At 42.4% G+C, this 990,000-nt stretch overlaps 1 protein-coding gene across 3 annotated transcripts; it reads left to right on the top strand.

Moving 5' to 3' along the window:
* Positions 1–332,174: 332,174 nt before the first annotated feature.
* ptprsa (protein tyrosine phosphatase receptor type Sa) lies at positions 332,175–857,493 on the top strand. 3 transcript variants are annotated; one of them, XM_051934972.1, is made up of 35 exons: positions 332,175–332,502; positions 447,739–447,906; positions 484,928–485,073; positions 489,149–489,290; positions 555,692–555,880; positions 601,246–601,356; positions 637,922–638,191; positions 639,174–639,755; positions 641,317–641,450; positions 641,593–641,737; positions 665,036–665,341; positions 675,869–675,949; positions 678,544–678,737; positions 682,874–682,900; positions 688,345–688,462; positions 715,230–715,817; positions 716,578–716,672; positions 724,759–725,012; positions 725,388–725,478; positions 727,505–727,729; positions 730,471–730,628; positions 735,140–735,252; positions 756,051–756,098; positions 785,804–785,901; positions 797,079–797,202; positions 799,457–799,632; positions 803,368–803,487; positions 809,957–810,111; positions 817,123–817,408; positions 818,735–818,913; positions 832,448–832,574; positions 841,253–841,378; positions 846,401–846,555; positions 853,255–853,390; positions 856,969–857,493. In XM_051934972.1, exons 2-35 carry the CDS (start codon positions 447,819–447,821, stop codon positions 857,035–857,037), a joined length of 5,856 nt encoding a protein of 1,951 aa, XP_051790932.1. In that variant the 5' UTR covers positions 332,175–332,502; positions 447,739–447,818; the 3' UTR covers positions 857,038–857,493. The 3 variants fall into 3 exon arrangements, with proteins under 3 accessions (XP_051790932.1, XP_051790934.1, XP_051790933.1); XM_051934974.1 differs by lacking the exons at positions 675,869–675,949; positions 756,051–756,098 and having other exon boundaries at positions 332,176–332,502; XM_051934973.1 differs by lacking the exons at positions 675,869–675,949; positions 682,874–682,900; positions 756,051–756,098 and having other exon boundaries at positions 332,176–332,502.
* Positions 857,494–990,000: the final 132,507 nt, after the last annotated feature.

The following is a 990,000-nucleotide window of genomic DNA, read 5'->3' as shown; positions in this document are numbered from 1 at the left end:
TGAGGTAGTGAAATGTTTTGATGACTGGTTGACCAACTCAATTGAATGAGTGAGTCAGTGAGTGAGTGAATGAATGAATGAATGAATGAATGAGTCAGTCAATCAATGAGACCCTTTGATAGTACTGACTGACTGAGATGTTTTAATAATACTAAATGAGCAATGAACTGAATAAGTAAGTGAGACAGTCAGTCAATCATTAATTGAGAGCCTAGTAGTTTTAACTTAGTGAGTGAGTGAAGATGTGAGAATCTTTCACAGAACTGAGTATGTGATTTGGTGAGATGCTTGGATATTACTGGTTGATTAAGTCAATTAAATGAGAGGGTGGGTCGGTCAGTCAGTGAGACCTTTTGATTGAACTGCTTACATCAGTGAATAAATGAATGAGTGAATGGGTGAGTGCTTTTATCGTAATGAGTGTGAGGGAGTGAGACATCTTGACAGTACTGAATTAGTGAGTGAGTGGCACCTATTATAGCAGGACGTGAGTGATTGACTAGAATAGAATAATGTAGTGAGTGACTGACTGACTGAGTGAATTCTTCACAACGCTGCCCCTTAATAATGTAGTTTGGCTTTAGCTTTGCAAGTTTGAAAATTATTTTCTAAAGTTTGCCTCTGTCCTCCTCCATACAGAATTATCACACTGACAGAAATCTGTCCTTTCACTGTTTAAAAAGCAGAGGAGCAAAGGTTAGATAAAGCATGATGAGGGCAATAACCAGGTGCTCAATTGTGCCCAAAACACTCCACTCTGTCAGGTGTACACGGACACGCTGAGCAAACTGAAACGGTAAAATAAAGAAAGAGTACAGTGAATCAAATGAGCTTCTATGAAGAGGAAACATCATCTCTGCAGTTCCTCAAGATGAAAATGATGTAATGTGCCTTTTTCTCTCTGCTCTTATGATGCTATTTCTTTATTTATTCTAGTTATTAGTGGCCCTCCCCCGTGGGCGTGACGCCCTGTGACCTCATCGTGTGGGTAAGAAGAAGGGGGGGGGGCCCGCAGGTTGTCGATGACGTCAGCCGCCTGCCAGTGGCTCGGCCAGCTGTGCGGTTGTGCGCCCGGCTGGAGGAGCAGTTCTGCAATAATCACACCAACTGAGCAAATCGGCGCTATCGGGGCGGATTTAAAACCAATACACAGCAGCCACTCTCGCTGGATCTGCAGCAGGACACCGACATTCGGGGGGATTATTTATTTATTTATTTCTGAAGAAAATGTGAGGGCATGCCAGGGCAGTAGAAATTAAACGCAGCACCATCTTCAAAGGTAAGAAATTGAAACGTATCGTCCCTTCTTCTTCTTCTTCGTCTTCTCCTCCTCCGTCTTCCCTGTGTATCTCAATCGCTCCCGTCTCCCTCTCTCACACTCACTCGTTCGTTCACTCGCTGGAATCTGCCTTCCCGTTTTGCCCTCCATCGGTTTACACGCAGGCTCCGAATAATTGTGCCGCGGATGCTGAATTTGCAAAAGATGTACTCGTTTCCTTTTAGTCCTCTGTGCGTGCGAGAGAGAGCGAGGAGCGGGAGAGAGAGAGAGAGAGAGACGGAGGGGAAGAGAGACGGAAAGGTATTCTCTCTTTGAGAGGGAAGTCGAAATGTGTGTGTGATGCTTTCGGTATGGCAATTAGGAGTGTCGTTATTCATATTCTTGCAAGAAAGAAGTGTCTCTTGGCGTGCATGGCTTGGTCTTCTTCATTTGAAGGCGCTTTGCTACAACGAACTTACTGCAAAAATGCTGCTAAAACAGCAAAGAGAATGCTACCGGGGTTTAGATGTACCGCCTCTCTGTTTTACGTTGTAGAGAATCTCCGCGCATAAGAGAATGGGAGACGAAAGAGGCACAAGAACTGCCTCATAGATAGATAGATAGATAGATAGATAGATAGATAGATAGATAGATAGATAGATAGATAGATAGATAGATAGATAGATAGATAGATAGATAGATAGATAGAACCCAGAGGGCCGCGATACTGCAAAGGTTCTATCTTCATCCCAGCTCAAAGTAAACAGCGCTGTGGGATCTCACTTCTTTGCGAAATGATACCAGCAGGTTGTGGGGGGGAAAAAAAGCCGCCCGCATCAGCGATGCAGAGACCCGTAGAGATGAAACACCAAACCGCGTGCGCGCAAGCGCGCGCCCGCCGCGCACTCACACACAGGTTCTCGCACGGCGTAAAAATCGGCGGCGAGCTTCAGTGTGACTAGCATTTTCAAAGGTATTAAAATAAATCTTTTCTTCTGAGTGATTACCCAATTGTCAAGTGGGGGCCGACTTTCTTGTAACTTTCTTCTATAGGGGCAAGAGAAGCGGTGGTAAATGGGGTGGGGTGAGGGGGCGGGGGTAGTTTGGGGCGGTCCTTGCTGTCAAGTATTTTGTGGGGGACGGCAGGGCGTGTCCTGTGTAAGGTCGGCCGTTTAACTTCGGATGATATTAATTTTGGTGTTATCTGGGCGATTCGCCAAATTCTTTCCAACGATACCATTCTTTGTCACTTAGTTCAAACGTTCCTACTCATTTTTTTAAGCTGGACTATCTTTTTCATTTTATTTGTATACCCTCATTTTGAAGCGATACGAGGAGGGAGGCACTCCTTCTTGTTTCATGAATCGTTTGACTTACACGTCAAAAGCACTTAGGCCGGCCTTTACAACTAATACAGTCATATTTTTCTTCTTTTCATACACCGATGTGCCATGATTATGAGTACAGAAATTTGCGCAAACTTAGAAAAACTCGTATGTGGAATGTTGTGCCTCGTAATGTTTAGATTAACATACGTGCATTACTCTTTTTAAAATTAACAGCACAGAATTAAATATACTAAAATTATTATTATTATTATTATTATTATTATTATTATTATTATTATTATTATTATTATTATTATTATCAATAACATTTATTCTGGCTTTGTGTCATATGCTTCCACGACAAAATCCTGCTCTCCGCAACCCTGATTTAGAGTAAGCGGGGTTCGAAAACGAATAGATAAATGTACGGACGGATGGATTATTGTCATTACCGGTAGCCGAATTCATAATATTGCTTCTGCATCATTTTTATACTGGAACACCTTAACCATACAAAATACGCAGCATATTGCAACGATTACTTACCACACCTCTTTTTTACTATCAAGTTATCTTAAAGGACATTTGAACCCGTTCTATTAAGCCGCGCAATGATTTAAAGCGATTTTGACGGTGAGGAATTAAAACCTGTTGTTCAATAATGAATTCCGAGTGCGTGGTACACCGAATGCTGATTATAAAGTTACATATCTTAGATTACTGACACTGTTTCATATTCACACCGTATTCATTTATATTCAACGACACGCAGACATTTGGGTTTTATACGTTAATTATCAGCAATGGACTCGTTCATTCATTTATTCATTCGTTTTTTAGAACCCATATATTTCACTGCATGTGTAGTATAATTAACTGTAATGTGTCATCTTAAGTTGACCTCGAACGCAATTCACTTTAATCAACGGCTACTTTCCGTAATGCGAAACATCTATTTGCTTCAATGAAATACACCAGTGTTCTAATGGTTTAATTTCGGATGCGATATTGCCAAGTCTGGTACACATTTCCAGTACAGATCATTTTAAAGATAGATAGATAGATAGATAGATAGATAGATAGATAGATAGATAGATAGATAGATAGATAGATAGATAGATAGATAAGGAAAGGCACTATATAAAATGGATAGATAGATAGATAGATAGATAGATAGATAGATAGATAGATAGATAGATAGATAGATAGATAGAGTCGGTGCTACGTAGTGATCGAGACTTTGGACTTCAGACCCTTACGATATGGGGTCAAATCCTGCCACTGTCATTGTGTGACTATGAGCAAGTCATCTGCCTGCGTTGTAAGGCGCCTAGGATAAAGGCGTCAACCAAGTCTGTATAATGCTGTATAAAAGATATATAGGCACTAAATTATATATATATATATATATATATATATATATATATATATATATATATATATATATATATATATATATATCGATCCATCCATCCATCCATCCATTTTCCAACCCGCTGAATCCGAACACAAACCCGCTATATCCTAACTACAGGGTCACGGGGGTGTGCTAAAGCCAATCCCAGCCAACACGGGGCGCAAGGCAGGAAACAAACCTTCGGGCAGGGCGCCAGCCCACCGCAGTATAGATAGATAGATAGATAGATAGATAGATAGATAGATAGATAGATAGATAGATAGATAGATAGATAGATAGATAGATAGATACTTGCAGGAAGTGTTGCACAGTGGTTAAGGCTTTGGACTTCAAACCCCTAGGATACGAGTACAAATTCCGCTACTGACACTGTGTGACCCTGAGCAAGTCATTTCACCTGCCTGTGCTTTAATTAAAAGAACGGAAAGTAACCAAATGTGTCTCTCCAGTTCTGTAAGTCGTCTTGGATAAAGGCGTCAACCTATAGTCATAATAATAACGACTTCTAGATAGATAGGGTGGCACGGTATACATAATAGACACTGTGAGGTAGATTTCTAGAAAGATGATAAATGGTGACACTATAATAGACACAACAGATAGCGTGTCTTAGTGGTGAGGTCTTTGGGCTTCAAACCTTGAGGTCGCGGGTTCAAATTTTGCTCTTGACATTGTGTGACGCTGATCACGTCACTTCACCTACTATTATTCTGTAATCTGAAATACAAAAGAAATGCAACCAGTTGTATGCAGATGTTGTAAGGCGCCTTGATAAATGCGCCAGCTAGGTAATAAGTAATAACACACTCTATGACAGATATAGGGTGGAATATATAGATTTATAGTAGATCTATAGGCACAATATGAAAGATAAACAGATCGATAGGTAATAATTCTTATTGGATGATTACTGGACTTGTTTTGTTTTGTGCACAATTAGCGAGTCTCTTCAGAAAAGCAGTCACTTGCCGTATCATGAAAATAAAATCATGTTAATGTAGTTTGATTACACCGATATCTTTAACGTTCGGCAATGTAACGTAACATCATTACTCCTGCACTAAACATGTTAATCAAGTTATTAAATCCAGGCAAGCAAACAGATGTATTTATTTGGCAGGGGGGGCAGTGGATCGAGTCGGATGAGAACAGATCTGTTGAACCGATCAGAACTTTTACGAGGTCGGTGTTGTTGTTGTTGTTGTTGTTGTTTTTAATGTATTTCCGGTGAAGGGCCAACTCCACCCTAACCCTTACCAAAACATCCATCTCTCCATACATTCATACGTACATAAATACCATTAAAAGGGGGGAAATAAAGAGCTTAAAATGAATGCGGCGGTTGCATATCTCTGGTGTAGAAGGTCCAATAGAAATTGCACCGGAATCCTTGTTTTTTCAGACATTTTTCCGCTTCATCTCCGACGGGGTGTGGACGTCCATTTCTTTATTTCGATCGCGGTATAATTTTTTCAGAGAAAAAGGTTTGCCGTTCACCCTTGGGGCAAACTTAGATAAGATTTTCAGATGCTATAAATACATTTGACTTTTGGAACACAAAGTAAAAAGGCGAACCCGATGAGCCCCTCAATAATACCAGTAATTTACTAGAAGGCGCGTTCACATTATTAGGTCTATTTGGTATAAAACGTCGGAGAATCGCTTGGAGGGGACAGCTCCTTGGCGGGCGGACGTAACAGAGATAGCTTCATTTGTCCTCGAATGCAGAGCCCACGTAAGTGGAATCCTTCAAAAATGTCGAAACAAGCAAACGGACAAGGAGCGAGCAATTGAGCTGATTAAATGTGACGCTTCAGATCTTATTATTTTATTTTATTTTTGTAACTGGTTCTAGGTCGATTTGTAGCACAGGAGTCCCCACCGGGGGGCAGGTGCCGTGGATTTGCTTCGCGTTAGGTCCGCTGGTGGTCAATGCTGTTAAATTTAAACACGGGGTTGTTGATGGCCATCTTTTAAAGGTCTAGCTACAGGCTGACAAATATCATTAGAGTGCCAAAGTCACTGCAGGTAGGTTAGCTGTGGAACGATTAATTATTTGCGTGAAATTTACTATGATCCCACCCCTCACCTACGGGGGAGGACGAGTGATGGGGATCCCGGGGCTTTTCGCTCAGGTTTCGTTCAACCTAGAAAGTGACACGTGACATGGCGATGTATCCCTTTCTCTTTTTTTTAGTGTTACGAAGAGCCCAGGACGGGCAGCTAACAGGGAGAGTCGTGGAGCACCTGCGCACGTAAATATGGTGACGTCCCGGGGACACACCTGTGCGAATCTGGCGATATAATTGGTGATCTCCGCATAGGAGGTACAGGGCAGCCCAAAAAACGATTTGTTGAAAAGGTTTGCCACGGACGATGTCATAGTATGGAGAACACGAATCAATTTCAAACTTCCTCCATCGCACGAAGAGCGTATTTTCACTTTTGGGGCCACTCAAAGAGTCACCATCAGTGTCTTCACGGTGTATGTTTGTAACGTACGTAACACGTGAGTCGTTTGAGGCAGAAAAGCTCATTAAAATAAATTCTTGGATTTATCAGTTAAGAAATCACTAATGGTGGACTAAATCAAGGCGGGCAAAGCCAAAGACGAAAACACCTGAGTAAAGGAGAAGATTGCGGTGCAGGAGAACCGCCGCAGACGCTTCTCTGCCAAATCGTTACTATCAATGCGCAAAAGCACTTGTGAGAGTCACTTCTCAATGACCGCAAACCACGGCTCAGCACGAATCGAGCTCTGGATTAAGAATTTATGCGGTTTGTTAATTAAATAATCAATTTACAATTAATCCACCCTATAACAAAAACCTGTTTCGTTTACTTCGGGGTTACGGGGGGTGGTCGCTTTCGATGCAAGGCAGGACCCCTGTCTGGACGGATTGAGGTATTTTTATTTAATAACACACCAGCGTTCTCCTTTTATCTTGTACATTCCCAAACTAGGTGAGTTAAGATGTAGACTTATCAATATCGGGAGAAACAGAGTTTTAAATAGAAAAAGCGGCTCATGCGAGTCGCCCTGTCAGGCTCCCCTGGCTCCCTTAATTCGCGTTTTCCCTGCACATTCGATTTGCATAATCAGAAGGTGGGGTCTCCGATTACCTCTGCACATCTACAGACGCGCAGGAAGGCACAAACAAAAAACAGGATGGGAGGTTGAGGGGCTTGTGAGGGGGAGTCCTGTCTACAACAAGAAGCGCTGCCGTCCCGTCGGCCAGTTTAACGTTCTATATGTTCTGAATTAAACTGATGGCGCATTTGTTTCCATTTCGGTATCGGTCTCTTCTGTCCGTTTATAAAAATGAAATGTGCAACGTGCGTTAACATTCGTGGGGGCCAGTGAATGACTGTGCGGTGCGCTAGATGGACACCCCGTCTGCGGTGACGGCGGCAGCTTTCTGCCTTGCGTCAGGTGTTGCCGGGAAAGGCTCCGGGTTTTGGGGACCTTGAATTGGACAAAGTGAGGTAGAAGATGGATAGATGCGGGGATGAATATAGAAGGTGACATGAATAACAGCCTATCATTACACAGCTGATTATTTACGTAATTTATTTACGTTTTCTTAAGGGAGGAGAAATTTCGACTTCTGTACTCATACGTTACGCGAAAGGTAGGTTTATACACAGCAGTAGCGTCAATTATAATAAAATGCACCTGCCTATCTATTATAAAGTGCATTTTATCTTTATCTTTCCTGTCTGTCCTTTACTTAGCGACTTTCATGCCTATTATTCAGTGCACTTCATTTTCTTTCTCACTATTATATAGCGACATTCATCCCCGACTACAGCGACTTTCATGCCTATCTATATTACACTGCATTTCATTTTCTATCTCTCCATTAAATAGCGACTTTCATGACTATCTATTATACAGTGCATTCCACTTTCTTTCTCTCTATTATATAGCGACATTCATCCCCGACTATTTCACTGCATTTCAATTCTATATATCTGTTATATAGCCACTTTCATGCCCATTTACTATATAGTATATTTCATTTTTTAACTCTGTTATACGGCGACTTTCATACCGTTCAGTTATTCAGTGCATTTCATTTTCTATCTTTCTGCTATACAGCGACTTTCATGACTGTCTCTTATTCAGTGCACTTCATTTGTAATTTCTCCATTATATAGCGACTTTCATACCTGTCTATTATACAGTGCATTTCATATTTTTTCTCTCTATTATAGCGACATTCATCCCCGACTATTTTACTGCATTTCAATTTCTATCTCTCTGTTATATAGCCACTTTCATGCCAATTTATTATATAGTACATTTCATTTTGTAACTGTGCTATATGGCGACTTTCATGCCTATCTATTATTCAGTGCATTTCATTTCTATCTCTCCATTATATAGCGACTTTCATGACTGTCTCTTATTCAGTGGACTTTATTTTCTGTCTCACTATTATATAGCGACTTTCATCCCCGACTACAGGGCATTTCATTTTTTAAATTTGTTATACAGCGACTTTCATGCATGTCTATTATATCTAGTGACTTTCATGTCCGTCTAATATCCAATGCATTTCATTTTTATGACTGTCTATCATTATCCAGTAAATTTATTTTTTTTATCTGTATATTATATAGTGACTTTCATTTCTGTCTATCCATTATACAGTGCATATCGTTTTTATCTTCCTAACTATTATATAGCGACTTTCATGTCTGCATATCTATTTTTAAAGTGCATTTCATGTTAATCTCTCTATTTATATAGTGACTTTCATATTTGTATCTTTTATACTGGACCTTTAACTTTTATCTCTCCACCTATTAGATAGACATGGAAGTCATCATCTCTCTTTCTATCTACTATATAGTGCCTTCCATAACCGTCTTTCTGTCTGTTATACAGTACCGTGCACTTTCTATCTCAAAATCTAAAGACGTTGAGTGAGAAGGCGCAATGGTAAGCAACGTTTCACGCAGAAATAAATATTCGGCAATGGTTTCGAGCTGCTTTCATATTTTATTGACAGTCTTAAAAAAAGACTTTTAATGAGCTTTCACTTTAATGCGGCTCTGAATCATTAATTTCTTTAATTGTTTCTGCCTATATTACTTATTTGTTGCTGTTAAAAAGGGGTGTATGTGAATATTTTAAGATTCACTTCATTTTTAAACGCTATTTTCATGACACCACTGTTGGATAACACGAGCGTTTCTCTTTGCATTTGCTCATTAGAACGCATATTAGAAAGAGAAAGAGAAAGAAAGAAAGAAAGAAAGAGAGAGAGGCCAATATAAAAGAGAATATGAAAAGAACAAGAAAGAAAGAGGCCAATATAAAAAAGTATAAGATAAAAAAATATAAGAAAGAAAGAAAGAAAGAAAGAAAGAAAGAAAGAAAGAAAGAAAGAGGCCAATATACAATAGAATATGAAAAGAACAAGAAAGAAAGTCTTTCTTTCTTTCTTGTTCTTTTCATATTCTATTTTATATTGGCCTCTTTCTTTCTTTCTTGTTCTTTTCATAATCTATTTTATATTGGCCTCTTTTTCTTTCTTTCTTTCTTTCTTTCTTTCTTTCTTTCTTTCTTTCTTTCTTGTTCTTTCCATATTCTCTTTTATATTGGCCTCTCTTTCTTTCTTTCTTTCTTTCTTTCTTTCTTTCTTTCTTTCTTTCTTTCTTGTTCTTTTCATATTCTCTTTTATATTGGCTTCTTTCGTTCTTTCCTTCTTTCTTGTTCTTTTCATATTCTATTTTATATTGGCCTCTTTCTTTCCTTCCTTCTTTCTTTCTTGTTCTTTTCATATTCTATTTTATATTGGCCTCTTTCTTTCCTTCCTTCTTTCTTTCTTGTTCTTTTCATATTCTCTTTTATATTGGCCTCTCTTTCTTTCTTTCTTTCTTTCTTTCTTTCTTTCTTTCTTTCTTTCTTTCTTTCTTTCTTTCTTTCTTTCTTTCACGGAAGTCTTCCCGTTTCTAAACCAGTAAATACCAGAAGTAATTCCACTCCGTTGGGCCCTTAATCTGCATTTGTTCCGTTCTGCGTATGACGTAAATCTGCATCAATATCTGCAAGCAGGTCCTTCAACTTTCAAGGAAATCTTGGGTGTTTGGTAGCATGATTGGCACTCCAGCCTTACTGTTAAAAGAAAAAAAACCTCCGACAGTTCAATTCCATTCGAACTAGTGTGGTGCTGAGGTGTCACCCGCTGCGCTGGGGTCTTACTTGGGGATCCTGCGGTGGCTCGTCGTGCGGTGGGTGCGGTAGCGCAGCGCGCTGTGTCAGCGCAGCCTCCCAGCCTCCTCCTACGCTCTTTACAATTAAGGTGCCTAAGTGGTTTTTCAGGGGGATGCAATAGGGGAATCGTTTTTGATTCCCAAAAGAACCACCTACATGAAAGTTCCAGAAAGAACCTTTTATTTCGATCCATGACAGATTCCATAAATAGTAATGAACTGCTGATCACAGATTTGTCAAATGCCGCGATTTACGTTCTGCACTTGAGCAACTCCTTTGATTTTTTTCTTCAGCAAACCACGTCTTCGGCAGGCCTCGTCTTTGTAAGTGAAATTCTGTGTTTGTAAGTGAAGTCCGTTTTAATTATTATACCCCATCACGACCTGTAAAACACCCACACCTAATTTAAAGAATTCCTCTGATGCGTATCCATCAGTTTTCGGACGAGCTTAACCGAGTTCGGGGTCGTGGCAGCCGAAGCCTCTTCCGGCAGAACATGAGCCCATCATCTGTGCCCGGGTCAACCCAGGATCGGATTTGGGAACCCGGCCAGCAAGGTGCCAAAGGGATTCTATAAAGCGATAGAAAAATAAAAACACTTTTGATTCCCGAAAGAACCATCTACATGAATTGTCTGGAATAAACGTTTATGTGTTTAGATCCGACACAGGCTACATAAAGAGCCATGAATAGATGGTAGCAGATTTTTTTAAAGGGTTCTTTCTTCATATAATCACACATTAACTTCAAGTTTTCCTTGATCTGCCGTATCCTGCTCGTTAGCTTAACATACATTAAAGATTTCTGTTTTGGATCCTTTTCAAAGCTCTAAGAACCAATTTCAAATGCCAAAAAAAAGACCTTTTCCAGAATGAAACGGTTCTTTGTCATGTCACACAACCCAGTAAGTGTGAATAACTGTTGTTTTTAAGAGTGTAGTAATATGTTCATTTTGTCCCCCTCTCATGAGGGACGGGAACACGGGTTCACTAAGTTGATGGAGACGGTGATGTGTCGTCTAGCTCTGTTGTTCGCTCACTTTTCGGTTCCTGCGCCTGCGCCGTCTGTTATCCAAGTGGCTGGGATAATCGCACATTTGGCGGACCTGATTTTAGTCAAAGTTCCTTAGTTTGAATGCTTGATAGTTTATTGCCAGAGCTGTGGACTTCGCATGTTCTTCTTGTATATGTACGTCTGTACTGTCCAGCGCATCCCAGAGACTCATGCGAAGAAGAATGAGGCTCTACAAGGACTCGGTGGACCTGATTCCCCCCCCAAAATTCATGGGTTCAAATCCTTGGCCCTCTAATGCCGGCATGGAGTTTATCTTCTCTCTGTGTAAGCCTGCGCTTTCTCTTGTCCTCCCGTGCACCTCTTATATCCCATACGCTGACACCATTCACCACACACTTTAAAAGTAATCTGGCTTTATCAGGGGACCGGCCCACGGTATACGTTTCGATGTCGACTGACGTATGCTGCCGAGCTGCGACCCTGTGGCGGAAAGAAAGGGCATGGGGGGGGGGGGTTGGAATCAATCATTTATTGCAGCGTTACTACCCACTAGACTCTTTGATCACACAGCATTGTTCAATAACATCATAATATTGAAGCGTCTTCTTAGTGACAGGTTCAAAACGAAAAACGCAGCTGAGCCATAAAGTGGTTGCAGAACAGTTTACTAGGAAAAATACACGAATGTAAATCGGAAACGATGGGAATTGTAAATAGTTCAAGTTCAATTAGCTCTACACCTCACATTGTTATGGCCCCGAGAGATTAGAATCCAACCACTCACACCCAAAGCTCATACCCTATTAACCGAGAAATGCCCGCCCCGACTTCCAGGTCCTCCATTCAGGGTGCCAGCCCTCCTTTCCGAGCTCCCAGCTACAGTCCCTTACCCTCTCACAGTGGTGACGAACCTATGGCACGCGTGCCAGAAGGGGCACTCAGAGCTCTCTCTGTGGGCACGCGCGACGTCGCCCCAGCACGGAGTTCCTTACTAGAAAGCCAGAAGTGACGCGGGGTCGGGCTGCTCCCCTCCTCCTGTCCACGCGCGCCTGAGGACATTTGAGATGGGTCTATTTGCAGCTTGCAATAGATCGGGTAATGCCTACAACGCTGAGCTAATATAATATGAGGTTATATAATCATAGTGTATAACGGGGCCCTCATGTTAATCATAGTCTAATATGATTGGTGTTACGTGACTGACGTTGAAGGCGTTTCGCGACGTTGGGGAATCACATGACTGACCTCATAGGTACTCCATCCATCCATCCATTTTCCAACCCGCTGAATCCGAACACAGGGTCACGGGGGTCTGCTGGAGCCAATCCCAGCCAACACAGGGCACAAGGCAGGAACCAATCCCGGGCAGGGTGCCAACCCACCGCAGGACACATACAAACACACCAAGCACACACTAGGGCCAATTTAGAATCGCCAATCCACCTAACTTGCATGTCTTTGGACTGTGGGAAGAAACCGACGCAGACACGGGGAGAACATACAAACTCCACGAAGGGAGGACCCGGGAAGCGAACCCAGGTCCCCAGGTCTCCCAGCAGCGGTACCCACTGCGCCACCGTGCCGCCCTCATAGGTACTGCGGTCTGCAATTACACTCTGTTGGGACATTTGTCACATCACCCGCCCCTCTGCCCAGCCTCCCAATGGGAGCGCTTCCTCCCTCCCCTATCTGGGGTAAGGCGGACGGCTCACATGCGACGTAAGGGTGAGGCGCGGACGGCAGCCTGTGGAGTCTGTGGCGAAGGTGATTCCCGTGGTGGGGTTGGAGGGTGATGTGGTAGAGCGGGTCCACAGCTCAAAACTGAAAAGGCCAGTTTTAATAGATAATCGCCGCACTCGCGGCTTAGAGGGGGGTGTAGTAGTTTGGCCGGAGCGGTTCCCGGGAGCTTCGTGATGTGGGTGGTCCTCCCTTAAGTGCACAGGTGAGGAGTCGTCCGCATCTGTAATTGTTGCCGGGAGCTGCTAATCGCCACACCTGATCAACGTCCTCGTAAGTGCGAGGCGGATGGAAAGGGGGGAAAGAAAGAAAGAAAGAAAGAAAGAAAGAAAGAAAGAAAGAAAGAAAGAAAGAAAGAAAGAAAGAAAGAAAACACGGAGGTTAATGGGGGAAAGACCTGCGTGAAACACTTCAGAAGATAGAAGGGATGACACAGGACAGCACAGGTAGTTCTGAAAATGAAATCTTTAAAGTGTGGAATTCTCTGCCAAATAATTTTAAGTCAATGAAAGCACTTGGGATTTCTTTCCTTACTTTGTTTGGATTATCTTCTGAGCAGCTGTTTTCAGCTTTGAATGACTATATCAAATCTGACACCAGAAACAGACTAACAGATGACCTGAGTGCTGCATGTGTTGCTCTCAAACTTACAAAGTATGAGCCAAGGTTAGACAAATTACCAGCATACATACAACAGCAAAAATCACATTTATTGTTCAAAAGCAGGCCAAATGCAAACTTTTACCTTTCAATAAAAAGTTGTTTGTATCATTGAAAGCTCCGTTATTGTGTTGTTAAAGATGTTAATGTATGAGTTGTTTTTTCTAAACTAAAACCTCAGTATCCAGGTTAAATTGCCGTGTTGGCATTATGTGATTAATAAGTGGGGTTTGGGTTGCAGTTTGGGCACTCGGTCTCTAAAAGGTTCGGAATCACTGCTCTATAGGCTTCATCCTGGAGGGCATGCTACAGTACTGATGTATTGTTTCATCCCTTCATAGTCTTCGTGAGATTTTTAGGTTGCTATCATTACAATAATATTTTATTAATATAGTGCCCTTCCCGCGCTCAAAATTGAAGTACACCTGCATATTTGCCTCATAAAGTGGACGTTACGTTTAGAGTGAAACTCCTGCACCCACATTTATGAAAGATCGACTGAATTAAAGCCCTTAATCGACAGTTTATCTAGTGGGAATATGAAGACCTGTGGTCCTGCTCAGATTTGTCTGATATTCCTAACGTGCTAGAAGGGTGCAGGGACAGCAACTGGAGGCTAAGGCTGGGCGACAGAGCTAATCCGTAAAAGAATGTCTTTCTTTTGTTCGTTCTTTCTTTTCATATTTGTCATTTATTTTGGATCCTTTAATAATAATAATTCTTTGCATTTATATAGCGCTTTTCTCACTACCCAAAGCGCTCAGCAATTGCAGGTTAAGGGCCTTGCTGAAGGGCCCAACAGAGCAGAGTCCCTTTTGGCATTTACGGGATTCGAACCGGCAACCTTCCGATTGCCAGTGCAGATCCCTAGCCTCTCTTGCTTTTTTCTTTTCACATTGTCTTTTAACGCAACATCTTATTTTTCTTTTTTCATTGTGTTATATTGGCCTCTTACTTTCTTTTCTTTTCATGTTGTCTTTTATAGTGTCTTTCTTTCTTTCTTTCTTTGCTGTTAATTCTTATTTCACTGTTGATCCTTCGGTAACATTATACATAGTTATTGTCTGTTTTTTTCACCTGTATTATTATCATTCTTTAATTTAATATTATTTATTGTATCAGTATGCTGCTGCTGAAGAATGTGAATTTCCCATTGGGATTAATAAAGTATCTATCTATCTATCTATCTATCTATCTATCTATCTATCTATCTATCTATCTATCTATCTATCTATCTATCTATCTATCTATCTACAGACAAATGTTCTTTCTGTGGAGAGAGAAAGTGACTGACTTCCACTGTTTTACTTTTCTGTAAAAACTTAGACCTCTCTTAGTGTTCTTAACTTGTCTTTTAATAAATGTGTATTTATTTATGGTGTTACCGGAACGTAGAATAATCGGGAGGAATGTCGAACTGGGAATTTCCTCATTGGACAGGCCAAGTCGGCTTTTTATATGTCGGGAAAAGACAAAGTCAAGTCAAACAGGCAACGTGACCTGAAGAGAATATTACAGGGACTTGTGAAAGCCAGAATGGACTTAGAGTATACTCGTAAATTCCACAAAATGACCACAAATGTAAATTTGTTTGATGGTGTGCTCACACGGCAATTTCTAGAACTGAGGATAATTAGTTCATTTTTCTTATTTGACATATTAATTTGAAATTGGTTTCTTTTTGGGGTGAGTTGGGGTTTTCTTTGTTTTACTTACAATAACGTACACGATTGGTTGATTTTTGATAAAGTTCAATTCAAAACTTTTTTTCTTTCTTTTCATATCTTGTATATTGGCCTCTTTTTTTCATATTGTCTTTTATAATGACACCTTTCTTTCTTTTTAATATAGTGCCTTTCATGTTGTACTTTTCTTTTTCTTTCCCTTTTATTTCAAGTACTTTCAATATTCTTTCTTTATAGAGTGCCTTTCATGTCAAGTTCTTTCTTTCTTTCTTTCTTTCTTTCTTTTGTAATGTCGTTCGTATTGATCTTGCTTTTCTCTTTACAATGCATTTCATATAAATCACTCACACGTGTTTTTATATAGCTTTTCATAGTGACGTATTTCTTTCCTTTATGGTGTCTTTAATGGGGACCATTCACAGTTTCTATCTATCTATCTATCTATCTATCTATCTATCTATCTATCTATCTATCTATCTATCTATCTATCTATCTATCTATCTTTTATTGTGCTTTTCATATTGCTCTTTCATTTCTGTTTATATCGCATTTCAAAGGAATTACTGACAAATGTTTTTCTTTCTTTTATATAGCTTTCATAGTGACGTCTTTCTTATTATAGTGTCTTATAAGGATTACTCGCAAGTTCCTTTCTAATATGGTGTCTTTCATGGTGATCATTCACAACTTTCTTTCTTTCTATATTCTCTCTTAGATTGACCTTTCTTTCTTTCTTTCTTTCTTTCTTTCTTTCTTTCTTTCTTTCTTTCTTTCTTTCCTTCCAGTCCGTCTGAGCTGGAACGTGAACTGGGCTCAGACAAGGCAGCCCAGACTACAGCATGGTGCACGTTCACGATCGAAGGAGACGCTCGATTTCCGATCTCCTTTAAATCTCTGAATCGCACCGAACTGCCGGATAAGCCGAGCACCGCTGCCTGCGTATTTCTGAAATACGATGTTTACGGCGATGTCCACCTCAAATGAATTCCCTGTTGCAGTCACCCGATAATTACCGACTCGGATGTTTTATTTAGTCTCTTGAGTCCCGAAATTCCTTCCGTTGGGGGGAGGGGAGGGGGAGACTCCGCTGTATCCAATATCTCCGTTTATTGTCCCCATTTAATCTAATTTTAGGGTCATGGGGGGGGTTGCAATTTGGTCGAGTTCTAATATATTTAGTTTCTATGACTGGAGGCTGACAGATCCACTGCATTAAATGCATTAGAATAAATGAAATAATGAAATCAATCGGCATAACTCCACGCTGACGTTAATAAATCAGTACAATGAAACCCCAATGTATGATGTAATGTGATGGATCGCTGTAAATCTTTAATAAACAAAAGTGATATTAATATTCTGTAATGTACGAAGGGAAAAGATATGTGATGCACTTGGTGTAATGAAGTCATTAGGGTCTTACGCCCTTACAATTAAACGCGTCAAGGCGGTTCTTCCCATATGGGCACCCAAACGCATCCTCCACATGAACGATCCAAATAAAGCACCATTATTTATTTACTTACACGTCCATAATAGATAATGACAGATGTTTTGAAACAACAGTGGGCTCCTGATTTAAAAACGACTCTCGTGGCAAACAATAAGGCAGGCTCAGTTCCCTTGTCCCGATCTCCTCCTGCCAGGTATGGCCTACTATATATTAAACTATATATTAAACTCTAAATTAAAAGCTTTTGGTTTGTCCACATATTAAAAACCCAAGGAAGCTTCCCAGAATAAAATGGCGTTTTGTCAACCCAATGGTAACAAACACAAACCAGTAGAGTGCCACTATTGAACCGCTCTTTGTAATTGCGCATATTCACAGGAGATATAAATATTCAATTCACAAAAATATAACGCAAAAATGCAGCAGCCTGAACCATAGCCATGTCTGTATTGACGAATTTATAAAATAATACAGGAAGAACAACAGGCTGAAAGATAATTGAAGTCCGTAATTAATGCTGCCTGTATAAAAGCATGAGATTCATTCGACTGGCATATGCAGAAAAATTAATATGAGTCACGTTAAAAAAATAATGTTCGTAAAAATATAAATAAGGCGATTTTGGTTTACAAAGAGATGTGTAATTAATATTTTAAAAATTAATTAAAGCTAAACCACTCGTCAGATTTAGTAAACAGTGTTTCACAGATGATGAGTAAAACAGAATCCATACATGAATATTAAATATTAAACTGATGGTTGCTGAGGTGGGCCCAGCTAGTGGCATAGGTGAGGTGAGGTGGGCTTCAAGGGCTTTAGCCTCTGATCTCAGACTTCCAGAACGTCTTCCTGCAGGGGAATAGGAGCGAAAAAGCGACACGGGACAGTAACGGCATTTTTAGGCAGTGGGGTGCTTTAACTTCTTCTTTCCTGCTGCTCTCGTTTAGGGGTCGCCAGAGCGGGTCGTCCGTCCATCCCTGTCTTTTTTCAGCCTTCATGTCCTCCCTCACCACATCCCTTAATGACCTTCCTCGTTTCCTCTTGCCTGCCAGTTCCTTCTTCATCATTCTTTTTTCCCGATGTATCGCTCATCTCTCCTCTGCAAGTTCTCAAACCATCTCAGTCCGGCAGTCTGTCACTTGGTCGCCAAACTGTTACCTGTGGTGTCCCTCTAATATCCTCGTTGCTAATCCTAATACCCTCGGTACTCCGAGTGAAAATCGAAACATCTTCAACTCCGCCACTCCCAGCTCTGCCTCCTATCGGTTCGTCAGTGCCACCATCTCCAAACCATACAAGTATAGGTGGTCTCACTACTGTTTTAAAGACCTTCCCCAAGCCCCGGTAAATTGGGGAGAGTTGCATCAGGAAGCGCATCCGGCACAAAACCTTTGCCAAATCAAACATGCGGGTGGGGGTTTGCTAAGCCCCTGATAACTGCATTGGCTAGCCGCTCCAAATAGATACGACTTCCCCGTGACCTTCCTCGGGATAAACGGGGTTGAAAATGGATGGACAGATGGACGGTTGATGTAATAATTCCATCCATCCGTCCATTTTCCAACCCGCTGAATCCAAACACAGGGTCACGGGGGTCAGCTGGAGCCAATCCCAGCCAACACAGGGCACAAGGCAGGAAACAATCCTGGGCAGGGTGCCAACCCACCGCAGTGATGTAATAATTTTAAAACTTAATTCAAACTATAAGCCATTCGTCAGATAACGGTAAACAGAGAAATGAACATTAAACTGTCATTCCTGCCTTGCGCCCAGTGGTTGCTGGGATGGGCTTCAGCTTTTCCGCGACGTAGTCCTGAATAAACAGATTTGAAAATGGAAGAATGGATGAATAATTAATGATTAAAACAAATGCAATTAAAACTGTAAACCACTCGTCAGAAAACAGCAAGCGATGAGTAAAATATAATGCATGCGTGAATGTTAAACCAAGTGTTATTCTTGCCTTGCATCCGAGGTGGGTTCCAGCCAGTGGCGTCGGGGTCCGGTGTGGGGAGGGGGGGTATGGGGGATATCCGGGGACCCTGATTTCAGCCTTTCTTCCAATAGTTCTGCGTTCTAACAGCATGTCGGCTGCTTGAAAGCTCCATGGCAAAACCGCGATATCCCCCCGTGCTCGTCAACATCGCGAAAACGACACGGGATACAATCCCCCTACACACACATCCCACCCACCACGCGCATGTTAGGCACAAATACATATGTTGAAATAACTACTGCATTATCAGAAACAGCGTCTGAAGAGCCTTGACCGTGGTAAAGGCGCTATATGAATCTTCTTCTTCTTAATAATAATAATAATAATATTATAAGATATCAACGCTGTCCAGGATCGCCGGAATCTTCGGCTAGAGGGGTGCTTTCATGGGATTGGCTGGCCCAGAGCTGACTCAGCTGTGGAATGGCCAATTGGGTGGAGGCAGCTTGATAGCGGAGGTCTCCAGGACTGTAAACAAATCCAAATCATATTATGGGATATCATCCATCCATCCATCCATTTTCCAACAGGGTCACGGGGGTCTGCTGGAGCCAATCCCAGCCAACACAGGGCACAAGGCAGGAACCAATCCTGGGCAGGGTGCCAACCCACTGCAGATGGGATATCATCTAATGTTGAATTCTGCTCGGTACTTGTAATATTTCTATTGCACTATTGTTTTGAGGATTACTTGTGTTCTGTTCTGTGTATTGTATTTATTATTTTTGACACCCACTGCACGCCCAACCTCTCTCTTTGAATTGCCTTTCCCGAGGTTTCTTCCATTTTTTTCCCTACAAGGTTTTTTTTTTGGGGGGGGGGGGGGGGTTTCTTGTCTTCTTAGAGAGTCAAGACTGGGGGGCTGTCATGAGGCAGGGCCTGTTAAAGCCCATTGCGGCACTTCTTGTGTGATTTTGGGCTACACAAAAACAAATTGTATTGTATTGCTGCGGTGGGTTGGCACCCTGCTCAGGATTAGTTCCTGCCTTGTGCCCTGTGTTGGCTGGGATTGGCTCCAGCAGACCCCCGTGACCTTGTGTTCGGATTCAGCGGGTTGGAAAATGGATGGATGTATTGCATTGTATTTCGCTCAAACCTTAGGAGGTTTTTCTTCACACAAAGAATCACAGACACTTGAAATAAGTGACCTAGTAGTGTGGTAGATAGGAGGAGTTTAGAGACCTCAACTTGATGTTATCTTGGAGGAGTTAAGTGGATAGGACTGGCCAGCTTTTTTGGGCTGAATTGCCTCTTCTTATCGAATGTTCCAAAGTTCTATTGCATTGTGGAGTGCTGGTTGTCTCTCTCGCTCCAACATATGAGACTTGCTGGAGGTCATGTCCTTCTGCCTCCAGTGCAGCTGCTGCTGCTTTGATCTTCCATGGTTCCTTTCCGAGCAGCGCCAGTGATCTTCACTCTGCTGCTCCACTGCCTGCACATTCATACCTCTGGCTCCGCATCACACCGTTCACTCGGGTTCAGGGGTAACAAACTCTGCACTCACGTTCCCCAACTCCATGAGGTAAGATGACTGGTGACCACATAACCAGACCAACAGATTTAAGGAGTGGAGCGGGTGTCATAAATGCTGCTGGTTAAGTGTGCACCATCTCTCACTCACACACCCACTGGAGGGGCTTCTCAGGATCGCTGTGCCCCGTCTCGTAATCCTATTCTGTGATATCATCGACTGTTGAATTCTGCTCTGTACTTTCTAATATTTCTATTGCATTATTGTATTGAGGATTACCATCCATCCATCCATTTTCCAACCCGCTGAATCCGAACACAGGGTCACGGGGGTCTGCTGGAGCCAATCCCAGCCAACACAGGGCACAAGGCAGGGAACCAATCCTGGGCAGGGTGCCAACCCACCACAGGAAACACACAAACCACCCACACACCAAGCACACACTAGGGCCAATTTAGAATCGCCAATCCACCTAACCGGCATGTCTTTGGACTGTGGGAGGAAACCGGAGCGCCCGGAGGAAACCCACGCAGACACGGGGAGAACATGCAAACTCCACGCAGGGCGGACCCGGGAAGCGAACCCTGGTCCCCAGATCTCCCAACTGCGAGGCAGCAGCGCTACCCACTGCGCCACCGTGCCGCCCTGTATTGAGGATTACTTGTGTTCTATTCTGTGTATTGTATTGTATTTATTATTTTTGACACCCACTGCACGCCCAACCTACCTGGAAAGAGGTCTCTCTTTGAACTGCCTTTCCTGGGGTTTCTTCCATTTTTTTCCCTAAAAGGGTTTTTTGGAGGGCGGCACGGTGGCGCAGTGGGTAGCGCTGCTGCCTCGCAGTTGGGAAACCTGGGGACCCGGGTTCGCTTCCCGGGTCCTCCCTGCGTGGAGTTTGTATGTTCTCCCCGTGTCTGCGTGGGTTTCCTCCCACAGTCCAAAGACATGCTGGTTAGGTGGATTGGCGATTCTAAATTGTCCTAGTGTGTGCTTGGTGTGTGGGTGTGTTTGTGTGTGTCCTGCGGTGGGTTGGCACCCTGCCCGGGATTGGTTCCTGCCTTGTGCCCTGTGTTGGCTGGGATTGGCTCCAGCAGACCCCCGTGACCCTGTGTTCGGATTCAGCGGGTTGGAAAATGGATGGATGGGTTTTTTGGAGAGTTTTTCCTCATTTTCTTAGAGAGTCAAGGCTGCACTGTAAAAAATGTCAGTAAATGTAACACTAAAAGCAGACCTTTTCTGGGAAAAAAAGGAAAGTTAGCTTATGTTCTATATTGAAAATTACGTATGCATCTTAAACAATGCATTTCATTATTTGTTACAGCCAAGTTCTTTAAGATCAGTATTTTTCTACCTTTTTCTACCAAAATATGCCATATACCGTTTATTGATACATTACGGTTACACTAAAAAATCGCAGTTAATTTTACAATGCAAAACTGCTAAATAGCGAAGGAGAACAACTGTGAAATGCAAGACGGTAACGCGCTGTTTCAGAATCGCCGACGTTATGATATTTGCATACGGCCACGCCCCCTTTTACCGTATTGTTCCTGGTGAGCCGCATATACCTTTGCTCAGTAGGGAAAAAACAAGGATTCAGCGGGTTGGAAAATGGATGGATGGAAGTTAGCAGACTTCTTTTTTTTCCTGCGTGCTGAAGGTTTCTTGAAGTTACGGTAGCCGATTTATGGTGGGCTGTATTTGATAAGCTGGCACACCTCTAGGACACCAAACACCAAAAAAGCAAACGTTACTTCTCCACCAGACAATGGGCCGTAATTTATTTATTATACATTGACTTTTTTTTTTTCAATGTATAATTAAATGGCACAGCACGTCTGCCATTGGTTGTTGTTACTTTACAGATGCCGACTGGGTACTGCTATTTGATCCTGAAAACATTTTTTGATGGTTTAATGACTGGCATATTTATTACAGTACATGAATGTCAGGTTACCGTTAAACGTTCACTGCTTATAATGTGGTGTAAAGAAAAAAACAGTTATTTACTATTATGTTATACTATAGATGTTGTCACCTTCTTTTATGGTAAAATTCTGGCAACCACAGGTGCCAGTTTTTTTACTGTAAATTAAAGGGTTTTTTTTTTGTTTTTTTTTACAGTGGGTGGGCTACCTCAAGTAGCGAGCCTTTCCAGCAACTTCGTGTACGACTATCTTTCTACCTTTATACCTTTTTTCTCTATTTCATTGATCACTCCTTCCAGTTTCTTTTATGTGGACTTGTTCCCTAGACACTTTTTACTACTTTGTGAATTTCCCCTTGGGATTAGTAAAGTATCTATCTATCTATCTATCTATCTATCTATCTATCTATCTATCTATCTATCTATCTATCTATCTATCTATCTATCTATCTATCTATCTATCTATCTATCTATCTATCTATCTATCTATCTATCTATCTATCTATTATATAGTGCATTTCAAATCTATCTCTCTATCTCTCTATCTCTCTCTCCTCGACAGGACCCCCGAATAGACTTTTCCAGGGAGGCTGAGGAGTGTGATCCCTCTGTAGTTGGAACACACCCTCCGATCCCCCTTCTTAAAGAGGTGGACCACCACCCCAGTCTGCCAATCCAGAGGCACTGTCCCCGATGTCCATGTGATGTTGCCAAGGCGTGTCAACCAAGACAGTCCTACAACATCCAGAGCCTTGAGGAGCTCCGGGCATATCTCATCCATCTCCGGGGCCCTGCCACCAAGGAGTTTTTTGACCACCTCGGTGACCACAGTCCCAGAGATGGGGGAGCCCACCTCTGCATCCCCAGGCTCTGCTTCCTAATTGGAAGACATGTTAGATGAGTTCTTCGAAGTACTCCCCCCACCGACCCACAACGTCCCGAGTCCAGGTCAGCAGCACACCATCCCCACTATATACAGTTTTGACACTGCACTGCTTTCCCCTCCTGAGATGCTAGATGGTGGACTAGAATCTCCTCAAAGCCATCCAGAAGTCATTCTCCATGGCCTCCCCAAACTCCTCAGCAATCACCGAAGCCGCATTCTGCTTGGCCTGCCGGTACCTGTTAGACACCTCTGGAGTCCCACAGGACAAAAGGGTCCCATAGGACTCCATCTTGAGCTTGACGGCATCCCTCACCACCGGTGTCCACCAACAGGTTCAAGGATTGCTGCCACGACAGGCACCAACCACCTTATGTCCACAGCTCTGGTCAGCCACCTCAACAATAGAGGCACGGAACATGGCCCATTCGGACTCAATGTCCCCCACCTCCTTCGGGACGTGGTCAAAGTTCTGCTGGAGGTGGGAGTTGAAGCTATTTCTGACAGGGGACTCTGCCAGACGTTCCCAGCAGACCCTCACAACACGTTTGGGCCTACCAGGCCTGACCAGCATCTTCCCCCACCATCGAAGCCAACTCACCACCAGGTGGTGATCAGTTGACAGCGCCGCCCCTCTCCGCTACATACTTCTGAGAAGGGTTACTTTTTGTGGGGTCAGCTGGAGCCCATCCCATTGGGTGCCAAGCAGGAAGAAACCCTGGATAGGGTACAAGTCCACTAGAGAAAGTCCAGAGAAGAATGACTAGGCTGATTCCGGGGCTACAGGAGATGAGTTATGAGGAGAGATTAAAAGAACCGAGCCTTTAACCGTTTAATGTCAATAAATGTAAGAATTCAACATTGGAAGTAAAAATGTGAGTGTTGAATACACAATGGGTGGTCTGAAGATCAAGAGTACCCATTATGAGGAGGATTTAGGAGTAGTAGTGGACTTGACACAATCATCTGCCAGACAGTGTTCAGAATCCATTAAGAAGGCTAACAGAATGTCAGGTTATATAGCGCCTTGATGTGTGGAGTACAAGTCACAGGAGGTTCTGCTCATCTTTATAACACACTGGTGAGGCCTCATCTGGAGTCCTGTGTGCAGTTTGGGTCTCCAGGTTACAAAAAGGACATAGCAGCACTAGAGAAGGTCCAGAGAAGAGCAACGAGGCTGATTCAGGGCTACAGGGGATGAGTTAGGAGGAAAGATTAAAAGAGCTGAGCCTTTACAGAAGATGAAGAGGAGACCTGACTGGAGTGTTTAAAATTATGAAGTGAATTAGTCCAGTGGATCAAGACGGAGACTTTAAAACGAGTTCATCAAGAACACGGGGACACAGTTGGAAACTTGTGAAGGGGAAATTTCACACAAACATTAGGAAGTTTTTCTTCACACAGAGAACCACAGACACTTGGAATGAGCGACCAAGTAAAATGGGACTTTCAAAGCTCAATTTGATGTTATTTTGGAAAAAAATAAGTGAATGGAACTGGCCAGCTTTGCTGTGCAGAATGGCCTGATCTCGTCCAGTTTGTTCTGATGTTCTTAAAGCATGCAAAAGATGAGGTTGAATAATCCAAGAAGGCGTTTGAGTAAAGAGCGTAAATAGCGGTATTAAATTGAATTGAATCAAATGTTGAGCGGTTTGATAGAGCTGCGTTCAGTGATTTTTAATTCTCAACTCTAGTGACCCGAGTTCAAGCCAGAGTATTGGTACTCGCTGCATGGATATTTCTCTGGTGACCAGTGGGCACGAATGCTAACCCTAACCCTGTGCACGAATGCCCGCTCTGCACCTGTAGTGTTTCAGAAATCCCCACACTGGCCCTGAATTGACCAAACTGAATTGAGAATTGATGGGTGTGTCTGCTAAAGTTGTCAGATATACCCAGATTGGGCGTTTCTTTATATATATATATATATATATGTATTAGGGGGCTTTGCCCCCTGCTCGCTTTGCTCGCCAACCCCCCATATTTGGTTTTCCGAATACACACTTTTAAGATTTTTTTTTTCTTTGAATTATTGCTACTTCATTAGTTTCGCTTTTATTTCAGAACTTCTGTAAAAACAATATTTGTAATCTTGTGAGTCCCAATATGCTGAATCTTTTTAATGAGGTCAGGATAGGTTTCTCTGTTTGGAATTTCAGCACAGACAAAAACGATCGACATCATCAGCAGTTTACTTACCTTTTAACTTTGTAAAAAAAAAAGATTGAGTTCTGCACTGGACTCCGGTCTGTAAAGTCCTGCTATTTTCCTCTCACAGCTTTTGTCTAGATTTTTGTACAAGGGCTAGACAGAACGTTTTTGACTTCTGAGGTAAATTTTAGGTTTTTAAATAAGCAGACAGATAAATATATATACACTAACAAAGTAACCAATAAATGCATGTGTGGTAAACTCTGTTTTTGAAATTCTCAAGATTCTTTATTGTCACGTGCATAGTTATACAGGACAACGCGCAGTGAAATGCATCCTGGTCCGCTTATCAAAAACTGAGCAAAGTTAGAAGAATATCAGTTAGATTAACAAAAAGTCATAGATTGAAAGGTAACAGTATAGTAGAACATAATAAATAAGTACAATTATGTGAATAAAGTAGAATTAAGTGTCAAGGTGCAATAGTGTAGTAATTATTGTGCAAAGACTGGTGCATAGTTAAATGAGGCAGTTTGTTTGTTTGCGCTACGGTGATCTTTACTTTTTTATATTTTCTATTTTTCCTACTTTCATATCCTTTAACTTTCTCCACATGTGTACAGCGGCAACGTTTTTTATTTTTTATTTTTTATTTTTTTGAGCCTTTCTAATTTCCCTGGTTTCATAGTCTCTAACCTGCTCTGCATGTGTTCAGCGTCAACGTTTGTAAACGTCTTTATGAAGTTCTACTTTGTCTTTTACTCACTGTCATTTAATTCTGAGCCGGATTGGACCTGCTTTTTTTTTAATTCCACTTGTTCCGGGCTGATAATTACTTTCCTTATTTTCTGAATTTGCACCTCGATTATTCTTTTTTGCTCTTTTTTCTGTGCAACGCATTTGAGTCTCTTTTCTCGGCGCTTTTCTTTCTTCTTCGTTTAATTGTGGACGTTTCATTTCTACGCTATTCATTTCATTTTTACCCTATTCATTTCTACCGTATTGACCTTATACACTTTATATGCACTGAGAGCCCTGGAGCTGTGTGTGCTGCATGACTGCCTTTACACTACTGATTTGTTTTTGTTTTTTTTTTTTTGATATTGCTTGTAAGTATAGGGCGTGTCTTGCAAGACTCTCGTTCCATGTTCCCGTGAGACGCACTGTGGCAACTCTTTAAATGATCTTCCGAGAAGATCAGGTATCGTAGACTATCAGGACAGGGGACAGGATTTCTTTATATAAAGAAATATATGGTTGAAATAGTTTACTGTCAAATAAATGCAAAGAGTACACGACACGTGTTTCGCCCTCATTCTGGGCTCATCAGGTGTACACACTCCACTGCACTCCCTCTCGGGAATCGAACCTCGGCGTCAGAGGCAATGCCCCTAACGTTGCGCCACGGCGTGTGGTTCGTTTATTTGACAGCATGTAGATCGGGGTAATTACATTCACGGCATTCGTAGTCTGTGTCACAATCTGATTGTATGGGTGGTTACCTACCAGGTAACGCTTGTGGTTGCCCTACCAGGTAACGCCACGGTGCCCTCAGTTTGTGAGGAGCAGATCATAGAATGGTTGAAATAGTTTACTGTCAAATAAATGCAAAGAGTATATATTCACAGCATTCGTAGTCTGAATCACAATCTGATTGTATGGGTGGTTACCTACCAGGTAACGCTTGTGGTTGGTCAGCAAGTTGGCTAACATCTGCCACGGTGCCCTCTTCAGTTGCAAGAAGCAGATCACAGGTGGCGCAGTGGTAGTGCTGCTGCTTTGCAGTAAGGAGAATGTGGAAGATTGTGGGTTCGCTTCCCGGTTCTTCCCTGTGTGGATAGCGCTTTGAGTACTGAGAAAAGCGCTATATAAATGTAATGAATTATTATTATTATCATAGAATGGTTGAAATAGTTTACTGTCAAATAAATGCAAAGAGTACACACACGTGTTTCGCCCTCATTCTGGGCTCATCAGGCGTACACACTCACTGCACTCCCTTACATACACTGTAAAAAATAAATCTTGCATGTGTGAAAAATAATAATAAAAAATAGCTAACTATACGCAAAATAATCATTAATTAATAAAAATTGGTTTTACCCTTTTTATTGATTATTTAATTCTAATTCAATAAAAAAATTATGAATAATGTTAACTTATTATTTTTCTTAAAATGTAAACATTTTTTATAACTTATTCTAAGTAAAAAAACTATACTGTGAATTGAACACATTTAAGTTAAGTTATTTAATGATACTGCACTTCCTCTCACATCGGTTTCTTGGTCTTTACAACAACGCATTCAGCTGTAACGCTTATCCATAATAAGAGTTATTTTACTACCAATGTGTAAGTATAAAGCATATTAATTCCTTAATGAATAACTAGTATTTCATTTCGTATAGTTACAGATGTAAGCATTTGTTATTTTCACGAAAACCTTTCCCTTCATGTGGGAAACATGGCGGGCAAGGTAGCGACTTTCTAACAACCTACCTCGTTGGTTTGCTTTAAAAAGCAGGCACATTTCTCGGATAGTTACATATGTTTATATTTTTTTTTTTAATCGTTTAAAATTTTATTTTACACAGAAAAAGAAAATGACACTTTGAGATAAGTTTGAGAACGCTATGGCGTTTGTCCTAAAGTACGACCTGTAAACAACATAAAAAGACGTTTGCCTAACCGTCACGGTATTATTTGACTTCTTATTTAATTAGTGTTCTACATAGGTAATGTATTTACTGGTTAATTTTTAATACTGTGATTTATTTAGCGATGTTTGATTTCCTACGTCCTATTTTATTTCAGGATTTTCGCTATCGCATACTGAGAAGTAGTGGCAAAGGCGGCCATTCATTTAAGCGGATATGTTGGCGTAAAGGGCGGCACGGTGGTGCAGTGGGTAGCGCTGCTGCCTCGCAGTTGGGAGACCTGGGGACCTGCGTGGAGTTTGCATGTTCTCCCCGTGTCTGCGTGGGTTTCCTCCCACAGTCCAAAGACATGCAGGTTAGGTGGATTGGCGATTCTAAATTGGCCCTAGTGTGTGCTTGGTGTGTGGGTGTGTTTGTGTGTGTTCTGCGGTGGGTTGGCACCCTGCCCGGGATTGGTTCCTGCCTTGTGCCCTGTGTTGGCTGGGATTGGCTCCAGCAGACCCCCGTGACCCTGTGTTCGGATTCAGCGGGTTGGATAATGGATGGATGGATGTTGGCGTAAAAGCAGGACATGTTTGAAGAGCGCCATCTGCGTCAGGATTTCACTCTCTACGTTTCCTTCCCGTTTAGCACTCATTCCTGGGACATTATTTGATTGAGATATACTTTTTGAAGAAAGTTTAAATAAAGAAAAGAAAATTTTCATTGACATTTGAATGTCAGTAATTCAGTAAAAATTATCCTCAGACATTTGATTTAATTTTCCTTTGAAAATACAACTCCGTTGTTGTGACTGTCTGTGTATGTTCAAATAAATAAAGATATATGGAATTTTAGCATGTATTTGTTATACAGTCGTTACTGTCCAGCGTTGCATTATTACTCTTTTTTTTAGTACTGTAATTCAAATGAAAATCGGAGTAAAATAAACCATTTTTGCCACTACTTATATTTAATCAAACTCATTTCTTTTAGGTAAATTTGCATAGTGCAGTATATTAAATCTACTCAAAAATATTGCTTGTAATTTGTTGCCTTATTTTTTTTAAGTACTTTTAACGCGTTATTTTTTACAGTGTATATATCCATCCATCCATCCATTTTCCAACCCGCTGAATCCGAACACAGGGTCACGGGGGTCTGCTGGAGCCAATCCCAGCCAACACAGGGCACAAGGCAGGGAACCAATCCTGGGCAGGGTGCCAACCCACCGCAGGACACACACAAACACACCCACACACCAAGCACACACTAGGGCCAATTTAGAATCGCCAATCCACCTAACCTGCATGTCTTTGGACTGTGGGAGGAAACCGGAGCGCCCGGAGGAAACCCACGCAGACACGGGGAGAACATGCAAACTCCACGCAGGGAGGACCCGGGAAGCGAACCCGGGTCCCCAGGTCTCCCAACCGCGAGGCAGCAGCGCTACCCACTGCGCCACCGTGCCGCCCCAGTGTGTGTGTATATATATATATATATATATATATATATATATATATATATATATATATATATATATATATATATATATATATATATATATATATATATATATATATATATATATATATATATATATATATATATATATATATAATATTTATTAAGTAGACCTGTTCAACTGCCTGCTAACGCAAATATTTAATCAGCTAATCACATGTCAGCATCTCAATGCATTTTCTGCATGTACTCCTTATCAAGATGACCTGCTGAAGTTCAAATCGAGCATCGGGATGTAGAAGAAAGGTGACTTTGAACGTGACATGGTTGTTGGTGCCCGACTGACTGGTCCGAGTATTTCAGAAATTGCTGATCTACTGGGATTTTCATGCACAATCATTTCTAGGGTTTATAGAGAATACGATGCGAGCGTTTAAATAGTGAAATCGCGGGGGCGCTGGTTAGCTGTAGGTTTGTGTGACGCAACTGCACAACGGCAACCTCGAGTGAGTCACGACAGGCTGCGTTCACTTCGCACCTCAGTCATCTGATCCCAGACAAAACCCTCCGTCATTGCTCTCCTTTTTTCCCTTTCTTTCTTTCTTTCTTTCTTTCATTCTTGAAATACTGCAGCGTGTTTCATTGGGCTGTCATTTAAGAGATCTATGCACGCACTCCATAATGTAATGTTATCTGAGACACACACAATGTGCAAAGTAGGATGTGCTCGTTCCGACCAAGATCGATACGGAAATTGTTCCCGTTCACGAAATGTAAGCAGCGTTTGTTCCGCTAAAAAAGGAAGAAAGAATGGCTCGGTGCCTCGCAGTCCGTCTCCTCACATTCCCTAGCCGCTCCTTTTCCCGTGTCTCGCCGGTGATTTATTTGTCTCTCTTGCTGGCGGTTTATTCTGCTTGGAGCAGAAAGGAGAGCATAAAAGCCAAGGGGTCTTAACACTGGCCAGGAGATGGACTGGCGCTCATGCTCTATGGTCGGGATTGAGCGCTTCGGGAATGCCTCGCCTCTTTCTTTCTTTCTTTCTTTCTTTCTTTCTTTCTTTCTTTCTTTCTTTCTTTCTTTCTTTCTTTCTTTCTTTCTTTCGCAGTGCCTTTTATATTGATGTTGATTTTCTCTTTATAGTGCCTTTCAAAGAAATCACTCATAAGTGTCTTTATTATATATGTTTTCCTAATGACGTCTTTCTTTTAGTGTCTTTTATGGGCATAATTCACATCTTTCTTTCTCAGTGCTTTTCATATTGATGTTGCTTTAGTCTTTATAGTGCCTTTCAAAGAAATCACACAAGTGTCTTTTTATATAGCTTTTCCTAATAACGTCTTTCTTTTATAGTGTCTTTTATCGGTATAATTCACTTCTTTCTTCCTTCCTTTCTTTCTTTCTTTCTTTCTTTCTTTCTTTCTTTCTTTCTTTCTTTCTTTCTTTCTTTTTCTTTCTTTCGCAGTGCCTTTTATATTGATGTTGCTTTTCTCTTTATAGTGCCTTTCAAAGAAATCACTCATTAGTGTCTTTATTATATATGTTTTCCTAATGACGTCTTTCTTTTAGTGTCTTTTATGGGCATAATTCACATCTTTCTTTCTCAGTGCTTTTCATATTGATGTTGCTTTTGTCTTTATAGTGCCTTTCAAAGAAATCACACGTGTCTTTTTATATAGCTTTTCCTAATGACGTCTTTCTTTTATAGTGTCTTTTATGGGCATAATTCACTTCTTTCTTTCTTTTTCTTTCTTTCTTTCTTTCTTTCTTTCTTTCTTTCTTTCTTTCTTTCTTTCTTTCTTTCTTTCTTTCTTTCTTTCTTTCTTTCACATTTAAACAGTGATTCAGCAGTCAATATCAATTAATTGTTTCAACGTATGCCTCTACTTTATGAATCATTGTATTGCTGTAAACTCACAAACGCCTATTACTCTAAATTTGCATAAACAGTATATTTGCATAGGGGAACGCCCTCTTACAGAAAGTTGAAAATTGTTCCTGAATCTAACCCCCCACCATACTTTTGCACAGTGGTTATCATTTTTTCAGTGTGTTCTGAAGATTTTTCTTGTAGTTATAGAAGCTGATTTATGGTCTCTGTGTTTTGTTTTTATTTACTTGCCCACCTGTAGCATATCCTACATCCGAAATTACATTCTGTAAATGTTGGATTATATCCTGGGTCATGTTAACAGCATCATAGGCCCCCAGGCAAAGTAGTGTGCTGGGGTCCCTGTTTTGATAGCAAAGCGTAAACACACATAGGTATCAGAGACATTGTGGGCCCCAGTGCTTCTGGGGTCTCCTGGCCAGTGCCCGTTGTGCCCATACGCTAAGGTGGAATGGTTTGATGCAAGTGTGGAAGGGTTATTGAAAATGGTAAATGATTTGGTTGCTTTGTTGTATGGTTTAATTTTGAAAGGGGTGGGTCTAGCAGGAAATGGTAGAAGTTCAAGGGAAGCCCTTTTTGATTTGGATTATTATTAGCCTGGCATATGGGATGCCAGGTGTATCCTGACATAGAGGTTTGTGACCAGAGATGGGCAGTGGGTCAAAAAAAAAAAAAAAGATATTGGAGAAGGAGCTGAAAAGAAAAATTAAGAAAGATATTGAGAAGTGGGGCTTTGCAGCGGCTAAGGAGACGTGGAAGGGTTTATGGATATTAGGGAATGGGAAGTAGGGCTTTAATGGGAAGTGAGTTTAAATCTAAAATATATGTGTATGGTTTGGATGGATAGTCTAATGGTTTATGGTTAAGAGATGAAAATGGGAAAGTGACTGACTGTTCCTTAACAAAACTGTTTTTGTTGTGTAGTACAATGGAATTGTTGTGGATTGTATACTGTGCTGTGTAAATGAAAACTTACTGTTCTAATGTAGTTAGGTTTTTTGTGATGGTGGACATTTTGATCCACTTTAGTGATCTGATTCTTGAGAGCCAGCCAACTATGTGAATGGATTATTTTGATGAATTTGATTTATTTGGTCCCCCAAATGAATCAAAAATTATTATATGAAATGCTATTAATTATTGAACACTATACAATACAATACAATTTATTTTTGTATAGCCCAAAATCACACAAGAAGTGCCACAATGGGCTTTAACAGGCCCTGCCTCTTGACAGCCCCCCAGCCTTGACTCTCTAAGAAGACAAGGGGGAAAACTCACAAAAAAAACCTAGTAGGGAAAAAATGGAAGAAACCTCGGGAAAGGCATTTCAAAGAGAGACCCCTTTCCAGGTAGGTTGGACGTGCAGTGGGTGTCAAAAGAAGGGGGTCAATACAATACAATACAGTACACAGAACAATTTCTCAATATAGTAAGAAATAAAAAATATAAATTTTAGAAGTACAGAGCAGAATTTAACAATAGATGATATATCCCATAATAAGATTTGGATTTGTGTAGAGTCCTGGAGACCTCATCCTTCAAGCTGCCTCCCCCATTTGGCCATTCCATGGCTGAAACAGTGCTGGGCCAGCCAATCCGATGAAAGGACCCCTCTTTCCCACGAAAGGCAAGCAAAACAACTTGGCAGGTGGGACGTGGCACCAAGTGCCACATTTGAGTACCGAGAAGAAAAACAGAATAAGTGAGGGTTAGTATACAATTCTAACTCTCATGTTACTTATGTTTTAGTGCTAATGACTAACAACAGAGATGCAGTCTGTACAGTTAATCAGCAGCTCTAGTCAGGGTGTGCTAAACTGAAGTAGTGAGTCTTCTGCCGGGATTTAAAGGCTGAGACCGAAGGGGCATCTTTTATAGTAGCAGGCAGACCATTCCTTATCTATCTATCTATCTATCTATCTATCTATCTATCTATCTATCTATCTATCTATCTATCTATCTATCTATCTATCTATCTATCTATCTATCTATCTATCTATCTATCTATCTATCTATCTATCTATCTATCTAACAACAGAGATGCAGTCTGTACAGTTAATCAGCAGCTCTAGTCAGGGTGTGCTAAACTGAAGTAGTGAGTCTTCAGCCGGGATTTAAAAGCTAAGACCGAAGGGGCATCTCTTATAGTAGCAGGCAGACCACTCCACAGTTTAGGGGCCCTGTAACTAAAAGCTCGACCTCCCATTGTTATTTTATTAATCCTTGGAATCATAAGCAGACCAGCATCTTGAGATCTTAATGTGCGCTCAGGTTTGTAAGTCATGATAAGTTCAGACAAGTAAGCCTGACCTCAGCCATTTAATGCTTTATATGCTAAAAGAAGGATTTTGAAATCTGCCCTAAACTTAACCGGGAGCCAGTGTAAGGATTTAAGAACTGGAGTTATGTGTTCGTATTTTCTTGTTCTTGTAATAATTCTTCCAGCCGCATTTTGGATTAACTGGAGGCTGTATAAAGAACAGTTTGAACATCCAGTGAACACCGCATTGCAGCAGTCAATCCTACTAGAGATAAATGCATGAATTAGTTTCTCAGAATCCTGTTTATTTAAAAAGCGCCTTAATTTCCTAACATTTTTAAGATGTAAGAAACACTAGACAGTAATGGTGCACTGCACAATAATGTGCAGTGAATACACTTGACTTGACCATACGCTGTTGACCCTTGACCTTCGTTGACCATATATGTGTACAATGATTTAAGGTATGGAGAGGTAGAGGTAGGGATGAGAATGGCGCCCGTACGCATGTGTCGCATGGCTGTCTGCTGCTGAGAGTTGATTCTACAATAAAATAAAATGAGTAATAATTCCAAAACCCTTCATTTTTAATATAAAGCTGTAGTGCAGAGTTTCAGCATAGTATATGTGTACCAAATTTCAGGCTACAGGTTATTTGATCTTTAAACCTTGACCTTCCTGGGTTGACCTTTGACCTTGGAGGTCAATCATCACCCCGATAGTGGAGAGCAGACGTCACGTAGTGTATGTGTACCAAATTTCAGGTCAATAGGTCAAACGGTTTGCGAGTGACAGGTGATTTAAAATCCCAGACAGACAAATGGACAGCCATGGTTGCGTATTATACTGTATATAAAGATGCTAGTAATTCATATCATATATCCACCCATCCATTATCCAACCCGCTATATCCTAACTACAGGGTCACGGGGGTCTGCTGGAGCCAATCCCAGCCAACACAGGGCGCAAGGCAGGAAACAAACCCCGGGCAGGGCGCCAGCCCACCGCAGGGCCCACACACACCAGACACACACCAAGCACACACTAGGGACAATTTAGAATCGCCAATGCACCTAACCTACTTGTCTTTGGACTGTGGGAGGAAACCGGAGGCCATGTTATTTTTGTTAGTATTTTGTAAAACGTGCTCACTTTCAAAAGCTCTTTAAAATACTAAAAATAGGCAGACTTAATAATAATAATAATAATAATATTTGTATACATTTTGTTTATATGCAGGGTGGAATGGGTGGAGAAGAGTGTCAGGAGTGATTTGTGACAGACGGGTATCAGCAAGACTGAAAGGGAAGGTCTACAGGGCGGTAGTGAGACCAGCTATATTATATGGGTTGGTGACGCTGGCACTGACCAGAAAACAGGAGGTGGCAAAGTTAAAGATGTTAAGATTTGCACTGGATGTGATGAGGATGGACAGGATTAGAAATGAGGACATTAGAGGGTCAGCTCAAGTTGGACGGTTGGGAGACAAAGTCAGAGAGGCGAGATTGCGTTGGTTTGGACATGTGCAGAGGAGAGATGCTGGATATAATGAGAGAAGGGTACTAAGGATAGAGCTGCCAAGTAAGAGGAGAAGAGGAAGGCCTAAAAGAAGGTTTATGGATGTGGTGAGAGAGGACATGCAGGTGATGGGGGTAACAGAACAAGATGTAGAGGACGGGAAGATATGGAAGAAGATGATCCGCTGTGGGGAGTAGCCGAATGAAGAAGTATACATTTTATTTATATAGTGCCTTTCTCATCCTTGATAATTATGCAGTAACATTTTGAACAAAATTGAAAAAGACAGTTTTTGTGAAATGTGGCAGTAAATAAATAAAAAAACACATTTTCCATTGGATTGTTCCTGCCTTGTGCCCTGTGTTGGCTGGGATTGGCTCCAGCAGACCCCCGTGACCCTGTGTTCGGATTCAGCGGGTTGGAAAATGGATGGATGGATTTTGAACAAAATTGAAAAAGACAGTTTTTGTGAAATATGGCAGTAAATAAATAAAAATCACATTTTCCATTGGATTGTTCCTGCCTTGTGCCTGATAATGCTGGGATGGGCTTCATCTTCCCTACTACTCTGCTAAGGATAGGTGGGTTTAGAAAATGGAAGGATGGATGGATGGATGGCATGTGAGCTGTGGTGCACTGGCACTCCGGCCAGGTGGTGTTCCTGCCTTGCACCCAATGATTCCAGGGGTTGGCTCCAGCCTCCCCATGACCCTGCCTTGGATAAGCAGGTTAGGAAAATGGATGGATGGATGGGTTGATGATCCGTCACCTTGGGCAAAAAAGTCTCTGACAAATATAGAATTACATTGTCCCAGTCAATTGACCTATGGCGGAATGCTTCAAACAAAATCAAATAAATAAATATACAAATAAATAATAAGCACCTGTATAAGAACCATCCATCTGGATGGATGGATGGATGGATGTATAAGAACCCAAGTGGAAACCTGGAAGATGAACAGCACTCACCATCTCATTCCCTAGAAAATGGAAGGCAGCAGTACTAAGCGCTGTGCCACCATGCCACCTCAATAGTAACATGATGTAAAAACTAAATAAACAGAAGATCCTAGAGAAAATCAACTTCTGGGGGCTCCAAGTCTAGCTGACCTGGCCCTCCCAACCCACTTGACAACTTACCGAGGCTCCTTCACTCCGCCATTGAATTAGGTACGGCATGAGACTTGACAGGAATCTGCATGACGCTCTGACGCTGCTTGCCTTTGTCTGCTATTCCACGCTGATGTCCGAGCCAAGACCAGGCAGAAGTGTAATTGGGTTAATTCAACGGCGACGTGAAGCATTACTGCAGGATACTGAAAAACAAAAGAAAATGGGAAATGGCTCAGTAAGAAACTGACACATTTAAAAATCAAAGAACAGAAAGGGCACAATGTGAGCGGAAGACGTGACATCACAGTGCTGGTGCTTTCAGTCTCGTCCATATCTGCAGGCTGTTTAAGAAAAATATCTAGTTTGCTTTTTTAAATTAAAAAAATAAATGGTATTATTGCCATTTTTACTAACTCAGTGGGAAACAGTAGGATGTGTAGCTGTGGAGCAAAGATCAGATTTCCCAGTCCGGAATGACAACCCAAGGCGAGCGATGATTAGAGTGTAACAGCACATCTTCTCGGCGTAACTGCTTACTGGTACATGATCCTATCTCTCAGAAGCTGACACAGTTTCTACCCACTCAGCCTGTCTTTTGCCATTAAAAATCAGTTTACACTTCCGACCTTTACACTTAAGCTTCATTTAGAATTTCTATTCTTGATATTATTATCCCAACCACTTAAATGGCTCATAAAATTGCCATAATAGAAAATGCAAATGGAGGTAGGAAGCGGATAAGTAGAGACTAATAAATAAGAAGACCTTACAAGATAAGGCAGACTCCTGACCCCGCCCACCAGCCAAGCCCCTCCCCTTAAGGAGTAGAAGGAAAGTTAAAGGAGCCCAGAGAATCCCAGCTGATGGACTGCAGCTTACGCCTGCTCCTCTTTAAATGCCTGATTCCAGGATAGGGGAGATAAGTAAATGATTAGATAAATTACACTGTAAAATGGACAGAGAGATAAGAGCAATATTTTAATAAATAACTGGCACTATACAGTAGATAGAAAATTGGCACTATAATGGATTGCTAAACTACACTACAAAACAGATGGATAATTAGATAAGTGGCACTATATAATGGATGGATAGAAAGATTGATGACTGGCACTATATAATTTATGGATAGAAAGATAGATAACTGGCACTATATTAGTGGATGGATAGATAAGTGGCACTAAATTAAGGAATAGATAAATAAGTGGCACAAGCCCCGGGGAAGACCCAGGACACATTGAAGGGACTATGTCTCCCGGCTGGCCTGGGAACGCCTTGGGATTCTCCTGGAAGAGCTAGAAGAAGTGGCCAGAGAGAAGGAAGTCTGGGCATCTCTGCTCAAGCTGCTGCCCCCGCAACCCGATCTCGGATAAGCGGAAGAGGATGGATGGACTATAATAAATAGGTACTGTAAGTGGATTGCTAAGCTGCACTACAGAATGGATGGATAAATAAATAAGTGGTACTATATAATGGTTGGATAGATAGATAAGTGGCACTATTTTAAGGGATAGATAAATGGATAAGTGGCATAGCCAAGTGGCACTATATAATGGATGGATAGAAAGATAGATGACTGGCACTATATTAATGGATGGTGTGGCGGACGGCCAGGTCCCATGCCCGGCTGGGACACCCCTTCAATGTGTATTCAGGGGGAGCAGCCCTGGACGGTGCATTACCTCCCCCTGGATGCTGGATGGCCGCCCCCCTGGGTTGGAGTGGTGCCTCAATCTCTCGCAGGACTTCATGGTAGATGGAGTTCTCCAAAGCCCTGTTGGGGTCTGGGGTGGCAAGCCAGGGGGCGCGGTATGGGTCACTGAGCTAATCTTCAGCCCCACCCGGGAGTGCAACCAGAAACAGGTGTTCAAGCACCAGGAGCACTTTCTGGTGGGCCATAAAAGGAGTCAAAAACCACCACTCAATGGTCAGTCGGGTAAAAGGAGGACAAAGTTGTGGAGGAGTGGTGGTGAAACAGAGAGGAGTGTTTTTTGATTTTAGTGTTTAGTGCTTGTGACTGTGTGGTGGCTGGGGGGTTCATGGGGAAGACGTGCCCTCCAGCTGAAGAAAAATAAAAGTCTTTTTATTTTATACGTGCCTCCCGTGTCAAGTCTGTGTCGGGTCGGGCGCAATATAGCGCCTTTCTTACAATGGATAGAAAGATAGATGACTAGCACTGTATTAATGGATGGATAGATAAGTGGCACTAAATTACAGAATACATAAATAAGTGGTACTCTATAATAGATAGGTAAGTGGCTCTATATAATTGATAGATAATTAGACAGATAACTAGTACTATATAATGAATGGATAGAAAGAGAGAACTGGCACTGTATTAATGTACAGGTAGACTAGTGGCACCGTATTAATGAATGGATAGAAAAGAGGCACTATATTAAGGGATAGATAAATAAATAAGTGGCACTATATTATTGATGGGTAATTAGACAGATAACTAGTACTATGTAATGAATGGATAGAAAGAGAGAACTGGCACTATGTTAATGTACAGGTAGACTAGTGGCACTAAATTAATGGATTGATAGACTAGTGGCACTATATTAATGGATGGAAAAATAAGTGGCACTATACTAAGGGACAGATAAATGGATAAGTGGCACTATATAGTGGATGGATAATTTGATAAGTGACACTATATAGTGGATGGATAGAATGATACATAACTAGCACTAAATTAATGGATTGATAGACTAGTGGCACTATATTAATGGATGGATAGATAAGTGGCATTATAGTAATAGAGAAATGGATAAGTGGCACTTATAATAATTAGTTCGCTAAGCCAGCATTATATAATAGATGATTTATTAGATAACTGTCACTATATATAATGGCTGGATAAAAGATAGTTAAGTGTCACTGTATTAATGGATGGATAGATAGATAGATAAGTGGCACTATGTTAATGTATAGGTAGACTAGTGGCACTATATTAAGGGATGTATAGATAAATGGCACTATGTTAATGGATAGATATGTGGCAGTATATAATGGACAGATAATTCGATCGATAGGTAGTGATAATTAATGGATAATAATAATAATAATAATAATACATTTTATTTATATAGCGCCTTTCCCATGCTCATGGATGGATAGATATGAAAGGCACTGAATAAATTAAAGAGAAATTAATAAAATGACAATATACTGTATAGATAGCTATGTCAGTATTTGTCAGGAGTCCCCTTGCCAGGATGTGCCCGACACTTCGGTGTGAAGTGGACCCCTTAATAGTTTGTAAACCGAGGCTATTAAATTAAAGTCCATAGGAAAAAAAAAACACAGCTTGTCTCTCCTGATGTCTTTTGCACTCCTATGAGGCTCTCCTATGCCCCAATTATGCCCATCTTGGATTTTTTCCTCTTGAATCGCTTCCAGCCACTGACCTCTAACAATCCAATTCCTGTGCTCTAAAGAGTTTTGGCCCTCATTCCCCACCCCAACACATAGTGGTCCCAGCTGCCATGTGATAATCGCCAACTGCCCAGTCCCGTTTACCAATGATCACCACTGGGGGGAATCACACCGCAAGCACAGTCCACACCTCATTTAAAACAACTTAAAGCAAGTTAAAAAGAAATCACGTCACCAATCCCATGATGCACCTCACCATAGTATATTGCTATATGTACACATAGGCTGACCAGATTTTCATAGTCCCAAAACAGGACATAACTTATGGGTCAATGGGTCGTATAAATAAACTAGACACGTAATCAATCAAAGAGTGGCTCTTGCAGTTTTGTGCGTGTTGTAATATGTCTATTAAATCAAAAAAGTGTAGACCCCTCGGAGTGTGGGGGTGTCTGGCTTACATGTAAGATGAATACGATCAACCAGCCTGTACAACGCAGGTCACCATCAGCAGGTGTTTAATTTTCCATCAAGTATTTTGTGCAAAGTCGCCTGTCACAAAACATAGCACCCCAGGTCACTCCGCCGAAGTTACTCTAATATCGTTCTCTCACAGAGACTGTTATGCTGGCAGACATGCGGTGCAATTCCTCTGCGGTTGTTTTCATGTCAGCTATGTCATACAGTGCAAGCTGCTGCGTTTGTCCCGTCATGCATTTCGTGTCACGTGATGTGCGCTACCGCGTCTCCGCTTGCAGCAAGAAGATGTTGAGCCCAATTACGGGGCCGCCATTTCCAGTTCGTGAGTCATCTTGCTGTGTCAAGAAGCATGGAGACCACGATTGAGCTTCGAGGGTGTCAGGGATACTTAGAGGTTTGCTTGAGAGACAGATGACCCTTAGCATTTCATATGTATTGATAATTTTTCATTAATTGGGTTGTTGTGTTTTATGTACTCTTTTTTGTTATCTGCCCTGCTGCCTGTATGTGGAGCCCAAGGAGGCAGGGCCACCTAATCAGGCAGTTGGAGTGCTGGCCCTGCAGTATTTGAGCTGAAGCTTTCTGTTAACTAACCTGTTGCTGTGATTTTTGTTTTTAGTTTCACTGGTTTTTTGACCCCGCTTTGCTTCAGGTACTGTTTACGGTTTAAATTTATTAGACGTGTTGACCGTTTCTGCTCCTTTTTCTTAATGCATTGCTTTTTCTTGTTGCATCTTTGAATTCTTTTGAATAAATCTTTCAGTAGAAGGGACTTGCTTTGTTTTGTTTGCATCAGACGTTTTTTACAGTTTACCTCTTCTTCATTTTTGTGACAATTTTGGTACTTTTACTGTTTAACAGCCTTGGCCCCATTTTTAGGTCCTTGGAAGGCCTGAAGCCTGCCTGTTGAGTTTGGGTCTTGGGTGTGGTAGGCAATCCAGTGGGCCCAGACTCAAATGGTCTGGTCTTCTGTGTGTGTGTGTGTGTGTGTACCTGAAAGCAGTTCCTTGCCAGGCCTTAAACGCCCCATCCAGCCATTCAGTAGGCAAATGTAGAGTCTGGAAGAGCCTAACTAGAGGGAGAAATTAAGGCCAGAGAAGTAATAAAAGAGAGGTAGGTGGAGATGAGAAAGCATTTGTCATGGTGCAAAGGTGGGCATTGGACTTGAGACCACGTTGATACATTATCTATAGAAAACATTAGGTGTCCAGGATGGACTGGTGGTCAAAAGTGAATTCCTTCCTTGAAAGAGCGTGACACCATCTAACAGGCCAATAGAAGCCCAAGAAGGAGAAACTGGCCATCTGACAGCTGGACTTTCCATATCACATGACTCTCTCCATTTGCCTATCGTCGTAACTGTTTCCACTGAGAATGCCATGTCATCTACTCCTCAAATAATCCAATATAATACAGTACAATTTACTTTTTTATAGCCCAAAATCACACAAGGAGTGCTGCAATGGGCTTTTGACGGCCCCCCAACCTTGACTTTCTAAGAAGACAAGGAAAAACTCCCCCCCCCCCCAAAAAAATGGAAGAAACCTTGGGAAAGGCAGTTCATAGAGAGACCCCTTTCCAGGTAGGTTGGGCATCAGTGGGTGTCAAAAAAATGGGGTCAATACAAGACAATACACAGAACAGAACACAAGTCATCCTCCATACAATATAATTATAATTATATAAATATTACAAGTACAGAGCAGAATTTAACAATAGCTGATATCACATAATCTGCGGTGGGCTGGCGCCCTGCCCGGGGTTTGTTTCCTGCCTTGTGCCCTGTGTTGGCTGGGATTGGCTCCAGCAGACCCCCCGTGACCCTGTGTTCAGATTCAGCGGGTTGGAAAATGGATGGATGGATGGACTGTGCTCACTATGGGATGGCCTATTTTGGAGGTGTTGCCTTCTGTGCTTTTTATACTGAGTGAAGTTTGTAAAATAAATCTAGTTATTGATATTCTTTGTTGCCTTTTGTGTGACAAGCCAGGGTTTGACAGTATTTCCCCCTCTAATGGGCATTTTGAGTATTTTGTTTTTGAATTCCAATTTCTTTACATTCCCTGTAGTTAGGATATAATGGGTTGGATAATGGACGGATGGATGGATATCACATAATTGTATTTGGATTTGTTTACAGTCAACACTATCATCCATCAGAAGAGGAGCTTGCTAGGCTACAACACCTACCTATGTCACTGGATTCTGGACTTCCTGATAGAGAGACCCCAGAGAGTTTGTGTCAGCAAACTCAGGGCTTTATATTCAGCCCACTTCTGTTCTCTCTGCCGACTCACAGCTGAGTAGAGCTCTAACACCATCTTCAAGTTTGCTGACAACACAATGGTAGGTGGAGCTCACCAGCAACGGGGAGGAGTCAGCTTACAGAATGGAGACACGAGGATTGGTGGACTGGTGCAAATGCAAACACTCTGTCTCTTAATGATCACAAGATGAAAGAAATGATCGTTGACTTCAGGAAGTCTACCTCATTTGCGCACCGAGTGCTCTGGGGTGGGATTGGTCAAGAGCCTCAAACTCCTTGGTGTGCTCCTGGTAGCTGACATTACTTGGTCGATTAACATCACCTCCATATCCAATAAGGTCCAGCCAATCATTTCCACTTCCTTCATCAGGCAAAAAAAAAAAGGCAAAGCCTACCTCCCCACCACCCTTCTCAACACATTCTAAAGGGGCCACCATGGAGAACATTCTGACCAGCTGCATCCCTGTCTGGTTTGGGAACTGCAATATCTCTGACTGTAAGGGTAGTTCACACAGCAGGGAGCTCTCTATCATTGGGAGATCATCGCATCCGTAAAGCCTACAGTATTGTGGGGGATCACACCACACCCAAACAAACCCCCACCTGCCCCATCCCATGGTCTCTTTGTCCCACTTCCAAACTGGCAGAAGGTACCAAACCAGTTCGTCCAGCTTCTGCAGCACCTTCTATCTCTTGGTGATCCAGATTCTGAACTCTGTGCTGCCCTTCTGCCCTCACATCTGCTCCTAGTAGTTTGTTTATATGCAGAACATTGATTGCATTTGTTACTATCCATCCATCCATCCATTTTCCAACCCACTGAATCTGAACACAGAGTCACGGGGGTCTACCTGGAGCCAATCCCAGCCAACACAGGGCACAAGGCAGGAACCAATCCCGGGCAGGGTGCCAACCCACCGCAGGACACACACAAACACACACTAGGGACAATTTAGGATCGCCAATGCACCTAACCTGCATGTCTTTGGACTGTGGGAGGAAACCCACGCAGACACGGGGAGAACATGCAAACTCCATGCAGGGAGGACCCGGGAAGCGAACCCAGGTCTCCCAACTGCGAGGCAGCAGCGCTACCCACTGCGCCACCGTGCCACCTTATGATAGAGTGACACATCAAAAGGTTTGAAGGTGCATTAGAGGGAAAAGAGGACCAGAGAAATGTGTTAGGATTGTCCAGGATACATATGAGGGAGTAAAAGCAGTGTTGGAATAACAGACAAGATCCAGAGCTGGAAGAGGGGTAGCCACAGTACCCGCTTTACCCATTGGCTGCATTCTTCTTTTCAAATTGCAGGAAAAAAAAAAGTAACCATTTGTCAGTTTTATGTACATAAATTAAAAGATCCACAACATCCATCCATCCATTTTCCAACCCGCTGAATCCGAACACAGGGTCACGGGGGTCTGCTGGAGCCAATCCCAGCCAACACAGGGCACAAGGCAGGAAACAATCCTGGGCAGGGTGCCAACCCACCGCAGGACACACACAAACACACCCACACACCAAGCACACACTAGGGCCAATTTAGAATCGCCAATCCACCTAACCTGCATGTCTTTGGACTGTGGGAGGAAACCGGAGCGCCCGGAGGAAACCCACGCAGACACGGGGAGAACATGCAAACTCCACGCAGGGAGGACCCGGGAATCGAACCCAGGTCCCCAGATCTCCCTACTGTGAGGCAGCAGCGCTACCCACTGCGCCACCGTGCCGCCCCAGATCCACAACATGAATATTTAAAAAGAACATGGAAGAGAACAAGAGCGTCCATGTTTTACATCACAAGCCATTTAATTGGGAAAGGATGTACATTCTTTCCAGGCTGCTAGGCGCCAACTTAAAAGTGTATACGATACAAATAAGTGAAAATCTAGACACTATGCACACTGTTGGGGGGTCCCAACCCACCGCAGTTTTTAAATTATTATTATTATTATTATCCATCCATCCATCCATTATCCAACTCGCTAAATCCTAACTACAGGGTCACGGGGGTCTGCTGGAGCCAATCCCAGCTAGCACAGGGTGCAAGGCAGGAACAAATCCTGGGCAGGGTGCCAGCCCACCGCAGGGCACACACACACACGGGACAATTGAGAATTGCCAATGCACCTAACCTGCATGTCTTTGGACTGTGGGAGGAAACCCACGCAGACACGGAGAGAACATGCAAACTCCACGCAGGGAGGACCCGGGAAGCGAACCTCAGGCCTCCTTACTGTGAGACAGCAGCGCCAGCACTGCGCCACCATATTATTATTATTATTATTTTATTTTCATACTATTTTAATTAATTACTATTCCACTGTGGCAACCCCTAACAGGAGCATCCAAAACAAGAAGAAGCAGAAGACTATCTATTCTTATTATTTACTAGCTGTATAAGCCTGTGCTGTAAAAAGCACAAGCTCCTAGAAACCATAGATTCTGGCACTTCAATCAATCAATCAATCGCATCGTTTGTACATTAACGGCTCAGCGAGGCTCGTTTTTTAGTTGGAGGTTTCGTTTTGCTGACCTGCTCGCCTCCCTTGTTTATCTGCGGCTAAGCGAGTTTCTCTCTCCTTGGAGGTTTTGTTTTGCCGATGTGCTCGCCTTGCTTGCCTACCACCAGCTAAGTGAGTTTCACCCTAACCTCGCACTTCTGGGTTGGACAGACAGACAGACACATTTCCACGTGTAGACGTTTTTATATAAGATAGTATAGTTGTGAGGGACCAACTGGTGTCCCTGCCGGGATGTTTCCTACTCCTTTACCTGAGCAGAACGCCATGGGGTAAGGACAGCTGGGGAATGATGATATTCTGCCAGGACACAGGCATAAGAAGATGCAGCCACACTGGGGTTGGCATCCCATCAACTTCGGAAGGACACTTGCTGCACATCCAACCTACCAGGGAAAGGTAATTCAGTGAGAGACCCCTTTCCAAGATTTCTTCCATTTTTTTTTTTTTTTTTGGGAGTTTTTCCTTGTCTTCTTAGAGAGTCAAAGCTGGGGGGCCGTCAAAAGGAAGGGCCTGTTAAAGCTCATTGTGGCACTCTTTGATTTTGGGATATACATTGTAATAAAAAAAGCACAAACAAGTATAAAAGTTTGGGGGTGTTTATGCCCCATATACTGTGTGACAGATAAGGGCACTCTCGACCCCTTGAACCCTCAGACCACATGTCAGACACCAGATAAAAGTCCAAAATGACTTTATTATTAATAATAAATGTGCACAAAGTACCTACACTCCACAATACTCCAATAATAAACAATAATCAATAATCAGATAAACAATCCTCCACGTGGGCGGCACGGTGGCGCAGTGGGTAGCGCTGCTGCCTCGCAGTTGGGAGACCTGGGGACCCAGGTTCGCTTCCCGGGTCCTCCCTGCGTGGAGTTTGCATGTTCTCCCCGTATCTGCGTGGGTTTCCTCCCACAGTCCAAAGATATGCAAGTTAGGTGGATTGGCGATTCTAAATTGTGTGCTTGGTGTGTTTGTGTGTGTCCTGCGGTGGGTTTGCACCCTGCCCTGGATTGGTTCCTGCCTTGTGCCCTGTGTTGACTGGGATTGGCGCCAGCAGACCCCCGTAACCTTGTGTTCAGATTCAGCGGGTTAGAAAATGGATGGATGGACAATCCTCCACTCCCAGATGCTTAGCCACCCTGCCTCCCAACTCAGCTCGTCCGTCTGGGATTTCCCAGAGTCCTTTATAGTCCTTGACCCGGAAGTGTTTGTCCCTCAGTCCATGTGACTTTCTATCACTTCCGGGTCAGGTAAAACTCCTTTTCTTCATCCCGGAAGCACGTCATTTCTTCTGTCCATGTGACCGGGATGTATTTCCGGGGTGTAGGGAAAATAGTCCCTGGGCCTCCCTGCAGCGACTCCTGGTGGCCCCCATGGTATCCAGCAGGGCTGTGCATTTAAAGTCAACTCTCCATAATTCCCTGTTGGCATTCGGGGCATCTCCATGCTGCAAGGAGGGCTCCATCTGGCGGCCTGGGGGTGTTGGCCACAATGAATGGCCGGCCATATCTCACAACTGTAAAGCAAAGCAAAAAATTCAGTGTTTTCAACCAAAGTACAACAGACATGAAAACAAAGGAGGTTGGACAATTTTATAATGGTGCAACAGGGAAGTTGTGATGGTTGATGGGAAAAGTGATGTCATCTTTGGGGGACCGGAAGTTAGAAAGGATCCCGAAAGTGGGTGGTAGTAGAAGACTTCCGGGTTTGTTTATGGCAGTGGCGCTTTGGTCTTTCTGAGGGAACAAGAAAAGAGAGGTTAGTACCCTGCCACTGTCCCCTGGCACGGCTTGTCGCGCCACCCGTCGCGCCCTTCAGCCACTCCCCATGCGCTCGTGCGTGACAACATAAATAAATTGTATTGTACTGTGATTGGGTTTGAGTACCTGGAATGTCTAGACGGTGGGTGTCGGACAGAATGTTTCCCCATACAATAGGTGACAGGCTCCAGTATGGAGTAGGGGCCTGCCCTGCTGGGTTCTGTGGGGGCCACCAGAGGAAGCTATTGGCGGCACCAGGACCGTTGGAGTCCTGCCTGACCCGGACGTTGATCAAACACCGGACTTACTGTCAGCATTGGAGTTACAAGTGAGCCCTTCATTTGACGCGGGAGGATTAGGAGTTGGATGTGGAGGAAGAGGAGGGAATGGAAGTGTAGAAAAAGAAAAGAAAAAGAACGAGTTGTGCTCAATTGTTGAGTTCCGTGGAAGGTATTGTTTAAATTAAAAACACTTGAATTGAATTTGGACTGCTGTGGTGCAGTTGTGTCTGGGGGTCTGCGGTGCTGAACTGCCCCCTAGTGGTCACAATAGTATAGTTTTTTTATTTTTTACTTGTCTTGTACTGTGCTTCCATCTCTTGCTTATAAGAACGTCATTTCATGCCACTGTATGCTGCAATATGATGTATGAACGGTATGACAATAAAGCCACTTGACTTGACGTAACTCGGAAAATTACACCGTATTGATCAGCAAAAAGATATCATTGACGATACAGTGAAAGGCCGATTCCACGGATCGATGGAGAGTTCCATGCTGGCAGGCGCTATGCTAGGTGTTGGAGGCCGCGCTACGTTCGCAGCACAATTCAGAACAATGGAAACGAGAAGACTCGCCCGGGTAAAAGGCTTTCTTCATTTTTTTTTTTTATTTTTCTGCCAAGTGGCATCCATCAAGGAGATGCAATTTTGAACTCTGAGACGACTGTGCAGCGCATGGAGGGAAGCGAACTAAAAGAGAGGGAGAGGGAGAAGCAGGCGGCATTATGCAAATCCACGTCTTTTGGAGCGTGGCTGTTTAATTATAAGGAGAGCGCACGCCTTTCTCCTCACCTTTAGATAAACAGAGTCTGTTATCCTTTAATGTTTAGCGGTGAGCCTGGAAAATTTAAATTTCTAAACAGGCAAATGTCAGCATCCAAACATTCCTCTCCTGTTTTGCGCTGATGAGCGGGCCGCGGTGGGTGTGTGTTCATTGTGAAGTTTCAGCATGGTGAGGTCAAAGACTTTGTCGGCGAAGAAACGACTCCGCTGTCCGCCGACAAGATAAACCGCTAAGCCGCCTGTCAAGCTTCCTGGGTTAATGAAAGACAAAGTGATTTATTCTGCATTGGAAATTAGCATCCGGAAAACTTTTTTTTTTTTTTATTCCCCCTTAAAATCCTGGCAAATGTCTTTTTTTTTTTTTTTCATTTTTCATTCACGGTCCTCTGGATTTTTACTTCAGTATTAGCAGAGGCGGAGAAGGTAGTGAAAGTCCAGTTGTGGTGAAAAGCTTCCATCCACTCCTATAGCGGACATGTACAGTGCATCCGGAAAGTATTCACAGCGCATCACTTTTTCCACATTTTGTTATGCCATCCATCCATTTTCCAACCCGCTGAATCCGAACACAGGGTCACGGGGCACAAGGCAGGAACCAATCCCAGGCAGGGTGCCAACCCACCGTAGGACACACACAAACACACACTAGGGCCAATTTAGAACTGCTAATCCACCTAACCTGCATATCTTTGGACTGTGGGAGGAAACCCACGCAGACATGGGGAGAACATGCAAACTCCACGCAGGGAGGACCAGGGAAGCGAACCCAGGTCTCCTAACTGCGAGGCAGCAGCGCTATCACTGCGCCACCGTGCCGCCCTACATTTTCTTATGTTACAGCCTTATTCCAAAATTAATTAAATTCATTTTTTTCCCTCAGAATTCTACACACAACACCCCATAATGACAACGTGAAAAAGTTTACTTGAGGTTTTTGCAAATTTATTAAAAATAAATAAACTGAGAAATCCCATGTCCATAAGTATTCACAGCCTTTGCTCAATACTTTGTCGATGCCCCTTTGGCAGCAATTCCAGCCTCAAATCTTGTTGAATATGATGCCACAAGCTTGGCACACCTATCCTTGGCCAGTTTCGCCCATTCCTCTTTGCAGCACTTCTCAAGCTCCATCAGGTTGGATGGGAAGCGTCGGTGCACAGCCATTTTAAGATCTCTCCAGAGATGTTCAATCGGATTCAAGTCTGGGCTCTGGCTGGGCCACTCAAGGACATTCACAGAGTTGTCCTGAAGCCACTCCTTTGATATCTTGGCTGTGTGCTTAGGGTCGTTGTCCTCCTGAAAGATGAACCGTCGCCCCAGTCTGAGGTCAAGAGCGCTCTGGAGCAGGTTTTCATCCAGGATGTCTCTGTACATTGCTGCAGTCATCTTTCCCTTTATTCTGACTAGTCTCCCAGTCCCTGCCGCTGAAAAACATCCCCACAGCATGATGCTACCACCACCATGCTTCACTGTAGGGATGGTGCCAGGTTTCCTCCAAATGTGACACCTGGAATTCACACCAAAGAGTTCAATCTTTGTCTCATCAGACCAGAGAATTTTCTTTCTCATGGTCTGAGAGTCCTTCAGGTGCCTTTTGGCAAACTCCAGGTGGGCTGCCATGTGCCTTTTACTAAGGAGTGTCTTCCGTCTGGCCACTCTACCATACAGGCCTGATTGATGGATTGCTGCAGAGATGGTTGTCCTTCTGGAAGGTTCTCCTCTCTCCACAGAGGACCTCTGGAGCTCTGACAGAGTGACCATCGGGTTCTTGGTCACCTCCCTGACTAAGGCCCTTCTCCCCCGATCGCTCAGTTTAGATGGCCGGCCAGCTCTAGGAAGAGTCCTGGTGGTTTCGAACTTCTTCCACTTACGGATGATGGAGGCCACTGTGCTCATTGGGACCTTCAAAGCAGCAGAAATTTTTCTGTAACCTTCCCCAGATTTGTGCCTCGAGACAATCCTGTCTCGGAGGTCTACAGACAATTCCTTTGACTTCATGCTTGGTTTGTGCTCTGACATGAACTGTCAACTGTGAGACCTTATATAGACAGGTGTGTGCCTTTCCAAATCAGGTCCAGTCAACTGAATTTACCACAGGTGGACTCCAATGAAGCTGCAGAAACATCTCAAGGATGATCAGGGGAAACAGGATGCACCTGAGCTCCATTTTGAGCTTTATGGCAAAGGCTGTGAATACTTATGTACATGGGATTTTTTTGTTTTTATTTTTAATAAATTTGCAAAAACCTCAAGTAAACTTTTTTCACGTTGTCATTATGGGGTGTTGTGTGTATTATTCTGAGGAAAAAAATGAATTGAATCCATTTTGGAATAAGGCTGTAACATAACAAAATGTGGAAAAAGTGATGCGCTGTGAATACTTTCCAGATGCACTGTATGCCAGAGCCGAATTGGACTATCAAGGATTTCTAAAGAACGGTTACGGTCATGAGCGTTGGGTAATGACCGAAAGAATGAGATCACGGGCTGAAATGAACTTTCTCCACAGGCTGGCTGGGGGCTCAATAAGAAGATAGGGTGAGAAGTGCCACCATCCTAGAGCGGCTCGGAGGAGAGTGGCTTGACCCTCCACATCGAGAGGAGCCAATAGAGGTGGTTCAAGCGTCTGATAAGGATTCATCATGGACGCCTCCCTGTGGAGGTTTTCCCTCGGGGGGGGGGGGGGGCGTTGTTTGGAGACCCCAGGGAAGACCCAAGGCTCACTGTGGGGGATTATGTCTGCCCGATGGACTGGAAACACCTTGGGATCCCACAATATGAGTTGGCAAGTGTGGCTGAGGAAAGAGACGTGTGGGCCTCACTACTAAGACCGCTGACCCCGTGACCCGTCTTCGTATAAAATATTGGGAAATGAATAAAACTATATTACAAAAAAAATAAATAAATAGAGCAATAAATAATTACTGAAATGTTATGGAAGAGTTTGGGTAAGTCGGTTCATAGGGCGCAAAGCCTACTGACGCTCACGTTCTCATCCAATATCTGTACCTGACCTCACAAGAGCTCTTTTGATGGGCACAAAGTGGTACACCACACAGACTCAGTGGGACATAACGTGTAAAAATGGCCCCTCACTCAACAAACTGAGGCTCAAACAGTTCTCTGGAGTGATGACTCACATGTCACTATCTTGCAGTCTGATGGATGAAAGTGGGTTTGGTGGGATTCAGGAGAGCACTACCTTCCAGATGGCATAGTGCCTGCTGTAACGTTTGGTGGAGAAGGAACAATGGCAGGGTTTGGATTTGGCCCATTGGTTCCATTGGATGGTACCGCTAATGCCAGAGCAGACAAAGACAAATGTGCTGTTCAGGTTGTGAAAAATCACTTGCTCTATTTCTAATTTAAAGATTAATTAGATACATTAAGAAAGTTAACAAAATGTGCTTTTGGTCCCTCACTTGCTCTTTACTTAATTTAAGATTTGGTTTGAAGTCCTGAAAACCTTCAGTCAAAAAAAATGTGCCATATCAGGGGAGATCAGAGAAGGGGGCCAACATGTTTTCACGGCACTGTAAATCACCCAAGTGGCAGTTAACACACAGGATTGGCTAAGTGGGAGTCACATGGTAATGCCTTAAATGCAGAGATTGGCTTTCGAAAAGTGAATGTGGACAAATGAAAGCACGGCATTCGTGCCAATCAAAACGATAAAGTTAGCCCCCCAAATTCGGAGTGTTTTTATAAGAAATGTAATGATTTACGTCATGTAAGTCCCGAATGAGGCACATTAGCTGCATTGTGAGGGAGCGTCAGTTACGGCACTACGGCCCTGTGGTGCCATTACCCGAGGGTGATCCGGCTCAGAGGACCCTCATTTCTGAGGACCCAAGTAGCTGGACCAGGCCAAGGGGACGCCCATGTAACACTTGGCTGCGGCAGATAGATGACCATTTTTAGAGGGTGGGACTGGACTGTGTGTCTGCCAGGGAGGGTTGCCACTCAGGGGTTCTAAGCTGTTTTGTTGTGTGGTATTAGGTAGTGAAGGGGCGAGAGATAGCCAGTTAGAGACAGGGGGGCCAGAATGACCAGGCCATGGTGTTTGGGATACACCCTAGGGGTCTTTTATGACCACGGAGAGTCAGCAGCTCAACTTTACATCTCAACTGAAGGAGGGCGTCATATTTACAGCACAGTGAACCCCGTCACTGTCACTATGATCCACATTCAGACCACAGGATAAGCGCCCCCTGCTGGTCTCAACAACACTTCCAGTAGCACCCCAAGCTTTTTCCTGGGTGGTTTCCCATCCAAATACTGGCTGGGCCTGAACATGCTTAGCTTCAGGTGGATGACCTCTTCTGAAGTGGTCTTCAGGATACACCCTACTCCTTAAGAAGGATGCCCAGGGGTCTTTTATAACCACAAAGAGTCAGCAACTCGATGTTACATCTCATCTGAAGGACGACGTCACATTTGTAGCACAGTGTCCCTGTCACTAGGATCCACATTCAGATCACGGGGTAAGCACCCCCTGCTGGTCTCAACACCTTACTTCCAGCAGCTCCCCAAGCTTTTTCCTGGGTGGTCTCCCATCCAAGTACTGGCTGGGTTCGAACACACTTAGCTTCAGGTGGATGACCTCTTCTGAAGTGTAGGTGGTATGGCTGCTTATTGTAAGTCAGCGGTCTATTAAAATGACTGCTATTAACGGGTCATCACTCAATAAACTGGTAAAGAAGGGGGGTCCCAAGACCATTACGGTTAAGAAGCAGGCTGTACTAATCATCAGAAATGGGCTCAAAATTTAACTCCAGCAAAGCAACACTCACGTTAAGCCTTGTTGCTCAACAACTGGAAGCCCATCTGCTAAATCTTTCGACTGCAATACCTGCCGAGCTGCACATTTCCTAGTCTGCAAAGATAAAAAAAAAAAAAAAGTTTAAAAAAAGCAATCAATTTAGCACTTAAATAAAAAAAAAAGTCAGGGCTTTACGTGTTCCGCTTCTGTCGTTTTCAATCTGCTCTGCTGCTCACAAAGGAGCTTTTTTTTTTCCTCTCCGCTTTCCAGTCCCAGATCAAAGGCTTCTGCTTCTCTCGACATCGAAATTCTGGCAGGAAGGTGTTGGCTTGAGCTGACTGAGGAGCTTTCGACATGCCACTTCTTTTGAACGCTCCTCAACATTTTGTGAAGGGGGGGGGGGGAGAGGTGTGATGGAGGCACAAAGGGGAGTTTCACTGCAGATGTGTAAGGAAGGAAGAAGCTGACGGCCACAATGCCCTACTGCAAGAATGGCAGTTTGGGAAAATGGGCTCGGTAGGCACGGAGAAGACAAAAAAAAAAAACGAGGAAAAACGGGTGAACAGTGGGTGGCGCTCCTGAGCTAGTGACGTGACTGAAAATACTGGCACCATTTCACTTAAATAACAAAAAAAAAAACTCTAATATAAACTGAAACTCACAAAGCGTTTGGTAATCACAATTCTTTGTAGCCTTCTTAGTGTCATGTTTACCCCCAAAAAACGAGTCAAACGTTGAATTTTTTTCAACAGGAAAAAACGATATTACGTTTAACATTAACATGTAAATAAAACGTCAACATAAATACAGAAGGAAAGATCTGTCAAGTGTCCAGCGCTGTACTGATGCAGAATTAGCACACGTGCATTTGAATGTGCCACCAACGTAGAGTCTGATGTTACCAGGATAAGTGTGTTTGCTTGTGTCCGGTTTGTATAACATTACTTCTATTGCTTCATCACGAGAAGGCAGAATGTCGGTGCCTGACCAGGACAAGTGACGTCACCCATTGTGTTATTGTAGGCAACCGCAGCTCAAGGCTTGGTGACATCCACTAGTGATGTCCCCTGACACAAAAGACCATTTCTGCATTGAGAACAGTGTCCTTCTCATCCTTCTAAGTAAAGATTTATCCTATCTATCTATCTATCTATCTATCTATCTATCTATCTATCTATCTATCTATCTATCTATCTATCTATCTATCTATCTATCTATCTATCTATCTATCTATCTTATTATATAGTGCTTTTCATCTATCTATCTATTATATAGCGCCTTTCACTCTATCTATCTACAGTATTTATTATATAGTGCTTTTCTTCTATCTATCTATCATATTGCACCTTCCCTATGTATCTATCTATCTATATTTTATATAGTGCCTTTCACTCTATCTATTTATTAATTATATAGTGCTTTTCTTCTATCTATCATATTGCACCTTTCATATCTATCTATTTATCTATCTATTATATAGTGCCTTTCACATCTATCTATCTATCTATCTATCTATCTATCTATCTATTATATAGTGCTTTTCATCTATCTATCTATTATATAGTGCCTTTCACACTATCTATCATATTGCACCTTTCCTATCTATCTATCTATCTATCTATCTATCTATCTATCTATCTATCTATCTATCTATCTATCTATCTATCTATCTATCTATCTATCTATCCATCTGTAGTAAATATCTCTTTGTTCTGTTCAGTTGTGGCTTGGTTCCATCAGTTAATTTGCTATGTTTTTTCTTACTTTTACTTTTTTTACTTCCTCTTTGTTTCTTTTTTTAACTTCAGAAAGCACTTTACACTGTTCATTAATTGGTATTGTGAACTTAATCACAATTTGCAGGTGGGCAGCAGTGTTGTGTTTTTTGAAAATTACAAGGCAATGCAGTGATTTTAAAAACAAAAGTCGTGTAATCAGCTCACCTCAGATTTATTGTCACATGTGATGCACTCCCGGTCCACCAATGTGATTCTCAGCACTGCGTTTGTATTGTTCCCCGTTTCGAACTGTGCTCGTTTCACCAAGAGGAATCCCGTCTTCCCATTACCCTAATCACGCTCAATTCACAAAGTTAGAAACCCCTCTCTATGCTCTTTAAATGCCATCTGTGGGTCATCAGAGAACTTCCAAGGCCACGAAGGTCGAGAAACACGCTGCTCTGAGAGATAAACTCTGTAATTCAGTGAACAAGACAAAATGGTTTGGCTGGCACCCCAGCTGGGATTGGATGATTCTTTACCAGGCTGTGAGGCCCTTTCAATTGAAGAAATGTGGACGGACGGGCATCGTGACCAGGTTGGTTAGTGGACAGCATACAGGCTTGGGTAGATGCCATTTAATGAACCCTTGTCAGAACTGGGTGACGTGAAGAGTGGTGTCCCTCAGGGGTCAGTGCTGGGGCTGCTGCTGTTTCTAATCTATAAACGATGTTGTATAGGAATATAAATAACCAGCGCCGACGTTTGCTCCTTTCACTTCACTTGTGCAGATGGCCTTCATTTGCATAAATGGGCACGCCCCCTTTTCTAAAAGAGATTGCTGCTTAGGCTGTGGGGATGTGGGAGACGCGGTGCGCTGCAATGTCCCACTCCATGGAGCATTATTAATGACAATTATCAACACACTTCTTCTTTTTTTTGGCAGCTCCTGCTATGTTTTGCCACAACAGATCATCTTTTTCCATAACAATTATCAACAAACTAAAAAAAAATTAAAACACGTTGCCTAATTATGTTTTTCTTTTAACGTCATCAAAATTTCAATTGTTGACATTATGGGGTACTGAGTTTTTCTACTGTGAGTTTTTTTTTTTTTTTTTTGATATATTAAAATGTCCTTTTCTAAGTTGATACCTACTGCCCTTGATGTGTCACCTTGTCAAATTTCAGACTTTGAACTAAATGGGAAATAAATAGTGAATGAGTGAGGGAGTGAGTCTGTCGGTCAGTCAGCTTTGCATTATACAGTAATAGCTGTCTCCCATGGCTGCACCCACATAGCAGTGAAACAGGACAAACTTTAAAAATCAATAGTCGTCGGCACTGTATCTAATGGTGTTCAGCTCTGACGGGAGAACATCCCCCGCATGGGGAGAAAAGCACATGGCCACGATATCTCTGCCAATCAGCAGCTACCCTCTGAAGCACATGGAGCTCTGATCTCTCTGTCAAAAACGTCAAACGTTACTCCCTAACAATCTCTAGATGAACAAACTGGTATGGCTAGCTAAGCAGAGGTGAGGTACGCCAACAAAATTTTTTTTTTAGATAGATAGATGTGAAAAGCACTATATAATAGATAGATATGAAATGCACTATATGATTGATAGATAGATAGATAGATAGATAGATAGATAGATAGATAGATAGATAGATAGATAGATAGATAGATAGATAGATAGATAGATAGATAGATAGATAGATAGATAGATAGATAGATAGATAGATAGATAGATAGATAGATAGATAGACAGATAGATGTGAAAAGCACTATATGATAGACAGACAGTATTAGGGTGTTGTACTGTGTTAGCCATTATGAATGTAGAGAAAAGCCAAGCAAAATGACCCCTTTTACTGGCTAACTAAAAAGATTACAATATGCAAGCTTTCGAGGCAACTCAGGCCCCTTCTTCAGGCAAGATGTAGATAGATAGATAGACAGATAGATGTGAAAAGCACTATATGATAGACAGACAGACAGACAGACAGACAGACAGACAGACAGACAGACAGACAGACAGACAGACAGACAGATAGATAGATAGATAGATAGATATTGTGGTTGAACGGTAGAAAAAACCCATATTCAGAAGAAATGTTGGGATACCAACCTCGTTGTCCCATTTTAATTTTTTTCCCTAAAGTAACCAGAAATACACCCACAATGGTGCTGCAAAACTTCAGCTCTTTAACTCAGTAGTGCTGCTCGGTCTTTGCATGGAGTGTCGTCCATCAATCTGCCTTGACTCAAGTGAGGGATGGATGTCTAGCTTTACAGGACTTGGCCCGGAATGGATGGAGTCAGTTGCCCCCCTCTGGGCATCTTCTCGAAGTTGTCACGGTAGAAACAGGCGACAGACTGCTGTCACTGTCCTGCTCCACTGACAGATTGAGGAGATCGTTCGTCCCCTAAACTATGCGACTCTTTAATTCCACCCGGGGGGGTAAACATTAACATTTAACATTATACATAGTTATTGTCTGTTTTTCACCTGCATTATTATCATTCTTTAATTTAATATTATTTATTGTATCAGTATGCTGCTGCTGAAGAATGTGAATTTCCCATTGGGATTAATAAAGTATCTATCTATCTATCTATCTATCTATCTATCTATTATATAGGGCCTTTCACATCTATCTATCTATCTATCAAAGTTAGCAACGGTGCCCCCTCTTCTTTTGGGGTTGGTATTACAAGCCTGAGGTGAGCCCGTAAGGTGACCCTGTGATGCGCGAGTGTGACGATATGAACAGAGAGATTCTATGTTCAAGTAATTCCTTTCTTTTATCACTGTTATTTTTGAACGTGACTTACTGTTACAAAATTGCGTAATAAACACAATAGTCATTAGCTTACTCTTTGATGAAGTGACTTGAAAAATTTCAAAATCCCGCCACACTCTAATCTTCTAACCAAGTCTCTGTTATGGATGCAAGGCACGAGACTAGCCAGGCGTTCAGTTCAAAGCAAGGAGAGCACGCTGATGCTGGGCTGACATGTTGTGATGATGTCATACATGCGCTGAGCCAGCCCACCACCTAACATCTCCACTTCTTCTTCTTCTTCTTTCGGCTGCTCCCATTTAGGGGTTACCACAGTGGATTACCAGTCTCCATCTCTCCCTGTCATTGTAGTAGCAGGCAGGCACGGGCACCTTCAGCCCCAATGAAGGCACTCGGAGTCTCAGGACAGGCAGCAGAATCAGGATTTATTGTACAGACTCACTAAAGATGCAATAAGCACCCAGCCATGGGTATCTCTTACATTAATTACAATTCTTATCATACAAACCGTTATTCATCCATATCTGAGTCTAATCAGGCCTCTAATTAATTCCACCAATATTTCTTAGCTGAGGGGTGTCAAACCCCTCTCTGTCCACCATGTCCTCCTGACAAGGCCTACATGTGCTCCCTACTGGCCTAGTGCTTGCTACCATTATGTACAGCCAAAGAGTTTGCATGTTCTCCCCGTGTCTGCGTGTCCGGGTGTTCCGGTTTCCTCCCACAGTCCAAAGAAATGCAGGTCAGGTGGGTTGGCGATTCTGAATTGGCCCTAGTGTGTGCTTGGTGTGTGGGTGTGTTTGTGTGTTTCCTGCCTTGTGCACTGTGTTTTCTGAGATTGGCTCCAGCAGACCCCCATGACCCTGTGTTCAGATTCAGCAGGTTGGAAAATGGATGTATAGATGGATTTCACATTCCCTCTCTCTCTACGCCAGGGGCCCGTCCATTTCCAGCTCTCCGGGACGTCTCTAAAGGCCGGTTTAAACTTCATGCTCAGAACACGTATGATCATGTATCATGGCTGCCACGCATTCCCTGCATTCATTTGACACCTCCTCTGAGTACGTCCTCAGAAATTAACGCAACGGGTGCGTGAGTTGCACTACCAGAAAAAAGTCAGGAGGGCGCAGTGTGATCAAAGTCAGAAGGTGACGTCAGAGTCTCTGTTTACTACCTACATGTGACAGAAAACCGCTTTGAGGATCGTACAGGATCGAGGTGCGCGCTTTGATGTTTGATGAATGGTTCGATATGGTGAAGCAAAATGCTGACATGCAAATGCATTCATGGTGCTTTTATATTCAAGCGTCTCATATTCCCCATCGTAATGACACGATACACGTTAAAGGTCCCACATACCATCTTGTGTGCCATCTTTTAGAGCCAAAGAATTCACATTCTCTCTCTCAATTTGTGGGCGCCCTGTCCATTTCCACCTCTCCTGCACGTCTCTAAAGGCCGGTTTATGCTTCACGCTCAGAACGTGTCATGGCTGCCACGCATTCCCAGCGTTCATTTGACGCATCCTCTGAGCACGTAGCGTGCGCGAGTTGCAGTACCAGCAAAAAGTCAAGGAGGGCGCATTGTGATCAAGTCGGACCGCAACGTTCAGAGTCTCTATTTGCTATCTACTGTATACACTCAAGTTTAAGTTCTCCCGCGGATAGGTCAGGGCTTGATTTTACCATATAAATTCTGGTATTTTTAATGTCGGTCGTATAAGGCGAATGTGGAAAACTGACGCCATTGGACCAAGAGATTACAACATGCTAACACCCACCTGATAGAGTCACTACGGAGCACACGACCTTTTTTTTTTTTTCTATGTATTGTGCCTACGTGACCACACGGTGATACTGAACTATTCCAAAGCGATATTTGCACTCTTTTGTGTTTTTTGTATCTCTCACCCTCATACACCTTTATCGTAAGAGCATCCCTTATCTACGATGGAGCGTTCAATCAGAAGAAAATATGAAGCTGCTTTTAAATTAAAAGTCATTGGAGTGGCAAAAGAAATTGGTAACTGCGCTGCTGCAACAAAATTCGATGCGTCTGAGAAACTGATGCGAGATTGGAGGAGGCGAGATGATGTAAAAAACAGAAAAATGAAGTGTCGTATTTTTGAATGGGCGTACAAGTTGGGGTCTGATTTTATGATCGATTGTTTGCGTTTCCAAGACCCAACTTATACTCGAGTAAATACTGTACCTGTGACAGAAAGCCGCTTTGAGGATTGTTGTGTTGCGATGTTTGATTAATTGTTCGATGTGGTGAAGCAAAACGAGTATGTGACTGGGTACATTAGCACCTGTATTGACAACATCATGCCCACAATACCAGTCAGGAAGTTCCCCAACCAGAAACCCTGGATAAACAGTCAGGTACGCCACATACTGCGTGCCCGCTCTCTTGCATTTAGATCAGGCACTGAGTACAAAGCTGCAAAGTATGGACTAAGAAAAGCCATCACAGCAGCCAAGAGGCACTACAGGGAGAAGATGGTGGGCTTCTGTTCTACTGCTGACTCTGGACGTATGTGGCAGGGCCTACAGCACATCACAGACCACCAGCACAATCAGCTCCATAGACAGTCTGCCGGATGATTTCAACACTTTCTGCACCCGCTTTGAGACATCCAGCAACAGCACAGAGTGGAGATGCGCACACACACACCTGGACCACCCGACCAACGGTCTCTTCAGATCAGGTACACAAAGCACTAAGGAAGATCAACCCCTGTAAGGCAGCTGGACCAGACAACATCCCTGGGCGGGCTCTCAGAGCATGTGCCAACGAGCTGGCTGATGTTCTCTGCTCCATCTTCAACCTTTCTCTCAGTCAGCGCATCGTTCCGTCCTGCTTTAAGACTACGATCATCGTCCCCCTTGATAAAAAAAAAGCTGAATGACTACAGGCCGGTAGCACTCACTGCAAACATCATGAAGTGTTTTGAGAGAGTGGTGCTGGCCCACATACAGAACAGCATACCGGACACTCTGGACCCCCTGCGGTATGCCTACTAGCCCATCAGGTCCACTTCAGATGCCATCGCGGCCGCACTACATCATTCCCTCTCCCATCTGGAGAACAAAGACTCCTACATCAGGATGCTCTTTGTTGACTACAGCTCCGTCTTTAACACGGTTATCCCCCATAAACTCACCTGTAAACTGTCTGCACCCCACCCTCAGTGACTGGATCCTAGACTTTCTGCCTGGCAGGCCCCAGTCTGTCAGGATTGGTAATAGGATTTCAGCCAGCATTATCACAAACACAGGCACCCCACAGGGATGAGTCCTCAGCCCCATCCTCTACACCTTCGTTTCTGAACCTTTAAGTATTTGCGACCCGAGTTTTCATAACAGTTTTAATCGCGCCCCCCTAACGTTTTTTTGAAACCCTAATAAAATTTATTCCTATATTTTTTGCTGCCAATACACCACTACAAGTTTAAAATTTTCCTACGAATAGTGAAATTGCGCCACATATGGCAACATTCGCTCCCTCTTTTTTGTTACCGTAGGGGGGCACGCCCCACAGTTTGAGAACCGCTGCTCTCCACCCTGTTGATCCAGGACTGTGTCACCTCCCACAAAGATAACATCATCGTAAAGTCCTCAGACGACACCGCAGTGACAGGACGCATCACTGGCAGGGATGAGGCGTCCTACAGGAGGGAGGTGGATAGTCTGGCGTCATGGTGTGAGGACAACAACCTCACCCTCAACACAGACAAGACGAAGGAGATGATAGTGGACATGAGGAAGGAGAGGAGACCTCACCGGCCACTGTTCATCCAAAAGTGGAGAAGGTGAGCAGCATTAAATACCTGGGCGTCTACATCAGTGAGGACCTCACTTGGACACTTAACACCACACAGCTGGTCAAGAGGGCTCAACAGCGGCTGTACTTTCTGAAGAGGCTGAGGAAGTTTGGTTTGTGAACTAAGGTCCTCAGCAACTTTTACAGCTGCATTGCTGAGAGCATCTTGTAGCGGTCCGGTGCTGATAAGATTCACGCCGTCAAGAAGGCGGTGATTTATTTATTTTTTATATAGGATCCCAGGGACGCTCCCAGCCTTGGCCCGCCCGCACACACTAAAAAACAGAGACAAAATAAAGCACACTGGGGAATAACAACAATTAAAGAATATAATGAAATTAAATAATATAAATAATACCACCCCTGTACCCCTACGGTGATATTACATTAAACATATAAACACAAACACCACACAGCAAAGTCCATGGAATACCACACCGGATGTAATGACAGATGACGAGAGTAAGTCCAGAGATCTGTATGTTGTAAGGGAATGAAAAAACAGTCCTACCGGTAGACACTGCAAGGGTGAAGACAGATGGATGGTTCAGGAGCGCTCCTATACTTGTGGGAAAGCCGTGAATCCACAATCAGTCCTCAGCACACAGGTAGACAGATGATCCAGACCCCCAACAACGAATACAATCCAGGACACAGCGATTAAATATGACTTAATTAACAGAAGGCAGTCCGACAGGTAAACGAAACCCAAAATACAACAACAAAAAACACTTTTTTCCTCCCCTTGGACACCTGCCCTCCTTTTAAACCCCTCTGACCACCTTTGACCCCAACAGCCCCTGCAGGGACTGCTGGGAGATGAAGTTTTAACTCATAGTAGCACTGCTACAATCTTGACCAGCTGCATCACCGTGTGGTACGGTGACACTACTGCTATGGACCGCAAACACCTGAAGAGTGTGGTAAAGATTGTTGAGAAGATCAGCAGGACCCCACTGCCCTCTCTGCAGAGCATCTACAACTGCAGAGTCCGCAGGAGAACGGCCTCGACTCGCCCCACAACACAAACTGTTCACACTTCTACCCTCAGGCAGGAGGTACAGACGTATGAAATGCAGGACTTCCAGGCTAAAGAACTCTTTCTTTCCCAAGGCCTTTAGACTCCTAAATAACTGACTGGAGGTCATAACCGTGAGCCACCTCATTCTATCGACCTCACACAACTGTATTGGACTTGTCCTTCACACACCTACCTGCACATTACACTTTATATTTCTATCCTATTTTTATACTTTATACTGTCTCTGTTACTTATTATCTGTCTGCTACTTATTATTTATGTTTATCTTTATACGCTGGTTTTGTCATTTGGTGTGGATGGCAAAGAAAGAATTTCATTGTACAGAGAAACGTGTAATGTGTGACGCGATATATTATAATATCTTCTGTGCCGTCTTTTTTTTTTTTTGCACCTTCACAACATCATCAGAATGTACGGCGGCATATTTGAGCCACAGAGAAAGAAAATTAAGGACACAGTGAAAAGGTCTACGGTGGCGCAGTGGGTAGCGCTGCTGCCTTGCAGTTGGGAGACCTGGGGACCAGGGTTCGCTTACCGGGCCCTCCCTCCGTGGAGTTTGCATGTTCTTCCCGTGTCTGCGTGGGTTTCCTCCCACAGTCCAAAGACATGCAGGTTAGGTGGATTGGCGATTCTAAATTGACTCTAGTGTATGCTTGGTGTGTTTGTGTGCGTCCTGCGGTGGGTTGGCACCCTGCCCGGGATTGGTTCCTGCCTTGTGCCCTGTGTTGGCTGGGATTGGCTCCTGTGACCCTGTGTTCGGATTCAGCGGGTTGGGAAAATGGAGGGATGAAAAGGTCTATTTTGTGATTAAAGCGGAGATTTCGTCTTTAATCTCAAAATGTCCTCTTTAATCGCATAGTTTATTTTATCATTGAAGCGGACTGTCATAAACGTCATATTAAAACCGACCCAGTTGTTAAATCGCTATGCGCTTCTGGGGCTGACAGCAGCGGCAGGCAGTGATCGCCACACAGAACACATCACATGTATGATATTCCAGCTCTCTGCACATTTAGAATCCTTAGATTTATACCTGATATCACTTTCGTGATGAAATGCATTAAAGTATGTATGTTACATTTTGCAGATAAGTCATTAATTTAAATAATTCATCCATCCATCCATTTTCCAACCCGCTGAATCCGAACACAGGGACACGGGGGTCTGCTGGAGCCAATCCCAGCCAACACAGGGCACAAGGCAGGAAACAGTCCTGGGCAGGGTGCCAACCCACCGCAGTAATTTAAATAATGAATACTTTTAATAATTATACATGTGGGGGCAGCCCAGCTGCACTGCTGTCTCTCAGGGAGTCGCGTCACTGGTGTTCCACTGTGTGCTGCGGTTTCCTACCAAAGACATGAAGGTTTGGGGAATTGGTGACACTAAAATGACGCCAGTGTGTGTGTGTGTGTGTGTGTGTGTGTGTGTGTGTGTGTGTGTGTGTGTGTGTGTGTGTGTGTGTGTGTTCGTTCAGCTTGTGATGAGCTGATGCCCCGTCCCGGGATTTTGTTTCTCTGCCTTGCGCTCAGTGCTAGCTGGAATGGGCACATCCCCTGATTGATGGATGTAATCATTAATAACAATAATAATAATAATAATTCATTTATATACATCCTTTTCAGAGATATTGCTTTAAGGTGTCTTCAGAAATTATTGGATGTATCAGACAATTCACAACACAGGGAAGCTGAACCTTTTCACACCGTGATGATATCTCGCACTGCCACCTGGTGGAATCTTCCAGATTTACGTAAAGTACGCGCTCAAGTATAAGCAGCACAACGCTCGTGTACTGGTAGCGTCACGTGAAGTATAAACCCGGCCTTACAGCCCCCAACCAAAAAACAGACCAGAATGGCCAACATTCCTTCACCTGGCACCTGGCATTTGCTCCCATCCAGTCTTTAGGACTGCAAGGAGATGAATCTGTTATGCAGCGGCACTAAACTCTGTGCCACCATGTCGCCTCTCTACCATAATTTATTTCAATACGGAAGCGCACGATCCGATGAGCCGAGCTGTAATGCAGAGGACAGAGCTACCGCAAATGGGCATCACAGGATTCTCCTGAAGGCGCTTTCAGATTAATAATCCAGCACCTACCAGGGTCGCTGCCCCTAACCATCATGATCGATGGTGTCAATAAGAACGTGGACACACTGCTCGCTCATTTCTGGGGTCTTCTGTTGAATTAATCAGGACTCCTGGGCCTGGGGGTGGCGCTCTGCACACGTGGAGCTTAAATCTTGAAATCTTTCTTTTAGAAGGAGCCCCTTCAGTGTGGCGACTCGTAACATAAAGCCGAATTGTTTCATTCGCTTTGTCCCCCCTGCTCTGTCTCTTTTTAGCATCAATAGTGGGCTTTGAAAGACGGAGTGGGGTGGGCAGCAGTCGCAAATGAATGCCGAATGAAGTCATAGAGCTCCTCTGTGTGAAGGGCTTGTGTGAAGGGACTGCCCCCCCCAACCCCAATAAGTGGGCCACACTGTAAACCTCAAGGTTCATAAAGCCCCCCCCCCCCTCTCCCCTGACTCATTGTGTGACTCTGAGGTTGTCACATGCTTGTGGTCAGTCTGTAAAATATAAGGGTCAGCAGATGTAACTGTTAAGTGCCTGGATTAAGAGGCCCACTGTGGAAAGGTCAGCCATTTTCAAACCTACTTAGTCTGGGATAGGGTCACGGGGGTCTACTGGAGACTATGCCAGCTAGCAGAGGGCGCAAGGTAGGGAGAAACCCTGGACAGGGTGCCAGGCCATCACAGAGCAAACACACTCACACACACACACACTTCAACCACACAAACACACACACACCTCAACTCACAAACACACATGTACACACTCACACACACACACACACCTCAACTCACAAACACACATGTACACACTAACACACACACACACACACACACACACACACTTCAACCACACAAATGCATACACACACATACACCTCAACCACACACACACACCTCAACTCATAAACACACACACACCTCAACCACACACATACACACAAACACATACACACACACATCTCAACCACACAAACACACATATACACACTCACACACACACACACTTCAACCACACAAACACACACACACCTCAACTCACAAACACACATGTACACACTCACACACACACACACACACTTCAACCACACAAACACACACACCTCAACTCACAAACACACACACACCTCAACCACACACATACACACAAACACATACACACACATACACCTCAACCACACACACACACTCACATGCAAACACACACACACACACATTTCAACCACACAAACACACACACACACCTCAACCACACACACACACACACACACACACAAACCTCAATCACACAAACACACACACACACCTCAACCAAACACACACGTATACACACACACACACATACGCACACACCTCAACCACACATATACACACGAACACCTCAACCACACACACACACACACACACACACCTAACCTGCATGTCTTTGGACTGTGGGGGGAAACCCACGCAGCCAGGGCCGGATTTTCCTAAAGGCTAACTAGGCTTCAGCCTAGGGCCTCAAGATCAAGAGGGGCCTACATTCAAATTGTTAGCAAAATTTTATTATCTCTCATGTAATTTACAAACTTAAAAATGGAAGGTGAAAGGGCCTCATAAGTGGAATAGCCTAGGGCCTCTTTTCATATAAATCCGGCCCTGCACGCAGCCACGGGGAGAACATGCAGACTCCACACTTGGAGGACCTGGAACACATACCCTGGTCTCCTTACTGCGAGGCAGCAACGCTCACACTGCGCCACTCTGATGGAAAAATATAAGCCTTAACTTTAACTTTCTGAACAAGTCCACGTATTTTCTCTGAAAGAAACTGTCAGAATGTGAAACTAAAACCCAAGAGGCGGCCCTTGTGCCCGCTGAGATTCCTCTGTAGCCCTGAAAGTGACTGTGAAGTCACAACTGTAGCAGAGTTTGAAACCAGCAGGTCTCTCATTGTCATCCAGACACAAATTCATGTGGGGAAAAAGCATCAAGATCTCAATCTGAATGGAGTGTGTGATGTGAATACCCTGGCACGTCTCAGACAATATTGGCTGTCACTGTCACCACCTTCTAAATCTACAATGAAAATTAAGACGGTGGCCTTGTAGCCACCCAGCCATCTTCTAACCCACTTATCTAATTCATGGCTACTGGGGCCAGTGGTGCCTATCTTGGCAGCTATGGACACAAGGTGGGCATTAAGCTAGTCACATGGGATCTGTATTTGAAAAATTACTTTAGGAAGGTGCTATACAAATAGACTGATCACTTTGGAAAGGCACTATATAAAAGAAAGGAGAGTTTGCTTCAGAAAGGTGCCTATCGTGGCAGGCTCTGGGCACAAGATGGGCATTAAGATAGACATGGTGGATGTGTACTTGTGAAAAGCTTGTTCATTTTAGGAATTTCTTATATAAAATAAAGGAGTGGTCACTTTGGAAAGGCGCTATATGGGAAGTTAGGAGAGTCTGCAGTACAAATGTGCCTATCTTGGCAACCAGTGGGCACAAGATGGGAATTAAGCCAGGGATGGTGGATCTGTACTTGTAAAAAGGTTTGGAATGGTGTTCATTTTAGTATGGTGCAATATAAAATTAAGAGGTGATCACCCTGGAAAGGTGTTACATAAAAAAGAAGAGTTTGCTTTAGAAAGGTGACTACCCTGGCAGCTCTGGGCACAAGGTGGGTATTAAGTCAGTCATGTGGGATCTGTACTTGTAAAAAAAAAAAAATCTTTAAAATAGTATTCACTTTGCAAAGGTGCTATATAAAAGAAAGGAGAATGTGCTTGGGAAAGGTGTTACTGTATATAAAATGAAGGAATTTACAATAGAAAGACAATAAATAAAAGAAAACACGTAACAAGCGCGTAATAATAAAAAGGAGTGTTCACTTTAGAAGGACGTGTATAAAATAAAGGAGTCTTAGCTTTACGAGAGTGTTATATAAAAGAAAGGTCTGCTTGGTTAAGAAAGGTGGTATATACAGGAATATACAGAATTCACATTAGGAAGTCAATCATTACTTCATTTTCCATTATCGGAGATCAGGTTAGGGTTTGGGGGGCTGCTCAAGACAGCGTTTTGTTTGCTGTTGCTCGGTACGCATATTGAGCATCCATGCGTAGCCCGTTAGCAACGAACTTTGGACATCAGCAGGGACAGGTGACAGGGATACCGAAAATAAAAAACAAAAAAATCGTCTTGAGATCGACACCTGGGAGAAGAATGAGAACAAATGAAGGCATTCGGTCAAGCAAGTCCGCGCTAAATGTATCGATCTGCCCAACCTGGCATTTCACTATGGAAGGAATAACCACATTAACATCTCCCTCCTTCACACCTCACATATCCGCAATGCACGGCTGTTCACCTGGGAAGGTTAACATGTCGTCATCTGCGTCCTCTGATTTGAAAAGGCGCGTCTTTACTTTTGTTTCTGCTCTCTAAATATATTGAAGGTCACTCTGGCTGTTACAGTGGGCAGGCGCTCAGGAGGAGCGTTAATGGCCCTTCAGTCTCTCCGAAAAGAAGAAAACAATTCTGCTTGTTAGTGGCGGCTTCCTGTGTCTCCAGCATTGTGAGAGCTCGACACTCTACTGACGGCCAAAGAACACTCTGAGCCAGCGTCACGTTCGTATTCTTGTTGAATCCATGTTTGTGTTTTTAATGAACCAATTTATTATGTGGATGATGGATTCCAAAAGGGATCAGAGTGACCCAAATTGAAATGGAGACCCCAGGAGATGTCTTCATAGTTGAAGATGATAGGAGTGACATGAAATTAAAAATTATACAGTGCCTTTCATATCTATCTATCTAGATATCTATCTATATAGTGCATTTCACATCTATCTGTCTATCTAATAGTGTCTTTCATATTATTATTTAATGTGCTTTTATATCTATTTATCTATTATATAGCGGTTTTCACATTTTTGTATCTATCCTATAGTGCCTTTTACATTTATCTATCAAACAGTGTCAGTTATCTATCTATTCATCTCTACATTATATAGTGCCTTTCACGTCTATCTATCTATCTATCTATCTATCTATCTATCTATCTATCTATCTATCTATCTATCTATCTAATCCTGCCAACTATGCTATCTATCTAGTGCCTCTATATACAGTAGTGCCTTTCATATCTATCCATCCATCCATTTTCTAACCCGCTGAATCCGAACACAGGGTCACGGGGGTCTGCTGGAGCCAATCCCAGCCAACACAGGGCACAAGGCAGGAAACAATCCCGGGCAGGGTGCCAACCCACCGCAGGACACACACAAACACACCCACACACAAAGCACACACTAGGGCCAATTTAGAAACGCCAATCCACCTAACCTGCATGTCTTTGGACTGTGGGAGGAAACCCACGCAGACACGGGGAGAACATGCAAACTCCACGCAGGGTGGACCCGGGAAGCGAACCCGGGTCTCCTAATTGCGAGGCAGCAGCGCTACCACTGCGCCACCGTGCCGCCATCCTTTCATATCTATCTATCTATTAAATAGTGTTTTTCATATATTTATTATTTAATGTGGGCGGCATGGTGGCGCAGTGGGTAGCGCTGCTGCCTCACAGTTAAGAGACCCGGGTTCGCTTCCCGGGTCCACCCTGCGTGGAGTTTGCATGTTCTCCCCGTGTCTGCGTGGGTTTCCTCCGGGCGCTCCGGTTTCCTCCCACAGTCCAAAGACATGCAGGTTAGGTGGATTGGCGATTCTAAATTGGCCCTAGTGTGTGCTTGGTGTGTGTGTGTGTGTGTGTCCTGCGGTGGGTTGGCACCCTGCCCGGGATTGGTTCCTGCCTTGTGCCCTGTGATGGCTGGGATTGGCTCCAGCAGACCCCCGTGACCCTGTATTTGGGATATAGCGGGTTGGATAATGGATGGATGGATTATTTAATGTCTTTTATATATAATGCCTTTCACATTTTTGTATCTACCCTATAGTGCCTTTTACATTTATCTATCATATAGTGTCAGTTGGGCGGCACGGTGGCGTAGTGGGTAGCGCTGCTGCCTCGCAGTTGGGAGATCTGGGGACCTGGGTTCGCTTCCCGGGTCCTCCCTGCGTGGAGTTTGCATGTTCTCCCCGTGTCTGCGTGGGTTTCCTCCGGGTGCTCCGGTTTCCTCCCACAGTCCAAAGACATGCAGGTTAGGTGGATTGGCGATTCTAAATTGGCCCTAGTGTGTGCTTGGTGTGTGGGTGTGTTTGTGTGTGACCTGCGGTGGGTTGGCACCCTGCCCAGGGTTGGTTCCCTGCCTTGTGCCCTGTGTTGGCTGGGATTGGCTCCAGCAGACCCCCGTGACCCTGTGTTCGGATTCAGCGGGTTGGAAAATGGATGGATGGATAGTGTCAGTTATTTATCTATTTATCCCTACATTATATTGTGCCTTTCACGTGTATCTATCAATCTGTCTACAGTAGTGCCTTTCATATCTATCTATCTATCTATCTATCTATCTATCTATCTATCTATCTATCTATCTATCTATTAAATAGTATCTTTCATATTTATTATTTAATGTCTTTTATATCTATCTCTACATTATATAGTGCCTTTCATATCTATCTATCTATCTATCTATCTATCTATCTATCTATCTATCTATCTATACATAATATAGTGCCTTTCATATTTATCTATCTGTTTTTAATATATTTATTATTTAATGTCTTTTATATATAGTGCCTTTCACATTTATCTATCATATAGTGTCAGTTATTTATCTATTTATCTCTACATTATATAGTGCCTTTCATATCTATCTATCTATCTATCTATCTATCTATCTAATAGTGTTTTTTTATATATTTATTATTTAATGTCTTTTATTTATAGTGCCTTTCACATTTTTGTATCTATCCTATAGTGCCTTTTACATTTATCTATCATATAGTGTCAGTTATCTTCTATTTATCTCTACATTATATAGTGCCTTTCATATCTATCTATCTATCTATCTATCTATCTATCTATCTATCTATCTATCTGTTAAATAGTGTTTTTTTATATATTTATTATTTAATGTCATGTAATTTATAGTGCCTTTCACATTTTTGTATCTATCCTATAGTGCCTTTTACATTTATCTATCATATAGTGTCAGTTATCTATCTATTTATCCCTACATTATATTGTGCCTTTCACATCTATCTATCATATAGTGCCTTTCATACCCTTGTGTCAGTGCAATATTTCAGTTTTTAGTTTTTAATCAATTTGCACGTTTTCTCTTAATTCCTGTCTTCACCTGTAAGTCTTGGTTATTAAGCTTTGCTTGATGAGGGAAAAATGAACTGAAATGATTTTAGCACAAGGCTGCGACAGAACAAAATGTTTTAAAAATGAAGGGTCTGAAAGCTTTCCGGAGGCTCTCTACATATGAGGGGCGATTTCTCTTTTGGTGGGCAGTTTTTCTCTTTTTTCAGCCCCCCATAAGAATTTCAGATGTTAACTGCACATCACCCGCCAGCTCAGAGCTCCAGCCACAATTTCTAACCCTCCTCTCTTCAAACTGAGAATTATGAGAAGTGACATTTAGGTCAAAAAGCTGGCATGTTGGCACAAAGCAATTATGCTTAAGCAGACCTGTAGGGGGTGCCACCTGGTCCTATTTAATGGCCGGTTGGAGCCTGCAGAGTGCCCATTGACACTTATTAATTAATTCAAGCAACATTGAGTGAGAAGTTCCCACACACTGTGGCCTGTGCAAGCAAACTGGAACCTGATGGTAACTGATTTTATAAAAGAAAGCGGACTGACTAAAAAGCATCAGAGTTATAGGGTGTGTGATCTCTCTCTCTCTCACACACACACATACACACATCTATTCTGGAAACTGTTCAGTCCAAATAGATATATAGAGAACCAGAGCCTATCCAGAAAGCATAGGGCACAAGGTAGGAAATCACATTAGACAAGCCACTGATTAACCTAAACTGAGCTTCTTCAGGGTATGTAAAGAAATTGGAAATCAAAAAAAAAATACTCAAAATGCCCATTAGAGGGGGAAATACTGTCAAACCCTGGCTTGTCACACAAAAGGCAACAAAGAATATCAATAACTAGATTTATTTTACAAACTTCACTCAGTATAAAAAGCACAGAAGGCAACACCTCCAAAATAGGCCATCCCATAGTGAGCACAGTCCAGCCATCCATCCATCCATTTTCCAACCCGCTGAATCTGAACACAGGGTCACGGGGGTCTGCTGGAGCCAATCCCAGCCAACACAGGGCACAAAGCAGGGAACCAATCCCGGGCAGGGTGCCAACCCACCGCAGGACACACACACACACACATACACCAAGCACACACTAGAGCCAATTTAGAATCGCCAATCCACCTAACCTGCATGTCTTTGGACTGTGGGAGGAAACCGGAGCGCCCAGAGGAAACCCACGCAGACACGGGGAGAACATGCAAACTCCACTCAGGGTGGACCCGGGAACCGAACCCGGGTCTCCTAACTGCGAGGCAGCAGCGCTACCACTGCGCCACCGTACCACCCCGTGAGCACAGTCCCAATATGAAATCCAATAAGAGAGCAATAGTCACAACTCCTGACAATCAGAAAAGCACCGAAAGATGCAGTAGCACATTCACAATGAACCGCAAGGGACTGTGTGTTATCTTTTGATGGTGATAGGCAGGTGGCTCCGCCTCTTGGGGAACCACCCACAACACACAATTAACACAGCAGAACACACCTTGACATATAAAAACGAAATAATCTGCACTGAAAAATGCAACACAAGAACAACATTAACAAAAATGAGACATGGGAGCCCCAGCCAGGAGAAGAACCCTGGCTGAGATAAAATACGGGGAAGCCCCCACAAACGCAGCGAGAACGGGAAAACCCCACATACCAAATAACTGGGCCAGAAACGGAACTCAGGTCTTTGGTATCACTAAGTAGAAATGGAATCAATTGAGCGACAATGCAGCTACATAAATCTCTTCAATCCTCCACATAGGAGAATGGTTGCCCACCGGGTTTGTTGTGTCATCGTAATGTCAGGGCTTTTTGGATACACGCCTTTGTAAAGAGAGCCTCTCTAAAGGTCTCATTTACCGAAAAGCTGCTCAGTCAAGCAAGCATTCATTTGTGCAGATTACATGCTTACAAGAATAACATCATCACCAGGAGCCAGAGACCACCCCAGCAGCAGGCACAAAGTAGGAGCCAATGAGCCCTGGAACAAGGTACCAATCCTCCACAGGATCCATTAACTTACACCCCCAATGAGGGAAAAATTTAGAATCGGCACTTAACCAAATGCATATGTTTTTGGGGGTGTGGAAAAAAAAACTTCACTATGAGGGCAGAGCCCATTCTAGCAGCACCGGGCACAAGTCGGAAAGCAGACCTGCAGAACCACTCCACCGGAGGGCCCACTGACTCAGACATCCGCTGTCAGGGTTAAGACAGGCTTCCTGTCCTGCTTATGTTTATATTTCTTTCTTCTGTCATCATTGCTCATTTCTCATTATTGTCCTTTGTTTTTGATTGTTTCTGATAATATTGTTTTGCTCATTTACTATTTTGTCTAAGCGTGTATGATAGATCTGTCTATCTATTGTGGTCACGTATGGGAATGACAAGTCTCCAGACAGCAAAGAGAATGTTTGGGGTGCCAATGGGGTCAATCCTTTTATTGCCAATTGATCAAAAGAAAATAGGGCTCTTCAGCATTGTCCTGAGATTGGGAGATAAGGACAGTAGAGTCACAGGGATTTGCAGTTGCTGTTAGCAGAGCTCCAACTGGTGGTTCAACTGGGCCGGTAATGATGCCTCCCATCAAGGACGCCTGGAGATTTATGGCAGCTGGAGTGGAAGGGGCGGGGCCAAATGACATCACAAGGTAGCTTATCAGTTTTGTGGGGAAAGAAGTAGATGATAAGGTTAGCAGCAGCGCCTCCTGCCATTACAGTGGGGTACTGCATACCTCAGCTGATCCGGCGAGGACATCCTCTGATGCACAAGCATGACTCTATCTATCTATCTATCTATCTATCTATCTATCAAATCCTGCCAACTACGCTATTTATTATATAGTGCCTTTCATATCTATCTATCTATCGAATCCTGCCAACTATGCTATCTATCTATTTAGCTATTATATAGTCCCTTTCACATCTATCTATATCTATTATATAGTGCCTTTCACATCTATCTATCAAATCCTGCCAACTACCCTATCTATCTATATAGCTATCGAATCCTGCCAACTATGCTATCTATTATATAGTGCCTTTCATATCTATCAAATCCTGCCAACTATGCTATCTATTTATTATATAGTGCCATTCATATCTATCTATTGAATCCTACCAACAATGCTATCTATCTATTATATAGTGCCTTTCATATCTATCAAATCCTGCCAACTACGCTATCTATTTATTATATAGTGCCTTCATATCTATCTATCTATCTATCTATCAAATCCTGCCAACTACGCTATCTATTTATTATATAGTGCCTTTCATATCTACCTATCTATTGAATCCTGCCAACTATGCTATCTATCTATTATATAGTGCCTTTCATATCTATCAAATCCTGCCAACTACACTATCTATCTATCTATCGATTCCTGCCAACTACACTATCTATCTTTCTATCTATCTATTGAATCCTGCCGACTACGCTATCTACCTATCTATCGAATCCTGCCAACTATGATATCTATCTATCTATCGAATCCTGCCAACTACGCTCTCTATCTATCTGTCATATATCGGCTTTCTGTTATATATCATTGGGTATGTCAGAGTAGATGACTGGTTCTTATATCCTTCTGAGTAAATTCCAGAGTCTGTTGTGTGTGCAAATCCCAGAAGATCAACATTTACAAAAATGCTAAAACAACTCAATTGGCACCAACAATCAAGCCACGATCAAAGTCACTGAGATCTCAGATTTTCATTTGCATTCTCATGTATGCTGTGAACATTAACTGAAGCGCCTGACCTGCATCTGCGGGCTTTTATGGCTTGTTGTGCTGCCACGTGATTTGCTGGGTGGATAACGGCATGGATAAGCAGGTGTCCAGGTGGTCCTAATCATTTGTTCAGTGGGTGTACATCTGGTCAGTTTAGAAAGATGCTTCAGATTCTCCGTATTTTGTTTTAGGAATGCTGAAGTCTCCCTATGGTAATTTCTAGATTGTGGACTCACACGTGGTTTTCTTGGAAGGTCGCAGCCTTTGTGGGAGAATTGGGACTTCTCATTAAAATCCTTTCTTCAGTCTGCCTCTTGTTTCAGGAGTCAGCATGTTGGTTTCTAACAGCCCGAGGTGTCCTGTTTAACTAAGACGTTGTCAAATTTTTCACTTGAGCACACAGAATTATATGCCGTCTCCTCAGGGCTCTTATAAGGGGGCAGCTCAGTTATTAATAATGTCATTATTGTCATTATCATCCATTGTCTAACCTGCTTATTTAATTCAGGGTAATGGTGGGCTGGGGGTTGGAAAGGCATTTTTTCTGATAGCAGTGGGTGGTAGGTGGGAATCATCCCTGGAAAGGATGCCAAGTCTATCATAATGTTCATTCATTCACATCAAGACAATTTCAAGCTGCCAATGTGTGGACATCCTGAGACTTCCCGGGATCCCCTCGAGGTTGCTGGATATCATGGCCGGCCTGTACACTGGTACTGGGAGTGCTGTGCTGAGCGGAGGCAGACCCTCTGTGTCTTTCCCAGTTGATTCTGGGGTCCATCTACTCCTACTCTGTTCAATGCTGGCATGGACTGGGTGTTGGGCAGGGGTGTGGGGTCCAGCAGCTCTGGGGGGCATCTGTTGGTGAAGAAGACTTTGCTGACGATGCTGTGATCTTCGCTGAGTCAATAGAGGCTCTGATCGGGAGTCTTGAGAGAGTGAGTGAGGAGTCTGAGGGTCTGGGCTTGTGAGGGTCCTGATAAAAACCAACAGCCGGACCTTTAATGACCTCTTAGGGCACAACCATGAGCAGTGTGTCTGTCTGCAGAGAGTGTCTGCTCCTACTCTCTTCAATGCTTACATGGACTGGGCGTTGTGCAGGGTTGTGGGGTCCAGTGGCTGGGGGGCATCTGTTGGTGAAGAAAGATTCACGGATCTTGGCTTTGCTGACAATGCTGTGATCAGGGCTCTGATCAGGGCATTCAAGAGACTGAGTGAGGGGTCTGGGTGTCTGGGCTTATGAGGGTCCTGATAAAAACCAAAGAGCCAGGCCTTTAATGACCTCTTGGGCACGGCCATCAGTCTGCGGAGAGAGTGTCGACCTCGTCAAGAGGTTTACTTACCTCGGCAGTGACATTCATGTCTCTGGTGACTCTTCCTATGAAGTCAGTAGACGGATTGGGAAAGCATGGGGGGTCATGAGGTCACTGGAAAGGGGTGTGTGGTGCTTCTGATATTTGCAAAAAGATGAAGGTCCAAGTCTTTAGAGTCCTGGTGCTTCCTGGTTGTGATACACGGATGCTAACCAGTGACCTGAGATGAAGACTGGACTCCTTCATGTGTGTCTTTGGAGAATCCTTGGGTCCCGCTGGTTTGACTTTGTGTTGCTCATGGAGTCTTGAATGAGGTACATGACCTGCATTGTGAGGGAGCGTCACTTACGGCACTACGGCCATGTACTGTGATTACTCGAGGGTGATCCAGCTCACAGGATCCTCATTGTTGAGGACCCGACCGGTTGGACCAGGCCAAGGGGACTCCCATGTAACAACTGGCTTCGGCATATAGAGGGTAGGGGGGGTTCTGGATCAGGTGTCTGCCTGGGGTGTTGCCAACCAGTATCCCGAGCTGTTTTGTCGTGTGGTGGGTGCAGCAACACGGTATACCTGACCTGAATGTGGGGCACTATTGAGTCCACCCTGAAGACAGAATAGACATCAGTACGGACCTGATTATAGTTTAGAAGGGCAATCTAATAGCAAACATTTTAACAATGTTGACAAGAACCGGCCATTCAGCTCAACAAGCTTACCATTTCTATTCAATAAATGACAAGGAATGAAAAAGGTGTCTTGTCTTAGTAGAGTCCTCTATGACTATGAGCGCCCATTGCTGGGAAGATGTGCAAGGCCAGGCTCTGATAGTCATGTCATCCATAGCATCAGCGACTCAGTAGCACAAACTGCGCTCTGTCTCAGCCACCCCGAGGCTGACCGAAGATTAGTTAAGAACGATATGAAGCTCGCTGACGTAGACCCCGAGGATGCTCTCGACCCTGCCAAGTGGAACTGTATGTGCCCGACAGCGGACCCTATGCCAATGCAGGATAGCCGCTAGGCCAAAGAAGAAGAAGTCCTAAGAAATACTCTTGATTGTGTAGACTTTATCATCCATCCATCCATTGTCTCCCGCTTATCTGAGGTCGGGTCGCGGGGGCAGCAGCTTGAGCAGAGATGCCCAGACTTCCCTCTCCCCGGCCACTTCTTCTAGCTCTTCCGGGAGAATCCCAAGGCGTTCCCAGGCCAGCCGGGAGACATAGTCCCTCCAACGTGTCCTGGGTTTTCCCCGGGGCCTCCTCGCGGTTGGACGTGCCCGGAACAACTCACCAGGGAGGCATCCAGGAGGCATCCTGATCAGATGCCCGAGCCACCTCATCTGACTCCTCTCGATGCGGAGGAGCAGCGGCTCTACTCTGAGACCCTCCTGGATGACTGAGCTTCTCACCCTATCTTTAAGGGAGAGCCCAGACACCCTGTGGAGGAAACTCATTTCAGCCGCTTGTATTCGCGATCTCGTTCTTTCGGTCACTACCCATAGCTCATGACCATAGGTGAGAGTAGGAACATAGATCGACTGGTAAATTGAGAGCTTCGCCTTGCGGCTCAGCTCCTTTTTCACCACGACAGACCGATGCAGCGCCCGCATTACTGCGGATGCCGCACCGATCCGCCTGTCGATCTCACGCTCCATTCTTCCCTCACTCGTGAACAAGACCCCGAGATACTTGAACTCCTCCACTTGAAGCAGGATCTCGCTACCAACCCTGAGAGGGCACTCCACCCTTTTCCGGCTGAGGACCATGGTCTCGGATTTGGAGGTGCTGATTCTCATCCCAGCCGCTTCACACTCGGCTGCGAACCGATCCAGAGAGAGCTGAAGATCACGGCCTGATGAAGCAAACAGGACAACATTATCTGCAAAAAGCAGTGACCCAATCCTGAGCCCACCAAACCGGACCCCCTCAACGCCCTGGCTGCGCCTAGAAATTCTGTCCATAAAAGTTATGAACAGAATCGGTGACAAAGGGCAGCCCTGGCGGAGTCCAACTCTCACTGGAAACGGGTTTGACTTACTGCCGGCAATGCGGACCAAGCTCTGGCAACGATCGTACAGGGACCGAACAGCCCTTATCAGACTTTATCATAATACCTCAAATCCCCTAAACCAGGGGGTGTCCAACTCAGGTCCTGGAGGGCCGCAGTGGCCACAAGAATTCATTCTAACCATCTTCTTAATTAGTGACCAGTTTTTGCTGCTAATTAACTTCTTTTGCCTTTTGCCTTGATTTGAATTAACTTGACTCAGACCCCGGAGTTGTTTCTTTTTTCCTTAATTAGCAGCAGAACGATAATGAGACACAAAATGAGCCGCCTTATGAGCAGCCCGGAAATGCGAGGCTACAGCATGAAGCCGTGTCTCCCAGCACAGTCTCAAGAGCATGGAGGAGATTCCAGGAGACAGGAAGGCAGTTACTCCAGGAGAGCTGGACAGAGCCCCTCGTAAAAGGTCCTTAACCCATCATGGCAGTACCCACCGGTATCTGCTCCTTTGGCCAAGGAGGAACAGGATGAGCACTGGCAGAGTCCTACAAAATAACCTCCAGCAGGCAGGCAGGCAGGCCACTGGTATGAAAGTCTCTAACCAAACAATCAGAAACAGACTTCATGAGGGTGGCCTGAGGGCCCAACATCCTCTAGTGGGCACCATGGAGCTCGATTGGCATTTGCCATAGAATACCAGAATTGGCAAGTCCAGCACTGGCGCCCTGTGCTTTTCACAGATGAGAGCACATGTGACAGATGTGAAAGGGTCTGGAGAAGCTGTGGAGAACGTTATGCTGTCTGTAACATCATTCAGCATGACTGGTCTGGTGGTGGGTCAGTGATGGTACTGTATATCTGGGAAGGCATATCCGTGGAGGGATGCACAGACCTCTACAGGCTAAGCAATGGCACCTTGACTACCATTATGTATCAGGATGAAATCCTTGGACCCATTGTCAGATCCTATGCTGGTTCCTCCTGGTGCATGACAATGCCTGGCCTCATGTGGCAAGAGGGTAAAGGAATTGATACCATTGACTAACCCCCCCCACCAAAAAAAACGCTCACTTGCCTGACCTCATTCCAATAGAACACCTCTAGGTGGGACGTTATGTTTCGGTCCATTTGACACCTCAGACTGTCCAGGAGCTCAGTGATGCCCTGGTCCAGATTAAGGAGGAGATCCCCCAGGATACCATCTGTCATCTCATTAGGACATTAGGCATGGGGGGGTATCATACAAACTACTGGGTACGATTTGGAGTTGTTGCAATGAAATTTAGGCCAAATGGACTTGCCTGCCTGCCACATTGTTTTTTCACTTTGACTTTCGGGGTGGGGCAGCACGGTGGCGCAGTGGGTAGCGCTGCTGCCTCGCAGTTGGGAGACCTGGGGACTTGGGTTTGCTTCCCGGGTCCTCCCTGCGTGGAGTTTGCATGTTCTCCCTGTGTCTGTGTGGGTTTCCTCCGGGCGCTCCGGTTTCCTCCCACAGTCCAAAGACATGCAGGTTAGGTGGATTGGCGATTCTAAATTGGCACTAGTGTTGTGTGTGTCCTGTGGTGGGTTGGCACCCTGCCCGGGATTGGTTCCTGCCTTGTGCCCTGTGTTGGCTGGGATTGGCTCCAGCAGACCCCCGTGACCCTGTGTTCGGATTCAGCGGGTTGGATAATGGATGGATGGATGGATTTTCGGGGTGTTTTTTAATTCAGCCCCCTGCAGGTTGATCATTTTCATTTCCATCAAACGATGTGGCTGCCATCCTTTCGTTCCTCACACATCACCATATCAGTCCATAGCAGTAGAGATAGCCAGCAGGATTTTTATTCCCATTGAGATCTGATGTGCTTTCAAAGTGTTCCTTTAATTTTTTTTGAGCAGTTTAGATTTGTAGGATGCACTAACAAAGTCTTGAAGTTTATCCGTAAACTCGGACAATTTGAAAATGGCCTCTCTCGATGTTAATGACATCAAGTGTTGCACACTTCCAGTTGCACAAGCCTGGAAACATTATGGTTACCATCAACAAACGCCACAAACATGGCAGCACCCATGGAAGCAAAATGGCATCCATAAAAGATACAACTTGTTCTTATACTCTGAGAAATGCCGTTGGAAGTCAAAAGTGAGGAGAGCAGTAAAATATTAAACCAAAAAATAACACCTTTCTTTGCTGAATGGCCCATTCTGTAAAAGCCTATGACAGATTAATAAATGCAGTGCCATCACCAGTGAGGCACAGTCAGGATTTTGTGGGGTGGATCCTGCCGACTATTTCATTAGAGATGACTTTCATAACAAATGGTGAATTTGTTCAAGATGGTCAGCCAGTTATGAATTTCAGGGGTAGGTGGGTCTGATGTCACATTAGTAGGTGATGTGTTTTGCCCAATGTCTTCATGTTTGGTTAATTGGTGGTTCTTGGAGTGGGCCCTGCAATGGACTGGTGTCTTCTCCAGGACTGTCTCGTGTCTTCTGTCTCAAGACTGCTGAGATAAGCTCTGCTTTGAAGGCCCGGGTTTTTCTCCCACATCTCCACAGATGAAATATTTTTGATTAATTGGTGATTCTAAGTTGGCAACAAATGAATCTGTGAGTTAGTGGGGCCTGCGATGGACTGGCATTGTGTCAAGGGCTGTCTCTGTGCCTGATGCTCCTGGTACAGGCTCGGCTCTGATGTCCTGTGCTTAAGTTTGACTAATTGGTGATTAATCGACTAAGCCACCCTGATCATATTTTTTAATGGAATATAGGGGTGTGTAGGCTAGGGGGCTCTACAGAGCCCTAAACCCCAAACGCAAACACACAAAACACTCCTGGTTTCAAATAAAAGGGGTGTTTATTGTAAAATATCTTGTATAACAATGATTAAACAGGGGGGTTCTTCTTCTCTTTTTCTCTTCCTACTTCAGTCGAATGTTGCCTATCTCCCCTCCCAGCTCCAACCCTGTGGTCTCATTTATTGAGGACCAGGGAGTATGTCCTATGCCAGGGCATTGCCCATTGGAAGCACTTCCGGGTCATACAGGACTCTTAATTAGTTAAGAATGTAACTCCCCGAACCATCCCCTAGCGGCACCCATGGACCCCAGGAGGGCTATGCTACTGGACTACAATTCCCAGCATTCCCTGTGGTTTTCCGAACGTAACTCCCCAAAGTACCCCTTTAGCAGCACCCATAGACCCCAGCAGGGCTAGGCTACCGGACTTCAATTCCCAGCATTCCCTATGGGTTTCCGAATGTAACTCCCCAAAGTACCCCTTTAGCAACATCCATGGACCCCAGCAGAGCTGTGCTACCGGAATACAATTCCCAGCATTCCCTATGGGTTTCCAAATGAGTACCAACACCCAGGGAAGCTGCCACCCAGTGTACTTTGACAATAAGCTGGAAATGCTGGTCTCCCCTGCTTACTGGCATCCCGTCCAGGTAAGGATGCCAAACCAGTTCCAACTGAGACATTGGTCCCAACACGTTGTCCCTCATAGTCATTTTAGCTAGTAAAGGCACCTAACTAGATTGGCTCGGTGGTCTTCATTTTCCCCATGCTCTTAACATATTCTGGTGGCATGTGGTGGCCCATTGGCAAGCAAGTAACTTCAGATGGGGAAAGGCTGAGTGGCTAGCATGACATTTCAACACTCCAGGACTCTGGGCTGACTATCTGTGGGTGGGTGTTTGGTCCTTCATGCGTCTGGAATGATATTTTATTAGAAGACCCCATTTTCCCCCTAATTGAAAACGTAGTGACGGCCCATTTGTACTCAGTAAACTGATACGTTATTCATGGTGGGCTGGGCATGAAGCTATGGCTCCCCTTAAACTTGAAGCTTCAGGTGATGAATGGATAAATGGATGGATGGATGAGAGGCTGTGTAAGAGGGATTCGACTTCCTTAATGTTACATTTGGCCGCTCCTGACGGAGGTGCTGCTGAGATTCTGTCTCTTGTACGATGTCCCCCAGAAAGTCAGATAAGACCTCTTGACAAGTTGGCCAAACACTCTTCAGCATCTTAAGTTTCTTGTGGACTACGGGCCGATTTTCGACATTTTCATGTGAAAAACTCAGCATAAGCACAAGCCGCTGGTAACAACGCATCAAAGGATGGGGGGATAGGGCTGTGACAAGGGGTCACCATTTGCAGTGCCAGAAAGTGCCGAGCATATGGACAAGCAGCTAGACAAGCGAAATCTCACTGTGGGACTGCTGAGAAGACGTCTGCATAAAAGAGCGAGCTTCTTGGCATGCAGGAATACCACGGGCACACGGTGGCACATCAAATGGAAAGGTGGAGGGAAAGAGAGAAAGATGGGTGGCTTTGTCGGCAGGTGAGCTGCCATACCGCATTTAATCTCGTTTAATAAGAAAACCCAGAGCCCGGCATTGATCTGTCAAACCGTAATCCAGTCGAGTGCTCTGCTGCGGCGCGCAGCTCTTCGATCATTCATCACGTCGGAGCAGGCGCTCGAGTCGGCGCCATTGGGGTGGAAGGCAGGGAGGAGAGAGGGGAGAAAAAACAGCAGAGGAGACAACAAGGAGAAGTGGAAGAAAGAAAGAAAGAAAGAAAGAAAGAAAGAAAGAAAGAAAGAAAGAAAGAAAGAAAGAAAGAAAGAAAGAAAGAAAGAAAGAAAGCTCCACCAATTCTTTCTTTCTGAGTCAGCATGATAATCAATGAAATAATCAATTCATACTATCTAGAACAATTAAAAATATAACTTATAGAAACAAAGAAATTGATCAACCAGATATCGTTTCGTTAAGCAACAAATTAAGAAATACAGAAAATCTGATTCAAGTTTAACATTTAACTCAAATATATATATATATATATATATATATATATATATATATATATATATATATATATACACACACACACACATACACATATATTTTATATATATATATATATATATATATATATATATATATATATATATACAGTATATACATTGTCATGCATGCACATCAAAAACGATCACCTTCCACGTTTTTCGAAAGTGCGATACCACTCCAACACTGCTGTCACTTTCTTTTCCACCCACAGTGGTGACCAGATGCCCAGTGTAAGGGCAAAAGACCCATAAAAGACCGAGTGCCCCAGAGGGAGACGTTTCAGTTTGGACCTGAAATGCTACCAGAACTCAAGCTATCTATCTATCAATCTTATAATGCCTTTCATATACAGTATATCTATCTATTATAAAGTGCCTTGCATATCTATCTATCAATCCATCTATCTATCATATAGTGCCTTTCATGTCTATCTATCTGTCTATCTATCTTATGGTGCCTTTCAAATCTATCTACCTATTATATAGTGCCTTTCATGTTTGTCTATCTAGCCATCTATCTATCATATAATGCCTTTTACATTTATCTATTATATAGTGCCTTTCATGTCTATCTATCTATCTAGCCATCTATCTATCATATAATGCTTTTCACATTTATCTATTATATAGTGCCTTTCACCTTTATCTGTTATATAGTGCCTTTCACATTTATCTATTATATAGTGCCTTTCACCTTTATCTGTTATATAGTGCCTTTCACATTTATCTATCTATTATATAGTGCCTTTCATGTCTGTCTATCTAGCCATCTATCTATCATATAGTGCCTTTCACATTTATCTATTATATAGTGCCTTTCATGACTGTCTATCTATCTAGTCTATCCTTTTTCTTTCAAGAAGTTTCTTTAGAACTTCTATATGTTCCTTGGATGTTTTTTGTTCTCTCATTACCACATCTCTCTTTGTAATTCCTGATGAGTAGTCAATAAGGTTAAAGAATAACTTTGGATCGTGTTCCTCCATTTTAGAACAAATGGAAATGGGTTAGTGCATGGGAAAGATGCTATATAAATAAAATTATTATTTTACTATTATCAGCAGTATCACATCCAAATCCTTCCCCATAATAGTAGAAAATCAGTTCCCCGTGAGACATGACTCAGGCCTCCATCCTTGATTTTATATTATATATATATATATATATATATATATATATAAATATATATATATATATATATATATATATATATATATATATATAAATAAATAAATAAATATACTGTATATACTGTATATAATTAAAAGAGGTGAGTCTGGGTGCTGAAGTAAATAAACAAACATTCCAAATGTTCAAAGCTTAAAAACAGCCGACAGTTCTCGAATATTCCCAAATGTTATTCCACGTTTACCTTTTCTGACCTGTTTCTGTCCCTTTCAGTTCTTTAATGTGCAGTTTTAATTTTTTCATTATTCAATAACTGGCTGTATTCTTGGAGAGTTTCTACAATTTTGCCCTTTCGCTTTGTGCATTTGGTAACTTTGCCAGTGTTGACACCCCTGTAGTGCCCTCTGCTCCTTTAGGGTAAGCCAACTTGAGTTTTTGTGGGCCATGAGACCGGTCCATTCATGACCGCCATTTATCTTGAGGTTGTCTGCAAACAGCCCATAATTTCTTCTCTGTCAGTCAGTCAGTCAGTCCGAGACATGTTGCTTTACGGTTCAGCGCCTATTCTTGTATGTGAATCATAAATAAGATACTAGGATGACTACCCCTGACTTGTGTGCTTGTATGAAGCTGCCGATGTCCGCCCAACATTCAACACGTCGTCACTGTCCGGTGCCACAAATTATTTCAGGTCGGCATCTGCACGTTCTCCCCCAGTGCCTGCACGGCTTCTTCTCCAACATCCTCAAAGACGTGCAGGTTAATTGTGTCAAGCAAAGAGGCTAATAAATAAAACCGTAAGAAGAACACTTGTGCCGACCCATCGACTCCTCCCCTTGAGCCGACTTCGGTTTGTAAAAATTGATAGAAGTGCTCTATGAGGAGATAGCGTGGCCATTAGCGAAACAAAGGAGAATTGCTCCACTGGATACAATTTAATTAAAATTGAACAGATTTCTAATGCGGGAGGAATTTGTTTGTCCGGCGTCATTGATTATAGGATTCCGTTAATTGTTTTACTCGGATTGATTTCTGAATGGATGACTTCCTATATTAAGTGCCGTTAATGGTGAGTGGATGTGTGTGTGAGAGAGCAGGGTGGATACTCACAATAAAACAGGTGAAAGCACACCAGCTGAGCGCTAGGCTGTCCTAGAGGAGTACGGTTTATTTATTCTCTCCTTAACAACTTATTTATTTTTGTCTAAAATATTCTTCCATATGTTTATAGGGTCATTATTGTCATGTGCTTAGAGCAGATTGAAATATTTAGTTCAATGGCCTTCTCAACATTCAACACGCCGCAATTCTCTGGCACCAATGGTTAGTGAGTGCAATAACCTTCCCTAATGATGGCAAAAAACAAAACAATTAACATAAAATATATTTCTAAAATATATTGTAACCCCCGTGACCCTGTGTTTGGATTCAGCGGGTTGAAAAATGGATGGATGGAAATATATTGTAACGTGGCGGGGAAAGAAGATCAGGGTACAGAGACAAAAAAGTTTGGGGCATTTTCCCGGTCACCCCTTTGAAAACAGAAGTGGCTTCGGTGGGTCAGCCTTGCAATAGAAGAGTCGGAGCCGCCATCCCTTCTCAAGTACCAGTTCAACGTGTGACGTCACCTTGTGGGCGCGGCTCCGTTTTATACGGTCTGAGATGGAAAGGGGTGTGGCCTTCTCTGGACAATGTGGGTGGAGCTAAAAAAAAAAAAAAAGAAGAAGGGGAAAGAGGAGATACTGTCGGCATCAGTGACCCCAGGGTGGAACCGGTGGTCCGCCGGCACACATGCGTGACACTATAGTAGTTCAATTGCATTTGCTGTATATATTAAGAATATTTTGAAAATATCATGAAACATGCATCTTGATCGTCGGGTTGTCTGCAGCTGGCATCGCCTCTTTAAACCCGAGGCATCGATAGCTGTAAACCAACATGGACTGGGCAATGCGGACACATAACAGCAGAGGTAGGTGCAAAATGTGCAAAGTGCTTTTTATATTTTCAGTCCATCAAGCAAAAGTGTTAAAGTGCCGTGAAAGCTCTCAATAATTAAATAAAAGAGTGTTCATGGAGGTTAAAATTCAGATAGATAAATAAGTAATCTAGACCATTAAAAATCAAAGATAAACCCACAGTCGGGCTCTGTCCCATTAACCATTTGTAGCCTCTGTACCTCCTTCCAAACTGACGTCTCCTCTGCTTAATCCGCACGGACCCCTCAGCGACAGGAGGCGTCCTCCGGTAAGCGCAGTCATCCCCTAAACTGGCTCGTGTCCTCGCCGACATTTCTTAGAGTCTGCGGTTACCCCTCGAGACATGTTCCCTTCTCCCACCGACATCCCTTTCCGGGCGGATAGTGACTCCTGTACCCCGCGCGTTCAGCAAGACCGACCCTGCCGTCCACTCGGGGCAACATTCGCAACAGCGTGCCTCCTCTCCATAGCAGCGCTAACTCAAGTTTGACTTTCTTTCTTTCTGTCTTTCTTTCTTTCTTCTGCTCAGGCTCCTTTAATACTTCAGCGGGCACAGGTGTCTTCATTTCAAACCCCAGAGTGCTAATGAAGAAATCAGCCAAACTGCATACATCTGCACCTCAATGGGGGGCACCGCCAGTTCCCTCAACAACACCCCGGGGCAGCTCGTCCACAAAATCGCATGCACCTATGCCCACCTGGAGCCCGAGCACACCGTTTATTCTAAAAACAGCTGCACACTGCCACAGACCTCTAAACGCACTTTACCACATGTGTTTTCATTAATTTATAAAAACAAGCATATTTGTAAATAGGAGGTTAATTCAAACAAAGTAAAGGCACTTTGAAGATTATGTGGTAACCGCTAGGAATGGAAAGCGATGCAATATGTTTGTGATGGCTTATTAGTCTAGTCGAAGCCAAGGTCAAATAAACATTGTCGCTGGTGGGGTACTCTTTGATTAACTATAGTACCTTGTGCATAAGACATAAGACATATTTACTCTTGTACATTGTGCAATATATTGTGTTTACCAATATTTGTAGGAATAAAATGCATTACTACAAATGTTCTGATGCACCGTCTGTTGGAATGACAAACACAATGCATATTTTTCGGTTATATGCCATTTGGTATGGGATTCATAAAAGCAGTGTTAATGTTTGTGATACAGCATCTATTGAAATGACAAATGTGATGCAGTTTATTACTACAAATGTTTGTGATGCACCTTCTTTTGGAATGACAAGTGCAATGCATGTGTTTCAGATATATGTTATTTGGTAGGGGATTTGTTAAAGCAGACCTAATGTTTGTGATGCACCATCTGTTGGAATAGCAAATGCAATGGATATCTTTCTGCTATACACCATTTGGTATAGGATTTGTTAAAGCAGTTCTAATATTTGTGATGCGCCGTCTGTTTGAATGAAAAATGCAATGCATATTTTTCTGTTACATGCCATTTGGTATAGGATTTGTTAAAGCAGTCCTAATGTTTGTGATACACCGTCTGTTGGAATGAAAAACGCAGTGCATATTTTTTGATATATGCCATTTGGTATGGGATTCATAAAAGCAGTTCTATTGTTTGTGATGCCGCATCTATTGCAATGACAAATGTAATGCAGCATATCACTACAAATGTCTGTGATGCACCATCTATTGGAAGGACAACCGCAATGCATATGTTTCTGATATATGGTCATTTGGCATGGGATTTGTTAAAGCAGTCCTTATGTTTGTGATGCGCCATCTGTTGGAATGACAAACACAATGCATATTTTTTGGCTATATGCCATTTGGTATAGGATTTTTTAAAGCAGTCCTAATGTTTGTGATGCACCATCTGTTGGAATGACAAACGCAATGCATATTTTGTGGCTATATGCCATTTGGTATAGGATTTTTTAAAGCACTCCTAATGTTTGTGATGCACCGTCTGTTGGAATGACAAACACAATGCATATTTTGTGGCTATATGCCATTTGGTATAGGATTTTTTAAAGCAGTCCTAATGTTTGTGATGCACCGTCTGTTGGAATGACAAATACAATGCAGTTTATTACTACAAATGTTTGTGATGCACCTACTGTTGGAATGACACAGACACTTATCCTTTTATTAAGGGAGATTTACTATATATGCAAAAAATGCACAGTAGAATAAACTGGAAATTGAATCAAAAGTAAACATCTTAAATAATATTGAAACTGAAACCTGCATGATTTGTTTTTATGCCAATAATTTAGTATAAATTTGTATTTATATTTGGTGTTTTTGAGGTCAAGAATTCTGTTCTTTTTATTAATTGCCTTGGAATTCTTAATGGTTTAGATGTTTTGTTTTTGCAGAATCTTGGTCACCATTTTAGGTCCTCAGTCAATGCCATCTTAAGATCACGTTGTTACCTTGGCTTCCTTGCATTTCTAGGGGCGTGGCCTCTGAGGTCGTGACCTGTTTTTAATTGACATGGCGGTGTAAAAGGACTGCTAGGGATTCATTCCTTCATCTGATCTGTGGAATCGAAAACTCTCAGAAAGTCTTATGGAAACTGCTCGTGTGTTTACATTTGGTTTTGAACTCTTGCTTGTCCTCAAGACTTTGAATTTTGTTTCCTCTTCTTCTTGACTTTTATTTTAATTTAATTTTATTTGTTTTCTTACGTGCATCTTCCACTCTTGCTCAAAAAGGTTTACCAGCCAGTTCGTTGACAGAACAGACCCTAAACTCATTGAATCAAGTGAAGTAAAGAAGCTAAGCTGCTCAGACAGATGGATGGCCTAATGTCCAGGTCCATACTGACAATACAATACAATACAATACCATTTATTTTTGTACAGCCTAAAATCACACAAGAAGTGCCGCAGTGGGCTTTAACAGGCCCAGCCTCTTGACAGCCCCCCAGCCTCGACTCTCTAAGAAGACAAAGAAAAACACCTTTTAGGCAGGGCCATCTTAACGCATGGGCACGCTGGGCAGTTGCCCAGGGGCCCCATGCTAATCTAAGTATGTTGTGACTTGCTGCGTGGTTGTGTAGGTAGGGGCACCTGGGGCACTGCTTTGCCCCGGGGGCCTTTAATGCTGTTAAAACAAGTCTGCTTGTAGGGAAAAAAATTGAAGAAATCTCAGGAAAGTCAAATTTGAAGAGAGACCCCTTTCCAGGTAGGTTGGGAGTCAAAAAGAAGGGGGGGGGGACGGTAAATACACTGCAGTTGTCTGGCGCCCTGCCCGGGGTTTGTTTCCTGCCTTGCTCCCTGTGTTGGCTGGGATTGGCTCCAGCAGATAGGATACAGCGGGTTGGATAATGGATGGATGGATGGTAAATACAATACAATACACAGAACAGAACACAAGTAATCCTCAATACGATACAATAGTACAATAGTAATAGTACAAGAACAGAGTAGATGATATCACAGAATAGGATTTGGATTTGTTCAGAGTCCTGGAGGCGTCGGCCATCAAGCTGCCTCCCCCAATTGGCCCTTCCACAGCCGAGTCAGCGCTGGGCCAGCCAATCCGATGAAAGGACCCCTCTACCCGATGATCCCTGCGATCCTCCATCAGAGATGACTTTATCTTAGGCAGGCAGAACAACTTGGCAGGTGGGCAGTGGGCACCTAGTGCCACATCTGAGTACCGAGAAGAGAAACAGAACAGGTGAGGGTGAGTAACAAATTAGAACTCTCATCCTACTTATGTTTTAGTGCCAATGGCTAACAACAGAGATGCATTGCGCACACTTAATCAGCAGGCTGGCAAAGCAACTTGTCAGTAGGGACTTTTGCAGATCTGTTAATTTCTTTGGGTTTGCATTTGAAAAAGAATTATTGTAATTGTTTTTTTTTTTGTTTAGACTTTAGAAAGTACAGTGATCCCCCGCCTATTGCGGAAGTTACGTTCCAGACCCATCAGCGATAGGTGAAAATCCGCGATATAGAAAGGCCATATAAATAAACATTTTTTTATAGTTTAAGCCTTAAAATACCCCTCCTACACGCTTTAAGCACATATAAACTTATTAAAACACTCTTTGTAAACACATATAATATGTGGATGTCGGGCTAAGGATATGAGCATCCATCCATCCATTTTCCAACCTGCTATATCCTAACTACAGGGTCACGGGGGTCTGCTGGAGCCAATCCCAGCCAACACAGGGCACAAGGCAGGAACCAATCCTGAGCAGGGTGCCAACCCACCGCAGGACACACACAAACACACCAAGCACACACTAGGGCCAATTTCAGAACCGCCAATCCACCTAACCTGCATGTCTTTGGACTGTGGGAGGAAACCCATGCAGACACGGGGAGAACATGCAAACTCCACGCAGGGAGGACCTGGGAAGCGAACCCATGGCAGCTTCTCTGTTTCTCCAAGCAACGCTACCCACTGCACCACCGTGCCACCTGGAAATGAGTAACACAATAAAAATTATCCATCCATACATTATCCAACCTGCTGAATCCAAACACAGGGTCACGGGGGTCTGCTGGAGCCAATCCCAGCCAACACAGGGCACAAGGTAGGAACCAGTCCCGGGCAGGGTGCCAATCCACCGCAGGACACACACAAACACACCCAGCACACACTAGGGCCAATTTAGAATCGCCAATCCACCTAACCTGCATGTCTTTGGACTGTGGGAGGAAACCCACGCAGACACGGGGAGAACATGCAAACTCCACGCAGGGAGGACCCGGGAAGCGAACCCAGGTCCCCAGGTCTCCCAACTGCGAGGCAGCAGTGCTATCCATTGTGCCACTGTGCTGCCCTAATAAAAATTATATTATACAGTAATAATATAATGTAGCGTACCATTGATTCACTCAAGCCGTAATAGCGAGCAACGTCTGCATAACGCTTTCCCTCCCTTCTTAGAAGATGCGGGACGCTTGGGAGCCATCATAGGGCTTAAAACAAAACGAAAAGTTCACAGAAAGTTTGCTCACGACAATCGGACCACAAGCAAATTAACTTGAAGAGAACTGAGATGCGTCAGGGACCCCCCGCTCGCTGTTCTTGCGAGATTACACCACGTTGGCAGCAGCCAATCAGAGCCCAAGAGAACGAAAATCCCGCTCTGATTGGTTGAGTCTCCTCTTTCAGCCAATAACAGGCCTTGTAAGAAATCATCTGGGTACTGTAACGCGAAACTCTTTGTCTACCGTTGTGAGTGCTGAAAACCGTATGCTTTGTTATGAATTGGCTGCAAAGTACACTACAGGTAGGATGTACTTATTGAATTTGAATTGGGGCGCAACAGCTGAACCGTGATAGACCGGGGGATCACTGTATTCAGGTTTGGTTAGTTTAACGGTTAGCGTTATGTTTACTACAGAAAAATAAGCCAAATACTCTGAATTTTCTCCAACAAGAAAAATATTATGACGTGCAACAAAAATATGTAAATACCAAAACATCCACATAAACACAGCAGGAAAGGTAGGTGTCCAGTGTCCACTGCAGCTGTATTGATGCAGATTAGGAACACGTCCTTCGTGTCACATTGTTTGGTCACATGAGAAGGTAGAATGTCACTGCTTGACTTGCACCATCTCTACAGCCCTTTTATTATTGTAGGTGTCACTCATGCCTGTCAGAGGGTCACATTCCGGACTCACCCAAAAGCCAGCCATACCACTCCGGGACACAAGGTGGCGCTGTTACTAACATCATCATCTCTTTATCCATCCACTGCTTGGAGAAACACAGAAGCTGCCCAATGAGTGCAACTGACTCCGCCCCTTCCAGCCAGAGGGGCCTGTAAAAGCAGACACTCCTGGAAGGTGACGTCTCATTTTGGACCTGGGCTGGGCGTAGAACGACCGTAAAATAAAAGACCGTTCAGCTTATCTGAATTCATGGAAGAGGCACTGAAGCCTACGACTTTGTGCTTCTGTCATCGAGCGCCTGCTAATTTTGTTTAAAACATTCCGTTATTTAAAGGCCGGGGCAGATCTACTAGGAAACTAATGAAGCTTAAGCTTCATGGCCCATAATCCCAGAGGGGCCCCAGGAGCAACTATAGTCCAGAAAATTAAAAAATGATATTAATAATATAGTGTAATTTGAATCAAAATCTGAGATGGAGTGCTTAAGTTTTTAAAAAAATGTTTGGTGATGGGGCGGCATGGTGGCGCAGTGGGTAGCGCTGCTGCCTCTCAGTTAGGAGACCTGGGTTCACTTCCCAGGTCCTCCCTGCATGGAGTTTGCATGTTCTCCCCCTGTCTGCACTGGTTTCCTCCCACAGTCCAAAGACATGCATTGGCGATTCTAAATTGTCCCTAGCGTGTGCTTGGTGTGTGTGTGTGTGTGTGTGTGTGTGTGTGCACGCCCTGCGGTGGGCTGGCGCCCTGCCCAGGGTTTGTTTCCTGCCTTGCACCCTGTGTTAGCTGGGATTGGCTCCAGCAGAACTCCGTGACCCTGTAGTTAGGATATAGTGGGTTGGATACTGGATGGATGGATGGATGTTTGGTGATGTGTCATGGAACGACCCCGTTGAAGAAGACAACATAACATTTCAGGTTCCATGGCCCCAAAAACAGAGGGCCACCACCCAGTGGTGGGATTGGAACCCCAACATTTATCCCTGTGTTATCCTTCACCCAACCCAGCCCAAGGCTTACCGACTATCATGTCTCCACCAACATGGACACTGACAGCTGTCGCATGGTGAACAGTTCTTAGGGGGCTAACGTCTCGCTTGTCTTTGCACTTTGTTTTTGCCTTTTTTGCACCGTGGGTGTTTCATGGTGGTTTGGTCATACTGTGCTGTATCATGCATCAGGTTCACCTTCTATGTCAACAACTGATGACTGATTCACATACACATATTCTTATTCTTCTTCCTCTTCATCTTCCTCCCTCTTCTATGTGGGATCAACATGCCTGATCAACCTTCTCCATACAGCTTGGTCCCACACTTCCTCCTCCTCCTTCTCCTCAGTCAGACCCTTTTCCTTCAGATCTCCACCTCCGCCTTGGCCTTCCTCACTTTCTCTCCCCCTGTCCTTCCATTCCTGTCCTATTGTTTTCCCTACATCTTCATTGTCTCACCTCATCACAGGTCCATACCACTTCAAACCTCCTTTCCTGTATTTTATTAGGACCGGTTTATACCTCACGCTCAGAACATGTACGATCATGCGTCATGGTTGCCACATTAGAACATTAGAACACTCTGGACGAGAACAGGCCATTCAGCCCAACAAAGCTCGCCAGTCCTATCCACTTATTTCTTCCAAAAAAACATCGAGTCGAGTTTTGAAAGTCCCTAAAGTCTTACTGTCTACCACACTACTTGGTCTCTTATTCCAAGTGTCTATCATTCTTTGTGTAAAGAAAAACTTCCTAATGTTTGTGCGAAATTTCCCCTTCACAAGTTTCCAACTGTGTCCCTGTGTTCTTGATGAACTCATTTTAAAGTCACCGTCTCGATCCACTGGACTAATTCCCTTCATCATTTTAAACACTTCAGTCAGGTCTCCTCTTAATCTCCTGTAAAGGCTCAGCTCTCTTCATCTTTCCTCCTAACTCATCTCCTGTAGCCCTGAATCAGCCCAGTTGCTCTTCTCTGGACCTTTTCTTGTGCTGCTATGTCCTTCTTGTAGCCTGGAGACCCAAAGTGCACACAGGACTCCAGATGAGGCCTCACCAGTGTGTTATAAAGCCTGAGCAGAACCTCCTGGGACTTGTACTCCACCCATCAAGGCGCTATATAACCTGACATTCTGTTAGCCTTCTTAATGGCGTCTGAACACTGTCTGGCAGTTGATTTATGATGAGCTCACAATGACTCCTTCGTCCTTCACACAGGGTGTACTTTCAAATTTGAGACCTCCCATTGTGTATTCCAATCTAACTTTATTTCTTCTTATGTGTAATACTTTACATTTACATATAATCAACAGTTAAAAGTTTCAACACCTTTAATCTTTCCTCCTAACTCATCCCCTGTAGCCCTGAATCAGCCTGGTCACTCTTCTCTGGACCTTCTCTAGGGCTGCTATGTCCTTTTTGTAGCCTGGAGACCAAAACTACACACAGGACTCCAGATGAGGCCTCACCAGTGTGTTAAAAAGCTTGAGCAGAACCTCCTGTGACTTGTACTGCACACATCAAGGCGCTATATAACCTGACATTCTGTTAGCCTTCTTAGTGGTTTTTGAAAACTGACTGGCAGTTAATAGCGTAGAGTCCACTGCGACTCCTAAATCTTTCTCATAATGCATACTCTTGATTTTCAGACCTCCCATTGTGTATTCAAACCTCACATGTTGACCTCCTATGTGCAATACTTTACATTTACTGACATTAAATGGTTGAAGGTCTCAGCTACTTCAATCTTTCCTCCTAACTCATCCCCTGTAGCCCTGAATCAGCCTAGTTGCTCTTCTCTGGACCTTCTCTTGTGCTGCTATGTCCTTTTTGTAGCCTGGAGACCCAAACTGCACCCAGGACTCCAGATGAGGCCTCACCAGTATGTTATAAGGCTTGAGCAGAACCTCCTGTGACTTGTACTGCACACATCAAGGCGCTATATAACCTGACATTCTGTTAGCCTTCTTAATGGCTTCTGAACACTGTCGGGAAGTCGATAGCTTAGAGTCCACTATGACTCCTAAACCCTTCTCATAAGGTGTATGAGAACACATGTTCCCAGCGTTCATTTGACTCGTCCTCAGAAATTAACGCGACGCGTGAGCGAGTTCCAGTACCTTCAAAAAGTTGGGGGGGGGCGCATTGTGATCGAAGTCAGAACATGACGTCAGAGTCTCTGTTTGCTATCTACATGTGACTGGGAAGTGAAAACCAGACTGGAACTCTTCAAGGACTATCTAAAGGCGCAGTGGTAGTGCTGCTGCTTTGCAGTAAGGAGACTGTGGAAGATTGTGGGTTCGCTTCCCAGTTCCTTCCTGTGTGGATAGCGCTTTGAGTACTGAGAAAAGCGCTATATAAATGTAATGAATTATTTTATTATTAAAGGTACCAGAACTTTCTGGGAAGTCGTACCAGAGTTTGAAAAGAGTGGTCCAAAACGAACAGGGTGTGACAAGAGCACCCTGAGATCCACTCCCTACCGTCTGGGGATCGGGTTAATCTCCACTTCTGAATGACCAGGTTTATCAGCGAGCTACAACTGGAGTAACGTCTATGGAGTAGATGGGGATTCTTTGCTGCTGCGTTCCGTCAGAATTCTACCAGCTCGGTAGACTGGCTTTCTTGTGGCGGTTGATTTGTGAGAGTCCTGCAGAGACTAACTGGCCAGACTGGTTTGAGGCCTTTCCCCTGACCCTGTCGTAAAATTACCAAGAGACTCAGTCCTAAAAAGGTGGTGGTGGTTCTTAACCGTCACACCCTTGCTGTTCTTATCCATGACTAATATTAGCGTTATAAGTTACAAATACAGACATACAATATATTTATCAACTTGCATGCAACAACGTTCTAAACGCACTTGCATTTGTGTCGCAAGCTGCGTATTTTGTGCGTGTTGATGCCATTTTATTGTCTCTGGCGACATTCGAGTACGAATTTCATTTTACTGAGAGCCGACGACAGTAAACCCGACTTGATTGTCACTCGATTTCGACCAGTGGACAGTAGTGACGCGTCCGCGTGTCCATCACATTAACTGGAGGCGAGTCGAGTGCAGCACATCTTGAGAACGTGAAAGGGCAGCCGGCTGGTGAGAAGTGAATTTCTGCATTGTGCCTGAGTAGCAAATATTGTCAGGGTAATAAATCTTCAAGAAATGAAGCCATCCCTGCCCAAGAGAAATGTTTTCATTTCTTTAACGGAAAGTTTATTTAAAGCTCCACCTGAATGTCTTCTTTGTGTGTTTCCTTTCTCTCTCTCTCTCTCTCTCTCCCTGTCTGAAAATTGAGCCGCTAACGGCAAAGCTCCCAGAATGAAATTAATGAAATCCGTTAAAGTTATTTATTTTCGCTGTCACTTTGTTTGCCAAGGAGAAGTGACAAATGTGACGTTGTTTATAACCCCAGAGAAGTGAGAGCTTCGAGCTCCACTGCAGAAAGGGCCTTCTCATTGCTTCTTTGTTGAGGAAATGAAACCTGAGGAAACTCCCAATGGCTGTACGTGAATTGACAGGCGTGGGGAAAGCTTTCTTCCTAAATTGCTAGACAAGCTCAGTACCCTCCAGACTCCAAACGCTCCAAAGTCTTTCAGTTCTAGTCATCTCGGGCAAAGAGTGCCAAGGCATATGCCATGGGTGCCGTGCTGTCAGGCCTAGGGGTGGCAGTGTTAGCGTCCAAGGCCGAAAACTGCTCATCTGGAATCGGGAGCGGACTGGGTCTCAAAATCGGCCCGGGCTTCCTTCAATGAGGGAGGTGACGAAGTACACGGCTCGCTACTTGCTATGAGCCTAAGATATGAACTCGTATCTGAACTGTTGCCAAGCTTAATCTGTGCGCTGTTGTTTAGACACAACTTAAAATCTGACGACATGCTTAGAAATAAAATTTAGTAACAGGGCTTACACGTTATTAGAGTACGTGTCAAATGTCAATGTCATGTCCAAGTGCCAGTACCCTAGTAGGCTAGTAGCTGCTCATTTACAAAGTGTAACAGATTGTGGTCTCCGTGACCCCTTGAACCCTCAGACTAGATGTCAGACACCAGATAAAAGTCCAAATATGAATATTTATTAGGACAATAACGTGCACAAAGCACCCTCCTCTCCACAATACTCAATAATAAATCAATAATAACCAATACACAATCCTCCACACTCCCAGACGCGTTGCCACCCTTCCACCTCAGCTCAGCTCGACGTCTGGGATTTCCCATAGTCCTTTTATAGTCCTTGACTCGGAAGTGTTTCGCCCTCTCTGTCCACGTGATTAGGAACACTTCCGGGTCATATAAAAACTCTTCTTCACCCCGGAGGCACGTCGTTTCTTCCTGTCATGTGATCATGACTCACCTCCGGATTATAGGGCACATAAGAGTCCGACAGCCTCCTGGAGGCCCCCATGGTATCCAGCAGGGCTGTGCATATAAACTACAGAGTCCATGATGCCCTGCTGGAATTCGGGGCACGTTCATGCTGTCGGGAGAGCTCCTCCTGGCGGCCTGGGGGTGAGGGCCGGAGTAGAAAGCCGGCAATCCTTCACAAAAGGAATAAATGATAACCGAGGTTATAATGAAAACCTCACATGATTGAAATGTTCCATTAACTTCACGATAAACTATAAATTTTCCATCCTAATATGAAAAATTCCTATCCTGTGCTTTATAACTTTATTTCATCATACTAACAATCGTAGCTGAAAACCACTAATTATCACTCACGCCAATGAACAATAAAATGCATAATCCATCCATCCATTATCCATTATCCATCCCTCTATATCCTAACTACAGGGTCACAGGGGTCTGCTGGAGCCAATCCCAGCCAGCACAGGGCGCAAGGCAGGAAACAAACCCCGGGCAGGGCGCCAGCCCACCGCAGGACACGCACACACACACACACCAAGCACACACTAGGGACAATTTAGAACTGCCAATGCACCTAACCTGCATGTTTTTGGACTGTGGGAGGAAAGCCATGAGGACACAGGGAGAACATGCAAACTCCACGCAGGGAGGACCCGGGATGCGAACCGTGCCGCCCTAAAATGCATAATACATAATCTAAACTAATTGTTAGTACTGAAGAATTTAAATACAGTGGAACCTCGGGTCACGAACGTCTTGGACCACGTACAAATTGGGTTACGACCAAAAAGTTTGCCAAACTTTTGCATCTGTGCACGACCACACACTCGGGTGATGAACAAGCCAGTTTCTCTTCCAGTTCATATGCGCCAATGATTTCCGCACGTGCTCAGTCTCTCCCTGTGCATTTGCTGTGCAGCGAGCGAGCGAGCGAGCAAGAGAGAGAGAGAGAAACTGGAAGTGACGTCATCTGTGGCTGGAACCAGAACTGACATTGTTCGTGGCACCAGAGCAGGAAGTGACGTTGATGATGGTGCATCTGGTAGGTTTTCCCATCTCTGGCCTGCAGAGATAACACATGCAGGATTAGTGCACCCTGCCACCCCCTGGCCTGGCGGGTAATTACTTCCACTTGGTCCATTCAGCTTCCTTCCTCCAGCTTCCACCCTTGACACATATTTTTAGGAAGTCACTGTGCAATGGAGAGATTCCAAAGGACTGGCAAATATCATCCCATTATATGAAAAGGGTAACAGGGCAGATCCAAGCAACTATAGGCCAGTAAGCTTAACATGCATCACAGGAAAATTAATGGAAGGGATTATTAATAATAATAATTCATTATATTTATATAGCGCTTTTCTCAGTACTCAAAGCGCTATCCACACAGGGAGGAACCGGGAAGTGAACCCACAATCTTCCACAGTCTCCTTACTGCAAAGCAGCAGTGCTACCACTGTGCCTCAAGGAGAAGATTGAGCAAACACCTGGCAAGGACAGGAATTATTAGGAACAGTCAGCGTGGGCTCAGAAGAGGGAGGTCATGTTCTACTAACAGGCTGGGATTCTATTAGGAGGTAAAAAAAGGATATGACCAGAGTGGAGCAGATGACATTATTAATCTGGACTGTCAGAAAGCATTTGATAAGGTGCCACATGAGAGGGTGGGCATCAAACTAAAAGAAGTGGCAGTTCAGGGTGTGGGGTGTAGGTGGGTGCAGAATTGGCTCAGACACGGGAAGCAGAGGGTGACGGTGTGAGGAACCTCATCAGAACTGGCCAATGTTAAGAGTGGTGACCAGTAGGGGGCAGTGCTGGGGCCGCTGCTATTTTTAATATATATTAATGATTTAGAAAAGGAATATAAAGAACAAGCTGGTTAAGTTTGCAGATGATACCAAGAAAGGTGGATTAGCAGATAATTTGGAATCCATTATATCATTACAGAAGGACTTAGATAGCAGACAGGCTTGGGCAGATTTGTGGCAGATGAAATTTAATGTCAGTAAATGTGAAGTATTAGACATAGGAAATAAAAATGTGAGGTTTAAATACACAATGGAAGGTCTGAAAATCGAGAGTCCACCTTATGAGAAGGATTTAGGAGTCATAGTGGACTCTAAGCTATCAACTTCCCGACAGTGTTCAGAAGCCATTAAGAAGGCTAACAGCCTGTCAGGTTATATAGCGCCTTGATGTGTGGAGTACAAGTCACAGGAGGTTCTGCTCAGGCTTTATAACACACTGGTGAGGCCTCATCTGGAGTCCTGGGTGCAGTTTGGGTCTCCAGGCTACAAAAAGGACATAACAGCACTAGAGAAGGTCCAGAGAAGAGCAACTAGGCTGATTCAGGGCTACAGGAGATGAGTTATGAGGAAAGATTAAAAGAACTGAGCCTTTACAGTTGAAACAAAAGAAGATTAAGAGGAGACCTGACTGAAGTGTTTAAAATTATAAAGAGAATTAGTGCAGTGGATCAAGACTGTTATTTTAAAATGAGTTCATCAAGAACACGGGAGCACAGTTGGAAACTTGTGAAGGGGAAATTTCGCACAAACATTAGGAAGTTTTCCTTTACTCAAAGAACGATAGACACTTAGAATAAGCTACCAAGTAGTGTGGTGGACAGTAAGACTTTAGGAACTTTTAAAACTCGACTTGATGTTTTTTTGGAAGAAATAAGTGGAGAGGACTGGCGAAGCTTTGTTGGGCTGAATGGCCTTTTCTCGTCCAGAGTGTTCTAATGTTCTAATGTTCTCCTATTCGCACATGTGTGACAATATACAGTAGGTGCTGTAGACAATCTGGTGAATTTGCTTCTACACTTGGATTTAAGCACCAGATTCGTAACCTGTGATCAGTCATGCGCTGGACCAGATATTATATATATGTATATTATAAAATTACAATTATTGTTATAAAAATATACAATTGTGTTGTTCTGTATTTAATAATAGGGATAACCTTCACTATTACTTTCCCTACATATGTTATATGTGTTTGGTATATAAGTGCCTTGAGCATCGGGAAGGCACTATATAAATAAAATGTATAATTATTATTACTCTGATTGCAGCTATGGAGAAGAACCAAATGCTGCATCAACATATTAAAATATCAGAGACGGATTTATTTAATCCTCTTTTAGCTCCTTATAGCCTCCTTGGCTGCCTTCAGCTTCTTTTGAAAATAGGAATAATTGTGTTAAGGCTTTCTTTTAGCCTTCCTCCATCTTATGGGCCTGGTCACTAATCTGGCCAAGTCTTCTGTCTTTTGTGTGTACTGTATGTACACAGTGCCTATCGAAAGTCTTCACCCCCGTGGAAGTGTTCATATTTTATTCCAATACAACACAGAATCCCAGCGGATTTCATTCGGCTTCTTTTGAGAAAGACTTCAATGTCAAAGTGTCAGTAACGTTGTTTTGAAGCCATTCCTGTGGAGCTTTGGCTTTCTGCTTAGGGAGGACGGCACTTCAATGTCAAAGTGAAGACAGACCTCTGCAAACTCATCTAAATTAATAGCAAATGGAAAATGTAAAATAATGGACTGCTTATTGATGAGCCCCCTGGATCATCACTGGTGTAGCCCATTGGCTTTAGAAGTCCCATAATTTGTTAAATGGAAATCCCTGGTCTGGGCTTTCAGTTGATTGTAGTCCTAATGCACTTCCATGTGAAAAGTCCAACAATTTTAAGAGGTCAGTATGGTGGGCTAACATACACAATGGAGGCAACTCCACGAAAAGCACATGGAAACAAGACGAGACCCAAGTCATGGAATATCCAGGAACATCAATCATAAAGAAATGAAATGAGTACGGCACAGAAGGAAATCCCTGGTAGAGAAGGCTATCTGCAAGAATTGAAGAAGATGAGTGAGGAAGGACACCAAGAGAACTCTGAGAAGAGTGAGAGATGCCACCAAAAGTCCTCTGAAATGAGTAATGGAGGCCACCAGGAGACCTCTGAGATGTGTGGAGTGAGGGAAGCCACCAAGAGATCTCATAGAAGAGTGCGGAAGGTCACCAAGAGAACTCTGAGAAGAGTGAGGAAGGCCAACAAGAGACCCCTGAGATGAAAGAGGAAGGCCACCAGGAGAACTCTGAGCTGAGTGATGGAGGCCAGCAAAAGACTTTTGAGACGAGTGAGGATGACCACCAAGAGACCTCTTAGAAGAATGAGGGCAGCCACCAGGAGACCTCTGAGATGAGTAAGGGAGGCTACCGGTAGATCTCCAAGATGAATGAGGAAAGACACCAAGAGAACTGTGAGAAGAGTGAGAGATGCCACGAAAAGACCTCTGAGATGAGTAATGGAGGCCACCAGGAGAACTCTTAGAAGAGTGAGGGTGGCCACCAAGAGACCTCTGAGTACAAGTGGAGTGAGGGAGATCACCAAGAGACCTCCTAGAAGAATAAGGAAGGCCTCCAAGAGACCTCTGTGACGAGTGAGGGGGGCCACTGGGAGATCTCCAAGATGAGTGAGGAAGGACACCAAGAGAACTCTGAGAAGAGTAAAAGATGCCACCCAGAGACCACTGAGATGAGTGATGGAGGCCACCAGGAGACCTCTCAGACAAGTGAGGGCAGCCACCAAGAGACCTCTGAGATGAATGAGGAAGGCCACAAGAAGACGTCTGAGACGAGTGAGGAAGGCCACCAAGAGACCTCTTAGAGCACTGAAAGAGTGACAAGCTACAGGAAATGGACTGGAAAGACTGTGCAGACAAGAAAAAAAAACACACACACACACACAGGGCTCCTCTGACATCCACCGGAAGAAGGTTTCAAAGTATTGATGAGACCCAAACTAAGCATTCTGACCATCACACTAAACGTGTTACATTATCAAAAACACAGCATCTCTGCAGCAGGCCCTGGGAGGTTTGTTAAATTCTGGAGGAAAACCTGTTGAAGTCTACCAGAAAGCTGCACCTTGGGAGAAGATGTGTTCTCCAGCAAAAGAACGAGTTCTAGCATAAAACCAAAGCAACACGGGAAGGGATTTTAAACAACAACGGGAATGACCTGATGTGGACCAAATCAGAGTCCTGACCCCAGTCTGTGGTGGGACTTGACAAAGGCAACTCACTCACAATCTCCATGACAGCTGACAGAGCTTGAGGAGTTCTACAAAGAAGAATGAAGAGAAATGGCAGAGCTGATAGAGAAAGGAAGGCCTGTGCACACAGAGGCAAGGCTGTCATGGCTGCCACCTACTAAATACTGACATGAAGGGGGTGAATATTTATGTGATCCACTATTCTGTGTTCCTAATTCATTAAGACCACTTTGCCGAGATCTGTTTCCACTTTGACGTTAAAAAGTCTTTCTCTATTGATCCACTGGGATTCAATGTGGTATGACGGTAAACTGTGAACACTTCCAAGGCGGTGAAAACTTTTTATAGGCACTGAATTGCATAAAAAAAAAAATAAAAAGAATCAAAAAGAGGTTTGGTGGTCTCAGCTAGGATTGGTCAAACATGGTGTTCATTTGAACATGCCTTCAACTAGACTAAGAACTCTAAACACTGTGCTGCGCATGTTCAAACTACCCATAAGCCATTGCAAACGTGTCATATTACGTCAGCTTCTGTCCCTTACGGTTACCGTGAAGTTTTCAAATTGCCTTTGATTTTTTAAATTTACCCTCGATTGTTTAACAAAATCTTGAAAAGCGAGAAGATGCCCGAGGAATGGAGAAGAAGTATATAAGTACCAATTGTCAAGGGTAAGGAAGACGTGCAGAGCTGCAGTAACTGCTGGGGTATAAAGTTAATCAGACACAACATGAAGATATGGGAAAGAGCGATGGATGGTCAGCTGAGAGGAGAGGTGGCCATCTGTGAGCAACATTAGGGTCTCATGCTAGGAAAGGGTCCTACAGATGTGATGTTTGCTTTAGGAGTGTTGATGGAGGAGTACAGAGAAGGTCAGAAGGCGAATTGCTTTGCGTGTTTGTGGACTTAGAGAAAACTGGGAAAGAATATTTAGAATTAAGATGCTTCAGCCTTTCCAAAATAACAAAAGTATGGTACTAATAGAACTATAAGAAGCGTGTCACTTACTGTATACATTAAATAAGCTAATCAAACAAATGTAACCTAATACAGACGCTAAGCTGTAAGAGTGTATTCTTGTAAGACAAATGTACTAAACTAACTTTTAAGGTAGCTTTTGATATTGTATAATCAATTATTATGTGCTGTGCATTAACCGACAGTATAACATTAATCCTTTTATAAGCTGAAAAAAGATTCTTAAATTGTAACTGCCACAAAGCCGTTAAAGTGTTGCAACCCTGACAGTGCAGAAGAACAGGGAGGTACATGTTTTGCAAAGTGCTGTCTCTGTAAAACTAGCCGTAGCTGAACTGCATAGCCTAAGTCGGATGGGGAACCTGGGACTTTGGGCATGCTGACTACCGTGTACTTCTGCACATACTGATTTAATGTGTCATCTTAAGCTACTTGCAAACTCTGCGTGACCTCAAATTGAACTGACATACTTCATCTTTTTGTTTAGTAAACAAACTGGTATAAAACTGAGCTAACTTCCTTTTTTGAGCAGGCTGCCTGTAACAAACTGAGCTGTCAGGTGCTGCATCCTCTGCCACCAAGAATAAAGAAATTGCTTTTTACTTTTAATTGGCGTCCGCCTTCTGTTGTTCTTCAACTTTCAGCGTCCACAAAGCGCATGACAGGGTTATGGTATTGAATGATGAAGAAGGGAGTAGCAGAAAAGTATGTGAGGGTGGTGCAGGACATACAGTCATATGAAAAAGTTTGGGAACCCCTCTTAATTCGTTGGATTTTTGTTTCTCATTGGCTGAGCTTTCAAAGTAGCAACTTCCTTTTAATATGTGACATGCCTTATGGAAACAGTAGTATTTCAGCAGTGACATTAAGTTTATTGGATTAATAGAAAATATGCAATATGCATCATAAGCAAATTAGACAGGTGCATAAATGTGGGCACCCCAACAGAGATATGACATCAATACTTAGTTGAGCCTCCTTTTGCTAATCTAACAGCCTCTACACGCTGTCCTCCTATAGCCTCTGATAAGTGTCTGATTCTGGATGGAGGTATTGTTCACCATTCTTCATACAAAATCTCTCCAGTTCAGTTCAATTTGATGGACAGCCTGCTTCAAATCATCCCATAGATTTTCGATGATATTCAAGTCAGGGGACTGTGACAGCCAGTCCAGAACATTCTACTTCTCCCTCTGCATGAATGCCTTTGTAGATTTCCAACTGTGTTTTGGGTCATTGTCTTGTTGGAATATCCAACCCCTGTGTAACTTCAACTTTGTGACTGATGCTTGAACATTATCCTGAAGAATTTGTTGATATTGGGTTGAATTCATCAGACCCTCGACTTTAACAAGGGCCCCAGTCCCTGAACTAGCCACACAGCCCCACAGCATGATGGAACCTCCACCAAATTTGACAGCAGGTAGCAGGTGTTTTTCTTGGAATGCGGTGTTCTTCTTCAGCCATTCGGACCAAAAAACTCCATTTTTGTCTCATCAGTCCAAAGCACTTTGTTCCAAAATGAATCTGGCTTGTCTAAATGAGCATTGGCATACAACAAGCAACTCTGTTTCTGGCGTGAGTGCAGAAAGGGCTTCTTTCTCATCACCCTGCCATACAGATGTTCTTTGTGCAAATTGCGCTGAATTGTAGAACGGTGTACAGATACACCATCTGCAGCAAGATGTTCTTGCAGGTCTTTGGAGGTGATCTGTGGGTTGTCTGTGACCATTCTCACAATCCTGCTCATATGCCGCTCCTGTATTTTTCTTGGCCTGCCAGACCTGCTGGGTTTAACAGCAACTGTGCCTGTGGCCTTCCATTTCCTGATTCCATTCCTTACAGTTGAAACTGACAGTTTAAACCTCTGAGATGGCTTTTTGTAGCCTTCCCCTAAACCAAGAGACTCAACAATCTTTGTTTTCAGATCTTTGGAGAGTTGCTTTGAGGATCCCATGCTGTCACTCTTCAGAGAAGAGTCAAAGGGAAGGACAACTCACAATTGACCACCTTAAATACCTTTATATCTCATGATGGACACACCTGTCTATGAAGTTCAAGGCTTAATGAGCTCATCCAACCAATGTGGTGTTGTAAGTAATCAGCATTGAGCAGTGACAGGCATTCAAATCAGCACAATGACAAGGGGACCCACATTTGTGCACAGCCAGTTTTTCACATTTGATTTAATTTCATACAACTAAATAATGCGTCACTAAAAATCTTTGTTCGGAAAACACCGCAGAACTCAGATGTTCCTAGTTAATGAAAGACATACCACTGTTATCTTTATTGTTGAAAGGAGAGTCAGTTATTATACAGGCTGAAAGGGGGTCCCAAACGTTTTCATATGACTGTATAGAGGATAGTGTGACTGTGGTGACGTGTGCGGTGGGAGTGACAGTCTGGTTCAAGGTGAGAGTGGGACTCCATTTCAGATCGGCTCTGAATGCAATGGTGATGGACAGGTTCACCGATAAGGTCAGACAGGAGTCTCTGTGGACGATGATGATCGTGGATGACATTGTGATCTGTAGTGAGAGTAGACAGCAGGCTGAGGTGCACCTCACTGGAGAGAAGAGGAATGAGAGTCATTAGGAGTAAGATGGAGTACATGTGTGTGAATGAGAGGGAAGGTGGTGAAGTCTGACAAACTTAAATGCTTAAGTTCAATGGTCCAAAGCAACAGAGAGTTGCGGAAGAGAGGCAGGGTGGACAGGGTGGAGAAGAGTAACAGGAGGGATTTGTGATAGAAGAGTACCCACAAGAGTGAAAGGAAAGGTCTATAATAAGATAGTGAGACCACCTGTGCTGTGTGGTTTGGAGACAGTGGCACTGACATAAATACAGCTGGCAGTGGCGGAGTTGAAGATGCTACGATTTTCACTCGGAGTAACGAGGGCAGACAGGATTAAGAATGAGGAAACTAGAGGGGCAACTCAGGTGCGACAGTTTGGTGGCCAAGTCACAGGGACGAGATTGAGATGGTTTGAGCACATGCAGAGAGATGAGGGGTCCATCAGGAAAAGAATGATGAGGATGGAACTGGCAGGCAAGAAGAAAAGAGGAAGGCCAAAGAGGGGGCTTATGGATGTGGCTAGGGAGGACATGAAGGCAAAACGGTGGGGCAGGGAGAGATGGAGACGGATAATCCAATGTGGCGACCCCCCTAAATGGCATCAGCCTAAAGAAGAAGAAGATCCTCATATATTGTATATTGCAAATTTGAATTAAGAAGCTTTTGCAATATTTCTGGCACTACAGCAATTCAGTTCTTCATTTAAAATTTTGGAAGTCGCATTAACAGAAGAGTCCAGTTAGTCATTACCTAACCCGCTATATCCTAACTACAGGGTCACGGAGGTCCGCTGGCACCAACCCCTCCGCAGGACACACATCACACACACAGTCTAAGGATTAATTCAGGATCACCAATGCACCTAACCTGCAAACTCCACGCAGGGAGGACCCGGGAAGCGAAACCCAGGTCTCCTAACTGCGAGGCAGCAGCGCTAACCCACTGCACCACCGTGCCACCCTAGAAGAGTCCAGTTTTGCGTTTTTTTGGGGGGGTTTTTTTTGTTCTTTTAATATGCCCAGCTAGCAAAACTTTGCTTTCATTCAAACTTTAACTGGGTCAGCGTTCTGCGACAAGAGGCAACATGATAAATTGTGAACAAATGGACATTCCCACAACGAGGAAAGGCATGTCAACGACTCCCCCGTAAATGCTGTTCTGCTACACGCCGCTGTGTTCTTCCCGCCTCAGTCAGGTGGCACATCGACACACCAACACGCGGCACATCCCTCGGTCCAATCCGTCAACAGGGTTAACTTTTTATTTTCCACTGTTTTAAAATTCTTTTTTTCCTGCAGTCCTCAGTAAAACATTGACACGTCCTTGGCCTGTGATTTTCCTCACTTACACATCCTGGGTGTTAAGGAATACATATTTTTGGCGTTCAGGGTGTTAATTACAAAATAAAAAAAAAAAATAATTTCTGTTGAAGATGAGTGAAAGAGGTTCAGACAGTGATGACACGGTCACATCCTCGCTTCACGCGTACTTTTGTAAAATTAGGGGAAAGGTTGCAGTGAGCAATTCCGACTTCTTTTTTTGAACTCCTCTTTCAGAATCGGCAAAGCGCAGTATGCGTCTTGTGTGTAAAGAAAAAAAAATTCAGGAATTCCAAGTTCAAAAACGTTTCTTATTTATCGTATGAGGGGTATTGTACTGTCATTGAGATATTTAATAGTATGTAGGATTGCTGATGCAGAATTTTTGACAAGTACAGCTGTTATCCGCAGTGGTAGTGCTGCTGCTTTGCAGTAAGGAGATTGTGGGTTCGCTTCCCGAGTCCTCCCTGTGTGGAGGGCGCTTTGTGTAGCGAGAAAACCGCTATATAAATGTAAAGAATTATTATTATTATTATTGTTAGTGCATCAAAGATCCAATGCTCTGCTCTGAAATGTCCGGCCTGGTCATCACCTGTGTGGCGTGACCATTTTCTGCTTTCGGTACATGGCGGTGGTGGCAGCGGCTCTCCTCCACGTGCCACTCCGCTGATCTCCAAAGATCATGCAAAAAGAAACACAAAGCAGAGGGTGATGGTGCGAGGAACCTCATCAGAATTGACTGACGTTAAGAGTGGTGGCCAGCAGGGGTCAGTGCTGGGCCTGCTGCTGTTTTTAATATACAGAAATGATTTGGATAGGAGGCGGCATGGTGGCGCAGTGGGTAGTGCTGCTGCCTCGCAGTTGGGACACCTGGGGACCTGGGTTCGATTCCCGGGTCCTCCCTGCGTGGAGTTTGCATGTTCTCCCCGTGTCTGCGTGGGTTTCCTCCCACAGTCCAAAGACATGCAGGTTAGGTGGATTGGCGATTCTAAATTGTCCCTAGTGTGTGCTTGGTGTGTGGGTGTGTTTGTGTGTGTGTCCTGCGGTGGGTTGGCGCCCTGCCCAGGATTGGTTCCTGCCTTGTGCCCTGTGTTGGCTGGGATTGGCTCCAGCAGACCCCCGTGACCCTGTGTTCGGATTCAGCGGGTTGGAAAATGGATGGATGGATGGATGGATTTGGATAGGATGACTGCTGCCGTGGTGCAACAGTATCAGTTGCTGACTGGGAATCAAGAGGTCATGAGTTCGATCCTGCTCGACTTCCCTTTGAGAAGTGAACTGCTTTTATTGGGCGGCACGGTGGCGCAGTGGGTAGCGCTGCTGCCTCGCACATGGGAGACCTGGGGACCTGGGTTCGCTTCCCGGGTCCTCCCTGCGTGGAGTTTGCATGTTCTCCCCGTGTCTGCGTGGGTTTCCTCCGGGCGCTCCAGTTTCCTCCCACAGTCCAAAGACATGCAGGTTCGGTGGATTGGCGATTCTAAATTGGCCCTAGTGTGTGCTTGGTGTGTGTTTGTGTGTGTCCTGCGGTGGGTTGGCACCCTGCCCAGGATTGGTTCCTGCTTGTGCCCTGTGCTAGCTGGGATTGGCTCCAGCAGACCCCCGTGACCCCTGTGTTCGGATTCAGCAGGTTGGACGATGCATGGATTTGGATAGGAATGTAAGGAACAAGCTGGTTAAGTTTGCTTTCTGATACTAAGAGAGGTGGACTGGCAGATAATCGAGACTGCGTTAAATCATTACCAAGGGGGGGACATGGACAGTATAGGACTTGGACAGTGTCCAAGTCCCATCCTGGTGGGCTGCAGTAACGGCAGGTTTTCATTCTGAACCTTTTCCTAATCGGCTATCAGTTTTCACTGCTAATTAACTCCTTTTCCCTTCATTTTAATTGCTCTGTTTTTAAGGAGTCAGTCCTCTGAATTGATTCGTTTCTTCATTAAAGGGCAGCCAAACAGAAATGAGACGTGAAACAGATGACCAGCTAAACTGCAATGTCAAACTCCTGCCAATTTCACTCCAACCAGTTTCTTATGAGAAGCCGATTCTTGCTGTTCATTAAAGCCTCTATTGAATATCGGGACTTGTTGCTGCTCTTGTTCTGTCACAGCAGACTGTTGATTTTCTGTTTTTTCTAAGACCACCGTGGAGATGCTGACCGAGACCTTCACCTTTCTTTATTTTCAGGTGAGTTGGTCATGTGATGGCTTGTTTTGTTGTCTTATTATTGTTTGGCTGCTCATTAAGGGGGCGGCACGGTGGCGCAGTGGGTAGCACTGCTGCCTCGTAGTTCGCTTCCCGGGTCCTCCCTGCGTGGAGTTTGCATGTTCTCCCCGTGTCTGCAGTGGGTTTCCTCCCACAGTCCAAAGGACATGCAGGTTAGGTGCATTGGTGATTCTAAATTGTTCTAAATTGGGTGTGTGTCTGTGTGTGTGCCCTGCAGTGGGCTGGCACCCTGCCCCAGGGTTTGTTTCCTGCCTTGCGCCCCGTGTTGGCTGGGATTGGCTCCAGCAGAGCCCCGTGACCCTGTAGTTAGGATATAGCAGGTTGGATAATGGATGGATGCTCATTAAGGAAAATAAAACGACTAAGCGGTCTGAGTCACATCAATTAAAATGAAGGCAAAACAAGTCACTAATTAAGAAGATGGTTAGAAGAAACATTGAGGAGACCTTGGGGCAGACCCACAACATGCTGGAGAAGTTACATCTTTCGGCTACCTTGGGAATGCCTTGGTAATTCCCCAGGAGGAGTCAGAGCAGGGATCTCAAACTCCAGTCCTGGAGGGCCGCAGTGGCTGCAGGTTTTCATTCTAACCCTGTTCTTAATTAGTGACCTGTTTTTGAATTCATTTTAAATGTTCCCCTGAATTTCTTCATTTTTCTCCTTAAACAGAAATGAAATCTGAGGTGAGTGAGCCAACAGAAGACCACCTAAGTCAGGGCCTCAAACCCCAACCAATTTCACTCCAACCAGAGCAAAGGCAGATTTGTGTTGAATAAATAATGATGGGTGCCAATGACTTTGATCAGTTTCAGATGATTTCAGAGACAATTGTGGGTTCTTCTTTTGTCGTGGAGGGGTGCCAACTGATTTGTCTACGTCTTTATACATGTAAAGAAAATAACGATGCATTTTCATCCACTTCACAGTTTGCTTTTTTTTTCATTTCTTAGTGAGTTTGCTTGGTGTCCCGTCATTTGTCCATTTTTTTCTTGGTGTGTCCCTATGAATCACACCTAGCAGTCGTCTGCACAGCTCTGGTACCATCTGTCCATGTTCTTGATATCTTGATGGAATCTATCACCCTGCTACTCTTCACTCACCACTTTCTTTCTTTCTTTCTTTCTTTCTTTCTTTCTTTCTTTCTTTCTTTCTTTCTTTCTTTCTTTCTTTTCATATTGTTCTTTCATTTCTCTATATAGTGCCTTTCAAAGGAATTACAAATGTTTTTCTTTCTTTTATACAGCTTTTCATAGTAATATATTTCTTTTATAGTGTCTTTCATGGTGATCATTCACAACTTTCTTTCTTTCTTTCTTTCTTTCTTTTCATATTGTTCTTTCATTTCTCTATATAGTGCCTTTCAAAGGAATTACAAATGTTTTTCTTTCTTTATATACAGCTTTTCATTGTGACATTTTTCTTTCTTTTATAGTGTCTTTCATGGTGATCATTCACAACTTTCTTTCTTTCTTTCTTTCTTTTTCTTTCTTTCTTTTCATATTGTTCTGTCCTTTCTCTATATAGTGCCTTTCAAAGGAATTACAAATGTTTTTCTTTCTTTATATACAGCTTTTCATAGTGACATTTTTCTTTCTTTTATAGTGTCTTTCATGGTGATCATTCACAACTTTCTTTCTTTCTTTCTTTCTTTCTTTCTTTCTTTCTTCTTTTCATATTGTTCTTTCATTTCTCTATATAGTGCCTTTCAAAGGAATTACAAATGTTTTTCTTTCTTTATATACAGCTTTTCATAGTGACTTTTTTTTCTTTTATAGTGTCTTTCATGGTGATCATTCACAACTTTCTTTCTTTCTTTCTTTCTTTCTTTCTTTCTTTCTTTCTTTCTTTCTTTCTTTCTTTCTTTCTTTTCATATTGTTCTGTCCTTTCTCTATATAGTGCCTTTCAAAGGAATTACAAATGTTTTTCTTTCTTTTATACAGCTTTTCATAGTGACATATTTCTTTTATAGTGTCTTTCATGGAGATCATTTACAACTTTCTTTCTTTCTTTCTTTTCATATTGTTCTTTCATTTCTCTATATAGTGCCTTTCAAAGGAATTACAAATGTTTTTCTTTCTTTATATACAGCTTTTCATAGTGACATTTTTTTTTCTTTTATAGTGTCTTTCATGGTGATCATTCACAACTTTCTTTCTTTCTTTCTTTCTTTCTTTCTTTCTTTCTTTCTTTCTTTCTTTCTTTCTTTCTTTCTTTCTTTTCATATTGTTCTATCATTTCTCTATATAGTGTCTTTCACAGGAATTACAAATGTTTTTCTTTCTTTTTATACAGTGTAAAAAATAGCCCGGCCACAAACAGACACGACAACACAGTGTCCAACACACACACGTTTATTTAGCAATCACTATTTACAATATTATGCAGTCCTTGGTTCTTCTGGCTGCCTCCACTCCTGTCTTGCAAGCTCTGTCCTTCTTCCACCCGACTCCGGCTCTCTGATTGGAGTGAGGCGGCCCCTTTTATCTCATCCCAGATGTGCTCCATGTGCCTGACGATGTACTTCCGGAAGCATTCCGGTCATAAGCCATCCCTGGTCTGTCAGCACTTCCTGGTGTCCCGGAAGTGCTGTCCCCCAGGGAGCAAGGACCGGCTGAGTTCCCAAGGAAAAGAAGCGCCGCTCTCCCGGTTCCTCCTTCCTCCAGGCATCCCGGCAGGGCAGGGTTCCTGGCCATCTGTCACAACAGCTTTTCATAGTGACATCTTTCTTGGTTTTATAGGGTCTTTCATGGGGATCATTCACAACTTTCTTTCTTTCTTATTTCCTTTTCCCGACTTTGGACAGTTTTTTTTCAATAAAACTTTCTGTCCGCCATTCCTGTCTTCTATATGTGACAAACCCGAGAATTCCAGAAGACTAGACAGGCACCACAGCTAATTTGGGTAGTAAAGGCAGGCTGAGATTCTTCTCTTTAAATTTTAATTCCAGAGCCTCGTTACCGGTGCTTCAGTAAATTGTGTTTTCAAAGCATCAATAATGCAATAAACAATAATGATTATAAATAAATAAATACGCATGAAGTTATCTGCTCACAGTGATTCTTTTCTTGAGTGTTTGATGTCCTTAGCCCCCTTTAGGGTGGGATGTGGCTTTTATGCTTTATGCTCAGTGACTGGAGGGATCGACACGTGTGCTGATTGCCTTTTGTTCTTCCTCGGTGACAGCGACACTTGGCTACTTGGCTAGCAGTTCAGGAAACATTTTAGCATTTTTGTCTCACGATAAAGTGGCCTTTAAAAAGTATTACTCACCCATGAATTTTATTGTCATACAATACTGAATCCCAGTGGATTTCATTTGTCTTTTTAGACACTGATCAATAGAAAAAAACTCATTGATGTCAAAGTGGCAGCAGACCTCTGCGAAGTGGTCCACATTAATTACAAATATGAAACACAAACTAATTGATCACCTAAGTCGCCAGCCCCATTAATCTGGCCCTCTAAATCATCACTGGTGCAGCCATTTGGTTTTACAAGCCACAGAATTAGTTCAGTATGGAGGTCACCTGTCTGGTGTTTCCATTGATTATACTGTAGAAGAAATCGACTTATTAGTTAAAGAAAGAAACGTATCCTCTACTAGGACAAGTTTGATAAAACCTCTTTGAGTAAGAAACCAGGCAGGAGGAAGCTTATCCACTGCGTCTTTTACAAGGGACGTTCAAAAAGTTTCCGCACTTTTTTTTTTTAACTCTGTTTATTAAGAATTTCAAAAACAAATGACGTCACATTTCTACATAGTCACCTTCCATTGCGATGCAATTTTCCCAGCGTCATACCAACATTTTAATGCCATCAGCAAAAACTGTTTTCGGTTGAGCGCATTAGCCACTGATGCACCGCTGCTTTCACGTCATCATCATCATCATCATCATCATGACATGGCAGTATCTGAACGTCCGGGGCGCTCTGCATCCATCACACAAGTACGGCCATTTTCAAGCTTTCGATTCCGGCTCTCACCCCAGGCCGCCAGGAGGAGCACTCCCAACAGCGTGAACGTCCCTCGAGTTCCAGCAGGGCCTCATGGACTATGTAGTTTTTATACACAGCCCCTGCTGGATACCTTGGGGGCCACCAGGAGTCGCTATAGGGGGACTCGGAGGCTCGTATGTGCCCTATAACCCGGGAGTACGTCATCATCACGTGACAGGAAGAAACAACGTGCTCCCGGGTTGAACAGGACTGTTTACCCTGACCCGGAAGGAATAAGGAACTGTGGACTGTTGGACAGGAACACCTACGGGTCAGGGTGTATAAAAGGACTGTGGGAAAGCCCAGACGCTGAGCTGAGCTGGGAGGTAGGGTGGCAAGTGTCTGGGCGAGGAGGAGAGAGTGATCATTGTATTGTACTGTGTTTATGAGTAGTGTGGAGTGGAGGGTGCTTTGTGCACGTTATTGTTATATAATAAAGAAGTCTTGGACTTTTATCCAGTGTCTGGAGTGGTACCTGAGGGTCTGAGAGGTGGACAAAGGGCATATTTGCTACACCACTCATAGATGACTCTACGAGAGAGAACTTTATCCCCAAACTGAGCACACATGCGGAGATGAATTTATGCTCCCGGCGCCCTTTCTGCCCACTAAAAGCGTATCACAGAATGCTGTCCCTCTTTAAAAGTTTCACCATCTTTACCACAGGGTGACAACTCTTATACTAAACTGCAAGGCCAGCCTGCGTGCCATACAGGACTAGTCACATGACACTCTCAGACATGCCCTCTCTCTCGCCTTCACCGTTTCCAACAAAAATTTATAAGTGCAGAAACTTTTCCAACGTCCCTCGTATTTACCCCTCAGAAGATGCTGAAGCAGTCTCTTACAAAATGATTGAAAAACTAAGGGCAGAGTTCCGTTTTTACAGGTGCTGGTCATAAAATTAGAATATCATGACAAAGTTGATTCTATTTCAGTAATTCCATTCAAAAAGTGAAACTTGTATATTAGATTCATTCATCACACACAGACTGATGTATTTCAAATGTTTATTTCCTTTTAATGTTGATGATTATAAACTGACAACTAATGAAAATCCCAAATTCAGTGTCTCGGAAAATTAGAATATTGTGAAAAGGTTCAATATTGAAGACACCTGGTTGCCACACTCTAATCAGCTAATTAACTCAGAAGCCTTTAAATGGTCTCTCAGTCGAGTTCTGTAGGCTACACAATCAGGGGGAAGACTGCTGACTTGACAGTTGTCCAAAGCCGACCATTGACACCTTGCACAAGGAGGGCAAGACACAAAAGGTCATTGCTAAAGAGGCTGGCTGTTCACAGAGCTCTGTGTCCAAGCACATTAATAGAGAGGCGAAGGGAAAGGACAAGATGTGGTAGAAAAAAGTGGACAAGCAATAGGGATAACCGCACCCCTGGAGAGGATTGTGAAACAAAACCCATTCAAAAATGTGGGGGAGATTCACAAAGAGTGGACTGCAGCTGGAGTCAGTGCTTCAAGAACCACCACACACAGACGTATGCAAGACATGGGTTTTCAGCTGTCGCATTCCTTGTGTCGAGCCACTCTTGAGCAAGAGACAGCGTCAGAAGCGTCTCGCCTTTGGACTGCTGATGAGTGGTCCAAAGTTATGTTCTCTGATGAAAGTAAATTTTGCATTTCCTTTGGAAATCAAGGTCCCAGAGTCTGCAAGAAGAGAGGAGAGGCACAGAATCCACGTTGCGTGAGGTCCTGTGTAAAGTTTCCACAGTCAGTGATGGTTTGGGGTGCCATGTCATCCTGCTGGTGTTGGTCCATTGTGTTTTCTGAGGTCCAAGGTCAATGCAGCCGTCTACCAGGAAGTTTTAGAGCACTTCATGCTTCCTGCTGCTGACGAACTTTATGGAGATGCAGATTTCATTTTCCAACAGACCTGGCACCTGCACACAGTGCCAAAGCTACCAGTACCTGGTTTTAAGGACCATGGTATCCCTGTTCTTGATTGGCCAGCAAACTCGCCCTGACCTTAACCCCATAGGGTATTGTGAAGAGGAAGATGCAATACGCCAGACCCAACAATTCAGAAGAGCTGAAGGCCACTATCAGGGCAACATGGGCTCTCCTAACACACCTGAGCAGTGACACAGACTGATCGACTCCATGCCACGCCGCATTGCTGCAGTAATCCAGGCCAAAGGAGCCCCAACTAAATATTGAGTGCTGTACATGCTCATACTTTTCATGTTCATACCTTTCAGTTGGCCAACATTTCTAAAAATCCTTTTTTTGCATTGGTCTTAATTGATATTCTAATTTTCCGAGAGATACTGAATTTGGGACTTTCATTAGTTGTCAGTTCTAATCATCAACATTAAAAGAAATAAACATTTAAAATAATCAGTCTGTGTGTAATGAATGAATCTAATATACAAGTTTCACTTTTTGAATGGAATTACTGAAATAAATCAACTTTGTTATGATATTCTAATTTTATGACCAGCACCTGTATACAAGAGCTGAATTTGCATATCAGTGATGAATGAATGCTTACCTGTCGTACTCTGATTGGTTAAAAGACAGAAGGTGCTTTAGCACAGAGCACAACCAGATCCAATAAAAGTCGTTCTTTAATATCTCTTGAACTCACCTCTTATTCTCTTATGAAAATTGTATACGCGCCCAACTAGCAAGCCTTCCTAGGTGCATGAAAGAGCAGTACATCTAGCTAGCCTTCTAGAACATTCTGTGTGTTTACTGGACTATGTCAGCAGCTCTCTTCTAAAACAAATGCTTACCGTTGTGAAATGCACCCGACCCGACACAGACTTGACACTGAGGCACGGGTAAAACTCAACAAAAGACTTTTGTTTCTTTCTTCAGCTGAAGGGCACGTCTTCCCCGTGAACCCTCCAGCCACAACACCGTCCTCAGCACAGTCACACAAACCACAACCCTTCTCTCTTTCACCGCCACTCCTCCACAGCTTTGTCCTCCTTCCACCCAACTCGGCCGCTGAGTGGTGGTCGCTGGCCTTTTTTTATAGCCCACCCGGAAGTGCTCAGGTGCTTGATCACCTGTTCCTGGGTTGTCCAGGTTGGCTCCGGACTCCATGCAGCACCCCCTGGCGGCCACCCCCAGATCCCCACAGGGCTGTGGAGAACTCCATCTCCCATGGAACCCTGCCGGTACCATCGTCAGCCAGGGAGGGCGTCCCAGGGGAGGTACTGAGGAGCCCATGGCTGCTCCACCGGAACATACAGTGCATCCAGAAAGTATTCCCAGCGCATCACTTTTTCCACATTTTGTTATGTTACAGCCTTATTCCCAAAATGGATTAAATTCATTTTTTTCTCAGAATTCTACACACAACACCCCCATAATGACAACGTGAAAAAAGTTTACTGAGATTTTTGCAAAATTTATTAAAAATAAAAAAAATTGAGAAAAGCACATGTACATAAGTATTCACAGCCTTTGCCATGAAGCTCCAAATTGAGCTCAGGTGCATCCTGTTTCCCCTGATCATCCTTGAGATGTTTCTGCAGCTTCATTCGAGTCCACCTGTGGTAAATTCAGTTGACTGGACCTGATTTTGAAAGGCACACACCTGTCTATATAAGGTCCCCACAGTTGACAGTTCATGTCAGAACACAAACCAAGCGTGAAGTCAAAGGAATTGTCTGTAGACTCCGAGACAGGATTGTCTCGAGGCACAAATCTGGGGAAGGTTACAGAAAAATTTCTGCTGCTTTGAAGGTCCCAATGAGCGCAGTGGCCTCCATCATCTGTAAGTGGAAGAAGTTCGAAATCACCAGGACTCTTCCTAGAGCTGGCCAGCCATCTAAACTGAGCGATCGGGGGAGTAAGGCCTCAGTCAGGGAGTTGACCAAGAACCCCAATGGTCACTCTGTCAGAGCTCCAGAGGTCCTCTGTGGAGAGAGGAGAACCTTCTAGAAGGACAACCATCTCTGCAGCAATCCACCCATCAGGCCTGTATGGTAGAGTGGCCAGACGGAAGACACTCCTTAGTAAAAGGCACATGGCAGCCCGCCTGGAGTTTGCTAAAAGGCACCTGAAGGACTCTCAGACCATGAGAAAGAAAATTCTCTGGTCTGATGAGACAAAGATTGAACTCTTTGGTGTGAATGCCAGGCGTCACGTTTGGAGGAAACCCAGGCACCGCTCATCACCAGGCCAATACCATCCCTACAGTGAAACATGGTGGTGGCCGCATCATGCTGTGGGGATGTTTTTCAGCGGCAGGGACTGGGAGACTAGTCAGGATAAAGGGAAAGATGAGTGCAACAATGTACAGAGACATCCTGGATGAAAACCCTGCTCCAGAGCGCTCTTGACCTCAGACTGGGGCGACGGTTCATCTTTCAGCAGGACAACGACCCTAAGCACACAGCCAAGATATCAAAGGAGTGGCTTCAGGACAACTCTGTGAATGTCCTTGAGTGGCCCAGCCAGAGCCCAGACTTGAATCGATTGAACATCTCTGGAGAGATCTTAAAATGGCTGTGCACCCGACGCTTCCTATCCGAACTGATGGAGCTTGAGAGGTGCTGCAAAGAGGAATGGGCCAAAACTGGCCAAGGATAGGTGTGCCAAGCTTGTGGCATCATATTCAACAAGACGTGAGGCTGGAATTGCTGCCCAAAGGTGCATCGACAAAGTATTGAGCAAAGGCTGTGAATACTTATGTACATGGGATTTCTCAGTTTGTTTATTTTTAATAATTTTCCAAAAACTCAAGTAAACTTTTTTCACGTTGTCATTATGGGGTGTTGTGTGTAGAATTCTGAGGAAAAAAAAAGAATTTAATCCATTTTGGAATAAGGCTGTAACATAACCAAAATGTGGAAAAAGTGATGCGCTGGGAATACTTTCTGGATGCACTGTAAGTAGAAGGGGCGTCCCGGCCAGGCAAGGGACCCAGTCACCCGCCACACCATATATACTCGCGTTTAAGTTCTCCCATGTTGATTTTACCGTACAAGTTCCAGTATTTTATAATGTCAAATATAGAAACTTACGCTATTGGTCCAAGAGATTACGATATGCTAACGCCCACCTGAGAGAGTAACCACCGAGCGCATGCCCTTTTTTATTTCTATGTATTGTGCCTACATGACCACATGGTAATACGTGAACTATTCCAATGAGACGTTTGCACTGTTTTGTGTATCTCACACTCTCATACGCCTTTATCATAAGAGCTTCCCTTATCTACGATGGAGCGTCTCGATCAGAAGAAATATGAAGCTGGTTTGAAATTAAAAGTCGTTGAAGTGGTGAAAGAATTGGTAACTGTGCTGCCGCAACAAATCTGATGTGCCTGAGAAACTGATGTGAGATTGGAGGAGGCGAGAAGATGTAAAAAACAGAAAAATTAAGTGTCTCATTTTTTGAACAGGTGTAATAAGTCGGGGTCTGATTTTATGAATCAATTATTCGGGTTTCAAATCCCGACTTAAACGTGAGTATACACGGTGTTTATTTCAATGTGCACAGCAAACCAAAATACTTAAACTATTGTTACCTACAAATTATACTCTCACAACTCCCCCCCTTTGGAACCTTCTTAAAGTCCCGCTAATACTGTAAGGTCTTGTTTCCTACTTGAACTCTATTTCTAATTTGTATAAATCACGTGCACATCAGAGACCCGTGTGTGGAAGGGGCAGAACAGAGGCCTAAGCGTAACGTGAAGAACAGATGACCTTCAGGCTTGGTCTAAATGAATTACAAATGCAAAACAGAAAATAATCAGCTGCATGCGTATTCATCCCCTTCAAGTCAGAATGTTGCCTCCTTTTTTGGGATTGAAAAATTACATTTTTATTTAAATCTCATCTTTCTACTGTGAAACATGCAAAATACTAAAAGTGCAACGTCCAGAAGTGAAGAAAGTGTAATGATACAAATAATCATTTTGATGAAAAATAATAATAATAATAATAAGGGTGGCACAGTGGCAGAGTGGTAGCGCTGCTGCCCTCGCAGTTAGGAGACCCGGGTTCACTTCCCGGGTCCTCCCTGCATGGAGTTTGCATGTTCTCCCTGTGTCTGCGTGGGTTTCCTCCCACAGTCCAAAGACATGCAGGTTAGGTGGATTGGCGATTCTAAATTGGCCCTAGTGTGTGCTTGTGTATCATGCGGTGGGTTGGCACCCTGCCCGGGATTGGTTCCTGCCTTGTGCCCTGTGTTGGCTGGGATTGGCTCCAGCAGACCCCCGTGACCCTGTGTTCAGATTCAGCGGGTTGGAAAATGGATGGATGGATAATAATAATAATAAGGGTGGCACGGTGGCACAGTGGTAGCGCTGCTGCCGTGCAGTTAGGAGACCCGGGTTTGCTTCCAGGGTCCTCCCTGCGTGGAGTTTTCATGTTCTCCCCGTGTCTGCGTGGGTTTCCTCCCACAGTCCAAAGACATACAGGTTAGGTGCAATGGCGATCCTACATTGTCCCTAGACTGTGAGCTTGGTGTGTGTGTGTGTGTGGACTGGCGCCCTGCCTGGGTTTTGTTTCTGCCTTGTGCCATGTGCTGGCTGGGATTGGCTCCAGCGGACCTCCATGACCCTATGTTAGGATATAGCGGGTTGGACAACGACTGACTGACTGATAATAATAATAATAATATGAACAGCATGCTGGAAATGTGTGAGTGACTCAGGTGTCACTTTCAGATTCCCAGAATCCCTTTCAGTTTCACTGTCTGTTTCAGTGTCACTGCCTGAAGACAAATTCACTTCATGATCACTGCTGATGGGAGCCATTTCTTATGAGATGCCATTATGAGGCTAGGAGAAGACGCATCTACACCGTTGCCCGAGTAACTCCTGGCATTAACGCTGTTGGCACTCTTACAACCCAAGTAAACTTTGGGTCTTATACAAGATGCATCTAAGTGACACTTGGGACTTCCCTAAGCTATCTCTCAATAATCCTCTCCCAAATTTTCCTTGTGTGTTACATCAGATTTCTCTCTCTACCAGTAATGATACCGTGCAGTGCATACACTTGACTTGAGCACTCATAGTTTTCATCCTCTTTCTCTGTACGTTTAGCATTTGTTTGCTCAGAGGTTGATGCGCTTGCTGTCTCCTGCCGCTTCTTCTCTCCTTTCGTCGGCATCTTCTCACGTTGAAACTGATTAAGTCAGTGCGTGAGTTGCAATTACTTAGTACGTGTTCTTTAATTTTTCACTTAAGCTGGCACTTAAATCTTCAATCTGATTTAAGAAATAATCTGAGATATGAAGAGGTAGGAGAAGTGAAGGTGAAGGTGGAAGGGATGAGAACGGCGCCCGTACACATGCACCACATGGCCATCCTGTTGGCCGCTGACGAGAGTTGATTCTACAACAAAATAAAATTAAACAAAAGTTAAATAACTTTGGAGATCAATCATCACCCCGAAAGCGGACAGAAGTCGTCACGTAGTGCATGAGTACCAAATTTCAGGTCAATAGGTCAAATGGTTTTTGAGCTTCAGGTGATTTAAAATCCTGGACAGACAAACGGTCAGCCACGGTAGCATATTATATATGACTAGCGGTGTAAGCTACAGCCCGGGGTCCTAGAATCTATTGAAATCGTCAAAAAAAATTTGAAATTTAGAAATGTCAGGTAATTGAAAAGGAACTACTCTGGGCGTCTCTCTCTCCTCGGAGGTTTCATTTTGCCGCTGTGCTGGCATCGCTTGTGTATTAGCAGCAGGAGGAAAAGTAAAAGGGATACCGTTTTGCTGATCTTAGCGGCTAAGCGACTTTGTCTTTCCTTTGGGGTTTTGTTTTGCCGATCTGCTCGCCTCGCTTGTGTTATTAGCGGCTAAACAAGTTTTGTGTTTCCTCGGAGGTGGACCACTTACCCCGACTCCACCTCTCACTTCCGGGTTGGACAAACAGACACACACACTTCCACACATAGACGCTTATATACAAGACTAGCTGTGTGCTGAGTCCTAAAAAACTATTGAAATCGTCAGAAAAAAAAAATTGATCTGTCGAGATGTCGGGTAATTGAAAGTTTTTTTGGAGGTTTTGTTTTGCCGATGTGCTCGCCTCGCTTATGTATTAGCGGCCTAAGCGGAGTTTCTTTTTCTTGCTAGTTTCACTTTGGTGACAGAGTCGATTTCTTTGAGCTTCATGCTGTACCCTCGCACTTCTGGGCCGGACAGACAGACACACACACTTCCACGTGTGGACATTTATATACAAGACTAGCTTTGTAAGTCCTAGAAACTATTGAAATCGTCAGAAAAAAAAATTGAAATGTAGAGATGTCAGGTAATCGAAAGGAACTACTCTGGGCATCTCTCTCCTCTGAGGTTTCGTTTTGCCAATGTGTTTGCATCGCTTGTATAGTAGCAGCGGGACAAAAAGTAAAAGGGATACCATTTTGCCGATGTTAGTGGCTAAGTGACTTTGTCTTTTTTATTGAGGTTTCGTTTTGCTGATGTGCTCGCCTCACTTCTGTATTAGTGGCTAAGTGACTTTGTCTTTCTTCGGAGGTTTTGTTTTTGCCGATGTGCTTGCCTCGCTTGTGTTATTAGCAGCTAAGCGAGTTTTTCTCTCCTAGGAGGTTTCGTTTTGCCCATGTGCTCACCTTGCTTCTTTATTAGTGGCTAAGTGACATTGTCTTTCTTCAGAGGTTTCGTTTTGCCCGTGTCCTCGCTTCGCTTGTGTTATTAGCAGCTAAGCGAGTTTTTCTCTCCTAGGAGGTTTCGTTTTGCCGATGTGCTCGCCTCACTTCTGTATTAGTGGCTAAGTGACTTTGTCTTTCTTCGGAGGTTTTGTTTTGCCGATGTGCTTGCCTCGCTTGTGTTATTAGCAGCTAAGCGAGTTTTTCTCTCCTAGGAGGTTTCGTTTTGCCCATGTGCTCGCCTCACTTCTGTATTAGTGGCTAAGTGACTTTGTCTTTCTTCGGAGGTTTCGTTTTGCCCGTGTCCTTGCTTCGCTTGTGTTATTAGCAGCTAAGTAAGTTTCTCTCTCCTAGGAGGTTTCGTTTTGCCGATGTGCTCGCCTCACTTCTGTATTAGTGGCTAAGTGACTTTGTCTTTCTTCAGAGGTTTCGTTTTGCCCGTGTCCTCGCTTCGCTTGTGTTATTAGCAGCTAAGTAAGTTTCTCTCTCCTAGGAGGTTTCGTTTTGCCGATGTGCTCATCTCACTTCTGTATTAGTGGCTAAGTGACATTGTCTTTCTTCAGAGGTTTCGTTTTGCCCGTGTCCTCGCTTCGCTTGTGTTATTAGCAGCTAAGCGAGTTTTTCTCTCCTAGGAGGTTTCGTTTTGCCGATGTGCTCGCCTCACTTCTGTATTAGTGGCTAAGTGACTTTGTCTTTCTTCGGAGGTTTTGTTTTGCCGATGTGCTTGCCTCACTTGTGTTATTAGCAGCTAAGCGAGTTTTTCTCTCCTAGGAGGTTTCGTTTTGCCCATGTGCTCACCTTGCTTCTTTATTAGTGGCTAAGTGACATTGTCTTTCTTCAGAGGTTTCGTTTTGCCCGTGTCCTCGCTACGCTTGTGTTATTAGCAGCTAAGCGAGTTTTTCTCTCCTAGGAGGTTTCGTTTTACCGATGTGCTCGCCTCACTTCTGTATTAGTGGCTAAGTGACTTTGTCTTTCTTCAGAGGTTTTGTTTTGCCGATGTGCTTGCCTCGCTTGTGTTATTAGCAGCTAAGGAAGTTTTTCTCTCCTAGGAGGTTTCATTTTACCGATGTGCTCGCCTAACTTCTGTATTAGTGGCTAAGTGACTTTGTCTTTCTTCAGAGGTTTTGTTTTGCCGATGTGCTTGCCTCGCTTGTGTTATTAGCAGCTAAGGAAGTTTTTCTCTCCTAGGAGGTTTCATTTTGCTCATGTGCTCGCCTTGCTTCTTTATTAGTGGCTAAGTGACTTTGTCTTTCTTCGGAGATTTCGTTTTGCCCGTGTCCTCGCTTTGCTTGTGTTATCAGCAGCTAAGCAAGTTTCTCTCTCCTAGGAGGTTTCGTTTTGCTGATGTGCTTGCCTCACTTCTGTATTAGTGGCTAAGTGACTGTCTTTCTTCAGAGGTTTTGTTTTGCCGATGTGCTTGCCTCGCTTGTGTTATTAGCAGCTAAGCGAGTTTTTCTCTCCTAGGAGGTTTCGTTTTGCCCATGTGCTCACCTTGCTTCTTTATTAGTGGCTAAGTGACATTGTCTTTCTTCAGAGGTTTCGTTTTGCCCGTGTCCTCGCATCGCTTGTGTTATTAGCAGCTAAGTGAGTTTCTCTCTCCTTGGAGGTTTCGTTTTGCCGATGTGCTCATCTCACTTCTGTATTAGTGGCTAAATGACATTGTCTTTCTTCGGAGGTTTCGTTTTGCCGATGTGCTTGCCTCGCTTGTGTTATTAGCAGCTAAGCGAGTTTCTCTCTCCTAGGAGGTTTCGTTTTGCTCATGTGCTCGCCTTGCTTCTTTATTAGTGGTTAAGTGACATTGTCTTTCTTCAGAGGTTTCGTTTTGCCCGTGTATTTGCATCACTTCTATATTAGTGGCTAACGTACTCGCTTGTGTAATTAGCAGCTAAACAAGTTTTGTGTTTCCTCGGAGGTGGAGTTCTTACCCTGACTCCACCTCTCACTTCCAGGCCAGACAGGCAGACAGACACACTTCCACACGTGGACGTTTATATATAAGAAGTTAGTTTCCATAATCCTGAATGAACGAATTAATGAATTTAGATCTCATTACTTTTAGCTCTGACCTTAAATGTTCTCTTACTGTTGATCAATGTCAAAAATGCCAGATTCAATCTCTTGTCATTCAAAGTGGATTTAATTAAAACATGAAGATGTCCAATGGGGGTGAATACACCCGTAGCCACGGTATGTTCAGTTGGTTTCTGTGTGCGAGATGTGGAGATGTGTGTTTTGTTGCTGTTGTTGTGGAGTGGAGTGGAGTGGAGTGGACCATCTGAGAATAAGATACGTAAATCTGAACAACTTTTTCCATGAATTTCTTGTAGAGAAAAGCCAAGCAAAATGACACCTTTTATTGGCTAACTAGAAAGATTACAATATGCAAGCTTTACATTACAATATGCAAGCAAGATTACATCTTGCCTGAAGAAGGGGCCTGAGTTGCCTCGAAAGCTTGCATATTGTAATCTTTCTAGTTAGCCAATAAAAGGTGTCATTCTGCTTGGCTTTTCTCTACATTCATAATGGCTAACACGGTACAACACCCTAGTACTACATGAATTTCTTGAATTTTGGAGTGAAGCTCATTTCTATCTCTCCCGCTCCCTGATCACAGTAGCCACATCATCTCTGCGCTATGGGCGTCCCGTCAGACGGTGGTCACAAAGCGTGAATTTGAAGTTGATTTTTGTTCGGATGTTATTATTTCAGTGAGTTTTTCTCCTTTTCTCATCCCCTCCTCTCCCAGTCTGTCGGCTTTGCACCTGTAACCCTTTGATCCACACCTCCATTCTCTTCCCATCCATTCTTTTCGATGCCTCATAAGTTCCATTCCAGCTCTTCTCTTCAGCTTGGACACAAATATTCAGAGGCTTTCACTTCCCCCGTTGCCCCCCACAGGCCGTCTTTTTATGTGCTTTCTAAAGCAGCTGTTGGCGTCAGAGACTCGATGAAATATTTAACACTCCTTTCAAACCGCTGAAGTTGAGTGAAGAGTCTGCCGGATTGACCTTAAAGACACTCAGTGAAACTCTCAATGTTAATTTGTTACATTTAGAAACAAAGTGAAATTGATCTGCTAGTGATAGGACTGAGTCAAGAACTTACTTACTTCTGTTTTGGGCTCTCCATGCTCTGTCCTGTGAAGTGCTGAAAATTAATGGAAATACATGACCCACCATTTTAAAAAGCATTTACTGAAAATAAGCACTTTTATTGTCTCTTGGATAATCAATGGTTATTTTAACAGTGTGGAGGCCAGCGTTTTTATTTGTGTGGTTGGGGGATGGGATTCCTCTTTTTTTACGGGGTCGATTTCCCTCTTTGTAGTTTTCGCGCAGAACCCTGAAACACAAGGAACGAGGGGTGAGCTCCTCCACGGGGGCTAGAAGGCATGTGCCATTCTAGAGGATCAGTTCAGCTTACCACAGGTGATCTCCAAGCAAGTTCTAGAAACATCTCGAACAAACAGGAGCATACGGTGGAGTGCATACTTCTAGGAATAAGTGATTTCAGGTTTGGATTTGTAATACATTTGTAAGTCTTTCTGAAGACTTTGACGTTATGGGTTATTAGAACATTAGAACATTTGAACAATCTGGACGAGAACAGACCATTCAGCCCAACAAAGCTGGCCAGTCTTGTCCACTTGATTCTTCTAAAATAACATCATCAAGTTTTGAAAATCCCTAAAATCCTACAGCCTACCACACTACTTAGTCACTTATTGTATGTGTCTATCGTTCTTTGTGCAAAGCAAAACTTCCTAATGTTTATGTGAAATTTCCCCTTCACAAGTTTCCAGCCGTGACCCCGTGTTCGTGATTAACTCATTTTAAAGTCACCACCTCGATCCACTGGACTGATTCCCATCATAATATTAAACACTTCACTCAGGTCTCCTCTTAATCTCCTGTAAAGACTGAGCTCTTTTAATCTTTCCTCATAACTCATCTCCTGTAGACCTGAATCAGCCTAGTTGCTCTTCTCTGGACCTTTTCTTGTGCTGCTATGTCCTTTTTGTAGCCTGGAGACCAAAACTGCACACAGGACTCCAGATGACGCCTCACCAGTGTGTTATAAAGCTTGAGCAGAACCTCCTGTGACTTGTACTCCACACATCAAGGCGCTATATAACCTGACATTCTGTTAGCCTTCTTAATGGCTTCTGAACACTGTCTGGCAGTTGATTATGTTGAGTCCACTATGACTCCTAAATCCTTCTCATGAGGTGTTCTCTCAACTTTCAGACCCCCATTGTGTATTCAAACCTCACATTTTTACTTTCTATGTGTAATTCTTTACATTTACTGACATTAAATGGTTAAAAGTCTCAACTCCTTCAATCTTTCCTCATAACTCATCCCCTGTAGCCCTGAATCAGCCCAGTTGCTCTTCTCTGGACCCTTCTAGTTCTGCTATGTCCTTTTTGTAGCCTGGAGACCCAAACTGCACACAGGACTCCAGATGAGGCCTCACCAGTGTGTTATAAAGCTTGAGCAGAACCTCCTGTGACTTGTACTGCACACGTCAAGGCGCTATATAACCTGACATTCTGTTAATGGCTTCTGAACACTGTCTGGCAGTTAATCATGTCAAGTCCCACTATGACTCCTAAATCCTTTTCATGAAGTGTACTTTCAATTTTCAGACCACCCATTGTGGATTCAAATCTCGCATTTGTACTTCCTATGTGTAGCACTTTACATTTACTGGCATTTAATTTCATCATCCACATATTTGCCCAAGCCTCTATACCATGGGTGTCCAATTCCAGTCCTGGTGGGCCGCAGTGGCTGCAGGTTTTTCATCTAACCATCTTCTTAATTAGTGAGCTGTTTTTGCTGATGATTGACTCATTTTGCCTTCATTTTAATTGACGTGACTCAGACCCCTTAGTTGTTTCATTTTCCTTAATGAGCATCCATCCATCCATTATCCAACCCGCTATATCCTAAGTACAGGGTCACAAGGGTCTGCTGGAGCCAATCCCAGCCAACACAGGGAGGAAGGCAGGACTTCTTTCTGAAGACTTTGTCGTTATGGGTTATTAGAAAATTAGAACAATCTGGATGAGAACAGGCCAGTCAGCCCCACACAGGGCGCAAGGCAGGAAACAAACCCCGGGCAGGGCGCCAGCCCACCACAGGGTGCGATGGAGTTAAATAACAGCTTTAATTAACAGCAAGAATCAACTTCTAATTAAGAGTTTGGTTGGAGTGAAACTGGCTGGAGTTTAGCTGGTCATCTGTCGGCTCGTTTCACGTCTCATTTCTGTTTGCCTGTGTAACCACAGACAGACGCCACGCTGCTGTCACACAACACACCTTTATTCAACGTACTGGCACAGCACACAATAACCCACAGTGCTGTCAATACCCTCACAGTACTCAGTCCTTTCTTCCCTTGTTCCAACAAGGTCCACTCCTGTGCTTTCCTGCTAGCTCCATCCACTGCCACCCAACACCAGTCTCTGAGTTGTGGCAACTGTCTCCTTTTACAGAGGACCCGGAAGAGCCCCAGCTGTTCCCTGATTCACTTCCGGCTGCACTTCGGGTGAGATGACAGTCCTGCACAGGAGGGCTCAGTTGCACTCCATGCGCCCCCTGGTGGTGTTCGTGAGCCACAGCAGGGTTGAACATCCCTGCTCTGTGGCAGTGTAGCAAACCCGGAGGGTTGTCCTCCATCGTCCCAGCCATTCAATAAAGAAGTGAATCAATTCAGAGGACTGATACCTTAAAAACAGGGCTATTAAAATGAAGGGAAAAGAAGTTAATGAGCAGCGAAAACTGGTCACTGATTAGGAAAAGGGTCATAATGAAAACCTGCAGCCACTGCGGCCCTCCAGGCCTGGAGTTTGACACCCCTGTTCTAAATATTCCTTATCTGCTCCACTTGTTCATGATCCATTCAGAGAATTAAAAGCAAACAGTACAATCCTGGAGTGAACAGGAAGCCAGTGAAGTGAAACCAAACTTGGCGTGATGTGATTATGTTTTCGTGTTCCTTTGAAGAGCTTGGCCACGGCATTCTGGACTAATTGTAGATGAGCAAGGGGCCGACTCATCCAGTGTCTAATGAGATGCACCCGTCAACGTGAGGAGAGACCAGATTGGCAGAAAATCATCAGCTTTTTCCAACGAAATAAAAACGGGTTCTTTGGAAAACGCTTCTGAGGAGGAGCTCCGTCTCTTCCCAGCTTCAGGCTTAGACTGAACATTCACTTCTGGTAGCAGTGGTAGGAAGGTCATACGTCTTCCATACTATGTTAGCGGCAGCACGTTGGCTCGGAGTGGCATTACCTACCTCGCGAGAGCCCTGGGGAAGTCCCCTAAGCATATAAGCTTGACATGACTTTGTACCCTAGTGACAATGGACAATTGAAGAAAGACAAACAGCAGCATGAGTTAATTGGTAGTGGACATCCATCAGTTTGGAATAATACAAAAATAGGATTTAGTTTGGGACGTACGTGGGTAAAAACAGAGAGCAGGGACAGCCTGCATGCCTTACGATCAAATGTTGACTTGGAGAAATGGGGCCTAGAATTTGATCTCATCTATATATATAAAATCCCTGTGTGCGTCCAGGTGTCCGTGTGTGTGTGTTTTCTGGTGAAGTGCGCATGCGCGGGGCACGGTGCGATGCGCGATATTACTGTCAGAGAAAGTTAGAGGCGTTTTACGGAAATACAAACCAGTATTACTGCAAGAGGAAATTAAAGGTACACAATACAGTGACGCATATTACAGCCACATACAAGCCAGTATTACTGTCAGAGGAGATTAAAGGCATATTACCGACACGCACGCCTGTATTACCGCCTGAGAAAATTAAAGGTATATTACGGACGTACAAGCCAGCGGACATACAAGACGGTATCCTTCAATAAGGGCGCGCACAAAAAGGCGATCCTCAAAAGGGCGACCTCAATTGGGCGTAGTGAATAAAGGCGCGTGTAAATAAAGATCTGCACCTTTGTTGCTCTCCACATATTCCAGAGCCATTTGAACTAAATTATCTACGAACGCCTTTATTCGCCGCGCTCAATTGAGGTCGCCCTTTTGAAGCTCCCTTATTGAATAGAGCCGTACAAGACAGTATTACTGTCACAGAAAATGAAAGACACACAATACATGGCGGCAGCCCACGAAGAACGGTCAGCACAGCAAGTAAACATCAAGAAAAGAAAGGCTGAAAGAAAGAAAAATACGACCAACAAAAAGAATGAGGTCAAAGTCCCTTGCCATTTAATATAGACTGTACCTACTAATGTTTATGCACTACTGTTCTAGCGCCCGTTATTGTAACGGGCTTAATGACTAGTGTTTATATAAAAGGTCATATGTCTTCCATACTGTTGGCTTGGAGTGGCATTACCGACCTTACGAGAGCCCTGGAGAAGTCCACTAAGCATACAAGCTTGACACGACTTTGGCCATGGCATAAATGATGTGTTCCTGAGGTCCGCGTTCCTGGCTCTGGTGAGGTAAGCAGTTCCAGCCTGGTAAGAGACAAAGGGCGCTGATGCTAACGGTGTCACATCCCCTCGTAGCGTTGAAAGGCCATCTATGGATGATGCTTAGTCCCGCCCACAAGGCCCAAAGAAGACTCCGCCCCTTCTGGCACCGACGATATGGAAAGCAGCTGCGGCGTCAGAGTTTAACCCACTACAACGAAGGGCCGAGCTTCAACACACATTGACACTCTTAAGATTCACGTTTTTGTTCGCGTTTTCACCACAGTGTAGTTATGTTTTAGTTATTAGTGGCTGGAGTGACCCAACTGCCTACGATTGTCTGCTTGCAAGCCGTATTTACAAAGAGAAAACCGCAAGAGCTACACAATACAATACAATACAATACAATACAATATAATTTATTTTTTGTATAGCCCAAAATCACACAAGAAGCGCCACAATGAGTTTTAACAGGTCCTGCCTCTTGACAGCCCCCCAGCCCTGACTCTCTAAGAAGATAAGGAAAAACTCCCAAAAAAAGGGAAAAAATGGAAGAAACCTCAGGAAAGGCAGTTCAAAGAGAGACCCCTTTCCAGGTAGGTTGGGCGTGCAGTGGGTGTCAAAAAGAAGGGGGTCAATACAATACAATACAATACAATACAATACACAGAACAGAACAAATCCTCAATACAGTATAAAAATAAAAATTGTAGAAGTACGGAGCAGAATTTAACAGTAAATGATATCACATAATAAGATTTGGATAATTTTAGACTCCTGGAGACCTCATCCATCAAGCTGCCTCCCCCATTTGGCCATTCCATGGCTGAAACAGCTCTGGGCTAGCCAATCCGATGAAAGGACCCCTCTTTATCATGATTCCTGTGATCCTCCATCAGGGATGACTTTACCTTAGGCAGGAAAAACAACTTGGCAGGTGGGCCGTGGCACCAAGTGCCACATTTGAGTATCGAGAATAGGTGAGGGTTAGTATCCAATTCTAACTATCATGTGACTTATGTTTTAGTGCTAATGACTAACAACAGAGATGCAGTCTGCACAGTTAATCAGCAGCTCTAGTCAGGGTGTGCTAAACTGAAGTACTGAGTCTTCAGCTGGGATTTAAAGGCTGAGACCGAAGGGGCATCTCTTATAGTAGCAGGCAGTAGTAACTTAGGCCAGGGTGACAATGGAGACCTTCAATGACATCTTTGAATTCTGAATACGTTGTCATTGAAGGATCTCCATTGTCAGCCTGGCTTAAGTTGTCCCTTGAGTGCTGAGGTGTGACGGGTGACCATTCCAACAATGGGTGCTGCCTTGAGCCTCATGCTGCTGAGTCAGACGTCAGCTCTCCATGCGCTAAACTGTGCAGACTTGAACACTGAACAATGAACACAATGTGGAATACTGGGAATGCAGCGTGGACAACTCAGTCAGCTTATTGGAAATTAGAATGGCAGGCATGTCAGCTGGAGAACAGAGCAGCTAGAGTTTGACTTTCACGTCTTAAATATCATAATCTTAATTATTGGCAGGCAGTGTGGTCGAGCAGTTAAGCAGCCGGGCTTCAATGCACAAGGTCGTCAGTTCAATTCCCAGAGCTCGTGCGCTGTCTGTCATCTAACCTTCTGGCACTTTAAACGGGGTCTTGTCTCAGTCAGTGGTGCTAATGTGACGTCTATAAAAATCCCACTCTGAGTGTCAATCACTGGCTTGAGAACGATTCAGGGAATCTGCTATTAGTGGTGACAACGAGCAGGGAAAGGGGACACCCAGGAAGGACAGAGGACCTTCTTGGAAGCCCTTCCTTCTGCACAATTTCCATGTGATAGACACGGCAGGCATCTCTATAAGGCGTATGTGTGTGTGTGTGTGTTAGTGGAGAGTCTCCTCTGAAGGATTTGTCAAATGTTTTGATCAGTTGAACAGGTTATGAGACCTCCTAAAAGACCCCCCTCAAAAAAAACTGACCAAGACCTTTACCACTTTACCCAGAAATGGCCCCTAATTAGATAGATAGATATGAAAGGCATTATATAATAGATAGATAGATAGATAGATAGATAGATAGATATTAAGGACATAATAAAGCATATATTGATATGATTAGCACTACATGACAGATAGATAGATACATAAGTATGAAATACATTATATAACATATAGAAAGACAAATATTAAACGCACTATAAAACACATAGATATGAAAGGCACTATAAATTAGATAGATAGATGAAAGGCACTAAATAATAGATAGATAAATAGATAGATAGATGAAAGGCACTATATAATAAATAGATAGATGAAAGGAACTAAATAATTGATAGATAGATAGATAGATGTGAAAGGCACTATATAATAGATAGATAGATAGATAGATAGATAGATAGATAGATAGATAGATAGATAGATAGATAGATAGATAGATAGATAGATAGATAGATAGATATTAAGGACACTAAAAAGCATATATTGATATGATTAGCACTACATACCAGATAGATACATAAGTATGAAATACATTATATAACATATAGAAAGACAGATATTAAAGGCACTATAAAACACATAGATATTAAAGGCACTATAAATTAGATAAATAGATGAAAGGCACTAAATAATAGATAGATAGATGAAAGGCACTATATGATAGATAGATTTAAGGCATTATTAGATAGATAGATAAATGGATGAAAGGCACTATATAATAAATAGATCTATCTATCTATCTATCTATCTATCTATCTATCTATCTATCTATCTATCTATCTATCTAAGGCATTATTAGATAGATAGATAGATAGATAGATAGATAGATAGATAGATAGATAGATAGATAGATAGATAGATAGATAGATAGATAGATAGATAGATAGATAGATAGATAGATAGATAGATAGATAGATAGATAGATAGATAGATAGATACTTTATTCATCCCCTCAGTGAAATTCAGGCATCCAGTAACTCAAACCCACCATTAAAAACAGTCAAAAATGAATATAAAAGCAAGGAGAACAAAAATAAATAGAGTAAAAAGTACAAATGGCTCTGTTGTTCCAGTGTTAGAAGGTAGTGTGTTGAGCAGGTCATGAATCTCTTGTATTGACAGCAGTATTATCATATCTCACAGCAGTAAGAACAAAAGATCTTCTAATTTATTATTATTATTATTATTAAAGCGTTCTGAGAGAAGATGATTGCAGACCCAAAATGACAAACTGGCTTTTAAAATATTCAAAACTAGCTGTCCCCCATGGCTCCGCCCATGTAGTAGTGAAACAGGACAAACTATAAAAATCAATAAAAAAATAAAAAGAAATGTAATTTTGGCCAAGCTAGAAGGTATGTACGCTCGAATGTCAAACATTGGCACTGTATCTGGTCATGTTCAGCTCTGATGGGAGAGCGTCCTCCACATGGGGAGAAGAGCGTGTGGCCGTGTTATCTCTGCCAATCAGCAGCTGCCCTCTAAAACACACGTAGCTCTGATCTCGCCATCAAAAACATCAAACGTTACTCCTTAACAATCTATAGATGATGATGTCTGCTGGACACACAGGTATCACTAGCTAAGCGGAGGCGAGGTGCACTCCAACACGTGGCGACAGCGACTCGAGCGGAGGCCCCGCCCACCTCTCCCTACTCCTGAGGTCCCACCTCCCCCTCCCCTCGGCCTGCAGCCTCTGTCTTGGATTAGCCCAATAATACGCTACTCGATTAGCGCGAATAATCACTCCTGCAAGCGAAGTATGATACTTTGTGCGATGAGAGAAATCGCAACATCAGTAGGAAGCAAATTATAGAAAAAAAAATGATCTAAATTTGTTAAGTAGTTCTCTTGTGAAAAGTGGGCAGACATAAAGACAGACGGACAGATGTTGGATTTTATATATATATATATATATATATATATATATATATATATATATATATATATATATATATATATATATATATGTGTGTGTACTGTATATTTAGAGAGAGAGATGTAATGAAAGTTTAAAAATGTCTTAAAAGGGAGAGAAACCCCTAACAAAAAGCTCTTTGTGTTTGAACCCTTGACTGTGTTATGTGGTCATGTCTGGTGTTTAGGGCTCGATGAAAGCCCCCTACAGTATACAGTGTGTGATTTTTAGGGGTTTCACGCTTGTTTGTTTTATTATTTCATAATGTTAAAAAAAATGTTACAGAATAGTGCTAAAGTGCTGCCGGAGGTGACTGTCACGTCACCTCCCTTAAGGCCAACAGCGTGGGGTGGGTTGGCTTGACATGATATTTGGGGGGGGGTGTAGGCCTAAATCCTGGTCCTGTGTTATGATCAGAAGCTGACGTCAGAATGCACACTCACCTCTGAAGGCGCCTGGGGATTTTATGTTAATTTAAGCCTGAATGATTGATTGCAAATAATTACCTTAAATTTAAGAAGTCGAAAGAAAACGACACGATTGTAATGTGCTGTAATCCTAACACATGGGCTGATGTCTGCTGTGTACAGCACTATATAAAATAGATTTTCGCCGGCTGATTGATTAGTATTAAGTCTGCAGGATTAACTGAGACACTGGCGCAGATGGCAATGCTAAGCCATAAAGCAAAATCTGAAACTTGTTTTTGAACTGTGACAGGTATGGCATACTGTGAAATAAAGTCTGCGTGATGTATGGGACGTCTGCCAGGATAGATGAGAGAGAGAGACCCCATGAGGAGATGGCCCTGCTCAGATCCAACACAATGTGGACCGCCTGATAGTTGCTTTGCCAGGTTAGCTAAACCTTTGGAAGAGTGAGTAGTGTTGATGAGGACTTGAGGGGCTCTGCTCACCATGAAAGACACCATGCTGACTTTTGCGAGGCACCGGAAGGATGCTGTGTTGGTGTGCCAGCTTAAGTGAATAAGAGACGAGAACAGCTGGTTTTTACTACTGTGCACTGGGTGTCAGGATCTCGACTTTGTTTGATATTTTTAACGCATGGGCACGAGCATAGGGGCCCACATTTTTTCTGATGCCTATGTATGTTTCTCTTTTTCTATCAAAACAGGGTCCCCAGTGCTCTACTTTGCCTGGGGGCCTATGATGTTGTTAGAATGGCCCTGCCCTAAGGACAATATCGTTTTGGGGTCTTCTGGTACCAGAATATGACACACTCTGTCATAAAACTAGGGAGTCCTCTAAGGGCAGCGCCCCCTTGTGGCACCACTTGGGTAACCCAACACGACTGTCCTTAAGAACTACAATTCCCATGCTGCCTTGCAGGTGTCCAAACCGGAGCCATGCCAGAGGAGCACTGCCACCCATCGTGTTCTCCTTCTGTTTATCCATCATATCCTCCTCTCGCCTTGTAAAGGATATAGGAAGCATGCCATCCACCACCTCAAGCATCCATGATGGCCTCCGAGTCGGGTAACGAGACACCCTCCATCTCAGCTGCTAGCCCATTCTTTACCTCTACCACAATGTATATTGTAAGAGAATGACAATACAATGACAAAGATTTGGGGTCCAACCCGGCACCCCATATATTTGGTTTGCAAGCGAAAAATCAAATACACAAACGAGAAGGGTGTGTCCAGACATGTGTGTTCAGTATAGGACCGGCTAAGATGGCAAGATGGCATCCTGACAAGAAGAGGCGGGTCCAGGTGGGCAGACACCGGAAGTAATGTTAGTGATGTCATCTGTCAATCATCTGGTCTGCAGAGGGAGGAGGAGAGACAGGCATTAAAACACAGCGCCAACCCCTGGTGTGGTGGTACAATTACAGTCACCAGAGCCCTTCAGCTGTCCCCTATGCACACGTGTGTGACAATATCTCTCTATTTTAAAAGGAAATCCTGGGACGAGACTTTTTCAAAGAGATCATTTCAAGTCCCCGCGAGACGAGATTTTTGCAAGTCCCGCACTCCTCTCAATCATATTCAACCACGCACACGGTCCAATCACCTCTCCTTCATGTGAATGTTTGCTTTTGTCAGACACAGTTCCTGCGCTCTCAGCTCTTATAAATTTTTATGTTTTCCTCATTTTAAGTCGTTTATGAAAAGTCCTCCATTTCATCCTTTAAAGAAGCTTTTCTGAACAGCATTGTAATACATACAATCTATTTGTTTCATTCGTAATAGTCCATTTCTGGACAGTAATTCTATAGGTTCTAGATGACACGTCAACGACTAAGTGAAGAAGAAAGGGCAGCGCGTCAAAAACAGGCCCAAAAGCATTGGAGAGAAAAGAATTCAAAAAAGAATAATAATAATCTAAGTGCAAATTTGGAAAATAAGGCAAGTTATAATCAGCCCGGACCAAGTGGAATTGAAAATCTAGCAGTTCCAAGAGGGGACGGAAATAAAAGACAAAGTAGAACGTCGCAAAGAGGTTCAAAAACATTGGCGCGATACACATGCAGAGCAGGTTAGAGATTATGGAAGTACGAAAATTAGAAAGTCTCAAAAAAAATGATAGTGAAGATCACATTAGCGCCAACAAACGGAAATTATTACTCGGTGAAATAACAGAACAGTGAAAAGAGATCGGATATATGGACGTAGGTGATATGACAGACATATGTATATATTGTTCAGCTTTAAATTTTAAGTCAGAGACTAATTCGTGTTGCCATCAGGGAGAAGTAGTGTTTCTATCCAATGAAGAGGCGTATCTGTGAGAATTAAAAGATTTGTTGTTTCGTGAAAGTGAAATCCTGCGCAGACTTTATGCAAAGAAATTTGGAAAGTCCCACCCACATCTAAAACTTTTACAACCACGTACAGTACACGGTTCAATCATTTCTCATTTGTGTGAATGCTATTGTCAGACAGTGTTCATGTAGAGAGAAGAAACGATATTCACTCACGGGCAGTTATACATTACGTTGTCACAATGTAATTCCAAACACGGAATCAAAATTCAATGCGATATTGACGAAAAGGTAAAAGTGAAAAGAGATTGAATATCTAGACGTAGGTGATATGACAGAAGTATGTAGATGTTGTTTGGCTTTAAACTTTAAGTCGGAGACTTGTAGATCGTCTAATTCGTGTTGCTATCAGGGAAAAGTAGTGTTACTTCCGAATGAAGAGGCGTATCCACGTGAACTAAAAGATTTGTTGTTTGGTGAAAGTGAAATCCACATACGCGAGTGGCAGAGACACAAAGTGGCTGGTGCACCCACAGTCCACTCACTTCTCATTTGTGTGAACGCTATTGTCAAACACAGTTCTGCGCTTTCAGCTCCAAGCGGGGTCGGAAATAAAAGACAAAGAGTAGAAGACACAGTAGAACGTCATAAAGAGGTTCAAAAACGTTTGCGCGATACACATGCAGAGCAGGTTAGAGATTATGAAAGTACTAAAATTAGAAAATCTCAAAAAAATGATAGTGAAGATCACATTGGTGCTAACAAATGGAAATTATTACTAGGTGAAATAACGGAACAGTGAAAAGAGATCGGATATATGGACGTAGGTGATATGACAGACGTATGTAGATATTGTTCAGCTTTAAATTTTAAGTCAGAGACTTGTAGATCGTCTAATTCATGTTGCCATCAGGGAAAAGTAGTGTTTCTTCCCAATGAAGAGGAGTATCTGCGAAAATTAAAAGATTTGTTGTTTGGTGAAAGTAAAATCCCGCGCAGACTTTATACAAAGAGATTTGGAAAGTCCCGCCCACATCTAAAACTTTTACAACCACGTACAGTACACGGTTCAATCATTTCTCATTTGTGTGAATGCTATTGTCAGACACAGTTCATGTAGAGAGAAGAAACGATATTCACTCACGGGCAGTTATACGTTGCGTTGTCACGATGTAATTCCAAACACGGAATCAAAATTCAATGCGATATTGACGAATGGTAAAAGTGAAAAGAGATCGAATATATGGACATGGGTGATATGACAGAAGTACAGTGTAAAAGGCGCTATATAGCGCCCGACCCGGCACAGACTCAGGCAGAGGCACGTACTTTAATAAAAGGCTTTTTATTTCTTCTTCAGCCGTGGGGCACGCCTTCCCCGTGTCCCACAGGCCCAACACAGTCCCAAAAGCACTTCCAACACAACAACTCACACTTCTCTCCACCTCAGCACCACCACTCCTCCTCAGGCTTAGTCCTCTTCCTCCCGACTCTGGCTCTCTGAGTGGTGGTGGCTGGCCCTTTTTATATCCCACCCAGAAGCGGTCCAGGTGCTTGGACACCTGGTCCTAATTGCCCTTCCGGGTGGGGCTGAAGGTATGACCAGCCAGGCTGCTGACTCCACGTAGCTCCCCCTGGCGGCCATCCGAGCCCCCAACCAGGCTGTAAAGGACTCCATCTCCCATGGAGCCATGCGCCGGGCTGGGGAATCATTGGCTGCCAGGGAGGCTGCCACCAAGCGTCCCGGGGGAGGTATTGAACAGTCCATGGCTGCTCCCCCGGAACAGATGTAGCAGAGGCGTCCCTGCCGGGCATGGGACCCGGCTGTCCTTTACAACAGTATGTAGATATTGTTCGTCTTTAAACTTTAAGTCAGAGACTTGTAGATCGTCTAATTCGTGTTGCCATCAGGGAAAAGTAGTGTTTCTTCCCAATGAAGAGGCGTATCCACGAGAATTAAAAGTTATGTTGTTTGGTGAAAGTGAAATCCCGCGCAAGCACCGCGAGACAAGACTTTATGCAAAGAGATTTGGAAAGTCCCACCCATATCTAAAACATTTACAACCATGCACACGGTTCAATCATTTCTCATTTGTGTGAATGCTATTGTCAGACACAGTTCATGTGGAGAGAAGCAAACGATATTCACTCACGGGCCGCTATACGTTGCGTTGTCACGATGTAATTCCAAACACGGAATCAAAATTCAATGCGATATTGACGAATGGTAAAAGCGAAAAGAGATCGAATATATGGACATGGGTGATATGACAGAAGTATGTAGATATTGTGTTACCTTTCCTGCCTGTCTCCGGACCATGGTCAGGGTGACGCAGGGGAGCTTCTCCTTCATCGTGTTCAGTGATGTGAAGCTCCAGGGCCAGAGCCACGTGCTCTGGGGTAAAACCCTGTTCCTGAGTTTCCTTGTCCTAATTTTCAGCAAGGAGCGACACAGAAGGCTTGAAGGATCCAAAGTTAACTTTATTGAAAATACTTATCAGGTGCTTGTTTTCAAGTTGACAGAGACCAACACCAAGAGAGAGACCCGCTACAAGCCAACACAACACACACACAAGAAGACTTCCTCCTTTTTACAATCTATATTCAAAACTCCACCCTTCAAACACCGACAACTCCACCCACATCCCACATTCAGTATGATCGGGATGTCAGGCTGTAATTTTAAGCTCTGATCCCAACAATTGTTCGGTCTTTAAACTTTGAGACTTGTACATTGTCTAATTCGTGTTACCACGATGTAATTCCAAACACGGAATCAAAATTTAATGTGATATTGACAAAAAGGTAAAAGTGAAAAGAGATCGAATATATGGACATGGGTGATATGGCAGAAGTATGTAGATATTGTTTGGTCTTTAAACTTTGAGACTTGTACATTGTCTAATTCGTGTTGCCATCAGGGAAAAGTAGTGTTATTTCCCAATGAAGAGGCGTAGCCGCAAGAATTAAACAGATTTGTTGTTTGTTGAAAGTGAAATCCCGCGCAAGCACCGCGAGACAAGACTTTATGCAAAGAGATTTGGAAAGTCCCACCCACATGTAAAACTTTTACAATCACGCACAGTACACGGTTCAATCATTTCTTATTTGTGTGAATGCTATTGTCAGATACAGTTCATGTAGAGAGAATTAACGATATTCACACACAAGCAGTTATACGTTACGTTGTCACGATGTAATTCCAAACACGGAATCAAAATTCAATGCGATATTGACGAAAAGGTAAAAGTGAAAAGAGATCGAATATATAGACATGGGTGATATGACAGAAGTATGTAGATATTGTATGGATGTAGAGTTTAAGTCGGTGACTTGTACATCGCCTAATTCGTGTTGTCATCAGGGCAAAGTAGTGTTACTTCCCAATGAAGAGGCGTATCCGCAAGAATTAAACAGATTTGTTGTTTGGTGAAAATGAAATCCACATATGCGAGTGACAGAGATGCGATGTGGCTGGCGCACCCACAGTCCACTCACTTCTCATTTGTGTGAACGCTATTGTCAAACACAGTTCTGCGCTTTCAGCTCCAAGCGGGGTCGGAAATAAAAGACAAAGAGTAGAAGACACAGTAGAACGTCATAAAAAGGTTCAAAAACGTTTGCGCGATACACATGCAGAGCAGGTTAGAGATTATGAAAGTACTAAAATTCGAAAGTCTCCAAAAATGATAGTGAAGATTGCATTAGCGTTAACAGACGGAAATTATTATTCGGTGAAATAACGGAACAGCGAAAAGAGATCGAATATATGGGCATAGGTAGATATTTTTTGGCTTTAAACTTTAAGTCAGAGACTTGTAGATCATCTAATTTGTGTTGCCATCAGGGAAAAGTAGTGTTTCTTGCCAATGAAGAGGCATATCCGCGAGAATTAAAAGATTTATTGTTGGGTGAAAGTGAAAATTTCAAGCCCCACGAGACAAGACTTTATGCAAAGAGATTTGGAAAAGTCTCGCCCACATCTAAAACATTTACAACCACGCACACGGTTCAATCATTTCTCATTTGTGTAAATGCTGTTGTCAGACAGAGTTCATGTAGAGAGAAATAAACGATGTTCACTCACGGGCAGTTTTACGTTGCGTTGTCACGATGTAATTCCAAACGTGAAATCAAAATTAAAAGCGATATTGACGAAAGGTAAAAGCGAAAAGAGATTGAATATATGGACATAGGTGATATGACAGAAGTACAGTATGTAGATATTGCTTGGCTTTAAACTTTAAGTTACCCTGGGATCTTTAATGACCAGAGAGAGTCAGGACCTCGGTTTTACATCTCATACGAAGGACGGTGACATTTTTACAGCACAGTGTCCCCGTCCCATTCACTGCATTCAGACCACAGGGTAAGCACCCCCTGCTGGCCTCACCAGCACATCTTCTATCAGCAAGCCAAGCTTTTCCTAGCTGGTCTCCCATCCAAGTACTGGCTGGGCCTGAACATGCTTACCTTTACGTGGATGAGCTCTTCTGAAGAGCATGAAAGCAATAAAAACAACAAAAATTTTTATGGAATTAATTATTAAAAATAAGTGCAGGGGGGCCCAAAGTGGGGGAACTGAGTAGAAGGGTCCGATGTGTTAATGTGACTTCTTGGTGAGCCACCTTGCATAAAGAGATCTTCATAAGCACTAATTGCATATGGAAGTGCCCAGATAATCAGGATGTTACATACTTTCTCGTGGCTCTATTTCTAGAAATGCTCTAGAGGGGCGTGGCAGGCGGCTGGTGTCCATGCCCAGCTGGGACGCCCCTGCACTCTATATTCAGGGGGAGCAGCCCTGGACACTGCAATACATCCCCCTGGACACTAGATGGCAGCCCCCCTGGGTTGGAGTGGTGCCTCGGTTTCCCACAGGGCTCCCTGGGAATTGGAGTCGGGTGCAGCCCTGTTGGGTCCCGCAGGCACCGCCAGGGGGTGCTGTGTTTGGGACTTCTGAGCCCATGTGGGCAGCATATGCATCACACCCGGAAGTGCAGCCAGAACTCGGCGATCAAACACCTGGAGTACTTCTGGGTGGACTATAAAAGGAGCCGGCGACCACCACTCAGCAGCCAGTATCGGGTGGAGGAGGACGAGGATGCCTGGGAGGAGTGGTGGTGCCAGAGAGAGAAGACAAGTGCTTGGTGTGCTTTATTTGGGACAGTGGGTCACGGGGAAGACGTGTGCCCACAGACGAAGAAAATAAAAAGTATTTTTTTATTTTACACGTGCCTCCCGTGTCCAGTCTGTGTCGGGTCGGGCACTATACAGCGTCCATCTCACAGGGACTTTCAGGGGGTCTGTACATCTCTCACAAGCTGGGGGTGTACGATTTAAGATCTGATATTTCAGACCCGGAGACCGCTTTATTTATTTTTTTTGCAGTAATCTCTGAGAAAGTAGGCTAGTCTGCAGTCTTCATGCCAATGCTGGCCTCTGTTACAGAGCTTGGCAGAGTACTGAGTGGGGGGGGGGGGGCGGGGGGGTCTCAAGGTGATATCAGATTGTCCAAGGTCAGGTATAGAGGATTATCGACATCCCCTGAGGTGTGTGGGGAAGAGGAAGGGAAGTATTAAAGAGCAAAGTGATGTCGATCGAGACAAAAAGGGAGATGTGAATGAATGAAGCCTTCATTAGACTGGCATGGCAGAGGTGGGGGGGCAATAAGGGGGGGGGGGGGGTTTATATGTTGCAAATGGAGGCTGTTCTTCTGTGGCTTTTCCTTTCCCTTTCTTGTCAAATTGGATAAATCATCATATTGGAATGGAGCGCGACACAGTCAGGTGCCAATAAACGACAGCGCATTTAAACCGACGGAGAAAGCCAGAGAAGACGGAGAAGACTGATAGGCGCTAATCAACCATCGATTTCATAAAAGAAACAAGAGTCTCCAGGCATCGAGCGAAAGGGGCTTGAATGACATTTCCCAAATGGCAATTTTCTTCACCACAGAGTTGGAATCAATGTATTTGGCTGGCATTTGGGGGGCTAGCGGAGCTCTCGCTTCTCTCAAGAGCTTTAATGACAGAATGACGGTACCAGGAGTGGGGAGAATGATAAAAGGAGAGGCATTGAGGTCGGAAATTACAAAGACTTGCTGTTATATTCACCCCCATCACTTTTAGGTGGTGCCATCAAAAAAAGGGCCTATGTGCCATCTTGATTAGATAGATAGATAGATAGATAGATAGATAGATAGATAGATAGATAGATAGATAGATAGATAGATAGATAGATAGATAGATAGATAGATAGATAGATAGATAGATAGATAGATAGATAGATAGATAGATAGATAGATAGATAGATAGATAGATAGATACTTTATTAATCCCAAGGGGAAATTCACATACTCCAGCAGCACCATACTGATACAAAAAACAATATTAAATTAAAGATTGATAATAATGTAGGTAAAAACAGACAATAACTTTATATAACGTTAACGTTTACCCCTCCGGGTGGAATTGAAGAATCGCATAGTTTGGGGGAGGAACGATCTCCTCAGTCTGTCAGTGGAGCAGGACGGTGACAGCAGTCTGTCACTGAAGCTGCTCTTCTGTCTGGAGATGATCCTGTTCAGTGGATTCAGTGGATTCTCCATGATTGACAGGAGTCTGCTCAGCGCCCGTCGCTCTGCCACAGATGTCAAACTGTCCAGCTCCGTGCCTACAATAGAGCCTGCCTTCCTCACCAGTTTGTCCAGGCGTGAGGCGTCTTTCTTCTTTATTCTGCCTCCCCAGCACACCACCGCGTAAAAGAGGGCGCTCGCCACAACCGTCTGATAGAACATCTGCAGCATCTTATTGCAGATGTTGAAGGACGCCAGCCTTCTAAGGAAGTATAGTCGGCTCTGTCCTCTCTTGCACAGAGCATCAGTATTGGCAGTCCAGTCCAGTTTATCATCCAGCTGCACTCCCAGATATTTATAGGTCAGGCTTTATAACACACTGGTGAGGCCTCATCTGGAGTCCTGTGTGTAGTTTTGGTCTCCAGGCTACAAAAAGGACATAGCAGCACTAGAGAAGGTCCAGAGAAGAGCGACTAGGCTGATTCAGGGCTACAGGGGATGAGTTAGGAGGAAAGATCTAAGGAGATGAAACTTTTAACTGTTGATTATAAGTAAATGTAAAGTATTACACATAAGAAGAAATAAAGTTAGATTGGAATACACAATGGGAGGTCTCAAATTTGAAAGTACACCTTGTGTGAAGGACGAAGGAGTCATTGTGAGCTCATCATAAATCAACTGCCAGACATTGTTCAGATGCCATTAAGAAGGCTAACAGAATGTCAGGCTATATAGCGCCTTGATGTGTGCAGTACAAGTCACAGGAGGTTCTGCTCAAGATTTATAACACACTGGTGAGGCCTCATCTGGAGTCCTGTGGGCAGTTTGGGTCTCCAGGCTACAAAAAGGACATAGCAGCACTAGAGAAGGTCCAGAGAAGAGTGACTGGGCTGATTCAGGGCTACAGGGGATGAGTTATGAGGAAAGATTAAAAGAGCTGAGCCTTTACAGTTTAAGCAAAAGAAGATTAAGAGGTGACATGATTGAAGTGTTTAAAATTATGAAGGGAATTAGTGCAGTGGATCAAGACTGTTATTTTAAAATGAGTTCATCAAGAACACTGGGACACAGTTGGAAACTTGTGAAGGGTAAATTTCGCACAAACATTAGGAAGTTTTTCTTTACACAAAGAACGATAGACACTTGGAATAAGAGACCAAGTAGTGTGGTAGACAGTAAGACTTTAGGGACTTTCAAAACTCGACTTGATGTTTATTTGGAAGAAATAAGTGGATAGGACTGGCGAGCTTTGTTGGACTGAATGGCCTGTTCTCGTCCAGAGTGTTCTAATGTTCTAAGGGTCACGGGGGTCTGCTGCAGCCAATCCCAGCCAACACAGACCGGAAGGCAGGAAACAAACCCCGGGCAGGGTGCCAGCCCACTGCAGGGCACACACACACACACACACACACACACACACACACACACACCAACCGGCATGTCTTTGGACTGTGGGAGGAAACCCAACGCAGACACGGGGAGAACATGCAAACTCCACACAGGGAGGACCCGGGAAGCGAACCCAGCAGGTCTCCTTACTGAAAGGTAACAGCGCTACCCACTGCACCACCGTGCCGTCCCCACAAATCATTTCACAGCAAAGTATTGCAGAGGGCTAAATTCAATGTCACACAAAGTGTTTCGTAGCAAATTTAAATTTGCACAAATCATTTGGCTGTAAATTGAATTTCATGCAAATTGTTTCAACACAATTTAAAATTTTGCCCAAATTGTTTGGCTCTGTATTCAATTTCACTCAAATTGTTTCAATGCAAATTTCATTTTGCGTGAGTTGTTTTGCTGCAAATTCATTTTCATGTAAATTGTTTCACTGCGATTTTCATTTTGCGTGAATTATTGGACTGTAAATTCAATTTCATGCAAATCATTTCACTGCATATTTACTTCTGAGTGAATTGTTTTCCTGCAAAGGTCAGTTTCAAGCGACTCATTTCATTGTAAATTCAACCTTGCGTGAAATGTAGCACTGCAAATTTAATTCTGCGTGAATAGTTAAGCGGTAAATTCAATTTCATGCAAATCATTTCACTGCAAATGTAATTTCACTTGAATTGTTTCGCTGTTCAGTCAATTTTGCAGGGATTGTTTCGTCCATCATTCTAAATTAGTATTATTTTCTTTTCTTGGATGTTTTGTCTTGCGTATTGAACTTACCTTGAACTTACAATTACAATAGAATATGAAATGAAACTATTCAAGTCGTTAGAATGTTTCCCCATTTTAGTGTTACAACATGTAGTCGTGTTGTGTTTAACAGTCCTGTCGGGGTTTGTTTTGGAGCTTTGGTCAGATTACGTTGTTACTTCTCTTCTCTGTAAACCCTACAGAGGGTTGTGTGTGAAAATCTGAGTAGATCAGCAATTTGTGAAATAGTCAGACCAGCCTGTCTGGCACCAACATCCATGCCACCGCAGACAAAGTCACTTAAAGTCACTTTTCTTCCCCATTCTGATGCTCGGTAGTCTTGACAATGTCTACAAGCCGAAATGCATTAAGTTGCTGCCATGTGATTGGCTGATTAGATATTTGCATTAACGAGCAGTTAGGCAGGTGTACCTAATAAAGTGGCCAGCGAGTGTATATATTTGTTGGTTAACACACTTGATCTGTCTGGCCGTCTCTCTGGTGTGTGTTGTTAATATTTAGGTGTTGGGGTGGAAATACTGCAGGTGCTGAGGTGTTGGCCTGATTCTGTCCGTCATTCATTTTAAAAGCATGGCAGTTTCATCACTACGTAAATCTCTTGGCAACCTCAGCACCCTCCCAGAAGTTGGGGTTCGCTACAATCTGATAGCCATGAACCTCACACTTTGTACCTCTAAGGTGGTCTCACAAACTTCTACTTATAGTTTCCATTTGGGTTCTGTAAGTAAATCATTCAAGCGGTATCTACCTTCCGGAATATTCTGCACCTGTTGTTTTTACTTTCTCCTATACGAAGTATAGGGAAAGTATTGGAATCATCCAAAAATCTGGCGTCAAGATTTTGATGAATCTTGACATTTTAGACCTATTTGACTTTCTGGTATACTAAGTATAGGGAATGTATTGGAATCGTCCAAAAATTCAATGTCAAGATTTTAATGAATCATCCAAAAATTCAATGTCAAGATTTTAATGAATCATCCAAAAATTCAATGTCAAGATTTTAATGAATCATCCAAAAATTCGGTGTCGAGATTTTGATGAATCTCGACGTTTTAGACCTATTTGACTTTCTGGTATACAAAGTATAGGGAATGTATTGGAATCGTCCAAAAATTCAATGTCAAGATTTTAATGAATCATCCAAAAATTCGGTGTTGAGATTTTGATGAATCTCGACGTTTTAGACCTATTTGACTTTCTGGTATACAAAGTATAGGGAATGTATTGGAATCGTCCAAAAATTCAATGTCAAGATTTTAATGAATCTTGACGTTTAAGAATTCTCTGAGTTCAATTTACTTTCTCGAAGGAAATGTATTGGAATCGTCCAAAAATTCCATTCTGAGATTTTGATGAATCGTGACATATTAGACCTACTTGACTTTCTCATATACAAAGTATAGGGAATGTATTGGAATTGTCCAAGAATTCCATTTTGAGATTTTGATGAATCTCAATGTTTTAGACCTATTTTTGACTTTCTGGTATACGAAGTATAGGGAATGTATTGGAATCGTCCAAAAATTCAATGTCGAGATTTTAATAAATCTTGACGTTTTGGACCTCCCTGAGTCCAATTTACTTTCTTGTAGGGAATGTATTGGAATCGTCCAAAAATTCCATTTTGAGATTTTGATGAATCGCGACATATTAGACCTACTTGACTTTCTCATATACGAAGTATAGAGAATGTATTGGAATCGTCCAAAAATTCAATGTCGAGATTTTAATAAATCTTGACGTTTTAGACCTCCCTGAGTCCAATTTACTTTCTTGTAGGGAATGTATTGGAATCGTCCAAAAATTCCATTTTGAGATTTTGATGAATCTCGATGTTTAAGACTTCTCTGAGTTCAATATACTTTCTCGTAGGAAATGTATTGGAATCGTCCAAAAATTCCATTTTGAGATTTTGATGAATCTCGACGTATTAGACCTACTTGACTTTCTCATATACGAAGTATAGGGAATGTATTGGAATCGTCCAAAAATTTAATGTCAAGATTTTAATGAATCTCGACGTATAAGACCTCTCTGAGTCCGAAAACACAATTTTTGGAATTACGTCTGTGTGTCTATGTGTGTGTGTGTGTGTGTAAACACGATAACTTGAGTATGCTTTCACTTAGGTCAACCAAATTTTGCATGCAAATATTGGGTATAAAATGTAGATTTCTATCAACTTTGAAGCTATTTCCGCTAACCGGAAGTGGTGCTTTACCTTTTATTCATGTAGCTGTTGAGTGCGATTTATTCAACTTTACTTTTATAATTGCTCAATATATTAATAATTTGATTTGATTTGTTGTTGATGGTTCTTTAAAGTACATAATATAAAAATATAATCATTGTCTGGAGGTTTACTCCTCAAATATCCATCCCCATATCATATACGAGAAAGTCTAGAGGAGACCACTCCCAATATTTCTTATAGGTGTGATTCTTCAAAATCCACAATTTTCATTACTACGGAATTTTTCAGGAACATAACTCCCACGGATAACGAGAACCGACTGTTCAAACTCATAATTGAACCAAAGCACGTGAACGCACCTCTAGGCAGCCTTCAGATGAGCCTCATTACGTCCTGCAGGCTTCCATAAGCAGAGCTGTCCAAATAACCGAGACTGAGACTCCACGCCACCAACGTCCAGCCCCACCCCATACACTCAGCCCCGCCCTGTTCTGCAGGGAGGAGCCCTTATGATGACGCTGTAGACGGCGGTTTACTCCTCAAATATCCATCTCCCATATCTGAGTATACGAGAAAATCCAGGGGAGACCACTTCCAATTTTTTAACCATGACTGTTGGTTTTGTTTTGCCTTTTGCAGTCTTTCATTTTTTTGACTTTCTGGCTCTGACCCCAGCATCTTTATGGCTTACGTTATCTGATTTAAGAACATTGAGTCTTCATTCATGGGCAGTAAATCAAGGCAGAAGCTGACAGGTTAAATTCAGCATGGGGCCCAAACAGATGACCAGGTTTTCTGTCTTGCTAAATATTTCTAAAATTCAAATGGAATGGCCCACTTCTGTTGGGCTGGGAGTGAATCCTGTAGTTGCGTCTCAGTGGGGTCTACAACCCTACATTACTGTTTTGGGCAGAATCCCGAACAAAAAAAAAAAAAATTCTATCGAGGACTTGGCAAATGCTTAGAATAATGTACCGTAGCCGTCGTCTGGCAGTCATTTGCGGCAGTCCTTTCTTCACGTCTGCTGCAACCTACAATTTTGATTACTGTAGTGCCACTGGGGTAAACTGTAATTACTGACTGGTGATGATAGTGTGCTGCGCCTGAGGCATGGAACTGCACCAGCATGGCACTAAGTGTCAGTTATTTCACCTGACTACTGTATCTTGTAGCCATCTGTATTCTGCTATTAGTGGCCAGGCATCAACGGTGCTCATTCAGATTGCTTTTACAGCGTTTTGCCATTTCCTTTTTATTTCTACACTCTTTCTAAATTATAACTGAAAAGGGTCTGGAATTTACTAAACTATATCATTCTCATACCCACTTAATCGAGTTAAGGGTCACGGAGGGGACAAGCTGATCTTGACAGTGCCGGGAAATAGTGGAAAGAGTCCTAGTCTTTGGTAGGGCCAGGGACAGTCTTAGGAGTGTGCGAGGCCTAGAGCTGACCAACCCCACATTAGGGCCGGTTACGTCAAATGCTGTTACTGGTATATGTGATATGGACCACCAGGCTGGCACCGCCACCTGAACCTAACACAGACAAGCGTGGGACACAAGTTCAAGGCATACAAGTTTTATTTTTTATTTTTAACTTGTGGGCAACGCCTTCCCCGTTCCCACAAGCCCAGCACAGTCCAAAGCACCAACACAGCACAATAAGTCTTCCTTCACTCTTTTCCTTCTCCTTCACTCCTCTGGTCAAGCTTCATCTTCCTCCTCCCGACTCTGGCTTCCCCGAGTAGTAACTGCTGGCTCCTTTTATAGCCCACCTGGAAGTGCTCCAGGTGCTTGATCACTCATTTCCGGCAGCACTTCCGGGTGTGGTGGAAGAACTGCCCATAAGGGCTCACCCCCTGGAGGTGCCTGCGGATCCCAACAGGGCTGCACCACACTCCAACTCCCATGAAGCCCTGCGGGAGTCCGAGGCACCGCTGCAACCCAGGGGGGTTGCCATCTAACGTCCCAGGGGAGGTAACCTTTCATTTAGACCAAATGAAGTTTCTCCGATGATGTCTTTAATTAGTTGTGTTAGTGAATTAAAGGAGTGGATGGATGAGAACTACTTGTCTTTAAACACCGATAAAACAGAGATGTTAATTATTGGAGGGAGTGACGCTGATCGTAACAATATTTTGTCATCATTTAACTCAGTTGGAATCCCCATTAATTTTACTGAATCAGCCCGCAATCTCGGAGTGATCTTTGACTCTAGCAGGTCATTTAAAGCACACATTACAAAGTTGTCCAGATCAGGTTTCTTCCATCTTAAAAATGTTGGGAAATTAATGCGCTTTCTAAATAAACAGGATCCTGAGAAATTAATTCATGCATTTATCTCTAGTAGGATTGACTACTGCAATGCGGTGTTCACTGGATGTTCAAACTGTTCTTTATACAGCCTCCAGTTAATCCAAAATGCGGATGCAAGAATTATTACAAGAACAAGAAAATACGAACACATAACTCCAGTTCTTAAATCCTTCCACTGGCTCCTGGTTAAGTTTAGTGCTGATTTCAAAATCCTCCTTTTAACATATAAAGCATTAAATGGCGGAGGTCCGGCTTACTTGTCTGAATTTATCATGACTTACAAACCAGAGCACACATTAAGATCTCAAGATGCCAGTCTGCTTATGATTCCAAGTAATTAATAAAATAACAGTGGGAGGTCGAGCTTTTAGTTACAGGACCCCCCTAAACTGTCTGCCTGCTACTATAAGAGATGCCCCTTCAGTCTCAGCTTTAACCCTTTAACCGCCAACTCCCTAAATATTCCCCACGCCAGGCGAAATCTGAACAATTTTCGTTTTTTAACTTTTTTACATTTTTTTTACATTTTTTACATTTATTCAAGCAGTATTGACCACTAAATGTTGTGCAAGTTGCCAGTGTATACACGAAATCTATAAATGTAACCTGAATTCTCAGCTAAGCAAAACATCTTGATACCAAACCGTGCCCTTTTCAATGGTAGATACTGTCGAAACTGTAAGCGGCCCTTCCACGACAATAAACTTTCATCAACTGCAACTGACAGTCCTGGCATGTAGGGCAACTGAAATGCTTCAAATAAATGATCAATCAAAGGACGTAGCTTGAACAAGCGGGTCGCGGTTTGGATCTTTCTTATCTGGCTCGTTTCTGTTGTCATTCAAATGAAAGAATTTCAGCAGCAAAGAGAATCGGTTATGTGTCATGACAGCTGCAAAAATAGGTGTTGCATACATAGGATCTGTAGACCAGTACATCTCAATATCTGGTTTTCTGATTATTCCCATCAACATCAAAATCCCAATGAATTTTTTCATTTCGTTTTCATCAGTGTCAAACTAAGCACGAACACGGGAATGTGGAGGTAAATTGGGATTTTTCTCAATAAACTGTGCTGCGTACAGATTTGTCTGATGAGCAAAATGTCTAATCAAATCAGGTGACACAAACAGCTCATAAAACTGCTCAGCAGTGTAATTGTTTACATCAACAATAAAGCCACACGTTCCCTCAAACGAATGCAGAAAAGGTAGTTCACCACGGGCAGCAGCCCAGCTGAGATGCTGGGGATACACCGACTCAGCGCCGTCATCCGATGCGTCTTCATTCACAGTATCATGCAGCGCACGTTGCTGCTCATCACTGTCGCTAAAATCTTCTTCAGAACTGCTACAATCATGATCAGAACTGTCCAAAATCGCCTGCAAAGCCTCACTTGAAGTCAGTTTACGTTTCGCCATATTCACAGCTGTTACATGCGAATCACGTCACATGACCGGCCAAAACAACCACAGACTTGTCGAAATACAACGTAGTAATAATACCCACGCCAAACCGTCAGTTATACTACTTGCCAGGCATTCATATAACCACAGGCAAATGTGCCGGATAATTCCGGCAGTATGGCGTTAGCAATAAAACAACGGTGCCGGATATATCTGGCAGAGGGCGGTTAAGGGGTTAAAAGACTCACTACTTCAGTTTAGCACACCCTGACTAGAGCTGCTGATTAACTGTACAGACTGCATCTCTGTTGTTAATAATTAGCACTAAAACATAAGTAACATGACAGTTAGAATTTGTTACTCACCCTCACTTATTCTGTTCCTCTTCTCTGTACTCAAATGTGCCACTTGGTGCCACGACCCACCTGCCTAAAGTAAAATCATCCCTGATGGAGGATCACAGGAATCGTCGGGTAGAGGGGTCCTTTATCGGATTGGCTGTCTCAGCTGTGGAATAGCCAATTGGGGAGCAGCTTGATGGCCGAGGTCTCCAGGACTCTAAACAAATCCAAATCATATTATGTGATATCATCGACTGTTAAATTCTGCTCCATACTTGTGGTATTTGTATTTTTATATTGTATTGAGGAATACTTGTGTTCTGTTCTGTGTATTGTATTGTATTGACCCCCTTATGTTTGATACCCACTGCTCGCCCAACCTACCTGCAAAGCGGTGTCTCTTTGAACTGCCTTTCCTGAGGTTTCTTCCATTTTTTCCCTTTTTTTTGGGAGTTTTTCTTTGTCTTCTTAGAGAGTCAAGGCTGGGGGGCTGTCAAGAGGCAGGGCCTGTTAAAGCCCATTGCGGCACTGCTTGTGTGATTTTGGGCTATACAAAAAATAAATTGTATTGTATTGTATTGTAACACTCTGGCCACACTTGCTCCCCTGGTCCTCTGGGCGTGGAGGTGTCCCGGCCGGGCAAGGGCCCAGGTCACACGCTACAGTGGACTGTATAAACTTGCACTCAAATTTAATAAAAATAATGTTAATATACACCGGATGGGGGGGGGGAGGGGGGGTGTCCTAGCTAATCTTGCTAGTGCAACCAAACCTCCCCAGTCAACTGGGTGCAGATCCAGGCCAAGTCACCATCAATGTCTTACAATCAAATGAGAACATTTCTAAGGGGTTGACTACTTTTTATTGGCCTTGTATCCATACAACAGAGGGCACAAGGCTGGCACAGGGCATAGTGCTGGACAGTGCACTTGTTTTTTGCACGGGCACACCTACACTGGGCTTAACTTAGAGTCACTAAGTAACCTGCATGGCTTTGGGGATATGAAACAAATAGTGGCAGTACCCACCAGAAAACTTACGCAGGCACAGGGAGAACTTTCAAACTCCATGCAGGCTCAGAATTAGGTCCTGGAAACAACAGCACTACCCATCGTGACGTCATACTGCCCTGTGAACCTGTCGTGTGTTTCAGAACATTGACTGTAACTGAATCTGGGTCCTTCAGAGCAGGATTAGACCTTATATTCTCTTTGTGGCTCTGTCAGCAGTGGCTCCCTCCTGGTATTCTCCTTTAGCAGTTTAGCCACTCGCTCATCATTTTCCGCCATTCCTTGTTAGTCTTCAATTTCTATTTGTCCCATCATCCGACTTGCTGGTTTCTGGACGGTGTGAGGCCACCATGTACTTTTGTAGTAGAGGTGTCTGTGTTTATTTGCCTTTCTCTAGTCAGGTGGGATATGTCAGTGCATGGTAAGTGATGTATAAGTGTGAAGAATGATGAAGAACATCTTATGACCTGGCTTTCTCTCTTGTTAGGCTGAAGGAGATGCAAGTGACACCCATCATCAAAGGTGAAAATTGAACTGACTCATCGGGAGGATTGTCACATGACTTAATTATCTCTGGGTAAGTGTCTACCATTTTTTTTTTAATCTCTTCTTGCTTTGCTGTACCGTTTCTTGTTTCTGCATCATGGCATCATTAAAAACAGAAAGAAACAGTGGGCAATAGCACTGATCACTCACTCACGCTGATGATGCCAACTCCTCGATATGCCAACCAGGTATTCCTGTACTGGTTACTAGCTGGACACTGCCATACATATTGTGATGTGCTTGTACCCCTGTACTTTTTAAGGAGGACATGTTGGTTATCTTGCAAAAGAGAAGGAGCTGCATTGCATTCTCAGTTTTGTACCTTCAAGAAAAAGAACAAAAGTATTGTAATAATCTTAGGCCTAGACATACGGGAGGACACACAATGGGTTTGTGCCATCTTTGGGGTCATCCCTTTGAATCAGATTAGGAAGTTATTGGAGTCCAGCACCTCATTGTGAATCCATAAGCAGAAGTGTCAGCCCCGGCTCCAGAGCAGACTGATAAGGATGGGCACCTGAAAGAGTTGGGAGGGCTGTGGAGTTAGAATGTGGAGTTAGAAATCCAACAACTGGTAATGAATTTCTGACACTGTGTGTGTGTTGGCTTGACATGTGTAACAAGGCGCTATATAGGCGCCTGACCCTAGACAGATAGACACAGAGACACGTATAAACACACAAGGACTTTTATTTTTCTTCACCCGTGGGCGCACGTCTTCCCCGTGACCCACAGGCAATACACAGTCCCAAAAGCACAATCCCAATCACAGCAACAACACACTCTTCTCTCCCACCACTCCTCCGCAAGCTTCGTCTCCTTCCTCCCAACTCTGGCTCTCTGAGTGGTGGTGGCTGGCCCTTTTTATAACCCACCCAGAAGCATTCCAGGTGCTTGACCACCTGGTTCTAATTGCCCTTCCAGGTGGGGCTGAAGATTCGACCAGCCTGGCTGCAGACTCCATGCAGCTCCCCCTAGCGGCCATCCGAGCCCCCAACCAGGCTGTGGAGGACTCCATCTCCCATGGAGCCATGCGCCAGGTTGGGGAATCATCGTCTGCCAGGGAGGCTGCCACCAAGCGTCCCGGAGGAGGTACTGAACTGTCCATGGCTGCTCCCCCGGAACAGATGCAGCAGGGGCATCCCTGCCGGGCATGGGACCCGGCTGTCCATTACATATGATACATGTTATGGTCAAAAGTATGTGGACACCTCTTCAAATTATGGAGTTAAGGTGTTTAAACTCCATTAGTACTGAAGATGTTCCCCAAATGAGGCACATGACCTGCATTGTGAGGGAGCGTCAGTTACGGCACTACGGCCATGTGGTGTGATTACCTGAGGGTGATCCTCATTGCTAAACACCTGAGTGGCTGGACCAGGCCAAAGGGACAACCAAGTAACACCTGACTGGACTCCTTCATGTGTGTCTCTTCAGATAATCCTTGGGTCCCGCTGGTCTGATTTTGTGTTGCTCACGGAGTCCCGAATGAGGCATATAACCTGCATTGTAAGGGAGTGTCAGTTACGGCACTACAACCATGTGGCATGACTACCCGACAGTGATCCTCATTGCTTAGGACCTGAGTGGCTGGACAAGGCCAAAAGGATGCCCATGTAACACCTGACTGTACTCCTTCATGTGTCTCTTCAGAGAATCCTTGGGTCCCGCTGGTTTGACTTTGTGTTGCTCACGGAGTCCCAAATGAGGCACATGACCTGCATTGTGAGGGAGCGTCAGTTATGGCACTACGGCCATGTGGTGTGATTACCCAACAGTGATCCTCATTGCTAAGGACCTGAGTGGCTGGACCAGGCCAAGGGGACACCCACATAACATCTGGTTGCAGCAGATAGAGGGTCATTTCCAGAGGGTGGGACTGGACCGCGTGTCTGCCTGGGATCCCGAGCTGTTTCGTCATGTGATGGGTGTGCCAACGCACTGTACCAGCACATGCTCCCCGACTGAAGACACTTTGACTATCATAAGATGCCACCTTTGCCACAAGTCAGTACATGAAATTTCTGCACTGCTGGATCTGCCCCGGTCAACTGTAAGTGATATTGTTATAAAGTGGAAGCGTCGAGGAGCAAAGCACCTTGAGCATGGGAAAGACGCTACTGTATATGAATAAAATGTTTTATTATTCTTATTAACAACAGCTCGGCCACAAACTTGGTAGACCACGTAAACTCACAGAGTGGGGTTTCCAAGTGCTAAAATGTGCAGAAATGGTCTATCCTCTGTGGTATCACTCACAGCAGAGTGCCAAGCTGGTAGCCACATCAGCATACTAACCATCATGAAGTGGGTTGGCATGGCTGAGCATCTTCACACACACCCACACCCCTAAGATCACCATGCACAATGCCAAGCCTGGCCTGGAGTGGTGTAAAGTACGCCACCACTGGACAACTGAAGCAGTGAAAATGTGGAGTGATGAGTCACAGTTTACTATTGGTCCGTCTGATGCCCCAATATGGGACTGGTCGATGTCAGTAGAATGCTACCTTCTTTACTGCATTGTGCCAACTGTAAAGTTTGGTAGAGGACGAGGGTTTGGGATCGGCTCCCTGGTTCCAGTAAAGCATACTGCTAATGTTACAGCAGACAAAGACATTTTAGGTAATTGGGGACTTCGAACTTTGGAAGAACAGTTTGGGGAAGGCCGTTCTCTATGGAGGAGCTCAAGTGTCCTGCATTGAGCTCTGACCTCAGAACACCATTGAGATGAATTGGCACACCGGCTGAGAAGTCAGATCTTCTCGTCCAACATCATTACCTGACCTCACGAAAGCTCTTATGGCTGAATGGTCACAAATCTCCACCGACACACTCCACAATCTCATTTAAAGAAAAATGAAGGCTATTATGGGGCTGGGATAACTCCTTATTAATGTCCATGGTTTTGGAATGGGATGTCTAACAAGCTCATATATGTCTGATGGTCAGGTGTCCACAAACTTTTAGCCATACAGTGTACTTGACGGGCTTTTTATTGTTATTAACAACACTTACTTCAATGAAATCCCTGGAGTCGGGCCTGAGAAGCATAAGACCCTGGTGTTAAAACTTCAACACCTGAAGAATGCAAAACTAAGAAGCAGTGCGCTCTAATCTCTTTTGCTTTATTTCATGAAATGGCCGTGTACTGAGTATACTGCAGACATCTTGAAAGGGAAGGCTGCAGCAGAGCATTCTGGTAGTTGTAGTCCTGCTGCTTCTGTTGGTTTGGCATGAAGGGTTCAATGTTGTGGTCCTGTGAGTCTCACATTGCATTATGAATACATATAATAAAAACAAATGAACAGCAAGAGCAGCAGCTGCTGACTTTAAACCTTCTAGTCCGAGACAAAAAAATGATAAACAGGGAAGCTGCACATTCGTCCTCACACTCCATTATGCAAAACCTAAATAAATGATAATGGTGTCTAATTCTTATAGTGTTGCTATACTTATTGAAGAATAGGATAAAAAGCAATGATTTCTGGTTCCTTCAGTTCTGAATTATGCCATGGATGTCTGTATAAATAAGTACAACTATATAAGGTAAAAAGCTAATGGTTAAACCCAGTAATAATATAATGGAAACAAAGGTTAGAGACGTAATGTTTCAATTCTATAGTTTTCAGCCATTGTGTGTGATACTTATATGAAGTTAAAAGCATCAGCATGTGAGTTTGGTCTGAAAGTTCTATAGGAAGACTAACCTAAGGAGTCATGACTGGAGTCTCACGTGCCTTCAGTGTTGTGTATAATTCATGTAGTGCCATACACCACAAAGATAAGGCTGAAGCAATGCATTGTGGTTCTTGTAGTTCTGCTCCTTCTCACTATCTGGCCTACAAAAATGTAGTGTAGTCTTTGCAGTCCTGCATTACTTTAGGAATATATAAGTAAAAAATAGGAAAAGCCGCAGCTGCTGACTTCAAAACTTGTAGCTCAAGACTGAAAAATATGAGCAAGGAAGCTGCGCACTCACCCGCACACTCCATTATGCAAAACCTAAGTAAATTATAATGGTGTCTAATTCCTGTAGTATTAAAGAATAAGATGAAAGCAATGGTTTCTGGTTCTTTCAGTTCTGCACGTTGCTATGAATGTCTGTGTAAATAAGTACAACTATATAAGGTAAAAAGCTAATGATTATACCCAGTGTAAAATAATGGAAACAAAGGTTAGAAATTCAACGTTTCGATTCTGTCAGCTATTGTGTGTGCTACTTATATGAAGTTAAAAGCATCAGCATATGAGTTTGGTCTTAAAGTTCTATAGAGATTGCTATGCAGTGCTGTACACTACAACAAATAAGGCTGAAGCAATGCATTGTGGTTTTTGTAGTTCTGGTCCTTCTCATTATCTGGCCTACAAAAACACAGTGTAGTCCTTGCTGTCCTGCATTACTTTAAGAATACATAAGTAAAAAAAATAGCAAAAGCTGCAGTTGCTGACTGGTACCTCAAGATTGAAAAATATAAGCAAGGGAGCTGGGAACTCACCCTTATACCCCATTATGTAAAACCTAAGTAAACGCTAATGGTGTTGTAGCAGATACGCGTGTCGTCCACCTCTCGAACCCTCAGGTACCACTCTTCGGACCAGGTGAAAGTATAATAATAACTCTTTTTATTATAATACAGTGCACCAAGCACTCTCCTCACCACACTACTCATACACAAATAAACTGTTTCTCAATACTCCTCCTCTCCCAGACACGTTGCCACCCTACCTCCCAGCTCAGCTCAAATGTCTGGGCTCACCCAGAGTCCTTTTATAGCCCCTGACCCGGAAGTGGCCCCAAGCCAAACCCACAAGTCTGTTTTCCTTCCGGGTCAGGGCAAACAGTCCTTTTCTTCATCCCGGGAGCACATCGCTTCTTCCAGTCACGTGACTGGGATGCACTCCCGGGTTATAGGGCATGACAGAGCCCACTAGCCCCCCTACAGCGACTCCTGGCGGCCCCCAGGGTATCCAGCAGGGCTGTGTCAAAACACTACAAAGTCCATGAGGCCCTGCTGGAACTCGGGGCACAAATATGCTGTCCGGAGGGCTCCTCCTAGCGGCCTGGGGGTGACGACCGGAGTCCATAGCCGGTCGCCCTGTCACAGTCCCTCCCCCTTAGCGACGAGCAGTGGGGCGGAGCGTTGATTCCCGCGAGGGACGTCCTCCTCCAGGAGGGCGCGGGATCCGGGCCATGGTTCCGTTGTCTAGACCCCCCGGCGAACCTTGGAGGGACGGTGTATCTGCTGTTCCACCGCTCCCCTGTCCTCCGGGGACAACTACGCCATACGTGGCCCGGTTGCCGGCAGTTGTAGCACCGCCGACGTCCTCCTGGTGGCCTCTCTTCCCGAGACCTGAAGCACCTCGGGAATTCTGTCAGCTCCACCCTGTCCTCCGCCAAGGAGGGGTTAACAGCCGCTTTGCTGCTCTTTGCCCTATCCTCTTCCCTGTTAGGAGACCCGCATTTCTGTGTGGGGATCTCCTGCTTTCTCTGGGGCTTGTGCACAACGTGAGGCTCTCTATGGGAAAGAGAGAGCCTCTTTGCTGTTTGCACGCCCGTTGTCCTATGTAAACTCAGAGGCGGCGTCATTAGTACCGTATCGCTCCGGGTAACAGCACTATTCAGCTGTCTCGGGACGATCGGTGCTTCCCCCCGCCTCATCGGTAACCAACGGCAACCCCTTTATCACACGGGTCGGGCTTATAACGTCCGCCTTAGTCCCGAGCAGCGTCTGATACCGCTGCTCCGGTTCTAACGGACAATTACCCGACCACTCCGTCATCGTGCCACATTCAACTGTCGGAGACACAGCGCTTTGGCAACCGCAACTTATTAAACGCGGTGCCGATTCACACTGCGTCCCCTTATTATATACGGTACAGAGAGCACCTACCTGCACCGCTGCATTAATCGAGGCCGGGGCTTCACGGCCTAACCGCCGAAGGTACATCATCAGTCCCTTCAACGGCGCTTCGGCTGCAGCTCCCAGCTCCTCCACACGCTCCTTCACCTCCTGTAGTCCCTGGAAGAAAGCGTAAAGGGGCGCGAGACATTTCTCGAGCTCCTGCAAGTTTATTAAGTTATTTGTCTCGGCCGGCAGTAAGGCTATTTCCTTATTTTGGTCACCTGCCGACCGGGAACCAATGAGCACGTCCACCTCCTGGCACGTGCTCTGCTGATGAGCGCAAGGGCTCCTGGGAAATGGAGTCTTTAGAGGAACGGGTAGCCTCCTGCGGCTGGCTGCGGTCTGCCTTTTTAATATTGCCGGCAGACACTACAGTCACGTCCCGTCCCTCTTTATTAATTAATGGCGCTGCTTCGCTCGCCGCCCCCTTCCCCTTCCGGGAGCTCAGACGCGTCGGGGAAGACGTGTCCTCACCTAAGGAACCGAGGACTTTCCCATCCCGGCATCCATCGCGCGAGGGTCACGTGGACGGTATCGGCGTATGGGCTTCCCCTCTGCGGTTTCCCAGACTGGCTCGCCGTCTTCTTGTCGCGGCCATCTTGCTTGGGTCTGAGGCAGGCATGCTCGCTGTCCGCTTTGTGCAGGCAGGCCTCTGCAAACAGAGAATAAACAGTCTCCGGCGGTTTGAGTGCTCCTCCAGCACTTACCTCGGCCCGTAGACGATCCCGCTCCAACTCCCGGTAATAATCGTCGGGAGTCGCGATTCTACGCGGCTCCGGTTGTCTGTCCGCTCGGGTTTGCTCGGCTTTGAGCCGTGCCTGATCCTCCTCACCGCCTGTTAGGTAAGTCCACAGCGTCTCCATCGGGTCTGGGACCGAAGTCTTCTGGACAACTCCAGCCTTCTTCCCAGTCTTCTTCCCCATACTCGCCTGCTGTAGAGGACGGCTCTCAGCTGCAGCGCTCTTGGTCGCGGGTGGAGTTTTCACCTCCGCGGTTACTAGAGGGACCTTTGTAGGGTTCTCTGCCACAACGAATTTGATTATTGCTGCAGATCCTCTGCCTCCAGACGGCCAGAGACTCCTGCCGACTACGCCAGTGTAGCAGTTACGCGTGTCGTCCACCTCTCGAACCCTCAGGTACCACTCTTCGGACCAGGTGAAAGTATAATAATAACTCTTTTTATTATAATACAGTGCACCAAGCACTCTCCTCACCACACTACTCATACACAAATAAACTGTTTCTCAATACTCCTCCTCTCCCAGACACGTTGCCACCCTACCTCCCAGCTCAGCTCAAATGTCTGGGCTCACCCAGAGTCCTTTTATAGCCCCTGACCCGGAAGTGGCCCCAAGCCAAACCCACAAGTCTGTTTTCCTTCCGGGTCAGGGCAAAGTCCTTTTCTTCATCCCGGGAGCACATCGCTTCTTCCAGTCACGTGACTGGATGCACTCCCGGGTTATAGGGCATGACAGAGCCCACTAGCCCCCCTACAGCGACTCCTGGCGGCCCCCAGGGTATCCAGCAGGGCTGTGTCAAAACACTACAAAGTCCATGAGGCCCTGCTGGAACTCGGGGCACAAATATGCTGTCCGGAGGGCTCCTCCTAGCGGCCTGGGGGTGACGACCGGAGTCCATAGCCGGTCGCCTGTCACAGTGTCTAATTTTTGTAGTACTGCTTTACTTATTAAAGAATAAAATGAAAAGTAATGGTTTCTGGTCCTTTCAGTTCTGCATGCTGCTATGAATGTCTGGGTAAATAAGTTCAACTATATAAGTTATAAAGCTATGGTTATGCCCTCTATAAAATACTGGAAACAAAGGTTAGAAATTCAATGTTTCAATTCTACAGTCTCCAGCTGTTGTGTGTGTTACTTACATGAAGTTAAAAGCATCAGCATGTGAGTTTGGTCTTAAAGTTCTATAGAGATGCTATTGAGTGCTGTACACCACAAAGATAAGGCTGAAGCAGTGCATTGTGGTTTTTGTAGTTCTGGTCCTTCTCACTATCTGGCCTACAAAAATGTACTGTAGTCCTTATAGTTCTGCATTGCTTTAGGAATACATAAGTAAAAATAGGAAAAGCAGCAGCTGCTGACTTAAAAATGTGTACCTCAAGACTGAAAAATAGAAGCAAGGAAGCTGCGCATTCGCCCTAACACTCCATTATGCGAAACCTAAGAAAATGATAATGGTGTCTAATTCTTATAGTACTGCTTTACTTATTGAAGAATAAGATGAAAAGTAATGGTTTCTGGTTCTTTCAGTTCTGCACACTGCTGTGAATGTCTGTGTAAATAAGTACAACTATATAAGTTATAAAGCTATGGTCATGCCCTCTATAAAATACTGGAAACAAAGGTTAGAGACGTAATGTTTCAATTCTGTCAGCTGTTGTGTGTGATACTTACATGAAGTTAAAAACATCAGCATATGAGTTTGGTCTTAAAGTTCTATAGAGATGCTATTGAGTGCTGTACATCACAAAGATAAAGCTGAAGCAGTGCATTGTGGTTTTTGTAGTTCTGGTCCTTCTCACTATCTGGCCTACAAAAATGTGCTGTAGTCCTTGTAGTTCTGCATTGCTTTAGGAATACATAAGTCAAAAATCGCAAAAGCCTCAGCTGTTGGCTTCAAAACTTGTATCTCAAGACTTAAAAATATAAGCAAGGAAGCTGCGCATTCGCCCTAACACTCCATTATGCAAAACCTAAGTAGACACTAATGGTGTCTAATTCTTATCAGTACTACTTTACTTATTGAAGAATAAGATGAAAAGTAATGGTTTCTGGTTCTTTCAGTTCTGCATGCTGCTATGAATGTCTGTATAAATAAGTACAATTATATAAGATAAAAAGCTAATGATTATGCCCTCTTTAAAACAATAGAAACAAAGGTTAGAGACGCAATGTTTCAATTCTACAGTCTCCAGCTGTTGTATGTGCTACTTACATGAAGTTAAAAGCATCAGCTTATGAGTTTGGCCTTAAAGTTCTACAGAGAGACTAACCTAGGAAGACATGTCTGGAGTCTCACGTGCCTTCAGTGTGTGTGTATAGTCCATGTAGTGCCATACACCACAAAGATAAGGATGAAGCAGTGCATTGTGGTTCTTGTAGTTCTGGTCTTTCTCATTATCTGGCCTACAAAAATGTATTGTAGTCCTTGAAGTCCTGCATTACTAACTTCAGCTCTGCACGCTGCTATGAATATCTGTGTGAATATGTTCACCTATATAAGGTAGAAAAAGCTAAAGTTATACCCACTATTGAAAAAAAGGAATAACAAAGATTCGAGACACAACATTTTAATGGTGTAACCTTCACCTGGTGTGAGTCTGTTATATGTAATGGAGATAAATGCATCAGCATACGAGTTTGGTCTTAAAGTTCTACACCCAGAGATGCTAAACTAGGAAGACGTGTCTGTAGTCTCACGTGTCTTCAGTGTGTGCGTTTATGTCATAAAGTGCTACACAACATAACAAATAAGTCTGAAGCATTGCATTCTGGTTCTTGTAGTTCTGGTCCTTCTCTTTATCTTGCATACAAACAATGTATTGTGAACCTTGCAGTTCTGCATTGCTTTTTGCATCCATAGGTGTATTAAATAGCAAAATCAGCAGTTTGTGACTTTAGTGCTTGCAGGTCTAGACCAAGAAATTTAAGTAAGGAAGTCGAGCACTCCAACGTTGTACTCCATTGTGATCAATCTTAATAAAAGGCAAAGTGTTCTCATTTTTCTAGTAGTGCTGTTTATATTAAAGAGCCAAAGTGACAGCAATGCATTGTGGGTTTTGTAGTCCTGCACAGTGTTATGAATGCATGAGTAAGTACTGACAATATAAAGTAAAGAAAGTAAAGGTCATTCCCATCTTTATAAAACAGAATAAAAGATTACAGGCACAACATTTCAACTGTCAAGTCTTCATCTGGTGTGTGTAATACTTATATGTAATGAGCGGTAAAAGCGTTAATATATGAGTTTGGTACTTGTAGTTCTATACCTTAAATTGAATCAGCTAAGAACACATTTATGGGGTCTCGTGTGCCTACTGTGATAGGGGCAGTGTATGCGTATATCTCTCAAAGTGCAATCCATTACAATGAATAAGGATAAAATAATGCATTCTGGTTTCTGTAGTTCTGGTCCTCCTCTTTATCTGGCATACAAAAACTTATTGATGATCCTTGCAGTCCTGCATTATTTTATGAATCCATAGATGTATCAAATAACAAAACCAGTAGTTTATGACTTCAATATGTGCAGCTCTAGACCAAAAACTGAAGCTATGCAGTACTCTTAGTTAAGGGCAATGCATTTAATTCTTCAAGTAGTGCTGCATGTATTAAAGAGCAAGATGGCAGAAGTGCATTGTGGGTATTGTAGTCCTGCACCCTGTTATGAATGTGTTTGTGAATAAGTACTAACAATATAAAGTCAAAAAAAGGCCATTGCCATCTTGAAAAATTCAAAAACAAACACTAGAGACATGTTTTATCTGTACAGCCTTCATCAGGTTGTGTACTTTTTACGTTTAATTTCTTATAATTAATAAGAGTAAAAGGATCAGCATGTGGGTTTGGTACTTATATTTTTGGGATTAGAGAGAATAAACCTGGAAGACATGTTTGGAGTCTCCTGTGCCTTCTGTGATAAAAAGGCCATGCATGCTTATATTTCTCAAAGTGCTATACGTTACAAAGAATAAGGATGAAGCAATGCATTCTGGATGTTGTAGTTCTGGTCCTGCACTTCATCTGGCATGTGTTGGAGAAAACTGTCAGTGAAGACTTTGCAAGTGTTTCTGATGGAGCCTTTCCTGTGCCAGTAAGACTTTCTCTACTGACGCGCAATTTGTCCAACACAGGAAATAAGATAACTTTTCATTCGTTTAGCTGTAGTATTACGTGTAAGAAATTCTCATTAATGCTAAGACATTTGCCTAAGACTTTTAATCAATGTCACTACTTGAAGGCTTTTAGATCTGCACAGATTTAAGGTTTGTTATGAATTATACTGTTTATTTGTATGTTGTGTGTTCGTCTGAGGTAATAACGGGTTGTTAACAGCAATCGTTCCTCCACCACACTATGCGATTCTTCAATTCTACCTGAGGGGGTAAACGTTAACATTATTCAGAGTTCTTGTCTGTCTGTATGCCTGCATTGTTATCACTCTTTAATATTGTCTTTATCAGTATGCTGCTGCTGGAGTATGGGAATTTCCCCTTGGGATTAATAAAGTATCTATCTATCTATCTATCTATCTATCTATCTATCTATCTATCTATCTATCTATCTATCTATCTATCTATCTATCTATCTATCTATCTATCTATCTATCTATCTATCTATAAATGTCGGGGAGCCAGTGCACCTGTCTCTGTTTACTTCAGACAGAAATGTCGCCCTCTGGTGTTCTAACAGAGTAGCGCTGCCAATCAAGGCTTACTTGTTACAGCTGGAAGGAACTCTGACCCTCCAGCTGTCTTGTCATCAACTGACTTCTCCTTCTGGGTGGCTGGGCCTCTATGGTTTAGGGGGGCTGGAAGGGGCGGAGTCTGTTGCCCTCACTGGGTCATTTCCCGGCACAATGGGGTCAAAGGAAGACAACACAGTTAGCAGCAGTGCCCCCTCTTGGCCCACAGTGGTATTACATGCCTGGGAGCAACCTGCCTGGAAGATGACCCTCTGACGTGCATGCGGGACAGTTGATTGGTTTAAATCACGGGTGTCAAACTCCGGTCCTGGGGGGCCGCTGTGGCTGCAGGTTTTCATTCTAACCACCTTCTTCATTAGTGACCAGTTTTTGCTGCTAATTAACTTCTTTTGCCTTACTTTTTAATTAACTTGACTCAGACTCCCTTAGTTGTCTCTTTTTCATTAATTAGCAGCCAAACAATAATGAGACACAAAACAAGCCGCCACTTGACCAGCTCTCCTGTGCCCATCACACAATATCTGAAAATAAAGAAAAAATCAACAGTTTTGGAAAAGTCTGCTGTGGCAGAATGAGAGCAGCAACAAGCCATGGAATTTAAATAGCGGGTTTAATTTACAGCGAGAATGGACTTCTCGGTAAGAAATTGGTTGGAGTTTGAAATCCCAGTTTAGCTGCTCATCTGTTTCACGTCTCATTTCTGTTTGTCTGCCATTTAATGAAGAAACAAATCAATTCAGAGGACTGAATCCTTTAAAACAGGGCTATTAAAAGGAAGGGAAAAGGAGTTCATTAGGAGTGAAAACTACTCTGTGAATAGGAAAAGGGTTAGGATGAAAATCTGTAGCCACTGTGGCCCTCCAAGCCCGGAGTTCGACACCCCTGAATTTTAAGATATGAAGATTTAGAGCAGCGGTTCTCAAACTTCTTTAGAATTTCTTGCTTGGTGGTCCCTTTAAAAATTGTTTGATGGCTCGCGGACCCTTTTATTAAAAATTAAAAAATCAATATTATTTCATGGCGGCACGGTGGCGCAGTGGGTAGCGCTGCTGCCTCGCAGTTGGGCGATCTGGGGACCTGGGTTTGCTTCCCAGGTCCTCCCTGCATAGAGTTTGCATGTTCTCCCCGTGTCTGCGTGGGTTTCCTCCGGGCACTCCGGTTTCCTCCCACAGTCCAAAGACATGCAGGTTAGGTGGACTGGCAATTCTAAATTGTCCCTAGTGTGTGCTTGGTGTGGGTGTGTGTGTCCTGCGGTGGGTTGGCATCCTGCCTGGGATTGCTTCCTGCCTTGTGCCCTGTGTTGGCTGGGATTGGCTCCAGCAGACCCCCGTGACCCTGTGTTCGGATTCAGCGGGTTGGAAAATGGATGGATGGATGGATATTATTTCAAGAAAATTGGGGGCGCCAAATACCTTGCACAAGGGTTGCCACATACCCACTTTGCGGCACTGCATAGGTACAGACTGCTGTGAATAAAACATTTTTTGACAAACAATTATTTCTTCAGAAAATATTATGTACATCTCAGTTATTAAATTTAAGTTAAAATTTTAATGGGATGGTTGGCACCCTGCCCGGGATTGGTTCCGCGACCCTGTGTTCAGATTCAGCTAGTTGGAAAATGGATGGATGGATATGCAATCATTTCTCTACGATCCCACCAAAACCGTGGTATGGACCACGGACCCCAGTTTGAGAACCTCTCATTTAGAGGAAGTCATGGCGATGGAGGTAGGGAATGAGAACGGCGCCCGTACACATGAGCCACATGGCCATTCCTGCTGGCCCCTGCTAAGAGTTGATTCTACAATAAAATAAAATAAAAATAAAAAGAGGAATAACCTTGGAGGTCAATCATCACCCCGAAAGCAGATAGTAGACGTCACGTAGTGTATGTGTACCAAATTTCAGGTCAATAGGTCAGAGGGTTTTTGAGTGACAGGTGATTTAAAATCCTGGACAGACAAACGAACAGCCATGATAGCGTATTATATATAAAGATAATCGACATACACACGACAGTTAATCTTGTATGTTGATTGGTTTAAACAGACGTCTTCCAAGTGAACGTTATGTAATATACAGTGCATCCGGAAAGTATTCCCAGCACATCACTCTTTCCACATTTTCTTATGTTACAGCCTTATTCCAAAATGGATTAAATTCATTTTTTACCTCAGAATTCTACACACAACACCCCATAATGACCACGTGAAAAAAGTTTACTTGAGATTTTTGCAAATTTATTAAAAATAAAAAAACTGAGAAATCCCATGTACATAAGTATTCACAGCCTTTGCTCAATACTTTGTCGATGCACCTTTGGCAGCAATTACAGCCTCAAGTCTTTTTGAATATGATGCCACAAGCTTGGCACACCTATCCTTGGCCAGTTTCGCCCATTCCTCTTTGCAGCACCTCTCAAGCTCCATCAGGTTGGATGGGAAGCGTCGGTGCACAGCCATTTTAAGATCTCTCCAGAGATGTTCAAACGGATTCAAGTCTGGGCTCTGGCTGGGCCACTCAAGGACATTCACAGAGTTGTCCTGATGCCACTCCTTTGATATCTTGGCTGTGTGCTTAGAGTGGTTGTCCTGCTGAAAGATGAACCGTCGCCCCAGTCTGAGGTCAAGAGCGCTCTGGAGCAGGTTTTCATCCAGGATGTCTCTGTACATTGCTGCAGTCATCTTTCCCTTTATCCTGACTAGTCTCCCAGTCCCCACAGCATGATGCTGCCACCACCATGCTTCACTGTAGGGATGGTATTGGCCTGGTGATGAGCGGTGCCTGGTTTCCTCCAAACGTGACGCCTGGCATTCACACCAAAGAGTTCAATCTTTGTCTCATCAGACCAGAGAATTTTCTTTCTCATGGTCTGAGAGTCCTTCAGGTGCCTTTTGGCAAACTCCAGGCGGGCTGCCATGTGCCTTTTACTAAGGAGTGGCTTCTGTCTCGCCACTCTACCATACAGGCCTGATTGGTGGATTGCTGCAGAGATGGTTGTCCTTCTGGAAGGTTCTCCTCTCTCCACAGAGGACCTCTGGAGCTCTGACAGAGTGACCATCTGGTTCTTGGTCACCTCCCTGACTAATGCCCTTCTCCCCCGATCGCTCAGATTAGATGGCCGGCCAGCTCTAGGAAGAGTCCTGGTGGTTTTGAACTTCTTCCACTTATGGATGATGGAGGCCACTGTGCTCATTGGGACCTTCATAGCAGCAGAAATTTTTCTGTAACCTTCCCCAGATTTGTGTCTCGAGACAATCCTGTCTCAGAGGTCTACAGACAATTCCTTTGACTTCATGCTTGGTTTGTGCTCTGACATGAACTGTCAACTGTGGGACCTTCTATAGACAGGTGTGTGCCTTTCCAAATCAGGTCCATTCAACTGAATTTACCACAGGTGGACTCCAATGAAGCTGCAGAAACATCTCAAGGATGATCAGGGGAAACAGGAGGCACCTGAGCTCAATTTTGAGCTTCATGGCAAAGGCTGTGAATCCTTATGTACATGTGCTTTCTCAATTTTTTTATTTTTAATAAATTTGCAAAAATCTCAAGTAAACTTTTTTCACGTTGTCATTATGGGGTGTTGTGTGTAGAATTCTGAGTTAAAAAATGAATTTAATCCATTTTGGAATAAGGCTGTAACTTAACAAAATGTGGAAAGAGTGATGTGCTGTGAATACTTTCCAGATGCACTGTATAAACCATATTCACTCTGACTAGCACAGACAACCAAGCTGTTCGTTTGCTGGGCTCCTTCAGGCTTGTTGTAGTAAAGGGGCGTCCATCTTGGAAACATCAGAGTGCTGATCTCCGTCATGATAATAACGGATTGTGATCCTTTGCAGTCCTTCATTGTTTTAATGAGCCCATGGTTTTGTTAAACAGCAAAAAGCAGTTGTTTATGACATCTGTTCTTGTAGTTCTACACCAAAACACATTAGCGAAGAAGATCAACACTCCGACCTCATGGCTAAGTGTGTTGAGTCTTAGTTAAGAGTAATGCCTTCTAATTCTCAGAGCAGTGCTGTGTTTATTAAAGAACAAGAGGACATCAGTGCATTCTGGTTCTTGCATTCACGCACACCGCTGTTTTATGATTTGACCTATTAAGTAGATGTATTAAACAGCAAAAGCAGCAGAATATCACTTTATAAGCAAGGAAGCTGTGGCACTGAGGGTTCTCGTAGTTTCTTTGCAGCCTTTGTTGATTTGTCGACTCAGTTGATTGAGCTGCCCTGTGGGACATCCTGAGGGGTCGCAGGATCCCCTTGAGGTTGCTGGGTGTCATGGCCGGCCTGTACACTGGTACTGTGAGTGCTGTGCAGAGTGGAGGCAGACCCTCTGCGTGTTTCCCAGTTGATTCTGGGGTCTGTCAGCGGTGTCTTCTGTTCCTACTCTGTTCAATGCTGGCATGGTCTGGGTGGTGGGCAAGGTTGTGGGGTCCAGCGGCTGAGGGGCATCTGTTGGTGAGAAGTGGTTTACGGATCTTGACTTTGCTGATGATGCTGTGATCTTCACAAAGTCAATGGTGGCTCTGTTTGGGGATCTCGAGTGACTGAGTGAGGGGTCTGAGTGTCTTGCCTTGTGAGGGTCCGGATAAAAACCAAAAAGCCAGGCCTTTAGTGACCTCTTAGACATGGCCATCAGCAGTGTGTCTGTCTGTGGAGAGAATGTCGACCTCATCGAGAGGTTTACTTACCTCGGTGGTGACATTCATGTCTCTAGTGACTCTTCCTATGAAGTCAGTAGATGGATTGGGAGAGCATGGGGGGTCATGAGGTCGCTGGAAAAGGGTGTGTGGCGCTCTTGATATCTGTAAAAGGAAGAAGGTCCAAGTCTTTAGAGTCCTGGTGCTTCCTGTTTGTGAGACATGGACACTATGCAGTGACCTGAGATGAAGACTGGACTCCTTTGGTGCTGTGTCTCTCCAGAAAATCCTTGGGTATTGTTGGTTTGACTTTGTGTTGCTTATGGAGTCCCGGCCTTCAGCCATTCTCCATTCATGTTAAGTCTTTCGCGGAACAGCACAAAGATGCCAAGTTTTTCAAGCGACCCCTGTCCCAACAATGGAGTTCATACTTCAAAGATACTGTTGCTTGTCCATCTGAACTGCTTAAAGTGTGCACGTTTTCCTTCACTATACCAGGGCACAACGCCAACGTCGAACCCAAATTGAAGCAGTGTTAACTTTGTGATGTGCCATTTAGGAATGACAAATGTAATTCATTTTATTACTAGAAATGTCTAACATCTATATCTATCTATCTATCTATCTATCTATCTATCTATCTATCTATCTATCTATCTATCTATCTATCTATCTATCTATCTATCTATCCTGCCAACTATACTATAATTAGTATCTATCTATCTATCTATCTATCTATCTATCTATCTATCTATCTATCTATCTATCTATCTATCTATCTATCTATCTATCTATCTATCTATCTATCTATCTATCCTGCCAACTATACTAAAATTAGTATCTATCTATCTATCTATCTATCTATCTATCTATCTATCTATCTATCTATCTATCTATCTATCTATCTATCTATCTATCTATCTATCTATCCTGCCAACTATACTAAAATTAGTATCTATCTATCTATCTATCTATCTATCTATCTATCTATCTATCTATCTATCTATCTATCTATCTATCTATCTATCTATCTATCTATCTATCTATACTAAAATTAGTATCTATCTATCTATCTATCTATCTATCTATCTATCTATCTATCTATCTATCTATCTATCTATCTATCTATCTATCTATCTATCTATCTATCTATCTATCAACAGTGCCCCCCATCACTGAACACACCTAAATGTTTTGCCATACATACTGTACATTGTCTAACTTGTTATACAGTATATTGAAAGTTCAATAAAGCATATTAAATAAAAAAGAAAGTCGTTACTTCAGAGTGGGACTTCAGCTCCACAAATTCTGTTTTTTCTGAAGCACCGAAGTGCGTTTTTTGTTTTTTTTTTTTGAAGTGCTGGACTCAAATGATATTGCAGAAAGCGCTCAATAGACAAGGTCATAGCCGTTATTGCTGCATGAACATCTTTGGATAAAAAGTTGGCAATGATTCTCTGTCTAAATAATCCATTGTGAGTGATCACCTATATTTCACTTTGATAGGTGTAATTTCATCCACAAATGCTTCTCTTTAGGTTTGGTGCCCAATTAAAATCATAAATATATATTAGCTGGATGTCTAAAAGTCCTAGACAAGCAGAGAGCAAAGTAAGAGGCCGTGTTTCCTGGCCTCTTATAATCCCAACAGTCGGTATGAATTTGAGGTGGACTGATATGTTAGATTAATTGGAAGGTTTAATGTGTTCAAAGGTATGTGTGCACGTGTGTGTGTGTGTGTGTGTGCAGTTTCCAGGTCACTCAGTACCTCCTTAGTTATCCCCTTCCTCACATGTGAAGACCTCAGTGAGTTGGAGTGTTTGAAGCCTGTGTTCTTTCGCTGTCTGTGTTTTTGAATTCTTCTGCTCTGTTCCTGACGCACGTCACCTCCTCCGTGACTCTTCTGTGTCAGCGCACATACATTTGTAGCTGAACTAAGATCCGTTCTTTCAGGTGGGACCCTAAGTGCTTAGAGCAAGTGCACTGTTCACAGATAGGGAACAAATGCACTGGCGTAGCTACGGGGGGCGGAGGGGGTGGTCCGCGTCAGGCAGCACTTTTTGTATTTGCAGCACTTTACAGTAAACTTTAGTACCAGACATTTTAGACTTTTCAGACTTGTTTGAAAGGGCTTTGGCAAGCTAACGTGTGTTATGTATGTTACACCATGTTTAATATTTAAAAACTGTTACAAATACAGGTATTGCAAAGTTATGTTTTACAAATATGAACCTTGACTGTTCACCGATTTACACCGAACAAAAGGGATGAACCCTTCAATCTCATTATCAATATTTTATTATTCTCTCTATCTGAAGATGAAGCGAACTAAAGAGTGCGGTGCTGCTTTTAGAAAGAAGAAAAAGGTGAGGGAAGAAGTATTAAAAAGAAATGAAGAGGCATTATTAAAACACCTCAGTCGTGAAAAAACTACTGTTACTGTAACTAAACTGTGACTACTGTAACTATATCAAATTATAAATGTAGTTAAAATTTTTATCCTTTTCATTTTGTATGGGGTGGTGGAGCAACAAACTCACAGACCACCGCAGGTGACAAACACTCAAGGTACGCCACTGAAGGAGTGTGCTAAATTGGGGCCTAGAGAGCCTAATCATGTATGGTATTGGTCACAAATATCTCATTGAATATGCAAAGCGTATGCAAATAGCCGAGGTGGTAATTGTCCATAGCTGGTATTCATCACAAATAGCTCATTGAATATGCAAAGCATATGCAAATAGCCGAGGTGGTAGTTATCCATCGCTGGTATTGGTAACAACTAGCTCATTGAATATGCATAGCGTATGCAAATAGCTGAGGTGGAAGTTTTCCATAGCTGGTATTGGTCACAAATATGCATAGCGTATGCAAATAGCAATAGCTGAGGTGGAAGTTATCCATAGCTGGTATTGGTAACAACTAGCTCATTGAATATGCATAGCATATGCAAATATCCGAGGTGGTAGTTATCCTTAGCTGGTATTGGTCACAAATAGCTCATTGAATATGCAAAGTGTATGCAAATAGACAAGGTGGTAGTTATCCATAGCTGGTATTGGTCACAAATAGCTCACAAATATGCCAACTGTGAGTATTTAAAGTTTGTCAGAATATTTCAAAGCTTGAAGCCTTCTTATTAGATATGATGTCAACTCTGTGCCAAAGCCCAAGCCCTCTGCACTCTACCAAAAGATGGGACCACAATTGTCAGAGACCCCCCCCAATGAAGAACTGAATTACAGTTGTACTGTTCTAATGGCTTTACTTAGGCTGTTTGTGTATGTATAAAGATTATGCTGCAATGTTTATTAACTGTGAAATTAGCATTTTACAGCAATTTAAGCACATCCTTTCTTTTGTACCATATTTCTCTCATCTTGATACTTCCACCATGGCCACTGAAGGGGTATACATACATGTCTGAGCTATGAGCTGTATTTCTAAAAAGCTGCCTGGGGTGAGGCCTCTTTCTGAGGCTGACCAGTGAGTCCTGCTTTCTCCTTTTCACTTTCTTGTGCCTCTGTGCCAACAACAATCAGTGAGAGTCACTTCAAGAAATTTAGTGCCTTGAGTATGAGAAAGGCGCTATATAATTAAAATCTATTATTATTATTATTATTATAAATGTTAGGGTGCCCAGCCTGTCAACTCCATCCCCTCTGAGGTTTTCAGTGTGCCATGTCTCCTTCTTCTTGACGTTTATGACTAACTCCATCAGATTGTTGTCTTGGGACCCCCTCTGTGGAACCAATCCTGGGCAGGGTGCCTACCCACCGCAGGACACACACAAACACACCCACACACCAAGCACACACAGGGCCAATTTAGAATCGCCAATCCACCTAACCTGCATGTCTTTGGGAGGAAACCCACGCAGACACGAGGAGAACATGCAAACTCCATGCAGGGTGGACTCGGGAAGCGAACCCAGGTCTCCTAACTGTGAGGCAGCAGCACTACCCACTGCGTCACCGTGCCGACCCGCCTCAGAGATCCACACTAGAAATTCAGATTTACCAAAAAAAAAAAAAAGTTTCTGACTGACAAAATCGCAAATCACAACTAAGATCATGTGAATTCATGTCGGGTGGCTCCAGGCGGCAGGCCGCGCTAACCAGCAGTCCTTAGGTCTGCCCTGAGGCTCTGCGGCTTTTAACATTCAAGGCCACTTTTTCCCTTTTGAATTGACTGCAGTGTGTGTGAGAGCCGAGGCCCCCTGTACTGAGGCTGTCGCCGCTGTGTTCTTCTTCATCGTCGGCTCTCACTGTCCCTCCTCTTCTTTTCTTCACTTACTGGCCACTTTATTAGGTACACCTTGCTAGTCCCGGCTTGGTATCTTTTGCCGTAATTCTTCGTGATGAGCAGATGGCCTTTGTCTTACTTTTTTTTTTTACCCTTTTGTCTGGAAGATTAAGATGGAAAAGCAAGCAAACTGTTCCTTCCTTCATCTTTTATGGATTCTTTTTATTTGCACCTTCCTTTTGTTTCTGTCCTGGGTATGACGTTAATCTGCATCTAGCCCTGCATGGAGGCCCTCCAACCTGCAGGGAACACCTGGGGGCTGGTCATTCCGGTCACCATAGTCAACCTTCCACTGTTCCATTCCATCTGAACTGGTGTGGTGCTGAGGTGTCTCCCATTGCATGGTAGCAGTTTGGTTCTAACCTGGGATCCTGAGTTGGTTTGTCATGTTTGAATTGTATCGATCATGTGAGAGCCCCTAAGTGACCTACGTTTTTTGGTTAATTTGAATAGAATATAGACCTTCATATAGATACACGAAGATTCTGTTTTCTGTCAGCTAACAATTTAATGGAATGTTCTTCCATCCATCCATTTTCCAACCCGCTGAATCCGAACACAGGGTCACGGGGGTCTGCTGGAGCCAATCCCAGCCAACACAGGGCACAAGGCAGGAACCAATCCCGGGCAGGGTGCCAACCCACCGCAGATTGGTAATATTCATAAAATAATAACAATAAGCAAAGTACAAGTGAATACTGGCAACCATACATCCTGATAAATGCTGATGTGTCATTTCAGGTGGTACACAGACTTGTTAGTTACTTAAAATGTCTCCATGTGGTCAGCTTTCTTCAGAACGGGCCGCATGCCTTTCTCAATATGGCTGCCGAGCTGTGCTCTTCATTGTGTTGTCCTTTTCAGTTCATGATGTGTGAGATGGTCATTCATCAGTTTGGTAAGAGAGAGATGGTAAGGTAAAGCAAGCAAATTTATAGGTTTTCTGTCCAACCCCTACAGCCAATAGGACGTTGTGGTACTTAAAGGCTTCTGATACAAGGCAGTTCAAAAAAAGCCATACTTCAGACCAACAGGGGGACAGAATACTCTCACGGCTGCCCTCCAAACCAGGTGTTAAGGCCCGGGATTTGTTCTTGCCTTGCGCCCTGTGTTGGCTGGGATTGGCTCCAGCAGACCCCCGTGATCCTGTGTTAGGATATAGTGGGTTGGATAATGGATGGTTTTAACGCCTCATCAAGTACAATATTATGAATTACTTTATTCTCTAACCTACATTCTATAAACATTGCTTTTTCACATTTCTGTACGCATATTGTTCGGGATATTTTTTTCTTTCTCGATTATTGGACGATTCTCTCTGTTCTTCATTTTTATTATGTGCAGCTCTTTTTTGTTCATTTTCTTTTTTTCGACTTCATTATCAGCTCTTGCCGCTCTTTTTCTATCGCGATCTAAAAGTTGACATTCTCGAATAGATAATTTGCTTTTCTGCCTTGTCATTATAAGCGACTGCACTGAAGGCCAGTTAGCAACACTGAGAGTGTGAGGGGGTGGGACGGAGAAAGGGTGTGCGCAGCAGGAGTAATGATTGGGCGGAAGGTGTGGAGGGGCGTGGTCAAGGCTGAATCATACGGACACAACGGAAAACTTTTTTAATACAACAGAGAGATTTATTATTATTATTATTATTATTATTATTTGTAGTAGTAGTAATTTTCTTCTTTTAATTATTATTATTATTATTAGTTTTCTTCTTCTAATCATTATTATTATTATTATTATTATTATTTGTAGTAGTAGTAGTTTTCTTCTTCTAATTATTATTATTATTATTTATAGTAGTAGTAGTTTTCTTCTTTTAATTATTATTATTATTATTATTATTATTAGTTTTCATCTTCTAATTATTATTATTATTTGTAGTAGTAGTAATTTTCTTCTTTTAATTATTATTATTATTATTAGTTTTCTTCTTCTAATCATTATTATTATTATTATTATTATTATTTGTAGTAGTAGTAGTTTTCTTCTTCTAATTATTATTATTATTATTATTTATAGTAGTAGTAGTTTTCTTCTTTTAATTATTATTATTATTATTATTATTATTATTATTATTATTATTATTAGTTTTCTTCTTCTAATTATTATTATTATTATTAGTTTTCTTCTTCTAATTATTATTATTATTTGTACTAGTAATAGTTTTCTTCTTCTAATTATTATTATTATTATTATTATTATTATTTCTAGTAGTAGCAGTGTTCCTCTTTTAATTATTATTAGTAGTTTTCTTCTTCTAATTATTATTATTATTATTATTATTATTATTATTATTTCTAATAGTAGCAGTGTTCCTCTTTTAATTATTATTAGTAGTTTTCTTCTTTTAATTATTATTATTAGTTTTCTTCTTCTAATCATTATTATTATTATTATTTATAGTAGTAGTAGTTTTCTTCTTTTAATTATTATTATTATTATTATTAGTTTTCTTCTTCTAATTATTATTATTATTTGTAGTAGTAGTAGTAGTTTTCTTCTTCTAATTATTATTATTATTATTAGTTTTCTTCTTCTAATTATTATTATTATTATTTCTATTAGTAGCAGTGTTCCTCTTTTAATTATTATTAGTAGTTTTTTTCTTCTAATTATTATTATTATTTGTACTAGTAGTAGTTTTCTTCTTCTAATTATTATTATTATTATTATTATTATTATTATTATTATTATTATTTCTATTAGTAGCAGTGTTCCTCTTTTAATTATTATTATTAGTTTTCTTCTTCTAATTATTATTATTATTTGTAGTAGTAGTAGTTTTCTTCTTTTAATTATTATTATTATTATTAGTTTTCTTCTTCTAATTATTATTATTATTATTATTATTATTATTATTATCATTAAATCACTATCTCTCCACTGAACTATTTCCCTTCATAATTTTGAACACTTCAGTCACTTCAAGGCTAGTGATCTGCTAGGTAAGGCACAGAGGGCACACAGTTTCAAACGTGCCCAGTTTTATGTGACGTAACGTGCTCTATTGAATGTGCAGTGTCGCACATATAGAACATACTGAATGTACTAAATAAAGCATGGAGAAACATCTCAAGTATAGAAAACAAGTGAAGTTTAATTAGATAAAGTTAAGTTTAAAGGAGAAGCATTTTATTCCTTTTTTGCCTTTTATTCTGGAGTGTGTATCAATTTTTTCCTCTGTTCTTGTGTGAACTGTCTTTGCTTTGAATTTTCACTAAACGTTTTTTAAATTAACTTTATTGCACTAAGAAATTTCTTTTGTACATGTTTGCCTCATGTTGATCCTGCCTTGCCAGCTCATTACCTGTTTGATTTCAAGATTCTGGAAAACTAGCAGCTACACTTTAAGTTTACACTTCAGTCAGGTCTCCTCTTCATCTCCTTTTGTTTAAACTGTAAAGGTTCAGCTCCTTTAATCTTTCCTCCTAACTCATCCCCTGTAGCCCTGAATCAGCCTAGTTGCTCTTCTCTGGACCTTCTCTTGTGCTGCTATGTCCTTTTTGTAGCCTGGAGACCCGAACTGCACACACGACTCCAGATGAGGCCTCACCAGTGTGTTATAAAGCAGGACCTCCTGTGACTTGTACTCCACACATCAAGGTGCTATATAACCTGACATTCTGTTAGCCATCTTAATGGCTTCTGAACACTGTCTGGTAGTTGATAGCGTAGAGTCCACTACGGCTACTAAATCCTTCTCATTAGGCATTCTCTCGATTTGACCTCCCATTGTGTATTCAGCCCTCACATTTTTACTTCTTACATGTAATTCTTTACATTTACTAACATTAAATGGTTAAAAGTCTCAACTCCTTCAATCTTTCACTATAACTCATCCCCTGTAGCCCCGAATCAGCCTAGTTGCTCTTCTCTGGACCTTCTCTAGTGCTGTTATGTCCTTTTTGTAGCCTGGAGACCCAAACTGCACCCAGGACTCCAGATGAGGCCTCACCAGTGTGTTATAAAGCTTGAGCAGAACCTCCTGTGACTTGTACTCCATACATCAAGGCGCTATATAACCTGACATTCCTTCTTAATGGCTTCTGAACACTGTCTGGAAGTTGATAGCATCTAGTCCATTGTGACTCCTAAGCCCTTCTCATGAGGTGTTCTCTCAATTTTCAGACCTCCCATTGTGTATTCAGCCCTCACATTTTTACTTCCAACATGTAATTCTTTACATTTACTAACATTAAATGGCTAAAAGTCTCAGCTCCTTCAATCTTTCCTCCTAACTCATCCCCTGTAGCCCCGAATCAGCCTAGTCGATCTTCTCTGGACCTTTTCTTGTGCTGTTATGTCCTTTTTGTAGCCTGGAGACCCAAACTGCACACAGGACTCCAGATGAGGCCTCACCAGTGTGTTATAAAGCCTGAGCAGAACCTCCTGTGACTTGTACTCCATACATCAAGGCGCTATATAAACTAACATTCTGTTAGCCTTCTTAATGGCTTCTGAACACTGTCAGTTGGCAGTTGATTGTGTCGAGTCCACTATGACTCATAATTCCCTTCTCCTAAGGCGGACTTTCAATTTTCAGACCTCCCAGTGTGTAATCAGACATTTCCTGGACTAAGCAGGTTAGATGACGAGTGACTGCAGTTAAAAGCTTTTTTGTATTCTTTTGTTATTTTGTGTCTGTGTCTCTCCATTCTCTCATTCTGGTCTCCTGTGTGCCACTCCAGATGCCAAGTAACATGTAAAGGTGCCATCCCATCTGTTCTCTTGCCATCACGAGTACCCCAGAGACCTGTCGGTGGGCACATGCGCAGGCCGGTGCATTTTCACATCTCTGAAGTGTTCGCCCTCATGACACCCCCCCCCCCAATATCCCCCCAATTTTCCTTGCTCTGCCTGCGAATGGTTTTTGCCGTCCTTGTGCTCCTGAAGATTATGGTTGCAGATAAGATGAGTATACATGTGCTGATGGCCTGCCAAAAACCCCCCTTTGGTTTCTGAAATGCGTTCACAAAGTGAAACTCTAAAGTTTTCGTGCAAATTGAATTTCACACAAGTGGTCTTCGCTCGTCACCCGTAGCCAATAATCACTGAGCTGTACAGTCGTTAGACCTTTATGGGTTGTTCGACTTCTTGTGCCGTTGTCAGCAATGTCTGATCAGAGTGATTGCCGCCTTTAACTAAAGACAGCTAATTATTTCTTGACATTGTGGTGGGTTTTTTGTTGGCGGTGGGGGGCTTCTGCCAGCCCTGATTGTTAGACGGTGACCTGCTGACCTTGTTACCGCTTTGTTTTTCAGACAGTTACAAATTGTCTCAAAGTGATCGATTGATTGCCTGCTCGCTTGATTGACTGACTGATTGACCACCACTCCCACCCAAGGGGTCATCTGTCAAATGCCGGTTTTATGTCATTTTCACTGGTCAGCAGTCTCCAGTTTCACAAAGCTACCAGCCTGATGTTTGCTCGTCTGCCAGTGTTATTTTTATTTTTTTTGTATCCATCAGCAAAGAGAAACAAGCACATGTGTTTCAGTCTGAGAAATCATATTATTGAAGATGAGACACTGGAATCATCCAAAAACAGGTGAGATCATTTTTCATAAATTAGACCCTTGGGGCTGAGCAAAATGATGAGCTGTGCTTTGGTTAAGTGTCTGTCTGAACACCAGGGATTCGCGTGCCGTGCATCGGCAGAAGTGTAGAGGTGTGCTAAGCCTCAAGGGAAGAGGTGCGGGGTGGGGGGGGGGCAGTGTGGGTCGGGCTGGGATCGGCCTTTCATCAGACTTCAGATGGTCCGTGGGTGCAAGGCTGCCTTGTCAGCACAGAAGGCAAGCTGCTTTTCCATTTGGTGAAAGTAAAAGAAAGCGTGAAACTCATTCTGTGGGAGCCCACCTTATTGAGGGGTCTGACACCCAGCAGAGGAACCTAAAGGAGTTTCTTTCAAGGATCAGCACCTCCTATTACAGGGATACCTTAAAGACTCTGTTTATTCACCAGGAGTTCAGATCCCAGCAAATTCTGGTAGTTTACCTTTTTCAGTCCTCGCCTCACCAGTACAGTGAAAGGCCCTTATATTTAATTAAAAAAAAATAATTGGCTGGCCGCCTTCCAGCATCACACTTCATTATATCCCATCGGAGGCAAAAGGTGTGGAGCGTCCGGTCACATTGTTTGAGGACGTGATGTTAGTAGTCAGGAGGCTGACAAAAGAAGAGAAGGAATTACTGACAGCGCCCTCTCACGCTCAGTGCTGGCATTGCCCCTGCAGTTGCTCCTTACCTGCCCGAGTCGGATGATATATAATTGTCTATCCTTCCATCCATTTTCCAACTCACTATATCCTAACTACAGGGTCACGGGGGTCTGCTGGAGCCAATCCCAGCCAGCACAGGGCACAAGGCAGGAAGCAAACCCTGGGCAGGGTGCCAGCCCACCACAGGGCACACACGCCAATGGGACAATTTAGAATCGCCAATGCACCTAACCTGCATGTCTTTGGACTGTGGGAGGAAACCCACACAGACACGGGGAGAACATGCAAACTCCACGCAGGGAGGACTCGGGAAGTGAACCCACGTCTCCTAACTGAGAGGCAGCAGCGCTACCCACTGCACCACTGTGCCGCCATAATTGTCTATATGATAACAAAAAAAATCTAAAAGTGTGTTTGTTTAGTATGCAAATTCACACCAGTGAAGCGGCCCCTGACAGATTTTATACGAGTTCCTCATTTGGCCAGGGGGCGACCACAGGCCATGTTTCATTCTGAAGATTTTTCACCAGTGCTACGGTATATGTGTATGCATAAATATATATATATATATATATATATATATATATATATATATATATATATATATATATATATGTACAATCATGACATTCGTAGTCTGAATCACAATCTGATTGTATGGGTGGTTACCTACCAGGTAACGCTTGTGGTTGGTCTGCAAGTCGGCTAACATCCGCCATGATGCCCTCTTCAGTTGCAAGAAGCAGATAGAATGTTGCATAGTTTACTGTCAAATAATGCAAAGAGTACACGACACGTGTTTCACCCTAATTCTGGGCTCACCAGGCGTACACATGCTGTCAAATAAACGAACCACACGCCGTGGCGCAACCTAAAGAGGCTTCGCCGCCGACGTCCGAGGTTCGATCCCTGAGAGGGGGTGCAGTGAGTGTGTACGCCTGATTAGCCCAAATGAGGGCGAAACACGTGTGGCGTACTCTTTGCATTATTTGACAGTAAACTATGCAATAGGGTGGTCCAGATCTAATTATGCAACTTTTAATGCAATGCAGGAAAACAATGCAAGACAAAAGAATTGTTCAAAATATCTTGTAATAAACGAATGCAGGGCAGGTGCTGGCATCTATCAGCAACAAAAAGAATTTTTTGTGAATTCTCCATGTAATAAACTTAATAAGTTATAGCGTAATGAAAATTGCATAATTACATAATTACATCTGGACCACCCTGATATATATATATATATATATATATATATATATATATATATATATATATATATATATATATATATATATATACAGTGGAACCTCGGTTCGTGAGTAACTTGGTTTACAAGTATTTTGCAAGACGAGCTAAAATTTTTAATAAATTCTGACTTGATAAACGAGTGAGGTCTTGCAATACAAGTAGTAATATTAATATTAATAATTCATTACATTTATATAGCGCTTTTCTCAGTATGGATACGCTTTGTCTGCTGAGCGTCATGTGATCATAACTGAGCTGATGGTTCTTCTCTCTCTCTCGCTGCGGGATTGTGGGTAATTGTCTCCTATTCTCCGTCTGAGTCGGCGTGCCTCACTCATATAGTCAACATCCGTACGAGCGTATAGTGTTTACTACAACATTGTGATGTGTGTGTGTGTACATGTGTGTGCTCGCTCGCACGCACGTGTTAGTGTGTGTGTGTCTGCTCACGCGCGTTAGTGTGTGTGTGTGTGTGATTGCTTTGGGATGCTCTTCTGTGTGTCGTCCCGTTGGGTGGAATCCTAGAAGAGTTTAGAAACTCACTCACACCAGCCATGATTCTTTTCAAAGGTAAAGTGCAGGTTAATTTGTTTTATGTATTTTTGTATTAATAAAGTATATTTTGTATTAATCATTTTTAAATGAATAGTTTTAGGTTGTGGAACGAATCATCTGAGTTTCCATTATTTTTTATGGGGAAATTCACTTTGATATACGAGTGCTTTGGACTGCGAGCACGTTTCTGGAACAAATTATACTTGCAAACCGAGGTTCCATTGTGTATATATATATATATATACTATATATATATATATATATATATATATATATATATATACATCTACGTGTGGAAGTGTGTCTGTCTGTCTGTCCGGCCCGGAAGTGTGAGGCTACAGCATGAAGCAAAAGTTAAGCTAACAAGTCGGAGACAAACTAGCTTAGCCACTGATAGACAAGGGGGGGCAACCACGTCCACAAAAACGAATATATATATATATATAAAATGTTGCGATTGTATTTGTGCTGTTGTATTAATTGATTTATTTGCATGTGTCGTATGTCTTCTCTTGTATTTCTGCTGCTATTTTGATGAGACGTGCAGGTAGCAGTCTGACTGTAAGTTGCACACATGTAATAAACCTGAGATAGAATCTTGCCGTGTTAGCTCCTTGAATTCTGATCCTTCTGGATTCCCTTATTTTGCCATTCAAACTGCTGCAGTATATTCTTATTTTGTGGATTTAACTCATCACAGTCTTGTCACGTTCCCTTATGGCGTGGGTGGGTTCGCCATCCAGCAGTGGGATCCCATCAGGTTGTTGATCTCTAGTTAATGTCGTTCTGCTGTTGTCTTGTCAATGTTAACTCCTAGGACTCTCTGATCCTGACAGTTTCCGTCATGGAGTTTGTTTAATCCCAGATTGCCTGATCCTGACATTTTGTCTCAATGTTTGGGTCTTACCTGCTCATAGTTGAATCCTGAAAGGTTCTGTCTCATTCTGTCAATTTTGCTCCTGGCGATCTTTCCTGTCAGTTGACTATTTACCGCCTAATAATCTGATCCTGTCATTTTTATCTTAATTTATGGGCTTGTCTCCTATTAGTTATATGTTGTTAGATTCTGTAACCTTCTGGTGTTTACCTTCTACTCTTCTGGTCCTGCCATATTCCGTTATTTTTTGGATTTAACACCTAGTTGTCTGAATTTTCTTTTTTGGTCAATTTCAAGCTGTGTGCAAAATACCCAGCGGTAATGGAGGTCCTGTCACTTCTCCAGTGTACTCTGATACTAATTGAATGAATGATAAATTAGCTATGGGGAGGAGATAAGATTTGAATTTGTTTAGTAGGCAAAATGTCAAGGACAAGGAGTGGCAAAGCACTTTTTCTTTGTTCAAAGTTTCTAATAGTGGTGGTCCTACTTGTTATACTAGTAGTGGTAGTTCTAGTTGTCACAGTCATTTGGCCACACTAAAGAGAACCTGCACTGGTCACTACTCAGAGTGTGGATGTAGAGGGGGTCCACTGCTACAGGTACTGGGAGGTCCACAAGGTCCTGGAGCCCAGTGGAACCAGAGAACAAAGGACAGAGTTAGGCTCTTAGAAAGGCTGTGCTTCTTAATTGTGGGGGTGGGATGGGGGGAGCAAACTTCACATCTTCTACAACTCAGTGACAGCCAGCATGGTGTGGTGGCCCAGTAACATCACTTCAAGAGAGGCCCACCAGATCAACAAGCTGCTCAAGAAGGCGGGTTATGGGGTGTCCCGTGGAGGAGAAAATGAAGGCAGAACTGGTGGCCATTATGAAGAAACTGCACACACCTTCTGTGAGACAGTAGCATGGAGGACTTCCAGCTCACAAATCACTGAACAGAAGAAACAGCACTGGGACCACTTCATACCAATGGCAGTGTGCCTTTATAATGGGACTGCGACTGCTCTGTTTATCGTTATCCAAATCAGAAATGTTCTTTTGTTCGAGAAATTCCGGTGTGTACTTAAGGAGGAATTGTTTTTGTTTATTAAAATATTTATTTTTTGATATATATTTAAAGGTGTCTATCTATTATACAGTGCCTTTAAATATCTCTATCATATGTTACCTATCATTTCTACTATATAGTGCCTTTCATATCTATCTATTAATTATACTGTATAGTGCCTTTTATTATCTATCTATCTATCTATCTATCTATCTATCTATCTATCTATCTATCTATCTATCTATCTATTTATTATATAGTGCCTTTCATTATCTATCTATCTATCTATCTATCTATCTATCTATCTATCTATCTATCTATCTATCTATCTATCTATTATATAGTGCCTTTCATCTATCTATCTATCTATCTATCTATCTATCTATCTATCTATCTATCTATCTATCTATCTATCTATCTATCTATCTATCTATCTATTATATAGTGCCTTTCATTATCTATCTATCTATCTATCTATCTATCTATCTATCTATCTATCTATCTATCTATCTATCTATCTATCTATCTATCTTATAGTGTCATCTATCTATCTATCTATCTATCTATCTATCTATCTATCTATCTATCTATCTATCTATCTATCTATCTATCTATCTATCTATCTATTATTTAGTGTCTATCTATTATAATATACTTGTAATATAGTATCTTTTATTATCTATCTATTATATAGTGTATATCTATCTATCTATCTATCTATCTATCTATCTATCTATCTATCTATCTATCTATCTATCTATCTATCTATCATATAGTGTCTGTCTATTATAATATACTTGTAATATAGTGTCTTTCATTATATATCTATTATATAGTGTATATCTATCTATCTATCTATCTATCTATCTATCTATCTATCTATCTATCTATCTATCTATCTATCTATCTATCTTATAGTGTCATCTATCTATCTATCTATCTATCTATCTATCTATCTATCTATCTATCTATCTATCTATTATATAGTGCCTTTCATTATCTATCTATCTATCTATCTATCTATCTATCTATCTATCTATCTATCTATCTATCTATCTATCTATCTATCTATCTATCTATCTATCATATAGTGTCTGTCTATTATAATATACTTGTAATATAGTGTCTTTCATTATATATCTATTATATAGTGTATATCTATCTATCTATCTATCTATCTATCTATCTATCTATCTATCTATCTATCTATCTATCTATCTATCTTATAGTGTCTATCTATCTATCTATCTATCTATCTATCTATCTATCTATCTATCTATCTATCTATCTATCTATCTATCTATCTATCTATCTATCTATCTATCTATCTATCTATCTATCTCCAGTGCCCCCTCTTCCTTTCAGCTCGTATTCCCGTCTGAGGTCAGATCTCCATGTCGGGTCATTTTTCTCTCTAAGACTTTGATTCTGTTCCATCTTCACTCATTTTCTGTTCACAATGTCTTCATTGTTCAGTTCTAACAACAGCAAGTGAGATGCCAGTATTCTCTCCTTGTTTGCCATGTTCTAAGCAAATTAATGACTGTTTATATTACAATACATTAGGGGAAAAGAAAAAAAATAAACAAAACACATTAATGGAGCGAAGTCCAGAATGTTACATGAAGGATCGGTGTGCGTGCGTGTGTGTGTGTGTGTGTGTGTGCGTGTGTGTGTGTGTGCTTAAAATAACCAACTAGCAGGGCCTGTAACAAGACATCATTAATCAACTGCATTTTTCCTTCAGGGTTTTTCTTTCCTGCAAATTGGGTGTAGATTGATAGCAACATGGCATTCTGACATGAGGAATTGGATCAGAATTGACAAATGCAGCCCGTGGGAGGCAACACTCAGGTGCTATCCATGCTTAATGTCCTTTTTCTTAAGGGCAGAAGGAAATTCCAACCTGTCTTTCAGCTCAGGACCCATGAGTGGGCTGTCACAGATGTCACCAGCTGAACGCCGACTCCTCTTGGGGCTGGAGGGGCCGAGGCCAGTGAGACACAGCTGAGGGTCAGCACACGCCTGCAAAATAAGCCAAACTGCCTTCTTTCTTTGTTAAACTTTATGGAATTTGAATTTCATGACTTGCATGTACACACAGGACTGAACTGAATACTAAGGGAAGGACACAGTATGGCACTTTTGTGAGAGTGAAGGCAAATTAAGTGGTGGGGTGAGACCCCCTACAGGAGGCCAGTCTGCCACACCCGGCCAATTCAGTGCAGTCATTTTGAAGTCAAAAATGAACAAAAATTGCAAGAAGGACTGACGTCAAAGGCAACCTTAGCGCGGCCAGATGTGGTTCTGTCTTGAGCGCACACATCTGGGGGCAACTCGATAAAAAGTTTATAGTGAACATCAGTGAGATGCGCCGTCCTCACCCCTACTTTCTCTGCTGTTCTTTTTCCGGTTTTCTGTGGTGGCCACCACCTGATCAAAGCACCATGAAGTCCCCACAATGATGGATTGAAGGCCAGAAGTCCACATGACCATCATCAACATCAAATTCTTCCACGTCAACCCTGAATACCATGAGGACTGATTGAGGTCATTGATGTTAGGTAGAATGCCTAGAGGGGGCTGGGGGGGTCTCATGGCCTCCGAACCCCCAGCAGATTTTGTTTTTTTTCTCCAGCCGTCTGGAGTATTTTTTGTTTTTTTTTTTTTTTTTTCTGTCCTCCCCAGCCATTGGACTTTATTCTTTGTTACTAAGTATTGCCTAATTTTTATATTCTTTCTTGTAAAGCACTTTGAGCTCCAGCATTTCCATGAAAACGTGTGATAGAAAGAAATGTTGTTGTTGTTGTTTTGAAAAGACTCCGCCCACACGGTGTCTTCCTAAAAACCCGCCCAAAGTTTCCTCCAATCCGTTGTCGCAATAAAAAGACAAAAGTCAAAAAAAGGTTTGGGGCAGCCACCCGTATCTTGTTCCCTGGCTTCAAAAAAGTACAAGTTATGCCAGTGATGTGCATAGACCGGAGTTCAAACAGGAACGGATGGTATGGCTTTGGTGATGGCAATTACCCGCCGGCCCACGGGTTGGCGCTGTGTTCCAATGCCTTCTCTTCTCATCCCTCTGCACAACAGAAGATTGACAGCCACTCTATCGCTGATGTCACTTCCGTGTCTGTCCGCCTGGACCCTCCTCTTCCTGCCGCTTGAACTCATAATCCAGAAATCGGTCATCTTGTTTCAGTTACTCTCCAGAACTCCAGTCTGAAAAGAGAGAGAGGGCCGGGATTTAGGAGGATGTGCTGCGTTGCCACACCCACCACACGATGAACCAACTGGATTGGCATCCGAGTGCAGGTGTGCAGCGGGTGACACCTCAGCACCACACTGAGCAGTGTGAGTTTTTTTAGAGTGACTGGAGTGCCAATCCTGCCACTAACCCCTAAGTTGACTGGCTGTTCCGATTTTATTGCATAACGTCCTTGCTTTTTGCAAATCTACTTATGTGGCGGTCACCGAGTTAAGTCTTTAGCTATGAATGGCTCCTGTCTTACAGATTAAAGAAAAAGAAAAATTTGAGCCAAAGATGAAAGGCTGATGATATGAAAACATGTCATACTTCTGTTCAGGTCAGAAGGGGGCGCCATTTACACTACTGCTGGTCACTGGCTGTAGGGGAGGTGGGTAAGATTTAATATCATTTTTTTATCGATCCTCACAATGATATCCAAATATTCAACACAGAATAAACAGGAGAAAAGAGCTAAACCTGGAGAATAGAATTAGGGGGAGAGGAAAACATAAACCCCTGGCTCCTGTAAGTGTCCTCTCTCTCTTCTTCTCTACCTCTCTTCATATCCATTTTTTTGTCTTCTTAATGATACAAAAACAGGCCATACTTCTGTTCAGACCAGAAGGGGGTGCCATTTACACCACTTCTGGCACTGCAGTTCATTGGCTGTAGGGGTGGTGGGTAAGATTTAATATAATTTATTATCAATTACTGATCCTCACAATGGTATCCATATAATCAAAACAGAATAAACAGGAGAAAAGAGCTAAACCCAGAGAATAGGATTAGGGGAGAGGAAAACATAAACCTCTGGCTCCTGTAAGTGTTCTCTCTCTCTCTTCATATCCATTTTTTTGTCTTCTTAATGATACAAAAACAGGTCATATTTCTGTTCAGGTCAGAAGGGGGCGCCATTTACACGACTGCTGGTCATTGGCTGTAGGGGAGGTGGGTAAGATTTAATATAATTTATTGTCAATTACTGATCCTCACAATGGTATCCATATAATCAAAACAGAATAAACAGGAGAAAAGAGCTAAACCCAGAGAATAGGATTAGGGGAGAGGAAAACATAAACCTCTGGCTCCTCTAATTGTCCTCTCTCTCTCCTTCTCTACCTCTCTTCATATCCATTTTTTTGTCTTCTTAATGATACAAAAACAGGTCATATTTCTGTTCAGATCAGAAGGGGGCGCCATTTACACGACTGCTGGTCATTGGCTGTAGGGGAGGTGGGTAAGATTTAATATAATTTATTGTCAATTACTGATCCTCACAATGGTATCCATATAATCAAAACAGAATAAACAGGAGAAAAGAGCTAAACCCAGAGAATAGCATTAGGGGGTGAGGAAAACATAAACCTCTGGCTCCTGTAAGTGTCCTCTCTCTCTCCTTCTCTACCTCTCTTCATATCCATTTTTTTGTCTTCTTAATGATACAAAAACAGGCCATACTTCTGTTCAGACCAGAAGGGGGCGCCATTTACACCACTTCTGGCACTGCAGTTCATTGGCTGTAGGGGTGGTGGGTAAGAGTTAATATAATTTATTATCAATTGCTGATCCTCACAATGGTATCCATATAATCAAAACAGAATAAACAGGAGAAAAGAGCTAAACCCAGAGAATAGGATTAGGGGAGAGGAAAACATAAACCTCTGGCTCCTGTAAGTGTTCTCTCTCTCCTTCTCTTCCTCTCTTCATATCCATTTTTTATCCTCTTAAGCCAAAGCTTTGCCTTTCCTTTCCCTTCATGCTGATTTTTATAAATCTTGGCACTGCCAATTCTAAGGGCTGAGGCAAGCGGGCCTGGCAGCCTTGACTCGGCCAGTTCAATTGAATTGCGGACAGGAATAATTAAATATGGATTTAGCTCCCAGCCTCCCCTCCCTAGCCTTCTGGGAAAAGATATAGATTTCACTTGTACTACCAGAACATTTCAATGCATGCAGTATTTAAGAAAATGTAATTTAGCCAAGCCCGCAAGAATGCGAGGAGGAGGAGGGGATTTGTGCGTGAAATTGTACGGCAGACGGCAGATATTTGCTAAATTGAGTTTTCTGTGATGTGGGATTTATTTAAAAGAAGTGACTGTGTGCATTCAATGGACGAGAATGTTTTTTTTCTTTGATGAAATCCTTTTCATTGCTGTAATCAGACAGACCCCCCCCCCTCTTCGTTTTAGTGACGGCTCATCCTTTGACAAGCTGCTAGTTTATGGAGACTTAACATAAGTGACCCCTTGTAACTCAGAAACAATCCTCGGCAGCCCATTTCAAGACCGTCTCACTTATCCATTGAGGGACTTTAGGGACCTTCCAAAGTCAACTTGATGTCATCTGGTGGCACCACATTTGGTATTGTGTGTGCGTGTGTGTGTGACAGTATGAATTCATCCTTGTCACTGGATGCTGTGAATAGCGGCAGTGATTTGCCGGCTTAGTCTATGGCTGAGAATTTAGTCTGGGAAGGAGAGTGACCAAAGTGAATCAGGATGCATCGGTCACATGGAAGTCCCAACTTGAGATCTTTCCTTTTTGAAATAAGGAAGAGAGGTAAAGAAGAGAAGATCATGCCATGAAGAGAGTCTAGTCGGATCAGAAGGAGTTGTCCCCTGGTGTCGGAGAAGAAAATGTCTTGAGCTTCGGGTGATTAAAAATCAAATAGAAATGGGCTTCTGTGGACTATAGGGACGATTACACGAGCCGGACCTCCACCGGTAAGAGTGATACTCTTGGTTATGGGGGTTGCGGTGGCTTTTTTTTTTTTTATTATTTAAATCATGGAGGTACAGTGGTGCCTCGGTTTGTGAGCATAATTTGTTTTGGAAAACGTGCTTGTAATCCAAAGCACTCGTATATCAAAGTGAATTTCCCCATTCATAATAATGGACACTCAGATGATTCATTCCACAACCCAAAAATATTCAACTACTCCATATACAGGGTGTCCCAAAAGTCACTATACACTTTTAATAAGTTCCTTAAAATTACACAAGAAACTGAAGTCAAGTCAAGTCAAGTCAGGGAGCCTGCACTGGTACAGCGTGCTGCTGCACCCACTACACGACAAAACAACTCGGATCCCTGTTGGCAACCCCCCAGGCAGACAATGCGGTCCAGTCCCACCCTCCAGAAATTACCCTCTATATGCCGCAGCTAGGTGTTACGTGGGTGACCCCTTGGCATGTTCCAGCCACTCGGGTCCCCAACAATGAGGATCTTACGATCTGGATCACCCTCGGGTAATCGTGCCACATGGCCGTAATGCCGTAACTGACGCTCCCTCGCAATGAAGGTCATGTGCCTCATTCGGGACTCCATGAGCAACACAAAGTCAAACCAACGGGACCCAAGGATTTTCCGGAGAGGCACAGTACCAAAAGAGTCCAGTCTTCATCTCAGGTCACTGGAGAGCATCCATGTCTCACAAACAGGAAGCACCAGGACTCTAAAGACTTGGACCTTCGTCCTTTTGCAGATATCGGGAGAGCCACACACCCCTGTCCAGTGCCCTCATGACCCCCCCATGCTCTCCCAATCCGTCCACTGACATCATAGGAAGAGTCACCAGAGACATGAATGTCACTACTGAGGTCAGTCGATGAGGTCGACACTCTCTCCGCAGACAGACACGCTGCTGATGGCCGTGTCCACGAGGTCATTAAAGGCCTGGCTCTTACAAAAAACTGAGCTTATTAATATTTCTAGCATCAACAAAGGAGTCGTTGCAGTTTTACTTGCTAGGCTTGCCATCACGTTCCAATGCCTTGAAGACTAGTTGTATACCTCCACATGAGCGCCTCCATTTTCGACAGCTTTCAGCAAGCCTCCCCGACGTTTTGCAGCATCTCTTCCCCAGCCTCGCTGCAGGCCATGCAGATTCTTTCCTCAAGCTGTGACACATTTATGGGGCTTAGTGGCATACAGCACAAAACAAAAGTCACAAGGTGTAAGGTCAGGGGAGTGCAGAGCCCATTTGAGGGGACCCCTTCGACCGATCCATCGGTCAGGAAACTTGATGCTCAAGAAATCTCTGACTAACCTGGCAAAGTGGGGAGGGACTCCATCTTGTTGAAAAAAGACATTAGCAAGGTCACTCCTCACCTGAAGTTGTGGCACAGCAAACTCCTGCAGCATCTCCGGTGGCCGTAATAGAAAAAAGGAAGTGTATAGTGACTTTTGGGACACCCTGTATATAAAATCCTAAGCCTAAAAGTGCAACGTTTCTATGTCACGTTTTTTGTCACGTTTTAAATTGGGCTTATTTTAAAACCTACATATATATATTGTGGCAGGCAGCCGGGGTCCATGCCCAGCCAGGACACCCCTGCACACTATATTCAAGGGGAGCAGCCCTGGACAGTGTAATACCTCCCCCTGGATGCTAGATGGCCGCCATCATGGGTTGGAGTGGTGCCTCGATATCCCCCAGGCACCACTAGGGGTGCTGTGTTTGGGACTCCTGAGCCCGTATGGGAAGCATATTCACCACACCCAGAAGTACAATACAATTTATTGTTTACTAGCAAAATACCCGCGCTTCGCAGCGGAGAAGTAGTGTGTTAAAGAGGTTATGAAAAAGTAAAGGAAACATTTTAAAAATAACGTAACATGATTGTCAATGTAATTGTGTTGTCATTGTTATGAGTGTTGCTGTGTTTTATATATATAAAATACACACACACACATATAAACATATATATACATATACATATACACATATATATACATATCTACATATATATATATATATATATACATATACACATCCACATATCAACATATATATATACACATACATACACACACACACGCTTTATGGGTGATGATTGTTTTACTCTTTTTATGTTTATTTTATTTTATTGTAGAATCAACTCCTATCTGCGCACAGCAGGGCAGCCGTGGGCGGATGCGTATGGTGTATTCACTCCATGTTATCGTGCATTGCGCTGTCAGTGTTATTTTGATAAAAGAATTTGAACAACATATAAGAAGCGTATAAATTATTAAACAGTAAAACATTAACATTTAAGAAGTAAAGTTACATTAAGTACTACTGCAGTGCCTTCGGGTATACCTCATTTTTTGTTTGCCCATTACATGCTTAAATGTATAAATTTTTTGGTGCACCTACCCTAGAACACGTGACATATAACCGAGCGTGGGAGAAGCATGGATTTTAAACACGCGTTGAGTTGATCTGCTGGTCTCCCTCGTGGAATAACTGGTAATGTTTGACTAAAATCTACAGCGAGTAAAACGACATTACCTCCTATTTTTTTTTTTACGATCTCTGAGATCTTGCTTTTTTCGGTTCAAGGCTTCATAAGCTCTTTTATGTTGTATGGTGTACTTATCCCAAACCATCATCTTTGAATGTTGCAAGACTTTCGCCTTGTATGTACATCGGGGTAATTACATTCATTGCATTCCTAGTCTGAATCACAATCTGATTGTATGGGTGGTTACCTGGCACTGTAGGGTTGCCACCCGTCCTTTAAAATACGGAATCGTGCCGCGTTTGAGAATGAAATTGCGCGTCCCGTTTTGAATCAATACTGGACGGGATTTATCCCGTATTTTTTTTATAATTTTTTTTTTAAAGCAGCGTCTCATGCAAATCATCCCACACGCATTTTATGAAGATGCCTCCTTTCCTACTTTGGATTGGGTAATACTTGATGTCATCGTTAGTTTGATTGGTGTTTTTAACTGTCCAGTGAGGAGGGCGTGTCTTTTAAGTACAGTCTGCAAAGTGTTGGCACTGAGATGTGGCGTCAGCGCCATAGTTGAAGCCCCTAACGTTGCGGTCAGCAAGTCGGCTAACATCCGCCATGTGCCGTCTTTCAGTTGCGAGAAGCAGATCATAGAATGGTTGAAACTGTTGCCCCTAACGTTGCGCCACGGCGTGTGGTTCGTTTATACCTCGTGTCTTCTCATTAAACTTTTATCTCGCGAATATGTTATTGCAATCCGCAGCGGGAGCGTTTCTATAAACTTAATTGAAACTTACGTTTTACACCGTGCTTTGTTTCCCTTATGAACATGCTTGTATGCTTAACTCGCTCCGTTCTCAATTGTTTAATTAATTTTTTGCTCTTCGCTGTTTGCGGCTGTTCCTCCATTTCCCCCTACTTCGTTCTTTTATCTCGCGAATATGTTATTGCAATCCTTAACGGGAGCGTTTCAATAAACTGATTGAAAATAGTTTTGCATTTACCTTTTTAGTAAAAGGCGACCTTTTAAGCCTGAGAAATCACCCCGTAAATGCACACGTTTAATTGGACATGTGTTAATATGTATGGTTACACAGTATTAAAAGACAGTGAACAACGTCAGTTACCTTTCTTCCCGCGTTTGATAAAAGGTGAGCTTTTAAGCCTGAGAAATCACCCCGTAAATGCACACGTTTAATTGCACTTGTGTTAATATGTATGCTTACACAGTATTAAAAGACAGTCAAAAATTAACGTCATTTACCTTCGTTCCCGCGTGTGACTCGTGCTGTAAATGTTTTCCTTGTTTTTAGTTCACGTGATTACGTAGGAGGCGTGATGACGCGATACGTGACTCCGCCTCCTCCATTACAGTGTATGGACAAAAAATATGTTCCAGTTATGACCATTACGCTTTGAATTTCGAAATGAAACCTGCCTAACTTTTGTAAGTAAGCTGTAAGGAATGAGCCTGCCAAATTTCAGCCTTCCACCTACACGGGAAGTTGGAGAATTAGTGATGAGTGAGTCAGTGAGTCAGTCAGTCAGTCAGTGAGGGCTTTGCCTTTTATTATTATAGATATAGCCCAAAATCACACAAGAAGTGCTGCAACAGGCTTTAACAGACCCTGCCTCTTGACAGCCCCCCGGCCTTGACTCTCTAACAAGACAAGCCAAGCAAAATTACACCTTTATTGTCTAACTAAAAAGATTACAATATGCAAGCTTTCGAGGCAACTCAGGCCCCTTCTTCAGGCGAGATGTAATACAGAAACTGGAGTTCCCTGTGTTTATATAGACTCTAGGACAAGAAACAACATTGGTAAATCTTTAAGTGAGACATCTTAACTGTAAAAAATGAATAGACCTCTTCATTACATTACAACATGGTTTGAATAGAGACATGGGTCTTATGGCCAGATATGAGGATTGTTTGAATCTCTCAGACAGACACAGACAACCTGACTAGAGACCCACATTGTATGGAGAAAACCCATCAGAAACTTCAAAAGACTTTCTTGGACATTCATCTTATCCAAAAATCTTGACCATACATTGTTCTTCTCTCTTGTTAAATGAATCTTAGCCTGAAATGGTCTATTAATTTTTTTTTACAATGCTGTACCTGTCTTAGTGTCTACCTATATATAAACACAGAGAACTCCAGTTCCTGTATTACATCTCACCTGAAGAAGGGGCCTGAGTTGCCTCGAAAGCCTGCATATTGTAATCTTTTTAGTTAGCCAATAAAAGGTGTCATTTTGCAGGGCTTTTTTCTACATTCATAATGGCTACCACGGTACAACACCCTAGTACTAATAAGAAGACAAGGAAAAACTCCCAAAAAAAATGGAAGAAACCTCGGGAAGGGCAGTTCAAAGAGAGACCCCTTTCCAGGTAGGTTGGACGTGCAGTGGGTGTCAAAAAGAAGGGAGTCAATACAATACAATACAACACAATACACAGAACTGAACACAACAACAACAACATTTATTTCAATAGCACATTTTCATACAAAAAGTAGCTCAAAGTGCTTTACATAATGAAGAAAAGAAAAATAAAAGACAAAATAAGAAATTAAAAGAAGACAACATTAGTTAACATAGAAAGGAGTAAGGTCCGATGGCCAGGGTGGACAGAAAAAACAAAAAAAAAAACTCCAGAAGGCTGGAGAAAAAAAATAAAATCTATAGGGGTTCCAGGCCACGAGACCGCCCAGTCCCCTCTGGGCATTCTACCTAACATAAATGAAATAGTCCTCTTGGTAGTTCGGGTTTTTCACGGAGTCACTTGATGCTGATTGTTGTACAGACTTCTGGCTTTTAATCCATCCATCATTGTTGGATCATCATGGTGCTTTGGGTAGATGGTGGTGGCGCACGCCACCACCAACAGGACACCGGAAAAGGAAACAGAAGAGAGGGTAGGGGTTAGTACAGATTTTGAATGAATAGTTATTATAATGAATTGGATATACAGAGTATCAGGATTAAATTACAGTGAAGTTATGAGAAGGCCATGTTAAAATAATGTGTTTTCAGTAGTTTTTTAAAGTGCTCCACTGTATTAGCCTGGCGAATTCCTACTGGCAGGCTATTCCAGATTTTAGGTGCATAACAGCAGAAGGCCGCCCGCCTCACCACTTCTTTTAAGTTTTGCTCTTGGAATTCTAAGGAGACACTCAGTTGAGGATCTGAGGTTACGATTTGGAATATAAGACGTCAGACATTCCGATATATAAGCCGGGGCGAGATTATTTAAAGCTTTATAAACCATAAGCAGAATTTTAAAGTCAATTCTGAATGACACAGGTAACCAGTGTAGTGACATCAAAACTGGAGAAATGTGTTTGGATTTTCTTTTCCTGGTAAGGATTCTAGCAGCTGCATTCTGCACTCATTGCAAACGATTGATGTCTTTTTTTGGTAGTCCTGAGAGGAGTGCGTTACAGTAATCTAGCTGACTGAAAACAAACGCATGAACTAATTTCTCTGCATCTTTCGATGATATAAGAGGTCTAACTTTTGCTATGTTTCTTAGGTGAAAAAATGCTGTCCTAGTGATCTGATTAATATGCGATTTAAAATTCAGATTACAATCAACGGTTACCCCTAAGCTTTTTACCTCCGATTTGACTTTTAATTCTAATTCATCCAGTTTATTTCCAATAGCCTCATTGTATCCATTATTGCCAATCACTAAGATTTTGGTTTTTTCTTTATTTAATTTGAGAAAGTTACTATTCATCCATTCTGAGATACAAGTTAGACATTGTGTTAGCGAATCAAGAGATTTAGGGTCATCAGGTGCTATTGATACATACAGCTGTGTGTCATCAGCATAGCTGTGGTAGCTCACGTTATGTCCCGAGATAATCTGACCTAATGGAAGCATGTAGATTGAGAAGAGCAGCGGACCCAGGATAGAGCCTTGTGGAACACCATATAGAATATCATGTGTCTTTGAGTTATAATTACCACAACTAAAAAAGAATTTTCTCCCTGAACACAAGTCATCCTCAATACAGTATAAAATAAATTTACAAGTATGGAGCAGAATTTAATAGTAGATGATATCACATAATAAGATTTGGATTTGTTTAGAGAGTCCTGGAGACCTCAGCCATCAAGCTGCCTCCCCCATTTGGCCATTCCACAGCTGAAATAGCTCTAATCCGATGAAAAGACCCCTCCTTCCCACGATTCCTGCGATCCTCCATCAGAGATGACTTTACCTTAGTCAGGCAAAACAACTTGACAGGTGACAAGATAACACCAAGTGCCACATTTGAGTACAGAGAAGAGAAACAGAATAGGTGGGGGTTAGTAACAAATTCTAACTCTCATGTTACTTATGTTTTAGTGCTAATGACTAACAACAGAGATGCAGTCTGTACAGTTAATCAGCAGCTCTAGTCAGGGTGTGCTAAACTGAAGTAGTGAGTCTTCAGCTGGGATTTAAAAGCTGAGACCGAAGGGGCATCTCTTATAGTAGCAGGCAGACCAGTCCACAGTTTAGGGGTGCTGTAACTAAAAGCTCGACCTCCCACTGTTATTTTATTAATCCTTGGAATCCTAAGCAGACCAGCATCTTGAGATCTTAATGTGCGCTCAGGTTTGTAAGTCATGATAAGTTCAGACAAGTAAGCCGGACCTCGGCCATTTAATGCTTTATATGTTAAAAGGAGGATTTTGAAATCTGCCCTAAACTTAACCGGGAGCCAGTGTAAGGATTTAAGAACTGGAGTTATGTGTTTGTATTTTTGTTCTTGTAATAATCCTTGCAGCCGCATTTTGGATTAACTGGAGGCTGTATAAAGAACAGTTTGAACATCCAGTGAACACCGCATTGCAGTAGTCAATCCTACTAGAGATAAATGCATGAATTAATAAATTTCTCAGAATCCTGTTTATTTAGAAAGCGCCTTAATTTCCCAACATTTTTAAGATGGAAGAAACCTGATTCGGACAACTTTGTAATATGTGCTTTAAATGACATGCTAGAGTCAAAGATAACTCCGAGATTGCGGGCTGATTCAGTAAAATTAATGGGGATTCCAACTGAGTTAAATGATGACAAAATATTGTTGTGATCAGCGTCACTCCCTCCAATAATTAACATCTGTGTGTTTAAAGACAAGTAGTTCTCATCCATCCACTCCTTTAATTCACTAACACAACTAATTAAAGACAACATCGGAGAAACTTCATTTGATTTAAATGAAAGGTATAACTGGGAGTCATCTGCATACGAGTGAAAATTAACATGATGTTTCCTAATGAGAGATCCCAGTGGAAGCATGTAAAGTGAAAACAGTAAAGGTCCCAGTACTGAGCCCTGCGGGACACCATATTGAACTTCTGTGTATAATGATGGAGTCCTGTCAGCACATTTCTGTACGTATTGGAATCGATTTGATAAATAAGAACTAAACCAAGCGAGCACGGTGCCTGTAAGCCCAACATCATTTTCTAGCCTGTGCAGTAAATAGAATGGTCGATGGTGTCAAATGCTGCACTTAAGTCCAACAACATAATTACAGTGGAGTTTCCTTCATCAGAGGATATCAGAATGTCATTTACAACCCGTGTTAGTGCCGTTTCTGTACTATGACCAGTGCGGAAACCAGACTGGAATTTCTCAAATAAATTGTAATGCGTAAGGTGTGTCTGAAGCTGACTGGCGACTATTTTTTCTAGTATTTTAGAGAGAAACGGTAGATTTGAAATAGGCCTATAATTATTTAGTATGTGTGGGTGTAAGTCTGACTTTTTAAGTAATGGTTTAATGACTGACACTTTTAGTGTATCAGGTACTTTGCTATGTAATAATGAACTACTGATAATGTTTAGGATAGGCGCTGCAAGAACATCCATTGCACTTTTTACTAGTTTTGTTGGCAGTGAATCTAGGGAACAAGTAGTGGGCTTCATTTTAGAAATTAAAGTTAAGACTTCCTGCTCAGTTACAGGATTAAAATTACTAAAGTGCTGAATGCAATGTGAGGCAGAGATGTGGGATCTTATATTTTTAATTTTCTCATTGAAGAAGTTCATAAAGTCTGTACTGCTAATATCTGTTGGTACTGTATTTTGCACTGTAGATCTGAATTCCCATTTGTTAATTTAGCCACTGTTTTAGATAGATAGATAGATAGATAGATAGATAGATAGATAGATAGATAGATAGATAGATAGATAGATAGATAGATAGATAGATAGATAGATAGATAGACAGCATGAAAGGCACTATATAGTTGGTTAGATAATAAGACATGAAAGGAGTCCTAGATTGATAGATAGAATGATTTACAGATATGAAAGGTACTATACAATAGATAGATAGATAGATAGATAGATAGATAGATAGATAGATAGATAGATAGATAGATAGATAGATAGATAGATAGATAGATAGATAGATAGATAGATAGATAGATAGATAGATAGATAGATAGATAGATAGATAGATAGATAGATAGATAGATAGATAGATAGATAGATAGATAGATAGATAGATAGATAGATAGATAGATAGATAGATAGATGCTTTATTAATCTCAAGGGGAAATTCACAAAACATTCTAAACAGTACCCGAGGATTTTTATTACTGCTATAGTGCAGCCGGAACTTGGCAATCAAGCACCTGGAGCCCACGACCACCACTCAGTGGCCAGAGTCGGGAGGAGGAGGAGGACGAGGTTGCTTGGGAGGAGTGGTGGTAGGAGAGAAGAGTGCTTTGCGTCACTTGTGTGTTGTGTCTGTGTGTACGAGGAAGGCGTAGCCCACAGACGAAGAAAAATAAATATTTGTTTTATTTTACACGTGCCTCCCGTGTCCAATCTGTGTCGGGTCGGGCGCAATACAGTGCTAATCTTACAATATGTTTGGTATCATTCTTTTCAGAATTTATCGAACTGTAATGTGATGTTGTTAGATTTTCACATTCTTAGTCCTTGTTTAAATTATAAACTAAAAAATATCAAGAACTCACCTCCTGTGAAGCGAGACTTTGTGCCAAGAGATTTAATCACGCCCGGGGCCGGAAATAAAAGGGCCGCTGCTGTACAGGCTTTTAAATGTGCGAGATGCAGATCATGTGACACGGCAGCAGCTGATCGAGCAAAGAGGAGGTCAAAATAAACCGTATTTCTTTCCCATTGTATCACCGTTCAAGATGGGGTTTTGCAGGAGCAGCCGCGTCTCCTTGGGGTGCGTTCAGCCCCCCTCTTCACAATGCAGAGTGGCTGGCGTGTAACGCAGGCCTTCGTTGGTGAGCAAAGCAAGCAGAGGGGTAAGCCCCCTAGTAGACCTTCACAGTGTCCCGAATTTGTGGCTCATATACGCTTCTATACTTTCTGATGCCTGTTTTGCGAAGGTGCAAAAGAAAAAAAAAAAGGACGGCACAGAAGATGGTATGTGAGCACGTATCACGTCGTTACGATGGAGAACATGCGACACTTTTATTGCCAATGCGAGAAACAGATGAAGAAAAGCACCACCACTACATTTGTACGTCAGCATTACAGTTTGATGATTTGCTTCACCGCATCGAACCATTCATCAGACATCGAAGCACACAGGTCTGTCCTGTCGGAGCAACACTTCGGCCTGCTGTCACATGTCGATAGTAAACAGAGACTCTGACGTCACCTTCAAACTTGAACACACTGTGCCCCCCGATTTTTATTTATTTTTTTTTTGCTGGCACTGCAACTCGCGCACGCCTTGCGTTAATTTCTGAGGACCTGCTCAAAGGACGCGTCAAATGAACACTGGGAACACGTGGCAGCCGAGTGAAGTATAAACCGACCCGTAGAGGAGAGGGGGGGGGAACAGAAAAAGACCGAAAAGGGAGAACAGCAGTGTGAGGTAGAGACAGGATGAGCCAGCCAGCCAATCGGTGTGTGAGGGGCAGCGTGGCCATTCATTACCCCGCCCCACCACAGAAGAAGCAAATATTGGAATATTTGTCGAGGAGTGGGTTGCAGTTGTGACAGAGTCCCACCCCCAGGGGTCCGAGGTCGACCTGGGGAGGACAACTGACCTGCCGAGCGATCTGTTTGACGCCACTCCAGGTGGGTGAGGACCGCCACTGTTGAGCAAGTAACGGGTGAACTGGGAAGACGAAGTGGGAGCTGTGCTGGGCTCATCCACCGGAATTTTAACCCGATGACCGTGCTGGTTTACTTCTCGTGGATTTTATCTCGCTGTTTATTAATTAAGAACTTTTTTGTTCCACACAGTATCACTTTCACACCTACACATTGCTCTGTGCGTCCTCATCTGCCCGGCACACCTCGGTTACGGTATCGGCGGTGGCTCCCAAAGAAGAGTGGGTGTGTGGAGCTAACCCGCACCACGTACGAGGAGCAATGCAGAGCCGAGGATTTACAAAGCGGGTTTAAAGCGGAAAGGGGGGGGGGGGGGCGTGTCCAGGAGAAAGGAAACCGGAAGTGATGTCAGCGGCGGAAGGGCCAGTCAGCTGGTCTGCAGTGGGAGAAAGAGAGAAAGAGCGCAGCGCCCACCCCACCCAGTTCTTCAGCAATTGTGCATGCACGCATGCGTGAGACCCCTCAAATTCCAGTTACAACGGGAATCCACCGCGGTGCCATTGTCTTATTAGTGATGGTTATGGAGTGAGCTCCCACAATTTGGCCCGTCGAGTCGGAGGCAACACTGGCAGCGTGTTGGCATGCATGGCATCATTGTCTTCCAAATGGCACACAGCTTGGGTTTAATTGCCGTCGTTGTAAGCCAAGTGCCAAAAAACAAAAAAGAGACGCAACATCAGGACAAACGCATTCATTAAAGCGCTCTGGGTTGAGGGTGAGGCCCCTAAGCGGCCCCTATTGCTTCCAATAATTTTTTATGGAAAAGCTCGGGAAAAGAGAGAGAAGGCAAAATTACTCAACTAGAAAGCATTCTTGAAGTCAAGGTTTTAAGCCGAATCAATATTTAATCAATCTTTATCTGGCAGAGTGGCTTTCAAGGCGACAAACTTCAAAAAGCAGCTTTGCATAATGCAGCAGAGGGTAATAGCATACAATGCGCTGCTTTGCAATGAAACGCTCATTAAAAAAAAAAAAAGAAACGAAAGAAAAGAAAAAAGAGAAGAAACGAAACGCAGCGCTGTGGAGTCGGGGCAGCAGAGCCAGCTGTTTTAGTGGATTATCTAATGAGCAATTTGAGCAACTGAGAGCTCAGGACCAAAATCGAGAAAGGATTTGATTTCCGTTGAAAATGCTTTGTTTATTGTGAGATAAATATTCATGTGAGCTTTAAACTGCATGCAGACTCGGAGACGTTAAAATCCCCATTCAGGCAAGTGGCTGCCATACTTAGTTTGTGGTAAAGAGGAAGAATGCGGGAGTTCGGAGAGATGAAAGCCGGGCCTGGCGGCACAAGCTGCTAATTACAATGAGAGGATCTTCCATCTTCAGGGTCCATTTTAATAAATTGTGACCATCAGGGCGGAATGGCAGCGTCCCCAAAACATGAAACACAACTTCACGGCGGGTCAAATTAGAAACGTTTCGTTCAGTTCCCTCAATGAAAACAAAAGGCTTTACCTTCTCCTTCCACGTCTCCCACGTAGTCGCGTCCTCCTCGTCCCGACTACTCGTGCAGGAAACCCGCCTTCATTTATGGGTGAAGGTCCAGGATGGCTCCGCACTCTTTGCAGTCACAGTTGATCCTGGAAACCATCGAAAACGTACCTGAGGATGAGCCGGGACAAATGAGGACACATACACACACACACACAGTGTCTGCAAGGGGGTTGGTGCAAAGTGGCTCAAGTGCTTTGATTGTAAAACAGAACAGCATCCAAAGTGCAGTGCATCCCATCCTTATATATATCAAATCCAACGTCTGTCTGTCTGCCTGTCTGTCCGCTTTTCACAGCCGTTTCTGCTCTAGACACAACCTTCATCGAGATCTCGCTGTTTACGGCAGTGGTTCTCAAACTGTGGGGCTGGGGGGCGCGAAGTAACAAAAAGAGGGGCGCAAAGATGTGAAAACAAGAATCGAAAATATGAAAAATACGTCTATTGAAACCAAAACAAATTAACATAAACTACATTCTGATACTAGAAAAATAAATATAGAGTTAGATAAATGTCGATGAAAGTTAAGTAAGTATAATAAAGTATGCATCTATGATATATCATTAATTAAAAAAGAACAAATTGGTATTAGTGGGCTCCTTTCAAGAAAACGTTAGGGGGGCCGCGATTAAAACTGTTATGAAAACTCTTAAAAGTTGAGAAACGCTGGTTTACGGTATCACCCTAAAACATCGAGATCCATCGAAAACTGGAGATTGATATTTTAGATGAATCTTAAAGCTTTCGCTCCCCTTCCTATAGACGATAGGTTATGGTGGGTTTAAAGCAAAATAAAAAAATAACAACCCTTTTAATAATATTTCACTCAGGGAGGACCCCCGGGACACGAATCTCACAATATCCTTCCTGCAAGACAGCCACGCTGACATACTGCTAACATGCAACTCTGTACTTAGCGGAGCAGATGTATATCTCTTTATATATCAAATCCAAACTCTGTCTGTCCGTCTGTCTGTCCGCTCTTCATGAGAGAACTACTTAACGGATTTACATCGGGTTTTTTTGTAAAAGTTGCTTGAACATTCCGGTTGATTCTGCGACTTCTCTCATTGCGCTAAGTATCATAGTTCGCTTGCGGTTACCGAGTTATTTGCGTGAATCTGAGAGAGACGCCGCGGGGGGCGGGGCCCTCCTCACTCACACGCCAGCCTAGAGGCGTACCTGACCTTTGCTTAGCTAGCGAACTAGAGAACTACTTCATGGATTTAGATCGTTTTTTTTTCAATAATTTTGCTTGAACATTCCGGTTGATTTTGCGACCTCTCTCATTGCGCTAAGTATCGTAGTTGTGCTTGCAGGAGCTATTTATTTGCACTAATCAAGTAGTTCGCTTGCGGTTACCGAGTTATTTGTGTGAATCCGGGAGAGACGCCGTGGAGGGCGGGGCCCTCCTCACTCACGCACCAGCCTCGGGGCGTTCCTGACCTTTGCTTAGCTAACGAACGAGAGAACGACTTAACGGATTTACATCGTTTTTTTTTGTAAAATTTGCTTGAACATTCCGGTTGATTCTGCGACTTCTCTCATTGCGCTAAGTATCATAGTTCGCTTGCGGTTACCGAGTTATTTGCATGAATCTGAGAGAGACGCCGCGGGAGGCGGGGCCCTCCTCACTCACACGCCAGCCTCGGGGCATACCTGACCTTTGCTTAGCTAGCGAACGAGAGAACTACTTCACGGATTTAGATTGGGTTTTTTTTGTAAAATTTGCTTGAACATTCCAGTTGATTCTGCGACTTCTCTCATTGTGCCATGTATCATAGTTCGTTTTGTGGTACCAATTTATTTGCGCGAATCCGAGAGACATGCAGCGGGCCGAGGACAGGGGGCTCATTCACGCGCAAGCATTGAGGTGTGTATTTTACCTCTGCTTAGCTAGCGAACGAGAGAACTACTTCACGGATTTAGGTCGGATTCTTTTCTATAATTTGCTTGAACATTCCGGTTCATTTTGCAGCTTCTGTCATCGCACTAAAAATTATAGTTCGCTTATAGGAGCGATTTATTTATGTGAATCCAAGAAAGACGCAGTGGGAGGTGAGGCCCACCTTCACTCACGCGCCAGCCTCGGGACGTACCTGACCTCTGTTTAGCCAGCGAACGAGAGAACTACTTCACGGATTTAGATCGGGTTTTTTCTCTATAATTTCGCTTGAACATTCCGGTTGATTTTGCGACTTCTCTCATTGCGCTAAGTATCATAGTTATGCTTGCAGGAGCGATTTATTTGCACTAATCAAGTAGTTCACTTGCGGTTACCGAGTTATTTGTGTGAATCCGAGAGAGACGCCGTGGAGGGCGGGGCCCTCCTCACTCACGCACCAGCCTCGGGGCGTTCCTGACCTTTGCTTAGCTAACGAACGAGAGAACGACTTAACGGATTTACATCGGGTTTTGTTGTAAAATTTGCTTGAACATTCCGGTTGATTCTGCAACTTCTCTCATTGAGAGAGTATCATAGTTCGCTTGTGGTAGCAATTTATTTGCGCGAATCTGAGAGACATGCGGTGGGCCGAGGGGAGGGGGGTGGGGCCCTCCTCATTCATGCGCCAGCATCGAGGTGTGTATTTTACCTCCGCTTAGTTAGCGAACGAGAGAACTACTTCACGGATTTAGGTCGGATTCTTTTCTATAATTTCGCTTGAACATTTTGTGACTTCTCTCATCGCGCTCAGTATCATTGTTCGCTTGCGGTACCGAGTTATTTGTGTGAATCCGAGAGAGATGCCGCAGGGAGCGGTGCCCTCCTCACTCATGCGCCAGCCTTGGGGCATTCCTGACCTTTGCTTAGCTAACAAACGAGAGAACTACTTCACAGATTTAGGTCAGATTCTTTTCTATAATTTCGCTTGACCATTTTGTGACTTCTCTCATTGCGCTAAGTATCATTGTTCGCTTGCGGTACCGAGTTATTTGCGTGAATCTGAGAGAGATGCTGCAGGGGGCGTTCCCCTCCTCACTCACGCACCAGCCTTGGGGCGTTCCTGACCTTTGCTTAGCTAGCGAACGAGAGAACTACTACCCAGATTTAGGTTGGGTTCTTTTCTATAATTTCGCTTGAACATTTTGTGACTTCTCTCATCGCACTAAGTATCATAGTTCGCTTGCAGGAGCGAATTATTCACACTAATCAAGTAGCATAATATTGCGCTAATCCAAGATGTTTTTTTCTAGAATTTGCTTGAACATTCCAGTTGATTTTTGCGACTTCTCTCAGTTCACTGGCAGGAGCGAGATATTCACGCTAATCCGACACAGAGGGTTTGGGCCGAGGTGAGGGGGAAGCGTGACGTCAGGAGTGGAGAGCCGTGCAGAGCCCTCCTCACTATCTTGTTTCACTACTATGCGAGCAGAGCCACGGGGGATGGCTAGTCTTCAAAAAAACAGTCAAAAAATAATTAATAAAAATCATGCAAAAATCATGCATGAGTTTAAAAATTCAATAAATTAGCCAATAATTGAACCAGAATTAAACAAAGCAGTCCTTGGGGTCCTTGTGTTGTGATCTGGGGAGTCAAAAGAGCACTGGCACCAAAAAACAGTTTTACAATTGGAGCACATTAGGTGAAGTGAGCTGCTCAGGGTCACACAATGGTGTCAGCAGTGGGATTTGAACCCACAACCTCAGGCTCTGAAGTCCAAAGCCTTAACAACACTGTCTGCCGGGCACCCTCTTGTCCTTCTGCACAGTCTTCCCTTCCAGTAGAGGCTCCTAATCTCCTTCTGGTTGGGACAGCAGTCCATTACTGCAGTTCCTTTGGGGTCTTCCTTCCTGGCTTCCATCTTGAACGACACCCACAATATGCTCCTCAACAATGGAAGGAGACTGTTGAGGTGGCTCAGGTATCAGATTCGGATGCCTCCTGAAGGCCTCTCTTTGGAAGTGGTTTAGGCCCAACCAGCAAGAGTCCTCAGGGTATACTTAGGACCCGCTGGAAAGATTAGATGTGCCAACTGGCCTGGAAACTCTTCGGTATCCACCCAGTGGGGGGCTGGAGGAGGTTGTGGAGAAAAGGAACATCTGGGAGTCTTTGCTTACATTGCTGCACCTCAAAGATATGTAGTAGAGGATGGATGGATGGATGGATGTGTAAGTTAATGGATGGACTGAAAGATGGATGGGTAGATTAATGGACAGAGGGATGGATGGACAGATAGATGTTCATTATTATTTGTTGTATTTTTGATTATTTGTTGTATTATGGATGGATGGATGGATGGATGGGTGGATAGGTTAATGGACAGAGGGATCAATGGACAGATAGATGAATGGATGGAAGGATGTGTAAGTTAAAGTATGGTCTGATAAATTGATGGATAGGTTAATGGAAAGAGGGATGGATTAACAGGTAGACGGATGGCTGGATGAATGAGTAGGTTAATGGATGAACTGATAGATGGATGCATAGGTTAATGGACAGAGGGTTGGATGGATGGATAGATGGATGGATGATTGGATAGATGGATGATGGAAGGATGTGTAAGTTAATGTATGGACTGATATATTGATGGATAGATTAATGGACAGAGGAATGGATGGATTGACAGATATATGGATGGATGAATGTGTAGGTTAATGGATGAACTGATGGATGGATGGATTAATGGACAGAGGGATGGATGGATGGATGGATGGATGGATGGATGGATGGATGGATGTGTAAGTTAATGGATAGACTGATACATTCATGTATAGATTAATGGACAGAGGGATGGATGCATGGATAGATGGACATTATTATTTATTGTATTATTGATTATTTGTTATATTATGGATGGATGGATGGATGTGTAGGTAAATGGATGGACTGATGGATGGATGGATAGGTTAATAGACAGGGGGATCGATGGATGGATAGATGGATGGATGCAAGGATGTGTAAGTTAATGTATGGACTGAAACATTGATAGATAAATGGATAGAAGGGTGGATTCACAGGTGGATGGATGGATGGATGGATGGATGGATGGATGGATGGATGAATGTGTAGGTTAATGGATGAACTGATAGATTAATGGACAGAGGGATGGATGGATAGATGGATGGATGAATGTGTAGGTTAATGGATGGACTGATACATTGATGGATAGATTAATGGACAGAGGGATGGATGGACGGATGGATTGACAGATAGATGGATGGATGGATGAATGTGTAGGTTAATGGATGAACTGATAGATTAATGGACAGAGGGATGGGTGGACGGATAGATGGACATTATTATTTGTTGTATTATTGATTATTTGTTGTATTATGGATGGATGGATGGATGGATGGATGGATGGATGGATGGATGGATGGATGGGTGGATAGGTTAATGGACAGAGGGATCAATGGACAGATAGATGAATGGATGGAAGGATGTGTAAGTTAATGTATGGTCTGATAAATTGATGGATAGGTTAATGGAAAGAGGGATGGATTAACAGATTGACGGATGGATGGATGAATGCGTAGGTTAATGGATGAACTGATAGATGGATGGATAGATTAATGGACAGAGGGATGGGTGGACGGATAGATGGACATTTTTATTTGTTGTATTATTGTCAACTATTCTGAGCTAAGAATCTCATTGTCCTGATTATACCCAACAATAAACTTGAACTTGACTGGGCCCAGAGATGAGCTGGCACGCCATCCAGGGCTGTTTCCTGCCTTGTGCCCACTACAGCCAGATAGGACACATTACATAAAATGCTTTTCATAGTAAATATATCACAGCAGCTGCTTCCACCATTCTTCTCAAATCTTCAGCGGTGGCATGCACTCCACACTGTTTTTTTTCCCTGTGCCCACTCATGCATGCCACCCACTCCATTCAGTCAGGGTCAGTGGTAACCCATATGGCACACTTTGTCCCAGCTCCATGAAGCCGACCCAAGGGCAGGAAACACAAAGTGTTCTCAAAGTGCTGGGTCCACATCTGCCCACCCCTCCATGCTCACAGAGCTACTCCAGGTCCCCAAGTTCCTCTGCCCACTTGGACATGTCCTCGACTACCTGTCCCTCTCAGGTCCTGACCCAGGGGTGTTAAACTGACCTCCTCTCAGGAAGTGTCATCCTCGGGGATAACACAAACTCTGTCTGCAGGAATATTTGAGGAGTGCGAGGTGAACTGGTCTGCTGAGAGTGAGTGTGGTCAAGGGGTCCACCAGCTTTGCTGTTAAACCAGCCCTCCATCTTAAGGTTGTTAGTCTTCATTCACTGCTGCCACAAATGTAAGCCACCTGAGGGGTGCAAGAGATGGAGGAGTGGAATCAGCCATTTCACTCTTGACTGGTGGTAGGTGGCCCTAAAAAGGAACATGGACTTTAGCCATCCTGCTGCTCAAATCTTAAAAACATAAAAATGGCTTTTTCCTTTTGTCCGCTCATACATGGGAAAGGCACTATATTAAGAAAAGGTATTATTATTTTAATTATTATTGGCAACCTGCTGTGGGCTGGTGCCCTGCCCGGGGTTTGTTTCCTGCCTTGCGCCCTGTGTTGGCTGGGATTGGCTCCAGCAGACCCCCGTGACCCTGTAGTTAGGATATAGCGGGTTGGATAATGGATGGATGGATGGATTATTGGCAACACCTAACTCCGTTCCCCCAGCGTCAGTGACAACCAGTATGGCCCACTTTCTCCCGGCTCCATGAGCTGACCCAAAGCCATGGTCCTCATCCAAGACTCGCGTACAAAGTGCCCTTGAAAAATGGCAACCTGCTCTACAGCACGCATCGAAAACCGTGCATCGTATGTGGAAGAATCTCAAAGCAAGATGAAGGGGCAAAGATCAGGGAACTCAGATGTCAAAGAGGGAATGTAGATGGGGAGCCGTAGGGCTTTCATGGACTGGGGGGGATTCTCTGAGATGTTTGATGGAAGATGATGATGTATGAGGCTGCACTGGAAACTCTGCAGGGCTTTTACCTGGGAGGGGATAAGTACATTTCATCGTGATAGACGCAGATAATGTGCATACATCATTATCATCAAGCCTTCTGGATCTGGCTGTTGTTGCTGATTGCCTCTCATCATCATCACCATCATCGCTCTCTGGCAGCTTGATGCAGATTTCAAAATGTACATCACAATGCCGCAACAGAGATTTATCCAAGGTAATGAGGCACAGAGGCCCGCCACCCAGTCCTTAGTGCCATCAGGTTTAAGCTATCAGCTGCTTGCTAACCCAAATGGCAGAAACAGATATTGCAGCAAATCCAAGTCTGCCTGAGGCACACAGCAAATTTGAAAAGCCACCCATGCGGCGTCAGAGGCCGAGGACCTCCTACAGTCTGTGAGCCTGCTTGCTTCATGCTTACTATCATCGGAGGTGCCAACTTCACGGGAAAACTGACCTCAGGGTCTCGATGTGCAACTGCACACCATCGTGTGGAAATTCCCTTAATGGCTGTGTCAAGTGCTTAGTGATGCCTCCCATTATTTAAAAAGAAGATAGATAGATAGATAGATAGATAGATAGATAGATAGATAGATAGATAGATAGATAGATAGATAGATAGATAGATAGATAGATAGATAGATAGATAGATAGATAGATAGATAGATAGATAGATAGATAGATAGATATGTAAAAGGCACTATATGATAGATAGATAGATAGATAGATAGATAGATAGATAGATAGATAGATAGATAGATAGATAGATAGATAGATAGATAGATAGATAGATAGATAGATAGATAGATAGATAGATAGATATGTAAAAGGCACTATATGATAGAAAGATAGATAGATAGATAGATAGATAGATAGATAGATAGATAGATAGATAGATAGATAGATAGATAGATAGATAGATAGATAGATAGATAGATAGATAGATAGATAGATAGATAGATAGATAGATAGATATGCTATGTAGTAGGCAAACAATGAGATCAAGTGATTGACATAAAAGTTTTGCTGCGTCCTTTCATAAACAGACAATGTTATGTATGTATAATGTTAACGTTTACACCCCCCAGGTGGCATTGAAGAGTCACATAGTGTGGTGGAGGAACGATCTCCTCAGTCTGTCAGTGGAGCAGGACGGTGACAGCAGTCTGTCGCTGAAGCTGCTCCTCTGTCTGGAGATGATCCTGTTCAGTGGATGCAGTGGATTCTCCATGATTGACGGATGTTAGACTGTCCATTTCCGTGCCTACAATAGAGCCTGCCTTCCTCACCAGTTTGTCCAGACGTGAGGCGTCCTTCTTCTTTATGCTGCCTCCCCAACACACCACCTAGTAGAAGAGGGCGCTCACCACAACCGTCTGATAGAACATCTGTAGTATCTTATTGCAGATGTTGAAGGACGCCAGCCTTCTAATGAAGTATAGTCGGCTCTATCCTTTCTTACACAGAGCATCAATATTGGCAGTCCAGTCTAATTTATCATCCAGCTGCACTCCCAGGTATTTATAGGTCTGCACCATCTGCACACAGTCACCTCTGATGATCACGGGGTCCATGAGGGGCCTGGTCCTCCTAAAATCCACCACCGGCTCCTTGGTTTTGCTGGTGTTCAGTTGTAGGTGGTTTGAGTCGCACCATTTAACAAAGTCCTTGATTAGGTCCCTATACTCCTCCTCCTGCCCACTCCTGATGCAGCCCACGATAGCAGTGTCGTCAGCGAACTTTTGCACGTGGCAGGACTCCGAGTTGTATTGGAAGTCTGATGTATATAGGCTGAACAGGACCGGAGAAAGTACAGTCCCTTGCGGCACTCCTGTGTTGCTGACCACAATGTCAGACGTGCAGTTCCCGAGACGCACATACTGAGGTCTGTCTGTAAGATAGTCCACGATCCACGCCACCAGGTATGAATCTACTCCCATCTCTGCCAGCTTGTCCCTAAGGAGCAAAGGTTGAATGGTGTTGAAGGCACTAGAGAAGTATTACTGTTATACTAGGGGTGTGTGCCCCCCTGACTGCCTATGGTGGTCTCACAATCCGCTATCGGTCCACAGTGGAATTTTTTGTTAAATGAATAAAAGAATTTGGACGTGAGCGTCAGTGAGCTTTGCGCCCTCAGAACCAAGTAACCCAAAATCTTTCTGTAATATGTCAGTAGTGATTTATTACTCTGACGCTGATCTTTCTGATCATAAAATAGGAACTGATGAGAAGAATTCGGAATTTGTTGCAAAATTACAGTATTTGCCATAACTCTTGAGATGACATCAAAAATTAATTTGAGGGTTCCTCCAGTGTGTCTCTTTCTGTTGCACGATTTGTCTCAAAAAATAATCAGCATGGGCGACACGGTGGCGCAGTGCCTCACAGTTAGAAGACCCAGGTTCGCTTCCCGGGTCCTCCATGCGTGGAGTTTGCATGTTCTCCCTGTGTCTGCGTGGGTTTCCTCCCACAGTCCAAAGACATACAGGTTAGGTGCATTGGCGATCCGAAATACTGTGTGCTTGGTGTGTGGGTGTGTGTGTGTGTGTGTGTCCTGTGGTGGGCTGGCACCCTACCCAGGTTTGTTTCCTGCCTTGCGCCCTGTGTTGGCTGAGATTGGCTCCAGCAGACCCCTGTGACCCCGTGTTAGGATATAGCGGGTTGGATAATGGATGGCTGGATGGAACTAATCAGCGTATTGTATACATATATATATATACTGTATACTGTATATATCATGGCCTTGGGACCCCTGTGGATTTTGGGTTTTTTTCTCCAGTCCTCTGGAATTTTGTTTTTTGTTTTTTCTGTCCTCCCTCCCTGGCCACCGGACTTTACTTTATTCTTTGTTAATTAGTGTTGCCTAATTTTTATATTTTTTCTTTCTTCATCTTGTAAAGCACTTTGAGCTCCAGCATTTGTATGAAAACGTGCTCTAGAAATAAATGTTGCTGCTGTTGTTGTTGTCATCTCGTAACAGGCGTAAGCTTCGAGTTTGGTATTTTTCCATCCAGTTGTTTCTGCTCTAGACCGTCCTCGAGAAACTGCGACACACAGACACACACCCATCATCGAGATCTCGATGTTTACAGTATCAGGGGACTCTAAAACCTCGAGATCCATCAAGATCCACCGTCCTCGAGAAACTGCGACACACAGACACACACCCATCATAGAGATCTCGATGTTTACAGTATCAGGGGACCCTAAAACCTCGAGATCCATCGAGATCCATCAAGATCCACCGTCCTCGAGAAACTGCAACACACAGACACACACCCATCATCGAGATCTCGCTCTTTACAGTATCAGGGGACCCTAAAACATCGAGATCCATCAAGATCCACCGTCCTCGAGAAACTGCAACACACAGACACACACCCATCATCGAGATCTCGCTCTTTACAGTATCAGGGGACCCTAAAACATCGAGATCCATCAAGATCCACCGTCCTCGAGAAACTGCAACACACAGACACACACCCATCATCGAGATCTCGCTCTTTACAGTATCAGGGGACCCTAAAACATCGAGATCCATCAAGATCCACCGTCCTCGAGAAACTGCAACACACAGACACACACCCATCATCGAGATCTCGCTCTTTACAGTATCAGGGGACCCTAAAACATCGAGATCCATCGAGATCCATCAAGATCCACCGTCCTCGAGAAACTGAGACACACAGACACACACCCATCATCGAGATCTCGATGTTTACAGTATCAGGGGACCCTAAAACCTCGAGATCCATCGAGATCCATCAAGATCCACCGTCCTCGAGAAACTGCGACACACAGACACACACCCATCATTGAGATCTCGATGTTTACAGTATCAGGGGACCCTAAAACCTTGAGATCCATCGAGATCCACCAAGATCCACCATCCTCGAGAAACTGCGACACACAGACACACACCCATCATCGAGATCTCGATGTTTACAGTATCAGGGGACCCTAAAACATCGAGATCCATCGAGATCCATCAAGATCCACCGTCCTCGAGAAACTGCGACACACAGACACACACCCATCATCGAGATCTCACTCTTTACTGTATCAGGGGACCCTAAAACCTCGAGATCCATCGAGATCCATCAAGATCCACCGTCCTCGAGAAACTGCGACACACAGACACACACCCATCATCGAGATCTCGATGTTTACAGTATCAGGGGACCCTAAAACCTCGAGATCCATCAAAAACAGGACATTGAAATTTTTGATGAATCTAAAGTTTTCACTCCCCTTCCTATAGACGATAGGTTATGGTGGGTTTAAAGCAAAAAAATAAATAAATAACCCTATTAATAATATTTCACACTGGGAGGACCCCCGGACACGAACTCACAATATCCTTACTGCAAGACAGCCTTTTCACGATTTTGCAACTTCTCTCATTGCACTAAGTATCATAGTTCGCTTCAATTTATTTGCGCGAAATCGAGAAACACGCCACAGGCCATAGGGGCCTTCCTCAGTCACGCATCAGCAATAAGAAAACAAATGTGCAAATAAATAGTCCAGCGCTTCATATCTTTGTAATAATAATAATAATAATTCTTTACATTTATATAGCGCTTTTCTTATTACTGAAAGCGCTCAGCAATTGCAGGTTAAGTGCCTTGCTCAAGGGCCCAACAGAACAGAGTCCCTATTGGCATTTACGGGATTGGAACTGGCAGCCTTCCGATTACCAGTGCAGATCCCTAGCCTCATATCTTTAAATAAATCATCCATAAAAACAAGTGAAAAGGGTGGAGGTTAAACAACACAATGAATAAATCCTTTAAAAACGAGGTTAAAACAATGGCTGGAGACCGTCTCTTTAAAAACACAAAGCACGGTGCCTTCTTTTACCGGGGACTGCCCTCCAGGCTACGCACCCGGGGAGTCACCCTACCTGCAGCTGACCTTCTTTGCTCTACTCGACTGATCTGGTGGCCTCCCGATCCCTGGCTTCGTTCAGTCCCTACCAGACCGAGACTTGGCTTTCCACCGACGCCCGGGACGCTCATGCTGGGGATTCTATTCCAAATCTCCAACTCCCGCTGCCTTCGCTGCATCGAGCCAACCCTACTCCCGGTCACTCCTACTCCCAACATGAGCTCAGCAGGAGTGACCACTACTGTCGGCCCTCGGGTGCCCGCCAAACATCCCACTTGGGCTCGCCTCTCCCAGCTGCTTGTTTTCAGTGCGAGCCTGCGCCCACTCGCCTGTTCGTTCTCCTTCTCTCCTGCACCAGCTTTGTCCCTCCTGCTTCCTGCTGTCTTCTCCTTCTTAACCTCCGTCTGTCTTTTCTTTCTTTCTTTCTTTCTTTCTTTCTTTCTTTCTTTCTTTCTTTCTTTCTTTCTTTCTTTCTTTCTCTCCCCTGCTAGCCGCCTCACACTTCTATTTATCACGGGGACGTGGATCAGCTGTGGCAATCAGTAGCTCCCGGGAACAATTAAGGATGCAGATTACTCCTCACCTGTGCACTGTGGGATATGGCTGGCCATTCATCCCAGCCGATACCCCCAGGCCACCAGGTGGAGCCCTCCCTGTAGCGTGGAAGTGCCCCGAATGCCAGCAGGGACTTATGGACAATGGAGTGTTAATTCACTACCCTGCTGGATACCATGGGGACTATTTTCCCTACACCCCGGAAGTACGTCCCAGTCACATGGACAGAAGAAATGACGTGCTTCCAGGATGAAAAGAAGAGTTTTGACCTGACCCAGAAGTGATAGAAAGTCACATAGACTGAGAGACAGAAACACTTCCGGGTCAAGGACTATAAAGGACTCTGGGAAAGCCCAGATATTGAGCTGAGCTGGGTGGAAGGGTGGCAACGCGTCTGGGAGATTGGAGGATTGTTTATTGTATTGTAGTATTGATTATCTGAGTATTGTGGAGTGGAGGGTGCTTTGTGCACTTTATTATTGTCCGAATAAATTCATATTGGACTTTTACCTGGTGTCTGGCGTGGTGTCCAAGGGTTCAAGGCAGCGAGAGCGCACTTATCTGTCACAGCACTTAAGTGAGAACCGGCCGCGTCATGTATTCCCCGGCCACACACACACACTACGCCCCTTGGCTAAGCCGCGAGTGCGGCGATTATTTATTTTAAATATTATTTTATTAAGTGCCGCAGTTGGGAGACCTGTGGTTCGCTTCCCGGGTCCTCCCTTTGTGGAGTTTGCATGTTCTCCCCGTGTCTGCGTGGGTTTCCTCCCACAGTCCAAAGACATGCAGGTTAGGTGGACTGGCAATTCTAAATTGTCCCTAGTGTGTGTTTGTGTGTGTCCTGCGGTGCGTTGGCACCCTGCCCGAGATTGGTTCCTGCCTTGTGCCCTGTGTTGGCTGGGATTGGCTCCAGCAGACCCCACGTGGCCCTGTGTTCAGATTCAGCGGGTTGGAAGATGGATGGATGGATGGATTATTTTATTAATGGACAAACGGATGGACATTATTATTTGTTGTATTATTGTCAGCTGTTCTGAGCTAAGAATCTCATTGTCCTGATTATACCCAACAATAAACTTGTACTTGACTGGGCCCAGAGATGAGCTGGCACGCCATCCAGGGCTGTTTCCTGCCTTGTGCCCAATACGGCCAGATAGGACACATTACATAAAATGCTTTTCATAGTAAATATATCACAGCAGCTGCTTCCACCATTCTTCTCAAATCTTCAGCAGTGGCATGCACTCCACACTGTTTTTTTTCCTTGTGCCCACTCATGCATGCCACCCACTCCATTCACTCAGGGTCAGTGGTAACCCATATGCCACATTCTGTCCCATCTCCATGAAGCCCACCCAAGGGCAGGAAACACAAAGTTTTCTCAAAGTGCTGGGTCCACATCTGCCCACCCCTCCATGTTCACGGAACTATTCCAGGTCCACAGGTTCTTCTGCCCACTTGGACGTGCCCTTGGCTACCTGTCCATCTCAGGTCCTGACCCAGGGATGTTAAACTGACCTCCTCTCAGGAAGCGTCATCCTCGGAGATAACAATGTCTGCAGGAACATTTGAGGGGTGCGAGGTGAACTGGTTCTTATTTATTTTAAAAAGTGGCCCATTTGACATGAGCTGTGGACCTGCTGCACCACACAACAGCACATCTGTATGGCCGCCAACTCAATAAAACAGGTTGTTTTTTTTTTTTTTTTTGTGCAGCCAAGTCATTTTTTTGTTTTTTTAATCAAATCACCTGAAAGGCATTTCCCCTTTTTTTAATTTTAATTTTTCACATTTTCTGATGTATATCCCTCAGCCATAAGCACTAATTAGTAGAAGATACGATGAAGTTACTTGATGATTTACAGCATCCAGCTGTCAGCGGCTGTGTGTGAATGTGTCGCCTCAAGGCACTATAAGATGGTGGGGGGGGCGTCTGGCATGAGAAGTCATTTCAAATCAAGCGAGGCTTCAAAGTGAAGGGAATGTTTCCCCAGATTGGCCCAGACAGCTGCACTTGAGATAAATTACAGGTTGCAATTAAGAAATTAGGAGAATATAAATTAGCTTACATTTTAGAACGGTGACAGTCGGCTCAGGAGGGTGTCAACGCAAGCGGGGAATGGGACACCCGATGAATCAGCCGGAAAGAAATCTAAGCGTGTGGAATGTAAATGGCGGCTATAAGAGGACAGCGGGGTCATTACTGATTCTTTCACACTCATCCTTCCATTGTCAAGCCCCCTTTATTCACAGGGTCAGTGCTGTCACCTGTACAGAGAACAGTGACACCCAAGTGTGCCAATCCAGGGAAGGGGCTGCAGGAAGTCACAAGATGTCTTGTCGGCATTGCAACCATCATGGATGGCCCTCCAGTCCGTCACAAATTAAATTTGGCAGGAAAGTAATTGGATGTCTGTGGCAGTTAGCGTTAGTCACCATTAGGGGGCAGTAAAGTTATTGTAGCTGCTGTGAAGGAACTAATGGATGGATGGACCACCTGGCTGGCATGGTTGGTGGTGCCTTTCCCAGCTAGAATGCCAATAGGCAGTGGAGGAATGTCAGTCGGGGAAATATGGAACCCAGTATTCTGGGTGGCAGGATTTTTGATTTTTGAGTTTATTGGTTACATTTTGAAAAAATTTGGGGTGAACTATCATGGAACAACCCCTTTCGAAGACGATAACAGTGGTTACCCCAACCTCGTTGCTGGTTTGTAAAGCGGCCCCCATAACAGTTCAAGATTCAGGGCCCCAAAATAGGTCCGCGGCTTCCTTGGGGGCTATAGGAAGACCACCAGGGGGACTGCGGAAAATGCTGTTTAATGTACTCCAAGAGGGAAACCCACACCTCCGAAATCTTTGATTTTATATACAGTACATGGAATAAAGCCCACAAAACCTGAAGGGGGATTCCCCCCACCGCTCTTTGATTTTATATCCATGAAAAAAGTCTGCAGAACCTCAAGGGGGTCCCGTCCCCCCCGATTTTCAATTTTATATACGTGTAAGATGTGACAAGGGATCTCAGAGAGGGGCTATGACCCTGATACTTGCAATCACCTCTGGTCCTACGGTCCCCAAGGGGACCACCTGCCCACAATTGGAGAAGTATTGATCTAGGTGATTAGAGATTATTGTAAGCAAAAATGACTAGGAAATAGAAATTTGAGCTGACTGCATACTGGGGGGCCGTAACCTAGACTGGCGATTCACAATTTTTTTTTCTTCAAAGGACCCTCCTAAGCCGGTTTACGGAAATTCTGCCTCTCACATTTCACCTTCATGATATTTCTCCCAGCAGCACGGTGGCACAGTGGTAGTGCTGCTGCCTCACAGTTAAGAGACCTGGGTTCGCTTCCCTGGTCCTCCCTGTGTGGAGTTTGCATGTTCTCCCCATATCTGCATGGGTTTCCTCCCACACTCCAAATACATGCCGGTTAGGTGCATTGGCGATCCTAAATTGTCCCTAGTGTGTGTGTGTGCCCTGCGGTGGGCTGGTACCCACCCCGAGGTTTGTTTCCTGCCTTGCGCCCTGTGTTGGCTGGGATTGGCTCCAGCAGACCCCCATTACCCTGTAGTTAGGATATAGCGGGTTGGGTAATGGATGGATGGATATTTCTCCCCCACCCCAGTAACTTCTAATACCCAAACCCAGACATTTTGAGTGTTGGAAGTTTCTAGAAAAAATAAAGGAAAAAATCGTTCTCAGTGTTCAAAACTAACTTTCCTAATTTAAACATTTTTGTAGCAAAATGATAAAAAAGTTAGCAATAGTGCATCACTTAAATGAAATGCTCTGTAAATATATATACATTTTTATTCCAATTAAACGAATCCAAACGTTTTTACAAAAATTAATTTCATGTGCCGTTGTGAAAAAACATACGTGAAATGCAATTATGTACTAAATTAATATCTTTGTCATTTTAATGTTCACAAAAAATAATTTCCGTTCATAAAATTATCGATTAGAACTCAAAGTTGTGTGCGATGCCTCTAAGGTAATCAATTACGTTACGATTTTCAAAATTTTGGGCTATTCCTTTGATTGTAGCAGAAATAGCAGCTTACTTCTTCTGTCTCTGATTGCCTGGATTACCGGATTTCCTCCAATTGACGAAATTCTTTCTGCCATAGTGAAATTTTATAAAGTTGATTTTAGGTTTAGTCACAATACAAAAATAACGCTTTCAGTGAGAAAGTAATACACGATGCGGTGAGTGGTGACGCGACAGTTTTGATATTGCACTGTGGTTGTCCAACACGGCCACGCACCACCAATAATCAGGCGGCAAAAACCGTAAACACACGTCTTGAAACGGCCGTAGTGCTGGCAAAAAAAAACGAAATCCAGTGCAATCGTACAATACTACTGTATATCACGTAACACAAATTAAATTTTAAGTACAATACTCACCTTTTATGGAGGCAGTCACGCATACTATTTTCAGTGGAACTCGTTGATCTGTGAGTCGTGCAAGAACACTACCTGAGTGAACTCTTTTTATTTTCAATGTTGGGTAAGGTTTATAAAATTTTTAATTGCAATTATAGATATGTACGTAAATACCGGGGCATTGTGAAATGAAATGTGGGGGGTGCGGGGGCGAAATGTGCTGGGGCAAAATGTCCATCCATCCATTTTCCAACCCGCTATAACCTAACCTAATTCAAGGGGTTTAACAAAAATATCGTATGACTCGTTTAGAATAGGCAGCCATTTTTATTCACGGTCCCAGGGCCGGATTTTCCTATAGGCTAACTAGGCTTCAGCCTAGGGCCTCAAGATCAAGAGGGGCCTACATTCAAATTGTTAGCAAAATTTTATTATCTCTCATGTAATTTACAAACTTAAAAATGGAAGGTGAAAGGGCCTCATAAGTGGAATAGCCTAGGGCCTCTTTTCATATAAATCCGGCCCTGCACGGTCCCCCTATTTTCAGGGGCTCACAAGTATTTGGACAAATGAACATAATCACCCATCTATCCATTATCCAAACCACTATATCCTAATACAGGGTCACGGGGGTCTGCTGGAGCCAATCCCAGCCAACACAGAGCGCAAGGCAGGAAACAAACCCCGGGCAGGATGTCAGCCCACCTCCGGGCACACACACCCACACACCAAGCACACACTAGGGACAATTTAGGATCGCCAATGCACCTAACTGGCATGTCTTTGGACTGTGGGAGGAAACCCACGCAGACACGGGGAGAACATGCAAACTCCACACAGGGAGGACCCGGGAAGAGAACCCAGGTGTTCTTACTGCAAGGCAGCAGCGCTACCCACTGTGCCAACGTGCTGCTGGGAGAAATATCATGGAGGCGAAATGTGCTGGGGAAAAATGTGAGAGGCGAAATTTCTGTAAAGTGGCTTAGGAGGGTCCTTTGAAGAAAAAAAAATTGTGAAGCGCAGGTCTGGATTACGGCCCCCCAGTATGCAGTCAGCTCGAATTTCTATTTCCTAGTCATTTTTGCTTGCAATAATCTCTAATCACCTAGATCAATACTTCTCCAATTGTGGGCAGGTGGTCCCCTTGGGGACCGTAGGACCAGAGGTGATTGCAAGTATCAGGGTCATAGCCCCCCTCTGAGATCCCTTGTCATATCTTACATGTATATAAAATTGAAAATCAGGAGGATGGGACCCCCTTGAGGTTTTGCAGACTTTTTTCATGGATATAAAATCAAAGAGCGGTGGGGGGAATCCCCCTTCAGGTTTTGTGGGCTTTATTCCATGTACTGTATATAAAATCAAAGATTTCGGAGGTGTGAGTTTCCCTCTTGGAGTACATTAAACAGCATTTTCCGCAGTCCCCCTGGTGGTCTCCTATAGTCCCCAAGGAAGCCGCGGACCTATTTTGGAGCCCTGAATCTTGAACTATTATGGGGGCCACTTTACAAACCAGCAACTTACTGTGAGGCAGCAGCGCTTACCACTGCGCCACCGTGCCACCCGGGGCAAAATGTGAAGTGCGAAATATGGGGGGCAACTTATCCGGACGCCCCGTAAGACACCACCAGAGGAAAATTGTTATTGGATGAGCACCAAAGCCTAAGAGCAAAATCCACACCCCACAATCTTCAGTTGTGCATACACATGAAAGAATCCCCCAAAACCTGAAAAGGGACTCAGAGACCCTCCATTCTTTGATTTTATATACATATAAGATGTAACAGACAGTCACAGAAGGGGCTATGATCCTGAATCTTGCAAATGCTAGAAACGCTCATGGTTTGGGGGCGGGGGGGGGATCTTTGGAAGAAAACAGTTTGAGAAGCACGGGTCTAGATGTCGACCACCTGGCCATTTTTGCTCACAATAACCTCAAGAGACCCCCACACCTCATGACTCTTTATAAATTATTCAGACCCGTCACCCCAAGCAAAGTCTGCATTTCTGTGGGTGGGTGGGGGGTCGTTTTCATTAAAAATTTCCAATACAATTTTTTTTTCGTTCATGTATTTGATGGTTCCGTGATTGGGTATGTTCAGTTGTTATTGCAGCATTACTATATTTTTGGAAATTTTATGTCCCTTTTACATGGCCGTAGTGCCATAACTGATACTCCCTTACAGTGCAGGTCAAGTGTCTCATTCGGGACTCCGTCAGCAACACAAAGTCAAACAAGTGGTACCCAACAGACAAACAAAGCCTCATATAGATTTTATTATTTACTTGAATTTAGTTAGAAGTCAAGCAAAATCCATCCATCCATCCATTGTCTCCCACTTATCCGAGATCGGGTCGCGGGGGCAGCAGCTTGAGCAGAGATGCCCAGACTTCCCTCTCCCCGGCCACTTCTTCTAGCTCTTCCGGGAGAATCCCGAGGCGTTCCCAGGCCAGCCGGGAGACATAGTCCCTCCAGCGTGTCCTGGGTCTTCCCCGGGGCCTCCTCCCGGTTAGACGTTCCCGGAACACCTCACCAAGGAGGCGTCCAGGAAGCATCCTGATCAGATGCCCGAGCCACCTCATCTGACTCCTCTCGATGTGGAGGAGCAGCGGCTCTACTCTGAGTCCCTCCTGGATGACTGAGCTTCTCACCCTATCTTTAAGGGAAAGCCCAGACACCCTGTGGAGGAAACTCATTTCAGTTGCTTGTATTCGTGATCTCGTTCTTTCGGTCACTACCCACAGCTCATGACCATAGGTGAGGGTAGGAACATAGATCGACCGGTAAATTGAGAGCTTTGCCTTATGGCTCAGCTCCTTTTTCACCACGACAGACCGATGCAACGCCCGCATCACTGCGGACGCCGCACCGATCCGCCTGTCGATCTCACGCTCCATTCTTCCCTCACTCGTGAACAAGACCCCGAGATACTTGAACTCCTCCACTTGGGGCAGGATCTCGCTACCAACCCTGAGAGGGCACTCCACCCTTTTCCGACTGAGGACCATGGTCTCGGATTTGGAGGTGCTGATTCCCATCCCAGCCGCTTCACACTCGGCTGCGAACCTATCCAGAGAGAGCTGAAGATCACGGCCTGATGAAGCAAACAGGACAACATCATCTGCAAAAAGTAGTGACCCAGTCCTGAGTCCACCAAACCGGACCCCCTCAACACCCTGGCTGCGCCTAGAAATTCTGTCCATAAAAGTTATGAACAGAATCGGTGGCAAAGGGCAGCCCTGGCGGAGTCCAACTCTCACTGGAAACGGGTTCGACTTACTGCCGGCAATGCGGACCAAGCTCTGACACCGGTTGTACAGGGACCGAACCGCCCTTATCAGGGGGTCCGGTACTCCATACTCCCGGAGCACCCCCCACAGGATTCCCCGAGGAACACGGTCGAATGCCTTTTCCAAGTCCACAAAACACATGTAGACGGGTTGGGTGAACTCCCATGCACCCTCCAGGACTCTGCTAAGGGTGTAGAGCTGGTCCACTGTTCCGCGACCAGGACGAAAACCACACTGTTCCTCCTGAATCCGAGGTTCGACTATCCGACGGACCCTCAGAACCCCCAAATAGACTTTTCCAGGGAGGCTGAGGAGTGTGATCCCTCTGTAGTTGGAACACACCCTCCGGTCCCCCTTCTTAAAGAGGGAAGTGAGAAGTGAAGCAAAATGACCCCTTTTATTGGCTAACTAAAAAGATTACAATATGCAGGCTTTCGAGGCAACTTAGGCCCGTTCTTCATGCGAGATGTAATACAGAAACTGGAGTTCCCTGTGTTTATATACACACTCTAGGACACAAAACAACATTGGTAAATCTTTAAGTGAGACATCTTAAATGTTAAAAATTAATAGACCTCTTCAGGCTAAGATTCATTTAACAAGAGAGGAGAACAATGTATGGTGAAGATCTTTGGATAAGATGACTGTCCAACAAAGTCTTTTGAAGTTCCTCATGTGTTTTTCAATACAATGTTGGTCTATAGTCAGGTTGTCTGGGTCAGTCTGAGAGATACAAACAATCCTCAAATCTGGCCTTAAGACCCATGTCTCTATTCAAACTATGTTGTAATGTATTAAATTTTAGCATGATTTGACTTCCCATTCTTTTCTCTCTTGCTGTGTTCTGAAGTTGCCCATAAGCACTGTGACTTTAGAATCCCTCTCACAGTGTCCGTGGCTGTTGAAGTGGAACATCTGTGTTGCCACGTTTAATGTAAATTCATTCTCTGGCAGAGTGTTTGTCCAGTTTCTCCCACATGGAGTGCAGTGTCAGGACATTTCATGCAGAGAATTAGGTAGACCACATTAGATGGTCCCTTAATGCGATGTTCTAGTCGGCAGTGTGGTATAATTACACAGTCTGTATTATAAATTTGAGCAATGCTTTACATCTTTTCTTTAGGCAGGGAGACGTGCCATTTTCTGTTGGTTCACTTAGGGAGCTTCAGACAATTAGTTGCTGCAGGTTTGGTGGTTGTCTGTATGCCAGGAGGGGAGGTTCAGGAAATCCATTTTTCAGTGTTTGGTCATTGTTTAGCATTGGCTGAAGTTCTTTTATAATTTTTTCGAAGTGTTTCGAGATGTGGGTTGTAGGTGACAACAAGGGGGATGCGGTTCTTGTTGTCTTTGTTTTTATATTGCAGAAGGTGGTCTCTGGCTTTGGCAGTAGCTCTTCTTCTTTATTTACCTGACAAATTTATTTCCAATCACTCACCGCCAGGAGAAAAAAATATTTGGCCCCATCCCAAATGATGGTTCTGCAAGTCTCTTTTATGATTATATCAATTGATTTCTGAGCACTGATAGGTCACAGTGCTCTCTCCAGTCCTACGGTAAGCCAGTAAGCTCACGGATTGTCAATGGAACCTCTGACTTCACTTTCCGGTCATTACATTTGCTTACCCCTGATGCCTTGTATTACGGCAAAACATTTTATTTGAACCTGTGACTTTGTCTTATAGTCTAAACGTTATCATCATCACAAAACAGGGCCCCGAGACTTTAAGCCATCAGATCTGATCAGCTAAGGCCTCCATGTTCTCCGAGGGTCACTAGTCTGCCAGTGACATTCATTGATTTCAATTTAAATTCCATCTTGGCAAACTTCTGAAAAAGAAAAAAAAAAGGTTTGGAGAGACAGCAGCACTTGATTAGCTATGGATGTGCCATCTGAAAATCTGCATATCGCTGAAGCAGTGAGGATTGTCCCTCAGAGGCAAAAAAAAAAAAAAAAAAGCGGGTTTACAGCAAGAGAAGCACAGAGCCTTCTGCTTCAAGTGAGAAAAGCAGGAGAGCAGCGGAGAGGAGCGGACATCAAATATTCATGAGGAATTCACTCGAGTGTCGGGGCCCGCGGAGGAATTGCAATTCCAGAGAGGAGCGGGTGCAGTCAAGCCTTACACGGCTGTGAAGGTGCTGGATATGATAGAGAGACAGGTATTGAACAGATCTAGGAGTGAAAGGCACTATATAAGGAATACGGCGCATATAAAATCAAATATTCAGGAGACACTTGATAAACGAGAGAAGACCATTCGGCCCATCAAGCCTGTTTGTTTGGCTAAGAGCTAAGCTGTCCCAACATACAATACAATACAATACCATTTATTTTTGTGTAGCCCAAAATCACACAAGGAGTGCCGCAATGGGCTTTAACAGACCAGTGCCTCTTGACAGCCCCCCAGCCTTGACTCGCTAAGAAGACAAAGAAAAACTCCCAAAAAACAACCCTTGGAATAAACCTTGGGTTTGGGAAAGTTCAGAGAGAGACCCCTGTCCAGGTAGACTGGGCATGGTCAAAAAGAAGAAACAGATAGATAGATAGATAGATAGATAGATAGATAGATAGATAGATAGATAGATAGATAGATAGATAGATAGATAGATAGATAGATAGATAGATAGATAGATAGATAGATAGATAGATAGATAGATAGATAGATAGATAGATAGATAGATAGATAGATAGATAGATAGATAGATAGATAGATACTTTATTAATCCCAGGATTATAGCATGAAGGCAGGATTTAAGTAGTGTGCTGGGGATGGGGTCCAGTACGCAAGTAGTCGGTCTCATCTTACAAAGCAGAACATCCGTGGCAGAGCGACGGGCGCTGAGCAGACTCCTGTCAATTATGGAGAATCCACTGCATCCACTGAACAGGATCATCTCCAGACAGAGGAGCAGCTTCAGAGACAGACTGCTGTCACCGTCCTGCTCCACTGACAGACTGAGGAGATCGTTCCTCCACCAAACTATGTGACTCTTCAATTCCACCCGGGGGGGTAAACGTTAACATTATACAAAGTTACTGTCTGTCTGTTATACCTGCATTGTTATCAATCTTTAATTTAATATTGTTATTATCAGTATACTGCTGCTGGAGTATGGGAATTTCCCCTTGGGATTAATTATCTATCTATCTATCTATCTATCTATCTATCTATCTATCTATCTATCTATCTATCTATCTATCTATCTATCTATCTATCTATCTATCTATCTATCTATCTATCTATCTATCTATCTATCTATCTATCTAATCCCGACTGTTACAACAATAATAAACTCATCCCTTGACACTGGCTCTGTGACACTCACTTTTAAAATCGCTTCTGTAGAACCCAATGTTAAAAAAGTCTGGTCTTGATGCTGACGATCTTAACAATTTTTGAGCATGTTGTAGCTTCCCAACTCACCAACTACCTAACCTCTAATAATCTGATGAAATCCTTTCAGTCTGTTCCAGGGCACGACACAGCTGTGAAACTGCTCTGCTACGGGTAACCAATGATTTGCTTATGGCAGCTGATTCTGGACAAACCAGCATATTAATTCTGTTAGACCTCAGTGCAGCATTTGACACTCAGGTCAGACATGACATCCTACTGTCCAGAATGGAGAACATGCTGGGTATCTCTGGCACTGCCCTCTAGTGGTTCAAGTCCTATCTGACTTTGTTAGTCTTGGCAACAGCACATCCAGCTCAGCGCCAGTCACACAAGGAGCTCCTCAGGGCTCTGTGCTCGGCCCTCTTCTCTTCTGTATTTATATGCGTCCCCTTGGCCATATTATCCATAGATATGGACTGGGTTATCATTTTTATGAAGAGGATACTCAACTCTATTTCAATGTCAAAAGTGGACTTCATCAGAGCTTTCTCAGCTCACAACCTGCCTCAATGAAATTAAAACCTGGATGGAGCAGAACTCTTTAAAATTAAATTGCAACAAAACTGAACTCCTGCAAATTGGAACTAAAGTGCAACTTAATAAAATGAGCTCCTTCCCAGTCCATCTTGGTGGTGATCTCATCAGATCTGCCTCTACTGCAAAGAATCTTGGTGTCATTTTTGATTCCTCCCTTTCTTATTCCGCCCACATAAATCACATTAAGAAACTTTCTTTCTTTCACCTCCGTCACATATCCCGTGTTCGCTCCTTCCTCTCCTTCTCTAATGCTGAGAAACTTGTCTCTGCTTTTATCACATCCCGCATTGATTACTGTAATTCCCTACTGGCAGATGCCCCTTCTAATCTTATATCACAGCTCCAGCTTAGTCAAAACTTGGCTGCAAGAGTCCTGACTCGAACCAGCAGTAGCGAGCACATCACACCCATCCTGCTCCACCTTCACTGGCTCCCTGTGTCTTACAGGATTGAATATCAAATCCTACTGATAACCTACAAAGCCTTAAAAGACCTTCTCCATCACTATGTGCCTGTCCGCCCACTAAGGTCCTCTGATTCTGGTAATCTTGTTGTGCCCCTCACTAATCTACACTCCATGGGTGACAGCAGGGCCTTCAGCTGTATAGCGCCCAGACTCTGGAATGACCTACCGAAATTAATCAGGTCAGCTGACTCCATGAATTCTTTTAAAAAACAAATCAAAACTCGTCTTTTCAGGAAGGCTTATAGCTCTACTTGACTTTATTACCCTTCTATGTCAAGATGCTCATGTAACCTGTGTGTGTGTGTGTGTGTGTGTGTGTGTGTGTGTGTGTGTGTGTGTGTGTGTGACCATCAATTATGTTGTCTGTTAGGCTTTTTTTTTCTCTGAATTTACTGTCTTAATCTTCTTTCTTTATTTATCTGGTTTAGTACAATGCTATATACTGTATACCCTGCTGTTCTATCTTAAACTCTGTGAAGTGCCTTGAGCATGGGAAAGGTGCTATATAAATAAAATGTATTATTATTATTATTATTATTATTATTATCTCTCTGTGCCCTGAGACCCTGCTGAGCCCTGTCATTGACCTCTATGGCGCCCTCTAGCCTGCAATGCCGTTGCCGTCACGCATCACAAAACACAAGAATCTGTAGATGTAAGGATAATCAAAATGAAAAAAAAAAAGAAAATAAATCACAATGTTGCTCCGTACCAAATATTCTCTTTCAATTCCATAAACACTTTGTAATGAAACAGAGAGGGTCTTTTAGAAATAATTGAGGATCGACATCAGAAGCCTCCGACAGGGAAATTCTAAAATGGCGAAAATTGCTGTGACTTTCTGCAGATGACTTCATTGTCACTAAAGCATCCGGATGTGTCCGACAGACTGACTTTGTGGTGGGTGGGTGGCTTGGGGGTAGTGGTGGGCTCAGGTGGATTTGGCTGGCACTTAACCTTTCTGGATGCCAACTAATGTCAGTGCACGCTAAGTCCTTTGTTTAATTCCGTCTTCCTGAGGGAGGCAAGGAACAGAGAGAGAGAGCGAAGCAGAAGAGGATTTAGTTTCTTCACAGAACACCCCTGGCATGACCTTTCTGCAGGATAATTCCCAGTTATTCCGACACCACGGCTCCAGTAATTAATAATTCAGCGACGCCATTATTCCATCTGCCTTCTGAAGGCGGAGGCGTTTCAGGAGGCAGCATTTAGTATCACAAGAAGTCACGGTTTGTGCTTCTGAGGCTTGAAAAGAGGTCCACTTTTGCGCTTGTCACCTTCTGAAGCGTCGGAGCAAAAAAAAAAATTCTGAAGCAGTTGTTGCTTCCCCTGGACTTGGGAATAATGGACAGTGTGATAAAAACACAGACCAGACATCATAAAAAGGTTTGGGGCAGCCACCCGTATAATATCCCTGGCAGCAAAAGGTTTTTAAATTAACAGATAAATGTTCACAATACTGAGTCCAAAACAGAACTGATTTCTTGGCGGTAAGATGGCGGCTTTAAAGGCCCATATAGAAAGTGACGTCATCGAAAGGACTGGACCCAGAAGTGACATCATTGAGGGCCCCGGACCTGGAAGTGGCATCATCGAGGGGCCCGGAAGTGACGTCATCGAGGGGCCTGAACCCAGAAGTGACATCATCGAGGGCCTCGGACCAGGAAGTGATATCATTGAGGGGCCCGAACCCAGAAGTGACGTCATCGAGGGGGCCAGACCCAGAAGTGATGTCATCGAGGGGGCCGGACCCAGAAGTGACATCATCGAGGGCCCCGGACACGGAAGTGACATCATCGAGGGGGCCGGACCCAATAGTGACGTCATCGAGGGCCCCGGACCCAGAAGTGATGTCATCGAGGGGGCCGGACCCAGAAGTGACATCATCGAGGGACCCGGACCCAGAAGTGATGTCATCGAGGGGGCCGGACCCAGAAGTGACATCATCGAGGGACCCGGACCTGGAAGTGACATCATCGAGGGGGACAGACCCGGAAGTGACATCATCGAGGGGGCCAGACCCGGAAGTGACGTCTTCTGAGGTACTGGAACCTGGCAGGATTTCTTGGGAACGGTCTGCAGGGAACTGAGAAAAACAGTTTGTGCGCCCCGCCACCCCCTGGTTGGATGTGGTATCACCATTACATCGTGTGTGACAAGAGCTTAAGACACTCACAGCTACTTAATCAAAGTCAGAGATGTGGAGGGTCCGAGCCAGCGGATGGAATGACAATCCTTAGCTTTTATGCATAAGCGGTGCCGTTGACAGTGCACCACACCTACATCGTCTACATCAGGGGTCCCCAACTCCAGTCCTGAAGGACCACCATGGCTGCAGGTTTTCATTCTAACCCTTTTCTTAATGAGTGACCTGTTTTTGCTGCTAATTAACTTCTTTTGAAGTAATTTTATCTGCCTTGCTCTTGAAGACTCAGACCCCTAAATTGTTTTTTTTCCTTAATTAGCAGCCAAAAAATAACGAGATATAAAATGAGCCAAAACAGGACCAGCAGACTGTGTCCATCATACAATATCTGAAAATAAAGAATGATGGCGGCCTCAGGAATGTGGAGCTGCTCAGGTCTACCAAAACATTTGAACAGAGCTGCTCTTAGAAAAGATAAAATCAACAATTTCAGAAATGTCTGCTAATGCACCACGAGAGCCACAGAATTAAAGAACACGTTTAATGAATGACAAGAATCAGCACCTCATTAAGCAGCTGGTTGGAGTGAAATTAGTTGGAGTTTGAGGCTTAGTTGGTCTTCTGTTGGCTTCACTCACTTCACATTTTATTTCTGTTTGGGTGAAAGAAATGAAGCAATTCAGAGAAATTTTTAAAAAGCAATTTAATTAAAGTAAATTTACAAGAAGTTAATTAGCAGCACAAACAGGGCACTCATTAAAAAAATTTGAATGAAAACCTGCAGCCACGGTGGTCCTCCAGGACTGGAGCTGGCAACCCCTATTCTACATATTTTATTATAGCTTACTTACATTATACTACAGACATAATTTTTTACATTATAATTTATTCCTTTATTGTATAACCCTAACCCTAACTCTAATTTTATGTGAATTTCCCCTTGGGATAAGTAAAGTATCTATCTATCTATCTATCTATCTATCTATCTATCTATCTATCTATCTATCTATCTATCTATCTATCTATCTATCTATCTATCTATTATATAGTGACTTTCATATCTATCTATCTATCTATCTATCTATCTATCTATCTATCTATCTATCTATCTATCTATCTATTATATAGTGACTTTCATATCTATCTATCTATCTATCTATCTATCTATCTATCTATCTATCTATTATATAGTGACTTTCATATCTATCTATCTATCTATCTATCTATCTATCTATCTATCTATCTATCTATCTATTATATAGTGACTTTCATATCTATCTATCTATCTATCTATCTATCTATCTATCTATCTATCTATCTATCTATCTATCTATCTATCTATCTATCTATTATATAGTGACTTTCATATCTATCTATCTATCTATCTATCTATCTATCTATCTATCTATCTATCTATTATATAGTGACTTTCATATCTATCTATCTATCTATCTATCTATCTATCTATCTATCTATCTATCTATCTATCTATCTATCTATCTATCTATCTATCTATCTATCTATCTATTATATAGTGACTTTCATATCTATCTATCTATCTATTATATAGTGACTTCATATCTATCTATCTATCTATCTATCTATCTATCTATCTATCTATCTATCTATTATATAGTGACTTTCATATCTATCTATCTATCTATCTATCTATCTATCTATCTATCTATCTATCTATCTATTATATAGTGACTTTCATATCTATCTATCTATCTATCTATCTATCTATCTATCTATCTATCTATCTATCTATCTATTATATAGTGACTTTCATATCTATCTATCTATCTATCTATCTATCTATCTATCTATCTATCTATCTATCTATCTATCTATCTATCTATCTATCTATCTATCTATCTATTATATAGTGACTTTCATATCTATCTATCTATCTATCTATCTATCTATCTATCTATCTATCTATCTATCTATCTATCTATCTATCTATCTATAACAAGCTGTGTAAGCCCGTGCTGTTAAAAGGCCATGGATCCTAGAACTATTGATATTGTCAGAAAAAAAATAGAAAGATAGAGATGTCAGGTAATTGTAAGGAACCATTCTGGGCGTTTCTTTCCTAGGAGGTTTCATTTTGCCGATGTGCTCGCCTTCTTTGTGTTATCAGCGGCTAAGCGAGTTTGTGTTACCCCGACTCCACCTCTCACTTCCGGTGCCGGACAGACAGACACTCACACTTCCATGCGTAGACGCTTATATATAAAACTAGCTGTGTAAACCCGTGCTGTAAAAAGCCTGGGGTCCTAGAAAACTTTTGAAATCGCCAGACAAAAAATTGAAAGATAGAGATGTCGGGTAACTGTAAGGAACTGCTTTGGGTGTCTCTCTCCTTGGAGGATTTCATTTTGCCGATGTGCTCGCCTCGCTTGTCTATCAGCGGCTAAGTGAGTTTCTCTCTTTTCTCTGCGGTTTTTGCTTTGGCAGCAGAGTTGCTTTCTTCTTCCGGCTCGTTAACTTGGGGCCACCTTGCTGGCTCTCTGAGCTTCATGCTGTAGTAGCCTTGCGCTTCCAGGCCAGACAGACAGACACACATACACTTCCACGCATAGATGTTTATATATAAGACTAGTCATTTAGCCCGTTACAATAACGGGCGCTAGAACAGTAGTGCATAAACATTAGTAGGAACAGTCTATATTAAATGGCAAGGGACTTTGACCTCATTCTTTTTGTTGGTCGTATTTTTCTTTCTTTCAGCCTTTCTTTTCTTGATGTTTACTTGCTGAGCTGACCGTTCTTCGTGGGCTGCCGCCATGTATTGTGTGTCTTTAATTTTCTGTGACAGTAATACTGTCTTGTACGTCCACTAGCTTGTACGTCCATAATATACCTTTAATTTTCTCTGGCGGTAATACAGGCGTGCGCGTCGGTAATATGCCTTTCATTTTCTGTGACAATAATACTGTCTTGTACGGCTCTATTCAATAAGGGCGCGCACAAAAAGGCGAGCTTCAAAAGGGCGACCTCAATTGAACGCGGCGAATAAAGGCGTTCGTAGATAATTTCGTTCAAATGGCTCTGGAATATGTGAAGAGCAACAAAGGTGCAGATCTTTATTTACGTGCGTCTTTATTCGCTGCACCCAATTGAGGTCGCCCTTTTTGAAGCTCGCCTCTTTGTGCGCGCCCTTATTGAAGGATACCATCTTGTACGTCCGCTGGCTTGTACGTCCGTAATATACCTTTAATTTTCTCTGGCGGTAATACAGGCGTGCGCATCAGTAATATGCCTTTAATCTCCTCTGACAGTAATACTGGCTTGTATGTGGCTGTAATATGCGTCACTGTATTGTGTACCTTTAATTTTCTCTCGCAGTAATACTGGTTTGCATTTCCGTAAAACGCCTCTAACTTTCTCTGACAGTAATATCGCGCATCGCACCGTGCCCCGCGCATGCGCACTTCACCAGAAGACACCCACACACGGACACCTGGACGCACATAGGGATTTTATATATATAGATATGCGGACTTTATTTGAATGTCTTAACTGTTAGGCCCTGTCCACATGGGCGTCTGAACTGAGCATTTTTCTAACGTCTGTAGCGCCAGGCAAGCACAGATTGAACAGCGAGTGTGTTTTCTGCTCATTGCAGCATATCGGACCATCCACATGGACTTTCACGATGATGCGTTCAGTCAGATGTGCGTTCGGATGGCATCAAAAAAACGTGGCGTGCACTGTCAATTTCTACCAATATCCCGATGAGCGCAAAGGAAACGTCTGTATTGCGTTTACATGTCGTTCATTTAACATTCTGGAGGACCGGATTAGTCCCATGATTATGTGTGTCTGTGTGTGTGTGTGTCTGTGTGTGTTGTACACAAGCACAATTATCATCCATTTTCCAACCCGCTGAATCTGAACACAGGGTCACGAGGGTCTGCTGGAGCCAATCCCAGCCAACACAGGGCACAAGGCAGGAACCAATCCAGGGCAGTTTGCCAACCCACCACAGGACACACACAAACACACACTAAGGCCAATTTAGAATCACCAATCCACCTAACCTGCATGTCTTTGGACTGTGGGAGGAAACCCACGCAGACACGGGGAGAACATGCAAACTCCACACAGGGAGGACCCAGGAAGCGAACCCAGGTCCCCAGATCTCCCAACTGCAAGGCAGCAGTGCTACCCACTGCACCATCGTGCAGCCCACAATTATCAACAAAATCATAATAGAGAATTCAAAACAGTGTGTAGTTGTGTGCTAATGATGTAACGTTACCTACCAATGGAGTATTAATGCCAGTGGGTGACTGCGTTCATGAGTCTGCTTTGTAGATTTGCTTACTTCAAGGTGACAAGTGGCCGCTCCTCAGGGCTAACACTGACTGGCACGTACTATGGTGTTGAGGAAGAGCAGTGTTTGGGGGTGGCAAGTGGGGGCTTTTGAGGTCCGCGTGTCCCGTTCGAGCAGATTTGTCAAGTTATATTCTCACTGAGACAGATGATCAGTTGCAATCGCTCACTGACAGAATTGACACCCCTAGCAGGAGATGTGGGCTACTGATCAACAAGGGAAAAGCAAAAAAAAACAATGACAATAAGTAAGTGAAAGGCACAACAATGGAAAATACAGCTCAGAGGAGAAGATCGAGAACAGGTGAAAGAATGTGTCTACCTAGAAGGCCTGATATCCTAAGGAGGAAGTTGGACATTGGATGGCAACAGAAGAATCAGACCAACTTCTGCAGTATTTGGAAAACTGAACAAACTGTGGAAATGCAAGAATATAGCAAGTAACAATGTATGAAACATTGGTTATTCCAGTTTTGTTGTACGGATCAGAATGCTGGTGACTAAGACATGAAAGAAGAGAAGTCACAGAAATGAGCTGGCAACGGAGGCTTCTTAAAGTAACTAGAATAAGAAACAGAGTAGAGCAGGAACAAACGCAAGCGACGACTCCTGCGGTTTGGACATGTCAAGAGAATGGACAGAAGGAGACGACCACAAAGAGTCACGCACTGCCACATAACAGGAAGAAGATCTAGAGCAGCGGTTCTCAAACCCTAGGGGGGGGGCGCGAAATAACAAAAAAGGGGGACGAGAAGATGTGAAAAATACATCTATTGAAACCAAAACAAATTATAAGTTTTGTTGTTTGGTGAAAGTGAAATCCACATACGTGAGCAGCAGAGTTGTGAAGTGGCTGGTGCATAGCGCAGGTGGTTTAGGTTTAGGTTTAGGTTTCTTTATTTAGTCATGTTTACACAAGAAAACATGAATTTTGCCTTCTCAGTTGCATTTAATAACAGGTAACAGACAGAATGAAATAAAACAGACAAATAGAAATAAGAAAGTTTAAGGTAAGGCAGTTAGATAAAACATATTTACACCAAAAAAAAAAAAAAAGGTAACAGGTTATATATCAAAACCTTAAACATAATCTCTGATATTTCTTATTGAAAAGTCGTATGTCACAAGGAAGAAAGGAGTTTCTGGAGCGATTTGTGTGGGTTTTCAAAGCGACTCTCCTTCCTGATTTACTGAAGTTTAGTTCTGCATGTAATGGATGTGTGTCATCAGTTGAGATGATTTCCAGTTTCTTTAGCATTGCCCTCTGACACACACACACAAGTCAAATCATCTCCATCAGCCCCAATAACTTTAGCTGCATACTTCGTAATCTGCTGGAACTTTTTTGAGTTTTGGTTTGTCAGACTATTAAACCAGGCAATGAAACTGAAAGTGACCACAGACTGGATCAGACTGCGATAGAAGGACAACATGAGGTCCTTGTCTACTTTAAATAGTTTGAGTTTATGGAGGAGAAATAAGCGCTGGTTGCATTTAGAAAATAATTTTTTTGTATTTGTATTCCAGTTAAGATTGTTATCTAGGTAAGTTCCTAAGTATTTATATTCATTCACTATTTCTACCTCCTCTCCCAGAACTACAATAGGTGAACATACAGATTTCTGTCTCTTAAAATCAAATATCATTTCTTTGGTTTTTTTTACATTCAGAGTGAGAGAGTTTTTATTGCACCAGATTACCATCCAGTCCACTTGATTTAGATAGTGGCTTTCATCCTCCCCAGATATGCATCCTATGATCATGGTGTCATCCGCATACTAAATAATGGAGCAGTGGTCAATGTTCTGTCTCAGGTCACTTGTGTACACAGTAAACAGTAATGGTGATAAGACACACACCCCTGTGGACTTCCTGTGTTTGAATGAATGGCTATTGAAAAAGTGTCCTGAACTTAAACTGTCTATGAACGATTTAAAAGAAAGTTCTGAATCCATAGTGTGATAAATGGGTTTACATTCATACTGTTTAATTTCCCAATCAGTATATGAGGTTGTATAGTATTGAACGCTGAAGAAAAATCCAAAAATAGTGCTCTGACATATGAACCAGGCTGATCAAGAAAGGTATAGATTTGATGTAAGATAACAAGCAGAGCATCTTCCACACTTCTGTTTTCACAATAAGCAAATTGATTGTTGGGGTGGGGGGGTTAGTGAGCAAAGCCCCCTAGTATATATCCATCCATCCATCCATCCATTGTCTCCCGCTTATCCGAGGTCGGGTTGCGGGGGCAGCAGCTTGAGCAGAGATGCCCAGACTTCCCTCTCCCCGGCCACTTCTTCTAGCTCTTCCGGGAGAATCCCAAGGCATTCCCAGGCCAGTCGAGAGACATAGTCCCTCCAGCGTGTCCTGGGTCTTCCCTGGGGCCTCCTCCCGGTTGGACAAGCCTGGAACACCTCACCAGGGAGGCATCCAGGAGGCATCCTGATCAGATGCCCGAGCCACCTCATCTGACTCCTCTCGATGCGGAGGAGCAGCGGCTCTACTCTGAGCCCCTCCCAGATGACTGAGCTTCTCACCCTATCTTTAAGGGAAAGCCCAGACACCATGCGGAGGAAACTCATTTCAGCCGCTTGTTTTCGCAATCTCATTCTTTCGGTCACTACCCATAGTTCATGACCATAGGTGAGGGTAGGAACATAGATCGACTGGTAAATTGAGAGCTTTGCCTTATGGCTCAGCTCCTTTTTCACCACGACAGACCGATGCAGCGCCCGCATTACTGTGGACGCCGCACCGATCCGCCTGTCGATCTCACGCTCCATTCTTCCCTCACTCGTGAACAAGACCCCGAGATACTTGAACTCCTCCACTTGGGGCAGGATCTCGCTACCAACCCTGAGAGGGCACTCCACCCTTTTCCAGCTTAGGACCATGGTCTCGGATTTGGAGGTGCTGATTCTCATCCCAGCCGCTTCACACTCGGCTGCGAACCGATCCAGTGAGAGCTGAAGATCACGGCCTGATGAAGCAAACAGGAGAACATCATCTGCAACAAGCAGTGACCCAATCCTGAGCCCACCAAACCGGACCCTAGTATATATATATATATATATATATATATATATACAGTTATATACAGTTAGGTCCATAAATATTTGGACAGAGACAACGTTTTTCTAATTTTGGTTCTGTACATTGCCACAATGAATTTTAAATGAAACAACTCCGATGCAGTTGAAGTGCAGACTTTCAGCTTTAATTCAGTGGGGTGAACAAAACGATTGCATAAAAATGTCAGGCAACTAAAGCATTTTTTGAACACAATCCCACAAACCATGATGCCACCCACCTTATCCCGTTTCTGTGACCCCCTCCTCCCCCCCCCCCCCCCCCCCCTTCGTGAGAGAAGCACTTTGGTGGTTAAATTTCTGCATAACAGGAGAGGTGCGAGTAATCGAGTAACTGCAAGATGAGAGCTTTCAGAATGACGTAGAAGAGCTGAACTTGGGGTTGTCAGTTTGTTGGATTTTACGAGTTTGGCAAGTCGGAATTTGGAATATTTTCTGGGATTTATTCATTTATTTATTTATTTATTTATTTATTTATTTATTTATTATTTATTTATTTATTTGTTATTTTTCTTTTACGTGCCTGTAATTAATTTTTAATCATCATTCTAAAGTAGTCTGTAACATTAAAGTCTGGTTTGACGACGAAGATAATAGAGAATGAGTTGCTGTTGCACTATTTTCCTGGGGTCAGTGTCTCTCCATCCCTCACTCCTAAAAGATGCCCAGGGTAGAATCGTGTTGGGGGGGTGGTCTGGTGCAATGCTGCCAGGTTCCGAAAAAAAAAAAAAATTTAGCCCATTGACAGCTTAAAAAAAGGGCAAATTTGCCCCCCACCCTGAGGTAGAGGTGTCACCCGTTGTGTGGCGGCACTCGGATTGCCAATCCAGGTGGGTTCGTCGTGTGGCGGGGGCGGCATGCTGCCAACCTCTCCTCTCTCCTCCAAAACGACACATGCCGGAAAGTGGGGGGCTGTGTCCACGCAAGAGGGTTAGGTCCATACTATCGAATCCCAAGGGCAGGGGAGCCCCCTCATTTATTTCAGAGTGATAAAATGGGTGTATACCATCACACAAATGGGGTGAGGGTCCCGGGAAGTGGGGATTTTACAACAGCATGGAACATATACAAGGGTGCATAGCAGGGAAGGGGGTACCAGATGGTTGAAAAATTAGGCGCGTTACAAAATTAAGTAAGTAAAGTAAATATCCATTTAAAAAGCACCTATCACAGACAAAAGTCACAAAGTGATGAACAATAAACCATAGAATACAAAAGTTATTCAAAAAATGTAAACAAATTATATTAAATTAAAACAAAATACATAGCAATGACAATACAAAAAACACGCACAGATGACAGCGCTTCCCAAATGCCAGTCCGACCAAAGGCATCCCAAAGTTGACGGTCCAACAGATTCTGCTGATCACAAAGTCAGTGGTGGGCCGTTTCTAAACAGTTGAACATGCAGGCTCCAGAGACCACCCGAAAACAACACAGCGACGATCCGCTCCACACTCGGCCAAAAACGCATCCGTCCCTGTCAACCAAGGCAGATGAAAGCCGATTCTCGCCAACCTAACCACTGCACTTTCCACACACCCAGCGTCCTCCCCGTCCCCTCCGAAGCGAACAGACTGGCGCGCACCAGTGGTGAGCAGGTAATTCCAATAGAAGTGGTGGGTGGGACATACCAGGGCCGTCTTAAAACACGGGCACGCTGGGCAGTTGCCTGGGGGCCCCACGAGCAAAGGGACCCCATGCCAATCTAAGTATGTTGTGACTTGTTGAGTGGGTGTGTAGGTAGGGGTCCTCATTGCACTGCTTTGCCCGGGGGGGGAGCTTTAATGCTGTTAAGACGGCCCTGAGACACACAGGCACCTTGGGGACACCTTAAAGGCTCTGGTGGTGGTAATTCAATGGCGACCACCTCTGATGTCACTTCCAGTGTCCGTCCCCACCACTACCTGCCTCTTCCTGTCTGGCCTGCACCACTTAACAGGAAGTGTCGTCATCCTGACACTCATGTCCTAAGAGTCATTTTTTTTGGATGAAAAGCATTTATTATTATTGTTGTATTTATCATTTGCGGGGTCCCTGTGTCGCCCCAACTCTTTTTCTTTATCTTTCTCATCTTTTACACAGGTCATACCTCACCAGTTCTTTGGCCAAAAAGTTGCTGGGCAATTATAACAAAGCCAAAGAACTGGATCTGTTCACAAATGAGCAACCAAAAGAGAAACAAACGCAAGTAGAGCCGAGAGTGACAGACAGGCGAGCCAAACACAGGCGCCATCTTGTCCGAGCAACCCCATTGGACCTGGCAACACTGTGGTCTGGTGGGTTGGTGCATCTGGAATAAGCAGGCTTGTAGGTGAGAGTTAGTAACAAATTCTATCTTATTACTTATGTTTTAGTAAGTAAAAAGGCGCTATATAGGCGCAACACAGACTGACACTGGAGGCACACATAAAAGCCAATAAACTTTCATTTTTCTAGACCTGTGGGGCACGTCTTCCCCGTATCCCACAGACAGGACACAGTCCTAAAAGCACCAACCAAAGCGAAACACACACTACTCTTCGCACCACCACTCCTCCTCCTCCCGACTCAGGCTGCTGGAGTGGTGGCTGCTGACCCCTTTGATAGCTCACCCAGACGTGCTTCAGGTGCTTGACCAGCTGCCTTTGATTGCACCTCCGGGTGTGGCTGAACTACAGCCCAGACGGGCCCAGGAACCCCTGCAGCGCCTCCTGGTGGCCACCCTCGGATCCCAACAGGACTGGGCAGAACTCCATCTCCCATGGAGCCCTGCAGGTATCTGAGGCACCACCGTCTCCCAGGGGGGCTTCAACCAAGTGGCCCGGGGGAGGTACTGTGCAGCCCCTGGAACATACACGTCACAAGTGCTAATGACTAACAACCGAGATGCAGTCTGTACAGTTAATCAGCAGCTCTAGTCAGGGTGTGCTAAACTGAAGTAATGAGTCTTCAGCCGGGATTTGAAAGCTGAGACCGAAGGGACATCTCTTATAGTAGCAGGCAGACCAGTCCACAGTTTAGGGGTCCTGTAACTAAAAGCTCGACCTCCCATTGTTATTTTATTAATCCTTGGAATCATAAGCAGACCGGAATCCTGAGATCTTAATGTGCGCTCTGGTTTGTAAGTCATGGTAAGTTCAGACAAGTAAGCCGGACCTCGGCCATTTAAGGCTTTATATGTTAACTCTTAAACCGCCGGAACCGGCTAAAGTCATTCCCAGTGCAATTTGCCAGCACACCGGAGCTGATCAGTCCGTGCCGTACATTCATTGACCGCTGGCGCCCCCTAGCGAATCAGCATCACCGTCCCTGAGATTCAGCCGCTGCACTAGACGAGCCTGCCAGCATCGGTGTATACCTCTGTGTGTTTGCGCGCAGACAGTTCAAGCGCAGTTGGCTCGGTGATTTACTGAATTTCATCAATGGCGTCAGTTGCACCTTCTACATATTCCAGTAGTTTTTTTTAATAGTTTTTACAGTTCATTGGCAGTGTGTAAAATGATCACTGGTGCGGTAATTGTGATGCTCTTTGCATGAAAAACAAATATGTGTATCATTAAAATTTCACTTTTTCTTGGTGAATTGTGACGTTTACTTAAATATTTAGCATCTGGGGGTGCATTAACCCTCCAAGTATGTGGCAGTTTAAGGGTTAAAAGGAGGATTTTTTTTTTTTTTTTTTTGTAATTCTGCCCTAAACTTAACCGGGAGCCAGTGTAACGACTCTAGAACTGGAGTTAATGCCCTCTTGCCTGTTCTCTCTCCCACCAGTCCTTCCTTTACGAAGGCATCCCAGCCTGGTAAAGGGCCCTAGCTGTCCGCCACAATGCCCTCTCACGTTATTTATATGCACGTCACGTTTCTACTTTCTGATTTTTTTTTTTGTTTTATTTCATTTTGTTCCGCACCCCCAGAACAAATGCTGACCTTACTTTGCAACATCGAGCTTTAAATGTAAGAGCGCTTTCAATTATCCATTAAAGAGTAGTGATTGTAGGCATCACACAAAGATGCCAATCGTGCAACAGACACTGTCTGATTGGCATAATACACTCCTGTGGAAGGGTGGCGATGACCTCAATTTTCAACCCAGGCAGCACACTACAAAAACGAGTGCTTTTAAGTGCCCATTAAATCGGCAGGTTTCACATTCGGCATGCAAATGATCTGCCCTCGGTGAGCCGCTGGACACGTCTGCTATAAACTCAAACTCTTTTGGAAATGTGTGCGCCGATGACAGTTCAAGCAGAAACAAGAGGCGGGCACTTATTGGCACTCGTGTTTGTCCAAAGCACAAAGCTTACTAAGCCCAGCTGGCAGCGTCCGAGTCTCGACCTGTGTAGGCTGAGGAAAGCCCATCTTTCACCAGCTACTCTAACAACATTCTACAGAGGAACCATAGAGAGCATCCTGAGCAACTGCATCACTGTCTGGTTTGGAGATTATATGGTCAGGTATTGCAAAGCCCTACAACAGATAGTGAAGGCAGCTGAGAAGATCATAGGTGTCTCTCTTCCCTCCATCATGGACATTTGGGAGTAGATTCATACCTGGTGGCATGGATCGTGGACTATCTTACAGACAGACCTCAGTATGAGCGTCTCGGGAACTGCACGTCTGACATTGTGGTCAGCAGCACAGGAGTGCCGCAGAGGACTGTACTTTCTCCGGTCCTGTTCAGCCTATATACATCAGACTTCCAATACAACTCGGAGTCCTGCCACGTGCAAAAGTTCACTGACAACACTGCTATCATGGGCTGCATCAGGAGTGGGCAGGAGGAGGAGTACAGGAACCTAATCAAGGACTTTGTTAAATGGTGCAACTCAAACCACCTACACCTGAACACCAGCAAAACCAAGGAGCTGGTGGTGGATTTTAGGAGGACCAGGCCCCTCCTGGACCCCGTGATCATCAGAGGTGACTGTGTGCAGAGGGTACAGACCTATAAATACCTGGGAGTGCAGCTGGATGATAAACTGGACTGGACTGCCAATACTGATGCTCTGTGCAAGAAAGGACAGAGCCGGTTATACTTCTTTAGAAAGCTGGCGTCCTTCAACATCTGCAATAAGATGCTACAGATGTTCTATCAGACGGTTGTGGCGAGCGCCCTCTTCTACGCAGTGGTGTGCTGGGGAGTCACCATAAAGAAGAGGGACGCCTCACGCCTGGACAAACTGGTGAGGAAGGCAGGCTCTATTGTAGGCACGGAGCTGGACAGTTTGACATCTGTGGCAGAGCGACGGCCGCTGAGCAGACTCCTGTCAATCATGGAGAATCCACCGCATCCACTGAACAGGATCATCTCCAGTTAGAGGAGCAGCTTCAGCGACAGACTGCTGTCACTGTCCTGCTCCACTGACAGACTGAGGAGATCGTTCCTCCACCACACTATGGGACTCTTCAATTCCACCGGGGGGGTAAACGTTAACATTATACAAAGTTATTGTCTGTCTGTATACCTGCATTGTTATCACTCTTTAATTTAATATTGTTATTATCAGTATACTGCTGCGGCTGGAGTATGGAAATTTCCCCTTGGGATTAATAAGTATCTATCTATCTATCTATCTATCTATCTATCTATCTATCTATCTATCTATCTATCTATCTATCTATCTATCTATCTATCTATCTATCTATCTACACCATCGCTGCATCCGCAAAGCCACCAGCATGGTGAATGACCCAACACACCCCTCACATTTACTGTTTACACTCCTGCCATTGAGAAAAAGGTGTGTGGATAGCACTTTGAGTACTGAGAAAAGCGCTATATAAATGTAATGAATTATTATTATTATTATTACCAAAGAATTTGGGCCCTCACCACCAGTTTCTTCCCCCAAGCAGTCAGACTCCTGAACTCTAATGGACTGGACTGATTTCTGATATATGTGTTCTGTTCTTCAGTGTTGCACGTGTTTGGACATTTGACTCACATGCACCTTGTTATATATTACGTGTCTTTATGTTATGTGTCGTGTATTCTTCGTTGTCCTGTATTTTATGTTGGTCTATGGTCCTGGAGGAACGTTGTTTCGTTTCACTGTATGCTGTACTACTGTATATGGATGAAATGACAATAAATACTCTCTTGACTTGACTTGATCTCCCAGTAGACCACCATCCTGCTTTCTTAATGGGAGAGGAGAGGAGAGGGTCGGACCTTGACCCCCTCCAACAGTATGGTCAGGTGGGCATGGGAGATGAAATAGAGGGTGGGGCAGAGGAAGAGCCACCACGTGTTATTTGGTTGACAAAGAAAGACCCCCCCCCCCCCCCCCCCCCCCCCCACTAAGCCAGCCACCTTCAATAAGCCTTGTTTATAATATTGAGACAAATGGCCGTGCGGCCAGGAGAGGCACTTTGCTGATTAACTTGCCTTGGAACGCGTTCTCTTTTTTTTTCTTGTTTTTTATCTGCTGCCACTTGATGGACGACGTCTTTTTCAGGCGAGTGCAGCCACTGGCTGTTTCATCGTCGCGTTGAGGGAAGCTTCAGACGGTGCGCTGTTTCTCAGATCGTTGAGCGGATATCGACCATCTGACAGAGCCGACAGAGTGGCGCGAGGTGGAGGGAAGCCATACCAGGAGTGTTTACATGTTCAAATAGTAGCCGGGCGGTCACGTGTGTGGTATATGAGGACGCGGGTAATAAATCTCTACAGACCTGGACAAAAGTGATGGTACCCCTTCCGTGAAAAAAAAAAAAAAAGAAAGAAAGAACCCACAATTGTCTGTGAAGTGACTTCGTCGTCAGCACCCGTCATTGTTTATTCCGCATTTAACAAAAATCAGACTTGGCTTTTAGAGTTTGGATTGGAATGGCATGGGGACAACTGATATTTGGTTGCATGAGTTTGCAGTCCCTGCACACAAGCGATTCCTGGAGCCCTCCATGGGACTTCAGCACCTGTCCACAGGTTGTGCGGCCCACTCGTCCTGAGCAAACTGCTTCAGCTGGGTCAGGTGTGAAGGGGGTCTTCTCCAGACCCCATGTGTCACTTCTCTCCATAGTTGTTCAATGGGATTCGAATCAGCGCTCACAGACGGCCACTTCACAAACAGCCATTCTTGGTGCTCTCAGTTGTGTGTTTTGGCCCTTTATCCTGTTGGAAGGTCCATGATCTGTGACTTGAGACTGAGCTTTCTGACAGTGAGCAGTGCAGGTGGCTTCAGAATGTCTTGAGATTTCATTTTTCCCCACACAGACTCAAGGCACCCTGTGCCAGACGTAGCAAAGCAGCCTCCTCCATGTTTCACAGCAGGTCTGGTGTTCTTTTCTTTGAAAGCTTCATATTTTCATCTGTGGACACAGAGCTGATGTGACTTGTCAAAAAGCTCCAGTGTTGTCTCATCTGTCCAAAGGACAATCTCCCAGAAAGCATTGTGGCTTGTCAGTATGAATCTGAGCAAATTCCAGTCTGGCTCAGAGTCCTCCTGGGTCTTCATCCATTGAGTCCATTGTCACTCAAAAAGCAGCCGATGATGCCATCAGACGCTGATGGCCCTTCACCTTGGAGTTCAGCTTGTGTCTCTTTGGAAGTTGTGCTTGGCTTTTCATCTCCTATTCTCACTATATTTCTGGCCATTCTGGGGTCTATTTTCTTCAGTTTAAATTTCTGCTGTCACAGGAATGTCAAGCTGCTGGGAGATGATGGTCTTCTAGGCTTTGCCTTTAACATGCTGGTCTGTCATTTTCTTTCTGACCTCCTCACATATCATCCTCACAGTGCTGCCAGCTTTGTCCAGGTGAGAATAAGCCTTGTGGAACAGACAGATCATTACATCCTCCACTTCAGGGGGTGCAGGTGGTCAACCTCAGTCCAGGACCAGCCTGATAAAGGTCTTCATGGTGTGAGGTATCAGTGCCACTGCCCTGTAGTCATCAGCTGAAGAGGTGTCCACCTTTCAATGCAGAATGTTTTCCACAGCAGTGACACTTTCTGAAGCCTTAGGGACAAACTGCACAGGTGACAGAGGACACCACAGAGATGGTCAGCACAGGCTTTAAGAATTTGAGGAGTGACTCCATCTTGTCCCACAGCTTTTCCTGTCGTCTCCTCACTTGGGGAGACCATACTGATGGTCGGAGGTGGACTCGTCACTTGTCATTCTGGTTGACGTGGCAGGAGTTGATGATGTAGTCGGGTGCTTCTGGTCACTGGAAGAAGGTGGCAATTATTAAATAACTCTGAAGGCATCTAATAAAGAATTAGAAAATGCACAATATAAAGTTAATAAAGTGAAATATATACAGTAAGCTGTGAAAAAACAAACACAAGGAAGGATTATAAAGAGTTTAGTGCACAACAGGAGACCCCGCATTGTTGATGGGGGGGGGGGGGGGCAGTGCTGGATTAACCATATAAGCAAAGTAAGCATATGCTTAGGGCATCAAGGGTAAAGGGGGCACCAGAAAAATTTTTCATGGCTGAATTTCCATCCATCCATCCATCCATCCATTTTCCAACCCGCTGAATCCAAACACAGGGTCACGGGGGTCTGCTGGAGGCAATCCCAGCCAACACAGGGCGCAAGGCAGGAACCAATCCCGGGCAGGGTGCCAACCCACCTCAGGACACACACAAACACACCCACACACCAAGCACACACTAGGGACAAATTAGAATCGCCAATCCACCTAACCTGCATGTGTTTGGACTGTGGGAGGAAACCCACGCAGACACGGGGAGAACATGGAAACTCCACGCAGGGAGGACCTGGGAAGCAAACCTCAGGCCTCCTAACTGCAAGGCAGCAGCGCTACCACTGTGCCACCATGCCGCCCATGGCTGAATTTATCACATAAATTATTAAATTAATTAAATTTATAGCCATTTTCAAAATTTTATGAAAAATGAATAATGCCTCCCTGTACCTCCCTATGCCGTCACTGTTCGTAGATGGCACCTTACACGGCGCGTTCTGCATACTGGTGCCATCTACAATGGGGAATTCCTGTTTCATGGCGATTCCCTTAAACGCCATGTTATGTCAAAATATTGTGAAAATAATTCGATTCAAAACAACATGTTTTTATATTTTTAAATAATAGTTAATAGATGATTAAAAATTATTATCACGTAATTGTTGTGTTTCGTGAATTATCTGTTATTTAACTTAAAATAAATTTCTGGTGCGTAGAAAGCATTATTTTCTGTTTTAAGCAAAAACAAAAAATCATCCCAGTTTGAGAAAAAAATATTCTGGTAAGTCTATTTAATTCTATTCTTGGATATTTTTAAATTCATTTACATTATGTAAAAGTGAAAATCGTACAGCTTGTTACTACTGGATAAAATTGTTTATAACTTTTTTTACTAATAAAGATTTATTTCACAAAATATTCTTCAAATCTTGTACTAAGAATATGTGTAAATAGATTTGCTAAATTGACACAAAAGCCATAAATAAATTAAATAATCAAAATGGTAAATCTACAGTTAACACGTCAAAATGAAAAACGTACATTTCAAAAAAAAAACCTTCAAAATCAACTCCAAACGTTAAAATTTCAGATGCCATTTTCTCTTCAACAGTAATTTCTCAGCTGAACTTCAACAGTTTCATTTATATGTGCGCCATAAGTGCAGTGCAACAGAAAATGTAAAAACAAGATTCAGTCATGCAGAACTTTATAAAATAATTTTAGAAGACAATATTGAGTGTGCTTTACCAAATGTAGACATCGCCTTTTGTATATTTTTAACGTTAATGGTCACAGACTGCTCAGCTGAGCGCTCATTTTCTCTGTTGAAATCTATTAAAAATCCCCTCAGAACAATTATACATCAAGGCAGGCTGGATACCTTATCTCTATTATTATGTATAGAAGCAGATGAGTTACGTGAGATTGATTAAATAGATAGATAGATAGATAGATAGATAGATAGATAGATAGATAGATAGATAGATAGATAGATAGATAGATAGATAGATAGATAGATAGATAGATAGATAGATAGATAGATAGATAGATAGATAGATAGATAGATAGATAGATAGATAGATAGATAGATAGATAGATACTTTATTAATCCCCAAGGGGAAATTCCCATACTCCAGCAGCAGCATACTGATAATAACAATATTAAATTAAAGAGTGATAACAATGCAGGTATAACAGACAGTAACTTTGTATAATGTTAAATGTTAACGTTTACCCCCCCGGTGGAATTGAAGAGTCACATAGTTTGGGGGAGGAACGATCTCCTCAGTCTGTCAGTGGAGCAGGACGGTGACAGCAGTCTGTCGCTGAAGCTGCTCCTCTGTCTGGAGATGATCCTGTTCAGTGGATGCAGTGGATTCTCCATGATTGACAGGAGTCTGCTCAGCGCCCGTCGCTCTGCCACGGATGTCAAACTGTCCAGCTCCATGCCTACAATAGAGCCTGCCTTCCTCACCAGTTTGTCCAGGCGTGAGGCGTCTTTCTTCTTTATGCTGCCTCCCCAGCAGACCACCGCGTAGAAGAGGGCACTCACCACAACCGTCTGATAGAACATCTGTAGCATCTTATTGCAGATGTTGAAGGACGCCAGCCTTCTAAGGAAGTATAACCAGCTCTGTCCTCTCTTGCACAGAGCATCAGTATTGGCAGTCCAGTCCAGTTTATCATCAGTTTAGCACTACCAGGTATTTATAGGTCTGCACCATCTGCACACAGTCACCTCTGATGATCACAAGTTCCATGAGGGGCCTGGGCCTCCTAAAATCCACCACCAGCTCTTTGGTTTTGCTGGTGTTCAGGTGTAGGTGGTTTGAGTCGCACCATTTAACAAAGTTCTTGATTAGGTCCCTATACTCCTCCTCCTTCCCACTCCTGATGCAGCCCACGATAGCAGTGTCATCAGTGAACTTTTGCACGTGGCAGGTGGAAGTCCGATGTATATAGGCTGAACAGGACCGGAGAAAGTACAGTCCCTTGTGGTGCTCCTGTGTTGCTGAGCACAATGTCAGACGTGCAGTTCCCGAGACACACATACTGAGGTCTGTCTGTAAGATAGTCCACGATCCATGCCACCAGGTATGAATCTACTCTCATCTCTGTCAGCTTGTCCCTTAAGAGCAGAGGTTGGATTGTGTTGAAGGCACTAGAGAAGTTCAGAAACATAATTCTTACAGCACCACTGCCTCTGTCCAAGTGGGAGAGGGATCGGTGTAGCATGTAGACGATGGCATCCTCCTCTCCCACCTTCTTCTGGTATGCGAACTGCAGAGGGTCGAGGGCTTGGCGGACCTGTGGCCTCAGGTGGTGAAGCAGTAGCCGCTCCATGGTCTTCATCACATGTGACATCAGAGCGACAGGCCGGAAGTCGTTCACCTCACTAGGACGTGATACCTTTGTGACTGGGGTGATGTAAGATGTTTTCCAAAGCCTCGGGACTCTCCCCTGTTAAAGGCTCAGGTTGAAGATGCGCTGTAGAGGACCCCCCAGCTCCAATGCACAGGCCTTCAGCAGTCGATTATGAAGATCTAATCAAAGAGTTTGCAAGGAAAAAAAGTAGGAGAAAATTATTAAGATAAAAATAAAATGAAGCACACAAAAATAAATATTTTTTTCCTTCTTACTGTAAGTATGTTTTGTTTAATTTCGAATTTTCGATAACAAAATAAAATTTTATTTTCTAGTTTGTTATTGTTTTAATATTTTGAATTACTGGTGTAAGGGGGCACCAAAATTACTTAGTGTTTAGGGCATCTAAGGGTCTTAATCCGGCCCTGGGGGTGGGGGGGGGGGGGGACAAGAACCAAATATTAAACACATAAAATAGCGGAACATCCGCTCAGACGCGAGCAGGTGGGAGAGACTGAAAACCGGAAGCGATGTCCATGGATTTGTCCGTTAATCTTCCTCTCTGCAGCGGGAGGATGAAGAGTGGCATCAGGGACGGCCTTCTAGGCAGAGAAAGAATCGGTGGCCCCTTCGCCCGCCAATGTCAATATGGAATCTTATGCACGGCGGATGGCCTCGTCCATTGCAGACACTGCATAGCCGCCTCGTGCTCATGACACGCTTCTATATGCGCGTGTCCGTAACTTGAAAACCAAGTGGCGGCCCATTATGGCAGAACGTTATAATACTACATATAGCTTACTGCTCCGACTCGAGCGACATTAGTAAATACAGCGTGCTAATTAACAAGAAACACAATGTTTTTTGGCCACATTGCCGTCAGCTGTGTCGTTATTTTCTCTTTCTGTTTTATATTCAATATATATTGGCGTGGCGGCCCCTGGGATTTGACGGCCCTTTGCACATATCTAAGGCCGCCCCTGGTGGCATTTAGGGACGGCGTCAACATGCGACTCAGAGGGGAATCGCCGTCATTACAGGCCCTGACGTTGTCCCCATGGCTCACGGTATATGAGGCCTTATTATCCATCCATCCATCCATTTTCCAACCCGCTGAATTCAAACACAGGGTCATGGGGGTCTGCTGGAGCCAATCCCAGCCAACACAGGGCACAAGGCAGGAACCAATCCTGGGCAGGGTGCCAACCCACCACAGGGCCTTATTATTATATTTCATAATAATAATAACAGTACATTTTATTTATATAGTGCCTTTCCCGTCCTCCTCTTCATGCTTTCTTGTGCTATTTCACTAACAGAGGGATCTCATTAAACAAAGAGAACTTTTTCCCCCCAGATGCCACATGCTTTTTATGCTTGGACACTTAAGCATTTGGTTTCTGTGGCATTCCCTGAAGGTCTTTTCTCTCTTTCTTAGGCTCTTATACGTTTCAGTGAATTTTGGAAAGAATTTCCAAATTTAGCTTATGCAAACAAAAAAAAAAAACAGCCAGAGTCATGTTAAGTTGAATTTATGAGTTCTTGCACTCCGAGGGGGGTTTGCACCGCGTACTTGCCTTGGCCGATCTCCTGGTGCAGGCAGACACTCTACTGAGCCAAAAGGAAAATAAAAAGCAAAGCCCCCTCACTATTCTTAGCCATGAAAGGCGCTCTCTTCTCGCGGAGCGCGCACAGCTGTGGCAGTTCAGCCGGGGGTCACTTCCCGCTTCTTCGGTTTCCAACGTGCAGAGGAACTGTAAATATTTCACAGCGACCACAGGATTAAGAGTGATTTAAAGGACATCTATGACACCCTGAAGTGCCATTCAGGCACAGCGATGGGTTTGGTGTTTGGGGAATGGGTTGGGGGGTTTAAAGAAAAAGAGATGAATTACACGTCCGTGAATATAACACATTGATAAGAAGACAAACATGAACTCCACTGTGAACCATAAAAAAGAAAGTTACCTGCACAATATTTCACATTGGGAAGCCCACCGAGCAGAAAACACCATTAATGTGTCCACCTCCCTCCTCCAGTGTCCTCCAGAATGTTTGGGACATTTTTAACTCGATTTGTCCCTCTGCCGCAAAGTTTAAAATTACAAATCCAACAAATCACCCATCGTGATTAAAGTGCACATTGCAGGCTTTCATTGAAGGGTCTTTGCACACAACACTTTTAATATGCGGTCCCTCCATTTCAGGGCACCATCCTTTTTGGGTAGAATTGGCATCACAGATATTTGCTGTTGAATTCTGCTCTGTACTTGTAATATATTGTACTAGCCAACCCGCGCCGTAACATACGCCGCATAATTATGTATTGATGGGTGAACACTTGCTGAACGACACAGTTGTCCAAATGGCATGGGTTTGTGGATACCACTGTGAGTGAATGAAAAGATGGACCTCTGGAGAGAGCAACATACAATTGTCCGTGACTGAAAGCGGGATCGTCTGTGACGATGGAGGCCACGCTGGTGAAAGTTACTTCGTCGGTAGGGATAAGTTTCAGCACTTGTTCATTAAGGTGTAGCGAGTCTTCGTTGTTGACGCTTAATATAGCTTGTGTACTGAGTTGTTCCAGAGTCACAGTTGAGAAACACTTTTTTAATGTCTTTTAAGCACAGGGGAAAAAATGAACATGTGAAACATCCGTAATGTAATAAGCCACCAAGAAAAGTAACATTGCAACAATGCACGCTACGATCCGATCGCTGTAAACAGAAGTGAAAACAAAATTGAGCCCAGTGTATTCTTTAATTGCCTTGTAGTGCAATGGTAGTGCTGCTGTGTTGCAGTAAGGAGACTGTGGAAGATTTTGGGTTCGCTTCCCGGTTTCTCCCTGTGTGGATAGCGCTTTGAATACTGAAAACACCGGTATATCAATGTAATGAAGTATTATTATTCTTATGTGTCCAGCGCTCTCTCTCTCCCGCGCCTGTATGTGTGTGTGTGTCGCTCGCTCGCTCGCTCACTGCACGTGTTCCTGCAGGCATACCAGTAAGTGAATGAAAAGATGGAACTCTGGAGAGAGCAACATACAACTGTCCGTGACTGAAAACTGGTTTTGGCAGATACATGCACATCTTTTTGAAAGTTTGACCCTGTGCCTTATCAATTGTCATCGCAAAGGCCAATCTAACAGGAAATTGTCTTCGTGTTAAAGTAAAAGGCAAATTATCCGCGACAAACTGTTTTACACGCTGCATACGAAGCCGCGGCGTAGTATACGCCGCATAATCACGCCGCTTTTTTAATGTTTTTTAAGCAGAGGGAAAAAATGAACATTTGCAAAATCCGTAACGCCGCTCTCAGTAAGTACAATGCACACTCGTTTAATTTGTCAGCCACTTTTTGCCAGCAGTCTTTTCTGGTTTGGGCTGCTTTTGCAGTGTTACCGCTTGTGCATATTAAATCTTGAAATCCTTCGAGTAACTAATTAACTAACTAACACCCACCCAGCTTGTGAGAAAAAAATGTGCCCGTTCTTTTATCATTTTGTTGCAGCCTATCAAAGACTTGCTGATCATGTTTTCTAGACTCAATATACAGTGGAACCTCGGTTCACAACCATAATTCGTTCCAAAACTCTGGTCGTAAACCGATTTGGTCGTGAACCGAAGCAATTTCCCCCATAGGATTGCATGTAAATACAATTAATCCATTCCAGACCATACGAACTGTATGTAAATATATTTTTTTAAAGATTTTTAAGCACAAATATAGTTAATTATTACACCATAGAATGCACAGTGTAATAGTAAAAACATGAAATAACACTGACATAAACACCCAGGCTCCCTGCTCAGCTGCATGGCATGTGCAGTGCATCCGCAGGCTCTCTCTCTCAGCAGCACGCGAGCCTCCCCAGCCCCCCCCCCCCTCTCAGCAGCACGCCCGAGCCTCCCCAGCCCCCCCTCTCCCACTCTCTCTCTCTCTCAGCAGCACGTGAGCCTCCCCAGCCCCCCCCTCCCTCAGCAGCACGCAAGCCTCCCCAGCACCCCCCTCTCTCTCTCTCTCAGCAGCACGCGAGCCCCCCCCCTCTCAGCAGCACGCGAGCCCCCCCCCCCTCTCTCTCTCTCTCTCTCTCTCAGCAGCACGCGAGCCCCCACCCCCTCTGTCTCTCTGCTTCGGGCATTTCTCCCCTGCGCAGTGTGTGAGCGAGTGAGGAGAGAGAGAGAGCAAGCCAGTATGTTACAGTGAGCGAGAGCAGGCTCGAAGGCAATGTGTTCCTGTGGTATAGCGGGTCCATAGCTCCCCTTCAAAAGGCCATTTTTAATCAGGCGACTGACAGTAGTGGAGTCAGGCACAGAGAAGGTCAGCTGCAGAGAGAGCGTCTCGACTGTTGCAGGGCCTGAAGCAGGTGAGACGCTAATGAAAAAGAGGCACAGGGCTTATTACTGCTTCCTTCATTGTGTTTTAACTTCAGTTTTAAGGGATTGCGTGGCTCTCTCTTGCGCTGCCTGTGTGTGCCTCTGTCTCTCTCTGGCGTTGCCTCTCTGTGTGTGTGTGTGCGTGCCCCTCTGTCTCTCTGTCGCGCTGCCTGTGTGTGTGCGGCACTCTCTATCGTGCTGCCTGTGTGTGAACCAAGGTTCCACTGAGGTTGACTAATGAAAAGTCAACGTGGCTCAGAGCTGCAAGTGTACTGTGGCACAGACAAACAGAAATGACGGCATGTTTCCCTTGGCGTCGCGTCCGAGTTGGTGGGCGTGGCTCTGTGATTCTTTCGTCGTATCCAATGGTCTAAGAGTTGGTGGGCGTGGCTCCTTCTTGCGTGCGCCATTGGCGTCTTACTTGTCGGCAGTTTAGTGAATCCACGCCCCTTCCGGCGTGCTTTCCATGGTTGGCTACTTGTCTTCTGGCTTAGTGAATTATATTTATACAGTAGATTGAGGATGACTTGTGTTCTGTTCTGTCTATTGTGTTGTATTGACACCCACTGCACACCCAACTGACCTGGAAAGGGGTCTCTCTTTGAAATGCCTTTGCCTCCTGTCTATTTGTTTCTCTCTCTGTCTGTCCATTCATCTGACTGCCTGACCGCCTGTCTGTCTATCTGTCTGTTTATCCATCCGTTTGTCAGTCTGAAATTCCATATGTCTGTCTGTCCATTTGTCTATCTATCTATCTATCTATCTATCTATCTATCTATCTATCTATCTATCTATCTATCTATCTATCTATCTATCTATCTATCACATAGTGCCTTTCCCATCTATCTATCTATCTATCTATCTATCTATCTATCTATCTATCTATCTATCTATCTATCTATCTATCTATCTATCTATCTATCTATCTATCACATAGTGCCTTTCCCATCTATCTATCTATCTATCTATCTATCTATCTATCTATCTATCTATCTATCTATCTATCTATCTATCTATCTATCTATCAATTATGAAGAAATATGAAGGGACATGTACATAAAGGTTTTTTGGGCGTCACCAGTCAAAAAGGAGGTACAATATGTGCCAATTCTTCCTTGGGCCAATGATGCCTCATGGCAGTTCTCTTGAATATACCTAATATATATTTCTAGATTGTCATTGGGTTAACACCAAGACTAGTGCCTGAGAAGGTCTGTGTATGCTCTCCTCTCAAGTTTTAAAGAGGCTGTTATATACTTCATCATGCTTCACCTCTGTCTGCTGTGCCACCACTTGTAACTGCAGTTCCCATACATGTTCAGTGAGGCTGGCACCAATGTCGCTTGGTCTTCCCGTTCACTTGTAATCTCGAACAATCCTGCCGACTACACCACTGTGGAGATATACAAAGACACGTATCAATCAACCTTATAATGCCTTTTATATCTATCTATCTATCTATCTATCTATCTATCTATCTATCTATCTATCTATCTATCTATCTATCTATCTATCTATCTATCTATCTATCTATCTATGAATCATTTATATTGTTACTTTATCTATCTATCTATCTATCTATCTATCTATCTATCTATCTATCTATCTATCTATCTATCTATCTATCTATCTGTCAGTCTGACAGTCCAAATGTCTGTCTGTTCATTCATTTGTCTGCCCATCTGTCTGTCCGTTTGTCAGTCTATCTATCTATCTATCTATCTATCTATCTATCTATCTATCTATCTATCTATCTATCTATCTATCTATCTATCTATCTATCTATTATATAGTGCCTTTCGTATCTTTCTATCTATCTGTCCATCTGTCAGTCCATATGTCTATCTGTCTGTCTGTCTCTCTTGTCTATCTGTCATCTGTCCTGTCCATCTTTCATTCTGTATGTCAGTTAATCCGTCTGGTTGTCTCTCTGTCTGTCCGTCTGTCTAGCCATCCATCCGTTCATCTGCCTGTCTGTCCGTCCATCTGCCCGTCTGTCTCACATTAGCATTTACCAAGAAGCTGACACTTTCCCTTCCATGCAGTTCCGTCACAACATTTTGTCTTGTTCTTTCGCTTCTCTCTTCTTTTCCTCATTTCAAAGATCAAAATCGGAGCTCCTAGTGAGGAGTTTTGATGCGTACCTTCATTCGGCGTAACAAAGAGAGGTAATTACCGTCTCACCACCGCCCATTATTGTGTCAGGACATTTAAACACTATTTATGCACCCTGGGAAATTGACCCCCTGGGTGGATACTCGTTGAGGTAATGTTTGCTTTTTTTATGCTCTGCCGTGCCTTTTGCCATTTCTCAAGAAGTGACCTCATCCACTGCAGGTCTCAGAGCTGCGCCCTGTGGTCCCTTTGAGACACACCTGATGTCATCTGTGCCAGGTATGGGAGCAGATCAAGTGACCAGACTGTCTATATGAGCTGTGCTTGTGCGTCAGCCTGTGTGGTTTATAGTGCCTTTCATATTGAGGTAAAGTTTGGATGAGGGGTTGTAGCCTGCGTTAGAGACTGCAGTTAGTATGTCGGAGTTTATGGAAGGACACCAAATGCCCAAGTGAGACAAACGTTTAGAGTCTGTAATTAAATACAGCGGCTGATTTCAATAGAAGATGGGAGTCTGGCAGAGAGCACTCATCATGTAGGACAATGGATTCTCTTATTTATAAGAACTGGCGACTGGCTCTCCATGACTGTATTTAAAATACAGTGCCCTCCATGATGTTTGGGACAAAGACCCCTCTACTCCACAGTTTAAAATTACAAACCAAACACTTCAGACACAATTGAACTGCACATGGCAGACTTTCAGTGATTTGCATACATTTTGGTCACATGACACGTTTTCTACACAATCCCCCCCATTTCAGGGCCCCATAATGTTTGAGACAATTGGTGTCACTGGTGTTTGTGATTCCTCAGGTGGCTTTCATGTGTTCATAAGACACCTCGGCCTGCTTCTACCCTTTGGAGTTTTTAGCTGCCATTGTTCAGCATGAGGACAAGAGCCGTGACAGTGAAAGTCAAAGAAGCCATCATGACGCCGAGAAGTAAGAATCAAACCATTGGAGACATCAGTGACACCTTAGGATGACCAAAATCAATTGTCAGGAATATATGAAGAAGAAAGAATACATTGGTGGGCTCAGGAATCACAAAGGGACTGGTAGGCCAAGGAAGACCTCCACTGCTGATGACAGAAGAATCCTCACTATGGTCAAGAAAAAGCCCCCAACGCCTGTGCGACAGATCAGAAACTGTCTTCAGGGGGCCAATGTGGACATGTCAAAGACTTCATGAACAGAAACACAGAGGACACACTGCAAGATGAAGACCACTAACACAGGATGGCCAGATGACAGTTTGTGACAAAGGACTTCAAAGAGCCTGCAGAATTCTAGGAAAAGGTCTTGTGGACAGATGAGATATAGATGAACCTCATCGGAGTGATGGCGAGAGCAAAGTGTGGAGACCACAAGCAGAACACCTCATCTGTTAAACATGGTGGTGCTGGGGGTGTTGTGACTTGGGCATGTATGGCTGCCACAGGTCCTGGCACACTTCTTTTCACTGATGATGATGGAACTGCTGATGGCACAATGAATTCTGAGGTGTGGAGAAACATCTGATCTGCTCAAGTTCCAGTAGATGCCTCCAAACTCAGTGGACGGCACTTCATCCTACAACAAGACTGCTGAGGTGACACAGAGAGTTTATCAAAGATAAAAATGGAAAGTTCTTGAATGGCTGAGCCAGTCACCCGATTTCAATCCAACTGAGCAGGCCTTCCATATGCTGAAGAGAAAAATTAAGGGGACAAGCCCCCCCGAAACAAGCAGGAGCTGAAGATGGCTGCATGAGAGGCCTGGCAGAGCATCACCACACCTGTGAATGGCAGACTTCCAGCAGTCATTGCATTCTGGGAAACGTGACAAAGAACTAAATATGACAACAGCTTTAATAGACCTGCCATTGCTGTGTCCTAACATCATGGTGTCCTGAAAAGAGAGGACCGTGTAGAAAAGGTGTGGTGTGACCAAAATGTCTGCAAAGACCCCTAAATGAAAGTCTGCAATGTGCACTTTAATCACGATGTCTGATTTGTTTCATTCATTTTAAACTGTGGATCAGAGGTGGAATATCAAGGAGGAATGCGTCTTTGTCCCACGCATTGTACTTTTAATTTTTTTTATGCCCCTCTTTAATCGTTGACTAATTCTGTATACTCACTTTTTCCCATTCAGGCTGCAGTTACTTGCAAAAGAAATTTTAAAAAGACAAGAAAAGGTGCTGTCAGACTGTTAATGTGGCACTTGTAACCCTCAAGTCTACGCGTGTGTATCTGCTGAATGGATTTTACCAACAGAAAGCTGTCACCGCGTTTTATTAGCCACTTAGTACGCTTGGTCATTGGAGCCGAATCACTGCCCACATCGTTGGTGTGTGTTCTTCTGCCAGGTTGTGCCCGCACAGTGCTGGCGCTCCTGCGAGTGCCAGGCGATTATCAAACACCAGGCTAACTTGACCTCCTCGACCGTGGGCTGTAAAATTATGCAGCAGATTTGCATATGCAGTTGTAAGATGATGACATCACAGACCAGCATGGGCGGAGTTTGACATTTAGGCTTGAAGGGGGTGCTGGGTGAAACCATACAAAAACTGGATTCTTGGGAGACACCACCATACTGCTCCATATTTACATCAATAGGCCTTGTGCCCTGTGCTAGCTGGGAGAGGCTCCAGAGCCCCCCCAACCCTCCCCTCCGAGCCTGGTTTGGATTAAGCAGGTTGGAAAATAACATAATAATAATAATAATAATAATAATTTGTGCCCTATTCTTATGAGATAGGCGGCAGACCCCCGACCGCAAGCATTGTCTGGATTAAGCGAGTTAGAAAATTACATGATATAATAATAATAATTTGCGCCCGATGTTTGCTTGGATAGTCTTCAGCTTCTCCGCGAACCTATCAGATAATGATAAGCGACTTTGAAAAATGGAAGGACGGATGGATAATAATAATAGAAATTAAATAAAAGTCAGTGAGTAGGCGCCACAGACGCAGCGTTACAAACCCCCTAATCTGTAAATCTGTCTATGTGTGTGTGTCTGTGTGCCTCCTGACTGGGAAACTAGCGGCCTTTCCAGCGCAGGTCATAATAGTTTCATCTTCATTCGGCCGCCCTGTATTGAAAACAGGGATCTATAAAGTGCATGAAAGGTTCCACACCGTCGGTATGGACTAGTAGTTTTAATCCAAGTGAGAATTAAAAAGCACAAGAGGAAAATATTCTGTAATTTAGATTCCCTTTTGGCGTTTGACAGACATCTAGTCTTGGGCTGGTCCCTGCCTTGCGCACGATTCCCTCCTAATAAGCCCCGCTCCCCGCAAACCCAATTCGACTTGTACTGCCTGTACCTTGTTCTTGAGTTTCGTTACCGCGGAGTCTGAACAGACCGGAGTTTACAATTAAATGTGCTCGTGACCGCGCAGGGGCGATTGAGTAGGTGAGGGGACGCGCAAGGAAGCGCGCGAGTTCGCGCACGCGTGTTACTGTTTGATTCGGCTCTTTTTGGGGACAGCGATCCCAGAAGACAGCAGCTCATTTCTCTGAAGCGGTATGCTGCAAACTACAAGAACAAAAACTTTCATCAGTGAAAACCCACTTATATGAAAGATGGGCACGCAGACAGTAGGCAGGCAAAGGGCTGATTTGCATATTTCAACTCGTCCAGCCAGCAAGTCTTATGTTGTTTTTCTCTCTAATGTGTGACAAAGGTATAAAAAAAATCTCCGTCTCGTTTTATTTTCAAGGTCGTTTTGCAAGCAAACTACTCTTAATGTTGTTTGAAATCAAATACGTTATAACTATCCATCTTGTGTTGTTTGAGAAAAAAACTGAAGGCTAATACCAGACTAGAAAGGGAACAATTTAGCATTCTAAAAGAAAATAACAAAGTAAATCAAGACAGGAAAGTCTGTTAAAGAATCAAATCTAAAGATGGTCTCTCACTGCCAGACTACATCATTCAGTCTCCATCTAAAGAACGTACTCCGTCTATCTGCATATTCAGTCTTATAGTGCCTTTCATGTCTGTCTATCTATCTATCTATCTATCTATCTATCTATCTATCTATCTATCTATCTATCTATCTATCTATCTATCTATCTATCTATCATATAGTGCCTTCATGTCTATCTATCTATCTATCTATCTATCTATCTATCTATCTATCTATCTATCTATCTATCTATCTATCTATAGTGCCTTTCATGTCTATCTATCTATCTATCTATCTATCTATCTATCTATCTATCTATCTATCTATCTATCTATCTATCTATCTATCTATTATATAGTGCCTTCATGTCTATCTATCTATCTATCTATCTATCTATCTATCTATCTATCTATCTATCTATCTATCTATTATATAGTGCCTTTCATGTCTATCTATCTATCTATCTATCTATCTATCTATTATATAGTGCCTTCATGTCTATCTATCTATCTATCTATCTATCTATCTATCTATCTATCTATCTATCTATCTATCTATCTATTATATAGTGCCTTTCATGTCTATCTATCTATCTATCTATCTATTATATAGTGCCTTCATATCTATCTATCTATCTATCTATCTATCTATCTGTCTATCTATCTATCTATCTATCTATCTATCTATCTATCTATCTATTATTCTATCTTATAGTGCCTTTCATGTCTGTCTATCTATCTATCTATCTATCTATCTATCTATCTATTATATAGTGCCTTTCATGTCTATCTATCTATCTATCTATTATATAGTGCCTTCATGTCTATCTATCTATCTATCTATCTATCTATCTATCTATCTATCTATCTATCTATCTATCTATCTATCTATCTATCTATCTATCTATCTTATAGTGCCTTTCATGTCTGTCTATCTATCTATCTATCTATCTATCTATCTATCTATCTATCTATCTATCTATCTATCTATCTTATAGTGCCTTTCATGTCTGTCTATCTATCTATCTATCTATCTATTATATAGTGCCTTTCATGTCTATCTATCTATCTATCTATCTATCTATCTATCTATCTATCTATCTATCTATCTATCTATCTATCTATCTATCTATCTATTATATAGTGCCTTCATGTCTATCTATCTATCTATCTATCTATCTATCTATCTATCTATCTATCTATCTATCTATCTATCTATCTATCTATAGTGCCTTTCATGTCTATCTATCTATCTATCTATCTATCTATCTATCTATCTATCTATCTATCTATCTATCTATCTATCTATCTATCTATCTATCTATTATATAGTGCCTTCATGTCTATCTATCTATCTATCTATCTATCTATCTATCTATCTATCTATCTATCTATCTATCTATCTATCTATCTATCTATCTATCTGTACTATCCTGTATATTTTTTTCGATTCCCCCTACCCCTCATAGAGTACTTGCCGGTGTCGATGAAGCTAGTCAGCTCAGTGACGGTGGTCCTCCATTTGTGCCATGCTCACCCTTACAGAGCTGCTCACTAAGGTGACGAGAGCTGGCTGTCTTCACAGATCTGTTGCTTGCCTGGAGCTCGCTGTGATCGGCACATCACACTTTTTTTTTCTGTGTGAAACAGGAAATCTCACAAACACCAACTGTTTTCAGTGTTCTTGTCATGCTTGTCATTTAAGACAGAGACTGTTAACTGCTGGTCTGCCTGACTCAGATTGAACTTTTTCCATGTTAAATTTTCCACTCCTTTGTCTGAAACCAGCACCATACACTTTATGTAAGGCAGACGTTCACCTTAAATGGGACTCAGTAACAGACATACAGCACTTGAGCACTCGGGCTCCTATTTGTTGCACTTCTGGAGGCAAATCCACGTAAGGTTTTGAACACAAAACTCCATGCTGGCAGTGACTGGGCCAGGACTTGGACTTTAGAAGATGTGAGGCTAACATCTATAGATTCACTCATTTTTCCTAACTTTGCTTAGTTCCATACAGGCAGACAAGAAGCCACCTGAAATCCGTACTGCTAAATAATCAGATCTTTGTTTTGTAATTCATCTTAATCCAACTGCAAGGTTCCAGCGAGTGAGAGCCGAGGCAGTCAGTAGCAGGGCTCACTGGGTATGGTCACTCATGTTCACACACAGAGGAGTAATCCATCCATTAATCCTCCCATTATCCATCCATCCATCCATTTTCCAACCCGCTGAATCCGAACACAGGGTCACGGGGGTCTGCTGGAGCCAATCCCAGCCAACACAGGGCACAAGGCAGGGAACCAATCCCGGGCAGGGTGCCAACCCACCGCAGGAAACACACAAACACACCCACACACCAAGCACACACGAGGGCCAATTTAGAATAGCCAATCCACCTAATCTGCATGTCTTTGGACTGTGGGAGGAAACCGGAGCGCCCGGAGGAAACCCACGCAGACACGGGGAGAACATGCAAACTCCACTCAGGGAGGACCCGGGAAGCGAACCCGGGTCCCCAGATCTCCCAACTGCGAGGCAGCAGCGCTACCCACTGCGCCACCGTGCCGCCCCTCCCATTATCCTAAACCTATATATCCAAATCAGTGAGTAGGAGATGCTGGAGCCCATCTCAGCATACATCAGGCACCAGGCAGGAATAACAAGGTGAACACACACTGGGGGTGATGCTTTAGCAACAGCAATTCACCAAAACGACACCAAACCAGAGGACTGGGGGGAACCCACATGGAGGACATGCCACCTGGGACTTGAACCCCAGTCTCCTTGGTCACTGTGCCAACTGGCTGCCCTTATTATATTATATTATATTATATTATATTATATTATATTATATTATATTATTTAAATAAAGTCCTTTACAGAGCATATTCAGGATATACTGTATACCTACTGTACATTTTCTTATATGGCTTATTTAATATAACATTCTCAAATCCACTTCATCTAATATTATATTATATTATATTATATTATATTATATTATATTATATTATATTATATTATATTATATTATATTATATTAGCCACACTGCCTATCAAAGACAGATAAAAGAATAATTCAAAAATATTTGCTATCTCTTGCCCCACATGTGAACGTCTCCTCACAGGTGCTCTTTCTCTCAAGCACGTTCCCATTAATCCTGCTTCTCACACTCTGTCATTATCTTCAAAGTGTTTTTTTTCTGCATCCTGCCCTTTTTTAATATTTGTCATCTTTGAAGGTGACTCTCCGCATGCCTCTGATGCCGTTCCTATTGCTTGTGTGTCTCACACTCGCACTTCCTCTTTGTGACATCACAAAAGCCAAACTGACCAATCAGAGTGCTAAGAGAGACAGGACAGGACACACAGACTTTAGTTTTTTATAACATCATAAATTATTTTACAACAGAAGAGCTATTCATTATACAGAGCACAGTCTGGATCTATACCCACATTTATTTACTGTTGCTCAATTTGTGAATTTCCCATTGGGATTAATAAAGTATCTATCTATCTATCTATCTATCTATCTATCTATCTATCTATCTATCTATCTATCTATCTATCTATCTATCTATCTATCTATCTATCTATCTACTATAATCTCGATTCCATTTATCCAATATTATATTATTTTATATTATATTATATTATATTATACCATTTTCCTAACCCGCTGAATCCTAACACAGGGTCTGCTGGAGCCAATCCCAGCCAACACAGGGCACAAGGCAGGGAACCAATCCTGGGCAGGGCACCAGCCCACTGCAGATATTATATTATATTATATTCACTTTCTTAAATAAAGGCATGCACAGTGCATAGTCTAGACTTTCACTCATATTCGTTTATTTGTGACTCATTTAACATAACATTTCAATGCCACTTTATTAAATATTATATTGAAAAATTTATTTACTCCCTGAATTGCAGTCCTTTACAGAGCATATTTTGTATGTGTACCCATATTCATTAACTTGTGACTTACTTAATATGGCATTCTTAAATCCATCCATCCATCCATTTTCAACCCGCTGAATCCGAACACAGGGTCACGGGGGTCTGCTGGAGCCAATCCCAGCCAACACAGGGAACAAGGCAGGGAACCAATCCTGGGCAGGGTGCCAACCCACCGCAGCATTCTTAAATCCACTTCATCCAATATTATATTATATTATATTATATTATATTATATTATATTATATTATATTATATTATATTATATAAAACCTGTTTAATACAATTTAGAATTGCAGTGGGCCTATTTATGCAGCTGGATGCAAAGCACAAAACAACCCTAAACAGGTAAATGGTGCTTTTTATGAATATAATATAATATAATATAATATGATATAATATAATATAATATAATATAATATAATATAATATAATATAATATTTTCAAAGAAAGCTTATTTCTGTGGAACTGGGCAGAAGGAAGGAAACATCCCAGGATAGGTTGCTCACCGTTTACTTAAACAGCGACAGGTGCCAGTCTTCAAGTACGATTTAACCACACGTGGCCATTTTTATAAATATGGGAGGGTAAACTGCAGTACCTGAAGGAAAAGCCCCCACAGACTGACACTGGGAGAACATGGGAACTGAACACAGTCAATGACCAGTTGTGGGATTTGAACCTCCATGTTGACATAGAGCTGAAACAGAGACTGAGCTCCTGAACAGACAAGGTTAGGGTTTAATTTATTTATTAACAAAAAACATAGATAGATAGAATGTAGTTTTAGTGTAGTAGGCAGGATTACATAGATAGATAGATAGATAGATAGATAGATAGATAGATAGATAGATAGATAGATAGATAGATAGATAGATAGATAGATAGATAGATAGATAGATAGATCTTGTTTTTGTATAAACATCACTGTCGCTGTTGTGCAGATGTTAGGCTGTTGCCAGGCTTAACGATTAGAGGTGTACCGCGCGTGACGTCATCACAACGCAGTATCATATATTTCTGAATCGTCTGTGTATTCTGATTTCTGCAAAGAACTTGACTTATTATATTAATGTGATCTCTTGACTTGGCTCTTAGTTTTAACAACCCTGCAGTTTAATGCTGCAAACACTTTTTCCCACTCTTGTGTTTGAGATTTGATCGTTTCACGTAACCAGAGGTTGGGGGTCTTGGTCATTTTGGTGCACGGTGACCTGATCGTCTCATCGTGCCATACATTGGTGAACAGGACCCTTAATGTCATGAATACCCGGGCGCTCACCCAGAATGCCCTGATCCACTACTGCCATTTACCCGCCGTTTAAAAGGTTTCTGGAGTCACGGTATTCGGTAGATTCGTATATATATTTTTGTTCTGAACATTTCTATTTGATTTTTTTGTCCCGTGACGACATACAGTTTTTTGTTTGAACGCCACGATTTTTGTTGTGTCGTTGCTAGGCTGTTTCTAGGCTTAACGATCGGAGGCGCGTGACGTCATCACCACGACGGGCTAAAGGTCGGCATTGACGTTTCCGATTTATCTGAATATTCAGATTTTATCAGAAGTTGGCGTGTGACTTATTATATTAATGTGATCTCGTCATTTTGACTCGTTTGCTTCTCTCTCGTATTAATTTATAAATAATACGCTTTTTTTTGTTTTTGTTTTGGACTCAGATTCCTGGGCTCTGTTTAAAATACGAATTTTCTTACTTACTGGCTTTGACCTTAGTCTTTCTGTCGTTTTCACCTGATCCTTAATTTCAGAATATCTACGACTGATTCTTCCTGCGCACTCATTACAGGAGTGCACTCGGCGTCAGTTTCACCATCTGGCTGACGGGCAGCAGAAGATGATGGTCAAGATGGGTCTCAATATCTGCATTTGTTTTAAATCAGATCAATCTTTAAGGAGGATTTAATCCATCGACAGGACAGAAATCCCTTTTCTTGGTTTGCATGAAAACAACTAGAGTCTCTTACCCCCTTTTTGAAGGGGGGCTGTCGTGTAGCTGAGCCCCGGGACTGGTATTTGTCGGACTGCAGATTACAGGGCACAGATGGTATTGATTTTATGATTATGAACTTTTCCAGGAAGCCCGAGTCTAATCATCCATCCTCGCTGATCTCCTCTTAACTCTCTGAATCTAAACAGTCCAGGACAGTCTTAAAACTGCAACTGACATATGCAATTAGTTTACTCCAGTACTGAATGTACATAATACACGCCATTCATTCATTCATAAGGCATAAATCCAAAATCCCATTAAAGATTCCACTACCAGGCACAAAGGGCAGGAGTTCACTTTACACATAACACCAAAATACCCAAAGTCATAATGTCCTCCTCCACGCTTGCGTTCAAACAGCTTGAGCCTTAACGACATGAAATGACTATAACACATTTATGGATGGATGGGATGACAATAAAGCCACTTGACTTGAAATGCCTATAAAAAAATATTCACCTCCTTAGAAGTTTTCACATTTTATTGTTATGGTGCCACCCATCTAAGACAAGTTGAAATCTAAATAATCAAGCCAGTACTCAGAGTCAACGTTTGTAGTGCACCATCTGTTGGAATGCATGCAGTCATAAAACAGATTGCGTTTGTCATTCCAACAGATGTCACATCTCTAATCATTTATATTAATAAAATGAATTGCATTTGTTATTCAACAGATGTGCATCTCAAACATCTCTCTATTATAAAAAAAAATCTTGGAAGGCTTGGAAGAAGACGAGACGTGATTTTCTCGGAGACACTTTAACATCCCGCGAGACAAGGCAGTCAAACAAAAGGACAGCTGTTGTACTGGCTTTTAAATGTACGAAGCAACGTGAATGGCAGAGACGCAAAGTGGCTGGCATGTAGCACACCCGGGGAGGGGGGGTAGGGGGTGGGTGAGCAAAGCGAGCAGGGGGCAAAGCCCCATATTTTATATTAATAAAATGCATTGTATTTGTCATTCCAACAGATGGCACATCTCTAACATTTATATTAATGCACTGCATTTGTAATTCCAACAGATGGCACATCTCTAACATTTATATTAATAAAATGCATTGCATTTGTCATTCCAATAGATGGCACATCTGTAACATTTATTTTAATAAAAAGCATTGTATTTGCCATTCCAACAGATGACACATCTGAAACATTTATATTAATAAAATGCATTGTATTTATCATTTCAACAGATGGCACATTTCTAACATTTATATTAATAAAATGCATTGCATTTGTCATTCCAACAGATGGTACATCTCTAACATTTATATTAATAAAATGCGTTGTATTTGCCATTCCAACAGATGACACATCTGAAACATTTCTATTAATAAAATGCATTGTATTTGTCATTCAAATAGATGGCACATCTGAAACATTTATATTAATAAAATGCATTGCATTTGTGATTCCAACAGATGGCACATCGCTAACATTTATATTAATAAAATGCATTGCATTTGTGATTCCAACAGATGGCACATCTCTAACATTTATATTAATAAAATGCATTGTATTTGCCATTCCAACAGATGACACATCTGAAACATTTCTATTAATAAAATGCGTTGTATTTGTCATTCCAACAGATGGCACATTTCTAACATTTATATTAATAAAATGCATTGCATTTGTCATTCCAACAGATGGCACATCTCTAACATTTATATTAATAAAATGCATTGTATTTGCCATTCCAACAGATGACACATCTGAAACATTTCTATTAATAAAATGCATTGTATTTGTCATTCCAACAGATGGCACATTTCTAACATTTATATTAATAAAATGCATTGTATTTGTCATTCAAATAGATGGCACATCTCAAACATTTATATTAATAAAATGCATTGCATTTGTCATTCCAGCAGATGATACATCTGAAACATTTATATTAATAAAATGCATTGCATTTGTGTTTCCAACAGATGGCACATCTCAAACATTTATATTAATAAAATGCACTGCATTTGTCATTCCAACAGATGGCACGCCACAAACAGTCAAAGGAGGTTATGTCCTGCTGTCCACCACTACTTGGTTACTAATTCCATGTGTCTGTGATTCTCTGTGTGAAGATAAACTTTTTGCGAAATTTAACAAGTTTCCAACTGTACCCACATTTTTTTGATTAACTCATTTTAAAGTCACCGTCAGGATCCACCAGATTAATTTCCTTCATATTCTGCCATAGGAGTGAAGGAGCCCCCCGTGGTTTATTGACCCAATTCTGCTGAAAGTTCTCAGTGTTGGTGTGCCCACAGAGAGAGGATGTGCAGCTTTGTTCATAACGGCACTCTCTTATGCTACTACTTCCCATAACTAAGCCTACCCTTTTAATGAGTGTCATGATTCGGGGGTCCGCCCTTGAAGTGATGTTACCAGCCCAGCACACCACACCGTCCGTCACAGAGTTCTAGTAGATATGAAGGATGTCACTTCCCATGTTACAGCAGTGCAGTCTCCTGAGAAAGGAAGAGCCCGCTCTGCCTTTTACTTCTCAAGTTCCTCTTTGTTCTGAGACCAGTCCAGCCTGCCATTGGTGTGGACCCCCCAAGTACCTGCAAGAGTGGAACATCTCCACATCCCCTCCCTGAATAGTGACTGGACACAGAAGTGCGTTGGTGTGGTGGTTCCTTTGTTGTGTTGAGTTGCAGACAATTCTCAAAGTCCTACCACCTGACTGCTGTCCTCTGTTTCGTCCCCCCTTATCAGTATCCCCCCATAAGTGAAGAGTCATCTAAGAATTTCTACAAGTGACACAACTTGCTGTTATATTTCTAGTCGGAGGTTCTCAGACTGAATGACGAGTGAACAGGACAGGCCTGTTCCCTGTGGTGCTCCCGTGTTGCTCACACAGTCCTTGAGCCTCACAGATGGTGGTCTTCCATCCACAGGATCCTCCACCTGCAGATCTCTGCGTTTACCCCTTAGCAATGATAGCCGGATGGTAGGATGCAAGATGCAAGACACCTTTATAGTCACTGTACAATACAATGAAGTATTGTTTGGAGAACCCTATAGAGGCCTGAGATAAAAGTATATAAGAGTAGACAATAAACGTCGTGAGCAGCGCAGCAGTTACCACTAGCAGTTCCAAATATCCACAGAATAAAAGTAAAGGTACACATGTACGCATAACCAGAAATAATAAATGAAGTCACAGTGACGATTACCATCAACGTAACGCTCATGAGTTCCACATGGGTCGCGTATACGTGTGTGACTATGTGTGGTGAGAGGGGACCACCAGGGGGCATACGGCTCCCCCAAACCCTGACACAGACAGGCTGAGACACGAGGCATTGCCAGACAGATCACACACCTTGATTTAAGTGGGCACAGCACAGCACAAAGCCCCAAATATATCACAGTCTAATTCTCCACTCCTCCTCCTCTTCCTCCTCCTCACAAGCTTCGTCCTCCACCTACCGACTCTGGCTCTCTGATTGGTGGCGAGGCGGCTCCTTTTACAGAAGGGCTCCAGCTGTTTCTTGACCTTCTCCCGGCTGCACTTCCAGGGTGTGGCAGAAATGGTTCCACTAAGGACTCAGCTGCACCTGCAGCACCCCCTGGTGGCGCCCACGGAACCCAACGGGACAGTTCCAAACTACAATTCCCAGCATGCCCTGCTGTAGCAACTCAGGGGCAGCCCCTCTAGTGCCCATCCAATGTGGTCTTTCACTCAGTCCTTCCACCCAGTCAGCTAGCCATCCGTCACAATGGCTGATGCAGATGTTCAGCTCAGTCAGTGGTGGTCTCTGTTACAGGAAGGGGCAGTGATTGCTGTGTATGAAATAGGCTGATTGGTTTTGGGGTAAAAGCTGCTGCTCAGCCTGGCAGTGTGGGCATGCAGGACTCTGAGTACAAATGCTTTGGCCAGGGTGGGTCGGATCTGTACAGATGTTCTTTGCTTTTCTTCTGCAGCAGGTACCAGTGATGGTAGCTGAGTGCCAGTAGTTCTCTGAGCCATTTTGATGTTGTGCTTGCTGTTCTCAGAAGTGCAGTCACTGGAATGTCGACTCCATGGTGCACCAGTAGAAGTTAACCAGCAGCTGTTGTGGGAGTTGTGCTTTCAGAAAGTGTCGACCTTTAGTTAGAACATTAGAACACTCTGGATGATAAAAGGCCATTCAGCCCAACAAAGCTCGCCAGTCCTGCCCACTTATTTCTTTCAGTTTTGAAAGTCCCTAAAGTCTTACTGTCCACCACACTACTTGGTCGCTTATTCCAAGTGTCTATCGTTCTTTGTGTAAAGAAAAACTTCCTAATGTTTGAGTGAAATTTCCCCTTCACAAGTTTCCAACTGTGTCCCCATGTTCTTGATGAACTCATTTTAATGTCGCCATCTCGATCCACTGGACTAATTCACTTCATCATTTTAAACACTTCACTCAGGTCTCCTCTTCATCTCCTGTGAAGGCTCAGCTCTTTTAATCTTTCCTCCTAACTCATCCCCTGTACCCCTGAATCAGCCTGGTCGCTCTTCTCTGGACCTTCTCTAGTGCTGTTATGTCCTTTTTGTAGCCTGGAGACCCAAACTGCGCACAGGACTCCAGACGAGGCCTCACCAGTGTGTTATAAAGCTTGAGCAGAACCTCCTGTGACTTGTACTCCACACATCAAGGTGCTATATAACCTCACATTCTGTTAGCCTTCTTAATGGCTTCTGAACACTGTCTGGTAGTTGATAGCGTAGAGTCCACTACGGCTACTAAATCCTTCTCATTAGGCATTCTCTCGATTTGACCTCCCATTGTGTATTCAGCCCTCACATTTTTACTTCCTACATGTAATTCTTTACAGTTACTAACATTAAATGGTTAAAAGTCTCAACTTCTTCAATCTTTCCCTATAACTCTGAATCAGCCTAGTTGCTCTTCTCTGGACCTTCTCTAGTGCTGCTATGTCCTTTTTGTAGCCTGGAGACCCAAACTGCACACAGGACTCCAGATGAGGCCTCACCAGTGTGTTATAAAGCTTGAGCAGAACCTCCTGTGACTTGTACTCCACACATCAAGGCGCTATATAACCTGACATTCTGTTAGCCTTCTTAATGTCTTCTGCACACTGTCTGGTAGTTGATAGCATCTAGTCCACTATGACTCCTAAGTCCTTCTCATGAGGTGTTCTCTCAACTTTCAGACTTCCAATTGTGTATTCAGCCCTCACATTTTTACTTCCTTCATGTAATTCTTTACATTTACTGACATTAAATGGTTAACGGTCTCAAATCCTTCAGTCTTTCCTCATAACTCATCCCCTGTAGCTCTGAATCAGCCTCGTCGCTCTTCTCTGGACCTTCTCTAGTGCTGCTTTGTCCTTTTTGTAGCCAGGAGACCAAAACTGCACACAGGACTCCAGACGAGGCCTCACCAGTGTGTTATAAAGCCTGAGCAGAACCTCCTGTGACTTGTACTGCACACATCAAGGCGCTATATAACTTCTTAATGGCTTCTGAACACTGTCTGGGAGTTGAAAGTGTCTAATCCATTATGACTCCTAAATCTTTCTCATAAGGTGGACTTTTGATTTTCAGACCTCCCATTGTGTATTCAACCCTCACATTTTGATTTTCTATGTGTAATACTTTACATTTATTAACATTAAATGGTTAAAAGTCTCAGCTCTTTTAATCTTTCCTCCTAACTCATCCCCTGTACCCCTGAATCAGCCTAGTCGCTCTTCTCTGGACCTTCTCTAGTACTGTTATGTCCTTTTTGTAGTCTGGAGACCCAAACTGCACACACGACTCCAGATGAGGCCTCACCAGTGTGTTTATAAAGCCTGAGCAGAACCTCCTGTGACTTGTACTGCACACATCAAGGCGCTATATAACCTGACATTCTGTTAGCCTTCTTAATGGCTTCTCAACACTGTCTGACTAGTTGATAGCTTAGAGCCCACTGCGACTCCTAAATCCTTCTCCTAAGGTGGACTCTCGATTTTCCGACCGTCCATTGTGTATTCAAACCTCACATTTTTACTTCCTATGTGTAATTCTTTACATTTACTGACATTAAACTTCATCTGCCACAGATCTGCCCAAGCCTGTCTGCTATCCAAGTCCTTCTGTGATGATATAACGGATTCCAAATTATCTGCTAATCCTCCTATCTTGGTATCATCTGCAAACTTAACCAGCTTGTTCCTTATATTCCTATCTAAATTATTTATATATATTAAAAATAGGCAGCGGCCCTAGCACTGACCCCTGCTGGTCACCACTCTTAACATCTACCCATTCTAATGAGGTTCCTCGCACCATCACCCTCTAAGCCAATTCTGCACCCGTCTACACACCACACCCTGAACTGCCACTTCTTTTAATTTGATGCCCACCCTCTCATGTGGCACCTTATCACATGCTTTCTGAATGTCCAGATCAATAACATCATCTGCTCCACTCTGGCCGTATCCTTTTGTTGCCTCCTCATAGAATCCCAGCATGTTAGTAAAACACGACCTCCCTCTTCTGAGCCCACGCTGACTGTTCCTAATAACTCCTGCCTGTCCTTGCCAGGTGTTGCTCCATCTTATCCTTCATGGCCGTTGCTGTCGTGTTTGTTGCCCATGACGGGTTCTGGCCGATGTGGACCCCCAAGAATCTGAAACTCTGGACTCTGGACTCGCCTTTCATGCTTATGGGATGGTGACCACTGTAGTTCAGTCTCCTGAAGTCCAGAGTCTGCTCCTTTGTCCTCCTTCTCGAAGTGGAGTGCAGGTTGCTCTCCCGACTCTCGTCCTCTTCTCTGCTACACATTTTGCACTTGTTGGTCGCAGTGCTAAATGACACGTCTAGCTGTCTTCACTCTTCTCTTTAGTTATATTAAATATGACATTTAAACCTTCCATCAGTCTCTTTTCTAACCCAAGCATTCAGCTTGAGACTAAGGTTAAAGCCCTGGCAGGCATCCCATTCCATCACAAGAACATAAGGAATCTGGAGACCCTTTGGTCCATCAAGACTGTTTAGCCCCACAGGCCACAGAGCCCATGGGATTCACCAATAAGCCTGCCATTGAGATATGAGAGGACAACCGGAGAACCCGGACACAGAGAGAGCATGCAAAGTCCCCACAGGCTCCGTCAAAGGAACATGCGGCGTCTCAGTTATGAAAGCTTCGGTTATTACCTTTAGTATTCTGTTTGGATTTATTTATGTTTTTTGGTATAAAAACGCATCTAGAAAAAGCCTTGTGGTCCTTTTGTTTGGAGAGCCGGCGTATAATTAAAAGTATTGATTGCCTGTCTGATGATGACTAATTGCAAATGTGGGGCTCTCAATGGAGAGCAATCCAAACAAAAACCAAAAAAATAATAATAATAAAAGATTAATAAGGAAGAATGGCAGAATTTTGTTAAGTAGGCCCTCCACGGCTCTGAGCCGTCAGCAGACAAGTGGTCCTGTCACTCACGCGGCCCACCCAGCAGATGACCCCTGTAATGCTGAGTGCTAATCTGTCAGGAGTGTTTCAGGCTCTCGTGTTTAGGGAGGACGCGTCCTTCGGAGTTATTGGGGGTTCTTTACAAATTAGACGTGTGAACTGATCGTTGATGTTTAGTTAAAACTGAACTGTGATGTCAATATGAAGAAAAGGCGCCCTAAAGATGTTTGTCAATACAGAGCTTCACTACTGTGGTTAAAGGTCCTGCTGGTACTTCATTTCTTTACGCAAATCCAAACAAATTCAGCCAGAGAAAAATATGGGCAATAATAAAAATAAAAATAATAAAATCATCATCATCAACAGCATTATTTTTGTAGCAGTATTAGTGTTAATGATGGCGATAACATCATCATCATCATCATCACTACTATTATTATCATCATCAATACTACTACTACTACTAATAATAATAATGGTAATGACAATGAAGATGACAATATTATTATTAGTAGTAGTAGTAGTAGTAATAGCAGTAGAAGTAATATTGAGGAGGATAGTATTAATTACACCATCATCATCATCATCACTAGCATTAATAACAGTACTACTACAAATAATGATAATGTAATTATGATGAATATCGACAATGATAATGTCATCATCATCATCTTCATCATCACTACTATTATTATCATCATCAATACTACTACTACTACTAATAATAATAATGGTAATGACAATGAAGATGACAATATTATTATTAGTAGTAGTAGTAGTAGTAATAGCAGTAGAAGTAATATTGAGGAGGATAGTATTAATTACACCATCATCATCATCATCACTAGCATTAATAACAGTACTACTACAAATAATGATAATGTAATTATGATGAATATCGACAATGATAATGTCATCATCATCATCTTCATCATCACTACTATTATTATCATCATCAATACTACTACTACTAATAATAATAATGGTAATGACAATGAAGATGACAATATTATTATTATTAGTAGTAGTAGTAGTAGTAATAGCAGTAGAAATAGTATTGAGGAGGATAGTATTAATTACACCATCATCATCATCATTACTAGCATTAATAACAGTACTACTACAAATAATGATAATGTAATTATGATGAATATCGACTATGATAATGTCATCATCATCATCTTCATCATCACTACTATTATTATCATCATCAATACTACTACTACTAATAATAATAATGGTAATGACAATGAAGATGACAATATTATTATTATTATTAGTAGTAGTAGTAGTAATAGCAGTAGAAGTAATATTGAGGAGGATAGTATTAATTACACCATCATCATCATCATCACTAGCATTAATAACAGTACTACTACAAATAATGATAATGTAATTATGATGAATATCGACAATGATAATGTCATCATCATCATCTTCATCATCACTACTATTATTATCATCATCAATACTACTACTAATAATAATAATAATGGTAATGACAATGAAGATGACAATATTATTATTATTAGTAGTAGTAGTAGTAGTAATAGCAGTAGAAGTAATATTGAGGAGGATAGTATTAATTACACCATCATCATCATCATCATCACTAGCATTAATAACAGTACTACTACAAATAATGATAATGTAATTATGATGAATATCGACAATGATAATGTCATCATCTTCATCGTCACTACTATTATTATCATCATCAATACTACTACTAATAATAATAATAATGGTAATGACAATGAAGATGACAATATTATTATTATTATTAGTAGTAGTAGTAATAGCAGTAGAAATAGTATTGAGGAGGATAGTATTAATTACACCATCATCATCATCATTACTAGCATTAATAACAGTACTACTAGTAGTAGTAATAGCAGAAGTAGTAAGAATAGTATTGATGAGGAGAGTATTAGTAACATCATCATCATCATTACTAGCATTAATAACAGTACTACTACAAATAATGATAATGTAATTATGATGAATATCGACTATGATAATGTCATCATCATCATCTTCATCATCACTACTATTATTATCATCATCAATACTACTACTACTAATAATAATAATGGTAATGACAATGAAGATGACAATATTATTATTAGTAGTAGTAGTAGTAGTAATAGCAGTAGAAATAGTATTGAGGAGGATAGTATTAATTACACCATCATCATCATCATTACTAACATTAATAACAGTACTACTACAAATAATGATAATGTAATTATGATGAATATCGACGATGATAATGTCATTATCATCATCTTCATCATCACTACTATTATTATCATCAGCAATACTACTACTACTAATAATAATAATGATAATGACAATGAAGATGACAATATTATTATTAGTAGTACTAGTAGTAGTAATAGCAGAAGTAGTAAGAATAGTATTGATGAGGAGAGTATTAGTAACATCATTATCATCATTACTAGCATTAATAACAGTACTACTACAAATAATGATAATGTAATTATGATGAATATCGATGATGATAATGTCATCATCATCATCTTCATCATCATTAGCATTATTACTATTTGTAATAGTAGCAATGAAAGAGATAATGATAGTAATGATGATGAAGATCATATAATTTTTATCATCATCATTATTATCCTCATCATTACTAATATTACAAATAATGATGTTAATAATAATGAATATTGATGTTATTATTATTACCCTCATCACTATTATTATTATTAGTAGTAGTAGAAGTAATAGTAGTGACGATGATGATAACGATAAGGATAATAAAATCATCAACATCATCAACATCGTTATTACTTGTAGTAGTAATGATTAGGATAATAAAAATAGTGATGATGAAGATGATAATAATATTGTTATTAATATTATCATCATCACTTTTATTATTAGTGGTAGTATCAGTGGTACCAGTGATGAAGATGATAATTGTAGTAATAGTAATTATGAAGATGATGATAAAAATATCTTTATCAACACCATTCATGATCATAGTAAAGGTAATAATGTAGAAGATTAATACTACTACTACTACTACCACCAATAATAATAATAATAATAATGACGATGATGATAAACGATGATGAAGGTAATAATCATTACCATTTTCCATCTTAATAAAAAAATAAGTGTCTGTGTTACTGTCTGTGTGACTGTCCAGTTGCTATGCCTCTGATATTCCAACAAATGGCACATTACAAAAATTTTTTGCAATAAAATGCATTGCATTTCTCATTCCAACAAATGGTGCATCACAAACATTATTAATACTGCTTTTATGACTCCCATACCAACTGGCATATAACAGAGACATATGCATTGCATTTGTCATTCCAACAGATGGTGCATCACAAACACTTTTAGTAATGAAATTCATTGCATTTCTCATTCCAACAGACAGTTCATCACAAACATTAACACTGCTTTTATGAATCCCACACCAAATGGCCTATAACACAGACATATGCATTTCATTTTTCATTCCAACACACGGCGCCTTGACCAAATGGCATATCACGTAGTCTTTGCATGGTGCACTGCAAATGTTAACACTGAGGTCTACATTGATTGCTTAGATTTTAACCCATCTTAGACGGGTGGCACAACTAGTATATTAAATATTGTATATGTTATATATTATATATTGTTCTCATATTGCCAAAGTTTAAGTTTGTCACTAAAGCTATGAGATCAGCAGCTCAGCCATTAGGGGGAAGTAATAGCATTGGTACTGCACAATGCCAGGGCACTCAGTGACATGGAGGAGGCGTAATGCTTCAGTCTCTGTAAGTTTGCACCAGGCACTGCCTACGTGTGCCATCAGGTGTGAGCCACACTCCCAGCGACGGACTAAAAGAAGTCGACCTTCTGTGATGTTGCAGTGGCGTGTGTGCCATTTTGCAGAAAAGGATTCCACCTTTTGGCAGATTTCTTTAAACACAACAATGTGGGCTGCAGTGGATGAGAGGCTGGCATTTCTGTTTGCCAACAAGCTGATTTGATCCAGTTTGATTTTTTTTATTGTCTCCTTTTCTTTTTTGCGTGTGGATGTTAATCAAAATATGCACTGTACACAGCAGGTGGGAGACAGTACAAATACTGTTCAAATCCACCGTTTAAGAGGATTAAAAGATGCCTCTGTATTTCTCTCTGGTGACATTACACTTGATGAAAATAGCGATATTACATTTTTTTTAGCAAAAGCTGGCAGCATGTTCTCAAAATCTATGCTTTCTCTTTTTTCTTTTTCTGTAATTTACCTAAAATCTTTGGTGCTGCACGCTAACCTGTCAAGACGCATGCATTCTGAACGTCAAAATCCTAAGGTGCTTTACCACAAATGAAATTTTACATAAACTGTACACAGACCACCATCTGCACTCTCAGTTTACTGCGTGGTTTACGGTCGACCGCCAGTGTGACCCCCCCAAACTGTGGAATACTTGAGGGAGACAAGGAGAGCTCAACCAACTGGACTGAGCACATTCACAAAATGGGTGGATGGATGGATGAATGAAGGCGAGCCGGTGGTTTCTCAGCTCTCCGTCCTGTCCCAGCCTCTTACTACATCAGCTGTTGGTCCTGCTTCTTTTCTTGGGTATGCCCTGCCAGATGCACCCCCTCCAGTGGCTCTGCAGCGATCTTTGGGCACCTCCATCTTCTTTTAGGGCTGCTGTCAGGGGGTCAGCTAGTGTACCTCACACAAAGCTGCTTGCCTCTGCTCTTTTCCTGTATTTATTTGATTTAAATGCCATTTGTGTGGAAAGGCACCATATACAGTAACAGGCAGGCAAACAAGTAGAGAGACATGAATAGATAAATCTGAATGGTACTAAAGAAAAGGGCAGGACGTCGCATACAAACATCTAGATGGTTAGGAACAGCACTATGACAGATAGAAGTTTAAGTCTGATTGATCTGATTTCTATACATTGAGGGCACCGGAGAAAGGCAACGTACAGCAGGTGAGCAAATGAGAAATTCAATGACATCCGCTACACCTGACAATACGACTATCTCTGATAGGATGGCTCGTCTTGCAGAGGTGGGAACAAAGCAGGAAGTGAACCAATAGGAAGAGCGGGACCAGTTTGGTGATTCACCCTGGACAATTACATTAGTGGGTGGCCTTGGTAGCTGACCTGTGGAGTCCCCTTTTAGATAGATAGATAGATAGATAGATAGATAGATAGATAGATAGATAGATAGATAGATAGATAGATAGATAGATAGATAGATAGATAGATAGCATAGTTGGCAGGATTAGATAGATAGATAGATAGATGATAGATAGATAGATAATTTAGTATAGTAGGCCAGATAGATAGATAGATAGATAGATAGATAGATAGATAGATAGATAGATAGATAGATAGATAGATAGATAGATAGATAGATAGATAGATAGATAGATAGATAGATAATTTAGTATAGTAGGCCAGATAGATAGATAGATAGATAGATAGATAGATAGATAGATAGATAGATAGATAGATAGATAGATAGATAGATAGATAGATAGATAGATAATTTAGTATAGTAGGCCAGATAGATAGATAGATAGATAGCATAGTTGGCAGGATTAGATAGATAGATAGATAGATAATTTAGCATAGTAGGCTAGATAGATAGAGAGAGAGAGACATAGATGGCGTAGTAGGCAGGATTGATAAATGGTGTATTTGACAGGATTAGACAGATAGATAGATAGCATAGTTGGCAGGATTAGAGAGAGAGAGAGACATAGATGGCGTAGTAGGCAGGATTGATATATGGTGTATTTGACAGGATTAGATAGATAGATAGATAGATGGCATAGTTGGCTGGATTAGACAGATAGATGAAAGGCACTATATAACAGACAAATACTGAATAAGACAACTGCTGGATTGACAAATAAACAGGCGTTAAAGGGACTACAGCGTACTTCAGACAGGCTAACGTGGGTTCAAGAGGTGCTAGATGGTCAGAGTAGAATATCGGCGTACTAAATTGCTATGAGGAAGGCCCTCTCTCCACACAACCGTTAGATTTGTGCGTGTAATAACAGTGAAGCCATGAAAATGAAGAGCAAAGCCCCCCCCCACTGTGAACACATGAAGAGCTCAGGCGGGGCTGAAGGGGTTAATCCTTTATTAAAAGGCAGTCAGTGGGCGTTGAAAACAGCGACGGAAAGCCTTTTATTTTATTTTATTTTTTTTTTTACAAGATTAAGAGTTCCTTTCTTTAAATGAAGAGAAAATAACTGACTTTCAATTACAGTCCCAATTAACATTTAAATAGCGTTTAATAAGATACCTTGTGTTACTTAATTAAGGAAAATCTTTTATTTCTTAATAAACACTGTTGGAATATTTGTACACTTAGCTTCTTTTGGGGCTCTGTTACCCTCAACATCAGGGAAATTCAAATCAATGGTTTAGCAGATTGTGGCAGAGCCGCTGCGAGAGCTTGACGGCACACAGAGCCAATATGCACTCGTCTGTCAGCGGCCGCCCACTGCTGTTGTTCCTCTTCTTCATGGCTCTCGCTTGCTCTTCGGGGTCTGCATAGTTGAGCCACCATAACCGGCCTTCAGAGGTCACCACGTGTCCCCACTGTATCTAATGATGGGGTCCGATATCCACTTGCAGTGAGTTCAGGTAGCACGGCCCCGGTGCCCACACCTATAGAGTGTGTTGTACGGTGTGTGCCAGCCTCAGGGGCTCACGCTGCACTTTTCTTCTTCTGGATCTATAAGATAAAATCCCAGACAAACCTGATTTATAAACCTGTGGGTTGGAATCCAAGTTTTTCTTTCGTGCCCTTCGTCCTTCTCGTGTCACGTCGTTCACACTTATTTTCTCACAAGGGTGGCACCGGCAGGTGAAATGATTTGCTCAGAGTCACACAGTGCATCTGCGGCCGGGCCTTGTGATTTACTTCGCAACACCTCAACTGCCAGCGCGTGTCGGGAGCTGACACTTCGTCACACTGTGGAGGCAGCAGACAGGAGGTGAGCTGAAAAGACCACCATCTTACTGTGTGGGACAGGGAGACATCTGAGGGGCTGGCTCAGTTGTAATGTCCCTCAAAACATCTGCCCATTGTCTTATCTGCCATGTTTTCATAAATAGTAAAGGAAACAAGTGAAATTAGGGGCTTAAATAAGCAACGTGCCCCCCTCACCACCTCACCTCACCTCACTACCTCCACTAGGCACCCCCATATCACGCACAGATTACATTTACATTTATTTCTATTCACTTAGCGGACACTTTTATCCAAAGCGACTTACCAAAGAGGTCAACGTCCTCGAGTAACCATTAGTCTGAGGGACAGTTTGGGAAGAAGTGTGACAGCACAAGGTGACAAAGCGCTCGAAACAAAACACAAGCCATTTACACATCCTTATCTGCAAGAACCTATCCAAGCCAGAACTGGACAGATGAAGAGGGTCTTCTTCATCACATTGAAGTTGTCAGAGTTTCAAATGGAGGTGGGCAGCTCACTGCACCAGCCTTGGAACTACACTTGAATAGAGTCTGGACTGAGACTTGATGCCAGGTAGAGGTGGCACCGCCAAGTGCCATTCATCAGCAGACCTGAGTGGACCTCACAAGTGTCTCCTTACATGTAGGTGCACACCCACCAACTACTCTGTAGGCGAACATCAAGGATTTGCACTTAATACGTGCCACTACAGGAAGCCAAGAAAAAAGGGAGTGATGTGTGCCCGCCTCGGCTGGTTGAACACCCAACTCCTGCATTTGGAATCATCTGCTGGTACTCCTGCCAGTAGACACTTAATGTGACAGGACCAGGGGTGGCCCACCATAGTATGTGGACAGTGACACAATCCATCCATCCATTATCCAACCTGCTGTATCCTAACACAGGGTCACGGGGGTCTGCTGGAGCCAATCCAAGCCACCGCAGGGCACGCACACACTAGGGACAATTTAGAATCACCAATGCCAATTACCTATGGACTGTGGGAGGAAACCCTTTTTCTAGAAACTTCTAGAAGTTCTAGAAGTTAAATCCCAGCCACCGCAGGGCACGCACACACTAGGGACAATTCAGAATCACCAGTGCCAATCACCTATAGACTGTGGGAGGAAACCCTTTTTCTAGAAACTTCTAGAAGTTCTAGAAGTTACTGGGGTGGGGGAGAAATATGAATCCATCCATCCATTACCCAACCTTCTATATCCTAACTACAGGGTCATGGGGGTCTGCTGGAGCCAGTCCCAGCCAACACAGGGTGCAAGGCAGGAAACAAACCCTGGGCAGGGCGCCAGTCCACCGCAGGGCACGCACACCCACACACACACTAGGGACAATTTAGAATCATCAATCCACCTAACCTTCATGTCTATGGACTGTGGGAGGAAACCCACGCAGACACGGGGAGAACATGCAAACTCCATGCAGGGAAGACCCGGTAAGCAAACTCGGGTCTCCTAACTGCGAGGCAGCAGCGTTACCCACTGCGCCACCGTGCCGCCCACATTGACACAATTTTCATAATATTGTCTCTGTAAGTTACCACAATTTATTTGAAATAAAGCAACCAAGATGTGACTGAAGGGTAGGCTGCACAGCTTTAATTTAAGGGGTTCACCAAAAATATCGCACGAGCCGTTTTGGAGTGACTGCCGTTTGTTCTACAGTGCCCCCCATTTCCAGGAGCATTTGGATGTTTGACTGACAAGCTGACCCAGAGCCAGGTGTGAGCAGACCCCTCACTATTACATTAACTAATAAGCAGGTTGGTGGTCTGGAGATGATTCCAAGTGTGGCATTTGAAAGCTGTCACCGTGAACTCTGAAGATGAGATCCATGCAAGTAAAACCAGACTGAGAAACAGGGGTCTCCAACTCTGGTGCTGGTGGGCCGCAGCGGCTGCAGGTTTTCATTCTAACCATCTTCTTAATTAGTGAGCCGTTTTTGTTGCTCGTTTGACGTCGGAGTGTACCTACCTTCGCTTGGCCAGAATTACATTATTTTGTTTTACTGGTTTTTAAAGTTTGTCTGTTTCATTACCACGTGGGTGGAGCTGCAGGGTGGTGGGGACAGCTAGTGTTGTATAAAGTAAATCTGCAAGACTGAGAGGCCGGAGCAGCATAGTCAGTGGAAGGCAGCTGGCCATCGATCACCACACCATAGCCGTGTACTGACTTGGCGGGTGATACCGATGACGTGCCGTGCTGAACAGTCAGCTGAGCTGGGATAACAAGAAGGTCTGTCTTTGCCAGGCTAAGCTGGAGATGGTGTTCCTTCACCCAGGTTGCAATCTCAGGGTGAGTCTCTAGTCGATACCGTGTGGTCCTGCGGAGGGCATGACTGGTATAGCTACACATCATCAGCATAGCTCTAATAAGGGGTCTAGTGAGGCAGTGGAGACAGACAGGAGCCATCTGTGCTCGCCTGAAGCATCCTTGATCTCTCTCCTTCCTGAGGACACATAAGTAAGGTCTGCCTAGGCGGTAGGACTCAAAGCACCTGAGGGCAGTGCCAGGGATGCCAAGGTCAGAGAGGGATGCCAAGGAGGCAGACAAGAGACCATGAGGATGAACAACATGCTGGTAGCTCTAGCCTGTCATAATGGGTCAACAACAGTAAAGTGGACTTCTCCCGGTGGAACGGCCCTTCTTGAAGTCTGAGAAGATTTGGATCAAGCGGTCTGTTCTTAGCCGTGTCAATAATCAATCAGATGCTGGGGCTGAAGTAGGAAAAAAATTATAAACGTTTATATCGGGTCTGCTTCACCTTCCTTGTTGTCCATGAGTGCATCACAAAGAACGCAACAAACACATTCCTGAGTGCAACTTCATGGTTGTCAGAAATCAAAATTCTTCATGCAGTGCAGGTTATAAACATCAATGAAACATATTTTAAAGGCCTAGGCCACCCTGGGCACAAAGGGTGCTGTGTAACTAAACGTTTTAGGGTCGTGTATTGGCACCAAATGAAAGACTGCAAAGGGGATCCTTCATTTGGTTTGCCGTTATTTGGTGAGCCGTAACTCCTGCAGCGGCCTCCTTGTCTGCCACCTTCCTGTTCACGTCTGAGTCGGTGACTCCACAGGGTCCAGCTGCATGTGGCTGCTAAAAGCGGAAGCATCAATGAAAGGCACTATAAGACAGATAGATAGATAGATAGATAGATAGATAGATAGATAGATAGATAGATAGATAGATAGATAGATAGATAGATAGATAGATAGATAGACACTATGCACAATGTCACAATGACAGGCCATCCTTATATGGCAAGGCTCTGACATTTTACTCCACCCATGTCTTGCCCCACCCATATCAGACCACACCCCACATCCCACAGTCAGGGCTTAGTTCTTTTTATCAGACGTGAGAATAAAAGCAGTACAAGAAAAATAACCTCTTGATAGAAAATAAGCAAATGCTCAAAAGCAACAAAACGCGTTAATTGTACGCCGATTTTGGAGTACTTTTACAAGGCACTGTAAATGCATAATGAGTCTTCTATTTGCTGCTAATGAAGCATTAAAAAATGCTTGTACTGCAAGTGGAAACAGTTCATTCCTTTTATTAACTAACTACCATGCTCACTTACTAACAGTTAACACCCTGTTAAAAACCAATTAGCAAATTACAGGAGTTATTCATTCCTTAATTTTCTGGAACATCATTATCCCATTATGTTGTTCTGTTGGAGGGCACACTTGCCAGCACAGGTTAGAAATGCCACTCAACTTCACCACTTGTTTTTTGCAATGAAGGAAAACCAACATGGGACCAGGGGCACATCTCACACTGGGCATAATGTCAGAACCATGAGGAGGTTGGTGATACCTGGCACAGCATCTTGATTCCCAATTAGATAGATAGATATGAAAGGCACTATATGATAGATAGATAGATAGATATGAAAGGCACTAAATGATAGATAGATAGATAGATAGATAGATAGATAGATAGATAGATAGATAGATAGATAGATAGATAGATAGATAGATAGATAGATAGATAGATAGATATGAAAGGCATTATATGATAGATAGACATGAAAGGCACTATATGATAGATAGATATGAAAGGCACGATAGATAGATAGATAGATAGATAGATAGATAGATAGATAGATAGATAGATAGATAGATAGATATGAAAGGCACTATATGATAGATAGATATGAAAGGCACTATATGATAGATAGATAGATAGATATGAAAGGCACTATATGATAGATAGATATGAAAGGCACTATATGATAGATAGATAGATAGATAGATAGATAGATAGATAGATAGATAGATAGATAGATAGATAGATAGATAGATAGATAGATAGATAGATAGATAGATAGATATGAAAGGCACTAAATGATAGAATGATATGAAAGGCACTAAATGATAGATAGATAGATAGATAGATAGATAGATAGATAGATAGATAGATAGATAGATAGATAGATAGATAGATAGATAGATAGATAGATAGATAGATAGATAGATAGATATGAAAGGCACTATATGATAGATAGATATGAAAGGCACTATATGATAGATAGATATGAAAGGCACTATATGATAGATAGATAGATAGATAGATAGATAGATAGATAGATAGATAGATAGATAGATAGATAGATAGATAGATAGATAGATAGATAGATAGATAGATAGATAGATATGAAAGGTACTATATGATAGATAGATATGAAAGGCACTAAATGATAGATAGATAGATAGATAGATAGATAGATAGATAGATAGATAGATAGATAGATAGATAGATAGATAGATAGATAAATAGATAGATAGATAGATAGATAGATAGATAGATAGATAGATATGAAAGGCATTATATGATAGATAGACATGAAAGGCACTATATGATAGATAGATATGAAAGGCACGATAGATAGATAGATAGATAGATAGATAGATAGATAGATAGATAGATAGATAGATAGATAGATAGATAGATAGATAGATAGATAGATAGATATGAAAGGCACTATATGATAGATAGATTTGAAAGGCACTATATGATAGATAGATAGATAGATAGATAGATAGATAGATAGATAGATAGATAGATAGATAGATAGATAGATAGATAGATATGAAAGGCACTAAATGATAGAATGATATGAAAGGCACTAAATGATAGATAGATAGATAGATAGATAGATAGATAGATAGATAGATAGATAGATAGATAGATAGATAGATAGATAGATAGATAGATAGATATGAAAGGCACTATATGATAGATAGATATGAAAGGCACTATATGATAGATAGATATGAAAGGCACTATATGATAGATAGATAGATAGATAGATAGATAGATAGATAGATAGATATGAAAGGTACTATATGATAGATAGATATGAAAGGCACTAAATGATAGATAGATAGATAGACAGATAAATAGATAGATAGATAGATAGATAGATAGATAGATAGATATGAAAGGCATTATATGATAGATAGACATGAAAGGCACTATATGATAGATAGATATGAAAGGCACGATAGATAGATAGATAGATAGATAGATAGATAGATAGATAGATAGATAGATAGATAGATAGATAGATAGATAGATAGATAGATAGATAGATAGATATGAAAGGCACTATATGATAGATAGATTTGAAAGGCACTATATGATAGATAGATAGATAGATAGATATGAAAGGCACTATATGATAGATAGATATGAAAGGCACTATATGATAGATAGATAGATAGATAGATAGATAGATAGATAGATAGATAGATAGATAGATAGATATGAAAGGCACTAAATGATAGAATGATATGAAAGGCACTAAATGATAGATAGATAGATAGATAGATAGATAGATAGATAGATAGATAGATAGATAGATAGATAGATAGATAGATATGAAAGGCACTATATGATAGATAGATATGAAAGGCACTATATGATAGATAGATAGATAGATATGAAAGGCACTAAATGATAGAATGATATGAAAGGCACTAAATGATAGATAGATAGATAGATAGATAGATAGATAGATAGATAGATAGATAGATAGATAGATAGATAGATAGATAGATAGATATGAAAGGCACTATATGATAGATAGATATGAAAGGCACTATATGATAGATAGATATGAAAGGCACTATATGATAGATAGATAGATAGATAGATAGATAGATAGATAGATAGATAGATAGATAGATAGATAGATAGATAGATAGATAGATAGATAGATATGAAAGGTACTATATGATAGATAGATATGAAAGGCACTAAATGATAGATAGATAGATAGATAGATAGATAGATAGATAAATAGATAGATAGATAGATAGATAGATAGATAGATAGATATGAAAGGCATTATATGATAGATAGACATGAAAGGCACTATATGATAGATAGATATGAAAGGCACGATAGATAGATAGATAGATAGATAGATAGATAGATAGATAGATAGATAGATAGATAGATAGATAGATAGATAGATAGATAGATAGATATGAAAGGCACTATATGATAGATAGATTTGAAAGGCACTATATGATAGATAGATAGATAGATATGAAAGGCACTATATGATAGATAGATATGAAAGGCACTATATGATAGATAGATAGATAGATAGATAGATAGATAGATAGATAGATAGATAGATAGATAGATAGATAGATAGATAGATAGATATGAAAGGCACTAAATGATAGAATGATATGAAAGGCACTAAATGATAGATAGATAGATAGATAGATAGATAGATAGATAGATAGATAGATAGATAGATAGATAGATAGATAGATAGATAGATATGAAAGGCACTATATGATAGATAGATATGAAAGGCACTATATGATAGATAGATAGATAGATAGATAGATAGATAGATAGATAGATAGATAGATAGATAGATAGATAGATAGATAGATAGATAGATATGAAAGGCATTATTAGAAAGATAGATATGAAAGGCATTATTAGATAGATAGATAGTGTGGACGAAGGTTCAAGGCAAACAGCAGGCAGACAGCAGATGTAGAGTAAAAAAGCGATTTCTTTATTCTTGGTGAGCAGAGAGACCACTGCAGCCCCTGTCAGCTTGTGTCACTGACAGTTACCAGCAATAGCCCAATCTTGCGGGGGTTGAGTTCCCTTTTATAATTGATACATCTTACAGAGACAGCTTATCATAAGAGAAGGTTACACAATTCTTTGGGGGGGTTCAGTAATATGCCCAAAAATTACAACACATTTGTTCAAAACAACTTAAGAAGAAGTGAAAGAACCTGTTGCTGCTGATTTTACAATCCTAGATGTTTTTTTTAAGATTAACAGTTTCCTGAGTACAGACTAAAAAGTCAGCAGTTTGACAGAAATGTTTCAAGTTTGTTCTTTTAGCTTTTGCACGTAAACACTGAATACTTTGATATGTAAGTCTTATTAGAAGCAATTAATCCATAGCTTATTAATACAAACTAGTAATATACTTATACTGTTAAAATGATTATATAGGTAATGATTTTTCTCTTTCTCAATAGATAGATAGATAGATAGATAGATAGATAGATAGATAGATAGATAGATAGATAGATAGATAGATAGATAGATAGATAGATAGATAGATAGATAGATAGATAGATATGAAAGGTACTATATGATAGATAGATAGATAGATAGATAGATAGATAGATAGATAGATAGATAGATAGATAGATAGATAGATAGATAGATAGATAGATAGATAGATAGATAGATAGATAGTTTGCACCATATGTTGGAATGCCACCCCATGCAGTGCTGTTTCTTGCCTTGTGAGCTCAGTGTGACCCTTGACTTGGCCAGTGATTGTGATTCAACTGACAATGTAGACATACAGTATAGGTAGTATATATTATATTGTATTTGTATAGTCCATGGTCAGTATGGTGACCCTGTGCGTGGCCCCCTGTGTTTCTATCTCACACATGGCTGTGATCTGCATGGCGTTAGCGTGTTGTCTCTGTGTCCACGTTGGACACACAGGTGAGGATTAACTGGCGCTGTGCTGGAGTGGCGCCCTCTCCAGGGTGTTTCCTGACTTGCACCCATTGGTATCAAAGTAGACTAGTGATCCTAAATCAGATTGTGAGGGTCTGAGAAGGTTACTTTCCATATGCCGTATCGTACGTAGACAATCACTTTTCAAGTCCAAAAATATAAAAAACAAAGAAACCCTTTTTTTTTTTTGCCTTGCGAGGCGTTTCTTCAGTAAATCCACTATTATTTCTCACACAGTGAAAAGTCAGCCTGTGGATGGCCGCTATCATGAAACTCGGCCTTAATGAGGACGGATTAGAAGGGATGATCCTGGATTTCAAAACCTCAGGTTCAAAGAGCGAGAGGTCGGAATCAGCTTAGAGTTTTATGGCATAAATCCTTTGCCAGAAAATAAACAGTTTTTTTTTTTTTCCCTCCCTTACATTTTTATGATGATTTTTTTTTTTTTCTTTTCGGATATTTTAAACATCATCTCATTCGAAAGGAGGCAGTGTGGCCCCCTAGTGGTTTAAAGGAGCACTCCACCCAAACTTGTATTCTTTTCTCATAATAGTTGTCCACCCCATTCAGCTAGTAGGAGGAGGAGGAGGTTGGAAGCCTGCACTGATACAGCACGTTGTCGCACTCACCCCTCCTTTAACCTCATGTTCCCAAGCAAAAGGGAGATAGCAAAGACCCTTCATCACCTGTCGAGACTGTTGACCACTTCTTGCTTGTCTCTCCCCCCCCTAATAAACTCCTATTGAGTGGCTGTATTTCGGACCACTGCAGGTCCTGGGTTTCTGACATTTTGTGTCTCCTTGTCTTCTCCACCGAAACTCTCCAAGTGTGTGCCCCCGGTATTTGTGTCGGGCCCACTTCTCTCTTCTCTCTTCATCCATTCTTCAGGCCGTGTTCCTTCTTCTCATGGCCTCTCCTTCCACTCTGTGCTAACGAAGTGCTGATCTTCTTCTCATTGTCCTCTTACAAGCCCAGACCTCTGGCTTTCTCTCTGCCATCTCTCATCATGGATGAATGCTGATTACCTTAACGCTAACCCTTCCAAGTCAGATATCCCACACTTGCCTTCTGATTCTCCTCCTTCAGATTTGTCACGGAGCATTGCACTTGAAGGTGTCACCATCAGCCACGGTCAGGAATCTTGGTGTGACGTTGGACTCTTCCCTTTCATTCATTGAGAGTATTTCTTCCGTGACTCAATCCTGTTGTTTTCCATCTTCATAATATTCCGAGGATTCGAGCCGTCCTCACTAATTATGTCACGCGAGTCCTCTCTCGGCTCGACTGTCGCTACTCCCTCCTGGTATGACCTCCTTCAACTGCTTATCAGACCCCTCCAGCTCCTCCAGAATGCAGCTGCTCCACTGCGGTTCTCTGTCCCATGTTTCACCCCAAGTTCTCTGAACGGTTCTGCTCCTCGGTATCTCCAGTCTTTGGTCACTCCATTTAAGTTTCTGTTATTGCCCCCCCCAGGCCCCTCTGCCTCTCTGCTGGGCGTCCCTCCTCATAACAGACATGCCAAAGCTGAACAATAATGCTTCTCCATTTTTGCTCCGAAGCCAGTGGAATGATCTCCCGTTGTCTATTTCAGATTCAGCCAGTTTCCTCATGTTTAGGTGTCTTTTCAGATGGCACCTTTTCATTAAATATTTTGGAGCTGCTTTGTTTCTTTTCAACAGGACAGCTGCTGTTGTATTGACAAAGAGTTTCGGACGGCCAAGTTTCCCTCCGGGGACAGATAAAGTTTGATCTACACTGATGTGGGTCTTAGCTGAGCTGCTGCTGTAATTATAAGGTAGTAGCACTTCTCCCTCTGGCTCGGCTTTAATCTTGTTCACTGTTGCTTTTATTGCTTGCACCATTTAATCATTCTTGTATGTATTTTAACTTGTTTTGTAAGCCACCTTGGATAAACATGTCTGCTAAATAAACTAATAATACTATTTATACTACTACTGCTACTACTAATAATAATATTAATAATACACCTTAATCAAAGGATAAGTATCTGTGAGTTGCTAACTTGCTATCCCTTTGTCATTCCAACAGATGGCACATCACAAACGTTAACCCTGCTTTTACAAATTCGATACCAAATGGCATATAATAGAATAAAATACATTGCATTTGTCATTCCAACAGATGGCACATCACAAACATTAACATTGCTTTTAGGAGTCTCATACCAAGTGGTATATAGCAGAAACCTATGCATTGCATTTTACATTCCAACAGATGGCGCATCACAGACATTATCACTGCTTTTGCGAATCCCATACAAAATGGCATACATCATAGATTTATGAATATCATTTGTCATTCCAACAGATGGTGCATGACAAACATTAACACTGCTTTTACATATTCGATACCAAATGGCATATAACAGAATAAAATGCACTGTATTTGTCATTGCAACAGATGGCACATCACAAACATTAACATTGCTTTTAGGAGTCTCATACCAAGTCGTATATAGTAAAAACCTATGCATTGCATTTTCATTCCAACAGATGGCGCATCACAGACAATATCACTGCTTTTGCAATTCCCATACAAAATGGTATACATCACAGACTTATGAATAGCATTTGTCATTCCAACAGATGGTGCATGACAAACATTAACACTGCATTTACAAATCCCATACCAAATGGTACATAACAAAGACATGCATAGCATTTTGCATTCCAACAGATGGCACACCACATACAATTAACATTGCTTTTACAAATTCCATACTAAATGGTACATAACATAGACATAGACATTGCATTTTTCTTTCTAACAGATGGAGCATCACAAACATTAACCCTGCTTTTACAAATTTGACAACAAATGGCATATAACAAAATCATATACATTCTATCTCTCAATCCAACAGATGGTGCATCACAAACATTAGTGTTGCTTTTACAAATCCTATACCAAATGACATGTAACAGAGACAAATGCATTGCATGGTGCACTGAAAACATTAATGCTGTGGTCTACGTTGTGTGGACAGTAAGGGGTGCTCCCTAATCACCCAACACAAGCAGGCTCAGGACACAAGTTAAAAGGTACAAAGAGTCTTTTATTGTGGGAAACTCTTTAAACCAAACACGTGTGGCTCTGTTACCTACCTCTGCCTAGGCACTGTTTCACATAGTAGCCCCACCTTTTACTGGCTGCTCCTTTTATATACTAGCCCCAGCCATGTGTCCCTGTCACCTACCTCTTGCTGGCCTTTCCTTTCATGTGCTGGCCTTGACCTTGTGATTGTTTTGCCGATCTCTGGCTGGCACCTCCTTTCACATACTGACCCCGCCCATGTGTCTTCTGTCCCTGTAGTTGGCCCCTCCTTTCATGTTCCAACCCCACCCATGTATTTCTATTACCTGACCTAATAAATCCTCTCCTTTCACATGTCGGCCCCGCCCATGCACCTCTATTACTTGACCTAATATGGCACTTCCTTTCACATACTGGCCTCACCCACGTGTCTCTTTTTCCTACCTCTGACTGGCTCCTCCTTTCACAAACTGGCCCCACCCATATGTCTCTGTCACCCGCTTGTAATTGGACACATTACATGTCACCTGAATTACAAAATGCCCCAAGTGAATTTGACACAATTGTCATAATATCAGATCAAAGAACCGCCTACTTGTCATCTCCTGTATCACATGGTAGACACCCCCCCCCCCCACTCACAGCTGGCACTTTGCCCTTTCAAACTCCCCAGTGCATCTCAGTTATTAGCCAGCTATTGCATTTTCTTCCATGTTTTAGGACCCTCTATATGTGTGTAGTGAGCCGCCTGCTTCCTAACAACAACACTAGAAAAAAAACAACAAGTACAAGGGGATAGAGAAGCTGTCAAAGATGATCGAGTGGCTGTGAGGAAACAAATGTATTGCATTAATGCTAAATGAGTGAATTCTGACACTAAGAAATGGAACCGAGTTATTAAAATATCTCTTTCTGAGGAATTCCAGGTGAAGTCTGACACTTTTAACTTAAATTAAATCTCTGCATGTCACACAGAATTTCTGTTCAATCCGGCAGATTAACAGAGAGAGAGAACTGGGAGGACGCCCAGCCTGGCATTTTATGGATGTGGTTAGCGAGTGAGTGACAGCGGCAGCGTTTGAAAGCCGCTCATCTTCACCCATTTCTATTCTGAGCTCAATAAGAGAAAGATATAAATAAACATTTGAAGGGGCAGCACTAAAGTTTAATAAAAAAAGAGAACTTCATCAATGTGACGCAGCAAAGGACCGCCGACACATCCCGTAGACACATTGTTTACTGATTCCATGTAAAGGGCAAAGGAAAAAGCGGGCAATGCCGCCAAGGCCTAGTCAGGGGTCATGTGAAATGGTCAGCCCTGCCCTGCACTGGGTGTGACGGGCACAGTGGGTTTGAGATGGCAGTGTTGGCACTACATGGTGGTTCAGGGTATTGGTAGTACTGGTAAAAAATGGACAGACAGGTGTAAAAGGGAATGGAGAAGGGATAGGCAGGTACATAGGAAGAGCACTGTGTGATACTTAGAGGAATCTAAACGGAGATAGATAGATAGATAGATAGATAGATAGATAGATAGATAGATAGATAGATAGATAGATAGATAGATAGATAGATAGATAGATAGATAGATAGATAGATAGATAGATAGGCATTATATAATAGATAGATAGATAGATAGATAGATAGATAGATAGATAGATAGATAGATAGATAGATAGATAGATAGATAGATAGATAGATAGATAGATAGATAGATAGAAATAAAAGGCACTATATAAGATAGATAGATAGATACTTTATTAATCCCAAGGGGAAATTCCCATACTCCAGCAGCAGCAGCATACTGATAATAACAATATTAAATTAAAGAGTGATAACAATGCAGGTATACAGACAGACAATAACTTTATATAATGTTAACATTTACCCCCCCGGGTGGAATTGAAGTGTTGCATGGTGTTGATAGATAGATAGATAGATAGATAGATAGATAGATAGATAGATAGATAGATAGATAGATAGATAGATAGATAGATAGATAGATAGATAGATAGATAGATAGATAGACTATGAAAGGCACTATATGATAGATAGATAGAAATAAAAGGCACTATATAAGATAGATAGATAGATAGATAGATAGATAGATAGATAGATAGATAGATAGATAGATAGATAGATAGATAGATAGATATGAATTGCACTATATAATACATAGATAGACTATGAAAGGCACTATATGATAGATAGATAGATAGATAGATAGATAGATAGATAGATAGATAGATAGATAGATAGATAGATAGATAGATAGACTATGAAAGGCACTATATGATAGATAAATAGAAATAAAAGGCACTATATAAGATAGATAGATAGATATATAGATAGATAGAAATAAAAGGCACCATATAAGATAGATAGATAGATATGAATTGCACTATATAATACATAGATAGACTATGAAAGGCACTATATAATAGATAGATATATAGAAATAAAAGGCACTATATAAGATAGATAGATAGATAGATAGATAGATAGATAGATAGATAGATAGATAGATAGATAGATAGATAGATAGAAATAAAAGGCACTACATAAGATAGATAGATAGATAGATAGATAGATAGATAGATAGATAGATAGATAGATAGACTATGAAAGGCACTATATGATAGATAGATAGAAATAAAAGGCACTATATAAAATAGATATGAATTGCACTATATAAACATAGATAGACTATGAAAGGCACTATATGATAGATAAATAGAAATAAAAGGCACTATATAAGATAGATAGATAGATAGAAAAAAAAGGCACCATATAAGATAGATAGATAGATATGAATTGCGCTATATAATACATAGATAGACTATGAAAGGCACTATATGATAGACAGACAGATAGAAATAAAAGGCACTATATAAGATAGATAGATAGATAGATAGATAGATAGATAGATAGATAGATAGATAGATAGATAGATAGATAGATAGATAGATAGATAGATAGATGTGAAAGGCACTATATATACTACACATAATTGGTGAGTGCCATCCAGGAACTGTTTTGCCGATGCACAAGGGGGACAGTTAAGTAGGTTGCACTGTTTCTATGGTAACCTGCCTGTTCCCATCCTCGGGCACACAGAAGTCCCACCAGACTCCGACTGACGTCCTGCTGCTCCATCCAAGCTCCACCTCCTCTGCTCTCTGTGTTTTATAGATGCCCCCGCCCCGCCTCAGAGATGTGGTCGTTACACTTGTAGGCATCCTTGGCAGAACTTTAGAAAAGCCCTCCTTAAATTTAAGTCAACACCAATTAACAAACTTGTTTTTTTTTTTCTTTCTTATTAAATACGGTTTACCCAGGTTGGGACCCCCAAACCCCAAACTGTAATTTTCGGGAACTAGCAGTTTGCTTATTTAAGTTCAGAGTCCAATTAAAAAGTTTAGGATGGAAACCTGCAGTCATGGGTGGATCTTCATGGTCCTCCACCTTCTACCCGGTCTACTCCTGGCGCCTTCTTCCCAGCTCTGCCATCTGTCAAACGATCTTCAATGTTTTATTACAAATTTTACTATGATGCCCTGCCATCTTTCTCCAGTTGTCTCTGTATCTGTCTGTCTTTCCCTGAGATGCCATACATCTTAATGTTTCCTGGAGGTTTCAGTCCCTTGAATGGTGTTAGACGCTGGGCAGGCAGCGTGGCATAGCGTTTAAGGCTCTGAGCTTCAAACCCTGAGGTGTTGGGTTCGAATTCTGCTACTGACCCTGTGTGACCCTGAACAAGTCACTTCACCTGCTTGTGCTCCAATTGTGGAAAAACAAAAGATATGTAGTCAATTTTTCTCAAAATTTGGAAGTCACCTTGGATAAATGTGTCATCCATATAATAAGATATAGTAAAACCGTTTAGTTTGTGGGGGTAAGTGCCATGACATGCTTCTTTTCAATGTGGTCCCATAAAGAAGAAAAGACAGCAGTGACTGACTGAAAAACAATAAAAGAGAAGTCAGAGGAGTCGAGGTCGTGTGAAAGGGCATTTTGGAATTTTGCTGACGGGCACATATTAGGCAGCTGCAGATATAAAACCAGGACCCCCCCACACACACACACACACTTATTTTAGTGAAGCCACCGAAGTCCACCATTATGTTATCTGCGATTCGAGTTCCAGCATGCAGAAAGTCAGGTTCTTCCCTTTGGAAGTAAGTGGCAGACCCCAAAGGCGCTATACAGCACCCACCGAATGTGAGCCTTGGCGTATTGTGAGGACTCTGGCGCCTCTCAAAGTGTTTTTCAAGCAGTTGGATGCCGAAACCCAAGCCCGAGTGGCATCTCGCTTTTTATTGTCCCTCTGCTGCCTATTGTGAACCACGGCAGAGCAGAGAGATGCAGTCAGTCAAACGTTTCCTGTCCCTTTCACCTAATCTTCATTGTGTGTGTGTGTGTGTGTGTGTGTGTGTCTGTGTGTGTGTAGCAGGTCTTAGGGGACAGTAAATCCCACCCCTGCTGCCTGGAGCTCTCTTCTGTTTGGATTGGCTGCTCTTGAATCAAAGCGGCCTGTCACAGTGAAGAATTGTGTCAGCCTGCTGCTTGGTTGCCATGGAAACTGTGCCCCTCGAGGCGTCCTGGGTTTGTCTGCAGGCCTTGTTTAAAGATGACTATGTTGGAGTTGGCGGTGGGGGTAGAAAGCCAATTAATGACAAACGAGAGGTGAGACAATAAGATGAAATGAAAACGGAAAAGAAAAGTGCAATTCACAGTGTGAGGAGAGCAGGTGTATAATGGCAGCCCTGTGCCATGATGTGGGGCAGCCACGGCTGTGATGTCATCGGCGCAGTCCAAGATGGCCTCGGGTGCTTTTCCAATATAGCGCCTTTACAGGTTTCATAAGCGTGAAGTGGTTTTCGGTGGTCAGCGGCAGGGCATTCAACTAGTAGTGCTAGCCAAGCTTGATCTACAGTGGGCATATTTGGCATAGCTGCCCATCAATCAGTATCCAGTCCCCCATGATGACCAAGTGACAACGTGTCTTCAGAAAGGTGGGCAAATTCATTAATGGTCAAGTGGCTTAAGTGAGTGAGTGAGTAAGTGTGGGTGGGCTCGCACCCCATCTAGGGTTGCTTTCTGCCTTGTGCCACTTGGACCTTCGATTGAGTGGCTTTGGACCGACACGTGTTATCCTTAAAGACAAAATGGCACTGGATTGAGCCTTCACTTGGTTTGTGATTTCATTTTAAATGGATTCATTTTCTATTGTCGCCCATCAGTCTACACTCAGTACCCCGTAATGACCAAGTGACAACGTGTCTTCAGAAAGGTGGGCAAATCCATTAATAGTCAAGTGGCTTAAGTGGCATTGCTCAGTGAGTGAGTGAGTAAGTGAGTGTGGGTGGGGTACAAAGTGGGCTTGCACCCCACCTAAGGTTTGCTTTCTGCCTTGTTCTGCTTGGTGACACAGTCCAAGTCTGGACCCTCGATTGAGTGGCTTTGGACCGACACGTATTATACTTAAAGACAAAGTGGCAAAGACACGGTGGATCGAGCCTTCACTCTGTTTATGATGTCACTTTAAATGGATCCATTTGCCGTTGTCGCCCATCAGTCTACACTCAGTACCGCGTAATGACAAAGTGACAATATGTCTACTGAAAGGTTGGCAAATGTATTGCAAATCCAAAACTGAAAGCTCTCAGACCCTTCATTCGCTACTTGGCAGCTTTGAGTTGAAGTCTCAACAAGCTTTGCACACCTGGATTTGGGCAGTTTATCCCATCAGCTCCTTGTAGATCCTCTCCAGCTCTGTTAGGTTTTGGAAATGAATGAAAAATCACAAACTGAAATCTCTTCTTCCTTAGAATTATTCAGACCCTTTGCTGTCTCCCACCGGTTTTGCTTGAATTCTCCGTGAGATGTTTCTAGAACTTGACCGGAGTTCTCTTGTGGCAAACTGAATTGCCCGGATGTCACTTAGAAAGGCATACGTGGACCTGTGTATAGGAGCTTATACAATTCACACTGCATGTGAGGACAAAAACCAAGCCATGAAGTCCGAGGAACTCTCTGAAGACCACCGTGACCAAATCGTGACGAGTCACGGCTCACAGCAAGCTTTAAGTGTTCCCAAGAGCACAATGACCTCCATAATTGTGAGACAGAAGAATTTTGGAACTACCAGGCCAAAGTGAGTAATCAGGCTAGAAGGGATCTTACTCAGGGAGGTGACCAAGAACCGAGGGGTCACTCTGGGTCCTCCACTCAGATGAAGGGGTCCTGTCAGAAGGATGACCATCTCAGCAGCACTCCACCAATAAGGCATTTAAGGTAGGGTGTCTGACGCCTGCTGACTTACGGGTACAGGAAGACTACCACATATGATACACCGTTGACTCGTCTTCATCTCCAGTTATGCAACTATTTGGGGTTCCAAACTATTTTAAGCCTTCTGGACCCCAGAACTTCTCATTTTTAGTCCATTTTAGGACCCTGTCTGGTGTGAGAAATGACACCCTTACGATGAAGACCAAACCAATGGGTGTCTTCAGCTTGACGTTGTGCAGGCCACATTAACTGACCCCAGGGGTTCACCCCCTATTGGAATATGAGGGGGTCAATGTTACTTCCTTTCACAAAATTTTGGAGAAAAAAAAACCAAAATGGTGTTATGAGTTGTTTTCTTGGATTTTTCCCAGTCTCTCAGGCACATATTTTTCACGGATGCCTCAGTGAATGTGAATTCCACATTGATTTTGGAAAGTCTGAAGCAGTTATAGCCTGGAGAAGCCTGGTGGTAAGGTTGTCCTCCTGGCATTGCAAGCAATCTTGGCTTCCATTTGGGAGACTGGCATCATCCCAACTGACTGGAAAACGGGACTTGTCGTCCCTATCTGGAAAGGGAAAGGGGGATCAACTGGGGGATGGCACTGCTCTCGGTGCCGGGTAAGGTCCTCAGTAGGATCCGTGATCACTTGCTCACCCACCAGCGACCGGAGCAGTCTGGTTTTACGCCTAAGAAGTCGACCATCGACCGCATCCTGGCACTGAGGGTTCTCATGGAGCGCAAACGTGAATATCGGTAGAGTTTCTTTGCAGCCTTTGTCGATTTTTGCAAAGCGTTCGACTCTGTGTTGCCCTGTGGGACGTCCTGAGGATTTGAGGGATCCCCTTGAGGTTGCTGGATATCATGGCCGGCCTGTACACTGGTACTGTGAGTGCTGTGCAGAGTGGAGGCAGGACCTCTGTGTTTTTCCCAGTTGATTCTGGGGTTTGCCAGGGGTGTGTTCTGTTCCTATTCTATTCAATGCTTGTATGGACTGGATGGTGGGCAAGGTTTTGGGGTCCAGCGGCTGTGGGGCATCTGTTGGTGGAGAGAGATTCACGGATCTTGACTTTGCTGACGATGCTGTGATCTTTGCGGAGTCAATGGAGGCTCTGATCGGGGCGCTCGAGAGACTGAGTGAGGGGTCTGAGTGTCTGGGCTTGTGAGGGTCCGGATAAAAACCAAAGAGCCAGGCCTTTAATGACCTCTTGGGCACGGCCATCAGCAGAGTGTCTGTCTCCGGAGAGAATGTCGACCTCATCGAGAGGTTTGCTTACCTCAGTAGTGACATTCATGTCTCTGGTGACTCTTCCTATGAAGTCAGTAGATAGATAGATACTTTATTAATCCCAATGGGAAATTCACAGATTGGGAAAGCATGGGGGGTCATGAGGTCACTGGAAAAGGGGTGTGTGGCACTCCTGATATCAGCAAAAGGGACGAAGGTTCAAGTCTTTAAAGTCCTGGTGCTCCCTGTTTGTGAGACACTATCCAGTGACCTGCGATGAAGACTGGACTCCTTCATGTGTGTCTGCTCGGAAAATCCTTGGGTTCCACTGGTTTGACTTTGTGTTGCTCATGGAGTCCCGAATGAGGCACATCACCTGCATTGTGAGGGGGTGATCCGGCTCATTGTTGGACACCCGAGTGGATAGACCAGGCGAAGGGGTCACACCACGTAAGACCTGGCTGTGGCAGATAGAGGGTCATTTCCAGAGGGTGGGACTGGTCCACGTGTCTGCCTGGGGGGTTGCAAACCAGGATCCCAAGTTGTGTCGTTGTGTGGTGGGTGCAGCAACGCTTTGTACCAGTGCACGCACCCCAACCTGACTTGACTTGAAGCAGTTATTAAGTTGAAGTTTTATAACTCTGTTTATTGATCACAGACGTTTTGAGAAGTTAGCATCGGCCGTTGCCATGGTGGCCCGACCCAACATCCTCCGGGACTGCACGGCGCATGACGTCATTCGGGCAGGGCTCTTTCTGGGCATAGGAGGTCTAGATAGATAGATAGATAGATAGATAGATAAATAGATAGATACTTTATTAATCCCCATGGGAAATTCACATTCTTTAGCAGCAGCATACTGATACAAAAAATAATATTAAATTAAAGATTGATAACAATGCAGGTGAAAAACAGAAAAACAGACAATAACTTTGTATAATGTTGAATGTTAACGTTTACCTCTCTGGGTGGAATTAAAGAGTCGCATAGTTTGGGGGAGAAACGATCTCCTCAATCTGTCTGTGGAGCAGGACAGTGACAGCAGTCTGTCGCTGAAGCTGCTCTTCTGTCTGGAGATGATACTATTTAGTGGATGCAGTGGATTCTCCATAATTGATAGGAGCCTGCTGAGCGCCCTTCGCTCTGCCACAGATGTTAAACTGTCCAGCTCCATGCCAACAATAGAGCTTGCCTTCCTCACCAGTTTGTCCAGACGTGAGGCGTCTTTCCTCTTAATGCTGCCTCCCCAGCACACCACTGTGTAGAAGAGGGCGCTCGCCACAACTGTCTGATAGAACATCTGCAGCATCTTATTGCAGATGTTGAAGGACGCCAGCCTTCTAAGGTAGTATAACCGGCTCTGTCCTTTCTTGCACAGCGCGTCAGTATTGGCAGTCCAGTCTAATTTATCATCCAGCTGCACTCCCAGATATTTATAGGTCTGTACCATCTGCACACAGTCACCTTTGATGATCACTGGGTCTATGAGGGGTCTGGGCCTCCTAAAATCCACCACCAGCTCTTTGGTTTTGCTGGTGTTCAGGTGTAGGTGGTTTGAGTCGCACCATTTAACAAAGTCATTGATTAGGTCCCTGTACTCCTCCTCCAGCCCATTCCTGATGCAGCCCACGATAGCAGTGTCATCAGCGAACTTTTGCACATGGCAGGACTCCGAGTTGTATTGGAAGTCTAGACAAGTGCCCTCTAGTGATCAGGGAGCATTACTACAACCCAATATAGAAACCCCTTTCTTTATTTTGTTTAGTACTAGGGTGTTGTAACGTGTTAGCCATTATGAATGTAGAGAAAAGCCAAGCAAAATGTCACCTTTTATTGGCTAACTTAAAAGATTACAATATGCAGGCTTTCGAGGCAACTCAGGCCCCTTCTTCAGGCAATGAATACATCTCGCCTGAAGATGGGGCCTGAGTTGCCTGGAAAGCTTGCATATTGTAATTTTTTTAGTTAGCCAATAAAAGGGGTCATTTTGCTTGGCTTGTCTTTACATTTATTTTGTTTGGAAAAGTTTGTCCGGACTGGACCACAAAGAAATATTTCTGTTGTGCGCCTCAGCAGCGCCTGCACTGTCTGCACTGTGCACAGCACAATCTGTCGCCCATGAAACGGTCCTGGGCGACGCGACATGCTATGAACACTCGGACTCAAAGCGAATGTCCGATTAAATTGTTTGATATTATTTTCCCATACTAGCGATACACAGTCCCAACAATATAACACAAAAAGCAACAACAATGATGATCATGCCAATAATAATAATCCTCAAACTGCAGCATAGAAGAGACAGACGTGACGAAATAAAATTAAACGATCAAAACGGCAACAGGACTGGAGCTCTGGTAGGAATTGCTACAAGCGGATTTAACCCAAACTATGATCGTCTCCCAAATGGACGTTGGGTTAAAACTTAGGAAACTTCGTTGCCTGTTGATCGACGCCATTTGCGAAATTCGCTCTGGGCAGCGCTAAAGCACTTGTGCGTATTTTTGGAGCGGCAGATTGAATGATTTGCATACACGAGCGTATGGTAATAGGAATTGTGGGTAAAGATTCCTACTTAAGAATAATCATTATATTCTTACTTCGCTGAATGTTGCCATCATGCTAAGTTTTCAATTTATTTTACTAATTTAAACGACACGTATAGGTTATGGCAATGTTTCAGTTAAAAATAAATAATTATATATACAATGTCACCATCATCGAAAGGTATATCTTTAGAAGGTGGTTTAAATAAATAATTATAGGCAAGCTAATGAAACTTGTAGATTTTAAATGCTTCATTTTCAAGCCTTCAAGGACGGGGACCAAGTCGAGACTGCAATAACTTGTAAAAAGTAATAGAATGTGGAACAGTATATTGAATGTAGTGTTAAATGTGATGCAATTTGAAAAACCAAATCTTATCTCGGCTTGTAACATTGTAAAGGTTTTTTTCTTTTTTTTTGTTCATATATTTCAGCAATGTATATGTAAATAAGGTTTAGTAGGAATGGAGTAGTAGATAGATAGATAGATAGATAGATAGATAGATAGATAGATAGATAGATAGATAGATACTTTATTAATCCCAATGGGAAATTCACATGTAAGACTGTATCAGACTATAGCTGAATACAGTCGTTTCTATTTGAATTAGTAGACAGTTATATATTGTAATTGTACTGGATTTTGTTTTATGTATATCACCCAAACATATATGTAAATAAAGTATATTTTTTCAAAAAAAAAAAACATTTTCTTGATAGAAACGTTAAATGAAACGTAAAAATATTACTACTTAAGCTTGATTCCTACTTACTATATTTGCTGTTTCTCGGAAACAGACGTTGTTTCCACTCGACCTTCTTAAATCGTGATTTCGAGGTGCTCAGTAACTCCGCATCCCCAGTCCTGCGACCAAGTCTGCAAGTGATGAGTCCTCTCAGAGCAACAGGGGGTGACGGGACGCCATTTACAACTTCGCAAAAATCCGAGAACCGGCTCTGCATTCGGCGAAGCGGCATAAAGGTCAACTCAAAGGATCTCTGAGCATCGGACATTAGGATTCGCTTTTTGATTTCATGGAGCGATTTTCTCTAACCGACTTTCTGGATTCTTGAGCAGAATATTTTTCGCGCAGTGTTTGATTTTTGGATTAGTGTTATTTATGTATCTATCTATGTATGTATGTATGTATGTATATGTAAGTCTTTCTCATAAGGTGTACCTTCGATTTTTCAAACCTCCCATTGTGCATTCAAACCTCACATTTTTACTTCCTACGTGTAACGCTTTACATTTTCTGACATTAAATTTTAATTGTCCACAAATCTGCCTGAGCCTGTGTGCTGTCCAAGCCCCTCTGTGATGATTCAAAGTCAAAGCGAACTTTATTGTCATCTCAACCATATACTGTACAAGTATACAGACAGACGAAATTGCGAAGCTCAGGGTCCACAGTGTAACAACATGAAGTGCAAATCATAAATTAAAAATAGAATTAAAATTAAAATTAAAAATTAAAACACAAACAAGACAAGACAAGGAAATAGCAGCAATACTGACGTGTAGTAAGCAATATGAACATTGATGCAATGTATGGAATTTGCAATCTAGATACATAAATGTAGTCAATAGATATGTAATATAATAAATAAATAAATAAATAACTTCCGTATTATCTATATCTATTATTATCAGTGTATGATTGATAGTTGTTTAAGACGTGTAAACAATGACAGGTCAGAATGTTTCACAGAGTGTCAAAGTGCAGTGTGCAAAATCCTTAAAGGTCAGTGTGAGATTTTCAGTTCTTCTCTACCTGCACGCTCGTCTTTACAGGACAGTGGCTTGATGTATGAAAGTTCTGTTTAACGAGGTGGTTGAGGCCGTGTGGAAGATCCCAGGGGGCAGCCTGGTGTTAAGGAGTCTGACAGCTTGGGGGTAAAAACTATTCAAATGATTCTCGATTGTCTGCCAGTCCACCTTTCTTGGTATCATCTGCACATTTAACCAGCTTATTATTTATTTTCCTATCCAAATCATTTAAATCTATTAGAAATAGCAGCAGCCCTGGCACTGTCCCCTGCTGGTCAACCACTCTTAAGTCTGTACGTGAATAACTAGGATGCTCAAAACTCGACGTTTCTTTAGAAGAATTGAGTGGATGGGACTGGCGAGCTTTGTTGGGCTCGTCCAGATTCTTCTAATCTAATCTTCGCATTTCTTAGTTGAAATAAACTGCATATTCTACTCAATTTAATGTATTTCATTCCAGCATCTTCCTATTCATCTCTATAAATATAAAATCAAACGTCTCTCAATCTGTCTGTTAGTCTGTCCGCTTTTCATGAGAGAACTACTTAACGGATTTAGTTCAGTTTTTTTCTATAATTTGCTTGAACGTTCCGGTTGGTTTTGTGAATTCTCTCATTGCGCGAAGTATCACAGCCCGCTAGCGGTACCAATTTATTTACAAGAATCCGAGAGACACGGGGCAATACCCTCCTGACTCACGTGACAGCCTCGGGGCGTATCTTACATCCGCTTAGCTAGCGAACGTGAGAACTAGATAGATAGATAGATAGATAGATAGATAGATAGATAGATAGATAGATAGATAGATAGATACTTTATTAATCCCAAGGGGAAATTCACAGCTACTTAACAGATTTAGATCGTTTTTTTTAATATAATTTGCTTGAACATTCTGGTTGATTTTGCGACTTCTCTCATCGCGCTATGAATCAGAGTTCAATTGCGGCACCGATTTATTCACAGAAATCCGAGAGAGAGGCTGCGGGCTGAGGGGAGGGGGAAGCGTGACGTCAGGTGTAGGGAGCTGGGCGGGGCCTTCCTCACTCACTCACTCGCCAGCCTCTCCGTTCGAGTCGCTCTACCTCTCCCCACGTGTTGGAGCGCGGCTAGCGATACCTGTTTGTTCAGCAGACATCATCATCCAGAGATTGTTAAGGAGTAACGTTTGACATTTTTGAGAGAGAGATAAGAGCTACATGTGTTTTGGAGGGTAGCTGCTGATTGGCAGAGATATCACGGCCATGTGCTCTTCTCCCCATGCCAGGAACCCTCTCACCTCAGAGCTCAACATGATCACATAAAGTGCCAACGTCACCTACGTTCCGCTTGACCAGAATTATTATTTTTTATATTGATTTTTGGCATGGTGCCGCAGTGGGTAGCGCTGATACCTCGCAGTTAGGGGACCTGGGTTCACTTCCCGGGTCCTCACTGCGTGGAGTTTGCATGTTCTCCCCATGTCTGCGTGGGTTTCCTCCCACAGTCCAAAGACATGCAGGTTACGTGCTAAATTGTCCCTATTAATTTAATATTGTTCTTTATCAGTATGCTGCTGCTGGAGTATGTGAATTTCCCCTTGGGATTAATAAAGTATCTATCTATCTATCTATCTATCTATCTATCTATCTATCTATCTATCTATCTATCTATCTATCTATCTATCTATCTATCTATCTATCTATTATATAGTGCCTTTCATCTATCTATCTATCTATCTATCTATCTATCTATCTATCTATCTATCTATCTAGTGTGTGCTTGGTGTGTGTGTGCCCTGCGGTGGGCTGGCACCCGGCCCGGGGTTTGTTTCCTGCCTTGCTCCAGGTGTTGGCTGGGATTGGCTCCAGCAGACCCCCATGACCCTGTAGTTCGGATATAGTGGGTTGGATGGATATTGATTTTTAAAGTCTGTCCTGTTTCACAACTATGTGGGCAGAGCCGCGGATGACAGCTAGCTTATCTATAAACCTGAATTTACTTCTTTTGAGGTTCATAGCCAAAATGTCCCAAGTGGACGAGGACAAACAAGCAGGACACTTCCTCACTTCTCACACCAGCTATGGCTCTCAAATTTGCCAAACAGCCGAGATTCTAACAAAGAGAAGACTTTGGACCGAATGTAAATTTCATAATAAATATGCATGTTTCGATATTTGAGCGTTTGTGCCAACAGTGCTGTTTAGGCCTTTGCTTTACATGACATTGCCAAACACTGTGAGCTTCCAAATAGCAATGGATTTTTAATTTGCATGTAAATTATACTTATTTATATTTTTCAATGCAGATTATGCGGCTACGTTCAATAGGGATTCTAAACAAATATTGATCATTATGACTATGAACAGACATTCCCCGAGAATGTAAATTATAATTACACATATTTCCACATTTCTCTGATCGTCTGGTTTTCCTCTAGCTGCTGTTTTAGATGATGATGCAGAATGGCGAGAGCCTGGCATGTAAAGTGGCCAACATAAGAGTTGGTTGGGAAAATACACATTTTGGAGGACCATCTTAGGAACCTGGTAGCGATTAAGCAAACAAAATCTTTCAAGATAAAGTCAGGATTTATAAAAGAAAACTTCACAGGAGAACGTACGTATGTAAATTTATAGCAATTCTGGCCCATCTGTATGCAACATTTTGAAGAAAGTGGAAAAGGATGATGCTCTTGGTAAAGCTGGCAAATGCCAGCAACTCACAAGTACAATAATTCATACCACCAAGTCATCGTTATAATGTCCACATCAGCTGACGGTACAACTTGAGACTTTTATCTGTTAATTACTAACTCCAGATCGGCTGTGTGGGTGAATGGACCCTTCAACTACCTGCCACTTGCCTTGTGCCCAGCAATGCCAGGGCAGCTTTGGGCTTCCTTTGACTTTGAGTCTGGAGTCCTGGGTGGGCGCTGGCACCCTGCCCGTCTAATCAGCTTGTTGATTCGGTGGGCCACTCTTGATGTGATGTTACCACTCTGGCCGTCACGGAATCGTTGCCTGTTGATATAAAGGAGACCCCCCCCATCAGGTTTCTTGACCCACTTCTGCTGAATGATGAGTAGTATATAAAGAAATCTTGGGACGGGACGAGATTTTCTCAGAGAGACACTTTCACGTCCCGCAAGACAAAGAGCCAATGACTAAGTAGAACATCGTAAAGAATTCAAAAACGTTGATGTGATAGACATGAAGAGCAGGTTAGAGATAACGGAAGTACGAAAATTCAAAAGTCTCCAAAAAAATGATAGTAAAGATCGCATTGGCGCAAACAAACACAAAATATTACTCAGTGAAATAACAGAACAGTGAAAAGAGATCGGATATATTGTTCAGATTAAAACTTAAAGTAGTTGGAGACTTGTAGATTGTCTAATTCGTGCTGCCATCAGGGAATAGTAGGGTTTCTTCCAAAAGAAGAGGCGTATCCGCGAGAATTGAAAGATTTGTTGTTTGGTGAAAGTGAAATCTACATACGTTGTCACGCTTGGGTCACAGAGTTGCACTTCCCGGTCCCGGGGGCCCATGATGATGTCACTTCCTGGTATCACCTCCCATGATGACATCACTTCCCGGTCCACAAAGCCCATGATGACATCACTTCCTGGTACCAGCGTCCATGATGACATTCCTTCCTGGTCCACGGAGCCCAAGATGACATCACTTCCTGGTACCAGCATCCATGATGACATTCCTTCCCGGTCCATGGAGCCCAGGATGACATCACTTCCTGGTACCGGCACCTATGATGACATCACTTCCTGGTACCAGCACCAATGATGACATCAATTCCTGGTACCGGCGCTCATGATGACATTACTTCCCAGTCCACAGAGCCCATGATGACATCACTTCCTGGTACCGGCTCCCATGATGGCATCACTTCCTGGTACCAGCACCCATTATAACATCACTTCCCAGTCAACATAGCCCATGATGACGTCACTTCCTAGTACCAGCGTCCATGATGACATCACTTCCCGGTCAATGTAGCCCATGATGATGTCACTTCCTGATACCAGCACCCATGATGACATCACTTCCTGATACCGGCGTCCATGATGACATCATTTCCTGGTACCAGCACCCATGATGACATCACTTCCCAGTCCACAAAGCCCATGATGACATCACTTCCTGGTACCAGCGCCCATGATGACATCACTTCCGAGCTCAACCTTTAAAGCCACCATCTTTACACCTATGAGTCAGTTCTGTTTTGGACCTTGAGCTGAACACAACTCAACTAAATTCACCCATTGTGACAGGGCACATCATACGGGTGGCTGCCCCAAACCTTTGACGTCTCCTGTTGATTCGTATTACACCCCCATAAGTGCAGAATCATCAGAGAATTTCTGCAGGTGACCCGACCTGCTGTTCTGTTTCTAGTCTGAGGTGCACAAAGTGAAGAGTAAAGCAGACCGGCCTGTTCCTTGTGGTGCTCACAAATGGTGGTCTGCCTGACATCCTCAGGACACCACAGGGTCATCCACCTGCATATCTCTAAGTTAACAGGGATGGCTGGATGAAACTGAAGGCACCGGAGAAATCAAAACATGTCATCCTCGCAGATGGGCCAGCTTCGTCCAGCCTTGTGGAGCTGACAGATCATTGCCCCCTCCACTCCAGTCTTTGTCTGATAGGTGAACTGCAGGGGTTCCAGGTGGTCTACCACAAGAGGACTCCTATAGACCAGGACCAGCCTCTCAAGAGTCTTCATGATGTGAGGTGTCAGTGCCACTGGTTTGTAATCATCAAGTGAAGAAGTGCCCAACTTACTGAACAGGTGACAGAGGACCCCTCAGAGTGGGTCAGCAGAGGCCTTAAGAACTTGAGGACTGACTCCATCTGGTCCCACAGCTTTTCCTATGTGTGGCATCCTCAGTTGCGTCCTTGTTTGGTCATCTGCCACCCACCTTATCAGGATTAGATTTGGAGCCCCCATCCTACGCCGTCTCTCCCACTGCCCCAGCCGCCTTATGACATCTCAGTGCTGCTGTACTTTGTTGAGTGGACCAACGTGGGGCCGAATCCTGCATCTTTCAAATGAATGTCTGCTGCCACCGCGTATAAAATTAGAGCCAACTCTGATGCTGAACAGTCGTCGTAGATGATATTGAAAAGGAACGGAACATTTACAGCATAAAGTGACAAAGTGCATTCTGGGATACGTCACTGCACCCATCAAACGTGTTCCCCAAATTAGTTAGACAAGCTTCTACAATATGAATCTCTCTCTGATTTAGAATGGAGCGTCCCACTTTGCATCCAAATAATAAATATTAATACGTGAACGGCTCGTGTTGCAAGGCGTTGGACGGAACGAGCGTTTATACCAAAGAGTCTGAAAAGCAGGCCTGCATTAGAAATAACACATATTTGAATATTATTGAGCTACAGTACGTGACTTGGAGTGTGCGTTCCAGTTACTGAGAAGGTTGCATAAGTAGAGACATGCAGATCACAACTTGACGTCTAACGCTCCGGCTGACACGCTTCCAAGTTCATTCTCCAGCTAGTCTCGAGTAGGGAGGGCTTACTTAGACTTGCAGGGTCTTTCAAATGAAATATTAAATTCAGGAAGATTCTAGAAAATATTTTCAACTTTGATTGATCAGCTTTCTATACATTCAATGTACTGGAGAAGGGCGACATGGTGCATGAAAGTAAAAAAAGAATTTTACTGGCGTCTGGCAATATGACTTCCTCAGATAGGGAGGATCATCGATAGAGCAGTGGGAGCAAAGCAGGAACCGAACCAGTGGGACGAACTGGGCCAGTCTGGGGTGGGTGGTCTTGGTACTATAGATAGATAGATAGATAGATAGATGTGAAAGGCACTATATGATAGATAGAAATACAAAGTATTATGTAAGATAGATGTTTATTGTGCAATATATATGTAATATATAAATATAAAAGGCACCATATTATATAGAAATATATGACAAGCACCATAAAATAAATTGATGGCTATAAAAGGCACTATATAAAGAAGATACAATGCACTATAACCTTCATACCTAATTATGTAATATTATTTAATAACTACTTACAAAACACTTTATTTGAAGGAAATGAAATGCACTATATAATAGATAGATAGATAAATAGATATGAAAGGCACTATATAATAGATAGATAGATAGAATGAAAGGCACTATATAACAGATAGCTAGATAGAATGAAAAGCACTATATAATAGATAGATAGATAGATAGATAGATAGATAGATAGATAGATAGATAGATAGATAGATAGATAGATAGATAGATAGATAGATAGATGTGAAAGGCACTATATAATAGATAGATAGATGTGAAAGGCACTATATAATAGATAGATAGATAGATAGATGTGAAAGGCATTATATAATATAGATAGATAGAATGAAAAGCACTATATAATAGATAGATAGAATGAAAGGCACTATATAACAGATAGATAGATAGATAGAATGAAAAGCACTATATAATAGATAGATAGATGTGAAAGGCACTATATAATAGATAGATAGATGTGAAAGGCACTATATAATAGATAGATAGAATGAAAGGCACTATATAACAGATAGATAGATAGATAGATAGATAGATAGATAGATAGATAGATAGATAGATAGATAGATAGATAGATAGATAGATAGAATGAAAAGTACTATATAATAGATAGATAGATAGAATGAAAGGCACTATATAATAGATAGATAGATAGAATGAAAGGCACTATATAATAGATAGATAGATAGATGTGAAAGGCACTATATAATAGATAGATAGATGTGAAAGGCACTATATAATAGATAGATAGATGTGAAAGGCACTATATAATAGATAGATAGATGTGAAAGGCACTATATAATAGATAGAGAGAGAGAGAGAGATGGCGTAGTAGGCAGGATTGATAGATGGTGTATTTGTCAGGATTAGATAGATAGATAGACAGACAGACAGACACTAAATTATCGACAGCGCTACAGAATCAGTGACACGTTCAAATTTGTATTTAGCTCCTCTCGTGATACTCAGATGTGCTGCACCATCTCTTCTCGTATCCTGTATGGAGGGGAATGCAGAATGCAGGACCCTTTTTTGTAACGTATTTTATTTTATTTTATTTTGTATAGCTCCTTTCCAAGTGCTGACAAAGCTGCTTATCTTGACGAGTATCCACTGTTGTTTATGGACTATATAGTGTCCTTCATGATATTTTCATAGCACTTGAAGAGCTCTCCTTCCAGGACTGCTGCACCACTGCTCTAGTATCATGTTAATCATTGAATTTAATGATGGGTATAAAGTATAAAGCTCACCTTCTTTATGGCGCCTCTTATAGCTCCTTTCTAAGTAGTATCCATTCAGATGTGCTGCACCATACTGACACAGAGGTATTCAGAGCGGAGTCTGCCTTTATAATATTTGGAGTTTCATTCAGTTATTTGGCTGACGTCTTTATCTAAGGTGAATTCCACGAGTGGAGGTACACTGTTAACCTACAGTCACCCCAAATTTTTAAATATTCGTTATTCTTCTATTGCAGTGATGTCTGAGTGTTGTCACGGAGTGCAAACGTGAATACCGGCAGTTTCTTTGCAGCCTTTGTCGATTTTCGTAAAGCTTTGACTCAGTTGATCGAGCCGCCCTGTGGGACATCCTGAGACTTTGTGGGATCCCCCCGAAGTTGCTGGATATCATGGCCGGCCTGTACACTGATACTGTGAGTGCTGTGCAGTGTGGAGGCAGACCCCCCATGTTTTTTTCCCAGTTGATTCTGGGGGTCCGTCAGGGGTGTGTTCTGCTCCTACCCTTTTCAGTTCTGGCATGGACTGGGTGGTGGGCAGGGTCGTGGGGGTCCAGCAGCTGTGGGTACCTGTTGGTGAAGAGAGATTCACTGATCTTATTTTTGTAGACAATGCTGTGATCTTCATGGAGTCAATGGAGGTTCTAATTGGGGGTCTCGAGAGACTGAGTGAGGGGTCTGAGTGTCTGGGCTTGTGAGAGTCCTGATAAAAACCGAAGAGCCAGGCCTTTAATGACATTTTAGGCACGGCCATCAGCAGTGTGTCTGTCTGCGGAGAGAGTGTTGACCTCATCGAGAGGTTTACTTACCTCGGCAGTGACATTCATGTCTCTGGTGACTCTTCCTATGACATCGGTAGACGGATTGGGAGAACATGGGGGGTCATGAGGTCACTGGAAAGGGGTGTGCGACACAAAAGGACGAAGGTCCAAGTCTTTAGAGTCCTGGTGCTCCCTGTTTGTGAGTCACAGACCTGAGATGAAGACTGGACTCCTTCATGTGTGTCTTTGGTGAACCCTTGGGTCCTGCTGGTTTGACTTTATGTTGCTCATGGCGTCCTGAATGAGGCACGTTACCTGCATTGTGAGGGATCATCAGTTACGGCACTATGGTCATGTGGTGCGATTACCCAAGGGTGACCCTCATTGTTGAGGACCAGAGTAGCAGGACCAGGCCAAGGGGACACCAACATAACACCTGGCTGTGGCAGATAGAGGGTCATTTCTGGAGGGAGGGACTGGACCTTGTGTCTGTCTAGGGGGGTTGCCAACCAGGATCCCAAGATGTTTCATCGTATGGTGGGTGCGACAGCAGGCTGTACCAGTGCCCGCTCCCTAACCTGACCTGACCTGACGTCTTTATCCAAGGTGAATTACAATTCCTTTTTTTGTTTTAATAATTGGGGTACAGGCAGGTGAAGTGACTCACTCGGGGTCACACTGTGTCATTAGTGGGATTTGAACCCACAACCTCAAGCTTTGAATTTCTAAGCCTTAACCACCACACCACTCGACATTTTGCTTACACGTGAGATTTCTCGTATGCAGTGGCACCCCGCTTACACTTTAATTAGCATAATTACCTTTTCCATAACTGTTTTTCTGTTTTTTTCTTCTTCTTCTTCATCTGTCTCCATTTCTATCCCCGAGAGGCAAGTCAATTAACCCCTTGCTTATGAAAGTAAGTCATCTCGAGCCAGGATGAGTTAAGCCCTCTTTTAAATGTAAATCGACTCCAGTTAAAGACAATGAATCTTCTTCTCAGATGTGCGGCAGGCGGTCCCTGGAATGTATGAGCCTGAGATAAAGTCATGAATAAAATCAGAAGACAAGAAGGAGGAATAAAATAAAAAAAGGAAAGAAAATCAGCCAATCTGCTTAAAAAAAGCAAAGAGTAGGAATGTGGCGTGCAGCGGCTTTCTGTGGGCCTCGTTTGCATTACAATAGTCAGTAGATTGTTCATTTGCAGATCGTTAAGAAATTGTTTCCTTTTCTGTTCTTATGTTTCTGTTGAGCTCATTTATTTATTTATTTTTCCAGATCCAATAATTAAGTGTGCCACAGCTTCAGGTTAGCAAAGGTGGGAATTTTCAGCGAGTAGAAAAGTTTCAATGAGCTTCAGAGGATGACCAGCTGCTCTTAAAAAGCAAGGACAGTGGAATGCTGGGGGTGTGGTTTAGGGAGGGTGGGCGGAGTCTGCTGCCTTTTTCACTCATTGGATTGGGCAGACAACATGAAGAAATGATGGTGACTGCTGGAGGGCTATTGGAGGATGAGCTTTTCTTCCTTAGGACCCCAAACTTTGAGAAGCATGGCAGGCACAGCCCTCCAGCCTCAGGCTAAAGATTTGTGTGGCTGCATTGAGCAGAGTAACCAGTGATGCTAGACAGGCCGTCTAAGAATCCAGCTGGCTTTTCTTACTTGGATCTATGGCTTTTGTCTTCCTGTCTATCCACCCCACCTCCTCAGGGCCTCCCCATGCACCGCATTGCTGCCCACCTCCATCGCAAGTGGCCAGTGGGCAAATCGGAATGCTGGGGGTGGGGGCGAAGGTGCTGCAAAGAGAAGTTGAGGCACGTCAGCGCCACTATCAGCCAGGGATTAGCGTGCCTGGAGGCCATGTTTGTTCAAATTTCCTCGAGTCAAAGTGGCCTTTTGTATTTTTTATTTTTCTTTCTTTCACTCTGTGTCATTTCCTCTGAGATAGATAGATAGATAGATAGATAGATAGATAGATAGATAGATAGATAGATAGATAGATAGATAGATAGATAGATAGATAGATAGATAGATAGATATGAAAGGCACTATATGATAGATGGATACATAGATATGAAAGGTACTATATGATAGATAGATAGATAGATAGATAGATAGATAGATAGATAGATAGATAGATAGATAGATAGATAGATAGATAGATAGATAGATAGATAGATAGATAGATAGATAGATATGAAAGGCACTATATGATAGAGGGATAGATAGATATGAAAGGTACTATATTATAGATAGATAGATAGATATGAAAGGCACTATATGATAGATAGATAGATAGATAGATAGATAGATAGATAGATAGATAGATAGATAGATAGATAGATAGATAGATAGATAGATAGATAGATAGCGTAGTTGGCAGGATTACATAGATAGATAGATAGATAGATAGATAGATAGATAGATAGATAGATAGATAGATAGATAGATAGATAGATAGATAGATAGATAGATAGATAGATAGATAGATAGATATGAAAGGCACTATATGATAGTTGGATAGATAGATAGATAGATAGATAGATAGATAGATAGATAGCGTAGTTGGCAGGAATAGATAGATAGATAGATAGATAGATAGATAGATAGATAGATAGATAGATAGATAGATAGATAGATAGATAGATAGATAGATAGATAGATAGAAATACAAAATATTATGTAAGGTAGATGTTTTTTGTGCAATATATGTAATATACAAATATAAAAGGCAAAATCATGCTGTTGCGTAGAGTGGGTCATTGTTGTGCCGCCCCGATGCATTGTGGGAAGCATTCCCATGACGATGGGTAAACTTTAAACCTGAGCATCATGTAGGTGACAGGGACGAAGGACGAGCATCCTGGCCTCGATATAGGAAGGGTTCATACCTGGCCAGGTATGACTCAATAGTGGATGGAATGGGTGACCGGGCTTACAGGGAGCAGTTCATTCCCCCACACGACAGGTGGCAGTGTTCCCCAGGGCTGTACCTAATTAGGACGTCCACAGGGTGTCATGGGAGTTGAAGTCTTGAAGAGCAGCCCTATCCGGGTCTTTGGGGACCACCAAAGGTTCTGCCAGAGGAGGACTGCTCTAAATGACTTGGGCGTGACAACAGAAACTGTTCCTGGGTGAACTTTAAAACACTTAAACACGTCAGTGTCAGGAGGCAGTGGGCAATGCTCTCCTGAGACGGATGGAGATTTGTGAATTTGTGTATTTTGCTGGTGTTCTTCTGAAGAAGATGTTTTTTTCTTTTTTTTGAGTAAATGCCCTTATTTGAACTTGGAGTTTTTTTGGGTATTACTGTGCTTGTGGTTTGGGCTCAGTTGCACCCCCTTGTGGTTACAATAGCGACACCCAGAAGAAAATCAAAATGATGTCAAAAAATATGGGAAGAAAAATTGTAAACATCAAAATAAAGACTCTGAATAAATAACCAATGCCAGAAAAATGCATCTCTGGGTCTGGAAACCTGAGGAAACGTGTGAATTATTTTTAGATCTTCAGCAAATCTAGAGCAAAATTAATGCAAACGGAAATTTTGTAATTTTATGGAAGACGTTATACTTAAAATGACATGCCCTAGCATTGTGAAGTTTCTGGCTCAGAGAAATTGTGTTTAAGGCCTACTACATATCTCCAAAAGCAGGTTAGGACCTTCACAAACCTCCCCAGAATTGGCTTTAACCCTTGCAGCCACCCACCCAACTACTCCCTGTAGGCTTCAGACTATACAGGCCCAAAAATGAGGAGGTCAAAAATATACAGAAATACCCATAAGAGAGATAGGGTTACAGTAAACCCCTGGCTGAAACAGACAACTGCAAACAGGGTTTGTTTATAAAGAGCAGATGTTCCAAGTTTTCTTCCAGACTCCCACCAGTAATTCGCAATCTCCTAGAAATTCCTATTCTTCCCAACTTGAAACCCCAAGGTTGCCCATTGGACTGGAAACCCCAAGAGGGACCTCCTTTCCTCTCTTTGCAAGGATACTCATTGAATTGGAACCCCCAAGGGAGACCACCAGTGCTGGTAGTTGCCCATTTGAAGTCCTAGTCAGGGTTGATGGTAGTTGCCCCTTGTAGCCAGTTTTATTAGACTTTGACAGCCTGGTCCCTCTCAGGGTCCATACTCTGTGCCCCTTAAATAACACAAACTTTGGACTTTGAGGAGCGTGGGCCCCTTGACTTTGAGGAGAGTGCGCTCCTTAACTTTCATAAATGACAGCCAGTGGGTAATGGTGGCCTCTCATTGTCACCACAGTTTGAAGATCAGATGGCCGTCTTATTGTCTCTACCAAGTTTTAAGCAAACCTCACTTGTGATTGTCTCCAGGCGTATGTATTGTACATCTGACTTGTGAGACTAAGTTTACTCAGATTGGTACGAGAAACCAAAGAATATCCAGTGACGGAAATGCCTTGTTGATGATGAGAGAGGTCAAAGGAAAATGGCCACACTGGTCTGAGCTCACAGACAAGTGCTCTGTACAACAGAGGAGCATCTCAAAATGTTCAACGTCCAACCTCAAAGCGGTTCAGACCAAGAACAGAAAGCTGAAGCTGTGCTGGGCACAGGCTCACCAAAACATGACAGGGGAAAAATGTAGCCTGGTCTGATAAATCTCAATTTCTGCTGATGGTTGGCACCAACACCATGAAGTCATGCACCCAAATGGCTTTGTGTCAATAGTCCAGGCTGCTGGTGGTGGCGGTGGTGGTGTAATGGTGTGGGGAATGTTTTCTTGGCACACTCTGGCACCGTTAACACCAGCCAATCCTCGCTTGAATGCCACGGCCTACTTGAGTGTTGTTGTTGACCATGTGTGCCCCTTCATGGCCACATTCTTCTATTGGCAACTTCAAGTAGGATAGTCCAGCTTGTCACAAAGCAAACTGGTGTCATGCACATGACAATGACGTCAATGTTCTTCAGTGGCTTTCCAAGTCGGCGGATGTGAATCCAACAGAACATCTTTGGGATGTGCTGGAATGGGAGAATCGTAGCATGAATGTGCAGATGACAAACGTGCAAGTGTGCCAACACGGACCAGAGTCCCAAAGGAATGTTTCAGACAACTTGTGGGATCCAAGAAACGAGGAGGGCAAAGGGTTATAAGGTTAGAGTCCTAAGAATTTGCTTTGTAACTGCAAACTGAACTATTGAAATTGAGGGGGGGGGGGGGCACTTTTTATAGGCACTTGTATGTGTGTCTGAGTGGGCCATGCAACAGACTGGCACCCTGTCGTGAAGTGCCAAGACAGACTCACGCCCCTCACAAATGTAAGTGGGTTTAATAATTTAATGAACGAATGAACGAACAACTGAATGAATGAAAATATTACAGGAAGGGTCTGACAAGCTGCCTAGACAGAAATAAGTATTCTGCCGCAGTGTCAGCGTGATTTCGTAAAAGAGCACTTAGAGATGCTGCACTTCAAAAATGGCAGCACTGAAAATGAAGCTTTAATGCTCTCTGATGCAATGGCTTGTTAACAGCAAAGACGTTATACATAAACAGCAAAGCATTTCGAGATGCTGCACAGCGTAAGTTAGGCGTCTCAAATAAAGACAAATTGAATTGCTCCCTACAGTAATGTCATCTCTAAAACAAAGTCCACACACAAATCATGTTAAAGGCACTATATCAAATCATGCATGATTGTCCAAGCCTTTTTCTGATATTGCTCATTATAAAAATCATAAATTCTAAATCCTGTGCCGGGTTGGTTGCTGGAGCCTTTCCCAGCTAGCATAGGGTGCAGGGCAGGAATACACCCTGGACAGGGTGCCCATCCACTGCAGGTCAGCCTACCAACCACGCTCACGTGCCAGTTTAGTGCCGCCAATTCACTTAACCCGCATGTTTTTGGAGAGCTATTCTAATGGGAAACTGTAAACGTTTTAATACGAATGGCATATCAAGATCTCCTTTGGTGTCTAATGTCATTAGTGAAGATGGACTACATTACCTTTCTTGTTGCCTGTTAAAATTTTACATGTCAGAATTGTTCGACTAATTTTGAATACAACTAATCTTGTCCTATTGCATAGCCCACCACTCAGACATAAATTACGCAATAACATTACGATTCATCCTTCTTTCTACAGTAATTTGGCCAGTGGAAGACCAGACCGTGTTAACAAAATCTTCAGGATTTTGTAAGCTGATGTTTTCATTTTCCACACCATTACCACCAACTGTTTCAGCAAAACATAGATAGATAGATATTAATACACATTTAACCAATTTGCCGTGTAACTGATCGACAATTGTCGCGTTAATTCATTTGACTTCATCGTTCTCGGTGCTGGGATTGCCTGTGTACTCATTTTTACTGTTGATAACCTTTCGTGATGAAATGTCTCATCTCGTCGGAGCATGAACTGTGTCTGTCAAAAGCATTCACCCGAATGAGAGGTGAGAGGACTGTGGGCGTGGTTTTCTATGGTTGAGAGGAGGGCGGGACTTGAACTCTGTCCACTACCTTCCCCCCTGCCCCTGGACCGTAACAAGAGTCACCATCTACCAAGTACCCCACCTCAGCTGCTATTATATAAAGACTCCATAACCCTAACCCTAACCTTCTCAGGTGGTGCAGTGGTAGTGCTGCTGCTTTGCAGTAAGGAGATTGTGGGTTTGCTTCCCAGGTCTTCCCTGTGTGGAGAGCGCTTTGAGTAGTAAGAAAAGTGCTATATAAATGTAAAGAATTATTATTATTATTATTATTATTATCTTTTGCTAACTGTCTGTCTTTGTGTACATCTCATAAGCTACTCTATAACGCACCTTCTCATTTATTACTGTAATTGGCTTTTGCACTACTGACTATTGCATATTATACACAGGTCTACTTACAAGTTCTAATGTTATTTATCTTATATGTTATACTTTTATACTTTTTTTATATTATATTTTATTGTACTATGAAGATGAGAGAGAAACAGTATTTCAATTCTCCTGTATGTTCTGCACACGCAGTCTGCTGGTGTTTTCATTAACTTGTCCTGGGGATCTGTTTGCTGTCAGTAGTGGCTATCGAGGGTGAAAAAGCAGAAAATCTACAAGATGAACAAGTCGGTGTTACTGTCGTCAAGGTTAAACTGACACAGTAAACTAATTCACAGCTGGACTCGCACAGAGCGTTTCTCTGCTTTAAGAGAGATGTGTTCACAAATTCGCCAATGCTTTTCGAAGGGAGAGTTTTCAATCTGATTTAAGATATCTTAAAAGAAATTTGAACTGTCTCAACAATTTACCTTGAAGAAAAAAATGTGTTAGATTTCAACAAAATGTGTCCTGTGTTGAGTTTTTTCATGCGGATGGACAGACCAACAGACGCGGCTATCACAAATGGGTTCTTCATGCATTGTATGTGAATGCACCTAAAAAGATTTGATGCAAACCGAAGCACATTGAGATGATATAACTGGTCATAGTTCAACATTTAATTAATGGACAGATATTGTTGGTTTCCATTTATGTTAACTGCGGTGGGTTGGCACCCTGCCCGGGATTGGTTCCTGGCCTTGTGCCCTGTGTTGGCTGGGATTGGCTCCAGCAGACCCCCATGACCCTGTGTTTGGATTCAGCGGGTTGGAAAATGGATGGATGGATTTATGATAATCAGTTTCAAACTACTTTGTATTCTGCGTATTTAAACAAATCTGTGTCTTTGCGTGCACTAATTCTGTATTTAGTACTTTATAAAGTCTATGCAGGCATTTCTCCTGTGATACTGTCACAGAAGCTCTGCATCTACACTCAGTGGTGAGCGCTTTACAAAAGTAAGTTAATGGAATTGAATGTTTAGTGTGACAGGCACTATATACAATGGAACGTTATTGCCCTTTGTGAAAAGATTGATTAAAAAATTAGTTTTCTGCCACAAACAGTTTGTATTCACTGTAACTGACATACTTAAAATAATTCTTTATTATTGGGGCTCTACCCCCTGCTTGTTTTGCTCGGCCATCCCTACGCTGTGAAAGAAAACAAAGAACAGCATAAGAAGGATTGGGGTCCCAGAGGACACCCCATTTAATGGATGGGTCCGAAGTTTAAAGTAAATCTCACAGGTGTGTGTGAAAGAGATGATCTTCTTGATGAAAGTCAATAAAAACAGTAAGGAAAAAATCCATCCATCCATTTTCCAACCTGCTGAATCTGAACACAGGGTCGCAGGGGTCTGCTGGAGCCAATCCCAGCCAACACAGGGCACAAGGCAGGAACCAATCCCGGGCAGGGTGCCAACCCACCGCAGGAAGGAAAAAATAAAAATATAATAATAATAAGGGCAAATGCAAGCTCAGCAAAAAATAAAGGTTTATTTTGCCAACGCTATGTTACAACGTGAAGCTCCAAAGAGCACAAACGGCATACAATGCCTGCAAAAGGCAAATCCAAAAGCAGCCAAGTCCCAATACAGAATCCAAATAGCAAAAAATAAAATCACAAAAGCGTAGTAAAACACTCACCATTGGAAATGACCACCATGGAGACCCTCCTGGATTAATAGGCCGAAGGGCAGCAGTTCCTAGCGGTGACTGGCAGGTAGCACCACCTCTTGGGGGGACCACCCTCAAAACCCATGGAACGTAACATCGGAATCGTACACAACACACGTAACACATGACAGTAACATGAATATGAAACAATGACCCAACAGTGAACAAAAAAAAATCATAAAACAAGAATATGAAGCCCAGGCATGAGAAGAACCCTGGGTGAAACCTAACAGAAATAGCAGAAGGTCCACATGTAGACACATAACAGAAATACTGACAACCTTTAAGAAGTATTTTGATAAGATTTTGGGACAGTTCAGCTACAGTGGAGTGCAAAAGTATTCAGTCCCCTTGAAAGTCAACCTAATGTCCTGCCTGACAAAAGATTTGTCTACCTATCAAGGAATTGTGATGTGAATTCTTCTGCTGTAACAATACATTTCCAAAGTTCAAATAAACCATTTTCTGTGGAGCAGTGGTATCGTATGAGGAAGTTGGGAGTGGCAGAGAAGTACGTAAGAGTTGTACAGGACATGTACAAGGGAAGTGTGACAGTGGTGGGGTCTGCGGTGGGAGTGACGGAGGTGGGATTACATCAGGGATAATCTCTGAGCCCTTTCTTATTTGCAATGGTGGTGGACAGGTTGAGAGACGAGATTAGACAGGAGTCCCCGTGGACTATGATGTTTGCTGATGACATTGTGATGTGTAGCGAGAGTAGGGAGCAGGTTGAGGAGACCCTGGAGAGGTGGAGATATGAGAGGAGAGGAATGAAGGTCAGTAGGACCACCAAGACAGAATACATGTGTGTGAATGAGAGGGAGGTCAGTGGAATGGTGAGGATGCAGAGAGTAGAGTTGGTGAAGATGGATGAGTTTAAATACTTGGGATCAACAGTACAGAGTAACAGGGAGTGTGAAGGAGAGGTGAAACAGAGAGTGGGTGGAGTGGGTGGAGAAGAGTGTCAGGAGTGATTTGTGACAGACCGGCATCAGCAAGAGTGAAAGGGAAGGTCTACAGGACCAGACCAGCTATGTTATATGGGCTGGAGACGGAGGCACTGACCAGAAAGCAGGAGACAGAGCTGGAGGTGGCAGAGTTAAAGATGATCAGATTTGGGTGTGACGAGGATGGACTGGATTAGAAATGAGGACATTAGAGGGTCAGCTCAGGTTGGGAGACAAAGTCAGAGAGGCGAAATTGTGTTGGTTTGGACATGTGCAGAGGAGATGCTGGGTATCTTGGGAGAAGGAAGCAAAGTATAGAGCTGCCAGGCAAGAGGAGAAGAGGAAGACCTTAGAGGAGGTGTATGGATGTGGTGAGAGAGGACATGACGATGATGGGGGTGACAGAGCAAGATAACGAGGACAGGAAGATATGGAAACAGATGATCCACTGTGGCAACCCCTAACAGGACCAGTCGAATGACAATGAAGAATTTAACTGAAGAAGAACAACTGAAAGGTTCAAGTTTGTGCTTTGGAAGCCTCAGGTTTACACACATGACACAAAGATGACAGTCGTTTGACAGTCGTAATTACACAGAATGAGGTCCTACTAGTGAGTCCTATTCTTTCTCTCTGGATATAAAAAGCCCCCTTTGTAAGGCCGTAGTCTTTGATGGACAATGATTACAACAATGAAGACCAAGGAGCATCAGCTGACGTGAGACACAAAGTCACTGAAAGGCACAAGGCAGGAAATGGCTACCAAAAAATATCAAAGAGCCTGAATGTCCCGTTAAGCACTGCTGGGTCCACCATCAGAAAGTGGAAGGTTCATCACAGCACCAGACTCTAACTAGAACAGGCCGTCCATCAAAACTAAACATCAACAGCAGGGGTAGGGGGTCAAGCAGAATTAAAGTACCATCTTGGAGGGCCGGACCTCTGAGTTCACAGTCACCTTTCTGGACAAATGTCCTCACTTTGTCATTAGGGGTTTTTGAACGTATACACAAATGAAGGTGTGTAGAAAGCGCAGAGCTCTGACTCCACCGTCTGACGGCATTCATCTCACTCCATGTCCGTCTTTGACGTGGCCGTGGAGGAGTCTTAGCCCACTCTTCCTTGAAGAAGTGCTCTTATTCAGAAACAGCGGTAAGTTGTCAAGCTTGAGTTGTTCATTGATTTTGAAGCCCTTCATTTACTGTCCGCACTGTGAATGGCACTAAATAAAGGATTGATTGACCAATAATCAGCTAATATCATTTTCATTGTGTTGAAGGATTAGCTCGAGGCCCGTTCTGAATTTCTTGTAACGGCTCAAGTGTCAGCACAGCTTAGCGCCAGGCGAGCTCGGAGAAAATAAAAATAAAAAAATAGGCCGGGGTGTGAAATCCACTCGAAAAGTTCACTGCGTACATAAAGATGAAACATTGTGCTTGAAGGGGTCCGTTCTCTTTTCAAATGCCACGGGGAAAATGTGGATGTGTAGCTAGAAGAAGCCCTGAGAACTCTTAGAGGAGGTGAAGTCCAGCTTTGATGATTTCATCCTGAGACCCCTCTTTCTCTTTGTTTCTGGTGCACTTTTATCAAAATGACCAACACCCCCCCAAGACCCCCGAGACCCCCCTCCCCACTATGCTCTGTTGAGTTCCTTTTCATCTCGTCAGGAGTTTGCAGGAGGAGCAGAATCATTGGGGGGGGGGGGGGGGGATTTTTGAGTGGGAAATCTAGCAAAAGTAGCACAAATTCCACCAAGAGTCTCCTAAGACTCGGCCAAACAGGCCACCATAAAGCAGTAGGCTGTAGTGAGTGCCCCTCAGTAAAACGTACGAGATCAAGGGGAGCACTGGAATGAGAGACGGCCGCCAGTACAAAGAAACTCGTATCCAGAGCACAAATCCTTAATGTCAGACACTCGACGCTGGCTACCTGAAACTACACTTTACCTTCCTGACGGGTGACTCACAAACACCGGCGCCCTAGAGAGACACAGAAGAAGAGGCACACAAAACAAATCGGGGGCTTCGTCTGAAGTACAGGAGAAGTGTGTGTTCCTTGTTTTAGAGACGACCACTTTGTATCTGACGTCTCCGATGACTTTTAACACAAGCGTCAGCTTGTCAGTTATTTCAGTGGCTCGCCTCAAGAGAGAGGGGACCTTACTTACTATTACCGCTCAAAACGTCCAAGGATACGACTGAACGGGTCTGCGGAGATTGGAAAGGGTTAAAGTCAGAGAAGCAGACAAGGAGTTTAGTTTGGATCCAAGGGTCTGCTTCTCTTTTCTTGTTTGTTTTCAGTAGGACTGAATTAACTTACGTGTATTTACACGAAGAAGAAGTGTTTTACATTGTTAGTAGGCAATCTGCTGCGTTCCTCGAGTAGAGCAGTAGACCCCTGAGAGAAAAGTTACACTGCGTTATACATCTGTGAAGAAGTGTTACTTCAAAATGTAGATTCATTCTGCTTTCAGTATAGTATAGTATAGTATAGTATAGTATAGTATAGTATAGTATAGTATAGTATAGTATAGTACACATGATGGCTTCATTAGCAAAATTATTGGTAGATTGGTATAATATAGCATAGAATAGTATAGTACAGTATAGCACAGCATAACGTAACAGTATATCAAACACAATATAACAATATAGTATAGTATAGTATAGTATAGTATAGTATAGTATAGTATAGTACACATGATGGCTTCATTAGCAAAATTATTGGTAGATTGGTAGATTATAATATAGCATAGTATAGTATAGTACAGTATAGCACAGCATAATGTAACAGAATATTAAACACAATATAACAATGCAGTATAGTATAGTATTACATAGATGATGGGTTCATCAACACAATGAGTGATAAACTATAAAATAATATTATATAATACAGGATTAGTAAAGCATATGTGGTGGTTTTATCAATAGTATAATATAATGTGACATAGACGGTTGCCTTCATCAACAAAATGATTGATAGAGTATTGTATAGTGCACCATAGCATATAGCAGTTCAGCATTAGTATAGCATATATGATGGTTTCCTTAACACTGTATACTACAGTATAGTATAAGATAGATTGTAGCTTCATCATCACAGTGATTGATATAATATAGTATTGTGATTACTATAAATGGTAGCTTCAACAACATAGTATAGTATAGTATAGTATAGTATAGTATAGTATAGTATAGTATAGTATAGTACACATGGTGGCTTCATCAGTACAATGATTGAAATTTAATACAGTACTACTGTTGCATAATTATTTTAACATCTTCGTAACCTTCACGACACAATTTAGTATAGATGGTAATGTAGTATAATATAAAAAAATATGATGACAATAAAGCATATATGGCAACCATATAAATGTAGTAAAGTATAATACTGCAGAGAACAATATAGAGGCTGGCTTCATCAACACAATGATTAATAGTGTCTAGTATTAGTATAGAATGTACAGTATGTTGGCTTCATCAACATAGTATAATAGAGTAGCATAGCATTTATGGCAGTTTCACCAGTATAGTATAGTATAGTATAGTATAGTATAGTATAGTATAGTATAGTATAGTATAGTATAGTTGTTGCCTTTATGAATATAATTATTGAAAGAGCATAGTATAGTACAGCATAGCACAAATGGTGGTTCAATCAATGCAATATAGTATAGTATAATATAAAATATGGCTTTATCAACAAAATTATGGACAGAGTATAATATAGCATGGCATAGCATAAAATGACATTACTATAGAATGTATGGTGACTTTATCAAGATAATGATTGGTATTGTATAGGATTAGCATATGGTGGCTTCATCACTAGAGTAGAGTAGAGTAGAGTGACTTTATCAACATAACGACTGATAGAGTATGATATGGACAAGTATAAATGGTGGCTTTATCAGCACACTGTCCTGTAGTATAATATAGTATAGTATAGTACAGTTGGTGGTTTCACATATTAAAGTAAATGCAGTAGTATTGTGCAGTATTGTATTAGTTTGCATTGCATGGCATTGTGTCTAAGATATCAGTTGTTTGGTTTTGTTTGCTTTATCTTTGACATGAGAGAATATGAAAGAGACGAGGAGACGTGTATTCCAGCGGATAGGATGCTGAATAACAAACAGGGAACGAGCTAGAAATACAATGAAGAGAAGGAGACGGTAAAAACTCAATTTGTGTTCAGCTTGTTTCGCAAGTTACAGATTGCTCTTGTCACTTTGTAAGTGCAAATGAAAGAAATGTTTGATTTGGTAGTTAAATAGCCAACAGGATTACAGCTGGGCGAGCAGACGCTGTTCTGTGCAACAGATACCCACTGCGCTGATCAGCCGTTAATTACAGAATGTTTCCGAATGGGCTGTAGATCACACCGCCTGCCGCTCTCTGCAGCATGTTTTCTGTATATTTTTTTTTATTATGATTATTTATTTAATAGTTTTATTTTATGTAGTTTCACTCTTTCCTTCCCATTCTTTTTTTTCTCATGTCCATCTTTATAATATTCTCCAGCGGGTAATTCCCAAACTCTATCTATATATTTTTTTCTGTTTGTCACAATGTCAGATGTAACTGGTGAAAAGCAGCGTGGCTGTGGTCATCCCGCTCTGCTTTCTCTCTTCTCTCTTTTAAGGGGGCTGTTTGATTGTGTCTGTCCACTCACCGGAGACTAAGCCTGCCTGCAGCAACTTGGCAGCGCCACCATCACCCAGCCGTGAGCCGACTAGGGCTGCTGGGGCTTATGGACCATCAAACATGACATGACATTACATTCTCAGCCCAATTTGGGGTGGCAGGGGGCCAAAGCCCGTCTCAGTGGCATTGTGCACAAGGCACTAACCAGACCCTGGTGGGGCACCAGACTGCATATATATGTGCATGTCCATCTGTCTGTCTTCACCCTCCAGGTATTGTTCCTGCCTTGTCCTCGGTACATGTTAGGACAGGCTCCAGCTTCCCTACTGTCCAGCTTTGGATATGCAGGTTTGGAAGATGGAGGGATGGATAATACAATACAATATAATAAAGGGCTTCCATAGATGGAGGCACAATGAGTAGCACTGCCATCTCGTGGATCCAGTGTCCTTGATTTACTGTAAGTGCTGTGTCTTGGCATTGTTTCTTTAGATGATTCACGTTCTCCTCATCTCTGAGTCAGTGGTTCTTTAGATACTCGTGTTTTTCTGCCACATGCCCAGATATGTACAAGTCAGATTTAATGGTGAGTCCAAACGGGCCCATTTGTGAATGTGAGGTTACGTGTGTGTGTGTGTGTGTGTGTGTGTGTGTGTTAAATAGGCTGCATGGCTGGGGTATATAATATAATATAATATAATATAATATAATATAATATAATATAATATAATATGTGGGTGGCATGGTTGTTCAGACTGTAGTGCTGCTGCCACAAGGATTCAGTGTTCTGACTTTAAATCCTACAAGAACCTACCAAAGACACAATCAGATCGATAGAAATTCACCAAACAGGAGAGTCTTCAGACGCTCCTGAAACACCTCGAGGGAGCCAGCAGTTCATCTGAATGTGGGCAGCTTGTTCCAGCAGCTAGGGGGTACACCTGAAGTGAGTCTAGATTGAGATTTGATGCCATGCAGTGGTGGCATCACTAGATGCCTTTCATCAGCAGTTCTGAGTGGTCAAAAAGGAGCAGAGGAATTCACAAGAGTCTCCAGATACACAGCTTCTGCATCAAGGACTTGAACTTAAAACATACTGTACTACTGCAGGATGCCAATGTAGAAATAGAAGAGAATAGAAGAGTGGCACAGTGATAGCACAAACAGAATAGAATAGAATTGTGGCATGGTGGCACAGTGATAGCATGAATAGAATAGAATAGAATAGTAGAGTGGCACAGTGGTACAGTGATACTTCAAACAGAATAGAATATATTTGAATTGTGGCACGGTGGCACAGTGATAGCATGAATAGAATAGAATAGTAGAGTGGCACAGTGGTACAGTGATACCACAAACAAAATAGAATATATTTGAATTGTGGCACAGTGGCACAGTGATAGCATGAATAGAATAGAAGAGTGGCACAGTGATAGCACAAACAGAATAGAATAGAATTGTGGTACGGTGGCACAGTGATAGCATGAATAGAATAGAATAGAATAGAAGAGTGGCACAGTGGTACAGCGATAGCATAAACAGAATAGAACAGAATTGAATTGTGGCACGGTGGCACAGTGATAGCATGAATAGCATAGAATAGAATAGTAGAGTGGCACAGTGGTACAGTGATACTGCAAACAGAATAGAATAGATTTGAATTGTGGCACGGTGGCACAGTGATAGCATGAATAGAATAGAAGAGTGGTACAGTGATAGCACAAACAGAATAAAATAGAATTGTGGTACGGTGGCACAGTGATAGCATGAATAGAATAGAATAGAAGAGTGGCACAGTGGTACAGTGATAACGTAAACAGAACAGAATAAAATTGAATTGTGGCATGGTGGCACAGTGATAGCATGAATAGAACAGAATAGAGTAGAATAGAATAGTAGAGTGGCACAGTGGTACAGTGATACTGCAAACAGAATACAATAGATTTGAATTGTGGCACAGTGGCATAGTGATAGCATGCATAGAACAGAAGAGTGGCACAGTGGTACAGTGATAGCACAAACAGAATAGAATAAAATTGAATTGTGGCACGGTGGCACAGTGATAGCATGAATAGAAAAGAATAGAAGAGTGGCACAGTGGTACAGTGATATTGCAAACAGAATAGAATAGGATTGAGTTGTGGCACAGTGACAGGACTGCTCTCATGCAATAAGGAGACTAAGGTTCTCATCCCAGGTGCTCCCTGTGTGAAGTCTCCGTGTTCTCCCCATGTTTGTGTGGGTTTTCTCAGGGTACTCCAGCTTCCTCCCATAATCCAAAGACATGCAGGCTGGTCAATTGGTGGCACCAAAATGGCCCATGTGTGTATCTGGTGTGTGTGTGTTCACCCTACGATGGAATGGCACCTTGTCCAGAGTTTGTTCCTGCCTTGCACCCTATGCTGGCTGGAATAAGCCCACCAGAGATCCTGGTCTGGATTAAGCAGGTTAGAAAATGATAATAATATAATATAATATAATATAATATAATATAATATAATATAATATAATATAATATAATATAATAGTCCATTCTTTTTTATTTGCTAAGCAGACACTTTTGTTTAAAGCAACTTACAAAAGCAGTCAACACAACTGGGACAGGACAAGGTGACAAGTTGATCATCACAATATAATCTATGGGCAGTATGGTGGCACAGTGTGTAGTGCTGCTGCCTCCTGGATTCAGCATTCTGATTTCTAATCCTATATCCAGATGGCATCTTTACAGGGTTGGCACCGTTGTCCCTTTGCTCTTGTAGATTTTTCTCCAAGTATTCTGCTTTAACTACCAAGTCCATAAAGACATGTGTGCACTAGGATAACTGATTCCAAATGTTAGCGTATGCATAAGTGGGCACTGTGATGGGCATGGGCTGTTTGCTCAAGGGAGAAGCTTCTGTTTTCTAAGCCCTTCAATTGGATTGGGCTTGAGAATATTACTTTCTGATACAATCCGTCCATTTTCTAAACCCACTTATCCACTGCACAGTCACGGTGAAGCTGGAGCCTAGCCCAGCAAGCACTAGACAGGGCATCAGCCCATCACAGGATGAAGACACACACACACACATACAACAGGGGCCAGTTTAACATGACCAGTCCACCTAACCCGCATGTCTTTGGATTTTAGATAAACTGGAGAACCCAGATGAAGCCCACATAGACACAAGCATTACATTCAAACTCCAGAAAGGGGAATCCCAGATGAAAACCCTGGTCCTCTGGTTGGGACACAGCAGTGCTGTCACTGTGCCACCATTCTATTTATCATTTCACATCATATCATGAATCCTTCCAGTAACTGCTTAATTCCGTTTATGTACAAAGTCATCTTCCATGAACTGCTCTAAACTTTTCCAGCCATGGAATTCCCTCTGAGTGCGCTTGTAGTCTCTTGGTGTCAAAATGAAACCACCATTGAGAAGTCACCCCTGGTGGCATGAAGCCCTGTTAACATTTAGGAGTTAATACAAATGTGTATTTCAGTTTGTTCCCTGGTTGGTGGGATTGTAAATAAGTGCAGACCCCCTGCCCAACACACACACACACACACACACACGCCTACTTCTGGTCAAACTGAACAGCTGAACCGTATAAATAAGGACAAGATACGAGAAGGTCAAAGGTCGAGACTTGAGAGGCATCACCTGTAGATGTCACAGCCGGTCACACAGACACGTCATGGTACCCCCGTACAGATGACAATACTACTTGTACTGCTTGGGGGGGGGCTGTTCTCTGCTTTGCAGCCCTCCTGCTCCTTTTTTGAGGGTGACATGGAAGTCCATCTGAATTATTGGGTTCCTTTGGCATCTAATGCTTGATTTTCAGGAGAGGCGCTCTGGCGGGCGGCTTTGCCGTCAAACATGTAGAAAAAAAGGCGGTGCATTTATCAGCGTATTGATCCGGTGTCCACAATACAGAGAAGCACACATTAATTTCAAGCTGTCACCACTGACAGTGACAAATAAAAAAGAGCTTTGTCTCCAGGTGGCAGTTCCAAATAAACATTGGGTAAAAATGTCCACAAGATAGGTTTTCATTTGCTAAAACAATCTTTTACACACTGGTACAACATGTGCTTGTTCTGTACGTGTCCATCCATCCATCCATTTATTTCAACCCCCCCCCCCCACCCCCCACCTGAGCGCCGCCCTCCACTCCCACCCAGGGAGGAAACAATAAGGTAAGTCAATAAGAGCAGGGCAGGAGTGAAGATTTGGAATGAATGATGAATAAGCTCACTGTATTTATTAGCTTACTTCCACATAAGTGCATAATGAGTGGAGGACCCCCCCCCCCCCCAAACACCCCCCACCCCAACACACACACACATATAAACAAAACATAAAGAACTGACAGCAATTGAACAAAATCAATCTAGCATGACATTTAACTACTGGTCTAGTAGGAGCTTGGGGAAGTGCAGTGCCACCCTGTGGTCCAATGGTGTAACTGCAATATTTCAGGGTGTAGGGAGTAGCTGTACACTAAGTGCACTTTCAGGCAGGGTGGCTTAGTGGTAAAGACTTTGGACTTCAGACTTTGAGGTTAGTGGATTCAAATCCCACTACTGACACCACTATGTGACCACGAGCAAGACACTCCACCTGTCCATGTTACATAGGGTCACTGGGAGAGACAGCCCACCCAGGATGCACTGGGCTCAAGCCTTCCCCAGATGCAATTCCAACCCATATACAGATACTGTCACCATGGGAAAATGTATAGAGTTACAGTGAAAGCAGTTCACTTATGTAGAGCGCTCTTCATGGAGGCAAGTTCTCAGTTAAACCGCAAGTATTCATTTTACAAATGGTCAAATACAGAATTACAGAAATACGCCCAGGAAATTAACAAAAAGTAAAAAAGTGCAAAGTAGGTGGGCCTGGAAATAACGGCCCGGGGGAGGAAGTGGGGTCCCCCTTGGAGTTTTGAGTAGCTCAGTTTATTGATGATCCAACTAAGGTCATCCTCCGAGAAAGGTGGGTGGCATTTGGGTCCTCTTGGGCTTTTGAACATCTCAGTTTAATGATGATCGAACGATGGTCTGGGACGATGGGTCTCCTGGGATGGGAGGGTCCTCCAGGGATTGTGGGGTGAGGGTCCCCCTTGGCTCTGTTAATTGACAATTGAGATAAGGTCTGGGAGGATCAGTCCCACAGGAAGGGTGAGTCCCCCATGGACAGTGGGGTTAGGGTCCCCTTTGAGAGTTTTGAGTTTTGGCTCTGTTTACTGATGATCGAACTAAGGTCTGGAAGAGTGCACCCCCCCAGGGAGGGTGGCATTAGGGTCCCCCTTGGAGTTTTGAGTAGCTCAGTTTATTGACAAATCAGCTAACGTCTGTGAGGGTGGGTCCTCTGAAGGGAGGGCCCCCCCCAGAAGGGTGAGTCCCCCAGGGATGGTGGCATTAGGGGGTCCCCTTTGGAGTTTTGAGTAGCTCAGTATATTGATGATCAAACTAAGGTGAAGGGTGGGTTCCTGAGGAGGCGGGGTTTGGGGCCCTCTTGGTCTTTTGAGCGATCAAACTATGGTCCGGGAGGGTGGGTCTCCTAGGAAGGGACGGCCCCCCTGGGAATTGTGGGGTTATTGAGAATTGGGAATTGGGGTTTTGAGTAGCTGAGTTTATTGGTAATCGAACTCAGGTCTGGGAGGGTCAGTCCCCCCACCAGAAGGGTGTGTCCCCCAGGGAGGGTGGAGTTAGGGTCCCACTTGGAGTTTTGAGTGGCAATCGTAAGTAAGGTCCCCTTTGAGCCGAGCCACTGAAACTAATTGACAAATGACGATTAACATAAAGCAAATAAAACATTAGGGAGGATTTATGCCTCTGAATTGGGGGGGGGGGCTGTGTTAGCTTGTGCATAAGTGTGTACATAAGACTTCAGACCCCGAGGTGTTTGATTCATATCCCGCTACTGTGGGACCTTGAGCAAGTCACTTCACCTTCCTGTTTTACACCTGAAGAACCAAATGTGTCTCAAATGCTGTAAGTCTCCTTGGATTATGGCGTCAGCCCAATAAGTTAACCGTACTGACTGTTTCTCTGTCTGTTATAAGGACAGGAGACATGCACAAGAGAATTGTCCAAGAGCAGGAGGATTATAGAATTTGTTGATCCATCCACCCTCTAAACCCACTCATCCAGCAAAAGCATGTGGGGCAGCTGGAGTCTATCCCAGCATGCAACAGTCACCAGCAGGGACGACCCCTGGACAGGCTGCCAGCCCATCGCAGGGTGAACACACACACACAAACACACACACACATCACGGGTCAGTTTAATATCATCAGTTCACAAATCTTGCATGACTTTGGACTGTGCGACTAAATTGGAGCAAACCCACATGGACCCCCCCATGCAAGCTTTAGGCAGGGAGTACCCGGGGCGTGCCTGCTTACTACGAGGCGGCAGTACACACAATACATAAGAACATAAGAAATTTAACAAATAAGGGGAGTCCATGCAGTCCATCGGGCTCATTTTGTTTAACTAATAGTTCAGGGGTCCCAATATCTCACCCAGAATCTTCTCAAAGGTCTTGGTCATTTGTTTCAGATTCCTCCAACTCTTTGTGTAAAGAGGAGCTTCTGGCTTCAGTCCTAAATGCATTCCTCCATAATTACTACAGAAGTCGAGTATGTGATTCCCCATTTAGTCAAAGTATGTCACTGGATCTCCTGTATCAATCCATCCATCCATCCATCCATTATCCAACCCGCTGAATCTGAACACAGGGTCTGCTGGACCCAATCCCAGACAACACAGGGCACGAACCAATCCCGGGCAGGGTGCCAACCCACCGCAGGACACACACACAAACACACCAAGCACACACTAGGGCCAATTTAGAATCGCCAATCCACCTAACCTGCATGTCTTTGGACTGTGGGAGGAAACCGGAGCGCCCGGAGGAAACCCACGCAGACACGGGGAGAACATGCAAACTCCACGCAGGGAGGACCTGGGAAGCGAACCCGGGTCTCCTAACTGCGAGGCAGCAGTGTTACCACTGCGCCACTGTGCCACCCTCCTGTATCAATGCTTTTCAGAATTTTGAGAACCTGGATGAGGTCCCACACGCTGTCTCCTCTGCTCAGACTGAACAGGTCTAATTCTTGGAGTCGGTCACAGTAGGACATGTTCTTAAGTCCCATGATGCACCTGGCTGGTCTCCTCTGAACGTGCTGTTATGTCTTTCTTGTACTGTGGTGACCAGAACTGCACACAGGGCTACAGATGTGGTCTCACCAGTGCAGTATGTAGTTTGAGCAGAACCTCCCTTGATTTCAATTCAGCAGTTTTTATGACATAACCCTAAGATATGATCTGCCTTTTTAATCACTTCTGCACGTTTCTTAGATTCTGAGAGTGTTTGGTCAACATAAACCCCTAAATCCTTTTCAGAGGTCTCTTCCTGTAGGTCAGTGTCTCCCATCTTGAATTTATAATTTGCCCATGTGTAACACTTTGCACTTTTAGTCATTAAACTGTGTTTTACAAGTGGTTGTCCGGTTCTGAAGCTTGTCTAAGTGTTTCCAAATTATTTTTTTTCGTATAATTTGCAAATTTCACAAGATTATTAAGTACTGCCTGTGTTACCAATCTAAGACGGGCTGAAATCTAAGTAATCAACGTAGACCTCAGCATTGCCATTTACGGTGCACCATTCAATGCATACATCATTGTTATAAGCCATTTGATTGAGGTGCCATCTGTTGGAATGACAAATGCAATGCATATGTCTCTGTTATATGCCAATTGGTATGGGATGTGTAAAAGAAGCAATAATGTTTGTGATGTGCCATCTGTTGGAATAACAGATGCAATTCATATTTCTCTATTACATGCCATTTGGTATGGGATTCCTAAAAGAAGTGATGTTTGTGATGCGCCATCAGTTGGAATGACAAATGCAATGCATATGTTACTGTTATATGCCAATTGATATGGGATTTGTAAAGGAAGCAATAATGTTTGTAATGCACCAACTGTTGGAATGACAGATGCAATTCATATGTCTCTGTTACATGTCAATTGGTATGGTATTTGTAAAAGAAACAGTAATGTTTGTGATGTACCATCTGTTCGAATGACAGATGCAATTCATATGTCTCTGTTACCAATCTAAGATGGGCTGAAATCTAAGTAATCAGCTTAGACCTCAGCATTACCATTTACAGTGCATCATTCAATGCATACATCATTGTTATATGCCATTGGATTGAGGTGCCATCTGTTGGAATGACAAATGCAATGCATATGTCTCTGCTACATGCCAATTGGTATGGAATTTGTAAAAGAAGCAATAATGTTGTGATGCGCCATTTGTTGGAATGACAGATGCACTTCATATTTCTCTATTACATGCCATTGGTATGGGATTCCTAAAAGAAGTGATGTTTGCGATGCGCCATCTGTTGGAATGACAAATGCAATGCATATGTCTCTGTTATATGCCAATTGGTATAGGATGTGTAAAAGAAGCAATAATGTTTGTGATGTGCCATCTGTTGGAATGACAGATGCAATTCATATTTCTCTATTACATGCCATTTGGTATGGGATTCCTAAAAGAAGTGATGTTTGCGATGCGCCATCTGTTGGAATGACAAATGCAATGCATATGTCTCTGTTATATGCCAATTGGTATAGGATGTGTAAAAGAAGCAATAATGTTTGTGATGTGCCATCTGTTGGAATGACAGATGCAATTCATATTTCTCTATTACATGCCATTTGGTATGGGATTCCTAAAAGAAGTGATGTTTGCGATGCGCCATCTGTTGGAATGACAAATGCAATGCATATATCTCTGTTATATGCCAGTTGGTATGGGATGTGTAAAAGAAGCAATAATGTTTTTGATGCACCATCTGTTGGAATGACAGATGCAATTCATATGTCTCTGTTACATGCCATTTGGTATGAGATTCCTGAAAGAAGTGATGTTCGCGATGCGCCATCAATTGGAATAACAAATGTAATACATATGACTCTGTTAAATGTCATTTGGTATGGGATTTGTAAAAGAAGTGCTCATTTTTGTGATGCACCATCTGTTGGAATGACAGATGCAAATGTTTTTTATTGCTAAAAATGTGATGCACCATCTTTTAGAATGACAGGGACATAGAAACGAGACAGGCACACAGACACTTATCCTTTTTTTAAAGTGGTTAGAGAAATCTGTCATTAATACAATCAGAAAAAGTAACGGACCCAAGACAAAATCCCCCTGAGGGACTCCACTAATGACCTCATTCTCCTCTTATCTGTAGTCTTTGTCTCCTTGTGGTTAACCAGCTTGAGATCCACTGTGTCACTGACTTGTTGAGCATGAACATGATTACATTAACTGTGGCCTTTCAAAACTGAGGAAAAAATGTTTTTTAAACTTATTTTAGCAACATAGTACAGATGTTGAGAAGACCTCATCCACTTAAACTACGCCTACAGCCCCCACCCTAATAAAGGTCCTACAAACGTGACCAAAAAAAAGACTTTTTAACACAATTCTGACACCTATGCCGTGCTTGAAGTGGGCTGTCAGTGCTGGTCAAGGCATATTTGGAGCCCTAGGCTGGGGGGTGGGTGGATTTTGCCCCTTGGTGCCCCACTCATTGAAGTATTGAAGTATTAGAATTTGATGACGGGGGGGTCCCCCACCTCATTGTCCCTTCTGTCTGTATTTTTGAAGCAGATGCCCTGTACTTCCCCCCACAAGATGCTGACTGCTGGGGGACACTAATTCCTGTGGCCCTTACTCTGCCACCAGTGCCAGTTGAAGCAAATTTGGAGCCCTAGGCAGAGCAGGTAATCGGAATTATTAGAATTTGACTAGCTGTGTGTGGGGAGGGGGGGCAGGGGGAGTCCCTCTTGGTGTCCAGAATGTGTAGCAGAAACGGTGCCCCTTTATGTATATATCACAGATTTTAAGGAACGTGTACTCTTTGGTGTGTGGAGCGTGTGCACTTCTACTTTCATAAACGGTACCCGGTGGGCAACAGCGCCCACTCATTATCATTATTGTTTGATCACCATGGCTGATTGTGGGGGGAGGGAGGGGGTGTCGGATCTCCCTCAGTGTCTTTCATAAATAGTCCCCTCAGATGGCAGGCAGGCGCCTGTGTCCACTGATGAATTGACCAGCTCTGTCCGCCACTGCCAGCATTCCAAAGATGTGTTTATTAAGTTACTTGATGGTTCAAAGGTGAGCGCTGTGCGTGCGCGTGCGTGTGTGTGCGTGCGCGTGTGTGAGACGACTGTTTCCTGCGTTGTGCCCAGTACTGCTGGAATTGGCTTTGATTCCTCGCCCAACCCCCCCGCCCAGCAACCCCGATTCCGAATTTCATTAAGTGAGTTCCTAATTTTACAGGCTGATATGAACCATATGGCGCTTTGCAAGAAGTCACAGTAAAAACCGTAATGACCCAAAGTCCCCAAGTGCAAATTTGTTACCATGCATTCTTTTCCAGTAATAACCGATGAAGCATCACTGCAAAAAAAAACTGTCCAAGGACAAATAGCAATTGGGGGACATGGTGTGGGGGGGGGGGGGGGGGGGGGCTTTTTTCTTCCCCTTTTCCACGCTTACCAACCCTGACCGTTTTCTGCAGTTTACCAGTTGGCGGCTGATCCGGGATGTCCCATCAGCTCACGCACTCTCTGTAGGGTGTGGGTCTTATGTGCAGAGCGACCGCCACCCCCAAACTCAGGTCCACAGAATAACCCAGAGCCGGCCCTCATCCTCTCCAGGTTAGCCACCAGACCCCATTCTACATAAAGGGCCAAATACTGGTACGTACCTCCCCTCTCTGTCTTCGCTCGGGGCCAGTACGCGACTTTTCATTCATTCACTTTGCGGACTAATCGCCCCCCCCCCCCCCACCGCCGCACAGGTTCATATCATCCGCCCCCCCCCCCCCCCAAAAAAAAAAAACCTCTTCTGCTCTCGCACACATCCCCCTCCCATCCCGCGGCCCGACAACCCTGTACTTCTCCCACCTTTTTACGAGAGTCATATATCTGGCTGAGTGGACCCCCCGCAACAACATCAGTCCCCCCCCCCCCCCCCCCCCCCCCCCCCCCCCCCCCCCCCCCCCCCCTACCCCTTCGCATCTGTTTCTAATCCGCGGTGTCATTCACCAGTCGGGTCACGTGATGAGGCCTTTCTCTGGTACACCCCCCCCCCCCCTCCCTCCTTCCTTCCCTCCCTCCCTCCATCCCGAGAGAAGGCCCCTCTCTGTAGTGCGTGAGACGACGCAGCAGTGAGAGTGGCACGGAGTGCGAAGAGGAGGCGCATAACGGAGGCTCTCCGGCTGCGCGGCGCAGCGTCTTTGTGTCTGAAAAACAAAAAAAAGAAAAGACAGAAAATAAATAAATACAGAAATCTCGATCTTCACTTTTGGGATATCAAGGGCTTCGCTTTTATGGATACAACGTAGCTCACGCCAGTGAACCGGTGGATTTCAGTCTTCTTTTTTTTATTACCCCCCTCTAAGGTTGAAAAAGGGGAGGGGGGGCGGAGTTGGGGTCGCCTGAGAGCCGTTTGGACTCGCTCTGAAAGGTAAGACAATGGGCACAGACCCTTTTTTTTGTCACCAGCTTGCTACATTGACTTTATGCCATTCAATAAACGGCAGATTTAGATCGCCGATGCTGCTTTACAGGATTCCCGAGCGCCGTTTCAATGGACTTCACGCACAAAGCCGAACGGACCGCGCACTCTTTTTTTTTTTTTTTTAATTCCCTGCGCTTTAGTGCATAGAAGACGAAAAGGCAATTTGCCGCTTTTCACGAGTTTGGTTCGCTCGATTGTTTCACCCGAGTACTCTTATTGTCCATCCTTTTTCTTTTGTTTTCGCTTAACATTGTTACCCGATCTTGTTACGTGTAAAGTACAGTAAAGTAAGGTGCGCGTTTTTTTTTTTTTGATCTCTCCAGTTTGCTCGATCCGTCGGGGGAACTTGCCAAAGAACAAAAGTCACGGCCGTTTGTTTGCGTACAGAGCGCGACTTGAGCTCGGCTTTGGCTTGATTTACACTGACGAGAAACCCGATCCGCACGGCTCGCCGTTTGAACCTTCTGATCTGGCTGTAGGTGGACATAACAGGGTGACTATACAGCTTAAGGGTGCCCTGGAAAGCCTTTCACCCTCCTGTTTCCAGATGATTCATTTCTCTATTTAGGAGACAAGTCCCCCTGAAACGGCCACGAATCTCTCCCTTCGCTATACGGATCGCTGAACAGAAAGGTCTGCCGTCAGGAGAAGCAACGAGTTAGCGAGTCGGAGCTCAGGTTTGAAAGTGCAAAACAAAATGGGAAGGTTAACAAAGAAGAAGAGATAGAAAATCGTTACGGAATGGTCCGTACAGCACTTTCACATCAAATTCACTTTAGTGAGACTCAACGAAAAGATTTTACAACCGGTTTGTACTGTGCGATAATACACAATTAAGTACTTGAACTTAAATGTGTAAAGTGCGCACATATATGCAGAGTAAAACGAGCAGGAAAACGAATACAGTGAACAACTTGCATACTATTTAATTTGAAACTAAAACACATGGGATCAAATGAGGCGAAAAAACTAACAAGAATTGTGACGACGTGCATTGTACGTGCGCTTTATGTACGAAACCGTACAGTGCACTAGTCGGGCAAAAACGGCACACACACCGAGTTCGAGGGGGTTTTAGAATTGTGCATATACCACGATACTTTCGTTATATTTTAATTGTACCTATAGTGAAATCAGGGAAAACACAAACCGAGTGGACTCCCCATGTTCAGTGGCACCGAGTTAGATCAAACAGGAGAGGGGCCGAAACGGCAACACACCAAAATCAACGGACGCCTTTATCCAAGGCGACTTACAGCACTGGAGAGATGCAGTTGCTTTGGAGCACAGGCAGGTGAAGTGACTTGCTCAGGGTCACACGCTGTCCGTGGCGGGATTTGAACCCACAACCTCGAGGTTTGAAGTCCAAGGCCACACGCGATTAAACGCGATAACTATGAAAGACACTATATACTGGAGTATATAGATATGGACGCACCTTTAATATGAAACAAATATGAAATATAAATAGATATCAAACACTTAAAATAGTAGATTGATATGAAAAAATTATATGATAGATAAAGACAATGCATAAGAGATAGATAGGAAAGGCCTGAACTATAAAAGATACTATATTATAAATCGCTGGAGGGGAAAGGCACAAATGCATTATGTAATAGATTAGTATGAAATCTGCTATATGATAGACAGACAACAAACAATAGATAAATAGGCACAATATAAGAAGTAGAAAAGAAACAATATTATAAATCGCTAGCGGGGAAAGGCACTATATGATAGATAAGAATGGAACTATATAATTATAGAAGTATAGCAAATGCATTATATAATAGATTAGTATGAAATCTGATATATGATAGACAGACATCAAACAATAGATAAGTAGATAGGAAAGGCACTATATAAGAAGTTTAAAAGAAACAATATTATAAATCGCTAGAGGGGAAAGGCACTATATGATAGATAAGAATGGAACTATATAATTATAGAAATATAACAAATGCATTATATAATAGATTAGTATGAAATCTCCTATATGATAAACAGACATCAAATAATAGATAAATAGGCACTATATAACAAGTGGAAAAGAAACTACATTATAAATCGTTAGAGGGGAAAGGCACTATATGATAGATAAGAATGGAACTATATAATTATAGAAGTATAACAAATGCATTATATAATAGATTAGAATGAAATCTGATATATGATAGACAGACATCAAATAATAGATAAATAGGCACTATATAAGAAGTAGAAAAGACACTATATTATAAATCGCTAGAGGGGAAAGGCACAAATGCATTATATAATAGATTAGTATGAAATCTGATATATGATAGACAGACAACAAATAATAGATAAATAGGCACTATATAAGAAGTAGAAAAGAAACAATATTATAAATCACTAGAGGGGAAAGGCACTATATGATAGATAAGAATGGAACTATATAATTATAGAAGTATAACAAATGCATTATATAATAGATTGTTTTATCATATAGGAGATTTCATACTAGACAATGGCACTATACAATAAATATAAAATAATTATGAATAAATAGATGTCAAGTGCAGTATATAATTATAGAAGTGTATCAAATGCATTACACAGATTGGTGTGAAAGACATTATATGATAGATAAAGACCCTACCTAATAGATTTATAGATAGTAAAGGCATAAAGTATCTATCTATCTATCTATTATGTGATAGATGTAAATGTAATGAATTATTATTATTATTAGATATAAATGGCAAAATACAATACATATGAAATAAGATGTGAATAAATAGATGTGAAGTGCATGGTATAATTCTAGATATATAAAACAAATATAAAAGACAATATATTATAGAGAGCTAGAAAGGAAAGGCACTATATAATAAACACAAAAGGCACTACATGATTGAGTGATATGCATGGCACTATACAATAAATATGAAATAATTATGAATAAATAGATGTCATGTGCAGTATATAATTATAGAAATGTATCAAATGCATTATATAACAGATTGGTGTGAAAGACATTATAGGGTAGACAAAGACCCTACATAATAGATTTATAGATATCAATCATATAATGCCTTTTCTATGAATGGCAAAGTACAATACATATGAAATAAGATATATATAATAGATGTCAAGTGCACCGTATAATTCTAGAAATGCAAAAAAAATATAAAAGACAATATATTATAGAGAGCTAGAATAAACACATAAGGCACTATATGATAGCTGGGAATGGCACTATATAATTACAGAAGTCATTTTGTAATAGATTGGTATGAAGGAAATTATGATAGACAAACAACATAATAGATGTGAATATTTAGGAAAAGCATTATATGATAGATATGAATGGCACAGTACAATACATATGAAATAAGATTTGAATAAATAGATGTCAAGTGCACTATATAATTATAAACATATATCAAATGCCGCATATAATTGATTAGTATGAAAGAAATGATGTGATAGATAAAGACACCACATAACAGATAGACAGGAAACAAACGGATAAAAAGACAGGGAAGGCACCGTCTCATAAATACAAAATGCAGTTTGTGATTGAAAGACATCAATGGCACTAGGCAATAGATTTGAAATAAGATATGAATAAATAGATATCAAGTGCACTTTATAATAAATACAAAAGGCATTATATTATAGATAGATAGATAAACAGAACGTTATTTGTGCCCAGAGTAAATTTTGGCCTTTTACAGAAGCTCAATAAATACAAAAACATTAAATAAAACACTTGCAACCAAATGTGTAACTAAATACTTCAAGTGTTCTAGTGTAGTAAGTTCATCCAGTAGTACAGCTATATATATTTATATACATACAGTGTAGTATGTATGGGTGTTATAGGCGTCTGCAGTTAGTACACAGTTTAGTTAGTGAGTTCTTATAAATCCCAGTGGGCCGCAGACCCCCCATATGTGTGCAGCACACACCATACTGTACATGATGTCTGCAGGATACCTGGACTCGTCGTCTTTTCACACACTACTCTCAACACAGCAGAGCCTCTGCAATGGCACTTTTCTGGGACGTGTGGCTCCTTGTTGGTTGAGCCTTTTTTGACTAAGAGCCGTTTCATTCTCGCGGCGTTCTTTGCATGTCAAATTGTTTTTTAGGGCTTTGAAAAGGTCCCTAATACGCATATGTGGACAAAACAGAAATCGTTAACGTATGGCAGGCGACTCAGCAGGATACGACAGATCCAGAAAACCTGAACTTGGGTTGTGTCCTTGTGTTGGTAAAATGATGAAGCCAGTGGCATTTGACAAATCAGTTATCTGTTCCTGGGCACTTCCGGAGCCTGGTACTGATCCTAACGATTGAGGGTTCTTGATTGAATCTTCATGTGCATGATTCTTTTGAAAATCAAAAATGGTTCCCCTACGCAGTGCAGTGCACTGGGGACCCCCAGCTACACCACCACTCAGCATACATAGATTAGCATGGGGCCCCCCGGGCGACTGCCCAGCGTGCCCATGTGTTAAGACGGCCCTGCCCCTATGGCATCGCCGCTGTAAAGACTGGACATGGAGTTCAAATCGTACCTTCTGGTTATGTGGAGTTCACATTATGTTTATGTATTTTTTGGTGTTATCTTTGTTAGAAATGCACGTTGATTATATACTAGATGGTGTGGTGTGTGTGTGTGTGTCTTGAAGTGCACTATCGATGTCCACCATGACTGCTTCCTGCCTCGGTCTCTTCCAGTCAGGAGGGGCTCAGGGCTCACTGTGACCCTGAAATTGGATGAAGCGACTCCAGGCATGTACAGGGTGGCATGAGGACATTTCATAGATAGCTGAGTGAGTGTCCTTGTGCACACCTAGTGACGGTGTATGTGTGCGTCTGACATTATACACCATGCACTGCTCTGTAAATAGGAATGGACACCAACGTGGTGTGTTTCACTTTCTGGAGTGACGCTACATGTGTCACCGCAGGAGCACTTGCTCCGAGGGTAGCACTGGCGCGCGTCCGGCCTAAAGTGGCCTAGACTCATGCGCACGTCTCAATAGAAAATAGTTATTTTACACCATAGAGACCTCATTTACATATCAATGTCAAACGTTCTTTGCTCTTGTTAAACTTATCATGGTGCTGTTTACCACAAACAACACCATTTAAACGCAAAAATGTGTCGCACCAGGGGACTTGGAGTTTTGTAACCTCATAAATTAATTGGCGTAACAGTGACTCGTGCTTGGATCCGAAATCGGGAAAAGTGTGACACTGAGCCTTTGTGGGTACAAATTCATGGCTTATTAACGAAAAAGGTGCTGCTCTGTATTTTATTTATATACACGAGAACAGAGCTGGCCTGTCTGTCCGTTCGTCCTTCTCACGCAGCCCCCCCCTTCAAATCTGCCTGTCTAACACAGCGACTTGGATGCTCATCTCTGTGTTTCGTAGAGCGCCACCTTTCACATGCGCCGCCCTATCTGTACCTCGGTGTGCCCGTCTTTGGTATCGAGCACCACGGTTATCATTCTACATGTCAAACGGGCTGGCGTGAAAGTCACTCGGCCGTACGTGTCGCTCACTTTGTGTCTTTCATGTCTGCCCAGCTTATCTTGTGACTTTCACATTAATCTATCTGTTGTTCGAGCACAATACTCCTCAGACTGTTTAATGCAGCATCCTTCATATCTAGTTATGTTAAGTAAAATCCTTCCTCAGTCAGTCAGTCAGTCATTGGCCAACCTGCTATATCCTAACTACAGGGTCACGGGGGTCAGCTGGAGCCAATCCCAGCCAACACAGGGCACAAGGCAGGAACAAACCCCAAGCAGGGCGCCAGCCCACCACAGCCTTCCTATACTGTATGTCTGTCTGTAATGTAGCACCTTTCACATTTATCATCGCTTCATCTGTCTTTCACATATGGTGGCTTTAGTGAGAAGTTAAACAAAATCCATCCATCCATTATCCAACCCGCTATATCCTAAAACTACAGGGTCACGGGGGTCTGCTGGAGCCAATACCAGCCAACACAGGGCGCAAGGCAAGGAAACAAACCCCGGGCAGGGCGCCAGCCCACCGCAGAGTTAAGCAAAATGATGCCTTTTATTGGCAAACTAGAAAGATTACAGTATGCAGGCTTTTGAGGCAACTCAGGTCCCAGTTTGTAATCATCAGTCATCTTGGCTGAAAAAGGAGCCTCAGTTGCCTTGAAAGCCTGCATACTGTAATCTGTCTAGTTAGCCAATAAAAGGCGTCATTTTACTTAACTTCTCACTACGTTCATAATGGCCAACACGGCACAACACCCTAGCACTACAGACATGTGGTGACTTTCAAATCTGCACAGTAGCTTTCACATCTATCTGTCTTTCATATAGTGCCTTTCATGTCTATGTATCTATGGCAGTAGTTTTCACATCTATCAGTTATATACTGCCACTCATATCTTATTAGCTATCATATAGTATCATATCTATCTGTCCGTCCATGATATAGCCTTTCACATCTGTCAGTCTGTCTGTTCATCTAGGAGAAAGTAGGGTGAAGTGACACCTTTTATTGGCTAACTAAAACCTGTACCAATCTATGGCTAACACGGTACAACACTCTACTGCTATCTATTCATCTGTCTTTTGTTTTGTAGGTTTCACATCTATCTACCATTTTCATAGAAGTTTTCACTTCTATCAATTACATACTGCCGTTCAAAGGTGTCTTATTATCTATTATATAGCATCATTCACATCTATCAGTCTACTTACATCTTTCATGTAGTGCCTTCCATGTCTATGTATCAATGGCAGTAGTTTTCACATCTATCAGTTATAAACTGCCACTCATATCTTATTAGCTATCATATAGTATCATATCTATCTGTCCGTCCGTGATATAGCCTTTCACATCCGTCAGTCTATCTATTCATCTGTGTTTTGTGTTGTAGGTTTCATGTCCATCCATCCATCCATTTTCCAACCCCCTGAATCCGAACACAGGGTCACGGGGGTCTGCTGGAGCCAATCCCAGCCAACACAGGGCACAAGGCAGGAACCAATCCCGGGCAGGGTGCCAACCCACCGCAGGACACACACAAACACACCCACACACCAAGCACACACTAGGGCCAATTTAGAATCGCCAATCCACCTAACCTGCATGTCTTTGGACTGTGGGAGGAAACCGGAGCGCCCGGAGGAAACCCACGCAGACACGGGGAGAACATGCAAACATGCGAACCCAGGTCTCCTAACTGCGAGGCAGCAGCGCTACCCACTGCACCACTGTGCTGCCCATAGCAGTTTTCACATCTATCAAATATATCCTGCCATTCATAACCATCCATCTCATAATCTGTTATGGAGTATCATTCTCATCAGTCTATTTACCTGACTTTTATATAGTGCCTTTCATAGATATGTATCTATGACATAGCGGTTTTCACTTCTATCAATTATATCCTGCCATTCATAGCTATCTGTCTTATTATCTATTATATAATATCATTCACATCTATCAGTCTGGCGTTAATATAGCACCTTTCAAGTCTATATATCTATGACTGGGCAGTATTCAGATCTATCAGTTGTATACTGCCATTCATAGCTATCTGTCTTATTATCTATTATATATTTCACATCTATCAGCCTGTTTATCCCTCTTTAATATAGCGCCTTTCATGTCTATGTATCTATGACATAGCGGTTTTCGCTTCTGTCAATTACATACTGCCATTCATAGCCATCTGTCTTATTTTTATACTGTATTGAGGATTTGTTCTGTTCTGTGTATTTTATTGTATTGACCCCCCTTCTTTTTGACACCCACTGCACGCCCAAACTACCTAGATAGGGGTCTCTCTTTGAACTGCCTTTCCCGGGGTTTCTTCCATTTTTTCCCTAAAAGGGTTTTCTTGTCTTCTTAGAGCGTCAAGGCTGGGGGGGCTGTCAAGAGGCAGGGCCTGTTAAAGCCCATTGCGGCACTTCTTGTGTGATTTTGGGCTACATAAAAATAAAGTGTATTGTATTATATTATCTATTTTATAGTGTTTTCCACATCTGTCAGTCTGTTTTCCTGACATCTTGGTGTTACATCCATCCCCTGGTGTAATAAGGTCCATACAATTAAACAACACACAATGCCATCCCAGCATTATGGTGTTGTTTATTATGATTATGTTATCAATGATTACTGCCACTCATATCTGTCTGTGTTATTATCTATTATAGAGTATCATCCATAACTATCTACCTGTTATACTCTCAAAATCCTGGTTCTTTAATGGCACTTTATGGTTCTTTACCGGGTTGTGTTCTTCCTTATGGAGTCATTGGGTGACAAAGAGCCTTTTCATTTTGGGAAGGGTTCTTTGCATATGAAGTTGGTACTTGGAGCTTTGCAAAAAAAAAAAAAAAATTCTAATTTGTAGAAAAAACGCTGACATTTTTAATTCATGGTTTATTTAGTAAGAAAACCTGAACTTAGCCTGTGGCGTTGTATGTAGTGAGAGTCCTTTTAAAATCAGGAGCTATTGGTGTTTCATAAATCGGCTATATCTGGCTACTTACTGTATGGAGATTTTTATGGATCTAAATTATTAGAGTTTTTTTCTGGAAACTTCCCGTGGATGGGTGTTTTCGGAACCCCTGCTGGCGCCTTTATTTGACAGTTTGACATCTGTGGCAGAGCGACGGGCGCTCAGCAGGCTCCTATCAATTATGGAGAATTCACTGCATCCACTAAACAGTGTCATCTCCAGACAGAGGAGCAGCTTCAGCGACAGACTGCTGTCACCGTCCTGCTCCACTGACAGACTGAGGAGATCGTTCCTCCACCAAACTATGCGACTCTTCAATTCCACCTGGGGGTATTAACATTATACAAAGTTATTGTCTGTTTTTTACCTGCATTATTATCAATCTTTAATTTAATATTGTTTTTTGTATCAGTATGCTGCTGCTGGAGTATGGGAATTTCCCCTTGGGATTAATAAAGTATCTATCTATCTATCTATTTTTAAGAGAAAAGCCAAGCAAAATGTCACCTTTTATTGGCTAACTAAAAAGATTACAATATGCAAGCTTTCGAGGCAACTCAGGCCCCTTCTTCAGGCAAGATGTACAGTAATCATCGATTACATCTTGCCTGAAGAAGGGGCCGGAGTTGCCTCGAAAGCTTGCATATTGTAATCTTTTTAGTTAGCCAATAAAAGGTGTCATTTTGCTTGGCTTTTCTCTACATTCATAATGGCTAACACGGGACAACATCCTAGTACTATTTTTAAGAGTTTATACTTATCATATAACCTTGCGCCCTTTATTGGTTGGGATTGGCTCCGGCGGACCCCCATGACCCTGTGTTAGGATATAGCGGGTTGGACAATGACTGACTGACTTACTATACAGTATACAGCCGCTCCTATTTATCTCACTTGGAAATATTTCCGTGTACCTTGGGCATATAAACGTTGGTAGATTTCGCCTCTTAATGTTGCTGATAAAGCTCACTAGAGAAAATACGCTGCCAATATGTTTCAATACTTTTGAGTGCAGATTTACCTTAACAATATGAGAAGTTTCATCTCCTTCTGCGTTTCTCAAGTTTTCCCAAAAGGTATGAAAATCAGCGCGGGTCGCTCACGGGCCTTTAATGGTCTCCTCAATACATAAAGCGAATGCTTTTTAATTGGGCGTTAAGAGGCAGGGCGGTGTCACGTGCCCGACGCGCACACCCTTGTGCTGGCGATCAGCCAATCGAATGCCGCCTTAATAACGAGCGCTCATTAAAGTAAAGTGAGCGCGGTGGCACACAAAAGCAGATCAGGTTTTCACAAACCAGTCGAGTCCTACGGCAGGAGCGTGTAATCACCACCACCCCGGAGAATAGCTGTTTCTTTTTTTTAATATTCCGCCTTCCCCCTAGAGGCTTTACTTTTTCGTTTTCCTTTATTTCCCTGACATTTAGACTCGCGCACGGAGGCAAGCGCCGCTTCCAGAACTGCACTCCCAGTTTCTCCTATTTTGACCTTTGCGGTTTGTGAACAAAAAAAAAAGGAGAAGAAACGAAAAAAAAAAACTTTCTCTAGCTGTCTGCCGAGTGAAGTTTGTGCCCTGCAGACACACATTCTTCATGAAGAGGCATCGCGGAAAAAAGTGTGCTTTTTATTGCTGTCTTCTCGAGTGTGGGTGCAGATCGAGGTGTTGAATTACAGCATCATCATAAGAAAGTGTGACTAACTCGCGAGTGCGATTTTCTTTTCTCTCTTTTTTTTTTAAATGCTACAAATAACGATTGCAACACGCGTGTGATGAAGAATATCCAAGGCTCGGTTTAACCGTTACAAGGCTGAGCCACGGAGTCGTCCAGAATTAAAAGTTAAAGGAAATCCGGAATGCTGTCTTTATAAATACCGTATCCCGAAACAGTCGCCTGTAGAAGGTGGTCAGAGGGGGGGGGTCTCAATGCTCAAGTGGAGTGACAGTCCACCATATGTCCACTTAGAAGGTGCTCCTTACAGTTCTTAGAACTTAGAAGGGTGACGAGCCACACGGACATCTAATTATTATTATCGATCAGTGTTTAAGGAACCACAATGCCGTTTTTCATACATTTGTTATAAGCCACAAAATGGATACATTCTGAACAACCAGTATACTTTGTTTTATTCCACATAAGTGGGTCTTGGGCAGCACCGGCTGCACACCAAAATGGTATGGTATGATTAAACCAAAAAAAAAAAACATCACGTAACAGTGTACCAGACAATGTGATTTGAAGGAAGGGGCTCGACATGATGTTTGGGGGGGGGGGGGGGGGGGGGGGGTTCACCCGGGTAAATGACCCCCTGGAGCTGGACCAGGTTGTCAGGAGCCGTCCCTGTCTCTCCCATGTGCGGACACACACACCAACACACTAAGGCAACTTTAACAATGCCAACTCCCCTAATAGCCATGTCACATTACATGACCTTCCCAGTGATTTTCAGTTGCTGTCTTCATTTGCATAATCTTAGTGGGCCGTGGGGCGGTCGTGTAGTTTGACATACCCATTGACTCAGTCAGGCCAGTCTGCGATCCACCCCAATGAAAGTGGTAGGGCCAGCCTTTGTGTGGGGGTGTGTGAGGACTGAGAACAATGAGTATATCATCCCAAAGTGGAAGTGCATATAATGCAGCCACTAGAAATTAGGAACGTGGGTGTTTTTGGACCTTGCAAACAGAAGTGAGGCTCATCTGTCTGATGTCTCTTGCTTTATGTACTGCAATGGAAAAAATGGGAAGAGAATACAACTGAACTCATCGTACCCGAAAAACATTCGTACAACACCAGCACCTTCAGGCAGTACCGATGGCTGTCAGAAGGCAGTTAGCTCACAGTGCTCTGGAAAGTCACCAGGGAGTCGTGTAATTTGTCATACCCTGCAATTCCCAGTTTCTGCTGTTGTACGATACAATACAGTTTATTTTTGTATAGCCCAAAATCACACAAGAAGTGCCGCAATGGGCTTTAACAGGCCCTGCCTCTTGACAGCCCCTCAGCCTTGACTCTCTAAGAAGACAAGAACCCCCCCCCCCTTCCCAAAAAAAAGGAAGAAACCTCGGGAAAGGCAATTCAAGTTATTATCAAGTCTGACATCCCCTTTGGCGAGAAGTCGTGCAATGTGCCACCGGCTTAACTATCTATCCTGTATATGCTGTCACTCTGTCTGTCTATTGATCTGCAGTTATTGAGTTTGACATCCCTTACAATTAGAAGTTTTGTAATGTGCCACTCGGTTATCTATCTGTCTGTCTCTCTATCTATCTATTATATAGTGCCTTTCATATCTATCTATTGACCTCAAGTTATCGAGTTTGACATCCCTTACGATTAGAAGTTGTGTAATGTGCCACTCAGTTATCTATCTTTCTGTCTGTCTCTCTATCTATCTAACATATAATGCCTTTCATATCTATCTATCTATTATATAGTGCCTTTCATATCTATCTATCTAACTATTGACCTCAAGTTATCAAGTTTGACATCCCTTACAATTAGAAGTTGTGTAATGTGCCACTCTGTTATCTATCTGTCTGTCTCTCTATCTATCTATTACATAGTGCCTTTCATATCTATCTGGCTATCTATCATATAGTGCCTTTCATATCTATCTATCTATCTGTTGACCTCAAGTTATCGAGTTTGACATCCCTTACAATCAGAAGTTGTGTATAATTAGAAGTTGTGTTTTATGCTAATGGGTTATCTATCTGTCTATTATGTAGTGCCTTTTACATCTATCTATTGGCCCTCAGTCGTTGAGTTTGACATCCCTTACGATTAGAAGTTGTGTAATGTGCCATTCTGTTATCTATCTATCATATATTGCCTTTCATATCTATCTATCTATCTGTTGATCTGTAGTTGTCGAGTTTGACATTCCCGCTGACTTGAAATTCTGTATTGTGCCACTGGCTTATCTACGTTTCTATCATATAGTGCCTGTCTGTCTGTCTATCTATCTGCATTTGTCAAGTTTGACATCCCCCATGACTAGAAGTTGTGTAATGTGTCAGCGAGTTATCAAATTATCTATTTATTATATAGCGCCTTTCACATCTATGTATTGGCCTGCAGTTGTCTAGTTTGACATCTCCTACAATTAGAAGTTGTGTAATGTGCCAGTGGGTTATTTATCTGTTTATTATTTTATTATTTTTTTATATTATTTATTATTTTTGGCGGAGTGGTGGCTCTGAGGTTAGGGATCTGCACTGGCAATTGGAAGGTTGCCGGTTCAAATCCCGTAAATGCCAAAAGGGATTCTGCTCTGTTGGGCCCTTCAGCAAGGCCCTTAACCTGCAAGTGCTGAGCGCTTTGAGTAGTGAGAAAAGCGCTATATAAATGCAAACAATTATTATTTAATTATTATATTATTTATTATTTTAGATAGTGCCTTTCATATCTATTGATCTGTCAAAGTTAATTTTGTACCACCTGCTTACACTTCGTGGCTATCAATTGTGGGAGGACACTGGACACTGAACATCAAGCAGGGTTCACCCAAGACTTGAATCCCACGTCTCCTGGTTAGAATGCTGTGCCACTAAAAATATGCAAAAGTTCCTAAAAGTGAACTTAAATTAAACTAAACATTCATCAACATGTTAAAAAAACTGTAGAGATAAATACTAGAAATAAAAATGGCAGACGCTGTGCTGGGTTCAGATTCGGCTACTGACGCTGTGTGACCCTGATCAGGTTACTTCACCTCGCCTGCTCCAATTGTGAAAACAAAAGAAATGGAAACAGTTGTATCTGAAATGTCGTACGTTGTCTTGGATAAAGACATCAGTCAAATAATAGTAAATGGCATTCAAATAATCTTGATGAGCGTCGCCAACACATTTCTCAAACAGGAGAACAAAATAAACATAGCATAATAATTCCCACTAAAAGGAGTTAAATTCGTCTATTGGTGTATTTTTTGCACAGTTCAATCCGGCGCTTCTTTCCTCTTCCCTTTATGGCTCATACTGGCAGTTGTTGTCAAATACACACAATGGTTTTGTGAAAGCGTATTTTTAATCAAAGGCGGTCGGGTCCTCCGATCTGCACCGGCACTCACTCACACACACACACACACACACACACACACACACACACACTTGCCTGCAGTAAAAAGGTGGGGATGAAAAAGCTGTGATTTGCAGCTAAAAGTTCTTTCAAACATCTGCTTTGCAAGCAATACCCGACATTCCCAGCGAGAAAAGAACACGACGGGGGTAACAAAAAAAAAAAAAAGCAGGCTGCTAATTAAAATGAAGACGCGGTCCGTCTGAGACGGCAAAGTGCGGGGTGGATACTTGCAAATCAGCGCTCCTTGCTTTCAAGTGGCAAAGGGAAGATTGATGGCTTGCCTTTCGGGTCTTTTCTTTAAGGTGCACTGCCATACTAGTCATTGGCGGTTTGTTGCCGTACGTCTCGTGAACGTAAATGTCGAAGGGTCACCGGTTCAGCGTGGTCGTTCACATCGTGATCGAGAGCCGCGCGGATTACTGCTCGCTTCTACGCTTTTCTATCTCCGTCTGTAAATGAAAGCGCGGAGTGGAAGTTGGGCGCTCAACGCTGGCAGCCTTTCATTTTGAAGGCGTTTTCCAGTTTTTTTTTTTTCCAGGTTTTCTTCTGTACTCCAAAAATATGCAAGTTCATGTTAATTGGCCCCACGCGCCGGCCCAGAGTGAGTCACTAAGTGTTGGGTGTGTGTTATGGTTTGGGGCTCATTTTTAATTCCGTTAATTCCGTCCTCTCTTTTTTTTTTTATTTTGCACGCTGTGATTTCTTGGTGTTGATTCTTTATCCGCTGTTTATTTTTTGTTCTGACATCATTTCGTTTAAGTAAAAAAAAAAATAAATGCAGTCATGTGAAAAACTAAGTGCACCCCATGGAAATCGTCAGGAGCGGACTGGGTCTCAAAGCCATCCTTCAACGAGTGAAGTGACGAGGTCGACCCACTCAGCCCCTTATTCATTGTAATTTTCTTAAAATTTGTGATGAGTACGCGGCTCGCCTATAATATGAACTCTATCCAAACTGTTGTCAAACTTAATCTGTACACTGTTGTTTAGACACAACTTAAAATTTGACGACATGCTTAGAAATAAAACTTAATGAAAAATCAAAATGTAGTAACAGGGCTTACACATTATTTGAGTAGGTGTCAAATGTCAATGTCATGTCCAAGTGCCAGTACCCTAGTAGGCTAGTAGCTGCTCATTTACAAAGGAATAAACCGAGGTTATAATGAAAACGTCATGTTCCATTAACTTAACTATAAACTGTAAATGTTCTGTCCTAATATGAAAAATTCCTATCCTGTGCTTTATAACTTTATTACATCATACTAATAATCACAGCTGAAAACCACTAATTATCGCTCACGCCAATGACCAGAGAGCAATAAAATGCATAATACATAATCTAAACTAATTATTAGTATTGAAGAATTGAAATACTAGATATGAGATCAAATAAATTGCAATAATGTATATGCTAACTGAAATGTAGCGGTATCGAAACAGAAATCGGCAAAAGGCAGTTTTGATTAAATTTTTTGCTGCAGTGTTGTGTACTGACAACTAAAACAATTTGATGATGTAATACGGTGTATTATATAGGAATATAGAAATCACATTATCGGACAGATAGTCCTTAGTGGTTTAGAAAATTAATTTTAATGTCAAACAGTAACCAGTACAAAAAATTTATTTCATGAAATGGCCGGCCCTTGACCAGACCAGAGTCCACGGCCCACCGGGCATTGTCCAAATACCCTAATGGACCTGGGAATCGTTGACTCTTTCAAACCGTAGATGTTCATGCAGACAATGCGTACAAGTAAAGGGGAAGAAAAACAGAAGGAAGATTTGCCTTTCCAATCATTCATCCATCCATCCATTATCCAACCCGCTATATCCTAACTACAGGGTCACGGGGGTCTGCTGGAGCCAATCCCAGGGTGCAAGGCAGGAGACAAACCCTGGGAAAGGGCGCCAATCCACCACAGGACACACACACACCCACACACCAGGGCCAATTTACAATCGCCAATGCACCTAACCTGCATGTTTATGGACTGTGGGAGGAAACACACGCAGACACTGGGAGAACATGCAAACTCCACGCAGGGAGGACCCGGCAAGCAAACCACAGGTCTCCTAACTGCGAGGCAGCAGCACTACCCACTGCGCCACCGTGCCAAACCCCATCATTCATTCATCCAAAATATCAATAGGTAATGGTCTTCTGGTGGAAAAAGTAAGTCTGCCCTTGGCTTCAGCTGACGTTGCCCTCTGGAACAGGAATGACTTCTTGTAGGCATTTTATAATCTCTGAAATCAACTCTTCTTTCTTTCTCTTTCTTTCTTTCTTTCTTTCTTTCTTTCTTTCTTTCTTTCTTTCTTTCTTTCTTTCTTTCTACACTTCATCAAACTCATAGCCTAGTCGCTCTTCTCTGGACCTTTTCCAGCACTGCTATGTCCATTTTGTAGCTATTGTAGTGATTGTTCTTTCTTTCTTTCTTTCTTTCTTTCTTTCTTTCTTTCTTTCTTTCTTTCTTTCTTTCTTTCTTTCTTTCTTTCTTTGTCTTCATTCTGGTTTTTCAGAATCCCCCTATTCCGCGCTGACGCCTGCCAGGTGCTCTTGACTTGCAGCAGATTGTACCACCTTGCCCCAGCCTCGCCGCCACACATTAATCATACTTTGACTTGTTTCATTTTTCTTAAACGAGTGAGGGGAGCGGCGGTACGTTTGTCTGGGGACTATCTGTCTGAGCCTCTTCTGCCGCCTGCAGGTTTGTGGTCAGCCCTTAAATGATTACACCACCCCCAGTGGGAAAGGGAGAGGGGAGCAAGCAGGAGGAGGAGGAGGAGGAGGACGGCCATTAATACCCTGGCAGTACTCCAGCACCTCTCTGTCACTGAGGTTTTTCTTGCAGTCTTGCTTGCCGTTACATTTGTTTTGTTTTAAGTGTGGGAACCTGGAAGTTTACAGTTGGGTGAACTACCAAAAAATATGAATACTTTACAAATAGATAGAACAACCACAGATGCCTTTGTTTTGTGTTTCCTATACTGTGACATGACAAAGGTTCAAGCATCAAGTAGGATGTGTAGCACAAGACATTCCCTCCACAGTCCAAGTAACTTAATTTGTTAAACTTGCAGTAAAAGAATTAATACTAATTTTAGAAGAAACACAATTCACCCTCGAGAAATAATCATCAAAGTCCAGGCTGCGGAGACTGTTGAAAGTTCTACATTTATGTGGACAATCCAAACTAACTTTTACAAGGGCTGCCTGAGGGGAAATGAGCCCACCTATGAAGGAGAAACGTCAGGTCCATTGCATTATTGTCATAAGTGAACCGGACCTTGTTTGTACTCCTGACTGTGCTACACTTTGCACCACTTCACTCTTGTTAGCTGCCTCCCTTGACTTCAAGTTCTCAATTTATGGTAGCAACAACTGCAACTCTGATTTTCCTATCAATGGTACCACTGACTCCAACCCCTCAATTTATAATACCACCAACTCAGACTTTTCAATTTATGGTACTGCCAACTCTGACTCTGACCCCTCAATTTATGGCAGCACCAACTCTGACCCCTCAATTTGTGATACCACAAAGTCCGTCTATTGACCTTCCAATTTATGGTTAAAGTGACTCCGACTCCTCAATTTATGATACCACCAACTCTGACTTTTCAAGTTATGGTTCCAAAGACTCAGACTCCGACTTCTTTATTTATGGTACCACTGACTCGAAATCCGACCTCGACTCCTTAATTTATGCTACCACCAACTCCATCCATCCATCCATTTTCCAACCCGCTGAATCCGAACACAGGGTCACGGGGGTCTGCTGGAGCCAATCCTAGCCAACACAGGGCACAAGGCAGGAAGCAATCCCGGGCAGGGTGCCAACCCACCTCAGACCACCAACTCTGACCCCTCAATTTATGGCAGCACCAATTTTGACCCCTCAATTTGTGATAGCACCGACTCTAACTCTTGACTTTTCTATTAATAGTATAACGACTCCAACCCCTCAATTTATGGTACCACGAAGTCCGACTCTTGACCTTTCAATTTATGGTTCCACCAACTCTGACTTTTCAATTTATCGTACCACCGACTCCAGCTCCATCCCCTCAGTTTATGGTACCACTGACTCCAACTCCAACCTCGACTCCTTAATTTATGGTACTACCAACTCGGACTTTTCAATTTATGGTTCCACTGTCTCCGACTCTGACTCCTTTATTTATGGTACCACCAACTCAAACTCTAACCCTTCAGTTTATGGTCCCACTGACTCCAAATCTGACCTCGACTCCTTAATTTATGCTCCCACCAACTGTGACCCCTCAGTTTATGGCAGCACCAACTCTGACCCCTCAATTTATGATACCACCGACTCCAACTCTGACTTTTCTTTTAATGGTATAACGACTGCAACCCCTCAATTTATAGTACCATGAAGTCCGACTCTTGACCTTTCAATTTATGGTTCCACCAACTCCGACTCCTCAATTTATGGTTCCACTGACTCTGACTCTGACTCCTTTATTTATGGTACCACCAACTCAAACTCCAACCTCGACTCTTTAATTTATGCTGCCAGCAACTCTGACCCCTCAATTTGTGATACCACCGACTCCAACTCTGACTTTTCTATTAATGGTATAACAACTTCAACCCCTCAATTTATAGTACCACAAAGTCCAACTCTTGATCTATCAATTTATGGTTCCACTGACTCAGACTCCTTTATTTATGGTACCACCAACTCAAACTCTAACCCTACAGTTCATGGTACCACCAGCTCTGACCCCTCAATTTGTGATACCACTGACTCCAACTCTGACTTTTCTATTAATGGTATAACGACTCCAACCCCTCAATTTATAGTACCACAAAGTCCGACTCTTGACCTTTCAATTTATGGTTCCACCAACTCTGACTTTTCAATTTATCGTACCACTGACTCCAGCTCCATCCCCTCAGTTTATGGTACCACTGACTCCAACTCCAACCTCGACTCCTTAATTTATGGTAACACCAACTCTGACTTTTCAATTTATGGTTCCACTGTCTCTGACTCTGACTCCTTTATTTATGGTACCACCAACTCAAACTCTAACCCTTCAGTTTATGGTACCACTGACTCCAAATCTGACCTCGACTCCTTAATTTATGCTCCCACCAACTGTGACCCCTCAATTTGTGATACCACCGACTGCAACTCTAACTTTTCTTTTAATGGTATAACAACTCCAACCCCTCAATTTATTGTACCACGAAGTCCGACTTTTGAGCTTTCAATTTATGGTTCCACCAACTCCGACTCCTCAATTTATGGTTCCACTGACTGCGACTCCTTTATTTATGGTACCACCAACTCCCGCTCTAACTCCAACCCCTCAGTTTACGGTACCACTGAGTCCACCTGTGACTCTGAGCTCTCAGTTTAAGGTATCCCAGCTGTGATTCCGACTCCTCCAATTGTAATCAGGCTCGTATACTTACTGTGTTAATTGAAAGCACACAACATACAGGATGCAAGGCCTTTCATCACGTGATTCATCAGACTACGTTTTAGTACCCTAACCTGTTAAAGTTCAGGTTTAAAGACCGCAGCAATGTTGTTATGCCATACAAACGTTGAATAACATTACACATGAGACAAAACTTACAAAATTAAAAAAAGACTCAATATTGTTATCAAAAGTCTATAAGAAAAATTGAATCAGAATATGTGAACTTGGAAATTTTAACACAGTATATTACAATTTACTTTTAGTCAGAGTTCGAGTCGAGATATTTTCACCCAATGACTGCTTCCGACTCCGACTCCCTGCTCCCTGGTGCGCCGCCCCGTACAATCTGCCCTGTGAAGTCCAGAGCGTGTCAAAACAATAGGGGGTGTCTCCTGTGGACTCCCTAACGCGCCTCACTTCTCACCACGTCACTCTTCTTTGCACATCACGTGTTTTGCAGAAAGGGAACTCGACACATGAAAGTGGCCGGGAACGACAAGTGGCCCTGGGCCTACAATCGTACAGGAACTCATTGGTTCCTGAAAACAAAGTTCCTGCTGTGGGAAAGCACCAAGTGACAACCTTTAGGAAGGACCTGGATATGAGATATTGGGCGAGCTTAGCTATTTCGCTAAACAAGTGAGCCTGATGGACTGACTGGTCTCCTCAGGTTTGTCAAATGTCTTCTTATAGGAAACGTTTTGACAAACGAGAGGAGACCATTCTGTTTAAATATGCAAGTGTAGGACTCCAATGATCCTGAGTAGAAGCGACATGCATGTCCTTCAGCATTCTAAGGGCAAAGAGGGAAAATGAGTGCACGCCCGGTGTCGCACCCTCTTCCATTCACCCGGGCCCTTACCTTGTCAGAGCCCAGACACTAAAGGCCTTATGCATATCAAATCAAAATGAAATCAAAAAAATCATATCTGCTTGTGACTGCAGCACCATCAGACCCACTTCACTATTTGCACATTTGGCTGCATGCTAAAAAAATCATTTAAATTCGTTTTTTTCTTACATCAAGCAACACCCAATACCTCAGAATGACAAAGCGAAAACGAGATTTTAGGAAATTTTTGCAAATTTTTCTCTTTTTAAAACAACAAAGCCTTGACGTGAGGGGAAGGCTGCAGCATCTCCTGTGATCCGTGCCTTTTCTTACAATTTCTTAAGAGCCGGAATCGGGAAGAGGATTCCTTTATCTTTCAGCCTTTTTTTTTTTTTTTTTTACCCCCACTCAGACGTCAGATCTTTGTCATGGGAGCAAAATGCTGTCAAACTGATTTTCTTTTTTCCTGTTTTCTGCTAAAGAAGCTGACACAGACACTGACGTCCTTATAAAGGAGCTACGAGGAAAGGAGAGCGCTCTATTGATTTATTTTTTTTTCTTCTTCTGCCAAATAACAAGACGTTGCCCCGCAGATGAGGGCGGAGCTTGTGTGCAGGCGGGCACGTGTGTGTGTGTGTGTGTGTGTGTGGCGGGTTTGAGGAGGATGCTTCCTCTCTCAAGTGCGTTCCCATAACACCTGCTTCTCGGGCTCTGTCTTTATTTTCGGGGTGCCTTTCTCACCTCCAGCCTTGATTTTAAACTTGCTGTCTTTGAAAGCGACTCTCTCAGGATGTGACTTTACTCCTCCTCGTGCGTCTCACATTCGCACTTCCTTGTTCTTCGCATCACCAAAGCCAAACTGACCAATCACATCAAAGCCAAACTGGCCAATCACATCAAAGCCAAACTGACCAATCACACCAAAGCCATACTGGCCAATCACATCAAAGCCAAACTGGCCAATCACACCAAAGCCAAACTGACCAATCACACCAAAGCCAAATTTACCAATCACACCAAAGCCATACTGGCCAATCACACCAAAGCCAAACTGGCCAATCACATCAAAGCCAAAGTGACCAATCACACCAAAGCCAAACTGACCAATCACACTAAAGCCAAAGTGGCCAATCACACCAAAGCCAAACTGGCCAATCACACCAAAGCCAAACTGGCCAATCACATCAAAGCCAAACTGACCAATAAAATTGCTCTGAGGGACTGGACACACATACCTAACTGTTTTATTATATTATATTATACTAGGGGGCTTTGCCCCCTGCTCACTTCGCTCGCCAACACCCCAAACCCGCATGCGCAACATGCCAGCCACTTCACGTCTCTGCCGGTCACGTGTGTGGATTTCGCTTTCACCAAACAAGCAGTCTTTTATTTCTCGAGGATACGCCTCTTCATTGGGAAGAAACACTACTTTTCCCTGATGGCAACACGAATTAGATGACCTACAAGTCTCCGACTTAAACTTTAAAGCCGAACAATATATTTGATCTCTTTTCGCTGTTGCGTTACTTCACTGAGTAATAATTTTCGTTTGTTTGCGCTAATGCTATCTTTTACTATAATTTTTTTGAGACTTTCAATATATCGTTCTTCCATGATCTCTAACCTGCTCTGCATGTGTATCACGCCAACGTTTTTGAATTCTTTACGACGTTCTACTTTGTCATCTACTCTTTATATTTTATTTCCGGCCCCAGGCCTTTTTAAATCTCTTGGCGACTCACGGGACATGAAAGTGTCTCTCTGAAAAAGTCACGTCTTGTCCCAGGATTTTTATTATATTATATTATATTATATTATATTATATTATACAGGGTGGAGAAGGGAAAAGGGAAATTTTGGAAGTAGGTGTTGTTGACTCTGGGTTGTCAGCAGTTATATGAGACCAATGAGACCTCGTTTAGAACCCCTTTCAATTAGTTATAATGGATCGGTGGAGTGGTGCACAACAAGCGTTGGCTTTGAAAGCCTCTTATAAGAATGGAGATAGTGGGACTGCGGTGTAAAGGGAATTTCGGCATCATTACCAGTTAGGCCATCATGATCGTGTCCTGTCTGTTCATGCCATTACAACACGGGTGCTTAATTTTGAATAAATGGGGTCAGCCTTAAAAAAAGAAGTCCCCAGCTAGAGCCACTTCACATACTGCCTGACAAATCGATGGCAGCGATTCGACGATTGCTTGAAAGGCGTGTCATTTCACACAACGGTGACATCCTATGGCCTCTGAGATTCCCAGATCTCACTGTTTGTGATTTTTTTTCTGTGGGGACATCTTAAAAGCCATGTGTACCGCACACGCCCTGCAATTCCTATGCCTCTATTGTATGCCATTTGGTATGGGATTCGTAAAAGCAGTGTTAATATTTGTGATGCGCCATCTGTTGGAATGACAAATGCAGTGCATTTTAATACTACAAATGTTTCTGATGTACCATCTGTTGGAATGACAAATGCAATCCCAATTTCTCTGTTATATGCCATTTAGTCTGGGAGTCATAAAAGCAGTGTTAATATTTGTGATACACCATTCCATTTGAATGATAAATACAGTGCATTTTATTACTATAAATGCTTCTGATGCAACATCTGTTGGAATGAAAAATGCAATTCCTATGCCACTGTTAAAAGCCATTTAGTATGTGATTCGTAAAAGCAGTGTTATTTGTAATGCACCATCTGTTGGAATGATGAATGCAGTGCATTTTAATACTGCAAATGTTTCTGATGCACCATCTGTTGGAATGACAAATGCAATCCCAATGTGTCTGTTATATGCCATTTGGTCATTGGAATGACAGATACAGTGCATTTTATTACTAAAAATGTTTCTGATGCACCATCTGTTGGAATGAAAAATGCAATTTCTATGCCTCTGTTATATACTATTTGGTATGTGATTCGTAAAAACAGTGTTAATATTTGTGATGCACCATCTGTTGGAATGACAAATGCAGTGCATTTTAATACCACAAATGTTTCTAATGTACCATCTGTAGGAATGACAAAAGCAACTGATCCGTCTCTGTTATATGCCATTTGGTATGAGATTTGTAAAAGTAGTATTGATGTTTGTGATGCACCATCTGTTGAAATGACGGAGAACTAGCACCGGAAGAGACTCATAAACTGTTATCCTTTTATTAAGCTGTATTAAATCCAGTCAGGTACATTTAAATTACAATCAGATATGGGTTGGAAAATACCTGTAAAAGAAAACTTGCTAAGCCCCTTGCATCGCAATGATTGGGGGTGGCACAGAATCCTGTTTGCAGCTCGGAATTGTGAATAAGAGCGGAGTATTGTTCGTGGGAAGCCGCCGCTGAGAGAGCGCAAGCGAGAGCAAGCAGGAGAATTCAATTTGCTTTGATTACAGTTTGAACGAGGGTCTTGTCTGCAGCCCGTCTCGGTGTTGTGTTCTCCCTAAATTAAATCCTCGACAGGAAAGCACCTGTTAGACATCAGAGAGCTGATATAATGCACAATATATTACCGAAGCGGCATGCAGTTAGCTTTCGGGCTGCTGAAGTATTTAATTTTAAAAAGGATACCTCTTCACTGCCGAAGGGTTATTGATTTTTCTCTTTCTTTTTAATCCATTTTTTTTCTCCCCTTTGGTCAGGTACAATAATTTGTAGCAAAGTAGTTAGAGTATTCCTGGTTTTCAAGGAAAATAATTGAGAAAATTCTCTTAAGTGTTCTCGCTTTATTCCTCGGGAAAAGGCGGTGAGTCCTCCAAGCTGTATGTTTGTGTCGTGCAGGTCTATGCTGATGATGAGGGGCGGCTGAGGGGGTCAGATCAGCACTAATAAGCCCGACTCTCCGAGTCTCCTCGTCTTCCGCCCGTTCGCCAGCCTCCGTGTCTTTATTGGCTTTGCTCATAAATGATTGATTTGACAAAGACGTGTCCGGTATGCTTAACCTTAAACTAAAATGGAGTGCAATTAGGGGTTTGCCTTTGCCGGTAGGCTATTTGTTCTTATTCGAAGTACTTACAGATAAATCCAGGTGGTACGTGGTTGTATCGCCATTGTTTTGGGGTGTCATCATTGGGGAGATTGTAAATGGTTGGATTCCTTCCAGGCCCCTCGTTTAGTAGGGATTGTGACTGGGTGATCAGATCGAGGGTGTCAGAAGAAAGGTGGTGGTGCCCACCGGGCATCCCTCTGTATTGAAAAGAGAAAACTAAAATAAGAAAAAGACTGGCACTCAATTAGGGAGGCTCCCTTAGCCTGCAATATGGCGAGCTTTGTCTCTAATGAGGTGAACAGCACACTTTTGTCTGCGGGTGACATGAAAACAGGGGGTCCCCAGAAGGGGGGGGGGGTCCCTCACCACTTCAGCACCTAACAGCTCATATGTGGAGGGCGTCCTGGCGCAAAAATGTCTGCCGTCACATCATGCAGGTGCGTCCTACACATTAGTCGTATTTCAAGTGACTCCCCACCCACTAAGTGCTTTGAGTAGTGAGAAATGTGCTATATAAGTGTAAAAAATATAAAAAATTAAATGATATTAGCACAGGGTTCTGCAATATAAGAAAATATGGAAAAAGTGAAGGGGTCAGAAGAAATGTGTGTGTACAGCAAGTCACTTAAAATTAGCACAAGAGACATCAACTCTATTAGCTTCTTCTTCTTTCGGCTGCTCCCATTAGGGGTCGTCATAGTGGATCATCTTCTTCCTTATCTTCCTGTCCTCTGCCCACCATCACCTGCATGTCCTCTCTCACCACATCCATAAACCTCCTCTTAGGCCTTCCTCTTCTCCTCTTGCCTGGCAGCTCTATCCTTAGTACCCTTCTACCAATATACCCAGCATGCATCTCTCCTCTCCACATGTCCAAACCAACGCCATCTCGCTTCTCTGACTTTGTCTCCCAACCGTCCAACCTGAGCTGACCCTCTAATGTCCTCATTCCCAATCCTGTCCATCCTCGTCACACCCAATGCAAATCTTAACATGTTTAACTCTGCCACCTCCAGCTCTGTCTCCTGTGCCACCGTCACCAACCTATATTACACAGCTGGTCTCACTACCGTCCTGTAGACCTTCCCTTTCATTCTTGCTGATACCCGTCTGTCACAAATCACTCCTGACACTCTTCTCCACCCATACCACCCTGCCTGCACTCTCTGTTTCACTTCTCTTCCACAACTTCTGTTACTCTCTACTGTTCTTCTTCTTCTTCTTCATTCGGCTGCCCCCATTAGGGGTCACCACATCGGATCATCTTCTTCAATATCTTCCTGTCCTCGTCATCTTGTTCTGTTACACCCATCACCTGCACATCCATAAACCTCCTCTTAGACCATCCTCTTCTCCTCTTCCCTGGCAGCTCTATCCTTAGTACCCTTCTACCAATATACCCAGCATGCATCTCTCCTCTGCACATGTCCAAACCAACGCCATCTCGCTTCTCTGACTTTGTCTCCCAACCGTCCAACCTGAGCTGACCCTCTAATGTCCTCATTCCCAATCCTGTCCATCCTCGTCACACCCAATGCAAATCTTAACATGTTTAACTCTGCCACCTCCAGCTCTGTCTCCTGTGCCACCGTCACCAACCTATATTACACAGCTGGTCTCACTACCGTCCTGTAGACCTTCCCTTTCATTCTTGCTGATACCCGTCTGTCACAAATCACTCCTGACACTCTTCTCCACCCATACCACCCTGCCTGCACTCTCTGTTTCACTTCTCTTCCACAACTTCTGTTACTCTCTACTGTTCTTCTTCTTCTTCATTCGGCTGCCCCCATTAGGGGTCACCACATCGGATCATCTTCTTCAATATCTTCCTGTCCTCGTCATCTTGTTCTGTTACACCCATCACCTGCACATCCATAAACCTCCTCTTAGACCATCCTCTTCTCCTCTTCCCTGGCAGCTCTATCCTTAGTATCCTTCTCCCAATATACCCCGCATCTCACCTCTCCACATGTCCAAACCAACGCAATCTCGCCTCTCTGACTTTGTCTCCCAATTGTCCCACCTGAGTTGACCCTCTAATGTCCTCATTTCTTATCCTGTCCATCCTCGTCACACTCAGTGCAAATCTTAACATCTTTAACTCTGCCACCTCCAGCTCTGTCTCCTGTGCCACCGTCTCCAGCACATATAACACAGCTGGTCTCACTACCATCCTGTAGACCTTCCCTTTCACTCTTGCTGATACCCGTCTGCCACAAATCACTCCTGACACTCTTCTTCATTTCTCTTCCACAACTTCTGTTACTCTCTACTGTTCTTCTTCTTCATTCGGCTGCCCCCATTAGGGGTTAACACATCGGATCATCTTCAATATCTTTCTGTCCTCGTCATCTTGTTCTGTCACACCCATCACCTGCACATCCATAAACCTTCTCTTAGGCCTTCCTCTTCTCCTCTTCCCTGGCAGCTCTATCCTTAGTACCCTTCTCTCATTATACCCAGCATCTCTCCTCTGCACATGTCCAAACCAAACGCAATCTCGCCTCTCTGACTTTGTCTCCCAACCGTCCAACTTGAGCTGACCCTCTAATGTCCTCATTTCTAATCCTGTCCATCCTCGTCACATCCAATGCAGATCTTAGCATCTTTAAGTCTGCCACCTCCAGCTCTGTCTCCTGTGCCACTGTCTCCAGCCCATATAACATCGCTGGTCTCACTACCATCCTGTAGACCTTCTTGCTGATACCCGTCTGTCACAAATCACAACTGACACTCTTCTCCACTCACTCCACCCTGCCTGCACTCTCTTCTTCGCCTCTCTTCCACCCTTCCCGTTACTCTGTAATGATTTATCGAGACATTGATTCTATTAGCAGGATTAATTAATAATTAGCAAAGGCTGGAAAGAAGAACCCCCAGGATGTCCATTTCCATTTCCCTTAACTCCATTTCCAGCGCCCCCTCTCGTACCTTCACGTAACTCGAGATCCTTTGCTAAAAATAATTAAAAAAAAAAAGCTCTGACCACGACAGATCCTCCTTCACGTCCTTCTTCATGCATTGAGCAGTAATGGACTGAAAGCCGAAGACGCACTTCGTTGGGATGTGGGAGGGAACTCGGAATGCCCAGTGGGAGATGAAGTTAAAGCGCTTTGTGGTTTCAGGGTTTTATGTTTTTATTTGTTCGTATTTTGAGATGCCACGCGGGTTCACGTTCTGTCAGGCGGATGAAAGAGATCAGATGTTGAGCGGTTGCCGTTGCCGCCAGTGTTAGCGTAGACAAGGTAATCGCATCTCTTGGAGGAGCTTCGCCAAGCTGCCTGGGGAAACGTAAAGTTTTATAATGATCAGCATTCTTCATAAGAATAAGTACTATTGTTCTTCTGCTTTGTGATAATAATAATAGAATTGATAAAAAAAGCTAGTAGCGTGTCCTCTCCGAGTAAGGCGGGTAGCATCAATCCTTATGGGGAAACAGGCCGGCACGTGTGGAAATAAGCCAGGATTCCGGCTCACAGAAGTCATTAAGAGCGCCCATTGTTTTCCACGCTCTTCTTTTAATTATCGTGCTCTTATTTCCTAAGCGATTACTCAGTTCTTTTGTCTACATAATAGTTTTCAAGTACTCGGCATAGAGCAGACAACAAGATTTGGCGTTCCTCCAAAGAGGGAAAATCGGATTTTTAAGCATGAAGGGAACCCAGACTTTTCAAGCAGGAGGAGTCCTTTCTTGGGGGGGGGGGGGGTTTATAGACGGGTGATGCCCTGTCACATCCCATAAAAGGGCGCAGCCTGGCACCCCTTGACTTAAAAAAAAAAAAAAAAGCAAAAGCAAGCGCCCGAAGTGATTCTAATCGGCTTACATGGAAATGAGTTGTGCCCTCTAATGGTGTGGTTCTCAAAAGTGGGGTCTGTGGGCATGTGCCAGGTGGTCTATGGGCTGACCTGTTTATCTTTCTTAGAAGAACTTTATGCTGATAAATTGATGTGAAATGACCCCAGCCACGGGACTCTCATGTAGAAAATAACATTTGTTTCTTATTATCAGTAGTGCTAGGGTGTTGTACCGTGTTGGCCATTGTGGAGGTAGTGAGAGGTTTAGCAAAATGACGCCTTTTATTAGCTAACTAGAAAGATTACAATATGCCAGCTTTCGAGGCAACTCAGGCCCCTTCTTCAAGTAAGATGTAATGAACTTACTTATAATCATTATTATTATTTAGCCAACGCCGTTATCCAAAGCAACTTATAATGCAAGTTAAATACAGTGCCCACTATAATGTTTGGGACAAAGATGCAGTTTTCCTTGATTGACTCCTCTGGTGGGGTCCTCCTTCAGACATGGCCAGGTACGTAACGTTGGAGAGGCCCTGGTGGCAGGTGCTACCCTCCTGGGCGCCCTTATTAGAACATTAGAACACTCTAGAGGAGAACAGGCCATTCAGCCCAACAACGCTCACCAGTCCTATCCACTTATTTCTTCCAGTTTTGAAAGTCCCTAAAGATTTACTGTCTACCACACTACTTGGTCGCTTATTCCAAGTGTCTGTCGTTCTTTGTGTAAAGAAAAACTTCCTCATGTTTTTACCCTTCACAAGTTTCCAACTGTGTGCCAGTCTTTTTGATGAATTCATTTTAAAGTCACCATCTCGATCCACTGGACTGATACCCGTCATAATTTTAAACACTTCAGTCAGGTCTCCTCTTCATCTCCTGTGAAGGCTCAGCTCTTTTAATTTTTCCTCCTAACTCATCCCCTGTAGCCCTGAATCAGCCTGGTCGCTCTTCTCTGGACCTTTTCTAGTGCTGCTATGTCCATTATGTGGCTATTGTAGTGATTGTGCTTTCTTTCTTTCTTTCTTTCTTTCTTTCTTTCTAACACTTCATCAAACTTTTAGCCTAGTCGCTTTTCTCTGAACCTTTTCCAGCGCTGCTATGTCCATTTTGTGGCTATTGTAGTGATTGTGCTTTCTTTCTTTCTCTTTCTTTCTTTCTTTCTTTCTTTCTTCACTTCATCAAACTCACAGTCTCTCTGCTCTCTAGCCTAACTCCTTCAATACGTGGGACATTTTTTTTTTTTTGTAAGTCCACCTTGACCTCCATCTCAGCAGTCCGCTCCTGGCAGCAGTCTCTCCTACAGTTCCATGTGGATGCTGATGCCTCTGATTAGCGTCGGAGTGGTCCTAACAATCTGAATTTATTCCTGGTATCAAAATGATATCAAAACCACTAGCAGAGATTTCTCTTCTCCTTCTGCCCCCAGCTGCCTTGTCCAATCCCAGCCTGAACACTTGCATGCCACCCGGGTCCACCACTCTCTGCTCAACCAGTAGCAGAGCATCAGCGGGTATACAAGTAATGTTTTGAAGACTGAATGGAGGGGGTATTTTTGAGATATTATTATTATTATTAAAAGCACATTTTTATGGTGTACAAGTCATGTCATTTTCTAACCTGATTAATCCAAACCAGGGTCGCGGTTGGGGGGCGGTGGAGCATTTCCCAGCTGGCATAGGGCACAAGGCAGGAACAAACCCTGGACAGGGTGCCAGTCCATCGCAGGACAAACACACACACACACACACACACACACTTGGGACAATGAGGCATCACTAACTCATCTCACCTGCATGTCTTTGGACTGTGGGAGCAAACCGCACCACTGCAGACCCAAAGAGAACCTGCAAGTTCCCCACACGGAGGGCCCGGGACGCCAACCCTGGTCTCCTTACTGCTGCTTTGGCAGCACTGCCACTGTGCCTCTCACCACGTATCGATCATTCTACTCCTAATCGTGTTCCGACTCACCCTTACCCTGTTATAGCAAGTGAAAGTTGGTTTCCTTTCTCTTAAATGACAATGAAAGATAACTGCCATATTTATGATTGCCCTTTTATTATTACAGCGGCTTTAGAATTACAATGCCAGCCAGCAATGCACGTTGAGCTCCCTCAGCTTGAAACGCAGTTAGCACGCTGTGTGCGCGCCTTTCCAGAGCTGTCAGCTTTGCACATAATGGCTAAAGGAGAAATGCGATTTGAAACGGAACTGTGAAGTGGGGGAACAGGACCCCGTGTAGTTACCCTGTATGGAATTGTACCACCGCCGACTCCCACCCACATCCCACGCTGCAGACGTACACACAGCGGGTCCACATGCTGTAGCCATCTCCCACCGGCTTTTAAAACAAACTCTCTAAACACTTATTACAGCGGTGTGTTGATTTTTTAACATGCTAGTTTTCCGTTTTCATGCTATCCGGTGACCTGAGACGGAGACTGGACCCCTTCAGTACTCCGTCTCTTTGGTTGGGTCCCGCTGGTTTGACTTCGTGTTGCTCACCGAGTCCCCAATGAGGCACATGACCTGCACTGTGAGGGAGCGTCAGTTACGGCACTACGGCCATGTGGCGCGATTACCTGAGGGTGATCTGGCTCACAGGACCCTCACTGTTGAGGACTCGAGCCCTTCTTCACATAACACCTGGCTGCGGCAGATAGGAGGGTGGTACTGGACCGCGTGTCTGCCTTGTGGGGTTGCCAGCTAGGATCTTGAGCTGTTTTGTCGTGTGGTGGGTGTGCCAACGTGCTGTACCAGTGCAGGCTCCCCCACCCGACCTGACCTGACTTGTAGTTTCCTCTTTACAGAATGTTTAATTGATGGTGAAGATCAACATCTGCTAAATAAATAATTAGAATGAGGAGGAAGTACTTAAAGAGCCACTACAATGCAGCATTTTCTTCATTTATTGCTCGAGAAATAAAGATGGTTGCCAATACTGAGAGTACAACGGAAGGCAACACAGGAAAGAGGGCTCAAGGCTGTGAACCCGACAATGAAAGACAGGATTGAGAGGACTAAGAGGAACGCTCAGTACTAGTGGGCTCGATTCCACACAACCATTCACAAATTCTGTGCCATCCCAACCAGTGTGGACCCCACTTCTGTTTACCTGGTGAGGCGGCCATGATATTGGAAACTTAGGGAGAGAGTTGACAATATCTCCTTTCTGTGCCACGACTGGGATGTGGAAAGACATTACAGCAGCTACATCGGAGCCTAAGAGCCACTGAAGAGAACAGTGGGTGACTGCCAGCTATGGGCAGAGCACCCACTGGGTGACAGCCTGGTGAGGCCCGGTATGGACGCCCACAGGGCGGCATAGGAACTGTGGTCCCATGGGTTCTGTATTGGCCCCCAGGGAGAGCTCTCAGATTTTGATGACACAAGGACCACTGTGGTTCTGCCTGACTCGGAAATGCAATAGATTAGGCACCGGAAATACGCCCCTCCAAATAGCTGAAAGGGTCGGAGACGGGAGAGGACAACAGCAACATTCATCCATCCATCCATCCATTTTCCAACCCGCTGAATCTGAACACAGGGTCACAGGGGTCTGCTGGAGCCAATCCCAGCCAACACAGGGCACAAGGCAGGAACCAATCCTGGGCAGGGTGCCAACCCACCGCAGGACACACACAAACACACCCACACACCAAGCACACACTAGGGCCAATTTAGAATCGCCAATCCACCTAACCTGCATGTCTTTGGACTGTGGGAGGAAACCCACGCAGACACGGGGAGAACATGCAAACTCCACGCAGGGAGGACCCGGGAAGCGAACTCAGGTCCCCTGGTCTCCCAACTGCGAGGCAGCAGCGCTACCCACTGCGCCACCGTGCCGCCCGCAACATTCATTTATGTTTATTTATTTAGCACACTTCCATACAAAGAATGTAGCCCAGGAGACAGACATATGGGAATGGAAGGGTCAAGGGGGCAACTGACATTACGTTACACTGTAATGGAGTATGAAGGGAGCCATTCTGGCACCGAGGGAAGGACACCTGTAGCAAGAGAAAGGGGTGCAGAGAGAGAGCGAGCAAGCAAGAACACCCCAATATAGCCAGCGGCGTAGCTAGGGGGAGGCAAAGGGGGGACATCTGTCCCTGGGCGCAACATCCAGGGGGTACCGAATTGATATTCGCCATTGCATTTTGGCACACAGGAGGGGGCACAAAATCTTCAGTTGTCCCCGGGCACTGAAAACCCCAGCTACGCCTCTGAATATAGCGCCCTACACGCTACATGCACGGGTCTTGTAAAGATCCTTAACGTATAGTCATCACACACGTTTAGAAATAATACAACTGTAGGGGCATCAAGCATGTGTTTTGTTCAAATTAAATGGGGTTTTGCCCAGTTGGCACCACAACCATTTCTGGACTCATCCTTCTTCATCACTCGCCTTACCTCTCTATATATTGTGTATATATAAGCGCCGGACCTGACACAGATTGGACACGGGAGGCACGTATAAAAATAAATAAACTGTTTATTTTCTTCAGCTGGAGGGCATGTCTTCCCTGTGCCCCCCAGCCACAACACACTAGTGGTTAAGGCTTGGGACTTTGACCCCTGAGGTGGCGGGTTCAAACCCTGCTAACTGACGTGGTGTGACCCAGGAGTAAGTCGCTTCAACTGGCAAATCTAAAAAAGAAATGTAACCAGGTGTATCTCAAATGTTGTAAGCCATAATGGATAAAGGTGACAAGTTTGAATTTTATTGTTTTGAAATCCCATCATTCAAGGCGCTTTGTAAGAATTCACTTAATTTCACTTCTTGGTGTTCTGTTCACTGATCGCTCTTTAAGCCTGGCGAGGGGTGGTTTTCGAGAGCACTTTCGTTTTCCCAAAGATGTTATTTTGATCCTCACACCCTCGCCGACCTGTCGATGGTTTTTTACTCCCATCTTGTGACGCGCTCGAAGTCGCACGTTCGTTCTTTTGATAGATGTGCGCGTGTCAATTTGCATATCTTATTTATTTTCGGATGCCAATTACTTGCGTAATCTGCAGTGAGTTTTCTGGAGGCGGGCTGCGTGGAAGGCGTTGTTTAAAAACGATTGATTTTCAAAAAGGCAATTCTGGTGATGAAATTAGGTTCAGTGGAGGCACGAATTAAAAAAAAAAAAGAAGAAGAAGTCACAAAGTTAAATTAAAGAAAAAAAATCATTAGTAATTGCATTTCTTTTCCATCAAAACAAATTCAGTGACTGGCTTTGTACATTTCTGAAGTTTTTTTTTCCTTTTTCCTCCCCCTTGTTTTTTTAGGTGAATGATTTAATTTTGTAGTGAATTCAATTACATTCCGTTGTACTCTGAGATAAAGCATAAAACGAAGGAAATTTTTGGCAGTGCGTTTTTTAAAAAAGTTTTTTTAAACCAGTGCTACGCCAGGAAAGGGGTCGATAGACCCTCAGCATACCAGAGGTGCTAAAAAAAATTTTTTCTCTCATTTAAATTGCCTTCTTCTTCAAAGGTGCCTCTGTCCTTTGATCTCTGCGCTGCCGCTAAACGTGCCAACCCAGGCGCAAACCTGCTGCTAAATTAATTGTGAGAGCCGCGACTCCGTGCAATCATTAGAAATTACTAAAAAAAAAAAAAAAAAAAAAACTCCTCGGGCTTTTCTTTTTCATCAAGGGTAACGAACGTTTGGCAGAGCTGGCTTTGTGTTCATTTTCTTCCCTTATATTATTTCTCGAAAAAAAAAAGACGGATTAAAGGATTCAATAACTTGTAGAATGAGAGGAGCTCAACGAAACCAGAAAATGAAGAGATAATTTTTTTTACTGTTTTATTTTTTTTTTTTAGATAAGCTCACATAAAAAAGCACCTGTTGCTGTCGTCATGCGCCGGCCTGTCCAATCATTCCTTCTTCCGTGCTTTGGATCAATTCGGCTCTCAAGTGAACCGATTTCATGAAAAGAAGAAAATTGTCGGTAACTTTTATTTTTTTTCATGGAGATGACTCCACGGAGGGCTCCGGTGTTTTTGTTGCCCTTAGGAGAAGGTAGTCTCGATGGTAATTGCTATAAGTATATTGTATGGATGAGCTTGAACTTCCATATCAAAGAACGTGTGTGTGTGTGTGTGTGTGAGGGGCGGTCCGCCCCGGGCGGCACATTTTTTGGGGGCGACATTATTGGCCAAAAGGCTCAGAACACTTCACGTGTAAGCAGCAGGGTTCGGAAAAATATTACTCATGAATGGAAAAAAAGTCAAATTCTCTGATTTTCATCCACAAATGCTTCAAAAATCATTTTCAGACGGTCCTAATGTGTCGGCATCAGACACGGTAGTTGAAATTTATGAGGCAATAACAAAAATAAACAGAAACATAAAACCTATAATAATTTCTACAAAGATAAACAACTAATTCACAATGTATAATTTCGTTTCGTTAACAATCCGAATGCGTTCTTGCTCATCCCCACCTATCACTTGTACACCACACCGGTTCTGGTTTTCGCAGCGTAATTATATTAAACTAATAATCGGAACACGGCTTATCAGTGCGTCTATACTATATTCTTGTCTAGTTGATGCTTATAAATAATTATGTGAAAAAATATTGCTTTTTCTCTGTATATAAATAAATCTATGCAAAATGTATCTTAATTTTTCTCTATACGTCATTTTAATTTTCTATTTAAATAGGTTAACATATTCAGATACGTTGGAGGGTGGCAAATTGAAGCCCCGCCCCGAGTGGCGCGAACGCGAACTACGCCACTCGTGAGGGGTGGTTCTTTGATGTTTCCAATGTGTTGTTACGCAGACAAAATAATATCGTATAATGACTTGGGACGGTTCCCCTTTCCCCTTTCCCCTTGCTCTTTCAAACTTAAAGCCACCACTGACGTGCTTTGAGGTTGATGGCTTCAGAGTCTCTCAGTCATTTTCCAACCCGTTATATCCTGTCACGGGGTCTGTTGGAGCCAATCCCAGCCAACACAGGGCGCAAGGCAGGAACGAATCCCGGGCAGGGCGCTCTCCTTCAGAATTAACTTGCTGTTAAAGACTCAGACCCTGAATGTTTTACTTTTCCTTAATTAGCAGCCAAAAAACAATGAGATACAAAATGAGCCAAAACGTGACCATCATACAATACCTGAAAATAAAGAAATATGAAAGTCTCAAGAATGTTGATCTGCTCAGGTCCACAAAACATTTGAACAGTGCTGCTCTTAGAAAAGAGAAAATCAACAGTTTTGGAAATGTCTGCTGTTGCACAATGAGAGCAGCAACAAGCCATGGAATTAAAGAACGGGTTTAATTAACAAGACTCGGCGCCTCATTGAGCAGCTGGTTGGAGTTTGAGGCCCTGACTTACTTGATCTTCAGTTGGCTCACTCACTTCACATTACATTTCTGTTTGGGTGCCATTTAAGGAAACAAATGAAGCAATTCAGGGGAACAAATCGTAAAAAAACAAGTTAATTAAAATGAATTCAAAAGAAGTTAATTAGCAGCAAAAGCAGGCCACTAATTAAGAAAAGGATTAGAATGAAAACCTGCAACCACTGGGGCCCTCTAGGACCAGAGTTGGGGACCCCTGTCTCAGATGTATGGTTGGAATCCTTATCATGATGCCTTTCGGGATATGATTTTCCTTTTTGCATTTCGTTAAGAAGATGTTGCTGCCCAGGAGTGCCAGTTTCTTCCACCAGCTCTTCAATTCCATGTAGTAGTGGTATTGTCTTGTATGTCTGTAGGAACTCCTATCTCTATAGTCACCTGGTTGTGAAGTGACGCCACCTTCTGGGTGGTTGTAGTTTTATGCCCATGAGACTGGAGGTGGCGGAGTCAGTTACCCTCACTGGGCGGTTCCTCAAGTACCGTGAAGGAAAAGGAAGACATCACAGTTAGCGGTAGCAGAGTGGAGTGGTGGCTCTGAGGCTAAGGATCTGCGCTGGCATCCCGAAGGTTGCCGGTTCGAATCCCCGTCACTGCCAAAAGAGATCCTACTCTGCTGGGTCCTTGAGCACTGCTGGGCCCTTAACTTTCAATTGCTCCAGGGGTGCTGTACAATGTCTGACCCCAAGGGGTATGCGAAAAAGATGCATTTCATTGCGTGTTGTTCTGTATAACTATTTATGTGACAAATAAATAAAGAATTATTATTATTAACTACATACCATACAGGGTGATTCATAATTTTAACACAACCTAGGAGGCGCCTAGGAACCAATCACATACCAATTGAAAGAGGGGGTCTGACTGTCACCAGAGGATGAAGCGCCTCCTCATTGGCATCGGGAAGTTCGAGCATCTCTCAACAACAAGCTCCCTCATCGCTGGAGGAGCCCACGATTTGGCACTCCACTTCTGGCCCCCAAGATCACCAGATCTCATGCCGTGTGACCATTTATTTTTTTGTGGGAGGATTCTGCATGTTTATGTGCCACCACTCCCAACAACACTGGATGATCTCCGAAAATCGCATCGAAAGAGCCGCGAGTACAGCAACACCCGACATCCTCAGTCGAGTAGGGGATGAATTGGACTGACGCATCGATGTTGTCTGTACAGCTGGAGGTGGTCATATCGACCACTTGTAAAATTATATCATGAACTTTATGCTCACCTAAACCATTTACAATTTACTGCATTGTCCTGTAATGATCCATCCATCCATCCATTTTCCAACCCGCTGAATCCGAACACAGGGTCACGGGGGTCAGCCGGAGCCAATCCCAGCCAACACAGGGCACAAGGCAGGAAACAATCCTGGGCAGGGTGCCAACCCACCGCAGGACACACACAAGCACACCCACACACCAAGCACACACTAGGGCCAATTTAGAATCGCCAATCCACCTAACCTGCATGTCTTTGGACTGTGGGAGGAAACTGGAGCACCCGGAGGAAACCCACGCAGACACGGGGAGAACATGCAAACTCCACGCGGGGAGGACCCGGGAAGCGAACCCAGGTCCCCAGATCTCCCAACTGCGAGGCAGCAGTGCTACCCACTGCGCCACCGTGCCGCCCTCCTGTAATGATTTACAAGTGAAATCAATCATTTCGAAATCGTAATAATCTTTTTGAATCACCCTCATTCATACCTATGGCTGTTCACTTTTACTGTATAATGCCTGACTGTGACGGCTCACTCATCAATAGCCAAGTCAGATGTTTTCTTCTTTTTTTTGTAATTCTGTGTGTGTATTTATGGTGGGCGGTACGGTGGCGCAGTGGGTAGCGCTGCTGCCTCGCTGTTAGGTGACCTGGGTTTGCTTCCCGGGTCCTCCCTGCGTGGAGTTTGCATGTTCTCCCCGTGTCTGCGTGGGTTTCCTCCCACAGTTCAAAGACATGTAGGTTAGGTGGATTGGCGATTCTAAATTGTCCCTAATGTATGTGCTTGGTGTGTGGGTGTGTATGTGTGCCCTGCGGTGGGCTGGCGCCCTGCCCGGGGTTTGTTTCCTGCCTTGTGCCCTGTGGTGGCTGGGATTGGCTCCAGCAGACCCCCGTGACCCTGTGGGTTGGATAATGGATGGATGGATGTATTTATAGTGGTGGTGTGTGTGTGTGTTTGGGTTGTTAGTATAATATATCTGTTGTGGTAACTGGCCCGGACACAGACAGGCGGACACAGATGGTTCACCCAACACATGTTTATTATACATTATTATTATTTACAAGTGCCACACAACCCCCAAAACTCCCCCAAAGTCCAGGCCTCACAATGCCTCTCTTTCTCTGGTCCGCCTCCACTCCTCTCCTCCCAGACTTCGCCTCTCGTCCTCCCGACTCCAGCCATCGAATGGAGGGAGGTGGCCCCTTTTATAATCACCCGGATGTGCTCCAGGTGCCTCCCGATAATCTTCCACCAGCACTCCCTAGTGTGGCGGAAGTACGGGCTGCGCACCCGAGAGTACACCTTATGAGAAGGATTTAGGAGTCATAGTGGACTCTAAGCTATCGATTTCCCGACAGTGTTCAGAAGCCATTAAGAAGGCTAACAGAATGTTAGGATATATAGCACGATGTGTGGAGTACAAGTCACAGGAGGTTCTGCTCAACCTTTATAATGCACTGGTGAGGCCTCATCTTGAGTACTGTGTGCAGTTTTGGTCTCCAGGCTACAAAAAGGACACAGCAGCACTAGAAAAGGTCCAGAGAAGAGCAACTAGGCTGATTCAGGGCTACAGGGGTTGAATTATGAGGAAAGATACAGTTTAAGCAAAAGAAGATTAAGAGGTGACATGATTGAAGTGTTTAAAATTATGAAGGGAATTAGTGCAGTGGATCGAGACTGTTATTTTAAAATGAGTTCATCAAGAACACAGGGACACAGTTGGAAACTTGTTAAGGGGAAATTTCGCACAAACATTAGGAAGTTTTTCTTTACACAAAGAACAATAGAAACTTGGAATAAGCTACCAAGTAGTGTGGTAGACAGTAAGACGTTAGGGTCTTTCAAAACTCGACTTGATGTTTTCTTGGAAGAAATAAGTGGATAGTACTGGCGAGCTTTGTTGGGCTGAATGGCCTGTTCTCGTCTAGAGTGTTCTAATGTTCTAACACCCGGAAGCACTCCAGGTGTACCTGGCCGTCTTCGGGTGTGGCAGAAGCGCAGAGGACCAGGGCTCCTCAGGCATCGGTGCGCCCCCTGGTGGTGACTATGGGCCCCTGTAGGGTTGAGCTTCCAAGCTTAGTTCCCGTGGTCCCCAAAGCCACCAGGGCGGTCGCTCCCTCGTAGTCTGGAGGAGGCGTAATCCCTCCTCCAGTCCTTCCTGGCATCCTGGCTGGTTGCCACCCCCAGCCGCTTGCCACACTGTATTGATTGAACTTTTTTTTTTTTTTTTTTATAAAAAGCTCAGTTCCCCTCCTGGAAAAAATCAGGTCCTCTCATATCTTCATCTCCCCACCCTGAGTATGATGTCCTGGTGCACTGAAGCACTGAGCCAGGCTGGATTAAGAGTTCAGCATTGACGTAAAACTACACAATGTAACCAGGATGACCCACCTAACAAGGTGCTCCTTGTTACATGTAGGAGCTTTCATTATAAAAATGGGAAAGGTTTTCAGGTGCACATATGTCATTGGCAGATTCTTTGTCTGAGAATTTGAAAAAGAGACAATCCTTGGATTAATGTTCATATACAGTAGCTCATGGCACCAGCTGGCTGTGCTTAAGCTAGCCTTATCATGTAAATTACCAGGAGGTACACGCCATTGCAGACATAACATGGGGCTGCCGTTTCAGGCATTGCCTATGCCGAGTGAACAGTCCCTAGTGGGTTAGAAGAGTGTAAGGGAGGTCAATCGCAGTAAGTCAAGACTGCCATTACTGAATTCCAAGGTGACTCTGACCCAGTTGGTCTTTTGTCTCCCATGTGATTCTGAAATTCTGAAAGTGCAGGATGAATCGCTGGTTTGACTTCAAAATGTATCTTTGAGTTCTATGGTCATGTGTGTGTCTGCCAGGCCCTGCTGATTTCAAGGCCACTACTGTCTGGTAGCTTCACTGTGACATATCAGACTAACAGACTGGTGAGTCTGCAGGTCATGGAGCAGGTCCAGGGGATATTTGCACACACATGCAACGTTCAGGATCCTGGAATAAAGTGTAGTGGATGCCCTGTCATCCTTTGACATCGCCGGCGAGTCAATGCCCACTTTTATGGGGTGGGCTCTGTCGCTGGAGCTGCTCTTGTGGCGCTCGTGACATTTCCAGCAGCCTTCTTGTCTTTGACTGATTATTTGTGAGTGCAGAATGCAGAAGTAGGTCATTTGCTCAGTAAAGGTCACTTTAATAAATACATCTATCTTCACCATACGTTGTATGGATGTGTATACTTAGGAGTGTGTTAGAAGGAGTCAGCAATTTTATATCTATGTATAACTGCATGTCTGTTACGCATGTGTACACACAATTAGGGAGTGTCTTTTGGATTTGTATTTGTACAATATGTGGATGATCTGGTGTTGTAATGCTACAGCTTCACAGTTCTGGGGGCCCGTCCGCTGCACATTCTCCATGAGCACTGCATATATAGATAGACAGATATAAAACATATAATATGTGTGTGTGTATATCTACATTACTAAACGAAGGTTGTATATATGCACGGATGGCAGAAGCAGGCCATGCCGAAAGTGCACGCGCACAGTGCCTCAACGCCCCAGAGTCAAACCCAGAGGCTTCCCAGAGTCAGTAGTTGGCACCCAAACAACACAACACAACCTGTAAACTAAACTTGAGGTAAAGCTTACATGTCAGGTTGTATATATGCACGGATGCCAGATGGCAGAAGCAAGCCGTGCCGAAAGCGCACGTGCACAACGTCTCAGCGCCCCAGAGTCAAACCCAGAGGCTTCCCAGGGTCAGTAGGTGGCGCCCAAACAACACAACACAACCTGTAAACTAAACTTGAGGTAAAGCTTACATGCCAGGTTGAATATATGCACGGATGCCAGGGGCCAGAAGCAAGCCGTGCACAATACAACCGCCGCCCGAACGCGAACGCGCGCACCACCGCATATACAACCTTTGTTTAGTAATGTAGATCTCCAAGGCCGGATCCGCCGCCACGATCACTTCAGCACGCGAATGTGCCGTCGTCAGCAAACGACTTCTAGCTAACGACACAGCCATAGAAAAACAAAAATGAGACCGCATGGATAAAAACAATGAACGAAGGCGCCTACAACGTGTTTCTGAAACACCAGAACCAAAGGAGTCACGGCTCCAAAAAGAAACAGCTTTAGTACAAATATATTTATTTAATTAAATGAAAACTTTCCCAGGACGCACCCACCCTCCATGATTTTTCATCCCTCCAAAGATCGAAGGGAACAGAAAGTGATTGCCATTCTTGGATTTGCGATTCTTTCGAGAATCGGGGGTTTACTGGTATGTATATATAGTAAGGTGAGTGATGAAGCAGGATGAGTCCAGAAATAGTTGCAATGCCAACCGGGCAAAACCCTGTTTAATTTGAACAAAAAAATACATGCTTGATGCCACTACAGTTGCTGGCTTGATGCCTTCTAAACTTCTCTAGTGGCATTCTTAAAGACTTTCTGTCTAGCGTAGTTCAGGTCCAAATGAGACACCACTTACCGGGAACGTCGCCCTTTTATACCGGAAGAGGTGGAGCTTCTTTGGCTCCTTCACCCTCAAAGTGTGGTTTCCTGAGGCTGTGAGGTGTAAAAGGAGATAAGATGGTTTGCAACAGCACCCCCTCTCATCCTAGTGTGGTACCACATACAGTAGAACCTCTGGTCACGAACGTTTCCGAACACATACAAATCGGGTTACGAACCAAAAATTTGCCAAAATTTTGCATCTGTTCACGACCACACGCTCTGGCGGCGAACAAAGACACTGGCGGCCAGTTTCCCTACACGCGTTCATACGCGCCAATGATTTCCCATTCTCCGTTTCCCATTTTCTTTTGTTTGCGTATACAGGGCCTAACAAAGCAGCTGATGTTGCAAAAGGAGTTACAGTGTTAACCAAGCAGAGGCCTCAAGTGCTGGAAGAGGTGGAAAAACTGTTGCTAGTGCGGCTGAACGAGAAGCAACTTGCAGGGGAGAGCGTAAGCGAGGCGATCACATGCGAGAAAGCCAGGATTATTCATTTGCTGAAAACAAATCCTTCTTCGAGTGGCAAAGGTGAGGAATTTAAAGCCAGTAGAGGATGGTTTGAAAAGTTTCGCAAAAGAAGTGGCATTTAATGTTTTTCCCCTGTGCTTAAAACTCATAAAAAAAGTGTTTACAGCGAGCGGTTCGTAAGGGTCTAGCGCCAACTCTTACAATGTGAGTGTTCTCTGTTATTCAAGGTTTTTACATTTAGTTTACTATTAAAATGTGCATTCTATGGTATAATTAACTATTTTTGTGCTTAAAAAAATATATATTTACATACAGTTCGTACGGTCTGGAACGGATTAATTGTATTGCAAAGAATTATTATTATTACTATTTACATACAATCTTATGGGGAAATTACGTTCGGGTCGCATCCAGAGTTTTGAAACGAATTGCGGTCGTGACCAGAGGTACCACTGTACCTTATGAAATATTCAAGTGATTGCTTCATTCATGAATATACTCATTCGACGTGTGAAGTGGTGAGAATGCTCACCACAAAGAGGTCCGCTGCAGTGTTACAGAAGGGTCCTCGTCGCCCTCGGACAGAAGCTGGCAGCCTGTAGGTCCATGGAGGACGTGCTGCTGGCTTTTGCTGTTTAAACAGGACGGTCCTGCTCTTGTTGCCTTGGGGTGATAAGGGGTGTGTTGGTGGCAGTGGGGGAGGGTCTTTTTGTTGAATTCTTTTGTGTTAGTCAGTAAATCACTGGACATCTGCTTGCTGGGGATCATCTGGTGTGGATTGAGATATGGGGGATGTAGGGTTTAATTCTCTGGAAATTGATGGATGGTTATAATTGCAAGTAATCTGAGATAAGCAAAGGGAAAAAAATGCATATCCTGAGGGAAAAGCAGGATTGGGAGGAGCAGAAAAGCCCAGAAGCCATTGCCCAGTGGAATTAAAGTAACCTGAAGGCAGAGATAAGAACAGGGCGGGCAGGGTGGGTGGCGGAGGGCTCAGCTTGGACTCAGAACTTTAAACCTGTAAGTATACAGACAGTCCCAGGAAAGGAGACACAGGGGTCTGCTGGAACCTATTCTAGCCAGCACAGGGTGCAAGGCATGAACAAATCCCCAGGCAGGGCACCAGCACACCCACCACACACCAAGCACACACTAGGGACAATTTAGGTTCGCCACTGCACCTAACATGCATGTCTTTGGACTGTGGGAGGAAACCAGAGAGAACAGGGAAACTCCACGCAGGGAGGACCCGGGAAGCGAACCCGGGTCTCCTAACTGTGAGGCAGCAGCGCTACCACTGCGCCCTAATTACATAATGTATTTATATCTATCTTTCTATGTTATAATATCTTTCTCATGTATAGATGTTTCTATATATCTGTCAATTATATAGTGTATTTCATTTATATCTATCTGTTTTGTTTATAGTGCTTTTCATATTTATTTATATGGCATGTTCTGTATTTTCTGTGAATCTATTACACAGTTTTTATTATATAGTGCCTTTATTGATCTATTAGTGTTTTTTCCATCAGTATATCACATGGTATTTTTCTTTTCTATCAATGAATCTGGATATCTGTCAATTATATAGTATCCTTATCATTTTGACCCTGGCTTTATCATTATATCTATTATATAGTGCCTTTTCTATCTATTTGGATATATCTTTCTCTGTGATATAGAGCCTTTTCTGACTTTCTGTATATATCCCTCTATTGTAAAGTGCTTTTTCTTTGTATCTGTATATATGTCTCTATTGAGTCTTTTCTATCAATCTGTACATCTTTCTATTGTATGGTGCATATTTCATCTATCTGTATCCCTGTATTCTACGGAGCTTTTTCTTTCTATCTGTACAGTATATATTCGTCTATTGTTCGGTGGGTATTTCATCTATCTGTATCCCTGTATTCTATAGATCTTTTTCTATCTACCTCTTTTATATAAACCCTTTTCTGTCTATCTGTACAGTATATATTCCTCTATTGTATGGTGATTATTTCATCTACCTGTATATCCCTCTATTTTATAGTGCCTATCAGAATATATCTCACTCTTATTATATTCAGCCTTTACTATCTGCATGTCCTTCTACAGTATATTGGTTTTTGTCTATCTCCCTATTATATAGTGCCTTTTCCATCTGTTTTGTGCTTTTTTCCTTCTCTCTTTTATTTACTTTGTGTCTAAACGCTTTATTGCGCCTTTCCCCTTTAACTGTCTATTTTATTTGCTCATTTTAAATCTCTGTATAGTAGAAAATAATTTTGTTGCTAAACCAGTGAACACCAAATGAGGTGGGTGGATTTCCCTGGGGGATGCCATTTTGTAATTTGTATTTTACCTGTAGCATTGTTGCAGTGCAACCCTTCACAGAAAATAAGTGAACTGAATTGACTTGAATTAAACTCTCATGGATACGATGACATAAATACGCAATAATAAAGGCAATGAATGTTGATGTCTTTATGCTCATAAAAATGTACATTCAATCTTAAGAAAGTGTACTTTGATAGAAATAAACGTGTTCATAGTGAGTAGGGTTTCTATGAATTGGTGTCCTTTAGTAGAATTTGTTTCATAGTGAATGCGTGATTAGCAACAATGTATATAAATGAAAACTAGAATGGCACCCGATGGATTTCAACAGCAGAAGTGAGTTTTGCTCAAATGTGAGGAATTCTAAAGGATATTTTAGAACGTCACAGCCTGCACTGTGGTCATACGTGACAGAGCCGAATTCACGGAGCCTAATAATTGAATGGAGCGGACCACTTGAGCGACAACCACACCACCCCCAAGTGTGCCAAGCTTGAAACAGGCACATGGGTGGATTTGGGGACATGCTGCCAGGGCACTAGCACCGCTTGCAAGTCACAAGTGAGGCCGCCGGGCACTGTAGCGGTAAACATAATTGAAAGGAAAGCGATCTATCTCTCAACAAGCGGCAGATAATCCTGATTAAAACTGATACGGACTCCGGGGAAAGAGAGCCAGCCTCACAATCAGGGAGAAATTGTGATTTAAAGATTACGCTCCTCTCTCTCTTTTGTTCTTATTTTTCAGCTGCACAGTTAATGTAATAGAAAGATTGTACCTTGATGAAAACCGCTATTAAGACAAATACTAGGATTTACGGGGAAAGCCAGCTGAGGCGAGCAGAGCGCACGCGATCAAAGCATTAATATGGAAGAGGAAGTGAGCGCCGTAATCACAGGGCCCTGGTAACATTATTAGGATCATTACTGCAATTCAGGAGGGCTCGTCCTCGGCAGTTTGCAAACACCGCAGGTCGTTCCAGTTTGAAATACCTTCAGACAGTTTAACACCTGAGTAGCTAGCAGAAGGTGAAGTGGTCTCAAATATTTTGGTGAGATCAGCGCCTTTGTCTGTACAGTCCGAGGCTCAATGTCCTCCTCGGAAACCCACAGGGTTTGAAGGCCGTCCTGTGCCACCCAAGCTTGTTTTCATCTAACGTAGATGACAAGGTGTTGAAATTAAACCTAAGGCTGGCCAGGAGAGTGGAAACACATTAGAAAAGCAGGTGGCTGGAAAAGCCCAGGGTTTTCTAAAAGGAGGGACAATGGAGATAGAAACACTGGAAGTGGAAACAAGCAAATAAAACTCATAGAACAAAGCAGGAGTCGGCCGCCAGGACAGCGACCCCACCAGGCCTGACCGCGCAACTGTGGCTTCTGCCCTGGTGGGCAGCTTCCCCGCCCTAAAACCTCCTGGTGCGCTGAGCACAGGCAACGTTGCCATGACTGTGGAATGATAAACACAATGGAAGGCACTCCGGTATACATGCTTATAGCTACGTATGTAATCCATGTGTGCATTTATATGGCTAATAACAAACAACATGAGTAAACACAGCGTCATATAGCTGCTGTACATGAAATGAAGTTTAGGAGAGTGAAACGGCCATCAGGGTTCTCTCACTTTAATTCATGTGACAGCAATTTGAAAAATTGAATTGAGTCTTGAGACCACATTTTTTTTGTTCTATATTTCGCCTTATACAATTTCTTGTATTAGGAATTTGGTAGTTTTCGCATACCCCTTGGGGTCAGAGCACAGGGTCAGCCATTGTACAGCACCCCTGGAGCAATTACAGGTTTAGGGTCTTGCTCAAGGGCCCAGCAGAGTAGGATCTTTTTTGGCAGTGACGGGGATTCGAACCGGCAACCTTCTGGATATCAGCTATCATCTAATGCCTTTTGTATTTATTATATAGCGCCGTTCCTTTCAATATCTGTAATATAATGCCTTTTGTATTTATTATTGTTCCTTTCCCAGCTTTTTATCTATCTATTATGTGGTCTCTTCATTTATCATATAACTTCTTTCACATCAATCTATTATATAAGGCATTTGATATACAGTATTTCTGATTATATAGTGCACTTCACATCTATTTATTCATATCTTATTTCATGTACATTGCATACATGACTTTAATATCTATTATATAGTATCTATCATATACTTTCTTTTATATCATTGTACTATATAATGCATCTTATATGTATCTATCATTATATAATCCCCTTTCATAGCTATTTATCCATGTCTTATTTCACATCTATAGTTTATAGTTATATATTTTATATTTTCACATTATTTAGTGCCTTTCATATATATCTAATAAATATTACCTTTCATATTTATGTCTCTATAATATTATTTCCTTTTAATTTGTTACATGGTGCCTTTCCTATCAAACTATCAATTACATAGTGACTTTCTGATTTATCAGTCTACTTGATTTAGTGCCTTTTACATTTATTATTTAGTGCCTTTCCTATTTATCGATAGTATAATTCCTTTTGTATTATATAGTACTTTTCCTTTCTTTCTGTCTATAATATAGTGCCTTTCATATTTATGTATCAATAACAGTCTCTTTTATAGGTATTATATAGTGCATTTCCTGTAAATATCAATTATATAGTGCCTTTCCTAACTATCTATCTTCTATGTATATACTGTCTTTCATATATGTCAGTTATAAAATGCATTTGATTGATATGTCTCGGAGTGGTGGTTCTGAGGCTAGCAATCTGCACTGGCAATCAGAAGGTTGCTGGTTCGAATCCCGTAAAATGCCAAAAAGGGACTCTGCTCTGTTGGGCCCTTGAACAAGGCCCTTAATCTGTAATTGCTAAGAGCTTTGAGTAGTGAGAAAAGTGCTATATTAATGCAAAGAATTATTATTATTATTATATAGGGTCTTTCATGTCAATTTCTTTATAGCTTATTTCACATCTATTGTATATTACCTTTCATATATATGTTATTTAGAGTCTTTCATATTTATCTATATTATGTTTATACTTATTACATAGCATCTTCCTATCTATTTATTATATACTGTACCGTCTTTCAATTCAGTCAGTTATATAATGCATTTGAAATATAATTTATATTTCTACTGCATAGTTATTAGTATATAGTATTTTTATAGTTATTAGATAGATGGATAAAGAGAACTTTAATTGTCCCCAGAGGGTACATATTACCTTTTGTATCTATATATTGTCTTTCGTGACATTCAGTTATATAATTTGTTTGAAATATAAGTTATGTGTTTATTGCATATGCCTATTATATCTAATTAATATATATTGTTTTTATACTTAGATTGACAGGAAAACTACTTTTAATATCTTATTTTATATTGTGCTTCCATATCTGTCAATTATACAGTATAATGTGTTTGATATATAGAGGTATGTGCCTTTCTTATTTATTTCTTCATACCTTATTTCACACGTATTGTTTGGTGCCTTGTATACCTATTATTAACAGTACCTTTTCTACTAATTATATGGTGCCTTATAATTATATAGTACCAGTTATATCCATCCATCCATCCATTTTCCAACCCGCTGAATCCGAACACAGGGTCACGGGGGTCTGCTGGAGCCAATCCCAGCCAACACAGGGCACAAGGCAGGGAACCAATCCTGGGCAGGGTGCCAACCCACCACAGGACACACACAAACACACCCACACACCAAGCACACACTAGGGCCAATTTAGAAACGCCAATCCACCTAACCTGCATGTCTTTGGACTGTGGGAGGAAACCGGAGCGCCCGGAGGAAACCCACGCAGACACGGGGAGAACATGCAAACTCCACGCAGGGAGGACCCGGGAAGCGAACCCGGGTCCCCAGGTCTCCCAACTGCGAGGCAGCAGCGCTACCCACTGCGCCACCGTGCCGCCCTACCAGTTATATAGTATCTTTTATATGTGTGTGTTACACTATGGCTTTCTATCCGTGTGCTACAGTGTTTTAGACAAGGTTTTGCACCGTTCCTGAGTTATGTTATTTTTCAATATTTTATTAGATAGTATTTAATATTAGAATTTGATTTAAAACCAGTGCCAAGGATCTGTAAAAAGGATGTCAGGAAGGATCAAATACTTTTTTCAGAGCACGGTATGTAGTATCCGATTATAAACCTTGGTTTTATGTCCTTTACTTAGTCCACCTTCCCGATGAAGGAGGTCCTGTCCTTACCAAAGTGTTACCAATCAGTTTCTAGTAAATGATGAAAAAATAAATACTTACTAGGGCGATTACTGTTTTGTCGTCTGTTTTATTGCACTTTCAAGGACATCGTGTCATCTAATCACATTCCAGCCTACGATTTTTACATTTCCAGTTACGATTTGAAAGACGGTCAGGGCGCTGTAAATGAAAGAAGGTGTCGTGGGTGAAGATGTTCTTCAGATGCACGTTTCGTCTTTTCTTTTAACAGCTAAATGATTAACACCCCTGATAATTGTGCTAAACAGTTGTGCATTGGAGAAAAAAAAGCCGAGGCTTGCGCCCTTTTCATTCTCTTTTGGTGTAAAACAAAGCGAGAGAAGAATGAAAGCCCCCCGTGCTCGGTTTCCTCCGCTCCCCGCCGGATGCTCTCTTCTGCGGATTTCTAGCTAGCGCATCTTTTATCATTTGCTTTTATTTTCTTTCTTTCTTTCTTTTATCGTTTTCCTTTTTTCCCCAAAGTCAGTGGTTAATTATCGACTGCGTCGACTTTATTTCATTTGAACGGCTTTGCTTTGATTGTCAACGGCTGCATTAGAATGTAGCGGGTCTTTAAAGGTCTCCCAAGTTATTAAAAGTAAAAAAAAGTTGCAAAAAGAACCGCGTTAAAAATACGCCACAGAAAAGAAAAAGAATAAAAAAAATAACTAATTGCTTCTTTGAATCTGACGCTGATTATGTTTACATTTCGAACAGCTGTTAACTTGACGGGCGTCGGGCGTACAAGCTGCCTGGCAACATCTGCGCAGCTGCCGGGATGTGAGTTTGGGAAACGGGGCAACCCCTCCACTCCAACACTCGGAGATTGTCGCAATTTAAAAAGTGGAAAGCTCAAAGTTTTCACTGAAGGGTTTGTATAACAAGTGGGACGGAGTGATGGTCGAAGGGGCGCACACCGCCATATAGCATCATACTGCAGGAGGTGGGGAAGACATCATGGAGACCGGCTAAATTGCACGGTGCCCTCCTTCCTTTATTTATTTATTACGCATTGACATCGATGTGCCTGTAGTTAATTGTTTAATAGATGCATTCGTATTGTCGTCATATCTATATGTCAGTTCGCACAAAAATAAAGTCGGCATCCAGTGGACTGAAGTTTAGCGCATCAAGGAAAAGTGCAATTTTTTGCGTCGAATACAGAGCACTGTACACATTTTTTTTTAATTTTGAAAAAAAAAAACAGCTAATTGACGAACATTTTAAAATAATCTACCTTGAAACGGAGAGACATTCTCCACGACTTTAATTATTGATTAAATTAAAGCCATGCTTTCAGTCACATGAACACAGTCTTAGCAAGATGGACGCGGACGCAGCGCGCTCCCGTGACTCCCGTCCGTGTTGTCTTAGGACGTTCCCCGCCATTCAGTCCAACCAATCAACAACTTCTCCTGACACGTCTTAAGGGCGGGATCTGTGTAGGCGCGAGCAGCCAACCAATGAGGGCTCTGCCAGTGTTGCGGCTTCACTGAGTAAAGAACGCGGTTGTTTTGGAGCTGACAGCGGCATTGGCGCATCGAGCAATTGTTGAAAACTTTGTGTAGTTTTTCAAAGGAAGCGTGTGGATACCTAAACCCGTGTACCTAAAGAATCCAACATCGGCCAAACTGCAAGGGGGACAAGTCGACAGCGTCATTCATTGGGTTGGTCCACGGCGTTGTTAGGGCGGTTTTAAGCTTTATTGGGGTGGAAAGATTTCCAGTATCTGTCAACCCTGTCTGCCTGACACAAGAAGAGGCTCGTCTGTCTGATGTCTCATCATCTACCTACCATAACAGAATGGAAAAAAAAAAAGGATGAGATTGTGGCTGAACTTGCTGTTCCCAGAAAGCCTTCATACAGTACTGGCTCTGTCAAGAACATTATTGGCAGTTAGAATGTGGGTGAGTTAGCAATACTTTATGGATGTGAAACAATCCTTAAAAGTCATCATACTTTGTTATCTGTTGTGATTTCTAGTCGCCCAATGTGAGGTATACACATTACAATTTTGGCACAATTTTAAGCCCGATTTACAGTTGCCAGCTATTTTTTTTTCCAAATTTGGACTTTATCTGTTGTTTCAAATGCAGTATGAGAGGGAAGCAAACGACCAATTGCATCTTATGATTGGAAGATCGTATGTCATGTCATTTGGTTCTCTCTTGTAGTGTGAAGTAACCTTACAAACTGATTTTTCTAATGTAGCCATCAAATTCCCTGAAATCATTGTGTAGCCATTGCAGTGCGTGCGGCTGTAATAATAACCAGGAGGTCAAGAAACCCTTTCATGTCATCCGTCTGTATTATAACATGAAAAGAAATGAACACCATGATTAAACATGACAGTGGCCAGATGACATAGTGAATTTTACATTGAAGGACTACATGGTGGTCTAGAGCAGGGGTAGGCAACGTCGGTCCTGGAGTGCCACAGTATGTGCAGGTTTTTGTTCCAATCCAGTTCCTTAACGAGAACTCAACTATTGCTGATGAAGCTCATATTGCTTAAGTGACATTTTAATGCTTCATTTTAGTGGTCTCGCTTGTTAAGGTTCTCCAACCTTAATTGCTTATTTCAATCTTAAACTGCTGCATTCAGTGTTTTAATTGCTCCTTATTAGCAATAAGATGTAAAAGACAAAGCAGCCAGCAGTTCTCCAGCTAGCTTTTTTCCAATTACATCTGTGTGTGTTCATCATGCATGGTTTGATTTAATAAAACACTTCATAGAAAAATGTGACAGACTGAAAATGATCTGTTTTAGGCTTCAAATCATTTGGATGATATCCTTGGAAAGGAAAAAAATCTACGATATAAAAGCCTTACATTGCACAGACTAACAAGCCATAAAATTAAATAAGGTCTGAGATTGGCAATGATTGGTTTCTAATTAAGCAATTGGGTTGAATGAAAACCTGTAGCCACTGCGGCTCACCAGGACCGACATTGCCTACCCCTGTTTTACATCTTATTGCTAATAAGAAGCAATTAAAACACTGAATGCAGCAGTTTAAGATTGAAATAAGCAATTAAGGTTGGAGAACCTTAACAAGCGAGACCACTAAAATGAACCATTAAAATGTCACTTAAGCAATATGTGCTTCATCAGCAATAATTGAGTTCTCATTAAGGAACTGGGTTGGAACCTGCACATACTGTGGCACTCCAGGACCGACGTTGCCTACCCCTGGTCTAGAGCAGGGGTCCCCAACCCCCGGTCCGCTGCCCACTACCGGGCCGCAGCTGTCTGACAGCCGGGCCGCGAGAGAACTGCCGGAAACGGAGACTCACTCAGACTTTTCAGAACGCTTGGCGGGCACAGAGAGAGGAGAGAGACCGAGGTGAGAGAGTATTACAACAAAGTATTTTTATGGTCCTGACAGTTTCCCCATATGACACGAGTCTATAGAAATCGCGTTACTGCGAAGTACATTCAACAGATACTTTCATTACAACAAAGTGACTTTGAAATGCTTGAATGAATCATCCACAGAGCAGTTAGATCTGTGGTCACAGCTCGGTTGTGCACGTTTGCACAACGATCCCCAAACAGAAACATTGTTTAAAAAAAAAAAAAAATCTCTTTCTTTGAATTTTCCTCGTAGTTTTTTTTTTTTTTTGCTGTTTTTGTTTTCTGCGGTTTTCTGTGATATGTTTTGCTTATTGCTCGTCAACATTTGAAAAACATCCATTGGAATTTAACTCATTGTCACCCTCCTATAGAAACGGCAGACGCGAGAAAAAGATAGCAGTGTTAATGTTTGTGATGTGCAATCTGTTGGAATGGCAAATGCAAAGCATATGTCTTTGTTATATGCAAAAAAAGAAGAAAAATCTCAGGTTGCAAACGTATGCGAACTGCTTAATAATAATAGAAATGTAATGTAAATTGTGTACAAAACTGCAAACCCCCAAACCCCACACATGGTCCGTGGAAAAATTTGCATCTAATAAAGTGGTCCTTGCTGTCAAAAAGGTTGGGGACCACTGATCTAGAGTAAGGAGACCAGGATCTGCATCTCTGCATGGAGTTTGCATGTTCTGCCCATGTTTCCTCCCACTGTCCAAAGACATGGAGGTCAGGTGAATTGGCGATGTAAAATTGGCCCTAGAGTGTGTTTGTTCGGTGATAGACTGACACCCAAACTTGCCCTTGCACCCTATGCTAGCTGGGACAGACTCCAGCAACCATGGTCTGGATTATGTGGTTTAGAAACTGACCTGATTTTGAAGGAAATAATTAAAACCGTGGTGAGAAATGATTGGTGTTGTATTTCAGTATGTTGTGGTATAGTAAGTAGATGTTGTACATTGAGTGCCGTCGTTCTGCTCATAGCCACACACCCAGACATCTAAATGGCCAATGACAAAAGTATTTGAGGAAAAGCTTACCGGAAGGACCAGAAATTAACACTCATAATGGTAAATTAAACGGAGTGTGTGCCTCCAGTTCTCTCTGTAAAACAGACGGGCCATACAGACAAAAAAAAATGTTGGAATTACTTAGGGGATAAGTTCGGTATTTTTCAAGTCAAAGCTGTTTTTTCACAAACATGGTATTTATATGAGGGCAATCCCAAAAGTAAGGTCTCCTATTTTTTTAGAAATACAAACAACCGTTTATTTTCTATAATATTTACATCATTTTAAAGGTTAAAGAATTATTTATTTTTCTACGTAATCGCCATTTCGGTCGATGCATTTATGTAGACGCTGTGGTAGTTTCAGAATGCCCATGTCATACCAGCTCGCCGCCATGTAATTCAGAAAGCGTTGAACCTCATCTTCACCTCTTCGTCGAAGCAGAATCGCCTTCCGGACAAATGTTCTTTCAACTTAGGGAACAGGTGGTAGTCACTGGGTGCCAAGTCAGGACTATAGGGTGGGTGGGTCTTCTGTCAGCATACGTGGTACCCAACTTGCGCACACCTTCCGATATTGCAGCTTTTCCGTTAAAATCCTGTGGATGGTGCTTCGTGAAACCTCAGGAACCAAAATGCAGAGAGCATCCAGAGTGATCCGCCGATCTTTACGCATGTTTTCCTCAACCTTCGCGAACTGTCTCGTCGGAAATTGACGGTCTCCCGCTCCTTTGTTCACCATGAATTTCATTACGACCCGCTGTAAACTCTCTACACCACTTGCGAACGTTTTTGACATCCATGCACGACTGTCCATACACTTCCGTCAATTGGCGATGAATTTCAAATGGTTTGTGTTCAAAAATCGAGTAACTGCGCAAACTTCGCACTTGGCGGTAGCGTTCAACGGGAGCTCCATTTTCAAGGGCTGCCAAGCCAAGATTGAGCATCCCAGCGAAGCCGCGCATGCTTGTCTGGGAGTGGAGGAAGCACCAGTCACAACAGTGTGGCCAACAGCCGTACAAACAGTTTCTCTACGTCCTCACTGCTTTGGAGACCTTACTTTTGGGATTGCCCTCGTAAATTTGCCAGGTGAAATTATGTTCTAAAAGTAAGGGTTTTCTATAAATTAAAAAAATATATATATCTTGCCCACACTGGCGCTTTATAATGGAGACAGTGTGGCATGGAGCACCACCAGAAAATAAAAACCTATGATGATGGTGAATAGCAAGAAATGAATGCACACACAGACACACACACAACTAAATCTGTTAAGGTCGACGTGGACTGAGGCATTAGGCCACCAATCTGTCTCTCTACACAGTTTGTTTGCTTCATTTGACCCTGTGGTGGACGGCCAGGGGGTTTTGCCCAGCCGGGGACGCCTGGAAGGACCGGAAGAGGGTCCATACCTCCCCTGGTCCACGAGAGGGCAGCTGCCCTGGTCTTTATGGGGGCCACGGGAACCAAGCATGGCCACCACAAGGGCGTGCCAGGAGGAGTGGAAAGCCCCGGATGTCAGCACTTCCGCCACACCTGGAAATGCCATCCGGAAGACTGACCAAGAGTACCTGGAGCACATCCGGGTGGCTATAAAAGAGGCAGCCTCCCTCGAGTAGATGAGCCGGAGTCGGGAGGAAGAAGGCAAAGCTTGGGAGGAGAGGAGTAAAGGCGACAGGAGAAGTCCAGACGGGAGAAACGGACTGATTAAGAGTGTTTGGTGCACTGTCACTGTGTTGTGTGCAAAAAACTGTAAATAAAAATGTGTGTGTTTCTCGGGACATTCTGTGTGTGCCTGTTTGTGTCCAGGCTGGTTTAGCACACCCAAAATGTTAAGTTTCAAATTCAGTATTATTGACGGTATTCACTCGATTCAATGCCCTGTTCATTTCACTCTGCATTTATTTTTGTACATAAAACTCTTTTAAGATTTGTGTGTTCAGTTCCTCAGAGCAATCTGATTGGCCTGTTTGGCTTTGAAGTGTTTCTCCCATTTGAATTTGGTGCGATTGGCCCGTTTTGGCTTTGATGTGTTTGTCCCATTTGAATTTGGTGCGATTGGCCCGTTTTGGCTTTGATGTGTTTGTCCCATTTGAATTTGGTGCGATTGGTCCGTTTTGGCTTTGGTGATGCGATGAGAGAAGTAGTGCGAGTGTGAGACCCATGAAGAGGAGTAAAGGTGCACACTGAGAAAGTTGACTTTAAATATGGACAGCGTAAGACGGGACAGGAGGCGTGAAAGGCGACTTGTAAATAATGACAGTCTGAGAAGCAGGCTTTACGTGAACAAAGTCGAGAGATGGAGCGTCGTTGCAGAGACGTTCACACATATGAGAGTACTGGGGAAAGTCACTGAAGGTACACACAGAGCAAGAGGTAGGAATTATTTATAAATTATTCTGTTACTGCTCTTTGACATGTACCGTGACTAATCATAAATATTATATGTTAATTCTCTCAATTCTGAATTATTGTGCAGTGCCTTCGGTTGTAATGTATTGTAAAATCTTTCGTTGAGTGATTTCCTGCTATATCGCTAAAGTGCAATTTACATGGAATGACAGGATGGACAGTTCCAAACTGATTTTTGTTTTTTTTTAATTACCCGCTTCTGACTGTAACACCGATTGTCCCATTCAAGACAGCGATCATTCTTACAATTGCTTTATGGCTTGAAACCTGTTCAGACACTCTTAAGATTGCTGTCCGTGAAGGGCTCTATATAAAAATAAATTGAGTTGTGTGCAGTTGTTTTCATTCATTTTACAACTGGGATGTTGATAGTTGTGTTGTTTGATTGAGGTTCACAAAGCAAGTCCGTGGCTGCGATTGAACCCACAGAACGGAGGTAAACGGTCTTGTGCTTTAGTCCCCGGCCCGCTCATTAAAGCCACAATTCTTCTTTTAAAGAGTTGCAAAGATGTGTGGAAATCCACACAGGAACAGTCCACGGCTGTGATAAAACAGTTGTATACAATGAGCCACACATTCTTCTTTGCATACTTGCATGCACAAAAATGCCCAAATGCACACTTATGCCAACTAACATCGAGCTGATCTTTATCAAGTCAGGAATGATAAAAAAAAAAAAAAATCGTCTGATGTTTCAAACCCTGTGATTTGAAGGTCATTTCCATCTTTCTCTGATGGAGTTAAGATGTAAATGTCCATGTTGTGTACTTCTTAAATTGACTGGTAATTGCTGTAAACAAAGAGTTGAATTAGCTTCAAAGAGCCCAATCAGTGCGGCCGTGCAGGATAACACATGCAAGGAATTTATCAGGGCCGCCGTCGCTTCCTTTGCTTTTGCTTGGAGAAGTTAGCTGTGAAAGGTGCAGAGTCCCCTCATAGTGACACCCCTTGTCTGAAGCGGTTTTGTGACTGCTGTGAGCAGATTACATCGGGCTTTGATAAATACGAAAGGTACTCGTAAAAAAGTAGGTATGATACTGTAGATCACGGGTGTCGAACTCCAGGCCTGGAGGGCCGCAGTGGCTGCAGGTTTTCATTCTAACCATCTTCTTCATTAGTGACCAGTTTTTAATGCTAATTAACTTCTTTTGCTTTAGTTTTAATTCACTTGACTCATGCCCCTTAGTTGTCTCTTTTTTTTAATTAGCAGCCAAACAATAATGAGACACAACGAGCCGCCACTTGACCTGCTCACCTGTGCCCGTTCACACAGTATCTGAAAATAAAGAAAAGTGAAGGTCTCGGTAAGGTTGATCTCTCGGGTCACCAAAACATTTTGACGAACAGAAAATCAACAGTTTTGGAAATGTCTGCTGTGGCAGAATGAGAGCAGCAACTGGCCACAAAATTAAATAATGGGCTTAATTAACAGCAAGAATCAGCTTCTCATTAATAGATTGGTTGGAATGAAATTGGTTGGAGTTTGAAATCCCAGTTTAGCTGCTCATCTGTTGGCTCGTTTCATGTCTCATTTCTGTTTGGCTGCCATTTCATGAAGAAACGAGTCAATTCAGAGAACTGAATCCTTAAAAACAGGGTTATTAACATTAACTGACACGATCCCCATTTGGGGATCTTGTACTTTAAACTGGGAGGAAATCCTTCTCCAAACCAGCCAAGAGTCGTGTTCCTGTTGATATCAGAACCTCTGGAACTGGTCACTACATTGAACGCACAGAAATGGGCAAACAAAGGAAGTGTGCAGTGTGTAAGACTAACGCAAGAAAACAGTGCTGCAAATGTAATGTTGGACTACATGTTGAGTGTTTTCCAGTATGGCACCAAAACTAGGTAGTATGTGTCATGATCCCCATTTGGGGAAGGCCAAAATTTTGAAATTTTGGAAAAAGTACAAATGTCGAGATTCAAAATGTATGTTTTCCTTATTAAGCAGATGTTAATCTATAACAATAAAGCGAAAATATTCTGAAAAAAAATTTTGGCAGTTAATTGGTTAAGATGAGGGGAAAAGGAGTTAATTAGCAGTGAAAACTGGTCACTGATTAGGAAAAGGGTCTGAATGAAAACCTGCATCCACTGCGGCCCTCCAGGCCTGGAGTTTGACACCCCTGCTGTAGATGGAAAGAGAAAAAAATATATATTCAGATTAGATAAATAGAAAATGCACTATATATAGTAAAAAGATAGAATAGAAAATACACTTCTAACACCTGGCATCAAAATGTCATTATATAAAGAGTAAGTAAATTCATAGATAAATAGAATAGGTGCTATATTTATCGAGAGAACGAAAGAGAAATGATATTGTGCAAGAGATAATTAGAAGAATGCACCATATAAAAGAAAGGTAGAAAAAACACTATACAAAAATCTGTATGTGGATATTTTTATATAGCCAGTGATGTACACACTACATAAGAGACGGATATGTGAACAGATGCTATATGAAGGACTAACTGTTCCCCATGGCTCCGCCTGCCTAGTAGTGAAACAGGACTGTTCTTCTTCTTCTTTCGGCTGCGAAACAGGACAAACTTTAAAAATCAATGAACCAAAAGGTATCGACAGTGAAGCGGAGGCAAGTTACGCTCCAAAACACAGAGGTAGACCGACTCCCCACTCTTGACGTCCCGTTTCCCTGTCCCCTTGGTCCGCAGTCTCTTTCGGATTTGCGCAAATATATCGCTCCTGCAATCGAACTATGATTCTTAGTGCAACAAGAGAAGTCGCAAAAATCAACCGGAATGTTCAAGCAAATTCTAGAAAGAAACCCGATCTAAATCCTTTCATTAGTTCTCTCGTTCGCTAGCTAAGTGATTGTAAGATACGCTCTGAGGCTGGCGTTTGAGTGAGGAGGGCCCCACTGCGTGTTTCTTGGAATTGCACAAATAAATCGGTACCACAAGAGAACTATGATACTTAGCGCAATGAGAGAAATCGTAAAATCAACCGGAATGTTCAAGCAAATTATAGAAAAAAACCTGATCTAAATCCGTTAAGTAGTTCATTCGTGAAAAGTGGACAGACATACAGACAGATGTTGGATTTTATATATATATATATGTAAGTTAACTGACAAATGGATTAAAAGGCACTGTAGAATGATAGCAGAAATATAAGATAGATAAAAGACACTTTATAAAAGCTAAATAGACAACATGGTATATATATATTTTTTTTATTTTCCCTTTTGTGACCTATCTATCTATCTATCTATCTATCTATCTATCTATCTATCTATCTATCTATCTATCTATCTATCTATCTATCTATCTATCTATCTATCTATCTATCTATCTATCTATCTATCTATCTATCTATCTATCTATCTATCTATCTATCTTAACATTCTTTAAGAGCCCGATAGTGTAAGAGAAAGACAAGTGCATGATAAAGAGTTTGGGTACCACCGAGGGAACCCCATATAACAAAAGTGTGATGTAAATAAAAGAGAACACATGACAACTTTTATGGACAGAATTTCTAGGCGCAGCCAGGGTGTTGAGGGGGTCCGGTTTGGTGGACTCAGGATTGGGTCACTGCTTTTTGCAGATGATGTTGTCCTGTTTGCTTCATCAGGCCGTGATCTTCAGCTCTCTCTGGATCGGTTCGCAGCTGAGTATGAAGCGGCTGGGATGGGAATCAACACCTCCAAATCCGAGACCATGATCCTCAGCCGGAGAAGAGTGGAGTGCCCTCTCAGGGTTGGTAGCGAGATCCTGCCTCAAGTGGAGGAGTTGAAGTATCTCGGGGTCTTGTTCATGAGTGAGGGAAGAATGGAGCGTGAGCCATAAGCTCTGCATCAGTCTGTCGTGGTGAAAAAGGAGCTGAGCCATAAGGCGAAGCTCTCAATTTACCAGTCGATCTATGTTCCTACCCTCACCTATGGTCATGAGCTATGGGTAGTGACCGAAAGAACGAGATCGCGAATACAAGCGGCTGAAATGAGTTTCCTCCGCAGGGTGTCTGGGCTTTCCCTTAAAGATAGGGTGAGAAGCTCAGTCATCCGGGACGGGCTCAGAGTAGAGCCACTGCTCCTCCGCATCGAGATGAGTCAGATGAGGTGGCTCGGGCATCTGATCAGGATGCCTCCTGGACGCCTCCCTGGTGAGGTGTTCCGGGCACGTCCAACCGGGAGGAGGCCCTGGGGAAGACCCAGGACACGCTGGAGGGACTACGTCTCCCGGCTGGCCTGGGAACGCCTCGGGATTCTCCCGGAAGAGCTAGAAGAAGTGGCCGGGGAGAGGGAAGTCTGGGCATCTCTGCTCAAGCTGCTGCCCCCGCGATCCGACCTCGGATAAGCGGAAGAGGATGAATGGATGGATGGATGGACATAACAATTGCAGAGACGCCCTCACAGACGTGAGTTCAGAACAGAACTGCCTCAACATGGGAAGTTTTGTGTTTTTTGTGTTCCAATGTCCTTTAACATGAAGCTCTGTTTTATTTGCACTTGTTAATTATTGAAACACTGACCTTGGTTTCAGTGATTATTATTATTATTTTTTTTAACCCTATCATTCAGACAAGTTGTTTTGTTACACCTGCTAACCATGCGAGTGTGTATGAATATCGTAGGCCAATTGTGTGTTGTCCATTGATATGTTTTCATATCATGAAAGAGTGTGTGTGTGTTTGGGTTTGAAGATCTGCTGTTTATTCTGTTAAGACTGAGACTTCACCCCCCCATACCCACAACCCCCCCATCAACCCCCCGCTTGAACTGTCACTTGTCTGTTGTCTGATGCCAGTGTACTTGCGTGCTTTGCCCTGTGTCTTTGGCATTCACCCAGCCTTCTGCTCACCTCTTTATCACGTGCTTCTGCATACTGTTTGTTTAACAAAGTAATGATAAATGTAGGGAAAGACGCCATATAACATCAATGTGGATAAAGGTTTCTGCCTACTGCTGCCAGGTTGGCATTTTGCTACAGCAATCCTGTTGTGATTGTTTTATCTGGTGTCCTGCCCAGGATAAATTGTCCCCTTTGTGCCCAGAGCTGACATCTACATTGTCCAATTGTTTGTGTTCTGAGTCGATACCAGCAGGTCTGTGAGCATCACCTTCTGTCTCATTTTCTTCCCCATGTAATTTATCTTGAGTTTCATTTTTTTCTTTAAATGTCAGGCATTGTGGCTTAGCGGCTGGACATTCAACTTTAAACCTTAAGCTGAGAGATTCAGTCCCTGCCTCGGTGTGAGGTCGTTGTAGTCACTCAGCCTGGCTGAGCTCCAGTTTAAAAAAAAAAAAATATATGGGAAGGGGGGGTCTTACAGTTGACTCACAAAGTATAAAAAAAACCTTCACTTTCTGCGCAGTGTATTGCAACATAGATTTAATTTGAAATGGAAACGCGCCATTTGTGCCCATCAATCTACACCAGTGCTTCCCAAACTCGGTCTTGGGGACCCCTCTGTGGCTGCAGGTTTTTGTTCCAAGCAGCTTCTGTTTTTAATTGAACTCCTAGGCTAATTAAGTGATGTGTTATTTCCCAAGTTCTGTGTTTTGGGAGCAATATAGAAATTAGAAAACTTCTTCTTCTTCTCTCGGCTGCTCCCGTTAGGGGTTGCCACAGCGGATCATCTTCTTCCATATCCTCCTGTCTTCTGTGTCTCACTCTGTCACACCCATCACCTGCATGTCCTGTCTCACCACATCCATAAACCTTCTCTTAGGCCACGGGTGTCGAACTCCGGGCCTGGAGGGTCGCAGTTGCTGCAGGTTTTCATTCTAGATAGACACTTTATTAATCCCAGGGGGAAATTCACATACTCCAGCAGCAAAAAAATATTAAATTAAAGAGTAATAAAAAATGCAGGTAAAAAACAGACAATAACTTGAATAATGTTCAACGTTTACCCCCTCTGGTGGAATTGAAGAGTCGCATAGTTTGGGGGAGGAATGATCTTCTCAGTCTGTCAGTGGAGCAGGACAGTGACAGCAGTCTGTCGCTGAAACTGCTCCTCTGTCTGGAGATGACATTGTTTAATGGATGTAGTGGATTCTCCATAATTGATAGGAGCCTGCTGAGTGCCCGTTGCTCTGCTACGGATGTCAAACCGTCCAGCTCTATGCCAACAATAGAGCCTGCCTTCCTCACCAGTTTGTCCAGGCGTGAGGCATCCTTCTTTTTAATGCTGCTTCCCCAGCACACCACTGCGTAGAAGAGGGCACTCACCACAACCATCTGATAGAACATCTGCAGCATCTTACTGCAGATGTTGAAGGATGCCAGTCTTCTAAGGAAGTACAGGCGGCTCTGTCCTTTCTTGCACAGAGAATCAGTATTGGCAGTCCAGTCCAATTTATCGTCCATCTGCACTCCCAGGTATTTATAGGTCTGCACCCTCTGCACACAGTCACCTCTGATGATCACGGGGTCCATGAGAGGCCTGGGTCTCCTAAAATCCACCACCAGTTCCTTGGTTTTGCTGGTGTTCAGTTGTAGGTGTTTTAAGTCGCACCATTCTAACCCTTTTCCTAATCAGTGAGCAGTTTTCACTGCTAATTAACTTGTTTTTCCTTCATTTTAATAGCCCTGTTTTTAAGGATTCAGTCCTGTGAATTGATTCACTTCTTCATTAAATGGCAGCCAAACAGAAATGAAATGTGAAACGAGCCAACAGATGATCAGCTAAACTGGGGCTTCAAACTCCTGCCAATTTCACTGCAACCAGTTCCTTAATGAGAAGCCAATTCTTGCTGTTAATTAAACCAGTTACTTAATTCCATGGCTTGTTGCTGCTCTCATTCTGCCACAGCAGACATTTCCCAAACTGTTGATTTTTCTGTTTTTTCTAAGAACACCGTCAAGATGTTTTGGTGACCTCGGAGATCAGCCTTACTGAGACCTTCATCTTTCTTTATGTTCAGACAGTGTGGTTAGCTGGTGATGTGGCAGCTTGTTTTGTATCTCATTATTGTTTGGCTCCTCATTAAGGAAAAAGAAATAACTAAGGGGTCTAAGTCAAGTTAATGAAAACTAAGGGTAAAGAAGTTAATTAGCAGCAAAAACTGGTCACTGATGAAGAAGATGGATAGAATGAAAACCTGCAGCCACTGCGGCCCTCCAGGACTGGAATTCGAAACCCCTGTCTTAGGCCTTCCTCTTTTCCTCTTCCCTGGCAGCTGTATTCTTAGCATCCTTCTCCCAATAAACGTAGCATCTCTCCTCTGCACATGTCCAAACCATATAGAAATTAGAAAATTTTGCTTAAAAAAAAACAATTTAAATATATCAAGCAGTTACATGGGAATAATGTATTTTTTTCTTTTAACAATATTTTCATCTTGATTTCCATTCTACTTTTCCAGGTGATCTAATTGTTTATTTAATCCATTATTTACTGATTAGTGGGTCTAACGCAAAAGTAGTTGCAGCCTTTCATGATTGAGAGTTGTTTGCCAGTGTGTCTGCTCTGCTTTTTTTAATTGTCATTAATAAGATACAACAAAGAGGGAAAACTGCACAGAGAAAGGGCAAAATAGAATGAAATCAACAAAAGGGAGTTAAGCATTTAAATCTATAGCAAAAGCAGAAATATTTCTAAATGTCATATAAATGTAAAACGCATGCCGCTATGCTTTTCTGAATGTCGAATGAAAGAAAACAAATCCCAGCTAATTAAATGAGCTCAGCGTTATCAGGTGTTGTCACTGATTAGGAATCTGATTTTAACAAAAACCTGCAGCCACAGTGTGCCCCCAGGATCGAGTTTGGGAAACACTGGTCTACACTCGGTTACTCATGACAACGTGAAAACATGTATTCAGAAAGGTTTGCAAATGTATTCAAAATCCAAAACTGAACAATACCATACAATACAGTTTATTTTTGTACAGCCCAAAATCACACAGGAAGTGCCACAGTGGGCTTTAACAGGCCCTGCCTCTTGACAGCCCCCCAGCCTTGACTCTCTATGAAGACATGAAAACCCTTGTAGGGAAAAAATGGAAGAAACCTCAGGAAAGGCAGTTCAAAGTGGGCCCCCTTTCCAGGGAGGTTGGGCGTGCAGTGGGCGTCAAAAAGAAGGGGGGTCAATACAATACAATACCCAGAACAGAACAAATCCTCAATAAAAAATAAAACTTTATTAGAAGTACGGAGCAGAATTTAACAGTAGATGATATCACATAATAAGATTTGGATAATTTTAGACTCCTGGAGACCTCATCCATCAAGCTGCCTCCCCCATTTGGCTATTCCACAGCTGAAACAGCGCTGGGCCAGCCAATCTGATGAAAGGACCCCTCTACCACACGATTCCTGCGATCCTCCATCAGGGATGACTTTACCTTAGGCAGGCAAAACAACTTGGCAGGTGGGCGGTGGGCACCAAGTGCCACATTTGAGTACCGAGAAGAGAAACAAAATAGGTGAGGGTTAGTATCCAATTCTAACTATCATGTTACTTATGTTTTAGTGCTAATGACTAACAACAGAGATTCAGTCTGTACAGTTAATCAGCAGCTCTAGTCAGGGTGTGCTAAACTGAAGTTGTGAGTCTTCAACCGGGATTTAAAAGCTGAGACCGAAGGGGCATCTCTTATAGTAGCAGGCAGACCACTCCACAGTTTAGGGGCCCTGTAATTAAAAGCTCGACTTCCCATTGTTATTTTATTAATCCTTGGAACCATAAGCAGACCAGCATCTTGAGATCTTAATGTGCGCTCTGGTTTGTAAGTCATGATAACTTCAGACAAGTAAGCTGGACCTCGGCTTTATATGTTAAAAGAAGGATTTTGAAATCTGCCCTAAACTTAACCGGGAGCCAGTGTAAGGATTTAAGAACTGGAGTTATGTGTTCGTATTTTCTTGTTCTTGTAATAATTCTTTCAGCCGCATTTTGGATTAACTGGAGGCTGTATAAAGAACAGTTTGAACATCCAGTGAACACCGTATTGCAGTAGTTAATCCTACTAGAGATAAATGCATGAATTAATTTCTCAGAATCCTGTTTATTTAGAAAGCGCCTTAATTTCCTAACATTTTGTAAGATGGAAGACGCATGTTTAGGACAACTTTGTAATGTGCTCTTTAAATGACATGCTAGAATCAAAGATAACTCCTAGATTGCGGGCTGATTCAGTAAAATTAATTGGGATTCCAACTGAGTCAAATGATGACAAAATATTGTTATGACCAGTGTCATTCCCTCCAACAATGTATTTAGACTCTTAATTCAGTAGTTTTGGTAGCAAGTTCAGTTTCAGGTATTGTTCAGTTAGTCTCTACAGGCTTTGTAGGCCTGAATTTGTGCAATTTATCCCATTCTGCCTGGCAGATCCTCTCAAACTCTGTCAGGTTAGATTGGAAGTGACTATAAACTGCCCAGCACGCAATCTATGGATATGAATTAACTCTTTTAGGGCGGATGTCGACTTTTGTCGACAGAAAGGGTTGAGGGCGAATGTCGACAAAAGTCGACATCCAGGGATAGGGGGCGACAATCAGCTGTTAATGGCGACAAATCTCACTGTCACGTCACAGGCATTCCCTCTGTGCTTGGAGGAATGCTAGACTCGTTGACTCGGCAACTAATCCTTGCGTGTGCGTGAGTTGCGAAATGTAAACAATGGCAAGATGGCATCGACATGTGACAAGGGAGCGAAGCGAGTGCAGAAAAGAAAACACTCGGCAGACGATGTTTTACACATTATCGCGGAGTCGGACTCTGATTTTTCAGAATCAGATTTTATTGACAGTGATCAGGAGATCGAGCAAGAGAGTGAGAAGCCAGCATCAGTTGATCAGACACCAGCCGATGCCGCGCCAGCTGATCCGCTGCCAGTTGAGCGCCTTCGCGCAGCCGATGCATCTACGCAAGGTTCGCGTGGGATAAATACACAGACATTGATCCGTTGAGAGCCGATCTGGCTACCGGACTTCACAAGACGGCATGGCTTGCTGTTGGACACGACAGATCACCAGCTGTTGAACTACTAAGGCTGCTCTCTCCTGATGCTGCTTTTCCGCTACTGTCAGACGAGACAAACAGGTAGGCAGAGAAATTTTTTGAATCGCGGGCTGCACTTGCATCACATTCTTGTTTTTCAAAGTGGAAACCCACAACAAAAGACAAGATGAAGCGCGCTGTGCCATTACAAATAGAGATGGGACAGAACTGGTGATATAACTTCAGGGAGAATTGGTCCAAACGTGCTTTGTCCCCTGGTGGCTTTGGACAGGTTATGCAGCGTGGTGATAGGTATGTGATGCTGCAAAGTTTTATTCACTTCTATAATAAACAGAAGCAAATCCCATGGGGTGAGCCAGGCTATAATGCCATGCATAAAGTTCATAAAGTTTCAGAAGATGAAAAGAGGTGACAATATGGTTTTCATGCGGGCAGAAAACTTGGTGGCAGTGGCATGGCATGATGGCAAATGGGTGACTTGTCTCTCTACAGTACACACTAACAATATATGTGAGAAAGTGCAGCAACAGACAATTGAAAAGTAGGAACCAAAGCAACACGTATTGTAAGGAGTGCAATGTGGCAATGACTGAAATTGGCTGCTTTGAGCGAGATCAGACTTTGCAGGACTTTGCTATGTAAAATGTATGTGATATGTATGTGAAATCATGGAGTATGCAGGCTCATACAACATGCAAGACAGTAACATTTGTCAAAAGTAAATATTTTTTGTTGATTTGATATGTTAAACAATTGGTTTGTGTTCCTTTTTAAAAAAATGTTAGTTTTTGGAAAAATATTCAGCCCTGGGAGATAAGAAACAAAAAAAAAATTAGCCCTAAAAGAGTTAATATGCATCTTGCTAATTTTTATTTAAACTATAATTTGGTTGATATGTTGTTAATTATAGTATGATTAAACCGTTAATATTGGCACAAATGATTTTTCATACTTATTGATAGTTCTGTGTTTACTGGTTACAGCAATTCATTCTGCTCATTGGCTACAAATTAGGTTTGTTCTGTGTCATGTCATGTGTCGCCAGCTAAAGGAGAAAACGCAAACTGCACCACAGCAGCCAAGATTTAATCCCAGCGCCCAAAGTTGGTGCTGCCATCTGTGCCAGCCTCCATACCATTCGCAACATATCATTATCTCCATTGATGTACATTTCCATGTAATCAGAGTTCCAGTAACATTCAACTGGCAATTAAGGGGCTTGTGTAATCAAGAAAACCTCAAAACAAAGTAAGCACAAGTGCGCTGATTAGCAGCAGGTGACAGTTTATATAGCGCCCTTACATATTCATTCAGAGTCCCTATAATTAGCAGTCGTTCTTTTAATTTCACTCTGCTCGTGGTTTTTGCTGCCGACTACACTTTGTCGTGTGGCTGCCTGGCTGCATTGCGCCATAGGAGGCTTCCCCAGCTTCGGCACTTTCTCTTCTTCCTCGTTCTGCTCCTTCGTGATGTTTTGGTTTTCTTATTTTTTTGACAGGATGGCCTTTTTTTTATTTTGGTACCTTATGCTGAATATTTATGAACTCCCTCAGAGCTTCAGGAGATTGTTCTAATTATTTGCATCTAATTCTTGATGAATAATCCAATATTTCTGAAGTTAATTAACAAAGCTGCAATCAGAGGCAAGTGAACCCTGCTCGTTTAGAATATTTTATTGAAAATCGAGAGAGGAAAACACGAAAATTGAGCCGTAACAGATTTGAGGCTTTTCCTTTTTTGTTTAGCTTTTTTTTTTCTTTCTTTCTCATTCCCCATCGTGAACAGGAAGCAGACATTATCCTAATTATCTTGTTGATGAGTAATGACAGTACGCTTAATTAAAATCAGCATCTTATTTATTTATTTATTTGGTAAATGAGTTTATTTGGTTTAAGGAAAGAGGGGAAATAGAGAAGGGGGTTATTATAGTTGCTGTGTCAATCAGAACGTTCAAATCCTGCTGTGATTTTGTCGATCCTCAGTCTGTTGTTTCTACACCAACGTGATGCTCTGTCTTGTTTGGCCGTATGATTTCTTCATCCAGGCTTGATGGGTGTGGGGTGCCACGCAAGGTGTACAAAGTGGAGATGCAAAATACACTGCACAAGTGCTGACGATGAAGCCGTTAGTTCGACAGCATGTACGTTTTGCATTCTGTGGAGAAGCTCTTCCTTAAAAGACCATTCTTCTGCTGGTTTTGGATTTAGTTTTGTGATTTTGGGATCACTTGTAACGTGTACAATAGACAGAGCCATATCAAGGTAGTGGACAGGATTTCCCCAATATGCAGGCCCTCCCCATACACACGTAAAATATAAATGCACACGTGTTTAATTTAGCAGAGCAGCACACAAAACTCAAGACAAATCTAAAATTTGCAATTTAAAACGGGAATCACGTCCATCCTGCACTAACTAGAATTAGGCAAACAATTCTCATTCGTCTGATTTGCAAATTGTTTCATTACCTGAAAAACGAGGCACGCAGTTCTGATTCATTTGATTCACAATCAGAATCATTACAAAATAACGCATAAAAATCCTGTTCATTTGATTTGCGATCTGAGTCATTACTGGAGAACAGGTTTCACGATCCTCATTCACTTGATTAGTGATCTGAATCGTGACCCGAGAACAAGGCACACAATTCTTGTTCATTTCATTTGTGAATGGATTCATTTCCCTAGAATGAGGTACACAATTTTACATTCATTTGATTCATGATCTGAATCATCACCCAAGAAATAGACACACATTTCTCATTCATTTGATTCTCTGACTGAATCATTACCCGAGAATGAGATATACAATTTTTCATTCAACTGATTAATAATCTAAATCGTTACCTGCGAACTAGGCGCAGGCGCATGATTCTTGTTCACTTTACCCAATAATGAGGCACACAGTTATCATTCATTTGAATCTTAAACTGAATCATTCCCTGAGAACGATCGTAATAGTAATATAGGGATTATAGGGCCCTGTAATAAGAAATGGCAAGAAGAGAGAAAGTAATGAGTTGGGGGACCAGACTGTACACCATTTAATATGAAACAAAAAGTGGGAAAGAGAGAGAAAAAGTGCCAATGAAATTATTGAGGATGTGAGTGTTACACAGTGTACCGGTATTGAATTTATTACTTCACTACTATACCAGCTTTACGTTAATTTTGGTACTGGACAAAAATTGTTCCGTGTAGGCACGATGTGCTCTATCATGTATTAACGTGATTGAAACAAAAAAAAGGGGAAACCTATCCCAGATCTCTGAAGAAAAACTTTTACCTTTTATCTGAAAAACGAGGCACACAGTTCTCATTCATTTGATTCACAATCAGAATCATTACAAAATAAGGCATACAAATCCTGTTCATTTGATTTGCGATCTGAGTCATTACTGGAGAACAGGTTTCACGATCCTCATTCACTTGATTAGTGATCTGAATCGTGACCTGAGATCAAGGCACACGATTCTTGTTCATTTGATTTGTGAACGGATTCATTTCACAAGAATGAGGTGCAAGATGTTCATTCATTTGATTCATGATATGAATCATCACCCAAGCACTAGGCACACAATTCTCATTCATCTGGTTCACAGAGTGAATCCATCACTCGTGGGCCAGGTGCACAATTCTCGTTTAGTTGTTTCTCGGACTGAATGAATGCCGGAGAACAAAGCACAGGATTCTTATTCATTTGATTCATGATCTGAGTCACTTCCTGAGAACTAGGCACAGGTGCATTATTCTAGTTCACTTGATACCCAAACTATATCTGTATCCAATAATGAGGCACAGGAATCTTGTTCATTTGATTCTCAGGCTGAATCATTCCCTGAAAATGAAGTGCAAAATTCAGATATATTTGATTCACAAAGTGAATCACTACCTGAAAACTAGGCATAATTCTTGTTCGCTTAATTCGCAAACTATACCAATACCCAATAACTTGTTCATGTCATTCTCAAACTGAATCATTGCCTGAGAAAGAGGTTTACGAATCTCGGTTGTTTGAGTCATTACTAGGGAATAAGACACTTGATTCTTGTTCATTTGGATTGTAATCTTAGTCATTACCCAAGAATGAGATGCACAATTTGTGTTCCTTTGATTCACAGTCTTAATTCATAGTCTAAGACACACAGTTCTCGTTCATTTGATTCACAAACTGAATCATCACCCAAGAATGACACACAAATCTTGTTCACTTGAGAGATCTCTTGTTTTGTGCTTTCAAGGAAGGCATGTCACACAATATATAATGCATAATTTATTATATTTAATAAGTATGTTATTTTAATATGTATTTTTGTGATTCATTCAAAGAGGAATTACAGAATCAAATGAAACGATTCACTGAAATAGGTAATTTGAAAGAATAAAATCAGCAAGTTGAACTGAAATGCCTATCGCTTAACGTGATCTACCAATATACTGCCACTCCCAGATTATATATGTGTTCATGGTGTCTGTGGCAGTGCCTACCAGCTGACAGTTCTCACCATACCTGGGGACAAATAAAGATTCTATCTATCTATCTATCTATCTATCTATCTATCTATCTATCTATCTATCTATCTATCTATCTATCTATCTATCTATCTATCTATCTATCTATCTATCTATCTATCTATCTATCTATCTATCTATCTATCTATCTATCTAGATGGTCGATTCCTGTTTGTCCAAGGTGTGTGAAATGCATCGAGATTTGCAAATTCCCACAATTTCTGTTCCCAGTTCCATGTATCCACGCAGTGTGAGGAAATGTTTTCTAACATTTATATGAAATCTGCTACTTAATCAGCGTCCAGCTGTGAGCTGTGTTCACATTCAAGATGGCATCAGCCATATTTATTCTTATATACAATATTAAGACGTTTGCATCAGGGATTTTGTTTTTGCCACAACAGGGTACAGAGAAGAGAAACCGAACAGAGGAGGGCTAGCAATCTTTATATATAATATGCTGTACGCCATGGCTGTCCGTTTGTCTGTCCAGGATTTTAAATCACCTGTAGTTCGCAAACTGTTTGAACTATTGAACTGAAATTTGGTACACATATACTACGTGACATTTACTATCATGCTTTCTTGGTGATGATTGACCTCCAAGGTTATTCCTCTTTTTATTTTATTTTATTGTAGAATCAACTCTCGGCAGCAGCCGAGCAGTGCAAGTGTATGGGTGCTGTTGTCATCCCTACCACCTTTGTCGTCACTTCCCTTACCTTTTCATATATTAAATCATTCTTGAGGCAGATTGAAGACTTAAGTGAGAAATTAAAGAAAATGTACTAAGTAATTGCAACACAAACACTGACTTAATCAGTTTTAATTAACGCAATAAGATGCCGACGAAAGAAGAGAAGAAGTGGGCTGCAGTAAAGTAGAGCTGCTCAGGAAGTGGCAAGCGCATCAACCTCTGAGCAAACGAATGATAAACGTACAGAGAAAGAGCATGAAAACTATGAATGCTCAAGTCAAGTGCACTCACTGCATGCTACTGTATAGTGCGCCATTACTGGTGGTTCATAATTATTGTAATAGTAATACAGTGGATTATAAGGCCCTGTAATGAAAAAGGACAAGAAGAGGGAAAGTAAAGAGTTGGGGACCAGTCTGTACACCATTTTATATGAAACAAAATTGGTAAAAAGAAAGAAAAAGTTCCAATAAAATTATTGCGTATGTTAGTGTTGTGTGGTAAACCAGTACTGAAATACCAAATTTTGGTGCTATACTAGCGTTATATTTAATTTCGCCTCTAGACGTAAATTGTTGCATATATTAGCGTGACTGGAATGCACAATTCCCATTCATTTGATTCGCAATCAGAATCATTACTGAACAACACGTTTCACGATCCTCATTCACTTGATTCCTCATCTGAATCTTGACCTGAGAACAAGGCACACAATTCTTGTTCATTTGATCTGTGAACGGATTCATTTCCCTAGAATGAGGTACACAATTTTACATTCATTTGATTCATGATCTGAATCATCACCCAAGAAATACACACAATTCTCGTTCATTTGATTCTCTGACTGAATCATTACCCGAGAATGAGATACGCAGTTTTTCATTCAACTGATTCATCATCTAAATCGTTACCTGCGAACTAGGCGCAGGCGCGTGATTCTTGTTCACTTTACCTAATAATGAGGCACAAGGTTATCATTCATTTGAATCTCAAACTGAATCATTCCCGAGAACGATCGTAATAGTAATATAGGGATTATAGGACCCTGTAATAAGAAATGGCAAGAAGAGAGAAAGTAATGAGTTTGGGGACCAGATTGTACACCATTTAATATGAAACAAAAGTGGGAAAGAGAGAGAAAAAGCGCCAATGAAACTATTGAGGATGTGAGTGTTACACAGTATACCGGTATTGAATTTATTACTTCATTACTATACCAGCTTTACGTTAATTTTGGTACTGGACAAAAATTGTTCCATGTAGGCACGGTGTGCTCTATCATGTATTAGCTTGATTGGAACAAAAAAAAAGGGGAAACCTATCCCGGATCTCTGAAGTAAAACTTGTGTAATGAAGTGTGGAACAGGGAGGCAAGCGCTTGTGCAGGCCAGGAAAATGAAGCAGCTCGGTATCATTTTGGTACCGGTGCTGAGATGTAAAATCTACACTAAGATGGCTGACTCTCTTCTCTGGCTACATGTGTACTTCTCTGCTGTAGTGTTTGTTGTGCTCTGCTTCACAAAATAACATGGACTTTCGCAGCACTGTTTGGTTTTTTTTTTTTAAATAGTCTATAGGGAGGGAGAGACTGGGACATTTAGGGCCAAACTGGAAGTGATGGTGAGCTTCATCCTCCTAATGACTTCATATAACAACTTTCCAATCTGTACCTCGGTGTGTGACCCATTTTACCTACCTCTGTCCCAACTGTGTATATGTAGTGCCCTCCATTATGTTTGGGACAAAGAGCTATTTTTTCCTTGATTTGCCCCACTGCTCCATAGTTTAATATTACAAATCAAACACTTCAAATGTGATTAAAGTACACATTGCAGACCTTCATTTAAGGGGATTTGCATTTCACTTCAGTCACACCTTGTGGTAATGAAAAAGACTTTTTCTTCAGAGTCCCCCCCATTTCAGAGCAGCATAATGTTTGGGACAATTGGCATCACAGGTGTTTGTGATTCCTTGGGTGGGTTTTGTGGCCTCAGGAGATACCTCAGCTTGTTTCTAGACGTCTGTAATTGCCATTGTTCAACCACGAGGACAAGAGCTGTGCCAGTGAAAGTCAAAGAAGCCATCATGAGGCTGAGAAACAAGAATAAAACCATCAGAGACTTCAGGAAATCCTTAGGGTGACTAAAATCAGCTGTCTTGGAATATCATGAAGAAGAAAGAACACACTGGTGGGCTCAATAATCACAAAGGGACTGGTAGGCCAAAGAAGACCTCCATTGCTGATAACAACAACAACATTTATTTCTATAGCACATTTTCATACAAATGATGGAGCTCAAAGTGCTTTACATGATGAAGAAAGAAAAAAAAGTCAAAATAAATAAGAAAATAGAATTAGGGAACACTAATTAACATAGAATAAAAGTAAGGTCCGATGGCCAGGAAGGACAGAAAAAAAAAAACTCCAGACGACTGGAGAAAAAAAATAAAATCTGCAGGGGCTCCAAGGCCACGAGACCACCCGGGCCTCCTCTAGGCATTTTACCTAACATCAATAATCTCACAATCGGTCCTTATTGTATTCTGGGTTCACATGGAAGAACCTGATGATGATGATGGTCATGTGGACTTCTGGCCTTTAATCCATCAATGGTGGGACATCACGATGCTTTGAACAGGTGGTGGTGACAGAAGAATCCTCACTATAGTAAAGAAAAAGCCCCCAAAAACCGGCCTGACACTAGAAACAGTCTACAGGAGGCAATTGTAGATGTGTCAGAGACGACTATCAGCAGAAAACTTCATGAAAAGAAATGCAGAGGACATGCTGTGAGTTACCAACCACTAGCGAACCACAAAAACAGGATGGCCAGATTACTGTTTGTGAAAACGGACTTCCAGGAGCCTGCAGAATTCTGGGAAAAGGTCTTGTGGACAGACGAGACAAAGATGAACCTGATCAGAGTGATGGCAAAGGCAAAGTGTGGAGACCTGCGCTGTATCTTTAATAATAGTGATAATAATACATTTTATTTATATACTGTAGCACCTTTCCTGTGCTCAAGGTGTACTATTAACCTGTGCTGCTAACGCGTTTCCGAGTTTCCCTGCCTTTTTTCTTTTTTTCATCTACTGGATTTCAAACAAGACTAGCTGCTGTTTTCTGGGCACAAGCACGAACCTGTATGTGCCACGCGCCCTGCTCTCGCTGTGAGCATGCCAGTTGTTGGCATACAGTGTCCCTCTTACTCCAGCAATTCCAACTCCAGCAGGGAAAGTCATAAATAAACAAAAAGTCGAGTGGATGCAAGCTGTTCCGGAAAAATCCGTCCATTCCCAATATGGAGAGGAAACCCAAGTCAGGAAGCTATTCAATCCCTGCTGCTGCTTCCGCAATGCCATGCAGTAAAGCAACACACAGAAACGCACACACACACACACACACACACTCACTCCTCCCCTCCATCAATTGCCGTGGGGCTGTCTGGCCGCATCCCAGCCAAATGGAGGCACGCCAGGCCTGAGCCGCTGTTTTCTCTGCTAGAAGGATTTGCACATTGAGCTGAATTTGCCAAAGCTCATGCCAGAGTCCTAGAAGACTCTTCACATCACAATTGTGAATCTGTTTCTGTGACTCAGTCCATCGGTAAATCACCCTCCCTGTCTTTTATCTATAGTGCCTTTCAGTTTACCCTGAAACTGAACATTAAGGGACCCCAAGACATCACGGATCAGTTCTTGCGAACAGTCCCATGTCATATAAAGGCTCTCAAATGAATCCTTAAGAGGTAGTCCACATATCCATGTCTGCTACCTTCCATTAGTCACATAGGTACGTGATGTGCCAACAGTCACTCGTTACTTTCTACTGCACCCCGCTCTTAGTCGACTTAGGGCCTATCAACCCTAACAGTCAGATAGAAACTTTACTTTTTAAATGCAAAATGGATAAATATTTTCAGGAAAGGGAGAAATGGCTGTAACTTACTTGTGAATGGCAAATTCACCTCAGTTTCTTTGAAAGGTCTACAGTTATGGTGCATTCAGCCACAATCTTGTCGCTTTTTTTTTTCCTTTTTTCCATTCTGTTGTGTTGTGTGAGACAACAGACAAGCGAGCTTCTCTGTTTGTGAGGTCCAAAACCGCTGCGTTCTTTATTCTTCACCACCGCATTCAATGCAGTAGATTTCCAGATAAGATTGTGCCGTGAATACCCTCAACTTTCTAAGACTATGAAAATGATATCTGTGACCAAAAATTACTGGAAAGATTGTGTAATGAGTGCAGGGCCAAATACTGTCATCCACTGTGAAATATAGTCATGTAATCTGACATCCTCAGGCAACAGGATCAGCACCTGCAGTCGGCGAGATTCACAACTCCTCTAATCTCCAGTTATGTAATGGGAATGCTGGCTTTACTCTCTTTCATTTATATAGTGTCCCTCCTATCTATCTATCTATCTATCTATCTATCTATCTATCTATCTATCTATCTATCTATCTATCTATCTATCTATCTATCTATCTATCTATCTATCTATCTATCTATCTATCTATCTATCTATCTATCTGTCATACAAAGGCACAGTGTAAAAGACATGGGACTTATTGCTCAGTTACTGTATGACACTAAACCAATCACTGTTCAGATTATGGACTGTGCACAGTGTGATTTGTAGTACACTTATGATAAAAATTCTAGCTGAATAAATTGACATCTATCTATCATTTAGTGCCTTTCATATCTATATCTATCTATTGTAGATTGGTGGAAGGACACTTGTGGACTTAATGGATGTGTTGGGGTACCGATAGAGTCACCCCTTTTAATCCTGCACAAGAAATATCAAGTAAAATAAGCACTTGAGTTTGCAAAAGGCAGCAAAACAGAAATAAAAGTAGTCTTTGTGACTCTTTCTTCCTCTGTGGCTTGCAGGTCTTCTTCAGGAGTTCTCTTTTGGTTCCAGTTCAGGTCCAGACTGAGACGCTTCTTTCTAGGAAGTACAGTATTGTATAGGACTCCAGCGGAGTCATTTGTCCGGGCATTTTCTCACCGCTGTGGGCATTGAAGTTGATCGTGTTAGCGTCAGTGCCCCCTCTTGACCCAGGGAGGTATTGCTTACCTCATATAAACTTGAACGGTGATCCTCTGATACGCATGTGCGACTCTATTACTTCATGTCTTACCTATCTGTCAGTCTTTTTAAAGAAAATGCTATTTTTGCACCAGATTCAGTCCTGAGGTGGGGGCCTTACTTTCAAATGGGTCTGTCAGCCTGCTTTCTTACCCTCACAGCCCCCTTGTCTCTGTTTTTGTTGCCACCCCTTTCCTTTTACTCTTTAATTTTCTTTTCATTTCTAGAAAGAGTCTCTAGTCTCTATATTTCAGCCTTTAATTATTTAACTACTTGCTTAACCTTTCCGCTTTTCAGTCCCTATTATTTTTAATCCCCCTCCCCAAATATCTTCAATTTTTTCCCCCCTTTCACCCCTCTGTATGTCAGGCTTACAGTTTCTCTCTGAAGATGTAAAAGGCTCAAAGCTGCGCTGTCGAGGCTGTCTCCAGCACACACGGTTTGGCGGGTTGGCAGGGTTACTGCGGTGTGCCCACCTCTTCTTCGAAGAAATTGACTTTAATTTCTAATGTAAATACAAGAGAGGAATAACCGCAGGTGCATTGTTAATGACCATGAGTTCATGAATAGAGATGACTTCAGCTTGGCACTGGGGCACCGCTGGCGTTTAACCACTTTTATCTGCTGTCGTGCAAATTGCTGCCTAAGGCAGCCAGCAGGCATACACTTAACTGGCATAAAGGTTATAATGTCCACTTGCACCTGGCTGTGTACGGCTGGTGGCACAGCCTGTTGGCCATTGTCATGATGTCCTGTCGTGAAGGGGGAGTGTTGTGGCTGGGATTTTCTGTTTCATGTGAAAAACTCTGTAATTATAATTAATTAATGTAACCGTGAACTATTATAACTAGGAATCAAGCAAATGATAGTGGGCAAGGGTGCTATGCTGCCTATTGGCCACAGGGCAGCAGAGTTGGCAGGTGCCAGCCTTCCATTTCTAATTATGTGTGGCTTGTGAATTAAAGGCTAATGCTGTTCCACGTCATAGATGGGAACTGGCAGGACCAAATTTCGTATGAGTAGCAACTTACCCTGAAAGGTAATATGTAATGTAAAAAACAGGTTAGTAAGTCACTATTAGTTTTCAAAGTTTGTCGTTGAAATTGAAACCTTTTCTTTGGATCACAATACCATTTTAATTAATTTAACAATATAGCCAGGGCACTAGTAGTGTGACTAACAACTGTTACTGCTTGAAGTGACTAATTTTGAATTTATTATTCACAAAGGACCTCAATGCCCCATTCTCAGCTGCCATTACTTCAGTTTCAGGTGGGTGACCTGTTCTGAAGCTGCATGGGCCAACTGGCCACTTATTAGAAAGACTTGGAAATCTGCAGATAGTTCAGTTTAATTTTGTGCAGAACTCTTCACTAGAGTAAGTAGATAGGAAAGGCACTATACAATCATTAGATAGTGTGACCAGGGAAAGCAGACCAGAGTATACTGAAGAAATGTTGCAGTACCGGCCGAGTCACCCCTTTTTAATGAACGTTATAGCTGCTTGGACACACAAACAGCAAATAACATGGCTTCAGACAGCTCTTAAGAACTCGTTTGAGTTGCAGAAGCTCTGTTCTCTGTGGTTGTCAGCTCAACATATGACGCCACCTTCTGGGAGAGTTCCAGTTTTATTGTGTCTGTAATGGAAGGGGTGGGGCCTTCTTGGGTGTTGTGGGCGGAGCTACTTGTCCTCCTAGGGGGTGGCTTTTCGATGCTACGGGCAAAAGAGGAGAAACGGTTGTCGCCAGCCTCCCCTCTTGTCCCGGGGTGGTACTTGTTATCTCCTTACAATCTGGAAGGTATTCAACAAGAGTGACGAGAGATAGATATTACAATACTAGACAAAGAGCCCATTTCGACAACGTAAGATGAAACGGGCACGAGTGGAATAGTAATAAGTATAAGCACCACAAACCTGATAAAGGTGTATTGAATGAATGCATAATTGAATCAGAATGCATAATTAGGCCTCGAGCTGTAGTCGAAATCGCCTTTCAGGCCTCTAGAGCTTTAATTGAAGTCGCCTTTCTCTTTGAATTTTCACGGCCGTAAATCCACCGCCTGCCGCGATATCGGTCTCGTAAGGTTTTTTGGGCAGCTGCGCAGAAGGTGACTGCGCAGTCGGCTTTGGACGGACGTGAGTGAGTGAGTGAGGAGGCTGGCGAATTATGTATTAAGATAATAATAACACACCGAGCCTTGCTTTATACAGTTCAGGGTTGGAGGTTCTTTGGCAGTATAGGATACAGTGACCTTGCATATACAGTGCCCTCCATAATGTTTGGGACAAAGACATATTTTTCCTTAATTCACCCCTCTGTTTCACGGACGTGATTAAAGTGCATATTGCAGACTTTCAACTAACGGGATCTGCTTACATTTTGTCACACCCTGTTGTAATGAAAACACTTTTTCTACACAGAGACTCCCATTTCAGGGCACAATAATATTTGCGACAATTAGTATCCCAGGTGTTTGTGATTCCTCAGGTGGGTTTCATGGCTTCACAAGACACCTCGGCTTGCTTCTACCCTTTGGAGTCTGTAGCTGCCATTGTTCAACATGAGGACAAGAGCCATGACAGTGAAAGTCAAAGCCATTATGAAGGTGAGAAGCAAGAATCAAACCATTGGAGACGTCAGTAAAACCTTAGGATGACTGAAATCAACTGTCTGGAATATCAAAAAGAAGAAAGAACACACTGGTGAGCTCAGGAATCACAAAGGGACTGGTAGGCCCTCTGAATCCTCACCAGGGTCAAGTAAAAGCACCCAATGTCTGTCTGACAGGTCAGAACCAGTCTTCAGGGGGCCGATGTGGACGTGTCAGTAACGACTATCAGCAGAAGACTTCATGAACAGAAACACAGGGGACACACTGCAAAATGGAGAACACAAAAACAGGAGGGCCAGATTATAGTTTGTGACAAAGGACTTCACAGAGCCTGCAGAATTCTGGGAAAAGGTCTTGTGGATAGACGAGACGAAGATGAATCTCATCAGAGTGATGCTAAGAGCAAAGTGTGGAGACCAGAAGGAACTGCTCGAGATCCAAAGCAGACCACCTCATCTGTTAAACATGGTGGTGCTGGGGAGTTTTATGGCTTGGTCATGTATGGCTGCCACTGGTCCTGGCACACTTCTCTTCATTGATGGTGGAACTGCTGAGGTGTAGAGAAACATCAGATCTGCTCAGGTTCCAGTAGATGCCTGCAAAGTCAGTGGATGATGCTTCATCCTCCAACAGGATGATGAGCCAAATGTACTGCTGAGGTGACACTGGTATTTCTTATTGCTAAAAAAGTGGAAAATTCTTTAATGACCAAGCCAGTCACCCGATTTAAATCCAATGGAGCAGGCCTTCCAAATGCTGAAGAGAAAACTTAAGAGGACAAGCCCCTCGAAACAAACAGGAGCTAAAGATGGCTGGATTAGAGGATTGGCAGAACATCACCAGAGATGATGTCTGTGAATAGCAGAATTCAAGCAGTCATTGCATGTGAGGGATATCTGATAAAGAACTAAACATGACAAAGGCTTTAATAGACCTGCCATTTCAGTGTCCCATACAATATGGGGTGGGGGGGGGGTCAGTGTAGAAAAAGTGTTGTATGACTGAAATGTATGCGTATCCCCTTAAATGAAAGTCTGCAATGTGCACTTTAATTACATGTGAATTGTTTAATTTTAACCTGTGGAGCAATCAAAGAATAATTTGTCTTTTGTCCCACACGTCATGGAGGGCACTATATCTGTAAACTTTTCTGTCATTTTCTGAACTTGGATAAAGGTTTCGATTGAAAATACTGTAATAATCAGTTTAACTTGCAGTGCGTGTGGAGTAATGTTACACCAGTGGCCTTTTTTTGCTCTGGCTAAAAATACCACATTGATGACAGAAATAATAAAGATGACAGCGATAACACAATTAAAAGCAGGCCTATGAAAAGGCCACGACAGTCCAACGTTTAATTTCCTTTAGGAAGCCAAAGGCAGACTGGACGTATGTTTTTGATCAAAAACGTGGGTGGGGTTTTTAGAATTTTCTTAGTGTGCAAATCCAGAACGGCGCAAGACGGGGGTCTGTTTACAAAAAAGAAAAAAGAGAAGTGCCTTTGTGCAGTGCGCCGAGCAGGCAGCTACAGGCCCGCCAACTTCACACATCTGGTTTTCATTTACTTGAGGAAGGGGAAGGAAAAAAAAAAATGAAAACGCAGCCAATGGCTTCCATTGGGCTTGAATTCTGCACTGCTAATTTTACTTGCGTGGGTGCGGTGGACTGGGCTGAGAATTGGTGTTTTGGGGTGGTAGGGTTTGGTTAGTGAATTTTGCTGTTTATTGCTCCTCTGGAGTTTTGGGATCTTCCTAGATGAAGGTTCATATCACCTCAGGTAGCAGATGAAGTGAGGGGCTTTGAGTGAACCCTTCATGGTTTGCACGTCTACATTGATACTATGTGCCCCATTGATGTGATGTAGGATGACACACACTCAAAAACTCATTTGTCAGCAGCACAGCGTAATTGCCTGGTGGTCTATTCCAGGTTGGATCCTGTCTTGCGCCTCATACTGCTGGCCTCTATATTGTTTTTCCTCAAATTCGGATACCCAGGACCTGTCCTGACTAGGTGGAATGACAGATAACATTCAATCAGCTGAACTGTTACAAAGTGACTTTGACAGCATGCAGGCTTGGACAGATTTGTGCCAGATGAAATTTAATATATGTAAAGAATTTCTAAATCCTAAATCCTTCTCATAAGATAACTTTCAAATTATAGACCTCCAATTGTGTATTTAAATCTAACATTTTTAATTCCAATGTGTAATACTTTATATTTACTTACATTAAATGGTTAACAGGTTCAACTCCTTCAATCTTCCCTCACATCTCATCCCTTGTAGCCCTTAATCAGCCTAGTCGCTCTTCTCTGAACTTTTTCTAGTGCTGCTATGTCCATTTTGTAGCCCGGAGACCAACGCTCGACATGGTACTCCACGTAAGGCCTCATCAGTGTGTTATAAAGCTTGAGCAGAACCTCCTGTGACTTGTACTCCATACATCAGGGCGCTACATAACCTAACATTATATAAAAAAAAAAAATGTCTGTGATGCCCCCCTTCCCTTTTGGGTAGAGTGGTGGCTCTGAGGCTAAGGATCTGCGCTGGTATCCCGAAGGTTGCCGGTTCGAATCCCTGTCACTGCCAAAAGGCCACTGCTCTGCTGGGCCCTTGAGCAAGGCCCTTAACCTGTAATTGCTCCAGGGGCGTTGTACAATGGCTGACCCTGCGCTCTAACCCCAAGGGGTATGCGAAAACTACCAAATTCCTAATACAAGAAATTGTATTAGGCGAAATAAAGAACAAAAAAAAAAACAAAAAAAAAACATTCTGTTAGCCTTCCTAATGGCTTCTGAACACTGTCTGGAATTCGATAGCTTAGAGTCCACTACGACTCCTAAATCCTTTCTCATGAGTCAGACTCTCGATTTTCAGACCTCCCATTGTGTATTCACACCTCACATTTTTACTTCCTATGTGTAATACTTTATATTTACTGACATGAAATTTCATCGCCCACAAACCTGTCTGCTGTCCAAGTCCATCTCTGATGACTCAACAGATTCTCAATCATCTACCAATGCACTTATTTTACTATCATCTGCAAACTTAACCAGTTTTGTTATTGATATTCATATCCCATTTAGAGGTTCTGCTTCCCAACCCCCCAGACCCCCCCACCTCCCCTCCCCCAACACTCCCAAAGCCAGCACATCTTTCCTTGGAACTGACTGAATCAAGTGTGCCTGTGCTGGGTGCACAAGTGAAGATTCTGCCTTGCACCCCAGCTAACATGGAGGCCCAAGTGAAGATTGTGATGGAGAACTCCCCTCATCATTTTAATTACTATCTACATCCAGACAGAAACAATCAAGATTTCTGATTTTAGGTTATTTATCAGAATGTGTGCTGTACAAGTCAAGGGAGTTTATGCTTAATGTGCATCACCTCACCTTGAGTACTGTGTGTGTCCAAAATAGACAAAACAGCGCTAGAGGAAGTCCAGAGATGGATGACTTGGCTGATTAGGACTGAGAGCTCTAAGCTAGGAAGAGAGATTGAAGGAGGTGAACCTTTTCAAGTTTAGAAAATAGAGAATAACATGAGTGAAGTATTTAAAATTATGGAATTAATTAGTGCACGGGATTCCAGCTGCTGCTTTATTATTGATTCTTCAAGAAGAACATGGGGACACAATTGGAAACTTGTTGAAGGCTGATTTCCCACAAATGCGAAAATATTTCTCTACACACATAAAGCCACAGAGATGTGGAATCAGTGACTTAAATTGTATGATGGAGGGTCACATTTAGGGACCTTCAAGTCTCCACTGGATGTTATTTTGGACAATCAAGTTGAATAGTATGGCTGATTTAGTGGGACTGAATACCCTGTCCTAGTCACAATTTTTTTTCCCTCTTTTCTCTAATGTTGTGGGGTCAGTGAAAGCTGCAATAGCATACAGAAACAATTAAAAAAGACAAAAGGTATCCTAAAAATGGTTGAATATAAATCGAGGGATGCAACACTCAGATTATTTAATGTACTGGTGAGACCACATCTGGTTTCCTGTGTGCAGTTCTGGTCACCACACTATAGGAAAGACCTAGCAGCACTTGAAACAGTGCTGAGGAGAACAAGCACATGCATCCCAGGACTGATGGACATGTCATACTGTGACAGACTCAGAGAATTAAATCTTATTTTGTTTTGAGTAGAGGAGACTAGAAGACGTAATTGAGGCCTTCAACATCCTCAAAGGCATCGATAAAGTAAGACTGGCAGAATTCTTTCAACTTAATGGGGAATCACGAACTTGAGGACACCAGTGGAAATTAAGGGACTGAGGCCAGGGAGCACTTCTTCTTTAGGCAAAGTCTTGTGGGTATTTAGAACAAACTAGAGACGTGGAGTTGAAGCAGAAACCTTGATAACCATTAAGAAGGGGTCTGGATGAGGTGTTGGGGACAGCTGAGGTATTAGCTAAAAAAAAATATGCTTGATGAACTGAATGGCCTCCTCTCATTTGTCAGATTTCTTCTTCTTCTTATTATTACCATGCTTATTTTAACTTCACCAGTTTGTTGTCTGGTACAAATCTTGTACAGTAATCCCTCACTTATCGCGGGAGATAGGTTCCAAGGCCGACCGAGATAACTGAATTTCCGCGAAGTAGGGACACCATATTTATTTAATTATTTAACGTGTATTTGGACTTTTTAAACCCTCCCTGTATTGTTTACAACCCACCCTTTACTCTATTAATAACAGGGACAACTGCTAAGCAATATGAAATCGGTAGATAAGTTTACACTTACTGTATAGCGAAGTACACGTAGCTATATATGACGTGATGATGGTGATGAATATGCTGCGCAGTAAAAATGATGACGATGAAGGTGATAATCCCCTGAATGCAGTAGCAAGAGCACGTTAATGCTGAATGAGTGAGATGAGACTTCCTGGTTAATGCAGCACTCCGTCGCTGAGCCAATCAGCAGCACACAGGAACTTAACTGCGTGCTCTGATTGGGTAGCTTCTCAGCCATCCGCCAGTAGCATCTCTTGTATGAAATCAACTGGGCAAACCAACTGAGGAAGCAAATACCAGAAGTAAAAAGACCCATTGTCCGCAGAAACTCACGAAGCAGCGAAAAATCCGCGTTATATATTTAGATATGCTTACATATAAAATCCGCGAAAAGTGAACCGCGAAGTAGCGAGGGATTACTGTAATCGATATTTAACCCACTTCCTATTATCCAAATGACTTGAAATTTTGCACACTTGCTCACTTCCGATAACAATACATGAATCAACAATCAGTTAATCCATGTTAATTAAGAAATGAAATGTTCATATGAAGAATAGTTAAATATTTCGCCAATAGATGGCGCTAGTAACGGATAGAAATATTAAAGGAAGTGTTAAAATATTGATTACAAAATTATACTAAAGCAAACCCAAGACTAAAAAGTTGAAAATAATATATATATATATATATATATATATATATATATATATATATATATTTGCAGTTGGAGATCCACAAAGGGAGAAAAAACGTATCATAAAATAGTTTTATTCCTGAGCTTTCAACCCCTATCAGGGGTCTTCATCAGAGGATAATGCTTAGACTTACAAGAATCAAAGGCAATATATAGCAACACATTCAGTATTGGGGGGGGGGGGGATAGTGACTAAGTCAGTATGATCAAGGGGGGGGGGGTGTATCGTTTAATTAAAGTGCATATGTCCTTCTTAAGTTGGCATATGCTGGGTTTATGTCCAAGTGTCTGTTGATGGCGTTTTCATCTGATAGCCAAGACTCGCCCAACTCTCTGGCGCTTTTTGTACTGGCCCCTGATAGGGGTTGAAAGCTCAGGAATAAAACTATTTTATGATACGTGATTCGTTTTTTCTCCCTTTGTGGATCTCCAACTGCAAATATGCAAACCGTATCACAGACCTTCTCTTCCATATATATATATATATATATATATATATATATATATATATTTATTTATATAAAAAATAAGTTAAAAAGTGTACTAAAAAGTAAAAAAATAAGTCTCTCATACATCACTCGTGAAATAAAAGCGTGGGTGCTTGTCATCAATCAAAATTCAAAAAGCACTTCTTAAAATCTTTTATTTTACGAGTGATGTATGAAAGACTTTTTAGTGCACTTTTTAACTTAATATAAGCATGGTTTTTAAAAAGTATTTTTTTATATTTATGTATATATGTGTTAAAAAGCTAAACCTTGTCCTCACTTTTTTTCTTTCCAGAGTGATAAATGTGTCGTGTAAAAAAGATAGTGTGTGTAGGCGTGAGCGTGACTGTGGATGTGTTCATTTATTTATTTTTTATTAATATTGTAAACAGATCATTGCTTGAACAGTTGAGATCTTTTTTAAGCTGAAAGCGAACGGAAGTGCGCACGATAAGATGAACTCGATTTTGATGGCAGTCTTACTCACTTTTGCTAAAGATAAAGGGCCTTGCGTGTCAAGCTACTCATTTCATTCACGTGTGCGCCTCTTCTTTTTGTCATTTTTTTTTCATGTATTATTTAAGCAGGAAGAGCAGTCTCTAAAGACATGAGGAGTCTGAGCCCTCCAACCCCACCAAGCTTGGCAGGTCCAACCATACCCCCCTCCCCTCTACTCAATTCTTCATGGGTGTTGCGCTTTAATTTACTGTGACCTTAACCTTTTGGCCCACCCTTCTAGTGTCTACCAATCAGAAGCCTCAGCGCTTCCCTGGCAACCAGAGGTGGTGTTGCGGGCATCTGCAAGGCCAAGTAAAATGTGAACCCATCCAGCTGTGGGATATCTGGGCTCTAAAACATCTCTGAATAGAAGTACATGTTTAGAGTAGAGGAGTGTTTTATGAAGAGACGTGTTGTGGCTCGTCCATGAAATGAATCTCAGCAAAAAAAAAAAGGGATTCCGCAAGTTCCTCGCACTGGCAGCTCATCTGTGTGTCTCCAAAATGGAGTGTCCTTTTTACTGTGCTCTTTATTTCCCATCGCCAAACACTATAGACTGCTAGGATGGAGCTTCTGCAGCACCACGGCCAACAATTCTTGTCAAGCACATCAACGGTACCGGAAAATCCTTGGGTACCACTGGTTTGACTTTGTGTTGCTCATGGAGTCCCGAATGAGGCACATTGCCTGCATTGTGAGGGAGCATCAGTTACAGCACTACGGACATGTGACGCGTTTCCCCGAGGGTGATCCAGCTCGTAAGATCCTCATTGTTAGGGACCTGAGTGGCTGGACTAGGTCAAGGGGTCACCCACATAACACCTGGCTGTGGCAGATAGAGGGTCATTTCTGGAGGGTGGGTGGGTCTGCCTGGGGGGTTGCCAACCGGGATCCCGACTTGTTTCATCGTGTGGTGTGTTCGGCAATGCACTGTACCAGTGCATGCTCCCCAACTTGACTTGACTTGACATCATCACACAAGGAATGCCTCAATGGGCTTGAACAGGCCCCCCGCTTTAATTCTTTAAGAAGGCAAGAACAAAAACCTTGTAGGGGAAAAAAAAGTAGAAGAAATCTTGGGAAAAGCAATATAGAGAGAGACCCCCTTCCAATTAGGTTGGGCATGCAATGGGTGTCAAAAATGGGGTAAGTACAACACACAAAACAGAACATAAGTCTTCCTCTTCACAAAGCTAGATGGGCACCATCTTGGACACCTGCAGGGGTTCATGGGAACTGGACTCTGGAAGTGCAGCCCTATTGGGGTCCCTGGGGCACTGTCGGTGGGGAGGACTGCCCTGGTTCTCAAACAACCTAGAAGTTATGCCGGGAGTCACCAGAAGCTGTTTAGGTCCAGCATAAAAGGAGCCAGCGGGTGACATCTCAACTGGTGGCAGTGGAAAGAGAGGAGAAGGTTCTGTGTTTCATTGTGTTCCGTGATTGCTGGGTTAAAAAATCCATTATTTGATCCTGCGACTGTGTTGGACATTATTGGGTCTTTTGTTTGGAGCTTGGTGGTGCCCCCTACTGGTTACAATAGGCAGATAAGCCACTATATACAGTAATACATAGATATATAAGCAGGAATGTCACTATATAATACGTAGGTGGATAGATAGGTTATACTTTATTTGTCCTCAAGGGGAAATTTTAAATTTTACAGAAACTCCAAAATGGTCTGAATGGCTTGTAACTCCCTCAGACACGCTTCAAAATCTCTTGAAAAATGTAATGGAGGCAGTTGTGTGTGTTTTAATGCTCATGATTTTGGAATAATATGTGCAACAACCTCATGTAGGTGTGATGGGTTGGAGGTGGCCACAAAGTTTTTGGCCAAATAATGTATAAGGATGCATGGATGCCGGTCAGGATGACAAATGGTGATTGTAACAGTTTGGTGGGAAAGGTGGGGTTCTGTACACCAGGAGTCTGTTCTGGGCCTGTTGATTTTTGTGATTGTGATGGAGGTGGTGACCAGAGTAATGTGTGAAAGATTGCCATGGCAGGTCCTTAATGCAAGAATCTCACAAGGTATTTGAACTACCACAGAAACTTTGCTTTCAGGAACCAATGAGTTCCTGTATGACGTAGGCCCTGGGCCTCTTGTGGTCCCTGTCCACTTTTGTGTGTTGTATGTTACATGTTTGAGAGTTCACCATTGGACTAAACCCCCCAAATGCCCTGCCGTATTGCTTCAAAACTCCCACCCCACTGCTGTGTTGCTTCAATGCTATGAAGGATGTGGTGCACCACGGTGGTAGTGGAAGAAGTGCAAGCGGGATCGAGAGTTCATGGGTTACACCTGCCCCTTATTGCTTCAAACCGATTGCGACTTCAAAGAGGAAGATTATTGCTTCAATGCGGTCCACCATGGAGGTGGCTATGAGCAGTCCATCTGCACAGATAACTCTCCAAAGGTCCAAACTACGAACAGATTTGTCGATGGTGCCAGTGCTTCTGGTCAACCAATCAGTACAATTCATTGCCAGAGCCCCGCCCACAATTGTTTGTGGTTGAATGAAAAGTGCAAAAAAAGAATTGTTAAAAAAAGGTATAAGAATCGATAGATTCCTGCAGTGGGAAACTGCCAACAAAAAGTGAAGTGAAATTGAACATAATGAAATGAAACGCTAGCTGACCAGTACCAGAGAAGAGGGGGTGTCCCCCAGCACATCGCCCACCTCCCCTTTACATCTCCATCAGTTACTGCTTGTCTGTGCCCTGCTTGAATGTGACTGTCTGTGCGGTGCTCTGAGAATTAAACAAGGAATCTGTTCTGTTATATAGCACCTTTGACATTGTGTTCCATTGCAGAGAAGAATCCCGATACAACGTGAAACCCGCAGCCCTGACTTGACTATCGTGGTTCTTTCAGCAAATCGATACGGGAAGGAAATGTGCAGCCATAGCCTGTTTCGCATGGCTTTGAGGGCTTGAGTACTGTGGTAGTTCAGAAACAAGTCTGTGCTCCATGTCATGAATGCCTTAAATAGGGATGGAAAACAAACAAAAAAAAATGAATAGCTGCAATGTTGAAGGAGCTGGGGGTCCCATTAACCCCCAACATTTTAAACAAAACCCCAAGAAGTCTGCTGTCAGTTTAGTGTGTGTGTGTGTGTGTGTGTGCGCGCTCCACAGTGGACTTGTGCATTCCTATATTTTAATCCAATATATCCGTGAACAAAAGCAGATCATTACAACATTGCTATTTTCTGATTGTATCTGGCCAACTCTGTGTAATTCAATTGCATACATGCTCCATTACAAGGAACTAATGCAATTAAGATAAAGCAGGAGAGGCAGGAAAGCTCTACAAATTCCCTCCTGACAGATATCTGGGCCATTGTGGTTTGAGAAGGGGCACCAAGAGAAGAGACCTTGCATATGTACGTGTATTTGCTAACACTTTAGTTTAGGTACTGCAAAAAAAAATATATATATATATACTGTATATCTATTAATCGTTTACTGTTTTGGAACAGGACCTTAACAATAAGGCTAATAACCATTACAAAGTGTTCATTTATCTCTGCAAGGTGGCCGCTTAAAATACCTTCACTTTGAAGTGGGTTAAAGGTGTAGTCCACCCAAAAATGATATCTTGTTTAAATGTTACTTGCGGCACGGTGGCGCAGTGGGTAGCACTGCTGCCTTGCAGTTGGGAGACCTGGGGACCTGGGTTCGCTTCCCGGGTCCTCCATGCGTGTGAGTTTGCATGTTCTCCCCGTGTCTGCGTGGGTTTCCTCCGGGCGCTCCGGTTTCCTCCCACAGTCCAAAGACATGCAGGTTAGGTGGATTGGTGATTCTAAATTGGCCCTGGTGTGTGGGTGTGTTTGTGTGTGTCCTGCGGTGGGTTGGCACCCTGCCCGGGAGTGGTTCCTGCCTTGTGCCCTGTGTTGGCTGGGATTGGCTCCAGCAGACCCCCATGACCCTGTGTTCGGATTCAGCGGGTTAGAAAATGGATGGATGGATGGATGTTACTTGCCCCATGTGCTTTATAGTGATGGCCGAGAGAAAATTAATTTTCGTGCAAAAAGGAGGTGAGAGAGTTTATGATTCAGCGGTCGCGGTAGGGGTACAACAGCAAACCATATTGAAATTTCATGAAAAAAATGTCTTCGTGTTACATAATCTATGTGTAAAGTCACCCTGTCACTTACTCACAGCACCTAAAACATGTACTTCCAAACAAAGAATATCTATTACATAACAAAACCTTTAAAGTCTTTGTGTCCAGTCCTTAGAGCACTCTGATTTGGTCTATTTGGCTTTGGTGACGCGATGAAAGAAGAAGTGTGAGATGCATGAGGAGTAAAGGTGCACACTCAGAGATTTGCTTTCGAAATCCGAAATTATTAAAACCGAACAGGAGGCGAGAAAGGCACCTCCAAAATAATGACAGAGTCTCAATGACGGGCTTTACGGAAATACGTTCGAGAGACAGAGCATCGTTGAAAAGACATTAGCAACAACAACAACATGTATTTCTATAGCACATTTTCATACAAATAATGTAGCTCAAAGTGCTTTACATGATGAAGAAAGACAAAAAAGACAAAGTAAGAATTAAAATCAGAGAACACTAATTAACATAGAATAAAAGTAAGGTCCGATGGCCAGGGAGGACAAAACAAAAACCTCCAGACAGCTGGAGAAAAAATAAAATCTGCACAGACACGGAAGCAAACACTGAGAAAAAGCATTGAAGGTACACGTAGGGCGAGAAATAGAAAATATTTTTGAATTATTCTATTACTTGCCTTTAACAGGTAACGTGGCTAATGTTTTAAATAAACCGTTTCCGGAACGAGTGATTCTTGAGAACAGATTCTCTCACAAACTAAACTACGATGTACCGTATTAAGGCTCTGAATACTTTCCATGAAGGAGAGATTTCACTTTTTGATTTTTAATACATTTAGAAACCTTTCTGAAACCAGGTTTTCACTTTGGTTTTCACTTAATATCTCCTAATGACAATGAGCAAAAATGGCAAATTTATTCATGTACAACACAATAAAGAGTGTAGAATCCACCGTATGTGTGTGTGCGTATGAATGCGTAACATATACAGTCAGATGAAAAAGTTTGGGAACCCCTCTTAATTCTTTGGATTTTTGTTTATCATTGGCTGAGCTTTCAAAGTGGCAACTTCCTTTTAATATATGACATGTTCTGTGGAAACAGTAGTATTTCAGCAGTGACATTAAGTTTATTGAATTAACAGAAAATATGCAATATGCATCATAACAAAATTAGACAGGTACATAAATGTGGGCACCCCAACAGAGATATGACATCAATACTTAGTTGAGCCTCCTTTTGTAAATCTAACAGCCTCTAGACGCTGTCCTCCTATAGCCTTTGATGAGTGTCTGGATTCTGGATGGAGGTCTTGTTCACCATTCTTCCATACAAAATCTCTCCAGTTCAGTTCAATTTGATGGACAGCCTGCTTCAAATCATCCCATAGATTTTCAAGTCAGAGGACTGTGACGGCCATTCCAGATCATTATACTTCTCCCTCGGCATGAATGCCTTTGTAGATTTCCAACTGTGTTTTGGGTCATTGTCTTGTTGGAATATCCAACCCCTGTGTAATTTCAACTTTGTGACTGATGCTTGAACATTATCCGGAAGAATTTGTTGATATTGGGTTGAATTCATCCGACCATCGACTTTAACAAGGGCCTCAGTCCCTGAACTGGCCACACAGCCCCACAGCATGATGGAACCTCCACCAAATTTGACAGTAGGTAGCAGGTGTTTTTCTTGGAATGCGGTGTTCTTCTTCCGCCATGCAAAGCGCTTGTTGTTCTGACCAAATAACTCCATTTGTGTCTCATCAGTCCAAAGCACTTTGTTCCAAAATTAATCTGGCTTGTCTAAATGAGCATTGGCATACAACAAGCGACTCTGTTTGTGACGTGAGTGCAGAAAGGGCTTCTTTCTCATCACCCTGCCATACAGATGTTCTTTGTGCAAATTGCGCTGAATTGTAGAACGATGTCCAGATACACCATCTGCAGCAAAGTGTTCTTGCAGGTCTTTGGAGGTGATCTGTGGGTTGTCTGTAACCATTCTCACAATCCTGCTCATATGCCGCTCATGTATTTGTCTTGGCCTGCCAGACCTGCTGGGTTTAACAGCAACTGTGCCTGTGGCCTTCCATTTCCTGATTCCATTCCTTACAGTTGAAACTGACAGTTTAAACCTCTGAGATGGCCACCTATATATTGTTTTCCTGGCTGCAAAAGTTTAGTAATTTTAGTAGCACCATGTGCATAGAACAGAGTCCAAAACAGAACTGATTATCAGAGACAAAGATGGAGGCTTTAAAGGCCCATAAAGGAAGTGATGTCAGCAAAAGGGCTGGAATCGGAAGTGATGTCTTTTAGACCGGATGTGTAATGAACAAAGGGGCCGGCACCGGAGGTGACATCATCTGGACCGGATGCGACATCAGCAAAAGGGGCTGTCACCGGAAGTTATATCTTCTGAGGTGCCGGAACCTTGCAGGATTTCTCGGGAAAGGACTGTCGGGAACTGAGAGACAGTCGGTGCACTCCGCCGCCCCCTGGTCGGATGTTTTATTACAATCACTCTGGCCTTTAGCTGCCTCCTACTCGCACATGTGTGACAATATCTATCTATCTATCTATCTATCTATCTATCTATCTATCTATCTATCTATCTATCTATATCTATATATATATATATATATATATATATATATCTTTATCGATCAATACACACACACAAACACATATGTATACATATATAGTATACTGTACATATATACACATACATACCCACAAACACACACTACACATATATATTACACATTCATACACACACAAACACATACTGTATAGATATTTAGATATGTATATACTGTAGATTTATAGATATAGGTAGAAATCTATATCGGCTTCTTGTAACCAACCACGAGTATTGCCTGATAGGTAACCACCCAAATAGGTTGCGATTCAGACCTAAGAAAATACTTATATAAAATATACTGCTCAAAAAAATTAAGGGAACATTTGAATCACACATTGGATCCCAATATTAAGGTGAAAATCTTTACTGTGTAATGCTGTGTAATTCATTGAAAATAAAATGGTCCATGTAATCAAAATCGCCAAACCATTGAGGACTGATACAACATCACACCGACAATGAAAGTCAAAAATTAAAATCCCAGGCTGATCCAACTTTTGTGAATTTCATCACAGCATCTCCTAATGTGACTCAGTAGTGTGTATGGGCCCCCATGTGCCTGTATACATTCCCGACAACCTCTGGACATGATCCCGATGAGATGGTGTATCGTGTCCAGGGGGATCTGCTCCCAGACTTGATCAGGGCTGAGCTGAGCTCCTGGACAGTCTTTGGCACTACTTGGCAGTTTCAGATGCACGGATACCTAATGTCCCAGAGGTTCTAAATTGGATTCAGTTCTGGTGAATATGTGGACCAGTCAATGGTATCTATGACTTTGTCATCCAGGAACTGCCTACCCACTCAGGCCACATGAGGCCAGGCATTGTCCTGCACCAGGAGGAACTCAGGTCCCACTGCACCAGCGTGAGGTCTGACGGTGGTTCTGAGGATTTCATCCTGCTACCTAACAACAGTCAAGGTACTTTTGCCTAGTGTGTGGACGTCAGTGCGAACCCTCCGAGAATATGCCTTCTGGGACCTTCACTGACCCACTGCTAAACCAGTCATGCTGAATGATGTTTCAGGCTGCCTAACGTTCACCATGGCATCTCTAGACTGTTACATGTGCTGAGTGTGAACGTGCTCTCATCTGCGAAGAGAATGGGGTGCCAGTGGCAGAGCTTCCAATTGTGTGTTCTTTGGCAAATGATGATTGAGCTGCACGGTGATGGGCTGTGAGCACAGGTCTCGCTAGTTGACATCAGGCCCTCATGCCACCCTCATGGAGTCTATTTGTGACAGTTTGGTCACACACTTGCCCACTAGTAGCCAGCTGGAGGTCATTTTGTAGGGCTCTGGCAATGCTCATCCTGATCCTCATCGCACAAAGGAGCAGATGCCAGTACTGCTGCCTGGTTAATGCCCTTCCACAGCCCTGTCCAGCTCTCCTCATGTAACAGCCTGTCACTTGGTATTTCCTCCATGCTGGTAGACACAGAAAACCTTCCTGCGATGACACGCATGGATGTGCCTTTCTGGAGGAGATGGACCACCTGTGCAACCTGAATTGGTTTACAGGTACTGCATCATGCTACCAGTAATGACAAGGACACTAGCAGAACAGAAAACCAGAGAAGAATCAGTCAGGAAGGCTAAGCAGAGAGAAACTATCTGTGGCCACCATTCCCTTTTTGGGGGGTTCTTTTGCTGTTGCCTCTCCATGTCACCTGTTGTCACTTTCATTTGCACCAAAGTAGGTGACGTTGATTCACAGTCGCTTCTGCTTCCTAATTGGACAGATTGATATCCCTGAAGCTTCACTGACTTGGTGTTAGACTGGGGTGGTTAAGCGTTCCCTAAATTTTATGAGCAGTATATATATATATACATATATATAATATATTTATATAGTGTGTGAGAGTATATGTACTATGTATGAACTATATATGAACTATATACTATACACACACAAATCTATTTATATTTGTAGGGCTGACAAAAGCACTGGCCACTTGGTGCAGTTTCCTTCCGTTCTTTTAAAGCTGTGAGAGAATGTTCCATTATTTCTGTTTTTTGTGAGAGTCCATTTCATACAGAACCTACTGTATGGAGTCCTTTTTCCTCACCCTACTGTACGGCTGAAACTATTTTTATTGTGTCTTTATCATCCAGCCCGAGTTGACCTGCCTCACTAGAGTAGTCATAATTCTTGTTGGAGGTCTTGCTCTTTGACTTTTCACTAAATTTCCCCCGACTCCCCACACACACTTTGCATTATGTTAAACAAAAAAATCTCTGTTTGAGGTTCTCAACGTTCCCCTTTACTATTTGCCATTTTTGCTTCTCCCTACCCAGCCCCAGTTGTGGCCCATCCAGGCTTAATGTCCCACCTGAACTGAATTACAGCTGGGTGCTGAACACACTGCCCTATTTCATTGGCGGCCCCACATGCCGCCAGGGGGCTCAGACAATAAGCTTATGTCTCACTGTCCCTGACAATGCCCTGTTATGTGCTGAAGAATCGCCTGCCTGTACTCTCAGAGAGACCCCACCTACCCCCCGGCCCCCGCCTTGCTGTTTATGGCATTCATGGCCCAAGAATCCTGCCTAGGCTTGTGCCACCTCTGCACTGATGTCCTTAACCCCTTACATACTAAGCAGGAGAAGCATGAAGCTGCTCTCGTCTCATCCAGGAAAGGCTTAAAATGAATTGGGTGCACTGGGGGCTTTGTGCCCCCTTCTGTCTCCTGCTGAAGTCTCTTGTGTTATTCCAATACACTCTGAAACATGTTTGGAAGTGCACCGTGTATTTAAATACACCCATATTGATGAGGCTATTTATAGATGGCAGAATGAGAAACCATACATGGTGACCAAGTCCTTTTTACTATGCCATAAACTGAAGTGGCGCAGCAGAAGAGGAAATGAAATGTACCAGTGCGGCTGTCAGTCTGTGTGAGTGACATTTTAATTGGGTCTCCAATTTAAAGAGGGATGTGATTGGCTGGAGTGACACCTGCTGGTATGGCAGCTTGTAGTCCGATGTCTTCAAACTTAATTGAGTGGAATGAAGGAAATGATGGGCTTGATTTTGTATACAATATCTCTATCTATCTATCTATCTATCTATCTATCTATCTATCTATCTATCTATCTATCTATCTATCTATCTATCTATCTATCTATCTATCTATCTATCTATCTATCTATCTAGTGCCTTTCACATCTATCTATTTAGCCTTTTTGCCTTATATTAGCATATACTGTAATAAAACAAGTTGTAACTCTGTAAGAGTGTCATGGTGGATACTGCACTATTTAGTGTTGCTGCATCTTGACCGCAGTGTGACGATTTTCATGACCTGTCATTTTCCTTATGAGTTTTACATGTTCTCCCCAGGTTCATGTTAATTCCCCCCTGGTATTCTGGGTTTCCTCCCATATCCTCTTAGACGTTGAAGTTAATTGAATTAGCAGCTTGACATTGCCCTCAGTGTGGGGTGGCTGTGTGCGTGTGTGTCCTGCAATTGGCAAGCACCCTGTCCAGAGTTGTTTTCCGTCTTGTGCCCAAGTATCTGTACATTTCAGTTTAGTCTGACAGTATGTGGCACTCCATAGTTTTCCTGTCGCCCCACTTCTCAGTATTTCTGTTAGTTTGCTTATTTTCTCAATTCACTTTGAGAAGGGCTGCCAAGGTGAACATATAGGCATAACCACAAACTGCCACCTAACAAACCTCCTCCCACCCACAGCGAACCACCCAAACCCCCCCCCCCCCCCCCATGCTGAACCATTCTGCCCCACTTGACTAGGGGTAAACAAATGACTTTGTGTAATTCTTGTGTTATAACTCTAATCTGATCCAAACTCCCAGCAACCACAACTGAGAAAGGAAGAGGAACAAATGGATGTGAAATTTTGTTTGAGAGGACTAAACTCAAGCTCTATGAATTTGTCTGAAGAGCTGCCTTTTAAGTAAGTGTTCCTGTCGACAGGATGAGCTGATTGAACTGACTTTTAATAATTAAGATTGTTTTTAGCTGGAATCTAAGAGGCATTTTAACTATAAGTGCTCAGCAGCTGACCAGTTCCTTTAAGTGCATTGGAGTTCAAAGATGAGCAAGCGTTTAAGGACGTGTCATCTCCTGTCATCGGCCGCGTTAGCGAGAGATGGCAAGAGAAGAGCTAATAAGCTGGCTGCTTCCTCATTTGCATATATCGCGGGAGCAGATGTATGCAAATGCATGCTGTTCTTCTCAGGAGCATGGCGATTTTTAAATTATTTTTTCTTACCTTTAAAGAATTCATGGAGCTAGAAAAAGAAGTGGCTCAGGAGAACCTGCTGGCATTCTTCAGCACGGTTGTCTTTCAGCCATTTCAGTGTTCCTCTTTGATGTTAAAATGTATTGTAACCCCCTTGCACCACCCTTCCGTTACAGGTATGCAAGGCCCTGAGCTCTTTTATAATGGTGTCGCCACCTCTATTGTGGGAATGTACATTGTCGCCTACCTTCAGCCTTATAATCAATAATCAACTCAGTTACTCCATTATATAAACGAAACCTCTCTTTACTAAATTGAAAGTGAAGTTTTTTTTTTTTAAATTGATCATTTACAATATATACACTATTCATAAAATACAAGCAGTAACTTATTTATAACACGATATATATATTTTGGTCCCGACACTATTGGTGAGCTCACCCGGACATATTTCCACAGTCAATGAATATTACTCACTCCGTTGGGGGCCCCAAACGTAGCTCGGGTGCGTAGTGGGCAAACAAACAAAACAGAAACTGGCCCCTTCACTTGAGAATTTACTCAAGCCACTTTAAAACAAATAAACAAAAAACACACTGACCTTGTTTTGTATATTCTTCCATCTTCTTCTTTCTCAACCACTCTCTTTACTTGCACTTGTGTCCTGCCTGCCGTCTTTCTCTTTATCCATCAACTCTTTGTTTTATCCGCTTGCTACCTTTACTCCTTCTTTCTTTCTCTCTGTCTTGTATCGGCGTTTTGCTTCAACTGCGACTCTCTTTTTTCGTTCTGTCAGTCTTGCGTCGGCGTGCTGCCTCAACTCCAACTTTCTCTTTCGTTCTGTCAGTCTTGCTTCGCCATTTTGCCTGAACAGTCACTCCTTCTCGTTCTTTCTCCGTCTTGCTTCAGCGTGCTGCCTAAAACTCTCTTTCTTCTGGTCTCAGCGTTTTGCCTGAAACTCTCTTTCTTCTCGCTTCGGCGTTTTGCCTAAAGCTCTCTCTTTCTTCTGGTTTCGGCGTTTTGCCTGAAACTTTCTTTCTTTTGGCTTTGGCGTTTTGCCTGAAGCTCTCTTTTCTTTTTCTTTCTCTCTCACCACTCCCGTTTTCTCCTCTTCGTACCACGACTCTTCCGAACTATCTTACATCTCTTGTTTAACTATCTTACAATGGCGTCTCCCCCGACCAATCCGAGGACACCTACATATATACTCAACTTCAATAAACTTTATTTACACAAAACTTGCAGTTATATATATCCATCCATCCATCCATTTTCCAACCCGCTGAATCCAAACACAGGGTCACGGGGGTCTGCTGGAGCCAATCCCAGCCAACACAGGGCACAAGGCAGGGAACCAATCCTGGGCAGGGTGCCAACCCACCGCAGCAGTTATATATATTCCTTTTGAAACCTGACCCAGGTTACAGTATTATAATCGACAGAATAGCCCTCTTTTGTATTAGTTGACAAAGTTTTTTGTGATGGTAAACACTATAAAAGGCACTATATATCATACTAGCTGTTCCCTGAGGCTTCTCCCGCATAGTAGCGAAACAGGGCAAACTTTAAAAATCAATAAACAAAACGCAAGTTACGCTCCAAAACGCAGAGGTAGAACGACTCCCCACTCCTGCCGTCACACTTCACCCTCCCCTCGGCCTGCAGCCTCTGTCTCTGATTAGTGCGAATATATCGCTCTTGCAAGCAAACTATGATTCTTAGCGCGATGAGAGAAGTCACAAACTCAACCGGAATGTTCAAGCAAATTCTAGAAGAAAACACAATCTGAATCCGTTATGTAGTTCTCTCATGAAAAGCGGACAGACATACAGGCAGACGTTGAATTTTATATATATCGAGATATAAAAGGAGACACGACAGCGTGGGGTTCCGCCCTCGTGACCCCGTATAATTAGATGCAAAATTAAATACAAAAAAAATGCAATAAATGTGGAGTACTTCTTTTCAGACTGGGTTTATACTCGCGTATAAGTCGAAAAATTTATGCCTTAAAATTCATTCAAAAAAACAGGGTCGACTTATCCACGGGGCAACACAATTGTCCATAGAATTTGGGTAATGACATTGTACACTCAACGCTTCACGGTGTTAAGTCACCAGTCATCTGCCGTTTCTCATGGTCTTTGAAATAATTATAAGCCAGCAATACTATTGCTAATTGGCTAGTTTTTTTCTAATTTCATTAAATAATTCTTTAAACTGTGAAATACTTGAATTTGAGCATTAGCTTTTGCAGGTTTTGGGTAACAAACACACCATTAGCTGCCACGTGCAACCAGATTTGGAATCAAAAGAACCAAGGCAACGCACGCTATCAATGCGATGCAAGCGCAGCCCGCGATTCAAAAAATTTCTCTGCCTTCCTGTTTGTCTCGTCTGACAGTAGCTGAAAAGCAGCATCAGGAGAGAGCAGCCTGAAGTAGTCCAGCAGCGGGTGATCTGTCGTGTCCAACAGCAAGCCATGCTGTCTTGTGAAGTCCGGTAGCCAGGTCGGCTCCCACGGATCAATGTCGGGGTATTCCTCCCACGCGAACGTTGCCGTAGGTGCATTGGCTGCGCAAATGCGTTCAGCATGGCAGCCGATCAGTTGGCGCGGCATCGGCTGGTGTCCGATCAGCTGATGCCGGCTTCTCACTCTCTTGCTCGATTCCTGATCACTGTCAATAAAATCCGATTCTGAAAAATCAGAGTCCGACTCAGCGATAATGTGCAAAACATTGTCTGCCGAGTGTTTTCTTTTCTGCACACGCTTTGTTCCCTTGTGAGATGTGGATGCCATCTTGCCTTTGTTTACATTTGTTTACATTTTGCAACTCACGCACACGTAAGGATTAGTTGCTGGGTCAACGAGTCTAGCATTTCTCCAAGCACAGAGGGAACGCCTGTGACGTGACAGTGAGTTTTGTCGCCATTAATAGCTGATTGTCGCCCTCTATCTCTGATAGCTGTCAAGTTTTACCCTCGACTTATACACGGGTCATAACAAATTTCGTAATTTTCGGCTTAAAAATACACTCGACTTATCTGTGAGATCGACTAATATGCAAGTATCTACGGTAACTCTCTAAGATGGCCAAACTGTTGCTCATATGGCTTCCAGACAGGAAAGGGCGGGTTCAAGAGACGCCTTCACACATGCGAGTTCAGAACAGAACTGCCTCAAGAAGGTGGATCTTCCGGTCTTAAGTCCTTTTGACTAGAAGAGGTAGGTCCAGGTGGATGGACACAGAATATGACGCCAGAGGTGGAATGGCTGCCAGTCTTCTGTTCTGCAGAGGGAGGAAGAGAGAAGGCATTAGCAAAGAGTGCCAACCCCTGGTTCTGCAGGGAACTACCATCACCAGAGCCCTTCAGTTGTCTTCCAAGCACACATGCATGACAACACCTATACATATCGGTTAGGTAGCTGGATTGATGAGAATCATCTAGCACATCACCTTGAGATATGACAGATTCAAGCGCTATTGTGGCAAAGCTGGAAAATGGGCAATATGCAGGCAAGGATAGACAGGCAAGGAAATTGTGGCTGGGTTGGAGACAGGTTTTTGAGACCTATCTGGATTTGCACAGATTGGAATGTGCGTAAAATGAGCTGTAAGGAATTTTTCTAGGACATCTGATAGAGTCGAACCCCTGGAAGGCATCTGGGCGTAAATCTTTTCCAGATTACAGCAACCAAGATCAATATGTGGGTAAAAACAAAAAATCTCAAAACAGCAGAACTTCAGTCCAGTGAGACGTGACTGAGCAGATCTGACACCGGAACAGAACGGCCACGAGACACGACACGTTTTTCTTGCAGGCAAGCAGCTGCTTTACGTTTGCGGTATCAGGTGTCCTCCGTCTCTGGCAAGATTATTGATTCAGGCCACGTTTCGTCAGGTCCTAACTCTGTGCTGCTTACTTTTGATTCACCCACTACATCTAAACCGAGGTGTATTAAAAGAAGTGAAAACAGAGCAAGGCCCCGCGGCATACACTGGCCTGTGACCCACCGCTCTCCTCCCAAAAGGGACTTGCCAGGCAAGCTACTCTCTGTCACTGTGCGAGTCACCAGACTTGTTCATCTCCTCACTTTTGTTAGTCTGACAAATAAACGGCACTTTAAAGAACTCCTCCGCTTTGAGAACTGTTAAAACAAGCAGTGGCAGTGGGGCACACTGCTTAATCTCCAAAAGACCATTTTGAGTTGCAGATATTTTATATTGCGTCGTAATTATGCCTAATTGAATAAAATCCACTTTGTTCAGTCCTGCGTTGATTACGAACGAGTATGTACTGTGTGTGTGTGTGCGTGCGTCTCATAATGACTCATTTGTGCAAAGACTCACATATAAATATAGCTGGGCCTGATGACATGGGAGCAGAAATGTGGGAAGTTGAGGGGAGTTTAAAGATGTCAGCTCAGCCTGTGAATGAAGCAAAAGAAGAATTCAAAAAAAGAGCCAACTTTTCAGCTTTCATATCCCCAACACTCTTTTTTTCTTCATCTCAGCCTATGACGCTTCTCACGCTACCTGTGCCATCTTTTTTTTTTTTCATTCCAGAATCTCACCCTTTTTTTCTTTATCTTCCTCTCCTTCCCTTATGCTGCTCACACACTGTCCCATTTCTTTTGTCCAAGTCTTCATACTTTTTCATCATTTTAAGTTCTTCTTTTTCTTCAAATCAGAGTAAAGGTAATCTGAAAATTAGACGGTGTGGGGAACAGCCCGGACACAGACAGGTAGACATGATTTTAAAGCACCACAACACGTTTATTTACAATATTTACACACACAAACCCAGTGCCACAGCACCAATCACACCAAAGTCCAGGCCCTTCACACAATGCCTCTTCTCCTTCTTCCTGACCTCCTCCACTCCTCTCCTCCGAGCTCTGTCCTCTTCTACCCAACTCCAGCCATCGAATGGAGGGATGCGTCCCCTTTTATACACACCCGGACGTGCTCCAGGTGCCTCCTCATGAGCTTCGGAAGTACCGACTGCACACCCGGAAACACTCTGGGTGTCCCTGGTCATCTTCCCCCCAGCACTTCCGGGTGTGGCGGAAGTACTGAGGGCCAGGGCTCCTCAGGCATTGGGGCGCCCCCTGGCGGTGACCACAGGCCCCTATAGGGTTGAGCTTCTAAGCTCTGTTCCCGTGGTCCCCAAAGGCTCCAGGGCGGTCGCCCCCTAATGGTCTGGAGGAGGTGTAATCTCTCCTCCGGTCCTTCCGGGCATCCCGGCTGGGCCCCAGCCACTTGCCACAACAGTAATGGGTAGAAGCTCACGTAATGCAACACGTTCGTGATGGCTGATGGGTAGTTCTAACCCACATCGTGCAACACTCAGCCATTTCTAGTTGAAGCCAAGGTCAAGTGAACAGTCAGGATTGTGCCAACAACCTGCCATCCCGAGAATTCTTTAGGCAGAGTGAGTGAAACCTTCTGAAATTCAGCAAAGGATGTTGGCTTGTGCAGATCAGTAAACTGTTTGGTTACCCATCTTGTGTGAAATTATTTTTCCATCAAGTCTTCTTACACTATGGCACGTGCAGATCCACAGTTGACATCCAAAGGTGCAACAACATTGAACAATGAAAACCGTCAGACTTTTCTCTGATGAAGGCATTCGCCACGTCGAGGTGGGCCTGTGTGCGAGATGTTGATGATCCGGCCAGCACGAGCTTCGTCGGTGACACCTGTTCTTCCTGCTTTTAAACATTTCACCCCATTCATGAACTTTTCGTGGAGTCGCTCTCTTTTGACTTCCGTACTAAGCCAACATCCTTTGGTGAATTACAGTAGGTTTCACTCCCTTTGCCCAAAGAAATCATGCGGAGCGCCCATATTCTTTTGACCTTGGCTTCAACTAGACTAACAACAACAGAGTGCTGCGCTGCGCTGCGCTGCGCTGTGCGTGTTCAAATTACCCATAAGCCGTTACAAACGTGTTGTTCTGCATCAGCTTCTATCTGTTGCCGTTGCCACATACTTTTCAGATTGCCTTTGCTCTTTCATTTAATCTCATTTATTGGACCCGCGTCTTCCATGCTCGTCTGCTGTGTACTTCCTCGCCCGATACCCCTTTCTCTCTTAGATCCTCCCCACTTTCTCTGTGGTCGTTCTCTCCTTCCCATCCGAATGACCTCCATATCTGTGATTCTTCTCTCTCCTTTGTTTGCAGTACCTCTCTTCTCATTGCTTGTCTCTGGTTTTCTCTTTCTCTTGTTCTCATTTGCTCCTCACACTGTTCCTTCTTCATTCTGTGGTCAGCATCATTCGATCCATCCATCCACCCATCCATTTTTCAAACTACTTTAACCTTCTTTCCTGTATTTTCTTTGAACTGTTCATCTGAACAGTGTGGATGGATTGTCCTCCCACTCTTCCCTTTCTCTTCCCTTTTCCTTCTTTCCATTGACAATGTGTTTCACATTCACTCTTCTCTTTGTCATTATTCTTTTTAGTCTATTACATATTTATCTGTTTCACCCTCTTTCTCAATACTCCCAATGTTTCTTCATCTACTTCTGTTCCTCACACTGCCATTCTGGTTTCTCTCACGGTTTCTTTTCTTTTTGTCCCTCCCTTATCATGTATTTTTGATTTTCATCACGTTTCCTTTCATTTCTCTCACTAACCTCATTTTCTCATTCCTTTATCCTGTGATAAACGCTCTTCTGCTTATTCTTTGTTCTTATTCTGATTCTGTTTCTGTAATTCTCCCTTTGCTCATCCTTATTTTGTCCTCACCTCAAAATTTTCTTTTTGAAATTTCTTTCATTTTAAAAATACTCTCCTTTTGTCCCCTCCCCACATTTTTGTTTGTGATGTTGATCTTTTTCCTCCTCTCTTGTTCCTGATTCCATCTCTCCTTATTCTTTTTATTTCATTTCCGTCCCCTTGTTCAATCTGTTTCATCCTCACCCATCTACAGTATAGTAAACCACTAAAGTCTGTGTGTCCTGTCCCTCCGAGCCATCTGATTGGTCAGTTTTGTTTTGGTGTGATTGGTCAGCTTGGCCTTGGTGACATCACAAAAGAAAGAATGCCAGTGTGAGACACACAAGCAGGAGAAATGGCATGGGAGGCATCCTGATTGTCACCTTCAAAGACGGCAAATATAAAATTGAACAGGATGTGAGAACATCAACTTGAAAATAACAACCGAGTCTGAGAAGCAGGATTAATGGGAACGCAATTGAGAGAAAGAGAGCACTGGCGAGGAAATGTTCACAATGCGCAGAAACTGAGGAAAGTAGCTGCAAATGCACAAAGGGCAAGAGATAGAAAATGTTCTTAAATGTTATCACCTGTCTTTGACAGGTAGTGTGGCTATTTAAATATACGCGACTTTCACTGTGTTTGTTTCTTTTTCTCCGCTAGTTTCTCTGGTTGTCTCTTTCTCTTGTTCTCATTTGCTCCTCACACTGTTCCTTCTTCATTCTGTGGCCAGCATTATTCCATCCATTTTTCAAACACCCTTTACCTGAGGATGGTTGTGGAGAAGCTGGAGCCTATCCTAGCAAGCATTGGCTGCTCCTTAGTTTGTATTTTTTTTTTGGTTTCTTTCTCCCTTTGCTCATTTTCTGTTGTATCGTGATTTCAATTTTCACCGTGTTTCCTGTTCCTCCCCGCAGTTTGTCCAGTCATCTCATTCTTTGTCATTCCTCACACTTTTCTCCTTCATTCTGTGATCAGCACTTTTCTCCTTTTTTCTTTTCTCTTCTGTCCTCACCCAATTAAATACTTTTGACTTTCACTCTGTGTCCTACCCCCCACCCCAGTTACGCCGGTTATCTCATTCTTTATTGCTCCTCATGCTGTTCCTCATTCATTCTGTGATAATCAGCACTTCTTTCTCCTTACTCTTTGTGTTTGTTTCTCCCAGCGTTCATTCTTTTATGTCAAGTAGTTTTGATTTTAGCCAGGTGTCCTCAGTTTCTCCAGTTATCTCGTTTGTTCCTGATGCAAGCCCTTCTTCATTTGATGATATGCACTTCTCTCTTTTTAGTTACTCCTTCTCTTGTTCATTTTCTTTTGTCCTCCACCTATAACTTTTGATTTTCACTCAGTTTAGCTCTACTTCCCTCATTTTCTAAACTCTCTGTTTTCATTTTTGACACTATTGCTCCTTCGATTTGTAATCGGCGCCTCTTGACTTATTCATTTTGTTGGTCCTTCTCCTCTTAATCATTCTCTTTTATCATCCCAGTATCACATACTTTTGACATTCACTCTTTTATTTTTCTCCTCTTCAGTTTCTCTGGTTATGTCATTCTCTTTCGCTTTTCAGGCTATTCCTCTTTTCTAGTTTTGTTCATCTTTCTCTCCTTGTTTATTCCTTTTTGTCCCATCCTTATCACTTTTTCTTCGGCTCCTCTCTCTATGTCTTGCTGTCGTTTGCTCCTCATTCTGTAATACTTCTGTATCTCTTGTTCTTCCCGTGTTCATTCTCTTTTGCTCTCCCTATTACATACTTTTAATTCTGTGTCCTTTTTCTCTCCTTCAGTTTTTGATCATGTTTCTCCATCCATCCATCCATCCTCTTCCGCTTATCCGAGGTCAGGTCGCGGGGGCAGCAGCTTGAATTAGAGATGCCCAGACTTCCCTCTCCCCGGCCACTTCTTCTAGCTCTTCTGGGAGAATCCCAAGGCGTTCCCAGGCCAGCCGAGAGACATAGTCCCTCCAGCGTGTCCTGGGTCTTCCCCGGGGCCTCCTCCCGGTTGGACGTGCCCGGAACACCTCACCAGGGAGGCGTCCAGGAGACATCCTGATCAGATGCCCAAGCCACCTCATCTGACTCCTCTCAATGCGGAGGAGCAGCGGCTCTACTCTGAGCCCCTCCCGGATGACTGAGCTTCTCACCCTATCTTTAAGGGAGAGCCCAGACACCCTGCGGAGGAAACTCATTTCAGCCGCTTGTATTCGCGATCTCGTTCTTTCGGTCACTACCCATAGCTCATGACCATAGGTGAGGGTAGGAACATAGATCGACTAGTAAATTGAGAGCTGAGCCGCAAGGCACGACAGACCGATGCAGAGCCTGCATCACTGTGGACGCCGCACCGATCCGCCTGTCGATCTCACTTCCATTCTTCCCTCACTCGTGAACAAGACCCCGAGATACTTGAACTCCTCCACTTGAGGCAGGATCTCGCTACCAACCCTGAGAGGGCACTCCACCCTTTTCCGGCTGAGGACCATGGTCTCGGATTTGGAGGTGCTGATTCCCATCCCAGCCGCTTCATACTCAGCTGTGAACCGATCCAGAGAGAGCTGAAGATCACGGCCTGATGAAGCAAACAGGACAACATCATCTGCAAAAAGCAGTGACCCAATCCTGAGTCCACCAAACTGGACCCCCTCAACGCCCTGGCTGCGCCTAGAAATTCTGTCCATAAAAGTTATGAACAGAATCGGTGACAAAGGGCAGCCCTGGCGGAGTCCAACTCTCACTGGAAACGGGTTCGACTTACTGCCGGCAATGCGGACCAAGCTCTGGCACCGATCGTACAGGGACCGAACAGCCCTTATCAGGGGGGCCGGTACCCCGTACTCTCGGAGTACCCCCCACAGGACTCCCCGAGGGATCTCTGATAATGTTTCTTCCTCACATTATTCCTCCTTCATTCTGAGATGAGACTGCTCCTCTCCTTCCCCTTTTAGTTTGTCTTTCTTGCCTTGTTCATTCCCCCCCACCCTTAGTACGTTTCCTCACTGTGTCTCACTGTCGTATGTTCCTCATGTTATTCCTCCTTCATTCTGTGATCTTCTCTTCTCTACTTATTCTTATTTCTCTTTCTCCCTTCAGTTATGTCATTCTCTGTTGTTATTCATTCTGTGATTAGACCTCTTTTCTCCGTCCCCTTTTCATTCATTTCTCCCTTTGTTCATTCCTTTTTGTCCCATCTTTACTACATGTTTCCTCTTACTCCTCTCTGCGTCTCACTCTTGGTCCTTACGCTATCCCTCCTTTATTCTGTGATCTGCTCTTCTCTTCTTGTTTGCCTTTCTTCCCTCTTTTTCTCCGGTTTTATCATCCTCGTCTGCTTCCTTCTGTGTCTCACTCTCATCTGTTCCTCTCATTACCCCTTCTTCATTTTGTTGACCTGTAGTTCTTCATATATTCTTTACGTTTGCCCTCCTCTTCTTGTTCATTCTCTTTCGCCCTCCCCTGTTTAGCACGTTTGACTTTTCGCTCTGTCATATTACTCCCTCTCAGTTTCTCCAGTTGCCTTTCATGCTGTACATTCTGTGATCAGAGCCACCTTCTCCTTGCCATTTTTGTTTATCTTTCTCTCCTTATTCATTACTTTATGTCCTGTTCTTATCACATATTTACTCATTCTTCTTTCTCTATCCCACTCTCGTTTGTTCCTCATGTTATCCCCCCCTTTATTCTGGTGATCTGTACTTCTCCCTGCATTCATTTTGTTAGTCCTTCTCCTCCTGTTCAGTCTCTTTTGTCCTCCCCACTGTGTACTTTCGACTTTCACTCTGTCATTTTACTTCCCCCGGTTTCTCTGTTTATGCCATTCTCTGTTGCTCTTTCTCTCCTTATTCTTTCCTTTATGATCTGTTCTTATCACACATTCCCTCCTATTCCTGTCAGTATCTCACTCATTTGTTCCTCATGCTATCCCTCCTTCATTTCTGTGATCTGCACTTCTTTATTTTCCCTTTTTTCGTTGTCTTGTTCGTTCCTTTATGTCCTGCTCTCATCACACGTTCCCTCCTACTCCTTTCTGTATCTCACTCTCGTTTATTCCTCCTGCTGTTCCTCCTTCGTGCTGTAATCTGCACTTCTCCATGTTTGTCTTTCTGTCTTCAGTTTCTCTAGTTCTGTCATTCTCTCTCTTTCTCCTCAACGCTCTTCATTCTGTGATCAGAGCACTTTCCATTCCTCAAGCTATCCTTCTCTCGTTCTGTAATCTGTACTCCTCCACGTATTTGTTTTGTTGGCCCTTCTATTCTTGTTTTTTCTGTTTTCCTACCCCTGTTACGCACTTTTGGCTTTCGTGATCTGTTGTTTTACTCCCCTCACTTTCTCCAGTTATGACATTCTCCGTTGCTCTTCACAATGTTCATTCTGTCATCAGAGCCATTTTCTCCTTTGTTTTTTTGTTCGTCTTTCTCTCCTTGTTCACTCCAGTTTCCAGTTCTTCTCTTTATCGCGTGTTTCCTCCTACTACACTCCTCTCACTCTCCATGTTTCAATCTCCCATCTCTCCTTCATGCATCTTTTTATCCTGACTTTCTCAGTCGTCCTCATTTGGCTTGCTTCTTGCGGTTCCCCACCTTCTCTCCACATGGGGTTGTCTGCCTTCTTCCTTGGTTTTGGTGGGTGGCACAGATGGATTTATATATTCATTTTTTGAAGTGCTTTATTTTGTTGTAATTTTCTCGCCTGGTATCTTAAGACAGCATCAATATTTAGTCAGATTTTGCCATGATTTCGGTCACCTAGAGGTCCCTCAGCCCTGCCACCCTATCCTCCTCTTTTTCTTTTTTTAATCCACTGCCACGTGGATTCTTTTTAGTAGCGCATTACTTGAACAAAGACGTAAGTTTTGTGCCTTTGTGTGGAGGTAAAAAAAAAAAGAGAATAAATTCCTGAATGGTTTACATCAAGCAGATGTCTACTCCACTAAAAAGCAAGAGGTGATGAAATTGGAGAAATGAAGATGCTGATGGAATTGTTAAATCAGCCTGTCATTCAGTGACAGAGCCTGGTGCGTCTGTGGTAATTGTATCATGGCATCTGCCCGTCTCCCATATCAGCAACTACCGTCATCTTCTGATTGAAACATGCGGCTTCATATCCTCTTTGCATATGCATTGGTGGCTGGGGGGGGGGGGGGGGGGTCCTCTTTTGGTTTGCTAACTAATGTGGGTGTATGTGCCAGATTGGCAGTATGGGGTGGGGGGTCAGTTGTTAGCATATAACAAAACAAGCAAGGCCAGCTGCTGCCAGTTCATCATTGGCAAGCTGGCAGCCGGCATTTGGGAATTGGCAGAGGAGGGCATTTGAGTCTCATGACCCATTGCTTAAAAGAAATGTATGTGCCTGGGAATTTTTGCAGCTTTCATTGAAGAAACTACTGGAAAGAGTATTATGTGTGTAAAGATGGGACTGGTGACAGCAGATCTGTTAACTGGGGTAAATGTGTCCCCAGGCCACTAGAGGGCACTGTTTTACTAGACTGACAGGAATGCTGGGGAGGACAGGTGCTGTCGGCCACATAATGTGGTATGATTTTGTGTCCTCGAAGGCTGCCGGCGTTTTATTTCCATTGTCAGGCCCGATTCCAGTGTTGCTAGTGGTGTGGTCTCGGAGGTTGGGATGCATGCGTAATTGTCGCGACAGGCTGAAAGGATGGCTATGAGTGCTAATCCTTATCCAATCAGCGGATACCAAATTTGTGAAATATTCAGAGTGTACCTCTGTGCATTTTTTCCACATGTTTCTTCAGTTTTGACCCTCTTGTTCTTTCGACCATGACGATTGTCTGTCATATTAGGCTTCAGTTTCGCTTCTCGTTACGTGTGTCTTCCGGTTTTTGCTCAAAAGTTTATCTGCCAGTTCATGGACAGAACACTCCCTAGTCACACTCTGTAGCAATGGATCAAAAATACACCAGACCTCCTACGGGCCCTAACTAATTATTCCACGTTGCAATTATTGTTTCTTCCATCTTGTGAAGCAATTTGAGCTACATCATTTGTATGAAAATGTGTTATAGAAATAAAGGTGGTTGTTGTTGTTGTTGTCATCACTCTGACATTTCAGTACCTGGTACCACAATCTTTCACTCCGACTCCTCCATTTATGGTACCACTGACTCTAACTCCTACTTACTTAGTATTGCCTAATCTTATTTACTGTATATAGATATATTATTTTATAAACTTTTCTTTCTTCATCTTATAAAGCACTTTGAGCTACTGTACATCATTTGAATGAAAGCATGCTATAAAAAATAAATGTTGTTGTGTTACTCTGACATTTCAGTTCCTGGTACCACAGTCTTCGACTCTGACTCCTCAATTTATGGTACCACTGATTCCAACTGCAACTCTCACTCTTCAATTTACGGCACCTCAGACTTCGACTCCTACTCCTCTTTTTGTAATTAGACTTGTTTATTTACTGTGTTGATTGAAAGCACATAGCATACTGTACAAGCTGTGAAGCATTTCATCACTGCCAGCTTGAATCAGCTGGCCATTCTTTAGCACTCTAACCTGTTAACGTTCAGGTATAAAGACTTTAGCAATGTTGTGGCTTACAAACACTGATTAACAGTAAATATAAAAGACTAAACTTACAGTATTAAAAAAAGAAGCTTTATTGTTATCAAACGTCTAGAAGAAGAAGATAGTCTATTCAAATTAGTTTATGTGAAATTAGAATTTTTTAGGCATTATATTACAACTAGCCACCCACCGCGGCTTCACCCGCGTATTAGTGAAACAGGACTGTGAGGAGGGCCCCGCCCAGCTCTGACTCCTGACGTCACTCTTCCCACTCCCCTCGGCCCGCAGCCTCTGTCTTGGATTAGCGCTCCTGCAAGTGAACTGTGATTCTTAGTGTAAAATCAACCAGAATGTTCAAGCAAATCAAAGAAAAAAAAAAATCTAAATTAATTAAGTAGTTCTCTCATTCATTAAGTAAGTGGAGTTAAGGTTACGCCCTGAGGCAGACGCGTGAGTGAGGAGGGTCCCGCCCCCAATACAGCCCAATGAGTCTCTCTCAGATTTGCGCTAATAAATCGGTACAGCAAACGAACTATAATACTTAGCACGATGAGAAAGTCGCAAAATAAATGGAATGTTCAAGCAAAATATAGAAAAAGACCTGATCTAAATCCGTTAAGTTGTTCTCTCGTGAAAAGCGGACAGACATACAAATGGGTCTAAAAAAACTATAAGAAATTTCACGCTTGGACCATGAAATTTTTAAAACCATTTCTTAGCGAGCACCTATGGGCTATGGGTAACCTACATTCCAAATTTCAAGTCCCATGTCCTTATGGATTGGGAGATTTCGTGATGAGTGAGTCAGTGGTATTTGGCTTTTATATATATATATATATATATATATATATATATAGATAGATAGATAGATAGATTTATAGTTAGTCAGAGTCATAGTTGGTACATTTCTGCCGACCCAATAATTGCTTCCGACTCCAACTCCATGGCTCTGACTTCACAACCCTGACATCTTGTCTTCACTGCCAGATAGAGCTTGTTATGCTCCTCGCTATGTAGCTCAGGTCGGATAGTGACAGGGACAGACCACCAAGTATATAACCCTGACCCCTTGCATCACAGGCTCTGTATGTGTTAGATAGTCTTAGCGGGATGACTGGGGAGAAGTAGAGAGTGATAAAAGACTCAGATTATTGTGAACTTAAGAGTATAATTTTATCTTGGGGAGACACAAGGGTGCAATGGTTAGCACTCATGCCTCACTGCTAACGTTATAATTCTTGACACAATAATCAGTCCAGTGTTGTTGGCCCTCAGGAACACTTAAGAGAGCGTTGCAGGATTATAGTTCACTTAAAACTAGCTCTGTTTTATCCTTGAACATTGACTTTAAAGCATTTTGCCGAATTTGATGAAATTCTAGAACATTTCTGAACTTTTGATGAACTCGAGGTGCTGATCACTAGTGGTGATGCATAATCTCAGACTCAGTCCTTCTTATCACTGATGCTCCATTTGTGTGCTGCTGTTCAGTCACTTGCAGAGTGTGTTACTCGCGTGTGTGTGTGTGTTCATGTATTATCTTGAACATTGTGGCTCTAAAAAGACCATTGAAGAGGTGGGAAACCTGAAGCAATATAGTGTAGGCAAACATTCTTATGAAGCAGAATTAAAATTAAGGGAATATTTTATTAGGATTTGTCTTATCACTGATCTTAAAATTAAACTTAGGTTACCATGTTTCAGGTATTTCGACAGGGTTCATTTACCTGACAATGGATTCCTTTTAAATGAATGGCATTTATATATTTATGATACAAAAATTCTCCTTACAAAGAGGTTTTCAAGAATGGATTGCTTTTGCAAACCTGCACTCAAAAACTGGATCCAGCAGGTTTGAATAATGTCTCTGTCCTCGTAACTCTTCACATTAGTCAGCTCCATATGTTGGTCAGACAGTGAAGATAATGGGGCTGGTAGGGTAGGGTCTCCTTCATGACGGTTGTCTCTGTTAAAACAAATCTCGTCTAGTCAGGATGGCCATCCTGGTCTTGAATGCTTCCTGTTCATCTTTTAAATTAGATGTGTTATTATTAATAATGCATTAGAAAGTCCAGAATTAAATAAGTGGCGTTTCAGCTCAGGAGCAGAATGATTGCATCTGACTACTGGAATTTGCAATAAGAATTTTAAGGTGGTTTTTTTTTTTTTTATTTTGTCTTCAAAGAGGATGTCAGGAAACATTAGATTAATTTAAGGGTGAAAGTGAATCTACAGCTGTCACTTTCAAATTAAATTTTATTTGTCACAAATAAATTTTATATACAGTACAATATGTAGTGAGAAACAGTATGTAGTGCTCATAACTAAGACTATAAAAGGACAATGGCAATAATACGTGACTTTGCAAATATCAAAAATCATTAATAGAATTATACATATATACATACACATATATACACACACACACAGATATACATACATACGTACAGTCTACCCTTGATATACGACCGGCCTGACATGCAAACAACCAGATTTACGACCAGAATTTTTGTTTTGATTTACGACCAGCATCTTGCGTTACGACCTGAATGCGGTCACGTGTATCCGCTTGCGCGATTGTAAACAAACAGCCGAGAGCGTTTGTAAGCGTCAGTTGGAGCCCAGATACATGTGTTTGTGGACGAAATTTCGGTCAGTGCAGTGATTTATATAATTTTTTTCGATAATTGCTAAGGAAAGAAGAGAAGGTAACGAAGGTAAAGAAAGCGATCACAATCAAAACGAAGAAGGAAATTGTGCGGAAATATGAGAGTGGTGTTCGTGTGACCGATCTCGCTAATATGTACAGCATGTCGAAATCCACCATCTTGACAATTTTACAAAGAAAAGATTTGTATAAGGAGGCTCCTTCCATACAATAACCACCTTCCATTTCATTCTCCTCCTCCTCCCTTCCTGCAGCCCAAAGATGTCAAATTAAATGATGAGTACAGTATGAAATTGTTGTTTCTGGTAGGCTAGGCACTTTTTATAACTTTTTGGTTAGTACATTAGAAAAGTTATTGGTGTTTTGGTAAATTATGCACATTATACAACCCTTTTTTATTATGAAAAGGTTAAGTAAGTGTTGCTGTGGGAGGTTCAGAATGCATTATCTTGACTTACAACCAACTTGAATTATAACCAGCCCTCGCGAACGAATTGTGTTCGTAAGTCAAGGGTCCACTGTATGTATGTATGTATGTATGTATGTGTGTATATATAATATATAATATAATATATATATATAAAATCCAACGTCTGTCTGTCCACTTTTCACAAGAGAATGACTTAACGGATTTAGATTTTTTTTTTTTTGCTATAATTTGCTTGAACATTCCGTTTTATTTTGTGACTTTTCTCTTCGTGCTAAGTATCATAGTTCGCTTGCGGTACCAATTTATTTGCGTGAATCCGAGAGAGAGAGAGAGAGAGAGAGACACTGAGGGGAGGGGGGCGGGGTCCTCCTCACTCGAGTGCCAACCTCAGGGGGCGGGGCCCTCCTCACTCACGTACCAACCTCGGGTGTACCTTACACTACTGTGTATACTTACATATAATTCAGGTCTTGAAACCTGAAAAATCGATAATAAAAATCAGACCCCGACTCATACGCCCGTTCAAAAATGCAACACTTATTTATTTATTTATTTATTTATTTTTTACATCTTCTTGCTTCCTCCAATCTCACTCCAGTTTCTCAGACGCATTGAATTTTGTTGCAGCAGCGCAGTTTCCAATTTCTTTTGCCACTTCAACGACTTTTAAGTTAAAACCAGCTTCATATTTTCTTCTGATCAAACGCTCCATCGTAGATAAGGGATGCTTTTACGGTAAAGGTGTATGAGGGTGTGAGATACAAAAAACACAAATCACTGCAAACGTCTCTTTGGAATAGTTCATGTATTACCGTGTGGTCACGTAGGTGCAATACATAGAAAAAATAATGCATTGTGCTCCATGGTTACTCTCTCAGGTGGGCATTAGCATATCATAATCTTGGACCAATAGCTTGAGTTTTCCTCATTTGATTTATATGACCGACATTATAAGATACCAGAAATTATACTGTAAAATAAAACCCTGACTTATCTGCGGAAGAACTTAAACGCAAGTATATGCAGTGCTTAATGGATTTAAATCGGGTTTTTTTTCTATAATTTGTTTGAACATCCTGTCTGATTTTGCGACTTCTCTCATTGCACTAAGAATCATAGTTCGCTTGCAGGAGCGATATATTGGCGCTAATCTGAGACAGAGGCTATTGGCCGAGGGGTGGGGGGGGTGGGGAGCGTGAGGTCAGGAGTGGGGAGCCGGGCAGGGCCCTTCTCACTCATGCACCAGCCTCCATTCAAGTTGGTGTACTTCTGCGTTTTGGAGTGTACCTTGCCTCCGCTTAGCTAGCTAAACCTGTTTGTTTATTGATTTTTAAAGTTTGTCCTGTTTCACTACTACACGAGCAGAGCTGCGGGAGACAGCTAGTATAAGTAATAAATAATAACTAATTAAATAACTTCCATGTAAGGGATTTAACGCTAGAGCGTCACGTAGCTCTTTACACTTTCTTCATTCAAGATGCCTACAGACTGTGGACAGAAGCTTCTCTTCAGCCTCTCTGCAATGGTCTTTATACAGCTGTAGTTTTGTTGACCACCGCACAGAGAAGAGGTCGTTGTTGGGATGGCTGGTGTCACTGGTGTCTTCGGCTTGGTGTAGATGTCCTGGATGTTTGAGAGTGCACACCCAGTGATGCGTTCAGCTGACCTCACCACCTTGCGGCCCTGCTGTGTGCTGTTCCCAAAGCAGGCTGTAATACTTTCTATCAGGATACTTTCAGCAGTGAATGTGTAGATGTTCTTTAGTATTTAGGAGGGCAGCCTGAAATCCCTTAGGTGGTAAAGACGTTGTTGTACCCTCTTTACCGAGGTGTCTGTGCATTTGGAGCAGGTTAGATCCACCTTGATGTTGGAAGGTGGAAACTGTCCACTCTCTCCACCTGAATGCTGTTTAATACTGAGGTGGATGTAGTGCGTCTGCTGTTTTCTCCCCAAATCTACAAGCAGCTCCTTTGTCTTTCTCACATTCGGGAATGGATTGCTGTCCTGACACCTTCATCCAGGTGATTGCCATTGGGTCTACTGCAGCTGTGTCATCAGCAAACTTGACAATGATGTTGTCATGCATGTGCAGCCATGCAGTCGTATGTATAGAGGGAGTACAGCAGGGGGTCCCGGAACGCAGCTCTGTGGAGCCCCTATGTTGAGAGTGAGGGATGTTTCCAGAATTTTGTTGTCCACGCGCACATTGGTAAAGGCTTCATTTTACATCTGGTACAAATGCTGACTGTAAAGATATTATATTAGATTCAGATTCACTGATTTAAAAACAGCAAACTAAAGTTCCCAGTATTGCCAGTATGAATAAATGAGAAAAGAACAATAACAGTGAATAGAGCCAGCTAGCTGATTAAACATAAATCTTAGTTGAAGGTCAGAGAAGACTTCAAAACCAAAGATTCTTCTAAATCCTCATTCAAAAATGTTACGTATTGAGTTGTATCCACAAACTCGGATGCTCTGTACCATCAGCTCATGAGCTGCCACGCTGATGATGTCTCTGGTCAGAAGATGTTGCCTGGCCATGAGTGAATGCATCCCTGAATATGGGTGCCCAAGAGGGTGTTGCTCATAATGAAAATGGGATTTTGCTACCGGGAACGATTAATAACGCATCAAAACCGATGTGATGACCCGATTCCTTGCCCTTGTAAACCCCAAAATCAAATCTCAATTATTTTTTGGAAAAAGGAAGGGCTGTAAAAAAATGTTAAAATAAACACCAGATCATGACAAGAAAGGGCTTTGCTGCGTTTAAGAACAAGTCATCCACCTGAACCTGAGCATGTACTTGGATGGGAGACCACCTAGGAAAAGCTTAAAGAGGAGTTGGTGAGACCAGCAGGGAGCACTTACCCTGTGGTCTGTGTGTGGATCCCAATGCCCAAGTGCAGTGATGGGAACACTGAGCTGTAAATATGGCAGCGTCCTTCGGATGAGACGTAAAACCAAGGTCCTGACTCTCTGTAGTCATTAAGGATCCCTGGGTATCTTTCGAAAAGATCAGCCGATGTCCTGGTTGAATTTTCTATCCATTCTGGCCACCTAATCATCCCCTGTCTCTAATTGGCTGTCTCTTTCACCTCTTCACCACCTAATAACTAATGTGCGACAAGCGTACTTTTGCAATAATGGCTGCCGTCGCATCACTCAGGTGGGTGCTGCGCATTGGTGCTGGTTGAAGTGGCTCCCCTCTGTCTATGTAAAGCGATTTGAGTAGTGAGAAAAAGTGCTATGTAAATGTAATTAATTATTATTATTATATGTGTAGTATGTATACACATCTCTTTGAAGTAAATACCATATTTACGCGTGTACCACGTGCACATTTTTCCCCGAAAATTAGCATTAGAAAATCAGGTCATATACGCGGAAATTTTATTCTGTAATGTTTACTACTTCTGCTTGGGCTCGCTAGAGTGCACTCTCTCTCTCTCTCTCTCACTCGTTCGCTTGCACGCACTCTCTCTCTCTCTCTCTCTCTCGCTCGCTCTCACGCTCTTTCATCATGCAACTAAAAACAGAAGGGCATTTTGCGGAAACGTGCCCTAAACACTTCCTATACAATCACAACGTGCGTCGTACACAAATTTTTTTCGTACGCACATTTTTTTCATGATTTTCTTTGTAAAAATTAAGGTGCGCATCTTACAAAAATAAAAATGCTCCAAGTTGGGAAAACTGAAATGAAGTCCCTGAACAAATCTGAACTTTACAGCAGGTGAACTTGTATTATATGTGGAGGTGAAAGTGGCAATGCAAAATGAAGACTAATTGATGCATTTATGGGGGGGGATGAGGGGTTGTCATTAGGAAAGGTGTCCCGCTGCAAATTCGTACTGAAACCTAGGCATGATTAGTACTTCAAAAAAAATAACAGTCCCATATTAAAATGGGAATAGCTGAGGAAGAAGAAGAAGAAGAATTCTTGAAGTGTTCTTGTTTACTTCTCACGTGCAAGCTATATGGGGCCTCGCGTCTCATCGTCTCGTCTTGTCTTTTTTGTAGGTCGCAGGGACGTCTTATTTGAAGCCTTTCCCTACATTGGGACCTTGGCTGTCTAGCCGGGTCAAGGGTCTTCAGCTGGCATGCTGTGTCTACGCTGTCCTGGAATGGCCGTTCTCTCATCACTTGTGGCCCTGCTGCTCTTGTTTCTGATTGGCTGTGATGCTGTGTGTAAGTATTCCTTTTTAAAGATCATTGGAACTTTGATGACACATTGATCATTCTAATCCTGCAGGAATTTGTTTTTTAATAAATTTCATATTCTAATTATTTTTTTCAAGCTAACATTTTAGGGCAAGTAGGCAACCCAAGGGATCAGTTGTTGTAGTAAACATCAGGATTTCTTTCTTCAAAATGAAATCAATACCACAGCCCCCACACAGCCCTCATTTATGCGCCTTTCTCACCCATAGCTGCAATCGCCCAAACTATGTCCACACTATTATGCTGTAATTAAATAAATAACAATTTTCCCCCACACTAGCATTTTCACATCATTTAAGAAAGTTTCTCTACCAACACTAAAGCAATCAAAAATGTATATGACGCAGCCATTCCCATATACAGGGCATGTGTTCATTGGCAGAAATAGGAAGAAGATGTTTCTTCCACTCTAAGCATTGCCATTGGTCGAGCCAAGGATTCGAAACAAAATGTTGGGTTGCCAACCGGGCCACCTTGTTTACTTGAAATGAAGAAAAGAACTGAAAATAACAAAAGGCAAGTTTTTAGCCATCGGCTTGAAAGCAGTCTAGTCAAAGGCTCAGAGCTCCATAAAGGAGTGAGATCCCACATTTTAGGAGCGACTTGGTTTTATAGCTCCCAGACTTGAAGGGGCATGGTCAGTTGGCCTCAGTGGACATCTCCTCCTAGCTGTGGATCATAAGATAGATGATGCGATCGTGCCCCCTGGTGGCCCAGAGTGGTAGTGATTACCTCAGATGAGCCCAGAAAGTGACCTTCAGACACACATGCGTGACAACATTCATTTGCAGCTTATGTTCACACACATAGAACAAAAATAGTGAATGCAAAAAGCAAACATTTCAATGCATACAGCAAAGTAAAACAAAAAGTGCCATATAAATTGGACTGGACTGCCAATACTGATGCGCTGTGCAAGAAAGAACAGAGCCGGTTATACTACCTTAGAAGGCTGGCGTCCTTCAACATCTGCAATAAGATGCTGCAGATGTTCTATCAGACAGTTGTGGCGTGCGCCCTCTTCTACGCAGTGATGCGCTGGGGAGGCAGCATTAAGAGGAAAGACGCCTCACTTTTGGACAAACTGGTGAGGAAGGTAGGCTCTATTGTTGGCATGGAGCTGGACAGTTTAACATCTGTGGCAGAGCGAAGGGCGCTCAGCAGGCTCCTATCAATTATGGAGAATCCACTGCATCCACTTAATAGTATCACCTCCAGACAGAAGAGCAGCTTCAGCGACAGACTGCTGTCACTGTCCTGCTCCACTGACAGATTGAGGAGATCGTTCCTCCCCCAAACTATGCGACTCTTTAATTCCATCCAGGGGGGTAAACGTTAACATTTAACATTATACATAGTTATTGTCTGTTTTTCACCTGCATTATTATCATTCTTTAATTTAATAATATTTATTGTATCATTATGCTGCTGCTGAAGAATGTGAATTTCCCCATGGGATTAATAAAGTATCTATCTATCTATCTATCTATCTATCTATCTATCTATCTATCTATCTATCTATCTATCTATCTATCTATCTATCTATCTATCTATCTATCTATCTATCTATCTATCTATCTATCTATCTATCTATCTATCTATCTATCTATCTATCTATCTATCTATCTATCTATCTATCTATCTATCTAAAGCAACTCTTCTTTTGTGAGACTTGGTTTCAACATTTTCCCATCTCTGGTTCTCTTTCTTACCAGACAGCACACCATGTTAAGCTGATGTTGCATTAGATGACTTCTCGTCAGTGAGGATGTTAAATTTGATGACTGGGCTAGCTGATTTCAATTTACACAATAGAAATCGCTGGTGATGTAAAGTTACATGACTCTGTGATATACAGTAGTTTCACATTTCAAAAGTTTTGAGGTCTCTTCCATTTAACTGACAGCCAGTAACATGCCGCCTCGCGGAGGTGGAACTCGTGCAAAGGGTTTACAATTATGTCACGTTCAGCTGCAATTTTCATTTCTTTTTTTTTTTTTACAAACACGCAATGTTAGACAGACGGGTCTCTCTTCTATTTGCAGGGTCCGTAACACCTGTGTTCCATATTCCTCATAATAAATCATATGCATTGTGTGTCCTGGTGAGCGTTGATTGGTTCTCATCTCTCACATAGGCAAAGACCCCTCTGAAAAGACAAAATCCAATGATTGATGTACAGTGCAAAACCTGTTTGATATTTGGGCAGGTAAGTTGCAGGCTGTTTGGACTGAGTCACTGGAGATGTCAGACTACACAAATGGAAATTGCGGGACTGAAGCACAACCGCCTCCGACTCTCTAAGGTTATGTAAATGAAGTCTACAACTGACAAATCGCTGGCGAAGTTGTGTAATTTGACATAGCCTCAAGACAAGCCCTGGATGGTGGCACCTGCAAAAAAAAATAAGCAAATAAGGTGATGCCCAGGTGACTTCGCTGCTATAATAGTAAAACAATTTTGAGGGATTCAAATACGAATTCAGTAAAAAAAAATAAAATAAAAAATAAAATTGGGACCCTAAAGCTCAATTCATGGCAGCATCTTCCACTGACAGTCTCTGACTGACCCTCAAATCTCCTGTATCTCACCAGGCTTGGAGCATTAAAAATTCCATAAGCGAAAAGACTATTAATCAGGTTCAGCATTATGGAAAGGATGACATCATCCCAAATGCCTGTTTTTTCCCTCCCAATATATCAGGACTCAATGGGAACATTTTTTAATTAGAATGGCAAATAAGGAATAAATCACATGTCACTTGTCAAAAGTCAAGAAGCAGCACTTTGTTCTCACCAAGCTAATTGAAATGAGAGACATCCATTTATATAATGGTGGGCTTGTTAAAGTGACCTTCACATGCTCACGTGGCAGAGGTGCATGTGGTCATCATTTTTTTTTTTTTTTTTACTATTATCTAACAGAAACTGGCACCCTATCCAGAAGTGTCCCTGCCTTGTGCCCTATATGAGCTGGGATTGGCTCTAGCTCTCCCACAAACTCCTCAGGTAAAAGTGGGTAGGATGGTGTGGGTCCGGCTCCAAGCTCCTTCTTCCATTATGGGAGCCCCTTGAACCCGACTCCGTCGATAACGTAACTGGAGGAGTGTGGCAGATGGGGACAAAGCATTCCAGACAATGGGATGGTGCAAAGTGTCCAAGTGCTTTTATTAAAAACAACCCAAAACAGTATCCAAATAAATAGTGCAGCACTTCCAATAAATAATTAAGTAATCTTTATAACAGTGAAAAACTTGGTGATTAAAAACGAGAATAAAAACCAACAACAGTCATTGGGACAAATGAGCCGTGCACAACTCCTTCTAAGTCTCCCCAGCTCACCCATTGCTCGCTCAACTGGTGGAGACTTCAGCAGCCATTCCATCCTGACCCCTGTCTTGTCTGCCAGAGCGCTCAGGGTCAGTTGTCCTCTCGTCACCCTGCTTGCTCACGCAGTTGTCCCTTGGAATCCTGAAGAGGGCGCCACCTCGATCGCTTCCACTCCGCTGCACAATCAGTGGGGACGATCCATCTCTAGAGCTCCATCGTGGGACCACTGACTGCGCTGCTTTTTCTCTCTCTCTAGTTGGTTGGCTCTTTCTCTCTTCTCTCCACCACCAATGCCGCACTTTTGCTCTACATGCCATTCTCTCTGTTTTCTTCTCTTTTTCCTGTGCTGGCCCATACTAATACGACTCCATGGGTACAGCATCTCAATCACGTACTGTAGGACACTGATGAAGGAATTGAGAAAGATCACACCCTCACGTGCAGGTGCGTCTCTCTCCAATTACCACACCAACTCCCTCCAGCTGTGCGAGTGCACCCACGGAGACTGACATGGCCAGCAGATTACTTAATAAAACAGTCATTCTTTCAGAGCCGCGGACCTGCTGTACCACAGTGGGTTTATAAAAATAGATGGATGGATGATCATTGTTGACAAAGCCGTCTGCTTACAACAAATCTTTTCTTTTGCACAGCTGCCACCTTGATGGCGTCCAACCACCTTCTTGTTCTTCTTGTCGGTTTCTCATTTTTATTGTGTTTGGTGTGTTTCTGGGAAAGCCGTGTCATCTTCTAACCTGCTTAATCCAGACCAGGGTCACTAGGATGGCTGGAACCTATACCAGCTGACATAGGGCACGAGGCAGGAACAAACCCCAGACAGGACGCCAGTCCATCACAGGATGAAGAGACAAACACACACCAATACACCAAACACACTTCAGGGCCACTTTAGTGTAACCAATTCGGTTTACAGAAATTTTGCCCCTCACATTTCTCCCCAGCACATTTCGCCTCCATGATATTTCTCCCCAACCCCAGTAACTTCTAATACCCACACCCAGACATTTTGAGTGTTGGAAGTTTCTAGAAAAAATAAAGTGAATAATCGTTCTCAACGTTCAAAACTGACTTTCCTAATTTAAGCATTTTTGTAGCAAAATGATAAAAAAAGTTAGCAATAGTGCATCACTTAAATGAAACACTCTGTAAACATATATAAATTTTTATTTCGATTAAACGAATCCAAACAATTTTACAGTGGAACACGTTGATCTGTGAGTCGTATAAGAACACTACCTGAGCGAACTTTTTTTATTTTCAATGTTGGGTAAAGTTTATAAATTTTTTAATTGCAATTATAGATATGTACATAGTACTACAACAACAACAACATTTATTTATTTATTTATATAGCACATTTTCATACAAGGCGGCACGGTGGCGCAGTGGGTAGCGCTGCTGCCTCGCAGTTGGGAGACCTGGGGACCCAGGTTTGCTTCCCGGGTCCTCCCTGTGTGGAGTTTGCATGTTCTCCCCGTGTCTGTGTGGGTTTCCTCCCACAGTCCAAAGACATGCAGGTTAGGTGGATGGGTGTTTCTAAATTGGCCCTAGTGTGTGTGTGGGTGTGTGGGTGTGTTTGTGTGTGTCCTGCGGTGGGTTGGCACCCTGCCTGGGATTGGTTCCTGCCTTGTGCCCTGTGTTGGCTGGGATTAGCTCCAGCAGACCCCCGTGACCCTGTGATCGGATTCAGCGGCTTGGATAATGGATGGATGGATTTTCATACAAAAAAGTAGCTCAAAGTGCTTTACATAATGAAGAAAAGAAAAATAAAAGACAAAGTAAGAAATTAAAATAAGACAACATTAGTTAACATAGAATAAGAGTAAGGTCCGATGGCCAGGGAGGATAGAAAAAACAAAAAAAAAAAAACTCCAGACGGCTGGAGCAAAAAAATAAAATCTGCAGGGGTTCCAGGCCACGAGACCACCCAGTCCCCTCTGGGCATTCTACCTAACAAAGGGTGTTGTACCGTGTTAGCCATTATGAATGTAGTGAAATGTCAAGTAATTACGTCTCGCCTATAGAAGGGGCCTGAGTTGCCCGAAAGCTTGTATATTGTAATCTTTTTAGTTAGCCTATAAAAGGGGTCATTTTGCTTGGCTTTTCACTAGATATGTACATAAATACTGGGGCAAAATATAGTGGTGGCAAAATGTGTGGGATTATTGAAAATTACCTGGGGCAAAATGTGGGACGCAACTTATCCGGACACCAACCAGTTCATTTAACCTGCATGTCTTTGGACCATGGGAGGAAACCAAAGCACCCTTAGGAAACCCTTGCAGATACGAGGGAACGATAGGAACCCTGGTCTGCTTACTGCTGAACTGCTTCACCAGGCTGCCCTTCTGTGTAAGTTCAGTGTCTTGTTTTCTTTTCACTCTTGAAAACCTGAGAATTGCACAACACCTGAGCCTCACCTGCACATTCAGCCAATGTTTTCTTGATAGTGGTCAAGCATTTATGGGTAGTTTTAAATCCAAAATGATGCACTCCATTTCTTGCCTAAATCCAGTCTTTGAAAACTGAACCGACTTGAACGTTTAAAACTAAAAATGTAAAAGTATTCTTGCCTGAGTTGGGCTGTAGTTCTGCCCATAGCCCTTCTTTTGTCCTCTGTGTCTGTTAGGCTTGTGTCCTTCCACACAACTTCAAGTTGGAGAGTTTCTCACACTTAATGACTGCAGTTGCTGGATCTTCTCACCTTCAGGATGTCAGGTTACATGACTAGAACTCAACGGGGTTGACTGCTTACATGACTGCCTCTCATCATATTTTCACATTTCCTATTGCACTGTTAAAGTTGACACATTTTGGCAGCCAGTCAGTGTGGAGCACACTGGGATTGGAATCGGCACACCACCTGAACGCTAACAAGCAACATGGAGGACAACCAGGTAGTCATTGCCACTGTCGTTTTTCACAAGAAGAGAGGCAGATCCGTCGTAATACTGATGGAGAACACATTTGTAAGGTTGTATTCAAGACAGCTTCCGACTGAGCGCCCAGTGGTTTGTCAACTGTTGCACACATACGGTTTATAGGTGGTGGTTTTGTTTTTTAGCCACCCCGGCTTTTGTTTTTTTTTTTTTTTTTTTGCAGTTCTCAGTAGTGCTCAATTGTTGTAGTCATGTTTCATAATAATAGTCTGTCCATTTATTACTTAGTAGATATGTTTAATCTATTTTATTATTTTTGTTATTTGTGAATTTTTCGCATTTATTGTTTAGTTTCTCAGTGTGTGACTGCAATCTGCCATATTTACATGTGTTTTGTGGGTGAAAAGAAATCAGTGAGTCTGTCAGTAATACTTCTGATCCAATTAATTAGTCAATTGTTACTATAAACCTGCTCATGACTGACTCAATATATCTGGCATGTATGTACAATCCTGTAATTATATAGTTTAGCAGAAAGAATACACTCAGTCAGTCAATCAATTATGTAATTAATGCACAAATGCTAATAAAATACAACATAATAATAATTCTTTCTCACTACTCAAAGGACTCCATGCAGAGAGGACCGGGGACGCGAACCCATGATCTCCTTACAGCGAGGTGGCAGTGCGCCACCTGCCAAACAACCAAGAAAACTGAACGTTTAATTGTTCATTAAATCAAATAATCATGATTAATTAATTAAGTAATACAGTAAAACAAGGGTCACCAACTCCGGTCCTGGAGGGCCACCGTAGATGCAGGTTTTCATTCTCACGCTTTTCTTAATTAGTGACCTGTTTTTGCTGCTAATGAACTTCTTTTGAATTTATTTTAATTGACTTGCTCTTGAAGACTCAGACCCCTTAATTGTTTCTTTTTCCTTAATTAGCAGCCATACAATAATGAGGTACAAAATGAGCCAAAATATGACCAGCAAACTGTGACCATCATACAATATCAGCAAATAAAGAAAGATGAAGGTCTCAGGAATGCTGATCTGCTCAGGTCCACAAAACATTTGAACAGAAAAGAGAAAGTCAAGAATTTCAGAAATGTCTGCTAATGCACCACGAGAGCAGCAACAAGCCATGGAATTAAAGAACAAGTTTAATTAACAACCAGAATCGGCACCTCATTAATCAGCTGGTTGGAGTGAAATTAGTTGGAGTTTGAGGCCCTCACTTAGTTGCTCTTTTGTTGGCTTCACTTCACTTCACATTTCATTTCTGTTTGGGTGCCATTTAAGAAAAGAAATGAAGCAATTTAGAGGAACGAGGAAGAAATTCAGGGGAACAAATCTGAAAAAACAATTCAATTAAAACGAATTCACAAGAAGTTAATTAGCAAGACAAACAGGGCACTCATTAAAAAGAGGGATAGAATGAAAACCTGCAGCCACGGTGGTCCTCCAGGACCAGACTTGGCGACCCCTGCAGTAAAATGAACCCTTCTCCTTGTTCTCTATTAGATTGAGCAGGTTTGAGGATCTTGTGTTCTGTATGTTAGGAAGCTCTTCCTTTGTATTTATGTCATTATGCCATTTAAGCAACGGACAGAAACAAAATCATCTGTGCCATCAATCAATCAAGGCGTCAAAGCTGATTCTCTGTTTCCGTAATTATAACATTTAACAGAAAGAAAATAATCAGCCAGTCGATCGGTGAATCAGTTGGTCAATTAGTCACTTAATGAGTTGCTCAACACCTAAAAATCACTCAAACATCATTCTTCTGGTTACATTTTATTTTCAAGTAACTTTTAGTCTGTCATTGATTAGTTACTTAAATAGAAATAAATTAATACAATTATCAGCAGTTAATGTGTAATTGTACCAGTAAACAAATAGAAAGATGGAAAGGCTTGTCATTTCTCTCTATCAAAGGTACTATATTAAACAGAAAGGAAGAAGCTGATCAGTCAGTCATTCAGCCGTCATTCAAAGCCAATTGATTGGTCCATTAATGGGTCAGATGACTGTTTCATTGTTCTGATTAAATGTTAAGAACGTATTAAGAATGGGCACAAATCACTTACTAATAACTCAATTCAGTATGGAGTCAGTTCGGTGCATTTTTTGTAATTATTCCATCCTGTTCATTAGAAAGTCAGATAGAGCTCTTGTTTTTTTTTTGAATGTTTTTAGCACAAGGCACTCAGTGAAGATGCTTCGGTTCCCAGGCCCGTTGGGCGTGCCCTGTGGCTCTTTCTGCTCAGCTGGAGCCCTGTGGTTTCGCTCTAACCCGGCCACGACCCAGTGTGTCAGCTATTTCTAGCATGCGGTTTGCTGAGATGGTGGCAATTACTGAGGGGTGGAGTCGTCTGTAGATGATCGCCCCGCCCCTTTCCTCTGAATCGGTCTAATTTATGAGGACTTAATAAGTAGGAGACGTTCCAAACTTGATGTGTGTTGCTGCCAGATTCCCCAAACATGATGACTGACAATGCAAGGAAAAAAAAAAAGCCCAGCTGAGTTGGCAGCTCGGCGCCATGCAGTTCTTCTGACTTCAGTGCTGACCAGTTCTTCCAGACTCTTTGTTTGAGAAGGTCTTTTTGCTGTGTTGCACTGCCCGGCTCCTTCTTTGTATACCTGTGATACACAGAAACAGAGGGGCAGAGTAAAGGGCACAGCTTGGTGCAGGGCACACTCTCCCCCAGCAGTCCCTCATATTTTGTTGTATTATTCCTTTCTTTTTCCAAATCTGTTTATTGCACTCTAGCTGAGGTACCATCACTGACCTGGGGAAAGGATGGAAACATACAAAGTAATTACAAATTAAGTATTATGAATCTTTATTGCACGTAGTATTTGACTATTGTTTGAATGGGAACAGTTCTTTATAAATAAGGTTTTTGCTGCAATGAACCCCAAAATGCAATTAATGACTCCAGTGACAACAGCGTCCCACCCAAGGCAGCTGGCAGCCATGACAAAAATACTGAGGAAAATGCTTGAGTCAAGAAAAAATTAAATGTACAGTGCATTCTCCAGACAGAAGAGCAGCTTCAGCGACAGACTGCTGTCACTGTCCTGCTCTACTGACTGACTGAGAAGATCGTTCCTCCCCCAATCTATGCAACTCTTCAATTCCACCCGGGGGGTAAATGTTAACATTATACAAAGTTATTGTCTGTTTTTTTTTTCCTGCATTGTTATCAATCTTTAATTTAATATTGTTTTTTGTATCAGTATGCTGCTGCTGGAGTATGTGAATTTCCCCTTGGGATTAATAAAGTATCTATCTATCTATCTATCTATCTATCTATCTATCTATCTATCTATCTATCTATCTATCTATCTATCTATCTATCTATCTATCTATCTATCTATCTATCTATCTATCTATCAGTCTCATTAATTTTCTGTGCACTCTATTATGTTGTAGATTTAATTTTAAATGGATAAATTTGCCATTTTTGCCCATTCAATCTAGACTCAATAACCCAAAATGACAAAGAGAACACGTTTTCAGAAATGTTTGCCAATTTATTACAAATCAAAACCTGAAATCTTCCAGTTCTACAAGTATTCACTTTGGTGAAGCCCCATTGGCAGCAATTCCCACTTTGTGTCTTCTTGATAAGTCTTTACAAGCTTTGCATACCTGGATTTGGGCGGGCAGTTTATCCAGTTCTTCCAGGCAGATTCTCTCAGGTTCCATTAATTTGGAAGGGAAGCGTCTGTAAAGTGCCATCTGTGGGTCTCGCCATATGTGTTCTGTGGGGTTTAACTCTGGGCTTCGGCTGGACCACTTAAAGACTTGCTCTGAAGTAACTCCAGCATTGACTTGGCTTTATGCATTGGGTCCTTGTCCTGCAGAAAGGTGAACCATTACCCCAGTCTGAGGTGGTGTGCACTCGTCAGCAGGCTGTCATCAAGGACATCTCTGTATTTGCCTGCATTCGTTCTTCCTTCAATTCTGATCAGTCTTCCTGTCCCTGCACCTCCATAGCATGATGTTGCCATCACCATCGTTCATTTTAGTGATGGTATTAGGCAGGTGATTAGTGCTTAGTGTTCTTCCTGAAGAGTTCAATTTTTGTCTCCTCAGACCAGAGAATCTTTCTCCTCAAGCTCTCAGAGTCCTTTAAACTGTCATATGCCTTTTACTCAAGAGTGGCTTCCCACTCAACCATAAATGAGTTTTAACCCACTCCTTTTGTCTCTTTTTGCTCTTTGGAATGTTTTCTTGTCTTTTCCTGCTTTGATAAATACTTCTTTGATTTATCAAGATCCCTTGTTGCCTCCTTAGTTCTTAAGCCAGGGGTTGATGGTTATCCTCCCTCATATGGAGCTTTCTGATGTATTTGTGGACACTTTGTGCCGTTTTTGCCAGCTCCCTATTCTAGGTAGTATTAGGGATCTGGCTGAGTTAAGGTGAGTCTCTTCTGGGCAGGTTAGCTAAGGTGCTAGCCTGCTTCTTGGGCTATTTTTGGAGAGCTCACACCCATTTTGCCTTTTTTGAAGACTTTGAAGTTTTAATAATATAAGGTGTGGCAGGAGGCTGGGACGCCTGGAAGGACCGGGAGGCAGTTTGTACATCCCCCGGGCCGCAAGGGGGCAACCGCCCTGGATAAGGAAGGGACCACGGGGACGGAGCAAGGAGGCTCAAACCCATTGGGGCCCGTGATGCCCCGAGCATCATGGAGCCCGGGAGATCTGCACTTCCCCCACACCTGGGGAGGTGGAGGAAGGACCTTCCAGGGACGCCCGGAGTGCTTCCGGGTGCTCATGCGGCACTTCTGCCACACCAGGAAGTGCCTCTGGAAGAACATCCGTGAGCACCTGGAGCACATTCGGATGAATATAAAAGGGGTCGCCTTCCTACAGTCGAGGAGCTGGAGTCGGGTACTGGAGTAGGGCGAAGTCCCAGCGGATGGAAGAGAGGCGGCCCACGGACATTGAAAGGCCCGAGGAAGGGTGTTGTGGTGCTGGAAGCACTGTGTGTGTGTGCGGGATTTGAACTTTGGGTACAAATTGTAATAAACGTGTGTATTTTTTAGAACTGCCAGTGTCAGTCTGTTTGTGTCCGGGCTGTCTTCTCACAAAGGGTTAATTATCCATTTTGGGCCCAGTGTTTCTGGAAGTCTGTAGTGGAAAACGTGCGTTCAGAAAGTGGTGTTATGCTGTCTCAGAAGAAAACAAGACATTTTTTTAACCCGAGGACCAGGAACTAACACGTAGTCAAGAAACACACAGGAATCGTAAACCAGAAAATCCAGCCGCACTTTCAGAGGAGCCTGAAAGCACTGAGCGGAAAATCAGTGTCAAAAGTTACTAGTAGAAGTCGTTCACAATAAAGAACCCTATCTTCTCCAGCAATTTTCAACAATTTTAGAAATTAAAAATTTTGATTTATAAAAATAAAATGTTATTATAGGATGAGAATATGATAATAAGTCACAATGTTATAATAACAGGCTGAACTACAGCCTTTCAGACACTTAGTTTTCATCATTTTGTACCATCCATTGTACAGAGCCAACACCAAAACTGCATCTTTGAGTGATCTGCTTCAAAACAGTTTTCAGTGCCAGAATTAATGATTGATGATTCTAACCATCTTTCCTATCAATTGCCTCGCAACTCCCCTTTTCCGCAGGGCTCCTGCTTCTAGTGGCAAGCGCCCAAACTGCTCTGGAGACAGTGGCCAGGTGAGGTGAGGTTTGACTTGGGTGACACATCTGTCATGCCATAACACAGATGTCCTAAAATAAGCTTAGGGATGAAAGAAACCTCCTGTGGGGCAGAAACTTCTCTGCGCACACTACATATCGATTGTATCGAGGTGTTCCCATGTTAAAATAAAACAATTTCCGTTTTCTTTTTAAAACTTACAAGAAAAAAACACAACTGACCTGCAGCTTAAATAACAGTAACGTAACTTGTGTAAAGTGTGAAACAGGGTAAATAGACTGCGGTATATTTTGTGCATAGTCTAATATAACTTCCAACCTCCCTCTCTCTCTCTAATATAGTGAAGGCCGGTATGCCAGCCAGCTGTGTTATGATGCCAGAGTGGAGAATATGCTGTTATGGCAGCGGGTTCTTTGATTTAGAGAGAGAAGAGTAGCACAACAGTAGCGTAGCATAACAGATATGTGTATTAAGGCTGGCAGGGTTATGATAACAGATAGGTGGGCCGATATACCGGCCTTTCGGGTACTGTATATATTTTGTCACAAGAATGAGTCACAGACAAAATGGAGGTTTGGGGTAGCCACCCATATATTTATTCCCAGGCTGCAAAATTGAAGTACATTGAACAGAGATGTTCACAGATTTGAGTCCAAAATAGCAATGATAGTATGGAGCACAGGTGTCAAACTCCAGGCCTGGAGGGCCGCAGTGGCTGCAGGTTTTCCTAATCAGTGACCAGTTTTCACTGCTAATTCACTTTTTTCCCCTTTTATTTTAACAGCCACGTTAGAAGGATTCAGTTCTCTGAATTGATTCGTTTCCTCATTAAATGACAGCCAAACAGAAATGAGATGTGAAACGAGCCAACAGATGACCAGCTTAAACTGGGGCTTCAAACTCCAACAAGTTTCTTTAATGGGAAGCCGATGCTTGCTTGCTGTTAATTAAACCCGTTATTTAATTCCACGGCTTGTTGCTGCTCTCGTTCTGCAACAGCAGACATTTCCAAAACTGTTGATTTTCTGTTTTTTATAAGAACATCGTCAAAGTGTTTTGAGATATTAACCTTACTGAGACCATCACCTTTCTTTATTTTCAGATATTGTGTGATGTGGTGGCTTGTTTTGTCTCATTATTGTTTGGCTGGTAATTAAGGAAAAAAACTAAAGGGCCTAAGTCAAGTTAATTAAAAGAAGTAATTAGCAGCAAAAATTGGTCACTAATTAAGAAGATGGTTAGAATGAAAACCTGCAGCAACTGCGGCCCTCCAGGACTGGAGTTCGACACCCCTGGTATGGAGATAAGATGGCGGCTTTAAAGGTCAGTAAAGGAAATGATGTCATCGGGGCCAGAACCGGATGTGATGCCATCTTTGACTCCGGGGCCAGAAGTGACATCATCATTGACGCAGGAAACGGAATTTATGTCTTTGAGGGTTTGGTAGGTTAACCAGAAGTGATGTCATCATTGGCGCCAGAAACGGAAGTGGTGTCTTTTAGGTATTGTGGGGAACGGAAATGATGTCATCATCGGGGGCGGAGCCGGAGTTGATGTCATCACTGGTGCAGGAGCCCGGAGGGATTTCCCATGAGTGGTCTGCAAGAGATTGAGAGAGACAGTCCGTACACCCCGTCACCCCCTGGTCTGGCGTGGAATTACTATCATTTAGGCCCTTCAGCTGTCTCCCAATCGCACGTGTGTGACAACCTTTATGCGGGTGGCCTGAAAATCGGCCTGCTGGGTTCAAAGTGTTAAACTGACATGGCCCACAGATGAGATTAGAAACGGCAGTCGGCAAATCTGAATCAACCTGCAATGTATAATAATGTGCCATCGGCTTTAGAAATTGGAAAAACAAAGTGCTGGATGGATCATCTGATAGTGACACGTTATATGAACATGTTAGCCTTTTCATGTGCTTGGAAACCAGTGTGGCATCTAGAAACTTCTCTGGCTTGTTTCAAACGTGCATGTATCGTCACTTTTATTTCATATTCTGTCTTTATAGCCTTTTGATTCAACTTGAGTAATAAAGCAGACATTTTTCTTCATGGTTTGGTGTGTGTGTGTGTGTACATATGACAGATGATTCAGTTACTGATTTCAGTCCTGTATGTTGGCTTGGATCTTCTTAGACTTCTCTTTGAAACCTTTCCTTGATGATCTGTATGTGTGTAATAGATTTTAAATTATTCACCTCACATTGAAATGAGAATAAAAATAAAGCCCCCCTGCTGCGCGTGTGTGTTCCATCTTTTTTGGTTACTTCTGTATCCGTCTTTGTGTTTTATATACTGTGCCATTCACATCCGCCTCTCCTTTGCATTTATGTCAAAACTCCTTTTTATTTTATTTATTGTGAGCACCGTCTGAAGGCGTTTTACACATACAGAGCTACAGTCCATTTATTTGCAAATTGATTCTCAGTTGATTGTTACTTAGTATAGTGGTTGAAATCTTGTGCCTTTGTCTTGCATATTCGGTGCCCCAGCTGGGGATTGAATTCAGGATTCACGTACTGGAAGGCTACAGGATTAAAAATGGATCAGAAAACCACTAAAACATTACCTGTGTGTCTTCGGTGGCACGGTCACATTGCCCACTCAGCCTCCATTCTGTCATTAGAGCCAGTCACCTGTGACCTCGGATTGAAGTGGGAATTTCTGCAATTGCTTTGCTTCAGATTTCCGACAGAGATCCACAACTGAAGATCTGGGCCAGACAGAGAATGAAAACAACTTTCCGCCTACTTGAGCGTGTGCTGGTGACATGGCATTGTGGGATACATCACCCAGTGCTTGCAAAACAGAAACGCGGAAAGTCGGGATGGGCGGCCCCTCTCGTTCCGCCTCCTCCTGCCTGCCTCCTCTGAACTGTAATTGACTTTGGCTGGAAGCGGAGAGGGCAATTGCAGTAATTTCTTTCCCTTTGAAGCTGCCAAGTAAAAAAAAAAAAAATTCAGAGCCCCCGGGTAGCTGATTTCAATCTCCTTTAAAGGGATTGCCAAGTCCAACCAATCCCCGCTCCCCCCCAGCACCACTACCACTACTCCACATCACTCATCCATTTTCAGCACTTGCATGGCTTCGTGCATTTTTAATAAGGACGCTGCTATTCACACAGGTATTGTAGGGGAGCACAGAATCAGCCACTGAGATCTGCTTATTGGAATTGGCGCTCATCTTAGGCTTGACTGCTCCTTTAATAAGGTTGCTTTTCAATATTATTTTATTTCATTATTTTAATTTTGAGTTTGGGTGCTTCCCATTTTTAATCCCAAAGACGTTTTTGTAATTGGTGTTTTTAAATTGTCCCCATGCAATCCGGAGTATTGATGTGTGTGTGTGTGTAATAATAATAATAATACATTTTATTTATACAAGGTGCCTTTCAGAGAACTCAAGGACACCGAACAAACAATAAATAAATAAATAAATAAAAGACACAATTATAAACAACTTAAAATATCAGAAAATCTAAAAATTAAAACCAAACAAAACCACTGTAATCCATCCATCCATTTTCCAACCCGCTGAATCCGAACACAGAGTTACGGGGGTCTGCTGGAGCCAATCCCAGCCAACACAGGGCACAAGGCAGGAACCAATCCTGGGCAGGGTGCCAACCCACCGCAGACCACTGTAATCAGAAGGATAAAGAAAAAGCCATTTTAAACAGATGCGTTTTAAGTTTGCATTTGAAATATGAATATGATTTGATGTTTCGGAGCTCCGCAGGTCATGAATTCCAGAGCTTGGGAGCAGAATGGCTGAAAGCTCCGCTTCCCATGGTGGTTAGACGGGCGGGAGGCACGGTCAGATGGGTGGAGGAACAGGATCTAAGGTCACGGGATGGAATGGCAACATATGGAGGGGCGAGGTTATGGATGGCCTTAAATGTTAATAGCAGAATCTTAAAATCAGTTCGAAACTTGATTTGACTTGTAAGTGTTCAGGTATCCTGCCTTTTGTCTAACGCTGCCAGAATCGGCTCCAACAGCTTCATCTATTTCACACCGAGTTGGATTAAGCGGTTTTGAAAATGTCATTTTATGTTTCACATTTTTCAATAAGACATATGGCCGGATGATATTATAGCAGAGCCAACCTCACAGTGCTGGGGTCGGAGGCGTTTTCAGGAAATTTAAATACAAAAGAGAATATTTGATGAAACAGACTCACCTGCTATGAAAATAAAAAGTAATCTCATTTCCAGAAGGCACTAGATGTGACGCCAAAGCCTTTCTTTTAGGACAGTGACAGGAATACTTAACAAGGTCTATGTGTCTTCCTCTTTTTACATTTTGCCTGATGAAGGGGCCATAGCTGCCTCGAAAGCTTGCATTTGTAATCTATTTAGTTAGCCATTGAAAGGTGTCATTTCACCCTACTTTCTCCTGTATCAATCTATGGCTAACACGGTACAACACTCTCTTGTCTTTTTGGTTTGCTAATTGAGTTCTTTTTCCCACTCTAAGAATTGAGCGCAAGTGGGCCGGGCCTCCAATCACCAGTAATATTACTCAGGTGTCTTATGATTCGTATTATTCGATTTAATTCAGATCAGCTTGTTTCAAGGTTTGTCACATACACAGTCATACGTGTACAACGCAGAAGACAGTGTCACAATAACCAGACATACAGTGCATCCAGAAAGTATTCACAGCGCATCACTTTTTCCACATTTTGTTATGTTACAGCCTTATTCCAAAATGGATTAAATTCATTTTTTTCCTCAGAATTCTGCACACAACACACCATAATGACAACGTGAAAAAAGTTTACTTGAGGTTTTTGCAAATTTATTAATAATAAAAAAACTGAGAAATCCCATGTACATAAGTATTCACAGCCTTTGCCATGAAGCTCAAAATTGAGCACAGGTGCATCCTGTTTCCTCTGATCATCCTTGAGATGTTTCTGCAGCTTCATTGGAGTCCACCTGTGGTAAATTCAGTTGACTGGACATGATTTGGAAAGACACACACCTGTCTATATAAGGTCCCACAGTTGACAGTTCATGTCAGAGCACAAACCAAGCATGAAGTCAAAGGAATTGTCTCGAGGCACATATCTGGGGAAGGTTACAGAAAAATTTCTGCTGCTTTGAAGGTCCCAATGAGCACGGTGGCCTCCATCATCCGTAAGTGGAAGAAGTTTGAAACCACCAGGACTCTTCCTAGAGCTGGCTGACCATCTAAACTGAGCAATCGGTGGAGAAGGGCCTTAGTCAGGGAGGTGACCAAGAACCCGATGGTCACTCTATCAGAGCTCCAGAGGTCCTCTGTGGAGAGAGGAGAACCTTCCAGAAGGACAACCATCTCTGCAGCAATCCACCAATCAGGTGTATGGTAGAGTGGCCAGATGGAAGCCACTCCTTAGTAAAAGGCACATGGCAGCCCACCTGGAGTTTGCCAAAAGGCACCTGAAGGACTCTCAGACCATGAGAAAGAAATTCTGTGGTCTGATGAGACAAAGATTGAACTCTTTGGTGTGAATGCCAGGCGTCACGTTTGGAGGAAACCAGGCACCGCTCATCACCAGGCCAATACCATCCCTACAGTGAAGCATGGTGGTAGCAGCATCATTCTGTGGGGGTGTTTTTCAGAGGCAGGGACTGGGAGACTAGTCAGGATAAAGGGAAAGATGACTGCAGCAATGTACAGAGACATCCTGGATGAAAAACCTGCTCCAGAGCACTCTTGACCTCAGACTGGGGTGACGGTTCATCTTTCAGCAGGACAACGACCCTAAGCACACAGCCAAGATATCAAAGGAGTGGCTTCAGGACAACTCTGTGAATGTCCTTGAGTGGCCCAGCCAGAGCCCAGACTTGAATCTGATTGAACATCTCTGGAGAGACCTTAAAATGGCTGTGCACCGACGCTTCCCATCCAACCTGATGGAGCTTGAGAGGTGCTGCAAAGAGGAATGGGCGAAACTGGCCAAGGATAGGTGTGCCAAGCTTGTGGCATCATATTCAAAAAGACTTGAGGCTGGAATTGCTGCCAAAGGTGCATCGACAAAGTATTGAGCAAAGGCTGTGAATACTTATGGACATGGGATTTCTCAGTTTTTTATTTTTAATAAATTTGCAAAAATCTCAAGTAAACTTTTTTCACGTTGTCATTATGGGGAAAAAAATGAATTTAATCCATTTTGGAATAAGGCTGTAACATAACAAAATGTGGAAAAAGTGATGCGCTGTGAATACTTTCCGGATGCACCGTAAGAGTCGTGAAAAGGTTTGGGACAGCCACCCGTATAATTTGGTTTCCTGGCTGCAAAGTTGCTTTCAGTAGAAATAGCACTGATGTGCACAAAACAGAACTGAGGGAACAGGGAAAAGGTGGAGACTTTTAAAGGGGAAGACGGGAAGTGAAGTCAAAGGGGTCGGGCTCATGAAGGTCTTCTGTCATTGGTGCGAGCCCGGACGTGACATCACAGGGGCCGGAGCCAGCAAGGTCTTCCTTCCATTGGCTCGGTCCCGGAAGTGACATCAAGAGGATCAGGTGGGATCTCCCGTGAATGGTCTGCAGGCAAGGGAGAAAAAGAGTCGGTGCACTCTGCCACATCCTGGTATGTCTCGGAACTGTCCTTACTCAAGCCCTTTAGCTGCCTCCCATGCGCACGTGTGTGACAACAGCAAAAAGAGAAATACAGAGAAAGAGAAAAACAAGTATAAGACTAAATAGGACAATTAAAATTTGAACTATAATATGGAAAAATGGAAGCAACTTGAATTTTAAATATAAACATAACACTACACAACTACAGGGTGGCACAGGGAAACGGGGAATTTTGGAAGTAGGTGTTGGTGACCCTGGGGCGTCACCAGTTATTTGCAGCCAACGTGAGTTCGTTTAGAACCCCTTGCCATTCGTTATAATGGAGCAGTGGACTGGTGCCCAACGAGTGCTGGCTGTGAAAGCTTTTTATAACAATGGTGATAGTGGGACTGCTGCGCAAAGGGAATTTCTGCATCATTACCAGTTAGGACGTCATGATCGTCCCCCGTCTTCTCATGCCATTACAACATGGGTGCGTAATTTTGAACAAATGGGGTCAGCATTAAAAAAGAAGTCCCCAGCTATTTGATGATTGTTTAGAAGGCACGTCATTTCACACATTGGTGACATTCCAAGGCCTCCGAGATCCCCAGATCTCAATATTTGTGATTTTTTTTTTTTTTTCTCTGGGGACATCTTAAAAGCCAAGTGTACCGCACATGTCCTACAACCATTGCTGGACTGAAGAGGAAATCGCTGGTATTCCTCTTGACATGTGACGTCGAGCAATGCAGAATTTCCACAACAGGCTGTCAGAATGTGGACGGAGAAATGGACAACACCAAGCTCATGCTTGGAATTTTCAAGTGGAATGCCCCCATAAGTCAGATTTCTAATTCGGAAACTCTGGGGTGGTCAGTGAAGCCCGAGTTTGTCCAACTTCAGATTATGACATCAGTCCAAAATGGTAATGCATACTGCGAACTTGGGTGAAAGCTGTAGTGGCATATTGTTTATTAGCACTTCTGTTTATTTGTGTCTCATGAAATCAGTCGTACACCCAACACTGCGTAACATGTATCCGTGGACGTGTTGCTGCGGAGTTTGGATGTGCAAAATACTTCATGATGCGTTGTTGAGTAGTTGTGCGTGTTCTGAAATAGCAAGCAGAACAGTTTCCCTGGAGGCATCTAGCTTCATTTTCTGACTGTTTTACTGGAATTCAGTGAACTCGGGTGTGACTTCATTCCCAGCTCTGACATCCAACTTGCAATGTAAATGGAACACAGCACAATTTCTGATAACCAGGCAACAGATTTCTTCCCTTTGAAACGAGATTCAGTATTAAAAAATGTGGAAAACAAATTTGCGAGATTCAGTGCCTTCACAGAGACACTTTACACACATTGATGGATCAACCGCCGACCCCAGTGGCATCGTTTGAGATTTTGACATGAAGCCTGCTGTGCCACGTTCCAGCTTCAGCTCACTTGCGAGTTAAAATGTCACTCAAGCGTGTTACCAGACCGGGCATGAGATGCAGTAGCAGTCAATATTCCTATAGGCCTGTGTCTGCCTGGCGAGCAGGATGAGGGCTGTAAACGGTAGGAGGTGGGCATCACTCTGAGCCTTGACCCTCTGACCTCAGCACCATGTGGGTTGCTCCTGGAGCAGAAATAATGAATTGTGATTTTTAACAATAATAATAATAATAAGAAGAAGAAGACGATGACCTGAGTGAGTTTCCTTGATCTTTTTTACATGTACAATGATTTTAAGTTTTTTGTCCTACTTTTAAACATACTCTTAGTTCTATTAGTATATTTGTAAAAATTCCAGCAATCTTGTTTTTGCTTTGTCATTGTGCGGTATAAAGTGTTGCTTGATGAGTAAAAAAATACATTTCAATAACTTTAGTATGCAGTTATTGTTCGTTTTCTTTTGCTGTAGTCCTTTTTCATTTTATCAATAAAAATTTGATCATAAAAAATTAGCATAAGGCTGCAAATGTACAAAAAAATTGAAGGGGTCTGAATCGACTGAAATATAAAATAAACTTTAAGGAATCAAACTCATCTACTCAGCTGTGATGTCATGGTGGCTGTGCCTCTTAGGGCTCCATCCAGAAAGCACAAGGAATATAGCTTTGATGCAGCAATCCATCCATCCATTATCCAACCCGCTATATCCTAACTACAGGGTCATGGGGGTCTGCTGAAGCCAATCCCAGCCAACAAAGGGCGCAAGGCAGGAAACAAACCCCGGGCAGGGCACCAGCCCACCACAGGGTGCGCACACATACACACACACACACACCAAGCACACATTTGGGACAATTTAGAATCGCCAATGCATCTAACCTGCATGTCTTTGGACTGTAGGTACCCGGAGGAAACCCAGGCAGACACGGGGAGAACATGCAAACTCTACACAGGGAGGACCTGGGAAGTGAACCCGCGTCTCCGAAGTGCAAGGCAGCAGCGCTACTCACTGTGCCACCGTGCCGCCCGCAATCCATAATTACTAAATAATATTTGAATTGAACAAAAACTAAATATATTTAATAACAAAAAACACTATCTTTATGTTGGGTAGGGCCTCCTTTTTTCCTCTCAAAACAGCACCAGTTCTTCATGGCATGGCTTCCACAATTTTGTTGGAAATATTCCTTTTAGATTCAAGCCCATGTTGAGCTGGTTGCATCATGCTGTTTCTGCACATTCATATCGTGAATGCGTATTGGTGGTCTATTGAATTAACGTTTTGTGACTGGGCAGCCAGTGAAGAGCACTGAAGTCATTTTTATGTTCAAGACACCAGTTTGCTTTGTGACATGGTGCATTATCATGCTGGGAGTAGCTATTAGAAGATGGGTAAGTGGTGGCCATTAAAGGGTTGTACATGGTCAGCAACAACACTCCCAATTAGTTGTGGCGTATGAGTGGTGATTAATTGGTATTAACTGGTCCAAAGTGTGCCAAGTAAACATTCCCCACACCATTACACCATCACTTCTAGACTGGACTGTTGACTGTGGATTTCTGGTGCGCCAAAGAGATTCTGAGACCAGTCACCGTCCATAGGGAGGACGTGGAAGTGGTGCAGAGCTACAAGAATCTGGGGGTTCACATGAACAACAAACTGGACTGCTCTGACAACACAGTGGTGCTGGACAAGAAGGGCCAGAGCAGACTGGACTTGCTAAGGAGACTGTGGTCTTGCAGCAAGTTGCTGGAAATGTTCTACCAGTCCATAGGAGCCAGTGTGGTGTTCTATTCTGTGGTCTCATGGGGAAGCAACTTGAGTTCAATAGAAGCACAATGCCTGAACAAACTTATTAGGAAGGTCTGGTCCATCACAGGGTGAGCTCTGGAAACAGTAGAAGTTGTTTTGGAAAAGAGGATGATGGTAGAATTGGATGGCATCATGAAAGATCCCCTTCAGGTGATGCTGTCTTGGAGCACTTCTAGCCACAGGCTCATTCCACCGGGGTGTGCTAAGAAGGTGGCGCAGTGGTAGCACTGCTGCTTTGCAGTAAGGAGACTTTGGAAGATTGTGGGTTCGCTTCCCGGTTCCTCCCTGTGTGGATAGCGCTTTGAGTACTGAGAAAAGCGCTATATAAATGTAATGGATTATTATTATTATTATTATTAAATGTGATTATGTTTTTGATTGTTGATTCTTTACCGGTGGTCCTAGTCTTCTAAGAGCCAATCCCAGAAGAAGGTTGAAATTGACAAATTTCAAACATAAGCATGTGGAATGTTGTTTTAGACTCTTTCGTGGTCACTGATTACGAATGTAAGGTTATTTTTGAGTTTTGATCCTTTACTTATGGGTCTAGCCCTTTATGGACCTCTATCAGAGAGTGACAAGTGACACATTTCTATTACAATCAAAAATATTTAGTCTTTACACATTTAAATTAAAGCACGCAATTTAATATTTCAAATATTTGATATGGCTATTTTTATCTATATATATATATAATTCACTAAGCCGCCGACAAGTAGCCACCCATGGAAAGCACGCAAGACAGCCACGCCCACCAACTCTAAGACCATTGGATATGACGACAACTCGCAGAGCCACGCCCACCAACTAGGACGCGACGCCGAGGAAAACACGCCGTCATTTTGCTGACTTTTCGGTTATGACGCACGACCGCGTGCACCATCGCAAACTGTTTTACACGCTACATACAGCAATTCGCATCCGAGACAAACATGCGCCTTCTTAGATGGTCCTGCAGGAGCAAGGAAAACGTTTCCCGGGCCAACAACACTCCTTATTCCCCGGCCCGGGTCCACCGCATCTGACGCATCCGATTGTCTACCCGTCGCAGAGAGGTGTGGGTGAGCCGTTGAACCCCATTCGTGCTGGAAATCGGGGCTTGCAGTTGTTCCCAACGAACGAGGAATTCCCAGTAAGTGCGTGTCATACGCTCGCACTGATTACGTCCCTGCCCATTGTTCAATCACTACTACCATGGTCGGGTGACACAAAACATGGCGTCAATCCAGCTGTGACCCACGTTGACTGTTTATTTGCCTTCTATTGCCACCGCTTCAAATATATTTCATGGAAACAACACTTCTTTCAATGTTATACAGATTCCTGCATCAGGTAACTGCACGCGCGCTACACTGAATGGATCAACGTGTGTCTACCCGGCGCAGAGAGGCGTGGGTGAGCCGTTGAACCCCATTCGTGCTGGAAACCGGGGCTTGCAATTGTTCCCCACGAACGAGGAATTCCCAGTAAGTGCGGGTCATACGCTTGCACTGATTACGTCCCTGCCCTTTGTACACCCCCCCCACCCCCTCGCTACTTCCATGGTCGGGTGACTTAGTGGATTATATATAGAAAAGCAGCCAGAACCGCAAAGAACAATGAAAAGTCTACGTGGCACAGAGGTGCATTTGGACTGTACCGGAGACAAAGCGAATGAGGCGCTGTTTGGAAAATGAACAGTCTACGTGACTCACAGGTGCATGTGGACTGTGCAAAGACGAAAATGACTCAGGTGACGAGTTGGGGGTGGGCACATGAGCAGGCAGTGCATACTGAACGAGAAATCAGCAGACTAGCATGACGGAGGGGGCGGAATGGGCGTCCTTCCCCTCTCCTCCCGTTCTGTCCTCCGCGCCCTACAAGCCCGAGCGGGAGGAGAAGGCGCGATGGCGGTCCTCCAGTTTTTAGTCACGGACAATTGTATGTTGGTTCGTACCGTGCATTGTTACAATGTTACTTTTCTTGGTGGTTTATTAAATTACGGATTTTTCAAATGTTCATTTTTTCCCTGTGCTTAAAAATCATTAAAAAAGCGTCCTGATTATGCGGCATATGCTACGCCGCGGGTTGCCTAGTTTATCATATACTTCTACCTTATGAAGTAAATCATTACTTTTCTTGTGAATACACAGAATCAGTGCATCTTACGCTGACTCAGACTTTTCATGCCTTGTACTTCTGCCACTTGATTGGCTGATTAGATAATTGCATGGATGTTCAGGTGTTAGGGCGGCATGGTGGCGCAGTGGTAGCGCTGCTGCCTCACAGGAAGGAGATCGGGTCCTTCCTGCATGGAGTTTGCATGTTCTCCCCGTGTCTGCATGGGTTTCTTCCAGGCGCTCCAGTTTCCTCCCACAGTCCAAAGACATGCAGGTTAGGTGCATTGGTGATCCTACATTGTCCCTAGTGTGTGTGCCCTGCGGTGACCCCCGTGACCCTGTTTTAGGATATAACGGGTTGGAAAATGACTGTTCAAGTGTTCCTCATAATTTGCTCAGCATGTGTATTTCTGTAACTTTAAAATTAATCAAAAATCAGAATAACGTTTTCCATTGAGAGCAAACGCGAACCCAAAGGATTCCTTACAGAAAGTTCACCCAAAGCCTGCCGCTTCCCTAAATAATGGTTTACGAGACAAAAGAAGCTGTTTAAAGTAAATAAAGCGAAAATGCGAAGAGAACAAACGTGAGCCTTCAGGCGTTCTCGCCGTCACACAGTAAGGGTGATCACTGCATCATTTACACAGCAGCCTTCATTGAGATATGGCCACGTGTCAGCAAGTGGGCAAGAGCCGGTGTCACCTTACACCTCTTAAGCCCCCCAAAGTGGGGAATTCATCTCAGGGCTGTCAAGGAAAAATGTGATTGCGAGCTGCTTAGCAGTTATCATCGGGGATCAAGGCTCCTGTTCTCTGGCGGATGTAAAACACAGCCCCAGGCTTTGAGTGGTTTTTAGGCCTCAGTGGGTAAGTGATTAGTGTTATTGCTAGAAAGACACGCTTTAGGGTGGATTTATTTTTCCACTTCTTTTTCTAAACCCCCCACCTCATTCTTTCACAGAAATGCTTTCAGTCTGAAGCCGTACAGGTCTAATTTTCCGTAGTCAGTTTAAGGCTAATGGCTTCTATAATTTAAACCGACTCTTTATTCTCTGGATATGCTGGTTATTTCTCGTGGCAGGGCCTATTCATCCCATGCCAGTGAAACGAATAAAGAATGTTTCACTCTGATACGAGAGCAGAGGTCAGCATGACTAAAAGGCAAAAAGAAAATTGAAAAGAAATGTTTGATTTCAGCCACTGAGCAGGCAGCTTTATTCATTCAACTCTCGTTTGCGAGCCTGTTCAAAAAAGAGGAAAAAAAAATGAAATAAATGGAGGTTCTGCCCATTGGGGTAGGGGTCTTTTTCTTCTTTATAGTTGTCTTTTTCTTCTTCCTCTTCATCTTTTCCCACTTCTATGTGGGGTTGACGTGCTTGATGAACCTTCTCCATTCAGCTCGGTCCTGCACCTCTTCGCCATTCACGCTCTTTTCCTTCAGATCTTCTTTTTCTTTATCCATCCACACAGACATTGGCCTCCGTCACTTTCTCTTTCCCCTGTCTTTCCTTTCCCGTGACTTTTTTTTGCCCACATCTCCATTGTCTCTCCTCATCACATGTCCATACCACTCCAACCTACTGTCCTGTACTTTCTTAGATATCACGGCCACTTTTGTTGAACCTCTGATTGTCTCATTTCCTATTCTGTCCTTTTTTGTAACTCCACATTCTCATTTGTGCCACATCTAACTTCTTCCTCTGCTCTCCTTTACTGTCAGTATGTCAGCTCCACATACCTTCCCTGGTCTCACCACTGTCTCAAAACCCTTACCTTTAACCTTCACCTTAATTCTTCAATCACACTACACAGTGTCATTAGCAAAAAGGCTGCACCAGGGGGATTGGTCTTTTATCAATGACTCGGCTCATCCTTAATCAGTTGAAAGTGGTGAGCACTTCGAGAATATCCTTTGTCCACCTGAGTCCTCACTCCCTCCTGCACATCCAGGACAATCCTCACACATTCTCTGGTCCTTCTTTCCCATTCATCCACCTCTAGATGTCTTGACATGGCACTCTGTCATAAGTCTTCTCCAAATCAATAAACTCCATATGCAAACCTTTCTGTTTTTCTCAACATTTGTCTATGAGTTCTCTCAATGAAAAGACTGCATCAGTAGTTCTTCTCCCTGGCATAAAAGCAAACTGCTCCACCCACTATGGTGGTCTCTTCCCTAAGCCTTCACTCTGTAACCCTCTCACAAATTTTCATTGTGTGTTGCATCAGCTTTATCCCTCCATAGTTTCCACAATCTGGAATATTGCCCTTCTACTTCTCATTGTGTAGAAGCCAACGACCATAAAAATATGTTCTGTAATGTGGGACACTTCCCTGCTGCTAATTCATTTTATAAAATCCACATTAATAAAAAGGTAAACGTCTTTGTGACTTTTTGGTTGCTATCTCTTTGTCATACTAAAAGATGATGCATCACAAACATTTTTAATAATAAAGTGCATTGCATTTGTTATTCTAACAGATGGCACATCACACACATTAACACTACTTTTATGAATCCCATACTAAGCTGGCACATAACAGAGACATATGACTGCATGGTGCACTGCAAATGTTAATGCTGAATTCTGAAAGCATGTCGTCACTTTATCGTTATGGGTTATTGAGTGTAGATTGATGGACAAAATTGGCAAATCTATCCATTTAGATAGACAGATAGATAGATAGATAGATAGATAGATAGATAGATAGATAGATAGATAGATAGATAGATAGATAGATAGATACTTTATTAATCCCAAGGGGAAATTCACATACTCCAGCAGCAGCATACTGATAAAAAACAATATTATATTAAAGAGTGATAACAATGCAGGTATACAGACAGACAATAACTTTGAATAATGTTAACGTTTACCCCCCCCCCCCCCCCCCCCCCCCCCGAGTGGAACTGAAGAATTGCATAGTGTGGTGGAGTAACGATCTCCTCAGTCTGTCAGTGGAGCAGGACGGTGACAGCAGTCTGTCGCTGAAGCTGCTCCTCTGTCTGGAGATGATCCTGTTCAGTGGATGCAGTGGATTCTCCATGACTGACAGGAGTCTGCTCAGCGCCCGTCGCTCTGCCACGGGTGTCAAACTGTCCAGCTCCGTGCCTGCAATACAGCCTGCCTTCCTCACCAGTTTGTCCAGGCGTGAGGCGTCCCTCTTCTTTATGCTGCCTCCCCAGCACACCACCGCATAGAAGAGGGCGCTCACCACAACCATCTAATAGAACATCTGCAGCATCTTATTGCAGATGTTGAAGGACGCCAGCCTTCTAAGGAAGTATAGTCGGCTCTGTCCTCTCTTGCACAGAGCATCAGTATTGGCAGTCCAGTCCAATTTATCATCCAGCTGCACTCCCATGTATTTATAGGTCTGCACCCTCTGCACACAGTCACCTCTGATGATCACGGGGTCCATGAGGGGCCTGGGCCTCCTAAAATCCACCACTGGTGTTCAGGTGTAGGTGGTTTGAGTCGCACCATTTAACAAAGTCATTGATTAGGTCCCTATACTCCTCCTCATGCCCACTCCTGATGCAGCCCACGATAGCAGTGTCGTCAGTGAACTTTTGCACATGGCAGGACTCCGAGTTGTATTGGAAGTCCGATGTATATAGGCTGAACAGGACTGGAGAAAGTACAGTCCCCTGCGGCGCTCCTGTGCTGCTGACCACAATGTCAGACCTGCAGTTCCTAGGATGCACATACTGAGGTCTGTCTGTAAGATAGTCCACGATCCACGCCACCAGGTATGAATCTACTCCCCTCTCTGGTAAATTTAAAGGTACATGCACAACACAGTAAAGTCTGCAGAAAATAATAAGGTCAACGCAGAAGCCACAAGAAGCATTGCCCTTCACCAAAACAAAAATAACATAGGGAAAAATGCTAAAAATTAATGAAGCTCTAAATAAAACTGAATTAATGTTAAAACCCCCAAAATGACACCAAGGTGATTTTCTAGCTGAGAAAAATTAAAAAGCTAGTCATAACATGAGCAAGGGAAAAGTATAAAATTTATAATAAAAATAAATAAAAAATACTGAAAAACAATTCATTTTATTACTTAAGGTGTCTAAAAGGCCATAATAAGCAAAAAAGTAGATGTGCACAAAATGGGCTCAGACACAGGAAGCAGAAGGTGACAGTGTGAGGAACCTTTTCAGAATTAGCTGATGTTAAGAGTGGAGTGTTGGGACCGCTGGTATTTTTCATATATAAGTGATTTGCATAAAAATATAAGTAACAACTGGTTAAGTTTGCAGATAATTGAGAATCCATTGAATCATCACAGAGGGAACTGGACAGTATACAAGCTTGGACAGATTTGTGGATGATAAAATTTTAATGTCAGTAAATGTAAAGAATTACACGTATGAAGTAAAAATGTGAGGTTTGAATACACAATGGGAGGTCTGAAAATTGAAAAGTCCACCTTATGTGAAGGATTTAGGAGTCTTAATGGACTCTAAGCTATCGACTGCCAGACAGTGTTCAGAAGACATTAAGAAGGCTAACAGAATGTCAGGTTATATATCGCCTTGATGTGTGGAGTACAAGTCACAGGAGGTTCTGCTCAGGCTTTATAAACACACTGGTGAGGCCTCATCTGGAGACCTGTGTGCCGTTTGGGTCTCCAGGCTACAAAAAGGACATAGCAGCACTAGAAAAAGTCCAGAGAAGAGCGACTAGGCTGATTCAGGGCTACAGGGGATGAGTTAGGAGGAAAGATCTAAGGAGTTGAGACCTTTAACCATTTAATGCCAGTAAATGTAAAGTATTACTCATAGGAAGTCAACACGTGAGGTTTGAATACACAATGGGAGGTCTGCAAATTGAAAAGTCCACCTTATGAGAAGGATTTAGGATTCGCAGTGGACTCTATGCTATGAACTGCCAGTCTGTGTTCAGAAGCCATTAAGAAGGCTAACAGAATGTCAGGTTATATATCGCCTTGATGTGTGGAGTACAAGTCACAGGAGGTTCTGCTCAGGCTTTATAAACACACTGGTGAGGCCTCATCTGGAGTCCTGTGTGTAGTTTGGGTCTCCAGGCTATAAAAAGGACACAGCAGCACTAGAGAAGGTCCAGAGAAGAGTGACAAGGCTGATTCAGGGCTACAGGGGTTGAGTTATGAGGAAAGATTAAAAGAGTTGAGCCTTCACAGTTTAAGAAGAGATATGAATGAGTGTTTAAAACGATGAAGGGAATTAGTCCAGTGGATTGAGACTAAAGTTATTTTAAATGAGTTCGTCAAGCACATGGGGACACAGTTGGAAACTTGTGAAGGGGAAATTTCACACAAACATTTGGACATTTCTCTTTACACTTGAGAACCACAGACTAATGGAATAGGTGAGTAAGTAGTGTGATAGACATCAGGACTTTAGAGACCTTCAAAACTCAAATGTTATTTTGGAAGAAATAAATGTTTAGGACAGTCAAGCTTTGTTGGGTTGAATGGACTCTTCTCTTCCAGATTGCTCAAAAAATAGTTACCAGCCATTCTGAGTTCCATCCTGCCAGTCCTAATAATGGTGTCTGCTTCCCCTTGCTTTGAATTTTATGTTGGATGGACAGGAATGGAAGGGGTGGGAAGCGTGATCAGGCTTCTTCTTTCACTCTATCGGATTTGCTGGTGAGATGAAAAATGGGTAAGCTGCCTTGTTACTCCTAAACCCATTCTATGATGTCATAGACTTTGGCTACACGTCTGACCATCTACATGATGAATCGGTTAACAGCCACAAGCCAAACAAACAGAGCTCTCATTTTGTGCCCTTTTTCCATACAACTACAGTACATGAGGTCAGTGGCCTTTTTCTTTTTAGCCCATTGCAGATGCTGCTTGGGTTCCATGGCATCTGCAACTCACAGCTTTATTCACCCACTCAGTTCTCTCTCTTCCCATTACACATTTGTTTACGCATCTCATTTCTTTGCCAGCCTTCAGTAGCTTGCAGGCTTGAAAACAAAAAAAAGAAATGATTACACGACCACAGTAAATGAGAGAAAAAGGTCAGCAGCCTGCTCATGTGGGATTGCATAAAAAGATGAAGGCGGCCATAAGCTGGTTTAGGGCAGAGAATGAAAGATGGGAAAAAAAGATGTACAGTATGTTTATACTCTCACATTCAGGACCCAATTTTCTCCGTTGTATTTGCTCTTGGTCCCCGTATTTCAACTTGGCTTTCATTAACTTGTCTCTTAAGTACCCATTTATAGGTGTAGGATGAGAATCAAACGGTCACATTGAGTAAAACATCGCCGATTACAAGGCAGCTCTTCTTATGAAGACATTTGGATGCAATGACTCTTTGGGTCCTAGAGCATCTCGAAAGCTTTCAGAAGTCCTGTTCATGCTCTTCCTGGACTCGCTAGATGTTTTTTCCATCATGGTCTGGTGTTTGCTTTTTAATTCATTTCAAGTTGATTTTTAAGGATACAGTAATCCCACGCTATATCGCGCTTCGACTTTCGCGGCTTCACTCTATCGCGGATTTTATATGTAAGCATATTTAAATATATATCACGGAGTTTTTGGTGGTTCACTGATTTCTGCGGAAAATGGGTCTTTTAATTTCTGGTACACGCTTCCTCAGTTGGTTTGCCCAGTTGATTTCATACAAGGGACGCTATTGGCAGATGGCTGAGAAGTTACCCAATCAGAGCGCGTATTACGTATTAAATAAAACTCCTCAAATATATTGTGAGCACGGGGGCTGTTCGCACCCCTAGAGGATATGGCCGCTTCTCAAAAAACGCTGAAAGATTACCTTCACATAGCTCCCTTCCTTGCTGGGCCTACATGTGGCTGCTTTGTCAAGCAATATGCTTCCTGCACGGTGCTTCGCATACTTAAAAGATCAAACAGCCCTATTGATTTTTGATTTTTTGCTTTTCTCTCTCTCTTGCTCTGACATTCTCTGCTTCTGATGGAGGGGGTGTGAGCAGGGGGGCTGTTCGCACCCCTAGACGATACGGACGCTCGTCTAAAAATGCTGAAAGATTATCTTCACATTGCTCTCTTCCGTGCAGCTGCTTTGTCAAGTGACATGCTTCCCGCACGGTGCTTTGCATACTTAAAAGCTCGAATGGCACGTATTGATTTTTGATTGTTTGTTTTTCTGTGTGTCTCTCTCTCTCTCTGACATTCTTTGCTCCTGACGGGGGAGGGGGGGGGCGGTTTGTGTGAGCAGAGGGGCTGTTCGCGCACTGGCCTAGAGGATACGGACGCTCCTCCAAAAAATGTTGAAAGACTACCTTCACATTGCTCCCTTCCTTACGGTTGCTTTGTCGGGCGGTACTTCGCATACTTAAAAGCCCAAACAGCCCTATTAATTTTTGATTGTTTGCTTTTCTCTCTCTCTGTCTCTCTGACATTCTCTGCTTCTGACGCGCACTCCTTTGAAGAGGAAGATATGTTTGCATTCCTTTATTTGTGAGACGGAACTGTCATCTCTGTCTTGTCATGGAGCACAGTTTAAACTTTTGAAAAAGAGACAAATGTTTGTTTGCAGTGTTTGAATAATGTTCCTGTCTCTCTACAACCTCCTGTGTTTCTGTGCAAATCTGTGACCCAAGCGTGACAATATAAAAATGATCATATAAACATATGGTTTCTACTTTACGGATTTCCAATTTTTCGCACGGGGTTCTGAAATGCAACCCCCGCGATCGAGGAGGGATTACTGTACATCATTTTGGGAGGGCCAAAGAAACTAAGAGTGACACTTGCATTTTTCATTCAATTCACTAGCGTACGTTATTTAGCCTATTTGTATGTTATGTTTCGTTTATTGTGAAAGGTGTTCTTTATTATTATTACTAGACATTAAGCCTGTTACAATAACGGGCGCTAGAACAGTAGTGCATAAACATTAGTAGGAACAGTCTATATTAAATGGCAAGGGACCTTGACCTCATTCTGTTTCTTGTAAGAAAGTAATACTGGCTTTGATGTCCGCCTTTAATTTTCTGTCACAACAATGAGCAATCAGCAGAGTCTCCCCAGGAACTGATGTAATGTGTGGCGTGCAGCTGATAATCGTGCCTGTGGCGTCTCCCCAGCAAGTACTGTGCAGTTCCCCAGCAAGTATTTTAATCTGTGCTGGCATGCAGCTGATTATTGTATGTGTGGCGTCTCCCCAGCAACAGATTTTATGTGCGTGGCCGCGACTACGCAATCGGCACTCTCCCCAGCACTGATGTCCTTTATTTGCTTATCATGTGTGGCCGCGGCTAGGCCATTCACTGTGTGCCCAGCTTCCAGTGTGTGTGTGTCCACGGTGCTGTGCGCATGCACGGAGCACGGTACGATGTGCGGCCCCCGTGCATGCGCACTTCACCAGAAGACACACACACACGGACACCCTGCACGCACACAGGGGTTTTATTTAACAGGATGTTTTTTTTTTTTTTTTTACATTTTCTTGAGGATTTTTAGGTTTTCTTCTTCTGTCCGAGAAAGTGGCAGATAAACTTTGGAGCAAAAACCAGGAGATGCATGTCAAAAACAGAAGAAAAATATAAAGTGAAACGTAAACCAATATGAGAGACAATAATCGTGGTCGAGAGAACAAGAGGATGAACACCGAAAGTACACGCGAGAAAAAAGCCGAAAGATAACCTTTGAATATTTCAGAGATTTGGTCTTCACAGGTTGGATAAGGATTTGGATTCATAGCTGTCCGTTTATCCCGTCATGTCGATTACACGTGGGTCCTGACCTTGGAGGCCACGCCCCTAGCAGTGCTGGAAGTGGATCTAAAGTCATACCCAGTCATAACTCTTCTTGGCGGTTGAGGAATTTGATTTAAGTCATTTATTTTGTCCTGTCTTGGTCCCTGGCTAAGTTGTAGTTCTTTCTGCATCTTATTGTGGTGCCATTTTGTGATTAGCACATCGGCCATTGCTCTAGGCAACTTCTCAAAAGTTTATGGGAGCATGCTTTTATGATGTCATCAGTGCTCCCTTTTGAAAAGATCATTTACGTGCTGTTCGGGTATCCGTGTTTTGGATAAAACTAAAAGAATGAACATGCATTTCTCGGTATTTTCGTTCTCGCTTTTCTTACTTACATTCTGGTTTATGATTCTCGTTCTTGTCTCACATTTCTGACTTGGTGAAAGTTCCGTTGTCTTCTTGGTTTTGACCTCACTGCGTATCCCGTTATGTTCTTTTTTTTTTTCATCTTCTGTCCCTAAAATAAAAATCATTCAGCTTTGGTCGAGCATTGTTATGTTATAAGCAGCTCCAAGGCTACCATGTTAAATTCATACTTTTAAAATAGTGGGGAAGAAAAGTGATTCTGATTTTAACATTGTTAAAAGTAAGTCACGTTCTCTAAAATGTTTATTTGAACCCAGGACTTGAGTCAGTGCAGTTGTGTCTGGCGTTTGGTGTACTGCACCGCCCTGCAGTGGTCACAGTGTACTTAATTTTTGTGATTAATTGAATTTTTAAAAATTTTGCTGTCTGTCTGTTTGTTTTATTATTTAATTTCTTTAATGGGACCTGTTAACTTCGGATTGTCTTTGTGTTTCAGGAAATTCAATTTTGACTTTGTGCGCCACACACCTTCATAGTGATTGGAATATTTATCCATCCATCCATTATCCAACCCGACATATCTTAACTACAGGGTCACGGGGGTCTGCTGGAGCCAATCCCAGCCATCACAGGGCGCAAGGCAGGAAACAAACCCCGGGCAGGGTGCCAGCCCACCGCAGGACACACACACACACCAAGCACACACTAGGGACAAATTAGAATCGCCTATGCACCTAACCTGCATGTCTTTGGACTGTGGGAGGAAACCCACGCAGACATGGGAAGAACATGCAAACTCCACGCAGGGAGGACCCGGGAAACGAACCTGGGTCTCCTAACTACGAGGCAGCATTACTATCCACCGTGCCACCCTGGAACATTTATTGTGAATAAATTAATAAATAAAAAAGATTTATCATTTGTCCTTAATACTAATCAAGGACGGAGTGGTGGCTCTGAGGTAGGGATCTGCACTGGTAATCGGAAGGTTGGCAGTTCAAAATCCCGTAAACGCCAGAAGTGACTCTATTTTGTTGGACCCCTGAGCAAGGACCTTAACCTGAATTGCTCCGTCCCGAGTGTGATGTTAATCTGCATCCAGCCCTGCATGGAGGCCCTCTAACCTGCAGGGAAAAACCTGGGGGTTGTTGGCAAAATTGGCACTCCAGCCATTATAAAAAACCTCACACTCTTCCGTTCCTTTCCATCTGAACTAGTGTGGTGCTGAGGTGTTGCCCGTTGCATGGCTGTACTTGGGTCCTAATCCTTGGATCCTGAGCTGGTTTGTCATGTGGTGGGTGCAGCAATGCACTGTATCAGCGTGCGCTCCTAACCTCTCTCTCTCTCTCTCTCTCTCAATACTAGTCAGGGTTTGCTGGTTATTTCCCCCTCTAGTGGCCATATTTGGAGGTGAGACTTACATACTTTGGGACTCCTAGTTCATGACACGAGAATAAAAATATAAAAACAAAATCTCAAATCAAAAGTTAAAATTGAAAGGAAACTAAGTTCTACATGTTTCAAATCCCCAAAAAATAGCAAGTCCCAAAGAAAACTGAATGAAAGAAAATAGTCTAACATGACAGCGATTGCCTGTTGCTCTTAACACATGTCCTAGAAATTGTAACGGGTCACGAGACGTGCTATTTAAGCCAGTGTTGTATTACAAAGGCCGCCCGAGATTGTGGATACTTTCTCAACAGATGTCTTATTTGATTTAGGGTTAACAACATTTGACTCAGCTGTTCTGAATTTGACTTTTAGTTTAACCAATTTAGTTTTGATACCTGATTTTCCGTCCTTCTGCATAGACTCGGCCAGCCTTTATGACTTTGTCTTCTTGTCTCTCATTGTCAGCCCGCGTGGCCTGCCTCATTCTATCCCCCGTGAACCAGCAGCGTTACCCACTGCCCTTCCATGCCACCCACTATAAAAAGATACTATGCAGTATAAAAGTAGTTTATTTCTGCATTGTCTGTTCCGTTTAAATAATCACTTCAGTAAACTTGCATGGATCCGTTTCCTTGCCAGGCATTTTTTTTTTACTCTGCTCCTGGTGGGCCACGTAGCCATATGGTGAGCAGATGGTTTCTTACAAAAGGACGAGTTCACAGAATCCCTACTTAATCAGAGTGTTGTTGGGCTTCCACTTCACACCATTAAATTGAAACCCCGAGCTCCTGACAAGCTGCCCCTCGTGCTGCAGCAGGTGCCCTTCAGCACCTCCAAATCCCAAGAAAATCCGAATGTGAAGTAGCAGAAAGCGAGCTTTGAAGTCACCAAATTCATGGAAAAAAAATCAACTAAAAAAAAGTACTGGGTCTTACTGAGCTTATTCTGTGCCCAAAACAGTGGCAGCATAAACCTTGATGGTGGATGATTAGTTTCCTGTGCCATTAGTGAGTCACATTATGCAACTTTTCCAGTTTTTTGGACAACCTCTCTATTTCCCGTTCCTTTTAATAAAATCTCTCCCTATCTCACTGAGATAGAAGAACATCTCCTTCAGGTGCTGTGGCAAACATGAGTGCAGTCACCTGAGGAACATTAAAGAGTAGGCCTTTTCTATAGCTCTTTGCAGACAGCTGAGCAAAAGACATTGAACACACAAAAACTGAAATTTCTAGACAAGTTAGATTTGCTAAATGTTTTTGGAATAATAATAATCTAATAATAATTAATTACATTTACTGAATATAGCACTTTTCTCCCTACATCAAGAGTATGGAGGCATGTCAACTACCACCAATGTGTAGCACCAACTTGGATGTTTAGACAGCAGCTATTCCTGTGCCAGTACTTTCACGCCACGTTAGCTGTAAGGCGGTAAAGAGGTGAGAGACATAGCCAATTGCAGACATGGGATGGTTAGGGGTCAGAATGGATGAGGCTGTGGTGGGCAATATAACCAGGACATCAGTATACACCCTACTCTTTTCAAATTATGCCCAGGAGGGATCTGTAATGACAACAGAGAGATCTCGGTTTTACGTCTACCGGAAGGACAGCTCCATTTTTATATCTCAGTGTCCCCTGTCAGTGGCAGTGGAATCCACATTCAGACCTCAGGGTAAGCACCTCACCAACACTTCTTACAGCAACAACCCATGGTCTCCTATCCAATTACTGGCTTAGCTTCAGGTGGATATACTTAGCATTACTTTGTGTTACATGGTGATCATTTTCTTTTTTTTTTTTCTGGTTTTTAAGATTTTCATCATCATCAAGATCTTCCTTGTGGTGTTCGTAATGAATTAAGAAAATAGAACATCTTAGTGGCTCCAATGCTGAAGTGTTTGCAGCCTTTCCGAATTCAGCGTACTATACCTTGACGTCTACTCTGTTCTTTATTAAATGCAGTTATTAGGGTGCAAACTACATAGAGATAGCGCTATCCATCCATCCAATATCCAACCCGCTACATCCTAACTACAGGATCACGGGGGTCTACTGGAGCTAATCCCAGCCAACACAGGGCGCAAGGCAGGAAACAAACCCCAGGCAGGGCACCAGCCCACCACAGGGCACACACTAAGCACAATTTAGGATCTCCAATGCACCTAACCTACATGTCTTTGGACTGTGGGAGGAAACCCACGCAGACATGGGGAGAACATGCAAACTCCACGCAGGGAGGACCCGGGAAGTGAACCCAGATCTCCTAACTGCGAGGCAGCAGCGCTACCCACTGGGCCACCGTGCCGCCCGAGATAATGCTAATCAATAGGAAATAAACAAATGAGTGTTTAACAAGAATATTTAAAACTTTCTTAAGGGTAAATCTCGCAATGTTGCACTTTTCGCAATGCAGAATACGAGAAGATAAATTAATTAAATGCGATTAGAGTTAAAATGACTCCCTGATCGTGGAATTGGTTGGAACAAAAACCTGCAGCCACAAAGGGGAGCTGGCATTGGAAACCACTGAACTGTGCCATTTCTGAAGTGGCCATGCTGACCCTCCCCAAAAAGCAATGGTTGATTTCTGCTCTTTTTATTGGTTTAATTATATTTTTATTGAACTTAATTATGATTTCTGCTCTGCAAATATCTATAAAACATATCCTTCATTCTAATAAGAGAATGTCTGTTTTGGTTTCAGCGGTCCCCATCTTCACAAAGGTGCCTGTTGACCAGATTGGTGTCTCTGGAGGGGTAGCTTCCTTTGTCTGCCAAGCAACGGGAGACCCCAAGCCACGTGTGTCATGGATCAAGAAAGGAAAAAGAGTCAACTCCCAGCGTGTTGAGGTAAGCAGATTTAAGGTTGTCTTCTCTGCTCAGACAAGTTGAAGGGTCATCTCAACAGGAATTTCTTCTTGATTCTCCAATCTCTCAATTCCAGCCAGTTCCTATTTAGATAGATAGATAACGTAGTTGGCAGGATTAGATAGATAGATAGATAGATAGATAGATAGATAGATAGATAGATAGATAGATAGATAGATAGATAGATAGATAGATAGATAGATAGATAGATAGATAGATAGATAGATAGATACTTTATTAATCCCCAAGGGGAAATTTTTGGATAACACTCTTCACTGTGTTTAGGCTGAGTGCTCAAACAAACTTCCAACTATAAAGCAATGATGTAAACATTTAAACCAGTCCTCATTTTGATATATTCATTCTTTCATTTATTTTCCACTGCGGATAGTGGGGTCAGCAGACAGCAGTGAGGCCCATATGTCCCTTTCCCCAGCCACACTTGCTAACTCGTACTGTGGGATCCCTAGGGATTCCCAAGTCAACTGGGAGATATAATCCTCCCAGTGAGCCCTGGGTCTTCCCCAGGGTCTCCTCCCAAATGGTTGTGCCTGTAAAACATCCACACCAAGGTATCCGTTTCAGATGCCTGAACCACCTCAATTGGCTTCTCTTGATGCAGAGGGTCAGCAGCCGTACTCCGAGCCTCTCCCTGATGTCTAAACTTCTCACCCTCTGTCTAAGTGAGAGCCCAGTCACACTGAGAAGAATGTTCAGTTTGGCCTTGTTTTGTCTTGGTAGAGGAATATGTTGCTGTACTTTCCCCTATTGTATTATTAATAAGTAGCCTTTGTCAAAATGCCTAATCTCACAGACTTACCACTGTTTATAAAGTATTATAGTATATAACGTATCCCCACCTTCCCTTCTATATCTATAACCTCAGGCAATTAGGTATAGTAAAAAGACAAGCAGGAGTTAAGTTACATATAAAATAATGTATTATTGATAATAATCATAAATAATAACAATATGCAAAGTACATTTGAATATTGGCAACCATACAACCTGATTAAATGGTGATGTGTAGTTTCAGGCGGCACACAGACTTGTAGTTATTTAAAATGTCTCTAGTTAAGGCATCATTGGTGCTCAGCTTTCTTCAGAACAGGCCGTATGCCTGCTCTTCATTGTGTTGTCTTCATCATCAGTAGTTAGTAAGCGAGATGCTTCTTTCAGATGTTAGTAAGAGAGAGAGAATGTGGTTCAACAAGCAGATTTATAGATTCTCTGTCCAACCCCTACAGCCAATAGGACATCATGATACTTAAAAGCTTCTGATCCAAGCCAATTCCAAACAGCCATACTTCAGACCAATGGGGGAATACAACATCTTAAAACCTGCCACCCTACAAGACCATATGTCTTTATGGCTTCCTTGCGGGGTTTGAAAGACTTAATAATAATAAATAATAATAATTCATTACATTTATATAGCGCTTTTCTCAATACTCAAAGCGCTACCCACACAGGGAGGAACCGGGAAGCGAACCCACAATCTTCCACAGTCTCCTTACTGCAAAGCAGCAGCACTACCACTGCGCCACCTGTGAGGACTTTAGCAGAGAAACACTCGCCAAACTGGTTTAAAGCACACCCCCCAAATTCAGTCGTAAAAATCAAAGAGATCCATTCCTTGGGTTGTAAAAATGAATGTGTCTCACTAATATTACATTTCTTTGCCTAAATTACAAATAAAGACATACAAAATATTTGTCAAAATATGCAAAATCTCACATCACAACAGGCCTCTTGTACCCGCAATCTCATTCTTTCTGTCATTACCTAAAGCTTATGACCATAGGTGAGGGTAGTGATGTAGATCAACTGGTAAACTGAGAACTTTCTGTCTCGGCTCCTTTTTCACCACTATTGATTCATATAGCAACTGTATATCTGCACTCACCATCCCCAATCCGTCTGTCGATCTCACAATCCCTTTTGTGCTCACTCACGAACAAGACCCCAAGGTACTTAAACTTCTCCACCTCAGGTAGTAACTCACCTCCCACTCAGAGAGGACAGTCCACCTTTTTCCTACTGAGGATTTGAAGGTGCTGATCGTCATTCCTTGCCGCTTCACACTCAGTCACAAACCATCCCAATGCATGCTTCAAATTCACATTTGCATATATGAATAAGCAAATTAGGTTATGCACACAGTTAAAGAGAGCAAATTTCAATTTGATTAACATAAAAATGACAATATAAGTCCATTAACATTATATGTGAGATATACTGTAGTCACTTAACCAAAAAACAAACACCAGTCGACAGCATTAAAGGAGAGGACAAACCTCTGGGGTGTCCTTGGTCAGTTTTAACAGACAAAGTCACGGCTCTGATAACCTCCACCAACTGGCTGCTCTCTCCATCTGGCTGTGCTGTAAGATAATTAGATATGTTAGGCTGTCTGATAAAAATCTCATTAAAAAATCTTGTATCCCCAGATTCCAAGGTTCCCAGTATCTTTGGTGTCACTTTGCATGGGGATGAGTAACAGCTTGACAAGTTGTTACTAAAGTCTCGTTGAAAAGATCTAGTCTTGATGAGCTCACATATGTTAAGAAAGAAACGTATTTCATAAGGTGGAGTGATGGCTCTGAGGGTAGGGATCTGCACTGGCAATCGGAAGGTTGCTGGTACGAATCCCGTAAATGCCAACAGGGACTCTGCTCTGTTGGGCCCTTGAGCAAGGCCCTTAACCTGCCATTGCTGAGTGCTTTGAGTAGTGAGAAAAGCGCTATATAAATGTAAAGAATTATTATTATTAAGGAATTATTCATAGGGTGTATTTGCTTTTCCACATGACTATAGCCACATTGATGTGGCATATTTTATTTTTTTTCCCCAATTATTTTGAAGTAATTAAATAGTTATATTTGAACTAGGGGGGCAACCCCCCCGGCACCTTCGGCGCCCAACTCCTAGTTGCGGCCAGTCTGCCGCTCGCGTTGTGAAGAGGGGGGGGCTGAACGCACCCCAAGGAGACGCGGTCGCTTCTCTGAAACCCCCTCTTAAATGGTGGTACAATGGGAAAAAATAGTTTTTTTGTTTTTTTGTTTTTTTTTACCTCCTCTTTGCTCGATCAGCTGCTGCGTCTGCCGTGCCGCATGATCTTCATCTCGTACAGCGCTTCGAACATTTAAAATCCTGTACAGCAGCTGTCCTTTTGTCTCACTGCCTTGTCTCTCTTCTCCTCTGGGCATCCTCTGCTCCTGTTGGGGAGTCCCGCATCCAAGGCGCGCCCCTATGAAGAGAGAGATTTTCTTTTCTTTTAATTGAGAGACGGAACTGTCCTGTCCTACTACTCTCCTGATAGAGACTTCTGTTTGTTTAAAGTGTCTGAACAACGTTTGTGTCTTTCAAATCTCCTGTGTGTAACTCTGTGACCCAAGCGTGGCAGCATATGTGGATTTCACTTTCACCAAACAACAAATCTTTTAATTCTTGCAGATACGCCTCTTCATTGGGAAGAAACACCACTTTTCCCTGATGGCAACACGAATTAGACGATCTACAAGTCTCCGACTACTTAAAGTTTAAATCCGAACAATATATTCGATCTCCTTTCGCTGTTCCGTTGTTTTACTGAGTAATAATTTCTATTTGTTTGCGCTAATGCGACCTTTACTATGATCTTTTGGAGACTTTCAAATTTTTGTTTTTCCATTATCTCTAACCTGCTCTGCATGTCTATCGCGGCAACGTTTTTGAATTCTTTACGCCGTTCTACTTTTTGTCTCGCGGGATGTGAAAGTGTCTCTGTGAAAAAGTCTTGTCTCGTCCCAAGATTTTTTTTTATATAATAGAGAGATAGTGGTGCAGTAGTAGTCAAAATGACAAAAAGATGTCGTAGCAGACAGAGGCACTTGTGAAACGCATGAAGCCAAGTAGCTGCAAGTAACTTTATGGTGTACCACTCTGCAGTGTGCTTATCACAAAACACGCGCTAGGCAACAGGAAGGCGTGATCCATCTTGAATCTTAACACTCAAACCTTTGACCCTTTTCGGGCTTACTGCTGATGATGATGTTCTCTTCCTCTTACTTTTCAGACAATCGACTTCGATGAGGGAGCAGGTGCGGTGTTGCGAATCCAGCCACTCAGGACGCCACGTGATGAAAACGTTTACGAATGCGTCGCTGAGAACTCCGAAGGCAATGCAGTGGCCACGGCCAAACTCTCCATCCTCAGAGGTAGGCCCATCCATGCTCACACCCGTGTGTCTGTATCTTTTAGTTTTTTGCTGCCTCTTGTTCCTTCCTGTGGCTTGTTTCAGGATCTTCTAAGATGCTTTGGGTTAGGAAAATGGATTTGAAATTTTTCATACGCTCTTTGACCAAGATGGCGCTCAATGTCGAATGACTTGTTTGTTATTTTTAAAATAAGGGATGGGTACAACTCTGCCAGTGATTCACAAGAGCACTTCTGCTTTTATTTTTTCCCAGATTTATTGTAATTTCCCACAAGCTTTCTTATTCCATTCCACTGAATGTCAAATGCAATAACTGACTTACCAATCAATGTCTGAATGGCTAGAATTACAAAGGCAGAACACCTGATGTAGCGACACACAAATGCACATATGGAGTTGAGGATTTGGGGACCCTTCCGCATGTGGGGGATTTTTGGGGGAGTTTTGAAATGGCTGGATGTAAAAAAGGATTAACATACTTGCTGCCTGTGAGCACTTCAACTCCTGTTCAGGACTGCTGTGCTTCCGTTGTGATATTTGTTTGTTTAAACAGCAGACCCTTTTATTTAATTGCAAATTGTCATTTTAAATCTGAAATATGAGGAAAAGGCTGCTTATGGGAATTGCTGGGTTCACATAGGAAGGCAGATAGTGGGTTAGTGTGAGTCTTTATATAGTGGCTTTCACAGAGTGCACCAATTTAAATTAGGTGCTTCACATGTGTTCATTTATTAATTTCCCACCGCTTATCTGAAGCCGGGTCACATGGGGAAACATCCTAGTAGTGAAGCCCATATGTCCCTTTCTACAGCCACGCTTGCCATCTCATACTTTGGGATCCCAATGGGTTCCCAGGCCATCTTGGAGATATAATCCTCCCAGCTGGTTGTGCCTATAAAACATCCACAGGGAGATATCCATATGAGATGCCCAACCACCTCAGTTGTCTCCTCTCGATATGAAGAATTAGGGACTCTAGTCTGAGCCTCTCCCAGATATCTGCTGTTCTCACCCTGCCTCTAAGGCACAGCCCAGCCACCCTGCAGAGAAAGCTCATCTTGGCCACTTTTACCCACTTTCTCATTCTTTCGGTCATTATCCAAAGCTCATGACGATGGTAAGGGTAGAGACGTAGATCGACTGGTAAATCGAGAACTTTGCCTCCTGACTCAACTCGCTCGTGAACAAGACCCCAATGTACTTAAACTCCTCCACTTGAGGCTGTAATTCATCTCCCACTCGAAGAGGACAGTCTGCCTTTTTCCTACTGAGGACCATGGACTCAGATTTGGAGGTGCTGCTCCTCATCCTTTTCTCCTAATACTTGGTCACAAATCATCCCAATGTGTGTTGGAGCTCACAGCCCAATGAATCTAACAGGAGCATGTCATCGGTAAAAAAGCATGCGCTTTACAGGTAAAATGAATTTCTTTCCATATTTTTACTGTATGAGCAGTGCCTGATTAAATGGGTCACTCTGGCTGACACAAGGAGACAGTCAGTTGTGGGGACAGAACTTTGATATTTTATATATATAGCACCTTTCATCAGTAACACAAGCATACTGTTTGATTGTTATGTGGACTTGATCGAAACATGGAGAAAATGGGTATGAGGCCTCCAAAAAAGAGCCACAAAGCAAACCAGGATTGTGACTCTGCTGTCCAGGAAAGGCTCACCCATAAACCAGCCAGTCTCCAGCTACCTCCAGGCCATGGCCTAAATGGGCCTAAAAATGGAGAGCTAGCTTTTAAAGTGAAAAGTGCCAAAGTGTATAAGTCCCAAACAATTCTAGAAATGCTCACTAGAGGGCATGGGCAGAGTGGTGGCTCTGAGGCGAAGGATCTTTGACAGCAATCAAATCCTGTGAACACCAGAAGCGACTTTACTCTGTTGGGCCCCTAAGCAAGGCCCTTAACCTGCAATTGCTTCGTCCTGGGTATGATGTTAATCTACATCCAAACCTGCAAGCAGGTCCTCCAACTTTCAGGGAAAACTTGGTGGCAGACTTGGCACTCCAGCCACCGTAAAAAAAACCTCACACTGTTCTAGTGTGGTGCTGAGGTGTAACCCAGTGCACTCCGGTCCAATCCTGGTGGTTCATCATCAGTACATGCTCCCAGCCTCTCTCCTCTCACTAGAGGGGGAAACCATCAAAACCCAGCCAGTAGCAATGGCAAACTCAAAATCTTCATAAGATAAAAATATTTATTTCATAAAAAGGCTCTGTCAAACTCTAAAACTCTGAAGAACACAAAAGTCAAAGGGACAATTCTTAGAAAAGGCAATCCCAAAAGAAGCAAAGTCTCCATTTGAAATCCAAGAGGTAAAGACAAGAAAACAGAGCACAGGTTCAAAATGTAGAAAAATCGCAAAATAACAGGAATAAACATAAGAGGGCTCACCACACCGCAAGCCGATTCAGAATGAATCACAAGGGACTGTGGGTTGAGGCCCCTTTTATAGGGCTGGGGGTAATCTCTTCTGATGATAGGCAGGTGACCCCACTTCTTAGGGAGCCACCTACAAAACACATGGTACATAGGAGAAGATACACAGATACTTAAGAACTACATTATCATTACATGTAACATAACCAAAAGAACCAAAAATAAACAAAACAAGCACAAATACAAAATTTGAACCCCAGCCAGGGTTTCTCCCCTGGCTGAAATGTAACATAACGTTCAAAATGCACAAACATGGCTTCTGAGAGAGAGAGAGAGAGGGGAACCATAAAATCTCTGGTTCATTGAGGCAAGACTCTAAAGAAAAAACAATACAGTAATCCCTCCTCCATCGTGGGGGTTGCGTTCCAGAGCCACCCACGAAATAAGACAATCCGCGAAGTAGAAACCATATGTTTATATGGTTATTTTTATATTGTCATGCTTGGGTCACAGATTTGCGCAGAAACACAGGAGGTTGTAGAGAGATAGGAACGTTATTCAAACACTGCAAACAAACATTTGTCTCTTTTTCAAAAGTTTAAACTGTGCTCCATGACAAGACAGAGATGATAGTTCCGTCTCACAATTAAAAGAATGCAAACATATCTTCCTCTTCAAAGGAGTGCGCATCAGGAGCACAGACTGTCAGAGAGAGAGAGAAAAGCAAACAAATCAATAGGGCTGTTTGGCTTTTAAGTATGCGAAGCACCGCGGCACAAAGCTGTTGAAGGCGGCAGCTCACACCCCCTCCGTCAGGAGCAGAGAAAGAGAGAGAGAGAGAGAGAGAAAAACAAACAATCAAAAATCAATACGTGCCCTTCGAGCTTTTAAGTATGCGAAGCACCGTGCAGCATATCGTTTCAGGAAGCAGCTGCACAAAAGATAGCAACGTGAAGATAATCTTTCAGCATTTTTAGACGAGTGTCCGTATTGTCTAGGTGTGCGAACAGCCCCCCTGCTCACACCCCCTACGTCAGGATCAGAGAAAGTCAGCGCAAGAGAAAGAGAGAGAAAAGTAAGTTGGGTAGCTTCTCAGCCATCTGCCAATAGCGTCCCTTGTATGAAATCAACTGGGCAAACCAACTGAGGAAGCATGTACCAGAAATTAAAAGACCAATTGTCCGCAGAAATCCGCGAACCAGCAAAAAATCCGCGATATATATTTAAATATGCTTACATATAAAATCCGCGATAGAGTGAAGCCGCGAAAGGAGAGGCGCGATACAGCGAGGGATTACTGTAGCTACAAAATAACTCTTTATAAACGCCACTGATTCACTGCTGAGGAACTCTGTCTAAGTATAAGGGGAGAGGGGGGGGTCCCAGTCATAGTGACATCAGGGTGGCCCCGCCCCTTGCGGATTTACCCAAACAACACAAACAACAATTAAAAATAGAAATACAGTAAAACCTTATATTGCGAGTAACTTGGTCTGCGAGTGTTTTAAAAGACGAGCAAAAATTTGTAATAAATTTTAACTTGATAAACAAGCGAGGTCTTGCGATACGAGTAGTGCATATACGCATTCCCTGCCGAGCGTCACGTGATCACAGCTGAGCCGACGGTTCTTCTCTCTCTGTGGGATTGTGGGTAATCATCTCCCATGCTCGGTCTCAGTTGGCATGCCTTACTCATATAGTCAACATCCGTACGAGCGGATACTGTTTTCTATAGCATTGTGACCACGCGTGTGTACGTAAAGCATTTTTTTATTTTGTGTGCGAGCGATAAATCTATTTAATGACAATGCAATGTCACAGTTCCGCCAAAGCAACTGTCATTGGATAGGCTCCTTGTTAAAAGTCGCCAAAAAAGAAAAAGATTCTAGTGAGCCAACAGACAGCAGTGATTCCGTTAGTTAGAGTGAAAGTCGTCCTACACAATAACCCTCGTCTTCCTCTTCTCTCTCTTGTCTCCCTTACACCAGCCACAATTCTTTTCAAAGGTAAAGTGCCCCTTTAATTTGTTTTATGTATTTTTACTTTATATTTTGTATTAATCATTTTTATATGAATATTTTTGGGTTGTGGAGCTGATCATCTGAGTTTCCATTATTTGTTATAGGGAAATTCAGTTTGATATACGAGTGTTTTGGATTAGATAGATAGATAGATAGATAGATAGATAGATAGATAGATAGATAGATAGATAGATAGATAGATAGATAGATAGATAGATAGATAGATAGATAGATAGATAGATAGATACTTTATTAATCCCAAGGGGAAATTCACAATTAAATTACACAATTAGATTACAGGTACATTCCGGAACTAATTATGCTCACAAACCAAGGCACCACTGTAACATAAAAACATGAATAATGACAATTTTTAAATTAAGTAAAAACATCATTTAAACAAAATAAATAGAAGCCAGAGAAGATGCCCCGGCTGTAAATACAACAATCGTTATTTCAAACTGACCAAGCATTACATAACATAACATTTGTGAACCCACCTAAACTAATTAAGGGCTGTGGGGTCCAGAGCCTAACCCGGCAGAGCTGCTTTATATACCGGAGTCAAAGCTCGAATCACATTTTACTCACGAGATTCATTTATTGTGACTTGGTAGCAAGTACAGCTGGACTTGGGGAAAGCATAGAGACATTGATGCCAGGTGGTGTGTGCCAGTTTCAATTAAGTTATTGGCCGTACAGGGGAATGAAATTGAGAATCCAACATGAGTGCCTGCTTGGCATGCACTTGCACCCCAGGCGACTTGCTAGATCGAGAACTTTACAATTGTTTACATGTGTTTTTTATTTTGTACATTCAGAGCAGAGACAGGCGAAGGCAATGCCTCGGGGGGTCACGCAGAGAGCGTGTCACCCTATGAATTAAAGTCCAGTGCATGACCTTGCGCCACCCCCAAATAATAATATAAAGAAAATCTACACCTTTTTGTCAGAGATTGTCTAGTCTAATAAATATGATATGTGCTTTAAGGGTACTTTCTGTGAGTGGAACCCCAAAATTACAAAACAACAGGATCCTTGAATTACCCCACTGTTCCCACATGGATCCTCCTCTTCATATCTATACTTTTACAGTGGGCACAGAAGCATCCAAACTGGACTGCTGATGTTGTGGAAAAAAGTTGTTTGCTTGAACAAATCCAGATTCCTTTTATATCATTGTCACGCATGTGCATCTGATGGTCACCTTCAAAACTCATCTGAGGTAAGCAAGATTACTCCGGAACGCCAGTTGGCACAATCGCTAACTCTTGTATCTCTCTTATCACCCACAACTCGGAGCAGATGCCCACTGAGGGCAATTGACCATGCCCCTTCAAGTTTGAGTGCTATAAAAGCAAGGAGTGCCTTTAATGAATTTACCCGCATTACAGGACTCTGACCCTCTGACTAGACCACTCTCCAGAGCCTTGTTAACCCTTTGTGCTATCAGGCACCTCTTATTTTCAGCTATTTTTATCACTTTGCAAGTAAACAGGGTGGCCCAGTTGCACCCCAACATTTCTTTCGAGTCCTGTCCTTCCCTTGACTGACAACAACTTTTATATTTATTTGCTTAGCAGATGTTTTTATCCAAAGCTGCTTACAAAGGAGGCCAATGTAATTGAGTAAACATCAGTCCGGGAGACTGTTTGGGAGCATGTGTGACCAGACAAGGTAATAAAATTGATCATCACAGGTGAAGAGTTTAGAACAAAACATCCGAATGCTGCTACAACATGTCCATGGACAGAAGTTGGACAGCACTGTGCGTATGACTGATTTAATGAGACACGAATAGACATAAATACCAATAAACTATATGATGCCACAGCTTTCATCGCCATTTTGGATTGACTTAATAATCGTAAGTCAGACCAACTTGGGGTTCACAGTCCAGCTCTGGGTTTCCGAGTTAGAAATCCGACTTAAGGGGGCATTCCAGTTTGAAAATTCTGACTAGGAACTCTGAAATTCTGACTTCTTAGTCCTAATGAAGTGCAGCATAAGCTCTGCTGGAGTTTCCTTAGACCTTCGTGGCTTTTTTTTTTTTGTTTGTTTTTGGGACCTTCTATAGACGGATGTGTGCCTTTACTAATCCAGTCCAGTCAAATAGGTTGACCAGAGATGGACTCCAAACAAGCTGACAAAACAGGGATCATGAATCCTTGCAGCACCCTCTCGTGGCACTCAAGGAACCCATTGGTGCAGAGTCACGGCACTACAACTCCCATCATGCCCTGAAGGTGTCTAAATGGTTACTAAAGTCCTGGCTTGCTGTCATCTAGTGGATTGGGGATAAATATATACTGGAATTGGAGCCAGGGGGGGATCAGAATACAGTGATCCCTCGCTATATCGCGCTTCGTCTTTCGCGGCTTCACTCCATCGCGGATTTTAAATGTAAGCATATGTGAATATATATTGCGGATTTTTCACTGGTTCGCGGATGTCTGCGGTCTACAGTACGTGTGCTTCCTCAGTTGATTTGCCCATTTGAATTCAAACAAGGGACACATTTGAATTCAAACAAGGGACGATATTGGCGGATGGCTGAGAAGCTACCCAATCAGAGCACGAGGTTAAGTTCCTGTGTGCTGCTGATTGGCTCAGCGACGGAGTGCTGCATTAACCAGGAAGTCTAATCTCACTCATTCAGCATTAACGTGCCCAAGCGCCAACAGAAGATGCAAATGATTGCAGAAAAGGTAAAAGTTTTGGATATGTTGAAGGAAGGAAACAGCTACACCGCTGCAGGACACCATTACAGCATAAATGAGTCCACGATTCTTTTTATTTAAAAAGGAGGAAAAGCATATAAGATCTACGGCCGCAGTGTCCTTTAATCAGGGCGCAAAACGAGTTGCAAGTGGACGTGATAAGGCGGTAGTCTGGATGGAATCTGCTTTAGGGATTTGGATTGAAGAGTGCTGGAAGAAGAACAACAGCGGTGCTAAACAGTCGCCTGAAGAGGCTCCTTTAGAAGAGCTGTAATGCTCTCCTTTGTAGTGCAGTAAAATTAAACTCATCGTTATCGGACAAGTCGTCGTGTCATTGTTGGTGAGTAACCATAATTAATTATTTATGTACAGTACTTATTACATGTACATAGTTTAGTGTCACTGTACACACATTTTACTGTATAAAATTTTTCTTGCATTGTACGTATTTATTGCTGGTGGCCTGTCTGTCGTAATGGCTGTAACATATGTGATATCGGAGACGCTCGATATCTTTAAAATAATATTTAGGTTTTACTGTGTTTACATACATAATTTCAACGAATCTTACCTAATATCTAAGAGAATACAAAGGGTTTATGCTGTATAATTGTGCATGAAATGTTTATAATAGTGTGGGAGAGTTTATAAGGGCTTAAAATATATAAAAATAACCACATGAACATATGGTTTCTACTTCGCGGATTTTCTTTTTTCGCGGGTGGCTCTGGAACGCAACCCCCGCGATGGAGGAGGGATTGCTGTATATTGTATATTCACTATATTTTATTTACCTCTTGTGATAGATAGGGGGGCGCCACCCAGCCCCAAACCCTGGACACAACCAACACTAATGCAGTCACCTTGTTCAAAACCACAGAGGATTTTATTATCAAATTACCGCACAAAGGTTTTCTCCAAAGTTGCAAGCACAATAACAAATTCTTCTTCCTCCCTTCTCTTTTCACTCTCTCTTTGACGCCTCCCTCCAGTGGGTGTTTGCTTCCTTCCTTCCTCCTGATTTTGATTCAACCGGAGGATTCCAAATGGCTTTCTTTTATGTCAGACCCAGGTTTACTCTGATGTCCAGGCATAGTCCAACGGAAGCCCTGACAAAACGGGGATCATGAATCCCTGCAGCACCCACTTGCGGCACCCAAGAAACCCAGCAGGGCAGAGTTACGGCACTATGACTCCCATCATGCCCTAAAGGAGACTACATGATTACTGAAGTCCTGTCAGGCTGTCATCTAATGGAGTGGGGATAAATATATACTGGAATAGGAGCCTTTGTTTTGTCCTCCTGTCAGACAGGATGCCAGTCCATTGCTGTCCTTCCATTCCAGCCTTCCTTCTAGGGATGAGTCCCCCTTTTCTGGATAATCCTGCCTGGCATTTACACTTTTATTAGTTTTAAATGATATGTTTGAGTAGCGGTCTGTTCTCTCAAGGCACTATATAAATAGTAACGTCTTGCCCATCACATTACAAATTAGTTTTGTCTGTATGTCTCTAATGAGGAAAGGGAAACGTAATGACAGTGTGCCCTAAGCTTTTGAAGAGGAGCACACAATGTTTCTCACATGCCAGCTTTCCTGTTGCCATTCCCTACATCCTAGTGCACGAAAAAAAAAAGTCTCCTGTTTAATCGCTCCCATCTGTCTTGTTAGTCCCTTCATTTGCCTCATGGCTGTTTGTAGCCGCCTGTCTGCTGAAAGCTCCCTTTCAGGGGAGTTAGAGCATCGCCTAGTTTAAATTACAATGGCAGCCAGGGCCAGTGCCAGCGTCCTTACCACAGGTCAGATGAAGTGGAGCTGGGCGATTTGCCTCCTGCCCATCTGCTCAAGTCTAACCCTTTTGATCTCTCCAAATGGCTTATGCCATGTCTCTGGAAAATCCCACGAGGGTGAATTTACATGACAGCATATCCAGATAAATCTGAAGTCAAATGACTGGAGAGTTTTTAAAATTTTCTCATTTCGCTATCCGTCGAAGTGAGATCACCCCTTCTTTCATGTTACCCTGTCCAGATTACTGCACTCCTATTGTGGGAGGGTACAATGGGCTAACAGATATCTTACTGCCCATGTGCCCTGAATGTACCCTAACAGAGCAGTTCACTCCAACGGATTGTCGGAAACTGTAAGAGGAGAAGATGCAAATGCCAAAGACGCTGCCACATACAGTACGTGCAGTGCCTTCAGAAAGGCTTCAGACACCCTTCACCTTTTACACATTGTGGCCGGATGCAGGAATGACAGCTCAGGATGCAGCAAGGAGAGTTTGGGGTGCCAGCTGGGTCGTCCCTTTTATTGTTAGGAGACAGAAAAATAAAACAAAAAACAAAGCAAATAACGCTTGTTGGCGTGCGTCTCTTCAATGGGGAATTCAAAGTAACTAGAATGTTATAGACGCTCTTAGTGGAGTTATGTCTGCTGTGGAAGATGACCCGGACACAGACAGGCAGACATATTAAAGTCACCCAACACACGTTTATTCAAGTGCTCCATATTTACAATTGTGCACAACAAACCCCTAAAGTCCCCACAAGTCCAGGCCCTCAACCAAATGCCTTTCCTTCTTCAGGCCGCCTCCTTGCCTCCTCCCAGACCTTGTCCTTCTTCCACCCGACTCAAGCCTCTGAATGGAGGGAGGTGGCCCCTTTTGTCCACACCCGGATGTGCTCCAGGTGTCTTCCGATGAGCTTCCGCCGGCACTCCCCAGTATGGCGGAAGTACCGGCTCTGCACCCGGAAGCACTCCAGGTGTCCCCGATCTTCTCCCCCCCCAGCACTTCTGGGTATGGCAGAAGTGCTGAGGTCCAGGGCTCCATAGGCATCTGGGCGCCCCCTGGCGGTGACCACGGGCCCCTACAGGGTTGAGCTTCCCCCCACGTGGTCTGGGGGAGGTGTAAGCCCTCCTCCGGGGCGTCCTGGCCGGGTCACCCCCCCCCCCCCACAGCCACCTGTGACACTGCCCGTCCGCCAGCGAAGACCCGTCGGGCGGAGCAGCTCGTCCCGCGAGGGCAGCTCATCCCCGAAGTGGGTCCTACTCCTGAAGCTCCAGGGTCCGGTCCTGCAAAACAAAGCGCAGAAACAGGGGCGGAGACGCTGCCTGGACACCACCACCTGGCGTCCTGTGGTGCCTCGCACAGGCAGCGCTCCCCCCTCCTACCGGCACCCCGGGGCCTACTCCTTCGGCACCCCCTCTGAGGTTTCCGTGCCCCTTTGGTTGGAGCTACTCGCACCCCCGTAGCCTCAGCCAGCTGTGACACTGCTGAGTTGCTGTGTCCAATAATGACTTCGGGGGTTGCCCGGGTTTTCATAACGGCTGGACCAGAAAGGGGGCAGGGATAAATGGCTTCACTGGGCGGCTTCTCGGCACTGCGGGAAGGGAAGGAGATGAGTGCGTTAGCTACGCCATTTAAAGCAGTTTATACCTCTGCACTGCGTCGCAGGCACATGCCTTAATGCTAGTTGGCGGTGTTTGTAGCATGCAAGAGAAGTAAGTGATCCATTAAAATGCAGGTGGTTTAGGCCCTGCAGGATCACCACTCCTCTTGCCTCCATTTTATTCCATAGGCGAATGTATTTGTCCCTCACATTTTACCACTTTTTCATACATTTGCTGACTTCCAAACCGACGTGAGCCGATATTTTGTACTACGCGCTGGCCGCCATCTGATTGTCTTTGCAGCGTTGTGATGAGCTGTCATATAAATGTGTACATCTTCTAACTTCTTCAACAATCATTTCTTGATCTGCTCCATGTCTACTTCAGAATAGCGGAAGAGGAGTCTAAGTAGTAGTTACCAAAGTAGTCTATGTCGACATGATGCAGAATCACATCTTTGAAGAGGTACGTGTCAGGCTACACCATAGCTTCACCTTTGGCTTACTTGGTCTTTAGCGTAGGCTACGCCTTAGCTATGGTGTAGGCTCGACGCACAAGTAAAAATCAACCTTTAGAAATGAGGTCAAACAGTCTAATCTTGGTTTCTTTCAGATAAGAGGAGCTTGTTTCTCATACTCTGAGAGTCCTTTAGGTGCCTTTCTGCAAACTCCAAACTTTCATGTGTCTTCTTGCCACCCTGTCATAAAGCCCAGATCAGTGGAGTGTTACAGTGATGGTTGTCCTTCTGGAATCTTCTCCCCCCTTTATAAAAGTTCTCTGGAGTTCAGCCCAAGTGACCTTTGGGCTTTTGGTCACCACTCTTACCGTGACCCTTCTCTCAACTCTGGAAAGAAGTTATGGAGGCTACTGTGTTCTTAAGAACCTACAAACCTGGTACCTTCGCCAAATTTGTGTCTCAGCACAATCCCATCTTTAACCTGTGCAGACAATTCTTTGACCACATGGCTTTGTTTTTGGACATTCTTAAAATTCTTTGTTGTTGTCCAGCACTGGTCGTCTTACACAGCCATTTTATCATTAGAACATTAGAACACTCTGGACGAGAACAGGCCATTCAGTCCAACAAAGCTCGCCAGTCCTATCCACTTATTTCTTCCAAAATAACATCAAGTCGAGTTTTGAAAGTCCCTAAAGTCTTACCGTCTACCACACTACTGGTTCTATCGTTCTTTGTGTAAAGAAAAACTTCCTAATGTTTGTATGAAATTTACCCTTCACAAGTTTCCAACTGTGTCCCCGTGTTCTTGATGAACTCATTTTAAAAATCATCAACCTTGTTATTCTTTGTTCTCCATGAAAGCATGAGATTCATTTTTGTTCTTTCTTTACTACAACCCACATTGGGTAAGTGACACATAACAAAAGTATTATTTTTGGGTGGAGTGCTTCTTAAACCATTAGAAGGATACTTGCTGAACTGTTTCTGTGTATTGAAAGAGGAGGATGAACAATTTATGAGCCTTTAGTAACCTCAGTTGGGTGCACAGTAACCCATTTAGAGCCAATAACTGCCCCAAATATCTGTGGTAGGCTAATTCTTAAAGCTGCAGGGAGCATCTGTGTCTGTGTATAGAAGATGGATGGATGGACAATGTTTTAGCCAAAATACATGCACTTGAGATTTGGTACGTATACGACTGGATACCCAACATGTGGATTATGAGACACAAGTAATTTGAGGATGTATCTTGGATATTGATATTGTTGGCTAGAGGGTGTTAATGGTGGTGCAGTGGTAGTTCAAGTCCCTGGTCCTTCCTGCATGGAGTTTGCATGTTCTCCCCATATCTGGTCTGGTGCTCTGGTTTCTTCCCACAGTCTAAAGACATGCAAGTTAGATGTTTGTGTGTGTGTGTTTTCACCCTGTGATGGACAGGTGGTGCCCGCTTTTCACCCAATTGCTGGGATAGGCTCTTACAGTTCCAAGTCCCCTTCAATTTCCAGCCTGTTTTTTTAGTGCAGGGGTGGTCCCGTAACAGTGATGGACAGGTGACCCAATATAGGGAACATAGGAGAACCACAATATGCACACAGATACTACATAATAACTAAGTAGAGTACAATTAACAGATAATACATAATTAGACTAATAATACATGAACAGAGCAGTATTTAACATATAATGGAAAACAATGAACAATAATGGGGAAAAAAAATCAAAGACGACAAATAGGAGCAATTTAATCATGAACTGGGGAGGAACCGTGGCTTGATTACAAAACAAAGAACAGGCAGAAAAGCAAAGGAAACGTAGGCCAGGGAACACAATCTGGCTGAAACACGATTCTATCATTAATAGGCACTTCGTAATTTTAAAGCCGGGAGAAAGACGCTTCATGAACAATTTTCCTGTGCATCAAGCCTCTACGGCATTGCACATATTAAGCCATTTTCCTCAATTTGGTGAGCTTGATGTGTGAGTTCCAGCAGAGCTCGATATAAAAGAGAAAATAAAAAATGGAAGATGCCGACCCTTGGCTCTCTTCAAAAGCAGGCTTAAAATACAAAAAACAAAAAGAGGTCAGCGTGTGGCCATCCCCGTGGAGGACTTGGTGTCCTTAACATCTGCTCTCCCTCTGTTCCTGTCTCTTGAAATTGCGCCTTCTGAGTCACTGATGACTGCGTTAAAGCTCGTTAGCAGCCGAGTGGCAGGGGTGCCATCGCTGTGTGAATAATGGGCTCACTGGACAGACCCCAGTGTTAATTGGGCCGCTTCACAAAAGGAGGATGCGCACCTCCCGTGATTGGGCTGCCCTTCCATTCTTTTCATCTTCGCTTTTTGCCTCCATCAATAATTACAGCCTTCATTTTTGGTTTAATTAGCTGGCTCCTGCTAATGAATTTTTATTTATGTAAAATGTCCCCCTTTGCTTCAAAAATGGCAGAATTTAATTTTTTTCATAGGCAAGCAGGAGATGCTTGTTACAGAATTTCAACAGCGGAGAACAAAGGCCAGCGGTGGAATACTTGGAAAGTTGTTGTGCAGATGGAGAGCTGCCCGCTTCCAAATCAGTTACTTGCTTCACCACAGGGAGTCCATGGTAGTTTTGTGACTTTTTTTTTTTTTTTTTCTTAATATATTTTAATTCCTGCATTGTAGGAGTTTGTTTTAGTCTGTTTATTCTGGAATTTTGAAGAATTATGTCGTTACAACAATGTCATTATGGTCATTTCATATGGCAATAGCCGTGTTGTTTGTAGCAACATCTTCCATTGCTAATCTTGTTGTCACAAAGCTTGATGTCATCACATCTACTTAAGATGGAGGTGTGGTATTATTCCTAGATGATAGGCAGTTCAAAGCACAAAGATCATATTTTGTCTGGCAAATAATATTTTGATTTCTGCCTCATGTGAGTTGTTTTAGTCCATTTTCTTTAGAATTTTGAAGAAATGTGTTGCTGTTACTGTCATTGTGGTTATTTTCTATGGCCATGGCCCTGTTATTTGTATTAAAGACTTCAGTTACTAATTACGTATTCAGATGATCTAACAACGCTTGACGTCATCACAGTTTCTCTACTTCAGATGGTGACATGGTATTGTTCATTGTTGGAAATGGGCAGTCCAAAGGACAAACATCTTACGAGATATTGGACCATGAGATTAATGGAAGTGTCAGGATTTGGCTGGCAACAAATGTTTTGATTTCAGCCTTTTGGAAGTTGTTTTAGTCCATTTTTGTTTTGGAATTTTGGAATTGGAAAAATTATTTTGTCTTCTCGATGATGTTATTATGGTTGTTTCAAATGGCCATGGCATATTAGATAGATAGATAGATAGATAGATAGATAGCATAGTTGGCAGGATTAGATAGATAGATAGATAGATAGATAGATAGATAGATAGATAGATAGATAGATAGATAGATAGATAGATAGATAGATAGATAGATAGATAGATAGATAGATAGATAGATAGATAGATAGATAGATAGATAGATAGATAGCATAGTTGGCAGGATTAGATAGATAGATAGATAGATAGATAGATAGATAGATAGATAGATAGATAGATAGATAGATAGATAGATAGATAGATAGATAGATAGATAGATAGATTCTTTATTAATCCCAAGGGGAAATTCACATACTCCAGCAGCAGCATACTGATAAAAACAATATTAATTAAAGAGTGATAAAAATGCAGGTATAACAGACAATAACTTTGTATAATGTTAACGTTTACTCCCCCGAGAGTATTGTTTGTAGTGTAAATAAAGCAATCACACAGCATAAAAGTTTGGGGTTTTTCCGGCCCCGTATACTGTACAGTTTGCAAAATTATTACTAGGTCAGAAATATTATTCAATACATCAGGCAGTCAAGGTGGAGGAGTGGGGAACATTTATGGAGTGGGACCGGAATTGACATAGAGGAATGCTGGGAAGGAACTGAGGTGGTGGATGGGAGCCATGATGTCATCAGAGATAGACGGAAGGAAGGGAATGAACACAGAAGTAGCAGTACATGATTACGGAATCTGGGCATTTTCATGGTGGTGTTGCTTCTTTCTTTCTGTAGGAAACAAAGAGAGAAAGGTTAGTACCCCGCTTTTCCCCCTTGGCCGGAGTTTTCTTGCTACAGTTCAGGTCTTTACGCAGCTCTCTATGTGCGCGTGCGTGACAGTAGCAATGACTTCTGTTGCTAATCACATATTCAATTTATTATACAATACAATTTATTCTTGTAAAGCCACAATGGGCTTTAACAGACCCTGTCTCTTGACAGCCCCCCAGCTTTGACTCTCTAAGAAGACAAGAAAAAACTCCCAAAAAAACCCTTGTAGGGAAAAAATGGAAGAAACCTCAGGAAAGGCAGTTCAAAAAGAGACCCCTTTCCAGGTAGATTGGGCGTGCAGTGGGTGTCAAAAAGAAGGGGGTAAATACAATACAACAGAACAAATCCTCAATACATCCAACCATCCATCCATTTTCCAACCCGCTGAATCCGAACACAGGGTCACGGGGGTCTGCTGGAGCCAATCCCAGCCAACACAGGACACAAGGCAGGAACCAATCCCGGGCAGGGTGCCAACCTACCGCAGGAAACACACAAACACACCCACACACCAAGCACACACTAGGGCCAATTTAGAATCGCCAATCCACCTAACCTGCATGTCTTTGGACTGTGGGAGGAAACCGGAGCGCCCGGAGGAAACCCACGCAGACACGGGGAGAACATGCAAACTCCACGCAGGGAGGACCCGGGAATCGAACCCAGGTCCCCAGATCTCCCAACTGCGAGGCAGCAGCGCTACCCACTGCGCCACCGTGCCGCCCCCTCAATACATTATAAAAATAAAAATATTACAAGTACAGAACAGAGTTCAACAGTAGATGATCTCGCATAATGCCATTTGGATTTGTTCAGAGTCCTGGAGACCTCGGCCAACAAGCTGCCTCCCCCTATTGGCCATTCCAACGCCACGCTTGACGTCATTACATTGTCCCTGCTTAATATGTTGGTGTGGCATTGTTGCTAAGATAGGCAGTCGGGAGGATTAAGATCTTAGGATAAATTAGAACAAGAGACTAGTGAAGTGTTAAAATTTGGTTGTCAACTAATATTTTGATTTCTGCATTATTGGAGCTGTTTTAATCAATTTCTTTAGAATTTTGAAGAATTAATTTGTTGTTATGATGACATCATTATGCTCATTTCATATAGCCATGGCCATGTTTTTTGTAGCAATGACTTCCATTGCTAATCCCGTATTCAGATGCTTTCACAATGCTTGACGTAATCATATTGTCCCTACTTAAGATGGTGGTGTTTTATTTTCATAGGTGGAATTACTGTATATATTCACGAATAAGTCGGATCTTGAAACCCGAAAAATCGGTCATAAAATCAGACCTTGACTTATACGCCCGTTCAAAAATGCGACACTTAAATTCTTCTTGCTTCCTCCAATCTAGCATCAGTTTCTCAGACACATCGAATTTTGTTTCAGCAGCACAGTTTCCAATTTCTTTCGCTACTTCAATGACATTTAATTTAAAAGCAGCTTCATATTTTCTTCTGATCGAACGCTCCATCGTAGATAAGGGATGCTCTTATGATAAAGGTGTATGAGGGTGTGAGTGCCAACGTTGCTTCGGAATAGTTTGGGTATTACAGTGTGGTCACGTAGGCACAGGAGAGAGAGAGGTTAGGAGCACGTGCTGATACAGCACATTGCCGCACTCCCATAGAAATAAAAAGGCCGTGTGCTCCATGGTTACTCTCTCAGGTGGGCGTTAGCATATCGTAATCTCTTGGACCAATAGCGTGAGTTTTCCACGTTCGACTTATACAACCGACATTACAAAATACGATAAAATCAAGTCCCAACTTAGTGAGTATATACGGTAGGCAGTCCAGAGGACAGAGACCTTAGAAGAAACAGGATCAAGAGGTGAACAGAGTGTCATGATTTGGCTGGTGACTTTTTTTCTTATTTTAGTATTGTCTTTTAAATCTTTTCGAACATCGTTTCCAGGGTTTTGAAGACCAAGGAATCTACAGTATTCGTTACATCTATGTGTTTTTAACAATATTAAAAATAAGTTGTGTTCTTCCATGGCGTCGTATTGTTTTCTTATGGTTGTCACCATTTCAGTTGTCAGTAGGTATGCTGTTACTAGTCAAGTCATCCAAGAGTCAACGTCATCAGCGTGTCTGTATAGAGGTCAGCATTGCGTATTTCCTGATCATCTGAAGTTTTGGATTCCACCAAAGAAAAACTTTTATCTGTCATTCATTTTAGTATTTTCCGATACTGAAAATGTCTTCTATTTCTTGATTGTAATTGACATCTGCTCATTTTGGGTCTAGTTACATGTCTCTTTTAGGTACAAAGTCCCGTCCTGCTTCCCAAATTTGATTCTCTGTTCACCTCCTGAGCTTTGTTTATTTATTGTACGTCTTGACGGTTACAACAACATTTATTACTATAGCACATTTTCATACAAATAATGTAGCTCAAAGTGCTTTACATGATGAACAAAGAGAAAAAAGACAAAATAAATAAGAAAATACAATTAGGGAACACTAATTAACATAGAATACAAGTAAGGTCCGATGGCCAGGGAGGACAGAAAAAACAAAAAAAAAACTCTGGAGATAAAAATAAAATCTGCAGGGGGTCCGAGGCCACGAGACCACCCAGCCCCCTCTAGGCATTCTACCTAACATCAATGACCTCAATCAGTCCTCATTGTATTCAGGGTTCACATGGAAGAATTTGATGATGACGGTCATGTGGACTTCTGGCTTTTAAACCAATCAATGTAAGGACATCACGGTGCTTTGGTCAGGTGGTGGTGGCACAGGTCACCACCACAGAAAACCAGAAACAGAACAGAAGAGAAAGTAGGGGTTAGTACGGATTTTGGAGCCACCATGAATAATAATGATAATTATTTGAATATACAGAGCTTTGGCTTGGAAGATAGACTTCTCCCAATTGCTTTTCCATTTAAAACTGCTGCTATCCATTGTAGTCTGTACACTAAGGCTATAACCATGCTGCAGCATGATGTGATGTAATCCTAATTATTTTGGCTTACGTCCGATTTTAATTTTGTTCTTCTTTACTGTTCAAATTAATTTTGACACCAATCTAAAACCAATAAGAGGGTTTAGAGATATTGATCTTGAATGTGCGTCAGATGTGCAGAATGAATGAATGAATATAATTTTTTAGAGCAATAGATCAATCCATCCTATTTACTTTGATTGTCCAAAATAACATCAAGTTGAGTTTTGAAGGTCCGTAAGGTCCTACTGTCTACCACACTACTTGGTCACTTATTCCTTGTGTCTCTGATTCTTTGCGTGAAGAAAACCTCCCTGACAATTTGTGCAAGATCTGCCCCTTTGGAAGTTTCCAGCCGTGTCCCCTTGTTCTTATTGAACTCCGTTTAAAATAACAGATTGGATCCCCTGGACTAATTCCTTTCTTAAATGTAAAAACTTCAAGCAAGTTAGACTCATTTTGCTTAAAAGAAAGCATTTATTACTTCAATTCTGTAACCTCCATAGCAAACATAGTAGCGTTCTGAGGACAGTGACCCAAAATGGTGACACTGTAGGAGAAACAAGATTGTGACAAAAATGATGCAAAATAATTTTTAACAATTGAAACATGAAATACTGAATATAAATAAATGTTGAAATACGTATCTGTGACAAAAAATAAATAAAACAACACTAGGTGATCAAAATTTTTTTTGTAAACATGAATCAATATTGATGAATCTTAGGGAAGTTTTCTTGCTGAATTCGGATTTTAAATCTGACTTTCTCTATCACTCAAGGATTTCAAGTGACACTTGATTAAAATTTACAGTAAATGAGTAAATATAAATCTGTGTGCATTGTGGCCGAATAGTACTGAAACCTGGGTTTAAGGAAGAAATGTTGTGACACCAACGGGTTGTCCCATTTAATTCTTTTAACAGAAGACCAAATATACGCACAAAACAGAAAATACTTGTGGTTGCCTTCTTTGTCGTTGCTCTGTCCTTTCTTTTCATGGAGCTCCATCTTCCAGGTTAGCTCGACTCAAAGTGAGACTCCTCCCTCCAGGCAGCTTTATTGGAACTGGCCCAGAAAGGGTGGAGTCAGTTGCCCTCACTGGGCATTTTCTCTGAGCTCTGGAGGCAGAAACAGGTGACAAGGATAGTGACAGTGCCCTGCCTCGCTTACCTCAGCAGAGCCTGGAAGGTGACCTACTGACGCGCATATATGATGAACACAACAACAATATTTATTTCTATACCACATTTTCATACAAATGATGTAGCTCAAAGTGCTTTGCAGGATGAAGAAAGAGAAAAAAGACAACATATAAAAAATAAATACTAATTAACATAGAATAAAAGTAAGGTAGCCAGGGAGGACAGAAAAAACAAAATAAAAACACTCCAGACAGCTGGTGAACAAAAAAAAAAAAAAACAAAACTTGCAGGGGTTCTGAGGCCACTAGACCAGTGGTCCCCAACCTTTTTGACAGCAAGGACCACTTTATAAGATGCAAATTTTTCCACGAACCGGTCGGGGGGGGGCAGTTTTATACACAATTTACATAACATTTCTTTTATTATTAAGTTATTAAGCAGTTCGCATACGTTTGCAACCTGAGATTTTTCTTCTTTTTTCGCATATAACAAAGACCTATGCTTTGCATTTGCCATTCCAACAGATTGCCCATCACAAACATTAACACTGTTATCGTTTTTTTCATGTCTGCCGTTTCTATAGGAGGGTGACAATGAGTTAAATTCCAATGGATGTTTTTCAAATGTTGACAAGCAATAAGCAAAAGGTATCACTGAAACCACAGAAAACAAAAACAGCAAAAAAAAAAAAACAGTACGAGGAAAGTTTGAAGAAAGAGATTTTTTTTACAATGTTTCTGTTTGGGGATCGTTGTGCAAACGTGCACATCTGAGCTGCGACCACAGATCTAACTGCTCTGTGGATGATTCATTCAGGCATTTCAAGGTCACTTCGTTGTAATGAAAGCATCTGCTGAATGTACTTCGTAGTAACGCGATTTCTATAGACTCGTGTCATATGGGGAAACTGTCGGGACCGTAACAATACTTTGTTGTAATAGTCTCTCACCTCGGTCTCTCTCCTCTCTCTGCGCCGCTGCAAAGCCAAGCGTTCTGAAAAGTCTGAGTGAGTCTCCGTTGCCGGCAGTTCTCTCGCGGCCCGGCTGTCAGACAGCTGCGGCCCGGTAGTGGGACGCGGACCGGTGGTTGGGGACCCCTGCACTAGACCACCCAGCCCTCTCTTGACATTCTACCTAACATAAATGACCTCAATCAGTCCTCATGGTTTTCAAAGTTCACATGGAAGAACTTGATGATGATGGTCATGTGGACTTCTGGCCTTCAATCCATCAATGTAGGGTCATCACGTTGCTTTGATCAGGTGGTGGTGGTGCAGATTACCACCACAGACAAAAGGAAAAAGAGCAGCAGAGGAAGTAGGGGTTAGTACGGATTTCGGACCACCATGAATGATAATGATAATTAAATGCATATACAGAGTATCAGGATTAATCTAAAATTAAGCTTTGAGAAAGCCATGTTAAAGTAATGCGTTTTTAGCAGTTGTTTGAAATACTCCACTGTATTAGCCTGGCAAATTTCTATCGGTCAGCTATTCCACATTTTAGGTGCATAACAGCAGAAGTCCGCCTTACCAGTTCTTTTAAGTTTAGCTCTTGGAATTCTAAGCAGACCCTCATTTGAAGATCTAAGGTTACGATTTGGAGTGTAAGGTGACAAACATTCTGAGATACAAGATGAAGCAGATTATTGAAGGCTTTGTAAACATCGGCAGGATTTTAAAGTCAGTTCTAAATGGCACAGGTAACCAATGTAGTGACGCTAAGGCTGGTGTGATGTACTCGGATTTTCTTTTCCTAGTTAAGATTCTAGCAGTTGCATTCTGCGCTCGTTGCAGTCGATTGATGTCTTTGTTTTTAGTCGACTAAAAACAAAAGCATGAACTCATTTCTCAGCATCTTGCAATATTATAAGAGGTCTGACTTTTGTTATATTTCTTAAGTGAAAAAATGCTGTCCTAGTGATCTGATTAATATGAGATACAAAGTTCAGGTCAGAGTCAATAGTTACCCCTAAATTCTTTACCTCCGTCTTGACTTTTAAGCCTAATGCTTCCAGTTTATTTTTAATACCTTAATTATATCCATTTTTTTGTAAACCATCAGCAGTATTTTAAAGGCAATTCTAAATGACACAGGTAACCAGTGTAGTGACGCTAAGGGTGGTGTGATGTGCTCGGATTTTGTTTTCCTAGTTAAGATTCTAGCAGCTGCATTCTGCACTCGTTGGAGTTGATTGATGTCTTTGTTTTTAGTCGACTAAAAAACAAAATCATGAATTAATATCTCAGCATCTTGCAATGTTATAAGAGGTCTGACTTTTGTTATATTTCTTAAGTGAAAAAATGCTGTCCTAGTGATCTGATTAATATGAGATTGAAAATTCAGGTCAGAGTCAAATTCTTTACCTCCGTCTTGACTTTTAAGCCTAATGCATCCAGTTTATTTCTAATACCCTCATTATATCCATTTTTTTTGTAAACCATCAGCTGTATTTTAAAGTCAATTCTAAATGGCACAGGTAACCAGTATAGTGACGCTAAGACTGGGGTGATGGCTCGGATTTTCTTTTCCTAGTTAAAATTCTAGCAGCTGCATTCTGCACTCGTTCACATCAATTGATGTCTTTTTTGAGTATGAAGTATACAGCGATTAGATGTCCAACAGGCATAATTTCGTCCGGCATCTACAAGAGAATGGGAATGTCTGATGAACAAAGGCAAGTGGCTGGTATAAGATAGTAAATCGTACACTGTATATCGATGCGTCAAATTGTCCGGCGTCCGCAACAGGTCTAAAATATCTGAAGATAAAAAGAAACCAGATGTGCAAAGAAAGAGGGATATAAGGCATATCTGGTTTATAAAATGCACAATTTGACTGAAACAGATGGGTGTATTATTGTACCATTAATAAGCATGCGTTTCTTTATGCTAGTAAATAATTATATATTTACAACAAATTCAGAAATTGACCCATCTTTTCAGCACAGATATCATTATGCCTTGTATTATAAAAGGGAAATGGAATTAGTGGAAATGACCAGGAAAGGAAATGTTAAACAAGCCACAAATTCATAGCCAAGAACCAAACCTTTGGTAAACAGCGCTATATATGCTAAAAGATGCAAATGGAACAACCAGGAGCACAAAGTCATTAATTCAAAAGCCCCCGGTTTATTTATTTATTTTTTCCACTTACATCTCCTTTAAAGTCCGCTCTGACTCCCATTGGAGTTGTCGAGGCAGCTCTCCGGAGCTTCAATCACACTTGAGTGCCGTGCTAGACAATTGAGCTTCATTTTAATGTGCGCCACAGTCGTCTTTGAAAAATCAAGAGAGCCATTGGTTTCTGAAGATTTCACAGAAAGAGCTGCTGCTTTGATATGACTGACAGTGACTTTGGCAAAACTTACAAAAAAAAAAAAAAGCCCCCCCTGTCCACCCCAACATGCACCCTCCCATCCAGTACAAAACCAAAAGTCATCAGGAATTAATTTAGAGAAACGGAAAGTCTTTGTTTAAATGTAGCAAACAGAGGGCCCGGTGCTATGGGCGCTTGTTATTAGCAATTATGTGCCCTTAAAGCTCGTGGTGAATGATCTGAATTAACAGGCTGTAACTGATTATTATTCCTGCTTAATTCCTCAAGGCCCCAAGGTGCCGTGAAAGATATTATCATGCATTACAGCCAGGCAGCTCGATAAGGTCTCCCCGAGGTGCCGCCGGGCCCGGAGCTTTCTATCATCCAGCTGCTCGAGAGCCGCACTGGCCGTACAGCCGTGGTGCTGTGCTCCCCTGAGCTGAAGAGAGAAACAAATAATGAATGAAATACGCACAGGCAGAAAACTAACCGGGCCTGTCAATCATTGATTAAGACTTGGCGGTAAACCAATGGGAAGAAGCCATGCAGTCAAAAGTCAATTAGAAGGGAAGTTCACTTCAGTCGGTTTCTGTGTGCCAATTGCCAGGCTAGATACCTCTATTTAGATACCTTGTTACGGCGTCCCTTTGTTGGTGTTTTTATTAATTTTATTTTTTAATTTACTGCAAACCCATAATGGCTATAGTGATGTTGCTCATTCAGTGACATAGTGCATGATGTTGGGGGGGGGGCTGTTCTCAGGTTTAGTCCTGAAAGCCCCCTGTGGCTTTAGGTTTTTGTTCTAACCAGTTTCATATTTAGGAAGTCATGCTTAACTTTAATTGATCTCATTATTTTATTAGCTGTCATTTTTGAATTTAGATTTGCATTTATACAAAATTGAGAAATATTTGTATTTGTTGCCATGTCTGTCAACTCTTAACTCAGTCGTTTGTCATTTTATTTTGCTTCATCTGTTAATTGCACCTGAATACTAACAAATAATGACAAGCATACCAGCAGTCACCAGGGCAAGCAACCCTCAGTTCTAAATGGTGGCTGTTTTAATGTTGCCCATTTGAGTGCTTTTCCACTTTAATGGAAGGAGAAGTGTCTATGTATCAGTGTGTCTGATCGATAGCTGTGCCTCAGTCATTCCAACAGATGGTGCATCACATGATTGACAAATGCATTGTGTATGTCTCTTTTGTATGCTATTTGGTATGTTAATCGCAAAAGCAGTTCTGATGTTTGAGATGTGCCATCTGTTGGAATGACATGCAAGGCATACCATATATGTCTGATACTGTATATGTTATTTGGTATGGGATTCATTAATGCAGTGTTAATGTTTGTGATGCACCATCTGTTGACATGGTAAATACAATACATTTTATTACTACATGCTTTACAAAATACAGTCCAATAGATAGTGCACTGTAAGCGTTAACATAGAGGTCTTTATTGATTCCTTAGGTTTCAACTCATTGTAATAAAAGGAAAAGTTTCTGTGTGTCTGTCTTTGTGTCTGTCCAGTTTTAGTAATGAAATGCATTGCATTTGTCATTCCAACAGATGGGGCATCAAATATTTGTAATAATGCATATTACTACAAATGTTTATGATGTGCCATCTGTTGACGTGACAGATGCCCTGCATTTTATTACTGCATACATTACAAAATACATTCCAATAGATGGCGCACTGAAAAATGTATTTCTGAGGTGCATGTAGCTAGTCTGTTTTCATAAAAGGACAAGTGTCGGTGTGCGTGTCCGTTTGCTGTTTCTTAGTAATTCCAACAGATGGCACGTCACAAACATTAACATTGCTTTTGTGAATCCTATACCAAATGGCATATAACAGAGACATATGCATTACATTTGTCAATCCAACAGATGTCGCATCACAAACATTAATACTGCTTTTACGAATCCCATACCAAACGACATATAACAAACATATATGCCTTGCATTTCTCTTTCCAACAGATGGTTTACCTCTAATATTAGCACTGCTTTTATGAACTCCATTACCAAATGGCATATAACAAACATATACACCTTGCATATGTCATTCCAACAGACGGCGCATCTCAAACAAATTATGTAAATGTAAATGTAAATGTAAACATTAGAAATTGCTTTTACAAATTCCTATACCACAAGGTGTATAACAGAGACATATGCCTTGCATTTGTTATTCCAACAGTTGGCACATCTTAAATTTTAGCACTGCTTTTACGAATTCCCATTCCAAATGGCACATAAGAGACACATACGCATTGCACTGTGCACTGAAAAAGTTAATGCTGAGGTCTACGTTGAATACTTGGATTTCAGACCAAGACGGGTAGCACGGCTCATCTTCTATAAACAGTATACCTTAACGTATTAAAACAAGTATTAAATAAACGTTCCAGTCAAAAGAACATTAATGTGGTCTTTTGTAAACAACTGTCAAGAGAAGTAACACACAAACAGACCACGTTCTATAAACGCAAACAGCGCACATTGCATTTTAATGTAAATAAACGCTGCTGTCTTTGTACTGGACTTGTACTTTTTGATCGGCTTTGTTTAGTGAGCCGTATGAATTAATTGGTGAGGACAAACGAATCACTTCAACGGAACTCTACTGGAGTGCTGCAGTGCATGCGTGATGTCGTCTGCATTTTTCCTTTCGATGTTTAAATGACTTTTGCCAGCGCCCCTCATCCCATTCCTCATTCTCATTCATGTCACTTGCGATTCTTTTGGATTTCGAGTGTAATCGTTACTGGTGAACGAGAACTAGGTCACTGGTGGCATCACACTAGTGCGATGCTGTAATAGCACATTTCCGTTAGAACGTCCGCAGGTTTCTTTTGTACAATTGGTTATTGCAATTGTTTTAAACAGAATATAAAAATGTAGTACATTTATGTCTCTTCCTGTATTCAATAGACAAGGAGTTTCTCCCTGCAGAAACTGTCAAGAGTTATTTGCTACGTTTTATTTTGTCACGTTTTTAGCCTCAGATACACGTCAGGTTTAATTAAAATTGCTGTTTAAAGAAAACACAGGGCGTCGATCCTTTTAAAGCGAGGATCGATTCTCAATAGGAGACAGAAGGATCTGAAGCATCGATACTTCAGCAGCAATCCTCCCACCCTTAGATGACTCAGTGCTCAGTGGTCTTCCGTTTTGGTTGGGTCGTTAGCGGCTCCAGGTGTGGAGGGCTCGTTTAATATTAAAATCATGTCATTAAGGACTGTCATGGCTGAGACGGTCACCTAACTCACTCCTCCTTACAAAATGAATGAAATTTTAATAGGAAAAAAGAGTCAATCTTTCAGAAAGCTTCACCCTTTGGCAGTGCTGGAAACAGAATGATGAAGATTATTTCAGTGCCACCAGAAAAGGTCCCTGACTTCCTTTTCTTGGTTTGTCCCCTGTGCTCAGGGCGACTGAGCTCAGCATCTCTAGCATTGATTGATCTGTCCCATTTGTAATGAATTACACGGCTCTGCCGGCCAAAGGTCACCACTTCCCAAAAACAGTCAGCATTAGCAAATGACGGTAATGGGGCAGCAGATACAACAGAAGAAAACATCATTAACCAGAATGGATTTCTCAATAATGTGCATGCAAAAAAAAAAAAAAGATACCATTGAAAAATAGGAGCTGTCAAGTGCAGCGGTCATGTCTGACTCCCCCCCAGCCCTCTTCCACCCTGCGGTAGTGCATTTATTGCCTGTCAGATGCCAGAGTGATTAGTTGGTAGCATATGTTAGTCAACTGATAATTTAATTGATCTCTGTTAACTTGTCAAGATCGCTGCTTTAGAAACTGCAGTGGATGGACGTAGACACAGCGTACAATGCAACCGGAGATCTTTTATTGCCTCTCTGAGGTAAATGGCAGCAGAAGTCCGAAGAAGAAGGAGGATAATTGAAAGGATGAGAGCCCCACAGAAAGATGTAATGTCTGCCAGGGCGTGATCGGTGCTCGACCTCTCACCCTGGCGTTTGTGGGCAACATGCAGCCCCACCTTTGAGGTCTTTCACAGACTCTGTGAGATTAACCCACAAATGGAAGGCTTGATGAGACTACAGTATGTGGAGAGATGAATGTTGATTATTTACTATTGTAATTGCACGACCTCCCTACGTAATTCAGTGACATTAGCAGTAAAATAAAATAAAAAAAACAAAAAAACAACAATGTTAGCAAAAACACAAAATTATGACCTCTGAAGAGCCAGATGTTCTGCCTACCCAAAATTAACAGACTTCTAGTATTTCTCAGTGCTAAATAATTACTGCACTGAGATTTGATTAGCTTGAATGATCTGCCCACAGGCTCACATCCTGACACACAGGCAGGCGTCAACCTGAAAGTGGGCAAGTCAGGCGCAGGGAATCCCAAAACATCCAAATGTATTACAAATTCAAAGATATAAATTTGAGTACCTTCCGTATGTAGGTACATGTAAATACTGTCTCTCTGTCTCTCGAGGCGCTGACATCAAATACTTGTAAGGAGATGCAAAAGTGCATACACCCGACGAGCCCCAGTAAAGGTGAAACAAGTGTCTTGTACTCTTTGCGTTATTTGGCAGATACTGTATAACACATAATATATCTCCAGGTATCTCTAGGTCTGATCGCAATCTGATTATTTGTGTAATGCTTGTGGTTGGTCAGCCAATCGGCAAACATCCGACATGCCCTCTCAGTTACGAGAAGCGGATCATAGATATGTGATACAGTATCTGCCAAATAATACAAAGAGTACATGACATGTGTTTCGCCCTAATTGGGGCTCATCGAATGTATGCACCTCTGCTTCCCACAAGTGTTACCTGGAAGGTAACCACCCAAATAATCAGATTGCGATCAGACCTATGGATATAATACTCTGATCTTTACCCTGTCAAGTAGGCTCAGCCTCAGGTGCTAACGTCTGAGGTTCGATCCCTGCAAGGGGATATATATAATATGATATACAGGGTGTCCATAAAGTCAGTGTGCAATTTAAAATAATTATAACCTTGTAAGTATATGTGATAGAAAGAATCTGTTGAAAGGTTTAGAAAGAAGAAACACTTACTATTTTTTATTGTTCTTGTTCATTTTCAACATGTCCACTAATACAAAGGGTAATATGTAGTTTTCGGAAAACATCTTCAAGCTGATTTACAGTAATACCATCAATCACATCAGTTATCCTTGCTTGCAAGTCTTCTAAAGATCGAAGTTTGGTTAAATAAATATTCATTTTCACATGTCCCCATAAAAAGAAATCCAATGGAGTCAAATCTGGTGAACGTGAAGGACAAGAAAATGGTCCACCTCTTCCAATCCATCTGTTAGGGAATTTCTCATGTACAGTAGAAACTGTCATAACATGCAGAGCAAAGTGACAAGGAGCTCCATCTTGTTGAAACACTGTGTTCTCTATCAGTCGTTATTGTTGAAGTTGAGGAAGAAAGTAATTTTGCAGCATTTCTAAATAGCTATCACCATTAACAACACGCCCTTTGAAAAAGAATGGCCCTATGACTCGATTTTTTCTGAAAGCACACCACACATTAACTTTGGAAGAATCTCCTTCATGTTCAACAGACTCATGTGGATTTTCTGTTTACGAAATACAGCAAAAATAAAACTTCTAAAACCATGAGACTCAACAATCTTTGTTTTCAGATCTTTGGAGAGTTGGTTTGAGGATCCCATGCTGTCACTCTTCAGAGGAGAGTCAAAGGGAAGGAAGCACAACTTGTAATTGACCACCTTAAATACCTTTATATCTCATGACTGGACACACCTGTCTATGAAGTTCAAGGCCTAACGAGCTCATCCAACCAATTTGGTGTTACAAGTAATCAGCACTGAGCAGTGACAGGCATTCAAATCAGCAAAATGACAAGGGGACCCACATTTGTGCACAGCCAGTTTTTCACATTTGATTTAATTTCATACAACTAAATCTATCTATCTATCTATCTATCTATCTATCTATCTATCTATCTATCTATCTATCTATCTATCTATCTATCTATCTATCTATCTATCTAAGTTATGTAACACTTAAATAATAAAATGACAATTTCAAACTGTTCAAAGCTCCCGAAGGTAAATTTGTGAGTAGTGAAGCAGGCCATTTCTCAGTAATGTCAATGGAAAATGATGTCAGCTCTGAGTTAAAGGATGGTGTCCTTTATAAGGCGTTCTGTCTTTTTGGTATTGTCGGGATGTCATCAGGGATTCTTTTTATATATTTATAGTTTTTAGTTTTTTTGGACATTGTGGGGCTTTAATCGATGAGTATTTTTAGGCATTTTATAACCTTTTCGTCTTTGGGGATTCATGGTGCTGTAATCGATGGACATTTTTATGTATTCATGGATTTCAGTCTTTGGAGCGTGTTGTAGATGTAATCAACAGGTATTTTTACATATTAATAGACTTCTGTCTTTGGAGCTTTGTAAGGTTTAAATCAACGAGTAGTTTTACATATTTATAGACTGGTCTTTGGGATATTTTGGGAGTGCAGTTGACAAGTATTTTTATGTAGTCATAGATTTGAGGCATTGTGGGAATTTAATCAACGATTATTTCTGCCTTTTTCTATTCTTTCAGTCTTTGGGGCATCATGGGCATATAATTAATGAGATTTTTATTTATAGCATTGACTTTGGGTCATTGTGGGACTTTAATTGATGAGTACCTTTACGTATTTATAGACTTCAGTCTTTGGGACATCATCAGGATGTGACTGTTAAGTACTTTCATGTATTTATCATAGGGGATGTAACGTAACATTTTCATTGATTGAAAAGCAGAAACCCATCCTGGAAACGGGGCCCAGTCACACGCTCAGAAGGGGCCAGATTAGCATCACTCAATCAATGAACCATTGCATGGGATTTTAGGCGATCAGACGGTGGAGTTTGCAGCCGCCATCCTCCACTCACAGGGTCCGTGGGACTCCCAAGTGTTTGCTGCTCGACTGAGCACAGCTGATGACACTCTTTTTGGAATATTTTATCTGATGTGATTTTGTGATATTGCTGATCACAAGCATTTCTCGTGCAGATGCCTACATCTGTTTGCAGAGTCGCCATGGGTCCCTAAACTGTCAATGTTACTGTGTTCAGAATCTCTGAGTGAGAATGGTGGATTTTTTCTGATTATATGTGGATTTTTATCATTTTAGATAATGATTTTAATTTAATAAGGTAAAGAAAGGTCTTAATTGGCCCATTGAGAGTGTCCACCAAAATGGACTGTTTTCTTGTCCAGAGTTTCTTACACTCCATGTCCTGGACCTACACAACCCTGAACTGGTTTAGACATTTTTGAAAATGGTGATGAAATACACATTGACTTATGGTGGCAGAGTTGAGCACATTGATTTACTCAGGAGAGGACATTTTAGCACACCGTTCTGGTGTGAATCAAAAAAATGTGATCAAAACAAAAGGAGTTGTATTTGAAACGCATTGTGTCATATTTACAAGGCTGATTGATCAAAATTTAAAAATTATTTTTTTGGGATGTAGCAGAAGAAAGTTCTTGTTGAAATTCAGACCATTTACACTTTGGGGAAAATAGCAAAGGTGAGACTCTCTGGGCCATCGAACAGGCATGAAGTCTGAAAGTCTTGATTTTACTTATTGTGTCCATCATGCCATGACCTCCCTCAGCTTCTGGTAGGTAGGTAGGTAGGTAGGTAGGTAGATAGATAGATAGATAGATAGATAGATAGATAGATAGATAGATAGATAGATAGATAGATAGATAGATAGATAGATAGATAGATAGATAGATAGATAGATAGATAGATAGATAGATAGATAGATAGATAGATAGATGTGAAAGGCACTATATAATAGATAGATAGATAGATACTTTATTAATCCCAAGGGGAAATTCACATACTCCAGCAGCAGCAGCATACTGATAGGTAGGTAGGTAGGTAGGTGCATCACACCCGTCTGGACACAGTGCATGCCATCCCAGAAGAAGTTGGCAGGTTTTATAAGGGTAACTTGTAGCAAGGCTACGTAACGGACAGTCGGGTTAGCCTTCTGGATTGTCCATCACTTTATAATGTTACAGGGAGGGTGTTTCAAATAGCCCTTCAGGCACCTTTGGTGATGTCCCAGTCTGGGAGGATCCCGCCCGAGTAAATTTTCCAGCTGCCAGTTGCCGGCGTGAGGTTTCCATAACAACCAAGAGGGGCAAGGATTTTCGGCGGGAAACTTTTTCTTTTTAAGGGGAATGGCGGATCAAGGAAGATATAGAAAAAAGGAAGGATAAGGCTGAAGGCAACGCAGCGACTATCCACGCTCAAAGAATTATTCAGGAATCTTACTTCACCCAGGGACGTCTGCTATTCATGGGTGGCCACCCCGAAGAAATAATCAAGTGACGAATCCCCGAGAAGAGGCCAGGTACCGGTGTTCTCTGGGTGCTCCTGTCTGGTGAGTCGGATCCCTGAGTTTGCATTCTTCGTGATAGTCCGCGGAGAAGTCGTTTCGCCAAAGGACTGTTGTGTTTCCTCCTGCCATACGGGAGGAACTGAACTGCAGGGTTTCTTGTTTTCTTATATTGTGGACTAAGTTAAATCTTTCTTTTGCATTCTCAAAGAACAGTTTTTTTTTTTATCACTTACTTTCTTTTTATGGTCTGTGTCAAGCCAGGGGTTAGAATTTGGGCACTAGGGAGGGCGTCTGGGGAAGGGGTTCACTAATGAGCACTCAGGCACCGGGCAAGTAAATGTAAATAGTAAATGTTAATATATTTATCAGTCCCACTTCCTGTTGGATTTTATTTTTTGCCAATTATTTAAGGGGGCATAGGGGTAAGAGGGGACTAGGACCGAATATGGTCATTCTATTGTAACCTTCAAACATCGTCCACTCCCCTGTCGGGTTGTGAAGTGTAGGAATCGCTTTCCCGTATTTTGCGGTTGCTACAGACTGACAGATCAACACACCTTACTTTGTGCCAGAAGCTTAAAACAGCTAAATTATTAAGGATTAGGGTTCTGGGACTGAGTGAACTATCCCTACAAGCCACCTCAATTCTTTTAGCCTCTCTCTGAACTTTAGCAATCTATGAAACCCTTTCCTTTTCATCCTCACCTATGCAAGTGTAATGTAAGCTAGGAAGGACAGCACAAGAATGGCGAAAGGTGTGTAAGGCTTCCAAAAAAGGCCAGGACTTTCACAACCCTGCCCAGTTATTTCATTTTTTTCTGGGCAGTTGGTCTCCAATGACTGCTGCCAGGTTTCTGCCTGCAAAGGCCAAAAATGTGGCCCCTACCTTTTAAACTTCAAAATATACTTTTAAATATCCCAAAATTGGCCAAAATGCCCCGCAAAGGAGAGGAATGATAAAACTTCTGGTATGAAGACAAATTAAGCACAAAATCCTTATATAGTAATCATTTTCTTTCTTTAAAATTCAAAAAGGAAGCATAGGTGGACTACCTGAAAAGATATGATATATATTTAAAACACTTTATTAGAGGGGCAGATGATCTAAAACATGCAATATAAAACAGATAGACAGACAGATACAAAAGCACCGAATATTACATATTAAAGACATTATGATACATATGGAAAAGCACTAATAGAAGGACAGTAAATCTGAAAGATGATAGATAGATAGATAGATAGATAGATAGATAGATAGATAGATAGATAGATAGATAGATAGATAGATAGATAGATAGATAGATAGATAGATAGATAGATAGATAGATAGATAGATAGATAGATAGATAGATAGATAGATATGAAAGACACTGAATGATTGATTGATATATTTTTTTGCACATTCAAGATGCTGTACATAGACAGTAGAGGACCAACCTCAAACACCATAAATATGCATCATCCACCTGGTTGATGCAACTGCAACCATTTTCACTCCAATATGTTCACCACACATTAGGTGTTAGGTGATGGAGGGGTGAAGGAGATAGTTGGCCAGTTAGAGATAGAGGATGACTAGGGGACAGAATGGAGAAGTTTGTGGTGGGCAGTTTCACCAGGATATTGGCATACACCCTATTGTTTTCAGAGGTTGCCAGGATTCTTTTAGAACCACAGAGATTCAGGACCTCGATTTTATGTCTCATCCATTGGATGTTACCGTTTTATTTATTTATTGTTTTTTTTGATACAGTACAGTGTCCCCGTCCCCATCACTGCATTCAAGCCTTGGATCCACACACAGACCACAGGGTAACCAGTACTTCCAACCCAAGCTTTCATTAGTTGGTCTCCCATCCTTGTACTGGCTGGACCCAAACATACTTTGCTTCAGGAGGATTATCTGTTCTGAAATTCTGAAGAAGGACAAAAAAAAAGTATTTACCTTAAATTGACCTAAAATGGCACCCAGTCCCAATACATAATCAAAAACCAAGAACAGAAGCAATAAATCCAAGAAATCAGAATATCAATACTCACAAAGAAATGTACACTCCTAATGTCAATGAACCACTGAAAGACCAAGTTGCCCGCCACACATGTAATGGCTGTGGGTAATCCTTCAGCAGTAGCATCAGGGGGGCACCGCCTCCTATGGTTACACCCACAAAACACAAGGAACATGTACATGCTTACTGTAAATATATTATGCATAAATACTGATAGACCTAACAATATTACTAGAAAATACATATAAACATTAAAAAAATCCTTAAAAACAACAATGAAAATAACAATAAACATAAGCAAGGTAATAAAACCCTACATCCAAGAATGACCTGTGCGATGCTGGATGTTTCAGTGTGAGTGACAAAACGGCTGTTTCCCTCCCATTTTGTTTCTGCCTTGTGGCGCACAAAGAGACAAAGCTCTTTTACGTTTATATTGTTGTTACTCTCCTGTAATGTTAAAAAACTATATATAGGAGAGGAAATTTTGTAAGTCTAAAATAAGGGAGAACAAATGGCATTGGAATCCTTTGATCCCTTAAACCTTAGATCTCGTAATCAGGAGTGATTGTGGCTAAGCAGGCACGACTAAAGCGCTGGAGCTATTTGTTTGCTTTCAATCGATTGCTAAAGCCCATTCGAGGGGATGAGTTCGTACCTGAGAAGGTTTATTGTATCATAACGACCTCCAAAAGAAGATTGGAAATGGCATAAAGAGTGAAGGCGACGGCTCTTAGCCTTTTTTTCCCCTGCATGGCCCTCAGTGGATCGTTAATTGAAGAGAGAAACATTTTATTGTCTGCCGTTTTTGTTCTAATTTTGTTATCTTGGACATGAGAAATATGAAAAGTAAGTTTCCAGAATCACCAGGACAGTTTTACTTTAAACAAAAAAGTCAGATTTTTGCTTTCAATTTTGTTTTTTTATGAATATATACACTCGTAGCAACTACATTTTCATGATTGTTAGGTGTTGGTCAAAGGCTTCCTTTGTAATTTATCTAAACTTGTAGGAAGGCATTGTGAAAGTGGGACAGGTGACAACAGATTTGTTACCCTTGGTAACTGAAGATGGGACTCTTGACCAATGAATGAGATGAAGTGGCGGGTCTGCAGTTGAAAAGTGCAGATTATTATGAGAATGTGTTTCTGGTTTACTAGGGGGCTTCGCCCCCTGCTCGCTTCGCTTGCCAACCCCCCGTGCCTGCTTTGCTTCTGCAGTTTCAGATGCGCGTTGTAGGTGCCTATGCTCATTGTATTTGTCCATGCTGGCGTGTTTTTGTAGCTCTGTTAGTTGAGCTGTTTGGTTCTGGAGCCGAGACAGATTTGCTTCCGCGGTTTTAGACGCACGTAGTAGGCGCTCACGTTTATTTTCTTTATCCATGCGGACTCGTGTTTGTAGCTCCGTTAGTCGAGCTGGTTTGTACAATCCCAAGCAGCACATTATTCCTAACTTCACTCCGCAGTAGTGCCACTCACAATATGGCGGTAACGCCTGCGCCTTCACTCCGCAGTAGTGTCACTCACAATATGGCGGTGACGCCTGCGCCGTGCGTACTACGTCGGGTTTCACTATGCTGTGTAGGCGCCTTTGCCTTTCGTACTTTCCTGCGCCTTCCGTTCTATCTTTGTGGACCTGTGGGGCCTCCGTAGCCTCTTCCGTTTGAATCTGGGCTGCAGCGCAGAATCCTCTTTTTTGTGTGTCCGTGTCGGTAGTCGTTAGCTATGGGCGCGTTGTTGCTTCATTTCTCATTCACGTCAAGAGCTCTTTCGTTTTTGAGCGGTGACTCCTTCGTGCGCGGTGGATCACACTTCGCTGGCGGTTTATGAGACGCGCGCTGTCGGCGCCTGCGCTGTACGTCTCCTGCGTCCATCGCCGTGTACCTGGGTCCATGCCATCCGGTTTACCATTCTCAGTTAGTAATATGGATGATATACTCTGACTGTTCCGGAAATATGTGGTTAACAATTTTTTTTTAAGCAAATCTGAGCATATGATTGGATAACTGACACGTGGATTACGTGACTCAAGTAACTTCAGCTTCTTTTTTCTATGGACATTTTCCCTGTTGTTTGCCATTGTACAGCATTGGTCACCATTGGGTCCTATTAATACAGTATTATTAAGTTTTTTTCTGTCCGTTCTGTATGAAAACATGACATTACATTTTTTTTCTTGGCCATATCAACAAACTACATGGGGCTAGTTCCATCCATCCATCCATTATCCAACCCGCTATATCCTAACTACAGGGTCATGGGGTTCTGCTGGAGCCAATCCCAGCCAACACAGGGCGCAAGGCAGGAAACAAACCCCAAGCAGGGCGCCAGCTTAAACTTAAAAAGATGTGATTTTTTTTTTAGAAGTGCATTTCTTTAAGGTTTCATTCCTGATCTCTTTTTGCCAGCTTGTTTTAGTAGCTGGGAAGATTGGGTTTTAAAAGTAGTTTGGCTTTGCCTGTGGTGTCTCCCCGCTAAGTTGTTACTTTTTGGTGTAACAAGTAAAATACTTTTTTTGTCTTTTGCTTTTTTCAAAGAGGCAAAATGGCAACGTTTTTAGATGTTGGTCAAACGTCCTACTAAAACTGTCACTATGCTCTGTATATGTGATGACCTCTGTATGTATATATAAGAACAACAAAATGTCCGGTGTCTGTGCCCAGGCATAATGTCATCTGGCATTCACAAGATGGTGGGAATGAAAAAAGGCAACGAGACACGCAATGTAAGGGCTAAAATGTCAGATGAACAACAGTAACAAGATGCACAAAGAAAGATGGTGTAAGGGCTAAAATGTCCGATGAGCAGAAGTAACAAGACAACACTCTTGAGTGCAACAGACAGTGAGTCAGTTTAAATGGACACACAAAACCGGGATAAGATGAGGAACCCTGTTAAGGCACAAAAAAAGAGAAATGTAAGGGCCAGAATGTCTGATGAACAAAGGCAACAAGAAACACAAAGACGTAGGGATGTAAGGCCTACAATATCTGATGAACAAAGACAACAGGACACACTAAAGAAGAAGAGATGTAAGGGCAGTTCTCCAAAATGGAGGCCAGCAAAGGAAAACAATATACCGTATATACTCGTGGATAAGTTGGTGCTTTGTTTTACCGTATAATTTCCGGTATTTTATAATGTTGGTCGTATAAGTCGAATGTGGAAAACTCACGCCATTGGTCCAAGAGATTACGATATGCTAACGCCCACCTGAGAGAGTCACCACGGAGCACACGGCCTTTTTTTCTATGTACAGTGCATCCGGAAAGTATTCCTAGCGCATCACTTTATCCACATTTTGTTATGTTACAGCCTTATTCCAAAATGGATTAAATTCATTTTTTTCCTCAGAATTCTGCACACAACACCCCATAATGACAACGTGAAAAACGTTTACTTGAGATTTTTGCAAATTTATTAAAAATAAAAAAATTCAGAAAGCACATGTAGAGACTTGAGGCTGTAAAAAAAGGTACATCGACAAAGTATTGAGCAAAGGCTGTGAATACTAATGGATATGGGATTTCTCAAGTTTTTTAAATTTTTAATAAATTTGCAAAAACCTCAAGTAAACTTTTTTCACGTTGTCATTGGGGTGTTGTGTGTAGAATTCTGAGGAAAAAAATGAATTTAATCCATTTTGGAATAAGGCTGTAACATAACAAAATGTGGAAAAAGTGATGCGCTGGGAATACTTTCTGGATGCACTGTTTGTCACATTAGGTGATCAGCTTCACGGGAGTAGGCTGCTGACTGTTTCCGACTGGCTAAGATAACATAAATGAAAGCTAAGACTAAAAATAGCTGGAAAAGTCATCTAATGTGACACCGGCTCCGGAGAGGAGAAGCATTAGGCAACAGCGCCAACCCTTGACTGGGGGTGTAATTACTGTTATACGACCCCTGCCGTGGTCTCCCAAGTGCATGTGTGTGACAGTGCATATATTAAATAAGATTTGTTACAGTACAGGATTTCAGATAAGTGATTGGCGTGGAGGCAATAATTTGAGACGCGAGGCTGTGATGGACCAGGAAAGTGAAAGATGGGGATGGCCTGAAAAGGTAGCTTGAAGGAGCCGAAAGTAAGACATGGAGAGAGGTAGAGGGCTCTAAAAGCGTATGTGTCTGGGGGTTGGGGTGGCATTTATGTTAAAAAAAAAAAAAAAAATCAGCCAAGCAGGGCAACATCAGATCACAGCCCAGCTCTTAAAACAGAGTATTATGATGCACAGCATGTCCATTTGCAATACCCTCTGCAAGACATCCTTCAAAGGGCTCTCCCAGACTTGATTAAGACTGATGCCGCGCTTCCCAACTTATCTAAAACGCTTAACATTTGGGGATTCATGACACGACGCTCTGACATTCAAGGCCACAGTGACAGATTACCTGTGAGTGCAGGGCAAGAGATGCGATTCTCAAGTTTCTATCTGATTGTATTCTCGCTTGGATTAGAGAACTGGGAGTGTAGCCAGAGCAACGAAATGGGAAAGAATAAATGTACCTGACCGGTGCTAATTGCTCCTGCTATCCATCAAAAGCACAGGAATGCTCTTTTGTAAATCACCAATGGCAGATTGGTGATGGGGGAGGCGAGAAGGCCGAAGAGTGTAATCAAAAGTTAGAGAAGAGAAGCCGATGGAGCTGACAGTGTGGTGAAGATCCAGAAAATTCCCAAACGCTCACCCAGTATTCCTGATTTCCTTCTGATTAAAAAATAAATAAAGAAATAATAAAATCAGTGTCGCATGGCAGTAAAGCACTTACTTCTGCTGCTTCATGAATCAAATGTCCTGGCTTAGACATCATCTATGTGGAGTTTTGGATGTTCTCCCTTTGTCTGTGTTGGTTTTCTCTCCAGGAATTTCAGATTACCTCCCACATCCCTCTAAAGACATGCAGTTTGGAATAACTGGTGATAATAAATAGGCCTCTGTAAATGTGTGTGCGTGAGTGGCCCCCTATAATGGACTGGTGACTGTGGCCTGTAGGAGGCATCTTGGGACACCAATCCCATGACCCAACAACTACAAAAACACCAGACATGCATTCAAATAAACTTTCAGTGCACACAAATACACATCACGAAACACACCTTCCATTTTCTTTCTCCAGAATCTCCACTAGCATGTGTTCTCCTCCTCCTCCTCTTCCTCCTCCCAACTCTGACTCCCCAAATGAGATGCTGCACCTGGAAGGTACTTCATTGCATGAAACTGGGGTTAGGCCGAAGTCCCTCAAGGTAGGGACAGCCATTCCCTGCATCTCACCCTGGCATCTCACCCAGCAGGGCTGCCCAATGGGTCTACAGTTCTCAGTATGCCCTGCGGGTTTGTGCATGAGTGTGCCAGTTCAGGAACACTGCCACCTAGCCTATAAGGGAAGCATACATTCCTTCTAAGGGAACACCATCTATCCTGGTTGGAACATCAGTCTAGTGTCACCTTCCGTTACATGTCCCATCCAAAGATAATATCTGCCGTGAACCCAGTGCTACTAGGATAGGCTCCAGCAGCTCTCGTAAAGCTGAGTTGGAATAAAGTGGGTTTGAGATTATTATGTGCGTGTACATTGAGAGAAGGGCAGGTTAGGAGTTTTTATTGTCACAGCGTCTTATCTTGCTTTGTGAAGCCGACCACGAGTAGTGAGTTTATTGAAATGTAAGAGACGGGGCTTCCATCATCCCGAACAGCATGTGGTTAAATGTAACAAGCTTGTCAGAACTCTGTAGGCACAACTCTGAAACAAAAGTTAAATTTAAACACAAACTCCTCCATCTCTGACCAGGGAACAGCCAGCCTCCAATCTCCTTTTAAGGTGTGTCTCAACTGAACAATGGCGTCTGCCAAGGGGCTGCCATAACAACCACGAGAGCTGTTAGAAATAAATTCATTACTGTGTACATGAAAGGACAGAACCGTTGCAGTCCATATATACACACACACACACATATATATATATATATATATATATATATATATATAGATAAATATATATATAGATTAGCCAAAGTACCCAGCATTGTCCGGGCATATTTTTAAAATGGGTTAAGCAAAGAAAGCAAAGGTTTATATGTTGTTAAATGGTGACCCTGTTATCATTGCTAGCTGTCCCATCTGTCATCCGTGCTGCCTTTCTATTAATGTCTCCACTCTCTTGAGTTGAGAAATTGCTCTTTTTGGGTACAACTGGATTCCAGAATTGTGGTAACTCCTTGCTGGGTTTAACTTTGAATGCTGTCATGTCTGATGTGTCCTCTTAGTTTAAGGTGGACAGTTTGTAGATAGATAGATAGATAGATAGATAGATAGATAGATAGATATGAAAGGCACTATATAATAGCTAGATAGATAGATAGATAGATAGATAGATAGATAGATAGATAGATAGATAGATAGATAGATAGATAGATAGATAGATAGATAGATAGATAGATAGATAGATAGATGTAAAAGGCACTATATAATAGACAGATAGATAGATGGATGTAAAAGGCACTATATAATAGACAAATAGATAGATAGATGCAAGAGGCACTATATAATAGATAGATAGATAGATAGATAGATAGATAGATAGATAGATAGATAGATAGATAGATAGATAGATAGATAGATAGATAGATAGATAGATAGATAGATGTAAAAGTCACTATATAATAGATAGATAGATAGATGTAAAAAGCACTATATAATAGATAGATAGATAGATGTAAAAGGCACTATATAATAGATAGATAGATAGATAGATGTAAAAGGCACTATATAATAGATAGATAGATAGAGCTTTATTTGTGCCCAGGGGAAAATTTGACTTTTTACAGAAGCTCCTTAAATAAATACATAAATAGAAAAATAAATAAACACACACTGTGTGTGGTCTGAACACACACCAAAATGACTAAATAGCAAGAAAATTAAAAAAAGAAAGAAGCCTTCTGACTTGGCAGTCCTTTTCCCAGTGAGGTGCTATACAGATAGATGTATTGCCATTGGTATAAAGGACTCCCCGTTGCGTTTCTTCTGCTGAATGGCTCATCTGAAAGTCCTCAGTAGTCAGTGTCTCAGAGAGAGGATGTGCATGTTGTTCATAGAGACACTCAGTTTTTGTTTTATTTCTCTTTCTCTTTTTATTTCTCTTATTTCTCTGCCCAGAATGGACTGGGCGGTCTCGTGGTCTGGAATCCCTGCAGATTTTATTTTTTTTCTCCAGTTTTTTTTTTTGTTTGTTTTTTCTGTCCTCCCTGGCCATCGGACCTTACTCTTATTCTATGTTAATTAGTGTTGTCTTATTTTAATTCTTACTTTGTCTTTTTATTTTCTCTTGTCTTCATCATGTAAAGCACTTTGAGCTACATTATTTGTATGAAAATGTGCTATATAAATAAATGTTGTTGTTGTTGTTGTCTTATTTGCTATGGTTGCCAGGAGGTCCAGATTGCGTTCCATAACTGATTCTGCCCTTTTTTATGATTCAGTGGGTCTCTCTTGAAGTGATGTTACTGGCCCAGAACACCACACTGGCCATCACAGTTTTAAAAATGTGAAGAAGAGTCTGCTCTGCCCTTTCTTTTATAGTTCCTTTGTACGTTAAAAAACCAGCCCAACCTGTCATTGTGGACCCCCAAGTACTTGTAGGAGTGGACCACCTCTACATCCACTTCTTGAATAGTGACCAGACATAGAGGCTCTTTGGTGCAGCAAAAGTCAATTAGCAGTTCATTGGTATTGCTGACGTTATGTTGCAGACCATTCTCCTCTCGTCTGTTTCAACCCCCTTATCAATACACCCCATAAGTACAGATTCATCTGAGAATTTCTTCAGGCGACACAACCTTCTGTTTAATTTGTAGTCGGAAGTGTACAAACTGAAGAGAAGATGAGACTGGCTTGTTCCTTGTGGTGCTCCATTGTCACTCACACAGTCCTTGAGTCTTACAAACTGCAGTCTGCCCAACAGATAGCCCATCATCAGGACACCACAGGCTCATCTGCCTCCATATCTCTGAGTCGACCCCTTAACAGAGATGGTTGGATGCTACTGAAGGCACTGGAGAAATCAAATAACACCATCCTCACAGTGCTGCGAGCTTTCTCCAGGTGAGAATAAGCCTTGTGGAGCAGACAGATCATTACATCCCACACTCCAGTCTTTATCTGATAGGCAAACTGCAGTGGGTCCAGGTGGTCTACCACGAGAGGACTCATATAGTCCAGGACCAGCATGTCAAAGGTCTTCATGATATGATATGTTAGTGCTGTAGTCATCAGGTAAAGAGGCGCCAGCCTTATTTGGAACAGGAACAGTGCAGGATGTTCTCCACAGCAGTTCTTAAATTATGATGAAAACCTGAATAAGCAGGAGATGAACAACAACCCTTTGATTCTCCTTTGTGTTGTGCTGCACTTCCACTCTCAAGCAGACCTCACCTAACACCCCCCACACACACAAGTGCATGATAGTCCTTTGTATATTACAGTAGATAGAAGCAGCATGGCAGCGTTGTTGGAGTGACTAATGTTAAGCTCTGATCATTTTGTTTGCCAGTCTGGCTTCAGTCTGTTTGGGTAATTCACTTGCTTTGAGCCGGCAGTGGCACTGGTGTGCAAACTGTAGCACATTCAGGGAAAGTTAAAAAAAAAAAACACCGGGACCCCCCCACCAGGGTCAGAATTTGGGGTTCCAAAGTAGTCTAACTTGTCTGTATACTCTTAGGGAGCAACTATGCAAAAATTGCTCTTGATTGGTTACAGGGTATAGGATTATATTGGGAACATCCAGACAGCCGTTCTGTTCAACCGTATAAATAAGAAAAAGAGGCCAATGTATTAATTCTTACATTAGCATAGCATATGAGACACAGACGAGTCAAAGTAAAGATTAAACGATCAAAATGATTGTTCACTTTGAATGCCCTGCTAAAGACTGATTTAATTGAAAGAATAAACATCTCTTAAATGGGCATACATTAAAGCTTGTGTTAAAAGTCTGCAAATGCTATCCTCAATTGTTCGTTACCATCAACGATTGAAAATTATACTCTAAACAGGTGCTGTGTCTGCTAATGTCAGTCTCCAAGCTGCGTGTTATGCCACCCACTGTCCCTCCCTTTCAGACGGTTTAGCATGTCTAAGAGATTTAGTGCTTTTGTGGTTGATAGTCATGGAGCACCCTGGGATTTTGTGGGTTACAAAAACATGCCACCACAAAAAAAAAATAGTTGGAAAACAGTGACATGTTTGCTCCTGGCATGCTAACAAACAAGATCTCTGTAGCTGCTTTCTCGCTTCAAAACTGACACCATGCATTACTAGGATGATTATGTTGCATTCTTTGCATAAATTAGGTGATAAATAATAAATACTGCAATCTTGAATCATTTGTCGGATAATCATTGTCATTATATTTGGGTAGTCAGCACTGTAAGCGACCTGGCAGGCAGGGGAGTTAAATACAGAGGTACTAGAGACTTATTCTGGGTTTAGTGCCACTCAAAGATAACTTATTTAGCACTTATGTGATATGGCATTGAATCGATCTTCTTACAGAAACATGAAATGAAACACAAAGACCGAGTGTAATTTTTACCTTTGCAGCTTTTCTCTAACATTGCATCAGGACTGCCGTAAAAAAACCCTTTCCTCCCACTCCCCTGCACCAATGTCAGTATGTATAAATCAAGAAAATGAACACCCGTGCTAAGGATTGTTGTGAACCGCGTACCGTAATATTACATGTTAAACCTTTAAATAAAAATTTTATTTAATAAAAGTTTTAATGGTAGTATATAAAAACAGTACTGGATGTGTATGTAGATAGATAGATAGATAGATAGATAGATAGATAGATAGATAGATAGATAGATAGATAGATAGATAGATAGATAGATAGATAGATAGATAGATAGATAGATAGATAGGACAGAGTGGTGGCTCTGAGGCTAGGGATATGCACTGGCAATCGGAAGGTTGCCGGTTCAAATCCCGTAAATGCCAAACGAGACTCTGCTCTGTTGGGCCCTTCAGCAAGGCCCTTAACCTGCAATTGCTGAGCGCTTTGAGTAGTGAGAAAAGTGCTATATAAATGCAAAGAATTATTAATTATTGTTATTATATCCTAACTACAGGGGCTCATTAAGCCGTGCAGATGCTTTTGGTGGTGGCCACTGAGCCCAACAGTGCTGAGCCCTGAAGTCCCACGCCTGTGGCCCCAATGTAACCCAGGAGGGCTGCCACCACGCTTTCTGGGGGATCCCATGGCTGCTCCCCTGGTTCCTGTGTCAAAGGGGTGTCCTGGTCGGGCATGGGTCCTGGCCATCCGCCACTATATATAATATATATATATTTATATCCATCCATCCATCCATTGTCTCCCGCTTATCCGAGGTCGGGTCGCGGGGGCAGCAGCTTGAGCAGAGATGCCCAGACTTCCCTCTCCCCGGCCACTTCTTCTAGCTCTTCCGGGAGAATCCCAAGGCGTTCCCAGGCCAGTCGAGAAACATAGTCCCTCCAGCGTGTCCTGGGTCTTCCCCGGGGCCTCCTCCCGGTTGGACGTGCCCGGAACACCTCACCAGGGAGGCGTCCAGGAGGCATCCTGATCAGATGCCCGAGCCACCTCATCTGACTCCTCTCGATGCGGAGGAGCAGCGGCTCTACTCTGAGCCCCTCCCGGATGACTGAGCTTCTCACCCTATCTTTAAGGGAGAGCCCAGACACCCTGCGGAGGAAACTCATTTCAGCCGCTTGTATTCGCGATCTCATTCTTTCGGTCACTACCCATAGTTCATGACCATAGGTGAGGGTAGGAACATAGATCGACTGGTAAATTGAGAGCTTCGCCTTGCGGCTCAGCTCCTTTTTCACCACGACAGACCGATGCAATGCCCGCATTACTGCGGATGCCGCACCGATCCGCCTGTTGATCTCACGCTCCATTCTTCCCTCACTCGTGAACAAGACCCCGAGATACTTGAACTCCTCCACTTGGGGCAGGATCTCGCTACCAACCCTGAGAGGGCACTCCACCCTTTTCTGGCTGAGGACCATGGTCTCGGATTTGGAGGTGCTGATTCTCATCCCAGCCGCTTCACACTCGGCTGCGAACCGATCCAGGGAGAGCTGCAGATCACGGCCTGATGAAGCAAACAGGACAACATCATCTGCAAAAAGCAGTGACCCAATCCTGAGCCCACCAAACTGGACCCTCTCAACACCCTGGCTGCGCCTAGAAATTCTGTCCATAAAAGATATGAACAGAATCGGTGACAAAGGGCAGCCCTGGCGGAGTCCAACTCTCACTGGAAACGGGTTCGACTTACTGCTGGCAATGCGGACCAAGCTCTGGCACCGATCGTACAGGGACCGAACAGCCCTTATCAGGGGGGCCGGTACCCCATACTCTCAGAGTACCCCCCACAGGATTCCCCGAGGAACACGGTCGAATGCCTTTTCTAAGTCCACAAAACACATGTAGACTGGTTGGGCAAACTCTCATGCACCCTCCAGGACCCTGCTAAGGGTATAGAGCTGGTCCACTGTTCCGCGACCAGGACGAAAACCACACTGTTCCTCCTGAATCCGAGGCTCGACTATCCGACGGACCCTCCTCTCCAGGACCCCTGAATAGACTTTTCCAGGGAGGCTGAGGAGTGTGATCCCTCTGTAGTTGGAACACACCCTCCGATCCCCCTTCTTAAAGAGGGGGACCACCACCCCGGTCTGCCAATCCAGAGGCACTGTCCCTGATGTCCATGCGATGTTGCAGAGGCGTGTCAGCCAAGACAGTCCTACAACATCCAAAGCCTTGAGGAACTCCGGGCGTATCTCATCCACCCCCGGGGCCCTACCACCAAGGAGTTTTTTGACCACCTCGGTGACCTCAGTCCCAGAGATGGGGGAGCCCACCTCTGAGTCCCCAGGCTCTGCTTCCTCATTGGAAGGCATGTTAATGGGATTGAGGAGGTCTTCGAAGTATTCCCCCCACCGACCCACAACATCCCGAGTCGAGGTCAGTAGCGCACCATCCCCACCATATACAGTGTTGACACTGCACTGCTTCCCCTTCCTGAGACGCCGGATGGTGGACCAGAATCTCCTCGAAGCCGTCCGAAAGTCATTCTCCATGGCCTCCCCAAACTCCTCCCACGCCCGAGTTTTTGCCTCAGCAACCACCAAAGCCGCATTCCGCTTGGCCTGCCGGTACCTATCAGCTGCCTCCGGGGTCCCACAGGACAAAAGGGTCCTGTAGGACTCCTTCTTCAGCTTGACGGCATCCTTCACCGCCGGTGTCCACCAGCGGGTTCGGGGATTGCCGCCACGACAGGCACCGACCACCTTACGGCCACAGCTCCGGTCAGCTGCCTCAACAATAGAGGCACGGAACATGGCCCATTCGGACTCAATGTCCCCCACCTCCCTCGGGATGTGGTCGAAGTTCTGCCGGAGGTGGGAGTTGAAGCTACTTCTGACAGGGGGCTCTGCCAGACGTTCCCAGCAGACCCTCACAACACGTTTGGGCCTACCACGCCTGACCGGCATCCTCCCCCACCATCGAAGCCAACTCACCACCAGGTGGTGATCAGTTGACAGCTCCGCCCCTCTCTTCACCCGAGTGTCCAAGACATGTGGCCGCAAGTCCGACGACACGACCACAAAGTCGATCATCGAACTGAGGCCTAGGGTGTCCTGGTGCCAAGTGCACATATGAACACCCCTATGCTTGAACATGGTGTTCGTTATGGACAATCCGTGACGAGCACAGAAGTCCAATAACAAAACACCGCTCGGGTTCAGATCAGGGGGGCCATTCCTCCCAATCACGCCCTTCCAGGTCTCACTGTCATTGCCCACGTGAGCATTGAAGTCTCCCAGCAGAACGAGGGAGTCCCCAGAAGGTATGCCCTCTAGCACCCTCTCCAGGGACTCCAAAAAGGGTGGGTACTCCGAACTGCTGTTCGGTGCATACGCACAAACAACAGTTAGGACCCGTCCCCCCACCCGAAGGCGAAGGGAGGCTACCCTCTCGTCCACCGGGGTAAACCCCAATGTACAGGCTCCAAGTCGGGGGGCAATAAGTATACCCACACCTGCTCGGCGCCTCTCACCGGGGGCAACTCCAGAGTGGTAGAGAGTCCAGCCCCTCTCAAGGAGATTGGTTCCAGAGTCCAAGCTGTGCGTTGAGGTGAGTCCAACTATATCTAGCCGGAACCTCTCAACTTCGCGCACTAGCTCAGGCTCCTTCCCCTTCAGAGAGGTGACATTCCACGTCCCAAGAGCCAGTTTCTGTAGCCGAGGATCGGACCGCCAAGGTCCCCGCCTTCGGCCACCACCCAACTCACACTGCACCCGACCTCCTTGGCCCCTCCCATAGGTGGTGAGCCCATGGGAAGGGGGACCCACGCTGCCTCTTCGGGCTGTGCCCGGCCGAGCCCCATGGGTGCAGGCCCGGCCACCAGGCGCTCGCCATCGAGCCCCACCTCCAGGCCTGGCTCCAGAGTGGGGCCCCGGTGACCCGCGTCCGGGCAAGGGAAAACGCCTTCCAAAATTGTTTTTCTTCATAGGAGGTTTGTTTAACCGCTCTTTGGCTCATCCCTCACCTAGGACCAGTTTGCCTTGGGTGGCCCTACCAGGGGCATAAAGCCCCGGACAACAGAGCTCCTAGGATCATTGGGACACGCAAACCCCTCCACCACGATAAGGTGACGGTTAAAGGAGGGGATATATTTATATATATATAAAAATCATCCATTATCCAACCCGCTATATTCTAACTACAGGTCCAGTATATTTATATATAAGATAGACAGAGAGAGAGAGATACAGGGGACTGCTGATCAAAGTAGCAAATTAAAGGCAAACAACCCACACACAAACCGAGCTGTCCCCATACACCTGTTTTTAACAGATGACTTTGTGGTATGGTGGCTGACTCACCAGCTTGCTCACTCCAAAGCATCAAACACAAATCACACTCAGTTCACCTCCCAGTTTTTCTCATCCAAATTCACGCTGACAAGGCTTTCCCTCAAATGACTGCCTTGTTCCAAGTTTAGGGAACCACAGACAGGAATTGTCCTTTAATTACCACATAAGGTAATATTTTGATGAAACCCTGAAGTTAATTCTTCAGACTGGAACTCTTCTAGTTTTTTTTTTTTTTGAGTTCCAACTGGTGGCCTGGGATGACCCTGTATCCTTGTTTACCAGTAAAGGTACCAGGCCAGGTACCTGTGGCAGCATCCAAAACTGGCAGCAGAATCCCATCCATTCAATTTGGTGACCCTTTGTAGCCATCTGTTGGCCTTGTGGAGACCTCGAGGGCTCCTGCTAGTCTCTCATTATTGATGTAGGCAAATGCAGGGAAATAATAATCCAGTTAGGGCCTTTCAGGCCTTGATAGACTCTGCCTCTGATGATGGTGATATGTTTAGGGACTTCTCCAGGTACCAGTGTGGGTTTATCAGTGTGGTTCTCACCAGGGTTGTCCACTATCTGAGGCCAATGTAATGACTGTTCTGTACCTGGTAATCCCTTGACAGTCAGGGATGCCACTAACACAGAGTCATGAAAGGTGCTATAAGATAGATAGAGCCACTATATAATAGATAGATAGATAAGGCACTATATAATCATTTGCTACACCTTTGTTTCAGTTGAGGTATCTCTGCTGCCCCCTATCAGCATGGAGGAGTGGTGCTTAGCTTAGCTTGTGCATTAATGGAGTGTCACTGCCTGCATTTATCAAAAGCAGCATCATTCTTTCCAGGCGCCCTTATTGCAATATGAGTTCAGTCAGTTACCACAGTTATTTAAGGAACATTTAAAGAACATTTTGCCCTTTGTATGTTCGCCTGTACACCCACACCATACAGAAACTTGGATGTAGCTCCTTGTCAGTTGGATAAGAACTTCCAGCCCAGTAGACATGATGAAGGTGAAGTTTGCCTGAAATATTCCTGATCTGTCCACCAGCTCCCTGAAATGTGACAACAGGTAGTCGATATAAGCTGATGAAAAAAACTAAAAAGTTCTTCACTGCCAAAAACGCAGCATTGTCCCTCTTAAAATTGAACTAAAATACAATCTGTGCATCATCTTCGATATATTTATTCAAAAATGTTGCATATGCATTGGTCACAGATGCCATAAATATACACACACACTTCCATCAAGTTTTCTTTTATAAATTCTGACTTTATAAAGTGATGGAATTTATTAAAGAGGAAAAGAAGCTTGAAAATGTGCGTACACGTGTTTTATTAATCTGCCCCCTGATCTCTGTGCTCCATCCAAATTAAACCTGCTTATTTAGGCCAAACAAAGGTAAGCAAATAAATCAAGGTGTGCCTGATAAAAAAAAAAAGTCCATATTTCAAATTCAACCTTTCTTTTTAATGGAAAAGCACACTTTTTCACAGACTGCATTGCTGTGTGTGGGCCGCCTTACAGATCCGATCCACTGCACAAAAGCATAAGGTGCCTGATTTCATGCAGCTTTTAGACGCCAGCCTGTCAAAAACACAGACCAGGATAATAAATGGTGGGAAATCTTCTGTAACCTCAACTCACCCCACTCCGTTGGTAAGGCTTTGTGTTCTGGGGAAGAGATTCTGACAGAAAGATTGTTTGTGTGTTAAATATTCATTAAGATTCAAGAGTTTGCCTTTCGGCTCAGGTTACCTTCTTTGGTTTGTCAGGCTAATTACACGTGTCATAACAGTTCAGTCTGATCCGCTAGTTTCAGATGTCGGGTTTGACCCAAAGTCTGCTTGACGGAGAGACGTGAGGGGAGCCTGGTACACAGCGAATGATGAGCAAACAAATCCATATGGATCAACCACAGAAAGTAAGAAACAGAATTATATTAAGAGAAGAGCTCTCAGATGCAGTGGTCAGCCCTTTCAGAAGACTGAATCGGTGTGTGATTCTCTCTGGTCTTCATGAGAATTCTTCAGAAACTCCATCCACATCCTAAAGACACAGGCAGGGGGTTTCCCAAGTTCAGTCCTGGGATAGCACTGCGGCAAAGGCTTTCACTCCAAGCGGTGTCACACATCAGGGTTGTACTCTTATGTCTCATAAATCTAATTGTTTAGCTCACCTTTTTATTTTGAATGTCAGAAATGTGTTTTCATTTCATCATTTCTTTCTTTCATTTTATTCCAATTCACCTCATTTCTGTGAAGCTTGCTTCATAAATTGTACTTAAATGCTGACAATTATATATATATATATATATATATATATATATATATAAAACTATGTATAGCAATGAGAAGTCAAGCAAAATGACACTTTTTATTGGCCAACTGAAAAGATTACAATATACAAGCTTATGAGGCAACTCAGCCCCCTTCTTCAGGCAAGATGTGACATATTGTGCACGGGGCTGTGCTTGGTGGCTGTGGTGGGCAATTATTTGGAAGTGTTTCCCGATGAAGAACAGAAATAAAAGTCTGGTGCGTTCGGGTGTTTTGGGAGCTTTATGCCCCCTGGTGGTCACTGTATATATATATATATATATGTATATATATATATATATATATATATATATATATATATAGTGGGGAACAGCCCGGACACAGACAGGTAGACATGTTGATTCACCACACACGTTTATTTACACTAATATTTACAACAGTAGTGAGCACAATCCCAGTGCCGCAGCACCAATCACCTCTCAAGTGCTTGGACACACGCACAATGCCTTCTCTCAGTCTCTGGTCCGCCTCCACTCCTCTCCACCAAGCTTTGTCCACTTCCACCCAACTCTTGCCCACGACCGGAGGGAGGCGGCCCCTTTTATTCACCCCGGAAGGACTCCAGGTGCATCCTGAGGGGCTCCGTAGCCACACCCCTGTGTGGCGGAAGCTCTGACGGTACATCCGTAAGTCCTCCGGGTGTCCCCAATCCTCTTCCCCCCAGCACTTCTGGGTGTGGCGGAAGTACTGAGGTCCAGGGCTCCTAAGGCATCGGGGCGCCCCTGGCGGTGACCACGGGCCCATACAGGGTTGAGCTTCCATGCTCTGTACCCGTGGCTCCCAAAGCAACCAGGGCAGACGCCCCCTCGTGTTCTGGAGGAGGCACAAGCCCTCCTCCAGTCCTCCTGGGCATCCCTTCCGGGTAGGAACCCCAGCCGGGTGCCACAATATATATATATACATGCACATCCATCCATCCATTATCCAACCCGCTATATCCTAACTACAGGGTCACGGGGGTCTGCTGGAGCCAGTCCCAGCCAACACAGGGCGCAAGGCAGGAAACAAACCCCGGGCAGGGCGCCAGCCCACCACAGGGCGTGAGCGCGCACGCGCACACACACACACACACACCAAGCACACACTAGGGACAATTTAGAATCACCAATCTTTGGACTGTGGGAGGAAACCGGAGTACCCAGAGGAATGGGGCGAACATGCAAACTCCATGGGAGAAGACCTGGGAAGCGAACCCGGGTCTCCTAACTGCGAGTCAGCAGCGCTACCTGCTGCGCCACCTTGCCACCCTATATATATATATTTACAGAATTACACCCTTCTGGGGTGCGCTACGCGGCAGCCATTTTAAGCCTGTGCTGCTCGTGTTGTGAAGGAGGGGCTGAACACACGCTAAGGAGTTGGGGTCTGATCAGCTGCTGTCTTGCTGCTCCTGCTACCAAGCTGCGTGTTCTGCTTGTCGCACTGCACGTCGATTATTTAAAAGCCTGTACAACAGCTGTCCTTTTGTCTCGCGAGACGTTAAAGTGTCTTCCGAGAAGATCACATCTCGACCCAGGATTTTTTTATTATAATAGAGATATATAAAATGTTATATCAGGCAAATCATGCAAAATGTACATGACATGTGGCAAATATTGTATAACATATGTTTGATTTGCTTCTCGCAACTGAGAGGACATGGCAGAACTTTTCCAACTGGCCAACAAGCATTATCTGGTGGGTAACTACCCAAATAATCAGATTGAGATTCAGACCTAAGAATATATGGAAAAAAAATGTATATATATTTTATATTTTCACCTTAATAAAAGTGTCTGTGCACATCTGCCTTTCTGGTTGCTTTGTCTATACTACATGCCATTTGTTATGGGATTTGAAAAAGCAGTGCCAATGTTTGTGATGCACCATTTGTTGGAATAAAAAATGCAAAACACATTATTATTATTACTAATATTTATGATGCACCATCTGTTGGAATGAAAATTCTATGCATTTTATTAGTACACATTTGGGATGCACCATCTAAAGAAATTAAAAATGCAGTGCATTTTATTACTACATGCATTACAAAATATATTCCAATAGATAGTGCAGTGCAAACGTCAACACTGAATACGCTGAGGTGTATGTTGATTACTTAGATTTCACCCCATCATAAATATATACAATGCAATGTTTACTCACTCACTCAGCGACAAAAACACATATTTTCTAAGTAGTTAAAAAGATTATGTCCAGAGGGGCATCACAACAGGTGAAATTCATATTTCAGCATTTAGATAGAAAAGTGAATGTGGTCTGCTCTGGGGTACACCTCCTCTTGGTAAGTCACCGCTCGTGGACCAATGTGGCACTTTTACCCCAGAGGTCATGACACCAGTTTTTGAATTCACTTCACTCCCTGCTGTAATTATTCCCACTGTAAACATGAGGCCCAGACTCTCTTCTATCTGGAGAGAGTGATTGAAAAATGTGACTAATGTCAGACTGGACACGAGAGCGGGAGGCAGACAACAAGCCCATTTATTCCCCATTTTGTTGCTGTAAACCCTGTTATTTATCTTGAGTGTCCAAAAGTCACATGCTGGGCTCCTCGTATCATGTATCTTGATTATTGAGTTTGTCCGAAGAGCTCTGCTTGGCTGATTAGTAATAAGTCTTCATATTGAGACATGACAAGAACACCTCGTTAGTAGGCCAGTCATGTCAATGGTGGTGGCGGTGGTGTGTGGTCTGGTACTGTCGGCGAACACTTTAAGGACAGTGCCGACGCTTCAATCTACAATCACAGCCTTGAATCATCCATAAATAATGAAAGGACTCCACGAGGGAGGGAGGACATCTCCACTGGGCACTATGCACGTGTGGCTACACAGTAATGTCCATAAAACGTGTCTTTTGTAACACCTCCTCATATCAATTTTTTTATTTTTATATAATGACTTCTTGTAATAGTACTTCACACTACACAACTTCTAGTTGAAGAGAATGTCACACTTAACAACTACTTGGGGACAAATAAAGTACAATCTAATCTACAGTTGCTGATCTCATTGCCTAACTAACTAGGAAGAGCAAGGAGTGGCAGGTGACACAACTCCCTCACAACTTCTTAGCATAGTTTGAAATTTCCAGCTGCAATGCAAGAGTATCACAAGGTCGATGTATTTTAGCAGCCAGTCAACACAAGACATCTGTTTTCTTTCTCTGCTCTGTCAAAGTATGAAAAAGATGAGACATCAAGTAAACATCTGTGTCATCTTGAAAGTTCCATGGGCCTCTGCTCAGTTTGTGAAATCCAGAACACTCGTCTTCTGTCATTTCTTGAGACTGCCATTGCCCTTCTTTGCACTTCTTTTATTGTAGACTTGACTGGACTTTTTATATATCTATCTTTAATGACTTTCATAATTATGTACATGTTATATAGTGCCTTTCTTATCTATCTATCTGTCCATCTGTCCGTACGTTGTATAGTGCCTTGCATCTATCTATCTATCTATCTATCTATCTATCTATCTATCTATCTATCTATCTATCTATCTATCTATCTATCTATCTATCTATCTATCTATCTATCTATCTATCTATCTATCTAGATGAAACAGCCTTGACACAGACTCACAATGTCCCAAAAGACACGTTTATTTTGCTTCTTTTTAACATATAACAAACAGCCACAATTACTCAGTCCTTTCTTTTGTCTTTATTCTCTGTCTCTTCTTCTCTATTCTTCTGCTGCCTCTACTCTTCTCCTTACAAGCTCTGTCCTCTGCCTCCCAACTCCCGCTGACCGAATGGAGTGAGGCGGCCCCTTTTATATTGCACCCGAATGTGCTCCAAGTGCACCCTGAAGATTTTCCAGCAGCACTTCCAGGTGTGTTGGAAGTATTGCATGGGCACCCGGAAGCACTCCAGGTGTGCCCTGGTTCTCTTCCGGCAGCACTTCCTGGTGTGACGGAAGTGCTGCAGTCCAGGGGTCCGGGATCATCCAGGCGCCCCCCCTGGCGGTGGCCATGGTCTCCAACAGGGTTGTGCTTCCAAGCTTCAAGTCCGTGGCCCTGATGCAATCCAGGGGGACTGCCATCTTGCATCCTGGGGAAGATATTGTCCTTCTCCCGGTCCTTCCCTTCTCCAGGTGTCCCGGTGGGGCAAGGTTCCCAGTCGTCTGCCACACTTACCTGTCTGTCTGTCTGTTTTATAGTCATTTTTACATATATCATACATTTATCATACATATTTTTACATATCTGCGGTGGGTTGGCACCCTGCCTGGGATTGGTTCCTGCCTTGTGCCCTGTGTTGGCTGGGATTGGCTCCAGCAGACCCCTGTGACCGTGTGTTCGGATTCAGCGGGTTGGAAAATGGATGGATGGATTTTTACATATATTGTATCGTGCCATTCATATCGATTTATCTATTTTGATTTTCATAATATGTACCTGTCCTATATTGCCTTTCATATCTGTCTGTCTCTCTATCTGTAGTGTTTTTAATAAATAAATGTCTATTATATACTGCATTTCCTGTCTATGTCTGTGTCGCTCTGTCTGTCTTGGAGTACCATTCATCTCTCTGTCTACCTACCTTCCTGTCTTTCAATTTACAGTATCTATGATATTGTACTTTTTCCTGCTCACCTACTGTACAATGTGTTTCAAATCTGTCTTTTAAGGGTGATAGGGCATTTTAAAAAAAGAATAAGAGTTTGAAACATTATTATAGTCTTAATACAATACAATACAGTTTATTTTTGTATAGCCCAAAATCACACAGGAAGTGCCGCAATGGGCTTTAACAGGCCCTGTCTCTTGACAGCCCCCCAGCCTTGACTCTCTAAGAAGACAAGGAAAAACTCCCAAAAAAAACCTAGTAGGTTAAGTATTCTCCCTTTTTATTTTGATTTTCATTCATTTCTAATGATTGATGATGTAGTTAAGTCTAGTGTGATTTGATCGAGAGTGTCATATCTGGGGTCCACAATTGCCCAGATACATTTTCCAGTTACTGGCACGATGACATCCACGCCTGATGCCACCTCTGTGCCTAACGCTGGACCACTGATTATCCTAATTGAGCTGCTTTGGGCTCAAATGAAATTGTCCAGCCTTGTAACAGAAACAGCTGCAGCTTAGTTAAAATTCAACTTATTTGAAAGGGTACAGAAATGGCATTTGATCTCTCTTCTTGGTAATAATAATAATAATACTTAAAGCTGTCTGGCAATCCAGCAGTTTGATGACCTGATTAATTTACAGGCAGATGCAGCTGCGATCCATGTGTCCTGCCACTGTTTAACCACTATCTATCTATCTATCTATCTATCTATCTATCTATCTATCTATCTATCTATCTATCTATCTATCTATCTATCTATCTATCTATCTATCTATCTGTATTATATACTGTAGTGCTTTTCACTTCTATATTTATATTGGAGAAAATACAGCATTATGATTATTCGTTAGTAAATTTGCAGTATGTTACCTTTTTAAAAAGTGTGCTCTGCTCTTCTGTGATGATGTGAACTGGAGGCACACATAGAACTGACTTGACTGGCGTGTGTCAGACTACATGTATTGCACAGCTGTGGATATACACAATACAATACAATACAATACAATTTATTTGTGTAAAGCCCAAAATCACACAAGAAGTTTAACAGGCCCTGCCTCTTGACAGCCCCCCAGCCTTGACTCTCTAAGAAGACAAAGAAAAACTCCCAAAAAAACCCTTGTAGGGAAAAAATGGAAGAAACCTCGGGAAAGGCAGTTCAAAGAGAGACCACTATCTAGGTAGGCTGGGCGTGCAGCGGGTGTCAAAAACAAGGGGGGTCAATACAATACAATACACAGAACAAAACAAATCCTCAATACAATATAAAAATAAAAATTTTAGAAGTACGGAGCAGAGTTTAACAGTAGATGATATCCCATAATATGATTTGGATTTATTTAGAGTCCGGGAGACCTCATCCATCAAGCTGACTCCCCCTATTGGCCATTCCACAGCTGAGTCAGCACTGGGCCAGCCAATCCGATGACAGGACCCCTCTACCCAACGATTCCTGCAGTCCTCCATCAGGGATGACTTTACCTTAGGCAGGCAGAACAACTTGGCAGGTGGGTCGTGGCACCAAGTGGCATATTTGAGTACCGAGAAGAGAAACAGAATAAGTTAGGGTTAGATATAGAAGTGTGACTGAGGGTTTGGGGTCCAGTATTCCCTGTTTTTTTTTTTTTTTTTTATTTGTTTTTTTTTATTACTTTTTAACCCAAAAAACTCTTCAGTCAGTTTTGTCCTAATTAGATTTTCGTGTCAGTTTGGTGGAACTTTTCCTGTTTTCTCATCGCTAGTGATGACCTTTTCTGTGTTGATTTGAATTCTTGAGGGTCTTCTAAAGTGCCTTGTACCAGTGTTCTCTGTGAAAGGAGCTATAAAAGTAATGACTGAGGAATTCCTTCAACAAGCTACAATGATGCTGTTTCTTTTTTTTTTTTGCTTTTTTTGAACGGTGTAGGCATTGGCCATCCCCTCGAAATGATGAAAAGCTTAAATTTCACTTTATTTTCGGACATGCTCCAATCATTAAATCCCATCTCTTGATATCCTCGGCACAAGAGGTCAGTAATAAGCATATAGTTTACTAAACCCTGCACACCAATCGGATTAAAGGATTTGCACCGGGTGGTGCCTTAATGCTGTTATTATTAATGATGATTAATGGAGAATTTTGTAAATTGAGCTCTCGACTTTGGGGGGTGGTGTTTAGAGGTTGAAGGATTTGTTTTTTATTAGGAGGTCTTTAAAAAAAAAAGTGGAATGGTTTATGTAAAAGATGCTAATAAAATTCTACTGGCTGTTTAATGAAGAATTGCCTTTTAGTTCATTGGTGCCATGACCCTCCAAACAGATGGACCATACATTGGTCTGACCAGCTGGTTACAACATTTTCACAAAGGATTAGACTTGAGAGCCATTAGTCTAATAAGGACTGCTAAAAAAACTGATGGGCAAAAATGAATAAGTAACATCTGGGCAGCACCCCTATGTGTGCCAATTTACTCTTTAGTTAATAGACTACTCACTAATAGTCTTTAGAGACCACTGGACAGGGAAGGGCAGCTTCATCATTGGCCTTTTCATAGCAAAAGAATAAAGGCAGTGTTATGTGAAGTGAGTACTTGAGGTGAGAGGAGCTCTGAAAATGGACTACTTGGGTCTCCACCTACCCCTCATTGCAAGTTTGGGGTTCGGATTCATCAGATATGTGCATCCCATTCAGATGAGTGGGCAGTGAGTGGCTGCAGAGTACTTGATGTGTATGCCCTCTGTGTGCTACAAAGTGACTTTCATGGAGGGAAGTACTAGAAGGTGATTCATTTAGTGGAAGTTCATTCAGGATGAGCCATATAAAGATTTCTCTGTAAGGAGACCAAGGTTCAAGTGCTGGATCCTCCCTCTGTGGAGTTTGCATGTTCTCCCGCTGCACATGTGGTTATTTCCTCCACATGGTTCTCTACTTTCCTCCCACAGTCCAAAGGCATGCAGGTTAGGTGAACTTGGGATGCTAAACTGGTCCTGCTGTGTGTGTGTGTGTGTATATGTGTGTGTGTGTGTATATTTGTGTGTTCACCTTGTGAAGAGCTGGTGCCCCCTCCAGGGATTGTCCCTGCCTTGTACCTGATGCTTGTTAGGATAGGCTGCCCTTCCCTAATTAAGCGTTTTAGGGCAATGGACAATTGTCAATTAATTGTTAATTAATATAACATCTATCTATCTATCTATCTATCTATCTATCTATCTATCTATCTATCTATCTATCTATCTATCTATCTATCTATCTATCTATCTATCTATCTATCTATCTATCTATCATATAGTGCCTTTCACATCTATCTATCTATCTATCTATCTATCTATCTATCTATCTATCTATCTATCTATCTATCTATCTATCTATCTATCTATCTATCTATTGTCAAAGAAAATTATCAATACAGACACCCCTGCCCACTGGAATGCCCCGATTTAAGCAATAAAACACAGGCAGGAGAAAGCGTCAATCGTTATTCTTTATCTAAATCTCCGAAGAGGCAAATAGCATCTAATCAGAGTTTTTGCAAAGGAAAAAGTATCCTCTGTGCTCTATTTATACAATCCATTGATTAGGTCACTATTCTTTAAAAGGAATTCATTACAAATTCAGAAAACTTTTAACATGATTAGTTACACCTAGTTGCTAACAGGACACGGCAGATGTTGATACCTTAGATGACCACAACTTGATTGATAGTCCTGTTTGTTTAGGATGTACGTGACTTTTTGAATGTATATTTTTCATTTTTATTTTGAGGAGCTGTGTGAATTTCAAGAAGAGAAAAGAACAATGGCCCATATATATTATGATCCAGCTGGGTACAAAACAGGAAACAGTATTATAGAAGAAAGGTTATGCCATAAATATAGCACTTCTCTTAAGGGGTTATATAAAGGACAAGAAATACATTTAATCATAGTGAATAATAAAATAACAGTGTCAGCTTTTAAGCTTAAGCTCAGAAGGATATGAGACTCGGACACATTCCAGGTGCACATTGGACCAGGGTTCAAATTTAACTCTTACACTATCATATAGCACCCTTCTATCTATCTATCTATCTATCTATCTATCTATCTATCTATCTATCTATCTATCTATCTATCTATCTATCTATCTATCTATCTATCTATCTATCTATCTATCTATCTATCTATCTATCTATCACTATTAATCCACAAAGGGAGAAAATGAGTCCTGTTTCTTAAAGTACTTTTTTATTCTTAAGCCAACCTACCAATTGTCATCATCAGAGGAAAATGATTAGACATACAGGAATCAAAGGCAATATATAGCAACTGAGGGAGTGAGGGTCAAGGAAGGAGGTGGATCAATAAAGTGGGGTTCAGAGGGTGTTGGTCATGACGTCTGTTTTATTATTTAGATGTTCTTCTTTTTAAGCCTGTTATATGCCGGGTTCATGTCCAAATGTCTGTTAATGGCATTTTCATTCGAGAGCCACGATTCAGGCAGCTGTCTGGCACTCCTAGTATTTGCCTTGAATTGTAGTTACACCGTGTCCTGGTTGAACATCTATGTGAGTATATCAGAGATTGTGGGTCCTTCCTTCTGACAGCACTGTGATATTCTTGTATGCATGTTGCGAGTGTTTTAGATGTTTGTCCCATGCATACTACTGGGCATGCACTACATGGTATACAGTAATCCCTCGCTACTTCGCGGTTCACTTTTCGCGGATTGACGACTTCGCGGATTTTATATGTAAGCATATCTAAATATATAACGCGGACTTTTCACTGCTTCGCGGGTTTCAGCGGACAATGGGTCTTTTTACTTCTGGTATTTGCTTCCTCAGTTGGTTTGCCCAGTTGATTTCATACAAGAGATGCTATTGGCGGATGGCTGAGAAGCTACCCAATCAGAGCACGCAGTTAAGTTCCTGTGTGCTGCTGATTGGCTCAGCGACGGAGTGCTGCATTAACCAGGAAGTCTCATCTCACTCATTCAGCATTAACGTGCTCTCGCTACTGCATTCAGGGGGTTATCACCTTCATCGTCATCATTTTTACTGCGCAGCATATTCATCACCATCGTCACGTCATATATAGCTACGTGTACTTCGCTATACAGTAAGTGTAAACTTATCTACCGATTTCATATTGCTTAGCAGTTGTCCCTGTTATTAATAGAGTAAAGGGTGGGTTGTAAACAATACAGGGAGGGTTTAAAAACGTCCAAATACACGTTAAATAATTAATTAAATATGGTGTCCCTACTTCGCGGAAATTCAGTTATCGCGGTCAGCCTTGGAACCTATCTCCCGCGATAAGTGAGGGATTACTGTACTGTATATTGCATTCTGTGTCTCTGATGCAGATTTCCTGCTTCTGGGCATGAAAAGGGACAGTCTGCAGAGTGTTTTCAGGTTTATGGGCTGTTTTGATGCCTGGTTTGCAGAGGATGCGCGCTGTACTTTCCGATACACTATTGTCTTAGGAAAGGGTGTGCCAAGTATGATGTGAGATCAGGTTGGAGTCGATTGCTTGCTGAGGTCTGTGGTGCCTCCTATGTAACCGTTTATTGATGAACGCCTCGGGGTAGCTGTGTGAAAAGATAACGTTTTTCATTCTTTTTAATATTCTTTGTATTACTTATTCTTCTGAACAGAGTCTTAACACAACTCTGTTTATGTGATGAGGGGTGATTGCTAGAAAAGTGTACATTCCTTACACTCATAATTAAGGTGGTGTCATTACCACTTTCAATGGAGATGTCCAGCAAACAAATGGGTCGGTTCATTTCTTTTTCCATGGTGAGTTGAAGTGATGTGGCTGTGGAATTCATTTAGATGATTGCTTTTTAATATGACAAATGTGTCATTGACATAGCGAATCCAAAGTTTAAGTGTGATTGAGTTAGAGCCGCACTTTAAATCGTTGCATTACCAATTCAGCTAAGAGTCCTGATAATGGAGGACCCATTGGCGTGCCCTATTTCTATATGTAGTATTTTCTATTAAAATGCATACGAGTTTTCTGGCAAAGTGATATTAAATGCTTTATGTGCTTTGTGGCCAGGTGGGGTCGTTGTTTAATTTTGAGAATAAAGTCTCTGTGGCCGGATAATTAGGAATCATGGTGTATAGCGACACGACATCAAACGACATCATGATACGTTCTTTAAGCTCTGCAGTGTCGTTTTGGCGCTCTTAACAGAATAACTCGAATATGTTAAATGTTTCAGCATTTGAAAAAGTCTTTTAGAAAAGTACTATGCTGGTCCACCTGTTAAGCTGACCACAGGTCTGAATTTCAAAGGGTTTTTGTGGATTTTTTGGGAGGCCATAGAATTCCAGGCAGATCGCATCATTCCGTTTCATTTTATAATAATCCTGTAAGTTTGTACAGTTATTATTATGGAGTTCACTCAGTGTTGTATTAATTCTATTCAAGGTGGTTTTTGTTGGGTCACTGGCTAATTGCTCATAACTCAAACAAAGCTGGCCGCGAAGGACATAATGCATTCAAATATCACTTGTATCTATCTATCTCTCTGTTTGGCCATTCATATTTATTTATCCAAGACTGTTAAAGTCCCTCATACCTCTCTGTTATATACAGTAGTACTTTCATATCTGTCTGTCTTATCTATGTATTGTCTTTCATGTCTTTCTGTCTGCCTTTTCACACTGTACCCCCATTAGCTCTATCCTTCAGGGGGCTTCGGTCTCTAGTTCACATCTTCCTTGCAGTCCTTGTGTGGTCTTCATGGTCACTTAGGTTTTTGTTGGTGTTTCTGGCCGACGTGCCACATTTCTCTTCAGTAGCCCTGAGATGTTGTTGCTGCTGGCTGCCTTTTTGTGCCCTAATGCTCACATGGTGACGTTGTGTCCTGGAGGAAGTCACACATTGTGGCCGCAGCCTTGGGAGAGCATGTGAAGAATGACCGGAGCTGTTTATATGTCATATGTATATCATGTGTAGTGTTTATACATCACAGGTGAGAGGTGACTTAGATCTTGAGCGGAGCCATGATGTCAAGCCGTAGGCTTTGTCAGTTATGATGGGATGCATTTTAAATGGGGTTTTGTCCTTGACGAGTGACACTCTGCTGTATCGGGGGGCTTGACTTACGGTAAGCGAGGTTCATCCATCCAGGACAATGACAGGAGCAGGGAGGTGCGCAGCAGCTCTACATCCTCATGGTTGGAGCCAATCCAGATATAGACGATGTGAGTGAACATCGTACATGTAAATCTGCTGTAAGGACCACCTGTACGTAAGCAACACCTGAGTGTCAGATGGACTTGCTCATCAATCTCTCGACTTCTCGGTGGGCTGATTTGCACTGTAAACACCTGCGCCTGCCAGCCAGCCAATGTAATGATCTCATTTGGACTGTCTCCCCGGGGGCAGCAGCTTCTGGCAGTTGTGCCGCATTTAGTTTATGGTAATGACTGCTCGGCCCGCTCCACACACGCCATTTCGGCTCACTGTCTTTGTTTCCCAGGCAGTTAATGCATCAGCTCTGCGAGCTCCACTTGGAGGGGCTCTGCACTCCAGTTGCTTTAATTAAACTCAAAGGAATTCTACACAACACACACAAAATCAACAACTCGATTGCTTTCCTTAATTAGTGAAGAAGAAGAAGAGGAAGAAGAAGAAGAAATGTCTCATTAGAGTGCAGCAGCCTTTGTGGTAAAAACGTACGGCTGTCATACAGACGAGACCCTCAGAGCCCACTGGGCTATGTCATCTCGATATGTGTGTGCACTCGTGAAAAATGAAATGCAGTGCTTCAGTCTGCTGGAGACTCACATTGTGTTTAATATACTGTCGTTATATGTAGCCATATTTAATATCTGTGTTTTTATTTCTATAACAGCATTAGTGGTCTACGATTGACTTGAACCTGAACTAGCGATCTCTCTAAATCTTTATTCAACAGAGAACTTTTCCATGTGTCTGTCATATAGTGCCTTTCATATCTACCTTTCCATCTAATCATCTATTACATAACACCTTTCATATCTGTCTATAATATACAGTAGTGTTTTTCGCTATATCTGTCCATCTGTTTATTATACAGTATAATGCATTTTATGTCTATTATGTTGTGCCTTTCACGTCCACTTTTACGTCTGTATTTGTATTACTTACTATTACTTTCTATTACTTAATATATCCTATTTATTACCTTTTATACAGATATATTTTATATATATAAATATATATATATTTTACAGTATATATATATATATATATATATATATATATAATAGTTCCTTTCATATCTCCTTATTTATATCATAGCTGTCTGTTTCATAATGTATTTCCTGTGTATCTATTATATGGTGTTTCATATTGATCTATCTGTAATATAGTGCATTTAATTTTCATTTGTTTATTGTATAGTGCATTTCATGTCTGTCCCTCCTTTATAAAAAACATTTTTGTCTTGTATAATGACTTTCACATTTATCTGTTTATCTGTCTATATATATATATATTTATCTATAATATTGTGTATTTTATATATTATCTGTTATGTTGTGCATTTCCTGTCTATTATTTAGTGTGGTTCATATCGATCTCTCTGTCTATCTAGAATATAGTGCTTTTCATATCTATCAACATTGCACTTCATATCTGTATATTCATTATGTGTCTACTGTATAGTATCTATCTATCTATCTATCTATCTATCTATCTATCTATCTATCTATCTATCTATCTATCTATCTATCTATCTATCTATCTATCTATCTATCTTTGATGTAGCACCTTTCCAGTTATGCCACCCCTACACGGTGAGCATGTTGTCTTTTTTTGTGCTCCACTCTCGGGGTTCCCTCCACACGGGTTCCTTTAATTAAGCTCTGAGGAATTGTGCAAAGTGAACTACATAATTAAAAATTGCCTTTTGCATGTTTTAGTGAAAACCAAGATGAGGCAACATGTTTATAAATGTGGCTTTTCAGCGCCTCTGCCCAAAGTCCGCATGCACCTCTGGCTCGTTTCTGGCTGTCATGCCTAATCTGGTTAGTGGTCATTGTGCTATTCAGAAAGGCTGCTTTAATTCAATGACGAGTGACAATGAGGGTGGACGGTAAACGCTTGCAGTTTACACCTGAATGTGTTTCTGCTGCTCCTGTCTCTTTTTCTCCACATCATGAAAACAATTCTGTGCAGTGCACACACGCCTTTGCAACACACACATGCTACCTGCATGCCCTCACATTCACACAGACACACACACATCTGAAGTCACACAGACAGACGGACCAGTCCACTTTAGCATGCCCTCCTGCCTGTGCCCTCTCCACCAGCATTAGTTTGCCCTGTACTCTCAGCGGATTAATTGGTTAATCAAATTAATGAAACCCTGGCTCCTGTCCAGGTAGAAATTCTTTCTGTTTGGCCCTCAACCAAAACCACTTATAAAGATGAAGTCATTGGTGGCCAATGGGAGCGCTTGAAGTGGATTAAGAGGGTTGGAGTGGCAGAGACAGAGGGCAGGTGGGTGGCCTCCACACATAATGAGCTTAACAGGCTCTAGATACAGAGGCAAGTGACGAGCGCACAGAGCTGAGGAGGGTGCTGGCCGTGCCTTCTGTATTGTATCTTTCAGATGTCTTTCACTTGTTGTATACTGACATGAAGTACTGGTAATAATAATTATTAATTACAATTATATAGTGCTTCACACAGGCAGTGGGCAACTACATCGACCACCACCTATGTGCACTGTCCATCTGAATGGTGTGACGGCAGCCATTTTTGCACTAGTACATCATCATCATCATCATCACACATTTACCTGTTAGGTGGTAAAGGGGTGACTGACATAGCTGGCTATTTAGAGACGGGGAGTAATGGGGTTTGGGCAGAATAACTGAGGCCAATTTACCCAGGACATCAGGGTATACCCTACTCTTTTTGAAAGAATCCCAGGGATCTTTTATGAGCACAGAGAATCAGGACCTTGGTTTTACGTCTCATCTAAAGGAACGCGCTATTTTAGAGGACAGTGTCCCCTTCAATGCCACTGGGGCATTGGGATCCATAAACTAAACCACAGGGTAAGCGCCCCCTGCTGGCCTTACCAACACCTCTTCCAGCAGCAACCCAAGCTTTTACTAGATATACAAGTACTGGCTGAGCCTGAACACACTTAGCTTCAGGTGGATGACCTCTTCTGAAGTGCAGGTGGGTCACCTGCTGGAGATAAAGCAGTGAGAAGCCCTGAACCTGTGGGCATATCCTTTGTGGACAGACTAAGGTTTCTCGATCTTCTTAAAGGAACAGCACAAAATTTTTTAAATGGTACGATACTGGAAAGTTAGATTTTTTCGATACCAGAATTAAAAATCAGTTTTCCACTCAAACTCGTCCTCCTGCCACTCGGTAGAGTAGCAGGGATAAAATGTGCTTAGACGTTTCATGAAACCACATATTTCGCTGTGAACGAGATTTCACGGAAAAATCCCAAACAACCACCGAGACTTCATGGAACCCCCCACCCCCCATTATTGATTTCACACAATTGAGACTTCATGAAAGGCCTCCTTCTTTATTGATTTGACATGATCGAGGCTTCATGGGAGACCTCCCCTTTAATTTTGTTTAACGTAATTGAGACCTCACAGGACCCGCACCCTTGTTGATTTTACCTGATTGAGGCGTCATGGGAAACCTCTTCCTTTGTTGATTAGAAGCAATGGAGACTTCATGTAGACCCCCATTGAGATGACGTGATCTAGGCGTCATGGGGGAACTCTTTCTTTACTTATATGATGCGTTTGAGGCTTCATGGTAGAGCTCTGTTTTTATTGATTTGATTTGATTAAGACTTCACAGGGCCGCCCCTTAATAATTTTACATGATCAAGGCTCCATGAGAGACCCATCCCTTATTGATTTGACGTGATCAAAATTTCATGGGAGACCTCTTCCTTTATTGACTCGATGCGATCAGGGCTTCATGGGAACCCTTATTGCTTGGATATACACGTTGTGTAGATTGACATGATGGTGCAGGCTGAAGTAACATTGGAGGGCTTTGGAGTTATCCGTTACTCACTTTGGAACCACTTTGGCACTGGTACTGAGGTCCTAAAGCCGGTATCGGTACTAAAGTCAAAATTTCATTATGTATTGTCACGCATATGCGTCAAAGGATCACATTCCAGGTTTATTTGGAGGTAAGCGATACCACCCCGGGACAAGAAAGGGGGTGCTGTCGCCAACACTGTCATCTCTTTTACCATCCACAGTGGAAGACCTGCTATGTCAAGTCAGGAAGACTGCTTCGTTTTTGTGCCATCGAGCATTCTTTTTGTTTAATATAATTTGTGTTAGGATTTAAAGTGGTGACCCTACTGCCAACCCAACACATCATTGACATCCACCACTGTCCTTTCATCCGTCCACACTACCCAACACTACCCGGGATATATAGGAATTTCTTTTTGAAATATTTGTAGTCCAGATAATTAAACAATGGGATCATTTTAGAATGAGAAACTGATTGGTTCACTTCCCGGGTCCTCCCTGCGTGGAGTTTGCTTGTTCTTCCCGTGTCTGTGTGGGTTTCCTCCTGATGCTCTGGTTTCCTCCCACAGTCCAAACTCATGCAGGTTAGGTGCATTGGTGATCCTAAATTGTCCCTAGTGTATGCTTGGTGTGTTTGTGTGCCCTGTGGTGGGCTGGCACCTTGCCTGGGATTTTTTCCTGCCTAACGCTCTGTGTTGGCTGGGATTGGCTCCAGCAGACCCCCGTGACCCTGTGTTGGGATATAGCGGGTTGGATAATGGATGGATGGATGGAACTGATTGTGAATTTGGCTGGGGGCAAAACCAGCGCCCATGGAAGTTCCCACTGAACTGGAAACCCAGTTGGTCTGCCGTATAATTTTGTGGTGTGTCATTTCTTCTGGGGTGACTCTCATCCTAGTGGGCTGAATTTGCTGTTGAGGTTTCACCCGTCTTAAATATTCCATCTGGAGAGTTAAAGATGACTGAACATCCTTCATTAGTACTGTGGACGAAAGTTGAGAACAAGAACGGGAGACAAAAACACCAATTTAAAATAAAAAGCAATTTCTTTATTCGTGGTGAGAAGAGAGGCCGCCCGCCTGCCAGCTCAAGTTGCTACTGACAGGTCAGATCAGACAGCCCGCTCAAAAAAGGAAGTTAGCTCAGTTTTATACCAGTTAGTTTACTAAACAAAAAGATGAAACATGTCATTTCAATTTGAGGTCACACAGAGTTTGCAAGTAGCTTAAGATGACGCATTAAATCAGTACGTGTAGAAGTACACGGTAGTCAACATGCCCAAAGTCCCAGGTTCCCGATCCAACTTAGGCGATGCAGTTCAGCTATGGCTAGTTTAACAGAGACAGCACTTTGCAAAACATGTACCTCCCTATTCTAATGCACCATCAGGGTTGCAACACTTCAACGGCTATGTGGCAGTTACAATTTAAGAATCTTTTCTCAGCTTATAAAAGGATTAATGTTATACTGTCGGTTAATGCACAGCACATTCTTATTATAGCTTACATTTCAGTTAATAATGTTTTTTCTTTCTCCGTACCCGAAGGGCCCCCAAGATCTAACAACTGCTTTGTCTTTGTCTTTGCAGAGGATCAGCTTCCGTTGGGGTTCCCGAACATCGACATGGGTCCCCAGCTCAAGGTGGTCGAGCGAACACGCACAGCCACCATGCTTTGTGCCGCCAGTGGTAACCCTGATCCTGAAATTACCTGGTTCAAGGATTTTCTACCCATCGATCCAAGTACAAGTAATGGAAGAATTAAGCAACTGCGATCAGGTAAGAGTGAAGCACAACCTTTTTTTTGAGAGTATTCTCTGAAAGTGACAGTCACACCTTATGATGCTGGGGACATTTTCCCTTTAGGGGGGAACCTTTTTTTTATGTTATCAAGGCCTGTGGCCTGTCGATCATTACTGTTTTCTTCTTTTTTTTTTTTTTTTTTAATTCACTTCTTTCTCTTTCCTCTGCTTTTTTTGACATACTGTAAACTTTGGACAGAGACGGCAAAATGTAGCCACAGTCTTTTCCGAGCTGTCAATCTGACAGCAGCCTCCTGTAGAAGCGCAATTTCATTTTCGGAAGGTTCAATAAAGAAAATCCTTGAGCATGAAAACGTGTCCCAGGAGCTTACTGTATGTTCCGTGCAGAAAAGCAAGATAGGACCTAACAGTTTTTATTTGTTCTTTTACCATGTGTTGGCGTAGGATTTGTGACTGTAACCAAAGCGCTTGTTGAAAGCATTTGGATTGACTCATTGATTTTACCTTTAATTAAACAGCTGGTATAACAAAGTCTATTTACAGATTAAATTAGTTAGCATCAAAGTCAGCCTGGGGCATCACAGGGTTAACAATTATGGTTCAGTGAATGGGTAACATAAATGGAGCTGCCATGGTCTGTTGCGGGGTCGGTGTGTGTGTGTGTGTATGTGCAGTGAGAAAGCTTATTTAAGTATCCGTCTGATGCTTCAGCTGGTCTGAGTGTTCGCTTCCACTAGTGATCAAAATTTAAAATCCCGTTTCCATGTCGGTGTCATTTTATCATCTTTTCACCGAGCACAGGTTTACAGTTATAGGCCAAAATAGGCTGCAGATCAAGGCGTGCACGTTGAACTGATCTCTTGTGATAATCACCACATGGACTTCTCTGGGGTACGGACCTCCGTTTCAACATTTACTGAACTGTGTGTTTCACAACGGAATATCGTTCTGCGAATCCTTCGTGTGTCAGCTGGAAGGAGCCGGCATTGTACAGGGTGAGCCAAATGAAGTACCACAATTCTCAAGGTCATTGTGTGAGGTAGAGGCCTGGGGTTAGGGGGCGGTCCTTTGATAGGTGATCCCTTGTAGTTTTCAGTCGGCAACATGCATTTGGTCCGGTGTGCACCATGCTGCTTTCGCTGTTGAAGTGTAATCCATCATCACTACGCAACACGCCTTCCGAATGCACTTCAGCATTCCTCCAAATGGTGACGTCCCAAACCGGAAAACAATTCTTCAGTGGGTGGCTAAATTTAGACAGACGGGGTACAACATGAAACAGAAAATCACCAGGCCGTCCTCGGACTGCACTGAACGCCTGAAAACATCCACGCTGTAAGGGCATCAATTTTGCAGTCTCCTTGACGTTCTGCGCGCAAATCTGCTTCTGCCTCAGGCATTTCTAACACGTCTTTGATTTTGCACGAGGGCCTTAATTTCCATCCTCACAAAATGACGGCAGTGCAGGAACTCACTGAGAGAGACTGGGAGAGCTGTAGAGAGTTGTGCGGCAACATTCTGCAAACAGTTCATCGAGATGCCATCGTCATGTGCAGCGACGAGCCATTTTTCCATTTGAATGGTTGCGTAAATAAGCAAAACTTTTGCTATTGGGCTGAAACCAACCCTCGTGAACTTCATCAGAGACCCCTGCTCAATGAGCACACGTGTTACATTTTGGTGCACTGTTGCAGAATTTGGCATTGTAGGCCCTTACTTTTTTGAGGAGGGGTGAGCACCATCACTTCAGAACGTTACATTGAAATGTTAGAGAAAGTTTTATGGTCCCAACTGGAAGAATTGGTTATGGTGGATGTCTGGTTTCAACTGGATGGAGTGACAGCTCATATGGCGCGGAGATCCATGCAAATTTTGTGGGAAGCTGATCTCCCTGCACGGAGATGTTGGATGGCCTTCATGTTCACCTGACCTCACTCCGTGTGATTTCTGTCTCAAGTTGAAGGTATACACACACCAACTTCAAAACCACAAAATCGCCGTTATTCCCTTTGAAATGGCCATGGCCATGCGAGCATTCAGAAATCGTCTCAAGAAGAGTGTATCGCTGATGATGGCCACCACCTTGAAGACATCATTTTTAAAACACAGTGAAAACAATCTATTTTGTATTCTCTTTCTTGGGTCATAATGAAATTTATTTTGTCTTGTAAGGTTTTTGTAGAATAAACGTTTAAAATGTGGTACTTCTTTTTGGCTCCCCCTGTGCTACTCTAGCCAGGTGGACAGAAACAGAGATGGGTCAAGAGAGGAAGATGCAGTCGAGGAACGGAACAAGGCCGAAACTAGGAAATCAAGTCTGATGCGCGTCTAAACCAAAGTCAAGTTGTGATATAAACTTGAGTTCTTTAGAAGAGTATAGGGTGGTCCAGATCTAATTATATGCAATTTTCATTACGCTATAACTTATTAAGTTTATTACATAGAGAATTCACAGCACCTCTTCACATAGAGCATTTAACTTAAAATTATTTTTGTTGCCGATAGGTGGCAGCACCAGCCCTGCATTTCAAAATGTCGGGGAGACGGTTGTCAGTCGAACAGTTGCATAATTAGATCTGGACCACCTGCATAGGGTTTTAGGATGTGTTTCATCCTGGAAGGGTCCTAGGGTGACCATATTCTGACTTTGAGACTTTTATTATGTACAATGCGGTACAAGCAATGAAACCCACCTGAGGAATCACAAACACCTGTCCCAAACATTATGGTGCTCTGAAATGGGGTGGACCGTGTAGAAAAAGTATTGTCATCTCTGCATGGTGTGACCGAGATGTACGTAAATCCCCTTAAATTAAAAGTCTTCAATGTGCACTTTAATCTTGTCTGAATTGTCCATCCATCCATTAACCAACCCGCTATATCCTAATACAGGGTCATGGGGGTCTGCTGGAGCCAATCCCAGCCAACACAGGGCGCAAGGCAGGAACAAACCCTGGGCAGGGTGCCAGCCCACCACAGGGCACACATACACACACACACACACCCACACACTAGGGACAATTTAGAATCGCCAATGCACCTAACCTGCATGTCTTTGGACTGTGGGAGGAAACCCACGCAGACATGGGGAGAACATGCAAACTCCACACAGGGAGGACCCGGGAAGCGAACCCAGGCCTCTTTATTACGAGGCAGCAGTGCTACCCACTGTGCCACTCTTGTCTGAATTGTCCTTACAGGTGGCGCAGTGGTAGTGTTGCTGCTTTGCAGTAAGGAGATTGTGGAAGATTGTGGGTTTGCTTCCCGGTTCCTCCCTGTGTGGATAGCGCTTTGAGTACTGAGAAAAGCACTATATAAATGTAATGAATTATTATTATTATTAATTGTCTGACTTGTAAATTTAGAATATCAAGGAAATACAGTACATGTCTTTATTCTGTACATTATGGGGGGCACTTGTAGATGTGAACAGAGTGGCACAAATCCCAAGCATAGCCCTCGTATGTTTGCACTCACCAGCCTGTCACCCGCCTGCTCCGACTCCCAAGGGTTACTACATCCACCCCCTCAGCACTTTGGAATAATACATGCATATTAGCTCACTCAAAACTACAAAATGTGCCCCCCCACCCCCTCCTCGTGCTTGTCAATGAATTATATACATCAAACAGCATGCTCAAAACCCCCGAGGGATAATACGCAAGTTAAGGTCAAACTTGAAACGCACCTCCACAAGGACCAAGTAGTCTACAGAAACAGAGGGTACCGTCAATTATTTGCGTCCATTTCCAGTATTGTGGTTGACTGCTACTGTGGCTAAATACTTTTCCCCCTTCCTCTTCTGTCTATGACCCCAAAGACAAAATCGAGCTCCAAAACAAGCAGGTGAGAAGATTTACACATTTATTCATGCATTACACACTGAGGGAACAAATAAATTAGGACCACTGTCCGAATACTGGGTAGGGCCACCTTATGTTCTTAAAACCACCTCAGATTTGTCAGCCACACGTTCATGCCGCAAATCTCCCATTTTTCCATATCCTAAAGGTGTTCTATTGGATTCAGATCTGGTGAATGGGAAGGCCACCGAAGAGCACTGAACTCATTGTGATGCTCATGAAACCAGTTTGCTTTGTGACGTGGTGCACTGTCATGCTGGGAGTAGCTATTAGAAGATGGGAGAGTTGTGGCCATGAAGGGATGCCGCTGTTCAGCATCAGTACTCAGTTAGGGCATGGCGTTCAAGCCACGATTGACTGGTATTAATGGGGGCCCCCAGTGTAGCAAGAAAAATATTCCTCACACCATTACACCACCACCACCACCACCAGCCTGCACTTCTGACACAAGGCAGGTTGGGTGCATGAATTTGTACAAATTCTGACCCTACCATCTGTGTGCCTCAGAAGAAATCGAGATTCATTAGACCAGTCTGATTCAGCTGTTCAGTTTTGGTCAACTTGTGCCCACTGCAGCCCCTAGCTTTCTGTTCTTGGCTGACAGCAGTGGAACCTGAGATGGTCTTCTATAGCCCGTCCACCTCAAGGTTCAACATGGTGTGCATTCTGAGGTGCTTTTGTGCACTGTGTGGCATTCGGAGTTAGTGTAGCCTTAATTTCAGCTTGGACCAGATTAGCCATTCTCGTCTGACCTCTCCCATCTTCTTTTCTCTCTGCTGCTCATTGGACTTTTTTTTCTTTTGCATAATTCTGAGTAAAAACTTGAGACGGCCGTGCATGAGAAACCAAAGAGATCAGCAGATACAGAAATATTCAAACCAGCCCATCTGGCACCAACAATCATGCCAATCACTGACATTCTTATTTTTTCACATTATGTTGTTTGATTTGAACATCCGCCAGGGCCATCTTAACAACATTATATGCCCCCAGGCAAAGCAGTGCAGTTGGACCCCTACCTACACAACCACTCAGCAAGACACAACATATATAGATTAGTGTGGGGACCCCGGGCAACTGCCCAGCATGCCCATGCATTAAGACAGCCCAGACATCCACTGAAGCTTCTCACCTACATTATATTTGCATGGTTTTGCGCATGGTGCTGCTGCCGCCACATAATTAATTGCCTGATTAGAAAATTGCATGGGTAAGCTAATCATTTAACCAGTGAGTGTAGAATAATCCATCCATCCATTTTCCAACCCGCTGAATCCGAACACAGGGTCACGGGGGTCTGCTGGAGCCAATCCCAGCCAACACAGGGCACAAGGCAGGAACCAGTCCTGGGCAGGGTGCCAACCTACCGCAGTAGAAATAAAATATATGAACATAAAATAAGATACATAATAAATAGAAGTAAGGTTATATAATCACAAAGAGGAAACCATCATCCTAATGTGCCTACATCAGAAGCAAAGTAAAATGAGTGTGACAAATCACTTCAATACAACCTGGATGGACAGCAGCTCTTCGTGCTAGGAGTCTAAGCAATTAATGTTTTTTGGCTTACTCAACCATTAGAAATTAGATGGACAGAATTGGCGAGATGTTTGGACCGAATGGCTTACTTGACTTGACTTTTGACGACTTCTCCTTGTTTTCCTTTTAATGTAAAACTTCTACTACTCATTGCAGGCAGTCTCAATAATTATGAATCTCTGCCATCAAAAACAGTTAACATAATTACCAGAAGAAAAAGAGAATCTGCAATTGTTAACAGTAGAAAGTAGTAGTAATAATAATAATAATAATAAACTATTTCATAAGTTTTAATCTTGAACAGAACAAATCATACCAAAAAAATGACAGAAGCGAAGTACAAAAGAGATAAAGACAAAACCTCAGGGTTAGACCCACAACACTACTTAACATAATCTCACTCTGTCATGCTCACCACAATAACCCAAGAAAGCGTGAGATGCGCACCTCCCGTACTTGCCCTCCATCTCCTTCATCTGCATATGTGAATACATAAATTAGTTTAAGCACACTGAGCAATTTTAATTTGATTTACATAATCAGATCTTGACAACAGAAGTCCATTAATATTACAATAGTGATATTGTTATGAGATGCAATATGTCTCTGAGGATTATCATGAGTGTCGAAAGCAAAGGAGACGAATCACAACATGAAGATGTGGTCAGGTACAGGAAAAGGTCAAAGCTGAGAGATCAGACGTAGACAGGATAGCAGAATCAAAGGGCAAGAAGACAATCAGGGATCAAAGGGAAAAAAGCAGAACACAATCTGAATGCTACTTGAAAAACAGGCTAATGAAAGGCCGTGTCACATTAGACAACTTTCCTAGGGATATTCAGTTGTAGCACTTCGTTTATGAAATCTTAGTTAGCCAGAGGCAGTCTACGGCACGCTCCTGTGATCACAGTCATCTAGTCTGACATACCCAGTGACTCACTCCAGTGAGTCCTCGACACGTCCCGAAAATCAAACAAGTAGTCATACCGGTGGGCTCAGTGTGCATGAGAGCTGACATCCAATGAATTCTCATCCAGAACTTAGATTGATGTGAAAGGCACTATATAATAAATAGAAAATAAAGTCACTATATGACAGATAGATAGATCAGTGTGAAAGGCACTATATTAGATAGATAGATAGAAAATAAAGTTACTATATGACAGATATATAGATCAATGTGACAGGCACTATAAGATAGATAGATAGATAGTCACTATATGACAGATAGATAGATGTGAAAGGCACTATATTATAGATAGATAGATAGATAGATAGATAGATAGATAGATAGATAGATAGATAGATAGATAGATAGATAGATAGAAAATAAAGTTACTATATGACAGATATATAGATCAATGTGACAGGCACTATATGATAGATCGAAAATAAAGTCACTATATGACAGATAGATAGATCAGTGCGAAAGGCACTATATTATAGATAGAAAATAAAATTACTATGTGACAGATATATACTGTAGATCAATGTGACAGGCACTATATGATAGATAGAAAATAAAGTCACTATGTGACAGATAGATAGATCAATGTGAAAGGCACTATATTATAGATAGATAGATAGATAGATAGATAGATAGATAGATAGATAGATAGATAGATAGATAGATAGATAGATAGATAGATAGATAGATAGATAGATAGATAGATAGATAGATAGATAGATAGATAGAAAATAAAGTCACTATATGACAGACAGATAGATCAGATAGATAGGACTTTATTCTATCTCAACCATCTCCTCCTGGGCCTTCTCCAATATTATAAGTACATGCTGGGCAGTCAATAAGGAGAATTAAACCTTCCAAGCTCACCAGTTTCTGCCATGTCACTCTCCCTGCAGTCTGTTAGTGGCACCAAGACGAGAAATGGAGTAGAGGAGGATTAGCACCGAAGTGTATGCATCTGCAAATGTTACCAGCAGCTTTTCGGTTTTGGTTTTGGTTTTTATAAGGTCACCTCGTTGAGATGTTCTCACCCACCTGCCCAGCCTTTGGAGTAAAATGTCTAGACAGACACGTGGGTCCAGCTTCTTATTTATTTATTTTTTTTTTGATTTTATTGATTTTATTAAAATCAAATAACATTCTATACAAATAAATCAAGTTTTACAAAAATAGGTTCAAAACTAATCAACCTCCACCCCTGAGAAAGAGACTTCTTATCTGACGCCGGCACCATCTTGTTTTGTGCACATCATTTATTAATAGCATTCCAATTATGTGATTCATCATTCCCATTGCTTTCTATCTTATCATAATCTAATATCTTCTCACTATTTATCTCGTATATGTGGTGCACGCTTATCATTGTCACCATTTTTTTTATATTATTCTCACGAGTGGCTATTTAATCATTTCTAATTTTTATCTCATGCACGTAGCGTATGCTTATACTTTCTGTGACTTAGTGTCTAATCAATATGCATTTTATCTCCTTTTTTTTCCTTATATCATGCATGAAGCATACATATATCATTCCCCAGATGTGTTTATTATATGGCTACCCTGGCTTACTGTCTAGTCATTATCGAAAAGATTTATTGGATTCTAAGATACCATCGATTGTTAGATGCAGCAAAAAAAACAAAAGAAAAGCAAACAAGCAGCCCGACCACAACCTGCAGCTTCGGAAAATCCTCCTGACTCACTGGAAAGAAAGTACAGAGCAGCCAGGCCGAGGGGCAGAGGCCACCCGCTAGGCCCCTTCTGTACAAACCTTCTCAACCAGTTCATGGGGTGTAAGGAGAAAATGGCTGTGAACTGGTTAAGTGAAACTGGGCAGAATACTTAGAGAGCTTGAGTGCCAGGAGCTGTCCTTGGTTTGCTTCCCTCGACTTCTCAGAAAACGAATAGAAGTAGAACTAGGGTTGGTGTCACCCAGTGTGGTAACTATGGATGAATTTAGACCGCCACAGACCCCTGGGTGACTTACTAAATGGAGCTCCTTAACAGAGAGTGAATCATACTTTAAAAAATACAGCGCGTTTGAACCAAGCTGTTTAATGCAGCGTGGTAATTCCCACTTTTAATATTTTTATTTTGGGGGGGGGGGGGGGGGGGGGCTTTAGGTCGTTGATCCCCCTTGGTTATATCAGTCCATGGACACTTGATTGTTTCATTAAGCTTTGGATTTCATGTTGGGTCCACCTTGGGGATTTCAACCCAAACTCTGCACAGAAATTTTATAGACCGTCAATTGGGTGCCATCCACTTTGATGTTTTCATCTTGTGTGGTCCACACCACCATAGTGATGCCACTGGTCATAGCCATATAGGAGAGGGGGGTTCTTACCAGCATGTCCAACTAACATGTAAGACAGAGAGAGAGAAATGAAATAAAATGAAAAATACTATATAATAGATAGATGTGATAGGCATTATGTCCATTATCCAACCCGCTATATCCTAACTACAGGGTCACGGGGGTCTGCTGGAGCCAATCCCAGCCAGCACAGGGCGCAAGGCAGGAACAAACCCCAGGCAGGGTGCTAGCCCACCACAGGGTGCACACACACACACACCAACCACACACCAGGGACAATTTAGGATCGCCAATGCACCTAACCTGCATGTCTATGGACTGTGGGAGGAAAACCACGCAGACACGAGGAGAACATGCAAACTCCACACAGGGAGGACCCAGGAAGCGAACCCGGGTCTCCTAACTGCAAGGCATAGGCATTGTAACAAATACAAGTAAAACGCATGGTACGATAGAAACAAAACAGTAAGGACTATAAAATACATATTTATAAAAGACACTATACAATAGATAGGAAATGAAATGAAAGGTTCTACAGAAGCAAATAGATATGAAAGGCAGTCTATCATAGGTAAATAGAAATAAAATGACAAGTACTACATGTTAGACAGATATGAATCACACCATAAAACAAATAGATATGAAAAACATAGTATAACAGAAAAATAGATAGAAACAAAATGAAAGCAACTATAAAATATGTAGATTTGAAAGGCACTGTACAATAGCTAGATAGATGGAAATGAAATGAAAGGCCCTATATAATACATAGATACAAAAGACATTATGCAATAGATGGATAGAAATGAAATGTAAGGGATTATAAAATAGATATGGAAGGCACTACAAGATATATAGGCAGGCAGATGGAAATTAAATGAAGGGTACTCTACAGTAGATATGAAATGCACTGTATAATAGATAGATAGGAGTGGTAGTGGTCATTGTCTTTCTGGAAGTTTCTCCCAACTCCACATAGGCTTCCTGAAGCAAAGCCTATGAATGACCATTTGGTTTTTGATTATCTCTCTTACTATGATTGCTCAGTTTGGCCAGGTGACCAGCTTTAGGATGAGCTTGATCCATAGATAGATGTGAAAGGTAGATAGACATGAATTTTCACTTGATTCTATATAATTGGTAGATAGATGTGACCTGCACTATATAATAGACTTATAAATAGATGTGAAAGGTGCAATATAAAAGACAGATTGATAGATGTGAAAACGGATAGATAGATAGATAGATAGATAGATAGATAGATAGATAGATAGATAGATAGATAGATAGATAGATAGATAGATAGATAGATAGATAGATAGATAGATAGATAGATAGATAGATAGATTTAAATTTTAGTATAGTAGGCAGGATAGATACCAATACCAGCCTTTCTCCAGGCCCACTTATGTACACTCCCCAGTTTAGAGTTGCCATTTAACTTAACATCTAACTTTTTTTTAACATCTAACTTGAGATTTGAAAGAAAATTGTATTACTTGGAGAAAATCAGGCAGCACATGGGTAAAAGCTGCAAAATAAGGGGGAACCCTGTCTAATTCCCTGCTAAGGTACAGCACTAATCAGTCCCAGGGGACCACTCACACAGAGACCAGCTTGATATACCCAGGTTACCTAAAAGTCCCCATCACATTCCACAACTTTTTCAGCATATTCATTTCATTCAGACTTCATTTCTGTAATCTTACCAAGTTGGATACAGTCCTTTAGTTTGACATCCCCAGTAACTCAGTCAGACCAGTCTGTGACTCGTCCTGACCAAATTAAATTCATTGGGCGGCTGTTGTGTGTGTGCGAAAGCTGACAACCGATGAGCGCTCACCAGAAAGACCAAAGCATCACATAGAGCCATAAGGAATAAGGAGTGCAAGGATTTTGGACAACAAAAGCAGAATCGAGGCTTGGCTGTCTGATGGCTCGTTTTTGTGGTACCGCAATAGAACTGAAAATCAAAATGAAATCGGCTGAAGCAGATAGCCTTTGTACAGGCATTGGTGCTGTCAGAAGGTGGTGAGTTTGTGATACTTTGGAATTGTGAAACTGGGCTAAGCAGGCATAATGGACTTGTGTAATCTGACATCCTCAAGCTGTCGAGACCCAGCAACTACGGTTATTAAATTTGACTTCCCCTTCGACCTGAACTCGGCTTAACCTTCATGTCTTGGGTGATGTAGAAAGGAAACTGGAGTAGCCAGTTAGACTCCAACAAAGACACCAGCTGGGTTTTGGATTTGAACCCTGGATGTTAGGTTAGTTAGACTGCAGTGTTAATCACCTACACCACCAGGCCACTCGGACATGTTTACTTCAAATAAGCCTTGCCATTGATTTCAAATTTCCTTAAAATGCAAAGCTTTTTCTCCGGTTCTCTTCCGGTTCCGGATGAGAGTAAGCTGTGCAAGATCTGGTTGCTGCTTCTCACCGGTGTCTTTTTGCTATGTGTTTATTGAATTGTAAAGTGTCCTTGAGTGTATGAAAGGCGATACATAAATAAAACATTTTTATTATTATTATTATTATTATTAATGTAATGGACTGGATGTCAGTCAGAATGCAGCACAACTGACAATGCCATCGTAAGAACTCCTAATCCAAGCTTTCGATGCCATTAGTTTTCGATATTTCAGTGACTTCGTTATGAAAATAAGCTTAGCAAAGCATAACATTTCCAACGCCTTTAGCTTAGAGGGTAATTCATGACATTTTTGAACCAGTAGGCAGTGTCTGGGCTGACTTTTTAAAATCAGTATGACTTCGACAGCAGGAGGCCATTGGCCATCGTCTGCATCTCCTCAAGGCTGGTGACCGGCACGCTCTTTTGCTTTTAAAAGATTAAACTTACGACTTGTTAAATAACTAACAAAAGACATTCTAGTTCTGATATTCATTGCTGCACCGAAGAGGTCAGGCTGAGATCTCCCACAACTGTGCCAAGAACTGTTTTTAACAAGATTAGGGTGAAAGAAAAAAGAAAACAACAAATCTCTTGCCTTCTTATTGGGTCGCCATTCCACATTAAATAAAATTAATCGTCCTTTGTAACCTTTGAAGAACTGCATTTTGTTGCCATTGTCCGACCACCTACTTGAACGCTTTCGGGTAGCCATAAAGAAGGCTCATTGAACAGCCTTTGCCCCGCTTTGTTTGCCTGGACGGGAAGTAAAAAGATGTAATTTGAAGAGCGTTTACAAAACACGTCTCGCCTTTCAGAAATACCTGTCAGGCTGAATGAGCCGCATCCGTGTTCACAGTGGCGGCAGCGGCGGCCGTGGCGGCAGGGTGGGCAGCAGAACAATTAAACTGATTTGAGCTGCTCGTGCCACCTTGTCGCGCATTAGAGAACATCGTGTGGGGCTTACATCGAAATTATTTTACTGTAGGGGGTGGGGGGGGGCTAGGGAGCAGGCGGCCGTCTTGCTGTATCCCTTAATAAACCTTCGCTTAGACAAAAACAAAATGCAAAACACTTTGATTGCATGTTTTGTTATAAATGTGGTGGGCTTAATTACCCCTCTGCGCTGTGAGCAATTGTTTTATTGAAAAAGGGAAAAAAAATGAGTTGAGAAGATCATTTTTTATTAGCACAAGAACATTTGCAGTATTCTCTAAGATTGCTGTGTATAATAGTCAGGATATCAGGGTTATTCAAGTCCTCAATGGCTAGACACTGTATAACATGGAACTGGTTATACTACTGTATATTTATATATATATATATATATATATATATATATATATATATAAAGGTGCTATATACTGTACAATAAATTTTTATGTACATTCGTATTATAAACTGATAGTAGTTCAATGAAAATTGGAAGGCTACAGATCAGTAGATTTGAGTTACAATATTTATGAAGAAGCTAATGACAATTAAATACTTGCAAACTACAGATATAAAAGGCACTGTATATAATTTGCCTATAATTACACACACACATTTATGAGGTACTGGCAGCTGACAAAAAGCACAGTCTAGTTGCACAGAAATAAAAGGCACTATGTAACTGCTGGATTTTTAAGTAGAAGTGAAAGACACTATACACAAAAAATCTGCGGTACCCTGTTTAGTGGCCAACGATCAAATAAACCAAGAAAATATAGCTTCTGAAGGTGGAGAAGTGCCTTCTTCAGACATGGGTCTGAATGTGAACATCGATTTCCCATCTCTTTGATTCTTAAATACGCTGTGTGGTAGAAGGTTTGGGGCTTCCAGGAGTAAAATGGAAATGACATCATTGTTCTTCTGGAGATTCTGCTTCAGCTCTATGGGTAGAAGGGGAGATAGCATCAGGAACCAGGTGTTGCCATTATATGAAAGGCACTATATGAAAGGCCTATAAGAAAGATAGATAGATAGATAGATAGATAGATAGATAGATAGATAGATAGATAGATAGATAGATAGATAGATAGATAGATAGATAGATGTAAAAGGCACTATATAATTAATAGATAGTGTAGTTGGCAGGATTAGATAGATAGATAGATAGATAGATAGATAGATAGATAGATAGATAGATAGATAGATAGATATGAACATAATAATGAACAGTATAGCGATAGATAGATAGATAGATAGATAGATAGATAGATAGATAGATAGATAGATAGATAGATAGATAGATAGATAGATAGATAGTGTAGTTGGCAGGATTAATTAGATAGATAGATAGATATGAACATAATAATGAACAGTATAGCGATAGATAGATAGATAGATAGATAGATAGATAGATAGATAGATAGATAGATAGATAGATAGATAGATAGATAGATAGATAGATAGATAGATAGATAGATAGATAGATAGATAGATAGATAGATAGATAGATAGATAGATGCAACAAGCTTTACACACCTGGATTTGGGGATTCTTCTTTGTAGATTTATTTAAATAGATATGATAGGTGTTTTATAAAACTGTAATTACATAAATATTCATAGACTCCGGTTAGATAACTGTTTGTAGGCTACAGTTACACAACTACAACGCGTTCTATAAAATGGTGCTATATACATATTCATGTAGTTCACAGCAGAGAGACACACTCATCAGCAGATGGACAAATAAGGCATAAAACACATAACTGGTCATATGACATGCAGGGATTTACTCACTATGCTTGTTGGCTGACAAATATGAGATGTAGGGTTCATCCTGGAAGCAGCAGGAACAGGATGCGGCTCAGTCTAGCGCCTTGCCCAAGCACTGATCTCGAGTGGTGCTGTGGGTCAGGACTTGAATGCAACGAAATCTAGCGCCTTATGTGAGCACTGATCTTGATTGGTGGTGGGTAACAGGACCATGCTGAAGCTCAGTCTAGCGCCGTACCCAAGCACTGACGTGGATTAGTATTGTGAACAGAGCCATAGTCAAGCTTGGTCTAGCGCATTACCTGAGCACTAACCTGGAGTGGAGTTGAGTGCAGCTCAAATCTAGCATCTTACTCAAGCATCGATTTGGATTTGTGTGGGGAATAAGGCCATAGTTCAGCTCAGTCTAGTGCCTTACCCAAGCACTGATCTCGAGTGGTGGTGTGTATCAGGACTTTTAGTGCAGCATAATCTAGCACCTTATCTGAGGAATGATCAGGATTGGTGATAGGGAACAGGACCATGCTGAAGCTCAGTCTAGCGCCTTACCCAAGCACTGACCTGGATTAGGGCTGGGGGCAGAACCATAGTGCAGCTCAATCTAATGCCTTACCCAGCACTGATCTGGATTGTTGTTGGGGAGACAGGACCATAGTGAAGCTCAGTCTAGCGCCTTACCTGTGTACTGATCTGGAGTAGTGGTGGGGAACAGGACCATAGTAATAGTTAATATAGCGCCTTAGCCAAGCAGTGATCTCATCCGGTGGGTTGGGGGGTGAGGGGGCGGGGGGGTCTTGTAATCCAACTGTATTCTGTCCAGGTTCTCCTGAGGCAGCCATTCACCCTTCTCTTCTTCTTGACGGTTTGTATTTGAGAGTTCGGAGGAGCCTCTCTGTGCTGTCTTGTGTCTTTGTCTCAACGTTTCTCTATATTCTCTTCTTAATAATTTTATACTGTATATATTTTTCCTTCCTTAGGTTTATGTTTTTCATATTTGTTGTCTTTCTCTTCATTATTTTTTCCACTTTGGTTATGTTTTTTTTTTTGGACTATATACACTTGTTTGTTTTTGCAATTTTTACTTTTAGTCCTTCTTCTAGTCTAATTCTTGAAACCTTTATGTCTGCTAAAACTCTTAACAGCATCTTCCACAAATGAAATATAGTTTTTCTATTAATAAAATATAATAGTAAAGTAATATTAACACACACTTTAATACCAGGGGGTCAAAATGAAGCCATTGCAGTTTGGTTGGTTTTATTTTCTTTTGAATGTGTCCCCCCCACCCCCCCCAGTGTCTCTGGATGCACCCTGCTGCTTTGTCTGATGCTAATCTATTTATCCCCAGGAGTGTTCCTCGCCATCATGAACCTGACGGAGAAGACATACGATTAGCATAACCATCATTTTAAGGATAGACAATGCTGAGAGTGTTGGCTTTCAGGTGTTGTGTTTTTCTGCTTAAACGACTCGGCAAAAGGGGAACACTTTGACCTTCTGGTATTTTTGGTTTTAGCAGCTTGAGTTTAGCAGCTGTTCAGTTAAGGGGGCTGGACCCACGGCTGTTATGTCTGACCTTTGTGTCCCGCTGTCACCTCCAAAGAGTGAAACACTTTGCTTGTTTGTTTCTTTGTTTAATTTTCTTTTCTTTTTTTTAAGCCCTCCTCAGTTTTCAAATGTTATTACGACGTGTCCAACAGCTCTTTATCGACACAGAGTACCGCCATCCATCCAGCTTATGTTATTGATTTCAATTTACGATTGGACTGCTGCTCTACAATTAGTTCACGTTCAACAAGAAACAAACCATACATTCGGTCTGTCCAGGAGACACGGAGCTTGACATGCCGTAAACCGTAGAAATGATATTTTCCATTTCCCCGCCTGATGCGCTTTTCATTTCGGGGAGATTTGGCCCTCCAGTTACTGAGCTTCATTTTGAAGCGCTGCCTTTCAAAGGCTAGAGGCTTACTTTTATATGAAACAAATAGATGAAAATGTCAAAAAAAAAGCTAATCACCCTAAAGAGTGTCATTTCTGTCTGAGTCGATATTGCATGCTAATGGCGCGGCACCGATGGGATAGCCATGATGGGCTCGGAGGACGGCACGATGTTGAAATATGGCCCTAACTTGGCAGGAGGAGCTGTGACACTATTAACAGGTTGGTCTGCCATCCTGTTATGATACTATATGTTTTTTTAGAACATTAGAACAATCTGGACGAGAACAGGCCATTCAGTCCAATAAAGCATGCCAGTCCTATCCACTTAATTCTTCCAAAATAAAATCAAGTCAAATTTTGAAGGTCTGTAAAGTCCCACTTGCTCATTTATACCCTTAGCAAGTTTCCGGCTGTTCTTGGCCAGCCACTTCCTCCTTCAGTTCAGCGACCCTGAGCTAGAGGTGCTGGATCAGCTGGCATCTACTGCAGATGTTGATATCAAGGAGGCCCAACTCAACCAAGCCAAAGTTTTTGGGAGTGAAAGTTGTTTTTGAAGTAACTCTCAAAACTTAGGGCTGTGTCCATTTCAGGACGTCAGTACATAAGTCTCATGAATTGGCTTTGGTAGTGATGTGACTGAACTTCCGGTTTTTAGTTCTTTTTGGACCTTTTGACTTTTCTCCAGGTTACTTTCGAAGTAGTTCTTTCTAGTTTTACAAGCCAAAAACGAAAGCACAAGAACTAATATATAACTGTTGTAGTGGTCAGGGGCCGCTAAGATTCACACTGTCCAGGCTGACGGTGATTTATTTATTTTAATACAAGAGATCCCAGGAGCCTTGGATCGACCCACACACACTCACGACAGAGACCGATAAAGCACACTGGGAAAGGTAAACAATTAAGAGTATAATGACACACAATTAACTAAATGAAAACAGTAATACCACCCCTGACCCCTTCGGCAATATCACATTTAACATATATACACACAAACATCACACAGCAAAGTCCATGAAACCAAACCGGATGAAATGAGAAGTGACGAAATTAAGTTCAGCGATCTGTATGTTGTAAGGATGAAAGAAAACACAGTCCTACCGGTAGTTACTGAAAGGATGAAATCGGATGGATGATTCAGGAGCGCTCCACTCTTCCGGAAAACCAATGAATCCCAACGCAGTCCTCAGTGCACAGGTAGACAGTGATCCAGACTCCAACAAACGAATACAGTCCAGGACACAATGATTAATTAAAGTTCCAACAATAGCAGGCAGCACGACAGATAAACGCAACACACAACGCACCAAACAAAACAATTTTTTTTTTCCTTTTGCCCTCTGCCCTCTTTTAAACCTCCTTTGACCACCTTTGACCCCAGCAGCCCCTGCAAGGACTGCTGGGAGATGCAGTTCTTAGAAAGCAACACTGCTACACTGTTTTATAAGGATGGCCACAGTCTTGGCATGTTGATATGCCACCGAAAACAAGAAATAGATACGACAAAGATAAGTACACAGAATCGCAACGTCTTTAGCCAAGTTGGATTTCCAGTGATATTGTTCTGCAAATTATTTTCATCTGGATCCTTTTGTGAGAAATTTACGGGTCCAAAAACAGATGCCCAGTATTGCGTAACCCTTAGGGAGTAATGCTCGTTTCTGTCCAACTCTCTAAAATCTTAACAGATTCCCCCACAAAAATAATCCTTTTAGTGAGTTCAGCGATTGTGAAATCGGGCGAAAAATGAATTTTAGCTTCAATTTTGCAAAACTGTTTGCAAAGTGAGACTGTTTCACTCCTCATTACCTACTTCCGTCTCCTATTTTTTATTTATTTATCAATTTTAGTACACTTTAGTCCTTTACCTGTCTTGCCCTTTTCCTGTGTTTATGTATAGGTGGCACTGCCATCTTAGCTAACATTATTTTGTCCCACTGTATGCTATAATACAGTGCATGAATGATGTGACATACTGCTGGGCGGTATGACCAAAATTCTATATCGCGGTATTTTTCAAAATTATCCCGGTTTCACGGTATTCAACGGTATTTTTTTCCCGTGCATGAATGGATGTTAACCACATTTTCCACTCCAATTACTGCAGTAGACTGGCTAAGAATAACCTACTTCACTGTCATGAGAATTGTACATTGTACAAGAAAACATTTTAATATACACAAAAGTATTAATGCAGGTTGGCATGGCCCCATAAAGTGATAGTTTTCAAGGGGGTGGCACTAATGAAGTGAAGGAATCCCATTGCATGACAGTTGCAGTGAAAATATAGAACCTTTTTATTGAACAAATTTTGCAAACTATAATTTTGACAACATATTTTCAACCATCCAAATAGGCATTTAGACTTAGTAAAATATCCAGAGGTGCTTGTCAAAAGTTGTATTGCACTGAACATGTCTTAGAAAAGGAATATATAGTAAATATTTTTTGTAAACCAACTACATTTTCTTTTAATGTTAACAATCTCTGTCCACTGACACGTTAGCTATCTGGATTGTAATGGCGTTGGTTATCTTGATCCACCGCTTGCTTTTATTGTCGTAGGCAGTACCTCCAGCAAACGCATCTACAAGTGACGTCTGACTCGAGTGTCCTCTCGCTTTTTCAGTTTTACCTGAGGACGTGGCGGGTGCCAGTCTTAGTTCCATACATTCATGGTACTCCAAAGCATGTTTGCAGCTAAGGTGGTGTAGCAAATCGCTCGTGTTGCTGCCCCCAGGGACAACTTTAGCTCGACAGCATTTGCTGTAAATTGTTGTTTGGTCCACATCCGACCTTTTAAAATCAAAGTATCTCCAGACAACAGACACGGCTCCTTTTTTTGGCGAAAGTTCCCCTGTGTCATCATTTTCAACTTTATCATCTGCTACATCTTCAGTTTCGGAATGTTCTCTGTCCATTTTCACCGCACAGAACCTCCGCCAACGCATGTACTCCGTTGCATGCGTGTTTAGCGGTGTAGCAATGAAAAAGGTCCCCCCTTAAACAGTTTCCCACTGCGCCATGTTCCGAACGTTGTTTAGGCTATTTAAACCGGTGTTGCAGTATACGAAATATCCATATCATAACAAAAATTAACACCGGTTTTCGGTATGAACCGGTATACCTCCCAGCACTTGTATGACAATAAAGCCACTTGACTTTATACAGAGCGATTTTTGGGCTGCCAGACAAGGACAGTGGCATTGTGATGCATGTTGGTCAAGCATGCAAATAGAAATTTTATTGTACACGTTATTATCAAAGCAGAGCCTTGTCTTTTTTTTCAAAAAGCCAACACAAGCACATCACCACCTGCATATCAATACTACGTGTGCAATACAAACCAACACTGGCATTGCATGCATTTTGATATACGCTGTGTGTATGCACGTACAATGATGGAATGTGGCGGAACTAGGCCACACGCTTCTGGGTCCCCCTGCTGGAGTGTGTTTTCCATGGTCCATGCTAGAATTGTAGAAATCTGAAATAAAGTTCATCCTTCATCTTGCAGCTCTCACCTCCCCAATTTCTACGGTTTCAGTCAGTGACCTGTGTCTCCTGTGAACCCACTGTCAAACGTTATCTGGGTGCCAGCCCCCTTCTCAAGTAGGATCAGTTTTCCACCACATCTTCCTCTTTAACTCTTTCCAAATGTGATGTTTTGTTTTTCCTTTTTGTTTTTTGTTTTTTTTTTGTGTTTTCTCTTTATTTCAGAAGCCTTTGGTAAGTGCATCCTTCCCAACAGGTCTCTTCTCTTTCCCTCTTCCAAAACTGATGCCATTTTAACAGCTTTCTTTAAAGTGCATGCTACGCCTGTCTCTCACTAACTTCTGAGATGAAGCCACTGCCGTCGCTCCACCTTCCCTTGATACCTCCGCAAGCTGAACTAATGATCCCTGGGCTCTCCACACCCGTCCCACCCTCAACATGTCAAAGAACGAGACTGAAACCAACACCAGGGTGTTCTCAATACTGAGGGCTTTGGAAAGTCTTCCCATTGCTCTGTTGGCTTTTTCCAGTTCACCGACCGACCGAGCGTCCCTTCGACCACACAAATGCTGAAGTTTCACATTTGATTTTTTTTTTTATTGCTTATTTTTACTGTCTCGTGACGGTCTGGCGAAGGGTGATGGATTTGCAGTTTACAGTTGATCATGAATGAGAGGAAATAAAGCCAAGGTCCATAAATCCTGCAATTCATTTCGCACAAATTTTCATACTCGGGGTATGCTAAATTGGCTCAATCTTAACTTAAGTGTGATTTTGTGGTTTCCTGCTCGTATTTATTGTTCAATTTGTTCATTACTACAAGGCAGTTATCTCTTGTTGGACATTAAACTGTTCCATGAAATGGAAAAAAAAGGAAAACCTGGCAGTTTAAAAGGTTTCAATCTGATTAAACGACAGTTGTCATTAACATTGAAGGTGGCCTTGGGCAGACGGGTTGCTACACGCTGTGATGTTCTTCCACGCTCACATTGCGGATGGAAGATCTAGAAACATCAATTCTGTTTGAAAATAGCACCAATAGCCCTCATTTATGTTTTTCCATTTCGGAAAATTTTTAGTACAGGGCTTTGCATTATTTTACAGCAGTTTACGTTGCCTAACTGAAAGTTATACAGCCTTTCTTCACCTCGTGGAAATGGAGTTCAGCATTACACAACTTGCATTCAGAAATGCCATGATAATGATTGTAAAACTTTCCTTTTTATTTGACTATTAGACTCTTTTGGTATGGCCACTTTGCAATAGGCCCAGGCCTATTAAATTCTATAAGGGAAAGAAGAACCATTAAACCCCTTGCCCAAATAACAAAAAAAAAGTCTCTCTCTCTGATCCCTAGCTGGCAGATGGAGGAGGCAGTTGGCCACACATCCGGTACGCAGCTGTGGGTGCCGCTGGATTTCTGACAAGCTTCAGGATGCTTTTCCATGCTTTACAGCCTGTGGCGATGGTCCTGGCCTGGTTCAGGTTGAGTCTTCAGATCTTCTTCCACTTGTGTGGTCCACATTTTCTTGGGCACAGTCTATTGTATCCTACACTGGACAAGTCACTGTCTCCAGAGGAGTATAATTAGTAGCCCATTTGTGCCCATTGTGCACACATTGCCAAACCACCTCAGCCTTCACTGCTGGATTTGTTCGTTGACATCAGGTTGCTGTGACATCTTGCCCGAATGGTTTCATTGGCGATGCGATCGCGAAAGTGAGACTCCTAGGATCCTGTCACATTTGAAATACCTTGAGTTTGTTCATAATCCAGTGTGAGCAACGTTCATGTTTCTGATCCAAAAAGCAACAAAACATACATATTTTGTTTGAAAGTGAATTCAAAAACAAAACAAAATATGAATTTAAAACACAAACAAGACTTCCACAAAGTGTTGCCTCAAGAAGGCGGCCTGAAAATGAACTGTTGTAATGAACATCTTATTTGTAATTTTTTCTGTGTTCTTGTTCATTTGGTGTGTTGCAGCCATAACCACACACACTTCAGAAGTGGTCATCCACCTAAAGCTCAGCATGTCCAAGGCCCGGCCACTACTTGGATGAGAGACCATCTAGAAAAAGCTTGGGTTGCTGCTGGAAGAGGTGTTGGTGAGGCCAGCAGGGGGCGCTTACCTTGTGGTCTGTGTGTGAATCCCAATGCCCCAGTGCAGTGATGGGGACATCGTGCTGTAAAAATGGCGCCCATCCTTTGGATGTGATGTAAAACAGAAGTCCTGACTCTCTGTGGTCATTAAAGATCCGTAGGCATCTCTGTAAAGAGTAAGGTGTATCCTGATGTCCAGGCTAAATTGACATCCATGGCCTAGTCATTCTGGACCCTAATCATCCCCTGTCTCTAACTGGCTGTCTCTCACCACCTAACTGCTCATGTGTGGTGAGCATATTGGCGCAAAAATGGCTGCCATGACATCATCTGAATGGATTCTACACATTAGTGGTGGTTGAGGCGGCTCCCCACTCGTTATGTAAAGTGTGAAAAGCGCTATATAAATATAAAGAATTATTATTATTATTATTATTGGACCTTATTTGTAGGTTTTTGTTGCTGCAGATCAATAATCTGATTTTTTTTACTTAAGATTTATTTTGGTTTTAGTTATTTGTATTTTTACTTTTATTGCCAGCATCTGGTGTGAATATGGTTGGCACCAATGTTGCGTTGTTCATAACGAAAATGAATGTGAAGGCTCCTAAAAGGACTATACAGGCAATGCTATAACCTACCCCGCCTGCCCAAGTACACTCGTCCCCAAATCCTCACAACTGCTAACCGCAGGCTTTCAGCTCAGCAGACCTCAAACAAGGTGAGCTGGTGAAATAATTAGAAATATCCCAAAAATATAACAATAGGATTGATGACTGTAAACCCTTGACTTATGTAGAAAAAGGGCAAACAAAGAATCATTATAAATAAAGGATTTATGATCAAAAGTGGAAACAAACACAAGGAAAAGCTGAAAACAGAGTTGCCCCTTGTGACCAGTTGGTGGCGTTGCAGCACCCAAAACCTCAGACACCATCACACAAACACAAGTCCCTGGTTCAAATGTAAGGCTTATTATTATCAATTACCTTACAAAAGGCCTCTGTAACACTCACCAACACAAACCCACACTCTTTTTCTATCTCTTCCTCTCCTCCACTCCTCCCAGGTGGGTTTTGTCCACTTCCACCCTACCTTATCGCCTGGATGAAGTTGAGTGGCTCCTTTTTTCTTGGACACGGGAGTACTTCAGGTGCCAGGGCATAGCCCGATGAAAGTAATTCCAGGTCAGAAGTCCCAAAAACCAAGGAGCACAGTTCCTCATGGCAGACTGTAAAGCATGCCTTCTAATGGCATGCTGGGAGTGGTAGTCCACAGGGGGTACCTGACTCCAGGATAGCAGCCAACTATCAGTTTGGGGAGCATGTAGCTTGAACAATTCAGCTCCCCTGTCTTTCCTTCAAGCTGTCCCCGAGACCGGGTAATGTTCCTCCATCTGATCCTGCCGGGATGGCAGCACATACCCACTCTTCAGATAGCATCCTATGCCCAGATCCCTGTATAGGCAGGGAACCACCTCCTCCTTCTTTTCATGGCAGTTTGCCACATGGGCCTCCAGGCCAGGTATGGGAAGGGTGTCCATTCTGCCATCCATTACACTCTATTGTAGACAAGTCCAAATCCACAATCCAGAAGAGAAAAGCAGGGGAAGAAGAAAACCAGAAAATCCAAAGAAAATAGCAGTACACACACAAACTCCTTCACAAACTGAATGATCTCCTACTCATGAAACTTTTCTGCTCTGGCTAAATAGCCAGAGGGAGGGCTGATGAGTGGTCATGTCAGGGTGGCCCCGCCTCCTGGGGCTCCACCCACAAAGCACAAGAAATGGCCGGACCTTTAAAGGAACAGAACAGAATTACAAACATTCTAGAAAATCCTTAAAATAATAACTCAAAAGCGACAGAACTAACGATTATAATACATAACAACTGTAAGAAATGTTCTGTTTTTATTGCCCGGTATGCCTGTGGCTCTGTAAATCAAATGGCCTCGACAAAAAATGAATGAGAGTTGAAATGCTGAATTCCATTTAACATCCCACGAGTTTTCCTTCTTTTGCCAAACCCCCCCAAAGTAAGTCATGCGACACCGAGAACACTGAGGGCAGCAGTCCTCTCACGTCGAAAACCTGCCAGCGTCCTCTCCGAGCTCGTTGTTTACGACTTCTCTTTGTGTATTTTTAGGTCACAGAATGCAATTATTGAGTTTTGTTTTTTTCCAATAATGTTAATTGAAGTTGTAAAAATGATTTATCATTTTCCCACAATTCCATTTTGTATTATTGAAGGCGTCGCTATGATTTACAGACGTAGCATAGAGGTTGCTATACGGTTGCCAGGAGGTGACGTTGGGGTGGTCTCAATATGTGTGACATTGTGAGTCCTAGGGTATAAAGGTCAAAACTTGGATTTCAGAATCGGCCAAGTTTGTGGATATGATTAAAAGTAACAGCTGCATTTTCCACTGACATTTTCCTCGGCTAAAGAATTATTTCCTGCTCGTCAACTAGGAGTTTAGGTTATGTTTTGTTTTGTTTTTTTTCCGGTCTTCTTGGTTGCGACCCTTTGCCGCGTCTCTTCCCGGTAAGAACCTTTTGCTACATCTCATCACTCGTTCATCTTCCGGCCCTCCGTGGTGTGTCTTCTCCAGTGACATACACTAGAATATTGCAGCTAAACAAGAAACACGGGAAGGTTTTGGGCACCACATGGGTATTGTGGTTATGTAAAGAAAAAATCTTGCATAACAAAGATAGTCCATGACCATATGGGTTGTCGTGATCACACAAAATTGTAATATTCGCTATCAAACAGCTCCAGCGCACTCTTGGACGTAGAGTCGACAAATGAACGTCGACTTCTGGCACTGTTGATCTTTATATTCAGACCATGGAGGATGAGGTGGGACATCTGGTGAGATGGTGGAGAAAGTGATGTCAGTATTCTGACGGCTGGTCTGTCCTGGAGGTAAAAGAGAAAAGACGGAATTCTCACATTCCGGGGTTGGTGTTAACGGTATTGTTGTAGCCGTGTGATTGCTCCCCATTCGCACGTGTCTGATCCTATGGAAAGTTTCACAAAATCGCCGTTCATGTCAACATGTAAACAAACTGACCCTTCAACTTTTCGGTAACAGGGCCTATTTTTTTTAGATTCACTGCCCAGTGGAGACACTCTAGGAGTTATGTCATTCCCAACATGATTTTTGACGTAACATTCTGTGCTGCACTTGAAGTGATTTATAGGAGAGTTGTGAGAGAGACACGGAGTGTGACACGGTGGTCACCAGGGACGTTCTGTATAAACATCAGCCTCAGATACGCCAACTCGACCATCAAAAAAAAAAAAATTAAAATAAACGAATAAATAAAAATCCACTAAATAGAACCCTATGTAAAACTGTGCATTTGGGAAAGCGTGGAATTAGAATGGTGTCATGAAATAGCTGTAGCCCATTTGTTCATCTTTCCTTTTTTTTTCCACCTCCTTCTCGAAGACAATAGTTCATGTTCCTTCTCCCAGTGCTAATTACCATTACCAGTAGGCCCAGTTCCTCTGAGCTAACCAACCCGCTTCATCAACCTTTAACCAAAACCTAACCTGACCTTAACTAGAACTCCACCTTTTAACTTAGACCCTAACTCTAAAACTAGCTCCTAAACCAACTACTTCTGCTTTAAACCCTAACCAATTAACACGTCCTTCAGATATCCTGTTTTAAATAAATCAATGAAGTAATCAATGACTTTGTGTGCTTTGCCCACTTCTTGGAAACTTTGCCTGTTTTGATGGTTGTTGAATTCTGGGGGGAAAAAAAATCCCCCAGAGATCGGCGAGTGAAAACCGAGCAATCAAGAGCTTAATGTCCATCCAATCATTATCCAACCCGCTGCATCCTAACCACAGGGTCACGGGGGTTTGCTGGAGCCAATCCCAGGCAACACAGGGCACAAGGCAGGAAACAAACCCCGGGCAGGGTGCCAGCCCACCGCAGGGCACACACACACACACACACACACACACACACACACACACTAGGGACAATTTAGAATACCCAGTGCACCTAACCTGCACGTCTTTGGACTGTTGGAGGAAACCCACGCAGACACGGGGAGAACATGCAAACTCCACGCAGGGAGGAACCGGGAAGCGAACCCGGGTCTCCTAACTGCGAGGCAGCAGCGCTACCCACTGCGCCACCGTGCCGCCCAACTTAATGTCTCAATGAGTTCGATAGGTTTCTTGTCGAACAAATTTGAAAACTAAGTAAATAAGATAGTAATAACTTCTTTATAACTGGCATCTCACTCCATGATTTTCAGTTGCTGTCTTCATGTAAGAAATGTTAAGAGATGTGTTACCAGTCAGATAGATAGATAGATAGATAGATAGATAGATAGATAGATAGATAGATAGATAGATAGATAGATAGATAGATACTTTATCCCAAGGGGAAATTCACATACTCCAGCAGCAGCATACTGATACAAAAAACAATATTAAATTAAAGAGTAATAAAAATGTAGGTAAAAACAGACAATAACTTTGTATAATGTTAACGTTTACCCCCCCCCCCCCCCCCCGGTGGAACTGAAGAGTCGCATAGTGTGGTGAAGGAACGATCTTCTCAGTCTGTCAGTGGAGCAGGACGGTGACAGCAGTCTGTCTCTGAAGCTGCTCCTCTGTCGGGAGATGATCCTGTTCAGTGGATGCAGTGGACTCTCCATGATTGACAGGAGTTTGCTCAGCGCTCGTCGCTCTACCACAGATGTCAAACTGTCCAGCTCCGTGCCTACAATGGAGCCTGCCTTCCTCACCAGTTTGTCCAGGCGTGAGGCGTCCTTCTTCTTAATGCTGCCTCCACAGCACACCACTGCGTATAAGAGGGCGCTCACCACAACCGTCTGATAGAACATCTGCAGCATCTTATTACAGATGTTGAAGGACGCCAGTCTTCTAAGGAAGTATAGCATGGCATGCCCATGCGATTTGGGTCTTAACGCTTGACGACTTGCTAAGTCAGACTGGTTTATGCTTGTTGAAAGACTGAGACCGACTTCTTATTTTCATTCCCATTCTTAAGAGATGGGGAGAAATGAGGTGACTGGTAGGGAAGTGACGTCACCGGTCTTTGTCGAGGGGTGTGTTCGTCATGAAGTCAGGATGGCTAGCCACATTCCGTTATAAAATGGGTCCCTGTTAGAGATGAGTGATCAATGAGGCTCAGTCTTTTCCTTTGTAATTACTCCCATTAATTAAGCGTACTGGACGACAAAAACTATTCACCCCCTTGGAACTTTTCACATTTTATTGTTACACGACATTGGATCACAGTGGATTTCATTTGAATTTGTTTAGTAGATGCTTCTATCCAAAGTGACTTGTGAAAGGAGTTAACATCTGTCTGATGGGACTGTTGTCAGACTTCTCAAGCTCTGTCCGGTGTCATGGAGATTGTGAGTGAACAGACTTTGTCAAGTCCTGCCACAGATCCCCAATTGGATTGAGGTCAGTACTCTGACTCAGCCACTCCAGGACATTCACACTGTTAGTTTGAAGCCATTCCTGCGTAGCTTTGGCTTTAGGCGGAGTGGTGGCTCTGAGGCTAGGGATCTGCACTGGCAATCAGAAGGTTGCCGGTTCGAATTTCCTAAATGCCAATAGGGACTCTGCTCTGTTGGGCCCTTGAGCAAGGCCCTTAACCTGCAATTGCTGAGTGCTTTGAGTAGTGAGAAAAGCGCTATATAAATGCAAAGAATTATTATTATTATTATTTATGCTTGTGGTCTTTGACTTGCTAGAATACAAATCTTTTCCCAAGTTCAGAAACAATCAACAATTTATGAGTTGTGTGGTGCACACTCATCCTTATGAGGTTTGTTTAGCTAATAGCTAAGCTGTCCCATTATCCCATCCAGATCCTACTTAAGGTGGTCAAGGTGTTGTCCAGCACAACAATAACTGATGCTACAAACGCTGCTGTGACTAATTTATAATAATCAAGTGACACATAACGTGTTTTAATGAAGGCACCTGTGCTTGCCTCATAAACTGGTTTCTTGGAATACAGTGGCAAGAATTAGTATGTGAATCCTTTGGAATTGTAGCTGCCTCTTTTTCAGATTCCCAAAATTGAGCAGCTACTGAGTTGGCAAAGTAGTTTCCAGCATGAGTCAAACGCGTAACAAAAGAAATTTCTTGGTCCAATAAAGTTTGTTTTTAAAGTTTTAGTGAAAATTTAAAAGGAGCAAATCTCAAAATTTCAGAAAACGTTATTACACATTCAGAATAAAAGGCAAAAAAAAAAGGATAAAAAGGTTTCTTCTCTGTTTCATTACAATCTTAGCCTTCTCATGTTAAACTTCAGTTACTTTCTATCCTTAAAGGTTGTGCTATTTCTCAATGACAAACTTACCAAGGCTTCACTTAGCACATTCAGTAGGTACATTCAGATAACACTTCACAAACATTTGTAGTAATAAAATGCATTGCATTTTTCATTCCAACAGATGGCACATCATAAACATCAACACTGCTTTTACAACTCCTAGTGCAACTGGCATAAGATAGAGACTTATGCTTTACATTTCTCATTCCAACAGATGGTATACTGCAAATGTTAACACTGCTTTTACAACTCCTATAGCAACTGGTATATGACAAAGACTTATACATTGCATTTTTTCATTCCAACAGATGGCACATCATAAACGTTAACACTGCTTTTACAACTCCTAGTGCAACTGGCATAAGATAGAGACTTATGGTTTGCATTTCTCATTCCAACAGATGGCACATCATAAACGTTAACACTGCTTTTACAACTCCTAGTGCAACTGGCATAAGATAGAGACTTATGCTTTGCATCTCTCATTCCAACAGATGGTACACTGCAAACGTTAACACTGCTTTTACAACTCCTGTAGCAACTGGCATATGGCAGAGACTTATGCATTACATTTGTCATTCCAACACTGCAAATGTTAACGCTGAGGTCTACATTGATTGCTTAGATTTCTACCTATCTTAGTTGGGTAGCACAACTCGTACTACAGTAATTTGTATGTTCAATGATAATACAGATTGGGTTTTTTTGTTACTTTAACTTATATGAAGATCACACCACATTTTAAGACAATTGTATACATAAATGCACACTTTTCACATACTTTTTCCTGCCACTGTACTGTGTCATGAGACCGTAGTTCAGCCTAAATTGTAGTCCACATTTGTGCTTTGTGATTTAAAATGTCTGCACTGCATTATGTGCCGCAGTTTTGAATGGAGTGAGGAGTCTCGGAAAAAAAACACAATCCGAAGAAGCACATCTGACATTTTCTAAATTCAGGGACCTCGCTGTTGTTTTACACATCCAGGTCATGAAATGTCGAGGCCGGCTGACTGTCTCCATATGAATGTGCATGCTGTATAGTTCACGGGGAAATGTCAAGAATGAAAATATTACATGAAAAACAAATTCTTGTCCTACAACGGATGACAATTCCACCTCCCCCACCCCCTACCAATTCTCCGTGCTTAGCTCAACAATCACAGAGAAGCGGATTTGCTCCAATGTGGTCAATAGCCTGCAGGTGTGACCCCGATTGGAGAAGTCGGGTGAAGAGTCTGCTACTTTGAAATTGACAAATGATGGTTTTATTTCCAGAGATGGGCAAAGCATCACATATACAGTAAATGTGTGGGCTGGTATTTACCTGCTGGTTGAAAAAGGACCCTCAATAGGCTGCTGGGGGGGGGGGGGGGTGTACCCAGCGTCACTGATGCTCCATGACAAGAGTGTCTGTGGCCTTTTCCACAGTCTGTGCTGTTTTTTTGTTTTTTATATCTATGTATGAAATATTTTTTTTGTGTACAGTAGACAGATGAGCTTCAGCAAAAGTGATAGAGTGCCTTTTGAAAGACTTCAGACCCTTTTAACTTTTACACATTTTGTTATGTTGCAGCCTTGTGCTACAATCCTTCCAATTAATTTTTTCCTTCAAGCAACACGCCATACCCCAAAATGATGATGTGAAAGCAGTTGTTACGGACTTTTTGCATATTTATGAAAAACTCACATCGACACAAGTATTCCGACCCTTTCTTGAGCGCTTAGTTGAAGCCCCTTGTGCAGCCATTCTAGCTGGCAGTGTTCTTGTGTCTGATGCGACAAGCTTTACACTCCTGGATTTGGGGATTCTTCTTTGTTGATTGTCTCAAGCTCTGTCATACTGGACATGTGCAGGTCATGTGCAGGTCTCTTCAGAGATGCCTGATTAGGTTCAAGTCCAAGCACTGGCTGGGCCACTCAAGAACATTCTCAGAGTCGTCCTTAAGCCACTCCTGGGTTGTCTTTGCTTTGTCCTGTTAAAAGGAAAACCTGCAGCCCAGCTTGAGGTTCAGAGACGCCTATGGTTTTCATTAGAGAGATCTGTTCCTTTGCTCCTTTCACCTTTTCCTCAGCCCCGTCTTGTCCCCTAACATCACTGTTCTTCATAATTGGAATGGTATTGCATGGGTGATTAGCAGTGCCTAGTTTCCACCAACCAAAATGCTAATCTTGGTTTCAACAAACCGGAGATTCTTGTTTCTCACAGCTTGAGAGCCCTTCAGGTACTTTTTTGCAAAACTGCAAGTGTGGCATTTATCTGTCTTTCATTGAAGAAAGGCTTCTGTCTGGTCACTCTGCCATAAAGCCTAGATCAGTGGCGTGTGGTAGTGGTCATTGTCTTTCTGGAAGTTTCTCCTAACTCCACACAGGCTTCCTGTAGCTCAGCCAGAGTGACCATCTGGTTTTTGGTTATCTCTCTTGCTATGATTGTTCATTTGGGTCGGGTGGCCAGCTCTAGGAAGAGCTAGATCCATAGATAGATATGAAAGGTGCTATATAATATATCTATAAATAGATGTGAAAGGTGCTATATAAAAGACAGGTTGATGGATGTGAAAACAGATAGATAGATAGATAGATAGATAGATAGATAGATAGATAGATAGATAGATAGATAGATAGATAGATAGATAGATAGATAGATAGATAGATAGATACGAAAGGCACTATATGATAGATTGATAGATTGATTTTAATTTTAGTATAGTAGGCATGATAGATATATAGATCCCATTCTGGCTGGATAGATAGATAGATAGATAGATAGATAGATAGATAGATAGATAGATAGATAGATAGATAGATAGATAGATAGATAGATAGATAGATAGATAGATAGATTTAATTTTAGTATAGTAGGCATGATAGATATATAGATCCCATTCTGGCTGCATTGATAGATAGATAGATAGATAGATAGATAGATAGATAGATAGATAGATAGATAGATAGATAGATAGATAGATAGATAGATAGATACGAAAGGCACTATATGATAGATTGATAGATTGATTTTAATTTTAGTATAGTAGGCATGATAGATATATAGATCCCATTCTGGCTGGATAGATAGATAGATAGATAGATAGATAGATAGATAGATAGATAGATAGATAGATAGATAGATAGATAGATAGATAGATAGATAGATAGATAGATAGATAGATAGATTTAATTTTAGTATAGTAGGCATGATAGATATATAGATCCCATTCTGGCTGCATTGATAGATAGATAGATAGATAGATAGATAGATAGATAGATAGATAGATAGATAGATAGATAGATAGATAGATAGATAGATAGATAGATAGATAGATAGAGCAAAAGGCACTATATAATAGATAGATAGATAGATAGATAGATAGATAGATAGATAGATAGATAGATAGATAGATAGATAGATACGAAAGGCACTATATGATAGATTGATAGATTGATTTTAATTTTAGTATAGTAGGCATGATAGATATATAGATCCCATTCTGGCTGGATAGATAGATAGATAGATAGATAGATAGATAGATAGATAGATAGATAGATAGATAGATAGATAGATAGATAGATAGATAGATAGATAGATAGATAGATAGATAGATAGATAGATAGATAGATTTAATTTTAGTATAGTAGGCATGATAGATATATAGATCCCATTCTGGCTGCATTGATAGATAGATAGATAGATAGATAGATAGATAGATAGATAGATAGATAGATAGATAGATAGATAGATAGATAGATAGATAGATAGATAGATAGATAGATAGATAGTCTATCTATCTATCTATCTATTATATAGTGCCTTTTGCTCTATCTATCTATCTATCTATCTATCTATCTATCTATCTATCTATCTATCTATCTATCTATCTATCTGATAGATATAAAATAAGCAGATGTGAAAATCACTATGTGATAGATGAACTGCATTATGTAATAGATCTATAGATGGGTGTGAAAGATGCTGTGTAATAGGCAGTTAGCACTTTATAACACGCAGATAACATGTACAATACTCTGTGCAGTGGGTAGATAAATAGGCACTGTAGATATGAGTGGAAACATGGGAAAAGGTGTGGAAGAAGAAGACGATGTGAATGGCATCACAAAATGGTGGTAAAAATGAAAAGCACCATTTAATAGGTAGATACAGTAGATGTGAAAGGTACTATGAAATACTGTAGATAAAAATGTAACTATATAGCAGGTAGATGTGAAAAGCAGTCTAATAGGTCAATAGACATGAATGACACTGTGTAATAGCTTGATTTACAGTATAACAGGTGGAGAGATGTGAACAGCACAGTAAAACAGGTGACAGAAGTGACAGTCTGTACGTAACAGATCAATTGATGTAAATTACACTATAAACAGGTTGACAGATGGGAAATGGATTCATAGTGAAATAGGTGTGTATACGCATCCAGACACACACACACACACGTCTCCCTGCTCCCTGACCTCCCTTGTGTGTTCCCCTTGTTTTAATTATCAGATCAGTTGCCCACCTGATCTGGGGTCCTTTTGAAAGCCAGCAGTCCTAAATCCTGCCTAATCACACAAAGCCACTTCTAGCAATCAGAAGAAATCTTAATAACCAAATCCAGCCTGATAACAAAAGAAATAAGAAGGAAACTAAAATTCTTAATTATTTTCTCTCTTCACTTTTTTCCCTTTTTTTTGTGTTTTGGCCTCTTATCGATATTCTCTTGCAGAAGGTACTCCAATACGAGGTAAGACCAATAATAACGACAATAATCACAATAAATCAAGCATTAATGCTAAACTAACTCCCTAAAAGACATTTTTGAAAACTAACCAATTTTCTTTCTTCAATCACTAAAAGAAAAATCCAACCTTTGGAGCTGTTGTGATTTTCTGTGTTCTTATCCACTTTTTTTTTCTTTCATTTTGCTTTAATTTTCCTCCTCTGTGATTCTGTTCATGGTGTCCTGTGCTGTGTGAGCTCCTCAGTTTTTGGTCTCCTCTTTTGTGTTTATGTTGTATGTCATGTTGTTGTGGGGATTTCATGGTTCTTTCATGCTTTTACAGGTATGTTACAAAGCTACTGTGGCAATAATGCTAAAATTTATTTTTATTTATTATTATTTTCAATTTTCCTGCTTTTAAAATCAGTATGACATATAAGTGTTTGTAGGCTGAACAAGTGCTGAGTGGTCCAATATTCTCTATGTGCTCTAGGCTTATTTATTTAAATATGTTTTGTATTTATTTCAACCTTAAAAAGTTTATTTTCTTGTATATCATCTTTGAATGTGAAAGATACAGCAAAGCATTTTATTTAATGATTGTACAATTTCCTATCGTGGTGGCACTGCACATAACGCTTGATGATCTTTGTGGGACAATCCAACAGCCACCTTCTGATGTCCATGTCACTGGCGGGACTGAGCTCAGACTTACAGGGAATTGCACCAACTATGAGCTCCTGACACATCGGTGCACCAGCCCTGTTTTTGGATAACCCACTTGATGATCAGTCAGTTATGAGTATTAATTCATGGCCCTCTGTGTAAAACCATATTCAGAAATGGCTGGTTGTTTTTAGGAGGCAATTTTTAGAAGTTTCTCTTGGCAAGGAAAGAAAAATGATGCACACTGACAGCCTCAAAACCTTTATATAGTAGACCTTCATGGAGCATCTTAGCATCTTTATTGGTTCCTAGGTCCAAATCAGCCATCCCTTGAATTAAAAGCAACAACAGAATAAGTATATGTAGCGTAGTACTTCTTGTGACCCGTGATGTTCACCCTCACGCTGTCCTTCCCACGTCCACCTGGAACTCGGCACCCATCCTTCACCCCCCGCACATCACCTTTCATTCAGCTTTTAATAGAGAGCTTCATCAAGCATTTACCTGAATCAGGGTGGCAGGACCTTCTCTAATATGACCTCAGTTGGAGCTCCAGCCACCCCTGAAGTCCAGGCAACAGATGACACACGGCTTGGACTGGTATCATATAGTGACTTTCATATCTGTCTAGCTGTTTGTCAATGTATCTGTTATATGGTGCCTTTGATGCTTTTTTGTCATGGATATCTCTACTTGTTTATCTATTATATAATTCATTTTCATTTCTATCTCTGTTATACAGTGCATTTCATATCTGTCTATTATATAGTGTCTATCTATCTATCTATCTATCTATCTATCTATCTATCTATCTATCTATCTATCTATCTATCTATCTATCTATCTATCTATCTATCTATCTATCTATCTATCCTGAGGTCTGTGCCTCAAGCACTGGACTCCTCTTCCGTTTCCAGGGCACTTAAGTGACCTTGAAAGATGTCATCTCATTTTGTTTGATTGCCATCGAGAGATGTCACTTCAGAAGTAATGGATGCTCTGGCCACTTCATCAGTGGGTCAGTCTTTCTGTTGCATGTTGGATCACACTCACCATGACGTGGCTTTGTAGCTTACTCACTGAGCACATTTTAGGTCCCATTATCCTCATACTGTGTGGAGCCTCATTTTGCTGTCAAACGCCTTCAGTTCTTCGTGGCATGGATTCCACAAGTTGTTGGATGCATTCCTTTGAGATTCTGGTCCATGCTGACATGATTGCATCTTGCGAGTCTTGCAGATCTGTCAGCTGCACATTTAATGCTCCTGTTCTACTACATCCCTGAGGAGTTCTATTGGATTAACTACTGGTGACTCTGAAGAGTACTGAAGAACACCGAACTTATTGTCATGTTCATGAAACCGGTTTGAGAGGACTTTTGCATTGTGACATGGTGCATTGTCATGCTGGAAGAGCAATTAGAAGATGGTTAAGTTGTGGCCATGAATGGAGGTGCAGTACTCAGATAAGCCGTGGCATTCAAGCAATGATTTATTGGTATTAATGGGCCCAAATTATGCCAAGGAATCATTCTCCAGACCAGTACACCACCACTACCTGCCTGGACTGATGGCACAAGGCATGTTAAGCGCACGTGTTTCATGCTGTTCTGACCTTACCATTGTTGTGCCTCTGCAGAAATCAAATTTTTTATGTTTTTCCAGTCTTCAGCTTCCCAGTTTTGGTGAGCCTGTGCCCATTGCTGCCTCAGCTTTCTGTTCTTGGCCGACAGGAGTGGGATCCGACATGGCTTCTGCTGTTATAGCCCATTCGCCTCAAGGTTTGGCATGTTGTGCATTCTGAGGTGTTTTTCAGCTCACCACAGTTGTACTTGGTGCTTGTCTGAATTAGCGTAGCCTTTCTGTCAGCTCAAACCAGTCTGGCCATTCACTCATCAACAAGGTGTTTCTGTCCACTGAACCGCCACCCACTGGTTGTTCTTTCACGCCATTCTTACAGAACTCCAGAGACTGCTGTGTGTGAAAAATCCAGGGAGGTCAACAGTTCCAGAAATGTTCAAACCAACAAATTTCCCACAGTCAGATTTGCCCATTCTGGCGTTGGATATGAATATGAAATGAAGCTCCCAACAATTATTTGCATGATTTTCTGTATTGCATTGCTGCCACATGATTGGCTGATTGGATAATTACATGGATAAGCAGGTGTCTTTTTCCTAATCTTTTGCTCCGTTGTGAGCATTTGTGCCTCATCCATTTGCTGTATCATCCTGCTTCTTCTGTTCCAGGGTTGTTGTGTTGTTTGGGCCTATCCTGGTGGCACCTTGTCCTAAGTGACTCCACACATCCACGCTCGGCTCATGCCAGGCAGGTTTAGAGGGGCTGGTGAACTTCACTTCCTTGACTGTAAATCCAAACAAGCACATAAATCAGGTGAACATGAGGAGCCTGAGGAACAGGTGAAGTGGGGTTGGTCCATTTGGCACTTTGGCACACACAAATGAGTCTCTGCGTAACGATTACCCTAGACTCCAAAGAGGGCCATGCTACATCAACAACTTAAACTAATGGACCTGGCTGCTCTGTCACTTCTCCCCTCCCAATATATTTATTTATATAGCGCCTTTCCCATGCTCAAGGCACTTACAGAATATAATAAAGAATGGCAGCGTATACAGTATATAGCATTGTACAAACCAGATAAATAAATAAAGAAGATTAAGACAGTGAATTCTGAAAAAAAAAGAAACAGACAACATAATTGATGGTCTCGCACACACACACACAGGTTACATTAGCATCTTGACAGAGAAGTAAACTGAGAGAAGGGTAAAAAAGTCAAATAGAGCTAAAAGCCTTCCTGAACAGATGAGTTTTGAGTTGTTTTTTAAAAGAATTCATGGAGTCAGCTGACCTGATTAATTTTGCTTAGTATTAAGCAAAGAAAAAACAAAAAGAAACATATGTGGAACAACACAAGAGAGAGAAAAAAATATAAACTTAGATATATTTAAACTAACCAATTACACACTTTTACTCACTACCACACCAAAACAAAATAAAGTCCCCTTTAACCATCCCTCAAGCATATGCTCATCCCATTACATAAACACGCCCCCTAAATACCAACTTTTCGTTAGAAAGGATGGCCAGTCCCAACTAACCCTACATTATATATACATAAATATACACAAACACTTTCAATGTGACCTGAAGAAACAAAAACACGCCCCTGAGCAGGAGAGGCACATATGTATACACAAATATAAACAAGGCATAAAAGACATACATACATACATACACACACATATATATATATATATATATATATATAAAAAAAACGTCTACATGTGGGAGTTTGTGTGTCTGCCTGGCCCGGAAGTGAGAGGTTGAGTTAGGGTAAGGGCTCCACCTCTGAAGAAACAGAAAACTCGCTGAGCCGCTAGTAATACAAGCGTCGCCAGCACATCGGCAAAACGAAACCTCAGAAGAAAGGCAAAGTCGCTTTGCTGCTAACATCGACAAAACGATATCCCTTTTACTTTTCCTTCTGATGCTAATACACAAGCGATTCGAGCACGTCGGCAAAACGAATCCTTCTAGGAGAGAGATGTCCAGAGTAGTTCCTTTCAATTACCTCTACATTTCAGTTTATTTTCTGACGATTTCAATAGTTTCTAGGACCCCGGGCTTTTTACAGCACAGGCTTACATGGCTAGCATATATATATACTGTATATATATATATATATATATATATATATATATATATATATATATATATATATATATATATATATATATATATACAGTTGTGACAGATTAGAGGTCCCCGTGACCCCTTGAACCCTCAGACCAGACGTCAGACACCAGGTAAAAGTCCAAAGTGAATATTTATTATAATAATAAGTGCACAAAGTACCACTACTCCACACTACTCCAATAAATCAATACAATAATCAATCCTCCACTCCCAGACGCGTTGCCACCCTTCCACCCAGCTCAGCTCACTCATCTGGGGTTTCCCAGAGTCCTTTATAGTCCCTGACCCGGAAGTGGTTCCATCCCAACAATCCATAAGTCCTCATCACTTCTGGGTCAGATTAAAAGTCCTTTTCTTCAACCCGGAAGCACGTCGTTCCTTCCGGTCATGTGTCATGACGCACTTCCGAGTTATAGGGCACGTAGCATTCTGTAAGTCTTCCTACAGCGGCTCCTGGTGGTCCCCATGGTATCCAGCAGGGTTGTTTATAACAACTACAATGTCCATAATTCCTTGCTGGAATTTGGGAACTTTCCATGCTTCTGGGAGAGCTTCATCTGGCGTCCTGGAGGTGTGGACCGGAATATTTAGCCAGCCATCCCTCACAACAGTATATCTACTCTACATATATATATAAAATCCTAAGCCTAAAAGTACAATAGTGACGTTTTTAGTGTCACGTTTTTATGTCACGCTTTAAATCAGGCTTATTTTAAAACCTACATATACAGTATATGTTTGGTAACATTCTTTTCAGAATTTATCGAACTTTAATGTGATTTGTTAGATTATCAGATTCTTGTTCCATTTTTAAATTAAGCCGAAAGATTTAACCACGCCTGGGGCCGGAAATAAAACACAAGCAGTAGGACAGCTGCTGTACAGGCTTTTAAACGTTCGAAGCGCAGTGCAAGATGCAGATCACGCAGCACGGCAGCAGCAGATCGAGCAAAGAGGAGGTAAAAAAAAAAAAAAAAAAAAACTACATTTGTTTCCCATTGTATCACCGTTTAAGAGGGCGTTTTGGAGGAGCGACACGAGTGGCAGAGATGCAAAGTGGCTGGCAGGCAAAGCGAGCAGGGGCGAAGCCCCTAGTTTTATACATATATACAGTATATATATATATCTCGATTTCAGTCCAAAGGGTTATAGTCCATTGGAAGGAGAACAGTGTGTCAAGGATAGAGAAAAGCTGGATGATGGCGTTATCCCGAAAGTATATAAAAAAAAAAAAAAAAAAGGTCACAGACATCACCCTCCGAAAATCAACAATCCAAAGCCAATGGACAGTCGGAAGAAAGAAAGAAAAAAAAAGGCGTTCAGGTGGCCACCTCACTAACCTTTCCCCAGTGTTCAAGGCGAGACATTTCTACTTTTTTATTTCCTCGCCGTTGATAGCGTTCGTCCTCTCTCCCTTGCTACGTAAAGCAACTTTTCCTCTCTCTATCACTTCCTTCTCTCTGATTTTAATTTCAGTGCTCCGACCCTTCATTGGCTGTCCAACCGGAACAGTGTTGTTTGTCGGCCTTCCAGATCCCCCCCCACCACATGGAGGCAATGCCATCAATCACAGCCTCGCATTTCCCGATCCTGAACTGCGATAGGCTCCACCACCTGAATCTGAGTGGAAGCCCCTGGCAGTGACGAAACGCACACAAAAGACAGACGAGACACAATACAACACACACACAGGTTTAAACTCCTTATGTGGCAGTGCTACATCTGTGTTAATCTGGAGGCACATTTATATTTTTATCATGTATTTTTTTCATTAATGAGTGTCTAAATGATATTACGATAGCCTTGCTGGTTTTGTGATGTTGGGCTCTGTGAGGGTTAATTACATTTCCTGCTGTGCCTCTTGGGTGCTGAATTTGTTGCTCTGGTAGAAAACCAATTTTGCCAATGTAATAATTAAATTAAGTTTGGAAGTTTGAGTCGGAGAAGTTAATTGGGGGGGGGGGTTGTGCGTGCTTTTGGATTGGTTTGGGGGGGGGGAGGGGGACTCGTTAGCACTCCCTAGAGCCGGCGCCGTGTGATCAGTCAGCCGAGTCGCGCAGCCCACCCGAGTGCGACGTTCGAGAGGCGACCCTGTAATTAAAACACCTGCTTAACAAGAACGCGAGCTACCACCGTCGTGTAGTCAAACAGAGGCGTGTTATTAGATTAGTTACGCTTGATGGCCGCGTTACACGCCTTAACCTCACTTTATGTGACCGTAAAAGTCAGTCATGGAAGTTGAGGCCAAGTCGTTTGTTTTGTTTTTCCGTAACTCGCATTTATTCAGGCATTAAGATATTCTTGCTTTTTATTAACTAGTGTGTGTGTGTGTGTGCCAGTCACGGATATTCCTGTGACCCCAGTATTTTGACAGTCATATAATTTTATTAGTTCATACGGTGTGGTGAGACATAAAGTGTGCAGAGCCCAGTGAATGTTATAACGTGGAGTCATCCACATAATGAAAGGGGTGTTTGAGACCTCCAAAACGCTTCACTGGCCAGGCCACACTTCACCCCAGTGTGGGCTTCATCCCAACTCCACATTTCTTCCTCAGACTTCACAGGCCCAGAAAGGCAATGCAGCCTCAAAAATAAACTGAAATGTCCCAAATCACAAAAGTTTGAGAAAAAATAAATCTGTTAATTTCATTATTTCCAGTAATGCCTAGTTGACAGTGGAGGGGAAGAAAACAAAAACTCAGTCAGCAGCATCAATGAGGTGCAAACCGTAAGAATTGTTGGGGTGCCTACCCGGCGATCCCCGGTTTAATTCTCAACAAAGCAAAAAAGAAGGACAAAAAAGTTCTTGTGAGGAAATGGAACATAAATAGAACACTTCTCGTGTGCGCTTCAATTAGTGTCTACGAGAAGAGCTCTGTTTTTTCTCTCTTTCCATGGGTCCGAATGACCCTGATCTGTAGTTGCCCCATTTATATATCTGCCTGCTCCCAGCTGGGGCAGAGCCTCCAATGCTTGGTAGGGGTTGGGGTTGGGCATTGTTTCCTGACGACAGCTCCATGCTGTAGTAGAAATCTGAGATATGGCAGCGCCCCCTCCTGCCCAGCGCTGGTCACATTAGGATTACCTCAGCCCTTTGGGAGATCTTCAGGCATGCATGTGTGACAGGAGGAAATAAATCTGTGCAGGGTTCACCGTCAGTTGTATGAGAGAATGTCAGATACAGTCACAGTACTCAGCCAACTGCCTGCCCACCCCTTCTGGATATTCTGTTATGGAGTTTGTGCCAGGCTGTCCAATCTGAAGGTATAACTAAAAAAAAAAAAATCCAAGGAAAGCAAAAACAAAAAAAAAACACCCCACTAAGAAGCTCTCAGTCCACTAAATCCAATGGTGCTCTAAATTGGGATTATCTCAAAGCTAGGGGGCGGTCCCAAAAGTTGTGATGTCATAGTGGCCCTGCCTCCTGGGGTTTCACTCACAAAACACAAGAAGCCATTACAAACTTAAATACACAATGCATAAATAATGAACAATAAATTAACATAGCAATATTAACAAGAATGACTTTAAAACAACATAGAACAATCATTCGAAAATGATAAAAAATAGCAATAAAATAGAAAAAAAAAACATAAGCCAGGGAACAAACCCAGACTGTAACATAACAGCTTTAAATAAAACAGCAGGACCAACAAAAAGCAGTAGACCACTGGATATTTTAAATGTTGAATTTCTTACAAAGAGGCTGAAAAGTGAAAAAAACTGTACAAATAAATACATACATACTGTAAACGTGTCGCATATGAAAGAGGAGAGTCGGAGTAACAATTGCTGCATTAGTCCCCAGCCACTCAGGACACATCAGCGTGGATTTGAGTGGCACATCCCTTCAGACTCATAGTTGGCGCCTGCCTGTTCAGCACCGTTTATTAAGTCAAAGCTCTGACACTTGTTGAAGAAGAAGAGTGAGGTGACGCACACGGTGGATTAACACTTTGAGGGGACTGTGTGGTGTGGGAGAATAAAGAAAAACATTGATATGAAGCATGACACAGAGTGGGAGATCATCTATCTTTTATATAGTGCCTTTATCTATCTATCTATCTATCTATCTATCTATCTATCTATCTATCTATCTATCTATCTATCTATCTATCTATCTATCTATCTATCTATCTATCTATCTATCATACAGTATTAATATAGTGTCTTTCATTATCTATCTGTCTGTCTGTCATGTAATGCTGTTTTTTTCTTCCTTTCCTATCTGTCTTCCTGCCATGTCCATCTGCTCCAAGTTTCCTCCTGTCCTTATTAATTAAGCTCCTTCTATGACATGTCCAGCCCTGTGGTTAACCCTCTGAAGTTTTGATGAAGCTCAACTTGCCATTCCACCAATTTCCTCCTTCTCCTCCCCTCCTCTGGTGTCCCTAAATGAAGACTATGAGCAGCAGACTTTGAAGCATCCAGCAGAACACAGTGTTACGCGGCAGGGACTGGATGGTCACTTGTGACCTGCACTCTTTGAAGGTGGTCCAAGTCAGGCAGGCTCTCTCTGAGCTTCATACTTTTTTATTCATTAAAACTGGCCCCTGAGCTGCCATGTTTGTAACACCTGCATGTTCTTTTTATTGTTCTTTTCCTGCTTCCCTCACATTCTGCTCATTAAAATGTTTCCTGTACTTGGCAATATGTTTGCTTGTCTGTACTGTATACAGAGAACGCAAGACTGCCTCCCACATCATCTGCCAGCCTCTCCTGTCCATTTGCCGTGGATTTGCCTCCTTGGCTCTCCATCTGTTTATCTGTTTGTTCAGGATATCTGTGCATCTGATAACGGCAAACTTGAACGGCTGATCCGGGGAGATGACAGGCATCCCGATATTGATATGCGCTGACTGAACAGTAAATGAGCTCCGGCAGTTTGTCAGAAAGTGAAAACTAGCAATCTGTCACTACCCAAGCGAAGCGGAAACCCTAATTATATTCCCATGGACTTGCACTATCGGTGTATAACAAGGAGTTATCTCTCTTTTTTTTTGTCCTGTAAGCTGTTGATAACCATATCCGGCGCCTGCTAATACACTTGATATATATGTTAGCATTTGCAAAATGTCGGAGAGTCCCTTTCGGTCGATTTCTCTTACTTTCTGCTTCTGTGGGCAACCTTTTCAGTTTACACCACTGCTCTTTAATGTCGGACTGCCCTGTATCCCACCAATTAGAAAACTAGAAAATTAAAACTAAAGACCAAAATAGGGATAACAAAGCAACCAAAGATGATTCCTCCTAATTCTCTTTGTATGAGTCTGGATAAGCATTCCTCTAAACGCTTAATTCAACTCATGGTCTCGGGGAGCTTGCACCTAACCTTACAAACCTGGGCACAACTAACTAACTAACTAACAACTAACACAACTAACCCATATAGGGTAGCACTGCTGCCCCATGAAATCTGGGTCATATTAGGAGATTAGGTGATCAACATTTGGCTATATAGTGCCTCCAGTATGTAGAGTACATATCAAGCGAGAACATGCTTAAGCTTTATAACGCATAAGTGAGAACTTGCCTGGATTACTGTCTTCAGTTTTGGTTTCCATATTACAAAAAAAAAAAAAGACATAGCAGCGATAGAGAAAGTCCAGAGGAGAGAAACTAATCTGATTTAAGACCATTGGCGGTGATTAATGTTAACTTAAATAGCACCTCCAGTGTGTGGGGTACAAGTGAAGGCAGGTTATGTTTAATCTTTTCTAACACACTAGTGAGGTCTCATCTGGAGTACTGTGTGTGGTTTTGGTCTCCATATTACACAAAAGACATAGCAACATAGAGAAGAAGCTGATTCAGTACCATGGACGGTGATGAATGTTAGATTATATAGAGCACAGGTGTCGGACTCCGGTCCTCGAGGGCTGCAGTGGCTGCATGTTTTCATTCTAACCATCTTCTTCATTAGAGAGGCGTTTTTACTGCTAATTAATTTCTTTTGCTTTAGTTTTAATTAACTAAGTCCCCTTAATTGTCTCTTTTTCCTTAATTAGTAGCCAAACAATAATGAGACATCAAACAAGCCACCATATGACCAGCTCACCTGTGCCCATCACACAATATCTGAAAATATAGAAAGGCGAAGGTCTCAGTAAGGTAGACCTCTCAGGTCACCAAAACATTTTGGCAATGTTCTTTGGAAAAAACAGAAAGATCAACAAATTTGGAAATATCTGCTGTGGCAGAATGAGAGCAGCAACAAGCCATTGAATTAAATAACGGGCTTAATTAACAGCAAGAATCAGCTTCTCATTAAGAGACTGGTTGGAGTGAAGTTGGTTTGAAATCCCAGTTCAGCTGGTCATCTGTTGGCTCGTTTCATGTCTCATTTCTGTTTGGCTGCCATTTAATGAAGAAACAAATCAATTCAGAGGACTGAATCCTTAAAAACAGGGATATTGAAACGAAGGGAAAAGGAGTTAATTGGGAGTGAAAACTGGTCACTGATTATTTAAAGGGCTAGAACTAAAACCTGTAGCCACTGCGGCCCTCCAGGCCCGGAGTTCGACACCCCTGATATAGAGCCTTGGATACGTGCAGTACAAGTCAATGGTAGATGATTCTTAAGTTATGTAACACACTAGTGAGACCTAACCTGGAGTACTGGATTCAGTTATGGTCGCTATATTACAAAAAAAGACAAAGCAGCGCCAGAGAAAGTCCGGAGGAGGGTACTAGGCAGATTTCAGGAATAGAGTTAGGTTATATAGCACCTTGATGTGTGCAGTACAAGTTAAAGAAGGTTATGATTAGGCTTTTCCACACACTAGTGAGTTGTCACCTGGAGTACTTTGTATTCAATTTTGGTCTCCATATTACATAAAAAAATGTGGCAGCACTAGAGAAAGTCCAGAAGAGAGCAACTAAGCACATTCAGGACCATGGGTAGACCATTATTAGGTTATATAGCACCTCCGATATGTGGAGTACAAATCAAGGTAGGTTGTTCTTAAATTATGTAACACAGTAGTGAGGCCTCACCTGGAGTACTGGATTCGGTTTTGGTCTCCATATTACATAAAACACAAAGCAGTGCTAGAGAGAGTCCAGAGGAGAGTAACTAGGCTGATTTTAGGACCATGGGCATTGATCAGTCTTAGGTTATAGATCGCGTTAATGTGTGCAGTAGAAATCAGAGGAGGTAAAGCTTAAACTTTATAACACCCTAGTGAGCTCTCATCTGGTGTACTGGGTTTGGTTTTGGTCTCCATGATACAAAAAAGTCATAGCAGCACTAGAGAAAGTCCAGAGGAGAACAACTAGGATGATTCAGGACTATGGGCAGTTACCAGTGTTAGATTATATAGCGCCCTGATATGTGCAGTTCAAGTCAAAAGAAGTTATGCTTAAGCTTTATAACACACTAGTGAGCTCTCACCTGGAGTACGGAGTTCAGTTCTGGTCTCCATATTACAAAAAAGACATAGCAGCACTAGAGAACATCCACAGGAGAACAACTAGGATGATTTAGGTAATGGGTAATGACCAGTGTTAGGTTATATAGCGCCTCCAGTGCATGCAGTTCACGTTCCCGGTCTTCCCTGTGTGGAGCGTGTGTGTTCTCCCAGTATCATTTATATATAATAAAAAGAACTGCAGTCTCAGCACTGATACAAACTTTAAGTTATATGGTGCCATTCCAGTTATATGCTATTACGAATCAAACCAGAAATTTGTGCCCTTCAAGATTTAGGAACATTTGGAATGTTACTCTCTTCTCTGTAGTTCCAATTCAGTTATTCCAGCACCTGCAAGACTAAACAATCAATTCTTATTCTATATAATACTTTTTAATATAAAGTGACTAAAAACATATAGCAGTCCTGGATAATTCCGAGTTGTTGATTAATTGATTCTGTACACAGCTAAGTGAGATTCCAGCCCTTTAACTATTTGCTTCCCACCCAAGCATCCTGGAGGAACGTCCTGCTTTGCCATTACCAGTCCAGTTTATTAATGTTGTGCAATGCCCATTGTGAAAAAAGTCATTGCTCAATTTTTGCCCACCGTCTCATTTAATTAGAATCCCATTAGGATGACAGTTTGGGGGGGAGACAAAATTCTTAAGAGGCACATTTGATAGTGACTTTAATTTTGGACAACGTTTGCTGTATACACTGGTGTGCCCAACTGAGGGTGGTTCAAAGATGTGAGAAAGTTCATTAACTTGAGTTCAGTTCTCGAGTCGCTGATCATTCAGCAAATTTAAGTGAAACATATTTGTGAGTGCCTTTAGGGAAGTATTGCAATATATTTTATAAAACGTTTATGGACTTATCCAGCTGTCTGAATGGGTACTATTTGTAAATTTCTGTTTGCTCCATGGTATAGACACAACCTGACCTTTCCAGACATGCTTCAAATTGCCAGCTTTGTACGTGTAATGATCTTTCCAGTCCAATCTCCAAGCTGGACTCGTCTGGGTTATTGGGGAGAGGTGGAGCTCCTCGAGTGTCTGTTGTCAATGTCGAACAGTCCATGTCTTTTATTGGCTTGTGTCTAACATGTTTCTACCTCTTTTTCTCTCCCCCGATTGGCTGTTTTGTCTTTCACAGGAGCCCTGCAAATTGAGAACAGTGAAGAGACGGACCAAGGCAAATATGAATGTGTGGCGTCCAACAGCGCCGGCGTGCGTTACTCTTCCCCTGCTAATCTTTATGTGCGAGGTAGGGAGCACCAGAGCCACGGATCTAGCCCATGGCATATTAGACACTTCAACCACCGAAAAAAAAAATAAATAAAACAGAGCCAATGACACCATGATGTGTTCTGGCACTTTTAACTGGATGCATTTGGTTGTATTACACAATTAAAGTACTAAATGGTCTTTGGGTTGAGGGTGTGGGTCTGTTAATGGTTGTACTGGGCACCTCAAGCTCTCCCTGGCACCCAGCAGCCCATAATATCAAAAGGGCGTGCATGGAGTAGCTAAACCCCGCCAGAGGCGGTGCCACATTGGCACATGTTTTTGAATGTTATGTTCTGCTAGTCAGGTAGACTGTCATTGGTTTACAGGAGCCTGCCTCACACGGTAAGTCTGGCTTTAGGAAGAGGTTGCCAGTGACTTGCATCCAAGTTTTCTGGGGATTTTCTACTTTTTTTATTTTATTTTATTTTTTTGTATGTGACTTTTTATTTATTTATTTATTTGTTTGTTTGTTTTTTATTTATTTATTTTTATATATTTTTCCAAGACAGCAGAGGAAGCAAAACAATACAACACACAGCAAAAGCCATAACACGTAGCCTTAAAACCATAACACACAGTGTAACACCATATTCCATCCATCCATTATCCAACCCACTATATCCTAACTACAGGGTCACGGGGGTCTGTTGGAGCCAATCCCAGCCAACACAGGGCGCAAGGCTGGAAACAAACCCTGGGCAGGGCAACCAGGCCACCGCAGGGCACACACACACCCACACACCAAGCACACACTAGGGACAATTTAGAATCGCCAATGCACCTAACCTGCATGTCTTTGAACTGTGGGAGGAAACCCACGCAGACACGGGGAGAACATGCAAACTCCACGCAGGGAGGACCCGGGAAGAGAACCCGGGTCTCCTAACTCCGAGGCAGCCACGCTACGTACCACCATATCGACACTTGGAGTCTCAGTGTTATTTCATATTTTTGTGCTTATGTTTATTAGATTTAACTGTCAAAAGATATTTTTTTGATAAAGTAACACTAATTCCAAAATTTGAACTGCCCAGAGAATTTCGAGAAATAAAAAATCAAATAATTTGTTGAATGCTGACATGCACAAGCTAGAATCCTACATACACAGTGCCAACATCCATCTTTGTTTTAGTTAGCTCTTTTTATAGTCTGTATGCTTCCACAAAACATTTTATGTAGACACAGAGATTACATTAGAGGAAAAAAAGGATCAAATTCTAAGAGAACATTAAATGAACAAGACAGCAATAGGTGCCATTTCACAATGTAATGGCAACACACTGATTTAAAGATAAAGAATCCTTCCTACTACGCCACTGTTAAATTACTGAAGACAGCAGTAGGTGCCTTTTCACATTATAATGGCAGCACACAGATGTAAAGATAAATAATCCTTCTTACTACGCTAGTGTTAAATTACATAAGACAGCAGTAGGTACCATTTCACAATGTAATGGCCACACATTAATGTAAAGATAAAGAATCGTTCTTACTGTGCTACCGTTGAATTACCGTTAACGTAAAGGTAAAAGAAATCTTCCTACTATACGACTGTAGAATTACTGTTGATGTAGGATGGATTTTTTTATCTTTACACCAATAGGTATTCAAGAGTAGTGTAGTAGAAACAATTTTTTTTATCTTTGGTACACTATTGTTGATTTACTGTTGATATAAAGATAAAGAATCCTTCCTAGTATGCTGCTGGTCAGTTACTGTTGTTGTAAAGATAACGGATCCATTTAATGCTCTACAATTACTTTTGATGTAGGAAGGTTCTTTATCTTTACCTCAACTGTCATTAAACAGTAGTGTAGTAGGACAAATTTTTTATCTTTACTACACTGTTGCTGAATTTCTGTTGATGTAAAGATAAAGAATCCTTCTAGCATCAACAGTAATTCTACATTAGCAGACTGGGAAGATTTCTTTTATCTTTATATTAACAGTCATTCAACAGTAACTTAGTAGAAATGATTGTTTATCTTTACTATAATAATGTTGAATCACTGTTGATATAAAGGTAAAGGCTCCTTCCTACGACGCTGCTGTTCAGTTGCTGTTGCTTATAAAGATAAAGAATTCATAAAATACGCTACTGTAGAATTACTGTTGATTTAAGAAGCCTAGTAGGAAGGAATCTGTATCTTTACTTACTATGCTATAGTTGAAAGACTATTGTAAAGGTAAGGAATCCTTCCTACTACGCTGACGTTCAATTGCAAATCTACTTTATGTTGATACTACTACGTAAGGTTGTTTGAATTTGAGTCTGATAGCCTATTGTAGTGGCGCAAAGGAAACCTATAATTATGTCTCTACAAAAGAAATGGGAGATAAAAAAGGATGATGATAAAATTCAGACCATCTTGAAAATTGTCTTTTTATTGTAATTAGTAATTTTCCATATATATATATTGCGGAAAGTCTTTCCACGTTTTTTTGCGTAACAATTATACTCATTTTGTAATATTTGTTATTATTAAGCATATAATGAGTTTCATAAGCAAATTTTTATTCACAATATTCCTGTGGATCATCAAGTTTTTATAAAGTTTTATGGGGTCGTTGCTGTTCCATTTTCAGAGTGTAGAGAAAGTCTCACTCGTCTGTGCCAATCAACATGTAACACGTCGCCATGATTAATAAGATGAACTACATTACCTTGAAACGTCGTTACCTGAGATTGTGCATCAGAGTGGCTGCATTATGAGCAAACACTATAAAGTATATCAAATAACACTGTAATATCGTTCTGTTGTTGCACGTTGTAACAAAAGAAAAAGTACACAATAAAGATTTAGAGCAACTTACGGTTAAACTCAGTTAAATGGTTTGGCCAGCCGGTCTGAAATAAATGAACAAAAAGAGTCGTTGTCACTTCCTGCAGTCAGACGCACTCTGGCTTGTGAGTCCATCGCTCACAGGTGCTGCTCTGACAGTGACTGCCAACTTCTGGCATTGCTGTATTCTATTTACTGAATAAGGGGTGAAGCGCCCATGCAGGATGTGAAACTGAAACAGTCCTCCACTCAGATGTCTGAGGATGAAAAAAGGAGAAGGCATCACTGACAGCACCCGTTCACATGTCGGAATGTAATTACGATCCGTTTGAGACACCTGAATACGACCCCTAAACACAAGGGTCTGATAATGCATTGTAAAGCAGTACGGATATCGTTACTTAAATGGCACATTCACGGAAACACATGAAGAGTGACAAATGCAACTTAATGGCAGAGCAGTATAGTTAGAACATCAAGGATTTAGCCAAATGAATGAACAGCCTTATGTGGTTTGATGTTTTTGTCATTCATTTGTACTGTATGTGACCCAACGAATGTCTTCTCGTGGGATAATGAAGCTTATCTTTTTTCTGCCTCAACAAGGAAATGGCAGAGAGATTATTTGTCATAAGGAACAGAAAGTGAATGAGATCACAAATTCAGAACACAAGCAGGTCAGGACCAAATGACAAAGCAAAAATCAAAATTGAAAACTGCACAAAAAGCCGGAACTCCCTAAACAGAATCCAGAACACTACTGTTATTGTGGTTTTCGTATTGTTTTGTTTCATTGTTATTGTCGTTTCTGACTTTATTGTCCTGATTGCCACCATGTTGTGCCTTTATGACATTACTACTGTTCTGATACAGTGACACAAAACTGGCAGACAGGGCCCTACATCTTAAAATAGCATAAAAGTCAGACAAGAACTTCAATAAACCGCCTCGGCAGCAGGCCTCACCCTAGGTAGCCCGCACAAGTCCAACCTTGAAAGGCTGGCTTTCAGGCCCCAGGCTTGTAAAATTTTAAAAATATTCTTGATATATAAAATAAATGAATATAATGTGTGCTGACTGTTAATAGCAGCTTTTTAATGGATACTTAAACTAAAGTTCCAAACAGAATTACGTATAAGTTAATGGAATACTCCACCCAAAAATAATATATTTTTTAAATGTCACTTAGCCCCTGTGCTTTGTAGGGACAACTGAGAAAGATTTGTGATGTCAAGTTTTCATGAAAATATGTTTATGATATAAAAGAAGCTAATTGTGAACATCCATCCATCCATTTTCCAACCCGCTGAATCCAAACACAGGGTCATGGGGGTCTGCTGGAGCCAATCCCAGCCAACACAGGGCACAAGGCAGGAACCAATCCTGGGCAGGGTGCCAACCCACCGCAGGACACACACCCACACACCAAGCACATACTAGGGCCAATTTAGATTTTTTTGTGGACATCTTTGATATTGTTAGCCATTGTCCACCCATGAACTGCTATTCTGTCTGAAATGTTGTTACTTCTCTTCTGCATGAAAACATCCATCCATTTTCTGCACCATGACCCAGTTTGAATGATCTGGTATAGTTTGGGCTATCCCAGCAAATATCAGGTTCAAGTCAGGATCGACATCTTGAAGAGGGTATAAGTCCTTCACAGGGAGAACCCACAGATACAAACACTCACACAAAAATTAGGGACGATGTAGCATCACCTGTCTCAGGCGCATGATAGTAACAACAGCTAGAGAAGGTGCAAGTCCATCACAGTGGTGAACACACACACACAAACTCACACACAAACTCACACAGTAGGGCCAATTTAGCTTCACCCATCCTAGCAAGCATTAGGCACAAAGCAAACACAACACCTGTACAGGGCACTAGTCCATCACAGGGTGAACACACACACAAACTCACAAAGTAGAGCCAATTTAGCATTGCCTGTCCCAGCAAGCATTGGTCGGATGATGATGTCCATCACATGCAGACACAAACACACACTCACACACATACGCACGCTAGGGACAATGTAGCATCACCTACCCTAGCAAGCATTGAGCGCATTATAGTAACAACACCTAAAGGGGGTACAAGTCAATTGCAGGGTGAACACAAAGTCACACAGTAAAACCAATTTAGCATCACTTGTCCCAGCAAGCATTGGAAAGAAAGCAGACACATCATCTGGAGGGGGCACCAGTCCATCACAGAGTGAGCACACACACATATCAGGGGACAATTTAGGCGGAATGGTGGCTCTGAGGCTAGGGATCTGCACTGGCAATCGGAAGGTTGCCGGTTCAAATCCCGTAAATGCCAAAAGGGACTCTGCTCTGTTGGGCCCTTGAGCAAGGCCCTTAACCTGCAATTGCTGAGCGCTTTGAGTAGTGAGAAAAGCGCTATATAAATGCAAAGAATTATTATTATTATTATTGAGCATTGGGCACAAGGCAGGAAACAATCCCCCAAGCAATCCCTAGGGTCCAGTCCATCACAGGGTGAACACCCAGATGCAAACACACACACACACACACACACACACACTAGGGATGATTTAGCAGTATCTATCTCATCAAGCATCAGGTGCAAAGCAGGCACAAAACCTGAGGAGGATTCAAATCAATCGCAAGGTGAAAACACACACATAAACCCACAAAGTAGGAACTGTTGAGCATCGCTAATCCCAGCAAGCATCAGGCACAAAGCAGACCCAGCATCTGGAGAGGTCCATTACATAGTGAATGCACAGACACACACACACACAGGACAATTTAGCTTCACGTAGTCCTGGCACACATCGGGCACATGACAATAGCAACAGCTGGAGAGGTTACAAGTCAATCACAGGGTGATACACACACAAATCACACAATAAAGACAATTTAGCATCACCCATCCCGTCAAGCATCGGGCGCATAATAACAACCAATAACGAGTCCATCACGGAAGAAACACACACACACATGTCAGGGGACAAGTTAGCTTCATAGGACACTAGAAAGCATCGGGCACAAGGCAGGAACAATCCCTGAAGCAATCCGTAGGTGCCAGTCCATCACAGGAAGAGCACACAGATGCAAACACACACACACACACACACAAAAACATCAGGCTAATTTATCATCACCAGTCCACCTAACCTGCATGTCTTTAGGCTGTGAGAGTAAACCGGAGCACCTTAAGGAAACCCACATAGACATGGGGAGAACAAGCAAACTTCACTCAGTGATACATAATACAGGATGACTTACTAACACAACACACACACACACACACACACAAGTGTATCAGCAGTAGTGGTGACAGACATTTTTTGTTTGTTTGGTTTTTTTTTTCTTAATTTATTTCTTTTGTTTGATACTGCTTTATAAAAACAACCAAAATGCAATCATCCAAGTCAATAATGGCGGGTGTAAAGTCTGGGCTGCACATTGACAATGCTTCTTTTTACAGCCGGAGTAACATGGAAGCTGATGGACCAATTTTGTTTTTGAAGGAAAACCTTAAAAGTTAAAGATTTTTCCATCTTTATTGGTTATGAACTTACCTCCAATAAGATGCAGACAGTGTAAAAGTATATTTGTATATCTGTGTGTGCAAGACACACAAACAAGATTAGGGAGGGAAGAGGCAGATCTGTCATGTCATGCTGCAGTAGCTCTCACGATTTGTCAGGTAATCACTGAGCCTTGCTTCCTTTATTTTTATCCTTTATGTAGAAATGTGTAGAATTGTAAGCAGGGAGCCATAAAGGAAGCAAGAAGCCTCCCTGTGCACTTGTCGTGCTTTCAAGGCTGCAGGAGTTTTATCGTTCATTTGGATTTTTTTACATTTACATTTACATGAATTCACTTAGCAGGCGCTTTTATCCAAAAGAGAATTTTTCTTTTTTATTTATTTATTTATTTAGTTTTCTTCTTTTTTTTATTTTTTAAAACATACTTTATTGAGTTAAATTAAAATTGGTCAAAATGTATTGGGCTCAAAATTAGGAGCTTGTGTAGCTTATAACAAATTAAAAAAAAAAGAAAGAAATAAAGAGTATCATGATCTTTATTTGGCTGATGCTTTTATCCAATGTGGCTTTCAACATTTATTTTGGCTTTTTAGTTGAAGCGCAGGCAAGGGAAGTGACCTGCCTGTGGTCACACAGTGTTAATAGCAAAATCTGAACCCACAACCTCAGGTCTGTAGCCTTAACCACTGCGCCACACTGCCTGCCATAGTCATCATTAATATGATTATTACTCATATTGCTGGTAACACTTTAGGTATGTCAAAAAATTAATTGATTACTCCTATACTGCTATATAACAACTAGCAGTGCTGCCAGTCTAAGACAGGTTGAAATCTAAGGAATCAAAATAGACCTCAGGGTTAGGGTTAGGAGAGCACCATGCAGTGCATACTGTATGTCTCTGTAATGTGCCTTTTGTTATGGCATTCATAAAAGCAGAGTTAATGTTTATATGCCGTCGTTTTTTGGATTGACAAATGCTATGCATATGTCTCTGTTGTGTGCCATTTGGTATGGGACTCATAAAAGCAGGGTTAATGTTTGTGAAGTGCTATTTGTTGGAATGACAGAGACATAGCAAGTGGATGGATACACAAGCACTTATCCTTTTAAAGGTAGAGCTTAAGTTTGTACGGCACCATCTGTTGAAATGAGAAATACATTGCATATTTCTTGGTTATATGCCATTTGGTACGGGATTCGTAAAAGCAGTGCTGATGATTATTGGAGTGACAGAGACATAGCATGTGGATGGATACACAGACACTTATCCTTTTAAAGGTAGAGCTTAAGTTTGTACGGCACCATCTGTTGAAATGAGAAATACATTGCATATTTCTTGGTTATATGCCATTTGGTACGGGATTCGTAAAAGCAGTGCTGATGATTATTGGAGTGACAGACATAGCAAGTGGATGGATACACAGACACTTATCGTTTTAAAGGTAGAGCTTAAGTTTGTATGGCACCATCTGTTGAAATGACAAATACATTGCATATTTCTTGGTTATATGCCATTTGGTACGGGATTCGTAAAAGCAGTGCTGATGATTATTGGAGTGACAGAGACATAGCAAGTGGATGGATACACAGGCACTTATCCTTTTAAAAGTAGAGCTTATGTTTGTAAGACACCATCTGTTGGAATGACAAATGCATTGCATAATTTTCTGTTTTATGCCATTTGGTATGGATTTGTTAAAGAATAGTTAATGTTTGTGGTGTGTCATCTATTGGGATGGAAAATACAATGCATTTTGTTATTAAAATGTTTGTGATGTGCCATCTTTTGGAAAGACAGAGACACGGCAGCTGGATGGACACACAGACACTTAACCTTTTTATTAAGGTGGATGAAATGCATTTCTGCAATACTTAAACTAAAGTTTTACCCCATTATTGATAACACTTTTGTTTTGGTACTGCAAAATTAATTTATTACTCATATACTGTTAAATGACAAAGTCTTTTTGTTCGCCTTAACAGGATTGATAAAGTGGTTATTTGTCTCTGTACAGTATCTATATTTTGGTTTTCTTTTGATTTTTGAATTTTTTTTTTGTGACGTTTGATTTGTTAGGTGATTTTCTTCTATGTGTGTGTGTTTAATATATAAATATTTGTCTTAGTGGTACATTAGGAGCTTATGATTTGCTGGTAAAATAACTTATAAATGTGACGAATTCACAGGTCCTGTAATGGAGCAGGCAGTATCAAGAGAAATACGTCTCACTTAAGCCACAAAGTCGTTTTAGTCAGACACATTGCAGAGATAAATAACCACTTTACTGATGTTTTACAAGTGTCACTAAGATATATAAGACAGTATATGAGTAATAAATGTATTTTTGCACTACCTTATGACCAATTTAAACTAAAATGTTTCTAAAATAGTGCGGTGATGATTATGGCAGGCTGTCGTAAATAGTGTTAGTGTATTCATATAACTAAAATGACTCCAAGAATCAGGGACAAAGTGCCCAGCAATTTTGGAACAAGCCTGGCTAAGCCCCTCATTTTGAGCCTCCCCTCTGCTATTGTTTCTTTTTTTTTTTTTTTTTTTTTTTTTTTTTTTTTTTTTTCTCTCTAGTAATGAATTGTAACAATGAAAACATATGTGGTGGTAAATGTCAGTTGGCCCTCCACGGTGAACCCAAGAACTGGAGGCTATGGTGGCCGTCGCCCACTTTAATAGTGGAGAATGGGGGCGGGATCAGGGTGGTGGGGTGGGTGGAGCTCTGGGTGTCAATATCAGTTGATTTATTCCTTTCTTTGTTTGTTTTTATTTCATTTGGTTTTCTTTACTTGCGTGTTTTGGTAAACAAAAAAAAAAAACATAACTTTTTCAAGAGGGAAGACAGAGTGAAAGACTGAGAGGCGGGTTCACTGACAGCCAGACAGAAAGAGAAATTGTAGCAGCTAAAAGCCTTGCGGTGGCCTTTTTTTACTCTCTCTGTGTTTCCCCCTATTTTTTCTCTTCTCCTCATGTCATTGTGTTCTGCATCAATCCCTTTACATCCCTCAGAGCTTCGAGAAGGTTGGTGTGTTTTTCTTTTTTACTTTTTTACCCACTTTTTTTTTTACATTTGTTGAAATTAAAAAATAAATAATTTTAAAGAAATCTTAAAAAAAAAAAAAAAAAAATCAAAACAATACAAAAATCTGATTAATGAGCAAAATAATTGAAAGACAATTGAGTCCAAAGAAACCCTCTTCGCCTGGGTTAAAAAAAAAAAAAAAAAAGTTTGCATTGTGAGGCCTTTTCTCTTTTGCATCCTTTGGTATTGCTACTGCTAGGGGGCGCTTCTCTCTTGCACTCTTTGTCATGACTACCTAGCACTTGACATAAATGGGCCTGATGCATGATGGGAGAATGTATCTGGATAGCATTTGCATGCTTTGTGATTTCCTTTGGCTTTTGTTTTTCCCTTTTTGTTTATCTATATATTTATAGATATTTATCTATATTTTGGTTTTGTTTTGATTTTTGGATATTTTTTTGTGACGTTTGATTGGTCGGGGGATTGTCTTCTATATGTATCAATATATATATATATCTATTATTTTTGTCTTAGTTCTGGTTTGATTTGTGCTTTTTTTGTTTTCCTTTTTATTTATTTATTTTTTAAATTAGTTTGATTCCTTTCATTTCTCCTTTGGGTGTTTTTTTTTTATCTATCCCCTCGCCCTCAAAAATGAAGAACCCCCCCCCCATCCTCCCTACACCAACCCCCCCCACCCCCACCGTTCTGCTTTTGTTTGTTATCAGTCATGCTGCTCTGCTGTTTTGTGATGTACAGTAGTCTACAGAATCGGTGATACCTCAGTGAAAAACATCATAGCCAGTGTTCCTGTTAGCCATGATGATTAACTGGGAAAACCTTCAAGCCTGATGCTCCGCCTCCTCCTCCTCCTCCTCCTCCTCCTTCTTCTCCTCCTTTTGCTTTCCTTTCAGTCCGACCACTTCAGGATGATTTCTGGGCCGTTTTGCTGTGTTACTTTTTTGGTTTTGCTCGTCTCCTACATTGAAATGTGGGCAGATTAGATTAAAAATGGGACAACCCGTCTTTTTTTTTTTTTGTTTTCCTCTAATGTCCATCCACTCAACAATCATCTTAGTATCTTCTGCTTTTCACCAACGATTTCCACTGAGCCACACTGTAAGCAGCTGCAATCGCTGCTCTGCACAAGCAGTGTGCCCCTAGTGGCTGGCTAAGGTTTTACACTTGTCTCCTACATTGAATGATAAGTGTGGGACAACCCATCTCCTTTTTTTATCTCTGTTGTCCGTTGTCCCAACTACATTTTCCATTGACCCACACTTTAAGCAGCAGCAATCACTGCCCTGCACAAGCAGTGCACCCCTGTGGGATTGGTTAAGGCATTGCACCGTTTCACTCATCTCCTACATTAAATCTTAGCGTTGTCAGATTAAAAGTGGGACAGTCAATTTTCATGTTTGTCTTTAGTACTCATCCCCTCTACAACCATCTTGGTATCTTTTGATTTCCACCAACAGCTTCCATTGAGCCACACTGTATGTAGCAGCCATCACCTCCCTGCAGATGCAGTGAGCCCCTAGTGGCTGGCTAAGGCATTACAGTGTTTTGCTTGTCTCTTCCATTGAATTGTGGGCTGGTTATACTAAAAGTGGAACCACCTGTCTCCTTTTGAATCTCCAGTGTCAAATCCTCCCAACCAACATTGCAGTTTCTTTTACTGTCTGCTAACCGTTTCCACTGAGACACACTGTATGTAGCAGCCGTCACTGTCCTGCACAAGCAGTGTGCCCCCTAGTGACTGGCTAAGGCATTACAGTGTTTTCGTTTGTCTCCTACATTGAATCATGGGCTGGTTATAGTAAATGTGGAAGAACCCGTCTCCTTTTGAATCTCCAATGTCCATCCTCCCAACCACCATTATAGTATCTTTCACTGTCTGCTAACTGTTTCCACTGAGATACAGTGTAAGCAGCAGCAGTCACTGTCGTGCACGAGCAGTGTGCCCCCTAGTGGCTGGCTAAGGCATTACACTGTTTTGCTTGTATCTTCCATTGAATCTTAGCCTAACGTTAAAAGTGGGACAATCTGTTTCCGTGTTTGTCTTTAGCGCTCATCCCCTCTGCAACCATCTTGGTATCTTTTGATTTCCACCAACAGCTTCCATTGAGCCACACTGTATGTAGCAGCCATCACCTCCCTGCAGATGCAGTGGCCCCCTAGTGGCTGGCTAAGGCATTACAGTGTTTTGCTTGTCTCTTCCACTGAATTGTGGGCTGGTTATACTAAATTGGGAACCACCCGTCTCCTTTTGTATCTCCAATGTCAAATCCTCCCAACCAACATTGCAGTTTCTTTTACTGTCTGCTAATCGTTTCCACTGAGACACACTGTAAACAGCAGCAGTCACTGTCCTGCACAAGCAGTGTGCCCCCTAGTGGTTGGCTAAGGCATTACAGTGTTTTCGTTTGTCTCCTACATTGAATCATGGGCTGGTTATACTAAATGTGGAAGAACCCGTCTCCTTTTGAATCTCCAATGTCCATCCTCCCAACCACCATTATAGTATCTTTCACTGTCTGCTAACTGTTTCCACTGAGACACACTGTAAGCAGCAGCAGTCACTGTCCTGCACAAGCAGTGTGCCCCTAGTGGCTGGCTAAGGCATTACAGTGTTTTTGTTTGTCTCTTACATTGAATCTTAGCCTTACGTTAAAAGTGGGACAATCTGTTTCCATGTTTGTCTTTAGCACTCATCCCCTCTGCAACCATCTTAGTATCCTTTGCTCTTCGCCAGCAGTTTCCATTGAGCCACTCTGTAAGCAGCACTGCAGAAGTAGTGTGCCCCCTAATGGTTGGCAAAGTCCTCCCAACCACCATTGTGGCATATCTCACTTTTTATAGACTGCACTGTATGCAGCAGTAATCACTGCCCTGCATGAGCAGCATGCCCCCTAGTGCTTGGGTAAAGAATGACACCATTTTGCTTATGTCTTACATCAAATATTAGCCTTATTAGATTAAAAGTGGGACAACCCCTTTCTGTGTCTGCCCAAGCAACCATCTTAACATCTTTTGCTGTCCACCAGCAGTTTCTGTAAACCACCGCACGTGTAGCAGTAATCACTTTATTAATCTGCTCCGCTCAAGTAGTGTGCCCTTTAGTGACTAGCAAAGATATCACACTGTTTAGCTTGCCTTCTACATTGAATTTGAGACCCATGAAAAGTATGACAACCCGTCACTCTTTTGGTCTTTAATGCGTATTCCCTCAACAACTAATCATAGAGTATGGTTCACAGTCCTCTTGTTGGTTTTTAACGCTCTTAATGGCTTGACATCTTCTTATATTGCGGATCTACTACATCCACAAATCTCGTCACGTTCACACAGGTCTTCAGGTGAGCTTTTGCTCTTTGTGCCTCGAGCCAGGTCGGAGTGAGCTTTTACTGTCATGGCCCCTAGACTTTGAAAACAGCATACCTTTAGATATATGATCTGTAAAATCAGTCACAGTTTTCATGTCAAGGTTAAATTTAAGACTTTGCTTTTTTTTTTTTTTTGGAATAGCATTTGAATGATAAATTAGCTTAAAGTTGTTTACATGGCATGCATTGAGGAGCTTTGCCTGTGTTGAAATTTTAGGCTCTGGCCTTGTGCTGAGTTTATGTTTTATATTTTGTATATGCTATCTTAATACTGTACAGCAATCTTGGTGATGATTGTATTTTTAAGTGTTTTATAAATTAAATTGTACTTTCTTACTTTTTTACTTAACCATTTAGTATCGTTTACTGTCCACCAGCAGTTTCCATTGCGTCACACTGTAAGCAGCAGTAATCACTGCCCTGCACGAACAGTGTGCCCCCTAGTGGTTAGCTAAGACATGACACTCTTGCAATTGTTTCCTACATTAAATCTTGGGCCAGTTAGATTAAAAGTGGGACAACCTTACACAATGGGTGGTCAGAAAATCGAGAGTAGACCTTATGAGAAGGATTTAGGAGTCATAGTGGACTCTACTCTATCAACTTCCAGACAGTGTTCAGAAGCCATTAAGAAGGCTAACAGAATGTCAGGTTATATAGCGCCTTGATGTGTGCAGTACAAGTCACAGGAGGTTCTGCTGGTGAGGCCTCATCTGGAGTCCTGTGTGCAGTTTGGGTCTCCAGGCTACAAAAAGGACATAGCAGCACAAGTAAAGGTCCAGAAAAGAGCAACTTGGCTGATTCAGGGCTACAGGGGATGAGTGGTGAGGAAAGATTAAAAGAGCTGAGCCATTAAAGGAGATTAAGAGGAGACCTGACTGAAGTGTTTAAAATGATGAAGTGAATTAGTCCAGTGGATCGAGATGGTGACTTTAACATGAGTTCGTCAAGAACACGGGGACACAGCTGGAAACTTGTGAAGGGGAAATTTAGCACAGACATTAGAAAGTTTTTCTTTACACAAAGAACAATAGACACTTGGAATAAGCGACCAAGTCATGTGGTAGACAGTAAGACTTCAGGGACTTTCAAAACTCAACTTGATGTTTTTATGGAAGAAATAAGTGGATAGGATTGGCGAGCTTTGTTAGGCTGAATGGCCTGTTCTCATCTAGATTGTTCTAATGTTTTAACCTGTTCAAACCTGTCTCGTTTGTCTTTACTGCTCAGCAATTTCCATAAACCACACTGTAAGCAGCAGTTATTACTGCCCTGCACAGGCAGTGTGCCCCTAGTGGTTAGCTAAGGTATCACACCATTTTTCTTGTCTCCTACACTGAATCGTGAGCTGGTTAAATTAAATGTGAGACAGCCCATCTCGTTTTCATTATTTCTAATTCTCCATCCTCCCAACAACCTTCTTAGTATCTTTTGCTCTCCGTCAACAGTTTCCATTGAGCCACACCGTAAGCAGTCCTGCACAAGCAGTGTGCCCCAGTGGTTGGCTAAGGCATTACGCCATTTTGCTTGTCTCCTACAGTAAATCTTAGCCCTATTAGATTAAAAGTGGAACCGTCCGTTTCTGTATTTGCTTTTACTACTCATCCCCTCAACAACCATCTTAGTATCTTTTGCACTCCATCAACAGTTTCCATTGAGCCACACTTTAAGCAGTCCTGTACAAGCAGTGGTTGACAACAACATTGTACCTTTGCTTGTCCCCTATAGTGAATTATGGGCTGGTAAAGTTAAGTGTGGTACAACCCGTCTGCTTCTTTACCTCTAATGTTCATCCTCCCAACAGCCATCAGTTTCCATTGAGCCACCCTGTAGGCAGCCATCACTGCCCTCCACAAACAATGTGCCCGTAGGACTTGCCTGAGGTTTTACACACTTTCACTTAGTCTCCTACATTAAATCTTCACCTTATTAGATTAAAACTGGGACGACTTGATTTCTTGTTTGTCCTTAGCACTCACCCCTTCTACCGCCATCTTAGTATCTTTTGCTCTGCACCAGCAATTTCCATTGAGCCACACTGTAAGCAGCCGCAATCAAATAAACGAGGTCTGTAACATTACAGGGTGACTCCAGCTAGGACTCGTGCTGTAGAACTTTTTAAACAGCCAGAAAGTGTCTTTAAATGCTAATGCTGCACATTCAGGGGAAGTGCATTTAGGACTGAAGAAAGCAAGCACTCGTTTAATGCAAAAAGTTGTTGAAATCGGGAACAAACTGCTGAGTTATAGAGTTGAAGCAGACATACCTTGAAGGAGATGCTTAGACAGCTTAAGCCAGTGTCACAGCACGCATCTTCTGGTCGTTAGGTATGTCAGGCTTGCCAACTGCATTTTCCGATGTTGTTGCCTGATGATGCCACTTTAAATAACTGAAAATTGTTGTCCATGTCTAATTTAGTAACAGCATGCCAACTTTCCAACACAGTTTGAGCTCACCCACTTTTTTCTGACAACCAATACCATGCTGCCTGATGGAGCTGGTGCTGTACGAAGGGTTAACAGGTATGAAGAGTTCTGCCATAATCTCTGCCCTTTTTTTTTCTTTCCTCCATTCTGTCATAGTATGTAAAATAAAAGACATCAGACAGACAAGTCCAGCTAGTCCAAAACACGTTCCTTATTCCTCCTCATTCCATTATCATGCATTGTACTTCTGGATGACCATTCATTGGTTTTCAGCTCTCATGTACGCAGCGCCCACTCCTGTTTGATTTGTTGGAGTGAGTCACGGGGTATAACCCATTATGCAACTGGCCATCACTGGAGCATACCACTGACTGCCTTCGCCTCGCTAAGATCATGTAAATGATTGTTACCATTTAAAGGCGCTGGAAAAGTCATCTAATGTGACATGATTTGTAGGTAAACAAAAGAACTAATGTTGTGAATGGTCTGCTCTCGTTTGTCAAAATTTCTTATGTTGTGATTTCAGCTTCCATGGCTTACTGTCCATCTCTACTTTAAGGGTGGGTGGGGCACTGTTCCCCCATATCCCTGCAGATGGCGCTGATGTGCAAAAATCACATTAGTCTCAATCATTTAACACTAGTCGTAACAGCGCACCCTGCTGTCCAGTGGAAAGATGGCTGTCATATTGGAGCGTGAGGGGTGAGAAAATAGAGAAATACACTTTTATGCTTGCATAACTCCTTCTTGAGATAGATAGATAGATAGATAGATAGATAGATAGATAGATAGATAGATAGATAGATAGATAGATAGATAGATAGATAGATAGATAGATAGATATGAAAGGCACTATATAATAGGTAGATAAATAGATAGATGTGAAAGGCACTATATAATAGATAGATGTGAAAGGCACTATATAATAGATAGATAGATAGATGTGAAAGGCACTATATAATAGATAGATAAATAGATAGATGTGAAAGGCACTATATAATAGATAGATGTGAAAGGCACTATATAATAGATAGATAGATAGATAGATAGATAGATAGATAGATAGATAGATAGATAGATAGATAGATAGATAGATAGATAGATAGATGTGAAAGGCACTATATAATAGATAGATGTGAAAGGCACTATATAATAGATAGATAGATAGATGTGAAAGGAACTATATAATAGATAGATAGATGTGAAAGGCACTATATAATAGATAGATAGATAGATAGATAGATAGATAGATAGATAGATAGATGTGAAAGGCACTATATAATAGATAGATGTGAAAGGCACTATATAATAGATAGATAGATAGATAGATAGATAGATAGATAGATAGATAGATAGATAGATAGATGTGAAAGGCACTATATAATAGATAGATGTGAAAGGCACTATATAATAGATAGATAGATAGATGTGAAAGGCACTATATAATAGATAGATAGATAGATGTGAAAGGCACTATATAATAGATAGATAGATAGATGTGAAAGGCACTATATAATAGATAGATGTGAAAGGCACTATATAATAGATAGATAGATAGATGCAAAAGGCACTATATAATAGATAGATAGATAGATAGATAGATAGATAGATAGATAGATAGATAGATAGATAGATAGATAGATAGATAGATAGATACGATTTTAAAGAAATTACAAGTAAATACAAAAATGTCATTCAGTGCCGTAGAAAAACCCACAATGGGAATTGACCATTAATTTAAAAAAAGGCTTACACCAGCCTGCAAAACTTATGGAATCATAATGGTGTCACCTTATATATATATTTATAGTAAAATAATTTAAATTAAAGATCCAAGAGATTGACCAGAATGTATTTTGTTTTAGGCCGCTCATTTTCTGATGAGTATTATTAGTAGAAAATGCAAACCAGGAATGTAACAACATTTAGGAATGCCATGCAATATACATAAAAAAATGTATTAATACACGTCATGTCATGATATTTAAAATATATGTGAAAATTTAATTGTAATTGAAATACATTTTATGAAAACCCTCAGCCTATTTGGATTAAAAAAGATGCAACAACAAAGAAAGCCTCTAAAGCAATATGTATGTAAACACTTACTGATATATACATATCTGTAATATATAATGATTAGAGATGAAATTTAATTACAGATAAAGTGAAATTATTCAAATTAAAAATCCTTGAGATTGACCTGAAAGTGTTTTGTTTTGGCCCCTCATTTCTTCATGGGTATTATTAGAACTTAAAGCACAAAGCAATGTGTAACAACATAAAGGAACGCTGTGCAATATTTACATAAAAACGTACTAATACATATTTCTCGTAATATATGAGATATTTGTGAAATCTGAGTCATAATTTAAGTAAAATTTGCAAAAAAAGAGCAACGTAAAAAGTAGCATGCAATATGTATATTTAAATGTGCCAGTAATTGCAAATCATATATTACATATGTGAAAATGTAATTATATATTTATAGAAGAATAATTTGAATTAAAAACCCAAGAAACTTACCAGATTGTATTTCTTTTTGACCCCTCATTTCCTGACGTCTATTTCCTATGCAGGAGTTGAGGTAAAACACAAAGCTTTATCTGCAACAGTATTCAAAACACCCGTCAATATGAAAATTAAAATATACTAATACATTAATATATTTTAGTGTACAGTATGAGATATATGTAAAATTTTAATTATGAATAAAGTGAAATTTATTAAAAATCCTCAGTCTTTATCGATTCAAAACAATGGTAAGCGTCACCGCTGGTAACAGTGTAATCATTAATGGCACAGTTTAGGTGTAAATACACATTAAGCAAGTGGGAATTGGAGCTCCTTCAAGAAGGAGCTCCGCACGAGAAATAATTTTAGCTTGTAAATTACCTTGAACGCCCTTTGTCGTTAGTCGAGGTGACGCTCGGGAGTACACAACACTTGCCAGCTCCCTGCAATTTGGCAAACCAATTCGTTTAAATTACACACAGGGAGCAGAAAATGTGCGCCATTGAAATTCGCCATAAATCTGCATAGCTAAACTCTTTCAGGGGAATTGAAAGTGCCCAAATAGATTAGCACTTGTACACAAATCACTTAGTAATAAACACGATTCATAGTGAAGCGAGAAAAAATAAATAAATGAAAATAAAAATTTTGTCTCGAGTGACTCACTGTAGCCACAGCCAGGGAGAAAGTTGATGTGCCACTTAAGAGTGAGGGACTGAGCGACAAATAAAGAGGACGAACCTCTAGAAGGTTGTGGGTTTGCACCCATTGGCCAGCCAGGTCTTCAGCTCAAGAATGCATCATGTGACTAGGGGCAGAGTTTTCCTAGGTAATATTAGCAGTTGGTGTCATGTAGGTTGTGTGACTTAGTCGGTGTGTTCATAATTTCATAATTTACTGTTAGTCCATTATAGCTGTAAATATGCACAAGCGCTTTGAGCTAGAGGTCTCCATTTCCATGAAAATTCTGTGATAGCCGACTTGAGAATTTGTGGTATTGGGCGAAATTTAAGAGCGGACACGCAGAGCCTAGATGAATGTATTCATGAAGAAAAAATACATAAACAGCACCTTTGTTTTCCTGTCATAATTTATCTTCAGTGGTTTAATCAGTGCTGGTTTAGTGTTAAAGCGCATGTAGTTGGACAAGAAGAAAAAGATCATGACCGCAAATGTGTGATGTGATGGGGGGCCATCTTGATTATTATTTTGTTTTAAACTGAGTTTTAAATGAATTATTGCACGCATTGTGCTGCAACTGCCTAGCAACTTCTAAAGGTGGACACAAGCTACGGAGTGCTGGTTGGAGGATTGAGGTTTTTTGTTACCCTTGTGGATTCTGGTAGCTGAGCTGTTCTGAGCTTACAAGAGACAGAAAAGGCCATGGAAGTGATTTTGGCTTGGCGTTGGGCTTTGGTGAGAACTGTGGACCAATCCAGGTGGTGTTTCTCTTGTCGTCGTATTGTCCATTTAGTCATTTTAAATGTAGACCGTTGCTCCTCTGATGCATTTGCTAATTGAAGTGTTTTTCAGTTGTGAGAGATACATTCCAGTGTCTTTAATAGTTAGGCTTTACACTGTGATGCTTGAAAGCATTTGATCAATTTGGTGTTTTTATTGTTCATTTCACGTGTAAATGAATTTGCAAACTGTGGTGGGTGGGTGATTGGTGGTTGGCCATTCTTAGTTTAGATCATTCTGACAATGCGCGAGACTACCTCCTGTGAAATACTTAACACGGTTGGTGTTCAACTTCTTAAGAGGGATGACTGGCTTTCAGTCATGTGAGATTGAGTGATAACAGGTCTGTGATGCCCTTAGATGTCTGGGACTGCACACGCACTCAACTGAATGAATCTACGCATGTCTACTCGCACCCTGTGAGGCATGGGTAAGCCGCTGAATGCCATTTTATAATGGCTTGTAATCGTTTCCCACAAACGAGGTATTCGCAGCAAATGCCCATTGCTACAACTGATTGGATGGTTTAGGTAGTTCTTCAAATCGGCCCTGCAGTGGCCACGCATTACCTCAGGTGGATTGCCTAGAAGATGGTCAAACTTAACTATCTAGAAGAAGTAAAAGTCGTAACAGGGTCGTTTATGTACTGTAAATTCGCTTCCAAGTTTGTCAAAAACTGTAGAGTGCTGCTTACTTAAAAATGCGAGCCGACACACAATGGGGGGCCAATATACAAACAGCTTTTGTCGTTTGTCAGGAGAGGAGACTCTGGGAAACCTTCAACCAGACTTTGTTTTCTTTCATTTTCTTTTTTCCCCTGTTTTCCCCACTCATTTTTTCCTTTGGCGGTTGTTATGATTTTTTTTTTTCCAGAAGCAATTTTATTAAAAAAAATCACTGCAGGAATGCAGGAACACTGAGCTGTATGTCTTTAATCAATGTTTTGCCTGAAATAACTATTTGGCCTGCTTGTTTTTTTTTTGTTTTTTTGTTTTTTTTATTTATTTTTTGGGTTTTGGCTTTCTTTTGTTTGGCATCTTCTTGTTTGCATTGCAGTTTTGTACTGACGTCTGCGTGCGTGTGTGTGTTTGTGTGTGGGTCTCAGAAGTAAAGTTAGATTACACCTTGGCCACGTCCACCTCTGAATATAAAAATTGAAAAGTAAATGAAATTAGGTTGACCCACAGGGAATTCATTTGGGTCAGAAAGTTTCCTCATTCTTGTTAATCCTTGAATATGTTTTGAGGCTGAGATCTACGGAGCTTTTGCTGTTTCGATAAGAAAACTTTTAATCAATTCCAGTAAGCCTCAGCTCATCAGGTTTACCCTCAGAGCTCAGTGGGCAAACACGCCAGCTGAATTCAAATCACTCGCCTCAACTTGTTTTTTTTTTTGTTTTTTTTTTACTTTTGGTTTTCTTGTACAAAGCATAATACTGCGGTGTCAGGCACTTCATTTCAGCTTGGATAAATATTTCTTGTAAGTGTTCCAAAAAATTGGAAACAGAAAGTTTTTCTTAAGCAGTGAAATCAATTTTACGAGTCTTGCACCTCCTGCAAGTACATGTTGGTACTGGTGGTGCAGTTTATCAACCAGATGGCAATTTAAAAAAATAGAAATCCGAGCAGTGAGGGCAGACAATGGACGTCATGTTGAGGGCCATTCGACAAGACAAGCTTTTTGTGTTAAATCACACGTAGAATAGAAAATTAGCCCACACTCATTCTGATTCAGTTGAGTTAAAGATTTTAAATAGTGTGGCTGGTAATTGATTCCACCTACAGAATATAGATTGAGTCATATGTGATAAAGACATGTAGAACTGATGTCTAGAAATTGAGGGACAGGTTGATAGAAATGATACCAGAAATAATGAATGGCAGAGATATTTTATATTAGTTAAATGTGAGAGGAGCTTTAAAAGAGATAGAAAAGAAAACTGCAGTAGTAGATAAGTAAGGTATGAAAGAAAATATACGATAGATAGATAGATAGATAGATAGATAGATAGATAGATAGATAGATAGATAGATAGATAGATAGATAGATAGATAGATAGATAGATAGATAGATAGATAGATAGATAGATAGATAGATATGAAAGGCATAATATAATACATGGTTATGAAAGGTAATATAAAGGCACTGTATAATATAACAATTGAGAGATAAATTCATTATAAAATAGATATGAATTGTACTCTATAGATAGATAGATAGATGTGAAAGGCACTATATAATAGATAGATAGATAGATAGATAGATAGATAGATAGATAGATAGATAGATAGATAGATAGATAGATAGATAGATAGATAGATAGATAGATAGATAGATAGATAGATAGATAGATAGATAGATAGATAGATAGATAGATAGATAGATGTGAAAGGCACTATGTAATACATGGATATGAAAGGTAGTAATATAAAATTTAAAGGCACTGTATAATATATCAATTGAGAGATAAAGGCATTATATAATAGATATGAAATGTACTATATAAAAGATAGATATGAAATGCACTATATAGCAGATAGATATATCAATAGATATATCGATAGATATATCTATAGACAGATAGATAGATAGATGGATGTGAAAGGCACTATATAATAGATAGATAGATAGACAGATGTGAAAGACACTGTGTAATACATGGATATGAAAGGTAGTAATATAAAATTTAAAGGCACTGTTTAATATACCGATTGAGAGATAAAAGCATTATATAATAGATATGAAATGTACTATATAAAGATAGATGTGAAAGGCACTATATAGCAGATAGATATATAGATAGATAAAGGTGCTATATAATACATAGATATGAACGGTACTATATAAAAGAGAGATGTGAAAGGCTCTATATAATAGATAGATAAAGGCACTGTATAATACATAGATATGAAAGGCACTATAAAAGAGAGAGACTAAATCAAACATCATTTTTTGTGTACCTCTTTTATTTCTATGTGCAGATAACATTTGGTGACAGTGCTGTGTTTTTATTGTGTTCTTCCATTAAATCCTACATTATGTATAAATTCCATAGAAGTAGCGTTACTGCATGTGCATGTGTGATTTTACTTTACATTTTATTTTTAGAAATCATATTGCCGTAGGCCTGGCACACCCTCATCCTTTCATAAAGAAGGGCTGTCTGGTTTTCTAAACGCAAAAGCTCCATTCCTGATGTGTTGTTTTCACGTAAAACAACGTGTTACGTTTGACCTGCTCCATTCTTGTTTCCGTCTCTCCAGAAAGGTGTAATCTAATCTTTATTGTAACACTAAAGGCTGCACATTATTTTGGCTTCCCTTCTCATTTTGGGGCAAGACAGACCTGCTCGAACTGTCTCGCCAAAATGGCCGATAATGTCCGCCTTCTGAATAACCTCCGTTTGACACAGCCGTTCACATCCAGAGCAGTGCAATGTTCTGGAATTTCTTTCTTAACTGCTTTCAACTTGTCACTTTTACACATTTGAGTTTTTTTTTTTAATTATTTTATTCTCTACAGCGGGGCTTGAAACGAGACCATGTGTATTTTTTTGTTTGTTTAATTTATCCACTTAATGTTTTTCCTTGAATTCATTTATGGGGGCCAGACATCCCTATCCCTCCTGGATGAAGTTCACACCACCTCTTTTGAATTTTCTTGATTGCTACAGGTGCCTCCTACACACTCGCTCAGTTGGCTTCTCACATGTTAATTCCTGGCCTGTCATAGCCAGTGGGCGCCTTTTATCATTGGCACGCTCTTTGGCTGTTGCCCTTCCCACACCAAACCTTAGATTTGCTTTTCAGAGTTAGCCCATCCACAACTGTAGAATGATTGGCATTCAAGTCAGACTTTCAGCTTAATGGCAGCAGTTCAAAAAAATGTTAGCCGTCGTGATTTATTCAGCAGCGTCTACAGAGAGAATAGAAAATCAGCGAGCAGGATGTCACCCCTAGTTTAGAGGAAACAGGAAACCAGGATTCAAAGATTATTTCCCATCCATTTTATGCCCCCCTTACAGCAGCTCTGTCAATAAATATTACTTTAATTGTACTTTAATGAGAATTAAGTGAACTGAAGTGAAAGATTTACAGTAGAGTTTGGGCCTTGCATTAGTTCACTCCTCTGCTTGTGTAAATAACACATCTAAAGCAACTAAATACAGCAACTTTCCCCATAACAACACGAAAATGACCACAAAACTTCACATAAAAGAATAAAATAGTAGGGTCAAAATCTAGCGTTCTAGGCCATCATCCCCTCACACAGCAGTGAGTCAGAGAGCATGTGGCTGTTCTGCTACGTGGTGGAAAGTGGCATTTTTAAAGAAAAAGGGATTAGGAGAAGGGATGTAGTGAGAATAAATCTCTAAGAAACGAACTAACATTTTGTTGTATCCGTAATGTTGGACAACCAAGAAATGGGATAGCACTGCCCTTTATACCATCTCAATGGAGACATCACATGTCATAAATATCTGATAACCCCTTGGTTTAAATAAATCATAGTCAAAATCGAAAAGAAACAAATCAAAACCAGGAGTACCAAATCTCTAAGAAATCAACTAAAGTTCTGTTGTATTAGACAACCCAAATTTCAACAGCACTGACCTTTGTAGGAAGGGATGTAGTGAGAATAAATCTCTAAGAAACGCACTAAAGTTTTGTTGTATCCGTAATGTTGGACAACCAAGAAGTGGATAGCACTGCTCCTTATACCATCTCAATGGTGACACCACACGCCAAGAACTTGTGGTCACCCATGCTTAACTAAATCATAGTCAAAACGTGAAAGCAAGAGATCCAAAATTTAAGAGCAGTGAATCGCAAAGAAACGTTTGCTAAAGTCTTGTTGTATCCGTAATCCTGGACAACGTAGAACTGCACAGCACTGACCTTCTGTCATATGGTGACCTGACATGCTATGAACTTCTGGATTACCCATCCTTTAAGTAAATCATGGTCAAAAACCAGGAGCACTAATTCACTAAGAATTTGACTAAACTTCTGTTGTATTAGACAGCCTCAGAACATCTTGTGTCTCATGCTTTATCTAGATCATAGACAAAATTAAGGGAAAAAAAAAACAAAAAAATCAAAAACTAAGAGCAGTAACAGGACAAAGTTTTGTTGCATTAGTTATCTTGGAAAACTAGGAAGTGCACAGCACTTCTCTAACTTCTACTATCTGGATAGTGACATCACATGCACAGAATTTGAGATCACCCATCCTTAAACTAAATAATAGTCAAAATTTAAAAGCAACAGATTGAAATCAAGAGCAGTAAGTCACAAAGAAATGCACTACATTTTTGTTGTATCCATTATTGTGAACAACCAAGAAACAGCAGTAACTTTTATACCATCTTGATGGTAACATCACACGCCATGAACTTCTGATTATCTGTGCTTAGTAAAATGATACCAACTGCAGGTCAACCAACTGCAAAATGGCAGTGCCATTAGAAAACAAAATGGGGTCGCAGGAAGACATGAAATCATTTCAAATGTCATAAAATGAAACAAATGGAATTTAATTGAAATAAACCAATTCTCCATTGTTATTTTTTTTAAAATAATCAAAGAATAATCGAGAACTTAGAAAAATGTATAAATCAAATCATGACATCCACACAGGATGAGGACGACAGGTTGTATGACGCCCTCACGACTTTTCTGCACAGTTTCAGATTTCCAAAGTATGGTGAGTTTGCCAGATTCAGACAGCCGGTTAATTTGATTCTCAACTTTAAGAAGGTTTTCCTTGTTCAAATTTTAATGAATTCCATGCGTGTTCATGCATTGTAAAATGGGGTCTATGGGGCGGCAATCTAAATGTGAAAAAAGATACAAATTTATTAAACGTTTTACTTAACATCATTTCCTGTGGCAAATCCATCTATGCCGCAATTATGAAAAAATATTTTTGACTTGTAAAATACCAAACTTCAAGGGGGTTTTCGTTTTCCCCCTTGCTTGTGATCTTATAACTCTTATAACTCCTTTCCAGATTTGCAGAACCAAAACGTGTCCCCACTGAATTAATTGTTAGTAGTGCAAAATATCAATGGAAAAAAATAAGAATAAAGCTTCTGATTTGTATGTTATGACGGAGCCTCACTAGGAAGAAGAAGATAGGTATTGAAACCAGGAAATGAAATCAGCTCGGAAAACAAAATGGAATTCATTACCAGGAGAACTGAGAGATCAAAAGTGAGTGAGCGCAAAACAAACTCAAAACTCAAAAGGATGCGGCAGAAAATCTTTACCAGAAAAACAGAATAAAGAAAGGCAAAGAATGTTTCTGTGATTGTGCAAACACAGCGAGATAGTAAATTAAATCAAGTCGAAAAACAAAATGGCATTCACTACCGAGAGAACTCAGGGATCAAAAGTGATTAAATGCAAAACAAATTTAAAGTCAGGAAGACACAGCAGAAATTTTATTACTGGAAGAACAGAATAAAGAAATAGAAAATGGATCAAAAGTTGTTTCTTTTTTTATCCAGACACGGATAGCAAGATGATATCGTGCTGGTATTTAACATGACGCATCAATGACGTCACATGTTGTGCCATGTGATGGCACTCTCTCGGCAACCAGCTAGCATCTGTGCAACCAGCAACCAAAGCAGTATGGTGCCCAACAAACAAGTAAATACCGTTTACGCAAAGCTATAATTAATGGTATAATCACAGCATTGTATACCTCACTAATTGCTTGTGATTTGGTCTGTTTCACATTCTGTTTTCAGTTTCAAAAGTTGCTGCACATGGGCCTCTTCCACAAAAGATGTAGAATTTTGCTTACATTAATTGTAATATTACGTTTTCAAAATTTCCAAAATGCAGGCCTATTTTCCCATTGTAGTAACGATAATTTGTTGAAGAGACAAAACTGAACATACAAAAGGATGAGATAGCAGGCACTATCTCCACGTAAAACTACAAAGGAAAAAAAGAAGTTAAATTCAATCGGTCGCGCCACTCTGCTGCAGAAGGTCGCTAATTGATGCCATTTTCCGGACACAGTGGAGCTTTGAATGTTGCACCCAGAAGAGGCGGGGCTAGGGAGAGTCCTTGGCGAGGTCAGTGTTCTTCTTCTTCTTTTTCCTCCATGTCATTTTCTTCTGAACTGAGATGGGAAAAGGTACAGGTGTAAACCTCTGTATCACACCCAGTCCCTTACTCTGTGAGCCTCTGAATTCAGTCCCCGTAAAAGGAACACGGTACTCACATGTGCACAGCATGCATAGCTGAAGGGTGACCTTATTATAATAAATCGTTTCTGTGCAAATTTTAACGAGCAAAGGACTAGTCTGAGTAATTGTGTTATTCTTTTTATAACATTTGTAATATAACACAATAAGTGGCTTGATCAACTAATCAAGAGCATCATTTAACCAGGTGCCTCACAACAGTAAAAGAACCAGGACGTAAACGGGAGCCAAAGTCAGTATGGAGTGATCAAAAAAACCTAGCGAGAAAGTGCAGACATAAACTAAAGTCACGATCAAGAGAAATAGAAGGAGAATTAAAAAAATAAAGAGGATACTAGGGGGGCAAGCCCCTCGGCACCCAACTCCCCAGTTGCAGCCAGTCTGCCGCTCACATTATGAAGAGGGGGGCTCTTTGGAGATAAGGTCGCTCCTCCGAAACCCCCTCGTAAACAGCAATACAATGGGAAACAAATAACAGTTTGTTTTTTTTTAACCTCCTCTTTGCTCGATCAGCTGCTGGCTTGGTGTTGCTGCCATGTCGCATGATCTGCATCTCGCACGGCACTTCAAACATTTAAATGCCTGTACAGCAGCTGTTCTACTCTTTGTCTTTTATTTCCGGCCCCGGCTGTGGTTAAATCTCTTGGCACTCTTAGTTAAGTCTCGTTTCATGGGACGTGAGTTCTGATTATTTTTTAGTTTATAATTTAAAAACGGAATAAGAATCTGAAAATCTAACAACATCACATTAAAGTTCGATAAATTCTGAAAACAGTAATACCAAACATATATATGTAGGTTTTAAAATGAGCCCAATTTAAAGCGTGACAAAAAAGTGACATAAAAACGTCGCATAAAATCGTTGCACTTTTAGGATTTTATATATATATATATATATATATATATATAGAGAGAGAGAGAGAGAGAGAGTAGATTAAGAAGAACCTGAACAAACGTAGTAACTCTTCCTTCTTTTGATAACCACAAACTCGGAGAAGTAAGTGACCCCAGGATTGAATCTTATACCCCGTGTCATCAGAAGTCATTACGATGACAGTCTGTGACGTTACCTATAGCAAAGCCTCGCAACTGTAAGCAAAGCTACTCTGAAAATGCATCTCCGTACTGGAAACAAAATGGCGTTGCAAGAGAATGTGAAAATAAGTCTAATAATAAATAATAATAATAATAAATGTTGCTGCCATGTAGGTAGAAAAACCTGACGAAAGTATTAGAAACTATGCGACAGGACTTAGATCAGATGAGTATTTTGAACTTAAGTGAAATCGAACTGTAATAAGTAGAGTGTCATCCTATGTCTTACTAAATTTATTTTCCTCGACAGCACCAATTTAATCAAACTGTGAAAAGGTAGATCCTGGAATTTTCATCACGACCCTGATCAGACTTGCCATATCTGTTACCAGTCAGTTATATATATATATATATGTATATACCGTATTTAGGCGTTTACCACGCGCACATTTTTTCCCGAAAATTAGCATTAGAAAATCAGGTGCGCGTCATACACAAGGATTTTTTCTGTAATGTTTACTTCTTCTGCTTGGGTTCGCGTGCACGCTCTCTCTCTCTCTCTCTCTCCCTCTCTCTCTGTCTCTCGCTCGTTCGCTCACACTGTCTCTCGCGCGCGCGCTCACTCGCTCTCTCTCTCTCTCTCTCGCTCACTCACTCTTTCGTCATGCAACAAAAACAGAAGTGCATTTCGCGGAAAACGTGCCTTAAACGCTTCCTATACAATCACAACGTGTGTCATACACGGGGCACATTTTTTTCGCGATTTTCTTTGTAAAAATTAGGGTGCGTGTCTTACACGAGGGCGCGTGGTACATGAGTAAATACGGTATATTATATATATATATATATATATATATATATATATATATAGATATATATATGTGTGTGTGTGTTTTGGGGCACTATGTGGCCAACCCTGTATAATTAAACAAGCTGAAAAAATGAAAATAAGCACGTGGTAAATTCAAAAACGAGTCGTTCTGACGGTTGAATCAGGTAGACTGCTCAAAATTGAGGCACTTCCGTTTTCAAGGGATTGTGGGAGGAAGAGGTGGGTCCAGGTGGTCGGATGTCTTGGTAGAGAATTAGACTCACTCAAACCCTTAAGCTGTTCCTCATGCACATGCATGTGACAACACATTAAAAGATTTGTGGTACTGAAAACTATCCACATTGAATTTTCTGTGAATACGTCAAAATACCAATGGAAAAATTAATAAACATTCGGGCCACACTTATATGTCTTCTCTAATGCTGGTATGGCTGATAAACAGATGCCATCTTGGATTTGAGGTGCTCTTTGATGTCTCAGAGGGGTGGGGCTAAAAGCAAGTTTTAGGACCTTCTTTTAGATCTTGGTCTTCCTATCTGAGAGCAGAAAGGAACAGTCATGACACCCTGACACATCCAGGTCCTTCCCCTGTGCACCCTTTAAACTGGTCCCCATAAACAGGATTAGGTACCTGCACATCTGACATAAACCCCTGACCCCCCCACAACTGTGCCATGTTGATATTGGTTTGGCTCGCTTTCAAGAAACTGTTCTGTGTTGCTTCTCTGCAAGACTTGTCAAACATCTTTTAAATTTTTATAGAAAAAGCCTGTTGGTCTTCCCGGATCGGATCCCAGGTGGTTATCATTGGGTAGTAAGACCAGAAATGCATCCTGGTTTACAACAGAAATGTGGGATTTGCCAGATATTGTGCTAACTACATATTTGTGGTGTATCTTTTCAAAAGCAGATGGTGTGAAGCCTTTAGAATTGCTGACATCTACTAGATCATTTTAGAACATGTGTGAAAATGTAGAGGGGTTAGGCTTAGGGTTAGTCCTGTTTAGTGAGCTGTGGGGCAACCCTTTCTCATTCTTTTTTTAATAGAACCCTTTTTAGTTGGTAGGGGGGCAGATATTGAGTGGGGTTCATCCCTTTTCCCAAACGCATTCTTTCACCTGGGTTTCGACATGCCAATCAGATTACACCGAGTGACGTTCGGGCGGAAATTCAACATTTGGTGTGGACAAGTCAAGCATTTTTGGGGTGAAAACTTCATTTAACATCTGAACCAGTAAGTTATGAAAAAAGACATTTATATACATATGCATATTTAACTCATGTTGGCAAATTTAATTCTATACACGGACATAAATTAATTCATTTAAATCGAAATTCAACATTTGCTACACAAATGAAACCTTTTTTTCTGATCAGTAGCACTAAAAGCAGTAAACACAAGCTTACTATTTGTTTGTTAAAGTGTCTCTCCTTGACTGAAAAGAAGGATCTTTTTTCAAGCCCCGGTGTACGGTACCTTCAACCCACTAAAACGTGCCTTTTTTTTTTTTACGTTTCAACTGAATCACGGTTATCTTAATTCTGAACCCTGACCCTCTTCCTCTCTCCCATACCTCCTCTCGCCGTGAGCATTACCAAGTCTCTGCTTTCCTGTCTTGTTCTGTCGCTCTTTGCTGACTGGTTCTCGCTCTGCCCTGTGTCGTGTGCTCCCTCCCTTTTTACCCGCATTGCCCTGCCTGTTCTGCCCTCCCTCTGTCATTCATGTGATCAGTCTGCATGACATCTAGTGGCCTTCCCTCTGGACCCCTTTCCCAAACCCTTCACCCCAGTCCTTTATTTATTTATTTATTTTTGTTTTATGCTGCAGGATCCAAAGCAATCTTCTTACACGGTTCTGTCGCACTTCAAGTGAACAATTAAACATGAGACAAGAAACGGGATGGGCAAAGTCTGTCGCGCCACAGATTGTGAACCTTTCAAACACACTCGATTAATTGACACTTATTCTATATGGACGCGTTATACTGCACAATTCAAACTTACCTCAGCAGCCCTTGTCAAGGATTCGATATGTGTCACACTCTTCAAAGAAGCACTCATTTAGGTGTCAATGTAAGGAACAGTGTCTTGAAGTAAGGCTTTGACATGTGGTACTTGGTCATTTATGGTAAAAATGGGTCATTTATGCCTCGCCTATACTGATATTTTGTAGTAAAAGTGATGATAACTAAATCACTTTAAGAGAGTACATATTACTTAGTTCAAACTTGTAAAACTCCAAGCATAGATAGATAGTGTAAGAGAAGAGAACCGATACAGAAAAAGGTCAGTCAGTCATTCTCCAACCCACTATATCCTAACACAAGGTCACAGGGGTCTGCTGGAGCCAATCCCAGCCAGCACAGGCTGCAAGGCAGGAACAAACCCCGGGTAGGGTGGGCACACACACTAGAGACAATTTAGGATCGCCAATGCACCTAACCTGCATTTCTTTGGACTGTGGGAGGAAACCGGAGCACACCCACGCAGACACTGGGAGAACATGCAAACTCCACGCAGGGAGGACCCGGGAAGCGAACCCAGGTCTCCTTACTGCGAGGCAGCAGCGCTACTACTCTGCCACCGTGCCGCCCCAGAAAAAGGTGACCCCGTATAATGTAAATCAAAACAACTGATTGATCTTTTTACAAAGATGATAGAGACATCTTTTCAGACACAAGTCCAACAGAGAACTGATGAAAATTGGCTAAACATCTAGTCATATGGGTTCCAGGCAAGAGAGGGCGGGTCCAGGAAAGTGGCCAATGGAAGTGACATCAGCAATGGAAGGACCATCTGTCTTCCATTCTGCAGAGGGAGGAAGAGAGAAGGTATTAGAACACAGTGCCAACCACAGAGCCCTTAAATTGCTTCCCAAATTAGCTATATAGTAGCTATATATGAAAGGTGCTATATAATAGATAGATAGATAGATAGATAGATAGATAGATAGATAGATAGATAGATAGATAGATAGATAGATAGATAGATAGATAGATAGATAGATAGATAGATAGATAGATAGATAGATAGATAGATAGATAGATAGATAGAAAGGAATATGCATGATACACCTTTGGATAGATAAATACATTTAGGCTAATGATAGATAGGCTTTAGATATTAAAAGGCACTATATACAGTAATTGCTAGATAGGACTGAAAAGCACTATATATGATATATGTATGCATAGGTTATTATTTATAGGTTAACTGTTCTTAGATTCCATATAACACTGTAGATTGTGGACTGACAAATTTGAAATTTGGGATATAAAAAGATGCAATATAAGGTAAATAAATTGGCAGGGATTGCCCAGCCTTTGACAGGTTCTCTATATACACATAAATACATGCGCATTTTGGTGGATTCTTTCATTTCTTCACTTTCCAAACCCACACACTCCAATGGCAGTTTGCAGTGACATACAAGTATGTGATAGTCCTCGTTTATCTAACCTAAGTAAAGTGCTAACACAAAAGTCTCACTGTAGTCTTTCTAAATGCATTTCTATTTTTTTTATTAATTTAACATCTCTATAAATACATGTGAAAGTGTATCCAAAGGAATGTAACTACTTTTGGATTCATTTGCAGTCTTAATGTGGGCATTCCACGTGGACTTTAAAACTAAGAACTCAAAAAAATAATATTTTTTTCTTTTGTTGTGTCTGGTTAATTGAGACATCAAGGGTAAACCTGCTGCTATTAGTGGGGTAATCTCCCCCTAAATGGCCACAGCCGCCATGTCGCACACAGTTGGGGAGCTCATGGTCAAGTGGTCCATGCTTTGGATACCAGTGTAGGTTTATTCATATACTGTACCACAGCAGACTCATGAGCTTAGACCATGTCACATATAGAGAGAGGCAGTGAATGCTACAGCCTGTTTACAATTTGCACAATATCTGTTCATCAGAAGCTTAAGTACGTGTGCATTTATTTTTACTTTTAACGTGATTGCAGTAGCAAAGTTTAAGCAAAATAAAGCCTACATTCCCCAAAAATAGGTTGATTAGTATCCAAATAAAATAGTTCTGCAGGAGCAATGACTGCATTCTACTACAGCACTCTGTCTTGTATCGAAGAGATATATACGTAATGAAGAGGATGCCAGATCATATACTGTACATATTCCCTGTGACTCCTTGCCTTATACTCATACATGTGAGCGGAGCCGCTCTTCTTGGCTGCTGATCAAGCTCCAGAGATCTCCCTGAACATGTGGGAGTATTTTTTTTATTTATTTATTTATTTCAAAGAGAACATATCAGTCCACCACCTTTTGCCCACTGCACTTCCCATGGCATTTAGAATAACAGCAATCAAGAGTATCCTCATACCTGATGAGGAGAAAACCACATCCCTTTTGACTGTTGGCTCCTCACAGATATTATTTGTACTAATTTAGGTTCCAAAGTACCCGGGCAGACCGGTCCTGCCAGACAATCCCATACACTGACATGTCCACAGTTCCCATGGTGAATCCACAGCAGGCCAGTCAGAGCAATTCTCTATTATGTGATATCCATCCATATCTGTATAGCTATGGAGGACGGCAGTGCGTTTTAAAAGAAAATAGATATACTATGTATCTTCCACGAATCTGCTCACTGAAATGGATGTAGACACATGAAAGCATGCACATGGTGCACATTACTTCTCTGTTAAGAAATGTCTATGGAATAATTTTGCACATTTGCGAGCTTGAGGCCATTTTAAACAGTTGCTTGTGTATCTCTTATTTGAGATCTGTTAACACACTGAGGTAAAGTTGATCCTGGTGCCAATGCAAAATTAGGGTGTTGTTTTAATATACAAATTCAATTAGTTTTGTTTTTGAGAAAAACTAACAATAAAACATTTTTAAAATGTTTTGCATCACTCCATTGTTGGCGCATGGAACAGAAATTTCTTTGCGCATGGCAACTGTGCAGTAAAGTCAGATCTTGCACAATGCATTGCAATCAAATGTCACAGTTTACATTCGCACTTTGTAATAGTCTAAAGCTAATTGCTGAATGATATTCAGATAGTTGTGCTTCTACGTATATAAATTCTTTTTGCAAAAAAAAATGTTATCCAAAATATGGCTAATAAGAAAAAAAAAAACAAAAATAAAGTGAAATATTCAGTCCTGTGACGGCATGCTGATTTTTCATTCTTATTTCAGACACTCACTGTCGTCTATTTCAGTGTTTCCCAAACTCGGTCCTGAGGACCCCCTGTGGCTGCAGGTTTTTGATCCAATCAGATTCTTAATCAGTGACAACACCTGATAGCACTGAGCTCAGTTAATTATCCATCCATCCATTTTCCAACCCGCTGAATCCGAACACAGGGTCACGGGGGTCTGCTGGAGCCAATCCCAGCCAACACAGGGCACAAGGCAGGAAACAAACCCTGGCAGGGTGCCAACACACCACAGGACACACACCCACACACCAAGCACACACTAGGGCCAATTTAGTATCGCCAATCCACCTAACCTGCATGTCTTTGGACTGTGGGAGGAAACTCACGCAGACACGGGGAGAACATGCAAACTCCACGCAGGGTGGTGAGCTCAGTTAATTAGCTGGGATTATTTTCCTTTGATTCTACATTCAGAAAAGCACAGCAGCATGATTTTTACATTTATAAGATATATAGAAATATTTCTGCTTTTGCTAGAGATTTAAATGCTTAACTCTCTAATTTCATTATATTTTTCCCTTTCTCTGTGCAGTTTTTCCTCTTCATTGTATCTTATTAATGACAATTAAAAATGAGCAGAGCAGACACAGTGGCAAACAACACTGAATCACGAAAGGCTGCAACTACTTTAGCGTCAGACCCACTAATTAGTAAATAATGGATTAGTGAAACAATTAGAACTCCTGGAAAAGTAGAATGAAAATCAAGACGAAAAATATTGTTAAAAAGAAAAAAATACATTATTCCCATATGACTGCTTGGCACATTTTAATATATATATATATATATATATACTGTATATGTATATATATTTTACCAAACTTAGTTTTCTAATTTCTATATTGCTCCCAAAACACAGAACTTGGGAAATAACACATCACTTAATTAGCCGAGGAGTCCAATTAAAAACAGAAGCTGGTTGGAACAAAAACCTGCAGCCACAGGGGGTCCCCAGGACCGAGGTTGGGAAACACTGCTCTGTTTAGCTCCATCAACTAAGAATAGAAATACGAATCTCGTAATTGGTACTGCGACCCCGAAGACAGTTGACAAGATCACGCAAAGGTGGTGTCCATCTAGAGATCTCCAACTAAGATTTAACTCACAAATTAACAGTCAACATGAGGCTTGTGTCCCCAAACACACAATAATAATAATTCTTTGCATTTATATAGCGCTTTTCTCACTACTCAAAGCGCTTAGCAATTGCAGGTTAAGGGTCTTGCTCAAGGGCCCAACAGAGCAGAGTCTCTTTTGGCATTTTACGGGATTCAAACCGGCAGCCTTCCGATTGCCAGTGCAGATCCCTCGCCTACATGATCTCTCTGTGTTGGGTCATGGTTGTGGTTCTACACATGTAAATTATTTTTGTGAAAAATAAATGTTATCCAAAACATGAATAATAAGAAAGTAAAAAAGACAGTTGACAAGATCACACATAGGTGTTGTCCATCTACAGTTCTCCTTCTACGATTTAAGTCAGAAATTAACAGTCAACATAAGGATTGTGTCCCCCCCATCAGACACACAAACGTCTTTACCTGATCGATCTTTGTTGGGTCACAATGCCGACCTTTGCCATTTGCTGACAGAGCCGCGTAATCCGATTGCCAGCCTACACTTGTTTGTGGTGCTTTTCTCCTTCATGTGGTTCTTGTCTCGAGGTTTAGAAGCTGCATCCATTTCTCTGGAAAAGAGATGCACATCCCTTGTTAGTGTAACTGATCGTATCTTGTCCATTTCTCTATTATTTATTTATTTTTTATTTTTCAAATTATCGTATCTACTCTTCTTCTTCTTCTTCTCTCTCTACCTCTCTCCTTCTCTCTCTTATGTATCAATTACTATTCTGGTAGGGCTGAGATGTGACGATGTCCGTCTGTTACATTTGGTCACATCAGCTAGAAAAAAAAACAAACAATCGAGTACAAAGCATCGAAGTGGGTTTCTCCTCCCACCTCCCCAACACTACACCCCAGTCCTTCTACACCTCCTCCCTCTGCCCTGTTCTTCTCCCCCTTCCCCTTACCTCTTAAATAAATCTCCACTCCTATACTCCTCCCCTCTTTACAAAAAAAAACAAAAAAAAAAAACTCTGTTTTTCTCTTCTCTTCAAATCTCCGTTTGGGCATGCTAGAGAATCCTTCAGTTATATTCCTCTCTGCATTTTTTTATCTCTATTTTCTCTTTATTTTCCTTTACCAAATTTGCATGATGTCTGTGAAACCAATAGCTGCATCTATCAATGGAACCTTGTCAGACCTCAAAAAGGCTTTGTCTAGTCAACTTACCAGAACCACAAAAATTTCATTAAAGTTTCTCATCTTTAGACTTTTTTTGGTAGTTCATCCCTAGCTGTGGAAGCGATGTAGGCAGTCAAGTCCATGAAACGTAAAGTTCGATAGAAGACGACCGAATCCTGCAGTTAAATGGGCGGCCCTTTTAACACTTTTTAACTGCTCCTTATCCTTTATGCCTTTCAGATGAGTTGTCCATTTCTGTCGGTCAGGTTAGTTAAATCGTTGCTCATTTGGTCAGTCAGCCACTTCGTTCATTTTGTTAGCCGGTTAGTTTGTCAAAGCTGGACAGCCAACGACGGACACTTCCTGGATTTGCTGCTCGCCCAATTGAAAAAGCGACCGCAGGCTTTTTCCTGATTGGAAGAGGAGCCCCCGAAACAGGAAGTGGCTGTTGCTCTGTCACAGCCAATAAATACGGAGCAGCCGTTTTCCTTTTTTTTTTTCCTTTTTCTTTTTTTTTTTTGGATACTTGAGACTAGACTTGATTTAAATTTTTTATTCACTATATTTGTTTGTCGCAGGGCGGAATGCAAAAGCCGCAGAAGAGGAAAAAGATGAGAAACTGATAATAAATTTTTGTGTATTTAATTGTGCTGTGATGGGTCAAATATTGGTCAATGGAACCTTGTTGCTATGAATTGTTGCTTAAATGTCAATTATTTATTGTCAGTGAAGCAATTTTGTTAATTATCCTTAATTTGATTTAATTTTTTGGTTTGTTTTGGCTTGCTTGAAATAATTCAAAGCTTAATTGGCGTTCAAAGAAAACCTCTCATTTTCTTCTGCTTGTTTTGTTACCTTTGTCTGTTTTGCCCACCAGTGAGACGGGTGCCGCCTCGTTTTTCCATTCTCCCGACGAGCCACGAGATCATGCCGGGTGGCAGCGTGAACATTACGTGTGTGGCTGTAGGCTCACCCATGCCATACGTAAAGTGGATGCTTGGAGGGGATGAGTTAACCCCAGAAGACGAGATGCCTGTCGGCCGCAACGTCCTGGAATTGAACAGCGTGCGCGAGTCGGCTAATTACACCTGTGTGGCCATGTCCAGCCTCGGCATGATTGAGGCTGTGGCCCAGATCACTGTCAAATGTAAGACACCACCAACCACTAACCATTTGTCCTTTTTTTTCAGCCTATTATACAAATGATGGTTTTTCTAAGAATTAGAGTCTTCTTCAGTTACCACCTCAAATTGGGTCCTAAAACCCAATACTGGAGATGACCTGTGGAAGAGATAGAGAAGCATACTGTTTATGAATGGATGTTATGAATAATGTGGCAATCATCTCATGAGTCTGGGGTCATAGTAGAGGCTCAAGTATTCTTGTAAACCACCTGAATAGCAAACCCAGGAGGTCAAGGATTGCTGTTGCACTGCACCAGAATGGCTTCTCTAACTCACTGGCCTGCCTTGGTCAGACTGGGACAGTAAAGAGAATGCACCATATGCTCACTCATTTCTTTAGCTTAATTTTCCCAAGCTGAATAATAATAATAATAGTAATAGTTCTTTACATTTATAGAGTGCTTTTCATAGTGAGTCGGGAACCACTTCAACCACCACTAATATGTACCATCCACCTGGATGACGTGACGGCAGCCATGTTTTGGGCCAGTATGCTCACCACACATGAGCCGCATACAAGGCCAAGAAAACAGATGGATGAGCCGCGGTGTTCAAATTTATAGCTTGAGGTCCACTTGAACAGACTTATTGTCACTTTTTGTAGTTGTAGTAGATGTCTCTTTATTGTCACACACATAGACTACTGGGAAATGTGTGTGTCGTTGCCATTCCAAAGCACCATCTGAAAGCAGAATGTATTGAAATACATAGTTCCATTTTATTCAATGGAAAACACAGTTTTTACAAGAGAACCCCGAGGTCATCTCCTGAGGATCAGTCATATACTACACTGTAATATTTAATAATATAACTTCATTTATTGTAAAATTAAGTGTTTGTACTTTTAGTGAACATTATCAGTCATTATCATATAAGATGAACATTAAAAAACTCTTTATTAACTGACAGCCCTTTTTTTTGTTGGCTTATTTTGACGAATCACAGCTCTTCCCAAGCCTCCTGGTACCCCCATCGTGACAGAAACCACAGCAACCAGCATAACCATCACTTGGGACTCTGGCAACCCAGACCCCATCTCCTATTACATCATCCAGTACCGGGCCAAATCATCTGACAGCATCTATCACATTAAAGACGGCATAACGACCACACGCTACAGCATCGGAGGGTTGAGCCCCAACACAGACTATGAGATCCGAGTGTCAGCAGTTAACACCATTGGTCAGGGACCTGCAAGTGAACCTGTTGAATCCCGAACTGGAGAGCAGGCCCCAGCCAGCCCTCCACGCAACATCCAAGCTCGAATGCTCAGTCCGAACACAATGATAGTCGCATGGGATGAGCCTGAAGAGCCAAATGGGCAGATCCGAGGATACCGCATTTACTATACCATGGATCCATCCAAACCAATTAACGCTTGGCAGAAGTACAATGTGGATGACAGCCGCTTGACCACCATTGGTAGCCTCGTCTCCCAAGAAACCTACACCATCCGTGTTCTGGCTTTCACTTCGGTAGGCGATGGACCTTTCTCTGAGCCCATCCACCTGAAGACACAACAAGGCGGTGAGTCTGAGAGAACTGCTAATGTCCTTTCCTTGTAGTTAACCACATTTTTTAATGTGTTCCTTTTGATTTAAGCAGCCAGGCAGTCTTAAATGAAATTGAAGTTGAAATAATTAAAGTCTTACTGGTGGCAGAGCTGAATGACCAGAAACCAGCAACATCCAGTTGTGCTCAGGTCACTTTTATGAAATTGGCTCTCATTGTTATAATCATATCTTGTCCATTGTTATTATTTTTTAACTCATTTTTTGAATGAAATATATACAGGTGCTGGTCATAAAATTAGAATATCATGACAAAGTTGATTTATTTCAGTAATTCCATTCAAAAACTGAAACTTGTATATTCGATTCATTCATTACACACAGACTGATGTATTTCAAATGTTTATTTCTTTTAATGTTGATGATTATAACTGACAACTCATGAAAGTCCCAAATACAGTATCTCGGAAAATTAGAATATCAATTAAGACCAATGCAAAAAAAGGATTTTTAGAAATGTTGGCCAACTGAAAGGTATGAACATGAAAAGTATGAGCATGTACAGCACTCAATATTTAGTTGGGGCTCCTTTGGCCTGGATTACTGCAGCAATGCAGCGTGGCATGGAGTCGATCAGTCTGTGGCACTGCTCAGGTGTTAGGAGAGCCCATGTTGCTCTGATAGTGGCCTTCAGCTCTTCTGAATTGTTGGGTCTGGCATATTGCATCTTCCTCTTCACAATACCCCGTTGATGAAGCCACCACCACGCTTCACTGTGGGAACGGTGTTCTCGGAATGATGGGAAGTGTTAGGTTTGCACCACATGTGGTGTTTCCCATGATGGCCAAAAAGTTCAGTTTTACTCTCATTGGAGTGCAAGAGTGAACAGCGAGTTAACATCACGTTTCTTATAAAACTGAAGAAATCTATGGTGGAAACTTTTCCATTATTGACTGAGGCTTACGCTGAAGAGTGCATGACTTGTGCACAAATTTTTGAATGGCACAAGTCGGTGTTCGAAGGAACCCATTTTTTTGTTGGTAGAAGATGTGAAAGCAAAAACGATGGAGATCCTCAACAGCCTTTCAGAAAATGATCTGTGGAACTGCTTTGAATGTTGGGAGCATCGTGTGCAGCTGTGTGTCAACTCAGAAGGGAACTATTTTGAAGTGATTGTAGTTAATCTTCTTAATTGGTTAAATAAAAAGAGTGTCGGACCACGTACATATACTGTATTTAGAGAGAGATGACATAGTAGTGCAGTGGTGCTCCAAACCTCCAGACGTTTGCGTTCAGGTCCCATCCCACGTGTCATCCGTGTATTTTTTGGGGTTCTTTCACAGTTTTTCTGGATTCCTCTCATATCTCAAAGATGTGCAGGTTTGCAAAAATGGCCTCCTTGCAGTAAGCTCTCTAATGGATTTGGGTAAGATAAAAATGTGTGTTCTAAAGATGGCAGGTTTCATGAGCTTGTCAGGGATGAAGATATCCATATCTTTAAATTTCATTTTTATGATCTGATTTTCTGGCAAAAAGTCAAACTCTCTTAATTAAGTAACACTTGGTTGTCTTTACAGTCCCGGGCCAGCCAATGAACTTCCGAGCAGAAGCTTTGTCAGACACCAGCATTCGGCTCTCTTGGGACCCCCCACGTCAAGAAAATATTATCAAGTACGACCTTCATTACAAGGAGGGGGAACATGGCCAAGAGGTAATGAAGTCCTTGCTTTGTTTTCAGAAGTTGTCTGATGTGTCTCATGTCAAGTGGCTTGGAATGATGGAGGACTGCATCAGGCATTTGGGCTCCTGACAGGGTGTCCTGTTTTGTGTATAACCTGTTGTTTTTAATGCAGATCCACGTCACCTTTGACCCTGCCACCTCATACACCGTGACCGGCTTGCGTGCCAATACCCTCTACTTCTTCCGGCTGGCAGCCCACTCGGATATTGGGTTGGGTGCCTCCACGGCTCAAATCTCCCAGCAGACTTCTCAGGCCAGTACGTCTCTGTCCATCCTTTTTGAGATAAAAAACTCAAGGCGCCTGCCAAGACTGCAGAGTGTTGATTTTTATTTAAAAAAAAAAACTAACTAAAGAATCAGAGATTTACTACGAAGGTTTATTTAGTTCAAAACAAGTGCAGCCATACTGTATCTTCAAGTCCAGAATCCACTGAAGTGACAGAGATTGCTGCGTATTCGACTTCTTTCAAACTGACAACTGAGCGATGGCCGCTTTGATGCCAGGTTTCTAGAAACCGAGCCGTGTAATACTTCAAAGGGGGCACGGGAGGGGCTGGTGGGTTAAAAACATGTCAAATCTGCCATATACAAGAGTGTATATGTCTGTCTGGAGACATCTTACAAGAAAATGTTTCTGCAAAGATGGAAATTCCTGATGAATAAGACAACCGAGATGTAGCCTGTTACTATTTATGGAGCTAAGAGGGACCAAGTGGTGGCATTTGTTTGGTGTTTTCATTTCATTCGTTTCATTAGTTAGCTGCTGACTGAAAGTGGAAAGCAGACTGTGACAAAGCCACCCGTTGGCTAATGATAGAATAGGAACCAGAATTTTGAATAGTTTAAGATTAAAAACCCAAATTATCGATTCCTTTGCATGTAGCCACACATTAAGTAAAAATGAACTGTTTTAATTTGCTGGCGCATTTACACACCTGAAGTGCATGAAGATGAACCATAAAAACACTGAAGCACTCACACTAAGTCTGATATAAATAAAGTCAATGAGATGTAGAAACATTTAGTGTGAGAAGACAGGGCCTTGATCGCTGCCCGATCTCTACAGCTGCCTCAACGAAATGAACATTATACAGAGTGGCGCACGAAAAACCGAACCATCTCCGACTCCAACGTCGACGTACATTTCTTAGCCCGTACACGAAACAAAACATATGCAATACAAAAATCTGGACTTACTGGTTAGAGGAGGTGCTGGAAATGATTTCCTTGTGCATCAATACACTTTTCTGCACGCTGCACCATATTGTCATAGACGTGACACAGCTCAGCCGCTTCAGTTTTTCCAGTTTCACTCCGAATATTGTCCTTCAGTTTCTCTAATGTCTTTGGATTATTGACATACACTTTTCCCTTCAGATTGCACCACAGGTAAAAGTCGCAAGTGGATAGGTCTGGTGATCTTGGTGGCCACAAACCTTTGCTGACAGTTCGTTCCTCTGTGAAGATGTTGTGAATTCGAGAAAGTGACTCGTGAGAAGTATGACATGTCGCTCCATTCATGTTGCGACGGTACCCGCCTGTATAATATCTCGAGCCAGCCGGTCGGAGACGGTTCGGTTTTCCGTGTACCACCCTTTATTTTAATTCCATTTATATTGTGCTCTTCTAAACTACTCAAAGCACTTTACATAGAGAGTGGGGCACCACTTCAACCACCACCAATGTGTAGAACCCACCGGGGTGATGCGATGGCAGCCATTCTTGTGCCAGTCTACTCGTCACACATTAGCTATAACAGGGGTCCTCAATCTCAGTTCTGGAGGGCCGCAGTGGCTTCAGGTTTTTGTTCTAACTCGGTTGCTTAATTAGAAAGCAATTCTTGCCAATAATTTAATTTCATGACTTGTTAGAGCTTTAACTCTGCTATGTCAGGTCATTCTCATATCCTAGATTTTCTTCCACTTTCTAAGGATATCATCCAAATGATTTGTGAGTCTAAAACTCTGAGTACTTCTCAGTCCTTCACTTTTTTCTTCTTCACTTTCCTTACAATTATTTAATTAAACCCAATAGTGCAAGATAAATACACACAGGAGTAAATGGAAATGAGCTAAATGGAGGAATGCTGGTCTCGTTTGTCATTTACATCTTATTGCTAATTAGGAGCAATTAAAAAACAAGACTACAGCTGTTTAAGACTAAAATAAGCAATAAGGGTTCAAAATCTTAACAACCAGCTCAACTAAAATGAAGCAGAAGTGTTACTGGAGCAACAAGGGCGTCTTATTAAGCAGCTGGGTTGGAGCAAAAACCTGTAGCCGCTGCGGCTCTCCAGGACCGTGATTGAGGACCCCTGAGCTATAAGCAGGTGAACGGTTGAGAGAAATAAGTTAGCCAAGAAGAGACAGGAGTGATTAGTGGGACAAGATTGTGGCAGGGTATTTATTGAGGACATTGAGGGAAACCTAACTCTTTTAGAAAGATTCTCAAGGATCTTTAATGACCACAGAGAGTCAGAACCTCGTTTTTACGTTTGATCTGAATGATGGCCCCAATTTTTACAGCACAGTGTCCCCCTGTCATTGCACTGGGGCTTTGGGATCTACACACAGACCACAGGGTTAGTGCCCCCTGAATCCCTTCACTAACACCTCTGTCATCAGCAACCCAAGCTTTTTCCTAGATGATCCCCCATCCAAGTACTGACTGGGCCTGAACATGCCTAGCTGCAGGTGGATTAGGTGTTTCTGAAGTGCACGTGCTATGGCTGCTGGTAATGGTGTGCACTAAACCAACCCAAATGACTGAGGTGCCCATTAGAAGCTCATTGTTATGATTTATGTGATCTGATTGTCAAAACTAGCATATATTACTTGCGTCTTTGATATGACACCATGATAATGTGCTGGAATAGAATCCAGAAGTGCTGGTGTCCACCTTAAAAGTGTCTGGATATCAATCCAAAGAGAGCAGAGGGAAACTAGGAGTGGGGTCAGTAGATCGGGAGTAGCTGGGAGGTCAGCAGTGCAGGGTGCAGATACAGTTCACACGTTAGGATGTCCAGTAAGTTAAATTATGATGAGGTAACCAGCAGCAACAGGGAGATGAGTGGACAGATAACATCCATCCATCCATTATGCAACCCGCTATATCCTATTTACAGGGTCACGGTGGTCTGCTGGAGCCAATCCCAGCCAACACAGGGCGCAAGTCAGGAAACAAACCCCGGGAAGGGCGCCAGCCCACTGCAGGGCACACACACACACACACTAGGGACCAATGCACCTAACCTGCATGTCTTTGGACTGTGGGAGGAAACACATGCAGACACGGGGAGAACATACAAACTCCACGCAGAGAGGACCTGGGAAGCGAACCTGGGTCTCCTAACTGAGAGGCAGCAGTGCTACCCACTGTGCCACCGTGCCACCCGACAGATAACATACAGAGATTAAAAAAAAAAATGGACAAGGGAGCGATCATTAAAAAGGCAAGTTCATATCCAGGCTAGAGTTGTGTTAAGTAGAGAAGTGTCCGGAAACATGCATTTACTTCTTCAGGGTCCAATTCCTTGGGAAATTATTCTGTAAAAGAATGGAATGCAGTTTTACAATGCAAGCAGAAAATTATCATAAAGTATGAAGAAATGTCCAAAAAATAGATAGATAGATGTGAAAGGCACTATATAATAGATAGATAGATAGATAATGAGAAAGGCACTATATAATAGATAGATAGATAGATAATAATAATAATACATTTTATTTATATAGCGCCTTTCCCATGCTCAAGGCACTTAGATAGATAGATAGATAGATAGATAGATAGATAGATAGATAGATAGATAGATAGATAGATAGATACTAATTTTAGTATAGTTGGCAGGATAGATAGATAGATAGATAGATAGATAGATAGATAGATAGATAGATAGATAGATAGATAGATAGATAGATAGATAGATAGATAGATAGATAGATAGATGTGAAAGGCACTATATAATAGATAGATAGATAGATGTGAAAGGCACTATATAGTAGATAGATATGAAAGGCACTATAGATAGATAAATATATAAGGCACTATATGACAGAGAGATAGATGGATAAGCACTACATGACAGATATAGAAAGGCACTAAACAAGAAATAGATATGAAGGACACAATATAACACAGTAGACAGATAGTGCTTTTGATATCCATTATAAATATCTATATAAGACGGACAGGTACCTAGGTAGTTACTTAGATTTAAATGCACTGTGTAATAGACAGCTAGATACATACAGTGGTGTGAAAAACTATTTGCCCCTTCCTGATTTCTTATTCTTTTGCATGTTTGTCACACAAAATGTTTCTGATTATCAAACACATTTAACCATTAGTCAAATATAACACAAGTAAACACAAAATGCAGTTTTTAAATGATGGTGTTTATTATTTAGGGAGAAAAAAAATCCAAACCTACATGGCCCTGTGTGAAAAAGTAATTGCCCCCTTGTTAAAAAATAACCTAACTGTGGTGTATCACACCTGAGTTCAATTTCCGTAGCCACCCCCAGGCCTGATTACTGCCACACCTGTTTCAATCAAGAAATCACTTAAATAGGAGCTGCCTGACACAGAGAAGTAGACCAAAAGCACCTCAAAAGCTAGACATCATGCCAAGATCCAAAGAATTCAGGAACAAATGAGAACAGAAGTAATTGAGATCTATCAGTCTGGTAAAGGTTATAAAGCCATTTCTAAAGCTTTGGGACTCCAGCGAACCACAGTGAGAGCCATTATCCACAAATGGCAAAAACATGGAACAGTGGTGAACCTTCCCAGGAGTGGCCGGCCGACCAAAATTACCCCAAGAGCGCAGAGACGACTCATCCGAGAGGTCACAAAAGACCCCAGGACAACGTCTAAAGAACTGCAGGCCTCACTTGCCTCAATTAAGGTCAGTGTTCACGACTCCACCATAAGAAAGAGACTGGGCAAAAACGGCCTGCATGGCAGATTTCCAAGACGCAAACCACTGTTAAGCAAAAAGAACATTAGGGCTCGTCTCAATTTTGCTAAGAAACATCTCAATGATTGCCAAGACTTTTGGGAAAATACCTTGTGGACTGATGAGACAAAAGTTGAACTTTTTGGAAGGCAAATGTCCCGTTACATCTGGCGTAAAAGGAACACAGCATTTCAGAAAAAGAACATCATACCAACAGTAAAATATGGTGGTGGTAGTGTGATGGTCTGGGGTTGTTTTGCTGCTTCAGGACCTGGAAGGCTTGCTGTGATAGATGGAACCATGAATTCTACTGTCTACCAAAAAATCCTGAAGGAGAATGTCCGACCATCTGTTCGTCAACTCAAGCTGAAGCGATCTTGGGTGCTGCAACAGGACAATGACCCAAAACACACCAGCAAATCCACCTCTGAATGGCTGAAGAAAAACAAAATGAAGACTTTGGAGTGGCCTAGTCAAAGTCCTGACCTGAATCCAATTGAGATGCTATGGCATGACCTTAAAAAGGCGGTTCATGCTAGAAACCCCTCAAATAAAGCTGAATTACAACAATTTTGCAAAGATGAGTGGGCCAAAATTCCTCCAGAGCGCTGTAAAAGACTCATTGCAAGTTATCGCAAACGCTTGATTGCAGTTATTGCTGCTAAGGGTGGCACAACCAGTTATTAGGTTCAGGGGGCAATTACTTTTTCACACAGGGCCATGTAGGTTTGGATTTTTTTTTCTCCCTAAATAATAAAAACCACCATTTACAAACTGCATTTTGTGTTTACTTGTGTTATATTTGACTAATGGTTAAATGTGTTTGATGATCAGAAACATTTTGTGTGACAAACATGCAAAAGAATAAGAAATCAGGAAGGGGGCAAATAGTTTTTCACACCACTGTATGAAAGGCACTATATATTGAACAGATATTTAGATATGAAAACGTTTTATTCAACAGATAGTAATGAAAGGCTCTTTGTAATAGAAATGATAGAAACCATAAAATATATAGATAGAAAAGCCAGTATATGAACAATATGTAGACACATGAAATGCATAATACTGTATAACAGACATATAGAACAGATGGATGAAACAACATTTATTTCTAGAGCACATATTCATACAAACAATGTAGCTCAAAGTGCTTTACATGATGAAGAAAGAGAAAAAAGACAAAATAAATAAGAATTAAAATTAGGGAACACTAATTAGCATATAGTAAAAGTAAAGTCCGATGGCCAGGGAAGACAGAAAAAAACAAAAAACACTCCAGACGGCTGGAAAAAAAATAAAATCTGCAGGCGCTATAGGCAGGCACTATATAATACAATAGAAAGGCAGATTTCTAGATAGTTCTATGACACTATATGACATATAGATAGTAAAAGCATCATATACTTAAGAAATAGATATGAAAAGCTCCATATAATACATAGTTGGATATGAATGGCACTGTGTTATAGACAAACAGATTGACCAAAATTGCACTTTATGATAGATATGAAATAAATCCCATAATAGGCTGATAGGTAGGACAGGCTCAAAATGAAAGTAATCCTGATAACACATAGATGAAAACAACCCTATAACATAACAGCAGTAATTGATTGGCAGATAACTTGATTGATGGGCTCATTGGGGGTCACAAAGGTTCCACCAGCCTCATAAAGCCAAAGCAGATACACAGAATGTACTTGAGTGTAAACGATGACATAAAAGAGTGTTAAAGTTCCACAAATGTCCTCCTGTTAGCGATCAGAGCACTGATGAGTTGAACCAGGAGGGACTCCAGAGTTTTCTTCTCTCATGCTGGACAAGCTGGTTGCATTTTCAGTTTATTTTTTGTGGCGCCTCTCACAGTCTTATCTTCATCCAACACAAAGCTCAGACCACAGAATATGTGAGGATCTCCTTGACCGCAGAAGCCATTCCAAGGATAATTTGGTTGTTATGGGATTTAACAGACAGGTGGGTACCTGGCACATTTGACTGTATCTGTAGTCATTCAGAAAACCTGGTCAGGCAGGATTATTCATTGTGCCCATCCTGATGATGCTTATGTATTCTCCTATTGTATATTTATTTTTATATAGATATTGAATTGCGTAATGCTAAAAAGTAAGAAGCAAAAATGTGAGATAAACCTGAAAGGCAGACGTTAATAGGAGAAAAAAAACAAAACAAAATAAGATATTAAAGAAGTGGAAAGCAGCAAAGAAATGGCAGCACTCCTCAGTCTTGGCAACCGGCTTGAAGTGTGTTTGTCCCATGAATGTCAGCTGTCTGCTTTGTGTTCTCCTTTATGATTCTTTTTCCTGACAATGATGTCCGGATAAAAACTGACAAAGAAAAGAGATGGTGGAAAAGAGCAGCAGAGCTTAGGCAGGGTCAGCTGTAGGCAAACTGTGACTGTTTTAGTTTAATGGATTAAGACGATGTGCTGTGTGTTTTAATGGAAGGTCTCACTGGCTGTAAACGCCTTAATATACTTCGGGAATTTTCTTTTTTTTTTGGTATGATTCCTTTGGTTTGACTGAGTGGTTTGTCCATTTTGTGTCTCTTTTTTTTCTTTCTGAAACTATAACTGATGTGCAGACTTTGTTTCTGATTATTGACAAGAATGTTTCTAACCGCAATTCCACTCTCTTTTTTTTTTTTTAATTTAAGTTCAGATTTTGATTTCTTTACGCTGCCACGAGTTCCCCAAGTACACCTTTACCTTACCTTTTATTAGCTTGATACTAAGCGATTGAACTTTACGATTTTTCTTGGCTATTTCTCAAAGTAGAAACCTAATTTAATTTATGTGTCTTGTCTTTATACCCTAAAATTGTTTTGAGTTATTATAGAATTTTTATTTCAAGGAATTATTCTTTAATAGTTTATTGATCTCAGTCATTATCTTATAGAACCCTCTTTATAACAATGGAGCCTGTGCAATGTTTTATATAGTGCATTTCCTAGCTATCTGTCATATAGCAACTTTCATATCTATCTATCTATCTATCTATCTATCTATCTATCTATCTATCTATCTATCTATCTATCTATCTATCTATCTATCTGTCTGTCTGTCTGTCTGTCTGTCTGTCTGTCTGTCTGTCATATAATGCCTTTCATAGCTATATATTACATATTGAATATCATATCTAACTATTATGTAGTTTATTTCATATCTGTTATATAGTACCTATTCTGTCTATTTGCTGATTATAGAGTGTCTTTCCTATCTCTCTATCCATCTACTATATAGTGCCTTTCATATCTATTCTTTATTTTTATGCCTGTTATATAGTGTCTTTTGTGTCTATATTTTATATAATGCCTTTCCTAGCTTTCTCATATAGTGCCTCATCTGTCTGTCTAATCCTGCCAACTACACTATCTATCTATCTATCTATCTATCTATCTATCTATCTATCTATCTATCTATCTATCTATCTATCTGTCTATCTGTCTGTCTGTCTGTCTGTCTGTCTGTCTGTCTGTCGGTCTGTCTGTCAGTCATATAATGCCTTTCATAGCTATATATTATATATTGAATATCATATCTAACTATTATATGGTTTATTTCATATCTGTTATATAGTACCTATTCTGTCTATTTGCTGATTATAGAGTGTCTTTCCTATCTCTCTATCCATCTACTATATAGTGCCTTTCATATCTATTCTTTATTTTTATGCCTGTTATATAGTGTCTTTTGTGTCTATATTTTATATAATGCCTTTCCTAGCTTTCTCATATAGTGTCTCATCTGTCTGTCTAATCCTGCCAACTACACTATCTATCTATCTATCTATCTATCTATCTATCTATCTATCTATCTATCTATCTATCTATCTATCTATCTATCTATCTATCTATCTGATTTTTTTTTTTTTTAAATTTGTTAAGTTTGTTTTTATGTATTTTCTAATATGACAGCTCCATCCCTTCCCCGAGGGGGTTTCTCTGGGGAGCTCGCGGCAGCCTGTCACTTCTAACACATTCCTGTTTTTAGCGTATCGTGTAGCTCGTGGCTGTTTCAAGAGGGGCCCCCCCCACTCTAGAGCCGTTCCTAGCTTTAGCAAAGTTAACATTAAAGGCTGCATGCATCACTGATCTTCAAAGGCGCACAAGTGTTATGGGACCTCTAGGTAACTATCTATCCACTGCATCCCTGGCTCCTTCCAGTCCTAGGCATGGCCTCCATCACTGTCTCCTTTTGTCCTCCGTTTGTGTGTGCGTGTGTGTGTGTGTGTGTGTGTGTGTGTGTATGTGTGTGTGCGTGCGTTGCGTGTTTCCATTTCATGTCACCTCCTTTCGCTGTGTCTCTGCTTGCTTTGGTTCAGAACAGTCGTGATCACAGAGGCCTGGGATGGACGTGGTCACCTCTGTCACTTCACTCTTCATTGTGTCCTTTTTCTTCATGGAATGGCTTCCTCGTGCCCTCACATGGCTTGTTTGTTAACGTGGGGCCCTTACCCCATAAGGATCAGGCAGTCCCTGCTGTTTTGGTGTCTTTAATGCAACAGTCAGTCCAGCATTTAGCATTAAGTATGAGAAACAAAATCCATTAAACTAAAGGTGAAAGTAAGTATCCACAGACGAGGTGGGATTAGCCATCTGCCTGAAAGCACAGACTGGGGGGGGGGGGGTACAGCCCTGTTGGGGGTACTCAAATGAGCAGCTGTTAAGTGAAGGATGTTGATTCAGTCCCAGCTGTACCGCCACTGGTGACGCCATCCTGGTAATTGTGCCCAGAACCTCAATGGGGTTACTGCTGAATGTTTGGCTCCCTTAAACCCCAAATTCAGTTAAAGGTGTCCAGTGGCAGAAATGCACCAGTGGTCCCACTGATTCAACTTTTCTACTTAACAGCAACTGATTTGTCATGATTTTAAGATGTCGGCAGACAATAAAGTGTTTGGGGTATGGTGGGGATGGGGAGGGGGGTGTGAATCACTGGGAATGTGGAATCTGGGAGGCAGCGGGGCAGGCACTCTCAGTCTGTGTGCAAGCAGGGGTTATCAAGTGCTGTTTTATTTCTATTATTTTTTTGTTTTGCTTTATTCTAACAATGGAAGGTCAGGAAGGTCATAAAGGCTTGGACAGTCATAAAAAAAGAAAGCAAAAAATATTTTTATATATATGAAACAAAGAGTGAAAAATGTGTTTGTGTATTTGTGAACTGTGCCTGGAAGGTAAGTGCCGGCCGATCTCGAGCACCGTCACACGTTCAGTCCAAGACTGTGGCCGAGCAGGTCTGCTCTCAGGAAAAGACCATCTGCAGAAGTATGGGCCAATAAAACTACAACTGTAGAAAGGAGGCTTCCAGTCGGGGGGTCTCAGTTTGAAAACTTTGTGTGGAATCGAATGTACGTCAAAAAACATGAAACTGTGTGCGGCAAACTATAAAACCTGCCAAGGGTATATACTTGTTCACAATATACCCTTTACAAATAGCAATCATCTTGTAAATGAGCAGACATGAACACGGCTTGAACCCCACTCAGTTGCCACCCTGAAACAAACAAACATATATATATATATATATATATATATATGCCAGTAACGGTGCACTGCACGATAACATGCAGTGAATACACTTGACTTGAGCATTCCTAGTTTTCATTTATCATTCGTTTGCTCAGAGGTTGATGCGCTTGCCGCTTCCTGAGCTGCTCTTCTTTACTCCACCCTAGCGGCCCGCTGCTTCTCTTCTTCTGTCGGCATCTTTTCACATTAAAACTGATTATGTTACAATTACTTGGTAAGTCTTCTTTAATTTTTCACTTAAGCTGGCACTTAAGTCTTCAATCTGCCTCAAGAATAATTTAAGATATGAAGATGTAGGGGAAGTGACGACGAAGGTGGTAGGGAATGAGAACGGCGCCCGTACGCATGTGCCACACGGCCACCCTGCTGGCCGTTGCCGAGATCTTGATTCTACAATAAAATAAACTTAAAATAAAAAGAGGAATAACCTTGGAGGTCAATCATCACCCCGAAAGCGGATAGTAGACGTCACGTAGTATATGTGTACCAAATTTCAGGTCAAATAGGTCCAACGGTTTGTGAGCGACAGGTGATTTAAAATCCTAGACAGACCAACAGACAGCCACGGTAGCGTATTATATAAGAAGATAAAATCCAACGTCTGTCTGTCTGTCTGTCCATCTGCTTTTCACAAGAGAACTACTTAACGGATTTGGATTGTATTTTTTTCTTTAATTTTCTTGAACATTCCGGTTGATTATGCAACTTCTCTCATCGTGCTAAGTATCATAGTTCATTTGCGGCACCCGTTTCTTTGTACGCATCCAAGAGAGACGCTGTTGGCCGAGGGGAGGGGTGCCCTGCTCACTCACGCGCCAGCCTCCGTTCGAGTCGCCCTACCTCTCGCCACATGTTGGAGCGTATCTTGCCTCCACTCTGTTTGTTCAACAGAGATTATCATCTACAGATTGTTAAGGAGTAACGCTTGACGTTTTTGAGAGAGAGATCAGAGCTACGTGTGTTTTGATGGGTAGCTGCTGATTGCCAGAGATATCAAGGCCACGTGTTTTTATCCCCACGTGTGGGACACTCTCCTGTCAGAGCTGAACACGATCAGATACAGTGGCAACGTCTATTGATTTTTAAAGTTTGTCCTGTTACACTACTACGTGGGCACAGCTATGGGGGACAGCTAGTAGATAGATAAATATTTTAATATAGTTGTTAGATAGATAGATAGATAGATAGATAGATAGATAGATAGATAGATAGATAGATAGATAGATAGATAGATAGATAGATAGATAGATAGATAGATAGATAGATAGATAGATAGATAGATAGATAGATAGATAGATAGATAGATAGATAGATAGATAGATAGATAGATAGATAGATGTGAAAGGTGCTATATAATAAATAGATAGCACTTTATTTGTCCCCAGGAGGAAATTTGGGCTATGAAATATTTGAATATTTAAAATGTGGACTATGCTAAAGAACCTCCTACATATGCAATCACGATGCTGCTTCACCTTCATTGGCTAGTAGATTAGCCTTCTACCTGACGCATCCAGACAGCACCACCTGCATCTGAGGAGTCCTAACAACTTTGTATGCCACGGGCATTGTAGCGCCTCTCCTCTATACTCTGGGGCTCAGGGAAACGCATTAGGCGCCAGCATCTGAGCAGGTAGCCACTGTAGTGACATGAGTGTTCTTACAGTGAATAGTACCAATGAATATGAAACACTGAGGGACTCAACCAGTTACCCAAGCAATAAGCCAGCTGCCATGTACAGCACTTTCAGGAAATCAGTTGCCAAAGCTACTTTGCCTCCAAATGTATAAATCATGGGTCATCCCAGGCAACTGTGCCATAATGTTTGTCGTTTTGGCACCACAAATAACTTGTTTCTACCTAAATTGTGAGACTTATGACTTGTGCCTTTTCACTTTATGCAAGAGGAGATTATGAGGAGACATGATGAAGTTTTTAAGACTATAAAGAAAATTAGCCCAGTGGTTTGAGACGGTGACTTTAAAATGAAATCATCAAAAACACGGAGACACAGTTGGTAACTTGTGAAGGGTGAATTTCGCACAAACATTAGGAAGTTTTTCTTTACACAAAGAATGATAGACACTTGGGATAAGCGACCAAGTTGTGTGGTAGACAGTTGGACTTTAGGGAATTTCAAAACTCGACTTGATGTTATTTTAGAAGAATTAAGTGGACAGGACTGGCGAGATTTGTCAGGCTGAACGGCCTCTTCTCGTCTAAATCTTTTTAATGTTCTTGTATGTCCATGGAATGTTAACTGTTTACTGTTAACAGAAGCAGCTTCATCCTCACTTTCTGCCTTTGTCATCCTTACTTGGTGCCTACTGAGTCATCAGAACGAGAAAACCCACACATATGTCATTTAACACATCATGATGTTTATATTGGTGGTCTTAGCCCTCTAAGAGCCACTTCCAGAAAAGCTAAAATTGAAAAGATTCAAAGAGAAGCATGTAGAATATCTTTTTAGACTATTTCAAGGACAGTGATTCCGAATGTGATGTTGTTTTTGATCCTTTACTTGAGGTCTAGGCCTCCGTGGACCTCCATTAAAGGGTGGAAAATGACTAATTTCAAACATTAACGTGTGGGGAATTGTTTTAGACTATTTTAAGGTTAGTGATTACGAATATGAGGTTATTTTAGATTTTTGATTTTGTACTAGCCCTCTGTGACCTTTAACAGAGAGTGACAAGTGAGAAATTTCACTTACAAGACTATTTCGACTTTAAACATTCCGTTGAATATTTCAAAATTTTGACACATCTATATTGTTTATTATGTACTTCTACTTTATGAAATAAATCATTACATTTCCTGTGGATACACAGAATTAGGACAACTTGCACTATTTCAGACTTTTTCCCAACTGATTTACACATTTTTGGTATCCTGGAACACAACCTGACAACATTAGAAGTGATGTGTGTGTCACTACAATAAGTTTTGCTGTACAGATATAACACCTGTGAAATAAACCACAGAAAATGGAAGAAAGATCAGCGTTCAAAGACGTCTATCTGGATCACCGCAATGGAAAATGACGGTTCCGAAAATTGATAGAAGTGAAAAAAATAAAAATGTCCCTGGTTTACACTCTCTCCTCCGCCACCTCCATTACTGTATTTCTTTTCAAGAGTGAAGGATTTATCTCTTCTAAGGGATTAAAGCCTGAATCATACCTCATAATCTTATTAAATACCAAAATATATGTACACTATAAATATGAAAGAGGCACATTACAGAGATAGGGCCTGACCTGAATTATATTGTTCTGAATCCCAACCCAGCATCAGGGAGAACTGGGCAGACATCATTCAGCTATCATTTAATCTGCCACCATTCCGCCCATTTCCTCATCTGCCAGTTTAATGAAATCATTTTAGGCCCCCGGACAGCCCTAAGCAGGGGATTAATTGAAAAATGAAAAAAAAAATAAAGCCTCAGTGAACTGTAGGTTGCTTTACTGAGGGAAAAGAAAAGTTAGAAAAATGTATAATAAATATTGGGTGGCAGCTTAGTGCATAGCTGCTGTATTGAGCCCCCAGTCCTCAACCTCTCAATCGGGCAGACCCTGATCCAGTAAGGGAGGTGGACACAGAGGTGCAGTGTCTGAAAACAGTGAATACTTCAATAAATTGATCAAAATGGTTCAAAATGTTTACTTTTTTAAAAATGTGAAGATACATAAATAGAAGGAAAGGTGATGGATAGATAGAAAAAGGCACCATATAATACAGAGATAGATGTGAAAAGCACTGTATGATAGATAGATAGATAGATAGATAGATAGATAGATAGATAGATAGATAGATAGATAGATAGATAGATAGATAGATAGATAGATAGATAGATAGATAGATAGATAGATAGATAGATAGATAGATAGATGATGAAAGGCACTATATAATAGATAGATAGATAGAACTTTGTTTTTTCCTGGGGGGAAATGTGGCTTTTTACAAGACACTCTTTAAATAAATTAATACATAAATAGATAAATATTACATATATATATTTACACACACGCACTATATTCTGAAAACACACCAGAATGACTGATAGGGAAGAAAATTTAAAAAAGAAGGAAGTTTCTGACATGGCAGTCCCAGTCCCAGTGAGGCCATATGCAGGCAAATTGCCTTTTGGCACTGAAGGAGCCCAATCACATTTCATGACACACTTTTGCTGAATGATTCGTTGCTTGAAAGAACTCAATGTTATTACAAAGTGCTAAAAACAGGAACAATTAATGCATAAAAATAAAAAACTAAGAAATCTTGAAAATTGTGCACACTCAAATCTTCTTTCTCTATGGCCATGTCACTTATGAACACATTCAGTCCCAGTAAGCTTTCTCTTACTTACACATTAATTTTGCTTTGCCATCCTTCAGACTTGAGTTTGGAGGGTCACTAAGCTTTCTGTTTCAAAGGAGTTCCAGCTCATCTTGTACAGTTGTCAATGCTTTCATCCATCAGCAAGTACCTGAACTTCCTCAGATTCGACTGACCCCATACTAAATATATCTACTATGTAATAAAATGTTCCTCAGAGAAATCTGATTGGTCAGTTTGGCTCTGGTCTGATTGGTCAGTTTGGCTTTGGTTTCGTAATCGATAAATTAAGTGCCAGGTATGAAAGGTTGAGACAGACAAGAAAGAGTGAAGGTGTAAGAGGTACAATGAGAGTTGCCTTCAAAGATGAGAAGTATAAAAGTGGATAGAAGGACAGCAAGGCGCCTTAAAATGACAGAGTCTTTGTAACAGGCTTTACAGGAATACACTCAACAGGAAGAGCAGTGGTCAGACACACGAGAATACAGAGTCTAAAGGTACACAAAGGGAAAGAGATATCAAATATTTTAACATTTATTCTGTTGGGTGTCTTTGACAGACAATGTGGCTAGTATATAAATAAATGAAAAACTCAATTATGAAAAATCAATTCCTTCTTTCAAAAATGTAGTCCTTTCCAGATAGATGCTGATATGATTTCCGTTTGCTTCTCGTTTGTTTTTTTTTGACTGCCTTTTCCGTTCACTCACATTCTAAATCCAGTACTCTCCATTAATAATGTCTGAGTCACTGTGCCTCTCCAAAGCCGCTTGGCAACGTGAGATTTCCACACTTTTTAATCGTGGCAGGATTTTTTCTTGGCCCTATACTTCTGTAAGAGGTTCTGATTGGTTGAAACTTTTAACTCTGCTATTTAAAAAAAGGCATTAAAGGAAGAAACAAGGTAAAAAAAATATCCATTAGGTCACTTGCAGGCTAAGTAATGCTGCGCTGAACAGTCTGGACTGCACTGTGAACCAAAGGGGTGGTCGGGTGTAAAGGATACATACAAACAGTGCAGTAGACGTATTTCTTGGTGAGTGTGACGGGAGCAGCTTTTATGGTGGCTACTTCATGAATCCCGCTTAATATGTGCAGCAAACCAAATCCAAGGAAAATGTATTCCCTTATGGATTATTTGCTCATATTTCTGTGAGGACTGGCTACCCCTTTTTTTTTTTGCCTTTGGCTAAGTTGAGGCATCGTGAGAGACAGTAGAACGGTAAATATCTAATGTATGTCAGCAAGCCCGTCTGGATTCAGACCAAAGCCTTTGGTTTCCTTCCAGATGTACCTTCACAGACGGCCTCACATAACAGCTGCATCTCCAGGCACTCATCAAACAAGCAATTGAGAGTTTGAATCCTTTATGGTAGCTAATGAAGCCAATTTCTGTGTCAGCCATGTGTGCATTGCCAGAGCTGAGTGAGGGGCCCGATGAAGAGCAGATGACTTCAAGGAGGCTTTTTTGGGTCTCAATAATGGCAGCCACGAACCAGATGGCATCTATTTGGAGATGCATGCAAGCGGCAATGCCAGACTTGGCAAGAGGAGTGTCTAATAAAACTCTTTGAGATGATAAAAGATGAAAATATCATTTTGCTGAAATAAAACTCGTGCATAATCTCCTTATGTGGGAAAGGTGCTATATAAATAAAATGTATAATTATTATTATTACACAAAGATCTGTTATTGAAAAAGTGTGCAAAATTGCAGTCTTCCACAGTCTGGAAAAGTATTTTCAGTATGACAATGGCGATTACACACCAGTGCCCTGAGCTGAGACAACGGACCTAAAGGAATACTCCACCCAAAAATTATATCTTTTTATTTGTTACTTATACCATGTAGTTTGTAATGATGTCCGAGAAAACAAAATAATTTCATATTTTCATGTAGAATGGGGAGAAGAAAATTTGAAGACTTAATAGAAGCCTATAGTGCCCAATCCTGTATAACGGTAAAAAATATAAAAATATCCATGGGGTTTAATCTTGCATTACTAATGTCACATGATCTATTCGTCAATTATCCATTTATTCAAAATGCATGCTTTTTGTTGCTAAAGTATTGTTAAATAGTATGACCAGCACGCAAGGAGGCTGATGAAACTATTAGTAAATGTGGGGTACCACCTCAGTAACCCTGTTTAATATCTGAACACAGAATAAAGATAAAGGAAAAAAACAACAACAGAAATTGTCAAATAAATTAAACGACTTGGGGGTCCAAAGCACTGAAATAGCAACAAATTAATTTTAAAGTCAAATCAAGTAGGGTTGTGTAGGGTCTTATCGTGACCCTGTTTTCTGCTTGATATTCTTTATTGTTAATAAAATGCCCTCAATCCTGTACTCTTAACACTCTGTGGTCTGGAACTTCCTTCCCCATTCCTATCTACATTTGTAAGCTCAGGCAATTAGACAGAGTAAAGAAACAGTTAGGAGTTAAGTTGCACATTTAATTATGTCTAAAAGCGCCCACAGATATTAAGGAAGCAAAATACAATGTGGATATTGGCACATTATACCATTAGTAGAAGTGCATCTTGCATCCGTCCTTAGGCGGCTTTCGGCTTATCTTTAGCTTGCCCTTTTGCTACCACATGGCCTTTGAATGGCTGCATGCCTGTCTTAATACAGCTTCCGAGATAGAGTGGTCTTTATTATGGTCTTCTGTTCATGGCCAAATGGCGTGAAAGACAGAGAGTCAGGTACAGAATGGTCTCCAAAACAATAGAACTAATTTACCTGCCCCTTCCTGGGCCATTTACCAATGAAGGTGCTCTGGTACAACTCATAGGCTCATGTAAGTCCAAACACTCACCCTTGTCAAGCTGGTTTGATTCATGCGCCATAAATTTCACATCCTAAAGATAGAGGTTTGGTTAGGTGAGCATTAAAGCACCTCTGTTCTTATTTTAAAAAAATAAATAAATAAATAAGTAAAACATGCTTTTTTATTTACCAAGTTATATTCTAGAAATGACTCCACCATAGTTCCACTGAGTTTGTCTTTCTACAGTGGATCTCTCACGGATGGATGACATTAAATTTCTTCCTTGTCATCACTACAAACTACATAGGGCAAGTAGCATAAAATATATATATATAGTTATATATACATATTATATTTGTAACAGGGCGGTACGATGGCGCAGTGGGTAGCACTGCTGCCTCGCAGTTGGGGGACCTGGGTTCACTTCCCGGGTCCTCCCTGCATGGAGTTTGCATGTTCTCCCCGTGTCTGTGTGGGTTTCCTGCGGTGCTCTCGTTTCCTCCCACAGTCCAAAGACATGCAGGTTAGGTGGATTGGTGATTCTAAATTGGCCCTAGTGTGTGCTTGGTGTGTTTGTGTGTGTCCTGCGGTGGGTTGGCACCCTGCCCAGGATTGTGCCCTGTGTTGGCTGGGATTGGCTCCAGCAGACCCCCATGACCCTGTGTTCGGATTCAGCGGGTTGGAAAATGGATGGATGGATATTTGTAACATACATATATATATTGGGTGTAGTGTTCCTTTAAGAGACACAGTAAGCAGATTACACTTAATTTTGGAAGGATTTTGAATTTAGGACTGCTGTCTTTGATGACTGAACCCTACCTCTAGTTTGGTAAAAATGTGGAGAAGTTCTGGAATTTCGATGAACAGAGCAAAATGCCTTGAAGACAATAAGAAAAGAAAAACTGAGTTAGCTCTGAGTGGATCATAAAGGTGCAGTGGGTCTTTTATGTGTCCCTGAGGGCTAAGGAAGCAGCTGCCAACTATGGTGGGTCGAGTATTATGGCCAGAAATGTGACTTGAGCTGTGAAGCAGCCTCACTAACCACTGCACCACTGTGTCTCCCAGAGATAAAATTATGTTTCGAGTCCTTTATCTCTTACTCCGTCTCCCAAGCTCTAATCACTACAACTAATGCACACCCTTAGAGTCTGTGATGTAAGGGATCAACGTTATACATTCAAGTCGACTGTCCCTGTCACTACTTGATCTGCATGACATAACAGGAGTGTAACATGAAGAAATAGCATACAAGCATTTTTAGAATATTCTCGTTATGGGACCGCTCAAATGAAAATACAGTGAGCGTTTTTTTTTTTTTAAAGCATGCAGGATACAAATCGAGCTGGAGTACCGATTTGGAAGTGCCATCACGCAAACGCGTATATGGTTTTAAATTATTAAATTAAATGATCGGGCAGCACTGTAAAGTGACAGGTGGAGTACGCATGCATGATTGTTCGATGAAAATTGGGCAGGTAGCATAGCTCGAGAAGTCACATCTCCAATCTCCATCCAACCCTGGCTACTACAGTTCCTTAATGTCACACTGGCTTCACAAAACATCATGGGGCGCTGGGAAAAAAAATGTCTAAGTCAGTCGTACTACAGATTTTTCAGGGAAAAATTCGACAAACAAGATTGCAGACAAATCCAGTCAATTCAGTGCGAATTGACAATCAACAGTATCCCTAACTAACAATTTTACATCAGCAGCAAACAACGGAATTCAGTACAACTTCAAAATTGTCCATTATTGGGGCCCTCAATGAACGTATAGACGATTTGTAAGCCTTGTGTGACTCTCGAGCCTCTCACTCAGCAAGTATGCCTAGGAAAAGCAGCCTAATTACGACTCTGGTCTCTTAGCAGCCCTACGCACAAATACCTTTTAGCCCTTTCCTCTCTTAAGTCTGGCCACTGAAAGAATGATTGTTTTATAGTTAGGAACGTTCTTCTTCAGAGAATGCTGGGATGTTAGATACAAATGGGATGGGGATAACCATTTGGTTACTAACGATAGTCAAAGGGACACTGTTGCCTCATGGATCCACCATCCTGAGTTTGAAGCCTACACCTGTTTGTTGTCCCTATGGTGTCTCGACTTTATTCCGATGTCTGTGTGGGCTTTTCACTGGGTTCTCCAGCTTCCTCCCCCAGTGCCCAGAAAGATGTCTTTTAGGTGAATTGGCAATTCTTAATTGCTCCAGAGGGTTTCTTTCTTTCTTCCTCCTTCTCGTTGCCATCTCCTGGAATATGAGGGTTGGCGATTGTTACTTCATCTCAGCCATTAGTAGCATCATCTAGAAACAAGAGTGGAAAAGGCTAAAAGCAGCCCACGCTATAGAGACATGTCTCTTGGGGCTCTGTAGAATTGGTAAGAAAGTCTAAAATATTTAGTATTTGAAGGACTGCAGGTACGTATCACTGTTGAAGACATTTACGTTTTAATGGTTTGCCTTTTTTATTCTTATTATTATTTTGATTCCTTTGCTTGTTTTAATTTATTTCAGTTTCTTTGGATAATCATGATCTTATTAATACCACCAAATCCCTTTCTCAGTTCAACCTTTTTTTGTGCGTCTGTGTGTGTTTTTCTTTTTTCTTAATTATTTTGAGTTTGGGAGTTGAATCCAGGAGTTAAGGAAGCACAGGCTAGTGCCAAGTCCTTAAACTATGAAAGTCTCTTGGGAAGAGTCTAGTGATGTGTCTTTGGATCTTTGGACAAGAGAGTTTTATCAGAAACGTTCATAGGGTTTGGAGTTGGTGTCCAACTCAATTTTCCATTGAAGTCTTGATATTCGTTTTAAAACATCTTCTATGAGTTGTTGGAATACGTTTTTAATGTGAAGATGATTAAATTGAGCAAAGGCATTCAGGGAGTCCTCCCGACCTCGACTTGCTGACGTTTATCTTGGGCCCAGGAATACTTCTGGCGCCATGACTTAGCCCGACAGAAGTACTTAAAGGACAATTGAAAGTTACCCTGTAGCTCCATCTGTTGTCATGCTCGGATCCCAGCAGTGCTTCCTTACTGCACTACAAGTCCCATGATTCATGACAAGTATCAGAATGGGTCCAGAAGCCGTGGGATGCTGCCATCTAGCGTGTTGGGGAGGCATATAGTTTTGAAACAAAGCTTCCCTCCATCATACTGTCAGAGTATGCATATGTGAATATAAATATATCATTAATATTATTGCTTGTTAATTTATATTTAATTATCTTTAACTATATGATTAATACTAGGGGGTTTGCCCCTGCTCGCTTCGCTTGCCAACCCCCTGGCCTGTGCTATACGCCAGCCACTTCGCATCTCTGCCGCTCATGTTGTGAAGAGGTGGGCTGAACGCACCCCAAGAAGACGTGATCACTCCTCCGACACCCCCTCTTAAACGGTGATACAATGGGAAACCTCCTCTTTGCTCGATCAGCTGCTGATGCTGCTGCTGCCGTACCATGTGAGTAGCATCTTGTGTGGCGTTTCGAACATTTAAAAGCCTGTACAGCAGCTGTCCTACTCTTTGTCTTTTATTTCCAGCCCCAGGCGTGGCTAAATCTCTTAGCACAAAGTCTCGTCTCACGGGACATGTGTTCTTGATATTTTTTAGTTTATAATTTAAAAACGAAATGAGAATCTGAAAATCTAACAACATCACATTAAAGTTTGATAAATTCTGGATAGAATGATAACAAACATGTATATGTAGGTTTTTAAATAAGCCCAATTTAAAGAGTGACAAAAAACACATAAAATCGTTGCACCTTTAGGCTTAGGATTTTATATAGAGAGAGTAAATATAATTCATATGTCATTGCCCTGTTTTCATGCACAAAGCATGATAACACATTCAAGATGAATAATTAAAATAAGACGTTACATTACAGAATCTCTTGTGAAAGAGAACTGTGTAATGATTCATTCACAAATCCAATAAAAGAGAATCGTTAGACGTATTCTTGGGTAGTAACTTGTTCATGAGTTAAAATGAGTCGAGACTCAGAAGTCAGGTGGTTCTTGCACATGCACTTTACAAATAAACCAGCGGGCAGAGGCAGCGAAATGGAAGACAGTGATGACGTCACTCAGGACACTAGTCCCATTGAGCTCCACTGAACTGATTCGTTGACGTACTTATGAATCGATTCACCTGATTCACTCAAAAATAGTCTTTAAAAAGAACAAAAGCCCATCAGAACTTGGAACTGAGTGTTTGGTAGAACTTGGTGAAAGATCAACGCTGGAAAGATCTTCCTGCTTTAAGGACTTAAACTGGCAATGTCAGTTCTAAGGCTGGAGAAGTTAGTGTGCATGATTATATTCAGGGTGTTAGTATGCTCCATCAAAAAGTTCTTCTTGTTGCCACAGTAGAAGTCGTCGCTATCAGCATTAATCATTTAGGCTTTCTTTAATAAGTTAAAGGAATATTCTACTGAAAGATATTTCTTTTTTTGTTACCTGGAGTTACTTACACAAAAGCATCCTTAGCTTATAGCTGATAACATACTTGATCTAAGATAAACAGTTCCAGATATGGGACCCCTAGACCATCATGTCTTAGTTTACATGAAGATATACATGAAGCTTCACTTCAATGTCAAAAGTCTTTCAAAAAATGTTTTCTTCAACAATTGTCACTGCACTGAAATGACACGTCACACACTCCAGGGTCATTATAAATGTAATGAATTATTATTATTATTATTATTATTATTGTGGGATTGATGGCCATTGGCAGTGGCAGATGTAATCACCCCAAAATGGCGGTGCCCATAAACAAACAAAATGTTGTCATGCAATAACGCTAAAAACGAGAACAAGAAATCAGAATTGAATGTGCTTTCTCAGTTTTTTTATTTTTAATAAATTTGCAAAAAACCTCAAGTAAACGTTTTTCACGTTGTCATTATGGGGTGTTGTGTGTAGAATTCTGAGGAAAAAAATGAATTTAATCCATTTTGGAATAAGGCTGTAACATAACAAAATGTGGAAAAAGTGATGTGCTGTGAATACTTTCCGAATGCACTGTATTTGTCAGTTATGGTGCCTGGTTACACAATGGTTAAGATTTGAGTTAAGGGACTCAACTCGAGTAAACCAAATGACAGAAACCTGAAATCCAATTGGCTGTCCTGCTACTGAATCACGGAGCTGTGGAGGTCTGCAGCTGGTCCCATCTTTGACACACAGCAGGAATGCAGTATTCAGGGAAATAAATAACCCTGCCATGGGAAAAATTGAATAAGAAATGAATAAATGTGTGACAGACATACGGTATATCTGAGACACGCATAAGTGACAACAAATAAACTGGGTTAATGTTGTTATCTTTAACAGGTCACCATAGCAGTATTAGTAATCACATTGTCACGTGTACAGAGCGCAGTGAAACTCTTGACTATTTTCTTTAACCAACATGCAACAAATCGTCTCTCTCCGGTGCTCTGTCTAAAGGAATGTGTTGTTAAAAGTAAAAAGATTGGTACGTCTCTTCCATTGTAATGTTTTTGAAGTACATTTTCAGAAGGATATACAGTATGTGTATATATAGTGTCCAGATATTGTCGTAAGTTCAGGTTTGGAAAGGCAGAGGTGAAGATTTTCGCTAGAGATTGGTACGCTTTTTTGTCAGCACCGATTCACAAATGCTTGGACAGCCGATTATTCTACAACTCCTGGCTTCTTCCCTTCTTTTGAAAAAATCACATTTCACATTTCTTTAATTTTGGACTTTACGTTGCAGTTATGTATTATTCTTTTACTCCTTATTGTTACTTATTATTTTTTCCTTAATTTATTTTCTGTCCTAAACCAGAATCCAGTTTTGGTCTCCTTTTTTTTCTTTAGTTTTTTATCATTTTCTTTTTTTTATCTCTCCCATCTTCTTTTTTTTACCCTTCCTCCTTCCTCCCATTCCCCTCAACCAGAACCTTCCGCTCCCCCTCAAGACATTAAGTGTTCAAGTTCAAGTTCTACCACCATACGGGTAAGTTGGAAACCTCCCCCAGCCGAGCACCAAAATGGCTTGCTGACGAGGTATAGCGTGCGCTACCAGGCACTGGATGGAGAAGGGACCAGCGTCAAGGAAGTGAAGGACATCTCCCCATTCATCAATGAGATCTTCCTTGAAGGCTTGGAAAAGTGGACTGAATACCGGGTCAGCATGGTGGCCTTTACTGAAGTTGGACCTGGACCTGAGAGCGCTCCCATAATCGTCCGAACTGACGAAGATGGTAAGGAATTTGTTCTTTGCTTTGAATTTTTATTTGAATTGTGTATTGGTATGTTTCAAAATTTCATTGGTTTTAATCATCAGTGACATACAAGCCTGTAAGGGACAAATCTGAAATCACTTCTTGTCTGTTATATGCTAACTCCTATTTAATTTTTTTTTACTAAACATTAAATATGTTAAGTACTGTATGTGTTGTGACCAGTAAGGGGCGTAGCAGCACCACAAACCCCATCCCCAACCCCCCGAACATAACTACACATCACAGACTTAAGATATTCTTATAGAACCTCCAAATCCTTTCCACAACATTACCATACAAATGTTTCTTGTCTCCTTCCACACCTCCCACGTAGTCCCATGCACTCTCCTCCTAACTCTGACTACCTATACAGGACACATGGCTTCTTTTATGCCGGCTCTTTTAAGTATTTCTGGGTCAGTGGAAGTTCCTAAAAGTGGGAACGGTCTATTCCTGCAGCTCCCCCTGGTGACACCCATTGACCTCAACAGGGCTGTCTCACAGAACTACAATTCCCAGCCTGCACTGCAGTTATCCATGCAGGCACCGTAGCCCAGGAAGACTTCCACCTATTGTATCATGGGAGCAAAGAATCCATGTGATTAGTCTCCCCCTATTCTTCTGTTAAACTGGGGAAGGAACCTTGAACCATCCTGATTGCAATGCCAGCCCATGCCTGGTGTCCATGACTGTATTTAGTAATAATTTACAGTAATTGAAATTGCTTAATAATAATTCTTTACATATATATAGCGCTTTTCTCACTTCTCAAAGCGCTTTCCACACAGGGAGGACCCGGGAAGCAAACCCACAATCTCCTTACTGCAAAGCAGCAGCACTACCACTGCGCCACCTGTGCTTTGCACACTTTCTGACGCCGTCATCGCAGTATCGATGGCCGTGATCTCAGACGTCACAACTTTTGCCATCAACAGCGTGACAGGTGAAAATGTTGCCATTGATATCCATTTCTCATCTGAGATTGCAGATAACTCAACCTTTGCTTTCTATTTCATTAAAAAAACAAGTAGATCCATAAAACCTGAATTTTTGACTACGAATTCTGGTCTTGAATTTTGGTTTTTACTAGAGAAAAGCCAAGCAAAATGACACCTTTTACTGGCTAATTAAAAAGATTACAATATGCAGGCTTTCGAGGCAACTCAGGCCCCTTCTTCAGGCGAGATGTAATACAGTAATCCCTCCTCCATCGCGGGGGTTGCGTTCCAGAGCCACCCGCGAAATAAGAAAATCCGCGAAGTAGAAACCATATGTTTATATGGTTATTTTTATATTGTCATGCTTGGGTCACAGATTTGCGCAGAAACACAGGAGGTTGTAGAGAGACAGGAACGTTATTCAAACACTGCAAACAAACATTTGTCTCTTTTTCAAAAGTTTAAACTGTGCTCCATGACAAGACAGAGATGACAGTTCCATCTCACAATTAAAAGAATGCAAACATATCTTCCTCTTCAAAGGAGTGCGCGTCAGGAGCAGATCATGTCAGAGAGATAGAGAAAAGGGCAAACAAATCAATAGGGCTGTTTGGCTTTTAAGTATACGAAGCACCGCGGCACAAAGCTGTTGAAGGCGGCAGCTCACACCCCCTCCGTCAGGAGCAGAGAGAGAGAGAGAGATAAAAACAAACAACCAAAAATCAATATGTGCCCTTCATGCTTTTAAGTATGCAAAGCACCGTGCAGCATGTCGCTTAAAGGAAGCAGCAGCACAGAAGGGAGCAAAGTGAAGATAGTCTTTCAGCATTTTTAGACAAGCGTCCGTCCGTATCGTCTAGGTGTGCGAACAGCCCCCCTGCTCAATCCCCCTACGTCAGGATCAGAGAAAGTCAGCGCAAGAGAGAGAGAGAGAAAAGTACATTGGGTAGCTTCTCATCCATCTGCCAATAGCGTCCCTTGTATGAAATCAACTGGGCAAACCAACTGAGGAAGCATGTACCAGAAATTAAAAGACCCATTGTCCGCAGAAATCCGTGAACCAGCAAAAAATCCGCGATATATATTTAAATATGCTTACATATAAAATCCGCAATGGAGTGAAGCCGCGAAAGGCGAAGCGCGATATAGCGAGGGATTACTGTACAGAAACTGGAGTTCCCTATGTTTATATACACACTCTAGGACAAGAAACAACATTGGTAAATATTTAAATAAGAAATTTTAAATGTAAAAAATTAATAGATTCATTCAGGCTAGGGTAGTACTAGGGTGTTGTACCGTGTTAGCCATTATGAATGTAGAGAAAAGCCAAGCAAAATTCAGGCTAGGGTTAATTTAACAAGAGAGAAAAGAACAATGTATGGTCAAGATCTCTGGATAAGATAACTGTCCAACAAAGTCTTTTGAAGTTTGAAATGAGTTTTTTCAAAACAATGTGGGTCTGTAGACAGGCTGTCTGTCATTCTGAGAGATGTAAACAATCCTCATATCTGGCCATAAAACTCTTGTCTTTATTCAATCCATGTTGTAAAGTATTACATTTTAGCATGAGTTTAACTTCCCATTCTTTTCTCTCTTGCTGTGTTTTGAAGTTGCCCATAAGCCCTGTGACTTTAAAGTACGTCTCACAGTGTCCATGGCTGTTGAAGTGGGCCGCCACAGGAACATCTGTGTTGCCATGTTTAATGTGGAACCTGTGTAAATTCATTCTCTGGCGGAGTGTTTGTCCAGTTTCTCCTACATAGAGTGCAGTGTCAGGACATTTCATGCAGAAAATTAGGTAGACTACATTAGATGATCTGCAGGAAAATGATCCCTTTATGTGATGTTCAAGTCGGCAGTGTGGTATAACTATACGGTCTGTATCATAGATGTGGGCACATGTTTTGCATCTTTTCTGTAGGCATGGAGATGTGCCATTTTCTGTTGGTTCACTTAGGGAGCTTCGGACAATTAATTGTTGAAGGTTTGGTGGTTGTCTGTATGCCAGGAGGGGAAGTTCAGGAAATACATTTTTCAGTGTTTGGTCGTTGTTTAGTATTGGCTGAAGTTCTTTTATAATTTTTCAAAGTGTTTCCAGATGTGGGTTGTAGGTGACAACAAGGGGGATGCGATCCTTGTTGTCTTTGTTTTTATATTCCAGAAGGTTGTCTCTGGGTATGGCAGTAGCTCTTCTTATTTGAGTGTCTGTTGTTTTGGGGGTGTAACCTTGTCTGATGAAATCTTGTCTGAGCTCCTGCAGTTGTTGATCCCGGTCTGTCGGGTCTGAGCAAATACGATTGTACCGTATTGCTTGGCTGAAAATAATGGAGCGCCTTATATGTTTGGGGTGGAAGCTATCACTTTTCAGGTAGGTCCGTCTGTCTGTCGGTTTGTGAAAAACAGAAGTTACAAGGGTGCTGTCTTTCAGTTGAACGGTGGTGTCAAGGAAGCTGACTTCTGTTTTTGAGTAATTCAGCTTCAGATTTATGTTGGGGTGAAAACAATTATATTCATTATGAAAATGGAGGAGGTCCTTACTAGGGTACCCTTTACTAGGGTATTTTCGACTGTAATGATTTAGAGATTTCACAAAGGAAGAATCGTTGTGAGGCTAGAAGAAGGAATTAACGTTAATTATTTTGGACTACAAGTTTTCAGTTAGCGTTAGGGTTGTGGTGCGCAATTGAATGTTCTTTTTGGCTATGATCTTTTAGATTTGTTTGACGTTATGAATTTATTTATCCCTGACAATTTTCAGAGGATTTTCTCAGTATTTTCAAGCTCCTCTATCAACCCTCTTAGAGTTTTGTTTCTCCCATCTCCAATTCCAAACAAAAAAACGTTTTTCTCAGCCATTTTTTTTACTTTCTTGTATAAGAAATATAGGGAAAGTATTGTAATCGTCCAAAAATTTGATGTTGAGATTTTGATGAATCTTGATGTTTTACACCTCCCTGACTTTCTTGTATACAAAGTACAGGAAGAGTATTAGAATCCTCCAAAAATTCCATTTTCGAGATTTTGATGAGTCTCGACGTTTTAGACCTCCCTGAGTCCAAAAATACCATTTTTGGAATTATGTCTGTGTGTCTGTCTGTGTCTATCTGTGTGTATGTACTGTATGTAAACACAATATCTTGAGAGCGCTTTCACTTAGGTCAACCAAATTTTGCATACAAATATTGGGTATTAAACGTAGATTTCTATCAACTTTTGGACTATTTCTGCTAATCGGAGGTGGTCCTTTACCTTTTATTCATGTAGCTGCAGAGTCCAATTTATTCAACTTTACTTTTACAATATATTATTAATTTGATTTGATTTGTTGTTGATGGGTCTTTAATGTACATAATATAAAAATATAATCATTGTCTTGTGGTTTACTCCTCAAATATCCATCCCCATATCAGAGTATACAAGAAAGTCCGGGGGAGACCACTCTTGATTTTTCCTCAGGTCTGTGAAGCTGGTAGCAGAAGGGTCTTCAATGCTCAGTTTGGAATGTAAATATTTGTTGTATTGAATGATGTTTTTGACTGAACTGTGTTGTACATGCTATTATTTGATTTATTAGCACAATAAAAAGAGACTTCATATATAAAAAAAAAATGAACTGATGGGATACGCATAACACAGACACAGTTCATTGGACACAAGTTAAAGTACTTCTGCCCTATAAAAACCCAATGTTTTCGTTAGCCAGGTAATAAAAAGGCCCTCCGACTGTGAAAGCCATCCCATTAGCCAGTCTTTTCACTTGCTATCAACTAACGCCTCTCAAAAAAAAAAAACTGAAAGGGAAATTCCCCCGACGACAACAAATAACCGTGGACTTTCACTCCCTGAGCCTTTTCCTTGGTATCTTACTAAAAATTCTTCACGCTCTTTGATCTGTTCACCAGCAATTCCCACTTTGCATCAAGAAGAGAGTTTTGAAAGGGCTCAGGCATGACTTGTCACGCGCGTGGGCCTATGCTTTTTTTTCCCAGCTAGTCTTATCAGTTCCAAAGACAAGAGCTTCCCCCTCCACCAGAAGTGATTGATATATTTATCATTAAAGCGAAGCTGGCTGACGGCCTGTTTAGCGCCCCTGTAAGCCCAGCTTCCCTTAGGGCTGCCGATAGCCTGGCCTCCGCGGCTCCGACAAAATCTCATTTCATTTCCTTTCTCCGCTGGGACGTCCCTAACATGCTTTACCCAGCTTTGTACAAGCTGAGATAATTAAACTGCCCTTATAAATGACAACACGGCTCCCACTTTGTGTTTCGTACCGCTGTTTTCACAATGGAGGCCAACTGATTGACGTGTCCAAGGCAGCAGGAATGCCCTTCTCTTTTTCTCTTTTTCTGCCGTGAAAGGCGTTTCGGTTTTTTTTTTCCCCCAATTACTCTTTCCATATTTCTTAATCTGTGTTCCTTCTTTTTTGTTAGCTCGGGGATTTGTATTCATCGGAGAGAGTGTTCTTCCAAGGCGTAATCCTAGGGACGTAGTAAACAGTCCCCTTTGTGTAAATACAAAAGGAGCCAATGCCTACATAATGCTGCATATCATCGAGAACCAAGTCTTACTGTATGCCTGTTGCGTCTGGTCCCAATGACCCTGTTTGTAAAAAGTCGGTGGTTAAAAAGTATGAAAGGCGAGCAGGGATGCTGTTTTGTCAACTTAGGGACTTAGAGTGACCCTATTTTCTCTTTTTATATTCTTTATTATGTACACCTTAGCAGAATGTCTCAAATCCCATACTCTAACCAGACTGTCAGGTCAATACAATTTATTTTTTGTATAGCCCAAAATCACACAAGATGTGCCGCAATGGGCTTTAACAGGCCCTGCCTCTTGACAGCCCCCCAGCCTTGACTCTCTAAGAAGAAAAAGAAAAACTCCCAAAAAACACTTGTAGGGAAAAAATGGAAGAAACCTTGGGAAAGGCAGTTCAAAGAGAGACCCCTTTCCAGGAAGGTTGGGCGTGCAGTGGGTGTCAGAAAGAAGGGGGGCAATACAATACATAGAACAGAACAAATCCTCAATACAGTATAAAAATAAAAATATTACAAGTATGGAGCAGAATTTAACAGTAGATGATATCACATAATACGATTTGGATTTGTGTAGAGTCCTGGAGACCTCAGCCATCAAGCTGCCTCCCCCTATTGGCCATTCCACAGCTGAAACAGCGCTTGGCCAACCAATCCGATGAAAGGACCCCTCTACCCAACGATTCCTGCAATCCTCCATCAGAGATGACTTTACTTTAGGCAGGCAAAACAACTTGGCAGGTGGGCCATGGCACCAAGTGGCACATTTGAATACCGAGATTAGGTGAGGGTTAGTAACAAATTCTAACTATCATGTTACTTATGTTTTAGTGCTAATGACTAACAACAACAACAACAACATTTATTTATATAGCACATTTTCATACAAAAAGTAGCTCAAAGTGCTTTACATAATGAAGAAAAGAAAAATAAAAGACAAAATACAAAATTAAAATAAGACAACATTAATTAACATAGAAAAGGAGTAAGGTCCGATGGCCAGGGTGGACAGAAAAAACAAAAAAAAAACTCCAGATGGCTGGAGAAAAAAATAAAATCTGCAGGGGTTCCAGGCCACGAGACCACCCAGTCCTCTCTGGGCATTCTACCTAACATAAATGAAATAGTCCTCTTTGTAGTTAGGGTTCTCACGGAGTCACTTGATGCTGATGGTCATACAGACTTCTGGCTTTTAATCCATCCATCATTGTTGGAACATCATGGAGCTTTGGGTAGATGGTGGTGGTGCAAGCCACCACCAAAAGGACACCGGAAAAGGAAACAGAAGAGAGAGTAGGGGTTAGTACAGATTTTGAATGAATAGTTATTATAATGAATTGGATATACAGAGTATCAGGATTAAATTACAGTGAAGTTATGAGAAGGCCATGTTACAGTAATGTGTTTTCAGCAGTTTTTTAAAGTGCTCCATTGTATTAGCCTGGCGAATTCCTACTGGCAGGCTATTCCAGATTTTAGGTGCATAACAGCAGAAGGTCGCCTCACCACTTCTTTTAAGTTTTGCTCTTGGACAACAGAGATGCAGTCTGTACAGTTAATCAGCAGCTCTAGTCAGGGTGTGCTAAACTGAAGTAGTGAGTCTTCAGCCAGGATTTAAAAGCTGAGACCGAAGGGGCATCTCTTATAGTAGCAGGCGGACCACTCCACAGTTTAGGGGTCCTGTAAATAAAAGCTCGACCTCCCACTGTTATTTTATTAATCCTTGGAATCACAAGCAGACCGGCATCTTGAGATCTTAATGTGCGCTCTGGTTTGTAAGTCATGATAAGTTCAGACAAGTAAGCCGGACCTCGACCATTTAATGCTTTATATGTTAAAAGGAGGACTTTGAAATCTGCTCTAAACTTAATCAGGAGCCAGTGTAAGGATTTAAGAACTGGAGTTATGTGTTCGTATTTTCTTGTTCTTGTAATAATTCTTGCAGCAGCATTTTGTATTAACTGGAGGCTGTATAAAGAACAGTTTGAACATCCAGTGAACACCGCATTGCAGTAGTCAGTCCTACTAGAAATAAATTCAGGAATTCATTTCTCAGAATCCTGTTTATTTAGAAAGCGCCTTAATTTTACAACATGTGTAAAACTAGATAATGTCAGTGTAAAAAAGGGTACACGTTTATATATGGAATGTTTATAGACAATAAATTTTATTACAACTAGTGCTATATAAAAGCAAAGTTTTATATTGAACAGCCAGCGTTTTACTGAATGGTCATCATGGGTGTACAGAAGAGGGAGGTTGTGTTTTACTAACATGCTGGAATTCTATGAGGAAGCAACAAAAGGATACAATCAAAGTGGAGTACATACTATTATTTATCTGGACTTTCAGAAAGCATTTGATAAGGTGCCACATGAGAGGGTGGGCATCAAACTAAAAGAAGTGGCAGTTCAGGGTGTGCCATAGATGGGTACAGACACTGTAAGCAGAGGGTGATGGTGTGAGGAACCTCATCAGAAATGACCGATGTTAAGAGTGGTGACCAGCAGGGGGCACTGCTAAGGCTGCTACTATTTTTAATATATATATATGATTTGGATAGGAATATAAAGAGCAAGCTGGTTAAGTTTGCAGATGATATCAGGATAGGTGGATTGGCAGATAATCTGGAATCCACTGAATCATGTGAAGATTTGTGACAGATGAAATGTAATGTACTACTGTAAGTAAATGTAAAGTATTACAAATAGGAAGTAAAAATGTGAGGTTCGAATACACAAAGAGAGGTCTGAAAATCCAAAGTCCACCTTATGAGAAGGATTTAGGAGTCATACTGGACTCAACACTATCAACTATCACAAATTGTTCAGAAGGCTAACAGAATGTCAGGCTCCTTGATGTGTGCAGTACAAGTCACAGGAGGTTCTGCTCAAGCTTTATAACACACTGCTGAGGCCTCATCTGGAGTCCTGTGTGTAGTTTTGGTCTCCAAGCTACAAAAAGGACATAGCAGCACTATAGAAGGTCCAGAGAAGAGCGACTAGGCTGATTCAGGGCTACAGGGGATGAGTTAGGAGGAAAGATGAAAAGAGATGAGCCTGTAAAGGAGATAAGAGGAGACCTGAATGAAGTGTTTAAAATGATGAAGCAAATTAGTCCAGTGGATCAAGACGGTGACTTTAAAATGAGTTCAGCAAGAACACAGGGACACCGTTGGAAACTTGACATGATTACATTTCCCACAAACATTAGGAAGTTTTTCCTCACACAGAGAGCCACAGACACTTGGATTAAGTGACCAAGTAGTGTGGTAGACAGTTGGACTTTCAAAACTCGACTTGATGTTATTTTAAAAGAATTAAGTGGATAGGACTGGTGAGCTTTGTTGGGCTGAATGGCCTGTTCATGTTCTTATGGTCCAGGTTGTTTGAGTGTTCTAATATTCCAAAAGAATGTGGCAATATAAACCATACAACTTGATAGTGCTAGATGTGTAGTTGCAGACAGTACAGCCACTCGATTCTTGCTGGTCAGCTCATTTCTGATCAGTTCTCTTCAAGGATGTCCTATATAAAACTTTGCATGGATTCTACCATGAACATATATGTGCACCAACAAAGAGGATAATGTATACACCAGAAAATAAATATGATTTATAAAACCTGCTGTACGGCCATTTCTATGCAATTTTCAGTACCTTTTATAAATCACATTCGTTTGTGAACGCGCCTCGAACGTTGTCCTAAAACAACCACACGTGGATCTTGCAAATTAACCTCATTCAATGGCGATCACAATGCTGCAGAAGTTGTTTGGCTGGTAGAAGAGCCTCCCGCCTGACTCACTGAGACACCGACACATGCAGTAGAGGAGTCTATGCTGTGATAAGCAACTGAATGCATAAGAGCACAGGCGCCATTACTGCTGCTCTTCTCTAAGTTCTGAGGGTTGGGGAAAGACGTACGGCACCAGCGTCAGGGCGGGTAGCCGCTATATCCTGGCACATGTAATGACATGATTGCTGTTACAATGAATAGTACAGGTCATATGAAACACTGAGGGTTCAGCCAGTTACCTCCCCAACAAGCCTTCCACCACGTACTGCACCATCACATCTGTCAAAGTTACTTTGCCTCAAAATAAACAAATCACGGGTTGACCCAGGGCACCAGCCATGACGTTTGTCGGTCTCATCTTGGCATCACAGGTGACTTGTGCATTAACAGAATGTCTCTGCTCATGGCTAACAAAAGTCGCTTCCTTCCCGCTAGGTGCCCTTACTGCAGAATGAGAGCATTGAAGTGCTGGAATTACGTTAGGAGAACTGGACACAGTTGAAAATTGACTTTTTATGTTGGTGAACACAAGTTGTTGTGTTTTATGCACATGCATCCACATCATATGAAAAAAGGAAGTAGTGCCTCGCCAGTTGGTTAAGGACGCCAACATCTTTTTATTGAAAGTTAATGATTAAATATGTGTCGATCCATATTTTGTATATAATACACAATATGAATACTTCCATGCATCGCTTGTCTTGAGTTTGAGTTTGATTCAGTATCACAGAATACTTCAGTCCAAATAAAAATATAAAATAAGGCTTCAAAAATTTTTTTTGTGCTTTTTTTTATGTCCGTAGCAGTCCTTACTGATGTCCGTGGAATTAATTTTGTAATTTCCCCCATCATACTAAGTCGTGCTGAACCTGGTCACAAGTTGGTCTCGGTCAGTACACAACTTTGTTCTCTATATCCTACTCCAAGAAGCCCACTGCAATGGCACTTAATCCCAATGTTAGTCTTGTTACTGTAAGTGCGGACCACACAAACACAGGGTCAACCCCAGCTGATGGCGCACTACAACTGACCCATAAACATAAACAAAATGATCTAAATGAAGGCTAAAAAAAAATATAAAACAAAACATATACACTATCAGCCTCGGTCCGCACCAGTAAAGTGACATCCCCTCTGCCAAAAGCTGGTGTCTGCTGGCAGCATTTGATCCAACAGGACCACCCGCTCATCACGTCTGAATACCCACCTTATCCTCACCTTTCACTTTGACAGGTAAACCCACACTGCCGTCCTGTGCGGCTTCAGCACAGCAAAGTCCACCAAGGATGTGGATCACAGAGAGAAATAAAGACAGTAAGACCTTATTACATTTTGTAGAATATTATTGAATCAATCCCTGCATTGATCACTCTGTAATGAGATGAAAATTAATGTTTAAAAATCATAAGCATGAAACTTGAATGAATTTATTGAATTTTATGCTTGGCAATAATTTCTTAATTATCTCTATTAGGGGCAAAAACACTTCAATCGCTTCTAAGCACATGTAATGCAAGTCATTTCCAATTTAATGCTATGCTTGTTTAATGTTATTTTATTTTGAAATTCCTGCTGTTATGTATAGCTTATCAATGATCGTCAAGGGGGCTGCATTTGTCTTCCGTGGTTTTATGCACTAAAGTGGCCATCTCAGCCAATCAGTGTCTAATTCACTGTGCTGTTTGAATCAAATGAGGCAAAATGAGAAGCCGAGTTACGCTGTACTGTATAGCCCAAAGGTTGTGAATCCCTGACCTCAAACATATGTGAGCTTGTTGGACAGCATTAGTGTGGAGATAGATAGATAGATAGATAGATAGATAGATAGATAGATAGATAGATAGATAGATAGATAGATAGATAGATAGATAGATAGATAGATAGATAGATAGATAGATAGATAGATGTGAAAAGCACTATATGATTGATAGATAGATAGATAGATAGATAGATAGATAGATAGATAGATAGATAGATAGATAGATAGATAGATAGATAGATAGATAGATAGATAGATAGATAGATATGCTATGTAATAGGCATACATTGAGATCAAGTGATTGACATAAAAATTTTGCTGTGTCCTTTCATAAACCTTAGCTGAGAAAACAAAATGCATAACACTTTGATTGCATGTTTTGTTATAAATGTGGTTGACTTAATTACCCCTCTGCGCTGTGAGCAATTGTTTTATTAAAAAGGAAAGAAAAAATGAGTTGAGAACATCATTTTTTATTAGCACAAGAAAATGTACAATATTCACTAACATTTCTGCACATATCAAGGCCTCACTAGCTAGACACTGTACAACAGGGAACTGGTTAGGCAATATATATAAAAAAGATGCCATATATGGTACATACAGTACATATTATAAACTAGTAGTTCAATGAATATTGGAAGGCTACAGATTAGTAGATTTGAATTACAATATATATAATAAAGCTAATGACAGATAAATATTTACAAACTACAGATACAGAAGGTGCTATTTATAATTAGCCTATAATTGGGTGTATATTTATAGGCTAATAACAGGGACAGTCTAGATGGATAGAAATAAAAGACATGATGTCATTAATGGATTTGTAGATAGAAGTGAAAGATACTATACATGATAGATATGAAGACATGTTTGTGAAAAGCACTATATAATAGATAATTGTGAAAGGTACGATAGATAGATAGATAGATAGATAGATAGATAGATAGATAGATAGATAGATAGATAGATAGATAGATAGATAGATAGATAGATAGATAGATAGATAGATAGATGTGAAAGGCACTATATAATAAATAGATTTGAAAGGCACTTTATAATAGCTTGAGTAACAGATGGATGGATTGATCGATGCGAAAGGCACTGTATAATAGATAAATAGATGGATAAATGTGAAAGGCACTATATAATAGATTGATGTGAAAGGCACTATATAATAGGTAATTCGATTCAAGGACATTTTTACACACTGTGTGCTTCAGCACTCGGCGGCCCGCTCTCTGAGTCTGTGTAGACTACCACTTCGAGGTTGAGCTGTTGTCGCTCCTGGACACTTCCACTTCACAACAGCAGCATTTCAGGTTGACCAGAGCAGAAATTTCCCATATTGACTTGTGGAAAGGTGTCATCCTATGAGTATGCCACGTGTAAAGTCATTGAACTCTATAGTATGACCCATTCTACTGCCAGAATGGCTAGCTGCTTGATTTCATGCCCCTGCACTCAGTAATTTGAAGTGTCATCATACTTTTGACTATGCGGTCAAGTCATTTTCTAACCTGCTTAATCCAGGAACGGGGCTGGAGCTTATCTCAGCGAGCATAGGGTGTAATTCAGGAACAAACCCTGGACAGGATATCCATCACAGGGTGATGCCCCCAACATACCAAACACACACCAGGGCCAATCACCAATTCACCTAACCTGCATGTCTGTAGACTCTGTGAGGATACCTGGAGGAAACCCATAGAGACACTGGGAGAACATGCAAACCCCATCTGGTACCCGAGCCCTGTTCTGCTTACTGCAGTGCAGCAGTAGAACCCTATGCCTCCATGCCACCCTTGCCTATATAGTGTTTGAAAATAAAACAGTCCAGTAGTGCACCATCACCAGGCCATCAACACTCCTGTTTTGGATGTCTGGTGACCTGAGTTCAGTTCTTAGCCCTGTCACGGTGTTCAGAGGTTTTCCCCAGGTATTATTTCCCTCCACATTCCACAGGCATTTGGGTTTGTTTATTCTGAGACACCTACTTGCCCTGGTACGGTGCCCTGGCACCCCATAAAGTGATACTGCCAGAATCAGCAGTCCATTAATGAATGATGGACTCCCCTCATTCTTTAAAGTATTTCTGTTCTGCTGTTTTCCTGATACCTTTTTTCTGTTTCCTTTTCTCTTGCAGTGCCGGGAGCTCCTCCTCGGAAAGTTGAGGTGGAAGTGCTGAACTCCACTGCCCTGAAAGTCCTCTGGCGATCGCTGCTGTCTAGTCGCCAGCATGGGCAAATCCGTGGCTACCAGGTCCATTACGTGCGCGTGGAAAACGGTGAGGCACGAGGGCTGCCCCTTATCAAGGACGTCATGCTGGCCGATGCACAGGTAGGTAATAAGGAATGGAAAAGCCATAAAATATTAGAAGTCTTTGTTAATTTCCAATAAAGAATACTCCCCCCAAGATTGATTCATTTTGCATTGCTCACTTACCACATGTTGTTTTTAGTGATGGGCAGAAAAATGTTTATTTTTGTGTTTTGATGGAGAACGGAGATCAAAAATTGACACAATGGGGTTTGAGTGGGGATACAACATGAACAATATCAAAATGGCCCGGAATAAAATCTCAAATTCTTCATGTCGCTTAATCACATAATTCCTATATGAAGACTAAAAGAATGAAGTCTAAGCCACTGTGTCTCACTCAGCACTTTCCACTGGTGTCCCCCAGAAATCCTTCCTTGTCTGTGCATTTTACATGACCTTCTGCTTTTAGAACATTAGAATAATCTGGACAAGGACAGGCCATTCAGCCCAACAAAGCTCCCCAGTTCTGTCCACTTAATTCTTCCAGAGTAACATCAAGTTGAGTTTTGAAGGTCCTTAAAGTCCCGCTGTCTACCACACTACTTGGTCACTTATTCCATGTGTCTGTGGTTTTCAGTATAAAGAAAAACTTCCTGTTTGTGTGAAATTTCCCCTTCACAAATTTTCAACTGTGTCCCCATGTTCTTGATGAACTCATTTTAAAGTCTCCGTCTAGATCCACTGGATTAATTCCCTTCATAATTTTAAACACTTCAGTCAGGTCTCCTCTTCATCTCCTTTTGTTTAAACCGTAAAGGCTCAGCTCTTTTAATTTTTCCTCATAACTCATCCATCCCCTGTAGCCCTGAATCAGCCTAGTCGCTCTTCTCTGGACTTTTTATAGCCTGGAGACCCAAAACTGCACACCGGACTCCAGATGAGGCCTCACCAGTGTGCCATAAAGATTGAGCAGAACCTCCTGTGACTTTTACTGTACACATCAAGGCGCTATATAACCTGACATTCTGTTAGCCTTCTTCATGGCTGTTGGGAAGTCAATATCTTAGATTCTACTACGACTCCTAATTCCTTCTCATAAGGTGGACTCTCGATTTTCAGACCTCCCATTGTATATTTAAACCTCACATTTTTATTTCCCTCATGTAATACTTTACATTTACTGACATTAAATGGTTAACGGTCTCAAGTCCTTCAATCGTTCCTCCTAACTCATCCCCTGTAGCCCTGAATCAGCCTAGTCGCTCTTCTCTGGTCCTTTTCTTGTGCTGCTATGTCCTTTTTGTAGCCTGGAGACCCAAACTGCACCCAGGACTCCAGATGAGACCTCACCAGTGCGTTACAAAGCAGGACCTCCTGAGACTTGTACTGTACACATCAAGGCGCTATATAACCTGACATTCTGTTACTCTTCTTAGCTTAGCTTGTCTTCTGACCACGGTTTGGCAGTTAATTGTGACAAGTCCACTATGACCCCTAAATCCTTCTCATAAGGTGTACTTTCAATTTCCTGACATCTGATTATGTATTCAAATAATCACCTCACCTTTTATAACTACAAACTAACTACAAAGATTAGAATATGCAAGCTTTCGAGGCAACTCAGGCCCCTTCTTCAGGCGAAATGTGAGATGGTTTATATAGAGACAAGAGTTTTATGGCCAGATATGAGGATTGTTTGTATCTCTTAGACTGACACGGACAAACTGACTACAGACCCACATGGTATTGAAAAACTCATCAGAAAATTCAAAAGATTTGGTTGGACATTCATCTTATCTAAAGATCTTGAACGTACATTGTTCTCCTCTCTTGTTAAATGAAATTTAGCCTGAAGAGGTTTATTAATTTTTTACATTTAACATGTCTCACTTAAAGATTTACCAATGTTGTTACTTGTCCTAGTGTGTATATAAACACAGGGAACCCTCACCTGAAGAAGGGGCCTGAGTTACCTCAAAAACTTGAAATCTTTTTAGTTAGCCAATTAAAGGGGTCATTTTGCTTGACATCTCACAGCATTCATAATGGCTAACACCATCCTCTTTAATAAAATCCCTTTGTGCATCCAGGTGTCCGTGTGTGTGTGTCTTCTAGTGAAGCGCGCATGCACAGGGCACGGTGCGATGCGCGATATTACTGTCAGAGAAAGTTAGAGGCGTTTTACGGAAATACAAACCAGTATTACTGCGAGAGGAAATTAAAGGTACACAATACAGTGACACATATTACAGCCACATACAAGCCAGTATTACTGTCAGAGGAGATTAAAGGCATATTACCGACGCGCACGCCTGTATTACCGCCAGAGTAAATGAAAGGTATATTACGGACGTACAAGCCAGCGGACGTACAAGACAGTATTACTGTCACAGAAAATTAAAGACACACAATACACGGCGGCAGCCCACGAAGAACAGTCAGCTCAGCAAGTAAACATCAAGAAAAGAAAGGCTGAAAGACAAAGAAAAATACGACCAACAAAACAGAATGAGGTCAAAGTCCCTTGCCATTTAATATAGACTGTTCCTACTAATGTTTATGCACTACTGTTCTAGCGCCCGTTATTGTAATGGGCTAAATGACTAGTAGTACAATAAACCCCTCAGATATGCACAAATCTGAGGCCCACTTTCCACCTGATAAAGTTTTCACTTGCCCTTCTTTTCCTTTTAATGTCTGATTGTTCAACTCTTGATGTTTTTATTGATACCATGCGGAGCACCATGCTAGGCAATGCTTCTTTGTGCAGTGATAGATGGATATCCCGACCTGGATAGATGGAGTTCCCGTTCTTGGATGGGAGTATGAGATGGAAGGGCAGAGAGAGATTTCTTGTTCGTTCTGCATATGCCCACCATGTGCTAGGTGACACTCATATGCCCACTGTAATTCATAGTCGTGTTGGGCAGCCTTGTCAAATCTCATGTGTTACACCAGCGAATGGGTTTCCCTGTTCTGAGTGCGTTCTCGGTGTACTTTCGTGGCACCGGAAGAACTCCCAACTCTGGTGTAAACAGATTCACTTCGCTTCACCTCACTCCGGGAGTTGAGAGAGGAGGAGAACAAAGTTCACATGGGAAGGTTTAAAAGGAGGAAGGAATAGAAGAAAAGATCCGTGAAACAAATGTGTGAGTGTCCTCCCGTGAAGAAGCCCTGCTGTTTTCAAAATATATGAGTTGTGCACAAGAAGACTTAGTGGTTTATTTAACAGTATTTTTATCTGAATATTTGTGTTTGAGAATTTGAGGACTGGATGTCTGACATGTAGATTATATGACCTGAGCAATTTGAGATTTTGTTTATTAGAATTTTTGTTCATACCGGGTTTTCATTGGAAGTCCATTGTATTGGGCAACATCCTTGAAAACACAAGATTAAAAATTAGTTTTAGTCATCACGACAAACAACATGGGGGTGAAAAATAAGATCCAAAGATGAATTTTTTTTCTGTTGAGCTTTCCATTAAGTGGACAGGATTTCCCTCATCTCCAGATCCACCTTCTTTTCTGAACGAGACACAACTTTAGATTTGAGAAGCCCAATAAAGCAATAAAATAAATTATCGGTAGCAAACCTCACGGAGGACCCTTTACCTTGGGTTCAAGTCCTGTGTGTAGTTTGTATGTTCTCTATGTGTCTGCGTGGGTTTTCCCTCCCATGTCCTCTAAGGGTGACACTAAATTGGCCATGCGATGGACCAGCTGTTTCCTTCTTTGTGCCCAGTGGTACCGAGTATCTCTGAGGCGCCAGTCTGAGAATGTTAAGTTATGAAAAATGGGCTTGCCAGGCTTGGAGTGCGGATGGAGGTGGTTGCCCACTTGACCGTGTGCCCAAGCTACAGGAGATAAATATGAAGATGATACTGATGTACTAATGAAATGTTCACACCACAGTAGATTTCTTGTATATGATTAATGATTTCAAATGTTGGGTCACACGATCAGCCAGGATGACAGTGGCACCTCCTTTTTCTTCAGTGGAGTGAGTGATTTCAGCATCCCACTAACAATTATTCTCTCATGATTCCCCTAACACCTGTCGTGACCTGATATTACATTTTCTGGCTTGCCCCTAGGACTTGGTGCCCTTTTTTGCCTCATTCTGACTTTCTGTCTTCATTCTCTCCCTGTCTTTTCCTGTCTCGGTCTTTTCCTATCCTCTCTCTTTCTTTTACTGTCTCTCTTTCCAATTAGTTGGAGACTGATGAAACAGCTGAGTATGTAAGTATAGATCGATGGATGTGGAAACCAGTGCTGCCCGCAATTTTTGCATCACCTTATATACTTTTAGATCCTGATTAAATGGGCTATAACATAATACTGAACACTGCCATCATAAAGCTCCTTCTCCAAGCTAACCGCCATCTGGGTGGGCCTACAAAATAAAAATCAAAAGCAGATGTTATCGAACCAGCCTCTGAGTCCACGATGGGCATAAGACAGTGGAGAAAAGCTGGCAAAACATGAAGAGCCTCAGTCAGATAGCGGAGCGGGCAACCTGTGGGTGACAGGGTGGAGGTCATTCTGGCTCTGATTCATCCCTTGGTGCCTACCATGTGTTTGAGCAGTCTCAGACGTTTGATTGTCATATCCATCCTTAGAATTTCTGGACTCAGGATTTTGCAGGCGGGAGTCACACCGCTACAGTATGTGCCACACAACATGGATGGCAGCTTCACTCTGTGACCTGCAGCTTATAATGACACGTAATAGTCTACAGATGACCGGGACAGCCTCATATTGTCTGTGCCACTGCTGTTAAAACTGGGCATTTAAAAACTTTATGCAATGTTTTGTAATCCTAATTTATTACACTGCAATTGGGTGCAACTCAATGTTAAAATAAAAAAATTTAAATTGATTTTGTAAGGCTATGCAAAAATACGGGCTTCCAACTTTTCCATTAATAAGCTTGACAGTTTTTTTTTCTACAGAATTTAAAAATTTGCCTCATTGTCTGGTTTTGTTTTGTTTTATTTATTTACATGTTTTATTTATTTGGCTTTATTTGGTAGTCCCAGTTCAATTAACTAGGATGCAAATGCGATTCAAATCTCATCATAAGCAACATGATTTAGTCTTGGTTTTAAAGCTGAAACCTCATAAATTAACAGGATGGCCTCCACTTGTTATTCTAGGGAGAAGTTAATAGAACTGGGATTTTGTTGTAATATCAGCTTATTTTGTTTTATTGTTTTTGGTTTGTTTTTTTTTTGTTGTTGTTTTTTCTTTTTCCCAGTATGTTTAAATTGCTTGCTGCATACTGGTGCTAGACATGAACAGCCGTCTACTGGAGATTCAGCTTCACTTTCCCTTTTCATTCATTGCCTTTAGTAATGGCGAATGAACACACACACACACACACTTGATTCTTCTTTGAAATACACTGACAGGCTATAATATAATATAATTATAATATAATATAGGACGGTGCTGTTGCATGGTAGTAGCAGTAAAGACAGTGGGGTTTGTATTCCGGGTGCTCCCAGTGTAGTTTACATGTCCTCCCATTTAATAATGTAATATTGGGATGGCATGGTGGTGCAGTGGTAACACTACTGTCTCACAGCAAGGAGACTGAGGTTCATGTCCTGGGTCTTCTCTGCATGGAATTTGCATGTTCTTCCTGTGTCTGCATGGATTTTCACCAGGATCTCTGGTTTCCTTCCACAGTTCCAAAAACATGCAGGTTAGGTTGATTGGTAATGCTGCTGAATTGGTGTGTGTGTGTGTGTGGTCAATCTGCAATCAGCACTCTGTCCTTTGGCTGTTCCTGCCTTGTGCCCTATGTTTCCTGGGACAGGCTTCAGCTTCCCCACGATGCTGCTCAGGATGATTTGGTGTGGGGAACAGATGGATGGATGAGTGGATGGAATGAATAATATAATATATTGCAATGGACTGGCACCCTATTCAAGTGTTGTTCCTATCCAATGATTGTTGGAGATAGGCTCCTGCTGCCCCACAACCCTATTCTGAATAATTGGGTTTCAAGATCGGATAATATAATATAATATATTTTGATGAACTGGTGCCCTGATCAGGAGTTGTTCATGACTTGTGCCTAATAATTTCTTGAATAGGCACTAGCTGCCCTGTGACCCTGCTCCAGATAAGCGGGTTAAGAAAATGGACGAATTGATAATAGAATCGAATAGAATGCATTGGAGTGAAGTCCTGTTCAGATAGATAGATAGATAGATAGATAGATAGATAGATAGATAGATAGATAGATAGATAGATAGATAGATAGATAGATAGATAGATAGATAGATAGATAGATAGATAGATAGATACTTTATTAATCCCAAGGGGAAATTCACATTCTCCAACAGCAGCATACTGATACAATAAATAATATTAAATTAAAAAGTGATAATAATGCAGGTATAAAACAGACAATAACTTTGTATAATGTTAAATGTTAACGTTTACCCCCCCGGGTGGAATTAAAGAGTCGCATAGTGTGGTGGAGGAACGATCTCCTCAGTCTGTCAGTGGAGCAGGACGGTGACAGCAGTCTGTCGCTGAAGCTGCTCCTCTGTCTGGAGATGATACTATTTAGTGGATGCAGTGGATTCTCCATAATTGATAGGAGCCTGCTGAGCGCCCTTCGCTCTGCCACAGATGTTAAACTGTCCAGCTCCATGCCTACAATAGAGCCTGCCTTCCTCACCAGTTTGTCCAGGCGTGAGGCGTCCCTCTTCTTTATGCTGCCTCCCCAGCACACCACCGTGTAGAAGAGGGTGCTCGCCACAACCATCTGATAGAACATCTGCAGCATCTTATTGCAGATGTTGAAGGATGCCAGCCTTCTAAGGAAGTATAGTCGGCTCTGTCCTTTCTTGCACAGAGCATCAGTATTGGCAGTCCAGTCTAATTTATCATCCAGCTGCACTCCCAGGTATTTATAGATCTGCACCATCTCCACACAGTCAGCTCTGATGATCACGGGGTCCATGAGGGGTCTGGGCCTCTTAAAATCCACCATCAACTCTTTGGTTTTGCTGGTGTTCAGGTGTAGGTGGTTTGAGTCGCACCATTTAACAAAGTCCTTGATTAGGTCCCTATACTCCTCCTCCAGCCCACTCCTGATGCAGCCCATGATAGCAGTGTCATCAGCGAACTTTTGCACGTGGCAGGACTCCGAGTTGTATTGGAAGTCTGATGTATATAGGCTGAACAGGACCGGAGAAAGTACAGTCCCCTGTGGCGCTCCTGTGTTGCTGACCACAATGTCAGACGTGCAGTTCCCAAGACGCACATACTGAGGTCTGTCTGTAAGATAGTCCAAGATCCATGCCACCGGGTATGAATCGACTCCCATCTCTGTCAGCTTGTCCCTAAGGAGCAGAGGTTGGATTGTGTTGAAGGCGCTAGAGAAGTCCAGAAACATAATTCTTACTGCACCACTGCCTCTGTCCAAGTGGGAGAGGGATCGATGTAGCATATAGATGATGGCATCCTCCGCTCCCACCTTCTCCTGATATGCAAACTGCAGAGGGTCAAGGGCGTGTTGAACCTGTGGCCTCAGGTGGTGAAGCAGCAGCCTCTCCATGGTCTTCATCACATGTGACGTCAGAGCAACAGGCCGGAAGTCATTCAGCTCACTAGGACGTGATACCTTTGGGACTGGGGTGATGCAAGATGTTTTCCAAAGCCTCGGGACTCTCCCCTGTTCCAGGCTCAGGTTGAATATGCGCTGTAGAGGACCCCCCAGCTCCGATGCACAGACCTTCAGCAGTCATGGTGATACTCCATCTGGACCTGCTGCTTTGCTGGCACGAAGTCTCCTCATTCATGATGAGTTGTTCATGACTTGTGCCTAATAATTTCTTGAATAGGCACAAGCTGCCCTGTGACCCTGCTCCAGAGAGAAAATGGCTGAATGAATGTGATATGATATGATATGATCTGGACTGGACTGGCACCCTGTCCATGTGTTGTTCCTTCCTTGAGCCCATTGATTGCTGACATAGGCTCCAGCTATCCTGCAAGCCTACATTGTGTAAGCGGGTTACAAAAGTGGATGGATGGATGGATGGATGGATGGATGGATGGATGGATGGATGGATGGATGGATGGATGGATGGATGGAAAATATATCAATCAGAGCTACCAAGATATACTCTGGAACTTTCTGAACACGAATTGGATTAAGTGAGTTTCAGAGTGTTGTAACAACAACAGCATGTCTCCCTATAGCACAATGTCGCTCAAAGTGCCCTACAAGATGTCAAAGAGAAGTTAAAGTTATGTTACATTATGTTTAAAATATATCATTTTTAAACCTATCAGGGTTGTAGCACAAGGCAAGAAGCACCCCCCTGGAGCAGGTTGCCATTCAATTAAAGGGCTCGATCACACACTTCCACTGAGTCACTTTTCCTAATGCCAACATCCCAACATGAAAGCAAAACCAGAAAACCTGGAGGCAGACATGCAAGTCATAATTGACTTTGCACTTTGTACATATATCAAGATTTAAAGTTGGGAAAAGACCAGACTCCAAGAGGGACAGTTAATAGATGGAGAATTCAAATGTAGGACACTGGACGTCTGTGATGCAAAAGTGGTGACCACTGCACCAGTGTGCCATATGTCATATCCTGTTGCATCATGAGGTGGACTGGCGCCTTGTCCAGTTGTTTCCTCCCACTCATGACTTTACATGAACCGTGTGCCGGCTAAGAGAATGGATAATCTCAAGAGTCGTTTGCACCCCCAATAAAACACCGTATCATGAAACTTGGCAGCTCCCAGCTGATCCGGTGTTCTGGCATTCGCCTCTGGTCATGTGTCAGCAATCACATTGATTATGCACAAGAGAAATTCCTCTGGAGGGGGAAGTGTTTTGCTAGTGCAGAATGCTTAACAATAATTATGCATCCGCACTGCAGGTTATCCCTGAAGGGCTCGGTGTCAGTTATTCTGTAACTTAAATAAGTACCCAATTATTGCTCTCTATGCATCCGGGCTGCAGGATGCTTTAATTTATTCTTTTTTTTTTTTTTTTTTTTTTCCTCTCTCTAATAACTTTTCTCCAGTAGGCTGCTCCCTTCTGTTTCACTCAGTAGGATTAGAATGTTGTTTTCACGAGACAGGCAATTACAGAGATTAGGCACATCTCACTCGCCCCTCCACCATTCAGTAAATAGAACCAGCGCGTGGTCCCACCTGTTTTTTTTTTCTTTTTTAGAATTCATGACAGGATGGCCGTGGTCCATTAATCATCTCTACATTTCTAGCTCCCTCACAAGAGCACCTCATTTATTTGTGTCAAAATCTGGCACGGACGCTCTCTCCGGCTCGATGGCTTTAGGGTTTACAGTTGTGCTTTCTAATTGGTTGAGCCCACCTACCCTAAAGGTATTGATTTGCCTTTTTACTTTTGTTGACCGCTTTTTCGAAGTTCAGCTTCACACTACGGTTTTCGTTTTGTGATGCTGTTCTCTGGGACGTCATTACGAGGTTGAGTTATACCTTGCATGCCCTGCTAACACAGTTGCCTGTTCTAAGCACGAAACATCTAATCGCTCACAAATTTGAGAAAATGCAAATGAAAGTGATGGCAATGAAGCTCTTAGTGCGGACTGAATCCGGTGAATTCCATAGGAAAAAGGGCAAGGCATTTTCCTAATTGTTTGTTTCTTCATTTTGCTCAGGAGATGATCATTTCTGGCCTGCAGCCGGAAACCACCTATTCGATCTCCGTCGCTGCATACACCACCAAAGGAGATGGCGTCCGAAGCAAGCCCAAGCTGGTGGTGACAAAAGGGGCAGGTGAGTAGTGATGTGCATGCAGCTTAACAAGCCCTGCTATGTAGGAGGTGTTGTGGACATGCAGTAATGGCCGAGATTATAATGCGAGCCGTACCAGACCAGCAGAATGCTGTGGTTAGGACAACCAAGGTGTGCTAAATATGAGGGAATCAGAACACGGAGCGTAATGATCATAACAAGATCAAAACCAGGAGGATAAGATTTGATTAAATAATGGCCTGGACGTGAGACAAACTTGTAAATCGTGAGACATAGCGAGGGAGTCGAAAACCATAATATTTCAAGTAACCTATTTCAAAGAACAGAAACCAGCTCATATTCAGTGAGATGTTTGACAATGATGACACTAGCGTTTTAACATTAGAATCCCTGAAGCCTATGAAAGAAGTCGTAATGCTGAGCCACATTAAATTCCTTCGCACCTCTTCATCAGCGTCTTTGTTTTTACAAATGTGTCAATCAGCACAAGCAGCAGGCAGCCTAGTATCCCATCCACCACCGACGCAGCTGAAGTTCTCCCTGCTCAAGTCTGTTTATCTGGGTGTAAAGGGTAAATAATATCTCGTTATTTGGAATACTGTACATTCATTTCATGTGTTTTCTGTTTCTACAATGATCTGGGTAAATGTAGGATGGCAGGAAATGCAATGACGCAAGAAATGTTGAACACATAACTAAAACGGAAACTTCTACTAAAAACTGGCAAAATACTTATGTGAAGTGTATAATGTTTAAAGACTGAAGTCCAGATATCAAATAAACACTTTCATAAAAGGTATAACAAAACAAGTGCACTTTTATTCAAGAATATACCCAAAAAAAAAAGAAATTATTCGATTTACATGTTGCTGTCAATGAGTGAAAACCGAAGCTCAAATATCAATTGACAGAAAGTCGACTCTTTGGTTGGTGTAGAGGTAAGAGCTGCTGCCACGTAAGCAAAAGGTTGCTGGTTCTAGCCTGGGCTCTCCTTCACTGCAAAGGCTCTGCCCATAGGGCTTCTTCCTCAAAAACTTACCACCCTAATTTCTCCAGGCCACGCATTTTACACCACTGCTGGGGTTTCAGAGAGAGAGAGAGAGCACCAGAAACTGAACAAAAGAGTTGTGTAATCAGCGCTTCGACAGAGGAGACAGACACACTCACACACAGACCACCGCAGCTGCTGGGCTCCACACGTTTGGAAAGTGCCTCTGCCTGCTATGACATCTTTGTGACATTTTGAATATTTCATCACTATATGACAAAACAACAGCAAACAGAGTTTAGGTGAGCGTTGTGGTCTATAGATACACAACATGTTAAAACGTGGCAGTTATTTTGTCACGGCATGTTTGCATTTCCAATTAAGACAGTTATGTTAATTTTGTTTAATTATTCAACAGAAGGTGAATGTTGTGCAGCCTCATCAGTGCTTTACTGATGTCATTAGGCAGATTTGTTGATTCAGGTGTTTTGAACACTGAAATCCGCATCTCCTGTGGCTCTTCATTATCAGCTCTCTTAACAGCAGTCCTTTTGACAGAGTGTGACACGCCGTTTACTTCAGATGCCTATTTTACCTTTTATATTTTCACGAATATGGCTTCCAGTTCTTTCAGGCTCACATCGAGACCTATGCTATCATCGTAATGCTAAACTGAGAGCACTCCCAGAACCCGCGATAACGTATTGTTCACGTTTACCATTCGTCCATCGATGCCGTTTAATGTCAATGTTCAATTTAATGCCACAGACAGGTCATTCCCTTACATCAGGCTATGTTTATTTACATCAAGTTATGTTAATTTTTAAGACGTGCTATGTGCTCTCTGCACACGCGAAACACATTTTTTGGTTTAATAGGGGTTTTTTTTTTCTTAAGAAGACTTTTCGACCGTAGCTGGTTCATCGTAATCAGAAGCTTGCTGTATGTCATACCAGGTTAACAAGAGCACCGCTGGTCTTTGCAGTTCAAAATCACTGCCTCAATGTTTAGCCTCACCGTCATGAGGTGTTGGATCGGTTTAGAAATGTGACACTTGGTGAGCCGTCTAATTGTCACCACCCACTTTTAAGCACAATTCACTCACTGTTGTCTCCAGTCGTATATATTATACATCTGGTTTTAGCAAGACTAACAACCCCCTGGCTTACTCACCCAATGTTGCGACTTGCGAATTTGGATTATTCTCAAAAATTTAAGAACCTTTGCAAGGAAAAGTGGTTGAGATTGAATGGTGCAATAAATGATCTTGCTGCTAGCACATGAAGAAGTGCATTATCGCATATTTCAGTGGGGAAAAACTTTTGGCCGTAATGGTTATTTCTTTCCTTTAAGGCTAAGTACTTCTTTATGCTCCTCATAAAAGTGAAACCCATTTTGCGACACCCACGGTTTACTCGTGCCTATTCACGGCAATGTGTGGTACACAAAAGCAATTCTTAGAGGCCCACCGTGCAGCAGCAACACCTGAGATTGAGCAATAACAGGCTTGTGATGCCCTGAATCAATTGATGTGCGTCCACTTGGCACCGGGAAGCATGGGTATAAGCTATTGAACCCCATTCATAACTCTTTCCCGTGAACAAGGAATTCCCAGTAATTGTGGGACATAAGCTCGCACTGATTAAGTCCCTTCCCTGTGTGCACCCCGTTCGTCACTGTTACAGATTGGATCTGCCCTGCCACAGTGGCTCGTGGCCTCCAGTGAAGAACCTACAAGACGATCAAGCTTGACCACAGTGGAAGTAAAAGACAGTAACAAGGTTTCCATAGGTGAACCTGTGGAAGGATGACTACTATGCCTCGAGGGGTGAGAGTGGGCTGCCCAACCCCATGTCCCCCTCTACAATTCCTCCCTCACTCCCCCACCAAGCCAGCATCCCACCGGAACCTAACCCCATCTTTGCCATAGCTTTCAATGCTTCAGTAACCGCGGTTTCCGTTTCCCCTGACTTTAACCTCTGCGAATTTACAAGACTTGACTGTATGTATCAATAGCGCCCTGAGTTGGGCCAGCACCCCGTTCAGGGTTTGTTCCTGCCTGGCACCCGTTGCTTTCTGGGATAGGCTCCAGCTGCCCCATGACCCAGCTCTGGATAAGCGAGTTTGGAAGATGGGCAGATGGATGGATATATAATGTTAATACTCATGTTATATGATTTACTCTTTATTACAAGTATATGTAATTCAGTGAAACATGGACATTGAAGTTGAGTATATTTTGTATTTAATTCCAGGTCCCCCTCTTCTACATAGTCATATGTTGTGTGTACAGTTGTGTGTTTTATTGTTAACAGTTAGCAGTCGTTCCATAATGTTTTAACACCTCTTATCTATTTAGCACTCGTCTGTTAATAAATATAGTATGCAGTGTATGCACGATATTTGAGCAGCTCTTAAGAGGTAATGATCCGTTCACAGGTACTCTAATGATAGCTTTATAGCGTGCTGTCACACTGGCTGCCATTTGTCTGAGTATCCTATCCCTGAATGAAATCTCACCAGGGGTTACGCAGCCTACACGAATGTGAAACACGCTGTACCGTCGTCTGACATATGAGCCGGTGCCTGAGGTTCTTGTTAAACTGATCGCTACTGTCATTGATCCAAAGCATAATTTTTAGGTTGGGGATAATTAAAGTCCTCCAGTAAAAAAGCTTAAATAAGAACCAGATCCACTCAGTGGCAAAAAAAGAGTTTGATGGCAAAATTAGAGGCCATCATGACTAATGCTGCCCATCCCCTCCATGACGTGGCTTTCTGGAGCTTCACTAGCTGATGCCTTGTGTCCTAAAAAGCCTTCAGGGATGGTGCCCTCATGCCAGCCCTCTGCAAGCACACACAGCCAAATGAGCTAAAATTTGCATCTAAAAATAATAAATAAATAAAGTAAAACTACAAGGAGGGACACAAATGGAGAACAAATGGCTTGGTGAGTTGCCCAGTTGCCCTTCGAAAAGTACCACACCAGCACTTCCTTTACCTCCAAGCTCTCCTTTTCCCTTTCTGTTTTCATTCCAGATTCTGACTTCTGTTCTTCCCATTAAGTGTTTGTTTCTCTCTCTTTTGAAGAGGCAGCTTGAAACCTCATCCTGGTCAAGCCCTAGCATCACCTCAGGGGTGGCCTTCCGTTTACTTAAGGGAGACTGGGTTAGATCCCACCTTTGGCTCATACTACACCTTCTTTACATTGCGAGGTCTGTAAGGCAGCTCCACCACTGTCCGAGGAAGAGCCAGAATCCCCCGCATAGACTTATGCAAGGGTGTGCCCTCTAGTGGTCAGAAGTTGTTATCACCTCTGGCCCCCCTCTCTCTACATGTTGGAATTTCTGCCCCAAGACAACCTCTAGAAGTGACTCTGTGCTTACGTGGTGGTGTCTCAACCCCAGCAACCCTTGCTAGCCTGGCACACCAATAAGTATCAGTCAGCAGTTAGCAAGTTATGACTGAAACCAGAGACAGTGATGTAGTAGAGACAACTGTACCTTATTTTGGTAATGCAGTCATATGAGTTTATTTTATATGTAATGAGACTGTGTCCAGATCATTGTGTTATATAGTGCTTGACTGACTATCTATCTATCTATCTATCTATCTATCTATCTATCTATCTATCTATCTATCTATCTATCTATCTATCTATCTATCTATCTATCTATCTATCTATCTAAAAAAGATGTGTATTTCTTCTATCAAAACAAATTTCTGGATGTCTTCGTACTTTTGACTGGCACATTAGTCAAACCAAGACAAATGAGCCACAAAAAGGTTTGGGGCAGCCACCCATATATTGTTCCTGGCTGCAAAATGGAAAACAATGATGTACAGATGTGTACAGGCTGGAGTCCAAAACAGAACTGACGTGATAAGGAAAAGATGCCGGTGTTAATAGGGAGTAGAGGAAGTGAAGCCAGCGGGGCCAGAACTGGAAGTGACATCATTAGGGCCGGAAAACCGTTGGTGACATCATCAGTTAGAGGTGGGATTTCCCGTAACTGGTCTGCAGTGGAAAGAGAGAAAGGATCAGCACACTTCGCCACCCCCTAGTACTTTCCATTTCTGTCTGTCTGTCTGTCTGTATATCTATCGCTATACTGTTCATTATTATGTTCATATCTATCTATCTATCTATCTATCTATCTATCTATCTATCTATCTATCTATCTATCTATCTATCTATCATCTCCGCATTAATGCTGTCCCAACAAGCTCACATATGTTTGAGGTCAGGCATCCACTACGTTTTGGCTATACAGCGTAACGTGGCTTCTTATTTTGTCCCATCTGATTCAAACAGCACAGTGTAGTTCCTTTCATATCTGTCTCATATACTGCCATTCATTTCATTTCATTAAATCTGTCTCCCAATCTAATATATGTACTATAGCACACTTCATATATAATTTTACTATATTATTCTCTTTATTAATCAATACTATAGTTACTATTTACTAAATTACTATTTACTAAATTACTATATAAAACATTTTCTATCTATCTATCTATCTATCTATCTATCTATCTATCTATCTATCTATCTATCTATCTATCTATCTATCTATCACTATACTGTTCATTATTATGTTCATATCTATCTATCTATCTATCTATCTATCTATCTATCTATCTATCTATCTATCTATCTATCTATCTATCTATCACTATACTGTTCATTATTATGTTCATATCTATCTATCTATCTATCTATCTATCTATCTATCTATCTATCTATCTATCTATCTATCTATCTATCACTATACTGTTCATTATTATGTTCATATCTATCTATCTATCTATCTATCTGTCTGTCTGTCTGTCTGTCTGTCTGTCTGTCTGTCTGTCTGTCTGTCTGTCTATCTATCTATTATTTCGTGCCTTTCACATCTATCTGTCTATCTATCTATCTATCTATGATATAGTGCCTTTCATTTCTACCTATTGTATAGTGCCTTTCATTTTATTTTTATCTGCCTATGTAATATACAGTAGCACCATTCATATCTATTTCCTATATAATGCCTGTCATATCAATCTATGATACAGCACCTTTTATTTCTGTTTATCACCTTTCCTATATTGGTCTCATGTCATACACCTTTTCATTTCTATCTGTCTATCTTCCCAGTCCCATCTTTGGTAATTTCCTGTATATGAACGGACACAGTTCACTGATATCTTATAAACGATTTAATCAACATTATACAAAAAGCACAAATTGTTAAATGGAATATCAATCAAACCAATTTATTTAATATACTGCTTTCCATGGCAAGCACGAAGTGCTTCTCAAAAATAAATACAATATCCATCAATGAGTAACCAAAAATTACAAGCATCACTGCTTAGATAAAAAGCCCCATCCATCACAGAAGAATAAACGTAAAAAAAAAACAAACAAACGAGAGAGCTGCTGTTCTCTGGGCATTCAGAGGTGAAGCCGTTGTCTAGGTTGTTGCTCTTTAGTTGATATAGCGCCTTTAGCCTCATGCCTATCAAGTGTGGTACAGAATCCTGTCCTACATTGGGTTTATTAAAGCTCCCCATCTATTATCGTGTGATAAAACATCCATAGTTGACTGGGTTAGCACAATGACATTACCCATTGGGTTGGAGAACTTGACCAGCTGATGCGGTATAAAAGAGCACAGCTCAGTGTTTTTATTAAAAAATAAAGAAGTCGGTGAAATTATAGGAGCAGGTAGTCCCGAGTAGCACAGAACAGAGGTGACACGGCAGAGTTTTATCAAACCAATCCAACATATTTACAAAAAGAGCATCACTGTGGTCTGATGTCAAAAGAGGAGCCATGAAAACAAACACTTAGACCTCTCAGTATTTGTATGGTTGAGTCAACCTAAAAAGTTAATGAAATTGGAGTTGCTGCTCCAGTCCTCCATTTTCAATTCTCCTTTAATTCATGGTCCCTTGGGAGCCTCAGTGTAGCCTCTCATGGCAAGAAGGCCCTTGGAGGCTTTGGAGCACACGCTCACAAGGGGCTAATTTACAGTGATCCAAGTCTTTCGGGGAGAGCATAAAAACAGGAATACAAGACACAGGGGCTGGCATTCAAAGCTGGCAGTGCTAGCCAAGCAGCCATCTTGGGGAATTACCAGTCTTGTCAGATGGCAAATACTCAAGGAGCAGGTCACTGAGCTTCACCACACACCTCACTGATTAAAGTATTTATATAGTTGAGCCACAGGTGTAATTTTGGTGGAGGTTTTTTAAAAAATGCCCTTTTTTTATTTGCCAACTGTATGATATAGCATCATAGTAAAACAACCTCAGGAGGAGAAGGTGTGACCTTACCCAGGCTGTTTAAAGCAGGGATGGAGAAGTGCTGACCTCTTCTGGGGAAGGAACATTTTGTGAAACTCCTTAACCTGATGGACAAGCTGTCCTACCTGATGGGGGTCCCGTCACTGTTGTGTAGTCCCAAAGACACCGAGGTGGTGTGGCTGCTGGGTTGGATGAGGAGATGTTCAAAGTGCAAGACAATGTTGGGACAGCATGGTTAACACGTATTTAAGAAGGGTGACCAGAGGATGGGTTCCAACTTCAGAGGGATCACACTTCTTAGCCTCACATGTAGGCCATACGCAGTTGAGTCTAAGATACAGGAGGGACATCCATCCAGCCATTATCCAACCTGCTATATGCTAACACAGGATCACAGGGGTCCGCTGGAGCCAATCCCAGCCAACACAGGGCGCAAGGCAAGAACAAATCCCGGGTAAGGCGCCAGCCCAACGCAGGAAACACACACACACACACCAAGCACACACTAGGGACAACTTAGGATTGCCAATGCACAGGAGGGACAGTGTGGATTAAATCCTGGGCATAGGACAGTAGACTAGCTATTCCGTCTGGTGCAGTTGCTGGAGATTGCTTGAGGGTGTGATAACCCAGTCTTAGCATAAGACCATGTCTCTCCGAATGTGTTGTGGTAGGTGCTGTAGGAAATGGGGTATTGGAGACCCTCCTGCGTGCTTTTCATTTCTTATATGATTGCAGAGTTAGTGTCTGAATACTTGGCATTAATTCAGATTTGTTCGCAGCATGCATCAGATGCCATCAAGGCTGTGTTTTCTCATCACTCTTGTTTCTGATTTTCATCCATCCATTATCCAACCCGCTATATCCTAACTACAGGGTCAAGGGGGTCTGCTGGAGCCAATCCCAGCCAACACAGGGCGCAAGGCAGGAAACAAGCCCTGGTGTGGGCACCAGCCCACCGCAGGGCGCACACACACACACACCAAGCACACACTAGGGACAATTTAAGATCACCAATGCACCTAACCTGCATGTCTTTGGACTGTGGGAGGAAACCCACGCAGACTGGGAGAACATGCAAACTCCACACAGGGAGGACCTGGGAAGTGAACCCGAGTCTCCTAACTGCGAGGCAGCAGCGCTACCCACTGTGCCACCGTGCCACCCTCTGATTTTCATTTAACACAATATCAGGTTATAAGAGTGTCCAGCTGGAAAGGCTCGGGCTACCATCATCGCTTTATGCAGATAATGTCATTCTCTTCACCACATGTGACTGTGACCTTCAACACAGATTTGTGCAATTCTGTGCCGAGTGTGGAGTGGCAGTAGAGTAGGGGTGGGCAAAGTCAGTCCTGGAGGGCCACACTGGCTCCAGGTTTTTGCCCCAACCCAGTTGCTTAATTAGAAAACAGTCCTTGCCAATAATTTAATTTCATGGCTTGTTAGTTGCTTTAACTCTCCCACATCAGGCCATTCTCATATCCTAGATTTTCTTCCCCCTTCTAAGGGTATCATCCAAATGAATTGAAGTCTCAAATGGAGGAGTAATACTCAGTCTTTCACTTTTTTCTCTTCACTTTCTTTCCAAGTATTTAATTAAACCCAATAGTGCACAATAAACACACAGAGGTGTAAATGGTAACAAGCTAAATGGAGAAGTGCTGATCTTTTTTGTCATTTGCATCTTATTGCTAACTAGTCATTAAGCCCGTTATAATAACGAGTGCTAGAACAATAGATAGATAGATAGATAGATAGATAGATAGATAGATAGATAGATAGATAGATAGATAGATAGATAGATAGATAGATAGATAGATAGATAGATAGATAGATAGATAGATAGATAGATAGATAGATAGATAGATAGATACTTTATTAATCCCAATGGGAAATTCACATTCTCCAACAGCAGCATACTGATACAATAAATAATATTAAATTAAAGAGTGATAATAATGCAGGTAAAAAAACAGACAATAACTTTGTATAATGTTAACGTTTACCCCCCCTGGTGGAATTGAAGAATCGCATAGTTTGGGGGAGGAACGATCTCTTCAATCTGTCAGTGGAGCAGGACGGTGACAGCAGTCTGTCGCTGAAGCTGCTCCTCTGTCTGGAGATGATCCTGTTCAGTGGATGCAGTGGATTCTCCATAATTAACAGGAGTCTGCTCAGCGCCCGTCGCTCTGCCACAGATGTCAAACTGTCCAGCTCCGTGCCTACAATAGAGCCTGCCTTCCTCACCAGTTTGTCCAGGCGTGAGGCGTCTTTCTTCTTAATGCTGCCTCCCCAGCACACCACCGTGTAGAAGAGGGCGCTCACCACAACCGTCTGATAGAACATCTGCAGCATCTTATTGCAGATGTTGAAGGATCTAAGTGCATAAACATTAGTAGGAACAGTCTATATTAAATGGCAAGGGACCTTGACCTCATTCTGTTTGTTGGTCGTATTTTTCTTTGTCGTTCAGCCTTTCTTTTGTTGATGTTTACTTGCTGAGCTGACCGTTCTTCGTGGGCTGCCTCCGTGTATCGTGAGTCTTTAATTTTCTGTGACAGTAATACTGTCTTGTATGTCCGCTGGCTTGTACGTCCATAATATACCTTTAATTTTCTCTGGCGGTAATACAGGCGTGCACGTCGGTAATATGCCTTTAATTTCCTCTCGCAGTAATACTGGTTTGTATTTCCGTAAAACGCCTGTAACTTTCTCTGACAGTAATATCGCGTATCGCACCGTGCCCCGCGCATGCGCACTTCACCAGAAGACACACACACACACACGGACACCTGGACGCATACAGGGTTTTTATTAAAGAGGATTAGGAGTATTTAAAAACCCAGAATACAGTTTTTTAAGACTAAAATAAGCAATAACGGCTCAAAATCTTAAGGAGCGAGACAACTAAAGTGAAGCAGAAGTGTCACTAGAGTAGCAACTGGGTTGGAACAAAAACCTGCAGCCGCTGCGGCCCTCCAGGAATGACTTTGCCCACATCTGCAGTAGAGAGTCTGAGGTTGTGTTTCTCTGTTGGAAAATAGTGGATTGCTTTCTCCATGTGAGGAAGGAATGACTGTCCTTTGTGGAGGACTTCAAGTATCTCAGGATCTTCTTCACAAGTGATGGAAAAAATGAAACCTGCGATTGACAAGTGGATTCGAGTGGCTTTAGCTGTTGTGTGGGCACTGTAGTGGTCCATGGTGGCGAAGCAGGAGCTGGGTCTAAACACAAAGCTCTCGGTTTACCTCTCGATCTACACCCCTGTCCTCACCTTTGGTCACAAGTTGTGATTAATGCCCGAAACACTGAGATCACGAGTGTAAGCCGGAAGAAATGAGTTTTCTTCACAGGGTGGGAGGGCTGACACTCCATTCTAGGGGGTGTGCTTGTGTATTGTGCGATGATGTCGGACTCCTTCTTGTCGCTGCTCCCGTTTGTGATTTTCTTGGAGGAGGATATCGAGCATACTGTGGATTTTTCATCACACGGCCTACTCCAAACTACATTCTTGGCAGATTAAAAAAGAGTTTTGACACGTATCCAGTCGTTATTTGGCGTAGCCATCCTTAAGGCTAATCAATTTACTTACACAGCCTCATGTACATTTTAGTGGTGGGACTTTGTGGTATTTTTGTTTGTGTTTTGTGTATTTTGGAGTGTCCAGACCTGGAAATTCTAAATGTGACATCATTTTTACATTTGGAATTAAGGGAACAATGTTAAAATATTACGGTCAAGCCAGGGTCTCTCTCTTGGCCAGTTTTTAAATTGCTTCTTTTTGTCTTCTTTACTCATTTTTTCATTATTGTACATTGTTTTCTATTGTTTTTTGTAACATCCTTCTGTTCACTCATTTGACTAATTATGCATTATCTGTTAATTTTTTTATGTTTCGTTATTATGTAGTATCGAGGTGTGTTTTGTGGTTTTCATATATTCTTTGTATTTTTTGGGTGGATACCCAAGAGGTGTCCACCATTGTTAAGGGGACTGCCCTCATCCCTATAAAGGTAGCTGGAAATTGAAGTCCAGCACGGTTCATTTTGAATGAGCTCTGGTGGCTTTTGGTGGGATTTATGACTGTTGAATTTTCTTTGGTTTTGATCTCTGGCTCTTGACTTTTTATTTATTTATTTATTTTTTTGCCTCTGTTCCTTGGATTTCCCTGTGAATTTTGTTTTTGGAAGTCCTTTTCCTCCTGTGTATTTTTCCTAGTCCCTGAATAAATCCTTATTTTAGAAAGTTTCTTCATTGCCTTACTCTATGCAAGCCAGGGGTTGACAGTGATCCCTTCCCTTGTGGGTCATTTCAAGATATTTCGCGGTATACTTTTTGAACTTTGATTTTGAATTGTATTTTTTTGCCTGGTGTAGGCCAAAGCCAGTCATTTTAGTGAAAACTAGGCTATCTTATGTGCAGGTTGGTGGGATCCTGGCCAGCTTCTCTGACTCTTTTTGAAGGCGTCATGCCACTTTAGCCATTTTGAGAAATAAACTATGACATAAAAAATGTCATCTTTTTCTTTTTCCTCTGTTTACGTGGCTCCATCTTAAACGTTACATGACCTCTGTCTTTGTGATGATGACATCTACTCCATTAGACCCTTCAGCTAGGCTCTTAGCCTGAAAAAAATTGCTCCATTGGCACTGCGCTGTGGCTGACCCTGTGCTGTGATCCCCCCAAAAGTCATGCAAAAAGGCAATTTCCCCTTGCGGATTAACAAAGTGTTTCAAATCAAATCACGGAATTGATACCATAAATTAGTGGCGATCGCACTATGCGTTATACCTTACTGAATAAAAGAAGTATACAATATTTTGTAGCATTAGTCAGCTTTTCTCTCAAGCAGGCACTAGTGGTAGGGCTGCTCTTTTTGATTTTGACTCTCGAGTGACATCTTGTCCTTTTGGTTTCTGGTCGCCTGTTTTTTGATTGATCTCAGGGTTTTGATCCATTGCTCTCCCAGATCGTGTCTCGGTTATCGTTTAGCACCTCCTGGTATTTCTGTGCTCACAGTAATTCTCAGGGGGCTCCAGTGTGTCCTCAACAATCACACCATGGAGTAACAATTGTATTTTCATTCTACAAAGTTTTGACACCCAGTCCACTTTTAGAGAAACGGTTTTATCAACCAAAAAAGGAAAACATTATTAACCACATGAATAAGAAAGCATTTACTGTTGCAGAATTGATCGAGATGCTATTCACTGGTTTAGAAAAGAGTCTGTTGCTCTTGAGGGCTAATAAAAAAGGAGATTGCTCACTGGTTAAACAAGAATGTTGCACTTGGCTGAGTTCAAAGGTTTCCATTTAGTAAGCTAATAAAGCAAGATATGCTTCTTGGGCTAATAAAATGGAAAACAGTTCATTGAATAAAAATGACAGAGCTCACTGAAGAAAGGAGAAAAAAAAAAGTCCATCCATTCCGAGAAGATCTTCTGAGTGTGACTGGGGTTCATTTAAAGTTAGCGTAGCCAGGGTTAGCAGAAAGCATTATCCACGCCATCCATAATCAGAATCAATCTTCCAGATGTTTCACATGGTATTCCGACTCATCGCCTGCATGTCATACAACTGGAGTGAAAGTTTGGTTTGAATTGGCAGCAGTAAGTCAAACTCGTGTCCGGTGCGTGCGAGACTCTGCCAGAGCTGCTATTTGTCTGTGGTTCTGTTCATAATTTTTGTCGACAGAATTTATAGTTGCAGCTAAGGAGTGGAGAGTGTCCAGATCAGTGGCCTCAGGATCGCATATCCACCTTTTTGCAGAAGTCGCGGTCCTGCTGGCTTCATCGGGCTGTGAACTTAGCTGAGTGTGAAGCAGCCAGGATGAGGATCGTCGCCTCTGAGTCTGAAGTCATGGCTCTCAGCCAGAAAAGGGTGCAGTGCCCTCTCTGGGTTGGAGATGAGGTGCTTCCTCAAGCAGAAGAGCTTCCATATTTTGGGATCTTGTTCATGTGTGAGGATAGAAGGGACCGGTCAGTCGTGGTGAAGAGAGAGCTGCTCCGAAAGGTGAAGCTCTCGATTTACTGGTCGATCTATTTTCCTGCCTTCATCTATGGTCACGAGTTGTAGATAGTAACTGAAAGTCCTGGGTCACGGATACAAGTGGCAGAAATGAGCTTCCTGTGCAGGGTGTGTGGGCTCAGCCTTAGAGATAGGATGAGGAGAGCAGACATTCACCGCTACCCCACATCGAAAGGAGCCAATTGAGGTGGTTCAGGGATCTGATTGTTTCCATGTGCCACCAGCACACAATCTATAGTTTTGCTTAGAACTTCTCTTTTCATACACTGGATTCAGAAAGTATTCCAATACCTTCACTTTCACTTAGTACGTAATTTAATCATTTTAAATTGATTTGCCCATCAATCTATTCAATAACCCATAATGATAAAGTGAAAACACGTCTTCAGAAAGTTTTGCCAATTGATTAAAAATCCAGTCTATCTATCTACCTCTTACACAGTGCCTCTCAAATCTATCTATCTATCTATCTATCTATCTATCTATCTATCTATCTATCTATCTATCTATCTATCTATTATATAGTGCCTTTCAAATCTATCTATCTATCTATCTATCTATCTATCTATCTATCTATCTATCTATCTATCTATCTATCTATTATATAGTGCCTTTCAAATCTGTCTGTCTATCTATCTATCTATCTATCTATCTATCTATCTATCTATCTATCTATCTATCTATCTATTATATAGTGTCTTTCATATCTATCTATCTATCTATCTGTCTATTATAATAGTGTCTTTCATATCTATCTATCTATCTATCTATCTATCTATCTATCTATCTATCTATCTATCTATCTATCTATCTATCTGTTATATAGTGTCTTTCATATCTATCTATCTATCTATCTATTTATCTATAATAGAGTTGTTATATAGTGCCTTTCGCATCTATCTATCTATCTATCTATCTATCTATCTATCTATCTATCTATCTATCTATCTATCTATCTATTATATAGTGCCTTTCAAATCTATCTATCTATCTATCTATTATATAGTGCCTTTCAAATCTATCTATCTATCTATCTATCTATCTATCTATCTATCTATCTATTATATAGTGCCTTTCAAATCTATCTATCTATCTATCTATCTATCTATCTATCTATCTATCTATCTATCTATCTATCTATCTATCTATCATGTAGTGCCTTTCCTATTTGTCTGCCTAGTGCTTTTCATATTTATGCTTCTATCACCTTTTAAATTAATTATTTTTCTCTCCGGTGTTCAGCCAAACCAGTCCATTTATTTCCTGACCGATTGACCTTTTCTAGGGCAGCCTGTTAGTTTTTGTAATTTTTTTTTATTGTTCCTTTCCCTTTTGTTCTTTACAGGTATAGTAAAGTCATTTCCGTATCTCTTGGCTGATGGAGTCAATGATCCCTTTGTCTTCATTTGACCCCTACAATCTATGGAATGCGTTTGCATTCCCTTGTCCAACAAATCAGCTAAAGAAGGAGAGCGATAACTGAACAGCCTCCTTTCATTTGTAGTCATCCTCAGGCATTTCCTCAGTGTAAAGAGGAGTACACGCTTTCCAGCACTCAATCTCGCGTCCTCACTTTACACACTCCACACATGCACACCTGTGCTTCACCTCCCACCCATCTACTCCTCATCATCTTTTCAAGAGTTGATGGAAACTCCCCAGGGGATGCTTTGCTGCTGCCGCCTTTCGTGTTGTTAATATGCAGCGTTTGGTGTGCAGGAAGTGGCACTCGGTTTGTGTGTGGGCACATCTGCGTGTTGTTGCTTGATCAAGGAATGCTGCATTTGGAAAAGAGATAAGCTCCAAAAGTCCTGCACTGTCACAGGCGCGTGTCCTGGAGGGCCGGTGACGGAGCTGCCATCAGTATGTATCGGTACATTTTTCTCCCCCCCCTACTAAAGCGCTGCCTCCTCATTACCACATGGCTCCTGGGTATTCAGCTGCGTGCATCTTAGGGCGGCCCAGGATATAATGAGCAGGATCTATTAAAAGGTTTGCAGACTTGGGAGTCATGGTAGCCAGAGCTCAGATCAGCCTGGGGACACAAGGGTGCTTTTCATTTTAATTGGCCAACTTACTGTTTATTAGACCTGCTGGCTCCATCACTTATGGGGGGTGGAGGGTCTCTGCTATTTCATATGCTGCGATTCGACCTTTGGAGTCTCAGGGGGTGATTGGGGGGTGCACATGAATACATATTTGTCTGTGCTTGAATTGGTGCAGGTCGGTCAGGCAGCCAAGTGAGAATGACATGCGTGAAGACAACATTTCTGCGTGGCTGATGATGCCGGAGGAAGTTGGAGGGCCTGGGTTCAAGCTGATGTAAACCGCCGGTCCATTTCTGTTTTTAGAACCAGTACATCCAAGTCACTTTGAAAGGTCTCCATGGTTTCAGTATTCCCAGATTTCCCCTTTGGCAGGCCAGTCCAAGACTTTGATACCATCTGCCCCTAATCTGCCTTTTAGAGCCTCATCCTCCAAAGGTCGCTAGCGCAGATCCTCTAAAGATTGCTAATTCTCTCCCGCTCTCTTCGGCACACTTCTTTGTGTCTCCGATAAATCCGACCTTAATGCTTCCAGTCTGTCCATGTAACTCACCTGCTTTATAATTCCTTTCTTCGGCGAATGTGCTTATCTCGACACAAAAGACGAAAATCCTTAAAATCACAATTTCATTCTGCCTCGGGTTTTCTGTCATCCACTATTGCTGGAGCAGAAGTCAGAAAGCTGTTCGACTGGTGACATTTGTTTGCACCATGTCAGGGGCCTGACCCTGCTTTGATTTTCCTCTTCTTTTTATTTTATTTCTTATATTTTCCACAGGTTTTGTGGGATGTTGCTATATGCAAAATTAGTTTTTAGGCCTTTCCAACCTTTGCCTGCCAGTTATCTTGCAGGTGATGAGCCCACAAGTCCGCTCCACATCGCAGTCTCAGGCGTTAGGTGGGTTGTCCCACCACCAGCTGGGTCACTTGCCTTTAAATGAATGTCAGAAATGGCTGTGCAGTGCCTCGATCAGGTGGTGGTGGTGGCACAAAAGTAAAGAAAGCAGAGAAGAGTACAGATTAGTAAAGACTGCAAATCCCTGAAGAATATGCATATATAGTCTGATAGGATTACAACTAAAGTTAAAAATGTGGGTCTTTAGGAGTTTTTCAAATGAATCCACCGTGTCCTCCTGGCGTATCTCATTTGGTGATATTTGGTGCAAAACAGCAAAAGGCCGCCACACCACTTCTTTTATTGCTTAGCTCTTGGAAAAGCAAGCAGACAACCATTAGAAGATCTAACGTTACGACGAAGTATATGGGGATAGGCACTCCAAAATATAGGAAGGACCAAGAATATTATTTACCATTTGTAATATTTTAACTCTTTGAGGGCTGGATATTTTGTTTCGAAAAACACAGTTTTCCAAAAAGCCATTGTTTCAGACAGAGGAGGAGGAGGAAGATGGGAGCATGCCCTGATTACAATGCATTGCCGCGCCCACCACACAGCAAACCACCTGTGCAATGGATGACACCTCAGAACCACTCTGAACAGTGTGAGGTTTTTTTTATGGTGGCTGGAGTGGCAATCCTGCCACCAACCCACAAGATTTCCCTGCAAGTTGGAGGACCTGCTTGCAGGGCTGGATGCAGATTAACATCATACCCAGAACGGAGCAATGGCAGGTTAAGGGCCTTGCTCAGGGACCCAACAGAGTGGAGTCATTTTATGGGATTCAAACCGCCAACTTTCTAAAATCAACATAAAACGTCTGTTGCTGCATTCTGTGGCCACCAGTTTGTCAGGAATGTGTGGCTGGCAGGCTCTCTTGGCATGGCGGGTGCAGTCGCGGTTGCAGTGCTTCGCAATGGGCATAGTGGTGGCTCTGAGGCTAAGGATCTGCGCTGGTATCCCGAAGGTTGCCGGTTCGAATCCCCATCACTGCCAAAAAGGCCACTGCTCTGCTGGGCCCTTGAGCAAGGCCCTTAACCTGTAATTGCTCCAGGGGCGCTGTACAATGGCTGACCCTGCGCTCTGACCCCAAGGGGTATGCGAAAACTACCAAATTCCTAATACAAGAAATTGTATAAGGCGAAATAAAGAACAAAAAAAAAAAAAAAACATCTGGTTTGTACCTCTTGTCATTGTGACCGTAGGTACGTCGGCTACACGAACCTGATCAGCTGATGCTGGTATCTCACATTTGTTTTCGATCACAAAATTGGAGTCTGACAATTCAGAGTCTAATTCAGCGATAACATGAAAAACGTCCTCCACTGAGTATTTTGCTTTGCGTATTTTGCTTCCATCTCTCGCCAGATGTCAATGCCATTTTCGCCGGTGTTTGTTCCTTGCAGGGAATCTCGGTCAAACCAATAAAGCTACTTTTCCTTCTAGCAAAGAGAGTCCAACTTAAAGATAATGGTGGATTTTGTCACTATTTACAGTTGATTACCACCGTCAACCCCTTCTTTCGACAAAAGTCATCATCCGCCCTAAAAGAGTTAAAGGAAGTTCTAAAGGACCCGTGTAACCAATAGAACAAGGCTAGGACTGGTATGATGTGCTCAGATTTTCTTTTTTCTGGTTTGATGTCTTGATTGAAGTGTAAAAAATTATGAAGAAATTAGTGTAGTGGGTCGAGATTATGACTTTAAAGTGAGTTGAACAAGAACACACATTTGGAAACTTGAGGTTAAATTTTGCTCAAACATTAGGACGTATTTCTTCACATAGAGAGCCACCAACACATGGATTGACCAAATAGTGTGTTAGACAGTAAGACTTTAGGGACTTTCAGAACTTGACTTGATGTTATTTTAGAAGTGAATAGGACTGGCGAGTTTTGTTAGGCTGAATGGCTTGTTCTCATCTAGATTGTTCTATTGTTCTTAGGTAGTCCACTTCGTAGTGCACTGGTCTAGTTCAGTGTTTCCCAAACTCAGTCCTGTGGCTCCTCCCACATATGGCTGCAGGTTTTTGTTCCAACCACATTCCCAATCAATGACAACACCTGATCACACTGATCGCATTTAATTAGCTGGGATTGTTTTTCTCTTATTCTACATTTAGAAAAGCACAACAGCATGGTTTTTAGATTTATAAGACACTTAGACATATTTCTAATTTTGCTATAGATTTAAATGCTTAACTCTCTTTTGTTGATTACATCATATTTTTCCCTTTCTCTGTGCAGTTTTTCCCCCTATTTTTATCTTATTAAGGGCGACACAGTGGGTAGCGCTGTTGCCTCGCAGTTAGGAGACCCAGGTTGACTTCCTGGGTCCTCCCTGCATGGAGTTTGCATGTTCTCCCTGTGTCCGCGTGAGTTTCCTCCCATAGTCCAAAGACATGCAGGTTAGGTGCATTGGCAATTCTAAATTGTCCCTAGTGTGTGCTTGGTGTGTGTGTGTGTGTGTCCTGCAGTGGGCTGGTGCCCTGCCTGGGATTTGTTCCTGCCTTGCGCCCTGTGTTGGCTGGGATTGGCCCTAGCAGACCCCTGTTGACCCTGTGTTAGGATATACTGTAGCGGGTTGGACGATAACTGACTGACTGTATCTTATTAATGACAATTAAAAAGGAGCAGAGCAGACACGCTAGCAAACAACACTGAATAATCAAAGGCTGCAACTACTTTAGCATCAGACCCACTAATTAGTAAATTATGGGTTGATTAAACAATTAGAACACCTGGAAAAGTAGAATGAAAATCAAGTTGAAAATATTATTAAAAAGAAAAAAATACATTATTCTCATATAACTACTTGGTACATATATATATATATATATATATATATATATATATATATTCATGGCATTTGTAGTCTGTGTCATAATCTGATTGTATGGGTGGTTACCTACCAGGTAACGCTTGTGGTTGGCCAGCGAGTCTGCTAACATCTGCCACGGGGCCCTCAGTTGTGAGAAGCAGATCATAGAATGGTTGAAATAGTTTACTGTCAAATAATGCAAAGAGTACGCGACACGTGTTTCACCCTAATTCTGGGCTCATCAGGCGTACACACTCTACTGCATTCCCTCTCGGGAATCGAACCTCGGACGTCAGCGCTAGAGGCGAAGCCCCTAACGTTGCGCCATGGCGTGTGTGTATATATATATATATATATATATATATATATATATATATATATATATATAGATAGATATATATATATATTTATATATATATATATATATATATAGATATATATATATATTTATATATATATATATATATATATATATATAGATATATATATATATATAGATATATATATATATAGATATATATATATATATATATATATATATAGATATATATATATATTTATATATATATATATATATATATATATAGATATATATATATATTTATATATATATATATATATATATATATATTTATATGTATGTGTATATATATATATATATATATTTATATGTATTATATATATATATATATATATATATATATATATTTATATGTATATATATATATATATATATATATATATATATATATATATATTTATCCATCCATTATCCAACCCGCTATATCCTAACTACAGGGACACGGGGGTCAGTGCTGGGGCCGCTGCAATTTTTAATATATATAAATGATTTAGATAGGAATATAAGGAACAAGCTGGTTAAGTTTGCAGATGATACCAAGATAGGTGGATTAGCAGATAATTTGGAATCCGTTATATCATCACAGAAGGACTTGGACAGCAGACAGGCTTGGGCAGATTTGTGGCAGATGAAATTTAATGTCAGTAAATGTAATGACTGCGGTGGGTTGGCACCCTGCCCGGGATTGGTTCCTGCCTTGTGCCCTGTGTTGGCTGGGATTGGCTCCAGCAGACCCCCGTGACCCTGTGTTCGGATTCAGCGGGTTGGAAAATGGATGGATGGATAAATGTAATGAATTATACACAGGAAGTAAAAATGTGAGGTTTGAATACACAATGGGCGATTGGAAAATCGAGAGTACACCTTATGAGAAGGATTTAGGAGTCATAGTGGACTCTAAGCTATCGACTTCCCGACAGTGTTCAGAAGCCATTAAGAAGGCTAACAGAATGTCAGGTTATATAGCGCCTTGATGTGTGGAGTACAAGTCACAGAAGGTTCTGCTCAGTCTTTATAACACACTGGTGAGGCCTCATCTGGAGTCCTGTGTGCAGTTTGGGTCTCCAGGCTACAAAAAGGACATAGCAGCACTAGAAAAGGTCCAGAGAAGAGCAACTTGGCTGATTCAGGGCTACAGGGGATGAGTTAGGAGGGAAGATGAAAAGAGCTGAGCCTTTACAGTTTAAGCAAAAGAAGATTATGAAGTGACATGATTGAAGTGTTTAAAATTATGAAGGGAATTAGTGCAGTGGATAGAGACTGTTATTTTAAAATGAGTTAATCAAGAACACGGGGACACAGCTGGAAACTTGTGAAGGGGAAATTTTGCACAAACATTAGGAAGTTTTTCTTTACTCAAAGAACGATAGACACTTGGAATAAGCGACCAAGTAATGTGGTAGACAGTAAGACATTGGGGACTTTCAAAACTCAATTTGATGTTTTTTTGGAAGAAATAAGTGGATAGGACTGGCGAGCTTTGTTGGACTGAATGGCCTGTTCTCATCGAGAGTGTTCTAATGTGTATTTGAAGGAGGAACCTTGACAACCATTAAGAAGAATCTGGATGAGATGTTGGGACAGCTTAGCTATTTGTTAAAAAAAGGCAAGCAAAATGACACCTTTTATTGGCTAATTAAAAGATTACAATATGCAAGCTTTTGAGGCAACTCAGGCCCCTTCTTCAGGCAAGAAAACATCTCACCTGAAGAAGGGGCCTGAGTTGCCTCGAAAGCTTGCATATTGTAATCTTTTTAGTTAGCCAATAAAAGGGGTCATTTTGCTTGGCTTTTCTCTACATTCGTAATGGCTAACATGGTACAACACCGTAGTACTATTCGTTAAGCAAATGAACCTGAAGGACAAAATGGTCGCCTTTCATTTGTGAAGTTTCTTATGTTCTTTTGACTAACCGAGGAAAAACAAAAAGTGAAAGGATAAAATGACTGCACCTTATGAAACATCCATTCCGACTATTCTGCAGCTCAGTCCACAGAGGAATCCTCTCGAAGTCTCTGCCACTCTCAAACAGATGTTTTCTTTGGGACTTCCAGGTTCTCTTAGCAAACACATTAGGCCAGGCTGGGAAAAGCAGAGATGGATAGCTAGATGGAAACACTGACTGCAATTTGAGGATTTCTGACTACCGCTCGAGATGTGATTATTTATTTATGCTTTTTTAACAAGAAATCCCGAAAACAATTTAAAAAAAAAAATGTTCTTTCCCCCTTCGAAACAACAGCCACTCGGTCTGCCGACATTACAGCCTCCCAGGAGGCCAGACGGTGCCTCATAAGGAATCATTAGCTTGTGCAAAGTTAGATGTGCACCATGTTAGATTCAGCCGCTCACTGCTTTGCCAACTGTAATTTGAAGACATCTGCTGAGATGGCACTCCTTCATCAGCACTGAGTGAAAAAAAATGCATATATTTCTTATCTTGAAAAACCCTCTTTGCAAATATTATTCAAAAAGCACTCAATTATAATTGAGAACATTATCAAAGTGAAAGGCTATTAAATCATCTGGCCAGTCAAAATGTGTCATTAAAAAGACTACTTAACCTTTCAAAGTCATTTTAAAGAAAAACAACCCAAAGGTCATTTTTTTCATTTCACTTTTCTAAATGTATTTTACATTTCCTTATCCCCCGATCTGGAATTGTGACAAAATTGCAAAAAATTTCAATGACACGTAAGATTGCCAAAATTTCCGACCGTAAAGGTGACCTTCCAGAAGGCATTTGCGTCCTGTCGAGGAAGGCTTGAGGAAGAAGTGGCCAGAAGTCCGGGGCTTTCACCTTGTCCACTGCAGTCATCCCTACTCCTTTGTGGTCACGGGCACGATAATGTGTCACGGACACCGATGCAACATTTTTATGTCTTTACATAAAGAAGACATAGTCGAGGTCTGCCTAATAATCTCTAGAGCAGCGGATCACAAACTCGGTCCTGGGGACCCCTGTGGCTGCAGGTTTTTGTTCCAACCAGATTCACAATTGGGGATAAAATTTTGTGAATTTCCCCTTGGGATTAATAAAGTATCTATCTATCTATCTATCTATCTATCTATCTATCTATCTATCTATCTATCTATCTATCTATCTATCTATCTATCTATCTATCTATCTATCTATCTATCTATCTATCTATCTATCTATCTATCTATCTAATATTCAATAATAACTGATCTCATTTAATTAGCTGGTCTTTTTTACTCTTCTCTTATTCTGCATTCAGAAAAACACAACAGTATAGTTTTTACATTTATAAGAAATATTTAGAAATATTTCTGTTTTTGTGCTGAAGTTATAAATGCTTAACTCTCTTTTGGACTTTTTCTATTATTTTCCCCTTTCCCTGTGTAGTTCGCTCCCTTCATTTAACCCTACTAGTGACAATTAACAGCCAGCATAGCAGACACCCAGGATGATGAAAGCAGCAACAACTTTAGTGTCAAACCTGCTAATTAGTAAAGAATCAATTAAATACAGTGGAACCTCGGCTTGTGAGCATAATTCGTTCCGGAAACGTTCTCGCAGTCCAAAGCACTCGTATATCAAAGTGAATTTCCCCATAAGAAATAATGGAAACTCAGATGATTTGTTCCACAACCCAAAACTATTCATACAAAAGTGATTACAGTAATCCCTCACTATATCGCGCTTCGACTTTCACGGCTTCACTCTATCGCGGATTTTATATGTAAGCATATCTAAATATATAACGTGGATTTTTCGCTGCTTTGCAGGATTCTGCCGACAATAGGTCTTTTTACTTCTGGTACATGCTTCCTCAGTTGGTTTGCCCAGTTGATTTCATACAAGGGGCGCTATTGGCGGATGGCTGAGAAGCTACCCAATCAGAGCACGCAGTTAAGTTCCTGTGTGCTGATTGGCTCAGCGACGGAGCACAGAATTCGATTCCGCTGCGTTAACCAGGAAGTCTTGTCTCGCTCATTCAGCATCAACGTGCTCCTGCTACTGCTTCAGGGGCTGTGCCCAAGCGCCAACGGAAGATGCTAACGATTTCCAAAAAGGTAAAAGTTTTGGATATGTTGAACGAAGGGAACAGCTACACCGCTGCAGGACGTCATTACGGAATCAATGAGTCCACGATTCTTTTTTATTTAAAAAGGAGGAAAAGAATATAAGATCTTTGGCCGCAGTGTCCTTTAACCAGGGCACAAAACGAGTTGTAAGTGGATGTAATAAGGCGGTAGTCCGGATGGAATCTGCTTTAGGGATCTGGATTGAAGAACAACGGCGGTGCTACACAATCACCTGAAGAGGCTCCTTTAGAAGAGCTGTAACGCTCTCCTTTGTTGTGCAGTAAAATTAAACTCATCGTTATCGGACAAGTCGTAGTGTCATTGTTGGTGAGTAACATAATTAATTTTCTACGTACAGCACTTATTACATGTACATAGTTTAGTATCACTGTTCACACATTTTACTGTATACAATTTTTCTTGCATTCTACGTATTTATTACTGGTGGCCTGCCTGTCGTAATGGCTGTAACATATGTGATATCGGAGACGCTCGATATCTTTAAAATACAGTAATATTTAGGTTTTACTGTATACTTCGCGGATTTTCACCTTTCGCGGGGGGTTCTCTAAACGCAACCCCCGCGATCGAGGAGGGATTACTGTAATACAAAATATAAAGTAAAAATACATAAAACAAATTAACCTGCACTTTATCTTTGAAAAGAATCATGGCTGGTGTGAGTGAGTTTCTAAACTCTTGTGGGATTCCACCCAAGAAGAGCGTCCCAAAGCAACCACAGTCTCCCAGCGCTGTAGCAGTTCGCTGTAAAAGTGAATCCAAAAAGATCGTTAACATGCTATAAGCGCCTGCCATCGATGGGTGATACAAGGAACAAGAAACATTATAAATGCGCAGGGCACAGTACTACTTGGCCACGGCCCTGCCTGACTGCTGTGTCTGTGTATAGGAGAGCGGCAGATCCCGCTACAATAAATAAAAGCGCTGTTGCTGTTTCAAGCTGAATAAAGCTGGTGTTGCTAAAGTACTGAGACTCAGCTTCGTGTTTTGGGGTGCAAGGCGGGGACTCGCACGTCACAGCACACACACACACACACACAGTCACAATGCTGTAGTAAACCGTATACACTCGTACGGATGTTGACTATATGAGTGAGGCACGCCGACTCAGACGGAGAATAGCAGACGATTACCCACAATCCCACAGCGAGAGAGAGAGAAGAACCATCAGCTCGGTTGTGATCACATGACGCTCAGCAGACAAAGTGTTTCCATACTACTCGTATTGCAAGACTTCGCTCATTTATCAAGTCAAAATTTATGAAAAATTTTAGCTTGTCTTGCAAAACACTCGTAAAACAAGTTACTCGCAAACTGAGGTTCCACTGTAATTAGAACACGTGGAAAAGCAGAATGAAAATTAGGTTGAAAATACAGTTAACAACTTAAAAAGACTACATGTTCCTCATATTACTGCTTATTACATTTTAATAAAAATCTACCAAACTTAGTTTTGATTCCAAAATTGACTCCAAAACACAGAAACTGGGAAATAAGGACTCACTTAATTAGGCTAAGAGTCCAATGAAAAACGGAAGTTGGTTGAAACAAAAACCTGCAGCCACAGAGGGTCCCCAGGACTGAGTTTGGGAACGACGGCTCTAGTGCATTGATTAAATTGTGAAACGTGACCTTGAGGACAACCATGAAAAGGGGAAAGTGAAGACAGGAAGTACTTGAAAGGGTCCTGGATGTCTGCAGTATATTGCAGAGTCCAGTACTTTAAGTAGATGCCAAGCCAACCTTTAAAAAGTTTAAATTTGCATAGTGTTGTACTTATTTATTTATTCATTACTCTCCATTTCAAATTATTTCAAATTATAAAATGCGTTTTTCATTCCAACAGATGGCACATTACAGACATTTGTTGTAATAAAATGCTTTGCATTTTTTATTCCGACAACTGGTGCATTACAAACATATGTACTGATTAAAGGCATTGAATTTTTCATTCCAACAGCTGGCACATCACAAATATTTACAGTAATGCATTGCATTTTTAATTCCAACAGATGGTACATCACAGACATTTGTTGTAATAAAATGCTTTGCATTTTTTATTCCGACAACTGGTGCATTACAAACATATGTACTAATTAAAGGCATTGAATTTTTCATTCCAACAGCTGGCACATCACAAATATTTACAGTAATGCATTGCATTTTTCATTCCAACAGATGGCACATCACAGACATTTGTTATAATAAAATGCTTTGCCATTTTTATTCTGACAACTGGTGCATTACAGACATATGTACTGATTAAAGGCATTGAATTTTTCATTCCAACAGATGGCGCATCACAAATATTTACAGTAATGCATTGCATTTTTCATTCGAACAGATGGCACATCACAGACATTTGTTGTAATAAAATGCTTTGCCAATGTTATTCTGACAACTGGTGCATTACAGACATATGTACTGATTAAAGGCATTGAATTTTTCATTCCAACAGATGGCGCATCACAAATATTTACAGTAATTAAATGCATTGTGTTTTTCATTTCAGCAGATGGCGCATCACAAATATTGTTTTCATGAATCCCATACCAAGTGGAATATAACAGAGTCGTAGCAATTGAATGGAGACACAGACACTTGTCCTTTTATTACGGTAGAAGATATACAGCATTTGAGAGAACTCAATTGTAGTGTAAAATTTGTTATTCGATTAATCTATTCGATACAAACACTGTCACTTGTATACCCTAAGATACACACATATCTTCCACAAATGAAAACAAAATACAGAAATGACTGTACTGCTATTTTATATGTCTGTATGGCACATAGCATCTTGGGATACTGTGTGTTGGAGAAAGGTGTGATGTAAACCCAAGTGTGTGAGCGGGCCTGACAAGTGTTGTTGGCTGTTGGTTTGCGCTGCTGTCACTTGTCTGTGAGAGACATGTAAGAAAGAATCACATTGGACTTTGTCTACGCGACTATCAGTTTCAACACAACAGAACCACTGACTCGAATGTTCAGCCCAGAGGAAATCATCTACCCTCACTTTTCTCTCTGTGTACAAGTACAGTATTCACAGCAATCGAACCCCCTAAAGGCTCTAGGGAGGATGCAGAGACGATGAAGCCTTGTGGTTTCAGGACTAGCTCCTTCAGCCACACTGTTGACTCATTCCTAAGAGTGGCAAAGATAGTTTTTTGTAATTATTAATTTGCCATTTTATAACTAATGTGGAATTTTGTGATAAATGGTGTCATGTCCCTGAGAAAGATTTACTCACAAACTCTCCTGCCTTTTGTTGTCTTTCAGTTCCTGGTAGACCAGCGCTGTCCATCCGGCAGAATTCTGAAAATACCGCCTTGGTTCAGTGGCAGCCTGCCATTCATCCAGCTGTTCAAGTCCTGGGCTACCGCCTGCAGTTTGGACGTAAAGACGTCACACCTTTGGCCACACTGGAGTTCACCCCACAGGAGCTAGAGTACACCGTCAGTAACATCCACAAGGGGGCCACCTACATCTTCAGATTGTCAGCTGTGAGTCGCTCCGGCTTGGGGGAGGAAGCTGTTCAGGAACTGACCGTCCCAGAGGAGGTCCCTAAGGGTTACCCCCGAATCTCTGAGAGTCATAATATCAGCTGCTGCTCCGTCGAGTTTGTCTGGCTCCCTCCGGTACTTGCAGAGAGAAATGGGGTCATAACTGAATATACGGTGGCCTACAAGGAGTCAGGGAGCTCCGGTCCGCCTTTGGAAATGACTGTGGCTGCTTCTGAGACCAGCTTGACCTTAAACAGCCTTAAACCCGACTCTGCGTATGACGTCAAAATCCGTGCACACACCAGTGTAGGTCCCGGGCCCTATAGTCCTTCATTCCAGTATCGGACCATGCCGCTGGAGAAAGGTAATGCTGACCTACTTGTTGTTTTTGGGGGGAAAAGGCTGGGAATGCTCACTTCAGAAAATGCAAGGTATTGTAAAATTCAGTAAAGCAGATAAGTCCTCAGTGCGTTCACCTGAATGGCGGAGGGTTCCCTACCAAAAGGTAAGTTGGTTTCAGGCGCTCTTCAGACACTCTGAAAGCCCCACAAGTGCCGCCGCTGACACTAAGGTGGGCTTTGGGAGTGGGTCCGTCGAGCATTGACTAGGCATGACATTCAGACCCATGCTGGGAATGGCTCTGGGCATGCTCCGATTTCTAATAAAATGTTCATTTTGGAAGCGCTGCCCCCTATGGGTCGTAGATGAAATGAGGGTGGGAGCTCGGCTTCATGAATAATCCCAGAATTCAACTGGTGATGCCGTTTGTACGTGAAATTTTTTAGCATACTGTCATGTAGAAAAGCAAGAGCTTCCAGAATAGACATTTTACTTTGGAAAAAAAAATGAAACCGTATGGACATGTGTTTGCGTGTTTCGCCATCTGTCTCCAAATCCATTTTTGCCAGTGTTGTAAAATTCCCTCCCCTACACTTTTTCATCTCTCATCATGGACACAGTGAAAGTGATGCAGGCTCACAATCCTTAGCTGTAGGAGACAGGGAAGCAGGTCTTAGTGGTTACCTTAATACTGCCAGGGGGAACGGTGGTCTTTATTTGGTGGGTTAGTGTTTTGCATCTGTTAAGCTTTTTCCTTTCTTTTCTTTTTTTTTAATACCGAGTAGATGCCCCCAAGTATTTCAAGGTCAAGCTCTCAATGAAGACATCAGTCCTTCTGACTTGGGAGTTTCCAGCCAACCGTGGACCTTATGCCTGCAAGGTGAGTGAAATACCCCAAGTCTATGGGTGTACCCGGGTGTGGGTGGTCGTAAGTCGCTTTTGGACATAAGAACATGCGTAAGAAATTTGACAAACCATTCAGCCCATCAAGCCCCTTTGTTTAGCTAATGCCTAAGCTGGCTTTAAATGTTAACCCCTTGTTGCCTAAATTTATTTACAATTATGTATAGACGGTGGCACAGGAGACAGAGCTAGAAGTGGCAGAGTTAAACATGTTAATAATTGCATTGGGTGTGACGAGGATGGACAGGATTAGAAATGAGGACATTAGAGGGTCAGCTCAGGTTGGACGGTTGGGAGACAAAGTCAGAGAGGTGTGAGATTGTGTTGGTTTGGACCATGTGCAGAGGAGAGATGCTGGGTATAATGAGAGAAGGGTGCTAAGGATAGAGCTGCCAGGTGAGGGGAGAAGAGGAAAGCCTAAGAGAAGGTTTATGGATGTGGTGAGAGAGGACATGCAGGTGATGGGGGTGACAGAGCAAGATGCAGAGGACAGAAAGTTATGAAAGAAGATGACCCGCTGTGGCAACCCCTAACAGGAGCAGACGAAAGAAGAAGAAGAACGTATGAAAAAAGAAATTATTTGTGTTTTTGCTATCAAGCAGATGCTACATTAGTAATAATAATAATTCTTTATATTTATATAGCGCTTTTCTCACTACTCAAAGTGCTTAGCAATTGCAGGTTAAGGGTTTTGCTTGAGGGCCCAACAGAGCAGAGTCCCTTTTGGCATTTTACGGGATTTGAACCAGCAGCCTTCCGATTGCCAGTGCAGATCCTTAGCCTCAGAGCCACCACTCCGCCTAAAGAATTAAGGAGAAGGTTCTAGCTGCAGCTTGCAATACCTATGACATAGATCAGGTAATGCCCACAACAAAACGCCCTTTGACTCAGATAACCTTCCTACGACCCTAATCTTAACCATAGTGTAACGGGGCCCTAATGCTAATCATAGTCTAATGCGATGGGTGTTACGTGACTGACATTGAGGGCGTTTTGTGATGTTGGGGCGTTACGTAACTGACCTCATAGGTACTGCGGTCTGCAATTACACTCTGTTGAGATTAAGTGGAGATTGTTCATTTGAATATAGCACACAAGCAAACAATAAGCTTGTACGTATTTTTATCTTACCACAACTTACCTTAGATTTGAGACAATTTCTCAAAATTAGTAGCCAAAATCCATATGCATGGCCACACCAACACTTCTCTTCCATCAGGCGGATGTAGTTTCTACTACGACTGCTAGATGGTGTGACCAGTGCTTCCAATACGATCCTTGGTACGTATCGAATACGCATTAACTGGCATTGGCGGGATACATACTCCACCTCAGCTGCATTCAGGCCGGAAGCAGTTTCAAGCAATTTCGTGACAATCATCCACAAGGGGTAAAGAAAAAAAAAATTCTTAATTGTCCCAAAATACATCAAAAATGCCACTCTTGGGAAAGGAAACAGCAAACGTCAGGTGTGAGAGAACATCCAGAAAATCACATTGTCTGAGTATTGAGATGAACTTTTGTTATTGACCAAATACTTTTTTTCCACCATAATTTGCAAATAAATTCTTCAGAAATCAGACAATGTGATTTGCTGGATTTTTTTTTCTCATTTTGTCTCTCATAGTTGAGGTATACCTATGATGAAAATTACAGGCCTCTCTCATCTTTTTAAGTGGGAGAACTTGCACAATTGGTGGCTGACTAAATACTTTTTTGCCCCACTGTATACGGTAAGTAGAGAATCTGACTGGTTTTAGTTTAGTTTACTACACTTATATATGTGTTCAGATGACCCCCGAAATTCACGGGCATTACGTTCCTAGAGCACCCACGAATTGTGAAAAACCGCAGATTTTGGATGTGGTCAAAAAAATGCCTATAAATGCCTATTTTTATAGTTTAAACCCTAAATATGCCCCCATAACACTTTCATTTCATTTCAAACTCTGCTTAATACATTGCCCTAAAAAAAGAATGTAAATGTATACTGTACAGTACTGTACCACTATTTCTCCCGCAGTGCTAGAATGTAAAATACCGATGTTACTGCTATATGTACTGTAATTCATGCAAGCATGATCTCTTTGGTATAAGTACGGTAAATACTTAATAATTTAATTTAATAAAAATACAGTAAAATGTACGGGTACTCACCAATAATGAATGATATTGATTGAAGATGATGATGATGAATTAGCTGTGCAATACGATGAAGGTATGTAATGAAGATAATGACTGCACAGTAAAGCAGAGGATTTACAGCTCCCGGGCGGCTACTGCGACATAACTTTTTAGTTTCAGGAGCAAATCCAGTAGTTCAGCCTTCTCCTGAAGTGTCTTAAACTTTTTTTGGCGCTTAGGTTCATTGCCATAAGCCTTAGAAGGTGCAGGGCGTTTGGGTGGCATCTTAGGACTCTAAGAAGAACAAAACGAAAAACACGAGAACGTTCAGCGAAACACTCAAGAGAGAGCTACACGCGGCCAACTACTATAATACAGGAATGCTGTGCTGCATCTGCCGGAGAGGCATCACAGAGCAGCAGCAGCCAATCAGCAGCAAGAAGAAATGAATAACGCTCTCGGATTGGCTACTTTCACCTTCACAAGCGGCGTTTTCCTCTACGGTTGCTTTGTGTTCTCTCTACAGTACAGTATTGCCACGAAAAAACACATCAAAAAATTGCAGAGGATATTTGCGGTTTCTGCTAACAATTATTAGTTAGGTTCTAAGGAAAAATCCACGAACGACTGAGGCCGCGAATTCTGACCCCTTACTTTGCGGGGGTCTACTGTATACGTTCTTTCTGCACTACTCATTGAGACAGAAAGTGAAAGTAAAGCTTCACTTGGGTAGTTGCAATGGCTCAGTTTCAGCTGAAACATCAACACAGCCCACTCACCATTTCACACAGCCCTCCCAACACAGGCCCTGCTATAAAGTCTGCCCAATTCACACATCGTTGTTGAACTGGAATGCGTCACTCCATTCTGACCAATTTTGGCATTGCCTGTTACACCGGATGCTGAGCTTAAAATTTTAAAGTGCATGCTTTCTTAATAGACATTCACTAAATGTCATTTTTAAATTTCCTAAATGCATCAAGCCTTTTACAATAGCATAAAAAAAATTTGTTCGGGTTTCAAAATGAATATCTCTATTTACCCAAAGAGCAACAATCTGAAGGCAACACTGGGAAAAGCTGGCATTCGAGCCCAAATGACATCTCAACACATCCCCCTTCCCAGCTTGCGCCAAGCCATTCTTATTCACTAAGAAATTGGCAGTAGACGCCCGATGGCAAGTGCCAGCCTCTGTCACTGCCATCTGCTGTCCCCACTTTCTCATCCCACAGACTGGAGGCTGTTAGTACGAAGAAAAGGGAGCCATCTAGGCAGAATTTCTCAACAAAAGCTCTTCATCCTGTTCCATATGGCGAAAACGTGAATGGCCTGAGCTCAGCAGCCTCTTCGTATTTGAGGCCTCACCAATCCGCATCTCTTATATTCACATATTACAGCTGAGAAGAGGAGACTCATATCAAGGCTTCCTTGTAACACAACTGGTATGCTGAGGAATTGTTATGTTTCAGCAATCTTCCATTATTCTGATTATTTTCTACTCTGGATTGTGATTATAGATTGCGTTTTGGGAAGTCTTCTCACAGGATTGCCTTTCAGGCGAATCCTTGTCTGCTGTTCTTAGCGTTTTGCCATATCCTTCTTCGTAATGATTCTTTGGTTTACATTGTCTTTTCAAGCCAAAGATTTTTGTTTTTATTATTTTGGTTTAGAGTGGTCCATTCTGTTATTGATTAGTGGCTAGGACGATAGCACAAAGAGCAAGAGAACTTCAGATTAGTCACCAGAGCAGGCCGAGATCTCCAGTGGCCTGTCCCAAATAGCCTCACCCCAAACCAGCTAGCAAACCTCCCCCTGCGAACAAGCTATGGCCCAACTAGGCCCAAAAATGGGGAATCTGACATTCAAAGTTCAAAATGTATTTAAAGTTCCAAAATATCTTAATTGCCTCTCATTGGAAAGGTGATTTAAAAAACAATGTTGTCTTGAAGAGATAACTTAATCCAAAGAATCAATATCAATAAGGATATATCTTGAAAAATTGAAAAGAAGGTAAGAAAATGCTCTGAAGAGCAAGCAAGGAGTTGCCTAAAAGGGCAATCTGGTGAAAACATGGCCTATAACACAATCTATAATTTTAATCTGGAAACCAGAATAGAAAATAATCAGAAACATCTGTATGAAGAGGAATAAACAAATGATGTCCCAAGAGGCAATCCATAATCCGATTCCAATAACCAGAGCAGAAAATAATCAGAAAAAAAAAAAAACAGAAAATCCAACATTAGAACACTCTGGACAAGAACAGACCATTCAGCCCAACAAAGCTCGCCAGTCCTGTCCACTTATTTCTTCTAGAAAAACATCAAGTTAAGTTTTGAAAGTCCTTAAAGTCTTACTGTCTACCACTCTACTTATTCCAAGTGTCTATTGTTCTTTGTGTAAAGAAAAACTTCCAAATGTTTGTGTGAAATTTCCCCTTCACAAGTTTCCAACTGTGTCCCTGTGTTCTTTGATGAGCTCATTTTAAAATCACCATCTCGATCCACTGGACTAATTCACTTCATAATTGTAAACACTCAGTCAGGTCTCCTCTTAATCTCCTATAAAGATAGATAGATAGATAGATAGATAGATAGATAGATAGATAGATAGATAGATAGATAGATAGATAGATAGATAGATAGATAGATAGATAGATAGAGATAGATAGATAGATAGATAGATAGATAGATAGATAGATAGATAGATAGATAGATAGATAGATAGATAGATACTTTATTAATCCCAGGGGGAAATTCACATACTCCAGCAGCAAAAAATATTAAATTAAAGAGTAATAAAAAAATGCAGGTAAAAAACAGACAATAACTTGAATAATGTTCAACGTTTACCCCCTCTGGTGGAATTGAAGAGTCGCATAGTTTGGGGGAGGAATGATCTTCTCAGTCTGTCAGTGGAGCAGGACAGTGACAGCAGTCTGTCGCTGAAACTGCTCCTCTGTCTGGAGATGACACTGTTTAATGGATGTACGACCCCATTCCCAAGTTTCAAACAATCCTTGACTAACCTACTCATACACCTCCACAATACATCGGTGCCCCTCCAGTTCAGATGTAAACTGTCACGGTAGAACAGGTCCCACCTGTTCCAAAAGGAGTCCTAATGCCCCATAAACCTACAAACTTCTAGATAGATAGATAGATAGATAGATAGATAGATAGATAGATAGATAGATAGATAGATAGATAGATAGATAGATAGATAGATAGATAGATAGATAGATAGATAGATAGATAGATAGATAGATAGATAGATAGATACTTTATTAATCCCCAAGGGGAAATTCCCATACTCCAGCAGCAGCATACTGATAATAAACAATATTAAATTAAAGAGTGATAACAATGCAGGTATAACAGACAATAACTTTTTATAATGTTAACGTTTACCCCCCCGGGTGGAACTGAAGAGTCGCATAGTGTGATGGAGGAACGATCTCCTCAGTCTGTCAGTGGAGCAGGACGGTGACAGCAGTCTGTCGCTGAAGCTGCTCCTCTGTCTGGAGATGATCCTCTTCAGTTGGATGCAGTGGATTCTCCATGATTGACAGGAGTCTGCTCAGCGCCCGTCGCTCTGCCACAGATGTCAAACTGTCCAGCTCCGTGCCTACAATAGAGCCTGCTTTCCTCACCAGTTTGTCCAGGTGTGAGGCATCCCTCTTCTTTATACTGCCTCCCCAGCACACCACCCGCGTAGAAGAGGGCGCTCGCCACAACCGTCTGATAGAACATCTGCAGCATCTTATTGCAGATGTTGAAGGACGCCAGCCTTCTAAGGAAGTATAGTCGGCTCTGTCCTCTTTTGCACAGAGCATCAGTATTGGCAGTCCAGTCCAATTTATCATCCAGCTGCACTCCCAGGTATTTATAGGTCTGCACCCTCTGCACACAGTCACCTCTGATGATCATGGGGTCCATGAGGGGCCTGGTCCTCCTAAAATCCACCACCAGCTCCTTGGTTTTGCTGGTGTTCACTTCTACCCTGCAGCAAGATTTGAGCCACTTGTTAAGCCTTCTGATCTCCTCAGTCTCACCTGGACTGGTACGTGGCAAAGGCAGAAGGGCTGCCTTGGCAGTTCTGCTCCTCAGCCTGACACCTAACTCTTTGAATTTGGATCGCAGATCCAGCACACTATACTTATGCATGTCATTTGTTCCAACAATGACAACTGGATCCACCCTCGCACCTGCCAAGAAACCCATCCACCCTTCCAGGGAGGTCTCCCACTTGTGCACCCAGAAGGCAATACACCGAAGCTAGCATAGGGCACAAGGCAGGGGCAAATCTCGGAGAGGGTGAACCCACCCACCCACATGGACCAGTTTAACTCTTTGAGTGCTGAATATTTTTTCCAAAAAACAATGGTTCCACTCAGAAATCAACATAAAACGTCTGTTGCTGCATGCTGCGGCTGCCAGTTTGCCAAGAATGTGCAGCAGGCTTGTCGCCAGGCTGTCTTCGCAAGGCTGGGACAGCAGCAGCGATCACGGTCACAGTGCATTACAATCTGGTTTCTACCTCTTATCATTGTTAAGTGGTAGTCCTCCCTGGTGAACATTGTCAGTATAACGACTAGCTGGGGACCGATCAGCTAAAGCTGGAACCTCACATTCGTTTTCGATCACTTGTATCAAAAACTGAGTCCGACAAGTCATAGTCCAGTTCAGAAATAATAGGCAAAATGTCGTCCATGGAGTATTTTGCTTTATGCATTCGCTTTGATCTCTTAGCAGATGTCAGTGCCATTTTTGCCATTGTGTGCGCCTTGCTACTCACGAGAGCACAGGGAATCTCGGTGAAACCAATGAATCTAACTTTCCTTCTAGCAATGAGAGTCCAACTAAAATATAATGGTTGGTTTTGTCACCATTTACAGTTGATTACCATTGTCAACTCCTCCTTTTGACAAAAGTCGACATCAGCCCTGAAAGAATTAATGTTGCCAATTCACCTAACCTGCATGTCTTTAGACAGTGGGAAGAAACCAGAGCACCCAGAGCTAACGCACACAGACAACAGGGAAAACTGGAAACACCCGAGACGGGATACGAAACCCTGGCCTCCTTACTATGAGGCATCAGCGCCAGAGTGCCACCTTAATATGTAAAATATAAAAACAGATCCTATTAAGCAATTCTGTAAAAGTCCATCCATCCTCCTGTCAGCTTTTCATCACGTTTTCCAAGCTAAGAAGGCGATAAATACATTTTAAAAAGTGCACAAGCTGTCCTTTTAAGAACGTTTTCGACATGAGTAGCGTCTCAGACAGTCGCCACATTTCATATAGTTGGGTCTGTGTGATACGTGATTGTAGCTCAGATACGACAAAAGTGACAGGCAGAGTGCAAACACTCAGTCTCATCTCTGTGCATTCCGCAAGGTGACGCTGTCAATATGAAAACCTCAACAAGAGAATTATTTTCATTCAGGCAAATGGTAAGAGGCAGCTGTCTTGCATGCTACTATTCAGGTCACAATAGTGCCACTTAACCTGCTGCCTTAATAACCATTTGTCATTTTAAGGCACATTTTTTAAGGGATGTACAGTATATGTACTGTATCTTCTGTATCTCTGTTTGTTTCTAATACCAGATTGCAAAAATCAGCAGTTTATTCTGGTAGAAGCCAGTCTGCCCAGAATGCCAGTCTATCAAAAGCATACTCGTGTACACACCAACACGCAGCGATAGGCAGACGCGTCGAGAGTTAATCCAAATTGCACATCTTAGGGGTACAGTAGGAGAAAAGAGTGCCTAGAGAAACTCCTCATAATCTCAGAAAACTGTATAAGAACTCCACAAAGAGAGAGATTTGAATCCAAGACAATGCAGCTGTGACACAGAAGTACTAAACGCTGCACCACTATGTGTGGGTGAGTTAACATTTTTTAATGCATTTTTAATTTTTGCTTCCTGCAGATTGAATACAACGGTCATAGTGTGGATGTGGATGCCAGGGCCACCAAAGCATTAATTACAAACTTGCGTCCCAACACAACTTACAGCTTCAAGATGATCATTGGTGAAAACAACATGGGTGGCCTAAGGCATAATATACAGGTGCGGACCGCCCCACAAATTCTGGCCTCCAAACCTGTGCTGAACCGCAAGATCGATGGTGACGGATCCATTAACATTGTGCTGCCTTCATTGGAAACCCTGATACCAGTCAGGTAAGTTTAACTCAAGTCTGGTTAACAATGCCACAGTCTCTGCACATGGAGTCTCCTGTTGGTAGCAGCTGGCATCCATTAAAGGTATCCTAAAACTGAAATTTTCAGCCATTTTCAGTGGTTTACCATTTTTTGAATACTATTAAGAACCTTTGGTCCTTTCCACTGAAATTTTGCAGTAGAGCAAACATTATCACTTGAATATGGTGACGTTAGCAATACTGCTCAGTGAAAAGTGGCCGGCCACCTGGGGATACCTCCATGTGCAAAGGAGAATAACCTTAAATGGAGATTGTGCTGTGAAGAGACAATTGAAAGGAGCACTGCGACACCACTGGAAGCTTTTTATGGCTCAGCTCACACCTTTTCTTTCAGATACTACTACATCGTTGTGGTGCCATTGAAGAAGGTGCGAGGGGTGTTTCTGAAACCCTGGAAGACTCCGGATGATATGAATCTGGAGGATGTGAGTGCTGTTGGTATAATTACAGTTACATGATGTCAAACATAGAGTGCCTTTAATACCTGATTATCTGTTATATAGTGCCTTTTCTATCTGTCTATCTATCATGTAGTGTATCATTTTGTATCTTTATATATTGCCTTTAATTTCATTTATATTTTATTTTTCTATACTGCCTTTCATATCTATTATACTTGTATGGTAAATTTTATGTGTTTGTATTATACAGTGCATTTAATATCTATCTATATATAGTGTCTTTCATTTCATATAGAGGGTGAGTCAAAATGATATTAACATTTGAATGGCGAAAACAATTTATTCACAAAACATACTTCATATGTGCAAGATGATTTATAGGAATGCCTCAACCTGCTTGCCATCATGTTCAGCACACAAAAAGCAACGAGCAACAGTACCATTTAAAGCCTGGAAACACATTTCTCAGGGAATAGATGACACCACAGTCCGTATTCTGTCCTTCTGGTTATTGATATCACAAACTTTCCTGCTATACATGCGCTCTTTCACCATACCCCATAACCAGAAATCACAGGGTGTCAAATCAGGGGAGTGTGAAGGCCACGGCAGTGATCCACCATGAGCTATCCATCGACCTGGAAAGGTGTGGTCGAGAGAAAAATAATCCATTAGTGTTAACATAATTTTGACTCACCCTGTATAACAGCTTCTAATTTATTTCATATCTAATGCCTATCATATCTGTCTGTTACATAATGTTCTTTCTTTCTTTCTTTCTTTCTTTCTTTCTTTCTTTCTTTCTTTCTTTCTTTCTTTCTATCATATAGTGTATCATTTTGTATCTTTATATATTGCCTTTCATTTCATTTATATTTTATTTTTCTATACTGCCTTTCATATATATTATACTTGTATAGTGACTTTTATGTCTGTGTAATATACAGTACAGTGCCTTTAATATCTATTATACAGTGCCTTTCATTTCTATCTATCTATCTATCTATCTATCTATCTATCTATCTATCTATCTATCTATCTATCTATCTATCTATAATAGAGTTGTTATATAGTGCCTTTCACATCTATCTATCTATCTATCTATCTATCTATCTATCTATCTATTATATAGTGTCTTTCATATCTATCTATCTATCTATTATATAGTGCCTTTCCTTTATCTACTTTAACTATCTACTTACTATTTAGCGCCTTTCAAATCTATCTATCTTCATGTCCAATTCTCTGAATGGTTCTGCCCCTCAGTATCTCCATTCTTTGTTCTCTCCATGTGTCCCCCTCCAGAAGTCTCCATTCTTCCTGTGGCCAGACATGGCTCAAGGCTGGTTAATGCTTCTCCATTCTTGATCCAGAGCTGTGGAGTGATCTCTCTTTGTCTATCTTAAATTCACCCAGTTTTCTCATGTTTAGGCGCCTTTTCATTAAATATTTTGGAACTGTTTAGTTTCTTTTCTACAGGACAGCTGCTGACAGAGACTTTAAGACAGCTACGTTTCCCTCTTGGGACAAATTAAGTTTGATCTTCACTGATTTGTGTCTTCATCTAGCTGCAGGTGTAATTATTTAGTAGTAGTACGACTCCATCTTGCTTGTTTTTTTATCTTGTTCTCTGTTGCTTTTAATGCTTGCAGCTTCTTTTCATGTATTATAACATTCTTTTTAAGTCACCTTGGATAAGGGTGTCTGCTAAATAAATTAATAATAATAATCAAAATATAAATTGTTATAACTTGGGGCTGTGGGGAAGAAATCGTAAAAAAATAATTCAGTTTCAATCCATCTCTGTATGCCGTTCTTTACTGAGTGCAGGCTCAGTGGGCCTGCACACATTTCCAGTCTATAATGCAATGAGAGAATTTAACAACCAGCTCAAAACATGGATATTAATTCACTTAAAGGTGTAAAAGGTGCTCAGCCCTATCTGTAAAGAATCGATGGTCAGTCACTCTCCTGTGAAGTCAAGAGTCTGACATTCATACCACTGAAACATAACGGATGGTTTCAGGTTAAGTTTGCTCTCTTTTGACAGCTTCTGAGAGACATCGGCCAACATCGGCGGCGGCGGAGAAGAAGTATGCGCTTCTCTCGTCAACTTGAAATTCAGAAACCGTACATCGCTGCCCGATTCAAGACACTTCCGAACCACTTCACCTTGGGTGACCAGATGGAGTACAATGGCTTTGAAAACCATCCTTTGGAGCCTGGCCAGGAGTATATTTTCTTTGTCTTGGCTGTGTTGGACAGTCCTGAAACGGTGAGTCGCAGGAAATTTTCTCTTCATCTTTGCAATTTACGTATGAACTGTATATGCCTAAATCAGATTTCCAAAATTATTAAAGAGTAAGAGGGTCAAAGTGCTCAAAAGATGTTCTGTCACTTAAGAAAAAGTTTTTTCTTTACTCTCAAGTTTAAACAGCAGAACATTAGAACAGTTGTGATGAGGACAGGCCATTCAGTACAACAAGCTGAGGAAACCAGGGGTGCTCCAGCCGCCCCAACCATGACACAGACAGGCAGAGACACGAGTTCCAGCACAGCACACATTTATTTGCAAGTGGGGAAGCGCTTTTCCCTCACTCCCCACAGCATCACAGTACAGTGCACCAATACTCAGTTCCTTTTCTTCTCCTTTCCGCCTCCACTACTCCACAGGCAAGCTTTGGCCCTCTTCCTCCTGACTCTGGCTCTCCGAATGGAGTGAGGCGACTCCTTTTATGTTACACCTTGGGAGTGCTCCAGGTGGCTCATCAGGGTTAACTGGAATCACTCCCAGGTGTGATGGAAACCCAAAGTAGGGTTCTACAGCCCCCCATGGAACCCAACAGGGCTTTGCCAAACTCCAACTACCAGCATGCCCTGCTGGAATCCATGGTGCCACAGCCTCCCAGGAGGGTTGCACTCTTATCATCCCGGAGAAGGTAGTGCCTTGTGGATGCTCTCCCCACCCTGGTCTTTCCATTCAGTTAGCGTCTTGGCCAGATAATGGCTGTGGCCGTCCATCACAATGCTCATCTGTCCTATTATCCTCAGGTGTCTAAAATAACGTCAAGTCAGTGCAAGTAGACTGATGGAATTGCTCCACATGTAAAAGCAACATGAGTTACAGAGTGCATCCCCTGCATGAGCCGATGACAAGAAAGATCCAAAGAATAGCTAGGACACTAGCAGTCAGCGTTCATTTAAAGTGATCAAGAGGAGATCTAAATATATCAAACCTGGGAATTAGATAGATAGATAGATAGATAGATAGATAGATAGATAGATAGATAGATAGATAGATAGATAGATAGATAGATAGATAGATAGATAGATAGATAGATAGATGAAAGGCGCTATATAATGAAATGATAGATAGATAGATAGATAGATAGATAGATAGATAGATAGATAGATAGATAGATAGATAGATAGATAGATAGATAGATAGATGAAAGGCTCTATATAATGAAATGATAGATAGATAGATAGATAGATAGATAGATAGATAGATAGATAGATAGATGAAAGGCGCTATATAATGAAATGATAGATAGATAGATAGATAGATAGATAGATAGATAGATAGATAGATAGATAGATAGATAGATAGATAGATAGATGAAAGGCGCTATATAATGAAATGATAGATAGATAGATAGATGAAAGGCGCTATATAATGAAATGATAGATAGATAGATAGATAGATAGATAGATAGATAGATAGATGAAAGGCATTATATAATGAAATGATAGATAGATAGATAGATAGATAGATAGATAGATAGATAGATAGATAGATAGATAGATAGATAGATAGATGAAAGGCGCTATATAATGAAATGATAGATAGATAGATAGATGAAAGGCGCTATATAATGAAATGATAGATAGATAGATAGATAGATAGATAGATAGATAGATAGATAGATAGATAGATAGATGAAAGGCATTATATAATGAAATGATAGATAGATAGATAGATAGATAGATAGATAGATAGATAGATAGATAGATAGATAGATAGATAGATAGATAGATAGATAGATAGATAGATAGATAGATAGAAAAGGCACTGTAGAAAAGACAGAGACGTGTAAGGCACTATATAAGAAATTGATATGTAAGACACGCATATAATAGAAAGATATGAATTTACTATATAAAAGATAGATATGAAAGGTATTGTATGATAGATCCATACAGTAGTAGGAAAGTCATTTTATTAAAAAGATAATATATTCTGTATATTAAATGAATTTAAAAAAAATGTAGATATATAAGCTAAAGAGGGTTAAGAATAAGACAGATAGATTAACAGACTATTTGACTAAATACAATTCAAATTGTGTTAAATGACATACAGAGATGATACATAGATATGAAAGGCACTGATAGACAGAAAGATGTGAAAGGCACTATAAAAGAGAATGATGTTGAAGACATTGCATATAAGAGATAGAGAAACATGAATTTACTATGTAAACGTTATAGGTAAATATGAAAGGTGCTGTATAAATGAGATAAAGGGATATGAATTCACTATACAATAGATAGCTGTGAAAGGCACTATAAAATGCATGAATATAAACTCACCATGTAAATGAGATAGATGTGGACGACACTGCGTATAAGATATAGAGAGATAGGAATTCACCATATAAAAATTATAAACAGATTTGAAAGGCTCCATATTAAAGTTAGATAGATGGATACGGAGACACTGTATAAAAGACATAGACTTAAATTAATTTACTGTAAAAAGGCACTCTTTAAAAAAAGGGAGACATGAAGTTAGTATGTCATTGTTAGATAGAAGGTAATTGTTTTTTTTTATTATGTAGATGCCCATTTTTTCCTCTGTTCAGCTCTCTTTTACTTGTTTTGTTCATAGCTACGTACGGCATACTAATTAAAAATGCATTTTGACTCACTTTTGTCTCAGTTTTGATTCACTACCAACACACCTTCCCTTTCACCATTAATCAACCTCTTTATCTGTTTTTTTCATATTTGCAGAAGATGTTTGCTGCAAGTCCTTTCACAGATCCCGTCTTGGCTCCTGACCTTGACCCCCAGCCCGTGGATGGTGGAGATGGACTTATATGGGTAGTTGGGCCAGTCCTAGCGGTGGTCTTCATCATCTGCATAGTCATCGCCATCCTGCTGTATAAGAAGTAAGATCATTCAATTGACACTGTAGGGACAGAAGTCCCTCTCCCTGCTTCCTCTTACTACCCTTGAGGTGCATCAGATGTCCACCACAGATAAATGACCTGTGTGGACAGGACTTCACATTCAGTTTCTCATTAGGGGTTCATGTGTTAAGGCGTGAAAAAAAAAAAAAAAGCATTGTATTAACCTTCATTCCCCAACCTCACTGCAGTTATGCACATGCCCTGCCTTTTTATGTGTTATGAATCCCAGACAGCAGTCAAGCAAGCGGATGGCTGTATTTTTCAAGTCATTATGTTTCACTACATTCAAAACGTATAGATGTGCATACCAAGATAACGTCTGTAGTAAAGCATGAGGCTTAACGCTAGCCAGTCAGAGGCTTACCAAGAAGAATTGGCATGAACTGCTGTCTCCTCACTGAACGACTCCGGATGGGACTGTAGTCTGCATTAGCAGTCTTCCGGCAGTCCTTGTCTAGCAGCTTGCGGCTCCTTATTTTACAAGCGTCTCTTCAGCTCCCTGGCTCCCTCCCCTTGAGCCGTCCTTCACGCTGACCCTCACTTGATCCCCTGGTTGCTGCTCTGTCTGTCTGCGTCTCTCAGGGCTTTTAACTCCAAAGTTGACTAGCTGCTGCTAATGCTGATAATCTGTGTTTAGGACCTCAGGGACACTTGGTGAATTCAAATGATGTGTATTGATTCTTCTTCTTCTTCTTTTTTTCCTCCCTGTCTTTTTTGCATTCTTCTCTTTTTCTTTTCTTTACTGCTGTCCTTGGAAACAGCAAACCTGACAGGTAAGGCTTAGCTTTGCTCTACAGTACATTAGGAAAGACCCAATAAGCCCATACTCCTTGCTTTCATTGCTGTTCCTTTGTATCTTTTTCCCATTTTGGAGCCAGCTCATATAAAAAGTCTTGCTGAGTACATTTTTATGAGTAAGCAATTTGTGATTAACCGTATACTGGAGATTGATTTTCCTCGTCGTCTTCTCTAGACTAATCGCTTAAGAAGGAAAAAAAAATGTACTGTATGTGGAAAATGCATTAATGAGCGAAGCTTCACTAAAAGGAAGAAATACACACAAGAATGGCTGGCATTACCTGCCACCCTGAATACACTCTGAATACTGAATTATTAAAATGCATTTGGGTGAGGGAGGATGGACAGCTACATTCCCCCTGCAAGTATTAGTCCATTTTTCTGACCCTTGCAGTGTTGTTTTTTTTTTTGGATTGTCCATTATGTAGAGAAAACAATAATAATAAATTAATAGACAGCATAGTGGCACAGTGGGTAGCGCTGCTGCCTCGCAGTTAGGAGACCCAGGTTCGCTTCCCGGGTCCTCTCTGCGTGGCTTTCCTCCCACAGTCCAAAGACATGCCGGTTAGGTGCATTGGCGATCCTAAATTGTCCCTAGTGGGTGCTTTGTGTGTGTGTGTGTTGGTGCCCTGCGATGGGCTGGCGCCCTGCCCGGGGTTTGTTTCCTGCCTTGCGCCCTGTGTTGGCTGGGATTGGCTCCAGCAGACCCCCGTGACCCTGTATTTAGGATATAGCCGGTTGGATAATGGATGGATGGATGGATGGATAAATTAATATGGTAGATTCAGAAAGTATTCAGACCCCTTCACTTTCTGCTCACTTTATTGTGTTGAAGATTTAATTTTAACTGGATACATTTGCCATTTTTTCCCCGTCAGTTTACAATCCATAACCTAGAATGACAAAGTGAAAACATTTTGTAGAAAGGTTTGCGTATTTATTAAAAATCCAAATCTGAAATCTCTCATTCAAAGAACAATTCAGACCCTTAACCTTTTAGAAGCCCATTTGACAGCAATTCCAGCTTCGGGTCATCTTGGGCGAGTCTCTACAAGCTTTGCACACCTGTGTTTGGGCAGTTTATCCCATTCTTCCTGGCAGATCCTCTCAAGCTCTGTTAGATGGAATGGTTTGAGAGAATGATTTAGAGGTAACAATAGTTAAGTAATTTGGTTTGCAGTGCCTGGTAGAAATAAATAAGCATTTGCTTTAAAAATGTCATGAAGAAAGCTACTGAAATGTTTAAGTAAATAAAACACAATGTACTAGGAGATGATGAAGGGATCAGCAGATGTCCTGTAAATGACAAGACTGGACTGTTATCTCATACACAGAAATTTCAAGATTAATAGCTGAACCAAAAGAATATAAGAAGAAGAAGAGTGCAATAGAATAGACCTTTATTCCAATAAGTCATTTGGGTGTAAGCCAACAAACCAATCAGAGTAAATGTACGCATTAATCAGCACCATTATGTAAATTAGGTTGTTTATAAAGTGGTCCTCTGCCCTTACTTTTTAGACTGTTCTCTAACAGACTACTGTGACGAATGATCCCTCTTCGTCAATGAACCAGTTTCCTCCTGCATGGTTTTTGACTCAAAGAGGCTTTATTTATCAAACTTGTCCTTGTAGAGGATAAGTTTCTTGCTTTAATTAACATGTTGATTTCTTCCACAATGGAAAGCCATCTGCAAACTGCCATCTTCAGGTCTCTCCACGCATGTGGTTGGGCTGGGCCACTCAAGGACACTCAGAGGTTTGTCCCAAAGCCACTCCAGCTTTGTCTTGGCTGTACACTTCAGGTCACTGTCATGCTGAAAGGTGAACCGTCGGCCCAGTCTGAGGTGACGTGCACTCTGAAGCAGGATTTCTTTAAGGACCTCTCTGCATTCAATCCTAACTTCAATTCTGACCTTCGTCTCCCTGTCCCCATAGCATGATGCTGCCACCAGCATGCCTCACTGTATTGGTGGTATGAGCTAGGTGTAGAGCAGTGCATGGTCTTCACTGGAACTTGTGTTTGCAATTCTGCCTAAAGAGTTTTATTTTAGTCTCATTACATCAGAGAATCTTTTTCCTCATGCTGTTCGGCAAACTCCATGAGGGCTGTCATAAGCCTTTTACTTAAGAGTGTCTTCCGTCTCGTCTGTTCTATCGGGTTTAAGTCTTGGCTTTGACTGGATTCTCAAGCACTTGTCCCAAAGCCACTCCAGCATTGTCTTGACTGTACGCTTCAGGTCACTGTCATGCTGAAAGGTGAACTGTCACCCTTGTCTGAGGAGGTGTGCACTCCTGAGCAAGTTGTCTTCAAGGCCCTCCCTGTATTTGGCTGCATTCAGCCTTCCCTCGATTCTGACCAGTCTCCCTGTCCCCGCACCTGCATAGCTTTATGGTGCCACCACCATTGCTGCACAGTAGGAATGGTCTTACGCAGGTGATGAGCAGTTCCTGCTCTCTATCAGATATAGTGCTCGGCCCAAAGAGATCAATTTTTGCCTCATCCGGCCAGAGAATCTTTTTCTTCATGTTCTCTGATTCCTTTAAACTGTCATATGCGTTTTACTCAAGAGTTACTTCCATCTAGCCATTCTACCATACAACAACAACATTCATTTCTATAACACATTTTCATACAATCAAGTTTTAGAAACGTCTCAATGACAACTAAATCAAACAGGAGGCAAACTAGGGCGATTCTAAATTGGCCCTAATGTGTGCTTGGTGTGTGGGTGTGTTTGTGTGTGTCCTGCGGTGGGTTGGCACCCTGCCCGGGATTGGTTCCTGCCTTGTGCCCTGTGTTGGCTGGGATTGGCTCCTGCAGACCCCCCGTGACCCTGTGTTCGGATTCAGCAGGTTGGAAAATGGATGGATAGTTGGCTTCTGAGCACAATCTGGAGGGCCACAGCTAAAGTTCGGGAATACTTCTAGGAATGGGAGATTTCTGAAGACGTATCCTCACTTTGTCATTATGGGATATTGAGCGTAGACTGAGGTGGAAAAATGGAAAATGTATCCCTTTAAAATGAAATCTGCAACACAATAAATTTAATAATACGTTGAAGCGGTCTGAATTCATCTCCAATCCAGTGGGGTTAGGGTTAGGGTTAGGGTTCACATCCTCCTTAAGACTTTGCATTGTAGTATATTGAATCAGATAATATAATTAAAAGTAGTGTAAAATGTTAGGGGTGTACAGACCAGCCCACCTCCTTCTCCTTTAGTTTTTAGCACTTTAAGTTAAACAAGACTTAAATAAAAAAAAGGTAATACAAAACTCCTGTTTGAATAATTCATTAACCAATTGTTCAAGTTTAGGCCATAAAATGTGACTCCAAATTTTTAATATTTTTATTTATATGAAAAAAAATCTACGTTTTACTTTGATAGATTTGCCATTTAAACAGAGCAAAATTTGAAGAATGAACTTGAGTGTTATTTTACCTGGCATATCTCTTTGCTAATTTTATGTTGTATTCCTGTTAAAAAATATGTAGAAAGTCTGGCATACTGGCCAGATTAGATGTGTTTATTCTGTAACATTTGTACAATTCAGACATGCAGAACCTTTCCTGTCAGCTTATTGAGGAGTTTCCATTTGTCGGGAGGAGGTGGGGATTGTGGGTGAGGACCATTTTAGGACTATTTTATTGTTTTGTTGGTGTTTTTCTATTGGTCCCATTTCCAATACAGCAAGCGGAAGGAGTCGGAACCGCGCACCAAGTGCCTGCTGAATAACGCCGAGATCACGCCGCATCATCCTACAGACCCCGTGGAGATGAGGAGGATCAACTTCCAGACCCCAGGTAAGAAGCTCAAGCCCACCTGCCTCACACCTCACATTCTCTCACCCCCTCCCTTCCCCCTTCCTTAACTCTGGACTCGTCCACAATCGGGGTTGAGTGATGGATATGAGCATCCGACCATTACTCAAACAGACGAACAAATTCACGAGTGGACGGGACTGACGCCCCAGATCCAGATGCTGTGCAAAGCGTTGGCTTGTGTTTTATTTTTGACTTCCAATGGCAGCAATTACAATGTAATTACACCTGCCCACCCGGCGGCAGTGTATAGTTACAGTGTAATCACCACGTGCATGCTGAGCTTTTTGTTTTCCTTACACTTTTCAATCATCACTTTACTTGACTCCGTTTCTGGGGCTATTGATTCATCTTGGTACGAATTCATTCGGTTCGGTGCTTTCTCTGCCCTAACTTGTTCGTGTTCTGGATTTCAATCCAGTGCATCTGATTTTATTTCGATGAATTTATTCTTTGTCTTTAAACTTTTAAGAGCAGTAGTGTAGCCGGCATGAGTTTGGGTGATTGACCGTCACACATGTCATGCTGACAGGCGTGTAGTTTTGCATAAATATGAGAATATGACAGTCCCCCAACTTTGTCCCCATGGGGTAGTCCAGTATAAAAGTCTCAGGTACGCTGGGGGAATGATTTGCATAAGCATTACAGATTCCTAGAGACCAGGCCTGCCGCCATCACATTGCTAACCTGACCTGTAAGATCTTCTGAAATGTACCTGGGTCAAAAGGTAGTGGTAATAGTATTGTCAAGGGTACCGAGTACGGGGAAACTCTTACTCTCATGTCTGACCAGCATGCAACACATCACCATACTCTGCCTCCATGATAAATAAGGTTAAATTAAAACGTGTCTCAGGATCATCCAGCCTATCTACTGTATGATTCAGTTCAAATCATCTGAGTGCCTATACTCTGTAGTAGTATTTATGGTAGTATTGTCATACATCCAGAGTAAAGTCACATTCTTACTGGCATCCAACGTGTAACGTGTCACCACTCTCCAGAGACACGATGAGCAGGAAGGAACTAAAATCTACACCTCAGTGTCATCTAGACAAGTTACAGTTCAAGAAATAAAATAAGGCTATCATTACTACAGGAAAACCACCCGTATCCGCAGGCGAAACCTTCCAAGAGTACCGCAGATACCTGAAACCGTCGGGATAATAATGAACCCTATATAGAAGTTGGTTTTCGTTTCCATGATAAAGTTTTATTGATGCATTATGCACAATAAGACATTAACAACATTAAATAATAATAAAATACATTGTGCGTTATTATACAGTACTAGTGCCCTCTCTTTCTCTTTCTCCAGTGAACGGAACTCTGATGTTTCATCTTAACCCACAAGGGATGATGGTGTAATGAAATATACCTTGTGCACACAACACATTTTAAAAGCATTTTTGCATTACATTTTTACACTTATTTCCTAAAAAATATCTTTGCTTATTGTAGATATTCAATGGCTTCTCCATTCTTCGTTGCTTTCACTAATGGGGAGCACTTCACGGCTTCTCATAGGCTTCGAAAAACTGCCGGCTTCATTACATGTACTTTGGCACTTTGGAGCCATTACTGTGGAAAATTCAGGGTTATTTTTACAACCATACTGTGATAACGCAGTAACAAATGTAGGCAGCAAGAACGCTGAAGGCTGGTTTATACTCGTCAGTGCCGTGAAAATGACGTCAGACACGTGGGCGAGCCTCACACACTGCATACATGTGCTGGGTTTTTACCTCATACTGTGCACGGAAATCAGCAATTGTTTATTTCTAGAAATATCCATTTATTTAAACTGCAGAAGACAAACTGGCAGGAACAGGGGGTTCTGCTGTAGTAACATATTCAGTATTGTGAGTCCGAACATTTGTTATTCGTATGGCTATACACTAACCAGCATGCAACCTGTCACCAATGTCCTGATAGATAGATAGATAGATAGATAGATAGATAGATAGATAGATAGATAGATAGATAGATAGATAGATAGATAGATAGATAGATAGATAGATAGATAGATAGATATGAAAGGCACTATATAAAGATAGATAGATAGATAGATAGATATGAAAGGCACTATATAAAAGATAGATAGATAGAAATGAAAGGCACTATATACAGTGGAACCTCGGTTCACAAACGTCTTGGTTTACGACCAAAAAGTTCACCAAACTTTTGCCTCGGTTCACGACCACACACTCTGTATACGAACAAGCCAGGTTCCCTTTCAGTTTGTACATGTTCAGTCTCTCCCTGTGCATTTCCTGTGCAGCGAGCAAGAGAGAGAGCGAGAGAGCGCGATACACACACAGGAGCGTTCTAGAGAGACACACACACAGGCGCTCCAGGCTCGCAAAAGAGAGACGCACGCACACATACACATGGTGGTTTATTAAATTACGGATTTTTCAATTCATTTTTCCCCCTGTGCTTAAAACTCATTAAAAAAAGGGTTTTTAGCGAGCAGTTCCTAGCACTATGGCGCTATTGCAGTGTTAGTTTTCTCTGTTGTTCAAGGTTTTCTCAGTGTTATTCAATGTTTTTACATTTAGTTTACCATTACGCTGTGCATTCTATGGTATAATTAACTACATTAAAAATATTTGTGCTTAAAAACTAAAAAATATATATATTTACATACAGTTCGTACGGTCTGGAACGGATTAATTGTATTTACTTACAATCCTATGGGAGAAATTGCTTCGGTTCACGACCAACTCGGTTTACGACCAGAGTTTTGGAACTAATTATGGTCGTGAACCGAGGTTCCACTGCAATAGATAGATAGATATGAAAGGCACTATATAATAGATAGATAGATAGATAGATAGATATGAAAGGCACTATATAATAGATAGATAGATAGATAGATAGATAGATAGATAGATAGATAGATAGATAGATAGATAGATAGATAGATAGGCACTATATAACAGATAGAGATATTATTAATCTATCACCTTATGAGCATGAACTCTTCATCCTGCCTCATGTGGCGTCCTTTTCTTAGCGATGTGCTCCTTATAATTTGGTTTGTTCAAGGTTGACACATATATAGCAAAACAAGTCAGCCTGTCTTATTAACAAAGATTTTCACCCAGTTTAGATGACATTTTATACCACAAAGTCAAGAGCAGCCAAGGAAAACTAAACAGAATTATAATTTTGTTATACTTATTGTCAAAAAAAACAGCAAGTTCTTTGGAAAACTGCAAGTGAAGTGCTGCCCAGAAATGCCCTACTCAGCAAATCACCCAGTGGTTAGTTAATGTCTTCCCGCAAGCAGAGGATGCGTCTTTTAGGAAAAAAGAAGGGAAGAACAAATCAATAGTACTCTCAACGCTTCCATCCAGTCAAAATAAGAACATGCTAAGGCACTTTGTGCGTTTTGAGGCTAATGGCTGCAAGCCATCCCTGAAAGCTAATTTAGGGAGCTGTAGGGAGCCTCTAGGGGGCATCGGTCTGGAAAAATTAGAGCACTGAGAGATGTGGGGAGAGGGAAAGACAGATGTATGGAACAAGTCATTTAAAAGAATTTCATTTTGCATTTATACCGTTAAACTGTAGAAGAACAGTGTGGCGTCCATCTTATATAGTGCCTCTATTATCTGTCTATCTCATATGATAGCTTTTGTCTATCACTCTGTCACTCCCTTTGTTTTATGTTGACTATCTATCTCTTATATGGTGTCTTATCTATCCATCTTTCTGTCTATCTTATAAGGTGCCTTTTAAATCTATTTTATATGGCATCTGTCTGTGTTTCTGTCTGTCTAATATAGTACATTATCTATCTATCTATCTATCTATCTATCTATCTATCTATCTATCTATCTATCTATCTATCTATCTATCTATCTATCTATCTTATATAGTGCCTTTCATATGCGTCTCTCTGTCATCTCTGTTTGCCTGCTTATTCCTTTTGTATGGTGCTCAGTCAAGCAGGCTGCCAGTTTTCCTATTAAATTGAAGATTCCAAAGCTTTTCATCTTTTTTCTTTGGCCAATGTGCGAGTCTCTTGTCCAGGAGTCTTTGTGAAGACAGACCTTTTGTCTCTGGTGGTCACATATTTAAGATCCTCTGACATCCGGTCAAGTGTCCTTTGCCAGCCAGTCTATTGATTCTAATTCTTTACTTTGCAGTTCTGTTTTTTCTTGTCCACTTTTTTTTATTATTTTGCTTCCGTGTTATTGCTTTTTAGTTTCATTGGTTTATATTTTTTACTATCCTGGTGCTTGTAAATAGACGGGACCTTGCACCAATAAACAGTCACCTGACCAGTAACCATACGCCAGATGCATACACATCCTTGGTGTTATGATTTCGAGTTACGGACATGTCAAAAGAGGGCTGAGACCTCCATTTTGCTCCACAAGTGGGTCCAGAACTTCATAGACTTGACCAGAAATCACCTTACCCTGGACCACCACACTTCCAACTACTATCTGCAGGCTGTGTCCTGCCCAGGCCCAAAATAGTTCAGAAAAATACAAAAAAATTCTTAGAAGGGAGAGGATAACCGTAAAACCTCTGGATTGCTGAAATATCCCAAAACACGCATCTCTATAACTCGAGAGACTGAACACTAAATTGTCTCTGAATGTTGCAGGCAGAGTACTTTCCTAGTGACCTTGGCTGATCTCTCACTCAGTCTTATCTGTCCCAACCTTTTCTGCGCAGCATCACCACTACAGATAAGAATGATATTCTTTCTTTCTTTATCCCTGTCCCTTACTTCAGCGTGTAGGTCTTGTTGTATTTTAATAGTCTGCTTCTGCCTCTGTCTGCATCCTGCGTTCATCTCTGCAGCTGTTCTGCCCATTTGCCATCCCTGGCCTAGACATTCTGCCTCCCTAATCACCCCCTCTCTCTAATTGGCTCTCTTTCACTCACCCCTTCACTGCCTAATAGCTAATGTGTGGTGAGCACACTGGCGTGAAAATGGCCGCCGTCGCATCATCCAGGTGGGTACTGCAAATTAGTGGTGGTTGAAATGAGAAAAGCGTTAGATAAAGTTAAGGAATTATTATTATAATTATTAAGACAGAGATCAAAAAATGAAAATGACCAGAAGATGGTGAAAATCAAAATAAAAATCTTTCATCGGAGCCTAAAACGCAATCAATACACAGAGTCAAATAAACGAGTGGAGATTCATTACCAGAAATTCAAAAGAAGAGTTATAGTTAGTCGCTAAGCAAAGATGTTATTATTCGCTAAGATCAGATACTCCAGCGTTAATGGGACTGAACTTTATACAGTTGCGTGTTTGATGTCATGAACAAGCACGTCTCAGGAATTCCGAAATGGGATTCCTGTGCTCGCTGCCTGTAGCTAAACCAAAATGGCATCACCATAGAACAAAAAGAAAAATGCACCTTTGTCCAGAGGCAAAAAATACAAGAAATGACCACAGATTCAGATTCTCTGTACTTTGAAACCTCATACTAGATACATAAAAGTTCTAAATAATCACAGGAATGAGGGAAAAAAAATCATAAATATTGGAGATTATAACAGAAGCTGCACGTCGTCTTGTGTGAACCTCCATAACCGCCGCTCAATTCTCCTGCTCCTTGAAATCGAAGTGCGTAGGCGACATGATGTTCATTTCCATGAAAGTAAACTAGCAACTTAACTTATGTAGGAATTTATGAAAGGTAACCCTGTGACACTTTATGCACCTGAGCACATTCAGACAGGGCAGTGACCGTTAAAGAAGGGAGTGGTTTTGTGTTGCTTGAGTGGAACAATTTCTCCGTTCCACTTTTCAAGACTAGAGTTTTGGGCTCGTAAAAATCCTTTTTTTAAATGCCGGCTACAAACTTGGATATGGGGGCTAACAGTTAAGCCCTCTCTCCGGATAGCGACAGTCCATTTAGATTGGGTTCCTGCATGGAGGGAAATGTATAAAAACTAAGCACCTTGTTGTACTTTGTGACAGATAGGGACGCTGTCATCCCCTTGAACCCTCAGAGAACACGTTCTGACACCAGGTAAATGTCCAATATTTAAATTTATTATAATAACAATGTGCACAAAGCACCTCCACTCCACAATACTCCAATAATAACTCAATAATCAATCACAATAATCACAATGCTCCACTCCCAGCGGCTCAGTCGCCCTTCCTCCCAACTCGGCTCCCTGCTGGGATCTCCCACAGTCCTTTTAAACTCCTTGACCCAGAAGTGCTTCTGTCCCTCAGTCCACCTGACTTCCTAGCACTTCCGGGTCAGATCAAAACTCTTCTTTTCTTCAGCCCGGAAGTACATCATTTCTTCCGCTCCCGTGACTAGGCTATACGGAGAGTACCACTCCCTGTTCTTCCCTGCAGCGGCCCCCACGGTATCCAGCAGGGCTGTGAATTAAAACTCCAAGGTCCATGATGCCCTGCTGGAATTCGGGTCACCTTCATGTTGCAGGGAGGGCTCCATCTGGCAGCTTGGGGGTATTGGCCAGGATAAACTGCCAGCCATATATCACAACTTACTGGAAGCTCGAAGTAAAGGTACGCAACAATGTTCAGCTGTAGACCAATCTGTACGCTAAAACTTGCACGTCTTTTTCTCTGACATGCCAGCCACTAAACAAAAATCACGACGGCAGTGTGGACAACGGAAGCGGCTGAGCTGGCTGAGATTTTTTTTTTTTTTTTGGATTTTATTGATTTTATTAAAATCAAATAACATTCCATACAAATAAGTCAAGTTTTACAAAACTAGGTTCGAAACAACTCCATCCCACTCCATCCAGCTCCTTCTCTAAGTTCTCACCAGTCACATCTGCGTTTGTTAATCACCTGCTTTATAAGATGAGGCCGACTACTTGTGTACTGGACCCCATCCCCACCACACTACTTAAATCCTGCCTTCATGCCATAATCCCGACTGTTACGACAATAATAAACTCATCCCTCGACACTGGCTCTGTGCCGCTCACTTTTAAAATCGCTTCTGTAACCCCAATGTTAAAAAAGTCTGGTCTTGATGCTGACAATCTTAACAATTTCCAGCCTATTTCCCACTGACCTTTTCTGTCAAAAGTTCTTGAGCGTGTTGTAGCTTCCCAACTCACCAATTACCTAACCTCTAATAATTTGATGGAACCCTTTCAGTCTGGTGTCAGGGCACAGCACAGCTGTGAAACTGCTCTGCTACGGGTAACCAATGATTTGCTTATGGCAGCAGACTCTGGACAAACCAGCATATTAATTCTATTAGACCTCAGTGCAGCATTTGACACTCCGGTCAGACATGACATTCTACTGTCCAGAATGGAGAACATGCTGGGTATCTCTGGCACTGCCCTCCAGTGGTTCAAGTCCTATCTGACTGATAGGCAAGAGTTTGTTAGTCTTGGTGACAGCAGGTCCAGCTCAGCGCCAGTCACACAAGGAGCTCCTCAGGGCTCTGTGCTCAGCCCTCTTCTCTTCTGTATTTATATGCTTTCCCTTGGCCATATTATCCATAGCTATGGACTGGGTTATCATTTTTGTGCAGATGATACTCAACTCTATTTCAGTGTTAAAAATGAAACTTCATCAGAGCTTTCTCAGCTCACAACCTGCCTTAGTGAAATTAAAACCTGGATGGAGCAGAACTCTTTAAAATTAAATTGCAATCAAACTGAACTCCTGCAAATTGGGACTAAAATGCAACTTAATAAAATGAGCTCCTTCCCAGTCCATCTTGGCGGTGATCTCATCAGACCTGCCTCTACTGTAAAAAAATCTTGGTGTCATTTTTGATTCCTCCCTCTCTTATTCCACCCACATAAATCACATTAAGACACTTTCTTACTTTCACCTCCGTCACATATCCCGTGTTCGCTCCTTCCTCTCGTTCTCTAATGCTGAGAAACTTGTCCATGCTTTTATCACATCCCTCATCGATTATTGTAATTCCCTACTGGCAGGTGCCCCTTCTAATCTTATATCACAGCTCTAGGTTATTCAAAACTCAGCTGCAAGAGTCCTGACACGGACCAGCAGCAGCGAGCACATCACACCCATCCTGCTCCGTCTTCACTGGCTCCCTGTGTCTTACAGGATTGAATATCAAATCTTACTAATAACCTACAAAGCCTTAAATAACCTCACGCCAAACTACATCAGTGACCTTCTCCATCACTATATGCCTGCCCGCCCACTAAAGTCCTCTGATTCTGGCAATCTTGTTGTGCCCCCCACTAATCTACACTCCATGGGTGACAGGGCCTTCAGCTGTATAGCGCCCAGACTCTGGAGTGACCTACCGAAATTAATCAGGTCAGCTGACTCCATGAATTCTTTTAAAAAACAACTCAAAACTCATCTGTTCAGTTTGGCTTTTAGCTCTACTTGACTTTATTACCTTTCTCTCAGTTTACTTCTCTGTCAAGATGCTCATGTAACCTGTGTGTGTGTGCTAGACCATCAATTATGTTGTCTGTTAGACTTTTTCTCAGAATTCACTGTCGTAATCTTCTTTATGTATTTATCTGGTTTGTACAACGCTATATACTGTATACCCTGCCGTTCTTTATTATATTCTGTAAGTGCCTTGAGCATGGGAAAGGCGCTATATAAATAAAATGTATTATTATTATTATTGTTATTACCCATGGCTGAGATTTCACTGGAAGTACATCAGCGCTACCATCTGCACAGAGCCTGTTCTCAACTCACGAGAGCAGACATTGATAGAGAGGCAGTGTGGATGACAGATGGGACCGCTGGCAATAACAATAAGGCCACCATTTCAAAAACATATAAACCTTTGCCTTTTTCACTTAACCCATTCTGCAAATTTTCTCTGGCAACGCCAAGTGCTTCGGCTCATCTGACAATCTGTATGTTCCCTATACAATCCTACACCCTTTGACCGATCTGGAACCACATTTTGTGTTGCTGCTGTCTAGAGCCATACATACAAAACAGGCTGCTTCAAAATTTTGACCCTTGGGGTGCCAGTGAGGTTTTTTTTCCCCCTGTGTGCTACAGTTTGCACACCAGTGCCACCTGCTGGCTCAGAGCAAGTGAAACACTTGAGCAGGCTGAAGCCAAACTAGTAGATAAAATGACCAGAGCTTAACGTTACTCACCTGGGCAACACTGCATGCTGCTTCTATTGACTGTAATATAAAATGGAGTATCGTGCACTTTTACTGTGAGATGTTGGGGCGAGGCGTGAATGAGAGAGGAAGTACAGTGCAACTCAAAGGAGGATCAGGGTTTTTGTTTTTTATTTTTATTATTTCCTGCCATGTCGGCTGTTCTTCATAATTCAAGCACTACAAACTGCCCACCTTGAACTAAGCGGACGAGTTGGACATGACGGCATTCATGGTTATAACCTAACAATTCTGGAATCCAGTCAAGCCCAAAAAGAACGAGAGCAGAGACATTGATAGAGAGGCAGTGTGGATGACAGATGGGACAACTAGCAATGATAACAGGGTCGTCACCATTTACAAAACACATAAAGCTTTGCCTTTTTTCCTTTACCCATTCTACAAATATACCTGGGCAGTGCCAGACACTTTGGCTAGTATTTAGTAAACAGAACTCTGATGATAAAGTCTTTGAAGAAGTGACTACAAAATTTAGAAACACTCCCAACTTTCACACCAGCTGACTAAGTCTACGAACACACCTAAATGTTATGCCATGCTGACATTTTCTTCCGTTGTTATCGTTCTAATAATTAAATACAGGCAGATGTTAACTGTCATTTATTTTCTGCTGTTGTGGATCTAAATATGACATTCTGAAGAAAACAAAATGTAACACACGTAACCAAGGAAGGTGACCGTGCATTTATTAAACTGTCAAAACGCTGGACCGCTGGCTCGTGAAGCCTTCCTAATCTGACTGTGCCCGACTCTGAAGTACTTACAGCCCTTCCCCCAGCCCAACACCGTCACCCCCCACTCCTCCTCCTCCTCCTCCTCAGCTGGCATGGGGGCCTGTCAGGCATGTCTCCTTCATGCCGCGCTTCGCTTTCTGCCCCTCAGCGTACTTAACGAGGCCGCTGCGTCCAACTTCCTCGGGCCCGTCAACTTCCAACAAGCAACCATCTCGTTGGTTCCTCTATCTGCACACTCACAAGTGCCTGTCAGCGCGTGGCGCTTCTTAATTGGCTCGGAGAGCCGGCGAGAGCAGGCAGACCTGTCGAATAGTCCGATGGTAATGTGTGACAGCCAAATCAGGAGGAGAAATAACAGAATTGTCTGTCTTGGTTGTCCTCTGGGGGAGAGCCATGGAGAGAACGGCGCCGTTTGAACTCATTTTTTCCTTTTTTTTTTTTTTTGGTCCTCAAGAACTTCAGCATGTAGACAGTTGCACTTCCCCAGATGTCTTTCCATAAGTGACACTGAAGAACGACAACTAAATAAAGGTGTTTAAAATATCCAAATAGTAAAACTCGTGTTCTTCATGTATTGTAGCTATTTGTGCGACTCTCTACGGTCATTAAAGATCCCTGAGCATCCTTCGTAAAGAGTAGGGTGTATCCCGATGTCCTGGCTCAGTTGCCACCACGGCCTAGTCATTCTGGCCCCCTAATCATTTCCAGTCTCTAACTGGCTATCCTTCTCACCATCTAACAGCTGATGTGTAGTGGGAGTACTGGAGCAAAAATGGCTGCTGTCACGTCATCTGGGTGGATTTTACACATTGGTTGAAGTGGGCCCCCCCTCATTGAAGTAGCAAGTGTAGCAGTAGGGGGCGCTAGAGCTCCCTTGAACCCTCAGGTACCACTCCAAACACCGGGTAAAAATCCAATTATTATTTATTTTATATAATAATGTGCACAAAGCACCCTCCACTCCATACTACACATGCAATACTCAATATTAAATAATCAATACAATAATCACCAATCCTCCTCTCCCAGACGCGTTGCCACCCTTCCACCCAGCTCAGCTCAACGTCTGGGCTTTCCCAGAGTCCTTTTATATCTCCTGACCCGGAAGTGGTTCCATCCCAACAATCCATAAGTCCTCATCACTTCTGGGTCAGATTGAAAGTCCTTTTCTTCAACCCGGAAGCACGTCCTTCCTTCCGGTCATGTGATCATGACGCACTTCCGGGTTATAGGGCACGTAGCACTCTGTAAGCCTCCCTACAGCGGCTCCTGGTGGTCCCCATGGTATCCAGCAGGGTTGTTTATAAAAACTTCAATGTCCATAATGCCCTGCTGGAATTTGGGGACCTTCCATGCTGTGGGAGGGCTCCATCTGGAGGTGTGGACCGTAATATTTGGCCGGCCATCCCTCACACAAGAAAAGCTCTATATACATTAATCCATCCATCCATCCATCCATTTTCCAACCCGCTGAATCCGAACACAGGGTCACGGGGGTCTGCTGGAGCCAATCCCAGCCAACACAGGGCACAAGGCAGGAACCAATCCCGGGCAGGGTGCCAACCCACCGCAGGACACACACAAACACACCCACACACCAAGCACACACTAGGGCCAATTTAGAATCGCCAATCCACCTAACCTGCATGTCTTTGGACTGTGGGAGGAAACCCATGCAGACACGGGGAGAACATGCAAACTCCACGCAGGGAGGACCATATACATTAATAATAATAATAATAATTCTTTACATTTATATAGCGCTTTTCTCATTACTCAAAGCACTCAGCAATTGCAGGTTAAGGGCTTTGCTCAAGAGCCCAACAGAGCAGAGTCCCTATTGCCATTTACGGGATTCGAACCGGCAGCCTTCCGATTGCCAGTGCAGATCCCTAGCCTCAGAGGCACCACTCCACTAATAATAATAATATTATTATTATTAAAGTTTATATAGAGCACCCCTTCAGACTTTATATTGTTTAAATCTTTCAGCAAACTCAATTTTGGTGAAAAATGGCAACAATCTTCTTTAAACCTCAGACTGCCATTTCATTTTCTAACCCACTTAATCCATGCCAGGGTCTCAGTTGTGATATTTGAGCTGGCATAAGGCACAAGGCAGGAACAAACTCTGGACAGGGCGCCAGCCCGTCACAAGGCAAACACAAACACACACATATTGGTCAATGTAGCATCGCCCATTCACGACCATGGGAGGAAACCCACACAGACACGGGGAGAACATGCAAACTGCTCACAGGGAGGGCCTGGACATGAATGCGGGTCACCTTACTGTGAGGCATCGGTGCCACCACTACACCACAGTGCCTTCCACAACTCTGATTATGTAACGTATTATACTAACAAATTTGTGAACTGTAAAGAGGAGATTTAGAAATTACGCAGACCCCTTCACTTTACTGTGATGTAGATTTCTATTTTAAATGGATACATTGCATGATTTTATCCTGTAACATCAGAGAGGTTTGCTTAGGTATATTAAATATGCCTGGCTGTCTGAAGCCTTAACTGCTCACCCTGGACGGCGTTTCGTGACGTCTCTATGCTTGTTACCGTCATTGGACCCCTTCACTTTCTGCACACTGTACTGTGTTGTAGGTTTCACTTGAAATCGATTCATTTGCCATTTTAGCCTACCCTCAATAACCCATAATGACAAAGTGAAAACATGTCTTCTGAAACGTCTGCAAGTTTACTTAAAATAAAAAAAAAACATTAAAACTGAAGTCTCTTATTCCTAGAAGTATTCAGACCCTTCATTCAGTACTTCATAGAAACAACAACTCCTGCTTCACGACTTCTTGGGTTTGTCTCTACAAGTTTTGGGCAGTTTATCCCATCCATGCCGGCAGATCCTCTCGTCTATTAGGCGCCTATTTATGAAAGTTAAAGGGGCATGCATTATGGACACTGAGGGGTACAATTTATATAACCCAAGTGGCACCCCAAGGGGATCCTCATTTCCCCCAGAGTCTTGAAGTGTAATAATACTGACTGTGTGATATGAACAGCGAGGAGCACCATTTAAAAAATAGTTTAAAACACAAAATTTGGAACTTCGCACTGTTATTGATGCTAGCTACAAGAAAATAGACAATAATATCCATCCATCCATCCATTTTCCAACCCGCTATATCCTAACTACAGGGTCACAGGGGTCTGCTGGAGCCAATCCCAGGCAATACAGAGCACAAGGCAGGAAACAATCCCCAGGCAGGGCACACACACACACACACACACTAGGAACAATTTAGGATCTCCAATGCACCTAACCTGCATGTCTTTGGACTGTGGGAGGAAACCCACGCAGACACTGGGAGAACACACGAACTCCACACAGGGAGGACCTGGAAAGCGAACCCAGGACTCTGAACTGTGAGGCAGCAGCGCTACCCACTGCGCCACCATGCCGCCCTAGACAGTAATAATAATAATCCATCCATCCATTTTCCAACCCGCTGAATCCGAACACAGGGTCACGGGGGTCTGCTAGAGCCAATCCCAGCCAACACAGGGCACAAGGCAGGAACCAATCCCAGGCAGGGTGCCAACCCACCGCAGAATAATAATAATAAAAATGCATTTTATTTATTTAGCACCTTTCCTATGCTTATGGTGCTTTGCAATCTGCCATCAGCTTTGCCAACTGTAAAGGCCACGCTGTGTTCCAGTTCCATTATATGAATTCCCCGTAATACCTGATTATTTTTTCCATCCGGACCCCTTTGTTCTAGAAGAATTTGACCCGTATAAAGTTCAAAGTAGCGAATTGCATACATTAGTAAGTCGCACGATTTGCCATTAGCATGGCACCATTGGCATTTTTTTTGTTTGGCTGCCTGTTGCTACAGACTTCAAGTTGTGGCTTCTAATTCTTTGATTACAAAAATCCTCACCTGAGAGAGCAGAGTCTCCTCCATCAACAGTGTGGCCGCTTCTTATCGGCATTGGCCTTCTGAAGGTCATTGAAGGGGGGGTGGGCCTAAACTGTGTCTTAAGTGACCTAAAATAAGCACCCAGGCTTCAAGCGGCTGTTCCACAGAAGTGATGAGAAGGCCCTTTTTTTTTCCGTCGCCCTCTTCCTTCTATTCATGAAACTCGAAAGTGAGTCTAGTGAATTAATCCAATCATTTTTTTTTCTTCCCTTTTGCCTAATTAAGGTTCTGAGTATTATTCAATCATTATGTCTTATTTCAATAGAAGTCCCAAGGCGTAAAGTGCCAGGGTAGAAGGACCCATTGTTGCAGGTAAAAATACATCTAGAGAGTCATAGATCACACTAAATCTGAATGCCGCTCCACAATGCCCCCATTCAGTAATGCTTATTAATTCTTTACAGTTAATCATTGTTGTGCGAACATTCATATTCCTCTTGTAATATCTGATTATATTTTTACAGGGTTAATAAATTGGACTCTGTGGATTATTATTCATAGCTATTTTATAATGCACCATAGTGTTTCTGGCCTAGTGCCCCCCGTCGGGTCCCTGACTCCAGTGGATACCTGGACGGGAGGATCCCAAAAATGCCTAACAAGAAATGAAGGTTTTCACTCACATCAATTTTGAATTCCCATGCGACAGTATAAAGATAATTCATTTAAGAAAGTCTGTTCCAAACATCTAAAGACACAATGCAGTCATGCACCAACTTACAGCTCCGTTGGGGACCACCCATTTGGCCTTATGGCGGTCACAAAGTGAACAGGCCATTGCGATTCAGTGCTCTGGTGGGGGTCACTGGTAGGCCACATGGAGTAGCACAAACCGATGTTGAAGTCTCGGCGTCCACCTTCCAGGTCCATGTCAGGCAGTGTTGTTCAACCGTGTGGGTCGCCTAAATGTTCGGCAGCGTTGCATGATGTGTGTCCCTGTTTCTTAGTGAGCTGTTTTCATGAAGGGAGACCCCCCAAACCATCGTGCTTGTTTCACTAAGGGGACGTTTTGTAATTGGTGCTTAAAAGGGCAAAACTGGGCCGAACAACTGCTGCAGAGAAGCATCCTCACAAACTGCTGCTGCCACCTCCGTGCTTCACGGTGGGGATGGCGTGTTTTTGATAAAGTGCATTGCAACAAGGTCGCTTAGTCTGATGGCCACAAAGCTCCATTTTGGTCTCATCAGACCACAGAACCTTCTTCCAACTGACTTCAAAGTCTCCCGTTTGCCTTCTGTTGATATGTCTTGTGCATTTTTGTCTTTGCCACTCTACCATAAAGATACAACTTTTAAAGATTTCAGCAGATTCCACTCCCTCTGCCCAAAGACATCACTACGCCACTTTGTTCAATACAACAATGGCGCAATCCTGAAGAGGAGCGTCCACGTTCATTTGAGCCTGGCTTCAACTAGACTAATGGCCGAGCTCTGCACCGAGCGTCTTTGAACTACCCATACTGTAAGCCGATGCGAATGTGTTGTATTGCATCAGCTTCTATTCATTGGAGTTACTGCGGCATTTTCTAATTTCCTTTAACTCTTTGATTTACCCTCATAGGTAGGAAGATAGAGAGAGAGAGACAGCATGGCAACAAAGACATACCAGAGAGGCACTGTATAATTTAAATGATAGATGGGAAAGGCACAATATAATAGATACTGTAGATAGATAGAAATGAACTGCTCTAAATTATAGATAGATAGATAGATAGATAGATAGATAGATAGATAGATAGATAGATAGATAGATAGATAGATAGATAGATAGATAGATAGATAGATAGATAGATGTGAAAGGCACTATATAATAGATAGATAGAAATGAACTGCTCTAAATTATAGATAAGTAGATAGATGTGAAAGGCACTATATGATAGATAGATAGATAGATAGATAGATAGATAGATAGATAGATAGATAGATAGATAGATAGATAGATAGATAGATAGATAGATAGATAGATAGATAGATAGATAGATAGATAGATAGAAATGAACGGCACTATATAATAGATAGATAGATGGATGTGAAAGGCACTATATAATAAATAGATAGAAATGAACTGCTCTAAATGATAGATAGATAGATAGATGCTTTATCGATATAAAGATAAAAGTCTTTGAAATCGGCCATTAGCAGTTCATTGGGATTATCGATGAGGTGATTAGCCTCTTAATATTCTGGAGTTTAACAGCTCCAAGGAGTGCATCCAAGGGGGTTAAGAACAACAACAGAAATGTTGGATGTGTACACTAATGCAACTAAAGCGCTGACAATTTTTAATATTTCATAATTTTCCCTACTAATGTTCCATTTAGTATTCACATATCTATGAATATTTACAAATAATTAGTACTGGTAATAAAGCCGTCCACCATAATTGATCTTGACTGATGCAGTGGGCCACACATGCAACCTCACATGTCCGCCACCTCAGGTTCGTATTCCATGCCTGGAGTCTGCATGTTCTTGCACTGTGGGTTCTCCTCCCACATCCCCGTGGACACGCAGCTTTGATTAAATTGCCCCAGTGATGGACTGGCACCCCGTCCAGTGCTCTTTCCTGCAGCAGAAGTGATTTTTGAGTTGAATTTAGTAAGTATGGGATTGTTAGGATTTGCTCCCATTTGTCCACCAATGCAAAAATGAACAATAAGGTTGTGGAGAAGGCAGGAGGTCCACTTCACATCTTCATCCACATCCACTTCCCACACAGCACATCCCAAAGCCTTGACTGGAACATCACACATTGAACTGCAGACTCCGGAATCGGGTGCTGTGTCTCTGTGCCCGCTGCTTTCTCCTTGGCATGATCTTCAGATTGCATGGGCCCATACTCCCATCTGGTCTTGTGTCATCCTTTGCTCATTAACTTCTGCATGGCTTGAAGATATTTTTATTTTTTCTGTTGGTTTCTTTGCTCTTCTTAACTTTTGGCCCAGATTGTATCAGAGCTTATCTCTCAGCCATAGCTGCCATTATGAAGCGTCATGGCTGCAACCCCCAAATTGTGTTAATGCTGCCTTGGTGGGTCTAAGGATGTGGCACTCCCGGGTATTTTAGTGGAATGCAGCTGATGTGACCCAAGATGTGTGCTGCTGGTCTGATTAAGTCTGGAGCTGAGGGTTTCAAACAAGGCTCCAGCAGGATTTGTACCTTTGTTGTGATCTCAACAGAAATGTATTTTAGTGCTTTCCCGTTAAGAGTGGATGGCTTCGCTTAGGTTGCATAGCTCAGTAAAGTGAACGATAAACGTGGTGCGCTTTTGATCTACACCATTGCTGTACATCTGTACCAATGACATGCACACCTTGAAATCTCTTCTGTAAGCTTGTGGTTCCCCAAATGACTTCTCAACATTTGCCATACAATTCTATAGCAGGGTTACATGCAGCACCTATTGCAGCCAACAGAGGGTGCTACATGGATTTGTCTGTTGTGAGCTATTCTGCACCCAATGTATACCTGCACCCATGACTTTCATGAGACCTCAGGGCAATGTAATTCTCCACAGCTCTGCATCCTAAATCTGTAGCAGGGCCACATGTAGTTGTATTATTTGCAGCCAGCAGGGAGCACCACATTGGTCTTTACAGAAGTGCACTGTTGTACCCACTATTTGTAGTGACTTTCACGGGACCAAAATGCCTTTTGCTTCTATGGAGCATGTCACACTAGTACCCTACCAGGCAGTAGAGGGTGCTACATGAGTTTTTACTTCTGCCCTATTATGCACCCAATAGTGACTTTCATAGGACCAAAATTTCATGTGCTTCTCTACAGCTTGTCATGCCAATCTAGTAGCGGGTAAAATGTAGTACCTATTGCAGCTAGAAGAGGATGCCACAATGGGTCTTGACAGCAGTTCTAAACCTAGTATATATATAATGACTTTCAGGAATCCAAAATGCCATTTAGTTTTGTACAGCATGTCATGCCAGTTCAGTAGCAGGGTAAAATTTAGTACCTGTTGCAGCCAGCAGAGGGTGCTACATGGGTCTTTAAAGATCTGCTGTTATACCCTCAATATATCTACTTACTGCTTGGGGACTAGCGTGCCGTCTGCTTCTCCACCACTCATCCTGCTAATTCTACAGCAGGGTAACATATGGTACCTGTTGCAGTCACTAGAAAGCGCTCCATGGATTTAAATGGATAGATAAAGAATACTTTATTTGTCCCCAAAGGGAAATAAAGACTTTACAGAAAGTCAACAAAAATCAAGAGTACAGAGCTTTTAGCAATGGTATACTGAACCCAATATATATAGTGACTTTCAGGAGACCAGAATGCCATCTGGTTTTCAGCAGTTCTTTGTACAAGCTCTGTCATGGGGTACTTCCATTACCCATTGCAGCCAGTAGAAGGTGCCATATGCTTCTTCCTGTGCTATGGTATATCTAATATCTAGCATCTCTAGTGACTTTCATGGGAATGCCACCTGGATCTCCTGAGCTCTTCATTCTAATTCTGTAGCAGGGCAACATGCAGTTACTGTTTTAGTTAGTACAGGGTGCTACGTAGATCTTTATAGCAGTGCTCTATTGCACCCAATGTACAATATATATTGAGCTGCAGGTGACCAGAATGCCACCTGGGTCTCCTGCAGACCTTTATACTAATTGTTTAGCAGGGTACTATGCAGTTCCTCTTGAAGCCAATAGGGGATGCCACATGGTTCTAAGTAGCCTTGCTATTCTGCACCGAATGTTCAGTATAGAAAATGGATGGAAGTCACATGCCATCAACAACATGTAGGACACTCTACTGCTTTTAAACCCGAGATCATTAATCTTTATTTTGTGAGCGTGCCTTTCATGGTATGTTGTAAAGTGTGTTTGGATGAGGCATATCGACTCTTTGTTTTTAATTATATTCCTTTTCAGTAATTCTGGTGTGTGTTCAAACCATAGTATCTATCTATCTATCTATCTGTCTGTCTATCTATCTATCTATCTATCTATCTATCTATCTATCTATCTATCTATCTATCTATCTATCTATAATATAGTGCCTTTCTATCTATCTATCTATCTATCTATCTATCTATCTATCTATCTATCTATCTATCTATCTATTGTATAGTGCCTTTCATATCTATCTATCTATCTATCTATCTATCTATCTATCTATCTATCTATCTATCTATTTATCTATCTATCTATTGTATAGTGCCTTTCATATCTATCTATCTATCTATCTATTGTATAGTGCCTTTCATATCTATCTATCTATCTATCTATCTATTGTATAGTGCCTTTCATATCTATCTATCTATCTATCTATCTATCTATCTATCTATCGTATAGTGTCTTTCACATCTATCTATCTATCTATCTATCTATCTATCTATCTATCTATCTATCTATCTATCTATCTATCTATCGTATAATGCCTTTCATATCTATCTATCTATCTATCTATCTATCTATCTATCTATCTATCTATCTATCTATCTATCTATCTATCTATCGTATAGTGCCTTTCATATCTATCTATCTATCTATCTATCTATCTATCTATCTATCTATCTATCTATCTATCTATCTATCTATCGTATAGTGCCTTTCACATCTATCTATCTATCTATCTATCTATCTATCTATCTATCTATCGTATAATGCCTTTCATATCTATCTATTCTATAGTGCCTTTCACATCCATCTATCTATCTATCTATCTATCTATCTATCTATCGTATAGTGCCTTTCACATCTATCTATCTATCTATCTATCTATCTATCTATCTATCTATCTATCTATCTATCTCTATCTATCGTATAATGCCTTTCATATCTATCTATTCTATAGTGCCTTTCACATCCATCTATCTATCTATCTATCTATCTATCTATCTATCTATCTATCTATCTATCTATCTATCGTATAGTGCCTTTCACATCTATCTATCTATCTATCTATCTATCTATCTATCTATCTATCTATCTATCTATCTATCTATCGTATAATGCCTTTCATATCTATCTATTCTATAGTGCCTTTCACATCCATCTATCTATCTATCTATCTATCTATCTATCTATCTATCTATCTATCTATCTATCTATCTATCTTATAGTGCCTTTCACATCTATCTATCTATCTATCTATCTATCTATCTATCTATCTATCTATCTATCTATCTATCTATCGTATAATGCCTTTCATATCTATCTATTCTATAGTGCCTTTCACATCCATCTATCTATCTATCTATCTATCTATCTATCTATCTATCTATCTATCTATCATATAGTGCCTTTCAGATCTATCTATCTATCTATCTATTATATAGTGCCTTTCATATCTATCTATCTGTATATTATATAATGCCTTTCATATCTATCTATCTATCTATCTATCTATCTATCTATCTATCTATCTATCTATCTATCTATCTATCTATCCATCTGTCTATCTAGTGCCTTGTGTTGGTGCTTCCTATTACATCCCATAATTAGTACTTTTTTATCCAGCATTTTGTGAAATCGGGACCCTCCTGAGATGTTTTACAGACTAGCACACTCACACAACTGTCTGCATGTGCTACATAAAGTAATCTCAGAAGAGCAGGTGGATCCCCTCCCTGTCACCTGTTCTTACTTATGGTTTACTTTCTATATCTTAGAAATGATCAGCATAAATAATGTGAATTATTTTATATAGCGCCTTTCTTGGTAGGCCTCTGCACACAAAGGCACCTTACAAAGTGATAGCACAGCTCTCCTTGCCAGATGCTCTTAATGGGAAAGCCACATTCTGTTACTTCAGCTAAAAAAAATGAAATCCCGGGATTTAAAATGTGCAGTTTGAGGAATTCTGTCCAATTGCGTCTGTTGGCCTCTTTTCCTTTTGGAATTTCATTCTTGTTTTCCTTTTTTTTCTTTATTTTTTTTATTCTTTTGGCACATTCAGGTGGAAAAAAAAAACGTTTTTCTATGATATGTTTGCTATTTTTCACAGATTCTGGTCTGAGCAGCCCCCTCAGTGAACCTGATTTTGACTTTGAAAGTTAGTTCCTCTGTGTTTCCGCTCTTGTCTGTGTCTCACATCTCTCTGCTCCTCGACTGGTTTCTTTGATTTCATTTCATTTCTTTTTGTTGTGTTTCCCGGGCTGTGGGCTGCTCAATTCCTGACTTTCACGCTTTTGCTGTGTTGCCTCACAATGTCTATGCAGATGTGTTTTTAGAAAAAGAAAACTGCTAAAGAACATTTTTACAAGAGTCTGCTGACTTAGGACTGAGTGGAGCACTCGAGAGCTGGAGAACAAAATGACAGGAAATGGGAATCTAATAAAGTAGAGGGAAAGAGAAGGGCCGGCCAATCAGATTGCGTCAGCTTATAACCCTTGATTGGCTTGTTAGTAGTCATGTGGTTTGCAGAATTAAGGTTTGTCATTTTTGATCAAATTTTTCCCTTTATGAGTATAAGAGCTTACTTACTATGATGCATGTGACGTGACAAGTGTTACAATCTGCACTTTTTATTCATTTTTTTTGAGTTTACCATGAACTGTTTTAATTAAAGTATATAAGGAGGGGGACATATTATAGCAGTTTTATTTTAGTTACCTTGAAAGGGCTCCCTGTTAGATGCAACACACCTGTCCCTGCTTCTCCCATTCCTGGAATCAAATTCAGTTTTCTTTATTTTTATCCATAGGTGGATTCAGTTTGCAGTAGATGGATCATCATCCATCTTGACACACATTTCACAAAGAACTTACACACACTTAATAAAAGTACTCAAAGCTCCAATCCACTAAAACAAACTAGAGAGAGAAAGAGAGAGAGGTTAGGGGCAGGCACTGATACAGCACACTACCGCACCCACCACGTGATAAACCAACATCAGCAAATTAGGACCTGAGTGCAGCTATGCAGCATGTCACACCTCAGCACGTTTTTTTATGGTGGAAAATCTTGTTACGACACAAGACTATTGCCAAGAGATTTTTTCAAGTTGATAGAGGGGGTCCCGCCCTCCTCTCCACCATTTCTGTTTAACGGCCTACGCCCGCAGTCCTCTCACCTCTCATTCGTGTGAATGCTTTTGTCAGACTCAGTTCCTGTGCTGTCAGCTCTTATACATTTTTACGTTTTCCTCACTTTAAGTTCCAAATCAAAGAAGACTTATTATGTCCAAATCTTATTGAAGACTTTGATCCCGAAGGGTTATCAACAGAAGAAATGAGTACATGGGCAGTCCTAGCACCGAGAAATGATGAAGTCAAACAAATTAACGCGAAAATTGTTGATCGGTTACATGGCAGATTGGTTAAATGCGTATCAATAGACTCTGCTGAAACAGTTGGTGATGATGGTGCAGAAGATGAAAACATCGACTTACAATACCAGGAAGAATATCTACAACCGTTAACACCGTCTGGTCTTCCACTGGGTGAATTACTGTTGAAAGAAGGATGTATTGTAATGTTACTGTGTAATTCAGGGGTACTCAATCACGGTCCTGGAGGTCCGCAGTGGCTGCAGGGTTTTGCTCCAACCCAATTGCTTAATAAGAAGCACTTACTGCTCAAGTAACACTTCTGCTTCACTTTAGTTGTCTTGCTCGTTAAGATTTTGAACCCTTATTGCTTATTTTAGTCTTAAATAGCAGTAGTCTTGGTTTTTAATTGCTCCTTATTAGCAGTAACATGCAAATGACAAAAGAGACCAGCATTTCTCCATTTAGCTTGTTACCATTTACACCTCTGTATTTATCGTGCACTAATTGGTTTAATTAAATATTTGGAAGGAAAATGAAGAGAAAAAAGTGAATGACTAAGAATCACTCATCCATTTTAGTGTTCAGATCATTCGGATGATATCCTTAGAAAGAGGAAGAAAATCCAGGATATGAGAATGACCTGACATAGCAGAGTAAAAGCACTAACGAGCCATGAAATTAAATTATTGGCAAGAATTGCTTTCTAATTAAGCAACCGGGTTAGAACAAAAACCTGCAGCCACTGCGGACCTCCAGGACCGTGATTGAGCACCCCTGGTGTAATTCATGTCTGAGTGATGAGCTATGCAATATGACAAGATTAGTTGTATTCAAAATTGGTCGATCAATTCTGACATGTAAAATTTTAACAGGCGACAAGAAAGGTAATGTAGTCCATCTTCACTAGTGACATTAGACACCAAAGGAGATCTTGATATGCCATTCGTATTAAAATGTGTACAGTTTCCCGTTAGAATAGCTTTAGCTATGACAATTAACAAATCACAGGGACAAACATTCAAAAAAGTCAGTTTATTTATTAGAGAGAAAGAAACAATATTCACTCACGGGCAGTTATATGTTGCGTTGTCAGGATGTAAGTCCAAACACGGAATCAAAATTCAATGCAATTTTGACGAAAAGTTAATTCCAAATATTGTTTTTACTGAAGTTTTACAGTAAAAGTGTAAGTTTAAAACTTATAATGCAACGAATACCTAGACCACGACATGAAACATAATTTTCTTTCAATTTATTACGTTTTACTATTTTTTTACTATGGTTAATTACTCACTGTAATGTAAAAGAGTTAGGTCTGTTATGCATATGTAACAATTTCCATGAAAATAACAATCTGTTTAAATTGTACATCCACTTCCCCATACGCGAGCGGCACATCCACGAAGTGGCTAGCGCGTAGTGCCTGCCTGGCGAGCAGGGGGCAAAGCCCCCTAGTATATAAATAAATAAATACATGCAGACATGGACAAGCTTGTTGGTAGCTCATTACAAAAGTGGCGTATACCTCCTGAAAAGTGATGACATGAAAAGCGATTGTCCCCTGTGTCCCCTGCATGCCTTTGAGATGAGATCATCACGTAAAGCAAAGCAAGTGTGACGAGAGATCAAGCGTTGCTTATTCTACAAAGATATTCTAAAATGGCCTGACACATTTGTTGGGACATCAAGAAAAGACCCTAAAAGAATTCATGAATTCGTGTCACTCACGTCTCCAAATGTGCATTCAGTTCATGCAGCTGATTTAAATGGGGGGAAGTCGTCACACATGGGCAGAGAAAGCAAAGGAGAGAGTTGTGTGAGGAGATCAGAAAGAAAACAGACAAGCATGTGAAAGGCAAAGGCTTAGAAGACCACCATCTTCAAGCAGATTGATGTTCCTGTGATGACAGTTACAAATATTACGAAGAAGATGAAGATCCATGAGACTGCAGCCAACCTCCCTGGACGTGGCCACAAGAGGAAACTCCAGAATGGGAAGGAGGACAGCGAGAGTGGTGGGCAAAAATCCAAGGACAACTTCCAAAGAGACACAAGCTGAACTCCAAGGTCCATCAGTATCTGATTGCACCATTCATCACTTTTTGAGTGACAGAAGGCTTAATGGAAGAAGAAGACCCAGGAGGACTCCACATCAAAAAAGCCACACTGGAATTTACTAAAATGCTTATTGGCAAGCCACAGAGCTTCTGGGAGAATGTCCTGTGGACAGATGAGACAACACTGGAGCTTAATGACAAGTCACATCAGCTCTGTGTCCACAGATGAAAATATGAAGCTTTTAGAGAAAAGAAACACCAGAGCGACTGTGAAACATGGAGGATGCTCTGTGGTGATTTGGGGCTGCTTTACTGCGTGTGCCACAGGGGGGCCTTGAGTCTGCGTGGGTCACAACGAAATCTCAAGACTATCAAGACAATCTGAAGTGAAACATCCTGCCAGTGTCCTAAAGCTCTGTCTCAGTCGCAGCTCATGCATCCAGAGTCTCATGGGGAGCTCTAGGAATCGCATGTTGGCGGCGATTGTTGTGCAACCAAGTATCAAGTGAAGGGTCCCATCATTTGTGTCAGTGCCATTTTTATTTGTGTTATTATTTAAAATATTCTGTTGAGTCCAAACTCCAAAGCAAAGCCTGACTTTTGTTAATTATGGAATGAACAATAATGGGTGCCCCTGACTTTTCGGAGACAATTGTGGGTTCTTCTTCCTTCGTAGAGGGGTGTCATCATATTTGTCCACATCTGTTGTGGACGCCAGGGGTCGCTGTTGCCCCTTTAACCCCAACTGACAGACACTCAGGACACAGGGTAAAAGCAATGAGAAGTATTTTTAATACTTTTCTTCTCCAAAACAATGTCCAAAGCACCACAGCCACATTGAACAGGCAAATAATACACAATAAGCAACACAATATCTCTAAATCTCTCCTCCACACCTCCCAGCAAGCTCTGTCACACTCACTTGCTGGGTCTCCAACGGTCCTTTAAATAGTCCTTGACCCAAAAGTGCTTCTACTCTTCCGTCCTTGTGACTTGCCAGCACTTCCGGGTCAGATGGAGAATTCCAGTTCTTTAATCAGCCCGGAAGTACTTTTGGGCTTCCGTCCTCATGACTTCTGTGGTCGCTGAATTCGAAAAGCACGGGAAACAAACACCAATTTAAAATAAAAAGTAATTTCTTTATTCTTGGTGAGTTAAAGCCAAACGCCTCCGAAAAGACTGGAGCTCAGTGCCACTGGCTGGTCACAACAGACAATTCCTTAAAAAAGAAAATTCCTCTCTTTTATTACTTAGTTTATTTATTAGCCAAAGAGAAAAAAACAACATGACAGTTCATTTTGAGGTCATACATAGATCACTGTAAGTTACGGTTACATCCTGATTTATTACATGTGCAAGTTATCAAGGAGTGCAAGTTATCAGGGCACTCACATTCCTAAAAATACGTCTTTATCAGCTCACATACACAAGACCAGTTTAAAGCAGTTTCTTATAGTTCAGCACATTAGTTACAAAGAAATTACATTCTTATAGCGTTAATATCTTCATTAGATTTTGTCTGGTTAGATCAATAAATCCTTATTTATTAATCCATAAGCGACGTGTTTCTTATAGTTTTAAGCAAGGATTCAGAAACTATCACGTTGATTTATAATATCACAGGGTGTTCTGTTAGTATCAAGAGGTCAGCATTTTCTCATAAAAGAATGCAAACCAGTCTCATATTCTGTGCACAAGCTTAATTCTTTTTCTACCTACATGAAGAACAAATCATATAGAAATAATAAATCATATAGCTGTCTGCAGCATGATTAATACAAAATACAGTCCTTGGTATTTGTGAGTTAAATACTTATAATCCATCCATCCATTATCCAACCGCTATATCCTAACTACAGGGTCGGGGGGGGGGGGGGCTGCTGGAGTCAATCCCTGCCAACACATGGCACAAGGCAGGAAACAAAGCCCGGACAGGGCACCAGCCCACCGCAGGGCACGCACACACACACACACACCAAGAACACACTAGGGACAATTGAGAATCGCCAATGCATCTAACCTGCATGTCTTTGGACTGTGGGAGAAAACCGGAGTACCTGGAAGAAACCCACGCAGACACAGGGAGAACATGCAAACTCCACAAACCCGGGTCTCCTAACTGCGAGGCAGCAGCACTACGCACTGCACCACCGTGCCGCCCTGATGTGTCATCAATTGTAATGAAAATGCAATGTGTTTTTCTCACCAGGTATGGTTGTGATGCTCCATCCTTTAGAACTACAATTGCTATGCATTTTATTACTACAAATATTTGTGATGCACCACCTGTTGGAATGAAAAATGCAATGCATTTTATTACTATGTTTGTGATTTGCCATCTGTTGGAATCAAAAAGGCAACACAGGGTGCAAGGCAGGAAACAAAACCCCTGGGCAGGGCGCCAGCCCACCGCAAATACTTATAATCATTACAGTTAATAATGTTTTTTTCTTCCTCACTTCCTAGTACTTCCTGGCTGTAAGGGAAGCATGACTCCCCAGGTCCTTTCATAGCTCCCCCTGGCGGCACCCAATAGGGCTGAGAAACCGGACTCCAAGTCCCAGGATGCCCTGCGGGGATCCGGGGCACTGCTGCAGTCCAAGGGAGCTGCCATCTAGTGTTTTGGGGGAGGCAGTGTCCTGGAATAGCTGCCTTCCCCCATCCTTTCATCCTTTGGGCATCCCAGCTGGGTCGAGCTGCCAGTCGTCCCTTACACTGTACATAAAACATAACTTACTACAACTTGTTCATGTGAGTAATGGCTGCTGGAACAAAGCTATTCTTCTACCACTTGGTTCTGCGCTTTAACAGTCTAAGCCAGGGGTGTCGAACTCCGGGCCTGGACGGCCGCAGTGGCTGCAGGTTTTCATTCTGACCGTTTTCCTAATCACAGAGTAGTTTTCACTCCTAATTAACTCCTTTTCCCTTCATTTCAACAGCCCTGTTTTTAAGGAGTCAGTCCTCTGAATTGATTTGTTTCTTCATTAAATGGCAGACACACAGAAAGGAGACGTGAAACGAGCCAACAGATGACCAGCTAAACTGGGATTTCAAACTCCAACCAATTTCACTCCAACCAGTCTCTTAATGAGAAGCTGATTCTTGCTGTTAATTAAGCCCGTTATTTAATTCAATGGCTTGTTGCTGCTCTCATTCTGCCACAGCAGACATTTCTAAATCTGTTGATTTTTCTGTTTTTTCTGTCATACCAGTAACCCCGCGATTCTCGAAAGAACCGCAAATCCAAGAATGCCAATCACTTTCTGTTCCCTCCGATATTTGGAGGGATGAAAAATCATGGAGGGTGGGTGCGTCCTGGGAAATTTTTCATTCAATTAAATAAACATATTTGTACTAAAGCGGTTTCTTTCTGGAGCTGTGACTCATCTGGTTCTGGTGTTTCAGAAGCACGTTGTAGGCGCCTTCGTTTATTGTTTTTATCCATGCAGTCTCGTTTTTGTTTTTCTATGGCTGTGTCGTCAGCTAGAAGTCGTTTGCTGATGGCGGCGGATTCGCGTGCTGAAGTGACGATGGTGGCGGACCCAGGCTTGGAGGGGCACAGTACTAAACGAAGGTGGTATATGTGGTGGTGTGGGCGGTCGCATTCGGGCAGCGGTGGTAGTGTGTACAGCTTGCCTGTTGCCTCTGGCATGTGTGCATATATACTGTACAACCTGGCGTGCACGCTTTACCTCAGGTTTAGTTTACAGGTCGTATCCATACGGGCTCGTTTTTGTATTTCTACTCGTTGAGCTCTTTCTTTTTGGAGCCATGACTCTTTTGCCTCTGCTGTTTCAGAAGCGTGTTGTGGGCGCCTTCGTTCATGGTTTTTATCCATATGGGCTCGTTTTTGTATTTCCGTTAGTTGAGCTCTTTCTTTTTGGAGCCGTGACTTCTTTGCTTCTGGTGTCTCTGAAGCGCGTTGTAGGAGCCTTCGTTTATTGTTCTTATCCATGCGGTCTCTTTTTTGTTTTTCTGTGGCTGTGTCATTAGGTAGAAGTCGTTTACTGTTAGGAATCATAATTCAACTTACTTTTAATACTGAATTACCGTTAAGTGATTCAAATACGCCACACTGACTGCTGGCACAGTGGATTAGAGCAAGTTTAGTTTACAGGTTGTGTTGTTTGGGCGCCACCTACTGACTCTGGGAAGCTGCTGGGTTTGACTCTGGGGTGCTGAGGCGCTGTGCGCGTGCGCCTCGGTGTGTCCGGCGTCCGTGCATATAATTATACAACTGTGGTTTAGTAATATAGATGGTGGCTTGTTTGATGTCTCATTATTGTTTGGCTACTAATTAAGGAAAAAGAGACAATTAAGCGGCCTGAGTCAACTTAATTAAAACTAAAGCAAAAGAAGTTAATTAGCAGTAAAAACGGCTCACTAATGAAGATGATGGTTAGAATGAAAACATGTAGCCACTGCGGCCCTCCAGGACCGGAGTTCGACACCTGTGGTCTAAGCCCTCGTCCAGAGAAGCTAAAATTCAGTGTGGAAAAAGGGAGGGAGACCTCATTTAAAATCGAACCAACTATCCACTTTGGCAAAGCAACGCTAATTCAACTTGTGACTCCCCATTCGGCTTACTAGACCATTTATGAGTTTCTACTTTTCACTGACTGACTCATTTACAAACCATCCATCCATTTTCCAACCCGCTGAATCCGAACACAGGGTCACGGGGGTCTGCTGGAGCCAATCCCAGCCAACACAGGGCACAAGGCAGGAACCAATCCTGGGCAGGGTGCCAACCCACCGCAGGACACACACAAACATACCAAGCACACACTAGGGCCAATTTAGAATCGCCAATCCACCTAACCTGCATGTCTTTGGACTGTGGGAGGAAACCCACGCAGACATGGGGAGAACATGCAAACTCCACGCAGGGAGGACCTGGGAAGCGAACCCAGGTCCCCAGGTCTCGCAACTGTGAGGCAGCAGCACTACCCACTGCGCCACCCCATTTACAAACCATGAGACCAAAAATAAAAAATGATAAAATCGATTCAACAAAAGCACAATGGAACAGAGTCATGAAGGTTTTGACGAAGCGGAGATGGGACAGCGTCCTCAAACAAAACAAACGCTGGCGCCCCTTTTTTACACACAGCTTCACAATTGGTTCAATTTTGAGTCACTAATTGTTCCAAGAAATTTGCAAGACTGCAGACATTCCACCGTCTGACCGTTAACAGATGTGACTCTTTGTCTGTGGGAGTTTCTTCTAAAAATCAATGATCACGTCTCTAGTCTTAGATACGATGAATTGAAGTGTCAGACTCCTCACACCACTTGACATTGTCGTCGATGGCCGGGGATGTGGCTTGGTGTCGTTATATCCCAGGGCCGAATGACAAAATTCCATGTTACCGTGTCTATAGAGCTTCCTGCAATTTATTTTTTTTTCCCATGGAAGCAAAACGTCTTTCCTTCAGTCTCAGTTTTCGTTTCTCAAACAAAAAGAAGTTACGGGAAGTGAGATCTGGAGAATACAGGGGTGAGAAGCAGCCGCCTCATTGTTTTTGATCAAAACCTCTGACAGACAGCATGGTGTGTGCAGGTGCGCCGTCACGGTCCACAGTTTTGCACTCTCTGCTGCTTCAGGTGTTACATGCAGTTCTGTGTATTGTGGCTAATTAACAGTCTCTTCATGCGGAGTAAACTCTTTATTAACAAGTCCATTAATGTCGAAAAACACAATCGTCATTGTCTTTATGCTCGAGTTCACCTAATGTGCCTTTTTCAGTTTGGAAAAAAACAGCAGAAGTCACACGCACGATTGTAGAGTAAATGTCGGAAACACGCATCTTGATCAACTCGGCGCAGTGCCGCTTGGCAGAGTCTGTGGTGAAGCGTGTTTTGAAATAAAAAAAAGGTGCAGCTCCGACTCCATAGTTGTGTGTGATCATGTGGCTCCAGGGTGTTTTATTGAAGATTGGGGTTAATCACACTTTGAGGTTAATCGCACTTGCATGTTAGTTACACGGTGGGTTCCAGTTTCCCCCTTGACTCTCTTCGCTGGTCGTAATTTGGACACTGCATACCATGTGAGTAATAAAGGAGTCTGGGCAGGTTAGAAGAGGAGATGGAAAAGGAAAACCAAAGGTCAAGAACTGGGAGTTTGTGAGCCAGTGTGGTGATGAGGAGGCAGGCGGTCCGTGGCCCTGTGAGGGAGTAAGAGGAACAACACTCCGGGGGGGGTCCCGTGTTGTATACTACGGAGGAGCAGGGAAGCAATCTAGTGGACTCCCAGGGAAGACTGAGGTTCGGCTCAATGGTGGGTTGAGACAAGAGCCGGGGAAAGGATAACCCAGCTGTTGGCATCTCAGCCTGGCTGCATGACCCGATGGGCAAGCTGGGGAGAAGGAGTGAGAAGGAAAGTCCAAAAATGAAAACCCAATTTCTGGGTGGTTTTAGTCTTGGATCTTGAAGAACTTTTTTATTGTTGGTTTTATCTCCACGAATGCACTGATTGGATAGAAATTTTCTTATTTACTAGCCACATTACCTGACAAAAGTAAAAATATTTAATATCACTTGCCCTACGTGTACCTTCAGTGCCTTCCCTCGGTATCCTCTTGTGTCTGAACCTCTTCTTCTCTTGAGAGCGTTCCCATGAAGCCTCCTTCTCCGACTCTTGTCATTTTGTGACGCCCAGCTTGCCTCCCGTCCACCTTGATACTTTCCAGTCCTTGAAGGCGACTCTCAGCGAGCCTCCTACACCTTTACACCTCCTCGTGTGTCAAACACTCACACTTCCTCGTTCATTTGCCAAACTGACCAATCAGATTGCTCAGAGGACCAGAAACACGTATCACGTTTTTTCTGACCACTCTTCCATAAAGCCCTGCTTCGAGTGGTCCTCTGGACAGATACTCCCATCTCCACTGTGGATCTTTGCAGCTCCTCCAGTGTTATCCTTGGTGTCTTTGTTGCATCTCTGATGCCTGGTCTGTGAGTTTTGGTGGGAGGCCTTCTCATGTCAGGTTTGTAGTGGCGCCATATTCTTTCCAGTTTGTTATAAAGGATTTAATGGTGCACTGCGGAATATTCAAAGTTTGGGATATAACCCAACTCTGATGTCTACTTCTTCACAACTTTGTCTCTGACCTGTGCTCCCTGATCTTCATGTTGCTTGCTTAGTGGTGTTGCAGAGACAGGAGCCTTTCAGAGCAGGACATCATGTGACAGATCAGATGAGTGCACACAATCTTGACCCTAATCGACTAATTATGTGACTTGTGAAGTTAATTGGTTGGACCAGATCTTATTGAGGGGTTTCACAGCAAAGGGGGTGAATACATATGCACTCACCACTTTCCAGTTTTGACTTTTTTATATTTATACAAGATGTAAAAGACAAAAAAAAAATGGAGAGGAAAGTTTGGGGATCCACCCCATATATTGCAACCATGAAAAATAAGACACTTCAAAAAACAGGAGTAGTCATAAAAGACTGAGTCAAGCTAAGACTAAATTGGAGAGTGGAGCAGCTGGGATTTATAGGTGCTGGGCAGGAAGAGGCGGGTTCTCGGTGGAAGTGAGGTCAGTAGTAGGGCGTGGTCTGGTAGTAGAAGTGGGTGGAGCTCTAGCTGGGCTTTCCTTCTGGTGGTTTCAGGAAAACGGAGAAAAGGCATTAGTGTACTTCATCAACCCCTGACCCATAGCTAACCCCTTAGACTGCCTCTTATGCGTGTGTGTGTGACAAAGGTATTTTATTTGAATTCCACTTCAGTAATTTGGACCTTATTGTTAAATCCATTTCATAAAAAACAAATATAAATCCATTTTAATTCTAGATTGTAATGTGACAAAACAGGGCAAACACCGAGGGGGATGAATGTATAGTTCACACGGCACTGTACATAACACAAGGGCTCACAGCGAACACTACACTTGGCATATATAAGTGATATTTTTATTTAGATTTCTTATGTGATTTGAGTTGCACTGAGTTTAGCACTTGTGAGTCTTGATGCCAACATGGTGGACGTGATTCGGCCCCATTGCAGCTACTCTGTTTGACTTTTTGGAGCGGCTTATCAGAGAGCCGACCCTAAACGCCTTTTCAGATCAGCCAGCTGGAGCTGCGTTGGGATCTTTTTGCTTTATTAATTAACATGCACCGAAACAAAACCTGCCTCGATAAATCTCCTTGGTAAACATGTCAGCTGTTTGCTTCATAAATCTATAATTAAAAACGGATTGATTTGAGATTTCGGAGCATTAGCTCGTCAAACACACAGATTTATCCATAAAACTGTTTACCACCAACCAAAATTAATAAGGGAGCAGGAGGGCTGCAGCGAGAGAGAAAGAAAATCGAGATCTAAAATGAAAGGGCCGCATTGACGAGTTAGGAAGAAATCCAGGAGGTATGAATGGACGGCTTAGGTGGAGCGGCGGCATATCAGCAGATCCCGCTTTTGATCCAAGTGGGAATAAAATGGCTGTGGGAGAAAAAAAATCTTAAGAATTCAACACAAGTTTAAAAAATAAGTGAATATCTAACTTTTGTGACAGTGTGATGCCAGCTGTGTAACAAAAGATGTTTTTTTTTCTGTGATCTTTGCTTCTTAAATGACTTTTTCATATCCAGTATAACAGTGTCTCCCAACCGTTATGGTGTCACAGCCCATTTTTTTGACATGTCAGTGTATTCGCTACCTACTTAGATTTCTACCAGGATGCGTAGCACAGCTAGTGTTTGTGTGTGTATGTGTGTGTGTATATATATATATATATGGTAGGTAACCACCCATACAATAAGAGTGTGACACAGACTATGAATGCCGTGAATATGTATATATATATATATATATATATATATATATATATATATATATATATATATATATATATATATATTGTATATATATATATATATATATGTATGTAGAATATAGTGTGTATATATGTATATACTGTACCTACATATGTATGTGTATATATACCTCTGTATTTACAGGTTGAAATCCAAGTGATCAACATCCAGCATCAATGTTTGCAGTGCACCATCTATTGGAATGCATTTACTGTAATCCATGTAGTGCTAAAATGCATTGCATTTTTCATTCCAACAGATGGTGCATAACAAACATTTATAGTAATAGCAATGCATTTTAATATTAAAAATGTTGTAATGACAGAGACACAGCAACTGGAAGGACACACAGACAGACACTCAGACACTTGTCCTTTAATTAAGGTGGATTAGTTGTGCTAGATGAGTTGAAATCTAAATAATCGACGTAGACCTCAGTGTTCACGTTTGCAGAGCACCACCTATTAGAATGTATTTTGGAATGCATGTAGCAATAAAATGCATTGCATTTTATTTTCCAACAGATGGTGCATAACAAACATTTATAGTAATAAAATGCATAGCAATTCTAATTCTAACAGATGACAGATTACAAACATATCTAGTGATAAAATGCACTGCATTTTGATTCCAACAGATTGCACATTGCAAACATCGTAATGAAATGTATTGCAATTTTCATTCTAACTAATGGCACATCAGAAACATATCTGATGACAAAATGCATTGCCTTTTTGATTCCAACAGATGGCAAATCACAAACATAGTAATAAAATGCATTGCATTTTTCATTCCAGCAGGTGGTGCATCACAAATATTTGTAGTAATAAAATGCATAGCAATCGTAGTTCTAAAGGATGGAGCATCACAACCATACCTGGTAAGAAAAAAAACATTGCATTTTCATTACAATTGATGACACATCAGGGCGGCACGGTAGTGCAGTGGGTAACACTGCTGCCTCGCAGTTAGGAGACCTGGGTTCGCTTCCCGGGTCCTCCCTGTGTGGAGTTTGCATGTTCTCCCCGTGTCTGCGTGGGTTTCCTCCCACAGTCCAAAGACATGCAGGTTAGGTGCATTGGCGATTCTCAATTGTCTCTAGTGTGTGCTTGGTGTGTGTGTGTTTGTATGTGTGTGTGTGCCCTGCGGTGGGCTGGCGCCCTGCCCGGGGTTTGTTTCCTGCCTAGCTCCCTGTGTTGGCTGGGATTGGCTCCAGCAGACACCCGTGACCCTGTAGTTAGGATATAGCGGGTTGGATAATGGATGGATGATGACACATCACAAACATGGCAATAAAATGTATTTTTCACTCCAACAGCATATCACAAACCTAACTAGTGATTAAATGCATTGCATGTTTCAATCCAACAATTGGTGCGTTACAAACATATCTAGTGCTAAAATGCATTGCGTTTTTCATTCCATCAGATGGTGCATCACAAACCTATCTAGTGATAATAGATGGAGTATAACAAACATTAACACTGCCTTCATCAATCCCATAACATATAACAGAGACGTATACATTGTACTTTTCAATCCAACAGATGCGACGTCACAAACACAGTAATAAAATGTATTGCATTTGTCATTCCAACAGATGGTGCATCACAAAAATTAGCACTGCTTTTACAAATCCCAAACCAAATGGCATGTAACAGAGACATAGTAGCTGGGTGGACAAACAGATAATCATCCTTTTTGATTTTGTTGTTTTTTAAGATTTCAAAAGAACGTAGACGGGTAGCACAGCTTGTATAAAGATACACAGAAACAAATACACACAAAATAATTTCCTTCTCACACTTTATAGATCAGAGTAGTCAACTTGGTGTAGCAGGCTGCATGTGGTGTGGGAACACTCTGACTTTGAACCCCATGCCATGTCAGTCAGATGTCCAGACCAGCTGACCGTAACGTTGATATTCTTGTGCTGTTGCCCTCATACCTGCTAGTTCCTGTTGTCCACCCGCCACCTCCCTGCCTTCATTTGCTTCTTTATTTATATATTAGACTAATTTCCGCTATGAATGCTTGATTTGAAGATGATTTTTTTTAATTAAATTTTATATTTGGTCCACTTTTCTATATTTTCTCAAAAAGGTTCAAAATAGACCAATGCGCATCAGAGATGTGAAAAGTGTTTCAGAGGTTATGACTAAAAATAAAAGCACACTTGTAAATGCCAGTGCCAGTCCCAGACAAAATGTAATAAAAGCTGAAATATCTCACAAAGCGGAACTATTTTTATGAAAAGAGTAGCTTAGCCATTGTTACTCTGCGCCAAAGGCCACAGGGGGTAGCAGAATCTAATTTCAAGTAAGCCGCTTAATATTTACCGTGATCTCGCCCACTTTATTAAACACATGGAAAAATTAAATCAAAATGCTTTAGAGTGGAGGGGCAGCTTTATTCTCTTTGTACAGATCTTCACAGTCAGTGCTGTGTGAAATTTAAAAAAAGGCAAAAGCAGCCAATCAAACGTGTGGATATGCATCTAAGCCGGAAAAAAAAAAATCATGTTTTATTGGATATAGAGCGGCAGACGCTGTATCCATGACGATAGAGGGGTACGTAAATTATAAATTGTCCCCAGTGGTTTAGGTTATGACTAGCCATGCTACTCATGTAAGACGGTCTGAAATCTAAGCAATCAATGCAGACCTCATCAGTAATATTTGCATGGCACCGTGTAATGCATATGTGTCTGTCATACTGTATGCCATTTGATATGGGATTCGTAAAAGCGGTGTTAATGCTTGTCATGTGCCATCTGTTGGAATTGCAGATACATAACAGCTAGGCAAACACAGAATTCCGATTGGAGATTGCAGAGTGGCACATAAAGGACTCTTAGACCGTATGAAACAGAAATCTCTGGTCTGATGTAGCCAAGATTTGCATTATGTCTGACCAGTGGTAGATTATTCAGTTGTGCAATGGGAGAACTCCTGCCACCCAAAATAGCAAGCGGACGCCTGACTTTCTAACTGTGACGGGGAGGTTGTTATATCCTGCAGTGTCGGGCTCCGTCTGTCTGCCCCACTGTGCCCTCCCTTCACTCAACCATCCCTGCGCAATCCCAGTCAAGCACCCAAATATCACCAGTGAGAAGTCACTTGAGGTCCTGCCGCTGTCCATTACATGTTCTCACACTGAGAGGTTTGCCATAAACTCGAGGTCTCTGACTCAGAAAGTGGCAGCTCATCCACCTGAGCAGTAAGGGGACACAAGCTTCCCAAGTGGGCAACACAGGCCACTGGTGTTCTAACTGTGCTTGAGAGAGGGACAGACAGACTTGAAATGGATAGTCTAAGATAGCTAGATAGAAAAGGCACTATATAAGAGAGAGAGAGACGGCATGGCAACAAAGACATACCAGAGAGGCAGTGTATAATTTGATTGATTGATTGATGGGAAAGACACAATTAGATAGATAGATAGATAGATAGATAGATAGATAGATAGATAGATAGATAGATAGATAGATAGATAGATAGATAGATAGATAGATAGATAGATAGATAGATAGATAGAAGTGAAAGGATCTACATAATAGAAAAGGCACTATATGAGAGAGAAAGAGATAGCATGGCAACAAAGACATACCAGAGAGGCATTATGTAATATGATTGATTGATTGATTGATTGATTGGAAAGGCACTATATGATAGATACATAGTTAGATATAAAAGGATCTACATAATAGAAAAGGCACTATATAAGAGAGAGAGAGACAGCATTGCAAAGAAGACAGACTAGAGAGGCACTATGTAATATAATTGATTAATTGATAGATGGGGAAGTCACTATATGATAGATAGATAGATAGATAGATAGATAGATAGATAGATAGATAGATAGATAGATAGATAGATAGATAGATAGATAGATAGATAGATAGATAGATAGATAGATAGAAGTGAAAGGATCTACATAATAGAAAAGGCACTATATGAGAGAGAAAGAGAGAGAGATAGCATGGCAACAAAGACATACCAGAGAGGCACTATGTAATGTGATTGATTGATTGATTGATAGATGGGAAAGGCACTATATGATAGATACATAGTTAGATATAAAAGGATCTACGTAATAGAAAAGGCACTATATAAGAGAAATCGAGACAGCATTGCAAGAAAGACGGACCAGAGAGACGTTGTATAATATGATTGATTGATTGATAGATGAGAAAAGCACAAATAATAGATAGATGTGAAAGGCACTATATGATAGATAGATAGATAGATAGATAGATAGATAGATAGATAGATAGATAGATAGATAGATAGATAGATAGATAGATAGATAGATAGATAGATAGATAGATAGATAGATGAATGACACTATAAGATGTGAAAGATGCTATATAACATGGCCATACACACGAGTAATGTAACTCAGCAGTTATTTAATGGTAAGATGTTGTTGGGCTCCATTATTGTTAATCAGTTTTGAACTGCTTTGTCTTCCCAGTGTATTAACTCATTATGCACAGTATTTATTAATTTGTAAAGTTTGTAATTATATTTATCTCTGAAGCATTCTGAGCCTGCACTCAGTGAAGAGCAATATGCAAAAATAAATTGAATTGAATTGAAAATTGATATGAAAGGCACTATATAAAAGACAGACAGCACTATATTAAAGATGGCTGGGTACTGTAATATAAGATATATAGATATGAAAGTGATTATCAGACAGATCTATAGATTTGAAAGGCAGTATGTAAGAGAGATTTATATTGGATGGATAGACCCCCGTGACCCTGTGTTCGGATTCAGCTGGATAGATGGATGGATACAGCAGATTTAAGCAGCACTGTTTGACAGATAGGCGTGAAAGGCACTATATAGGATAGTTGTTTAAATAACTAGATATGTATGGCACTATATAGGATGGCGGATATTAAGGAGACTATACTGTATAAGAGAGAGAAATGGCACTATATGCATTAGATTAAAAAGATACTGTTCTATGAAAGACAATGCAAGATATTAAAGAAACAGTGTGACTAAGTTGCAGCAATTCCTGTTTTCTTGCTGACCTGTTTTTCGATAAATATGAAGGGCACTATCTTATTAACGTGTGTTGTGTTTAAAGTGCTAACAATTAAGATAAAGCGACTACCCCTAACTGTGCAGGCAGAGATTAATCTGTTTACTTAAAAGCTCGTTATGACTCTCTCGGCTCTTTCAGTGCACTATTCCTAATGTCTGTCCAGGGCTGGCTGCTGCCTTCTGGTCCAGATGCCTCCTACACGCCTTTTTCAGATAAAGAAGTTTCCAGAACTGACCAGATCGTCTAATATTAGTGAAGCGTTCCAGAATTTGCAGCAGTAGAGCTTATAATCCAAAGGCCTTGTAAAAATGTTTTGCTGACATTTTTTTCATTTTGCCAATTGCATTTTGAGCATACACTTTTTATTGTTTCTTATTATTTTTTTTGTTTATTGCTAATATTCATTCCTGTTCTGACTTTTAAAGATGTTTACACTTTCTAGAAATGGTTTGTTGGGGGGTGTTAGTGAGGAGTGTGTTTCGACTCTTTTATTTGATTGGTGGCGCTCGGACCACCAGCGAGTTGCACTGTCCTCCGGTGATGAAGGGTTTCTTGAGGGCTGATGAGTTTGAATCCCACAGTATTAATATGTTGCTTAGGCAGCGTGCAATATTACAAAAATTTGTCAAAGCAATGACTTTCGTTTTCCACTGTGTAATTTATTTAAATCATCGTTTGACCTTTTATCTCCTTTTTTCCAGCTGGGTGTCTATTTTTCTTGTTTAATGTTGTCCACTGGGAGCCGAATTGCGTGCACGTCTCGTACCTAACATCAAGGCTTAGGAAGAAAAAAGGTGGGGGGGAGAAACGGCAGGAAAGTGCAGCAGTGGCCTCTAGTGGTGGGTGCTTTTATGGCACCGGCTGGCTTGTCTGTGCAAAGCAGTGGTTCAGAGAATCAGTAAGCCATACAAAAATCCAGTCACGGTGATATTGAGGAATCTCATTAAATATGTCACTGCACTTGTGTACATGTTCAGGTCTTGATAAGCGTGCTGAAATTGCAGCAGATAAGATATACTTATGCAAAATAGAGACCGATCATCTCCATTCACACAATAGTAATCTGAACTCCATCACTCAGATAGTCACACACATGCCTGACTGACAAAACAGCTGACACGTAACAGTGACTGACACACCAACAACCCACATCTGCCATAACTAGCCAGACATCCACACACTAACATGGCAGGGGTCATTAATGCAACCAAACTAAGTCTAGCCGGTACACAAAATAATGACATTGCCAGGAAATACATAAAGAATAATTACACATTGGATTGTCCGGTGCTGTTACTTACTATGTGTATGTCTGCACCTGGTAGGGGTGGGGCTCTGGCTCTGGCCCCACCTTTCAATACTGTCACCGCCTGTGTGTAGTTGGCCCCTCCCTTCACTTACTGGCCCTGCCCATGTGTCTCTAATGCCTGCCCCTCTCTGGCCCCTCCTTTCACATACTGGCTTCGCCCATGTTGCCCTATCACCTGCCTGCCTGTTGTTTAATCCTGCCCATTCGCCTCTGTTGTCAGCCCGTAGTTCTCTCCTCCTTTCAAATACTGGCATCTCTATGCGTCTGCCTATCTCTGGCACCTCCTTTTAAATGCTAGCCCAACCACAGCTGGCTCTTTTGCTTGACTGTAGCTGGCACCCCCCTTTCACAGCCTCTGTGGCTGTTACCTGTCCTAATATTTCCCTTGCTTTCACCTACTGGCCTCACCCATGTTTCTTTACTGCCTGCTGGTGGCCTGCCCTGTTTTGCCAACTGCCGGACTGCTCTTTGATATACTGACTCCACCCCTATGTCTCTAGTGCCTGTCTCTATTGGCTCCTTCTTTTAAATACAGGCCCCACCTATGTGTTTCTGTCACCTCCCTGTACCAGGCTCCATCTTTCAGATACTGGCCTCGCACATGTTTCTGTATCACCTGACTTCATTTTACATACTGGCCTTGCCCTCCTTTCAAATACTGGCTCCTCTCATGATGGTTGTATTGCCACCTTTAAAATACTAGCACCTCCCACTTGATGGCCCCTCCTTTCACATATTGGCCCCACCCACATGTTTCTGTCTGCTCCTTGTATCTGTCCTCTCCTTTCACATACTGGCCCCACCCATTTAGCTGCATAGTCTGGTTTTTAAATACTGGCCCCTCCCATATTTTCCTGTCATCTTCCTCATGCTGGACCCTCCATTTACATATTGGCCCTATACAATACAATACAGTTTATTTTTGTATAGCCCAAAATCACAAAAGGAAATGCCGCAATGGGCTTTAACAGGCCCTGCCTCTTGACAGCCCCCCAACCTTGACTCTCTAAAAAGACAAGAAAACCCTTGTAGGGAAAAAATGGAAGAAACCTCGGGAAAGGCAGTTCAAAGAGAGACCCCTTTCCAGGAAGGTTGGGTGTGCAGTGGGTGTCAAAAGAAGGGGGTCAATACAATACAATACGCAGAACAGAACAAATCCTCAATAAAAAATTTAACATTTTTTAGAAGTATGGAGCAGAATTTAACAGTAGATGATATCACATAATAAGATTTGGATAATTTTAGACTCCTGGAGACCTCATCCATCAAGCTGCCTCCCCCATTTGGCCATTCCACGGCTGAAACAGCGTTGGGCCAGCCAATCCGATGAAAGGACCCCTCTTTCTCACGATTCCTGCGATCCTCCATCAGGGATGACTTTACTTTAGGCAGGCAAAACAACTTGGCAGGTGGGCCGTGGCACCAAGTGCCACATTTGAGTACCGAGAAGAGAAACAGAATAGGTGAGGGTTAGTATCCAATTCTAACTATCATGTTACTTATGTTTTAGTGCTAACGACTGACAACAGAGATGCAGTCTGTACAGTTAATCAGCAGCTCTAGTCAGGGTGTGCTAAAGATAGATAGATAGATAGATAGATAGATAGATAGATAGATAGATAGATAGATAGATAGATAGATAGATAGATAGATAGATAGATAGATAGATAGATAGATAGATAGATAGATACTTTATTAATCCCAATGGGAAATTCACAAATAAAAAATATAAAAAAAAGTGTGTCCAGGGAACAAATCCACATAAAATAAAGTAATAGGAGTGATCAATAAATAAAAATAGAAAAATAAAAGTAGAAAAGTACACATACATATACAGTCATACAGGGAGCTGCTGAAAAGGCTGCCACTCACGGCGGCGCCGGATGTTTTTTTTAAACTGAAGTAGTGAGTCTTTAGCCGGGATTTAAAAGCTGAGACCGAAGGGGCATCTCTTATAGTAGCAGGCAGACCATTCCACAGTTTAGGGGGGTCCTGTAACTAAAAGCTCGACCTCCCATTGTTATTTTATTAATCCTTGGAAAGTCTAAGCAGACCAGCATCTTGAGATCTTAATGTGCGCTCTGGTTTGTAAGTCATGATAAGTTCAGACAAGTAAGCCGGACCTCGGCCATTTAATGCTTTATATGTTAAAAGAAGGATTTTGAAATCTGCCCTAAACTTAACCGGGAGCCAGTGTAAAGATTTAAGAACTGGAGTTATGTGTTCGTATTTTTTTGTTCTTGTAATAATTCTTGCAGCTGCATTTTGTATTAACTGGAGGCTGTATAAAGAACAGTTTGAACATCCAGTGAACACCGCATTGCAGTTATCAGTCCTACTAGAGATAAATGCATGAATTAATTTCACAGAATCCTGTTTATTTAGAAAGCGCCTTAATTTCCTAACATTTTTAAGATGGAAGAAGCATGTTTGGGAAAACTTTGTAATATGCGCTTTAAATGACATGCTAGAGTCAAAGATAACTCCTAGATTGCGGGCTGATTCAGTAAAATTAATTGGCCCTACCCACGTGGCTCTATTTCCTGCCTCTGTCTGGCTCTCTCTGGTCTACAATATTAATGCCATCGTACCAACATTAAAAATGTGAGATATCACCCATGACAATTTTCACCAACCTTTTTGTCCTCTAGTCTGTGTTCAGTTATGGCAGCCCACACTAGAAGATCCCATCTTTAAAGATACAGAGAGTCACAACTGTCCAAACGTGAGATCTTGCAGAGTTTGGGGTACACAAAAAAGTGAATGTCGGATGACTGTCGAGTTCAGCTCGCTCTAATGGGGTTGTGCGTTACTTTCTAGTTAAAATTAAAAGAAAGAAATGTCAGTGAAGCTTTGGCTATGAAGTCTGGGTCAGTATGACTTTCAGTAAGTACACTCCGTGAAATGTTTTTTCATTTTTAAAATATGTGAACATATCAAGATTTGATCTTCATTTAAACAGTATCTATAGATTGTTAAAGGAGACACAACAATGTAAAAGAGTTGGGGTGCCACCCTGGAGACCCCGTATAATTAGAAGCAAAAATTAACTGGAGTCCAGAATAGAACTAACTCCAAAGATGGACGAAACTGCTGGTCACATGGTGTCCAGGCAGAAAGGGGCGGGTCCAGGAGGGCGGACAACAGAAGTGACGTCAGAGGTAGAAGGGCCGTCATTCTTCTGTTCCGCAGACTTAGAAAGAGAGAAGGCATTGGCATACAGCATCACCCGAGTCCTTAAGCTGCCCCCCAGACACACATGCATGACAAGATAGAGGGGATATACTGTAACAAACATCACATTTAAATTTCGTGGTTCATTATACAAGTTAAGCAAACAAAAATGCAAATTTTACAGGTGAACAAAGAAAATCCACCCCTCCGTTTAGGTGCAGATAATCAGTACATCATGAGAGGGGATCTTGTCAGAAGCTGTCCTCGTATTTCAAGCTCAGACATTTAGTTTGTTTCCACCTTGTTGTTGAGTGTGTGTTACCACAATGCTAAGGTTGAAAGAGCTCTCTGAGGCCTTCAGAAATAAGCTTGGAGAAGTTTATGAGGTTTGGGAGGCGATTTTTAAAGATCTCCAAACAATTTGGAGAAAATCAACCATTCCACTATCTTGAAGATCATCAACAAGTAGAGAGGGTTTCAAACAACTGACAACTTGTCCACCCAGAGAGCTGAAAGAAGTCTGTAAGATGACCAGCATTTCATCAAAGGGACCTCCAGGTTGTTCTTGCAGCTGTTGGTGTCAGAGTTCAGGAGTCTACTATTAGAAAGATGTTGCACAAATGAGGTCAATATGACAGATATGCCAGAAGGAAACCAGAAGAAGAACATCAGGGCAACATTAGAGCTTACCCATGAACACCTAGATGAAAACCAGGACTTGTGGAATAATGTGCTCTGAACAAAATAGAGACATGAGAGTTTATGGGACACAGCAAAAGAAGACGTGTTGGTGAAAACCGTGTGAAAGGAAAGGAAAAGTTTTGGGGGAAGCCACCCGCATGCTAGAAATAGGCTGCCAATGACTGAAAGTTTGGTTCAATGAAACGGGTCTCAACAGACTTCAGTCCAATAATCGAACAGACAGGCAAACGTGGCGGTTTTATAGTCGGCCAGGGGAAGAGATGTCATTGGGGCCCGAACCGGAAGTGATGTCATCTTGGGTTTGCGGCCTGAACCGGAAGTGACGTCGGCAGACCCGGAAACCAGAAGTTGCATCGTCAAGTCCAGGCAAGATTTCCCATGGTTGGTCTGCCACCCTCTGGTCTGGCATGGAATTATCCCTTTTTGAGCCCTTCAGTTGCCTCCCATGCACACGTGTGTGACACCAAAGACCTCATTTGACCAGTAGAAACTGGTAATGGTAAAGTATGATAGTGGAAATGTTCTGGTATGGGGCTGCTTTGTTGCATCAGGGTAGGGGCAGTTCACCATCATTGAAACCACTAGGATTCCTCCATTGTACCAGAGTGTGCTAGAGGATAATGTGTCAGAAGATTGAAACTCAACCAGAAGTGGATCTTACAACATGATAATGGCTCTAACAGTACCAGTTAATCCACCAAGGAATATCCGAAAAGAAAGAAATGGAAGGTTCTGGAATGGCCAAGTCAAAACCCAGATCTGAATTCCATTGAGATGCTATGGGGGTCAGGTTGTGCATGCAAGACACCCCTTAAACATCACATAGCTAAAAGTATTCTGCATGGAGGAGTTAGGAAGGACTTTCCCCTAGTCAATGTCAAAGGCTACTGGACAGTTAGAGGAAATGATGGGGCAACACCAGCAATTAGGGCCAAAGGGGGACTTACTCTTTCCACAGATAGAAATGACATCTCTGCTCATTTTTCATGAAATAAATTATTGCAAAGTGAATTTTTCATTGTTGCTTTGGCAGCGATGCCACCTTTATCTCTAGGTACTGTTTAAATGAAGATCAAATCTTGAGATGTCCACATGTTAAAAAAGAATAAACAGTGTATGGGGTGTACTTACTTTTTCACAGAACTGCATGTATCTGCATGGCGTGAGATCTTCTGCTCTTTCACACATGATGTGATGCATTGCATTTAAAATTCTTGATGTTCTCCCTAAGTGGTGTTTTTGCGATTACCCGGTATGTATCTGATATGCCAGGATACTCTGGGCTTTGGGGGTTTGATCATTTGCGACCTGCACGATATCGGGACACTTTTTGCGATTGCTAGATTGGTTCACTCTGACCCAGAATCTAGATGATCCTCCTATAGTGTGTGCCCAGCATTGAAAGATTACACCCTACACTTGCTGGTGCCCAGAGGTTCACACGCAATGCCCACTCACATTCAGTCGGCCTCACGTACACAGTCTGATTTCATAGACTCCTGCTGGGGTCCAGGAAGGTTTCTGTATTGAATTTTTCAGGAAGTTGCCAGATTCTGCTTTCTTCTCCCCCCCCGTCAATCTCAACCTCTCCACTTTCAGCTGTCAATCGTTGTGTTTTATTCATGCGCTTTGAATTTTGCTCCCTGCCCTGTGGACTGTTATTCGTTAATTGATTGCTAATTTGACCCCCTCAAATTGTGGCTGACAATGGGATTCTAAGGGGTGGGGAGGCGGGGGATGGAGGTCGGTCTGGCTTGTTGTTGACTGAGCCAAAGGAAGGAGGCTGGGGGGGAAGGGCGCCTTTGGATCAGGATGATGTCATCCCTGCTTTTTTTTTTTTTTTGGTCACAGCATCTAAAATGTCGATGACAGGCCTCGAGATTCACTGCACTTCTCTCTGTGTTATTCCTCAATGGCATCAGGAAAGCAAAGAAGCAGACCTGCTGGGCAGCAGTTTGTCACAGCATTTAGAAAAGAAAAGAAAGGAAAGACACCAACGTGAGATACGAAGGGATTAGCCGTGTCACTGTGTCACTTTGGAGGCTTAAAGCTCACTTTACCTTGCCTCGTATTTGAAAGGACACTGCTGAAGGTTGACAGAAAATAAGAAAGAAAAAAAAAAAAAATAGTCACACCATGTGAAGCCGTGAAGTTCAAATTGAGGTCGAGCAGGGTGAGGATCACATCACAAGCCCCCCCTCGATGGAACATGAAGGCTAATAGAAAAGGATGGAACCGGTCCTAATATCATAGTGTAAAGTTAATAAAAAAGAAAGAAAAAAAAACAAGCATCAAGGGCGCCCTGACAGCAGATTGAAAGGTGGAAAAGGGGCTATGATAGATTAGTTAGAGGGACAGGTGGTCTAGAAGACACTAGATAGATAGATAGATAGATAGATAGATAGATAGATAGATAGATAGATAGATAGATAGATAGATAGATAGATAGATAGATAGATAGATAGATAGATAGATAGATAGATAGATAGAAAGATAGATATATAGATAGATAAACTAGATAGATAGATAGATAGATAGATAGATAGATAGATAGATAGATAGATAGATAGATAGATAGATAGATAGATAGATAGATAGATAGATTATGATACGTATGCAAGACACTATTAGTAGGACAATGAATATTAAAGACTGCTAGACAGATTCATTTGGAAAGTGCCATAGACTTATAGTACTTTATGTGTGCAGACTACAATGAATGTAGAGGGACAGGTGATCTAAACTATGCTGTATTAGACGAATCGAAAAGAAAGGTATTATATAATAGACAGATATGAAAGCTAATATTTAAGGATGCATATGGAGGGTGGTCACTTTGAAATCCCATATAGTAATGATAACACCAGCTTTATTTTATATAATGCCCGTTACAGAGGTGCATCTCAATGCAGACAAGGGGATAAAACAACTAGGCATGAAAGGTCATCCCGTTATTTTATTTCTTTATTACTGTTGTTTTTTTTTTTTTTTGTTGTGATCAGTTAAAAATCTCATTGGAGACAGACATAGTTTGTTTTAATAATTTTTTTTAATTGTTAGCTTTTAATAAATTTTGATATAAATTTTTTATTTGCTGCTTTCTCTTTTTTCGGGTGCCATTATATTATTGGTAGCAGCAACGTGTCACACTGTCACTGTAAAAGAGGACAGGGTGCAGAGACCACAATTTGAACTTGACCTTAAAGGGAAAAAGCTGGACGCCCAAACAATTTAGTGAGAAACATTAACCCGGGAATGAAAAAAAATCAGAGGAGCAGACAAAATTGTAGTCAGTGAGACAGGCTGGAGTTAAGGAAACCTGAAGAAACAGAACAAGTGACCATCTAACTAGAAGGGAGATCCAAAAACACAAGTCAAACAAAAAGTTTCTTGTCATGAGCTTTGTTCTTTTCCACATTCTGCATTATTTGAGGCATTTTAGTCCATTCCTGTAACATTTTGAACAATATGATTATTATTATTACAGTATGCCATCTTAAATGGTGCCTTTTTTGTGAGAATTGTGTATGGCCACAGACATGTTGTTTGTAGCGATGATGTCCATAGCTGATCTCATGTCTGGAATGTTATTGCATTGTTTAATATTGTCACGTTACCCTTACTTAAAGGAATACTCCATCCAAAACTATATATATATATGTGTTTGTGTGTATATACTGTATGTATGTGTGTATGTATGTATATATATATATATATATATATATATATATATATATCCATCCATCCATCCATCCATCCATTTTCCAACCCGCTGAATCCGGACACAGGGTCACGGGGGTCTTCTGGAGCCAATCCCAGCCAACACAGGGCACAAGGCAGGAACCAATCCCAGGCAGGGTGCCAACCCACCACAGTATATATATATATATATATATATATATATATATATATATATATATATATATATATATATATATATGTGGGGGCGGCACGGTGGTAGCGCTGTTGCCTCACAGTTAGGAGACCTGGGTTAACTTCCTGGGTCCTCCCTGCGTGGAGTTTGCATGTTCTCCCCGTGTCTGCGTGGGTTTCCTCCGGGCGCTCCGGTTTCCTCCCACAGTCCAAAGACATGCAGGTTAGGTGGATTAGCGATTCTAAATTGTCCCTAGTGTATGCTTGGTGTGTGTGTGCGTGCACCCCAGGGCTTGTTTCCTGCCTTGCGCCCTGTGTTGGCTGGGATTGGCTCCAGCAGACCCCCGTGACCCTGTAGTTAGGATATAGCGGGTTGGATAATGGATGAATGAATTATAAGTATTTAACTCACAAATACCAAGGACTATATTTTGTATTAATCATGCTGCAGAGAGCTATATGATTTATTATTTCTATATGATTTGTTCTTCATTTAGGTAGAAAAAGAATTAAGCTTGTGCACAGAATATGAGACTGGTTTGCATTCTTTTATGAGAAAATGCTGACCTCTTGATACTAACAGAACACCCTGTGATATTATAAATCAATGTGATAGTTTCTGAATTCTTGCTTGACCCTGTAGTTAGGATATAGCGGATTGGATAAGAAGAAAATATATATATATATATATATTTGCATTATTTGACAGTAAACTATGCAACATTCCATGATCTGCTTCTCGCAACTGAAGAGGGCACCGTGGCGGACGTTTGCCAAATGGCAGACCAACCACAAGCGTTACCTGGTAGGTAACCACCCATACAGTCAGGTCGGGACTCAGACTATGAATGCAATGACTATATATATATATGTAATCTTAAAGAAATGCACACAATATTTCCAGCTGTTTTCAGTCACAGCCTTCATTTACGTAATCCCAAAGAGTGGGAGTCAGCTGGTGGTGCACTCTCATGGAGGTCAGTCGCATAAACCACCATGCCCAGTGACACAGACTTCCAACTAGCCTGTGACTCGCTGAGACGACATCAAATTTTGTCATTTGATTTTGTCTTCAGTTGTAGGTGTGACTCTGTGCACATCAGCTGACAGCCTATGCAATGCATAGATGGCAGCAATGAGGAGTAAGGAACATGGGAGGCTTTGGATTCCACAAACAGAAGAGATGCTCGTCTGTCTGATGTCTTGTGTTTTGTGTACCAGAACTGAATGTGAGTCAAAGGTCTGAGATTGTGGCTGAACTCCCCTAGCTGTTGACCTATCGTACCATGCTGGCTTCGTCAGGAAGCATTCTATTGGGTGTCACAAAAAGAGGCGAGCTTGACCGCACAGGAAAGTCAAGACATAGTCGGGAAATTTGACATGTCCAGCGATTTTTCAGTAGTTGAAATTGACGCGGCCCAGCAATGGCATCATTACTACAGTCAGCAAATCTGACTTAACCAATGACTAGAAGTCGTATAATGTGAACTCGGCTTTACAATTACAGTAGGACCCCAGTATCCATGGATTCTGTTGCCACAGTTTCAGAATTTCAGAAATAAATAATTCATAAGTTTCAAATTGCTCACCATTCTAAGCAAATGTTTTCCCCACTTTGGATACACGGCGTGGCGTCCGTATCGGTACATTCCTTGCGCAGCGTGCAGTGAGGGTGAGTCTCTGTGTCTCCTGTCATTTTCACTGTGCTGACACGTTCAGTCAGAAGAGAGAGAGCAGAAATATATTAATGTTTTTATTACTGTTTAATGTTGGTAATGTCTTATTGTGCGTTATTTATCAGTTAAAATTTAACACAGGTAGGTTATGTAAATGAAAAATTATATACAGTATATAGGGTTCACTACTGTCTGCATTTTCAAACATCAGATACGTGGGGGTATTCTGTATTTTGCAGTGATGGCCAAGAAAAATTTTTAATCTCGTGTTTTCATATAAAACCGAGATAACAAAGTTTCTTATAGAATAGGTAACAATGGAGGCCAATCTTGGACAACAGCAAACAATATCAAAATGTCGATGAACAAATCTCACGTTGCTCGTGTTGCATCATCCACAACTCCAATCATCCAGTCATGTGCTCACAATGTCCCAAACACGTGGAGTTTTACTTAAATATAGTTATATAAGTAACTCCCAGAAAATGCTTTTGTGAACTAAAGTGGAATGCATTCAGATGCGACTGAGCAGTTGAGTTGGAAATCCACCTTCTGTCGGTGCTTGTCTTGAAACAGAAAAGTTCTCCTGGCATCGATAAAACCCAGATTCATCCATCAGTCTTCCACATAGTGAAGTGTGATTCGTCACTCCAGGGCATATGTCTCCTCTGCTAACAAAGTCCAATGATGGCATAGTTTACACCACCCAGGCCAACGTTCGGCCTTGTGCATAGTGATCTTAGGCCTAACCAAGGTCCCTAACCCAAACCCTGCCATTATCGTTCCTTCTCCATGTTTTACAGTAGGCACTATGGACTCCAGAAGATAACATCTGCCAAACCCAGATTGGCCCATACTGCCAGATAGTGAAGGGTGATTCATTACTCCAGAGGGCATGTGTCTAATGTTCCAGAGTCCAATAATGGCATGATCTTAGGCCAGCCATGGAAACCCATTTCATGAAAATCACAAAACACACTTCCTGTACTGATGTCACTTCCAGAGGTAGTTTGGAACTCTCCTGCGTAATGATGCCATTTTATACACTTCAACACTTGAAGGCTGTGCGGTCTACCACTTCGTGGCTGAGCTGTTGTTGCTCCTCAAAGTTCCCACTTCTCAAAAATATCACTCATAGTTAAATGGGAATAATCTAGCAGAGCAGGAATTTTCAAGCACTGGCAAAGGCGGCATCTAATGACAGTGCCACATTTAAAGTCACTGAGCTCTTCAGTATGTGCTCATGTTTGTCAGTGGAGGTTACGTGACTATGTGTTGATTTTATGCATCTGTTAATAAGGAGTGCAGCGGAAACACCTGACCTCAATCATTTGGAGGGATGTTCACATACTTCTGGCCATATAGTGCATGTAAGCAGGGCCAAGCTTAATATGTGAGAAGAAGGATTTTAAAATCAGCTTTAAACTTAACTGGAAACCAGTGTAAAGACTCAAGGACAGGGGTTATGTGATCTGAAAATACAAATAGCATGTCTAGTAGCGATGTGGCTGTGGCTCTTGCAGAGTTAGCTATAAAGTTCCATTAGTTCATGTCCACCCTAGCAGTGAATCCCACCTGCCGGTCAACATGGCGTAACTCACTAGAGGTAAACCACAGCACAGAGTTTGAGGCCCACTGGCTTTCTTTGTCTTAACATTGTCCATCAGCAATGTCCCAATGTGCGTGTCTTTGTGCATATTTATGTGTGCTGTTATAAGTGTATATGAATGTGTATTTGTGTGGCACTTCTTGTCACCCGTCTGTATGTCCTTCTAACACTAGGCTTTTGTTTTCTCTCCCAATGGCAGGCATGCTCAGCCACCCACCGATCCCAATCAGTGACCTTGCCGAGCACGCCGAGTGCTTGAAGGCTAATGACAACCTGAAATTGTCACAGGAGTATGAGGTGAGACCAAACAAGTCTTTTCTCTCTTTGTTTTTTTTTCTTTCTGTGATGAAGCTCATTATCATCCACATGGATTTTTGCACTTGCCATCTCGTAACTCCTCTGCTTGCACTTTTAATTGGGTATCACAGTTTTTTCACTTGTTATCTCCACTTTTTTCTTTTGAGTAACTGGAGGAGTGAGAAATTGTCAGAAATGTCACTGCATATGTTCATCAGGGTCACCGCCACTGCTGCCTGTTGATGGCTCTGTGAATACTGTTTTATGTATTGCTGCTGTAAGGATAATGCAATATTGATGCAATAATGACCCCTCCTGAGATACTTTACCACACTGACCGGCTGACTGTGTAGAAGTGAATGGTGAGACCAACAGCATAGCAGGTGTACCACAATTGAATCTCTGAAACAGCACTGACCACTGAAGTCCACACGAGTGCTCATCTTGCTGAAACAGAAACATACTGACCTAAGAGGTGGGAAAGCCCCAATGCGTATATTGTGCCTGCTTCGATACTGGAATAAACACACTTCTGGAGTTGTGGCACAGCGGCTTGTATAGCAATTAATATGTTGTACAGTATATGTGCATTTTGAATGTTAGGCCTTTGTGCGGAGTGGTGGCTCTGAGGCTAAGGATCTGCGCTGGTATCCAGAAGGTTGCCGGTTCAAATCCCCGTCACTGCCAAAAGAGATCCTACTCTGCTGGGCCCTTGAGCAAGACCCTTAACCTGTAATTGCTCCAGGGGCGCTGTACAATGGCTGACCCTGCGCTCTGACCCCAAGGGGTATGCGAAAACTAACAAATTTCTAATACGAGAAATCGTATAAGACGAAATATAGAACCAAAAAAAAAAAGTGTCCTGAGGTTTGCTGATAGATAGATAGATAGATAGATAGATAGATAGATAGATAGATAGATAGATAGATAGATAGATAGATAGATAGATAGATAGAAAGGCACTATGTAATTAATAGATAGATAGTTAGATAGATAAAAGGCACTATCTATCTATCTATTATATAGTGCTTTTAATATCTGTCTGTCGTCTATCTATCTATTAATTACATAGTGCCTTTCTATCTATCTATCTATCTATCTATCTATCTATCTATCTATCTATCTATCTATCTATCTATCTATCTATGTGATAGATAGGTAGATAGACAGACAGACAGACAGATACTAAAGGCACTATGTAATTAATGAATAGATAGATAGATAATGTGAAAGGCACTATATAATAGATAGATGGATAGATAGTGCCTTTTTATCTATCTATCTATCTATCTATCTATCTATCTATCTATCTATCTATCTATCTATTATATAGTGCCTTTAATATCTGTCTGTCTGTCTGTCTATCTATCTATTATATAGTGCCTTTCACATTATCTATTATATAGTGCCTTTAATATCTGTCTGTCTGTCTATCTATTGTGCCTTTCTATCTATCTATCAATGTGATAGATAGGTAGATAGATAGACAGACAGATATTAAAGGTACTATGTAATACATAGATAGATTGATAGATAGAAAGGCACTATATAATAGATAAATAGAAAGGCACTATATGATAGATAGGTAGATAGATAGACAGACAGATATTAAAGGCACTATATAATAGATAGATAGATAGATAGATAGATAGATAGATAGATAGATAGATAGATAGATAGATAGATAGATAGATAGATAGATAGATAAACGTCACCCATGATTCCCAAGTGAGGACTGCCTTGTCTTGTCATTTTTCTTGTATGCATGTGAAACACAAACCCTTGCTGCAGAGAAGAATTCAAGCCATAGAAATGAGATGCTATCAGAAGATTTTCAACATCTCATATGCCGGGCACAAATCATGAAGTCCATCTGAAGATCACATAGGCCACTGGAATTCAGGATGATCCACTCACCATTGTCAAAAAAATAAAAACTGAAATGATATGGCCACCTTGCCAGACCCTCAGGCCTTTCAAAGATCATCCAACAAGGCACATGTGACAGACAAAACAAGACGTAGGAGGACGACATTAAAGAGTGGGTTGTCCTCCATTTTAGTTGCGATGAATTAGGTGCAGAGACAGAGAGAGGTCATCGACAAATTGTGCCCCAAAATCCTTACTGTGGCTTAAGGGGATATGTGATGTGACGAAGGAGTCTCAGTTGCATTTCTGTACTGACTTCTGTTAAGTAATGTGTCAGCTAAAAGTCTTTGACGCTACTGCGCCATGGAGAGGATGTGCAGCATTGATCATAATTGGCCATCAAGTTTTTGTTTTGTCCACCAGCATCCCATAATTGAGCCTATCCACTTCATTGGCTTGTTGTTTCGGGTGGCCTCTCTTGAAGTGATGTTACTGGTCCAACACTCCACACTGGTTTTCACAGAGTGATAGAACATGTAAAGCAGGGGGTCCCCAACTCTGGTAATGGAGGGTCCCAGTGGCTGCAGGTTTTAATTCTCACCCTTTTCTTAATTAGTGACCTTTTTTTTTTTTGCTGGCAATTAACTCCTTTTACGTTCATTTTATTTGACTTGCTTTTGAAGACTCAGACCACTTAATTGTTTCTTTTTCCTTAATTAGCAGCCAAACAATAACGAGATACAAAATGAACCAAAACATGACCAGCTAAACTGTGTCCATCATACAATATCTGAAAATAAAGAATGATGAAGGTCTTAGAAATGCTGATCTGCTCAGGTCCACAAAACATTTTACTGGTGCTCTTAGAAAGCAACAAACCATAGAATTAAAGAACGAGTTTAATTAACAACAACACTCGGCACCTAATTAAGCAACTGGTTGGAGTTTGAGGCCCTGACATTGTTGGTCTTCTGTTGGCTCGCCCACTTCACATTTTATTTCTGTTTGGGTGCCGTTTAAGGAAAGACATGAAGCAATTCAGGGGAACAAGGAAGAAATTCAGGGTAATAAATCTTAAAGAACAAGTCAATTAAAATGAATTCAAAACAAGTTAATTAGCAGCAAAAACAGGGCACTAACTAAGAAGATAGATAGATAGATAGATAGATAGATAGATAGATAGATAGATAGATAGATAGATAGATAGATACTTTATTAATCCTAAGGGGAAATTTCCATACTCCAGCAGCAGCTTACTGATACAAAAAAAAAATTTAAATTAAAGAGTGATAACAACGCAGGTATAACAGACAATAACTTTGTATAATGTTAACGTTTACCCCCCCGGGTGGAATTGAAGAGTCGCATAGTGTGCTGGAGGAACGATCTCCTCAGTCTGTAGGTGGAGCAGGACGGTGACAGCAGTGTGTCGCTGAAGCTGCTCCTCTGTCTGGAGATGATCCTGTTCAGTGGATGCAGTGGATTCTCCATGATTGACAGGAGTCTGCTCAGCGCCCGTCACTCTGCCACAGATGTCAAACTGTCCAGCTCTGTGCCTACAATAGAGCCTGCCTTCCTCACCAGTTTGTCCAGGCGTGAGGCGTCCATCTTCTTTATGCTGCCTCCCCAGCCCACCACCGTGTAGAAGAGGGCGCTCACCACAACCGTCTGATAGAACATCTGTAGCATCTTATTGCAGATGTTGAAGGACGCCAGTCTTCTAAGGTAGATAGACAGAAAAGGGTTACAATGAAAACCTGCAGCCACTGGGGCCCTCCAGGGCCGGAGTTGGGGATCCCTGAATTGTAAAGAATGTCACTCCCCACATTAAAGGCACTATATAGAATTGAAGACTTCATATATGATTCACTCACTGACCCCAAGGTATTCACGTTACCTGCCATTATACCAACTGTTGCTGCCCTATACTTGTAATTTCTTAATATGGAATGAAAAAAATCTGGATAAATATAATGGGATGTGGGAATAGCGAGTATTCAAAAATTATTCAGGGAGGTGTCCATGTTTGATGTGAGCTGCCCTTAACTTGTCACTTAATTTTCTGTCCTTCGGTGATCTATTAGATCTGGTTAGTGCCTTCATTGAAGACAGTCGCTCGTCCGCAGCATCCCCATTAACATACTGTAACCTTTGAGGAGATTAAAAAGACTTTCTCAAGACAGTCTTCAATTAGAAGACCCCCAGGGAATGGCACCGACTATTAGGGAATTATTTGGTTAGGACGGCCTAAATAGTTTCCATTTTGAGAAAGAATGAGTTACTCAGCCGTGTACTCCTTGAGGGCACGGACCTCAAATCTGAAAGAAACCAGGGTGTGGGATTGCCCCCCCCACCCAGCCCGACAATCCAGGATGTTGCCGTCTGAGTGCAGAATTGGCCCTTATTAATGAGCAAGGCTGCAATTAGCATCCCATCCCGCTGAATCAGCTACCGTTTTGCATAATGTAATAGCGAGGGCCTCGGCTCACAGCTGGAATTTATTAAAGGCAACGAGCGGTGCCGCGACGAGTGCGCAGAGATTAGAGGAGTTGAGCGCAGACGGTATTGTTACACCATTATTAATGAACAATTATTTGAAAGTCCTGACTACCCGAGAGAAAGTTTATGCAAAGTGCCAGCTCATCTAAAATTTAAAAAAATAAATAAATAATATGGTGTGGCCGCCCAAGATGTCTGTGGCCGTCCTGCCAGATGCATAGCAGGTTCAACTTGATGATTTATTTCTAATTGCAAAACCTGTTGTTTGGGAAAGGCAAAAACTATTGAGAGGCAGAAATTCCACGGAGAGCCATATATTCTTTTTAAACCCATGGTGGTTGTGATTATTCACCACCTGGTAGAGCAATCCTGTTTTCTTTTGATTGGATATTAAGGATAAGATCCTAGGAATCTCACGAGGAAGTGTGTGGATAAATAGGGACAGCACCGATCCCGTTTATTTGTATAGCACCTTTCCGTTGTGCAAAAACACTTCACAAACATTCAAAGTGCCGACCATAAGAACAACATATAAAGTAACAGAAAACCAAATGCACTGGCGGCCATTAGCTGGATGGTCCTCTGGAGATGAGGGCTTGCTCTTTGAGTGTCTCGTTTATAATGATTTGCTTAGCAGAAGCTCTTATCCAAAGGGACTTACAAAAGAGGTGAACATAATCAAGTTAACATCAGTCTGGGGTGCTGTTTGGGAACAAGTGTTACAGGACAACAGTAATACTAGTCAAAGTGAACTTTATTGTCATCTCAGCCATATACAACTATACAGATAGACGAAATTGCGAAGCTCAGGGTCCACAGTGTAACAACATGACGTGTAAATAATAAATGAAAAATAGAATTAAAAATTTAAATTTAAATTTAAAATTAAAACACAAACAGGGGCAGCACGGTGGCGCAGTGGGTAGCGCTGTTGCCTCGTAGTTGGGAGACCTGGGTACCCGGGTTCGCTTCCCGGGTCCCCCCTGTGTGGAGTTTGCATGTTCTCCCCGTGTCTGCGTGGGTTTCCTCCCACAGTCCAAAGACATGCAGGTTTGGTGGATTGGTGATTCTAAATTGGCCCTAGTGTGTGCTTGGTGTGTGTTTGTGAGTGTCCTGCGGTGGGTTGGCACCCTGCCCGGGATTGGTTCCTGCCTTGTGCCCTGTGTTGGCTGGGATTGGCTCCAGCAGACCCCTGTGTTCGGATTCAGCGGGTTGAAAAATGGATGGATGGAAACACAAACAAGACAAAACATTGTGCAAAGACAAGACAAAGAAGTAGCAGCAATATTGATGTGTAAGATATGTAATATAATAAATAAATAATAGATATAGATAATACCGAAATGATCAGTGTATGATAATAGTTATTTAAGACATGTGTAAACAATGACAGGTCAGAATGTTTCACAGCAGAAGGATAACAAGAATGTCAAAATACTTCAAGGTCAGTATGAGATTTTCAGTTCTTCTCTACATGCACACTCGTCTTTACAGGACAGTGGCTCACATGTATAAAAGTTCTGTTTTTAGAGGTGGTTGAGGCCGTGTGGAAGATCCCAGGGGGCAGCCTGACGTTAAGGAGTCTGACAGCTTGGGGGTAAAAACTCTCCTGCAGCCTGGCAGATCTGGCTCTGATGCTGCAGTATATTCTCTTGGATGGCAGAAGTGTGTAAAGTCCATGTGAGGGCTGTAAGGGGGTCCTGCTCAATGCTGCAGGCCTTGCGGACACTGCGTTTGTAAAATATGTCCTGTAGTGAAGGGAGAGGCACCCCAGTAATGTTCTCTGCTGTCTTCACTATCCTTTGCAGGCACTTGCGGTCAGATATGTTGCAGTTGCCATACCAGACCGTGATGCAGCTGGTCAGAACACTCTCAGTGGTGTTATAATAGGGTGTTAGCCATTATGAATGTAGTGAGAATTCGAGCAAAATGACACCTTTTATTGGCTAACTAAAAAGATTACAATATGCAGGCTTTCAAGGCAAGTCAGGCCCCTTCTTCAGGCAAGATGTGATACAGAAACTGGAGTTCCCTGTTAAGATGTCTGACTTAAAGGTTTTCCAATGCTGTACCTGTCCTAGTGTCTACCTGTATATAAACACAGAAAACTCCAGTTCCTGCACTACATCTCGCCTGAAGAAGGGGCCTGAGTTGCCTCGAAAGCCTGCATATTGTAATCTTTTTAGTTAGCCAATAAAAGGTGTCATTTTGCTTGACGTCTCCTTAGGACAAGGGTGAGGAATTGACCATCAGTGAAGACCTCAGAGCAAAAGGCAAGCTAGTTAGTCTTCCTCAGTGACAAGATCCTAACAAAGCCTTCATCAGTTAGACAGCAACTCACCAAGGAAGAGAGTCTTCAAATGCTTCTTGAGCACATTGTGGATATGAGATGTTTGAATGGAAGCGCACGGTTCATTCCACCTGCTCAGAGCTACACGTGAAAAGAGTCTGGGTTGAGATTTGATACCACACAGAGGTGTCATCACCAGACGCTGATGAGTCAGTGAGAAGGACTACTGGACTTCATGACTGTCTCCAGATATATATTGCTGGTGCTGACCCACTGACAATTCTGAGGGTGAGCATCAATAGTTTGAACATAACAGGCGCTGCTACAGGGAGAGCCAACGTAGTGATCTGATAAGAGGAGTGACGTGTCCGTCTCGACAGGTTGAACACCATATGGGCCACTGCATTTTCAATCATCTACAGCAGCTTGGCGACACATGCCAGTACTCCTGCCAGTAAGGAGTTGTGGTAGTCCAGGTGTGAAAAGACCAAAGCCTGGACCAGGAGTTGTGCTGCATGCTCTGTCAGATATGGTCTGATCTTGTGGGTGTTGTCTGTAAGACAGAGAGACCATAACAACAACATGGATAGCTGGTTATCGATCCCCACTTCATGATCTTATGTGCTGACATGAATGGTGTTAAGAATGATGGGGCACTGAATTGAGAGACATGCTGGGATTACAAGAAGGTCCATCTTTTCCAGGTTGATCTAGAGATGGTGCTTATTCATTACGGTTGAAATATCAGTGAGGCATGCAGAGATTGTAGCTGATGTGTGGTCCTCTGGAGGGAATCACAGGTACAGCGGTGTGTCATTAACATACCACTGATATGAGAAACCATGGGACTAGGTGATAGGGCCTAGTGAGGTGGTGTATGGAGAGAAGAAGAGAGGACCCAACACCGGTTCTAGGGGCAAGCCCATGCTTTCCTGTTGCACCCTTGACATCTCTCCTCACCAGGACACACGGTAGATTCTTCCCAAAAGTTCGAACCCAAACCACCTAAGAGCAGTCCCAGTGATGCTAAGGCAGAGGAGAGATTTAGAAGGATGAAGACAGACGACATGTTGGTCGGTCTAGTCAGCCATAACATGTCGTCAGCAGAGCTGTCTTCGATGAGTTGGCACCTCTTAGGATCAAGCAGGCTCTTCTGGTTAGAGACAGCATGTTCAAGTGTTTTAAACAGAAAGGCGAGGACAGAGACTTGTCTGTAATGGCCCTACGGATCTCAGTGGAAGAGTCACTGGCCTTTGTGCTTCCTGTTTATTGGGAATTAAGGACAAGTTCACCACAAGACGAGGAAAAAATACATGGATAGACAGGGACAATGAGGAGTGGTAAACCAAATGGACTGGTGACTCGTGTACTACAGTAGATGACTCACAAGTGCAGCCTGGTCTCGAATCGGGCTGATCCATGGCTCTTTGAGTGTCTCAGTGGAGCAGTCACTGACTTTTGTGTTTTGACGTTTTTCGTGAATTAAGCACAAGATCCTCTGAGGATAGATAGGAACATCTAGTTAAACTATACATCTTCTGACGCACTGGAACACATCACCAATGGGTCTTTCAACATCAGACATCCTCACCCAGATGACCTTGCAAAAGGTGGGTCAGGACCCAGCCTGTGTCCCAATAGCACTCACCCATCACATCTCACTCCTCCTGATTCACAGCTGTATAGAGGAACAGGCTATCACCTCTTGATGGCTCCGCTCTTGCTCACACCTACCAAGCTGTAGACTCACTTGAGGGACTTGCCTGTAAACTTCCAGCAGCCCACCCTTCCATCCCGACTCTGACACCAGAGCTCCACTAGGTCCTCCTACTTAACCCTTTTCCTCTCATTAGTCTTCTCCATTCTCTCTTGTCAGACAACATGCCCACCTGCCTAGTTGGTTCAAACAGCAAGACAGTATCAGGTCTCACGGTGGTCATCTAGAGGGACTCTGGAAATCTCCACTGCTTCCCTAGCTCAGCCATCTGCAGAATTAAGAATCCCAGCAGCTACCTCCTTGTGGGACTGGGACAGCTCTTCTTCCCTAACACATCTAATGTCAAATCTGATGTTACGACTGGCACAGGAGATGGCTTTTGCTAACACTAAGTTTACAGAAACCAGGTGCAAGCATACATATGTAGGCCAATCCTTTTCCTTCAGCTAGAGGAAAAGAACTCTGAGACGTTGATTGTTGGAGAACATTGACCATGTTCTGTGTCAAAAAACATTATCATCATCATGAAAGGGTAACTGTATTTCTGAATCCATGTCATGTCCACCAGGAGGTCACATTCCACAGGCTAAAATTCATACTTGTATCCAGTTTGGTCCAATCTGAGGGGTGCAATGTTCAAAACACTAATTAGTCCGGCTGCACACGTTTATGGGAAGTTCTGCAGGCCTACAGATTAAACCGAAGGTGTTAGGAGTACTGAGGGGCATCGGGTGTCTCATCCACGTTGTCCTCTCTTTCTCAGAGCTGAACTTAATGAAATTGTTTCCAGGAAACGGGGCGGCTCAGCCGCAGTGTCTGTTTTGTAAATTACTTGGCTGTGTTGACAGCTAGGGGGCTTCAGGGTCCTGCACTTGGACTCGCTTCCACATGGGGGGCTTGCGTAATCAGAGACCTTGGCTCTCTTTTCTACCGTCTGGGAGTAGCAGAGATTGTCCAAGCACACTTGTGAAGGCAGAGAGCTGCTCATTAATCACACACTCACACACACAACCTGGCGCTGCAATTAGTTTCGGGTTCCCAGATCTTTTCCCAAACCACAAAGCCGGGAGCAGATTTGTTCTTCTCCTGTAGTCACTGAACCGTAGCTAATGGGGTCAGGGCAAACCCGGGCCAGAAGTTCATCCCTCACCTTCCTCGTCTCAGTCAGGCAGCATGGCACTTTTGTTTGAGAGGGATAGTCATGGTGTGCACCATCAGCTGCCTACTCACACCAAGAAGCCATTTATTCGGCTGCGGCCCACTCTCCATCCACCACAATGTTATATATTCAGATGAATCCTTTATAGAAAGCGACTTATTAAAATGGCTCCTGTCCATGGGAGGAGGGTATTGGGAGCCCAATGACATCCTGCCTGCTCTTGTCCATCCAGCATGTGCTCAAGATGTTATAAAATGGCTGGCACCAGCTTGAGGACATCGGAAACAAGTCTGCTATAACTGAGAGTGTCAGGGAATCTGGGACCACTAATTCAAACTTTAGACCTACTAAATGCCTGTTAAACAAAACTTGTTGAGAGGTTTTATTAAATAAAATTTTATAAACATGTTATGGTGTTGTATATCATTTAGTGCCCATTATTGGGTTAGTGAGAAGGTATTACAGCATCCTGTAGACCTCTTACTGCTGGCAAAGCTATCTGTGATTGCATCATGGGCTGGGCGAGGCTAGGTGCTTGAGTGGCAGCAAACTGGGTGGGGTTATGTGTTTGAGTGACAACACGTCGGGCAGGGCTAGGTGTTTGAGTGATAGCAAGTTGGGTAGGGCTGCTCGCTTGAGTGGCAGCTGGCTGGGCGGGGTTAGATGCTTGAGTGACAGCAGACTGTGTTAGGCTAGGTGCTTGAATGGGAGTAAGATGGGTGGAGCTAAATGCTTGAGTGGCAGCAGGCTGGGCAGGGCTAGATACTTGAATGGCAGTAAGCTGGGTGGGGCTATATGTTTGAGTTTTCAGCAGTCAGGGCAGGGCTAGTTGCATCAGGATGGGCAGGACGAGATGCTTGAATGGCAGTAAGATGGGTGGAGTTAAATACTTGAAGGGCATCATGTTGAGTGACAGCATGTGGGGCAGGGCTGGGTGTTTGAGTGACAGCAAGTTGAGGAGAGCAGCTTGCTTTAGTAGCGGCTGGCTCCGAGGGGCTAGATGCTTGAATAACAGCATGGTGGACTGGGTTATATGCTAAGTGACAGCAGGCTGTGCAGGGCTGGATGTTTGAGTGGCATCAGGCTGTGCGGGACTAAATGTTTCAGCGACAGCAGGGTGTTTTGGGCGAGATGCTTTAATGGCAGTAAGCTAAATACTTGAAGGGCATCAGGTGGGGCACGGCTGGGTGTTTGAGTGACAGAAGGTTGAGTAGGACTGCTTGCTTTAGTGGCAGTTGGCTGGGTGGGGCTAGATGCTTGAATAACAGCAGGGTGGGCTGCACTATTTGCTAAGTGGCATCAGGCTGGATGGGGTTAGATGCTCGAGTGATAACAAGCTGAGCAGAACTAGATGGTTGAGTAGCAGTAGATCGGGCAGGGCTAGATGTTTGAATGACAGCATGTAGGGTGGGGCTAAATGTTTGAATGACAGCAGGTAGGGCAGGCCCAGATGCTTATTTGGTAGCGGGTTGGGAGGGGATTAATGCTTGAGTGACAGCAGGTTGGGTAGGACTATTTCCCTCACTTTTCATGTTGATGTTAAGCAGATCTATTCTCTGTCTACCACAATGGATATTATTATACAGTATTCTTCAGTCTTACAGTTTGTGCTTTTTCTTTTTTTTTTTTTGTTCAATTTGCAGTCGATTGATCCTGGCCAGCAGTTTACTTGGGAACACTCCAACCTGGAGGTGAACAAGCCCAAGAATCGTTACGCCAACGTCATCGCCTATGATCACTCCCGGGTCATCCTGTCTCCAATTGAGGGTGAGTCCACACAGGCCCAGGCCCTGTAAGATTGTGCACAGAAGATCTTTCTCATAGTTTCTACATGCATAGTTCCAGAAATATTTGGATTTTCGGACTGCTGTTGTGGTTGTCCAAGAATCTAGCATTGTAATGAATATAAAAAAACAAGAGCATATAATAAAGCAAACAATGCAACATCATAATAACAGAAGTATATATACAGAATATTTAATAAGCAGGTTGCTATAGTATATGTTAATACTATATGTATGTTTCTTGTATTTTTATTCCTATTCTTTTTACAGTTAGGTCCATAAATATTTGGACAGAGACAACTTTTTTCTCATTTTGGTTCTGTACATTACCACATTGAATTTTAAATGAAACAACTCTGACGCAGTTGAAGTGCAGACTTTCAGCTTTAATTCAGTGGGGTGAACAAAACGATTACATAAAAATGTGAGACAACTAAAGCATTTTTTGAACACAATCCCTTCATTTCAGGGGCTCAAAAGTAATTGGACAAATTAAAGAACTGGAAATCAAATGTTCATTTCTAATACTTGGTTGAAAACCCTTTGCTGGCAATGACAGCCTGAAGTCTTGAACTCCTGGACATCACCAGATGTTGGGTTTCCTCCTTTTTAATGCTCTGCCAGGCCTTTACTGCAGCGGCTTTCAGTTGCTGTTTGTTTGTGGGCCTTTCTGTCTGAAGTTTAGTCTTCAACAAGTGAAATGCCTGCTCAGTTGGGTTAAGATCAGGTGACTGACTTGGCCATTCAAAATTTTTCCACTTCTTTGCTTGAATAAACTCCTGGGTTGCTTTGGCTGTATGTTTTGGGTCATTGTCCAACTGTATCATGAATCAATTTGACTGCTGTATTTAGCTGGATTTGAGCAGACAGTATGTCTCTGAACACCTCAGAATTCATTCAGCTGCTTCTGTCCTGTGTCACATCATCAATAAACACGAGTGTCCCAGTGCCACTGACAGCCACGCACGCCCAAGACATCACACTGCCTCCCTCCACCGTGTTTTACAGATGATGTGCTATGCTTTGGATAATGAGCTGTTCCACGCCTTCTCCATACTTTTTTCTTGCCATCATTCTGGTAGAGGTTGATCTTGGTTTCATCTGGCCAAAGAATGTTTTTCCAGAACTGTGCTGATCTTCTTTAGCAAAGTCCAATCTAGTCTTTCTATTCTTGAGGCTTATGAGTGTCTTGCACCTTGCAGTGCACCCTCTGTATTTACTTTCATGCAGTCTTCTCTTTATGGTAGACTTGGATATCGATACGCCTACCCCCTGGAGAGTGTTGTTCACTTGGTTGGCTGTTGTGAAGGGGTTTCTCTTCACCATGGAAATGATTCTGCGATCATCCACCACTGTTGTCTTCCATGGACGTCCAGGTCTCTCTGCGTTGCTGAGTTCACCAGTGCTTGCTTTCTTTCTCAGGATGTACCAAACTGTAGATTTTGCCACTCGTAATGTTACAGCAATTTCTCAGATGGGTTTTTTCTGTTTTCGCAGCTTAAGAATGGCTTCTTTCACCTGCATGGAGAGCTCCTTTGACCGCATGTTGTCTGTTCACAGCAGAATCTTCCACATGCAAGCACCACACCTCAAATCAACTCCAGGCCTTTTATCTGCTTAATTGATAAGGACATAACGACGGACTTGACCACACCTGCCCATGAAATAGCCTTTGAGTCAATTGTCCAATTACTTTTGAGCCCCTGAAATGAAGGGATTGTGTTATAAAATGTTTTAGTTGCCTCACATTTTTATGCATTCGTTTTGTTCACCCCACTGAATTAAAGCTGAAAGTCTGCACTTCAACTGCATCTGAGTTGTTTCATTTAAAATTCATTGTGGTAATGTACAGAACCAAAATGAGAAAAAAGTTGTCTCTGTCCAAATATTTATGGACCTAACTGTACGTGACTCAGGAGGTGATGAGACTGGGACCGTTGCATTCCTTATGTGGCCAGGCAGTGACAGTATAAATATGGCATTATGATATCCCTCAGTTGGATAAACAAAGCCCTTTCGTGACAGTCAGCTTTGTTACGTGTAGGCTTAGCACTAAGCTTCATTTCAGTCCTGAACTATTTTGACCTTTTGACTTTGATTTTTGTTTCGCCCCGAGCTTTGCTCGCTCGGTTACCTTTGTGATCTTCTCATTTTGACCTCGCCTGGCCTTGACGATGAATTTTGCCTCGCTTTTCTTATCTCCTGGTTTTTTCTCGTTTTCCATTCATTCCTAACAGGTATCAGCGGCAGTGATTACATCAATGCCAATTACATTGATGGCTACCGCAAGCAAAATGCCTACATTGCTACACAAGGACCTCTGCCTGAGACATTTGGAGATTTCTGGAGGATGGTGTGGGAGCAGCGAGCCGCCACTGTGGTCATGATGACCAAATTAGAGGAGAAATCAAGGGTAAGAGAAGGGAGCGGTGGAAAAATGTGGGGAACTTGACTTAATAAGGATTTTAGGAGTTGGGCTTATGCATACAATCACTTGAGGGACTGAAGGCACTCTCTGATGAATGCTCAGGGATACTCAACAGATTGTTCATTCATTCATTCATGAATATGAAAGGTGGGCTGTAATGGCCGGGTCCAGCTTCATCTGAATAACTACATTTTATTTTTATTGCACAAAATTATCTTACTAAGTGATTTATAATAATAATTAATATATCAGCATGCACAGAATTTACCAATAACAAACTGTATTTCCTGAAGTTCGATCAGGGCTGTACGGGATGACATTCCTTCCTCACACGAAGCACTCCACTGTTCACTGGGTACTGCACAGAGGCCACCATCTCTAAAGGTGGATGGCTCATTAGCAGCAGTCAACTTGGCATGACTGTCACAGCATGCACAAAATTTACCCATAACACACAGTATTTCCTGTAGTTCCATTGGTCTGCTAACTGCTCCAAGGTTTGCTGGGTACCATGTCGAGACCACTCTCTCTAAAGGGTCTTGACTCATTATGCTAAGATTGATTCACAGCTGCTAATAACTTAGCATGACTTACACAGCATGCACAGAATTTACCCATAATACACCATACTTCCTGTAGTCTGATTGGATCCCTATTGGATCACATTCACACCACAGGTGAAATGCTCCAGGGTTTGCTCTGAGACCACCAACTCTAATGGGTCTCAGCTCATTATGCTAAGATTGACTCACAGCAGCAGTTAACTTGGCATGACTGTCACAGCATGCACAAAATTTACCCATAACACACAGTATTTCCTGTAGTTCCATTGGTCTGCTAACTGCTCCAAGGTTTGCTGGGTACCATGCCGAGACCACTCTCTCTAAAGGGTCTTGACTCATTATGCTAAGATTGACACCCAGCTGCAGTAAGCTCAGCACGACTACCACAACATGCAAAGAATGTTGTATTTGCTGTAGTTTGATTGGTTCCATACTGGATGACATTCACACCTCACACGAACCACTCCAGGGTTCACTGGGTACTATGCAGAGACCACCATCTCTAAAGGGTCTCGACTCATTATACTAAAACTGACTCCCAGCAGCAATTAGCTTAGCATGACTGTGACTGCATGTATAAAATTTACCCATAACACACTGAATTTCCCATTTTTCAAATGATCCCACTCTGGATGACATTCAAACCTCACACAATCCACTCCAGGGTTCACTGGGTACTGCGCAGAGACCACCATCACTAAAGAATCACAACACATTATGCTAAGATTGACTGCCAGCAACAATTAGCTTGCCTTGACTAGCATAGCATGCAGAAAAGTTACCCAAAATGCATTGTATTTCCTGTAGTTCAGTCTGCCCTGTGTTAGATCACATTCATACCCCTCATAAACTGTCTCTAAAGGGTCTTGGTCTACTTACTTTGATGTGCCCCCAATCTACCTAAGTGAACTGGACTATGAATAGATAGATAGATAGATAGATAGATAGATAGATAGATAGATAGATAGATAGATAGATAGATAGATAGATAGATAGATAGATAGATAGATAGATAGATAGATAGATAGATAGATAGATAGATAGATAGATGTGAAAGGCACTATATAATAGAAGATACATAGTAATTTTGGTATAGTCGGCAGGATAATCGATAGATACTTTATTAATCCCAATGGGAAATTCACATACTTATTCATATATTAAATATATATTAATATATATTATTAATTATATATTAATATATATTAAATTCATATATGAGGGACATCGCTCCAAATTCTGATGCAACTACTTCAAATGAACTCGGTGTGACAACACAGGAACGTGTCACGACCGTCCACGACTCACTTCAGATGATATAAATAAAGGCTGCAGCTGAAAATTGTTGGAAACACAACACCGCCCTAAACGAAGAAGCAGCTTGACTTCCTGGGCACACTGAAGGACAAAGTGAGCAGTTATGGGTGGCACAACTTTAAAAAAAAAAAAAAAAGAGGAGGAGGATACAAAGTGTTGCCGCACCCACCACATGACAAACCACCTCAGGATCCCAAGATTAGGACCCGAGTGTAGCCATGCAACGGGTGACACCTTCGCACCACACTAGTTCAGATGGAATGAAACAGCGTGAGGTTTTTTTTTTTTGGTGGCTGGAGTGCCAATTCTGCCACCAACCCACAAGATTTCCCTGCAGGTTGAAGGGCCTACTTGGAGGGCTGGATGCAGTTTGGCGTCATACCCAGGATGGAGCAATTGCAGGTTAAAGACCTTGCTCAAGGGCCCAACGGAGTATAGTCATCCATTAATTTCTGACAAGGATATTCAAGCGTTCATAGGGCTGAAGAGTCTTCTTCCACCTTTTGACAATATCCCCGTGGAGTGAGGATCCAGCTCATAATGGATGATCTCTTCCACGTGACTCCACATAGAGGACATTTGACTGCTTCTCAGTCACAAGCATCCATGCAGGACATGACAGAGACACTCCATTGTTCTCATATTCCTTAAGGGGGCTTGCCATTAAGTGCAGAACACCAATAATTTTAATTTCATTAGGGTCGTATTAACTGCCAGTGTCTGTTCTTTCAATGGTTTCCAGTCCTGAATCATGGAAATAACAAGAAAATAAAATGGCAGCAGCTTGAATTTTTGAAAATTACTTTTGCTGCCGTGACCAACATGAATATTCATCAAAAATATCTGCAGACCCGCAGCGCTCCAAAATGACGTTCTGCTCCCACAACTTGCTTAATGGCCCTCATTGTGGAGATGAGCCTGAAGCAGCCTGCTGGGAACTGGCTGGATGGCACTGGACTTGAGACTTAAGCACGTCCCTGTTAGAGCAGGCTTAGGGGTGTTATCTGCCATTACAGCGAGGACGACGCCATGCAGACTCAACTCATTTACTTAATTATGTTAATTGAATGGTCGTGCGCTCCTGGGCTTTGAAATGAGCAATCGCTCTTGCCATCATTATTTGTAATTTGCTTTATTCTCAGTCCGAATCGAGTAAGGGGCATCCCGTATTTAGACCTACCACCTAAATCTGCAGAAATTTCAACTTTAAAAAAAAAAAAAAGTAACCTATAACTTGGCTGTGGCCAGAGAAGTAGAAACAAATTCGAGCCGACACTCCAAAGGAAGCGCTTTAGTAAGAAATCATTGGCTAAATAAACGGCGCGGCTATATATAGAGTCTCTGGCCGATACCTGCTGGCCTACTTAAGAATATTAAGACGCATGGAGAGCGTGTGGCCAGACACAATCACTGGCACGGCAAAATAAATGAGTCTCTCCAGATAAAGAGTGTGGAAAAATGATTATAAATAAGGGTTTCGTTTATAGCAATTACAAATGATGATGAGGCTAGTTTAAAAAAAAAATAAAAAATAAAAGGGTCTTGTATTAATAAGAACTAAATTAATCCTGCTGGAAGAAGACAGCAGAGCAGCAAAACTTGCCTCATCCGCCTTAATTCCTGCAACTAATTGAAAAGAGAGTTTTAAATGGAGTGAAACAGCGGCCCCTAGAGGCCAATCTCCAAATGGCTGTTTAAATGGAAATTGGGTAGGGAAAAAAAATCCATGTGTGGACATTTCTATCTTTGCCATTCTCCAAACCTTAACCACCTGAGTTACATTTTTTTAAACAAAGATACAATGACATGTATATGTTGGTTTTTTTTTTTTTCTTTTCAGATAAAATGTGACCAATATTGGCCAAGTCGAGGTACAGAGACGTATGGAATGACCCAAGTCACTCTACTGGACACCATTGAACTGGCCACTTTCTGTGTCCGAACATTTTCACTACACAAGGTAAGGCCAAGAAATGAGGTCTCTGTTTTCATGATGCTTTTTGTGGGTGCTGTTCATAGCTCTGTGCAAGGTGAAAAGGGCAGGGGATCCCCAGAAGTTCTTATAAGTCCTTGTGAGGGGTTCTATATGCAGTTTCAGCCACCATGCCGCAAGAAACGACAGCCGCGCTAGAAGCTATGCATTAAAGAGCAACTGTCATATTAGTGCTCTCTTAGACGTTGTAGTGGGGCGAGTCAGAAGGCAGAGGCCGTCCCAAAATAATTGGGGTGCCAAACTGGGTAAGCCCCACTTAATTTCAAACAAAACAAGAAATTAACAAGTGGTGCAACAAACAGCACAGGTAGTGGCCTCCTATCGCCCTGTAGTGGTGATTTCAGGTCATTACAGGTCTGGAGTTGTTCCTCTCAGATCTGTATACTACGCCACCTTCTGGGAACGTCTCCCTTTTATACTGGCCAGACTGGAAGGGGTGGGGCTTCTCTTTCTCTGTTGCCCTCAAGGGGTTCTGTGAGAGAGAAAGGAAACGAGACGTTTAGCGACAGCGTCCCCTTTGTCCTGGGGTGGTACCACATATCTTAGGTGAGTCGGGAAGGCGATCCTCTGGACCGCATACATGACAATGTGTAATTTTTTGTTTTTTATGGTTTTCTGTCTCCTAAGGATTTCATTTTCATGGATGCAGGTACTTTAATTTTGCTAGCGTCTTGTTGTATCTATTTTTTTGGCAACTGTCGTGCAGATAACGTCACATTTATGACAATATTTAAGCAAGAAGTTCCCAGTTTATGTTATCTCTCATTACATACACAGTGTGCAACGTCTTTCTCTGTAGGGTACGTGATTTCTAAATTCAAGCAGCGAGTTGTTTGTTTTTTTGTTTTGTTTTTTGGCTTCCTTTTGACATCTGATGATGTTGTCCTCCTTGCCTCATCTGAAGGTGATCTCCGGCACCCACTCGGGTGTAAACGCCTGGGATGAGGTTTAGCACCTCTACGTTTGAGGACATGGTTCTCTATCTCGGTGGACTTCAGGAGAAGTTCAAGTATCTTGGGATCTTGTTCATGAGTGATGGAAGGAGAAGGCTGCATGAGATTGACAAGTAGATTGATGTGGCAGCAGTTTTTCTTCAGATGCTGTACCACCCCATGAAGCCACCTGTGGTCACGAGTTGTGGGCAATGACTGAAAGAATAAGATTGTGACTAGAAATAAGGTTTCTTCATTGGGTTGATACTGTGTGATAGGATGAGAAAATCAGCGATTCATTCTGGATTGAGGGGAGCCAGTTGAGACGGTTAGGGCATGTTGTGAGGACGCGTCTTTTGTTTTTGGTATTTTGAACCAATGTCTGGTTTGACCATGTCTCTGTTTTGTGTTAATCATCTTCTAGTTTATTTATCCTCACCATAATACTCAGAGGGCAGCACGGTGGCTCAGTGGGTAGCGCTGCTGCCTCGCAGTAAGGAGACCTGGGTTCGCTTCCCGGGTCCTCCCTGCGTGGAGTTTGCATGTTCTCCCCGTGTCTGCGTGGGTTTCCTCCAAGTGCTCCGGTTTCCTCCCACAGTCCAAAGACATGCTGGTTAGGTGGATTGGTGATTCTAAATTGGCTTGGTGTGTGGGTGGGTGTGTTTGTGTGTGTCCTGCGGTGGGTTGGCACCCTGCACGGGATTGGTTCCTGCCTTGTGCCCTGTGTTGGCTGGGATTGGCTCCAGCAGACCCCCGTGACCCTGTGTTCGGATTCAGCGGGTTGGACAATGGATGGATGGATGGATAATACTCAGACACATCTTGTGTTCCTGACAGCATCCAAGTGCATCTTGGAACTAAATGGCACATCTGACTATGAGTGGTTCAGGGAATGGAGTTTCTCTAGCCTTGAGCAACCTCATGGTGGCAGCATATGAGGCATATCCCCTGTGTGGTGGATGAGGTCGACCCTTCTAAGGAGTGGCTTTACTGAATAATAATGGAATAAGGTTCCAGGAACCAACATATATATGTAGGAGAAGGAAATCTCTGGCTTTACACTGAGCTAGATGGAACTCATCAAGTCTATTCGGACAAATTCACCAAGGAGAAGGAAACACGGATTTCAAACCAGGGCAGGTGGAGCTTGTGTAACCCTGGTGGGTAGTCCATGTAGGAGAAAGAAAACTCCAGTCAAAACCAGTGATGAAGGCATCATGTGAATGTCCCATTGGGATTAATAAAGTATCTATCTATCTATCTATCTATCTATCTATCTATCTATCAGGAGACCACCCCACTTATTCCTCACAAGATATAAAAAGGGAATCAGATCACAACGTTAACAAGATCCCCCAAATAACCATGGAGGGTGGTCCATCTAGGAGAAGGAAAACTCCAGTCACTATCGGTGAGGAGATCAGTGGGAGCCCAACTCACCTAATTTTCCAAGAATGTAATCGATATTAAAAGGGAATCAGATCACAGCGTTAACGAGACCTCCCAAATACAACCGAGAGGTGTCGTGTCCAGTAGGAGAGCAGGCAAAGTCTCACGGGTCATACTCAAGGATCCTCAGGACTTGTCAAAGAAGAGTATGACCAATGAAAATATGAACTTGGAATGTGAGAACATTACTAAGAGCAGGGAAGCTAGAGAATGTCAAAAGAGAACCACAAAGGAATTCCATCGACATCTTGGGCCTGTCAGAAACTTGATGGCAAGAACATGGAGATTTCTGGGGTCCTGAACAGAGAAGGGGTGCATACAGTATCGGGTATACACACAAGTGCAGTGCTCAGAATTCTCAGAGGCTTCTGACCCAGCAGAATTCTTTGAATTAAACAGAGAAGCGTGTACTGGCTAACAAAACAAGGGACGACTGGAGTGAATGGTCTCCTGTCGATTAATCCAGCCTCTTATGTTGTTCCTATAGAGAGAAAATAAAATCATCTGAGTTGTAAAGAGTCTGTTCTGCGTCTTGAAAAGTGCGCGCTCCTTGTGGAGAAATTAGAAAGCGGCTCTTCCCTTGTTGAGGAATCACAGAGCCAGTCTTCCATAGCCATATGAAGAATCACAGATCCGTGTTTTTCTATGGATTATCTTCTCTCCCTTTATGAGGAATCACAGCCCCGAATCTTCTCTTTGAAAGGGAACTTATTGTGAGTAAAAGGAAACCTCCGTTGTGGCAAATTCACAGAGCTGTTCTTCCTATTGAGGGGATTCTATCCCTTACAGAGAATTACAAATGGATGCTCCATTGTGAAATCCGCACTTCGCCCCCAGTGATAAAGCGTAGAGTTGTTTTTTTTTCTTGACGCACTTCTCTCTCTAGTGTGAACACCCACCAAACACTCTTCCTGTTGCATAAGGCCCATATGGAAATTCTCAGAAATATTCCTATTGAAGAGCTTCTGTCCCTTGAGATGAATCAGTAGTGGATTCTCACTTGTGAAACTCTTACCTCCCTTGTGAATAATTACGGAGCTGTTTTTCAGTAGCGTGTACTGCTATGATGAAAAATAGCAGCGGCAAGTGAAAGAGAGAGCAGGAGAAAAAAACAAAACAAAAGTCAAAGCCGGAAAAACACTAAAGCCCAATACACTAAACAGAAATCCGAGCCCAAAAAAAGCCACCTTAATAAATGAATAAGTGTCTCTGTGTCCATTGCTATGTCTCTGTCATTCCAGCAGATGACGCATTACAGATATTTGTAGTAATAAAGTGCCCTGCATTTGCCATTCCGACAGATGATGCATCACAAACGTCAACACTGCTTTTACGAATCCCATACCAAATGACATATAACAGACACATATGCATTGCATTTTGTCATTCCAACAAATGGCACATCAGAAATGCATTTTATTACTACTGATGTTTGTGATTCACCATATGTTGGAAGGACAAATGTGATGCATTTTATTACTACATGCACTGCAGGATACATTCCGCTACATGGTGCACTGCAAACGTTAATGCTGAGGTCTGTGTTGATTACTAAGAATTCAACACATCATTGACTGGTAGCACAGCTAGTTAAACGATAAGTGTCCGTGTATCTCTGTGTCCCTTGCTATGCATCTGTAGTTCCAATACGTGACGCATCACAAACATTTATAGTAATTAAATGCACTGCATTTGTCATTCGAACAGATGGTGAATCACAAACATTAACAGAGGCATACACATCGCATTCTTAATTCCAAGAGATGGCGCCTCACAAACATTTGTAATAATGCATTTAATTACTAGAAATGTTTGTGTTGCGGCATCTGTTGGAATGAAAAACACAATGTATTTTATTACAACAGGCATTCCATAATACATTACAATAGGTGGTGTTATGCAAACGTGAACACTGAGGTCTACGTTGATTATGTAGATTTCAACTCATCTAGCACAGCTATCCATCCATCCATCCATTTTCCAACCCGCTGAATCCGAACACAGGGTCACGGGGGTCTGCTGGAGCCAATCCCAGCCAACACAGGGCACAAGGCAGGAAACAATCCTGGGCAGGGTGCCAACCCACCGCAGCTAGCACAGCTAGTCCACCTTAATTAAAGGACAAGTGTCTGTGTGTCCATCCAGTTGCTGTGTCTCTGTCATTCCAACATTTGTAATATTAAAATGCATTGCATTAGCCATTCCAACAGATGGGGCATCGTAAACATTGACACTTCTTTTACAAATCCCATATCAAATGGCTTATAACAGAGACATATGGATTAAATGTGCCATTCCAACAGATGAAACATCACAAACATTAACACTATTTTTACGAATCCCATACCAAATGGAAAATAACAGAGACAGATGGTGCATCACAAACATTTGTATTAATGTAATAATCTTCCTCATGTAGTTGCGATGGCTTCAAAACAATAAGATGTGGGGGAGTCCCCCATGAACTCCCAAACACTCCCCATCAGAAAAATTAATCTTCTGCATGAAGTCCAGATCTCTTCAAAGCAGTAAGGTAATTGGGGAGGGGGAACACTTGGCACTGCACCACTCTTCATAGTTGACTCCGTGGGGCACTGTGCCATGCACCGCATTAAAACAATAATCTCCCCCGTTCAAAGCATGAACTCCCGGTCGTGCCACACTTCACACCTCATAACTCGACTTTGCACATCCCATATTTTGCATGAAGTTTACAGTTCCTGCTGTGTGGTGAGAATACAACAAACACTCAAGTGGCTAAAGACTGCATGCGGCCTAATTATACAGGAACTCATTGATTCCTGAAAACAAAGTTCCTGCGGTGGGAAGCGCCTAAAGATGCTCAGTCCAACTCCAGACAGTTGATGGCTGGGAAGCAACAACAAGGCGTCTGCTCTGTAAATCTGAACCCCTTCCAATTATGTTGGGTCAGAACACAAAATCAGCGTCAAGGACAGAAGCACCTCATCTAACCTTATCTTGCAAAAGTACTGCCAAGGGAATCTGAAAAGTTTTGAGTGGAATCAGTGTCCATATATTTTTACGTATTTATTTATTTTTGTTTGTTCTCCCCTTTCATCCCAGTCACTTTGCCATCTTTTCACAAAGCCACCTGCCAAGAAAAAGCACTTAGTGAAATAAGCGGAAGGAATGGATGCGCGCATATTAGGTGACCTTGCGTCTCTGACTAAGGGTCAAGGTGAAGGCAGGCGGGCTAGAATGGATTGTCCTGAACAATTCAAAATGCATTAAGCGCCTTATCCAAGGGGTGAGTGTCCTTACTGAGATTTATGGTGGGGATGCGGTCAGGCGTCCTAATCCGCAGAATATCTGCGCCCAGAAAGCAGAATTTCCGCTCTGGTCTTGTTGCAATTGATACTTTTGTTTAATGGTGGGCCTTCGGTGACAGCATTCAGGTGACATCTTGTTTTAACAGATCTCTTCGAGCACGGAATTTTAGGGGTGGCAGTTTCCAAAAAAGTGGAGGGATGGATGACCGGAGTGTTATTCTCTGTTTTAGTTTCGGCTCCTCATCCACTTCACCCCAACCTCTATCTCTGTAGAATGGTTGCTTTTTACTTTCTAAAGGTAGAGCACAGTTGATTTTTAAGGGGGTGCGGGAGAGACTGCCTCCCTTTTCGACAAACTTGAGTAAACTTCTTTTTGAATCTGTATGTATCCTGCGTGGGGATGTCTTGATGAAAAATGGGTGAAAATTCAGACGCAGTGTACCATTTTGTGACTTGTGTTGTTGTCATGCTGGGGTTCAATTCATGGCTTTTGTTAATTTTTGATTATTTTAGTTATGTCAACTATCTGCGTCGTTCTTTATTTTTGACTTTGTCCTCATACTTAAGTTACCTTTGATATGTTGCATGTGTTTAGCAAGTGGAAGGGAACGCTGGTTACCTCTCACAAAGTCTGCGATCTTAAAGTGTTATCTGCATAATGTCGTGGGATGTAAGCTGCATCCTTATGGTGCCAGTAAGAAGCTTTGTGTATCAATGGTGACTTTGATGCTGCGGTGTCTGATCATCACGTTTCTGTTTTTTCAGAATGGCTCGAGCGAGAAACGAGAAGTCCGGCAGTTCCAGTTTACAGCTTGGCCCGACCACGGCGTCCCAGAATACCCCACACCCTTCCTAGCATTCCTACGCAGGGTGAAAACCTGCAACCCACCAGATGCTGGCCCAATCATCGTCCACTGCAGGTGAGTCCCGTTCTGGAAAATGAGCTGCCTGGTGCTGAGCCCTTGATTTTTAGGACAAGCCTCTCCCTCCTCCCACCGGCACACAGATGCTCTCTTTATGCATGCACCATCCACAAGACTCATTTAATTGAGGATTCTCAGTCCAAAAACAGAACTCTGATTTGAAATTCATGAATTCCAGACAATTAAGCTCATCTGCAGAACTTATTTACAGTGAATTGGCACATTAGATGAGATGCGCCTCCTGCTGGGGTGACGAGCACTCCTGTGCTGTGCTGTTTGTTCGGTTGGTCCAAATAAAGTCAGTTGCGTGGATTTCTAAAAAAGCAGCCCCCTCACGCACACCTGTGCAAAAAATACTGAGCTAATTGAGAAATGAAATTGGGGCTCCCTTCTCAGCAGTCTGATGCACTGAATAGTTGAATGTGGGGGCCGGGGCCATGTGAAAAAGTAAGTACACCCCCTTAAAATTATTTTTTTCTTCTTTTTTAACCCATGTGAGCCTAACAAGATTTGATCTTCGGTAAAACAGAATCATTAGGTAAAGGTGATGTACAGCAAAAATATTTGAAAATTGTCACATTACAACCTGGACTTGTACTGCACACATCAAGGCGCTATATAACCTGATGTTCTGTTAGACTTCTTAATGGCTTCTGAACACTGTCCACTATGACTCCTAAATCCTTCTCATTAGGTCTACTCTTGATTTTCTGACCACCCATTGTGGCACAAATATCAATCTCAATATACATAAAATACAATGTCTGTATGTCTATCTGTCTCTCCGCTTTACAGAAGAGAACTACTTAACGGATGTAGATCGGGTTTTTTCCTAGAATTTTCTTGAACATTCCGGTTGATTTTGCTACTTCTGTCATTGCGTTTCTTTATCAGTATGCTGCTGCTGGAGTATGTGAATTTCCCCTTGGGATTAATAAAGTATCTATCTATCTATCTATCTATCTATCTATCTATCTATCTATCTATCTATCTATCTATCTATCTATCTATCTATCTATCATATAGTGCCTTTCACATCTATCTATCTATCTATCTATCTATCTATCTATCTATCTATCTATCTATCATATAGTGCCTTTCACATCTATCTATCTATCTATCTATCTATCTATCTATCTATCTATCTATCTATCTATCTATCTATCTATTATAGTGCCTTTCACATCTATCTATCTATCTATCTATCTATCTATCTATCTATCTATCTATCTATCTATCTATCTATCTATCTATCTATTATAGTGCCTTTCATATCTATCTATCTATCTATCTATCTATCTATCTATCTATCTATCTATCTATCTATCTATCTATCTATTATAGTGCCTTTCATATCTATCTATCTATCTATCTATCTATCTATCTATCTATCTATCTATCTATCTATCTATCTATCTATCTATCTAGTTCACTTGCGGTACCGATTTATTTACCTGAATCCGAGAGACAGGGGACAGGGCCCTCCTCACTCACGTGTCAGCCTCAAGGCATATCTTAAGCTAGCGAACGAGAGAACTACTTAACGGATTTAGATCAGGTTTTTGTTCTAGAATTTGCTTGAACATTCCGGTTGATTTTGCGACTCCTCTCATGGAGCTAACAATCATAGATCACTTGCAGGAGCGATATATTGGCGTTAATCTGAGACCGAGGCTGCGGGCAGAGGGGAGGGTGAAGCGTGACGTCAGGTGTAGGGAGCCAGGCAGTGCCCTCCTCCTCACTGTCCTGTTTCACTTCTATGTGGTCGGGGCCACAGGGGATAGCTAATTTGCTATAAATGAAGAAGAACAATTTATGGGGTGTACTTACTCCATCCATCCATTTTCCAACCCACTGAATCCGAACACAGGGTCACGGGGGTCTGCTGGAGCCAATCCCAGCCAACACAGGGCACAAGGCAGGAACCAATCCCAGGCAGGGTGCCAACCCACCGCAGGGTGTACTTACTTTTTCACACAAATTTAGAAATTTAATAGTGATTTAAAATTTCCAGAAATTTAACAGTGTGATATGATGGATAAACTTTTTACCACCAAAAATTCAAAACTGTTTCTTTTTTGAAAAATGTATCTTTATTTTTTTATTTATTTATTCATAAAGCACTTTAAAAACAACGTCAAGGCTGACCAAAAATCTTCTGGCCTGCCCCTTTGCCGGTTTAATCTCTGTCACTGTCTGGTTACCAGCAGTAGATCTGAATGAGTTGTGTCACCTGCCAGCAGTCACTTTGAACAAATATGAAAAGAATGGACGGTGCTTATGATTTGTAAGTCGCTTTGGAAAACAGTGTCAGGTAAATAAATAATCTATTGATGGAGGGGCTCGTCTTTGGTGAGCATCGTCCCACCATGCCAGACACAATACGCTCGGCTCACGTTTCTCCCACTGTATCCACATCAGATTCCACTTGAAAATTTCTGCATATGTAATGCCGTTGACATTATTTGTATTGTCAAAATTAATAGGCAAATTCCATTTTCATAAATAAAGCGCAAATACTGTAAACCTTGCTTAAATGCTTAGTTTAACCTCATTTCCATGATAATGAGTCTCCACTCTCACCGCCGCTCGCTGCACAAAGCAAACAGGCGGGCGCACTGATGAGATGCCTCACTTAATAAGAAGACGCTCTGTAGTGTTTTAACTAATCATAGCCACATTTTAATGACTGTTGAAGCCATTTGTCTGGGGCACGGCTCTGCTGTACCTGTAGCAAATAAATCAAAAACGTTCTGAAAAGGAAATTAAATCATATCATCCATTTAATAAATAAGTAAAAATATAGAAAATATAGGCAGCCTGAAGGCTCTCACATCCGAGATAGGCTGTGGCTCCCCGTGAGGCTAATGGCGACAGCAGGTCCAAACAATGAATTATTCAAAGGACTGATGAATAAATATATGCAGTAATTATATGGATTTATTTTATACAGTTGACGGCGCTGGGACTTGGTGGTAAACACTGTTGTCTCCAGGATCCAGATTGGGGGTCCAATCCTACTGTCTGTTGTGAAGTTTACATGTCCTCTCCATGTCTGCATGCGTTTCCTCCCACACCCTCCAAGATGTGCATGTTAGGTTGATTCTGAATTTGTATTCCTTAAGTTTTAGTGTGTGCCCGGAGAGACTGGCATGCTGACTGGGGCTGGCTTGATGCTGCCAGAATGCGCTCTAGCCCTCCATACTAAATTGACCACATGGATATTTCTTTGTGCGAGTTGGCCCTGTGATAAACTGGCACCCTGTCTGCCATCTTGGGCACAATGCTGCTGAGACCAAGAAATAAGGAAAGAAAATGACGCATTTCACATCTATCAGTTTAGCTGTTTGTCTTCGGTGCTTTTCATATCTATCTTATATAGCACCTTTCATACCTGTCATTTTTTATTTTATTTACTTACTTGACTGACACTTTTAAACAAGGCGACTTAACATTTGAGATACAATTGTGTACATTTATTATTTTACAATTGGAGCAAAGCCAGGTGAAGTCACTTGCTCGTGGTCTCATTTTGCCAATAGCAGGATTTGAACCCACAGCCTCAGGGTTTGAAATCTAAAGCCTTATCTACTACACCACACTTCCTCGCTATCTGTCTAACTATCTGAAGGTCATTGCCTTTTACTGTATGTACTGCCATTCATATCTATCTGTCGATCTACCGCAAACAAGACAAGCAGGCATAACAAGTAACAATGTCCCACAAGAGGAGGGATGACTGTAAACCCTTGGCTTGTGTACAAAACAGCAAAAAATCTTTATCAAATTTGTGTTGATAAAATGAAAAAGTAAGTCAGTAAAAGTAAACCACCAATAATAACTGCTTTTTTGGCTTGATAGTTTAGGTTAGACAAACTGTATTAATCCCATGGGGAATATCAGCTGTATACAGCAGCAGAAACGTAAAAACAAGGATACAGACTCACAGGACAAATAATACAGCCAATCAATCAATAAATACATAAAAATTAACTTAATGATTACATTGGGTAGAAGCTTTGAATTGCCTGATAGCAGTGGGTAGAAAAGAACCCCAGTGGGAGCTTCTTAGCAGTGGCACACTGTAGTGGAATGAGCCTGTGGAGAGAGAGCACCTCCTGGAGGGCATGACGGAGATTTTTCATAATCTGTTTTAAATTGTGCCTTTTATTAATATGCATTTTATGGGGGCTTTCATATGTATCTGTTTAGCTGTTGTTACATATTTTATATTGTGCCTTTCATTTCCTTATATCTATCTCATATAATGGTTTTCATATCTTTCTATTGATCTGTCTGTCTATCTGTGCCTTTTATATAACGCCTTCTGTTCCTATTATGTAGTTATTACCTTTTCTATCAGTGTACAGATTATAAAGTGGTTTTCATATCTATCTATCTATCTATCTATCTATCTATCTATCTATCTATCTGTCTGTCTGTCTGTCTGTCTGTCTGTCTGTCTGTCTATCCATTTTATATAGTGCCTTTCATTATCTATCTATCTATCTATCTATCTATAGTGCCTTTCACATCTATCTATCTATCTATCTATCTATCTATCTATCTATCTATCTATCTATCTATCTATCTATCTATCTATCTTTTAGTGCCTTTAATATCTATCTATCTATCTATCTATCTATCTATCTATCTATCTATCTATCTATCTATCTATCTATCTATCTACCTATCTGTCTGTCTATTATATAGTGTCTTTCACATCTATCTATCTATCTATCTATCTATCTATCTATCTATCTATCTGTCTGTCTGTCTGTCTGTCTGTCTGTCTGTCTGTCTATCTATCCATTTTATATAGTGCCTTTCATTATCTATCTATCTATCTATCTATCTATCTATCTATCTATCTATCTATCTATCTCTATCTATCTATCTTTTAGTACCTTTAATATCTATCTATCTATCTGTCTATTATATAGTGCCTTTCACATCTATCTATCTGTCTGTCTATCATTCCATTTTATATAGTGCCTTTCATTATCATCTATCTATCTATCTACCTATCTAGCTATCTATTATATAGTGCCTCTCACATCTATCTATCTATCTATCTATCTATCTATCTATCTATCTATCTATCTATCTATCTATCTATTGTGACAGATAGGGGGCGCTATTGCTCCCTTGAACCCTCGGATCAGATGCCAGACACCAAATAAAAGTCCAAATATAATATTTATTTCAACAAGACAGTGCACAAAGCACCCTCCTCTCCACTATACTCTTCAGTAAATCAAAAATTACAAATACAATAACAAATCACAATCCTCCACTCCCAGACGCTTAGTCACCCTGCCTCCCAACTCAGCTCACTGCTGGGATTTCCCACAGTCCTTTTAAAGTGCTTGACCCGGAAGTGTTTCTGATCCCTCAGTCCATGTGATTCTTAACACTTCCGGGTCAGGTGAAAACTCTTCTTTTTCATCCTGGAAGCATGTCATTTCTTCTGTCCATGTGACTGGGACGTACTTCCGGAGTGTAGGGAAAATAGTCCTTACTCATCCCTGCAGCGTTCTCTGGTGGCCCCCATGGTATCCAGCTGGGCTGTGAATAAACACTCCATTGTTCATAATTCCCTGCTGGCATTCGGGGCACTTCCATGCTACAGGGAGGGCTCCACCTGGCGGCCTGGGGGTATTGGCCGGGATGACTGGCCGGCCATATCCCACACTATTATATAGTGCCTTTCATATCTATCTATTATATAGTTAATGTCATATCTATCTATCTATTATATAGTGCCTTTCATATCTATCTATCTATCTATCTATCTATTATATAGTGCCTTTCATATCTATCTATCTATCATATAGCGCCTTTCATATCTATCTATCTATCTATCATACAGTATTAATATAGTGTCTTTCATTATCTATCTATCTATCTATCTATCATATAGTGCCTTTCATCATCTATCTATCTATCTATCTATCTATCTATTATATAGTGCCTTTCATATCTATCTATCTATCTATTATATAGCACCTTTCATATCTATCTATCTATCTATCTATCTATCTATCTATCTATCTATCTATCATATAGTGCCTTTCATCATCTATCTATCTATCTATCTATTATATAGTGCCTTTCATATCTATCTATCTATCTATTATATAGCACCTTTCATATCTATCTATCTATCTATCTATCTATCTATCTATCTATCTATCTATCTATCTATCTATCTATCATATAGTGCCTTTCATCATCTATCTATCTATCTATCTATCTATCTATCTATCTATTATATAGTGCCTTTCATATCTATCTATCTATCTATTATATAGTGCCTTTCATATCTATCTATCTCTCTGTGCCGTACCGTGACTTATTTATTTTTTTTGTTCCATTTCATTGAACGTTCTTGTGGTTTTCATGCAGTTAATTTGTAAAAACCTTACTTTGAGCCCAAGAGGTATAAACTTCTTCAGGTCCTTCTGTATTAGTCAGATGTAAAGGAGTAAATGGCTTCACCCACACTGCGAGTGTGCACCCCCTTGCTAGTGTAAGTAGCCTCTGACTCATAGCGTCCACCCTCACAAGGTGCTTTTACTAAGTCGGTGAGTAAGCTTGAAGATGGGAGGTGACCGTTGAGTGGTTTCATTTTCCAGGTCCTCAGCCTAAGCCATAGGGAGCGCCGCCTGAGGACAAACCTCCCACTCTGTGTAAGGAGGCCCACTTTCGTTTTGCTCAAGGCCCGTAACAGGAGGTCTAAGAACTGGCATAATGGCATCCTGTAGGAAAACAACTGAGTACTCACAACCTGGCAACAGCCTACTTATATAGGAGGGTCCTCAAGGGGATAATGCACATCCGAGTGTGTTTGTGGCACAGCTGTACACGTCTTCTTTTTCTTTCACTGCTGTGTGATAGCTGTTTGTGTATTCTGATATATTTTCACTGTTTGTTTTCCACCATCTTGTAGCCCATTTGCCCCGTGCCCAACTTTGTAGCTCAGGTTTTCTGTGTTTTCCCCATTAGCGCTGGTGTTGGTCGAACTGGCTGCTTCATTGTGATTGATGCCATGTTGGAGCGGATCAAGCATGAAAAGACGGTGGACATCTATGGCCACGTGACCTTGATGAGATCGCAGCGCAACTACATGGTGCAGACTGAAGACCAGTACAGCTTTATCCATGATGCACTTTTGGAAGCAGTGGCCTGTGGAAACACAGAGGTGGCAGCTCGCAGTCTGTACAGCTACATTCAGAAGCTGTCTCAGATCGAACCAGGTGAACATGTGACGGGCATGGAGCTGGAGTTCAAGGTGAGAAGCCAACAGAACACTGAGCTTGAATTTCAGCTCTTGGGCCTTGGAAGATAAAGCCTCGTCTCCATAAAAGTCCCAGTAGCCTGGCTAAATTGCCCATCACTGCCTCATCCATTCTGGGCCCTTAATCATCCCCTGTCTCTAATTGGCTCTCTTTAACCACAGTATTATTATTATTGGAGACCAAGATAATCAGAAAATTGGACTATTTGGTTCATTGGAAAAAGGGAAGTAAGAAAATATCAGATGACTGTTAATGCTTTCCTGTTTTATTTGCCAGATTTTATCTGTATAGAGGAATTGTTACTCTGTTAGAATTTTAAAAATGGTTGGGCAAAGGGCGTCAGGAACAAAAACTCTCTGTGTTTGCCAGTAACTGTTGAACTGCGGCCAAAGAGGCTCCCTGTTTTAGACTAAAAAATCTACAAGCAATCCAGAAAGTGTTAAGACCCCTTCACATTCTGCACACATTTTTGTATTGCAGAATTAGTTTTGAACAGATACATTTGCCTCAATAACCCGTAAAGACAAAGTGACAACAGGTTTAGAAAGAGAAGCAGCCTGCCCAAGGTGGCTGACCACAAAAACAAGCTGGCCTCAAAACTGCAAACTGCAGGCTTCCAAACAAGATAAGCGGGCATAACAAATAGAAGTGTCCCACAAGAGGAGGGATGACCGTAAACCCTTAGCTTGTGTAGAAAATGGAAAAGAATCTTTATTTGTTCATTTTTTTATCAAGTTTGTATTACTAAATGATGAAAAAAAATAACACAGTAAAAGTAAACCACCAATAATAACTGCTTTTTTGGCTTGATAGTTAAGGTTAGACAAACTGTATTAATCCCATGGGGAAAAATCAGACGCATACAGCAGCAGAAACGTAAAATCAAGGATACAGCCTCACAGGACAAATAATACAGCCAATCAGTTAATTTATAAAAATTAACTTAACGATTACATTGGGTAGAACCATTGATAGCAGTGGGTAGTAAAGACCCCCAGAGGTGCTTCTTAGCACACTGTAGTGGAATGAGCCTGTGGAGAGAGAGCACCTCCTGGAGGGCCTGAAGGAGATTTTTCATGATGGCATTCAATTTTGCCTCCATCCTCTTTTTCCATTTGCACCCAAATTATTTTTTTTAGTAAAGGTGAGTGTCACTGTGCTCTTTTATATGGAAGATAACAACATTATGTCAATAGGGTGGTTGGTGGGGTTATGTCCATCAAAGGCTGGTATTTAAGTGATTGCATTATCTGTGTGAGAAAAAAACAATGAATCCTGACACTTTGTCTGTTTGTCTCCCATCTCTCTAACCAATGTAGCGCCTTGCCAACTCAAAAGCTCACACATCCAGGTTTATAAGTGCCAACCTCCCGTGCAACAAGTTCAAGAACCGCCTTGTTAACATCATGCCGTATGAAACCACCAGGGTGTGCCTGCAGCCTATCCGAGGAGTCGAGGGCTCGGACTACATCAATGCCAGCTTTATTGATGGCTACAGGTAAGATGGGGAGGGTGACAGAATGTCTCTGTGATTTTTCTCACTAGGGGCGGCACGGTGGTGCAGTGGGTAGCACTGCTACCTCGCAGTTAGGAGACCTGCCTGGGTTCGCTTCCCAGGTCCTCCCTGTGTGGAGTTTGCATGTTCTCCCCATGTCTGCGTGGGTTTCCTCCTACAGTCCAAAGACATGCAGGTTAGGTGGATTGGCAATTTTAAATTGGCCCTAGTGTGTGCTTGGTGTGTGTTTGTGTGTGTCCTGCGGTGGGTTGGCACCCTGCCCAGGATTGGTTCCTGCCTTGTGCCCTGTGTTGGCTAGGATTGGCTCCAGCAGACCCCCGTGACCCTGTGTTCAGATTCAGCGGGTTGGATAATGGATAGATGGATGGATGGATGGATTTTTCTCACTATTCCAACAACTGTGTCCATATTTTATCAAACATCTTGGAATTACTCTCAGAAATTAAACTAAAATGCTGACTAGGATAAAAATTTTGTCGGAATAAGATATAGGAAGTAGTTACAAAGCATCCAACATCTGCCCCCACCTGGCAGTACGAGTTCATGTTTGAGAAAACTTTTAATGAGGTGGCACATGAGAGGCTGGGAATCAAACTAAAAGTAGTGGCAGTTCAGGGTATTGTGTAGATGGGTACAGAATTGGCACAGACACAAGAAGTGGAGAGTGATGGTGAGAGGAACCTGATCAGAACTGGCTGATGTTGAGAGTGGTAACCAGCAGGTGTCTTGGGTTAGGGTTAGGGTTGTTTTTAATAGATATAAATGATTTAGACAGGAATATAAGTAACAAGCTGGTCAAGTTTGCAGATGATACCAAACTGGGTGGACTGGCAGATAATCAAGAATCTGTTGAATCATCACAGAGGGACTTGGACAGCAGACAAAACCGGGGCAGATTTGTGGCAGATGAAATTTAATGTCAGTAAATGTAAAGTATAACACATAGAAAATGAAAATGTGAGGTTTGAATACACAATGGGAGGTCTGAAAATCACAAGTACACCTCATGAGAAGGACTTAGGAGTCGTAGTGGACTTGACATTATTATCTGCTGCCAGGCAGTGTTCAGAAGTCATTAAGAAGGCTAACAGACTGTCAGGTTATATAGCGCCTTGATGTTGTAATCAGAATAATAAGTTTAATGTCACTGTGCTCTGTACAAAAATTATTTTATAAATCCACTCACATGTACAGGCCAGGCTAAAGTTAGCACACAGGGGGTCTCTCAGCATTTAGAACTGCTAGGCAAGCATTTGAAGAGAGAAAGGTACAAATATGAAAATGGGCATTGTACTACTTCTGTATGTTAGAGATGAAATTGAATCATCTCCTGGCCTTGTTTGGAACCTAAGTAAGGGCCTGCATGTGGAGGAAACAGTATAAAAGACTTGGACAGCAACCAAGTCTTCGAAGCTGACGGACGGATGGGTGATAACTTCATCCCTCCTGAAAATCCTTCCATCGCAGCGACGAAAAATGGCAGACTGTATACATCAAGATCTCACCTTGGTAATGTCTTACTATGGCTTCCTTTCGTCTGTAATGCCACATAAATCATCGTTAAAGAAAGCCAAGTTATTTTCTCTTATGTGATTTTATACCGCCGTATCACTATGGGAGGGATATCGCCTTTTAATATTATATCTGTTTAGGTTCAGGTTACTTAAAACACCGCAATTAAAAAGAACTTATTCCAACTAGGGAGCTAGCGACTCCTAGAGGAAACAGATGTGTGGAGCACAAGTCACAGGAGGTTCTGCTCAAGCTTTATAACACACTGGTGAGGCCTCATCTGGAGTCCTGGGTGCAGTTTGGGTATCCAGGCTACAAAAAGGACATAACAGTGCTGGATGGATGGATGGATAGAGTGAAAGGCACTATATAATAGATATGTGAAAGGCACTATATAATAGATAGATAGATATGATCAACTATTAGTGAGTTCTTTCTGTAGACATTAAGAAGGCTAACAGAATGTCAGGTTATATAGCGCCTTGACGTGTGGAGTACAAGTCACAGGAGGTTCTGCTCAGGCTTTATAACACACTGGTGAGGCCTCATCTGGAGTCCTGTGTGCAGTTTGGGTCTCCAGGCTACAAAAAGGACATAGCAGCACTAGAGAAGGTCCAGAGAAGAGCGACTAGGCTGATTCAGGGCTACAGGGGTTGAGATATGAGGAAAGATTAAAAGAGCTGAAGCTTTTAACCATTTAATGTTAGTAAATGTAAAGTATTACATTTAGGAAGTAATAATGTGAGGTTTGAATACACAATGGGAGGTCTGAAAATTGAGAGCCCACCACATGAGAAGGATTTAGGAGTCATAGTGGACTCTACGCTATCAATTTCCCAACAGTGTTCAGAAGCCATTAAGAAGGCTAACAGAATGTTAGGTTATATAGCGCCTTGATGGGTACAGTAGAAGTCCCAGGAGGTTCTGCTCAAGCTTTATAACACACTGGTGAGGCCTCATCTGGAGTCCTGGGTGCAGTTTGGATCTCCAGGCTACAAAAAGGGCATAGTAGCACTAGAGAAGGTCCAGAGAAGATCAACTAGGCTGATTCAGGGCTACAGGGGATGAGTTAGGAGGAAAGTTGAAAAGAGCTGAGCCTTTACAGAGATGAAGAGGAGACCTGACTGAAGTGTTTAAAATTATGAAGGGAATTAGTGCATTGGATCGAGACTGGACTACACTTTTTCTACACAGTCCCCTTATTTCAGGGCACCATAATGTTTGGACACAGCAATGGCTGGTCTGTTAAAGCCGTCATATTTAGGACTTTGTCACATATACCTCACATGCAACGACTGCTTGAAGTCTGCCATTCATAGACATCACCAGGTGCTGAGGGTCTTCTCTGATGATGCTCTGCCAGTCCTTTAATGCAGCCATCTTCAGCTCATGTTTGTTTCAGGGGGCTTGTTCCCTTAATTTGTATTACGCATGTGGAAGGACTTGGATTGAAATTGGGTGACTGGCTTGGCCATTCTAGAATTTTCCATTTTTCAGCTTTGGTGAACTCCTGTGTGGCCTCAGCACAGTATGTTTGGATCATCATCTTGTTGTAGGATGAAGCGCAGTCCACAGTCCAGAGAGCAGATCAGATGTTTCTACATAATCTCAGAATTCATTGTGCCATCAGCAGTTCCATCATCAATGAAGAGAAGTGTGCCAGGACCTGTGGCTGCCATACATGCCCAAGCCATAACACCCAGAGTACCGCTATGTTTAACAGATGAGGTGGTCTGTTTTGGCTCTTGGGCAGGTCCTTATCATCTCCACACTTTGCTCTCGTCATCACTCTGATGAGGTTCATCTTTATCTCGTCTGTCCACAAGAACTTTTCCCAGAATTCTGCAGGCTCTTTGAAGTTCTTTTTCACAAGCTGTAATCTGGCCATCCTGTTTTTGTGGTCTCCATCTTGCAGTGTGGCCTCTGTGTTTCTGTCTTCTGCTGATAGTCGTCTCTGACACGTCCACATCGGCCCCCTGAAGACTGTTTCTGATCTGTCAGACAGACGTTTGGGGCTTTTTCTTGATCACAGCAAAGATTCTTCTGTCCTCAGAGGACTTCCTTGGCCTAGCAGTCCCTTTGTGATTCCTGAGCCCACCAGTGTGTTCTTCTTCTTGATATTCCAGACAGTTGATTTTGGTCATGTTACCAATGTCTCCAAAGGTTTTATTCTTGTTTCTCAGCCTCAGAATGGCTTCTTTGACTTTCATTGACACAGCTCTTGTCTTCACATTGCGCAATGGCAGCTACAGATTCCAAAGGGTAGAAGGAAGCTATGAAACCCACCAAGTGTTGTGTGGCCAAAGTGCATGCAGATCCCCTTCAATGAAAGTCTGCATTGTGCATTTTAATGTCTGAATTATTTGATTTGTAATCTGAAACTGTAGAGCAGAAGGGGAAATCAAAGATAAAATGGGTCTTTGTCCCAAACGTTATGGAGGGCACTGCTAATTAAACCAACTCTTTAAGAGCAGGACACCATTTGTGTCACTGTGAAGTTTTGGAGCCAGTTAGGACCCCATTTGCCTACCCCTGAGATTTTGATAAATCCGCACACTTAAGTAAGGTGGTGGGAGCCTTGGCGTTAAGGCCTGCTTGAAAGGCAAACGACAGACCGGAAATGTTCAGAGTGAATCAGCAGTTTAGAGCTCGGGAACGAAAGTCAGCAGATTACAGACTGATGCGGGATCTCTGACAAGTTCTATCTGAATAATTTATATTTCATTAAGAATATTGATTATTATCAGCATGAATTGCAGCCTTCCTCGGGAGAAAGTGGTTAAGGTTAAAGGGTGAGTGGATTATCATCACTTAGCTGCACAGCTTTCAGGCTGCTGTCATCCTCACCCGTCTTTGACACTCTTTGTATCGATACTTTTCTACACTTTGTTCAGTCCATTGCTAGATGAACATTTTAAAAAAACGATTTCCCTAATGTGTGTAATCTCGTCTCATTACCTTCATTCGTCAGCCCACTACCACTTTGAAGATCCACAGCTGGCTCTTCTTTTTGTATTCGGGCATTCATCTTAATTTGTTGCAGATAGCACAATGCTCAATTGTTGGAAGACGATCTCCAGGATCGTTCTTCTTTGTGCTGTATAGTAGCTCATCAATGTTAAGGCTTCAGAAAAGATCTTTCTGCTGCGGAGGAGTCAAATTCTCATCCCGGTGGGCCCACAGTACCTGCAGGTTCTCCTTCCGGGAACTTTCTTAATTAGTAAGCAGTTGCTGCTGTTAATTGAACATAAGAGCTCATCCTTAAATTTAATTGGCTTTGCTTTCAAAAATCCCAAACCCTTAATTGTTTCATTTTGTTTTTTCTTTCTTAAGCAGCTCTTATAACACACAGATTGCCGGGGTTCATTGTGAGCACCAAAAACAACCAGGAGACGATTGAGAAATGAGAAACAAGGGTTAGAGTGCTGGAGGAATCAAAGCCAATGCTGGTATTTATCAAGCATCTCAGATTAGGAAAACGATCCTAATGGACTCAAAAATCTCCCAAGTGACGCAAATTTGACCCTAGTCTTGGGCATAGTAAGAGTAAAAACATTTGATCAGTTTTACAAATTTGGAAAATTAAAAGCTTTACCCCCATTTTGGGCCCGTGTAGGCCGAAAGGTTGCCTTTTCAGTTTAGTGGTGTAAGTGCCAGGCAGGATTATCAGGCGTCCTATCCGAGATGGATTTGGGACCCTTATCCAGATGGGAGAGCAAAACAAAGGAGCAATGGGGGAAGGCTTCTATTTCAAAATATTTTTACCCCCCATCTGCTGTGTAGAATCATCCCAGGACTCTCAGTAACAATGTGACCCCCCGCAGGACATGATGGGAGTTGTAGTGCCGTGTGTCAGCCCTGCTCGGTCCCATGGGTGCCACCAAGGGGTGCTGTGGGGATTCACAATCCCTGTTTATCTGGACTTCCACTTGACCCGGAAGTGCCTCAGTCTGGCTATGCTTGGCCGTAAAAGGAACCTGTCCAGCGTCCTCCCTGGGGAGAGAGGCGGATGAAGAGAGAAGCGAAGCAAAGGAATGAATAATAATTGGATTTCAATTGTGCTTATGCAACCAGTCAAGTAACGTTTGTGAGGTATTTTTATAATGAAAACCTCTGTTTTGAACCTGTGACTGTGTTTGTGTTGGTTGTGTCCAGGGTGTGGGGCTCGTTGGCGCCCCGTATTTGTTACACGGGGTTGAGGTGTGTTTTCAAGTCCCAGACCTGTGCCCATATTTATTGAGCATCTCAAAGTAGGCTCAAAAATCTCAGAGTGATTCCTATTTGGTCCTGCTCTTAGCGTTGTATTAATTTTTCTCATTTACGAAACTCCTAACTTCATCAGTCCTAACTCGCTAGGAGATAACTGAAGATGGCGTTCAGGCAGAGATCAGCACACACGTTCTGGGAGAGGCAGTATGCTTTGGAAATGCTGGCTAGCAATGAACTTGTGAAAATACAGAGACTGAAGAACATTTGTAACAAATGTTGTACGCCACACAATTGGTCCATCTATGTGCAGAAGTGATGTATTGTTTGCCGGATTGAAAATCTTTAGTCATGTCACGTGTAAAATGCTGCTTTACCTTAGCGATGACTTGTGTACGTCACAACCAACTGTTTCTCGAATTTTTCACCAAACTTTGAATGCCTTAAAAATGCGTGAGGTAATATGCAGAATCAAGCATTTTCCCAAGACTCCACTTGAGTTAACGTGAAAGCATTTGATGTTTTGATTAGGGAATCCATTCCCGGGTATTCAGGAATCCCACATGTCATTCCCGGGAATCCCGGGCTCCCGGGGATGACACAGTGCACGGGCATCTCACACGTGAACAGTTTTAGAACGAGCGACACTTATTTTTAATAAAACTACTGCAATATGTTGACACCAATAAAAGACTAACCTTATCTACAAGCAGTTCATGCTGTCATATAAGTACATGTATCTAGTTAGTTGCGGTAATAAGAGCGTAGAAAGCACAACGCGTCCAGTGTGCGGTCGTCCAGGTGAGAGCGCACCTTCATGCAGAAGTACGCCAGCCGCTGAGAAAGCACGCTCTGCCTCCACTGAAGTAGGCAGCACAGTCATCAGATACTGATACACTTGTTCTAAACAACGCCCGCGCTTGCCGTTACTCTGAAACACCGCCATTTCAGCTTTTACTGATGCATCCAGTTTCTTGTCATCATTCTGCGATGGCAAGTGTCTTGGCACAGATAATGCGGATACAACAGACTGAAGCATTGCAATTTCAAGTTGCTGTTCAAAGCTGATGAAGTACAAGCTGCAGCAATGGCGCCACCTTAATTATTTTCAACTATAACTCTGTTATTTCTTGATCGATTTTTACACTTTTACACGCTATATATGTAAGCTTGGCCGTTCCCATTTTCCCAGGAATTACAGCAGTTTCATTCCCGGGAATGAAAAATGTCTGGGAATCCCAGCCCGGGAATGGATTCCCTAGTTTTGATGCACATGTTCTAGTGTGGATGAACCCACAAATGTGAATCGTGAGCAATGTCGTCACACAGGCGGTCTTGCAATGTACGAAGTAATGTGCAGACTTCCTCACAACTCCACATGAGGTGATTTCAACACAAACTGCAGTCATGTACATCAGCACGCACATAAAGTAAGCATCATTGCTGCTAAGTGTAGGTGAATTGGAAGGTGGTCATGGAGGCAAACTCTTATCGCAGAACCCAGCGTATTACCCTCACTGTACGCAGGGCTGGGTGGGTGTTTGACAGTGAAATGTCCCATGGGTATGGTGAGCTCAAGCCACATGGATTTTTCACTTTACAAGACTGAGTAAAGTGGGGCAGAGTGGTGGCTCTGAGGCTAAGGATCTGCGCTGGTATCCAGAAGGTTGCCTGTTCGAATCCCCGTCACTGCCAAAAGAGATCCTACTCTGCTGGGCCCTTGAGCAAGACCCTTAACCTGTACAGTAATCCCTCGCTACTTCGCGGTTCACTTTTCGCGGATTCACGACTTCGCGGATTTTATATGTAAGCATATCTAAATATATAACGCGGATTTTTCGCTGCTTCGCGGGTTTCTGCGGACAATGGGTCTTTTTACTTCTGGTATTTGCTTCCTCAGTTGGTTTGCCCAGTTGATTTCATACAAGAGATGCTATTGGCGGATGGCTGAGAAGCTACCCAATCAGAGCACGCAGTTAAGTTCCTGTGTGCTGCTGATTGGCTCAGCGACGGAGTGCTGCATTAACCAGGAAGTCTCATCTCACTCATTCAGCATTAACGTGCTCTTGCTACTGCATTCAGGGGATCATCACCTTCATCGTCATCATTTTTACTGCGCAGCATATTCATCACCGTCATCACGTCATATATAGCTACGTGTACTTCGCTATACAGTAAGTGTAAACTTATCTACCGATTTCATATTGCTTAGCAGTTGTCCCTGTTATTAATAGAGTAAAGGGTGGGTTGTAAACAAATACAGGGAGGGTTTAAAAACGTCCAAATACACGTTAAATAATTAAATAAATATGGTGTCCCTACTTTGCGGAAATTCAGTTATCGCAGTTGGCCTTGGAACCTATCTCCCGCGATAAGTGAGGGATTACTGTAATTGCTTCAGGGGTGCTGTACAATGGCTGACCCTGCGCTCTGACCCCAAGGGGTATGCGAAAAACTAACAAATTCCTAATACAAGGCGAAATAAAGAACAAAAAAAAACAAAAGTTTACGAAGGCAGGTGGGGACTGGCAGGGCGTTGGACAAATAGACGTCACAGAAGATAAGCGGGGGACCACAGAGAGAGGCACAGAACATCATACAACTCTGGAAGATGATAGTAGAGACAGCGCAGGAATAGCCTTGGCTACTTTCACTATACTGTAATGGATACTCTATGAGGCATTTGCCAAAGCCATAACAGCGGGAAGGTAATTCTTCTGAAAGTACAGCCGTGCGTGGATCATTCTTTTTTAAATAAATGGGCCTGTTATCTGGCTTTACTCTCCTTCGGTCTTACCATCCATCCATCCGTTTTCCAACCCGCTGAATCCGAACACAGGGTCACAGGGGTCTGCTGGAGCCAATTCCAGCCAACACAGGGCACAAGGCAGGAACCAATCCCGGGCAGGGTGCCAACCCACCGCAGGAAGGTCTTACCATCTCAGTGCTTATTATTGTTTTATTCTTGAAGTTGATGTGAAGTGGCTTAGCTCAATATTCTACCTTATGTTTTCCTCCTTCTTCTTCTTCTTTGAATATTATTATTATTATCTTTGTGATGAAGCCATGATTTCCAGTGAACCTACAACACGACATAATGAGTATCACTTTTCAGCTCTCGGGGCCTTAAAATCGTAACATCAAACATGACCTTCTACCCCTAGCTGGGAGTGGATGTAGGCTGCTTCATAACTACTTCTTATCTCCTGCTCTGAGGAAGGACAAATCCTTGTCCTAGTCAGACCTTTAACCCTGCTCTGGTACCATGAAAAAAGTTACACTGACAGTGCCATGGGGTCAAATTCTACTATCTTACCAGAATAAAAACGCTGTTTATTACAATGTTTTGTTTTTCTCCAAATAACAATATACAACAAGCGTTTGTACTCAGATATCGACAAACAGAGGTGTATTTGTCTTAGGAACTTTCAAATAGCCCGTATAGAAGTAGATACTGAAAATGTATTATAAGATCCAAAGAATACTGCACAACACTTGATGTGTGAGTTTCTGATTATTTTACATCACTGTAGGCCTAATTTGTACAGCTGGCATTGGTTACACAACCATTTGCTGTCCTCTTCGCACACAAACTTATCAAAATAAGAGAAAAATACCTATATTACATAGAAGATACTATGGGGTCCATTTGACCCCAAATGCAAATAAACATAAATAAAAAATAAATAGAAAGACAGAAAAACTAGCAAACGTGTGTCACATTGTTAGGAAGGCCTTACGTAAAAATACGTGAAAGGTGAGGTCACTAATCGTGATGGTTTCAAAAAAAAAAAAAACATGGGTCAAAGAGAATTGGGGTCACAGAGACCCCTTAGTACCACAGCAGGATTCATGCAATTCCTTGAAGAAATTCTGACACAGAACGAGTAACGAAAATCAAAGAACGAGACGAAAATTAAAACTCAGACTCAGAAAAGGATCGTAACCAAAATGCGAAATCCTAACATTAGGGCCTGCTTGGAAATAAAGGAAACTATTGCCATAAAGAACCAAAGGTTTTGCATCCTAATAAAGCACAGAGCTCTCACCCCACCATATTTATGATGTAATTTCAATTGTATCATCACCACAATAATTGTGGTCATGTGACCAAAGTAGTATCACAAAAATTTAAATTTAAAATCAACTACTAAATTTCAACGTGTAATGTGTAAATAATATCCGAAACAGATTCTTTACTGACTTCATAACTTGAATTGTCAGAAAAAAGCCAAGGCCAATGCCGAAGGTCAGACCAGTCTGTCATTAGAATTAAACCATTTTCCCAAACACGAAGAACCAGTAACTAATTTCCAAACCATGGGTACAATGCACACTACACGACACAGATTTATCCGCAATCTCAGATAATCTTGCCGACCTTTACACTGATTCTCTGGTGACATCACACATATCATGCATTCTGGAAATTTCTCGGTACAGTTGCCATGGAATTTCTGAATGCATTTGCTCTAAAATGGCGGCAACTGTAGAAGAACAGAGACGAAGTTGCAGTATACTGCAACAAGTTTCAATTTTTTCAAATCATCATTAAATTCAAAACAAATAATCCCATTAGAATCCAAAACACCTAAATAGATGTTTCATTTATTATCAGAATAACTACACCAACGTTAGTACCAAGTGAATGAAACGGAAGGAGAATTTAAACCAAAAAAGATCTAAAAATGAACATGAACAAACTTGGAAATCCGGAAACTTGGATGAGGAAGTTGCCCCAGGGAGTGAACAGATCAGTATTTCTCACATCTTTACTTTGTTACTTTCTCATATGCGAAGTATAGGAACAGTATTGTAATCGTCCAAAGAGTCGATGTCAAGGTTTTGATAAATCTCGACGTTTTAGACCTCCCTGATTTTCTCGTATAAAAAGTATAGGGAAAGTTTTGTAATCCTCCAAAAATTCCATTTTGAGATTTGGATGAATCTCGATGTTTTAGACCTCCCTGACTCCGAAAGTACCATTTTTTGAAATTGTGTGTGTGTAAACACAATTACTTGAGTTCACTTTTACTTAGGTCAACCAAATTTTGCATACAAAAGTATCAGGTACAAAACATCGATTTCTATCAACGTTTGGGCTGTTTCCACGAACCACAAGTGGTACTTCACCTTTTATTTTACCTGGTGTTTTCCATCCATCCATTTTCCAACCCGCTGAATCCGAACACAGGGTCACGGGGGTCTGCTGGAGCCAATCCCAGCCAACACAGGGCACAAGGCAGGGAACCAATCCTGGGCAGGGCGCCAACCCACCGCAGGACACACACAAACACACCCACACACGAAGCACACACTAGGGCCAATTTAGAATCGCCAATCCACCTAACCTGCATGTCTTTGGACTGTGGGAGGAAACCGGAGTGCCCGGAGGAAACCCACGCAGACACGGGGAGAACATGCAAACTCCACGCAGGGAGGACCCGGGAATCGAACCCAGGTCCCCAGGTGTCCCAACTGCGAGGCAGCAGCGCTACCCACTGCGCCACTGTGCCGCCCCCTGGTGTTTTTTGTTTGTTTGTTTTTATGTCCTCCCTGGAACATCAGACCTTACTTTTCTTCTATGTTAATTAGTGTTACCTAATTTTATTTTCTTATTTTTCTCTTTCTTCATCATGTAAAGCACTTTGAGCTCCAGCATTTGTGTGAAAATGTGCTCTAGAAATAAATGTTGTTGTTGTTGTTTATTCATGCAGTTGCATCTTTACTTTTATAATAATTATTCAATATATTATTAATTGATTTGTTGTTGGTGGTTCTTTTAATGTACATAATATAAAAACAATCCTTGTCTTGCGGTTTACTCCTCAGATATCCATCCCGATATCTGAGTAAACGAGAAGGTTGAGGGGAGACCACTCCCGATTTATTGTTCTTTTTCTTTAATATTTTATTGAAACAGATATTGTAAGATAGATGCACAGATGAAAATGGGATCAAGTTATCAGGTCGTCACTTTGCATTTCATTATTGTCAGGCAGCTGGTTAAGTAAAACTGAAACGATGAAGGGTTTTGAATCGTAAAAAGCAAGGCAATTAAAATGAAGGCAATGCAGGACATTCCACTAGCAGCAGTAATTGGCTGCTAATTAAGAAATGGGCTGAAACAATAAACCTCAGCTGCTGCGGCCCTCCAAGATCTGAGTCTGACACCTCTCTTTTCCAGAATGTACAGGTCATCCAAGGTTTTTGCCTGCATTTGTGAAGCGGCTTACTTTTGGAGCAAGATCTTCAAAGATCTCTGTCTGTTATCCATAATTTGCAGGTGGAGTGGTGGCTCTGAGGCTGAGGATCTGCGCTGGCATCCTAAAGGTTGCCGGTTTGAATCCCCGTCACTGCCAAAAGAGATCCTACTCTGCTGGGCCCTTAACCTTCAATTGCTCCAGGGGTGCTGTACAATGGCTGACTCTGCACTCTGACCCCAAGGGGTATGCGAAAACTAACAAATTCCTAATACAAGAAATTGTATAAGGCGAAATAAAGAACAAAAAAATATATATATTTATAGCCTATCATTTTCAGCTGCAACATTTTATTCAACCACATGAATCTTTAAACCTTCATTCCCTTACAACAATCGTTCTCCAAGTGTGGCCTGTGAGCTTGTAGCTGGTGGTCCGTGGACTGACTTTCTTAAATGGACTTTCTTGCTGATAAAGCCACACAAACTGCTCCTTCTGTCTTGCCAACAGCACCATCTTTTAACATCTACACCACTCCTTCCTGCTCTGATCTCTTTTGACGTTTCTTCAAACTCCTTCACTACATTTTTTTTTCAATTCACTTTGATGTCCACTTCAAGCACCAACATCTGGGAACAACAGTCCCTTAATTCCACCTTCAAGGCTTTACTATGGATCATAGGACTTCATAGGATTAGTAAACCCAGCAAGATGTGATTGTTAGCACAGATTTTTCCGTCCTCGTAGAAACGAGCACATGCCAACAAACCTGAGAGAAGACACCAGATGAGACACCAACAAAGGAGCCACCATGGTAGCTCAAGAGGTAGACTGCAGTGTAGAAAGAGACTGACTGGGGAGCAGTGGGAGTTTGGTAGACTTCTGCTCATGATGGATGTTTGTTGTCAACTTAGAGTAGAACTTTCACTTAAATTATGGAGGTGCTTTCCAATAAATAGCCCTGTTCAGGCTTACCAGCTCACTATTTGAGCCTGTGCGCCAGCTGTTCTTCTTTACACCTTTGGTCTTTCCATAGGGACGATGCAGACAAAAGAATGTGGTGACGATAATGTAGAGTTTACTGTAATGAGTAGTTCTTGACCAAAAGTGGTTGACTTTGGTCCAAAAGAGAACCACTGCCACACAAGAATACTGACTTAAGAAAGACCCTGCTGTTGGCCACCATTGCACAGTGCCCCTCATTGTCATCTTTCATGTTGCGCTCACAGTTGGAATGTTTTATCACGATTCCCTCATTAAATTGCTACCAAAACCCTCATTTTACTGTCACCTTTCATTTCTTAAGATGTTTTTTTTTTTCAAACCATCAGCAATGGATTCAGAGGTACCCCCTGGTTGCCTTTAGCTAGAAAAAATGACTTTCAAAGTTAGACCTGACATTCAGTGTCTCTGGGAGCATAAACAAGGTAGACAAAATGGACCACGTGGAGATACTTAGCTCAAGATCTTTAAATCAATTTTTAATTTCTCCTAGCGTTTTGATGCAGCAGCTCTCAACTTGCTCAGGCATTATTTAACAGTGCATGTTTTTCTTCATATGGACTCCTGACAAGTGATCTCATGTTTGCCCACAGGCAACAGAAAGCTTACATCGCCACACAGGGACCATTAGCAGAGACGACAGAGGACTTCTGGAGAATGTTATGGGAAAACAACTCCACCATCGTTGTCATGCTGACCAAGCTTCGGGAAATGGGAAGGGTAAGTGTCCCCTGATTGGGGCTGTGGTGCCAGCTGTTAAACTTTCAGCTGTATAAAACCTTTTATCTTACAAAATAATAGTAGTAGTAGTGAAGTGTACCAAGTACAGTGGCATTCTTACAGGCTTATCTGACCAGAGAAGATGCAACTGCCAATGAGCCAACAATAAGGTGTGATGCATGGATTACTGTACAATAATACTGCAATTGTTTTAATGTTTTACCATATTGAGTATTGTGATGAAATTCTGCAATGTACTTTGTAAATACTGGACTGGGATTGAGAGTGAAAGTCTGTGGACACCTGCTATCACACTTACTGTGTTTGAACTTGTTGGACATCCCATTTCAAAATGAAGGGCATTAAATGGGAGTTGTCGCCATACAACAGCCTCCACTACTCTTTTCACAAGATTTTAGAGTGTGTGTTTGGGGGGGAATTTGTGTCCATTTGTTAGGTCAGGTACTGATGTTGGATGAGAAGATGTGCATTGTATTTGACATTCCAAAGGTGTTCAATAGGGCTCTGTGCAGGCCACTCAAGTTCCTCCATGTCTTTATGGACCTGGTTTTGTGAACAGGGTCAGAGATGTGCTGGAACAGAAAAAGGCCTTTGCACATTCTTCCATTAAAGTTGGAGGAGCACGGTTGTGTAAAACATCTTTGTCTGCTATAACTGTATCAGTACCCTTCACTATAATCAAGGGGCTGAGCCCAAACCCTCCCATTGTCCCTCTTCTACCAAACTTTACATTAGGCATCATGCAATTTGAAAGGTAACATCCTCCTTGCACCCTCCACGTCCAGATTTGCCCATCAGACTGACAGACAGTTAAGCGTATTCATCACCGCAGAGAACACATTTCTACTGCAGTAGAGTCAAATGGCGGGTGTGCTTTACACCATTCCAGGTGACGCTTGGCGATAGATAGATAGATAGATAGATAGATAGATAGATAGATAGATAGATAGATAGATAGATAGATAGATAGATAGATAGATAGATAGATAGATAGATAGATAGATAGATAGATAGATAGATAGATAGATAGATAGATAGATAGATAGATAGATAGATAGATAGAGTGAGGAACATAAGTATTTGAACAGCCTGCGATTTTGCAAGTTCTCCCACTTAGAAATCATGGAGGGGTCTGAAATTCCCATTGTAGGTGCATTCCCACTGTAAGAGACAGAATGTAAAAAAAAAATTCAGGAAATCCCATTGTATGATTTGTACAGAATTTATTTGTATTGCACTGCTGCACATAAGTATTTGAACACCTGAGAAAATCAGTGTTAATATTTGGTACAGAAGCCTTTGTTTGCAATTACAGAGGTCAAATGTTTCCCATAGTTCTTGACACACTGCAGCAGGGATTTTGGCCCACTCCTCCACACCGATCTCCTCTAGATCTGTCAGGTTCCGGGGCTGGCGCTGAGCAACACGGAGTTTCAGCTCCCTCCAAAGATTTTCGATTGGATTTAGGTCTGGAGACTGGTAGGCCACTCCAGAACCTTGATATTCTTCTTACGGAGCCACTCCTTGGTTATCCTAGGTGTGTGCTTCAGGTCATTGTCATGTTGGAAGACCCAGCCACGACCCATCTTCAGTCCTCTGACTGAGGGAAGGAGGTTGTTGCTCAAAATCTCACAATACACGGCCCCATTCATCCTCTCCTTGATACAGTGCAGTCGTCCTGTCCCCTTCACAGAAAAGCACCCCCAAAGCATGATGTTTCCACCCCCATGCTTCACAGTAGGGATGGTGTTCTTGGGATGCAACTCCTCCTTCTTTTTTCCTCCAAACACGGCGAGTGAAGTTTAGACCAAAAAGTTCTATTTTGGTCTCATCTGACCACATGACTTTCTCCCATGCCTCCTCTGGATCATCCAGATGGTCATTGGCAAACTTCAGATGGGCCTGGACATGTGATGACTTGAGCAGGGGAACCTTCCATGCAATGCATGATTTGAAACCATGACGGCATAGTGTTCTACCGACAGTGACCTTTGAAACTGTGGTCCCAGCTCTCTTCATGTCATTGACCAGCTCCTCTCGTGTAGTTCTGGGCTGATTCCTCACCTTTTTTATCATCTGTGATACCCCATGAGGTGAGATCTTGCATGGAGCCCCAGTCCAAGGGAGACTGACTGTCGTCTTTAGCCTCTTCCATTTTCTGACAATTGCTCCAACAGTTGATCTATTTTCACCAAACTGCTTGGCAATTGCCCAGTAGCCCTTTCCAGCCTTGTGGAGGTCCACAATTTTGTCTCTGGTGTCTTTTGACAGCTCTGTGGTCTTGCCCATGGTAGTAGTTGGAGTCTGACTGAATGTGGGGTGGACAGGTGTCTCTAAAGAGCTCAGACAGGTGCTACTAATTAAGATTACTAAGTGGAGTAGAGGTGGACTTCTTAAAGTAACAGGTCTTTGAGAGCCAGAATTGTTGCTGATTGCCAGGTGTTCAAATACGTATGTGCAGCAGTGCAATACAAATAAATTCTGTACAAATCATACAATGGGATATCCTGAATTTTTTTTTTACATTCTGTCTCTCACAGTGGGAATGCACCTACAATGTGAATTTCAGACTCCTCCATGATTTCTAAGTGGGAGAACTTGCAAAATCGCAGGATGTTCAAATACTTATGTTCCTCACTGTAGATATGAAAGGCACTGTATAATAGATAGATAGATAGATAGATAGATAGATAGATAGATAGATAGATAGATAGATAGATAGATAGATAGATAGATAGATAGATAGATAGATAGATAGATAGATAGATAGATAGATAGATAGATAGATCTTTATTTGTCCTCAGAGGAAAATTTGGCTTTTTTACAGGAGTTCTTTAAAAAAATAAATAGATAAAAATATATTTAATCCTAGTGAGTTGCTATACAGGCATATTGCTGTTGGCTTAAAGGACCCCCAGTTGCATTTCTTGACACGTTTCTGCTGAGTGACTCGTTGCCTGAAAGTCCTCAGTGTTGGTGTGCAAGAGTGAGGATGGGAAGCTTTGTTCATAATGGCAGTCCAGCGTGTGTCCCATAACTGAGCCTACCATTTTAATCAGCTTGTTGATTCGGTGGGCCTCTCTTGACGTCATGTTACCGGCCTAGCACATCACACTGGCCATCACAGAGTTATAGAAGATGTGAAGTTTTCACTTCCCACATTAAAGGAACGCAGTCTGCTAAGGAAGAAGAGTCTGTTCTGTCATTTCTTCTGTAGCTCCTCTGTGTGATGAGTTATGCCGCGTCACTTCAAACAGATGCAGCATTACAGAATCCTGGAGATGTAAAAAAAAAAGCAAAGCAGTAATGCCAATCTGTTTTTTTGTTTTTTAAAATAACACAGGTATTTTTACTATACAACTATACCAGTCTGTAGTAGTGAAGAAGGAGCTGAGTCAGAAGGCAAAGCTCTTGATTTCCCAGCCGATCTGTATATCTGCCCTCACCTATGGTCATGAGCTTTAGGTAACCACTGAAAGAATGACATTGCGGGTACAAGTGGCCAAAATGAGCCTTATCTCCAAAGGGTAGCTGGGTTCTCCCTTAGCAATAGTGTGACAAGTGAGCCATTTAAGGACGTTTTACAGGCACAACCAGCTATGAGGAGACCTGGTGGAAGACCCAGTGCTCGATGGGAGGATTATATCTCTCAGATGGCTTGGGGACACCTTGGGATCCCATAGTATGAGTTGGGAAGTATTATTGGGGAAAGAGAAATATAGGCCTCACTCCTAACACTGCTGCCCCAGCGACCCGGCTTGGGATAAGCAGTGGGAAATGAATGAATGAAGGTATTTTTGCTTCAGTAAAATAAGTATTGCGTTGCGTTACCCATTACATTCAAAGGTAATCTGACTAAGTAAGGCACGTTACCCCCAGCGCTGCTGCTAACGTGAAGCTGTTTGATCTTGTTCGGGGCGAGTCACATACTGACTGGACTGAGTTGCTGTGGCATATCAGACTACACGACTGGTAGTCTTGGTGGACACATAAAATTATATAAATGAAATCTGTGTCTGAAAACAGCTGGAAATAATTGTGTCAGGTGACGTGGCCTTTTCTATACCGTTAGCCTTTTAACACTATATAGCCAACCTCAACTAATGTACTCAGCACCCAGAATATTAACAATTGGGACAGAATCCTTCACACTAATCAGATGCAACATGTCGTCTGTGGCATATTGATCCAAGAGGCGACATCTCGGATTAAATATACATTCAATTATAGCCACCTTTCCGTGCTCCTCTCCCACCCCAGCTACAGACACGGCACAATTAACAACAATTTGTCTCACTTAACAACCCACAAATAAACAACACCAAAAAACATAATGTCTCTGCAAATCGACTTAGCGTGTAAAGGTCTGTCATATTAAGCAAATCCAATGCTGGCTACCTGAAGCGTTACAGACGTGTAAATTGAAAAAACTGGTTCCCAGAAAGAATACAAATAAAGTCGACCTTAGCGGTGAGTAAACATTTCTCACCCGGCGTCTCGTCCATCCGTGAGTTCACGGCTGAGGGGGCCGAGTATGTTGAGAGACCCCGTGAAGACCACACAGACTGGAAGTTGAACTAACATCTCTGGAGCTGTGAGGTGTGAGCGCTCACCACTGCAGCCACTCATTTATAAAACCACATAACACGTACTTATCTGGCAAATCTCATAGATTTAACATCAACTTCAATATGTCCAGTCTACGGCAGAAAACGGGACTGACGGCTCACACGCAGACTGCTATCCGTGACCTGAACGCTACCGAGCCATAACGCTGGGTGTGATTTTTAATTTTTTGTGTTGAATGGTGTGCCGGTACAGTATATACATCAAAGAGATGTGCCGTGGTTTAAATCAGAAGAGTGTAAAAGACGACTACATGGTAAGATCCCTTTTGGGTTTACTTGGCTGAGATTAACTGAGCTCATCCAGCTTCTTGACATGTGCTCAGAAATTGTTTTCTGTCATCCTACGGCTTCCCTATTTTTTTTTTTTTTTTTTGAATAAAAAACGACTACAGGAGGTTCATCTTCATGTGCGATGATTCAAAACTCACTTTCATTTCACTTAAGGGGGGAAAAAAAACGCAGAATGATTTCTTTGTTGAAGGCCGAGAAATGGAGACGGGTTAAGGGTTAGGCACAGTTATTAATGCACACATGGTTTCCATGGCAACCAGAAGAGGAGAATTAATGGTTTATTTTAGTGCCCCAGGAGTGACAGTTAGCCGAGAAGTGGAAAGAGAGGAAGAGAGCGAGACAGAATGTGTGAGTTGGGGACGCTGGGGACTGACGACTGAAACCGAATGAGCTCTTTCAATTCAGTCTGCTATCGTTTCCTGTCTAATGTACAACTTAATAAACGATAATGGCAGCTCAGGCGACACTGAAGCTGATATGAGTAACACCGCATTAGAAATGAAACATGCCGATCAGTGGGGACGATGAAATGTGGCAGGTTTGGATTAGGAAGTGGCTGAAATCCAGTAGAATCAAGACACCAAGAAGTGAAGTCTGCACCGAAATCCAAGAGGGCTGGCATGCAGGGTGTTGAGGTTGGGGTTACGTACCAAAGCAAAATTACTGGAGTGCAAACGTAAAGAGGTGTATGTTTAGGGGTTCATTTGGAAATTCAATATATCTATCTAGTATATAGTGCCTTTCGTGTCTATCTATCTATCTGTCAATCATATACTGTAGTGACTTACCTATCTAGCAGTTTACCTCTAGGACCCTAGGTAGCTCCTATGCTACCTAAAGACATCCTTTGTCCCTTGTTAAGCCCCTATAACACTGCACAACTTCTCCGATGATTTTCTGTGATAGTCTTTATTTAAATAATCTTAGCCAGTCATGGACAGTCACAGTCTGTGTCTGAGCCCCCCAGTTGTATCGTATGACATTCCCAGTCATGGCAAAATAAAACATGAGTTATAGGGCAAGCTTCTGTGCGTACAAGAGATGACCACCAACGAGCGCTTTGCCCTAAGTGCAAATCATACCTCATTGTTGTCAACGACCAAACAGATTAATTTTTCTCCAGATATTGCTTTATATATCCTCTTCTTTGTTAAAAAGAAAATTTAATATAAGTATAATCTATCTATATATATATATATAAAAGTCAATGTATGTGTGTGTGTGTGTGTATGTTCCAACATTACTTCCGAACGGCTGGAGCAATTTCCATGAAACTTGGTAGACATGTTTCTCATTGGTCGACTAAAAATACTGTAGGGTGAAATCAACCCTAACCCCCAAAAAGGGGTAGGGAGGGGGGTGATCTTGCGGTCTTGTATGCATGTTATCATCCAGTTGACATTCAGAACGACCACCAGAGGGTGAACTGGAGGTGACTGCCGGCATTCTTTATGTTTGAGCGCCACCGCGCCCGCCTGTTGCTTTTGAAATGAAATCGAGTTGGCCAGTTGATAACATACATAGAAGACCACAAGACAAGCACATTAGTGAGTCTTCATTGTTTGTTATCAACTGGCCAACTCGAAAAAAAAGTTGTGTTTTTTTATTATATTTTTCTCAAACAATTGGGGAAAAAAAAAACCCAGGGAACACTGGAAATTTAAGCTATGTTAGCTAGCTAGTAAATAATAAAACAAAGATAGTTGCAGTCCCCATAAGGCACTGAGATGGATAGAAAAGGCACTATGAGATAGATAGATAGATAGATAGATAGATAGATAGATAGATAGATAGATAGATAGATAGATAGATAGATAGATAGATAGATAGATAGATAGATAGATAGATAGATAGATATGAAAGGCATTATATAATATACAGATAGATAGATATGAAAGGCACTATATAATAGATAGATAGATAGATGTGAAAGGCACTATATGATAGATAGATAGATGTGAAAGGCACTATATGATAGATAGATAGATAGATAGATATGAAAGGCATTATATAATATACAGATAGATAGATATGAAAGGCACTATATAATAGATAGATAGATAGATAGATGTGAAAGGCACTATATGATAGATAGATAGATAGATAGATAGATAGATAGATAGATAGATAGATAGATAGATAGATAGATAGATAGATAGATATGAAAGGCACTATATAATAGATAGATAGATAGATGTGAAAGGCACTATATATTAGATAGATAAACAGATGTGAAAAGCATTTATATAATAAACATAGCTGTGAAAGGCACTAGATAATAGATATGAAAGGCATTAAACTGTATAATAGGTAAGATACTATATTATTGATAGATATAAAGACACTATATAAGATATAGCTAATAGATATAATGGATTAATAGATATAAAGTGCACTATTTAATAAATGTAAATGACACGGTTATTTATAATAGAGAGTGAGTGAGAGATGTGAAAGGGCAATATTAGATAGATAGCTTTTAATGGCAAAATATAATACATATATATGAAATGCACTATATAATAGATAAGAAAGGAGTTATAGTGTATGATAGGTGTGAATGGTACAATATGTAGTGCCTTACATAGCTCTTGTATATACATGCAAACCCATCCATCAAATTGTGCCTTTCTTACCCATGAATTGTATTGTGCCTTTCATATTTAAATATTGTGTGCTTTTCACATTCATCAGTTTTACAGAGTCTTTCATATCTATCCCTTATCACTGATGGATATGTAAGGTGATATATAATAATGGCAGCTAAATTGCATGTACAGTCGTAGTAGCAGCAGCATTTTTAGTTGCACTGTCATGGAGAAATTGTTAGTTGCATATCCATTCATGCAACATGTTGCTGGTTTCCAGCACCTTGGTAAAGAAATCCGTATTAATAGGAGAGGCAAAGATATTTGGGGTCCACATAAGGCACTCACATGCAGGACAACAGACAACAACAGCAGCAGCAGCAGTGGTTTCTGTCTTGATGTTCCCCATTCGTTTGTTAACTTTCACACATAATCAGGTTGCCTGAAGAGGAGGCCTGAGTTGCCATGAAAGCTTGCATATTGTAATCTGTTCAGTTAGCCAATCAAAGGTGTCGTTTTGCTTGCCTTCACATTGCATCCATTGTGGCTGACACAGTACAACACCCTACTATCAAAATCCTGTTATCGCTTTGTCATTCTGGGGTATTGAGTGGTACCTGATGTGGGGAAAAAATGGATTTAAATTATTTTAGTACAAGGCTGTAACATAACAAAATGTTTAAAAAGTGAAGGGGTCTGAGTATTTCTGAAGGCACAAAGTGCAAACAATTACCTAAGAGCGACACCCACAAGTGTGCCCCAACATTCCTAGCATCTATTTCAAGTATAGTGAATTTAAAGGAGTTGAGTTCCTATGCTGATGTTACTGCTATACTGTAAATGGCTGTGGTCCAAATGGCCAAGATGGGAGGAGGTATTGTGCCTTCTGACGGCTATGGAGACCCAGTAGCGCCTCCTATCCATTGTACTGAACTGAGCATACTGATATCTGACAGGATTGGAAATGTTGCAGTGAAGGCTGCAGGGTAAAGAGTTTTACCAGGACTGTCCAAATATCTGACAGAAACGGGCATCAAGCGGGCATCAAGCGAGTAAAGACGCGACACCTTTGGATTTAAAGCCAATCAGAGCTGTCAATGTGTCGGGTGGAAGTCAACATGTGGAGCTAACATTTACTTTCTCTCTGCAGGAGAAGTGCCATCAGTACTGGCCAGCAGAGCGCTCGGCCCGCTACCAGTACTTTGTCGTCGATCCTATGGCGGAGTACAACATGCCTCAGTACATCCTGAGAGAGTTTAAAGTGACAGATGCCAGGGTGAGTCCTTGGAAACTGGTGGGCTGTGCACAGATCTTGTCCTCGTCATCTAATGTGGTTTTCATATCTTTGTCACTCCACTTTGCTTTTTTATGCGGCCTTCTTTTGTTTGTTTTTCTGATGCTTTCACTCAGTCAAGTTTGTTTCTGCATCTCGCTCTTTCTCATGTATAGTCCCTTTTATGGTGTCTTCCATTCCCTTTTTTTCCCTTCTTCTTCCATTGTTCTGTTCTTGTTGTCTCAGACTTTCTCTCTTTAATTCTGTGATCAATTTCCTGAGTTCTTCGTCACTTTATTTTAACTTTGTTTCTTTCTCTCCCCTTTTGTTCCTCCATTTTGTTTCTCTAGTTTTTATATGTTTATCCTCTCATTTCTCTTTCTCCATTTTTTTCACCTTTCTCTACTCTATGACCCCCAGTCTTTTTTGCTTATCACGCTCATTTCCTTCTCTCATCACTGCGTTGTTCAGTTTCTCCTCCTTTTCTTAATTCCACTTTACCCTTCGGTCACTTCTTCAGTCTCTCTTCCACTGTACCAATCGTTGCTTCTCCATATTTTTTAAAATGGACACAATATTACACTCATCTCTTGGCTGTTATTTTTCTTTCTTATTGCTCAATGATTTTTCTACTTTTCCTACTTGTTTAGCTGTGAGTAATCACTCGGTCGTCTTTCTTTCTTTCTTTCTTTCTTTCTTTCTTTCTTTCTTTCTTTCTTTCTTTCTTTCTTTCTTTCTTTCTACCTACCATTGAATGAATTAATGAATCAACCAATCACTCACCATGTAATACAACACAGTCCCACAGTCATATTCCACAAGAATCCTACAGTCTATCATTTATAGGATTATCAAAAGAATTTTTCAGTCAGTTATTCATAGCTCCTTTAAAAGGAACTAGATCACAAGCAGTAGTTCACATTGTGATATTATTTCAGTGTAGTTTAAATTTATTTCTTTCTTTCTTTCTTTCTTTCTTTCTTTCTTTCTTTCTTTCTTTCTTTCTTTCTTTCTTACATTTAATGAATCAGTGAATTAACCAATCAGTATATACAGTGCCTCTCCATAACATTTGGGACAAAGACACCATTTCCTTGATTGACCAATCTGCTCCACAGTTTAAAATTACAAATCAAACAATTTCTGACGTGATTAATGTGTGCATTGCAGACTTTCATTTTAGGGGAATGTGCATACATTTTGGTCACAACAAGGTTTCTGTATGTGAAACAGCGGAAGGATCATTACCAATCATTTCTCCCACTTAAAATTCTCCGGTACTTTACAGTTTGTTTTCAGTTTCTTAGACGCATTTCTCAGAACACTAATCTCATTCTTAAAACCTCAAATGCAATGCCCAAAACAGTAAAAGAAAACATTTCTCAACATGCCATACCAAGTCAAGTCAGGTTGGGGAGCCTGCACTGGTACAGAGCGTTGCCGCACCCACTACACAACGAAACAACGAAACAACTCAGGATCTCAGTTTGCAACCCCCCCCAGGCAGACACGCGGTCCAGTCCCACCCTCCGGAATTGACCCTCTATCTGCCACAGCCAGGTGTTGCGTGGGCAACCCCTTGGCCTGGTCCGGCCACTCGGGTCCCCAACAATGAGGATCTTACGAGCTGGATCACCCTCCGGGAAACACGCCACATGGCCAATTATTATATATTATTATATAATATATAATATTTTTATTATTATATATTGTTATTATATATTAATAAATTATGTTATGCTATACCAACTATTCAAAAGATCATGAAGCACCCAAAGCACCGTGGGAAATGCAGCCAAGTGATTGAGATAACTGTATTCCTAGTTGGGGTGACCCATGGTGGCTCCCTGTTTTCCAGCCTTGATTCAAATTAATTTAAGATCCACTTAACTTATGAGTTTAAATCACAGCAGTTTGACTCTCTTTGTCTGCCACTTCACCATCAAACAAGTGGTCAACAGTAAACCTAGAAGAGAACCAATGTATTATCTCATTTTAAGGACTTTAATGAATATTCAACCACAAGAGTGTAAGGGACATTTCTACGCAGTTCGTTATTTTCTACTTCACTGTGTTTGTTGTCCCCACACCGCCCCACCCTCCCAGGCCCAAAAGTGCCCTTTGGTTTGGGTCACATTTTAAAATATTCCCCTTGCCCTGTCATCAGAGTCACAGATGAATTTATTCATAAGCTTTGTGTGTCTGCACACTTTGAGCCAGTTTGTTTTATCGATTTGTTTTAAGATTATTCACTTTGGCCCTGTCTCAGAATAAGATTAATTTCATGCTTTCTGTACTATTGATCTGTTCACTCGTAGTCTGAGAGCACCTGGATAGTATACTGGCTTATATGACAGCACAAAGTAACAGGATTAAGAAAACAGAAGAATTGAAATAATGAAAAGAAGGAGAAGGGAAGAATGCCAAAGAAGGGAGCCCAGGGAAACGGCAACACAGAGCCAAATACTGAGGCAGTCTCTAACCGTCTGCTGAACGTGAACACATTTCAGGAGCATCAAACACACAGAAGTAAATTACACAGGAGTGTTCTGGTATGTGTCAGTTCCTCCAGTGCACTTGTTGCCAATTTCACATTTAATTGTAACATCCTTGTGGAGACCACTGTCACAGAAGCATTGTCAAATAGCAACACAAAAGAACTACATGATTGATAGATAGTTAGACAGACAGGCAGACATGAGAGGCGCTACATATGGTACAGATATACTGTGTAATATATGTGTAATATACTGCCGCTGCTGGAGTATGTGAATTTCCCCTTGGGATTAATAAAGTATCTATCTATCTATCTATCTATCTATCTATCTATCTATCTATCTATCTATCTATCTATCTATCTATCTATCTATCTATCTATCTATCTATCTATCTATCTATCTATCTATCTATCTAATATATAGATAGAAGTGAATGACTGTATAAAAGACAGATAGATATGAGAGATATCTCTCTATTATAATAAAAAAATCTCGGGAGTTGAGACTTTTTGTCCTGCGACGAGATGTGATCGTTTGAAGAGACACACTTTCACGTCCCACAAGACGAGACTTTGTGCCAAGAGATTTAACCACACCCGGGGCCAGAAATAAAAGACAAAGAGTAGATGACAAAGTAGAACGGCGTAAAGAATTCAAAAACATTGGCACAATACACATGCAGAGCAGGTTAGAGATAATGGAAGTACGAAAATTCAAAAGTCTCAAAAAGATGATAGTGAAGTTCGCATTAGCGCAAACAAAAGGAAATAACGGAACAATGAAAAGAGATCGAATATATTGTGCAGATTTAAACTTTAAGTCAGAGACTTGTAGATCGTCTAATTCATGTTGCCGTCAGGGAAAAGTAGTGTTTCTTCCCAATGAAGACGCGTATCTGCGAGAACTAAAAGTTTTGTTGTTTGCAAGCAGCAGAGACGTGAAGTTGCTGGCGCATAGTGCAAGCAGGGGGGTTGACGAGCAAAGCGAACAGGGGGCGAACCCCCTAGTTATATAATAGAGAGAAGAGATGTGAAATGCACTATACAATAGATAGGCGTAAATGATACAGATATTTATAAAAGGCTGTATTTGATAGATACATTATTAAAGAATGCATTATTTACATGCATATATATATATATATACAAAAATTATGATAAGAACAAAAGTAAAACTAAATCATTGTCAGTTACTGACATTAAGAACTCATGTCAACATAAATGCGTTAGTAATGGAGATCTCGCCAGTTGATAAAGGAAGAGAGGAAGATAAAACCTGCACGTCAGCAACATTCTTGGAGAAAATAAATCTCTGGGGGGTCCACAGTGAAAAACAGACAATGTGACAGTCGGGGTGTTGGCCAAGTCACAGTTCTGCTGACCTCAGCCAGCTGACCCTCCACCAATCTTTGGCATTCTTTACCATTTAAGGAGGTGCCGGACGTTCTAACTAGAAACAGATTTCATTGTGATATCGTCGAAAGCTCCCAGTATCTTCTCACACGGCTTTGGGGTCCTGTAGTCCAAGGCTCAGCTTAATTTGTCCTTGGAAATCCAGGGTCTTCAGCATTGATACATTCAGTTTGAGCCAGAAGTTTTATAGATTTATGTGTAAGAAGAATGAATTCAGCTCAAAACTTCAACTGAAAGCCAGAAAAATAGCATTATATAATAACTAGCCATGTGCGCCCAACTACGTTGCGCGTGTTAAAGTTCTCTGTGAAGGGCTCCCTGTTTAAACGCGGCTGCCAGTCGTGAACTGGGCCCTTCGTCGCACAGCATTATGATTTTTTTATAAGGGAAACAAAATTACAAAACAAAACCCTTGGACATTGATTCAATAGGAACGGCCTACTCGGAATCACTGTCCGAATAGTAATTATGTGGTGGTGTAGGAGCATTTCTGCTTCTCTCTGTTCACAGTCCATCTCGTTTTCACAACGCTGTCGTTTCCTCTCACGATCTCTTCTCAACCTTTCTCCAATCTCGCAGGTTGCTTTGTGGCAATCCAAAGAGTAAGGAAGAACCAGTGCTGCTTTCTTGAACTCCAAACGCCGACTGATGGAAAATCACAGAAGTGTGTCCGACTTATATACTCTGACTGCCGACTCCAAGAAGTGGGTGAACATTTGATTTGGATGAAGTGCTGCCAATGACGGTCGATAGAAACACAAAAAACCACAGTCTCGACAACGAAGCAGATGTCAACGCCAGATCTAAACACAAAGAGTGGTATCGACAATGTTTGTAAAGAAAAGTAACAACCAAGGCAGTGTCAGGGGAACATGAATTCGCGGACAAACAAAGATCAAGATCCAAATGAAGATTATATATAAAGATGACATTAAAAAATATTCAACATTTTAAAAATTAAAGTCTTTTCCTTGTTTAATTATTAATTTTTTTGTTTGGTGAGGCTCATAGGGTCTTTATTGTTGCACATACAGAACACACAATGAAATACTGGCTGATATTACTTTTGGATAATAAAAATTCATTTTACTATTTCTTTTTTCATTATGTTTCAGGACGGTCAATCCCGAACAGTACGGCAATTCCAGTTTACAGACTGGCCAGAACAAGGCGTGCCAAAATCAGGAGAAGGCTTCATCGACTTCATAGGCCAGGTGCATAAAACCAAGGAACAGTTTGGACAGGACGGGCCGATCTCTGTCCACTGCAGGTACGGCTCATCGGAGTTCAAATGTATGGAGTAACCCAAATCTCTCAACAACTGTTTTATAGCAGACACCTTGCCGTTGTGCTACAAGTTGCACAGGGGGACTGAATTTCCTGTGTTCTTTCCCTAGAAAAGTGCGGTGGTGTGAGATTTACAGTCATAAGAAAAGTAGAAAGATTTGTATGTTATCCATAGCTTTCAGTTCTTAATTCTCTTTTTTTGTTTTCTGTTGTTACTTCACCTTTTATGTGGTGTTTCACATTTAATTGCATCCTAATAATGACAGTTAGTGCTGTAGCCTCCTTAAGCCTTATGTTTGCCCTTAAAAAGCAAGTTAAAAACATTGAAAAATATTATTATTAAATGTAACAGAATCATGTAAATACCAAAACATCAACAGCACATCATTACTCCCATTCTCAGGCTACACAGGGATGCCATTTTCAATACTTTTCACGCAGTAGCCTGTGAAGCGTCATATACATAAATATGCGCCACCCTATACAGTAATAAATGTGATCAAACGGTAGTAGAAATTCAGCCATACAAAAACAGATTAAAAGCGATCCACAGACTATACAGTAGCCTCCCGCTTAAGTACGCATCCCGGTTAAGTACGCATATTTTTCCCTAAAATTCTGGGTTCAAGATTTATTAGTTAAACATGTCATGAATCGTCATTTGGTGAAGGTTTTGAAGTTTCTTGCGTTTGGCTTTGAGGGAGACAGCCCGAATCTTGCTCTGAAATGATTCAAACGATTTCTTAAGATAATCGCGTAAAGGTTTTCTAAAGCAGCTAGCAATTCCGGATCGTTCTTGTTGACTTCTGCTCCCTCTCCGTGAAGGAGCATCTTCTGCGATCCACGCCGAACTCTGAATCAACTTAACCATTGCCAAGATGCCTTAAAATCTGATTCCGGAATTGACAGGCTGGAAGCAATGCTTTTCGCTTTGGCAATGGCAAAGGATGGCGATACAGGAAGGCTGGCACGACGCATGCTGTCAATCCAGACATAAAGCATGTCTTCAAGCTCCGTAAATCGTCCAACTGAAGCTCGAAAAGTCTTCTCCTTAGCCTCTTCAGTCAACAGGGCAGATCGTTCTTGGATCGCTTCACGATTCTCCCAAATCTTTCGGAAAGCGCTTTCACTAACCTTGTACACCCACACTATGGCCCTCTTACTGGGAGCAGACGTTTTGCTTAGCTTCGAGATGATTTTGCAGCGTTGAGACTCATTGAGACTCTTGCCATTTGGTTTCTTTGACATCGTAGCGAAATGCAAGCTGTTTGGGAGTGGCGGCTAAGTACGCGCAAACTTCACAGGTTCAACTTGCGTACTTACAGTAAGAGGGTGACTACTGTACTATAAACTGTGTACCTCCGCTAGCGTCCGAGAGGTCGCAAACCTAAGCCCAATCAAGTCACTCCCAACTCATCTGAATTTGACGTCAGGATTCTCGGTGACCATGTCAACTCATCTCCTCCTTCAATCCATAACGACACGTCTGACAGCTTCACACCGCAGGAATCTAAAAGTTGCTTTTTGTTTGCCTCTTTGGACATCACAGAATATTTTCAGCTTTGCCACGCTGTTACCTCCTCCATGCAAATTCTCCGCAGTAAGTCACACTTGGTGACCACATAATGTGTCCCTCAGATTTTCTGTGCGACTGAATTATCTGTTAAAAGGTTATCTTAACATAGAAGTTCAGCCTCTATATTAATTGCATGGTTGTTTGAGCAGGATGAAAATTCATTTATTCCTCGATATGCCTGTCGGCTTTACACGATGGATGTTTAAATGCGCAGATCAGGAAAGAAGAAAAGCAACAGTTTGCAAAAGCTGCTGCTAGCTGATCCTTGGTTGCAGGCATTTTGTACACTGGACCCTCGTACCCCCTACCAGCCAGTCTGGATATATATTTAGAATTTGATTTTTTTTTTTATTCAATCCTCAAGCTATCACTTGGAATGCAAATAGAAGGAACAAGTCTCTAGAGCAAATGCCAGAAATCCTCTAATGGGCACCCTGCTAGCCCACTGCACGGTCAGCAAAGCGAAGCCACAGGAGTTTGGCTAATTAAGCAGAACCCTTGAATCTGAAGATTGGATAAAACTCTGAAAAGTACTTGACAGGAAGATCCCTTTATCTGGTGAACTCGCCATGACCCTGACCCCTTTAACTCCACTTCACTCCGCTCCTGTTAAGTGCCCGAGGATTATTGGTGAGTGAGAAGTGACCAGTAGATAAGAGGAAAAGAAGAAATTGTGGTCAAAGAATAATAATGAGGGTCCAAAAATACCTGAGATAAAATGAGATGGAGTAACCAGGAAAGAGGTGCCAAACAAAAACGTCAGGCAGAAATCGTCAGGCAAAAACTTTTATTTGGATTTCTTTTTGTAATTAGAGAAAAGCCAAGCAAAATGACCCCTTTTATTGGCTAATTAAAAAGATTACAATATGCAAGCTTTCGAGGCAACTCAGGCCCCTTCTTCAGGCAAGATGTAATTTTTGTAATTACATATTATGTTTTTTCTGCATTGATTCTCAATATACTCATTTTGGGGTCTTTTGAGTCTGATTCTGGCAAACGTTTGTGGCGATTTTCCTTCATTTTTAAGGTTAATAGCTTTTTGGTTTGTTTCACCCGACATTTTGGTTTTTACACTCACTTGGAGTTCCTGTCATTATAGCAAATGGTTTCGATGTTAGGCAGTTGGCGAAGGTGGATGAGTTTAAATACTTGGGATCAACAGTACAGAGTAATGGGGAGTGAGGAAGAGAAGTGAAGAAGAGAGTGCAGGCAGGGTGGAGTGGATGGAGAAGAGTGTCAGGAGTGATTTGTGACAGACGAGTATCAGCAAGAGTGAAAGGGAAGATCTACAGGGCGGTAGCGAGACCAGCTATGTTATATGGGCTGGAGACGGTGGCACAGGAGGCAGAGCTGGAGGTGGCAGAGTTAAAGATGTTAAGATTTGCATTGAATGTGACGAGGATGGACAGGATTAGAAATGAGAACATTAGAGGGTCAGCTCAAGTTGGACGGTTAGGAGACAAAGTCAGAAAGGCGAGATTGCGTTGGTTTGGACATGTGCAGAGGAGAGATGAGGGGTATATTGGGAGAAGGATACTAAAGATAGAGCTGCCAGGTAAGAGAAAAAGAGGAAGGTCTAAGAGAAGGTTTATGGATGTGGTGAGAGAGGACATGCAGGTGATGGGTGTAACAGAAGAAGATGCAGAGGACAGAAAGATCTGGAAGAAGATGATCCGCTGTGGCGACCCCTAACTGGAGCAGCCGAAAGAAGAAGAAGAAGTTAGGGAGGTGTGCTCTGCCATGGGTTTAACTGTTGTGTTGTTCATCCAAGCTGAAAATTCAAAACCCTTTTTCAAAACCCCACCCCCAACCTTTATAAAATAACCCTAACGTGTCCTGGTTCTGACTTTTTGTGCGCTGAATTTTTGACCGTGATTTTTGTCTCTTGCTGTGGCCTTGACGCTCCTGTTTTTATATCTTTGGGTTTTGACCTCTCATCTGTTCTCCCATCAATCTCAAGTCTTGTCAGCGCATTGATACAACACAACCAAAGAAACAGACCTACTTGAATTAGAAACTAACTACAGTGGACCCTTGACTTACGAACTCAATTCGTTCGCGAGGACTGGTTGTGACTCAAGTTGGTTGTAAGTCAAGACTATTTTTCCCATAAGAAATAATGGAAATACCCATAATGCGTTCCGAACCGCCCACAGCAACACTTATTTAACTTTTTTTAATAGAAAAGGGTTGTATAATGTGCATAATTTACCAAAAACACCAATACTTTTTCTAATGTACTAACCAAAAAGTTATAAAAAGTGCCTACCCTACCAGAAACAACAATTTCATACTCTACTCACCATTTAAGTTGACATCTTTGGGCTGCAGGAGGAGAATGAAATGGAAGGTGGTTATTGTTTGGAAGGAGCCTCCTTATACAAATCTTTTCTTTGTAAAATTGTCGATGGTGGATTTCGACATGCTGTACATATTAGCGAGATCGGTCACACGAACACCACTCTCATATTTCCACACAATTTCCTTCTTCGTTTCGATTGTGATCGCTTTCTTTACCTTCGTTACCTTCTCTTCCTTCCTTAGCAATTATCGAAATAAATTATATAAAGCACTGCACTGACCGAAATTACGTCCACAAACACACGTATCTGGGCTCCGACTGACGCTTACGAACGCTCTCGGCTGTTTGTTTACAATCGCACAAGCGGATACACGTGACCACATTCGGGTCGTAACGCAAGATGTTGGTCATGATTCAAAACAAAAATTTTGCTCGTAAAGCAAGTTGTTCGCATGTCAGGCCGGTCGTATATCAAGGGTCGACTGTATCATTCAATATATTCATTATATATTCATTCAATATATAATAGATATGCACTGGCAATCGGAAGGTTGCCGGTTCGAATCCCGTAAATGCCAAAAGGGACTCTGCTCTGTTGGGCCCTTCAGCAAGGCCCTTAACCTGCAATTGCTGAGCGCTTTGATTAGTGAGAAAAGCGCTATATAAATGCAAAGAATTATTATTATCACTCTCTATGTAAAGCGCTATATAAATGCAAAGAATTAAAAGAATTATTATCATTAAAAAGGACAAAAGTATTTTTGTATCAACAGGGGTATGTGAGCGCTGCCCTAGGTATAGAGAACTTCCTGTGATTACAGATGGGAATAACATTTATTACACAAATAACACAAAGTAAATGACAGATTCAGTTTCTGTATTTATTAGAACCCCAGATAATGTAAAACTACAGTCATGGCAATTTACAGTCGACTGAATAGCAATACGATAAGGTAATAATTCTTTAGAAATTGCCAAAACCAGTCTCAATAGTAAATCTTTTATTATTTCACAGACTCTTGAAGGGTCCTTTAAGGTTCATTTTGGTTGGCACTTGGTCAACTGGCTAATTCTTTTGGCCTGCACCACCTTCCTTACATCAGTGTTTCTCAACCATTGTGGTCCTGCCTCCAAGTTTTGCCTTTTTGTAATTCAGTAACGACCCACTAAGAGCAATTGCAAACCGACCCCATGGTGAAACTCATGCTAACTGGGGTCCCCCTTGCTGAAGCAAAATCACGTAGAAATGGGGAAACATATCACACAGCGGTGCCGATCGCTTAATCCACTAACCCATGAACTAACAATTGGAACCCATGACCAAACAGAAACAACCCCAGTGGCAACCCACTGGTTGAAAAACAATGGCTTAGACATCCCACCATCACTCACTAATGAACCAACAAAGGCAACCCACGACCCACCGCCGGAGATTGAGAAAGATGGCCTTACACAGACCCAACGAGTGGATGCCGAGACTTGAATATCAGTCAGTCAGTCAGTCAGTCAGTCAGTCATTTTCCAACCCTAACTACAGGGTCACGGGGGTCTGCTGGAGCCAATCCCAACCAACACAGGGCGCAAGGCAGGAACAAATCCCGGGCAGGGTGCCAGCCCATCACAGGGCGCACACATACACCCACACACCAAGCACACACTAGGGACTATTTAGGATTACCAATGAACCTAACCTGCAAGTCTTTGGACTGTGGGAGGAAACCGGAGGGCAGACATGCAGACTCCTCGCAGGGAGGACCCGGGAAGCAAACCCAGGTCTCCTTACTGGGTGCCACCGTGCTGCCCTGCCCTGACTTGAATATCAGTTTGTGTTATTTCATACCACTAATTAAGATATTTCTATAGAGTGCACTGTGGATGGAACAATTGGAAGAAGGTATCAGGAGTATTGTGTGATCGAAGAGTTAAGGCGAAGGTTAAAGGAGAGGTTTCTGAGACAGTGTTAAGACCTGCAATGATGTATGGAGTTGACATACGGACAGGAAAGGAGATCAGGACCTGGCAGAAATGAGAATGTGGACTTACAAAACAGGATAGAATAAGAAATGAGACAATCAGAGGGTACAACAAAAGTGGGAAAGACATCTAAGAAAGTTCAGGACAGTAGATTGAAGTGGAATGGAGATGCGATGAGGGGATGTGGGCAAAAGGGTGATGGGAATGGAACAACAGGGGAACAGAAAGGAAGGGAGGCCAACGCAGAGGTGTATCCATAAAGAAAACAGAAGATCTGCAGGTAAAGGGCTTAACTGTCGAGGAGGTGCAGGTGCCAAGCTGAATGGAGAAGGTTCATCAAGCACATTGATCCCACATAAGAGGTGGGTAAAGAAGAAGAGGAAGAAGATTCCGTTTTACTGTGACGTCGTCATGCCACCATTTGTGTTCGTGTTATTGTCATGTGAGAGCGGGACGTGCGGTGTCATGATGTCATCATCATCATCAGGACTATTTAAGGCGTTGGTGCAGAGTCACCAGTATCCACATATAGGGATAATACTCTTCAAAAAAAAACGTCACTTCTAGCTAGTAATTTTGGAGAATGAATTCAATGGTAGTCTATGTTTTGTTTTCGTTTATTTTAACTTCAATTTTTAGATTGTGTATTAGCATTTGTTTTTATTCTCAGACATTTCTTAGGTTTTGCCCCTTCTTTTTGTATCGTCTCCTTCTCCCTTTTATCATTCTCTTTCTGCTGGTCAGTTTCAGGCCTACAGTTCACAACAAAGTGGCTGATTTTATTAACGAAGCTCCGTGTCCCTCACCTTCCTTTGTTCCTCTCGTTGCAGTGCGGGAGTCGGCAGGACCGGCGTGTTCATAACGCTTAGCATTGTCCTGGAACGGATGCGGTACGAGGGTGTGGTGGACATTTTCCAGACGGTCAAGATGCTGAGGACACAGCGGCCAGCCATGGTGCAAACAGAGGTGAGTCAACTGCACGTCTTTTTTAACGTTCAGGACTGATTTAACCCCGTGGAGATGTGGTGAGAACTGAAAGAAAAGTAAGCTTATTTAAACTTTGGGGACCTGGCCCTTTTTCCTGGCCTAGATGTTTCTCTTCGGTGTATAGAGTTGCCCTTCGCCATATTAATGCCTGCATTACCTTTTACCATCCTGACGTCAGCATCCCTCTTCATAACTGCTTGACCTTTTGTCGTATGTGCCAAGGGACAAATGAGCTGAGCTTTACTTCGGAAGAGTTGGGGGATCAGCACAGCCATCCTGTTTAATGCCAAAGTTTAAAAAAGGAAACACAAAAGCACACAAACTGGCTGACGCTTCCACCTTTAGGGTTCTGTCAAGCTGATCAGTATCAGGGCTGTCCGACATCCAGGAGGCCTGCTTCTTATCTAACAACAACATTTATTTCAATAGCACATTTTCATACAAAAAAGTAGCTCAAAGTGCTTTACATAATGAAGAAAAGAAAAATAAAAGACAAAATAAGAAATTAAAAGAAGACAACATTAGTTAACACAGAATAAGAGTAAGGTCTGATGGCCAGGGAGGACAGAAAAAACAAAACAAAACTCCAGACGGCTGGAGAAAAAAAATAAAATCTGCAGGGGGTCCAAGGCCACGAGACCACCCAGCCCCTCTGGGCATTCTACCTAACAAAATGAAATAGTCCTCTTTGTAGTTAGGGTTCTCACGGAAGGACTAGATGATGATGGTCATGCAGACTTCTGGCTTTTAATCCATCACTGTTGGAACATTACGGTGCTTTGAGTAGATGGTGGTGGCGCAAGCCACCACCAAAAGGACATCGGAAAAAGAAACAGAAGAGAGAGTAGGGGTTAGTACAGATTTTAGAGAAACCATGAATAGTTATTATAATGACTTGGATATACAGAGTATCAGGATTAAATTACAGTGAAGTTATGAGAAGGCCATGTTAAAGTAATGTGTTTTCAGCAGTTTTTTAAAGTGCTCCACTGTATTAGCCTGGCAAATTCCTCCTGGCAGGCTATTCCAGATTTTAGGTGCGTAACAGCAGAAGGCCGCCCGCCTCACCACTTCTTTTAAGTTTTGCTCTTGGAATTCTAAGGAGACACTCAGTTGAGGATCTGAGGTTACGATTTGGAATATAAGACGTCAGACATTCCGATATATAAGATGGGGCGAGATTATTTAAGGCTTTATAAACCATAAGCAGAATTTCAAAGTCAATCCTAAATGACACAGGTAACCAGTGTAGTGACATCAAAACTGGAGAAATGTGCTCGGATTTTCTTTTCCTGGTGTGAGAAGCAGCCCGGACACAGACAGACGGACATCATATTTTCTCCCAACACACGTTTATTTACACTATTTACAAGGTCCAGTACGCACAAACCCAGTGCCTCCAGCACCAATCCCCCAAAGTCCAGGCCTCTTCTTCCAGTGCCTGCTTCCTTCAGGCCACCTCCACTGCTCTCCAACACGACTCTAGTCTACTTCCACCCGACTCCAGTCCTCTTGCGGAGGGAGGCGGCCCCTTTTATAAGCACCCGGATGTGCTCCAGGTCTGTCCCGGCAATCTCCTGCTGACACTCCCCAGTGTGGTGGAAGTGCCGGCTGTGTACCCGGAAGAACTCCGGGTGTCCCCACTCGTCTTCCCCTCAGCACTTCCTGGTGTGGCGGAAGTGCTGGGGTCCGGGTTCTCCAGGAATGGGGGTGACCACGGGCCCCTACAGGGTGGGGCTTTCCAGTTCTGTACCCATGGCCCCCAAAGGAACCAGGGCGGTCGCCCCCTCGTGGTCTGGAGGAGGCGTAAGTCCTCCTCCGGTCTTCCTGAGCCACCCCCAGCCGCGTGCCACACTGGTTAGGATTCTAGAAGCTGCATTCTGCACTCGTTGCAAATGATTTATGTCTTTTTTGGGTATTCCTGAGATTAGTGCATTACAGTAATCTAGTCGACTGAAAACAAACGTGTGAACTAATTTCTCAGCATCTTTCAATGATATAAGAGGTCTAACTTTTGCTATGTTTCTTAAGTGAAAAAATGCTGTCCTAGTGATCTGATTAATATGTGATTAAAAATTTAGATTACACTCAACAGTTGCCCCTAAGCTTTTTACCTCCGTCTTGACTTTTAATCCTAATGTATCCAGTTTATTTCTAATAGCCTCATTGTATCCATTATCGCCAATCACTAAGATTTCAGTTCTCTCTTTATTTAGCTTAAGAAAGTTACTATTGGGCGGCACGGTGGCGCAGTGGGTAGCGCTGCTGCCTCGCAGTTGGGTGATCTGGGGACCTGGGTTCACTTCCCGGGTCCGCCCTGCGTGGAGTTTGCATGTTCTCCCCGTGTCTGCGTGGGTTTCCTCCGGGCGCTCCGGTTTCCTCCCACAGTCCAAAGACATGCAGGTTAGGTGGATTGGCGATTCTAAATTGGCCCTAGTGTGTGCTTGGTGTGTGGGTGTGTTTGTGTGTGTCCTGTGGTGGGTTGGCACCCTGCCCAGGATTGGTTCCCTGCCTTGTGCCCTGTGTTGGCTGGGATTGGCTCCAGCAGACCCCCGTGACCCTGTGTTCGGATTCAGCGGGTTGGAAAATGGATGGATGGAAGTTACTATTCATCCATTCAGAAATACAAGTCAGATATTGTGTTAGTGCATCAAGAGAATCGGGGTCATCAGGTGCTATTGATAAATACAGCTGTGTGTCATCAGCATAGCTGTGGTAGCTCCCGTTGTGCCCTGAGATAATCTGACCTAACGGAAGCATGTAGATTGAGAACTAACGCTGTCCCTTCTGTGGATTTATGAATTTATAACACTTGACTGGAAGGGATGGGGTTTCTGGAAGTGTTGTGGCAGGGCTCAGTTTCCCTTACTGGGAAAATTCTTGGCACTGCAGAGTGAAAAAGAGACAATAAAGTTAGCAACAGTGCCACTTCTAGCCCTGGGGTGGTACTGTAAGCATCCGATGAGTGATCTTCAGACTCCCATGTGTGACAGATGATTATTAAATGTCTCTCTCAGTGTCTTCATGGGGCTTGCCTCCCACATCCCCAGAGAAATGCAGTTTGGATAAATGAATGATTCCAAATTGGCTCCTATGTAAAGGTGGGTGTCTGTCTGAATGGGCTCTGTAATGGCATCCATAGGGGATTCCTGCCTTTCGTCCAGTTTGGCCCATGACCTTGAATTTGATTAGAAGGTGTTTTGTCATTGAATGATCCAATGGCAACCCTTGCCTTAGAATTGTCTCTCTTCATGTCTGTGTGGAGAAAGGTGATTGAGGGGGTACTGGATGTTCGTCCCTGAGAGGTGTGACTCCAAGTCGACCCAATTGCCTGGCTCTGACTGGCTGTCCACTTTCAGGGTGGTTGCTGGTGCAGATTTCAGTATCCTGGCGCTCACGTAGTGGAAAGTAGAAGGATGCCGGCCGGACTTGCATGAACCCCCTTGTCCCCTTATGTGTCAATCTTGCGTCTTCCACCTTGTTCTTTTTCTTCTTTTTGTGCAATTCTCACTCAGGTTCTTCTTCTTGTTCTTCTTCTTGTTCTCTCTTTTCCTCAGGATGAATATCAGTTCTGCTATCAAGCTGGCCTGGAGTATTTGGGGAGCTTTGATCACTATGCAACGTAAAAAGCCATCTTTCCACAGTTTTTACTGCCCCACCTCAGTCTCTGCTGAGCCATGGAAAAAGATTGGAGAGAAAAAAAAAGAAAGAAGGAAAAAGTGAAATAAAAAAAAAATGGAAAAGCATGAACGGGAAAACTTTTATATGAAAGAAGGATAACATGTTGCTAATGGGAGGGGAGCAGAGGAGAGGAGAAATTCCACCAACACACCACCCCTCGTCTCCCCTTTGGGAAAATGACGGCTGCAGTCACTGGGGTGAACAGCTTAAATCTTAGAACTGCTTACTTTTACCTCAAGTGTTCAGACCTGGAGGACAATATACATATTTTGTGGACATCAATTCAAAAATGGAAGTGAATAAACAATTAAAATAAAAAAAACTACAGACAAATAAACAGCAGATAGAGGATTTTTAAGAAGGAACAGAGGAAACAAAAAGTCAAAAGATTTGTGGCAAAGTATGATGGAGAGAACGGACAAGGGGGGGGGTCTTGTTGATTCTTTTTATTTGTGGGGTTTCTTTTTTTTTTTCTTTTGTTATGTTATTTTTGACAACAGCGATTGGATATTACAGCTCTGTGAGGGGGGGTGGGGGTGGGGACCATGGATCAGGGAGAGCGTTTGCAGTGCCCAGCGTCCCTGAGGAGACCACCTAAAGAAACATCAGCCTGTCAGAACTCACACTAAAAGAGCAGAAATGCAGAGGTCAGGTCCTTAGGAACTCCACAGTCTACGCGAGTCATGTCTGCAGAACCTTCTAGAGCACTTTAACCAGGCCCGTTTGTGCCCCCGGGAACACCTCGCCAGCCTAGAAGAGTAACGTCAGGGCGCCCATACTTAGAGCAGGCAGGCCGGTGTAGTCTCATTCATCACTTCCTTCAGCATTTGTGGTAAAGGAGGGATTTTGCATTTTCGCAAAGCTATGTTTTGAGCTGAAGGCTTCTTGTGCGGTGGCCACCTTCAAGTAAAACGTCAAAGGTTAATGAGAATTATCATTATGACCATTTAAAAAAAATAAAACAAGACACAAATTGTACCCTCTTGAGCCTAATGATACACCATCTCTACTCTGCCAAAATAGCAACCGTCCTCCATCTCAACCACTTCTCTTCCTACCTACCCAAGGGCCCCATCCTGACTATCACCACAAAGCCATAATGAGCAGAGGTGGCCACCCACCAGTGCGCATTACACCCACCCTGTCAGCCTGCACCCATCAAACCCACCCCCCCAGCAACCAAAATCCCAGACCCATGTCCCCCTGCAAAAGAACATGCAGGTGGTGTCCATGAAGTGGTCAGCTTCCAGAAGCCTTACTGCCACCCAGAACAGCATTACATTCACCTCTTGGTTCATGCGAAGGTCTTTGTTTGGTAGGATTGTCATTTTTAATTAGCTGTTAACTGAGAATAACGTCCTGATGTATGGGATTCTAAAGAGGGGAAGGAGTCGAGGGATTTGCTCTTACGATTATCTTCAAAGTCATTCTATTTTTACACTGTAGATCAGTTATAGATATAGATATATAGATATAGATAAATGTACTATAATACCAGTGTGTGTGTGTGTATGTATATATATATATATATATATATATATATATATATATATATATATATATATATATATATATATATAATATTATAGAAGGCAGAGGCGTAGCTAGGGTTTTCAGCGCCCGGGGACAACTGAAGATTTTGCACCCCCTCCTGTTTGCAAAAATGCAATGGGGAAGGGAAAGAAAATTTTAAAATGGCGCCCCTGGATGTTGCGCCTGGGGACAGATGTCCCACCTTGCCCCCATCTAGCTACACCACTGATAGAAATATAGATACAGGTATATAGATTAAGATATACATATGAGTGTATGTATGCGAATATATATATATATATATGTATATATACACTGTATGTACAGTATATATATATATATATGTGTGTGTGTGTGTGTGTATAGAAAGAGAGCAAGAGAGATATATGTATATTGATATATACTGTATGTGTGTATGTGTATATATATATATATTATGTGTACAAACAAGTCTCTGTATGTGTGTGTATATATATGCATATATATATATATATATGTGTAGATATATAGATTTTGCACAAACACATATATCTTTATTTATGCAGTATATACATATAAACATAATAGATAGATAGATAGATGTGTATATCTGTGTGTACATATATATTCACAAACTTCTTTATATGTATACATACATATATTCATTCACACACTACTTATATGTTTATATATTTGGGCATATTTTGTACACATATACGGTACTTACATTCATACACGATATATGCATACAGTAACATATACCGTATGAGCATGTATCTATGTGTGTACATAGCTTTACAATACTTACTGTATATAAATGTGCCTGCACACATGTGGTGTTGATGCATGAATATATAAACAGCAATATGTGTACAGTATATCCATCCATCCATTGATCTTTCTTACCTGCTTACCCAGTGCAGAATCAGGATCATGGGGCAGGTGGAGCCTACGTCAGCATTATTTGGCCAATTTATTTATATATATATATATATATATATATATATATATATATATAAAATATGCACACACACATACAGTATAATTAGACATCTATTTATACAGTATATACATTATACTGTTTATATATGTCATGGTGTTTATATGTATATAAATGCCATATGTAAGGGTATATACATACAATACATATGTAGATAAATACATACACACACACACACACACACACACACTATATATATATATATATATATATATATATATATATATATATATATATATATATATATCTCCATCCATCCATCCATCCATTTTCCAACCCGCTGAATCCGAACACAGGGTCACGGGGGTCTGCTGGAGCCAATCCCAGCCAACACAGGGCGCAAGGCAGGAACCAATCCTGGGCAGGGTGCCAACCCACTGCAGGACACACCCAGCACACACTAGGGCCAATTTAGGATCGCCAATCCACCTAACCTGCATGTCTTTGGACTGTGGGAGGAAACCGGAGCGCCCGGAGGAAACCCACGCAGACACGGGGAGAACATGCAAACTCCACGCAGGGAGGACCCGGAAGTAAACCTGGGTCTCCTTACTGTGAGGCAGCAGCGCTACCCACTGTGCCACTCATATATATATTTATATATATATATATATATATATATATATATATATATATATATATATATACACACATACACACACACACATGTACAAGCATACATTTATATATACATATACATACACACACACACACTATATATATATATATATATATATACATACACACACACACACACACACACACACACGTGTACAATCATACATTTATAAATATATATATACATACATACACATACATTTCATTAGAAGATGTATACAGCTGTGGCCGTACACACATGTGTTGTTTCTGTATACATATTTGAATTCCAGAATAAGTGTGTGTGCGCATATACATGTATATTTTAGCATCTCTTTACAAATATATGCATATAACTATATGACTTGTATGTATTTTATATATATATATATATATATATAAATACACACATCTATGTGTCCATATTTTGCTTGTGTGTGTGTGTGTGTCGGACAGACACCATTAGTGATGTCAGTGGTGTTAAAGCCGTCGATCGTCCTGTTAAGGCCTGTTTAGTACGCAGCAGCAGCCCTTAAAGTGGTTGGTAATTTTCCTCACCAGAGCCCTTGAATTGTCCCTCACACACTCACACACACACACACACACACACACACTCTACATGGTATATGTAGACACACATGTTTCGGTGTGTATATCTATCTATCTCTCTATCTATCTCTTGAACTGGTACATACAGTGTATTATTCCGAGCGAGAGGTCCACATGAGCGGCTGTGTTTGCGGTGGTCTGAAGGTAGAATCTGCTTATTTTCCACGACTGATCTCAAACAGAAGATGCCGGCGACATTTCTTTTTTTTTTGTTTTTCGTTATTTTTGTATCGTAACCTTGACATTTTGCGAGCGTTTCTCTGGAAACAGTATACGGGAGGAGGTTTGCGTTTCACCGCCGCCCTTAACCCGTTTAAATCTGAGCTGTGCTGACAGCGTTTGCTTTTCTTTTTCATTAAGTAGATTATGAAATTGTCTACTACATTACAAATAATTAGATAATAACCAACGATTGATCTCTGTACTTGATTAATTCTGCAGTATATGGTGAGAACAGTACCTGTTATTTTTTTTCTGTACATTTACATTTTTTATTGTATTAACAAAGATTAATCCTAAACTCAATGTAACAAAGAGCTCATCCAGAATAATTTTGAGTAACCTTGTAAAAAAAAAAAAAAAGAAAAAAAAAGAAAAAAATAATGAAAAAAAAAAAAAGTAAAAGTTAGTTTATTTTTTGCCGTTTATTAAAAAATATGTAGAAATTCCAAAGGTGTGTGTGCAGGAGTCCCCTGACGCCTGTCACCCTGTGTTTGTGAAGTTCTTGATGGCGCGGCTGTGCTGGGCGCCCTCATCGTCATCGTCGGCCGTCCCGCTCCTTCCTCTCCTTCCTGCACGGCTGACCTCGGACGCCGGTTTTGAGTCACAGTAGATGTGTGGCACTGGAGAGGCTTCAGCGGTCACTGAGCTCGGCTGGCAGACTTTGTGTGTTTCTTAGATGCCAGTTATGGCCCCTTTCTTGTTCTTTTATGATTCCGGACCCTTCATTGTTTCTTTTGCTCTTCCACCGCTGCATTCGGAGTTTTTAATTACTTCTTATTTTCGTAATAGTTGGCAGCTCACCAGTGAACCTGGACCTCCTCGACTCTGTCAGTGTGTCATTTGCAGCAATCAAATATTCAGAAATCAAACTTGAGGGCTGAAAAGTCCACCAGCTGCTCCGGTCCACTAGATGTTATGCTGATTAGTTAGAAATAATCTACAGAATCCAAAATGTCTGACGCTGAAGAGCGAGACTTCCGGCCTGCCATGCTGTAGAAGAGCAGCTTTCATTAACGGTGAGGATTGGCTTTTTGATGAACAAGAGAATCCCACCACTGCCACCCTCCTGGTCCCGAGGGGTACATTCATCATCTGAAGCAACATTTAAAAACAAGGACAGAGGTGCAGGCTGTGGCAGGTCTGTGCAGTTGTGATCCGCTAATCTGCTGTGGTCCCCCCCCCCAGAGGTTTAATGTTAAAAGCACCACACATTTGGCTTGAAGCCTCGGGTGCGAACAAAGTAGAATTTTCTTAAAACTGTGACAAGAAATATGGAGGTGAGCTCTTCATGTATAAATTTGACTACAAACCCTAAGGTGTTACGTCTCACCTGAAGAAGGGGCCTGAGTTTCCACGAAAGCTTGGAATCCTTCTAGTTAGCCAATCAAAGGCGTCGGTTTGCTTGACGTCTCACGATAAAAATTGTAGCCATGAAGACTGAAAGTCCTAAGTGAAGTGAGCGCCTCACAACAAGAACCTCCACAGGTTAGGATCGGCCTAAAATGGAATAACGAGACCACGGGGTGGAGGCGAAAAGGCCAACGTGGACAGAGCGGGCGAACGGCACGACTGGAGATTCACACAGCATAGCAGGGGGCCGGGGGGGGGGTGTGGGGGGGCTTACTGGTCACCACGAGTGGAGCGGGAGCATCTGATGTTATTGATCTGGACTGTCAGAAAGCATTTGATGAGGTGCCACCTGAGAAGAAGAAGTGGCAGGTCAGGGAGTGGTGTGTCGATGGACACGGGAAGCGGAGGGTGACGGTGAGGAGAACCTTCTCAGAATTAGCCGATGCTAAGAGTGGTGACCAGTAGGGGGCAGTGCTGGGGTATTTTTAATATACAGGGTGGGCAAAAGTAGATTTACAGTTGTGAGGACGCGAGGGCACCAATTTGGGCACTTCTGAGATTGTAGCTAAGTGCTTTGTGACATTGTGAGTTCATAAAGCTACTGTGATAATTATAACCTGCATGCGGTGCGCCTGCCGATCCTAATGTGATGTGGGAGACCGTCCATGACAAGACCCTGAAATATGCTGAAGGTTGTATTGGTGTTACTGGTGTTCCCAGAAGGAAAGTGTTTCATCTCGCAGGACACCCTGGATATCATCGAGAGGAGTCACAGCACGCAGCGCAATGGCAACTCTGGTCTGGACCTGGAACTGAGAAGGACGGCTGCCAGGTCTCTGAGGGCAGATAAAGAGGCGTTTGTTAGAGGAATCTGTGAGCAGGTGACACACCATCTGTGGTCTAGTGACCTACGTCCTGCTTACAGAGGAATCGAAGCATCACGCACATCTGAATCTGTTCCTCAGAGAGTCGCAGTCAGGGCAGCTTATGGATGACACTGCAGTTGTGACCCGCTGGGCTGGCTACTTTGAGCAGATGTTCAAAGCTGATCCTCCTGCTGGGACGTTGGATATCTCTGGGTCCACGGTCCTTGTGGCTGTGAACCCCCCCCCAGTCTCACTGAGCTGGCACAGGTGGTGAACCAGCTGAGGGGAGGAAAGGCTGTGGTATCTGTGGGGAAACGTCTCCAGGCTGGTGCTAAGGTTGTCCTCCTGGCATTGCAAGTAATCTTTGCTTCCATTTGGGAGACTGGCGTCATCCCAACTGACTGGAAAACGATTCTTGTGGTCTCTATCTGGAAAGGGAAGGGGGATCAACTGGATTGCAGAAACTACAGGGGGATAACACTACTCTCGGTGCCGGGGAAGGTCCTTGCTAGGGTCGTCCTCAATAGGATCCGTGATCACTTGCTTTATGCTTAAGATGTCTACCATCGACCGCATCCTGGCACTGAGGGTTCTCATGGAGCGCAAATGCGAATATCAGCAGAGTTTCTTTGCAGCCTTTGTCGATTTGTTGACTGAGTTGATCGAGTTGCCCTGTGGGATGTCCTGAGGGTTCACAGGATCCCCTCGAGGTTTCTGGATATCATGGCGGCCAGTGCACTGGTACTGTGAGTGCTGTGCAGAGTGGAGGCAGGACCTCTGTGTTTTTCCCAGTTGATTCTGGGGGTTCGTCAGGGTTGTGTTCTGCTCCTACTCTGTTCAGTGCTTGTATGGACTGGATGGTGGGCAGAGTCCAGCAGCTGTGGGGCATCTGTTGGTGAAGAGAGATTCACAGATCTTGACTTTGCTGATGATGCTGTGATCTTCATGGAGTCAATGGAGGCCTCTGATCAGGGCACTCGAGAGACTGAGTGAGGGGTCTGAGTGTCTGGGCTAGTGAGGGTCCTGATAAAAACCAAAGAGCCAGGCCTTTAGTGACCTCTTGGTCACGGCCATCAGCAGTGTGTCTGTCTGCGCAGAGAGTGTCGACCTCATCGAGAGGTTTACTGACCTCAGTAGTGACATTCATGTCTCTGGTGACTCTTCCTATGAAGTCAGTAGACGGATTAGGAGAGCATTGGGGGTTGCAATCCAGGATCCCGAGTTGTTTCGTCGTGTGGTGGGTGCGTCAGTGTGCTGTACCAGTGCAGGCTCCCCAACCTGACCTGACTTGATGTCAATTTCCATACAAATAACTAAACCTACTTTTACCCACCTCTTTATATAAATGATTTGGGTAGGAATGTAAGTAACAAGTTGGTTAAGTCTGCAGATGGTACCAAGATAGGTGGACTGGCAGATAATTGAAAATCCATTGAATCATCACAGAGGGACTGGGGCAGCAGACAGGCTTGGACAGATTTGTGGACAATGAAATTTAAAATCAGTAAATGTAAAGAATTACATATAGAAAGTCAAAATGTGAGGTGTGAATACAAAATGGGGGGTCTGAAAATCGAGAGTCCACCTTTTGAGAAGAATTTAGGAGTCGTAGTTGACTCTACTCTATCGACTGCCAGTCAGTGTTCAGAAGCCATTAAGAAGGCTAGCAGAATGTCAGGTTATATAGCGCCTTGATGTGTGGAGTACAAGTCACAGGAGGTTCTGCTCAGGCTTTATAACACACTGGTGAGGCCTCATCTGGAGTCCTGGGTGCAGTTTTGGTCTCCAGGCTACAAAATGGACATAGCAGCACTAGAGAAGGTCCAGAGAAGAGTGACTAGGCTGATTCAGGGCTACAGAGGATGAGTTATGAGGAAAGATTAAAGGAGCTGAGTCTTTTAACTGTTTATTGTAAGTAAATGTAAAGTGTAACCCTAACCCTAACCCTAACCCTTAATGTTAGATTGGAATACACAATGGCAGGTTTGAAACTTGAGAAAGTAGGCTGAAATGACACCTTTGTTTGGCTAACCCTACTTTCTCCTGTATCAATCTATGGCTAACACGGTACAACACTCTACTGCTATGGATATACCAGACACCACTATGTACCAGATTCACATGGAACTGAAAACCTGATGGAAGAAACTAGCCCACTTGGACAGCGATATCTTCTTCTTGACCAAATGCAAAAAGGAAAACCTCATTCCTAAAGACCTCTTGATACAAAATCCAACCATACACACTTACAACAGCCGATATGTAGAACAGCTATCCATCAGAAGCTCAGAGAGGCTATTCTATTTAGTTAGCCAATAAAAGGTGTCATTTCACCCTACTTTCTCCTGTATGGCTAACACGGTACAACACTTTACTGCTATAGGTCTGAGCCTTGAAAGTCCACCTTATGTCTCCTGTGCCTCCGTCTCCAGCCCATATAACATAGCTGGTCTCACTACTGTCCTGTAGACCTTCCCTTTCACTCTTGCTGATCCCCGTCTGTCACAAATCACTCCTGACACTCTTCTCCACCCATTCCACCCTGCCTGCACTCTCTTCTTCACTTCTCTTCCACAATCCCCATTACTCTGTACTGTTGATCCCAAGTATTTAAACTCATCCACCTTCGCCAACTCTACTCTCTTCATCCTCACCATTCCACTGACCTCCCTCTCATTCACACACATGTATTCTGTCTTGGTGGTCCTACTAACCTTCATTCCTCTCCTCTCATATCTCCACCTCTCCAGGGTCTCCTCAGCCTGCTCCCTACTGTCGCTACAAATCACAATGTCATCAGCAAACATCACAGTCCATGGAGACTCCTGTCTAATCTCGTCTGTCAACCTGTCCATCACCATTACAGATAAGAAAGGGCTCAGAGCCGATCCCTGATGTAATCCCACCTCCGTCACTCCCACCGCAGACCTCACCACGGTCACACTTCATATCCTGTACAACTCTTACGTACATCTCTGCCACTCCTGACTTGTTCATACAACACCACAGCTCTTCTCTCCTCGCCCTGTCATTTGCTTTCTCCAGGTCCACAAAGACGCAATGCAACTCCTTCTGGCCTGGTCAACTGGTCAACACCAGTCCAACTGAGTAGGCCTTCCATATGCTGAACAGAAAACTTAATGGGTCAAGCCCCCCCCCCCCCCCAAAACAAGCAGGAGCTGAAGATGTCTGCATGAGAGGCCTGGCAGAACATCACCAGAGAAGACCCTCAGCACCTGGTGATGTTTGTGAATCGCAGACGTCAAGCAGTCATTGCATGCTGGGATACGAGACAAAGAATTAAATATGACAGCTTTAATATAATACAGCTTTAACAGACCTGCCATTGCTGTGCCCACACATTATGGTGTCCTGAAATGGGGGGACTGCGTAGAAAAAGTGTGGTGTGACCGAAATGTCTGCAAAGACCCTTAAATGAAAGTCTGCAGTGTGCACTTTAATCACGAGGTCTGAATGGTTTGATTCTAAACTGTGGAGCAGAGGGGCAAACCAAAGAGGAACGTGTCTTTGTTTTTGTCCCACACGTTATAGAGGGCACCGTAACCTCCCCGTCATTTGACCAGCAATGGCAAACAACCAAGTAGTTGATATTTAAGGACTGACATAAAATGGAGGTGATGTTCAAGAATCGAGACCCCAAAATGACAACATCAAAGTAGCAAGCAAAGTTATCACAATAATAAAACTGAACAGAGTTACACCAGAAATGAGAAACAAATGAATATTTAAAAGTCCTCAAATGATGACGACATAGTGGCTCACGTGTGTCTGCTTCAGTCATGGATTCCAAACCCCTTGTGATGCCAGAAGATTTGTTCAGCTCCTCGCTCCGAGTAGTCCTGCTGTTTAATGGCAAACGTGAGACGAACCTGCGTGGTCTTCTTGTTTAGCGATGCCATTCACATGATGGTGGAACACTGGCATGAAGTGAGCTGAGCGAGACCTGCAGCTGCTTAGGTGGGCTTAGATAGATAGATAGATAATGAAAGGCACTATATAATAGATAGATAGATAGAAAGAAAGAAATGAAAGGCACTATATAATTAGATAGATAGATAGATAGATAGATAGATAGATAGATAGATAGATAGATAGATAGATAGATAGATAGATAGAAAGAAAGAAATGAAAGGCACTATATAATAAGATAGATAGATACTTTAGTTGGCTTATTACAGATGCTTGTTAAATTAATAAGCTGGCACAGCCGTTGGTCTGAACGCAGACTGGTGAGTTTTCGGTGCCCTCTTGCCGTCCTTTTGTCAGGTTGTCCACTGCTGTCCCAGGTTGTCTCCATTTGGAGTTGTGGTTTGATGGAGTCCCCGTGTAATCGTATCCTGACTGATGTTTTTTATTGATACTTTTTTTACTCCTCTGCTTTGTTGAGACCTTTTTGCCGACTTTGCTTTGCCAGAAGGTTCTACTTCAGTGATGTTTTCCACCCAACAGGGCTGGGAGAATCATGCTTGGCTGTTTCTGGTCTCGTTTAACCCGTTATTATTTCAATTTGGTCCATTGCTTGACCGAGGGGGCTATTACTTTTTCACACGGGTTGCTGGTGAACTTTTTTTTCTTCATGTAAAATCAGATGATTGTTTAAAACCTTTGCGATGTCTTTACTCAGGTTGTCCTCTGCATTCTGTTCAGTTTCTTTGGAGATCAGACTTGATGAAGTGTTATGAATGGAGGAGATCAGGACGGGGGCAAATACTTTTTCACAGCCCAGTTTTACAATAGCACATGTCCTCCTTCTCTCCCATCTCCGGCTTCAAATCTCAGTCTGCTCACTGACCGCATCTGACTGCCCCGCTGAAGTGTCTTGGAGTAAGTTTTGGGGGCTCCTGTGCCCACTTGTGGGTTGGCACCTCAGTCCCGCTTTGCACCCATGACTGCTCAGCTAGGCTGCGGCTCCCTCCATGCCTCAGTTGGTTATTTTCTGGGTGGTGAGGTGGTCAAGGTGATGGACTGTAAGGATGGTCCGTTAGAGTGGTCTCTAGGGTGGTCTTTCCTAAAGAAAGGTGCTGTCTTTGTATTTGCATATCCCATGATCCTCCATTTCCACATTCAGCCCAGGCTCCATCCCAGAACTTGTTTCCTTAAGTTTGCTGCCCTCGTCTCCTCCAGTCGACCTTGGATTACGATTTTCGTCAGACCGCCCGCCACATCACATTTCCTCCAAACATCCCTACTGGGGGGGGTAAAGTCATCTGAATCATCCGCTAATCCGCGCCCTGCCGAGAGGATTACAGAGTCACCGTGGTGGGCCAATTTTGGATGCCATCTCTTGATGTTTTTTGTCTCAGTTAAGTCCCTTACTTTTGCACCAGGTGACCACCGTAACCTCAAAGTCCAAAGTGACACAAAAGCCCGTGTGCTGCAGGGTGGCTATTCACAGATCACAGCGAGTCTGTGGCAGATTAAAAAAGGGGGGCATGAAAAGGCACCCGCTGCAGCTCGGGGGGCACCTCTTCTTTATTAAGATGTGAGCTTTTAGCAGCAATAGAAACGAAAAAAAAAAATCAAGAGAATCAGAATGACGTCCGTGTGAAGAGTCGGTAAGTAATTTGGTGCTGTGACCGGGGAGAAATATTGGGGTACCAGCCAGCCCCCCACCCCCTTTAACTGGCACAAGCAAAGGTAACAAAGATGTTTGCCCTCGTCACAAAAGCCACAGCCTCTTGACAGAAGCACTAATGGGAGCTCCGTCCTCCGGGACTGTTTGGTTAAAATGTCTTCTGGGGGCGGAGACATCTCAGGGGGGCTGTGGGTGGGGCTGGGCATCCTCCTTGGGCATCGTCTGAGAGTTTTGGGGGGAAAGAGAACATTCAATCAGTGCCAGCACCCCCGCCTGTCCCGGAGTGGTATGTGGCATGGCTACACTTCATCAGAGCCCAGAAGGTGGTCCCTGGGCTCACACACATGGCAGCAGTTACAGTCAATGCCAACCATTAAGGCAGAGACTAACCCCAAAACGGATGGGCATCAGCTGTTGGCCATCACATGTACAAGCAATCCTTCCGTTTACTAAATGTTATCAATTTAATCTCTCAAGTGGTCCAAAGTGGTGTGTGGCCTTCAAAAATCACCCAGAGGCCTGAATCCCACCAGCCTGCTTAGAGATGGCACCCACAACCGGCAGCCGCTCCTCCTCCTCCTCCTCCTGAGCGACTACATCCGGCCAAAAATCCACTTCACTTGTTCAATTTTTAAAAAATACACCCTGTAAGGACCAAAAAACACTCTGAAGGGAGAGGATCACCGTCAACCCCTGGCGTGTCCAAAGCCATTCCAATGAAAATTGTTGAAAATGAAGAAAAAGAATTTATTAACAAAGATGGAAATATGCAACAAAGGAGTTCAGGAGGACACAAAATATTCCAAAAGGACTAATGAGAATCATTATTCAAATCAAAATCGAAATTCTCAACAACGATGCAAGAAACTGCAGCAAAAAGTCGAGAACCAGAGCAAAAATGAAAGAAAATATGAATTTTCATAAAGACTGCCAAAACCCACCAGACTCACACACACACACACACACGTTCTCCTCCCTTGATCTTCACGTGTGTAACGATTTGCACGGCTGCAGCTCACTCACTCTGACATTACCTCACATGGAGTGGTTCCTTTGTACCCAACGTGACATTTCAACAAACGGCGCATGACTTCTCTGCAGTGATGGAGCAATCGCTTAACGTACACGAGATTTATTACAAGCATTACTCCATCTCTGTCAGCTCGATATCGTTTTAAGATTTCATTGTTGTCCAGCGTTTCCAGAACATTCAGCCTTCCCTGGGATGTGCATGCCGACCTCTGCTGGGGCACCACCTTCTGGCGAGTTAAGACAGCTCTGAGGGCCTCCTAAATTTAACTTTAGTCTCGTAAATTCGAGGAATGAATGAAATGCTTCCACTCCTACTGCTGTGTAGAGCAGGAGCAGATCTGTGTCACTCTGAGATTTGTGAGCCACTTGGGCCCTTAATAAAGACTCGTACCTGAAAACGCACCTCACCCCAGGCAGTTGAGCCCCGACTAAAAGGGCCTACACAGGCCCAAAACGGGGCTACGGCCTTCAGTTTCCAGTTTTAAATGATTTTTAAATTGCCTTTGAGGGACGAGGATTGCTGTAAACCCCTGGCATTCAGGATAAAAATAACAGTTGATTAATCTTTGTAAAGTGCATTAATCAAACAAAACGAAAAATTAAGAACAAAGGGGAAAACTGAAGAAATTCATCAAAATTGCTACACCTAAAAAATAAGGCAGAGCAAATAAATAAATAAAGTCCATCCATCCATCCATCCATTTTCCAACCCGCTGAATCCGAACACAGGGTCACGGGGGTCTGCTGGAGCCAATCCCAGCCAACACGGGGCACAAGGCAGGGAACCAATCCTGGGCAGGGTGCCAACCCACCGCAGTAAATAAAGTCTGAAATTAAAAATTTAGGTAAAAAAAAAAGAATAAATAAATAAACACAGAAACCAAAAAAAATCCAATAATATTTACTGAATGACTCAAATTCCACGATTTACAATGCCATCCCGAAGAGCTTCACTCTGCCCAGAATTGGGTGGTCCTCTTGCTGGTTGTCATGGAGACCACAAGAATTGGACGGTCCCCTTGCTGGTTGTCATGGAGACCACAAGAATTGGGCGGTCCCCTTGCTGGTTGTCATGGAGACCACAAGAATTGGGCGGTCCCCTTGCTGGTTGTCATGGAGACCACAAAAATTGGGCGGTCCTCTTGCTGGTTGTCATGGAGACCACAAGAATTGGGCGGTCCTCTTGCTGGTTGTCACGGAGACCACAAGAATTGGGCGGTCCCCTTGCTGGCTGTCACGGAGACCACAAAAATTGGGCGGTCCCCTTGCTGGCTGTCATGGAGACCACAAGAATTGGGCGGTCCCCTTGCTGGTTGTCACGGAGACCACAAGAATTGGGCGGTCCCCTTGCTGGTTGTCATGGAGACCACAAGAATTGGGCGGTCCTCTTGCTGGTTGTCATGGAGACCATACGCCCAGATACTTAAGGGGACAGGACTCACACCTAAGCGTGAATATGTTACCAAACAAACATAAAACACACACAATAAATCATGAATACTGTAAACTCATTAATATTCAAAACAGAGCACACAGCCGGACTGAAGCGGTTTAGTCTATAAAAGAGAATATTAGACAATAAACACCACAAATCTTACATCAAAGGGAGCTGTACATGAGCCAGGGTCAGCACTTGCCAACGCCGTGACGGTTATATAAAGTGTCACACACTCACAGGTGATAAGCGTAGTCGGCGGGATCAGCCTGCCCTCCTCAGAAGATTTCACGTTCACCGAAAGGCTTAACAAAAGTAAGCAGTTTATGGTTATAAAGTCTCAAGAGGCTCAAAGGTTTGCATTGAAGTAAGCGGAGTTGGCAGGACCCCCCAGCCCTTGGAAAATCACAGGTTTGTGCAAACTAAGTAGTTTATGGGGGGCCTGGGCAACTATGAAATGCCTAAGGGTCTTAAATGTTTCTGTGAAGTAAGTAGAGTAGATGGGGTCAACCAACCCACCTGAGATCCTGAGTGACTTAAGGGTTTGTGCAGAGCAAGTGGTCTTACAGTTGGACACAAAGGGACAAACGGAGCCCAGTGGAGGTCACTGGGAGGAGAAACGTCCAGGAAACTGGTTACAGAGGGTCCGGGCCTGCTATTCATCTTTTATGGAAGGCAACTCTTTGGATTTCTACCAAAACATTTTAAGGACTAATCCAACTGACCACCATCAACTGAGGCCGGACTGGTGGGCACAAAGTATTTACTCTGTGTAGGGGCATCGCGCGGCAGCGATAAGTGACACTGAGTGACAACAGATCTGCCAGGACCCCTTAGATGCACACTACACTGGATGGATCAACATGTGCCCACCTGGCACCAAGATGTGTAGGTACGGTAAGCCACTCAACCCCATTCATGATTGGGACCAGGGCCTTGCAATTGTTCACCACAAAAGAGAAATTCCCAGCTTGTGCGGGTCATAAGGAGAGCTGGTCAGCCCTTTAGGTGACCACTTAGGGTGCCATCACTCGATGGGGGCCATTTATGAAAGTTAAGGGGTGCGAATCCCACCCTCCCGCTGTCGGTCCTTGACGTCTAATAATATTGAATAGACACCGTGGGGTGTGCTGATTGGCGTATTCAGGTGAGGCTGTCATGTGACAATGACACCCCACTACACCGCATAATAACTTTCATATCTGTCACTAATCAAGGAGGGGTCACGCATGTCATGTTGATCAGCACGTGTATGTCACCGGACTCGTGACAGTGAGACCCCTCTTATACAGCACCGTTCATATCCAACTGTCACTAATCGTGGCGCTGACACTGGTGACATGGTGTATGTTGATTAGCATATTCAGGCTAGAATGTCACTGGACTCTGCACATGTGACAACGGGGACCCAACTGTCCTTCTATATATACGGCAGCCCCTTGCTTACGTAACTGTCACTAGTCATGGCGCCACACAGTGCTGATGTGCTGCATGTTGATAAGTAGGAGTGTCACATGACAGCGAGGAGCGGATGATCCTGATACACGACATCGTCCTTATCGAAGTCTCGCTAATCAGGACGCCAGACAGGGGTGACCTTTTGGATGTCAAATTCGTGTAAGAATGTCACCGGACTCTGCACACGTGACAACGAGAATCTAAAACTCTGATCATATAGCGCCTTTGACATGTTGTATGTCGATTAGCACATGAAAATAAGAATGTCACTGGACTCTGCACCCGTGACAGCGAGGACCCGTATGCTGCAGACGCTGACGTATCTGACTGTCACTAATCATGGCGGCGTGTCACGTAGTTTGTGTGTTGATTGGCGCACGTCACTGGATTCTGCGCACGAGGACCTGATAATCCTGTGACGTGACACCATTCATATTTATCTAACATGCTGCTGTATAGAGGGGACATTTTCTACATTGGGTGGCACGGTGGCACAGTGGGTAGCGCTGCTGCCTCACAGTTAGTAGACCAGGGTTCCCTTCCCAGGTCCTCCCTGCGTGGAGTTTGCATGTTCTCCCCGTGTCTGCGTGGGTTTCCTCATGCAGGTTAGGTGGATTGGCCCTGGTATGTGTGTGTGTCTATGTGTGTCCTGTGGTGGGTGGGCACCCTGCCCGGGATTGGTTCCTGCCTTGTGCCCTGGGATTGGCTCCAGCAGACCCCCGTGACCCTGTGTTCTGATTCAGCAGGTTGGAAAATGGATGGATGGATGGATTTCCTACATTAATTGGCATTTTCAAGTAAGAATTTCACTTTGACAATGAAGACCCTCTAAACGTGTACAGCGTGTCTTATTGTGTAGGTGCCATTCTGTGTGGTCAGGAGGGTGACAGTGTTGCTTGGTGGCATTAACTGCCTTCTTGTGTAGCCCTGTGCCACCTGGGTACTCAGGGCCACAACAAGCGCTTTTGCTGCTCAAGGTGGTATGCCAAGTCTGGTGCCCAGTTGTTGTTGATGTGTGGAATTAGAGGCCCCCTAAATGCCCAAATAGCTTAGACAGGTTATGCTGGGGATCAGCTCTAGTGGTGCCACCTACTGCAGCACCTGAGGGTACAACTCAGCTCGTGTGACGACTTGAACTAATGTGCCCAGAGGAGCAGGAGTGAGACACGGACACGGGCAGAGCACGCAGATGGCATTTGAGTTGAGGACTAAAATGAGAAGATGTCACCCCCCCCCCCGAATCTGTGAATCATTTAAACAGACCAACGTCTCTGAAGCACAACCTGCCGGACATGGTGGGCAGATAAGCCAGACGAGCTCTGCACTTTGACAGGCGCCCCCTTGTGCTCTTCTGAAAGTGAAGAGCAGACGTCTACACAACCGCTCTTGTTAAAGTTCTCCTCTGTGGGATTTTTATTAATTCCAACTGTACCCTTAAGCAGCTCCCAGTAGCGCCCCCTTGTGTTCTTACTGAAAAATTGATTTTACACAGCTGGTGTCCACCTCACGTGTAGCCGTTTTTTAATTTTTTCACAAGTTGTGCACTTTGGGGATTTACTTCATGGACCCCCAGTTCTCACTCCCAGTTGTAACAGCCCCTTGTGTTTGGTTCAAATACTGAATTTAAAAAGCCGACATTCTCATTACTTACTCCTGGCATTGCTCTGTTACTCCACACTTCAAAAACCTAACAGTGTTGGCAAACCTAACGTACAGTGGCGCCCCCTGGTGTTCTTACTGAAAAACTGACTTCACTGAGCTGGTGTTCACCCCACTTACTCCTGTGCTAATCTTCACTTGTGCACTTAGATAGATAGATAGATAGATAGATAGATAGATAGATAGATAGATAGATAGATAGATAGATAGATAGATAGATAGATGTGAAAGGCACTATATAACAGAGATAGATAGATAGATAGATAGATAGATAGATAGATAGATAGATAGATAGATAGATAGATAGATAGATAGATAGATGTGAAAGGCACTATATAACAGAGAGATAGATAGATAGATAGATAGATAGATAGATAGATAGATAGATAGATAGATAGATAGATAGATAGATAGATAGATAGATGTGAAAGGCACTATATAACAGAGATAGATAGATAGATAGATAGATAGATAGATAGATAGATAGATAGATAGATAGATGTGAAAGGCACTATATAATAGATAGATAGATAGATAGATAGATAGATAGATAGATAGATAGATAGATAGATAGATAGATAATGAAAGGCACTATAAGATAGATAGACAGACAGACAGACAGACAGACAGACAGATAGATAGATAGATAGATAGATAGATAGATAGATAGATAGATAGATAGATAGATAGATAGATATGAAAGGCACTATATAATAGATAGATAGATAGATAATGAAAGGCACTATATGATAGATAGATAGATAGATAGATAGATAGATAGATAGATAGATAGATAGATAGATAGATAGATGTGAAAGGCACTATATAATAGATAGATAGATAGATAGATAGATAGATAGATAGATAGATAGATAGATAGATAGATAATGAAAGGCACTATAAGATAGACAGACAGACAGACAGACAGACAGACAGACAGACAGACAGACAGACAGACAGATAGATAGATAGATAGATAGATAGATAGATAGATAGATAGATAGATAGATATGAAAGGCACTATATAATAGATAGATAGATAGATAATGAAAGGCACTATATGATAGATAGATAGATAGATAGATACTTTATTAATCCCCACTTCTCACTCCCAGTGGCGCCCCCTTGTGCTTAATTGAGGTTACCAGTGTTAAAGAGCTGGCATTGCCATCACTACCTTCTTTTCTTATTCTCTTACTTGCTCATTTGTTCCATTTCTATAAAGTTCTCACCTATCAACACCCTAATGTACAGTGGCGCCCCCTTGTGTTTCATTGATGCGCTGACTTTAAAGGGCTGGCACGCCTGTTACTTGTTCACAGTTTCCACATTTCAAACGTTTAGCCAAACCTAACGCACAGTGGCGCCCCCTTGTGTTCTTACTGAGAACTGACTTCACAGAGCTGGTGTCCGCCCCACTTACGCCTTGGTATAATTTTCAGTTGTGCGCTTTTGTACTTCTCACTCCCAGTGGTGCCCCCTTGTGTTTGGTTGAGGTTACCAGTTTTAAAGAGCTGGCATTGCCATCACTACTGCTACTTGTTCATTTGTTCCATTTCTATAAAGTCCTCACCTATCAACAGCTGTGCCAAATTTAGTCTAACCTAACACTTAGTGGCGCCCCCTTGTGTTTGGTCAAGGTACTCATTTTTAAGAGCTGGCACCCCTTGTGTTATTCTCTTCTCAGAGCTCCCACCACCTCAACAGAATGTAGACAAACCTAAGCCCCAGTGGTGCCCCCTTGTGTTCTTGAGCTGGTGCCCGCCTAAGCGACTCTCGCTTGCCACTTTGCCCCTGATGTTTCTACTTCCTCGTAGCTTTCTGCTGCTAATGAAGTGGGAAGATGGATGGCCGGCTGGGATGCGGGTGGACTTTGGCAAGCGAGCAGCGGACTGTTAAAAATGAAGACATCAACGCGTGGTGAAGAGCCGCCGCCGCCGCCGTGCCACATCCTTGTATAATTAATGAGGACGGACCCCTCACTTGTGTGCCGCTCTTTTTCCAAGCCGCTTCGGTACTTTGTAACAATGGCGGAAAGTTTCTTGGAGGAATAAAATCAATTCCGCCACGGCGTTTGGGAGGGAGCCGTGTGACTAATTAGGTTTTAACGTGCGAGTCCATTAATCGTGTAATTACAAAGGACCCTTTTCTCTCCCCCTCTCCTTTTAAGAAGATTGTTTTGTCCTTATATCTTGCCTTATCACATTACTAGTTAATTAAGAATTATGTTTGAGGATCTTCCTTTTAATTATCTCCAGGCTTGGACAATTTAGAACAGAGCTCGCGCCTGGAAGAGGGGCTGCCATTTTCATGCTGTGCTCTAATGAATTTACGGGGTCCGGGACTGGGAATTTAATAAGATGAGGCTTCCTAGAAAAGGAGCGCAGATAAAGTGAATCTGGGAAGGAAACATTTGGTTCCTTTCAATTAGAAGAAGCAAGAAGGCGGTCAGCTGGCAAAGGGTGAGGTGGGTGGGCACACATGCAATATGGGGGGGGCACTGCTGAAGCAGCGTTTTGTGTGTCTGTTTCTGCGGTGTGTGAATGACGCCCATCCAGTTTGACCCCCAAAGTAATTCAGTTTCATGGCCGACCTGCCCTGGAGGGGCCGACGCTTTATCACCGAGGTCAGCCTTTTCCACGTGCTGCTGTGAGAGTGGGTACAAGTGAATGGGGGGGTACCAGGCCAGTCGACATCACCTCGGGCAGCCCAGAGGAACACCCACAGGACCAACGGGAGAACATGCAGGGTCTGCACAGACAGGGCTGAGATTTGAACTCAGGACCCCCGGAGCTGTGAGGCAGCAGCGTCACCCACTGAGCCACCACACAACATCAAGCAAAGATGTCGACCTTGTTCTTAATTGTGGGTCACATAAGGGTGGCACAGCGGGTAGGTTAGCTGGCTAGGGGATGCCACCTCCTGAGTTTGTGTGACGGCAGTGCCCTCCTTAGGTCTTCATGCACTAAAGGCCCGCTCACTTTACGCAACTTTTCCAGCGATTTTCAGTCACAGACTCCATTTTCACTCCTGATCCCCTGTGCCCACCTGTCATGTAGCCTGGCATCCCCAGAGACAAATGCAGTCCAAATGTCTGTGAACTCATGCCAAGGAGCCCACAGAAGTGGGAGAGCCGATGTGTTCAATACACAAAATGAGTCTGTGAGGATAAAGGAACTCGGGGGGCTTTAGGACTGAGACCCTCGTCTGTCTGATGTCTCGTGTTTTTACGTATCAGGAGATAATAGAAGAAAAATGGAAAAAAAAAATAAACAGCAGGGACTGCATGGGCACAAAAAAGGGACGATGTGCCCGGCGATACCCGTCGTGTCATGCGACTTTCTCTGGCCCCGTGACGTAGAGCAGAAGGTAATAACATGAAAGTATACAGCGCCTTGTTAAAGACTGCAAGTCTGTCCTGAATTGTCACATTACAACCTGCAATTCAAATGGGTTTTTTGGGGGGGTTCACACCATTTGATTGGCACAACATGCCTACCACTTGGAAGGTGCAAAATATTTTTGATTGTGACACAAATGATCATTAAGACTATATCTACCATAAATACTCGAGTCTAAGTCGGGTCTTGAAACCTGAAAAATCGATCATAAAATCAGACCCCGACTTGTACGCCCGTTCAAAAATGCGACCCCTTCTTGCTTCCTCCAATCCCTCATCAGTTTCTCAGACACTTTGAGTTTTGTTGCAGCAGCACAGTTACCGATTTCTTTCGCCACTTCAACAACTTTTAATTTAAGACCAGCTTCATATTTTCTTCTGATCGAATGCTCCGTCGTGGATAAGGGATAAAAGTGTATGAGGGTGTGAGACACACAAAACACAAAACAGTGCAAACGTCACTTCAGAACAGTGCGGGCATCACCGTGTGGTCACATGGGCACAACAGAGAGAGAGAGAGGGGTGAGGAGCCCACGCTGATACAGAAAAGAAAGGCAGTGGTCTCCGTGGTTACTCTCTCAGGCGGGCATTAGCATATCGAAATCTCTCGGACCAACAGCGCAAGTTCTCCACATTCGACTTAAATACCAGAAATCCATCCATCCGTTATCCAACCCGCTATGTCCTAACTACAGGGTCACGGGGGTCTGCTGGAGCCAATTCCAGCCAACACAGGGCGCAAGGCAGGAAACAAACCCCGGGCAGGGCGCCAGCCCACCACAAATACCAGAAATTATACAGTAAAATCAAGTCACCACTTATAGTCACGGATGGCCAGGACCCTTACCTAACCGAGACAGGGGGGAGAGTGCGGACTCAGGGTCATTTTCTCCCCCAGGTCGCTAGGTGGCAGGGGCTACAGAGCTCTACTTCGTGGGGCTTCCACCTTACCCAGAAGTGCTTCCAGACCCCACTGTTGGGTACGTGAATAACAAAAGCCAGCTGCCACCACTCTGGGAGCCATAGTCGTGAGGAAAGACAAAGAACACAATAAGAATAAGAATAATAGTAATATGAGCAGGAAAATCCAATGGGACAGGCCAACAAACCGGACATCGTCATTAAGAACATAAAAGATCGATATGACCACCTCAACTGAGGGAAACACCTCAGGAAAAGTAACTGAAAAATGATTAAAATCAAAAACTGAAAATACACAATACAAAAAACTGAATACAAGTGGGGCATGAAAGCCACAAACGATACCAGGAGTGCTAGGAGCCCTCAGACTTATAAAGAAAGGAACTGAGAAATAGACGAGAGATCACAGGTAACATCAAAATACAAGAATTAGAGGGTCTCATAGCCTAAGAAGGGCATTAAAAAGGGATGGAGCAGAGTATCATGTTGTATTATGGCATGAACTCAAATGGAATAATAATAATAGATAATAATAATAAAGTTCTATATGTTGTTAATATTATTATTATCTATCTATTATATAGTGCCTTTCATTCTATCTAGATAGATAGATAGATAGATAGATAGATAGATAGATAGATAGATAGATAGATAGATAGATAGATAATGAAAGGCACTATTAGATAGATAGATAGATAGATAGATAGATAGATAGATAGATAGATAGATAGATAGATAGATAGATAGATAGATAGATAGATAGATAGATAGAATGAAAGGCTCTATATACTGTATCTATCTGTCTATTATATAATGCCTTTTCATTCTATCTATCTATCTATCTATCTAATAATAATACTAGAGCACAGAGAACAACAAAGCTGTGGAGTAATTGACCAAGTAGTATGGTAGACAGTTGGACTTTAGGGAAACCTCGAAACTCAACTTGATTTAATTTTGGAAGAATTAAGTGGATGGGACTTTGATGGGCTGAATGGCCTGATCTCATCAAAATGTTTTAATGTTTTAAAGAGAAAAACAGCACAATCTGTTGAGCATTGAGTGTGGGATACAGAATGCAAGAATAACAAGATAGAGAAATGCATGCGACAGGGGGCCGTGTGTGTAACTACTGGGTCTAGACTTATGAGTGTCAAGTGTGAGATACAGAAAACAAGAACAACAAAGATGGAGAAATGATGGGGTTTGGAACCTTAGTCTTGGTCTTCATGGAAAGCTTATGACCTGACCAGCAACATCTGCTGAACATCAAGCAAATCACAGAGGCCAATGGCAAAACAAAGAACAACATAATAAGAGGAGAAGAAGAAGAAGAAAAAGAGCAGTGCCGTCTGCTGAGCATCAGGTAAAGAATACAGAATGCAAGGAATTCAGAGAAATGCATGTGTCTGGGGGTCTGTGCGTAACTACTGGGGCGAGAAGGATGAGCATCAGGTGAGGGATACAGGAAGCTAAAACAACAATAACAGAGAAATGTTGGGGCTGGAAGGTTAATCTTGAACTTAGTGGAAAGCTTGTGACCTGACCAGCAACATCTGCTGATCATCAAGCAAATCACAGAGGCCAATGATGTAACAAAGAGCACCATAATAGGAAGAAAGAAGAAGAAGAAAAATAAGAGTACCATCTGCTGAGCATCAAGTAAAGAATACAGAATGCAAGGAATTCAGAGAAATGCATGTGTTAGGGGGTCTATTTGTAACTACTGGGGCTAGAATGATGACCATCAGCTATAGGATTCAGAGTACAAAAATGACAAAGTTGGAGAAAAACATGTGGCCGGTGGTCCGTGTGTAACTATGGAGGTCAGACTGATGAGCATGAGGTGAGGGATACAGGAAGCTAAAACAACAATAACAGAAATGTTGGGGCTGGAAGGTTAATCTTGATCTTAATGGAAAGCTTGTGACCCGACCAGCAACATCAGCTGATCATCAAGCAAATCAAAGAGGCCAAGGATGTAACAAAGAGCACCATAATAGGAAGAAGAAAAAGAAGAAGAAGAGCAGCACCATATTGTGAGCATCAAGTGCGAGTTACAGAATGCAGGGAAGACAAAGATGGAGAAATGCTGGGGCTGGAAGGGTAATCTTGGTCTTGATGGAAAGTGTGTGACTTGACCGACATCTGCTGAACATCAAGCAAATCAAAGAGGCCAGTGATGTAACACCTTAAGAGCACCATAATAGGAGAAGAAGAAGAGCAGAGCCATCTGCTGAGTGTCATGTAACAGGATACAGAATGCAAGGACGACAAAGACAGAGAAATGCATGCGCCTGGGGGTCCGCGTGTAACTACTGGGTTTAGAACAATGAGCATCAACTATGGGATTCAGTATACAAAAACGACAAAGCTGGAGAGGTGCATGTGACCGAAGGTGAGTGTGCTTCACTAGTAATAAAAAAACAGACAAACAAACAAATACATAAAAGCCGTGCTCAGGCCGGCGGGCCGCAGAGCAGGAGATTCCAGGGGTCTGGACCCGCCACAACTTTCAGCTGTGAAATATCAAGTCCGGGGAGGAGAAGTCACTGGCGGAGAAAATCTTTTACCTTTGTAATTGTTTGGTTTGTGTTCAGGGCGTGAAATTATTCAGGCTAAATTGATTTGCTTATTAGGTGCTAATTACTGAATGATCTGTTTTATGATGCACGACTGCGCGCCGCTGTCCAAATTGATTTCCTTCAGCTCCTCTTGTCCCGTTCTAATTGCATTGTTGGCTGCTGCCGTTACTTTTGATTAATCTGCCCGAGTTACCCCATGCATTAGATTAAAATTAAAAAAAAAAAAAATAGTAATTAATAAATCCCAGCACTGGTACTTGCCAGGTGGATGGAGAGGACGTGATGGCCCCGGCCTTGTGCCCCGCCACCCAGCCTTCAGCCACTCCGTTTCTGTGAACGGTTGGCTAATTCTGCTTCGGAATGCTCGCCGTCTTCTGAATTTAATGGGCCATCACGAGTTACTTCAAACATAATTATATCTCAATTCCCAGCGCTTCAATAAAACGTTACTTAACATGGGAAGGCTTGGCATCCCCAGGCCGGCATGGAGACTGTTGCTATGACAACAGAGTGTCGAATCTTGTGGGCAAAAGAAGACGTCGGCTCTCACTCGGAGTGCTAAGCTTCGCCGAAAAATAAAAAAAAATGGCAATAATGACATTTTGAAAATGCCAGGGTGCTCGGTTTGTCTGCGTCAGGAGGGGATTGGACTGAACACGCTTCTTTTTGTCAAATATTTTGCAGTTTTGCGATGCCCTATCTTTGAATGCGGAGGAGGGCGATGGGTTGCTATGCTGTGGGCATCCAGTGTATGTGAGTACCGATGAGTAACGTCACCTTGGGGCATTTTAGGATCCACAATTCTAGAAAATGTGGCCTCTGCTTCAGATTTTAAATACAGTGGGTTGAAAAAGTATTCACCCCCCTCTGGAAAGCCACCGTATCTCCATCTGACATCATAACAACCTGCAAAAATAGATAGATAGATAGATAGATAGATAGATAGATAGATAGATAGATAGATAGATAGGAAAGGCACTATATAATAGATAGATAGATAGATAGATAGATAGATAGATAGATAGATAGATAGATAGATAGATAGATAGATAGATAGATAGATAGATAGATAGATAGATATGAAAGGCACTATATGATAGATAGATAGATAGATAGATAGATAGATAGATAGATAGATAGATAGATAGATAGATAGATAGATAGATAGATAAGAAAGGCACTATATAATAGATAGATAGATAGATAGATAGATAGATAGATAGATAGATAGATAAGAAAGGCACTATATAATAGATAGATAGATAGATAGATAGATAGATAGATAGATAGATAGATAGATAGATAGATAGATAGATAGATAGATAGATAAGAAAGGCACTATATAATAGATAGATAGATAGATAGATAGATAGATAGATAGATAGATAGATAGATAGATAGATAGATAGATAGATAGATAAGAAAGGCACTATATAATAGATAGATAGATAGATAGATAGATAGATAGATAGATAGATAGATAGATAGATAGATAGATAGGAAAGGCACTATATAATAGATAGATAGATAGATAGATAGATAGATAGATAGATAGATAGATAGATAGATAGATAGATAGATAGATAGATATGAAAGGCACTATATGATAGATAGATAGATAGATAGATAGATAGATAGATAGATAGATAGATAGATAGATAGATAGATAGATAGATAGATAGATAGATAAGAAAGGCACTATATAATAGATAGATAGATAGATAGATAGATAGATAGATAGATAGATAGATAGATAGATAAGAAAGGCACTATATAATAGATAGATAGATAGATAGATAGATAGATAGATAGATAGATAGATAGATAGATAGATAGATAGATAGATAGATAGATAGATAGATAAGAAAGGCACTATATAATAGATAGATAGATAGATAGATAGATAGATAGATAGATAGATAGATAGATAGATAGATAGATAGATAGATAGATAGATAGATAGATAAGAAAGGCACTATATAATAGATAGATAGATAGATAGATAGATAGATAGATAGATAGATAGATAGATAGATAGATAGATAGATAGATAGATAGATAGATACTTTATTAATCCCAAGGGGAAATTCACATACTCCAGCAGCAGCATACTGATAATAACAATATTAAAGAGTGATAACAATGCAGGTATACAGACAGACAGTAACTTTGTATAATGTTAACGTTTACCCTCCCCGGGTGGAACTGAAGAGTCGCATAGTGTGGTGGAGGAACGATCTCCTCAGTCTGTCAGTGGAGCAGGACGGTGACTGCAATCTGTCGCTGAAGCTGCTCCTCTGTCTGGAGATGATCCTGTTCAGTGGATGCAGTGGATGCTCCATGATTGACAGGAGTCTGCTCAGCGCCCGTCGCTCTGCCACGGATGTCAAACTGTCCAGCTCCATGCCAACAATAGAGCCTGCCTTCCTCACCAGTTTGTCCAGGCGTGAGGCGTCCTTATTCTTAATGCTGCCTCTCCAGCACACCACCGCGTAGAAGAGGGCGCTCGCCACAACCGTCTGATAGAACATCTGCAGCATCTTATTGAAGATGTTGAAGGACGCCAGCCTTCTAAGGAAGTATAGTCAGCTCTGTCCTCTCTTGCACAGAGCATCAGTATTGGCAGTCCAGTCTAATTTATCATCCAGCTGCACTCCCAGGTATTTATAGGTCTCCACCATCTGCACACAGTCACCTCTGATGATCACGGGGTCCATGAGGGGTCTGGTCCTCCTAAAATCCACCACCAGCTCCTTGGTTTTGCTGGTGTTCAGGTGTAGGTGGTTTGAGTCGCACCATTTAACAAAGTCTTTGATTAGGTTCCTATACTCCTCCTCCTGCCCACTCCTGATGCTGCCGACCACAATGTCAGACCTGCAGTTCCCGAGATGCACATACTGAGGTCTATCATACAGAGCATCACCATGAACTTTGATTTCTCTGCACATATTTTGAAACATTTAGAGCTCGGTGATCTAAACAAATGCCAATTGACAGTCATGTTGTGAAAAATGCTGTTGAAAAAGTAATGGACCCCTTCACAGGACCCCCAGTCGATACATGGTGGCAGCATCAAGAACTGCTTGCAAATCTCTTCGGATAGGCATCTACAAACTTGGCACACCTGGATGGAGGCCGTCTTTCCCCCATTCTTCCTTGCAGAACTGCTTGAACTGGGCTGTTGTTTGTGAACTGCAATATTGAGATCACGCCATAAATTTTCAATCGGATTCAGATCCGGACTCTCTGGCGAGGCTGCTGCAAAATCTGGATCTTGATTATTGCCAAACCGTGCTTTGGTTACTCTTGTCCAGTGTTTCGGGTCGTTGTCCTGCTGAAAGTGGTAGCGTCATCCGAGTCCCAGTTTCATGGCTGACGTTTTGAAGGTTTTCTTCCAAAATCTGGATATTCTTCTTACTATCCATTCTTCCTTCAATACGGACAAAGGGGCCCAGTGCCTGACCCTAGAGAAGCAGCCCCCAGAGCAGGATGCTCCCCCCACACCATGCTTGATAGTAGGTATGGTGATCATTGGCAGTCCCTCCATCCGCCAGACAGACAAACGCCTTTGTGTTGAGGCCAAAGAGCTCAGTTGTGGTCTCATCAGACCCCAGAATGCAGTACTCTTGTTAAGATGTCTGTTAGTGAATTTGAATCAAACTCTTTTAGTGGTGGCTTTTTTTTGGCCCCTCTCTGTGCTGCTGATCCTCCTGCTGGGACGTTGGACATCTCTGGGTCCGCAGTTCTTGAGGCTGATCCTCCAATTAGCTGTGAATCCCCCAGTCTCACTGAGATGGCACAGGTGGTGAACCCACTGAGAGGGGAAAGGCTGCAGGGATCTCTGGTATCTGTGGGGTGAACTTCTCCAGGCTGGTGGTCAGACTGTCCTCCTGGCATTGCAAGTAATCTTGGCTTTCATTTGAGAGACTGGCATCATCCCAACGGACTGGAAAACTGGACTTGTCGTCTCTATCTGGAAAGGGAAGGGGGATCAACTGGATTGTGACAACTACAGGGGGATAACACTGCTCTCGGTGCCGGGTCAGGTCCTTGCTAGGGTTGTCCTAAATAGGATCCGTGATCACTTGCTCTCCTACCAGCGACCAGAACAGTCTGGTTTTATGCCTAAGAAGTCGACCATCGACCGCATCCTGGCACTGAGGGTTCTCATGGAGCGCAAACGCGAATATCGGTAGAGTTTCTTTGCAGCCTTTGTTGATTTTCGTAAAGCATTCGAGTCAGTTGATCGAGCTGCGCTGTGGGACATCCTGAGGGTTCATGAGATCCCCTCGAGGTTACCGGCCTGTACACTGGTACTGTGAGTGCTGTGCAGAGTGGAGGCAGGACCTCTGCGTTTTTCCCAGTTGATTCTGGGGTCCGTCATGGTTGTGTGTTCTGCTCCTACACTGTTCAATACTGGCATGGACTGGGTGTTGGGTAGGGGTGTGGGGTCCAGCAGCTGTAGGACATCTGTTGGTGAAGAGAGATTCACTGATCTTGATTTTGCTGACGATGCTGTGATCTTCGCGGAGTCAATGGAGGCTCTGATCAGGGCACTCGAGAGACTGAGTGAAGAGTCTGAGTGTCTGGACTTGCGAGTGTCCTGATAAAAACCAAAGAGCCAGGCCTTTAATGACCTCTTGGGCACGGCTGTCAGCAGTGTGTGTGTCTCTGGAGAGAGTGTCGACCTCGTCGAGAGGTTTACTTACCTCAGTGGTGACATTCATGTCTCTGGTGACTCTTCCTATGAAGTCAGTAGACGGATTGAGAGAGTATGGGGGGTCATGAGGTCACTGGAAAGGGGTGTGTGGCGCTCCTGATATCAGCAAAAGGACGAAGGTCCAAGTCTTTAGAGTCCTGGTGCTTCCTGTTTGTGAGACATGGACGCTATCCAGTGACCTGAGATGAAGACTGGACTCCTTCACGTGTCTCTCTGGAGAATCCTTGGTTACCGCTGGTTTGACTTTGTGTTGTTCATGGAGTCCTGAATGAGGCACATCACCTGCATTGTGATGGGGCATCAGTTACGGCACTACAGTCATGTGGCACGATTACCCGAGGGTGATCCAACTCGTAAGATCCTCATTGTTGGGGACCTGAGTGGCTGGACCAGACCAAGGGGTCACCCACGTAACACCAGGCTGTGGCAGATAAAGGGTCATTTCCAGAGGGTGAGACTGGACTGTGTGTCTGCCTGGGGGGTTGCCAACTGGGATCCATAACTTGACTTGACTCTCTGTGTAAAACCTTTGCTATTGTAGTCTTGTGCACATCCACTCCAGCTGCAGAGAGTCACTGAGAGTCACCTTAGGATTTGCTCGGACTTCTCGGTCGAGTTTTCTTGACATTTTCTTTGTTATTTTAACAGGGAGGCCCGACCTTGGCCACATCACTGCGCTTCCAGTTGTCTCTTCGCTGTGATGGCCTTCACAGTGGACACACTGAGGCTAAGAAGCTTGGCACCATTGCCATCTTTAAACTTCTTGATCACAGTGCGTCTCAAGCCATTCGAAAGTTCATAAACAATCACTTGTAGACCAGTCAACCAGCTAGAGGATCAATGGCTTGACTGTTTACGCCTGTTTTCATTCCCCTTATGGTCTCCAAGCTATTAGGGCTCGAATACTCAGTCAACGGCTGATTTCACTGATCTGTTCTTTAGCGTGGCAGCATCATTTGATTTTCAGGATTTTTTAGTGAAAATGTAATGTCCATGCCCTGCGGTGGGCTGGTGCCCTGTCCAGGGATTTGTTCCAGCCTTGTGCCCTGTGCTGGCTGAGATTGGCTCCAGCAGACCACCGTGACCCTGTAGTTAGGATATAGCGGGTTGGGTAATTAATGACTGACTGACTGACGTATTGTCCAAGATGCCCTCATGTATAGTTAGGTCCATAAATATTTGGACAGAGACAACATTTTTCTCATTTTGGTTCTGTACATTACCACAATGAATTTTAAATGAAACAACTCCGATGCAGTTGAAGTGCAGACTTTCAGCTTTAATTCAGTGGGGTGAACAAAACGATTACATAAAAATGTGAGGCAACTAAAGCATTTTATTAACACAATCCCTTCATTTTAGGGGCTCAAAAGTAATTGGACAATTGACTGAAAGGCTATTTCATGGGCAGGTGTGGACAAGTCTGTCGTGATCAATTAAGCAGATAAAAGGCCTGGAGTTGATTTGAGGTGTGGTGCTTGCATGTGGAAGATTTTGCTGTGAACAGACAACATGCGGTCAAAGGAGCTCTCCATGCAGGTGAAAGAAGCCATCCTTAAGCTGTGAAAACAGAAAAAACCCATCTGAGAAATTGCTACAATATTACGAGTGGCAAAATCTACAGTTTGGTACATCCTGAGAAAGAAAGCAAGCACTGGTGAACTCAGCAACGCAAAAAGACCTGGACGTCCACGGAAGACAACAGTGGTGGATGATCGCAGAATCATTTCCATGGTGAAGAGAAACCCCTTCACAACAGCCAACCAAGTGAACAACACTCTCCAGGTGGTAGGCGTATCGATATCCAAGTCTACCATAAAAAGTGAAGACTGCATGAAAGTAAATCCAGAGGGTGCACTGCAAGGTGCAAGACACTCATAAGCCTCAAGAATAGAAAGGCGAGATTGGACTTTGCTAAAGAACATCTAAAAAAGCCAGCACAGTTCTGGAAAAACATTCTTTGGGCAGATGAAACCAAGATCAACCTCTACCAGAATGATGGCAAGAAAAAAGTATGGAGAAGGCGTGGAACAGCTCATAATCCAAAGCATACCACATCATCTGTAAAACACGGTGGAGGGAGGCATGGTGATGGCTTGGCCGTGCGTGGCTGCCAGTGGCACTGGGACACTCGTGTTTATTGATGATGTGACACAGGACAGAAGCAGCCGAATGAATTCTGAGGTGTTCAGAGACATACTGTCTGCTCAAATCCAGCTAAATACAGCAGTCAAATTGATTCATGATACAGATGGACAGTGACCCAAAACATACTGCCAAAGCAACCCAGGAGTTTATTAAAGCAACGAAGTGGAAAATTCTAGAATGGCCAAGTCAGTCACCTGATCTTAACCCAACTGAGCAGGCATTTCACTTGTTGAAGACTAAACTTCAGACAGAAAGGCCCACAAACAAACAGCAACTGAAAGCCGCAGAATTCTACACACAACACCCCATAATGACAACGTGAAAAAAGTTTACTTGAGGTTTTTGCAGATTTATTAAAAATAAAAAAAATTGAGAAAGCACGTATACTGTAATTCCCGGAATGCATACGTGTGGAAGTGTACGCTAGTGGCTACTGTTGTCTTCAAAGTGCTCCCCTTGTGCATCTCGGCACTGACTTGAACGGCGTTCCCATTTCTGGACGCGGGCCTGGCACTCGTTTTCCGGAGTACGGTTGAGCAGCCGTCTCACATTCCGTTGGTTATCAGTTTCTATTAGAAAATCGTCGTCCTTTCAAGTCAAGTCAAGTCAAGTCAAGTCAAGTCGGGGAGCATGCACTGCCACACTCACCACACGACGAAACAGCTCAGGATCCCGGTTGGCAAACCCCCAGGCGGGCACGCCATCCAGTCCCACCCTCTGGAAATGACCCTCTATCTGCCGCAGCCGCAGGTGTTACGTGGGCGACCCCTTGGCCTGGTCCAGTCACTCGGGTCACCCTCGGGTAATCGCGCCACATGGCTGTGACGTTCCCTCACAGTGCAGGTCATGTGCCTCATTCGGGACTCCATGAGTAACCGCTCATTAGAGCATTGCAGTGCAGCTTTTAATTTTGGAAATAGCCAGAAATCCTAGGGAGCCCAGTCAGGTGAGTAGGCAGGAGGATCTGATTGGGTAATCAATCACCGTGAGCGCAGTGCCACTTGGTGCATTGTCCTGATGAATGACCCACTTGTCAGGTCTTTTTCTCCAAACAGAATCTCGTATTCTCTCCAGCACCTCTAAATGGCTTTGTTGGTTGATTGTGTATCCCTGTTCATGAAGTTCTTGGTCGACTTATTCCCCTTGTGAGCGAAGAAACACACCAGCCTGGTCTTAGCCTGTGAGCGCGACATGTGTGCGTTTTTTAGGGACTTCCATTGCAGGCTCTGACGTTTTGTTTCTGGGTCGTACCTGGAAGCACCAACTTTCATCACCCTGTGATATGAAGAGACACGAGACATGGCAAACGTTTGGGGCTGCCACCTGTATAATTCTGCATCCTGGCTGCAAAAAGTAAATGTCTGAGGCTGAGTCAAGTTTACAAGACAGAGTCCAAAACAAGGGGAAAGGAGTGAGGCTTTATAGGAAGTCTGAGGGAAGTGATGTCATCCTCGGGCACGGGACCGGAAGTGATGTCATCCTCGGGGCCGGAAGTGATGTCATCCTCGGGGCCGGGGGCCGGAAGTGATGTCATCCTCGGGCACGGGACCGGATGTGATGTCAAGGGATGTCAAGCGATGTCATCCTCGGGACCGGAAGTGATGTCATCCTCGGGCACGGGACCAGAAGTGATGTCATCCTCAGGCACGAGACCGGACGTGATGTCATCCTCGGGGCCGGAAGTGATGTCATCCTCGGGCACGGGACCGGAAGTGATGTCATCCTCGGGCACGGGACCGGAAGTGATGTCATCCTCAGGGGGCCGGACGTGATGTCTTTCTCGGGGGGGGGGGGGGCGGAAGTGATGTCATCCTCTGGGGCGGGACCGGAAGCAGCGTGTCTTGAGTCAAGGCAGTGGCTCCTGGTGGGATTTCCTGGGAAAGGTCTGTAGAGAACTCAGAAAGAGCGTTAGTGCACCCCGCCACACCCTGGGCAGATGTGTTACCATTCTACTTCCAAGCCCTTCAGCTGTCTCCTATCCACACGTGTGTGACAACCCGTAATTCCTCTCGGAAACAGGCGCGCATTTGAAGAAAGATCAGTTGGGACATCCACAGCCGCCGCTGCTTCAGTTCATCCGTCGAGATCCGAGGCACAAACTTGGCAGAAATCTTTCTCATACCCAACTCTTCAGTTCAAATTAGCCTAACGGTTACTCGATGAATCTGCAATTCTTCAGCTATCAAACTCACACTGAATCGTCTGTCAGGCCATATTGCATCGCGTACTTTGTGAATATTAACTCTTTCAGGGCTGATGTCGAGTTTTGTCAAAATTTAGGGGTAGAGGACGGCAATCAGCTGTAAACTGCAACAGAACTCGCACTTACGTTTTAGTTCGAAGGAAAGTTACATAGCTTTGTTGATTTGACTGCGATTCCAAATGCGTGCGTGTAATAGCGAAGAGCAAACAACCTCTAAAATAGCATTGACATCTGGCGAGAAACCAAAGTGCATGTGCAAAGCATGGACATTTTACGTAATTTTGTTGAATAGGACTTGTCGGACTCAGAGTTTGATGCAAGTGATCTGGAGATGGATATCGAAAATCAAAGTGAGGTCCCGGCATCATCTGATCGGTCTCCAGCTGATCATGGTGCTGAACACTTTCGTGTAGCTGATGCGCCTACAGCAGTGTTCGCTTGGGAGGACCACCACTTATGATGACAAGAGGTACAAACCGTATTGCGTCACACTGCCACCGCCAGAGACCTGCTGTGCGAAGACAGCCAGGCAGCCAGCCCACCGTGCATTCCTGCTGACCATCGAGGTGCCCTTGTGCAGACACTGCCACCGGAGATGCCAAACGTGCACCAACAGCAGCCACGGCACATAGCAACCGATGTTTTATCTTGATTTATGTGTGAAAGTATTGCTTTGTGTGCTTTTCAGAAAGCTGAGTTTTTTGGAAAAAATATTCAGCCCTTAAAGAGTTAACGTCCATCGTTGTTGTTTTTGGCCGTCCGCTTCTGGGGTCATCCGTCACATCTTCTCGTCCATCTTTGAATCTGTTGTGCCCCATAAACACACTCGACTTGTTCATAGCATCTTCACCATATGTCACTTGCAAACCGTTGTAACGTTTCAGTAGCGCATTTGCCGATTTTCACACAAAATTGAATATTAACTAGGGGGCTTTGCCCCCTTCTCGCCTCCCCACACAGCGGCCTGCACTATGTGCCAACCACTTTGCGTTTCTGCTGCTCATGTTGTGAAGAGGGGAGCTGAACACACCCCAAGGAGACGCGGTGGCTCCTCCAAAACCCCCTGTTAAACGGTGATACGGTGAGAAAGTTTATCTGTTTACCTCCTCTTTGCTCGATCAGCTGCTGCCGCTGCCGTGTGATCTTCATCTCGTACGGCGCTTCAAACATTTAAAAGCCTGAACTGCAGCTGTCCTACTCTTTGTCTTCTCCCCCAGACTCCTGTTTGGGGGTCCTGCTCCCGAGGCGCGCCCCTATGAAGAGGAAGATTTTCTATTTTTTTAATTGAGAGATGGAACTGTCCCCTCCGACTACACACAGAGCTCGATTCACTCCTGAAAGAGACTTCTGTTTGTTAGAAGTGTCTGAATAACGTTTGTCTCTATAATCTCCTGTGTGTAACTCTGTGACCCAAGTGTGACAGTGTGTGTGGATTTCATTTTCACCAAACAACAAATCTTTTAATTCTCGTGGATACGCCTCTTCATTTAGAATAAATACTACTTTTCCCTGATGGCAACACGAATTAGATGATCTACAAGTCTCCGACTACTTAAAGTTTAAATCCGAACAATATATTCAATCTCTTTTCGCTGTTCTGTTATTTCACCGAGTAATAATTTCCGTTTGTTTGCGCTAATGCGATCTTTACCATCATTTTTTTTTTGAGACTTTTGAATTTTCGTACTTCCGTTATCTCTAACCTGCTCTGCATGTGTATCACGTCAACATTTTTGAATTCTTTACAACGTTTTACTTTGTCATCTACTCTTTGTCTCGTGTCTCGGGGACGTGAAAGTGTCTCTCGGAGAACATCACGTCTTAGCTCTCTGAAAAGTCTCGTCTCTATATAGTAGAGAGATACGTTACTCTAAATTTCGATCACCCATTTTTATGCTAAAGTGTACACGCAGATCTCTGTCACCATCCCAACAGCTAACACACAACTGGCTCTATCAGCTCGTAATTTACGCATGCATTAGTTCAAACATGAATACTCATGACACTCGGGTGACACTACGCGGGAATTCAATTTTCATACCTCGTATATTGGACATGTTAATAGAGGCGCTTCAATTGAAATGTGTAAAATCTAAATATTCTCAAGTGTAATAGAAATGGACCAGTTGTCGCCTCCTTATAGAGGTCCACAGAGGGCTACTAAAGGGACAAAAATCAAAAATAACCTCAGATTCATAATCGCCGACTTTGAAATAGTCTAAAATGATACCCCAAATGCCTAGGTTTGAAATCTGTTACTTTTAACATTCTGGGAGTGGATCTTAGGACCACCGATAAAGAATCAAATCTAACATAACACAACACTCCACGTGTCTATTCCACTGGTCCACGTTTTTTATTCTTAGTTTTGTGAAAAGGAGGAAAGTTGACCCCTGGTATGCCGTTAGGTCACGGGTGTCGATCTCCGGTCCTGGAGGGCCGCAGTGCCTGCAGGTTTTCATTCTAACCATCATCTTCATTAGGGAGCCGTTTTTACTGCTAATTCACTTCTTTTGCTTTAGTTTTAATTCACTTGACTCAGGCCCCTTAGTCGTCTCTTTTTCCTTAATTAGCAGCCAAACAATAATGAGACACAAAACAAGCTGCCATGTGACCAGCTCACCTGTGCCCATCACACAATGTCTGAAAATAAAGAAAGGTGGAGGTTTCAGTAAGGCTGATCTTGCTTGAACATTCTGGTTGATTCCGGTTGTCATGATTTGCTTGTGGCAGCAATTTATTCACACAAATCGGAGAGACAGGCATTGGGGGGGCGGTGGGTTCGGAGGTTGAACCTCAGGAGTAGGGAGCCAGATGGGGACTTCTTCAGTTGCCCCTGCGCCAGCCTCCGTTCGAGTCGCTGTACTTCTCGCCACGTGTTGGAGCGCATCTCGCCTCCGCTTAGCTAGTGTTGCCTGTTTGTCCAGCAGACATCATCATCTACAGATTGTTAAGGAGTAACGTTTGACGCTTTTGAGAGACACAAAGATCAGAGCTCCGTGTGTTTTAGAGGGTACCTGCTGATTGGCAGCGATATCACGGCCACACGCTCTTCTCCTCTCAGGGGAGACGCTCTCCCGTCAGAGCTGAACACCATCAGATACAGTACCAGGGTTTAACACTGGAGCGTGCCTACCTTCCACTTGGCCAGAATTACATTTCTTTTTATTTTTTTATTGATTTTTAAAGCTTATCCTGTTTCACTACTATGTGGGCGGAGCCGTGGGGGGGGGGGGGGGGGCAGCTAGTTTTGAATAAATTAGCAAAACCTTCTAAACCCCTGCTGTCACTTTCTCATTCTGGGGTGTTGAGTGTTGCTTGATATGGGGAAAAAAAATGAATTTAAATGATTTTAGCAAAAATGTGTAAAAAGTGAGGGGGTCTGAGGAACTTCTGAAGGCACTGGACTTCAAAATCCAAAACGGGTACCAAAAAGATCTGAAGAACCCAACAACATCCATCCATCCATTTTCCAACCCGCTGAATCCGAACACAGGGTCACGGGGGTCTGTCGGAGCCAATCCCAGCCAACATAGGGCACAAGGCAGAAACCAATCCCGGGCAGGGTGCCAACCCACCGCAGGACACCCAACAACAATTTCTGGAAAAAAATGTAACCCACTTCATAACATGGAGTGTGTAACAGTAGGGGGCGCTAGTGCTCTCTTGAACCCTCAGGTACCACGCCAAACACCAGGTAAAAGTCCAAGACTTTTTATTTTTATAATAACAAAGTGCACAAAGCACCGTCCCCTCCACACTACTCATATAATCAAATAAACAATCAATAATCACAATCCTCCACTCCCAGACACTTCGCCAGCTTCCTCCCAGCTCAGCTCAGTGTCTGGGCTTTCCCACAGTCCTTTTATATCTCCTGACCCGGAAGTGATTCCAACCCTGCAGTCCATGATTCGCTATCCCTTCCGGGTCAGATTAAAATTCCTTTTCTTCATCCCGGAAGCACGTCGTTCCTTCTGGTCATGTGATCAGGACGCACTTCCGGGTTATAGGGCACGTATAAGTCCTTGAGCCTCCCTGCAGCGTCCTCTGGTGGGCCCCACGGTGTCCAGTAAGGTTGCGAATAAAAACTCCATTGTCCATAATTCCCTGCTGGTCTTCGGGGCACTCCCATGCTACATGCTCCATCTAGCGGCCTGGTGGTATTGGCCAGGATGAACAGCCGGCCATCTCCCACAAGTGCTAATGCAATCCTCCATCACTCATGTTGCGGAAAACTGAAATGCAAATCAGACGACTAGGACATGGAGAATGGCACTGACAGAGTCCAGGACAGGCTGAGTGCTCCATCTTAGCAGCTGCTTCACTGACGGGGAATTCATAAGAGAATGGGAAATAAAATCTAAACCACGTGAACATAGGAACATAGGAGTAGAGTATATAAAACAAGTAATGAAAGGCACTACACTGTACACAATGGAAAGAGCAATGCTGTGGCCTGCAGAGGGCGCCACTAAGTCCCAATCCCCACACACAACTACGCAGACAACTTCCTGGGTGCAAATATATGTATTTAAAAAAAAACTGTGATGAAAGGCACTATACAGTATATAATGGAGAGTGCTATGTGTGTCCTGCAGAGGGCGCCACTGAGACCCAAACTTCAGACACAACACCACAGACAATGTCCCGGGTGTCAATATATGTATTATGTTAGTGATGGGCTCAATATTTAATGGAAAGAGCGACATGTGCATGCAGGGAGCATCACAAAGACCCAATCCCCAGACACAACTACACAGACTACTTCCTGGTTGCAAATATATGTATTAAAAAAAAAAAAAAACTGTGATGAAAGGCACTATATATAATGGAAAGTGCTATGTGTGTCCTGCAGAGGGCACCACTGAGACCCAAACCCCAGACACAACTCCACAGACAGCCTCCTGAGTGCAAATATGGGTGTTATATTTTATCAAAAATATAATGAAAGGTACTATAATTAATGGAAAATGCTATGCTGTGGCCAGCAAGGGGCATCACCAAGCCCCCAAACCCCAGGCACAACTGTGCAGACAACTTACCAGGTGTAAATACACATTTATATAATGAAAGGCACTATATATAATGGGAAGTGCTATATGTGTCCTGCAGAGGGCACCACTGAGCCCCAGTCCCCAGACACAACTCCACAGACAGCCTCCTGAGTGTAAATATGGGTGTTATATTTTAGCAAAAATATAATGAAAGGCACTATAATTAATGGAAAGTTCTAGTCTCTGGCCTACAGAGGGCGCCGCTGAGACCCAATCCCCAGACACAACTACACAGAATACTTCACGGAAGCAAATATATGTATTTTACTTTAGCAGAAATATAATGAAAGGCACTATAATTAATGGAAAATGCTATCCTGTGACCAACAAGGGGCATCACCAAGCCCCAAACCCCAGGGACAACTGTGCAGACAACTTACCAGGTGTAAATATACATTTATATAATAAAAAGGCACTACTGTATATATAAAGCGAAGTGCAATGCTTGGCCTGCAGAGGGCACCACTGAGCCCCAGTCCCCAGACACAACGCCACAGACAGCCTCCTGAGTGTAAATATGGGTGTTATATTTTTAAAAAAAACAATGAAAGGCACTATATATAACAGAAAGTGCTATGTCTGGCCTGCAGGGGGTGCCACTGAGACCCAAACCCCAGACACAACTCCACAGACAGCTTCCTGGGTGCAAATATGGGTGTTATATTTTAGCAAAAATATAATGAAAGGCACTATAATTAATGGAAAATGCTATGCTGTGGCCAGCAAGGGGCGTCACCAAGCCCCAAACGCCAGGCACAACTGTGCAGACAACTTACCAGGTGTAAATACACATTTATATAATGAAAGGCACTATATATAATGGGAAGTGCTATATGTGTCCTGCAGAGGGCACCACTGAGCCCCAGTCCACAGACACAACTCCACAGACAGCCTCCTGAGTGTAAATATGGGTGTTATATTTAAGCAAAAATATAATGAAAGGCACTATAATTAATGGAAAGTTCTAGTCTCTGGCCTACAGAGGGCGCCACCTGAGACCCAAACCCCAGACACAACTATGCAGACAACTTCCTGGGTGCAAATACTGTATTTATATTTCAACAAAAATATAATGAAAGGCACTATATGAGTGTCATTTTCTCCCACCCAACTCTGACTCCCTGGACAATATAGAGGGGTCTCATTTAAAGCCTGAACCAAGAGTACTTCCAGTGTCCTAACCCTGGTCAGGTAGAATCCTCTTGTAGCAGGGCATTTATCTTCCACTAGCGCTCTCTGGCAGCCCCCATGGAACTTGCAGGGCAACCCTATGAATCCACAATTCCCAGCATGCCTTGCGGGCATCCCACCAGGGGTATTGCCCCCTAGCATATGGGTGAATGACCAGTACAGGGTAAGCGATCTCCAATGCGGCTACTTTCCTTTTGTCCTCCTGACTGGGAAGGGGGACCCACAACTACCCCGGCCAGGATGCCTCTTCCTCGAAGTCATCTGTCCATAGTGCTGCCATCCCGGCCAGGTAGGAGAGTCCCGTTCATAGTAAGTGGGGTGTCAGTTATCACTGTGCTGCTCCATGCCTGCCACCCGGCCAGGGGCACACTCTTTGCTCCATCCTTCATGAACATCAATTCTCTTGGCCTCCCTGCCTGGCAGGGGAACAGGGGTCTACCCTGGCACCAGCCCATCTATTACAATGCACATATTCAGTAGATAGGAGAACCTTTTCCCCCAAACCCACCCAGTACTCTAGACAGAGGAAAGTGATATTTGAAGAGTTAGCCTCCATTGTCAGCCTTCACCTGATCAGATGCCAATATGGCTTCAAACTGTCCAGGTGAGGAGGTGGGTTTCTCACCAAGTGTTGTGTTTCCTAGCTGTGTATTTTATTGATTTATTTTTCCTTCCCAAGATAGGTTGATTTGGAGTTGCAGATTAAAGGGGGATTGAGTGGCGGGATACCCGATAATACAATAATAAAATCAACTGATTTCCATGGCTTTAAAAAGTCTGCTCACATGCAGGGACACGCTGAGCTCTCAACTAATATCCTGCAGTGTTTTTTTTTTTTTGTTAAATTTTTCAATCACTAGGAGAACATTTGCCAAAAAAAAAATTAATTAAATAAAAATAAATGAAAAAAACAACGTAACCGTTTAGACTCGAGAGCTCTTGACAAGGAGCCCAGCGGTAATTTCATCCTGCAGTTAACTGACGTGGCTGGTCCAGGATCACAGAGCGTGACGATCACCAAGCATTAACAGAAATGGAAGAACAAACGCGCGGCTCGGACTATAGCGTCCACATCTCCGGAGCCCTTGGTCAGATCAGGCCATGAAGGAGGAATTTAAAACGGGAGTCCTGCACCACCATTCCAGATACGTACCACCTTCACCAGGCACCATGGCGGAACGGCACTCGCCGGAGCTGCGATGTGCACCCCATCAGAATTATTGACGACCTCATTCTGAACACGTTAAATATGACAGCCTAAGATAGAGGCTGACCCAGGATGTGGACGCCAACATTTAATCAATCAATTCGTGAGTTAGAGTTTAATGGAATAAATCAATCAGCAGCGGGAAAGAGCCACGAGGTGTGCTGCAGATACGGAAGGAGCCAACAACCTGGAATAAAATAATCAATGGAGATCATTCAACGAAACAAGATGGGCATCAGAACTGAGGTCAGGGGACGTAACTGAAACTGATCAGCTAATCAATCAGTTTGATCAATGAGAAGTGACGGGAGGCTTCAGTTATACGCAGGGGCGGGGAAAAGACCTGGTCTGACAATCAATCGGTTATATACACCTTTGAAATCTTTCTATCAAATCTCGTGTCTTATCTATCTATCTATGATATGGCACCTTTCACATCTATCTATCTATCTATTATATAGTGCCTTTCGCATCTATCTATCTATCTATCTATCTACAGTATCTATCTATCTATCTATCTATTATAGAGTGCCTTTCATATCTATCTATCTGTCTGTCTATCTATCTATCCATCTATCTATCTATTATATAGTGCCTTTCATATCTATCTATCTATCTAATATATAGTGACTTTCACATCTATCTATTATATAGTGCCTTTCATATCCATCTATCTATCTATTATATAGTGACTTTCATATCCATCTATCTATTATATAGTACCTTTCACATCTATCTATCTATCTATCTATCATTTAGTGCCTTTAACATCTATCTATTGTCACACACCTGCGCTAATAAACCTAATTTTTCCCACTTACCTCCATCATTTCCGGCTCCTCAGCATGACGCTCCTTTGATGACATCACTCCCGCCTCCAACTCCCAAAGATGGACTTCACTTCCTTCCACCAAATATGACATCATTTCCACCAATACTTCCTTCCTGTCGCCATCTTATATAAAGAAATTATGATCCTCTGCATTTTATCAACTGTTGAATGTTTTGACCTCGATTTTGATTTATTTTTTTCATTAGTCCGCCAGACATTATAAGGGGATCATTCCCCAACTCTTTTTGAGTCTCTGCGTCAGTTTATCTTGTGACACTACCTATCTATTATATAGTGCCTTTCACATCTATCTATCTATCTATCTATCTATTATATAGTGCCTTTCACATCTATCTATCTATCTATCTAGCTATCTATTATATAGTGCCTTTCACATCTATCTTTCATGTGGTGCCTTTCATATCTTTCTACACAATATAATGTATTTTATCTATATTATACAATATAGTGACTTTTATATGCAACTAGCGATTGCATGATGCTTTTCATATCTATCTTTATCATACACGGTCTCTTTATCTACTTTAAATGGTGCCTTTTATACCATGAATTATATAGTATTATTGCAGTAATCTCTATCTTACATAGTACTTTTTACTTCTATTTATTACACAGTGCCTTTCAAATCAATCCAGTATTTTGTTCTTTTACCTCTCAGTCCGTGTCATACTGTGCCTGTGCCTTCTATCCGTCTACTGTGCCTTTCTTAAAGCCGTTCACGTGTCCATTTGTCAAAGTGTAAATCTGTCCATTTGTCTAAGTGTATCATGCCGTGTGCCTCCTAACCGTCCACCGGCGTGTGTGTATTTCTAATGTGATTAATCAATCTTCATCTGACACAGGAGTACGGCTGCTCACACAAGTTACTGGAAAGCTTATCAATCAATCGGTTAAATGCATTTTAATTTAGGGGCATCATGGTGGTTAGCTCAGCCATCTCACAGCTCGAGCATCTGCTTGTGAACTTTGTTATGTCAAGGGTACAGAAGACTTGCCAGGATGAGACTAGAGAACACTGAAGAAAACAACCTGCCTCATGTAGAAGACTCACTGAGATGCTTCAAAAGATTAAGAGATACAAAGAGCACAGATGTGGGACATGATAATGATAAGAGTGCAATGTGACACTCGAATAGGACGTTGAGATCTGACAGGATCAGCCTACAGACTGCTAAAGAGATAAACCTCTCTAAGAGCGCAGATTGAGAGGAAATTATACTACAAGCATACAGCATGGTATGTGAATAGGAGATGGGAATCTATCAGGATCAGTCAATGGACTAATGAAGAAAGAGGCCTGTCTCATCTGGGGAATCAATAAAGAGATACCAAGAAAAGAGCTGGAGAACATGATGTGATAAGGGTACACCATGGAATGGGAGACGGAACATCAACGCCCGACAGGATCAGACTTCAGATTGGCAAACGGATAAGCTCTGTGATCTGGTGGGTTGACTGCTTCATAAGGGCACAGATGTAGGACATGACTTGATAAGGGTACAATATAGTAAAAGAGCAGAACATGGAGACCTGACAGGATCAGACTAGCAAACAAACATCTCATCTCATCTTATCCAGCAGCCTCGCTGTTAAGCTAAGAAAGATGAAGAGACGTCAAGAGCAGATGCTGAGACTACAAACTGAGTGATTGGTTTGTCTTACCTGATAGGCCGATTGGTCATTAAGAGCGTGGACGACAGTAGAGTAGGTGAGAGAATCAGACCACAGCCTAGTAGAGAGACATCTGTCTCATCCTATAAAACTCAAAGTGAAGCTGAGAAAGACAGGAAGGTGAAGACATATCAAGAGTACAGTGGTAGGACACTATGTGATAAGAGCATGATACAATAAAGGACCATCAATACAATAACTGAGCCTGCACAACGTCCCATTCTGAAACCCTGGGCATTGATATGGAGCTGTAACGGCTACATGTTGGAGTGCGCACATGGAAATGTGTGCCCACTCTGCCAAAAGACCATTTGTGAGGTCAGGTGATGAGGTTAGACAAGAAGACCCGACTGACACCCAGCGTCCCACTTCATCCCAGAGGTATTCAGTAAGGTTCACGTTAGGGCTCTCTGTAGGCCATTCAAGTCATTATGGACCACTGGGGTACAGGAAAGGGCCAGCTCCAAACCAGAAGTACACAATTGTCTAAAATGGCTTTGTGTGCCACAGCATTAAACAGTGAAACCAAGGGGCCAAGCCCAAGCCCTGCCATTGTTCCTCTTCCATCAGACTTTACAGTAGGCACCATTCTCCTGGCATCTCAGATTGGCCCATCAGACTGTGAGATAGCGATGTGTGATTCATCTCTTCAGAGAACACGTTTCCACTGCTCCAGAGTCCAATGACGGGCAGCACTGGAGGTGACGCTTGGCATAGTGATCGATCTGAGATTTAGCTATTGGAACCCCATTTCATGAAGATCTTGGGCCGTTTTTTGCTTCCAGAGCCAGTTTGGGTCTCCCTTATGAGTGATGCCATGGGTGTCAGACGGTTTTTAACTCATTATGTGCTGCAGCACTCAATGAGTTTGGAGGGTCTACCACTTTGTGAGCTGCTGTTGCTCCTCAGTGCTTCCACGTCACAATAAATGACACTTGAAGTTGACCGGGGTCAGGTCTAGCAGAGCAAACATTTCACATCCTGACTTGTGGCAAAGGTGGCATCCTATGATAGTGCCATGTGTCAAGTCACTGAGCTCTTCAGTAGGACCCAATGTTTGCCAATGGAGCGGGGGTGCTTGGACAGTGGGTGCCGCTCAAACACCCAAACTTGCTCATTTGGGGGGATGTCCACGTACTTCTGGTCATATAGTGTATGACGTGTGAAGAAGACGCTGAGATCTGGCAGACTGGTAAAGTGAGAGGTCTCTCTTATCAGTGTTCTTATAATTGAGCATGGGAAAGGTGCTACAGTACGTGAATAAAATGTATTATTTATTATTATTACTAAGTGCTTGGTCACTAAGCCCACTTTGAGACCCCCGCAGGCCCCTGGATGACTTCATAATTAGAACTGCTTAACAGAGAGTTGGTTGTACTTTAAACCACACAGCTCATGGGCACCTGGCCGTTTAACGCAGACTGGCAATTCCCACTTTTGCTTGTAGTGAACGGACATTCAATCGTTTAATTGAGCGGGGGGTTGCCCCCCCTTGGTGATTTCGTCACAAGGGCACTCTATAGTGTCATAAACCTCTTGCCATCACAGGCCCCTAGGTGCACACCCAGAATGCCCCGATGGTAGATGTTGGTCACCTGTAGTGTTTCGGTTACCAATTTGCCAAGAAGCTGGCAAAGAATTTTTTTTCTTTTTAAATGCTGTCATGTGTGGGCATCTGAGGACCACCATCTGGACTCTGTTAAAGTGTATAATGCCACCCTCAGGAGGAGAGGGGGTGCAGTCGCTAAACATGTCATCTCTTCTTGTCGGGAAACCATCCCATTAAGGAGAACTGAACTCCGCCCCCTAGTGTCCTCGAGGCCCCGCCCATGTGGACTGGGACAATCTAAAACCGAGGCGCTCCTAGAGGATGGTGGTCTCACTTCAGGGTGAAGCCACCGCATAACGGAACTCCCCACGACTGACTGACCCCTTTTACTACAAAGCCTCGGTGGCTAAGATGGCACTTATGAAGCCCGATTTCTGTTGTGCCACTGAGCGTTTGTTTCTGTTCAGTTTTTTGGACAACTACCTTACACAGGGTGGCCCAGTTGGCACCCCAACTTTGCTTTGGGACTCTCAGTCGTCCTTCTACTCATCACAACGTTAATAACGTGGACATTTTTCACTTCATCAAAGCTCAATTTAAAGAAACTCCGTAGTGACCTTTGAGTGACCAAAAGCTTAGCGCAATACTCACAGCTGTGATACAGGGAGATTCACTCGAAAGAGAACCCAAATATTCTGTAATAACTCCTTCTGGGACAAAGCAATCTGAACGATATGACATGCAATGTGCTCCTCAGTACATGGAGCTTCGAACAAGCCGGGATGACCCTGCGTCTGAGTGATGAGGTGGGCGCCGGGTAGCCGTTGCGATGTTTAACCTCTGTTTACAACTTCTGGGTGCATACCGCCCGCCCGGACCCCTTCACTCAGTCACTCGACTTCTCATCAGGATGGTGGTGTACCATATTGAGCAGCGCGTCTTCACGGTGCAAACCTATTGGGTCACCAATTCGTTTAAGCGATGTCAGAATCAACTGGATGATCGTGAGTTAACGGAAGGTTACTTCCAGCAAGATGGAGCAACGTGTCGCACATCGGCAAACAGCATGGCAGAAATGGAGTCCTTCTTCGGCAACAGGGTCATTTCAAAGGGGCTTTGGCCACCACGGTCGCTGGATCTGACACCACCAGACTTCTTCCTTCAAAAGAAAAGTCCCATCAGAACAAACCTCACACTGTGGAAGATTTGAAGGAAAACATCCAACGTGAAATTGCTGCTATTCCCCCAGCCGAGATGCTTGCCGATACGTTCAGGAACATGGAGTGCCACGTCGAAATGTGTCTGGCAGAAACACGGAAACCACTTCCAGCATCGCACGTAATACAATCGACGACACATACGTTGTCACACATGTGCTAGTAGGAGGCAGTTAAGGGGCCTGAGTAACAATAATTCTTTGTCAGACCGGGGGGCGGCGGGGTGCACTGACTGTCTCTCGCAGTTCCTTGTAGCCCATTCCCGGGAAATCCTGCCCGCTTCTGGCACCTCTAATGACATCACTTCCGTTTTTTCCGGTGAGGAGGATGATGACGTCACTTCTGCTTCTGACAATTCTGGTGATGGTACTGCCGGTTTTGCTGCTGATGAAGTCACTTTCGGTTTTTCCAGCACTGATGATGATGTCATTTCCGTTTTTTCCGGCAAGGATGGTGATGACATCACTTCCGGTTTCTGTGGCCTGTGGTGTGTGTGTTGATAATGACGTCACTTCCGGTTCCAATGACTATGGTGACATCACTTCTGTTTTCCGGTGCTGATGACGTCACTTCCAGTTTTGCCGCCGTCAAAGACGACATCACTTCCGGTTTTCCGGCGAGGAGGATGAGGACGTCACTTCTGGTTCTGGCTGGCGCTGATGACGTCATTTCCTGCCCTGGCTAATAAAGACGCCATCTCTGATACCATACCTTCAGTTCTGTTTTGGACTCGGTTCTGTGAACATCTCTGTTCAAATTTAAACCTATTTTGCAGCCTTGGAACAATATACCCCAAACCTTCATGATGTCTTTGACTCGTTCTTGTGATAACGTCACGGTATAGAGCGTATTTTTTTGATTCAGATTGATGAGACTGTTATCTGTAGTGAGAGTAGGGAGCAGGTCAAGGAGACCCTGGAGAGTTGGAGATACACTCTAGAGAGGAGAGGAGTGAAGGTCAGTAGGACCACCAAGACAGAATACATGTGTGTGAACGAGAGGGAGGTCAGTGGAATGGTGAGGATGATGGAGTAGAGTTGGTGAAGGTGGATGAGTTTAAATACTTGGGATCAACAGTACAGAGTAATGGGGATTGAAGAAGAGAAGTGAAAAAGAGTGTGCAGGCAGGGTGGAATGGGTGGAGAAGAGTGTCAGGAGTGATTTGTGACAGACGGGGATCAGCAAGAGTGACAGGGAAGATCTACAGGACGGTAGTGAGACCAGCTATGTTATATGGGCTGGAGACGGTGGCACAGGAGACAGAGCTGGAGTTGGAAGAGTTAAAGATTGGGTGTGACGAGGATGGACAGGATTAGAAATGAGGACATTAGAGGGTCAGCTCAGGTTGGACGGTTGGGAGACAAAGTCAGAGAGGAGAGATTGCGTTGGTTTGGACATGTGCAGAGGAGAGATGCTGGGTATTATGAGAGAAGGGTACTAAGGATAGAGCTGCCAGGCAAGAGGAACAGAGGAAGGCCTAAGAGAAGGTTTATGGATGTGGTGAGAGAGGACATGCAGGTGATGGGTGTGACAGAACAAGATGACAAGGGCAGGAAGATATGGAACAAGATGATCTGCTGTGGCCCCCCTAACGGGAGCAGCCAAGAGAAGAAGAAGAAAAAGAAGAAGATTTCTTCATCCTAACGGGAGTTATAACAGAATATTTGGGGCCTCTTTCGAGTGAATCTCCCTGTGCCATTCAATGTAATTTGAATGAGCCAAAGGCTGGCAACCACAATCAGCGCCACAGGGCACCCAGTCATTGGAAGGACAGAGTCATTTGGCGGGGTGGAGGTGTGTGCTGGTCTTTCATTTCTCCCAGGCAGAGTCAGCAGATTGGCAAAGCAGAAAAGCTCTCACATATGACGGGATCAGACCACAGGCTGTTCAAACCTAATCCTCTCCAATCCAACAAGTTCCCTATTAGTCTGTCAAAGGATTACAAAGACATAAGTTATAACATGTGGCAGGTAAAGAAACTGGACCTGAAGGAGTCATAGAAACCCGTATAATACACTCACTTCATTTAGGGAGATTGGCAGAGTCCTCCTATCTGACAGGATCAGACTCCGGCCCGCTCACACATAATCCTCTCCAACCCACCAGCTTCATTATAAAGCTGTCAAGGAAGCGCATTGGCAGGACTGTAAAGAGGATCAGACTGTGGCGCAGCACCAAAGTCAGACGCTGACAGGACTGGATTGTAATCAAGTAGAAAAAGGCTCCTCTGATGCACTCACTTCATTCAGGTAGACTGGTGAAGCTCACACTGTACCTGTCCGGATCAGACTGTAAATGGGGAAAGGAGCGCACCTGCGCCACACGACCAGATCGGTTTGAAGATGGCGTACAATTGGAACTGGCGACCTATCAATAGGCCAGTCGTAAGATTAGAATTGAGTCTGGGACAACTGCAGGGCACAAAGGATTAACACGAGCAGACGACACACTGGAATAAGAGAGACATCTGTCACGAAGCTGGTGTGGCGGATGACCAGGGACCTTGCTCCACCGGGATGCCTGGAGAAAGGAAGGACTGGGAGAGGGGCAATATCTTCCCTGGGGCGCAAGAGGGCAGCATCCCTGGATAGCATCAGGGCCAGCTCAACCCTGCGGTGGTCCGTGGCCGCCGCCAGCGGGTGCCTGGACAGCTCCGGAACCTTGGCATGAAGCACTTCCGCCACACCGGATGTTAATTAGGAAGCACCTGGAGCACTTCCAGGTACGGTATAAAGGAGGCCGCCTCACTCCACTCAGGGAGCCAGAGTCGAGTGGTAGTGGACAGACCTTGAGAGAGAAGAGTGGAGGCGGCAGAACAGAAGGAAAGAAAAGGAAAAGGACTGTGAGCCGAGTTTATTGTGGTGGGTCGTGCACTGTGTGTTGCATTAAAGAACATAAATGGCGTGCGTTTTGGATTTGCCTGTCTCAGTGTCTGTCTGTGTCCGGGCATCTGTCACACTGGGAAATGGGGAGCGCTGGACATTAAGAGTGCACCTCTAAGACCTGAATACAACACAACTTATAGAGCTAAAGAGATATGAATAGACATGATACAGCCAGAGTGCATTATGGGACATGGACAGGACACTGAGATCTGAGAAGAGCAGACTGCAGGCTTTTATGAAGAAAAGACAGAGAGATCTGTCTGAGGGGATGGAGTAAGAGAGACTCAGGCTGCTCAAAAAACAGGATTCTTATTTATTCCAGCTGAGCCCAAAACGCTTTTACAAAATAATGCCTTGCAAAAAAAATATATTTACAAAGTCCAATACAAAGACAGGTCCAAAAAGAAAAAAAAATGAGTGCAGGTGTTACTTATAACATTCACAGTGACTTCCAAATCAACAGTGAAAAGAAAAAGAACGAAAAGAAAACTCGTCCACCTCCTTCATCCAGCTACAAAACGGATCATGAAGGACAGGCTGAAAAAAAATCTCTCTATTATAAAAGAAAATCTCGAGACGAGACGAGACTATTGCCAGAGATGTTTTCAAGTCCTGCTCTCCTCTCAGCCATTTCCAGATCACGGCCCATACCCGCGGTACTCTCACCTCTCATTGACGTGAATGCTTTTGTCAGACACAGTTCTTGCGTTCTCAGCTCTTATACATTTTAACGTTTAACTCACTTTAGTTTCCCAATTAAAGAAGAAGTATTATATCCAAATCTTATTGAAGAATTTCATCCCAAAGAGTTATCAACAGAAAAAATGAGTACACAGGGAATCCTAGCACAGAGAAACGATGAAGTCAAACGAATTAACGTGAAAATTGTCGATCGGTTACACAGCAAATTGGTTAAATGCGTATCAGTAGACTCTGCTGAAACAGTTGGTGGTGATGGTGCGGAAGATGAAAACATCAACTTACAATATCACGAAGAATATCGACAACCGTTAACACCGTCTGGTCTAACACTGGTCGAATTACTGTTGAAAGAAGGACGTATCGTAATGTTATTGCGTAATTCATGTCTGAGTGATGGGCTATGCAATAGGACAAGATTAGTTGTATTCAAAATTGGTTGAACAATTCTGACATGTAAAATTTTAACAGGCGACAAAGAAAGGTAATGTAGTCCATCTTCACTAATGACATTAGACACCAAAGGAGATCTTGATATGCCATTCGTATTAAAACGTTTACAGTTTCCTGTTAGAATAGATTTTGCAAAGACAATTAACAAGTCACAGGGACAAACATTCAAAAAAGTCAGTTTATTTATTAGATAGATAGATAGATAGATAGATAGATAGATAGATAGATAGATAGATAGATAGATAGATAGATAGATAGATAGATAGATAGATAGATAGATAGATAGATAGATAGATAGATAGATAGATAGATAGATAGATAGATACTTTATTAATCCCAAGGGGAAATTCACATTAGAATTAGAGAGAAAATCTCTAAAATCTCTCAATTGGAGAGAATAAAACAAAATTCACTCACGGGCAGTTATACATTGTGTTGTCACGATGAAAGTCCAAACACGGAATCAAAATTCAATGCGATATTGAAGAAAAGTTAATTCAAAATATTGTTTTTACTGAAGTTTTACAGTAAAAGTGTAAGTTTAAAAAGTATCTGCGTGTTAATTTCAAAGCCAAACAGAGCAAAATCATATTACACAACGAATACCTCTAACGCAACATGAAACATAATTTTCTTTCAATTTATTACATTTTACTATGGTCAATTACTCTCTGTAATGTAAAATAGTTACTTCTATTATGCATGTGTAACAATGCCCATGAAAATAACAATCTGTCTAAATTGTACATCAGCTTCCCCGTACACGAGTGGCAGAGCCGCCAAGAGGCTAACTCATAGCACCTGCCCGGGTGCTGGTGAGCGAAGTGAGCAGTGGGCAGAGCCCTCTTGTAATAATAATAAAAAAAAGAAAAACTAAACACCTACTATACACACAAAGGACGATACATATCTCCACTACTCAGTTAAACAAATTAGTAGCACATATCTAATAATAAAAATAATAATACATTTTATTTATATAGCGCCTTTCCCATGCTCAAGGCACTTACAGAATATAATAAAGAACGGCAGCATATACAGTATATAGTGTTGTACAAACCAGATAAATAAATAAAGAAGATTAAGACAGTGAATTCTGAAAAAAAAAACAGACAACATAATTGATGGTCTCACACACACACACACATACAGGTTACATGAGCATCTTGACAGAGAAGTAAACTGAGAGAAGGATAATACAGTCAAGCAGAGCTAAAAGCCAAACTGAACAGATGAGTTCTGAGTTGTTTTTTAAAAGAATTCATGGAGTCAGCTGACCTGATTAATGTCGGTAGGTCATTCCAGAGTCTGGGTGCTATACAGCTGAAGGCCCTGCTGTCACCCATGGAGTGTAGATTAGTGGGGGGCACAACAAGATTACCAGAATCAGAGGACCTTAGTGGGCGGACAGGCACATAGTGATGGAGAAGGTCACTGATGTAGTTTGGCGTGAGGTCTTTTAAGGCTTTGTAGTTTATTAGTAGGATTTGATATTCAATCCTGTAAGACACAGGGAGCCAGTGAAGACGGAGCAGGATGGGTGTGATGTGCTCGCTGCTGCTGGTCCGTGTCAGGACTCTTGCAGCTGAGTTTTGAATAAGCTGGAGCTCTGATAGAGGATTAGAAGGGGCACCTGCCAGTAGGGAATTACAATAATCAATGCGGGATGTGATAAAAGCAGAGACAAGTTTCTCAGCGTTAGAGAACGAGAGGAAGGAGCGAACACGGGATATGTGACGGAGGTGAAAGTAAGAAAGTGTCTTAATGTGATTTATGTGGGTGGAATAAGAAAGGGAGGAATCAAAAATGACACCAAGATTTTTTACAGTAGAGGCAGATCTGATGAGATCACCGCCAAGATGGACTGGGAAGGAGCTCATTTTATTAAGTTGCATTTCAGTCCCAATTTGCAGGAGTTCAGTTTTATTGCAATTTAATTTTAAAGAGTTCTGCTCCATCCAGGTTTTAATTTCACTAAGGCAGGTGTTTAATCTACATTAAAGCCTGAGGACCCGGTCAAAAGATGACCCCCGGCGTTCGGACCATGGTTTTATACCGCAAGCCCTTTTGATCATCCAATCCGCATTTATGTTACCCACGGACTTCCAATAATCCGTCACCTCGGGAGCAACAGCTGCTCAGGTGCAGTCAGTCCACCCTATTTAAATGTTCCTACTCTCTCGCCTGTGCCCGTCTGTCCTGCTGACTTGTGGGATTCCCATTCAGCCTCTGTTAAGTTTTACTTTCTCCCTCTTTCACTGCTGTGTTTGCCACATGTATGAATTCCCTTTGCTGGCTACTTTAAAACTGAGTTCTCTATCCTTCTGACCCGTTTCTCTGACTTTAAATATTGCACTTCTGCCCTCTCTCCTGTAGCGGTTATGGAATTGCGCCCCTGCACCTGGCTACCAGAAACTTTGAGTTTACAGCCACTGAATTTGGTATATCACAGTATACAACTCACAAAGAGCCACAGCATCAGACTACAGTCTGGTATTTAATTCAGGTACCCCTAGGACTCGACTTGAAGAGTCTAGGGGCTCCTGTAGACAGTGCGGGTTTAGGACCAAGAGGTCCACAAGTGACATGTTTTTTTTTCTCCCTCAGATAACTGCGGTAGGAATACAGGGAATATAAAAGGCATCACCTTCATCGATCTCACCAAAGCTTTTGATCTAATAAGCAAGGATCATTCACAGTTCTGGCCAAGAAATGTTGCCCACCAGTTCTGTCTTTTCTTGATAATATGACAGGGACAGTTAGTTGTGTATGATGACTGCACATCCAAGCCTTTCAACATCTGCAGCAGAGTAAAGCAGGACTGTGCATTGGCACCAGCCCTGTATGTGGCACCTTCTTCACTGTTTTGCTGAAGGACATCTTTGGAACAGCCACTCAGTCCCTGGATAAGACGATTTAATATTACTCATGACAGCATTGGATTAAAACGTCTGTAATTTTTGTGTTTCCCTACCCAAGTCTGTGAGTAAAAACTCGATTAGCTCAGCATCATGCCGCTCGGTGGGCTGATTAACCAGACTGTAGGCATAAGATTCCCAGTAGCATTTGTGATAACTACACGCCACTCCAATGCTATTGACCAATTCCATGAAATTTCGGGACCCCCCTCCACTCCTTCGTACGTATTATAGATTTTATTCCCAAAATAGCAAAGTATCATTAGGGCTGGTTAAAATAATATAACCTGACAGTGGGCTACCTGGTGGCTCACTGTCTTATTGATTAGCCTCTGGTCCGGAATGGCCTTTGAGTGGAGTACCAGTAACAGGCAACATGGCCGCTGAGCTAGATGGTCTGTTCCTCCAACATACATGGAAAATGGCTGAGCTTCTCGTCTATCTCTATCTTTATCTTAGTAGAGCATCCTTGATGTGCCTTCCAAACCAGTGGGAAATCATCCTTTTAAGGAGATTCCCTACTTAATCCCAGTTCTTGTTTAATCTCAGCTCCCCTGTATTCCCCCAGGCTAGCTGACCACTCAGCTTCTGAGATGTTATCATTACTAGTCTTAACATGAAGTAAGTTCCAAAGTATTTTTTTTCTAAGTACATATTGTTATCGTAATATTAGTCTTACTCTGCCCTCATGACAACAGGACTTTGTTCCTGTGAGACTGTTGAACACAAACAGACTACATAAAGAGCAGATCCCTGTCACCTGACGTAGAAGCTGGTGACTTCTAACATGTCACATCATCAGACGGGGTGCTCATGGAGGTTAAAGATCAAATCAACAGCCTACTGACTGCACAAACTTGGACTTCAGCCCGGCATAAAGGTACCCAAAGGCCCCAAGTAAACCTCCACCATCTGAGAGGGTCAGGCTATTAGCCACTAAACGGTTAAGTGTGGAAAGAGAATGCAGTCACGGGTTGAAGGGTTGGATCACCACCTTGGCGTACTCATCTAATTTAGAACTTGAAGAAACAGGACGAAACATAAACTTTCGCCTATTGGTGAGACAAATTCAAGATTTTCTCACAATGCTTAGCTGCTCCGTCTCCTCTAGTCAATGGTCCTTGCAGAGGTATATGGGTGTTGACCTGGGAGGGGTGAGGCAACTGGAGTATGATGGAAGCCGTGTTAGACGTATTCTGTGTTGGCACTGTGGGAACAAAGAAGAGGCAGTTAGCGACAGCACCTCCTCTCTCCGTGAAGTGGTATTACTTAACATGACAGAGTCCCGAAGGTGGGCCCTAAGCACCTGTGTGAGACACGGGCTCCCCTACTTAGCTAGCTGTGATGTCATGGATCCAGGAGAGGGCATCAACATTGGTATGCAGGGGCACTTTGTGGTGAAGCTCCTTGTATTTGCAAGGTTGCAGATCCAGAAACCAGCAGATGACTTGCTGTTTGGATTTTTTGCAGGTGGCAAGCCATTGCAGCATAGCATAGTTGCTCGCCAAAGTGAATTCGCACCAAAACAACTGATATCACAACTGGGTAACGGCGAGGGCTTCACCCTCGATCATCACTTACCTCTTTTCTCGGTCCGTACACAAAGCCTCTGTTGCCATTTCTCTTCACCTCCATTAAATCGACTTGCTGTTCTGATACTTGTGAATGTAAGCGTTCCGCCCGCTCTTGTAGGGATTGGACTACCTCAGTGGGGCCTGCAGGTTTCTGTTTATCCTGCCGACTACACCAACTGTGCAAAGCAAATGCAGACAGGGGTTTAAGGGTTGGGTCCCTTCTTCGGTGCACCCATCTATTTCAGAAGCTTAACCTTAAAGAAACAGGACAAAGCACAAAGATTTAGCTCTCACCTTGACACGGTTAATGTTGTCTCTCAATGCTTCAAGACCTTCATCTCTTCTGGTCAGTGATCCTTAAGTGATGGCCACTTTCTTCGTATGGCCAGAGTATATGGACACTCACCCTAGAGGAGTGGGGCTATTGGAGCAGAACTCTGAAGTCTTGTTAGGTGTCGTCTGCGGCAACTGACTTGGGTTCGTGGGAACAAAGATGAGGCAGTTAGCGACAGCACCCCTCCTCTCTCCGCAGTGTGGTATCACTCAACATGACAGAGCCCCAAAGGTGTCCTCTAAGTGCCTGTGTGTGACACGGCTCCCCCCTTAGATAGCTGTGAAGTCATGGATCCGGGAGAGGGCTTCAGCATTGGCTTGGAGGAACTCTTTATGGTGGAGCACCTTGCATTTGTAAGGCTGCAGATCCAGAAACCAGATAGTGGGTTGGATTACTTTAAGGGGGGGGGTGAACCATTGCAGCATAGCATAGTCACTCACCAATGTGAACTGACACTCAAACAAGCAATACGGTAACTGGGTGAGGTCCCACTTTGAGGAAGGGGCTTCACGCTTGATCGTCACATATCACAGCGAGGCCTACAGGTTATCATCATCATCCATGTTTATCCTGCCGACTACACCAATTGTTCAATGGTTGGGTCACCTCCTCTGTTTCGGAACCTAAATTTAAAGAAACAGGACAAATCATAAATTTCCAAGGTTGTCTCTGAATGCTTAAGAGCTCGGTCTCCTCGGGTCTACAGTCCTCAAGTAACAGCCACCTCCTTCAGGTGGGCAGAATATATGGGTGGACAGCCAGGAGGGGCGGGGCTATTGGAGAGGGACAGAAATCTTGTTAGGTGTCTTCTGCATCAGGACTCTTGAGACTGTGGGAACAAAGACGAGGCAGTTAGCGACAGCACCCCTCCTGTCTCCGCAGTGTGGTATTATTCAACATGACAGAGCCCCGAAGGTGTCCTCTAAGTGTCTGTGTGTGACACGGCTCCCCCCTTAGATAGCTGTGAAGTCATGGATCGGGTAGAGGGCTTCAGCATTGGCTTGGAGAGACTCTTTGTGATGAAGTACCTTGCATTTGTAAGGCTGCAAATCCAGAAACCAACTGGTAACTTGTAGGTTGGATTACTTTAATGGGGGGGGGGGGGGGGGGTGAACCATTGCAGCATAGCATAGTCACCAATGTGAATTGACACTCAAACAAGCAATACGGTAACTGGGTGAGGTCCCACTTTGAGGCAAGGGGCTTCACGCTTGATCGTCACATATCACAGCGAGGCCTACAGGTTTATCATCATCATCCATGTTTATCCTGCCGACTACACCAATTGTTCAATGGTTGGGTCACCTCCTCTGTTTCGGAACCTAAAACTTAAAGAAACAGGACAAAGCATACATTTCCAAGGTTGTCTCTGAATGCTTAAGAGCTCGGTCTCCTCGGGTCAACAGTCCTCAAGTAACAGCCACCTCCTTCAGGTGGGCAGAATATATGGGTGGACAGCCAGGAGGGGCGGGGCTATTGGAGAGGGACAGAAATCGCGTTAGGTGTCTTCTGCATCAGGACTCTTGAGACTGTGGGAACAAAAAAGAGGGTAGTTAGCGACAGCACCTCCTGTCTCAGTGGGGTGGTACTGCTCACCATGACAGAGCCCAGAAGGTGTACGCTTGCTTAGGGGACATGACATATGGAAAAGTAACCCCTGTTTAAGATGTGGAACATTCTGGAACAGGAGCGGAAAGAGAGAGTACATCAGGTGACACGTCTGTCTGGGATTAAAGACGGGATCAGGGTGACTCATGGTGTCATGTTGAGTGCGACTGGATATAAATAACGGAGATCTCCAATGAGCACTTGGCAATATTTACTTATTTTTATTTTATTTTTTTAAAAGGAGTGATGTATGTATCAAACTTTAATCCTCTCACAGCTGCGATTGGTTTTCAAATGCCCCATAAAGGGACTGCTTTGGATCCCTCTGAGCAAACTGCAATCAAATTTTGGGAACAAAGGCAGAAAATGGTTTCTGCTCTCATCGTCGCTGCAGGCCATTTCACGAAATAACGCAGAAATCTGCAGGAAAACCTCCATCCCCTCCCACCAACACTTCCACAATCTTCTTAGGAATTAATCAAAGTGTCACAGTTCAGAAAGCGAGCTCCAATAATTGAATTTGTTTATGTCGTATTTGCGGTAAATAATTTCCACCCAGGATTCAGCTCAAATGAAGCGTGCATGTAGAAAGGCCACTAAAGCAAAAACTTGAACTAATAACATTTCCAGCAATAATCTATCAACATAAAGCGTAATCGCATGTGCATCCGTGTCTAAAGCGCCCACTCTGCTGTCACCCCCATACAAAACTGCGCCGGGCTTCCTTTCTTGAAGGAACGTACCGTCTGATCTTTTTTATTTTGGATGTGATGATGGAAATTACAGATCACACTACGGCCGTGTGATTTAACTAGCATTCGGTACAAATTCATTTAACTGGAAGGGCGGCCAAACAGCAGTGGAGGCAAACCTCTCAATGGAGTTGCTTTTAAAGAATTCAATTATGAACAATAATCAGTTCATATCTGACAAGCCAAGCCAAGTCAAGTCAAGTGGCTTTACTGTCATACCATCCGTACACCGCACTGCAGCCTACAGTGGCGTGAAATAAACGGGCCGTGGCGTAACATAAAGTTAAACACAGGACAAGTGCAAAGCAGGGAAAGAACGTCACGGCCTTCATCTTCTTCCAGCTGCTCCTGTTAGGGGTCGCCATGGAGGATCATCTTCTTCCATAGCGTCCTGAACTCTGCGTCTTCCTCTGTCACACCCTTGCACCACCTGCATGTCCTCTCTCACCACATCCATAAACCTTTTCTTAGGTCTTCCTCTTTTCCTCTTGCCCGACTAGAAATAAATAAATTTATAAATGAATAAAATATTAATAATAATAATAATAGGGACAGTGCTCTTCATAATGTTTGGGACAAAGACCCATTCTTTCCTTGATTTGCTCCCCTGCTCCACAGTTTAAAATTACAGATCAAACCATTCAGACCTTGTGATTAAAGTGCACAGTGCAGACTTTCATTTCAGGGGAGCAGCTCACATTTTGGTCACACCACACTTTTTCTACACTGTCCCCCCATTTCAGGGCACCATAATGTTTGTGACACAGCAATGGCAGGCCTATTAAAGCGGTCATATTTAGTTCTTTGTCATGTATCCCAGCATGCAGTGACTGCTTGAAGTCTGCGATTCACAGGCATCACCAGGTGCTGAGAGTCTTCTCTGGTGATGTTCTGCCAAGCTTCTAATGCCGTCATCTTCAGCTCCTGCTTGATTCGGGGGTATTGTTCCCTGAAGTTTACGTTTTAGCTCAGTTAGATTGAAATGGTGACTGGCTTGGCCATTCAAGGATTTTCCATTGTTTAGCTTTGAGAAACTCCTGTGTCACCTCAGCAGTCTGTTTGGCTCGTCTTCTTGTTGTAGGATGAAGTGCCGTCCATTGAGTTTGGAGGCATCTACTGGAACTTGAGCAGATCAGATGTTACTCTACACCTCAGAATTCATTGTGCCATCAGCAATTCCATAATCAATGAAGAGAAGTGTGCCAGGACCTGTGGCAGCCATACGTGCCCAAGCCATAACACCCCCATGTTTAACAGATGAGGTGGTCTGCTTTAGCTCTCGGGCAGTTCCTTGTGGTCTCCACACTTTGCTCTCGTCATCACTCTGATGAGGTTCATCTTTGTCTCGTCTGTCCAGAAGAACTTTTCCCAGAATTCTGCAGGCTCTTTGAAGTCCTTTGTCACAAACTGTCATCTGGCCATCCTGTTTTTGTTGTCTCCATCTTGCAGTGTGTCCTCTGTGTTTCTGTTCATGAAGTCTTTGACACGTCCACATCGGCCCCCTGAAGTCTGTTTCTGATCTGTCGCACAGGCGTTTGGGGCTTTTTCTTGACCATAGTGAGGATTCTACAGTCCTCAGCAGTGGATGTCTTCCTTGGCCTACCAGTCCCTTTGTGATTCCTGAGCCCATCTGCGTGTTCTTTCTTCTTCATGATATTCCTGACAGTTGATTTTGGTCATCCTAAGGTTTTCCTGATGTCTCCAATGGTTTCTCAGCCTCAATATGGCTTCTTTGACTTTCACTGTCACAGCTCTTGTCCTCATGCTGAACAACGGCAACTACAGACTCCAAAGAGTAGAAGCAAGTCTTGGTGTCTTATGAAGCCATGAAACCCACCTATGGAATGACAAACACCAGTGATGCCAACTGTCTAATCATTGTGGTGCCCTGAAATGGGGGTACTGTGTAGTGTTGTTTGTGGTGTGACTGAAATGTCTGCAAATCCCCTTCAATGAAAGTCTGCAGTGTGCACTTTAATCATGATGTCTGATTTGCTCGATTTGTAATTTTAGACTGTGGAGCAGAGGAGCAAATCAAGAAAAAACGAGTCTTTGTCCCAGACATCATGGAGGGCTCTATAAGTGAATAGATAGTAATAACTTGAAATAGATGGTGTAATAACTAAATAATAACAACAAACAACAGCAGTGTTAGAGAGGTATCAATTATAAAGAGACACGGATCACATTTAAGGGTGCACCTCCCAGCATGCATGAGAGTGTCTATTATGGGATGTTAAAAAGTGAAGAAGGTGCGCGAGTGTCGCAATAGTCAATCCGCAAAAAGAAACATTTATTTGTTATAAGTAAGAATCAGCAGTGTACCGAGTTAAGATAAGTGTGCATTGATGACCAGAGGTGGGTTCGTTTGCATTTTCCTTGTATTTTATGTTTTTATATGTTAAGATGTAAAGTCGTTTAAATGTACTGATTACGTTATTGATTTGAATTCTATACTGCCGGTAAGCTAGTGCTTAATTTCAGTAATACTGCCATCTAGTGGACTTTGGGTACTTTATCAATAAGTTTTATGTATTCTTTTTTATTGTACACCACACACACAAATACAAATACACCTATACCTATTCGAATGCAGGTGTATATCTCCAAATAAATAAGTTCAATTTCAAACTAAGCTGCTGTGTGGAATACTCTGCATCATTTGCCAGTGTCCTGATCGACACTCCGGAGTGAACACTATAAGTCCTGAACATACGAAAGATAAAGTGGTCCTTTGCTACAAATTTTGGTCCTTCGAGCCGGATTAGTGTGTTTACAATGAAAGAAGGATGTTGGAGTATCAGTCCTACAGTGACCGTCCTCGACGCTTGACCCGTCCACCAGCCTATCTTAAAGAATTTGAAGTTCAGTATCCTGGTCAAGTTCCTTTATCATCTGTGGCCCATACAGCACACCCATCACCTGATAAGGAAAGGTATCAAGAGGATACCAATAAACACTACATCCCAATGAAGTCAACAAATCACTTTACAGCCTCATCTCCTACCAGTCAGTACAGTTCCTATGGAGGAGAGAATAGATTGCACATTACAGTAGATCGGTGGGATGTGCAAGATGTGAAAACACCTTTACTTCAAACAGAAGATACTGATTTCTTACCACTGAGATACAACTTAGTTATTCACGACCTTGAACTTGAGAATCAACAGTTAAGACAGACTACACAGTCCATGAGAGAGGAGATCAGGCGCTTATGGGAGATGCAGGTAGGCATTCAAGAGCAGTTAAAATTAAATCAACAACTGCCCTCAACCCACAGGCAACTGACCCAAGATCAAGTTCCCCCAGTGCCTGCACCCAGAACTCATATTAGATCAGCAGAGAAGATTGCCTTTAACTTTGATCGAAATACTCCACCACTACCCGCTCCGAGGCGTAGACAAGTGGCAGATAAACAAGAAAGCGCCTCTCTTGACGACAGCGAATCTAGTACGGGCCGAAACTTCATTCATCATAGACCATCAGGAGAGCAGCAAGCTCTTATGGTTCCAGAACCCCCAGGCATTCAATACGTATGTGAAGAATCTTCTCCTATGTATGGATCTGTAAACCATTGCTCTCCACAACCAAGTTTTTTATTGCATACTCCTATTAGACAATATCAAGATCTTTGGAAGTCGGAGCCACTAGAACTGTCTCAAACCTATTCAGTACCACATGAACAACACTGTTCTTATCCTCCCATGTTGCACTCTGCTCAAACGGAACAACAGCATGGTGTTATTAAGCAAGAAATGATGTATAGAGGTCCAAAACCAACAATTCCATATTTCAGTCATAGGGATCCCAGTGAGTTTGCCCGTCTCAGATTAGCTCTGGTGAACCTACTGCCAGAAGATGCCTCCGAGCTCTTTAAATATCAGGTGTTGTTGGATCATCTGAAGCTAGAAGAGGCACGTCTAATAGCTGATTCATTTCTGAACTCGGTTACTCCCTATACAGACACAATGGCAGCATTAACAGAAAGATTTGGACAACCTCATCACCTAGCTTTAAGCAAAATAGCCCCAGTTATGGACTCACCTGATATTCAACCTGGTGATGCAGCAGGATTTGAAAAGTTTGCCCTTCAGATACAAGCCTTAGTGGGCCTACTCCAAACTTTAGGTCCAAAAGGTGATATCGAATTACATTGTGGCTCACATGTCGCTCGTTTACTAACCAAATTAGCTTTGGAGTTGCGATCATCCTTTAGAAGACAAATGTGCTACCAACCGGGCACTATTTATACCCTTCTGGATTTAGCAAAATGGCTTAAATTTGAATATTGGTGCCAAAACTATGAAGGCCAGACCAGAGGCAAAGGACACAAGGATCGAGCGATGCACAGACCAGACAACAGAAGAGATATAGGAGCTAAAACCCAACAGACCACTATCTTTCATGGCACAGAGCAATCTTCAGTGTCACCTACTTTGACATCATCAGCATCCGTGTCACAGTCTACAAGTAAGAAGCCTGAGAATAGCAAAGTTTTCTGCCCATACTGTGATAGCACTGAGCATTACCTGAGTCAATGCTCTCAATTTCAACAGCTTAATAAGGAGCAGATAATCAACTGGATTAAAACTAAGAATAGATGCTGGAGGTGTGGACGAGCCCATCAAGCTGCTCAGTGCACACTGAAGAAGCCATGTCATCTCTGTAACAGGAAGCATCTTCAAATCCTGCATGAAGTAAACGACAGATCACCAAAGGAAGAAACTTGTTTAGTGAGTTCTACAAGTGAAACTCTTTACCTAGATAAACCTGAAGGCTCCAGCCGTGTCCTCCTTAAAATAATCAAAGTTCGTCTACAACACCAAGATAAAGTTTTAGACACTTATGCTATTCTTGATGATGGATCAGAGAGAACAATCCTGTTATCTGATGCTACCCAGAAACTAGGTCTGAAAGGAGAACCAGAGGATCTAATACTAAGGACTATTAGACAAGATGTGAAGACACTGCATGGTGCTTCAGTATGCTTCAGAATAGCTTCAGTTTCGCAACCTAAAAAGAATTATCTTATCACAAGAGCCTTTACAGCTGATCAACTGAGTCTGGCAGAACATTCATACCCAATAGCAGACCTACAGCAACGATACAATCACTTAAAGGGTCTTCCACTACAACCTGTTCATAAAGCATGCCCTCTCTTGTTAATTGGAGCTGATCATCCACACTTGCTCACCCCTATTGCACCTGTGCGCCTTGGACCACCAGGGGGTCCTGCAGCAGTTAAGACCAGATTAGGGTGGACATTACAAGGTCCAGCGCAACTACTTAAGGAGAACCTGCAACCACAGCAATGCCTTCATATTACCCTCACCCCTTCAATGTCTGAACTTTTCAGAAATGTTGAAAGACTCTGGCAAACAGACATCATACCTTACAGAAATGAGAGACTCCTAACAAGGTCTAAACAAGATCAAGAGGCCATAGATCTACTGCATGCGAAAACGATAAAGGTAATGGTAGATGGTGTAAACCGTTATGCCACACCACTGCTACGCAAGAAAGATATGCCTTGTCTACAAGCATACCAAGAAGCTGTTATGCCGAGTTTGCGAAGCATTGAAAGACGTCTGTCAAAGGACTCTACAAAGACAGCTGCATACAATGAAGAAATTAAAAAACTGGAGGAGGCTGGATATGTTATTAAGTTACCAGCAGAAACAATCGCCTCCTCTGAAGAATCTTGGTTTATTCCTCACCATCTGGTTCAGCATAATGGTAAGAACCGGGTTGTATTCAATTGCTCCTTTAAATATCATGGACATAGCCTGAATGAATACCTGCTCCCTGGGCCAGCCCTCAGTCCGTCCCTATTAGGAGTGCTCTTACGTTTTAGGGAACATCCTGTAGCAGTAGGTAGCGACATTAAAGGAATGTTTCATCAAATCTGCCTTTTACCTGAAGATAAACCTCTTCTCCGTTTTGTATGGCGTAATTTGGAAAGTAGCATTTCCCCCCTTATCTATGAATGGCAAGTACTTCCCTTTGGCACCACCTGTAGTCCTTGTTGTGCAATTTTTGCTCTTCAACGACATGTAATGGACAACACTGAATCAGGGGATGAGATCCGATCCTTAGTTGAAAGGAACTTCTATGTAAACAACTATTTGCAGAGTCTACCATCAACCCAGAGGGCAAAGCAACTGATAAACAAACTAAGAGATCTTTTGTCAAATGGTGGATTTGACCTTCGTCAATGGACTAGCAATTTTCCCAAGATACTAGAACATCTGCCACAAGAAGCTCGTTCAATCAGTACAGAACTCTGGTTGTCTCAGGATCGATCAGATTCCACCGAACCCACTTTAAGCTTGAAGTGGCATAGTTCCTCAGACACGTTCAAGTACAAGTCTCATCCAGTGCAGAAGACAACTGTTACTATGCGCCACGTATACAGAGTACTCGCCAGTCAGTATGATCCTTTGGGGTATATTCTTCCATTCACCACACGTGCCAAAGTCCTGGTCCAAAAATTGTGGGATAAACAAAGAGATTGGGATGACCCTATGTTGCCTAAAGATCTATTAAGAGCCTGGAATGAATGGGAAGGAGAACTTCACGCTCTGGATAACATTAGTATCCCAAGATGTTATACACCTGTTGATATGGACTTGTTTCCTATTACCAGAGAGATTCACATATTCTGTGATGCCTCCGAACAAGCTTATGGGTCCGTTTCTTACCTAAGAACCGAAGATAAAGATGGTAATATTCATCTTAACTTCATTATGGCCAGATCTAGAGTTGCACCAAAGCGTCGACAAACCATACCAAGACTAGAGCTATGTGCTGCATTAAATGGAGCACAGGTAGCTAAACTCTTAGAAAATGAGCTTACTTTAACAATAAAGGAAGTGGTTCTGTGGTCTGTGTTATCCTGGCTTCAGTCTGAATCCTGCCGCTTTAAAGTATTTGTGGGAACCAGAATAGCTGAAATCCAAGAATTAACGGATCGCCATTCTTGGAGGTATGTGGACTCCAACAGGAATCCAGCAGATGATATCACACGGGGTCGAACACTAGCTGAATTGTCTGTACCACACAGATGGAATCAAGGCCCATTATTCCTTTTTAAACCTGAGTCAGAATGGCCAGTAAGGCCAAATATTACGGTTCCAGAAGTTGAAGCAGAGCAACGGAAGAGTGTCTTCTGTGGTAGTACGGTGACGTCTCATCTAATTCCTAACCCTAAGGAATACCATACATGGATGGAATTAGTAGAAGCTGTAGTTCAAAGCAGGAGTGACCAAACCATTCCTACCGCTGAAGACTATCGAATGTCAGAATTTCTTATCTTTCAAAATTCACAGTTAGACAGTTTTCCTGAGGAATACATGTTGCTGAAGAATGGAAAGCCTGTTCCTGCCACCAGCTGACTTCTTACTTTAGCACCAGAGTTTGACACATCATGTCAGCTTATCCGAGTTGGAGGGCGATTGCGCCGTATTGAAGAGACTGAGCAGTCATCAATTCATCCTATTGTTTTAGACCCTCACCATCCAGTCACTAAATTAATTATTCAAGAATATGATGCCAAAAATAATCATCCAGGTCCAGAGAGAGTGTTTACCGAATTAAGGAGAAATGTCTGGATCCTAAGAGGCAGAGAAGCAGTTCGCAAATTCCAACATACTTGCACCGTTTGCCGTAAACAAAAGGCAAAGCCCCTTATCCCCAAAATGGCAGACCTACCCCTAGCAAGATTGAGGCTTCAAAAACCTGCTTTTTTCAGCACTGGCATGGACTGCTTTGGAACATTTCAGGTTAAGATAGGTAGACGTTGTGAGAAGAGATGGGGCATTATCTTTAAGTGTCTCACTACCCGATGTGTGCATTTGGATGTTCTCAATAGTATTGACACAGATTCCTTCCTAATGGCACTCCGAAGGTTCATAGCTCGAAAGGGGCACACCCTACGAGCTATTGTCTGACCAAGGCACAAATTTCCATGGTGGAGAGAGGGAGTTAAGAGAAACATTTTCCACCCTTAGTTCAGAGCTTCAGAAATTGCTTGCAAAGCAAAAAATCAATTTCCGATTTAACCCACCAGGAGCACCACATTTTGGTGGCGCATGGGAGAGAGAAATTCGGTCCGTGAAGCAGGCCCTTTACACCACAATAGGTTCACAGTCGGTGTCTGAAGAAGTACTTAAAACCGTTCTCATTGAAATAGAAGGAATCTTGAACAGTAAGCCTCTGGGGTATGTGTCATCAAACATTGCCGACTTGGACCCAGTTACACCTAATTTCCTACTGATGGGGCGGCCTGATAGTTCTCTACCACAGGTTGTCTATCCCGTTAATGAGCTGATGGGCAGCAGAGATGGAGACAGAGTCAAGTGCTTACTGAACAATTCTGGTCAAGTTTTGTTAAATACTATCTACCCAGTTTACAGGCCAGACAGAAGTGGCATAAGGAGCCTGAAAACCTACTAGAAGGGATGGTAGTCATGCTCGTTGATCCTCAGCTTCCTCGAGCACTTTGGTTAATAGGCCGAATTGTTAGAACCTTCCCCAGCCCAGATGGTCATGTAAGAGCTGTAGAGGTGAAGGTGAAGGATAGACTCTATACTAGGCCTGTTGCTCGTCTTATTCCCCTTCCGGACATTCAACATCAGGACTCTGATATTAATAAATCATAAGTTTAATAATATTTTTTGTTTGAAATAAATAGCAAATATGCATAGCATATTTGGGGGCGGCAATGTTAGAGAGGTATCAATTATAAAGAGACACGGATCACATTTAAGGGTGCACCTCCCAGAATACATGAGTGTGTCTATTATGGGATGTTAAAAAGTGAAGAAGGTGCGCGAGTGTCGCAATAGTCAATCCACAAAAAGAAACATTTATTTGTTATAAGTAAGAATCAGCAGTGTACCGAGTTAAGATAAGTGTGCGTTGATGACCAGAGGTGGGTTTGTTAGCATTTTCCTTGTATTTTATGTTTTTATATGTTAAGATGTAAAGTCGTTTAAATGTACTGATTACGTTATTGATTTGAATTCTATACTGCCGGTAAGCTAGTGCTTAATTTCAGTAATACTGCCATCTAGTGGACTTTGGGTACTTTATCAATAAGTTTTATGTATTCTTTTTTATTGTACACCACACACACAAATATAAATACACCTATACCTATTCGAATGCAGGTGTATATCTCCAAAGAAATAAGTTCAATTTCAAACTAAGCTGCTGTGTGGAATATTCTGCATCATTTGCCAGTGTCCTGATCGACACTCCGGAGTGAACACTATAAGTCCTGAACATACGAAAGATAAAGTGGTCCTTTGCTACAAGCAGTGACAAGTGTAACAAAAGTACTGCATATAAATGTGTTACTAGAAGAAAATCTGAAGGCAGGAGGGCAGCATAGAGTTCAAGGTCCGGACCGCCAAGGGCTAGAAGCTACCAGAACTGATTCGAATACTTTGGTACCTTCTGCCAGATTGAAGCGGTGACAAAGTGGGAAGGGTGGGAGTGGACCTCCACAGTGCTGCAGGCTTTACAGGTGCAATGCTTGATAAAGATGTCTTCAATGGAGATTAGGGAGGTCTTATCTGTAGCGTGCGCTACCCATTGTAAGGCCTGTTTGTCTTAGTAGAGCTCTCTATTACTCGACTTTCCCCATTTTGTATTATTAATGTGTAGTCTTTGTCAGAAGGCCTCAAATCTCACAGACTTACCACTCTTTATAAGGTATTGTACTTTTTAACTTCTCCCCACCGTCCCTTCTACATTTATAACCTCAGGCAATTAGGTGTAGTAAAAAACAAGCAGGAGTTAAGTTACAATTTAAATAATGTATTATTGATAATATTCATAAATAATAACAATAAGCAAAGTACAAGTGAATATTGGCAACCATACAACCTGATAAATGCTGATGTGGAGTTTCAGGCAGCACACGGACTTGTTAGTCACTTAAAATGTCTCTAGTTAAGTCAGCTTTCTCTAGGACAGGCCTGTCTCAATATGGCTGCCAAGTTGCGCTGCTCATGGCAATGGTGTGACAAAGACTTCATTGTGGTGATGTACAAGACAGAGTGGGAGGGGAAAAGCCAGCAAATTTATAGATTCTCCAGCCAATAGGGCGCCGTGGTACTTAATGGCTTCAGACAACTTTAAACCAATAGAATTCTGGTGTGACACAATGGTCTCACTCCTGCCCCCCATACCATTTCTGGCCTCCATGCGGGGGGTTGATTGAGAGTCCTGCAGAGAATCACTGGCCGGACTGGTTTAAGGCCCTTCCCCTGACCCTGTCAGAAAACTACAAAGACTTAGTCCTAAAAATGGGGTCAGGGGGCTTAACCATCAAACCATTGCTGTTCTTATCTTCTTATATAACAAGGGGGCTCCGCCCCCTGCTCGCTTCGCTCGCCTACCCCCGGCGTTGGGTATCCTGAAATACATCAGTTGAGCTCGTTCGTTTTGGAGCTGTGCCCTCTTTGCCCACGGCATTTTAGATGTGCGTTGTAGGCGCCTGCGTTCATTGATTTTATCCAGGCGGGCTCGTGTTTGTATATCCGTCAGTCGAGGTCGTTCGTTTTGAACCCATGCCTGCTTTGCTTCCGCAGTTTCAGACGCGCTTTGTAGGCGCCTGCGTTCATTGATCTTATCCAGGTGGGCTCGTGTTTGTATCATTGAGCTGTATTGTGTTTGAATTTGGTGTAAAGCGTTCAGCGGTTTGTACAATCCCACGCAGCACATTATTCCTAACTTCACTCCGCAGTAGTGCCACTCACAATATGGCGGTGACGCCTGTGCCTTCACTCCGTACCATCTTTGTGGACCTGCGGGGCCTCCGTAACCTCTTCCGTTTGAATCTGGGCCGCAGCGCAGAATCCTCTTGTTTGTGTGGCTGTGTCGTTAGTTGTTAGTTATGGGCACGTTGTTGCTTCATTTCTCATTCACGTCAGTTGAGCTCTTTTGTTTTTGGGCCGTGAAATCCTTCGTGCGCGGTGGATACGACTTCACTTGCGGTTTATGAGACGTGTGCTGTACGCGCCTGCGCAGTACGTCTCATGGTTCCATCGCTGTGTACCTGCGTCCATGCCATCCGGTTTACCATTCTCAGTTAGTAATATGAATACACTACCGTGACTTTCGTTTGTCTGTCCAGGATTTTAAATCAACTGTAGCTCACAAACCGTTTGAACTATTGACCTGAAATTTGGTACACATATACTACGTGACGTCTACTGTCCACTTTTGGGTGATGGTTGACCTCCAAGGTTATTCCTCTTTTTATTGTTATTTTATTTTATTGTAGAATCAACTCTCGGCAGCAGGGTGGCCGTGTGGCTCACGTGTATGGGCGGCGTTCTCATTCCCTACCACCTTCACCGTCACTTCCCCTACCTCTTCATATCTTAAATCATTCTTGAGGCAGATTGAAGACTTAAGTGAAAATTTAAAGAAAACGTACTAATTGCAACACAAACACTGACTTAATCAGTTTTAATGTGAAAAGATGCCGACGAAAGAAGAGAAGAAGCGGGCCGCTAGGGTGGAGACGTGAAAAGCTGCTCAGGAAGCAGCAAGCGCATCAACATCTGAGCAAACGAATGCTGAACGTAAAGAGAAAGAGGAGGAAAACTAGGAATGCTCAGACGCCTGTTAATGGTCAATAATATAACGCTAATGTCTGAGTTACAAGTAAAGACATACAAAATATTTATCAACTTATTTACCAAATTTCACACCACAACAGGACCTTGTAGTCAGAGACACATCAGTTCCCAAACCAGATGGTGATGCAGCAGGTCAGAACGCTCTTGATGGTGGTTCCTGCAGAATGTGGTGTGAATGAGAGGAGGTATCCTGGCTTGTCTTCTTCGGTCACCTGAAGCGAGTGGAGACACTGATGTGCCTTCTTGACTATGGAGGTGCTGTCCATTGACTGAGGAAGGTCAGCTTCCAGAGGCACACCAAGGAATTTGGTGCTCTTGAGCAGTTCCACCGCAGAGCCCCCAATGTGCAGTGGAGTGTGGACAGCATGGTTAGGGTGCTGCAGGTGATGCTAACTGATACCAGTAAGTGCACACCAGGGAGTTTGGTGCTCTTGAGCAGTTCCACCATGTGTGCCTTCCTGAAGTCAACAATTCTCCACCTGTGCCAGTGTGCCAACCTTCAGATCGCCATTCTGTTAACAGATTCCTCACTATTGCTGATGAGATTAAAGGTCTGTACTTTTGGGTTCTTTGCCTTGCGCCTGATCATCCTAAACTATCCCTCAAAAACGGCCTAATTTGCTTTAATGGAACAAAGTGAAGAGCGTCAGTCGGGTTTTAAGTAGCTTTCTAGTCCTGCCTCGTGTCCGCTGCTGCCAGGAAATTCTCCAGCTTCCAAATGGATTAAAGCCAGCTGACAAAGCTTTGAAAATGGAAGGTTGGATGGATCGAATAGTGGAAAGCTGGATGGATGGACAGACAGACTTGATCACTGAACATAAGAAATTTGACCAACAAGAGGAGACCATTCAGTCCGTTTGTCACCCGTTTGTTTAGCTCAGCTGTCCCAACCTCTTATCCAGACCCTTCTTAAAGGTTTTAAAGGTTTCTGCTTCAACATCAGTGCCTGAAGTGGGCCAATACTCACCAGTACGCAGGTCTGGTTCCCCTTCCAATTGTGAGTGCCAGCCCTTATTTGTGAATCTTGACGGATCCCCCCAGTGATTGAATTCCATTAAAAAGAGCACTGCCAATTACTTGGTACCAAATTTAGGAATGGGCCTGATATTGGATGGTTTAATAAAGTAAAAGAGAGTAATATATTACAGACATGGACACTGACTTGTCATAAACCTTGTAGGAGGAAGGCAAACAATTACAGGCTACAGCTTATATAATAATAAAACAACACCACCAGCTCTAATAACGTAACGTCTCAGGCTAGACTGTCATGGGCTCCGCCGAGACGGCACTTGGGGAAAGACGGCACAAGCCCGTGGGAGAAAACTCCTGCCGAAATGAAACACAAGCCAGAATTGAAATGTAGCACGAGTGCCTGTGGAGCATTTCATTTTGCCACATTGAAAAACATATCAACCAAATCAATGACCGATTGCTTTTCACTACAGCATGCAATTTACGTTTCAGTTTAAAACGCTGTACAAAAGCATATCGGACATTAACTCATGTCCAATGGCCATGTGTGTCATAGATAAAAGCAAAGCAAACGTATTGCATTTCAATTCAAGACCGCACTTCAGATGTACCAAAACCAAATGGAATCAAATAACCGATCAGCGTCAACTGGAGGGGTAATGGGGAGTTGAAAAGGCAGGGGATCTGCTATGTACACTGCACAGGTGGAGCTGACTGACCACCAACTGCCCAGCAGAAGAGGAGAGTGTGTGTGGAAAACCTCAAAGAGAAAACTGCAGGACCACCGGCAACCAGCAGGGGCGTCCAAAGGGGGAGGAAGAACGACAAACGCACGTTGATGGTCCTTCCATGTTATTAGAACAATTGAATAATTGGGACGAGATCAGGCCATTCAGCCCAGCAGTCCTATCCACCTAATTCTTCTAAAACAACATCAAGTCGAGTTTTGAAAGTCCCTAAAGTCCCATTGTCTACCACACCACGTGGTCACTTATCCCAGGTGTCTTCTCAGTGTAAATAAGCTTCCTAATGTTTGTACGAAATTTACCCTTCACAAGTTTCCAACTTTGTCGCCGTGTTCTTGATGAACTCGTTTAAAAGTCACCATCTCAATCCACTGGACTGATTCACTTCATCATTTTAAACACTTCACTCAGGTCTCCTCTTCATCTCCTGTAAAGGCTCAGCTCTTTTAATTTTTTCCTCCTAACTCATCCCGTGTAGCCCTGAATCAGCCCAGTTGCTCTTCTCTGGACCTTTTCTTGTACTGCTATGTCCTTTCTGTAGCCTGGAGACCCAAACTGCACACAGGACTCCAGCTGAGGCCTCACCAGTGTGTTATAAAGCTTGAGCAGAGCCTCCTGTGACTTGTACTCCACACGTCAAGGCGCTATATAACCTGACATGCTGTTAGCCTTCTTAATGACTTCTGAACACTGTCTGACAGTTGATAGTTTAAAGTCCACTATGACTCCTAAGTCCTTCACATAAGATGTACTTTCAAGTTTCAGACCTCCCGTTGTGTATCCCAATCTAACGTTTTTTCTTATGTGTAATACTTCACATTTACTTATAATAAACACTTACAAGTTTCAACTCCTTTAATGTTTAAATGTTAATGTTTAAACTGTAAAGGCTCAGCTCTTTTCATTTTTCCTCATAACTCATCCCCTGTAGCCCTGAATCAGCCTAGTTGCTCTTCTCTGGACCTTTTCTTGTGCTGCTATGTCCTTTTTATAGACCCAAACTACACACAGGACTCCAGATGAGGCCTCACCAGTGTGTTATAAAGCTTGAGCAGAACCTCCTGTGACTTTTACTCCACACATCAAGGTGCTATAAAACCTGACATTCTGTTAGCCTTCTTAATGGCTTCTGAACACTGTCTGGCAGTCGATCATGTTGTGTCCACTATGACTTCTAATTCCTTCTCATAATGTGGACTCTTGATTTTCCAACCGCCCATTGTGTATTTAAACCTCACATTTTTACTTATTTAGTGTAATTCTTTACATTTACTGACATTAAATTTCATCTGCCACAAATCTGTCCAAGCCTGTCTGCTATCCAAGGCCCTCTGTGATGATATAACAGATTCCAAATTATCTGCCAATGCACCTCTCTTGTTATCATCTGCAAACTTAACCAGCTTGTTACTTATAATCCTATCAAAATCAATTATATTTATTAAAAATAGCAGCGGCCCCAGCACTGACCACTGGTGGTCACCACTCTTAACGTCACAAGGTTTCTCTAACCATCACCCTCTGCTTCCTGTGTCTGAGCCAATGCTGCACCCATCTACGCCACACCCTGAACTGCCACTTCTTTTAATTTAATGCCCACCCTCTCGTGTGGCACCTCATCACATTGACTGTAACTCAGAATTTAGAATAAAGCCAGCTAATGTATTCTAGCTATTGGTGTCACTGTAACTGAAAGGTAAGTTTCTTTGTAATTCCAGACATAAATTCAGAGCAGCGCCTTACACAGACATGTACACGTGGGGGGAAACGCAGTTTAAGTTAGCTGTGAGTAAATGAACGCCACTAGAGGCTTAATAACTACTGTAACTGGAGAATTTATGCAGCTTGACCAGATAAATGGAAAGATGAGAATTCATAAGTAATGTGCCTTGTTCTATAGGCAAGAAAATGTTCAACTAAGCTATCGTAATTTCATGTTTTGTGTTTTTTGTTATCATCCTTTGTCTGCCTATCTGTATGCATATCTATTTATATTATATAAACTGTCAAGCTTGGGTCACAAAGTTGCACAGGAGAGTACCGAAGGATTCCCAAGGAGTAGAAACGTTATTGCTGTCCAGGCAGATACAAACACAAGTCTCTTTCACAAGCAATCTGGCAACACAAGGAATGGCTGTCAAACTTGACACCTCGGCCCCGACTCCTGCTCAAAAGAACACAAAGTCTTCTTCATCAAGGGTGGACAGCGGCTCGGAAACAGCAATTGGAGCAGAGGGAGTCTGGGGGAAGAGAGACAGGAGAGGGATACCAAAGGATGGCCGCGGCTCCGTCCTTTAAATGTTCGAGGAGCACATGAAGCCAGAAAGCCTGCAGCTGATCCCGCAAAGAGGTGTATGAGTGAGTTTGTGTTCCCATTGAAACACAAGAGCGACTGCGTCCGCTTGCGACAGCGCTCACAATATACTTACATACAGATGTGCACAAATTTGTTGATACCCCTCCACAAAAAAAAAGAAGAACCCACAATGTCTCTGAAATGACTTGAAAGTGACGAAAGTCATCGGCACCCATCATTGTTTAACACAAATCAGACTTTGCTTGAGAGTTTGGATTCAGCAGAAAATTTCAGATAATAACACAAATGGAAATGGGATGGGCAAAAATGATGGGACGCTTCACCTGATATTTAGTTACATTACCTTTAGAGTTTGCAGTCACTGCATTCAAGCGATTCCTGGAGGTTTCCATGAGATGACTGCACCTGACCACAGGTTGTGCAGCCCACTCGTCCTGAGTAAACTGCTCCAGTGGGGTCAGGTGTGATGGGGGTCTTCTCCAGACTGCATGTTTCAGTTCTTTCCATTGTTGTTTGATGGAATTCAAAGCAGGTCTCCTACAGAATAGTCTAATGTTTTGTTCTCGGCCATTCTTGGTGCTTTCAGCTGTGTGTTTTGACTCCTTATCCTGTTGGAGGGTCCATGACCTATGACTGCGACAGAACTTTCTAACACTGGGCAGGACATTTCACTCCAGAATGTCTTGATGGTCTTGAGATTTCATTGCTTCCCACACAGACTCAAGGCCCCCCCGTGCCAGATGCAGAAAAGTAGCCCCAAAACATCATCAAGCCTCCTCCATATTTTACAGTAGCTGTGGTGGTCTTTTCTTGGAAAAGGTAATGTCTGTGGACATGGAGCTGATGTGACTCGTCATAAAGTTCCAGTGTTGTCTCATCTGTCCAAATGACTTTTCAGCAAATTCCAGTATGTCTTCTTCCATTCAGCCCACTGTCACTCAAAAAGTGATGGATGGTGCAATCAAACACTGATGGACCTTCATCGTCCAAGCCAACTACCCACAGCAGTTCTTTGAAGAAAGTCAAATGCATACCCTGGAGCAGTTGGCTAAATAAAGGTACTGAGACCTACCGACCAGGAACAAAAAATGGCTCAAATTCCTGTGGTGGAAATGCTACAAAACTCTCTGCTTCCTTAAAAAAGCTCCTGAGGTGAGAAAGAGCCTGTTGGTCAGCTGTCCTTAGTGAGACATCAGCGTGTTGATAGATAGATAGATAGATAGATAGATAGATAGATAGATAGATAGATAGATAGATAGATAGATAGATAGATAGATAGATAGATAGATAGATAGATAGATAGATAGATAGATAGATAGATAGATAGATAGATAGATAGATAGATAGATAGATAGATAGATAGATAGATAGATAGATAGATAGATAGATAGATAGATAGATAGATAGATAGATAGATAGATACTTTATTAATCCCAATGGGAAATTCACATTCTCCAGCAGCAGCATACTGATACAATAAATAATATTAAATTAAAGAATGATAACAATGCAGGTGAAAAACAGAAAAACAGACAATAACTATGTATAATGTTAAATGTTAACGTTTACCCCCCCCCCCCCCCCGGGTGGAATTGAAGAGTCGCATAGTGTGGTGGAGGAACGATCTCCTCAGTCTGTCAGTGGAGCAGGACGGTGACAGCAGTCTGTCTCTGAAGCTGCTCCTCTGTCTGGAGATGATCCTGTTTAGTGGATGCAGTGGATTCTCCATGATTGACAGGAGTCTTCTCAGCGCCCATCGCTCCGCCACAGATGTCAAACTGTCCAGCTCCGTGCCTACAATAGAGCCTGCCTTCCTCACCAGTTTGTCCAGGCGTGAGGCGTCCTTCTTCTTAATGCTGCCTCCCCAGCACACCACCTCGTAGAAGAGGGCGCTCGCCACAACCGTCTGATAGAACATCTGCAGCATCTTATTGCAGATGTTGAAGGACGCCAGCCTTCTAAGGAAGTATAGTCGGCTCTGTCCTTTCTTGCACAGCACATCAGTATTGGCAGTCCAGTCTAATTTATCATCCATGTTGCAGCCATGTTCACTAATGAGTGGCCAGTTTAGATTTGCTTTGCCCCAAAGCTGTACACAGTTAGTTGGCAACTCTAAATATGCCCTGAGTGGTTGTGTCCATGATGGACTGGCATTCCATTCAGGGTCGATTGCCATATGCCACTCTGAACTGCATAAGTGAGTCAGAAAATGGATGGAATGTCTGACTAACCTGCACTTCTTTTTGGTGGGGATGACCCAAGAAGAGAACCGAGACACGGGGAGAACCCGCAGACGCCAGACAGACAGGGCTGAAGTTTGAGCCCAGGTCCTTAGATCTGTCAGGCAGCGGCCCAAACTGCCAAGAGCATTTTATTCTTTTAATTTACTGTCTTTATATGTGTGTTTCTGAGGCACTGTTAATTGAATTTTATATAGCGCCTTTAATTGTTTCTGAGGGCACAGGTGCATGAACAAAAACGAAGGAAAAGCCAGTCCACCAATGAGATCAGGTGCCCAGCTGCAATGAAGAGAAGTACGGCTTCCTCCGCCACTGTCAACAAAAGAAAACAAACGGTGGCAGCCTCGCAGTGCTTAATTAGGCCATCAGTCTTGTGCAATGCTTCTGTCTCCCCAGCTCAAGGCGCCATCTTTTACCACTTATCTCCATAACAACTGCTGTGTCCTCCTCCACAAGCCACCAGAGCTCCATCACTCACCGAGTGGCAAAGTCTGGCCAGCCTCAGGGCGCTCCACCACAATGCCAGTCTCAGGATCCAGGTGAGGTTGGCACGGGGTCACTAAAGAAAAAAAGGGGGAATTGGGTGAGCAGAAGTGGAAGGTGGGCATTGGGACAATTGGACAATTCCTGAAGGTGAGCAAAGGGAAAAAGTTGTAAGGAATAAAATTTGGGTATAGGAACAACTGGACTGGACATAAGGTGGACATTGGTGCAACATGCATTTATAGAAAGTGTGCACAGGGAAAGAATGGCAGAGAATAGAATGTGGGCACTGGGACAACCGAGCATGGCAGAAGGTGGAATTTGGGAAAACTGGTAGGGCAGGGAAAGTAGGCATAGAGACAACTGGGCATGACAGAAGGTGAGCATTGGCACTTGAACAACTTGTAAGGGAGAGAATGCAGGCATTGGCATGATTGGACAGGACATAAGAAGGTCACTGGGTCAGTTGGATGGCCAGAATGTGAGCACTGAAACAACTGGTAAAGAAAAGAATCTGGGCATAGGGACAACTTGGCACAGCAGAAGATGAGCACTGGAATAATTGGGCTGTCTAGAAGGTGAGCACTGGGACACCTACATAGGACAAAGGTAGGCACTGGAAAAACTGGTAAAAGAGAGAACGTAGGTCCTGGAGCAACTGAATTGGGCATAAGGTGGGCACTGGGAAAATTAGGGTTAAAGGAAAAGATGGAACAAAAGGTGGCACTAAATGGAGGAACCAGAAGGGGGGCATTGGCATAACTTGAGGGTATAGCAGGTGGGCACTGGCACAATTGATAAGGTACTGAAGGTTACAAGTTTGACACCTGGAGAGGACTGAAGAAGTAAATGGATAAAAGGTGGGCTCAAGGGTTGCCAGAGAGAAGAGAAGGTGGGCACTGTGGAAAACTGAGAAGATGGAAACTGGACACTAATATGAATGCATAGAACAGAAGGACAGACAAAAGAAGAAACTGTTAAAGAGGCACAGCTAAGAGTGGCAGTTTCTTCTCTTGTATAGTGCCTTTCAAATCTATCTATTATATAGTGCCTTTGATATCTATCTAAGTTTTTATATAATGCCTTCTATCTATCTATCTATCATATAGTGCCTTTCATATCTATCTATCTATTATATAATGCTTTTCATATCTATCTATCAATTATATAGTGCCTTTCATATCTATCTATCTATCTATCTATCTATTATATAGTGCCTTTCACTCTATCTATATATCTATCTATTAAATAGTGCCTTTCACTCTGTCTATATATCTATCTATTATATAGTGCCTTTCACTCTGTCTATCTATCTATCTATCTATCTATAGGCATGAGGCTGCTGATACTGCTCAGATGCTCAAATTCAGAAGATCCTCCTCAGCCAAACCCGCCGATTCCAGAGTTCTAGTTAAATCTCCATTTTTTCCAGAGTTCCCTCAGACATTTTTGTACTTCTGTGTGCTGCATGGAGCTCATCAGCCAAGTGTAAAATCTGCCAGCAGGCCATTATTATGAGCAACAGGCAGGTCTGTTCATTTGAAGAAGTGACAGCAGATATTTCAGCAGAATCGCTGGGGATTACAGATCAATACAGTTGAGTCTTCATTTTTAAGATTAAACAATATAAAATGACTTGTTTTTTTTATTTATTTAATGCTGTTGGCAGAATTTTCTGGATTGACACAGAAAATAAGTTTAAATGGATGAGGGGTATCTCACCTGCATGTTTGAAAGTGGAGACCAAGTAGGTTTGATGAGGGTACCACGGCCCACTGGCGCCCTGGTGGCGCGATGTGAGCATCTCGTTGGCAGGCAGCTGTGAGCAGGTGTACCAGAGAGCCCATCCATTGCTCACGCACTATCTAGGGGGCACCTCACACATAGTTTTCCGGCGCCAGAGGACTTGTTATTATATAAAGGGATGCTTCCACTTCTAGAGTATTGAGTTATACAGCGGGTAGGCGGGTAGAGGACGCAGGATTTGAGTGGACAGCCTTGTGATCTGCAGACCTGTGAGTTAGCCACTAGGGGACACACTGCCTTCATACTGTGTCTTTCCTAAATTTAAATAGTTTTTCGTATGTCTCTTATTCAATTTAATTGATATATCACTTTAGTAGTCTATCAATACTTCTCTACACCAATCAGCCACAACATTCAAACCACAGACTGGTACAGTGACCAACATTGCTAATGTAATCTATTTAGTTAGCCAATAAAAGGTGTCATTTCATCCTACTTTCTCCTGTATCAATCCATGGCTAACATGGTACAACACTCTACTGCTATCAATATTGCTAATCTCATTCTGATGGCACCCAGCCAGAGTTGGGAAATATTAGGCAGCAAGTGAACCTGATAGCCGACCTGAACCGGCAGGTAAAGTTTCCACTAGAAATCACCGCAGCTCCTCTCGTCAGTCCTTGAAGGTGAAGCATTGCACACAAGAGAAACGGGCAAGCGACTTTGACAAAGAACATATTGTGACAATGGGATTACTGGGGGGGGATGGTTACAGCATCTCCAAAATGGCAGGCTAAAGTTCACCCGGCATCATGAAAATGTCTTCCAGACCACCCAGTACCACCCCACTGACCTGGGGCCTCATGTATTAACGGTGCATACGCGCAAAAATGTTGCATACTCCCGTTTCCATGCTCACATCGTGATGTATAAAACCTAAACTTGGCGCAAAGCCACACACATTTTCGCGCCAGCTCATACTTTGGCGTATGCAAGTTCTCCGCTCGGTGTTGCAAACTGGCGGCACCCAGCGTCGAAGCAGTGCTTTTGTGTCTGTGTGGGTTTTTTGGTCCATATCCCTGACACGGCTTTATGAAATACACTGAAATTAATCGCATATTGTTTATTAGTTTAAGGCATCTGATTGTAATCAACCTGTAACAATATAATGGTCCACGGAATGGCCAAACTATTCCAAATACCATAGCTGCTTTAGCGTTGTTCCTCTCATTGCACCACTCGGAGTATTTATATCATTGTATCCGAGTGTGGAATCACAGATCTACAGCAGCTGATTGGAAAGAGATTATCGGTATACAGCATCAAGCACACGCTGCCTCAGCCATGCGCACTGTCTATTTGAACTGCTCTCATACGGCAAACGCTTCAGAGCCTTTCCTGTACAGACCTCGCGGTTCAGAAACAGTTTCATCCCAAGAACTTTAAACGCACTCAGTCAGTCCATCAAGTGCTCCTTGTAGAACTATTTGTACTTATAAGTACAATTACTGTACCTCACTGTAAACTTGCACTACAGTTATAATATTGCACAACCTGAGCCACTTTATAAAGCACGTATTTACATATGATGACGATATCATTTTTAAGATGAAATGCAGCAAAATATGTTTATTACATTATACAGATAAAATGTTAATATAATAATTAAACATGTGAGGACACGGTGTCGCAGCGCTAGTGATGATCTGGCGCCCTGTTCAGAGATTGCTCCTGCCTTACTCTGCATTGGGGCTGGCGGGACACTGGAAGGATAGATGGATACAATAATAAAACATGTACTACAAAGATATTTCAATGTTCCTTAAAACTTTTGAAGAATCTGCGATCTAAGCTTACAGATGGATTAACGTCTATTACAGAGCTGATTGTGTGGCGATTCGTAACTTGGAGAAAGAAAAGGAAGGACAGGAATTGGGCGGTTAGATAGATAGATAGATAGATAGATAGATAGATAGATAGATAGATAGATAGATAGATAGATAGATAGATAGATAGATAGATAGATAGATAGATAGATAGATAGATAGATAGATAGATAGATAGATAGATAGATAGATAGATAGATAGATAGATAGATAGATACTGTACGTTTGAAAGAGACAGTACTGCTGCAATAAATTATTTCATCAAAGGTCACGCATGGCGCAGCAAGAATCTTTTGTGAGGCAGTCTCTGGACAGGGTGCCAGCTCGTCACACTCACTGCACCACCGTGTTCCCATGTTTAATAACATTCTTTAACTCCTATCATCATGAAAATGATATCAAGTATACGATTCTGTGTCCTGTCGGAGGAAGAGGAAGCCCGTTTAAGAAGCACGTAGTGATTCACACACATCGAGCACATAGAAGATCAAATACAGAACAAAGCATTTTAAGGTGCTACTTTAGTTACGATGGGATTTGAGAAACTAGTAAATTAAACAATTTAAAGATGAAGTTTATGATGTTCTACTTTGATGACAAAATAAACTATCGTGATTAAAGTAGAAATTTTGAGATTAAACTTGACATTTTGTGCTTTTTTCCCCACTGTGTCCCTATTTTTTTTTCTCTGTACTTTAATAAGCTTTCATGTGACACTCAGACGGTGGGCTATGACTCGCCTTTTCACGGTGACTTTCATATCTGACAACTTCTTTTTTATTTCGGGCACTGTGCGACTTTGTGAACTTGAGCTTTTGAGTTTCTCTGACACGCTATGTCACTCGATCAACTTCCTTTTGTTGATTATATAACAAATAGTACGTTTTTCTTTGCCTCCACTTGGTATTCGCTGAAATTTTTCTATTTTCCTTCGTGCTTTTGCCATTGTCTTTTCACAGAAGGCTGAGCTTAAGAGCTATTTATATAGATTTGCATATTGAAAGAGGCGTAATTCTGGGAGGAGTTGGGGCGGGACAGCAGGCGTGTGCACGTGCGTTACTTTTCATGCTGACTGGGATTTATGGAGCGGAAGAACGTGGAAGTTGGCGTATGCACAGATTTTGCATTTGGATTTTTTTGTACGTACACACATTTCCACTTTTGTGTTTACACCATGTTTTAGTGTGAATTCTACGCACAGCGTTATGCGTGAGGCCCCTGGTGAACAGAATACTGCCATCATAGCCATTACCCGTAGATCCCACCGGTGAAGTCCACGGCACCCTGATCTGCCACTGTAGATCCCTCCAGCACAGTCCTAAGTACTCTGATCTCCCACTTCAATGGATACCTGCACGTGCAATAAGACGTGTCAAGGGGATGTTTAAAGTAGTTTAATGGGTTCATTTGTTTATCATTTTAATTGTTTTTAGAGGCCTACTTGATGACTTCACCACCGTTAACAAATGGCTCTCATGTGAGTGAGAGTGATCGCCGCTTGTGGTTAATTAATTATGAGAGGAGCAGCGCAGAATTGACGAGTGTCACCTGGGGTTTCCATAGTTTAAAAGAAAGTGGAGTCAAGTGCTACAGGGTGGTCAGAAAAGACTGAGAAAGAGCGGGTGATTGGAGATCACTTTGGGTGTAAAGCAATCTGAGAGTGGCAGGGCGGCTCTGCTGATGGACTTTGTGAGGGAGCAGGACCGATGTCTGAAGAGGAGACCTGAAGATCGGCCAACTTCAAATCTGATTAACGTGTAGAGGGCCGTGGAGAAGGGTGGAAGGTTGTAACATCGGTGTGGAGATGGCAGGCCTGGAAGAGATGCAGTAATCTTATTCTGTCAAGGGATCCATAGATAGCAATGGACGTGGCAGATGAGAGTGCCATGGACTGCGCAGGAGGGATCTATGGGAACTGACTGAGGTGACAGATCAGGGTGGCCTGAACTGCACAGGACAGATCTATGGGTACCAAGAGGCAGATCAGGATCCCAAAGACTATGCAAGAGGGGTTTGCGGATAGCAACTGAGGTAGCAGACCAGGGGTGCCATTGGCTAAGTAGTGGGGACCTGCTTGCACCAACTGAGGTGGGAGATCAGGGTGCCATGGACTACACAGGAGGAATTTGTGAGTGCCAACTGAGGTGATAGGCCAGAGTATCAAGGATTGCGCAGGGGGGATCTGCAGGTACCAATTGAGGTGGCAGATCAGGGTACCACTGGCTAAGTATGGGGGACCTGCTTGAACAAACTGAGATGGCAGATTAGTGTACCTCAGACTTTGCTCGAAGGATCTATGGGTACCGATTGAGGTGGCAGGTCAGGTTGCCACTGATTAAGTAGAAGGGACCTGCTTGTACCGACTAAGGTGGTAGATTTGGGTGCCATGGACTGCACAGGAAGAATCTGTGGGTACCGACTGAGGTGGCAGATCAGGGTACCACTGGCTAAGTACGGAGACCTACTTGAACAAAGTGAGTTAGCAGATCAGAGTGCCAAAGACTGCACAGGATGGATCCACGGGTCACAACAGGCAGATCAGGGTCCCACAGACTGTGCAGGAGGTATCTGCAGATACCAACTGAGGTGGCAGATCAGGGTGCCACTGGCTAAGTAGGGGGGACCTACTTGAACCAACTGAGGTGGCAGATCAGGGTCTTCACAGGAGGAATCTGAGTGTACCAACTGAGATGGTAGTCCAAGACATAACGGACTGTGCAGAAGGGATTTGTTCTGGTGTCCTGTAGAGGAACGGCATTAGATCATGGAATGGATTTTATTTGCCGTTTTCTGCGTATTTATTTATTTTCAGAGCTTTCTGGAAGACACTGTTTTAAAGGCCCGCTTTTAAAGAAGACGTATTTATTGCCCGATTTAATTTGTGCACTATGACACTTTGAGTTTTCTGTATTGAATAAATGTCTGCCCTGACTTGTGGTCTCCTCACTTGTCCTGGACCCCCTCGGCTATGAGCTACTAGACGTCCCAGAAAAGGTCCATGCCCACAGCTGCGGGCACAGGGGCATCACTTGCCGAGACTGCAACACTGGCACTGCTGTTATGTAGCCCACCATGGCGATGCCACCAACTGTGTGGGGGAGGATTTATTTGAAGCTGAAGTTCAAAGCGGCGCGCAGGACCAAAAATGCAAATTCTGAGGCTGCAACAAAAGAAGAGTTTTAGAAGAAATTCAATTAAAGAAATGTAATTAAATGGAATAAATTCAAAAGATTAATTGCTTTGATTAAAAGAAGTGGAATTTTTTTTTAAAAGCTCATCACCATCACAACAGGACGACAGGCAAACCGCCGCACAGTAGCGACGTACAGGGGGATGCCGACTGGTGAGAAACGCCTACAGGGGGCAGTGCAGAGACCCTAAGGGGAGTAGAGCCCTCAGTAGCCCACAATAGAGCTGATAAAACAAAATCGCTACGGGACAGGATAAGACCATGGAGACCCAGAGCTTATGACAGCCAGAAACCCACCCTGCTCGAGAATAAGGAAACGATGCTGGGGGGCATTGCAGAGACCTAAAGGACTGACAAGGCAAGCAACACCTACAGGGGGCTTAGTAGAGATTAACGGGGTGATAGCACCCAGCATCCCCCCTACACCCAAATTAGCACTTCTAGAGCTGAGAAAAGGCTGCAAAGGGCAGAGCAGAGACCCTGAGTTGACAAGACCCCACACCACTACACAATAAGGCTGACAAGACAAATAAAACCTGTTGGGGGGCACTTGAAAGAATTAAACATGATAAGACCAGACACCCCTTCCCTTCCCCCCCCCCCCCAAAAAAAGGGAGCAGTGCCAGCAGGGGGTCCTGTGAAGATTCAAATCTTATAACAGTCAGATACCCCTGATCCCCCTCAACACCACCCCTGGTCCACAATAGACTCACAATGAGATACAATGCCTCTTGGGGGCAGCGCAGAGGCCTAATGTTGATAAGAACCCCCTGCACCCACCAATGGGGCTGACATAGAAAAAAATGCCTGTTGGGACCATTTAAACATGAAAATACCGGACCACCAAGCCCCTACTTGAAATATGAAATGAGAAATGACAGCAGGGGGCAATACACAGATTGAGAGCTTAAAGGGCTCAGGACAGAAAACAGAAAAGTGTTTGCTGAAAATGCAAGCAGCACCTGTGGGTGGGGGGGCAGCAGAGGTCTAAGGGTGATAAGACCCAACGTTCCCCCCAAATACCCCACAAAGCACTCTTCTGAGTGAGCCAATGGAGTTGACATGACAACTAACACCTGTAGAGGGCGCTGCGGAGATCCAGACACTAAGACCACCACAGTGCCAGCAGGGAGGGTTTATGACAGCCAGCTAATCCACAACAAGGCTGGGGGGCTGTCAAGAGGCAGGGTCTGTTAAAGCCCATTGCGGCACTTCTTGTGTGATTTTGGGCTTTTCAAAAATAAATGGTATTGTACTGTATATGTATAGTGGTAGCGCTGCTGCCTCGCAGTTAGGAGATCTGGGTTCGCTTCCCAGGTCCTCCCTGCGTGGAGTTTGCATGTTCTCCCCGTGTCTGCGTGGGTTTCCTCCCACAGTCCAAAGACATGCAGGTTAGGTGGATTGGCGATTCTAAATTGGCCCTAGTGTGTGCTTGGTGTGTGTGTGTGTGTCCTGCGGTGGGTTGGCACCCTGCCCGGGATTGGTTCCTGCCTTGTGCCCTATGTTGGCTGGGATTGGCTCCAGCAGACCCCCATGACCCTGTGTTCGGATTCAGCGGGTTGGAAAATGGATGGATGGATGGATGTATATGTATATGGGGCAGCACGGTGGCGCATTGGGTAGCACTGCTGCCTCGCAGTAAGGAGACTCGGGTTTGCTTCCAGGGTCCTCCCTGCGTGGAGTTTGCATGTTCTCCCCGTGTCTGCGTGGGTTTCCTCCCACAGTCCAAAGACATGCAGGTTAGGTCAGCTGGTGATTCTAAATTGGCCCTAGTGTGTGTGCTTGGTGTGTGGGTGTGTGTGTCCTGCGGTGGGTTGGCACCCTGCCCGGGATTGGTTCCCTGCCTTGCGCCCTGTGTTTGTTGGGATTGTCTCCAGCAGACCCCCGTGACCCTGTGTTCGGATTCAGTAGGTTGGAAAATGGATGGATGGATGGATGTACTGTATATGAACAACAATGTCTGCGGGGGGCAGCACAGAGATCCAATACCTGTTGGTACACTTTGGAGACCTAAGTATGAAAATAGTTGACCCCCCCCCCACCCCAAAATGGTGGGAAACAATGCCAGCCGGGGGCAATATGGAGACTGCAAACTTATAACAGCCAGCAGCCCCCTGCTTCACATTAGGGCTTATATGAGAAAATGTGTAGGCTGGCCATACGAGAAACAATGTCTATAGTGCGCAGTGCAGAGACTTCAAGGGCAGACAATGCAGGTAACACCAGCAGGGGGCACCAAAGAGCTCTAAGGGTAATTATGACCCAACACCCCCCTCCAAAACAACGCACACCTGTCCTAGGAGTATAAAAATGCCTGCAGGGGGCCGTCTACAGAGCCAAAGGTGCTGTGAACAATCAGAGAGCCAACAATAGGGCTGACACGACAAACAGCGCATAACAGGGGGGCACTTGAACGTAACAAAACTGGACACCCCAATCCCAAAATATGAAGGAGCATTACCTGCAGGGGGCGCTCAAAGCTGATAACAGCCAGAAACCAAACTCCACAATAGGGGCCATAAGAGAAACAATGCCTACAGGGGGCAGTGCAGAGCCCTAAAGGACTGAAAGGCAAGTGACACCTGCAGGGGGGCACATTGGACCTCAAAAGGTGATAAGACCCACCACATCATCCAATACTAAAAACAGCACCTGATAATATCGTATGCCATTTATATAGCGCCTTGCTCAAAGCACTTCACAAATGTTTAAAGAAACGAAATAGGAATAACTTACGAGAGAGAAATGCCTACAGGGGGCAGTGCAGAGACCCCAGAATGATAAGACCCCTAACTGTACAAGAAGGCTGTCATAACTCGTAACATTAGAGAGCTAAACATGACACTAACCCACCCCAAAAAATGAGGGAACAGCTCTAGGAGGGGACACTGCGGAGACTCAAAGCTTAGAGCAGCCAGAAACCCACCCTCCTCCACAACAGGGGTCCGTACAAGAAACAATGCTGCAGAAGGGAGTGGAGAGTCCTAATAGACTGACATGGCAAGTAGCACCTGCAGGGGGCGTAATGGAGATCAAAACGATGATATGACCCAGCATCCCCTCCTACACCCAATTTAAAACTTCCATGACTGAGGGCAGTGCAGAAAGACCCAACAGTGAGAAGACCCCCAACACAAACACATCCATCCATCCATCCATTTTCCAACCCACTGAATCCGAACACAGGGTCACGGGGGTCTGCTGGAGCCAATCCCAGTCAACACAGGGCACAAGGCAGGAACCAATCCTGGGCAGGGTGCCAACCCACCGCAGGACACACACAAACACATCATAACAAAAAAAAAATCACCCATTAGGGGCACATTGAAGAGTTAAACATGCAGTAGAGCTCTAAGGGTGATAAGACCCAACGTCCCCCCCCCCCTCCAATCCCAGAAATAGCCCTCCTATGAGGGGGCAGTCTGGAGAGCCAATGGTGATATGAAGAGTCACCACCCCGACAATTGGGCTGACATGAATAATAAAGCCTGTTGTGGGGGGCACCTTGGAGACCTAAACATGATAAGACCAGTCCCTCACACCAGGCCAAAATATGAGGGGGCAGAGAAGCCCATCCAGAGCCAGCGGCCAAGTTAACCAGCGCATAGCCGATGCCACAACCTCAACACTTCCACCCCCTGGGATGCCAGGGACCCGAGCTCAATTTATTCATCGTGTTATTAATGGGCACTCCCATCGTCACAAGCTAATATTTTTCATAACAGGCAGCCGATGCCAACTAAAGGAGGGGGTCACTAAAAGCCTCCGAAAATTGCTTCTGGCTGGCTGGCTGGTAATGTATGCAAATGAGACGCGGGGAGGCATTTAATTGCAGCTTGGAGAGACAAACAAAAGCTCTCAGCGATGTGAGGGGTCCACGTCGGCCTTCGGTTCAGCTCTCCTTAACACACTTCAGCCGTGGGTGAGCAGCGCTGGCGAGCAAAATACACCCAGCTGGCGCTCCCGGACCACCAAACAGCTCGAGCAGCTGATAGCGATGGCCATTGCCATTCACTTTGTGGATTTGATTCTTTTCAACAATCCATTTAAGGGGATCGATTCATTTGATTTGTTTGCTCAAAAGAGCAAAAATAGGCAGAAGGAGCTGCCTAAAGGGTCCAAATCCACAATCCAAAACATAAAGGCAGGAACAGAAGCAAAATAAGGCACAAAACAAATTAGAAAATCCAAATAAAACAAGCAAACCTCATAAAGTCCTTCAAAAACAGAATGAACCCCTGGAAGGGCTGAAGAGTGGTGATATCAGGGTGGTCCCACCTTCAGGGGTTCCAATCACAAGGAATAAGGAACATAAATAACTGTACAGAGACAGTACACAATGAACTAATAAAAAATAAGATCAATAGAAACAACACAAAAATATGAAAGATAATGAAACAAAGATCAAAACACATTAATACATATCATAGCCCCCCGCCTCAACCACACGAGGGTGCTTTCCAGACATCCCTAAAATCTGCACCATAAATGAGTGATCTCCTACTCCTGAGCCTTCTCTGCTCACCCTTAAATAGCCAGTGGGAGGGCTCAGGAGTGGTGATGTCTGGGTGGTCCCACCTCCAGGGGTTCCAATCACAAGGAATAAGGAACATAAATAACTGTACAGAGACAGTACACAATGAACCAATAAAAAATAAGATCAATAGAAATAACATAAAAATATGAAAGATAATGATACAAAGATGAAAACACATAAACACAGCAATAAAACATATAAAAACACATTAACCCCTTAACCGCCCTCTGCCGGATATATCCGGCATCGTAGCTTTATTGCTGATGCCCTACTGCCGGAATTATCCGGCACATTTGCCTGTGGTTATATGAATGCCTGGCGCGTAGTACAACTGACGGTTTGGCGTGGGTATTATTACTACGTTGTATTTCGACAACTCTGCGCTTGTATTGGCCGATCACGTGATGTGATTCGAAAGTGACAGCTGTGAATATGGCAAAACGTAAACTGACTTCAAGTGAGGCTTTGCAGGCGATTTTGGACAATTCTGATCATGATTGTAGCAGTTCTGAAGAAGATTTTAGCGACAATGATGAGCAGCAACGTGCGCTGCATGATACTGTGAATGAAGATCCATCGGATGACGGCGCTGAGTGGGTGTATCCCCAGCATCTCAACTGGACTGCTGCCCGAGGTGAACTACCTTTTCTGCATCCGTTTGAGGGAACGTGTGGCTTTACTGTTGATGTAAACAATTACACTGCTGAGCAGTTTTATGAGCTGTTTGTGTCACCTGATTTGATCAGACATTTTGCTCATCAGACAAATCTGTATGCAGCACAGTTTATTGAGACACGTAACCAATTCTCTTTGCTGCTGAAATTCTTTCATTTGAATGACAACTGAAATGAGCCAGATAAGAAAGATCCAAACCGCGACCGCTTGTTCAAGCTACGTCCTTTGATTGATCATTTATTTGAAGCATTTCAGTTGCCCTACATGCCAGGACCGTCAGTTACAGTTGATGAAAGTTTATTGTTGTGGAAGCCTGAGAAAAGGTACATTTTGTGTTTTATTATGTGTTTGCCCATTTCTAGAACTTGCACAACATTTAGTGGTCAATACTGCTTGAATAAATGTAAAAAATGTAAAAAAAATGTAAAAAAGTAAAAAAACAAAAATTGTTCAGTTTTCGCCTGGTGTGGGGAATATTTAGGGAGTTGGCGGTTAAAGGGTTAATACATATCATAGCCCCCCGCCTCAACCACCCCAGAGTGCTTTCCAGACGTCCCTAAAAACTGTATCATAAACGAGTGACCTCCTACTCCTGAGCCTTCTCTACTTACCCTTAAATAGCCAGTGGGAGGGATCAGAAGTGGTGTTTTCAGGGTGGTCCCGCCCTCAGTGGTTCCGACCGCAAGGAATAAGGAACTGTAAAGAGACACCACACAATGAACCAATGAAAAGTAAGATCAAAAGAAATAAGAAAGATATGAAAAATAATGATAGAAAGATGACAATAACAGCAATAAAACACATAAAAACACGTTAATACATATCACAGCCCCATTCAAACCCCACCCCAGTGCTTTCCAGAAGTCCCTACAAATACATCATAAACAAGTGATCTTCTACTCCAACTACAGAGGGAGGGCTTAGGGGTGGTGATGTCAGGGTGGCTCCACCCACAAGGAACATAAGTACACTTAAAGAGTCAATACACAGCTAACCAGTTATACATAAAATCAACAGAAACACAATAATTAAAAAATGAGAGTTAAAGTCAGGCTGTAACGTAAGAGGGGTGAGCCTCTTCTGAACGGGTCTAGCCAAGAAAAAAGGCACCAAAAGGATGGGCCAGGGGCCAGGCAAAAGATAGGGATGGCAGGGAATAAGACGGTGGTAAGAGGGGCCGGGGGGCATACGTCAGGCAACAGAAAGGGCCGCAAGTAGAGCCTAATAACAGACAATGAAGGGAGGGGGGAGGGACAAATTGAATTCGAAAGGAAAGTTTTGGGGCGGAGCCTAGCGACAGATACACGGTAGCTGTTGTGATTGGATACCACAAACAGGACCCTCAACAGCCTGCTTAGGAGAGCCCCACCCCAATCCTGCTTACTTAAACTGTTAAGTGCTGGTTTAAAAAATGGATAGCTGGCTAAAGAAGAAGAAAAAGAAGAATTATAATAATGGAGAAATAGACCTAACAGATCCAGCGTAACATCAAAATACAAGAATTACAGAAGGTCACACTACTCAGAGCGTCTCATAGCCGAAGAAGGGCACTGTCCATTAAACAGACGTCTAACTCATTTTAACCCAAGGCCCAAGGAATTATGTTGAACTATGGCATTAACTCAAATGGACTAATAGTAATAATAATAATAATAATAATAATAATAATAATAATTCTTTGCATGAATATAGCGCTCGTCTCATCACTCAAAGCACTTCAAGGAATGGGGAGCCACTTCAACCACCGCTAATGTGTAACATGTACCCGGGTGACGTGACAGCAGCCATTTTTGTGCCAGTGAGAGATAATTAGAGAGACCAGGGGAAGATTAGGAGGGGAATTCAGCCAGGACATTGGGATACACTGTACCCTTTATGAAGGATGTCCCGGGATCTTTAATGACGGCAGAGAGTCTGGACCTCGGGTTTACATTTCATCCAAAGGACGGCACAATTTTTACAGCACGTTGTCCCTTGTCACTGAACTTGAAGGACACTGGGATCCAAAATTCAGACCACAGGGTAAGCGCCCCCTGCTGGCCTCACCTACACCTCTTCCAGCAACAACCCAAGCTTCTCCTAAGTAGTCTTTTGTTCAAGTAGTGGTGGGGCCCAAACACGCTTAGCTGCAGGTGGACTACCTGTTTAAAGTACTTTAAAATGCAAAATATGAGGGAATGTTCCAAAAATAGTTCAGAAAGAGGAGGATGACCGAAAAACCCTGGCTTTGTGCACAGAAGGACAACCAACAAATCTTTATAAATGGAAGACGTATTTATGAAAATAAATTAAAAGGAGCTGCCAAACAAGGCAGCCCCAAATAAGCAATCCAAGATTGCAAGAAGCCAAGAACAGAGCAGGAATATCTGTCACTGTAACCCACCGGATAACAATACTTACGGGAGACTACAGACAAGTTCAGCACTCAACTGCTGGAAATCACTTCTGACAGGAAATAATGAGCTGTGACATCAGGGTGGCCCCGCCTCCTGGGGCTCCACCCACAAGGTACAGGAACAGAAGAAACCTTAAAGAGGCCATAAAAAATTAACCAGCTTTAAACAAAATTGATAGAAATAACATTAGAAATGTGAAAAATAATAATTAATAATAACAATAAAACAACAAATAAATACAAAGCAGGCTATAACATAAGAGGAGTGCCAGTAAAGATCTTGCTTATGTGTGTATTTTGGAGGTCTTAACCCCTTTGCATTATGTATAGGCCCAGTGGTGTCACCCAGTGCAGTAACCAAGGCCAGATTAAGACCCCCCCCAAGCTCCTGTGTGAATAGAGCCCCCCCCCTTAACAGAGAGCTGATCATACAATGCAGCACATGGACACCCGGCCGTTTAATACGGTGTGCTAATTTCTACTATTAATGGTGGGGGTGGGGGGGGGGATTCCCCTTGGTGATTTTTATCCGAAAACACTGCACAAACGTTTTATAGGCAGGCATGTGGGTGTTACCCCCCTCTGTTGGTGGTCCACAACCCCAACCCCCCACCCCCGACCCCTCTCCTAGTGACCCCAAATTATGACAGGTGGCTCTGTGTGCGCTAACCAGTCTTCTAAATCATAAAGGAGAACTTGGAGAGCCATCCCGGCCGTTGACAATCTCAGATTACTCGCCGAGCCCCCTCTCATTACAATTCACGCATCTTTCATCGATCGGCATTCGTCTTCAGAGAGGGCCTTCGTCAGACCTTATTAAATAAATCAGATTTTGATCTGAATGTTCATTAGAATTGCAGGCAGATCTCCAGATTTTAATTTTCTCTCTGAAACGCAGTGACCTTGCGGTGTCAACTATCCATCTCTTGTCAGGATTCCGCTTTTTCTGTCAGTGGGTGCTCCTTGGCAGCATGTGGTGCCCGACAGGATGGCTCCCCAGTGCGTCTTCTCGCTCTTTTCTCCCTTTTCACGCCATAGGCCTATGGACCATTGATGCCAACTGTGAGATCTTTCCTTCTTGCCTTCCCTGAGCCCCATGAACTGCATATTGAATGCACAAGTTGGTCCATGGCTTGATGTCATCCAGCCATCTTCTTCTCTGTCTTCCTCTTTATCGCTCCCATTCCACCCACTAAGCACCAACCCTTTAATGATGTCAACAACCGTTACTCCTCTGTTCAAACCTTCAAGACTCTTCTTTATTTACTAAGAATTTTTTGCAGCAACGTCCACACCATTCTAACAGACAGGCTTGAGAGTTACAGTGGACAGAAGATCATCATGATGGCCGTCATCAGCAGGCAGTTCTCATCACCCCTACCAGCCATTCTGTTCCCACCTGAACGCACCCCAATCTCCTCCTCTTTCTCTTTTCTCTCCAACTCTGATGTTTCCATCTTCCTCTCTAGTTGCCCCCATCACCTGCCCACTTGACCCTGTCCCCACACAGTCTCTACCTCAGTCATTTCTGAAGATGCACACGTCATCAACATCTCACTCGGCGCTGTTTGGTCAGGTCACATTAACTCCACTTCTCTAGAAGTTTTAAGTAGGATCAGACCAGTCTCTGTCCTCACCATTCTGCTCACCTCAATTCCCAGTGTCTTCTTTCCACATAGCAGACTCTTTGGGGCCAGTCAGTCAGACTTCAAGAGGAACCATAATACCAAGATGGCTCTACTCAGTGGTGATGGAAGAATATAACAGGCTAGAGCTACCAACATCTCATCTGTCCTCATAATAATAATACATTTTACTTATATAGCGCCTTTCCCTTTCCATGCTCAAGGAGCTGTCACACTGTCCATATTTTAAAGCTTGTAAGTACTGGCAGAAGAAGTTAATTTCTTAGGGCCACTCTTGTCATTTACTGGTGATGTCAAATGCTATGGCCACTAGGTGGCACACTTTGTGTTACACAACTTTTCATGTAGTGAACAGCATCCCAGTATGCTTTGCTGTCATTGTCACATGAATTTCATGTTTCTAGAATGTGACAGCTGGCCCATGAAGTGACCAATGGATGGATGGGACTGAACCTACAGAGTAATAAACACTAGGGCCACTAGATGGCACACTTTATATTATGCAGCTCTTTTCCCCCGTGGGCCTGCATATGAACACTGTGGCCACTAGGTGGTGCACTTTATGTCACACACCTCTCCTGCTTCCATCTTAGTTCTTTTGTGTGGACTGGCAGGTCCTGCTAGATCTCCCCTCGGCCTTTGACACAGTTAACAACCAGGTCTTCCTCGCCCCCAATCCCCCCCCATTTGACCAGACCTTGGCATCACCAAGACTATCTTGAGGTAGTTTGAAATCCCACCATTTATCCTGGTGAGGAGAGAGTCAAGAGTGCACCAGAGAAGCACAGCTGCTCCCCAAGGCGCAGTGCTGAGTCCTCTACTCTTCTTTCTGTATAGACCTCCTCATTAGGTCCTGTCATCACATCCCATGGTTTCTAATATCAGCGCTGTGACAATGATGTGCACATGTATCAGAGGATCCCTCAGCCACAATCTCTGCATGTCTGACTGAAATTACATGAAAGATGAAGGAACACCATTTCCAGCTTACCCTGCCAAAGATGGACATTCTTGTTATTCCAGCTCATTTGTCAATTCAGCACCCCATCTCTGTTCACCTTGGCTTATTATTGCTAACACCCACCAAGTCGGTATGCAACCTTGTGGTGGTGATCAATGCCTAGATGTCCTTCATGGACCGTGCTGCTATGGTCTCTTGGTCTTGCATCTCCTGGTTCAGGCCTTGGTCGTGTCACCTCTGGACTATTGCAAATTTCCCCTGGCTGGAGTCACCAGTAGGGGTCACCAAGTAACTGCATGAGATTCAAAATGCAGAGGGCATCTCTGGTGTTGAACCAGCCGAGGCGGGCACATGTCTGTCCCTTCTCAAGATTACTACATCGGCCCCCGGTAGCAACACATATTACATTCAAATCCTTGATGCTTGCCTACAGAGTAGTCAGTGGCTTTGCTCCTACATATATGGAGACATCTGTGAGGTCCTCTGCTCCTTCTTGACCATTCAGATCTGCTAACGAACGCCATCTCTGCGTGGAATCAAATCTCAGTCCAGACACTTTTCACACATAGCCCCCAGCTGGTGGAATGGACTTCACACTCCACTCCATTTGCAATTCTGACTTCCTCAGTGGGTTTAAGAAGCATTTGATGACTCCTTGTTCGGCGAGTTTCTGTTTAACTGATGATGGCTTTGATAAGCTCCTTGGGATTTGCTCCGAGCTCTTCACTTGTGATTGTCAACTTTGTCACACTTGTGGCCAAACAATCCCTCAGCCTGATGTTTACTTCATTACGTTGACATCTTTTGGATTAAAATGTCGGCTAAGCAAATAAATGTAAATGTAGTCAGGGTTTTCTCCCTGGCTTAGGTTTATATCCTCTAATATTTCTTTCAAGTGTTTTTATTGTTTTTGTTAATATTGCTATGATTGTGTTTTATCTGAGATCTACATTTAATGTGTTGTTCTTTTTTGTGTCTTGTGCTCTGAGGCTGGTACCCGAGGAGGCAGGGCCACCCTGACGTCACTACCCTCTGGCTGTTTATTGAGCCCGGGATGAAACCTCAACAGCAGGTCATTGACTGAGTTTCACTTTCTAGGAGTTTTCGCAGCCGAGTGTGAAGCGGCTGGGATGGGAATCAGCACCTCCAAATCCGAGACCATGGTCCTCAGCCGGAAAAGGGTGCAGTGCCCTCTTAGGGTTTAGGAGCGAGATTCTGCCCCAAGTGGAGGAGTTCAAGTATCTCGGGGTCTTGTTCCCGAGTGAGGGAAGAATGGAGCGTGAGATCGACAGGCGGATCAGTGCGGTATCTGCAGTAATGCGGGCTCTGCATCGGTCTGTCGTGGTGAAAAAGGAGCTGAGCCATAAGGCAAAGCTCTCAATTTACCAGTCGATCTATGTTCCTACCCTCACCTATGGTCATGAGCTATGGGTAGTGACCAAAAGAACGAGATCGCGAATACGAGCGGCTGAAATGAGTTTCCTCCGCAGGGTGTCTGGGCTCTCCCTTAATAATAATAATAATAATAATTAATTTTTTGCATTTATATAGCGCTTTTCTCACTACTCAAAGCGCTCAGCAATTGCAGGTTAAGGGCCTTGCTTAAGGGCCCAACAGAGCAGAGTCCCTAATGGCATTGACGGGATTCGAACCGGCAACCTTCCGATTGCCAGTGCAGATCTCTAGCCTCAGAGCCACCACTCCACCACTCCGCCTTAAAGATAGGGTGAGAAGCTCAGTCATCCGGGAGGGGCTCAGAGTAGAGCTGCTGCTCCTCCGCATCGAGATGAGTCAGATGAGGTGGCTCGGGCATCTGATCAGGATGCCTCCTGGACGCCTCCCTGGTGAGGTGTTCCGGGCACGTCTAACCGGGAGGAGGCCCCGGGGAAGACCCAGGACACGTTGGAGGGACTATGTCTCCCGGCTGGCCTGGGAACGCCTCGGGATTCTCCCGGAAGAGCTAGAAGAAGTGGCCGGGGAGAGGGAAGTCTGGGCATCTCTGCTCAAGCTGCTGCCCCCGCGACCCGACCTCGGATAAGCGGGAGACAATGGATGGATGGATGGATGGAGTTTTATGTTTAAATCATTTGCTTTTATGTATGTATGTATTTATGTAAGTATTTATTTATTTATTTGTAACCCCCTTGCACGACCCTTCCTTCTTAAGGCAGTGTGTAAGGCCCCGAGTTCTTTGGCATGGTGTCGCCACCTAATAGTTGAATTTCCAATATCGGTCACCTCCAACCATTTAGCTCATAACAGATCACAACTTACACTCAGTTTAAAGAAAAGAAAACTTCCTGTAAATCAACAACAGACAACCAAACATTGCTTTACTTTTATTCTATGTTAAGTAGAATTCCCTAATTTTATTTTCTTATTTATTTTGTATTTTTTCTCTTTCTTCATCATGTAAAGCACTGTGAGCTCCAGCATTTGTATGAAAATGTGCAAATATTGTTGTTGTAGTGGCCAACAAACAGAACAGCACTGGCCCCTTCACTTGAGCTTCACCTCGAGACACAAAAGTCAAACAAGTACAACTGGAAAAAAAACACACAGACAGACAGACAGACCTTGGGTGGTCGATCTCCTCTTCCTCCTCCTCCTCCTCCTCCTCATGTGCCTCCTTTGGCCTTTCGTCTCACCCCTTGTCTTGGATCGGGAAAACTCGCCATCGTGTTGCACTCATGTCCTACTGACTTTCTCTTTGTTTATCCCCCACACGCTCCGTCCACCTCTGCTCCGGTTCTCCTCCTCTCCCAACTATCTTTGCCCCCTGGACACCTTCTATCCAATAGTGCCTGTTTGGGATTTGCATTCACTTTCATCCCCCTAAATCGTTTAACGACTTTGGTTTTTTCTCCCTCTGTCTCTCACTCTCTGTGCACCAGCGTTTTGCCGTGCATTTCTTTTTCCCATTTATTTTTTCTACTGTGATAAGCTGCCCGGACACACACAGACCGACGGACACCATTCTCAAGTCCACCACACGTTTATTGTACATAATTATTTACAGGTCAAGTGCACAAACCCAGTCCCTCCAGCACCAATCTCCCCAAAGTCCAGGCTCTCTTTCAGTCTCTACCTGCTCGTCCGGCCGCCTCCTCTCTCCTGCCTCCAAACTTTGTCCACTCCTCACCCGACTCCAGTCCTTCTTTGCAGGGAGGCGGCCCCTTTTATAAGTACCCGGATGGGCTCCAGGTGATCCCCGACACTCCCCTGTGTGGCGGAAGTGCCGGCTGTGTTCCCGGAAAGCCCTCCGGGTGTTCCCAGTCTTCTTCCCCCCAGCACTTCCTGGTGTGGCAGAAGTGTTGGGGTTCTGGGTCCTTCAGGCATGGGGGGCGCCCCCTGGTGGAGACCACGGGCCCCTACAGGGTTGGGCTTCCAAGCCCTGCACCCGTGGCCCCCAAAGGAACCAGGGCGGTCGCCCCCTCATGGTCTGGAGGAGGAAAGAGCCCTCCTCCTGTCTTCCTGGGCGTCCCGGCTGGATGCCACCCCCAGCCGTCTGCCACACTACATTTCAATATATTATAGTTTTATCGTCCTTGTCAGCGTTATTCTGCCGCTCCTCTTCTATCTGTTTAGCGTTTTGCTACAACTGTCTTCTTGTATCTGTGTGTCTAACATCAGCGTTCTGCTAAAGTTATCCTTTTTCTGCTCAGCTCTACTCCATGTCTCCTGTCTCCACCCCTCCCTTTTTCCTCCAATCCCATCCCTGTATCTACCTGACACAGCCTGAGGATGGACCAATGAGGGAGCACTGCCAGGCTTTATGCCACTGCTCTGTTTAGGGTTACTACTCACAACCACACTTATTATTTTTTCTTTTAGTTATAGGATTAACTTTATTAACAAAATATATTCTGCAAAATCTACCCTGGTTACATACAGTATTCATTAATTTAGTTTATTTATTCATTCATTTATATATTGCAGCTCACCTTGCATCAGTTGATTCACCTTGTGCGTCTATTTAGGTGTTTTGAGGCCAGAGGATGCATGTAAAGTAAAAGAACTAAAACCCTGTTCAAAACGCTTATAATATCGGGGCATTTCTAAGACTTGATAGTATCAGGGTCTTTACCCCCCCCACACCCTTTTGATTGTCTAGGTAGAATTCCAGACATTTCCCCCTGATTTATTATGCCAAGTCCCTGATCGTTTCATGCATTACTTATCAACCTCCCCCCGCCCCCCACATCCCAATCAGGTTTCGAGGTTTCTGAGATGGCGGGGGGTATGCAATGGATGAAAAAATCAGGGGCTTGGCATAATAAATGAGGGGAGGAATACCTGACAAAATAACTAGAAAAGCCCCTAAAATACTGAGAAAATAACCCTAATAAGAGGGGGGTGACCGTAAACCCCTGGCTTGTACACAAAAGAGAAAAACAAAGAATCTTTATACGTAAAGGATTGATTAGAAAAAAAAATAGAAGAATAAGGTGAAAATGCTCAAAAGAACAAAAATGGGCACAAGAAGATGCTTGAAATGCAATCTCACAGCCAATGAGTCCAAAACCACAATAACAGAAGAGACAACTAGAAACAGAAGTGACACAAATTAAGAAAGACAGAAAATCCAAATCCTAAACTCCAATGTAGATTTCACATGTTCTACCCGCGTGTTTGTGTTTGGTGGTCTTACTGTTAAAAGCCGAGCCATCCTAATGACGGATATGGGGTCACCCAGTCTCCTGGTGCCCAAATAAATAAATGTGGAGCCGCAGAAATAAACAAGGCGCCCTTAACGTGTTCATTATTCTCACTGGAGCCTGGCTGAATGACAGGATTATTAATGAGTATTTTACACGCGTTCATTGTCATAATGAGCAGCGTTTGATGCTAATGTTAATTACATGCGTGAGCCCTGACTGCTGCCACTGTTCATGTGATTAATGGGGTAATTTTAACAGCCGGCAAAACTTTATACAGTAATTGCACAAATTAAAGCCGATTGTGCTAAATAAAAGAAATTGGATTAGAGCTGAGCCATTGTTATCCCGTTAGAAAAAGTACATGTTGCCGAGCCCCCCCGCCATCACCATTCCGCCAGATTGAGAACGAGAAGAATGAGGGGCTGTAAAACAAAATACACGAAAGGAAATGTGAGATTCCAAAAAGGTAAAGAATATGCAGCAAAAAAAAGAAATAATAATAAATCACACAAATTAATTAGAATAATGAGGCGCACACTGAAATACTGTCTGCAGCTGCGGCCCCAGAATTCACTTGTGAAGGCAGTTTGTCCCGACTCCGCCTATTTGTAACTGTTCCTAAGCTCCGCCCCTAACCCTTCCTTTTGCCTATTATGCCCCCAGCCCCTCTTATTGGTGTCTGCTAACAGGCTCCGCCCCCAAACCTTTCATTTGCCCCTAGTTATTGCTATGTAAGAGTTTGGATTTATGTGTATTTTATCTTTTATTATATCCATGGTACCTGTTAAAGTCAGCTGACAGAGTAAATAAAAATATTTGCTTTCTTATATCTTACTACTTATACCTTTAGCACCTTTCTTCTTTATTCGCGTGTGTCTCAACATCTTTTCACTGGCGTTCCCCTTCTTAAGTGCATTTCCATCACGCCTTGTTTCTGAGGTTTTATACTTTGTCTCCATCAGTTTGCCTTCTATTCCATTACTAACGTCTCTTCGCCGGCGCTCCCTCTCTCTGTCGAGCGTGTTTCCGTAAAGCCGGCTTTTCAGACCCTCTCTTTATTTTTAAAGGGCCTTTCTCCTCTCTCATCCGGTTTTAAAATTTCCATTTTGGACAGCGGCTCTCTCAGAAAGCCTCGTTCAGCTTTACCAACGTGTCTTCACCGGCACTCCTTCTCTCTCATGTGCGTTCCAGTAGAGCCTACTACTCTTTTTATTTTCGAGGTTTAATACTTTCCGTCTTTGAACGCGACTCTCCGTGGGCTTCCTACACCTTTATTAATGTCTCATCACTGCCGCTCCCTCTGACCTTTCCTTAAAGCCGGCTTCTCAGACTCTCTCATTCTTTTCGAGGCGCCTTAGTCATCTTTTGTCCACATTTCATAAGGTGACCCTCAGCGTGCCCCCTACGCCTTTACTCCTTGTCTTACACTCACACTTCCTCTTTCCATCACATTACAAAAGTGAAACAGACCAATCAGAGCAATGCCAAAGTGACCAATCAGATTGCTCTGAGGGACTGGACACACAGACCTCAGCGTTTCATTATATAGTAGATAGACTAGCCATGGCACAGGTAAAATAATAATTTAAAAATACTTAGCCCGCTATGTGTACCGCCAGTGCCTTTCCTCTAAATTTGCACATGCTTGAGTGTGTATGTGTGTGTGTGTGTGTGTGTGTGTGTGAATGTCTCATCCCCAGCGCTCCCTCCCTCTGTCAAGTGCATTCCCATAAAGCCCTGATTCTCAGACTCTGTCTTTAGTTATGAGGCGTATGGCTCACCTCCTGTCTGCGTTTACACCTCCTATCTTCATAAGATGACCCTCAGCGTGCCTCCTACTCCGTTACTCCTCATCATGTGTCTTACACTCACACTTCCTCTTTCCATCCCATTACAAAAGTGAAACTGACCAATCACACCAAAGCCAAACTGGCCAATCACACCAAAGCCAAACTGACCAATCACACCAAAGCCAAACTGACCAATCACACCAAAGCCAAACTGACCAATCAAATTGCTCTGAGGGACTGGGCACACAGACCTTAGCATTTCATTATATAGTAGATAGACTTGGCATCGGTAAAATAATAATTTAAAAATATGTTGCCCTATGTCAGGGGTTCTCAAACTGTGGGGCAGGGGCATGAAGTAACAAAAAAGGGGGCACGAATGTTGCCATATGTGGCATAATTTCTCTATTTGTAGGGAAATTTTAAACTTGTAGCGGTGTATCGGCAGCAAAAAATATAGGAATAAATTTTATCAGGGTTTCAAAAAAACATTGGGGGGGGCGCGATTAATACTGTTATGAAAACTCGGGTCGCAAATACTTAAAGGTTGAGAAACGCTGCCCTATGTCACGCAGGGCCGTCTTAATAGCATCATAGGCCCCCTAAAATAGTGCACTAAACCAGAAACATACACTGGCATCAGAAACATGGTGGGCCCCTGTACTCCTGCGGCCCCCGGCCAGTGACCCTTTGTACCCATACGTTAAGACGGCTCTGCACTATGTGTACGATCAGAGCCTTTCCACTGAATTTGCACATGCGTGTGTGTGTGTGAGAGACCATCAATTATGTTGTCTGTCAGGCTTTTTTCTCTGAATTCACTGTCGCACTCTTCTTTCTTTATTTATCTGGTTTGTACAATGCTATATACAGTGTATATACTGTATACCCTGCCATTCTTTCTTAAACTCTGTGAAGTGCTTTGAGCATGGGAAAGGCGCTATATAAATAAAATGTATTATTATTATTATCATGTCATTAGGTGAAGAGCTACAGTCTGACAGAGCTGTTATTCTGAAGAAAAAAAAATCAAGAAATAAAAACTCAAAGTCACAAATTATTGGAAAAACCAAAAGCTCTACAGTTAAATTATTTTCTGACGGCTTTATGACATTCGACTCTTTTTTTTTTTTTGTGTGTCTCACTCCGTCTATAAATATCATTTGTCACATCGCAGCCACTGGCAGTTTAACCTCATGGGGTCAGCAATTAAAAAAAGTGGAGAAATTATTAATAAGAGTTTGAGAAACAGTCGGCCATTATCATTAGTCGGCGTGCAGCCCCCCCAGGTGGGAGTCTTAATCGAGGCAGCTTAGGGGTTGCAGGCTGGCAGTGTGTGTGCGTGTGGTGAAGGTTCTTCACCCTCGTCGTCTTCTTCCCTTCTGTTCTACTCACCCGTCCTCCGGCCCTTTCTGCACATCCACCACCAGATTACACCACAGTGGCTCTTCTTCTTCTTCTTCACTTTGCTGCTTCCAACAACTGCTCACTGTTGTCATGTTGCCCGGTGGTCTCCATTAGTGTCCCCCCGTCTTTGCAGTACCCTACCATGGACTCCATTTTACTCCTTTTTACTCCATTCTGTAGCTAAGAGCAGAAAACTGCTGATCATTTGAGAAAAGGACGCCATTTATTATACACACAGATGAGCCACAGTGGTCTAAATCCCCCCAAATGAAGAGAATGACATCAGCAGTCTGTGATGACACACATAAGGGGTCCATGGCAAGGCGCATTGTATAAAATACATAAGAGTGCACTCAGGGGGCTGTGAGTCCACACCACAGGGGGTCTCTAATGGGGAAATTATCAAATCCTCCTTCACGTGAATATGCAACCAGTTCAGCCAGTTGTCTCAATGACCCTCCATAGGGTATACTCAGGGCAACTGTGCCCACAAGACGTTAGAAGGAGCCTGAGGTGAGCAGATCGGGTTAAAGAGCCAAAAATGTGGGGGTGTGAGCAAGCATGGTGGAAGGATGGATGGAAGGCAGGGTGGTCCAAGGTCCCACCAGGGAGTGAAGGAACGGTGCTCCACCACCAATGGTGGGTTGTCTCCCATGGAGTATTACAGAAGATGGTGGGCATCCTCCTGGGGACTTGGGTAGATGCCAGATGGGCATACGGAAGATGAAAGTCCGGCTCTGAGTGCCCTGGCAGGTACTGCCTGAGGTGGCTGGGACGAGAGCTGTGGGTGTCTCAGTCCTGAGAGGATGTGAGCTGGAGAGACGAGGGAGAGAGAAGGACGTGCTGGGCTCGTGTTTGGAGGCCAGTTGGGATGCTGGTGGGCCGGTGGGCGACTGCTGCTACAAAACACACCATGATGGTGGGCAGCGGTGACGCAGGCACATGGGGACACATTGAGATGTGTGGTTTTAATGAATTGATCCTGACTCTGTTTTAGCCTTCGTTTTCAGTCTTTATTTTAATTATTGAATTAATTAAATAAAAAATAATAAATTATTATAATTAATAATAAATAATTATTATTTACTATTAAATAATAATTTATTTAATTATTGAATTGTTACCTTCACTGAGACGTTGGTTTTTATTTATGAATTATTTATCTACTTATTAATTAAGAAGCCCTGCACTTTATTTTTTGGATAATAAGCAGCACTGAGCACTTTGTTATGCCAGCCTCCTGCTGTGCTGTGCCCTCATTGCCCGGCTCATCCTTGGTCATCACGGGTTCAAAGGATGTTATGGCAACTGCAGCCCACCCTGCTCGTCCCACTGTCTCAACACAATGGTGCATATGTCCAGGTCAAAAGTGTGCATCCACCTTTTCAACTCCACACATCCTCTTGTCACCACACATTAATGTTCAGTCCACGAGGAGTCTCAAAAATGAAATTGAGAAGAGCCTTGATTCACGTTATGAGATATTTGGGTGGGTCAGACATTTACTTACATGAAGCTGAATGTCTGCTTCACCAGTCTGGAAGGTTCCAGAAGTTGATGTCACGACTTTTAGAGACCTCTGCTTGTCTTACTCAAGTGAATTGTTGGGGCACCCGTGTCAATTTAAAGGCCTACCTTTAGGCCAATGCCTGCTTGTATTTGGGGAAAATACATGCAGGACCTCAGAACAAAATGTGGACCCCCCCACAAGCCCGGTTCCTCCTGAGGAGCAATTTCTATACAACTGAAGGTACCATGAGCTTCTGTACAAAATATACAACGATGAAGAGAGCTCATGAGAAGGGGAAACAAATCAACTCTGAGGTGTGAGGGACGAACAACAAGCCAACAAGAAAGGAACCGGCAAAGCAGGTGGAGGCATCAGGTGTCAAAGTATCAACTACACCCACTATTAAAAGAGATCCTCATCACCGTAGGGAAGACATGAAAAAGCCAGAGTGACGTTTGCAGGTGACCACCAGGATAAAGAGCTGGCATCCTGGAGGAGTGTTAGAGAATCTGTTTAGCCAGAACGATAGAAAACAATCCAACCAGACTTACTATTCGTACAGCGCTCTCCACTGAGTGCAGGGTTACAGCGAGAAGGCTTAGGGAAGAGACCACCACAGAGGAGGAGCAGTTTGGTTTCATGTCAGGGAGAGGAACAGCTGATGCAGTCTCTGCATTGAGAGAACTCATGGAGGAGCATCGAGAAAAACGGGCAGAACTGCAGATGGCGGTCATGGATTTGGAGAAGAGGTCTGAAGGGGCACGAGAGAGAAACGAGGACCAGAGAAGTGTGTGAGGATTATCTAGGAGACGTATGACGGAGTGAAGACTCGGGTTAGAAGCAGTGTTGGGGTAGCAGACAAGACCCCAGCTAGAGAAGACCTGCACCTGGGTTCTTCTTCAAGTCCAAACCTCTTTGATCTGGTGATGGATGTGTTGACTTGTGGGATGAAAGACCAATCCCTCCAGTGCTGGTGACATTGTGTAGCACCAGAAATGAGGAAGTGGAGAGGAAGGTGGAAGAATGGAAGACAAAGGACTGAAGATAAATAGGATGAAGAAGACAGGATATGTGAGGTTTAATGATGATCAGAATTCATAAGTTAACCTGCTGGGAGAGCCGTTGAAAAGAGTGGAGAAGTTTAAATATCTGTGGTCAGTGGTAGGCCGAGATGGAGAATTAGATGCAGAGATAACCCAGAGAGTGCAGTGTAGGTGGAACAACTAGAAGATATCAGGAGTTTTGTGTGATCAAAGAATTAAGGTGAAGGTTAAAGGTTGGATGTTTAAGGCCAGAGATGACGTATGGAGCTAAGACTTGAGTAGTAAAGGAGGGCAGGAGAAGACGTTGGGCGTGGCAGACATGAGAAGGTGAAGATGGAAGCGTGGAGTTGCAAAACATGACAGAATAAGAAATGAGACAATCAGAGGTGTAACAAAAGTGGGAGAAACATCTGAGAAAGTACAGGACAGTAGACTGAAGTGGTATGGACCTGGGATGAGGGAAGACAATGACGAGGTGGGCAAAAGAATGATGGGAATGGAAGTCCAGGGGTAGAGAAAGTGAGGGAGGCCAAAGTGGTGGTGGATGGATAAAGAAAAAGAAGATCTGAAGGTAAAGGGGCTGACTGGTGAAGAGGAGGTGCAGGGCTGAGCTGATTGGAGAAGGTTCATCAAGGACATTGACCCCCACATAGAAGTGGGAAAAGATGAAGATGAAGACAAAGAAGGAGCTGATTCACTGATTGCAGGCACAGAGCGCTATTAGCAATTCCCTGTATAGATGGTGTAGAAGAAAATTATGAACACAGACACCCACCCCCCACTGGAATGGCCCGATTTCTCCCCAACAGAGGAGATTAAAACTATAAAAGAGAAAGTCAAAAACAAAGTCAGGCACATCAGTATCCAGCAGATATGCTACAAAATGAGATGTAGGTATTTAACTTGCTTCAAAAGATAACATTCATTCCCAGAATATAATTCTTAATCGATTACATGTACATATTCAAGCAAGAGAGAAGCCAAGAGATATCCCAGCCAAGTGGGTGAACGCTGACAATCAGATGTTCCAGCCAGAATAGTGAGCCACTCGTAACGTCGTGCGGGAGCCTCGTCTTTATAAACACGTATATCATTACATATCCATAGAATTCATGTCAGATGTGGGCACCTACCAGAAGAACTGGATGGTTATTAATACCTTCACAGACTCTGGGGTCTTTTAGCCATATTGGTCAAGCAGACATTAGCGACACTGCGATCTGTAGAGAGAGGAGACCCTGGAGAGGTGCAGAGGAATGAAGGTCAGTAGGACCATCAAGACAGAATACATGTGTGTGAATGAGAGGGAGGTTAGTGGAGTGGTGAGGATGCAAGGAGGGCGAAGGTGGATGAGTTTAAATACTTGGGATCAACAGTACAGAGTAATGGGGATTGTGGAGGAGAAGTGAAAAAGAGAGTGCAGACAGGGTGGAATGGGTGGAGAAGAGTGTCAGGAGTGATTTGTGACAGACGGGTATCAGCAGGAGTGAAAGGGAAGGTCTAGAGGATGGTAGTGAGACCAGCGATGTTATATGGGCTGGAGACGGTGGCACTGACCAGAAAGCAGGAGACAGAGCTGGAGGGGGCAGAGTTAAAGATGCTAAGATCTGCATTGGGGGTGATGAGGATGGACAGGATTAGAAATGAGGACATTAGAGGGTCAGCTCAAATTGGACGATTGGGAGACAAAGTCAGAGAGGCGAGATTGCGTTGGTTTGGACATGTGCAGAGGAGAGATGCTGGGTATATTGAGAGAAGGGTACTAAGGATGGAGCTGCCAGGTAAGGGGAGAAGAGGAAGGCCTAAGAGAAGGATTATGGATGTGGTGAGAGAGGATATGGAGGTGATGGGTGTAACAGAACAAGAAGATGAGGACAGGAAGAGATGGAAGAAGATGATCTGCTGTGGCGACCCCTAATGGGAGCAGTCGAAAGAAGAAGACGACTAAGGGATCTCAACCTCGGTCCTGGGGGCCCACTGTGGCTGCAGGTTTTTGTTCCAAGCAGCTTCTGTTTTTAATTGGACTCCTGGGCTAATTAAGTGATGTGTTATTTCCCAGGTTCTGTGTTTTGGGAACAATATAGAAATAAGAAAACTAAGTTTGGTAAAAAAAATATATACAGTGGAACCTCGGTTTGCGAGTGTTTTGCAAGACGAGCTAAAATTTTTATTATAGGTTGACTTGATAAACGAGTGAGGTCTTGCAATATGAGTAGTACGTATACGCTTTGTCTGCTGAGTGTCATGTGATCACAACTGAGCTGATGGTTCTTCTCTCTCTCTCGCTGCGGGATTGTGGGAAACAGTCTCCTATTCTCCGTCTGAGTCGGCGTGCGTCACTCATATAGTCAACATCTGTACGAGCGAATAGTGTTTACTACAGCATTGTGACTGTGTGTGTGTGTGTGCGCTGTGACGTACGAGTCCCCGCCTTGCACCCCAAAACACGAGGCTGAGTCTCAGTACTTTAGCAACACCAGCTTTATTCAGCTTGAAACAGCAACAGTGCGGTTATTTATTGTAGCGGGATCTGCCGCTCTCCTATACACAGACACAGCAGTCAGGCAGGGCCGTGGCCAAGTAGTACTGTGCCCTGCGCATTTATAATGTTCCTTGTATCACCCATCGACGGCAGGAGCTTATAGCATGACCACGATCTTTTCGGAATTCGCTTTTGCGGCAAACTGCTACAGCGCTGGGAGACTGCGATTGCTTCGGGATGCTCTTCCGTGCGTCGTCCCGTTTAAAAGAGTTTAGAAACTCACTCACACCAGCCATGATTCTTTTCAAAGGTAAAGTGCAGGTTAATTTGTTTTATGTAGTTTTACTTTATACTTTGTATTAATCATTTTTATATGAATAGTTTTGGGTTGTGGAACAAATCATCGGAGTTTCCATTATTTCTTATGGGGAAATTCACTTTGATATACGAGTGCTTTGGACTGCGAGAACGTTTCTGGAACGAATTATGCTCGCAAACTGAGGTTCCACTGTATATTAAAATGTACCAAGCAGTTATATGGAAATAATGCATTTTATTTTCTTTTTAATAATATTTTCTTCTTGATTTTCATTCTACTTTTCCAGGTGTTCTAATTGTTTCATTAATCCATAATTTTCTAATTAGTGGGTCTGATGCTAAAGTAGTTGCAGCCTTTGCTTATTCCGTGTTGTTTGCCAGGGTGTCTGCTCTGCTCATTTTTAATCGTCATTAATAAGATACAATGAAGGGGAAAACTGCACAGAGAAAGGGAAAAATAAAATGAAATCAACAAAAGAGAGTTCAGCATTTAAATCTCTAGAAAAAGCAGAAATATTTCTAAATGTCTTATAAATGTAAAAATGATGCTGCTGTGCTTTTCTGAATGTCAAATAAAAGAAAAATCCCAGCTAATTAACTAAGCTCAGTGCTCTCAGGTGTTGTCACTGATTAGGAATCTGATTGGATCAAAAACCTGAAGCCACCGGGGGTCCTCAGGACCGAGTTTGGGAAGCAGTGCTGTAGACAACCATCAACAATAACCTGTAGCCGAAGTTTCCAGAAAATTGTGCCTTTACATTAAAATACGGAATTCTAGCACATTACAGCAGTCCTGACAGGAGGAATGGACATGAAGTCCTGCCATGAGTTATAAGGAGCTCAAGGAAGGAAACCTGAAGTGGAAGTCGTGAGTTTCCATCCGTTTCGGATGAATTCTTTACACCTCACTTCATGAGCCCTCCACAGATTTTATACTAACATACTATAAATTTGTCATATCGTTTAAGACGTCTACTCTGTGCAGGGCTGAAGTCATTTTTTCCACCAATGTTTGCAGACCTCCGAGTATTTCACTTATTTTTGACCAGATTACAGTTCCAGGGGGGGTCACAGGTTTCCATACACTTTGTTAAGTGGGCCTTTAAACAACTTGAAAAATTCCAGAAAATTATGTCAAGTCTTTAGGCAATTCAGCAATTAGCTTCTGAGAGCCAATTAGCCCCATTGGAGTCAACATGTGGATGTGTGTTAAGGCCGACCATCAAACTCACTGCCTTTTGCTTGACATAAAAGGAAAATCAAAAGAAATCAGAAAAGACCTCAGAAAAAAAAATGGTGGACCTCCACAGATTTGGTTCATCCTTAGGAACAATTTCCAAACGCCTGGAGGTTCCACATTCATCTGTACAAACAATAATACGCAAATATAAACACCAGGGGTCCACCCAGCTGTCGTACCGCTCAGGAAGGAGACATATTGTGTCTCCTAGAGAAGAACAAACTTTGGCACAAAAAGTGCAAATCAACCCCAGGAAAACAGAGAAGGACCTCATGAAGATGCTGGAGGACAAAGGTAGATGAGTCTCCATTTCCACAGTAAAAAGAGTCCAACATTGAGATCACCTGAAAGGCCACTCAGTGATGATGAAGCCGCCATCAAAAAGCCAGACTGCAGTTTGCAATTGTGCACAGGGACAAAGACCTGACCTTCTGGAAAAATGTCCTCTGGTCTGATGAATAGAAGATCAAACTGTTTGGTCACAATGACACAAGCCAAAGAACACCATCTGCACCATCAAGCATGGGGGTGGGAGCATCATGTTATGGGGGGCTGCAGGAGACGGACTGGTGCACTTCACAGAATAGATGGCATCACAAGGAAGGATGGAGATACACTGCAGCAACATTTCAAGAGCTCAGGAAGGAAGTTGAAGCTCAGCTGCAAAGGGGTCTTCCAAATGGACAAGGACCCCAATCAGACCTCCAAAGCAGTGGCAAAAATGGACTTAAGGACAAACAGGTCAAGGTTTTGGAGTGGCCATCACAAAGACCTGTCCTTAATCTGATTGAACTGAAGAAGTGTGTGTGAACAACAAGGCCTACAAACCTGTCCCAGTTACACCAGGGCTGTCTGCACGAATGGGACAAACTGCAGAACATCAAGCACTGCACGTCTCGAACCACCCTTACTTAAAAGAAGAGGACGACATGCATCAAGACTCTTTGCAGTGTTGGCTCCTCAGTGGTGGAACGAACTTCCTCTTGCTGTACGAACAGCGGAGACCCTCACTGTCTTCAAACGTCGCCTGAAGACACACTTCTTTCAACAGCACTTGGACTAAAGTCTCCATACTTTTTTTTCTACCCTTTTTTTTTCAAAAAAAAAAAAAAAAATTTTGTACTAACTTACTATTTTCTTCTAGCAGGGTTTTGTATACAACTTGGTCAGCGGTAACTTGTTTAATGACAGTAGATTTAATCCTAGCCTTAAAGACTGAAGAACAGTCGTAGACTACTAAGCACTGTTGTAAGTCGCTCTGGATAAGAGCGTCTGCTAAATGATGTAAATGTAAATGTAAATGTAAATGTCCAATAACTTACTGTGAGAAGCTTCTAGAAGGCAACCCAAAAAGTGCAGCTCAAGTTAAGCAATTTAAAGGCAATGCAACCAAATATGAACAAAGTGTATGGAGACTTATGACCCACCAGAATTGTGATCTGGTCAAGAAAAAGTGAAATACTCTGAGATCGGTGAACATCATTGGAAAAAAACGACTTCTGCCCTGCACCAAGTAGACGTTGTGAGAGTGGATGGCGCTTTACCAACGTTTAACCTGGCACAGACCGAGACAAGAGGCACACTTACACAAGTTGGCACCTTGAAGATTCTGATGCCAAGTGGAAAAATGGTCTGATGAGAGCAAATCAAACTATTTGACCTCAACACCAAACGGTACACCAATGCAGCTCACCATCCACAACACACCATACCTACAGTACAGCATGGAGGTGGCAGCATCTTGTTGTGGGGGGCCTGGGACTCTCGTTAGGGTAGAAGGACAAATGGATGGGGCAAAATCCCATCAAATTCTTGAGGAAAACCTGCTACCCTCTGCCAGAAAGTTGAAGATGGGCAGAATGTTCACCTTTCAACACGACAACAACCAGAAGCACACAGCAACATTGACCACCCAGTGGCTGAAGGAGAAAAAAGTGAATGTCCTGGTGTGGCCAGTCAGAGCCCAGACCTAAATCACAGTGAAAATCTGTGGAAAGATCTGAAGATAGCAGACCACCAACGCTCACCATACAATGTGACCGAACTTGAACAGTTAAACTGTAAAGAAGAGTGGGGGGCAAATATCTAGATGTGCAAAGCTGATAGAGAAGTAGCTCAACAGACTCAAGTCTGTCACTAAAGCAAAAGGGGGGTTAACAAAATGATATTGACATTGGGGGGGTCCTTTATTAATCTCAGCAGGTCTTGTTTTTGATTTTTTATCATTTTTCTGAACTGTAGCTGTGATTTCTTTCACTTGGATGTTAGAGGTGGCATTGAGTAAGTAAAGCTGGGAAGAAATATTAGTTTGTGTGTTTACATTTAAGGCTGTAAGGCAAAAAAATGGGAATATTGCAAAGGGGGGGGGGGGTTCTTTTCTATCCCCACTGTATACACACACACACCAGAAGGACTATAAAGCAAAGAAATTAAAAAGGAAACAGTCCCAGTGAGGCGCTATACAAGTGTGTTGCTGTTGGTATGAAGGAGACCCCCATTGTGTTTCCTGCCCCACTTCTGCCGAATTGTCTGAAAGTCCTCAGTGTTGTTGTGTCTCAGACAGGATGTGCAGCGTTGTTCGTAACTGCACTCAGTTTTGTCTTCATTCTCTCCTTCAGTACAACCACAAGGGGGTCCAAAGCGCATCACATACAGTAGCTGAGCTTGCCCTTTCAATCAGCTTGTTGACTTGGTGGTCCTCCCTTGACATGATGTCACCAGCCCAGCACACCACACTGGCCACCACAGAGCTGTAGAAGACGTGTACTCATATTGAAAGAATGCAGTCTGATAAGATAATAGAGTCTACTCTGGTCTTCCTTTATAGTTCCTCTGTGTTACAAATCCAGTCATTAATGTGGACCCCCCAAGCACTTCTGGCACTGGACCACCTCTACTTCCACTCCTTGAATGGTGACCAGACACAGAGGCTCTTTGGTGTGGTGGAAGTCAATAAGCAGTTCCTTGGTTTTGCTGAGGTTGAGCTGCAGACAATTCTCAAAATTCTCCCCCTGACTCTTCTCCTCTGTCTCACCCCCCTTATCAACACCCCTCATAAGTGCAGAGCCATCTAAAAATTTCTGCAGGTGACCTGACCTGCTGTTCTATTTCTCATCAGAGGTGCACAGAGTGAAGAGTAAAGCAGACCAGCCTGTCCCTTGTGGTGCTCACACAGTCCTTCAGTCTCACAAATGGTGGTCTGTCTGACATCATCAGGACACCAGCGGCTCATCCACCTGCATATCTATGAGTTGACCCCTTAACAGAGATGGATGGACAGTACTGAAAGTGCTGGAGAGATCAAAACACCTCATCCTCACAGTGCTGCCAGACTTGTCCAGGTGTGGAGCAGACAGATCATTGATCCCCTCCACTGCCGTCTTTGTCTGATAGTCAAACTGCAGTGGGTCCAGGTGGTCTACCACAAGAGGACTCCTATAGTCCAGGACCATCCTCTCAAATGTCTTCATGATTTGAGATGTCAGTGGTACTGGCCTGTAGTCATCAGGTGAAGAGGTGCCCACCTTACAGTGCAGGATGTTTCCCACTTTGTGGACCCTGAACAGGTGACTGTGGCTCAGTACAGGCCTTAACACCTCAAGGACCGACTCCATCTGCTCCTGTGGCTTTTCCTCAGGTGTCTCCTCACTTGGTCTTCAGTGATTGACAGGCCACACTGATGGTCAGAGGTGGACGTGTCACCAGCCATTCCAGTTGACGTTGCAGGAGGAGTTGATGATGTAGTAGAGATGGTGGTTTGCGGTGGGGGGGACACTGGTCATTGGAAGAAGATGACGATGGGAGGGAAAAGCCATTAAAAAACTGGTTCATGTCGCTAGCTTTGTCCACATCCCCTTCTAGTGCCTGAGCCCCAGATGACTCCAATCCAGTCATTCTGCCCCGTCCGCTCCAGACGTCCTTCATGTTATTCGGACTGAGTTTGTTTTTTTATTTTACTACCCAGAAAAGACACCAAAAATGTAATAAAACACATCTGTCATAACAAAAGCACCAAACTGCCTCATCTCCACATCAGAGAACAATGAAAATGAGTTCTCACGTCGCTCATAGCGCCTCCTCAAGCTCTCGCTCGTGATATTTCCTCTTTTCTAATTGCTGGCCCCATGAGGTTAAACTGCGTGTGGCTGCGATGTGACAAATGACAGACACTAAAAAAAAACAACAGCGGAAAATAATAAAGCCGCGAGCGGACCCCCCACCCCCCCCAAGAAATACCTCAGTGCCAGTGCAGACGTTTCTGTGGGGTGCAGCCTCAGACCTCGAGTGTCAGCAGCGGTAATCTGCTCCATTGTTCATGTGGAGTTCCTCCTCTTCCTCCTCCTTTCTAAATCAAAATAAAAGATCTTCTTTATAATTTGAAAGCCGTCAGCTTCAATCTAAAGATCCTTACGGTATTAGTGAGGTACAGTGCATCCGTAAAGTATTCACAGCGCATCACTTTTTCCACATTTTGTTATGTTGCAGCCTTATTCCAAAATGGATTAAATTCATTTTTTTCCTCAGAATTCTACACACAACACCCCATAATGACAACGTGAAAAAAGTTTACTTGAGGTTTTTGCAACTTTATTAAAAATAAACAAACTGAGCAATCCCATGTCCATAAGTATTCACAGCCTTTGCTCAATACTTTGTCGATGCCCCTTTGGCAGCAATTACAGCCTCAAGTCTTGTTGAATATGATGCCACAAGCTTGGCACACCTATCCTTGGCCAGTTTCGCCCATTCCTCTTTGCAGCACCTCTCAAGCTCCATCAGGTTGGATGGGAAGCGTCGGTGCACAGCCATTTTAAGATCTCTCCAGAGATGTTCAATCAGATTCAAGTCTGGGCTCTGGCTGGGCCACTCAAGGACATTCACAGAGTTGTCCTGAAGCCACTCCTTTGATATCTTGGCTGTGTGCTTAGGGTCGTTGTCCTGCTGAAAGATGAACCGTTGCCCCAGTCTGAGGTCAAGAGCGCTCTGGAGCAGGTTTTCATCCAGGATGTCTCTGTACATTGCTGCAGTCATCTTTCCCTTTATCCTGACTAGTCTCCCAGTCCCTATCACTGAAAAACATCCCCACAGCATGATGCTGCCACCACCATGCTTCACTGTAGGGATGGTATTGGCCTGGTGATGAGCTGTGCCTGGTTTCCTCCAAACATGACGCCTGGCATTCACACCAAAGAGTTCAATCTTTGTCTCATCAGACCAGAGAATTTTCTTTCTCATGGTCTGAGAGTCCTTCAGGTGCCTTTTGGCAAACTCCAGGTGGGCTGCCATGTGCCTTTTACTAAGGAGTGGCTTCCATCTGGCCACTCTACCATACAGGCCTGATTGGTGGATTGCTGCAGAGATGGTTGTCCTTCTGGAAGGTTCTCCTCTCTCCACAGAGGACGTCTGCAGCTCTGACAGAGTGGCCATCGGGTTCTTGGTCACCTCCCTGACTAAGGCCCTTCTCCCCCGATCGCTCAGTTTAGATGGCCGGCCAGCTCTAGGAAGAGTCCTGGTGGTTTCAAACGTCTTCCACTTACGGATGATGGAGGCCACTGTGCTCACTGGGACCTTCAAAGCAGCAGAAATTTTTCTGTAACCTTCCCCAGATTTGTGCCTCAAGACAATCCTGTCTCGGAGGTCTACAGACAATTCCTTTGACTTCATGCTTGGTTTGTGCTCTGACATGAACTGTCAACTGTGGGACCTTATATAGACAGGTGTGTGCCTTTCCAAATCAGGTCCAGTCAACTGAATTTACCACAGGTGGACTCCAATGAAGCTGCAGAAACATCTCAAGGATGATCAGGGGAAACAGGAGGCACCTGAGCTCAATTTTGAGCTTCATGGCAAAGACTATGAATACTTATGTACATGTGCTTTCTCAATTGTTTTATTTTTAATAAATTTGCAAAAATCTCAAGTAAACTTTTTTCACGTTGTCATTATGGGGTGTTGTGTGTAGAATTCTGAGGAAAAAAATGAATTTAATCCATTTTGGAATAAGGCTGTAACATGACAACATGTGGAAAAAGTGACGCACTGTGAATACTTTCTGGATGCACTGTATTTCCCTCTACTTGCCCTTTTCCTTGGGGTACGCGTACTCATCAGGTTTGTCACCGGGTTGGCCTGCTGTCGCACTTTAAGATTAACACACAGAGACCCTCAAAAGTGTGACACACACACAGCTGGTTAACCTCTGGCACAAGTGTCTTAATCCTTAAACTGCCACATACTTGGGGGTTAATGCACCCCTGGACATCCATCTATCCATCCATTTTCCAACCCGCTGTATCCTAACTACAGGGTCACGGGGGTCCGCTGGAGCCAATCCCAGCCCACACAGGGCGCAAGGCAGGAAACAAACCCCAGGCAGGACGGCCCCGGGACACCAAATACTTTTTTGATGCACTTTTTTAAGTAAACATCACAATTCACAAAGAAAAACTGAAATTTTAATGGAACACCTATTTTATTTTATGCAAAGAGCATCACAATTACTGCAACACTGACCATTGTACACACTGCCAATGAACTGTAAAAACTATTAAATAAGCTACTGGAACAATATGTAGAAGGTGCAACTGACGCCATTGATGAAATTCAGTAAATCACCGAGCTGACTGCACTTGAACTGTCTGCACGCAAACACACAGAGGTATACACCGATGCTGGCAGGCCAGTCTAGTGCAGCGGCTGAATCCCAGGTGACAGTGATGCAGATTCACTAGGGGGCGCCAGCGGTCAACAAATGTACGGCACGGACTGATCAGCTCCGGTGTGCTGGCAAATTGCACTGGGAACCAACTATAACCGGTTCCGGCATTTTAAGGGTTAAGAATAACGCAGCCTGTCACTTCAAGTTGTAACGGCCGACCCTTACCCAGACCGGCCACTACACTACCAAGACTATTCCTTGGATAACCTGAGGCTTCTTTATCCGGTAACAAGCCAGACTCCTTACAAATTGTACTTTTTTCCCCGCACGACAAAATAACCAGCAAGCAGTAAACAGAAATGTAAAATCAAACATGTATATATATTGTAAATGATAAAGACAAACAAATATTCAACAATGTAAACATGTGCGCACAGAAGTCCTCTATCCCAATGACACCAGGGACTAATCTCTACATATAAGAGGCAAAGCCCTCACTGACTCCTCACTAATTCTCCCACTTTCCATAAAGGTGGGAAGCTGACATTTCGTGTGCTCATTCCTTGCAGTGTACTTACCAAAGTTAGGTCTGTTTCATGTCCTATTGCAACACCCAAGGGGGGAAACGGGTTTACCCCCTAAACTGTATATAAAGATAAGGGAAACCCCTCCTCACTATTTCTGTGACTTCCAATATACGTAAGAAGCCCAAATTTCCCATGCTCATCCTTTGCACTGTACTTACAAACGTCAAGTATGTTTCATTTCGCGCTGTGCTCCGTAATGAACTTTCGAAAATAATGTCTTCTTTTTGGCGGTGCTCACCATTATACCGTAAGGAACTTTCGGAGCTGATCTCTCCTTTTGGTGGTTTCATTCCTTATTTCCGTTAACAGACGATTTATTTCACGTCAGAGACGCACAAGGGCTGCCACCCGGCCCACCTTCCTGTCCGCACACCTACCACGTGGTTGGCTCCCTAACTGTATACAATAACGACATCCGGCGCTCGTGTGCCTCCTCACTCGCTTCCTTACTTTCCTCAGCTGTTCGTCGTGCTCACTGCTCCCGTCTTCTTTACTCCATCACTTCAAGCCTGTTATTGTTTCCCTTGCTTCACGTCTTCCTGCTGGTGACTCCTGCCTTTTCATTTAGTTTCTTCACACTCTTAATTCTCCGGGCAGACCTCCACATATTCAGCTTTTGAAGTTCGGTGCACCAATGATGTTACTACGAAACTTACAACCACCAAAAACTGTGCAATGGCACCAGGCTTCGGATCAAATCTCTGCACAAGAACCTCAACTGTCTTCACTGGCACTGGCTCAGGGGAGACTGGATTTATTCCTCACATCCGTCTCATACCCTCTGACCTCCCATTCCAATTTCCAGTAAGGGTCTGCGTCGCTATGATAATAAATAAGTCACAGAGCCAGACTCTAAAGAAGGTCGCCATTGACGTGACACAAGATGGCTTCTCACATGGCCAACTGTACGCTGCATGCTCAAGAGTGAGATCAGCACACAGCCTGGTCATTCTACAGCCCGAGGGCAGAACTGCAAATGTCGATCTTTACATCCTAAAAATGTGCATTTCTCATACACGACATTTACAATCATAAGTTAAACTCTTTATAATCAACAAATTCACTCTCAGTACTAAAATAAGCCTACGACAACTACATTGACAACCATGTTACGTTATTTTTAAAATGTTTCCTTTTCTTTTTCATGACTTCTTTAACACACTACTTCTCCGCTGCGAAGCGCGGCTATATTGCTAGTTAGAACATTAGAACACTCTGGACGAGAACAGGCCAGTCAGTCCAACAAAGCTTCGCCAGTCTTCTCTACTTATTTCTTCCAAGAAAACATCAAGTCGAGTTTTGAAAGTCCCTAACGTCTTACTGTCTACCACACTACTTAGTAGCTTATTCTAAGTGTCTATTGTTCTTTGTGTAAAGAAAAACTTCCTAATGTTTGTGCGAAATTTACCCTTCACAAGTTTCCAACTGTGTCCCCGTGTTCTTGATGAACTCATTTTAAAATAACAGTCTCGATCCACTGCAGTAATTCCCTTCATACTTTTAAACACTTCAATCAGGTCACCTCTTAATCTTCTTTTGCTTAAACTGTAAAGGGTTAGGGTTAGGGTTAGGGTTAATCTTTCCTCCTAACTTATTCCCTGTAACTCTGAATCAGCCTGGTCGCTCTTCTCTGGACCTTCTCTAGTGCTGCTATGTCCTTTTTGTAGCCTGGAGACCCAAACTGCACACAGGACTCCAGATGAGGCCTCACCAGTGTGTTATAAAGCTTGAGCAGAACCTCCTGTGACTTGTACTCCACACGTCAAGGCGCTATAAAACCTGACATGCTGTTAGCCTTCTTAATGGCTTCTGAACACTGTCGGGAAGTCGATAGCTTAGAGTCCACTACGACTCCTAAATCCTTCTCATAAGGTGGACTCTCGATTTTCCGACCGCCCATTGTGTATTCAAACTTAACATTTTTACTTCCAATGTGTAATACTTCACATTTACTGACATTAAATTTCATCTGCCACAGATCTGTCTGCTATCCAAGTCCTTCTGTAATGATATAACGGATTCCAAATTATCTGCTAATCCACCTATCTTGGTATCATCTGCAAACTTAACCAGCTTGTTACTTATATTCCTATCTAAATCATTTATATATATTAAAAATAGCAGCGGCCCTAACACTGACCCCTGCTGGTCACCACTCTTAACATCGGTCAGTTCTGATGAGGTTCCTCGCACCATCACCCTCTGCTTCCTTTGTCTGAGCCAATTCTTCACCCATCTACAAACATCACCCTGTACTGCCACTTCTTTTAGTTCTTTTAGCCCAACCTCTCATGTGGCACCTTATCAAATGCTTTCTGAAAGTCCAGATAAATAATCTCATCTTCTCCACTCTGGTCGTATCCTTTTGTTGCCTCCTCATAGAATTCCAGTCTGTTAGTAAAACACGACCTCCATCTTCTGACCCCACGCTGACTGTTCCTAATAACTCCTGTCCTTGCTAGGTGTTCCTCAATCTTCTCCTTAATAATTCCTTCCATTAATTTTCCTGTGATGCATGTTAAGGTTATTGGTCTACAGTTGCTTGGGTCTGCCCTGTCACCCTTTTTATATAATGGGATGATAGTTATTATATAAAAACACAAATATATAAATATTTACAAAGAACCCTTCCTTGCCCCTAAACACTAACTGAACAAACACAAACACAGATGAAATGATAAACGGCGGTTGAAATGAAAATGATAGATGAGTCCGAAAGCTAATAAAGTCCGGCAAACTTTGGATATTGGCTGGTGTGAAATCCTGCTTCCTCCCGACCTCACCGTAAGAGTCGTCAGCAGCGGTTGGCAAAAGTCCAAACCCCGGGGATTCTCGGTGCTGGCTGTCGTGATAATAATTCTGATCATGAAGAAGCAAGTAATGGACTGGTACGATGATTGGAGAGGAGTTGAAATATGGATGTGTAAAATGATTCTTTTTCTTCCTCTCTCTCTCGACTATCGCTCCTTTCGTTTAAATACAGAATGTCCCGGATGTAACTGGTGGATTCAACAGGTGATTTCTGTCTCGGGACTGCGGTCTCCCCCTCCATCATCCTTCCCCTTTTTACTTACGGGGACAACATTTACTGATGCACATTATAACGGACAATAAACAGGACGATGAAATGAAACGCAACTCCACACTAGCACAGAATATACCTATTATTATGTAGCCCTGCTACAAACTGACTTACTTATTATCGGCACGAACGACACACGATGTTTTAATCGGATCTCAGACCTAAATATTACTTTTGGTCTCCAAGAATACATTCAAACATACAAAGGCTCAGCATCCATGGCTATCAGCCATTTATCAACCCAGAATGCCTCACTTTACTTACCGTTCCCTACTATTAGACGGAGCTCTCATCCTCAGCCTTAATAAATCTCGCAGATTGGAGCGTATGGAAAACTTCCGGCTGCTCTTAATAAATATGTATGTTTACTACTTCAGTCACTCTAGACATGAAGATAAAGCATAGCAAGTTAAAAGCAGCGCGGCACTTATTATATGAATAATGGCCCATACTTACGTATATGACGTTTCACAGGCTGTAGCATCAGCCAATGCAGGCCTGTGGAATGACCGGCTTGGTCTCCTGATTTGATCCCACCCGACCTGACCTGAAAGACAAGATGTATCAACATCGCCTCTATGATGTGGCTGAGCTACGTGCAGCTATCACAGAAGAATTTCAGAGGATACCAGTACAGATGTGCCAAAGCCACCTGTGACAACGTTGGTCTTTGTCTTCAGGCGTGTATCGATCCGAATGGTGCATTGGTGGACCACGCCATGGAGAACAGGAGATGAAAAAACATTACTGGCTCTTAATGTTCATGTTCCATCATGTTACTTGATAATAACATTTGTAGTTTCCTGACAATAACACCTTTTCAATCAGATACATAAATATGGGCCGCCCTGTAGATTGCCAAAAGTATTGGGACGCCTGCCTTTACACACACATGAACTTTAATGACATCCCATTCTTAATACATGGAACCGGCCCACATTTTGCAGCTCTAGCAGCTTCACCTTTTCTGGGAAGGCTTTCCACAAGGTGTATGAGTGTGTTGATGGGAATTTGTGACCATGAGAGCATTTGTGAGGTCAGGCACTGATGTTGGATGACAAGGCCTGGCTCGCTCGCAGTCTCCACTCGAATTCATCCCATCAGATTGAGGTCAGGGCTCTGTGCAGGCCAGTAAAGTTCCTTCACACCAAACCTGCTCCTCCATTTCTTCATAGACCTTGCTCTTTGTACACTGGTGTGCAGCCATGTTGTCATCCCAAAACTGTTCTCACAAAGTTGGGAGCATGTAATTGTCTAAAATGGCTTTGTATGCTGAAGAAGTAAGAGTTCCTTTCACTGGAACTAAGTGGCGAAGCCCAACTCCTGAAAAACAACCCCATCCATAATCCCCCCTCCACCAAACTTTACACTTGGCACAATGCAGTCAGGCGAGTCCCGTTCTCCTGGTCAGACTCGCCCATCGGATTGCGTGATTTGTCACTCCAGGGGACATGTCTCCACTGCTCTCGAGAGTCCATTGGTGGTGGGCTTTACACCACTGCATCCGACACTTTGCATTGCACTTGGTGATGTCAGGCTTGGCTGCAGCTGCTCGGTCATGGAGACCCATTCATTCCATGAAGCTCTCTCTCTACGCTGCACTGTTCTTCAGCTTTTGGAGGTCTTTAGCTGTTGACTCTGCAGAAAGTTGACGAATTCTGCACACCTCAGCATGTGCTGTCCCCACTCTGTGATTTGACGTGGCCTACCACTTCGTGGCTGAGTTGCTGTTGTTCCCAGTTGCTTCCACTTTGTTATAATACCACTAACAGCTGACCGTGGAATATTTAGTAGCGAGGAAATGTCACAAATGGACTTATTGCATAGGTGTCATCCTATCACGGTACCAGGCTTGAATTCACTGAGCTCCTGAGAGCGACCCATTCTGTCACAATTGTGTGTAGAAGCCACCTGCATGCCGAGGTGCTCGATGTTATACACCTGTGGCCACCTGAATTCAATGATTTGGAGGGGGGTCCCACTACTTTTGGCAATATAGTGTACAAAGGGCTCAACATCCTCAGCTATTGGCCATTTATCAACCCAGAATGCCTTACATTACTTACTGTTCCCTACATTTGGAAGGAGCTCTCACCCTCAGCCTTAATAAACCTTGCAGATCGGAGTGTATGGCAAACTTCCGGCTGCTTCAGGTGCTCAAAGAAATCTACCTTATTACTTCAATCACTCTGGACATGAAGACAAAGCATAGAAAGTTAAAAGCAGCCTGGTATTTATTACATACTAGCAAAATACCCGCGCTTCGCAGCGGAGAAGTAGTGTGTTAAAGAGGTTATGTAAACATATATATACATAAACATATATACTTATATACACATATCTACATATATATATATACATATACACATCCACATATATATACATATATCAACATATACAGTATATACACAAACATATACACACATACATATATACACACACACATATATATATATATATATATATATATATATATATATATATATATACACATACAGACACATATATATACATATACATATATACATATCTACATACATACACATATATCTATCTATATATATCTCTATCTATCTATCTATCTATTGTCAGTTCAGCACTCCGGTTGGAATATGACCAAGCCATGCAAGCTTACTGTTAAGAATGCAACGTATAGTTGTACAGGAGAAAAGCAATCTTGCCTCAAATCAATGGCAACCTTTTGTAGGTCTCTGAACTTAATTTAAACTTTAGGTTTACACGGTGCTTTCTTTCCGAAGTACCTGCACTCATGAATATGTCTGTATGCGTCAGTCGCTGAAATCCCCGCGGTTCGCACCGGCGAAGTTCTGCTTTTAAATTTTTATTAAGAAGAAAAGAAAACCTTTTAAAATTGAGGTAAAATATACCAATAACAGTTTGTTAAAGATCTGTTTTTTTGTGAAGCTGCCATCACTCGAGTGATCACTTTGAGCTTTAAGCCTGAGAAATCACCCCGTAAATGCACACGTTTAATCGCACATCTGTTAATTTGTATGCTTACACAGTATTAAAAGACACTCAACAATTAACGTCATTTACCTTCGTTCCCGCGTTTGACTCGTGCTGTAAATCTCTTCCTTGTTTTCACTTCACGTGATTACGTAGGAGGCGTAATACGTGATGATGCGATACGTGACTCCGCCTCTTCCATTAGAGTATATGGACAAAAAACAGGTTCCAGTTATGACCATTACACGTAGAATTTCAAAATGAAACCTGCCTAACTTTTGTAAGTAAGCTGTAAGGAATGAGCCTGCCAAATTTCAGCCTTCTACCTACACTGGAAGTTGGAGAATTAGTGATGAGTGAGTCAGTCAGTCAGTGAGGGCTTTGCCTTTTATTAGTATAGACTAGCAAAATACCCGCGCTTCGCAGCGGAGAAGTAGTGTGTTAAAGAGGTTATGAAAAAGTAAAGGAAACATTTTAAAAATAACGTAACATGATTGTCAATGTAATTGTGTTGTCATTGTTATGAGTGTTGCCGTCATATATATATACATATACACATATACACACATATACAGATATATTATATATACATATACACATATATTTTTTATATATATATATATATACACATACATACATACATACATACATATACACACATAGATGCACTTACAATAACATAGAAATCAATATAAACAACATTAACATCATTATCATATGAGAATATGAAGTAATATATAAGAAGCACATTTCATATAAATATAAATTATTAAACAGTAAAATCTTCTTCTATAATTTGCTACCATGGCTTTTAGTTGGTCTGTCCAGGATTTTAAATCACCTGTAGCTTGCAAACCGTTTCACGTATTGACTTGAAATCTGGTACACATATAAATACGTCACGTCTGCTATCCGCTTTATGGGTGATGATTGTATTACTCTTTTTATGTTTATTTTATTTTAGAATCAACTCCTATCTGCGCACACCAGGGCGGCCGTGGGCAGATGCGTATGGTGTATTCACTCCATGTTATCGTGCATTGCGCTGTCACTGGTATTTTGATAAAAGAATTTGAACAATATATAAGAAGCGTATAAATTATTAAACAGTAAAACATTAACATTTAAGAAGTAAAGTTACATTGAGTACTACTGCAGTGCCTTCGGGTATACCTCATTTTTTGTTTGCCCATTACATGCTTAAATGTATAAATTTTTTGGTGCACCTACCCGAGAACACGCGACATATAACCGAGCGTGGGAGAAGCATGGATTTTAAACACGCATTGAGTTCATCTGCTGGTCTCCCTCGTGGAATAACTGGTAATGTTTGACTAAAATGTACAGCGAGTAAAACGACATTACCTCCTTTTTTTTTTTTACGATCTCTGAGATCTTGCTTTTTTCGGTTCAAGGCTTCATAAGCTCTTTTATGTTCCATGGTGTACTTAATAAGTACTAATTATCCCAAACCATCATCTTTGAATGTTGCAAGACTTTCGCCTTGTATGTAGATCGGGGTAATTACATTCATTGCATTCCTAGTCTGAATCACAATCTGATTGTATGGGTGGTTACCTGGCACTGTAGGGTTGCCACCCGTCCTTTAAAATACGGAATCGTGCCGCGTTTGAGAATGAAATTGCGCGTCCCGTTTTGAATCAATACTGGACGGGATTTATCCCGTATTTTTTTTATCATTTTTTTTTTAAAGCAGCGTGTCATGCAAATCATCCCACATGCATTTTATGAAGATGCCTCCTTTCCTACTTTTGATTGGGTAATACTTGATGTCATCGTTAGTTTCATTGATCTTTTTAACTGTCCAGTGAGGAGGGCGTGTCTTTTAAGTAGAGTCTGCAAAGTGTTGGCGCTGAGATGTGGCGTCAGCGCCATAGTTGAAGCCCCTAACGTTGCGGTCAGCAAGTCGGCTAACATCCGCCATGTGCCGTCTTTCAGTTGCGAGAAGCAGATCATAGAATGGTTGAAACTGTTGCCCCCAACGTTGCGCCATGGCGTGTGGTTCGTTTATACCTCGTGTCTTGTCATTAAACTTTTATCTCGCGAATATGTTATTGCAATCCGCAGCGGGAGCGTTTCTATAAACTTAATTTAAACTTACGTTTTACACCGTGCTTTGTTTCCCTTATGAACATGCTTGTATGCTTAAGTCGCTCCGTTCTCAATTGTTTAATTAATTTTTTGCTCTTCGCTGTTTGCGGCTGTTCCTCCATTTCCCCCTACTTCGTTCTTTTATCTCGCGAATATGTTATTGCAATCCTTAACGGGAGCGTTTCAATAAACTGATTGAAAATAGTTTTGCATTTACCTTTTTAGTAAAAGGTGAGCTTTTAAGCCTGAGAAATCACCCCGTAAATGCACACATTTAATTGGACATGTGTTAATATGTATGGTTACACAGTATTAAAAGACAGTGAACAACGTCAGTTACCTTTGTTCCCGCGTTTGATAAAAGGTGAGCTTTTAAGCCTGAGAAATCACCCCGTAAATGCACACGTTTAATTGCACATGTGTTAATATGTATGCTTACACAGTATTAAAAGACAGTCAAAAATTAACGTCATTTACCTTCGTTCCCGCGTGTGACTCGTGCTGTAAATCTGTTCCTTGTTTTTAGTTCACGTGATTACGTAGGAGGCGTGATGACGCGATACGTGACTCCGCCTCCTCCATTACAGTGTATGGACAAAAAATATGTTCCAGTTATGACCATTACACTTTGAATTTCGAAATGAAACCTGCCTAACTTTTGTAAGTAAGCTGTAAGGAATGAGCCTGCCAAATTTCAGCCTTCCACCTACACGGGAAGTTGGAGAATTAGTGATGAGTGAGTCAGTCAGTCAGTGAGTGAGTGAGTGAGTGAGTGAGTCAGTGAGGGCTTTGCCTTTTATTAGTATAGATAAAAATATTGAGAAATCCCATGTCCATAAGTATTCACAGACTTTGCTCAATACTTTTTCGATGCACCTTTGGCAGCAATTACAGCCTCAAGTCTTGTTGAATATGATGCCACAAGCTTGGCACACCTATCCTTGGCCAGTTTGGCCCATTCCTCTTTGCAGCACCTCTCAAGCTCCATCAGGTTGGATGGGAAGCGTCGGTGCACAGTCATTTTAAGATCTCTCCAGAGATGTTCAATCAGATTCAAATCTGGGCTCTGGCTGGGCCACTCAAGGACATTCACAGAGTTGTCCTGAAGCCACTCCTTTGATATCTTGGCTGTGTGCTTAGGGTCTTGTCCTGCTGAAAGATGAACCGTCGCCCCAGTCTGAGGTCAAGAGCGCTCTGGAGCAGGTTTTCATCCAGGATGTCTCTGTACATTGCTGCAGTCATCTTTCCCTTTATCCTGACTAGTCTCCCATAATACGTGATGATGCGATATGTGACTCCGCCTCCTCCATTAGAGTATATGGACAAAAAACAGGTTCCAGTTATGACCATTACACGTAGAATTTCGAAATGAAACCTGCCTAACTTTTGTAAGTAAGCTGTAAGGAATGAGCCTGCCAAATAGCAGCCTTCTACCTACACGGAAAGTTGGACAATTAGTGATGAGTGAGTCAGTCAGTCAGTGAGTCAGTGAGGGCTTTGCCTTTTATTAATTAGTATAGATATAAAAATACCAAATAGAACAAAGAATAATAGAAAATAAGATAGACTAGGGGGCTTTGCATCACTTTCTCACTTCGCTCGCCAACACCCGGGCCTTTGCGGTTCTGTTGCTTGCGTATGGGGATGCTGATCTACAATTTAAACATATTGTGATTTTCATAGGACTTTTTACATATGCATCAACGCAATGTGATTGAATTTTGTTTCTTTCTCTCTATTAAATAAACCGACTTTTTTGAATGTTTGGCTCCGAGATTTGTTAATTGTCTTTGCAAAAGCTATTCTAATGGGAAACTGCTAACGTTTTAATATGAATGGCATATCAAGATCTCCTTTGGTGTCTAATGTCATTAGTGAAGATGGACTACATTACCTTTCTTCAGTACATCCTTCTTTCAACAGTAATTTGTGTGGTGGAAGACCAGACAGTGTTAATGGTTGTAGATATTCTTCGTGATTTTGTAAGTTGATGTTTTCATCTTCCGCTCCATCACCACCAACTGTTTCAGCAGTCTATCAATACATATTTAACCAATATGCTGTATAACAGATCAACAATTTTCATGTTAATTCATTTGACTTCATCGTTTCTCGGTGCTAGGATTGCCCGTGTACTCATTTCTTCTGTTGGTAACCCTTCGGGATGAAATTCTTCAATAAGATTTAAACACAATTGGGAACTTAAAATGAGAAAAACATAAAAATCTATAAGAGCTGAGCGCGCATGAACTGTGTCTGACAAAAGCATTCACACAAATGAGAGGTGAGAGGACCGTGGGCCTGGGTGAATATGGTTGAGAGGAGGGCAGGACCTGAAAAAAATCTCAAGGCAAAAGTCTCGACTTGTGGAACTTAAAAAAAAAAAAAAAAAAAAATCTCTCTTCCAAAAAGTCTCGTTGTGTCGAAAGACTTTTTTTATATAACAGAGAGATAGTAAACTCGGGATATATATATATAGTCTTTAGAAAAAACTTACGAAAAAGTACAGATGACAAGGATGAATGTTGCAGGGCAGCTTGTGATCTTAGCACTCGAAGTGTTCATGAGATGCTGTACCGACAATCAGATGACAATGGCAGCACGTCACTCTCTTCTCATCGTTTAGTCCATCATATTTGTTTTAAAATGCTAGATGTGATTGTTACCTGCACCTGATTGACTGGCCGTCAATGTGATGATTGAATTTGCTCAAACTCCTTCATCAGTCCGAGTTCGTCCGTCTTCCCAAGCAATAGTTTTTTTTTATGTTTTGCCAATCTCCTCTCTCAAGGTGTAAACTGGTGTAATAATTTCCAGTCTCACGGCATCTCCTTCTGTTCGCAGGTTGTAAGGTAATCGGACACAGCATGAACCGGACTGTGTCTTCCTTTCCCAAAGCTATAAACCAATTTAATCCTGGTGCCCTTCCCTTCACAGGTGATAAAATCATCAATACAGCTCAAGGGTCTCCTGAATTCCTGCTCCGCTCAAACAGATGGTCTTTGACGTTAACGGCCAGTGCAAGTATTTAAGTTCTTCTGTTGTTTTATCTTGAGGAAAAAATCAACTGCTCACAAAAATTAAAGGAACACTCTGAAAACACATCACATCTCAATGGGGGAAAAATCCTGCTGGCTCTCTCTACTGCTATGGACTGATATGGTGATGTGTTAGGAACGAAAGGATGGAAATGAAAATGATCAACCGACAGAGGGACACCCCGAAAATCAAAGGGAAAAACTGATACAGCAGGCAGGCAGGTGAGTCCATTTGCTGAACTTTCTTTGCAGCAACTCCAAATCGTACTCCATGCCAACGTCCTAATGAGATAACGGATGGTGTCCTGGGGGATCTCCTTTTCCAGCGGCTTTTCCAGACCTGTCACATGTACTCTCATCTGTGAAAAGCACAGGGCGCCAGTGGTGGACCTGCCAATTCTGTTATTCTACGGCAAATGCCAATCGAGCTCCACGGTGCCCACTAGAGGATGTTGGGCCCTCAGGCCACCCTGATGAAGTCTGTTTCTGATTGTCTGCTCTTTGTCACCGATTCTGTTCATAACTTTTATGGACAGAATTTCTAGGCGCAGCCAGGGTGTTGAGGGGGTCCGGTTTGGTGGACTGGGTCACTGCTTTTTGCAGATGATGTTGTCCTGTTTGCTTCATCAGGCCGTGATCTTCAGCTCTCTCTGGATCGGTTCGCAGCCGAGTGTGAAGCGGCTGGGATGGGAATCAGCACCTCCAAATCCGAGACCATGGTCCTCAGCCGGAAAAGGGTGGAGTGCCCTCTCAGGGTTGGTAGCGAGATCCTGCCCCAAGTGGAGGAGTTCAAGTATCTCGGGGTCTTGTTCACGAGTGAGGGAAGAATGGAGCGTGAGATCGACAGGCAGATCGGTGCGGCATCCGCAGTAATGCGGGCTCTGCATCGGTCTGTCGTGGTGAAAAAGGAGCTGTGCCGCAAGGCGAAGCTCTCAATTTACCAGTCGATCTATGTTCCTACCCTCACCTATGGTCATGAGCTATGGGTAGTGACCGAAAGAACGAGATCGCGAATACAAGCGGCTGAAATGAGTTTCCTCCGCAGGGTGTCTGGGCTTTCCCTTAAAGATAGGGTGAGAAGCTCAGTCATCCGGGAGGGACTCAGAGTAGAGCCGCTGCTCCTCCGCATCGAGAGGAGTCAGATGAGGTGGCTCGGGCATCTGATCAGGATGCCTCCTGGACGCCTCCCTGGTGAGGTGTTCCGGGCACGTCTAACCGGGAGGAGGCCTCGGGGAAGACCCAGGACACGTTGGAGGGACTATGTCTCTCGGCTGGCTTGGGAACGCCTTGGGATTCTCCCGGAAGAGCTAGAAGAAGTGGCCGGGGAGAGGGAAGTCTGGGCATCTCTGCTCAAGCTGCTGCCCCCGCGACCCGATCTCGGATAAGCGGGAGAGGATGGATGGATGGATGGCCAGAGACATTCACACCAGTGGCCTGTCTCCCTGCTGGAGGGTATTTTGTAGGACTCTGCCAGTGCTCATCCTGTTCTTGGCCAAAGGAGCAGATACTGGTGGGTCCTGCTGATGGGTTAAAGACCTTCTATGAAGGGCCCTGTCTAGCTCTGGAGTAACTGCCTGACTCCTGGAATCTCCTCCATTCCCTTGTGACTGTGCTGGGAGACACAGCAAACCTTCTGGCAAAGGGAGGCACATATTGATGTGCCATCCTGGAGAAGCTGGACTACCTGTGCCATCTCTGTAGAGTCCAGGTATGGTCTCATGCTAGCAGTAGTGACACTGACCATAGCCAAATGTAAAATGAGTGACAAAACAGATGAGGACGGAGAAATGTCAGTGGCCTCCCTCCACCTGTTAACCCATTCATTCCTGTTTTGTGGGTCGTCTCATTGTTGCCCCTCTAGTGCACCAAAGCAGCTGAAACTGATGGACAAGCCCCTCTGCTACTTAACTGAGCAGATCAACAGCCCAGAAGTGTCATTGACTTGATGCTATACTCGCATTAAAAAGGGTTCCTTTCATTTTGTTGAGCAGTATATAATGAAAATACAGACCAAAATGTTCCAATTTGGCACACAACAATGCTTTTCTCTTTTCATACCTGTAAGTTTTGTTCGCATGTCTGTGATTACAAGGCCTCCAGGACACTCCTTGATCAACGGGCGATCTTCTGCACTTGCTGTGGCGTCCTCACAGCCTTCATGTTCTGTCAAAGAGGTTCATCGGAGAGGAAGAGGAATTTGCAGTCGAGACTTTGTCAGGCGGGGCCACTGTGACATCACAGCAGCAGGGACCGCCCCCTGGCTATACATGGAGTCAGAGAGGAGCTCAGCAGCGGAGCATTGAGTTTGTAGTGCAGCTCACTGGGAGGACTGCTGCTCCTTCATTGATTTCAGCTCTCTTGGATTTTAATTGGTGGATTGTGGATTTGGACTTGGTTGCTGTGGACTGCCTTACTGGCAAATCCTCTTGCTCTAATTTTCTATTTTTGTTAAAAAACAAAATCCCTCAATTTATAAAGCTACCTGCTTGTATAGTCTCTACAAGCCAGGGTTTTACTCTTTTCTCTCCCTTGTAAGACATTTTGGTAGAGTTTGGGACTTTCACTGCATTTTGAATTTTTAATAAAACCAGCATTGCACTTTTGGGTCTAATTAGGCTGATGCTAACTGACTGATGAAGGACCTGGCCTGCTTAGTGGCTCATTTTGGAGACCGGACGTCGCTTTATGTATCAAGTTCTTAACCTCCAAATAACAGCACTCGACAACTGAAGGTCCAGAACATCCAACTGTCTACCAAACTGCTTGGTCACGCAATCCATGTGTCTCTGGTGCTCGGAGTGAAGAAGAAAATCTTCATAATGTTTGTGTGAAATTTACACTTATGATCACCATGTGTTCTTGATGAACTCATTGTAAAGTCACCATGTCGATCCACTTCATTATTTTAAACATGTCAGTTAAGTCTCCTCTTAATCTCCATTCACGTAAACTGAAAACGCTCAAGGCATTAAATCTGTCCTCAAACTTCAGACCTCTCAGCCTGGTCACTCTTCAATAGATAGAGATAGATATGAAAGGTGCTATATAATAGATAGATAGATAGATAGATAGATAGATAGACAGATAGATAGATAGATAGATAGATAGATAGATAGATAGATAGATAGATAGATAGAGTGCATCCAGAAAATATTCACAGCACATCACTTTTTCCACATTTTGTTATGTTACAGCCTTATTCCAAAATGGATTAAATTCATTTTTTTCCTCAGAATTCTACACACAACATCCCATAATGACAACGTGAAAAAAGTTGACTTGAGGTTTTTACAAATTTATTAAAAATAAAAAAAATGAGAAAGCACATGTACATAAGTATTCACAGCCTTTGCCATGAAGCTCAAAATTGAACTCAGGTGCATCCTGTTTCCCCTGATCATCCTTGAGATGTTTCTGCAGCTTCATTGGAGTCCACCTGTGGTAAATTCAGTTGACTGGACATGATTTGGAAAGGCACACACCTGTCTATAGAAGGTCCCACAGTTGACAGTTCATGTCAGAGCACAAACCAAGCATGAAGTCAAAGGAATTGTCTGTAGACCTCCGAGACAGGATTGTCCCAAGGCACAAATCTGAGGAAGGTTACAGAAAAATTTCTGCTGCTTTGAAGGTCCGAAGGTCCCAATGAGCACAGTGGCCTCCATCATCCATAAGTGGAAGAAGTTCGAAACCACCAGGACTCTTCCTAGAGCTGGCCAGCCATCTAAACTGAGCAATCGGTGGAGAATGGCCTTAGTCAGGGAGGTGACCAAGAACCCAATGGTCACTCTGTCAGAGCTCCAGAGGTCCTCCGTGGAGAGAGGAGAACCTTCCAGAAGGACAACCATCTCTGCAGCAATCCACCAATCAGGCCTGTATGGTAGAGTGGCCAGACGGAAGCCACTCCTTAGTAAAAGCCACATGGCAGCCCGCCTGGAGTTTGCCAAAAGGCACCTGAAGGACTCTCAGACCATGAGAAAGAAAATTCTGTGGAACGATGAGACAAAGATTGAACTCATTGGTGTGAATGCCAGGCGTCACTTTGGAGGAAACCTGGCACCATCCCTACAGTGAAGCATGGTGGTTGCAGCATCATGCTGTGGGGATGTTTTTCAGCGGCAGGAACTGGGAGACTAGTCAGGATAAAGGGAAAGATGACTGCAGCAATGTACAGAGACATCCTGGATGAAAACCTGCTCCAGAGCGCTCTTGACCTCAGACTGGGGCAACGGTTCATCTTTCAGCAGGACAACGACCCTAAGCACACAGCCAAGATATCAAAGGAGTGGCTTCAGGACAACTCTGTGAATGTCCTTGAGTGGCCCAGCCAGAGCCCAGACTTGAATCTGATTGAATATCTCTGGAGAGATCTTAAAATGGCTGTGCACCGACGCTTCCCATCCAACCTGATGGAGCTTGAGAGGTGCTGCAAAGAGGAATGGGCGAAACTGGCCAAAGATAGGTGTGCCAAGCTTGTGGCATCATATTCAAAAAGACTTGAGGCTGGAATTGCTGCCAATGGTGCGTTGAAAAAGTATTGAGCAAAGGCTGTGAATACTTATGTACATGGGATTTCTCAATATTTTTATCTATACTTATAAAAGGCAAAGCCCTCACTGACTGACTGACTCACTCATCACTAATTCTCCAACTTCCCGTGTAGGTAGAAGGCTGAAATTTGGCAGGCTCATTCCTTACAGCTTACTTACAAAAGTTAGGCAGGTTTCATTTCGAAATTCTACGCGTAATGGTCATAACTGGAACCTGTTTTTTGTCCATATACTCTAATGGAGGAGGCGGAGTCACGTATCGCGTCATCACGTATTACGCCTCCTACGTAATCACGTGAAGTGAAGACAAGGAAGAGACTTACAGCACGAGTCAAACGCGGGAACGAAGGTAAATGACGTTAATTGTTGAGTGTCTTTTAATACTGTGTAAGCATACATATTAACACATGTGCAATTAAACGTGTGCATTTACGGGGTGATTTCTCAGGCTTAAAAGCTCGCCTTTTATTAAAAAGGTAAATGCAAACTGTTTTCATTCTGAAGGGCACAAACCACGTTAGATTTCAGCCATTAAACGCGCAAAAATGTCGGTACACCAGATAAATAAGCGCAACATATTATCAGTTGTATTGTATGCTTACAATACATATAGAAATGTGTTAATCGTTAACTAATAGTATGGGATGGTGTTTTTCGACTCACGCCTTGATTTAAACGATTGAATGTCTTGGTGGGTTTGCGTAGCTTATTGTTAATATCTTTACACCTCTTTTTAAGACTTAATTTAAAAAGGTTTTCTTTTCTTCTTAATTAAAATTTAAAACCAATACTTCACCGCTGCGAAGCCCCTCTAGCGCTGATGTCCGAGGTTCGATTACCCTAAGTGAGTGCAGTGAGAGTGTACGCCTGATGAGCCAAGAATAAGGGGGAAAGACGCGTCGCATACTCTTTGCATTATTTGACAGTAAAGTATTTTCATCCATTTTATGATCTGCTTCTCACAACTGAAGGCACTGTGGCTCATGTTAGCTGACTTGCTGGCCAACCATAAGCGTTACCTGGTAGGTAACCACCCACTCACTTCACTCCTTTACGGGAATCGAACCTCGGACGTCAGCGCTAGAGGCGAAGCCCCTAAAATTGCGCCACGGCGTGTGGTTCGTTTATTTGACAGCATGTAGATCGGGGTAATTACATTCATGGCATTCTTAGTCTGATTCACAATCTGATTGTATGGGTGGTTACCTACCAGGTAACGCTTATGGTTAGCCAGCAAGTCAGCTCGAAGTGATCACTCGAGTAAAGGCAGCTTCACAAAAAAACAGATCCTTAACAAACTGTTATTAGTATATTTTCCCTCAATTTTAAAAGGTTTTCTTTTCTTCTTAATAAAAATTTAAAAGCGGTACTTCGCCGGTGCGAAGCGCGTGGATTTGACCGACTGACACATACAGACATATTCATGAGTGCAGGTACTTCGGAAAGAAAGCACCGTGTAAACCTAAAGTTTAAATTAAGTTCATAGACCTACAAAAGGTTGCCATTGATTTGAGGCAAGATTGCTTTTCTCCTGTACAACTATACGTTGCATTCTTAACAGTAAGCTTGCACAGCTTGGTCATATTACAACCGAAGTGCTGAACTGACAACGTCGTATACAAACAGAACTATAACAATCATAATAAACAAACAAAAAAAAAAGCGAAGAACCCTTGGATTTAATAAAAAGGCTCCTTCCTTGGCGTTCGTTTATAAAACAGCGGAAAAGCTGTGTTAAGGCTACTTCACAAAAAAACAGATCCTTAACAAATTGTTATTGGGATATTTTCCCTCAATTTAAAAAGCTTTTCTTCTTAATAAAAATTTAAAAGCAGTACTTCGCGGGGATTTTTATATTTTATATATATATATATATATATATATATATATATATATATATATATATATATATATATATCTATCTATATATATATATATATCTATACTAATAAAAGGCAAAGCCCTCACTGACTCACTGACTGACTGACTGACTGACTGACTGATTCACTCATCACTAATTCTCCAACTTCCCGTGTAGGTAGAAGGCTGAAATTTGGCAGGCTCATTCCTTACAGCTTACTTACAAAAGTTAGGCAGGTTTCATTTCAAAATTCTACGCGTAATGGTCATAACTGGAACCTGTTTTTTGTCCATATAGTCTAATGGAGGAGGCGGAGTCACATATCACGTCATCACGTATTACGCCTCCTACGTAATCACGTGAAGTGAAAACAAGGAAGAGATTTACAGCACGAGTCAAATGCAGGAACGAAGGTAAATGACGTTAATTGTTGAGTGTCTTTTAATACTGTGTAAGCATACATATTAACAGATGTGCAATTAAACGTGTGCGTTTACAGGGTGATTTCTCAGGCTTAAAAGCTCGCCTTTTATTAAAAAGGTAAATGCTGTTTTCATTCTGAAGGGCACAAACCAAGTTAAGATTTCATGCTGAAGAGTAAGCTCAGCACACAGCTTGGTCATATTACAGCCGGAAGGGTGAACTGACAATATGATATACAAAGAGATCTTTAACAAATAATTATTGATTCATTTTCCCTCAGTTTAAAAAGGTTTACTTTTCTTCTTAATAAAAATTTTAAAGCGGTACTTCGCCGCTGCGAAGCGCGGGTATTTTGATATGTATCAAAATATATCGCGTCATCACGCCTCCCATGTAAGCACGTGAACTGACCCGCTGCCGTTTGCAATGCCATATTTGCGAGAT

This window comes from Erpetoichthys calabaricus, chromosome 12 (assembly GCF_900747795.2).
Source record: "Erpetoichthys calabaricus chromosome 12, fErpCal1.3, whole genome shotgun sequence".
In the NCBI taxonomy this organism is placed as follows: domain Eukaryota; kingdom Metazoa; phylum Chordata; class Cladistia; order Polypteriformes; family Polypteridae; genus Erpetoichthys; species Erpetoichthys calabaricus.
Note: the sequence above shows the minus strand (reverse complement) of the source record. Positions and strands in the feature narration are given on the sequence as shown.

Bases quoted from the DNA above. Each gene is read 5' to 3' on its own strand.
- ptprsa (XM_051934972.1), top strand. From the start codon at position 447,819: ATGCTGTGTCTACGCTGTCCTGGAATGGCCGTTCTCTCATCACTTGTG. The intron at 555,881-601,245 runs GTAAGAGTGAAG...TGTCTTTCACAG, and splicing joins AATTAAGCAACTGCGATCAG to GAGCCCTGCAAATTGAGAAC. The intron at 665,342-675,868 runs GTAAGGAATTTG...TCACTTTGACAG, and splicing joins CGTCCGAACTGACGAAGATG to GTAAACCCACACTGCCGTCC.